This window comes from Anabrus simplex, chromosome 2, assembly GCF_040414725.1.
Source record: "Anabrus simplex isolate iqAnaSimp1 chromosome 2, ASM4041472v1, whole genome shotgun sequence".
NCBI classification, from domain to species: Eukaryota; Metazoa; Arthropoda; class Insecta; order Orthoptera; family Tettigoniidae; genus Anabrus; species Anabrus simplex.
This window is the reverse complement of record NC_090266.1, coordinates 616,137,046-617,202,722: the sequence shown is the minus strand read 5'-3', so window position 1 is coordinate 617,202,722 and position 1,065,677 is coordinate 616,137,046. Positions and strand designations below refer to the sequence as shown.

The 1,065,677-nt window shown below is 39.9% G+C and overlaps 2 protein-coding genes across 3 annotated transcripts; one reads left to right on the top strand and one right to left on the bottom strand.

Moving 5' to 3' along the window:
* Positions 1 to 127,508: 127,508 nt before the first annotated feature.
* dop (microtubule-associated serine/threonine (MAST) protein kinase dop) lies at positions 127,509 to 705,532 on the bottom strand. Of its 2 annotated transcripts, XM_067141035.2 has the most exons (22): positions 705,188 to 705,532; positions 667,421 to 667,500; positions 611,057 to 611,159; positions 586,522 to 586,585; positions 585,390 to 585,468; positions 535,081 to 535,244; positions 533,983 to 534,058; positions 533,615 to 533,845; positions 521,465 to 521,696; positions 463,180 to 463,286; positions 462,868 to 463,098; positions 452,974 to 453,146; positions 441,785 to 441,855; positions 432,786 to 432,891; positions 402,891 to 403,012; positions 368,763 to 368,990; positions 368,199 to 368,631; positions 327,573 to 327,664; positions 322,257 to 322,471; positions 259,357 to 259,689; positions 169,552 to 169,617; positions 127,509 to 131,496 (listed from the first exon to the last, which is right to left on the bottom strand). In XM_067141035.2, the coding sequence occupies exons 1-22, from the start codon at positions 705,351 to 705,353 to the stop codon at positions 129,976 to 129,978; spliced, it is 4,893 nt and encodes a 1,630-aa protein (XP_066997136.2). In that variant the 5' UTR covers positions 705,354 to 705,532; the 3' UTR covers positions 127,509 to 129,975. The 2 variants fall into 2 exon arrangements, with proteins under 2 accessions (XP_066997136.2, XP_068082324.1); XM_068226223.1 differs by lacking the exon at positions 169,552 to 169,617.
* A 53,036-nt stretch (positions 705,533 to 758,568) lies between these two features.
* On the top strand, positions 758,569 to 1,065,011 carry LOC136862962 (inactive hydroxysteroid dehydrogenase-like protein 1). The gene is made up of 6 exons (XM_067139263.2): positions 758,569 to 758,766; positions 962,158 to 962,280; positions 988,149 to 988,259; positions 1,014,541 to 1,014,761; positions 1,024,730 to 1,024,957; positions 1,064,707 to 1,065,011. The coding sequence occupies exons 1-6, from the start codon at positions 758,598 to 758,600 to the stop codon at positions 1,064,812 to 1,064,814; spliced, it is 960 nt and encodes a 319-aa protein (XP_066995364.2). The 5' UTR covers positions 758,569 to 758,597; the 3' UTR covers positions 1,064,815 to 1,065,011.
* The last annotated feature ends 666 nt before the right edge of the window (positions 1,065,012 to 1,065,677 follow it).

The following is a 1,065,677-nucleotide window of genomic DNA, read 5'->3' as shown; positions in this document are numbered from 1 at the left end:
TCACATGTTCTGAAGCATGACTTGGAATATTATCTCCAATCAAAGCCTTCTTTCCTTGTAATCTACGTATATAAGGCATTGCTATCTCCATGAATCATTCTCCAAACAGTTGCAATTCAAACCAACCAGACTTGTTCATACCATACTCTGATCCATATACTCCTCATTCCTTCCACGTAGGGTAGACACCAGACACTGAATTGGAACCAAGTGCCTTGTATACGACAAAAGGCGGGAGTAAATTACCGTCTGCAGAAGCAGCAAACATTACACTTGTGGTCTTCATATTGTGATCGATGATCCTTTCCGCAAGGTGACAACCTCTTCTTACGACAACTTTGCATACCCCAGGATCATCCGTAAAGTTGGTTTCATCGTAATTGATGATATTTGAAGGTGGTATGCCCTCCAAAGTCTTAAGATTATCAAAATAAGCTTGAAGTGTCTCTTTTGTGACACCAGCTCAAGCCCTCTTCACGTTCTCGCACAGACGTTGGGTAAGTGCTGTGTGCCGACGGAGGAGGTTTCTGATCCAGTCAATTCCAGGCCTGTTTCCTTTGAATTTTTTCATAACACGGCCATGCCTGTTTAAACAGTCCTGCACTGTATCACTGATGTCATGTGTCTGTAATGGAAATCCCCAATCAGCACAAAGTAAAATCCCACCAATAATTCTATGTTCATCTTCGTCATTCAAGACTGTCTGACCACCATGCTTCTTCACAAATTTTTCTTTCAATCTGTTATGTAAAGTCGTTTTTGGTATGCCATATTTTTCAGCAACATACATTACACTTTTACCTGTACTTTTACATTCTTTTAAAGCACTAATCATGTCCTCTTCACGGTATGTGAAGAGTTGACTATTCCCAACAACTTTTTTGTACACTCGCACCATGTCCCACTTCGCCTCGTGAATTTCAGGTTCTGAAAAAAAAAAATATATATATATATATAAGAAAAACAGTTGAAGTGAGGCTAATGAGTTTTTGTAGCAAATCACTTTACAATCAATAACACTATACACATTGGTACTCACACTTGTAAAGCTTCTTTGTTTTTATACAACAAAACAGGTTTTAATAACACTTTTGGAAATGCACAATGGTGCGATTTTTTTTTTGAACTCTGATAAACACAAGATTACAGCACAAACACACTTGTGGCTATGCACATAACCTCCAGTAGCAATCTGAGCAAACAGTTGAGCACCTAAATATATTTCAAACCTAACATATAGAGTGCAGCACAGGAAAACTGCACCAAGTTCAAACTGTCCCACTTTACCCGATGTGTCCTGCTTCACCCCATTTGATGGTATATAAACTTCTTCTTGACAGAGATTATTGGGATGAACGTCCAATAAACATAAGTGTCGGGGTCGTGTTGTCAAGAAACACGTGGTAGCACTCTGTCGCTGTCATTCCCCATGTGCTCGGATCAGCTGTGACCTACAAAAACGTCTCTCTGGCTGACAAATAATGCGGGCTCTACGGGATTGTACAATCGACTTCCTGAAACCACCTTCACTCGAGAAAGGGGCTGGCTCAGTTCATTCAACTCCAGTTGACTACAGGGGGCTAATGCAGTCGGTCCCTTATGCTGCAATCCCTTGTTTATTTGAGACTCACATATTTCCTTCCACAGTTCTAGCCACTGCTAACATCTCGTAAATATAATCACTGTCTTACCTCTATACAACATTCTGCTCCACGCCTACAATTAAGATATCGTGCCTCTTATATATACATATCCGTAGCTTCATTTATTACTCTAAAGCAACTCTGGCTTTTCACTTTGACAGCACCAGGGCTCGTTTCTCCCCTGTATCCTTGAATATAGGCATTCCTAGCCTTCATTTAAATAACCCTATCTTCGAATGCTCCCCTTTTATAATTTATATTTCCATCTGGTCACCTATGGCCTTCCTCCTATTAATCCAGTAGTTCGATTCTCCCCTTATGTCCTTGAGCACCTCTGGCTAATGTTACTTCAGCTACGTGGTTCGTCCCTACCTGTATAACCTGCCTTCTTTGCATAATTAAAGACCCTATCTACGCAACGCCGTGTACATCTTCAGTATCTGCTGCATAATCACGCCTGAAAATCATGCTCTGCTCACAAAAATAAGAATCTGCACTGCAACTAAGATACATACTAACCCACACGAAAATTAAGGGCATGATGCCTGTAAAAAAATGACCCTATCCCTCATCTCTATCAAATTCACACACAAATGTAATCCACTGAAAAAGAAAAATACACGCTCCTACATCTATCCTAATACTCCCCTCTTCCCATCTAACCAAATTTAAAATAAAGAACAGAAGGCTTCCCATCTAACCAAATTTAAAATAAAGAACAGAAGGCTTGAACATGCAGAGAACTCTGGAACAACATTTATGTTACTTGACGGAACACAAATAAGTGCCAATCTGGCTGACATTTAAGAGTAAACACTTTATTTACAAATGATCTTTACTAGCATGAGAAACTACCCCAGGCATGCTTAAAATTTTGGACATATTGACGTTAGCTTGTGTCGATCTCAGCATTCGTGGCGATTTCATGGCCGCTAGCGTCACAATGGCTTAGGCCATCATAATGACAGACTCCGGGATGCTAGTAGTCACTCTGTCGATCCTCGGTGATGTCATCATTGTCCTTGGTATATTGAACTCCTGCAATACAGATGGTGTTAAGTATCTCCTCTTCACCGCTTGTAGTACACGTGTACTAAGATTCTGCCCTTAATGTTTGGCCGTCAATTGGCTGCAGCCTGTATATGAATATTAGTTCGATTTGCGCACCATTAAATTAAGGGCTCGATGCCCAGGCACAATCAGTTCTTGTTGCGGTAATATAGCGATACGCATATGTACTTCTCGCGATCACGAAACGCGAACCGATCCCGTTTACAGAATTACACTGAAGTTAATTACATCTGCGGGATTTAACACATCGATAATTTATACTGTTCATACCACCTTTAGGATATATAACTTTTGTGCCAACCTGCACCTTGGCGTTACTTTAATGATCGTTACAGGTTTAAACTGGTATCACTCCCGAATTGGAATAGTTTATTCCGCACAAGCATTGTGCATTTAAAATCACAAATGATGAGATTCACACATAACGACTGGCTATGTTCAAATATCACCTGAATAACGCGTCTCTAGCAAAATACAGCGTCGGTTAGCGATGAAGTATAACTGACGAACAGAACAGGAATGAGCGAGCCCTCCCCTCTCCTCGTTCTTTTAAAGACTCGCTCCCATTTGAAACCGGGGAGTCCCCATGAGTGAATAGGATGTCAGTTCAACCGCTGCTTGAGTTTAAACAACGCGCCGTTGAAAATGCAGAATCTTTGTTATTTTCAAGTAATCAATATTTTCACCTACAGGCATAGGTAAATTCACGTCTGTCACTCTGGACACGTCGGTACTGCGGAATATCGGCACGATGACGGATTTCTCTCGTAATATCATAATCGTTCCAGTCCTCGAGTAAACATAGTTAGTTATACTGATTTTGTTGTTCTGTGACTCCCAGTTACCCCATACACCTCCTACAAGCTTGTGATTGGCTAAGTATGAACTCACGGGACAAAAAGCGATGCAGCTGCTCTCCCCAGCGACTTCGTTCAAATTCGAAAGAATCGTTGATACAAGCTAGGTACCGGCTGGTCTCTGACACAAGTGCAGTCCAATATCCAACCGTCTTCTGACTGACTCCCTCACTATGCTATATTATAAAATAAGCCCACAGTGTGATGCATTATCAAATGTTATATACCTAGAACATATAACGATATGGTTCAATACGACAGTTCGCACCATTTCACTGACACTAACACACACCTAAAGATTTTACACATCAAAAATAAAAGTAAATTTTCGAATATTAAGGAAGCAATCGAAATTTACGTCTCAAATAAAAGCTAACGAATCTAACCTAAATGACCAACATTTAAAGAATACCCCGCTCTTCGCTCTATACTTATATAACAGCTGGTCAACACTTATTGTATCATAAATATAACATCTACTAGATATTCTCCATTTCAATTCCACACTATATTCAATCATTAACTTGCACTTATCCATAATACATTATTACATGAAAGAAGGTCAATAGCCTTCTCCTCCCACATTCCCCTCCCATGTGTCCAGTAGATGAAGGAAGGTTCCACAACACTCGCATCGCCCCGCCCCTACTTCCCCATACCCTCTTCATGGCACAGTATGATAGATTATAACATGGAAAAAGTACTAACCTGCTCTCCCCTATCCAATAGGAAGGATCCACAACGTCCCCTCCCCTCCGGAACAACAGGCTTTGCCCAAAAGTCTTCCCCTCGCTTTTACTTGACCACAGTTGTGAAATAGTGTTTGGTGACAACGGACTAAGCTACGGCAATCCAGATAAGTACAGAATTTTGTTTTTCATTATGTTCATACCGTTTGTTAATACTTGCTCATATTATCACCTAACTCTCTATCATTGACAAGTTTACACAACGTAAACAATACTGTAGATATTTACGCATGATTTGATAGAATCTGAGGATGTTCTTGTAGAACGAAACATGTCATTATTTGTGTCATAGTGTGTATTTTTACAGGTATGTTTATAGTGTTATAACTTTTATTGAAATTTTTTGTGTGTTTGACAGACTGGAAAGTTTTTATGTCCTATGTTCCTTAAGATTCACTTCCTCCATTCGCACTTGAATTTCTTTCCACCGAAACTTGGTGAGGTCAGTGATGAACATGGGGGAAAGGTTCCATCAGGAATGCAGCCAGGATTCACAAAATTTTGTCATTTTCTCTGTGAATGGGACAGTCGAGATAAGCAGAATCATTATGAAATTAGAGAGTGGCCATCAAGAGAAAGTGTAGTATTAGGACAAAAAAGTGTTAAAAACTCGCCACGTGTTGATGTCACCAAAATAATTTTGGCCCCATTGCATATCAAATTAGGATTGAAGAAGAACTTTGTTAAGGCGATAAATATTGAAATGCCCTTCCTGATTTGTCTAAGGGGGAAATTTCAAAGGTTGAATGAGGAAAAACTAAAGGAAGGTATCTTTATACGCCCACAAATACGCGATCTGTTACATGATTCTGTATCCGAGGGCACTCATTCCTGTTTGGCTTGCTTTTAGATCGGTTTCTATGAATTTTCTGGGGAAACTATAGAGCAGGCAATTAAAGAGATATGGTGGAAGATTTGCTGAGGGCTTACAAGACACTGAGATGCAACATGTCCCTTAAGATTCACTTCCTCCATTCACACCTGAATTTCTTTCTGCCAAATCTTGGTGAGGTCCGTGATGAACATGGGGAAAGGTCCCATCAGGTCTTGTTACAAATGGAAAGGCAATACAGAAGGATGTCAGTGTCCAACATGCTTGCCAATTATGGCTGGCAACTTATCACAGATGTTTCGGAGCCATCTTATAGGGACAAGCCTGCGAAGAAAAAGTTTTAAGAAGGTAAGAATTTTTCTATAAGGAGTCTTAATTGCACTATAAATACAATTTTAGAATACTGTTGTGTATTTTGATATGTTATGATTTGGGTTGAAATTACAATTAATTTAATAAAAGGAGATAATAAAAACCGCATATGAACAATGATGACTGTATAGCCTGTCCGGAAGTTTATCATGTCCTCTCAAAAAACTGTCAGATTATGGAGAAAAACGAGCTTGGAAAGCATTCTTTCAGATATATTAGACACATTTGTGAAATGACTTACTGGTTTGACAGAAGGCAGTTAGGGTTTAGGAAATGATATTCCAGTGAAGCTCAACTTGTAGGATTCCAGGAAGATATGTGGCAGATGTTATAGATTCAGGTGGTGAAATGGACTGTATCACTATTGATCTATTCAAGGCTTTTGATACGGTAGATCATGGGAGGTTACCGATGAAAATGAGGGCAATTGGACCAGACAAAAGAGTGGTTGAATGGGTCGCTACATTTCTAGAAAATAGAACTCTCAGAATTAGAGTAGGTGAAGGGTTATCTCATCCTGTAATGATTAATAGGGAGGGGGTTCCCTCAGGGCAGTATTATTGGACCTTCATGTTTTCTTATATAAATGATACAAGTAATGGTCTAGAATTATAGATAAGTATATTTGCGGATGATGTTATATTGTATAGAGTAGTAAATGAGTTGCAGGGTTGTGGGCGACTGCAGGGGGACTTGAGCAACGTAGTGAGATGGACAGCAGACAATGGTATGAATGGAAATGGGATGAAAAGGCAATTTGTATGTGTCATCAAGAGGAAAAGTCCTCTCAGTTTTAATGATTGTGTTGATGGGGTGGTAGTATCTCACGGGGAACAGTGTAAGTACCTAGGTGTTAATATAAGGAATGATCTTCATTGGGGTAATCATATTAACGAGGTAGTTAAGAAAGGTTACGGATCTCTTCATATAATGATCTTTTTTTTTTGCTAGTGGCTTTACGTCGCACCGACAGAGATAGGTCTTACGGCGACGATCACATGGTTATCGAAGTATTTAGGGGTTGTAGTAAGGATGTAAAGGAAAGAGCGTGTAAGTCTGTGGTAAGACCGTAGTTATGGATCCAGTGTATGGGACCCTCACAAGGACTACTTGATAGGAGAAATGAAGAAAATTCTAAGGAAAGCCCGTTTTGTTCTGGGTGATTTCTGACAAAGGAGTAGTGTTACTAAAATGTTGCAAACTTTGGGCTGGGAAGACTTGGGAGTAAGGAGACGAGATACTCGACTATGTGGTATGTTTCAAGCTGTCATTGGTGAGTCGGCATGAAATGACATACAGTATGTAGAAGAATAAGCTTGAGTGGAGCTTTTAAAAGTATGAAAGATCATAATGTGAAGATGAATTTCGAATTCAGGAGGACAGATTGTGCCAAATATTCATTTACAGGACGAGGAGTAAGGGATTGGAATAAATTATCAAGGGAAATGTTTGATAAAGTTCGTTGAAAATATTTAAGAAAAATCTAGGTAAACAATTATAAATAAATATGAGGTAAACAGTTGATAGGGAATTTGTTACCTGGGTGACCACCTTAAATGCAGATCATTGATGATTGATTGACTGATTTATTTATTTATTTATTTATTTATTTATTTATTTATTTATTTATTTATTTATTTATTTATTTGAAATCAGCATATGCGAATTAACTAAAATTGCATATTTTCATTTCTGAGAGCGAAAAAAGTTTAAATTTGTTGTACTGTGTAATTTATCAGACCCCAAATTCAATATCCATTTGACCAGTGCTGATGTTTACCAACATCACAGTGATGAAGGAAATAATTTCTTACAATGTTATAGAGTACTCGCGCAACAATTAGGTACTTCGGTATATGACAATGCTAAGTGTAATTGTGTCTTCTCATTGGAAGCGACGACTTTGAAGACCATGTCCGAAATGCTTAAGTCGTGGAGGTGGGATTATTTTGAAGAGATGCCACATAGCACAGCCTGCTTTTTTTTATTCAAAAGAAGTAAAATTCATCAGCAGGAATACTTCTAGGATCATCTGGCACTTAAAAACGCACAATATCATTGAAGAAGAATCATCAGGGAAAACACCTCCGGCACGGTCTGCATCACGACAAGCTACCCAGTCGACAAGAATTGTGATGTAGGGCCTATCCAGTAGTGTCTAGCAAAACACATTCTTTGTAAACAAGGGCTTAGTCACCTCTGGATGAACCATATTGTTTGCAACATCAGTAAAGCAAGCAAGGTCATCCTCCTTAGTCAGCTTACGTCACAGCGAACATGCCCTGTCGAACGAATTGGAGCAAACTCTGCCATTTTAGATTGCACGTTCCACTCATGCGTAATGGTGGTTGCATGTCCAGCAAGGTAAAGCTAGCTCTGTTTTGGTTACCGGTCTCAAATTTGAATAATGCTCGCCTCTAGTATACAGGTAGATGTACATACTATCTACAGTTATTCACAAATTATGCAGGTTTATCCAGCGAAGATGAATGAAAATGAAAACCTACAACCTGTTTTCCAGTCATTGACCGGGTCAGGGATGTAATGAATGAAGCAGATATAGGCTGTTAGTACGATGGGGTCGCCACTCCCAAACTGATTTATTAATGAATGATAGATGCTATGAAATGAGAATGGAGAGTGTTGCTGGAATGAAAGATGACAGAGAAAACCAGAGTACCCGGAGAAAAACCTGTCCCGCCTCCGCTTTGTCCAGCACAAATCTCACATGGAGTGACCGGGATTTGAACCACGGTATCCAGCGGTAAGAGGCCGACGCGCTGCCGTCTGAGCCAGCGAAGATGTCCGCCTCAAATAACTCACGAACAATTTAAGATGCTAAAATTCTGTTTTAACTTTCGTTAATGGTATTAAGGGGCTCATAGTTGAAGATGCAGTACTTTTCCAGGCTTTTGACAAAATTTATTGGCACACACATTTTCATATGAGGACGTTATTTCACGCAATAACTACTTATTATCAAGCTTACGCTCATAGTTACTGGCACGTTGCACAGGAGAATCAGTATCAAGAATTTCGAGCAAGAGCCTTGCCCATCACTATCGTGAAGTACTAAATAGGACAGGTTAACCTAATCAGCGCTAATGCTCTGCTAATTGCCTGGACCAGACCTTTTGTGGTTAGGTACAAGGAACTCTATTGCCATGAGGGTTCCGAGACCCAGTACCGGTAATATACAATAGAATGTGCATATCACACAACTTGTTTTCAACATCCCATAGAAATTCAAGAATCAAGCTTTGAAGTACAGATGCTAGTAAAATAAATTTTAAACCATTATCTGGCAAGAATAAGTTTGAAGCCATAAAATATGGAACAATTGTGTAAAGATATGGACATTTTCTAAAATAAGTTGCAACAATATGTTATGTATGACACCCCAAAATATGGACAAATATGGATAATCTAATGTGTCTTAAACCACTCCAAATGTCCTAATTTGTAAACATATAACAAAATGTTAAATTCAACTAATTTAAAAACAAACATTATTTACATAGAAATCCTAGCCCTGGCGATTAAATTCTGCGTAATTAAGTAGTTATCTTTCATTTCAGTTTAAACAAGACAACATTAAAGAAGAAAATCTGCCACCTTTGCGCCTGTCAAGCAGTTTGAAAGATCTTTAAACAAATTTCATTATTATTCCCTAGTGTTTGATCACCAGATTCAAATTTGCCTCTTTGCTTCCACTCTAATTTAGCCCTAATTTAACAAGCCCTCGCCAGAGGTCAGATGGACAGTGCTATTTTGTATTGCCACCAGGATGCCAGGTGCCACCTGCCACTTCCGGGGATGAGACTCGGGGGAGTCACTGAGATGAAGCGGATACGGACAGTCTGTCGCGTAGTGAGGACGATGCCATAGTAGTCAATGCAACTAGCACATTCGGAGTTCATGTGAAGTTAAATATGTGTAGCAAGTGTTCTTGCATTGTGTATCACGTGTGTATTTAAGTGTGTAAATATATCTTGTTAATAATTCCACAGGAATCCAGTGATATGAACCGGCTACCTACCTCGTGTTCTATACCTACAGTCCACTACATTCCTCGTGCTATCCTACATAAACCTTGTACATATCCTAATTCATTCAATTAAACTCGTCTGCATTCCTATCCAACCTCAATTCATGGTCCTCCTAGACCGAATTTCTGTGGATTCTTCGTCAATGTGCAACACGTGTATTTGTGGCGGGATCGAAGCGTCAGAGCAGCCATCTTGGCAAAGAATACAACTGCTCCTGATAGCAGCCATCCAGCCATATTTGCAAGGAATACTACAGCTCCCGGTGGCAGCCATGTTTGTTCCACCTCCGGTCAGTTCGTCCGCCATTGTGATTTCCACTGCGGACGTCGCCATCTTTGGTCCAATTTATGACAACCAGTGGTATGTCAGCGAAAGAGGAAATACGACAGCCACGCAGACCAACTTCGATGCAGTACCCTACGCAGCTACTTTAAGTACATACTCAGTTCTGATTCCTATTCTTCCCCACTATGGATTCCAAAGGGAAACAACTCCTTGTTAAGACTAGAGGCCTAGCGAAAGCCAGTATTACACGTGTGTACAACTTCGTAATTAACTTTAAAGCAGGGTCAAGCATAAATGCAATCAAGGCAAGACTAGACGATCTACCCTGAATACCCTGAATACGGAGACTCAGGACATCCCAGAACAGCGGAAGCTAGTGGTCAGTCTCTTAGCGCTTCAACCTGAAGATGAGTTCATAAAGCGATTCTCTAAGCTTGCACGACTGCAGAGGGTGAGAGCATACTGCCTCAGATTTGCCGCCAACGCCAAACTTCGTCCTAGGGAAAGGAAGACTGGCGAATTAGACCTTCAAGAATTACGTTGTGGACTATATGCATGTATCAAGAGCGGCCAAGCATCAGCATATGTTGCAGAGATTGATGCCCTTCGGACTACAAAGGCGATTAGTAAGAAGAGCAAGCTTATATCCTTTAATCCATATCTCTGCGAGCAATGACTTCTTCGAGTTGGGGGCAGATTACAACGATCGGAGCTCCCTTTCAACCAACATCATCAAATAACTTTACCCCCAAGTCACCATCTAACTAAATTGATTATCGAGAACAAACATCGACGAATGTTACACGCTGGGTGTCAATTGCTACGTTCTTCTCTTCGACAGCAATACTGGATAACAAACGGAAGGAATACCATTCGGAAAATTATACACCATTGTCTTATCTGCCATAAGCTCAAGGCAAAAAAATGTCCAGCAACTAATGGCTCAGTTGCCAAGCTACATAGTATCACCTGCCAATCCATTCCTACACTGCGGGATTGACTTCACTGGCCCGCTGTATATAAAATCAGGCTCTCGTAAAAACAGTGCGAAGCTGAAATGTTATGTATCAATTTTTGTATGTTTGGCTACTAGGGCTATTCACTTGGAAATTGTTAGCAACATGACTACCCAGGCCTTTCTTGCTGCTCTCAAACGCTTCATCTCACGACGAGGGAGACCTGCGTACATATATTCGGACAATGGCAGGAACTTCGGGAACTGCAGAGATTGTTCGACGAAGAACATCATCAACGAGAGATCTCAACCTTCGCTATCACTGAAAGCATTCAGTGGCATTTCATTCCGCCTCAGGCTCCACACATCGGAGGCATTTGGGAGGCTGGTGTCAAATCATTCAGGCATCATCTTCGACGAGGGATGGGAACGGCATTCCTTACCTTTAAAGAACTGGCAACACTCACAACAAAAATCGAAGCATGTCTTAACTCTAGGCCTCTAGTCCCCCTATCCGATGATCCTGATGATCCTGATGATCTAGTTGCTTTAACTCCCAGTCACTTTCTTATTGGAAGACCTATCACTACCCTTCCCGAACCAGATCTGAGTAATGTACGCCTCAATGTACTGTCTAGATGGCAGCAACTACAACGGCAGCTCCAAGGATTCTGGAAGGCGTGGTCAAGAGACTACCTCTCCCATCTGCAGCAGCGGAGTAAATGGACACTATCAAACAATAATGTGCAACCTGGCACATTAGTAATTGTCAAGGAAGACAACACCCCCCCCCCCACTGTGTTGGAAGCTCGCGGTAATTGATCAGGTCTACCCTGGTGCTGATGGACTAGTACGCGTCGCCGCTATCCGTACTTCTTCTGGAGTATTTAAAAGGCCCATTGCAAAACATTGTCCACTTCCCTCTTCTCAAGGAGACTATATCTGAACATTGTGTGTTTGTATTGTAGTTTTCTTCATAATTGTTCCTTTTGTGCTTTGTGTGTGGAAAAAAGTGTTTAAACCTTTTTTGGTGGGCGGCATATTTGATCACCAGGCTTAAATTTGCCTCTTTGCTTCCACTCTAATTTAGCCCTAATTTAACAAGCCCTCGCCAGAGTTCAGATGGACAGTGCTATTTTGTATTGCCACCAGGATGCCAGGTGCCACCTGCCACTTCCGGGGACGAGACTCGGAGGAGTCACTGAGATGAAGCGGATACGGACAGTCTGTCGCGTAGTGAGGACGATGACATAGTAGTCAATGCAACTAGCACATTCGGAGTTCATGTGAAGTTAAATATGTGTAGCAAGTGTTCTTGCATTGTGTATCACGTGTGTATTTAAGTGTGTAAATATATCTTGTTAATAATTCCACAGGAATCCAGTGATATGAACCGGCTACCTACCTCGTGTCCTATACCTACAGTCCACTACATTCCTCGTGCTATCCTACATAAACCTTGTACATATCCTAATTCATTCAATTGCCGGGCTGAGTGGCTCAGACGGTTGAGGCGCTGGCCTTCTGACCCCAACTTGGCAGGTTCGATCCTGGCTCCGTCCGGTGGTATTTGAAGGTGCTCAAATACGTCAGCCTCGTGTCGGTATATTTACTGGCACGTAAAAGAACTCCTGCGGGACTAAATTCCGGCACCTCGGCGTCTCCGAAAACCGTAAAAGAGTAGTTAGTGGGACGTAAAACAAATAACATTATTATAATTTCTTAATTCATTCAATTAAACTCGTCTACATTCCTATCCCACCTCAATTCACCGAGAATGGGCTTTTGGGTTGTTTGACAGCAGCTGGCAACTTCAGAGCAAGTGATTCGATCTTCATGAACTGGTGGTGGGCAGAAATAGCACTAGGAGTAAATTCTAGATTAGATGAGAATTGATTGTCTGGAACTTCTAGTATTCACTCAGATTGGTTAATAGTGCTTCTTGAGCCACACTGTGCTGGTCACATTTAGCATTCACCAGTGGGAGGAAATCCGATGAATCCTGAGGTGCGGTGTCAATTGTTGAGAAATGAAGACCAAAAATTATTAAACTCGAGGTGTTCACCTTTTCTGTCAAAATTAAAATTGTATTTACAAGCTTCAAATGCTTCTTTATCATGTCTTGCATGATAGTTTGATATCCTGACCAGTACCTCCTTGTCTTCAAACTAGATTTTTCTGGCTGTTATAATTCGTAGTATTTTTGTGCTATTTAATTCTGATTTTCACTGTGCACTTTGATGTTCAGGTGTAAATTTCGCTGGATGAATAATGAATTTTGTTTGTGCTGTTTGAGAATGAATGCCTTTGTTTTTGTATTTTTTTAGAAATCTACATACCGTATTGTTGTTGGGTAAAAAAGGCCTAATTATGTCTAGTAGGTTAACACCCACTTGTATTGATTGGGTTTATACAGTGAAACCTCGTTAAGATCTTTCTGCAGGGGACAAAGGAAGAGAACATGTTAAGCGAGAAAACGTACTATTAAATACACGAATAAAAACTATCCGTTAAAGTAATAAACTTCATTGTTTGTCCGTATTGAACCAAGATTACAACTTTTATGATAATTTGGTTCCACCTTATTCAATACATAAAAATTGTTGCTTAGATGTAATTACAACATATGTTTCAATTCAGAACTACTTTCGACGCCCCTCTGCGTCACCATCAGCTGATATAAATTTATGGAAAAATCGACAATCATATAAGTTTATCTACGTCAAATTGATCACAATTTAAAACCATATTAACCAACATGAAACTGTGTTAAAATTATACTGTCTCTAAGTCCATATTTCCTACATGTCCAATATTTGCGAGTCCTAAGCGATAAACTGATAAAAACATATGAAAACCGGTTTGCTCACTTATGAAATAACGTGGATTTAAAAGAACAACAGCTTAAAAATAAAATAGTTTTGAAGTGCTTTGTGCTTAATTTATCGCGCTTCTTAAAACTTGACGTAGAATCGTAGTAGAAATGATTCAATAAAAACTACAGTGTCCCTTTAATGGAGCAATCCTAGTGAGGTGGAAACGAGCAATAAGTCCTTTGAGATGTTATCAAGGACAACATACCCAGTTCAATGCGGACCTGTAATAATAGAATGTAATAAACGATCACTTCACTGAAGAGGCAAGATATAAAATTACATCTTCCAACGTAATCGTTTTTGCGTGACTCACCTCAAAAGATCGCCGTCCATGCGAAGCGCAATGAAGCACAGCAAGCAGTGTTGTGATAATAATCAAGTGTCCAAGGTTGGACGGGCCTGAATAGGGGAAATAGGGGAAAGTGGGAGGAGCAACTAAGGAACGGCAATTTGTTGGAGCTCTGGAGGGCGTGGTCGTAAGAAGCAACTAGCAAAGCTATTACGTATAATATGAAACACCGACCTATTTGCCGGGATATATACGTTTTTAAAAAACGCAATAAGCAAATCAAATAGAATATTTTTCAGAAATATCATTTACATTAAGGTTTGGATTAAAATACTGTTCTATGTGTATATAGCAACCCTCCGTAACATCCAGCAAACTTCTTTTTCCTAAGTTCTCCAAGGCCTCAATGTCCTGTTCTATAGATGTGAATTTATGCTGGACGACACTTTAGTAATTTTAGACGTACGTGTTAGGGACGCAACGGTTACTCTGGATATGCTTAATAACATTGACCCACGGATAACATTTACTCTGGAATCAGAAAGTAATAAATCAATTAATTTTCTAGACTTAAAAATCAACAGATCGGATTCTTCTTTTGCTTATGGCATTTTTAGAAAGCCTACACAAACCGCAGTTACTATTGGACAAGTCTCAGAGCACCCACAGAGTCAAAAAACCTCTACATACAATAGTTTAGTAGATCGGGCTTTTAGGATCCCCATGGCAAAAGCTAATTTGAATAAAGAATTTAACATAATCCGTTCAATGGCTAAGGCTAATGGTTTTAGTGAATGATTTATTGAACGTATCATCAAGTTCAGGTACCGTTTACAAACCACTTTGCTCAAAGACAAACCTAATCAAAAGGCGTTCGCAATATTTACCTATAATAAGGATATCTATATAAGTTTACTAGTATGTTCAAGAAGCATAATGTCAGGGTTTCGTTTCGTAGCGATTATAATAACACAGTTGTATTGCATAATTCAGCCTCAGTCAATAGATCGAACCTTTATTCCAAATCTGGTGTGTATAGATTTAAATGTAACGACTGTGGGTGCACACATCTTGGTCAAACAGGACGAAACTTTAAAATTAGATATACAGAGCATACTAATGCCATAAAATATAATAGGTTTTCCGCGGTAGGCCAGCATATACACGATCTAAAGCATAAATTCACATCTATAGAACAGGACATTGAGGTCTTGCAGAACTTAGGAAAAAGAAGTTTGCTGGATGTTACGGAGGGTTGCTATACACACATAGAACAGTATTTTAATCCAAACCTTAATTTAAATGAGATTTCTGAAAGATCAAATCTTATTGCGTTTTTTAAAACGTATATATCCCGGCAAATAGGTCGGTGTTTCATATTATGCGTTATAGCTTTGCTAGTTGCTTCTTACGACCACGCCCTCCAGAGCTCCAACAAATTGCCGTTCCTTAGTTGCTCCTCCCACTTTCCCCTACTTCCCCTACTAAGGCCCGTCCAACCTTGGACACTTGATTATTATCACAACACTGCTTGCTGTGCTTCATTACGCTTCGCATGGACGGCGATCTTTTGAAGTGTCACGTAAAAACGATTACGTTGGAAGATGTAATTTTGTATCTTGCCTCTTCAGTGAAGTGATCGTTTATTACATTCTATTATTACAGGTCCGCATTGAACTGGGTATGTTGTCTATGATAACATCTCAAAGGACTTATTGCTCGTTTCCACCTCACTAGGATTGCTCCATTAAAGGAACACTGTAGTTTTTATTGAATCATTTCTACTACGATTCTACGTCAAGTTTTAAGAAGCGAGATAAATTAAGCACAAAGCACTTCAAAACTATTTTATTTTTAAGCTGTTGTTCTTTTAAATCCACGTTATTTCATAAGTGAGCAAACCGGTTTTCATATGTTTTTATCAGTTTATGTCTTAAAACTCGCAAGTCTTAGACATCTAGAAAATATGGACTTAGAGACAGTATAATTTTAACACAGTTTCATGTTGGTTAATATGGTTTTAAATTGTAATCAATTTGACGTAGATAAACTTATATGATTGTCGATTTTTCCATAAATTTATATCAGCTGATGGTGACGCAGAGGGGCGTCGAAACTAGTTCTGATTGAAATATGTGTTTTAATTACATATAAGCAACAATTTTTATGTATTGAATAAGGTGGAACCAAATTATAATAAAAGTTGTAAAAACTATCCAACAGTTAATTTTTTCGACATGCGTGCATTTTACTTTGTGTATGTCCGGGTACAGTGAAAGATATAGGCTATGTACAGTTTCTAAAAACGAGATGATAGTATTAAAAGGCTCAAAATAAAGACGAAAGACCATATACGGTAACTTCTTACACAGGGGCTCATTAAATGACAACAGTGTATTGAAAGGTGTGTAAAACCCTAGGCAATAAATATGAAAGCATTTGCACTGGGGCCCATAAAAGTACCACCCTATTATTGCAGATCACAACCCCTCCAAAACAAACGTGAGCTGAAGCCTTATATTTTGGACCTGTGGGTTATTAAACATTGTTTTCTGGTCACACTCTTTGACCAAAAGTTATTTGGAGGTTAAACCAAGTACCGTATTTGTCGCCATCTTGAATGCGTCAATACTTTGATTTGCTTCGATTGACTCGAGTCAAAACTCAAAGGTGTGAGATTCAACGCGCGCCACTGCTGAAAAATGTAGATGCCTGTCGGATTCCTGGATTTTAATTTCGTCTTCATTAATAAGCAATTTCACGACTTTTTCAGTATCCATAACTGGGCTATCGCAAGACAAACAAGCACCACACTAGTCAACTTAACGCAATTATGTTGCTAATCCGTATGTAGGCTATTACGCGACAAAGATTTGCTACCCTTCACTGTATTACTCAACACAGAATTCATTTTAACTTCTGAATTGAATGTGAAATACAAGTACAAACAGGCTAATTGGATTATTCAGGATTAACACTGAAAACCAGCAAGCAAAATTGAACTTTCCTGAGGCTAACAACTTACTCCCCGAAGGTGTAATTTACCCCTATGAGGTTCAGGAATTCAAGGCTATCTCCCATTTTCGTGCAACTTTTCCTGATCTGCCTCCTGTGGCAAAGCCTTTTGCCTGTGTTGGAAATCATGTTCCTTTCGCAAGAGATGACAAAGAACATTTTAGAGAAAATTTGTGATGCGATAAATGAGGTATTTTTAAATAAGTTTAATACGATATGAATCGGGACTTCAAATTTACGATGTGCTAAGCAAGAAAACTCCTTAATGAGGAACGCAATAGCAAGGTTTCGCTGTATTTAGATCACCCTAATACTCTATTTATTTCAGTTACAGATAAACTGTTAGCATGTTGAGCATGTTTTGCATGTTCTATTTCTTCTTAAAGGAATTTTATTAGTGTTAAGCATTGTGCTCGTTCCATGGAGGTTTTATGACTGCTCTTTTAATGACGGAGGTCGTGGTTCCAGCCTGTATGTACAGATTGGGTCGTTCGTAGGATCCCCTTATTTTCACAAATGGGGTTTTCACAGTGTATTGAATATGTGTTTTTAAATGTCTATTGCATAATTTGCAAATTTTAGTTGTTTCACAATTTTTTTACAAATTTTTTTGTAATTCACTATGTTTATATGAATATCCTATGTATTTCACAATTTCTTTTGCAATTTTGGACAAATTTTGTAATGAAAAACTCTTATATTGCAGGACATCATCCACCAATCAATATATTTCAATATCAACATTTCAATATCCATCAATTTTATACACGTGTCGTTTAACACTGTTAGTGCCAGGAGTCTGTCTTGTATGTTTAGTTATATGAATTTTTAAACAGTAACTTATTTCAAAAGTAAAGTTCCCAGAAGAGAATCGCAAATTAATTTAATTGATTGCTAATATTAAAGTATTCAAGATCTTTTGGCCTTTTCAGTCATGAAATTACCAGCATTCTGCCCCGAAGTGTGGCCGTGGGATCATCAGTTATTTATTAATTTCCCCTTGGAAAGTTATTCCAATCCCTAACCCACATTCCTATAAACGAATATTTGCCCCAATTTGTCCTCTTGAATTCCAACTATATTTTCATATTGTGATCTTTCCTACTTTTAAAGACACCGATCAAACGTATTCGTCTACTGATGTCCTCCCACGCCATCTCTCCACTGACAGCTCGGGACATACCACTTAATCGAGCAGCTCGTCTCCTTTCTCCCAAGTCTTCCCAGCTGAAATTTTGCAAAAAAATATTAAGCTACTCTTTTGTCGGAAATCACCCAGAACAAATCAAGCTGATTTTCTTTGGATTTTTTCCAGTTCTTTTATCAAGTAATCCTCGTGAGGGTCCCATATACTGGAACCATACTCTAGTTGGGGTCTTACCAAAGACTTATATGCCCTCTCCTTTACATCCTTACAACAACCCCTAAATACCATCATAACCATGTGCAGAGATCTGTACCCTTTATTGACAATCATATGTATGTGATTACCCCAATGAAGGTCTTTTCTTATATTAACACCTAGGTACTTACAATGATTCCCAAAAGTAACTTTCACCCCATCAACACAGTAACTAAAACTGAGAGGAATTTTCCTATTTGTGAAACTCACAACCTGACTTTTAACCCTGTTTATCATCATACCATTGCCCACCGTCCATCTCACAACACAATCGAGGTCACCCTGCAGCCGCTCATAACCTTGTAACTTACTTATTACTCTGTACAGAATAACATCATCTGCAGACAGCCTTATCTCTGATTACACTTCTTTACACATATTATATATATCAGAAAAGATAAAGGTCCAATAATACTGCCTTGAGGAATTCGCCTCTTAATTATTACAGGGTCAGATAAAGCTTCGCCTAATCTAATATTCTGAGTTCTATTTTCTAGAAATTAACCACCCATTCAGTCACTCTTTTTTCTAGTCCAATACCACTCATTTTTGTCAGCAGTCTTCCATGATCTACCCTATCAAATGCCTTAGATAGGTCAATCGCAATACAGTCGATTTGGCCTTCTGAATCCAAGATATCTGCTATATCTTGCTGAAATCCTACAATTTGAGATTCAGTGGAATAACCTTTCCTAAGCCCAAACTGCCTTTTGTCAAACCAGTTATTAATTTCGCAAGCATGTCTAATATAATCAGAAAGAATGCTTTCCTAAAGCTTACATGCAATGCATGTCAAACAGACTGGCCTGTAATTTTCAGCTTTATGTCTATCACCCTTTCCTTTATACACAGGGGATACTATTGCAAGTCTCCATTCATTTGGTATAGCTCCTTCAACCAAACAATAATCAAATAAGTATTTCAGATATGGTACCATATCCCAAACCATTGCCTTTAGTATATCCCCAGAAATCTTATCAATTCCAACCGCTTTTCTAGTTTTCATCTTTTGTATCTTAGTGTAAGTATCATTGTTATCATAGGTAAATTTTAATACTTCTTTAGTATTACTCACATCCCCTATCTGGTCATTATTCTTGTAACCAACCATCTTTACATACTGCTGAGTGAATACTTCTGCCTTTTGAAGATCCTCGCATACACACTCGCCTTGTTCATTAATGATTCCTGGAATGTCCTTCTTTGAACCTGTTTCTGCCTTAAAGTACCTATATATACCCTTCCATTTTTCACTAAAATGTGTATGACCACCAATTATGCTTGCCATCATGTTATCCTTAGCTGACGTCATTCCTAGATTCAATTTCCTAGTAAGTTCCTTCAATTTCTCCTTACATCCACAACCATTTCTAACTCTATTTCTTCTTAGCCTCTTTACTTCTCTGTTATAATATAGTGGACCCTTACCACCTTTAAAGGAACAAACCTATTTTCACATTCCTCAACAATTGCTTTAAACCCATCCCAGAGTCTGTTTACATTTTTATTTACCATTTTCCAGCGATCATAGTTACTTTTTAAAAACTGCCTCATGCCTGTTTTATCAGCCATATGGTACTGCCTAACAGTCCTAATTTAATACCTTCCTTTCTTTCACATTTATTTTTAACTACGACAAAAACAGCTTCGTGATCACTAATACCATCTATTACTTCGGTTTCTATATAGAGCTCATCTGGTTTTATCAGCACCACATCCAGAATAATCTTCCATCTAGCAGGTTCCATCACTTTCTGAATCAGGTGCCCTTCCCATATTAACTTATTTGCCATTTGTTGTTCATGCTTCCTGTCGTTCGCATTACCTTCCCAATTGACATTTGGTAAATTGAGATCTCCCGCTACAATCGCGTTCCTTTCCTTATCGTTTCCCACATAGGTGATTGTCTTATCAAATAATTCTGAATCAGCGTCAGCGCTACCCTTTTCCGGTCTGTACACTCCAAAGACTTCAAGTTGCCTATTATATTTAGAGATGAGCCTTACACACAGAATTTCATGTTTTTCATCCTTAACTTTTTCGTAGCTTACAAATTCTTCTTTCACCAGATTGAATACTCCCCCTCCTACCATTCCTAATCTATCTCTACGATATACGCTCCAGTTCCGTGAGAATATTTCTGCATCCATTATATCATTTCTCAACCATGATTCAACTCCTATTACAATATCTGGTAATTATATATTTATTAAATTACTTAATTCGATTCCTTTGTTTACAATGCTTCTACAATTGATCACTAGCATTTTTATGTCATCCCTACTTGATTTCCAGTTCCCTGTTTGCTTAACACCGCTCCCTAGGCCACCCCGTTTCCCTGAATGTACCTGCATATAACCCTTCTAAACAAGTTTCCTAACTTATATGTACCACTGCGGTTTAAGTGAAGTTTCATTTTTTTAGTTTTGTCTTCCGCATCTCTGTGGTCATCCGCAAGTGAGAACGAACGCCTATATTTGGAAAATATATAAACCTGACAAACAAGATCGTTAAACAAGTTTAATCAGAGGTAAGGCTTTTTGCGGATGCTGTTATTCTGTATAGAGGAATAAATAAGTTAAAAAATTGTGAGCAACTGCAACGTGACCTCGATAATATTGTGAGATGGACAGCAGACAATGGTATGTTGATAAACCGGGTTAAAAGTCAGGTTGTGTGTTTCACAAATAGGAAAAGTCTTCTCAGTTTTAATTACTGCGTTAACGGTGTAAGAGTTTCTTTTGGGTATCATTGTAAGTATCTAGGTGTTAATATAAGGAAAGGTCTTCATTGGCGTAATCACATAAATGGGATTGTAAATTAAGGGTACAGATCTCTGCATATTGTTATGAGGATGTTTAGGGGTTGTAATAAGGATGTAAAGGAGAGGGCATATAAGCATTGGCGCCCGCAACAGGGGGAATTCTGAATTCTGGAATTCTGAAAATGTAGATGTTCAATTGATTAATATCATACCAGATTCTTTCAAAAACTGAACTTAATGACAGTCATCTAGCATCTGTTATAACCGGAAATTTCTGTAAACAATTTGATGTTGCTGGCGTTATATTTGTTTTTATATTCAAGAAAATTGTTTTGTGCCGCCCCCCCCCCTGAAAAAGGTCCTGTGGGCGCCCAGGCATATAAGTCTCTGGTAAGATGCCAACTAGAGTATGGTTCCAGTTTATGGGACCCTCACCAGGATTACTTGATTCAAGAGCTGGAAAAAATCCAAAGAAAAGCATCTCGAGTAGTTCTGGGTGATTTCCGAGGAAACAGTAGCGTTACAAAAATGTTGCAAAGTTTGGGCTGGGAAGAACTGAGAAAAAGAAGACGAGCTGCACGACTAAGTGGTAAGTTCCGAGCTGTCAGCGGAGAGATTTCGTGGAATGACAGTAGACGAATAAGTTTGAGTGGCGTCTTTAAAAGTAGGAAAGATCACAATATGAAGATAAGGTTGGAATTCAAGAGGACAAATAGGGGCAAATATTCATTTAGGCACGCATCCGCGATCTGACTTGCTAATGTTAGAATTTAAAATACCTTTTCATAACTTACCGAGGATGCACATAGTTTTGGCTTCTTAGTGACAAAACGGTCCGTCTTGACACAAAGTTATTTATATGGCACAAAATGAGGAACTAACGTGCAGCTCACAATCCTGTCACAGTTTTCCGAACGCTGCAACAGTAGAGCAGTGCGGCGCCCAAATTCGCTGAGTCAGCACTTTTTCTGCTGCGCCCAAGGTCATTGACCACGGCCATTGACCTTGTGACGTCACGACCACGTGCTATTGTTTGTAAAGAAATCCACGTGCTTTTTTGTCAAGCTGACAGCTGTCATCTTTAAACAACAGGGCATCGCTAACCTCAGTGCTGCCATCTTTACGGCACTAAACCTCATGGCTACTACCTTAGGCACGTGGTGGCGGGCGATTTGAAATTCTTCGTGCTTTTTTGACAGCTGTCAAGGTAACAGCTACCATATTTAAACAAGACAGCATCGCTAAGTTCAGTGCTGACATCTTGACGGGTTTAAATCCTCATTGGTGCCACCTTAGGCACGATGGCGCGCGAAATTTGAAATTCCACGTGCTTTTTCGTCAAGCCACCTGCTATTGTTTGTAAACAAAGCCACGTGCTTTTTCGACAGCTGTCAGCGTCCGTCTTTAAACAACAGACGATCGCAATCTTCGGTGCTGACATCTTGACGAGACTAAATCCACATGCCCGCAACCTTAGGCACATAGTGGCGAGCAATTTGAAAAATTCCACGTGGTTTTTGACAGCTGTCAAGATAACAGTCTCGATCTTTAACTAGAGGCACATGGCTTACTTGAGTGCTGCTATCTTGACGCGAGTAAACTTTATAGCGCGGAATTTAAATTGATCTTGACGGGACTTAGCCACTCCTCCAGCAAGCAAGCTGCTCTTCTCAACTGACTACGATCTTAGTTATAAAGCAAGCTGCCCTTCTTATCCTACTACTGTCTTAGTTATAAAGCAAGCTGCCCTTCTCAACATACTATTATCTTAGAGAACCTAGTTTTAAACGAAACTGCTGTTTGCAACACTCTATGACATTGTTCACATACTTACTTTCTTAACCGAAACTTCTGTTACCTACAACAGGTGTTGAGAACACAGTTTGTTGTATTCAGAACATGTTTACTGCTTGGCAGGAGATACTTTTGTAGATGGATTTGAACAGAAAAAGTCATCGTCTACTGCAGTGGTAACGAGACTAGAATCGAACACTTTAGTCGATCAACAGGTGTTCAGAACACTGATTGTTGTGTTCAGAATGTGTTTACTGCGTAGCAAGAGATACTTTTGTAGATGGATTCGGACAGAAAGAAAAAAATTCTTTCACAACATGCTTACTGTGCTGCTCTTCTCAACATACTATTCTCTTAGAGAACTTAGTTTATAAACGAAGCTGCTCTTCTGAACACTCTAACACCTTCTTTCTTGACATACTTTAAAATAAAATGTAACAGTATCTTCTTCCCCCTCCTCTTTGAGTGATGTGCAGACATTTAATTCAAGGATATTATCCTAACTTTGTCTTGCAAACAAGAGGAGGGAGCGGTAGGAGGAGGAGGAGGAGGAGGAGGAGGTAATACACATGCAGAAAAAGGAATACATAATCTAAAATAAAATAATATGCCAATTCTGCACTCTTTATTGACATTGCATCTTGTAAGTACAAGTTTCATCTTGAATCAATTGCTGTACTACAGCATTTGTAATTTCCGCTTCTTATTTGCACATTCTTTGCATCTTACAATGTTCGCGTACCTCTTCCTTCCTGAATGATAATGCAATTCTCTCTCTTTCTTACAAGTTAATGATGCATCTTGTTATGCTATTTCGACATTATTTATTAACATGGCATCTTATATATACAAGATTCATCTTGAATCATTTGCTGTACTACACTATTAGTGATTTTACTTAAATGATAATGCAATTTTTATAATGTTGGTGTACTTATCCCTTCTTAAATTATAATGCAATTCCCTCTTTCTTGCAAGTTGTTGCTGTACCCCCATGGAACACTGGTAAGGGATCACTATCCCAAACACGCTTGTCATCGAAAAAATCAAGTATAGCCGTTCCTAAATAAATTGGTTTGGCGTAGACGATCTTAGTTTTTCGTTTCAACAGAAATAACATGATGTTTGCGTGAATGAATCCTTTTCTGCGTACAGAAAGCGGTATTTCTAGAGTTGAGTATATCGCGAGAGTGTTGAAGGTGTAAATGGCTAACGACGCTTGATCGTACGCCTTTTGCCTTTTTAACAGATTGTGAATTTTGAGTGTCATAGGCATACATTTTTGGTGCTAAACCATGAAACTCAGTCATGATATTCAAGTGACATTCATATTTCATAAGCCCTATCACTTTCTTGTTCTGTGGCCGAATGTTAAATGGATTACCAGGTGAAAAGGAAGAAGTGTCAAAGTATTGAGAATGGTTTCGCATCACATCGTAGACGTCTGTCTTCCGAATATGATAAATTAAAATATCTGTATCCATATACAAAAGTGTAAGATTAGAAAACTGTTTCTTTGTAAATCCATAATGAATATCATACATTTTTAATTTTGAAAAATCAAGTATAGCCGTTCCTAAATAAATTGGTTTGGCGTAGACGATCTCAGTTTTTCGTTTCAACAGAAATAACATGATAGGCTTTGAAATTTGGTTTTGAGATGTACTTGCGCGCCCCATACCGTCCACCCCATTGATTAATTAAATGAATGTCGCGATGTTTGAGTACATTTTCCATGCTTTTTCCATAGATCGAGTTATTCATCAGTTTGAAAAACGTACTCGCATATGTTGTTGTAGCACGTTGACGATGTTCAGTATTTAAATCTATGTACGGTTTAAGCCATGCTTCCTGCTTAAACGCAACGATACGATGAATCGAGACGTTGAACAAGACATTGTATGTGGATAGCATAGCGCTTTTTTCGGAAAAAGAGTGCCTAGCAGTTTAGTATGCTTCGCTGTATCATTAGGTGGAATCATTTTTTCAACGCAAAAAGGAAGTTCGGAATGTGAATCGTCCAGATGAGAAGGGTATGCAAGAGAAGCTTCCAGCACGTAGCCGCGATGAGGATCTTTAGCAGCCTCAAAAATATCAAACTGTTGAATTTCCCTTTTGTTAGCCATACAATTTTTTTATATGATAATGGCTGTAACATGGCACATCCATACAGATTATTGACATCGAAATACATCAGATTAGAATTTTCTTTCTCTGAATTATAGTTGTCGAGGTAGGGATTATTCGCGATCGCATGCCTGTTGACAAGCGAAACTAGTCCGCCGCGAATGCCGCGTTCAAAAACACATGTCGACTTCCGTAAGAAGGTCAGTTTGAACACCGGTACACTTCAGCATCGCATCCCATGACAGACCGGGTGTTGTGTAGTAATAGCAAGGGTCTAATCCGTAAATAGATAAACACATTTTACGAAACTTTTCAAACACATCACAGAGTAAAAGTGTATCTACATTCAAATAGAAGTCTGCATATTCACCTAGTGTGTGTAGATGAAACGTTGACCACACCTGGCAGGCATGCAAATAGTCTTCATCTGAAATTGGTACAGTTTGCTTATCGTATGACGATGAGCTGAGTGACGGCGTACTACATTCACTTAACACACTTTAAATGCAGACTGAGGAGGTAATTTTGTTTCTTCTAATGTTTGAAAGCTCTGAATATAGCCATAGGGCAGAATACCTTTCCTTATACAAAGTTTAAATTGCTCAGAATCTGGAAAATACTCAATATATTTCGTCGCTTGAAAGCCCATTTCAAGTGTATCAAGTGAAAAGTTCATAAATTTACACGAATCTAGAAAACGAATGTTAATATCGCCTACACGATGACTGAATGAAATAAAGCGTTCATGATTTTGAGCAATCACAGTGAACTTTGTACAATTTAATTGCGCAAATTCACGAACAATGACGTGGCTGTCGTAGCCTGACAAGTTCTGAAAAAATCATGGAATAAATTTAAATACACGGTTTGAAAGATTGCACGAATCATGTGCAGGTCCGCGATATTTCCCGGTGAAGTGACAGTGATCTCTAACCTTGATCTGTGGGAAAATAATCGGCTGTTTACAGATGTGACATTCATCGGTTTCATCATGCAAAATCGTCTCTCTATCGTCATTTGAATGGGCATTATTTGCGAAATAACCATATGAACGTAGTGCTAAATCTTGTAATTCTTTTAACAGCCATGCCGTGCAGTTTTCTCCGCGATACACCTTAAAAAAAGATAGAGATGCATCGTAGGAACAAACGACTTTGTAAGCTACTGAAAACGGAGTGTGCTTTTGCACATAATCCCTGTAGGGTTCGCTCAAGTCTGGTTGTTAACGATGAAAAGGTACAGTAAAACATTCAAAATATGCATAAACAGTAAAGGGAATAGGTTCCTGACGATAATTATTCTCAAACCTCATTTCTGCATTTTCCGCGGTTGGCAGAACAAGTTTTACGGCTGAAGTGTTGCACAATCATCTAAGTGTGTAGTTAACAAGCTTTCCGTTGTAAAGTACTGCAAACATCTCTCGCATATAAACTTATTTTGTGTGATGAAAGTTGACAGTTTAACAAACGCGAAAGGCTAGTTATAAGGCAGTAGTGGCTTGTGTTTTCATTGCAAAAATATAAAAGATGAAGATTGTGTTGTTTCGGAGAAGAAGCGGTGTAAAGTGGTCCTACAATACGGTCTCCGTCGACACCGTATACAGAAAAGAAAAATTAGGGTTTTTTCAAACGTAGAAATGTTTGTTAAATCCATAGGAAAAGAAACAACTTCAAAATGTAATGGTCGCAGTAAGACCTATCTGTGTCGGTGCGACGTAAAACAACTAGCAAAAAAAAAATGTAATGACTGTTGTAACTGCATAAACATATCCTTATACTGAAAAGTTTTGAATGATTACGTGTTGCTGGTTTCAACGCCACTGCGATGCACCATAGAAAGCAATAGTCATCGTTATTCTCAATATTGCTCACTGCTCTCTTATTTACAATCGCTTGAGGAAGTTTAATGTGTCGCGTACCTGAACTGAAAGGGTCGAATATGCACACATTAATTTAATACTTTCAAGTGCCTTATTGATCGCCCCTTCTTCAAACTTTTGAAACTTAGCCGGCAATGTGTCGACATTGTGTTTGCGAAACCATTCCGAAATATTGTCTGAACATGAGAGTTTCGTTATTTTAGAAGAAATGTAAAATGTTTCATGAATTTCCTCGTAATCTTTGAAAAGAATGAAGGAACAAGCAAGGCTGGCGTTTAGCTTATGCGCCATATGCATAGGCAGCAAAGAAGTGACTTTTTTCTTCAAAAATATTACAGCAAGAGAGTAAGAAAGAATTTGGATCTAATAGGGTTATCCTATGAAAACTTTTGCCGCTAGATGGCATAAGTGTACTACTCGGACTAGAATGAGATTGTTTTTCAATACATGTAGTACGTGATTAGGCCTAGGTTATGCATAGTAAAGTTATGAATGAGAATATGGATGATGCCAATAGTGCCGTATTTAATATTTACCCGAACATAGATAAAATGAATATGATCACTTTAAAAGAAGAGTTGAGGAAGCGAGGAGGGAGAGTTGGTGGTAATAAACAAGAGCTTTGTCAAAGGTACGATAGAGTTGTTTTACACGCTGTCTGCTCGAAAGTATTTTAAATAATAAATACAGGGATATAATCAGTACCGTACACACTGGTACTATAATTATCTATGAATGTTTGTTCTTTTTAGATTGTGGGCTTATATGAAAATGGGAATACATCGGACAACGGAGACGCCATCAGAAAATAGGGTTACCAGTAGGCCTATATTTCCAAGTGACATGAACTTTAAAGATTTATCAATCTCCTTTCTGCCTCATGTGAAACTATCACATATTCACTTGATGGACTACTTCGTTTTCCGAAAACCCGTGATCGATGGAGCTCCAGTGAAGAATTATAAGTCGTTATGTGATGCCGGATATAATTTATTTAATGAAAAGTTCATTAAAATCAGTAAGTGTGTGCTTGAGGGTGATAGGGTATTTGTACTGTCTTCTGTGAGATCACAATTCACCAAAAACAAAGAGTGCACCGTTAAGTTGATACCAGATCGCTGTGGTTCTGGCATTTTAGCAGCAAGTTGTGAGTGTGTAGCAGGTATTGGACCCAGAGCCTGTTGTAAGCATACTGCTGCCCTTTGTTATGCCCTTGAGTACTTCAGCAAAACTGGTTTTATAAAATGTTCAGAAACACCAACTGACGTTTTACAAACATTTCACCAGCCTGCACGAAAAAGGAAAGTACATGGAAGTCCCGTAAAAGTGTCAAATCTACCCATAGCAACACAGGTTCACGGTTATATTTTGATCCAAGACCAGCCTCACTCAGAAACGAGGAAGGTTATGAATCAAATGTCAGATATTTAATTGAAAATTCAGGAATGAAACTTATTTGTCATCACTTCCCAAATCAAATGTTAACATCTTGTCTGTTGCACATGATCATTTTTATGGAACAGACACAAACTCAAATTATCTATCTGAGTTAGTGTCTGTCTCTGAGGATGCCATAAAAGATATAGAAAGGGAAACAAGAGGGCACTCCAGATGTGCACTATGGTACAAGGAAAGGAAGTATAGGCTAACTGCAAGTTATTTTGGTAGAATATGCCACACTAAAGATGCCAAAACTTTGGCCCATACAATAATTGCAGGTAGTCAATACCAAAATAAATTTATGAAGTGGGTTTGGATAAGGAATGTCTGGCAAGGAGGAGGTATGAAGAAATTACAGATCATAGTTTTGTGGGTTGATTATTCATCGCACCAAAAACTATCTAGCAGCAAGTTGTGATGGACTCATTGGGAATGATAGAGTGCTGGAACTGAAAGGTGTGCCAAGCCATGAATATGACAAAGTATCTGCCAGTATTGCACCTTATTTAATTGAGGACAAAGATTGCATACATTTAAAGCAGTCACACAACTATTATTTTCAAGTGCAAGGACAGTTGTTTATCACTGAAAGACAGTTCTGTAGTTTTGTTGTCTACACAGCTGTTGATATGGTAATCATAAACATTGAGAGGAATGAGGAGTTTATTCAAGAAATGCTACCACAGCTTGAGAAATTTTACTATGAGTATTTTATTCCAGCTTTAATGGAGAACTAGCTCCATGAGCCTCTGGTATAAATGAACAATGAAGATTGTTTTTATATCATGCTTCCAGCAACTGCTCACTTGTAACATAATATAGTCTACCTACCATGTTTTGCTTTAGTAGGCTTCATTTTATTGTAAATATTTATATTCGTATATAACAAATTTAGGAGCAAATTGCCTTAAAAACTGTCCTAACCTATTCGTTTGCAACTCATGATTAAGAGAAACATAAAAATATACTCATAACCAACAAAAAAATTCCTGCCCTATAAAGGGTTAAATTCCGTAGGGGAGTTTTCCCTCACAGTCTTCTGATCAACCCAAATATTTAATTCTTTGAACTGGCAATACATAAAATTTATCCATACAGAAAAAATTAGCCCTACTGTTGTTACATTTAAACCAAAATCATATGCAAGTTCCATATCTGTTTTGGCCATTCTCAATTTCATCATTGTTAAAAAGAAACAGTATTCTGGTGAAACTGGAAATACCTGCAGACTAAATCTACCCCTTCCCAGGGCTTGAAACACTAAATAAAAATGATCTCTGTTGTCAAAACCTGTGAAGAGTTGCACTGCACCAGATATTGTTAGAAGTCTTTCAATATCAAATACACCCTCACTGTCTTTGTTTTGGCATGCAACATCCCTAAATAAGTTACCGGTACCGCTTGATAATGGAAGGTTCATATTTTCATTAACACTAGATGACTGACACTCTTCAAATGCTGCTATAGGTAGGCCTAAGTCATTGGTGTCCAGAAGCACAGCTGTGTCTTGCCTTGTCATCAGATCATCCTCCTTCTTTCCTCTGTTACGTGCCCTAACCGCTCTCATCTTTACATCTGAGCCGGTGTCAGGAGTCCAGGGAAATACAGATGGCACTGCATGTAATTTCAACCGCGACCTTTTACCTACAAAATCAAAATATTCATAGTCATTCGAACGATAATATAATTGCAAGTGGCATGTACCTCTCTGCTGTACCTCTACACACACTTTAACACATTTAATGTTAAATAGTCCATAGGCGTACTAGTAATCATTTATATACTTATCTACGTACCTAATAACGTCGTTCTATAATCATCGCTCCTAAAATGTGCTGAACAGACTCTATCATTCTTCGTAATCTGGCTCAGTTTAAGATTCTTCCTTCTGATTGAATGTATCCACTGTTTTCTAAGTTTAACATCTTTCGGAAACTGATGGAACGAAAATGGCATGCCTCTGTTTTTTGCACAATGGCACACAACAGTAATCCGGCATTTTGCTGAACTCAGGATACCACAATAGTACTTATGAGTCAATTAAAGGACAGCGATATTCTAACCTTCAAGCACTGAAACAAATGAAGGTGGAATGGCGTAGTCCGAGTAGTACACGCGCGCTACCTATTGGTACTAGTTCAGGATAACCCTATACATTCGATGAATTTCGCATAATACCGCTTAGTATTGTGCCATTTCACTGTTCCCAACAAAATCTAAGTAGAACAAAACTGGAGTTCAAGTGATCAGAACGTCGATAATGAAGCGTCAGAGTACTACTATGAGCCGAAGGAGTAGTATTTTCGTCAAGCGCTCGACGAGAAAGGAGCATAGAAGGCGGTGGTAAAGAAAGACGCCAGAAGATTGTTGAGAGTTATTATTAAAAACTTAACATTCGATTCTCAGAAGGAGAACACTACAGACGTACTCAAGAGGAAGGAAAACATCGTTTTAACAAAATACTGGTCATAAAATAGAGAGAAACCTTTGTCCACAGACTGTTTTACGAAAATATTAGCGTTCGAGAATATTTCACTCCGTGAAATTAAATTGTATTTTTGGAATATAAAGACTTCAACATCGCTACGTCACGATATCTACATAAGACGACGTATTAGCCGATACAATCAATTCCGAGAGGCTACATAGCTGTAATATCGACAGGGAGAGAGAGAGGAGAAGAATATATATATACACATATATTTCCATAATCCAATTGAAATATTCATTTTTACGCATTGCTAATTTTAGAATATTTCCAAAGTAATTTTCTAAAGAGCAATATTTCTATACCATATTCAGATGTTAGAAAAGCATATCCATAAGATGACGACATTAACCAAACTGACGTATTTTGTTCTGATTGCCCGAGAGACCAGCAGCAACATGCATTGAGAAAATGGAGGCGAATCTACCTAGGTTACGGCGACACGGGATGACGTTTCCAGCCCATAAGGGCCGATAACCAGCCGAGACAGTCCCAGATGCTCCCAAACAGATGAGGGAAATGCCGTGAGCTGTGCCCGCATGTCCATCCACCCGGACATGAGATAACAACGGGGGAATCAGAGCAAAGATAAGTTTCTTTAAGTCAATGCTATAAATGGAAATTTATTTTTCAAAGTGCTATTCTAACTAATGTCAGTGAGATGGTAACATCTGGGAAGACGAATACCATAGTTAGGTTAAAGGTCGATAGGTATTCATCGGACCTAAACGTCAAATCCATGTATAGGATGTAGTCAACCATTGATAGTGAGATAACCCGTTCGTAATGCTATCAATGTAATATGAAAGGAGGGTTACATTTTTAATAATAATTAATGTTATTTGCTTTACGTCCAACTAAATACTTTTTAAGGTCTTCGGAGACGCCGAGGTGCCGGAATTTAGTCCCGCAGGAGTTCTTTTACGTGCCAGTAAATCTACCGACACGGGGCTGTCGTATTTGAGCACCTTCAAATACCACCGGACTGAGCCAGGATCGAACCTGCCAAGTTGGGGTTAGAAGGCCAGCGCCTTAACCGTCTGAGCCACTCAGCCCGGCAAAGGTTAAATTTTTATCTCTTGGTGAATTTTATACGACGTTGCGATAAACACTAGGCTTATGTGAGAACTTATGACATCAAATAATAGTGGAAATGAGATCGTATGTAGGATATGCTTGCTAAATAGAAGGATATGGTAATATTTTACGGAATTATTAAAAGATTGAGACTATAACGGAGTAGTCAGGTAAACGGTCAATGATGAGGGATGACAGATACTATGTATACGTCGAGTTGGAATGAATTAATGCGTTTAGTATGACGTGAGGTGTTATATGAGATGAAGAATGTGAAGTGATGGTTTTATATGTGAATAATGTTATGAGGTTATGATGATTAATGTTGGTGATGATTATTGTTCACCGTAAGTGAGGTCATAATTTATTTGAATGAGAATAGTATTTCAAGTTACATATCTTTGAGATGATGAATGAATATAATTTGTCTTCAATCGACCGTTGATCCTTGAATAAACCATATGTTGTGTAGGATACGATCTCAGTGATGTCCGTATGTTGATATTTTAATTGTAGATTATCAAATAGTTTCTGATGAGGAAGATGATATGAAATTAACCTACATCCATGTGTTTCTACTGATCGTAAGAATTTTCTCACATATTAGGGAAGCTTTGAAGTTTATTCCAATGCACTATCCGATATCACTGGTGACTTATCTTCACGACTAAGGGTTGTTGGTAGTAAGTAGAGTCTTCTCACAAGCTAGACCACCCAATTACGGTATGATTAGATTGAGTGATGGTGAGATACACTTGATAGCATAATTTTATGACAGAGATATGCACTAGAATTAATTAATGCTCTCAAAGAAGAGAACAATTTACGTAATTTCTAGATATGATGTTTGATTTTAATATTTTAAAGAATATAATGACTTAAAAGGGTTATCTTTGCCTCTATAAGATATACCAAGAAATTTGAGAACGTGTTTGAAAAATGTGATACATATTAACTGTTTTAAATATTTATGAAGACATTTTCTCATGTCAATCTGGTTGTGTATTTGAGCACAAATAGTTCGAATCAAGCAAAGTTACTTTATTGCAAGGAATTAATGAATATTAGATAAAGCAAGTAGGATTTTCGGAATAATTTCACAAGAATTTATATAATGAAAGTTGTGATCCTAATTTAATTTATTTGTAGCCAAGTATGGAAGCTGCGTCCAACATTTAAAGACTCTCAATCTACGATAGTGTATATATTGTGATTCGATATAATTTTCATTCATTCGATTAGATGCATCTAATGTCTTTTTCAACCTAAGGTTTCTTTTCAGTCAGATAGTTTTCAATCCAATGTTTTTCAATTAATTTCTTTTAATGTAATGTTTTCATTTTAATTATTCCAATTTGAGATTTTGTTTTCAATATAATATTTCCTACTTAACGTTTCAAGATAATTTCAAGATATCTCAATGCTTCGTACTTACCGTTTCAGAGAGAAATTCATGACAACTTTTTGCATCAGACCTTTCTTGATTTTCAATAAATAATGCATAGTAAAACTTAGCCATTCTTTTAATTACTTCTAGAATAGATGCCTAGATGTAAGTGATAACCACTTGATAATTTCGTAAGCCGAAGGTGGAAACTAACTAGAAATACAGGTAGGAGACGTCCACTACGTAAGTTAGGTATTTCCACTAGCATAAATCGGTGATCTTTCCTCTAATGCGGAACCCATAGCCCAGAAACTTCGAATAGCGAGAAATGTGATTATATTTGAGCTAGCCTGGATCTCATGCGACTCGACCTGGACGCGGGAACGGCGCAGTATACGCGATGAAAGACATATATGTATAGTTTCCCAATTCTTTGCCATAATTACACATCATCAAAGCTAATGACACAAGGTTTGTTCTCTGTTCCACGGTATATAATACAAATAGAACGTTAATTTAGTTGTTCTATTTCTAAACCTGTTAGTACACTAAATCTATTGGTAGAAATACTTGGAAGTCCTCACAGACGCACAAAATTCTTTCACCAAATTTTGTTTTTAGTTTTCGAAGCGAAATCACTTTAAATCGATCATTTAGTGGAAGACTGGTGAGCGGCCTGGTTGTAGGAGCTGAAATATGACCTAGCTGGTTAATCTTCTCCATTTTTCTAAAAAAAAAAAAAAAAAAAAAAAAAAAGCGAAATACTATTTTAATTTTTTTAAACTATTTATACATATGAGATCGATAAAAGGATCGAAACATACCTTAAAATGAGCACGTTCAATGTAGATATACCTTGCGAAGACAGCAATACTGCGACTTGGATGAAGTATACAGCAAATCACAATGTCGACGATAATAATCCTCGTTGTAGCTAGAAAACAAATAATAAAAACAATAATGTATGTCTCTAGCTCGAAGATATTTAAATCCTCAACAGCTCTGCTATAGATAGCCTAGGCATCACTGAAGAGGCATACTAGGTAAGGTAGTATTCCTCACCAAGATAAAATACATGCAACCCTCTAAGCATTAATTTGTACACTAGGCACTCAGCTCGAGGATTAGTCAGATCCTCAACAGCTATGCTATAGATAGCCTAGGCATCACTAAAGAAGCGTATTGAGCTAGAAGTTTGTACCCTCATTCATTACACGAAAACACTCAGCTCGAAGGTTAGTCGGATCATCAACAGCTCTGCTATAGATAGCCTAGGCGTACTAAGTAAGTTAGTTTTCCTCACCGAGCTAAAATGCATGCAATCCTATAAGCATTAGTTTTTACACTCAGCTCGAAGGAGTCAGATCCTCAACAGCTAGCCTAGGCAACAATGAAGAGGCATACAAAGTAAGGTAGCTTTCTTCACCAAGCTAAAATCCATGCAACCCTATAAGCATTAGTTTTTACACTCAGCTCGAAGGTTAGTCGGATCCTCAGCAGCTCCGCTATGATAGCCTAGACATCACTAAAGAAGTTTACTGAGCTAGAAGTTTGTACCCGCATGCATTACACGAAAACAATCAGCTCGAAAGTTAGTCGGATCCTCAACAGCTCTACTATGATAGCCTAGACATCACTATAGAAGCGTACTGAGTCAGGTGCAGAGCTTGACCCGCATGCATTACACGATTTATAGCAAGCACTCAGCTCGAAGGTTAGTCGGATCCTCAAGAGCTCCGCTATAATAGCCTAGCTGTCACTAAAGTAAGGTAGTTTCCTTACTGAACAAACCAACTTTCACTAGCTCAAATGCAAGTTAAATCCTCAACAGCTTTACTACAGATAGCCCAAGCATCACTGAAGGGGCGTACTAGGTAAGGTAGCTTCCCTTACTGAGCTAAAATGCATGCAATCATATAAGGATTCGTTTTTACACTCAGTTCGAAGGTTAGTCGGATCCTCAACAGCTAGCGTAGGCATTACTAAAGAAGCGCACAAAGTAAAGTAGTTTCCTCACCGAGCCAAAGGTTGTAGTCTGCGAAAATGCAAGCACTAACCGACCGTATAAGCAACGGTTTTACATCAAACACTAGCTCAAATGCAAGTTAAATCCTCAACAGCTCTGCTATGATAGCCTAGGCATCACTAAAGAGGCGTATTAAATTTAATTTTTTCTTTAGCAGATCTCACTGGAATAATGTAGACGGCAGACAATGTTTATGATTTTTCTAAAAAAAAAAGAAATCGTAAATATACAAAAAATCGATGATGATAATAATAATAATAATATTCAAAGAATTAAACTTACTTTTTTAGCGGATGGAACTAGACGGCAGATATCAGTCACGATAGTGAGCTTCAATCAAAGTGAGAGAATTCAGTAAATTGGTTATTCGTTTATATACACATAACTTAACACTTAACACACGGTCACTGCAAATGCCGTGCGTTTCACACACAGAGTACTTCCTGCGAACTGACTTGTTGCTAAGCAAAGAGGAGAAAAGTGCGTATGTCAGCAAGCACATACACGTTTGTTGAGTACAGACGTAACAAAGGGGGCCGATGACCTAGATGTTAGGCCCCTTTAAACAACAAGCATGATCAATCGTAACAAAAGTTTACTCACTATATGATCTGACTTCCTTGTTCTTTTCAAACTTAACAGCTAAGTGTCCTAATCTAACACTGCTACCTCAAAGAAGCGGGCAGTACTATGCCTAGTCAAAAAACTACTTCTACGAGTTGGTGACTACGAGGCCCTTAGAGGCGGTAGAATAACACCGACGGTATCCCCTGCCTAACGTAAGAGGAGTCCCGAGGGCTCTAAACTTGAGAGTGTAAGTTAGCGACTACGGGACCCTTAGCTGAGTCCTAGTATTAGTTTCACTTACTTCTGCCAGGTTCCTCACTTTAAAAATGTGTCGAAACAAACGTGCTGTCGGTAGAACAACACCCACGATATCCCCTGCCTAACGTAAGAGCAGTCCCAAGGGCTCTGAACTCGAGAGTGTGAGTTGGCGACTACGAGGCCCTTAGAGGCGGTAGCATAACACTGACAGTATCCCTAGGGCTCTGAACTCGAGAGTGTAAGTAAACGACGACGGGGCCCTTAGCTGAGTCCTAGCATTGCTTTTTACTTACTTCTGCCAGGTTCCTTACTTTAAAAATGTGTCGAAACAAACGTGCTGTCGGTAGAATGACACCTACGACATCCACTGCATGACGTCATGACGTAAGAAGGCTACTAAAAGGGGCCCCAAGGGCTTTGAACTAGGGAGCGTCAGTTGGCGACTACGTTTGTGTTCGAAGCTGACGCATTACTACACTGAACCTGTCAAGTTAAAACAGCAATGTCTAAACTGATTGAGATACTGCGAATGGGCTGTCGGAATACAGCATGTGTGTGTGTGTGTGTGTTTTCCCTTAGTACAGTTGCGATGTACTTTGTTCTCTGGTGAGCTCGGCGAAAATTGCTTATTGTCACATACCATGACCGGAGATAAGCGGATGTGCTCTGGCGAGTGCACTCGCAAGTCGAGCAGCTTGTCTTGGCTCTCTCTAAAAAATATTCTCTTTTATGCTAGCTTCTTACTTCAAGTTCGTCTCCCAGCGAATAGGTGTGATATAATACATCGAACAGTAAAATGAAACAACGTCCCATGACGTTTTTTGTAGTTGTACAAGAACTAGGTAAGATATCACAAACACATCCCCTGTGAGTAGGGGCGGTAGAATAACACCCACGGCAGGCAGAGGATACCGTAGGTGTTGTTAAGAGCCCCTAGATCCTCTCTTAGTCATTTCTTACACCAGGCAGGGGATACCGTAGGTTATATTCGTCCGCTCTCACTTACAGAGGGATGTGTTTGTGTTCAAAAAGAACAAGAGCTGACCAAGGGAGGTCGGATAGGTTACATGAAAGTGAGGAGCAATGCCAGGACCCAGCTCAGAGCCCTAGAGTCGCCAACTCAAGTTAACAGCCCCTAGCCGCTAGCCTCTCTCTTAGTCACCTCTTACGACAGGAAGGAGATACCGTAGGTGTTGTTAAGAGCCCCTGTATACTCTCTTAGCCACTTCTTGCAGCAGGCAGGGGATACTGTAGGTTTTATTATCCCGCTCTTACCTACAGAGGATGTGTTTGTGTTCGAAAGGAACAAGAGCTGACCAAGGAAGGTCGGATAGGTTAGATGAAAGTGAGGAGCAATGTCAGGACCCAGATCTGTGCTCTAGGGTCGCCAACTCACGCTCCTAGAGCCCCTGTAGGCCTCCCTCTTAGTCGCCTCTTACGGCAGGCAGGGGATACCATGACTAAGAGAGAGGTCCCTAGAGGCTTTTAACTTGGGACAGTAAGTATGTTGTGAGTAGTATAATTGGACAGTTCGGCGGCCGCATCCGCCTCCCGCGGGAAATTTGAATTTCGGCGGGAAATTTGAATTTTGGCGCGAGATTTGAATTTGTAAACAAAGCCACGTACTTTTTGACAGCTGTCATCGACAACAACGCATCGCTAACCTCACTGCTGCCATCTTGACGGGCCTAAACCTCAGTGGTACCAACTTAACCTAACTAGCGCGAGATTTGAATCGGTAAACAAAGCCACGTGTTTTTTGACAGCCACGTGCTTTTTGACAGACAACAACGCATCGCTAACCTCAGTACTGCCATCTTGACGGGCCTAAACCTCAGTGGTACCAACTTAACCTAACAAGCGCGAGATTTGAATAGGTAAACAAATCCACGTGCTTTTTAACAGACAACAACGTATCGCTAACCTCAGTGCTGCCATCTTGACGGGCCTAAACCTTAGTGCTGCCAACTTAACCTAACTAGCGCGAGATTTGAATCAGTAAACAAAGCCACGTGCAGCTGTCATCCGCCATCTTTAATCTACAGAGCACCGTGCTGCCCTCTTTAGTTGAAATGTGGTGGCGGCAAATTCTACATTCTCTTGTTTGGAAACAAACCCATGCGCTTTTTGACAGCTATCATCCGCCATCTTTAATCTAGAGAGCACCGTGCTACCCTCTTTAGCTAGATACCTTTGAAATGTGGTGGCGGCAAATTCCACGTGTTCTTGTTTGGAAACAAACCCATGCGCTTTTTTGACAGCTCTCATCCGCCATCTTTAATCCAGAGAGCACCGTGCTGCCCTCTTTACCTACTTATCTTTGAAATGTGGTGGCGGCAAATTCCACGTGCTCTTGTTTGGAAACAAACCTATGTGCTTTTCTGACAGCTGTCAACCGCCATCTTTAATCCAGAGAGTACCGTGCTGCACTCTATAGTTGAAATGTGGTGGCAGCAAATTCCACGTGCTCTTGTTTGGAAACAAATCAACGTGCTTTTTGACAGCTGTCAACCGCCATCTTTAATCCAGAGAGAACAGTGCTGCACTCTTTAGTTGAAATGTGGTGGCGGCAAATTCCACGTACTCTTGTTTGGAAACAAATTCTACGTGCTCTGCAGCTGTCATCCACCATCTTTAATCCAGAGAGCACCGTGCTGCCCTCTTTGTGGTGGCGGATAATTTGAAAATTATTTTTGACAAGCAGCCATCTTTAATCCAGAGAGACCAGTGCTGCCCTCTTTAGCTACTTACCTTTGAGGCGGTTAATTTGAAAAATTCTATTTGACAAGCTGCCATCTTTAATGAACAGAGCGTCGTGCTGTTATCTTGCGGGTAATTTTTACGTCACAGCTGTCATCCACCATCTTGCATTGCTAACCTTAGTGCTGCCCTCTTTAGCTACTTACCTTTTAGGCGGACTATTTGAAAAAATCTATTTGACAAACTGTCACCCGCCATCTTACATCGCAAACCTCAGTGCTGTACTCTTTAGTTGAAATGTGGTAGCGGATAATATGGATACATTCTTTTTTGACAAGCAGCCATCTTTAAACTACAGAACACCGTGCTGCTATCTTTATCGTAGTAGCGAGCAATTTAAAATCTAGATGCTTTTTTCTAACAGCTGTCATCCGCCATCTTTAATCTAGAGAGCACCGTGCTGCCCTCTTTGTAGTGGTAGTAAATTCCACGTGCTTTACAAACCCACGTGCTTTTTTGACAGCTGTCATCCGCCATCTTTAATCAAGATAGCGCAGTGCCGCACTCTATGTGGTGGCGGATAATTTGAAAAATTCTTTTTGACAAATAGCCATCTTTATTCAGAGTTACCGCTATCTTACATCGCTTACCTCGGTGCTGCACTCTTTAGTTGAAACGTGGTGGCGGTAAATTCGAAAAAGTTTAACCATACATCGGGGGAGCTAGAGTAAGCACGTGCTGCAGTGATGATGTCATCATGCATGTTTAGACTTGTCCGTTTTCTTAATAGAAAGTCGGTGTAAAGGAATGCAATAAGTATGCATCATAAAAACAAGTTTGCATGTGCTGCAACGATGACGTTATTGTAGGTGAGCATGTTTAAACCCGTTCGTTGACTAAAAGCTTTAGTCTTCGAGGAACAGTGATAGTGAGTGGAGTTCAAACACGACGAAAACATTAATAGTTGATGTGCAAGGCTTTAAAGTAAACGGAAACAAATTTGTTTTTAAAGAGGTGGCTGTGTTAGATTGCAGTGTGTTGTGGGCACCAAAACTTGTTAGTTTAGTATTTAGCCCACCGTTCCCTTACTGTTTGCGAACAGATGAAGATAAAAAGCAGACTCAGTGGATTGAAAACAATTTAGGTTTGAAGTGGGAAGAAAAAGGAATACCTTATCGTTTTCTACCTTTAATGATAAATGCACATTTGTCAAGAGCAGATCTTATTCTTTTAAAGGGTTGTGAAAAGAAAGAATGGTTGAGTGATTTTCTACCATCATCGTGTGAAATTATCGACATGCATGAATTGGGGTGCCCATCATTTAAAACTCTTCCGAAAGAGCATAGTAGAGAAACAAGTAAACAGTCTTTACAACATGTATGCATGCTCTTTGATTGGTTGTGTTGCAGTGCATGCCGGGAAGTGAACAACATATGTAAACTGCAGTGTCGAAATAACCTTAGTGTAAAAGAAACATTTGTAAAGACATCATGTCATTTCTAACAGATACTAAGTGTAACGCAGTTGAAAAGGCGATCGTAAAATTTTATGCATGCAAAAAGAAACTAAACAAGGGCATTTTTGGTTAATGTAGCTGCGAATGCTGTAAAGAAGATTTGGGATAAGGTGCCTCGTGAGTGGACTCAAGATCCTGTTTTGTCAGAGCTTCAAATGTGTAGTTTACATCATGAACACGTGAGTTTAGGTAGAAGACCTTCTGTGAGACAGTGCCGTACATGTCAACTATTTTAACTGTATCACGGACCTAAAACTAACGAGTTGTCTTCGCTTATAAACACTTATCATGTCTGTGGAGGGAGTAAACAAGGAAAAGGAGAAGAAACGTGCTGGGAAAAAGATGAGGAAGCATGTTGGGTGATTGATCTTCTATTCTTCGTGCTTCATCTCCCCTGCGGCCCTAGAACACGTTCGCCTGACACGTAGTTACATGCTGCCTGCATAGAGTATGTCGTGTAGCTGTTAAAATCTGCTTCGTAAAGTTATGCTGTGTGTGTGTGTTATTACATAGTGCTTTAGCTGCTCAGAAGATAGCAGCTCTTGCCGTTGTTGGTGCAATAAAACGAAAACTGAGTGACAAAGACCGTAAAATAAACAAAGGATAAAAACGTTTATATATTCTAAAATAAATATGAATTGTCAAAACATATTACAGGTGTTGTTTAATCCTACAGCATGCCCTAGTGACTTAGAAGAAAGGAAACGCAGAGGATTAAAGGAAAACACACATAAGATTTAAAGTACATCTTCTTTATTAATCCATGAATTAAAGCTGTTATTAAAACCAAGCCATTTAACATACAGTTTATTGCTACGACGTCGAATAACACGTTCAACTAAATAGTGATCAGGATATTTTGTTTTCTGCAGTTCTTCGATGTAGAATCCTCCTTCAGTAGGCTGTCCTCTGAGATCGCGAAGTAAATACGTAACTGGATTAGTAAGCTTAACACTTCTGATTTGAAAAATTTCAGTGCTCCAGTTAGGTGTATATCATTTTGCAAAGATAGACTTGTGTTTGCTGATGCGAACAAAATCACCTTCTTTAAAGCGATGGTGACGTGGATCAGCTGTTTTCATTACAAGATGAATAGCATTTATACGAGGTGTATTCTTTGTAACAAGACGTGGCTTTGTTCGGATAGTGCGATGAGGTGTATCGTTGTAGGTAGATAAAAGTCTAGGTAGCAGATCAATCCAACGATATGAACCTTGTGCTGTAAATTCTCGCCACATCATTGTTTTGAGTGTACGATTAAAGCGTTCTACAACACTTGCCTTGAGATTGCTGAACGTAGAGTAGTGTTGAATGCCAAGTAACTTGAGGTAAGAAGAAAAATCCTTGTTGTAAAACTCTTTACCTTGATCAGTTTGAAGAAGCCTTGGGCAGCGTTTCGATTCTTCAACAATATGTTTAAATGCTTCTTTAACTTGAGCTGCTGTTTTAGAACGCACGGGTTGTGCAAAAGCAAACTTCGAGTACACATCGATAACAGTAAGTAGATACTTATACCCCTTATTACTAGAGGCATATGGAATCATTTCTACTAAGTCTGCTTGTCAGAGATCATCTTTTCCTCGTGTAATAACACGTCTGCGAGAGTAGGCGCGACGTGCTGGTTTATGTAACTCATGTGCGATGTTTACCTTTACAGGTGAGATCTTCTCTTGACGAGCCATTACAAAATAATACCGGCATAACGTAGTTCTCTTTCTATTTCTAGAATTTCTGATCCGTGACCAGTGTGACCAGACTCTTGCGATGCTCTTTAAAGTTGTAATCGTTCAACGAGTAAGTTTGTGTCATTCCAGTATCTTACATCCACATACGGCAACAAAGGCTTGTAGATAACATCAAGACATCGTGCGGTCGGAAACAGCTTAGAAATAAACTCACGATACTTGTAACCCTTATTCGCATTTACAGCTTCTGTTCTCTTGTAATTACGTCGTGTTGCGTCAGTAGCAAAAAGTATTGCTTTATATTTTTTAAGATCATCTTGTAAAATTATATCCTTGTCAGGTATTCGTGAGAAAAGAAGTTCTAAGAGTCCTTTCCTAGGTTTATAGGTAACACCTTTTACAATGAGTTTGTTGTTATTAATCTTAACATTTGAATTTCCTATCCAGAAACAGTCATCTTCGTAGCGAATACCGTAGGTAGTGTCAGTTTGCCCTGTAAAACGTTTTTCTATATAAGGTGCAAAGAGAGATCCATAGGTATCTTGAATAAAAGTTATAAACTGATTGCGATACTCTGGTGTAATCATAACCTCAGACAAAGATGGTAGATTTTGCGTCGATGTAGTAGGTGTTTCAGCAATAACATCTGTAGTTAAAAACTCAACACGCTTAGACGGTGATGTATCATTAAGTTCTTCTTCTTCTTCCTTAAATTCCTCTTCCTCTCCTTGATCTACATCCTGCTTCTTCTCTTCCTTATCTTGTTCATGCTTTTCTTCTTCTTCTTCATGCTTCTCTTTATGATATGATGTTTGCATAGAAGCAAAACTTGAAGTAGACTGTGGTAATGAAGTAGAATTAAAAATTTCTTTGAATGGTGTACTTAGTTGTGTTTTTAAAAATAAATCTGTGTCTGCTTGAATACGTTTAAGCTCTTTAAATTTCCGTCGAATATTGTTTCGAGCTTGGATGATATATTTTGTGATCTCCTTGCTAGATGTTAACATGATGATGGTTTTTAATCAAATATTTACTGTAATTCTGTGTTAATGCATATAAAATGATCGAAACCCATGCGATATAGTCCATGCTGTACATCACTTTCTTTATCAATAACTAAAAAGCTGTAACGGTGTAATGACCAACATTTAGCACACATACGTTTAAAGTCATCGAATGTCATATCAGTGTTAACATGATCGTTATACACATGTCGCATGTTGCGCTCATCTTGCCGAAAAAGTACAATAACATTTGCGTTGTCGCGTATCAACTGCTTAGGCACACGAGAATATGTTTGGCACAAATAGATGCAATGAACATATTTATGCCGACCCATACTAAAGAATGCACGAATAACGTTTTGCTCTTCTGTTGCGACATCATCAAAGATCATAAGAGAATTAGGAAGCACATCGTCTGGTGATGGTACTTCCTCATGCGAATTAAATTTAAAATAGCTTATTCCATCTTTAACTAGATCGTGCATTACAGTTTGTAGAATAGTATATAGCGGTTGATAGAGTGACTTTGCGAAAGCGTAAACATTCTCGAAGCGTACACCATTTACAGAAGTAATAAGTGTGAGTAAAAATTTGTTTTCCCGCATCCCGACGGACCTGATATAATACATCGAACAGTAAAAGGAAACAACGTTCCTTGACGTTTTCTTGTTGTTGTACTAGAACTAGGTAAGAGATGTGGTACAATGTCGGTAACAGGTAGTGTGTCTTGCTGCTTTATAATCTTCATGATAACTGAATCATAAAGTACGTAATAGTAATATATATATTAAACGAAACAAGAGGCAATAGTTAGTTTATGATTTGCTCTTGACTAGTAAAGTCGTGTACAGCATGGTGAAACAACGATATCCAAACGACATGAAGAAGAAGAAGAAAGTAAAAACTGTTGGATGGAAAGATGTTATATAGGCTGCGCAAAAAGCTATTCGAGGGGAATACAATTCTCGTGTAGTTATTACTAAGGCATTACGCGCAGCAAGAGCGAGAATTTCTCCAAAGTGCAGAGCAATATTTAGTAAACGTGCACGAATTATTCCTGTACCAAAACGAGGAGGATTTCTTCCTGCGCTGTTTGCTGGCTTAGCAGCTTTAGGGTCATTGCTAGGTGGTGCTAGTGCTGTAGCGAGAACTGTCAAAGCTGTAGAAGAAGCGAAACAACAGTTGAAAGAGAGTGAACGTCATAAGAAGACGATGGGGGCAATTGCGTTACGAGGCAAAGGTGTGAACATGAAGCTAGCGCCATACAGGAAAGGGCTTGGTATCTACATTTCTCCAAAAACGTCTACTGAATGCACTGCCACATCGAGCTCTAACGCATGATGAAGTTCTTACGTTTGCTAAACAACTAGGAATGCATTATTTTCGAGGAGTGTATATGCGCGATCAACTACCAGCGCGCCCACGTGAACGTGAATGTGCCGTAATTAACTTGGACGACAGTCGTGGACCTGGAACTCATTACGTTGCTTATGTAAAACGTAAATCTAAAGTATGGTATTTTGATAGCTATGGAGACTTACCTCCTCCTTTTGAGCTCATACGTTATTTCGGAAGCAGTGCAGACATTGTTTACAATAAAAACCGCGTGTAAAACTTTAATACACGCATGTGCGGACGATTATGTCTTATGTTCTTATATCAATCCCAGACAGTAGAGAAAGTGCATTAGTGTCTACGTGATGACGAACAGTGAAAGAACGTTTGCTGTACGTGGAGAAGGACCTGAAACAACCGTCTATTTTAATCCACCAATCGAACTTGGCTATCAGCCGCATAGTCTTGGACTAGTATCGTTTGAAAGCTACAATAAAATCTATAATGTGCGTGATGGTGTAAACAAGTTCTATTACGATGAGTATGTGCTAACACTACCCTCAGGTAGTTATACAGTAGACGATATTCACGACTATATTGAAAGTACGTTAATTGATCAGTTTGGGGGAGATAGTTTTAGTAATCATAATTACAAGTTCTCAATCACTATAAGCAACATTACACATAAATGTGTTATTGAATCATCATTTAAGATTGACTTCAAATCACAACCTGATTCGATTGGACCACTGCTTGGATTTTCATCGAGGGAGCTCCTACCGAACGTACGTTACGAGTCTGATCAACCTATAAATCTCTTCGATGATTATAATGTGAACATTACTTGTAATATTATTACAGACTTGAATATTAATCTACAAACTTCGCACGTCCTGCACGACTTTATTGTTACAGAGGAACGTGGATATACTATTTGTGAGAAACCAGCAGTAGTTCTTTATCATCCTGTGTCTGTAAAACACATTAGGAACATTACTCTTAGACTTGTAAATAAACATAATCAGCTTATTCATTTAGATCAGCACGCGTACGTAGCTTACAAACTACATCTTAAACCAGTATGAAAACCATCTATAAAACACGGTGTACATTCCGAAGACATACTACATGTGTGCAGAGACTCATCGAGTTAACAGATACCCATAAGCAGATACTCCAAGATTTAGGATATACACTACTACAACAGAATGGAAGAAATGCTAGACATTACGAATACAGTAGAAAGTCGTGAAGGTGTAGTACGAAGTGAGCTTCATTCCTGTCAACCTTTTACGTTTGGATTAAATAACAATGATGAAATTCATTTTATTATTAATCAGCAAGATGTATACACCTTACCACACGAAAGCTACCTCTATATTGAAGGACGACTAGAAAAGTCGGATGGAAGTGGACCAAGCACTTCACAACTAAACAACCATGCTCTAGCTTTTCTCTTTTCTGAAGCGCGATATGAAGTAAATAATGTTGAAATAGATCGAACGAAGAATGTTGGTATTATAAGTGCAATGAAACTCTACCCTTCTTTCTTTGATGAAGAAAGTAATCTTTTGCGGATGGCTGGATGGTGTCCAAAAGCTACTAACAACTGGATGATTAATGAGGATGGACCTTTCACGGGTATGTTATCACTGAAACATATTTTTGGATTCGCAGAAGACTTTACACGTATTATAATCAACGCAAAACAAGAGCTTATTCTAATCCGTGATCGAAGTGGATACAATTCTCATAAAGCAGTAGAAACACCAGTAGAATCGAAAATAACACTCCATCATATACTGTGGAGGATTCCACATGTAACCTTATCTGATCGTGAAAAACTTCGATTGCTCAAGATTGTAGAAAATGATACACCATTACCTATACGTTTCAGAAGTTGGGAGCTGCATGAATATCCTGTGTTACCACCTACAAACAAGCATAGCTGGGCTGTTAAAACATCACGTTTTACTGAGAAGCCCTTGTACATTATTTTTGGATTTCAAACTAATCGTAAATTCAATCACGAAAAAGATAGCTCACTATTTGATCACTGTAAATTAAGACACGTTAGACTATATCTCAACGGAATTACGTATCCCTACGAAAACATAGACATTAACTTTGAGAAAAATAAGTTTGGGATACGCTATGACATGTTTTGTAAATTTCAATCATCGTATTATGAGAAAGAAGATCGTCCGCTATTTACACCTCAAGAATTTAAAAATAAAGCACCGATAGTAGTTATAGACTGCTCTTATCATGAAGAATCTATAAAAGAATCTCCAGTTGATATTCGTTTAGAATTTGAAACATCTGAAAACATTCCTGCTAACACAGCAGCCTATTGTCTTATTATTGATATGAGTGATGTTACTTACCATCCGCTAACGAATATTGTTACGAGACTATAAATAAGAATAGCTCTTTATCATTTTCATTAGTGTGTGCTTCGGCATCGTACGCTATGGAACAAAACTGTAAATGTGCACGCTGTTTGCATGCTCATACGCAACATCTTATTTATCTTTCACGAGTGAGTGAGGCTATTAAGATTTTCTATAAACATAGATCGTCGATGCCGAAACATCTTATTCAATACTTACCACCAGGATTTTTATATACGTACGCTGCCTCTTACGTACATAATTTTTGGGGCATCCTTCCTCTACATAGTAAGATGTCGATCGAAGTAGCTTTATGCAGAACTTGTCAACGACATTACAAGCATCGAGGAGAAAATAGTGATGATGATTGGGATGGACCAAATCCGAGGATTGAACACTGTACACAGTGTATGTATGAACTTTCTCTAGTACCTCATGATGATGATGATGATGATTCCGAAAAGGAATAACAACAACGTAAGAAGTATATGATCTTCTCTGTAAAGCATAACATACCTAGTATAATATATTTGTAAATGTTTTGTTCAATTTGAATGTTGAAGGAGGCATTTCAGAAGCATACGTTGTTAAGAAGCATACCAAACTTGTCAGCAGCAAAAACGAACACTGTTGTAGTACTTTTGTAAATAAATATTTGATCGCATTCAAAAATGTTGTACTTATTGCATTGCTTTACACCGACTTACTCTTAAGAAAACGATCAGGTCTAAACATGCACAATGACGTCATCACTGCAGCACGTGCGTACTCTAGCTTTCCCGATGCATTTTTAAACTTGTTCGAATTTACAGCCACCACATTTCTTTACACCGACTTACTCTTAAAAAACGGACAAGTCTAAACATGCATGATGACGTCATCACTGCAGCACGTGCTTACTCTAGCTCCCCCGATGTATGGTTAAACTTTTTCGAATTTACCGCCACCACGTTTCAACTAAAGAATGCAGCACCGAGGTAAGCGATGTAAGATAGCGGTAACTCTGTTGAATAAAGATGGCTGTTTGTCAAAAAGAATTTTTCAAATTATCCGCCACCACATAGAGTACGGCACTGCGCTATCTTGATTAAAGATGGCGGATGACAGCTGTCAAAAAAGCACGTGGGTTTGTAAAGCACGTGGAATTTACTACCACTACAAAGAGGGCAGCACGGTGCTCTCTAGATTAAAGATGGCGGATGACAGCTGTTAGAAAAAAGCATCTAGATTTTAAATTGCTCGCTACTACGATAAAGATAGCAGCACGGTGTTCTGTAGTTTAAAGATGGCTGCTTGTCAAAAAAGAATGTATCCATATTATCCGCTACCACATTTCAACTAAAGAGTACAGCACTGAGGTTTGCGATGTAAGATGGCGGGTGACAGCTTGTCAAATAGATTTTTTCAAATAGTCCGCCTCAAAGGTAAGTAGCTAAAGAGGGCAGCACTAAGGTTAGCAATGCAAGATGGTGGATGACAGCTGTGACGTAAAAATTACCCGCAAGATAGCAGCACGACGCTCTGTTCATTAAAGATGGCAGCTTGTCAAATAGAATTTTTCAAATTAACCGCCTCAAAGGTAAGTAGCTGAAGAGGGCAGCACTGGTCTCTCCGAATTAAAGATGGCTGCTTGTCAAAAAGAATTTTTCAAATTATCCGCCACCACAAAGAGGGCAGCACGGTGCTCTGTTGATTAAAGATGGCGGATGACAGCTGTCAAAAAAGCACGTTGATTTGTTTCCAAACGAGAGCACGTGGAATTTGCTGCCACCACATTTCAACTAAAGTGTGCAGCACGGTGCTCTCTGGATTAAAGATGGCGGTTGACAGCTGTCAGAAAAGCACATAGGTTTGTTTCCAAACAAGAGCACGTGGAATTTGCCGCCACCACATTTCAAAGGTAAGTAGCTAAAGAGGGCAGCACTGTGCTCTCTGGATTAAATATGGCGGATGATAGCTGTCAAAAAAGCGCATGGGTTTGTTTCCAAACAAGAACACGTAGAATTTGCCGCCACCACATTTCAAAGGTATCTAGCTAAAGAGGGCAGCACGGTGCTCTCTAGATTAAAGATGGCGGATGATAGCTGTCAAAAAAGCGCATGGGTTTGTTTCCAAACAAGAGAATGTAGAATTTGCCGCCACCACATTTCAACTAAAGAGGGCAGCACGGTGCTCTGTAGATTAAAGTTGGCGGATGACAGCTGACGAAAGAGGGCAGCACGGTGCTCTCTTGATTAAAGATGACGGATGACAGCTGCACGTGGCTTTGTTTACCGATTCAAATCTCGCGCTTGTTAGGTTAAGTTGGCAGCGCTTAGGTTTATGCCCGTCAAGATGGCAGCACTGAAGTTAGCGATACGTTGTTGTCTGTCAAAAAGCACGTGGCTGACAAAAAGCACGTGGATTTGTTTACCGATTCAAATCTCGCGCTAGTTAGGTTAAGTTGGTACTACTGAGGTTTAGGCTCGTCAAGAAGGCAGTACTGAGGTTAGCGATGCGTTGTTGTCTGTCAAAAAGCACGTGGCTGTCAAAAAACACGTGGCTTTGTTTACCGATTCAAATCTCGCGCTGGTTAGGTTAAGTTGGTACCACTGAGGTTTAGGCCCGTTAAGATGGCAGCAGTGAGGTTAGCGATGCGTTGTTATCGATGACAGCTGTCAAAAAGCACGTGGCTTTGTTTACCAATTCTAATCTCGCGCCAAAATTCAAATTTCCCGCCAAAATTCAAATTTCCCGCGATAGGCGGAGGGTCCCCTGGGAGCCCGGAGGCGGAGGCGGCCACCGAACTGTCCAATTATACTACTGTTTTGAAGAGATGCAGTAAACAATTTTTTCTTTCTGTTCGAATCCATCTACAAAAGTATCTCTTGATAAGCAGTAAACATGTTCTGAACAGTGTTCTGAACACTTGTTGTTCGATTCTAGTCTTGTTACAGTAAGCAATATTTTTTTCGAATCTATCTACAAAAGTATCTTCTGCTAATGTTCTGAACACCGCAATCAGTGTTCTCAACAGCAGCTTCGTAAGTATGTGAACAAAGTCTTAGAGCGTTGAAACGAGCAGCTTGAAAAGTATCTCCTGCTATGCAATAAACATGTTCTGAACACATCAATCAGTGTTCCCAACAGCAGCTTCGTTTAAGATAGTAACTATGAGAACCAAGTCTTAGAGTGTTGAAAAAAGCAGCTTGGTTTGGATATATATAAATTTTGTTCGAATCTATCTACAAAAGTATATCCTGCTAATGTTCTGAACACAGCAGTCAGTGTTCTCAACAGCAGCTTCGTAAGTATGTGAACAAAGTCTTAGAGTGTTGAAAACAGCATCTTGGTTTAAAAACTAGGTTCTCTAAGATAATAGTATGTTGAGAAGGGTAGCTCGGTAAGTATGTCGAGAAGGGCAGCTTGCTTTATAACTAAGATCGTAGTAAGTTGAGAAAGGCATCTTGCTTGTCCGCAGCGTACCTAAGTCCCTCAAGATCAATTTAAATTCCGCGCCATGACGTTTACTTCCGTCAAGATAGCACACAAGTAAGCCACGTGCGTGAAGTTAAAGATGGCGGCTGTTATTTTGACAGCTGTCAAAAACCACGTGGTATTTTCAAATTGCCCGCTACTACGTGCCTAAGGTTGCAGGCATGTGGATTTAGTCTCGTCAAGATGTCAGCACTGTTTGCGATCATCTTTCGTTTAAAGATGGCCGCTGACAGCTGTCAAAAAGCACGTAGCTTTGTTTACAAACAAGAGCACGTGGCTAAGTTAGCAGCTATGACGTTTAGTGCCGTAAAGATAGCAGCACGATGCTGTCTTTTTTAAAGGTGGCCGCTGACAGCTGTCAAAAAGCACGTCGATTTTTTTCAAATTGCCCGCCACTACATGCCTAAGGTTGCAGGCATGAAGTTTTAGCTCCGTCAAGATGCCAGCACGGAGCTTAGCGATGCTCTGTTGTTTAAAGATGGCAGCTGACGGCTGTCAAAAAAGAACGTGGCTTTGTTTACAAACAAGAGCAAGTGGCTTGCACGTTGAATTTCAAATTTCGTGCGCCCACGTGCCTAAGGTAGCACCCATGGGGATTTTGCCCCGTCAAGATGTCAACACTGAACTTAGCGATGCTGTCTTGTTTAAAGATGGCAGCTGTTACCTTAACAGCTGTCAAAAAGCACGTGGAATTTCAAATTGCCCACCACCACGTGCCTAAAGTGGTAGCCATGATGTTTAGTGCCGTAAAGATGGGAGCACTGAGGTTAGCGATGCTATCGTGTTTAACGATGGCAGCTGTCAAGAAAGCACGTCGCTTTGTTTACAAACAAGAGTATGTGGTCGTGACGTCACAAGGTCAATGCCTGGGGCCAATGACCTCGGGTGCTTACGCAGCAGAAAAAGTGCTGACTCAGCGAATTTGGGAGCCCCACTGTTCTACTACTTGCTACTTAAACACAGCACATCTATCAAGCACGGTACAACCCCAGTTTCCTGGAACCGATGTGCAAAAGCTGACCCGATGTTGTAAGCTTCCAACTGTTTCTGGGCGTGGCCTCCGTTATCTCGGTAGTCACGTTCCGGCCACCTACTAATTGCTAATTGCCCTTTTCCTCCTCTTTTGACATTTGTCAACACACGGTTTCATCCCCAATACTGAGGTCTCTACAGGGAAATATCCCCGAGCATCACAATCCTAAGTGTTTTCCTTTCATTCAAGCAGTACAAATATGAAGAATCATGTATGGCTCTATTGAGCCCTGCTTGTAGATTATTTGTCGCTACGTTAATTTAAAATTTCGGCGTAAGTTTTTAAGTTGTTTGTACCGTACGTAAAACAACGGCTGATCCTCGCTCTAGTTTCAGGAAACATTTGGTGGGGGGCGACCCCCCTTCCCCCTCCTTGGCTACGCCAGTGCATAAAGAGCTGCACGTAACTCATCCTGTAATTCAGTGCGGGCCGAATCGTATAAGCTTGGTAGAATTGTAGAGGTAAGCCGTTTCAGATTTAGAAGAAGTATCTTCATTCAAGTTCATGAATTAAATCTTTGAAACCACAATCTTCTACGATTGAGAAGGGCTGCATATCTCTGGCAACCATTTTAACCACTAATAAGTCGATTTCTTCAATTCTAGCATCCGAAATATCATTAGCTTTGTAACTAACGTAGAGACGCAACTGGCGAGTAGGCTTTGTTCTAGGGTTGTGATCTAGCTGTGGAACGTTTTCTCCGGCAGTGCTGGTGGACGAACATGCTGAGGTGGTGGGCGTGGATTCTGTCCCGAGTCCAGATAAACGTATTGTTATGTTAGGAATCGTTAATGGATCAGATTCCGCCCGAATAAATTGTTTTGCTCCGAAACGGTCATATATTGGCGCTTTAAATGGTCCCTCAGATTTGATTTGTTATTGGAAAGTTTAAATTCTTTCTTACATAGGAGACACAAAGCAGAAGTTGAACTTACTTTCTCAAAATAATCCCATTCTTCAGACCTTTTGGGGCTCTGTTTTTCTGCTACACCATAACAAACCGCACAACAACATGAATTTAGCTATGTTTACAAGTAAAAACGAATGCATTTGTATAGACAGCAAGATACCGAAAACCCCCGATAGCTATCGGAGATATCCGAAGTGACCATAAACCGATAGTTCCATTCACTTCCGCGTCGCTGTGGCGGGAGTGCGACTGAATTCAGTCGACTTGTTTTGTGCCGACTGGACAGTGAAACGTGGAGAGATCCGTGACGGGAATGCGAATGAATTCAGTCGACTTGTTTTTGCTGACTGGAGAGCAAAACGTGGAGAGATCCGTAATGGGGAATTCGACTGATTTCAGTCGACTGTTACGATAGTTTAAACTATCGACTAGTTCGATAGTTATCAGTCGATAGTGCCCATCTCTAAGTATGCCCCTTGAGTAGGTGTCTTTGGAAGAGGTTATACTTGTTGTAAAGTCAAAATACGAAGACTTTCATAAAATGCATTAGCACGTTACCTGTGTGCTCCCTTTCCTATCATGCAATTTGATTTTTCTGGATGTTGACTGGTTTTGATTAGGAATGATAATTTGGCACAATAGCTACAAACATCTGAAGCTGATGTTCTGAAACGAAGGTTAAATTCTGACACAAAAAATGCGGCGAAACATTGCAAAGCTGACTTTCAGCTCAGCAATCGCATCTTTGTTATAGATTCTATACAGTTTACTTATATTAAGTGAGCAATCTAAGTATATCCTCTTTGACTTTTGCCTATTGTAATGGCTTTCATGACCTTTGAGATTCTTAAAATATGACGCACACTTTCCTTCTTTTGTATAGATTTGCTAGACCTTCTATCACCGCCTTGCTTCTCAATCTAGTGTTCACCACATTTAACCTTATGTGCTATAGGTATTTCTTAGCCTTGTTGGTTTTACCAAAAGCACAGACAAAAAAAATTTCTTACGGGCATTCACTGGTTTTCCCTAGTTTTGTTGGTAAAACAAATTTCAGACTGCATGCTTGTGGTTGTTAATTTACGGTACTGTCTGTCGTGGTCGTCTTCTGTCAACAGATCCAATGGTAAGTTTTGATTCAATAAAATTTTCTTCAGAAATTTTATCAGGGATTGATGCTAATTTATCCCTTACAAGGGAACAATCTGAAGGTCGAAACATTTTACACTGAAAGCGTTTGTTTTCATGTCTACATGGAACAAATGGGCTATGTCCAACACCTTTCCCATACCTCTTTATTTTTCCTGCTCCTCTTGCTGTTAAACCTGAGCTTTTCTTTTTAGTCCCTTTGTTGCATTCTCCAACTAAAACTGTTTCACAAGAATGCATAATGTATGAATGGTGAATAACCAATATGACAAAGGAAAATTTAATCAGACATTGGATTGAAACCTAAAGCAATAACCATTATAAACAATGTTGTTCACGCAATGCATGATGGGAGTCAATTTGTATGATGGTAGCGTTCTGATTGGCTGAAGATGACATAGTCTTGTTTCAATGAATACAGCAGTGGACACAATTGTTTTCTGAATGAATAGTCTACTTTCAGAGATCAACAGAGCTAAGACAAAGTCTCTTTTGTATGTTATCTGAGTGCTGGGACCTCAGGATGAACCTCATAAAGTGAAAATAACACTTAACTCAATTTTTTCAATTTTTGGGCAAAGTCTCTTTTGAATGTTAGCTCCACATATATTATACACAGCTGTAGACCTACAGCATGCAATTACCACAGCCTTACAACACATATTCTTCTCCTTCTACTGCTTTTCCCACACCTGTGGTTCGTGGGTGCGAACTATGTCAGACATATGAATTTGGCCCTGGTTTACGGCCGGACGCCCTTCCTGACGCCAACCCTGTATGGAAGGATGTAGTCACTACCTCGTGTTTCTGTGGTGGTTGCTAGTGGAATGTGTTGTCTGAATATGAAGAGGAAAGTATTGGGACAAACACAAACACTCAGTCCCCGAGCCAGAAGAATTAATCAGACGCGATTGAAATTCCCGACCCGACCGGGAATCGAACCCGGGACCCTCTGAACCTAATGCCTCAATGCTGACAATTCAGCCAAGAAGTCGGATAAAATTATTATTATTATTATTATTATTATTATTATTATTATTATTATTATTATTATTATTATTATTATTATAGATTTCTGAAAAATAAATTATATTAGAAGCTTACCTTATTTAATAATCCGCCTCTGTGATGTAGCCGTTAGTGTGATCAGCTGCCACCCTCCGGAGGCCCGGGTTCAATTCCCGGCTCTGTCACGCAATTTGAAAAGTGTTACAAGCCTCGGGAGGTCAGCTGAGTAGAGGGGGGGTTCAAGTCCCACCTCAGCCATCCTCGAAGTATTTTTCTGTGGTTTCCCACTTCTCCAGGCAAACGCCAGGATGGTACCTAACTTAAGGCGCTTCCTTCCCTTTTCCTTGTCTATCCCTATGGCGTATGGTTTTTAGTGCCGGGAGTGTCCGAGGACAAGTTCAGCTCGCCAGATGCAGGTCTGTTGATTTGACTCCCGTAGGCGACCTGCGCGTCGTGATGGGGATGAAATGATGGTGAAGACGACACATTCACCCAGCCCCCGTGCCACCGAAGTTAACCAATTAAGGTTAAAATTACCGACCCTGCCGGGAATCGAACCCGGGACCCCTGTGACCAAAGGCCAGCACGCTAACCATTTATCCATGGAGCCGGACCATTTGCCTGGTGTGAAAATGGGAAACCACGTAAAACCATTTCCATTGCTGCCGACAATCAGGTTCGAACCCACTATCTCCCGAATGCAAGCTCACAGCTGCGCTCCCGTGACCGCACGGCCAACTCGCTCCGTAATACATATAAAAGTGAGAGGACTAAATAAGAGTAGGCCTATATGTGAAAATTATTATGAAACACTATTTAGAAGCTTCGCCCGTCACAAAATATACACACTTATCACATTATAACTGTTAATAGTTGTATAAACACGAACAGCCCATTCACTTTCAACATTAATTTTACTGAAGAAGTGAAATGGTAATGTTTTCAACTTCTGTCTATCTGGACTTAGTGTTTATTGAGGGGGCGATATTTCTTTCTTTTTTTTAATCCCGATAATAATTTCCTCTGTAGCACAATATTCCTCTTCCGAGAAGCAGTCATTTGGGGAAAGGGAGAATTTCCCCTTCTGAGTGCATACTGCATTAATTGTTGCTTCCAAGGAAGCTGTGTGCCATTTAAAGACCTCCATTTCTTAAAGTGTTGGAATTCCATTCACTAAAGCCTTGAGCTCGTGCCTTAATTTCTTTCTCATATCGCAGATATTCTTCAGGTGGTCTTTTCTTGTGTACTTGGGCCCAGTATTTCTGCCTTTTCCATCAACAATAAGTTAACTTTCAGCATCTACTACCAGATGTTCAGTGCTGTAATCATCACTTGTTTGTTGATTTGCCTGGGTCTTTTCCAGAAGGTAGATGGAAAGAATGTGTTTACACATACCGTATTCCATTTCACACTGGAGTCTATACATGTACATGTCTACTGGTGAATGCGTGTGTCGCGTCATCGTATATCAAACTGCAGTTGCAGGAACTATAATTTTCTTGAACATACACTTGCATAACTTCTGAAGATGATGGTAGTCTCCAATAAGTATCTTCTTTCGTTATTAAGTCTTTGTCACCTACATTGATATCTCCCCCTTACGTCCTTCATCTTACTCGTCAGATTTCTCTTACTTAGCACAATTAACCTATCAAAGAGCTTGTCTCTTACAAAGCTTATTATTGCATTTACGGTAGAACCTCTGTTAAAGGAAACACTTTTAACTAAAATACCGTTTAAATGAAACAATCGGAAAAAATGGTTACATTACAAAAACGGATTAAAGAAACATAATTTGTTATGTTATTCTGACGTTTTGCTAATGAAACGGTGACGTGAAATAGTGACAGGCAAACTATGGGAAAAGGAAAAACAAAATAAAATAGCTTTTTCAGAAAAAAATACTAGGACCTACTGTATATTTACAGTACACGCACTATCGGACATCGTTTAGTTTTGCAAATACAGTTGGGTAGTTTGGTTTTAAAGTATTAATATACTTAGGCTACATATTAATGAGAGGAGAACGCACAATGTGCATAAAATCTATATATATATAAAATAACTTCTCCTGACTGACTGACTGACTGACTGATTCATCATCGCCGAGCCAAAACTACTGTACATAAAGAAATGAAATTTTGGGGATACATTCATATTATGATGTAGGTGCTCGCTAAGAGAGGAATTTTGGATATACCGTCGCTAAGGGGGTGAAAAGGAGGGTGAAATTTTAAAATGAGTGTATCTATATCTCAAAACTTTAAAAGTTTACAGATGTAAAAATTGGTATTTAGAATCTTCTTTAAAAATAAGGAAACACGTATTTTTTTGTTTTCAGAAAATCCCAATAGGATGGGTGAAAAAGGGTGAAAAAGGGGTTGAATGCCTTTAATCAGGATACCGCTACTTATATCTCAGAAACTGAAGATATTACAGACCTGAAAATTGGTACTTTTGATCTTTTTAAAAAATAAATAAACACGTATTTTTTGTTTTTGGAAAATCCAATTAATGGGAAGGTGAAAAGGGGGGTGAATTTTTAAAATGAGTTTATCTATATTTCGAATCTTTAAAAGTTTACATATGTAAAAATTGGTATTTAGAATCTTCTTCAAAATAAGGAAACACGTATTTTTTTTCGAAAAATCCCAATAGGAGGGGTGAAAAGGGGTGAAAAAGGGGTTGAATGCCATTAATGAGAACACTTATATCTCAGAAAATGAAGATATTACATACCTGAAAATTGATGTTTGGGATCTCCTTTAAAAATAAAGAAACACGTATTTTTTGCTTTAAAAAATCCAATTAATGGGGGGGTTGAAAAGGGGGTAAATTTTTAAAATGAGTGTATCTATATCTCAAAACTTTTAAAGTTTATAGATGTAAAAATTGGTATTTAGAATCTCCTTTAAAAATAAAGAAACACGTATTTTTTTGTTTTCGGGAAATCCCAATAGGAAAAGTGGAAAAGGGTGAAAATGTGTTGAATGCCTTAAATGAGGCTACTTATATTTCAGAATCTGAAGATATTACAGACCTGAAAATTGGTATTTGCTTTCTACTTTAGAAATAAAGAAACAGGTATTTTTTCGTTTTTGGAAAATCCAAATAATGGGGGATGAAAAGGGGGGTGAAATTTTAAAATGTGTGTATCTACATCTTAAAACTTTAAAAGTTTACACATTTGAAAATTGGTACTTATAATCTCCTTTAAAAACAAAGAAACATGTAATTTTTGTTTTCGGAAAATCCCAATAGGAGGGGTGAAAAAGGGGTTGAATGCATTTAATGAGGATACTTAAATCTCAGAAACTGAAGATATTACAGACCTGAAAATTGGTATTTGGGATCTCCTTTAAAAATAAAGAAACATTTCTTTTTGCTTTCGGAAAATCCAAATAGGGGATGAAAAGGGGGTGGATTTTTAAAGTGAGTGTATTTATATCTCAAAACTTTAAAAGTTTCCACATAAGAACATTAATATTTAGAACCTCCTTTAAAAATGAATGAACACGTATTTTTTGTTTTCTGTAAATCCCAATAGGAGCGGTGTAGAAGGATCAATAATGGGCCGAATGCCTTTAATGAGGATACATATATCTCAGAACTGAAGATATTACAGAACTGAAAATTTGTTTATGGGATATCCTTTAAAACTGAAGAATCACCTATTTTTTCTGGAATATCCAATTAATGGCGGTTAAACAGGAGTGACAAATTGGGGTGAATTTTTGAAAGACTATATCTACAGAATATCTGAGAAACGTAGAATGTTACAGACGTAAAAAGTGGTATTTGGAATCTCCTGTAAAAGCAAAGAAACATATGTGATTTGTTTTTGGAAACTCCTCTTAGGGGGAACTAAAAAGGGGGTGAAATTTTAAAATGAGAATTTATACTGTATATCTCAAAAAACTTAACCTGTTACAGAAGTCATAAATGGTGTTTTTTAATCTCTATTAAAAATAAAGAAACGTGTATTTTTAGTTTTCGGATATACCACTTTGGTGGAGGGGGGGGGTAAAAGTGACTGAAAATGATGTTGAATTCTTTTAATTAGTCTACTGTTATTTCAAAAATGAAGATGTTACAGACGTGAAATTTGATATTTGGAATCTGCTTTAAAAGTAAACAAACACGTATTCTTGGAAAATCCATTGAATCGGGGAGGGGGGAGGTGAAAGAATAGAAAAATTAATTGACTTCATTGTATGAGAATACTAACTTCTAATAAAAACTAAAGTTCGTAGGGCCTATAGACGTGAAAATTGGTATTTGGATCTCCTTTAAAAACAAGGAAAAATCCGTGTTGGAGGGGGGAATCATCTTGGGGGGCGGGAGTAAAAAGGAGTTGAATTCCTTTCATGAGGACACATAAATCAAAAACTGAAGAAATTAGAGTCGTGATAATTGGTATTTAGAAGATCCTTTACTTTTACAGAAACAAGTATTTTTTGCCGGAATATTCACTTTGGGGGTGGGGAGGAGTGTGAAAGTGAAAAAAGTGAATTATTTTTATCTCAAAACTGAAGGTAATAGACGTGAACATTGGTGTTTGGAATCTCCTTTAAAGAAACACGCCTTCTTTTAGTTTTTGGCGAGGGGGGGGGGTAAATAAACTTCACGGCGGTGGGGTGTAAAAGGAGGTGAGACCAATTGATTTTACTGTTCATAATGTATTTATAAGGAGCCTCCGTTGCTCAGGCGGCAGCGCACCGGCCTCTCACAGCTAGGTTCCGTGGTTCAAATCCCGGTCGCTCTATGTGACATTCGTGCTGGACAAAACGGAGGCGGGACAGGTTTTTCTCCGGATACTCCGGTTTTCCCTGCCATCATTCATTCCAGCAACACTGTCCAATATTATTTCATTTCATTTGTCATTCAGTAATCATTGCCCCAGAGGAGTGCGACAGGTTTCGGCAGCCGGCACAATTCCTATTGTCGCCGCTAGATGGAGGCTTTATTAATTCCATTCCTGACCCTGTCGAATGACTGGAAACAGGCTGTAGATTTTCGACGTACTTATGCTGATCATAAACCGATCATTTATAATCTTTCCAGGGTTCGTTTTCAAGAGCCATCTTTTCCTTCGGAGAACGTTCTTAGATTACGGTAGATTCTCCTGGCATATAAATAAAAATGTAAACACCTTTGAAATAAACGATAGGAATGAGATTGACCGTCCAATTGTTCATCTCTATAATAAGGTCAATAATGCACGAAAGTATGCCATTCGTATCGCCAGAAATCCCGCACACTTTCCTACGCGCGGCAATGGTGCTGGTCACATTCTCAACAATGACAATGGCAGCAGATGTAATTTACCGCCAAGTAGCGGTTTTGCATCTTGCTGTGGGGTCCAGAACTTCTATAATAATAATAATAATAATAATAATAATAATAATAATAATAATAATAATAATAATAATAATAATAATAATAATAATAATAATAATGATGATGATGTTTTGGACCGTCGTCAAATGTGCGGACCGCGCTGGAAACGGGTCCTGAACGGGTAATGACTAAGAATGCGGTCCGGCCGCGGGTTCAGTATCGCCAAGGCACCCAAGACGACACCACGCTGGATCTCCTGAAGGATTTGATCCATATTAAAATGCTTATAGGAAAAGATGGCAAAGATTTAGGGACCCAACTGACCGGGTGGAATACCTGGACCTAGCCTGGGAAGTACGAAATCGATTGCCGGAAGAAAAGATTGAAAAATGGGAGGAAACTTGCCGTAATCTATTAGAAAACGAGTCAGATCGCGAATTTTGGCGGATTCTCTCAGAAAACGAGTCAGATCGCAAATTTCGGCGGATTATATATAAAACAATAAGCATTCAATTCTAAATTTCAGCATAATACCGTAGCGAAGCACGGGTATCTTGCTAGTAATACATAAAGTCACTCTGAGCAGAGCTCTCGTAATGACACTATTCTTTCTGTACAAAGAAGAGCATGATATCTATCGGAATGTCTTTTGCGTAGGACACATATGCAATCCATACATGGGTGATGGTACACCTTCGTTGTGCAGATCTTGTGATGAAAACCGTGGATCGCAAAGCGTGTTACGGTGTGACGAAGCTCGTAGCCTGGACCTTTCCATTCGGTGTATGACATTGCTGCCGTGGAGAAGAAATCTAAAGGGAATTCTTTCTTCTTTTGCTGGAGTTCTAGGAGCAGTTGGGAGTAATGTTCCGTCGATGGCAGTTGTAAAGTTGATCTCAGATCTTCTATGAAGAAAGATACCCGAACTAGTTCATAAGTGAGTCGTGATGGAGTGTATTTTGACAGGCATAGCACTTTCTTTAAGTAGATGCCTTTTTCTCCAGATCTATTAAATTACTCTTACTGAGATTATCCCAAATAAGACCGAGACCATACGTTATGATAGGAACAACCTTCGCTTTGAAAAGTTTCAATGCCGTCTCTATTGACAAGTCACGTAATTTTGCTGATATCTTGCATGGCTCTGATAGCATTGGCTACCTTATTTTGATGTGACGGGTGAAGTTTTCCCTTGCGTCTGTAATGTTATGCCTAGATATTTGAAGAAGTTAACATTGCGAAGTTGTTCATAATTCAGGTACAGTATATCTTCCTTGGCAATTTTTCCTCCTCTTCTCAAGGTCATCGTGACTGTTTACAAGGTATTTATTTGTAGGTCGTTTCTATTGGCCTAATCAGGCAGTCGATTCAAGCTGTTTTGTAGTTCCTCTCTGGAACTTAAGAACATAGCTGCGTCGTCTGCATAAATCAGCATCTTCACTCTCCCAGACTCCGCCACTTGAGAAATGCAGAGGGCTTAATGGGTCACCCTGTAAGACTCCATTCAGTTTCTCTATAGGCTTCGATTTTATTACGCTGTCGCCTATTTCCACTTGATTATTGCTTAGCGTGTCGTTGACAAGGTGTACAATGTAGTGAACTTTGCCAATCATTGGTATTAGTTTTTCTATCACCATCGTTCTGTTGATTCTGTCGAAAGCTTTTGTAAAGTCAACGAAGACATACAGTTTGTTTTTGGATACCCGTAAGGTGTTCTGAATATTCTCCAACAGTAACTGTATTGCTTGCAGGGTTGATCTCTCTTTTCTAAATCCAAACTGCTCGTCTGGGATGTGGACTATCTTTGTCAGTCTTTTCGTCAGTATTTTGGTGAAAAGCTTGAAAACTCTGTATGAGTTAGGATCACTAGGGTCACCTTTTCCTCCATGAAACGGGTATTCTGCCTTGCAGAATGCATTCGTTCATCAGGGCTATCCATGTTTCCAAAAGAATAGGGGCTGCTGATTTTAAATTTTCGTTAAATATTGAACCAGGTCCACATGCTTTCTTCACTTTCCTATTGCGAATTACCACGGAGACTTCTAGTGTTGAGATAAGTTCGAAGCCACCCACAGGGAGGATATGCGTGGGTCTGGACCTTTTTCCCGCAATACACGACTCAGATGATTAGTCAACGTCTCCATGGGAATATCTCTGAAGAACCTTAGCTGCCGATGCTTCAGCGCTTGAAAGGGATCATTTCTGCCTCCACTTAGGCCCGGTTTCATCAGCACATGTTAAATATATACTAACAAGTAGTTAGTTAATACGGAGTTAGAAATTTAACATCTTGTTAGGTTTCTTGCGTTTCAACAAACTTTTCTTGTGAAATGTTAACTAATCGACTGTTAACTCTCCCAATATTGCGAACTGGTGCGAATCAAGGAGGCAGTGGTACGAACATGCTGTTTTACAGCGCGCTCCGATGAGCTTTTGTTTGAGCAAAGCTGTAAAATATGGCGCGTGAAGTGAAACGGAATCGTAGTTCTAATTTTTCCTCCTTCGAAAAAGAGTTGTTAATTGAATTAGCTAGTAAATATATATAAGTTATTGAGTGCAAGCGCACAGATGGCTTGGCGATAAAAGAAAAGGACGAGGCGCGGGAAAAGTCCGCGAGGGTTTCAATGGGGTAAACAGATACTTTTTTTAGCGGGTATCCGCTGTCACCTAACAAAATCACTTCGTCAATTGTCCCACTTCAAACTGTGCTTCGATATGGGAGTTATTAAATATTGTATTGTCGTGTGCAGAACCAGACCACCTAGCAAGTATATCCCTGATTTGGAGGTTAGGCTCACTAATCACCTGAACATTAACATTAACAGAGAAATATCCCTTTCGATTACGATATATTTCGGCCCAATTGCCTCCAGGTGATTGGATTCTTACATGTGTGCAATCTATTGCACGTAGAACAAACACCAGGAAAACGGCTTATTTCATAGAAGTCGCGGATAATTTGCTGACGCTCTTCTACTGAAGGGAATGTTATATACCTCCTTCTCATGGATGCTATTGCTGCAGACACTCGACAAACACTCTATTAACAGTGGCTTTAGAAATTCCAGCATTGTCTCCGGCCATTATGTGAAAATAACCAGTAGAAAAAACTCGTAATATTATCAGTACCTGCAACATTGGAGAAAGAGGTTTCTCTTCGTAGGATATTCTAACCTCACTTGAATTTTGTCAACAACCTCAGCAACGACTGTTTTCGATAACCTGTATCTATGAAGAAATTTCGGATCCGTCAAATTTTCAAAGTCATTACGTCGCTGAACTCTTCTTCGATCAGGATTGTTTTGTAAAAGATCTAAATAGAGCAATTCCGCCTCGAAAGAGAGATTCACAGCAGCCATTTTGGAACAGGTTGCTAAATGCTAATGTTAACCATTTAACATTGGAAATGACTGATGTTAACTTTAATACGCAGTTTAACATTTGTTAATGTTAACATTTGTTGATGAAACGCAAATTTTCTTAAATCGTATGTTAAAATGATTTAACACCTTGTTAAGTACTAACATGTGTTGATGAAACCGTGCCTATGAGTGTTAACTCCTTCGTTTTCTGGAAATCCACTTTTGCCTGCCTGAGGGCGGTTTTGCATTCTCTCCTTTTCCTTGCGTAAGTTCCCAACGCCTCTTCTGTTGGAAGATTCTGTACGTTACGGAGGGCTTCTATAGCCATTTTCCTCATATGATAGCACGTCGTGTTGAACCACGGTTTCGCTTATCTAAATTATTTCGTATTGGGTTGTATGGCTTGTCTTATCGAGTTCTCTAAATCGTTTAGTGCCGAATTTATATCACCGGCTCTTATGTCGTATAGGCAATATATACAGGATGAAGCCAAATTCGCGCACTCGGGCGTCGCAGCGTGACTCTTCACATGCCAGCAATAAAAAATGTCTCTCACAACCTTTCGTCCTGCGAGTATATTCGGCAAAAGGACGTTGAAAAGTGGCAATCTGGCAACACTGTAGCACATGTAGGGTAACTACCTCTGTCAGCACAAATTACACGTGCTGTACAGTTGGTGCAGTGGATAGAGCTTTGGGTTAGCTTGCAGGAGGTCGAGGGGTCGATCCTGGGTTGATGCGCTTTGTTTATTTGCTAATATCCATATGGCATTTCATACACTAATACAGTAAGGTACCGTTTCTTAGGTCATATGTATCCTACATTTACAACATTTTGTAACGCTGAACACAACAAATACGTGGTTATACAAATAATAAATAGACAGTTGAAACAAAAGACCTGTCATAAGACAGAATAACTGCGCAAACAATATCACTTTCGAGATGCTAAAGCTGATAGTACAGTACAATAACAACATGTACTTGTCATTTACATACTACATGTAATATGAGCGTTCAGATGTAGCACATTAGCAATAATACTGTCCATATTAATGACCGCATTACCTTCACGACAGTATACGTTGTCCTCAGAACAGCAGATGCTCAAAGCGACCTCCCTGCAAGTCCAAGCATTGCGCAACCCGACGGATCATACAGCTCTGGACCCTTCGGAGCATAGCTGCGTCCACAGTAACAAGAGCAGCATGAACACGCGCTACCAATTCTTCCACATTTGTCGGCGGAGTAGAGTACACGTGCTCCTTCAGGTGTCCCCCCAGGAAGAAATCCAGGGGATTTAGGTCAGGTGAACGCGGTGGCCATACAACTGGACCTCCACGCCCAAGCCATTTCCATGGAAATATTCTGTCCAAATACAGTTGCACACTAATTTCAGAGTGTGGAGTTGCACCATCATGTTGGAACCATATCATGTTGTGGAACATCTTCCAGCGCATCAGGCAGATAGTTTGAGAGGAAATCATGATACCTTCGTGCAGTCAACCGGTGAGGCAACATGTAGGGGCCCAAACACCTGTCGCCCAATATTCCGGCCCAGACGTTGATACTAAAGCGAACGTGGTATCCACGGTCGCGGGTGACGTGCGGGTTAACCACACACCAACGGTGGGTACTGTGCATATTGAAGACACCCTCAGGAGTGAATGCTGCTTCATCCGACCATAGTACGGTGTTCACGAAGTCATCGTTGGCTTCCTGTTGTTGTTGGAACCATTCACAGAATTGCATCCGTAGATGGCGATCTGCAGGATGCAGGTGTTGCGTGAAAGAATAATGATACGGGCGCAGCCCATGCTCGTGCAGCACGATAACAACCGTGCGCTGCGAAACACGCAGCTGCCTTGCTTTGCTACGTGTACTTCGCTGAGGTTCTTGGTGTACGACCTCCGGAATAGCCTCCTCAGTAACTGGAGTACGGCGAGTCCGTGGACGACCTCTGCCACGCGATGGTGGAAGGAGAGAACCTGACTCCCGAAGGCGCAGCTCCAGACGACGAAACACATTTTCTCTGGATGGCGTCGACGAGGATATCCAGCAGCATATTCACGAGCGGCAACACAGCCCGGTTTTCAGACGTACCAAGGACCAGAAGCATATCCACATATTCATCGTTTGTGTATGCCATACGTTTGCCACACTGGTTTAGAAGTTTACAAGACGGACATTCGATACGTGTACGCATGTATATACATTGGAGTCTGTCACGGGCGCGTTACCCTACATGTGGTTAGTGTGTTGCCAGATTGCCACTCTTCAACGTCCTTTTTCTTCCGGATATACTCGAAGGACGAAAGTTTGTGAGACATTTTTATTGCTGGCATGTGAGGAGTCGCGCTGCGACGCCTGAGTGCGCGAATTTCGCTTCACCCTGTATAGTACGGTATATTGTTGACAATTGTCTTCATTTACTTTCATCTAAACGTTCAATGATGTATTTTCATCCTTTAAAAATGACACTTCAACTATTATCCAAAATTTTGATTGTCCGAACTGCCCCCACCCACCCCCCTTCTTTTGTTTAATAGAGGTTCTAATGTATAGCTTTATCTAATTTCTTCACACCTTTTCCAGTGCAAGTATATGTACATAATTGTGTCATTCATCTTCTCAATGTGCATATTAAGTCCACTATTAAGGCGGTAACAACACGCCCAGGATCTTATATTTCTTTGGAGGTATGCGGCAAACTCATGGGTGTCAGGATCATCTGTTAAATTACTTATTACTGCGGGAAGCATTCTTTCAAAAGCATCTGAGTCTATCTCTTGCATTATTGTTCACAGTATTTTGTAAACATTTCCTTGTTTTTCCTCCCCGTTTACTTTGGACTAAATATTCTTCCTCCACGCTCTGTCAACATGCCATGAGCAGAATAATCTCATGGCTGCATTCGAAGCATTGTAGGATTCTTCCAAATCTAACACGAAGGGCTTTGGGAATACACAACCAACCTTATCCATAATGTTGGTGATAATAGAGACAATATTTCCTGACCACTTCTATTGAAAATCAGAAATGCACAAGGAAACCCCTATCTCAAGTCATCCAGAACTAAAAGCGTTATTAACTCAAAGCCGTAGCTATTAAGCCCATGTGTTCCATCAGTGCATGTACATTCGCTAGCATATTTTTTAATATTTCACAATGAGCACAATTCATAGTAATTAAAATAAAGTAATCACTTCCGAGTTTTGGATGCTTTTCCCTGGTGGTCCCCTGAGGTTTACAGAATAATACACAGGGGCTGTCACCTGAACTAAATTCATTGGCTCAGGCCTCAGTACTTATACCATATTCTTGATGCCTGAAAGATTTAGAGCTCCAGTTAAAGCTATGCTCAATATTATATAAATCCTATTTTGTGGTTAAATGCATTCTTTCAAGCGTGGAGTCTGTCAAAGATTCGCGAATTCTGTCGAGAATAGCTTTAAAGTGAATCTGGTTGGCAATATCTGTAGGTAATATTGTTCTTTCTACATCTGTGAGGTCAAGATGGTTTAGATCAATTTGATGACCTACGTGAGTGGGAACATATTTTACTTCACACGTTCCATTTTCGCGTTCAATTACTGGAGTACTTGCTGGAGACATCTCATCAATTTTATTGTTTCTCTGAAGCTTCAAGTGCCCGACGCCTTTACTTTCAGACACAAAAAAGCCTGATCGATGACACACATAGTAATGTCTCTTCGTGTTATCCGTTGGGGTATAAGAACCATTCTTCTTTACATACTCTGAAAATGTTTCACTTTCAATGTGCTGTTTCTACTCTTTTTTTTTGCTAGGGGCTTTACGTCGCACCGACACAGATAGGTCTTATGGCGACGATGGGATAGGAAAGGCCTAGGAGTTGGAAGGAGGCAGCCGTGGCCTTAATTAAGGTACAGCCCCAGCATTTGCCTGGTGTGAAAATGGGAAACCACGGAAAACCATCTTCAGGGCTGCCGATAGTGGGACTCGAACCTACTATCTCCCGGATGCAAGCTCACAGCCGCGCGCCTCTACGCGCACGGCCAACTCGCCCGGTTTTCTACTCTAGGAAGCTTGAGAAAGAAGGAAATTGTTTATACTGTGCCATACTACTTGAAGTCTAAAGTCCTCCATTTAAGCTTGTGTGGCACTGACGCTCGTGCGGTTTTAAATTATAACCGTGCATGAATTGTTTATCAAAAAATTTACATTGGTGTGGAAGTGATATCACGTCAATTATATGAGGCGCGATTTCATCTATTTTCTTTGTAAGGGCTTTAGAAATATTTTGCCTAAATTGTTATTATATTCACAGCTTTTACCACATTCAGAACAAGAATACTGCTTGATGTGGTTCATTATAACGTTACGTAATTACCTACAATAAACCTAAATAAACTCTATACACTTCAGCCTAATAAACAACTCGGCACGTAACTAAATAGCCACATATTTGCGCACACCAAATGAAATACACAAAATTCACAGGTAGAATACACACATTATGAGATAAAATAACCACTGCCCACAAGTAGAAATTATCAAGTGAACATAAACACTATCCACAAGTAGGTATTATCAGAAAATACAAATACACTTTCCCGCTCGTATGTCAACATGAAATCGTCATTGCCCGGTTCTGTTCGTATTTGTTCATAATGGACCTCCACTAAGGAAAACTAGATAAATGCTACTAGTTCAGTTCGTTCGTTCCACAGATCTCGAATAGTTTGTTCGTTTGTATTCCCAACTCGAAGCCATACTTTGCCGTGCGAAAATCTGCGGCTTACTCCGCAAGGGTTCGGCCATGAAGCCGTAGTACGCTGACGTAGAATTTCTTTGGTGTTTTGTCCTTCGTTATGTGCAGCCATATCGTACGCACTCCACGCCGATCACTTGGCTTGTACAGGCGTAAAAATGTGTTAATCTTGTTCTCTTTTTGCGTAAAATAAATATTCAGTTTAAATTAACGGGCGTTGCATTTCATTTCGCAATCCACAGTCTTATTAATGGGTTATGGGCAGACAGTCACGCGTGAGGAAGTGAAATTGTAGAAAGATGTGTAACTTCTTGGGGAAATTGAAACACGAAATGGATAATCTGTAACTTGATTAAAATGTACATGATGAAATTGGGCGCCACCTGCAAAATATTTATAGAAATAATTGATAAGATAATCAGCTATGTGGGAAACGATAAGGAAAGGAACGTGATCGTAGCGGGTGATCTCAATTTACCAAATATCAATTGGGAAGGTAATGCAAATGACAGGAAGCATGGCCAACAAATGGCAAATAAGTTAATATGGGAAAGGCATCTGATTCAGAAAGTGATGGAACCAACTAGAGGGAAGAATATTCTGGATGTGGTGCTGGTAAAACCAGATGAGCTCTATAGAGAAACCGAAGTAATAGATGGTATTAGTGATCACGAAGCTCTTTTTGTGGTACTTAAAAATAAATGGGAAAGAAAGGAGGAGATTAAAATTAGGACTGTTAGGCAGTACCATATGGCTGACAAAACAGGCATGTAACTATGATCGGTGGAAAACGGAAAATAAAAATGTAAACAGACTCTGGGATTGGTTTAAAGCAATTGTTGAGGAATGTGAAAGTAGGTTTGTACATTTAAAGGTGGTAAGGAATGGTAAAGATTCGCTATATTATAACAGAGAGATAAAGAGACTAAGAAGGAGGTGCAGGTTGGAAAGAAATAGAGTTAGAAACGGCTGTGGAAGTAAGGAGAAATTGAAGGAACTTACTAGGAAATTGAATCTAGCCAAGAAGTCAGCTAAGGATAACACGATGGCAAGCATAATTGTTGGCCACATTAATTTTAGTGAAAAATGGAACGGTATGTATAGGTACTTTAAGGCGGAAACAGGTTCCAAGAAGGACATTCCAGGATTCATTAATGAACAAGGGGAGTGTGTATGCGAGGATCTTCAAAAGGCAGAAGTATTCACTCAGCAGTATGTAAAGACTGTTGGTTACAAGGATAATGTCCAGATAGAGAAGGTGACTAATACTAAAGAAGTATTAAAATGTATCTATGACAGCAATGACATTTACAGTAAGATACGAAACTTGAAAACTAGAAAAGCAGCTGGAATTGATAAGATTTCGGGGGTATACTAAAGACAATGGGTTGGGATATAGTAGCATATCTGAAGTACTTGTTTGATTATTGTTTGCATGAAGGAACTTTACCAAATGAATGGAGAGTTGCTATAGTAGCCTCTGTATATAAAGGAAAGGGTGATAGACATAAAGCTGAAAATTACAGGCCAGTCAGTTTGACATGCATTGTATGTAAGCTTTGGGAAAGCATTCTTTCTGATTATATAAGACATGTTTGCAAAATTAATAACTGGTTTTATAGAAGGCAGTTTGGGTTTGGCAAAGGTTATTCCACTGAAGCCCAACTTGTAGGATTCCAGCAAGATATAGCAGATATCCTGGATTCAGGAGGTCAATTAGACTGTATCGCGATTGACCTGTCTAAGGCATTTGATAGGGTAGATCATGGGAGACTACTTGCTAAAATGAGTGCAATTTGACTTGACAAAAGAGTGACTAAATGGGTGGCTCTGTTTCTAGAAAATAGAACTCAGAGAATTAGAGTAGGTGAAACTTTATCTGTCCCTGTAAAAATTAAGAGGGGAATTCCTCAAGGCAGTATTATTAATAATAATAATGTTATTTGTTTTACGTCCCACTAACTACTTTTTAAGGTCTTCGGAGACACCGAGGTGCCGGAATTTAGTCCCGCAGGAGTTCTTTAACGTGCCAGTAAATCTACCGACACGGGGCTGTCGTATTTGAGCACCTTCAAATACCACCGGACTGAGCCAGGATCGAACCTGCCAAGTTGGGGTTAGAAGGCCAGCGCCTTAACCGGCAGAGCCACTCAGCCCGGCGGCAGTATTATTGGACCTTTATGTTTTCTTATATATATCAATGATATGTGTAAAGAAGTGGAATCAGAAATAAGGCTTTTCGCAGATGATGTTACTCTGTACAGAGTAATAAATAAGTTACAAGATTGGGAGCAACTGCAAAATGACCTCGATAATGTTGTGAGATGGACAGTAAGCAATGGTATGATGAAATGAAATGAAATGTCGTATGGATTTTAGTGCCGGGATATCCCTGGACGGCTTCGGCTCGCCAGTGCAGGTCTTTCTATTTGACTCCCGTAGGCGACCTTCGCGTCGTGGTGAGGATGAAATGATGATGAAGACAACACATACACCCAGCCCCCCTGCCAATGGAATTAACCAATTAAGGTTAAAATCCCCGACCCGGAAGGGAATCGAACCCGGAACCCTCTGAACCGAAGGCCAGTACGCTGACCGTTCAGCCAACGAGTCGGACTAATGGTATGATGAAATGTCGTATGGCTTTCAGTGCCGGGATATCCCAGGAAGGGTTCGGCTCGCCAGGTGCAGGTCTTTCTATTTGACTCCCGTAGGCGACCTGCGCGTCGTGATGAGGATGAAATGATGATGAAGACAACACATACACCCAGCCCCCGTGCCATTGGAATTAACCAATTAAGGTTAAAATCCTCGACCCGGCCGGGAATCGAACCCGGGATCCTCTGAACCGAAGGCCAGTACGCTGACCGTTCAGCCAACGAGTCGGACAATGGTATGATGATAAACGGGGATAAAAGTCATGTTGTGAGTTTCACAAATAGGAAAAGTCCTCTCAGTTTTAATTACTGTGTTGATGGGGGTGAAAGTTCCCTTTGGGGATCATTGTAAATACCTAGGTATTAATATAAGGAAAGATCTTCATTGGGGTGATCACATAAATATGATTGTAAATAAAGGGTACAGATCTCTGCACATGGTTATGAGAGTATTTATAGGTTGTAGTAAGGATGTAAAGGAGAGAGCATAATTGTCTCTGGTGAGACCCCAACTAGAGTATGATTCCAGTGTATGGGACCCTTACCAGGATTACTTGATTCAGGAACTGGAAAAATCCAAAGAAAAGCAGCTCGATTTGTTCTGGGCGATTTCCGACAAAAGAGTAGCGTTACAAAAATGTTGCAAAGTTTGGGCTGGGAAGACTTGCGAGAAAGGAGACGAGCTGCTCGACTAAGTGGTATGTTCCGAGCTGTCAGTGGCGAGATGGCGTGGGAGGACATCAGTAGACGAATAAGTTTGGATGGTGTCTTTAAAAGTAGGAAAGATCACAATATGAAGATAAAGTTGGAATTCAAGAGGACAAATTGGGGCAAATATTCGTTTATAGGAAGGGGAATTAGAGATTGGAATAACTTACCAAGGGAGATGTTCAATAAATTTCCAATTTATTTGCAATCATTTCAAAAGGCTAGGAAAACAACAGATAGGGAATGTGCCACCTGGGCGACTGCCCTAAATGCAGATCAGTAGTGATTGATTGACTCTGGGAGAGCATGAATTAACTCCTCCCAAGCCGACGGTCATCAGGCTGACGAGACCCCCAACCTGGTACTATTTAACTCTGAAAATAAATTTGGGTAGCATTCCAAGTCTTTCCGTACTCCACCAATACTCGTTTTGGCGCTTACAAAAACAAACAAACAACGTCTACTATTTACAAACATACATAGTTCTGAAGGCACGCTTCGGACGGATGGTTTTATGCGGATAAGACGACTACCATTCTTAACCTTATTTACATGAACAAAACAACATCATCAGTGTGGAATCAATTTGCCACGTGTTATAATTGTACAAACAAAAATAATTCCAGTCACCTCACTATACTTTCTTAATTAAGCCATACATCTTCACAATGTAAAGTGGGTACTGTATAATTAATGAATAACGACAACCATATCGTATTAGTGAAAGAATGAACAAGTAACACGCCGGGCCGAGCGCCTTAGTCCGGTGGCATTTGAAGGTGCTAAAATACGTCAGCCTCGTGTCGGTAGATTTACTGGCATGTAAAAGAACTCCTGCGGGACTAAATTCCTGCACCTCGATATCTCCGAAAACCGTAGAAGTAGTTCGCGGGGCGTAAAGCAAATAGTATTATTATAACAAGTAATGGACACTTGATCTACGGTTTCACCCAGCCATAATCAGTTCTGTGCACAACTACAGATTACCTACAAATTACACATATGAACTACCTCACACACCGTGCATTACCTCGGAGAGGACTAAACCAAATACCAAATAGTATACACCAGGGTTGCTGAACTTACTTTGCGGGCGGGCCGAACGGCAGATTCCTAAACGAACCGCAAGCCACATTATTTTCACCGTCCCCTCATCATTCCCTAACGCACAAATACATCCACACAAATACATGACACACAATACAAAACAAATTGAGAAAAGTAAACAATATTTTGGATAAACTTACGCATTAAAGAGAGGTGTGGGCCTTCGCTTGAAGCGGCAGTTTCGAAATGTCTGGAGATAGATTGGACAAAGCTACCCTCAGAATGGAATGTAGGTGTTCGTCACAGATCCGAGAACGAATGTTAATTTTATAAACATTTTTTAAATTCCCGACTAATTGGCTGAATGGTCAGCGTTGAGGCCTTCGGTTCAGAGGGTCCCGGGTTCCATTCCCGGTCGGGTCGGAGATTTTAATCCCCTCTTATTTATTCTTCTGGCTCGGGGACTGGGTTTTTGTGTTGACCCAAGACTTTCCCTTCATATTCACACAACACACTACACTACCAACCACCACAGAAACACGCAATCGGGATTACATCCCTCCATATAGGGTTGGCGTCAGGAAGGGCATCCGGCCGTAAACAGGACCAAATACGCACGTTCGACACAGTCCGCACTCGCGACCCCACAGGTGTGGGAAAAGCGGTAGAAAAGAAGAAGAAACATTTTTGAAAATGTTTGTTCACCAATGTAAGTACTCGCAAACGCGCACAAGTATTTTCTCTCAATTTTAGGAAAGCCGGAAAATTTTTATTACTAAGCGTCCTGTAAAAAATAAGATTTCACTCCACGAACTGTCCCTTAATTGGGAACAACACTGAAGTTTAGTTAATTAGACCTGTAGTTACAATTACAACAAAGTTCTTATTAACTAGATTTTTCGATATCTACGAAACAAAAAACTGAAACTTGAGGACAATGTAATAACTCGGCCAGGGGCCACATAAAATGCCATCACGGGCCGCGTCTGGTCCGCGGGCCGTAACTGAGAGGCCAAGACCTGTCTAGGGAGGTCAAGTCACGAATGGTACTTATGGAGCCGCCATATTGGGTCTTTAAATGAGCGTAACCAAAGGCAAGTGTATTCGAATTTACGGGATTTCGGTACCGTACATTGAAATAAAAACTAAATACAACTATTTTTCATATAGAACTTAATTGGGCATCTACTGTCCATGTATATATAACTGTATCACACTTCAATGACATGAATACATTCACAGCTATTTGAATAGGAAAATAATTAACAGAGCCTGAATTTCATTTTTTTGAGAAACAAGAATCAACAGAAAAACTCACGTCCTACTCCTTTACTTCCTTGCTACTTGGTCTGACTCTGCTTCTTATTAATATCATCTGTCAAATATGTAATCTTATTGACAGAAACATAGAAATCTGTACAGTATCTGTGTCATATTATGATTACTGGTACATGAAATACTGAACTTTAAGGACTGGACTCAAAGTACTAAAAGAAAGTTGTAGTAAATTACTCTCAGCGTTTTCTTTATTAAGAAAGTAATTACCGATACTGCGTTTCTAAAACGTTACCCCAGTATGTTGAAAAACATTGAATGCCTTGTTACGGAACTACATTTATTCCATGGACTGCCATGTTATATCTTACTGGTATATCTATGAACGTTACAAAGGACATAGGTACTACTGTTTATCTTGTTTGTGTAATCTTTGATTGAAGTGAAGATCATGGCGTCCAATGTATTACTTGGTTAGTGCAGTGAATTGTAAACTTGTTTTATGTAAATAAACTGGAGCATTTGTGTTAAATTGTGTTAATGTTACGTTGTAAGCACTTTTCTCAACATCTGGCGACCGCGACAGGACTAGTTCCCGCGTAAATGTGGCAGAAATTACGAAATTGAAAAGAGACCGAACACAATTGCGCCGACTGCTTACAGGTGCTGGCAATGACTTCGAACGGAAGCTAAAAGCAGAACAACCCACAACAGAAGAGATTTCCGCAGGATTCAAGATCTTCGAGGACAACATGTAACGATTATTCGGGCTCGATGATAGAATTCGTGAGGTTCGGTACGCCGGAGAGCACGAAAAGACATCACAATTCAAAAATCCATAACCCTCCACTGACCAGAATTCGAAAACGTGAGGACGAAAAACGAATGGATGGATATGAAGTTAAAACAATCAGTGGATCCGACCCGCAATGCCCCACATTCCCAGAAACTTAGCGTTAAACTATATTATTACTGACCAAGGGACAGCTTCTAATGTACAATACTGACTCGATGATTCTTGTAGTCGAAACGGGTCCAAAATACAGGTCATCGGCCCCTCATAATGGTACTTATCGTTAGGAAATAGAAACATGCTATGTGTTATATTGCGGTACTAATCGAAAGTGGCGTAGACTCGCGGTATCATTGAGGAATACTGCGAAAGGTGGTTAACCTTAAAAACCAGGACTGAGAATTTTGTGCACATCGCGATGTTGATGCAGAAACTGAAAGACAACTATAGGAACTGTGGGAAATCTGGTAAATTGAATGAACATGACGGCGACACATTCTGGTGTTTAAATGCAAAAGGCCGGGTCACAAAGCAGCGAATTCTCGATTGAAAATGAAAAGTGATCAAAACAAAAAAGACTGAAAGCACGTCGTGGTATGCTGCACCAGTTTCGAGTGTGTGTCATGAAATAAACGTCTAGCTGGCCCATTCGACAGACAGGAACCACTGGTGTTTAGATAATCGGTGTACTGCACACATAGCCATGGACAGTGTCAGTTTTAAGTGCATTGAATCGATCATTTGTGAAACAATGAACTTGGTGAACTCCAGCTCCACGAAATTCTGTGTCAAAGGTACTGCATAGTTGGTGACACGAGTGAATGAGTGTGATAAGACAGTTGACTTGAGAGAAGTTCTGCGTGTGGCGGATTTACGAACCAATCTTCGGTCAGTCGGGAGGATTGTTGATAAGGGTTACTGTGTGATATTCGATGAATACAAGGCTGATGTTATCAACAAAAAGGTTAACAGTGTAGCTTTGCACGCGAATTGGGTCGGAGGATCATACTTTGTGAGTGATTCGTGCATGATCGTGTTGGAAAAAGCTGCTCTGGCAAGCTATGAAGACAGGAAACCTTTGATGGACTGGCATAGGAAGGTGGGACATCTGAACGTCAAAGATCTTCGAGAGCAGCGAGAAACCACACAGTGCAAGGAGTTAAAATTGGTGACATTAATTCGGTCATTGAATGTGAGATTTGTTTTCAGTGGAAAATTACACGTCAGACATTTCCAAAATCGTCTCAAAGGAAATCTGCTCCTTGCGAACTCACACACACAGATGTATTTGCGCCCGTGGAGATCGAATCAAATGGTGTGCCAGATACTTCGTTACATTCATTGACGACTATACACATTGGAGTAAATTTCATTTTCTACGAAAGAAGAGTGAAGAACTTGATGAATTTCAGGCCTTCAGAACCATAATTGAGACGTATTTCGACAATCTGATAATGGAACAGAGTATGTTAACAGACAGTTTGACGACTTATTGAAGAGCTCTGGCATTAAACGCCGATTTATGGTCTCGAACAACTCTGAGGAGAATGGGGTAGCCGAGTGGAAGAACCGTACCTTAGTTGAAATGGTTCGGTCTCTACTGATCCAGTGTGGCCTTCCACCCTTGTCCTGGGCAGAAGATGTGTCAACTGCGAATTACATCAGGAATCACTGCCCAACTGCTGCATTAGACGGAAAAACCTATTTGAAGCGTGGGAGGGAAAAAACATAGGTGGGCAACTTTCAGTGGTTCGTTGGTCTCCTGTTTAAACCGAACCAAGAGCACATGCAAGTTTCAACCACGTGCGCGGAAGAGCGTGTTCCTGGGCTTTGCTGCAGATTCCAAGGACTTCCGAATTTGAATGCATGAGGAATGTTGTGTGGAGATATCGCGCGGTGTCCGGTTCCTGAAAGCTTCCAAAAGTGGATGAGTGTCGCTATAAGGATTTCCACCCAGAACAGAGGACTGATATTGTCGAGACTGTTGACGATCTGAGTGTTAATGAGAGACCAGAGGAGCATGTGTCCACATTGGAAGCATTTCATATGAAATAATCTTCATGTTGATCCATACTGATCAACAATAAAATAATATAGTGGAAACATTTGACGTTGTGGTGAACAGGGTTTGCTCTATCAAAGTTCAAATCCAGCAAGATGATATACAACCGAATTTGACAGATTTAGAGGATGAACCGGACTTCTCGGCCTTCGTTTTGGATCCACTTCCAGTTGAAGTAACAACATTGATAAAGCTCAGGCCGGAAGGCATAAGAAGCGGCTGAAGAATTGTTCAACTGTCGGGAGTCAGATAGTATTGAGAAGCAAATATGGCGCTGATGGTTCTATAACTAAACGGAAAGCTAGGGCCGTCGCAAAGAGATTTTCTCAACATGCTGGGATGGATTAGGGCGAGACCTATGCTCCATGGCGTGACTCAGATCTATTCGCTTTGGTGATGATGATGCTTGTTGTTTAAAGGGGCCTAACATCTAGTTCATCGGCTCCTAATGGTACGAAATGAGACGAAATGCAATGACAATTTAAAAGTCCAAAATTCACCCACCGACTAGAATTCAAAACGTGATGTTGAATAATGAAAGGATAAATATGAATTGAAAATAATCAGCGAAGCGAAATCACAATGCTGAAAGTCAAAAATAATTCCAAAATTGATCCACTGACTAGAATTAAAAAAGATGACGATAAACGATCATTATGAAATTAAAACAATCAGTGGATCCGACCTGCAATGCCTCACCTTCCCAGATACTATACAGGTGAACAGAAAATGCCGCACATGGAGGTCGGCATGCGATTCGTCATTCCTTGGCAAGACAAGATTTTCTATAGCCAAATCGGATCTGGTGCTGTTGGAAAACAAGTAGAAAACGAGAAGCTGGCAACACTGTCACATCCTGCAGCGCATCGGAATGTAATAGAGGAACGTGCATCATCCAGCTGTACCGTATCCGTCATCGCAGCTCACTGAATAGACAGCTGGGTTATCAAACCCACATGCACCATGGAGCTACGACTCGAATCTTCGTCAGGTTGTTGTTTTTTCTTTTGTGTGTGTGACGTCAGGTCCCTAGTTCCCGTCGTGTAACTGCGTTTGTAAGCATGACATCCTGTTGTCACATGACAATAGTCGAACACATGACAGTGTGATCCATTCAACTGAATGCATGAGTCGACTAACCACGCAGTGCACAACCATAACTGGTCCTGTCAAGTGCATGTAGGGTGGCTTCCTGATGTAGTACACAAACGGCGAATACGTCGATATGCTTTTAGTGTTGGGTGCATCCGATAACCAAGCTTCTGTTGCTGCTAGTGAATATGCAGCACGGTACCCTCGAAGGCGCCATCCCGATAAGAATGTTCTTCGTCGCCTTGAGCAACGCCTATGGGAAACCGGTAATCTTCTTCCACAACTAGTGGACAGAGGTCGTCCAAGGACTAGACGTACTCCATGAACAGAGGATGACATTCTTGAAACCGTCCACCATTCACCTCGGCAGAGTACCCGTGATATTGCAAGGCGGCTCCAGGTATCTCAAACAATGGTTGTTGACGTGGTACACGACGAAAAGCTGCATCCATATCATTACACGTTAACTCAACACCAGCGCCCAGAAGACCGCATTCAACGAGTACAGTTCTGTGAATGGCTTTTGCAACAATTTGAAGATAACGAAAATTTGATACAGAATATGATATGGAGTGACGAATGTAGCTTCATTCGGGAAGGTACAGTATTTTCCACCATCACAACAGCCATTATTGTTCTGACCACAACCCACATGTCACCCGAGAACGTGGGTTCAGGCACGCTTTGGCATAAACCTGTGGGCTGGAATCGTGGGAGGAGTGCTTTTAGGCCCTTACCTATTGCCGGACAAGTTGAATGCGCCCCGCTATCGTACGTTTCTGGGCAATACTTTGCCTGACGCTTTACAAAAAGTTCCACTTGGTGTTCGACGACAGCTGTGGTTTCAGCATGATGGTGCACCGCCACACTTCGGAATGACTGTACGTGACTGGTTAAATGAAGTGTTTCCAGGGAAATGGACTGGTCATGCAGGTCCAAAGTCCTGGCCTCCACTTTCCCCGGACCTTAATCTACTAGTTTTTTTATTTGTGGGGACACTTAAACGAACACGTTTATAGTATTCCACCCATGGATGTACAAGACCTAATAGCTCGCGTGCATGCTGCATCGGCAATGGTGGATGCAGGTGTGTTGCGTAGGGTCCGGTAAAGTATGCTCCAGCGAGTGGCGAAGTATTTGCAAATGCAAGGCGGTCGCTTTGAACATCTGCTGTAAAGTGAACGTTTGCTCGTAAGTATACGTAAGGGCTCTGTTAATTTAAGACTAGACGTCACACGTACACTATGGAATTATTGTGCGTAGCATAATGGGCAATCTAGTGTAGCCTACCTACTGTACTGTATTGTGTTTCCTTGTACCGCATTGGATAGAGACGATGTTACTCTATCCACTATTTTCCACGTATTGGCTTTATTTGTGCCATGGACGGAACAAAGTGTTGTTTACGTCTGTAAGACGTTCATGTTAAGTTTGAATGTTTAAATAAAGGTAACTGTAACGGTAAGACAGAACGTAGTGTACTGCATAGTGGAGGTGTACAATGGATACAATTTGATACATTAACTGAAAAAATTGGCGCGAACGCGTCCGCACAACCGGCATTTATGGCATTACCTTGTCTCACTGAGCTAATGAGACAGCTCCGGCAGAGCGCTGAGTTCATGCGACCTGTGCTTTGCTACGCTGTACGCCGTTACAGCGTTGCCAGAGCCTCGTTTCTTAATTCGCATTTCTATTAAACCTATTGGTGAGACTAGGTTTTGCAAGATAAACGTTTGTCGTGAATTTCGACGAGGAACCGCATGCCGACCTCCACTTGCAGCATTTTTTGTTCACCCTGCATTGAAAATTTAGTATTACTGACCAAGGGACTGCTTACAAAGCACAATTCTGAATCGACGATCCTTGTTGCCCAAACGGTTCCAAAATCCAGGTCAACGGCCCCTCATAATGGTACTTATCGCTAGTAAAGTAGAACCATGGTATTTCTCAAGTTGCGGTACTAATCAAAAGTAGCGTAGACTCACAGTGTTCCAAAGAGTATGGTACTACTCACAAGTATTATACGTCGCACAGGTAACGCAGATCTATGGTGTTTCTCACATAATGGCGCCGCTCGTAGGCAACGCAAACCCATGGTGTTCCTCACATTGGTGTACTAATCATAGGGACTCGTAGTATCCCATGGTGCTCTCACATATTGGGTACTAATCACAGCAACGCAGGCCCACAGTGTCGCTCATATAGTTCTACTAATCATAGACAACGCCCAGACCCGTGGTGTTTCTTACAATGGTACTAATCACAGGCACGTAAGCCCGTGGTGTTCCACATATAGTGGCACTAATCACGGGTACTGTAAACCTATAGTGGCCTACTCACTATTGCTACTAATCACAAACCTGTTGTGTATCTAACATACGGTACTACTCGCAAGTAAAAGCGACCCATAGTCTTCTCCGCGTGATGGTACTAATCACAAGTAGTTTTATGGTTCTAATTATATCATCCGGTCGCCTCTTATGACAGGCAGGCGATACCGTGGGTGTATTCTTCATCTGCGTCTCCCACCTACAAGGGGTATTCGCTTTGGTATGGCTCATGCAGCGGAGCTTAGAATGCATGTGTGACTGTTCCACGTCTCCACTGCCTTCCTTGATGGCATGGTTGACGAGATTTGGATGGAAGTTCTAGATTGCACCGAAAGGAAGTATCCCACTAATGATGTAACTGACATGGCCAAGGAGATGCTACCCGAGCTACAGAGAGGAAGCAGTGTATGCCGCATGAAGAAAGTGCTATATGGATTAAAATAGGCTGGACACTGTTGGTACCAGCGTTGGGATCAAGAGTTATGGAAGTTTAGAGCAAAGCTGACTTTTGGGGATGCAAGTATCTATAACTGTAACGATTGTGAAAAATCGGGTAACTGTCGATGTACCTCCCAAACATTATTTTCTTTAAGACTTGTCACGCCTCTCAGCCACGTACGGATATGCATTCCATCAGAACAGTTGTCTTTGTGTTTACATTCCTATGCCTATGTTTACAGGGAAATGAACCTTACATGCATTATACTGTAGGAGGGAATCATACATACATTTCTGCAGCAGGCCTATGCTACAAGGCATATCATACTGTTTGGGAATCCAATTCACTCGCACTGATTGGATAATCAACATGAGTCAACGAGGATACATCGTGGACATACCTGATCGCTTAGAAATGTCATCACGCCGCCCAGTCTCCACACCACTTGATACAGGGACGAAGATGTCAAAGACATAGACACTTGGACCATCGAGGATGGAGAGAAACTGCCGTACTGGGAGTTCATCGGTGCACTCATGTACCAGTCTGTTGGGACGCGTCCTGGCGTAACCCAAGCCACCAGTGTTCTAAATCAATTGAATAACTGTTTTGGTGCCAGTCTGCGAAATGTATGCTACGTTACCTGAAGGTAACACTTGACCTAGGCATCACCTTCACAGCGAGAGGGGGCAGTCTCTAAGGTAACACTGGATTAGGCATCACCTTCACAGCGAGAGGGGACAGTCTCTAAGGTAAAACTGGATTAGGCATCACCTTCACAGCGAGAGGGGACAGTCTCTAAGGTAACACTGGATTAGGCACCACCTTCTCAGCGAGAGGGAGCAGTATTTCTGGTTATGTTGACGCTGACTGGGCTGTCTGCATTGATGACAGGAGATCCTACCCTGGAAACGCCTTCATAATGAATGGAGGTCCGGTTTCTTGGGAGTCAAGAGTGGCAGCATAAAGACAGCAGTGGGAATTGATTGAATTTTTTAATATACGGTTCACATTTTTTGTATAAGATTTCTGTTCTGGTTGCACCTTTGGACTTGGAAGAATTAAGTATTTGTAATTCTTATTTATGTATTGGATCAAAATTATCACTTATCTAAGAATTGGAATGTCATCGTTACTGGATTGATTACACAAATAAATAATAATAATAATTTAAAAAGTTTAAACACAGCAAAAGCTTAAGGTTCAAACAAAAGCATCGGAGCACAAAACGTAAACAAACAGTTTTAGGAAACATGACAACTACAGAACGGATTTGGAAAGCAGCATGGAACCCCGAGTGATAATGGAAAGTAGCCTTTTGCGAAGAAAGAAACGTAGATGGCAATTGCCCCTGGATTACACACATTTATTTATTTAAAAAGGGAAACGAATCAAAACTGAAAATAGTAGAATCTTTATAAAGGTAAATTAAAGGGTTAATCGCACCTGCAGACATGCGCAATGCACTAAAAGGAATTTAATCACAGAACTTGAACGCCAAGAAAAACAATTCAACGATATATGTCAATTAAAATGAAGGCTTATCCCAATCTACACAAAAGTAGAAGTAAGACCAAACACAGAGGTACAGGCAACTTGCATCACTACCTAAAACACTTCAGGTAATGTGCATAGATTTTTAGTAGTCTACTTATGTAAGGCGACACAGGAATACGGGGAGGCAAACCTGAGGGATAATTTCATTATAAGTTACAAAGTTAAGAAAAAGGTATTGCCGCCGAAACAAAGGTACAAGATCTTAGCTGAAAAGCTAAGTCATTTCGACAAATTTAGCGGTGAACGTGAAACTCGAGGATATACTCGTGTGCAAAAAATGGAATTATTACATTTAAATGAAGTTGGGAACCGAAATAAACGTAGAAACAGTGCTTATCCTGAGGCCAGATTATCCCACGAGGGGACCGAAGGAGGTGCAGAACCGTTCGCTACGATGGTCAGATGATCAAAGATCCAGATCCTAACTCGCTGCCGCCGTAGGAGCGGGGTAAGTTCCAGAAACAGGAAATGGTGCAATGAGAATTTACATTCGACTTTCATATTCACCAATTACATTAACTCTTTATTTTCTCCAATCAAAAGTCTCTTCGGTCTTGCTGACACAGTGATAAGTGTTCGAGAAAATTCTTCGTTTACACAACAGGAAACGCACTTCGAGACGTGCACTTGTAGGTACACACCGTTTCACAAATTTTGACATCAAAAATAATTAAAATTCACAGATAAATGATAATTTTGATTCAACACATAAATATGAGTTTCTAAAACTTAATTCTTCCAAGTCCAAAGGTCCAAACAGAACAAAATCTTATACACAAAAAGACAATAAATTAAATTTCAATCAATTTCCACTGCTGTCTTACACTACCACATCAAGAAAACAATTTATATATTACATGGGGCTCCGTATTGGCATTAAACTCAATTTTGACTTAAACGGACGATTTGCATATTCTAAAACATTTTGTCTAATCTATTTTTACATAAACATAGCTTATCGTCTATTTTGGACATAGCTTAACGTGTAATTAGTGCACGTTTCGTCCTAATTTGTGGCATATCTTCAGTTAAAAAGCATGAAATACAAAAATTGACACAGACAAGAAAGCATTACACGATTTAAAATTACTTAAAATATGTCCAACACTGGTAAAATGTTTGGCAACAATTAAGAAAGCATCGTAACATTCCAATCTATGAAAATTAATGCGCAAGAATGAAAAGTTTTGCTGAGTTTGTCTTCTTTCCTTCCCCTTCAAGGAGCGAGTTGTTATTGACATTAATGACAACCATAAAATTTAATCAAATTACAATGCAGCATTGCTTTCGTTAACGTAATTCCCCATTCCGCTTCAAGGATATTTCTAAACATCAGGAAGATGACTGACCTAATTTCAAGGCTATTATTGAGTGAATGAAATCTGGCAAGCAGTTTAAACCATATATCCTAAAGAATGGTGTTCTATGTTGTCCTTCTTGTGGAAGAAGAGACCCAAAATTGTTGTACTCTCGAACCTTGTTCCCACTTTTTTCAAGTATTTTTCCTGAGTCGTCTATTGTTGGGCGTATTTAAGACTGTGAAGAAAATCCCTAAACATTTTATTTGAAAGACAATGTATTGTGAAATTTGTACCATTATCAAAATCTGTAACATTATTAAATCTACTCTTAATACTTACATAGGTGTGTTTTCATATGAACAAGCCTCTCCTCCAATTGAGAGATTATTCAATGATTACGTTCTGCTTGAAGGAATTATACATTCCATAAGTTGAAAGCTCTAGCTGTTGTGTTTTCCTTAGAGAAATGTAGGATGTAGTTCGAACATCTCACTTTCAATCTTGAAACTGACGATAAGGCATCGAGTTGGAAGCCAAGACGTACTGATCTACAGTCCAAAAATGGTAATCATTTCACACTTGTGTGGGTAGTTGTTTTCCTGTGTTTTGTGGGGGTATTTTATACCTGTATGGCTATAGCGAACACAATTATTTATTGTTTGAAACATATCTTCACTTCTTTTGGTCCATATCAATTTTTGGTCAGTTACACTGTATAACAGAAAAAACCGCGCACCAGGAATTGTCCGATGGCGATAAAAATCGGTAGATGTGAGGAACAGATATAGAAAAACAAACGATAAAATGTGCAGAACAATCGAATGATTTATTGCAGAGTTAGAGAGTTACAAAGTGAGGACGTCAATAAGGTGTTGGTCCTCCCCTGGCCTGGATGCAAACTGTCACTCTACGTGGCATAGAGTGATAAAGTTCCCGGATGGTGTCCTGCGAAATTTCGTGTCGAATGGTCTCCAACTGTTGGGCTAAATCGGCGACATTCCGCGATGTTCGCAATCGCCTCCCCATGACGTCCCAAATGTGCTCTATGGGAGAGAGATCAATAAATAATAATGATATTTGTTTTACGTCCCACTAACTGCTTGTACGGTCTTCGGAGACGCCGAGGTGCCGGAATTTAGTCCCACAGGAGTTCTTTTACGTGCCAGTAAATCTACCGACACGAGGCTGTCGTATTTGAGCACCTTCAAATACCACCGGACTGAGCCAGGATCGAACCTGCCAAGTTGGGGTTAGAAGGCCAGCGCCTTAACCGTCTGAGCCACTCAGCCCGGCGGGAGAGAGATCCGGCGACCGAGCTGGCCAAGGAAGGATAGGGCAAGCTTGAAGACAGTTCATAGCAACACGTGCTGTGTGCGGCCGGGCATTCTCCTGTTGGAAAATAAGGCCTGGATGTCGCTGAAGGAACGGTAACACAACCGGTCGTAGAATGACATCATACCGCTGTGCTGTTAGTGTGTCAGGAATGACTTCCAGAGGGGTCCGCCTATTAAAGGAGATGGCAACCCAGACCATCACCCCCTGATGTGGGGCTCTGTGGTGTGCGATAGTCAAGGCAGGATCCCCACGCTGGCCTGGACGTCTCTAAACACGTCTGCGGTTGTCGTTAGGGCACCGTTGGAGACGGGACTCGTCACTAAAGAATATACGTCCCCAGTCAGCGCAGTTCCACGTTGCTCGAGCGCGGCACCACTGTAATCTGGCTTGACGGTGACGAGGCGTGAGTGGTAAGCGGCGTAACGGGCGGCGCGAGCGCAAATTTCTCTCGCTTAGGCGTCTGTTGATGGTCATTGTGGACACATGTATGCGGGTCATACGCTGGATCGTTGATAACGACGACTCCGGTGCTGTGACAGTAGTTCTGACAATCGCACTGTCTGCCTGTGCTGTTGTGGCCCTAGGACGACCACTGCCGTCATGACACTGATACCTGCCGTTGCTGACCCAAGTTTGCCAGCATCGTCCGATCGCCGCATCACTTCGACCCAAATGTCCAGTGACAGCTCGATTCGACCAACCAGCTTCTTTTAATCCTATCGCACGACCTCTTTTAAACCCTGAAATCTGATCGTAATAATCACGAATCCTTCAGCGTGGCATTCTTACAGCCGACGTTAAGATAGCGCAGTCGAATGCAACAGCAACTTTGAGCATACGCTTCAGATTCGCGCCTTATATATCGGATACACAGGAGCTCCAGCTATTCGTTCATTGGACACGAAACTTTAATCATTTGCATGTTCGGTCCGAATGTAATTACCTTACAATCGGACAACGCCTTCTCGGTGCGTCGTTTTTTTATAGAGTGTATAATGCCAAAACCTTCACCTCAAACCTATTTTTGTATTTTCTGCTTTGACTTGGCAGTTTCTCATGTGACTATAATTCCCTATTACCCTAGGCCTAACGATGCTGAAAGGGAGAATCTGCTCTAACTGTTTATCATTTTTATGACCATGCAATGTGGGGTTCATTTCGCTTTTATCTTTTTCATTTTAATTTATATTGCACCGATACATATAGATCTTATGGCGACGATGGGGTAGGAAAGGGCTAGGTGTAGAAAGCGACCGTGGCCTTAAGGTACAGCCCCAGCATTTTCCTCGTGCGAATATGGGAAACCATAGAAAAACATCTTCGGGGATGCCGACAGTGGGATTCGAACCCACTATCTCGCTAATACAAGCGGCGGATAGTTATGTGCACTGGCGGCTCGTGAAAACATTTTCAGTGGGGTCCACAACGTTTTTGTTCACGTCTCAAATGTACCACAATATGATGCAAATCAGTAAAAAATATCATAGACCTACTTAAATCATTTTGTTAAAAGTTCTTTGTAGGGTTCCTTCTCCACTCGTATGGTTGAACCCCTACAATCGAGGATCCCTTTCATCCAAGTCTAATCTGTGAGTGTACAACAAAACTAAAATAACTGATACTACAATAAACTGTTTTCATTCCATACCCTAGTGGGGTATTGCAAGCCTGGTAGAGAGTGACTTCTTCCGTCAGGTTCGGTGATGTGTTGCAGTGAAGGCAAAAGGGGAGCTGCCATGGCATATAAAAGGAACTGTCCCGGCAGTACTCTTAGTGAAGGGAATGGAAAACCACGGAAAACTATTTTCAGGACAGCCGACGGTAAAACCTGCCTTCCGAATACAAAACTGAAAATCCACTGTAAAGCCATGGCCTCTGTTAGCCGAAGATTCTCTGCTCGGTTAAAGTGAAATTCAAAGCAACTCTGCTACAATGCTCTATTGTAGTGAATATTAAAAGATGCGAGTACTATTCTTGGTTTTCACATAGCACGAAGTTCAGCTACGTATGACAAGCATAAAAATTATGCGTACCACATTTACCAGTACTCAAATTAATTTCACTTGAAACGATTCTCCACCCACAACGCAAAGCAAAGTTCTTCCCACGATTAAAAATACCTATCCCGAATTACTAGCGAAATCTTCCGGCATAGTAATGCAATAGTTAGTAACTTCTGGGAGGCAGCGGCCAACAGTAACAGGGAGTTGGCAGACCCTTGTTGTCAGCTGTAATACTACCTCTGGTTTGAGCGTTGTACATGGAAAGACACATACCTTACTTTGCTCCTCGCTTATATATACAGAATGTTAGGGCTATACGTGCAGATATTTCTTGTAGAAATAGAGAACGATGTGGCGAACCACCAACTATCAAACTTTTAGTAATCCTCGGAAGTTATTTTCGAGAGCAAAGGAATACGATGTTTTTAGAATAGGTAGTATGCCTTGTTCTTGTGAATGAATAGCTTTCCTTTGATAACAGGCAAGTCACGCGCCATCCGTGCCAAACTGATTTCTATTTTATGTTCATGAGCAAATGTACTGTACTACTGTAAAAGCTGAACGCTACCTATGCAATGCCACGAGATGTTACGTAACGTACTTGTCAAACTGGTTTTATGTTTAAGAGCAACTGAACTACAATAACAGCTGAAGGCTGCTACAAGTGTATGCCATATTTCGTTACATTTTCGCCAGACTGGTTTTGTTGTTGTTGTTGTTAGTATTCAGTTCCCGTCTTAGGGGCTTCAGACAAACCTGGCCATCGGTTTTGGACACTGGAGATGTATCGAATTGTCAGCATTAATACTGGCTCATTTGCTGTTACGTCCTTTAGGGAATTGGGATATCTGTGGTCATCAGCCCCGTGGTCTAGTGAGTATGGAGATGACCTGAAAACCTGTGTCGGTGCGGGACCTGTACGAACGTGTAATATATTTATTGGTTGGGGTAGGCGCGCCGGGACGTGAAATGCGGTACGATACCCGCTGTGCATTGCGTACAGGTAGAAGAAAGAAGGCAGTTCCTTACGCCAACGAAAGCATGCATGGGATAGGATGTCCAAATGAGTAGCAACGGAATTGAATTATCGAAGCACATCGAACGTTTTGTTTCAAACGAATAATGGACATGTTATACAACTAAATAAATTAAACGTACCTACATTTCGTGCCTCCTGCCGGGTTGAGTGGCTCAGACGGTTGATGTGCCGGCCTTTTGACTCCAACTTCGCAGGTTCGAACCTGGCCCAGTGCGGTGGTATTTGAAGGTGCTCAAATACTGTACGTCAGCCTCGTGTCGGTAGATTTACTGGTATATAAAGAGAACTCCTGCGGGACTAAATTCGGGCACCTCAGCGTCAAAGAAAACCGTAAAAGTAGTTAGTGGGACGTAAAGCACTTAACATTATCATGATTATTATTATTATTATTATTATTATTATTATTATTATTATTATTATTTATTGTTATTATCAGGTCATTAAGAGCTGAAATACGTGGAAGAAAATAGTAAAATATGCGAGGTTTAGGAGGAAACTAGATGAGATGTACGTCACGTGAGGTAACATCGGTCGCAGTAGTTAACTACAGATTACTATGGGTGAGACGAGAACTAGGTAAAGCTCGTGGGGATGAGTCAGCTGTAACCTCGTATTGTGTACAAATATCAAACATACACATCAACAAATCTGAGAAACATAAACAAGGTTACACGTTGGAGACATGTAGCTATTAACCTGAACGCCAGGCCGACGGTGGCTTTCATGAGTACAAGCTGAGTTATCAAATTATACACAATTCACAGATGTCAAACGAATCTAAGAAGATTCCGCCACAACTACATCCTACATTTTACTATGATGGTGCAAACAACAAATTTCAGCAGATTACGCTGAGTATTAAGGTGATGTCGGTAGAATACAGTATACCTGTTAAGACGTAAAGCTCCAGTAGAAGAATAGGAAGAAGAAGGTAACAAGAGCCACATAGTCAAACAGTACAGAGCCGAACAAGGCGCACATTAGTGACACCGACATAAGAGTGGCGTGGTCGTAGGATCTACAGTCTCAATAGTAAGACTGTTGTAGAAAAGAATGAACTAACATACAGTAGGGGCTTCGTAATTCCAGGTGAACGGTAGCAGGACTATCTCGAATAGAAAAGCACGGATTAACGAAAGTACACGAAAACGCCTGGGTACCAAAAATGTACCTATGTTAAACATTACAGTACAACAATTTAGGAAACAAAAACATACAGATTGCCTTACACTAAAAGAAATTTTAAACTGTCTTTTGTAAATTAACAAAACACTCTAGGCAACCGTCTTAAGTTAAATGTTAACTTATAGTTCATATCTCGGTAGTGATGAATGTAAAACAATCATTTTATTCTCTTCTAATGCGATAATGATGTATCCAGTAATCGGGAGATAGTGGGTTCGAGCCCTACTGTCGGCAGCACTGAAGATGGATTTCCGTGGTTTCCCATTTTCACACCAGGCAAATGCCGGAGCTGTACCTTAATTAAGGCCACGACCGCTTCCTTCCACTTCCTAGGCCTTTCCTATCACATCGTCGCCATAAGACATATCTGTATCGGTGCGACGTAAAGCAAATAGCAAAAAAACTCATATTGAATGAAAACAAAATATAAACCGCTCGAACACACGCAATGACCCCAAACCACCTGCAGGGTAGGATTGGGGCACTGCCGAACTGCGTTCAAGGTCAATGTCTAGCGTTTTAAAGAGCACGTCTTCCGTGTGTTGTATACAGCTTTCGCCACGTACAAGGCACTCGCGCACTGAAACTCTCGATTTATAATTTTTGTTACCGGTACATCAATTTTTCTGCACCGATTTATCAGAATATCGAACTATCGAGACTCAAAATACTGCATCGTTTCTGTACTGTACTACAAAGTCGTTACGCTGCAGAAATGGCGTAACATCTGACATACCAAAGCAAAACTCGTAGAATTTGTTCAAAGTGATAACCCTGGGCTTCTCTGCAGGCTTCACTTCTCCGAATCCAGTTGCGACGCATTCGAGCCAAGACACCAGGGCTGTTCAGTATATCCCCTGCTGCTTAAACAATACGTTCACGGAGGTCATCCGAAGCGATTACTCTAATTCGATATACTTTGTGTTTCATGTCCCCCCAGACATAAACATCCATTGGAATAAGGTCTGGAGATCTGGCTGGCCAATTGATAGTTCCACATCGTCCGGTCCACCTTAGTGTAAAATCCACGTGGTTCTGCGTAGTCGAAGCGACACGTCCTCTCAAAGTTCCAGTAACGTACTGTATCTACAGGAGCAAGGTAACATTAATAAAAAGATGATTAGTCCACGTAACCGACCTCCTACTACACCCATCCAGGTATTAATTCAAACCGGTGCTGGAAATTGCCTTGCCCTACTGAATGGGGATGTTCCACAGCCCATGAGTGGGATATGGTGGGTTTGAATCCCTCTGTCGGCAGCCCTAAAAATGGTTTTCCGTGGTACGTTAATTAAGGCCACGGTTGCTTCTTCTCGATCCTTGCCCTTTCCTGTCCCTTCGTCGCCTTGAGACCTATCTGTGTCGTGGCGACGTACATCAACTTGTAAAGAAAGGTAATCAACTGGTGAAAAACACTGCACTCGTTGAATGTGGCCAGGATGCACTCGCTCTTCATGCAGTATCCTACGTATGTTCCATGTTGGTACACCATCGGCACGTGTTATACTACGCGTACGGCGCCAGGGATCATCGTTTACTATTGTCAGGATGTCTTCTTCCGCATCTAGGATTACACGTGATCGTTCAGGCCCTCGCTTTTCAAAGCGTGATGTAACACAACCAATATCGCGAATACGCTGCAGTACAGCAAGTATCGTTATTGGATTCAGCACCCGTCTGTTGGGAAGCTTTTCCCGATAGATTCATGGAGCTCGACCCGTATTCTACTCTGCCGCACGATGCACTAGCAGCATATCATGGTATTCGTGGTATTCATACACTGACATTCAAATACTACTACTACTACTACTACTACTACTACTCCTACTACTACGAAGTAACTCGCGTACAAATACGGACGATAATTCTCCTCTCTGACAGCTGTTATATAGCTGAAGGTCATTCAGGCAGCTCATACCTCTAGCTGGTTTCATGTAGGGTACGGGAACCCGTCCAACCACACCCCCCTCGCTAGGAACAGCAGACAACCGAGCCGGCCCGTGACACGTCTGGTGCTTTTGTCGAACTGCTTACGTTTAATATTCTCCCACAGTGTGATTTCGTTATCACTAATTTTTGGGAGACCAACTCGCCGTATGCAGAAACACCCCGGACTTCATTTCTTCATTTTGTCATAATGCACAACATAGCTCAAACACAAAACCTATAAAGTGTCCGGTTAGTCTGGTAGGCAAAAGCGCGTTGACGTGTACATAAATAAAGTCTCTTACGTCAACGAAATAATGTATGGGATAGGATGTCCAAGTTAGTATCGGAACTGAGTTGTCAAAGCACATCGAACGTTTTGCTTCATATCAATAAGGGACATGTTATAAAAATAAATTAAACGTGCCTTCCTTTTGTGCTTCCAAACGAAAAGAACATGTTTAATGGTAAATTAAAACATTCTAGCTTACTGCTGCTTTTGCAGTGCCTATTAAACGTATCAAAATCAATCACTACTGATAAACGTTGCCAGGCTGAGTTGCTCAGACGTTTCAAGCAGTGGTTTCAGAAACTTAGCAGGCGCGATCCTGGCTCAGTCCGGTGGTATTTGAAGGTGCCCAAATACGTCCGCTTCTGATCGGTAGATTTACAGGCACGTTAAAGAATACCTGTGGGCAAAATTCCGACACCGCGCGTCTCCATTGAGACGTAAATATTATTATTATTATTGTTCCGAGGTATCTGTGGAAAGGTGAAAGAAGGTGCGGGGATGAACAGTTCTCAAAATACGAAATTAAAGTTGAGATAAAATTTAACAAGGTTATATTTTCTTTTCAAGATTAAGAAATAACAAATAGAATAGGTACTCAGTAGCCGAAACACAATTCGAAAATGTACAATTACAGTGATTACAGGATTTGGGCTCCGAGAGCCAGACACACAATTCTTGAGCTATAAGCCCAACCTTACAATATAAAAGTTTCAACAAAGGGGCAGAAGACCCCAATCATGCCCAGGAGCTCTTGCTCCCAATTACACAGTAAAGCCTCCTCGAGGCATACAGAAACAAATTTTAAGAAAGAGCGACCCGCTCTTAAGTTCAGGCCTATCAACGGCCACACCAAATTCCACCTTCAAGCTGTCCTCCAAGGACACATACACAGGGGTAAAAATACCCAACCTACTGAGGCCTATTTAGAGAAGAAACAGAAATATTACATGGCCTCTAAAATACCAACTTGAGAGGAGGCGTTCTTGCACTCCTAATACACTTTATATAAAACCTACTTGGCACTAGGCCGTTACTGCAAGGGCTAATCCCATACTAAAGAGGTGATTTTTAGAAGGAAACAATTTACATTACGCTAGACTGGAAGAAACGGTTGAGAAAATAAGTTCACCTCAAAGCAATATGAATGGGAGCTCGAGAGGGTTAAGCACTCTCTATCCCAATATGTAGTTTGAAAGATAGAATAGATACTAAGTGTCTTTACATTTTAGGGGAAAAGTTACATGGTGGAAAAGCCTCGGACCTGCCCCGAGAGTTAAACTGCTGAGCTAGCAAGAAAAGAAGTTATTAAAAGGCCATTACCTTGTGGATGAACTGCTGCCCGAAGAAAGAGGCGCTTCCCGCCCCCTGCTACGTACTTTACACACTGAAAGATGTTACTGAAGTGGCCCGGAGACCCGAAAATCAGCAGTTTATTACCGGGCGAGTTGGCCGTGCGGTTAGGAGTAGGCGGCTGTGAGCTTGCATCCGGGAGATAGCGAGTTCGAACCCCACTGTCGGCAGCCCTGAAGATGGTTTTCCGTGGTTTCCCATTTTCACACCAGGCAAATGCTCTGGCTATTCCTTAATTAAGGACACGGCCGCTTCCTTCCAACTCCTAGGCCTTTCCTATTCCTACTCCATCGTCGCCATAAGACCTATCTGTGTCGGTGAGATGTAAAGCCACTAGCAATATTATTATTATCATTATAATAACTGTTAGTCTAATATTACTAACTATTATGAAAATAAAAGTTAATCGCCCCACTCAATCTTCGTAGCTCGTAATTTGTCAGAAAACACTAAAGAAAACAGTGAACTGTCAACAAGTCCGAATTATTATTAATCTTATACTTGCACACCTGTCTCCGAAATTACCGAAATATGTACTTACAGATTGTTTTACGTCGCACCGACACAAATAGGTCTTACGGCGACAATGGGAGAGAAAAGGGATATAAGTGGGAAGGAAGCGTTCGAGGCCTTAAAAAGGTAGTCCCAGCATTTCCGTGGTGTGAAATTGGGAAACCACGGAAAACCAACTTCCCGGCTGCCGACAGTGGAGTTCGAATCTACTATTTCCAGAATGCATGCTCACAGCTGCGCGCCCCTAACCACACGACCAACTTACTCTAAGTTCTAATGCCGGTCTGAGTAGCTCGGTCTTCTGATCCCACCTTGGCAGGTTCGATGGCGGCTCAGTTCGGTTGTATTTAAAGGTGCTCAAATACGCCAGTCTCGTGTCTGTAGATTTACTTGCATTTAAAAAATACTACGGTACAAAATTCTGGCACCTCAGCGTCTCCGAAAACCGTGAAAATTAATTAGTGGAACGTAAAGACATCATTATTAGTGTTATTATTACGGAATTAAACGGGTCAATTATAGTCATTTTACCTATCGGCACTTACTGTCCAGTAATAAGCCTTCTGTCGCCTCTGTGGTGAAGTGGTTAGGGTGATTAGCTGCCATCCTCCGTAGGCCTGGGTTCGATTCCCGGCTCTGAAACGAAATTTGAAAATTGGTACGAGGGCTACAACGGGATCCACTCAGCCTCAGGAGATCAACTGAGTAGAGGAGGGTTCAATTCCTACCTCAGCCATACTCGAAGTGGTTTTCCGTGTTTTCTCACTTTTCCCCCAGCCAAATGCTGGGGTGGTACCTAACTTAAGGTCATAGACACTTCTTTTCCTCTTCCTTGTCTATCCCTTCCTTTCTTCACCATCCCCACTGAAGGGCCCTGATAGCAGGTGAGGCCACCTGGGTGAGGTACTGGTCCTCTCGCCCAGTCGTATCCCCGACCCAATGTCTCACGCTTAGGACACTGCCCTTGAGGTGATAGAGGTGGGATCTCTCGCTAAGTCCGAGAGAAAACCAACCCTGGAGGGTAAACAGATTAAGAAGAGGAATAAGCCTTTTATTACAAATAGCCGGCGGCAATTCCTTCAAACAATGTTCACGCATGGATGCAACTACGGTTTTTTAAATTTGTCTCATTAAGAACAATTTAAATGAAAACTTATAGCCTTTTCTTTCAGTGTCCACCATCCTTTCATTGACCTGAAGATTTTATGAATAAGCATAGACAACTCGCATTGTCTACTGTTAGAAATTCATCGTAGACAGTCGCAAAAACAGCACAGAAATGTTGCGCCCATTTTTCATTTACTCATTAACTATTTCCTTTCATTTTGTCAGCTTGGATCACTGAGTAATGCCATTGACGACTTATAAATCACACAAAACTACACAACACTTGATTCGCATGTATGTGCTGGTACGGATCTTCGACGTCACTGTAAGGATTCTGTGTACTTTTCACACAGTTTACCCTAGACCGGTTTTCGAGGATAGCAAGTGGCCTGGCACGTAAGTCAACCTCCCCTACTTGCCAAGCTTTTAAGGGAAGTGCACAACAACATGTGTGCGCCTGCGATAAGAAACAGGTTCAACAATCTGCATATATGCATTAGGGAGATAGTGGGTTCGAGCCCCACTGTCGGCAGCCCCGAATATGTTTTTCTGTGGTTTCCCATATTCGCACCGGGAAAATGCTTGGGCTGTACCTTAAGGCCACGGTCGCTTCCCACTCCTAGCCCTTTCCTACACCATCGTCGCCATAAGACCTATATATTGAACCTTTGTTTCCCAAGAATGTTGAGTCTTTAAGTTACCACATGAGGCCCCATGTCAATCGTAATGAGAAGCTCGAATATATATTTATATCGCAGAGGCGACACGAGGCAGGAAGATGGCTGCTTTCTTTCCCACGCTATGAGAGGTGAAGTTATCCTCACGTGTCGAAGGTGGATAGATACAGAAGAAAGTTTTGGTTAAATAAGTATATTTAAATAAAGGAATTAGCAATGAACGTAGTATAAAGTGCCCTGTAATTATCTGTAAGACAATTGGTCTTTATTAAGACAGATTTGAGACTGCTAAGCCATTTCCGTGGATGTTTTATGAAGGACGCGCGTGTCTAGTTTACCCACGCCGAGTCGTCAGAATATAGTGCCTACCAAAGGAGGTCAATTAACCAGTTAATTTGGTATGAGATGATTTTAAATGATCATGAAGAATGTCACTAGCAGGTTAGCAAGTACTTGGTTACAGCAAAAACTGTTTTAAATACATTTCCACAAACTCGGAAAAATTATGCAAATTTTCTTGGCGACAAGAAAAAATGATTGAGGGAGGGGACACACTATAAATAAGAGGGGACGCCATCTTGAAATCACCCTACATTGTATCATTGAGGCTCGCGAGAGAAGGTTATACTGTTAAGTAAATCGATCGTCGAGAAATAGACTAAGTCCAGCAAACATAGATTTTGGCCGATGTGGCCGAGATCCTGACTCCAAGTGGAGATAGTTGTTCATCGCAGAATTAATCTGATGTAAAGACGGTCAAGATACCGTAGTAGTATTTGTGAAATTATAATATATTGTGCTGTAAAGAAAAGTATTTCGTGTCCGGGAACAAATCCAATCATTCGAGTGCGATCTGCGAAAACACCGTGTGACGGACATTTCTTTTTATGCTTTATTTTTCAGGAAAGAAACATGAATAAAACCAAATGTGAAGCCAGAAGTATTAAAATAGCTAAATAAATACCAGAGGGTTGCTGGTGAGCGAAAAGTGGAAGCTGACGTGCAGTTAAGGTAGGTGTAATGCCATGTAACCGCCTTTTGTATCTGATTTATGAAAACACACTTACATGTATTTGTAATGGGTATTTATGACGCAGTTTGGTCACCCATTTGTTTCGTGAATGTCAGAAATATGACGAAAGGTCATTTGTTTGGATAAATTGTATAAATTTTACGAGTGCCGTGTAATGTGTTGTAAATAGTAAATAATGAGGTCTACGAAGAATATAACGTACAAAGTAGATCGTCATTTCCGTGAAGTTATTGCCTGTATTTTGTGGTGTCAAGATGTTTTTATCTGACGTAAAAAAAATCTGTTTGAATTACGATGGTGATCCAAGATATCCGTGGTTACCCATTTCCAATCGGGTGTAAGCGCGCTGTCGTGTTTAGTAATGTAGATCGGTGAATATCTGTCACGAAGGGGAATGCTATTCTATGCCCGTTTAAACTGGGTCTGATTGACTATAAATAACAGTAAAGTTTGTCAGTCATTTTTGTGAAAATCCAGTTTTTTTTCTAAAATACGAGGTCATGTTATGAGAAGCTGTTCATTATTAAAGTATTGTGCGTCGTGGGTTCTAAGGATTATTTGTTCCATTCTTTTTTGTCATCGGGAATTGTCGTATAGTCGAGGTAGGATTTGTGAATCAGGTGATTGGAAGCCTGTAATGATGTCGGGATTTCTGCGTGAGCCCGAGGAAGATGTGTATAATGTTTGAGATGGAAAAGTGTGAGAGAATCCACATAAGTGTTAATTTGCGACGTGTATAATTAGTGAATGACATGTTAAAAGTAAAACTATGTGCAAATCTGTTTGGGTCAGGAATGTTGTATTTATAATTCTATTCGCCAAGTCGAAGATTTCATTCTAGTGAGACCAGTTAAGCGTGAACATAAGGACAGGTGTTTTATTTCAAAGCTGACAAGGAGGGTCGCTTATGTCCGATGCCACCAGCTGATCGAGTTCGCCGCTCGGAGATAGCGGTATTTGTGCTGCCTGTTACGAGTTGAAAATGAGATTGTATTCTTTAGAACGGAGATCGTAAAATGTGCGAGAACTAGTTGAAAGTTTTCATCCAGGAGTAACGTGTAGGTATTAGATAATATTAATTTGTTTAACTGAGATCTGAATGTATATTTGAAACCACGAAGTTATACTATATTGAGCGAAGTCAGCCAATTCCAGGGTGTCCAAAATAGAGTGATGGTAGTAGTGATTGATTTATTTTTGAGGGGTGCACAAAGCTTTATTGACATGTCATGATGAGATATGATATAGTAATTAGCTTACATTTTACGGCGAGTTACTTTTGCAGATTTTTTGTTTGTACTTAATAATTAGGGTTATCCAAGTATTAATAATTGCTACTATTAGATTAAACTTATAGTGTGATGTCATGAAACAAGATATAATACTGGAAATAAATGGTGTAAATTTTCATCCAGCTGCATGATAACAAACGACGATACGTCGGCAGAGATACTTCTGTGATGCACCAGCACTTAAAAACACATATCAATGAAGGAAATCGCCACAGAACACCTCCAGCCCTGTCTGCATCACAAGAAGCTACCCTGTCGACAATTACGAGGTATCTGGGAAGGTGTACATCCTGTCTACAGTTATTCACAAATTATAAGGGTTATTCAGCTAAGATGAAAATGAAAACCTACAACCTGTTTTCCAGTCATTGACCGGGTCAGGGATGTAATGAATGAAACATATATAGGCTGTTATTACAATGGGGTCGCCACTCCCAAGGTGATTTATTAATGAGTGATAAATGCTATTAAATGATAATGGAGAGTGTTGCTGGAATGAAAGATGACAGGGAAAACCGGAGTACCCGGAGAAAAACCTGTCCCGCCTCCGCTTTGTCCAGCACAAATCTCACATGGAGTGACCGGGATTTGAACCACGGTATCCAGCGGTGAGAGGTCGTCGCGCTGCCGTCTGAGCCGCGGAGGCTCTCAGCTGAGATATCCACCTGCAATAACTCCTGAACCGTTTAAGATACTGACATTGTGTTTTCACTTTCATTAATGGTACCGGTATTAGGGAGGTGTAGTGCGTTTCTAGGCTTTTAACAAAATGTATCGGCACACACGTTTCCATATGAGAACTGCTAATGATATACTATCAAGCTTATCATACGTACTTACTGGGACGTCGCATACATTGCAGCACAGGAGAATCGGCCTCGAGAGCGTTGCCCATCACCCTTGCCGAAAGAATTGGAGCAAACTCGGGTGTTTTAGATTATACGTTCCACTCATGTGTAATGGTGGTTGTATATGCAGCAAAGAACATCTTTCCCCATCTGAAGTTCGAATAACGCACGCCTCTAGTATCCAGGTAGGTGCACATCTTATCTAAAGTTATTCACAAATGATACAGGGTTATTCAGATAAGACGTCCACCTCAAATAAGTCGTGAATAGTTTAAGATACTGACATTCTGTTTTCACTTTCGTTAATGGTGTTAAGAGGCTCATAGTTGAACATGCAGTACATTTTCAGGTTTTTGAGAACATTTATTGGCTCACACAGGTCCATATGAGAATGTTATTTCACTTAATAACTGCTTATGATATACTATCAAGCTTACACACGTAGTTACTGAAACGTCGCACCGATCGCAGCACAGGAGAATCTGTATCGAGATCTGCGACGTCAGTCTCGAGACTCTCGAGCGAGTGTGTTATTTTCTTTGGAGACAGAAAATGTTGTAATCTGGAATTTTTACATTTTCCTTTTTTGGGGGTAAAATTGCAAAATCTGTTTTTTGTTTTGCCCCTTGAATCAGCTGTTCCTCCGTGGGAGCAATGGATTGCTCTGTTCACTTTATGTGATCCTCAAATGATAGTAATAGTAGTCTTAAAGGGAAATAATTTTATTTATCTCCTCTAGTAGGAGTCATTTTACTAAGCTCCACACTAGGGAGTAATTTTCTGTTGAAACCTTTCATTGCTCCTAGGACTTTCTCTAGGGGACACTAATTTCCTAATGCTCTTTTGAATTTCAAAATTCAAGATTTCATAAAACTTCTGTGTGCCATGTATTGTTGCTGCTACTGGTCTCATTGTGTTACAGCTCCTGGGAGCACCCTGATGTACGGGAAAGGAAAACTAGGTGTATGAATATGAAAAACTCGGATTGAAAACCACTTCTACGGAGAGAAGACAAGGCAGAAGGATGGCAGGAACATACCAACAGTTGTATCAAGATAAAGAAATAGATGATATGGTTCTGGAACAGCAAGAGGCTGTTAATTCTGATGAAGTGAGAGACCCAATTTTGAGGTCAGCATTTGACAGAGCTTTAGAGATCTGAACAGGAATAAGGCACCTGGAATTGACACTACAGAACTACTGACTGCTTAGCACAAACCAACATAGCGAGGTTATTCCATTTAGAGTGTAAGATATATGATGCGGGAAAACACACTGATGTGCGAGAAGTACTAGGATGGTGGTACGACTGAAAGGTGATGTAGAAACATGGTTGTGGTGGCCAACCCACCATTCTCTCATTCAAATCAGCGACACTGGTTTCTACATCAACAACGACTCAACCTAAGAATGTGCCAGTTTTTTTTCTACATATTAGGAAGACTACTATTTGCTTTCACGTTGCATCGGCACAGATAGGTCTCATAGCGAAGAGTGGATAGGAAAGGACAAGGAGTGGGGAAGAAGTGACCGTGGCCTTAATTAAGGTACAGTCCTGGCATTTGACTGGTGTGAAAATGGGAAACCATGTAAAACCATATTAAGTGCTGCAGACAGTTAGGGATTGAACCCACTATCTTCTGAATGCAAGCTGATAACTACTTGACCCAAGCCCTGCAGCCACTTGCTCCATAATTTCAGGCAGTTAGTGTTCAAGAAACATCAAATCTAAGGTTATTTTATAACTTGCTGTTGTAAGAAGTTTGTATTTGTTGAGCCATGGTTTGCTTTTGGTTGGGGGGGTGGGGGAGGGGGAGGGGGAGGATGTGTCAAGTGAAAAGTGTAACATTTACATTAGTGTGAAGCAAAATTACAAATTTAAGTGCCTGTGTGCACTCCCAAATTTAATGTATTTTTAGTTTGGTACTTGTGTGCAACTTAAATTACCTAATTTATATTTCCCTTTGGGCCTAAATTTTCTGTCTAATGTGCAGAAGTATACTTCCTAACATATACGGTTAAGATCTCTTTTGATTTTCTCCCCCCTCTGAGCAGTGTTGGCGGGTGGATTGAAAGATTACTGGTGCACAATTTTATACAAATATAGGCCTACAATATTTAGTCATGACTCGCCTCTTTATAGAGAGAATTGCCTTCTTCTGATTACACTGGACAAACTTATCACTAACTTTTGCATTAAAGTCACTGATTTTGATCACACTGAAGGGAGAGGACAGTTTGTATTTTCAATTTTTTAGCCACTGGTTCACAATTTATCCTGCAGGAGGAAATTCTCTGAACTATATCCAAAGCCAATAGTAGTCGTTCCAGTAACAATGGCTAACAGGAACAGTTTAACAAGTGTTTGACACCCCTAATGAAAATGAACTTAATTTCAAGCAAGCATCTTGTATCAAACAGATTAAAAATCCTTCAAAACTACATGAAGACTAACAAACTCACAGACTGCACACAAATTGAATTTCTCCTTTCAAATTGTTCATGTCAAGTAATTTTAGATATATAAACAAGTTTGCCAAGGATGGGGCTGTGGCAGTTGTATTTTACAATCAGAATTTTGCTCATATATTGCATGAAATCATCACAATCAAAATTGACCTTTATGCTACTTCACAGAATATTTTGAACAGAATGATATTAGAAACCAGTTTTAATGATGAAACTTCTATATGATAAGAATTAATGACTAACTATGACCAACACAGAACAATAACTATTTCTGAAGGCATTCCTTTATTTTCATTGGATTATTTTCTTAAAGTTTTAGAAAAATGTTGGGTAACAAGAATGTGTACTGACTTACAGAACCATAGTTCTGTTCAAGCAATTGAGAAGGAAAAGGCAAATGAGGAATGGCAACTGGCCATGCCAATCACTGTTTGTAGTTGGTCACAAAGGAGAAGTCAAGGTTTATAAACCTCTACTAAGGCAATGTATAAGAAGCCTTCTCTAGGGGACACTAATTTCCTAATGCTCTTTTGAATTTTAAGCTTACATTCAGGTTTAATCTCGGCTGCAAACTACCAGACTGCTTGCAAGAATCATTTGCAACAATTTGTGATACCGGTAATTTCCTTAATAATTGTAGATAATAATTTACTGTTTTAAGGAAATAATTTTATTGGCAATAACAATATGGAAACCAAGGAAAGTAGTGAAATTAATATGTAATTGACAAAGTCAATTAATGGGGGTAGCAAAAAACCTGCAACCTTATAGAGCAGCTACTCATGCCTTTGAGTATGTTTTTATTCTGATTAGTTTTCTAATTTAAGTTCTTTATATTAAACAAATGTTTCTTATGAACTCTATTACATATTTGAAGACCTCTATGATACTGGTTATAAATGTCAGCAGGGTTGTCCACACCTCATTCTTTCTCCCTATTTTCTTGCTTTGGCGATAGTTTTTCCCGTATTTATTTCTTATTTCTTGTTTTGTGTAATATTATCCTATTGGATACAGTTTGATCAAACTTCTTTTTAACATTAGCAAAGAACTACAATATTCACAGCACTATATCCCTGCAAACATCAGAAATGACTGTCTGTTTTAGGTGTATTCTTTACAGACAGGAAAATGCAGAGAGATCTTATTGCACTAAAATTCACCAAATAATTCTTCAGAACACAAAAAAACTCAAAAGAAAATTCTTGGTAGCTTTGCAAAACAATAGCTCTAGCAGGAAATAACAATGGTTCATTCGGATTTCTGCTCTTCAAATGATGGCCACATGTTTTCTTTCCTCTTTCATGGTTCATGTTATCATAACACCACGAGGAAAGCACGTCAGCAGGGTCTGAAAAAGCTATCTTAACAGAGAGATTTATCGTTTCCGAGAGTATTGTTAAATTGAGGTGAATTTAAAGAATGTTGTTTGAGCTGCTCCACATTATTATTATTTTTATTATTCCTAGTTCATTAGATGATGATGAAATCAAAAGAATATACGAAGAGATAGAAGATTTAATACAATATGTAAAAGGTGACGAGAATCTAATTGTAATGATGAACCAGAATGCAGTGGTAGGCCAAGGAAGAGGAAGCCAGCTGGTTGAATTCTGCTCAGATTATAATTTAGTCCTCGCTAATGCTTGGTTCAAAGATCACAAACGATGGCTGTATATGTAGATGAGACCTGGAGACACTGAAAGGTATCAAGTAAACTTCATTTTGATTAGGCAGAGATTCAGAAACCAGGTACTGGATTGCAAGACTTTCCCAGGAGCAGACGTGGACTTGATCACAACTTGTTGGCCATGAAATGCCATCTGAAGAAGAAGAAATTGAAGAAAGGATGGACTGCAAGGAGATGGGATCCAGACAAGTTGCAGGAAAAGAGTGTGAGGGATTGTTTCAAGGAACGTGTTGCACAAGGACTGCATCAATAGGCTGAAAGAAGCACAACAGAGGAAGAATGGACAGTCATAAGGAATGAGGTCAGTAAGGCTGCTGTAAAAAGGAAAAATCAACTAAAAGGTACTAGACCTTATGGGAGAATGATGAAAGTACAAGAATGCAAAAAATGAGGAGGGTAGAAAAGAATACAGACAATTAAAGAATGAAGAACATAGAAAATATAGGGCAGCTAAGGTAGAATGGCTGAAAGAGAAGTGCAAGGAAGTTGATGGTTGTAGCAAAGGTAGTTGCTGCATACAGGAAAATCAAGGAAACCTTTTGAGGAAGGAAAACTAGGTGTATGAATATTAAGAACTCGGATTGAAAACCACTTCTACGGAAAGAAGACAAGGCAGAAGGATGGCAGGAACATACCAACAGTTGTATCAAGATAAAGAAATAGATGATATGGTTCTGGAACAGCAAGAGGTTGTTAATGCTGATGAAGTGAGAGACCCAATTTTGAGGTCAGAATTTGACAGAGCTTTAGAGATCTAAACAGGAATAAGGCACCTGGAATTGACACCACAGAATTACTGACTGCTTAGGACAAAGCAACATAGCGAGGTTATTCCATTTCGAGTGTAAGATATATGATACAGGAGAAGTGCTATCCGATTTTAAGAAGAATATGGTTATATCTATTTGCAAGAAAGCAAGTGCTGACAAGTGTGAAAACTACCACACCATTAGTTTAATATCTCATGCCTGCAAAACTTTAACACATATTATTTACAGAGAGCCTCTGTGGTTCAGACGGCAGCGCATTGGCCACTCACTGCTGGAAACCGTGGTTCAAATCCCGGTCACTCCATGTGAGATTTGTGCTGGACAAAGCAGAGGCGGGACAGGTTTTTCTCTGGGTACTCCAGTTTTCCCTGCCATCTTTCATTCCAGCAACACTCTCCATTCTCATTTCATAGCATCTATCGGTCATTAGTAAATCACATTGGGAGTGGCGACCCCATCGTAATAAAAGCCTATATATGATTAATTCATTACATCCCTGACCCGCTATAATCTATCAGCTTCTATGTCTGTATTGTGAATTAAGAATGCAAGTATGAAGAATGAGATTTCCACCTAATCAATACTTTATTACAAAATGTTTAAAGTTATCTACATTAAAGAATAAGGCATTCTTGTTAAATTAGTTTTTAATAAGGTTTTATGTACAATCGCTATTAAGCAGGTTCACCAACAGCTGATGATGACCTTTTTACAGGTCGAAACTGGTACGGTACTGTTTTAATGTAGATAACTTTAAACATTTTGTAATAAAGTATTGATTAGGTGGAAATCTCATTCTTCATACTTGCATCTCTGACCCGGTCGATGACTGGAAAACAGGTTGTAGGTTTTCATTTTCATTATTTACAGAAGAATGGAAAGACAAGTTGAAACTGAGTTGGGAGATAATTAATTTGGCTTCAGAAGAAATGTAGCAACATGTGAAGCAATCATGACTTTACGTCTGATCTTAGAAGACCGAATTAAGAAGAACAAGCCCACGTACATGTCATTCATAGATCTAGGAAAGGCATTCGATAATGATGATGGGATCAAGCTATTTGAGATTCTGAAGGTGATCGGGATCAGATACTGAAAAATCAAACAAAAATCAGTCTGCAGTGATATGAATCAAGGGTTTAAACGAGAAGCAGCAATCCAGTAAAGAATGAGGCAAGGCTGCAGTTTGTCCCCCAACTCCTTTTCAGTGTTTATGTAGAACAGGTGATAAAGGAAATCAAAGAGGAATTTGGAAAGGGAATCACAATCCAAGGAGAGGAAATCAAAGCCCTCAGATTTGCAGAGAATATTATTTTATCTGAGTTTGCAGAAGATCTAGAGAAATTGCTGAATGCTATGGACAGAGTCTTGGGAAAGGACTACGAGATGAAAGTCCAAAACAAAAGTAATGGAGTGCAGTCGATCAAAGTCAGGTGATGCAGGAATTATTAGATTAGGAAATGAAGTCTTGAAACAAGTAGATGAATACTGTTACTTGGGTAGTAAAATAACGATGGCAGAGGTAAGGAGGACATAAAATGCAGACTAGCACAGGCAAGGAAGGCCTTTCTTAAGAAAAGAAGTTTGCTCACTTCCAACACTGATATAAGAAGCAGAAAGATGTTTCTGAAGACTTTTGTATGGAGTATGGCATTGTACGGAAGTGAAACATGGAGGATAGCTAGCTCAGAAAGAAAGAGAATAGATGCTTTTGAAATGTGGTGTTACAGAAAAATGCTGAAGGTGAGGTAGTTAGATCGAATCATGAAGAGCTTCTGAACTGAATTGGTGAGAGGTTGATTTGGCTAAAATTGATGAGAAGAAGAGATAGAATGATAGGACACATCTTAAGACACTGAGGACTTGTTCATCTGGTTTCTGGAAATGTAAGATGTAAAAATGGTAGGGGTAGACCGAGGTATGAATATGACAAGCACAGCATAGGGAAGCATGGAGGCTGCATCAAAGCCATCTATGGACTGACGACTCGAACATTATTATTATTATTATTATTATTATTATTATTATTACACCAGGATCCTACAAATTTTATCTAGCAAATCAATAGAAGGGCCATACACCAACATAGCACTTTTCTATGTAAATAATAACACCAAGAAGCATGTGTAGGAAGTTTTATTAACTATATAAAACCAGACAGAAAACAGAACAATACACAACAGATCACCAGAAATGAGACAGTAAATGTTTGGGGATTTGGAGCAGGAGTTTAAAATGGTGATCAATTGAATACTTGCAAATACAGGGGGAAGTAGAACATTATAGGACACGATTCCTTAAGAGAGGAAATTACCGTACACACTTGTTTTACAACCAGAAATCTATGAATATCAAACATTTATAACAGTATTATAGTGAGAAAAGGGGGGTCATTAAAACTACATCAGGATACTGAAAGTCCAATCTACAACCTCAGTACACTGAAACACATTGTTTTAACAATGCTGATAACTGTTTACCTTGAGGTTATTAATGCATACTGAATGGTTAATACTGCATGAACAGAACACTAGAAATATTTATAATGCCCTAATTTGAAAAAAAAAAAAAAGAAAAAAAAAAAAGAAGAAAAAAGGAATCTTGTAAAAAAGACCCACACATAAGCTCAAAAATACTTTAAAGAATCATTTGATAATATCCTGACAAAGACAATTGTGCAGAATTCTAATAACTTGCACTGTTCCTGTGTATTACAACAGTGGTTATAAGCATCTGATAAACATTACATGATACCTACAATCTACATAGAAATAAACTGAACACACTTATACAGTATCACTGGGAGCAGGTCTTTGACCAGCACAGCTTAAAACTTTCATCTTATTCAATACAAAGTACACAGCAAGCTACAAAGTACACCCTTGGATCTTCATTCCTACTGACCCATGAGAGAAGATGATACAAGGAGAAATACAAAAACCCAGTCACCTTACATTATAAAGTTTAACTTATCTTCAAAAATTATACATTAAAGTAGAAGACAAATGCTTGTGGATTAGAGGAACATGAGCAGAAACATTTTCTATGTACTCAAGTTTCATTTTCTCTTTGGGATTAGGAGCTGAAACTTGCCAGTCTTGATGCTGAATTCAACAATGAGATTCATGTAGCTATTGCAGAGAAAAAGTGGGGATCTGCAGAACAAGTAATTAATAAAAAATAAAAATGTAACATTCCAGAATAAGTATCTCTCTTACAAACAACAGCATCAAAACTAGTATGCTGTTTGATATTCCTTCAACTTCAAAATCACAATATTTACAGTCTCATGCAAAGTCCAAAGTAGAAGGATTTCTCTAAGTGAACATCAAATACCAGAATTCACATCCTAGTCAATATAGTGAAAACATGGTACTCATGAAAATGTGCAACGTTTACATCTCATTTCCAGGGATAAATAACATTTATACCCAACAGTATTCTGCCAGACCAGTAAGACCAGAGACCAGTAAGCTAAAATGGTACCCATGATGAGAATGGAATAGTATAGAGTTCCAAAGCAAGTATTTAAGGAGAAAATAATAGGAGGAAGACAACAGGGAAGACCCAGACAGAGGTAGATAGATACGGTGAAGAAGAGTATAGAGAGGAGTAAAAGCAGAAGACATATTGGAGGAAGGAAGGGAGTGGTGGAGAGATAGGAAACTGTAGAGGTCCGTGATTCACAACCTGGCCCAGAAGACTGGAAATGGGAAGAAGAAGAAGAAGAAGAAGAAGAAGAAGAAGAATTCGACCGAGTGGCATACAGGTTAATGTTCCAAAAATGTAACAGCTGTTTAATTGAGAGCCAAGAGAAAACTTCATTTCGAAGACTGTAATATGAAATCAGTATCCCCAAAAATGAGGCAAACATTTTGGGGATTTGGAGCAGGAGATTAAAATGGTAATCAATTTAATACTTGCAAATACAGAGGGAAGTAGAATATTTTACAAGAGTCCTCAAGGGATAAAATTACTGTATACACTTTTTTTTCAACCAGAACTCCGTGAATATCAAATATTTATGATAGACTCTTATACTCAACATTAGTTAGTCATGTAACATTTACCACCATTGCCGCACAGTACTAATTTATCAGGCACTGTAGAAAATATTTCTTTTTTTCTAAATTTTAATTGCATGCCACAATATTGATATCATCATCATTTAAAGAAGCACTCATACTAATATATTTCCTTCAGTTCCATCTCCTCTGTCCTCTTATTAGTCCAGAATGTGCAACCTCAAATGCTGAAATTTAGAGACAAACATATTTTCTGTGAGGATGGTTGCCCAGTTGTACTTCCTCTTAAAACAATAATCACCACCACCACCAAACATATTTTGCGATATAAAAAAAAGAACCCATCCGATCACCATATTTGATAGAAATAGGCCAGGCTCACATTTCCTTTTGTTGCTATTTGCTTTACATCGCACCGACACAGATAGGTCTTATGGCGATGATGGGATAGGAAAGACCTAAAAGTGGGAAGGAAGCGGCCGTGGCCTTAATTAAGGTACAGCCCCAGCATTTGCCTGGTGTGAAAATGGGAAACAGAAAACTATCTTCAGGGCTGCTGACAGCGGGGTTCGAACCCACTATCCCCCGGATGCAAGCTCACAGCTGCGCAACTCTAACCACATGGCCAACTCGCCCGGTGGCTCATATTTCACAAACTATATTATTGGTCGAGCTGATCAAACTGTATTTTGTCTTCACTGAAGACATTACAACAATTATACGACAGTGCCATTTTGCCCTTCTTGCAATAAACACAGGGATATATCAGAGGAGTGATTAGTAGAAGATTCTCTGACCGTTGTACTTCCTGATAATATGTACTTAATTCCATGCATGTGCAATATTGTGTAATGAAAGAGCAACAGAATTCATAGTAGTAATATGAAAGGAGCAAAACTGGAAGAAACCTGATTTTGTCAGGTAAAAGAAGGTTGTGACTCAATTGTAAAATTTCCAAGAAACTGGTTCAAAATACAAGAGAGATTACTGCTCTAAGTTTACCTGTCGATCTTACTAATCACCATCCAGCTGACAATAAAGCTTAAAAGTGAAATTCTGCACATGTTATCAATGCCTACTAGAAACTTGTCAAGGAAATGATTAAGGGCTGGTTCTACCACCTCCGGGTAAAGTAGTGCGTAAATTGTTCTCCGCGTAAAAGGTACTGCCGGGTAGCACTATCGGCAGCATAAATCGTAGTTACCCGGCACGTAATTTATCGGCCGCTTCAAAGGCCGGGAAAGTTTTGAGAGCTGAACATTATTAACTGGTGACATACAGATTAAATTAGTGTAGTATATTGACAAAAGCATGATATCGTAACAGTGATCGATATTGTATTGCAGGATTTTGAACATTAATGCTTCCCTTGAGTTGCAATGGTCGCACCAGCCTCTCGCACTGACAGAGTCGTGGACACATTTTGTATGTCAAGCTTTCGCAAAGAAGCTCTACAAGGATATAAAATCAAAACCTATATGGAAATCATCTCAAATGGGCTTTAATTTTCTAATTTGAATTTTTCAATTTTCAGACACCAGGTATAAGTTAGTATATTATGTATCTCAGTCACTCCAAGCGTTCTCGTAGTGTACTGGCTAACATACTCGCTTCTTAATAGGAGGTATGAAGGATCGAGTCTTCATTATGCTGAATATTTTTATTTTCATTATTAGTGTTGTATTCATCTGTATGCCTCTTTTCATATGGTTTTTGTTAATATATTTCACTGAAATGCTTAATCATAGTATTATTGGAAGATGCTGTTTACCAAGTCTTCTCGTAAATGATTTCAAAGAAACTGGAAACTATTTCATTCCCAAATTTCTCTTCTTACAAATGGATATTTATCAAATTAGCTCTTTACATTTACTGTATCTTCCAATAATATTGTGATTAGACACTTCAATGAAATATTATGTCTATTACAAAAATGCTTTATATGTGTGCTACTTACAGAAAGTGATGTTATGATTAATTCCAATCACCATTATAATAGTAAAGCATTAAAGTAGTAAAGGCATTTGATTACTCTGTCTAATGATGGAATTATATGATGTATTGAATTAGGGGATACACTTAATTTTACCTTTGTAAAGTAAAGCATATAGCATATAGGACTGTCGCCCAGGTAGCAGATTCTCTATTAGTTATTTACCTTGTCTCCTCGTATGGAATCTATTCCATTCCTGAATTCCACTTCCTATGAATGAATATTTACACCAATTAGTTCTTTACATTTATAGTATCTTCCAACTTTATCTTCATAAAGTTAAACATTAGAATGAAATGCATTATCAATAAATGGAAGCATGTGGAACTAAACAAGGTCACAGAGCTAGTTGCAATAGATGATAGTGGAGATACGTAATCAGTTCACAGAAGCCAGCAGATAGAATGCTTGAAGGCAGTAAGTCCATAAGGAAGATGTGTGTATATGTGTATATGGAAGCATGTAAAAGAGAGTTAAGAACAAGGGCAGGGAAAGACAATAAATTTTTTAATGTAAATTAGAAAGACAAAGAGAACCTGCGTACGTTCTAGTATGGAGTGAACGACTTGAGCAATCTACTATGATAATACTTTCCAAAATGCTGCCTTACATGACAGGTTACAACTGGCGTAAGAAAATGTAATCTCGAGGTTTTAATCCCAATTAGGTATTGATTTTGAAGCTCGCATGTTAACTTCATGAAGGCTTGACATAAATCATTGTCCATAACTCTTAAAGACTCCCCTTATTAAGCTTGTTGGTGATAATCAGCAGATGCAAGCACAGGAAAATAAGACAATTGAAATGAGCTTCATACATCTAACGATGGATAGCACCTAGCTGAAAATCAGTCTACCCAACCCCAAATATTGGCGTCTAGTTCTGGGTAGCTACCTAGAGCTTGCGTGGAGGTGGTTGCATGCTAGCCAAATTGCCAGCTGATTTACAACCCCAGGTAGTTTACCTCCCGTGCAGCTGCCAGCCAGTTTACCAGCGGATGGTTGAACCGGCCCTAAGGGTAAAAGAAATTATAAGTGAAAGAAGAGGTGGGTTAGTGGGTGTGTGTGATGCAGCTGGTTAAGTACTCATATTATGTGCCCAAGATTTTTTAATACTCATAAGATGAGAGAGACTCATGTCAGTACATATACAGGCATTTTAAAGAATGTGATAGAGCAAAATTCTGGCATGTGGAATCTCCTAAATCAATTAGTATTTGGAGCTATTTTCTTCCCTCTTATTTATTATAAGTGTGTAAACATAATTTTTTATATACATACCATATATGAGGTGCATCGTTTCAAAAATTTGGGGCAAATATTCATTTATAGGAAGGGGAGTTAGGGATTGGAATAACTTACCAAGGGTGATGTTCAATAAATTTCCAATTTCTTTGAAATCATTTAAGAAAAGGCTAGGAAAACAACAGATAGTGAATATGCCACCTGGGTGGCTGCCCTAAATGCAGATCAGTAGTGACTGATTGAACTATTAAATGCAGTCAAGTCCAGAATAACTTTGATGCCGTTTCTTGCCAAATATGGCATGCTTTTAACGCTGTTGAGTTAGAACAGGCCATTTTGTATTCTTTCCTACAGGAATTTAGCGCTGAAAAACATGATTCAGATCAAATCGTATTGTGTGCCCCACGGCAAACAGTTCAGAACATAATATGTTCACGGTATGATTTGTGCACTTAATAAAATTTGCAACGATACTCCTCATAAAGAAAAATATGATTGCAAGATACTGGTGCAGGAGTTCAGAACTGGCATGATATTGCAAAAGTATTGCATATTTTTAAAGCAACGGTAATAATGTGGAAATTACTTTTACAGATTATAATTGGAAATGTTAAAAACTTTTCTTTCATAGTCTTTCATGAATGAATAGTTGAAAAAAAAATCAGCAAAGCAGAATTATATTATATATGGCACATTAAATAACTTAATTCTTATTACAAAACACCTTCCAACTTGTGTATTTGACTGTACACTACAGTAGTGTTCCATGGTCAGCTACACCTAACTGTCAATATGAGTAGCAGTTTGGTTCAGCTGGAGTGCCTGCAGTATTCACTAATTTCTGTTATGGCTGTACATTGTGTGAAAGGACATAAATGTCCAGTGGAATAAGTATTAAACAGGTAAACAGGCCAAATTATCTTTGTAAAAGGATACATACATTATCCACAATTTACTACCATTTGTCTGTTCTCTATCTCTTATGAAGACAATGTAATTAATTTAAGTAATTGAGGATATAATTTTCAATAAAGCAGAGATATGGAGTCTTATTTAATCATTTTTAAAATCATAATTGCTGTTCCCAAGTGCTTAACCCAGCGTAGTTCAGGTTAATTTGCAGGACAGTAAAAATGTTGGCTAACTTTACAGTGCACTCATCACTAACAACAGAAAGTTGTGAAATTGAGCATGGCAACAACATTTTCAGCTTCGAACAATAATTGTAAGTGGTATGTACATGGTAATTTATACAAGCATGAAGTGCCTTCATCGTGATGTCTTTGTGTGCTCTATAAAGAAATTGTTTTATATTGTGTGGTCTACTTTGCTGTATTATGTATTTTCCACCACATGAGAAATACACAAGTTCAAAGTGATCCGGAGCAAGAACTATAATATAATGAATGTGTTTCCTCATGAAGACATGTCTTATTTGGGCCCTTATAAAACATAGTCTCTTTTGAAGTTTGGTTATTATACATTCCCCACCTCCACCCTCACTCGCCCTCCAATCACTTATCAGGGGATATATATATTTTTTTTGCTAGTGGCTTTACATCACACCGACACAGATAGGTCTTATTGCGTCGATGGGATAGGAAAGGCCTAGGAGGTGGAAGGAAGCGGCCATGGCCTTAATTAAGGTACAGCCCCAGCATTTGCCTGGCGTGAAAAATGGGAATCCAGTAGTTTTTAAATGGATTCATGCAACAGAAAATAGTGAACTGAGAGCTGCCTTCAATTATCCTTACCAGAACCTACATCGGTTAACTGTGAGACATGTATGGCAGTAAGCGCAAAATATCAAGCATTATTGTTGTAGTTGAAGTACAAGGAAAATACAAGTAATCACAGCAGCAATTATGCTAAAATAATTTTCTCCTTCTCCCTTGTAGCATCTTATCCAATTTATTGAAGCTGGAAGGTAATGTGGACTTGCTCCACTTTTACGGTCAAATTCCCTTCCTGATCCCAATCCTATATGGAGGAATGTATTAATGCGTATTTCAGCGGTGATTGATAGCGCGGCGAGTTGTATGTACAGTAGATGAAAAGATCTATATAGCAAAAACACCCAGTCCCCGTGCTACAGGAGTTAATCATACACAGTAAAACTTTCTGGCCCACCTAGGGATCGAACTCGGGGCCCTCTGAATCAAAGAACAGTACACTGACCACATTCAGCGAAAGAGTAGGATAATTATGTGAATTACATCTCACAAAAATACTAAAAAGCTCTGCTACTAGCCCAATAAAGGAAATTCCATCCTCAAGGTATTTATGTTTACATTGTCCTTTATTTTATAACACCCAATGATTTTCTTTTCTTTTGCTATTTTTTCCAGTAATTAACGAATTTTAACAATCCTGTTTATTACAAAATTAGAAAGTGAAATTTTATTCATAATGAAATTATGTTTCTCCCATGTTCCTTCATTAACCAAACATTACAAACACACTTTTATAGCTACATAATTCTCATAATGGCAGAATGGGGAGTGACTTAAAAAAGTATAAAATAGCAGTTATTGTCTAATGCTTTAAACAAATGATAAAAAAGAGGAAAATAAATAATCATATGCATAATGAGAACAATAACAATAATAATCATATGAAACACAAATAAACAAATGAGTCTATCTTTAACAAGACAATTATTGCATACATGTTAACAAGGGCTAGCCTATGAACTCTTATGTTGATTTCTAGAGTACACAACTGGTGGTGAGAACCTTCCAAATAGTACTTTAAACAATAAACCCAATTTTTAGGAGTGCAGTTAACTTACTGCTACCAAAAGATTAAGCATCAAATACCAACTTCTAAATTAGCAACAGATGTGGAAGAAACTTACTTTTGGATAAGATACTGAAACTTGAATGATTTTCTTACTGTACAATTAATTAGACGCAGCATAGAATCTCTCATCCAGTAAACTACTGAGTCAACATTTAGTATATACTCTCACTAAAAGGAAGGAAAATTACAAGTGGAAAACAGCAACTCTCACTGTTGCATTATGTTGATAAAAATTCCAGTTTGGAAACAAGGAGAGGGACACAATGAGCCAAAACCTGCCTAGACCTATCACAGCAGAGAGCATACAACTGTTTATATAATCAAAATATCCAACGTACAATAAACTGGTAAGTTGTTTTTCTTCTTGTATCACATATCAACATAAAATTACTGATAAACAGCTCACTAAAACGTAAGTACTAAACTTTTGCTAACTTATTCCATAGTAATAAGAACTTGACTGCTACTACAGCTGTCTTGTAGCAAGAATTATTATTATTATTATTATTATTATTATTATTATTAGTAGTAGTAGTAGTAGTAGTAGTAGTAGTAGTAGTAGTAGTATAATTACAAGCAACATAAAACTCACTCTCTATCAATTAAAATGTCCAAAACTTAAAATATCACAAATCTGTAAAATGGTACAACACATATGAAGCATGATCTTCATTTGCCATAATATGTCAAATTCAAACTTGAGCTTGTGGTTGAGTCAAGTCCTTGAACCTACATTTCAATCAATGAACCGGAACCGACCTACTAAATCTATAGCAGTAATGTTTCTTAACAACTCTATGGTTCACAATAAGAATATTTGCAATTAATAACTTATCCCTGTTTTCTGATTAATATTTGAAATAATACAGTATGGCTCAGAATAAATTATATCGAAACTTGACAACACTGAGTCATGAGACAAGTAGATGTGGAGGTGATTTTGTCAGGTGCAGTTTGACCTCTGCTGGTCACTGAAGTAATCACAGTGCACAACAGTGGCTTTAAGTGTAGTACAAAGAGCATTGGTTGTGGTACATTACTTCCTATCACACAGATATGGTCGATTAGTGGTACCAAGTGCAAGGATTGTGCTGGAACATTTTCAAGAGGAATTCAATAAACCCCCTCCCAAGAAGTGAACAGTGCAACAACTAGTGCAAAAAAAAAAAATCATGAACCAGATTCATTCTGTGGCAATGAAAAGGTTCTTCCAGTAGGAAACGCACATCTACATTTCCAAAACCACATCATCTCCATACAAACTGCCAGGATATTTTCCTGACCTTTACACTATTAGGTGCATATTTGTGGAGTATTTTGAAAGAACATGTTGAAGATCAACATCAGATGTGTAACCCATTCCATTTCCAAGAGACTCAATACCAGGAAAGTTTGCCAACCTGCAGTACAGGTATAACAGATGTCTTGAGTTGGCTGGTTCTCATCAAGAACAATACTTTATTCTGAGCCATACTGTACTATGCTGATGCATATCAAGAAAATAACAATCAGCAATGAAACCAGAAGTATAAAAGCTATTATGTACTTAGATCACCTGATTATAAACAATAGTATGTACATGTACAGTATAAGGAACCAAAATCCTAATGTAACTATCTTGAATATGCAGATACTAAAATACACCGGTACAATATATGTATATAATTTGTACAAGCAAAAGGTTTATTCTTACAGAAAACTGAAAGAAATTACTAATTCATGGAACATTTCATGGGTGAGTTTTAAAGAAATATTTGAGCATTTCAAATAATATAAAATTTATAAGTCAAAGGAACATGATGATGACAAAGCCATTCTGCAAATTGCATTACATTTAAAACATTGCAATTGACAAAATTAAATTATGGTTTCCATCTGGGAACTTAATTTTTAGTACATTACATTTCTTCTGTACATTCTAATATCCATCTGTCTTTACTTTTCTATCCAGAAAATTTCATGGGAAAAAATATTTTGTAGTTTTACAAATGTATTTCCACAGCTAGACCCAGCTATAAATAATTTGATCTTTTGCATAAAGAACCTTTAAACCAGAGGTGCTCAGCTGGGCTAGCCCAGTACGGCCGGACTGGCCTGACGTAAATGCGGGCAGCTTATGTAGCAAGCATACGTCACAGCGAAGCGAGAGAGCGAACACACTTAGCCGGGAAGTGGAGAAGTAGTGTTCGATTGTGACTATGAAGCTCTCCTCCACTGCTCAATAAAATGTTGTTTGTCACGGACCTCAGTGAAATGCTGACTGGAGTACAGCATTTAAAAAAAACACTACTGTATAATCGCAGGAAAACCAATCCTTTCAAGATATTTCAGTTTGATTTATACAACATTTGATATAAACAGTCATAGTCTTATTTTCTTATATTTATACATTCAAAGAACACAGACACTACAATTTTTGTGTTACAATTGACAGAGATACAGGTTTTAAGCATACCAGCTATGGTTTACAATTCCTTGGATAGACTGACAGAATTTCTATTAAGAAAAGTAAAATTTCTGTTATTCAGGAATTGCATTTACATAATTCAGCAAGTTTAAAGTTTGATTTTGCACAGTGTTGTAGTGTTATGTGACTTCCCCTGTTCACTGAATTTCTGAAAATAGTATTTAAAACTTGTCAGGTGTCCGATGATAATAGCTAGCCACTAAATGGCATTCAAGGGCTCAGATATTCACTATCCAATATTAACCCCATGACCCCACTTCCATGTCGTACAAACTGCCTTTTTTCATATGCTGCCGACCTTCATACGTGGTATAGACCCTAGGAGGAAAGTTTTAAAGCTGTGAAGATGAAAATGGTGTATCTTTGAAGCTGAAGATCTCTACCTTTCTTCTATGTATGAGTCGGCTCAAATCAGTGTTACCTTTTCTTTCTACAGAGTTTTAAATAGTGTGAGCTCTTTCTGCTTGACAGCATATAAAATTAAATTTCTGTTGCATTCTAGTGGATGTATCACTACACGATGTTTCCTTATGTAGATTGATTAGTATAAATCACCATCCTTCCACTGGTATACACGATGTCTTGATCTGGTGAGGATTCCTGTAATTCCTTCAACACCTTTAAAATTGTTATGACTTGTAAGTACTTAGCTCGCTGTCACTTTGAGATACAATACTGTGTGGTGCAGAAGTATGGTATGGTGTAGTTTGAATGAAAGTGAAGTAATGAAGTTTGAAGAAATCAGACTACACCAGACTGAACTGAGTCTCTCCTATTGTAGTCACCAAATTTTTGCATTCATTTCAAAATTTAATGTACCTTTTGTTTCTGCCTGGTAGGACTTTGAATATCGGGGACAATATTTTTAGAAGAATGCAGCTGAATGAAACAGTTTCAGTGATCATCAGACTAGAGAGACCCGTGTCTATTTTTACTTATTTTCAGGTCAAAAATAATCTGTTCGCACAAATACGTGGGATCAAAGATGCTCATTATCCAGGTTGCTTGCCAATGTAGACGTAGAAATTTATTTTGCAGAACAAATGAGAAAGTTGTCACACAGAAGGTCTATTAACTCCAATTGGATGTCTGGAAAAACAATTGAAGGTGACCTATTTCGTGAAATCTTTCATTAAATGCGTCAAGTAATTTATTGAGAGACTGAATGAAAATCTGCCAGTGATTATCACTGATGTCAGCTGCAACAGCACTTAAAACTGTGAAAATGAATGGCATTGTGATCTTGAAATTGTTTTCTCAACAGCTCGAGTTTCAGCTTGAAAGACTGCACTTTATCAAACATGGTAATAATCAGCTGATCTCTACCCTGCAAAGATGTATCAAGATCATCCAGATGGGTGGTGATATCCATAAGAAAAGCAAAGTCCATGATCCAGGCAGGATCAGAAAGTTCAGGGATATTTCATATCCATGAAAATCCTTCGCTCTTCAATTAGGTGAATGAATCGCTTAAGAGTTTAGCCACCTAACATGAGAAAAATAAGGAATATACTGATATTCTGTTTCCAGTGAGGTCAGAAAAACACAGAACTGTCCATAAGCAGGACCAGCATGCCTTATTCACTACATTAAACATGACATCTATATAAAATAAGAGTTTTGTCTGTACATTGCTCAGAATTTGAAAAGAATGTTATTTCTGTATCGGTCATGTCCACAGTAACAAGGAAATGCACTTTTTACTTTTCCGTAATTTCTGTATGTATGTATGTATGTATGTACATGCATCACGAGAAAACGGCTCAAGAGAATTTAATAAAAATCGGTATGTAAAGTCGGGGGGATAAGCCACTACAATCTAGACTATAAATCATTTTATTCACGCTGTCTGAAATGGTAGTTTAGGGGAAGGCCTAAAATTGAATTTTCAAACATTCATATTATTAGTGGTCCTATCGATAAATACTACATGACTAAAGTTATATAGAATTAAATTGCTGATCATTTATGTCTTATACATTTTGACCGTACTGGCTATGATAACATAGATATTCATGAATTTGTATTTTTGTTGCTAAATCCATATGAACGCCGAGCCACGAGAAAATGGGTCAATAGAATTTAATGAAAATTGGTGTATAGAGTCGGGAATAAGAAACGACAGTCTAAGCTATAAACAATTTTATTCACCCTGGATAAAACTGCAGTTTAGGGAAAGGCGCCTAAAATTTAATTTTTAAATACAGTACGTATGTTATGGGTCTTATCAAAAAGTACTACATAACAAAGTTATAGAGAAAACAATTTCTGATCATGTATGCTTTATTCAGCTTAACCGTACCGACTACGATGAGAGTGGTATTTGAGAGTCGGAAAAAAACTAAATGTGAAGGCCTACAATATCGAAAGCGCATAACACTGATCAACAATAACATTACATTGACCATTGTTTGTTGTGATGTTCTTTGTCTCTTATGCTGCCTCTCAACTCCGATATATGGGATTACTGCTGCGTACCGACTAAACAGCCTGACTGAATATTGGCGGGAAATAGCTGGGGAGTTAAAAACTTTCTTTTTTAGCATGCTATTCCTCTGGTTCATACATTTTCAGATACTGCTGTTACGTAACACACTGGTTCATCATAGTATTCCAACTATTCAATTCCTACTCTGATGCGCTGTTTTGAATGAGCAGTGTGCACACTGAAGGCAGAGGCTCATTTAGTAGAAGCAGTAGTATGACCTGGCCTAGAATTACAATTTAGGCCCATTACAAATTATAGCACTACAATTCACTAAATAACTCAAAATTCAACCCTGAAAAGAGCCTTTTCTTAAGAAAAGCTTCTTCCTCTTCACTTTTATTAAATTCTACATTCATTTTCTTCCAAATTAGGAGTAAAGAGGGGGTTTCTCCTCTGGCTTGGAGGAAAAATTTGCCTCCAAGTCAGATAGATTTTTCCGCCACCAGTGTAGTAATTGAGATTTTCCAACTCATCGGGTACTCATAGGAAACAGATTAGTAAAAGGGCATAGTTTTTGTTCCGGGACTCTCCACTATTGGCTCCCCCCCCCCCCCCCGCCGAATAAAGACAAAGAGTGTTCTCGGATCACGGCTGTCTGCGGCTTGGTCATTCCAGCTCTGGAACTTAAGACTGTTGGATCGGCAGTGTAGTACTGTTTGTTAAAAGTGAGAAAATGTGTGTTGGTTTTCATTTGATCGAGTATTTCACCTGAAAGCATTGCTTTTAATCATGCCATTCCTACTGACGTCATTGTAATGACCTATGTTCATTTCAGTTGGGAAAACCACTGAGACAGTCTTTCTGAGGATGTAAAAAGGCAGGTGGAGAGTGAGTGTCTGCCATCATAATGAAAACTCCCCAACCTGATAGTGACTGATGGTAGGCAAGTGGGCCTACCATTACAATGAAAATTCTCTAACCCAGTCTTCATATGAGAAAAGGCATTAGGTGACTTACCCGTCGCGTTTCTAGGGCAATGTTAAGAGCGATGTAATTTAATACAATCTTACTCACAACGTGTACGCTACCTAACCTAGAATTCTGTATACAATGTAGATTTCCGTAGTTCATAATATGATCAAATTTTAGTGTCTTGGCACAAAGTGCTTCTTGGTGAATAACGTTGTGTATGGACAGAAGTTTTCCTGAAGGTAATTTTGACCTTAATGCTTTGACTTTCAAGGTAATATCCATTGGTGCCCATGGTTTCTGCGAAAACTGTCACGGTATCGGTCCGTTGTTACCGGCCTTTATTATTATTATTTCATTATTTGTGCGGCAGATGGTAGCATTTCGTACAGAATAAGAAGATTACAGTTTTAACTCACATTATACATCACGGGAACTGCTGACTACCCATATTTATAGACATTCCTAGAGTCTGAAATGTGCTCACTGGAGTTTCGTGTTCTGTTTATATCATGTTTGGCAGCAAACTTGCTTGCATTTCTCTCCGTTTTCATTGGTGACTGAATGAATGAACCATATATAGGCTATTATTACAATGGGGTCGCCACTCCCAAGGTGATTTATTAATGACTGATAAATGCTATGAAATGATAATGGAGTGTGTTGCTGGAATGAAAGATGACAGGGAAAACCAGAGTACCCGGAGAAAAACTTGTCCCGCCTCTGCTTTATCCAGCACAAATCTCACATGGAGTGACCGGGATTTGAACCACGGTATCCAGTGGTGAGAGGCCGACACGCTGCCGTCTGAGCCACGGAGGCTCTTCATTGGTGATTATTGTATGAAATTAAGCAGCATCATAGGCAACATATTTAGTTTACTTGTTAGTTCTTTCTTCAAATAGTTTTCTTAGGCAATTAGTTACATAGTGTTAGTGAAGTGTTAGATATAGTTCTGTTAGGTTAGGTTAAGCCTAATTATTTATCATGTGCGACATGGCGAAGAGAGTTCATTTAGCTGAAGATGATATCATGGAATATCTCGACAATTATTCAAGTAATATTTCTTTGTCCGAATCAGAAAGTGTAGATGATGATAATCCAGCACCTCCAAGACGTGTATTTTATGTAAAAATGGCTGATGTTTTTCAGTGATATATCAATTTACATATTTGAATCTATCCTTGGATCCAATGCTCATAGAATGTTGATATTTACCATGTTAGTAAACAATAATATAGCCTTTTTACTCACATGAATCACAAACTTGGGCAGTGAACACCATTTCCAAGAATTACTTCAAAACTTAATAATAATAATAATAATAATAATAATAATAATAATAATAATAATAATAATAATAATAATAATAATATTATTTGTTTTACATCCCACTAACTACTTTTATGGTTTTCGGAGACGCCGAGGTGCCGGAATTTTGTTCCACAGGAGTTCTTTTATGTGCCAATGAATCCACCGACACGAGGCTGTCATATCTGAGCACCTTCAAATACCACCGGACTGAGCCAGGATCGAACCTGCCAAGTTGAGGTCAGAAGGCCAGCGCCTCAACCGTCTCAGCCACTCATCCTGGCACTTCAAAACTTTCAAAATCTGAAATGTTTAACTTTATTTCCGCATATATATATATATATATATTTTTAAACACTGACCATTTTGGTTTAGAGACATGATTTACTTGCAGTGATAATAAGTGATGTATACTTTACAAACTTTAAAAGAGGTGTGAGCATAGAGTGGTAAATATGGCTGTGAGTTTTCACGCATCCATCAACTGAGAGCTTGAAAGCGAAAGGGTTAAATGTGCCAAGAATCTAGTTTTATTGCCTATTATTGAAGGAGCACCATCAGTGGCTAAGACACCGATGTATTCCATGGTAATTCCACCTTTCCTATAGCTTCCTTAACACTATGAGAAACATCCTCCCCAGTAGTGGTACACTTCATGGCAACTAGATTCAGTAGCTCTTCTGTGAATTGTAGATCGTTGGCCACTCCTCAAATAAATATTGTAAGATGTGCTGTGTCAACATCATCAGTACTTTTGTAAAGCCGTCTAGAATAACCAACAAATTATTTAGCTTTTAATGTCAGTTGCCGTTTAATATCTTCTCCAATTCCTTCCATACACTGAGCAATAGTTGCTTGAGACAGGTTTATGTGACCGAGCTCCTTGGCAAACACATTGGACAGCTATGTCGATGCATTCTTTAATGAATGGTCCTGTAGTAAAAAGTTTCAATTGCTGTGCAATTAAGTATGCGATTCTGTAGCTGGCCTTAAAAGTTGCATCACTGTTTGACAAGTCTTTTCCATCCTGTAAAGAGGAATACAATGTATAATTCCTTTTTACTACCTACTACCAGTGTGAAAACGTGATTCATATTATTTCTGTATCTTTGGTAATAATATATACATCGTTCAAATGTTTCTTCAGATCTTCAACCATTTTAATTTGATCATTTCATTCGACAGTCTCATGCAAATGAGCATGTTCCATTTTGTGGTGGTGTTCTACATTGTACCTCCTTGATATAACCGACTGCGCACACAGCAGGCATATTCCACGGTCTCCTGCTTGCACCAAAACAGTTCATCCCAATCTGATACTCTGCCGTCAAATTCGGCAAGGCCCTTTTTCATTATTTTCTGCCTCCCTTTCAAACTTGGGATATCAGTGCAGTTATCACGTGACTCGGAGAACTTCACCCAGCCTTCTCAGTCTGTGATGTAAGCACGTCACTGTAGCTAAACAGCATACGCTCATTGCCTGCCTGCTCGCATAAAATGCTGAGTGCCCGCGGAATGAAATGCCCAGCGTGAGCATCTCTGCTTTAAACAGAGCATTAAAAAATTATCTGTCTCATCTAAAATGAATCAACAGTCTACATCTGGCCTGAAACCACTTGATTGAATGAAAATAAAATTATAGAAAAAAACCAGGAGTCGCTGAGAAATGTGTGTCATATATTATACCTTCACAGATGGGATATTTTAAATCTGTTACAGAAGACAAACATAAAACCAAAGTCAATTTTAATGCCCAAGATGGGAGTTCCCTGAAAATAATTTTTTAAAATCTAGTACTGAAAAACATAATTTTCGGGTTCATTCCCAAGGATCCGGCGGAGCTATATTATAAATGTAAAATGGTCACTTTGACCTTTCTGTTAAGGGCATTTTCCTTTAATATACATCAGCTACTTATAATGCTGTTTCATCATCTTAAGTGTATATATTTAAAAAAAAGTCCAATACAATAGTTCCTGAAATTCTCAACATTAAAACAAAAGCACAGAAGTTCAGTATATTTGTAACAATACATCCACAAAAATTAATGGAAGTTGATGCAAGTTTTAACCTACATGCTTTCCAATGGGTCCATGCCAGTACAACTGTCGCACACAATCAACAGAACAATTAATATTAATTTCATATGTTGTCATACATGCTACTTAACAGGAATTGATTTTAATATGCTCTTTAAGGTTATGAATTGCTATTGTTAAACAAAAGAAAGATACAGATACTCCTGCAGTAACTCCACAAGAATATTTCTTCTTGAAATAAAACTTAAAGACTCAGTTCTAGCCCAACACTGGTGGATGAAATGCATTTATTTATTTATTTCTCTGGTAGCATAAGCAGAGGAATTGCTCATAACTGGAATGTTTCCTGCAAGTATTTAATAAAAATACCACATATTTTTATGTACAGAGATGACCATAGTGAAAGTATAAACATCCTAACTTTGATTTAAATACAGGTAGCTTCCAATTTCATAGATTATCATTGCACAATAGAATGTGCAAAGGTGTAGTGGTCCAGCCACTTGCCTTCCAAGGTCCTACGTTCAAGTTTTAATAGGACAAATGCATGGTAGCAGGAAGATAATCCAGGCAAAATCTTCTAAGTCCAAATCAAGCCTGGGTGCTCTGCCAACTTCATATAAACATAAGAAGTGGGCACTGAAGAAACATATCTTCATGATTTTACAGATCTCTTCAACCAAGATATTTTATGACCAAGGTGAATGAAACGGAAAGTTATTTAATGTCCGTTCTAACTATTAGTGTTAACGAATGCAAGGAAGTCTGAATATTGTACTAAGAGAGTTCTATAATATTCTGCAGCTAACGATGCAGGGTTGTCACAAACACTTTTAAATGCCACCACATCTCAATTGGGATTGAAGTCGATATCTTCGAAACAGAAATTCAACAGCTAACCCATTGTGCCACTAAAGTTGGCATCATAATAGAATGGAATTTCAAGGGAGCACAAATGCTGTTTGAAAGTGTGCAAGAAAGAGCAAGTTAACCCAGGATATAAATGCTGTAGGGTATCCATTCCTTTTACCCTTCATTGTTCAATAGCATACAGTCACCAGTATGAAAGGTATACAATTTATTTATAATTGAGATGGATTGTATTCATTTTATTATTTATATACTATTTCAGTAGTAGTCAGGAAGTCGTAAAATTTAAGAAACGAGATTTCCACTTCTGGAGGTGCACATGGTCCTGAAGTTCACTCAGCCTACACCAAAAAAGAGTACCAGGTTAATTCCTGGGGGCAAAGGTGGCCGGGCGTAGAGCTAACCACTCTACCCCATCAAGTGCCGAGATTACGGACAGTGGAAGCCTTTACCTTCCACCCCTCCAAGGGCCTACATGGCCTATACGGAGATGACTTTGCTTTGCTTTTTATTTCAGTAGCAGTGCTCATTTATAATGACCGATTTATTTTTAGAGTATCCGAACTAAATATTTAGTGGTTGATAACATATCAAAGAATTTCAACAGTGTGCACTTTAAATTTTAATTAATTATTCCAATTCTTTTATAATCACAATGTCTACATAATGACCACAGTACTAAATGTGCCCACATAGCACACCTTAACTCACAATCTCTATTATTTTCAAATTTCTTTAATGGGAATGTTAACTTTTCAACTCAATGGGGTTCAGCTCAAAGGGCATGTTCTTCATAATAATTAAGTAGTCCATGTCTACGAACCAGTCGTCTCTCTCATTGGAGCTTAGTTGATTATGCCTTTTACTTCTGCCTAAAGATTTTCAAGTTAGCAGACAATGACCAAGAGGTAGAATGTATCAACAATGGTAAGACACCATGAACGATGGTATGAAGACCATACATCTGCAAAAAAATGATGCATTCATTTGTGCAAGGTGGCATTCTTTGATCCATACAGCAGATGAAGATGATATTCTCACCCAATGAGAAGAAACAAATTGGACAATTTGCTATAAAAATAAATAATACTTTTTAAATGTATGTTCTAAATGCTAATGATCTTCAAGAGACAGAACAAAGCTATAACTGACTGTATCGCTAAAGTTAGCTAGAACTAAAGAAAACCACTTGTTGCAGGGAGGAGATGCAAGACAGAGTTCTGCAGAGCGGCCCAGGCCATGAGCTGCTTCAGCAACAGATGGCAATGGGCTTTAGAAGGCTTGAGTATAAGAAGCCCGTGACGTCATCGCACACGCCAGGCTGGGCAGCGCTAAGTCATTCATACACGGTGAGCCAAGGACAGCGCTGTGGTAGTGGTATGGGCTGACACTGCGTGTCGGCAGAGTGAGTTGCATTACGGTTGAGTTGAGATGATCACGTTTGCTGTGGTTTTCTATTTGACTTCTCTGTCTATACTGTTTTCAGAAATGAATGGGCCTGTGACTTCAAAAGAAACCTTGGCAAGAAAACGTCAAGTAAAGGAAAAACTAGAAACCAGACAATACAAGACTTCTGAACTGGATCCAAACATCAAAAGTTGTATTTGGTCGGTATTCAAGGAAATACGTTCAATTTTTGTACTGAACGATCTGAACAAGGCGTGTAGGAGTAACGAACATTCCAATCTTCCCGGGTCATCAAACTCCACGACTATGTCATAATCTGCCAAAATAATTAATGAAGTTTGCTTTGTGGGTTGACGTTAAAGATGGTCCTGTTCCAACAGATGAGCTGGAAAGATATTTAAATCAAAATTGTGCAATGGAAGAATACATAGCATCCTATTGGAGGACAAATGAACAATCACCAGATTGCCAAGTGTCAAGTTCATCTTCAGAGAGAAATTTCAGTTCAGTGGGCTTCATTCTCAATGCATGTTGGTCTTTTCTGCACCCAGACAATGTTGATGCTCTTCTTTTTATTCGCAGTAACTCCACTACCATTAATCAATGACCAACAAACTACGCACATCAACTACATAAAAGCCATGTTCCGGGTTTTTCATGTCGTTTTAGTTTGTATTTTAGTTCATTTTGAGTTAAATGCGAGAGAGGCCACTTAAACATGCCTCTCCTGTGGGTGGGGGCAGTAGAATTAACACCCACGGTATCCCATGCCTGTTGTAAGATGAGACTAAAAGGGTCCCCAGTGACTCTTAACTTAGGAGTGTGAATTGGTGACCATGGAGCCCATAGCTGAGTCCTGGCACTCACGCTAGGCTCCTCACTTTCATCTATCCTATCCGACATCCCTTGGTCAACTCTTGTTCTTTTCTGACACCGATGATATTAGGGCATCTGAGGCCTAGGGATTCTTTCATTTTCATGCCCTTTGTGGCCCTTGCCTTTCTTTGGTCAATATCTTCATTTTTCAAAGTGTCGCATTTTTTTTCTCTCTGATTAGCAGTAAAGAGGATGGTTGCCAAGTTGCACCTCCTCTTAAAACAATAATCACCACCCTCATCTTGAATATGCTTCATGTTGTTTAGATTCATTTTCAGTTCAACTCTTGGGCTTTGATATTTGCCCAGTATTCTCACATTTTCTGCCGGTGTAACTCCTTTCTTTCATCTGTCCAGGGGGTACCATTCTTCTGGGGGTTTTCCTGAAATCCATGGACTTCCTTCAGGGTATCTCATACAGACTGTGCATCATGAAGATCTGATATTCCCAGTTCTTCAATATCCTTCTCAATTTCTGTCAGCCAAGTAGTACGATTTTCTCGTGCCGATTAGAAGTGTGAAACAAACATTTCATTGTATACGGCGCATGCGTTATTGCAAGGAAGTAGTCGAGGTAAACTACGCAGCCCGCCCAGTGCGGTGGACTGCAGTGGGCAGAGTGGGACCAGTGCTGTGGGCCAGTAAGCGGCTGCATCAGAATAGGATGACACTGCACAGGCTGGGCTGCCTAAGTCTGTGGGTTTGCGAGTGCTGCACGGTGGGCCTCACTGCAGGACTCTGATGCGAGAAACCTTGTAATACCATCAAGGATCTAACTAAAATTTCCGGATCGAGAAAGATTTTGAGAAGGTAACACAGTGATTTGGGAAAGTACTGTAAAACTGAGGGGGGAAGAGCAAACCTGTTCAGAGGCTGATCAAGACGCAATCTTTGACACTTAGGGAAAAAATGTATGGAAAAATTGAAAGATTAAAACAGAAATATTTTTTCACAAAAATACATTTGAAGAAGGTGAAACTGAATGACAGTCTGTTCCATCACTGAATCCATTTTACCTTTGTTTAGATGACCCATATAAGCAAAACATTCTGCACAAAATATAGTAATTACGTAAACTTCCAGTGTCCTTCCAGGCATGTTTTTCAAAGGAAAAATATTGAGATATTTGCTAAGCTATTGGCCTAAGGGAATATCCATAAGAGGATTTCAGATTATAAAACTGATGAAGTTAGGACGCTCCTCTCCGACTATGAAAGTCAATATAACAGGAATGAAATTGCACAGAAAAAACTATTTCTTATGTTGTCAAAGATGTACTCTTGATATAAGCATACTGATGATCATTGTTTGTGTTAAGATTTAAAATGAAAGATTGTAGACACATGGTACTCCATAGCAGTACAACATACATGCTTTAGGATAATAATGAAGAGGCAAACGATGTAAAATGTTTAAGCAGTAGAAGAAGAAGAATCTCAAACGTGTGAACTGCCTTTTCTAAGCTTTCCAACTGCCTTTAATAATTGTAAACAACATTATGTCAGTAAACTTTTGTATGCGACAATTTAAAAGGGAACCAGAGAAGTGACCTGAAAGGCATAACATCTTATACTTTTAAACATAGCCTACCATATATAAAATCAACCTGACAGTTCTGTAGGACAGAAAAGAACTTTAATGTCACAGCTGTGTTCAAAGTTTTCAAGCAAGAGTATACACCTGCAGGTTTAAGGCATAGTAAAAGAATTTCTGCAGAATTCATGGTAGTATTCAATGGTGGTTAGAATTGAAGATACAGACTGAATTTTTTTTTCCATCATCTTCTAAGATTCTGGCACAATACTATTGAAGAAATCCATAACGACATACGAATTTGAAATAAAGAAACCTATACATTAAGAGAAAGAGCGATCACATTTCTTTACAGTTGCTAATACCAGCAGCTTTGCATGTGTATGTGTTACATAATAAGTATGCATTAAAACACAACTGAGACTTTTCCAGAAATAATGCTATTTGTGACAAGTTCTATGTGGTTACAGCAGCAGGTAGTTATTAACAGCCTTATATTTCCATCATCATTGAAATGTTTATGTAATATAACTGATATGGCCTGGGCACATTATCACTGAAGTCGTATACACATTCTTTTGAAGAACTTTGATACTGTATTACTTTTAATTCAGTGTTTAATGTGAAGAAAGAAAAGAGAAATAATTATTTTGTTTAATAATAATGTTATGAAGTTTAACTACCTATATTAAAAGGTTCAATTCACTATCAAAATGCTTACTTTCTAAAATTTATATCAACAGAAGGTTCTACTGAAAAAAAAAGAAAAAAAAATTTTCTTGATTCATGTGATAACTTCGGTCAATTCTAAAAAAGCTCCAGGCATCACGACTTACCCCTTGGTGAAAGAGACAGAGCTAGCCACACACACACACGCACACACATACGTACGTCTCTCTCTCAGCATATATATCTTAAAAAATAAAATAAAAAAGGGAGTAAGTTAAACAAACCACACACAATCAACCACTGAGGAAAGGGAAAATTGAGAGAGTAAGCGATATTCCTTTGTCTCTTCCATTATCAGGCATGGTGATGCTACCACTATGTGGCCTGTCAATTAAGTTACCATACTTTGATACAACATACAGCACACTGAGTAATATATATTATATATACAGAATAGATCTTCAAACCAGCACCAACAAAACACAAATTGGACATCAATAACATACATATACAGTCCAATCATAAACACAGACTTTTTCATGCAGCCATTAGGCTACTCTGGCTTTTTGAAATGCAAGTAACTTAACAGTAAGCTGTGATAAGGAGTCAATACATGTATGAGAATTTTTCAAACTACATGTATTTAATCCAGGAAGTCTTCTCACATGAGAAATATAAACATGTACAGAGTACAAGATAAAACTTCTGGAAGGGCATTTTAGAGTGTTTTTCCTATAACCACATGAAAGAGCTCAGGAGTCACATAGCAATCTTTAAAACACATATGGCCAATTCTATTCCTGCAAGGAAGTTGCATTACTTATGATACTACTGCTTCATAAAATAGAATGTACTAGTGGAACAACAACTATACTTTTGAAACATTTAACGTTTACTGCACACGTTGAGATCATCATTCTAATAATGATTTTCTTTTTTCCCCTACCACTTTTCATCAGTATGTACATGCTGTCAACAGGTCTATAACAGAAAAGCAGACATAACCAAAGAACATTTTTTGGAAGAAATAAGAGAAAGAGGGGATAACAAATTGTCCATGTATAGTATTAGCATGAGATAAAGTGTCTGGAAATGGGGAGACTTTCAATTACATATACCCAAATTTTCTATTTTCTTCTTTATATAGTCAGGGGTTTAAATCAGCAATGATCTACAGATTTTTTCCATTAGTAGCAAAGGGAAGGAGAGAGATTTTAGCTCACTTAGGTATCACCAGAAGCAATACTAGTCAATTCGTCAGATCCGAAGATTGAATACCACATGTATGGATTCAAAACTACTTTGTATTAATCACTGAGGACAGACATATGATCTAGTTGTTAGACATAGATATAGATGCCTTAATGAACCTTTTTCTTGACACTGAGCTCCATCCATGAGAAGGACAATATCTTACAATATTTAGCTATGTTCAGAGCACACCCTAATGGAGTATTTTTAATAATGAAATCACTTGGAAAAAACCTGCCTTTGAAGTTTAGAGCTTCAACATAGAACATTTTGAAAGAGATATTTGGAATTACATATGTTAGAGTTATAATGTATTCTATCCATCACAATGGTTTTTTTTCCTTACATGTAGAATGGCGATCATAATTATGGTCTATAATTTATTCTGTACATCACAATTTGTTTCTTGCATTCAGAATGGTGATCATAGTAGTGGCCTCTGTTGGCATTTTATTCTGCTAAAGCTGCTGAGCAAACATGTCACCATATCACCAAAATGTCAGGCAATTTCCTGAGGTACCAACCACCAAAAAATACACTCATCCCTGAGAGGAATATTCTGAGAAATGGTGTAATCTATTCTTAGGCACATTTTATTACATTCCGTTTGAAATATGAATATAATATAGTTGCCTTGTGGCTTCCTTGTTTCATTGCCAGTGTTTTATTCATCACTCACTGTTGTTGAGAGAGGACACATGCTAATGAATTTAAGGCAGAAAAATAATGTCTGTATTAATTAGAGAGGGAGTAGTAAATATATCCTCTTGTACAGCTGCTTCAGATAAAGGCTGGTATTAAATTATGTTAAATTTGTCTCTGTAAATATAATTACTCTTTGTAATTTAGTCATGAGAATCAGCTGATGAACTAATATCACTGGCAAAGAAGCCTGCTGTCTGACATTCTGAGCCACTTCTCTCTCCCTTGAATGTGGGATTCCTTAGTCCACTATTGAATTATCTCCTTCAAATAAGCTAACTGCATTCTGTACCTATCTCTCATCCCAAAGAGTTGCAGTTTTCCACATACTATGTTCTTCCTCACAAGGTATATATGCCACTTCCCTTTACAACTTATACTTAATAAATTTCATTGGCTTAATAAATAATTCTAATAAATAAGTGAGATACATACACTATGTTATGCTCTCATATCACTCTTCTTCTTAACTCCAATAAAATATATATATCTATATATATATTTATATTTACAGAGTGAAAAATATTACACTGTAATAAAGTAAAAGATCAACATTTGAAAATTATTTACAGAGCATAGATGACCTTCTGGCTCCTAATTAATAAATTTTTATCTTTATGCATTTCAGATTTTCGATCATAATGTGGGTGCAGGATTTTTCATGTAATTTTCTTGAAGCAATTAACACCACCATCATACATGTATGGTAAGGGTAAGCATTCATGTATTAATCAATTGTCTTTAGCAGGTGTTGTTCGTGACAAACTCTTTCCAACGTGTCCATCTCGACCAACACCTGCCAAATCACAAGTTCCTTTGGGCTCTTTTTCTTTGCTTTTTTCTTTCACTCCACTACTACTTTCTGCAGAATCTTTCTTACGATTTCTCATGTCAGATTTAGACTGAACTAAAACTTTATCTTCAATAGAACCCTTAACAGCCTTATTATCATAAGTTTTACTTTTAGAAATATCTGATTTTACATCCTGCTGTTTCGCTTTCTGTACTTCCTGTTTGCCAACATCCGATTTACATTTTTTACAACTATTATCCGAGGATTTGTTTATATTTGATTTCTGTTTAGGTTCTTGATCCTTAAGCATAGTTTGAGAAGAAGTTGGTACATTTTGCACAGCCTTCAATACTTCTTCCTTTGTACTAGTGGGGGAATCTTTCTCTTCAGCAATACGAGGAAGATGCTGGGTGGTTCTGTCACCAGGCACAATTGGATTGGCAGCTGCTGATCCTAAAGTGTTCCGATGCTCGAGCTTCACAAAGTCACTGCTACCTAACGGTGTACAATGAAGAATATGGTCCTGGCTAGCCACTGCTCCCTGATGACTCAGATGATTTGAATCCGCTCCAGATTTCCTTTCTCTTCGTTCTGAACGTTGTTCTGTATAAGCTACTAATTTTTCAACTGGTAACTCCCTACCAGGCCTAACCAACAGAGGATGCTCTGGAGGTTTAGACGTCACCACTTGATCAACAGGAGTTCCATATTCTGTAGGTGGCCTTGAAGGTACTGGTGGAGACTGGGAAGTTATAGTGACACGAGGTGCAGCAGATACAGTAACTTTTAAAGCTGGATTGCATAAAGGAGATATGGAAGTTGAAGTGGGTTTAACTTTGCTTTCAGCGCTTCGAGGATGCAGACGATCTGGTGAAAGAGCACGACGCAGCAATGGAGATCCAGGTTCAGCGCTTTTAGGACGTCCAAATCCCTTCTTACTCCCTGATCCTGGAGTTGTTAGAGATGTTCCTGGACTATATGATTGAGTAGTATTGGAACTTCCTGGCTGATGACCTGCTGGGAAAGCAAGTGGGCTTGGAGACCTTGTGGGAGAAGAAGGGAGTGGTGATGGTGAAGGTGTCCGAGCCAAAGGAGACAAAGGAATATGTCCAACAGATTTACGCCTACTAGGTGAATGTATACTCTTAGCAGCTGAGTGCAATTTGTGCTTTAGGCCATGTAGAGTTGAAGGTCTCTGATAATGCACTGTTGAAGTTGCTGGGGCCCCAGCAGGACTGTTAGGTGTAGAAGAACTAGGAGAACTGGATTGTGAGGAGTTACCTGGTGAGTGGGATAATTCTGGTGAAGAAAAGGCTATGCGATTAGTGGGTGGTGAGCGAAGAGATATGGTATGTGTGGGAGATCCCAATATAGTGTCCTGGGAAGGTACACTTCGAGACAGGGATTGAAAGCTTCGACTGGGTGTTACCATTGAAGGTGATGATACACTTGCTGCCATCTGTAAAGAGAGAGAGAGAGAGGAAAAATAAACACTTCTCAATTATTTTTACTGCATACAGAATTTGTTCTTGCTGTTGTTAATTCATATTAAGACCATGTGCCATATATACTGTACTTGTGTGCAGGGTTGCTACAAGGGAAAAAGTACTAAATCTTTGTCAAAAAGGTACTAGATTCTGAAAGAAAAATACTAAATTTTATTTAATATTAGTTCTGATATATACCATATGTTATTAGTACTGTATCTCTGACATGACTGATGAAAAACTCACCAGTTTGTCATTTACTTTGATTGTGTCCAGCTGGTTACTTCTATTGGTTTCACATCGCACTCACACGGACAGATCTTATGGTGATGATGGGATTGGACAGGGTTAGGACTGCAAAGGAAGTGACCGTGGTCTTAATTAAGGTACAGCCTGGTATTAAAATGGGAAACCACTGAAAACCATTGTCAGAGCTGCCGAGAATGGGGTTCGAACTCATTAACTCCCAAATGCAAGCTGACAGCTGCAGGCCTAGGACTGCATAGCCAACTCTCTGTCCAGTTGGTCCAAGACACAGCTTTACCATTCAAAATTCCACCAGTATAACCATTTTCACCAAGTTCTTTCTAACAGTCAATTCAAGATATTTGGGTATCAGTTTAATAATGTTACAAAGCTCTATGAATTGAAACCATCTTCACATACAGTACATTATTTTTAAAAATAAAATGAGAGTCATATGTTTAAAAAACAAAAAACCCCAACTATTTAACCCAAGTAAAATAATACGACACATTAATGTATGAAGGATAATGTAAACACCACTTGTGTGTTGAAATAAGCTACATAACCATTAGGAGATTTACCAGCTGTTCAAACAAACGAAAGCAGTAAAAATGACATTTTTAAAACATGGATATCCAGTTTTTAAATTATAAATAACCGGGCGAGCTGGCCGTGCGGTTAGGAGCGCGCAGCTGTGAGCTTGCATCTGGTAGATAGTGGGTTCGAACCCCACTGTCGGCAGCCCTAAAGATGGTTTTCCGCAGTTTCCCATTTTCACACCAGGCCTTAATTAATTTTTTTTTTTTTTTTTTTTTGCTAGTTGCTTTACGTCGCACCGACATAGATAGGTCTTATGGCGATGATGGGAGAGGAAAGGCCTAGGAATGGGAAGGAAGCGGGCGTGGCCTTAATTAAGGTACAGCCCCAGCATTTGCCTGGTGTGAAAATGGGAAACCACGGAAAACCATTTTCAGGGCTGCCGACAGTGGGGTTCGAACCCACTATCTCCCGGATGCCCTTAATTAATTAAGGCCATGGCCGCTTCCTTCCCATTCCTAGGTCTTTCCTGTCCCATCGTTGCCATCAGATCTATCTGTGTCGGTGCAACGTAAAACAAATATTTAAAAAATTATAAATATAAGAATAACTAAATAAAATTGTTATGTAACCTCAAGGAAAAAGGAACTATATTACCATAAAAAGTACCGATGCATAAGCTTTTTAAAAAAAGTACTAGATCTAGTACAAAATTACCACAGTAACTGTGGCAACCCTGCTTGTGTGTGAAGGAAGTCTGAAGATTCAGTTTGGATATCCTGTCTGTACAAGTATCATATGAAATCAAAACAAAAGGTATATAAATAACTAAAGACAAAAAAGATTTCCTCGTTCCTAGCTTGCTCTCTATGTCGATTTATATTTGTACACTTGTTTCTACCAATTCCATTACATGTCTAAACAAAAGAAAGAGTTCTACATACCATACTGAGGTCTTTACAATTACAAATGCATTCTTTTCAGTCCATACCAGAACTTGGAATAGCTCTCATTAATCTCAATCCTACTTAAACCATCTATGAAATTGAAGAATTTCTCTATTACACATTCTTTACTCTGGTATAAGAGTTTTAATGAACATCTAGGTTTAAGAAGGTTAGGATCTAAGTTCCAAAGATTTCACAAACATCTTCAGGTGAATATTCAGCATTTCTTCATGAACATTTCTGTTCTTATCAATAATAATTGCTCTAATTTTTTATCACATCAGCATTACTAGGATAGTGAAGCAACCACTACTGGGAATCTACAGTTGTTTGATACAGTTGTTTAATAAGAGAGGCATGGGAGAATTTTTAAAAAGCAATTATGATCAATGGAAAATGGTAAATAAATTTAAACAGCCTATGGGATGAGATTAAACCAATTGTTAAGAAGTGTGAAGACAGGTATGTACCTTTAGAAGTTGTAAGGAATGGTAAGGACCCATTATATTATAACAGGGAAATAGAGAGATTAAGGAGGAGGGGCAGGTTAGAAAGAAATAAAGTTAGGAATGGTTGCAAGAGTAAGGAGAGATTGAAGGAACGTACTAGGAAACTGAATTTAGCAAAAAGGGAAAGGGTGGTAACATAATTGACAGTCATATGAATTTCAGAGAGCAATGGAAGGATATGTATAGATACTTTAGGGCAGAAACTGGTTCCAGGAAGGACATTCCTGGGATCATTATTCAACAACGGGAATGCCTTACATAGACAGAAGTATGATGCAGATGTTGATTCCCATAGGGAACCTAAAATATTTGTCCTGAATGAGTAAATTTATAATACCAATATAATGGTCCGTTATTGGACATTATAAATTTTCCAGCTAACTCATTCTTGGTTGCCTGCGTTTCGCCCTCGTGTGCTAAGTTAGGCTCGTCAGTTGGGACTTAGCACACCACCCAAGAAGCAAGGCTAGTGCATACTGTGGAGGCCACTGCATAGGCTATTTGAAGCCACCAGCAGTGCCAATGAACTATGAGAGCTGAGTCTCATTTACAAAAATAGATGCCTGCCTGGCCATCAAATGATGCAGATGTTGATTCCCATAGGGAACCTAAAATATTTGTCCTAAATGAGTACGAGCACACACGAGGGCGAAACGCAGGCAACCAAGAATGAGTTAGCTGGAAAATTTATAATGTCCAATAACGGACCATTATATTGGTATTATAAATTTACTCATTCAGGACAAATATTTTAGGTTCCCTATGGGAATCAACATCTGCATCATTTGATGGCCAGGCAGGCATCTATTTTTGTAAATGAGACTCAGCTCTCATAGTACATTGGCACTGCTGGTGGCTTCAAATAACCTATGCAGTGGCCTCCACAGTATGCACTAGCCTTGCGTCTTGGGTGGTGTGCTAAGTCCCAACTGAAGAGCCTAACTTAGCACACGAGGGCGAAACGCAGGCAACCAAGAATGAGTTAGCTGGAAAATTTATAATGTCCAATAACGGACCATTATATTGGTATTATAGACAGAAGTATTCAGCCAGCAGTATGCAAAGGTAGTTGGATAGAGGAGACAATTAATACTGGCAAATTACTGAAATTTAGCTATGATAATAAAGACATTTATAAAAAGATACAAAAGTTGGAAGCTAGAAAACCTCGTGTTTGCCTGGCCAAGTGTTGTGAACGGGTCGAGAGTTACCTCGTGTTAGCTGCAGACTGCACTTTAGTGCTATCTTTTAGGATATACAAGAACTATTTGAAGGGCATGGGTGATAGAACTCTCTTGTGGATGGTTTTGTACAGTTGATAGACGCACTTCTTTTCGATTAATGTATTCTCTCTCGATTTCCTGACAAGTTTACAAGTTTAGAGAGCTATGCTGTCAGCAATGTGGTGGCACCCAGTAATCAGGCGTGTTTTAGATAGGGATGAAATGATTTATGAATAATGTGCTGATACAGGTTCAGAATGTCCAAATGATGGTGAATTAATTAATACAACTTCCCCATGAGGAGGCTGCCACAAGGACAAAGTATGTAGACTACACAGTGTTTTGTCTCCTAAGTTATTGGTGAGTTTGCTAGTGTGCCAGACAGAAATAACAATCACAAGGCTAAGGAATAAATTTGGAATGTGGTTCTTCAAATGTTATATAGATGATTGCAGAGTATGGTTCGATGATGAAATACCTTCTAGTGGAAATGTTTCAAGTGAAGATGAGGATATGTCAGGCACGTTTTAGACAGGGTGGAACTACCGTGGTACAAAACAAATCTGATAAATGTGTTACGAGTGTAAATACTGTACTATGAAAAATGTATTGTTTTCTGACAACTGGGTTATGCATAACGGTGCACGTAGGTTAGATGATTTTTAAGGTATTCTTGGTATAAAGGTATGGCCTAATGAACCTGAAAACACAGTTCACGTAGCAGGACTTCTGCTTGGTGAGGATTTTTTTGAGTATATAGCTGAGCTGGACAAACTTATACTATCAGCAGAATTCACAGTCACATTCTAGTAACTTATCCCCTAAAACACTGAGATGGACTAATGTCACTAGCAGGGAATTTAAATTTGTATATATTTTTTTTGCTTTATGTATACTGATGGTGCAGTTGAAAAAGTTTTGTCCGAAATAATTTTTTTTGCTATTTGTTTCACGTCGCACCGACACAGATAGATCTTATGGTGACGATGGGATGGGAAAGGCCTACGAATGGGAAGGATGTGGACATGGCCTTAATTAAGGTACAGCCCCAGAATTTGCCTGGTGTGAAAATGGGAAACCACAGAAAACGATCTTCAGGGCTGCCGACAGTGGGGTCTGAACCCACTATCTCCCGAATGCAAGCTCACAGCTGTGTGAACCTAACTGCACGGCCAGCTCGCCCGGTTGTCTGAAAGATTACTGGTCAACAGATCCCCATATATTTCTCCTATTCAGGAATGCCTTCAGAAAAATAAAAAAGACACAGTAATCCTTCAAACGTTAGTAAAGTTCTGACAGTTTATTTGTATACATGGACTCCATTTTTGAGATAGTAGTTAGAAAATCACCAGGAACAGAGCTAGTGCATGGTGTGAAGGGCACCCAGTTTGCAATGTGTTAAAAGCAATGGGTTCATATATAGTACCATATCTTAAATACTTATTTGATTACTGTTTTCATGAAGGAGCGATGAATTAATGGAGAGTTCCAATAACAGCCCCAGTGTTCAAGGGAAAGGATAATAAACATAAACCAGATAATTACAGGCCAGCCAGCATGACATCTGTTGTTTGTAAGCTCTGGGAAAGCATTCTTTCTGATTATATTAGACAAGTTTGTGAAAATACTAACTGGTTTGATAGAAAGCAGTTCAGATTAAGGAAAGGTTATTCCAGTGAGGCTCAACTTGTAGGATTATAGCAGATATTTTAGATTCAGGAGGTCAAATGGACTGTATCGCTATTGACCTATCCAAGGCTTTTGATAGGATGGATCATGGGATATTACTGACAAAAATGAGGGCTGCTGGACTAGACAACACAGTGGTTGAATTGGTGGCTAAATTTCTGGAAAACAGAACTCAGAGAATTGGAGTAGGTGAAGTGTTACCTGATTCTGTAAATGTTAAAGAGCGGTCCTACAGGGCAGTATTATTGGACATTTATGTTTTCTTATATACACTGACTGAGCAAATGTCATGGGATAGCGGAGCACTGATGCGCAGGTGTGTTGTCTGTGCACCACACGCCCCCTGTGCCAGCGGTAGTTGTATAGGAGACCTTGTAAGCAGTGGCTGTGCATGTGACAGGTGTAACATGGAACGTCGTCGTGAGCTAACACCGTTAGAACCAGGTATGGAGGTCAGTGCCCGACGGATGGGAAGTGCGATTTCGGAAGCGGTGCGGGAATTCGGCTTCACACGATCAACCGTGTGCAGGGTGTATCATGAATGTTTGAATACGGGCGTCACCGTCCACAACAGACGAATGACCGGCTGTACAGCCACCTTTGATGACCGTGACATCTTGAGACAGATTGTCAATAGTGACAGATGGGCAACCGTGCAGCAAATCATGGCTCAATTCAACACAGGCCTTGCTAGACACGTCTCCCAGTGGACAATCCGTAGGAACATGGGTTCTATGGGGTATGGGAGCCGGCGCCGAACACGGGTGCCACTGTTAACCCAACGTCATCAGGCACAACGACGCGCATTTGTCACCAGTCACCAGGGATGGACACTGGAACAATGGCGTAACGTGACATGGTCGGACGAATCATGATTTCAACTGCACCATGACGATGGGAGGAACCGTGTATGGCGCAGACCAAATGAAGCGATGGATTCCGCCTGCCTCGAAAGTGTGGTCCAGGGCGCTGGTGTCTCTGTTATGGTCTGGGGTGCATTTTCCTGGTATGGAATGGGCCTCCTAGTTATTCTGGAAGAGACTTTGATTGGTATGCGGTATGTTGAGCTGCTCGGAAACCATCTCCACCCATTTTTGGCCTTCCAGCGCCCAGACGGTTCTGGGGTGTTTCAAGATGATAACGTGCCACCATATCGCTCCCACGTCGCCCAGGAATAGTTCCAGGAACATGCAGCAGAGGTCCAACGACTGCCATGGCCACCCAGGAGCCCCAATATGAACCCTATCGAGCATATCTGGGATGTCCTGGAACGCAAGCTCTGTGCCATGGATCCTGCACCCACGAACAGACGAGCATTGGCGGCTGCTCTGCAAATGATTTAGTGTCAGCTGCGTCCAGAGGACTACCAGGGACTTGTCGACTCACTTCCATGGTGTCTCACTGCAGTTCTCAGGGCCAGAGGAGGTCCCACACGCTATTAGGTGACTATCCCATGACATTTGCCAAGTCAGTGTATATATATGTGTGTGTGTATGTGAATGATATGAGTAAAGAACTGGAAACACAGATAACGCTATTTGCGTATTATGCTAAACTGTAAAGAGCAGTAAGTAAGTTACAGAATTGTGACTGATTACAAAAAGACACAGACAATGTTGTGAGATGGACAGCAGACAATGGTGTGATGGTAAACAGGATGAAAAGTCAGACTGTAAGTTTTGCCAAGAGGAAAAGTCCTCTCAGTTTTAACTACTGTGAGGTGATAGTATCTCACAGGGTTCACTGAAAGTACCTAGGTGTTAATATAAGGAATAATCTTCACAGAGGTAATCACATTAATGAGGTTGTAAAGAAATGTTACAGATGTCTTCACATACTTATGAAGGTATTTAGCGGTTGTAGTAACGATGTAAAGGAGAGGGTGTATAAGTCTTGGTAAGACTGCAATTAGAGTATGATTCCAGTGTAGGGACCCACACTAGGATTACTTGATACATGAACTGGAAAAGATCCAAAGGAAAGTACCACCATTTGTTCTTTGTGATTTCCGACAAAAGTGTAGTGTTACAAGTATGTTGCAAACTTTGGGCTGGAAGACTTGGGACTAAGAAGATGAGCTGCTCGACTAAGTGGTATGTTGTAGATATTGATTCCCATATGGAACCTAAAATACAGGGTGGCGCACGAATAGTTGACACATTTAATTTTAGAATAACAACTTTATTTTTCACAGAACACGTTTGAAATTTTAGACACAGGCAGCTTGGACCCTGGAAATACATTTCACAATATCACATGTTCAGTGTGGCCTCCACTTTGGCGGATAACCTCTTCGAGACGAGTACGCATGTTTCTGACTACTTTGCGGTACAGGTCTTCATCAGTTTCACTGGAGAGCAGCACAAACCGAGCACGCATTTCCATGCGGCTTTGAGGTCTTGAAGCGAAGATTTTTTTCTATAAAATAGCCCCATAAAAAGAAATCACAAGGATTTAAATCTGGGCTTTAAGGAGGCCAGAAGAATCCGCCATAATTGTTATACTGTGGGTAATGATGAGACATTACACGATCAACACATACTCCCCTTAAAACTCAAGAACATCGTTAGTTGTGTGAGGTGTTGCACCATCTTGCATAAACCACTGCGTATGAATAGGTACAGCGAGAATTTGAGGCATGAATTCATTCTCCAGCATGTCCTTGCATCGCTGTGCATTAACTGTCTGACTGAAGAAAAATGGTTCAATTAACCCGTGACTTGACAGAGCTACAGACTCACTTTTTTCCCCATATGTGTTTTTTTGTGAATAAAGTCTGGTTTTCTGTAGCCCAAAACTGCACATTTCGTTTATTAACTGCCCCTTTGAGATGAAAATAGGCTTCGTCAGAGAGCCAAGTGTTGAACAGTACTTCATCTTTATCTTGAGTCCATAAGGCGTACTGCAAACTCTTCTTCCTGTGAAGGTCGGTTAGCTTGTGTAGCACAGACATTTTGTACGGGTACAATTGAAGGCCGCCGTGTAACATTCTTTGAACTGAACGGCGCGATATTCCACTTTATCTTGAAGCCCCCGTGTTGACTTGTGTGGGCTGCGTTGCATGGCAACCCTCAGCGCAGCGACGTTTTCAGGAGACCGAACTCCTGGTGCACGTGGTCGCTTTTCTTCCTTCACACTGCCTTGTTCTTCAAAGTTTCTGTATAAGCGAAGGGTGGTGTTTCTTGCTGGTACCAACCTAGTCTGAAATACAGCTCAAATTTTTTTTGTGTCGCCGTAACACTTTTTGATTCGCATGAAAAGATAACTGTTTTGGCGCACTGCTGAACGGAGAGTCGGCCGTGGTCCGCCATGGCAGAAAGCTCACTGGAATGCAGGAATTTGGAGACAAGGCAGCAGTGTCACCTCTACAGATATTTCCATGAAACAGGGAAGGTGTGCGCGAAATTTTAACAACATTGCACATAAGTTGCATTTTATATTTTCAAATGTGTCAACTATTCGTGCGCCACCCTGTATTTTTTTCTGAATGAGAAAATTCATAATTCTAATATAAATGGTCTGTTATTGGACATTATAAATTTTCCACCTAACTCTTTCTTGGCTGCCAGCATTTCGGCTCAGTGTGCCAATTTTGGCTCATCAGTTGGTACCTAGCACACCTACCAAGACACATGGCTGGTGCATATAGTGGAGGCCACTGCATAGGCTACTTGTAGCCTCAGGCAGTGCTAATGCACTATGAGAGACTTTGTCTCATTTACAAAAATTGATGCCTGCTAGGCCATCAGATGATGTAGATACCGATTCCCATACGGAAAACTGAAATATTTGTCCTGAATGAGTAAATTCATAATTCCAACATAAATGTTCCATATTGGACATCAGAAATTTTCCAGCTAACCCATTGATTGCCTATCGAACTGCGCAGGAGGAGGAGCTCTTGGAACGAGAGGATATTCGGCGAATGGATAGGCATGTCCGTTCTCCCAACTTCAACCCCATCGAGCAAGTGTGGGACATGTTGGGCAGATGTATGGCAGCATATCCACATGCACCAATGACCATCCAGCAGTTGTCAACCTCGCTGGTAAAGGAATGGAACGCCCTACTACAAGAATTCCTTACCAATCTTGCATCTAGCATAGGAACACATTGCAGAGCATGCGTCACTGTCTGCGGTGATCACACACCTTTTTAAGAACCATGTCCCTTCTTTTGTGATGTCCAGGGGACCATCATGAGTCGCAGTGACTTACGTGTAATTTATTGTCTCTGTATAAAAGTGTCATTTCTGTGTGTCTCCTCGCATATTCCTCTCAGTTGCCTACTGTACCATACTTTAACAGTTCTTCCTATGTATGGTTCAAGTTTCATTGAGCTATGTTACTTGGCAGCGACACAACATGCGAGTTACTTTCGTCCTTAAGTTTTGCACGGCAGTGCATATTAAGTACTGACCTCCCCACTGGTCCTATTAGTTCTTATTGTCATGCAGTTTTTTTCTAAGTACGTAGGTGTGACAGTGGACAGGGCGCTAACTTACCAATATCATACAGGGAAATAAAAGGAGGCTGAAAACTAAGAAGTGATCCACCTACTCAGCAGGTTAGCTGGAACATCATGGGGCGCTGACGGCCAACACCCTCAGGATCACCGCTCTCCATCTGAATACTATGCAGGTGTGTGGATCATCTCTGGCACTTTGTAATATTGCTCCCTCTTACATCAGGAGACAGCAAGCCCTTGCCCAGCTGTGGTGTAGGATTAAGAAGAACGATGCTCTTCCTATTTATAAGGAAGTCACACAGCTCTCTACATCCAGGCTGAAATCCCCAAAACTATCATGCAAAAGGGTTATGGATCTTACATCCACCCAATTCAACTTCCGAAATGCATGAAGAGACGAATGGTTAAACTCATCTCCTTGTGGCCACATTCAAATCTGTGACCCTACCACAAGAATATCTGGTTTCAATCTGTCTTGGACAGTCTGGTCAAGACTGAACAGAATTCGTTGTGGCACTGCTCGAACTGGTGCAGTCATGCATCAGTGGGGTTGGATAGACTCTCCTCAATGTAACTGTGGTTTTGAAATGCAGACTACTGAGCATATTATGCAGGACTGCCTTCTACATCTGTATCCTGGTTTCTTGGATGAATTCCACTCAGCTACCCCTGAAGCAATCGCAATTGTGTATTTGAAAATGTACTTTTTTTTATTGTCCTGTATGCATCATATGATAAATAAATAAATAAATAAAAAATAAATACATAAATCTGCAAACTGTATGATTTTGTTTGTTGTGATCTATTACTTTGAAACAGCTGTGTCATTTTTAACTGCCCTCCATCAACACATTATCTGTCCATTCATAGCATGTTCCATTTTGCATACCAGATGAACTGAACACATAAAAATGAAGAACAACAGGGACATTAGCACAGTAATTGAACTACATAATATTTGCCTGACAGACACGATATACAGTGCCTTTCAGTGACCTGTAATATTACAAGCCTGAAAAGTGCTTCAATTAAAATAACAGACAATCACTGCACATGAATTCTCAAACAGCAGCAGCACTGATATAGCATCAACAATTTAAGTAGATTGCTTCCTTTCTTGCTTTACATTATAAGCAAAATAAAATTAACTCTCTCGTGTTGGCCACAATTTTTACTAATGATTTCTGATGGGACAGCTGTTCTCAGATCTCCAGAATGTGGTGTATATTTGATGCTTATTCTACCACTCTTGAACTTGTTCACTTTAAGTTGGTTTTATATGGACAATCTTGGAAAATATTCTTTCATTAATATCCCTTGTTGTTTTCCCTTTTACAAAAACTTATATATATTATAGAAGGGAATTGAATAACACAATTTTGCACTTATCTTAAAGCAACAATCCGTTAATGAATTACAATCAGAATGGCTTGTAAGAGAGGGGGCATGATGCCCAAGTGCCACTGTTACTGACTTCTCATCAAAGCATGTGCAGTTCGAGTCCTGGCCAATGCATGTGCACGTGTTTGTTTGGATTCCACGGAAAATCAGTAACATCTTTTTCTTAAATAGTAAGCATACAGTATCTATACACAGAAAGGAATCTTTGTAACTATAAACACTACACACAGGAAGGGAACGTCATAACTACATACACAACAGTTCCTGTCACAATCTATCAGTATCGGAATGAAAATGCACCTCAAACCACTCTCATAATATATATATATATATAAGGATAGTTCTTGTATGTGGGTTACATAAAAATGTCAAGTGATTTCAGTGCACACCCCTCTATTTTTTAAAAACTTTCTACAGGTTTCGGTAATGTGCCAAATTTCATTACTATTAATTAACCCCTCAAGCAGGCAATTTGATCCTGAGCTGCCCACTTCCCAGATGGTATTTAAATTCAAGCTCAACAGAGGTTTAGACACCAGCAAGTTAAAGAATTCATAACGTACAATATACCAAACATAATGTCATGAAAATTTTAGGACTACTTACAAAGATCATTCATTATCAATGTTTTTCAGTAATATATGTAACTAGCAAGATACCCGTGCTTCGCTGCAGCTTTAAACTGAAAATTATAATTTAAAGTTTTACATTTTGGAGAGTCCACTGACAGCTAAGCCTGTAAAATATGCCCTCAGTTCGTACGTCAAACGTTTTTGGGGGAATGATTATTTATTTTCTGATCTAACACTCATTTAAACTCCATATGGAAGAATTTGAATGTTTAAACCCTATCTTATTTAAAATCTGTAATGTAAAAGCGACCAACCTGTGAAATTTTGATTTTGTACATCAAACAGTAATGGAGGAATGAATACTTTTTAGGGCGTAAATGTTTAAAAATATTTATTAACATCTACAGTAGAGATAGATTTAAAAAATGTAAGTGCCTGAAAGGGTTTCGGAAGAATTATCCCACTGTGTTTTTTGAGGGTCACCCACCATCTAAACCCCTTAGGGAAGCAATATTTTGAAGTATACAATATTTTACACCTAGGACATAAAAGAACACCCTTCTCGTAAAAATACAACTATGTACGTCAAACAGTCTTGTAGGGATGAATAATTGTGATGTTTGGGACATCACTGCATGTTTTTAATTATTGAACTATGTAATTAATTGATAAGATGTGTATATTTAATCACTGATAGGTCATGTTTAAATTAATATGTATGTATATATATAGGGTTTTTATCATCCATTTCAATCATCATTTCATTTCTTTGTATCGCGGCTATAACGTATTCTGAACGAACAAATTATTCGGTAAAGTATTTCAACATCATGCATATTTATAACTTGCAGTAAATTTTCCAATAGCCGTTGTGAGGTGACCAGAGTCAGCAGGCTAATTTCAGCCCAATTCCAGGAAAAGTACGTCATCTAGGTTGCGAGAGACCTTACCCTCTCTACCTCATGAAGAGACAGTTGATACATTATTAACACCCACTTTTTAAACTCCACTTCGGGACGCTTTATTTCAGCGGGAAAGTTCAGCCTATGTGAATGAACATAATGAAGCAACGCGATGGATTCACAGCAATACATCGGAGAAGGGATGAGACCTCGAATCTTACTGGACCATGTGATATGGCTGATGGAAGGAGACTTTTGAACTGATATATACCACCGACAAGAGCTGGAGAGGACATTCATACTCTTATTCTTACTCGTGAGCAGATTGTCACTTGTATTCGGACATTCTGATTCTGATTCTCACTCTTGGAAGACACTCTTACTACGATTCTACGTCTGCACATCGGAGAAGATTTTAACTTAGTTCACTTCGCATCTGAGTATATTCTACTCAAAAGTTACTCTCATTGGGACTTGTTATCTCAATGACGAGAGGTAGTCAACGGGAGACCGGTTCTGACTAGTATAGGGGAGGAGAGCTTTTATTATGAATTTAGCTACGCTACTGTTCCGTAATACGGAAGAATACAAGTGTATTCTCTCCATGAACATAGCCCATGGTGGTTTTGCATTTAAAATTAGGACTCATTACGACTTTATGTAAGGAGTACAGTAGGAAGTGTTAAGGACAGGAAATGTAGAAGTAGGACTGGAATCCAACAACAGAGAAGGCAGCCGGTACGAGATCCACACATCATCAGCTTCAAGACAACAGAGTCTACATATGGTGAGCTTATGGCATAAGTTACTGCAAGTCTTCACGCAACAGTTCATTTTAAAAATTAATTTCATTCAATTTTTCTTTTGCTTCCGTAAGTTCAGATGTCGTTAAAACGCCGTTACGTCACGTTTTTCATCTTAATAAATAGCTGTTTTAATTTTTATGTTCTGAAATTATTATTAATGATCCTTAAATTCCAAGTTAGTGTACTTAATGATTTGTGTTCCGTTCACCTCACCCCTGGGAGTTTTTTGAGTCTCATTATGTATTATTATTATTATTAATTATCTACTTTTGTTTTCAAGCCATAAGCTTGAAGACTGGCGCCCTTGGGATACTGTTTATGGAGAAACAATGACATATCATTTATTTATTTTAATATTAAAGTGACCCGCCACGTTATAATTTTGTCATACATCTGTGGGCCAAGTGGGTACGTCACATAATTTCATTAAACACTTTAGGGTTGAAACATTAAAAATATTTCCTATTTCACACCTAGGATTTGGAATTGGAATTTTGTCTTCGTATGTTAAACCGTTTCGGAGGAGGGAATGAATGTATTTGTTTTCAGATCATAACCCCCATTTAACTCTCTGAGCGGTTAAATTTGTTTCAAACCTTCTGTTATTTAACGCCTAGGATATCATTTGAAATTTTAACTTCATAATTCAAATGGTTTCATACAAATGCATATTTTCGTCATCATTCCTCATCCCCAGACAAAACCCCCTTACGGGTGTTTTGTTTTAAGTCCACTTCTTATTTGTATCCCCATAAAAATAATTCAACTCCTTTTACATCCCCTTAAGTTGATTCCAACCCCCCTCCCCCGCCAAAAAATATGCGTCTTTATTTTTAAAAGGAGATTCAAAACACAAATTTTCATGTCAGTGTCATCTTCAATAAAAGAGATATAAGTATCCTCATAAAAATAATTCATCCCCTTTTACAGTCCCCAACCCTCAAGTGTTATTTCCGAACAAAACACACATTGCTTTATTTTTAAAATAGATTAAAATACCAGTTTTCATGTCTGTAATTTAAGTTTTTTGATATAATGTAGATATGCTCATTTTAAAAATTAACCCCCTTTAACACTTCCCCTTAGGTGGATTTTCAGAAAACAAATTATGCATGTTCCTTTACTTTTACAGGAGATCAAATACCAATTTTCACGTCTGTAACATGTCACGTTTTTGAGATATATCGCAGATATACTCATTTTAATAATTCACCCCCTGTGTGATTCCTGTTTACCCCCTCTTAACCCGCGGTTACTCGCTAGGTGAGCGCGGCGCTCACCTCCGTAGTATATTGCTTGTTGTTGGAATGATACACGACCTTTTCTTTTGAAACTCCCTATACCTTTCAAACAGTCTGTTAGGAAGTGAAGGTGCCAGTTATTTCAGTTATATATGTAAACAAAGACCCTCAGCCCATTATTAGATGCGACAGTGCATGTCTGGTGAGCGGAGCGCTCAGTAGCGAGTAACAGTGTTACTAAAATTTTTCGCATTGTAGTAAGTCGAGTTTTGTCTTAAGCTTGTGTTAGTGTGAAATATTTATACTGTAACTGTTGTTGGTGAATTTATACAAGCTATAATGGCGTCCACTGATCAGATACTTTCGTGGTTGAGTGAAACGGAGGAGGAAGTGGACTTGAACAATGAAAGTGATGGTAATGAAACAGATGATGTTTACGAAAGTGATCATAACTCTGAAACAGAAGTGTCTGAATGTTCTGAGGAAGATGAAGCAGTTTCGTTGATTGAAGGCCACATTCCATTCGTTCTCGGAAGGGATGGAATTACCAAGTGGGGCCTCCATGCACCCCCTACAAATATTCGAACACGGAGACATAATTTGGTGTCACATTTACCTGGAGTGAAAAGGAAAGCCCAATGTGTCAAAACACCTATTGAATCGTGGCAATTGTTTTTTCCTACGGAAACTCTGCAGAATATTGTCACATATACGAATGCATATACAGCTAAAATGAGGGCAAATTATGCTAGACCTAGGGATGTTCCGGATACAAATATTGACGAAATTAGGGCTTTGATAGGCTTACTGTATATGGCTGGCGTGTTGAAATCGTCACATGTCAACCTGAACGATCTCTGGGTAAATGATTCAACTGCTCCATTATTCTTTCTCACTGTGATGTCCAAGAACCGGTTTTGCACACTGCTTCGTGCTCTGCGATTCGACAGTATCTCTGATAGAGAAGAAAGGAAAAGAACTGACAAACTTGCTCCCATCTGGAACATCCGGAAGTTGTTTGATGATTTTGTCTTCCGCTGTTCAGATGTGTACCAAGCTGGTGAATATTGCACTGTAGATGAAATGTTGGAGGGCTTTCGAGGGCGATGTAGCTTCCGGCAATTTATGCCTAGAAAACCTAATAAATATGGAATTAAGATGTTTGCTTTGGTGGATTCCAGGGTATTCTATACCCTGAAACTGGAAATTTATGCAGGACAGCAACCTGATGGCCCATATAAAATGGATAATAGCGCAAGGAGCGTGGTGAAACGACTAACTGAGCCAATTGCCAGCACAGGGCGTAATATTACAACAGACAATTGGTTTACCTCTGTGCCATTAGCCATCGATCTTTTGGAAAATCACCGTACGACGATTGTCGGCACACTCAGGAAGAATAAACGTGAGATTCCCCCTTCGTTTCTTGATGTCAGAGGGAGACGAGTTTATAGCAGCATGTTTGGGTATGGAGAAAAGTGTCTCTTGGTGTCGTATGTTTCAAAAAGAAACAAAAATATTCTCATGCTTTCTACAATGCACGATAGTGACAAAATTGATCCAGATACTGAAGATATGGAGAAACCGGAGGTGATAACTTTTTACAACCTTACTAAAGGCGCAGTTGATGTTGTCGATGAAATGAAGAGTCTATATTCAGTAGCTCGAGTAAGTTGTAGGTGGCCCCTCACTATTTTCTTTTCACTGTTGAATATTGCTGCTATAAATAGCCAAATCATTTATCGCAGCAACACAGATCATACCGAGTCACGGCGCGAGTATCTGAAATGTTTGAGCAGAGAGCTGGTAAAATCACACTTGGTTACACGATCATCAGTTGTAAATCTGGATACAATTTTGAAAATGCAGATAAGAAGAGAAGCTGGTTTGCCTGAAGTGGAACAGCAGCAACAGCAGGGTCCTCATGGGGTAGAACGTCAAAAGTGCATGTATTGTCCACGCAAGAAGAACAGAAAAACGACCGCTCGATGTGTGCAGTGTGCTGCGGCCATTTGCAAAGAACATACTGTAATAATGTGCAAACAGTGTTCCAAAAATGGTGCTGAGATCAACGAAAGTGATGAGTGAGTGTAGTTCGAATGTAAAATGTGAAATGATGACTAAGTGTGTAAAGTATTTGTTTCCTGTTATGTTGATTTATATGTTTGAATACTTTATTTTGTACTAGCATAATCCTCCTACGTCAAATTTGTTTAATTTAATTATTAGGGTTTCTAAATAAATAACTGTTTGTTCAAATTTAAGTATTCGTGTTCCTAGCGCTGTGCTCAGACGGTTCAGGAACTGGCGCTCCGACCCCAACTTGGCAGGTTCGATCCTTATTATTATTATTATTATTATTATTATTATTATTAGACAGAGGTGAAATGGTTTTGAGAAGTGAGGTTGGACTCAATTTGATGTATTAAAAATACCTCCATCTTTATATGGGCAAATTTTGGCCTTTTAAAATGAAGGTGAGCGCTGCGCTCACTAGCGAGTAACGGCGCTCGTAGAGACCTAGCGAGTAATGCCGGGTTAAGAAAATTTTCCACAAAAAAATAGTGTTTACTTTTAAAGAAGATTTCAAATACCAGTTTTCAAGACTGTAACATCTTCAGCTTTTGATGTATGAGTATCCTCATAGAAGGTACTCAACCCCTTTTTCAACTTTCTTTTACACCCCTTAAGAGGATTTTCCAAAAACAAAAAAAATATGGTATCCTTATTTTTAATGAAGATTTTAAATACCAATTTTCATGTCTTTAAACAGTTAAGTTTTTGAGTTATAGATACACTTATTTTAAAAGTTAACCCCCCTTTTTCACCCCCTTAGAGACGGACTATCCAAAAATCCTCCCTTAGCGAGCACCTATACTGTAATATAAATGTATCCTCAAAATTTAATTTCTTTTGGTCTGTCGGTCGGTCAGTCCAATTATTTTATATCTATAGATAACTGCAGTTCAGGGTTGTCCATAATCACCCACAATATTTGCAAATATATACATATAATTTGGGTATGTTTGACACTTGGGACCTATTTATCTCAGGTATATTTACAAAATAAGCAACAAATATTTTAGTTGAAAATGAAGAAATGTAGGCAATCTAAAAATTTTCATGCATAATTTTAAGGAAAGGCTGAATTTTAAAAAGATTTTTAGGCCCCGTATAGAACTGTCAACAAAATGTACATATTGCAAGATGAGTTAAAACCTGTCCCTTGCCATTGTTTGGGAGAATGCAGGGGCTTCTAAAAATCCATCCCTGATGAAACAGCTCTTTGGGTGAATTTCTGCATTATCCCCTAGAACACACAAATTTCCTCCCTCAGTCACTGGCTCCCATCTTCTGGCATAGGACCTTGGTTTCAAGGGGACGCCAAGCAGAAAAGCATCTAAAACAGACTCAAAATGCTTTTTTGGTAATATTTTGTGTGCTTGTGATGAAATCTATCTCTCACTAAAACCAGTCAACAGCGAAGTTATTACAGCTGAAGCTGTTTCTTCTTCATCTGCACTGTCTGCCACTTTTGCAGTAACCTCTTGCTTTGCATAGTGACTGTTGTATGACTACCAAAAATATTGCTTCCTGTTACATCACTTCCACTACCGTCATCTATCAAAGGTTTAATCTCTGCATCCACAAGAGAATGAGATGGCCTGGCCATTCTTCTGCGACTGAGTAGCTTCTAGCCTGCGAAGCATAAAATACCTGCAAGGCATTTGATTTCGGTACTTCCCTTCCATGAATGGCATGAATTTTCAAGTTAGATATAGTTTACAAAACATTTTTGAGATGGCAGGAAAGGACATGATACCTTCTAAAGCAACTTCCTTGAAACTCAACAGAGTACATTCATGTTCTATCCCTTATCGATATAAGTCAAAGACAACAAATACTGATCAATTTTGTATTAGTTCTAATTATGAAACAGAGACGGCAGGAAAGTAAACAACTTCTCGATTCATAAGATGAAGAGAAACACCCTGGAAAACAGCATTAATTCATGTGTAATAGGCGTTCTAACTTTCCTCTGCACTGGCCGTTTGTTGTACGTTGAACCAGCTGATCGAGAATAGTCGGTTCGTTGTATGTCGAACCGGCTGAACAAATATAGTCCACCAGCCGTACAATGAATGTCGAACTGGTCCGAGTGGTTAATGTTAACCCTTGCTGCACTGGACCTAAATATCTACATAGGACTAAAGTACTGAAAGAATGTGCATATTCTTCTAGTCTCATAAAGAACTGAAATAAAGTATTACTTTATAACAGAATGCCAACGGCCGTAGCCGTGTTGAAACACCGGATCCCGTGAGATCTCCGAAGTTAAGCAACATTGGGTGTGGTCAGGAGTTGGATGGGTTGCCACGCGCTGTTGGTTGGGGGTAAGGGAATGGAGGAGCGGAAAGTAACTGGCCACCCTACCGCACGTAAACTCCGGCTCAGGAACACCTCTGCGGAGGTTCGGACCTGCCTTCGGGCAGAATAACCCTTACCTTACCTTACCTTATAACAGAATAATACAAAATGTGTCAAAACACCATACATACAATACCAGTTTTAGCACAATTTTCTCTTGAGTATCTCTTTTCTACAATCAGGGCTGTTAAAGAGTCCATTCAAATCTTGCACATTAATTTCACTCCTCTCTCTGCTGTTATTTACCACCTTAAGATTTTTCATAGTCTCTTTGGCATTAATGTAAGAAATGTTTTCATCGCAAGAAGCAGGACCCATATTTAAGGAATCTAAATCTATGCTTAACTTCAACATGTTTAAACTCTTGACTGAAATGAACTTGTCATTTCCCATACCTGAAATTGTGATAAAGATATTTAAAATGTAATCTGTAAATACAGAATTTGATATATTTTTAATAACTCATGCAAAAGTGCTACATTTACATTTATAGAATTTTCTATGCAAAATAACTAACCAAATGTTTTGTAACTGCACTAGGTACTTTTTGTTTTCAAGGTTTCCTGGTTCAGATTTTTAACCATGCATGTTATCATCAAAGAGTGATACCATACAAATCTCTTCATTTAAATACTGTACTAGCTGATGCAACTTCTTTAGAGCACTTGAACAAACCCTTGCATTTACTTTTTCAAATGGTTTTTCTTTCAAAATGCAGAAGTCATTGTAAGTCATTGCTGATGAACACAGAAACTACCACTCTGAATACACTTTTACCACAAACAAACATTCTTTAGGCTATCTAGTTCACTGACAGCGAGGGACAGCTGAGAATGGAAGAGGAACGTCTTTAATGAATACCGTAAATTCCATTGGCCATTCACCTTGCATGATGCAAAGCACTAGACAGCCTTACTATAAGATTCAAATCCACAGTTGCCCCCAAAACATGATGCTCAATTGAATGGTACTGAGGGAAGCAGAAGGCATTAGTTTTTGATGTTCTAATAGTGTAGAAGGAACAGAAGAATCATATAGAGTCAAGTGTACGAATATAAGAGGGGACAGAAAAAAAAACAGCAAGATTTTCATCCTTACGACTTATATCACAAGGTCCTGCAGGCACAGTGCATATTCAGCACTAAAGCAGTGTTGTATTTGTATGGAAAGGTGGGTGATCAGTAGAGTTTGGATAATATCTAATATAAAAATAAGAAATATGTACATAAATAACTAAAATTGACAAAATATGTAGTAAAATATGTAACAAATAAAAAAATATGTAACTTATTATTCAAGCTTTATTTGATGTATTCTTGTATACAGAAAAGGAAACAAACCTGAAAAAGTTGAAAGTGCAGATGTTATTCAATCTCTAATTTTCATTTCGGGGCGCAATTAATAACCAATTTTTTTCCAAATTTTCAGCGGTCATCGAATGACTTCTGTCTGTAGGATGCTAAATGGTTTATTTTGTCACCTATTCAATACATTTAGGAATTTATTATTAATTCCGCTTGAGACATGTTTCGCCCTTCATTGAGGGCATCATCAGTCAAATTACCTCCTCAAGGCAAAAATCAGATACCTGATTAGTATTTAACATGCACAAATTAATACACATTACAATGGGAAAATTAAGTACGAGAAACTCTTGTACAATGGTGATGGTTAAACAATATAAGTTTAAAGAATAAGAAGTCGGCACCAATGCTTAAAATTACTGGGTAATTATAGCAGAGTTCAGCAGTGGTGCTCTGAAGAATAATTGATGCACTCATAGGAAATTATAAAGTTTATAAAATTATTTACAGTATAACAGTCGGGGGGAAAGGGTATAGTGTTCGGCGTCAATGTTTTTAACAAAAATTACTGCCAATGGTTGGTAACTTTACAGTAAATTTACATTATCCAATTGAACAGTTGAGAATTTACAGTTTATATACATATTTACATGAGAGCAGCTTGTAATATACTTTTTTTTATATCCTTGCTCACCAAGCTGTTCCCAAAGAGAAAAAGACCTTTCACTTCACGTGAAGTCACTGGCATGTATTTCAAATCAGGAATGATACTGGAAGATATGTTCCCATTCTCAGGGAGTTGCACCCAATACCTTTGTCATACTTCTACTTTGTGCCTTTCTCTGTAGTAGCAATGACATTTCATTGACCCACTCTTCTCACTCTACCGTCATTTCTTAAGGGATGTACAAACCATGAACATAGCTAATGGATGCGATTCTTTGACAGAATACTTCACTTTAAATTATTAATTATTTTCAGATGTTAGATGCACAGGCTTTTAAAATTGTTTTCAAGTGTTTAATTAAAAAACTTAAATTGATGTAAAATTAGTGAAAAAAGAATTGTGTTTTCTTTCAGATGCGCAATATCCTTCAAAATATTTAAAATATGTAATACTCTTATCAAAATATTTATTATGCATCAAAACATGTAAAAATATGTAACTTTAAATTCCTGGAATAATGGTCCTTTTAGTGTGATTCACTGACATTTTAACTTTTCTTGTAGCTACATATATGAGAACAGAATATGTAATTACATATAATCTGGGCTCTAGTGATCAGATATGCAAATTGTAATCAGCACAAGACTCCAAATCAAATAGGTCCAGATAATGCATGGAAAGCCTTCCGTAAGGAGTAAATAATTAGTCAACAGTGACAGGAATTAAATGTTTAAGAACAACTTTTGTTAAACTTGTTCAATAAAAATGCAGTGCAAAATAACACGACAGCTCGGAAATAATGTTTTTATTAATGTTTTATTAATGTTTTTATTTTTTCAATTTATGTCACACTGACACAGGTAGGTCTAATGGTGTCTATGAGACAGGAAAGGCCTAGGAGTGGGAAGGAAGCAGCCATGGTCTTAAATAAGGTACAGCCCCAGCATTTGCCTGGTGTGAAAATTGGAAACCGTGGAAAACCATCCTCAGGGCTGCCAACAGTGGGGTTCAAACCCACTACCTCCTGCATACAAGCTCACAGCTGCACGGCCCTAATCGCAAGGCCAATTCACCCGGTAATAATATTTCAAGTATGCCCCTGTAAATCTTATCTTCTTTGTCTCCTCAACCTGGAGATTGGTGGGAGCATGAAATGAAGTCAGTAGTGTTCTTTTTTTTTGCTAGTTGCTTTACGTCGCACCGACACAGATAGGTCTTATGGTGACGATGGGACAGGGAAGGGCCAGGAGTGAGAAGGAAGCAGCCGTGGCCTTAAATAAGGTACAGCCCCAGCATTAGCCTGGTGTGAAAATGGGAAACCACGGAAAAACATTTTCAGAGCTGCCGACAGTGGGGTTCGAATCCACTATCTCTCGAATAGTGTTCTTTTGACAGCCAATTGTTCAGTACCATATTTTATGGACTATGACACACTTTTCTCACTGAAAAATTACCTCTAAGGAGCGTACTATACTTGAATCTGATTTTAAAAATTCTAGTGTTTGAATTCAGATTACTACATTTCCTTCCGGTTCTAAAATGGGGCAAGGAAATACAGAGCTTGATGTTATGTCAAAGGACTTATTATTGCAACTGCAATCTCTTGCCTTAATCAATAAACCATTCAAAGAGTATATGGGAGAGGAATGGAGCAAATATACAATGGAGAAAACAATCACAAATTCCCACCGAAGAGTGCCTTGAAACGGCCTACAATCAAACAAGTGCATCAAAGGCAAAGCAATCATGGCCTAGAATAAGCAATGTGATGCCCTTTTTGTTAGATCTTTCAAGAAGTGAGACATAAGTAACGCTCTCAATGGCAGTGAAGACATCATACATATGAAGAGAAGGAAGATGATGATGATGAAGTGGGAGGAAGGAGGAAGTTCGGATAATGATTTTCTGTAATTTTAAAGGTCAATTTGGTTTTGTAAACTAATAATAAATGATTTTTAGTCTAAATTAATTAATTATAAATGTTTAACTTATTTTTCCAAAAAGTTGCTGAAAGATTAAGTTGTATCTTACACTCCGTAAAATATGGTAGTCTGGTATGGGCTCCCTTTATGTTATCCAAGAACATAGTTCTAGGTCTTCCTCTAGGTATTCTTCCATCGACATGGCCTAGAGCAATCATGCAAGGTGGTACATCAACTGGAGTTTCTTATCAGGTGGCCAACAAGTTTGTTTCTTCTCTTCTCAACAGACTCCATAAGATGGCAGCTTTTTTGTGTATTGTACCAGCACCTCTCCATTTTTCATTCTTTCGGTCCAGGCTATCTTCATCCTCCTCCAGCACCACATCTCAAATGATCTCACTTTTGCCTTCTTTTCTGAAAGTTCATGTTTCAGAAGCATGCATGATGACACTCTACACAAAGGTTTTAATGGACTGTTTTCTTGTGGTCAATGACAGAGTTACATGTCAAAAGACTTTATTTACTTTTAGAGACCTTTCAGTTATTAGTCAGATGCTGTAGATAATCAAAATATATAAAACTCCAAAACCTATTAAATTAGCTCTATTATGACACAGACAGAGATGCAATTAAGGCAAGTAAATTGCAGCATGATATGCAATGCCAGCAATCATAGTAAGTACCACAGACTGTTCTTTCTTTTGTTATATTAGGAAAAAATACAGAGCAAAATAGCTTGACAACTTGAAAATAATATTTAAATTTTTCCCTGTAGACAATGAAGATATTTAAAAAATGTCAAATTTATTTTAATTCTTGGGTTTTCACATAAATTGTTTAATGAAACACGCAACCAATCAACAAAACCCATTTAAAAATAATTCTAAACTCATTCATCATTAATGTCGGAGAGATAATGTTATTGGTTGTACATCCATCTAACTACATTTTAATGGTTTTTGGGGATGCTGAGGAGGTGCTATGCAAAATAGCTCAGGTGATGTAAAGCACTGGCCTTCTGAGTCCAACCTCGCAGGTTCAATCCTGGCTCAGCCCAGTGGTTTTTAAAGGTACTCAAATACATCAGCCCTGTGTCAGTATATTTACTGGAACATAAAAGAACTCCTGCAGAATGGCAGCTTCTCCAATGAATCATTAACATTCACACAAAAGGTAATATATATACATATAAAATAAGAGTTTTGTCTGTACATTGCTCAGGTTTTGAAAAGAATGGTATTTCTGTATCGGTCATGTCTATAGTAACAAGGAAATGCACTTTTTACTTTTCCGTAATTTCTGTCTGTCTGTATGCATGTACACGCATCACTAGAAAACGGCTAAAGGGAATTTAATGAAAATCAGTATGCAAAGTCGGGGAATAAGTCGCTACAATCTAGGTCATAAATAATTTTATTTACACTGATAGAAATGGTAGTTTAGGGGAAGGCCTAAAATTTAATTTTCAAATATTTATGTTATTAGTGGTCCTATCATAATGAAAATTGGTATTCAAAGCCGAGGAATGAGTCGCTACAATCTAGGCCATAAAAATTTTTATTCACGCTGAGTGAAATGGTAGTTGAGGGGAAGGCCAAAAATGTAATTCTTAAATATTTACGTTATGAGGGGTCCTATCTCAATGAAAATTGGCACGCATAGTCAGAGAATGAGCCGTTATAATCTAGGCTATGAATCATTCTATTCACACTGAGTGAAATGGTAGTTTAGGGGAAGGCCTAAAATTTAATTCTCAAATATTTAAATTATTAGTGGTCGTATCGATAAATACTACATAACCAAAGTTACATAGAATTAAATTTCCGACCATTTATGTCTTGCACATTTTTACCGTACCGACTGTGATAACACAGATATTCATAAAATTGTAATTTTGTGGCTAAGTCCATACTAACGCCGAGCCATGAGAAAATGGGTAAACAGAATTTAATGAAACTCGTTATATAGAGCCGGGGAATGAGTAACAACAGTCTAAGCTATAAACAAATTTATTCACCCTGGATGGAATTGTAGTTTAGGGGAAGGCGCCTAAAATGTAATTTTTAAATACCTATGTTATTGGAGCTATCGAAAAGTGAATTTCCGATCATTTATGTTTTAATCAGTTTTACTGTACCGACTATGGTAAGAGTGGTATTTTAGAGTCGGAAGAAAACTAAATGTGAAGACCTACAATATCAAAAGCGCATAGCATTGATCAACAATAACATTACATTGACCATTGTTTGATGTGATGTTCTTTGTCCCTTATGCTGCCTCTCAACTCCGATAGATGGGATTACTGCTGCGTACCGAGTATTAACAGCCTGACTGAATATTAGCTGGAAATAGCTGGGGAGTTAGAAAACTTTCTTCTTTCGCAAGTCATTCCTCTGGTTCATACACTTTCTGATACAGCTGGTACGTAACACACAGGTTCATCATAGTATTCCAGCTATGCGATCCCTAATCTGACGCGCTGTTTGGAATGAGCAGTGTGCATACTTAATTAAGGCAGAGGCTCACTTAGTAGTAGTAGTAGTAGTAGTAGTAGTAGTAGTAGTAGTAGTAGTAGTAGTAGTATGGCCTGGTATAGAATAACAATTTAGGCATATTCCAAATTATAGCACCACAATTCACTAAATAACTCAAAATTCGGCCCTGAAAAGAGCCGTTTCTCAATTAAAGCTTCTTCCTCTTTACTTTTATCAAATTCTACATTCATGTTATTCCCAATTAGCAGTGAAGAGTGGGTTTCTCCTCTGGCTTGGAGGAAAAATTTGCCTCCAAGTCAGATAGATTTTTCTGCCGCCAGTGTAGTGAATTAAGATTTTCCGACTCATTGGGTACTCCTAGGAAACAGATTAGTAGAAGGGCATAGTTTATGGTGTGGGAGTCTCCACTATTCGACCCCCTCCGTGCCGAAAAAAGACAAAAGGTGTTCACCGATCATGGCTATTTGCGGCTTTGATCATTCCAGCTCTGGAACTTTGGACTGTTAGATTGGCAGCGTAGTCCTGTTCGTTAAAAGTGAGAAAATGTGCGGTTTTTCATTTGATTGAGAATTTTATATGATATCATTGCTTTTAATCGCTACTTTCCTACAGACGTTTTTGTACTGACCTATGTTGACTTCACTTAGGAAAACCACAAGGTCAGTCTCTCTGAGAATCCAATCCCATAGCGAAGCACGGGTACATCAGTTAGTCTACAATAATTAATTAACCAGTCAGGTACTAAAGGCTGATTTGAGGAAAGAAAAAAATTGGAATTTTTGTTAGTTGGGCACATTTGATAAGGGGCTGCCTGGCCGAGGCGGTAAAGGCATGCTCGGTTCACCTGGAAGGACATGGGTTCGATTCGAAAAAATTAAGAAATGAGACTTCCACTTCCGGAGGTGCACATGGCCCTGAGGTTCACTCAGCCTACACAAAAATGAGTACCAGGTTCATTCCTGGGGGCAAAGACGACCGAGTGTAGAGCTAACCACTCAACCCCATCAAGTGCCGAGGTTACGGATAATGGAAGCCTTTACCTTCTACCCCTCCAAGGACTTCACGGCCTGTACAGAGAAAAGTCTGCTTTTCCTTCCTTTTTTTTTGTTTGGGCACATATGATAACAGCCAAGGGGAGAAATTCTGGTAGTATAGCAGCTCATTCAATGAATCATTGATATTCACAAAAAGTCTGGCTAAGTGGCTCAGAGAGCAGAGCACTGGTTTTCTGAGACTAAGTTGGCAGGTTCCACCGTTGCACAGTTCGGTGGTACTTGAAGGTTCTCAAATGTGTTGATGGATTTAGAGGCATGTAAAAGAACACAAAGACAATATTCTGCCATGTCCATTTCTCCAAAAACCATAACACTGGTTTAAAAACATAATTCTTCAGCTTACTGGAGCCACCTTGGCGACATTAACAAGTGTATACCAAATAAAAGAGCCAGTAATGGTCCCTACTAAAGCTTTTTGTCAATAACATTAACAATGTAGATAATTTTATTTTCACCCCTGCATACAACTGTCTCGATCCGAATCAAACATTCATTTTCATACTATCTCTGGAGATTCCTGATGGTTTTGGCAATTCTTTCCCTTGTTTCCTGGAACTATTTCTGGGTGTTTTCTGGGAACATCAATTCCAGTTCTTCAATCCTCTCATCACCCTCAGCATATTTCCTCATTTTCTCTAGAGGAACTGTGACTCTTGTATTATCAATCATAGCCTCTTTTAACTGGTTTCGCTCCTGGTACTGTCTTTTGTTCAATTCTGTTGCAAAATCCTTGTGTGTTCTGAGCTTTTCTGTGTTGAACTCTGTCGTTCAAGCTGTGTTCCTGCTTTTTCGGGATTTGACTAAGATCTGAATCCAGGTTTGCACCCCTCACGACTTTGACATTTTGGATCTCCTTTTACGCATGTCTGAAAGTTGATTTTCATTACCAGTTTGAAGGTCTAATATAATTATATCAATTGCTCTCCATTTTGATTCATCCTTTCATGTGCTAGATAGTCTCCAATTATGTCTCTGAATCTCCCTCCCCCCCGCAGTTGTGCATTAAAATTTCCAAGGAACATCGTGGCATTGTTGGTTGGTACCTTGAATATTGTTTCCTCCAAGTCTTCCCGGAATTCCTCTGACTTCTCTGGGTCTTTTTTCTTGCTCTCATTTGTGAGTGTGTGTGTGTGCAGAGACTAGCATGTAGAGCTTATTTGCTCCTTTGAAGGAAAGTGTGGAAATCCTGTCATTCCTGCAAGTGAAGTCGATAATTGCTCCTAGGATTCGCTTATTGCTATGAAACCCGTTCCCAGGTGATGGATGTTTTTCATCACTCTCTTGTGTGGTTTACCTTTCGAAACCCTATAACCTTCTGATTAAAAAATCTGACTCGTCTGTGAACCTTGTCTCCTGTAACACTGTTATTAGAATGTCTTGTTTGGACGAGGTATTTGTAAGATGTTTGAGTTTTCCAACTTTAAGGAGTGAATTGACATTGAAGATCGCAAAGTAAGTTACTCTCTTGCATGCTGGTGCGAGATCCCCAAAATTAAAAGGCTCGCTGACAATGGTGGTAGGTGCTTGTGCTTCATCTTTCCATCAAACTGAGTCTAATTAATTTTAGTTTGGTGCCGACGCCTAGACATCGATGAGAGATACAAAGGAGGCTGTTAGCCTCAGTGGAGTTAAGTTCACAGCCGCTCCTAACATTGAGATCAGATGCTGCCCCTGTGCCGCCCACTACAGGTTCATTAACTCAAGAGTAGGTTTGATACCTACTGTTAATGGTTCAGATACCTTTTAGTCCATTAATCCCGAGTACTGGGCTGCCTCCTCTGCCACTTATGCCATATCGAAGTTCATCTTCTCCACCGTAGATGTCATTGAGGTCTTCACTTCTAACCCTGAGCTGGGACCCATATCAGAAATTACACACTGGATCAGTGTGCTCTGGAACTCACGTGGGCCGGGTTGTCACACCGTTTTCTCAGGTGGTGTCTGAAAGCTGCTCCTGCTGCTGATGGTGATGATGCTTGTTGTTTAAAGTGACCTAACATCTAGGTCATCAGCCCCTAACGGTACGAGATGAAACGTAAAAGTTTTAAAATTTATCCACTGACTACAATTTTAAAAATGATGATGAAGAATGGATATGAATTTAAAATACCCTAATCAGTGGATCTAATTCACAATGCCTTATTTCTTATAAAATTATATATAAAATAGATTGAAACAGGATAAAGCATTGCCTTCGAAACAATATATATATAATTCAAATTAAAAGTTAACACATTAAAATTCATAGAGGCTAACTAAAACAGAGTCAATAGAATAAAAAGGTAGTGAAGAATAAAGTAAAAATTAAAAACAAATAGAAAATATTTTATACATGAAAAGAAAAAAAAAAGCCACAATCCCTCATAAAACACATGACGAGGTCTGCTGACTGTTCGTCATCTCATAGGATGAGAGAGATGGTACTCGAAAGTTTTAGACTATGGCGCAGATCAGCCAGGTCCATGCACTCTGCAAGGATGTGTACCATTATAAGGTTATTGTCGCAAGTACACACCGGGGCGGCTTCTCGCTTCCGTAAGTAGGAGTGCGTTGCTATACCATGGCCGATACACATATGACACAATACCACTACTTCTCTCTGAGAAACTCAAAGGGAAGTGTTCCATAACTTCATAGCTCCCTTTATTGTTCTCAGCTTGTTTGGAAGAGGGGTGACCTGCCACTTCAGCTCCCAATTTGACATAACCAAATGTCTCAGATTAGAATAAATATCAGTGGCTGGAACCTTGTAAGACAACAGCCTGTGATTGGATCCTTGGCAGTCCTTTCAGCTAACTTGTTTCCCTCTGTACCCATGTGGCTTGGGAGCCACAAGAACGTGATTTTAGGGCTAGCACTCCAACACCTGGCCAGCAAGTCCTGGATCCACTGCACCAGAGGGTGCCGAGGGAAACGTGCATCAACAGACTGTAATGAGTTTAAGGAGTCGATACACAGCAGAAAGGGCCAGCATTCATTGGACAGTGCATACCACAGGATATTTAAAGGTAGACAGAGCTCTGCTGTGTACATTCTCCAGGCTTCCGGTAGAGGAAAAAGAAACGTGCTATTATCGACAACGAACGTACAGCCTACTTCCGCATCTGCCCCAAACCATCCGTATAAACAACTACAGAAACTGGATACCGACTAACAACGGACAGGAAGAATCTCCGATAAATGGAGGGGTCTGTGTTCTCTTTTGGGCTGGTGTGCAGATCCAGGATTATTTTGGGTCATCGTATTAATCATGGACGTACCTTATTTGGTCGTCTGATAAGACGAGAAACTGAAGGTCCATCAAACACTCTGCGAATGCTACCCAAACTTATACCAACCAGCTGCACTGCTCGTAGATAAATAGCGTACAGCCAATGGTTTCCATTAGGGAATACGCAGAGATAGCTTAGGTGAAGTGGCATCTGTCGCAAATTTGCAGCACAGGACAATAGTATTTGTTGGCGCCTCAGGTATAAAGGCAGCACACCAGATTCAGTGAGCAGGGTAGCAATGAGGAATATACGGAATGCTCCCGTTGCCAACCTAACTCTGCTCTAGTGGATGCTATTCACTTTCACAAGGATGCTTTGTCTTGCAGATCCATATGCTGCATTGTTGTAGTCTAACTTGGATAAAATATGTGAGCTTTAAAATCAAAGAAGCACCGTGCGGTCTAACTCCCACCCCCGCAAGTAGCGCCGCTAAGAAACTTCAAAACATTAAGTTTCTTAGCTTATTTGGCATTTAACTGATGCATGTGTAGTTCCCACGATAATTTGCTACCGAAAAGGAATTCAAGAAATCAGCAAGTGTCAATTACAGGAAGAGCGACATTTCTTAGATAAAGCTCAGGATAGGGGTGAAGAGTGTGCTCGCGGCAGAAGTGAACAACAGAGGTCTTTGCAGTTAAAAACCGAAAGCCATGTTCTAAGGTCCACTGTTCCACTCTCCTAATTGCTTGCTGTAATTACTGCTCTGCAAATTCCACACTTTCTATGTGAGCTATAATGCAGAACAAAATAGTCTAAATGTAGCAATGATATTACTGTTGAACCAGCAGCATCGACAATACTGTTTATGGCAACTGCGAACAGTGACACTGAGAACTGATCCATGTGGGACTCCACATTTTCCTGGGCATGGTATTGCAGATTTCCCTCCCTACTCAGACATTTAACAGACAGAGGGACAAAATATTTGCAATTAAAAAAAGGCAAGTTAACCCGCAATCTCCACTGATGCAGGACTGAAGGGATACCATATTGCCATATGATATCATAGGCCTTTTCTAAGTCAAAGAAAACAGCCACCAAATACTGTTTTTGGAGAAATCCGTCCTGGATAGACCTCTCGGTGGAGTGAGCAGCTCAAAATCTACATTATTGTTATTATTAGGCAGAGGTGAAATGGTTTTGAGAAGTGAGGGTGGACTCAATTTGATGTATTAAAAATACCTCCATCTTTATATGGGCAAATTTTGGCCTTTTAAAATGAAGGTGAGCGCTGCGCTCACTAGCGAGTAACGGCGCTCGTAGAGACCTAGCGAGTAATGCCGGGTTAAGAAGATTTTCCACAAAAAAATAGTGTTTACTTTTAAAGAAGATTTCAAATACCAGTTTTCAAGACTGTAACATCTTCAGCTTTTGATGTACGAGTATCCTCATAGAAGGTACTCAACCCCTTTTTCAACTTTCTTTTACACCCCTTAAGAGGATTTTCCAAAAACAAAAAAAATATGGTACCCTTATTTTTAATGAAGATTTTAAATACCAATTTTCACGTCTTTAAACAGTTAAGTTTTTGAGTTATAGATACACTTATTTTAAAAGTTAACCCCCCTTTTTCACCCCCTTAGAGACGGACTATCCAAAAATCCTCCCTTAGCGAGCACCTATACTGTAATATAAATGTATCCTCAAAATTTAATTTCTTTTGGTTGGTCGGTCGGTCGGTCAGTCAGTCAGTCAGTCCAATTATTTTATATCTATAGATAACTGCAGTTTTGATCATATGGTTCGGGTGCACAGCTGCAAACTTGCATTCGGGAAATAGTGGTTTGAATCCCACCATCAGCAGCCCTGAAGATAGTTTTCCATGGTTTTCCACTTTTTGCACCAGGCAAATGCTGAGGCTGTACCTTAATTAAAGCCACGGCCGCTAACTTCCAAATCCTATCCCTTTCCTATCCTTCTGTCACCGAAAACCTTCGATGTGTTAGTGTGATGTTAAACAAATAACAAAAATAAATATATATGTATAAATTTTGAAGCAGAATATCTTGTTCTATTCTGTACTGAAAAGTTCTTGACTAGCCAATATTTGTAATTTGCATTTTCTAATATTTCTTTTTCTGATGACTTTCAGTGAAAATCAAGGGTGATGGGAAATGTTGATTATGCCTTCTTGATCAGAAAGTTTGTACACTCTTTATTTAAGGGTTTAAAGTACAGTATTGTGTTTGGTTAAATATAAGAACAGCTGACAGGTAATCATACCTCGCCTTACTGTTAAACTTGAAAATGCTTTTAAAGGAACTTGTTAACTTTAAATGCAAGAAATTATGTGCAGAACTGAATGTGCTGAACTGAATTAAAACAAAATACCATCAGCAGGTGTCCTCTACTTTTGAAAGTTTGCGACCACGCTTAGCAGATTCCTGACCTTGAAAGTCTCTTCAAATTTCCTTTGCCCTGAAGAAGAATTGACACTTAAAGCAATGCAAAAACAAGGTGGGTAATGGGTAAGACCCTACAATTTTCATTCATTTTCAGAAGGATGAACTGAAACGGAGAGTGATTGATAGATTTATGTAAGACCTTCAACGTGGTCGTGAAACAGACAGCTTTCAGACACACCCTCTGTGGGTGCGGGGTGCAGATGAATATACTCACTGTATCCCCTGCTTGTCATTAGAGGTGACTAAAAGGTGCGATCTATGCGCAGAAATGGATTGTGGCTTCGATATCATTTGTTGTACTCTCTGTGCATGGGAGGGGCGGAATACATCCACGGGTAATTCCTGCCTGTTGTAGGAGGTGACTAAAAGGGTCATGTGGCCATCAGTCCCCTCTTTAGTTTTTCTTGAGGGTCAGTTGTAGACCAAATCGAAGTTTTGATGTGCATGCTGCTTTGGGAGGGGCCACTTATGTATGCGATTACTCTCAGAAGCCTGACGCTATCCTAAATATCCTCTTTTCTCCAAACACCACACAAGACGGCAATCCACCATCCTCTCAAATAGTTTACACAGACGGTTAGTGAGACAAATAGGTCTGTAACTCCCTGCATACTTGTGTCATCACCCTTTGAGTTAAAGTACACCATCAGTACATGATGCTGGTGTAGGCTACAGCTCAGGCAAGGTTTGTTAAGAGATTCAGAAGCAGTTGACTGATTGATGTGGTTATCTACACATCACCTTGTTTAAGTGGACACACGAAAATCAGCATGGTCATGTAGGATTATTAATTAATTAATTAATTAATTTATTTATTTTGTAATTAAAATTGAACGACTTTGTTTTCATTTAATTTATTCCATTTTATAATTCTGCGGTTTCCTTATTTTGTTCATTTCCTGCATTTGTTTTATTGAAATATTACATGCCGTGCCGAAAAAAATCTTTTAATACCTGGCAATCTCTTTTGAAGTGGGTGAGTAGGTAATCGTGCTTTTTGGGCAATAGAGCTGCGGAAAGCATTAGGTGTGCATGCGATGCCCTATAAAACAGTGGCGAGGTGGGCGGAGACGTTCAAACGGGGTAGAGTACCAACTGCCGATTTGCCTCGTAGACATTATAATGTGAAGTACATGCCACCGAATTCATTCATAGAACCACAGGAGACTTCTGGAGGTTTAGTAGAAACAACTGCTCTTCTCCTACTCTTCCCAGCACTAGATCCAGTGCAACTACTGGTGTTCCACAAACCCATGCATCAGGACATCAGAATCCTGGGAATTAGGAATGGGAGGAGCATGGCACTGAACAAGAACTATTAACTGAAACTTCTGAAGAAGGTCAAGGCCCAAAACGGGCTGCTGAGACGACGATGATAGGTCATCCAAGAGAGATTCAGTTTACAGTAAAACAGAACGTCGAAAGCGACATCCAGGCAGCCTAGATGGGATCAAATCAATATTCCTGCAAATGGCTGCCAAGGACATAAAATTATATTAAATAAATAAATCAATTAATTAATGAATGTCATTTTGGCCAACTAAGGAACACGTCATTTGAACTGTTTCTTTCTCCCGGGTTTAAAATTTCCCCAGTACTCCCCCATGTTTTGCTGGTGTTATTCCTTTCTTACTTCGGTCCATGCCTTCCCTGCTTTCAGCTTCAGCTTTTCTTGGAAACCCTTCTGGTCTTGAAGTTTCTTCTTAAGTGGGCTTTACTTCATGATATCATCATGAGTGATGCCCACCTCTTGTAGATCTTTTTCTACCTCAGTAAAAAGCTGTTGCTGCTTCCTCTTCTTCTTCATCATCATCATCATCATGATGCGTGAATGGTCCCTTTCGGAACACATGAAGCTTTATTTATGATTTCATTTGCGGAGGATCCAGGATGCTTTCATCTGTTCACTAAAGATCCTCTTCCTTTCTTCCGTCCACTTGGTACCTGTTCTTTTTGGTACTTCATTCTCTGGAGTAACTTCCCACTTGTCAATTTTCTTTCTATATATATTTCGATTAAAAATTTCTTCAGGTTGAATTTGTGCGTTCTTCATGTCTGCTTTTGTTTGTTGTATCCAACGGAAATTCTTCAGTTTATCAACTCTTTCATTATTATTATTATTATTATTATTATTATTATTATTATTATTATTACCACTCCTACTTTGGTTCAGTTAGTAAATTATGGTAAAAGAAAGAGGTTTGTTTTAATGATTGACAAAGTAAAAGTTATTTATGTATTAAGGGCTGAAAATGAGGTTTTACGTGCAAGTTGGCTTGACCAGAATTTTGTAATAAATACGTGAAATGCTCTTGTCCTTGTAAATTCATATATGTTGAATTTCTTAATTTTTATTTACATAATATTACAGTGAACATATTAGGCTCAGTTCATCACCCACCATTCAAACAGTTTATGCCATCCATGAAAGAACCGATATAATTCAAGAATAAGTTGATAGATCCATTAACTCGCCTAGATGATGCGGTGCAGCCATCCAAGTATATAAGTAACTGTTTTACATGCATTGAAAAAGGTTTCCAATGCTATGGTTCTATGTTGGTAGAAGATGAGTGTGGTAACTACAGTATCATCAAGTTCCATATGAAATTCTATACTGTATGAAATAAGAGGACTGACTGAAGAAGAGGTATACGATTAGGTGAATTTGCTCTTTTGCTAGATATCTGCTATTGTAATAAGAATGAACTCCCAATATGATGACTGTAATGTTAGACTCCATAGAACAACAATTCAGCTCCCTACATGGGTTAACAGCTTTAGGCTGAGAAGCGCCAAAAGTTGGGTAGATGCCCCACGGTAGAGGGAATGGCATCGAATCTCATTCTGCACCACCTGTTCCTGAGGTTGAAGGCATCTCTACAAGAAGTCTGTCTCCATGTTAGGACCAGCCCAGCTAAAATCTGGTAGTATGTATAAAGTACCTTTGGGAGCAACAGACCCCACTGTAATACGTAGGTCGAGTCATAAGTCATGGTAACTAATTTTTTTCTCGCGAACAGGAGATAACACGGAAAATCTAAGATATGCATTTGGAAACGTACGGTATGTACTTGCGTATGATGTCACTAGATGGTGTATGTAAACAACAGTGTGGGTCTAAGCATGCCCCCAAGTTCAGTGTGTGAGTGAGAGTGTCACAATATGGAAGTCAACAAGCAGAAGCAACGATCGTATATTAAAATAGCAGTTCTCCGTGGCAGAAATACACACCAATGCCATGCAGAGCTGCGGGAAGCATTAGGTGTGCATGCGATGCCCTATAAAACAGTGGCGAGGTGGGCGGAGACGTTCAAACGGGGTAGAGTACCAACTGCCGATTTGCCTCGTAGTGTCCAAGGACAAAGATGTACGGATAATGGTGATCGATCAGTGTTTACATGAGGACAGACACTGGACTCTAGCGGAATTGCAAGAACATATAGCAATATCAGCGGCAACAATACGGCGCATACCATAATAAAACAATGTTTACCAATGGCCTGTGTTGTCACTTTCCTACGAGACTCTCCTGAAGTCAGAATTTGTCTTCAGGCACTATGCCTAAGTATATGCCCTATATTTCCAAATGCATATCTTAGATTTTCCATGTTGTCTCCTGTTCGCGAGAAAAAAAAAATAGTTGCCATGACTTATGACTCGACCCTCGTAATAGCCAATAACGAAAATATTGTTCTTCCTTGAATGCTAGGGCATCCCCTGCAAGCTATATACAGCTCTTTCGATACTGAGAGAGCTGTGAAAATTGAGTTATCAGTATCAAAGTTCACTTTGATGGATATCATTAACCTGAAAACAGTTAAATGTTGACAATGACAATAAAGAAATAAAAATAGGCTAACTTCATGAAGGGGAAGGGCATAATCATTCTAACGCTAATTGAACCCAAGCGGAAGGGAAGAGAAGTGACCATAGGACACCTTGATATCAGAGGACTAGAAGAATGAAAAATTATGGTATTATTATACTACCATTTCAGTAGAAGAAAGGAATACAAGATTAGTTTCAATTATATGCTAGAAAGAAAGAAAATGTCATATTTATTAGTATTGACTACTTGATATTTACTGTGTTAGAAAAGTCTTGTTTCTCTTCTGAAGAATTTCTCTTTGCTTTCTTTGACATGGCAAAATCCTGAAATATTATCATGTCTCTTAATATGGGCTCTGAAAGCATCCATCTAAATATCAGATGACTTGACGTCACTACATCACCCTAACTGAAAATGTAGTACAAAATTTTATTATGGAACATTTTTAAAATACATTATCTGGTCACCCTATCATTGCCTTCGCATCAAAATGCTTTTGGAACAATTGTTATCATTTCAGAAGATGTAATAGCAATAAAAATTACAACTGTGTAAGCAGACTTATTAGATGAAACCATAAAAAGTTTCTTCTCGTGATGAGCCCAAAGAACTAGAGAATTTTCTGACTGACATAATAAGAAAGATATTTGAGAATATTAAGTTGCTTGAAGATGGAACACTGGTTCTTTTTTTAAACCCACTGAGCATGCAACATTGTGTGCCAATATATCTTAAATGCATCAATATATCGAGTCTAGCCTTTACGATTGTTTCACCACTATGTCCTACACTGTAATTTATCACAATACTATTTATCACAACTCATTTCAACTGATGGCCAAAATTGATCTCTGCTTTACACGAGGTTCATGATGTCTGGATAGAAACGAATGGGATTTTTCAAAAAGGTCGTGAATTATAATAATTATTTTTACTGCGAATGATGCGAACTATAAGTTTATTTCTATAGCACTGCTTATTTAAAGACAATTTACCTGCTTATTTTGTGCCTTATGACTGATCAAAACATATAACACAACGAATAAATATAGGCACTCAAGAGTAAAAAATATGCGCACTTGTGAGAACACCGCTTGCAGTAGCAAAGTCTGTCATGCACAAAGCCCACACCCAAGCCTCTGCATGTCTTACAGTTTTCATCACAGTCTTCAAACTCATCAGACTACAGTGCTTGCAGGGTACATTTGACCACAGAAAAAGAGAACTAGTGTTGCTTAATCAAGAAGAATTAAATAATTCGGTAAGAGATCTAATTCCCTCACAGGAATCAGCTCAGATTACAATTGAAAGAAAACAATTTCCTAACTCCAGCTAGGATTTTCAATAGTTTTCAGAATTTTGACACAAAGAAGTTCATTAATGTGCCAGAAGCCAACTTCTTCAAATCCTGCCAATTTCAGTCAACATCAAATCCACTACAGCAAGCCTCTTGTCTGAAGTAAGGTATTTCCTCAGAAACTGAGAAGATCTAATAATAATATTAATGTATTTATATCCTTCAACTACTGTACTTTTAGAGTTTTTGGAGCCATCAAGGTAGAGAAAAGTTTTCCTGCTGTTCTTTTATGTGACAGTAAATCTACCAATGCAAGGCTGACGTATCTAAACACCTTCAAGTACCACCAGACTGAGCTGGGATCGAATCTACCAACTTGAGCTCAGAGCCAACAGTCTAATGTCTGAGCCACACACCCTGAGCAAAATCTAACTGCTGTTTTTTTTTGTTCTTTTCTTAAGACTTCAGACAGTTTGGACATCTATAACACAATAAGTAGAAAGCTTTTCAGCAACAATTCTTTTCTACAGTATTTACCAAGAAGACATTTATATAGAGAGATAGGAACAAGAAAGACATATATAATAGGATGAACACTAGCTGTATTATTCCGTTGGGATCCTTTCAAACTTATCAAATAAAACATAAATTATAATTTTTCAGCCTAAATGTATTTTAATTGCATGGAAAAAGTCTACTTCTGCCACCTCTGTGCCACATTCTTCAAAAGCTATAACACTTACAAAGGCAACATTAAAATAAAAATAATAATAATAAAAAAAGGGGGAAAAAAAAAAAATAGATGCATACCATAAACTGAGGCTTACAATCGGCAGGTATCACTGGTGCGGAGAGGGGACAAGAAAGTTTCATTGGCTGTAAAAGAAAATAAATAAATAAATAAATAAATAAATAAATAAATAAATAAATAAATAAATAAATAAATAAATAAATAAATAAATAAATAAATAAATAAATAAATAAATAAATAAATAAATAAATAAATAAACAAACAAACAAATAAATAGGTAATAAGTAATAACCATGCAAACAAGATGAGGTAATATACATTGGAAAACAAAACAAAAACAAACACTGGTCTGAGGTCTTACATAGTGGCTGAAAAATCAAGAGTAGCATGTAATGTACGCAAATAAGGTGATTCTGACAAAAATCATTGTATTAATGCATTATTATTATTATTATTATGATCATCATCATCATCATCATATAGCATTTACAAGCATATTGTGTAAAAATATACAATGAACATATAAATTAAAATATAGAAGTAATTAAACTAGAATGTCCAGCTTCGACAACCAGTCCACTGCACTTTGTATCAATTCATGCAGAGCCTGTAAACCATCCTTAAATGCTGGAAGTGGACAGCTCTGAACAACATGAAGCAATGTCGGTTCTCAACACCACACACACACGCAGCACTTTCACAACACCCCCACTTTTTCATCATATATCGGCGCCTGCCGTGGCCTGTTCTGAAACGGTTGAGTTTTGACCACTCAAGTCGAGGAAGATCGAAACCTGGCACTTTCTTTATTGGATCCTTAATCAGAAAGGCATTGGTGGGTGGACATTGTTCCCATAGCTGTCTCCCTTCTGCTGTTACACTGAATTTTTCATAGGAGTGTAGATCAGTCCAGAGTGGATTCCGGGATTTTAACCTCATCACAAGTGGATCTCGTAAGGCATTGAACAAGAGTGAGTTCCTGTGTGCAAAGATCTTCTTGAGAAACTGTACTTTCACTGCTTTTCTCCTCAGATCTGGAGGAGCAATGTTTGCTAAAACAGGCAGCCACTGAGTAGGAGTGGACCTCACTGTACCAGTAACAACTCTCATGGTTTCATTGAGCTGTATGTCAATCTTGCTCGAATGTACGCTGTTTTCCCACACAAGAGCGCAGTACTCACCAGCCGAGTATGCTAGAGAAAATGAAGCAGTGCGAAGAGTGTTTGCATCTGCACCCCAGTTGCTGCCCGTTAGTTTATGCAGCAGATTTACTCTTGTACTCAGCTTCTTTGAAAGATTCAAGCAATGCTGTTTGAATGACAAGGATCGATCCAGTGTGACACCCAGATATTTTGGGAAGAAGTTGTGGGAGACTTCTGTTCCGTTAAAAACCACATGTAGCTTCCGATTAGCTTCCCTGTTATGTAAGTGGAATGATGTTACATCCGTTTTAATAGGATTTATCTGGAGTCTCCATTTGTGAAAATAGTCGCACATGGTCCTCTGTAAGTACATCCTCACAGTGTGCCAAATCCGTACTCTGAGTAATTAAAGCTAGATCGTCTGCAAACTGTATCTTCTTTGAAGTTGTTCTTGGCAGGTCATGGAGGTAAAGATTGAATAGAATGGGAGATAATACCAACCCTAGAGGTAAACCATTATTTAGAGATCTCCACCTGCTTCTTTCACCATCCAGAAATACAGCAAGTCGATGGTTGGATAACATGTTGTTTAGTAAGCATGCTAGCTTCTGACAAGGGATGACTTGAAAAAACTTTAGTAACAGTCCCTCCCTCCAGACCGTGTCACAGGCCGACGTAAGGTCGACAGAAGCTGCAGCAGTCTTCAGTCTTTTCTGGAATCCTGCTTCTATCTGTGTTGTCAGTGTTTACACCTGATCACAACAACTACAATTCTTTCTGAAATCCTCTTTTTCAATTGGGATGACTCTATTGCTTCCTGGATACAGTTAAGTATCATTTTTTTGAGCATCTTGTAGATTATGCAAAGGAGTGAAATAGGTCAATAATGTGAAGCATCAGTTCCTTCCTTTCCCGGTTTCAAGACTGCAATTACTTTGGCTTGTTTTAACAACTTAGGTAACTTACCAGTTCGTAGAATTTCATTGAAGAAGTTGACCAGCCAATGTTTTGTACCAGGGCCTATGGCCTTAAGAAACTCAGGATAGATTTCATCCAGACCAGCAGCTTTATTTATCTTTATCCTGGATAGAGCCTTGTCCAGTTCTTCAGTACTGAAATCACAGGAATACTCCAGATGGGATGTCAACTGTGATCTTCTTGTTCTTAGTTGCTTCTTAACACTCCTTGTGTGTTACCTTATCCATCTTCGCTCTAGAGATTTGTGTCAGTCTGGAGGCAATGGTGTTTGGGTTCATTGGCCAACTTCTGCGTTTCATGATAGGGTCACTACCAAGTTTTCTTATGAGGTTCCAGACTTTACGACTAGAGTGTGTGAAGTTCATCTCTACTGCAGTTCTGTGCCACTTCTCTCTCCTAGATTTATTTAGAGCCCTTAGCAACTCATCAGCTGTCGTTTTATTAGGGCGTTCTGATATCCGGTGTAGAGCTGATTACATTCTTCTGACCATCCTGTTATATACGTCTTACGATATCCCCGGGGAATGAACTTCCTAGCATTAGCTTTTATGGTGTTGACAAATCTACTGTAATTTTCAGGTACTGGTGGTATCCACTGTACAGTGATATCAAGCCCTTTTGCAAACTTATCCCACTTTGCATAATAATGATGGGCAAATATAATAAGATGTATAAAACTCCAAAGGTACAAGTGCATTGTTATTTTTCCCATGCATACTTAATTTCATAATCAACTGTAAGAGAGTAGTGGTTATGGTAAACATTAGAGGAAAAGAATGCAAAAAATCCTAAAACTTATTACAGTATTGTCCAAATACTATAACATTAAATACCAAGATGTCGTATGTCAATGAAGATGGGGTAACTTAAAAGCAAACAGACTGAAGGGCCTAAGATGGGTGCTGCCATTAAAAGGTGTAAATATTGTAAATTATTTGAGGGCTGTGTCTATTGAATTCCTGTAAGACTTTGTTACTGTGGTACCAGTACTGGTACATGCATTTGTAACTGTGCCAGGGTTGGGAAGGAAGTGACTGTGGCTATGATGGAGGCATCATTAGGGATCACTGAAACCCCCTGTCTCCCCAACACTGAGGGAAGTTACCGAACTGTTCAATCCACTAAAATGCTGAGCTACCTTGCTCTTTACCTAATGAGTGAGGAAGGCATTTATCAAAGATAAGGGAGGAAAACCAGGACGGTTTAGGGAAGTATTGGAATGATATTTTGGACATCAGCCCAGACGAGACCTCTGCAAACTGCTCTGGAGCATAACATTTCTTGCGCCCCCCTTTACTCTTACTGTCTTCCCTCGCTTTCACTACTCATTACATTGCACCAAAATCTGACTCACGAGAACTTCTGTTAGTAATAATAGTAATAATAATAATTAGTGGCCAGTAACAGCAAATGTTGCTAGTTATTAATAAATGGTAATAATAAACCAATAACTAATATTTTTTTAAAGCAACTTAAAAAAATGCACATCTGTGTGATCATAAAATAAAGCACTTGTTGAAGAAAGGAGCAACTCCAGATATTTCACTTACATTAAAACTAAATAGTACTTAAAGCACATTAAATTTCAATGACTTTGTGAAAAATTATCCTATAAGATTAATAATAATAATAATAATAATAATAATAATAATAATAATAATAATAATAATAATAATAATAATATACGCTAACATGCCAAAAAATATCGTGGGATAGCAGTATATAATAGTGTTAAGTACTGGCAGCACCCTAGAATGGCTTTGGAATGCTCAAACCTGATTTAACTGTGAGGAGGAGGAGGAAATTATTATTCATGTCGAACATCAAGTACCAGCTCAGGGCAAAGTGTCATATATTACCAGAGTTGAACTGGAGCTAAACAAATGGGAGTTTGAACTTCTAGCATTATGGAGACATTCAATGTCATTGAAAGCATTTTTTTCCAGTGTGGACAGAAGTGGTTAACCACGGCTGTGTGGTGTCATAAATTTTGCAATTAAGAAAGATACCTCTAAGGATGCTCATAGTGCTTTCTTAGGAACTGTAGAAGTAGGAATTTGACATCTACTTCCAAATGTTCCTCATAACGCTTAAAAATGTTTATAGGTTTACTCAAATGCTCTGGAAGTGTTGTCTGGAAGTGTCTTGTAAATTTTACAGGTTTCAAAATATCGTTGGTTGAAATATCCAAGCAAAGAACACACTGTGGCCATACAGTTGTTATTCACAAGAATGTTAATGAAACCTAGTTTTAGACAATTATCTAGATATTTGTGCTCGCTTGCTGTTTAAAAAGGCCTAACATCTAGGTCAACAGCCCAGATATTTGTGCACTTCTGGTCTTGTAGAATATTTAACCTTACTGATGAGAGCTAAAGCAAGTGTGGAAGGTGAACATACGAGTTAATTTGCATCCTGTTCTTTATTCGGTATTTTCGTGGGAGAACAGGCACTCTGTTACAAAATAGTTTGTTATTTAAGGTCATCCTAATCAATACTTGTGTTACTGTGAAGAGTTACAATTAGTCTGTACATGTTTCAATTTGTTTCAAGCCATCATCAGCTGACAAATAATTAATGTTAAAGAATAATCATTCTCTTAAAAGCTAAAAGACATACATTAAAACATTTGATGTTTAAAAATCCTTAAAATTCATGTCTCTTGAAAAAAGTGGACTGTCATGTTAAAACCAATGCACATTAAAATAATTTATCCTTCTTAAGAATTCTTAAAAAGAAGAATGCCATGTTAAAAAAATAAATTTGATTCTGAGTGTGTGAATCCTGTGTTTCATCATAAGCACTTGATTAATTGTCATAAAGGGAGGTGTGCATTTTCATGTGAAGTTACATTAAAGAATGTCTGTTGTTCAATGGAATGAGGCTAAAACATATTACAACCACTGCATATCTTAGAAAATCCTTAAAAATTAGTGCCTCTTGATCAAGAGAAACTCCTGTTTGAAAACAACATGCTTCGTTGAATGTTAAGGGCATATTAAATTTTAAAAGAAATTCTTCAAATAGAAGTGAAAATCTCAAAGTTGAGATGCTGAGAAATGTACTTATTAACTATGATGTTGTCGAACTTGACAAAATATGATGATGATGATGCTTGTCGTTTAGAGGGGCCTAACATCTAGGTCATCGGCCCCTATGGTACAAAATGAGACGAAATGCAATTACAATTTAAAAATAATAAAAAAATTCATCCACTGACCAGAATTCAAAATGTGATGAGGAATGAACTGATGAATAAGAATTAAAAACAATCAGTGGATAAGACGCGCAATGCCTCACATTCTCAGAAACAATATTACTGACCAAGGGACTGCTTCCAACGCCCAATCTTGAATTGATGATGCTTGTCTAAATGGGCCAATATCTATGTCAACGATCCCGCATAATGGCACTTATCGCTAGTAAAGGAGAACCATGGTATTTCTCAATTTGCGGTACTAATCAAAGGTAGCGTAAACTCACAGTGTTCCAAACATTATGGTACTACTCACAAGTATTGTAGCTCATACAGGTAATGCAGACCTATGGTGTTTCTCACACAATGGCACCACTCACAGCCAACGCAAACCGATGAGGCTCCTCACCTAGGTGTACTAATCACGGGCGCCGGTATTCCCGTGGAGTTCCTCACATAGTGGGTATCAATCACAGGCAACGCAGACCCACAGTGTCGCTCATATAGTGTTACAACTCACAGGCTAGGCCCAGACCCGTGGTGTTGCTCACATGGGTACGACTCACGGGTACTGGAAACCCACAGTCCACACGCACTGCTGCTATAAATCACAAACCTATTGTGTACCTAATATAGTGGCACTACTAGCAAGTAAAGGCGACCCATGGTGTTCCCTGCGTGATGGTACTAATCAAAAGTAGTTTAATGGTTCTAAGACAATCAACCCTTGGTCGCCCCTTTTTGTCGCCTCTCACGACAGGCAGGGGATACCGTGGGTGTATTTTTCGTCTGCATACCCCACCCACAGGGGGTACAGAGAGAGAAAAAAGAAGAAGAAAGAATGGATCCGTCGCTTCGAAAAATGAAGTAACGGACGAAGAAAGGCAAGGGCCACAAAGGGCGTGAAAATGGAAGACTCCCTAGACCTTGAATGCTCTAATACCGTCGGGGTCGGAAAAGAACAAGAGTTGAGCAAGGGAAGTCAGACAGGATAGACGAAAGTGAGGGGCCAGGCACAAGAAAGTGGAAGCAATGCCAAGACTCAGCTAAGGGCCCCGTGGTCGCCAACCCACGCTCCCAAGTTGAGAGCCCCTTGGGCCCCTTTTAGTTGCCTCTTACGACAGGCAGGGGATACCGCAGGTGTATTCTACATGTGCGCCCCCCATCCGCAGGGGTCTTAACAAAATAAATTCTTGACTTGGATGATAGATGTTCTTGGAAAATGAATTGGATATTTTCCTATCTTATTATGTTCAGTCAATATGGCCTAAATTGTTCAAACAGATGAATTCTTCAGGCAGATGAACGTCAGAAAGATGTAAAAGATCTGAGAGCAAGAATAAATATAGATACTAGAGAACTTTTCTTTAAAATGTAAATTGCAAAATCGCTCAAAAGCTGGCCCCAATGGATTAGCAATCGCCCACAGTCTGTGAAAGTGTGACAATCTGAGTGCTACTGTTGTCATATTTTGAATTACCATTATTGGAACAGGAGGGAGTGGAGGAAGGTGTCGAGCAGGTTGCATCATGAATGGGGCCAACTTGTGAATTATCGATCCTACTCTTCTTGAATAATTATTAGAAATTAAAACGATGATATTGTTAAATATGTTATTAGTAGTGTCACTGATTTCATTTAAATTGTGAGATGGGATGTGGTATTGATCCATGTGAATGTATATGCTCTCCAATATATTAACAATTTAACCGCCAAGGTCCAACTGATTGGACATTCTGGAAAAAAATGTTTTCCAAGTTATTTATTTATTTTAATAATATATAATACATGTTTTGGACTAGTATTGGATTAAATAAGACTATAAACAACAAGTTTAGCTGAGGAACTTGCTGCCAAGTGGCTTGGAGGCCAAGCGTCAATTCAGCTCCCGCGGGCGGGTCACAAACCCCCTACTCCTTCACAGAAAAAAAAAAAAACAAAGAACGCAACTGTTCTGTGTTCGGAAAGATTAGTACTAGTCAAGGTGATAAATGGAAAAAAGACCAGATACATTTTTAAACAGTGTAAGAAGGGTGTACACCCTTTGTGCCTACCTAAGCACATTTGCTAGAACACATCATAAACATGTGTAAATATTAGTAAATAGTTTCTTGAATCATATTTTTACGGCAAAAAGTGAATTTTTGTGTGTTAAGTTTGTGTGAAATAGACATTAGTAATCATTTTTTACTTAAAACGAACTAGGAACTGCAGCATTTGCAAATAATATAAGATTAGAAAATTTCACGTTAATGTAATAATAATAATAATAAATACATACATTATCATTATAGACTGTTATGCCTTTCAGCGTTCAGTCTGCAAGCCTCTGTGAATTTACTAAACGTCACCACAATCCTCGATTTGCAACTAGTGTTGTGGCCTCATTTAGTTCTATACCTCTTATCTTTAAATCGTTAGAAACCGAGTCTAACCATCGTCGTCTTGGTCTACCTCTACTTTTTTTACCCTCCATAACAGAGTCCATTATTCTCCTAGGTAACCTATCCTCCTCCATTCGCCTCACATGACCCCACCACCGAAGCCGGTTTATGCGTACAGCTTCATCCATCGAGTTCATTCCTAAATTAGCCTTTATCTCCTCATTCCGAGTACCATCCTGCCATTGTTCCCACCTGTTTGTACCAGCAATCATTCTTGCTACTTTCATGTCTGTTACTTCTAACTTATGAATAAGGTATCCTGAGTCCACCCAGCTTTCGCTCCCGTAAAGCAAAGTTGGTCTGAAAACAGACCGATGTAAAGATAGTTTCGTCTGGGAGCTGACTTCCTTCTTACAGAATACTGTTGATCACAGCTGCGAGTTCACTGCATTAGCTTTACGACACCTTGATTCAATCTCACTTACTATATTACCATCCTGTGAGAACACACAACCTAAATACTTGAAATTATCGACCTGTTCTAGCTTTGTATCACCGATCTGACATTCAATTCTGTTGAATTTCTTACCTACTGACATCAATTTAGTCTTTGAGAGGCTAATTTTCATACCATACTCATTGCACCTATTTTCTAGTTCCAAGATATTAGACTGTAGGCTTTCGGCACAATCTGCCATTAAGACCAAATCGTCAGCATAGGCCAGGCTGCTTACTACATTTCCACCTAACTGAATCCCTCCCTGCCATTAAATACCTTTCAGCAGATGATCCATGTAAACTACAAACAGCAAAGGTAAAAGATTACAGCCTTGTCTAACCCCTGTAAGTACCCTGAACCAAGAACTCATTCTACCATCAATTCTCACTGAAGCCCAATTGTCAATATAAATGCCTTTGATTGATTTTAATAATTTGCCTTTAATTCCATAGTCCCCCAGTATGGCGAACATCTTTTCCCTCGGTACCCTGTCATGTGCTTTTTCTAGATCTACGAAACATAAACACAACTGCCTATTCCTCTCGTAGCTTTTTTCAATTACCTGGCACATACTGAAAATCTGATCCTGACAGCCTCTCTGTGGTCTAAAACCACACTGGTTTTCATCCACCTTCCTCTCAACGACTGATCGCACCTTCCCTTCCAAGATGCCAGTGAATACTTTGCCTGGTATACCCTCCTGAGACCCGTCTTGGATTTCTGCAAGATTTTATTTAAACTAGGTTCTGGGGTTAAGGAAAGAGTTAAAGCATATTCTCATTTTTTCTGCACTGATAGTTCTCACTAGGTCCCACAGATGTCACCATGTGCTAGAAATGCAGCAAGTGACAATACAAGAGGCCACATCATGCCTCAAACCTAAGGTATAGTATACTATACCGGGGGTCTCAGGAGGATACTAATCAATGAGATACCTCGATAGTTGTTGCAATCCTTCCTGTTCCCTTGCTTACAGATAGGTGCAATTACTGCTTTTGCCCAATCTGAAGGTACCTTACCAACACTCCACGCTAATTTTACTACTCTATGAAGCCATTTCATCCCTGCCTTCCCACTATACTTCACCATTTCAGGTCTAATTTCATCTATTCCTGCTGCCTTATGACAATGGAGTTTATTTACCATCCTTTCCACTTCCTTAAGCATAATTTCACCAACATCATTTTCCTCTTCCCCATGAGCTTGGCTGTTCACAACACCACCAGGATGATTTTCTTTTACATTGAGAAGATGTTCAAAATATTCCCTCCACCTCTCCAGTGATTCCCTGGGATCCATTATGAGTTCACCTGAATTACTCAAAACACTGTTCATTTCCTTTTTCCCTCCCTTCCTAAGATTCTTTATTACTGTCCAGAAAGGTTTCCCTGATGCTTGACCTAGCCTTTCCAGGTTGTTACCAAAATCTTCCCATGACTTCTTTTTCGATTCAACAACTATTTGTTTCGCTCTGTTTCTTTCATCTACGTACAACTCCCTGTCTGCCTCGGCCCTTGTTTGAAGCCATTTCTGATAAGCCTTCTTTATACGTTTACAAGCTGCCTTCACTTCATCATTCCACCAAGATGTTCGCCTTTTCCCATCTTTACACAAAGTAGTTCCTAGGCATTCCCTTGCTGTTTCTACTACAACATCCCAGTATGCCATCCATTCACTTTCTATATCCTGAACCTGCTTACTGTCTACTGTTCGAAACTTCTCACTAATCATATCCATGTACTTCTGTCTAATTTCCTCGTCCTGGAGATTTTCTACCCTTATTCGTTTGCAGACAGATTTCACTTTCTCTACCCTAGGCCTAGAGATACTTAGTTCACTGCAGATCAGACAGTGGTCTGTATCATCGAAAAATCCCCGGAAAACTCGTACATTCCTAACAGATTTCCTGAATTCGAAGTCTGTTAAGATATAGTCTATTATTGATCTGGTACCCCTAGCCTCTCATGTGTAGCGGTGAATAGCCTTATGCTTGAAGAATGTATTCGTAACAGCTAAACCCATACCAGCACAGAAGTCCAGCAAACGCTTCCCATTCCCATTAGCTTCCATATCTTCCCCACATTTACCAATCACCCTTTCGTATCCTTCAGTTCTATTCCCAACTCTCGCATTGAAATCGCCCATTAGCACTATTCTATCCTTGCTGTTGACCCTGACCACGATGTCACTCAATGCTTCATAAAACTTGTCAACTTCATCCTCATCCGCACCCTCACATGGTGAATACACGGACACAATTCTAGTCCTAATTCCTCCAAATGACAAATCTACCCACATCACTCGCTCATTTATGTGCCTAACAGAAACTATGTTCCGTGCAATGGTATTCCTGATAAAGAGCCCTACCCCAGACTCTGCCCTTCCCTTTCTAACACCCGTCAAGTACACTTTATAATCTCCTATATCTTCCTCGTTATCTCCCCTTACCCAAATGTCACTTACTCCTAGCACATCCAGATGCATCCTCTTTGCTGACTCAGCCAGTTCTACTTTCTTTCTTCCATAAGCCCCATTAATATTGATAGCTCCCCATCGAATTTCATTTCGTTCGCCAAGTTGTTTCCAAGGAGTCCCTCGCCTGTCAAATGGGAGTGGGACTCCGTTACTCCCATAGGTCCGAGGCTTGCTTAAAATGTTCTGAGCTCGGTAGATTCATGAAGCAGGATGCTACCCTACTTGCACATAGTCCAAGTGAGGATCTCTCCTCTAACGGGTTATGGACCACCGGTGGATTGTATAGTCCTAGCCGCCTGAGCACAAGGAGGGCCACGACTCAGAATATGTCCGAGATGCCCACTCCCATTCCATAGCAACTGGTATCCCGACTCTCAGGACCACTTACTAGGCTACTCAGCCGTTGCCCATGGTTCACGAACTAGGTCGTGACTACAGTAACCCACAAACATAATAATAATAATAATAATAATAATAATAATAAAATATATTTTAACTGTAATATTGTACATAGGCTCTATTTTTTTATACGTGGCATAGGAAACACCACCTCTCTAAAATAATGCAGTTTTTTATAGTAAAAATACTTTTTCTTAATAATGTTATTTGCTTTACGTCCCACTAACTACTCTTTTACGGTTTTCGGAGATGCCGAGTTGCCGGAATTTTGTCCCACAGGATTTCTTTTACGTGCCAGTAAATCTACCGACACGAGGCTGACGTATTTGAGCACCCACCTTCAAATACCACCGGACTGAGCCAGGATCGAACCTGCCAAATTGGGGTCAGAAGGCCAGTGCCTCAACCGTCTGAGCCACTCAGCCCAGCATATATATATATATATATATATATATATATATTTTTTTTTTTCTTAATGTTTTTTGGTCATGAAATACCTTTTTTTTATCAAAGAAAGGAAATATTTATTTGAATTCTAACTTCATAAAATAAAAATTTATAAAATAAAAGTGTATTAATTTACATCAATAAAATGCCCGAAGCATTACCTTCAAAACAAAAAAAATGCCCATGCAATTTACATAAATTGAACAGAAGTTATTACAAATAATTTACTGCACGGTAAAAAGTGCTCATTAGGCCTTGGCAGTATAAGACATGGATACCGCGTATGAGGCTGGCGGTCAAAGGGTTAAGGAAGGTGCCCTTTTGTGAAATGTGTAAAAGTTCCAGGTCCTGATGCATTGTTGTGAATTCATGATTAAAATCTACCATATGTTGGCTTATTGATCAAAATTTGTTGTATCTAACTGCCTTTGAATGATCAACATAATTTGTATAAAAATTTCTCCCTGTTTGTCATAAATAACTTGCAGGACAGTAATGGAATAAACTGGTTTTTGGTGTTTTGATGATGATGATGCTTGTTGTTTAAAGGGGCCTAACATCGAGGTCATCGGCCCCTAATGGTACGAAATGAAATAACAAAAATTCAGATTCATCCACTGACCAAAATGAAATAAAAAATGTCATGAAGAATGAATGGATGGACATGAACCCTACAAAAAACAAAAACAAAAACAAACAAACAAACAAACAAACAAACAAACAAACAAACAAACAAACAAACAAAAACAGTGGATCAGACACAAAAAAAGATCGTGAATAATAGTATTACTGACCAAGGGACCACTTATAAAGCACAATGATGCTTGATGTCAATAGGGGTGCAAAATCCACGACTAAGGCCCCACAGAATGGTACATGTCGCGAGTAAAGTAGAACCATGGTATTTGTCATTTTGGGGTACTAATCAAAAGTAGCGAAGACTCACGGTGTTCCACACAACATGGTACTACTCACAAGTATTGTACTTCGTACAGGTAACGCAAACCTATGGTGTTTCGCACACAATGGCGCCACTTACAGCCAACGCAAACCGATGAGTTTCCTCACCTAGGTGTACTAGTCACGGGTGCCGGTCCCAAGGGCCCCGTGGTGTTCCTCACATAGTGAGTACTAATCATAGGCAACGCAGACCCACGGTGTCGCTCATATAGTGGTACAACTCACAGGCTACGCCTAGACCCGCGGTGTTGCCCACATGGGTACAACGCACGGGTACTGAAATCCACCAGGCCAGGCTTTTTACTGCAAATAATCACAAACCTCTTTCGTACCAAGTTAGTGATACTACTCGCAAGTACATGCAACCCATGGTGTTTCCCGCATGATTGTACGAATCAAGAGTAGTTTCATGGTTCTAATTCAATCATCCCTTGGTCGCCCCTTGTAGTCGCCTCTTACGACAGACAGGGGATACCGCGGGTGTATTCTACATGTGCGTCCCCCACCCGCAGGGGGTAGTGTGTTTGGTCCGCGAGAGGTATTTTATTTCCCTCAAGTCCGCCGGCAAGCCGGTTAGGACCCCCCTATCTGCCACCTGGGACACGCCACGTGGGAGTATCACCTCTCCCCCTGCTACGCCTGCGCAGCAGGTTCGTGGTTTTGGTGTTTTGGGTTTTGCTAATGCCTCTGATGATGTTTATTACTTTGGTGTTATTGGTAGTTCTGCAAGCAATGTTATGTCTTCTGAAGACATTTGTTATTGGTAAACTTTATTAGTGAAGGGAAATGAGGAATAAATTGTCTTGAGTTTGGTATCCCTTGTAAGAGTGGAATTTGGATCCAATGTTTATTATTTTGGTGTCCTCCAAGAAATCTAGGTATGTTTGGGCTAAAATCCCTGAGGCTGGTGGAACCAGGGAAAGCCCTGATTGCTGATAAGATGTTGTAGAATGTGAAGTAGTAATAGTTTAAATTGAATTTAAGATGATGATAAAATTCTCTATTTCTATTTTGCTTAATGTGCTGTGCTTCAAAAGGTTGTCCTTGATTAAATTGACTGTGTTTTTGATTGATGTTTTAGACAAAGTGGTAATGCTTTTTTTCAGAAATTTATTAATGAATTGCGAAACTTCATACGTTGGACTTTTTCTGAAGTTTATGATGGGCCTGAAGACAGATATGTCTTGTGAATTTTCAGTAAGGCTTTTGTGGTTGGAATTGTACGATTCATGTTCAACATTTCTGTTTCTTGGTCATTTACCAAACAAGTAGTGTTCTTGAGGATCTGTTTTAAGTTGTGCTAGATGCTTGAGGGTGCCTTTTTTAATGGAAACAAAATTGTTGTCCAAGAAGCACTTGTCAAAACAAACAAAATTGTTGTCCAAGAAGTACTTGACAAAACATTTTTCACAGGATAGCCTTTTACCACAGAATCAGCCACTTGTCCATGATTATGAAGATAAATTTACCACTAAACACAGGTTAACTAGCCCTACTCAGAAGGTGCAGAAATCCATCTGTAAGCGGAGCGCATTGTTCACTCAGTCTTTGCAATGACTGACAAGTTACAGGCTGAGTAAACTAATAGTCCATTAACATATATTACAACATTTTGACTAGTCTATTATTAAGGCATTTGTTCTCAAGATTACCATATCGTATGCAAATGCAAACTTGAAGTTTCTACACTAACAAGTCTGATAATTTAATCATTGTATAACAACAAATTCTTGAAGACAGGAGATTTTTCAGTCAGCTTGCATGATATAAATTCGAACAAATCCAGAGTGGAACGCTGAAAAATTCCTGCATTATTAGCACAATTTTAATTTTATGGAATTTAATAAACTTCACAACTGTAAAAGCAAGCAAGGCTGTAGTAAATATTTTACTGTACCAATACCAGACAGCTAGCGGTTTTCAGTGAGAAAGTTGATAGTGCTGCTATCTACACAACATGGTGTGGCCAATTCCTTGATAGCATATTGCCACTTGTATGAATAATAATAATAATAATAATAATAATAATAATAATAATAATAATAATAATAATAATAATAATAATAATAATATTTGCTTTACACCCCACTAGCTACTTTTATGGTTTACAGAGACACCGAGGTGCCGGAATTTAGTCCCGCAGTAGTTCTTTTCTGAGCCAGTAAATCTACCGACATGAGGCAGACATATCTGAGCACCTTCAAATACTACTGGACTGAGCCAGGATCAAACCTGCCAAGTTGGGATCAGAAGGCCAGTGCCTCAACCATCCGAGCCACTCAGCCCAGTGTGTAGCACTAATTTGTTTATAATTCATCATAAATAGTCATACATTGCAGTAAACGTTATGCACTGAGCACATTAACCAGCAAGATAATGACATGAGAATTGATAAGGGCTGCAAATATTAAAAATCATGACCTCACATCTGCTTTGAGGTTAACTTCTATGCCCTTTATATTAACAAGTCAATCAAATACTGAGCTGTTAGTGGGACGTAAAACCAATAATATTAAGAAATACTGAACTCTTAATGCACTCAAACTTAATGCTACGCAGTGTTAAATATCATAAACACACTTCGGAGGTTGTAGGCCTGTAGCATAATCGTTATAGCGGTAGGCTTGAAGTTAGAAGACAGGAGTTTCAAATCCAGTCAGCTTCAGGATTTTTTTTTGACTGCAAGAAAATTATTTCACTGTATAACTGGCATAGGACTAAACACCACTCCAAGAAATTTAATATGTAAGTATGATAATTCTTCATGCATAAAGTTTTGAAAGAGACTTCAGGACATCCTGAACACATTTTCCTCGTCAGGAACATCATAGGTCACCTGTTGCCAATATGCATTACGCACACACAATACTATTTATTTCTGACTTCAGAGGTAAAACAGAAAATTCAAGATACAGTAAAGATGAGATAGCAGCATGAGGTGAGTTCTCCTATGTTGTCCAGGGAGATAGACCATAATAAAGAAGAAGAAACAAAGTAATGGACCAAAACTCCTATTCCTTAATTACAGGTCATCTTTTCCAAAACCTTAATAAAGAATATATGTTGTTCATTATCTGTCCCGTCCGACGCTTTGGCTGAATGGCAGTGCATCATGACCCTTCTCTTTCTTTTGACGATACTTTCACCCTTTGAAGTGTCTGACCTCTTCAATTTTCCTCCTGATTAGTATTAATAGAGAATGGTTGCCCAGATGTACTTCGTCTTAAAACAATAATCACCACTACTACTGATTAGTCAGCATACTGGCCTTCGGTACAGCGCATCCCAGGTATGATTCCTGGTGGAGCAGGGGATTTTAATCGCATCTGTTAATTTCTGTAGCTCGGGGGCCGAGTGTTTGTGTTAATACACATCTTTAAATACATACAACACATCACCAGATGAACAGGCAATAGTGAATACATCCCTCCACATAAGACTGGTGTCAGGAAAGGCACCTGGCTGTAAAACTAGACTACTGTAATTCCATACAAGGTGTTGACCACGGGTAACTGGGAAAAGTCCAGGAAAAAGAGGAGAGAGTAGCTGTTAAGTATTCCTCCCGAGACAGTGTGGATCCTCAAACAAATTCTGCTTTTAATGTTTAAGACATAACGAAAGGCACAGCTGGTATAATGCTTGTTTTGAGGATTATGAAGGAGGTATTCCACATTTTAAAATTTCATTCTTTATTATAATGATTGTTCAGTTACAATAACAAATATTTCCAATGAGTGGGGACGCATTTATCTCAACTGTAGCAAAGGAGAGTATGCAGTTCCAGAGCTTGCCACATTATATCGTTGGATGTCACCACTATTGCTGTTCCCATTCCACTCAATGTCCTTGAGATAGAGCTGTCCGGTATTGGTACAGTCAAATATTTATTTTATGCGACTGTCGATATTGTGATTATAATAATCACACCTCTAGTTTTCCATTTCCATGGAATCCAAACTACAGTAAATTCGTTCCAGAATGAAGTTAAGATCATGTGCTTTTATATGCAACCCCCCCCAACCAACAGAGAATATTTATTGCTCTAACTGGATCACTCACACATAAAATGAACTATAGGACTAATGAATATCTCTCTATCAATATGAAGAGACGGAGCACCTTCACAAGCACGTTCAAATATCTATTATAAGATGCCTAGTAGTTAATAATGGTTACAACTACATACTTATTGATAGAGTCCTACACAAACAAGACATGCCAGCACGTCCAGTCATTGACTACACATATACATAAGCCTGTAGAGGAGCCAAATTCAAGGACAAACTTGCTTGAAGAATAGTAAAGACCTAGTACGAAAAAATGAAAGACACTGAGATCCTATAAAAAAATAATTTGACATAAGTAACAACCTAAACACTAACAAACTTCTTGCAGAACATTAGACGTAGTAAAGGACACAAGAGAAATCATAAGAACATACAATGACATGGCAAAAGTCATGGGATAGCAGCATGTAACAGTGTTAAGTACTACGTAGAAGCACCCTAGGATGGCTTTAGAATGCCCAAACCTGTTTTAATTGTGAGGAGCAGATTGTCATTAGTTTTGAACATCGACTACCATCTCAGAGCTAAGTATTGTGTGTTATCAGAGGTTGAACTGGTGCTAAACTTTTAGAGTTGTAGAGACATTCATTGTCACTGAAAGTATTATTATCCAGTGTGAACAGAAGCAATTAACCATGGTTGCTTAATGATCACAACCAGAGGTATCCGTCTTGAGAAGTCTATGGAAACTAAGCAACAACACTTGCTTGAACCATGCAATTAGGTACCAGACACACATCCAACAGACCTGAGCAATGCCCGTTAGCTACTATGGGACAGTAGAGCAGAAAATCATTGAGAGCATCCCAGCTAATAGCACCACATGGGACACAAAATCTTAATAATAATGTTATTTGTTTTACGTCCCACTAACTACTTTTTAAGGTCTTCGGAGACGCCGAGGTGCCGGAATTTAGTCCCGCAGGAGTTCTTTTACGTGCCAGTAAATCTACCGACACGGGGCTGTCGTATTTGAGCACCTTTAAATACCACCGGACTGAGCCAGGATCGAACCTGCCAAGTTGGGGTTAGAAGGCCAGCGCCTTAACCGTCTGAGCCACTCAGCCCGGCGGACACAAAATCTTACCTGAAACTATGAAATCACTCAAGTTGTTTACGTTTTTTTTTTCCTTTTATTACAATTTGCTACGTATTGCAATGACACAGACAGGTCTTATAGCACCAATATAGTTGATCCGTTATTGGACATTATAAATTTTCCAGCTAACTCATTTCTGGTTGCCAGCGTTTCACCACAGTGTACTAAGTAGGGCTCATCAGTTGGTAAATGGCACACCCACCAAGACGTATGGCTAGTGCATACCGTGGAGGCCACTGCGTAGGCTATTTGGAGTCACCGGCAGTGCCAATGCACTATGAGACACTTTGTCTCATTTTCAAAAATTGATGCCTGCCTGGCCATCAGATGATAAAGATGTTGATTCCCATAGGGAACCAACTGATGAGCCCAACTTGGCACACTGTGGCGAAACGCTGGCATCCAGGAATGAGTTAGATGGAAAATTTATAATGTCCAATAACGGACCAACTATATTGGTATTATAAACTTACTCATTTGGAAGAAATATTTCAGGTTCCCTATGGGAATCAACATCTTTATCATAGGTCTTATAGCAAGGATGGGACAGGAAAAGGTTAGAAGTGGGAAGGTAGTGACCGTGGCCTTAATTATGGTATAGCCCCAGCATTTGCCTGGTGTGAAAATGGGAAACAATGGAAAAGCATCTTCAGGGCTGCCGACAGTGCAGTTCGAATTCATTACCTCCCAAATGCAAGCTCATAGCTACGTAACACAAACAGCACGGCCACTTGCTCGGTAGGGACTCTTAAGGATTGGAAATATGAAGCATACTCTGATGAGTCAAGCCATAATTTGTTTCAGGCTGTTGGCAAGGTGCAGGTTTGATGTAAGCTTGAAGCCATGAATTCTAATTGTCAACAAGTCACTGTACACTGATGGGGTTTAGTGTCCACTGGTGGTTGATGATGAAATCACTGTTTTCCCTAAACTGACAGATGAAACAATTGTGGAGGAAATTCGGGCAATTCTGGAAGATGTATAAGAAGAGGAGGTAAAAAAGAGCAAGAACAATGTTGTGGAACATCGCTAACTCCAGCAGAATCTACTATGTCTTGTGAAGCACTGCAGAATTTTCTGTCGAGTTTTCCATATGTACCAGACACAATTGTATTTTGATGCAATTAGGTCCTTCGTATGTTTCTCTGTCTCTGAAGAGGAGTGTGAAGTAGACTGACATTTCAGACTTCTGTAACTACAGTAGTTTACAGAATTGGAGTGCTGCAGAGTGTGAATCAATTATGTGTGAAAAATTAAAATTTATTGCTCAATATGAATGTACTCTGCTGGACATAGGTAAAGTATTGTCATTTCATATTTTTTTAAAATGCGTTTCTGTTGTTGCAAACCTCATATTACTGGGAATTAAATGATATGCATACCTGCCAACTTTACAAAACCAAAAATCAGGAGATTTTTTATTTTAAAATCAGGAGATACAATTGGTCAAAATTGCTTATTCTACATGTCTTGCGCAACACAGTACTACGATATATTTATAACACTTATTGTCTCAAAGCCCGACTGTTGCTATACGAGGCTACAAGGCTAAAAATTACACATCTCTATTCCCTCACAGGAAGTGCGTGAGTGGGATGATCGGTCTCTGATAAGCCTACCGAAAATAGTATGAACTCATGCTCCAGATGTGTGAATCAGTCATGCACTTAGATGCCATTACTTAGCAAATGCATAGATTAATATATTGCATCAAGCACCCGCGCAATTATGCAAAGCGCAATGCTATTTGGATCAAACAACTAGCTGATGTACCCGTGCTTCACTATGGAATTCTCAGGAAGACTGTCCTTATAGTTTTCCCAACTGAAGTCAACATCTCATTACAACGACGCCAGTATGAATGTCGTGATTAAAAGCAATGATTTCATACGAAATATTCGATAAAATGAAAACGGCACATTTTCTCACTTTTAGCAAAAGGTACTACGGTGTCAATCTAACAGTTCAAAGTTTCAGAGCTAGAATGACCAGGCTGCAGACAGCCGCGAACACTCCTGTGTAATTATTCTGTTTAAGTGTGCACACTGCTCATTCAAATCACTACCTCAGAGTAGGGATCGAATAGCTGGAATACTATGATGATCCAGTGTGTAACATACCAGTAGTATCAGAAAATTTATGAACCAGAAGAATGGCATGCTAAAGAAGAGAGATCTAACTCCCCACTCCCCAGCTTCTTCCCGCCAGTATTCAGGCAGGCTGTTATACTTGAAACCCAGCAGTAATCCCGTCTATCATAGATAAATGGCAGCAGAATACACAAAGCACATCACAACAAACAATGGTCAATGTAATGCTATTGTTGATCAATTTTATGAGCTTTCTATATTGGAGGCCTTCACATTTAGTTTTCTTCTGAATCTGTGATATTAGAGCATCTAATGTAAAGTGAGTCGTCCTTTCTTTCAAGACTCCCTCTTGTGTTATTATTCAAGCGATCGTTCCTTCGTGACTTTCTTCATTATTATAATCTTCAAAATTTAATCACCACCACAACCAATATTATTGTAGTCAGAACAGTAAAACTGAATAAGCAAATTATCACAAAAATAATTTATTCTATTATTACCACCTATTCAATACAAGCCACGTGCTACGTAGATGAAATCTACATAATACTATATACACTTCTCAGGGACGTGTTTCGCCCCTTGTTAACGGCATCATAAGCCTGTAGGTAACCTTAAGGTCAAATGTCTGAAACATTATCTATTCATACATGGATTCCAATGAAAAGTATGTTACACATTAATCCATGTATGAATAGGTAATGTTTCAGACATATGAACTTAAGGTTACCTAAAGGTTGATGATGCCCTTAACAAGGGGCAAAAAATGTCCCTGAGAAGTGCATACGAATCTATCATGAGAAGTGTCTCTTGCAAAACTGAATAAGACAAATAATCGGAAATTGCATTCTCTGTAACTTTTGTTATGTAGTATTTTTCAATATGACCACTAAGATAGGTAATTTAAAAAAATTTTTGGCACATTCCCCTAAACTACCATTTCGAACAGAGTGAATAAAATTATTTATAGCATAGACTGTAGTTCCTTATTCCCTGACTTTACATAAAATTCTGTTCACCCATTTTCTCGTACATCGGCGCTGATATGGACTTAGCAAAAAAAAAAAAAAAAAAAAAATCTAAATTCATGAATATCTCTGTTATCACAGCCGGTACGGTAAAAATGTATAAGACATAAATGATAGGAAATTTAATAATATATAACTTTAGTTATGTACTATTTATCACTAGGGCCAATAATAACATAAATATTTGAGAATTAAATTTTAGGCCTTCCCCTAAACTACCATTTCACTCAGCGTGAATAACATTATTTACGGCCTAGATTGTAGCAACTTATTCCCCGACGTTATATACCGATTTTCATTAAATTCTCTTCAGCCGTTTTCTCGTGATGAGCCTGCGCACGTACAGACAGACAGACAGACAGACAGACAGACAGACAGAAATTACGGAAAATTAAAACTTATTTCTCCTTGTTAATATGGTCACGACCGGTACGGAAATATCATTCTTTTTAAATTCTGAGCAATGTACAGACAAAACATTTTATTTATATTGAGATAAATTAAAATTAGTCAGAATTGTCTCCAAATGGCTTCTAAAATCTCTAGAAAAGTCACTGGTCGTTATCATTGAAATTATGTCACTATATTACTAAGAAAGCGACTAGGCTCTAGAATCGTCAAAGAGGATGGAATCTACTAGACTGACTGAACGAACACGAACATAGCACGCGAGAACGAGAGATTGACAATCGATATGCGCGTCGCGATATACAGGTTTCAATACACATCGCACATTCGCGCACATTTCTTGCATTAATAAACTTCGATATTTCGTTTGAAAGCGGCCATTGAGCGAAGGACTTCCGGCCACTGACGTAAAAAAGCTGAAATGGCGGGATTTGAAAACAAATATTTGAAGTTCACCAAAAAATCGGGAGAAAAGATAGAATAATCGGGAGGCGGGAAAAACTGTCGAAAATCGGGAGTCTCCCGCCTGAATCGGGAAAAGTTGGCAGGTATGGATATGATGTGGCGGATAATTAACATAATTCAATTTTCGGAAGTTACTGTGTTCACCAATTGACGTGAGAACCCCTCCTTATAACGAAAACTCCCCCTGCAACAAGTTTTTTCCTGTCTGTACAATATCATTGTATTGCATAACAATAAATTTCATTCACACCATTTGTTCCATTATCTGACTTCGATGCTTTGCGAACATTTTGTCAATGGATATTGCACAATGTGGGCAAAGATGCAGGCTTCTTAGCAATAGGCCCATTTTTGGATGAATCACAATTTCACACCAACGATTCAAAGTAACATCTGATACAAACTGACATTTTCAGACCCAAATAAGAATTCATTCTTTGAAAATAAGAAGGTATGTACCCATTATAGACAGTATAAAAAAAGTAGTACTGTCTGGGATTTGAATGTGCCTCTACATGGCCTGATTTCTTAACTAACGAGGTGCGAGTGCTTCCCGCCCTAGCTAAGGTGAGATCTAGCCACCAGAAGGAAATTCACAGTCTATATGGTACCTGTCCATACGCCTAATGTATGCTTCCTGTAATAATGTATTCACAGTTGGGAGCGTTTCATGCATTTGTTACAGTTTCTATCACCGAAATGCCTTTGGCACCAAAGATTCCATTCGTACTGTTAAGCTTAAACCCAACTATATCATTGTAGTTATCCCTTATAGCAACAGGGACCAATATTTTTAGGTCACCTATAAATTACGAGTTGCATAAAACTAAATTTTAAGAGGCTGGTGGACCACTTTGTAAACACTGTTTAAAAGTAAAATACAGCCACCCCTCACTATTTCAGACTAGGGATGGTGATGATGATGATAACACCTGGTCCAAATTATAGAAAAGTTCCCTAAAATTAATTTTCTATGGCAATATTATTCTCAACATCTGTTGTTGATGGCTTAAAGTAGAAACTTAGCCAGGCTGAGTAGCTCTCAGGCAGTAACACGCTGGCCTTCTGGGCCTAACTTGGGAAGTTTGATCCTGGCTCAGACCAGTGGTATGAATATTTCAATGGGCTTAAATACCTTAGCCTCGTATCGGTAGATTGAGTGGCATGCAGAACTACTCCTCTGGGACAAAATTCTGGCACCTCAGCATCTTCAAAAACCTCAAAAACATACTTAGTGGGAAATAAAATTAATATTATTATTGTTATTATTATTATTATTATTATTCGCAAATGGGTCGCTTAGGACAACGCAGAATCAACACTTTCTAGCTTTCCTGTTGGCCCAGTATTCCTTCATGCACAACGATTGGATCTGTTTTCGTTGCTCTGACCATGTATGTTGTGTAGTCTTCTCTTCTTCCTCGAAACCCCATGTGTGAGTGATTTTCCTGATTTCATTCCGTTCAAGTAGGTTTGGTGATCCTAATGCTTTCAGGTCTTTTTCTGTAAGCTTGTACCAATTCGGTCTAGTAGCCTTGTTCTTTATGAATGTATGTATTTTGTGCGTTAGTCTGTTCGGATCCATTCTTTCTAAGTGTCCCATGAACACCAGAACACCAACATACTGCGCAACACTGTGTGTGGAACTCACTCAAGGCATTCTTCATATTATTATTATTAATAATTAAAAAATTTTGGTTGAGACTCTATTCTGCACTGTTGTTTTAACACTTGTTATGGCATCTCTTTTATGCCCGGTGTCTGGAAAGTGAGATATCGAACCTATAGCGGTATCGAATGGTTAACTCGTGTTTTGGCGTTGCACGAACGTAAGATACATCTATCGATTCGATAAATCTCCTGCTAACTTAGAGGGCCCTGAGCAGGAGATATCTATTTGTTAACTTGGTAACGCGTGCGCAGTACTTCAGTATCAGCAACTAACATTGTGTTTGTTAAAATTTTCTATGGCTTTCTCATCTTCTTCCGGCAAAGAAATTGTAGAAAGTGTTAACATTGTAGAACGACCACAATTATATCATCGTCGGCCTAATGTTCTAATGAAGTATAGTGAAAATGAAATTCAAAGACAGATTGAGGCTAAACAAATATACTGGCATAGGTTTGGTAGAGGTTACAGGCGTCAACTTGCGTCCTATGACAAATAATTTTCATTTGTACCCTATTGATCAAATATTAATTACGATACCCTTTAAGACTCAGTACTGTATCTGTGACTGCATTCGTGTTCATAAAAGCATAGGTACCAGTAACTGAGTATAACAGATAATTACACATTTCCGTAGCAGGCCTACTTGCATTGACAGTGAGCATATACTTTTATCGTGGGATTGTTTTTAATTAACGATACCGTATTACATTACAAGGAACTAACAGGTTATATAATTTTGTTAATTACCTGATATATATAGTTATACTGTAGTCGAACAATGTCCATATTTTGGAATAACAGGAAAGAGGCACCGGTACGGTATACTTATAGGGCTCAGTGCAAACAGGATCGCCCGTGGCACGTGCTACTGTTGTGCATATTTCATTAGAAATCCTCAAACAATGTCAAATTCTTCTCACAGTCCTAACACTACGAAACTGTCACCCACGTCTGGAAGAACTAGTCGAATACAAATTTCTCGCTACATGGCACAGTGGAGATAATGGGAGGTGCATAGAAAGCTCAAATGCGATGCATTACTTGTGCGCATGCGCCTGACAATCTAGGGAACAAATCTAATGCATAAAAGCAAAGCAGTACGAGGGGTGGCATCTAGTGTATATTAATGAAACTTGATCAATGGGCCAATAGTTGACAGTTCGATAAGTTAGCAGCTATTACGCTGTGCAACGCAGCGAAGATTTATCGAGTCGACAGCTGTAACAAAGCAATAGCTATCGGATAGATATCTCACCATTCCAGAAACCGGGCATTAGTGTAAGATAATACCTTTCCCATACGTTTCAATTTAAACTTTTTTTAACATTATTCAATACAATAAATGGACTTGGTGTGAATACTAGGCCTGGTACAGTATTGCAGTGTTTTACGTGGTGAAAAGCAGTCTGGATTATCACCAATTCCAAATTAGTGGAGTCCGAAGTAGTGAAGGTTTACTGTAATACAGTTTTACAATAAACAATGACAAGTACTTCGCCACTCAAATTACAGAATATGTTAAGTGATCTTTTGAATTCATTCTGATTTTTGCTTTTTCACAACAATATCAATCAGCCTGTTCTTTTCTTTCTGAGAGATTTTTGCTTCCTCGTTTTCCTTCAGGTACAATGGGGTAAGTGCTTCAATTTCATTCATGAACAGGCATCTAACTACTTTGAATTTACAATGAATAATGTAGAGATTGTTGCTTTAGCAAATGAATAACTGTAAGGTTCAGATAAAGAATGGGTATATTTTATAAAACTGAAGTTTCATATAACAAAGAAACATTATTGTACACTACTCCAATCCTATATTTTCAAATTTGTGGGATATTTCCTGTCCTAGTAGATATATTGCAAGATTTCCACGATTTATATGTACACAGGCTAAAATTTTAAGACCCAGTATAACCTGTAGACTTCAAATGCTTAATCCAAACCAAGACGAAGCAATTCTTAATATTAAATGAAAAAGACTAGAATCCTGCCAATTTGCCTATGTCACCACCTAATACACAAACTTTAATGTCCTGTATATCACTCTTTTGCTTCTCTGAGGGACAGTGCTAAGGTTCAAACCCACTAACTCCCAAATGTAAGCTCACAGCCGCATGCCCCTAACCACAAGGCAAACTTGCTCGGTCTCTTAATATAGCACCCAATGCACTGTATATTTAGAAACACCAACATACTGCACAACACTGTGAGTGGAGCTCACTCAAAGTGTTAGCATCCAGAAGACTGAATTTATGACCAATATCAAGAAGGCCCCTTCTACAATTCCTCTCACAGACGCTGCCATACGAAAAGTTAAGTACTTGGGAGAATGGATCTCTGCGAATCAGAGTGAGAACCTAGCCATAGATGCCAGATGTACCAAGTTTGAAAGGGCTTATCACTCATGTCGTAGTATCTATTCATCTAAGTGCCTCTCCAAGAACCTCAAACTCAAGACACTACAACTCAGTCGTCAAACCATCTGTTCTGTATGCTTCCGAGTGCCTTGTAATGGCTAGGAAGGGCCCACTCAGAAAGCTCGAGTTAAAAAAGAGAGGAAGATCCTGAGGAGGATATTAGGACCAATCAGACAGGAAGGAGGCACTTGCAGAATCCGCCATAATGATGAACTGTATGAACACCAGGAGGACATCGTCACATCTATAAGGAAAAGGCGCCTGACATTTTATGGATACTTGGCCCGTCTGGATTCCAAAAGACTCACCAACAGGATATTCACAGTAACAGGAAGAGGCAAGGCTTCTAAGAACAAATGGATCACGTCAGTTAAGTCTGATATGGAACAACTAGATATCCCACTGGGACAAACTTATGACCGACTACTGTTCCGTCAAGCCATCCGACACGGAGTTTTCCCAACGTCCCTTACAAGTAAGAAGACTACAGGAACTAAGTGGACAGAGGAGAGAAAGCTGGCTCATAATCAGCAAATGAAGGAGTATTGGAAGAAGAAGAAAGCAACAACTTTATTGAAGAGTAGATACGAGCCGCGTGGTCCTCAGTAGGCCTAAACGACAAAGAATAATAATAATAATAATAATAATGTACTCAAAGAATTCGATCTAGACAACAAAACAACAAACCTCATCAGGGAAACTCTCACCAATACATTTTCCAAAGTCAAATTCATGGGAGAATTGTCGGCTCCTTTTGAGATCAAAACTGGTGTCCGACAGGGTGACGGACTGTCCCCCGTACTGTTCAACTGTGCCTTGGAGAAGGTAGTCAGAGAATGGGATAAGACAACTAGTGGTGGAATTCGATTGGGATCGGTAAACAAGGGTATCAAGATCAAATGTTTAGCTTTCGCAGACGACATGGCCTTACTAGCTGAGACGTGGGAGGAAGCCAAGGAGCAGTCCTTCGAACTGCTGAAGCAAGCAGAGAAGATAGGTCTCAAAATCGCCTTTGGAAAGACCAAAATAATAACCAACATTAAGAATCCTCCAAAATATTTGAAAGTGGGGGAACAAAAAATAGAGATCGTCACAGATTTCAAATACGAGGGCTATTTTTTTTTTCAAGGTCCGATCGGTCGCGACAGTCAAACGCCCGTGAATATATGATGAACCGCTGCGCAGATGTGTTGCGCAACGTCTCTGAAATGACCGTTATGCGCCTCACCTCAGTCCCGTCAGTAGTGAACGTGCAGCGCGCTCGTAAACATGGCTACAACGATCGCTTTGCCCGCCAAGTGTGAAGTGCGCGGTGTAATTCGATTTCTTCAGGCTGAGGGGTGCAATGCAGCCGAAATTCATCGCCGAATAAGTCGTGTGTATGGTGAAACGTGCATGAGCGACAGCAAAGTGCGACAATGGTGCAGGAACTTTACAGCAGGGCGTACAGACGTCCATGATGCAGGCGGCCAGGGAAGGAAGCGTGTGTCAACCGACGATCTTGTTCAGCGTGTGGATCAGGCAATTCGAGAAAATCGTCGGTTCACAATTTCTGTGTTGAGTGCTTCGTTTCCTGAAATTTCCAGGTCAGCTCTCTACACAATTGTGAGTGAGACACTTCAGTACCGCAAACTTTGTGCGAGATGGGTTCCGAAGATGCTGTCGGACCGTCACAAAACACAGCGAATGGGCGCCGCTTTAGCATTTCTCCAGCGCTACCATGATGAAGGACCGGATTTTTTGAACAAAATTGTCACAGGGGACGAGACATGGGTTCATTTTGAAACGGAAGAAACAAAAGAGCAATCCAAACAGTGGATGCATTCGCACTCCCCGAGTAAGCCAAAGAAATTCAGGCGAACGTTCTCCAACAGAAAGTGTATGGCTACTGTGTTCTGGGACCGGAAAGGAGTTCTGTTGGTGGAATTCATGGAATGTGGTTCCACCATCACTGCAGCCGCATACTGTGCGACTATTCAACGTCTACGACGGGCAATTCAGAATAAGCGGAGAGGGATGTTGTCATCAGGCATTGTCCTCCTCCATGACAATGCTCGGCCGCACACTGCAGCTGCCACCAGGAACCTCCTGCAGCGTTTCCAATGGGATGTTTTACGATCACCCAGCATACAGTCCGGACCTGGCTCCATCAGATTTTCACCTCTTTGCTCACATGAAACGCTGGCTAGGAGGACAGCGTTTTGACACCGACGAGGCGCTGCAGACCGGCGTACAAAGATGGTTACAGGCGCAGGCGGTGACGTTCTATCAAGAGGGCATTGACAAGTTGGTACCAAGCTACGACAAATGTCTCAATCTGCGAGGCGACTATGTTGAAAAATAGCTGTGATATATCAGTAAGTGTTACTAATAGAAAAGTGTCAAATTTGTACTGCTGTTTCATTTCGTGACCAATCGGACCTTGAAAAAAAAATAGCCCTCGTACCTTGGTGAATGGATCAGTTGGAATGGTCTTGAGAAGAAAGCAATGGAATCTCGGCGAACCAAAATAGAAACAACCTTCCAGCTTACGAAAGACACCTATAACAAAAAATCCCTCTCCTGGAACTCCAAGATCAGACATTATAATACAGTAGTCAAGCCTGAAGCCCTGTATGCTGCAGAAACTCTATCTATAACTATGCATGTCCAATGGAAAAGTTAGAGATACAGGAAAGGAAAATTCTACGAAAAATTCTAGGCCCCAAATTTCAAAATAACGAACTTTCACACATCCGCAATGAAACTCTGTATAGGAAATCAGAAAGGATTTCCGACACAATAAGGAAAAGGAGAATTGACTTCTATGGCCACATCCTAAGAATGGATCCGAAAAGGATAACTAAAAGAATCTTCGACTATTTCCGTAATAAGAAAACCAAGCCGAACTGGTTTAAGGAAACTGAGAAGGACCTACGAGAATTCTAAATTACAGAAGAGATGCTTGTAGATGGATCTGCAAAGAAAATAACCAAAGATAAAATGAGGTTTCAGGACAGGGTGAAGCCCAAGCGACTATACAGAATTTCTGAAGAAGAGAGGAAGGCAAGATCTGAAAGAATGAAAAAGTACTGGGAGGACAGGAAAACACGACTCACTAACCATTGATTGATCTATCGTACCCCAAAGAGGGTGAAACGGACAAGAAGAAGAATGTTATTGGCTTTATGTCCCACTAACTACTTTTACAGTTTTTGGAGACGCCAAGGTGCTGGAATTTAGTCCCACAGGAGTTCTTTTACGTGCCAGTAAATCTACTGACACAGGGCTGACGTATTTGAGCACCTTCAACAACCACCGGACTGAGCCAGGACCGAACCTGCCAAGTTAGGGTTAGAAGGCCAGCACTTCAAAACCCTGAGCCACTCAGCCCAGCGTGTGTGTGTTCTTCCTTAATGCTCTGAATGTTACCTTCTGCTACTGTCTATACAGAAAGGGAGAAAGGTACGCTGTGATGATAAAACATTTCTCTGTACTCTCTGAAGTCAGTCTCAGAATTACAATATGCCTCAGTGTAAATAATAATGACATCAATAATACATTCTCGCACTGAGTGACAAATACTGTGTTGCCAGTTTGCTGGATAAAGACATATCATTCTAGTTATAAGTTAGTTTACTTCCTTGCTGATGATGATGCTTGTTGTTTAGAGGAGCCCAACATCTAGGTCATCAGCCCCTAATGGTATGAGAAGAATCAAAATGTAATGATCATTTAAATTTTAAAAATTATCCACTGACTAGAATTTAAAAAAAAATTATGATAAATGAATCTAAATTTAAAATAATCAGTGGATATAATTCACGTCTTACTTCCTTACAAAATGATCTAATAAAACTGATTTAAATATGATAAGGCATTGCCTTTGAAGTATAATATATCATTCAAATTAAAAGTTAAAATAACACATTAAAATACACAAGGCGAACTAAAACAGTCAATAGAATAAAAGGTAGCTAATAATAAAATAAAAATTACATACATGTAAATGAATTTATTTTTCTCAGGAGGGAGCAACTCAGTTGGGTACAGCGCATATCTTACAACATGAAATTGATACAAACTTCTACAAGCTTTGAAAGTTTACATGAGGGTCTATTAGAAACTTTGCTGTATATTGTGGGATGGATACTGTTTACAGCTGAAGATATTCAGGAGGGAATACATCAAGAACAGTTGTTAAACATTCTAATGATCTACTAGACATGGGCTTATTGTTTGTACCTATACATCTACACGGGTAGATTACACTTCATGACAAGTCAACAGAAGTGGTGGGACCCATGAGAAATAACCATAAGGAGATTCCTGATTTTGTAAAGAGGGCAATATTACAAACAGGAGAAAATTAGGATACACTAGATGCCGCTCATTTATCAGCAACATTCACAATCATTCCATGGCGATTATAAACTCAAGAATGGGAGTCAGTAGTCCTCAACTACTACAGAAACGTGGGAGGTACGGATAAGTATGACAGCCAACTTCACAGCGGCATACATACTCGTGATCATCAGACAGTGTATTATCAGATGATGTTTTGGTACCAGTACTTGATTAACTTAGATTGCCCAAAGGTGTTTATTCTCTGGGAGACTGATGCTATCCCAGCACTTATTAACTGGAGGAGTGATACTGTCTATGCAGGGTTGACCTTCCAAATCTTTAAGCTCTCTGGTCTGCTACTACTGCTCAGAAAATCTACTGAAGTGAAATAACTACTACTATGCCACTTAGTAATGAAAATTTTAAAATCAGAAGAAAATAGTCAAGTGTTGTAAACTAAGGAAAAGCATCCAGGTAGATTGTATATGTGGAATATATAAGGAACAATGGAAAGAAACTGGTCACACTATAACAAGCAAAATCCAAGCAACAATGGCTTTTATGCAAAGCTATATTTGTTTAACTGCATCGTGCTAGTTACAGCTGTCAACACTGCCACATCAATAGGACCCCTTGAGTCCTATATGCTTTTGCTTAAAGGTAGGAAAACTAGCTACTTGGGTTCACAACCAAAGGAAATGCTGACGTACAAGATTTCAAGTGCAAGTCAGCAATGACAAATGCATGAATAAACTAGTATTAAATACATACAGGCATATCAATGATCATGACTTCCATGAAACTTCAGGCACAAGCAAGGATGACAATTTTAAGAATGAAGTGCATGTTACATATGCTGCTTGTTACAGCAAACAGACTACAAAAACTTGCTGCCACTGTTCACATATTTCCTTCAGCTTACCTTCGGCCAATCACTGCTAACTCCATTTCTACACTGTCGCTGTAATAGGGAAATAAAACAGCTCTGATGAGGATAACACACAATGGTGTAAAAACTCCTCATGATCAGAAAAGGGCATTTTTCAGAAACATAACTCCACAAGGAGATAAGACAGAAGTAAATCAGTGCAAGCAAGAAAGTACGCTTGGAATTTTACATGACTGTTAATATGATCATAGCAACAGGGCAATATTACAATCAATATTCTAACAGAAAGTTCAATGGGATGGTACCAAAGATAGATTATTTCTCTGACAAACAAATACTGTAGTGGTGTTGAAAGCAGAACATTCTGAGAATCATACACTAGTAAGTGGTTTTAGCAGAGCTACGACAGTATAAATACCCAAAATTCTACAGAAAGGAAATATTTTCATAAAATAACATCAAGACTATCATCATGACACACAAACACGAAATATTATAAATATTCAGATAAGAAGGTTAGAGGAAGAAAATATACAGGCTGTTAGGGGTATACGTGCAGATATTAAGGTAGTCGGCAAAGAAAAATACATCTCACAATATATGCTATGTATTTTTTACCTTGTCCTATTAGTTTGCCCATAACTGAGCCAAATATTTCAGGACCTAATATGTTATGAACGGCCGTAGCAGGATATGCCGGTTACGTCATTCTGTCCACGCGTAGTGGAAATACAGTAGCAGAGTATAGGGATTGTTGAACCTATTTCTTATCGCAGGCCAACATGTGTTGTTGTGCACTTCCCCTAAAGGCTTGGCAAGTAGGAGAGGATGACTCACGTGCCAGGCCACTTGCTGTACTCGAGAACCGGTCTAGGGTACTCTGTGTGAAATGTACACAGAATTCTTACAGTGACCTCGAAGAGACATACCAGCACATACATGTGAATCAAGTATTGTGTAGTTGAGTGTGATTTATAAGATGTCAATGGCATTACTCAGTGAACCAAGCTGATAAAATGAAAGAAAATAGTTAATAAGTAAATGAAAAATGAGCGCAACATTTCTGTGCTGTTATTGCGACAGTCTACGATGAATTTCTGACAATAGACAATGCGAGTTGTCTATGCTTATTCATAAACTTTTCAGGTCAATGAAAGGACGGTGGACAATGAAAGAAAAGGCTGTAAGTATTCAGTCATATTGTTATTAATGAGACAAATTTCAAAAACCGTAGTTGCAACCATGCGTGAACATTGCTTGAAGGAAAAATAGCTACTTTGGATTTTTTTTGCTAGTTGCTTTACGTCGCACCGACACAGATAAGTCTTATGGTGACAATGGGACAGGAAAGGGCTAGAAGAGGGAAGGACGCGGCCGTGGCCTTAATTAAGGTACAGCCCCAGCATTTGCCTGGTGTGAAAATGGGAAACCATGGCAAACCACATTCAGGGCCGCCGACAGTGGGGTTCGAACCTGCTATCTCCCGAATGCTGGATACTGGCCGCAGTTAAGCGACTGCAGTTATCGAGCTCGGTCTACTGTGGAATTGCCGCTGGGGATTTTTAATAGAAGGCTTATTCTTCTTTTTCCTAATCTGTTTACCCTCCAGGGTTGGTTTTCCCTCGGACTCAGCGAGGGATCCCACCTATACCGCCTCAAGGGCAGTGTCCTGGAGCGCGAGACATTGGGTCTGGGATACAACTGGGGAGAATGACCAGTACCTCACCCAGGCGGCCTCACCTTCTATGCTGAACAGGGGCCTTGCGGGGGAATGGGGAGATTGGAAGGGATAGACAAGGAAGAGGGAAGGAAGCGGTCGTGGCCTTAAGTTAGGTACCATCCCGGCATTTGCCTGGAGAAGTGGGAAACTACAGGAAACCACTTTCAGGATGGCTGAGGTGGGAATCGAACCGCCTCTACTCATTTGACATCCCGAGGCTTAGTGGACCCCGTTCCAGCCCTCGTACCACTTTTCAAATTTCGTGGCGGAGCTGGGAATGGAACACGGGCCTCCGGGGTGTGGCAGCTAATCACACTAACCACTATACCACAGAGGTGGACAGAATGTAACGGACCCGTTTAATTAAAACTTCCGTAATAATAATGTTACTACTACTATCTTTACGTTCCACTAACTAATTTTCACGGTTTTCGGAGACGCTGAAGTGCCAGAATTTCGTACCGCAGTAATTTTTTTAAAATGCAAGTAAATCCACAGACAGGAGACTGGCGTATTTCAGCACCTTCAAATACCACTGAACTGAGCCGCCATCGAACCTGCCAAGGTGGGATCAGAAGACCAGCGCTCTATCGTCCAAGCTACGCAGACCGGCATTGGAGCTTAGAGTAAGTTAATCGTGCGGTTAGGGGCGCGCAGCTGTGAGCTTGTATTCTGGTGATAGTGCGTTCGAACTCCACTGTCGGCAGCCGGGAAGATGGTTTTCCGTAGTTTCCCATTTTCAGATCAGGGAAATGCTGGGACTGTACCTTTATTAGACTTCGAACGCTTCCTTCCCACTTGTATCCCTTTTCTCACCCATCGTCGCCGTAAAACCTATTTGTGTCGGTGCGACGTAAAACAATTTGTAAGTACATGTTTCGGTAATTTCGGAGACATGTCTGCAATTATATTAATAATAATTCGGACCTATTAAAAGTTCACTATTTTCTTTAATGTTTTCTGACAGATTACGAGCTACGAAGTTTGAGTGGGGCGATTAACTTTTATTTTCATAATAGTTAGTAATAATAGACTAACACAGTTTTTATAATAATATTGTTAGTGGCTTTTCGACGGATAAAAGCTGACAGCTGCGCGCTCCTAATCGCACGGCTAACTCACCCAGTAATAATAATAATAATAATAATAATAATTCTTTACGTGCCAATGGAGACGCGCGGTGTCGGAATTTTGCCCACAGGTATTCCTTAATGTGCCTGTAAATCTATCGATCAGAAGCGGTCGTATTTTAGCACCTTCAAATACCAGTGCACTGAGCCAGGATCGAGCCGGCTAAGTTCATGAAACCAGTGCTTGAACCGTCTGAGCCACTCGGCCTGGCGACGTTTATTTTAATACGTTTAATAGGCACTGCAAAATCAGCAGTAAGCTAGAAGGCTTTCATTTACATTTAAACATGTTCTCTTCAGTTGGAAGCACGAAAGGAAGGTACGTTTAATTAATTTATGTTTATAACATGTCCCTTACTGGTATGAAGTAAAACGTTCGATGTGTTTTGACATTTCAATTCCGATACTACTTACTTGGAAATCCTATCCCATGCATTCTTTCGTTGACGTAGTAAACTTTATTTACGTACACGTCAACACGGGAAGTTTCTGCATACGGCGAGTTGGACTCCCAAAAGACCATGATATTGAAATCACACTGTGGGAGAATATTCCACGTAAGCAGTTCGACAAAAGCACTAGATCTGTCACGTGGCGGTTCAGTTGTCTGCTGTTCCTAGCGACGGGGATGTGGCTGGACGGGTTCCCCGCCCCTACATGAAACCAGTCTGTCTGACCTTGACCTGAATAACAGCTGTCAGAGATGCGAATTATCGTCCGTACTAGTACGCGAGTTACTTCGTAGTAGTAGCATCAGTAGTAGAATGCCAGTGTATGAATACCACAAATACCATGATATGCTGCTAGTGTATTGTGTGGCAGAACAGAACACGGGTCGCCCTTCATGAATCTATTGGGAAAGGCTTCGAGCAATTTATATTTTGTTTCTTAGTCACAACGCGTTAAAACAGAGGACACTGCGTTTTTAAGGGCCAATGACATTAAGACAGCAATCATCATCATCATCGTCATCATCACGTATAAATATTCAATAAAATAAATGTTTTATATTCATCATAACTGAAATTGGAACTATAAGTTAACATTTAACTTAGAAGGTTGCCTAGAGTGTTTTGTTAATTTACAAAAGACAGTTTAAGATTTCTTTTAGTGTAAGCCAATCTGTATGTTTTTGTTTTCTAAACTGTTGCACGGTAATGTTTAACATAGGTACATTATTTTGTTCACAGGCGTTTTCGTGTACGTTCGTAAATCCGTACTTTCCTATTTGAGATAGTCTTGTTACCATCCACCTGGAAGTATGGAGCCCGTACTGTATGTTAGTTCATTATTTTTCTACAACGGAGTGTTACTAATGCGACTGTAGTTCCTACGACCACGCCACTCTTATGTCTGTGTCACTAATGTGCGCTTTCTTCGGCTCTGTTCTGCTTGACAATGTGGCTCTCGTTACCTTCTTCTTCCTCTTCTACTGCAGCCTTATGTCTTAACAGGTATACTGTATTCCACCGACATCATCTTAACACACAGTAGCGTAATCTGCTGCGATTTACCGAGCTCGATAGCTGCAGTCGCTTAAGTCCGGCTCCAATGCTAAATGATTAGCATGCTGGCCTTTGGTCACAGGGGTCCCGTGTTCGATTCCCGGCAGGGTCGGGAATTTAACCTTAATTGGTTAAATTTGCTGGCACGGGAACTAATCACGACGTGCAGGTCGCCTACGGGAGTCAAATCAAAAGACCTGCATCTGGCGAGCCGAACTTGTCCTCGGACACTCCCGGCACTAAAAGCCATACAACATTTCATTTCAGTGTGGCCAGTATCCATTATTCGGGAGATAGTGGGTTCGAACACCACTTTCGGCAGCCCAGAGGATGGTTTTCCGTGATTTCCCATTTTCACACCAGGAAAATGCTGGGGCTGTACCTTAATTAAGGCCACGGCCGCTTCCTTCCCTGTCCTAGCCCCTTCCAGTCCCATCGTCGCCAAAAGGCCTATCTGTGTAGGTGCGACGTAAAGCCAATAGCTGCTGCGATTTGTTATTAGCACCATCATAGTGAAATGTAATATAGTTGTGGCGGAATCTTCTTAGATTCGTTCGACTACTGTGGATTGTGTATAATTTGATAACTCAGCTTGTACTCATGAAAGCCACCGTCGGCCTGGCGTTCAGGTATTAGCTACATGTCTCTAACGTGTAACCTTGTTTATGTTTCTTAGATTTGTTGATATGTATGTTTGATGTTTATACACAATACGAGATTACAGCTGACTCATCCCCACGAGCTTGACCTGCTTCTCGCCTTATGCATAGTGATCTGTAGGTAACTACTGCGACCGATGCTAACTCACGTGACATACATTTCATCTTGTTTCCTCTTAAACCACGCATATTTTACTATTTTTTTCCACGTATTTCAGCTTTTAATGACCTGATAATAATATTAATAATAATAACGTTAAGTGCTTTACGTCCCACTAACTACTTCTACGGTTTTCTGAGACGCTGAGGTGCCCGAATTTAGTCCCACACGAGTTCTTTTTATGTACTAGCAAATCTGCCGACACGAGGCTGACACACAGCATTTGAGCACCTTCAAATACCACCGGACTGGGCCAGGTTCGAACCTGTGAAGTTGGAGTCAAAAGGCCTGCATCTCAACCGTCTGAGCCACTCAGCCCGGAAGGAGGCACGAAATGTAGGTACGTTTAATTTATTTAGTTGTATAACATGTCCAATATTCCTTTGAAACTAAACGTTCGATGTGTTACGATAATTCAATTCCGATGCTACTCATTTGGGCATCCCATGAATGCTTTCGTGGCGCAAGGAACTGCCATCTTTCTTCTACCTTTACGCAATGCACAACGGGGATCTACCGTATTTCACGTCCCGGTGCGCCTATCCCAACCTATAATTATATCACATGATCGTACAGGTCCCGCACCGATACAGGTTTTCAGGTCATTTCCATACTCACTAGACCACGGGGCTGATGACCACAGATATCCCAAACCCCTAAAGGACACAACAGCAAATGAACCAGTATTAACGCTGAGAATTCGGTACATCTCCAGGGTCCGAAACTGATGACCAGGGTTGTCTGAAGCCCCTAAGACGGAAACTAAATTCTGACAACAACGAAACCAGTCTGGCGAGAATGTAACGTAACATGGCATACACTACTGTAGTAGCCACTTTCAGCTGTTATCGTAGCTCAGTTGCTCTTAAACATAAAACCAGTTTGACAAGTATGTTACGTAACATCTCGTGCATTGCATAGGTAGCGTTCAGCTGTTACTGTAGTACATTTGCACGTAAACATAAACAGAAACCAGTTTGGCACGGATGGCGCATGACTCGCCTGTTCTCAAAGGGAAGCTATTCATTCACAACAACAAGGCATACTACCTATTCTAAAACATCGTATCTCTTTGCTCTCGAAAATAACTTCCGAGGATTACTAAAAGTTTGATATATAGTGGTTCGTCACATCGTTCTCTATTGCTAGAAGAAATATCTGCAGGTATACACCTAACACCCTGTATATGTGAAGGAAGAAGATGGAGAATAACAACTTAACATGGAAGCACGTGTGGATAAACTACATATACAGGAAATACGCCTACATATGTCCAAAATTTTTGGCTCTAGCCTTTGGCAGTGGAGGACAGAATACAAATCAGGACAGAATAACAATGGTGGTATTCAATGTTGACAATTAGACACTGTTGTGAGGTAAAGGGAGGGGGAATGATAGGGGAGATGAAAGAAGGGAAAAAAGAAGCAGTTATCTAATGTTAAGGCTGGGTGCTTCCCTGGGCCTCAGCACCAGTTATGTTCAAACTTTGGAATCTTTGAGGGAAAGATGGTGAAAAACTCACCACCACTACCTGGGAAGAAGGGAAAAATATTTAAGGACTTCAAATGTGAAACAATCATCAAATATGGTTAGGGAAGTTTGATGTGAATGAGGATAGGAAGATAAATGTTATGGGTTTTGCAGGTACTGCAGTGGTCACATTTTTTTTGTTAGTGTTGGTACCTAAACCAAAGTAGAATGCTGGGCAGACTCTGCAATGAAGCTGGAAGATTCTGTTGGATGAAATGTAGTCATGATGACCTCGTATGTGGTAAGACTTGTTGGTGATACTTCTAGTGAAAATGGTGCTGGTTATATGTAGATGGCAGATCTTACAGTGGTAGTGTTACAAGTGAAAGAGACTGACAAGTGTGGGGGTTGGTAAGACTCATAGCGAGTTAGAATATTTTTGAGATTATATGGACACATGAATGTGACTGCAGGGCGGGGGTTGGTAAGGTTCATAGCGAGTGAGAATATTTTTGAGATTATGTGGGCACATGAATGTGACTGCAGGGCTTCATGGAAGAAGATTTTGGATATAGGATGAGGATGAAAGTGTTGAAAGCTTGTTTTAAAATGTGATTTTGTGGAGATTTTTTTATTTTTTATTTTTACAATTTGCTGTACGTTGCACTGACAGTGCTAGGTCTTGCATAAGGCCAATTTAATGTTTTTTTAAAAAAAATCAATACAATGAGTGAAACATGTCCCATTTAATGTTTGTATTGTGGTAAATGTCCTTTTAGAGACAATAAACATTTTTTTGTATTGAAAAAGGTGGACATACGAACAAGAAATTGTAACTATTATTAGTAAGCTCAATACGGGCAAAAAAACAAGAAATAGGTCTTATGCAATATGTTAGCTAACCAGACAAAAACCAAAATAAATATATAAATCTCAAGGTCGAAGTCAGTAAAATTACCAAAGATTTATGGTTTTTAATAGAATGTCAAAAATACAGTCTAATACCAAAATTATTGAGGTCAATCCAGAGAGTAATATAACAGTCCAAGGTCATATGACACCCAAAACAAAATCAATAAGATATGGCTAAAAAAGAAATAAAAGAGTTATATAGAAAAAAATCCTTATTAAACTTAAATGTTGCTCACTTAACAACCCCATTAGAATGGAATTCCATCCAGCGGCACACTAACAAGAAACTTGTCAACATCTTAGGAAAAAAAAGAAGAATATGCTAGTAAACAAGTTAGAACAATTAAAAGAAACAAATAATGAATCAAATAAGCTCGTAATCACAACATAAAAAGAACCAATTTCACCAATATTTAACAACCCCAACACAATTAATTTATCGAACACTAAATTTTCTGAACAAGAAATTAATATATTCAACAAAGGAGCGAAGCTCAATTGGTCCAACCCATATAAAACAGAAGACCTAACAAACACAATAGCAGAAACAGAATTTAATATAGGGAAATTGCCGATAGAAACAAAGAACGATGTTAAATTTGAAATAAAAAAGAAACTCCCAAATTTAATAAAAGAAATGAAAACTGATTCCAAATAAAGGATTTAAAAACCAAAATAAAAGTCAATAATGTAATTGGCACCAAGGCAGATAAAAGCGAAACAATAGTACTTGTAAATAAAGACGACTACATTAAAAAACTGAAGAGTTTTTCTCGGATAACTCCTATACAGTCGTGAACAAAGATCCAATCCCCAGAATTCAAAAAAGTTTAAAATCTATAAAAAAAATTCTAATTTTCTATTTAAAGAACAAGAACAATAGAAACTGATAAACATGAACCCGAAAATACCCAAGGCAAAAGCTCTTCCCTAAATACATAAAAACAACATCCCCATTTGACCGATCATAAATATCATGAACAGCCCCACTTATGGTACATCAAAATTTATACACCAGTTTCTAAAAACAAACATAACAGATTCAGTAATACTTCTTCAGTCAAAAACTCGATAGAATTCTGCGAAAAATTTAAAAAGTTCAATGTGCAACCCATCATAAAATAATCTCCTTTGATATCACTAACATGTACTTTTTTTTTTTTTTTTTGCTAGTTGTTTTACGTCGCACCGACTCAGATAGGTCTTGCGGCGACGATGGGACAGGAAAGGGCTAGGAATGGGAATGGAAAGGAAGCGGCCGTGGCCTTAATTAAGGTACAGCCCCAGCATTTGCCTGGTGTGAAGATGGGAAACCACGGAAAACCATTTTCAGGGCTGCCGACAGTGGGGTTCTAACCTACTATCTCCCGAATACTGGATACTGGCCACACTTAAGCGACTGCAGCTATCGAGCTGTACTCTAACATACCCATCAAGAAAACAGTCAAAATAATCGAGTCCAATTTATCCAAACATAGCATTTTAAATAGAAATAGACAAATTTATCACCAATTAAGCTTGGCTATAGGGGACCCCAGCTGAGGGATATTGGCCGATATTTATACGGATAACATGGAAGAATCTAAAATTAAACCAAAGATAGAAGGGCTACGCCTTTGGTTGAGGTATGTAGATGATACGTTTGTGATAATAGACCAACAAAAAAATAACAGTACAAAAATTCTAGAATTTTAAAATAGGGTAGACAGTTGCATAAAATTCACCAAGACAGACAAAAACAACGCTTCAATGAACTTCCTGGATATAAACGTAACATGCACAGACTTTGGATTTGATTTTCAGATATATAGAAAACTGATACTCACGCCAATTACAATAAAAAACTATTCCCTTCATCCGAAATCCCATAAACAGGCATCCTTTTTCAGCCTAGTCAATGGAGCCTTCAAAATACCTTTATCACCAGTTAACTTAAAAAAACGAACTCAGATTTATAAAAGAACTAGCACTGATTAATGGTTACAAAACAGAAATAATTAATCGAATCATTAACAAAGTAAAACTTAAACTAGTCACTAATCTTACTCCAGAGAAAACTAAAAAATCAAAATATGCTACTTTTACCTACACTAATTCTGCGGTTCACCAAATTACAAATCCTTTGAAAAAATGAGATTTACAAATAGCATTCAAGACACATAACACTAAGAGAAATATATTTTTCAATCATTATACAGTTAATGCAAATAAAGATGGATATTAGGGTTCGGGAATATATAGATTAACATACACACAGTGCGATTTTTCATATGTTGGCCAGACTGGGCGCAGTTTTACCACAAGATATACGGAACACTATAACGCATTAAAACAAAATAAGTATTCCGCAATGGCTAACCACATTATAGAGAGAGGCCATCAATTTAGTACAATAGATAGAGACCTCAAGTTAATAAAAAGAATTGAAAAAGGAAAGTTAATGACCGAATATGAAAACATTTATATTTATTTAGATCAGTACTTCAATTTGGAAAAAAAAACCCTAAAAGATGTAATCAAAATAAAAAGCCCATTGATAGAACAATTACCAGAATTACTACAAGCTTTTAAATCAGATAACAGAAATTTTTAAAAAAATCTTCAACCATAAACCTTGTAATACGTCAACAAATACAACTCCCACCTTGAATATAGATAGAGATTCCCACCACAAGTTAAGCCAGCATCCAATACCTACCCCACACCCCTTCCCCTACATCTCCTACTTATCCTCCTCACGTTATGCCAGTACCCAATGTTCCGTTCACAGCTCCTTCTCCTTCCCCACCTACTCGCCCTCCACAAGTTAAGCAAGCATCTAATACCCAACCCACACCCCCTTTCCCTACGTCACCTACTTGTCCTCCTCACGTTATGCCAGTATCCCACGCTGCACCCACAGCTCCTTCCCCACCTACTCGCCCTTCACCACACCCGCCCCATACATATAACACAAGAACAACACTAAGACAAAAAGTCTCAATACTACAACAAGCATGACTAGGCACTAAAGCGTGACATAAAAAGGGGTAAGTGATGTTTCAACCTTAAAAAAATATATAAAAGATTACAAACCATCATACTCACAATATTCTTTTGTTACAGACATATTCATCCATAACGTTGCAGTGAACAGCACACCAACAACTAAGTAACAAATATTCATGTCCCTTTTAACCACGCTATAATAACAAACAGACCAGTAAAAATTGGTCGACTCAAATCAGTTGGGGATTGGTGAAGACTACAAGTATGACGGATACAACAGATTACAAACCTCCAATGTTTCATTTTTTAATAATGGTGTAATTCTCATCTAATGAGAATATATTGCAAGTTTAATCTTCTAATTCATTAATCTTCATATGAACATTTATACTTTGATAAATAACTTAACACTAGCAGTGTTAGGAAAAAACCCGGCAATTTTAGCCAAATCTTACAATTTAATTGGCACATTACTATGACTTGGACATCAACTTCCTGTGATCAACATCTAGTCTATTATAGACCCATTTTAATTGTTACTTCTTCCTGCTTATTTTTTATATAGTAATGATATTTTATTGTATAATAAAATTTTAATGAAAAAATAAGGTTTAATATAACGACTCAACCTTGAGATAATTGTACAAAATGGCTGAAGATGCTCGACACAACAAGCAAAACATGTCCCATTTAATGTTTGTATTGTGGTAAATGTCCTTTTAGAGACAATAAACATTTTTATGTACTGAATAAGGTGGACATAAAAACAAGAAATTGTAACTATTACTGATAGGTCTTACAGTGACGATGGGATAGGAAAGGCCTGTCGTGATCCTAAGGATTCGGCAGGCTAAGGACTGGGTTTGGATTTTTCGGGAGCTAATAATAAAAATAACAAGATCAAATTTCCATTCACAGATAATTCCCATGCAGATTCAACACTCGCTAGATTCTGTTCACTCAGCACTGAGACATGAAAGGGGGCACGTCGCGACATGCGGTCGTGACAGGCCCAGGAATAGGAAGGAAGCGACCATGGCTTTAATGTAAAGCCCCAACATTTGTCTTGTGTGAAAATGAAAAACCACGGAAAACCATTTTCAGGGCTGCCGACAGTGGGGTTCGAACCCACTATCTCATGGATGCAAACTCACAGCTGCCCGGCCCTAAACATATGGCCAACTCGCCTGGTATTTTGTGGAGACCAGGTTGGTATATGGTTATGAAGGTTACTGGGTTGGGTTGCTTGTGGAGTGGGCGGACAGAGTTTATGGTTCGGGATATCTGGTAGTAAACCAATTGGGTGGTGTAAACCGTAGCAGTAAAGGCCTTCTTCCTCAGGTTGACATCATAGGAGGAAAGGGCTTCAGGTGGTGAACAAATCTGTTTGCCCCAGATGGCATGGCTGAATGGTAAAGATTGTTTTGTGTAATACAAGTGAAAACTGTTGCAGTGCAAGAGTGCAGAAATCACGGGTACCTGGTGGCCATGGCGACTGTGCATTTGCTACCGGCGAATAAGTGTTGGCCCCCACGTAAAAAAAGCAGTTTCCTACTTTTTTCATATTTTCTTTTCTTAATCATAAATCTACAACAAAAGTCCTGTGACGTATGATGTGACGTCACTGAACAAGCTTAAAACCACACCACGATCTTCTCGAAAATAAGTAAAGGTGTGACCAAGGAGAAAATATACTTTTTCTTTGCATGGGACCATCGATGTACACCGATGGGCGAGAGAGACTTAGCACTATCGATAGTGGACAGTTGATCCACGGAACGTAGTTGGACCTCATTAGTTACGACCGCATAGCCTTTGGTGGAAGAATTGAGAACTAAGTACTTCATAGTAACATGGAGTAAAAAGTACAATGAATATGTGATACTTTGTTACATTTTAGTGGTTCTACTCATGTCCTTTGTTATTATTCAAAGTTTGAATAAATGCACGGTTTGGGCTTAATATTTTTATAAATCTTGTGTTTGTGCGGGCGTTTAATATTGTGCTGGCCTTCTGTACCATACCACATCTGTGTGGTATTGTCATTTATTGAATACCTCATGCATATATTACAACTAATGCAGGGATGTGAACAAAGGAAAACACACCAGAGCTAGGCCACCACCCACGACGGGGACGGGTAGACCAGCGAAGGGAGAATGCAAGCGGAATTTCACACATTAATCTCCAACTCTGTTAACTGAGCCACATAGATGCCAACTGCAAGTATAAAAAAGCGGGAAGAAACAGTAGTGGAATGCTTGTGAGATCAACGGGTAATTACGCCTAGGGGCTACAAGAGAGAAAACTGGACTGACAGAGGATATTGACTGGATTTATCTAGTGTATCAAGTTGACTATATCTATTACGTATGTCGTATATTCAAATTTTCTCATTGTTTAACATATCGTGGGAACCGAAGCCCATTCAACACAAAGAGTTAGCATGGTTCTGTCAGTGATTCCCCTAGCTAGGCATCGTCCCACAGATATGACAAAAGGGAGCAGGATGAGGAGACAGGCATGCTATTCTGAACCAGAGTTCAACGAAGAAGGTTGTGCATGTGACAATAAGAGTCTATAGAAGAATAGAAGCGGAGCCATACTACGGCCGTGTACTTGTACTGGCAATTAACCAATGCAGTCTCTGAAGTAACTAGGAGAGAAGAGTATTTAATTGAGGTAAAAATTGAAAACTACGAAGCTGAATGCTAGGATAGGGCATGTGACTAGACAGGGAAGGGTGCTATTGGACGATAAGCAAATAGAGTGCGAAGGGAAAACTAGATAAAGGTCGAAGTAATGAGCAGGTTTTAATCTTCCACTGTGTTTTATGCTAAGCTCAAGATCTTCCAACTGTAATCCAGAAGGGCCTGGGTACGAGAAACTGCAGATCAAATAGATGAAGCGAGACCTTTCAACTGTAATCCAGAAGGACCCGATGAACAAGGCAACCATGGACCACTGTGAGATGCCGAATCAAAAGGATACATTTCAGGACCACCAGGGAGCTATGCGGCGTTAAATCGACCTATGATCCTTTAAAGATGGGGCCAAGCGAAGTTTGAACATATATAAGCATGGGATAGAATAGCAAGGTTGATGAATTTCTAATGTAAATAAATTATTAATCTGCCTAGGGTAAACCATATGTCAGTTTAGATAGGTTCGGGACCACTGCATGTATAATTTCAGTGTATATAGCTTTGCTTGGGTTGTAGTTGGTTATAGGAGGGATATGCGCTAGAGAGGTTTGATTCACTGCAATATTGTATAATGTTATTCTTCCCTTGTCTGGAGTTACAGTAGTTTGAGAGCTAAGATCATCCAGAGGATACGGAAGAAAGAGCCTTATAGGTTTTTTTTTTATAGTGGCTTTACGCCGTACTGACACAGATAGGTCTTATGGCGACGACGGGATAGGAAAAGCCTAGGAGTTGAGCATTTGCTTGGTGTGAAAATGGGAAACCACGGAAAACCATCTTCAAGGCTGCCGACAGTGGGATTCGAACCCACTATCTCCCGGATGCAGGCTCACAGCAGCATGCCCCTAACCGCACGGCCAACTCGCCCAGTGAGCCTTATAGTAATTGAACTGGGAGAAGATCCTTGAGAGAACTAACCAACCTAAAGATTTGATGTGCATGGTAGATTAATGATAAGCATGAGATTTCAGAGATCCAGACAAGGGTGTGGACGAGGTGTCACCATCGTTGATTAGCGAGGGTTTTCAAGGAAATTCCAGCAGGTTAATTCACAGCTTGATGCAAGTGTGTTATGGACTAGTATAACTTGGAAACAAGTCTCTAAACGCATGGGTAAATTGTGAAAATATCGAGCTCAATTAGTAGGTGGGATTATTATCATTATCATTATTATTATTATTATTATTATTATTATCTACGTAGTTATGTATGACAGGTTGTCAGTACGGACTTTATTTGGTATAAAGCGTGGTTGTATCATTTATTATTTGAGTCTTGTATGATCTGTCTTCTCAATGGATCTGCCTCCATCGGAAGACGACGATGAATTGATTTGCAAAGCAGAGAGGAAAGGTAAACACCTAGTATTCAGAGCAGATCCAAATGCATATCACACTGCATGGGGCAGTACCAACTGCAATGCAAGGGGTGAGTCTTTACTAGAGTTTATTGTTAGATTAGATTTGATAATACTAAACCTAGGAAATAAACTTTCATAAATAAGAATCGTTGAGAGGTAATAGATATCACATTGAGCAACACGCATATAGCAAACTTTGTTAAGGACTGCAAAGGTGCTGGATTAGCCATCCTTGGCAGACCACCAGCATATCCAATTTGCGATAGATGCGAGGCAATGTGATATTGAATTGTACAGAGACCCTAAAAGAACGAACTGGGATGGATACAGAGAAGTTCTAGGGCAGGCTGTACAAAAGATCCAACAAATGTAAGGGGATGGAGGGAATTGGATGAGGCAGTGGAACAATTAGAAGAGGCCATTTTAGCCTCATACCATGACAACTGTCCCCTCAGAGAAAAGAAAACTGCCAAAAATGTTACATGGTGGAATAACAACCTAGCCAAAATGTATAAAAAGTCATCAAGAGAGGGCATGTGGGACGTTTATCATAGGAAACTCACTGAGTATAACCTAGAGATGCAGAGAGAAAAAAGAAACTCTTGGAGACTGTTTTGCGAGAGAGTGGAATCAAACACTGAAGCAGCAAGGCTTCAGAAGGTTCTTAAAAAGGTACATATAAATCAAGTTGGAACACTGGAAAAACCTGATGGAACATACACTCAGATGGGAAAGGAGACGCTGGAGGTGTTACTAGCTTGTCATTTTCCTGAGGTTGAGGAAGTAGAAGGGGAAGATATGGTTGAAACAGAGGCCAGACCACGAAGAGCGGATTGGAACTGTGCCAACCGATTAATTAAGCCTAACCGTGTGAGGTGGGCAATTAACACGTTTCAGCTCATAAAGGCTCCGGGGCCAGATGAGATACTCCTAATACTCCTGCAGGAAGGATGGGAGATAATCATCAAGACCCTGACAGACCTTTTTAGAGTAAGTCTAGCTCTGGGGTACATGCCAAAATCATGGTCTAAGATTAAAGCGGTATTTATACCAAAGCCTGGAAAGGCAAACTATCCCCAGGACAAAGCCTATAGACCATTATGCTTAAACTCCTTCATGCTAAAAGCAACGGAGAAGATACTGGATCAATAGATCCGGAAAACGGTGCAACCAAACTAAACCTTACATGAAAATCAGTTTTCATACAGACCTGGCAGATCCACTGAGACAGCACTCCACCATTTGGTTTGCAAACTAGAGGAAAGCCTAGAATACAAAGAAATAGCTCTGGCGGCATTTCTAGACATAGAAGGGGCCTTCAGTAATACAACCTACAACTCAATGATTAAAGTTGTTGAAGAGAGTACAGTGAGCAAGACTGTTGTAAAATGGATTAGATCCATGTTAGACGGGAGGAAAATTAAGGCAACTCTGTTTGAAGACACGCTAACTGTTAGAGCCACCCAAGGTTGTGCGCAGGGAGGAGTCCTCTCTCCTCTTCTGTGGAACCTTGTGGTGAAGATAATCATAGTCATGCTTAGTGAATAGGGATTTTATACACAAGGATACGCAGATGATCTAGTTATTGTGGTAAGAGGTAAGGTGATGAGTTTCATCCAGGACCTCATGCAAAGGTCATTTAACCTTGTGGAGAACTGGTGTTGGGAAGAACAACTCTCAGTCAACCCGAGCAAGATAAGACTGGTCCCTTTCACAAGAAGGAAGAAATCAGAGGGGACGAGAACACTGAAGCTCTTTGGGCAAGAAATCTATATGAAAGAACAAGTGCTACTCTTAGGTGTAATATTAGACAAAAAGTTAACCCGGAATCCTCGCATGGAAAGAAACATAACCTGAGCCATGAACCTATTGTATGCATGCAAGAGGGCAGTCGGGAAAACATGGGGTCTAAAGCCGGCAATGCTAATGTGGATATACACAATGATCATTAGACCACTGATGACCTATGCAGCAATCATTTGGTAGATGAAAACAAGTCAAGAAAAAGTCAGTAGCAAACTAAATAGCCCTCAGAGAATGGCATGTATAGCCATAACTGGGGCAAAGAGAACTATGCCGACAGAAGCCTTGAATACCCTACTAGATCTCCCTCCATTACATAACTTTATAGAGGGACAGGCTAGAATGAGCTCATATAGATTAGAGCACAATGGATGCTGGAAGGCTCAAAGGGCAATTTCTTGGACAATGTAAAATTAACAGAGTAATAACAGGGGAAGTTTTACACATGCCAGCTGATCATATGATTCCAAAGTATATTTTTGAGAAACCATATGATACCCAGATAACAAAAAAGAAAGACTGGGACATTAACAGATGGAAAAATGGTAGGGAAGATATCATGTGGTGGACAGATGGCTCAAGGACTGAGATGGGAACAGGAGGGATCAACGGGGGAAGACCTGAGAGATCAATCCAAATGAGTCTAGGCAGACACACTACAGTTTTCCAAGCTCAAGTGATAGCCATCATTACACGCCTTGAGGAAAACCTGAAAATGAACTATAGAGATAAGAACATTTTCATATTTACGGATAGCCCAGCAGCCATTCAGGCACTTGAAGGTGTCTGGGTTACATCCAAAATTGTTTGGTATTGTCATAAACTTCTCCTGAAGCTCTCAGAGTACAATGTTGTTAAAATAATATAGATACCTGGGCATGCAGGCCTAGAAGATAATGAAAAAGCAGATAAACTGGCAAGAAAAGGGTCAGAAACACCTTTTGTGGGCCCAGAACCAGTATGTGGGATCTCTTATAGACAAGCCCGACTTTACATAGGTAAATGGGTACAAAGGAAAGAAATGGAAAATAGGAAAAGTGCTCCAGGATGCAGGCTTGCAAAAGAACTAATAAAGAGCCCAAACAAGCAGCATACTAAGGAAATGCTGGAACTCAGCAGAGAAAATACAAGATGGGTAGTAGGACTGCTGACTGGACACTGCCATCTTAAAAAGCACCTACACAGAATTGGAGTAATCGGAGACAATGTATGTAGGAAATGTAATTATGCAGAAGAATCAGCTGAACACATACTCTTTGAATGCGAGGCGCTGGGAAGAATCAGAATCTCCACACTGGGTCTACCTGGTGAAGAGAAAAGATGATGATGATGCTTGTTGTTTAAAGGGGTCTAACACCGAGGTCATCGGCCCCTAATGGTACGAAATGAAAGAACAAAAAAATCAAAATCATCCACTGACCAAAATAAAAAAAATCATGATGAAGAAGGAATGGATGGACATGAACTAAGAACAAAAAAAACCAACAAAAAACAAGCAAACAAAAAAGGAGTGGATACAACTCAAAAAAGATCATAGATAATTCATTACTGACCAAGGGCCCACTCATGAAGCACAATCCTGAATCAAGGATGCTTGATGTCTAAAGGGGTCCAAAATCCATGTCTAAGGCCCCTCAGAATGGTATATGTCGTGAGTAAAGTAGAACCATGGTATTTCTCAAGCTGCGGTACTAATCAAAGGTAGCGTAAACTCACGGTGTTTCAAACAATAAGGTACTACTCACAAGTATTGTACATAGCCAACGCAAACCGATGAGGTTCCTCATCTAGGTGTACTAATCACAGGCGCCGGCATTCCCGTGGTGTTCCTCACATAGTGGGTACTAATCACTGGCAACGCAGACCTACGGTGTCGCTTGTATAGTGGTACAACTCACAGGCTACGCCCAGATGCGTGGTGTCGCTCACACGGGTACAACTCACAGGCAACGCCCAGATGCGTGGTGTCGCTCACACGGGTACAACTCACAGGCTACGCCCAGACCTGTGGTGTTGCACACACGGGCACGACTCACGGGTACTGGAAACCCACACTGAACCCCACTCGAGTGCTACGAATCACAAAAATATGGAGTACCTAACAGAGTGGTACTACTCGCAAGTAAAAGCGATCGATGGTGTTCCGCGCATGATGGTACTAATCAAAAGTAGTTTCATGGTTCTAATCCAATCATCCCTTGGTCGCCCCTTTTAGTCGCCTCTCACGACAGGCAGGGGATACCGTGGGTGTATTATTCATCTGCCTCCCCCACCCACAGGGGGGGTGTGTTTGGTCCGCGAGAGGTATTTTATTTTCCTCAAGTCCGCCGGCAAGCCGGTTAGGACCCCCTATCCGCCACCTGGGACGCGCCATGTGGGAAGAGAAAAGAAACATCCGAGAAGACCCAATAAGGAGAACCTGCAACTTCATGAAGGGAGCAGGTATAACTAGTTGGGGATGAAGGAAAACACTTGGCAGGAAAAGATCTTCGAGATCAATGCTATAAGGAACTTTTTAAAGAGACCCCATGAATAAAGAAAGAAGAAGAAGATTTGTCTTGTGTAACAGAACATGCAAGGTTATGTCACGATACTTCTGCTGTATGTTTATTAATACGACTTTATTTAATGTAAGAACATGTAATAGTATATAATTAAATATTACCTATAAATATGATGTATAAATCCGATATAATGTTGTGCAACACAGGGTAAGAGTCTAGAACAACGCACCTTTGTCACTCGAGTTTTACAGAATGTTCTATTCATTTGTATATAGGTTATTAGGACTGCAGAAGATACGAGAAACCATGTTGTGTCATACTTTTCTGGAAGCCTAGCCAGGCAAGGTATATAAAGGACGGACGGTCTTGGGTTTTTTAGTTGAGATGTTAGTGAGAATCGTTAGTCGAGTCAAGTATGTGAACTCAGGTTGTGGTTTTGCCATTGAAGTGGTTATGTTGTGTGTTCCATAGTTGGTTGACATGCTAATGTGGCAGTCGATTGAGTTCAAGATGGTGGTTCATTTGATGTGCACCGGGTGAGTTGGCCGTGCAGTTAGAGGCGCGCGGCTGTGAGCTTACATCCGGGAGATAGTGGGTTTGAATCCCACTGTTGGCAGCCCGGAAGATGGTTTTCCGTAGTTTCCCATTTTCACACCAGGCAAATGCTGGGGCTGTACCTTAATTAAGGCGATGGCCGCTTCCTTCCAATTCCTAGGCCTTTCCTATCCCATCATTGCCATAAGACCTATCTGTGTCAGTGCGACGTAAAGCCAATAGCATTTGATGTGCAACTATTAATGTGTATATAATTTCTAAATAAAACAGTGTACACAATTGACAGCATCTCGTGTGTGCGCCTTTGTGAATATGATAAGATGTGTGGGAGGCTCAAACCAGGGCCTAGTGAATGTGAAATAAAGAAAAGTTTAATATATTCCACATAGTCCAATGTTAGAGTATACACCGTGGCCTTTCTGATGTGATCTGCGAGTCTGGGAATAATTATACCAGATTAATGTAACGATATTGTAAGAGTTATTTGAGAGGCTATGACTGCCGAGATGGTGAAGTTTGCCCCAGTGAAGGGATGGAATGGCTCGCCCAGGGATGAGTGCTCTTGTTTTCACGAGCGAAGAAGGGGGACAGAGCCGTGTTCTGTGTGACAAACTTGCCGTTCTTAAGAGTCTGGAATGTGTTTTTTATTTACAGCCAGTTAACCCATTAACACCTCGTGGGCGAGTGAGATCCACATATTCCCGGCGTTGCATATTTGCAACGCTAGGCAGATCCGTTGTCAAATCATTTCCTTATGTACCAATGTTGCTTCTACAGTTCACGCTGTCTTCCCACTAGATCTGATCAAGAGGTTTTCCAGGGCAGATAAAGTCATCATGGTAGGACGCCCTGCAATATTTGGAATTTATAATACATTTATGGGAGGAACAGATCTCATGGACGAGAAAGTCACAAGATTCCGCATGGCGATTAGGAGCAAAAAATGGTGGTCAGCTTGCAAAATGCTTGGTACCCCAGCAACATGTCATGGCCTAAAATGATGCAGCTCCAGTTCAAGCGGGAAGTGGCGCAATACTACGTCAAATCCTACAGCACGGAGCCTAGAGGAGCGGGCTGCCCATCGCTCTCGCACGCGGTGGAAGGTCGCGTACATGAAGTTGTACGGTACGACGGGCGAAACCACCTTGTGATGTATATCCCAGACAATAAAAGACGATGGTGTGCATATGAGAAATGCTCTAGCATAGTCCGTACAGCGTGTCACTGGGCTCTGCATAAGTTGCTTCATTCCGTTCCACACAGAGGGACATACAGGTCACAGTCTTTAGAGAAACCCACAGCAAATGATCACACCAGTAAACTGAAGAACTCTGAATACCCTGTAAGTTTTCAATATAATTTTCCAATAAATATATTTATTTTGATTACCGTATATATAATAGGTACTGTATTGTATATAAACTATTTTATTTTGTCTCTTAGTAAATAATAAACTCAACAATAACTTATATCCTCTTCCCCACGCTCATTGTCCTCTTATTTTCATTATTTTCTAGCGTTGCATATATGCAACACCCTATATTTCCGAAACTAAACATGTTTGCTTCAAAATCATGGATCTTCCTAAGAATGTTTACTAAGAAAAATTGAACATTTCAAAAAATAAAAAATTTGGTGTTCAAGGGTTAAAGGGCCCTGTTTTGAATGATGACCGCCACCCGCCGGCCTTGCTTATCTGTTGGTTCACTGAAGTTTATGACCTGTCTCGGAGGGTTGATCAGGAGCCCCAGATTTTACCAACCCGTCAAGACAAGTGCATTTTTTAAAAATGTGTATTTACAGATGTAGTGTTTAACATGTATATTTATTTGGTGTGTTTTGTGTTGATAACTGGTTAACATGTATATTTATTTGGAGAGTTTTGTTTTGATAATTGTTATCGTAGCAGTGTCTTTGTTACAAGGGAACTAAGCCCGTATGCTTACAGAAGGGATGCAAGCTTTTGAACTCATTCATCTGCATATTGGAAATCGTGCCAATAGTAGAGTCAGTGAATATTTTGGGAGATAAATTTACGGTCCTGGATGAGTGTTTATACACTTGTGTCCCTAATTCTAAGGGAATTTTGTAGCACAAACCTTGATAATCTTCGCCCATGTTTAATGAACGTTTAGGAACGAAAGTTTTCATGTCTGTTCAGACTAGGAAGTTCACAATTCCACAAGAGAAATAAGGTATCTCATGTCACCGAAAAACTTGTATTGAACCATATCTGTGTGGGAACAGACCCATCATTTGATAGATTCTTGCAGTGATTATTTTGGTATCATGTTTATAATTATTAAAAAGGGGAATGTCTATGTTTTTCGTAATAAATTTTGTCCATCCGTAACATGTCGATTTATCATTCACAAGTTGGTATCTTTCCTGTCCTACTTTTATTTCATTAGTATACTTATTGAGTTGTTATTTCACCCACTGAAGAACCAAAGACGAATCTCTACCGATGGGCAGCCGGATGAAAAAAGCAGGATGGTAGAAAGGTACACTTCGAACATAAAATGCAATAAGAATCCAGATTCTGATGACCAATCAAACCAGGCTAAGTCAACACAATTCATCACAACTCCCATACATATTAAGTGGGGATTGGGAGACAACACAGACGCAAAAAAAATATGACTGGTTCTTCGATAATCAGCACAGGAGTTCAGGCTTCCAGTACGTCAACAAGAGTGAAGTGAGAAATGTAGCAGATGAAGTAGGCCTGCAACCAGGTAAAAGAAAATTCAAAGAAGAGTGGAGTAAGGTACAGCCTTGGCTAGCGTCTGATAAAACTACATGCATGACTTAATGTAAGCCTTGCTTTTTTTGTTTCCAAAGTCATCAGATCAGTCTTTGAATGTAGTAAGAGGTTTTACAAGAAACGTTCAAGAAACATAGCAAATCTTTACAACACAGAAACTGTGTGGCAGCTTGTAATACAGCATTTTTTCCAGAAACAACGCCCCTGGACATGAAAATGCATTCTAATTATGTTTGAAAATTTGAAGAAAGTTTTCAATACAAATAACAAGCCATTCACAGATTTTCCTGGACTTATATAACTGAGTGAGGAACTGGGAACAGGATCGAGAGAGGAGTATGGAAATATAACTATTTACAAGGAATTTATTTGTCAAATTTTTGCTAAGAATTAAATTAATTTCTGAACTGAAAGATGAAAGTTGTATTAGTTTACTGCTGGATGGATCAGTGGCCAGTGGATCTGTGGAAGAACTAATTCTCTATGTAAGATTTGTAAGGAACTTCAAAATCAAAGAAATTTTCCTATCACTCACAGCTTTAGAAAGTGAAAGTAGGGTTGGGTACATGGAAGCACTTGAAAAGAACTTGAAAAACTTTGCTTTTCATAATGGTTATCTAGGTCAAAGGTGGTATTGGAACAAATGGTCCTGCTTCTCTTCTTGGTGCACAAAATGGATTAATTTAAAACATCAGACAAAAGTTTAAACATATTGTTTCCATGCACAGCATAGCACAAAGGCATTAAGTGTATAAAGTACTGTAAAACATTTGGACTTTATTGATGAACCTGATTCATTACTAAAGTTGCTCTACGAATTCTGCCAGCAGTCTCATATGAGGCTACAAGAACTGATAACAGTTGCTGAATGCCTTGAGAAGAGAGACATAACTTTCTCTCAAACAATACTCTTCACAAGCACCACTACCTTGAGACAAGAGTTTGGAAATTACAGTATTAGCACAGTGTAAGATCAGTTGCCAGCAAGGTTGGTTGTGTATCATCTCTAATGACTGAGTGGAAATGTGTCATTGAGCACATGGAAAATTTAATTGCAATGAAAACAAAAATTAGCTACAGTGGGAAAAGTTTAAATTTGTTCACATGTTGCACCATTTTCTGGAATTTTTAGGAATCCGGAAGAATTTCTCTCTCCTGTTTCAGAGAGAGCAATTATTTTTTAGCACTATTGAACTAAATGTTAAACGAACAATAGCATCACTTCATTTTCTAAAAGCTACCCATGGCCCGAATGAAGACACATTTCTAACAAACACCTCCATTAATGGCATTTTCCAAGAGATTCAGCTAACAGGAGTTGGGCCAGTTGCTAGTTCTGCTGTTGATTTGCAGAAAGAAAACTGATTAGTCATAGTGTCAGATACTTGAAAGATTTTTGGTTTAAGGAACTATAGAATACAACCATATCCGATACCTTTGCATGGCCAACTGGAACTGATCTGGAAAATTATGGTGTTGGCAGAACATTTCAGGGAAATACTTGCATAGAACGAGAATGGTGGGAACTACATAGAATGCATACAAAATGAGTGATGCGAGTTCAAATTTCTTGGAAGAGCAAAAAAAACCTGAACTGCTGGGGTTGGCAAGCAGTGACGGTTTTCTTATTCTGGGAGAGCTACTATCAATTGCATGTATTCTTTCAGTCTCTACAGCGTTGTGTGGGCGAGGATTTAATCAGATGAACCTTATTGTCATTAGATCCAAACATTTTGTGTGATATGATGGTGTGTATTATGAATGGACCTGCAGTAAAGGAATCTGATCCTGCAAGGGCCATGGACCGGTGGCACATCCATGGTGATAAACGACCATGCAAGAATTAGACCATTATTCTGTGAGATTGTAATAATAATGTATTGTTTTATGCCCCACTAAGTACTTTTCCAGTTTTCGTAGATCCTGGAATTTTGTCCCGCAGGAGTTCTTTTACGTGTCAGTAAATCTGGCGACACGGGGTTGCCTTAGAACCTGGATTTTAATGAAAAGTCAACTATTTTTATGAGTACTCAGAGGATGCTTAGTGGCAATCAAGTGTATTCTGCAATAAATATGTTAGATATACGGGTTTAAAAAAATGTCAAACATTTCCCCCATTTTTCGCAGAATAAAGTCATTTTTTAACATTTAGGTGCATTTTAGGTCTTTTTTGAATTTTCATACTTTTATAAATTACTTATGTACTGGATAGGGTTAAATGTGCATCAATGTTATTTTTATAGTACAGTATCTGTATTTCTACACTATAAATAAAACACATGTCAGCATAAACATTCTTGGACTAACCGATATACTGTAGTTCTGCACTGCTGATCTGTTTTCATTAACTGTTTCTTATCTACGTAGCAGTTTTAATCTTTCTTGATCTTGATGCATTTGTATGTACAGTTTGTCACCGATTTCTTCACGTGCACATGTGGATGGCATCAGTCTGAGGAAAGAACCCAGAGTAACACCCTCAGTGCCATAAAGTTTGTGTTGAGTTTTGCTTTATAAAGTGTTGACAGATCTGATGCAGCTGTGCTCGTTCGCTCAATTAGCCGACAACTACAGGACTTGACTTTTGTATGTAGTGGAATTGAAATGCCAAACAAAAGCAGTCAACTGCAAGCCATTTAAAACAATATGCGTCAGTTTTTGGTGAAAACATATTCTCAATTGGTGGAACTGTAATTTTCTGTAAAGTGTACAAAACTAAAGTCGCTGCAGGAAAACTGCTCACCATGCAACAACAACATTTCCAAGCTCTTGAAGAGAGAGAGAGAGAGAGAGAGAGAGGAAAGTGTCCCAATTACAGTTAAAAGAAACTGCTTCAACATCAAGTAACAAATCATCTTCCATTTATAAAGATTTACATGAAGTATTTGTTGGTGCAACTGTTCTGCTAGGAAAATTGAGCAATCATTATTTGATTGCCTCGAATGCCACACTGGTCATACTTGTAGACGAATCAACACTTTGTAAAATTACTAATCCAAATATTACAGGCACACATTAAACCAAATACATGAACGTGTGAAGGACAAGGAAAAAAAAAAAAAAAAAAAAAAAAAAAGTATCAATTGACAAGACTACAGATTCAGAGAGACATTACAAAGGTAGTGTAGTAATACGGACCCTAGAAACTAACAATCCCAGACAAATTTTTCTCCTGATGTGATCAGTTAAGCACACTCAGATATCCTAACTGTTTGATAAATCCATGTGTTTAATATGGCCAAGTGGAATCCAACATGAGAAAGTGTCCCTCTTTCTAACATACGCAGTGCCTTACATGGTAAAGGCAGTGAAAATCTATCAAATCATATTACAGTATGATGGTGAATATTACTTATTTGGCCCATGCTTTTCATCGAATTGCAGAAGAGATAAAAATTTTCACAAGTAGATAGAATAGTTTCCACAGTAAAGAAAATCTTTTTCAAAGCACAGTGAAGGCCTCTGATGTAGATTTGCCCCCAGCACCAGTTCTAACATGCTGGGATACCTGGTTGACTGCATTCATACTGTATACCACTGTAACAATTTTCATCTAGTGAGAGAAGTAGCGAATAGCTTTGATAGAACAGATGCTAAGGCAATCAGGAGTGCACAGGACCTGTTTTCTGATCCTCAAATAGAAGGTAAATAGGCTTGCATAACATCAATTTTCTTAAATTTTTGCTAAAAACCTTAACCCACCTAGAAGAAAATGGCATGTCATTGGATAAGCCAAGAGAGTTAGTAAAGAATGCTGAAGATTGTATACAAAATGTAAAAGGTGAGATTGAGGACACAGACAGAAAATAAAATTTGTATAGGATAAAAAATAAATGGTATCAGACAGTGTATCAAATAGCCAGTATTTTGTCAGGAGAGAGGACTTCAGAATTGACATTTCTGAAGAGCCAGTGATCTAGTGCTTTTCAATATCGTCCTGTTACATCGGTCGATGTAGAGGGAAGTTTCTCGAAGTATAAAGCAATATTAGCTGACAACCACAGTTCCTTTACTTTCGGTAACTTGAGGATGGCTATGGTGGTGTTTGCATTTATGTGAAAATATTGTGTTTGAGGTTATTATCATTATTATTATTATTATTATTAAATGTCCTAACTGCTTTCTACTCCCTATCTATGAATTAATTTATATGATCACAGTACCTTTTCATGTTGACAGTCTCTCTTGTTGAAGTTTCATTACAACTTGATTATTTCGAGTTTGCATTGCATCCGTGCTTCAGCTCGGTTTTTAACGTACTAATCACCTCTTTGTCCTAGGATTATTTGATTCTCGAACTTTCAGTTATTTCAATTTCATTGGTTAACTGTTTTGTGTACTGTGACGTTTCTTTTGTCATATGACTTATCTAACTTTTTCCTAGTTATTTTTCGCTAATTTGATACCCATTGTGTCTTTATTATACTTTTTATAGTAAATTCTAATAACATTGTACTTTACAAGTGTATTTCCCTTGTCTAATATCTGTAATCTTAATTACTGCCTTAGACCTGCCTACTGGAAATGGTCTATATAACCACTGCCTCATCCTCCTACTATACACTCTGCAACACTCTACTGGACACTCACCTACAAAAATTGCATAGGCTCTCACTGAAGTAACAGCTCACCTTGCATTTATACGCTTCAAAGCCGCCCTCCCAGCTTCACTCTGCAAGGGGACAATGACCTGACGTTCAAAGATTTACGTCATGTAAGCTCTACACGTTTCCAGCTGAAGTCCCCACTAAACCAACAGGTGTTGGTGACTTCATTTCATAGACTCAACAATGCCCAACTAGTTATTCGCCTTTAAAAATTGCTGCCTGGTGCAGTATCTCTTTTACTAAGTCCTTTTTATCCATCTAGAACTTCTTCAGGAACTCATCATCAACTTTCAACATATAGCTTGCACCGTGCTCAGAAGATCTTGTGCATTTTAACTTGTAGGAGCAATATGCCTTTCTACTAGGAAGAAAGTCACTGTCAAAGTTAAGTAATGAAAATCTATAACTCCAACATAATCTGATACTTTCAGTACCTTTTGCTAGTCTGAGGCAGTTCAGTATTCTTTTCTTTAAGAATCAACAGTAATATTCCTTCCTCAATAATTGTGTTCTACAGGATTTCTATGAAGGACACTGCAACTGAAATTTTGAACTCTTGAATTTGCTCACAATTCTTTCTGCTTCAATTTTTCATCAATTTATGTTTAATTAATATTTAACTTCCTTTTTTTTTTTTTTACATCAAGAAATTTATCTTTATATAATCAAATTGTTAATCCCTTTTCCAGTCGTTAAATTTTCAAATTATTATTGTATATAACTGTTGTTGAAAATAGAACACTTAGAAAATTACTGGGTTTCTCCTCCCTACATCCACTGCCATTTCCATTTATACCATCTTCAAAATTTTCAATCCATTACTTGGTATGCCTATACTGTTGCCACCCCAATCCCATCTCATGCAAACAAAATAGTCCCAACCTCGGACTTTATTAAAGCTTTCCCAGGTGGTATATTGCAATGCTAACTAAGTTATGTTTAGTTAGTAATATATTTTTTCACATTATTTTAGTAGAAATGAAAATGACCAACTGATTATTGTTAGGTTTTCTTCGCTAGTGGCTTTACGTCACACCGACACAGATAGGTCTTATGGCGACGATGGAGTAGAAAAGGCCTAGGAGTTGGAAGGAAGCGGCCGTGGCCTTAGTTAAGGTACATCCCCAGCATTTGCCTGGTGTGAAAATGGGAAATCGTGGAAAACCATCTTCAGGGCTGTCGACAGTGGGATTCGAACCCACTATCTCCCGGATGCAAGCTCACAGCCGCACACCTCTAACCGCATGGCAAACTCGCACTGTGTATATAATTGTTAGTTTATTGATTAGTAGTTTAGTAGTAATACACTAATTTTACTAAGAATATTTGTTTTACAATACAGTTATTCTAACTACATATTCATTATTTCTCTAAGATACTTATTATGAAATTAAAACAAATATTTAAAAAATTGAGGTAATTTTGAGATAATTTTAGGGAGATTTTATGTCATTTTTTTGTTGATAATTTTTAAGTCATCAACATCCAGGCCCTAATGCTGATGGTTGGTGCGTTTTATGTGTACCAAGGTATCAATTATGCCTTCACGGAGGTGGAGGTCAATGTCAATGTAAGGGAGAGAAATGGAGGAGATCTAGAGATGGGAATGGACACAAAATTACATGAGGCGATGCAGGAATGAGTTAAGTAGATTTGGTTCGTGGTGCCACAGGAGAAAGATATTGTGGCAGGTTCTGTCTCCTTTGAAAGGAGCAAGCTAGCCTGGACGGACCATGAGTGTGACGACACCGAGTTGGGGCCACGCTATTCGCCACACAACGAACCAATCGGGAGAGAGAACCGGTCATGCATTGGTCAGCCTTTTCTACTAAAACCGACGTGGCTATGTTCCCAGTGTGGGCCTCACTTGTCAACACGAAAGAGGACTAGAGCTATCCATCTCCAGAGGTTTCCATGGGTTTCTATTGTCCATAGTGTCTCGAAGGGTCAACCTGGCTGTAGAAGGCATGCCAGACTTGCCTGAGTGGTTCAGTTTGAGCTCATTCAGTGAGTGGGTTCAGTTGGAGTCGAGTGTTCAGTGTGACTGAGCGCCACTGTGGACAGTGACAGCCTGAGTTGAGGAGGCAGTCTGTGGAGTGTTCTGTCCGTGGAAACGAGTGTTCATTCTGCCTCTCTGTCGTCGTCGAGGAGTTGAGTCAGCTAGCTGTGCAGTGGACATTGTATCTGTAGTGGCGTGGGAGAGATCATCAGGGTATCGGCATGGGACAGTGAATGGTCTACAGGGAGGTACGGACAGTGTATGTCAAACAGGACTGTATGTGTTTTCTTAAAAATATAACTGTTAGGCTCTTCAGTCTGCCAAAACTAACTTTGAGTAAATAATAAATCAATGTTATTGGGTTTACATCCCACTAACTATGTTTACGGTTTTCAGAGACACCGAGGTGCTGGAATTTAGTCCACAGTAAATCTACCGACATGAGGCTGACGTATTTGAGCCCCTTCAAATGCCACCAGACTGAGCCAGGATCGAAACTGCCAAGTTGGGGTAAGATGGCTAGCGCCTCAACTGTCTGGGCCACTCAGTCTGGCCTTTGAGTAAATAAATTTATAAATTACCTGAAAGAGAAAACATATAGTAACAGTAGTACATCTGAAAATGAAACAACTTCATTAAAATAGAATGACGTGTTTTGTTCTTGGAAGAACATCATCAGATTCTATCAAATTACATTCAAATACAGTGGATGCCGTTTATTGCAATCACGGGTAATGTTATCAACCGTATAATATAATCACTTTCATGAAGTTCTATACGGACAAATACTGAAACACTGAAAATCTTCTGTTTATTGTGATCATGAATTCAGTTTATGTTATCACATTTGTTTTCAAGGATTTTGTTGTCAAGTATGCGAGTAGGGTGCATACAAAGAAAACTCTCCCAACCTTTAAAAACCCGTTTTTACACTGTGGCTGTCTTCAAGGCCACTTTCTCTATTGTAGCAGGGGTGTGGTAGAAATCTGGTCAGCGCAGGTGGTAACCATCCCACATACACTTTCTCTTTTGTTTCTTCTTTTATGGTAGTTTAGCCAAGGACCACTCACTCGAGTCTTACTAAAGCTTTCGCACTGTGAAGTTCTTAGCGTTGTAATGCAGTGATGGCTAGTGTGAAAAGCAAACTAAACATTTAACCATTAAAGAGAAACTTTAAATTATAGAATGTTATGACAAATTGCCTACAATGAGTCAACGCAATGCTGCTGAGGTGTTACGAATTTCGCAACCTCTTCTGTGCAAGCTATTGGAAAATCGAGACAGTATTCTTAAGGCAGCAAAAGAAAACAAATACTTCAACTGTAAGCGAAATCGTGGTGGTAAAGACAGTCAAGTTGAATCAGCTCTAAAACTGTGCTTCTCAAATGTTCGTGAGAATGATGCATGTGTTGACGGTCTTCTGATGTGGCAAAAGGCCAAAGAACTAGCTAAAAAAATTGGAAAAAATAACTTTGTGGCAATGGAAGGATGGTTTCACGGTTGGAAGAAATGAGAAAATATAGTGTACAAACGAATGCATGGTGAGCAGAAGGACGCTGATTGTGTCACAGCTGAGAGGTGGATAGAAGAGAAGTGGCCTAAAATTGCTTCTCAATTCCCTCCCGAGTGTGTGTATAATGCTGATGAGACTAGACTGTCTTATCGCGCCTTTCCTGAACATACACACTTGTTCAAAAATGGAAGTGCTAAAGGCTGTAAAACCTCCAAAGAACAACTAACAGTTTTATGTTGTGCGAGTATGCCTGGTGAAAAGAAAAGACTGTTAGTGATTGGGGAATGTAAGAACTCACGTTGCTTTAAAGGCATCAGTAAGTTTCCAGTGGACTATCATTCCAACTCTAATGCATGGATGACTGCCCTGAACTGACTCACTCAATTCCAACTGAACCCACTCACTGAATGAGCTCAAAATGAACCACTCAGGCAAGTCTGGCATGCCTTATATAGCCAAGTTGGCCCTTCAAGATACTATGGACAATAGAAACCCATGAAAACCTCTGGAGATGGATAGCTATAGTCCTCTTTCGTGATGACAAGTGAGGCCCACACTGGGAACAATTAGCCACGTCGGTTTTAGTAGAAAAGGCTGACCAATGCCAAAACAACCAGCATTCTCGATGCCATGCACTTTCTAGCCATGTCATAGGATAATGTCTCAGCACATACAATAAGGAACTGTTTCCGACAAGGGGGATTTTTAAGAGTTACCAAAAGTAGAGGAGAATGTTGAACTTTGTCCAACAGGCTTAACGGAAGATGAATTTCAGGAATGCATGAACAATGATAAGGGCATCATTACTGATGCAAAGTGTGCAAGTTCCGGTAACATCCAACTTCCCAAACACCAACGAATGCTGAAATGCGACAGGCGCTACGTAGATATCTTGCGACGAGCTGTTCATCGTAGGTCAGTGGACTTCCAAAATCATTATGAATATGAAAGATGCATTAATGGACTTTTGAGAGACAACCAGAAGCAAACAATTAGGGATATTTTACATACCTGAAAACAGTTAACTGTATTGCAGTGCTGTGTACTGGTATGTGTTTTATTGTGTGCAAGTAGGTTATGAAGCAGTGTTTCATTGTAGTGCATGTATGTTATGAATAAATACAGTAGGCTACCTATCAATTGTTTAATTTTTCGGCTACTGTTATCAGTCGGTTAATGCATTTAGAAATAAATATTTTTAAGTCCATTTCTGCTTAAATACTTAAGAACTTGAAATCTGAAACTTACCTTAATGATGTCCTTCGTCTCTACTTCAGCATTTACAGTGACATTTTTGGAAACCCATTGCTCTGTCATTTTCAGGGTCCAAATGGTTGAAGTCCGTTGACTACTTCTGCCATGTTACGCCGCTCCCCCTAGTTAGGTCAATGACGTGCTGTGTTTTATTTTTAGTGCTTCCCTCAGTGTTACTGTTGTTGTTATGATGATGATGATGATTATCATTTTCCTCATATTACAACTCTTTTTGTAAACTATGCAAGGGTTCTTAATGAACATCTAATGGGCTGCCTATTATACCGGTAATTTTCATCATTTCAGTTTTGTTTACTTCAACTCTTTGGGAAGAGTACATTTGAATTCATTTAGATTAATCTACCATTATCATTGTTATCATAATTTGAATTGTTTTTGAAAACTATTTAGGGATAGGCTAACAGGCTTTGTTTTTTATGGATTTGTTAGTTTTCCTTCAATTTTCCGTTATGTAATTTACGTTTACGTGAATGGCTTTCGTGGAACTATATTTGTGGTATTTAGTATTATCTATTTAATTATTTTTTTAAATATTTATTTTGGGATAGTCTAACAAGCTTTGTAACGGGTTGGTTAGGCCAACTCCTTCTAATACTACAGTTCTAATACTACTACGGCTATCACGTCAGAGCAGTTGGGCTGCAAGTACATTAGTTTCGACAGCATGCATTTCATCCCTAACTGGACAATTATACGACAGGAATTTTTTTCATTATTTAATGTAAGCTGAATTATTTTCAAAAGACTCTCACCATCCCTACAGTCACTAATGAACAGCATCGAAACACCTTTGCAGCGAGACTGTTTAATATGGACAGTGTTGACATATGGACGGAATGTGGAGAACAACGCAAACATTAAGATAATCATAATCTTGATGATGATGATGATAATAATAATAATAATAATAATAATAATAATAATAATAATAATAATAATAATACTAATACTAAAAACAACAAAAATTGTACGATTCCTCTTGCTGTACAATCACTCTCAAAAATTATGCACAGGATGATCCATTCAATCCAAGCTTACTTTTATGAGATAAATAGGGAAAAAAAGACCAAAATTAATTTTGCATGAGAAAATACACTTTTTTCAGCACATTTATACAAATATTTCAGGTAAAAGTACCTTCATATACAGAATGCAGAGAGTAATTCAAACATCAGCAAAATAATAATAATAATAATAATAATAATAATAATAATAATAATCATCTTGACAACAATGTAGCCGGCCCTGTGGTGTAGGGGTAGCATGCCTGCCTCTTACCCAGAGGCCCCGGGTTTGATTCCCGGCCAGGTCACGGATCTTTACCTGGACCTGAGGGCTGGTTCGAGGTCCACTCAGCCTGTGCGATTAGAATTGAGGAGCTATCTGACGGTGAGGTAGTGGCCCCCGATCTAGAAAGCCAACAATAACAGGCGAGAGTATTTATCGTGCTGACCACACGACACCTCGTAATCTGCAGGCCTTCGGGCTGAGAAACGGTCGCTTGGTAGGCCAAGGCCCTTCAAGGGCTGTAGTGCCATGGATTTTTTTTTTCGACAACAACGTATGGCTGTTCTTTCTGTACACATTCTCACAAAATTAGGCACTGGATGATCCGTTCATTCTACCAGGTGCATGCATACGTCTTTTCTGGTTTCACTAAGAGATGGCGCCAGCGAACAGTACACAGCACATGAATTTGACACATACGTCAGTTTGTTCGTCTGACATTAACCTACGATCACACACAAGTTGAGTCCACCAAACACTAGCGCTCTGTGTTGTATCCTTCAGTGATCATGTTGACGCTTGTGCCCGAAAAAGAACATCTGCGGCATGCATTGCTTTTTCTTATTTAATCAAAAGGAAAAAAGGCTGTAGAAAGTCATTGATTACTGGTAGAAACATATGGTGAACATGCTCCATTGATTAGAGCATGTGAGACATGGTTTCGACAACTTAAAAGAGGCGACTTCGATGTCAAAGACAGTGCGCGCTCTGGTAGACCAAAAAAGCATGAAGATGAGCAATTTTAGTTGTTACTGGATGATGACCCAATTCAAACACAACAGCAATTGGCACAACCATTAAATGTGTCACAAGAAACAATCAGCAGACGTTTACGAGGAATGGAGAAGATCAGTAAACTCGGTAAATTGGTCACACACTATTTGAATGAAGGGCAAATGGAAAATCGCAAAGTCACTTGTGAAATGCTGTTTCAACGCCACGAAAAAAAATCATTTCTGTACCGAATATTGACGGGTGATGAAAAAAGGATACATTTTGAAAACCTGAAGTGGAGAAAATCATGGTTGTCACCTGGTGAAGCTGGTTCTTCCAACACCACGGCCAAATTACTTCGGCAAGAAGACCACGTTTTGCGTCTGGTGGGAGCACAGCGGTGTTGTGTATTATGAACTCTTGAAGCCCGGCAAATCTGTTGATGCACAATGCTATCACCAAGAAATTATTAATTTAAATCACTCATTGATCGAAAGACGACTGGAATGGACCAGAAGATATGGCAAAGTGATTTTGTTACACAACAATGCGCCATCTCACACAGTAAAACCAGTGAAAGACTCCTTGAAATTGCTTGGCTGGGACATCCTTCTGCATCCGCCGTACTTTCCCGACCTGGCACCATCTGACTATCACCTCTTCGCACTAACGGGACACGTGCTCGCAAAGCAGTACTTCAGCAATTTCGAGGAAGTTGGAAAATGGCTGGACGAATGGTCTGCCACAAAAGACAAGCAGTTTTTCTGGCAATTATTTATAACTTGGCGAAGTGTGTAGAAGCCGATGGCCAATATTTTGAATAAACAAAAAATGAATTTCCCTTGAGTATTACGTGTTTTCATTACCACAAAAACCAGCAAAAACTTATGCATACAGCTGGTAAGCCTACTTAAAAAGAAATAATCAGGAATTATGGTCCATAAATCCCAAAATTAGTTGAAAATGGAAAAATTAACAGGTTTAAAAATGTAGGCTTCCTTGCACAAATACTTCAGAAAACAAATACTGTACCCAACATGACAGAATAATTATAAAACCATAAAAATCACAAACAAATTAGGCCTAATAATTTTATGTACAAGGTAATTTTACAACAGTGAATAATTTACTCTAAATCTGCGTTCTACTTTACTGTTAATATTTTTCTCCTCTTAACTTTAGGACCCTTCAGTACATTGTTCAGTTTCTTAACTGAATTATTTAGAAACATGTTACATGCTGTTCTCACTGTGTACTTAAGAATTTTCTCATCAGTGTGGTCAACCTGACTACAGGCAAACTCCTTAAGAAAGAAGTCTTCTTTCCAAATAGCAGCCATTAACAGTTCAACAACTAAATTCCTCTGGCACTGACCTCTCATGAAGGAATGTTCATACTTTTCTGACACCAAGTTTTTAACAACTAAATAAGTAAAAATAACTCCATTAAGGTGCGGTTTCCTATGTGCAGCGGTCGCATGCGATTGCTGCATGCAGGGGGCGCATGCGTTGGACGCATGGCCTTGTCAGTTTCCATCGTGCAGTTGGTGCGCGCGCCTCAGAAGGGCCAGTCTACTCGCGCAATGGCGAGTGTTGTGACACAAGCTTGATTGTACATTTTAAAACAGGAAATGGAAGACAGTATCATGATGGAAATAGAAAGAAAGAGAAGGAAGAAGGTAGATAATATGTATTTAAGGAGAAATGAGGAAGGGTATCATTCCAATTTAATTTCCAAGCACCTACTGGACGACGAAATAAAGTTTAATCATTTTTTTCATTTAACGAGATATCAGTTTCAATTGTCCGACTCGTGGCTGAACGGTCAGCGTACTGGCCTACGGTTCAGAGGGTCCCGGGTTCGATTCCCGGCCGGGTCGGGGATTTTAACCTTAATTGGTTAATTCCAATGGCACGGGAGATGGGTGTATGTGTTGTCTTCATCATCATTTCATCCTCATCACGACGCGCAGGTCGCCTACGGGAGTCAAATAGAAAGACCTGCACCTGGCGAGCCGAACCCGTCCTGGGATATCCCGGCACTAAAAGCCATACGACATTTCAGTTTCAATTTGTATTGTCTGCAATTAAAAATGACATAGACCAACAGAAAGTATTTGGAAGTCGAAGGCCACTGAATTTTGGGAAAGATGGCAATTTCCTAATTGTGTCGGAGCAATTGACGGGAAACTTATCCGGATTGTATGCCCTTCGAAGAGCGGGTCTCTGTTCTTCAATTACAAGAACTTTTTCTCCATTGTTCTTTTGGCAATCGTGGATGCGAATTACAAGTTCGTTGCAGTTGACGTCGGATCGTATGGAAAAGAAGGTGATAATGGAATATTTGCAAAGTCGAATATGGGCAAAAAGTTGTATTCGAAAAATTTCGACTTTCCACCAGAAGCAAATTTGCCAGGTTCTGAGAGGGTTCTGCCACATGTAATTGTTGGGGATGAAGCATTCAGGCTTCACAAGAACATTCTGAAACCATTTAATAGGTCCCAGGCAAAGGATAATTTTGAAAAGGCAATTTTCAATTACCGTCTATGCAGAGTCAGGCGTGTTTCTGAGAATGCTTTTGGTTTACTGTGTTAAGTTTTCAGATTGTTTTACTCCCCAACCGGAGTTAAACCTGAAACCTGTGACAAGTTAGTATTAGCTGCAGGCTGCCTCCACAATTTAATTAGGGAAGATTGTCAATCACTTCTGACTTCACAGTGAAATAGCTGTGAGGAACATGACACCTCTTAGTAGAAATGGAGGATTCGCCCAGGCAGAAGGATTCCAGGTTCGAGATTCTTTCATGGATTTTTTTGTAGCAGAAGGCAAAGTTGAATGGCAAGAGAGAGCAATTCAAGGCACATAATTAGACCAGGGATTTGGTATGGACAGCTATATTTTTCACTACACAGTAAAACCTCTTCAAGACGAAAGCTTGTCCGAAGTGGAAACGGTTCGCAGTTCCTGTGATTATAACAGTCTTTATTGCGTTATGAAATTTGAGTAAAGTGGAATCTGCATAACACGTGAGTGGAAAAGATTTTATTTACGGATAATATTATTGTAAAATGCGGATAAAATTATTGTGGCAATGAAATCATTTAAGCTCTGTGTTGTACTGTACGAGCAAATACTGGCCATGACGGCCACATTATGTTCAAACCATGATCATATACACGAACTTCGGTGCAAAAGTGACGCAAACCAATTTACCATTCATTGATTCTCACTCTTCCAAACTGTTTAAATTATCGTAGGCCCTACACAATTCACGGGTGTATTCATAACAAGAAATAAAAACCAAGTGCGTGGATGTGTAGTGTTGTGAAATATTATTATTATTATTATTATTATTATTATTATTATTATTATTATTATTATTATTATTATTATTACTGAAATCCGTGGATCACATGCATACATCAGTCAAGATATTCGTGTGGCATTCAAGAATAGATATTGATATGTTGTTAATGTTTTCTTTCATAATTTTCTGTTTTTTTCCGAATGCAATGCAGAAACAAATCTATCGGAAAGGAAAATCGGTTCCTTGGAATTCCGCCTTCATCTGTATATATGTTTTGTACATAACGCACTTTTCCGCTTGTATAAACGTGTTCCATTTCAATATTTTAAGCAGTTGTGAAATTTTGTAAACACTGTCAAAATAATTCAAAATAGAGAATATTCATATCAATTGGTATTCACAAAGCAATGTTTCCGTTGTACGGTATGAGCAAATAATATACTAATTTTTGTTTACTACTATTCATAAAACGCTATGTGACTTGAAAACTTTTGTAAATACGTTGTGTAAACATTTTATAAAAATGAAACCGTGGGGCAGTTTAAAATAATCACTCATCTGTTTTATCATTGAAATTGGAGGCTATTTCTTCCCAGATTTTGTCTTGGAGCACAATATTTTTATAGTCCTGATGGGAGCAGTCATATAGTTCCCGTCTTCCGGAAACAAACTCAATAAATCTCGCCTCTTCGTCTTTAGAAAAGCTCATCATGATATAATACACGCACGCGTCCGCTGCACAAGACTGGTATACTCAGCACTGCCTGCGTCTACTGCATGCGATGATTTCTAGGAGCTGCATGAAGGAAACCAGTCCTATAGCATTCCATTGTAGGAGTCAGGGAGGGGATGGATGCAGTAGCGGTCGGCAGCAGACGCATGCGGCCACTGCACATAGGAAACCGCACCTTTAATGGTCTCAGGATTTGGACAGTACAAACTTCCCCTACAACTCTCCTTACAAGTTCAAAATTTGCATCATCTTCTGTTACCGACAATGTTTTATCTAGAACTAAGTATGTTTTACAAGTTTCACACTTCAATTTTCTAAGAACTGCTCTAGCACAGTATCCTGAGAAATGTGTGAAAACAGGCAGGTGTTTCTGAACATATAAAAGCTGCTCTTCACCAAAATTCATACAATACTCTCAATCATTTCCTAATCAATCCAAAACTATATCTACTTCACCAAAAGCACTAGACGAAATTTTCATGGACAGCAGAGAGTGAATTCTTATCTTCGATTCAGTTTCAAATACCTGTCACAAGGATATCAAATACTGAGATCCTGCCATTGTTCGGTACTTACCAAATCGTGCTTCTAGGGCAGTGGTTCTCAACCTTTACCAACCCCCTACACCGTCGCTTCTATAACCTCTCCGATAAACTGATGTGGAGGATATGGACCTAACCTAACGACACTACATTATTAATTATTCCATTATTCAATTATTTATGAAAAATAACATGAAGTCCGCACTTTATATCTATGACGTACTATCTTCATTTCAGCACAATACAAAGAACACACTTTTACAATAAATCCTTAAATTAGTCAACAAATGTCAGTTAGAGGGTTGACACTATTTTCTCTTGGTAGGATTTGGTATGTTTGGTTTGATATTTGACACAGCACTGCGGAGATCACTTGCAGCATCAAGCCGACAGCGCTGCTTTATTTTTATGACACTCAGCGTTGAAAATCCTAACTCGCATAAATATGTCGTTGAAAATGGGACAATGACTCGCGATGCTACTTTGGATATTTCAGGATACAATGAAAGACAGTTTACCCAAAAGTTGCCCAATTCTAATATTTTGTAATCATCTTTTTGCTTTAAATCACACTTCAAATCTATGGCTTCTTCTTGAAGTTGTGCTGGCAGTGCTTCAATGTCAATGGCAAACTGATTTCTTGTTAACATCCAAGACCATTCATCTGACGAGATATCAGAAAGTAGAAAATGAATTCTTGGGCCAGCGAATCCAAATGTGACTGAATTTGCACCTTAAGTTTATTACGATCACGTTCATTTTCCGGCAAAATTTCATTAAGGTGGTGAAAGGATGAGAAGTTGTTCAACTGAAGCCGGCGTTTCTCTAACTGTATCTTTTCCAGGAAAGCTCTGATGGCATCATAAGCAAGCAAAATATTGGAGTTTTTGTCTTGGAGCTTTAAGTTCAAACTGTTCAAAGCTTCAAAAAAATCGCAAAGATATGCCAATGAAACGATAAAATTTGCATCAATAAACACTTCATACAGATCATTCATACCTTCACCAAGAAGAAAAAATTCAACTTCAGACTTTAATTCAAACACTGAGAGAACATGTTCCCTTTTGATAGCCAGTGAACATCTGTGTGGAAACGGAGAGTTTTGTGATCGGCTTGAAGGTCAACACAAAGGGCTTCAAACAATCTTGTCTGTAAAGAACTTGTCTTCACAGAGTTCACAATTCTTATAGGGACTTTTAGAGTGTTATTAAAATCTTGGGGCAAGGGTTTGGCCGCCAAACCCTGTCTGTGAATTATACAATGGGTTCCCATGATGTTTGGATTTTTTTTTGCTAGTTGCTTTAAGTCGCACCGACACAGACAGGTCTTATGGCGACGATGGGATAGGAACGACCTAGGAATTGGAAGGAAGCGGCCGTGGCCTTAATTAAGGTACAGCCCCGGCATTTGCCTGGTGTGAAAATGGGAAACCACGGAAAACCATTTTCAGGGCTGCCGACAGTGGGGCTCGAACCCACTATCTCCCGATTACTGGATACTGGCCGCACTTAAGCGACTGCAGCTACTGAGCTCGGTGTTTGGAATTTTTATCTTTGGCCAATTCGAGAAACCCAGAAAGTGACCCAATCATAGCAGGTGCACCATCCGTACATACACCCACTACATTTTCCCAGGAAAGTCCATGTTCTCGGAAAAAACTATCGATGGCAGAAAACATCACAAGCTTTCGAAGTTGTTTTCAAACATTGGGAGAATAACATTTCTTCTCTTAAAATTCCACTGTCGACAAATCGACAATATACAATCAGTTGACAACAATGGGCCACATCGGTTGTTTCATCACAATGAAATGAAAACACTGGAGATGCTTTCACCTTATCCAAAATTTGCATTTTAATGTCTTCTGACAGTTCTTGGAGTCTGCACATGGCTTTACTAATGTTTCCCCAATTGTGTGTGCTTTTTTGTCTTTGGCAATCAGAAGAGCTAGTTCATGTGATGATTCCGCTGCTTTCTCATTTTCTTAGTTAAAAGTAGCCGAAAATCTAATTTCATACGTTTTAGTGATTTGAGTTTAGTTGCGAAAAATTCTGTGGGTTTGTCTTTTAAGCCTGAATGATTTGTGTTTAAATGTCTCTCCAAACACACAGGCCTCATCGCATCGTTACTCAGAATACAGTGGCAGATTACGCATTGAGGTGGTTGTACTCCGTTCCGTTCAACGACTGTGAAGCCATATTTAATGTAGTCAACATTGTACAGTCTCTTCTTGGACATCGTTATCAATTTTTTAAAGTCACAGTATTAAATAACACAATTCACACAGTCGCACTGTTACAGCGAAGCATACACAACACTCACAATAAACAACTTGACAGACACGTCCACTGCGAAAGTATACGAGGCACAGAATTAGCAGTCGAAGGGCCTGGCCACTGATGGTCTATCAGTGATGTGTTGTCATGGCCATTACTGCGCCATCTCTGATAGGACAGTTGTGCTATGTAGCTCCCGCCAATTTGACTGCAAGGGAAGAATAAGAATGTGTAGGGGTGAGAACAGAGCATTCAAGGACGAGCTACCCACAGAACGAGTCCATATGCCGCAGAGTGAGAGGGAAGGAGGAACTTCCACTTCATATGTTGCTTCTGAAACTCCGATATTCTTTGTTCTTCAGAGTTAATGTCGACTCCTGACTGTAGTAACTTATTGCCAGTTAAGATATTTGGTGAGAAAATGTCTCTGTTTCATTAATTTTTGTAGTTAAACATTAATTAGTTGTAGCCCACAATACCAGTAGGCCTACATAGAATTTTACGCTAGCCTTGAAAGCCTAACATGTTTTATTAAATAAATTTATTATAATTTAGCCTACTAATATTGCCTTATCTCCTGTTGTTCTCGCTACTAGTTCAATTTGATATAATACCGACACTTATATGAGTACCTCCTTCATGTAATATATTTTATGAGAAAAACCTTGTATAGTATGTAACAATAATACTGGAAAATGAAAGCAACTACTACATCGTTGACGAGTTGAAACTTGTCGCATATGGTCATAGTTTACTTTCACACAAGTAGGTCTACAAAGTATGCAATTAAACGTGCGTTGAGTGGTCTTGTTCCCGCACCTGCTCTCATGCTTCATTTTGCTCCTCACAACACAGCAAATTCCTTATTTCACATCCAACCTCGCGGTTCCGCAGAGGTTTGTGCCGACAGTTGGCAACTACCAGTGCTTTTGAACGATTGACTTGGCGCGACAATCACTTGGAGAGATTCAACAAATGTTTATTACGTAAAATTGTAATATTCGAGTTAAAAAAATTAATTCGGAAATCACTTCATGCCTCACCCCTGATAACGCCCCACGCCCCCCAGGTTGGGAATCCCTGTTCTAGGGCATCAGTTTAAAATTTGCCTGGCAAGAAGTATTTAAAATTCAATTCCTGTGTGCAATACTTAGTTAATTCTAACAGTACATGAGATGTGTGTGATATAGCACAATGTGTTTCTCTGGAAAATGCACCTGCACAATTTGGTAAGTCTTTCCAAAAATCTAGCCAAGACAGAAAATGTTCTAAAAATTTGAAATTTGCATAATCTCTATTTGAAAGTGGTTTCTGAAACATATCCTTGAAGAGAATATCTCTGCAAGGTGAGTTTACGTTTACAATTTTCCACCATGTACAAATTAATCTAATGAAATCAGCAGTAGGGTGAAAATTGCCAATACAATGATCTGGCCCCTTGGATAGTCATCTCACTGAACACATTAAGCACAAGTTTCACATTTTGACAGTCAAAGTTTGTTGGGAACAGAGATTTTGAATTAAGATTACTGGGATATTTAATTATCTGGGTACTCTCAATGTCATGCAGCTTTTTTACAGATGAGAAGTTAGCCAGAGTCAACTGTGTGTCTTCAGGATAAGTTTCAAATGAGGGATACATGATTGACTGATCAAGATCTTTCTGATTTAGCCAACTAAATGGGTCAAGTTTCATCACAAGGATGCGTAAAAACAATAGATAATTGGGTTGGGAAACAAAGAATGACACTGCCCTTCTACTGAGTGAACTGTTATCAGTTACAACACATATTACTTGGAAACCTAATGACTGCAAACCAGAAACTACCTGTTTGATAAATGTGAATAGTTCTTCACCATTTAAGTTTATATTTCTCACAGGAAGAATGTGGACATCATCTTTATAGGCGGACAGTGAACTTTCCACCATGAACACTTGAGCACTAGCTGCTGCATTTTTGGAGTTATAGGCAATACCTAAAATGTTACCACCTGTGTAATCTAACTAAGGTTTCAGGTGAATTTCATCAACCATCAATGAAATAACATGATCAGATTCACCAAGAAATTTGAACTTTTATTTTACATAGAGCAGAACAGGATTAGTTTCAATCAATCAGAAGAATCAATCTAATACTGATCTGCATTTAGGGCAGTCGCTCAGGTGGCAGATTCCCGATCTGTTTTTTCATAGCATTTTCTTAAATGATTTCAAAGAAATTGGAAATACTGAACATCTCCCTTGGTAAGTTATTCCAATCCCTAACTTCCCTTCCTGTAAATGAATATTTACCCCAATTTGTCCTCTTGAATTCCAACTTTATCTTCATATTGTGATCTTTCCTACTTTTAAAGATGCCACTCAAACTTATTCGTCTACTAATGTCATTCCAAGCCATCTCTCCGCTGACAGCTCGGAACATACCACTTAATGTAGGATGCTAAATGGTTTATTTTGTCACTGTAGCCATGACCGAGCTCAGTAGCTGCAGTCGCTTAAGTGCGGCCAGTATCCAGTAATCGGGAGATAGTGGGTTCGAGCCCCACTGGCGGCAGCCCTGAAGATGGTTTTCCGTGGTTTCCCATTTTCACACCAGGCAAATGCCGGGGCTGTACCTTAATTAAGGCCACGGCCGCTTCCTTCCAATTCCTAGGTCGTTCCTATCCCATCGTCGCCATAAGACCTGTCTGTGTCGGTGCGACTTAAAGCAACTAGCAAAAAAAATCCAAACATCATGGGAACCCATTGTACAATTCACAGACAGGGTTTGGCGGCCAAACCCTTGCCCCAAGATTTTAATAACACTCAAGGCAAAAATCAGGTACCTGATTAGTATTTAACATGCACACATTAATATACATTACAATGGGAAAATTAAGTACGAGAAACACTTGTACAATGGTGATAGTTGACAATATAAGTTTATAGACTAAGTAGTCGGCACCAATACGTAAAATCATTGGGTAATTTTAGCAGAGCTAGCAGTGGTGCTCCAAAGAATAATTGACGCACTCATAGGAAATTATAACGTTTTTACAAATTATTTACATTATAACAGTCAGGGGAGAAAGGGTATAGTGCTCGGCGTCAATGATTTTTATCACTTGCAACATACCACTTAGTCGAGCAGCTCGTCTTCTTTCTCCCAATTCTTCCCAACCCAAACTTTGCAACATTTTTGTAACGCTACTCTTTTGTCGGAAATCACCCAGAACAAATCGAGCTGCTTTTCTTTGGATTTTTTCCAGTTCTTGAATCAGGTAATCCTGGTGAGGGTCCCATACACTGGAACCATACTCTAGTTGGGGTCTTACCAGAGACTTATATGCTCTCTCCTTTTCATCCTTACTACAACACCTAAACACCCTCATAACCATGCACCCTTTATTTACAATCTCATTTATGTGATTACCCCAATGAAGATCTTTCCTTATATTAACACCTAGATAGTTACAATGATCCCGAAAAGGAACTTTCACCCCATCGACGCAGTAATTAAAACTGACAGGACTTTTCCTAGTTGTGAAACTCACAACCTGACTTTTAACACCGTTTATCAACATACCATTGCCTGCTGTCCATCTCACAACATTATCAAGGTCACGTTACAGTTGCTCACAATCTTGTAACTTATTTATTACTCTATACAGAATAACATCATCCGCAAAAAGCCTTACCTCTGATTCCACTTGTTTACTCATATCACTGATATATATAAGAAAACATAAGGTCCAATAATACTGCTTTGAGGAATTCCCCTCTCAATTATTACAGGGTCAGATAAAGCTTCGCCTACTCTAATTCTCTGAGATCTATTTTCCAGAAATATAGCAACCAATTCAGTCACTCTTTTGTCTAGTCCAAATGCACTCATTTTTGCCACTAGTCTCCCATGATCCACCCTATCAAATGCTTTAGACAAGTCAATCGCGATACAGTCCATTTGACCTCCTGAATCCAAGATATCTGCTATATCTTGCTGGAATCCTACAAGTTGAGCTTCAGTGGAATAACCTTTCCTAAAACCGAACTTCCTTCTATCGAACCAGTTATTAATTTCACAAACATGTCTAATATAATCAGAAAGAATGCCTTAACAAAGCTTACTGGCCTGTAATTTTCAGCTTCATGTCTATCACCCTTTCCTGTATACACAGGGGCTACTATAGCAACTCACCATTCATTTGGTACAGCTCCTTCAAGCAAACAATAATCAAATAAGTACTTCAGATATAGTTTGCACAAATCTGAGATGAAGTGTGTTAGGATGAGGCAGTACTAGGTACCCAGATCTTCTCATAAACTTATAATCATGTGGTGACATTGAATGGAATATACCAGAGACTGAGGAATAATGTGTAATGATTCTTGTGTGCACCTAATAAACTTAACTGCTCACATAGAAAATTAATCTTACTGTACTAACATTGTCTCCATCAACAAAGTTTGATATACTCATTAAATAACTAGATATGAACAGCAGGTGATCCTCCACTGCATCCTCATTATTCAGTCGGCTAAAGTTTTCTAAACAATCAATAGTATCAGTTAAATTATTAATTACCAAAGGAAACTGTCTTTTCCCCAGTTTTATAAGTTGATTTTTTCACACACAGAGACATTATGAGGTCACTATTCATTACTACAGAGCACAAGAGTGTTGGTACATCTTTAGTATCTAGGAGTATAAATGTTGCAAGAGATTTTGACTTCACTATGCTCCTTCTAAACACTGGAGAAATCCCTCAAAATTCACAAAACATCTTTCCTCATTGTACTGAGCTTGCGTTTGCAAACTTTCTGCTATTACTGCTGCCAAATCTCTATATTCTAAAAGTTCTTGTTTTTCATCAGCACTCTCCCTTGAAGAAGAAGCTGAAGACAAGTAACTACGACAGTTAGGCAAAACTGATGGTATGGCTCCTTGTTTCAGCCGAGGTTTTTGAAGTGGCACAGAATACTTCTTACCAGTCACACTGTTGTAACATTCACTGTGTGTAAGAATAGATCCATCACTGAAGTGTAGTTCATATACCTTAAAATGAATATTAAAATATCTGATTAGTTACTGGTATATTACAACCTAAGAAAGAAGCACTAACAATATTCCATCACTGGCATCAAAACAAGCATTGTGCAACCAGAGTACAGCCAAACTTGAATGTAAAAGCAGGCAACATCCCCAGTGTAGATAAACCTAAACATATTAGAGAAAAAAAATGTGATGCCCTTAAATCATGATCCCACAGAGCAAGTGATCATCCTATCCTAAGAGAGAGTATGTGCCTAATGGTCATCAGTTGCAAAATGCAGCTTTTAACACTTATTAAATTACAAACTGCCAAGCTTACCATTGAAATATGGGCGTCATGAATGTTGTCCCAATGTATTGCTGTAATCCATTCTGGTGAAGTCCATCGTCTTTCAGAAATGAAAAAACTGCAACTCGGGGTTCTTTGTCATAAGTCCCTCTGCATCTTGGTCACACAGTTCTAATTACATTAAATGTTACATTCTGATAAATTATTTTACAAAATCGTCTCCTAATGGCCAGAAAAAATTACCTCGCTGACAACACAACGCAGCAGCCATTAATAATTACAATCACTGGTTCAGTAACGCAACTTCCTTTCAGTGCCTCGTACAGAAATAATTAGCACAAATACATACATAATCATTATTATAGACCGTTACGCCTTTCACCATTCAGTCCACAAGCCTCTGTGAATTTACTAAACATCGCCACAATCCCCTATTTGCAACTAGTGCTGTGGCCTCATTTAGTTCTATTCCTCTTTATCTTTAAATTGTTAGAAACTGAGTCTAACCATTGTCGCCTTGGTCCCCCTCTACTTCTCTTATACTCCATAACAGAGTCCATTATTCTCCTAGGTAACCTATCCTCCTCCATTCGCCTCACATGACTCCACCACCGAAGCCGGTTTATGCGTACAGCTTCATCTATTGAGTTCATTCCTAACAAAGTCATTATCTCCTCACTCCGAGTACCCTCCTGCCGTTGTCCGAACAGCTGTACGAGAGAACGTTCTCGTCTCTACTGCCCTGTATGAGGAAGACAGCACAAGAGGGGGCAAGGTCGAGTGACATCAGCACCACGTGTATCTCACCTTCCCGCAGAAACGTCTCGAAATATTTATTATACTTCTCAACGACTTGACCGATAAATATGAGACTAATACCAACTTGTAGCTCACGTTTTAAATATACGACGTTGCAAATTTGAGATTAATCCGTCTAGTAGTTTAAAAGATATGACGAATTGAAGTTTGGAATGTATAACCACCCCTCTGTCGCCTGACTCAGAGAGCTCGCTTCCAGCCGGATATAAATAGGTTGACGACCTGAGGGTATAGTGTGCGTGTGTCTTGAACTCTACAACTCAATCATGACTAGATGTCATTATGCTCCGTCGCGCTTCGCGAGAGAAATGAAAGTTATATTCTAGAACTATGAATTTGTGCGAGGTCGTAGTAAGTGAAGTTTCAACCGCGTCTTGACGTATTCTCAAACCGAGTTTTCGTCGTACAAGATTTACGAGTGTCTTAACTAAGTGATTTTATGATAGAGACTGTGCATTGAAGTATAATTGAGAATACCAGTGTTTAATTTACCGTTCGACGGTATTGTGGACTTTATTAATTTCTCATATTTTTGAACTTTGTCGTGATCATTGACAGCGACAGCATACTAGGAAAATGTGCGTGATAAACTGAACTTTCAATTTATGACAACTTCATTAATTTTGAGATGCATTTCTCGTATACAATTACGATCGTGAACTGTTTGAAATACTATTCCACTCGAGTATTCAATAATTACGGTAATAGAACTAAATGCGACTATTTTTCACGTATTTTCTTAAACTTTCGATTATTACCATAAAAAACGAACTGAATGTTAAGGACAGTTTTGGCAGTCATACGAACTCGTGTCATGCAAACTCATTCATAAAAACCTCTTAAGCTGTGAACATTAATATTCAAGAGACTGTTATAGGAGTGATATTAATTGCATTTTCTCGAGTGTTTCACGGACCGTGATAGTTATTCTACGATTGAATTTAAGACAAAATCAGTGATTATTATGAACTGTGATAGTGTTCAATTAATGTTTTATAAACTGTGAGTGAAAGACCATGCTTTCGATTTTGAAAACGACCTCGGGTCATGACTGCATTAACTTGACTTATAGTTCAAACTGTAGCATTGACTGTAATATTCTGAGTCACGTATTTAATATCGTAGAACAAAAGTGCGAGTGCAAACTGTGCATTAAGACTTATGTCAGTGTAAAATACAACTCCTTAATGATAATTTTTTTTCAAAATGGCGCCCGGTAATGACGACGTAGTGTTTTATTCTCCGAGTAAATTAACCGTAAAATGTGACGAAAAGTGCGGAAAATGTCGAAAATTAGTGAAAAATGGAATGTTGTGTGATTCATGTGATCAATGGTGGCATTATAAGTGCGGAAATTGCCCTAGAGACGTAAAAACTAATGAAAATGTTGACTGGATTTGTGAGCAGTGTGTTTGGAATGTTGTTGTTGGGGACGGCGTTGACGAAGCACCAAAAACAGACGATGATGAATATAAAAGAGCATTAGAAATTATAAACATTATAAAAAAGGACAATGAGACTCTTAAAGTTGAAAATCAAGAATTAAAAGAAAGACTGCGATCGCTAGAATTTGGGACTGACCATTCTTCGAGTGATATACCGGTACAAGTAACAAACTCGAGCACGTGGTGTCAAGTAGTTCGTGGATGGCCGGCTAAGAAGAAATCTACAACTGAATTTCCGGCAATAAACATTAGAAATAGGTTTTCTGCCCTAAATAATTTAATCCTGGAAGAAAGTGATCGCGCGCATGAAACCAAATCATCGCGATCCGTTGCCGTGCCGAGTTTAAAATTTAGGCCTAGAATTCAGATTCAAGACCCAGTTAGGCCTAAATCAGCGAAGGTAGCTGTGTTTGGTGATAGCCAAGGAAGGGGAATTGCGGGAGTGATTAACGACGAGAATATAGCAGCAACCGGAGAAATATATCCAGGAGCTTCTAACAGCAGTGTTGTGGAAAACGTAGAAGCAGCAACTAGGAACTTCGGGAGCGGCAATGCAGTGCTTATCATCGGTGGGACGAATGACGTAGCTCGCGACGACGCCAAGAATGTAAGATCACAACTTAAACATACACTAGGGAAGCTGACCCACACTAACGTTTTTGTAGTGAACGTGCCCCACAGGCATGATTTGAGTAGAGACTCGTGTGTGAACATTGAAGTGGACAAGGTCAATACAGATATTGTTAAAATTTGTAAACATTTTCGGAATACTCAGGTTATTGAATGCAGCAGTTTTGAGAGATACAGTTATACAAAACATGGCCTCCATCTAAACAATTCAGGTAAACGAAAGATAGCAAATATTGTTCTAGATTTTATTAATCTTAAGATATGTACTGTAAAACAGGCAACTCCCTTGAGTTATAATACTGACCAGGAAAACTAGTAGAAAGAGCCAGCTGTACTTCAAGCTGGCTCAGTCAACTAGAAAAAGAAACTCAGGATAGTAAGGAATTTATAGTTACCCAATTGCAACAGTCAAGTTTTAGGGAGGAAGGGGGTCTGAGATTGCTCTTGGTAAACTGTCAAAGTGTAGTAAATAAACAATTAAAATTTGGTACATTGATGGAATCTTATGAGACTGATGTGGTGATAGGAGTGGAATCGTGGTTGAAAGAAGGGGTGGGTAATAGAGAAGTATTTCCAGAAGGGTACACAGTCTATCGTAGAGACCGATGAGATAAAAAGGGAGGGGGGGTGTTTATTCTGGTGAAGGAAACTTACTGTTCACATGAATGGTTTACCGATGAAAGGGATGAAATATTAGGGATAAAATTAGTTTGTGATAATATGAAGGAGGTGGGAATTATAGGAACATACAGGCCTGGAAGAGAGGAAAGAGACATGGAAATCTTCGAAAAAATAATAGATTATACTCATAAAAACAATAATAATGATATGGTAATAATTGGGGGAGATCTAAATTTGCCTGAAGTTGAATGGAAAGGAGCTGCAAGTGAAGCGCATGAACAGAAACTTGCAAATAAGTTAATTTGGGAGGAAGGATTTACACAAGTAGTACAAGAACCGACTCGTCTCAATAACTTACTAGATGTATTCTTGGTTAAACCATGGGAAATTGTTGATAAAACTGAGGTAATTGAAGGAATAGGAGACCATAAGGCTGTAATAATGGATGTAGGACTCGTACCAAAAAGGCTTAATAAGAGGGTTACACAAGACAAGAAATTGTACAGAAAAACTAAAGTTGATGAATTTGGGACTTATCTTAAATCACAATTCAGTTGTTGGATAAGTGAAGGGAGTAACGTGGATACACTTTGGGCTAAATTTAAAGGAATTATTTGGGAAGGAGAGAAGAGATTTGTACCTGTTAAGAAGGGTAAAATGACCTCAGACCCTGTTTATTATACAAGGGAAATAAGAAAATTGAAAAGAAAATGTAGAATAGTAAACAGGAAAATCAAAGAGGGTAGGGAGAGTAGAGAAACTAGAAAACAGCTAATGAGGGAACTGGATAAAGTGAAAAAGGAAGCAAAAGAGAATTATATGAATGGCATACTTCAAGAGGGTAATGACCACAAAGGGAAATGGAAAAAGCTGTATTCATATATCAGGAATCAAAAAGGAAAAGGAGTCCAAATTCCTACAATGGTGGGAGAAGGGGGTGAACACTATTTAACAGATACTGAGAAAGCAAACCTATTTAGTAGGGAATTTAGAGATTCAGTAGATGATTGTCAAGAGTTGGAAACCGAAACAGAAGATAGAGAGGGAGAGAGACAGAGGGAAACAAGAAGCTTCTCATTCACAAACGAAGATATTTTCAGAGAAATCCAACTGCTTCAGCAAGGAAAAGCTGCAGGAAGTGATCAAATTACTGGGGAGGTATTAAAGACAATGGGGTGGTACATAGTGCCTTATTTAAAATTTCTCTTTGACTATGTCACAAATAATAGTGTAATACCAAAGGAATGGAAGGAATCTATAATAATACCAATTTATAAAGGAAAGGGTGATAAAAGGAAACCAGAGAACTACAGACCAATCAGCCTGACCAGTATAGTTTGTAAAATTCTGGAGAGTTTAATATCGAAGTACATCAGAGGGATATGAGATGATAAAAATTGGTTCATGAGGAGCCAGTATGGATTTAGAAAGAAATTTTCTTGTGAGGCACAACTGGTGGGATTTCAGCAGGACATATCAGATCAGTTGGATTCAGGAGGTCAGTTAGATTGCATAGCCATAGATCTTTCCAAAGCCTTTGATAGAGTGGAACATGGAATATTATTAAAGAAATTGGAGGGAATAGGATTGGACGTAAGGGTTATACGTTGGATAAAAGCATTTCTAAATTCAAGGGTTCAGAAAGTCAAAGTAGGAAATAATGTATCTCAGGAAGAGAAAGTTTGGCAGGGAATTGCACAGGGTAGTATAATCGGTCCGTTACTTTTCTTAATATACGCAAATGATTTAGGGAACAATATAACATCAAAAATAAGATTGTATGCAGATGACATAATTGTTTATAGAGAAATAAACAACATTGAGGATTGTTCAGAATTACAAAGGGACCTTGAAAGTATCCAACAATGGGTTGAAGAAAATAATATGAAGGTTAATGCAGGCAAATCAACTGTTACAACTTTTACAAACAGGAGCTTTAAAACTGAATTTGAATATACTTTGGATGAGGTAGTTATCCCAAAAGATGGCAAGTGCAAATACTTAGGTGTGAGATTTGAAAGTAATTTGCACTGGAAGGGTCATATTGATGACATTGTTGGGAAAGCATACAGATCATTACATGTCATAATGAGGCTACTTAAATGATGCAACAAAGAATTAAAAGAAAAAGTTACTTGAGTATGGTTCGTCCATTATTGGAATATGCAAACAATGTTTGGGATCCTCACCAAGAATACCTAATAAAAGAAATAGATAGTGTGCAGAGGAAAGCAGCAAGATTTGTAACAGGGGATTTCAGGAGAAAGAGTAGTGTATCAGAAATGTTAAAGGAACTTGGGTGGGAAACTTTAAGTAAGAGAAGGGAGAAAACTAGACTTACAGGATTATATAGAGCCTATACAGGAGAAGCATGGGGAGATATCCGTGAGAGGCTTCAGTTGGAAAATAATTATATCAGCAGGACTGACCACAAATATAAAATTAGAAGGAATTTTAGCAGAAGCGATTGGGGTAAATTTTCATTCATTGGGAAGGGTGTGAAGGAGTGGAACAGTTTACCAGGGGTAGTGTTTGATCCTTTTCCAAAATCTGTACAGATATTCAAGAAGAGAATAAACAGCAACAGAGAAAATAAATGAAGTGTTAGAGGACATTCGACCGGTGCAGGTTATTGTAAATAAAAAAATGTGTGTGAATAAATTAATTCCATCCCCTGGTCTAAGGAGTTTGGACAGCCAAAGTAGGGGACTGCCTGTAGGGGTGAAGTACAGTGGGGACTTCGAGGGCCCTGGGACCGCTACGGTAGCTGTGAAGGCCCTTCAGGAACTCTGAAAAGTGGTGGCAAAAGGGGCTCTAGTTAAGACGCAGCAGGTCGTTATGCTACTTAGGATCCAGAACGGGTAAAAAAAAATAGTAAATAAATAAATGCAATGTAAATATTAATGTTATACCAGTTTTATAGTATAATTTGAAGCAATTCCACATACTGTATATCAGTTGACTATATTTGTAAGTAGTACAGGAGATATTATAATTAGAATTTTGTAAACAATATAAATTTATTAAGGATGAGCTGTGCGTTTAATAGAAAACATTGTTAGCGTAAATTGTATAATATTGTATTATAGGAAAATTTTCTTCTCTTGTTAATTTAATATTTAGTGCTTGACAATAATGTACTTTAGTGTACCATTTGCCACCGAGGTAGACACCTCATTTGCAAATAAAGAGATTTTGATTTGATTTTTGATAATTAAGAGTCCTATAGCTCGTTGTATTGTGCCAATTGAACTTTCCAGGTTTCAACATTTCTCTTCAAAAGAACATTGGAAATCTTGGTGATGTGTTGTGATATTACACTGTGTAGAACGTCATCTCCAGCGTGGGATTAATCGTGGTTTCTTCGTGGGATATTCGTGGTATCCAGCGAGGGATAGATCATGGTTTCTACGAGGGATGATAACATGGTGTCTTCATGGGGTGGAACGTGTTACGCTGCTGGTGCCGAGTTCGAGTTGCACGTTGCAGAAAGTTCCAGTCACCAAACCGCAGGACAGTACTTCATCAATCCTTATGAGCAGACTACAGGTGATATAAGTGTATTTCATATATTTTTGAGTGAGTAATTACACTTAGACACTAACTGACTTTTTAATAAAGCACTCAATCATTCACTGTGCAACATTCGTCAAAGGAAAAGTGTTTCGTGTGGATTCTAATCCTACTATTTATAATTGTAGGAGGTTATTCAAGAAGATTTCAGGTCTTATTTTGAACTGTAGGTTTCTCTTCAAAGTTTGTGTAAAATGAAGTCATTTCACTTAGATGAACTATAAGGCTTGCCATAAAACAAGTGCACTATTTTTTTATATACACTGACTGACAGAGCAAATGCAACACCAAGAAGGAGTGGTTCGAAAGGGATGAAAGTTGGGGAAAAAACAGAGACGGCACGGACGAATAATTGATGTTTATTTCAAACCGATGTGCAGGTTACACAATGCGCACGGCATCGACTCAGTAGGATGTAGGACCACCGCGAGCGGCGATGCACGCAGAAACACGTCGAGGTACAGAGTCAATAAGAGTGCGGATGGTGTCCTGAGGGATGGTTCTCCATTCTCTGTCAACCATTTGCCACAGTTGGTCGTCCGTACGAGGCTGGGGCAGAGTTTGCAAACGGCGTCCAATGAGATCCCACACGTGTTCGATTGGTGAGAGATCCGGAGAGTACGCTGGCCACGGAAGCATCTGTACATCTCGTAGAGCCTGTTGGGAGATGCGAGCAGTGTGTGGGCGGGCATTATCCTGCTGAAACAGAGCATTGGGCAGCCCCTGAAGGTACGGGAGTGCCACCGGCCGCAGCACATGCTGCACGTAGCGGTGGGCATTTAACGTGCCTTGAATACGCACTAGAGGTGACGTGGGATCATACGCAATAGCGCCCCAAACCATGATGCCGCGTTGTCTAGCGGTAGGGCGCTCCACAGTTACTGCCGGATTTGACCTTTCTCCACGCCGACGCCACACTCGTCTGCGGTGACTATCACTGACAGAACAGAAGCGTGACTCATCGGAGAACACGACGTTCCGCCATTCCCTCATCCAAGTCGCTCTAGCCCGGCACCATGCCAGGCGTGCACGTCTATGCTGTGGAGTCAATGGTAGTCTTCTGAGCGGACGCCGGGAGTGCAGGCCTCCTTCAACCAATCGACGGATTGGAACAGTCAGGGTGTCTTGCACATGCTGAAGAATGGCGGTTGACGTGGCGTGCGGGGCTGCCACCGCTTGGCGGCGGATGCACCGATCCTCGCGTGCTGACGTCACTCGGGCTGCGCCTGGACCCCTCGCACGTGCCGTATGTCCCTGCGCCAACCATCTTCGCCACAGGCGCTGCACCGTGGACACATCCCTATGGGTATCGGCTGCGATTTGACGAAGCGACCAACCTGCCCTTCTCAGCCCGATCACCATACCCCTCGTAAAGTCGTCTGTCTGCTGGAAATGCCTCCGTTGACGGCGGCCTGGCATTCTTAGCTATACACGTGTCCTGTGGCACACGACAACACGTTCTACAATGACTGTCGGCTGAGAAATCACGGTACGAAGTGGGCCATTCGCCAACGCCGTGTCCCATTTATCGTTCGCTACGTGCGCAGCACAGCGGCCCATTTCACATCATGAGCATACCTCAGTGACGTCAGTCTACCCTGCAATTGGCATAAAGTTCTGACCACTCCTTCTTGGTGTTGCATTTGCTCTGTCAGTCAGTGTAATTGGTTTAGATGAACTGTAGGAGTTTTCAGCAAGTGATTGAAAATATTTATTTGAACTATCAGATTGTAGTGTGAGTTAATGTTATGTTTAATAATTTAGAAAAACTTTAGGTTAGCATCACAAGTGATGTAATTAAACTTCAAGTGGTTAAATGAAGTTCTATGTACAAAGTGTTATTTCGAATTTGAGTCTATATAAGAGATCCTAGATGAACTGTAGGGTGTTTGAGATCTCAGAAAATTGGTATTCATTCTGGACATTATTAACATCAAGTGGATGTCTCAGAATATAACAGCGCATATATTTCATTTTGCATTCTGAAAAGATCGATTGAAAATTTAATTTTGATAAATCAACAGCAGGGTGATTTACTTGAGAATATAAATAAATATTGTCAAAAATTTTAGTTACAATCTATTATTCGCCCTGCAAAATTATTCTTCTCTGTACCTGCTCCAATAGTAACTGCACACAACCCGAGATCCTTCCCATGCTCTGGCCCCATAATCATTTCCCGGTACACTACACTTAATCCCATAGTCCCCCAGTATGGTGAACATCTTTTCCCTCAATACCCTGTCATATGCTTTCTCTAGATCTACGAAACATAAACACAACTGTCTATTCCCCTCGTTCAATTACCTGACGCATACTGAAAATCCGATCCTGACAGCACCTCTGTGGTCTGAAACCACACTGGTTTTCATCCAACTTACTCTCAACCACTGATCGCCCTCTCCCTTCCAAGATGCCAGTGAATACTTTGCCTGGCATACTGATGATTATGATGCCTCTTGTTCAAAGGGGCCTAACATCTAGGTCATCGGCCCCTAATGGTAGGAAATGAGACGAAATGTAATGACAAATTAAAAGTCCAAAGTCTTCCACTGACCAGAATTCAAAACGTGAGGACAAAGAATGAATGGATGGATATGAATTTTAAACAATCAGTGGATCCGACCCGCAATGCCTCACATTCACAGAAACTGACGTAGAACAATAATATTACTGACCATGGGACTGCTTCTATAGCATAATACTGAATCGATGATGCTTGTAGCCTAAAGGAGTCCAAAATCCAAGTCATCGGCCCCTTACAATGGTACTTACCGCTAGGAAAGTAGAACCATGGTATTTGTCATGTTGCGGTACTAATCAATAATAGCGGACTTGCGGTATTCCACACATTATGTTACTACTCACAGGTAATGAAATTCACACATGGAATACAGACCTATTGTGTTTCGCACATTGAGGTGCCATTTACAGGCAACGCAAACCTATGGAGCTCATCACATACGTGTACTAACCACAGGGACTTGCACTATCCTATGGTGTTCCTCATATAGCAGGTACTAATCATAGGCAAGCCAGAACCATGGTGTTGCTCCTAAAGTGGTACTAATCACAGGTACTGTAAAAGCCGGCAACGCACTGTGTTGCTACTAATCACAAACCTATTGTGTACGTAACGTAGTGGTACTACGCGCAAGTAAAAGCGACCTATGGTGTTCCCCACGTGGTTTCATGGTTCTAAGACAATCATCCCTTGGTTGCCCCTTTTAGTCGCCTCTTATGACAGGCAGGGGATACTGTGGGTGTATTCTTCGTCTGCTCCCCCACCCATACGGGGTTGTGTGTTTGGTCTGCAAAAGGTATTTTATTTCCCTCAAGTCCGCCAGCAAGCCGGTTAGGACGCCCCTATCCACCACCTGGGACGCGCCACGTGGGATTATCACCTCTCCCCCTGCTACGCCAGTGTAGTAAGTTTGTGGGCAATCCTTGTTGCAATCCTTCCTGTTCCGTTGCTTATAGATAGGTGTAATTACTGCTTTTCTCCAATCTGAAAGTACTTTACCAACATTCCATACTAATCTTACTACTCTATGAACCCATTCCATTCCTGCCTAACCCAATATACTTCACCATTTCAGGTCTAATTTCATCTATTCCTGCTGCTTTACGATAATGGAGTTTATTTACCATCCTTTCGACTTCCTCAAGCATAATTTCACCAACATCACTTTCCTCCTCCCCATGCGTTTGGTTGTTTGCGACACCACCATTAAGATTTCCTTTTACAATGAGACGATTTTCAAAATATTCCCTCCATCTGTCCAGTGTGAGTTTACCTGAATTACCCAAAACACTGTTCATTTCCTTTTCCCCTCCCTTCGTAGGGATTCTTTATTACTGTCCAGAAAGGTTTCTACTGCTGCTTGACTTAGCCTTTCCAGGTTATTACCAAAATCTTACCACGACTTATTTTGGGTTCAACAACTATTTGTTTTGCTCTGTTTCTTTCATGTATGTACAATTCCCTGTCGGCATCAGCCCTTGTATTTCTGATAAGCTTTCTTTTTACGTTTACAAGCTGCTCTCACTTTATTGTTCCACCAAGATGTTTACCTTTTCCCATCTTTACACACAGTTGTTCCTAGGCATTCCCTTGCTGCTTCCACTACAGCATCCCTGTATGCCACCTAATCTCTTTCTATATCCTGAACGTGCTTACTGTCCACTGTTCGGAACTTCTCACTAATCATATCCATGTACTTCTGTCTAATTTCCTCATGAGGAAATATGAGCTGTCATCTGCAAATGCAATGCAAGACCATTTGCTTAGCCCTTCCACTAAAAAATAAATTTAAAAATCTGTAACCTCAGTGTCAGAAACCACTTTAATTGTTCCATCAGTTGCAATATTGAATAGTGTAGGTGAGGTTGGGCTACCTTGAAGAACACCCGTTACAGCAGGGACTAGTGTCGTCAACAATAATTACTTCATTTGGAGTTAACATACAATAAAATGAACGTTAGGGTCAGACAGACATAAGAGCTGTCTCGTCTATGTGCAATGATATAACCTGGCTACTGTTAAGGGCCAGGCAAATGAAACAGTCTTTCCATCTCTCTGAATCATTTATTTTTTTAAATGCAGATACACTGATGGCTAATTTCTTTCCTGCGCTGAACTGAGATATGCTTGTTCGACATTAAGGTAGGGATTAATTTCCTGCTCTGTACAGTGGTAGAAACTCAGAAGTGACAAAAACAGTAGTTACGCAGTCTGACCCTAATGCAACATGTTAGTGGTAAACGATCCTCAGGTGATAAGTTATTTGTGCACAAATTCATTATGAACTAAAAATGTACTTCCATTTTTGATTGAGAAGTACGAGAACCTACAGTGACTGAAGAATATTAATAAGTTTACTTGTAAATAAATATGCTTTAGCTTGTTAGTCCTATTTTAAAATATATATTTTCTTAATTTCAATAATAATTTTCACTGTTATATAGATAGTAATTTTAACTGAACTTCAGCTTCAGTTCCAGCTTTTCTCAACTGAAAATTGATGTTCATATATACTGTACAATTGTGTAAATTTGATTATTATAATTCTTTTCCAGTTCACATCATTTTCTTAATTAGGAAAGTGAAGCTTGGGAGAAATTTTCCCCTTTATTGTAAGTCATCATTTTAGTTGTCTCATTTCCCATTTCATGGTGAAAATATATGCTATTACTTAATATTGTGATGATGTTATGTAACCTGTGTTCATATTTACAAGTGTGAAAAGTATTTATGTATTTTACCATCAACTGTCCTAAAGAACTTACCACATGACCCTGTATCAAAAATAAATCAAAAGAATCTAAATTCACTGGAGAAGTCCTAAAATAGGGCTAGTATAAATGCAATGATTAAATGCATATGAAAAGGTTAGAACTCGATAAGGTGACATGGAGCATCAAACTTGTCTACAGAAAAACTAGGATGTTAATAACAACATTGACAACATCAGTCTTATTATCATTAGTAGAAAATTGTGCAAGCCCAATGTCAAATTTGTCAAATAGTGCACATTTTGTACTACTGCATTCTTATTGTATTTGTAAAAAGGATTAGTTCATAAGTTAATTGATAGAATTCAGTCCACTGCATGCTGATTTCTCCTCATTTTCTAGCTGGCCATGCTTCTTCAGTATTCCCACACTGATGTATGATTGGTATATAATAAAGCTGTACAATGCCACCATATCTGGCATAAACACATGTGGATTCTTCTTTGCTGATATAGTACTTCATGTATTATTTTCCCCACATATCTGCTGGTCTTGATTATCAGAACAAGTGAAGTAAATACCTATTCTGAAATAACATAGGAGTAGACCCATACAACACTGTACATAACAACAGCATAACACTTGAGCAGCAAAAAACAGACCTACCATATAACGCTCACATTCCATCAGGATGAATGCTGTGTGTTACATTTTTGATCCCTCTTCAAAATTACTACCGAGACTTGGATGATATTTTAAAATCCTTGTAAAATTTAAAATGAAGTTTACCTGCTGGAGTTCCACACTAGCTCGTTTGCTGCTGATGCGTCTAAAGAGCGAAGGCTTCCGTCGCTTATCTGGATGATCTCTCTTCTGTCTCCTTTGTCGGTGCATACTGCGACGAGCAAGTTTACTTTGCCAAGGTTCACGCTTACGACCTCCGGTTCTGATGGAAGTATTCTCCAGAGGAGTTGATCTGAGGGTCACATGGTCACCACCAGAAAGCAGCAGCTGAAGAACTTGTGTGTGATACAATCCTTGAACGGGTTCACCATTAATGTGAGTAATGAGATCACCTGGCCTTACACCAGATTCAAATGCTGGGCTACCGTCATCAACAGCCTGAAATTTAAAGACAAATCTCCATAAGAGACACAGACTTTAAGGATAATGTATGTGAATGTGGAGTCCTCAGCCAAAAGGCTGGCTGGATCCCCAACAATTTCACCATCAGCTATTATAGAAAGTCTAGGCATCACTGAAGAAGAGTACAAGGCAAATGAGGAGTGAACTTGTTTCCTACTGCTTTCCACAATGACCCAGAAGGTTCTAAGATTCTACATACCGTACTTCTACACCATTCACTACAAGTCATATTCTTACAGTCTCGACCAAAGATGAGACGGAGACAGATCAAAGAAAGTAAAAAACTAAGTCCGTACTCCCCCGTACCAGTAGACACAGTGCGTTGTAAACATCATTTCACTAGAGAAGGAATTAAGACTGAAGTAATATCATTATTTATCTGAAAATGGGAAAATAATTCTCCAATGGCAATATCAGCACTAACAAAGACTTATAGTCATTAACATCTTTGCTACCAGCTGCCTGAGCAGCTTGCCACTGCTGTGGCCCAGCCATTTTTAAAAGGCCGCCTTCTTGACTGCTGAGTTCTACATTAGTGCATATTAAAGAAATAATTATTGAAAAAAAACATTAACAAAAGACATTACATAGTTTTTCTCACTGGGGTTTTTTTTTTTTACACTTGTACGTATGTCAAGTATTAGAACTGATGCACGACAGAAAGGAGAAACTGTCACTGTTCCTGTCCAGATTACTATTCACCCTTCTAGTGCTTTAACTACCCAAGTAATCACAATACTGTACAATTGTGTAAATTTGATTACTATAATTCTTTTCCAGTTCACATCATTTTCTTAATTAGGAAAGTGAAGCTTGGGAGAAATTTTCCCCTTTATTGCTTCTTCAGTATTCCCACACTGATGTATGATTGGTATATAATAAAGCTGTACAATGCCACCATATCTGGCATAAACACATGTGGATTCTTCTTTGCTGATATAGTACTTCATGTATTATTTTCCCCACATATCTGCTGGTCTTGAGTATCAGAACAAGTGAAGTAAATACCTATTCTGAAATAACATAGGAGTAGACCCATACAACACTGTACATAACAACAGCATAACACTTGAGCAGAAAGGAGAAACTGTCACTGTTCCTGTCCAGATTACTATTCACCCTTCTAGTGCTTTAACTACCCAAGTAATCACAATACTGTACAATTGTGTAAATTTGATTACTATAATTCTTTTCCAGTTCACATCATTTTCTTAATTAGGAATGTGGTAGAAGCCTGGCCAGGCATATATAAAGATGTGGTCTTGGTGGTAGAGATGAGTTATTGTCCAGTAGAGTTATGAATTAACAGGTTATACTTGTGACCACGTGTTGTGACATCTGAAGCTAACATTATATCACACATTTCTTCTTCTTGAATCATTCTTGTTACTACAAAATGCACTCGTTTGAAGCTTTGTCTACCACACAACAACCATCACTTGCAATTTCAATCAGTTTGAGAAGTGTCAGAACTGACTTGTAAAGAACAAGTAAAAGAACACAAAGGGAGGGTTGCACAGTGTTGAGAAAAGAGGATATTCTAATCTACTGGAAGGAAAAAGAAACTTCTAGGTGGAACCCTTCTGGTCTCCAAAAACACAAGTATATCAGAGCGCACTACACTGAATGAGCACTAAATGACTACTCTTCCACAGACCACAGAAGATAGTGTGCTTAAACGAACATACCCCTCAACGGAAGCGAAGGTGTTGATACAGGTTTTGAGAAAAGAAAACCTTACTATATATTAGAAGTCTATCACAAAGACTTCAGACACATAGGCATCCATGGACAATATATGTGGACTATGTCATGCTAGCTAACAAGACACGCTGACGTAAGTGTGATAAACAGATATTACTTGAAAACAATATTCTCTCACCCACGGGTAAATAATGCAAGTATTGAGCTTGAATTATTATTATTGTTACCGTGTTTTAGTGGTAGGTAGAGGTGAAAGAAGGTGCGGGCGTGAACGGGTCTCAAACTACGGAATCAAAGTTAATGTAAAATTTAACAAGGTTATATTTTCTTTTCAAAAACAAAGAAATAACAAGCATGGCAGGTACAAAGTAGCAAGTCCAAAGGGTAGTTACAATATTTACAGGATTTGGGCTTCGCGCCCTGACTTCACAATGCTTGGGCAATCAGCTCAGTTTTACCCCAAACACAAGTTTCAACAGAGGGGCAGAAAACCCCATTCATGCCTAGGAGTCCTTGCTCCAAATTACACTGAAAAGCCTCCACGAGGCATACAACACTCAATTTTCAAAAGAGCCACACGCTCTCAACTTTAAGCCTCTCAAAGGCCACACCAAACTCCACCTTCGAGTTGTCCTCACTGGACATAGACACAGGGGTAAAATACCCAACCTACTGAGGTCTATTAAATGAAAAGGGGCAATTACATGACCTCTAAAATAAAAATTTGAGAGGAGGCGATCTGCACTCCTAATACACTTGTTTTTAAAACCTAATCTGGCTCTAGGCCACTAATGCAAGGGCTAATCCCATACTACAGAGGTGACTTTAGAAAAGAGCAATTTGTTTTACGTTAACGAAGAATAGGTTGAGAAAATAAGTTCACCTCAAAACAATGTGAGTGGGAGCTCGAGAGGGTTAGCACTCTCTATCCCAATATGCAGCTTTAAAAGAGAATAGATGAAAAGATTGGTTACATTTTAGGAAAAGGTTACATGGTGGAAACGCTTCGAACCCGCTCCGAGAGTTAAACTGCCAACCTAGCAAGAAAAGAAGTTATTAAGAGCCCATTACCTGGTGTTGAACAGCTGGAGAAGAAAGAGGCGCTTCCCGCCCCCTGCTATGTACTTTACACACTGAAAGATGGAACAGAAGTGGCCCGGAGACCCAAAAATCAGCAGTTTAAATACTCTCGCGGAAGGTTCTAGGCGTTTTAGGGAAGAGAACACCCACCCACAATCACTTTATTGGCTAGGGTACAGAAACATATCCAAGTTGGGGGAAGATACATCGGATTGGTCGGAAATTACTAAAAGAAATTCGGGATTGGATAAATCTAAAACAAGGGGAAAAAGAGGGGTATACAGCCAACTTAAACAATAACAGAAAGAAATTTAACAAGAAACAAACTTTTGAAATAAGAACTTCTCCAAAAAAAAAAATAGGTCTTTCACTCCGCACTAGGGTGCACTATTGTTGATCTTCAGTAGTGTCCTCTAGAAGAGAAAGTTCACACTTCTTACTACAAGCAAAACAAAAATACGTCGAAAATGACACAGTTCAAAAACTCCAAAATTTCCAGGTAGAGACATCTTCTGAGAAACTTGAAAATTAATACTGTCCATAAAGTTCAGACTTCCTCCAGCAGAGGAGTTTCAACAGGCGCACATTTTAAATTAGCGGTGTGGAGGTGTACCGCCCGGTACAGACCTCCACCCCCAAAAGTTCCTCCCGGGGTGACACATGAAATTGTTTGAAAACAAGGTCCAAGTTTTGATGTAGATATGGAGATTAATTGCCAAAAAAATTTATAAGATTTTCTTAATTTGGTTTGATTCAGTTTCAAAATTTTGTTGTTGCAGGTGAAGTACAGTCTTTATGTTTGTAGAAGTTGAATTCTGAAGATAAACTTTTAATACTTAAAAGTGATGAAAAATTTTGCAATGTCCACCAAATATTGCTGTTGAATTCCCAAGTGTAGTCATTGCTTATAGTAACTGTTCATGTAGTTGATGTTGATGAAGTTGGATGGCCAGACCGGCCGTTGCAGCTTGCGTCCAAAGGAGGCCGCTCGGACCCCTCAAGTACCCTGAGATACCACTCGCCCGCACTATGAGGGGAGCAGAGGTGTTGAAGCACGCCGCGCCCGCGGTGAACATATACAGGCTGCGGGCAAGTAGCAGGTCGTGCGCCGCACATCAGCCTAGGCCGGGAGGAGAGCTCCGGCTCGCCGTGCACATGTCGTCCTCGCTGGGGCCGAGGGGGCCCTTCCTTAAACCCAGTCGCGGCACGGCGCCGCGCGGCTGCGGGGGCACTGAAACATTAAAACTAGGCGGCAGAATTTTGTTGGACCATCATCTTTTTTTGAGGGCACAGGCTTGTTGGAGGGGTAGAGGGGCCAGCGGCGTGCAAATATCCATGGCATTTAATCTAAGCAAGCCACAGTGTGTATAGCAGGAGACGGGAGCGTGGTAATGGCCATGGTAAGGACAGAATGGCAGTTTAACGGATCGGGGAAGGTTTTACAAAAAATGCTTACATATAAAACAAAATAGAAGGAGCAGAATGCCTTAAGAGTGGAAACTCAAAAAAAAATATAACCTTCATATTCCTATCAAATTATATGAAGCAAGTTGACACAAAATTTACACCGGTTTCACCTGGGACAGGTGAACCCTAAATATCCTCTCGGTGGCTGGATTGCTTACTAACAATTTAACCGGCGTAAGAAAATCGAGAATGATACAAGGCCCATGAAATCTGGGGGCAAGCTTGCCCGCGGGAACAAAGTTCTTGACCATAACTTGGTCACCTACCTTCAAAGGGGTGGGTCTCTGTCCACGATCATACCTTTCCCTAACCTTTTCATGAGACACCTTAAGATTGGCTTTAGCCTTCTTCCAAAGATCTTTAATGTTGTCCGGATCTATTGTCTCGGGTAGAATGTCACTCAGAGACCAGAGGCTAGAGAGCGGCGTGTTGGGAACAAACTTGAACATCAACGAGGCTGGAGTAAATTTATGTGATTCATGAACCGCCGAATTCAAAGCAAAAGCTAACCAATGCAGGGACGTGTCCCACCTGGAATGATCTTCATGATGATAGGCAATAAGTGCGGACCTGAGATTACGGTTAACTCGTTCAGCCAGAGATGGTTGAGGGTAATAAGCAGAAGTAGTTACATGAGAGATGGACAAGTCAAAACAGAATTTACGAAATAAATTAGATGTAAAAGCCTTAGCATTATCAGATACAATATATTGGCATGGACCAAAAGAAGCAAAAATAGAATTTAAGCAAGTAATGGTAGACTGAGCGGTAGCCAGCTTAGTCGGAAATAACCAGGAAAATCTAGTAAAGCCATCTACGCATACAAAGATGAACTTGTTAGCATTTCCCTTTGACTGGGGGAAGGGTCCTACATAATCAATATACAGGCGTTCCATGGGGCGCGACGCTTGATGCGAAGACAAAAGGCCTACCTTGGTGGACATGGTGGGTTTACTGAGCAAACAAGATTTACAAGCTTTTACAAGTTCACGGATTTCACCGTCCATACGTTTCCAGATGAACATTTCACGAATCTTTTCACGAGTTTTAAAGATACCCAGATGCCCTCCTAATGGGGTCTCATGATAATACTTGAAGATCATAGGTACAAGAACAGCTGGAACGACAACTTTCATCATCTTATCATGCCTCGATGGGCAACATAGAACACCATTCCTCAGAACATAAGGGACAACATGTTCCCCAGAAGAAAGGGTTTCCATTATCGGAGCCAGCGTCGGATCTTCACGTTGGTATTTCTCAATATCCCTAAAAAGCATGGGAGCATCTGTTAAGATGGCATTAACACCAGATAGTATGGACTCGGGAGGTGATCAACTGTCGACCGGTTCATGGGTCTCGACGTCGTTAGAAAACATACGACTGAGTCCATCAGCAACAACATTTTCGGTACCTCTGATATGCCTGACATCGAATTGGAAGGCAGAAATACGGATGGCCCAACGGGCTATACGACCAGTACGACGCGGCCTACCTAAGACCCAGCTTAAGGCTTGATTATCTGTCTCCAGGTCGAATTTGACGTGTTCCAGATAGAGACGGAACTTTTCTAAGGCGAATAAGACTGCCAAACCTTCGAGCTCATAGATGGAATACTTGGTTTCTTGAGCCGACAAGGTCCTAGATGCATAGGCGATGGGTCGCCTCCCTAGTTCAGTCTCTTGAAGAAGGACTGCAGCTACTGCTGACGACGACGCGTCAGTTTGGACGATGAATTTCTTCGAGAAATCAGGCATAGCAAGTACAGGGGCATTACAGAGAGCCAATTTAAGATCTTCGAAAGCGGCTTGTTGAGAAGGTCCCCACTCGAATTTGATGCCTTTCCTACGAAGAAGGTTTAAGGGCGCCGCTCTATTAGCAAAATTAGGAATGAACTTTCTGAAGAAATTCACCATACCAATAAACCTGGCGATGCCTTTAATGTCCTTGGGAGGTTTAAAATCACGGATGGCCTGTGTTCTCGAATGATCGACTGCAACACCATCAGGTGACACAATATGCCCTAGTAATGACATAGAGGGCTTAGCAAAGGCAACCTTGGACAACTTGACAGTTAACCCAGCCTTACGAAGGCGATTGAGAACTTCTCGCAGATGATCTAGATGTTCTTCGAAGGTTTCCGAAAATACGACGACATCATCCAAGTAGTGGTACAAGTATTCAAATTTGATGTCGGAGAAGACCCTATCTAGCAGCCTAGTGAGTACAGCTGCTCCCGTGGGGAGCCCAAAAGGCACGCGGTTGTATTCATATAAATTCCAGTCCGTTGCAAACGCTGTAAGGTGTTTAGACTCTTCGGCAAGGGGAATTTGATTATAGACCTGATTCAAGTCCAAGATAGTAAAGAACTTGGCCTTACGAAACCATGAAAAACAAGAATGAAGATCGGGAAGGGGCACAGATTGTAACACCACCTTCCGATTGAGAGCCCTGTAATCAATGACAGGCCTGAAAGGGTTTCGGGACTAGAAAAATAGGCGAAGAATACGCTGACTTAGAGGGCCTAATAATACCATCCTTCAACATCTGATCGATAATTTCTTTCAGAGCCTTCATTTTAGGTGGAGATAGCCTATAAGGTGGAAAACGGACAGGAATCGAATCCGTGACCTCAATTTTGTATTCAATAAGGTCAGTAACACCAAGAGTATCAGAGAACACCTCCGGAAAGGACTGACACAATTTGCGAATACTATCAGCCCGCTCCTCAGGTAGATGTCTAAGGTCTAACAACATCTCATCCTGGGTAGGCGAAATAGATGAACATGATACAGAATTACACTTTAACAAGGGAATGTTACAATTGGACGCAAATTTGAATGTGCACGACTTACTCTGAAGATCGAGCACAAGACCAGTGTGAGAAATGAAGTCCGCTCCCAGTATGATGGGGCAAGACAAGTGCTTAGCCACAAACAGTTTGGTTTTCCATGTAAATTTAAAAATACGAATTTTGACCAGTAAGGAACCTAGAATTTATAATGGAGATGAATTAGCCGAAACATATAGAACAGGAGATGAGACATAGTCAGGTAGTTTACAAACAGATTTCAATTTAGAATACCATTCAGTCGAAATAATCGAACAGACACTGCCTGAATCTAATAAAGCGGTTATAGGCTCATTGTTTAACTCAATCTTAAGAAAAGGAATAGGTGCGGGGGAATCCGCCGCAATCCTAAGACACTCTTTGGGACATTCAAAAGATGCATTTGAAATTTGCTCGTTCCCTGAATTTACAACCTGTTTACTAGGGGCTGAGTCTCGGGAAGATGGATTAGTCAACTCAGCCGAAGCCACTAGTCACTTTTTATTATTGGCATAGGTGGAATTTGCACCAGAAGTTGAGCAGGAGGGGGTGCTATTCGAATTTGGGCAATTCTTGGCGATATGTGAGAAAGCCCCACATTTAAAACGGCCTTGTGATGAACCAGCCCCATTACTTGTCCCACTCGACTTGATCAGTGGACACTTATTGCGCAGGTGGTCAGGCGACCCACAAGCATAACATTTACGAGGGGTGACTGATCGGCGCAGTGGAGGCCGAGTATTACTAAAGGAAGGCGGGGGTTCTTTCGCTACACGCAAAGAATCGGCGTATCTGACTCCTTCCGCTGAGACGGCCAATGCTTCCGAGAAAGTTTGCGGGCACGCCGCGAAACACAAATATGACCTGTAGGGTGGTGAAATCCCTTCCACAATAGCTTGTACAATCTGATCCTCAGGGAAATGAAGAGCAAACACCCTAGTATAAAACTTAATATCTTGGATGAAGTCTGCCAAGTTTTCATCCAAGCGCTGTACCCGATAATAGTACTTCTGAATAAGGGAGGACCTGGCCCTAGCAGGGATGAAGTTAGCTAGCAAGTGGGCATGGAAATCCTCAATAAATGATTGCTCGGCAATGGCTCTTACGATTTTATCAGAGAGAATACCAATAGCATACGGATAGATAATTTGCAAAATTTGACATGGAGAAAGAGAAAAAACAAGGGCATGATCCTGAAATTCAACTAGAAATCTTAAAAATGAAATTACGTCACTGGTGGTATTAACGGAAAACTTAGAGATACCTCTGAGCAACATTGCCAATGGATGAGGCAAGCTACTAAACCCGGGTGACATAGTAGGTAAAGGTTTCAATGGCAAGGTAGTTAATTCAGAACGTACATTATTTAATGAGTTACGGCGTTCAGACTCGTCCAATGGGGCAGAGGTTGTTTGAGCAGCAATGGTTTTCCTATTGACTTCTCCCTTATGAGGCTCTTCCTCGCTACCTACATTCACCGTGACGGGTTGATCAGTTTTGGGAGGAACCTCCCCAGTTAACAATTGAGTGACCTTGCTAGATAATTCAGAAATGTTTTCAAGCAGCGTACTAGCTTCCTTCCTCTGAACGTCATTCAACTTCAGAGACAACAGATCATTAACTCTATTTGAAAAGTGATATAGCCTGGCTTGCACACGCTTAATTTGATTAGGAGAAGGATCATTTTCATCAAAAAAACTAACTACAGATGCTAGCCCAGTAATATTTGTGCATCTACAGAATGGTTGTTAATGAAGCTATGTAATATAGAGAGAAACTTTCAAAGGTGGTTAAATGAAGAAGTTATATCATGTTCAAGATCATGCTTCCACATCTCTGCACAGTATTTAAAATACAATTTACCGTTGCTCTTTTATAGCTATTGTTGAGAGTTAAAGAGAATTTCCTGTTGTGTATGTTTATCAGGAACTCAAGGGAGACTTCTTTAGTTAGTTGGAACATAGAAAGAATGATGAACTCTTCTCAGAAGAACTCTTAAGGTTTCATCTTACCTTTTCCTGCCTGCTGGCTCGTTAGAAAGTGTGTGCGTGCATCTTGTATTCAGGATTCATTCAAGGCAAATATTTTCGCACTGCAAGTTGTGTGGTTAAGCTTATTTTTAATATGTATAATTTTTGCTTTCTCAAAAATGCATTTGTTTCTACATTCGTCCCTGTTTTTATCTCCTCGTAAGATGTGTATTGTTTAATATAACACCTTGTGTAAAAAAAAAAAAAAATTGGGTTAAATGAAGGAGTTATATTATATTCAAGATCATGCTTTCACGTCTCTACACAATATTTAAAATGAAATTTACCGTTGATCTTTATAGCTATTGTTGAGAGTGAAGAAGAATTTCCTGTTGTGTATGTTTATCAGGAACTCAAGGGAGACTTCATTAGTTAGTCGGAACATAGAAAAAATGATGAACTCTTCTCAGAAGAACTCTTAAGGTTTCACTTTACTTTTTCCTGCCTCCTGGCTCTTCAGAAATGTATGTGCGTGTGTTTTGTATTCAGGAATCATTCAAGACGAATATTTTCGCACTACAAGATATGTGGTTAAGGTTATTTTCAATATGTATAACTTTCCCTGTTTTTTATCTCCTTGTAAGATGTGTATTGTTTAATTTTCCTGTTGTGTATGTTTATCAGGAACTCAAGGGAGACTTCATTAGTTAGTCAGATCATAGAAAGAATGATGAACTCTTCTCAGAAGAACTCTCAAGGTTTCACCTTACTTTTTCCTGCCTGCTGGCTCTTTAGAAGTGTGTGCGCGTGCGTTTTGTATTCAGGAATCATTCAAGGCAAATATTTTCGCACTGCAAGTTGTGTGGTTAAGCTTATTTTTAATATGTATAACTTTGCTTTCTCAACGATGCATGTGTTTCCACATTCGTCCCTGTTTTTATCTCCTCGTAAGATGTGTATTAATTAATGTAACACCTTGTGTAAAAACTGGGTTATCTGAAGGAGTTATATCATGTTCAAAATCATGCTTTCACGTCTCTGCGCAATATTTAAAATTTTACCGTTGTTCTTTATAGCTAGTGTGGAGAGTGAAGGAGAATTTCCTGTTGTATATGTTTATCAGGAACTCAAGGGAGACTTCATTAGTTAGTTGGAACATAGAAAAATGATAAACTCTTCTCAGAAGAACTCTTAAGGTTTCACTTTACTTTGTCCTGCCTGCTGGCTCCTCAGAAATGTGTGCGCGTGTGTTTTACATTCAGGAATCATTCAAGAAGAACACTTTCGCACTGCAAGATGTGTGGTTAAGGTTATTTTTAATTTGTATAACTTTTGTTTTCTCAACGATTCATTTGTTTCCTATATTCGTCCCTGTTTTTATCTCCTTGTAAGATGTGTATTGTTTAATGTAACGCCTTGTGTAACATAAATGCCTACATGCTTGCCTGTTTCCCATTTTGGCTGATGATGACGCAAACACAGCGTCGAAACTAGTTCCAAGTACAAATACATGTTATAAATAAAATATAACTTTTTGTATTGAAAAGGTGGACCGTTTTAAGTTTTTCCTATCATCCTTCTCAGTTCAATACGGACAAAAAATGAAATTCTTAGGTTTAAATGATCGTGGAAAGAGAGTCGTCAACTTCTTTCTCTCCCAAGGTGGGGATTGAAATAGGCAATTCAAGGGACTCTCTAAGCTTGTTTGTGTCTACTGCAACCGTGCCTCCAGATTGCACATTTCTAATAGTTAACTCATATATCAACTCCTCTTTGCGCAAATAGTTAAGATGGAGAACATCGCGAGGTCCGGGCATGATGACAGAACAATTTTGAAAAACTCAAAAAAAAAAAATTCCAGCAACTGAGAAAATTGTTAGAGTTCGGAATAAAACAATGTTTAACCGTCAAAAAGGGCTAAATTGAGACCCATTCAACCACGCTCTGCTACCACTTGTTACCGTGTTTTAGTGGTAGGTAGAGGTGAAAGAAGGTGCGGGCGTGAACGGGTCTCAAACTACGGAATCAAAGTTAATGTAAAATTTAACAAGGTTATATTTTCTTTTCAAAAACAAAGAAATAACAAGCATGGCAGGTACAAAGTAGCAAGTCCAAATGGTAGTTACAATATTTACAGGATTTGGGCTTCGCGCCCTGACTTCACAATGCTTGGGCAATCAGCTCAGTTTTACCCCAAACACAAGTTTCAACAGAGGGGCAGAAAACCCCATTCATGCCTAGGAGTCCTTGCTCCAAATTACACTGAAAAGCCTATACGAGGCATACAACACTCAATTTTCAAAAGAGCCACACACTCTCAACTTTAAGCCTCTCAAAGGCCACACCAAACTCCACCTTCGAGTTGTCCTCACTGGACATAGACACAGGGGTAAAATACCCAACCTACTGAGGTCTATTAAATGAAAAGGGGCAATTACATGACCTCTAAAATAAAAATTTGAGAGGAGGCGATCTGCACTCCTAATACACTTGTTTTTAAAACCTAATCTGGCTCTAGGCCACTAATGCAAGGGCTAATCCCATACTACAGAGGTGACTTTAGAAAAGAGCAATTTGTTTTACGTTAACGAAGAATAGGTTGAGAAAATAAGTTCACCTCAAAACAATGTGAGTGGGAGCTCGAGAGGGTTAGCACTCTCTATCCCAATATGCAGCTTTAAAAGAGAATAGATGAAAAGATTGGTTACATTTTAGGAAAAGGTTACATGGTGGAAACGCTTCGAACCCGCTCCGAGAGTTAAACTGCCAACCTAGCAAGAAAAGAAGTTATTAAGAGCCCATTACCTGGTGTTGAACAGCTGGAGAAGAAAGAGGCGCTTCCCGCCCCCTGCTATGTACTTTACACACTGAAAGATGGAACAGAAGTGGCCCGGAGACCCAAAAATCAGCAGTTTAAATACTCTCGCGGAAGGTTCTAGGCGTTTTAGGGAAGAGAACACCCACCCACAATCACTTTATTGGCTAGGGTACAGAAACATATCCAAGTTGGGGGAAGATACATCGAATTGGTCGGAAATTACTAAAAGAAATTCGGGATTGGATAAATCTAAAACAAGGGGAAAAAGAGGGGTATACAGCCAACTTAAACAATAACAGAAAGAAATTTAACAAGAAACAAACTTTTGAAATAAGAACTTCTCCAAAAAAATAGTTCTTTCACTCCGCACTAGGGTGCACTATTGTTGATCTTCAGTAGTGTCCTCTAGAAGAGAAAGTTCACACTTCTTACTACAAGCAAAACAAAAATACGTCGAAAATGACACAGTTCAAAAACTCCAAAATTTCCAGGTAGAGACATCTTCTGAGAAACTTGAAAATTAATACTGTCCATAAAGTTCAGACTTCCTCCAGCAGAGGAGTTTCAACAGGTGCACATTTTAAATTAGCGGTGTGGAGGTGTACCGCCCGGTACAATTATTATTATTATTATTATTATTATTATTATTATTATTATTATTACTTGTAATGTAAGGCTATGAAGTGTGTACATACACTTAGTATTTGTATTATTATTACATCATATGTACATATGATATGATCGCGTTGTTTGTAAGGTTATGTCATGAAACATGCACTGTATATAGACATTTACATCAGTTCAATTAATGTAAGAACCTGTATATAATTTATTCTTACCTGTATATATAATTTGTAATCCACTACAAAATTGTGAAACACACTGCAACTTCCAGAATGGTACTGAGTAAACGTGAACTCTGTGGAATATTCTGGACATTATAACCATGTTGTCATACACTCGAGAATTTATAAGAAGGTATTTTGGTAATGTATCTTTCTAGAAGTCTGGCCAGGCATATATAAAGATGCAGTCTTGGTGGTAGAGATGAGTTATTGTCCAGTAGAGTTATGAATTAACAGGTTATACTTGTGACCACGTGTTGTGACATGCTTTTAAGCAGTCATCTGTTTCAACTGTGTTTAAGGTTGCAGTCTCCATGTGCAGTGATAGGTAATTGTCAAAATGGCGGTTTGTGATGTGAGTGTTTTGTTTGTGAAAATAGTGATTAAGGTTATGTGTGTGTTTAATTTGTAAATAGATGTGAATAAATGACTGTACCAACTGACAGCATTTCGTGTGTGTCTTTGTGGATATGTTAATGTGAAGGCCTCGAACAGCAAGTGTTGGTATTTCCATGAATATATTGTAGTTATTCATTTAAATCATGATTATGATGCTCTAATTACCTTACATCACTTATTAAAATTTCAGTTTAGTTTCATACATTTTTTATCTTATGCCTTAATCATTTCTTTAGAGTTTCCCCTCTGTGACCCTGCTCCTTCAGTGATTCACTTTAGACTGTAGCACAAGTTTCTGGTTCAATATGTCTACCCTCTGTTCAAGGTCTTTCTGTCCACGTCATTATGACGTCACCGGCAACTTGCCTTGTTACTGGCTGTGAAAGATGTAATGTAACCCTCTGTGGTTATTATTTCTTCTTTTGCAGTGTTATTTACTTTTTCTATTACTTATTGAGTTTTTGTTCTTTTAAGGCCTACACAAGGTTTTTCCCATTATTTGTTTATTATTGGTCTGTAATTTAAAATTAGTTTCTTTTAGTGTTATGTTTTACAGTGTTATTCGCCGTGCATTACTCTCAATATAAGGACTGCGCCTGACCTACTGAGCATGACAACTGGACAACTTTTGACAACTCTGGCTGATCCAGCCCTTGCCAGAACGCTGCAACTCTAAGCCACTCCATAAACAGCTACAGAGCTGACTAAGACAATGTCAGGAGTCAGCAAGAAAGACAACTAGGGTTGACTTAGCCCACACGATTACTGAGCAGCACACTTCTACTCAGCGATGGCCAAACTTCATTTTCTCCTGTGCAAGAGCCTGTCTACATAGTTCAGCCACGCGTCAGAATTCAAAACCTCTGTGAATATGCTTGCTGGACAGGCACATTTTATTGTTTAAGCTAAAATTAATCTAAGATGTTCTCCGTAAAAACTAACTGTTTTGAATCCAGCCTTGCTACATATTTTGCTACTTTTCCTTTTTTACTAGGATTAAATTTAATAAAAGAATATTTTTTGTAAATCTGTGGTTCCAACCCTCTAATTCCAAAATAATGTTAGTGAACCTTCACTCTTTCCCCAATGGTAGAGATTTAAACCCTTATCTTCGATTATCCCTCCATCCAAATTTTTGGTGCCAAAACCTGGACAGGAACCATAGGTCTATTTCTTGTGATACAAAACTAATCTCCATTCACAACTGTTACAGCACTTCTTCTTGTCTGTTCGGGATAAGTTCCAGTTAATTACTGATGCAGTCTGGAGCTGACCCAGATCCTCTTGCATACAAAATGCCGCCTGACGAAAAACTTGTTTGAGCACGAACACGCGCAGCATATACGGGCCAGTTGTCTCTCTCTCTCAAGTTTCTGTCCACTTGGACAGATGATACAGGTAACCTTGATAATCTTATCCAGAGACTTAAAAGCTACGAGGCTGTTTATAGTCGGTATGATTGAACTCAAACCAACTTAGAGATACTCTATCCCGAGCAGGCTAGCGATAGAGAGAATGTTGACAATTTGTACTTCGAGGGACATGCTAATACACCACCGGTATACTTATATTACCTTATCTTTACAGACTACAACCACAAACGTAGACGAGAGAGGTGTTGCCACCAACTACTTCTAAATTCAAATTCAAGACCTGCTGTTTTACTATATTAAAACTTACCAGAGTACATCACAAGTTGGAATATATAACACAATAAAATTTCTTCATGACAAAGGTCCATATCAATATGACGCATACCAGCTTCTGAACATTCTCGAAGATTACCTCACACAGCTAAAATCAACATAACATAGAAGCAAAGGAACTACACAGAAGACAGAAGAATGGAATCTATGTAACATGAACTAAAAATTTTAACAAGTGTCTACCTATACATACCGAATTTTAATGTGTTAAAACTTTTTAAGTGTTTTATATTGTGGCCCATATGTTTTAATATGTTCTACATACTCATGTTCTAACTTATTGTAACTTTTTACCTTGACTACTGATATTTTAATTACATGCTACTGTATACATTTCCATCCCCCATTAGACATCCGGATGTCTAATACAATAACAACTTGTGAATTGTCTAATGGCTGGAAACAAATCATGTACTAGCTGATGATGGCCGTTAAAGAGCCGAAACCGGTACTAGTTTAATCTATTTAAAATAAATTGTGTATTGATTGGTGGAAAAACACATTTCTTATCTATACTTTGTATCTGTCAATACGGAAAATGAAATTTATAAATAATAAAAAAGGACATGCTAATGCCGTAAAGATAATTCATGGACTTAATAAGGCTAAAAAAATTGAAGAAACTTTGAACTCTACACCTAATTCTTCCACAAAGCTCTTTTTAAATATTTCACAAGCATGTTTACCCAAAATTGAGTTACCTCAATCTAACGAGAGCGAGAATAAGTGGGAACCTTTTTTCGAACTTTTCGAATCCTTAGTCCATCAAAATGAGATTCTACCCAATATACAAAAATTCCATTACTTACGGTCTTCAATTCGTGGCCCTGCTGCTAAAATTATTGAAACATTAACTAGTAGTAATTATACTACAACCATTGAACTTTTAAAGGAGAGGTATGACAATTCCCGCTTAAGGGTTCAGCATCATATGCAGGCCTTCTTTAATCTGCTCACTCTAAAACCAGAGAATTTGTCCACCCTTAGAACTCTATTAGATACTGCAGAGTTTCACATAAGAGCATTATGTAACTTGAATGAGCCAGTTCAATACTGGGATACCTTCTTAATTCATTTAATATCTTCCAAGTTTGATATCAATACAGTTAACGCTTGGGAATCGGAAACTTCAATCCAGAGAATAGTCACCTAGTAGAACATTATTCAATTTCTTAAAAAATGGTGTCAGATTCTATCTGCTATTAATGTCCAACTAAGTAATAATAGCTCAATTACTAAATCACAAGATGATTATAAATCTGCCAAATTTAGTTCTAAAGTGTTACCCAAAACTCAACCTTTCACCATTCAATCTTCAGCTCTTAAATGTCCCTTGTGTCCAGAGAAGCACCCTTTTATTCTTGTTCAAACTTTAAGGCATTGACTATAGATGAGACGCGCAAAGTTCTTCAAGAACATAAACGCTGTTTTAATTGTTTATATGCTAACCACCTATTAAATGAGTGCGGCTCTTCACGCCTCGGTGTTCATTGCGGAACAAAACATCACTCTCTAATACATAGATTAAGTCCTAAAAAGTCTCCCAGCACCCTAATTCAGAATAGTACTCCATCTACTAGTGTGCAAACTTTTACTCAAAATGCTACTTCTATGAAAGCTTCTCAAGTATTGGGGAGATGCAAGATGCTCAAGGATATTGGATACCAGCTAGATATCTGCTGGATAATGCTGCTACGCATCATTTTATAAGTGAAAGTTTAATAAATCAGTTGGGGGTTGAGAAAATTCCAACTAGAGGTCACCAACATTAATAAGAGTATATTAAAATTATTTTATTTATAACCACCTACCCAATAAATCAAAGAATTTTATAATTTTAATATATAACATCTTCAATACGGTTTTAATATGAGATTAATCACATGTACATTAACAAGAGTGTTTATAAGGCTCCTAGTTTTCTGAGACTTTCTATTAAGGACTCTTTAGAAGAAGGATTTTCCTTCAATGTCAATTGTCTGGTCATTGGAGCAATAGGTAGTAATAACCCCCTCTACTTCATTCAACATAGAGGAATGGGTTATTTCTGATCATGTTAAGTTGGCGGTTCCTTCTTTTTTCGAAAGTTCTGCGGTCAATCTTTTATTACGTGCTGACATGTTCTTGAAAGTATTTTTAGCAGAAAAGGTCTTTATTTTGCCTGGCATTTTTGCCCGTCAGACTAAACTTGATTGGATCCTAACAGGACGTCTTCCAAAAAATAGGGTGCACTCCAAATCCCAATGTCACTTTGTACAGGCTAATACCCAGTTAGATCTAGAACGATTCTGGACTTTAGAAAATCACAGTTCTAAAACCAGTCATTATTCCCAAGAGGAACAGTTTTGTGAAAGCTTATTTCAAGAAACTACTTTATGCAATTCAGAAGGTACATTTATAGTTCAGCTTCCTCGTATAGCTGAACCTCCTTTGTTGTTTGGAACAAAAAATTGGGCTTTGCAGGCACTTTCCTGTAGAAAAACTTTTTGAACTGATCATCAACTTACAACTCAATATTTTATGATGGTGCTTGTTGTTTAAAGGGCCCTTAACATCTACATCATCGGCCCCTAATGGTACAAAATGTAAAGACAATTAAAAAGTTCAAATTAATCCTCTGACCAGAATAAGAAAAGTGAGCAACTCAATATTTATAGAGTTCATGGAAGAATATTAGGCATTAAATCACATGGAAGTGGTTTCAAAAACTGAGGATCTATTTTCTTCTATACCTCAAAATCCAGTTTTATCTTAATCACCATCCTATTTGGAAGGATGAGGTAGCTCGAGATAAGATTAGAGTCATCTTTAATGGTTCAGCTTTATATTCTCAGGGCCTTTCTTTAAATGACACCTTACTATCGGGTCCTGCTATTCAAACTGATTTATTCATCGTTCTTCTTAATTTTCGTTTGTTTTCTATTGGTGTCATTGCTGACAATGAAAAAATGTACCGTCAAATTCTGGTAGATCCTGCACAGAGAGATTTACAGAGAATCCTCTGGCGTGATAATAAAAACCCAGTAAGTTTTTTTTGCCTCAAGACTATTTCTTATGGGTAAAACCCTGTGCGTTCTTAGCTATAAGAACTTTACGACACATAGCTGAACTTGATGGTCATTTGTTTCACCCTGAATCCAAGCAAGCTCTTTGTTCTTCCTTTTATGTTGATGATTTTTTATCTTTTCCTTCTGTAGAAAATTCTGTACATGTATCTCAGGATCTGATGAAATTGTTAAAAGGGGGTGGTTTTTCATTACATAAATGGTGCTCGAACTCTAAAGAATTTTTGTCCTCTTTTTCTTCTAAAGATAAAGCCTTAGAATTGATAGAGTTTTTTCAGGATGATACCACTGTAAAAACTTTAGGCTTAAACTGGTGTCCTCAAACAGATTTCTTTGTCTATAAGGTCAATCTAGCTTCAGACACCCCTAAAACTAAGCATCAGATTTTGTCTGAAATCTCAAAAATTCTTGATCCACTGCAATATTTAGCCCGCATAGTAGTTGTCGCTAAGCTTTTTATGCAAGAGTTGTGGCTATTAAAGACTGACTAGGATGAATCAGTTCCCTCCGACTTTCTACAAAAATGGATAATCTTTTACAAATCTCTGAGATTTCTATTCCTAGAATACTAATTGAATACTTTCCTGTAAAAAGCCTGGAACTTCATTTATTTTCTGAGAGTTCTGAGAAAGCATATAGTTGTGCTTATATTGTCTGTAGAGATGATTCATCAGATAGTTCCTTTTCAAATTTAATTTGTGCCAAATCACCTTAAAAACTGTTTCTCTACCAAGGTTAGAACTTTCTGCTGCCTTATTTGCTGTAGAGTTAGCTCAAAGGTTAGAGCCAAATATGAAGATCTTGATAAATCAAGTTTTTTATTGGACCAACTCCATAACAGTATTATCCTGGATAGCGAAGCCAGCTTCTCATTGGCAAAAATTTGTAGCCAATAGGGTTACAAAAATTCATACTACTGTTTCACAGTGGCATCATGTTTCTTCATCTGAGAATCCCACCGATCTTGTTTCCAGAGGTTGTTCACTGTATTACTTAGCTAATCATTCATTATATTGGCATGGGCCTTCTTGGCTAATGCAATCTTGTTTCTTCGCCATCTTTTGCTTCTAACTTAACTAATGAGACACTTGAAGTGCGTCAACCCATTTCTGCCTTCGTTGTATCGCTTGCTCAGCCTATACTTCTTCAATTTTCTACATACATACATACATACATACATACATACATACATACATTATCATTATAGACTGTTAGGCCTTTCAGCGTTCAGTCTGCAAGCCTCTGTGAATTTACAAAACGTAGCCACAATCCTCGATTTGCAACTAGTGTTGTGGCCTCATTTAGTTCTATACCTCTTATCTTTAAATCGTTAAAAACCGAGTCTAACCATCGTCGTCTTGGTCTACCTCTACTTCTCTTACCCTCCATAGCAGAGTCCATTATTCTGCTAGGTAACCTATCCTCCTCCATTCGCCTCACATGACCCCACCACCGAAGCCGGTTTATGAGTACAGCTTCATCCATCGAGTTCATTCCTAAATTAGCCGTTATCTCCTCATTCAGAGTACCCTCCTGCCATTGTTCCCATCTGTTTGTACCAGCAGTCGTTCTTTCTACTTTCATGTCTGTTACTTCTAACTTATGAATAAGATATCCTGAGTCCACCCAGCATTCGCTCCCGTAAAGCAAAGTTGGTCTGAAAACAGACCGATGTAAAGATAGTTTCGTCTGGGAGCTCACTTCCTTCTTACAGAATACTGTTGATCGCAACTGCGAGCTCACTGCATTAGCTTTATGACATCTTGATTCAATCTCACTTACTATATTACCATCCTGAGAGAACACACAACCTAAATACTTGAAATTATCGACCTGTTCTAGCTTTGTATCACCAATCTGACATTCAATTCTGTTGAATCTCTTACCTACTGACATAAATTTAGTCTTCGAGAGACTAATTTTCATACCATACTCATTGCATCTATTTTCAAGTTCCAAGATATTAGACTGCAGGCTTTTGGCACAATCTGCCATTAAGACCAAGTTGTCAGCATAGGCCAGACTGCTTACTACATTTCCACCTAACTGAATCCCTCCCTGCCATTAAATACCTTTCAGCAGATGATCCATGTAAACTACGAACAGCAAAGGTGAAAGATTACAGCCTTGTCTAACACCTGTAAGTACCCTGAACCAAGAACTCATTCTACCATCAATTCTCACTGAAGCCCAATTGTCAACCTTTGATTGCTTTTAATAATCTACCCTTAATTCCATAGTCCCCCAGTATGGTGAACATCTTTTCCCTCGGTACCCTGTCATATGCTTTCTCTAGATCTACGAAACATAAACACAACTACCTATTCCTCTCGTAGCATTTTTCATTTACCTGGCGCATACTGAAAATCTGATCCTGACAGCCTCTCTGTGGTCTGAAACCGCACTGGTTTTCATCCAACTTCCTCTCAACGACTGATTGCACCCTCCCTTCCAAGATGCCAGTGAATACTTTGCCTGGTATACTAATCAATGAGATACCTCGATAGTTGTTGCAATACGTCCTGTTCCCTTGCTTATAGATAGGTGCAATTACTGCTTTTGTCCAATCTGAAGGTACCTTACCAACACTCCATGCTAATTTTACCACTCTATGAAGCCATTTCATCCCTGCCTTCCCACTATACTTCACAATTTCAGGTCTAATTTCATCTATTCCTGCTGCCTTATGACAATGGAGTTTATTTACCATCCTTTCCACTTCTTTAAGCATAATTTCACCGACACCATTTTCCTCCTCCCCATGAGCTTGGCTGTTCACAGCACCACCAAGATGATTTCCTTTTACATTGAGAAGATGTTCAAAATATTCCCTCCACCTCTCTAGTGATTCCCTGGGATCTATTATGAGTTCACCTGAATTACTCAAAACACTGTTCATTTCCTTTTTACCTCCCTTCCTAAGATTCTTTATTACTGTCCAGGAAGGTTTCCCTGCTGCTTGACCTAGCCTTTCCAGGTTGTTACCAAAATCTTCCCATGACTTCTTTTTGGATTCAACAACTATTTGTTTCCCTGTCTGCCTCGGCCCTTGTTTGGAGCCATTTCTGATAAGCCTCCTTTTTACGTTTACAAGCTGCTCTCACTTCATCATTCCACCAAGATGGTCGCCTTTTCCCATCTTTACACGCAGTTGTTCCTAGGCATTCCCTTGCTGTTTCTACTACAGCATCCCTGTATGCCACCCATTCACTTTCTATATCCTGAACCTGCTTACTGTCTACTGTTCGAAACTTCTCACTGATCATATCCATGTAGTTCTGTCTAATTTCCTCATTCTGGAGATTTTCTACCCTTATTCGTTTGCAGACAGATTTCACTTTCTCTACCCTAGGCCTAGGGATCCTTAGTTCACTACAGATCAGATAGTGGTCTGTATCATCGAAAAATCCCCGGAAAACTCGTACATTCCTAACAGATTTCCTGAATTCAAAGCCTGTTAAGATATAGTCTATTAAGGATCTGGTACCCCTAGCCTCCCATGTGTAGCGGTGAATAGCCTTATGCATGAAGAATGTATTCGTAACAGCTAAACCCATCCTAGCACAGAAGTCCAGCAAACGCTTCCCATTCCCATTAGCTTCCATATCTTCCCCACATTTACCAATCACCCTTTCATATCCTTCAGTTCTATTCCCAACTCTCGCATTGAAATCGCCCATTAGCACTATTCTATCCTTGCTGTTGACCCTGACCACGAGTGTCACTCAATGCTTCATAAAACTTGTCAACTTCATCTTCATCTGCACCCTCACATGGTGAATACACGGACACAATTCTAGTCCTAACTCCTCCAACTGACAAATTTACCCACATCATTCACTCATTTACGTGCCTAACAGAAACAATGTTGCGTGCAGTGGTATTCCTGATAAAGAGCCCTACCCCAGACTCTGCCCTTCCCTTTCTAACACCCGTCAAGTACACTTTATAATCTCCTATATCTTCCTCGTTATCTCCCCTTATCCGAATATCCCTTACTCCTAGCACATCCAGATGCATCATCCTTGCTGACTCAGCCAGTTCTACTTTCTTTCTTCCATAACCCCCATTAATATTGATAGCTCCCCATCGAATTCCATTTTGTTCGCCAAGTTGTTTCCAAGGAGTCCCTCGCCTGTCAAATGGGAGTGGGACTCCGTTACTCCCATAGGTCCGAGGCTTGCTTAAAATGTTCTGAGCCCGGTAAATTCATGAAGCAGAATGCTACCCTACTTGCACATAGTCCAAGTGAGGATCTCTCCTCTAACGGGTTATGGACCACCGGTGGATTGTATAGTCCTAGCTGCCTGAGCACAAGGAGGGCCAGGACTCAGAATATGTCCGAGGTGCCCACTCCCATTTCATAGCAACTGGTATCCCGACTCTCAGGACTACTTACTAGGCCACTCAGCCGTTTCCCATGGTTCACGAACTAGGACGTGACTACAGTAACCCACAAACATGAACCACCAACTACCTTTTACAAATTAGTCAGAGTAATGGCATACTTTCTTAGGTGGAAATATTTAGTTATTGACTAACCACTGGTAGTACAACCCTACCTGACCACATCTGAAATATGGAGTCACACTATTAAAGTGTTATTTTTAACTCAACAAGAAGTTTTTTTCGGAAGAACTTCAGAAATTAACTGAAGGACTCCCCTTGCATCCAAGTAGTAAATTGATATCCTTATCTCTATATCTAGATCAGAATAATATTTTGAGAGTTGGTGGTCAATCATCTTCTGCTTCCTTATCGGAAGATAAAACATCATGTGACAAAATTAATTATAAGACAATTCCATTAAAATAATCTTCATGTAGGTAATCAAAACTTATTATACCTTATCAGGGAGTATTATTGGCCCACTAATGGAGTCCATGAAATAAACTTGGTTGTAAGGAAATTTATTCCATGTTTTCGTGCTAAACCGGTCTTTTTTTCTCAAATTATGGGAGATCTTCCTTCTTCTAGATCCCAATCCACTCGCCCTTTTGTCTTAACTGGCATTGATTATACTGGACCTTTTCATTATTGTCTTGTATCTTCTAAATCTAAATCATCAGACTTGGGTAAAGCTTATATTGTATTACCTTGTTTGTATGGTCACTGGAGCTATCCATTTGGAGCTCATTACTAGCACCTCCACTTCATATTTTTTAGCCGCCTTTTCCAGTTTTTCCTCACGTCGAGCTCTTCCATCTGAAGTTTTCTTCAATAACTCCCAAACTTTTTTGGAGCATTTGAAGAATTAAAACAATCTCTTACTTCTTCCGCAGCTAAGGAATCTATGTCTAATTTTGCCTCTTTTAAAGGCTTTAAATGGCACTTTATTCCTCCTTACGGTGCTCATCATGCTGGCCGTTGGGAATCTTATGTTAAGCTTACCAAACGACACTTAAAAAGAGTCTTTCGCTCTTCAACTCCTTCTTATGAAGAGTTTAATTCCTTACTTATTAACATTGAAGGCATAGTAAACTCTAGACTTTTAACTCCTATGTCGTAAGACCCTCGAGATTTGCTTCCCCTTACTCCCGCTCTTTTTTAATAGGTGAACTTACGTCGTCCTTTCCTTTGCTGCCTAATCGGAGAAGAGATGAATCTCTTCCAATTTTGTGGAAGAGAATAGAATCGGTGAAGCATCAATTTAAGCATCGTCGGCAGCTGGAGTATTTGGGACTGCTCCAGACTAAGGGCAAGTAGAAAGGTGAGAAACCTAACATAAAGGACATTCTCCATAAAAACTTTGTGGTCACTAGTGACTAATTGTTTTGAATGCAGCCTTGCTACATATTTTGCTGAGTCTCAATTTGTTTGAATATTGTTCAATTGCCTTATGGCACTCTCGTAAGAATTAACGCAGTCTTAACTGTTTTTCAATTTCAGGACTTTGTCCTATTCAATTGTTTCTTGATTGCCTTTCATGGCTTTTAGTAAAGTTTATCTATTCAACTGTTTTGTAATTGCCTTTCATGGCTTTTTTAATGTCAAGTATTTAAGATTATTATATTCACTACTTTTTCCTTTTTTACAATGTTTAAATTTAATAAAAAAATATTTGTAAATCTCTGGTTCCAACCCTCTAATTCCAAATGTTAGTGAACTTTCACTCCTTCCCCAATTGTAGAGATTTAAACCCTTATCTTTGACTACCCCCTACAGCAAGTACAGAGTGGAAGATGCGTCTTGAAGAATTTGGGATGAAATTAAATCTGAAGAAGACGAAGTACCTGGAATGCGGTGACTAAACTGATTGCACGATCACTGTAGATGGGGCTCAACTTAATAAAGTGACCCAGTTCAAATAGCTAGGGTTGTGTATCACCTTCGACTGCAGTACAATTCCTGATGTCAAGACAAGAGTCAGCACCTCATAGCTGAAATTGCACCAAGTTACTGGAATCCTGTACGATAAGAAAATTCTATTGCATCTAAAATGTAAAGTCTACCGGTGGCCCATTATGGATCTGAATGCTGGCCTATAACATTGAAGCATGAACAGGCATTTCATGCAATGCAAATGAAGATGCTGTGGTGGTCCAATGGCTTGTCTCGACTATACCATATCAGGAACGATGCTGTGCAGAAGAAATTCAAGGTTGTCCCAATCACAGAGAAAATGTGTGAATTATGTCTGCGATGGTATGGGCATGTACTCCGTAGCAGTGAAACCTCAGTTGCAAAGACTGCCTTTCAACTGAACGTGGAGGGTCGCCGACATCGAGAGCGACCTGAAACACACTGGTTGGATAGAGCGAGAGATGACATGCAGTTCACAAAACTCAGCCCTTGGGACGCTATGGAATGACTTGTGATGGAAGCAGCACATTGATTTGCTGTTACACTGTTGTGGTGAGAGTAAAAGAAAAGCACACAGGTGCATATCTAATATTACATTATTATAGAACGAAAATGCTTGTGATAAACAAGAATGTATTGTTGAAAATCAAATTGAAGTTGTGTATTATTTATCCCTATGAATAAGAACTATAATTCTCTGCTATATTTTGGAAATAAAACAACAATTTAATCACATTCCAGCAAATGACAAGTACACCCTGTAATTCTGTATGAAAAGTTTATTGTGTGAAGAGTGGAGTTTATTTTTCAATTTACTTATTACTTATTGTTGAAGTAAGAAATAATTATTACATTAGCATCAAGAAGTATAAACTCACCTTAAGAAAACTCCAGTCCTTGTTATTTATTAGGCAACAGATTAGTGATAAGTCATGGCAATGATTTTTTTATTTCCTGAAAATTTGTCAGCACCAAACATGTGATATATACATATGCAAGTACATTACATGAACTTTGTAATGTTGCTGGCAAATGGGGTTTGGGTGTATCATTCTGACCGTGATCGCACTTTCTGAATCAGGTGTCTGATGGGAGTGATATGTAATGGAAGTAACCCAAGTCGAGCAGCATTCGTACATCTTAATATTCATGTGATTTTGATCTTATTCTCATAGTGAAGTAGCCATTGTGAAAGAAACGCTTTACCAACAAATAAGACATTGTACAAGTATCCTGATGTGAGTGCAAGGTAGTGCACAAAGACAAATCCCATGCAGCCGATGGTATTTTCTGTCTTCCTCATCCGTGGTAACCAACCATGGACAACTCAGGAGACTATTTTAAAGAATGTTAAATAGCTTGTACGATACGTACAAATAGTTGTATAAAGGTTGTATGATAACAAACAAAACAGTGATTTCAAAATGTCATGTTTGTCCTTTTATTTTATCAAACATTCCTGCAACCCTACCCCATTTGGTGTCACTTTTAAAAGTAACTGTCATACCCTTTCAAATTTCTTAATACATTTCCTGTATGAATCCATAATTTTGACCATTTTGGTCCAATTTGTTCATATCGACTGTTACAATTAGTGTTTCTTTTTCTTTTACTGGATCCACCCTGTCAGTAGCCTACCTAAATATACAATCACGATTGTTTACATTAATTCTAAGAGTACATGTTTTGAGAACATTTAATTCTCTTCTTCAGCTCACAAATTCAAAAACCTCTTAACATATCTAGATCATTAGAGTTACATAATCATGAAATGCACTTAAAAATACAATCTAAAATCTATGGTTGTAAGGTTCTCGTGGTTCTTACGCTTCACAAACACAATGAATCACAAAATTGATAAACGGCGTGTGATGATGAAATAGAAAGATATAATAGTATGATGTTCTATACGTGTTTATATCACAAATTAAAATTTTTTAGAAACACAAATGTTGAATCACCAGTTTGACGTACAAATACTACATGATGATCTTCAGGAAAGTTTTATTGGTTGTCTATGTTCCATTTGTATTTGGTTTTACAATTAAAAACAAACAGGTCTGTTGATGTAGTCTAAAAATATCCATCCTATCCATGTTTGAATCAAATAGTGCCTCAAAACTCCATTGTCAACTGATGCAATATACTGACTAATTTGCCTAACAACCTTGTTTGTGCTGATAGTAAACAAAGCACGTCCAATAACGTTCCAGTTTGCTCTCAGTATTTGAATATCAGATGTTTAGAAAACCTACCCAAACGGATGTAATAATTGAAAAAAGACTCCAACCACCCGGGGCAACATAAGAAAGCTGCAATCTATTGTATGATTAATAGGGCAGTCAATATTCCATTAACAAAAAGAAACTTCAATAAAGAAATTAGAATCATTCACAAAATTACAAGTAACAATGAATACTCTATTAGTTATGACAACAGAATAAAAAACAAGATCATTAACAGACACAAAACCATCCTTGAGAATGAAAAAGAAAGAAAGTAAGCTACCTTTACATGCTTTAATAGTCACTCAACGGTTTATAAAAATATTCACCAAATGCAACGCCTGTGTGTCATTTTGAACAAATAGTAATAAAAGCAAAATTATGTTTAATTCACACAGCATAAATAAAATTAGTCTGTAAAAAAATAAATGGGGCATATACGTTTTAACATGTCAAGAATGCAGTAAACAATATGTTGGACAGTCTGGCAGTATTTTAGTACGCTACAAAGAACATGTCAATGCTAAAAAACATGTCAGATATTCAGCCATGTGCGAGCATATGCACAGTAATAATTAGAGCCCAGAAGTTAGGCAAAATGCCTTTTTTTACAGGGCTGATTTATAGAAGAGTTACATATTGATAAACATCTTTTGGCATATTTGGGAATGGTAGGGACAATTTTTATTTTGCCTTTTTTGCCTGATTTAGCTATCATTTCATATTTTAAGGTTTAATGCCTTTTCTTGCTATTTTCATTGTTACAGATTCTTTCTGCTATTATTAGCTCATTTCAAATAAATAGCACAAACATATTCAATACAGTACTGAATATGAAAATAAAAATAAAAACCAGATACAGAAATTAAGTGATGTAATTTTTTTTTTTTTTTTGCTATTTGCTTTACGTCGCACCGACACAGATATGTCCGATATAGATGTTGATTCCCATAGGGAATCTGAAATATTTGTCCTGAATGAGTAAATTTATAATACCAATATAAATGGTCCGTTATTTGACATTATAAATTTTCCAGCTAACTCATTCTTGGTTGCCAGCGTTTCGCCCTCGTGTGCTAGGGTGGGCTCATCAGTTGGTACCTAGCACACCTACCAATACGCTGGCTGGTGCATACCGTGGAGGCCACTGCGTAGGCTAACTGGAGCCACCAGCAGTGCCAATGCACTAAGAGACTTTGTCTCATCACTAAAAATTGATGCCTGCTTGGCCATCAGATGATATAGATGTTGATTCCCATAAGGAATCTGAAATATTTGTCCTGAATGAGTAAATTTATAATACCAATATAAATGGTCCGTTATTGGACATTATAAATTTTCCAGCTAACTCATTCTTGGTTGCCAGCGTTTCGCCCTCGTGTGCTAGGGTGGGCTCATCAGTTGATACCTAGCACACCTACCAATACGCTGGCTGGTGCATACCGTGGAGGCCACTGCGTAGGCTAACTGGAGCCACCGGCAGTGCCAATGCACTAAGAGACTTTGTCTCATCACTACAAATTGATGCCTGCTTGGCCATCAGATGATATAGATGTTGATTCCCATAGGGAATCTGAAATATTTGTCCTGAATGAGTAAATTTATAATACCAATATAAATGGTCCGTTATTGGACATTATAAATTTTCCAGCTAACTCATTCTTGGTTGCCAGCGTTTCGCCCTCGTGTGCTAGGGTGGGCTCATCAGTTGGTACCTAGCACACCTACCAATACGCTGGCTGGTGCATACCGTGGAGGCCACTGCGTAGGCTAACTGGAGCCACCGGCAGTGCCAATGCACTAAGAGACTTTGTCTCATCACTAAAAATTGATGCCTGCTTGGCCATCAGATGATATAGATGTTGATTCCCATAGGGAATCTGAAATATTTGTCCTGAATGAGTAAATTTATAATACCAATATAAATGGTCCGTTATTGGACATTATAAATTTTCCAGCTAACTCATTCTTGGTTGCCAGCGTTTCGCCCTCGTGTGCTAGGGTGGGCTCATCAGTTGGTACCTAGCACACCTACCAATACGCTGGCTGGTGCATACCGTGGAGGCCACTGCGTAGGCTAACTGGAGCCACCGGCAGTGCCAATGCACTAAGAGACTTTGTCTCATCACTAAAAATTGATGCCTGCTTGGCCATCAGATGATATAGATGTTGATTCCCATAGGGAATCTGAAATATTTGTCCTGAATGAGTAAATTTATAATACCAATATAAATGGTCCGTTATCGGACATTATAAATTTTCCAGCTAACTCATTCTTGGTTGCCAGCGTTTCGCCCCCGTGTGCTAGGGTGGGCTCATCAGTTGGTACCTAGCACACCTACCAATACGCTGGCTGGTATATCTATATCATCTGATGGCCAAGCAGGCATCAATTTTTAGTGATGAGACAAAGTCTGTTAGTGCATTGGCACTGCCGGTGGCTCCAGTTAGCCTACGCAGTGGCCTCCATGGTATGCACCAGCCAGCGTATTGGTAGGTGTGCTAGGTACCAACTGATGAGCCCACCCTAGCACACGAGGGCGAAACGCTGGCAACCAAGAATGAGTTAGCTGGAAAATTTATAATGTCCAATAACGGACCATTTATATTGGTATTATAAATTTACTCATTCAGGACAAATATTTCAGATTCCCTATGGGAATCAACATCTATATCATCTGATGACCAAGCAGGCATCAATTTTTAGTGATGAGACAAAGTCTCTTAGTGCATTGGCACTGCCGGTGGCTCCAGTTAGCCTACGCAGTGGCCTCCACGGTATGCACCAGCCAGCGTATTGGTAGGTGTGCTAGGTACCAACTGATGAGCCCACCCTAGCACACGAGGGCGAAACGCTGGCAACCAAGAATGAGTTAGCTGGAAAATTTATAATGTCCAATAACGGACCATTTATATTGGTATTATAAATTTACTCATTCAGGACAAATATTTCAGATTCCCTATGGGAATCAACATCTATACATCTGATGGCCAAGCAGGCATCAATTTTTAGTGATGAGACAAAGTCTCTTAGTGCATTGGCACTGCCGGTGGCTCCAGTTAGCCTACGCAGTGGCCTCCACGGTATGCACCAGCCAGCGTATTGGTAGGTGTGCTAGGTACCAACTGATGAGCCCACCCTAGCACACGAGGGCGAAACGCTGGCAACCAAGAATGAGTTAGCTGGAAAATTTATAATGTCCAATAACGGACCATTTATATTGGTATTATAAATTTACTCATTCAGGACAAATATTTCAGATTCCCTATGGGAATCAACATCTATATCATCTGATGGCCAAGCAGGCATCAATTTTTAGTGATGAGACAAAGTCTCTTAGTGCATTGGCACTGCCGGTGGCTCCAGTTAGCCTACGCAGTGGCCTCCACGGTATGCACCAGCCAGCGTATTGGTAGGTGTGCTAGGTACCAACTGATGAGCCCACCCTAGCACACGAGGGCGAAACGCTGGCAACCAAGAATGAGTTAGCTGGAAAATTTATAATGTCCAATAACGGACCATTTATATTGGTATTACAGATATGTCTTACGGCGACAATGGGATAGGAAAGGCCTAGGAAATGGAAGGAAGCGGCCGTGGCCTTCATTAAGGTACAGCCCCGGCATTTGCCTGGTGTGAAAATGGGAAACCACGGAAAACCATCTTCAGGGCTGCCGACAGTGGGGCTCGAACCCACTATCTCCCGATTACTGGATACTGGCCGCACTTAGCGACTGCAGCTGTCGAGCTCGGTAAGTGATGTATTCACAACGTGTATATCTCTATTGAGAATGTCATTCCAGTAAATACATTTATTTATCCGTTTCTATAATACTATGTAGCTGGGCGAGGGTCAGGTCTACTCACACACACCCAATTTTTATTTTGCTTTTTTTTTTGTGCCTATTTTAGCTGTCATTTCAAATTTTAAGGTTGTGGGCGCATGCGCACGCACAGAGAGAGAGAGAGAGGAAGTGGGGGTGGGAATACGATTGACCAGACTCTCCACCCATTCGCACCTAGTGGACTTCAGTTGATCAAATCTTGATTTATTTTATTTTTCATTTTCTCTTTACATTTTTAATATATATCAATTCTACACAACATAACATGAAAAGTAATACCAATCAATCTATATTTTAGACATTTTTGTCTATATTATTTTGCATTATTAAAGATATGAATTGGGGGCCGATGACCTTCGATGTTAGGCCCCTTAAAACAACAAGCATCATCATCATCATCATCAAAGATATGAATTATTATACATTTTGAGTTGCTTTTTGGCCAAAATTGGCAATTTTAGATGATTTGGTATCATTTTTCTTGTAATGGCACGTGGAATTGATATATTCACTATTTGAAAATAAAATTGCAAAACTTTCTCTTCCTCATCCCATTCCAATCTTTATGTAACTTAACAAAGGTCCTTAAATGGCAAAGCCCTCATTACTGGAAAAATGCAAGGTTATTCAGGTTTAACCAGCAAGAGAAGGGATGAAGGAAGAATGTCTAGGCATTACTCCAAATATAGGTCGGCAGTCCTGAAGATGGTTTTCCGTGGTTTTCCATTTTCACACCAGGCAAATGCTGGGGCTGTACCTTAATTAAGGCCACAGTCTTTTCCTTCCTATTCCTAGGCCTTTCCTATCCCATCATCGCCATAAGACCTATCGGTGTCGGTGCGACGTAAAATAAATAGCAAAAAAAAAAAAAAAAACTATTATTGTCCCTCACACCCACATAGTTTCACCAGTATTTTAGTTTCTTCTCACACCAATCCTTTTGTCTAGGCCACCATATCTGAGCTGATAACATCACTCTTGTAAAAATGCAGAGTTGGATTTTCCCACACTCTGAAGGAAAGAAGTAGGGCAGAGAAGTATAATCGGCTCTCTGTAACAGGTGGAATAAGTGTTTAGTCTGCTGCTGAACTTGTTGAAAGTATTTTGGGTGTTAGTGTACACTGTAAGTTTTTTATCATGCCGAAACTGAGTAGGCCTACATCATTAAGTAGTAAACTACATGGATACATCCGCAAATTTGGTTCGGACATACTTTCAACTGATGTTTCTATTCTCTACTGCAAAATATGTGAAAAATCTATTAATCATGAAAAAAGGTACTTCATAATTCAACATTCTGCAACAGCCAAACATACATCTGGGATTTCTAAACTGGCTAGGCAGATGATGATTTCTCTGATATCAACAGCAGTTGCCATATCCAGTAGACAATCTCAGTTTTCTCTGAATCTCTGCAGAGCTTTCTTACACTCAGGAATTCCCCTCTGGAAACTGGAAAACCAGTTCCAAAGAATGTTCATGCAGAAGTATACTCATGAAAAGGTTCCGTCAGAATCTACACTCAGAAAAACTTATTTGACTGTCTGTTACGAAGAAGCCCTGCAGAGGATTTGTACCGGAGTGTCACGAAAGAAAATCTGGATCTCTACTGAAGAAACTACGGATGCAATAGGACGTTATATAGCCTATGTCATCATCAGAACTATGGAAGCAACACAAATTGACCCTTCCATATTTCTTTTAACAGAAGAGAGCAAATTGTTCCACTGTTGCACAGTTGTTTACAAATTCCTTAGTTCTATTCTGGCCACAAGGAATACAACATGATGATGATCTGCTTTTCGTCACATTTGCGCCAACTTATATGAGAAAAGCTGCTGAAGCACTGAAAGCACTGAAAGTCCTCTTCCCGAAAATGCTCCACCTCACATGTCTAGCCCACGGGCTGCACAGAATCGCCGAAGTAGTAAGAAGTTTGTATCCACACAATGACAAGTTCATTTCGAACACCAAGGAAATCTTCCAAAAATCGCCCTCCTAAACCTGGATTTTTACAGAAATAGCACCATAGCTCTCTCTAACTCCACAACCAGTTTTGACCAGGTAGGGAACCTGGATCTGTGCTGCTGTATATTACACCAAGTAGCAGTCTACCTCGTAAGGTCAATGGCAGCAAGCACAGGTGCAAGGACATGTTTGTTTGGTTGAGACAAGTGTAATTTTGTTTTAAATTTTGACTGAACTTGACGGTTAAAAATGGCTTGCATGGTCAGACGAGATTATGATGATGATGATTATTGTTTTTTAAAGGGGCGAAACATCGAGGTCATCGGGCCTCAATGGTACAAAATGTAATGACAAAATCCTCCACTGACCAGAATTAAAAACTTGATGACAAAGAATGAATGGATGGATATGAATTTAAAACAATCAGTGGATCCAACCTGCAATGCCCCACATTCCCAGAAACTAACATTAAACAATAGGATTACTGACCAAGGGACTGATTCTAAAGCACAATACTGAATCGATGATGCTTTTAGTCTAAAGGATTCCAAAATCCAGGTCATCGGCCCCTCATAATGGTACTTATCGCTAGGGAAGTAGAACCATGCTATTTGTCATGTTGCGGTACTAATCAAAAGTAGCGTAGTCTTGCGGTATTCCACACATTATCGTACTATTCACAGGTAATGTAATGCACACATGTAACATAAACCTATGGTGTTTCTCAGATTGTGGCACCAGTTACAGGCAACTCAAACCTATGGTGTTTTTCACACAGGTGTACTAATCACAGGGACTCGTACTATACCGTGGCGTTCCTCACATAATGGGTACTAATCATAGGCAAGGCAGACCCATGGTGTCGCTCGTATAGTGGTACTAATCACAGGTACTGTAAAACCCACCCGGATTCACACACTGTCACTACTAACCACAAAACTATTGTGTACCTAACATAGTGGTACTACGCGCAAGTAAAAGCAACCCATAGCGTTCCCTGCGTGATGGTACTAATTCAATAATCCCTCGGCAGCCCCTTTTAGTCCCCTCTTACGACAGGCAGGGGATCTCGTGGGTGTATTCTTTGTCTGCGTCAACCACCCACAGAGGGTTGTGTGTTTGATCCGTGAGAGCTATTTTATTTCGCTCAAGTCGGCCGACGAGCTCGTTAGGACCCCCCAATCTGTCACCCGGGATGCGTCACATCTCCCCTTGCTACGCCAGCATAGTAGGTTCGTGGCGGATGAGATTAAAAGGAGAAATTCTGATCTATATGAAAGGTCTTAGAACTATCGCAGTGTAAATAAGGATTTAAGGAAAGGAGAAGTTTTCAAGAACAGAGCAGACAGCATTTTAAATTTTAGTATATAGTGACTAACTTAACAGGTTTTATTCATTTTATGGTTTGAAAATTATTTTATTTTTAAAGTTTTTACTGAATGACATGGTAAGTGTAAATGAACAGTTTAGACACAAAAGAGGTATTTTAAAGATTTCAAGATGTATGTATAATTTGTTTTGTTGATGACTGTATTGTACAAATGTGTCAAGTCCAAGGATTTTGTTTGATGTTTTTGCACTGCTGAGGAAGAGAGCAGTTGAGCTCTCGAAACATGTATGGTAATGTCAAAAACATATCAGATGTAAGGCTTTTCAGGCGTTTTGCTCTATTAACCAGCGTTTCGTCTTAGGTCTGACACTAGACTCATCAGAGTGGGATGTGTCAGACCCTACCCACTGACGGTGGGGTGTATGCGGGTGAACTTATCGGAAGTCCTTATAAGAGGCACAATCTGATAACTGCATACGGGAGATAAATCTCCACAATGGAATTATTGTCCGCCTAGCAATTCCAAATGGAAAATTCTAAATTCCCATGGAGGGAATTAGATATTTTTCACCACCAGAGCATGTCAAAAACGTCAAAAACATATATCAGATGTAAGGCTTTTCAGGCATTTTGCTCTATTAACCAGCGTTTCGTCTTAGGTCTGACACTAGACTCACCAGAGTGGGATGTGTCAGACCCTACCCACTGATGCTGGGGTGTATGCAGGTGTCAGACCTAAGACGAAACGCTGGTTAATAGAGCAAAACGCCTGAAAAGTCTTACAGCTGATATGCTTTTGACATTTTTGACATACTCTATTGGTGAAAAATATCTAATTCCCTCCATGGGAATTTAGAATTTTCCATTCAGAATTGCTAGACGGGCAATAATTCCATTGTGGAGATTTATCTCCCGTATGCAGTTATCAGACTGTGCCTCTTATAATGGCTTCTGATAAGTTGCAAAGCCTGACAAAATTGTAAAAGACCCAAGTTGTAAATAAAGCACACAGCCAGAGGAAAATTTCCTCCCCACCTCTTCCACCATGCCAGATCACCCTAACCCATCCTCCTACTCCATTAAAACCACAAACCCCTCTGAATCTCTTGGCCAGAGAGAAAGCGTTACCTTCTAGGTGGCCCGCCCCTCCCCCTCAGGGAGGGGAATGAAAACTTTCATTAGTTAGTTAGTTCACCTGCATACATCCCAGCGTCAGTGGATAGGGTCTGACACATCCCACTCTGTTGAGTCTAGTGTCAGACCTAAGACGAAACGCTGGTTAATAGAGCAAAACGCCTGAAAAGCCTCACATCTGATATGTTTTTGACATTTTTGACGTGCTCTATTGGTGAAAAATATCTAATTCCCTCCATGGGAATTTAGAATTTTCCACATGTATGGTAGATAATTATAATAAATTGTAAAGTATTGACATGGCGGAAAAGTGTTGAATAGAAATTGCTATACCAGAAGATAAAGCTGCTTCAGTTTGTGAGGTGAAAACGTTGCTGTACCATCAAGAACTCAGCAATGATCTGGCATTTATAACAGCACATTGTGGTGTGCTACATGAAGCAATTACGAAGGTGGAGAAAGAACATGATACACTGGAGTCATCTGACACTATCTTTGAAGATACAATAAACCAGCTGCTTACGAGCATCAGAAGACAAAGGATTGGCTGTTAGTGACAAGTGTAAACGGTTGAAGAGTGATAATAAAGACCTAGTAAAGCTTAAAAACATTAGTGACGTTCTAAAAGGTGAAAGTTCTGTTATTACCAATATGAGCCCATCCAAAATAACTTGTTTTAAGTAAGCTCCAATCACTGTGGATTGGTAGTTTTCTATGCTGAAAAGCGTTCTCTGTGACAGCCGGCTGTCTATGACAGTTCAAAACTTGAAAAAAACACATCCTCTTGTGGCATGTAATCAAGAAAAGAAAGAGCAAGCACTCAAATGTGACAGAGAAGTGTATTAAGTAGCCCATATTAAACTAGTATGTTAATAATTTTATTGAATGAGTAATTTTTAAATGCCTATTTAGATAAATTCCTGCCTATTTCCTGAATTTTAAGTGCCTATTTGCCTGTCTATTTTAGCCAAAATGAAGGCCTTAACTTCCAGGTTCTATTGATAATCATTTCATGAATATAGAACAGGACATAAAATTATTACAGATATGAATATATCGGAAAAACTAGAAATCTACATGTCACGAAAACAAAATGACAATAATCTGAACAAATATTGCATAGAGGAAATCCTTTATTTAAATTGGTGTATCAGTATACAAACAAAAGGGAAAAGGAAGGATGACATATTATATACCCAACATCTTCCCCTCCCTACTCCCGTCCTCAGCCCCACACCCTGGTAGACACAGCCTCCGCTTAACGGTCTGTTGCTTTCAATCATTGCTGTGTAGTTCGCCACATGACTCACAAGAGTTGCCTCATTAAAATATGCAAGTTATTATTTATTCTACGCCTGTGGTTTTATTTACGAGGCTTTTTACTAAGTTAAATCTTCTCTCATTATATTTTCCTTCTTTTGTATAAACGGAGGAATTTCACTCATCCTGGTATGCATAAATACTACGAGCAACCTGGAACATTATTGGACATGCTTTGTTTAATATCACCACAAACAAGGTCATTAGGCAAATTAGTCAGTATACTGCATCAGTTGACAATGGACTGTTGAGGCAGTATATGATTCAAATGTGGATAGGATTGATATTTTTAGACTACATCAATAGACCTGTTTGTTTTTAATTTTAAAGCCAAACACAAATGAAACATAGACAACCCATAGAACTTTCCTCAAGATCATCATGTTGTATTTGTACATCAAACTGGTGATTCATTGCTTGTGCCTTTAAGAAATTTTAATTTGTGATATAAACATGTATAGAGCATAACTATTATAACTTTGTATTTGATCATCACACATTGTTCATCAAATTTGTGATTCATTGTGTTTTAGAAGTGTAAGAATGAAAATGACCTTACAACATAGTTTTTAGATTGTATCTTTGAGTACATTTCATGATTCTGTAATGTTAAGAGGTTTTCAAATTTGTGAGCTGAAAAAGAAAATTGAAGGTTCTCAAACCATGTACTCTTAGAATTAATGTAAACAACAATCTAAGTGACTGTATATTTAGGTACTAACAGGACAGATCCAATAAATGAAAAAGAAACGATACTGTATTTACTCCTGTATTAGACCCCCTAGCGTATTAGACCACCCCTGACTTTTCGAGACAAAGAAAATTAAATGACGTTGCACAAATAGGTGAATAGTTTCGTGTCCGACCCGGGCATTACAAGCATGCATCAGTCATGCTATATGTCTGTGTTTTGTAGTTAAGAATGTCTGCCAGTGTAATGGTTAGCGTAATTAGCTGCCGTTCCCAGGAGTCTGAGTTCAATTTCCGGTACCGTACTGTCAGAGATTTACGAATGACAGGAAGGTTGATTTGCGGTAAAAATGGTAGGCCTATACGTAACTCCCCTCCACTGGGGGGCGGGTTTAAAATGAGCTGCACCACATTAGGACGAGGAAGCGAGTTTACTTTAGTTGGGAAATATTCACTGTTGTTGCTATTAATATAGCAGGCGAAATCATTAACAAATTGATCGTTTAATATCGCATAATTCGGACCAATATACAGTATGTATTTTTTCTTGAGAGAAGTAAGCTTAAAACGTGATAAAAACTATCCAATTATGATGACTGTTTTACTCGCCAATGTACCATACAAATAATAATAATATAATATTGATTTTATGTCCCCAATTGCTTTTAACAGTTTTCGGAGATGCCAAACAAAACATACTAGGGTTAATAAAAAAATGAAGACAACAAACATACGCATTTAAACATTATGATAATAAAATGCACTGCCTGTAGATAGCTTTCCTATTATTTATTTTTATTTATTCTGTCGTGGAACTTTTGGCACTATCTGTGCAATAGCATATACCTAACATAAACAATGCGGTCTCTCTTATCTCATTTACAGCTGTTTAGGTAAATCCCGTTGTGATAAATGTAGAGAACAAGCATGAGATATACATAAAAAGAAGGGTCTGGCTTTCAACAGCTGCAGTTATCAAAAAAAGGCTTCCAGTTGCTATGTATTTCATTCGGAAGTACAACTTGTAGCATACGCTAGTTATCAGCTGGTGGTTTGGCACGCGTACTACAGCACGACTTTATTCGGAAGGAGTGGCTTCTGGTACACATACACCAACTGGGAATATCAGAGACCTTCCTCAGAAACCATTTGGGAAAAGGTTCGCACTGTTTGGACTCTATAGTTGGCAACAAAACAATTTTTAAAAGGTTCAAAAAGATGAGACCTCGAATCGAATGCTCTCTATTGCAGTACATGGCAGACGGGATGGCAGTGAAGATGACGTCACTTGGAATGACGACACGCCAGTAGCAGGGCAGTTGGCGGCGCAAGACGATAATTCAAATGAAAGCAGTGATCTGGTTTGCTGTGTGATAGGCCTACTGCTCAACTGACAGAGACAAATGACCAGCCATTAAGTTCTTTTGTATCAATATTGCATAATATGAGAATACAATATTCTTATTCCTTTTCTCTATGGGGTCAAGTATGAAGTGAGACTAAGTGAGAGAACCATAGCGACGTTTTATGACCATTTGCCCTTCCTGACATCAACGTCATCAGACGAATTAATGAGATGAAACGAATGATGTGATATGAGTAACTAAAACTGACTATATTTACTTTATATGTAGGCCTAAAAGTTGTGTAAGCTTACACCATTTATTGACTTTTTACATTATAATAATAAATTTGTGTGGCTATTTCTAGCCGACTGCAGCCCTTGTAAGGCAGACCCTCCGATGAGGGTGGGCTGCATCTTCCATTTGTAGGTAACTGCGTGTTATTGTGGTGGAGGATAGTGTTATGTGTGGTGTGTGAGTTGCTGGGATGTTGGGGACAGCACAAACACCCAGCCCCCGGGCCAATGGAATTAACCAATTAAGGTTAAAATCCCCGACCCGGCCGGGAATCGAACCCAGGACCCTCTGAACTGAAGGCCAGAACACTGACTATTCAGCCAACGAGTCGGACTACTTTTTACATTTAGAAACACTGCCTTCCAACAAAAATAGCCAGTATAACTCAAACACATTCAGAAGTTTGTTAAAAAATAGTGTAGAATGTTTACATGTACAATTTACAGCTCTTTATAGCCTAGAAGTCATGTGCTCACTTCCACAAAATTTCAGGTTATTGCGTACTGGACCCCCTTTACTTTTTTTGGCTGTAAAAGTGGGGAAAAAATAGGGGTCTAATACATGAGTAAATACGGTAATAGTATTTCCTGTGTTGAAGCTTTTTCAAGAGAAACAAACAAAGTAGTTGCTACAATTTCTGAATCAGCCCTCGTATATTTCAAAATACAAACATAGGCATCAATTATACACAAACTGACACACTATAAAGCAATTTATGATTCAAATGATGGAAAACGTGGCCGGAATTGAGACAGCAGTGGGAAAACAACTTCTTAATTTATTGTTTTAAAAATTATTTATGTTGTATAAGATATACAGTAGTTGTGCTTGGACCAGTGAAGAAAAAAAAATATTTATGACTAGCTGATGTACCCGTGCTTCACTACGGAATTCTACATTGTATACAGAATTCTAGGTTATGTAGTGCACACGTTGTGAGAAACGTGACGGGAAGTCACCGAACGTCTTTTCTCATATGAAGACTGGGTTAGGGAATTTTCATTGTAATGGTAGGCCCGCTTACCTACCATCAGTCACAATCAGGTTAGAGAGTTTTCATTATAATGGTGGGCACTCACTCCCCACCTTCCTTGTTACATCCTCAGAAAGACTGTCTTAGTGGTTTCCCAACTGAAATGAACATAGGTCATTACAATGACGTCAGTAGGAATGGCGGGATTAAAGGCAATGCTTTCGTATGAAATACGCGATCAAATGAAAAACCACAGATTTTCTCACTTTTAATGAACACTACAGGCTCAATATAACAGAAGAATTGTACATACTACTAGATCAATACGTCAATCCTAATTACAACATAAACGAAATTACAGAAAAAACCAACACCATATTTAATAACATCATCCCCGCTTTAAAAAACCACTACTTCAAAATTATCAACACACAGAGTTCAGCACGCGCTACAGCGCAGATGACCGACATGCCCAGCTCCACCCCTATCCCTACGACAGTAACTCTCCTCACCCACCCCTCCACCCCCCCTTCCAGCAGCGGACACAAGCCCAAAGATAGTGTGATACAGTACACACCAAGCAGCCAAACTCAACTCATCCCAACCACGACAGCAATAGTAAGTACTTATCACGTTAACACACACACAAGCAGGCATTTTTTCATATTATAACTTTCTCACACTGCTTTTGTCTCTTACAGACACACACCAGCAAAAATATTATAGATGAGAAAAGAGCCACCAACCTGCATCTGAAATATTCACGCACAACGGAGACTACATTCAATACTTAAAGTCAATGTATCAATCACAGCTGCACATATCTACCTCCGTCCATATACTGGAATTGCTATTAACAATATGATAAACCTATCAAATATACAAGTGGATATATCTTAATATATAGTAGAACCCCTACGAGAGCACTGCCCATGAACGTAAGCACTGACATTCTTCATCTACATTGGACTCAAACAAGAATATAGACATACGCAAGACGTATAAATCCACTCCAATGAAGTGACCTGAGCCATTATAAAGGATTTTAACACGCACTGTGTATTTTAATATATGATTTTAACATGTGTTATGCATTTTAGAGTGTTTAATATACCTATCCTTTTAAAAAATTAGCCAATTTACACAAATTTTAGGCCTAAAAACAAACTCGCTTTTAACCATCTAGAATGTACCATATAACCAATTTTTACCCTTAAACATGCCCAATTTGAATGCTTGACATAGTGCTTTCTCACAACTTCTCCATTTGGAAAGGCAATTCAACGAATATTTGACTTTTGTAAAGGTACCAATGTACAGCTGATGATGACTGTTCAAAAAGTCGAAACCGGTCCTGTAAGTTAATCTTATATAAATAAAATTGGTATTGATAAGGTGGAACCTTTTCTTATCTATATTACAGTACTACGCTGCCGATCTAACAGTCCAAAGTTCCAGAGCTGGAATGACCAAGCCGTAAACAGCTGTGATCCGTGAACACTATTTGTCTTTTTTCGGCGGGGCAGGGTTCTAATAGTGGAGAGTACCAGGGCAAAAACTACGCCCTTTTACTAATCTGTTTCCTAGGAGTACCCGATGAGCCAGAAAATCTCAATTCACTACACTGGCGGTGGAAAAATCTATCTGACTTGGAGGAAAATGTTTCCTTCAAGCCACAGGAGAAACCCTCTCTTCACTGCTAATTTGGAATAAAATGAGTCTAGAATTTAATAAAAGTAAAGAGGAGGAAGCTTTCCTTAAGAAACAGCTCTTTTCAGGGTTGAATTTTGAGTTACTTATTGAATTGTGGAGCTATAATTTGGAATAGGCCTAAATTTGTAATTCTAGACCAGGTCATAAGTGAGCTTGCCTCAAGTGTGTACACTGCTCATTCAAAACAGCGCGTCAGAGTAGGGGTTGAATAGCTGGAATACTATGATGAACCAGTGTGTTACGTACCAGCAGTATGGTATCAGAAAATGTATGAACCAGAGGAATGGTATGCTAAAGAAGAAAGATTTCTAGCTCCCCAGCTCCTTCCTGCCAATATTCAGTCAGTTACAAGATATTAGAATCATTCCGTATTGACGGTTTTCACTTTACAAAGGTGAATTTCACCTTTGTAAAGTAAATATTCAGTCAGGCTGTTATACTCGGTGCGCAGCAGTAAGCCCATTCATCGGAGTTGAGTATCAGCATTGGAGACAAAGAACATCACTACAAACAATGGTCAATGTAATGTTATTGTTAATCAATGTTATGTGCTTTCGATATTGTAAGCCTTCACATTTAGTTTTCTTCCGACTCTGAAATACCACTCTTCTCGTAGTCGGTACGGTAAAACTGAATAAAACATAAATGATCAGAAATTTTTGTATTCTCTATAACTTTTGTTATGTAGTACTTTTCAATAGGACCAATAACATAGGTATTTAAAAATTAAATATTAGGCGCCTTCCCCTAAACTACAATTTCATCCAGGGTGAATAAAACTTTTTATAGCTTTCACTGTAGTTTCTTATACCCAGACTCTATATACTAATTTTCATTAAATTCTGTTAACCCATTTTCTCGTGGTTCGGCGTTGATATGGACTTGGCTACAAAAATACAAATTCATGAATATCACTGTTATTATAGCCGGTACAGTAAAAATGTATAAGACATAAACGACTGGAAAAGTGATTCTATATAACTTCAGTTATACAGTATTTATTGATAGAACCACTAATAATATAAATATTTGAGAATTAAATTTTAGGCCTTCCCATAAACTACCATTTCAATGACCGTGAATAAAATTATTTATAGTCTAGATTGTAGCAGCTCACACCCCGACTTTACATATCGAATTTCATTAAATTCCTTTCAGCCGTTTTCTCGTGATGCATGTACATACATACATACATACATACATACATACATACATACATACATACATACAGACAGACAGACAGACAGACAGACAGTCAGAAATTACAGAAAAGTAAAAAAGTGCATTTCCTTGTTACTGTGGACATGGTCGATACAGAAATACCATTCTTTTAAATTTCTGAGCAATGTACAGACAAAACTCTAATTTTATATATATAGATTTGAACTTTTGAACAATGGAAGAATTATGTTTGGAAAAATTTTGTGTTTAAATTATCATGCAGCTGTGAGTTTTAATATTGTCATTTATGTAACTTACCTAACAGCCTAATCCGACACGTGCCGTTTTTAGTGGCAAAATTAGTGTTGCGTAAAAGAAATATCTCAAACGTTGGTCAGCAGAAATGAAGAGACCTTTAATTGGTTGAAATACGGAAAACCTTAATTGGTGAATGTGAAAGTCTAGGATAAAATGCTGTAGCCTGATTGGTTACCGTTGCATCATTTCCTGCTTCTCGATCTCTTCCGCTCCTTTGTGGGAGCGAAGATTGGTTCCAGGTCCTTTGCTTTTGACCATCCTTGAGGGCGGTTGTGCTCCGGCATCAGCCCCATCATGGGATACCTGTCTCGGGGTAAGCACTATTCCTTCTTATTATAGTTCGGACATTAACTTAATTTAAATATGTTCTTTACTGGAAGTGTTTTAGGTAGGGATACTAGGTTTCGGTGCCTCTGTGTTAAGGTTTTATATCTTCCTTTTCGTCTTCTCTGTGTTAAGGCGACATTCCAGAGATAAAAATCGATATTTTGGTCATTTTGACAATTTTTTAAATGACTGAAACTGAAAGGATTTAGTTTCTTCTTTCTTGTCACAAAGTTATTTCGTTCAATTCAAACAATATATCACTTTAATAATGCTTTGTTTGTCAGTCTGCACACAGCAGAAATGGGTGTGGCATCTGCTGAACTGCTTTGTTTGCTAATGATGTCATTGTCATGTTTCCATTCAATCAAATATGCCTGTTCTTTGTAATTACGCATCCATGGGATGGGCCAAAAGCCCCTCCCCCCCCCAACCCCACTTCTCCCGATATATTTATACAGAATCAAGCTGTAAGTTCTACCATATTTCTGAATGAATTTATAAAGCCTGTTACAGACTAATATTTCAGTACTCGACTATCATTGAGCAATATTTTATGCCTGTACTGGTATTCCTGATGGTACTACAATAGTGCTGACAACTATAAGTTTTGTTATTCTTGTATGTTTAATCTTTTTTGTGGGTTCTGTGGTGGTAGCCAGTCTGTTTACTTTTGTGAAGTACGCGCATAAGTAATGTCTTGTAGTTGCGTATCAAGATACTATTATCATTGAAAGACAGTGTGCTGTAATAATTGATAGCTTGTATTCAAGGGAATAAACAATATGCCTGTAATAATTGATAGCTTGTATTCAAGGGAATAAACATGCCCTCCTCTGCGAACCATGTGACCTTGCCGCGGTGGGGAGGCTTGCGTGTCCCAATGATGCAGATAGCCGAGCCGCAGGTGCAACCATATCGGATGGATGTTTGTTGAGAGACCAGACTAACGAATGGTTCATCGAAAGGGGGGTAGCAGCCTTTAGGTAGTTGCAAGGGCGGCAGTCTAGATGATTGACTGATACGGCCTTGTAATAATACTCAACACGGCTTAGCTGTGTTGATACTGCTACACGGCTGAAAGCAACGGGAAACTACAGCCGTAACTAACTCCCGAGGACGTGCAGCTCTCTCTGTATGAATGATGTACTGATGATGGCTTCCTCCCGGGTAAAATATTCCGGAGGTAAACTAGTCCCCCATTCGGATCTCCGGGTGGGGACTACACGAGAGGGGGCGATCATCAGGAAGATGGATACTGACATTCTGCGAGTCGGAGCATGGAATGTTAGAAGTTTGAATCGTTGTGGTAGGTTAGAGAGTCTGAAAAGGGAAATGGATAGGCTAAAGTTAGATGTAGTTGGTATAAGTGAAGTACGTTGGCAGGAAGAAAAAGATTTTTGGTCAGGCGACTACCGAATTATCAACAAAAAATCAAACAGGGGAAATGCAGGAGTTGGTTTAATCACGAATAAGAAAATAGGGCAGCGGGTAAGCTACTACGACCAGCACAGTGAAAGAATTATTGTCGTCAAGATAGACACCAAACCAATGCCCACCACAATAGTGCAGGTCTATATGCCTACTAGTTCAGCGGATGATGAAGAAATCGAAAGAATATATGAGGAGATAGAAGATTTAATACAATATGTAAAAGGTGACGAGAATCTAATTGTGATGGGAGACTGGAATGCAGTGGTAGGCCAAGGAAGAGAAGGTAGTACAGTAGGAGAATTTGGATTGGGACAAAGGAACGAAAGAGGAACTTGGCTTGTTGAATTCTGCACTGATCATAATTTAGTCCTTGCCAATACTTGGTTCAAACACCACAAACGATGGCTGTATACGTGGACGAGACCTGGAGACACTGGAAGGTATCAAATAGACTTCATTATGATTAGGCAGAGATTCAGAAACCAGGTGTTGGATTGCAAAACTTTCCCAGGAGCAGACGTGGACTATGACCACAACTTGTTGGTCATGAAATGACATCTGAAGTTGAAGAAATTGAAGAAAGGAAAGAATGCAAAAAGATGGGATCTAGACAAGTTGAAAGAAAAGAGTGTGAGGGATTGTTTCAAGGAACATGTTGCACGAGGACTAAATGAAAAGGCTGAAGGAAACACTATAGAAGATGAGTGGAGTGTCATGAAAAATGAAGTCAGTAGGGCTGCTGAAGAAATGTTAGGAAGGAAGAAAAGATCAACTAAGAATCAGTGGATAACTCAGGAGATACTAGACCTGATTGATGAACGACGAAAATAAAGAATGCTAGAAATGAAGAGGGCAGAAAAGAATACAGGCGATTAAAGAATCAAGTGGATAGAAAGTGCAAGGTAGCTAATGAAGAATGGCTGAAGGAGAAGTGCAAGGATGTCGAAGGCTGTATGGTCCTGGGAAAGGTAGATGCTGCATACAGGAAAATCAAGGAAACCTTTGGAGAAAGGAATCTAGGTGTATGAATATTAAGAGCTCAGATGGAAAGCCACTTCTAGGGAAAGAAGACAAAGCAGAAAGATGGCAGGAGCATATCCAACAGTTGTATCAAGGTAAAGATGTACATAATTTGGTTCTGGAACATGAAGATGCTGTTGATGCTGATGAAATGGGAGACCCAATTTTGAGGGCAGAGTTTGACAGAGGTGTGAGTGACCTCAATAGGAACAAGGCACCTGGAATTGATGACATTCCCTCTGAATTACTGACTGCCTTAGGAGAAACCAGCATGGCAAGGTTATTTCATTTAGTGTGCAAGATGTATGAGACAGGAGAAGTCCCATCCGATTTTCGGAAGAATGTTGTTATACCTATTCCCAAGAAAGCTGGTGCTGACAGGTGTGAAAACTACCGCACTATTAGTTTAGTATCTCATGCCTGCAAAATTTAAACACGTATTATTTACAGAAAAATGGAAAAACAAGTTGAAGCTGAGTTGGGAGAAGATCAGTTTGGCTTCAGAAGAAATGTAGGAACACATGAAGCAATCCTGACTTTACGTTTGATCTTAGAGGATCGAATCAAGAAGGACAAGCCCACGTACATGGCATTCGTAGATCTAGAAAAGGCATTCGATAATGTTGATTGGACCAAGCTATTTATGATTCTGAAGATGATAGGGATCAGATACCGAGAACGAAGAATTATTTACAACCTGTATAAAAATCAGTCTGCAGTGATAAGAATCGAGGGCTTTGAAAAAGAAGCAGCAATCCAGAAGGGAGTGAGGCAAGGCTGCAGTTTGTCCCCTCTCCTTTTCAATGTTTACATAGAACAGGCAGTAAAGGAAATCAAAGAGAAATTTGGAAAGGGAATCACAGTCCAAAGAGAGGAAATCAAAACCTTGAGATTTGCCGATGATATTGTTATTTTATCTGAGACTGCAGAAGATCTCGAGAAGTTGCTGAATGGTATGGATGAAGTCTTGGGTAAGGAGTACAAGATGAAAATAAATAAGTCCAAAACAAAAGTAATGGAGTGCAGTCGAACGAAGGCAGGTGATGCAGGAAATATTAGATTAGGAAATGAAGTCTTAAAGGAAGTAGATGAATATTATTACTTGGCTAGTAAAATAACTAACGATGGCAGAAGTAAGGAGGACATAAAATGCAGACTAGCACGAGCAAGGAAGAGCTTTCTTAAGAAAATAAATTTGCTCACTTCAAACATTGATATAGGAATTAGAAAGATGTTTTTGAAGACTTTCGTGTGGAGCGTGGCATTGTATGGAAGTGAAACATGGACGATAACTAGCTCAGAAAGAAAGAAAATAGAAGCTTTTGAAATGTGGTGTTACAGAAGAATGCTGAAGGTGAGATGGATAGATCGAATCACGAATGAAGAGATACTGAATCGAATAGGTGAGAGGAGATCGATTTGGCTAAATTTGATGAGAAGAAGAAATAGAATGATAGGACACATCTTAAGACACCCAGGACTTGTTCAGTTTGTTTTTGAAGGAAGTGTAGGTGGTAAGAACAGTAGGGGTAGACCAAGGGTAGACCAAGGTATGAATATGACAAGCAGATTAGAGCAGATGTAGGATGCAATAGTTACGTAGAAATGAAAAGGTTAGCACAGGATAGGGTGGCATGGAAAGTTGCATCAAACCAGTCTATGGACTGATGACTCAAACACACAAACAATATGCATAAACATAAATCAGCCTTCGCTAAGCGTCGAATTGGGAACTTTTGACAGGAAAGAGATGGGGATCAGCTATTACCGAACAGGAGTCTCCATGAAGAAATCAGGGACAAAAAGTCACAAAATGTTATCGGAATCAGATTTTTCTCATCAGGAAAGTGTTGCATCAACTTCAAGCCATGTAAGTCCTGCACCTATACCCAACAATCATGACATGACAGAAACTACAATCCCCATACCTTTGACTCAGGAAAGGTTGCATTTTGAAAAACAAAATGCAGGTGAATCATTTTCCGTTCCTTGGAGAGGGAGAAGAGGAAGAGAATCTTCCAGAGTTACCAGTATTCGTACAGTAGCTGCTAAGAAAGGAAGGGAAGGAAAAAACTGTTCTCGTGACTTTTAGGTAATGAATCAGGAAGAAAACGTCACTTGAATTTTGCTTTAATTTACCCGCCAATTGTAATTTTTTAAACTGAAATCCCATTTTTCATCCATAATATTCAGCCAAATGTAACAAAATTTGTACGGCATATCTATCACAGCTATACATTAAGAAATCTGCTTATGGAATTTTTGATTGCAGAATTTTTTCAAGTACCTAGTAGAGATTTATAAGTTTAAAATTTTAGAACGTAAAAATTAAGGTAAGGGTGTATTCTGCCCGAAGGCATGTCTGAACCTCCGCAGAGGTGTGCCTGAGCCGGAGTTTATGTGCGGTAGGGTGGCCAGTTCTTTTCTGCTCCTCCATTCCCTTACCTCTCACCAACAGCACGTGGCAACCTATCCAAGTCTTGACCATGCCCAATGTTGTTTTACTTCGGAGATCTCACGGGATCTGGTGTTTCAGCATGGCTACGTCCGTTGTACGTAAAAATTACACAAACTTTAGTATGATACATCTCATTATATAAACTAAGTACAGGAAAATCAATACGTAGTGCTTTTAAAAGAAGTATTATCCACCTAATTACAAATTTACATTAACACATTAATTACCTTTCATGAAAAAAATTGAATTAAAAATTTCAAAAAATAATTATTTTGGAAAAACTATAATTTGTATATGAAAGAAATGTTCTTGATATCTCTACTTTTATGTAAGTGACATTACCCACGAAGTTTCGTGAAAATCCATGCATTAGGTAAAAATATCTTTTTATCTCCGGAGTGTCACCTTAAGATTTTATACTTTCCTTTATCTTATTTTGTAAAATGGGACTAGCCCTCATTAAAAGTCATCAAGTAAAAATTTCATTGTTATAGTACGCATACCTGAAGGCGCAATTAACATTTATCCTATAAATGAGTTTGTTCAGTTCTTCCTGTATTCTTTTTAAAAGATAATATAAGTGATTAAACTCAAACACTAAACTTATAAAAACAAAATAATATTTCAACAACTTTTTTTAACTTTGCTCCAGCTCGAGAGTCTAAGGTGTAAGATAAAAGACTTCGTCCAGTGGAGCGTTATCTGGAAAAGTGTAATTTGAAAGTTACTTTGTAGATAGTGCATATTTTCAGGTGCAGTCAAAACCTAACATTCATTTCGGTTCTCTCGTTGTTGATTTTTGATTCATCCTTCTATTAATTATTTGTTTTTTTTCAATAAAATATCAGATGACTGACAGGGCCAGGTCATTACTTGTAAAACTCCTGGTGATTCCTTGTTTCTTACATACTTCTTGCACAGCTTTCACGTTTGTTTCGGGTCATTTTCCTGCTGCAGAACAAACCCTCTTCCAACAAGTTGAGTTTCAGATGGTACTGCACTGCTTAACAGAATGCACTGGTACTGCTTCACTGTTCGTTCCTCAAGATACCTTCTACTCTCACCAAGTCTCCCACCTTACTGTTACCAAAACAACCCCAAACCGTGCTTCACAGTTGGTGTTGGGCAGTCTTCTGGATTCTTTCTCCTCGGCAACAGTCCATAGCACACATTTCCACTGGCCAATCGTCCAATCCTTGTGTTGTCTGGCCCACTGAAATCTCTGTAATTTATTTCTGCACATTAAAAGTGACCTTTTGGCAGATATACGACCACACGACCCAAGATCATGTAAATGATATTTCACAGTCAACACTGACACTGGTTGTTCTCTACTTCTGTTGATTTCAATGTAGATGTCCATAGCTGTAAGCCTTCAGTGAAACTTGCTTAAGATCCTGTCTCTTGTCTTTGCTTCAAAGCAATGCAAGCACCAAATTTAGGATTCCCAAAATTTCAGCAATCTGCCAGTCTAACCAACCGTCTTGTAGGCACATGCTGTACCAAGTTTTTCTTCACTTTTTCTAGCCTTTATGCCAATTTCCTGCATGGAGTCTCTTCTTATTCTAATTCTTCTTAGACTATATCCCACTTTGCCACTGGGTCCACTGTTTTTTATGCCAGTCATCACTTCTTTCGATCAAGGGCATCACAAGGAGAGACATTGGTGTGCTGTATGTCTACTTTCAGCCGATAAAGTCACGGCTTCTTAGGTCACCCCCAGGGCTGATGTCTATCTGGATTGAGGCGCAGGGTGGTCTTGGCGACTGATTGTTCATCAATATGCAGGACATGACCGTACCAGCATAAATGAGCCTCCCGCATTTCTCAGTTATGGGTGCAACTCCCACCATTTCTTGGACATTACTGCTCGATACGATCACATGGCATCAGTCCAAGCGCCCAGTGAAGCATGTGCATATCCATACACGTAATGCTATTTCATGTTTAACAGAGGCTGACTAGTATTCAGGACCATAGAGGGCAACTGGGCATAAGATGTTTCTGTAAACTTTGGTCTTCAGGTGGATGGGTATCCTGCAAATCATAGAGGACTCCACTGACTTGTCTCCAGTTCAGCCAGCTTGCACCGACATGGGCATGGGCATCAAGTAGCAGGGAGCCAAGGTATCTATACTGCTCAACTTGCTTGAGATCCTGGTTACCCACATGGAATGTCCCAGGTGTCTGCAATCCACACTCCATGCATTTGATTTTCTTGGTGTTCAGCCATAGTCCATTTTCTACTAACATGATGCCTCACTTTTGCACTTGTTCTTCAAGAGCATGGGATTCTTCCGCAGCCAACAGGACCCTCATCAGTGTACATGGATGTGTGGTTTGGTTATCAGTTGTTATCGTATCCATATACAGTACATAGAGCAGGGGCGAGGGGGTCCACTTTGGTTGGTGCCGATCTGAACGGGAAAAGGAGGAGGAATCACTGCTGGACATTACAATATAGGAGCTGTGTTCAACAGCCGTATACCTTGTGATCAGAGTCCATGCCAAATCAGTGTGTGAGAACTCGATCAAACGCCTTCTCCAAGTCCAAGAAGGCCATGTGGATAGGTTCATTCCACTCAGGGTGTTTTTCTGTGAATAGTCTGGTACAATGTATGGCTTCTATTGTCCTACTTCCTTTCACAATGCTACACTGATCGCATGTGTTCTTGACAATGCCACGGAGGCAAATGTCAAGAATGTGCTCAAAGATATTTTTAGTGTGACATAGCAGGCAAATCAGTCTGTAGTTGACACACACTGATGTCACCCTTCCCTCTCCAAATGAGAACTGTCATACTGAAGGTCCATATCAAGTGAACTGTGCCTTCTTCCACAATCTGGTTGAACAAGGATGTCAGAAGTTCAGTGATCTGTCCAATTATCTTCCACATTTCTACTGGTATGTCATCAGGACCAGCTGCCTTCCTGTTCTTCATTTTGCTGATTGCTTTTATGATACTCAATGATAAATAGTGGAATTTTACTGAGCAACGTTCTGAAGGTATACAGTCTGAAGTTGTACTGTGCTCTTTCCTAGCCTTCCTGAATTCTTGTTCGTCATAAGGTGGCACTCAATTATGTCTCGTACTATATGGAGAACGATGATTTTTGCAAAACAGATGGTTACTACGAGGCTAAAACTTGCTAACAATGAATAAATAATGTCAATTTTTTTTTTTTTTTTTTTTTTTTTTTTTTTTTTTTTTAATCAACAATATTTTTCAACTTCTTCTTTCTGTTGCCAGGGGTGCTCAACGTACAGCCCACGAAGGCATTTTATGTGGCCCTGGCCAAGTTTTTATAATTTATGTATTTTGTAGATACCAGAAAAATTAGATAACTTTAAACTAGATAACTTTATTGTAATTTACGGTGAGAGGGATAAAACCATAAGAAAAATCTCTGAATTATTCGTAGTTTTTTCTTGACATGATGTTTTGTTTACAAGGCTGTAGGTAAAGGTTAAACTTCATCCGTTCATTTCTTGAAATTACAACTGCAGACTTGCCTGGAAAGTGAAAGGCCTCCTGCATTCCATGGGGGATTAAATAGGTACAGTTATCTTGGGACATTCACAGGAAATGGCCAGTTTATACCTGGAAAGTGCTTTGAGAGGTTCATTGTGGTTTACTACTTTACTGTGAACTAGCTTTCTTACGAACTGCTGTTATTCAAAGTAGTTTTAATCATTTGTCGACAAAAATGTCCCTTTCCAAGCATAGAAAAGTGGATAGTGAGTGCCGTGTTTTTAAAGAAAAATGGACTGATGACTATTTTTGTATTGAGATTAGTGGGAAAGTAATGTGCCTGATAGGCAAGGAAAATATCTCAGTTTTTAAAGAATACATCAGACAGTATTATGATTTGAAGCACAAATCTGTAAACAATAAATACGATGGGATATTATGGAAGGTAAAGATTTCAAATTTAATGAAAGGTCTCACTGCTCAAAAACAGATGTTCACGAAACAGATCAACGAAAATATAGCTGCAGTCCGCACTAGTTATAAGATTGCACACTTATTAACCGCGAAATGGAAACCATTTTCTGATTGGGAGTTAAAAAAAAAAAATGCTTTTTGTTCAGGGCATCGACCCATGGCGATCTTTTGCTCCTACTGGCACCATATTGTATGAACCTGCGTGTAATTGGAATGGCGGTAGTATGGAATGTTACGTGTGAGGAAAGGAAGATTAAGGACATCACAAACACCCAGTCCCCAGGCAAGGGATATTAATAATTACAATTAAAAACCCATGACCCGGCTGGGAATCGAACCCGGTGCCGCCGGGTGACAGGCAGACGTGTTTCGCCCTACACCGCGGGGCCGGACTAAAGAACTGTATACTTTCTGTAATAGAAGAAATGTGTCCTGAAAAGAAACAACTGATAAATTAGGTCAGCTTATTGCGGAGCACAATGATGAAAAGAACAGAAGAACTGGGGGCTATTTTGTGCTCACAACTATGCGAAAAATCTAAATAATTCGATTGCTTTTCGTTTGGCTTTGGATGAAAGTAATGACATCTGTGATACAGAACAACTTTTCATTTTTATTCGTGGGATTGATAAAGCATGTGAAATAACTGAGGAGCTGGCACCTTTAAGAAGCATCCATGGAACTACAACAGGCAAGGATTTGTTTCTCCAACTGAGTGAAACACTGAAAGATCTCTATTTAGGATGAGATGGATTGGCAGCTATAACAACACATGGAGCAAGGCATATGAGTGGTACAAAAACTGGATTGATTGTAAGAATAAGAAATGAATTTACTAACAGAAATACTGATATGCCTCTTGAATTACACTGCATTATTCATCAACAAGTGCTATGTGGAAAAGTATTAAATTTACAACATGTGATGAACACAGCGACATCCACAATCAATTATATTCAATCGCATGGACTCAATCATCGGCAGTCCCAATCATTTCTGGCTGAAATTGATTGTGATTACAGCGATGTAATATATCATAGCGAGATACGCTGGCTTAGTCGTGGTAATATATTGAAATACTTCTTTCACCTTGGAGAAAAAATAAGCACATTTATGAACATTGAAAGAGAAAGAAGTGACAGAATTTGGGGACGAAAACCTGGATGTGAGATTTAGCAATACTCACAGATTTAACACAACATTTAAATATTTTGAATAAGGGATTACAAGGGAAAGGCGTGCTTTTAAATGAAGCATATAGTTACATGTTAACGTTCCAAAATAAATTGAAATTATTTCAACAGCATTTACAGAAGGGCATGTTCCCACACTTTTCATGTTGTACAGAGCTTCAAGAAACAAACTCAAACAGTTCAGTGCTATATGATCGGTTTATTAAGTTAATTGACCTATTGAAGAATGAGTTTGAAACCAGATTTAAAGACCTTTCTGTGAATGTGGAGAAAATTAATTTGTTCTAAAATCTATTTGCCAGTTGATGTCGGTGATGCACCTGTGCAACTACAGATCGAATAAATTAAATTTCAGTGTTGTTCCCAATTAAGGGACTAGTTCACGGAAGGAAATCTTATCAACATTCACAGGGCACTTACTAATAAGAAATTTCCAGCTTTTTAAAAATATGCATGAAAATTCTTGTGCACGTTTGCAAGTACTTACATTTGTGAACAAACATTTTCAAAAATTACATTTATAAAATCAAAATTGCATTCCTGGATCAGTGATGAACACACACATTCCATTCTGAGGGTGGCTGTGTCAAATCTATCTTCAGACATTTCAACACTGTCACTTCAAGCGAAGAATATTATTTACTTTTCTCTGTTTTGTACTGTGGTTCAGGTTACTGTTTATGTTGCCAAATAGCAGTGTGAGAGCTTGATTGGTTAACTGGTTGGTGATTGTAAGAAGGGGCACCTGGGTGTCTGGATATATTTGTGTTAGGGAAGGTCGGGGGAAGGAGAGAGAGAACAATGTGGCCACCTGGTACATTTAGGAATCTGCCATTCGACCCGCCCGCAAATTAAGTTGAGCACCCTGGCTTAGACGATTGAGGCGCTGGCCTTCTGACTCCATCTTGGCAGGTTCAATCCTGGCTCAGCCTGGTGGTATTTGAAGGTGATGTCTCCCTTCACTTTCCAAATGGGGACTGTCATACTGGAGGTCCAGATCAAGTGAACTGTTCCTTCTTCCATAATCTGGTTGAATAAGGATGTCAGAAGTAAAAGAACTGCGGAACTAAATTTAGCACAGATATTCTTTAAATTAATACATTAAAGTACTTGCCAATGACAAGAATAACAGCACTGACTGAATAGTACTCATATTGGAAATTTTTCATCTTGCACCACAGAATAAACATGGGGCAATTATAGGATTAATAACTGAAAAATTGTAACAAAGATAAGGTAGCAATGAAAATTTGATATTTTGATGTAAAATATTAAAAAAAGAATATCCGCTGCAACTCCTTCCGTTAGTGTTTTGAATTGATCTACCCAGCTGAAATATGAACAGCGTCTCAATAATTAACAGATGTTATCGAAATGATGTAGATTTCATTTTGTGAATTATTCCTTGTAAGAACAGCAATAACCCATAAAATAATATTCGACGAAGATGCCTCCCAGGAGGTGACACATGTATCATACATGTTGTTGTATGAATCATCAGTCCATAGGCTGGTTTGATGCAGCTCTCGATGCTGCCCTATCCTGTGCTTACCTTTTTATTTCTACGTAACTGCTGCATTCTACATCTGCTCTAATCGGCTTTTCATATTCATACCTTGGTCTAACCCTACCGTTCTTACCACCTACACTTCCCTTAACCTTTTCCGGTCCAGGGTTTATTATAACTGGTCCAATGTTGAGGTGACCTTGACATTATGTTTCGTTCTACTTGAGAAGTTATTTATTGAAGTTCTTTGACCTGATTGAAGTCGATCGATATCCCTGGAGTTTTTAGAGCAAATCTGTGTGCAAAAAGGAAAAAGTTCTGTTATCTCCATGGAAATAATACCAGATATATGTAGCTGAGTATCGCCATTGTTACCCGCGGCCTGTCAGCTGTATTTACATTGAGTAGTGCTACACATGTGTTGTACTAGGCATGTATCTGTGAATGCGAATTGTCTCAGTTGAATTTGCAATATAAAAGCGGCAAATATGAATGAAGAAGAAATACGTATGCACATTTATTTAGACAGCAGTGATGATGATTATTTATTTGAATTAGACGAAGAGTTTAGAGAACTGTCAAGTGAAGATGAAGGTGTAATGAACTTGCAAGTGAAACTTCAGCGACTGGACCTGTGCGTAAAAAAGCACGGAATTATGCCGGACTATAATATTCGGTTTCTGAAGATTCGGAAGAGGAAGTTCCAGTGACTGCTACAAAAGCAAGAACACGCATGAAGGTAATGGACCGGGGTGGAGGAGGGGATACGGTACACGGCAACGACGCTTCTCAGGTCTGTGTTGATAATTTGAGTAACAGTGATGCAGAAAATACTTCCGCACAAACAAATGGGAATGCAAAAGACAATAGTGTTTAACCGGAATGTAACATTTCATGGTCGTGTGCCTTTCATCAGGACGGAAAACTAGAAGACCGCAGGTTCCTCCTAGCTGCATCACTCCACTTCAGTTTTTATGTTATTTTTCACTCCTGCACTGATGATTTTTGAGTAAAGCTGTAAATAACTCACTAGACTCACGTTTATTGAATATAATAATCATAATAATAATAATATAATTATAGTTACTAATAAAAGTTCTGAGTTTAATCCGACTAGGTAAATATGTGCAAAATTAATTTGGACCAGACTATTAGAACTAGTGACAGAAAATTGGACTGCAAAGGGTTAAAAACCAACTGAATAAGTCTTGGGTGTCTTAAGATGTGTCTTATCATTCTATCTCTCCTTCTAGTCAAATTTAGCCAAATTGATCATCTCCTCTCACCAATTCGATTTAGTATCCCTTCATTTGTGATTTGATCTATCTCACCTTCAGCATCCTTATATAACACCACAATTCAAAAGCTTCTATTCTCTTTCCTTCTGAGCTAGTTATCGTCCATGTTTCACTTCCATATAATGCCATGTTCAATACAAAAGTCTTCAAAAACATCTTTCTAATTCCTATATCAATGTTCGAAGTGAGTAAATTTCTTTTCTTAAGGAAGGCCTTCCTTGCTTGAGCTAGCCTGCATTTTATGTCTTCCTTAATTCTGTCATCGTTAGTTATTTTACTACCCAAGTAACAATATTCAACTACTTCCTTTAAGACTTCATTTCCTAATTTAATATTTCCTGCATCACCTGACTTCGTTCAACTGCACTCCATTACCTTTGTTCTGGACTACTTTATTTTCATCTCGTACTCCTTCCCCAAGTTGTCCATACCATTCAGCAATTTCTCCAGATCTTCTGCAGTCTCAGTTAAAATAACAATATCATCGCAAATATGAGGGTTTTGATTTCCTCTCCTTGAATTGTGACTCCCTGTTCCAAATTCCTCTTTGATTTCCTTTACCACCTATTAAACACTGAAAAGCAGGTGGGACAAACCGCAGCCTTGCCTCACTCCTTTCCAGATTGCTGCTTCTTTTTCAAAGCCATTGAATCTTATCAGTGCAGACTGATTTTTATACAGATTGTAGATAATTCTTTGTTCTCGGTATCTGATTCCGATCACCTTCAAAATCTCAAATAGGTTGGTCCAATGAACATTATCGAATGCCTTTTCTAGATCTACGAACGCTATGTATGTGGACTTGTCCTCCGTAATTTGATCTTTTAAGATCAGACGTAGAGTCAGGATTGCTTCATATGTTCCAATATTTCTTTTGAAGCCACACTGATCTTCTCCCAACTCAGTTTCAACTTGTCTTTCCATTCTTCTGTAAATAATACGCGTTAAAATTATGCAGGCATGAGGTACTAAACTAAACGGTGCAGTAGTTTTCATACTTGTCAGCACCGGCTTTCTTGGGAATATATATAACAACATTCTGATGAAAATCAGATGGCATTTCTCCTGTATGATAGATCTTACATACAAAATGGAATAACCTCACCATACTGGTTTCTCCTAAGGCAGTCAGTAATTCAGAGGGAACGTCATCAATTCCAGGTGTCTTTTTCCTATTTAGGTCTCTCAAAGCTCTGTCGAATTCAGACCTCAAAACTGGGCCTCCCATTTCATCAGGATCAACAGCCTCTTCTTCTTCCAGAATCATACCGTATATATTTTTACCTTGATGCAACTATTGGATATGTTCCTGCCATCTTCCTGCCTTGTCTTTTTTCCTCAGAAGTGATTTTCTATCTGAACTCTTAATATTCATACACCTAGTTTTCCTTTCTCCGAAGGTTTCCATGATTTTCCTGTATGCAGCATCTACATTGTCTAGGACCATACAGCCATCAACATCCTTCCCCAAGATGGCGACTACTGTGTGTGAGTCAGTGATATCCGTAGTAGATAATGGTGTAAGATGCAGTGAATGTGGCAAATGCAGAAGAGTAGTTAAAAATGGGATTCTGTGTCGTAAGTGTGATGAATGGTACCATTTTCGTTGTGCAAATATTGTAAATAGGACTGATATTGAAAAAAGTGAGTGGCTGTGTCCCGAGTGTAAACAAACTGATAGTGAGGCAGAACAACAAGAAAGAGAGACTTACGAAACTATAATTAAGATTTTAGGAGTGCTACAAGAGGACTTATGAGCTCTGAAACATGAAAATGAAAGCTTAAAGGACAGAATAAAGAAACTGGAAGATAAAGAAGACATTGGAGAAGAAAGATCGCCGTGGACGGAAGTGACGCGTGGCCATTTTAGGCCTAATGTTAAACATATGGGAGAAACTACGTACAACTTAAAACCGGGAAAAAACTCTTTGCAGTGCCAAAATAGATTTCAGTTATTGCAGCAAGTTCCAGAAGAAGACACACCAAGTTTTCCAAATAATTTTAAATCCAGCGGAGGTAAGCTACAGAAGAAGAAAACCAACCGAAAGTCAAGATCGCCAAAGATTCATCTCTACGCAGACAGTCAAGGGCGGGGTATGGCAGAAGGCATCAAGGATGAGCTGCAGAATCCAGAGACTGAGGTTTTAGGACTAATAAAACCAGGTGCCAAAACTGAAGACGTCCTTTCAAGTTGTGATCCTGTGTTAGAGAAGGACAATTATGTGGTGATTGTGAGTGGTACAAATGACATTGCTGCAAATGAAGGTGAGGAACTAATTATGACTCTCAGAGGTAAGATTTCCAAACTATCTGACTCAAAAGTAATTGTAGTAAATGTGCCACCCACGTATGACCTTTTAGAGGACTCATGTGTGAACAAAGCTGTACATGATGTAAATATAAAAATCAAGAGATTATGTAAGAGTTTTAGAAATGTCTATGTAGTAGATACTTTAGGTCTTGTCAGGCAAATGTTCACTAGACATGGGTTACATCTAAATGGTAACGGAAAAGCAACTCTCTGTAGACAAATTGCTACAATTATCAACAGAGATTTGCAAACTAATCTGTACTTAAGAAAACCCATACCACTAAACTGGCACATACAGGGAAACTTGCCAGAAAACCCAGACCCTTAAATCAAGATCTATGTACAAGGATCTGGGTTCCAGGGAAGTTCTCAACTCATGAGTCAAACGTTACCCAATTGCAACAGTCAAGTTTTAGGGAGGAAGGAGGTCTGAGATTGCTCTTGGAAAACGGTCAGAGTATAGTAAATAAACAATTAAAATTCGGTACATTGATGGAATCTTATGAGACGGATTTGGTGATAGGAGTGGAATCGTGGTTGAGAGAAGGGGTGGGTAATACAGAAGTATTTCCAGAAGGGTATACAGTCTATCGTAGAGACCGAGGAGATAAAAAGGGAGGAGGGGTATTTATTCTGGTGAAGGAAACTTATTGTTCGCATGAATGGTTTACTGATGAAAGGGATGAAATATTAGGGATAAAATTAGTTTGTGATAATATGAAGGAGGTGGGAATTATAGGAACATATAGGCCTGGAAGAGAAGAAAGAGACGGAAATATTTGAGAAAATAATAGATTATACTCATAAAAACAATAATGATACGGTAATAATTGGGGGAGATCTAAACTTGCCTGAAGTTGAATGGAATGGAGCTGCACGTGAAGCCCATGAACAGAAACTGGCAAATAAGTTAATTTGGGAGGGAGGATTTACACAAGTAGTACAAGAACCAACTCGTCTCAATAACTTGCTAGATGTACTCTTGGTTAAACCATGGGAAATTGTTGATAAAACTGAGGTAATTGAAGGAATAGGTGACCATAAGGCTGTAATAATGGATGTAGGACTCGTACCAAAAATGCTTAATAAGAGGGTCACAAAAGGCAAGAAATTATACAGAAAAACTAAAGTTGATGAATTTGGGACTTACCCTAAATCACAATTCAGTTGTTGGATAAGTGAAGGGAATAATGTGGATACACTTTGGGCTAAATTTAAAGGAATCATTTGGGAAGGAGAGAAGAGATTTGTACCTGTTAAGAAGGATAAAATGACCTCAGACCCTGTTTATTACACAAGGGAAATAAGAAAATTAAAAAGAAAATGTAGAATAGTAAACAGGAAAATCAAAGAAGGTAGGGAGAATAGAGAAACTAGAAAACAGCTAATGAGGGAACTGAATAGAGTGAAAAAGGAAGCAAAAGAGAATTATATGAATGGCATTCTTCAAGAGGGTAATGACCACAAAGGGAAATGGAAAAAGCTGTATTCATATATTAGGAATCAAAAAGGAAAAGGAATCCAAATTCCTACAATGGTGGGAGAAGGGGGAGAACACTAGTTAACAGATACTGAGAAAGCAAACCTCTTCAGTAGGGAATTCCGAGATTCAGTAGAAGATTGTAAGGACTTGGAAACCGTAACAGAAGATAGAGAGGGAGAGACACAGAGGGAAACAAGAAGCTTCTCATTCACAAATGAAGATATTTTCAGAGAAATCCAACTGCTTCAGCAAGGAAAAGCAGCAGGAAGTGATCAAATTACTGGGGAGGTATTAAAGACAATGGAGTGGTATATAGCGCCTTATTTAAAATTTCTCTTTGACTATGTCATAAATTATAGTGTGATACCAAAGGAGTGGAAGGAATCTATAATAATACCAATTTATAAAGGAAAAGGTGATAAAAGGAAACCAGAGAACTACAGACCAATCAGCCTGACCAGTATAGTTTGTAAAATACTGGAGAGTTTAATAGCAAAGTACATCAGAGGGATATGTGATGATAAAAATTGGTTCATGAGGAGCCAGTATGGATTTAGAAAGAAATTTTCTTGCGAGGCACAACTAGTGGGATTTCAGCAGGACATATCAGATCAGTTAGATTCAGGAGGCCAGTTAGATTGCATAGCCATAGATCTTTCCAAAGCCTTTGATAGAGTGGAACATGGAATATTATTAAAGAAATTGGAGGGAATAGGATTGGACGTAAGGGTTATACATTGGATAATAACATTTCTAAATTCAAGGGTTCAGAAAGTCAAAGTAGGAAATAATATATCACAGGAAGAGAAAGTCTGGAAGGGAATTGCACAGGGTAGTATAATCGGTCCGTTACTTTTCTTAATATACGCAAATGATTTAGGGAACAATATAACATCGAAAATAAGATTGTATGCAGATGACATAATTGTTTATAGGGAAATAAATAACACTGAGGATTGTTCAGAATTACAAAGGGACCTTGGCAGTATCCAAGAATGGGTTGAAGAAAATAATATGAAGATTAATGGAGGCAAATCAACTGTTACAACATTTACAAACAGGAGCTTTAAAACTGAATTTGAATATACTTTGGATGAGGTAGTTATCCCAAAAGATGGCAAGTGCAAATACTTAGGTGTGAGATTTGAAAGTAATTTGCACTGGAAGGGTCATGTTGATGACATTGTTGGGAAAGCATACAGATCGTTACATGTCATAATGAGGCTACTTAAAGGATGCAACAAAGAATTAAAAGAAAAAAGTTACTTAAGTATGGTTCGTCCATTATTGGAATATGCAAACAGTGCTTGGGATCCTCACCAAGAATACCTAATAAAAGAACTAGATGGTGTGCAGAGGAAAGCAGCAAGGTTTGTAACAGGGGATTTCAGGAGAAAGAGTAGTGTATCAGAAATGTGAAAGGAACTTGGGTGGGAAACTTTAAGTAAGAGAAGGGAGAAAACTAGACTTATAGGATTATATAGAGCCTATACAGGAGAAGAAGCATGGGGAGATATCCGTGAGAGGCTTCGGTTGGAAAATAATTATATTGGTAGAACTGACCACAAGTACAAAATTAGAAGGAATTTTAGCAGAAGCGATTGGGGTAAATTTTCTTTCATTGGGGAGGGCGTGAAGGAGTGGAACAGTTTACCAGAGGTAGTGTTTGATCCTTTTCCAAAATCTGTACAGATATTCAAGAAGAGAAGAAACAACAACAGAGATAATAAATTAAATATTAGAGGGCATTCGACCAGTGCAGGATACTGTAAATAATAAATGTGTGTGATTAAATTAATTCCATCCCCTGGTCTAAGCAGTTTGGACAGCCCAAGTAGGGGACTGCCTGTAGGGGTGAAGTACAGTGGGGACTTCGAGGGCCCTGGGACTGCTACGGTAGCTATGAAGGCCATTCAGGAACTCTGAAAAGTGGTGGCAAAAGGGGCTCTGGTTAAGACGCAGCAGGTCGTTATGCTACTTAGGTTCCAAAATGGGTAAAATATAAATATGTAAATAAATTCAATGTTAATTTTAATCTTATACCAGTTGTATAGTAGTATTAGAAGTAATTTCACATACCGTACTGTATATGAGTTGACTATGTTTGTAAGATATTATAAGTAGAATTTTGTAAACAATATAAATTTATTAAGGGTGATGTATGTGTTTAATAGAAAAAATTATTAGCATAAATTGTATAATATTGTATTCTAGGAAAATTTTCTTCGTCTCCTGTTAATTTAAAATTTAGTGCTTGACAATAATGTATTTTAGTGTACCATTTGCCACCGAGGTAGACACCTCATTTGCAAATAAAGAGATTTTGATTTGATTTTGTCCATACCATTCAGCAATTTCTCCAGATCTTCTGCAGTCTCAGATAAAATAACTGCTGTCCTGCACTTTGTATCCACTTCATTCGTTAATCACATGCATTCTTTTCTGCCCTTGATTCAGACAACACAGTACACTACCAACCAGACAGAAACATGCAATAGTGATTGCATCCCTTCATATAGGGTTGACATCAGAAGGGCATCCAACCGTAAAACTTTGCCAAATCAACATGTGTGACAGTTTGCACAAGCGACCCCACAGATGTGGGAAAAGCAGTAGCAGAATAAGATTCTTTTCCGCCCTCCTCACTTTTTGCATTCTTGTACTTTTGTCGTTCATCAATCAGGTCTAATATCTCCTGAGTTATCGATTGATTCTAACTTGATCTTTCCTTTCTAAACTATTACCGCTATAATTACTCATTTTCTCCAAAATGTTGGTCAATACCAGGTACTATATGAACCCGTAATTTAATATTTTGAATAAGACCTCTATCAACAATGTTACTAGATTCAAATTAAAGAGAGAGATAACCCAATTGAAAAAAGACTTAAAAGTTGTTCACAAATAACTAGAAGTGTAGATAATGAACACCAGTGAAAAAATTTACTAAGAGGATAATAGCTTCCCAGCCAGAAACTTCTTGTGGTGGCAGGGATTTAATATGAAAATTTCTGTAATACAATCCTTCAAGGATATTCTAAATTACGTCCAGCAATAACTCACCATAACTAAATGATGCATAGTATAAAAGTCGGTGTCACCATAATAGACCCTGATGGTATGAACAGTGAATCCAAAACCACGAGGTCCTCTTCGAATAATAATAGGTGGCTTAAGACTTGTGACCAACGGAGAGAGTTCTCGACACGGGGATGTATCCCGAGAACTAGCTGTGCTGGAACCACCTGGCGACTGAATGGGTTGAGGCACAACATCATCTGAAATTAAAATAAGCAGTATATGAGGACTGAGTTTTTCAAATTTTTTCAACTAGACTGGATGAAAGAGATGACAAATCCTCCAGTAAGGCTATTCTTATTTGTGTGCTCATCACAAGATTATAAAACAGAATAAAGGACAATTTAGTCAGTGTTTCTAAAAGACATATATTTTTTGCTATTTGCTTTACGTCACACCGACACAGATACGTCTTATGGCGACGATGGGATAGGAAAGACCTAGGAAGTGGAAGGAAGCGGCCGTGGCCTTAGGCTCGAACCCACTATCTCCCGATTACTGGATACTGGCCGCACTTAAGCGACTGCAGCTATCGAGCTCGGTGGACATATATTTTTCAATCTACAGATTCACAGCACAGTTTATATACAATGTGTTGTTACTGTTGCCTTATGTATGGGGTTTGATTCAATTGACCACCGTCCTAGAACCAGCAGACCGAGCTCGATAGCTGCAGTCTCTTAAGTGCGGCCAGTATCCAGTATTCGGGAGACAGTGGGTTCGAACCCTACTGTCAGCAGCCCTGAAGATAGTTTTCCGTGGTTTCCCATTTTCACATCAGGCTAATGCGGGGGCTGTACCTTAATTAAGGCCATGGACGCTTCCTTCCCAGTCCTAGCCCTTTCCTGTCCCATCGTCGCCATAAGACCTATCTGTGTTGGTGCGACATAAAGCCAATAGAAAGAAAAACAGCAGAACAATTCATTTTAGAGACATTCAATCGTGGAGACCCATTTAAATATCCTGCTTTGTGTACTGAAATTTTTTTTAATATCACTCGATATGAGTACTGCTAACAGACCGATCTATGCACGGTTGTTGGGATATAAGTACAAATAACCTTAAGGAAGGTAGGGACGAATGTCCAAAGTTCGTAATTTATTATTAAAATTTAAATTTAGAGAATGGTTTGTCCAAGGGAGCAGCTTGATGGACACTGGAATGTTTGTGAGGTAGGAAGTAGCTTCATTTCCCCCTTGGTTTATAGAACCTACCATACCGTGCTTGAGATAGTAAGCATGGCAATGTGCAAGAAGCAATTCTAAGTACATCACTGTATTGCAGCTGTACAAATCACTTCACTGCAGCTTTAGGGCACATGTGTGCTTAATGTGCAAGAAAAAATTCTAAGTACATCACTGCACTGCAGTTTCAGGTAGTATGCATGTGTTAAGTCATATGAAAACATTCTATGTACAAGAAGTGAATGTTTTCAAACTGGAAAATATTGTAATGTGTGTCAGCAAAGCCGTGAGTCATTCATCATTAAATACCACCTGAGCGTAATTAAGAAACTTCACCCAAGCTACAAACATCAACTTTTCAACTTTTTTTTTTTTTTTTTTTTTTTTTTTTTTTGAGATAGGATATAATTTTGATGTATGCATTTCAGGTCCTATCAATAAAAAGAACAAAATATTTGTACTTATCTCCCAAACCAAGTTTTACAGTGAAAATGATAATATTAGTGTTAATCTTTAGTATTTGTCGGAACACAAATGTATCTTTCATAAGGACTAGGAAACTAAATATTCAATTCTTGAAACAATTAACAATCTGGGCACATTACAAGTTTGCAACAAGTGCAAAGTACCCAAGTTGCAAACATAAACAGATACAGTATGGATCAACCACAAAAACACCATTCTAGTAGTATTTATTTATTTATTTATTTATTTATTTATTTATTTATTCATGTCAGTAGCACAATATAGATTAGAGAGGCAAATTAGATAAAATATATGAAATTACAATATTTACAAAAAAATTAAATAGTTATTTACTAAATATCGGCCCAGAATTTGGCCACGTTAACAGCACCGATACTGGCCTGTGCCAGATCAAGTTCTGTGCATTTAACAGGGCATAGAGGGCAATTAATAAGGTGCCTTGTCGTTTGCACCATGCCGCATTCACATACGGTCTGATCCCCCTTCAGGAGGCCCCATTTCTTCATATTGTCCTTTGATCTTCCAACACCTGCTCTTAGTCTGTTCAGTGCCTTCCATGTAGTCCAGGTTTCTTCATGACCAGGGGGAAGCTTTTCCTCCAATTTTAGACATTCTGGATGAAAAGAGACCTTCTGATTCCAGAGTAGAAGTCTGGTCTTCCTTGCATCTGCACTAGCGGAGGATGAGGAGTGCAAAAAACTGTTCCTGGAATCCAATCGAGTTGGTGGTAGTTTGTGTCCATGTAGGGGGTGGGCTGAGCCAGTATAAGCCCTTAACCACTCCACATTTGCAGCTACTTCGCGTCTGATCTCAGGAGGGGCTATTCCTACAAGGGACTACAGTTTGTTTGTTGATGTTGGTTTCAGACATCCTGTAATGTGTCTGCATGTTTCATTCAGGGCGACATCGACCTTTCTGGCATGAGTAGATTTATACCAAACGGGACTAGCATACTCCCCACCTGAGTAAAAACGTGCTAAGGCTGTTGTCCTTACCCTATGAGAGTGGGCGCCCCACTTTGAATCAGTCACTTTACGGAGCAGGGAGTTCCGAGAGGAGAACTTTGCTTTGATGTTTGAATAGTGCTCCCTGTAAGTTAGAGAACGATCCAAAGTAACACCCAAGTATTTTGGTGTGTAATTATGTTCTAGAACTTTGTCCTTCCACTTCACTTGCAGCTTCCTTGAAGCTTGTTTATTCTTCAGATGGAAAGCACGTACTTGAATTTTTGATGGGTTTGGTTTGAGATTATTGGTCTCATAGTAGTGAGACAAAATATCCAATGCTGAAGTGAGATTGTTTCCTACTCTTTCAGAGCATTCACTCTGAGTAGCCAAGGCCAGATCATCAACGTATAGGAAGCTTTTAGTATGAGGTGGATGAGGCTGGTCGTTGGTATATATATTGAAAAGTAAGGGAGCTAGCACACTTCCTTGAGGAAGACCATTCTTTTGCACTCTCCATTGACTTCGCTGACCCTGAAAGTCAACAAAGAATCGTCGATTCTGTAAAACGCCAGCAACAATTCTGGCAAGATGGTTAAGAAGCATTCTTTTAAAGATCTTGTGGAGGTGACACAAAAGGGAGATTGGTCGAAAGTTCTTAGGGTCCTTGCCGGGTTTAAGGATAGCAACTACTCTGGCCTTCCTCCAGATTATTGGAATGTGACAGCGCTCCAAGCTGTTATTGAATAGTTGGAGTATCCATTCTTTGGTAGCATTTCCAAAATGTTTAATTTGCTCTATAAGAATGTTGTCTAGACCAGATGCTTTTCTGTTCCTACATATCTTGATGGCGTTTTCCAGCTCTCCAAAAACAAAAGGTTTGGATATTTCACAGGTTTCATCTTCAATGTTCTTTGGAAATTTTGGTGGTCTAGCTCTGCATTTAACTTTGCCATTCAACAAGAGCTGATGGGCGATTTCATATAGGGATACATTATAATGAACAGATGCCTTGGTAGGGTCATTATTTGAAGGTTTTAGAGTAGTCTCCAAGCTTTCATGCTGCTCTGCGACATATCCAATTCTTCCATCAAATTAATCCAATGTCCCGTTTCAATTTACCAACAGTCTCTATCAGTTTATTGCCAGCCTGTATTGTTTCTTCACTAAAAGGATCCGCTTCAAAAAGCGAAATGTACTTTTCCAGATCTTTTACTGCACAAGGATCTAAACATTGTATGTACTGTGTTCCTCAACCACATGGGATTGACTTGTGTGAACATTTCTTGATAGCATCAGTGAACTTATCATACGATTCTGGACTTGGATCAATGTTGACGATCGTTTCATCCAGACTCTTGGTTACGTTATTCCAGTCAGCTTTCTGAAAATATTCTAGCAGTGAACTTATCAGAGAACTTGCAATGTATGTCATAATTATCATCTAGTTAACATTGTCCCACAGGTGAAGGGTCAGCTCGTTGGATCTTCTATCGCTACTTCACTCTGTTCTGGGAGACTGCTGGTTGTATGCCACAGATTATTGAGACTGCATAGTGTAACCTTTGTTTGGAATGTTATATGTTTAGGTCATCTAAACACAGTTTAGAAATTTGTGTCATTAATGGTTTCTATAACCTTATTCTAATATGTCTTGTGACTTTATGTATGAAAACTCAAGTTTTTCTTGTATTGGAACCTTGTGTTCTTTTAACTACGATACTAATGTTGGTTTGTTGGCCTAACTCATTTAAACTTTACTCTCTTCTGACTTTGCTGTTATATTCCCCACCTGTCACACTGTCTTTTTGGATCTGTACGCACGGACTTTCTCGCACTGGCCCTTGGTACTACCAAGAATGACTAAATGTGGTCCCAGGTACCATTGTTTACTGGCTGCTATAATGAAAATGACTTTCTTTTTTCCGTTGGTTTCAAACAAAGGAAGATTCTCCCACTGTTAGCTCCTGGTGTAAGGGGATGAGTGTTGCCTCTTTTGTTCTTTTTCGAACCTGACTGATGAGAGTGTGATCCGCCTTAATTATGTTTTTATTACTTTATTTTATTATTATTTTAACTGCAATATGTTTGTGGTTTAATTAGTTTTCCATTATCTTATATTTCTACTCCACATTTTCATCTAATGAAGTGATCCTATGTAACAGCATTGTAAGTATCCAGATTCGGATTTACCATGAAGCAAGTTACACGGCATGTTCTTAGTCTTCGGACGAAATAATCTTGAAATTTCTGTGTGTTTGTGAAACTTAACTCAGTGGCATGAACAATAAACTGATACCTGATTTTTTAAGTTCTATCCATAGCAATGTGTTTCTAGCAAACCCACTTCTTGATCTAGTCCATACAATTCGCATACCATGACAGTTAAGACCAGGCAGCAAAATCAACACACATCAATTAATAAACACATATTCTATCAAAATGATATGCAGGCATTAAGTTTACATGTACACCTAACTGTGGTAATTATGCAGTTTTCAGCTGACTGTACCCTATGAGGAGCAGTGGTCTAAAGCGAGATCATTGCAAGCAGGCTTTTAGCCTGAAAAACAATTGTGCTGTTGTACAGATAGCGTGTGAAAATTTGAAATTTAACTTCAAATGACCAAGTCCAAAATTTGCAAAACAACAATATTTTTGTGACAGAGGTTCCAGTTACCACTAACCTGATGGAATCACCAGTGATAGTCCTGAAGCTGATGCACTCTTGATAACTGCCCTGGAACGATGCTTTACACAGGAGGGTACAGGTGGAGTGCTGAAAGACACAACATTCTTGAATTACTATTTCATTATTTTTTTCACTCTCTTCTTTAGATAAATTAACATCTTTACTGTATGGCAACACAGGAGAATAATTGTGTTTTCACTGATATATTTTACACAGTATACATATAAATGTGAAAGGGTTAGGCTGATTTTTTTGTGACAACTAATATCCTTCCCGTGTAGAATGAACATTTACTGATTTCTCATGCAGTTATCTGAGATGCCCTGCCAAAGGCAAAGATGAATGACAAAATGTCTGTAACACTATGCCATCGTGAAACAGTACAAAACCAATGTAGTTATTAAAAATGAAAATGAAAAATATCTTTAAAGACTGTAAGATGATTTACACTGAAAGCAGCATAACTATACATCACACTGACACAGACAAATCTTATGGCAACAATGTGATAGGATAGGGATAGGACTGGAAAGGAAGTGACCATGGCAGAAGTTAATGTACAGCCCCAGCATTTGCCTGGTGTCAAAATGGGAATTCATGGACAACCATTTTCAGGGCTGCCAACAAGGGGGTTTGAACCCACAATCTCCTGAATACATGGAATATCCTCTTGTAAAATACCTCACTTTACTACAATAAATTTCCCTAGGAAGTGAAAAACTACAGAAATATACAATGCAACTGAATAATTAAGATCATACTAATGGTATTTATACAAGACTGTAAAAAAAAAAAAAAAAAGTGATATGTACACCACTGAATACATAAATTGATTGGCCCCTACATGTGGGCTGCACCATCAAAATTGGAAGACATTTCACAGACTCCACTTTAAAAATTCTGTCAAGGGCAGTCATTCTTAATGAAAATGCTTTTAGCCGATAGGCTTTAACTTTCCCAGCCAATTTTTCAATCTAAAAGTGTACAAACAAAAATTTTAATATTTTAACAGGCTATACAGAAAAACAAGTTTCTGAGACGACAATGATTCTTCCCGACTAGAAACTAGACCTATGCTTGGAATGCAAATGCACTGTGGACTTAGTACTATCCAAAAGTATTGTTAACAAGAACGTGAACTGCAGAACATTAATAGTCAATGGTTAACCTTATCCGTACGACATCAACAGAAAGTTTAAGCTTGGATATTGGGGACAGCTTGCTTTTGTATAAGAATAATCTCTGTTGGATACATAAGTTACATTTCAGAAAAAGAGTCGCAAAATGACCTAAATGTTAAAAATTACTTGAGAACGAGTCACTGCATTAATTGCAAAATTCTACTTCAGCAAAATCAAAATGTAGGAAAGACAGGTGTGTTATCACTACTGAAGCATATTTATACCGATTACAGGTGACAGAATGTACACATTCAAGCTTCTTCTTCTTCTTCAGCCCACAGCTGTCCACTCCTGTATGTATGCCTCTCCCATCCCATTCCATGTAGTTCTCCTGGTGGCTCTCCAAAGCCAGTTCTTCCCCACAACTCCCCAGAAGTCATCTCGCCACCTTAGCTGCAGTCTGCGAACACTCTGCTTCCTGGTTCTTTGTTGCCATTGGAGGATTTTCTTCATTCACTGTTCGTTGGTCTGCTTCGTCACATTAGGCTGGCAATACGTCACATGATTCACGTGACCACAGTGCGTCTCTGGATCTCCTTATTCCACACTCTGTCCTTGAGACTGATCCTAAGCATAGGTTGTTCCATGCCACGTTGACAAGATGTTAGGTACCTGGCACTCTTCTGTGTAAGTGTTGCTGTTTCAAGGCTGTAAGTGGCGACCAGCAACACACACGACTCGTTATGTCTTCCATTTGAGGTTGATCAGAAATGCGGGGTTCTTCAGGATGAACCCGAGTTTCCTGAAAGCAACCCAAGTCAGGCTAGTTCACCTTGTTATCTCCACAGTGTGGTTCTTTTCACCAAGACTCATGTGGCCAAGATGAATGTAGTGGTCGACTACTGCGAGGCCTTAGTCGTATACTTCCATTCGAGAGATGTCCAGACTTAGGATCTTTGTTTTCTTTAGGTTCATCTTCAGGCCGAATCTCACTGACGCTTCATGGAGTTGTTCGAGCATAGTCTTCAACTCCCCAGGATCGTTGCTGCATTGTCAGCAATCCTCAAGTGGTTAAGGAAATTGCCATCGATGCTGAACCCCTTCTTCTCCCAGGACATTGTCTTGAAGATGTCCTTTAAGGCCAAGGTAAAAAATTTCAGAGAGACAGTGTCTCCCTGCCGCACTATGGGAAATGTGCAAGTCACGAGGTTCAGAGCACTCCTGTGGACTTCTCTGAGTTATTACATTACATGTAACCAAATTTTTAAATTGTAGTTGCTATGTTTTAGACATCAATGTATTTTAGAATTAATGGTTACTTCAATTCAACATTGTAATCCATATTGTCATACTTTTAATGTGTACATAATTCCTATGTTTTTTTACATATTATTACTAAACATGGATTTATACTCAAGCAAAAAAATTTGTAAAAATAATCCAAATATGACAGGTCTATAACCTTGAGACAATTATGTAGGCTGAAGATGCTTGTAAATAAAGCAAAACATGTCCCTGTAAATTCATGTTGTAGTATTATGAACTAGCAACACAAAACCAATTTGTATTGAATAGGTGGATTAAATAATCATTGTAAGCATTTCTCTGAGTTACTCGAGCAGCCTAGTGCTGCGAGTTGCGAATATAAATAGTGAGCGAGGAGCGATCAACAAGGTATATTTTCAATTATGATTGATTCAATACCGTGAATTGTATACCCAAAAGTGAATCAAATAATACCACAAAAGAGCACGCTATTTCAAACAATATCATAGGTGTTAAATAGCAGAAGGTTTAATTTCTTTCAATTTGCTTTACGTCACACAGACACAGGTAGGTCTTATGGTGATGATGGGATAGGAAAGGGCTAGGATCGGGAAGGAAGCAACTGTAGCCTAATTAAGGTACAGCTCCAGCATTTGCCGGGTGTGAAAAAAGATTAATCTGTAAGGATGTTAAAAGGGGGTTAAGACCCAAAAACAATGATACTCATTCCTCCGAAACCGCTTAACTGTGCGAAGACTAAATTCCAAATGGTAGTATCATCACCATCACCATCATTGTACAGTTCTAGTTTCCCGGGTACTGTTTGAGCCTCTCCACTTTTTCCTGTCCATATACAACTTGACATGGAGAACATCATCCACTGTCCATCCTCTGGTAACCTGATCAACCTTGATCATGTCCATCCATTGGGTGTTAGGTCTTCCTGCAGGTCTCCCTCCACCCGTCTTCCCAAATTTATTCTGGCTGTTCTTGCAGGTTCCATCCTCATCACATGCCTGTACCACCATAGTCTGGATGTGGAGAATCGGTCAAATAGGGATGTCTATTCCTGCTTCTTTCCTCACCTCTCCATTTCGTAACTTGTGCATCTTGGTCTTCTGGATGGTAGATCTAAGAAATTTCATCTCTGATGCTTGCAGTCTTGATAAATCTCTTTTTGTGAGGGTGCACGCTTCAATACCATAGGTCAATATTGGTATGAAATAGCTGTTTAACATCATCAGTTTGGCCAGATTTTGAATCATGTCATCCCCTACAAGTGTTCTTACTTGTTGGTAGAATTCTGATCCCTTTTGCACTCTGTTTGTAATTTCCTTTCTGACCAAATTATCACTGGAGATTACACTTCCAAGGTAAGGAAAACTGTCTAAACACTTTAGCTGGTGGTCTCCTAGTTTTACACTTGCTGGACGCCCTTCTCTGTTGACTGCCATCACCACTGTCTTGGTCTCGCTGATGTTGAGGTTATATTCCTGGAACTGGGATTTCCATACTTTGAGTATGGTCTGTACTTCCTGTTCTGTTTCACCCAAATCATGATATCATCAGCAAAGGCCACTGCATTCAGCTCACTTAACTTTTCCTTGACGTTCTTCATTATATTGTGATGAACAGTAGTGGGGACAGTGCACTTTCTTGCTGAACTCCACTCTTGGTCTCAAACCATGATGATCGACCTTCCCCAATTTGTACACAGGTAGGACAGTCTTTGTACAACATCTGAATTTTCCTTACCATTCCTTTTGGCACATTTCTTTTCCTCAGGAACTCCCAGATCTTATCTCTTATAACACTATCATAGGCCTTTTCTATATCTAGGAATACAATGACCAGGTTCTTGCCTTTCTCCCGATACTTTTCCATCAGCATGAGTGTGCTGAAAATTAGATCCATTGTTGATCTGTTACTTCTGAATCCATATTGCTCCTGCTCTAACTGTTGTTCAATGATGGTTCTCAATCTCCTTTATATGATCTTCCCTAGAATTTTTAGCCCATACGACAGCAGTGTTATTCCTCTGTAGTTGGTGGGTTACTGTCTGTTGCCTTTTTTAAACAGGGGAATTATAATACCCTTGCTCCAATCTGCAGGTATTTTGTTGTCTGTCCATGTGGCATTTAGTACCCTGTGCAGCTAATGTAAACCCTGGATGCCTGCTGCCTTTATCATGTCTGCATTCACTTCATCTGCACCTGAAGATTTTACTTTAGGCATAGATTTTAAGGCTGTCTCAGTTTCTGTCCAGGTGATGGGAGATTCCTGATTGTAGGCTAGGATTTCTGGTCATGTATTTTGTTCTTGAACGGGTCTATTCAGTAGGTGGTCAAAATGGTTCTTCAGGACTTCTCTCATGTCACTTTCTATCCTAACCAGATTTCCATTTTCATCTTCAAGTACCTTTATGGTATTCATTTGTTTCCTTTTATCTCTGATAACACAGTAGCTTCTTATTGCTTCTGCTTTCTTCCTCCAGTTTCTGAGTGAATATATTCCATGCCTTGGTGTTTTCTTCTGTGACTGTTCTTTAAGCATCCAATTTCTTGTTTCGGTATAATTGTTCAAGGTTTCTGATCTTTGTCTTGTCTCTGGTAAGATCCGGTTTATTTTTCTCCCGATCTCTTTCTTTCCGCAAGATATTTCTTTCCTTGACTGCTGCTCTTACTCTTTCATTCCACCACGGTGTTTCCTTCTCCCTTGTTTTCATACTTGTCTTTCCACAAACTTCAGTTGCTTCCTTAACCAATGTGTCCCTTAGTCTGGTCCATTCTGCCTCTCCATTTTTCCTTTCATCTCTTGGTAACAGGGTTTTAATCCGGTTCTGATACTCAGTTCTCTTATCTGTTTTCTGGAGTTCCAATACTTTGATTTTTGGCAATTTCCTGTTCTGTACTTTTGGCACATAAAAATTTCTCAGGTCTGCTACTAATAGACGGTGATCACTGTCAAGGCTCTCGCTGGGTATTACTCTGACATCTGTTACCGTTCTGCTCCTTTCTTCATCTGAGATGATGTAATCAATTACAGTCTTTTGTAGTCCATCCCAACTATATCGTGTTATCTTATGGCTCTGTCTCTTCTTGAACCAACTATTTTTCACCACCAACTCATTCCCCATACAGAAGTCAAGGAGATGTTCACCTTCTATATTTCTTCCACCATATCCATGAGGTCCCATTCGGTTCTCATGTCCTGTTCTATCTGTCCCAATCTGTGCATTCAGATCTCCTATAATGATTACTCTCTCTCTTTACTAATAACTTTTTCCAAACCATCAAGAAACTGGTTCTTATCCTCTTGACAACATCCAGTTTGAGGTGCATACACCAGTACCAAAGTTTGTTTTTCTTTCCCTAAACGCACAGTCACCTTTATTATTCTCTCACTAACATACTGAATGACAGCAACTCCTTCTAGATTTTTACTCATGAAACTAACACCATTCCTCATCTCTTCGTCATTTCCATGCCAATAGAGTGTATACTGTTTTCTTAATTTCTTCATTTCTTTCCCTCTCCATTTGGTTTCACTCAGCCCCAGTAACATTAATTTCCTCCTTTCCATGAGGTCCACTAGTTCTTCACATTTTCCTGTGAGAATGAGTAAGTTGATGGTCTCAATCCGTGTTCATCTCCTCCTGGATTTTTGCAATTTTGCAAGACCCCGTCAATCATCAGGCCTTAAAACACCATCCCTGATATGAATCTGCAAATGCTAGCATTTTAATTTAGTTGATAAATGCATTCCAAGTTCTTATGTGTTTTGAAAGCAACTACAAATAAGCTCTTTTACTGGCTTGCTAGTCCTAACGTAACTAAGGATTTTCTTTCGGGGTTTGCTCCCTTAGCCTTTGAGGATCTCTCCTCATCCCACACGGCAGTGGGTTCAATCTGTACTACCCGCAGAGCAATGGGTTGCCTCCTCCGCCAGCTCTGCCGTACCGAATCACATTCTCTACTTTTACTGCTGTTGAGGTCTTCACTCGTTATCCTGAGCTGGGACCTTTTACCAGATGTTACACACCGGGCCAATGTGCTCTGGGACTCGCATAGGCAGGGGCACCACTCCCTGGGCAGGGCTGCCTCTAAGAGGGTCCCTACCTGTTACCTCAAATGGTGGTATATATTTTAAAATCCTAAGTGTGAAATAAAAAATATTTAAAAACATTCCACCCTAAGGTGTTAAATGAGGTTAGCTCCAGAATTATTCATCCCTCCAAAACCGTCTAACGTACAAAGTTGTAATTTTAAAAGAAGGTTATTCTTTTATATCCTAGGTGCCAAATTTGATGTGCTTCAAAATATTTTTAATAATAGGCAATAATAATAATTATTATAATAATAAAATTGGTTTTATGTCCCACTAACAACTTTTATGGTTGCTGGAGAAGCCAAGGTGCGGGAATATTGTCCCATGAGAGTTGTTTTATGTGATGGTAAATCTACCAACACGGCGCTGATGTATTTGAGCACCATCAAATGCCACCAGACTGAGCTAGGATCGAACCGGTTGACTTGGGCTCAGGAAGCCAGCACCTTAACTATCTGAACCACTCAGCGTGGCTACAAAAGGTTTCTCTTCTAAGGAGTTTAGATGCGGGTTGACAATTACAATATTAATTTTTCCGAAAAGTTTCACATACTAACTAAAATTTTACATGAAGGTTGGTCTTTTATCTCCTAGATATTAAATAAGAAATATTTTTAAAACACTCTACCCCTAAAACACATTAGGCCTATTCCTTCCTCCATTACTATTTGACGTGCCAAGTCAAAATTGAACAGGCTGGTTGCATCTACGCCCTAGATGTTAAATAACACAGAGTTTTAAAACACTCCATTTGTATGGGGTTCAAATGAGTGTTAGATCTGAAAATAAATAATCATTCCTCCAAAAACATTTGACATACGAAGTGAGGGTGTATTTTACAGGCTAGCTGACAGTGGACCCTCCAAAATTTAAAACTCTGAAAGATAAATTTCAATTTAAAGCCGTAGCAAGCACGGGTATCCTACTAGTACTGTATAAGAGAAAACTGAAATTTTTTTCAACTGATAGATCTACATATCTCTAATGTGGTCAAATAGGTATTTTTTTTACAATTTTCTTTATGTCGCACCGACACAGATAGGTCTTAGAGCGACGATGGGAGAGGAAAGGACTAGGAATGGGAAGGAAGCGACTGTGGCCTTAATTAAGGTACAGCCCCAGGATTTGCCTGGTATGAAATGGGAAACCATCTTCAGGGCTGCCGACAGCGGCGTTCGAACCCACTATCTCCCGGATGCAAGCCCACAACTGTGCGCCCCTAACCGCATGGCCAACTCGCCTGGTAAAATGCGTGTTTATTTGTACCTAAATGTTAAAACTACGAGGGTTGGGGCTAGTCACAGCAACTACTTTTTTTTCTTAAAGATACCAGTCCAGTTGGAAAATGTGACATATACAGATGAAAGGGCAAGGTGTTAACTACATGTGTGGACAATGAATAGCACTGAAATTATGTGATGTGGTAAGAACAGACAGCATGAATCTAGAGATCCTGTTGTATTTATACTGTCCATCAGCTCCACAGATATTCAACAACTGTGCCCATTTTGAATCATTTGTTGCTTGGTTACTTACAACACTAGATAAGCTGTTTATCTCAAGAGCCGTAAATTGGCTTTGGAGTTCATTCACAGAGTCGTCTCTTGTTTCACTTTCTCTTTTACACAAAATAACAGGAAACTTCTCCAAAAAGAAATTAACAGAAGAAAACTGTGCTTCTTCAATGGCATCAAGTTTAGCAACCTGTGCATGTTTTAGTACATCGTTCTTAAAAGGGAACTTGTTAACAGGCTCCATAGAAATAGTTTCTGACTGACAAGAAAAACAGCGATTTGTCTTCATCTTGCAGCGCCTTAACCAAGTTTGAGGTCTGAATGCCAATTACCAATTGATCATCATCCTTCTGATTCTAGATTGGGTAATACTGGACATCAAGCAATGCAGACCGTTTAACTACACTTGGCTTCAAAAACTTTGTGAGCATCTGTTTTAATAGATCCATCATTAATTCAAACAGTACATGGATATGTGGGGAAGCACTCTGAAGGATTGTATTTATTTTATCAAATGATAGGAGAGTCACATCTAAAAAAGTACAAAATGCTGGTTTAGGTCAGAGGAAAGAAACAAACAACTTTTCTTCACAAAATGTAGTGGGATTCATGTTTCTGAGAACAGGCATGTCATGTTTGGAAGAACATGCCATTCTTTTGGCAGAAAATGAGGAGGAGGAGGAGGAGGAGGAGGATCTTCATTTGTTTGTCATCAGATTAACTGGGTCCTTTGGGAATATTAAAAAATGATAAATTGGCTGAAATATTTGGAGCACATACTACCACCTCATGCTTAAAAATGAAAAGTGGATCCCACTGATCTAATAATCTGTCGAAACACCTGGCTAGGGATAACCATCTTGTGCCGGGCTGAGTGGCTCAGACGGTTAAGGCGCTGGCCTTCTAACCCCAACTTGGCAGGTTCGATCCTGGCTCAGTCCGGTGGTATTTGAAGGTGCTCAAATACGACAGCCCCGTGTTGGTAGATTTACTGGCACGTAAAAGAACTCCTGCAGGACTAAATTCCGGCACCTCGGCATCTCCAAAGACCTTAAAAAGTAGTTAGTGGGACGTAACGCAAATAACATTACACTATTATTATTATTATTATTATTATTATTATTATTATAACCACACATGCTTCAACAACTTCTTTGTTTCTTTTCCATGCATAATATGAAATTTCTTATGACGTCCTTTCCTTTTGGCACACTTCTCCAAGTAATAGAAAATATCAACAAGAATCTCATCAATTCTAACTGGTAAACTTGCAGCAGCTTTATCAGCAGGTAAGTTAAACAGATGGCAACTGCAACCAATACCAAAAATATCCTGATGAGCTTCTTTCAAAACTGCTAGAACTCCATATTTCTGCCCAATCATAACAAGGGCATTGTCAGAACAGAATGTCAGACAGTTCTTGATACACACTTTATTTAATTCCAACTGCAACAACAGCAGCTTTCCTATGTTTGCCCTGTCGAATCCCCTTCCAATGCTGGTATCGACGAAACAGTATTTATACATTCTCGACCAGCATCATAAAAAGTAACTACTATGGGATACAACTTGGAATCTGTATCATTGCTTCCATCTGTCGGGGAAAAAAAAAAAATTCTGTAAACAAGTAACAATGTCCTGTGTTGCAGTACGCACAATTTCGTTTAGGAAACACATTTTTGTGCGACCATAACCATACTTTCTTGCGATTTCTGACGTAGGAAGCATCTTTCTGAACAATGCTCCTGCATGATCAGTTGCACTCAATGGAATGTTGTGTTCCACTAAAAAAAAGTAAACAAATACTCAGCCTTTATTACATCGTAAACATTATCACCAGCTTGGGCAAAAGACAATCTGATTATCTTCCTTAGATTTCAAATTATCAAGATGTCTAACACAATTTACATGGCTAGCCAGGTCATTTTTGTCGCCATGTGCTATGTTAATATCACTAGAGCACACAGTACAAAAGGCAAATTTGTCACCTTTTCTCGATTTCAGTATACATGGGAAAGTCAAAGAATAGGTTTCCCAAAACACCTGATGATAATGTTTTTTCCCCACAGATTTACTCATGATTACCGATAAAAAATGATCATAACACAAAATAAGCAACAAACAAATTCACGTTACTCCACAACTACATAACCTCAGCTTTGTGATACGTGGCAATAAATAAATATCAAGCAAATTAAGTGACGAACATAATTCACATGTGTTTTCCTAACTACTACAACATGACCTAAGCTTATTGAACAAATCAATGCACAGAACAAGCGAACAGTTATCCAAGAGTCAGTCTCTTTCAACACAAACAAATCAATATTGATCAACTGGGATACAGGACACATCTAGTATTCCCAGTCGAAGATTGTAACATTAGGATGAATATAAATCAGAGCGATGTATCGAATATTCGCAGGTCACACAGAATGTATCAGTGGCTTGTGGAAGCTTGTTCTGGCACGAATTTTAAAAAGATCTTGGTACGCAAAATATTATAGTCCATCCGTAAAATACACTGTCTTTCCGTAAATTTTATGGACAAAGCGTAAAAGTTGGCAGGTATGTTTGGGATAATGGACGGGTTTGACGTTCAGTCATCCTGCTTGTCGGGTAGGCTGGTGACCGCAATGAAGGAGCCATACCGTTGTTACAACTCTGCCTCCTGCTGTCTAATCCCAGGCCTTGTCTACTTTACTGTCTTCAGCCCCAGGCCAGTACTGACGGTGCCTTTGCCCAACACTAGGTTTGTATTAGGCTGTCCCTAATCTATGGAAATTTCTGGTAGCCTGAGTACAGACACTATATGATAGATTTTCGTGGCATTTCGTCTGCTGAGGGCCTATCATTCTCCATAAGAAGCTCATCTACCCAAAGCTATTAGTTCCCTTAGGGTGCAAGGTTATTTCCCACTGCCGAGCTCTCGGCGTTGAGTTGCTGGCTGTATGGTCTCCTCTGCTCCCGTAGCAGGACGAACCTATCCCAGACTACAGATATACACTAGTCTTTTATAACATACCTCCCGATTGCACGACGGTGCGTTTTATATGGAGGAAAAGAAAACATACATCCGGGGGTTAAATTTGAGGCATGACGCCAAGATACACTGATTGACAGAGCAAATGCAACACCAAGAAGGAGTGGTTCGAAAGGGATGAAAGTTGGGGAAAAAACAGAGACGGCACGGACGAATAATTGATGTTTATTTCAAACCGATATGCAGGTTACACAATGCGCACGGCATCGACTCAGTAGGATGTAGGACCACCGCGAGCGGTGATGCACGCAGAAACACGTCGAGGTACAGAGTCAATAAGAGTGCGGATGGTGTCCTGAGGGATGGTTCTCCATTCTCTGTCAACCATTTGCCACAGTTGGTCGTCCGTACGAGGATGGGGCAGAGTTTGCAAACGGCGTCCAATGAGATCCCACACGTGTTCGATTGGTGAGAGATCCGGAGAGTACGCTGGCCACGGAAGCATCTGTACACCTCGTAGAGCCTGTTGAGAGATGCGAGCAGTGTGTGGGCGGGCATTATGCTGCTGAAACAGAGCATTGGGCAGCCCCTGAAGGTACGGGAGTGCCACCGGCCGCAGCGCATGCTGCACGTAGCGGTGGCCATTTAACGTGCCTTGAATACGCACTAGAGGTGACGTGGAATCATACGCAATAGCGCCCCAAACCATGATGCCGCGTTGTCTAGCGGTAGGGCGCTCCACAGTTACTGCCGGATTTGACCTTTCTCCACGCCGACGCCACACTCGTCTGCGGTGACTATCACTGACAGAACAGAAGCGTGACTCATCGGAGGACACGACGTTCTGCCATTCCCTCATCCAAGTCGCTCTAGCCCGGCACCATGCCAAAGCGTGCACGTCTATGCTGTGGAGTCAATGGTAGTCGTCTGAGCGGACGCCGGGAGTGCAGGCCTCCTTCAACCAATCGACGGGAAATTGTTCTGGTCGATATTGGAACAGCCAGGGTGTCTTGCACATGCTGAAGAATGGCGGTTGACGTGGCGTGCGGGGCTGCCACCGCTTGGCGGCGGATGCGCCGATCCTCGCGTGCTGCGCCTGGGCCCCTCGCACGTGCCACATGTCCCTGCGCCAACCATCTTCGCCACAGGTGCTGCACCGTGGACACATCCCTATGGGTATCGGCTGCGATTTGACGAAGCGACCAACCTGCCCTTCTCAGCCCGATCACCATACCCCTCGTAAAGTCGTCTGTCTGCTGGAAATGCCTCCGTTGATGGCGGCCTGGCATTCTTAGCTATACACGCGTCCTGTGGCACACGACAACACGTTCTACAATGACTGTCGGCTGAGAAATCACGGTACGAAGTGGGCCATTCGCCAACGCCGTGTCCCATTTATCGTTCGCTACGTGCTCAGCACAGCGGCGCATTTCACATCATGAGCATACCTCAGTGACGTCAGTCTACCCTGCAATTGGCATAAAGTTCTGACCATTCCTTCTTGGTGTTGCATTTGCTCTGTCAGTCAGTGTATATAAATTTAATCATCATTCACTTTTCAGTTGGGATAGTTTATTCTAAAAATTGTCTGATTTTTGAAGATAGATAACAAACCAATCAGCAACAAGCCAAATCAAAATTTTTGGAACACTGTCATAGTTCTCAAAATCTGGAGTATTTCACTCCCTTTTGCTGTTATACCTGTATATTTTCTAGGGTACTTATTAACTCACTGCAAGCAAAGACTGAAGAGGGCATAGTACCTCCAATTACTTTTAAAATGACAACTAACTTTTCAAATAATGATCAAAATAGCTACAGAAATGAGTATGTTGATTCATATTGACCCAATGCTCTTCGGCAAACTTCCAGAGAACCGGTAGCTTTCATATGCACGTTTACCTTCAAATCTGAATTGAAGAACATTGCAGATATCTATCCCTTGAGGAATTTGTCTTATGTCAGTAACAAATTCACAGACTTATTCCAAAGTTTACTGTCATCATTTAGCTGTTTCGTCTGAAACTTTATTATTATACATTCTACAATTCTATAGTGCTATTTGAATTCTGTAAGCTGGCTAGAGCTTGCCTAAAACCACTGTGACCAATGCTGCATGCAAATTGACGAGCATATATCAGTTATAAAAACCAATTTCATGATTGCCGATGATAGAGCTAGGCCCCACCACTTCCAAAATCCAAGCTTACAGGTACGCAACCCACACAGCACAGCCAAGTGGCTCATTAGAATACAACGTACTTGTTAATAAAAAATTATTTAAATGTTTGGCCGCTCAACTGTAAACAATTATAGTCCATATTTTGAGCTTTAACCCACTCAACTCATTTGACATGGCGTTCATGTAAGCATTGGCCAGACCTTAAGCTCAAATGACGAGACATTCACATACCACTCCAAGTTGTGTGTACTAGATTATACATCGATCACCGCTGCAATGGTTTCCCTTTTGCAAACTTCTACGAGTAGAACAGGAATGTGACTTGTTTACAGCTCTCCTTCCAAGAACTTGCACCATTATTTATTGCCTAATAATAATAATAATAATAATAATAATAATAATAATAATAAGGTAGCAGGAGGGACCCTCTTCAGAGGCAGCCCTGCCCAGGGAGTGGTGCCCCTGCCTATGTGAGTCCCAAAGCACACTGACCCGGTGTGTATCATCTGGTAAGGGTCCCAGCTCAGGGTTACGAGTGAAGACCTCAACGGCAGTGAAGGCGGAGATGAAGATCATTGGTACGGCGGAACTGGCGGATGAGGCACCCTTGCTTTTTGGGATAGTAATGAAAAGCCTGTTTAAAATCCAGGTGCGTCTGAGTGGTTTCCACCGGCTTCCTGGTCCGCGTCTGTCACCTTGTAGGTGTGGCAGCAATACCAAGCTCCAGGAACTAACAATCCCTGGTTCTAAGTACCCAGCACTGCTGGATCTCCTATTACAAGCCAAACATGATTCGTGAGCGTACTAACAACATTATCCCAGGTGGTATCCAATCCATCCGTCGCACTGAGACGGCAACCAGGCTTTCGGATTCTGGGGAGCCTGGACAACCATGAAAACATGGAAGAGAGTCGGAGCTCTCTGGTAAACTATCCCACAAAACCCCCACGTACATTGGTACATTCAATATCAACACTTTGTTACAACCAGGAAAATTATTAAATTTAGTCACAGAACTTAATCGGCAAAAAACTCTTATCCTTGCCCTGCAGGAAATTCGATTTACTGATGATGCCACCTTGAATTACGGAAATTACCGTATATTCAAAAGCAAAACAGACCAAAAGATTCTAAATAAGACCCCTTTACTTGGCATGAGCTTCGTAGTACATAAAAGTATACTGAACTCGATCCAAGAAGTTAATTCCATCAGCAATTGCCTAATGACCATGAGGATTCAGTGTGCCAATAAAAAATATACATTAATAAGTGCACACGCCCCTACAAATATAGACAACAAGAAGAATCCCCAAAACGTGGACAAATTTTGGAACAGACTTGAAAAAGTGATGTCAAAAATTCCAAAGGATGAAGTCAAAATCCTCTTAAGCGATTTCAATGCACAAATCGGCCGAGAAAAGGAACACAGGAAAACTGTCGGACTCTACCCGGCGCACAAATTTAATAATAATAATGCTATTTGCTTTACGTCCCACTAACTACTTTTACGGTCTTCGGAGACACCGAGGTGCTGGAATTTAGTCCCGTAGGAGTTTTTTACGTGCTAGTAAATCTACCGACACGAGGCTGTCGTATTTGAGCACCTTCAAATACCACTGGAATGAGCCAGGATCGAACCTGCCAAGTTGGGGTTAGAAGGCCAGCGCCTTAACCGTCTGAGCCACTCAGCCCGGCGCGCACAAATTTACCAACAAAAACGGCTCAAGGCTCATTGAACTATGTCAACAGTGCAACCTTAAAATCATGTCCACATCCCTCAGGAAGCATCCCAAGAAACAAAAAAACCTGGAGGTCCCCCATTGAATCCATTGGCGAATTTCAGATTGATCATGTAGCTATCTCGTATCAGCTACAGAAAGAGGTACATGATGTACAAGTGAGAAGAGGAGCAAACACTGACTCTGATCACTATCTCACAAGAGTTAAAAATAAAATTTACTCCAAGAAAATACCACCCCAAGAAAATACAACAACAGAAATTTGACATAAAACTGATTCCAGCTCGGGATCTAAAAGAAGCATGGGAAAATCAACCAGCGAAAACATGGGAAGAATTCCACACCAAAATCATACAGAAGGCACGAGAAATGGTACCCTTAAAAGGGAATACAAAACACCCCTGGTGGAACTCAACATGCAACAAAGCCCTAGAGATAAGAAAATCTGCGTTTCAGAAATACAACAGTAGAAAATCCCAGAAAACTCAACGAGAATTTTATGAGACCAGAAAACAAGTATCCAAAACCATCAGGCAAGGGAAAAGAAAGCACCTGAAAGAACAACTGGAGTCAATTGAAGAAAACTTTAGAAACCACAACACAAGGGATTTCTACAGAACATTCACAGAAAAAATCTGAGGATACGTTCCACAGAACTTATGTTTCAGGAAACAAGACGGAAAATTGGCGCTTATTAATAAAGAAAACTGCCAAGAACTTGCACGGTACTTCTCAGAACTTCTTAACTGCCCCGAACCCACTGAAACATTTCTTGAAGAAGCATCCAGTTTCACTCACTCAGAATCACCTCCACCAAACCAGGAAGAAATTCAGAGCCACACTAAATGACTAAAGAACAACAGAACCTCAGGAAGAGATGGGATTGTTGCAGAATTCCTTAAGAATCTTGGTCCAAATTCATTCAAGGAACTTCTCTGCAAGCCTGTTGAAAAGAATACAAGAACAACTAGAGCATAAAATTGGTGAATATCAAGCTGGGTTCCGCCCTCACAGATAATGCACTGAACAGATCTTCAACCTCAAAACCGCTCTAAAATTCAGGGCCCTCAGAAACCTTCCAATCATCTGTACCTTCGTAGATTTCAAGAAGGCTTATGATTCAGTTGATCGTCAATCTCTGTTCAGCATCCTGAAAGAACAGGGACTAGACTCCAAAACGCTAAACTTATTGTTATTATTTATTTTCCACTAATTGTAGTTACAATTTAGGGATGGTGAATGGAGAAAGGGCATAGCCCCACATACACAAAAGTGCCTCCATCACCACTAAAAATTATATACAAATATACAATTACATTCTACATGGTGTTCTTATATACAGTTACCGTATTTACATAGGCATATTTACATAATACTCACAAGATCTGTTCAACATGAGAGAGAGAGAGAGAGAGAGAGAGAGAGAGAGAGAGTGTGTGTGTATGTGTGTGTGTGTGTGTGTCTCCCTCTCTCTAGAAACCCCACATATATTTTAGCTAGGCCGGCTCACTCATGCCCATTACCGTCTCAATCACTCGGGATCCCATAACTTTCATCCATCCTCCCACTCATACTGAACTTTCACACAGTAGATAAATTATGTTTTGTACAGAACAGACCCTCACTGACACGAAGTCAAGAGTGAAATTCATGGGAGAAATCTCAGACTAATTCCTGATAAAAACTGGTGTCCGGCAAGGAGATGGACTATCATCCCTCCTCTTCAACCTCGTACTAGATAAGGTGATGAGGGAATGGGAAAACGAACTGAAAGCACAAAATATCTGGAACCCAGTAAACATCGGGACATGAAAAAACAAGCTTGAAATTCCATGCTTAGCCTTCGCGGATGACCTGGCCCTTTTGTCCAGCGATGAAGTCACAGCAATAAAGCAAGTTGAAATTCTCCAAGAATGTGTCAGACAGGTCGAACTTCATATCACCTTCCAGAAAACTGAATTTTTCTGTGCAAAACTAGACATCCATAGTCTCAATACAAAATACGGACAAATCAACAGAGTCCCTCACTTCAAATACCTGGGCGAAATCCTCGAACCAACCGGACAAGAGAAAATAGCCCAAAACAACCGTGTCCAAAAACTCAGAAGAGCTTATGGGAGAACAAGAGAAATCTACAACAAAAAATGTATGTCTCTCCACGTTAAGATTAAACATTACGATACTGTAATCAAACCGGAGGCTTTATATGCAGAAGAAACTCTAGCGCTTCATAGAAAGGGCGAACTGGAAAATATCCTAAAAGAAGAGCGAAAAATCATGAGGAAAATTTTAGGACCAAGACACACGGGAGAAGGGTACCGCCTCCAAACCCGGAATTCCACAGAAAAATTCTCTAATATTGCGGCAGACCTCAGGAAAAAAAGGCTAAAATTTTATGGACATGTTAAGAAGCTTCCAGAAACTAGACTAGTTCTTGAAAGAGTTGACAAACTGAAGAATTTTCCTTGGATACAACAAACAAAAGCAGACATGAAGAACGCACAAATTCTCTGTGAAGACATTTTGAATCGAAATATATATAGAAAGAAAATTGACAAGTGGGAAGTTACTCCAGAGAATGAAGTACCAAAAAGAGCAGGTACCAAGTGGACGGAAGAAAGGAAAAGGATCTTTAGTCAACAGATGAAAGCATCCTGGATCCTCCGCAAACGAAATCATAAATAAAGCTTCGTGTGTTCTGAAAGGGACCATTCAAGCATAATAATAATAATAATAATAATAATAATAATAATAATAATAATAATAATATTATTATAATAAGTATTACGCTGTATTCTAATGAGCCCCTTGGCTGTGCCGTGTGGGTTGTGTACCTGGAAGCTTGGATTTTGGAGGTGGTGGGTTATAGCTCTATCATCAGCAGTCATGAAATTGGTTTTCATAACTGATAAAATAACTAATACTTATAACTACTGTTACGTTTTTTGGAGATGCCAAGGTGCCGGAATTTAATCCCACAGGAGTTCTTTTATGTGCCAGTAAATCTACTGACACGAGGCCGATGTATTTCAGCACCTTCAAATACCACCAGACTGAGTCAGAATTGAACCTGCCAAGATGGGTTTAGAAGGCCAGCGCCTCAACCATCTGAGCCACTCAGCCCGGTGATTGCCTAATTGTAGCCTATGAAAGCACAAACATTTCATCAGATGTCAGTCATTCTCCTTGCTATGGCTTGAGGCGCAATATAAGCAAGTGACAGCAATGTTATTGGTGAGCTAATCGAAAGTGTTTTAGATTCGGACAGTGATGGCGATTATGATAACATTGCAGAAGGGATTTGAAGTAAAAGAGATATTTCATCTGATACGAGCGACAGTGAAATCGTACCTATAGCCTTGTGTGCGAAACCAAAACAGTGACTGGTTAGTAATAGAGATAACCAACTAAGTATTCATCATTTTACAGGCTCTCAACCGTTATCAGGAGAAGTGAGACACAAATATTTAGATAACTCTGTTCCTGAAGGTTATGGACCTGCTGTTCCCCACACTGTGCGTGAAACAAATATTTACGCTATGGACCTATTACCAGACCCACATGAAAAAAAGACTGTGCAAAGTGGTTTGACACTAATGAGGATGAAATTAAGGCCTACTTTAACCTCTGCATTCTGATGTCCCAGCTTCGTAAGCCTTGCATCCAATTATATTGGAGCAAAGACATATGTACTGAGACCCCAATATTTTGAGAGACATTGAGCAGCGTGAAGTGCCTCTAGATATACCCGAATGTTTCGATATTTACCTCATAAAATCTTCATTCTAACATCATTGTTGTTCAACAATAATAAAGGTGTTTTAATTTGTTCCACCTATTCAATACTTATATTTTCACTTATAGTGGTTACATAATTAGATTCTTAGTTATATGGGACATGTTTCACCCTCAATTAAGGGCATCTTCAGCCTAAACACAATCATCAAAAATACAACTAAATTAAAAGAGGAAATTAAAAGTTTAGTCAGTTATTAAAATTCGGAACATAAAAATGTGAAAAGTGATAAAATATAAAGATGCATGTCCCATGTAACTAAGAATCTAATTATGTAACCACTATAAGTGAAAATATAAGTATTGAATAGGTGGAACAAATTAAAACACCTTTATTATTGTTGAACTGTTAAATTTTCAATACGGACCTAAAATGAGGTTTATAACATGTAATCATTGTTGTTGTCGAGTAAAATTATTTTGAATGCTTCACTGCAAACTGTGTGTGAAAATTCTGGTTGCTGTTCCATTTATGGCATTTATTCCAGAACGGTGGAAGTGACCAGGAGGCTCACTCGTGTTGAGGACAATTTAAATCTGATTTCTAAGCGAGTGCGCGGGACCATTAAACCTGAAGCGATTGGGTTAAGTACCATGCGGTATGGCAGTGCATGCTTACATGTTATGGCTATGGAGCAAGCTCTGCTATCGGGAGATAAGTGGGTTCAAACCCCACCACTGGCTGTCCTGAGAATGGATTCACATTTTCACTTCCAGGTAAATACTGGGACAGTTCCTATTCATCGGCTACAGCAGATTCCTTCCACCTCCTTATCCAAATTCATTCACCATCATTTTTTAGATCCTCAAATGAGGTTAGCATCATGAATGGCATCTGGCCACACAAAAAAAGCCATTTAATTTCACCTCACCTCATCCCTGATCCTGTATCAGGAACGGAACTAAGGGTAGCTACTTTGTGCTTCAAGCCCCAGGAACAACAAGAATAGTCAGGGTGTTGTAGACCTTGCAGAGGAAATTTAATTTAATTCAGAAAAGATACTATGGCTCATTTACATATATACAAAAGGAGACAATTTTATACAAATTTTTAACAGCAGAATACCAGATGTTGTAAATAACACATGAGGGGAGAGTGCACTGTTCTGACTGCTCTTTTATTCAGATTAATGAGTTGATCGAGTACTTTGAAGGAATATCTCTGCTCTTGACACTGCACAAATATTTGAGATGATTATGAATTATAGTAGAGTAAAACATTTCTACAAAATGACATGGAAGTACATTATGCAAACATACATTACACCTATTACTAAAAGAATGTTCACTTTGTTGATTTGAAACACAGAAAGGTCACTAGAAATCATTCCTCTTTATGTTCAGAGAAAGAAAATAGTAATCCAATACCAATAAGTCATCACTTGTTACTCACGTGAAGAACTAGTTCAGAATTGTATTCTGATTTTTAAATTAAAGTTAAAGTAGGCTACATTAATTATTATACTACAGTCATTGAGTAAAGAATCCTGATGTAAGCATGCGCACAGGCTCATTTTAATGTATATTGGTCGATGCTACTGCAGAACACCCCCATGGGGTCATCGAATTAGTTTGTAAGCCCGGTAATAATATAATGCAATCCTACATGCAAAATCTCCAGAATAAAATTTCTCAGATAATTTAAGAGAGAAAAATATGCAAGAACTGATTTTTCATTGTAATTAATATAAGCAAGCAATTCAATTTGAATAGTGCTCAGGATGCAAGCCTTCCTGCTCGACCTGCCATGTTGTAACTCTAGCCTCTATGACATTTGCGCCATGCTGTATCTCTAACCTTTACAACATTGTCCGTTCACAAAGGCTCAACAGAAGTTTTACCCCACTGAGTTGGTGTTAAGTCTGATAAAGAAAGGGATATGTTGCATGAAATAATATTACTCTTAGAAGACAGGACATCAATGTAGCTCTGGTGAGTGTAACAGATGAAAATTAAATGTGGCGTGCCTATCTTCATCACGTGGTGGTGGAAGAGCTGAGATTCCAGGATTCGGACGGTCTGTGCAATGAGAGTGTCGACCCTCTCTCAATTAATTTGAATGGTATGAGCAGCAGTGAGAAAGACGAGAGAGAGGAATCCAATTTAGAAAAAGTTTGTTCTTTATCAGATTTTACTTAGGTAATGTACCATTTTAATTTCCTTAAATATTGCCTTTTCAAAATTATACTTCCCTTCTAGAATTTAATTTTATTGAAATACTAAATATTAAAATGAATTTTTCCAGGCATGTGCTGTTGTGAATGATTTGATATGTAATTACATTTCTGCTATTTGCTTTACCTCGCACCAACACAAATAGGTCCGATAGCGACGATGGGATAGGAAAGGCCTAGGAGTGGGAAGGAAGCAGCCGTGGCCTTAATTAAGGTACAGCTCCAGCATTTGCTTGATGTGAAAATGGGAAACCACAGAAAACAATCTTCCGGGTTGCCGACAGTGGGGTTCAAACCCACTATCTCCCGGATGCTAGCTCACAGATGTGTGCCCCTAAACGCACGGCCAACTTGTCCGGTATATTTACATTTTAGGCACAACTTCAAATACATCAACCTTTTGTAATTCACGTCTTTTCTGAGAAGTTCAATATTCAGATGTGGTTTGTCATTCACTCGTTTATTCCTCGTGAACAGTGAAAATAATTTTGTCTCGTAATCTATATTACCATGGCATTTCATCTACATCATAACGACAGTGGCATCCGGCAACAGTCTGATGTAATTGTGGTAATCAGGCAAGGTAATGACAGCTCCTAGACAACCCCATGTGCCTTTGCCATGGGCTCTCCAATCAACATGGAGACCGCAGATGGATATACGATTGTCTTTGTTTACTTCAGTTTCGGTTCTCTCAATGATGGCAGAATACAATTTTTACTATTAATAGGTTTTTTTTTTTTTTGCTTTACGTCGCACCGACACAGGGAGGTCTTACGGCGACATATTAATAGTTATCTTATTACAAAAAGCTTATGGGTTGACACTGAACCCTGTGGTACATGGGAAATATTAATTATTCACATATACATACTAAAACCTGTTGCTGAATTAAGTTCCTTGGAGACAGAATGAGGATTACATACCTGCCAACTTTACAAAACCAAAAATCAGGAGATACAATTGGTCAAAACTGCTTATTCTACACGTCTTGTGCAACATAATACTACGATATATTTATAACACTTATTGTCTCAAAGCCCGACTGTTGCTATACGAGGCTACAAGGCTAAAAATTACACATCTCTATTCCCTCAAAGGAAGTACGTGAGTGGGATGATCGGTCTCTGATAAGCCTACCGAAAATAGTATGAACTCATGCTCCACATGTGTGAATCAGTCATGCACTTAGATGCCATTACTTAGCAAATGCATAGATTAATATATTGCATCAAGCGCCCGCGCAATTATGCGAAGCGCAATGCTATTTGGATCAAATAACTAGCTGATGTACCCATGCTTCGCTACGGAATTCTCAGAAAGACTGTCCTTATAATTTTCCCAACTGAAGTCAACATGTCATTACAACGACGCCAGTATGAATGTCGCAATTACAAGTAATGCTTTCATACGACATATTCGATAAAATGAAAACAGCACATTTTCTCACTTTTAGCGAAAAATACTACGGTGTCAATCTAACAGTTCAAAGTTTCAGAGCTAGAATGACCAGGTTGCAGACAGCCGCGAACACTCCTGTGTAATTATTCTCTTTAAGTGTGCACACTGCTCATTCAAATCACTACCTCAGAGTAGAGATCGAATAGCTGGAATACTATGATGATCCAGTGTGTTACGTACCAGTAGTATCAGAAAATTTATGAACCAGAAGAATGGCATGCTAAAGAAGAGAGATCTAACTCCCCACTCCCCAGCTTTTCCCGCCAGTATTCAGGCAGGCTGTTATACATGAAACGCAGCAGTAATCCCGTCTATCATAGATATATGGCAGCAGGATACACAAAGCACATCACAACAAACAATGGTCAATGTAATGTTATTTTTTATCAATTTTATGAGCTTTCTATATTGGAGGCTTTCACATTTAGTTTTCTTCCGAATCTGTGATATTAGATCATCTAATGTAAAGTGAGTCGTCCTTTCTTTCATGACTCCCTCTTGTGTTATTATTCAAGTGATTGTTCCTTCATGACTTTCCTCATTCTTATAATCTTCAAAATTTAATCACCATCACCACCAATATTATTGTAGTCGGAACGGTAAAACTGAATAAGCAAATTATCACAAAAATAATTTATTCTATTATTACCACCTTTTCAATACAAGCCACGTACTACGTGGATGAAATCTATATAATACTCTATACACTTCTCAGGGACATGTTTCGCCCCTTGTTAACGGCATTATCAGCCTGTACGTAACCTTAAGGTCAAATGTCTGAAACATTATCTATTCATACATGGATTACGATGAAAAGTATGTTACACATTAATACATGTATGAATAGATAATATTTCAGACATTTGAACTTAAGGTTACCTAAAGGTTGATGATGCCCTTAACGAGGGGCGAAAAATGTCCCTGAGAAGTGTATATAGTATTATGTAGATTTCATCCACGTAGCACGTGGCTTGTATTGAATAGGTGGTGATAATAGAATAAATTATTTTTGTAATAATATGCTTAAGTCAGTTTCAATACGAATCAATCATGAGAATTGTCTCTTGCAAAACTGAATACGACAAATATTAGGAAATTGCATTCTCTGTAACTTTTGTTATGTAGTACTTTTCAATATGACCACTAAGATAGGTAATTAAAAATTAAATTTTTGGCACCTTCCCCTAAACTACCATTTCAAACAGAGTAAATAAAATTATTTATAGCATAGACTGTAGTTCCTTATTATCTGACTTTACATAAAATTCTACTCATCCATTTTCTCGTACCTTGGCGCTGATATGGACTTAGCAAAAGAAAAAAATCCAAATTCATGAATATCTCTGTTATCACAGCCGGTACGGTCAAAATGTATAAGTTATAAATGATAGGAAATTTAATAACATATAACTTTAGTTACGTAGTATTTATCGCTAGGGCCAATAATAACAAATATTTGAGAATTAAATTTTAGGCCTTCCCCTAAACTACCATTTCACTCAGCGTGAATAAAATTATTTATGTCCTAGATTGTAGCGACTTATTCCCCGACCGTATATACCGATTTTCATTAAATTCTCTTCAGCCATTTCCTCGTGATGAGCCTGCGTACATACATACATACATACATTACGGAAAATTAAAACTTGTATTTCCCCTTGTTACTATGACCACGACCGGTACGGAAATATTCTTTTTAAATTCTGAGCAATGTACAGACAAAACATTTTATTTATACTGAGATAAATTAAAATTAGTTAATTGTCTCCAAATGGCTCCTGAAATCTCTAGAAAAGTCACTAGTCGTTATCATTTGAAATTATGTCGCTAAATTACTAAGAAAGCGACTAGTCTCTAGAATCGACCAAAGAGGATGGAATCGACTAGACTGACGTGAACGAACAAGAACACAGCACGCGAGAACGAGAGATTGACAATCGATATACGCGTTGCGATATACAGGTTTCAATAAACATCGCACATTCGCGCACATTTTTCGCATTGATAAACTTCGATATTTCGTTTGAAAGCGGCCAATGAGCGAAGGACTTCCGGCCACTGGCGTAAAAAAGCTGAAATGGCGGGATTTGAAAACAAATGTTTAAAGTTCACCAAAAAATAAGCTAAAAGCGGGAGAAAAGATAGAATAATCGGGAGGCGGGAAGAACTGTCAAAAATCGGGAAAGTTGGCAGGTATGGGATTAGTAAGTTCACTGTTATGAATAACAGCCTATCACATGATTCACACAGAGTTCAGTCACATTATTATGACCCCTCCAACATTTCATGATGATGATGATTATGATTGTTGTTGTTTAAGAAGTCTAACATTTAGATCACAAGCCCCTAATGGCATGATTCGAGATAATTATTTAAAACTTACCCACTGAACACGGTAAGCATGTGCCCAAGTTTAAAATTATCAGTGGGCCCAATTCACAAAGCCTTACCTTACATGAAAGAATTTTAAAACAATGGTTATGAATAAAATGTGATGAAAGTCAGGTGTTGACTTACATATATACTCATTAATAATATCACAAAAGATTAAAAGATAAACCCAAATTTTAATCTTAAAAGCCAGTAGACAGAAACTCAGTTAAAAGGTTAAAACTAAAAGTGTAACAGCTTAACAGAAATGCTAAAAATAAAACTCATTTACAGTAAATGAAAGTTAACCCTCTTAGCACCAGGCCTGAAGGGCATACCCACGCAAAAAATGCTAAGCATATTTAATGCCATTTACTCGCTTATACTAAAATATTTGCAGGAACTGAACCGTTGGTCATGGAATACTGAAACTTGCACTGATTCAAACAATCAAACTGATACACATCATATAGACAACATAAAAGTTCTACACTTAAAAATGCACATTTAAATGTTCATTTTTATAGGCTGTTACAATTAGAAAAAAAAATCTGCATGCATTTTCTCAAACTTTTTTTGAAATTCATTTACAAGTATTATAAGGACACCACACACAATGCCTACTATTCATTATATTGAAAGGAAACAAAAATAAATTAATTAGTTTCCAGAAAGTAAAATTTGATGCACATGTGTATTTCTTTGATGTTTCACATGAAAAATGTGAATGTTCCTTCTTGTTAATAATCCAATTTACAATGGACTCCCAGTAATTTGCATGAGGATAATTTACTTCGCGGTTAATTTGCAATGCCTTGAAGAGTGTGTTTTTAATATCAACTAATCATCACATGTAGTAAAATAATATCTCTGCATTGTTTAAAGGGATTTTATTGCGATACGATGCACAGAGACAATTTTTCTTCAGTGTTACAATGGGCCTACTTGCAAACTGCAACAAGAATGCAGTAAAGTTGGAGACATTAGAGAATGTTGTCGCGAAGGTTATAGCACAAATTTCCTCACCTTCGAAACTGAGATAATAAGAGAGGAATGCACTTTCACTTGGAGCCTCACCTACCTACGGTACACCCCTGTTCGAAACTTAGTTACCAAAGGCAGATGTGCAAACAGTACAGCCTACTCATACAGCAGCTGAGAAGTGTGAACATAGGTATGAACATGTGGAAGTCTTTTTAAATTTTTGAATAATTTAGTTGCGAGAATTTTAAACTGTGATTTTTGATTGTGTAAGTTTTCAGTATAACAGTCATAAATTGAAACAAAAAAGTTAACTGTAAGTGAAAAACTGAAAATAACAGAAAGATGGAAAACTGTGAGTCGACATCCAAACTAGCTGGTGAGTTTGGTGTGGGTGAAACAACAGTGAGAGACATAAAGAAACAAAAGGAAACCCTCATCAAATTTTCTGTTACGCGATTGTTCGTCGGCCTGAAAATCAATGAGAACATCAGACTAGGAAAATATAGATGAAGCCACAATAAGGTATTTAATAGAAAACAAGCACAAAGTATTCCTACGTCCAGCCCAATGTGTGCTGAGCAAGCAAAATGTTCTCACTTTGCCCTTGGTTTAGGAGGAGATTTTAAAGTATTTTCTGATTGGCTTACACGGTTTAAGAAACGTTTTGAAATTTGAGAAATTACAATTTATGGAGAACGTCTTAGTGCAGATGCGGATGCTGCTGAGAAGTTTGCTAATGAATTTCAATTATTTATTGAAAAAGAAAGCCTTGACCAGAAGCAAATTTACAATGCGGACGAGAGAGAACTGTAACCAAGTGATGCAACAAGAACAGCAAGCCTCAGGCCGTAAAACATCCAAGGAAAGAATAATCATTATGGAGTGTGCTAAGCAAGTGGTGATTATAAATTAAAATTATTAGCGATAGAGAAATCCATAAACCTTCATTGATTTAAATGAGAAAATCTCTCTTTGCAGTACTATTATCAAAAGGGAGCATGGATGGACACGCAGATATTCAAACATTGGCTTCACAATCATTCTGTGAAACAAGTGGTGGTGGTGGTGGTGATGCTTGTTGTTAATGGGGCGTAACATCTAGGTCATCGGCCCCCAATGGAACAAAATGAGACGAAATGGAATGCCAATTTAAAAGTCCAGAATTCAAAACGTGATTAACAATGCATGGATGAATATGAAGTTAAGACAATCAGTGGATCCGACCCGCAATGCCCCACCTTCCCAGAAACTATCTGAAAACAATACAATTACTGACCAAGGGACTGCTTCTAAAGCACGTTCTTGAAACGATGATGCTCAATGTCTAAAGGGGTCCAAAATCCAGGTCAATGACCCCTCATAATGTTACTAATCGCTAGTAAAGTAGAACCATGGTATTTGTCATGTTATGGTACTTTTTTTTTTTTTTTTGCTAGGGGCTTTACGTTGCACCGACACAGATAGGTCTTATGGCGACGATGGGATAGGAAAGGCCTAGGAGTTGGAAGGAAGCGGCCGTGGCCTTAATTAAGATACAGCCCCAGCATTTGCCTGGTGTGAAAATGGGAAAACACAGAAAACCATCTTCAGGGCTGCCGATAGTGGGATTCGAACCTACTATCTTCCGGATGCAAGCTCATAGCCGCGCGCCTCTACGCGCACGGCCAACTCGCCCGGTGTGTTGTGGTACTAATCAAAAGTAGTGTAGACTGACTGTGTTCCACACATCATGGTACTACTCACGAGTATCCTATGTCGCATAGGTAACGCAGACCTATGGTGTTCCTCATGTAGGTGTACTAATCACGGCTACAAGTATTCCCATGGTGCTCCTCAAATAGTGGGTACTAATCACAAGTACTGTAAAACCATATGCTAGGGGCTTTACGTCGCACCGACACAGATAGGTCTTATGGCGACGATGGGATAGGAAAGGACTAGGAGTTGGAAGGAAGCGGCCGTGGCCTTAAGTAAGGTACAGCCCCAGCATTTGCCTGGTGTGAAAATGGGAAACCACGGAAAATAAAACCATATGAAGCCACTCTCTACTGTTACTAACCACAAACCTGTTGTGTATCTAGCATAGTGGTACTACCCGCAAGTAAAGGCGTGATGGTACTAATCACAAGTGGTTTCATAGTTCTAATACAATCATCCCTTGGTCGCCCCTTTTAGTTGCCTTACGACAGGCAGGGGATACTGTGGGTGTATTCTTCGTCTGCATCCCCCCACAGGGAGTAAACACGTGATGGCATACCTAATTAAGTACTTGCCGCCAATCAAAGCAGTGCTCTTAAATTGACAACTCGCCCTCCCACCCATACGAAAGTTAACTAAAAGGCGGCAATATATTTGTAAAATTCCTTCCCCCTAATGTATCTTCTATTCTGCGACCTGTTTTTGTTGTAGTTAAAAATAATTGTGAAAGAAAGAAAGAAAGGTATTAAAATTAGGACTGTTAGGCAGTACCATATGGCTGATAAAACAGGCATGAGGGAGTTTTTAAAAAGTGGAAAATGGTAAATAAAAATGTAAACAGACTCTGGGATGGGTTTAAAGCAATTGTTCAGGAATGTGAAAATAGGTTTGTACCTTTAATGGTGGTAAGGAATGGTAAAGATCCACTATATCATAATAGAAAAATAAAGAGACTAAGAAGGAAGTGCAGGTTGGAAAGAAATAGAGTTAGTAATGGCTATGGAAGTAAGGAGAAATTGAAGGAACTTACTAGGAAATTGAATCTAGCAAAGAAGTCAGCTAAGGTTAACATGATGGCAAGCATAATTGCCGGCCATACAAATTTTAGTGAAAAATGGAAGAGTATAGGTTTTCTTATACAATCTATTTTGTGGGTTTTGCTTTTTTGCTATGGAGACAACGTTGATGGTTTTACATCCCAGTTTTTTTATTTTTTTTATTTGCTTTACGTCACAGTGACACAGATAGTTCTTATGGCGATGAGATAGGGAAGGTCTAAGAGTGAGAAGGAAGCGACTGTGGCCTTAAGGTACAGCCCCAGCATTTGCCTGGTGTGAAAATGGGAAACCACAGAAAACCATCTTCAGGGCTGCCGACAGTCGGGTTTGAACTCACTGTCTCCCGAATGTAAGCTGATAGCTACATGGCCACCTGCTTGGTTTACATCCCACTAAATACTTGCATTGTTGGTGCTCCAATACATATCAGAAGTCTTCTCTAGCATTCTGGGCTAGCAAGTCCAGTTCCAGAATCTAACTGCCCACAAATCATTCCTGAGGAGATCGTGCTTTAATATAGAGAAAACTGTCATATTAATAACCATCATCAAACTGATCTACTACATATGGTACAAAGTCATCTCCGTACAGGCCACGATGGCCTCTGGAGGGGTGGAAGGTAAAGACTTCCACCATCTGTAACCTCGGCACTTAGCAGGGCAGAGTGGTTGGCTCTATGCCTGGCTGCTTTTGTCCCCAGGAGTTAACTTGACATTCATTTTTGGTATAGGCTGAGTGAACCTCAGGGCCATGTGCACCTCTGGAAGTGGAAATCTCATTTCTGAATTTTTTTTTACTTCCTGCTGGGGAATCAAACCCATGTCTTCTGGGTGAACTCAGCAATCCTTTACCACCTCAGCCACGCATATACAGTACACGAGTAGCCAATCTGTCCTTGTACCCTTCCGATCTTTTAATTAATTAAAGTCACTGAAAAAAATTTTCATACCATAATGTTACCTCCTGCAAATTACACAGCTGGCTTTCCACTTCTTGTTAGGTTTCCTTCTCTAAACATTCATCATATCCAAATCTTTAGCATCCATAAGTGAAGTGTTTACGGGGAGCTGCTTGACCATGGAAAGCCACTCTTATTATCTCTTTGCACAGTCGAGATTCTGTCTGGAAACTGTGAAACTCATGGTCACGGATAATTCTTTCACATAATGTGTGAAGATTTTTCAAAAACTTCCTTCTTCAACGCTCGATGCTCCATTGGGCATCAAACACAGTCAACAGTCTCAGTTCTGTTGTGATTAAGCCTTTGCATTTCCACTTCACAATGATGTTACCAACAAGTTAGGGAACTTACGAAGGGTTGAAATGTCCTCGACAGATTTATTACTGACTATGTGATGTACCCGTGCTTCGTTACGGAATTCTACATTGTATACAGAACTGTAGGTTAGGTAGAGTACACGTTGTAAGCAAGACTGTATTAAACTACATAGTTCTTAACGATACCTTAGAAACGCGACGGAGAAATCACCAAACGTCTTTTCTCATATGAAGACTGTGTCAGGGAATTTTCATTGTACTGGTAGGCCTGCTTGCCTACCATCAGTCACAATCAGGTTGGAGAATTGCATTATAATGGCAGACAATCACTCTCCACCTGCCTTTTTACATCCTCAGAAAGACTGTCTTAGTGGTTTTCCCAACTGAAATGAACCTAGGTCATTACAATGACGTCAGTAGGAATGGCGCGAGTAAAAGCAATGATTTCACATGAAGTATTTGATCAAATGAAAAACCACACATTTTCTCACTTTTAACGAGCAGTATTACGCTGCCGATCTAACAGTCCAAAGTTCCAGAGCTGGAATGACCAGGCCGCAGACAGCCATGATCCGTGAACACTCTTGGTATTTTTTTCGGGGGTGGGGAGGGGGGTCTAATACTAGAGAGTCCCAGGGCAAAAACTACGCCCTTTTACTAATCTGTTCCCTGTTAGTACCCGATGAGTCTAAAAATCTCAATTAACTACACTGGCGGCGCAAAAATCTATCTGACTCGGAGGCAATTTTTTCCTTCAAGCCAGAGGAGAAACCCCTCTTCACTGCTAAAATTTGGAATATACCTAAATTGTAATTCTAGACCAGGTACTACTACTACTACTACTACTACTACTACTACTACTACTACTACTACTACTACTTTGTGAGCCTCTGCCTCAAGAATGCACACTGCTCATTCAAAACAGCGCATCAGAGTATGGATCGAATAGCTGGAATGCTATGATGAACCAGCGAGTTACGTACCAGCAGTGGTTCATGTTTGTGGGTTACTGTAGTCACGCACTAGTTTGTGAACCATGGGCAACGGCCGAGGGGCCTAGTAAGTGGTCCTGAGAGTCGGGATACCAGTTGCTATGGAATGGGAGTGGGCATCTCGGACATATTCAGAGCCATGGCCCTCCTTGTGCTCGGGCGGCTAGGACTATACAATTCACCGGAGGTCCATACCCCGTTAGAGGAGAGATCCTCACTTGGACTATGTGCAAGTAGGGTAGCATCCTGCTTCATGAATTTACCGAGCTCAGAATATTTTAAGCAAGCCTCGGACCTATGGGAGTAATGGAGTCCCACTCCCATTTTACAGGCGAGGGACTCCTTGAAAACAACTTTGCGAACAAAATGGAATTCGATGGGGAGCTATCAATATTAATGGGGCTTATGGAAGAAAGAAGGTAGAATTGGCTGAGTCAGCAAAGAGGATGCATCTGGATGTGCTGGGAGTAAGTGATATTCGGGTAAGGGGAGATAACGAGGAAGAGATAGGAGATTATAAAGTGTACTTGACGGGTGTTAAAAAGGGAAGGGCAGAGTCTGGGGTAGGGCTGTTTATCAGGAATACTATTGCACGCAACATAGTTTCTGTTAGGCACGTAAATGAGCGAATGATGTGGGTAGATTTGTCAGTTGGAGGAATTAGGACAAGAATTGTGTCCGTGTATTCACCATGTGAGGATGCAGATGAGGATGAAGTTGACAAGTTTTATGAAGCATTGAGTGACATCATGGCCAGGGTCAACAGCAAGGATAGAATAGTGCTAATGGGTGATTTCAATGCGAGAGTTGGGAATAGAACTGAGGGATACGAAAGGGTGATTGGTAAATGTGGGGAAGATATGGAAGCTAATGGGAATGGGAAGCGTTTGCTGGACTTCTGTGCTAATATGGGTTTAGCTGTTACGAATACATTCTTCAAGCATAAGGCTATTCACCGCTACACATGGGAGGCTAGGGGTACCAGTTCCATAATAGATTACATCTTAACAGACTTTGAATTCAGGAAATCTGTTAGGAATGTAAGAGTTTTTCGTGGATTTTTCGATGATACAGACCACTATCTGATCTGTAGTGAATTAAGTATCTCTAGGCCTAGGGTAGAGAAAGTGAAATCTGTCTGCAAACGAATAAGGGTAGAAAATCTCCACGACGAGGAAATTAGACAGAAGTACATGGATATGATTAGTGAGAAGTTTCGAGCAGTAGACAGTAAGCAGGTTCAGGATATAGAAAGTGAATGGGTGGCATACAGGGATGCTGTAATAGAAACAGCAAGGGAATGCCTATGAACAACTGTGTGTAAAGATGGGAAAAGGCAAACATCTTGGTGGAATGATGAAGTGAGAGCAGCCTGTAAATGTAAAAAGAAGGCTTATCAGAAATGGCTCCAAACAAGGGCCAAAGCAGACAGGGATTTGTACGTAGATGAAAGAAACAGAGCGAAACAAATAGTTGTTGAATCCAAAAAGAAGTCATGGGAAGAACTTGGTAACAACCTGGAAAGGCTAGGTCAAGCAGCAGGGAAACCTTTCTGGACAGTAATAAAGAATCTTAGGAAGGGAGGGAAAAAGGAAATGAACAGTGTTTTGAGTAATTCAGGTGAACTCATAACAGATCCCAGGGAATCACTGGAGAGGTGGAGGAAATATTTTGAACATCTTCTCAATGTAAAAGGAAATCATCCTGGTGATGTTTCAAACAGCCAAGCCCATGGGGAGGAGGAAAATGATGTTGGTGAAATTATGCTTGAGGAAGTGGAAAGGATGGTAAATAAACTCCATTGTCATAAGGCAGCAGGAATAGATGAAATTAGACCTGAAATGGTGAAGTATAGTGGGAAGGCAGGAATGAAATGGCTTCATAGAGTAGTAAAATTAGCGTGGAGTGTTGGTAAGGTACCTTCAGATTGGACAAAAGCAGTAATTGCAAGGGAATAGGAAGGACTGCAACAACTATTGAGGTATCTCATTGATTAGTATACCAGGCAAAGTATTCACTGGCATCTTGGAAGGGAGGGTGCAATCAGTCGTTGACAGGAAGTTGGATGAAAACCAGTGTGGTTTCAGACCACAGAGAGGCTGTCAGGATTAGATTTTCAGTATGCGCCAGGTAATTGAAAAATGCTACGAGAGGAATAGGCACTTGTGTTTATGTTTCGTAGATCTAGAGAAAGCATATGACAGGGTGCCGAGGGAAAAGATGTTCACTATACTGGGGGACTATGGAATTAAAGGTAGATTATTAAAATCAATCAAAGGCATTTATGTTGACAATTGGGCTTCAGTGAGAATTGATGGTAGAATGAGTTCTTGGTTCAGGGTACTTACAGGGGTTAGACAAGGCTGTAATCTTTCACCTTTGCTGTTCGTAGTTTACATGGATCATCTGCTGAAAGGTATAAAATGGCAGGGAGGGATTCAGTTAGGTGGAAATGTAGTAAGCAGTTTGGCCTATGCTGACGACTTGGTCTTAATGGCAGATTGTGCCGAAAACCTGCAGTCTAATATCTTGGAACTTGAAAATAGGTGCAATGAGTATGGTATGAAAATTAGCCTCTCGAAGACTAACTTGATGTCAGTAGGTAAGAAATTCAACGGAATTGAATGTCAGATTGGTGATACAAATCTAGAACAGGTCGATAATGTCAAGTATTTAGGCTGTGTGTTCTCTCAGGATGGTAATATAGTAAGTGAGATTGAATCAAGATGTAGTGAAGCTAATGCAGTGAGCTTGCAGTTGCGGTCAACAGTATTCTGTAAGAAGGAAATCAGCTCCCAGACGAAACTATCTTTACATCGGTCTGTTTTTAGACCAACTTTTCTTTACGGGAGCGAAAGCTGGGTGGACTCAGGATATCTTATTCATAAGTTAGAAGTAACAGACATGAAAGTAGAAAGAACGATTGCTGGTACAAACAGATGGGAACAATGGCAGGAGGGTACTCGGAATGAGGAGATAAAGGCTAATTTAGGAATGAACTCGATGGATTAAGCTGTACGCATAAATCGGCTTCGGTGGTGGGGTCATGTGAGGCGAATGGAGGAGGATGGGTTACCTAGGAGAATAATGGGCTCTGCTATGGAAGGTAAGAGAAGTAGAGGGAGACCAAGACGACTATGGTTAGACTCGGTTTCTAACAATTTGAAGATAAGAGGTATAGAACTAAATGAGGCCACAACACTAGTTGCGAATCGAGGATTGTGGCGACGTTTAGTAAATTCACAGATGCTGGCAGACGAACGCTGAAAGGCATAACATTCTATAATGATAATGAATGTATGTTTGTATGTAAGACTCGGTACGCAGCAGTAATCCCATCTATCGGAGTTGAGATGCAGCATAAGGGTACGAACACACCGAAGATGCATCGCAGCTCGCGGTCGCAGTCGAGGTTTACGTCGCGGTTTACGTCGCTGTCGATGGAGGGTGAACATACCGGGGAGGTTTACCTTTCAGTGTTCTGAGATGTGTTTACAGTGAGTGGACGGTTTGTTTAGATCTCCGCGTTCAAGTTAAAAATAATTTATCCTCTACTACTGACCTTTTACGAGTATAGAGTACATATTCAAGTGACAGTGGAGGTAGTGATTCATTGTGCATAAGCACACGATGGTGGCTACTTTCAAATCAGTAAACCCGCCAGTGGAATGCTCCTCCTATAAATAAAAGAAGGCAGGCGCTGGGGGAATATCACAACTTACTTGAAGAACTGAAACACCACGCGGACAGATTTCATTGATACATGAGAATGTCCCTTGAGACGTTCCAATACATATACAACAATGTGGAATCAAAAACTGATACTGTGAAGTACCACACGAATACACATGCGGGCTCTGTGAACACCCGGATCAACGGCATAGTACAACGGGGGTATATCACGTGATCTCAATCCGGATAAGCCAATCAGGAGCAAGCTACATCGATGCCTCTCGTTCTACAGCGATGAGAACACAAACTTTCTTATCATCGCGCTAGACCTCCTGGTAAATCGCGATGGTGAATTGAAGCGAGCATCTTTGACATGAACTGTTCCATTTAAAACCGTGTGTTTGTGTTACCAGGAGGTGACATCGAGGCATCGACCGCGATGTAAACCGCGACCGCGAGCTGCGATGCATCTTCGGTATGTTCGTACCCTAAGAGACAAAGAACATCACCACAAACAATGATCAATGTAATGTTATTGTTGATCAATGTATGCGCTTTCAATATTGTAGGCCTTCACATACATTTAGTTTTCTTAGTTTTCTTCCGACTCTGAAATACCACTCTTATCATAGTCGGTACGGTAAAATTGAATAAAACATAAATGGTCGGAAATTGTATTCCCTATAACTTTGGTTATGTAGCTCTGTTCGATAGGACCAATAACATAGGTATTTAAAAATTAAATTTTAGGCGCCTTCCCTGAAACTACTATTTCATACAGGGCGAATTGTTTCTAACTTAGATTGTAGTTTCTCATTCCCGAACTCTATATGCCGACTTTCATTAAATTCTGTTAACCCATTTTCTCGTGGCTCAGCGTTGATATGGACATGGCAACAAAAATACAAATTCATGAATATCTGTGTTATCAGAGCCGGTACGGTAACAATGTACGACATAAATGATCGGAAATTTAATTCTATATAACTTTAGTTATGTGGTATTTAACGATAGGACCACTAATAATATAAATATTTGAGAATTAAATTTTAGGCCTTCCCCTAAGCTACCATTTCACTCAGCGTGAGTAAAGTGATTTATAGCCTAGATTATAGTGACTCACCTCCGACTTCACATACCGATTTTCATTAAATTCTCTTCACCCGTTTTCTCGTGATGCATGTACATACATACATATATACATACATACATACATACAGACAGACAGACAGACAGACAGACAGACAGACAGACAGACAGACAGACAGACAGACAGACAGAAATTAAGGAAAAGTAAAAAGTGCGTTTTCTTGTTACTATGGACATGACCGATACAGAAATACCATTCTTCTCAAATTCTAGGAGGATGAGGAGGAAGTTCTCAACACTAATACTCAATGGATTATATGCAGCAGTAATCTATATGAGTTTCATGGTTCCTTGCACTAATAATGTTATTGATTTTATATCCCACTAACTACTTTTATGGTTTTCAGAGATGCTGAGATGTCAGATTTTTTTTCCGCAGGAACTCATTAACATGCTGGTAAACCTACCGACACAAGGCTGGCATACTTCGGCACCTTCAAATACCAGTGAAATTGAGCCAGGATTGAACCTGCCAAACTGGGCTCCGAAAGCCAGTGCTCTATCATCCGAGCTACTAAACCCAGTGATTCCTGCACCGGAGACAACGATATTCTACATTTGTCCTACACGCTATTTGGGTATAATTACTTTCAAGGATATAACGTTCAGTTAAATCTCCTCAGCCCCCATTTATGGTAAAATGTAATACTGTAGGTTATAATTATTCAACAAATAGTACCCTACATCTTCATAACCTCACCAGTTTTCAGAAACACCTATATCAGGAAAAGGAAGTTGATAAGTTATTAATTTAAAAATAATCAATTTTTCTATGTTCTTAAACAACACGCACTGACATACTTGGGGTGTTCAAAAATGATTGACACAATAATTTTATTGAAACAAAATAAATACAGATTACATTAGAGATGTTCTCCACTAATGTCTATGCACCTTTGCTATAATTCTGGCAGTTTTGATATTTGCACAGCAAACCAGTCTTTGTAGGTATCCTGGTGTAACTGCTGAACATCTGCCTTAAGGTTGTCTTTGGAGGGGAAATTCTTACTCTGCATAAGCTCTTCCAATGTATAGTTGCTTGGGGCAAAATCTGGTAAGTATGGTGTATTAGACAGCACAGTGTACACTAGAGCACTCAGGGTAGCAATGGTCTGCCCACTGTCAAGTGACTATGTATCGTAACGGTTCTGCGACTTGGTACTGCTTCCCCACATATGGCTACTAACGTGGTGTCAAAGTATGAAGCAGCTAAATCCTCTCTTCAGATAAACTATATAGTTCACAGCTGCCCATGATTATCTGCTTGACATGTTGTGCGAGCACCGCCCAGGAATGCAACAGCACACCGGTATGAATAACGTAGCACAGTACTGTCTGTGTGCACTAGCAATGTCATCTGGTGGCGATACGTGGCACAGTCAGTAGTACGGTATGTCTTCCCGCATACACTGAGCACACATTTCAAACTTGTTACTTCCTCAGAGTTATGGAGGGAGTGTCAATCATTTTTGAACGCACTAAATAACAACCTCAAATGTTAATTTACACTGTCCAGATCTCAAGTGCAGTAACGTATGCTGTTGTAGCTTCTCTCCAGGGACTGCAGATAAACATTTTCTATAGGTGCCCATAAGATGAACACAGTGAGCAAACAAGACTATCACTAGAGGGTTGTTATTATCACTGGAGAACATTTGTTTTTACACCTAACTCGTATATGAGATTTTTTTTTTTCCCATTCTATTTTGCTTTACGTCGCACCGACACAGATAGGTCTTATGGAGACGATGGGATAGAAAAGGCCTAGGAATGGGAAACCACCGAAAACCATCTTCAGGGCTGCCGACAGTGTTATTAGATTTCAACCATTACAATATGTTACAGAATCATCATCCTTGAAATAATGGTTATGGATTGGTGAGTATTGTTTTAGAGTGAAGTAAAATTAAGTAACCATGTCCTGGGATGAAATACCAAAGTAGATCTTTCTCTTTAGCCTTGAGCTTTACACGCTGGCTGCTGCTTGATGCGCATGTGCGTTATGTCATTCCCGTGCTACATGCCGTTGGAGCGCATCTGCGTCATTGTATATGGTCCGGTTTTCCTTGTCTTTACTGGTCAGCATTGTGATTGGGCTTTGTTCTTCTGTACCGGCACTCAAACTTAAGTTCAAGTTACATGTTTGGATTATTTGTTAGTGACCTGTTGCCCTCAAACGTGGAGTAATAACGTATGAAACTGGCACTGATAACTTGACTGGTCCTTCCAACGTCAACATAAAAAGTAAATGCAAATGGCAAATCAATGAGAAAGCAATGGAAAATGTGCCATGAAAAGGGGAAAAGAACCGACTCCATTTATTAATGTCCTCAGTTTCCTGAAAATCCTGCACTTTGCATACAGCCTTGCTTTAGAATTTACCACTAGTGCCATACATGATGCAAATGACTACAATAATATTCACTACTGCATCAAGAAACAGTTATCCTTGGCGTGAACAGTTATTACACAACAATGTAATATAATTTGAATATAATTTGTTCCAATGCAGTGCCAATGTGCTATATTAATAACACACACATTGACGACACATATGCTACTTATTTTTGCTATTTGTTTAACGTCGCACCGACACAGATAGGTCTTATGGCGACGATGGGATAGGAAAGGCTTAGGAATGGGAAGGAAATGGCCGTGGCCTTAATTAAGGAACAGCCCTAGCATTCACCTGGGGTGAAAACGGGAAACCACGGAAAACCATCTTCAGGGCTGCCGACAGTGGGGTTCGAACCCACTATCACCTGGATGCAAGCTCACAGCTGCATGCTCCTAACCACATGGCCAACTCGCCCGGTTCAACACATATGCAAGTCTACTGTTACCTGGGATAATATATCATTCTTCAGTGCCCATCATGCGCATGTGCGTCATCAATGATTGTTCATGTGTATGTGTAAAACTTGATTTGCAATGCTAAAACTATAATCTACTACCTTCTAATTGATAGAACGAAAAGAAAAAACATATCGGCTCTTGGAGCAATTTATAGGTCTAATTAAGGCAGCAGAGCTTCATCCTTTGGGAAATACAAATCTGTAAGTCTGGCAGGCTTGGGAGGAATTTTTTTAAACTACTGTCTATCAGAGTTCCTGGGAGAATTAAGTACAGAAAGATCATGGCAACACATGGCAGGCATAATGATCACCAGGACTGATAACAAAATAAGCAAATTAACACTTCAAAAAATCATGCTGCTTTGTTCTGAACCATAAAACTCAGAAATTTAACAAATGCACTTAGATTGTCAATGTCTTTTTGACATGGCCTTAGCATGATTCACACAAGAAACATCTTCATGAAATACTTCTCAACATGCATCAGAATATCTTGCTCAACAACTGCCTTGGCTAAACAGCTCCTCCTGCAATAATGTAATAATCCCCCAATGGCAATGCATATTCTACATACAGCAAAATTCTTACTTTAAAATAAATACAATATTATTCCAAAAGAAATATTGTTTAAGTGTAATTATAAACTCATGAAATTAAATTTTCTGAAAATTTGTGTGTTATATGAAGAAACTAATGGTATATTTCTGAAATCAGTAGAACAGACTGAATATAAAACGAGTCAAAATTAAACCAGAAAAGGCCATTTACAATGCTGCTACCAATCATGAGTTTATAACAATTGCTAAGGAATTACCAATGCATCTGAAATTCATGTAGCTAATAAATGTTACAAATACTATTATGCTGAAGCCAGTAGAAAATACTCTGGATAATAACAATAGAAATAAAATATAACCCTGAAAGATATAACCAACGGAATTATTTGAAAAAATGGTTTGATATTTTAATTACCGTATATATGCGAATAATCCCTTCATATGTATTCAAAAGTTGATGTTGTATCAAGGTTGGTACAGTGCTCCTGACACAACAAAATCTGGAAGTTAGTATTTTTCTGCTCACTCCGTCAGAAACTTTGTTCCTGCCACTAGTTTACACAACGTAAACAATATTGTACATAATGTGTGTGTATATATATATATATATATGGGTAAAAGCGTTTTGATAGAATCTGAGGATGTTGTTTTAGAACAAAACATATTGTATTTGTAATTATCTTTTTTTTTTTTTTTTTTTTTTTTTTTTTTTTTTTTTTTTTTTTTTTTTTTTTTTACAGTTATGTTACAGTGTTACATTTTGTATTTTCAACAGACTGAAAAGCAATGGATTCCTTCTGAACAAACCGCATCTATATCACGTCATTTGTGTGGTGTCAGTTTAAGTAGTAGCACATGTTTGGGATGGCTGGTACGAGTTCTCATTATAGGTCACCCACAGCTAAAGAAAAGCTCCACATTATGAAAGAAGCAGAGAACGTTTGTAATTGCACTGTGGGAGAAAGTACAATATGGACCAGAGTAGTATACATGACTAGAAGAAAAATAAAGTTTGTCTTGAACAGACAAACAGTAACCGATGGGCATTTTGCAGACAAAAGTGAAGTTTTTGGAAATCGACAATAGGATTTGCAAATATGTGACTGAAAAGACCCAGTTTGGATGTGTGGTCACGAGTGAAATGCGCTGGTTGAAAGCTATAGTGATAGCAAGTGAGTTAGTTATAAGGTTGGCCGTGGATGGCTCATATGTGTTTTGAACTAAATAACTTCAGTTTTTATCAGATAATTAATTCTGTGCAATGCGTCCCAGCCAATTATGACGAAATGACTGAATTTCCACAGATCTGTTACTGGTTTGCGCCAGAGAATCTCGTATTTACTCTCGCAAATTGGTAATGCAGACATGACATCAGTGCATGTTGTGAAATGCTGCTGGACTATTCTGTAAGCAAGAAGGGTGAATCCAGCATGTTTTAGCGATGAGGTGGCCTAATGAAGATTACGATGTGATGAGTTGCTTCATAATTCATTGTACTGTAGTAATTTATGGTTTTCAATATAATTATAACAAAGGTATACCAAAAAGATTTCCAAAATTAGGGTGTGAGGTTTATTCATATATATACGGTAAGTACAAAATATATTTTAGTACAAAGCAACCCAATCTGCACAAAATAGAAGGAAAATGCCCAACAGAAACATACCACGTCTGATTATCCTCCATAGAGATTGAAAACCGAGGGAGGGCTTCTTTACTATGAAGGCGACGTTTACGTTGAATTTGTGGAGAGACATCATCACTCTCTGTTTGAGAAGATTCAGGGGTGCTAGGATGACCTGTAATCTTCTGAGAATTATTATCACCACTTTCCACCAACTCCTTCATTCCATCAACATCTGGCGTATCTAACGCACTGCCTAAGTTTGAAGGTGACGATTCAGAATGGTCCGACTGGCCCGAGTCCCCTCGGGAAAATGACTTCCTGAAACCGCTTTCATCCAGTTCTTCATACAATCCAAGTCGATTTTGTACTTTACGGTATTGTGGAGAGCATGAAGAAAATGATGCAAATAATGGTGATTCATCTGTATCATCTGTATCCTCTCCAATATCATGATTATAACGGTCCATACGAGCTGAAAAATTATAATAATAATAATAATAATAATAATAATAATAATAATAATAATAACAATAACTTAATAGTTATTGAAAGCTGAATGATAAACAGAGTTCAACACCACTAGTATAGAAATATAATTCTTACTATCAAAGTAACTAGTATCTTCCTCATGATCAATCTGTGGAACAAACTCTGCTTTTTGTCGAAGAAGTGAAGTCCAGTCCACTCCAAAAAAGTATGGATGTTCCTTAACTTCATGTGCTCCTCCAGTACCCAATCTATCCCTGGCATTTTGCTGTAATAATGCGGTTATGATATCTTTTGCTTCAGCTTGGATAGGCCAATCATCATCATCTGGCCATTCAATATCATCTGTAAAATAAAAGCAAATCTAAAATAATATACGTAACCTCAACAGAGTATCAAGACAATATTAAAATGAATGTTGGCCCCAGAGGAGTGCAACAGGTTTCGGCAGTCGGCACAATTCCTATCCTCGCCGCTAGACGGGGCTTCATTCATTCCATTCATGACCCGGTCAAATGACTGGAAACAGGCTGTGGATATTCTTTCTTTTCATTAAAATGAATGTGAAAGGAGAGAAAACTCTTTCAATATTACAAAATTCATAATGTAGGTCTCATTAAACAGAAAACTAGAAACAATTTATAATGAGCTACTTTGTATCTATACAAAACGGAGAGTGAACGAGTGTGCTAAACCACTTTTAACCCTGAATGGGTGGCACTCGTTGCTGCAAAGTGAGAAGTGGCATAGGGGCCTTGCTGACCTGTATGACTGAACTTGCTCTAATAAAATTTCTAAGTTTTATGTATCATATATTGATGTATTAAGTTTATAAATTCAACTGCATGATATTTGATCAAAAATAAACATATATATCCAATGGTAATTAGCAACACAGCACATGAATGTTGTAAAAGTAAAAACTTGTTTTGCACAGGAATAAGTTTATCGAACACCTTACCTTGCTGAATTCAGCTTACAGGCCAAGATTCTGCTAACTATGTAATGCTATTCCTGCAGTATATCCTTGGGTGGAAGGGTCCTTCTAATAAATTACACTACTGGAAATTATTATCTACTTCATGACAATCCATTTCATGATTAGTATGGGCTAGATTTTTATGACAAGTCATATTTTTTTCCTTAACATTATATCATTTAGTCTTGTATTTTCAACATGTTTCCAAGCATGATAATCAAAATTAAACAGGTTTTATTGGGCACATAAATGCATATTTAGGCTTTTCAGTTTTGTGGCATATGTTGAACAAAATCTCATAACATATTTTGGTAATTTGCATTTGAATTTAATTTTCTAAAAATCAGAGTAAGCTCTAGAAATTAATTTTCAGGATAGACTAGAATTTTCTTCTACTGAAGAACCATTGAAAACCATTGAATGTTTCTAGCATGTAAGAGCTATTATTTGCTGGTTGGGGCAATTCTGCAGTTATCTGTCACTGTTCATATCTCTTCGCCCTTCTCTCTTCCTCCCTCAACACACTGAATGATCTGGGTTATTGAGGGAGCTTCAGTCATTCAGTTGCTTTAAATATGCCAAAATTGAAAGTCTCAGTTAGTGAGAAGTTGCGAAGTTTTGTATGTGAGTTTGGTAAAAACATATTCAGTATGGATGGAGTGATATTATTCTGTAAATTGTGTGAGGTAAAAGTTACTGCCAAAAAAATGCTTCACTGTGCTACAACACTGTAACACTGCAGAACATAAGACCTGAGTAACAAGACATTCTGCACTAAAACATAGGTAACGTCTGGTATTCGAAATCCTAACAGTAAGTTCACAGTGCTCACAATATTTGCAAGATCTCCGCAAGATGATGGTTTCATCTAACATTCCTTTAAAGAAACTTAACAACCGAAGCTTCAGGCAGTTTCTTGAAAAATATGCAAAGCATCCTGTTCCCAACGAATCTACTCTCAAGAAAATTTTGGGGACCTCTGAAATTAATTTGTTATACTGAAATAAGTCAATTCTTAAGAACTCGCATAGTATTATATCCATTAATTATTGATGTTTTTAGGGGCGGAAATACAAGGTCATCTGTCCTGTTATATCCGTTGCAGGATCTATATAATTTCAAAATACCATTATGAGTTACAGTATTGACAGATGTTTTCAGAAAATCTATTTTTACACTGTACCAGCAAAGAGGCTACACATTGTTCCAGAACCTCATTTTTTGAAAAAAGTATGTGATTTTCTTCTGAACTAATCCAGACACAAAAGCTCATTCCAAATAGTCCCCAGCCACTGACATGAACTTAAAACAGATTCTGGCACATCACTTTCTGACACAAGAAAATTTTGAAGGCTACGTGCTATGTTCATTGCCTGCTGAAGAGTCAACCTCTGTCGATCACAATCATTTTGGGGGTTTTCTTCCTCCTCATCAAATGGACCTCTATCATTCATAATGTCCTCCACAATTTCCTCATTGGTGATTTCTTTGTGGACTATTACATCACTATCTACATTGATGTAGTCTGTAAGACTTACCGTAGATGGCACATCCAACGTTGTACACAAACGCTTCCAATTCTCCTAGGTTTCCAAATCATCCAACACTTCACTTTCTGCGACGTCTTCTGTAAAAACCACTCCAGCTTTTCTAAGGCAGTTTGTAATGATGTCTGCATTCGGGGATTTCCATGCAGCATTAAACATCTGCATTGCTCCCAATATGTTTATGTTAATGTCGCTATTCAAGGCAACATTACACAGCATTCGACGGACCACACAAGCTTGGTAATGCCTCTTTACTGCATGAATTATACCCTGATCCAGCGGCTGCAGAATTGAAGTTGTATTTGGAGGCAAAAATAAAACTTTTACATGCTCCAAATGGCGAGGCACACAATTATGAGAAGAGCAATTGTCCAATAATAGAAGAATTCTCCTCTTTTCAGCTTTCATCCGACGTTCCAAGTCCAACAACCACTCTTTGAATAGCACAGATCTCATCCATGCCTTAGAGTTGTGCCTGTATTCACAGGGCAGATGTTGCACCCCTTTGAAACACCTTGGCTTTCCAAACTTCCCAATCATGAGAGGTTTCAGTTTGTCCGTCCCTGTGGAATTGGTGCACAAAAGAGCCGTGATACATTCTTTTGAATGTTTGCCCCAAAACACTTATTTCCCTTGAAATCAAGGGTTTTGTTTGGCATTAGTTTATAAAATAATGCAGTTTCGTCTGCATTATAAATGTCTGCCGGCGAATATTCCTTCCAGACATCCGGTAGTCTCCAGCCGCCATGAAGACGCAACTTCCTTCGGGGCATCGTTAGCTTCACCATTTATAATTTTGTGGGATATGCCATATCTCTCCCGAAACCTATGAAGCCAACCAGCACTACCCATAAACTCAAGTGACCCAAGCAAACATGCGAAAGATCGCGCACGTTCACATAACAGTGGGCCATTTATTGGAATGTTTTTACTCCGCATTTCCGCAAACCACGTATAGACGGCTGGTCCACCTCCTTGTAGTCGGCTGTCCTGGTCTTCTTACACTGTGGACCTAGGGTATCAGCATCAATGTTTTTCCTCTATCTTACCTTTCTGTTTTAAAAAATTAGAAAGTGCTAACGGGCTGTTTCAATTCTGTGCACCAATGATTTCTGTACTGCAAACTTTTTATTCAGGGTGTTTTAGATAACTAGACTTTTTTTATTTTTGAGCAAGGCACAGGGAAAATTCAAGTACTACAAACATGAAAATAAACCATTACTAGAGATGGTTCTAGCTCAGCCTGCGTGTCCCCAGTTTGAATAATAATTTTAAAATTGAAAAATGTCTAAGTCTAGAGCCGCCAATGGTCATTAATGGTAGCATTATATATTATAGGATATTTAGAATACGTTTAAAGTACAATAATTCAGATAATAATTCAGAACAAGTGTGTTTGATAAAACATTTCGTTTGTTTTTAACTAGAATAAATAACAAATTTATTCGTGCATAATATGTTTACATTGAGCATGGTATACCCGATTCCATTACAGGTACGGCCAAACCAAGCACACCAAAAAGTAACCCATGGGCCACACTTTAAGGCTACCATTTGATTTTACAGTAACGTCATTCGTATGCGAATGACAAAGCCTGATACAGCTCATCTGCACATCATTCATATATGGATGACGCTGCAATAGCGGGAAGTGAAGTGTCATTCATATATGAATGATGTGTCATTCAATGTGTTAAAGAATCATCAAACTTACGTCATCTTACTCCAAGAAACCAATGCTGAAGATGATTTACAGCTTTACAGCAGAGGAAGGATTCCAGGATTTAAGCTTGTGGCTACAAACAATAATCCCAAATATAGATTAGCAACCTATATAAGAAATAATACCAGCAACTACGAAGTCCTGCCATCAACTTCAGATGAAAATGTCTTTACAGCAACAGTTAAAGTAGGTAACCTTGACGATAATCAACTTATACAAACCACCAGGATTCATCTGGCCTTCTCCACCCCTAACCTCACTACAGCATCCAAGCATCATCGCTGGAGACTCCAATAGCCATCATACTCTATGGGGATATCAGGAGTGCAATGAAAATGGACAAAAACTTGTTGACTGGATGGATACAGCAAACCTTAAACTCATTTATGATGTTAAAGATAAGGCAACCTTTGTCTCTGCACGATGGAATCATGGCCATACACCTGACCTGTGCTTCATTACGCAGTCTCCAAATGTTCCCAATGAGGTACATTGCACAGTACTAGCCAGGTTCCCTCACAGCCAGCACCGGCCACTAATTCTCCAGACAGGTCTGTTCATACCCATTATCCTCTCCTACACGAGACCACGATGGAACTTCAACAAAGCAAATTGGATAGAATTTTCAAAGCAGACTGACTCCAATATAAGATGGATAAAACTCACTTTCAACAACTACAGTAGATTTATTGGTATACTAAAAGGTGCAGATAAACGATGCATACCAAAAGGTTACTGCAAAGAGTACATCCCTGGCTGGAATGAAGACAGCAAAAAGCTTCTCAAGGAATATGAAGACAATGGCGATCCTGCAACTGCTCCTGTCCTTCTACAATCACTATGAACAGACGAAATAAATGACAAGAAACCGTAGAATCCTTGGACCATATTCACTCCAGAAGAAAGGCCTGGTCCTTAATCCGGAAACTGGGAACAGCAAAAAATACCATCGGGCAAAAACGTATCAAACTTACATGATATGGCCAAACACATAATTACTACCTCCAAGTCAAGAAAGGAAAAACATATCATAAGAGAAGTCAGACATCAATTGAATAAAAGGAAAAGGTCAGCTCCACAATCATCTGAGTTCTCTGCCCCATTTCAACTAGAAGAGACTACAGAAGCAATGAAGTGCATGAAACCTGGAAAGGCAGCAGGTGTTGATGGCATTTACCCCGAATTTCTGTTACACTGTGGTCCAGCTACTGTCAGATGGTTGAACACCTTTTCCAATATTGTAGAAACAGGTTATCTGCCCCCATTATTCAAGCCTGTTATGTTCCTCCATTGGTAGAGAAATGCAAATTGCAAAGAAATGAAGTGAAAAGTTTTCATAAATCTTGCAAAGAGATGATTCCCTTTTCATCTGTTAATTGACAAGTATGTACACTAGTTTCTCGGTGTAGAATTTTGTTTAGTTACGACGTGAGCTTTTGTTAGCACAGTACGTTGGCCTGATAATCCACATAATATAGCGACGGGATTTCTAATGAAGGGTGAATTTCCTTCCGTGATGAAGAATCCAATAAGAGAACGTACAAAGATGAGATTAATTTTCATAACCTCACTTCGACGGACTTTTGCGAGTGATTTCATATTACCCCAACACAGGCTGACTATATTCTTGAAATGATCGGTCATTTATTGAAATGTGCAACAAAAAGAAGTCAATTCCTTTCTGAAAAAGAACAAATTCTTATATGCTTATATACATTGGTCAGTAAATGGTGCCCAGCTGCACGGTGTAGCACCAATGCATGGGACATCAAAATAAATTATTTGCAGAACTGTTATCAAAGTCGTACATATTATAGTAAATGTAATATTTCCTAACATAGTACGTTAGCCTGATAATCCACATAATATAGCGACAGGATTTCTAATGAAGGGTGAATTTCCTTCTGAGTGTGGATGTGTTGACGGTACTCTCGTTAACATTGATTTGTGTCATCATTTGAGAGGTTATCATTAATGTTGTCAAAAAGGACGTCAAGTTTCTCCTTGACAACTTCCAGCACAGCCAGCTTCTTGTAATACTAACCTTTCTTTCCCATGATAAAAACTTAAATGGTACCACAATTACACCGTCAAGTTCGCCGCGAAAAGTAAAGCATTAAAATCATACAGTATTAAGCCTATGCAGTTTGCTCATGGAGTAAACTCGATTGGATCACTCATTCGCAAAGACTTTTCACTTTGTTAAGAAATTGAAAAGTACAACCTAGATCATGGTGGAACAAGAACTGAAAAGTGCAAAGTTGAAAAGTTGCAAAGTTCGTTCGTGGAACAGGCCGCAATATTATTACCGCAGCGATTAAAGTCCAGACAACCATCGTGGTGAACAGCAATCAATCTGCAAGACAATCACTTCGAAATACTAGATGCATGGAACAATCAGTGGCAGAGAAAAAACTCCCTGACACATCATTACTTAATTAAAACTCCTTGGGAGCAGCCCGCAGGTTTTCATTCACCTTGATGACAGTGGTGTGTACTGAATAGGATAAGGACTGGCCAGGGAAGATGCGGAGCAATACTGAACAAGTGGGGATGGAAGTCCTCTCCTCATTGCGACTGCAGTGAAGAACAGCATGGATCATATAGTGCTCGAATGTCCCCTCAGAGCATTTAGAGGCTCAATGAAAGATCTTGACAACCTAACACAAGAAGCCGTTGAATGGATTAACTAACCGGACATAGTATTGCGAATATTCTTATGAACTTGAGCTGATATTCCTCCTTTAATCATAGGATGAATAAATAAATTATTATTATTATTATTATTATTATTATTATTATTATTATTATTATTATTATGCTGACATAGTTATGGGCAAGTCTCAGACAATTATGTGCTTAAGTGCTTTTGATCTAACTAAATATGTTTTATTTACATAATTTTGCTGTTTTTATAATTAAATGCACATTCGGGAATATTCATTCATATGTACATATTTCTTACATTCATTGTTATATTCTACTTTTTAAATTTCCCCTGCCCACATTCTTGATCCTTGCAATTCTAGCAATTGTCTTCTCTGTTCGTCAGTGCACCCTTGTCTCTGAATTCATTTTCAAGACAGGAATTTTCTGGTCATTATGGACACCCGGAGGCTAGAGCCTCATTAAACATCCCGCACTGGCCTGTACCTTTAACACACAATTTTATCCGCAATTACAGTGGTCATAAGTTATGATTTTTATTTCCGTGTTGACATATAACTAATATAATGGGAATTAATTGAGGGATGTTCCACCATTAAACACAACGTATAAAACATGACATTTATGAGTGAAAACTGGTTTCAATTCCCTTGGAACCATCATCATACATACATTATCATTACAGACTGTTATCCCCTTCAGCGTTAAGTCTGCAGAACTCTGTGAATTTACTAAACGTCGCCACAATCCTCGATTTGCAACTAGTGCTGTGGCCTCATTTAGTTCTATACCTCTCATCTTTAAATCGTTAGAAACTGAGTTTAACCATCGTCGTCTTGGTCGACCTCTACTTCCCTTACCCCCCATAACAGAGTCCATTATTCTCCTAGGTAACCTATCCTCCTCCATTCACCTCACATGACCCCACCACCACAGCCGGTTTATGCGCACAGCTTCATCCATCAAGTTCATTCCTAAATTAGCCTTTATCTCCTCATTCCGAGTACCCTCCTGCCATTGTTCCCACCTGTTTGTACCAGCAATCATTCTCGCTACTTTCATGTCTGTTACTTCTAACTTATGAATAAGATATCGTAAGTCCACCCAGCTTTTGCTCTTGTAAAGCAAAGTTGGTTTGAAAACAGACCGATGTAAAGATAGTTTCATTTGGGAGCTGACTTTCTTCTTACAGAATACTGTTGACCACAACTGCCAGCGCACTTCAATTAGCTTTACTACACCTTGTTTCAATCTCACTTACTATATTACCATCCTGGGAGAATACACAACCTAAATACGTGAAATTATCGACCTGTTCTAGCTTGTATCACAAAGCTGACATTCAATTCTGTGAATTTCTTACCTACTGACATCAATTTAGTCTTCGAAAGGCTAATTTTCATACCATACTCATTGATGCTACCCTACTTACACATAGTCCAATTGAGAATCTCTCTTCTAACGGGTTATGGACCACCGGTGGATTGTATAGTCCTAGCCGCCTGAGCACAAGGAGGGCCATGACTCAGAATATGTCTGAGATGCCCACACCCATACCATAGCAACTGGTATCCTGACATATATGTTAAAATGTTCAGATACTGTTACTGTAGTTGAAACATGTTTTTCCTTTATATCCACTGCAAATAAATAAGAACCTCACAGTATTCTGCAACTTCAAGTTTTTACTCATTTTTCTAAATCTCTGTTCAACAGTGTACAAATGCACTGCAATTATCTGTGACCTAGATCCAATAACTTTCTGTAAATAGTAATGTGGGTTTTTTTTGGTCATATGTGTCTGCAGTTATCTGTGACCAGGTTCCAAGTACTTTCTGTATATAGTAATATGTTTTATGGTCATATGTATTTTATGTCAACCATTGTAAATGTATTTAAGGCAGTTTTCATGTTGAATGTTGTACCGGGAGGTACACCTCAACCTCGCACATTTAAAAGAAGTGCCTTAAGGAACTCTATCTATCAAGCAAAACGTGAAACAACTAATGCATGAAGTTAGGACATTGACCAGAAGATGTCGCCATTGCATAATTGAGTAATGTGTTATTTTGAAGTTACCTAAACTGACTGGATTTATTTATGTTTTTGTTTTGGTGTACGGCAAGAAGTTTGAACTTTTCTCCACATATGTCATCATAAAAAAACTGACGTAATGCACTTTGGTGCAAGGTAGAAGAATTAGTGATTTAAAGAAGTTTGGTGTTTATAAGTTTTCACAACAAAACTAACTTTCATTCATTTCTATATATCAAGTTTTGCAACTCTTCCTTCTCATTCCGCCAGCTTTTGAATCTGGCCAATCACAAATTTTCTGTAATTATTTTTTAACCAATAATAGGCTTCTTGTACCTTTTGAATTTGCCAATAAAAATGAGAGGGTGGGTCTGGATTTAGTCCAGAACCCTCTCGAATCATCCCCTCGGGTATATAAGCTGCGGCTTTTCCAGCTACCTTGTCTTATTGATCGTCGTCTTACCGAGTGTGTGTGTTAAGGCAGTTCAGGCAGTTCAACAACCCAGGTTATGGCCACCAGATTTATATTTCTGTAGATACCTCCGCAGACTTACACGAGGGGAAGGTTCTAATTTCTACTACCTGTTTTCTAAAATGTAAACCTTCTTTCAGCTAATGTAAAATTTCATGAAGACTTAAATTGTAAATCGGGGATAGAGAGTGCGTTACCTTCTCGAGTTCCCCTTTAATTTATCTTGAGGTGACTACGATTTTGTAATTGTTTCTCCTTTATGTAAAGCATTACATTAACCTCCATTCTAGTCACCTCAGTAGCTTGGGATTAACCTCTGCATCATTGGGCCGTGAGCCCAATTAATGTTTTATACGTAATTTTCTAGGAGCGCAAGTGTACGCCTCCATACATTTTGTGTTTGGGCCAGTAATTTAACCTGTTCTTTCCACGAAGGCCCAGTAGTTTGGGTAAAGATACCCCCGTGTAAAAATTGTAAATTATAGGTTGGTCCTAGAGAGGCCAGGAATTTGTAAGATTTTTGTGTGTGTAATGTTGCCTTAAGCAGGCTGTAAGAAATTGGGAGCGCAGTCTCCTTGGTTAAACTTGGAGAGCATGTAAGCTCTTTTCCGAGATTGCTAATTTTACTGTAATATTGAAGGGTGCCTTTGTAAGGCCGTATTTGTAACGTTTGGAGCAAAGTGCTCTTGAATTGGGAGATTCTCTCCTCGTCCAACTAAATGCAACATTTGCGATGTTGTAAACTTGTAAATTTGGAGCTGGAAGCTCAGCACTTGTAATTTCCAAATTGCTATTGGTACCCGTAACCTTGTTATTTCACCTAATGAAAAGTTTGTTAAGTTTGTGATCTGAAAAGAAATATAACCTTTATTTAAAGTTTTAAGTTAATCTTTGATATAGTGGATAGACCCATTCAGCCTGCACCTTCTTTCACCTCTCTGCGATCCACAAAAAAACCCGGTAACAAGTGTTATTAGAATCCTTTGATTTATTTATTTATTTAACGCGAACTGTTGATGATTTCAAGGGAATCGAAAAGGTTTTTTGCTCAATAAATGTCATGTTTTATACATTGTGTTGAATGGCGGAACATCCCTCAATTAATTCCCATTATATAAGTTACAGTGGTCTGCCAAACATGTAAGACACTGACTGTTAGTGCAGAGTTCTCGCTTCAACAAATAAGATGTCTCCCAAAAATGTGAAAAGTGTTATTTTGAACAGTTTTGTGCACAAGTTTGGAGACTTTTTTTAAAAATCGATGAAGTTGTATTATTTTGCCACAACGGTGAGAAACCTGCAGCAGCAGAGATGCACTTGCAAGTTACACAACAGCAAAACACGCAAAATGTGTATCATTAAAGACGATGACACAATGTTTGCTTCTTAAAATGCAAGATGTAAGACACTCCATGTTGTACGATGTCGGCATGTAAAAGATCTCTGGTGGCACATTTGGTGTTTACATGAAAAAATTCATTAAATCTCAGCCGCAGTGTCCAAGAGAGTTTCGCTGTACTCGGTCTGCCATCGAGTGGGCCTAGAGAAAAACGGAACGTCAAAATTGACGAGCAGACAGCCAGATGGCGTCAAATTGAAGTGTCTGCACACGGTAGCTGAGGCCGTAAGATTATTATTATTATTATTATTATTATTATTATCAGCATATATTTCCATTTTCAAAGTGTAACACATTCGGGAGTCAACTAGGAAAACCACTTTAATAATCCCATATTTTGCAGGTTTATTACATATGTATTGTCAAAAGGGACGCCATCCTCGGAAAGCTATCAGACTTTTGTCAATCATACAATATTCACTAATGGTGTAATTATTTCTACAATTGTTCACAAACGTTTTGAAAAGTTCTCGGATCGGAGCAAGGCTGTCAGTTTTATTCCTCTCCTATCTAATATTTTTGTTATCGAACCCAGAGACATCGTAGAAGGAACTTAAACGTTTTTTGTGCTATCACACATGGATATATTTCAACCCGTTCCATCATTAGCCCACAAATCTTCAGTGTTCATCCTAAGACAAGGTGATCGGACGTCCCGTTTTTATAGGGACTGTCCTTTCCTTCAGTAGCTGGTCTCGTTGTCGCACCAAATCTTTGATGGGATGCAAACTGTCCCGTTTTTTCCACAATCGTCTTATTATATCCCATTTTCTTGAGATATTTTTGTGCATGTGCAGTTTCGCACACATGCATTACCCATTTCTTTTCTTGTAGTCCAAGATTCTAATGTTATTTGAGAGATGATGCACCAATATTTTCTGAAGTGAAGCATTGGCCTCATGTTTATGAGCGCACGTCTTTCAGTTCTCTTCTGTTCTTAATTGTGACAAGATTTTTTTGTAAGTCTAATTGTTTAAGGGCAAAACTTTAATGGTAAAGTGTGTTTATCGTGCACTGAAGAAAAGGAAGTATGAAAATTTAATATGATTTAGGTAAGAAATCAATACCTTTCTTCATCTAAAGAGGAATGCTTAAAAAATGAATTATTAAAAATTAAAAACTCATATATTAATAGGATGTAATCATATATCTGCTTAAGCATTCCCTATTTTATATGAAAGATACTAATGTATTCAATAACCATTTTTTTCAGTGCAAAGATCAGTAGTTGAGAATGCCGAAATGAAATTCTAATTTCGTGAATGCATAAAAGGAAGATCACGACAAAGTATTGCGTACTTTATGCAAAGGTGTGTATTTTATCGAGCAGGGTGTTCGATCAGACATATACTGACACATGCAATATAAGAAGCATAAAGTGGCAGGCCCTCCTATGAGTTCAAGCCATAAATTAACATCCTTTATGACGATGCCCTCCCCTGTGAACCATGTGACCTTGCCGTGGTGGGGAGGCTTGCGTGTCCCAATGAAGCAGATAGCCGAGCCGTAGGTGCAACCATATTGGATGGGTATCTGTGGAGAGACCAGACTAACGAATGGTTCATCGAAAGGGGGGTAGCAGGGTGGCAGTCTACATGATTGCCCTGATATGGTCTTGCAATATTACTTAACATGGCTTAGCTATGTTGATACTGCTACACAGCTGAAAGCAACGGGAAACTACAGCCGTAACTAACTCCCGAGGACACGCAGCTCTCATTGTATGAATGATGTACTGATGATAGTTTCCTCCCGGGTAAAATATTCCGGAGGGAAGAAAAGTCCCCCATTAGGATCTCCATGTCGGGACTACAGGAGAGGGGGCAATCGTCAGGAAGACGGATACCGACATTCTGAGAGTCGGAGGATGGAATGTTAGAAGTTTGAATCGTTGTGGTAGATTAGAGAATCTGAAAAGAGAGATGGATAGACTAAAGTTAGATGTGGTTGGTATAAGTGAAGTTCATTGGCAGGAGGAGCAGGATTTTGTCAGGCAACTACCAAATTATCAACACAAAATGAAACAGGGGAAATGCAGGAATTGGTTTAGTAATGAATAAGAAAATAGGGCACTGGGTAAGCTACTACGACCAGCATAGTTAAAGGATTATTGTTGTCAAGTTAGACACCAAGCCAATGCCCCCCACTATAGTGCAGGTCTGTATGACTACTAACTCAGCGGATGATGAAGTAATCGAAAGAACATACGAAGAGATAGATTTAATACAATATGCAAAAGGTGACAAGAATCTAACTGTGATGGGAGACTGGAATGCAGTGAAAGGCCATGGAAGAGAATTCGGATTGGGACAAAGGAATGAAAGAGGAAACCGGGTGGTTGAATTCTGCACCGATCATAATTTCGTCCTTGCTAACACTTGGTTCAAACACCACAAAAAACGGCTGTATACATGGACAAGACCTGGGGACACTGGTAAGTATCAAACAGACTTCATTATGATTAGGCAGAGATTCAGAAACCAGGTGTTGGATTGCAAGACCTTCCCAGGAGCCGATGTGGACTCTGACCACAACTTGTTGGTCATGAAATCCCATCTGATACTCAAGAAGTTGAAGAAAGGAAGGAATGCAAGTTGATGGGATCTAGACAAGTTGAAAGAAAAGAGTGTGAATAGTTTCAAGGAAGATGTAACACAAGGTCTAAATGAAAAGGCTGAAGGAAACACAATAGAGGAAGAATGGACAGTCATGAAGAATGAGATCAGTAAGGCTGCTGAAGAAAAGTTAGGAAGAAAGGAAAGATCAACTAAGAAACAATGGATAACTCGAGAGATACTAGACCCGATTTACAAACGACGAAAGTACAAGAATGCAAAAAATGAGGGCAGAAAAATATACAGACGAATAAAGAATGAGGTAGGTAGAAAGTGCAGGACAGCTAAGGAAGAATGGCTGAAAGAGAAGTACAAGGATGTTGAAGGTGGTATGGTCCTAGGAAAGGTAGATGCTGCATACAAGAAAATCAAGGAAACCTAGCTGTACAAATATTAAAGGTTAGATGGAAAACCACTTCTAGGGAAAGAAGACAAGTCAGAAAAATGGCAGGAACATATACAAGGTAAAGAAGTAGATGATAGAGTTCTGGAACAAGAAGAGGCTGTTGATGCTGATGACATGGGAGACCCAATTTTGAGGTCAGAATTCGACAGAGCTTTGAGAGACCTAAGTAGGAACAGGGCATCGGGAATTGATGACATACTCTCAAAATTACTGACTGCCTTAGGTGAAACCAGCATGGAGAGCTTATTCCGTTTAGCGTGTAAGATGTATGATACAGGAGAAGTGCCATCCGATTTTCGGCAGAATGTTGTTATAGCTGTTCCCAAGAAAGCCGGTGCTGACAAGTGTGAAAACTACCGCACCATTAGTTTAGTATCTCACGCCTGCAAAATTTTAACACGTATTAATGACAGAAGAATGGAAAGACAAGTTGAAACTGAGTTGGGAGAATATCAATTTTGCTTCAGAAGAAATGTGAGAACACACGAAACAATCCTGACTTTATGTCTGATCTTAGAGGACCGAATTAAGAAAGACAAGCCCATGAACATGGCTTTCGTAGATCTAGAAAAGGCATTCGATAAGGTTGATTGGACAAAGCTGTTTGAGATTCTGCAGGTGATAGCGATCAGATACTGAGAAAGTAGAATTATCTACAACCGATATAAAAATCAGTCAGCAGTGATAAGAACCGAGAGCTTTGAAAAAGAGGCAGCAATGCAGAAAGGAGTGAGGCTAGAGTACATGAATACTGTTACTTGGGTAGTATAATAACTAATGGCTGTGAGCTTGCATTCGGGAGATAGTGGGTTCAAATCCCACTGTCGGCAGCCCTGAAAATGGTTTTCCGTAGTTTCCCATTTTCACACCAGGCAAATGCTGGGGCTGTACCTTAATTAAGGCCACGGCCGCTTCCTTCCAACTCCTAGGCCTTTCCTATCCCTTCGTCGCCATAAGACCCATCTGTGTCGGTGCGACATAAAGCCACTAGCAAAAAAAAAAAAAAAAAAAAAAAAAAAAAAAAAAAAAAAAAAAAAAAAAAAAAAAATGATGGTAGAAGTAAGGACAATATAAAATGCAGACTAGCACAAGCAAGGAAGGCCTTTCTTAAGAAAAGACATATATTCACCTCGAACACTGATATAGGAATTAGAAAGATGTATTTGAAGACTTTCTTCTGGAGCATAGCATTGCATGGAAGGGAAACGTGGACGATAACTAGGTCAGAAAGAAACAGAATAGAAGCTTTTGAAATGTGGTGTTACAGAAGAATGCTGAAGGTGAGATGGGTAGATAGAATCACGAATGAAGAGATACTGAATCAAATTGATGAGAGGAGATCGGCTGGGCTAAATTTGACCAGAAGAAGAAAGAGAATGATAGGGCACATCATAAGACACCCAGGACTTGTACAGTTGGTTTTTGAGGGAACTGTAGGTGGTAAGAATGGTACGGGTAGACCAGGATACGAATATGACAAGCAGATTAGAGCAGATGTAGGACGTAGTAGTTATGTAGAAATGAAAAGGTTAGCACAGGATAGGGTGGCATGGAGAGCTGTATCAAACCAGTCTATGGACTGATGACTTAAACAACAACATATGACAATGCAAGGGTACAGGAAGAAGAAGGGAAACATTTTGCAGCTGAAGGAGTTTTGTTTACATTCCACACATTTAAACATAACCACTCCTTCCTGTCAAATGGACTGCACACTCTTGTGTGTAGTTTATTTGAAAAGTAGTTTACATGAGGGAGAACCAAGTGAGAGGCTACTTTTGTATTACAAGAAATCACCAGCGACATGTAATATACTAGATATGTGTCCGATATGGTTGATACTTCAAACTACAACCACCTTAAATTAGCTCCAGTACTTGCAAGGATTTTTATACCAAATAAAGGAATCCAAATCAAACTGCCTGAGTTTCAAAAAACTATCTGGGGAAACAGCAGAGATACTTACAAATCACATTCTCTGCATCTTTGAAACGTACAAGTTAACCGAAAAAGGTTTTGCTTTCTACTATGTTAATTGCAACACCAACTTTAGTGGGCTATACTATAATCCATCAGCTTCACTGTCCGTATTGATAATTTAAGAACACAAGTATGGAGGATGAGTTTTCCACCTAATCAATACTTTATTTACAAAATGTTTAAAATTATCTACATAAAACAGTACCGGTTTCGACCCGTAAATAGGTCATCATCAGCTGTTGGTGAACCTGCTTAATAGTGATTGTACATAAAGCATTACTAAAAACTAATTTAACAAGAATGCCTTATTCTAATATACTAATACTACTGTTAAGATATATACATATGGTACAATTATAGGGCTTTGGCTAGTTGGAGTTCCATTCAAAAATCTATACTGTTGCCAACATTACGTCAAACAACATACATATATACATATGGTACAATGCATCTTGTTTGATGTAATATGAGTCAAAGCCCTATAATTGTACCATATTGTACCAATGTACAACATGAAAGTGACCAAGGTATGAGTGATGCTAGTAATGCCATTCCTTATGCAGCCAGTCCGTTATGAATGGTGTGAAAATTTTGCTCATAGGGTCGGTTGGTGCATGCATTTCAGTGGGCTTGGCAGACTGATATGTGAGCAACTTTTGGCTCGGTGAGGAAAGCAATGGGAAACTACCTCACTCCTCATTTCCCTACTATGCCTCTTCAGTGACGCCTAAGCTATGACAGCTGTTGGCGGAACTGTGGAGGATCAAACCAGTCTTCGGGCTGAATACCCAACATACAACACGTTAACACACTGGGGTTGAAGGCCATATGTTGTACGGGCTTTGTCATTTATTGCAGGGAAAGGGTTTCCATAGGATGCATGCTTCCTGGTTATCATCCTGGTTACTATGAAACAAAGGTACTATGTACACTAATCGGCACTGCAGTGTAAGATTTGGTTCATAAGAGTTTCATATAGTTCTCAAAAATATAGATGGCAGTATACTACAGCTCCACACTTCATATACGTCTTTTCAAACTGTGTCAGAGCTGTGTCAACTCTACAGTTGCATGCATGTCATGGTGTGATATAAACTTAATTCGGTAATGACGGCATAGAATAGAATAGAATAGAATAGAATACATTTATATATCATCAACACGTTATTGTCCCAATTAGAGATGATTCATTAAAACATAATATACAACAAATACACCTTAAGTAAATAACACTAATTTCCTAAAATAATCACCAAGTTCAAACTAAATCTAAAATAAATAAATAAATAAATAAATAAATAAATAAATAAATAAATAAATAAATAAATAAATAAATAAATAAAAAAATAAAAAAAATAAATCTCCTTAAATAATTGACATTATTAAACTACATGTAGTAACTTTTACATATTTATATACCTTACAGATAGGGCCTTACATTCATAAGGTCAATAGGGCATGTCTAATTTTAGACGGGGGTGAGTGAAAAAGGTCCACTGATTCACCCACCTCATTCAGTGATGTTAGTGCCCTCACAAGCCATGAGTTAGCCCGAGCCACAGCTCTCACTTTGGGCAGATGAAAAATATACCTTTGCGTAGTATTGCGATGAGGAACATGTAATGGAATCAGCTCCAGTAATGTTGAGCAATCCACTCTATTCGTCAGACACTTATAAAGAAAGAGGGCACAGGCACATCTGCGGCGTGAGTGCAATGTCCTCATGCTCATAGTCTCACAAAAAGACTCGTAATCGGACAAAGAGAGAGAAATACCCAAACCCTTGTAGCTGATCCATTTCATTAACCTTATTTGGACTCTTTCCAAGTTTTGGTCTCAATTATACAATATAAATGTTCAATCAATCCTCCCATTCAATACACTGTAGTATAACTTCATCTATAAAAATGGCATTTCCACATTACCCAAACCTGTTTCGACTACCTTTTAGAGTCATCTCGACGCAAGTGCGATAACAGGTAAAAACCTGAAAACAGTGTTCTCTCATCCATGGGTAACTAATGCAGATATCGAGCTTGAATTATTATTTTACGGTCATGATTATTATTGTTATTCTTTTACGATTATGGTTATTATTATTATTATTATTACTACTATTACTTGTAGGAGCCTCCGTGGCTGAGACAGCAGCACGTCGGCCTCTCACCGCTGGATACCATGGTTCAAATCCCGGTCACTCCATGTGAGATTAGTGCTGGACATAGCAGAGGCGGGACAGGTTTTTTTCTGGGTACTCCGGTTTTCCCTGTCATCTTTCATTCCAGCAACACTCTCCATTCTCATTTCATAGCATCTATCAGTCATTAATAAATCACTTTGGGAGTGGCGACCCCATCGTACTAATAGCCTATATCTGCTTCATTCATTACATCCCTGACACGGTCAATGACTGGAAAACAGGTTGTAGTTTTTCATTTTTCACTATTACTTGTAATGTATAGCTATGAAGTGTTACATCCATTTAATATTAGTATTATTACATCATATGTATATACAATATGATTGCGCTGTTTGTGAGGTTATGTAATGAAACATGTATTGTACATCAATATTTATACGAGTTCAGTTAATTTAAATACCTGTAAATTAATATTATAATTTATTCTTACCTGTATATATAAATTGTAATCCATAATTGTGAAACACACTGTAACTTCCAGAATGGTAACAGGCACGAGAACGATTGAGAATATTCTGTACAGTACAATCTATGTATTACGCACTCTAGAATTTTCACTAAGGTATTTCTTGTAACGTATCTTTCTGGAAGCCTGGCCAGAACATATATATATATAAGGAGACGATGTTAACGGTGAAACGTGAGTTATTATTTGGAAGTTATTGGAAGATTATACTCGTGACATGCATTGGATGCAGTCGCCATATTGAAGTGTTGGCAGTTGTTTTAAATGGCGGTTTGTGGTGTGCGTGTTTTGTTGTGGCAGCAGTGATCAAGCAGTGTAGACAAATTAAAATAAAATAATTGTACCAACTGACAGCATCTCGTGTGCGTCTTTATGGATACATTAATCTTCAGTGGATTAGAACCTTAAAATACATGTGTTACATTCGATGATTTAGTGGTTAAAATATTTGACATTTAGTACAATTCGGTACAATGCCATCCAGGCAAACAAGAAAGCCAACCTTTACTGCAATTATAAAGCTGGCAAAAATAGGTAGCGATATAGGTCTCTTAAAAAATGCTTAAATAACTACATAACTTCTAAATTTCTGAAGTTTAACAAAAAAAACATAGAAACACGACACAAACACGCAATACCTATTTAAGAACAGATAGAATTTGGTTAAGAGAAGAAATTAAGTTCCTCCAACGGAAGAAATCCTTCTTGAATAACAGGCTATATGAAACCCACTTAGAAGTCACCATTTACCTTACACCACTAAAATGGACCTCATTCTAAACACATCACTACCAAATTGAACAGCATATTATTAAAAAAACACTAGACAAAAAATGGGAATATCTTCAAAATTCAGGAAATCAAAAAAGGAAAAAAACTTCAACATAGTTAATAAAGACACAACTGCAAAAATACTGAAGACCTAAAATCAATAATAAAAAAATAATGTTTCTATTTAATGACTATGAAAAAACAAATCTTGCAACTATGAATCCAAAACTACCAGCAGCAAAATCTATGAAAATGAAAATCCACAGCCTGTTTCCAGTCATTTGACCAGGTCAGGAATGGAATGAATGAAGCCCCTATCTAGCGGCGAGGATAGGAATTGTGCCGGCTGCCAAAGCCTGTCACACTCCCCTGGGGCAATGATTAATGATGACAGATGAAAATGAAATGATATTGGAGTGTGTTGCTGGAATGAAAGATGACAGGGAAAACCAGAGTACCCAAAGTAAAAACTGTCCTGCCTCCGCTTTGTCCAGCACAAATCTCACATGGAGTGACAGATTTGAACTATGGAACCCAGCAGTGAGAGGCCGGCGTGCTGCCGCATGAGCCACGGAGACTCAGCAAAATCTATGCCTATGATCCATAAAGAGAACGTCCCAGTAAGAACTATCATCAATTTTAGAGGAACATATAAAATATTCCAATACATCTAAATTTTCCTAAAAACACATTATAAATTACAAGCAAACACCTCAGTTACGAATTCTGTTAAACTGTGCAACAAAATAAAAGATATGAATATACCTAAACACCACATACTGCACTCATTTGACACAGTTAACATGTACACTAATGCCACCATCAATGAAATCATCAAATAGACAATTTAATGCGTTTCAGCATGCTAAGGAGAGGAGAAACAGACATGTTTACTCAAATCCTCAAATTTACACTAAATAATTATTTTATTTTCAATGGAACAATATACCAACAGCATACATGCCAACTTTACAAAACAAAAAATCAGGAGATATTGATATGAAAAAATCAGGAAAAATTGGGAGATACAATTGGTCAAAACTGCTTATTCTATATGTCTTATGCAATACAGGAGTACTATGGTATATTTTATAACACTTGTTGTCACAAACCCGACTGTTGCTATACGAGGCTACACATCTCTATTCCCTCACAGGAAGTATGCGAGTGAGATGATTGGACTCTGATAAGCCCTCCAAAAATAGTGTGAACTCATGCTCCACACATGTGAATCAGTCATGTAGATAGATGCCATTACTGAGCAAATGCATAGATTAATATGTTGCATCATGCACCCGCACGATTATGCAAAGCGAAATAAATTAAAATTTGCCAGAATTGTCTCCAAATGGCTCATAAAATCTCTAAGCGAAATGCTATTTTCATCAAGTAATAAATTAAAATTTGCCAGAATTGTCTCCAAATGGCTCATAAAATCTCTAGAAAAGTCTTTGAAATTCTGTCACTAAATAACTTTTAAAAAATCCAAATCTAGCGACTAGTCTCTAAAGAAACTACTAGTCTAACGTGATGATAAAGATGTTGATTCCCATAGGGAACCTGAAATATTTGTTCCGAATGAGTAAATTTATAATACCAATATAGTTGGTCCATTATTGGAACATTTATAATGTCTAATAACGCACCAACTATATTGGTAGTCTGATGTGAATGAACACGAACACAGCATGCGAGAACGAGAGATTGACAATCATTATATGCATCGCGATATACAGGTTTCAATAAATATTGCACATTTGCGCATTCTTCATATTAATAAATGTCGATATTTAATTTGAAAGCAGCCAATGAGCGAAGGACTTCCGGCCAATGGCGTACAAAGCTAAACGGTGAGATCACAAATGTTTGAAGTTCACCAAAAAATAAGCTAAAATCGGAAGGAAATAATATAACAATTGGGAGGTGGGAAAAACTGTTGAAAATCTGAAGTTTCCTGCCTAAACTGGAAAAGTTGGCAGGTATGCAGCAGATAGGTTTGCCAATATACCCTCATCAGGAATCTTGGCCAATATTTACATGGATTACTTAGAGCACACATGTATCATAGAGAAAATTACCTCAATAAAGCATTGGGCACGCTATGTGGATGACACGTTTGCTATTATGTACAGATACACAAATTAGTAATGGGGACATGATATTTAAACAACTCAATAGGATCAATCCCCAAATAAAATTAACAACAGAGAAAGAAAACAAGAATTCCATTAACTATCTGGATATAATGCAGACATGGCATAAAACTATTCTTTGACATTTACACAAAATTCACCCACACTCTCAACACCATCAAACCACCTTTCCAACACCCAGGCGCACAAAAGAAAACGGCATATAACATTAAGATAGATACAGCTATGAAACCTTCCACTACCTTGAAAAAACTTGAATAAGGAAATAAGAACAATCCACACCATAGCAAATAAGAATGGATTCAGTAAGACATACATGAATACAATCATTAATAAACCTAAGACAACACGTATACCTGAACCAATTCCTAAAAATGAATTTTCCACCTTCACATTTAACAATAGTAATATATACCAGATAACTATTATTTTTAACCTTTTAAGTGCTGAGTTACCAGTTGACTATTTGGTACCTCAGTGCTGAGTTTTTTCATTCGTATGTAAATTTTTTTTGTAGAAGCCTCAATTTTTAACTTATCAGTGGGGTGATTAGCTTAACATGTTTATAAATGTTGGTTGTTTATAAATCTAAATGCACATAGAAAATCCTACACTTATGTTCAATATTATTTTTAGAGAAAACAAAATTAGACTTATGTGCCCATGCGTGCATTATCTTTATACAAAGTAAAGACCCCAAAATAATATTATTTCCGAAAATCTATAGACAACTAATACATGTAACTTCTTAGAAGTATATAAGTTGATATTTTAAAATACTTTCCAAACCTGGAATGTGGTGATAGTTAAATGTCTTCTACTGGTTGTTTGTGATGCCGATTTGTTCAACTATCTGCACCAACTCCACTGGCACAAAAGTTTCTGAAAAGTCAATGATTTTCGGGTTGTCATCAAACACTACTTGGCCCTCAGAGCCTGCCACAGTTACCTGAAACTCTGGTGAAGAAAAGTAATCCATCCGCCACGAAATTAGCGAAAAATAGCTTTTGTACTCACCGTGTTTTTTTCTTTCGTTTAGAAGGAGGCTCTGTTTCTCTCTCATATACAATATTTTCGGCATTCTCTCTATCACTCTCACTTTCAAAACCACTCAAAAATTCCTTAAAATGATTATCTCCATCATCATTTTCCGCTGTGGTTAATAACTGAAAGATTCTGTGATCTGAAATAACATCGCTGAAAGAGCAACTAAATTGTTGTTCCGCCATGTTTGTTTACATCACAGATGAACTCCACAGACGTCTACAAAAAGCTCTGTAAGTTACTCCCCGAAGCTATAATCTCTGATTAATTAGTTCTACATAATGCCCAACAGATGGCAGAACGTCAAAGATCAAATACGCACTCGAAAGTGAACTGGGAAACTCAAAAAATTTAATTTCTCGCGCACCATCTATAGACGGGCGTAGCACTCATCGGGTTAAGAAACATAATATGAAAATAGTATTCAGAACTACCACCACCAATGCTAAGCTAATTTTCAATACCCACAATAATAATAATAATAATAATAATAATAATAATAATAATAATAATAATAATAATAAAGACATGAATACCGGAGTTTATATACATAAACTAGAGTGCCAAATATGTAATTCCTCTTACACTGGACAAACCGGCCAAAACTTTATTACAAGATATACAGAACACTGTAATGCTTCTTCTTCTTCTTCTTTTCTTCATGGAGCCTCTAAATATTAGTTTCTAATTAGAGTTGACCTCTAAGATCTTTTGCTACCATGTTTCTCCCTCATTCCCACCTAGATATACCTGCACCCTTCACAAAGCTGCAGGTTGTTCTTATTGGGTCTTCTTGGATTTTCTTTCCCCCTTCACTTGGTAGTCCTAGAGTGGAGAGTCTGATTCTACCCAGCGTCTCACATTTGAAAAGTATGTGTTCAGCTGATTCCTCTGTTTCATTGCATTTCCTACACACCTTGTCTCTTACTACTACAATTCTATGTAGGTGTTTTTATCAGATGGTAGTGTCCTGTCTACAGTCCTACTACCCATCTTATATTTTCTCTGTTGCGTTTCAACAGTTCTTTAGTATGCTTTTTGTTTGGTCCTTTTATCAGTTCCTTTGCAAGCCTGCATCCTGGAGTATTTTTCCAGTTCTCCATTTGTTTCTTTTGTACCCATTTTCCTACGTAGTGTCGGGCTTGTCCATAGGAAATCCCGCATACAGCTTCTGGGCCTACAAAATATGTTTCTGCCCCTTTCCTGGCCAGTTTATCTGCCTTTACATTTCCTTCTATACCTGCATGCCCTGGTACCATATTATTTTGACTATGGTGTACTTTGAGAGCTTCAAGAGAAGTGAAAGGCAATACCAGACAATTCTGGATATTATCCGGACTGTTTCTAGTGCCTTAATGGCCGCTTGGATGTCCGAAAAAATGAAAATGTTCTTATTCCTATAGTTCATTTTCAGATTTTCTTCAAGACATTGTGATAGCTATCACTTCAGCTTGAAAGACTGTAGTGTGTTTGCCCTGGCTCATCTGGATTGATCTCTCAGGTCTTCCCCCGTTGATCCCTCCTCCTGTGCCATCCACAGTCTTTGAGCCATCAGTTCACCACACTATATCTTCTTTTTCAGTATTCCATTTGTTGATATCCCAGTCTTCCTTTTTTATTATCTGGGTCCCAAACGGTTTTTCAAAGTTGTACTTTGGTATCATATGATCAGAAGGCATGTGTAGAACTTCCTCTGTTATTATTCTCTTAATTTTACAGTGTCCTAGATTGGGTCTTTGTGCATTCCAGCACTCTGATTGTGCCAATCTATATGAACTCATTCTAGCCTGTCCTTTTATGAAATTGCATAGCGATGGGAGGTCTAGTAAAATATTCAAGGCTTCTGTCGGCATAGTTCTCATAGCCCCAGTTATGGCTATGCATGCCATTCTCTATAGGCTATCCAATCTACTGCTGATTTTTCCTTGACTTACTTTCTGCCACCAGATGATTGCAGCATACGCTATCAACGATCTAATGATCATTGTGTATATCCACATTACCACTGATGGTCTTAGGCCCCATCTCTTCCGGATGGCTCTTTTACATGCATACAGCAGGTTCTTGGCCTGGGTTATGTTCCTTTCTATATATGGATTCCAGGTTAGATTTTTATCTAACACTACCCTTAGGTGCAGTGCCTGTTCTTCCATATATATATATATATATATATCTTGTCCAAACAGCTTCAGTGATCTCTTTCCCTCTAATTTTCTCCTTCTTGTAAAAGGGACCAGAGTTATCTTGTTCGGGTTGACTGATAGTTGTTCTTCCCGACAGCAGGTCTCCACAAGGTTAAGTGATCTTTGCATGAGGTCCTGGATAACACTCACCACCTTACCTCGTACCACAATCACTAGATCATCTGCGTATCCTACACTGTAATGCTAAAAAAACACAATTTTTTTTTGGCTATGAGTGAGCACCATGAAATTACTAATCATAAATACACTGCAATAGAACAAGATCTATCAATTTTAAGACTTGAACAAAAGGGCCCATTGCTGAATATGCTAGAGAACAACATCAACCAATTCAAGAAACCATCCTGTAATTTAAATGAAATTAATGAAAAAAGAAACATTATTAGAAAACTTCATCCCGATTATTTGTAAAGAATACCAAAATAAACTCCGACCACAACATGCCAGGCTAAAACCTCCTTCCACACACAATTCCCCTCCTATCAATACTCCCCACCAGCTTCCCCAACATACCCCACCTCTCCCCGCAATACCATCCTATACGGTCATCAGAAACAACATCTCGCTTGTCAAAACACGTTCAATGACAGAAGAACATTGCAACAAGCAGGTTCTGGATGGATAAATGGGACATGTAAGTTTTTGTTATTCATTTCAATTACGCATACATAACATATCTCCTTTTCCTACTTATACAGGGTTATCCTAAATGATTGTCGGGGTTTCGTGAATTTTTTTTTGAAAACGTGGAAAACGTACCATTTTTATTGTTGCATTAACGGTCAGACAAACTCTCCAAGTTCTGCTTTGCATCAACTGTAGTACATAAGTTACCACCAGATGGCAGTAATAGCAGTGTTTAACAAAATGGCAGTTAGCGATAAGGAGAAACCTTTTTGTACTCTTCAATTTCATCAACACCAATCCGTTACCAGAGTCCAGCGCCATTTTTGGACAAAATACGGGAAGGAGCCTCTTTCCGACAACTATATTCGGAGATGGTATGCACAATTTGTGGATAACCTTTTTGTACTCTTGAATTTCATCAACACCAATCCGTTACCAGAGTCCAGCGCCATTTTTGGACAAAATACGGGAAGGAGCCTCTTTCCGACAACTATATTCGGAGATGGTATGCACAATTTGTGGATACAGGTTGTTTGTGCAAAGGGAAAAGCAGTGGGCGTCCCGCTGTGTCAGAAGCGGATGTGAATCGAATTAGGGGCGTTTATCTCCGTAGTCCTAAGAAATCAATGAGATGTAGCAGGGAACTGCAAGTTCCTCAAACCACAGTATGGCGTGTGTTACGAATGTGCCTAAAGTTAAAACCATATCACCTACAATTGCATCAAGGACTCCCACAATGATGGAAGGGACGGAAGGTGATCTGATGCTCTTACCCTTTCCACCACGTTCACCAGATCTTACACCATGTGATTTCTTCCTGTGGGGATATGTTAAAGATCAGGTATTTGTTCCTCCTCTACCGGTGGATATTCAGGAAGTGAAGCAGTGCATCCAAGCCGCCTTTGAAAGCATCACCGCTGCTATGTTGACTCGTGTGGGAAGAGATGGACTATCAAGTAGATGTGTGTAGAGTGGCCATTTTTGGACAAAATACGGGAAGGAGCCTCTTTCTTGACTGATAGTTGTTCTTCCCGACAGCAGGTCTCCACAAGGTTAAGTGATCTTTGCATGAGGTCCTGGATAACACTCACCACCTTACCTCGTACCACAATCACTAGATCATCTGCGTATCCTACACTGTAATGCTAAAAAAACACAATTTTTTTTTGGCTATGAGTGAGCACCATGAAATTACTAATCATAAATACACTGCAATAGAACAAGATCTACCACTGAATGTTTGGTTAATGTACACAAGGCACACATATCGAGCATTTGTACTGTATGTCAAAATAACTTTATGATTTACAGTACACAATAAAACAAGATTCATATTCCTGCGTCAATTGCACTGTGAGTTATGAATTTTTGTTACCCCGACAATCATTTTGAGTAACCCTGTATATTACCAGTTCAAACATAGATTACACTGATACTCTAATTGACGGAACTCAACCAATATGAATAACATATAACAAGAATGTAATATACCACTTACCTCATAAACGTTAGTAGGTATACAACAAATGGAATGGAACAAGTTAAAATGGATTCAACTCACTATTGAGGAACTTTAGATATTTTAACCATATGGCAAGATTTTAAATTAGGACAAGAGATTGTATCTCAAGATACACTTGAATTATGTTTTATTTATGTATAATTAGAACTCAATATAAGACCTAATGTACCAAATGTCAAATATTTTAACCACTAAACCACTGAATGTAACACATGTATTCTAAGGTTCAAATCCACTGAAGATGACTCTAAAAATGAGTCGAAACATGTTTGGTTAATGTGAAAACGACACATTTATAGATGAAGTTATACTATAATGTACTGAACATGAGGATTTATTAAACATCTATATTCTACAACACGTCATGGTGGGCGCTCGTGAACATAGAGTGAACAACAGTGATTTATTTGAAGTATTACATGGCGATTCATTGATGACAGTGATACTGATCTGATAAGGGAGAGGCCACTATGGGGAAAAGATTGGATTGAGAAATGAAACCAGGTGGTACTGTGAAATTTGTAATGTTGGTCTGTGTGTGCCACAATGTTTTAATAATAATAATAATAATAATAATAATAATAATAATAATAATAATAATAATAATAATAATAATGTCCCGGGCATGACGTTAAACTGCGTCCACAAACCGAGTGACCACCGGTATAAGTGGTCCTCCTCTACCAAGTGCCAATGGCCTCTTCGGAGGGTGGATGAGCGGGTAGAGGTTCAGGGCACTCTCTTGCCCTTGGGGTGGGAAACTGCCCCTAAAGGCGGAAGAGCCACTAGATGGCCAACGGCATAGGATAATAATAAATCCAGTAGCGTCTGTACTCCGAGTTGGAGCGGCTGCCTCAGAAAACCTTCAGGAACTCACCCACCTGATTGTAGTCCGATCCCTTGGGATCAACCCAATCGCTTGAGAACAAGCACACCATGATTCGTGCAAGTAAGAACAACATTACTCCAGGTGGTAACCAATCCACCCGCCAACTGTAAACAAAGGCGGCAACCGGCCACTCGGATTCTGGAGGAGCCGGGCTGACAAGAAAGAGAGAGTCGGAGCTCTCCGGCAAACTTCCCACTAAAACGCCCTTCTACATCGGCACGCTAAACGTAAACACACTCCTACAAGTAGGATAACTTCTCAGATTAACATCAGAATTAGATCAGCAAAAAATCCAGCTACTCGCCGTACAAGAGACCAGACTCACTGAGTCGGAGACGTCAGAATATGGTAACTACCGCATTTTCAAGAGCAAAACTACACGAACGGTAGGAAAAGCCACACCAATGTTAGGCATGGCCTTTTTCGTACACAAAAAGATCGTGAACTCCGTAGAAGAGATCATACCCATAAACAACAGACTAATGACCTTACGACTTCGCTGTGCAAATCGCCACTACACCTTTGTAAATGCCCACGCACCCACCAACGACTGCAAAGATCAGAAACAAACAGAAAACTTCTGGAACAAACTTGAAACCACACTCATCAAAATACCTGAAAAAGACACCATCATTCTCCTCAGCGATTTCAACGGTAGAATTGGTAAAGAAAAGTGCTACAGAAAAACCGCAGGAAGATTCTCAGCACACGAAAAGACCAACAAAAATGGCAAATGCCTCATCGAGCTCTGTCAACAACACGACCTGAAAATCATGTCAACATCCCTACGGAAAAATCCCAATAAGCTCTTCACATGGGAATCACCCAACACCTGCTGCGGCAAACACCAGATCGATCATGTCTCCATCTCCTTCCCAGCACAAAAAGAAGTACACAACGTTCAAGTCCGCAGAGGAGCCAACATTGACTCTGACCATCATCTAACAAGAATCAAAGTGAAATATACCCCAAAATGCTTCTACCAGAAATCCAAGGCAAACAAAAAATTGGACACAGCACAAATAAAAACATATCTCAGGGAAACATGGGGAAAAATCCCAGCCAAAACTTGGAACGAATTCCACGAAAAAATCATGAAGAGTGCATCAGAGCAAATCCCACTACAGAAAAAGAGCAGATACCCGTTTTGGAACACCAAATGTGACCAAGCCATATTGAATAGAAAAAACGCATACCAGAAGTTCATCAGCAACCGTACACCTGAAAACGAAGAAAAATTCCGCGAAGTCCGCAGACAGACCTCTAAACTCATCAGACAAACCAAGAGGAAATACCTGGAGGACCAACTGAAGTCGGCCGAACAGGACTTCCGCAACTACAACACCAGAGATTTTTACAGTGTCTTCCGCAACAGATTAAATGGGTACACGCCCAAGAACCTCTGCTTCAGAAAACGAAACGGAAAATTGGCACTCACAGATGACGAAAACACCAAGGAACTCGCAAGATACTTCGAGTCACTACTCAACTGCCCAGAACCAACGGAGAGGTTTCCACTTAAACCCCACCCGAACCCAAACCCAGACTCATCCCCACCTACACAAGAGGAAATACACCGACACATACAACGACTGAAAAACAACAAGGCATCCGGAGACGACGGCATCATAGCAGAGCTTCTTAAACATCTAGGAAAGAATTCTCTCCAAGAACTCACACAAATCATACAAGAAATTTGGACAACGGAAAAACTACCAGAAAATTAGACAAACGCCCTCCTCGTTCCACTTCACAAAAAAGGTGACCGAACAGATGTGAACAATTACAGGGGAATTTCCCTGGTGCAAGTCACATACAAAATCCTCTCTGCAGTCCTCCTCCAAAGAACACAGGAACAACTAGAACCACTCATAGGCGAATACCAAGCGGGCTTCAGGCCCCACAGATCCTGTGCAGAACAGATACTCAACCTGAAAACCATCTTGAAACTACGACACACAAGAAAACAACCCACAATCTGCACCTTCGTGGACTTCCAGAAAGCATACGACTCCATTGACCGGCAATCTCCCTTCCAAACACTCGAGTGTGTACGGACTGGACAACAAGACTCAAAAAATCATCAGACTAACTCTCACCAACACAACCTCCCAAGTAAAATTCATGGGAAATATATATGAAAAATTTCAGATAAAAACCGGTGTCCGATAAGGAGATGGACTTTCCCCACTACTCTTTAACATAGCCCTGGACAAAATCATGAGAGAATGGGAACAAGCTCTAAAAGCTCAAGGAAATTGGCAACCATTAAGTATGACAAGAAGACATGTAAAAATCTCCTGTCTCGCTTTCGCAGATGATCTCGCGGTCCTTGCAACAAACGAACAACAGGCAATCAGCCAAATCGAAACTCTCAAGAAATGCTCAGAAAAATTCGGCCTACAAATCTCCTTCTCAAAAACCAAGGTCATGTGCAACCACTGCAGCCTCCAGAATTTGAACACGAAATTTGGCACAATCAAAAAAGTAAGTGAGTTCCGATATCTCGGAGAAATTATAGTACCAACAGGAAAAGAACAGAAGGCCCTCGAGGTCCGCATCCAGAAAATGAAGAGAGCCCTCGGCCGAACGCAAAACATTTACAACAAAAAATGCCTTTCAATCTTCACCAAAATTCGACATTACAACACTGTGATCAAACCTGAAATACTATACGCGAGTGAAACACTGGATGTCCACAGGAAAACAGTACTCGAAGACATCCTGAAAGAGGAACGTAAAATCATCAGAAAAATTCTCGGCCCAAAACTGACTGACGAAGGATATAGACTGCAATCTCGTACAAAAACCGAGGAGCTCTCAAACCTTGCGGCCGACATCAGAAAACGACGCCTGAAATTTTACGGACACATCTAACGCCTTCCAGAAAACAGACTGACAAGAATCTTACTTGAGGCAACAGAAAACATCAAAACAAATAGGTGGACAACAGAAATCCGCCAAGACCTGGAAAAATCAGGAATCAAAGTGGCCGACATCGCTAACCGAACCTGCTACAGAACGAAAATCAACAAGTGGGAAGTAGAGTCAGAGAGAAACCACAAGAAGAAGACAGGAGCTAAGTGGACAGAAGAACGAAGAACCACGATGAGAGAAAAACTGAAGGCTGCCTGGCAAAGAAGGAAATGCACAACTTCTAAGTGAGCTTTGCGTGATCAGTTTTCTGGTCTTTTTCGCATCTAATAATAATAATAATAATAATAATAATAATAATAATAATAATAATAATAATAATAATAATAATAATAATAATAATAATGAAGCCCTAAAAAATCTTAAAGAACAACAAAGCCAGTGGAGAAACTCAATATCAGCAGAAATGTTGAAATGGGCTGAACTGGAAATCCTGGACAACCTGCACTACATTTTCCAGCAAATATGGGAGACAGAAAAGCTGCCAGACAAATGGAAAACAGCACTGATCTTCCCACCCCACAACAACGGGAACAAACAAGGTGTTGACACCTACAGATGCATGTCGCTACTCCCAGTTGCTTACAAAATCCTCTCCGGGATACTTCTGAACAAAATATAAGGAATCCTAGATAAGCAACTTGGAGAAGAATACCATGGTGGGTTCCGCAAAAGGCCGCTCCTGTGCTGAACAAATCCTAAATTTGAAATTGATAATTTGCCACAGAGTGGTGAACGGCAAAAATATAGTGGTTTCCTTCATCGACTTCAAAAACCATTTGACTCAGTGGATAGAAAGACCCTAGATAAGATCAGAGAATTTGGGATCAAAACCATACTGGCAAACATTACCAGAGAAACCTTAACAGGCACATTTTCTAAGGTGAAATTCATGGGAGAATTGTCTCAGTTATTTCAAAGTAAGACAGGTGCGCAACAGGGTGATAGATTATCACCACTATTATTCAACTGTGTCCTGGAGAAGATTGTGAGAATTTGGAATTCCAAAATTGAAAATCAAGGGATGACCCCAATCTGCCTAGGAAGAAAATCGGGAGGAATCAAAGTCAACTGCTTTGCTTTCGCTGATGATTGCGCAATACTTTCAGAACACCTAGAGAAAGCGGCCATACAGATCAACTTCCTAGAAAAGGTCGCTAGCAAGACAGGACTTAGGATCTCGAAAGAGAATACCAAGTTCATGATGAACGACAAACATGGACCACAATTCCTTGAAACAGAGACTGGACAGATTCAGTGGGTTAAAAAGTTCAAAGACCTTGGTGAAATCATACAAAAGAATGGACTCGAGAAAGCTGCTGTAGACGATCGTATCTCAAAAATGGAGTGCTTATAGACTGACTAAAAACATCTAACAAGAAATGCATCTCATGGAATGCCAAAATAGGCATTACAACACTGTAGTAAATACAGAATGTCTGTATGCCAGCGAATGCCTCTCGATGAATTACAAATTGGAGAAGCTGGAGATTCTAGAAAAAAAGAATAATACGGAAAATCTTGGGCCCAATCCAGACTGAAACTGGCTGGAAACCTTGGAACAACAATGAAGTCTACAAAAATGTGTAGAACATTTCAATAATAAATAATAATGTTATTGGCTTTACGTCCCACTAACTACTTTTATGGTTTTCGGAGACGTCGAGGTGCCAGAATTTAGTCCTGCAGGAGTTCTTTTACGTGCCAGTAAATCTACCTATACGAGGCTGACGTATTTGAGCACCTTCAAATACCACCACACTGAACCAGGATCGAACCTGCCAAGTTGGGGTCAGAAGGTCAGTGCCTCAATCATATGAGCCACTCAGCCTGGCAGGAGAAAATTTATTAGACCGTGTAAAAGAGGTGGTTATCATTTCTCAGACATTTGTACAGAATGGACAAAACCAGACTAACCAAAAAGTTACTCGACCACCAGAGGAACAAGAGGACAATGACAGCATGGATTAAGAAAGTTCGTAAAGATCTAGAGAAGTCCAACATGCCGGAAGTTCAGGTGTTAGACAGGAAAAAATTTTGAACCATGATTCAAAATCTGGAAGGGTTTCAAGCTGAAAGAACTAGAAAGACGGGAAGAGCTTGGATGGATGAATAGGAGAAACAGCATAGCACCCATATGAAGGAGTTCTGGAGGGCAAAGAAACTTTGAAGAAAAAAATGAAATTGTAGTGTGATCCTCAGTAGTCGATTCAAAAAAAAAAAAAAAAAAAAGTTATTTGCTTTTATATCCCACTAACTACTTATATGCTTTTGGGAGACACTGAGGTGCTGGAATTTAGGTCCGCAGAAGTTCTTTTACGTGCCAGTAAATCTAGCAACACGAGCCTGACGTACGTGAGCACCTTCAAATACCATCGGACTGAGCCAGGATCGACCTGCCAAGTTGGGGGTCAGAAAGCCAACGCCTCAACCGTCTGAGCCAATCAACGTGGCATCACCTATTTCAACTTGACCCCAAAAGTTTGAGACACCCTGTACAAGGTAGGGTAAGGCTCATATATTCGATGTCACATGTGTCCTTCAAGATCACTCGCTATGAAGCACCTTGGGGTTCTCTCTCCAAACACTGCCATAGACCTGTTTACAAGGCAAAGGCACTAAGGAAATGGACTTTTTTTTCATCCATGATTCACATACAATCTTCAACAACCGATCACCGTAATTATGGACATAAAAGATTAGGCTTTTCAATTTTGCTGACACAACGGTACTGATGCCTTTTGTCATTCTGAGAACACACTGCTTATCAATTTACACCCACATGTGATGTCGTATGAATTCTTTTCACTCTGATCTGTTTCTGCACTTCACAGCTGTTATCGTCTCTTCTCAAGTGTCTTTGCTAATTCCTTGTATCATCCAAATATTGTTAACCCAACACCACCAATATTCATCAGCATGTAGCAATTGCATGTAGCAATTGGATCCACTACATGGTTCCCGTCTCCATTTCCTTCGGTCATGGGTCATGCCAGAGTATATATTTACTGCACTAGAATGGACATCTATACTAAATCCTTGGAAATGCTTAAGATTTACACACTTATCAAGTACAAAGGTAACTTTCAGAGTATCCCCCATATCCTCCAGTCATGTCTCTGGTTGATTTTCTGCAATTAAAATTAGTTTTAAAATTTTTGACTTCAAAGTATTCCTAAAAATCACTAAAATACATATAAAGAGTTGTTACCAGGAATATTTGCACTTACTGGCAGAATTTATTGTCAAAAAACAACCAAACTTTGAAGAAAATTTTATATGAGTTACATATGTGTACAATGAACCAATTCTGGGAATCTATGTATTATAAAAGAAAGATATCAGAAGATGCTTTGAAATTTTAGGTCTGAAGGATGTACTGGTTAGAATCCTGAGGGAAGTTTGATTGACCCACTCTCACTCACTATGGCACTGTAAAGCAAACTCAGGTTGCGTAACTTGTGGGTCATCATTTTTTCTTTGGAGGATGTGTACAATGAAAACTGAGTTAGTATCCATTGAATGATACCCAAGAGTGATCAAAAAGTTATTGTGAATAACTTCTACAAACACTTTCACAGTACCTTCGGTACTAAATATACATCATCCTTACCGTTCACTGTATGGGCGAAGAGTTCTTCAGGGGTCTCACCAAAGAAAGGCACACAACCAATTAGAAACTCATATAATATAATTCCCATTGACCACCAATCAACAGGTTTACCATATCCTTGTCTGGAAAAGAGAAACATTGTTCCATCAGCATACTTAAATGAACATCAAATTTTTATAGTGTTACAAGAACTTATATACTAATATCATTACTGGTAATCACAAAAGCAATAAACAGACTGGCACCTTAACACTTAAACATTCAAATAATCAATGGGAAAGCTACCAGTAATATTTCCTATTATATCGTCCCTGGAAAGGCAAAGAATCATAAGTGACAAAATATGAATTTGTACAGGAGTTGATAAAAACGATTAGTGAGTCGAATACTTACACTTTCGGCAGTTTCAGTTTTTATTCTACTCCAGAAATGAATTTTTCACCTTACTGTCCTATTAAGTTACGTATTTATTCAATCGTAGTGAAACAGAACTTATTTTAAAGTTATGAATGTCGTTTACGGTTGTTTGCTGGTTGTTGATGAGTGCATTGTTTAACAAAGTGGTCCTCTTATGGTAGCTTCTGTAGTGCTTACAATATTTTGGAGGGATTGGTTGGAAGGAATGTAAGCCATGTGATAAGAGATTTTCTTAAATGACTGTACTGCATTAAGAAATGTAGATAAAAAACAATGTACAATATTTAGAAAGGAATATTCTTATCAGTTGTCATCTGGTTGTGGTGATAGATTACTGTGTTTGAAGTCATAAGTAAGGTTTATACACTCGTCTTGTGTCACCCTCTAATCTCCTTGTTGGATATCAGTCGTCAGAAGTATACTCAGTTTCTGCAGCAACTCACAATATTTACAAGATAACTACTGCCATGTCATGGCGTGTGGCCTCCAAAGAGGCCAGGTGCAGGTCCTCCAATGGATAGGCAACCACGATTAAAACTCTTCTGTTATTTGTAATCTTCTCTTTTACAATACTTCTCAAATTGATACAGACTCCTTGGAAACCAACGTCTCTCTTGACACACGTCATAATTTTAGATATTGATGGAGTTGTTTTCTGATGAATGTAAAATTCATGGTTTGTGTGCCAAAATCTTAAAAATCCATTACACGCTTTTTCCCTTTCCGCGTTTTACCTGGTGTACGAAATGAAGTTTCTTCAGACTCGTGCTGTCTCTGTTCTATAAACTACTTTTTTTTGCTACTTGTTTAATGTCATACTAACACATTGAGGGATTTTGGCAATGGAGGGATGGAAAAGGGCTAGGACTGGAAAGGTAGCGGCTGTGGCCTTAATTAAGGTACAGCCCCAGCATTTGCCTGGTGTGAAAGTGGGAAACCACGGAAAACCGTCTTGAGGATTGTCGACGGTAGGATTCGAACCCATTACCTCCCGAATGCAAACTCACAGCTGCACGTCTATAACCGCATGGCCAATTTGCTTGATTAAAATTCTTTTGACTGTCCTCTACAACACTTCTGTTGCATCTGCTATTTTTTATTGTACTTTCAAGATCTCCCTTCTTTACTGTTCTTGTATTTTATTCTTTCTGTCCTCAGCTTCCATATTCATAAAACTATGAACACTGAACAATCTCTTGTGTTTGTCCTTTTGTTGTTGCAAACTTCAGTTTGGAATTTTCAGTGGTATAATTCACTTCGGGCATGAACGGTAGGGATATGTACTGACAATAAACCGATCTGTTTAACTACTGACGATACTTTCTCAGTCCAGCAGCCCCTTCTCTTCCCTTCCCACCCCTCTTCAGCATTGCGCTAGTATACTAGCTGTATATACGCGATAGGTCTGCCAGCAAGCTTTGCCTTATGCTTCAAGTACCAAACTTGATTTGGGGCAGTTATAAAACTTGTACTACAGCAATGATGGACAACAGTCATGAACAATGAAACTGATGCATCTCACATTCCCTCCAGAATTAAAACTTGTTGCATATGATAATCTATACGCAAATTACAAGATTCTAACTCAGGCACTTAAGATGTAACGACCGGCAGTTACGATAACCTGGTGTTCTGTATATTACCAATGGTGGTTACGATAATTTTAGTTTTTAACCTGTAGATTCGTTTGACGCTTACGATGCTTTGCCAGCATGTGCAAAGGAGTCCGATAGATACTTTGCCTTTTCAGGGCCGATATGATCATTTTCAAATGGTAATTTTGGGGCTGATGACCTTTGATGTTAGGCCCCTTTAAACAACAAGCATCATCATCATCAAATGGTAATTTTTCCAACTAGACACTCAACATCTACAACTACTTCCTTACTATCGCTCTCTTTATTACCCCACTCTTGCCCTTAGACCTTTATTAACTCTTCAAAAACACTCAATCCACCAGTTTCATATATCTTTGTCAGAATCACGCATTCTGGAAAATTCACTGTAAAAAACCAATTCTTCCTCCAAATTTCACTTCCACCAGTTGCTTTGCCTGTTAACAGCAGTAAAACCCTCACAACCGGGCGAGTTGGCCGAGCGGTTAGAGGCACGCGGTTGTGAGCTAGCATCAGGGAAATTGTGGGTTCGAATCCCACTGTCGGCAGCCCTGAAGATGGTTTTCCGTGGTTTCCCATTTTCACACCAGGCAAATGCTGGGGCTGTACCTTAATTAAGGACAAGGCCACTTCCTTCCAACTCCTAGACTTTTCCTATCCCATCGTCGCCGTAAGACCTATCTGTGTCAGTGTGACGTAAAGCCACTAGCAAAAAACCCCCACAATGTAATACTGAAACCCTGAGCATCTGATCATAACATTCCTAATTATAAAAACAAAAGACCTTTCATACAGCCAAATTTTTTCAGAGGTTTGCATTTCTAGTTAAGTGAAGTTAATAATCTCTTGTTTACCCTTTTTTTTCAAAATATCTATGGAATTTTTTAACAGTATGGGTCCATAATAACATTCTTTTCACCATTTGTTTCACGTTGCACTGTCTCAAATAGGTCTTACGGTGATAATGGGATAGGACAGGGTGAGGACTGGGAGGGAAGAGACCATGGCTTTCTTTAAGGTACAGCCTCAGCATTTGCCTGGTGTGAAAATGGGAAAACCATGGTAAAACCATCTTCCGCGCTGTCGATATTGGCTAACAGCCACATGCCTCAAACCGCCATAGCCAACTTGCTTGGCCCGTAATAAGATTGATCTAGATTCAAGAAGATCAGCTATTCAAGTAAAACAAAGAATTCCAAGTAACTTTACGATTCAGAGCTCTTATTCACAAGGACTTAATTTTAGATATTTCACATTATACATACACAGCATTTTAAACCCTTGAAGTGCTATCATCACGCTACAAGACGATTCGGAGCCCCGCTGAAGTGCTATCATCTCGCAATGAGACTATTTGTAAAATCGATGTAACAATGCTAATAATTACCCAAATTACCGAATACCTCATACTTCATATAGTTTCTAAATTCTCTATCTAGTAGGCACAGAAAGTTGGTCTTTGGTTGGGGAAGAAAAGCAGTGAGAGGCGATCTTGTCAGCTGTGAACTGCTCTTTGTTTATGTCTGCTCAAACTGCGCAGTTGTTTAGAGCGTTTGAAGGTTATTGTTTGCAAGCCAATTTGTGATGATTGAAGTGCTAAGTGGATGAAGGAGGTATGCTACAATTTTGAACAATGTGAGCTTTTATCATGAATTAAGGTTGTATGTGTTAGGCTAACTTATGACCATCACTCTAACTCTCCCTGATGCTCAGGAACATTTCTTGTTGATGAAGGAGGTATATCACAGATAAAACTCTATTCTATAGGAGAAGGAGGTAAGAAGCACTTATATGTACATGCCTCCTCCTTCAATTGGAATGTTGACAAGACCTGTAACATAACCCCTTCATTCATCAAACAGCTGTTCAACAAGTGCGAAAGACATGGTGAGAGGTTTTGTTTACTAGTGCTCTTTTACCGCGTTATTTTTACAGAGAAAACAATACGGTATTCAGTGTTTGCCATGGATTCTAGAGGACAGTTAACGGTGAAGCTAGGTTTAGAGTCTATCAGCAGTGTAAAGCAGTGACATTGGTAACCATAAAAAATCTTGCAAATCAGTCAACAGGAAATGCTAACCTAAAAGAAGAGATATCCCGACCTATGCCTACAACATCTGGAACTGTGCTGAAAGATGGAAATAAAAACAACCATGATGTAAAAATGGGTACGTGCTATTATTTTAGTACTGTTTTACGACTCCACATTTTATAGATCTCATTTCTATTAGATTTTCTGTATATAATTAGGCTGCCTGAAACGTACATAACCTACATAAGTTTTGACTATGCACAGTCCTATGAGTTACGATAAAACTTAACAGTTTTTTTTTTTTTTTTTTCAGTGATTGGAGTAGGGAGTGACTCAGAAAGCAGTGTTTTATTTGTTGACAATTCCAGTGAAGAATATCAGCCTGATTTTGAAGACTTAATTCTGACTGAGAATTGTTTGAAGAATTTAACCAGGTAAAACATAGACAAACTCAACAATAACAGTGTAGGCCAAGATAGTGATGATTTTGTAGGACCAAGTGATGAAGAAGAGGGCCAAATTAAGAGTAGACGGCACGTGAACAACTTGAACATAGAGATTACAGATCAACATTTACCAGCAAGCGAACATCTTAAGCCAGCAGGAATGCATGCAACATTTACCTAAGGTAGAAAGAAAGAAAATATTTTCTCGCAAGTTAAAACATTTGTAGAAAGAGACCAAGAAACCCTGATGAGTGGAAAAAACGTAAGGCTGCTATTGCTCAGCAACAGGGAGAAGCTTATCAATCTCACAAAGGTCAAATGATGTCAGCTATGACTATTGATAAAGACAATTTTAGTCCAGAAAAATGCCAATTAAAATGCAGTGAAAAATTTATGACTGATCATCGACAATCAATCTTATCTTTGTTCCACAACCTTGACATTAATGAAAAAAAAATGCATTTTTGCTCAGTTCCCTAAAAATAGCGCCCGTAAAATGAACTAGAAAAGGGGCCACAAAACAAAAGACGGCGTCAGTTAAGTGCTACCTTACTTCTGATGGTAAGCAAACAGTCGTATGCAAAAATGCATTTTCTTCACTGTACAAAATCAGTAAAAAGGAAGAAGATTGATTTACTTCAAAAATCCATGAAAGAAGGTAAATTTGCTCCTAGTCCAGACAGAAGAGGCCAGCACAACAACAGACCACACAAAATTCCTGAGAAAGTCAAAGATCACATTAAACAGCACATTGCTCAGTTTCCTGCTGAAGAATTGCATTATTCACGGACTTCGAACATTAATAAAAAACACCTCTCTCCGCTACTTTCAGTTCCCAAAATGCATAAACTTTACCTGGAAATGTGTACTGCTGAATATGTTGCTGGTATTTTTCATGTTAAAGAATGTCATCATCATCATCATCATCATTTCCCCTTTTCCATCTCCTGTTGGGTCGAGGTATTTATGGCACTTCTCCATCTTCTTTTTTCCTTCCACCATTCCTCTTCCATAATCTCGTCCCAGTCTAAATTTAGTCTTCTTATGCCGCTCTTCATTGATTTAATCCACCTTGTTCTAGGTCTTCCTGTTGCTCTTGCACTTTGTCTCCAGCATCTGTCTTGGAATTCTATTCTTCTCCATCCTCTTTACATGTCCAAACCACCTTAATTTACATCCTCATTTCTCAACTGTCTTAAAGAACGTACCTATCGCAATGTGTTCGACTCCGACTTCAATCTCTCTTTTTGTCATCCGAAAAGTGACACCTGCAGCACCTGAGATGCAAAAGCATCCGGTGAAGAGCATGTTTAAAATTACCATTCAGCCTTTGATTTATTAAAATCTGATAGAGATCTCTACCAGTATCTAATACACAAAGGTCAATTCAAGGTAATGAACACAAGTTTCCTGAAGTAGGTGATTCCTACCTTGATTCTGATAGAGACTTCGGTCATATAGAAAAGAACTTACGGAAACATCAGATTATTTTCTCTCCCGAGGAGTATCGATGAGTTATTGCTATATCACACAAGGAAAAATATGGTCATAGATATGACACAACATTTCAGAGAAACTGAAACTATAAACAGGAAACTGAAACTGTACAACAGAAAGTATGATGTTGTCAAGAACCCTGTGATCTTGAAGAGATAATTTTAAATGGTTATGTGTGGAGGAGTAAGGCTATTACCTTTTTAGAACCTGCTAAGATGACTTCTCTCCATTCAGAAAAGTTAATATCTTTTTTTTTCTTTTTTGCTAGTGGCTTTACGTCGCACCGACACAGATAGATCTTTGGCAACGATGGGATAGGAAAGGCCTAGGAGTTGGAAGGAAGCGGCCGTGGTCTTAATTAAGGTACAGCCCCAGCATTTGCCTGGTGTGAAAATGGGAAACCATGGAAAACCATCTTCAGGGCTGCCGATAGTGGGATTCGAACCCACTATCTCCCGGATACAAGCTAACAGCTGCGCGCCTCTAACCGCAGGACCAACTCGCCCGGTAAGTTAATATTTTCCAATCTCAGAAAGACACACCAAAACTCAACGCACCGATCTCTATCCCTGGGTTGGTTGCCAAGAGAGGTTTGCTACAGCAAGGCAAAATTGAAGATCTGAGGGACCAACTAAGGTATACATCATAGGTTATAAACTTCATGGTTCTGATAATAATTACAACTAAGGTATATTCCTAGAGCCAGTGGTGGTACTTGTGAATCCTTAACGATTTTTCATGAAGAGAATAAGTTACAACCTGTAAAATACTTTTCCTGTAATATGAAACAATAAACTAGTGTCAAAAGCATTGTAATTCAAATGAACATACCTCTACCATGTGCCAAAAAGAGTTACTAAAACATCCACATATTTATGGAAGAACGAAGTATGTACATAAATAACTTGCAAAATATATAAAATACTAAAATAAATGAACATTTTCTATGGTAATAAAACAAACATACCTACAGCAATAACACTGTTAGTAAAAACAATAAAAAATATTTATGCAAAAAAAAAAAAAAAAAAAAAAAAAAAAAGTAAAAATCTAATAACTTTAGGAGCTAATATCTCAGAAGTAAGTTTTGGTCACATTCCTCCTTCATCCACTTGGCCTTTCAATTGTGTGATTGCTTTCTTCTTTCATCGATTTTGGCCAGCTGTGGACCATGTAAATAACTCCTCATGATTTTAATTTTCTTTGGCGCCAGTACTCCTTCATCCTCCTGCTTGCTGCTTCTTTCCTTTCAGCCGCCCATTGTTGTTTCTTCTTGGCCGCTGTTTCTGGCTCTAGGAAACCCGTAAATGTGTGTAACTTTTTTCTGAAGGTGATTCTATTGTGGATGTCTTGATGTGTGATGTTCATTTCTTGCAAATCCTTCTTCGTGTTAACAAACCATTTTTCATAACAGCTGCCTTTCCTATTGGGCTTAATGAAGTGGTTAAAGATTTTCTTAGCAAGTCTGTCATCAGACATTCTTGAAATATGTCCAAAAAATTTAACTCTTCACTTTCGAATGGCATCTGAAATCCTACTGCATGTTTTAGATATTTCTTTGTTACTGTGTAATCGATACGAGTCAGTACATTTCTTTGGACTGAGGATTTTTCTTAAAATCTTTCTTTCCTTCTTCTCAATTTCTTCAATGTCTTTCCTGGTTGTTCATTCCAGGCATTCTGAAGCATACAAGCACCCTGGTTGAATTACTGCCTGATAGTGGCGTAGTTTTGTCCTAATAGAGATCGCTTTCTTGTTGTATGTGTTTTTTGTAAGGTGGAATGCAAGCTCCATTTTTCTGGCTCTCTTGCAGTTTGCTTCTTTATCAAGCCCATTAGGTTGTATTATCTCACCAAGGTATTTAAATTTAACAACTTTATTTATCTTATCATTGTTTGTTGTTACTATGTATCTTGGGGCTTCTTTAATGTTGGTCATGAAATGTGTCTTTTCAAATGATATCTGCAGGCCGGTTTTCATTCTGTATCGATTTTATATTGGAGTTAATTTCTTATTGTCCGAAGAGCTTGATTAGATTACGGGGTTTGTTTTGTAAGTTCATTTGAATGTCCTTTAATTTAGTGTTTCTATTGTCACCTACTATTGTCATTTGTCTGCTAGTTTTGATTTTGTAAACATTTTTATTTTGTTAATTAATAGTTTGAGGGTGAGTATCATGAACCTTTTCTTCCCCACAACGTCATACCTTCCCACGGACCTCAATAGGGCTCCTTCCACGGTACTTTCCATAGTGTGCGTTTGTCAGACCTGTAAGTTATGTTTATTTTGATAAGTTTTTCTTTTTTTTGTGAAATATGTGCATAAGTAACCTCTTGTAGTTGCGTATCAAGATACTATTATTATTGAAAAATAGTGTGCTGTAATAATTGATAGTTTGTAACCAAGGGAATAAACAATATGCATAAATAGAAATCATCCTTAGCTAAGCGACGAACTGCTGAAGTTTTGATAAGAAAGAGATGGGGATCAGCTATTACCGAAAAGGAGTCTCCATTGAAGAAACCAGGGACAAAAGGTCATGAAATGTTATTGGAATCAGATTGTTCTCATTAGAAAAGTGTTGCATCAACTTCAACCCATTTAAGTTCTGCACCTATAGCAAACAATCATGACATGACAGGAACTGCAATCCCCATAACTAGACTCAGGAAAAGTTGCATTGTGAAAAACAAAATGCAGATGAATCATTTTCTGTTCTTTGGAGAAGAAGAGACAAGCTTCCAGAGTTACCAGTATTCGTACAGAAGCAGCTAAGAAAGAAAAGGAAGGAAAATCATACGGTTCTGATGACTTTTAGGTAATGAATCAGGAAGAAAATGTCAGTTGAACTCTGCTGTAATTTTCCTGCTAATTGTAATTTTACATTTAAATCCCATTTTCTCCCATAATATTCTGCCAAATGTAACAAAATTTGTATGATATACGTATCACAGCTATATAAGGAAACAAGCGTATGGAATTTTTTATTGCAGAATATTTTCAAGTGGTAGAGACTTTGAAGTCCAAAATTTTAGAACATAAAAATTACACAAACCTTAGTACGAAGTATCTCCTTATATGAATTATGTACATTGAAGAAACTGCAGGTCGTTCTTCTCGAGGCAGACTAACTTAAACGACACCAAATCTTGGAAGTTATAACGCACTACCATCTTATATTTTCAAAACTACCATTGACCCAGCGCTAAGAATACTTACTGCTCTGATATCTACCGTAGTTACTTTATGAGAAACAAAATAATATTCATCTCCTGCCACGTTACTATAACATACTGAATTAAAATGCCTAACGTTGATTCACAGTCTGGTGTCGCAAATTCCATGACCTATCTGTAATAAATGTTGTAAGTCGGCATTAGGAGTAAATATTCACATAGGAAATGCTCACCCTGAGAAAAGGAGAAATAAAATCATAACACAATATGCTAATAACACGAATGTTGGGGAATGCTTACAGTTGACCCCAATGGTCGCTGATAATGAAACTGAAAATAGTAATCCTATGAAGATTTGTGAGGATAGGATTTCAAACATCATGCAAAATGGTGATGCTAATCAGCTGGAATCTTTTACTTCTGAGGTTATGTAGTTCTTTGCAGATCAGGTTAATGAATTACCAGGCCCTCAACATCCTGCTGTTAGATATTACAAAAGTAGAAATTTACAAAATAATCGTAAATATGACCATAAAACCTCTAGTAACCCACAGCGGAGGTCTAAAAGGCAACGAGAGAAGAACAGAGAGCATTATGCCTACGAGGTAGTCCAATATAATTTCTATAATCAGAGGCAGAAAATTGCTCGCAAAATTTTGGACAAAACTAATAAGGCCCATTCTTGTAAAAACCCAATAACTACGATTTCGGATCATTTTGAAAAGACTTTTGGTACTGAAAATAACAACTCTCCTCTATCTCTTACGGAAAAAAGCACTGACTTACCTGCTGATATTAATAGTTCAGTAGACGATGTCCATAAGGCATTATACAACATTAAAGTTGACACCTCACCAGGCCCAGATAATATTACTGTTCGTGTATTACGGCACCTTAAGGCTACTAAATTTCTGAAGTTACTCGTCAACACGATGCTTCATTTCTCCTACGTACCTTCAAAACTCAAAATGACCAGAACAATTTTAATACATAAGGGTGGAGACATAAATGATATTAAAGAATGGAGACCTATAACCATATATTCAGTGATTAGGAGAATAACTGAACGAGTACTAGATATGAGACTGCGTCCATATGTCACACTAAGTCCTCACCAGCGTGGCTTCGTGCCATTACCTGGTACTCATGTCAACGCTTCCCTCGTGAATGGTTGCCTCCAGGATATGAAACGCAACAAAGAGGATTGTTGCGTCATTTTTTTGGATGTCACAAAAGCGTTTGACTCTACTGGACATGAACATATCAAACGATCTCTTCGACAATCTGGAATTTCTCCTAACTTGTGTAGGTTAATTGAAGCATTTCTTACAAAGAACACAGTTCAAGTGGAAGCTGATCATACAAAATCAAAACCCATCGAAATTAAGTGTGGCGTAGCTCAAGGGTCCCCTATCTCACCACTGCTGTTCAATTTAGCAATCAATACTGTAATACAAAATCTCACTGACCATGACATATCCCAATGTTATGGCTATATTTTATCTGATGATCTACCGCCGTTATCCTCAGTTGCTTTCGCAGATGATCTAGTCATGCTCAGCAAAACCGAAAATGATGCTACTACCTTGCTAAATTTGGTTGAAAGCAGCTTTGCAGAAATCGGTTTACATATCCATCCTCTTAAAAGCAAATCTATAATCCTGAAGAAAGGAAAATTTAACTGAAGGAAACGTCACTACAGTCAAAGGATCAATAATCCAATCGATAAAAACAAACAATGAACGAATCAAGTATTTAGGAATTTACTTCAACAATGAAATCTCTCTTGACAGACATAAACTAATAAGCACAATAACTTCTGACTTAAATAATCTGGTAAAAACAAAACTTCTAAAACCAGAGCAAAAGATCAAGATTATTAAAGAGTTTGTTTGGCCGGGTTTGATCTATCCTCTACAATGTGCCCTTCTGACACAACAATCAAACACTTTTCTTAAAGATCTGGACAAAATTATAAGAAGTTCTGTACAAGAAATAATGATGCTGCCTGATGATACTCCAAATTCGATGCTGTATAGTGCCAGAAAGGTCAGAGGGATGGGAATAATTTGCGCAGAATGGGAAGCTAATATACAGCATTACAATATTTGTAATCGCTTACTCCATATTCAGGACGTTCACCTACCATACGTAAGGAAGTTACCTGAAGAACAAGATATGGCACTCCACAGACTTGACATAAAAAAGGAAAGTCTCCCCCCAAAGATTGACGGAAGAAAACTACGCAAAATTATGAGAAATCGATCCTTTCAGTTGTGGTGTCAGCTACCACATAAAGGAAAAGGAGTAGTGTTATATTCAGACTGCCCGAAAGCAAACTCCTGGATGACTCTCAAATCACCTCTGTCCTCCTCTGAATACATAAATGCAGTGAAGATGACATGCAACCTCACCGCAGTCAGGTCGGTTCCCGGTAGGTCATTCAACACAACCCGACAAGACAGAAACCCTTGGACATGTGCTGGGATTCTGCCGGAGCACTGAACTAATGCACAACCACCACCACCGTGTAAGATTGTCGATTGCTCAAGGCTTGACACAGCATGGATGAGAGGTGCACGAGGAGGTTCACTGCGTCTCTACCGATGACTTTAATCGGAGGGCGGACATCGTAGCCATCAACAGAGAGGACATTAAAGCGATGGTCTTAGATCCCACCATTTGCTTTGAAAGGGACCTGGATCAGGCTCAGGATATGGACCTAGAAAAGCAAGCTATTTATGTTCCATGCTTGCTTTACCTTTCATCCAAGTATAAAATACCTATCGATCAGTGGATTGTCAGAGGCCCTCCCTAGTCAGACATCGAACTTCCTACAAAACTTGAAAGTTCCATTCTGCGAGTTAGAAAAAATAGTAATGCAGATGCTGAGGGACACTCTGCAAATCATTCACTTCCATCTGTACCTGAGAACGTGATTGACATTTCTCCCCCACTAACCCTGGGAAAATAGAAGATAACAGCTTCAACGATTAAATTTTCATTTCTTGATATTTTTAAACTCCATTGAAATTGAAACTGTATTCCAGATCCAAATGGTCACGCTCATTGGAAGACGGATAATTTATTTCTTTAATAAATCTCTCTCTCTATCTACCTAATTACAAATTTTCATTAACGTGTTAATTAAATTTCATGAAAAAAAATTGAATTAAATATTTCAAAAACAAATTACTTTGGAAAAACTATTAATTGTGTATGAAATAAATGTTCATGATATCTTTACTTTTATGAAAGTGACATTCCCACAAAGTTTCGTGAAAATCCATGCATTAGGTAAAAATATCTGTTTATCTCAGGAGTATCGCCTTAAGAACTATAGGAGAGTCACATTTGTATGTCACTGTGCAAAGGTGTTTGAGAAGATTCTGGAGAAGAGAATCAGAAGGAGGGTGGAAGAGAAGTTAAGGGAAGAGCAGTATGGCTTCAGATCAGGAAGGTCCACAGTAGATCTTATATTCGCAGTAAGACAACTACAAGAGCATCATGAGTGGGGTGAAGATCTACTGATGGCCTTCATGGACTTTGAAAAAGCATATGATCAAGTATACAGAAACAAGGCATGGGAATCTTTACAGAAAAAAGATGTCAAGAAGCAGACAACAGAGAGAGTGATGGAGATGTACCATGGGAGTTTCAGTTATGTGAAAGTAGGAGGAGAGAGAGCAGACAGGTTTGAACATGGAAGACAAGCAGGGGCATTCCTTAAAAGTGTCAGAAGCCTGGTTTAGAGCAAGGATGTCCCTCAGAGAAGCAAAAGAGTGATTTACAGGATGTACAATATACCTACTCTGACGTATGCAGCAGAAACTTGGGTAATGAGGCAGAGAGCCATGACTAGGATAGAGGCAAGTGAAATGAAATTTCTGAGAAGCAGAATAGGAGTGACAAGAATGGATAAGATTAGAAATGAGAAGGTTAGAGATATAGTACAAGGGCAGGTCAGAAAGTAACGCACAATATTTTTTTGCCCCTAAAAAGTTTAATATGTACCAAAACCAAACAATCACAAATGAACTTACATCATTGACCTACTTTTCTACATAGTCACCAAGTTTCTCAACACATTTCTCCCATCGTGGTACCAGTTTTGATATGCTCTGTTCGTAGAAGTCCATTTGGTTGGAGTATAGCCATCTGCGGACTGCTGATCTCACTTCCGCATCTGTCGCAAAGTGTTGGCCGGCCAGGAATTTCTTCATGGGACCAAACAGATGAAAATCTAATGGTGCCAAGCCCGAACTGTATGGTGGATGCTGGAGCACCTCCCACCCAAATTTGGCAAGTTTCTCACAAATAGGAGCAGCAACATGGGGACGGGCACTGTCATGAAGTTTGACACCGTCAGCATTAATTTTGCAGCATTTGTCATGAAGGGCACAACGCAACTTAACCAAAGTTTTAATGTAGGCTGCAGCATTCACAGTGGTCCCGTGTTCAGCAAAGTCCACCAATAACACAACAAACATGTCCCAGTACAATGTCACAAGCACTTTCCTAGCAGATTGAGTCATTTGAAATTTTTTTCGTACTGGGGAACCAGCATGTTTCCACTCCATACAGGCCTGCTTGGTTTTGGGCGTACAGTGGTACTACCACAATTCATCACCAGTGACGATTCCTTTCAGAAAGTCATGCCCTTCTGCGGCGTAACACGTTAAGTGATCCATGTTTGTCATCATTCGCTGGCCCTTGTGGTCGCCTTGTCAAGTTCTTAGGCACCCAGCGAGCACTAACTTTACGTAATTTCAACGTCTCGTGAATAATGTCGTACACCGCACCATAGGAAATGTTGAATGTCTGCAATAAGGTTAGCAGGTGCACACGCCAGTCGTTCAAAATTGCTGATTCAATGGCACGGACATTCTGCGGAGTTGAAGCTGTTACTGGCCACCTGGAGCGTGGCAAATCACTAAGATTCACACGGTCCTCTTGGAAGAATGCACGCCACCTGGAGACATTGCTACAGAGTCATCCGCATATACGCCACACATGTCCCCGTGAATTTCAATACCGAACTACACTTTGCTGCTCTTCACACATGGACGATAGTAACATGCACGCCATGTTTGTTTCATAGTTCAGGCTTCTCCCACTAGAGCTGCACATGAAAACAAAATACCCTCTGTAGCGCAAACTTCAAACTATATCGTCGTGAAATTTTAACATTCCAGTTGCAATACCAGGGGGAAATTTTTTTATTGTGGGTCACTTTCCGATCCACCCTTGTAAAAGAAGAGCCATTACAGAACAGGATAGAGGCATCTGGACTTAGATCGTATGGACACATGAAGAGAATGACAGATGAAAAAATACCTTTCTAAAATTAGTTTTATTTTATTGAGTCCACCTTTTCAATGCGTTGTTTTTTTGTTGATTTGCATAAATATTTTTACATTATTGTTATGTCATAAGCGGGACCTGTTTCGCCTATTTTTAGGTATCTTCAGCTGCTGTTCCTACTACCTAAGATCAAAATAGGCAGGATTCTAGATTTTGCTTAGTAATAAAATACTTAAAATGGTTAAGCTGACATGAATTGTTTTAACTAAAAATATTTTTGTGGGTATTGTGTGTTCTGTAAAAACATCCAGCTGATGTGGATAGTTATGACTAGTAAAATGTGTTAACAAGTACCATACATAAAAACATTTAGCTTGTATACAATTGCTCAGTTCTAAAAAAGGGGCGAGTTTACAATTATTGTACATGTGATAAAAACATAATTATATGCTTTAAAAAACTTGTGATGACATAGGTTGTTTTAAGTTATATTAGTCTAATATCCAATGTGCGTGCTCTCACTGGAATCTTCATGGACCTGAGTGTCACCCTGGGAATAAAATTTGGTAGTGTTTCCATAAGATATTGCGTGATCAGTTGTCTGAATGTTGCTTTATGGTGATTAAATTATGAAATCTTCATGGACCTGAGTGTCACCTCGGGAATAAAATTAGGTAGCGTTTCCGTAAGATATTGCGTGATCTGTTGTCTGAATGTTGCTTTATGGTGATTAAATTATGCAAAATCCTGCCACCTGTCGCTGTGTGGATTAGAAGAGACGACTTCTCAAGGTGGTCGTGGCATTTGCTGTGGTCTTGTTGCGTTTTTTAAAGGTTGATATTGGTGGATTGAGAGTCTGTAATGAAAAAAAAAGTCTTAGTTGTGAAGTTTGTGTTAACTGAAGTACAGATAAATGATAGTTTTAGACATTTTGTGGATGAACAGAAGAATACTTACGCCTAAACTCTGCTGTTTTGAGAGTGCATTAAGATTTCATTTCTATATGGTATAACACATGAAAAGGTTTACGCCAGATTTTAACAAAATGTTTTTATGTTCAAACAACAACAAAATTTTAAGACATTTAGCAGTTTAATATATTGTAAATGTCGTTATACAGAGATCAACTAATTTAATTTCAAACTCAACAAATTGTCATATCGTTCTTAATTAGACGACGTAATTGTCATATCGTTCTTAATTAGACGACGTAATATATAAACGATTTATATTTAACAGGGTTTTCAAAGTTTGTTATTGATAAGTTTGTTAACGGCAAACCATAAGTGTAAGTTCTGGAACAATTTTACCAATTAACCTTGTTTAAAATAATTATGTCTGAAGATGTTCAAGAAATGAATTAAACATGTCCAATGTTTTAACTATCAAGCGATAAAATAAGGATGAGGTCCTAATATTGTATTTGCTTTTTAAGTATTGAATAGGTGGAAATCTAAGTTTTATTATTCTCCTTGTAACCCACCGTGAACCGCTCTCTGCTGCTACCAATCACAAACCTATTGTGTACCTAACATAGTGGTTCGTTTTGTACTGAAAAGGTGGAACCCTTACTGAAATTTCAACTTAAGTGGTAGTACTCGCAAGTAAAGGCGACCCATGGTGTTCCCCACATGATGGTACTGATCACAAGTAGTTTCATGGTTCTAATTCAATCATCCCTTGGTCACCCCTTTTAGTCACCTCTTAGGACAGGCAGGGGATACCGTGGGTGTATTCTTTGTATGCGTCTCCCACCCTCAGGGGCTCGAGTCTTGGTCATAGAAATTTTCACCATTAGAATTTATGCCTGCAGGGTACGTGATGTGGTGGTATACAATTTCTAGTGTACCAAAAGCCTGGATTTAATTCCAAATCGCTCTATAGTGTTCATAAGGAGTGAGGGCAAACTATGCTACTACTGATGGCAATTTGTCCATCGGGGATGGGGACGTTAATGTGGTGGTTACTGTTTTGAGAGAGAGCGAGAGAGAAGGCTTAATTTCAGATTGTTTAGTTCACCTGTAGCATTGCACCCTCAAACTAGACATAATAACTAAGCTTGTGACAAGCTACTTCACCGTTCTGAATAAGTGCATAATTATGACTCTGAAACCATTCAAAAATACCCAGAAGTGCAAGCACAGATACTTTAAATTCCTTCAGGAGAAATATGCTCACAGTGAAAAGACAGACATACATTTTTCCCGTGCCTGTATTAACCCGCTGGGGTTCCTGGCTCGATTAAACTATCTATATAGAAGAATCCAAGCAGTAATGAGCAGAAGGCTATATTGTGTGAAACTACCAATGCTAAGAAACAATGAACCTCTGTACCTCAATTTGTTACAGTACTAGAAGGATCACACTACCCCAAGTGCTCACAAACTCACCCCTAAATTAGACATTATAGTTTGAGGGTTCGATTTAATCAAAAGGGTTTGGGAGAAAAGACAGCTGTTGCCCTGAACCAGCTTTCACGAGAGAGGTAAGACAGACAGGAGAGAAAAATCATGATCTGGAAAGAAAATGCAGAGAAAAACTGAAGAAAAAAAAAAATGATCAAAGTGGACCCAGCCAAGAAAATATTTCAATCAACTGCAGCACTCTTTTACCTTCTGAATGTGCTATGGAATGAAGTGAATTCTACTCTTGTGGACAATGTGATAAGCATACCTATTCTTGCCAGCATATCCATGAACTGTTTCTTCCAGAGCTATATGGTGTTGCAAAATGCAGTGAGAGTATATGTGGGAGAGGAGAAGAAGGAAGACATTGTTAGTGAAGTTTTGGGAGGTTTGATAGAAATCCACAGTGAATTTGTATCCAAGTGTTTGCAAGCATTATGTTTACCAACATCTAATGTGGACAGTGGAAGCTTCTCTGCTTACACAAAATTACTGTCTGTCACACAACCCTGCATGCTGCTAATGTTGAAACCATGTTTGGTTTGTACTTTGGAGACAAGTAATTCAAAACTTAAAGAAGTACGTATGAATTCATATTACAGGGCAGACTCACCTAACTTCATTTCGAGGTATCAGTGATCTGTATCTTTTTTTTTTTTAGCTACTATTTTTTTTTTTTTTACATTTTGTATTTTTTTGTTGTTCTATTGTTTTACAATTTACTTTACGTTGCACCGACATAGATGTCTTGTGTATAAGCAAACTCACCTGTTGATATGACATAAGGATGTTTTGCCACAAGATGTAAAGACTTAACTTTTCCAAACTCTAATACTAAAGGTTGGCCAGAATAGTGAGGCACCAAAATGTACGTAGTGCAAACTATGTTAGCAGGGAGGAGGAAGAAGAAGAAGAAGAAGAAGAAGAAGAAGAAGAAGAAGAAGAAGAAGAAGAAGAAGAAGAAGAAGAAGAAGAAGAAGAAGAAGAAGAAGAAGAAGAAGACGAAGAAGAAGAAGAAGAAGAAGAAGAAGAAGAGTGGGGGTATGCCAAAGTGTTGACACAGAGAGTAACACAGCTAACACCGGAGTGATGTTACCAGCCGGACAACTTTCTACAGACTGAACTGACATGCTTGTGGGGACTGTGATGGATGAGCCCATTCCACAGACCGAAACTAAGCCCGCACACAATTGCCACAACTTCTCGGCAGAGATCTACCAGTACTCGACCTCCCTCGATGTGACTTGTGAACAAACTCTGAAACTACAATGAGCATTGAACTCTGATCTCCAATTTGCTTTTAACTTGAGTCATGATGCTCATGTAACTCCTAGCTACACAGCTCTTTCCTGGCCAAAACCCGACAGATGATGAAAGTCTCATATACTTATGTTGATATAACGAACTCCGAATGAAAATCTTCCTCAATACATTTTTTCAAAATTTAATTTCCTGTCCTCATTCGATAATTGTAAAACTACATCTGGCACTTCCTCATTCGATAATTGTAAAACTACATCTGGCACTTTCATATCAACCACTCTTCTACGTACAGTAGATCCTTCATTGTGACCGAGTCCCAACTTCGGAATTCATTTCCATTCATTTCAGGATCTCTAAGACCATCTCAAAATTTAAGACTGGATGCAGCTGAATACTGCTGAATGTTTCATGTGACTAGTGACATTTGATAGGTTGTGTGATTGTGATATGTACGGTAGTAATATTTTCATTTGAACCGTCCAACTAAAGCATAGGCCTACTGTAAATGAAATGGTGTATGGCACTATACTCCGCACGGCTCTACTTCAAAATTGACGTTTTGTCCGATTTTGGCTCTGTCTGGTGGTTATGCGCTGAAGCACAGACATCCACCCAATCCCTAACTGCCAATCATATCGATTTATATCGACAGAGCATGATCTCGAAACCTAGTTGCCAAGTCTAATATTTACATTCACCACGTGGTTAACCAATCTCGCTCAGCGTGTATGGTATTCGGTACTGTTTGCGATCTTTTGCATTTTCCTTTCAGTAATTAGTGTGTTTCTCATATTAGTCTTTATCTCTCTAGTATAGTAGAGTATAGCGTAGTTTACAGTTTAGCACAGCATAAGTTAGTACAATATAGGTTTAATTATTAAATAGCTGTAGTTTTATTTACGTCCGTGTATCAGTGTACTGTCGCCGTTTCTACCATCAAGGTAATTTGCCTCAGACTAGTCAGCCGATCCCAGGTGTGCTCACTCCAAATTATGATAAAATAATGCCCTAAAATATATACACCCTGGATTTTGATGGGGAACATATAACTAAATACGGACACGGTGAGGTCAATTAAGAACTAAAAATAAAGCAAGGCGATGCATGACGTCAGTTTTGGAGGAAAATCTGTTTATTAAAATAAACAAGATATATATTTACAAAATAGCAAATTTACAGTGTATGCTGACACACATACTTAACATATCAAATGAAATAGTTTCATTAATTTTAACACATGGGCTTGCGTGCTCACACCACGCTCCTGGCTTACTTTATGTTAACACTTTTAACTGTAGATGAGTAGACATTCCCCATTTCTGCACATTTGACATTGCAGCGGGGTCCCTAACCTTAAGAAATGTGATTTAATGCGCAAAAAGGGGTGGGGTCGGGGGGGGGGGGGTACAAAACTAACCTAACTGTACAATATATAACACACTGAGTGGTAAATCATCCTACGCACAAAATATATATATCTCGAGTCATGAGCAATCTCATGAGCACAACAAAAAATGTGGATTGGAACCACACAAAAATCAAAATCAAATAAATGGCAAAATATATACATTCAAAGAAACAAAAACATGATATCATATTTTCCAGGACTCACCAAGAAAAGCATGCGACATTCACACAACTCGCGTCCATTAAAAGCCTCAATGGAAATAAAAGGAAACATAATTACACTTTAAGCATCACTTCCTATTCAACGTAGGATCCTGAAATTAATTACATGACACAAAATCAATAAACTGGTGAACTTTACAATATCACACTCAAATCAACATGGATTCCTGAACTGAAATAATGTGACACAAATTCCTCAGCGCGGTTATATCATAAAAGAAAGTCCGAAACAAATGTCGGATATAACTCTCTTGTCAACTGCAACCACCATAGAGATATGGACAGAAACAATAAAATCACGAAGTATAGGCCGCCCAAATAAAACTCTCCTTGGTAGACAACATATCACCCTCGCCAACACATGGCGGAATGACTCAAAGTGGAGATTCACCGTCTCCCCAAACAAAGCAGCAAATACCAAAACCACAGGGTCCAACTCTTTACACACGCTGCTCAACAGTCTGCCCGAGGCAAGTCGCATAATCAAGAAAATGCGGGCCTTTCAGATGAGGAACGCGTCTTCTTACTCAAAATCACACAAATAATATCTCATGTCCTAAAGTTGCCTAAAACTGAAGAAACATGAAGGACGTCGTCTAAGATTCGCTCAACCGCGCTGGTCACGAATCAAAGCACTCGTGCTCAAAGTTAAACATAAATAATAAAGTGGATAACTCTGTAATAAATACGATAAACTGATACTAAGAAACTGCCACATTGACAATCAATCATGTCTGAACACTGTAAAGTTACCGAAATATCTCAATCCTACTTCGTGAGAAACTCTTATTACTAATAATGATAATGATAATAATAATAATAATAATAATAATAATAATAATAATAATAATAATAATAATAATAATAATAATAATAATAATAATAAAAAATTGGTAATAATAATGAATTTTACAGAAATTTTATTCTAATATTCGGAGCTTGAAATACGAAACAGCATTCGTGGAACTCTTGAATCAATTATTAATTGAAGGCCCCCCCGGAAGAAGGGTCTAAGCCACATTTTTCAGCAAGTTGAGTTTTTTGCGCAATAAGGGTCTATATCATCTCAGGTTATTGCATGCGAACTATGATAGTCATACCTTTAACAGAAATAGGTCATTTGTCTGTTAAAAAACTTCTTTGCCTGGAAGAAGGGTCTATGCCACTCATTCAAGATGGCTGCCAGTGTGCTGAATCTTTCGTCCAACGAGTTAAAAAACTTGAATAAAACCAGAAAAACTAAGATAAATATGGATAACTGGAAGGATAATGAACATAAAAAAGGAAATGAAATAGGGGTGAGGCTTATACACCAACGAAAGGCGTTATAAAAGAAGCAAAAACAAGGCCACAACAGGCGAGTGGAATAAGGGTCTATAATAAATGGGTTATGTTGTGCTAAGGAAGGTCCTTAGAATAAATTTGGTCATTGTTTAATATATAATGCATTATACAAACCATTCATTTAATTATCATTACGGTAAAATGGTATAGGGTATAACATTATAATAATTTTCTGCTTCTTCGTTGTTTCAGGGCCGTGTGTATGATCCAGAGTTCTGTAACAAGAATGGGTGTATTCAGCTCACTGACTGTGAAAAGGAGTAGTGTACAGAATACTATACCATGGACCTTAATAAGCAGTCTTTGTTTCTTGTGAATAAGTGCCTCAAAATCTCTGAACCGGAAAGGAGGTGTAATCAGAGAACAGGTGCCACTTCACATCGGAAACATTCTTTTGAATACCACGTTCCAGCAAAAGGCAGTGACAGTAGTTCACTGCAGGTTTGTAAAATAACTTTTTCAGACATGTTAGTCTGTCTGTCCAGAGTTCTGACTTCAAAGACGCGAAATATTGGTCAAAGACCCTAAATTCAAGGTTACTGAAGCAATGTGACTGAAGTTTTCTGAAGATGACCCCACATCTGTGTTTATGGGAAGATGCCACAATTTGATTGTTCCTCGAGAAAGATATACCTTAGTTAAAGGTGTCAAGAACAGATGGAATCAACCACTCTTCCTGCCACAACTCTACAGCTCAACGCTGCCCATTAAGAAAGAAAAAAGAATGACCTACTGAAGATGTGTGACTATATGTCTCAAGAATTCAGAGGATTCTATAGTGATTTAATGTGATTCATCTCCAAATAAGTAACACTGTATTGAACTGTGAAAATGTGGTTTAGACCCTTATTCCATGATTTTAAGATGAGAAATGGCTTTTTTACTATATTAATAAGGTTAATTTGTGATCGTTCGGTTTTCAAGTGGTCTTTAAGCATTCTGATTTATTTCAAAATATATATTTTTCATTTTCTCATTATTCAGACGTTTTTTCTGTTTCCTGAACATTTTAGTTTTATGGCATAGACCGTTATTCCAGGGGGACCTTCAATTTACAACCTAGATATACAAAATAGTCGTGAAGATGACGCTAACAAATTCGTGGATCCTCACTCCACTGTCTTACACACTCTCATTAACACATCATGCAATAAATCCCAGAAAACATGACGGCATGTTTCCGTACACTTTGAGCTCCCATTAATAATACTTTAATCTAGTCCTTCCTGACTTTAATTTGAATCCTTATTTACAATTACAATTAAGCCCCGAGTCGTACACTGCGTCTCAAATCTCAAAGCAAAAGAAATCAAATACATATATGAGGCTAAAATAAGAAACTGACTCATAAAAGAAATGACGCTAACCACTCAGCTAAATAAATCAGAATAAATGTAAGAAAGAAAGCTGTGACCTCATGCAAACGGTCCATATTTACGCTACTATTATATTTACATTAACAAGCTTCCTATCATTTACTTTAAATAGGACGTAGTCCTTCCACATCTACTGAAATTAAATATCAAAACTAACCTATCCCCTTTTGCAACATTAAACACGTTCACACTCACATAATTACATTGAAAACTCTGTACTCATCTGTTTTGTTGACTTATCGCTGCCAGTCTTCAGTAAACAGCTGACCCCATCTTGTTTTTAGAAAGTCATATCGATGATGATGCTGCCTTCAGAAAAGATTTGGACCAGTCTTTTTGTCTCCATCGAGGGTAGAAAGGTGATGTCATATTTTCCGTTGCTGCTTCTGCTTCCGGATGTTGTCTAAAACATCCCCTCGTTCACGATGTAGAAACTAGGTCAAGATCAACCTGCTGGTTACTAGAATACTACATCCGGGGTAATTTCCAATGACCGTGAAACCAGTTCCCATTCAGTAGCGGAACCGCTTCTCTTAACTAATCCCGTAACTAGGTCAAATATTTCCCATTTATAAAAGGCTGGACTGGAAATTGTAAAGCTTATGCCCTCGGAAACTATTTACACAGGCAGGCTACTATGCACTTTGAAATGATTAAATGGAACTGTTCTCTCCCTTTGGTAATCTTAAGTTAAATGCCATTTTCCCAGTATTAGAAAACTTAAATAGATTAAATGCAGACTGAGCGTCTTCCAACAAAATTTTACAAGTCCCCAAACGATCACTCGCGTGAATAAAAACTTCATCTTACGATGTTACCTGCACAGAATCTCGCCGCATAATAGGGTAACTAACTGACGCGGTCATCGTTTTTATGAACTCGTCTTCGAAGACGCCGTCGTATCCTCGATTGTGGGGCCATCTCTTCCCTAGACCAATGCCAAGCCATATCGACGGTGGTTCTATCGTTTCATTGGCTCCACACATAGCGTACCTGACGCTTACTTCAAACATCTCTCGTAGGTGACCCTAGCCTCTCACCGGGCATCGGAAATGTTGTCCGTTGGAGTTCTATTGTTTCCCTGTTCTGCTTTGTGTATGACATGTCGAAATTCCACCTTCCAAACTTAGCTGGCGAGCAAACAAACCCGAGCTCCAAGCTCCCTGCAGAAATTGTGACATGTGCTGTGGAATATAATGTTTCCCGCCAGTTACTAGCACTTAATAAAATGAAATATTCTCTGTATATTTGAATAAATGACTGATTAATTAAATGAGCACTTCAATAAGGGCTCAGTACTTAGTTCGTTGTGTTTACCATGTCTCAGTGTAGTTCGAGAAAGACAAGTGGTAAGAAATCGAGAGGTGTGGGACAAGACACACTCTTGAGAAGCCAGGCCCGTGAAATTGTGTCCAACATGCGTGAGTACTTTGAGAAAGAAGAGGAGAATGGTGCTACATTGCTTCCTTAAGCACAAGCAGTATAGAGAACTACCAACACTACCAAAGTAAGTAAATACACAGTAGTGGTGGTTAGAAAGGAGAAATACCACGCTGAGGAACAATCTCCTGGATCCTCTATGTTTTAAACGCCGGCTAAGGAAAGGAATCAGACCAAACCAGTGAGGAACTTGGACAGTTTCCAGAAAGATGCCATTCGTCGGCATTTTCATGACTACTGCCACAGAAAAGACCACCCTACTCTTGCGAAACTATGCGAGTCTCTGAAGGAAAGCGAACTATTTAATGGAAGCAAGACTTCACTGAATGTTGTGGTAAACGAACTGGGATTCTGTTACAAGAAATTAAATGGTCGGCGAGTATTAATGGAGAGAAGTGATATTGTGATGTGGCGCTGCCGGTTTTTAAGGGACGTTATGAAGGAAAATTTTGATTCGATTGTGTGGTTAGATGAAACATGGATTAATGCAAACCATACCATAGGAAAAGGCTGGACAGATGATTCTGTGGAAGGTACAATGGCAGTGCCCATTGGAAAGGGGGGAAGAATTATTGTGCTACATGCCAGTACCACAAACGGATTTATACTGAACTCTCTATAGGTTCTGAGGTCTAAGAAGACTGGTGATTACCATGAGGAGATGAATAGTGTTAATTTTCAGAACTGGTTTGAATACCCATTATGGAATAACCTGTCTGAAAATTGTACGATAATAATGGACAACGCCCCATACCATTTCGTAATTCAGGACAAAGCTCCGACAATGGCAGCAAAGAAGTCGATTCTTGCTGAGTGGTTAAGGAAGCACAACATTCCTGTGCGGGACAACACGAAGAAAGGTGAACTGTTGTGGCTTGTGAAAGAAAATAAGCCACAATTTCCAGTGAATGTCATAGAGGAAATTGCAAGACATCATGGACATAAAGTTATTCGACTTCCACCTTACCATTGCCATTTCAATGCAATAGAGAAAATTTGGGCTCAGATTAAGGGTTATGTTGCAACCAAAATTAAGCTGTTTACTGTACCCAAGGTGGAAAACCTGTTAGCCGAAGCTGTGGCGAATGTCAGTGCCGATGACTGGGGGAAAGTTGTGCGCAGTACACAAAGATTAATACGTGAGGCGTGAGAAAATGAAGATATACTGGAGAACTCCGTCGAAAGTTTCATAATATCTTTGGGAACTGGTGACAGTGACAGTGATTCATTGTTGGAGGGTTCCAGTGACTCTGAGATCAGTGGAGTGTTCCCTTTGTAGGCCATAACCTCCTTCCTGCGCCAGCCATTAGCGGTGAGTGATGTGTTATTTCTACATTCCCTTTTTTTTCCTAATAACATATTCTTTTATTAGTGTCAGATGTTGTTAGTAAGTGTAGTTTTTATGAATTTGTTTTCAGTCCATATTCATTAGTTTTTCTGAGTACGATATTAAATTTTACTAGGGCTGTTTACCACGGTCGTACTGCATCAGCTGTTCTCGTGGGTGTAGCGTGCTGGCAACAGAGGAAAGGCGATGCTCATTTGTTTTGTGAAACTTCAATTTAGAAGTAAGGCCGTGCGAAGTATAAAGTGCCGAGGATATGTTCGGCTCACCAGATGCAGGTCTTTCGATTTGACGCCCGTAGGCGACCTGCACGTCGTGATGAGGATGATATGATGATGAAGATGACACATACACCTATCCCCCATGCCAGTGGAATTAACCAAGGATGGTTAAAATTCCCGACCCTGCCGGGAATCGAACCCGGGGCCCTTGTGACCAAAGGCCAGCACGTTAACCATTTAGCCATGGAGCCGGACTGCATACTGTATATATTATTTGATTATTATTATTATTATTATTATTATTATTATTATTATTATTATTTTATTGTTATAGTGTATGTCTGCATAATATTCAGGTTTTAGCTCAAGTAATATCACTGTTTAGTGCCATACTTCGTTTCCCTTTTAGTTGTCGTGTGTTTTACGAATTCAGTATAAATATCACTGCTTATTGTCATACTTTTTTTCCCTTTACATTATTATGTACTATGTTCTGATAATGACTGGCTGATGTATTTAGTTTGTATTTTACTCGTTTTTCATTATGATGTACTTTTTATTTTTGCTAATATGCTTTGGATTTATTTTCTTTTGTTTGTTGACGTTTGCTTTGCTTTTCTCATTCTGTGTTCTCCGAATCTATTATTCAGCTCCGTTATCATTTGTTTTGTAACAAGATGTATATTTTATTTTCCTGTAATGTACATGGTTAGGTGCAAGAGATGACTGTGAGCCATACTTTTGCCACTATTAAAGGCATTAATAAATACTATTCTTTGAAGAACATAAATGATGTGAAACACAGCACAGAGATAAGCTGTATGCAATTCTGAGCACTACCTTATCCACAGGGAAAGAACATAGGCAGGCTTTATGTCAAGCATAAAACCCTGCTTCTTTAAGTTTGCTTTCTTTTCATACTTCACATGAAATTATAACAGAAGGAAAACCATGAAGGAAACAAGGATTTGAATCTGTAACGCAATTGCTCTGGCCACAAATAAAAATTTCCCACACTGTTCTCGGTTCTTCTATGTAAAAATGTCAGCATCTCAACAGAGCATACCTCTGTCACCTGGTACTGGCAAACCCTACATGAAGCATGCAGATCTTGGACATATACCTTAATGAATTAAACACTCATTATTTTTTTCACAGAATGCTTTACTCCCAATGGAAGATGGTACAAAACACTCTGACTCCATATTAAAGGTACAACAACTAGTTCAGGCTTCATTTGAATCTTGTCAAAATCATGTCAATTAAATCTTACATAACAGGAGCTGATGAAATTCCCATTTCATTTGTTATCAATGTTACTGATAAAATATGTCAATTATGATATATTTATGTAATACACATCTTACTTAAGGCAACTTCCCAGCAAAGTTAAAGCACACACCCATTATTCCAGTTCTAAAAAAATCTTGCTAGTAATGACCCTATGATACTATGTGGGCAATGGACAAATAAGAAAAGATAATATTTACTCCTTAGGTTTCAGCAGTGGATTTTATATTATACATAAAACATATTTTTAGGAAAGTTACAGAAATTTCACATGGGTCCTTCACACCTCAAAAAGAGATGAAAGGATTTGTATAAAATAAGTTGACTTAACTATCTGGTGTCCACAGGGATCTGGACTTGGATAGCTTTTATTTTTAAAGTTATTCTAAAGTTACATTGAAGTACGTATGTAAAGTATGTAAGTAAGTAAAGTTTTGTCTTAATTGGACGTAAAATATATAGTATTGATTAGGAGGATTAAAATTAGTTTTGTACAATTTTGTAAGAAGTTCAACCATTAATACAGATTTAACAGGAGATTCATAGTCTGTAACAGAATAGGGCAGTCGCCTTGCCATTACACTTCTCATAGGAGCAGGTTTATTATAATTCTTGTATAAGGGATTTCATAATCTCCACTTTCTAATCCATAGCACTAGTTTGTATTGTGTAAGTCTAGGCTTCAATTGGTTAGTACAGGCGATTCACAACCTAGTGCCATGCATGCTCCATCAGGCCGACCTCCACAGCCGCCTGACAGACAACGCCGGGCTCGGCTTGGCCTGGCATCTAGCAGTTCACTAACAAATCAAGCAGTCTCGAGGCCAAACTGTAAAACACCATTTGTTGGTTACAATTGAGGGGATTATATGAACATGTCAGATGCGAGATAGCAGTGATGTGACACACTAGAGAGCAGGAGTATTTCTTGTCGAGACATATCATTTAAAAGAAGAAGTCGTATAGAAATTATTTACGTAACTTTTACAGTCATTATCCAGAGGCTCCTTGGCCATCGAAAAGTACTGTAATGCAATTGTTTAAGAAGTAGAGAGAAACAGGCTCTGTTTCCAGTAGGAAGAAGTGGCGTCCTTAAACAAGCTCTCATGGAAGAACGGCTTCAAGATATCCGAGTGAGGATGGAACCGAGTACGAAAAAATTGATCCGGCGACTTTTCCAAGAATGTGACGTGTATAGGTTCTGCCTGTTAAGGCCTTAAAATGATAAAGTTACAATGAGCCAGATGTACACTCTAAGTTTTGCAGGTGGATTTTACAATCCGTACACAACAGAATTGTGGATCCCACACTTCTTTTTCATGAGTGCTGATGCTTGGTTTCATCTGAGTGGTTACGTAAACAGTCAAAATAGTTGATATTAGGACAGTGAAAATCCTCATGCAGTTCACAAAGTTCCATTGCACGATCTGTTCATGAGATTTTTGATAAACCTGTGGACTTGGCCCCCTCGTTCCCTGACTTAATGATTTGGGATTTTTATCTTTGGGCTAACTTAAAAAAAGAAAGTGTATACGAATAACCTGTATACACGTCAGGCTCTTGAGGGAGAGATAACAAACATTAGACAGAATATAACCGAAGATGAACTGCAATGTGTTTTTCAAAACAACTACGCTGCTCAACTCATGCCCGCTACGAGATGGTGATCACTTTCAACATATCCTGTGAAAGCACCTAAGAATAAATTTCCAATACAATTGATTTCAGTCAGGTAGCTATTGCTGATGGCTCCCCTTACGCACTGCTTCAGCAAGGCTGCCCGCATTGTCTGCATGGCAGCGGAGGCTGGACCCAGTGGAGAATGCATAGCACTAGGTTCTGAACACATTGTGAGTTAAGAGCTTTTGAGATAATGCTGCAGAATTTACACATAAAATGTAACACTTCTAATCAGCAAATCACATAATGCAGTGCATGTAGTAATAAATACGTAAAATCAATAAAATGTAGCCTCAAATTCTAAAATAAATAGCAGCAAATATGGTTTAAAAGCAGGATTGGTATAGTGTAATACTGACGACCTTAAAATATCTTTGACTACGAGTATGCAATCCACCAAATGAACTTTATCTTGAATTTAATTAGCTCCTACAGTAAAGAGAACGGTCTGTTAATTAATCAAAACAATATGCAATCGATCATAACAGGACAACCAAGCCTTTAAAAGCACTAAACGTCATGTCTTTGCTTCTTCCGATGTTCTGTAGTGAAATCATACAGCTTCAAAAGCCTGTACAAAATATAGAAGGCATCCTAAATAACACGCTTAACTGGAATGCGTATGCATTACTTTATCACCTAAAAATTGGATAAGCCATTTTCCAAATTAAGTAAGTTACTGTAGGGGTGTGATTTTGTGTGCAAGTGGAATCATTTGGACCTACCACCAGAATAAGTGCCCTAAGAGTTGAAAGAAGATTCTATCCTAACAAATTTCAGGAAGGGATGTTTAAAAGATTAAGGTACAACTACACCCAAGATATCTGCAGTCAGAGTTTGGATTTTAAATTCTGATCTCCAAAAGTTACAACTTCCCAGTCCTCATCATCATTTCCCATCATCCAGCTGTAGCCAGATAGGGGCAAATATGGTTCCTCTCCACTTTCCCAGTTTTTTTTTTTTTTTTTTTTTTTTTTTTTTTTTACGTCGCATTGACACAGATAGGTCTTATGGCGACGAAGGGATAGGAATGGCCTAGGAATGGGAAGGAAGAGGCCGTGGCCTTAATTAAGGTACACCCCCAGCATTTGCCTGGTGTGAAAATGGAAAACCACAGGAAACCATTTTCAGGGCTGCCGACAGGGGGGTTCGAACCTACTATCTCCCGGATGCAAGCTCACAGCCGCGCGCCGCTAACCACATGAACAATTCACCTGGTTTTCCCAGTCCTATTATCTACATATGTGAAATTGTTGACTATTGTTGATTTATATTTGGTACTCAGAATATTCTTACTCATCATCCCTGAAAATAATACGAAGATTAATTTCAAATAAATTGATCGTTACATGAAATTTAACTCCTCATTCAACAACAGGAATAAAATAAGCTAATACCATTACATAAAACTTACCTTAGAATAACCTCAGGTGCAATATACTCAGGAGTGCCAAATACTTGTTTGTCAGAAAATTGTCTTGTCTCTCGATCAATGTAGCCTTCGTATAAATTAGTAGCCACTAGGATACAAGAAATAAATATCCTATTAGAACAAATGAGAGCAGGAGTTAACAAGAAACATTTTATTACATACATAATGAATATTTAATAACACAGGATTTCGTCGATTTACGCAAGCAGTAGTTCTTAAAGCAGAACTACTTTCAAATAAACTTCATACTCTGTGCCACTGAATAATCCGCGCACCTTAATTTTAGGAGAGGAAAAAACTGGCTTTAATTTGTTTTATTTTCAAGAAATTAATCCTACAGTATATAATCATGTACTCTATAACTGAATAAAATATACAATTTTTAAAGAAACGTAACAATCCGTACATGCTATTGCAAAGCATCGGGGACTCTGTCTACAATAGCTAAAAACAGGTGATGTAGAATTTTTATCAATTTAATGCGTGCAATAAAATAAAGTCAATAGAGCATTTGCATGCTCCCATACTTCTACTTATCATCGCTTTTTCATAATCACTGGAAGAATCATATTTGTCGTCACCATCTTCCCACAGAACATCATCCTCAGTTCTGTCGTGAATAGCATTGTCCGGCCTCTGTCTGTGTGTCCCATGGCACAGTACATTAATTACAACACATAGGCAAAACTAACATTACAAATATCAAGGGAAGGTAAGCAAATCACAAAATTCTGAAAGCAGGTTGCCTAACCTACCTATGGCATAAGGGGATCCTTGTTTGAGGTGAGGCAGTGCCAACATTATTCCAAATAATGTGCCCACCCCAGGTTTTCTTCACTAAATTCCAGAAGAAAAAAAATGCGCAGACTATTCGTTTATTTGTGGTATTGGGTAGTTCCATCAGCAGAGGTGCCTTGTATTATGAGAACACTATAGAAGAATCTGATCAAACTCATTATTGTACTAGGTCTTCATCACTCCCTTACATGAAGTCCAGATTTCAGCAACTATTGAGGTATTTCTATGATCAATATATTAGGTAAGTGTTCACAGGAATTTTAGAAAAGAGTGTGCACTGACTGGAGAAAGATGGATGAAAACCAGTGCACAGTCTTAGACCACAAAGGGACATCAGGATCAGGCTTTCAGCACGAGCCAAGTATTTGAAAAATGCTGTGAATGGAATATACAGTTATGTTTACATTCATAACCCAGACCTGCGGTGTAGAGGTAGTTTGCTAACCACATAACATGAGGAGTTGCCTTACATAATTTGGGATGACTAAAAAAACATAATCTAGTACGAGATGTATTCCTTCCCTTGGTGGAAAAAAATCCCCACCACCAACCCTATGGCACTATCAATCAATCAATCAATCAATCAATCAATCAATCAATCAATCAATCAATCAATCAATCAATCAATCAATCAATCAATCAATCAATCAATCAATCAATCAGTACTGATCTGCATTTAGGGCAGTCGCCCAGGTGGCAGATTCCCTAGCTGTTGTTTTCCTAGCCTTTTCTTAAATGGTCGCAAAGAAATTGGAAAATTATTGAACATCTCCGTTGGTAAGTTATTCCAACCCCTCCCCTTCCTATAAACCAATATTTGCTACAATTTGTCCTCTTGAATGCCAACTTTATCTTCATATTGTGATCATTCCTAATTTTCAAGACACTACAACCCAGCTGGGCCTTGGCCTACCAAATTACTGCTGTTCAGCCAGAAAGCCTGCAGATTACAGGGTAAAATGTAGTCAGCACGATGAATCCTTTCTACTGTTGTCCTTGGCTTTCTAGACAGGGCCACTATTTCACTGTCAAATAGTTCCTCAACTGTTCTCATGTAGGCTGAGTGAACTTCATTCAAACCAGCCCTTAGATCCAGGTAAAAATTCACGATCTGACCTGGAATCAAACCTGGGGCCAGAGTCACGCTTGCTAACCCTGCACTGCAGGGCTAGCTCTTGCTTTGCACATAGTAAATAAAATGTCATGTCTGTTTCTGATAATTCACTTTACATTCCACTTCCATATGTCAACTCGACAAGCTGTCAACTCAAGATGGCATGTATGCTGGTGGGTCAGGAACTGAAACCATATTGTGTTCACTTTCCCCAGAAGGCAATAAATAAAACACCTGATATTTACCACATACAATAAAATGAACTAAATGAATCTTTGTTCATAATCATTCTACAAGCAAGAGTCCATATTAATTTAAGCAGCTAGAAAAATGTGAAACAGCATGTAAAATTTCTTAGATTACTATACAAAGTAAATTACAAGTTCCTTCCTCAAACAACAACCACACAGGGAAAATATAATGTACCATTTAATGCAGCAGACAGACATGGTGCAAAAACACAGAGACTGAATGCCATGTGGGCCAGACAGGAAAACCTCTGCCAATGAAAATCAGAAGGATCATAGTTGACATCATTATTTCTTAACATTTTTATTTACATAATATATTTTCAGATATTATAAAATATTTGATTGGGAAGCAATCAGTATTATCATACAAATGACATGCATGGCTCATTACAGACTCTTCTAGTTAGTTGGTTTCAGCATTTACTAGACCAATACTTGACAGTTGGATTTTTTAATATGGATACTCAAAGTTTAGGCTTTAATTACAAATGAACGAATAGGCCTATTGAAAAATGAGTTATACCAATATTTCCTCATTTAATTCTTTGTTAGGGTGTTAAGACAATTTTTTTTTTTCTGAAGTTCGTTCATTACTTTTTTTATTTGTAGCTATAGTAAAAACTGTACAGGTTTCTTTAGCTTCTTCTCCAGGAACCACTCACTTTCTTTTTTTTCTAGGGGCTTTACGTCGCTCCGACACAGATAGGTCTCATGGCGACGATGGGATAGGAAAGACCTAGGAGTTGGAAGGAAGCGGCCGTGGCCTTAATTAAGGTACAGCCCCAGCATTTGCCTGGTGTGAAAAAGGGAAACCACGGAAAACCATCTTCAGGGCTGCCGATAGTGGGATTCGAACCTACTATCTCCCGGATGCAAGCTCACAGCCGCGCGCCTCTACGCGCACGGCCAACTCGCCCGGTGAACCACTCACTTCAAACTATACACATATAAAACTACTTGTCTGATGGTAATGAAATTTTTATACATTATAGGCACATGTATCAGTAGTGTAATACTCAAGTTACAATTTTTTGCAACCACCCAAAAAGAAGTTCTTATTTTTCTTAAGTAACTTTTTCTCAGCCCAGGTATACAATAGGAAACTTGGGTTCATTTTGAAGTTCTCATTCATGATTATGAGAAACTACCACCACTGCAATCGTATAATGTGATACCTATGTGAACTCTCACCCTGGGCAGTTGTGAAATGTAATGCCGTTGGCTTCGCTTTGTCTGCACGCTATTTTTAGTGTGCCTGTGTTCTGCATGTTGGGCACATCACTTCAAGATCCTCCATGACCATCATAGTCAAAGGGTGAAGTTGCGATGGTTTTGAGTGCGACAGTATATGTTTCTTACAAACTGAGGGGGGGAATGGCAGATTGTCTTGGATTATCCTTGTCGACAGTGAAGAGAGTAGGAGTTGCTTCAAAAGACAATGAGGGAAATATGTCACCCAGATCAAGGAGAAAGCAGTGTGTTAAGTCCGGGGCACCCGAAAATCCAACTTGTTTGTTTTATTTTGGGCAAGTTACGAAGAAATAAACCTGTTTTTTGCATGAGTAAGGTATTCCCCCATAATCTAAAACTCTGCCTGAAAATGTTAGGAAATATGATGGATTTTCCTGATACGTCAATTTCAACGCTTTTGAAAGTAGTTAAAAACCAGTGCTAATGGAATCTGTGACAGTTGCTGCATCCCAACATACCTTTCTTAGAAGAATGACAGAACTACAAGCACAGGGCTACAAGATGATCTTTGCAGACAACATATGGTGCAGACAGAACTACACGATGAAATATCGGTAGCATGAAAACTTGGTTGAGGCTTCAGAAAACAACGCTGGCAGCTATTATCAATACAGAGGGTACATTCAGCAAACTTATGGATGGCATGGAGGATTCAACACACCATCTGGAGTTGGGAAACTAATCATAATTTTACACATTGGAAGTGAAGGAGGATTACTTGATGGTATAGAACTTTTTTTTTTATAGGCAAAATTATCACAATCAAATGAGCTCTACACATTATGAAGAATGGTTCACGAAAGTCCTGAGTTTACTGCCTCAAAGGTCGGCTGTTGTTATAGATCAAGCTCCATATCATATGATGGTCTATCCTTCAACTAAAATCCTGAACATGTCATGGCTGAAACTTGAAATTATATCTTTGATAACATCAAAGAGTATTTCACAACCACTTATAGAGAGGATGATTATTTAATAAACTAACTAAATCAGAGTTGATTGTCCATGCCAGGCCTTATATTTAAACACTGGTGAAGAAGCTGGAACAACTAATTAAATGACGTCGACCAGATGTACAGCTTGTCTGGTTACTAGGGTCCCATTGCGAGATTAATCCAACTGAGCTTATTTGGGTTTATGTAAAATAGAAAATAGCAAAAACAAATATGGCTAACACATTAGAAAATGGTAGGGGTGTGGAAACAACCACCCCAGCTGCTGTTAATCACACATCAATATTACTGTTCATATACTCAGTATCACACTGTATGGTTGTAGTTTCTGATAACCACGACTGAGTGCTTCAAAACAAACCTAAGTTTCCTGCTGTACATTTATCCTGGACTGAGAAAAAGTTGCTTTAAAAGATAAGAAATTTTTTTGAGTGCTTGAAAAAAAACTTGTAACTTGAGTATTATGCTACCAATACATGTGCCAGTATAAAAACTTTCATTACTATCAGACAAGTAGTTTTCCAAGTACATAATTTCTTCCTAGGGAAGAAGCCAAAATTCAGGAAAATGTTTTCTACAACCACAAATAAAAAATAAAAAATGAACTTCAAACACAATTTATCTTGTACAACCTAATGCAAAAAAAAAAAAAACCTGATACAACTCATTTTGCAATAGGCCTAGTGGTTCATTTCTAATGAACCTAATGACCACTACTCTGCTGCACCAGTACTATTATGAGCGAGACATACATCCGATAACTATGCAATATTCGTAATGTTGACATTAGAAATCATTCAAACTCGGCACGCATATTCAGCCATCTCTCTGCTGTAGATAGTAAGTTATGTAATTATCCGTTCAATCATTCATGAGTTATTACTACAAATATGACACTCTGTTTTATCAGCTGTTGGCTGTACAAGCACGTAAGCTAACAGAAAGGCCCACGTCAGGGATGAATAAGCCACCCATTCTTATGCAAAAAATGGCAAATGAAACACATAATAATACAAGTTTGTACAATCACATTTACAACAATGGAAAGATACTACTCCAAACACTTTCAAAGATGACATGCACTTTGAAACACACAAGCAACAAACTTTTTGCAAATTACCAGTTTTGGACAACCTCTGATGAACCGGTCTGGACAATTTTTGATTAAGTGATCTCATACCAACATGTATAGGAACTTTTACTGCATTCTCAGTGTTTATCTTGAATAATTTATTTTTTTACTGTAAAATTTAGATATATTTTCACTCAAATTAGGCTGCCCTGAAGTTATTGTACTCAGTGTAGTTATATACTTGTGTTTGAAAGTGGCCAGTTAGGACCTTTCTGAAACCACCAAAAACACGTAAGTTGTGTTCTCTATTGCTCTTTCATTAACTTTGATGTTTATCTAATTGTTGGCCTTTTATGTTGGACAACCTTGAATTTGTTATATACAGTGTAGTTGTATTTAGTGTTAGAAATGGTAAGTTTAGGGCCTTCCATAGGCAGTGTAACAATTTAAGGCAAGAAGGCAAGATCCTCTCTGATTTTCCAAGGTTATTTTCAACGATCATGCATCCATGTCAATTATTAAAAATAACCACTCACGCTGGTTCGACGTACATATCACGTCCATGGGACTCTACTCATTCCGCTGGTTTGAGATACCACAAAGGGCTGGTACAGGTGGAAGTTAGAATGCCTATTACTCACTTATCACTACTGCTTCGCGGAATTTGTTTTCACCTTATGAATCGAGAAGTTACGTACTTTCATGCCATCTCCATTTCATAATTAGAACGAATACAAAATTGATCGATATCTGTTGCTTTTGAATCATATCGATAAGGGATAGAACATGTGATGCGCTCTATTCAGTTTCAACGTATTTGCTTTAAAAGGTATCACGTCCTTTCCTGCCATCTCGAGAATATTTTGTAACTATATCTAACTCGAAAATTCTTGCCACTTATGAAGGGGAAGCACCGAAAGCAAATACTGCGCCGATAGTTTTTTGCTTCGCAGGCTAACGGTTACTAGGTTGCAGAGGAATGGCTGTGCCATCTCATTCTGTTACGGGCATGGAGATTATTAGTTTGATAGATGACGGTAGTGAAAGTGATGTATCAGGAAGCGATATTTTCAGTAGTGATACGCACAGTGACTATGCACAGCAAGAGATTACTGGAGAAGTGGCAGACAGCGCAGATGAATAAATAGCTTCGGCCGTAATAACTTCGTCCGCTGTTCAGTGGTTCTGGCGACAGGTAAATGTCATCATGAGCACACAAAAGATCCGCTTCACGGGTGTGCCAGGTACGAGAAAGCATTTTGTTTCTGTTTTAGATACTTTTTTGTCATTTTTCAACGACAAAGTGATTGACCTACTTGTTACAGAAAAAAATAGGTACACGGCACAGTGTATATTTGGCACACCCTTGAAGACAAGGTTGCGCGCCCGGAAGTGGAAGTGGAGGAAATTTACGTGTTCTTGGGGCTTGTAATGTTCATGGGGTCAGAAACCCATCATGAAGAGCTATTTCACCAGGGATGGATTTTTAGAAAACCATATATTCTCTCAAACAATGGCAAGGGACAGGTTTGAACTCATCTTGAGATATTTACATTTTGTTGATAATTCTACACGGGCCTTTCCTGGGAATTATAAATGGAAATTTTCAGACTGCCTACATCCCCACCGGCAAAAAATTTCTGTGGAAATTTCCAGAATGCAGCAAGAAAATTATTTCAAGTTTCTTCCAACAGGAGGCAAGCATTTTTTAACCTCAAATTTTAGGAGTGAATCACACGCAGAGGTACGGTGGCATCACTTTAGTCTCGATAATATTACAGGATTTTATTTCCACTGAAAGCAATATTCGTATCTGTGGGGACTATGAAACATAATTTATATTAGCATGTTGAGATGATTCCGAGAAGAACTTTAATCCGACGGCCTCCTATGCATCATCCGCTGCGAATTCAAAGTACAGTAATTCAATAGAAATGTATGGGGGGGTACACTTCAAAATACGATTTTGCTTTTCAAGAGATAATATCCATATCAGAATACCTTGTCCCAATCATCAGAGGGCTGTCACATACATCAAGTGGGAAGAATTCAATTATATATATTATATATCTTTACTGACAAGTAAGCACACCTAACAGTGACACTACAAAGTAGATTGTGTTTTTCTTTTCGAATACATGTCGTGCTAATTCAAATAATTTTTCGGCAACTATGTGATAGGAAAAGGCAAGGACTGAGAAGGAAGAACCATGGCTATAACAACAGACACAGTATTTGCCTGGTGTAAAACTGGGGAAACTAGGGAAAACAATCTTTAAGGCTGCTGATGGTCTGTTTCGAACTCACAATCTGCAGAATGCAAGCTACATCTTTATGGCCTGTACAACTCATTCGGTTACAAAATACTACAGTTTCATTTCCACTTCGTCGATGCTACTTAGATTACGTTCACCATAACAACACTGTAATCAAAGCTACACTTCTTCGTACGGTGGCATCGCTTTAGTCTCAATAATATTACAAGATTTTATTTCCACCGATAGCAATGGTCGAGTGTCCACAATAAAAAAATCCGACAGAAGTTCTTGATTGTATATGTAATGAAAGGGAACAAGCAAATGTATGAGTATACATCAAAGATGATGATGCTTGTTGTTTAAAGGGGCCTAACACCTATGTCATCGGTCCCTAATGGTACCAGCTGGATGACATGATATGATAATGAAAATTTTAAAATATATCCACTGACTAGAATTTAAAACAAATGATGATGAACAACGATTGTGAGTTTAAAATAATCAGTGGATCTAATTCGCAATGCCTTATTTCTGGTAACACAATAGATAAAGGATTATGGTAGAATAAGAAATTGCCTTAAAATGCAATAATATCTCATGCAAATTAATATTAAAAAACACATTAAAATATAAGAACACAGAGTCAATAGAATAAAACGTAGTAAAATGTATCAACCAATATGTATGTTCAATCCTCAGCCCTAAGGCTGGTTGGATCCTCCACAGCTCTGCCATCAGCTGTCGTAGATGGCCTAGGCATCACTGAAAAGGCGTACTAGAGAAGGGAGGAGCGAGGTACTTTCCGGTTGCTTCCCTTACATTAAACAATAATATAAAGACTAATAAGAAATACTATGTTTATATACGATAAAACAACCCACTATCCCTCATAAAATGGATGATGAGGTCTGCTGACTGCTCGCCATCTTGTAGGATGAGGGAGACGGTACTCGGGAGTTTTTGACTATGGCACACGACAGCCAGGTCCAATGCAATGAAGATAAAAAACCGGACATCAAATAAAGAAAGTTAGCTTGAGTTTTAACATGACAGTTCACATCGTGATCATAAGTCATCTGACCTCCAATTTTACATGAAATGTGAACCTCATGGGCCTGAATTTCAAAATTTCCACACCCACCGGCTGACATTTGAACCACAGCTGCCTTACGAGACTAACCAGTGACTATGCCATTCGGCTATAATGCTCGTCAAGACAGAAAGCTACCTTTCCTCCATGTTCATAGGTTATTACATTATAGTTTAATAATGAAAAATACTTACATGACATGAGACCCATTTTACTCAATCCAAAGTCTGTTAGTTTGATGTGGCCAAGTGCTGTAATGAGCAAGCTGAAAATACAAGTATTTATTCTAAGATATATTACACAGGATATGACGTTGAAAACATTATTTCTCATCAAAACTTATCAATTTTGGAAAATAATACAGGCTGTATCAGAAAAATACCGACAAAAGAAATCAGAGTTGCTCTTTGTGTTATGTTATGAATGGTGGTGCAATCGGATTGGTGGAGAAAAATTTTCTTTTCGAGGAAGTGAGGTTATTTTGTTACTTCCGGGCACACGATTCAAACTGACGAACTTGCTGTATTTGCTATGCCAGAGAGCCAACCACTGCCTGTTGCTGTGCATCAGAGGAGGGAAGAGAAGGGAAGAAAAGGGAAGAGAGTAGGAGGCCGAGGTAACCCTCAGTGCAAATGCACAAGTTTCTCATTCGTTTCACATAGTGACTTTCCCAGTCCCACTACGCAGTGTACAGTTTGTTCTGCACAAATTGACTACTATGCGAACCCCATAGAAAGAGAAGATGAACTTGTACCAAGAATACAGGCAGCTTTCCAGGTCGTTTGTGACACACCACACATCCTGAATAGAGTAAAAATGTCACTACTACACCGTTGTGAACTGTGCATCGAAGAAGGAGGGAGGCATATTGAACAGCTACTGTAATGAAACCATTGGGTGTACTGTTACCTTCCTTCAGTATTTCATTCCATTTAACATGTTGTGAATGAAGGAATACACAATCATGGGGGTGGAAGTGTTGCATCTTTGAGCAGCATGTTAAAAAGTAAAGATTTTTTTTTTTCTTTTGCTAGGGGCTTTACGTCGCACCAACACAGATAGGTCTTAAGGCGATGATGGGATAGGAAAGGCCTAGGAGTTGGAAGGAAGCGGCCGTGGCCTTAATTAAGGTACAGCCCCAGCATTTGCCTGGTGTGAAAATGGGAAACCACGGAAAACCATATTCAAGGCTCCCGACAGTGGGATTCGAACCCGCCATCTCCTGGATGCAAGCTCACAGCCGCGCGCCCCTAACCGCATGGCCAACTCGTTTAGTAATAAAGAATGTTACTGCGACCAATTGACGAGTGGAGAAACAATCTGGTGCATTCCTTGACTGACAAGTGTGTCTTAATTACGGTGTGTACTTGTACTGTGTGTGCAGTTGCGGCTCTTTAATAAACAAACTGTGGATATTGCCTGCAAGAGACAAGGACAATCCTGTGCGAGTCAAATGAGGAAACTTGTGCATATGTGCGGAGCATTGTCTCTGTCTCTATCATACACCCCATTTCCCCTCCATCCCTTTCTCTTCCCTGAAGCACAGCGGCAGCTTGTGTTCTGGCACAGCAAATATGGCGAGTTCGTCAATTTGAATCGCGCTCACGGAAGTAACATAGTAACCACATTTTCTCAAAAAGAAAAATTTTCTCCGCCAATCCGACTGCGGCATTGTTCTTAACATAACACAGGGAGCATCCCTGATTTTTTTTTTGTCGATATAGTTCTGATACACACTGTGTATTCTAATATTAACAGTCACTGAAAATGATATAGAAATGACAAACAGTACTTAGCCTAAGCAATGATATAGGATTATAATACCATAGAAACTTTGGCTTACCGGGCGAGTTGGCCGTGCGCGTAGAGGCGCGTGGCTGTGAGCTTGCATCCGGGAGATAGTAGGTTCGAATCCCACTATCGGCAGCCCTGAAGATGGTTTTCCGTGGTTTCCCATTTTCACACCAGGCAAATGCTGGGGCTGTACCTCAATTAAGGCCACGGCCGCTTCCTTCCAACTCCTAGGCCTTTCCTATCCCATCGTCGCCATAAGACCTATCTGTGTCGGTGCGACGTAAAGCCCATAGCAAAAAAAAAAAAAAAAAACTTTGGCTTCACTAGAAATGGAAGTCTTATCACAAGTTCAACCAAAAGAATAAATTCTGTTAATATGCAAGTATACGCTGACCTGTTTTCATAAAAGATGGGTAATTTTTAGGGACCTCCTATTTTCATGAAAGGGTTTTCACAAATTCTTAGGCCTATAAATAGTAAGGCAGAAGCAATATAAGAGTTTTTAATGTCTATTACACAATTTGCGAATGTCTTAGTCGTACATACCATCAATTATAGCTATTTTACAATTTTGCTACCCCCACCCCCCGCTCCATGAATTCTCATGTTATTCACATATTCCTTGCAAAATTTCCAGGTATTTTACAATCCCTTCTGCAATTTTGGACAAATTTTCCAATGTAACCTGTAATGTATCACAGGATATCATCCATCAGTCTATATACAACCTGTGACAATAATGTTTGGTGAATAGTCATGTATTATCAACATAGATGAACAATGCATGACAGTGACTCTACTGTCCTTCGAAATAGTCCCCTCCCACAACTATGCATTGCTGAGATCGGCGATACATGTCCTGGAAACTTTGCAAGAAGGCTTCCTTTAGAATGGTGTTCAAAAGCCTCGTCACATTTCGTTGGATCCACAAATTCATGGTTAATCTGCAGTTCATCCGCTATCATGCGCACAATTAATTACCAATCATTTGTGATTAATGTCCTCACCTTCTCAATGTTTTTGTCACTGACGGCGGTCGCCGGTCTTCCACTACGGGGGCTGTCAGAAACACTTTCCCGGTCTCCTCGAAAACAGGCGAACCACTCGTACACACACTTCAAGGACAGTGCTTGAACTTCATAAACACGGACCAGCGTTTCTTTTGGTGTCTTGCCAAGCTTAAAACAAAACTGTACATTGATCTTTTGGTCGTTCATGCCCCTGTTCGCAGTTCAGAACCAACGTACTAAACACGCACTGTGTCAAACAGGTCTTATACAGCACACACACGATGCTAAACTGAACAACGTTGGGAGCAGGTGGTCAAAACATGCTGCTACGCAGGTGCAGTGTTGAGTGTCGTCAGTATTGCCGGATCGAGCGTTCTGACTTCATTCACTGAACTTTATTGTCACAGGTTGTATTTCAATATCAAAGTACAGTAATGATATCTTGCAGTCTGAAATATCAAAACGGATTCTCTGCTATCTAGTGATATTATGTGCTTCATTTAAACCTTTTAGTGCCAGGAGCCTATATTGTATGATCAGACTTGATCTGAACTTTTTAGACAGTCATACAGTTCAAAAATTAAATTCCCAGAAAGGAACAATGAAATATAACGTAACTCAGCAAGGCCATGTTGCAAGTCTTATCCGACCCCTGTACATCTAGCAAGCAACCATAACTTCCAGGGACGCTCACATTTAGTGCCAACTACTGTATACTTACATAGCTGCCGTTAAGAATTCTTTGACGTATTGCTTTCTAGTTTTTAAACATACTTGAAAAATTCTCGGTCACAACTCTGTTGTAGTAATCTACCTCGTTATTTTACCGGAAAGAGAGTTTGCTACATCCTGTAACAGAGTATTACAGACTGTCGTGTAAGATAATTGATGACTTGAGATTTAACAGACTGTCTCCAACTAACAGTGATATTACTGTATTTATTTGCATAATGGATGCCACCGCACAATGGACACACCCCAATTTTCCCCTGAAAATTTTGGAAAAATATTTCTCTGCTTAATGGATGCATTTGATTATCACAAAAATGATCTTAGTAATACTGACAATCAAATTACGTTTTTGCTTGTGAGCGTAATTGATTTTTGTGATTATAATTTTATTGTTAACACACGCGAACACTCCGAAAACATACGTAGTTAAATAAGTAATTGATACAGAATTTCATTAGAATAGATTGCAGGTTTAAATTTTGTCTTGGAGAAATAAATACTCACCTGCCTGTTTTCATTGTTTTCATGCAAAAGTGGCACAAACATACTAGTAGTTTTGACTAACGTCACAAAATACTATATTTATTCTACATCCACAAAACTTAGTCGTAATTCACTTTCTTAACTACTTCATAATTCATTATCACTAATACTACAGTATAATTATTGAAATTCAGAAATTCATTAATCAATATGCACAGTACAGCATGCATGTCAAAATGGGACGCAAACTGAAACTTTTATTTATGTTGTACACTAAATTGTTTATAGTCCTGAATCCTATTTTTGTAACCTCGTACCGTTCCTTCATTTCCCTATCACTATCACTGGCTTTCTGTCAAATTCTGATGATTAATCCCACTCATAATACCTAGGTATTTCACTGTCTGAATCTGCCCTGTCACTTATGTTGTTCTAACACTCACTATCATCAACTTCACTTTTCTCACTTTTCACTCATTACTACTAAATTTTCAGTATTCATCAATACTATTTAGTAATTATGACTATTTTACACTAGTTTTGATTTTTTTTAAAGGGGATATAATGTCTAAATGAGGTAAAACACCAACATTCACAATGACAACAAACTTCTGAAAAAAAAAACATTATCATGGAAAATGCATTTAGTAGCAAAAGCTTTCTTCCTTTCATTCCAAATCCCCATGTTAAGTCTAAGGGCCTTGTGTATATGTTCCCGACATCTATTGGCTAATATTAGAAACATAATATAAAATATATGGTCACAAACTGCACAATTTAAAATTCCGGATAAAGAAGTCTTTTGCAGACTAGTTCCAGATAAACAAATGTAATACTTGGCTAAAGTTAAAATCTTAAAATCTGATGGATTGTAGTATGTAATCAAACTAGTAAATGATGACCAATGGCTGCAGACTCAGTTGTACTGACCACATAATACACTTCCTTAAAAGGATATTAATTACTGGCGTAGCATACTGCTATATTTAGTAAGGCAAAATTTCTTATATAAAAAAAAACAACATAAAAACTCTTCCACTTATTTAACACAGTATTTACTGTAAAGGGGATGACAGTGTGCAATCTGCAGTATTTTTTTGAGTGTGGGTAGTATTTATTGGCAATAATGAGAAATGAAGGATGGAGTAGTTCAAATTCAAGTTTTTAAGCAACAATGCATGAAAACCCTACTTGCGATAGATCTTTTTGAAGTGCAAAAAATATATTGAACGATTAATAATTCACTGCAGGGCGAGTAGATCATCAAACGCTAGAACTTCTATAAGGTTCCATTATATTATATTACAATTTTTTTTTTTTTTTTGCTTTACGTCGCAGCGACACAGATAGGTCTTATGGCGATGATAGGACAGGAAAGTTGTTAGCATTTCATGACATACTGATACATATAGACACTACAATGGATAAAAAGGTAAAGGGAGAAGGTGCATTGTGGGGCGATATATTTGCAGACTGCGAGGAGTTGATGCACAAACTTTAAGTCTTTCAAAATTTGTGCTCTTCACAGGATCACCTGCTATTGTATTTACCCAAAATGGTATTTCACTATGTTAATTCTAAGTTTTGGGTGAAGGAAACATCAAGACACGAGAAGTGCAGGTCATCATTTTGTCGGTTGCTACTCGTATCCGAGAATATGTTGTTCTCCTGCAATTCTTCTTATAGTCTGTCGGCTCTGTGGAGATGTCGCTGATAACTGATCAAGCCAATCTTCGTACGAAACATGTAAACACAAAGTCGCATCTAAAGGTGGGTGGAGGACGCGGTTGGATCTGACGTAATTTCCGCTTTTCGTGGGTTTCAATTTCTTGTCTGTGACGTGCAGTATCAAACTGTGAGACACCTTCTGCAATAGCTGTGCGCCAAAGAACACAGTTTTGTGCAGTTGTTGCCCAGGTGTTAACATTTATGTTGGTGCTACTGATAGGGGTATTCTTAAGCTGGTCTTTATAACATGTCAAAGGAGCAGCTTGAGGCCTTTTTCCATGACCAATCTCACCGTACAAAAGTTGTTTACGCAGTCTGCTATCATTCATACACTGGATGTGACCAACCCATCTAAGCCGATGAGTGATGATGAAGGTTTCTATGCTGTTCATATGCGCCTTGTCAAGAACTGACACATTGCTTATGAAGTCATCCCATTCGATGTTCATGATGGATCTAAGTTTCTGCTGATGGAAGCATTCCAGTTTCTTTACGTTATGACAGTAAAGCGTCCAGGTTTCACATCCATACAGTAATGATGTTATGACTACAGCTCGGTACACAATTAGTTTGGTATATATTTTGAGATCCTTATTCAAAAAAGCTCTGTGGGAGAGGTGGTTGTAAGCTGCATGGGCAGAGCATATTCTATTTTCCATGTCCTTTTCTGAGTTGCAGCATGTAGTTAGAATACTACCACAGTAGGTGAACTAGTCAACCAGTTCACGAGATGTGCCAGCTGTGCAAGTACTTCAATCTTATGGGTGTTGATGGTCAGACCAAATCATTTATAAACTTACTGAAAACAGTTGATGGACGTTTGAAGTTCCTCAGGTGTGAGGGCTGGTGTTGTGTTCTCATCAGCATATTGAAACTCCATTATGCGAGTATTATGAGCCAATCTCTGAGAATGGAGCCTGTTTTGGTTGAACAGTCTGCCAACATACAGAAACTTAATTTCCGCACCTGCATGGTCGATAGTAGAAGTCTCGTTAAGCAAGGCCGCCAAGTACAGGGTGAAAAGGGTGGGGGCAAGCACGCAGCCTTACTTAAGCCCATTTGTGATAGAGAATTCTTCTCATAGCTCATTCATGTGAAGAACTCGTCCAACCATGCCATCATGAAGAGCCAGGATTAAACCTACAAAACGGTCAGGACAGATAACACGCCACAATGCCATCCACATACCTTCTCTAGGAACAGAATCAAAGGACTTTTTTTTTTTCTTTAGGTCGCACCGACACAGATAGGTATTATGGCGACGATAGGACAGGAAAGGCCTAGGAGTGGGAAGGAAGCGGCTGTGGCCTTAAGGTACAACCCCAACATTTTCCTGGTGTGAAAATGGGAAACCACGGAAAACCATCTGGAGGGCTGATCACTATCTCCCGGATGCGAGCTCAAATCTGCGCTCTCCAAACCACACGGCCAACTCGCCTGGTGAATCAGAGGACTTTTCCAGATCGTAAAATACTAAAAGAAGCAGGATTTGTTGTTCTGTCTGCATTTCTCTTAGATTTGTCTAGCATGAAAGATCGTGTCAATGTACCTCCTGAGACACGAAACCCACAGTGAGACTCAGGCAGTACCATTTCAGCGACAGTCTGAAGACAGTTCAACAGAACCTTTGCCAGAACTCTTCCTGCTATGGACAGTAGGGAAATGCCACGATAATTGCCACAGATACCTCTATTACCTTTCTTGAAAATGGTTACTATGGTGGCATTTTTCATGTTGGCAGGTACCTTCTGTGTTTCCCAAATTACAAGAATCAGGGAGAAAATCCTGGTCTTCAAAGATAGTCCTTCACTTCAAACAAGTTCCGGAGGGATGTTATCTGGTCCGGGAGAATTTCCTTGGTTTCATACTTTTCGAGGGCTTTGGTGAATTCATGGAAGGTTGGTTGGACTGCCATCCACAGCTGCAGAGGATGTTGTGGCACATGTTGGAGGAAGTCTTCGGCAGAAGTTGAGCTTCGATTTAAATGAAGGCTGAAGTGTTTTTTCCAGCATCTTAATGTCTGGACCGTCTGTAAGAATGGTTCATTATCTAAAGCAGCAAGAAAATTATATCAAGTTTCTTCCAACAGGATGCAAGCATATTTTAACCTCAAATTTTAGGAGTGAATTGCAAGCAGAGGTATGGTGGCGACACTTTAGTCTCGATAATATTACAGGATTTTATTTCCACTGAAAGCAATATTCGTACCTGTGAAGACTATGAAACATAATTTATATTAGCATGTTGAGATGATTCCGAGAAGAACTTAAATCCGATGGCCTCCTATGCATCATCCACCGCGAATTCAAAGTACAGTAATTCAATAGAAATGTATGGGGAGGTACAGTTTAAAATACGATTTTGTTTTTCAAGAGATAATATCCATATCAGAATAACTTGTCCCAATCATCAGAGGGCTGCCACATACATCAAGTGGGAGGAATTCAATTATATATATATTATATATCTTTACTGACAAGTAAGCACACCTAACAGTGACACTACAAAGTAGACTGTGTTTTTCTTTTCGAATACATGTCGTGCTAATTCAAATAATTTTTCGGCAACTATGTGATAGGAAAAGGCAAGGACTTAGAAGGAAGAACCATGGCCATAACAACAGCCACAGTATTTGCCTGGTATAAAACTAGGGAAACTAGGGAAAACAATCTTCAGGGCTGCCGATGGTCTGTTTCGAACTCACAATCTGCAGAATGCAAGCTACATCTTTATGGCTCATACAAATCATCCGGTTACAAAATACTATAGTTTCATCTCCACTTTGCCAATGCTACTTAGATTACATTCACCGTAACAACACTGTAATCAAAGCTACACTTCCTCGTATGGTGGCATCGTTTTAGTCTCGATAATATTACAAGATTTTATTTCCACCGAAAGAAATATTCTTATCTGTGTGCAAGCCAGGTTCATGTTTAGCCAAATTTGTGTAATGTGTAGGAAGACGACTGATGACTAATGTTTGGCACACACACCGCATCTAGCTAAACACCAGCTGAACATTGGTTATGCCATGGAACATCACGTGTAACTTTAGACATCGTTTAGGTAGACATTGCCTACGGCAATAGGCAATGGTCATTCATACTTTCCGCAATATGCTCCAAATGATTAACTTTTTCTTCCTTTTTTTCTTTCTTTCTTTCTTTTTACAATTTGCTTTACGTTGCACCGATGTAAATAGGTGTTATGGCAATTATGGTATAGGAAAGGGCTAAGAGCGGGATGGAAGCAGGCATGGCCTTTTATGAAGGTACAGCCCCAGCATCTGCCTGGTGTGAAAATGGGAAACCATGGATACCATCTTCAGGGCTGCTGACAGTGGAGTTCGAACCCACTATATCCCGAATGCAAGCTCACAGTTGCGTGACCCTAACAGTACAGCCGAAGTGTTTCATATTTTACCCCCGAAAAAATCAGAATGCCTGATGCAATCATCGATATGAGTCAGAAACTACAAATAGGTTTTAGCCTGTAACAGACGGGTAAATTTCTGAAAACGTAAGAATTTTTAAATTTTTACGCCAGAAAGGTTAAAATGGTGGATGCATCGTTAAAGTCGGAGCAAATTTTTTTAAAGGTTTATCGTGGCTAAACGATAAGACATACAAAAAACTGACATATAAAAAACTGATTGCACAATCGGTACCTGATTTGGAGGGATCTACAAATTTGGCCCTATGACTTTTTGACCTACCTCCATCGTTTATACATTCAATTGAGAGCTGCATATTTTTTATTTTACGTAAATTTTGTACTATAGGTGTGCCAAATTTAATTATTCTAGCTGTGACAAATGTACGAAAAAACTAAAGGAATGTATGAAAAAATACTACAATAAAATTACACAAAATCTACCATTCTAGCTCAATCTAAGCTGTACCCCGGTGGAAATACAACAAAATGCCACAGGACCAATACTGTAGATCGTTGCATCTATGGTAGGCCAGTTAAGTTTGAAGACCACAGCCGTCTATTAGGTGCAGAAAATAATTTAAAACCTTGTGAAAAATAAAGTACAAAATTTGCCCTGGATCTAAAATCTAGCTCTATCTAAGGTATAATCAGTGGAGGTACGACGAAGTCATAGAACCAAACCTGCAGACCTCACAAACTGACATCTGACAGCCCATTCTGTTTGTCGATGCACTATACCGTCTAGCCACAATAAACCTCCACAGAAAGGTGTGCTCTTGATATACGTACACATCCATCCATGTATCTCTTCTCTATACTATAACGGCACATGGCTAAACAGCTGACATTTATGTTTACCCACTTCCAGATGAACCAGAAACTTGAAATTTGGTAAACTTACAGGTTTTAGCCTATAACCGACAGAAAGTTTCTAAAAAAGATAAAAAGTTTCAATTTTTATCCGTTTAAAAAAAAAAGGTGGAAACATTTAAATCTGTGCAGACTTTCCTTGGAGGTTTATTATGGCTAAATGGTAACATGTATCAAAAAGCAAATTCCACAAGTGGCACCCGATTTGGAGACATCTACAATTTTGGTAAATTTTGTACACTTCCCATACATTATTTAAATTTCTGACATCTTATGAGACATATAGAATCATCAAATTCAGCAGGCATATTGGCAGGCCAACTATCATAGGTGTGCAAAATTTGATGATTCTAGCTGCCACAGAAGTATAGAAAAACTAAAGGAAAGTATGAAAAATGTACTAACATTACATGAAATCTATGTTTATAGCTTAATTCAAGGTGTACCTAATAGATATGAAAATATGTCACAGGACCTAAACTGTGGATCTTTTCATCTTCGATCAGTCTATGAAGTCTGAAGATTGTAGCTGTCCAATGTGTCCAAAATAATTTGCAAACATGTGGAAAAGTGCTAAATCACTGAAGCCAAATTTTGAAAAAAATATATGGAAATTATCTGCATATTTATGGTATGTTCCAATACATGAGAAATCCTTTAATATGTTATTGTGCCTGTAATCTGCATCTGTTTCCTCAGCCCACAAGGTACATTCCTTTACAAGCAAATTGAATACCCTTGACGTGCACATTCTGCAGGCCGTAGAACAGGACTAGAGCATGAGAGAAAATATTATAATTTCCAGCTACTTGTAAGAATCAACCATTTTTTAAAAATCACTTCAATTATTTCTTCATTTGATAGCCATGAAGTAACACAATTTTTCTTATGATCTGCTTTATGTCGCACCGACACAGATAAGTCTTATGGCAATGATGGGAGAGGAAAGGGCTAAGAGTGGAAAGGAAGTGGCCGTAGCACTAATTAAGGTACAATTCCAGCATTTGCCTAGTGTGAAAATGGGAAACAACAGAAAACCATGTTTAGCTGCCAACAAAGGGATTCAAACCCACTATCTCCTGAATGCAAGCTCACAGCTGCGCGACACTAACCGCACAGCGAACTCGCTCGGTAACACAATTATAATGGCATAATATTACCTCAGTACATACTGTACTAACACATTCACAATATGAAACTATTTGAAAAGAATTAGAATGTTTAAAAACAAATGAACTTGATAAAAAATGAAGAAAAAATTAATTCCTGGATTTAATCATAGTAGTTTCAAGTAATGAAAAATTCATATAGAAGTAATGCACACTTACTTATCAGGTTTTAAATCTCTGTGAACTATCCCATAGCTGTGCAGGTATTCCACAGCCAGTACAGTTTCAGCAAAATAAAACCTTGCCATGTCAGGAGGTAAAGGACCAATATTCTTCACAAGAGTCGCACAGTCACCACCCTCAACATATTCCATCACCAAACACAGATGTTTCTGAAAGAATACATTAACATATTGAGAAATGTCAGGAGTCATTCCTGGTTTGCAAAATACAAACAGAGCAAAACCTCATAAATTCAGTCCATCATCCACATTTGTGAACTGATAATCATAGTAAACATAAACAAAAGTTTTTGTTATCATTAAATAAACTGATTTCTTCTTTTAGGAGGCAAAAGGTAAATATGCATAAGGAACACTCAGTAAAGCAAAATAACTTACCTTGGCAAGAGCAGCAAAAAAGCACATGCAGACTGTATCTAAATTATATGGACAAAAAACTCAGGGATGCCCTTCCTGTTATATAAAGAAGGATAGCACAATAGGATTGGAGGAGAAAATTTTTCTTTTATAGAATATGAGGTTACTTTGTTACTTCCAGGCACGCGATTCAAATTGACGAACTCACTGTATTTGCAGTGCTAGAGTGCAAACCGCTGCCCGCCGCTTTGCTACAGGGAAAGGATGGGAAGTGGGGTGTATGATAGACAGATTTTTAGTATGCAGCAGGTAACTGAAAAGCGCTACGAGAAGAATAGACAGTTATGCTTACGTTTCGCAGATCTAGAGGCGGCATATGACACAGTACTGAGGGAAAAGATATTCGGCATACTGGGGTACTATAGTATTAAGGGCAGATTATTAAGAGCAATCAATATCGGGCAAGTTGGTTATGCGGTTAGGAGTGCGCAGCTGTGAGCTCGCATCCGGGAGATAGTGGGTTCGAACCCCACTGTCGGCAGCCCTGAAGATGGTTTTCCGTGGTTTCCCATTTTCACACAAGGCAAATGCTGGGGCTGTACCTTAATTAAGGCCACGGCTGCTTCCTTCCCATTTCTAGGTCTTTCCTGTCCCATTGTCGCCGTAAGAACTATCTGTGTCGGTGCGACGTAGGGAAAAAAAAAAAGGAGCAATCAAAGGAAATGTTGATGTGGGCTGCGGTGAGGACTGATGGTAGAATGAGTTTGGGGTTCATGGTACTTACAGAGGTCAGACAAGGCTGTAATAATTCACCACTGTTGTTCATAGTTCACATGGATCATCTAGAGATAAGGCTTTTAGCAGATTATGTTATTCCGTATAGAGTAATAAATAAGTTACAAGATTGTGAGCAACAGCAAAATGACCTTGATAATGTTGTGAGATGGATGGTAGGCAATCGTATGATAAACAGGGTTAAAAGTCAGGTTGTGAGTTTCAAAAATAGGAAAAGTCCTCTCAGTTTTAATTACTGCATTGATGGGGTGAAAGTTCCATTTGGGGATCATTGTAAGTACCTAGGTGTTAATATAAGGAAAGATCTTCATTGGGGTAATCGCGTCAATATGATGGTAAATAAAGGGTACAGATGTAGGGGTTGTAGTAAGGATGTAAAGGAGAGGGCATATAAGTATCTGGTAAGACCCCAACTAGAGTATGGTTCCAGGGTATGGGACCCTCACCAGGATTACTTGATTCAAGAACTGGAAAAAAAATCAAAAGAAAAGCAGCTCGATTTGTTCTCGGTGATTTCAAATAAAAGAGTAGCATTACAAAAATATTGCAAAGTTTGGGCTGGGAAGACTTGTGGGAGAAAGGAGACTAGCTGCTCGACTGAGTGGTATGTGATACAAAATTATTATAATTTTATTACAGACCGCCTATTCAATACATCATAAGCTAATGTGGAATTACATCCTTATTAAATTGTTAACATGGTACATGTTTCCCTCCTTTCAGTGAGCATCATCAGCCAATTAACATTTACTCAATGTTTAAACAGATCGTGAACATATTCTATTGAACTGAAATATGCTTTACAAGCATGAGTGACAAATCTTACAATATTTTACTGATCATGTGACAATAAAAAGTTCTGTCTTAAGCATAAACACAATTGTCTAAAATCTCAGCATTAACATTGCCTTTTAAAAACTTATAGACGAAACTCATCTGTTAACCATCTATTTGAAACATTTGCACGAGATCTGGCTAATTGCATTGATTCAATAATCTTAAATTGTTTAATTGTCCTTGAACATTCATTGTATATTTCAATGATTTTATGAAGCTAAAAATAGCCTGTATTATAAACCATTGTCGTATTCCCAATATTACTGGAGCAACACTAGTACAATGTATTGGCTAAAAATCCAAATGTTTGTCATTACATCAGTCTTGTTATTCTTAAACTTGATATTAAAATGAAAACGTTCAATGTGAAGTAGAATTTGAATGAACATTGCAGATTTCGAATTGAGCTTGTTGATATGGTAAATAAAAAACATATATATAAGACTTCAACTATAAGTCTGTACAAACTTCTTAGTGAGAGAATTATCACTTACCCTTCCTGCTGGTGCGTAATTGTCTAGTGTTACAACTTCGTGATAACCGTTTGTTGCTCCATTAGTGCTCCTTGTATTATACGAGTGAGTGTGAGTGAGCTTGTGTTTTGGCAGGGAGTGGGAAAGGGATGCAAAGGCAGGCAGTGCACTGATAGCTAATGTAGATGGTGGAGGGGACTGCCTAGGGGTAGTAACGGGAGGAGTTGAGTTTAGGATGCTAAAGGGTTTATTGTGTCACCTATTCAATACATATAAAATTTAAACATTTAGGAATTTATTATTAATTCTATTTGAGACATGTTTCGCCCTTCATTGAGGGCAACATCAGTCAAAGAGTTGAGTTTGTCTGCGTCAATGAGTTACTAACTTTTGTTGGATTAAAATTATTATAGAATTTATTTATGCCAGACTTAAGTATTTGTACTAATTTTGGTAATTGTTCTAAGAGGGGGTTCTTTATTTCAATTTCATCATTTAGGTTCTTATTCTTATTGTATTGCTGATCTAAGTGGATGTATATATTTTCCAATTCTGTCATTACTCTTCCCTTTTCTACCCTTCTTAAGATTCTTAAATCCCTTTCAATACTCATGAAACAATGTCCAGTTCCTTGAATGTGTGCACTCATTACAGAATGTTTTTTGTGTTTCGCTGCATTGACAAGATACCTTATAAGAAAGCTTCTGCCATATGATTGAAAATAATATTTTGTTTAGTGTTTTGGGTTTTGAAGGTGATATTAACATCTCATTTTTTGATGGTATTAGTAACCTGGTATAAGGCTGGGTTAGTGAATGTAAAAGTTGCAAATTTGGATTTCTTATTTTTATCTGGAATGAGGTTTGTGGCCAATTTTATCTTAACTTTGTTAATGATCTTGTTAACTATCTCTATTTTATAACCATTATTGAGTGCTGGGTCCTTTATAAAATAAGTTCTTTCTTTAAATTATTGTTTGCAAGGGGAAATTTTAGGACTCTGTAAATCAAATTTTAAAAAGCTGCTTGTTTCTGAGAATTGGGGTGGAGTGATTCGTTCTTAATCATTATTGGGGCAAACATCGGTTTTCTATAAATTTTAAAGTCAAATTTGTTTCCAACTCTCTTTACACTGATATCTAGAAAACTTAACGAGTTGTCGCTTTCTTCCTCTTCAGTGAATTTTATATTACTGTCCAAGCTATTTAAAAAATTCAAAATATTATTGCTGTTATTTAGTTTACTGTTTATTATGACAAATGTGTCCCCCACATATCTAAGCTAAATGCGTAGTCCTTCTATGTTATTCAAAATTTTAACACGTTCCAAATCCATATAAATGTTAGCCAGCATACCTGATGCAGGGTCTCCCATTCCTAAACACATTTGATGATAAATTTTTTGATTAAATGAGAAATAATTATTACGAATTATTACAAATCTTAATATATTAATGAATTCTTCTATTTCACATCTACTTAATTTCCTGTGACTTAATAAATTAAGTTTGATTATATTAATGGTTTCATTAATCGGTATGCATTTGTACATGTTGTTTATATCATATGAACACATTTTATAATACGGTTGTAGGTCGAATTTATTAAGCCTATCACAGAATTCAATTCAGTTATTAATTGTAGAATTATTGTTAAATTTATAGTGGTTTTTTTTTTTTTTTTTTTTAAATTGATGTATACATTTAGAAGTCTTAAAAGTTGGACTGTTCATACAGTTGATTATACGTCGTACAGGTATGTTAATTTTGTGGACTTGGGGCATAGCCTTGGCTGTTGGTATCTTTGAGTTCATATTTATCAGTTTCTGATACTTTAGTTCATTAAAGAGAAAGGATGAATTTTTAAGCAATTTCTTTAGATTCCGTTGAATTTTGACTATAGGATCTTTCTGTATTACCGAATAAGCTCTGTCCGAAAAACTTCCTCTGTTTTTAAAAAATGTAATCTTGTTTATTTAAGATGACTGTAGTTTCCCCTTTATCAGCTTTTGTTAGTATTTTATCATTTTCATTAATTATAGTTTTTAATTCTTTGATTTGCTTAGTGAGAACGGGAATTAAGTTGTTATTTATCTCTCTTACTAAAGTTGGAATTTTCTTTTTGACTTTGAATCTAATCATCATCATCATCATCATCATCATCATCATCTGTTGGCCGGGTCTGCTTCTCGAATCTAGTATCATTTTGCAATTCTAAAGGCAATTTCCCTATGTTAGATTCCGCTTCTGCTATAGCGGTAATTACATCTTCTATTTGATGATGGTCAGGCCAATTGAATTTTGCTCCTTTATTCAGTAGGCTCATTTCACTATCCATGAAAGTGATATCTGACAAATTTACACTGGTTGGGATGTTTTTAAGGTCTGAATTAGCCTTTTTTACTGCTATATTACGTTCTTTAGGTTTAGAAGATGCATCACCATTTGCAGCGACAGCCAGGCAGCGTTAAAAGCACTATGTTGAGTTAGAACAACATCCAAAATGGTATGGAAGTGCCAAAAGATGTTACATAAGCTGTGTGAACTTAACTCAGTTACCCTGTTAAGGGTTCCAGGGCACACAGGAATCAGTGGAAATGAAGAAGCTGACAAACTAGCGAAACAAGGCTCAAAAGGTCCTTTCATAGGACCAGAGCCCTTCTGGGAGTATCACTCCAAAGTGTGAAACTGGTAATATCCCAGTGGACAAACCAGTCTCACTTAGACATTTGGAAGAGGTTAACCACGGCACGGCAGGCACGTGAACTTATCGAAGGGCCCAGCCAAAGATATAAAAAGGTCCTAATAAACTTGAATAGGACCAGAATACGAATGGTAGTTGGACTGTTGACAGGCCATAATACCTTACAGAGACACCTACACATCATGAAAATCAGTGAAGATCCGATGTGTAGAAGATGCGGTAGGGAGGAAGAGACCTCCGCGCATGTGTTGTGTCAGTGCAAGGCTCTTGCACGCACTAGACATCGATATCTTGGCTCACACTTTGTGAACCTGGAAGATATCAGCAATGCCAACATCCGGATACTGGTATCCTTCACAGGAGCACTAAAGCTGGAGTAGGCAAACCCGTTTAAGGGACACAAAGGTCTTCATTGACCTACGTGTGGAGCCTTGCGAGGGCAGGGCTCACCCATTCCTCATCTATCTATCTAATACTGCTTAGTTGTACTCTATTTTTATCCTACAACACCACAACAGGATAAAAACTGCCATTAGTTACTGAATACCGAAAGGAATACGCAAGAATTACACAATTCTACATTGCTGTTAAGCCTATCCTAATTACAATTACAGAATTCTAATAAGATAATTTCTACAGATACCTCTACTATACTACATAAATTTTACAACAACAGAATAAGCATGCAAATTTCTATAAGATATTACTTGTATACTACTGTACACTACCCTACAATAATTTTAAACTACGTTCAGACGTATACTAATAACAATACCGTATGTTACTACTAAGCACAAACAGAAATGAAAATTGCAAGTTTAAAATTTGCAAGAGCTACTCAAAGATTACCAACAAAGCTAAATGCTTAGACAGATTATTATTAGTACTATGCTCTAACAGATACACACGAAATATGAAGGCCTGCACCTTAACCGTCTGAGCCACTCAGCCCAACTGACTGCAAAAAGATCTCAACAATGTCGTGAGATGGACAGCAGACAATGCTATGATGGTAAATGGGATGAAAAGCCAAGTTGTAAGTTTTACCAAAAGGAAAGGTCCTCTTAGTTTTAATTCTTGTGTTGATGGGGTGAAAGTACTCTTATAAGGATCACTGTATGTATTGTTAATATAGGGGAAGATCTTCACTGAGGTAATCACATTAACAGGGTTGTAAATAATGGTTACAGATCTCTCAATAAGGGTATGAGAATATTTAGGGATTGTGGTAAGGATGTAAAGGATAGGGCGTATGAGTCTCTGGTAAGATCTCAATTAGAGTATGGTTTGTGTGTATGGACCCACACCAGTATTACTTGATACAAGAACTAGATGTTCCAAATGGAAAGCAGCATGATTTTTTCTGTGAGATTTGCAGGCAAAAGGGTAGTGTTACAAAAATGCCACAAATTTTGGGCTGGGAAGACTTGGGAGTAAGGAGACGAGTTGCTTGACTAAGCAGTACATTCTGAGTTGTCAGTGGAGGGATGGCATAGAATGAGATTAGTAAATAAATAAACATGCGTTGCGCTTTTAACCTTTCAAGCGGTAATCACGGAATAAATAGTCATAGCCACATGACTTCCTAAGTGGCAATGACAGAATATTTCGTCATCAAATTGTAAATGTCTTTCCATGATGGGTATGACAACTTATTCCATCGTAGGATCCAAGATCTCGCTTTCCTTAGTGTATATATGTTAGTTTTGAGCTTTGGCTACAGCAGCATTCTCCCAAAACCATGTGAACGGGCGAAAAGCTTTCGTTCCGCGCCCAGCTAGCAGCATGCCAGTACCGGCCGCCAGGCTGCTGAGAGTAGTAGATAATGCATTATGGCAGGTGCAAGTAGAGGTCAGAAACATCTGCAAGAAGAAGAACCGTTTGATTTGTTACACTGCGACAATTCGGAAAGTGATGTGTCATGTTGAAATGTCAGGAGATGGACAAAGGTAGAATTTGAACGGCCGAGATTTACATTTATACTGCAACCTGGACTAAATGTACAAATTGAATACATAAAAAATCCACTAGAATATTTTAAATTGTTTATCACTTATGAATTAGCAAAACTAATAAGTAGGGAAACCAACTGGTATGCTCAACAGCTTTTAGAAAGCACACCAACTATATTCGAGAGTGTATCAGTGGACTAACACGAATAAAGATGAAATTAGTACTTTACTTGCATTCTTTCTCTCGCAAGGCATTCATCAGCTACCTGACAACAAGAGCTACTTTTCTCGTAGACAGATATTAGACACCTCAATATTTCTGGAGCTGTTCTCTGAAAGATGATTTCATCTCCTCCCCAAAATTCTTACACTTTGTCGATAATGAAGCACACGATGAAGTCACTTGTGGTCCGAAGAGACTCTACAAATTGAAACCTATTCTGGACCACTTGAATAGCAGATTCCGAAGTGTGTACACACCCGAAAGCGATGTGTCTGTAGATGAGTCTCGTATGTTGTAGAAAGTTGTAGAAAGATTCGGTATCAAATCATTTTAACTGTGTGAATCTAAGTCCGATTATGTGTGGAATTTCTTGGTGTATATAGGAAAAGACACCCAGTTTGATGACTCTGAAAAATGAACCACATGGTTCAAAAGTTGTTTTACAACTCATGGCACTGCTGCTAAATAAAGGGTATCGCGTAACACTGGATAACTGGTTCTCGAGCCCAGACTTGTACAAGAAATTGCATGATAAGGAGACAGATGCAATGCGCATGTTGTGTCAAAATTGTACAGTGTTCCGTTGGAAATAAAAAACGACACACTCAGGAAGGGAGAAAAAGTGGCACTTTATAACGGAAAACTTGTAATAATGAAGTGGAAGGATAAAAAGGATGCATGCCTCATAAACACTACACATGATGATACCATGGTGTCATGTAGCTAGGGAGGGAAAGAAACCACAAAACCAAAGTTAGCTATTGACTACAACTGTCAGATGGACGGAGTTGACCTGAGTTATGCATATCTCATGAGCTATCGAAATACTCATAAAAAACTGAAGAAGTACTACCAAAAGCACTTCCGCTATATGCTGGACATATGCTGCCTAAATGCCTACTTGTACAAGAAGTCAGGAGGTCAGGATACCTGATTACAATTCCAGATGAGACTTATTGAGAACATCATAATGAAGTACAATAAACACGAAAGACCACAGCCAGGCAGACCTTCGAAGACTCCTCCCCCAAAAAGAATCAATGCCCCTCACTATCCCTCATACATTGTTGCAACAGCACGCAAGGAAAACCCTACTCGGCGGTGTGTTGTGTGTTAGCAAATGAGACAGAGGCGAGAACCTAGGTATGAGTGTGAAGATTGCAAAGTAGCCCTGAGCGCCGCACCTTGCTTCCAGCGTTACAACACAGTTGTGGACTTCTGAGGACTACTTTTATGGAAGTGGAAGCAATGCTTCAAGATTGATGAATACGAATACAGTATTGTAAAGTAGAGAATAAGTGTTGTGATCCTAATACCTTAGAAAATTTCTTTTATCCTGTAAGTAAATATGTTATTTGGAGAGGAGTTAGTAATGTAATGCCCTGACTAAACTTTACTACGGCGGCTTCCTTGGAACTGTAATCATTTTTGGAAAGATGGTATTGAGTGTGTATTTTTAAAATCTGATAAAATACTTGACTACACAAGAGTATGTTATTGTGGTTTCCCATTGGTTTCCTCACTGAGCCAGATTCTCTTTCCTTGCCCTTGGCACTGTAATCATTTTAATAGCTTGAAAGTGAGACTTTTGTTTCTTTTAAACATAATGAAAATACCCGACCAATTAAAAGTATCTCACTGTAAGTTCCTGTTGCTTTCCTCAGCGAGCCAGATGCCCTGCCCTTCGTACTATGATTTTTTTTTTTTTTGCAAGTTGCTTTATGTCGAACTGACACCGATACGTCTTATGGCGACGATGGGGCAGGAAAGGGCTAGGAGTGGAAAGGAAGCGTCTGTCGCCTTAATTAAGGTACAGCCCCAGCATTTGCTTGGTGTGAAAATGGGAAACCACGGAAAACCATCTTCAGAGCTGCCGACAATGGGGTTCGAACACACTCAAATACTGGATACTGGCCGCGACTGCAGCTATCGAGCTCGGTATGATCATTTTTGACAGCTTGATACATATTCTGTACTTTTTGAACCTGATAAAATTACAATACTACACAAGAGTATCTCACTATATGTTACTTCGCAGTACCTTATAGAAAATATGCCACTGTGTTCGTACCTACTCAAAAGAAATGTACCACTTGAAAGGTTGGTAGGAAAGATTATAATATGAAGATGGTCGGAATTCACGAGGACAAATTGGTGCAAATATTTATTTATAGGAAGAGGAATTAGGGAATGGAATAATTTATCAACGGAAATGTTCTATAAGTTTCTAAGTTCTTAGGTACCATTTAAGAAAAAATTACATACACAACTGATAAGGAATCTCACCTGGGTGACAACTCTAAATGCAGATCAATGATGACTGACTGATGGCCTGACTAATGATACAGCCCCAGCATTTGCCTGGAGTGAAAATGGGCTGCAAATAGTAGGGTTTGAGACCACCATCTCCTGATTGCAAACTAACAGCTACATGGCCTGAACTTTGCAGTCAACTTGCTTGTTTTTTCCTTCTTTTTTTTCTCCCTAATACTAACTCAGTGGACATAAATCAACTATTTCATTGATAACATACCTTTGTTTCAAAGCTGCAATACATGCTTACAACAAATGGATTATCAGTGAAGCTCATGATGTCTCTTTCTGCAAATACTTGTTCAACTTGATTACGGAGCATAAGGTTGTTCTTTGTAATTTTTTTCATAGCGAATCTTGCACGTGTATCCTTCCGTCTAACGAGATATACAGCACCATAGGCACCATTCGATATCAATTTAACTATCTCAAAGTCATCCTCAGTTGGCAACTGAAAAGACACCAAAGTTTTATAAAAAAATGCTGATGAAATACCATTTCAAACATATGATAAAAAATACAAGGATACTACCTTAGACTCCTTATCTTCTTCCAGAGCAGAGGATTTTGTAACTGCCAAATTGAGCTTCTCTGGATATGAACATGACCTTTCCAGTTGGTTGATATCTTCTTGTAACTCTACAAGAAATATGAAATAAACAGAAGAAAAATTATAGACAGTCATAACCAAGAAATAGAGTATATATTAAATGTTTATATTTCAACAATATCCATACTACGGAATTCCAGTTTGAATATAGTGAAGGCTTCTTCACTGCACACAACAAATCACAGAAAAGTTTTTCTTTCTATTATTCTTAAAGAAGTCTTATGAAATTGATGCTTGTTGTTTAAAGGGGCCTAATAATGGCCCTTTTATGAAATTTAAAAAGAAAGAGGATACATTTAGCTTCAGATATACATTTTCAAGCTTAACCTCACTTGAAGACTTTCTTGCAGTGTCCCCTAACTCTGGTAGATTATGAGTTTGATAAACATTCACCTAGCTAAAACTAGCCAAATGTACCTGATATATGTGCTGCAGTCATAATCTTTGAATGTATGGAATGAGCCAACCAATGAATGCAACTTATCTGGAAGATGATTTAGGAGTAAGAATGATAAATTTACTAGTTGATTCAGAACTACCACGATTTTCCTTCCTCAGCAGCAATACAGGACCACATTATTATAGTTTAACAGTATGCATGAGGGAGATTTTATTTTCAGATGTTCAGTACAGACAATCAGGCAGAAGTGTAGATGATCTCAAGCTACACTCCTCCAAACAACAATTATCATCAATGAGATCAATGAGTAGAGCAAACATGCATTACTACCCTTTCATACAATACTGCCAGATTTAAAAAAAGTATCATCCTAAAGAGCGATGTCCAATTGATCGTGGGTACAACAGTTGCATGCTGGAGAATTGTACTTAAACTGACGAATGTTTCAAGGACATCGGCCAATAGATGGCATAGTGCCATTCACTTCATTGTGCTATCTCCAGTCATGCAGAAGACAGTGTAATGTGTACATGGATGGTTGAAAATAATTTTGTTTACGTATGTGGAAGTCAAGCTATACCCATATCTTGAAAATACTGCCAGATTTAAAAAAAGTATCATCCTAAAGAGCGATGTCCAATTGATCGTGGGTACAACAGTTGCATGCTGGAGAATTGTACTTAAACTGACGAATGTTTCAAGGACATCGGCCAATAGATGGCCTAGTGCCATTCACTTCATTGTGCCATCTCCAGTCATGCAGAAGACAGTGTAATGTGTACATGGATGGTTGCCTCTGTCGTGCAGCATTTACAGCCATTTGAGAGGTGTCGCACTGTGGGACTTCGCCAGATGGGATAGATGTATCGACATATTGCTGTACACTTTGTTATGATGCTTCTGTCACATGACGATGTTATCAATGGCGGTCAGTTGAATAGGCCCACATCCGCAAATGAGGTGCTGGACAGACTCATAACACAGACATACGTGAAGATCAGTGTATCTCTGCAGCAGAGATCCGAGTGAATTCGACACCAAGGGTTGTTCATGTTTGTGATGGGTCGAGCTAGTTCTTTTGAGGGAGCTAGTTCGTTCACTCCTACTTCCAACTGTGAGTCGTTCGAAAGAGCCAATTTGTTCGTTCACAAGCTGGGAATGGGAAGGCGCTCTCCGTCTCCAGGTTCATTATTTCACCAGCTGTCCGAACTCCAGTGGAGATGACTCTTCACTCCTGTTCATATTAGAATGAACGAGATAGCGCAAGATTGTTGAAGTTTTCCAAAACAGATGGCAACAGAATGACCAGTTTGATGGACGCACTCTACTCTTGGAATAGAACAAATGAACGACCAATACATGCACTTTTTAAAATTTGTTTTAAAAACTATTAGGTTCTTCAGTTTGTCAAAATTAATTTATGAATAAATTTAGGAACTACCTGAAAAAGAAAACATATGGTAACAGAATTATACTTGAAAAAGAAGCAACTTAATTAAAAATATAATGACATGTCCCTTTTCTGAAAGAGCATCATCAAATGACTCTTAAAATATTTAGAAATGTATAAACATTTAAGTTTAAATTCTGTTTAAATCCTTAAATATTTGAAATTTGTCACTTATCTTAATGAAGACTAGCATTCTATGCTAGCATGGAGAGTAGTGAGAACTTCATTAAGGTAAATAAGGTAAATATTCAAAAATGGAGTGGAGAGAAGTCAGGATTTCATTAAGATAAGATACAAATTTCAAATAATTTCAAATAATTAAGGATTTTAACAGAATTTAAACATACATGTTTATACATTTCTAAACATCTTCGGGTGTGATTTGATACAATTTGATGATGATCATCCAAGGACGAAACATGTCATTCTATTTTTAATTAAGTTGTTTCTTTTCAGGAATAATTCTGTTATTATATGTTTTCATTTTAAAGTAGTTTCTAAATGTATTTATTTATTTATTTATTTATTTATTTATTTATTTATTTATTTATTTATTTATTTATTCATAAATTAGTTTTGACAGACTGAAGAAACTAACAGTTATAAATTAACTGAGTCAACACTGAAAAGAAATGGCTTCAAATATCACAAATAATATATGCACTGTTGGCAACACTGGCAACTAATTAAATGATACAGTTTTATCTACAATAAAGAAGAAACATATGTACAAATGCACAATAATAATGTATGACATCTAATATTACTTCCAAAGAATGAATGCATTGTCCAAGTTGTACGTTTAAAGGGGCCTAACATCTAGGTCATTGGCCCTAATGTAAAATAATACCTCAAGTATTGACGTAGTAAGCCTGTAACTTTCTAAGTATGTAGAGGAAAGATTCACAACCACTGCAGTTTTAGTTCCATAAAAATATCGTAAAAATGACCAACGATACGAACTGTTTCCCAATTAAACGCGCAGAGTGAAACAACAACGCCTATTGGATAACATGCAAGCGCCTCCAGCGGGAGATTTAAGTAGGCTATGGTGAATGGGTTAATGATACAGTCCATTCATTCTTAAAAAATTGACTCGTATTTGAATGACCAGCTCTCACTGAGAGAGCGAACTCTTTCAAACAAGCTGTTCAAAAGAATAAGTTCATTCATGAATGAACCATCACTAGTTCATGTACCAACAGGAATGGTCTACTTGCAGCAGGAGTATGAACACATGCCCCTTTGACCTGGCCTCCTCCTCCTCCTGTTGCAACACCATTGTGCACATCTCCCTGTGGTGTTGAACAAGATGAACTGGACAATGGAATGGCACTCTGTTGTGTATGGGATGAGAGCAGGTACTGCCTCCATGCAAGAGATGGCCATTTACGAGTGCAACTCTAACCTGGTGAGTCACCTTCCAGAGCATATTTACCTCCAACATACAGGCCGAACTCCAGGAATCATGGTGCGGGACACAAGATGCTACAATTACCATTCACCACTGGTGTATGTGGAGGTTCCTTTAAACACCCAGGACATTGTTTAGCCTGCCCTACTGCCATTCCTACAACAGGAAGGTGATGTAATGTTTCTGGAGGATAATGCTAGTCCACATAGAGCTGCTAAAACACAATGTGCTCTTTGTGGAGGTTGACAACTATCCTGGCTGGCATGATCCCTAGACCTCTCTCCCACTGAACATATTTGGGACATGATGCGATGATGTCTGACCCAATCTGTACAACTAGCAACTAACCTTACATAACTGCATCAACAGGAGCAAGAGGCTTGGAACATTATACCTCAGGATGATACTCCTCACCAGTACAACTGTGTACCAGTGAGAATATAAGACTGTGTGGCTGCTCAAGTAGGAGGTACAATGTATAATTTATTTATTTATTTATTTATTTATTTATTCCTGACTTACATTTGTGGCGAAGTTAGGACTCACGGCCCTCTCTTACACTTAACCACTATAAACAATAAAATTTAAAAATGTAAACACAAAAGTAAGACATAGAAATTCTAAAAGGACATAATACTACAGACAGATAATTCTAAGACTAAGTTAGGCCTACATATCAGTACGGCAATTAGTGAGACAATACTAATACTAATAATAATAATAATAATAATAATAATAATGATAATAATAAAAAATGAAGAAAACCCATTCACACAACAAACACACAATGATTCACACAGCTCAGTTTTATGTTCCCAGGAAAAATTTTCGGCAGGCAGATTTGAATTTATGAGAGGAAGTAAGGTGCCGAATGTCCATTGGGAGTGTGTTCCAGAGACTCGATGCAGTAACTAAAAAGGAATGATTGTAGGAATTCATTCGACTTGGTGGAATTTCAAGTAGGGAACCAGAACGGGTACTAATTTTGTGGAATGAGGAAAGGAAACGAAAATTAGAAGAGAGGTAAGTAGGAGTGTTCGTCGAGAGCACTTGGTAAACAAGTGTCATTAGGTGAAAATTCCTTTGTTCATTTATGCGTAGCCATCCCAATGTTTTGAAATATGGTGTGATATGAGCGTCATGTCGCAGTTGGAAGGCATATCGTATGCATGAGTTTTGTGCTCGCTGAAGTCTCAAAGCTTGTTCAGCATTTAGATTGACTAGTATCGTATCACAGTAGTCTAGAATTGGGAATAGTAGTGCTTGGGTTAATTTTAATTTAACACATTCACGACCATCATCTGAGCGGGCTATTTAAAGGGCTGGCCCAGCTATTCCATCTGTTAGTGGCAGAGCAAACAACAACAAATTCTTTTCACAATAAGTTCTAAACTAAACAAGATATAGAAACAATTTTCCACATACCTTAATAAAGTCCTCTAGTACCTCTGCAGGGTGTAGTAGGTAATGTCACACTTTCCTGGGTGAATGGAACACCACACTTTCCACAAAAATAGCGTGTTTCACTAATAATTTTATTTTTGAAGCACACTTTGTGCCTTCTTGAGGAGAACTTGACTTTATTTGATGGTGGAATCTTCAAGAGAATATGCTCTTTTCTCTTCCCACCTAACCTAAATGGTGATCCTTGGCCGGTGCCCTTTTTGGCAGCAAAATCGCGGGACGTTGACTTGGACCTGATGAAGTAGATGGAGCTGAGATGTCGGGGAGAGGTGACTGTACTTGTATGTCGGGTTCCCTTTTCCCCCCCGTTTGAGAATTCCCTGATGTTCCTTTAGATCTTTTGGTACACCCCTATTTGACCGTATTGCTCCACATACGGCAGTGTTCTATTCCCGTAATGTTCCGCGAGTTCAACGCTATTGTAATAATTATCCATATAGACTGTATACCCCTGGCCAAGAATAATTTTCAAGCAGCTGAAAAACTGTGCTTTGTAAATTCGCACCACTTACATCATTTATATTGTTCCTACACGCCATGGTTACAATTCAGAACACGATTATACACACGCTTGTGCAATAACAAACCTACTACGCAGCTAGTTGGGTCAGCGCTAGGCCACCTTCAAAAACAAATCAAAAGAAGTGCATTGGGAGGGAAAATCGCCATGGCCATGTGGTTTCTGGGGAGTACAAGCATTCATAAGGGTATTACCTTCATCTCTCTCGCACATATTTGTGACCAAAATAGATCCCAGCTGCGTGGGAACGGCTCCAGTTAAAGGTTGCGCTTATCCGGGCTAACTCGGATACGGTCCACAGCATGGTCACGCGCTATAGGCAATAACTTGGATACGGGCGTGAATGTGTTAAGTTTTTGAGGAAAAGAATTCTTGTGATGTTTTAGGGGATATAGAGCTGCATGAACCTTTCTACATACATTTGTTACATGTTCATTCCAGGTCAGATTCTCATTGATGGAGATTCCAAGATTAGTTACATTTTTAAGGTACGGTACAGCAATGTCATTGATTATGATTGGAGGAGGATTGATATTGCTTATTACATGTAATAATTTAATAGTTTCCTATGATAATACTTTGTGTTTTACGAGGATTTAGGATTAAGTGGTTGTTTTTAGCACAGGCAGTAAGCCTTTCAATATCCGAATTAATATGCTGAACTGTTTCATGTAAATTGTTTGTAGTGGAATCGAAATAGGCCTGTAATCAGATGGCGCATTTGCAGTGGTACCGGTATGCTTTAATATTGGGGTTACTAGAGCATCCTTCCATGCAGTTGGAAACATGTTTTTTATAAAGCCTATTGGGATGTTATCTGCTCCTTTAGCTTGTGACTTAACTGAATTCAAAATATGCTTTACATCATTTACACTGACATAGTGAAAAGAGAAATTATGTTCATTTTCTGTAGGGTCACTGTTTCTTTTATTTAGACTGATATGATTTTGAGGTAGAGATTCCTTTATTGGGTTAGTTACGAAGTGAGAGTTAAGTGTATCGAGAGATATAGTTGGCATATGTGGCTCTTTGCATTTTCCAACTTCCATAGCTCGAAGTTCGTTCCAGGTTTCACGTGCATTTAAGTTCCTTATTACATTTTTAATGTGATTAAATTTGCTATTGCGAATTAATTGCTTTGTTCTGTTACATAAAAGACGATACTGTTCAAAATCTAGTTCATTATTTGTTTCCTTGTATCGGCGAAACATTGCGTCACGGCGAGCCATTGTTGCTTTTATATCGCTTGTTAACCAAGGTGCAGGCGAGCGAGTGACTCTAGCTTGCCTAACTGGAGCATGCTTGTCATATAGTCCTATGAGTAAGGAGTTAAATCTTGTCACTTTCATGTCTGTGTCATGCAACTGCTTTATATCTTCCCAAGGTAAAGTCTACGCATCATTTTGGAGTTGTTGTAGATCGATATTTTTCAGATCCCTGTAACTAATGTATTTAGCTTTGTATTTTGGTACACGTAGAGAGTAGCACAGGTAAATTAAGTCATGAGTTGAGATGCCAGGTACACGAAATTGACCATACTTAAGAACTTTATGTTGGTTATTTGTAATCAGGAGGTCAATTCCAGTATGGCTTGTATATCTAAGTGTATGAACATGATTAGTTGCGTCTAGTGGTAAGATCGTCATGTCGATGGAGGTAAATAGGTTGCAGACTCGGTCTGATTTGCCAGTTGGGGCTAAGATATTTGAGTTAACGTCACTAAGAAGTAATATATGCTCGTAGGTTGGTACTAGTTTGAGAAGGTCAGATTCAAGGTCAGAGATGTTAGTAAAATTTGGTGGTTTATAGACAACTCCTATCAATACTTTTTGACGGTTAATTATGGTCTCAGCAAACATATATTCCGTATGTGGAGTGATGCCAGATGATGATTTGATAATAATTCTACATTTAATATCATCTCTACAATATACTGCTACACCACCACCGCGCCTGGCAGTGCGATCATGCCGATAGAGAGGATTTCCTTCTAGTTTTACAACGGTAGAGCTAATTTTATCGGACAACCAGGTTTCAGTAATACACATAATATGCATTTTACAGGTTGATATTATCGAACGAACTTCATCTATGTGACTGAGGAGTGACAAAGAATTGATATGGCAACACTGTAGACTTCGCGAGAACTGAGACAGAGATTGTTTCAATAGCAGTTCAGTAGGCTGAGGGTTGGGGACAGTTGGTGAAGGTACACAAGGGTTATTTTCATCTTGGAATACACTCGGATCAATGACACTCAGGAATGCCTCATCTACCGTAACAGTAGTTTCAAGGACACCAGCTGCTGATATGTTTAAAGGGTAGGTGACAAATTCCTGGAACAAACACTGATAAAAAAAAACACACACACACACACACACACACACACACACACACACACACACACACACACACACACACACACACACACACACACACACACACACACACACACACACACAATAACGTACACATAGCATATGTTTGAACATTTCAATAGACAAATAAATAATGGTGATAATAATAATAATAATAATAATAATAATAATAATAATAATAATGATGATGATGATGATGATATTAATAAAATTACACTAATATACAGTTGAAGAGTTAGTCTAGAGTAGGGTTTTGCTAAGGTGCTGTACTCACATGCTTTATTTAAGTGCACCTGCCAGCGAGCTTTTCAGAAATAAGTAGAAGAGAAAGAGTTTGTAGGTGTGGGTGGAACTTGTGAATGCTATACGACTATTTTACGAATTTGTTCCAAATGAAGAAATCACATTGGAAGAAAAAGTTGAACTAGAAAGCTATTTCACAGTAGAATCTATAGACACAGGGTATTGTTCATTTATTTGAGAGAGTTCAGTTCATCCATTGTTGTTATGTTGTGCCTGGTTTCCCCTCTTTTTACAACAATGCGTCCCTGTATGGTCCAGACATTTCTCACTCCAAATTTATCTACAGCCATCTTTAATATTAGAGTGCGAGCCGCAGTCAGGTCCTCCCTGATAGTGATTCCAGTGCCTGCTAACTTGCACTTGTTACGGAAGACTTCCTCCTTTTTCCTCTAGCTTACAAATTTCACTATTATAGGCCGTTTCACTCCCAGCCCCGGCCTGCCAACATGGTGAGACCTATCAACATCCTGCACGGCGATGTCAAGGCCAAGTTTGTCTTTAAACAACCTGAGTGCAAGTTTGTCCGTATTCTCATTCGGTGATTCAGGAATTCCGAACACATGCACACTTCCTCTACGTTGATACTGCTCAAGAGCATCTGTACTCCTTTTGAGTTCATCCTGCACTGCTTCCAGTTCAATTTCCCTATTTTTAATATCAATTTTAAGTTCACTGATAATCTCAGTGTTGAAGTCCAGGGTGGCCTCGAGTTGTTCAGCCACGGCCTTTGTGACACTTTCAGTTATTGCCTCAACGATAGCCGAGAGAATGTCTTTCGACAGTAGAGCTTCCCTTACCTGCTGAACAATGCTGTCCGCTAAGGTAGCTTCACTATTGCTGCCGGCTGCAGGCCCCGCCTCGGTCCTGGCTCCCCCGGCTGGCCGCATTCTTCTTGTCCCTTCCCATAATTAAATTTTGTTTATATTTACAAAAATCCACTGCACAGCACTGAGCGATGTCGTGAAGTAAACAACACACACTCTTAGAGTTGAAATTCACTATTTTCGCAAACGAATTATGCCTTTACTACACCTGCTAATGATCGAAAACTGGGAGCACACACACACACACACAGCACTAACAGCGTTTCGCCATATTTTGTGATGCTAAGCACCTTCAGTACTGGGCATCTATTGCTTGGTTTGGTCTGTATTGCTGATCATGTAATGTCCTCAAGCTATTACCTCCAAGTTCAATTGTGAAGAAAGTGCTGCAATCTTCTTGCCTACCAGTGCATTTATGCTGACCAATATACCAAGATCTTGATACATTTAGAATTGCCAAGTTACTGCCTTCTGTCCTGCCAAGGGATGGCAGCTGGCAGTATTTAATACTGTAGATGCATTATTACGGTGTGACGTATCTCAAAGTTATTTTTTTGCTAGCGGCTTTACGTCGCACCGACACAGATAGGTCTTATGGCGATGATGGGATAGGAAAGCCCTAGGAGTTGGAAGGAAGCGGCCGTGGCCTTAATTAAGGTACAGCCCCAGCATTTGCCTGGTGTGAAAATGGGAAACCACGGAAAACCATCTTCAGGGCTGCCGATAGTGGGATTCAAACCTACTATCTCCCGGATGCAAGTTCACAGCCGCGCGCCTCTACGCGCACGGCCAACTCGCCCGGTTTCAAAGTTTGACGTTTGGAATTAAATTCATTTAATGAAATTGGTCAAGTTCAATCCAGAAATTCCTAATCCAGGGACTCTCACAAAATTAATGTTTCTACCAAAGTTAGGAAACAAACCTGGATGATTCTGAAGGTAACCCAGTTCTGTTAACCACCTGCCTACGTTGATGGCTAAAATAATTAAAACTAATGTGATGTCCTAAAAAAGTCACAATCTAATATGATTAAATCATAAAGATGACTGGAAAGCAGTTGGTCAAAACTACCAATGACAAATATCAAAGACATAGGAGGAGATCAAACAAAACAAAGAATACGACACTGATTTTAGCAACTAAATGTTAGTTTATCACAAGGAAACTGGATTCTTTCAATGACAGCTTGTTTGTGAGACACCCAACCTTTAGTTGGCAATAGGTAAGAATACAGCATGTTGCTGTTTCTTGATAGTTCCAGTATTTTTGCATCGTCTCTTAGCACAGGCCAGAGCAAAATGTAGCTTCCACTGAAGTCCCAGTCTCAATTATGGATGTGACAGTGTGGACACTGCTGAGATAAGTGTAGTTATGAACAACGACATTCGGAACAAAACAGTATATCTGTATGCTGTGCTACTTATAAGTAGAGCCCTGCACGGATGCGGATATCCACGGATAAAGGTAGTGTCTTGGCGGATACAAACTGTATGGCAGTGCGGATAATGTTGCTGATAGTTTCTAAATAATGACGTTTATCGATTTTTGCTCAGGTATACTCTTGTTTTTGCTTCTGGTTAGCCTTGGAACCATACAGCCATAAATCTGACCTAAGCCTACCTGCAATTAATGGAAGGAAGAAACAAAGGTCAATACGTCGGTAGTTGTCGCATGAGCAAATCCATCATAAACCTGTGATAGTAGGGGTTCTGGTGCCAGGTGTCAGGCCTATTGTATTATGTTAACAGATCTATCCGTTTCAATACCTTGGGTGTAATATACTGTGGTTAAATATTTAAATTATCCGCAGATAACTATTTTGCGCGTGCGGATAACCATTTGCGGATGTGGATAAAGGAAGTACGGATGCGGATATTATTTTGTATATCCACGCAGGGCTCTACTTATAAGGGCCATCCACACGTCAGAGACTTACCTGTGCGACATAGTTTGCGCAAAACAGACGGAACACTGTGCAGCGTCCACACAGTGAAAGTAAATTTCCACAAACATCAGAACATCTTTCATTTACACCAAATGCACACATAACGAATTCATAATTTGCATTGATGACTGTCATCAGTACCATGCTATGGAATCCTTTATAATTGTAAAAATACCAACCACCTCTGGTCATGTGTTTACCATCAATGGCACCCAAGCAATAAGGGAAACGCCATCTATTCTGAAATTCTCGAGCTATTTTGTCTCCATTGCCCTTGCGACCTTGGAACTTTAAAATATATACTTTTTTCAGGATGAAAGTGACGCAGATTCAGTAACGATTAACTCTACCCATGAGCTCATCCACCATCACAATCATCAGCAAGCAATACTGTTTCTGTACCGGATCGTCCCCCTCTGACCTAGATGCGTTATCTCCTATCCTGAGTATACACTTACCGCCCAGACAACTCAAGAGGAAGAGAAGCAGACATACTAAGTGGAATATGAAAACAACTGACAGAAAGAAGAGCTGAAGATGATGATGATGATTGTTGTTTAAAGAGGCCTAACATCTAGGTCATCGGCCCTTAATGGTACGAAATGGCACAAAATGTAATGACAATTTCAAAATCCAAAATCCTCCACTGACCAGAATTCAAAACATGAGGACGAAGAATTAATGGATGGATATGAATTTAAAACAATCAGTGGATCCGACCCGCAATGCCCCACATTCCCAGAAACTAATGTTAAACAATAGTATTACTGACAAAGGGACTGCTTCCAAAGCACAATACCGAATCGATGATGCTTGTAGCCTAAAGGTGTCCAAAATTCAGGTCATCAACTCCTCATAATGGTACTTATCGCTAAGAAAGTAGAACCATGGTATTTGTCATGTTGCGGTACTAATCAAAAGTAGCATAGACTCGCGGTATTCCACACATTATGGTACTACTCACAGGTAATATAATGCGTACATGTAACACAGACCTGGTGCTTCTCACATTGCGGCACCATTTACAGGCAACACAAACCTATGGTGTTCATCACATAGGTGTACTAATCACTGGGACTCGTACTATCCCCATGGTGTTCCTAACATAGTGGGAAACTATAGGCAACATAGGCAAGGCAGAACCATGGTGTCGCTCACCCAAGGTGTCGCTCATATAGTGGTACTAATCACACATACTGTAAAAGCCGAAACACACACTGTCGCGTACCTAACACAGTGGTACTACGCGCAAGTAAAAGCGACCCATGGTGTTCCCTGCGTGATGGTAATAATTACAGGTAGTCTCAAGGTTCTAATTCGATCATCCCTCGGTCGTCCCTGTTAGTCGCCCCTTACAACAGGCAGCGGATACCGTGGGTGTATTCTTCGTCTGCGTCCCCCACCCACACGGGGTTGTGTGTTTGGTCCACGACAGCTATTTTATTTTGCTCAAGTCCGCCGGCAAGCCCATTAAATACCCCCTATCCGCCACCTAGGACGCGCCATGTGGGAGTATCATCTCCCTCCCTGCTACGCCAGCGTAGTAGGGTCATGGAGCTGAAGGTCAACACGACATTTGTGACTCATAAGCTTCGACAATTACTGAAAGATCAACGCATTTATGTAGAAAAAATAATTAATGAGCCTATTTTTGAAGCAGAATTAGGGAACCTAAACAGAAATGGTTGTACACACAGTGAGTCACAATGAAACTCATACACGATCGTAATTTATTTGTTTCGTTTTGAACAAAACGTTGGGCAAATATATTTGTCATATTTTTACGTGCAATGTAACGTGTTTATATTGTATTATTGTGTCACTACTTGTTAGTTATCTTGTCCATTATCTCTGATTATTTGGTATTATGCTGCTCTTCGATGTCACAAGGAAACTCGTGCAGACCTCGACGAACAGGTAGAGACACCATACATTTCACTGTCGAGTGCAATACGAAATGCAGGAGACAAATTCAGTTTATCATCATGCGCTGCGAAGTGAAGATAAGTTATAATGTAATAATGAGCCATCAGAGAGGCCAGTCTATGAAAGTATGGAGAGAGTTGAAGATTTTTCATTATAAAACATGAAAATCATTAAGAGAAATTGGCAAAATTGTGAACAAAAGTCATTCAACTGTGCAATGTGTTACAGATAAGTAAAAAAAACCCAACCAGATTGAAAATAAGGACAAAGTCAGTCAGAAAAGAACCTTTGATTCCGCAGATGAAGGCTGGATATAATGAGAGGTTAGGAAGAATCCAATGATTAGTGCTTCAAAACTTGCTGTGATGGTTGAGGAACATACAGGGAAGAAATCCCGTCCAGAAACAATTAGGTGCATTATCAGGAAAAGTAATAGGCATGGAAGAGTAAGTAGGAAAACACCACTGGTGAACAAACTAAACAGGAAGAAGAGTTTACAGTTTGTTCGAAAGCACATAGGAAAAGATTTTGACTTCTGGAACACAATAATATTTTCAGCTGAAAGCAAATTCAACCCCTATGGATCAGATGGGAGAGTGACTGTCTGGAGAAAACCGAATGAAGAACTAAAACCATGTGATAAATTATTATAATTTTATTATAGACCACCTATCAATACATTATAAGCTAATATGGAATTACATCCTTATTAAATTGTTAACATGGTACACGTTTCGCTCCTTTTAGTGAGCATCATCAGACAAATAACATTTACTAAAGGTTTATTAAGATCATGAACATATTCTATTGAGGTAAAAATATGCTTTACAAGCATGAGAGACAAGTCTTACGATATTTTACTGATCATGTAACAACTAAAAAGTTATGTCATAAGTTTAAACAAAATTGTCTAAAATATTGGTATTAACATTGTCTTTAGAACTTATAGACAAAACTCATCTATTAACCATTTATTTAAAACCTTTGTATGAGATCTGGCTAACTGTATTGATTCAATATTCTTGAATTGTATAATTGTCCTTGTCCTCAGTCACCAGATTTAAATGTTATAGAGAACTTGTGGTATCTCTTAGAAGTGACAATAAGGAAACATAAGATTTCCAACAAAGATGACCTGAAAACTGTTTTACGAGAACAATGAGAGAAAATAAGTCCATCATACTGCGAAAAATTGGTACGATCCATGCCTGCCCGTTTGAGAGATGTTACATGAGCCAAGGGATATCCAGGGATACCCACCAAATTACTGATTTTGTAGATGATTGTATCTTATTCCTAGCTTCAAGGACCTACCACAGGCTGTATGAGTTTCACTGTGATCTCTTTTTGTGTATGTTTGAGGAAAGCTTTTTAATTTCCTTTGTGGATGAAATATATTTACTGTATGTTAATTTTGAATACTGTGTTAGAAAATTATGTATTGGTTACAACAGAGTTGAAACCAGCTTGAAATAATATATATATATATTTATTTATTTATTGGTAAATGCTCAAAGAAATATTTTGCCGGTGTACAGGTTTTATTGTGACTCACTGTATTTACCTATGAGGTAGATGTCTTCAAATGTGCCTGCTTATTACAACAGTTCTCTGCTATCCATCCCGTCAGTGTCAGTTAACTGCTATAATTGTAATGAGCTATAATTGTAATGATTGTTTCTTTAATAAACATTGATTTTAACTTACCTTCATGAATTCTTTGGTTATTATTAGACAAAGCTTGGTGAGAAATTGACAATGTGAAACTCAAGTCTCTATACGGTCTTCCTGTAGCTATGAACCTTAAAATGCAAATCAGTCTTTCATGTGGAGATATAGATACGCGCATCAAAGTATTTCGTCGGTCAATTAGAGGTGTTGCCAGATGAAGCAATTCAGTATATGCGTTTTCATCCATTCTTAAATAGTTACGCCAGTCATCTGGATCTACACTTATGTTTTTTGTTAAATTTACATGTGAATATATATCTTTCAATAGCCATATTTGCTCCATTCTGATCTACAACGGTTATTTCTCTTCTTCTTTAGCAGCAAACAGTAAAGAAAAAACTGTAAAAAAAAGTAAATCGTCACTTGGCCACTTTACTGTGATAGCACCTACTGCGAAGTCAAACTTACCTCTTTTAATTTTCTATCATTTTTCGTATACAGCATTCTTTTTATTCCTATTCCTGTCACAATACTCTCTCGATTTTACTTGCCAAAGACATGGTAAAGACTTGTAGAGTTCGATAAACTCTGTAATAAACTGTTTCATATATCTGACATTATTGTTTTAATTGATACGCCTATCCATACTGAAAAGTATTTCATGTTTCAAGGCGTGGTTTGAGCTAACCTTTCTACACGCACCAACTTCACTGTGCAAACTTAGTTTGTACAAGTAAAATATTCGGGGCTGCAACGTTTACGCAAACTGCGCTTCTTGGCTTGCACGAGCTACCGTCTCCTTATCCATAAGTACAAGCTTGCTGCTGCAAACCGATTTGCACAAGTATGTGCAAAGTAAAGCCTGCGTGTGTGGACGGCCCTATAGGGCCAGTCGTGCAGCAATAGCACTCTCTGGCCAGTAAGGAAAGCAATGGCAAACTACCCCACTCCTTATCCTGCATAGTGTGCCTCATTATGGCACCAAATTTTTGCAGTTTCCCCACAATATGTTAAGAAGGAAGCCATACTTTTCAGTGCAACTCAGTAAATATAACTTTAAAGTTCTTCAGCCTGTTGAACACTAAATATAACACTGTAACATACCTGTAAAAAGACACACTATTAAGCAAAGAACGACAGGTTTCATTCTTGGAAGATCATCATCAGATCCTATCAAATCACACTTTTTTTCTAAATTGATGAAAATTGTTTAGAAATGTAGAAATAATTATAATTAAATTCTGTTTCTACCCTTTAATAGTTGAAAGTTAGAACTTATATTTCCAGTAGTACGTCCTCTCTCCTTGCTACCGCCAACAAAGAGTGTGAGATGGTGTACTGTTCTGTTGTCGGCCTGGGGCTAGCTGGCTAGTTTGTCGGTAACTCCCCGTTATGCTATGCTCCGGTTGATGTCAATGGCTACTCTGAATTGTACCTTCAATGCCATTCATGGAAGTATATTTGTATTATTATTATTATTATTATTATTATTATTATTCCTTAGGGCCACTAAGGATCGTGAGATCTCAACTGTTTGTCTTCTTGCAGGACCAACAGGTTTTCATCCTTTCAGAGTGTGCTTTCTTCCATGCATCAGAATGGACATGCTTTGGTCGAGTTGGGACTACTTCTTGGTGAACCTGTCTAAGTTTATGTTTGTGTGGTGCCTGAAGTTGAATGTCTGTTACTGAGATTCCATACTTTAAAAGATCTTTATTAATCTCCACCAACCAAGGAGGAATCGTTTTGAGACTTCTGAAGTGGGATAACAAACGTTTACAGATTCTTTCAAGTGGTAATCTGAAGAGGTGAGCGTAAAATGTTATCTTTTTTTTTCGGATTACGCTTGATATCTTTTAAGTGTAGGTGTACATTTCTAAGTTGCTCTAAAGTCTGTAAACACCAGCTTTGAGACTGGGGCCAAGAATTTTTTGGATTATCCTCCTTTCCTTAATTGCCAGTTTTTTCAAGGAGGTTATGCGTTCAAAGTGTTAAACATTCTGCTGCATACAATGTTTTAAGTCTAATTACCATTTGACCATTTGATAATGTAGAATTTTTTGAACTTTGAGAAATGGACATTTTGTTATATACCATATGTTTTGAGTGAGTCGGGAGGCTGTTTCAACTTGTTGACACGCGTTAAGACGGCAAACTTCTCAGAATTATTGGATTCAAACCATTCACCAAGGTACCCGAATCTTTCCACTTTCAAGATTCTACCATGGGTAGTGAGAAGATGTGGTGGAGCATGTATGATGTTAGAAATGAAGTGGGTTTTTGTATACGAGATTTACCGAGCTCGATAGCTGCAGTCGCTTAAGTGCGGCCAGTATCCAGTATTCGGGAGATAGTAGGTTCGAACCCCACTGTCGGCAGCCCTGAAAATGGTTTTCCGTGGTTTCCCATTTTCACACCAGGCAAATGCTGGGGCTGTACCTTAATTAAGGCCACGGCCGCTTCCTTCCCACTCCTAGCCCTTTCCTGTTCCATCGTCGCCGTAAGACCTATCTGTGTCGGTGCGACGTAAAACAACTAGAAAAAAAAATGTATACGAGATTTTGAGGCCAATCTTAACTGCACATTCATGCAGGTAATTGGTTTGTTGAGTAGCTAGTTCAGGAGAGGAAGTAAGGAGAGCGAGGTCATCTGCAAAAGCAAGGTAGTCAATATTGATACCATTACAAGTTCAGCCTATTTGAACTCCATTAGCAATTCCTGTAGGTTGGATAACACGTCTCCATTCCTGGACGACCCTCTTGAGAGCACAGTTGAGAAGTAGTGGTAATGGTCGATCTCCCTGCCAAACTCCTGTTTGGATTTGAAAACCTTCAGAAATCTCAGATCTGAATTACACTTTGGAAGAAGTACCAGTGAGTGTATTTTGAATGAACTGTCGGGTTTTCTTGCCTCGGCCAAATTCTTGGAGAACTTGGAAAAGGGTTGCGCGGTCAATCGAGTCATACACCTTCTGGAAATCTACAAAAGTGATGACAAAGGGTCTGGCTCTGAGTTTCAGGTAGGCGAGAGTCATTTTTAGATTCTGGATCTGTTCTGCGCAGGATCTGGATTTTTGGAATCCGGCTTGGTATTCATCTATTTGTGAGTCAAGTTGTTCTAGGGCTCTAGTGAGTAAGGCTTTGGAGAGGATTTTGATTGATTGATTGATGTTTAAAGGGGCCTAATGTCGAGGTCATCGGCCCCTAATGGTACGTAATGAGATAAAATGAACTGACAACTTAAAAAGTCCAAAATCTTCCACTGACCAGAATTCAAAGCGTGAGGACAAAGAATGAATGGATGGACGGATATGAATTTAAAACGATCAGTGGATCCAACCCCCAGTGCCTCATATGCACAGAAGCTGGTACAAAACAATAGTATTACTGACCAAGGGACTGCTTCTATAGCACAATGCTGAATCTATTATGCTTATAGTCGAAACGGATCCAAAATCCAGGTCATCGGCTCTTCATAATGGTATTTATCGCTAGGAAAGTAGAACCATGCTATGTGTAATGTTGTGGTACTAATCAAAAGTAGCGTAGACTCATGGTATTCCACACATTGTGGTACTATTCACAGGTAGTGTAATGCGCACATGTAACACAGACCTATGGTGTTTCCTGCATTGCGGTGCTATTTACAGCAACGCAAACCTATGGCGTTCTTCACATAAGTGGACTAACCACAGGGACTCGTACTATCCCGTGGAATTCCTCACATAGTGGGAACTGAGCATAGGTAAGGCAGAACCATGGTACTGTCTCACAGGTACTGTAGGACCCACCTCCTGATTCACACACTGTCGCTACTAATCACAAAACTGATTGCCTACCTAACATAGTGGTACTACGCGCAAGTTAATGCGACCCACGGTGTTCCCTGCGTGATGGTACTAATTACAAATAGTCTCATGGTTCTAATTGGATCATCCCTTGGTCGCCCCTTTTAGTCCCCTCTTACGACAGGCAGGATATACAGTGGGTGTATTTTTCCTCTGCGTCCCCCACCCACAGGGGAGGGAGAGGATTTTACAAGTAACAGGATGAAGAGAGATGCCGCAATAATTATTGACATCCGATTTATCACATTTTTTATGAAGCAGAAGGGGATGACTAAGAGCTGTGACCCATTTGGGTGGTATCTGAGTTGTATTCCAAATCTGTTGGATAGTTTGGAGGAGGGCCTGTAGCATACTGTCATCCAGTAATTTCCAGTATTCTGCAATCACAGAGTCTTTACCCGGAGCCTTATTATTTTTGAGAAAAGTGATGATCTCTCGAAGTTCAGAAATGTCTTGTGGGGAAGAATCAGGGTTGGTTGGAACTGGATTCAGATTAGGGATAAAAGTCAATTATGGTGGATCACAGTTGAGAAGGGACTCAAAGTATTTTAACATCTAACAATTTTGTCCGTCATTGTGGGCGACCTGGTTAGTGGCTGGGTCAAGGAAACATAGGTTTGGAGGGTTGTATATGGCTAGGTTCCGTTCGAATGTGCGGTAGAAATTTTTCTAATTATTCTTCTGAAAATTGGATTCAATGTTGATCAGTTTGTTCTTGTAGAAAGTTCTTTTGGTGTTCCCAATGATTCGGGATGTATTCTTGTGGGTTTTGAGGAACTTCTGATATGTCCACTGCAGGCGCGGCTCCATAATACGATCTGCAGAGCTGCAGAACCACCACAATGAAAGATATACAATAATGTAATATATAGCGATTAGTGATCCCATCCTTCATATTGAGTGTGTATATCGAGCCAAAGATCGATACCCACACAGCTGCTGGTAACCTGGCAACCCTGTTTAGAACTGTGAACGACAGAATATTAGGAGAGCACACGTAACTACAGCTTTCTTCCGTTAGGTGGCTAAGAATCGCCCATAAGATTCTGTATGAACTGCACGCATTGCAGTACGTCTGGCCTATTCCCGTGACCATAGAGTTAGTAAATAATACACTTGACAGCGCCACCATCTGTAACAGAATCGCTGCAGCGAGTGAGCGTGTTGAAATCTCCGCTGTTTGGGAAAAGCTCCCTCCATTGTACTCACCAGTGTAAATAGAGAACTTTTGTACTTTTAAAACTGTGTGGATATTGATATGGTTTAAAATTCTCACATGTCACCATTCTCATATACTACAGTAGAGTTGTGATGCTTCAGATCAGTAGAAAGAAAGCCCAAGAAGTTTAAATACAGGACAAATGCGTGATAAAAGAGGATGGTTGTGATTAAGTAACACAAAATCAATTTACTGTCCATGTTAAGTCTTCAAACAACGTACCTTATGATTGGGGTATGCATATCTTTCTATCTTTTGTGTAAATGACCAGGACTTCAGCAAAATCCTATCCAACGACCGAAAACATTCTCTCTCGTACAAAGCGAATGAGCAAGTTCTTAGGCTTACAAGTAATCACGACTATGTTTCTCCGTAATGGTAGTGAATTCTTCCGAGTTAGGTAGTCATGAAAATGAAAACAGAAACGCTAGTACCATCAGATGATGTTCCCCCTCCATTAAGAAAGCCGGCTGCCAAAGATGTATGCAGGTCGCAGAACCTTTGTAAATATGAATGTGTCGATAAGTCAACTTTTTTCGATAAGCGGAAGGGGGGCCTTATTTTTTGTAAATTTTAATTGTTGTTTTTTGTACAAGTCAGTTATTTATATTTATATTCGGTACATTTTCGAGAACTTCACACTGATAGGACATGGAGAAAAGAGTTTCCGCAGGATTGGAGGACATATTCGCACGAGCTTAGCTGGCACTTCCTGTATACAATACGAATTTAGATTTGTCTATTACACTTACTGCCATGGACTGGGCGTCACAGAGCAGAACCACCAACATTATTCAGCACGAGCCGCCACTGGTCCACTGTGTCTTATACGATTTCCAAAGTAGCCAGGCTTGCTGTCTGTCACTGAGGGCTACATCACATAGCGAATTCCACCAATGGTGTCTGGGTTTCCTTGTTTGAGGTGCGATTTTAAGAGCTGTATAAACAAGAGAACATTGCAATTGTTCGAGGTCTGGTGATGAAAGAGAGGAGATTTGTTCTAAGAATTTAAAGTACTATAAGTTTCTCGGTGTCAGATCGAAGGATTAGTTGAGGCCGTTTTCTCCATGTGTTTCTCAGCGTAATCACCAACTATGTTCTGATACTTCCATTCTTTGCCAATTTGGGCACTGGAATCACCCAAGAGAATTGTAGTGTGAGACTTTGGAATTTTGGAGATGACATTATCTAATAATTCCCAGAAAATATCAACAATTCCTGGATTGTACTTATTGTCAGCACTGACTGGAGTGTGAGCATTTACCAAGGTGTATGCTTTATTAGCACATTTAACTGAAAGAGTGAATAACCTATTGGTGATAGGGATAAAGCTGATGATTGATCCAATGACCATACAACTTACGATGAAAACAGTGCCAAGATGTGGAGCTCCTTTGAGGATTTTTTTAACATGTTTTGCTTTTCAATACTATGAAACCTTGGGATTCAAACAGTACATCGTCTGAATAACGTGTTTCTTGAATTGTAGCTATTAATGTTCAATGCTTCATGAGTACATCCATTAGATGTTTGAGTTTACCTACTTTGAGGAGTGAATTGGCGCTGAAGGTTGCAAAGAAATTTGGGTGCTTGGAACTGAATTTGAGTGTGTCAAATATTTCAGGAGACTCCAACTTCTCCTTTGAGTATGTGGGTGCAGACTCCCCAGAATCTGTTCGTCTGCATGCGGTCCGCTGAGGACGGGAGGAATGGTTACCAGCTGGGGTAGATTTTTCTGTTTGATTTGTCCATCATGCTTGAAGGTGAGCAGTTGAGGAATGTGCTTAGGTTTTGGGGAAAAAGCAAGTTGTTCTTGATAATGCAACTGAGATTTTTAGCCCCAGAGGGCTTGATAGTCTTAGCAATTGTTGTACGGCAACCCTCCTCCTTTATCCGGACTTCGAACTGGCAACAGCACCATTAGGCTACTCAATCCACCTAATGGTACTGCAGATGGAGTATTATTATTATTATTATTATTATTATTATTATTATTATGTATTAGGGAGTAATTGTAAGTTTATGATCGTGATGAAATAAAAGGATGAAATTGAATGAAAGAGTATCTCATAAGGCATTATTTTTAATGATCAATAATAACCTAAAAAAAATTCTAGAGCAGCTAAGACACTGCATAAACTCAAGAATTTACTACAGATAAGATTATTCTATCCCACATTCTAGACATTTAAGTCAGAAAAACATCCTGTGGGAATCATTAAGTGCTAATGCAGAAAGTGTGAAATGATTAAGTCAGTAGTGCGAATAGGGATGGCATTTTTTAAATGTGTGTGGTCACTGTTTAATGGGCTGGCTAGTTTACCAGTGATTTTCTGTTACGTCACTTTTCCAGTGCATTAAAGCAACAAAATGTTAGTTTATTGCAAGGAACAGCAAGGAAAGTGGATTTTTTCACCTTGGAATGTGCCTCCCAATGAGAATTTGTGCTAACATTTGCTCACAGATTAGATTGTGTACTGCACTGGTTTCAGTTTTAACACTTCAGTCATTCTTCTGGTTGATGATTTTAAATACTAGAATTTAGCAAATATTTCAAGAATCTATTTTTCATATAAGAAAGGTTTCTTCAATTTTATGCTATTTGAACCCCAACCATCGAAAATTCACTCATTACCTAGAGAGTTTGACGAGTTGGAGTTGTAACATTTGGGAATGTATAACGTAATCCCTTACAAGCTTGTATGGGAGTGAGAGCTGGACATTAGGAAAACAGGAGAACCATAGCCTTGAAACAGCACAAATGCAAGATATGGCATAAAATTACAAGAATGAGCTGGACTACATTACATTTCTCCTTAAGGTTGATATTGCTCTGCATCCTACCTGTGTGTCAGCAATGTAAATGAGCCATGGAACTGGCAAAGGAAAAATGTCTCTGCACAATTTCCCCACAAAATCCTACAGACCATTGTATAAACATGAGATTTATTACTTCCTGAAGTAACACATGTACCTGTAATACAACTGAATTAATCAGCTAATGCCATAAACTATGACTGAAAATTGTGGCACGGAAATTCATTTTCGAGGTGGAAGGGTCGTAGTTAACTACTACTACATTTCTAGTGAGTATCATGTACTGTATGATGTCTTTATGACTGAGTCTGTAATGTGCTGGTTACTTGTGGTATCTGAGTATCAGTGGTGTAGTGGTTCAAATCCAACCATTATGGGTTTTTTTTTAAACAACAGTCTGTGCCCCACTGTAACGTGGACACAACACTTATCCACACCTACCAGGTCACATTGCAGCATTTATCCATTCACACGCAATGTATTTCAGAGACAAGTACGTTGATATGTTGCTAATGTATGGAGAAATAAGGCAGAATGCATCTGAATCACATTGCCTGTATATTCAGCGGTTTCCTGACAGAGACTACAGACTACCAACGTGTACCAAAATTTCAAACAATGACTGTGGTCAACTGGAACACTTGGAAAGGTACCTTCTGTTAGATGTCTCGTCTAAATGAAGAGGCTGTTTTGGATGCTGTCTGGAACAATCTCCTTATTAGTACACTGACACCTGCACGACAGACCAACATCAGCCAGTCACCTGTTATGCGAACATTGCATATCAATACAGTTCACCCATACCATCTGCAGTTACACCAGAATCTCCACGGATGTGATTTTGATAACCGAGTAACATTTTGTCAATGGGCATTATGCAATGTGACCAATGATGCAGCCTTTTTGTCAAGAGTCCTCTTTTCAGATGAATCATGATTTCACAACAACGGCACTGTGAATCAGCACAATATAATCACTACTGGAGTCCAAAGAATCCCCACTGGGTAAAACAGGATGAATTTCAAGTACAGTGGGGAGTAAACGTCTCGTGTGGAATCTTGGGCAACTGTCTACTCGGACCGTATTTCTTCAACAGCCATCTGATGTTTTTTTCTTTTCAAAACGAATTTCCACAGTTGGTGCAGAATGTGCCACTGCTCGACTGGTTATGAATGTGGTTTCAACATGATGGGGCCCCCACCTTGCAGATCGGTAGTCATCTGGAACCATTTTTATGCTTCATATCCTAATAAATGGAAAGGAAGGGGAGGACCTGTTCCCTGGTACACCAGATCATCCAATCTTACACCACTGAACTACTTCCTATGGGGTCACTTAAAGCAGGTAGTGTATGCACATGAGCCTGAAAATCCTGGTCACTTTCGGCAACTTATCACCGAGGCATGACAAGACGTTACAACTCACACATCATAACAAGCAAGAATGTCTTGACAATGTTGTGGATGAAATCTGTCTAAACGAAGTTGGTGAACATTTCGAGCATTTGGTTTGCTGAATATGCAGGGTACAAGGCTTCCTAACTACAGACCATCATGTCGTAGTCCAACCTGGTTACATAATCCGATAAAAATGGTCCTTTTCAGGAGTAAATGAATATTCACCTGTTGGAACAAGTAGGTACATGGTTATATCACATCCAACATAAATGGCATAAAGCACAAGAATAGGTGTTCCAGCCTGAGAATGGAACCAGTTTTCTAGCAGTTTGGCTCCACACCAGCATCGACGCATGATTTAGCCACCTTAGCTACAGACAGCTGTGGTGCATGATTGGCATGTATGGAATTTGTCTGTAGTCCTAATAGACACTTTCTGTCCGAACATAAGGTAGTAGTATTTGCAGCTGTGATCATTTTAAAAATTCCTTATAGTTTACGTCATTGAAATAACATTGGTGCTAATGATTTCATCTATATTCTCGACCATGAACTCACCTGTATAGTTCTACTAAGGCAATACAGGATCAGGTACCTATGTTTTTTGGTTGGCTATGATATATGAATTCGTTGGGTTGCGTATCTCCAAAAAAAATAAGGGGTGGGCGGGCCACCAAACAACCCCGTAAGTGAGTAAAGTAGTGTAGTAACCCCCCCAGCAGATGTCTACAATTGTTATAAAACTTGAAGAATATTATTTGTGGAATGAAATGGTGAATATAGAGGCACATCTTGTTACAGTGAAGTATGTTAAGTCAGGGTAAGATAATAAGGTTTTCTCAAAATATAAAAATAAATAATTTTCTATCATAAAGATAAATGACGGAAGTATACAGCTGAAAGAACAAAACTGGATACGCCTAGATTTCCTTTGAATTTACATGGTACTGCAATGTTCTGCATCATTCACTACAAAAAGGTTATTTTAATTACACAGCTTTCAAGTTACAAGTTATCAAACTGAAGTTTGAACATCGCACTCCTAGGTGGACCAGTGAGGAGAGAAGAACCACACTGATGAGTACTTCATTCATATAAGTTACAAGATTTAAATAATTATTGAAATTGTGGACACAGGCTTTAACTGAGTGGCTTTACACTTCTCAATAATATTAATTCATAAGCTGTATTAAAAAAAATGTGTGATTTGATAGATTCTATGTAGTAATGGGATATTAGATTCATTTTACTGAATCCATTAATTTGATTCCGTACACGCTACCGAATTGATACAGTGATCCGATTCACACCACATTAGAGTCACCATTCCTATTACATCTGTGTAGTGGGTATTGATAGACAGATAGATAGGCAACCAATCATGTTGAATATAAGGAATATAGAAAAGTGACATACCTTGACAATGATACAAAAAGACACACACAAAGGAGACCATCAAGTTCAAACAAAAGCCCTTACTGCAAGAGACCACCCAACCACTTAAGCAAGTCATTCTCTTCCACTGGGTAGTAGTTCTATCCAGTTTGATTCAATAAACACTAATGATGTAACTCTCATAATTAGAACCTACCAATTCTCAAAGTTGTGGAAAGCTACAGGATATATATATTTCACAAAGACAATCTGAAATCAGTAAATTAATTTATAACAGTTAGGTTCTATAGTCTGTCAAAATTAGTTTATGAATAAATAAAATTTAGAATATATCTGTAAAGAAAACATATAAGAACATATTGTACCTGAAAAAGAAACAACATAACTAAAACAGAATGACATGTTCCATTCTGGAACATGACATAATGGAAATAACAGAAGAAAAGCCAGCTGGTGCAACGCCAGTTTCAATGTATTGCGCACATCCCACTCCTAGGTGGACCAGTGAGGAGAGAAGAACAACACTGATGAGTACTTCATTATGTTACAACATTTCAATAATTATTGAAATTGTGGACACAGGCTTAACTAAGTGGCTTTACACTTCTCAATAATATTAATTCATAAGTTGTATTGAAAAACAGTGTGATCTGATAGATTCTATGTGGTGATGGGATATTCGATTCATTTTACTGAATCAAATCATCTGATTCCATTCATGCTACCAAATTGATACAGCGATCCGATTCACGCCACATTAGTCACCATTCCTATTACATCTATGAAGTGGGTACTGATAGCAGCAACAGAATTCAATGCTCGCTGCTGCCATCTGGTCTTCATTCTATGAACTGCTTTCCTATGCATCATCTAGCTTTCAGATTCAGGTTTCTCCTGTGTAAAACGACAGGACATATGTTTTGATGTTACAAAGCCTTTCTACCACAGTGAGAACTCCATTATAAAAGTATACAGAAGTCAATGAAAAAATCTGTACACACAATCATCAATGATCTACATTTAAGGCTGTCGCCCAGGTGGCAGATTCCCTACCAATTGTTTGCTTAGTCTTTTCTTAAATAATTTCAAAGAATTTTGAAATTTTACTGTATTCACAGTTTTCTGGTTCAACGTCTTTTTAGTTAAGTTATTTCATCAGTTGGCTCACTTACTCGCTGTCCACGTACATAGCTGATCTCATTATTTGAAGATTTAATTTTTGTGCAATGATGCGATGTACAAACTGAGAGAATGCTGAGTGGTTCTTCCCAATATAGAATAGATCATTTTGAGTGGTCATGAGCATGACTCATATCCATACAGTAGGCGAGAAAGCTGCGTTGAATTAATTGCTAAATGTCAACTAAATTATAATACAAAGATTAATTAAACAAATAAACAGAAAAACTTAATAGCTTACCTACTAGCTACTTTGGAATTATGTTTTTTGATTACCTTTTTAACATTGCAAATAAATCCAACTATTATTTTAAACTTCCCTGTATGAAGAGGACAGTGAATGCAAGCAGGTATTATTTTGAAATTAGCTGAGAGCGAGAGTCTGTTACAGCGTACGATTCTTTCAGTTAGCCATGGCTCTGTATGTCTTGCATGCAGCAGAAGTTCAGCTCCCCACCAATGTCCAGTGTTCCGATAAGGAACCATGTGTGTGTTGTCTCACTGATCCATGAGTGCACCACTCAGTACTGTCTGCTGTAGATAAACTGAATGTGTGCTGTGATTAGATTCACTCAGTTGAATGAATTGATACACTGCTTCAAAACATACATTGAGTAGCCAACACTATTCTGATGATGTTCTTTCAAGAACGAAACATAACATACTATTTTAATTAAGTTGTTTCTTTTTCAAGTATTTTCAAAAAGTTATTTATTTATAAATTAGCCTTGACGGACTGAAGAACCTAACAGTTATATAAATTAACCAAGTCAAAACTGAAAGGAAATGGCTTCCAGTATAATAAATCAGTAAATTAATTCAGAAATTCATTTTTGAGCCTGAGGATGGTGTACTGAATGAAATATACCATTAGAAATTAATGACGCAAACTCCCTTTCCTGTACATTAATGTCACTGTTTCTGGGAATTTTGACCTTAACAGCTATAGAAGAGAGCACTGCTGTGTAAAGTGAACACATGGCTGAATACTTTATAACTATTAATAGGGCACTGATACAGCAAAGTCTTATTTGCATTATTACAGCCTGTACAATTGCCATAGGATCTACAATACATTGCATATGCAAGCAACACCTGAAAGAAAGATAGTCACCTTTGTAACTTACGATTTTATCTTCTGCCTTTGAAGCACTTCTAACCATTCCCAAAATGAATTGACAACTCAAGTGAATTTTAAGAATATAGGTCCTTTTTAATATCTATGTCTTACCGTTCCATGAATTTCACTATAAAAGATACAATTTTCAGATTTGTCACTGTCTGTGTCAGAGATGGAAATATTAAGGAATCTACCTCAGGGATTAGAAAGTGACCATACTTTGCATTTTTTGTTTTTAAAATTTGCTTCACGTCACATCGACACAGATAGGCCATATGACGACGATGGGATAGAAAAGGACTAGGAGTGAAAGGAAGTGACCATGGCCTTAATTAATATACAACCCCAGCATTTGCCTGGTATGAAAATGGGAAACCACGGAAAACCATCTTCAGGACTGCCGACAGTGGAGTTCGAACCCACTATCTCCCAAATGCAAGCCGATAGCTAGCTGACCCAAAGAGCATAGCCGCTTGCTTGGTCATCGTTGTTTGTTTGTTTGTTTGTTTGTTTGTTTGTTTGTTTGTTTGCTTGCTTGCTTGCTTGCTTGTTTGAATAAGGTGACAGTGTGCTCAGCTTTGTACGAATGAGCAGACAATTGTGACAATCACTGAGTACTGAATATGGACAACATGAAAGGTTATATTAACGGAATAAATAGATTACGCACACAAGAGTTTAATGAAGAATTCAGATGTCACTTAGCTCCAGTGACCGAGATGATGTGATGTTCTTCAATGTCCGAAGATAGACTGCCGTAAGTTCATGCAGTTTACATACAAGATCTTATACGAATAAACCAGTACACAGAGAAAGTAAGAACATTAATTTTATGCATCCCGTTGTCTGAAGACTGATAGCAGTTGAAGGGGAGGGTAAAATTTAACACTATCCTTCCCCTGTAGATACTTAATATCTGCTGATAATAAATAAATCTTGGGTTCTCACAGTCTACTGATGTGCAATCCCTCCAGGTACAACAATTAGAGAAGTAAGCTGCATGTACCTTTCTTAACCTGCCAGTAAAACTAATGATGTGAGCCTCTTTAAGTACCCTTAAATATCAACCAGCTGGGCAAGGATTTAATCCTACAACCTTGGGCATTAAGAGGACCTACCATGCTGTGTAACACAGCTGGCCTCATTTCACAAATGACATATAAACAGAAAATAGAAAATGACTGTTGTTAATAACATAAAAACTTTTTGAAAGAATTTCAATTAAGTACTATTACAGATTAGACAAATAATATTTGGAAAATATTCTTTCTTAACCTCAAATTAATAAAATACAAATGACAAAGCATAACACAGCGTATTGAACTAAATGTCTCGAGAACAGAATATTTTATCCTTTATATTAATGAATAAAGTATACCAAAGTCATGGTGAACTAGCAAATAATACTACATACTGCAATCATCTTGCTCTGCTTTGGCCAACTGCATCAAAGTTCTCCCCCAACTAAGTGGGGTAAGTCTGCCTGCCCAGTCAATGCCCACATGGAACAGCGAGCGCCCGAACACAATGCGTTCTGTTCTGCTGACCCTTGGACTAGCTGAAACTGTTGCTTCTGCTAAGTTGAGAAAATTCTCTCATTAATTAATACTTAAAAAAAGAATCACTGAAAAAGTAACAAATTTCTTAGAGAATGTATGAAATACTAATTTTAGAGTGTTTTATCTTTACTTTCTTTTTCCTGGGGAATATGTTAATTTCTCTCATGGAATCTAGTTGGCCATTGGGGTTAGGTGACCACTGCCCTTGTCTAGTGGTTACCATTGTTGACTCTTGTCCCGAGTGGCCCTGGGTATGATTCCGGGCTCTGACCAAGGACATTTGCTAGCACAAACATCTCAACTGGTGATGACAGCCTTGTGAGGACAGCTGATTAGCTACTGATAAGACAGGTACCAAACTTTGTGAAAAAGCTATCCTTAACCAAGATGGGATTAATCATGTAACACCCAGTACAATACTAAGAAAAGGAGCTGTCAGTCAGGAGACCTTAGCCTGTAAGACAGCTGGTGTGTTACAGATTTTGGATTAGAGCCAAATAACTTAAAATCTCAATAACAAGGGAACCTCACTACTTTTCTGGATCTGATTTTTATGAAATTTAGTAATAATGCATGCACTGATAATGTGTGCACTGAAGTAACAGTAACATCTGTGAAGCAATTCTTTCTTCTGGGGTTCTTTCTATCTCAAGTTATTGAAAGGAAAACTTTTAATTCCTCCCTGTACTTAGGCAACCTGAAAGTGCCTACTGTTAAAATGTAAGACAGAAATTACATTTAAACATTATCTTAGTACATTTCCTATTGAAACATGCATCTTGTTTGAACAAAATTCTTTTTTTGCTAGTTGCTTTACGTCGCACCGACACAGATAGATCTTATTGCGACGATGGGATGGGAAGGGGTTAGGAGTGGGAAGGAAGCGGTTGTGGCCTTAATTAAGGTACAGCCCCAGCATTTGCCTGGTGTGAAAATGGGAAACCATGGAAAACCATCTTCAGGGCTGCCGACAGTGGGGTTCAAACCTTCTATCTCCCGAATACTGGATACTGGCCACAATTAAGCGACTGCAGCTATCGAGCTCGGTATTGAACAAAAGTAGTAGTAGTAGTAGTAGTAGTAGTAGTTGTTGTTGTTGTAGTAATAGTAGTACCACCTGTAAATTACCTGTAAAACAGATATTTAATGTGATGAGAGCACTTCATGTCAATGAAATCTTTATGACAAATTTCACCATCAAAATGCATTATCCAATTTATAATCACTTGTGTTTATCCAAATATCAAACAATGTTTTGCTATGCCTGGTAAGCAGCAGGTTTTATTCCTATCACTTCTCATGTTCAATATTTGAATGTTGTAGACAATTTCCATTATCAGAAAGCTGCAGTGAAGATAACTAATGAAAATCCCTTCATGGTATGTTTCGGGTGTGATAATGAACTGTGCATTGAACATTGTGTTCTTCAGCTACAGTGCCGTTAAGTGCCCTCATCGCATTAATTTCTGTTTTATGGGCAATTTATACTACTTATTTTATCTGCATAAGTATAGGACAGGAACAAACGAGTGTCATATCAAGTCAGAGAGACTGAATTTTTTTTTTCAAATAAGATGCATAACGTTTAAATGTAATTTCTGTCACATTAAAAAAGAAACCTTTCAGTTTGCCTAACTACTGGGAGGGATTCAAAGTTTTCCTATCAATAACTCGATACAGAAAGAGCTCTGATACAAACTGCTTCACGGATGTTACTTTTACCTCAATACACGCATTATTAGCAAATTTCATAAAAAATTAGATGCAGGGAAAGTTGCAAAGTTCTCTAGTAAGAATAAACTAATTACAGAAATAAACTGATATGTGATGACTAGAGTCAGCATTTATAGGCACTAAGAACAGTTAAAATAGGCAAGCATATAATCACTAAAAATAGCTAAAATAGGCACATAAATAGGCACCATAATGTAAAATAGGCAACCAAGTAGTCATGAAAAAATTACTTATAATTTAATAATACACTCAATCATGTTGGAAGGAATTTACAACTGACAAATTCTCAATATTTTCACGTAACAACTGTGTTTTATTGTCATGAAAAATGTTTCTGTATTGTGGGAAGTATCTCTCAGCATCACATCACATGAAGTGCTACTTCTATTTCTTTCCAACCTGAATTTTTTTGCAGGACACTATCAAACTTTTCTGTGATAGCAGCTACCTTCCCAGATGTTTGCTCAAGACTTCCCATAACTTCTTCCACAATCCTAATGGACTCCATAAGGGGCATGCTACTTCTCTCCTACTATCTATCTATCTATCTATCTATCTATCTATCTATCAATCAATCAATCAATCAATCAATCAATCAATCAATCAATCAATCAATCAATCAATCAATCAATCAATCAATCAATCAATCAATCAATCAATCAATCAATCAATCAATCAATCAATCAATCAATCAATCAATCATTCAATCAATCAATCAATCAATCAATCAATCAATCAATCAATCACCATGTGAGGCCCCCTGGAAGCTTGCTAAATTTGCCTTCAGGAATGCCAAATCTTATCGAACCGATGGGCAGGACAGAACTTTCTTGGCTTCTCTCATAGACAGGATCCTCACTGTCCATGGCCTAAATTATATAGTGTAACAAAACAACTTGCCTCTATACATAAATTAATAGGCCTCTGAATGCTACAACGAAATGCAATCATAGTCCTCAACCAGAAAAGATAAAAGGGACCTCCTTACATCAGGGTTAACAAAAGACTACCCTTCCAACAGTATAGAGAAGTTGGGATCTCCAGTGATCCACTGCTTCAGCCAGTAGGACATGAAAGATTTTTCTTTATGAATTGCCAAACAGATTACTTCAAAGGTGCCAATATCCTATCCTAGATGCTGGGCCCCTTTAAACAACAGTCATCACCACTTCTTCAAAGTAGATCTCAATGTCTATGGCCGCAATCACTACCAATCTGGATACAGTGCAGTCGCCCAGGTGGCAGATTCCCTACCTGTTGTTTCCCTAGCATTTTCTTAAATGATTTCAAAGAAATTGGAAATTTATTGAACATCACCCTTGGTAAGTTATTCCAATCCCTAACTCCCCTTCCTAAAAACAAATATTTGCCCAATTTGTCCTCTTGAATTCCAACTTTATTTTCATGTTGAGATCTTTCCTACTTTTGAAGACACCACTCAAACTTATTCGTCTACTAATGTCATTCCATGCCATCTCTCCACTGACAGCTTGGAAGATACTGCTTATTCGAGCATCCTTTCTTCCAAGTCTTCCCAGCCCAAACTTAGCAACATTTTTGTAACGCTACTCTCTTGTCGGAAATCACCCAGAACAAATCGAGCTGCTTTCCATTGGACTTTTTCCAGTTCTCGAATCAAGTAATCCTGGTGAGAGTCCTATACACCGGAACCACACTCTATTTGCGGTCTTACCAGAGACTTGCATGCCCTCTACTTTACATCCTGAAACATGACCTCAAGACAAAGCACCCAACAATTTGCAGCAAGAGGTACTGGGTTATGGGTGTGTATAACATAGTTTGATGTTGAGTAGTTCTCGCATATTATCTTAAGGAGATGGGAGGAGTGGAAGGCTTCGTGATCAAATTGTTTCTTGTTTGTCCTGAAGTAAATTCCCCAAGTGCAATTTCTGGAGACTTCTTAAGAATCCTCCTTACTGTTAGTGGCATAAACAGATGTTGAGAAACAAGAAAATAATTCTGTTGACTACACCAGCTAGAAAAAGATAAACATTGGATTCTTTAAAGGACTGTCAAAAGTCATTAAAAATAGGCTACTGAACTCCAAATAGGTACAAGCCCCTGAAACAGTTACTCATAGGCACAATAAAACCAACAAATTCTTGCTAAAAAGAGCCTAAAATGGACTTATATATTAAAAGCCTACACTTCTATATACAGGAATAAAATAGGCAAGACGATTCATTTTCATAACATCCACCAACCACGAAGATCAATCTTTAATGAATGAATGAATGAATGAATGAATGGAATGCATGAACTAATTAATTAATTCTGAAGTTCAAAGGGTCAACAAAAGTGTGCAAGGTCAGGTTCAAGCAGGATGTAGGTCTGCGATGTTTGAGATGTTTTTTGTATCATGGATTGGGCAGCTCACTGAGGTGACCAGTATCATGAACCAGCATGTTTATTTAAACATTCTGGATGATCAGGTGTTGCCTTTCAGTCAAAATCTGCATGATGAGTATGCTACCGACACCCCGATTTTTCAAGATGACAGGATGAATTTCATCAGGCTGGACATATATGCGACTGGTTTTATGAACACTCCCCCACCCTATTACATCTTGATTGGCCTGCAAAATCACCCGACTTGAAACCCATTGAAAATCTGTGAGACATGTTGGAACAGCGGGTAAAATGTTGACATCAGGATCCCTGTAATTTGGTGGAACTGTGCAATCAAATCCTCAGCCATTGGCTTAACCTGGATGCAATGTACCCACACAACCTTGTGGACTCGCTTCCTAACTGAATCCAGGCGGTTATCAAGTTCAGAGGCAGTGTTATACAGTATTAAATGATGCTTGTAATGATTTCTCCAGGGGTGACTAATTTTTTATCCAATATCAATAAAACATTCAGAATAATTAAGAAGACAACTGCAGACGTGACCCAGAATCAATAAATTCGACATCAAGTCAAGCAGTTTGATTCATCTTCATAGAAACACAGAAGCCAACTACTCATACTTTCTGCAATCCACATTCTAATAAATTGCATCCACATTTAAACACTGCTTGATGTCACCACTGATAGACAATAGCTGGTTCAACTCCTTTCAGCCAGGTTTTTTTGTTTTTAATAAATAATATATATATTCTTTTTTTTTTCTTTTTACAATTGGCTTTATGTCCTACCAACACAGATAAGTCTTATGGAAACGATGGGACATGAAAGTGCTAGGAGTGGGAAGCTATTTGCTTTACGTCGCACCGACACAGATAGGTCTTATGGCGACGATGGGATAGGAAAGGCCTAGGAAGTGGAAGGAAGCGGCCGTGGCCTTAATTAAGGTACAGCCCCAGCATTTGCTTGGTGTGAAAATAGGAAACCACGAAAAATCTTCAGGGCTGCCGACAGTGGGGTTCAAACCCTGAATACTGGATACTGGCCGCACTTACGCGAGTGCAGCTATCAAGCTCGGTCTTTCAAAAAGAATGTGAACACAAAGTTTTTTAGGCCTACGTGGAAATTGCTTAACTTTTAAATTCAGTCTTCAGTCCACTGACTGGCTTGATACAACTTTCCATGCCACCCTATCCTATGCTAACCTTTTCATTACTATGTAACTACTACATCCTATACCTACTCTAATCTTCTAATCTCTTTGTCATATTCACGTCTTGGTCTACCCTTACTGTTCTTACTGCGCACACTTCTCTCAAAATCTAACTGAAAAAGTCCTGTGTGTTTGAAGATGTGTCCTATCATTCTATCTCTTCTTATGGTCAAATTTTGCCAAATATTTCTCTTCTTACCAAGTCAATTCAGTATCTTTTCATTAGTCCTTCGATCTATCCTTTAATCTTCAGCATTATTCTCTAACACCACATTTCAAAAGCTATTATTGTTTTCCTTTCTGAGCTATAGTCCCATGTTTCACTTCCATACAATGCCACGCTCCACATGATAGTCTTAGAAAAGTCTAATTCCTATATCAATGTTCGAAGTAAGCAAATTTCCTTTCTTAAGAAAGGCCTTCCCTGCTTGCGCTAGTTTGCATTCTATCTCGTCTTTACTTCTGTCATCGTTAGTCTACTAACCAAATAACAATATTCATCTACTTTCTTTAAGATTTCATTTCCTAATCTATTATTTCCTACATCACCTAACTTTGTTTAATTGTACTCCATTATAGTTATTTTGGATTTATTTGCTTTCATCCTGTACTTCTTCTCCAAGGCTGCATTCATACCATTCAGCAATTTCTCCAGATCCGCAGACTCAAATAAAATAACAATATCATCAGCGTATCTCAGAGCTTTGATTGCCTTTTCTTGGACAGAGATTCCTTCCCAAATTCCTCTTTGATTTCCTTTACTGCTGATTCTATACAGTATAAACACTGAAAAGGAGAAGGAATAAAGTGCAGCCTTGTCACAAAATTTTCTGGATTGGTGCCTTTTTTTTTTCTTTTTTTTTTTATAGCCCTTGATCTTATGCTTGCGTGGCGATTTTCGTACAGATGGTAGTTAATACTTCTTTATCAGTATCTGATCCCTATCTCCTTTAGAATCTCAAATAGCTTGGTCCAACCAACATTATCAAATCCCCTTCCTATATCCATGAGTGCCATATGTGGGCTTGTCTTCCTTAATTTGAACCTCTAAGATCAGAATTAAAGCCCATATAGCTTCAAGTGTTCCTGAATATCTTTTCAAACAAAACTGATCTACTCCCAATTCAGCTTCAACTGAGCTTTCCATTCTTCTGGAAATAATACTGATTAAAATTTTGCAAGTGTCAGATACTAAACTAATGATGTGAAAGATTTCACACTTATCAACACCTGCTTTCTTGCGAATAAGTGTAACATCACTGTGACTAAAATCAGATGACACTTCACCTGTATCACATCTATTAAATGAAATAACCTTGCTATGCTGGTGTCTCTGGAAGCAATCAGTAATTCTGATGGTATGTCATCAATTCCACATGTTATTTAAGTCTGCTCTTTAGAATTCTAACCTCAAACTTGGATTTCCCATTTCATCAGTATCAACAGCCCCTTCTTGTTCCAGAACCTTATCAACTACTTGGTTTCCCTTGACACACTAAATTGTTGAATATGTTTCTGCCATCTTTCTGACTTATCTTTTCTCCACAGGAGTGGTTTTCAAAAGGTTTATTATTCAACATTTATTTCAGATACTGTTGAAAATGACCTTCTGCAGCAAGAGATGCATCACTTTTAAACAAATTAATTGCCACTTTCTGTAATTCCACTTTGTTTTTTTTTTCTTTTCTTTTTTCTTTTCTTTTTTCTTTTTTTTTTCTAGTTGCTTAACGTTGCACCAACACAGATAGGTCTTATGGCGACGATGGGACAGGAAAGGGCTAGGAGTGGGAAGGAAGCGGGCGTGGCCTTAATTAAGGTACAGCCCCAGCATTTGCCTGGTGTGAAAATGGGAAACCACGGAAAACCATTTCCAGGGCTGCCGACAGTGGGGTTCGAACCTACTATCTCCCGAATACTGGATACTGGCCGCACTTAAGCGACTGCAGCTATCTAGCTCGGTTATTCCACTTTGGTAATAAACTGTACTGCATGTGCTATTTCACCCTTAAGTTCTTCTACAGTATGGGGATTATTTATGTAAACGTTGTCCTTAAGGGTTCCTGAATAATAATATTAACAGAAAGTTAGGTCGGTTGATCTAGGGGGCCAAAAACCTGTACTAATTATCTGGTCATCAAAACCTTGACATCAAGTGTCTAGAGAATTAAGGGTGTTATGGTGTGTTGCACAGTCCTGTTGAAAATACCCATAATCCTTTTCTTCCCGAATCAGTTTAGAAAACTGATGCAGAAGTGTTCTCACAAACACAAGTGAATTCACGTGATCAACAAAATATGTAGGCCCAATTAACCGCTGTGCGCTTACCACACACCATACCCCTATTTTAATGTCATGCAATTGCACTTCCTGTCCAATATATGGGTTTACAGTACTCCACAATCGCTCATTTTTGGAATTTACATGTCCAGAAGTACGGAACCATGTCTCATCGGACATAAACAGTAGCCGTGGTTCCAAATTTCCATCGTGAACTCTTTCATGAAACCAATTATATAACCTTATTCTTGCAGCAAAATATGTCTAGTGAAGTTCCTGCACAAACCTAATTTCATATGGTCGAAATTTCAACAGTCTGGTCATTTTGTGAGCCAACCCTATGGATATATTCATTTCCTGTGCCAGATTATTAAGTGATTTTCTGGGACTTGTTTCTAACCACAGCCAAATATCTCCAAGTTTACCTTCAGATAAAACATACATTTTCCTCTTCCTGTCTACATCATAAACTGAATGTGTTGTATGCCACTTTTTTTACAACGTTGAAACACACGATTTTGTAGGAATGCTACATTCAGGATATTTACAAGCTAATCTCCAAATGCATCTTCTATAGTTATCTTTTTTTTTTTTTTTACATGTAATATTCCAGCACATAAATTTGCTGTTCAACCAAATACTTCATTTTCCAATTGATTACTTAATACACAACCAATATACACAATAATACACAAGCAACAGTCACATACAAATTTTGGTACAATTCTCAGAAGCCATTAATTGCTGGGATGTTTTGTCACCTGTCATCTGGCTTTCCATGCTGCAGTTGAGAGAGCCGGAAACTGGCCAGCGGAAGAATGATACGAAGCTTCCTTGTAAAACGAGAGCACTATTCCATGTGGTATTCTGTGACAATGTTGTTCTGTTTGTGGCACTACATGTGCCATCCCCCCTGCATCTGTTGACACTTTCATTTGTCTATGGTCCTTGACACTTTTTGATTATTCCATTTCACTTTAACAGTTCCTTACTAGATTATATTACATTCAGTTTAAGGTAACTGCCCGAATGTTATATTACATACAATTCTGTTAGTGAAAATTTTAGGACAGCAAAGTGAGAAGTCAAAGTCCTTCACACTCCTATTTTAATAATACACTGGAACCTTTCTTCTGTGGAAACCATTGGTTCCTTGGAAAAATGTCCGTTACAAGAGGTGTCCACTAAAACAGGGTTGTAAAAATTAATCAAACATTTTAACGGAAAATAACATCCACCTTAATTATGAGCATACATCTTTATTTCGATTATTCTGAATAGTTTCTAACTAAATATTTGCCTGGCAGATTTTACAAGTGATTTTACAGCCTTTACATTCATTACACCTTTAGGAAGTAATCATTTAGCTGGGTGTACAAATTTTGCACATTTTCCTTTACTGCAACTATCTCGAAAAGGGAACAATAAACCAGCTTGACACACAAATTCTTTATTCAATTAACTTCAACTTTCAGGTTATTTGTGAATTCTTGCACTTGTTCTTTTAACACTGGCCCATTACTCACAGTTTCTTTGCTGCAATACATTTGAACCACTCATCTACCGCAATGTTCACTTCTGTGAAAACTGACTCCCACTTTAGGGGAAAAGATCTCTATAGGTCTACACCCCGAAAAAATAGCATTTATATAAAGACTCCCAATTTCTTTTCATTCATCAGTTCCTATTTTACTCCCACTCACTTAAAATGTCAATTTTATTCTTCATAACTGTGTTGTCCCAGAGTTAAATTTTTCAGGGAGCTTTTCTCACTACATTTTTTCTTGTCTCAATATCTAGAGATGCTCATCCCTCCTACTCGTGTTTACTGGGTGATCTATGGTATTTCTGCCTCAACAAGCAGCACATTAAAGTATCTTCCTTGTCAAGTTTAACTGAACTACCTCACCTCGACCTTATCAGCGATACTTTGAGTTATGAATAGAATGATGCAAGATATGCCGGGAAAAACCCGTGGTATTTGTGAATAAGCAGTCACTGGCAGCATTCACGGGCAACTAGACTTCTCAGAATGTACACTAATTAGAATAAAGGCAAACCTAAAGAAAGGTTTGAGAACAATTAACTTCATGGCTACCTCAGCATTCCTCTGTACATTCCATTTCTCTTTTCCTTGGGCTAGAAACTGTGCAAATATTCAAAAGGAATTCCCTTACGTCTGCAGAATGATATTACGAGAAAGAATGGCATAGCCTTCTGAAAAAATGTCCTGGAGCGTGTAATGTGTCCGCTTAAGACAAGTGGACACAAGACTAATGGTGAAGTCCACAGTCTGATATTCGAGGTGTCTGTTTAAATGAGGCTTATTTAACATGTGTCTTATGTAAAATAAAATCGGTTCCGTGGAAAAATGTTCGTATAGGGAGGAGTCCACTGAATAAGGTGTCTGTTAGGACAGGTTCGACTATAAGTTTTCATTCAAATTATTTTTATATTTTAGTAAAATATTTCTGTATGTTTTTTATGTTGATCTTGACTTGTTCGTTCTTCAAAACAAAAGTTCTGATAAATATATTATGACACTGGTTAAAAGGATCTTGCAAAACATGTGGTGAGTGATTGAATAATTGACTACCTTTGAAAATTCTCACAAAGTCTTGATCATTGGATGATTCCGAATATTTAAAAATATCAAATAGTCAATACCTATGATATTTTCCTATTACATACGTGCCAACTTTCAAAAAGACAAATCCAGAAGATCGCAAAGCGAAAAATATTTAACAACACGTGCATGCGTCGCAAAGTCTTGAGACATAGTGAAAAGGGATGGCAAGGGGCAGATTGCAAACAATACTAATACACGTCAAATACATGTTAAATACTATACAAAATTACATCTTGATGAGTGCTCATCTGTTTTCACTTAACACTGGGAACAGTTCACACAGTACACAGTGTTTTTCTGCACTCTAAACTTGCGGGTCACAATATGAATGTCACCATCAAAATTAAACTAAACATGAACACTTATTTACAAAATTCTGTCAAGTTCACAGGTTGGAGAGGACAGATGGAGAGGAGTTGCTTTTTTAGCTTTCTTCAGAAATTCTGGAGGTAAACTACTCAGTACTTCTGGTTTTTAAAACAGAAATAGAATCAAGAATTTCATTTGACACTGAGGACCTAAACTGATTTTGGTTCTTCTTCACCACGCTGAATACAAGTTCACACTCAGCTTTGCTGTGCAGTACAGTCGGAACAGAAAGCATTAGCCTGGATATCCTAACTTTAGGAACACCACCAACTCCACGAATGTTCATCAAGCGCGCCCATTTGGTGCAGGGTGTCTACTGAGTTCCATTTTTAAAATTCAGGTATATTCAGTGTAACTATCAGCAACATTCCAGTACCTAAGGTTATGAATTTTTTAAGTTCTTTAGGAAGAATTACACCCTTGATGATTTCAGGTTTGTAATTTTTTGCCAACAAATGCATATTTTGTCTTTAGTAAATTCAGTTAGCCTTGATTTTTTTAAATACAAACAATTTTTTAACGTTGTTTTACAGGGCCTCCCTACTCCCCTCACAGCCCTCCACTCCACCGACTGCTTTTTAATCTCTTTAATTAGAAAATTTATACAACTCTTGCTTTGGATAAAAATTACAATTCCAATGAACACTAAATTGTTTGCAAGACTATTAAAACAATTACCAGACAAAAGGTTGGCAAATTGCCAGTTTTATACAAATGAAAAATTTATAGCTTCATACTATATAACTATTCATTTAAAATCAATATCAATATCTCTCTCTCTCTCTCTCTACTTGGAAAGTCTTATCTAACATCACTGCTTATAAGAGACAATGCACTTGATTCTGTACCAGGCTTATTCTAAATAAAAAAACTTGTTCTAGATAAAAAGTCACAAGAAAGAGATATATATTAAATCAATCACTTTTATATGCATCACAGAAAAAAACATACAATATGTTACCCTATATACAGTAGTTTTTATGCTTTATAGTTTATACATTTTATAACAAATTTGTGAATTATCATCATATGTACATAATTATCAATGCACAATGACTATAGCTTATACCAAAATAAAAATAAAAAAACACTTATGACTTTTTTTTCAGTATTTTTACCTCTTTCTTCAGTTCTTCTGTCTCGTCCTTAGCTTTCTACTTAATACATCATTTCTTCAATTCTATATGTTTCATTTCTTCTGCTGCTCTTTTGGCTGCGATGTTATTTGTACTCTTTTTATATTTTTCTAAAGCTTCATTTATTAATGAAGATACATTTTTGGCTCATCTTTTTCGAAACACTGACAGCTAAAACTCTACCAGACACCAAATGCTGTGCAATCAAGCTATTTTCATGAAGATTCTCCACTAGGCATTCTTTGTTTATTGAAAAACCTCTTTCTACAATAGCGTTACTGTGAAACTAAACAAGCACTTGTGTGAAGTGGATCAGTTCTATCGAAAAATTGTGTTGAAAATAGGCAGTGCTAAGAAAATTGTCCAATCGATCGGTTTTGGCATCAAACTTCTTGAGATACTTCACTACCTCTTCCTTTGATGAGAAATCTACTTAGTCTCGTTTTGCAATATCTGCTTCCATAGGAGATAATTGTTTTGTCTCAACAAGAACTTCTAATGCAGCAGTCAACCTGCAGGTCCCAATAGACGAATTGGTCATAATTGCAGGATTGAAACAGCTGGCACTTCCAACAAACTTGAAAGCAAGAGAGCTTTTGACAAAAATCTTTATACAAATATGAACAAGAAATTTTCTGCAGTCTCCATAGAACTTAAGAACTTTTACATCTTTCATTCCCTTACCTTTTAAAGCTGCTGAGGCTGAAAATCCAATGTCTACAGCAAGGAAGGGCTTGAGGTTTTCTGTTCTCTTCAAATCAATTGAAAGAAGTTTCTTACTAGTATTTGCTGACTCTAAAACCTGGTTCTTTACACTTCTTCCAACAGGCATTCAAGCATAGTACCGAGATCAGGGAACATAAAAGGCAAAAGATGATCGATCATTACTCTGATAATTAAGAGAGATACTGTTCCAGTTCAAGGGAAACAGAACACACAAATCCCAACTGTGCTGAGAGCAGATCCCTTCTTACAAAACTATTTATAATTCCTAAGTTTTCTGATGCAGGAGGTGTTTCCTCAAAAGCATCAACATACTACATACATATTAAGATTTGTGGCAGCATTTCCACAGCTGTCTCAATAACTTTTGAGTTTTCGACCCCTCTGACAGAGCAGAACTTCAGAGGAAAGGGACGTGATAATGTATGTGTTTATAATCTGCAAGTCTACTAGGAAAGTCCTTGAAAAAGTAATATAGAGAGCACAAAAATCTGTGAATGTTCCATTCAGAGGTGTTGTGTGCCGTTTTATATGCACCATGAATAGTATGCAAGGAGCAGGTACCAAAATCCAACAGCTCTGGATCTGAAGGTGAAACACCTAAGTACTTCTTTAGAACTTTCAAAAACTTCAGGTTTACATTCGGCCTGTCCATTGATATTTGCAGCATCTTTTTCGCAATCAAACCAGTGTTTTTCCAGTTTTGAAAAAATGTCATCAGAAGGTCCTGCCCATCTCCATGGCTAAATGGTTAACGTGCTGGCCTTTGGTCACAGGAGTTCCGGGTTCGATTCCCGGCACGGTCGAGAATTTTAACCATAATTGGTTAATTTTGCTGGGACGGGGGCTGGGTGTATGCGTCATCTTCATCATCATTTCATCCTCATCATGGCGCGCAGGTCGCCAACGGGCGTCAAATCAAAAGACCCGTATCTGGCGAGCCAAACTTGTCCTTGGACACTCCTGGCACTAAATGTCATACGCCATTTAATTTTTCATTTCAGAAGGTCCTCAGCAGTAGCATGAACAAAAAATGGAGATATATCTAGTTTGAACTAAGTTTCCATCCTAAAATCTACCAGCCATATCCATTTGACCCTTCTGAGCGACAGAATTTAAACTTTCATCAAAAGAAATATAGGTAGCCTCTGTGGTTCAAGTGGCAGCACATCGGCCTCTCACCGCTGGGTTCCATGGTTCAAATCTCGGTCACTCCATGTGAGATTTGTGCTGGACACAGCGGAGGCGGGACAGGTTTTACTCCGGGTAGTCTGGTTTTCTCCGTCATGTTTCATTCCAGCAACACTCTCCACTGTCACTTAATTTTCATTTAATTTCATCTGTCATTCATTAATAAGTGCCCCAGAGGAGTGAGACAGGCTTTGGCAGCCGGCAAAATTCCTATCCTTGCCGCATTCCATTCCTGACCCGGTCGAATAACTGGAAACAGGCTGTGGATTTTCATTTTAAAAAAAATAAAAGCAAGGACACTCTTTAACCAAGTTTGTCAATTTTTATGGAAGTATGGACCCAGTCCATATGTAACTATGATCAAAGCTTATCCTTGTGCAACTTGAACTTCTTTGCAATTTTGCTGTCAGGAAACATGATTTTAAAAAGATCACTACAAATGCCAGAACTTCTAGCAGAAGAATGGGTCACAACTTGAGTAATAGCCCACAATATTTCTGCAGTAATAGCTTCATCCTTGATGATAAAATTGTAAAGAGTTCTTCTAGGCACAACACAAGTACGCCTATCATTAATAAAATAACTGAAGTTAGCACTTCACAAAGTTCAGCTTTCACTGGAACATAATTTGTAGTTGATAGAGCAGCATTCACAGTAATTGAGCCTGTAGTTGCTTCCTTGGCAGGTATGTGTGAAACAGATTTTTGCTGGAACTTGAAGAGTTTACTCTTTCGTTGTGCCTTCTGCATTTGGCATGAGATCGAAATGAAGATACCCCCATGTTGCTAATATCAAAACTAGTCCTACACAAAAAGAAATACCCTTTATAGTTGTCACTTTCCACTCTCTGAAGCCAATTCCAATCTTAATTTATTGTTCTGCCCAACCAGTCATCTTTGAAATAAGTTTTTTCCCTCTTATTTTACTCACTGTCTCTGAAAAATAAGTGCAACATCAATGTAAGTTTTTTTTTTTTTTTTTTTTGTAAGTTGCTTTACGTCACACTGACACAGAAAGGTCTTAGGGCGACGAAGGGACAGGAATGGGCAGGGAGTGGGAAGAAAGTAGCCGTTGCCTTAAGGTACAGCCCCAACATTTGCCTGGTGTGAAAATGGGAAACCATGGAAAACCATCTTCAGAACTGCCGACAGTGCAGTTCAAATTCACTACCTCCCGAATACTGGATGCACTTAAGCTACTGCAGCTATCGAGCTCGGTAATTAATTAATTAATAAATAAATAACAATGGATGAATTATATTATATGCATAATATAGGCTACTTGAAGTATAGCATATAATATAATGCATAAATTATTATTATTATTATTATTATTATTATTATTATTATTATTATTATTATTATTATTATACTTGAAGTATGGCAAAAAGAAGAATGAAGGAAAAGGAAATGGAATCTGAAAACAGTATTAATAGAAAAGGGGAAGTTAGTGACTGTCTACAACACCAAAAGAGATGCTGGTGATGAGGGCGTCATGTCCCGACGTTGGGTTATTAGAGAAAACCACAAGTTATAATAACTGTACTGTTACTACTGTATAACGTAAGTATTACTTTTCAATAAAATCACTAAGTTATGCCAACCTAAACAATTGTTCTTATTATCTGGACTTTTGGAGTGCAAATATCCAGGGTAGATTATAAAGAATGATAATATTTGTTCCAGTATATTTTATAATTTTTCCAGCATATGGCTCAAAATTCCAGTATATTTCTAGTACCTGTATTAAATTCCAGTATAATTCCAGTACTTCCAGTATTTCCAGTATCAGTAGACATCCTGTGGCGTCATCTGTCCGATTCTCACTCTCAACAGTTGCTGCACAGTTATCAAACTGAAGAGCTACAAATTGGTTCTGAAGCACATTCATTGCATCCTCTTTTTTTTTTTTTTTTTTTCTTTACGTTGCACTGACACAGATAGGTCTTATTGCGACGATGGGATAGGAAAGGCCTAGGAAGTGGAAGGAAGCAGCCGTGGCCTTAATTAAGATACAGCCCCGGCATTTGCCTGGTGTGAAAATGGGAAACCACAGAAAACCATCTTCAGGGCTGCCGACAGTGGGGCTCGAACCCTCTATCTCCCGATTACTGGATACTGGATGCACTTAAGGGACTGCAGCTATCGAGCTCGGTCATTGCATTCTCAACTGACTCACTGTTCTTCCTCGGCAGCAATGATGGAAATCTTTCTATAAAGAATTGTACAAAAGAAAACTTGGCATCTTCAATTTTTGAAACATTTGCAAACATTGCATGTTTCAGTACTTCATCACTGAGAGGGAACTTGTTAATATAATCACATGCTGTGCAGAAGTAACCCCTGCCAGATGAAAGTAATGTTGATTTATCTCTATATTAAGTTTCTTCACTAAGTTAATTTTCTCAATGCGCATGACTAGCTCATCACTATCTCTCTGATTCTCAATAAAATGGCATGGAACTTTTCATAAAAGGGAACTTTTGATAACTTTTGGTTTAACAAATCTGGGAAGCAGCTGCTCTAACAGGTCCGTCATTAGTTCTAGTAGTATTTGAACATGAGGGGAAGCACTCCGAAGTGTAGAAATGAGATTCTCAAATAAAGGAATGACAGCATACACAAAGGCACAGTATGCCTTATTTAAGCCTGATGACAGAACCAAAATGAATTTCTTCACAATTTTGAATAATGTTCTTATTCTTTAGCACAGGAGTATCAGATTTTGAAATGCATGCAAATCTTTTGGCAGTGACCAATTCTGACGACTCAATAGCTTTCCACTTTACATGGTCTTTGGAACTACCAAGCTCGGCTTTTGGGATCGTAAATGATAAGCTAGTAGTTGATGCACACTGAGCCAAAACAAGCATGTCACCTTAAAGAAACCAAGTAGTGGATCCCATTGATCTAACAGCCTCTGCAGACACCTTCCCAACGATAGCCATCTTGTGCGAACATATTTCAGTATCTTCTTGGTTTCCTTGTTGTGAAGCTCTTGGAATTTCTTACGGCATTTCTTCCTCTTATAACTCTTTTCTAAATAATAGAAGATGTTGACTAGTAGTGCATCAAATTTAAGAGACAAACTGCTTGCACATTTCTCAGCAGCCAAGTTAATCAAATGGCAAGAGCAGCCCAGTACGAAGACAGATGACTGTGCTTCCCTTAAAACTACACAATTTTGAATTGGTATTTTGTACCACTAACTGTGAAATTACTAAATTACCAATACTACATCCCACTGAATCACCCACCACAGCTGGGGGCAGACAAAACTGAGCTATCTATCTTCTGCTTTGCCACAAAACAGGTGATGACAATAGGGTAAAGTTTAGCATTACTATTATTGTTCCCTTCTGTAGTTAAGAAAATGGTTCACGTTGCAAGTAACCAACAAGTTCACTTCTTGAATCTGTAGCAATTTCTTTCAAAATATGTGTGGTTTTCGTACAACCACAGCCATATTTTTTGCAATTTCTGAACCTGGAAACATTTTCCCAAACAGAGCACCAGCATCATTGGAAGCAGCTAACGGGATATTATGTTCAATTAAAAATTAAGAGAACAAGCATTCCGCTCTTACTATATCAAGGTCGGCTCCAGAAGAGGTAAAAATAAAAAAATTCCGACTACAATCCTTAAATTTTGTATTGCAGATGTGTTATAGAGATTTAATGTGATTTACTAATTCTGTTCTTCCTCCTTAAGAAACGTTTATATCACACAAGCACACGGAACAGAATGCGAATATTTTGCCTTCCCGTAATCATATAAAATAGGAAATTCAGCAGAATACGCCTCCCTAAAAGATTGATAATATATTTTCTTTGTTTTAGAACATCATCAAAAATGATAAATCACTTACAGATTCGTCACACAATTCCATGAGTTTCAGAACTACCACCAACGTTACTCACACCCACACACAAACAAAGCCTTTCAGCTGCTATGAAGCAGGACGTAGTTACTGAAGTTGTTATATATAAATTCCCAGCCTACTACTTTTCATGATCTTTCTTGATAATCACAGCCTGCTACATGATTGGGAACATCTCAGTGAATGAAGTAGCAATTGAAGTCAAACAGGTGACAAAAGCACGGTGATGATCGATAATGTGATTATCGATACATTTATCGGTCAAATTTCAAACACTGCATCTTGTAATAACAGCCACTATCAAAAGTCAAACAAATCCAATTTGACCGCAGAAAGCGAAAACAAGCGCGGAAATTCAAAATCCGTACATTTTATGAAAAAACCAGAATACTTGGCAGGTATGCTATTATAAGAAATACAATATATCAAGTAAATGATATTATCAGTCTTGGGACTAGTTTCAGCCATCTAGTGGCCATCTTCAGCCAAATAAAAATGAAACAGATTATGTGATAAATAAAACGTATGTATACCAGACAAAGACAACGTTGCAAGAATAATTATAACATTAATATACACAGTATAATAACAAAAAAATATGGTAATGATCTTCTTGTCATAATATGATGACTTTAATTAGATTTAGGACCTCAGGCAAAAAAGTAAATCTCGACTGTCTGATGTAGATCCTACATGTAGATGTACTTCTTTGCCTGAGGTCCTAAAGTCTACTTAAAGACATCATATTACGACAAGAAGATCATAACCATAAGTTTTGTAATTATATGTATTTTAATGTTATAATTATTCCTGCAACATTGTCTTTGTCCAGTATACATGTTTTAGTTATCACATAATCTGTTTAAATTTTATTTGGCTGAAGATGGCCACTAAGTGGCTGAAACTAGTCGCAAGACTGATGTACAGTAAAACCTCGTTAATTGGAAGTCGCTGGGACGCAAAAATCGGACTTTGAATTACGTGATTTTGAATTATCCGCCAACCCCTAATTCAGAAATGCCAGCCCTTGCCGCATCACAAAATATTCTAAGACCCATTACTGAATGCAATTCACCTTTTTTTTTTTTTTTTTTTTTATCATGGCCTTAATTAAGGTACAGCCCCAGCATTTTCCTGGTGTGAAAATGGGGAAACCACGGAAAACCATCTTCAGGGCTGCCGACAGTGGGGCTTGAACCCACGATCTCCCGGATGCAAGCTCACAGCCCCGCACCTCTACGCGCACGGCCAACTCGCCAGGTAATTAACCTTGATCCACAGTTTAAACCTTTCAAATACCATGGCAAAAATTTACTTTCAAAATGTATCCAACAAGGTGCATTTACAGTATTCAAATAATGCACTTTGATAACTCACTCACAAACATAACCTCACGCAACGAAAGAAATAAATAAAAAAATATGTTTACTGGACTACTGTACTGTATGCATTTTAGATGCCCTGTACTTGCACGGAAAGTACCCGATGCCCATAAAACATTGTGGCTTATCAAACTTTCCTGTGACGAGGGGAGAAAGTCTCTCGCTTCCGTCTGCATTACAACATTCTTCTAATACTTCTCAGCCACTGTTTTCCATAATAATTTTGTGGGCTTTCATTTATTCACAGATCGAGATTCAATGACTGCGATAGCCTTTGCCAGCAATGCAATCACTGGGTAAGAGATATGAAATGGTCATACTACTTTCCAAGAGTGGCATGGAGCAATTTAAACAAACTGGCCAGAACATCAACTTAAACAATACTGGTGGGCTGGGCACTGAAACGATCTAATTGTTGATAAACAATAATATACTTTGTCTGAAACAAAATTAAACTAATCACTACATGGATATCTATTTCTTGGGTGAAATTTTTTGAAATTGGCTGCAACTTTGAGCAAACTGAAGAAAAACCGTGAACTGCTAATTCCCTCATCTTAGTTCAAACAGATCAAAAATACGGTTTATCACAAATACTTCAATGTGGTCAGGTTAATTTATCAGTTTCAAGTGCCATTGAAGCCAAAATTGTTATCAGAGGATCATAAAATTAAAAAAAAAAAAAACAAAAAAAAAAAACTGCAACTTCATAATAATGTTCCACATGACATTGCGTACAATGAAGTTCATGGTGCATGACTACTTTGAACTGAATGGGAGATGCACCAGCAAAATATATTACCTCCTATCAGCTTGCAGAAATCAGAAAATTATTTTCTGTCCCCAACATGCAATTTACAGCAGCCATTTAATCCAGTATTCAAACAATGAAGTTACTAGCTAATCAGTCAATTTCTGTCAAACACATGCAAGGTGAAACGATGACAACCACTACCACGAATGGTGATTGCTGTTCCAAGGGGCAAAAAAACTTGGTCATCGGCCCAAACAATAACTGAGGCAGAGCTTGATAACTGGAGTAAGAACATGAAGGAAAAGGAGAGCTTCTCTGGAAATAATACACACCAGCAAATACAAGGATCTGGGAGCTCAAAGGTTTCATATGCACAAATAGAGAGATGGCATCAACATGATAGTGAATGTGTCATTTGTATGGAGCATACTGGAGAGATTCCAGGGCAACAACTTCTGTCAGCATTGCCAGAGTTTGAAAACTTGCTACTGTTCTGGGAGCATGTCCCCATGCAGAACTACTACACAACTCATGTCTTCTTACAGCCAGATCAACAACTGCTTAATACCTTGCAGGAGGTGTATGGTCTCTCCAATGAGGAATGTAATAGGCATATGGATAAAATTGCCTTTCAACCAAACTTATCCCAAGTATATATTACAGACCCCATAATCAGGTTTGAGTCACATGTGAGCCAACTTGAGGAAGCAGATTCAGAGAGGAGACGTAAATACGAGCCAATGATAGAAACTGATAAAGAGAAATATCACCTGTAAACCATTACAGTATTTGGTTTGAAAACTGGTGTCAGAAAGATCACTCCACTTTTTTAAAAATTTCTGCAAGCAGTTTGGACTTTCAAAGGGATTCATCAAAGACAACGCAACAATTACATTGACGGACTCTCTTACAATACCGAGAAAATGCTCCTTCTTGTTTTAATATTATCACCCAAGTCTCCATAATAAAAACTGGCCCACACTTCATATACCATGTACATTCCGATGTTAGCCAGCAACTGTTGACTTTATTATAATTACCTCTTGTAAGCTACTTTTTGTCTCAGTGGCAAACTACATTTGGGGTAGGTAGAATTTAGAGTAAAATAAAATCTGGAGACTATTAACATGATACTAACAAATTACTAAGATAAGTTCATGTATAATTAACACAATGTGGTTCACAACTACTGAGAAACAGAGTTTGTCCTAGTTCCTTTCGTATCATGTATCTTCATGGGAATTAAGGTGAATATTTCAGTAGAAAATAAGGTGGCTGGATTAAACAGAATAACCAATCAATTACACAACTCAATGTTAATCTAATGCAGATAATCTGTTGTACCAATTAAATTTGAACAAAGTAGTAAAGGGAATCTCTGTGGATCTGGTTATTTCTCATTCACCAGAAAATTACGATTTGTTTACCATTTAAGCACAATTACTTCGAAGTAACAGCTTATCAACACAAAACAGACTTGCTTACTCTCTAAAGAACCTGAGGTACTTTAGTGGTCCTTTGGAAACTTACTTGCAAAATGTAGGAAAACAGGTCACTTCAACCTTTCTGTGGGTCCGCAGCAGCATTCACACTGCAAGATATACAAGGGTAATCCCAAAAATAAGGTCCCCTATTTTTTTATAAATACAGAACTCTGTTTGTGTGGCTGTTGGTCACAATATTGTGAAGAGTGTTTCCCGCACTCGCATATAAACATGCACATGCCGCACTGAGGCACTCGGTCTTGGCTTGGCAGCCGTTGGAAATGGAGCTCCCGTTGAATGTTACCGCCATGTGCGAAGTGTGCGCAGTTATTTGGTTTTTGAACGCAAAAGGTACTGAACCGTTTGAAATCCATCGCCAATTAATGGAAGTGTATGGCGGGTCGTGCATGGATGTCAAAAATTTTCATAAGTGGTGTAGAGAGTTGGCAGCCGGTCGGACTGAAATTCATGACGAACGAACAAAGGAGCAGGAGACCGTCAATTTCCGTCGAGACAGTCGTGAAGTTTGAGCAAATCATGCATGAAGATCGGCGCATTACCCTGGATGATCTCTGCACATTGGTTCCTGAGGTTTCCCGAAGCGCCACTCACAACTTCCTGAACAGCATGGCGGCGAGTTGGTATGACATAAGTGTACAAAAACTGTCACAGCATCTACAAAAATGCATCGACAGAAATGGTGATTATGTAGAAAAATAGCTAAATGTTCAAGCTGTAAAATGATGTAAACCATTGTAAAAATAAACAAGTCTATGTATTTATGAAAAAAAAAAAATAGGAGACCTTATTTTTGGGATTACCTTCATAGTTCCTTAGAGTCTCCACCAGATACTGCAGACAGTTACTGTTAGTGGAATCTGGTACTCTATCCTCATCACGTGTGGCATACATGTACAAATGTGACCTTGAGTGAAACTTGGCCTCCCTGGCCGGTTTAGTCATAGCAAAGGTGTTTACTGAAGTTGATATGTCTATGGTGCACGAAGCATTCTCAGCAACAAGCAAGATAACAACTCTGCATAAGGAATCAGCAGTCCTCGTTTTGTGACTAAATCTCGAGTGTTTGTAACTACTTATTCCTTCACTGTATTAAGAACTCTACTGTAAGTTTATTCCAATTTCTTGTGAATTTGTTTGGATGTTCTGTAACTGTTTGTAGCTTCTCTACTCCTCCACCATATCAAGAATCCTACTGCAAGTTGTTTTTATTCTGTATTACCTTCTTTTATCACTAAAACATAGAATTTAAAGGACATTTATATTTGTGGTGTAAAAGGCATGACATGCCCACTCACGAGACATGAAAATGTGTGCCCAACAGAGGGTTAAACACAGCCTTTGTCTACAAAACCAACTAAAGGCTGGTTCTACCATCTGCTGGTAACGTGGCTGGCAGCTGCCCGGGAGGTAAACTACCTGGGGGTTGTAAATCTGCTGGTACTTTGGCTTGCGTGCAAACACCTCCGTGCAAGTGCTAGGTAGCTACCTGGAGCTAGACACCGATATCCGAAGTTGGCTAGACTGATTTTCAGCGACTTCTCGCTTTCGAGTGTGGTGCTATCTATTGTCAGATGTATGAAACTCATTTTGATTGTCTTATTTTCTTGTGCTTGCATCTGCTGATTATCACCAAAAAGCCTAATAAGGGGAGTCTTAAGAGTTATGGACAACTACTTATGTCAAGCGTTCGTGATTTTAATCTATGAGCTTCAATATCAATACCTAATTGGGATTGAAATATCGAGATTACATTTTCTTATGGCAGTTATAACCTGTCATCTAAGGCAGCGTTTTTGAAAAGTATTCTCGTAGTAGGTTCGTCAAGTCGCTCGCTCTGTAATAGAAGGTACGCAGGTTTTCATCGTATTTCTAATTTACACTTCAAAATTTATTTTCGTTCCCTGCCATTGTTCTTGACTCTCTTACACGCTTCCATACACGTATATACACACACACACATCTTCCGTATGGACTTAATGCCTTTGAGCATTCTATCTGCAGGCTTCTGTGAATAGATTAAGTATCTCCATGATGCTCTATTTGCAACTAGCTCTGTGACTTTGTTTAGTTCCACATGCTTCCATTTATTGATAATGCATTTCATTCTAATGTTTAAAGTTGGAAGGTACTGTAAATATAAAGAACTAATCGGGGTAAATATCCATTCATAGCAAGAGGAATTCGGAAATGGAATAGTTTCCAATTTCTTCAAAATCATTTACAAGAAGACTATGTAAACAACTGATAGGGAATCTGCTACCTGGGCGACAGTCCTTCCTATATGCTATTAATCATGACATCACTTTCTATAAGTAGCACACACATAAAGCAATTTCCTAGTAGACATAATATTGTGATTAAACATTTCAATGAAATTTATTAACAAAAGAACGTATGAAAACAAAAGAACGTATGAAAAGAAGCATACAGATTAACACAACGTTAATAATGGAAATAAAAGATTCGTCATAATAAAGACTCGAACCTGCATACCTCGTATTACGAAGTGAGCGTGTTAGCCATTACGCTATGAGAACGGTTCAGATAATTAGGATACATAAAATAAGTTATACCTTGTGTCTGAAAACTGAAAAGGTAGAAAATTAAAGCCCACTTGAAATGATTTCCAAATAAATTTTGATCTGATATCCTTTTAAAGTTTCTTTACGAAAGCTTGACGTATAAAATGTGTTCCCTAAGCTACCGATGCAAGAGGCTGGTGTGACCGTTGCAAATCAAGGGAAGCATTAATGTTTAAAATCCTGCAATACAATATCGATCACTGTTACAGTATCATGCTTTTTTCAAAATACTAAGCTAATTTAAGCTGTATGTCACCAGAAATACAGCTATTAATGTTCAACTCTCAAAACTTGCCCAGCAGGTAAAGTCTTATCGGGCCCTGGAAGTGGCCAATAAATTACGCGCCGGGTAACTACGATTTATGCTGCCGATAGCGCTAACTGGGAGTGGTCGAACGGAAACATCCTTTTACGTGGAGGGCAAGTTATGCGCTACTTTACCAGCAGGTGGTAGAACCGGCCATAAATTGTAAGATAAAAGAGCACAAATTATACTGTGCAAACTGAAATGTGACAAGTTAACTAGGTGGAGCAGTACATACAGTATTTTCTGTCTGATATATGAGAGTTTTTTGAAACTAAAAGAGGAGTTGTAAATATATTGTCATCCTAGTCTTCTAATATACTAAAAAAGGGAAATGATAGAATAAATGCATGGTGGTTATGTTTTAAAAAATATCAAATTGAGGCTGCAAATATGTGACAGCAAGCATTGTATTGCCAGCAGATACATTTAGGAATGTCTGATATCTAATTACAACCATCTGTGGCAATTACAGCGGCTCTCCATAGCAGGTAAGATCTTTGCTAGAATTCTGTTGAATCCACTGCATACAGTCTCCAAGAAGATACTCCTTGAATCTCAGTGTGAGTTTCGTCCCTCCAGAGGCACTACTGATATGATCTCCTGTACGAGACAATTACAGGAGAAGTACAGAGAAGAATAAAAGCCTCTGCTTTTAGCGTTCCGCAATCTGGGAAAAGCCTTTAATACAGTGCCCAGACAAGCAATGTGGATGGCTTTAAGATAGTTTGGCTGTCCTTAAAACATTGTTTGACTGATCCAAGCACTCCATGGTATGTTTGTATAGGTGCTGAATCTGAACATCAGAAGAATTCCCCATCACTAATGGACTTCAGCAAGGTTGTGTAATTGCAGCAACACTCCTTGTCCTGTACCTGGCAGCCCAGCAGTACGAAAACATAGTCTGCAAACAACACAGGTGTGCAACTTAAGTACAGATTTAATGGAGGACTATTTAATCAAACCACACCTTGATCAGAAAGGTTTAAAAGTTTCAGCCATGTAAATGAACTGGAATACGCAGATGACAATGCTTTTCCAGCTCATACACCTTACGGGCTACAACTTCTCAATTAACTGCTTTAACAAGAAAATGAATATAACTACACTGCACGTATCAAAAATGAAATTATATTCGCATGTGTGCTGCAATTCAGAGTCACAATTCAAAACCACTAGAACCATGTATCATGGAGATGTTGATTTTGGAAAGCGAGTGATGAATATGACAATGATAGAGATTCTGTTTCTTTCAAGACTGCCCTCTTCAGTGGTGGTAGAAAACTGCAATTGCTTTCAACACTTATACGAGCCTCGGATGCAAACAAAGAACCCGGAGTAGACAACATCACCAGCAGATCCACGCCAGGTATGATAGGCCAAGCCTTGCGATGGTGTAACAACCCCGGAGAAGACAAAAGACTTGAACAGGAACAATCAATGAACCGAGTTTGACTGGGAAATGTGAAGAGTTGGTGGATATCATGGAGACAAGGAAAATATCAATCCTAGGACTGAGTGAAACTAAATGGAAAGGTAAAGGGAAGAAAGAGTTGAGGAAAAACTATACCCTCTACTGGAATGGTAACAACAGAGAGATGAAAAATGGAGTAGGATTGATATTGTCTAAAGAGTTAGATGGTATTACAGAGATCCAGTACATCAATGAGAGGATAATAAAGGCAACAGTTCACCTTGGGAAAGAGAAGCTGACACTGGTGCAAGTGTACGCCCCTCAGACAGGTTGCAATCAAGATGAAAAGAACAAGTTTCTCGAAGACCTAGAAGAGATCATCAGTGAAGAGAGGGCAATCATCATCGGGGACCTCAACGCACAGCTCGGGACAGACAGGAATGGCTATGAGAAGGTGATTGGACCACATGGCTATGGGAGAAGGAATTCAGAAGGTGAACATCCCTTAGACTTCTGCATAAGAAACTGTTTGGTAGTAAAAAACAGTTGGTTCAGCAAAAGAGCCAGTCACAAGATTAACTGTTACAGCTGGGATGGATAGAGCAAGACGGTCATTGCCTATGTCATTACAGATAAAGAAAGTAGTAGACTTGTGACTGATGTCAAGGTGATTCCAAGTGAGAACTTCAATAGTAACCACCAGTTATTAGCAGCAAATCTGAAAGACATTAATGTACCAAAGATAACAATCAGGAAATTACCTAAGATTAAAGCGTGGGAACTACAACAGAATGGAAAAAGGACTGACTATCAGGACCGCATAAGAGGACAACTGCCTATGGAAGAAGTTGAGAGAGTGGTGAGGCAGAGTGGACAAGATTTAAAAACACCTTGATAAAAGAAGCAATAGAGGTTTGCGGGAAGAGAGGTGCGAGAGTAAGGGAAAAAGAAACACCCTGGTGGAATGAGAGAGTAAGATCCTCAATAAAGGAAAGGAACATGGCACAAAAAGAACGAGATAGAGAGAAATCCAAGCCAGAACAGGTAAGGGACGAGGGGAAGATCAGAGACCTCGAGCAAGTTTACTGGGACAAGAAATTGAGAGTTAAAAGAGTAGTAGAAGAGAAGATAAAGTTCTGGGAGAAATTTACTCAAAAAATGAAGGAAGACAGCAGAGGCAATATGAAACTATTGTTTAGAGTGATCAAAAACAAAAGGAATTGAAACCATTAAAGCAATTGAGGATCCTGATGGAAACCTGGCCAGGAAAGAAGAGGACATCAGAGAGGTTCTGAGGAATCATTTTGATCACCTATTAAACAGGACAGAAGATCAGAGAACAAAAGAACCAGCTGTTGAAACCTGCACAGAGGTACCTCCCATTACATGGGCAGAAACAGAAGCAGCCCTTAAGAAGATGCCGCAAGGGAAATCCCCAGGAATCAATGAAGTCAGCACGGACATGATTAAAGCAGCAGGAGTCCAGGGTTTAGAGTGGCTACACAGCGTGCTCAATGCAGTTGGGAAAGATAGCAAGATACCTACTGATTGGAGCAAGGGTGTCATTATCCCCTTGTTTAAGGAAGGAAATCACCGAAAATGCTCCAACTACTGGGGAATAACACTCCTTGCTCATGGGCTTAAGATTCTTGAGAAAATCTTAGAGAGCAGATTTCGAGTCATCTTAGAGCCACAATTTGAAGAGGAACAGTATGGCTCCAGGCCTAACAGGTCCACAGTAGACCTAATCTTCAGTGTCCATATGTTAATGGAAAAATATTGGAAAAAAAGGCAAAGATCTGTTTATGGTTTTCCTTGACACTGAGAAAGCATATGACAGCATTGCAAGAGAGAAGATATGGGGAATGTCTGAGAAAAAGGAATGTGCCAGAGGGACTGGTGAGGAAAGTTCAGATGGTGTATGAGAACTGTACCAGCTGTGTGCGATTGGGTGATGGACATTCATCCTGGTTCACGACCGAAAGTGGAGTCCAGCAAGGCAGTGCACTATCCCCATTATTGTTTATCACCATCATGGATGACATAATGAAGAACATCAAGAAAACCTTTGGTGAACTAAATGCAATGGCCTTTGCCGATGATGTTATGATCTGGGGAGAAACTGAGGAACAAGTACAGTCGAGACTCAATGAATGGAAGGTTAAGTTCCAGGAGTTCAATCTTAAGATAAGAGAACTCAAAACAGTAGTGATGGCAATAAACAGAGAGGGACGACCAGTGAACATCATGCTAGGAAACCAGCCACTAGAAAGTGTGGAAAGCTTTACATACCTCAGCAGTCTCAAGATACACTAGCCACAATGGAGGTGGCAAATAGAGTGCAGAAGAGATCTCACTTTTACCAGCAAGTACGAACACTCCTCTGGGATACCAAGTACCAACAAAATCAAAGCTGGTGATGTTCAATCAGTACTTCATACCAATCTTAACCTATGGTACTGAAACCTGCACCCTCACTAAGAAAGACTCATCAAGGTTGCAGGCATCCAAGATAAAGTTCCTTAGGTCCACATTTCAAAACACCAAACTGGACAAGTTAAGGAATAATGTGGTTAGGAAGGAAGTTGGGATTGTTACATCATTGTTAGATTGGATCAGCATGTCCAGACTGAGGTGGTTTGGGCATGTAATGAGGATGGAGCCAACAAGGACAGCATGATCTTGGAGCGACATGCGGCAGGGAAACGGATGGTGGGAAGACCTAGAACCCAATGGATGGACATTGCAGATCGGGGAAGGACACTGGAGGACGTCATTAACAACAGAACGTATCTCAATAAGACAGAATGGAAGAGGCTCGCCAACAGTACCCGGGAAACTGGAACTGTAAAATAATAATGATGATGATGATGATGATGATGATGAATTCAAAACCGAATAAAATTTGATTAACCAATTACATAATCTTTCTTATTGTTTTACTAGTGGTTTATTAAGGACCCGCTAACTCATATAGGTTATTGGTGACGATGGGATAGAATGGCTAGGACTGGAAGGGAATCAGGCGTGGCTTTAGTTAAAGTCTGATATGAAAACATGAAACCACAGAAATACTAGTTTCACTTCTAGTATCACCGCTAATTTTATGATATCACAGGTATTAAATTTTCCTTGCTGCATCAGATAGTTTTGTTTCATTAAAAACATGGTACTTCACAATGAAATATTTTGCCTTTTATTATAAAGGCTTACTAGAGAGAGAGATGATTAATTGTGGAACCATCAACTCCATCACCCAGGCAGCCAATGGTGGAGTTGAAACCCTGTATATCCAATATGCAAATTTACAGCTATGCAGCCTGTACCGAGTAGCCATCTTGCTTGGTCAATTAAATGAATGATTTAATTATAAATTTCAATTGACCGAGCGAGTTGGCTGTGCAGTTTACAGTCACATAGCTGTGAGCTTGCATTCAGGAGGGGATGGGTTCAAATCCCACCGTCAGCAGCGCTGAAGATGGTTTTCTGTGGTTTCCCATTTTCACACCAGGTGAATGCTGGGGCTGTACCTTAAGTAGGACCTAAGGCCATCTCTGCCACCTTTCCAATTCTTGTGTTGCTGAAAACATTTGATGTGTTGGATCAATGTTAAACCACTAGCAAAAAAATTAAATAGATCGACAGCCCAGGTAGAAAGTATTCAAAGGATAGCGAAAATAATAAAGAGCGATGTGGCTGGGAAATTGCATTAGGCATGTGAAAATTATATTTATCAATATTTCAATAATATTTAAAGCACCACTTCAAGAAAGTTACTTCCTTTGCAATGGGATGCATTTCTAACATTTTTGAGATCAATAATATAGAAAACTAATAACTTGCTATAAAATCTACTTTAAAAATTTACACACACACACCCACACCCACAAAAATATATAGAAAAAGTGATCACACACCTGCAATTGGATCTCTGTTTAGTCCCAGTTTGCTGATTATATACTGAGGTAAATCTGCCTTAATTCCTTGAGATACTTTTGCTTGTCCTTCTGCCTGTTCGAGTAAAAGGTAAAATTCTTCAGGGTCAAATTCCAAACATTCCAATAACCGAGCTGGGCGTGATATTATTAGTAAGAGCTTTTTTATTACTCCTGTTAAAAAGGATGCAGCTTCAGGTGATTTCTCTTTTGCCTGTAAAAGACAAACATGTTTACTAAAAGAAAGAAAGAAAGAAAGAAAGAAAGAAAGAAAGAAAGAAAAGAGTTTTATTTCAGAGGTTAGAAATATCACCACTCATTAGTAATCCATGCAGATTACTGTCTGATATAATTTCCTGACATTGAGACAGTATTAGTGCGTATGAAATTGTAACTATAAAGGGGTCTGATTGAGGAAGGCATTTAAAAACTTGAAGAAGGAAGTGTAACTGATGTCCTTTAAGTGGCCTAACTATGGTTATCTGCCCCTGATTAAATGAAGACAGAGATGCCAAACTTCAAAGGTGGTCACCAGTAGTGTGAATATCAGTGGAGATGGTGGGGAACACATCTCAGGCTGATTATAATCTGCAATTTCAAAAAATACCAACATGTTTTAAAATTCCTACAAGTTAAAAAACAAAAGAATTACACACACAAACATAACTAAGTTACTTTTCTTGCAGCATCTTCACAGTTGCTTCTTTTGCCTCACAGAGTTCCTTCTCAGAAAACTGCTTTGACAGCAAATCTCACAGAATTATAACATTTTTGTTTTTTCCACTAGAAGAGCATTAACAGTCTTTGTACTCATATTTGGACGAAAGTCAGTATGGTTCTTGTGAACCACACCGAGTATTTGCTCAGTTGAAAAACTGCTGTGAGGTATCAATAAAATGGCAAGCATTACTTGAGGAAGAACGGAATATTTAATGTTTCCAGAAGCATCTTTCAGCTTCAAAATTCTAGCCCATACTACATCCACTGTTTCACAATTTAAATGTCTTTACTTAATGGTTCTGCTTGGTAGGAAGCAAATTCCACTTCCAGTTTTTCATGGTTAGTGTTCTCAATTATATTTTGAAACAACTGAACACAAATAAGCACCGATGGAAACAAAGTAATTGCTCTCAATGGAATATCCACTACTTCTGCATGCTTTACCACAGAGTCATGAAAAGAGAATTTGTCCAAAAATGCATGCTATAGAAAACAAATTTCTTACAAATTTGAAGAACTGTCTCATGCTAACTTCAGGTAAACTGCCAGCCAGACTTCCTCGCTTAATGTGCTGTCTTGTTGTAACTTCAGTTACAAGATTGTTATCTTTCTGACAACTCCTACCATTGAATTTTATATCAGTAATGCATTTCAAACTTATTTCTAACTGCTTTCCAACCTTTTCACGTTTCACAACCCTCACCATTAAAGCCATCAATAATCCATTAATGTATTAAGCCACTTTAGGTATGGAGGGAGCTGCTACTTGCAACATGATGATGTACTTCACTAAAATGTTGAGTGTATTCTTCAGCAATGACAGGTATAAAGTTTAGTGGCATAATTTTCCACTTCTGCTTTCACTGCAAGAAATTTGCTACTGCTGGTTTCTTCTGACATGACTTATTCACCAACACGAAATCATTTCAATGGCTCCCAGTGTTCTAACACCCTGCTTACTTAACCAGTGCGAGATAATAATCTTGCACTGACATATTTCAAGATTTTGTCCCTCTTGAGCCTAGGTCCACTCATTTCCTGACACATCTTCAATTTTTTTTTCTTTTCTTTTGGAACTTCTTTAAAAAAAAACTATACCTTTGTCGACTAACATTGTCTCCATGTTTGCACTTGCGCCTAATGTTTTTTTTGTTTTTTAATGTTGCACCTACACAAATAGGTCTTATGGCGACGATGGGATAGGTCTAGGAGTGGAAAGGAAGTGGCCATGGCCTTAATTAAGGTACAGCCCCAGCATTTGCCTGGTGTGAAAATGGGATATCACGGAAAACCATCCTCAGGGCTGCTGACAGTGGGGTTCGAACCCACTATCTCCCGGATGCAAGCTCACAGCTGCAGCCCCTAAGCGCACGGCCAACTCGCCCAATTCCTAATGTTTTAGTAGCCTTCTGGGCAGCTATGCGAGTACGCGACAGACACAGCCTCGTATAACCATCGAAGGATTCCGTTGTTTCAAAAATCCTCACATTCCCTTAAATTGTCACAACCAAATGATAAACAGTTTTCCCATTTCAGCATCTTGATCCTGATCTTAATTTCTCTACCCAACACCTGACAAATTCCTACCCCAGTGTTATCACATTCCACCAAAGCAAGAATTAGAGTAGCAATCTGTTCTTTTTTCCTCACAAAAAAGAAATAAACACCGATACAACTATCAGTAGACAATGAGTAATGTGCATTTTGAAGACTCTTGACTATTTCAGATACTGTTGACTCAGACATGATTCTCACTACTGCAGTTGTCTAGGTTCCACCATTTCCAAATTTTTTAACAATTTCAGCGTCCGGAATCACGGCCTTGAATAATGGTCTAGCCTGGTCTGCTGCAGATAAGGGAAGGTTGTGTTTGATCAAAAAACGTGTGAAATAACATTCAGCCAGTATAACACTATTATCAACAGTCACCGCGTCCTCTATGTTTAACTGAAAAATCACACTTGCAAGTTTCAAAAAAAAAAAAAAGTTTCGGTGAAAGTTTAGATGGTCCTAGGCATGGAAACTCTTCTGTATAATGCTTTCAGTAATGCTGATTTACCGCAAATTGTTTTCGTCCAACATCACTTAGCTCTTCATTGCTTTTACCCTTAAACATCTTATTTTATTTAACACAGAAATAGGCTTGTACTACACGACATCAGCATCACTTTGTTACACTGTGTTTTGTAACAAAAGCAGGCAACTCATTGCTAAGCCAGAGGTAATAGAACAAGAACTGAGCACATATGCAGAGAATACGTTCGGAAAAGATGTTGCACAGTGAAAGGTTGTAAACAAATGTTGCCGTCTCGTAAATTTTTTAACAAACTATCTTTTAATAGCAGGTCTCCTATGCAACGTACCTTACAAAACAAAGTTTTCATATTTGTGGAGAAAATGGAAGATTTAAGAACAGCACTTCCAATTACACTCCTCATCCTCAATACCGCTACCTACAATGGGACAATGATCAAAAGCTTAAGAGTCGCTACCAAGACATTCACTAGGAATAGCTTTCACATCTCACACTCATTCTCCATACCTTAGGTCAGTTATCATGTAATCTATTACCGACTTATAGCTACCATCCCAGCGGTACCGTGTTATTTTATGATTTTCTTTCTTTTGGAACCATATGTTCTTTTTAAGCAAGTTATTCCTTAGGCACAAATCAAGTAGAAGTGCTCCTTCAGTGTTCCTTGTCCCATATCCGAAAGGTCCCATAATTCCTTCATATCCAGTTGTATGTACTCCTAACTGGGCATTACAATCATCCATTAGCAATAGTTTTCTCCTCATTTATACTGCCCTCTAGTTGTTGGAGGAAGTTCAGCTTTTTTTCTTCACTACAATCCTGCTTGAGGGGCATACACTTCTACAACTGTCAAATGTTCTTCTTTCAAACACACCCTTGCTTTAATAATCCTGTCATTAATGAAAGTAACATCAGAAATGCAGTCAATGTCCTTATCAAGAACACTGCCAACTCCATTTCTTGCTTCTGTCTTATTTCCACACCAGTACAGTTTGTTCCATCATTCAGTAGTTATGTATTACATCCCTTCCACTTTGACTCACTTAGACCCAAGATCTTAATGCGTCTATGCTTCATCATACCTGTTATTTCATTATATTTTACAGTCAGTGTTAATATGTTCAAGGTAGCAAGTCTGAGGCTGGCTTGTCTGTTATTTTGCCTCCTTTTGGTGTTTTATTTTATACTGTTTGGATGAGCTTCGGACTCGTTTGAATCGCCATTATTTCCAAACGTACTCAAGTTTGGTCTTCCGTAGAGTTATTATTCGTTCTGAGGCTCGTTCTTTGGTTAAAAGCAATTTGCAAATTACTCTTCCAGCTGACTTCCTAGGCGTATTACCGAAGAGGATATTTCTCAAATACAATGAGAAGAAGGCTTCCACCTAATCATTACTTATTTATTAAATTAAAACTACAGGACTGGTTTCGACCTTTCTAGGTCATCTTCAGCTGGTCACACAATCACATATAACATATCACGCAATCATAAAACATTACTAGATCTAACAAAGAAACCCACCAACCTGGGCCCAATGTTTGGGAAGCCAGGCTCTGCCTGTCACAAGTCAGGACAAAGGGCGAGTGATAGAGGAGTAACACCTCTTTAAAAAACCTTGGTCCAGCTGACCCGGCTGGTAGTCCCATGTAAGGGTCCCTTGCCAGGGTTACGGTGAAGACCACAACGGCAGTGAAGGCGGAGACGACGGACTTCGGAACGGTGGAACTGACGGACGAGGCAACCCTCCTATGCGGGGAAAATAGAATAGGAACTGCTGCCTTGTAGTCAGAAGTGGGAACTTCAAAGGCTAAGGGAAGAAACCCCAACAGAAAATCAGTAGGCCTGACTACTTAGAAGGCAGCCCCTTCACCAGGCTTTGGGTGCTGAAGGCCAATAACCTACACACCCGAGATTAACCTATTACAGAAACATCAACGAATAGAAGCCGGATGGATAAAATGGATTTGACTTTTAGCATGAAATCGGACACGAGAATTGGAATGTGGAATGTACAGACAATGTGGCAGGCAGGAAGATTGGCTGAAGTATCTAGGGAGATGAAGCGATACAGGTTGGACATATTAGGCTTGAGTGAGATGAGATGGACTGGGTTTGGTGAGATAAAGACCCAGGAAGGGGACACGCTGCTGTACTCAGGAAGAGAAGAAGAACATAGAGAGGGTGTTGGATTATTGATCACTCAAAAGACAAGGAAGAGTTTGATAGAATGGTACCCAGTCTCAGAAAGGATTCTAGTAGCTCGATTTGCATCAAGAGTAAGACCAATTACAGTGGTGCAGTGTTATGCACCAACAGAGGCAGGAGAAGAAGAAGAAAAAGAGCAATTTTATGGTCAGCTACATCGAACCCTGTTAAAGGCAAAGAAAAGGGATATAATGGTCGTGATGGGAGACCTGAATGCGAAAGTTGGCAATGATAACCAAGAAATAGAAAATATAATGGGAAAACATGGTATAGGTAATAGAAATGAGACTGGTGAATGGCTTATTGAATTTTGTAGTAACCACAGGTTGGTGATAGGAGGCACTATCTTCCCCCATAAGAATTGCCATAAAGTGACGTGTTTCCCCTGACCATAGAACGGAGAATCAGATCGACCATTTCACTATCAGCAAGACATGGCGAACCTCCCTTTTGGACGTGAGAAACAAGAGGGGGGCAGATGTGGGAAGTGACCATCACTTAGTAGTAGCTACGCTCCGACTTAAGATTGCAAGTACTAGGCACATTCATCAGAAGAGGAGGATAAAGTATAACTGGGATAAACTGAAGGACAAGGAGGTGCAACAAAATTTTTCACTAGAATTGAATAACCGATTCCAACAGCTAAGAAAGGAAGAAGGACAGGATATTGAACATAATTGGAAGAGCATAGAGAGTACCTACATTAATACCTGTGAAAAGGTCCTAGGCAAAAGGGAGAGAGGAAGAGAGGAATGGATTACTTCTGAGACATGGGAAGCCGTGAATCAAAGGAAGGAATGTAAGAAAAGACTCAATACCGCAAGAACACAAGAAGAGAAGGCACAAGCTAGAACTAACTTTAATGAACTTAACAAAATAGTGAAGATGAGATTCCGACGTGACAAACGAGCATTTATCAATAATCTTGCAACACAAGCTGAGACAGCAGCACAAAACAATGATAGTAAGACCCTCTACCACATTACCAAGAGACTAACAGGAAAGTTTTCTAGATCTGACAAGCCAGTGAAAGCCAAAGATGGGAGATTATTGTCCACACAAAAAGAACAGCTAGAAAGATGGAGAGAACACTTTCTGGAGATCTTGAATCGTGAAGCAATCGAGGAAGAAGAGACAGAGGTGATGACCGTAGAAGAGCAGGAAGATGTTGCTATCAGTACAGAACCGCCATCAAGAACAGAGATCCAAAGGGCCATTAAACAACTAAAGAATGGCAAAGCGGCAGGTATGGACAATATCACACCGGAGGCCTTGAAAGTGGACGTGGGTACTTCAGTCGAGATTCTGTTCCTACTTTTCAAGAAGACTTGGGAAGAAGAGAAGATCCCCACAGATTGGAAGAAAGGATTGTTGATTAAGCTTCCAAAGAAAGGAGATTTATTGGAATGTGATAACTGGAGAGGGATTACCCTCCTTTCGATACCAAGTAAGGTACTCTCACGAATAATTTTAGAAAGGATCAAAAAGCGAGTTAAATCAAGGCTGAGGAAAGAACAGGCAGGATTTAGAGAAGGTTACTCCTGTACAGACCAGATCAACACACTGCGCATAATTATAGAACAATCCACGGAGCTGCAGTCGTCACTGTAGCTGCTATTTGTAGACTTTGAAAAGCCATTTGATAATGTAATGAGGAAGAAGATGTGGAAAGCCATGAAAGAATTTGGGATTCCAAAGAAAATTATAAAGATAACCCAAGAAATGTATGAGAACTACACATGCCAAGTTTTACATCAGGGGATGTTGTCTGAGCCCATCCCAGTAAACACAGGGGTTAAGCAAGGATGTTTGCTGTCACCAATACTATTTCTGATGGTGCTGGATCTTATGATGAAGAAGGCCATGAATCGCCGAAGAGGAATTCAATGGGGACTGACAGGCAGGTTGGAGGACTTGGACTTTGCGGATGACTTGTGTTTGTTAGCCAACAGTTTTAAGGATATGGAAGCAAAGCTGAATGATTTAAAAACCTAAGCATCAGAGGTGGGACTGAAGATAAATGGAAAGAAAACCAAGGAGATGCGTTATAATAACCGAAACAAGGCACTATTATTTTTAGGAAACCAAGAGATCGAACAAGTCAACCAGTTTTGCTACCTGGGAAGTATAGTCACCCCTGAGGGAGGAACTATAGAGGATATAGGAAATAGAATAAATAAGGCCAAAGGAGCATTTGTAATGCTGAGACCAATCTGGAAATCTAAGGAACTTGACACCTATACCAAACTACGCATCTTAAATACAAATGTCAAGTCAGTACTGCTCTATGGGTGTGAAACATGGAAAACTAACAAACAACTGATTAGCAGACTTCAAACATTTGTGAACAGAAGTTTGAGGAATATCCTGAGGATATGGTGGCCACAAGTAATCTCCAATGAAGAACTATGGAAAAAAAACCATCAAACACCCATTGATATTGAGATGCGTTGTAGGAAATGGAAGTGGATCGGGCATACATTACGGCGAGATAAAGACAACATAGCAAGACAAGCCCTGGAATGGAACCCACAAGGTAGCAGGAGAAGAGGCAGACCAAGAAACACATGGAGGAGGAGTGTAATAGCAGAAGGGATGGAGAAAGGAGGAAAGACCTGGACAGAGATCAGGACGATGGCGCAGAACAGAGTCCGGTGGCGGAAGTTCGTTGATGCCCTATGCTCCACTTAGGAGATACAGGAAATAAGTCAAGTAAGTCAAGATCTAACAAAGAATGTCATACGACATTAATTCAGAATTTCAGAAAAACTCATGCCTATGAACAATCCAAACTTTTATGAATGTGTTTTTATGTATGTTATTCATGAAGAAACAGTGAATACCAAGTTTTCAATTCGACGATTGCCCCCAATCATGAGAATAATTTGACATGTTATCGTCATATGACATTCTTTGTTAGATCTAGTAATGTTTTATGATTGCACGATATGTTATATGTGATTGTGTGACCACCTGAAGATGACCTAGAAAGGTCGAAACCGGGCCTGTAGTTTTAATTTAATAAATAAGTATTGATTAGGTGGAAGCCTTCTTCTCATTGTATTTGTGTATAACATCAATATGAAAATAAAATTTGTAGATTACAAGAATTTTTCTGTCGGAGTTTTTCTCTCTTAACCTTTAGCAGTCCCCTGCCATATCTGCAAGGCAGCAGTTCGTTGATGGAATCAAGTGTCATTTCCTGCAAAAAGGTTTCATCAAACCTCCTAAGGGGAACTCTTCTGCCCATATCCATTGGTTCATCCAAAAGTTGTCAGGTTAGGTACTGGCCACCTAATTCTCGGCCAGACAGTCGCAGGTTGCACTATGTACTGTCACATATGGTAGAAGGATATTTCCTGACCTGATTCATTAATATTACTCATTCCTGGCCATTCAATAAATGATCCATGAAAACAAACGAACCAACCCCTTTAAGTACCTTGTACCAAGAACTCGTTCTACCATCAATTCTCATTGCATCCCAACTGTCATAACAAATGCCTCTGATTGCTTTTAATAATCCACCCTCAATCCATAATCTCTATGGTCAACATCTTTTCCCTTGGTACTCTGTCATATGCCTTCTCTTCTCTAGATCTACTAAACATAACTGTGTGGCTTGGTTCTAAAAGGGCCAATGTCATTTTTTATCAAAATTGAGATATTAACTGATACAAATGCGTTTTATCCTGGCTTGCAACATGTTAAAAGGGCCAATGTCTCTGTTAAGTACTAAACGAACAGTTAACGTTTTATTAAATAAGCCCTTGCCAATAATGTTAGATTACCAATAAAGATTAGAGACCTGGCAATTTTTAAAGAATACGATAGAAAATATTAGCGTTTAATAAGGGGACTTCCACAAAGAAAGTATAAAGTTATTTAAAGTTAGTTGTTGAAAAAAACAATTGGAAAAATATAAGCAAAACTTCAAATGCTCATAGCTCAAAAACAGGTTTTTTGACATTGGCCCTTTTAGAACCAAGCCACAGAACTGTCTATTCCTCTCGTAGCATTTTTCAATTACCTGGCGCAAACTGAAACAATGGTTTTCATTCAACTTACTCTTAACCACTGATCGCACACTCCCTTCATAAAAACCAGTGAACACCTTGCCTGGGATACTGATTAATGAGATACCTCGATAGTTGTTGCAATCCTCTCTGTTCCTACGCTTACTGCTTTTGCCCAATCAGAAAGTACCTTACTTCCATGCTAATATTATTGCTCTGTGAAGCCATTTCATCCCTGTCTTCCCATTTCAGGTCTAATTTCACCTATTCATGCTGCTTTACAACAATGGATTTTATTTACCATCCTTTCTACTTCCTCAAGCGTAATTTCACCAACATCATCGTCCTCCTCCACTTGAGCTCAGTTGTTCATACTGTCAAAAGAATTTTTTTTTAATGTTGAGAAGATTTTAAAAATATTTCTTCCACCTGTCCAGTGATTCTCTGGAATCTATTATGAGTTCAACTGATTTACCAAAAACACTATTAATTACCTTTTTCCCTTCGTTTCTAAGATTCTTCATTAATGTCCAAGAAATTTTATCTGCTGCTTGATCTAGCCTTTCTGGGTTATTACCAAAATCTTCCCAAGACTTCCTCATTCACAATTATTTGTTTCAATCAGTTTCCTTTATCTACATATAATTCCCTGTGTTTTTGAAGCCATTTCTGATACATCTTTCTTTTCATGTTTACAACCTGCCCTCACATCATCACTGCACCGAGATGTTCGCTTTCTCCCCTTCTTTACACACAAGGTTGTTCTGAGGCATTCCCTTGCTGTTTCTATTGTAGCAGCCCTGCATGCCACCCATTCTCTTTCAATAACCTGAACCTGCTTATTCTCTATTGTTTGGATCACTTCTCTAACCACATCCATGTCATTCATCATTAGTCCTTCTGCTCATTGCTGAGCATCATGACCGCATTTACTTTACCATTTCTGTGTTGCAAACTTGATGAAATGTCTCCATTCTGAGCGGTCTTCAACTTTTCTTCATATAGTCTGAAGAGAGGTAGGTCAGTAATCTTCTTTGCTTGATCTAACCATCTACTTGCTGTTCTTCCTTTTTTTTTTCTTTTTTTTTTTTTAATGAATTATTAATACAACTTCCCCCATGAGGAGGATGGGGCTTCATTCATTCTATTCCTGACCCGGTCAAATGACTAGAAACAGGCTGTGGATTGTTAATAAAGAGCACACTTCCAATTGCTTTTTATGATCCCAAACTTCCTAGCTTGTGCAGCAAACTATAATAAAAGTGGGTAACTTTGTAAAAACATGAATTGGAAACAAACACCAACTTATCAATGAATAAAATCACTACTACTATAAACCTCAAAATGAGAAACATTGCTCTGCATTATTGGAAAGAAACAAATGTCTGTCTGTCTGTCTGTCTGTCTGTCTGTCTGTCTGTCTGTCTGTCTGTCTGTCTGTCTGTCTGTCTGTCTGTCTGTATATGTAACTTGAACTGTTCTGCGTTAGGTGATTTGTCTTCATAGTCATTAACTGTTTCCGTTCAGACAGATTTTATGGGCTAAGAAACACGTATTTAACAATTTTAGAAATCAAAGATCATAAATGCCACTTCATGAGAGACTTTTCAACTCTAGATAGTGCTGATTTTACTGATCTGTGGGCAATAAAACCCTTTAAGTTTGAAAAGCTTTTGTGATATCGGAACGGAAGCTATTGACAGATTATTAATGTGCAGAATAAATTTTATCACAAGCAACAAAATCTCTCCATTCCTTTCATCACATTTCTTGAGTGAAGATGCCTACTACACCACTAGCCAAGAAGACGCTGCGAGAGCTATCACGTTAAGGATGGACAAAGAGTCTATTATGCCACTGGTGAGATTGGTGCATCACTTGGAAGTGTCCAGTATGCTCTGCAACTATTCCATAAACTCGGTACCCATCAGATATGACAGGGATTAGGCTGTCAGAGGTCTACAACTGTTAGGGATGACAGGTTTCTGGTCCTTCAGGTCTTGCAAGATCGCCCATACTACTGGGGTCCAAACCGGAAATAACCTTAAGGAAGAAACGTTGATGTAAGTGAGAGGACTGTAAGATGAAGATTTCTGGAAGCCAATTTGAGGTCAAGAAGACCCACCACTGGAGTGCAGCTTACTCCCGAGCATCGAGCAGCGCAGTTAGAATGTGTGTGTCAATACTGGAACTGGACTGAGGATCCGTGGTCAATAGTGCTCTCCAATGATGAGTCCTGATTTTTTCTTCAATCACCTCATGGTAAAGAGTATGGAGGAAGATTGGGGAGCGTTATTTGTCCTGCAATATCCCAGAGGAGATGCCGTTTGGAGGTGGCTAGGGGCTCCATCATGGTTTGGGGTGGTATCAGCTTCGAGGTACGAACGAAGCTTTCATCATTGATAGAGGTACTCTGAATGTACACTGATATACTGAGGGGGTATTAGCAGAACATGTAATCCCTTTTGCTCCACCCACTGATGAAAACTTCAAACTGATGAATGACAGCACCTACCTCCATGTTGCTTAACGTGTCAGAGTTAATTTACAACACGGAGATACAAACTCTGAACAGGCCAGTACGTATCCCAGACCTCAATCCTACAGAGCACCTATGGAATATGCTTGGGCAAAATGTCCCAAGTTGAAATTATGACACCCTGAATAAAATGAGTCCAGCACTATTGAAGGAGTGGATGTGCATACCCTCCCGGAAATGATCCAGGACTTTGTGGGCATCATGCCGCACTGCATGGAATCTGTCATGGCCACCAGGGGTGAAAACACACAATACTAGTGTGAGGGAAGTGGTCAGTGACAGCAAGAGAATGTTCAGCTGCAAAATCATGAACTAAAATTTCAGTGAAATTCACTGAAAATGCAAAAACTTCCCACTTTTTTTAAAAAAGGCATAAAATATTGTAAAAAGAACTTAACATTGACCTTTGACAATGTGAATTATGCATACAGACGCAGAATATGTAATGTGCTGTGTAATAAAAAAAAAAGGTTTCAAGTAAATATAGCATTAAAAAATATTGAAATGGTCCACTTCATTTGCCAATCAGTGTATTTCTTTAGAGAGAGAGAGAGAGAGAGAGAGAGAGAGAGAGAGAGAATGGGTTTCACACTTTTATTTAAACTTAAGTACTTTACCTCAGTAAGTAGTTTCTCCAAATTCTCAGTCATTTCATAAAAATATCTACTAGTAACAAGTTTCTCTTCAGATTTCTGAAGACAGTCTCTAGCCAACTCAATGATTTGATGATGAACAAATCTAATAATTGGTAGACAGTCTTTAGCAATGCCTTCCACATCGTCCTTTCCATCCAATGACTTGTTGTCAGCAATGAAGCTTTTTAATCGTTCTTCCATTTGCTGGGTTGCCTAAAAATGACCAAGAACTATGACACAAGGTTTCTAGGTAACATACACAATTTTAGAAGAAATTTGAAAACATTTTACTGCTCTTTTCAAGCTACACCACAACTTAATAAATATTCTAATTTTGGAAATACAATTACCTTGGGAAATCTCTCTTTATAAAGCGTGTTCATCATTACAATCTCATCATCTACAACTGGAGATCGGCTCGGACTGCTGCAAAAGGATAAAAGAAAATGGCCTTTAACACAGCCAGAGAAATAAGTATGCAAGTTCTTTTCTCTACTGGTTTTACGTTGCACCAAATCAAGACAAGTCTTACAGCAACAATAGGATAGGACAGGGCTAAGACTGGGAAGGCAATGACCATGGTCTTAGTTAAGGTACAGACCCCAGCATTTCTTCATGGCTGCTGACAGTGGGGTTCAAACCTAACATCTCCCGAATGCAAGCTAACAACTACACAGCCTAAACTGCACAGACAATTTGCTTGGTATTCTGAAATTCTGTTAGTTAAGTCAATTATCTATATTATATTAATAAATGATGATTTATGAGGAAAATTTACACAACCATTATTACTCAAGTATCTGTAATTCTGAAAAGGATTCATACAGAGGAAAATAACATAATGATGATGTTCTTTGTTCTTTAAACAATATAAGAGTCAGGACTTGCATTCTACCACAGCTTTCCACCCAGCTTAATACATCCTCCTTTAAAATAAAATATTGTATCAGTCTGGTCTGGTTAACACTCAGCCATTATTCAAGGATACATTAATGTTGTAAGGAAAGAAAATGAGAGGTCCATTCAACAGTTACTGGACATTCAGAAATCCTAAAACTCAGCAACCACGAGCCTTTAAGGATGTAGTGTATTATTCTTGATTTATCATATTAAGATGGGTTTTATATACTGTACTTCTAGTCCCACTCCACCACCTCCAACAGCAACTGAAAGGAACTACTAAGCTTTCAGACTAAACACAGAGAAACATTTCAATATAAAATAATTTACACATTTGATCAAAAATGCAAAACTCTTATCCAGTGTACTCCAGAGATAGAGAGGAAATGAAACCAAGTGGCAAAAAATATATTTGATATAAATATGAAAGGCTTCTCCAAATTTAATGTTCATAATTCCATATCAAAACTCAAGGATTAATAGAAGCCATTTCAATAGCTTTCTATGAACTAACACCTAAAATTTTAATAGGCCTAGATCATACTTACCTGAGACTACGGGATCTAGGGCGGTAGAATGGTGACCTTCTTCCATCCTCTTCCAGGCTTGGATTACTATCATTAGATGAAAAATGGGAGGTTAACATTTGTAGTTCGTCTGATGTGGGTAAGTTTGGTAACTGGTGCAAGCGTTCCTGACTGGAACACTGGGACTAAAATGAGAAAAACAAGACATATTTGTTTAGATAAAATAAATTTTTCAAAAGTTTGAGAGATACTAAGGAGTAACAATAACCAAGGTCATTCTGAGGGCAAATTTTATAGAGAAATTACTTCAATAATTCCATAACTTTATAACTTGCAGCCATTCTAAGCTTCTTTCTGTGATACTTGATCTAGGGCATAGTATTCCACAACAACATTCTTAAGGGAGGATGTAGCGGGAAAAAAAGTTACTGAATATAAAAGTAGGTAGCTTCTACACTTGCCTTTGGTTGTGGTACCATACACAACCATTAACCTGACTCAAGGGAGATAGGGCCACCTTCCCTATTCTCCACTTGAGTAACTCCTGCCTGGCGCATCCACGTTGCGGGGGTGGGCATCCTCTACTCCAGTAGGCCGGTGTAAAAGGATGGCTAAGTTCAGGTGGGGACCCAGTCCCACGGGGTATAACGTGGAACCCTTGCCCAGGGTTACGGGTGAAGACCTTAACGGCGGATCCAGCAGAGAAGGAGACCTTCGGAATGGTAGAAAAGGCGGATGAGGCAACCCATCCTCACTGGGGTTAATTAGTTGAGGACGTAAGACGGGGTAGACGGGACTCCTTAGTCGTGGTGAAGACAATCTGTCTAGGAGTAGGATGCTCCAAAATCAATGTCCCCAGCCAGTGGATAGGGTTGAGCGTGGGGTTAACGGCCTCACCTTATAAAAAAAAGCATTGTTCAGAAGACTTCTATGAGAAAACCGGATGGAAATCGAAGACGACAAAAGCTTAGGAAAAGGACACGAGTAAGGAAAGCGGATATAAACATGGCAACATGGAATGTAAGAACAATGTTGAAACCGGGAAAAATGCAAGAAATTGTAAATGAAACAAAAAGATTTGGATACGACTTAGTAGCGATTCAGGAAATAAGATGGAAAGGGCAAGGATGTATTGAAAAGAAAGATTATAACCTCTATTACAGTGGGCCGGAAGAAAGAACAGGACAGTTCTGTACGGGATTTATAGTACATGGGAAATTGAAGAAGAGTGTAATAGGATTTGAACCGATCTCAGATAGAATATGTAAGCTTCGGATTAAGGGGAAGTTAAGGAACATAACTGTTATAACAGCACATGCACCAATCGAAGATACAGATGAGGAAAGGAAGGAACAATTTTATGATGAGTTAGTACAAACCGTTGAAGAGGGACCAAGATATGACATGACTATTATTTTAGGAGATTTTAATGCCAAAGTGGGAAAGGAAGAGTGTATGAGACTAATAGCCGGGAAATATACACTACATGATGAATCAAATGAGAATGGTTTTTACTTGGGACAGTTTGCAACTACGAGTGGTCTTATAATTAAAAGCACCTGCTTTGATCATAAGAAAATACATAAAGAAACGTGGAAGATGCCAGGAAACAATGTGGTAAATCAAATAGATCATGTACTAGTGACAACGAGGCATGCAGCATCAATTATTGACGTAAGGACATGCAGAGGGCCAAACTGTGATTCTGATCATTATTTAGTAAAAGCAATAGTGAGGCAAAAATTGGCAATAGGACAGAGGAGACAACCTACGGAAAGAAAGAAATGGAATTTGGAAAAACTACAACAACCAGAAGGAAAACAAGAATTCCAGTAAAAAATGAATAATACTTTACAGACGATTGGACAAGTTTCTGGAATAGAGGAAAGGTGGGCAAAAGTTCAAAAGTGCATACAAAATGCAGCACAAGAAACACTGGGTATAGCCAAAAAGAAAAGAAATATTTGGTTCGATATGGAGTGTGAGGAAGCGATTGGAAAGAAGAATGCAGCAAGAGCAAAAATGTTACAGAGAGATACAAGGTCAAATAGGGAAAATTATGAGAAATGCAGACGTGAAGCTAATAACATCTGTAAGAAGAAGAAAAGAGAGATGATTAACAAGAAACTAGAGAGTATGGAGACACAAAGGTTACAGAAGAGGACAAAGGAATTCTATATAGTGAAATTAATTATCTCAGGAAAGGGTATAAGCCAAGATTGAATGGCTGTAAGAATAAAGAAGGTAAGCTATTACAGAATGAAGAGGAAATAAGTGAAAGATGGACCGAATATTTCCGAGGGCTCCTTAACAAGGAAAGAGAAGATGTGGAAAAAAGTGAACGGTATATGGAGCAGAATGGACCAGAACAATGGATAAATGCCCCCACATTGAAAGATGTAGAAAATGCTATTGCAAAATTAAATAACCATAAAGCAGCAGGAGAAGACGGAATAACAAGTGAACTGATTAAAAATAGTAGCAAAGAAATGCTAGGAGAGATACATGAACTGATTATTAAGATTTGGGAGGAGGAACGGATACCTGATGAGTGGAATACAGGAGTAATTTTCCCAATATATAAGAAGGGAAATAAGTATGAATGCACTAATTATAGGGGAATCACACTACTGAATATCATCTATAAAGTAGTTTCAAATATCCTATTACAATATCTGACTCCATATGCTGAAGAAAGATTGGATGAAGTACAGTGCGGCTTCAGGCGAAATAAGAGCACAGTAGATCAAATATTTGTGGTACGTCAAACGATGGAAAAATGCTACGAGCATAATATAGATCTACATATGTTGTTTGTAGATTTTAGACAAGCATTTGACAGTATATACAAGGATAAGCTATATGAATACATGGAGACAATAGGAATACCACAGAAACTGATTAGGATGTTCAGAATCACTTTAGGAGAAGTAAGGGCAAAGGTGATGGTGGATGGAAGAATTGGAAATGAGTTTGCTCTTACTACAGGAGTCAGACAAGGTGACGCACTCTCAGCTACTTTGTTTAATCTGGCAATTAACTAAGTCCTTGAAAAAATAATGGATACAGGAAATATTGTATATAAATCTAAACAAATTTGTGCATATGCAGATGATGTAGTGTTAATGGCCAGGAATGATAGATATTTGAAGGAAATGTTTCTTGAAATGGAGGAAGCAGGAAAACGGATGGGATTGGAGGTGAATGACAGTAAATCTAAGTATATGCATGCGACTGTTATAGAGGGCAGAAGAAGTCAAGATAATCTGACAATAAACGGCCATCATTTTGAGAATGTACGAAGTTTTGAGTATTTGGGAACCATGTTGACAAATAATAATAGAATAAGTGAGGAGATACATCGTAGAATAATCGCTGGAAACAGGGCCTATTATGGTAATCTTACATTATTTAAATCTCGTCTATTGTCTAAACTTACAAAATTCAAAATATATAAGACCCTTATTAGACCTGTAGTGACATATGGCTCAGAAGCCTGGAACCTTTTAGATGATGACGCAAATGAATTAAAGATATTTGAAAGAAAGATTATTAGACGAATATATGGCCCAATTCAAGACCAGAATGGTTGGAGGATAAGGACGAATGCTGAAATACAAAACATATTAGACCAGGAGGATATAGTTAGATTTATTAAGGCACAGAGACTGCGATGGCTTGGCCATGTGGAAAGAATGGAGGAAGATCGAATGCCAAGAAAAGTAGTTAAATCCCTAGTAGACAAAAGACAGCGACAAGGAAGGCCCCGTAATAGATGGAGTGATGAAGTTGAAGCTGACTTGAGGGCAATGAACATCTGCCCATGGAGACCAGCCGCTCAGGATCGAAGTAGATGGCGGACTATCGTAGAAGAGGCCAAGGCTCACACAGGGCTGTAGCGCCGGATAAGTAAGTAAGTAAGCTTCTACACTTATCAATGTATTCAGCTGAAATATTGTATGCACATTTTTCAGAACTATATTTGATATTGTGGTGGATTTTTATGACAATTTTGAACATTTTAAAATAAAATCAAAATTATTCACATCCTGGTATTCAAAATATTATGGTGCAATTTCTTCAGAATGCCTGGGTTTCTTTTTTTATGATATTTTTGTCACATATTTATATAGAATGTCCTTATCCATATCCTAATTTCTGTATTAATCTGTTGCATAGAATCATGCACATTAACATTCTCAATAAAACTCCCAAGTTTCATTGCTCTAAATGCAGTAGGTTTGGAGAAACAGCACCTTTAATGTGAAAAAAATGTAAATTATGAGGAACATTGTTAAAAGTTTAACTATATGTAGAGTACTAAAAATGCCAAGCCTTTCTTTCTCATCATCAAATGTCATACATTGTGAACCAGAACTGACACTTGTGCAAGTATAATGAATTGCTGTGCAAGTACAGGGTCTTAATTTATGCTTGGCAAGGACTTTCTTGCTCAACCTTGGCTCCCAGTGACGTTTCAGTTGCCGGCTACCACGAGTGCGTATGTACGACAGAATACAGTGCTCAAAATCATTATCATGCATTTTATTCCTCATGTTTACAGTTTATGCTCAAAATCATTATCATGCATTATCATGCATTTATCATGCATTTCACTCACCATTTTTAGAGTTTATGCTGAGAATGTTCCCCATGCGCTGCCAAACATAATTGGCATCTCCTAATGAAGTTTTCGGTTACCCTATCAAGTTCTTCAGCACTGATGGATGCAATTGCAGCTCTTATATTGTCTTTAAGTTCATCTAGTGTGTGAGGGTTGTTTCCATAAACCAGTTTTTTTTAAACATTCCAAATAAATAAAAATCACATGCCGTTAAATCTGGGCTACGAGGGGGCCACAGGTTTTTACTTATGTTGTTGTTGTTGTTGTTGTTTGTTGTTTTAAGGGGCCTAACATCGAAGGTCATCGGCCCCTTTTTACTTATGATCCTCGTACCAAACACACTTCAGTAAGGAGATAACGACCTTTACGTCTATTTTTATTGTCCGATTGATAGGAATGGGTCTCCCTGGAACTTTTGGTCGAAACCTTTGTCTTGTCCTAACGCACGATTTTCTGCACTTAATATAAGTATTGTGCAGATATACATGTTCACGTAACAAATATTTCACATACATTACAGCACTATACAAATTCACAATAAAACACTATACAATAAGACATACAGTACAAAGTAGCTTCATTGAACACCCTACTATCTTGGAGCTCAGCTCTCAGCAACTGCAGGAAGTGCCTGAAACCGCGCGCGCCAACGGCTGGTAGCAGCCTGTCATCGGCGGCCAAGGTCGAGCGAGAAAGTCCTTGCGAAGCATAAATAAAGACCCTGTATTATGAATTGCTGCACTACGTATTTCGATGTCTATTAGTTTGAAACAACTATTACAACTTCTCTCCTTGTTTCTATCTGGTAAAATAACCTCACCAATTTATTTCTTTATTTGTTTGTGAATGCACTGTTAATAAAAATTTACTGTATTTACATGCTGAACACAATTTATCTTCAACTGTTTAAATACTCTAGCAGTAATTCTCCCCATATTTATATTAAAATACATGATAAAACTATATTACAAACTAGCTGATGTACCCTTGCTTCGCAACGGGATTCTCAGAAAGACCGACTTGGTGGTTTTCCTAACTGAATTCAACATAGGTCATTACAAAAACGTCAGTAGGAATGTAGCGATTGAAAGCAATGTTATCATATAAAATACTCGATCAAATGAAAAACCGCACACTTTTTCACTTTCAATGAACAGTACTACAGTGCCGATCTAAGAGTCCAAAGTTCCAGAGCCGGAATAACCAGGTCGCAGACTGCCGTGAACACTCCAGTGTCATTGTTCCGTTAAATATGCACACTACTCATTCCAATCGGTGCCTCAGAGTAGGGATTGAATAGCTCGAATACTATGATGAACCAGTGTGTTACGTACCAGATATATCAGAAAATGTATGAACCAGAGGAATGGCATGGAATGCACTCCCCAGCTACTTCCTGCCAATATACAGGCAGGCTGTTACAGTCGGTACGACCAGGCGAGTTGCCCGTGTGGTTGGCGGCGCGCAGCTGTGATCTTGCATCCGGGAGATAGTGGATTCGAACCCCACTGCCGGCAACCCTGAAGGTGGTATTCCGTGGTTTCCCATTTTCACACCAGGCTGTACCTTAAAGCCAAAGCCGCTTCCTTCACACCACTCTTCATTTCCTATCCCATCGTCGCCATAAGACCTACCTGTGTCGGTGCGACGTCAAGCAAATTAAGAAAACCTCGGTACGCTGCAGTAATCCTATCTATCGGGGATGAGAGAAAACAGAAGACAAAAAGCACATCACAACAAACAATGGTCAATGTAATGTTATTGTTGATAATGTTTATGAGCTTTCTATATTGCAGGCCTTCACATTAGTTTTCTTTCGACTCTGTGATATTAGGGTGTCTTACAAAATTATTGATATCGTAGACTGTAGTTCTGTATTCTCAGACTTTACATACCGATTTTCACTAAATTCTGTTCACCCATTTTCTCGTGACTCGGCGCTGATATGGACTTAGTAAAAAAAATCCAAATTCATGAATATCTCTGATTATATGCGGTACGGTAACAATGTATAAGACATAAGTGATCGGAAATTTAATAACTTCTTACATAACTACTACTAACTTACGACATAACTAAAGTTACGTTATTTTTGTAGTATTTATCGATACGACCACTAATAACATAAATAACTTATTTGAGAATTACATTTCAGGCCTTCTCCTAAATTACCATTTCACTCAACGTGAAGAAAATAATTTGTAGCCTAGATTGCAGTGGATCATCACCCGACATCACATACCTATTTTCATTAAATTCTCTTCAGACGTTTTCTATTGATGCGAGTACATACATACAAACAGACAGACAGACAGACACAGACAGACAGACAGACAGAAATTACGGAAAAGTAAAAAATGCATTTCCTTGTTACTGTCGACATGACAGATACAGAAATATCATTCATTTCAAATCCTGAGCAATGCACAGGCAAAACACTTATTTTATATATAGATTACATTTCAAGCCTTCCCCTAAACTATCATTTCACTCAGTGCGAATAACATTATTGACAGTCTAGATTATAGCGACCTATTCCCCAACTTTGCATACCAATTTTCGTGAAGATACGACCACTAATAAAATAAATATTTGACAATTAAATTTTAGGCCTTCCCCTAAACTACCATTTTTCTCAGCGTGTATAGCCTATATTGTAGCGACTTATTTCCCATCTTTGTCTAGCGATTTTCATTAAGACACGACCACTAATAACATAAATATTTGAGAATTAAATTTCAGGCCTTCCCCTAAACTACCATTTCACTCAGCGTGATTAAAATAATTTATAGCCTAGATTGTAGCGGCTCATCACCCAACTTTACATTCCGATTTTCATTAAATTCTCTTCAGCCGTTTTCTCGTGATGCATGTACAGACAGACAGACAGACAGACAGAAATAAATTACGGAAAAGTAAAAAATGCATTTTCTTGTTACTGTGGTCATGGCCGATACAGAAATACCATTATTTTCAAATTCTGAGCAATGTACAGACAAAACTCTTATTTTATATATATAGATTACATTTCAAGCCTTCCCCTAAACTATCATTTCACTCAGTGCGAATAACATTGACAGTCTAGATTATAACGACCTATTCCCCGACTTTGCATACCAATTTTTGTGAAGATACGACCACTAATAAAATAAATATTTGACAATTAAACTTTAGGCCTTCCCCTAAACTACCATTTTTCTCAGCGTGTATAGCCTATATTGTAGCGACTTATTTCCCATCTTTGTCTAGCGATTTTCATTAAGACACGACCACTAATAACAAATATCTGAGAAATAAATTTCAGGCCTTCCCCTAAACTACCATTTCACTCAGCGTGATTAAAATAATTTATAGCCTAGATTGTAGTGGTTCATCATCCAACTTTACATTCCGATTTTCATTAAATTCTCTTCAGCCGTTTTCTCGTGATGCGTGTACATACATACATACATACATACAGACAGACAGACAGACAGACAGAAATTACGGAAAAGTAAAAAATGCATTTTCTTGTTACTGTGGTCATGACCGATACAGAAATACCATTCTTTTCAAACTCTGAGCAATGTACAGACAAAACTCTTATTTTATATATATAGATTAAAAAATATATTATGCAAAACAAACAATTCTCACAAACAACTCATGTTTATCACATTATACACAGTTCAAAAAATTAGGGGAACACGTTTTGAAACGTCTGGTATGGGAACGTTAATTTGGTAGATGGGGTTCCAATGGTCGTACAGCATACCTTGAGACCTTAGCTACTCAGGGTATGTCAAATCGAAGTTATACTCCATCTGTAGGTGTAGCCATGCATTAAACTGTCAGGTGACCCCTCAAAATGAAGTGAATAGTGGTGCGTCCATGTGTCGTTGTGAGGTACACAGACTACTGTGGTCATATTGTATGTAAACCAGCACATCCCATGAGACATCTTAACAAGGTTCAAGTCGCAAGGGCCATCACTTTGATCCAGGAAGGATGGACTTTTCGACGTGTTGCTGTGGATCTCAATGTCTCTTCGTCAGTTATTCAACGCTTGTGGAATCGCTACAATGAGACAGGACAGTTCACGAGCAGGGTTGGACAAGGACGTAGATGCATGACAACCTCACAGGATGACCGATATCTGACCATCAGTGCATTGCGGCGGCGTTCAGCAACTGCCAGAGAACTGCAACAAGACCTCTGGAGGGTCAATGGAGTCACGGTGTCTGACCAGACAGTAGGGAACAGGTTAGGAGAAGTGTCCTCACGACTCAGACATCCTGTTTGAGTGCCGCATTTAAAACAGCCACATCGCGCAGCTAGCCTTCTGTTTGCCCGCACCCATGTCAAATGGCAACTTCGCCAATGGAAACCTGTGTTGTTCACAGACGAGTTCAGATTTCCCCTGACACAGTGTGATGGATATCAACGTGTATGGAGTTGCCGTGGTGAGCAGTACACGCCAAATGTTGTCCAGGAAGGCGAACGATTCAGACAAGGTTCTGTGATGATGTGGGGCGGCATCAGCATTGATGGCTGTGCGGATCTTGTCGTCGTCCATGGTAATCTTACCGCTGTGGGGTACATCGAGCAAATACTGCTACAGCATGTGTTGGTTGCTGCATGCGGTTGTTGGCCCTGAATTCGTACTCATGCATGACAATGACAGGGCTCATGTAGCGCGCATCACCAGAGCTGTCTTGCGAGAACTGGGCATTCAAGAGATTGAAGGGCCAGCAGTGAGTCCCGACGTTAATCCCATCGAGCATGTGTGGGACAGGCTGGACAAAAGTGTTTGTGGGCATCCTGTTCCACCACAGACTCTCATTGAAGAATGGGACCTGATACCGCAACGTGACCTCCCTTGACTTATATGAAGCATGTCACGTAGGAGCCAAGCTGTGATAAATGCTCATGGAGGACATGCACCATACTGAAGCTCTCCAACTGTGATAAAAATCCACCCTGCAGGACTGTTATCACTTTGTTTTCACCCCTATTTGGATATTTCCGTTTGTGTTCTGAAAATGAACGCGAATCCATCGATGCTCTTTGGTGTACTTCAACGGTAAAGAATAAAAGTTTAGTTGGTAATATACCTGGGTGTGAGGTATTGTTTTGTGGACCATGGCATACGTTGAAAAACATATTCCCCTAATTTTTTGAACTGTGTATATTCTCAATGAAAGGGAACAGGAAACATTCATCTGACATGTTGACTACTGCCTCCTAATACAACAGATAAAAAAAAATCCTACCAGAGAACCGTCAGAGAGGCAAGATATACACATATTCCAGTTGAGTGACAGTGAAATGTGACGCATAGCACCTTAACTCTCCTATGTATTTAATTTGATTCGCACATTTAGAATTGGAATATAGAAATGAAACTTTGAAATAATAATCTTGAAACTACATACAGTAGTATTTCTTAAAGCAAAGAAAGAATCACTTTTTTCTGAAAATTTCACCTACATCTACCTTTAAACAAAAATAAATTTTGATTTAATATGCATAGACCCTGAAATATTTTTCATATAATTCTCCCATAAGATACTTGAAAACTGAGGAGTCATAGAAGATATCTTTGATTCTCAAAGGAAGAAGGTGCATGTAATAATTACACACAGTTACAACACTGCCCAAATCTTAGAATGGATTTAAAATTGTTCTGGGGAGTGTTGAATTCTCGTCGTTCAATAGATGTGTCAAACTTATGTAGGATGTGTCAAAGAGCTTAAAAATTGTCAATTATTTCCCAGCCACAATTTCAAACTATATTATAGTTAGCGTCTCCACACCAAGTGTTGGGCAGCGGTAAATTACCTGACCCACTATAAGGACCCATGGCTATGGATAGAGGAGTATTTATAGAAGGGAAATGGGCCCTCAACAGAGGAAATGCAGCTGAAACCCCGTATCAACAGTAGGATCTGTTGAGAAGCAGCTAATATAGGTGTTTGTTCTCCATGTTAGGATCGGCCTACAATTTTTCGTTGGCAGTAGCCTTAAAATGCCTTTGGGAGTGGCAAACCCATTGTAATCAAAGCCTAGATAATAAGGTACTGAAGCCTCAGAAACGCTAGGACAATGCCACATGTGACTCACAGTTTTTGTGATGCTGAGAGAACTGTGAGAAATGGGCAACCGAATACATTCAAATTAGGGACCAGCAATGTAGTGACACTAAAAGGACAAGAGGAAGAAATAGTAGATTTTATTATTAACAAAGATATTGCATTACTGGAAATAAGTCAGACCAAATGGAAAGGAAAGGTTGAGAGGAAACTGAAGAAAAAAGGGCACACACTCCCCCTGTACCAGCGGTAGTTGTATAGGAGACCTTGTGAGCAGTGGCTGTGCATGTGACAGGTGTAACATGGAACGTCGTCGTGAGCTGACACCATTCGAACGGGGTATGGTGGTCGGTGCCCGACGGATGGGAAGTGCGATTTCGGAAGTGGTGCGGGAATTCGGCTTCACACGATCAACCGTGTCCAGGGTGTATCATGAATGGTTGAATGCGGGTGTCACCGTCCACAACAGACGAACGACCGGCCGTCCAGCCACCCTCGATGACCGTGACCGGCGACATATTGAGGCGGATTGTCAATAGTGACAGACGGGCAACCGTGCAACAAATCACGGCTCAATTCAACACAGGCCGTGCTAGACACATCTCCCAGTGGACAATCTGTAGGCATGGGTTCTATCGGGTATGGGAGCTGGCGCCGCACACGGGTGCCACTGTTAACCCAACGTCATCGGGCACAATGACGCGCATTTGTCCCCAGTCACCAGGGATGGACACTGGAACAATGGCGTAACATGATAGGGTCGGACGAATCACGATTTCAACTGCACCATGCCGATGGGAGGCACCGTGTATGACACAGACCACATGAAGCGATGGATCCCGCCTACCTCGAAAGTGTGGTCCAGGGCGCTAGTGTCTGTTATGGTCTGGGGTGCATTTTCCAGGTATGGAATGGGCCCCCTAGTTGTTCTGGAAGAGACTTTGAATGGTACGCGGTATGTTGAGCTGCTCGGAGACCACCTCCACCTGTTTTTGGCCTTCCAGCGCCCAGACGGTTTTGCGGTGTTTCAAGATGATAACGTGCTGCCACATCGCTCCAGGAACATGCAGCGGAGGTCCAACGACTGCCATGGCTACCCAGGAGCCCCGATATGAACCCTATCGAGCATATCTGGGATATCCTGAAACGCAGGCTCCGTGCATGGATCCTGCACCCATGAACAGACCAGCACTGGCGGCCGCTCTGCAAACAATTTGGTGTCAGCTGCGTCCAGAGGACTACCAGGGACTTGTCGACTCACTTCCACGGCGTCTCACTGCAGTTCGCAGGACCAGAGGAGACCCCACAGGCTTTTAGGTGACTATCCCATGACATTTGCTAAGTCAGTGTATATTATAGTGAAGAAAGAGAACCCAGAAATGATGTAGGTTTCATAATTAGACAAGGCATAGGGGGAAGGTATGACAGTGATTAAAATGAGATTAATCAGACTGAGACTTGAAAATGGTATAATAGATACAATTCAAGGGTATGCTCCACAAACAGGAAATCAGGAAATACAGTTACAGATCTAGAGGAACACCTTGAAAATCTGGAAAGCCATATACGAGACAAACAAGTTGTGATCATAGGAGACATGAATGCACAAGTAAGTCAAGGAAGGAAAGGAGATGAAGAGATTAAAGGATCATTTGGATATGGGAAGAAAAACAAGGCAGGAGTTATTCTGATGGACTTTTGTAGAGGAAATGAGTTTACTTGGTAACACAGGGTTTTGAGGAGAGAAAAAAAAAGTCAGAAGATAACAAGGTACAGATGGGATAACAAAATAAAACCCTGATAGATTACATTTTGGTCCAGAAATGGAGTAGAAAAATGTTGGTTGATGTAACAGCCCTCCCAAATGAATCTTTTGAAGGAGATCACCAAGTTGTATTAGCAAAGTTAGAGATGGAAAAAATACAAAAGATGACTGAGATGAGACAGACAAAGCTAAAGGTGCACAAATTAAAGGAGAAATAAATAAAAGAAGAGTAAGGCACACACTAAAATAAGATTAGCAAAGGAATAAATAAGAAGGATGGGAGAAGAATGGGCCTGCTTTAAAACAGTCATGGTGGAATCTGCAGAAAAGAGCTCTGAAAGAATATCACGAAGGAAGATCAATCAAGAAATGCTCTGCTGGAATAACAGGGTAAGAGTTGCAGTACAATGAAAGAAACAAGCTTGGAAAAAATGGTTGAGAGAAGGAACAACAGAATGTAAGACAGAATACAGGAACTCCAAGAAGGAATGCTTCAAATATTTCAAGAAGAAAAAGACAAATGCTGGCAAAAATTCACTGAATCTCTACAAGATGTAACAGGAAGCAAAAAGCCCTTGTTCAAGTGGAGAAAAAAACCAAGAAAAACCCAGGTGAAAAAAGTCTTAGCTTTATTAAAAATGAACAAGGGATAGATTAGAGAGATGGGAAAGACACTTCGAGCAGCTTACAACATAATTATAAATTACCCTTGTAAAAGAGGGAGAAGTCCAAGTACTGGAGTCAATGTCCGTGGCACATAGAGTGGACCACTAAAAGGATGAGACGAGGCAAACCAGCTGGAGGTGTTGAGATCGCTATACAAATTATAACAGAAGCTTTTTTTTTGCTTTACGTCGCACGACACAGATATGTCTTGTGGCGACGATGGGATAGGAAAGGCCTAGGAATGGGAAGGAAGCGGCTGTTGCCTTAAGGTACAGTCCCAGCATTTGCCTGGTGTTAAAATGGGAAACCACGGAAAACCATCTTCAGGGCTGCCGACAGTGGGGTTCGAACCCACGATCTCCTGATTACTGGATACTGACCGCACTTAAGCGACTGCAGCTATCGAGCTCGGTCTTATAACAGAAGCAGGAGCAAGAGAAAAGACTATTCCAAAGGAGTGGACAAAGGGGTCATTATTTCAGTGTTTAAGAAAGGAGACAGGACAAAGTGAGAAAACTACAGAGGAGTGACCATGACCCCTCATACAAATAAGAGACAGAGTAGAGGGAAAACTTGCAGAACACCAAAACACCAGTATGGATACAGAAGAGTTAGGTTCACATTTGAGCCAATATTTACATCAAATGACGGAAATGTATTGGTAATATGGAAAGGACATGGTAATGACTTTCTTAGAACACAAAAAGGCATACGACAGTGTTCTAAGGCATGTGGTGTGGAAAAAATTAATCGAGACACCAATTGGGAATGAAACAATGCAAATGGTAAAAGCATTGTATCACAACTATGAAAGCTGTGTCAGAACCGATGTCAAAGAGCAGATGATGGGAGAGCAAGCAAAATCTATGTTGTTCTTTTGATAACGTTGTAATTTGGACAGATTAATGAAGAGGAAGTATAAACACAAGTTTATTTATGGAATGAGGGGATAAGAAATTTTGTAATGAAGATTAATGCTGTGAAAAGCAAGACTTCGATCTGATAAGATAAAAGAGAATAGCCAGGAGAGTGAAGAAATGAAACATACATACATCATTATAGACTGTTACGCTTTTCAGCATTCAGTCTGCGAGCCTCTGTGAATCTACTAACCACCACCACAATCCTCTATTTGTAACTAATTTAGGGGTCTCGTTTAGTTCTGTATCTCTTATCTTTAAATCATTAAAACCCAAGTCTTACCATCGTTGTCTTGGTCTCCCTATACTTCTCTTGAACAGCATAACAGAGTCCATTATTCTCCTAGGTAACCTATCCTCCTCCATTCGCCACACATGACCCCACCACTGAAGCTGGTATATGTGCACAGCTTCATCCATCGAGTTCATTTCTAACTTAGCCTTTATCTCCTCATTCCAAGTACTCTCCTGCCATTGTTTGCACCTGTTTGAACCAGCAATCATTCTCGCTACTTTCAGGTCTAGCTTATGATTATGAATAAGATATCCTGAGTCCACCCAGCTTTCACTCCGTAAAGCAAAGTTGTCTGAAAACAGACAAATATAAATATAGTTTCGTCCAGCAGCTGTCTCATTCTTAAAAAATACTGTTGATCGCAACTGCGAGCTCACTGCAATCTCACTATACTACCATCCTGGGAGAAAAAACATCTTAAATACTTGAAATTATTTACCTGCTCCAGCTTTGTATCTGCATTCTGACATCAAATTCTCTTGGATTTCTCACCTACTGACATCAATTTAATCTTGGAAAGGCTAATTTTCATACCATACTCATTGCACCTATTTTTGAGTTCCAAGATATTAGACTGCAGGTTTCCAGCACAATCTGCCATTAAGGCCAAACTGTTTACTACATTTTCACCTAACTGAATTCCTCCCTGCCACTTAGTATCTTTCAGTAGATGATCCATGTAAACTACGAACAACAAAAGTGAAAGATTACAGCCGTGTCTAATCCCTGTAAGTACCCTGAACCAAGAACTCATTCTACCATACATTTTCACTGCAGCACAAGTAACAGAAATGCCTGTGATTGATTTCAATAATCTACCTTTACTCCCATACTCCCCCTGTACAGCAAACATCATTTCCCTCAGTATTCTGTCATGTGCCTTCTCTAGATCTACAAAACATAACCATAACCATAAAATCTGATCCTGACAGCCCCTCTGTGTTCTGAAACTACACTGGTTTTCATCCAACTTACTCTCAACCACTAACTGCACCAGTCCTTGCAAAATGCCACTGAACACCTTGCATTGTATACTGATTAATGCAAAACCTCGATAGTTGTTGCAATCCTTCCTGTTCCCTTGTTTATAGATAGGTGCAATTACAGCTTTTGTCCAATCCGAAAGTAACTTACTAATACTCCATGCTAATCTTAATATTCTATGAAGCTATTTCATCCCTGCCTTTCCACTATTTTTCAACATTTCAGGTCTAATTTCATCTATTCCTTCTGCTTTATGACATGAAGTTTATTTACCATCCTTTCTGCTTCCTGAAGCGTAATTTCATCAACATAATTGTCCTCCTCCCCATGAGCTGGGTTGTTCGTAATGTCACCAAGAAGATTTCGTTTTACATCCAGGAGATTTTCAAAATATTCCTTCCACCTATCCAGTGATTCCCTGGGATCTATTATGAGTTCACCTGATTTACTCAAAACAAAATTCAGTTCCTTTTTCCTTCCCCTCCAATGATTCTTTATTACTGTCCAGAAAGGCTTCCCTGCAGCTTGACCAGTTGGTTATTATATAGCAGGGTTCCCAGCGAGAAAGTCAAACCGAATTTCCCTGACCAAAATACTGCATTTCTCTGACAAAAATTTGGTATTTGTGCAATTTTTAACAGCCTCCTCCACCCCCATTAGCTGTCCAACACACACCTGTACACAATGATTAATCAAATAGAAAATATGATATTTTGAACAGTAAAGTACATACAACTTAATAATGATCTGCCAGATAATAATAAATGTTTTGTCGCCATAAGACCTATCTGTGTCGGTGCGACGTAAAAAAAAAAGTTACTTTCTCTGTCCCAAAATAATAGTCACATTTCTTTCGCAAGTAATTGATTGACAATAAACAATACAGAAAGGAATATACTTATAACACTAATACACCACACCAAGCCGATGCTATTGACAGTACTAACAACTGCACCTGATCACTCAACACGTTCTAAGACACCACGAGCTGATATGACGATATTGGAATCACACTGTAGAACAAGAGGTATACACCCCTGTCGTTGCAGTTTCTGTTTCCCCATGTGAGGCAGGTTGTAACAGTTCTTTCCATAAACCTTCATGCATTCAACCAACTTACTGCAGGGTCAGGAAAACATTATTCAGTGTCTCAGCAGGAAGGTCGTTGAAGGCTTTTTCAACAGCAGTAACAAGTTCATCTACTGTGGATGTTGCCTATTGATACTGGAGAGACTGTATGGCATGGAAGAAGCCGAGATCTAGGACATTCATACCTGGGCTATTTGGAGGCTGACAGTACAATTGTATGGTTAGACCAGTATTAGAAGTGGCAGCTTTAAACTCAGGATCAGATGGATCAATGTGTGGTTTTGCATTATCCTGTTGTATGTAGATGGGTTTTGATGCTGTCCAAGAAGGCCATTTTAACTGGATAGCAGGAAGAACTTTCTCGATGAGCATCTTTCTGTATTCGTCCTGTGTAACGAATTGGATACGTTTTGTAATCAGTGTCCCCCTAGGCCTATTTATGCTACTGCGTTTTGCTGGTTCCTGGACGATGAATGGAAATACCCCAAGTTTACCACCAAAGTACTGGTTACGCATTGAATCAGGATGGGGACGTGCCACTGCTGCCAGAAACATCACCTTCGTAATGAAGCATTTATTCTGACAGGTTCGATGTGGATAGGGTTCTTCAGCGGCAAGGTAAAATCGTCTTTTGTCTGCAGTCATGTAAAACCATTTTTCATCAACATGAATCTGATCGAACATGTCCTGAAATCTTGCTCTGCGTATCGAAATTGCTGGATCCAATGTTGACAAACAAAATTGCAAACTTCTGTTCTCCTGTGAAGTTCAGTGCTGGTTTTAGTCTTGATGAATGTCGTCGAACAGCTTTTTCTTGGATTCTATGATGCACTGTTGATTTTGCCATACCCAAAGCGACAGCTACATATCTGATAGCCTTTCTTTGACGCAATGGAATGTTTTTAAGTCTATCCTGATCTATGCATTTCTTCTTTCTACCGACTCTCCCTTTCATTCTAGCGGAGACATCAGCAACAATGTTGTCATTCATTATGGAGTTCTCACCTTGTTTCCATATGCGCTCCATGGACTGTCTATGAATGGCAAATTTCAAAGCACTTTCCTTTATTACACCTCTTTGCAAGATGCCATTATTACTTACACGAAGTAAATGCTCACAAATGGCCCTCCTCTGATCATCATCAATATTTTTCACTCTTCCCATTTCTTCAATGGCACTTTATCACTGCAAGTACAATATGTAAACGGTACGTACTTCGTATTGACATCTATTGTACACACAAAGCATCTGACTCATGTCACTACCACTGCATTCACCGATAGTTGTTGTTTATAAGTTAACCGATAGTTTGCGGTGATCTGAACACCTCGGTTCATGCGACCGCCTACCAAGGTCATGCGCATATGTCCCAGACTGCTAAACCAGTTTATATGCTCTGCGATAGAGCAAACATCACTGTTCTGTGCTTAAATTGCTATTACATTGCCGTTGTTAACAATAAAAGCTCGTTGACGGAATGCGACTATTATTTTGGGACAGAGGAAGTAATACATTTTATTTACATATGAATAATGGAAGTATTACTATTAAAATTACTAATGAACATACAATATTGGTAATAACATAAAAATATGCAGCACAAACTTTTTTTTTCTTTTTGCTATTTGCTTTACGTCCGACAGACACAGATACGTCTTATGGCGACGATGGGACAGGAAAGGCCTAGGAGTGGGAAGGAAGTGGCCGTGGCCTTCATTAAGGTACAGCCCCAGCATTTGCCTGGTGTGAAAATGGGAAACCACGGAAAACCATCTTCAGGGCTGCCGACAGTGGGGTTCGAACCCATTATCTCCCGGATACAAGCTCACAGCTGCCCGACCCTAACCGCACGGCCAACTCGCCCAGTAGCAACAAAATTACACACAATTTTTTCTGGTTTCAAGCAGGCATATTTTATCTTCAATTCTGGCTTCACATTATTGTGACTGCATTCTTTTAACTTTTTTTCATCTTCCAACTTTCTTATTTCATCACCTCTTCTTTGTTTCTCAGCTTTTTTTTCTGTCCTCTTCTTTGACCTTCAGGCGTGCTTCTCCAAGTAATCCTGGTATTTCTTATGAGTACATCTCACCGATAACAACATTCTATGATTAACTGGTAAGCATCTGACACCTCCATAGTACAAAATGGAATCATACACTTGTCTCTGTGCAATAATTAACTCCTCATGCATGTTTTCTACCAACATTGATTTCTTTATTAAAAAAAAGCCACTCTCCACTGCAGGCAGCATTTCCATGAGACAGTATAAGACAAACATTTATTACTTGCTAAAGTTCACTATACTGTTTGTTTTCTGCTAAAATGTCAGCAAAGAAAATGTCTAAACCCATACTATCATCAGGTATTGAGATATATTCTTTGAATTTAGTTTCCAAAGCTTCTTTTGATTCACAAAGAGATGTATTGTGCTTTAGCCCACATTTTCTGTTATTCTGCTAGCTTCATGCTATCCTTCCAAGACATATTCCATTCGGGTCTGACCACAACTTGGTTGCTGATCAGATATATTATATGTGGGTTCAAACTCGTAAGACCTTTCACTAATCTATACTTTAAAGGACTCTTATCCTACAGTTTTGTCACAACTACCACTAATATTTTCTGACATTTGTGTTTAAAACCAAGAATTTCTTTCTCTGACAATTTTAGTTCTTTAAGTACTTTTTTTCGTACTAAATCCAACATCAACTTTTCCTACCTCAATTAAGTTTGCTGGGTCCTGTACATCACACAAAATCACACTATTAATATCAATGGCATTTGCCATTTTACTATGCTTGACAAAGCAATTCATCAACCTTCTTAATAGTTCATTCAGATGGCAGTACAAAAATGGAGCAAGTGGTTTGTTACTTTGAAATTCCCTGAGAAAAGGCTCACATTCCAAAGAAATGGTTTTGAAAATCACTAGTTTGCATTTTATTAAAGGGTCTTGAATTTGTTCTTTAATATTTTTACAGGACTTACTTTTTGCAACACATGCCTTGATATGGTGAAATACTTCTAAGGCTCATTCCAGACAATGAACCTTTCCAAGCCATCGTACTACACAATACTTCAGTGGGAACACTGTACTACCAGTCACTGCAGTGAACAGGGCCTGGCGAGCTGGTGAGTCTTTGAATAAATAATACATGTTACATGTTAAGTTCCCAATTTACAGTCATTAAACCTGTTTTAACAGCTTCATTGACAACATGCAAACCACACACTCCCAGGTTCAATAACTTTTTCCCATCAGGATGTTCTGTCTCCATTTCCGCTTCCAAGCTTCCTGAGAAAGCCCAAGTTCACATTAGGCCCATCCATTGAGACCTGCAACAATATTTTTCTTTGAAGAGGTTGCAGTCGATGATTAAATTTCTGCAGCAGATCTTGGGCAGTAGCATGACCCAGTAAAACAATGTTCCACTTTATGAGTGTTGATATCAAACAATCTGACAATGAGATCCATTTGTCCTTCTTGAGTGACTCATCAAAAGAAACTACATAGTCCTCACAAGTTTTCAAATTGTTTGTTAATAATTTACTGAAATGTGGTGCAATACCATGATTAATCACGTAGGAACACTTACTTTCACCAAAGGTGAATTTTGATGCAATTGCACTATCTGGGAACACAAGTTTAAATGCATTACTTATATCTGCACATGAACTCCTCTTGTATTTACTAGCAACAACTTTTTAACGTCCATAAAATTTCTGCTTTGGCTACTTCATCTTTATGATATTAAGAAGTAGCACAGTGTATTGACTTTCCACTTTCTATTCCTGCCTCAGTCTTTATTGTTTTTGTTGAACTAACACACGGTTTGACACCGGTATTATCAAGAGATCCATGTCCAATGTCTACACTTCTTATTTCTGTTGAACTAGTACATACACTTCTTAATTCTGTTGAACTAGCGCTAGGTTTGACAAATGATGACAATGATGGCTGTCTTGATTTCACATTCTGAAATTGAGTGTTTTTTGGTCCAGTTCTATGTGAATGAATTGCCTGCTGTCCCTTATTGTTGAGTTTAAACTTCTTTTTGCACATATTACGATAGACTTCAAATTTATTTTCTAGTACATAACTGACCCAATCTACAAATTCTGGATTAAGGGTTGAATCCAGCCACTGATAGATGAAAATTGTTTTTCTTGCCATCTTATCTAATGCATAGGCCTAATCTGAAACAAAAGAAAAGCAAGCACAAATACATTTATCTCAGCAATGTAAAGATACCTTGTTGGGATAAAAATATACTTGTACACCTTGGTAAGGCCGGAGCCGCCACACACTGTTCAGCATTTCAACAAACTCATCTTGTCTTAATGCTGCCACAGCCCGAAACGTGAACAATTTTAATTTTTAAAAATAAAATTCAACTTACCTCATCAACTGATCACTTTTCCTCGCTTCAAAAGATTCACAGGTTGCAGTTTGTCATCAGTATAAATTACCTTACACATAACAAATTTGAGTCAACTTCCCTGACACATGCAACTTTTTAAAAACTTGCCTGACTTTACCTGACAATTTTGTAAATCCCCCTGACAACCCCTGACTTCCCGACTTTCCAGGTCGCTGGGAAACCTGTATGGTCTTATTATGGATCTGGTGCCCCTACCCTCCCTGGTGAATAGCCTTAAGCTTGAAGAATATATTTATAACTACTAAGCCTATATTAATACAAGAGTCCAGCAAGCACTTACCCTTCCTCTCAGTTTCTGTATCTTCCCCATCTTTACCAATCACCCTTTCATATCCTTCAGTTCTATTTCCAACTCTCGCAATGAAATCACCCAGTAGCACTATCCTATCCTTGCTGTTGATTCTGACTACAATTTCACTCAATGTTTCATAAGACTTGTCAACTCCCTCCTCATCTGCACCCTCACATGATGAATACAATGACACAATTCTAGTCCTAATTCCTTCAGTTGCTGCCAAATGTACCCTCATCACTCGCCATTTACGTGCCTAACAGAAACTATGATCACAAGTATAAAGATTGGATTTTCCACCTAATCAATACTATTATTTATTATAAGGTTCTTAAAACATTTTATATTACAGTACCAGTTTCGACCCTATGTATGGGTCATTTTCAGCTGCTGAAGCACTTTGATCTTTTTAAAAATAACATATACATAATGTTAAAACACTACTTATTCTAATTTTAGGTGATTAATTCTAAGTTACATTGATACACTGTAGTGTTAAAATGACCTTGGATGAGAAACGTAAAGTCCAAAAATTGTTGAAGAGTTCGTTATGATGTCACTGATCTTGATGTTCAATCACACACACATTCTTTGATTTTCGTATTACAATGTTAAATACTCTTATTTTAAGTTTCCGAAAAATGTCTTATTTCTAATTTAAATGGTAGTATGTTTTTATAAAACTTGCATCAGACCTATGTTTTCTAAAAATTTAATAGTAAAGTATCACATATCTTGCTGTCTTTAATATACTTCAACTTCTACAATAAAACAGGTGCGAGTTGTGTGTTTTGAAGGGCGAATAAGTTTAAAATCTTCATGCAATTTGCTCGAGGTCATGTTGTCTAAGTTTAATGCCTCATTATCTGAAGTGGGATGGTGATAATGTTCCCTACTACATAATTGTGATCTGTTGGAGAATTATGCTGTGTCAGATTATCTAAATAGAAGAAAGAAAGAAAGAAGTTTTTCTGTTAGAGCGCTTTGCTGGTGATTACATTGAAGGAATGTAATACAATTGTACTTGTCAGTTCATTAAATATTGTGTTCTATCAATATTGCCACTACTTCATTTATAGCCCTTGTATTTGAAAGGGTACCAGAAAAGAGAATAAGAAGAAAGGTGGAAGGACAATTACAAGAAGAGTAATATGGCTTTTGAAATGAAAGCGCAACACTAGATCCTCTCTTCAGCAAGAGGCATTTAATGGAAAAATATAGGGAATATGGAAGAGATATGACAATGACATTCCTTGATTTAGATATTGAACCTAGAACAAAGGTATGGAAAGTAATGCAACAGAAAGGATTTGGAAAACAAATGTTAGAATAGGCAAGTAATGTACAAAAATTGTTGCAGCGGTGTCCAGACACATGTGGGGAGAACAGAGCGAGTGGTTTTGGAATAGCAATGCTCTAAAACAATGCAGTGTTGTGTTACCACTGTTATTCATAATGGTTATGGACGAAATTGTGAAGGAGACATAGGTAAAATATGGTGACTGGGAGCTGATGGTTTGCAGATGATATTGTGGTATGGGGAGCAAACAGAGTGTACAAGGGCAACTCGACGGTGATATTACTGAAAATTATGGAATAAAAATGAGCGTGGAAAAGAGTAAGACAATGGTGTTGACTGCAGAGAAAGGGGAAGGGGAAGGAAAGGAATTATAAAACTAAATTGTGGAGAACTTCACATAATTGGGAAGGGAACTGATGCAAGATGCTGGGCTGGACATTGAGATTAGCAAAAGGATTAAACAGGGAAATTAATTCTACCAGAGTGTGAGAAACCTGGTCTGGAGGAAGGATGTACCAATGAAGTAATGCAGCAGAGACCTGGACACTGGAAACAAACAAAAGACAGAAGAGGGGAAGGCAAGAGGGAGACCCAGACTAAGGTGGTTGAATACAATCAAAATAGTATAATTAAAAGAAACCAGGATTGCAACACAGTTAAGGAGGAACAATGGTGTACTGGGTGAGGGAACCTGACGATGATGGATGATTGATTTATGCTTCAGCAGCCTGGACCCTGACTAAACAAAATCAAAGAAAGATCCAAGTAATTGATATGAGGCCATTGAGGAGCATGGGAAAGACGAGATAGAATATGAAATAAGGAAATAAGGAGAAGAGTCAGACTTTGTATACTTTAATAAATAGACTGATATAGCAAAGCTAAAATGGTTTGGACACATGATGAGAATGCCAGGGAAGATAGTTCCAAAGAGAACATTCACAGATATAGTGACTGTGAAGAGGCCTAGACGATGGCCTAGAATTAAATGGAGGAGCTCTGTAATGGACTTCATTGAAATTAGAGGAGTCAATAGCAATATAGTGCTAGAAAAGGAGTGTTGGAAAGATAGAGCAAGGAGGAGGGCTTCGGTACAAAATGGATGAAGAAGAGGTTATAGTTTGGTCTTCATTAACATTTACATGTACAATAATTATTTTAAATTCTATTCATTGATGCCTGATCAAGCATTTAAAAAATATATATATTTAAAGACTATTTTACTGATATTTTTCTTATTTTTTTGCATTTGTTTTCTTTTTTATTTAAGGACAACACACACACACCCAGTCCCTGAGCCAGCTGAAATAACCAATTAAGGTTAAAATCCCGACCCAGCTGGGAATCGAATCCGGGGCCCCTTGAACCAAAGGTCAGCACACTAACCATTTAGCCATGGAGCTGGACATCATTAGTAAACTCTATCATCTGAAATTAAAAGCTTACAAGGTTATGTTGAATAGGGTTAACAGGATTTGATGACCATTCCAATAATTTCATGCAGCTTTCATTACCTTTTGATCCCAGCAATGCTACTGAACAATCTGTGAGAAACAAGGCTCATAACTGTCTGCCTATCAATACAATTGATATCAGAAGTAAGCAAGTAAGACATTCTATTTAAACCACAAGCCCATTTACAGAATGCAAGAAAGCTTAGCTGGAGAGACCACTCCACACCATGAGTCAAGTAGGATTCCAAAAGGTACTACCTGAAGTTCGTCAACACTTCACCACAGTGATGGGCAAGCTTAGCCCTAGCGATCCAGGTCTCGCTCTTTCTGCAGCATGGATCATATACAGGGCTCCCGCTGTGGCTTCAGTGCAATGGTGATGTGCAGTGCCCATAATGTGCATCATGTTATGGTCAGTGGCGTGGGGTGAACACATTCATTACCCCGGTTGCAAAAATAAAAACGAGATAGAATATGAAATAAGGAAATAAGGAGAAGAGTCGGACTTTGTATACTTAAAAAAATAGACTGATATAGCAAAGCTAAAATAAACAATCGCAGCCCTACTACACTTTCTAAAGTCAACATTACCGTTTTATAAGGCTGCATTTTTCGTGGAAAGTTCTGCCTGAGAAAGATCTTTCAAGAAAGTTTCAACCACATGCTCGCACATACTTCCAAATTGATATTCACGGCAGTAACGACACCATCATAACAATCTATACCAAATTTTAAACAATGTATTTACAGTTTCATCCGGTGATGCTTCGTGAGAGTACAGTCATGGTTTTCACAAAAATACACTGGGACTATTTGTTTTTTACTTAAAAAGCCTAATCTAATCAGCAAAATTTAACTGGTATTTTACCGTCGCTGAAGTTTTATAATTTCACTCTCATAATGAGTGTACGTGCATCAACGACAAATGTGAGAAAATATTTGTCACGATGTATAACACACGTTATATTCATGAAGAATGCCACAGAACTCGCGAAACCTTCACCTATAATCCAAGAGGAACACTACAAAAATTCACTATATACCGCCATCACAGACAACCATTCGCGCTTAACTCAGTGTTCATGCTGGGCAACCTAAATATTTTTCTGCAGCTATCGGAACACATACTCTACACGTGCCATCGATGAATTGCTAAAAAAAAACTGTATACATGCCGATACTCAAGAACAAAATATATTCTATATTACAATTGACTTCATATACTGGCTCTATTTTTATTAGCAAGACAATGTGCAAGTGGCTATACTGTTAAGATGTTGATATTTTTCTTGCAGTCTCTAGTGTGTGGCGCTGAAGACTGAGTGTCAAGTATTAAAACTAACACCCCTTACCTAAGCTAGCTGGCCTGTCACCGTGAACTGCTGTCGGGGGAGGGGCCACAGCTTCACCTCGAGGAAGCTTCAAGTGCATGCGTCACCCAAGCAACCTTAAATAATGCTGGGGGTAGCTCTCTATCATGCCGGCAAGGAAACCCAGCACGCTGGAGAAGCTGAACTGCGGTAGTGTGAGCAGATTGTCGAGACAGCCGTACCCGGCTCGGCTTACATGTTTGCAATTTTTTAAACATTATAAAAATCGTCCTAAGGAATAATTAAAAAATGTTAATACCAAGTTCTTTACCCCTGCTCTGCTGGGATAGATGGGGTTCAGTGCACGCCACTGGTTACTGATGAAGGAAATAGTGTTAAAATATTACAACAGTGAGCAAATATAAGTTTATAATAATATCAAACTATATTTACAGATATGCCAGAGCAAACATTTTAAACACTGTACTAACAAACTGGAAACTTTTGCACCCATTTGTTACACAAATAATTTTGTTTAAAACATGTTTGTTTTTATAAATTTGTTATAGTCCTAATACTTGCCCATCATTTTTCCCTTAACAAGCACTCAATATTTGGAATTGGGGTATATTCTGCACACATTTCAATCTAAGAACAGCTTTCGAGTTTTCATTGGATAACTTGCTTTTTGGACAAGACTCGTAGTTACGTGACTGAAAATAGTTCTTTAGATAAGTATGTTATACCAAAATATACCTACAATCTTGGCCAGATGATTATGTAAATGTGGGAACCTTGAATGAGGAAACTTTTGGTAGTAATCTCTCATGTGTATTAATTGTCTTTTTGTTCACTGTCACACTGGAGATCAGTAATTTCTAGATATAACTGCAAGGGAACAGAATGAACATTTACTGCAAATGGAGATGCAAATATGTCAAACTGATATGCAAGACTGCCCAAGTCCTGGAATCTTGATTACAACTGACCCTGCAGTCCAGCAAGTATTTCAGAATCACACTGTGAAAGAGAATTTCTTTAAAGTAAGCCTTGGAATGTGGTTAGAGTTGTTATTGTAGCAGGCAGGCGCATTAGATCACAAATATCAGCCCATAGGCTGTGTGCATACGAGCTGCATCCGCTCCTGACCCGTCCACAGCAACGCTGCCTGTCACTGCTTTGCCATAATCAATCATTCATGAAATGACTATTCATTGTAGGCATACAGTAAATCGTACAATAATTTCTCATACTGAGGAAGACCCAAACCGAAATAGGTCAAAACATGCATGTACAAGTGGTATTTAATTATTTTTTAATTTCAACACAGCAATCCAATGGACTGGTAGCAAAGCGATACTTGTGATATAGGTGAGTGCTCACTGCCATTTGTGATGCAAAGTGTAGTGATACAATGATACAACAGATTCTTAACCATTTTAAAAGTGTTTTTTGTATAAACATTATTTAAAAAAAGGTAAAATTTATTGCTTTCGTTTTCAACACATCTTTGACACCTCTTTAAGAAACAATCCCTCACTTGCTGTAGGCCTCAGCAATTTTCTAATGGATATTAAAAGTTAGAGTTATTCCAGAGTATGAGAGTTTGCCTCATATACTGCAGCTTTTAATTTATCATAAAGCTTAAAATAACAGGGGATTTATGTCCAAGACAAGGCCTGGTTGATAAAAGAGAATGTATGTGAATATGTGATGTGTAAGATGCAGAGCAAAAGGGTCACTCTCTTCTCACCAAACAGACAATTCAAATCCAACCCAATGCAGAAGGAAATCTTTGAAATAATATGTCACATTTCTGTGGTTTGTATTACACATATGGCTATGATCATAACAACAGTCATATAAAGCTTCAATTTCAACATTGAAATAACAGCTGTGAGTTGTGGCAGTCTTGCTGGAATAAGGTAAAATCATGCTAGCTAAAGAAGTGGTGCAGGTTTCGCGGAGTTCTAGTAATGACTGTTTTGAGAGCACATAAAACCATGGACATTGAACTGGGCCTCGTCAATGAAAAATATTTAATCTGCTGTAATCCACACACAAAATGTGACTATGTACAGGATCACTCCTTTAAAGAGCATGAATCACAATGGCTTATATTTAACAATTTAGTAGCTCTTTGTACCGATTAATAAGAAAATCCAGTTTGTTTTACAAGTTGGAACTTTTGCACTAAAAATTGCCTTAGAACTTGACAAACCAAATGAGGTAACATCTTTGAATAGTAAATAAACATACTATGTACACCAGAAAAATATTGTTGCACCTGAAAATTCAATGTGACAATGTTGTTGGAGGAAATGACTTCTAGCATATATATCACTGAAAGCAAGCATTCTTTGATACAAGACACAAAAGAGTAAACCTTAGATAACAAAACATTCTCAGCCAGACTTGAAAGCTGAAATATTTCACACACAAATTTATCTATGCGCAATGGCTATATGCTGAACCACAATTTAGGTTTCAGTTTAAAACATAAGAAAATATCCAACCCATAACAAATAACCGTTTTACTTGACAACTATGGGCTGAAAAATTCAAAGACACACAAATCAGCTTGCTAAAGCGACTGATTGTACCTGCAGGCAGAAATCAGATTTGCAAGTGACCTTAGTCTAGGCATGGTTTTTACTTCATTGAGACATTTGGTAGCTAATGTACTGACAAGGCAATCTTCATTCTCTATTGAAAGATTCATGCATATGATAATGATATTTACCCAGAAAAGTCTATAGTTTTGCTGAAATATGGCTCCCATATTACTTGAAGGTATTTCAACAAGCAGCCATTCAGTAATAATAAGAAGCTCCTAATGTCGCTATGTGGAATGTGAAGTAACTTATTCTAATTACACTGTCCATGCTACAGGAAACAATAGGAATACATGCAAAGATTTCTGTAAATGAAATGGAGACAATGATTTTTCTGTGTTTATTTTAGATGCTAAGACCACTACAGAAATTAGTACTGTGGAGTTGCAGCATAAAACCTGTTTGGTAACCTGTGTTATAATAGTACCTGCATTTGTTGAACAATTAACAAGGATTACCTATTAGGAGAAATGATTCAAGTTCTGATACACAATATCATACTAAAACCAAACCCAAACCCCAAGGCACTACAGCCCTTGAAGGGCCTTGGCCTACCAAGTGACCACTGCTCAGCCCGAAGGCCTGCAGATTATGAGGTGCCGTGTGGTCAGCACGACGAATCCTCTGGCCGTTATTCTTGGCTTTCTAGAGTGGGGTCGCTATCTCACTGTCAGATAGCTCCTCAATTCTAATCACGTAGGCTGAGTGGACCTCGAACCAGCCCTCAGGTCCAGGTAAAAATCCCTGACCTGGCCAGGAATCTAACCCAGGGCCTCCGGGTAAGAGGCAGGCACGCTACCCCTACACCACGGGGCCGGCACAATACCATACTGGAGTAAATAAATATAAAACCCAGGGAAAGATGAGGAGATTGCCTCCGTCCTTAACTGTTTTCATGTTTGTCCTCGTCTCCTCTTTCTGTTCCTCCATCTGCCATACTAACCAGTCATTATAATATACATGTAGGAGAACGATAGAAAACAGGCATTTAGCGTGAAAGCACGCATGGATAGAGTACAAATGAAAGGAAGATATGGACCAAAATTTTTCAGCTGTAGCCTTCATTAATGGAGGATAGAATAAGAATGGTAGTGTACACTAATGACAAATAGACGCTGTTATGAGGTAAAGGGAGTGGGGAAAAAGGAAAGGAAAGGGAATGGAAAACAAACAAACAAGTGATTATCTAATGTTAAAGCTGCATGTTTCTCCCTAGACCTGAGCAGCAGTTGATGTTCAACATGACAATCCCTAAGGACAAGATGGTGGGAAGACAGAGGTTAATGTTTGAGAACTTTAACTGCGAAACAATCATCAAATGTGGTTTGATGGTGCTGGGTGGGAGTGGGGACAAGAAGATTCATGTTAGAGGTTTTGCAGATAATTTAGTGCTGTAGATTTGTTTAACTAGAGTATTGGTAGTTAAAACAATGTACAGTACGTTGGAAACAAGTCTTCGCAGTGACATTGGCTGGAGGCAATACTGCTTATATTAGTAATGCTCCAGCCGAGCCAAGCAAGATGCAATGCTATTAAAGTGAAAGTCAGGGGAGATGGTCAGTAGCATGTGAGACTTAAGATGCTTACTAATGAGAGAACGTTTTAGTGGAGTGGTTTTTCCGGAAAAATGACAGAGTGAAAACAAGATTTCGTGAATGGTTTCCCTGACTTATAGTAATTTCCACGTAAGGAAATACCCCAGAAAGTAAATATCGCCGCCCGATGCTCTTCTTTTCTCTTTTTTGTAATGGCTGATCACTGCTGCCAACCTGCCTGGTTACATATTAAAATCACCAGACATAACCATAACAAACTAACCTCAATGTAGGAAACACCGATAATCAATGTTTCCCTACCCTAGTAAATGATAAAAGATAAGATCAAATAAATCAAGATAATTATGAATATCTCGTTGATTTCCACGCTCAATGAGGAATTAAGGAAATAAACACACTTTCTCACTCAAAATTATCCGTCTTTATTTTGATATACACTAGGCGTACTATAACCATATTCTTGACAAGAGGGGCGTGTTAAACGATGCAATTTATTTAATAAGTCTTTGCAGTGTGATTTTAGAAAGTTCCAGACATCCAATGACTTCCCTTTCTTTTGCGCGAACATTTCCTTCTCTCTTCAACACCGGTAACCAGTAAGGAGAGAAATTATTGGGCATATTTTCAGCCTGCAGGCTGGTTATATCTTCAAGCTTATCAGGAAACATATAGGAATACTAATGTGCCAAGCTCCGTGAACGGAAATTAGGTCAGGTTTCAAGTTCACTGCGGATTTGAAAATAATAATGTTATAAGTTCTACTGCCAAAATTTCGTCCCGCAAGAGTTATTTCGTGTACCGGTAGATCTAGACATGAGCCTGACGTACTTGAGCACTTTAATCATTTCACGCAAACAATGTTAATAAATGCATTATCCGAACATGCCACAATTCTACTTACTTGGTATTAGCCAAATAGATTTACAATCCCACACAAAAAGAAAATATGCTTTAAATATTCTCGCAAATGTATCACTAGTGACTTTAACGGCGATGCGGTGGCAACACGCAATTCATGCTAGAACAGTGATTGAACGTTGCCAACGTGCCAGATTAACGGTTAATGTAAGACGTCGTATCGGCAAGTAGGGTCCCTAAACTGTATCGTTACCGACACTGAAAAAGACCTGCAAAATACCCAACAGCAAGAAAAGTAACTATAAATCGATACCTTAATATTACAGGGGTGAAAGGGTAAGGTTGCACCCTTAGGGTACGTCCTTACACGGAGAGGACTATAGTTCTAGCCCATCATGATACTGTGCGAGATTTAATAAGTACATTTCATAGCTGCAGTGCCATACTCGATCCTCCAAAGAGCGGAGGACTATCAACTTTAATGAAAGAGAAACTTTTGGATATTTCCGACAGGCTCCTTAAAAGACCATCTAAATTCTGCGGAAGTTGGCACTGCAGACTAGGTATCTGTCTGCACAGTGCATAGAGCAGCAAGAAATAACCTAAATCTTTACACATACAGTATAAATTTTTGGTCGTTCAGGAGTTTAAGTTGGTGAAATGTGTAGATTTTTTATTGTGAGTAGTTTCAGCTGTTTGTTCATCATGGAAAGGAAGAGTTAGACAGAACATTTTTTACCAAAAGCTCCCTTTCCTTTAACTGGTTACATAGCCAAATATCCGACTCTGGGCAACTGAAAATCCACATGCAGTTCATGAAACAAAACTTCATTCTAAAAAGACTGGCATGTGGACTGCAATCTTACATTCATGAATTATTGGGCCAATAATTTTTAACAGCGCGGTAGATTCAGAAGTTTATTGTTATGAAATCTTGCACTCGTTCATTGCAGGACTGGACATGGAAATTATGGGCCCATTCTTCCAACAAGATGGAGCCACAGCTCATACCTCCAATTGCTCCATGTAATTTTTAAGCAATATATTCAGGGACTGAATAATATCACAAGGGCTCTGCCAACACATAGTCCCAATTTGTCATCTTCTGACTTTACTTCTACGGTGCTGCCCAGTCCTCATTTACCTGTCAACTCACAGAACTGATCAAATGGAGTGTTACTACTGGTTATACATTGGTCTATAGTAGTAAATATGTCTTCTACATATCTAGTCCAATGATAAAAATACCCTTAGGATGGGGTGCACCAACCACGAACAAGTTCTACTTCCACAGTAAAGTACTCTTGATGTCAGAATTCAGTGTCTTCCATATTATTACAAGAGTAAAATGTTGTAGTATATTACTAAAGAAGTAAAATAAAGCACAAATATAAGATAGAATTAATCTCACGTCGTGCATGGAGTGAGCTAGGATTAGACTTTTTTACTAATTAGAACACTGTGTCCTACACAACAGGACGAAGTTTCAAACGTGTTTATATTGTCAATCTTGATGGAGGAAACGACAGGACTGTAATAGTGCATACAGTGCATGAAAGGCGAGATCTGTATGATATGTACACGGACAGTGATTTTAAGGAACATTTAGGGCCTTAAGAAGGAATTCTCCACTTTCCTTCTAAATCTACTTCGAGATCACTTTCAACAAAATTCAGCTGCATCTCCCAAATTACAGTTGTTGTGTGGTGGACTCTTATTGAAATGAATGACTGGTCAAATGGAAATGTCGTCTTTTTAAGAATTTTGGGAAGGGCCCTGGCAAAGCTGGGAATCATACTGATGTATTTCGACAGTTCTTGATCATTGAAAAGGTATGTAGAATTACACAAAATTTTTGGATTTTCCTTGTAGAGTACCTGATTTCTAAAAGTTGCTGTCCGAAAAGAATAGCTCATTTAAAAAAAATATATTTGTCTTTTGTCATTAAAACTGTTGTATTTCCTTTATCGGCCTTCATTATTATATTATGTTGTTATTTTTTATGTTTTGTTCTAGCTCTGCTATTTGTTTACGCAGAATAGTAGATTTTTTGATATGTCGTTTTTTAAAAGATTTCTGTAATTTTCTTCTGACTTATTTTTCATTATGTCTTACACCATTACAAGATTTTGTCCACTTCAACAACTTTTGTTTTTCTTTTCAGACTCCTTAGCTGAGTTTTATTTTCAAAGAGAATGCACCAATCAAACCTAACTTCAACTACGGTTTTCAAGGAGCTTGCCCCCCAGTTAACATAAAAACTCTAGTCAGAACTCTAGACAGTGCCAACTATATATCCAAATGTTTTTACTGCCACAAAATATTACTATACTACAATGCAGTCTTAGCAATAGTAGCGACTTGTCCCTTGATATTTAAAAAAAAATACACTCAACAAAAACGTCTCATCAGTGGACATAATTTTACACAGACTTAAACATCACTATGCTTTTTTTACATGCTTCCTTAACTCTTTTTGAGTGTAGAATATAAACCTTTTTAATCAAATTTACATCTACTAATGTTTTAATGCTTATGTCAATTTTTTAATGTACGCTTTGCTTACCTGAAGATGTTCCGCAAAAATTGGAACAAAACATGTCCTATTATATATTAGACAATAAGACATTAAGCTAAACTTATGTAAAATTCATAGATTAGCTAATAAATTATTGTAAGGTGGAATCTTCTTTTAAACTGAAGTATCTACTGATTGCAAGTTCAGATCTGCCTATTGTGGTTTTAAAAAGTTTGGGAGTATGTGCCCAATTATGTTTGGGTCCTCTACTCAATATGGTGCATTCTACAGTACTTCATTGAGAGCTAAATCCGTTAAGGTCTTAATTGATGGATGAAAGACATGGGTGGTGTTACTATGTAGTTTTAGAATCATTATTGGTCTTGTTTACTGTTTTACTGGCTTTGAGATTATGAAGTTTTTTGTTGGTGTGTTTCTGAAAAAACACTCATTCTAAAAGGGCCTACAAGAAGGTTTTTTTTTTTACAAGTTGTATTAAGTCACACCAACACAGATAGGTCTTATGGCGACGATAGGACAGGAAAGGGCTAGGAGTGGGGAGGAAGCAGCCATGGCCTTAATAAGGTACAGCCCCAGCATTTGCCTGGTGTGGAAATGGGAAAAAATGGAAAACCCTCTTCAGGGGTACCGACAGTGGGGTACTAACCCACTATCTCCTGAATACTGGCCGCACTTAAGCAACTGCAGCTATCGAGCTTGGTAAAGGAATTTTCAAGGTGTATGTGATAAAGTTTGGTATTGAGGAATAACTTTTCTATATAGAGGAACTTAAGTTTGATTTTTATGTGTACTGTATTAAATTCAGAAAACATCATCCATTTTCTTGTGGTATTCCCTGAATTCTTGGGTTTGAGGCTGGGAAATTTCGGAGTTAAAATATCTTGTAAAGACTGCTTTAAGAATGACATACCTTTACAAATTTTGGCAATTTTGATTTTATAGTTCATGAAAAGATGATTTTTTTTTTTTTTTTTTTTTTTTTTTTTTTTTTTTTTGCCTGTTCAGCAACAAGATTACAACTTATAAATTTAATTTTGGGTTCTGTATGGATAAAATAACTTATTGCAAACTTCCACCTATTCAATACTTAATTAAATTATTCATATTTAAAAAGTCATCCTAAAAAGCTAGTACATATATTGGCCTCTCTGTGGCCATTATAATACAAACATCATAAGGTTCCATATTGACACCTAAATTAAAACACACTACCTGATCAAAGGTATCCGGACACCACTGTGTAATACGGAATTGAACCCTAGATGTCACGAAAGGCGGACCCGCCTGTACTGTGTTGTCAGTAGAGAAGCAGTAACAGCAGAATGTGTCGGTCTGGAGAACTCAGTGACTTTGAACGTGGACTAGTCATTGGATGTCACCTGAGTAACAAATCCACTAGGGTCATTTCATTTCAACCTTTCTATAGCTGCCCAAGTTGACTGTGTTGCGATTGTGAAGTAGAAACACGAAAACACAACTGCAGCTAAACCAAGACAGACAGAGAGACCTCGTTTAATGACGGACAGGGACCATCGAGCATTGCAGAGGGTGGTTGTAAACAACAGCAAAAAATCAGCGGAAGGAATGACTCACGAGTTCCAAAAAGCTACCAGCAGTCCAGCCAGCACGACTGTACGTCGGGAGTTAAAAATAATGGGATACAATGATCGAGCTGCTGCTCATAAGCTAAATAAACATATCTGTAGTGTCAATGCTAAGAGACGCTTAAGGTGGTGTAAAGAGCAACGTCACTGAAAAGTGGATGACTGGAAACGAGTGATTTGGAGTGATGAATCACACTTATACCCTGTGGCAATCCAATGGAAGGGTTTGGGTTTGGCGAATGCCTGGATAATGTTACCTGCAAAAATGTGTATTGCCAACAGTGAAGTACGGAGGAGGTGGTATTATGGTACGGGGGTGTTTTTCTTAGTGTGTCGTCCCCTTATTGCGCTTAAGAAAACTCCAAATGCGAAAGAATATGAACACAATTTAAACCATTGTGTACTAGATACAGTAAAGGACCAGAGAGCTGATCGTATCAGCATGAAAATGCACCCTGTCATAAAGCTACATCTGTGAGGTAATGGTTTGAGGACAATAACATTCCTGAAATGGACTGGTCTACCTGGAATTCCAACCTGAACCCAATTGAACACCTTTCGGTTGAGTTAGAACGTTGCCTTCGCTCCAGATCCCAGCACGCAATATAACTACCTTCTCTGGCTGTGGTTTTTGAGGAAGAATGGGCTGCCATTCCTGCATATTCAGACTCCTCATTGAAAGTGTCACCAGCAGACTTAAAGCCATCATAAAGGCGAAGGATGGACCCACCACATATCAATGTCCAATAATAGGGAACGTGACACAGGTAAAGTAAGTTTGATTTCAGACAGGTGTCCACATACTTTTGATCAGGTAGTGTATATTGCAATACACAAGACTGGTAGTATATCAACCATACCGAAATTTCTTCCAACACCTATTTGACTGGCATAACATCTGGCTTCATCAAATAGAGTCATCTCCAAAATAAATTTTAACGAAGTTAATACAAGAACATTTTAAGCAGACAAAACCTTTGACGTAATGGTACAGAAAAATGTGTCACATGTACTAGTTTTTAAAGATGACATTTAAATATAATATACCGTATTTCCTCAAATTGAAGACTGTTTTTTTTTCTCAGAATCTCATGTGAAAAATCAAGGGTTGTCTTGCATTCGCGACCTGACAGTACACCACTGGCAGCTACCACAGTTACTTCCCTTCAACACCCCCCCCTCGAGTGAACATAAAACTTGACTTTCAACGTTCTTGTCATTAGGCCTATAGGTTACATCGCTGCGGTAACCGATTATACAACGCATCTGCGTAACATCATTAATTCTCGGGAAACAGTGAAGAGAGTATGACATTCTACTTGGTGGGAGACAGACTTGCAGTGCGGGCGACTGGGAAAGCGACAATACCCTGAAGAGATTTTTTTTTTTTTAATTCCCCCTGTATTAGCCTCTACGAAAATGTTTCTCAAATCTGCAGAACGGCATCAAAACATGTGAGCCTTCGAATTCTTAGAAAGACTACGGCTACTCAGTGCCAGAGTTATAACACGTCTACTACACCTAACACTTAGTAAATTTTTTTTTTTTTGTTGCTTCACGTCGCACCGACACAGATAGGTCTTACGGAGACGATGGGACAGGGAAGGGCTAGAAGTGGAAAGGAAGCGGCCGTGGCCTTAATTAAGGTACAGACCCAGCATTTGCCTGGTGTGAAAATGGGAAACCACGGAAAACCATTTTCAGGACTGCTGACAGTGGGGATCGAACCTACTATACCCCGAATACTAGATATGGCCGCACTTAAGCGACTTAGGCTACTTGAAGCCACCGGCAGTGTCAATGCACTACGCAGTGGCCTTCACGGTATGCACTAGCCATGCGTTTTGGTAGATGTACTAGGTACCAACTGATGAGCCCAACCCAGCAAACGAAGGCGAAACGCTGGCAACCAGGAATGAGTTAGCTGGAAAATTTATAATGTCCAATAACGGACCATTTATACTGGTATTATAAATTTACTCATTCGGGACAAATATTTCAGATTCCCTATGAGAATCAATATCTACAGTATATCACATACCACTTAGTCGAGCAGCTCGTCTTCTTTCACCCAATTCTTCCCAGCCCAAACTTTGCAACATTTTTGGAACGCTACTCTTTTGTCGGAAATCACCCAGAACAAATCGAGCTGCTTTTCTTTGGATTTTTTTCCAGTTCTTGAATCAGGTAATCCTGGTGAGGGTCCCATACACTGGAACCATACTCTAGTTGGGGTCTTACCAGAGACTTAATATGCCCTTATATTACCCCAATAAGATCTTTCCTTATATTAACACCTAGATACTTACAGTGATCCCCAAAAGGAACTTTCTACACCATCAATGCAGTAATTAAAACTGACAGGACTTTTGCTATTTGTGAAACTCATAACCTGACTTTTAATCCCGTTTATCAACATACCATTGACTGCTGTCCATCTCACAACATTATCGAGGTCATGTTGCAGTAGCTCACAATCTTGTAACTTATTTATTACTCTATACAGAATAGCATCATCTGCAAAAAGCCTTACCTCTGATTCCACGTCTTTACTCATATCATTTATATAAATAAGAAAATATAAAGGTCCAATAATACTGCCCTGTGGAATTCCCCTCTTAATTATTACAGGGTCAGATAAAGCTTTGCCTACTCTAATTCTCTGAGATATATTTTCTAGAAATATAGTGAATAAACTTGAAATAATTATTTTAGTATTGTGAAGTGGACTGTATTGCCATGAGGCTGGTTCTCTCACAGGATGCAAGAAGGGATAATATAAACAACGGTAAACTTCAGTAACTATATTAAACATTGTCATGTGAACAATCAATACATGCTGTAGGCCTATAGGTAGTTAATACACTGGTGCAGGACTAAGCTGCACAATGCAGGGCTACGCTGCCACTAACACTCAAGTAAACATAATGTCTCCGTCCCTTATGTCCAGGGCACGTCCACTCACCCTCCCTCTCCCTCTCACACCGAGCTGCCAGGGGACATCCGAAGGCCATCTGGTAGCGCCAGAGAGAAGTGCATCACACCAAAGGGAAGTGGTGCTACCTATAGGCTCCTGACATATATACATCACTCTAATACTACACATCCTCCGCCCCGTTGAACCTGTTCAAAACATAATTATATGACAATATGCACAGAGTTAAGGAGGAGGCAGAGGCACCAGCTTCGTGATAGCACGCCTTAAGATATTGGAATTGCATCTGACGTCGGCAACTCTTATTAAATTGTCCCTTCCTGGAAACACCTGCTCAATAATGCCCATCTTCCACTGCAAAGGTGGCAGATGATCTTCCTTCAGCAGAACAAGCGTGCCTGCTTGAAGATTCGGATGCGACGTGGACCATTTCTTCCTCTGTTGCAAAGTGTGAAGATAATCCTTGGACCATCGACGCCACCAGTGCTGCTGCATCTGCTGAAGGTGTTGCCAGCGTGACAGTCTGTTTGGATGAGACTCATTCATATCAGGGTCAGGAATGGACATGAGTGGAGCTCCAATGAGAAAGTGACCAGGTGTGAGAATAGAAGGATCGCTAGGGTCATCGGATAATGCACACAATGGTCTAGAATGGAGGCAAGCTTCAATTTGCGTGAGTATGGTAACCAACTCTTCGTAGGTTAAAACTGTTTGACCCACAACCCGACGGAAGTGGAACTTCATCGCCTTCACTGCGGATTCCCATATTCCGCCAAAGTGTGGGGAACGTGCCGGAATGAAGTGCCATTTGAATTTTGATGCTGCAGCATGATTGCTCATTTCCTTGTTGAATTGTTCGTCATTCAGCATTTGCTGCAGTTCCTTATTAGCCCCAATGAATGTTGTAGAATTATCACTGTAGAGATCTTGAATATGTCCACGACGGGAAACGAATCTTCTGAGGGCTGCGATGAATGCCTGAGATGTCAAACCTGTGACAGGTTCGATATGTACAGCTCTCGTGCTGAAGCAAACGAATATCGCAACATAGCATTTGTAGATCGATTTACCCTTCCTGGATCCTATTTTAACATCAACTGGCCCTGCAAAGTCAACACCTGAGGACAGGAATGGACGAGCCATCTGGATGCGAGCCTTTGGCAGTTGGCCCATGAGTTGACTTGCATTCTTTGCCTTAAGCCTAAAGCACTGCATACATTTGTGGACGACTGATCGAATGGTTTGTCTTGCTCTAGGAATCCAGTACCTAGATCGTAAGGATGTGAGCAGTAGCTGAATCTCAGCGTGGAGAAATCTGTGGTGCTCATATTGAATGAGTAGACGAGTGAAATGGTGATTAGAAGGGAGGATTATTTGATGCTTCCTATCGTAGTCTAGGTCTGAGTTGACAAGTCTTCCTCCAACTCTCAAAATTTGTATTTCATCCAGAAAAGGGCTTAGACATAAAATCTTGCTCTTATGGGAAATAGGCTGCCCCTTGCTTAAGGCTTCGATCTCACGTGGGTAGCTGACCTGCTGAATCAGTCTAATACAGGTCAGGCTTGCCTCTTCAAGCTCCGTTGAAGAGAGTGGTGTGATGTGTTTGTGTTGAGGGTTGCGGCAGTTTAGGACGAAGCGTTTGCAATAAGCAACTATTCGGACTAGTTTACTGTAAGAGGAATATCTTTCGATTACATCTTCGGAGGCTCCTGAAGTGGTTAGCAGTGAGGTGACTGGTCGTACTTCGGGCAAGTCTTGAGGAAGGTCTCTGGGAGTTGAATTTAACCAGAATTCATTCTGTTCTTCGAGCCACTTCGGGCCCTTCCACCACAATGGCGTTGACTGAAGTGCTGCGGGATCTGTGCCCCTAGAGATTAGATCTGCTGGATTGTCGTGCGTGGATACATGTCTCCAGGATTCCATGTTGGTCTGCTGCTGAATCTGAGACACTCTGTTAGCTACAAAGGTCTTCCAGCGGGTGGGTGTGCCCATTATCCAGGCGAGCACAATCATAGAATCAGAGTATAAATGAATGCTATGGATGTCGAGTCCAACAACAGGAACTACCCTTTCAATTAATCTTGCGAGTAATGCTGCTCCACAGAGTTCCAGTCTGGGCAGAGTGATCCGTTTCACTGGAGCCACTCTTGATTTGGCGCATAATAGTTTGCTTGTGATTGTGCCGTGAACATTCATGGCACGAATGTAGAGGCAAGCTCCATATGCTCTTTCACTAGCGTCACAAAATCCATGAAGTTGTATATTGGAAGCGAGGTGAGGAACCACAAGCCGCTCAATTCTAATGTAGTTCAAGTGTTGTAGAAGGTTGACTAGGCTGAGCCACTTATCCTGCAATTCGTCTGAGAAAGGATCATCCCAGCCCAAACCAGAGCTCCATAAGTCTTGCAAGAACACCTTATATGTAATAACAACTGGGCTTATGAGTCCCAACGGATCAAATGTAGAAGCAACTATGGACGCGACCTCACGCTTAGTTATAAAGTGTCTTGCAGGGATCTTGTTATCCATCGTTCTTGAAATGCTTCTTATCAGGAAATGGTCTGTTGACGGGTTCCAAAGTAAGCCGAGGGTGTTGACACTATCATGTGTATCGAGTGAAATCAAATCTTGAGTTTCCTTACAGGTGGGTGGAATTCTTTCCAGAAGCTCGCTACGGTTGGCTGAAAACTTTCGAAGCTCAAACCCTCCCCTTTCGAGCAAGGCGATTAAATCATCTTGTAGTTGTACAGCTTCTTCAACCGTTCCAGTCGCGGTGATTAAGTCATCGACATAGAAGTCCCTCTTCAGGATTTGATATGCTAATGGAAATTGTTTCATTTCGTCATCGGCTAGTTGTTGTAGAACACGTGTTGCAAGAAATGGTGCACAACTTGTACCGTACGTTACCGTTGTCAATTCATAGATTTTAATATTCTGATCTGGGTGTGATCTCCAGAGGATGCGCTGGAGTGGAGAGTCTAGCTGGTGCACGTAAACCTGTCTGTACATTTTGCAAATGTCAGCAGAAAATGCTACAGGCTGCATCCGGAAACGCAAAATAATGGAGTAAAGATCCTGTTGTATGTTGGGGCCCACCATTAATGTGTCGTTCAGTGAAAGTCCGTTGCTAGATCGCGCAGAACCATCGAACACTACTCGGGTTTTCGTGGTGCTACTTGTATCCTTGAAGACGGGGTGGTGCGGCAAGTAGAACACTTCTCTTTCGGAACTGCCATTGTCTAGAACTTCTGTCATGTGACCTAGTTGCTCATATTCCGACATGAATTCATTGTAGGCACGCCGAACATCTGGTTGTCTATGCAAACGACGTTCTAACTGTAGCAACCTCTGTTTTGCGTGTGAGCATGAGTCTCCCACCGGACCCACTTCTGAGCGACGAGGAAGGCGGACAATGTAGCGACCTGTAGAATCTCTCGTTGTGTTGTGAGTGAAGTGTTCTTCACATCTCATCTCTTCAATCGTTCGAGGTTTGTTTGGGAGGTCTTCTAGTTCCCAGAACCGTTGAAGCTGGTCATCCAATGAGGTTTCTCCACGGATGAAGAATGAGCGTTGCGGCTGTACAGTTGAAGACGGTGTGCTCGATGCATTTATTGTTCCGGACAGTATCCATCCAAGCTCTGTTTCTTGCAACACTGGATAGTTCCCTGGTTTGGTCATCTTCCCACGACGCAAAATTTCGAAAAAGATTTCAGCACCTAGAAGTAAATCTATTCCTCCTGGCTGATGGAAGTTAGGATCCGCGAGTTGGATGTCATCTGGGAGATTCCAATCATCATAGCAAAGCTTCACAGATGGCATGTCTCCCGTAATACGTGGTAGTACAGCGCAAGTGACTGTTGCCTTGTAATTGCTTGCAGTAGACTGTAAATGCAGAGATACTGAGTGTTTCGACTCGGACATTATCTCATTAATCCCTTGGATTGGAAAAGATATGCGAGACTTCTTCAACCGGAGCTTCTGAACTAAGGATTCTGTGATGAAATTAGTTTGTGATGCAGAGTCTAGAAGAGCTCTGCATTTTTGAAGTTGTCCCAACTGATTACGGACCATGACAACGGCTGTAGCAAGCAATACATGAGCAGAAGCCTTAGGTTTAAAGGAACAATAGGAACCGAATCCTTCGTGAGTCTTGTGCCGAATCCGACTCCGTACTATTCTCGGCACTTACTGGCATGGCAGACTGTGTATGGTGCTGATGGACAAGTGTATGATGTGCCTTGCCACACTGACGACACACATTACCTGATGGACAATTAACAGCATTGTGCCCACTAGCCAAGCAATTGAAACACAGTTGATGTTTCTTAACAATGTCTAACCTTTCTTGAACACTAATGTCCCTAAATCGTCCACATTTATAGATAGGATGAGAGAGCTTACAGGCTACACATGCATTGTTAGTTGAAACGTAGCTGTGTTTAGTATCTCTGTTTAATTTAGGTTTTGTTTTCTCTTGTTGGATAATGCTAGGCATGTTAGATTTAATTAATTCTAAGGCATGACACCTTTTTTCTAAGAATTGTAGAAATTCGTCGAGTGATGGAGATTGTTTTGCTGATAACATGAGTTCCCAGTCCTTCCTAGTATTGGCATCAACCTTATCTAAATACAGCTGTGAAATGATTAGTTCATGTAGTGGAGTTGACAATTTTAGTGCTTCAATGGCATGTAAATGACCCTTACAATGACTTAATAAAATGCGTAGGGAATGTGGGCAATCCTTATTTGTTGCTGGCGGAGATAACAATGCCTTTATATGTGTACTGGCTACTAAGCGTGGATTGTCATATCTCTCACAGATCAGATTCCAGGCAATATTGAAATTGTCAGCAGTGACCGGCAAGTTCTCAATTAATTTATGTGCTTCACCTGATACTGCTGACAATAAATAATAATATTTCTGAATCTTATCTATAGTGTCATTATTGATCACCAAGGAATTGAATGTGTCATAAAAATGTCTGAAGTCAATAATATTGTTATTAAACACAGGCACCTTTATAGGCGGCAGTTTTACATTAGCCCTGCCTGAGCCCACAGAATGTAAACTTGGTGGAAAATTACTGCCCTCTTGATCTTCGATTAATCTCGTCATATGAGCCTGCAGATCATAATACACCTCTGAGAATTGTTCCCTATCCCTCTCATGATGTTGGGAGTCGTCATCTTCTATTTCTAGTTGATCTTGCACGACAGTATAGTCCTGCCACGCTTGTTGTAAAGCATCAAGTCTAACCTTAACACTGAATTTATCAATATGACCAGTTAAAGAATCGGTATATTTCTTTATGTTGGTTACCTTCGATTTCGCGATTCCACGCTTCTTTATTAATGACTTTCTAATATCGGGATCCATTGTGTGCAAGGATTTGACAAATGAAAGGAAGTATATGAACTGAGCTTACCAATTGTTGATTCTGCTGATGAACTCGCAATGGTGCTGGATCCAGTGTCAGCGCAATGAATGTGACGTCACGCCGCAAGATGGCTGCTTCCAACACACGTTCGAACGACTGGCCGATATGCACAAGCGTATATTGTATCACAGTCACAACACTCTCGAAACTACATTTAGTTCACAGTATGCACAATCCGTTAATTTTAAAGTACACCTTCTATGCATCCGGCCCGTGATGGCCATGAATAAACTTGAAATAATTATTTTAGTATTGTGAAGTGGACTGTATTGCCATGAGGCTGGTTCTCTCACAGGATGCAAGAAGGGATAATATAAACAACGGTAAACTTCAGTAACTATATTAAACATTGTCATGTGAACAATCAATACATGCTGTAGGCCTATAGGTAGTTAATACACTGGTGCAGGACTAAGCTGCACAATGCAGGGCTACGCTGCCACTAACACTCAAGTAAACATAATGTCTCCGTCCCTTATGTCCAGGGCACGTCCACTCACCCTCCCTCTCCCTCTCACACCGAGCTGCCAGGGGACATCCGAAGGCCATCTGGTAGCGCCAGAGAGAAGTGCATCACACCAAAGGGAAGTGGTGCTACCTATAGGCTCCTGACATATATACATCACTCTAATACTACACAACTAAACTTTGCAACATTTTTGGAACGCTACTCTTTTGTCGGAAATCACCCAGAACAAATCGAGCTGCTTTTCTTTGGATTTTTTTCCAGTTCTTGAATCAGGTAATCCTGGTGAGGGTCCCATACACTGGAACCATACTCTAGTTGGGGTCTTACCAGAGACTTAATATGCCCTTATATTACCCCAATAAGATCTTTCCTTATATTAACACCTAGATACTTACAGTGATCCCCAAAAGGAACTTTCTACACCATCAATGCAGTAATTAAAACTGACAGGACTTTTGCTATTTGTGAAACTCATAACCTGACTTTTAATCCCGTTTATCAACATACCATTGACTGCTGTCCATCTCACAACATTATCGAGGTCATGTTGCAGTAGCTCACAATCTTGTAACTTATTTATTACTCTATACAGAATAGCATCATCTGCAAAAAGCCTTACCTCTGATTCCACGTCTTTACTCATATCATTTATATAAATAAGAAAATATAAAGGTCCAATAATACTGCCCTGTGGAATTCCCCTCTTAATTATTACAGGGTCAGATAAAGCTTTGCCTACTCTAATTCTCTGAGATATATTTTCTAGAAATATAGCAACCCATTCAGTCACTCATTTGTCTAGTCCAATTGCACTCATTTTTGCCAGTAGTCTTCCATGATCCACCCTATCAAATGCTTTAGACAGGTCAATCACGATACAGTCCATTTGACCTCCTGAATCCAAGATATCTGCTTTATCTTGCTGGAATCCTACATGTTGAGCTTCAGTGGAATAACCTTTCCTAAACCTGAACTGCCTTCTATCGAACCAGTTATTAATCACAAAGTTTACACAAGAAATAATTTTAATACCACCTATTCAATACAATTTATTTCACTACTTTCTGTTTCATTCCAGAATGACAACATTGTTTACTATGGACATCCACGTCTACATGAGGCATTTTCTGGTTACACGAATTGCCATTTGACATACATTCGTTTATTTGCATAATTTTAGCAGTGTTTTCGACAAATTCTTCGATGTTCTTTAGTGCTTCTTGACATATTACGATTTTTATCCAACATTCCAAGATGCCTTAATCCATACCGCCTCCAATTCGACTACGTATTTTCATCCTAATTTTAAATATTAGACTTCAACCTTATCATATACTATATCTTTTAACTGTATTGTTCTTGTCCTGTGAAGCCTAGGTTTTGATAATCTGTTCTCCAGGCGTGATATATATCGTTCAAGCTTTTTATGAAAAAGATCCATTTCAGTGTCAGACATGGATTATTTTTTTTAAAAAAACCAATGTGTGACAATTACGTTTAGACAAAAGTTTTAATTTTTTCAAAGTGATTTTAGTATGTGTATGTTGGGTATTCAACACTAAGGCTGGTTTGATCCTCCACAGTTCCGTCAACAGCTGTCATAGATAGCCTAGGCGTCACTGAAGAGGCATACTAGGGAAGTGAGGAGTGAGGTAGTTTCCCGTTGCTTTCCTCACCGAGCCAGAAGTTGCCATTACAGATCAGTCTGCCAAGCCCACTGAAATGCATGTACCAACCGACCCTATGAGTGACATTTTCACACCATTCATAACAGGGACTGGCTGCATAAGGAATGGTATTACTAGCATCACACATACCACGGTCACTTTCATATTGTCAAAGCCAAGGATGAGACTGAGACAGGTCAAGGAAAGTAACAAATTTGTTCTAGCCCATATCAGAAGACATAGTGCAGTGTAAACACTACATCTTGCCAGCAAAGGCATGATTTTAGTATATGTATCTATTTTATTCAATATTTTTTGTGCTATAATCATTATGCAACCACAGTATCAACACCTGTAAGTGTTCATCAACACATTTTATGTAAATTGTTAAGATTCCTCACACCAGTGTGTGTTTTAAGACTGAACGACGCTGATGATGTCCAATAAATAGTGGGTGAAACATGTACCTTTAAAATTCTGGTAATTGTTATGTGTATTTGACCACACAATAGTGGAATAAATTGTACTGAATAGGTGGTATTAAAATTACTCCTTGTGTAAACTTTTGGATTAGCTATTTTTCAATACAGAATAATGATGAGAATAATGGTTTGTAACCAGTTATTAATTTTGCAAACACATCTAATATAATCAGAAAGAATGCCTTCCCAACGCTTACATGCAACGCATGTCAAACTTACTGGGCTGTAATTTTCAGCTTTATGTCTATCACCCAGGGGCTACTATAACAACTCGTCATTCATTTGGTACAGCTCCTTCAAGCAAACAATAATCAAATAAGTACTTCAGATATGATACTATATCCCAACCCACTGTCTTTAGTATATCCCCAGAAATCTTACCTATTCCAGCTGCTTTTCTAGTTTTCAACTTTTGTATCTTATTGTAAATGTCAATGTTATCATATGTAAATACCCTTTCCCGGTCTGTACACTCCAAAGACATCAAGTTGCCTATTATCTTTAGAAATGAGCGTTACACATAGAATTTCATGTTTCTCATCTTAAACTTTTTCGTAGCTTACAAATTCTTCTTTCACCAGAATGAATACTCCCCCTCCCACCATTCCTATCCTATCTCTACGATACACACACAAGTTCCGTGAGAAAATTTCTGCATCCATTATATCATTTCTCAGCCATGATTCAACTCCTATTACAATATCTGGTGAATATATATCTATTAAATTACTTAATTCTATTCCTTTCTTTACAATACTTCTACAGTTCAACACCAGTTTTCAGTTAATTTCCACTCGCATTAGGATGAGTATTTTTTTTGTATAAAATACAGCACATGTAACCACCTGATAATAACAACAACAACAACAATTATATTATTATTATTATTATTATTATTATTATTATTATTATTGTGTAGTTGTAATTTATAGGAACAGAGTGGGTCTCTTTTTTATATTAATATTTCAACGAATTACTTGTTAAATTACACTGAAGAAAATGGAAATTGCAACACCCAGAAGGAGTGGTGCTACATTGCTGCAATTGAACATGCGGGACGAGTGTTCGGTTATGATTCGAAGATTACACTTTCAGGTCCCTCTGACCGCAAGTTTGGACAAATCAATACAGGATGTGCCCACCACGAGCTGCAATACATTGATGAATTTGTCGAGGCATGGAGTCAAGGCCCTGGATCACTTCCATGCTTGCTGCATTGCACGAGTCAGTTGTTCCAGAGTTGTGGGTGGCTGAGGACGGTTGGCCAGTTGTCGACCTATCATGTCCCACACATGCTCAATAGGACTGAGGTCCGGGGATCTGGCGGGCCATTCTAAGGTTGTGATGTCGTGGAGAGCTTCTCTGGAGATGCGTGCAGTGTGAACCCGGGCATTGTCCTGCTGAAACATTCCATTAGCAATGTTCGCCATCATAGGGACAACCACTGGATTGAGTACCCTTTCAACGTGCTGTCGAGCAGTCATAGTGCCCTCAACAAGCACTAATTGCGATTTCACATTAAAGCCAATAGCTCCCCAGACCATAATGCTTGGTGTTAGCCCTGTGTGCCTCACGACAATAAGATCTGGGCGGCCCCTCTCCCCTGTACGTCGGCGCACACGATTCCGGCGATCACTGCAGGCAAGACAGAAGTGTGATTCATCACCATTCGTCGACCCACGTCGATCTTTCTCGACACCAGGCCAGCCTTACACGTCGCTGTTGTGGGGTCAATAGAACACCTTCTGCAGGAACACGGGCTCGTAAGCCAGCTGCACGCAGGCGATTACCGACAGTTTGTTGTGTAACGTGGGGTGCCAGAGCTGCTCGAATTTGCGCTGCTGCTGCTGCATGGGGTTCCATCCGGGCCATCCGAATGATGCGGCGATCCTCTCTCACAATTGTCTGTCGCACTGGGCCTGTGCTAAGTCTACGAGTGTGGGTACCTTCATTTGACCACCGCTGCCATACACATTGTACCGTAGATGCCTGTCGGCCAACACGCGCAGCGACAGTCCTTAGCGATAATCCAGCCTCACACAGCCCAATTATCCGAGCCCTCTCAAATGGCGACAGTTGTTGATAGTGTGCTCTTCTCTGTCATTGAGGCATGTTTGACGGGGAACACTTCACTGCACTGCACAGACTGCAAGTCAACTACGCTACACCAGAGTCCGTATACTGGAGTTGATTCCTCCACGACCAATCACGTGGGGAGACCTGTAGCAACAATCCAATGAGTCTGAAACTTCGATCATTTACATACCTACATGGCATCGTTCCATATCTCGAAAATCAACACAAACGACCAATGCCTTCATGGTGTTGCAATTTCCATTTTCTTAAGTGTAAATTATAATCTTTTATTCATATAATAAATCTTGAGAAATGGAGTTATGGAGGGGATGCTAATGATTAATATTTTAAAATGTGGAATTGCTTGAACACGACATCAGAAGATACTGTAGGTTTGGTAGACTCAGTTCAGTCCTTGATGAGCTTGATGAGGGTACTTTCGTGTATTCCAGATGTATACAGTAGGTTGAGTACACAAATTTGTTATGTCTAGCGTTATTCCAATGGTGTTGGTGTATTACCAGATGATGATTATTTTGTTTGTGTTGAATATTTAGTGTCCTCAGTTCGATATATTTCAAAGGTGCAACATCGTAAAGAATGTGGATTATATAATATAGTTTTCATTTATCGTGTATTTGTTCAGGTAATCCTGTGAGGTTACTTGTGAATAACTGTTACAGGGGATCTCGGTTTGGAACATGTGGTATGAAGGACAAATGTAGTGAAATTCTAATATTTTTTCAAATTTACTGTTGTGTGTCAAGTGCTCAGCCTAGAGGCTGGTTTGGACCACAACAGCTCTGCCACAAAGCGTTAGGTGGCCCAGGTATCACTCAAAAGGCTTACTAGGGAAGTGAAGAGTGAGGTAGTTTCCTGTTTCTTTCCTCATCACCCACCGAAATTAAATGTGATGAGTATGAGATTTCCATGATAGGGATGTTGATTGCTATTCAAGTATATATATAGATAAATGTCTTTATTGGCTTAGTTAAGGCCATTGAGCCTTCTCTTTCACTAAACCAGGGCCTCTCAGGGGGCATGCACTGTGCATGGTGCAAAAGACGACTTCGCTTGGTTTACCAGAGTGCAAACCCCACTCCTCGATTTGGAGCAATAGCGCTGTCTCTCTCTTTCTCCACGCCTGTCTCCCTCTTCCTCACTTGCTCCGTAGCGCTCCAAATCTGAGCCGAGTTGAGCGGAGTAGCCCAGAGACAAAGCGCTGGTCCGAGCCGAGCCGAGCCGAGCCGAGCGGAACCGATGCACTGCACACAGGAACTCTGCGCCTCAATTTGCAGGCGTGAGATTTTGGGCGTTTGAGAGGCCCTGCACTAAACCAAAAAAAAGTGTTCACAAAATTTACGTCTAAATTATGGATTTTTACAAGCGCAAGCTAGGATCATTTCAATGTATATAAAATTTTGTAGTCAGTGTTTTGATGAAATGAATATTGAGGCTGTACTGTGAAATGTCTTTCTGGTAGGAATGATTTGATTAGAAAATTGACATAATTATGCAGGCAGAAATGTCAATAGTGCATGTAGATTGTCACACTGTGTTTAAGTAAGAATCTTCAGATAAAAGCCAGTGGATATTATATTTGTGAATGATATTAGCTGTCTACAGGCCTTGGTATTCTTTTAGGAATTAGGAAATGGCTAATGTCCCATTACATTAATGTAGCTAGGTCATACTAGGACCTAGAATTGATTAGGTCAGTGTTTAATTATGTATATGGATTTATGTAAGAGTAGAAGTCTCCCTTGATAAACGAGCTGTTTCCGTCAAAGGTTTTTCCGATGTGTGAGATGTGTGTGTTTAGTTACCAAGGAGTGTCTTGTATTATGAAGTCTAGGCCTGTGTTATTAGTGTCACCCACGATTATGATTATTATCCATGCATGCCCAAGTGTCTTAGTAATTCTTATTGCAGTGATGTGAATTTGCTCAGAGATTATGTGATATTTGCATTAGTCACGTGCGTTATTTGACGTTTGTAATTCTCTTGATTTGTTCGTGATAACGTCGATAGAGTAGTGTGTCTTAGAAATTACAGCTTAAAATGCCTGTGGAACCACTATTGTTTTAATTGGTTTTAAAAGTCAATATATTGTCAGTGTTTGACAGTGTCCAAATGTTCTACAGTCATACTGGGTTTTATTTCGAGATCCTGGTGGTTGTGGTAATATAATTTATGATATCGTTCAGATGTTTTGACGTTGGTTGATATTTGCATGATGTGAAAATATTTGTTACAGTTCCAGTAATCGCTTTATTTCATGAATTTGAGTGTTCTCTTTATGTGATGTTAAGTTTATTGTTAAGTCTGGTTCGAATCTGCCAGATTATTTCCTTTATTCAAATTGTGTTTATGAGTTAGAATAATTTATTGACCTACTCAGGTAGTTGTAAACATTAGGAGTAGATAGTTTCCAGGTGCACAGGCAAGCACTGGTCAGGGTCTCATCGTGATGTGACATGGAAATGGAAAAGAATACACATCCGAATAAATTAAAATATTCATTGCACAGCCAGTCATCTTAAAGCCCTTCACACACATGCAAAATTTAGGTTTATCTCAGTGTACAGTGCTTGCTACAATAAATTTTAGTGTGATTAATCTGTGTGCATTTGTTTACTTGTACCAGTTGTTTCACCTTGTCATTTCATTCCTTTTCTGCAAAAATATGTTCCCCAGATATCAGCTCCCACGTTTAGAGTTAAAAAGAACTGAGCACGTCTGAGTTCCAAATTTCGTTGGAAACATTAATATATCTTTGAGATATACGGGGTAAATATGCACCACTGAAATTGAAAGCAGGCTTGACTAAACCAGCACAAAATGTAAAGGGTTATACAAGAATAAACAATCTTACCGAAACGTTTGAACTACCAGGGGTTGTACCATATCCAGAAGATGGCAAAGAAGCGACAGACCATCTCCTGCCGTCACCACTGAAAAAGAATGCGGTGATTCTTAAGAGCAGAAAAATAAACATGTATAATAGGGCCAATGAGAGTTGGAGTATGACATTTGAGCTGCGAAAGCAGTAATTATGATGTGAACTGTAATGCCATAGTTACCTCCATCTGCAGTATATCATTCTTTAATACAGGATGAGTGTTTAACAATACACGTTGGTCTAATGCAATTCAATAAACTTTGACCTGTTCCTAAGTTTCATTTTCATCTAAGAATTTCAGCTTATAAGACAGAACATGTCATTGCAATAAATATGAGATCTCATAATCAATAACAAACCAACTACTGATAACAACATCAACAAAAGTACAGCATATAAAGAATTGCGGCCTATGAATAACTTAAATCCATCAGTCAGCACTTTGATATTATTTATATTATTTAATGCAGATTGTTAACAGTACACCCCAAGCATAAAACTAAGAAATTTGAACCGCTAGCCACTGATTAACTAAACTAACAAAAAATAACAGCAAACATAATATTGGGAAAACAAACTTGTAAAGCAATAACAACAGTTAACTCGGTACCATAGCAAATGTTAACACAAAAGTGACTGGGACAAGCCAAGCCATGTGGTGATAGCATCCCAAAAAATGTGGCATCACTGGGATTGTCACAATGGCAACAGACTATTTTCAAGCAGCGTTAGTCAATTTTTCCCCCACTGCTACTGCTAAATATCAAACTCCAACTCTCATGGACCCTAGTATAGTCACTGATAATAAAGAAGGGAAAAACAGAACAAACCATTAGTTGGTCTATGTTTTCTGGTTTAGAACACAGCATAAATTCAGTAAGTCCGAATGGATATGAAAAACTAACTTATTAAAATGGAACAATAGATGCAGCAGAGAGAAAACAAATAAAAGATGACATTTCTAAGAACTATGTACAATATAACAGAATAATAAAGAAATTTATTACATGGCACCAACAACAATTTACACTACAACATATGGAAATAATTTGAAATGCATGGGGGACTTCATCTATCCATGGCTGAAGCAACAATTTATTCTTACCGTTTTATTGGAGCAAACGCAAAGTGCTGGCAGGGAGACATTCGTGGGCTCTCTAGAGGGCTACCTGAAAAAGCAAAAATTGTATACATAAATAGTCTTCCATTAAAAGATCATTCACCATGTACTTAAGCCAACTATCACTATGTTATTACGTGGTTTCCTTTTTAGGTGTGTTTAAGAGAGTATACGCTAAAATTTGGAAAAAACATATTGTAGCATTACAGGCCAACAGGGTGATAAATAAGAACATAATTGGTATACATTAACTCGAAGGGTATCATCTAAGTTACTAATATTACTTACACTATATCATAACAGACTTTGAAATCAGAAAATCTGTTAGGAATGTGCAGGTACTCCAGGGATTTTTTTAAAATGATATCTCATCTGTGGTGAACTAGGTATCTCTAGGTCTAAGAGAGAGAAAGTGAAATCTGTCTGCAGACAAATAAGGGTAGAAAACCTCCACAATGAAGAAATTAGCAGTACTTGGATATCATTAGTGAAATGTTCCCAACAGTAGACAGGTTCAGGCCATAGAAAGAGAATAGGTAACATACAGGGTTGCTGCAGTAGTGAAAGCAACAGAATGTCTATGATCAACTGTGCGTAAAGATGGGAAAAAGTGGACATTTTGGTGGAATGATGTAATGAGGACAGCTTATAAACATAAAAGGAAGGCATATCAGAAATGGCTCCACACAAGGACTGATGCTGACAGGGAATTGTACGTAGATGGAAGAAAGAGAGCGAAAGAAATAATTCTTGAATCCAAAAAGTCAGATTATATAGAAGTTTATTCCCATAAGGAACCTGAAATATTTATCCCGAATGAGTAAATTTATAATACCAATGTAGTTGGTACGTTATTGGACATTATAAATTTTTCAGCTAACTCATTCATGGTTGCCAGCGTTTTGCCCCAGTGTGCCAAGTTGGGATCATCAGTTGGAAAATAGCACACCCACTAAGATGCATGGCTAGTGCATACCGTGGAGGCCACTGCGTAGGCTACTTGGAGCCACCGGCAGTGCCAATGCACTATGAGAGACTGTTTGATTTCCAAAAAATTGATGCCTACCTAGCCATCAGATGGTGGCTCCAAGTAGCCTACGCAGTGGCCTCCACGGTATGCACTAGCCATGCATTTCGGTGGGTGTGCTATTTATCAACTCATGAGCCCAGCTTAGCACACTGGTGCGAAACGCTAGCAACCAGGAATGAGTTACCTGGAAAATTTATAATGTTCAATAACGGATCAACTACATTGGTATTCCAAAAAGTCATGCAAAGAATTTGGTAATAACCTGGAAAGGCTAGGTTAAGCAGCACGGAAATCTTTCTGGACAGAAATGAAGAATCTTAGAAATGGAGGGTATATCACAATCACTCATAGTAGATCCCAGAGAATCACTGGACAGGTGGAAGCAATATTTTGAAAATCATCTCAACGTAAAGGGAAATCTTTCCATCGATGTCGTCAACAACAGAGCTCATGGCGAAGAGGGCACTTATGTAAGTGAAATTCTGCTTTAGGAAGTGGAAAGGATGGTAAATAAGGTCCACTGGCATAAAGCTGCAGGAATAGATAAAATTAGACCTAAAATGGTGAAATATAGTGGGAATGCAGGGATGAAATTATTTCACAGAGTAATAAGGTTAGCATGGCACGTTAGTAGGTACCTTCTGATTGGACGAAAGAGATTGCTCCTATGTATTAAGCAAAGGAACAGGAACGATTGCAACAATCACCGAGGTATTTCATTGATCAGTATACCAGACGAGGTATTCACCGACATGTTAGAAGGGACGGTTCGATCATTTGTTGTAAGTTGGATGAAAACCAGTGTGGTTTCAGACCACATACGGCTGTCAGGATCACATTTACAGCATGCGCCAGGTAACTGAAAAATGCCACGAGACGGATAGACAGTTATGTCAATGTTTTGTAAATCTAGAAGTACTGAGGAAAGGGATGTTAGCCGTACTGGGGAGTATTGTGGTTAAGGGCAGATTTTATTAAAAGCAATCAAAGGCATTTATGCTGTCAATTGGGCTATACTGAGAATTGAGAAATTTATACATAAATGGTATTCCACTCAAAGATAATTGTCATGTACTTAAGCCAATCTATCTCTATGTTAGTACGTGATTTCCTTTTAAAGTATGTTTAAGACAGTATATGCTAGAATTTGGAGAAAACATATAGTAATGTTAATGCCCCTCAGTGTGATCATAAGAACACAACTGGTACACAATAACTCAAAGGCGACAATCTATATTACTACTATTACTTAAACTATTTCATAACAGAATTTGAATCCAGGAAATCTGTTAAGAATGTGTGTGTACTCCCAAGTTTTTAAAAAATGATATCTCATCTATGGTGAATTAGGTATCTCTGGGCTTAAGAGGGAGAAAGTGAAATCTGATGATGCTTGTTGTTTAAAGGGGCCTAACAGCTAGGTCATCAGCCCCTGCTGGTACGAGGTACAGCGAGATGGAACAATAATTAAAACTTCAAAATGTATCCAATAACTAGAATCTATAAAGAATGATTTTTAAAAGTCAATACATCTCGAGGGGAAAAACCTCCTATTGATCATGTGTTCAGTCTTTCTTTCATTGACTTCTAGTTGATTAGATATTGTCCAGACCTTGAGAGCATTTAATGCATTCTGTACTTCAGCAATGTCTTGTGAACCTATTAACATGCCATCAGCATGCAAGTACGAGGATTGGGGAAAACCTATTTTTTCTTGTAGATATGTGAACGGATCACAAATGTATGTGTGTCGTGTGGAAGTTCTGCAGGCATAGTGTGTATGCAGAACAACAGGTGGCTCTGTGATAGCTGGTAGTAGCGCAGCGAGGGCTGTGAAATCAGTCAGTTGGTGAGCGTCGTACGAGATGGACGTAACCCATGTTGAGACGCTCACTTACATCAAAATAGCCATTCTCCGACAGAGAAATGCGATGGAATGTCACAGTGAATTAGTGGAAGCCCTTGGGAATAATGGCCTACCATACTATACAGTAGCATGGTGGGTAGGAAAGTTTCAGCAAGGACGTGTATCAACAAGTGATGAGCAACGTTCGGGACGACCTGTCAGTGTGCGGACCGACGTGGCACGTGCTGTCATCGAGCAGCTCCTGGATGAAGAAAGACGATGGACGCTACTGGAGTTACAGAGGGCAAGTGGCGTCGTGAAACGCACCGTCCACAGGATATTGCGTAATGAGCTGCAACTGTGCAAAATCGCATCGCGGTAGGTACCGCATGCACTGACGGAAGTTCAAAGGTGGGTGCGCTATGCAATATGCTCTGACCACCTTGCACGCTAGCAACAGGATGGCGATCAATTCTTCTCACGAATAATCGCAATCGATGAATTTTGGGCTAGGGCATACGAACCAGAACTGAAATGTCAGTCCGCGGAGTGGCAACATGCTGGATCACCAAAGAGTCAGAATCCTTCCCCAGTCAAATTGATGGTGTTTGTCGCATATGACGTCAGAGGTGTCATTGTTTGCCACTTTGTTCCACCTGGCAGAACAGTGACCGCACAGTACTACAGGGACTTCCTGGTGCGACAGGTACAATGTGGCGTTCGGGAGAAATGTCCGGATCTTGTGGACAGTGCAATAATCCTGCAAGACAATGCAAAACCACATAAAGCAGAGTGCGCAGAGCAGCTACTGCGGAGTTGAGGATGGGAAGAATTGAAGCACCCACCCACCTGACATTTCGCCCTGTGATTTTGATCTCATTCGAAAGATTAGTGGCAAGCGGTTTGCAACACGAGAGGACATTGCTAATGCTGTGCGCCAACAGGTGACCCGATTCACACATGGTGCGGCAAATGCTGAGGCAGATGGTATTCAGCGCCTCCCATATCGTGGAAGCGTGTGGTGTCGGTAGCAGGGGACTACTTTGAGGGTCTTTAGGCCCAGGTTTGTCCTTCTTTTGCACCGGGAAGGCCATATTGCCCTGTATACTACCGTAATAAATTAGTGTGTTATGATATTTCAGTGCTATACATTGTCCACACATGTAGTTAACACCTTGTCCTTTCGTCTGTATATATCACATATTCCAACCGGACTGGTATTTTCAAGAAAAAAATAGTTGCTATGACTTTTGCCCCAACCCTCGTCTATTCTCACATTCTTCGATAATTCTCTTATCGCTTGAACAACGTCATAAGTAGCAATGTTAAAGCACAGTGGGCTGAGGGGGTCACCTTGCAGCACGCCATTCGTCTGAGTAACCCCTTTTGAAGTTATATTGTCTGATAAGACGACTGCGTTTCTCCTCATCATGTTATGAACCAGGTTAGTGGGAACTTTATTTTCCTCAACTGGTGTATCATAAAATGAAAATGTCCATGGATCCAAAACAATCAGTGGATCCAATTCACAATGCCTTACTTTCTGGGATGACGCTTTTATTCTGAAGGGGTCCAAAATCCAGGTCACTGGCTCCTAATAATAGGCTAATCACTGGTAAAGCAGAACTGTGGTGATCCTTCTATAGTGGTACTAATGACAGGTAACATAGACTCGTGGTGGTGTTAATCACAGGTAATATAGACCCATGGTATGTCATGCATAATGGCACCACTCACAGGAAACACAGACCCTTGGTGGTCCTCACATAAGGGAACGACTCACAAGCAACGCAGACCAGTGGTGTTCCTCACATAGTGGGACTAATCACAGGCGTTGGCTAGATCCGTGGTGTTCCTCACACAGTGGTACTAATCACAAACTACATATACTCATGGTGTTTTTTTTTAAGAAGGAAGCCATACTTTCCAGTGTCGACTCAGTTAAATGCAACTTCAAAGCTCTTCAGTCTGTCGAACACACAGGTTAAATACAAGTATCATACCTGCCAACTTTCAAAAAGAGAAATCCAGAAGATCACAAAGTGGAAAAATTTTAACAACACGTGCATGCGTCGCAAAGTCTTGAGACATAGTGAAAAGGGATGGCAAGGGAGGGAGATTACAAACAATACCGGAGGTGCCAACCTTTGAAATGGCTTTTCCGTAATTCCTCTCCCCCCCGCGCCCGCCGAAAAATGTTGGAATCAAATCGAAAGCACACTCATCCCTTCTGGATAGACAGACCCTCTTTGCCCTTCCCAACAACAACTATTCTAAGACATATCCTATTACACCATAAATTTGCACATTACCAGTTAGTTCTGTCATAAAACATTCTTTGTAACTTGTTTCCCCACGCAGCAGGTGCTTTTGTGTGGGATTTTTCTCGTAGCATTCTTCCCCCTGTGAGGACATTTTCACCTTAAGAACAATAAGCGATTCCAGTGTAGATGTGATTATTGTAGGCCTGAATTCATACTGTTTTTTCCTATTAACACTGACAACTCTTTCTGTGGGAGACTTAATGTCAGGTACACTTAATACTGCAATAATACAGGATTACATTTTTTAGTGAATAGGAGAGTAGAATTATTCATTCACAATGAATTTCACGACGCTCACGGGTAGCAAAAGGAAGTGACGATCGAATGAGTATCTTTGCCAACTCACAAAATTTGAAACGAAGAGAGTCGAGTACCAATGCTCGAAAAGATTTAATTCTCCTTGTTTCTTTATTTTTTCTGTAGAAATTGTATTTTCCTTACAATGTCACTTTTCCGTAACAATTTACCCTTGGACTGTAAAGCCGTAATCGGCAGGGGAAATCCGTAATAATTACGGATAATCCGTAACAGTTGGCACCTCTGCAATACTAATACAAATCAAACATGTTATGATCACCACTGAAATTACTGTAAATACTTACACAAAGTTACATCTTGATAAGTGCTCATATGTTTTCACATAACACTGAAACAGTTCACACAGTACACAAACAGAGTTTTTCTGCACTCTAAACGTGCGGGTCACAATATTGTCACCGTCAAAATTAAACTAAACATGTAAACTTATTTACAAAATTCTATCAAGTTCACAGTATGCAGGCTATTTATCCATCACAGGTTGGAGAGGACAGATGGAGATGAGTTGCTTTCTTCAGAAATTCTGGAGGAAAACTACTCAAGTACTTCTCGTTTTCAAAACAGAAAGAGAATTCAGAATTTCATTTGACATTGAGGACTTAAAACTAATTTTGGTTATTTTTCACCAAGCTGAACACATGTTCACACTTAGCATTGCTGTGCAGTATAGTCAGAATGGAAAGCATTAGTCTGGATATCCTATCATACTTAGGAACACCATCAGCTACACAAATGTCCATCAAGCGAGCCCATTTGGTGTTATCTGTCAGATTCTCACTCTCAACAGTAGCACAGTCATCAATCTGAAGAGCTACAAATTGGTTCTGAAGCACATTCATTGCATCCTCAACTGACTCACTGTCCTTCCTTGGTAGCAATGACGGAAATCTTTCTGTAAAGAATTGTACAAAAGAAAATTGAGCATCTTCAATTTTTGAAACATCTGCAACCTTTGCATGTTTCAGTACTTCATCATTGAGGGGGAACTTGTTAATAATATAATGTCCGACTCGTTGGCTGAACGGTCAGCGTACTGGCCTTCAGTTCAGAGGGTCCCGGGTTCGATTCCAGGCTGGGTCGGGGATTTTAACCTTAATTGGTTAATTCCAATGGCACCGGGGCTAGGTGTATGTGTTGTCTTCATCATCATTTCATCCTCATCATGACGTGCAAGTCACCTACAGGCGTCAAATAGAAAGACCTGCACCTGGCGAGCCGAACCCATTCTGGGATATCCTGGCACTAAAAGCCATACGACATTTCATTTTCAATAATATAATCACATGCTGTGCAGAAGTAATAATAATGTTATTTGTTTTACGTCCCACTAACTACTCTTTTATGGTTTTCGGAGACGCCGAGGTGCTGGAATTTCGTCCCGCAGGAGTTCTTTTACGTGCCAGTATATCTACCGACACGAGGCCGACGTATTTGAGCACCTTCAAATACCACCGGACTGAGCCAGGATCGAACCTGCCAAGTTGGGGTCAGAAGGCCAGCGCCTTAACCGTCTGAGCCACTCAGCCCGGCTGCGCAGAAGTAACCCCTGGCAGATGAAAAGAACGTTGATTTATCTCTATCATTAAGTTTCTTCAAGTTCATTGTCTCAACACCCAGGACTAGCTCATCATTGTCTCTTTGATTCTCAACAGAATGGTATGGAACTTTTAATCACTTTTGGTTTAACAAATATGGAAAGTAGCTGCTTTAGCAGGTTTGTGATTAGTTCTAATGGTTTATGAATGTGAGGGGAAGCACTCTGAAACGTACAATTGAGATTCTCAAATAAAGGAATGACAGCATACAGGGAGGCACAATATGCCTTATTTAAGCCTGCTGACAGAACCATTAAAAAAAAATTCTTTACGATTTTGAATAATGTTCTTATTCTTCAGTACAGGAGTGTCACATTTTGAAACACATGCAAATCTTTTGGGAGTGACCAATTCTGACGACTCGGTAGCTTTCTTCTTTTCATGGTCTTTGGAACTACCAGACTCAGCTTTTGGGATCATAAATTATGTTAAGCTAGTAGTTGATGCACACTGAGCATTAACAAGTACCTTGTCTTTAAGGAAACCAAGTAGTGGATCCCATTGCTCTAACAGCCTCTGCAGACACCTTCCTAACAATAGCATCTTGTGCAAACATGTTCCAGTATCTTCTTCATTTCCTTGTTGAGAAGTTCTTGGAATTTCTTAAGGCGTTCTTTCCTCTTAAAACTCTTTTTTAAATAAAAGAAGATGTTAACTAATAGTTCATCAACTTTAACAGGCAAACTGCTTGCACCTTTCTCAGCAGCCAAATTAATCAAATGGCATGAGCAACCCAGTACGAAGACAGATGACTGTGCTTCCCTTCAAACAGCAGCAACTCCATTCTTCTTTTCAAACATGACTGGAGCATTGTCAGAACAGAACGCTACACAATTTTGAATGACCAAATTACCAATATTACGTCCTGTTGAATCACCCACCAAGGCTGGGACACACAACACTGAGCTATGTTTTCCTGCTTTGCCACAAAACAGGTGACGACAATAGGGTAAAGCTTAGCATTACTATTACTGCTCCCATCCGTAGCTAAAGAATATAGTTCATAGTGCAAGTAACCAACGAGTTCATTTCTTGAATCTGTAGCCATTTCTTTCAAAATGTGTGTGGTTTTCATATGACCATAGCCATATTTTTTTTGCAGTTTCTGAACCAGCAAACATTTTCCTAAACAGACCACCAGCATGATCGGCAGCAGCTAACGGGATGTCATGTACAATTAAAAATGAAGTGAACAAGCATTCCGCTATTACTATATCAAGGTCAGCTCCAGAAGAGGTAAAAAAAAAAAAAAAAAAATTAGTTTTCTGACTGCCATCCACAAATTTTGTACTGGAGACGAGTTTAACAGATTTAATGAGATTTACTAATTCTGTTCTTCCTCCATAAGAAATGTTTATATCACAAGAGCACGTTGAACAGAATGCGAATGTTTCACCTTTCCGTGATCGTATAAAACGAGGAAATTCAGCAGAATATGCCTCCCTAAAAAACTGACAATATCGTTTCTTAGTTGAACTCATTGTGGACACCACTAAAAATACTAAATCACTTACAAATTCATCACACAATTCCATGAGTTTCAGAACTACTGCCAATGTTACTCACACCCACACACAAACAAAGCCTTTCAGCTGCTACGAAGCACAATACAGTTACTAAAGTTATTATATATAAATTCACAGCCTGCTACTTTTCACTGGTTTCTTTTCTTCAAAATCACAGCCTGCTACTTGTTTGGGGAACATCTCAGTGAATGAGGTAGCAGTCGAGGTCGAACAGGTGACAAAAGCACGGTGATAATCAGTAATATGATTATCGGTACATTTACCGGTCAAATTTCAAACACAGCCTCTCGTATTACCAGCTCCTATCGAAAGTCAAACAAATACAATTTGACCACAGAAAGCAAAAGCAAACGCGGATATTCAAAATCCAGTACAATACCATTCATCCGTACAATAAAGTTGTTTATCTGTACAACCGTAAAACACACTCAAAATCCATACATTTTATGGAAAAACTGCAATACTTGGCAGGTATGAAACATTATACTACAACGTACCTGTAAATAAACACATTATTCAACAAGGGATAAAAACACACACTTTTAAATAAAGAACGACATGTTTCGTTCTTAAAAGAACATCAGATTCTATCAAGTCAAACTCAAATATTTAGAAAAAATATGTATGTTTATCTCTGTTTAATATTTAGGAACTTAAATTCTAAAACTTATCTTAATAATGTCCTGCTTTGTCTTAACTCCAGCATTAACTGCAAGGTGTTTGAAAAAAAAGAAAAGAAAGCCATTCACATAAACATAAATTACATGATCATTAGCCCGCGAGTGGTCGCTGTATGATGTTTTCTCTCACATTATTTTGTATTGTGAATTTACTTCTCAGTGATGCAAGGGAGGCGACTGTCCCCTCTTCTAGAGGAGTTTATAACTGTCGTGAGTAAGGCGATTCACATTTGAAGAGTTAGCACACCCTCCTCTGGTCGGAACAAAGATTCGTAAGAGTTTGTGCGCCCTGTGTGAGAGGTTCTCTGATCGCGCGACCAGTGGCATTGGTGTTATGCTGAAGTCGAGAGGGAAAATTTCTCCTGTTGTAGGAGTTAGTATTTGACTTAAGTTGTGTGCGAAACGTTCTCCATTTGCAACTATTGATTAATGAGTCTTCAAAAATTATTGAGTCGGGGAAGAATGTTGGGAAATAAATGCTGTTACAAACTCCAGTTGAGTCAAATGTTAGAGAGAAGATCTCTTGTATTTTATTCTTGCTTTTGAATTGCAACTGTCAGAAAGTTTGATATTAATATTATTGGTTTTATGTCCCAATAACTACTTTTTACGGTTTTCGCAGATGCCTAGGTGCCAAAATTTTGTCCCACAAGAGTTCTTTATATGCCAGTAATGCTACGACTGATGTATCTGAGCACCTTCGAATACCACTGGACGGAGCCAGGATCGAACCTGCCAACTACGGCTCAACCGTCTGAGCCATTCAGCCTGGCACTCTTGTGAATATTACGTACTTACATGTGACTGAACTAATGAATAATTTCCATTAAGGAGTAATTTGTTTCTATAATATACGGATAATCTTTTTTAAAATCTAAACTGTATAACGCAGTCTTTACGTCTCATTTCCGTAATTTGTTTCACTCTTACGCCCTGAAAAATTATAGAAGATATATTTATTTTAAATGAAATTTAATGTGAGAGAAAGTCTCACGTGCGACCACACGCGTTACAATTCGGCTAGCGACCACGGGTTAAGATGTTCTGTAATAATCCTCGCATAGTTCACATAAAGAATTGAAATATCAGAAATAATAACAGGAATAAACATAAACAACGTGTCACTGACGTGACAAAGAGAGGGGCATGCCATGGCAGCGGAAGGGGCGTGATATGGCAAAAGTAGGTTAACGGACTACAGCTATTGGACCCACGCCAATGACAGAGCAACGGTTATCGAAGCATCTCGCAGTTAATGCTGGAGTGGAGAAAAAAGCAGGACATTAAGATAAGTTCTAGAATTTAAGCTCCAAAATATTAAACTGAGATAAACAAATATTATTTCTAAATATTTGAGTGTGAATTGATAGCATCTTATTATGTTCTTTTAAGAACGAAACTTGTCATTCTTTGTTTAATAGTGTGTATTTTTATCCCTTGTTGAATAACGTGGCTTTTTTTTTTGAACAGGTATGTTGTAGTATAATATTAATTTTTTAACCTGTATTTTTGACAGACTGAAGATCTTTTAAGTTATCCATGGTGTTACTAACATAGTGGTACTAATCATAGGCAATGTAGACCCACAGTGTATCACAAATTATGGTACCACCCACAGGCAACACAGACCCATGGTGTTCTGTACATAATGGTACTCTAGGTAACGCAGACCCATTCTCAACACAGTGGAGCCAACCCATTTGAGAGCAGCGCTCAGCACCTACTCACGCTAGACGCTAGGCTTTACAGCCGAATGTCTGCTCCCCTGCCTCAGTGTGATGCACACGATGGCACTAATCACATGCAATGCTCAGATCCAAGGTGTTCCTCACATAATTGTACTGCTCCTATCTAACACAGACCTATGGTGGTACTAATTGCAAGCAACGTTAACCCATGGTGTTCCCCACATTATGGTACTAATCACAAGTAGTCTCATGATTCTAAATCCATCATCCCTTGGTTGCCCCTTTTAGTCACCTCTTTCAACAGGCAGGGGATACCATGGTTGAATACTTCATCTGTGTCCCCCACCCACAGGGGTAAAGTGAAATCCGCCTGCAGGTGAATAATAGTAGAAAACCTCCACAGCAAAGAAATTAGACAGAAGTACACAGATATAATTAGTAAAAAGTTCCAAACAATAGACAGTAAGGACGTTCAGGTCAGAGAAAGGCAATGAGTAGCATACAGTGTTACTGCAGTAGCGACAGCAACGGAATGTATACGAACAACTGTGCATGAAGGTGGGAAAAAAACATTTTGGTGGAATGATATAAAGAGGGCATCTTGTAAACGTAAAAGGAAAACATATCAGAAATGGCTCCAAACAAGGACAGATGCAGGCAGGGAATTGTACGTAGATGGAAGAAACAGAGCAAAAGAAATAATTGTTGAATCCAAGGAGTCGTGCAAAGAATGTAGTAATAACCTGGAAAGGCTAGGTCAATAGGCCAGGGTTTCCAGCCAGAAAGTTAAACTAATTTCCCTGACTTTCCCTGACCAAAATATTGTATTTGCCTGACAAAAATTTGGCATTTGCACAATTTTTAAGAGACTCCTCCACCCCCATTAGCTGTTCAACACACACCTGAACATAATATTCATTAGTCAAACAGAAAATACAACATTTTGAAGAGTAAAGTAAATAATTTAATAATGATCTGCCAGATATTAATAAATGCTAATGCATTTTATTTATACATGAATAATAAAAGTATTACTATTAAAATTTAACGAACACACAATATTGGTAATAATATTCTTTTTAATGCAGCACAAGCAAATTACATACAATATTTTCTGGTTTCAAGTAAGGCCTACGTGTACTTTATCTTCAATTCTGGCTTCACATTATTGTGACTGCATTCTTTTAACTTTTTTTTCGTCTTCCAACTTCATTATGTCATCACCTCTTCTTCGTTTCTCAGTTTTTTCTTTTTCTTCTTCTTGACCTTAAGGCCTGTCTTCTCCAAGTAATCCTGGTATTTCTTATGAGCACATCTCACTGATAACAACATTATATGATTAACTGGTAAGCATCTGACACCTCCATAGTACAAAATGGAATCATACACTTTGTGCAATAATTAACTCCTCATGCAAGTTTTCTATCAACATTGATTTCTTTATAGAAAATTCACTCTCCACTGCAGCATTTCCATGAGACAGTATAAGACAAAGCATTATTACATGCCAAAGTTCACTATACTGTTTGCTTTCTGCTAAAAGGTCAGCAAAGAAAATGTCTAAACCCATACTATCATCAGGTATTGAGATATATTCTTTGAATTTAGTTTCCAAAGCTTCCTTTGATTCACAACACAGAGAAATGTATTGTGCTTTAGCCCTATCAGCCACATTTTCAGTTATTCTGTTACCTTCATGCAACACTTCCACGACATATTCCATTCGGGTCTGACCAAGACTTGGTTGCTGATCAGATATATGTGGGTTCAAACTTGTAAGACCTTTCACTAATCTATGCTTTAAAGGACTCTAATCCAACAGTTTTGTCACAACTGCCACTAATATATTCTGACAATCGTGTTTAAAACCAAGAATTTCTTTCTCTGACAATTTTAGTTCTTTAAGTACCCTTCGTGTACTAAATCCAACATCAACTTTACCTACCTCAATTAAGTTTCCTGGGTCCTATAGATCACACAAAATCACACTCCTAATATCAATGGCGTTTGCCATTTTACTACGGTTGACAAAGCAATTCATCAAACTTCTTAATAGTTCATTCAGATGGCAGTACAAAAATGGAGCAAGGGATTTGTTACTTTGAAATCGCCTGAGAAAAGGCTCACGTTGTTGTTGTTTGAGTCATCAGTCCATAGACTGGTTTGATGCAGCTCTCCATGCCACCCTATCCTGTGCTAATCTTTTCATTTCTACGTAACCATTGCATCCTACATCTGCTGTAATCTGTTTGTCATATTCATACCTTGGTCTACCCCTACCGTTCTTACTACCTACACTTCCTTCAACAACCAACTGAACAAGTCCTGGGTATCTTAAGATGTGTCGTATCATTCTATCTCTTCTTCTCGTCAAATTTAGCCAAATCAATCTCCTCTCGCTAATTCGATCCAGTATCTCTTCATTCGTGATTCGATCTAACCATCTCACCTTCAGCATTCTTCTGTAACACCACATTTCAAAACCTTCTATTCTCTTTCTTTCTGAGCTAGTTATCGTCCATGTTTCACTTCCATACAATGCCACGCTCCACACGAAAGTCTTCAAAAACATCTTTCTAATTCCAGTATCAATGTTTGAAGTGAGCAAATTTCTTTTCTTAAGAAAGCTCTTCCTTGCTTGTACTAATCTGCATTTTATGTCCTCCTTACTTCTGCCATTGTTAGTTATTTTACTACCCAAGTAACAATATTCATCTACTTCCTTTAAGACTTCATTTCCTAATCTCATATTTCCTACATCACCTGCCTTCGTTCGACTGCACTCCATTACTTTAGTTTTGGACTTATTTATTTTCATCCTGTACTCCTTACCCAAGACTTCATCCATACCATTCAGCAACTTCTCGAGATCTTCTACAGCCTCAGATAAAATAACAATATCATCGGCAAATCTCAAGGTTTTGATTTCCTCTCCTTGGACTGTGATTCCCTTTCCAAATTTCTCTTTGATTTCCTCTACTGCCTGTTCTATGTAAACATTGAAAAGGAGAGGGGACAAACTGCAACCTTGCCTCACTCCTTTCTGGATTGCTGCTTCTTTTTCAAAGCCCTCGATTCTTATCACTGCATACTGATTTTTATACAGTTTGTAGATAATTCTTCGTTCTCGGTATCTGATCCCTAGCATCTTCAGAATCATAAATACCTTGGTCCAATCAACATTATCGAATGCCTTTTCTACATCTACGAATGCCATGTACGTGGGCTTGTCCTTCTTGATTCGATCCTCTAAGATCAGACGTAAAGTCAGGATTGCTTCACGTGTTCCTACATTTCTTCTGAAGCCAAATTGATCTTCTCCCAACTCAGCTTCAACTGGTTTTTCCATTCTTCTGTAAATAATACGTGTTAAAATTTTGCAGGCATGAGATACTAAACTAATGGTGCAATAGTTTTCACACTTGTCAGCACCGGCTTTCTTGGGAATAGGTATAACAACATTCTGCCGAAAATCGGATGGGACTTCTCCTGTCTCATACATCTTGCACACTAAATGAAATAACCTTGCCATGCCAATTTCTCGTAAAGCACTCAGTAATTCAGAGGGAATGTCATCAATTCCAGGTGCCTTGTTCCTATTTAGGTCACTCACAGCTCTGTCAAACTCTGACCTCAAAATTAGGTCTCCCATTTCATCAGCATCAACAGCCTCTTCATGGTCTTTAATATTTTTACAGGATTTTCTTGCAACATATGCCTGGATATGGTGAAATACTTCTAAGACTCGTTCCAGACAATGAAAACTTTCAAGCCATCGTACTGTACAATACATCAGTGGGAACACTGTACTACCAGTCACTGCAGTGAACAGGGCCTGGAGAGATGGTGAGTCTTTGAATAAAAAATACACGTTACATGTTAAGCTCCCAAATTACAGTTGTTTTAACAGCTCCATTGATGACATACAAACCACACACTTGCAGGTTCAGTAACTTTCTTCCATCATGATTTTCTGTCTCCATTTCCACTTCCAAGCTTCCTAAGAAAGCTCAAGTTCACATTAGGCCCATTCATTGAGACCTGCAACAAGTTTGTTTCTTTGAAGAGGTTGCAGTCTATGATTAAATTTCTGCACTAGATCTTGGGCAGTAGTATGACCCAGAAAAACACTGTTCCAATACATAAAAAACCACTTTATGAATGTTAATATAAAAAAATCTGAAAGTGAGATCCATTTGTCCTTACTGAGTGACTCAACAAAAGAAACTACACAGTTGTCACAAGTTTTCAAATTGTTTGTTAATAATTTGCCGAAACGTGGTGCAATACCTTGATTAATTACGTAGGAACACTTACTTTCACCAAAGGTGTATTTCAATGCAACTGCACTCATCATCATCATTTCCCCTTATCCAGCTCCTGCCGGGTCGGCGTATTTATGGCACTTCTCCATCTTCCTCTTTCCTTCCATCATTCCTCTTCCACGATCTTTGACTGATTCTGATGGTTCTGTCAGCTTCCGCTTCGAACGCCAGCGCTGTGCCACGTCCGCTGAGCCATCTGGTGACGAATGAACGTACCATTTCCACTTCTATTAAAACGTCTAAATTTCAAAAAGTCATTAAGGAGCCTTTCTCGTGGACAGTCGAGATTTTCTTCTGATGACGCAGAGCACAGTAAAGAATTTCACCTTATTTTCTTGACACGGCATAAGCCTAAAAGCCTATACAGCATCATGTGAATTAAAAGTAGATTATTAAAATCAATCAAAGGCAATTATGTTGACAATTGGGCTTCAGTGAGAATTGATGGTAGAATGAGTTCTTGGTTCAGAGTACTTACAGGGGTAAGACAAGGCTGTAATCTTTCACCTTTGCTGTTCGTAGTTTACATGGATCATCTGCTGAAAGGTATAAAATGGAAGCGAGGGATTCAGTTAGGTGGAAATGTAGTAAGCAGTCTGGCCTATGCTGACGACTTGTGCCGAAAGCCTGCAGTCTAATATCTTCAAACTTGAAAATAGGTGCAATGAGTATGGTATGAAAACTGGCGTTTCGAAGACTAAATTGATGATAGTAGGTAAGAAATTCAACAGAACTGAATGTCCGATTGGTGATACAAAGCTAGAACAGGTTGATAATTTCAAGTATTTAGGCTGTGTGTTCTCCCAGGATGGTAATATAGTAAGTGAGATTGAATCAAGATGTAGTAAAGCTAATGCAGTGAGCTTGCAGTTGTGATCAACAGTATTCTGTAAGAAGGAAGTCAGCTCCCAGACGAAACTATCTTTTCATCGGTCTGTTTTCAGACCAACTTTGCTTTATGGGAGCGAAAGCTGGGTGGACTCAGGATATCTCATTAATAAGTTAGAAGTAACAGACAAGAAAGTAGCGAGAATTATTGCTGGTACAAACAGGTGGGAACAATGGCAGGAGCGTACTTGGAACAAGGATATAAAGGCTAATTTAGGAATGAACTCTATGGATGAAGCTGTACACATAAACCGGCTTTGGTGGAGGGGTCATGTGAGGCAAATGGAGGAGGATAGGTTACCTAGGAGAATAATGGACTCTGTTATGGAGGGTAAGAGAAGTAAGATAAAGTTGGAATTCAAGAGGACAAACTGGGGCAAATATTAATTTATAGCTACGGGAGTTAGGGATTGGAATAACTTACCAAGGGAGACGTTCAATAAATTTCCAATTTCTTTGAAATCATTTAGGAAAAGGCTAGGAAAACAACAGATAGGGAATCTGCCACCTGGGCGACTGCCCTAAATGCAGATCAGTATTGACTGATTGACTGATAGAGGGAGATCATGACGATGGTTAGACTCAGTTTCTAATGATTTAAAGATAAGAGGTATAGAATTGAATGAGTCCACAGCAGTAGTTGCAAACAGAGGATTGTGGTGATATTTCATAAATTCACAGAGTCTTGCAGACCGAACGCTGAAAGGCATAACAGTCTATAATGATAATATATGTAATGCTTGGCAAAGGCTTTCACACTGTGGCTGCTGTCCAGCAAGCATGTTGTTTTCTCTATAGCAGTTCCTCTCAAACGCCCAAAATCTCACGCGTGCAAACTGAGGTGCAGAGTTCCTGTGCACAGTGCATCGGTCCCACTCGGCTCGGACCAACACTTTGTCTCTGGGCTACTCGGCTAAGCTCGGCTTGGATTTGGAGCGCTACGGAGCAAGTGAGGAAGAGGGAGACAGGCGAAGCGAGCAAGTCAGGCGTCAATAAATATTTACCCCATTGACCGTAATGTTTTGACGGGTTTCACCTAGTATTCTATTACGTTTATTATAATGTACATGCATTCGCCATTTACCAAAATTTTAGGTCTTGGTTTCTTTTCTTCAAAATAAGAATTGATGGTGTACACCGAAAGTTTTAAAGTACATAAAGTGAAAAAAGAAATCCGCTGTAAATCAAACTACTGGCTGACCGGTAAGAACGAAATTAGTTCCCCATTGACAAATTTAATTTACACCAGTGACACTTGAGATAAGCTGCATTATCCGTTATTCATGTGGAAAATTACCATAATTTTCGAATTTATGTGGAAAGCTGGGCAATTTGTGTCTACCAGAGTGTAAAAGAGTGAATGCTTTCTGCTTCGTCTTCTTTTTCTACCGCTTTTCCCACACCTGTTGGGTCCCGGGTGCAAACTATGCCGCACATGTGGATTTGGCTGTTTATGGCCGGATGCCCTTCCTGACGCCAACCCTGTATTTAGGGATGTAGTCACTATTGCGTGTTTCTGTGGTGGTTGGTAATGTGGTGTGTTGTCTGAATGTGAAGAGGAGAGTGTTGGTACATACACGAACACCCGGTCCCCGAAACAGAAGAATTAATCAGAAGCGATTAAAATCCCCGACCCGGCCGGGAATCGAACCCGGGACCCTCTGAACCGAAAGGCAGTACGCTGACCATTCAGCTAACGAGTCAGACACTGAATGCTTTCTGCTTAAATCTCCTTTAGTGATGTGCATCTCATTTCCTGTCAGCAGTCATAATGAGCAGTTAAGCGAACAGACTTATAAAATAGCAATTCCAATCTTCCTTGGCAAAATTGTTTGCAAAACAACAGAACAATTTCAACATGTTAAGTAACTTATCAGAAAACCTTATCGGAAAATATCACGAGTTTAAGATGCGAAGGAGAAGGACATCCTGGTAGCACTGTGAGCAACATAGCAGAGGATTATAGCACTACTGAGTGTACGCGGTTCCGGCTGAAGTGGCGAGACGTAATAAGCATAGCAGACAACTATGGTGTCGCGAACTCTTCAATAGCATATTGCCACTTGGCGCACTGGCGTGTTTAAAATTATTTATTAGTGTGTTTCACTAAATAGTTTCAAAATGCAGTTTACTAATGCAAGTATTATGGCTGGTGTTATTTGCGCAGTTCATAATTGCAGCAATTATGGCGATGCACACTGTTCAAAGTCATATTTTCAATTTCCAAAAGATCATCAGATGCAAGTATCCAATCTGATAAATAGTTTGTGTCTTAATACTGAACCCATAATTCTACGATGAGAAAATTATTTTTTATTTTTCTCAATATTTATTTCAGATAAAAGTTACTTGTTTGAGGGCGGCCATTTCGTGAGTCTGGCTGTCTCGTGGGAGCGAGCGCCCCGTGTCAAGCCAAGCCGCAAGCATGTGAAATACCGTGATACTTCGGTGGACTGCGAATATTGAACAATTTTTCATATTCACGGAATTCTTCGTAACGAGAGATTTTGGCAACACAGTAAATCCTGAAATAAAGAATCTAAATTATTCCTAAACCCTATGTGAAGACAGAACCCCCAGAGTAAATATAAATACAGTTAAGCCTAGAGACAAATCCGCGTCAGACCCGCGGACTGCCTACACGTGCCAAGGTCAATGAATGAAGAAAACCCGCGAAACGCCCGGGCAGAAATAATTTATTTCGTCTGTTGCGAGTGTGGGAAAATTATGAAGTTAACGCCTAAATGAATTGCAAGGATGTCCAAAGTCATGGAACGAATTTCAGAAAAATCGGTCTATTGGATGCGAAATTAGCATATTGCATAACCAAGCTCCATGGTGTGAGTAGCGTCATCCCATAGACTATAAAAGAAACCCCCCTTCGTATATTTCTCAGTGTCTGTCTTGTTTCTGAAGTAGCGGAGCCCACGTCGCTTGTCAACAGAAAAGTGTAAAAATTTGGTCTCCAAATAACTTACTACATGTTCGTGGCTATGGTTCAAATATACTGTTAGAACGGAAGATGACTGAAATTTTCTGAGCTGCCGATAATAGGAACTTTGAAGAGTTAGATATGTGGTGAATAAGTAATTGAGTTCCTCTTTGTATTCAGTGCGTGCGTATAATATTTGTTAGAGTCTGGATGAGAGCTACAGTGTCTGGTTCCTTATCTCTCAGGACACCTGGTCTCCTTAGTAGGATGAACAAGTCAGTCGCCATTTGAGAAGCGAGCTTGTCACACGGTCGACTGTGTCAAAAAGTGCATTATAAAGTGTTGTGTAATTTAAGTTGTATGTGTAAGAAGATGATGATAAATTTTGCCATGGAGGGCTAAATAAACGAGGTGGCTGGTTAGATGCAGCCAGAATCCAGAACGATGTCTACGATCGCAGGTCTGTGAATATTTTATATCTATGTTGTAGTTAGATTGTTGTTTGTCCCAACCAAATTTTTATTGCGTGTGTCCGGTTGATATTTTGTAATGATCAGGAAAAGATATATTTTTGGTCAGCGTGTGAAAATTTTTAGTTTTGTAAAATTCACATCAAGAAACTATAAAATGCGACGTTTAAGTCTTATGGTAATGTTCTTTGAGATATTGGCCGAAGTGAGGAAAATTAGGAAGGTGATCATCATAAAGTAGTCATGGCGAATGTCTTAATTTCAAATATCGATTGAATTCAGAAAATTTTGTCGAAATTAATAATAATAATAATAATAATAATAATAATAATAATAATAATAATAATAATAATAATGTCTACCGCGGGATAAAATTTTCCTATGTTAAAAGTGGATTTAACAAGTATGTTTTACAAGGATTGCGGGCTTTTAGAAAATTTCCAGTGAAATCCGATAAAGTTATGTTTTATTCATGGGAAGTAAAATTTTGTGACATCGTGTATGTCGATGATATGGAAAATCACGGTGTGGTGTTGTATTCTCGAGGTCCGAAAGTTGTAGTAACAGTAAAAATAAAGAGGTGTATTTTATAAAGGTTACTGTTTTTTCACAAGAGGATTGAGATTTGAAAAGGATCTTGAAATATAAGAAAAATGGATTGAGAGCGAAGAATTTATATATGTGGAGATGAGAATGGTAGAAATGTTGAAGGCAAAAGGGAGCCTGGATTTTACGTAATACCGCCGCGAGGAGGTGAGGAGAATGAGTTTTTGAGACAGGCTATGTTTGCCGAGGAAGGATTTTTGAGACAGGCTGTATATTAAATGTGAGATTTATGTGGCAGGCTGTAGTATATACCGCTAACAATCCGAAAGCTGGGACCTGGAGAAGGTCGGTCCGAGATAATTATTGTATGAAGCACAGTAAATGTCTAATAAGATCCCAAGTGAAAAACGATTCTGGTGGGTAACTCTTAGTAGTAAAATTTCAAGTGACTAGTTACGTAAAGTCAGTAATGGATATTAGAATAATATGACCTCAAGGATAAAAGAGCACTTTGCAAACACGGTTGGTGTTGTTTGGTTGTAAGGACGAGTTCCCATTCAGTAGAATTCATAAATTACAAGGCGGTAATTTATCAGTAAATAGGAGCATTTGTGGAATGAGATATTCAACGGTTTTTTTTTTTAAAGCGATATGTTTGACTGTGTAAATTTATTGAATTTCGTTTTACTGGATAGTCATGGATATGTATATTTGGAAAATGACGTTAGGCAATCTGAGGGCTTCATCCTAAATTTATAGTATGGATTTCTGCGCTGGTGATGATTATTATTTTTGACGACATCCCCTAAATGTAGACGTGTGTTGGAAGATATTATTTCTTTCCTAAACTTCATTGCGCAGGCTGAGATCGTGTTTGAGTTGGGGGATTGTTCATCACGGGATATTTATTTTCAAGTTCACATTGTTTTTGTAAAAAGATAGAAACTTATGGCATTTTCAACTTGCATTCGTTCTGTGGCAAGAGTTGTTTCGTTGTGTGTTATTCGTTTCGACCATACTTACAGTTAAAAATATCAGAGTTTGTTTGAAATTACGGGTTCGCCTGATATGCTAGGGGAAGCATATACAACCCAGTTTCCGCCCGACAATAGATTTAGGACGTCACATGTTATCCTAGGAGTATACTGATGATGAGACGTCCTAGTTCATGCGCAACGATAGAATTAGGAAGGTTAGTTAGTGTTAGGGTGTGCAGATGTTAAGTAGGCCCGACGATAGGTCTGGGATGTCAGCTGTACATACTTAAGTCTTAGATTAGATGTTTTTGCGAAGTGACCTGGGCGATGGTAGCATCTGCAGTAATCTACGAAATGGGAAGAATGTTAGCTCGGTAATAATGAGGCCAAACTTGCACGCAGCTCCCAACAGTTGGAAGGTGCTCCCTAACATATGGGACCGTTATCGGCAAATGAGGTTTGTCCAACATTGGGTACTGAGTTAATGGTGATTGAATATTTTACTGTCATTCTCCATGCGGGTTGAGTTCAAATAACTTCGATATTTTTATTTTATTTTACGGACTTAATTGTTTTGTCATTCTGATGTCTGTTTCGCTTTGATAGTGTGCATATAGACACTCAATGTATTAGTGTGAGACTTGAGTTACGAAGACGGATTTGATTTGTCAGCCAGTAATATATTTTATTTTCAATCTTTGTCCTTTCATTTTTATACGTAGTTGAGTTTGATTAATTGATAACTTTCTAGGTAGTGTGTTGGGACAAACAATAAGTAGATGGATCTGTGATGGTAGTCATTGTTAAGTAGGAAAGAATCCTTCAATTCTATAATTTGTGTATATTTTTCTCTGTGGACTTGTAAGTTTATTAAACGTAACATAACCATTCATAACCTGAAAGTCGGTTTTATAATAATATTTATCAAGTGATTTACCGCTTTTTAATTAACTTCAGTGTTTGGCATTTCTTATAAATGCGTGATGAATAAGTGTTTCCTGCATTTTGCAGTTTTGTTCCTTCAGAACGATGTAACGTAAGATCCTCGCGGATCGTGTTGTTGTTGGTTCCTACTGAACAGCTGTTTGGGTGATGCACGTTTAGCATCGGGTTTATTTTATCACTTAAAGGTGTCACGAAATGACAAATACATGGTGGAATTTTGTTTCAATGCTGCTGTTAACTGGTAATGAACACTATGCTTTCCAATAATATTTTGCAACCTATCCAAAGCAACTGATAGTCAATTTGGTTCGATTAAGGGTCCATTCGGCGGGTGTTCCGTATCCGAAAGGGTATTCGACTGGTGGATAACCTTAATTGAGAGTAAATCAGGCGTTCTACTTGTTGAAGGTCAGATTTTGCACGGATCGTGTGGATTAATTCTCAGTTATCATTTGGATTAATAGGTGCCCGAATTTTCAGGTTTTTCCTTTCACTTTTTCAGTTTCGCCGTCCACTAATTTAAGATATTCCTACTTTCACCGAAGCAAAGTCTTCGATATTGAAACATTTCATAATTACTAATTGATTGTTGATCAAGGATTTATAAATATAAATAAAAGTTTTTGGTGCCATTAAGAATTTAATAGTTAGGCTCTCTTCTGAACCCCATCGTTTGGTTAAGATCGTGACCGAAACATCCCGCAACGACCCCAAGATTCAAGAGTTCAATATTGCTCTACTGTAGCAGCTGTGGCCGACCAACGATAGAACGGTAAGTTAAGGGTTCAATACCTTAACATAAATTTTATGTCTGTGGTCGCCAACACACGCTCCCAACATGGAGAGCCCCTGATCCCCGTTTTAGTCCCCTCATCACAGGCAGTGGATAGGCTACTCTGTGGTGATTACTGTTTTAAGAGGTATTATAACTGGGCAACCATCCCCTATTAACTCAAATAAGGAAAGAAAATGGATGAGGTCTGACACTTCTAAAAATGAAGATATTGGCTATAGAAAGAAAAGGGCCACAAAGGGCGTGAAAATGAAGGACTCCCTAGCACTTGTAAACCTAATACCGTTGAGGATGGAAAAGAACAACAGTTGACTACGAAAGATCAGATAGTAAGGGTGGAGGTGAGGAGCCTAACACAAGAGGAAGCAATGCCAGATCAAAGGGAACTGTGGCTGCCAACCCATGATCCCAAGTTGAGAGCCCCTCGTCGCTCTTTTAGCCTCCTCTTGCGATAGGCAGGGGATGCCGTGCATTGAAATTGTACTGCGGCTGTAGGCTCCTTGCTAGCTTAAGGTAGTTCAGGTCAATATTTTTGGATCATGCTGGAGGTCATTCACAGCGTGTAGATAGTCGTAAGCAGGTTCTGTAGATGGCAGGCAAGTAGGCATGAAATGAGAGATTTTTAATAATTAGAGGCTGTTTGACTTAAGGTGAAGTATTTTAAAAGTCTAAGCTCAATCAGCGGGCCCATCTGACAACGAAATAGTCATAATGTCAAGTACTGTGGAGATAATATTGCTGGATTGCATTGAATCGGACACTACCCAATCGATGAACTTTCTTCGCTTGATGATGCTTGTTGTTTAAAGGAGCCTAACATCTAGGTCATCGGTCCAAACCTTGCTCAAACTCACTCATAGTGACTTTAAGTGATAGTTCCCATGATTCTATTTGTATTGTTTAAATTCCACAAGCCCATGTGCCTGTGCTATTTGAAATTGTAAACCGTATCATCTTTGTTGTAAACGCTGCAAACCTTTTTTTTAAGAAATATTTCATACTGTGTATGGATAGATCGAAGGCTGCCCAGTGTCTGGGTATGGGAGTTCGTGCAGCAACATACCTACCTGCCATCACACGTTATCATCACAATAGGGGCAGCAAATTTTTTTAAAACATTTAAAATGCTTGCGTGGGATTCAAACGTTCGAGCACCATCCACTATCACAACTTTCACCACACCCTTGCCAACTGAGCTATTGTAAGGCTTGAAATGCAGCGTGAGAGTTTCAGCCTATACAATATCTACTCCTGGTCAATGTGTGCACCTCCTGTTGTAAGGGTCACATTCTTCGTACCTGTGCTCGTTTTATGGGTTCTTTTGAGGTACTCATAATGAATTAATAATGAATTAATAGTGGTGCTCACAATTTCTGCTGTCTTCTGGCCCATAAATACACATCTTGTTATATTACCCTGGTTCAGGAAGAGCGACCAATGTATTTCAGAATTGTAGTAAAGGTGGTTGGATGCATAAAACTATATTGCAAGGGGCTGGTGAACCATCTGATATAGTACACAATACGTGCATCATCTTAAATCATGGGTTTGACAGATTAATAACAATTCAGTGATGCCACCTAAAATAAATTAATACTAAACAGTGATAGTCAAGTAAATAAATTAAGGGTACTTACTTGAAATAGGAGAATGGCATCTAGGTAATGTTGGAGAGGTAGCAGAAATGAAACTCTTCCGATGAGCCACTCTGCTGCTTCTGCGGGAAAGACTAAGCTCTTTCTGGAAGAAAAGAGAAAAATGTTATGGAAGAAACCAATTTTGTAGAGGGACAACATAATTTTAAATAAATGCATTTAAACTATGACCAACAACTCAGACATCAATAAAATATCGTGCCATATTACCTATCTGAAGTAGGAATTGTAAGAAAACTACTTACTATAGTAGATATTTTTAACTTGGAACAAAGATGCCTTTATATACTACTTCTGCACATCCTATAAAAGAATATCACACTTCCAGCTTAGTAAAGAACTACACATTCACAAGAAAACAGGAACAATCTACTGATTTTAAATTCTATCTCAACACAGAAACAGTATCGAGAGCATGGGCAAATGCATGCCAATGAATTCAACAAGTTTCACAGCAACCAACATCAGTGGCATATTTAGAACCTGTAAGACTCAAAATGGATAATGTAACACCATGAAAATATGTTTAATTTATCTCTGCAAATATATAGCTATGGAAACAACTTATTTGAAAGGCAAGTCTCAAGTGATAGATAGCAGACACACTACTCAAAAAAGATAACTTCATGAGATGTTTTCAGCTACCCTCAATAATGTGAGGCTTAAAGGACTGAGGAAATTAAACTTAAGAAAGTCCATATCACTCATGTACTGGAGAGGAACAACTACTACTGCAGTTTTGAATACACTCGTATCATCAGTTTCAGTGAGAATGATGTTGCTGCACTTATTAAAAAAAAAAAATTGTTCAACAGTACATTATAATGCAAAAAACAGCACACCCGAATTCGCATGTAATCTCCACAATGCCTTGACCCATGCGCCGTGCACCGATGATCATCCCACATTCAAAGTCTGTTAAACTCGCGATGTGTTGCCATCTTCACGATACTGGTGTCTGTGACAAACTGCTCAGCTACGCCGCAGCTAGCCACAATGCTCAGGGGTCATACACAGTACATTTTCTAATGGGACACCCCTTCCCGTAACTTTTGGCCACTCAGTGTAGATACACACATACATACATTACATACATACATACATACAGTCTGCAAGCCTCTGTGAATTCCTAAACAACTCCACAATCCAAATCAGTCTTTGACATGCAACCTTAAGCACGTTGCTGGAAAGTCTGTACCAAAAACCTGTGACGACGATAGGGTAGGAAAGGAATAGGAGTGGGAAGGATGCAGCTATGGCCTTAATTAAGATACAACCCCAGCATATACCTGGTGTGACAACGGAAAACCACAGAAAACCATTTTCAGGACTGCCGACAGTGGGGTTCGAACACACTCTCTCCTGAATGCAAACTGAAAGCTACATGACCCAAATCGCGTAACCACTCGCTTGGTTCTATGGTCAACCATTGGCACTCATAGTTCAACAATAAGCAGAGAATGAAATTCCAGAAAAAAATAAACCATGATAAATTCAGAAATCAACTAAATCTCAGGAAAACCATACTTTCAGTAATATAGCAAGCCCAGAGGAACCTAAAATATTAATTTTGTCATCAAGCAATCCTCTTCTGGGAAGTTGAATATTAATTGAATTCATACAAGCACACATACATACACTGAGTGGCCAAATAGTCATGGGAAGGCCACTGAATGCGATGTTAATAACGAGTTGTTCCTCCGAGAGCCCTCAAAACTGCAGCAATACGGCGAGACACTGACTCTACAAGGTGTTGGAATTGTACTGGAGGGATCTGGACCCATGCATCTTGCACTGGTCTTGTGTAGTTAGTGCAGGGTGCATGGAGCGTACACCAGCAATGACAGCATCCCATAAATGCTTGATTGGATTATGATCGGGGGATCAGGAGGGCCAATCCATGGTCGTAACTTCACTGGAGTGCTCCTCCAACCACCTGCATGCCACCACAGAGCGGAGACATGGCACATTTTCCTGCTGAAACATGGCATCTCCATCAAGGAACTCTAGGGCCAGAAAAGGATGCAAATGGTCAGAAAGAATGTCCACTTAACAGGCACCTGTCAGCGCTCCCTGCAGCTGACAATGAGGCTTATTTGCGACCATGAGAACACCACGCAGACCAGAAATGAGCCACCTCCCGCCTGGACAGAACTTTATTGACATACAGGATCCATAGCTTCATGGGGCCACAACACTATCAGGTGTCATCAGCTCGATACAACTGGAACCGGGATTCATCGGACCATACCGCACACCGCCACTGTTCCATAGTGCATTGCCGATTTTCGCGAGCCCACGCACATCGTTGAGCTCTGTGTTGAGATGTCAGCAAAGGGACACAAGTTGGTTGTTGGCTGGTGTAACCTATGCAGTGCAGTTGCCTCCTTACAGTCCTGGTAGAAATGGGTACCTAACTCCCAACATTCAACTGGGCAAGCCAACTCGTAGCCCGTCGAACACCCAGTATGGTTCTGCAGAGGTGACATGATGTCCATTCGCTAAACACCTGTGGTCTTTCCGTGTGGCAGTTCACGCAGGTGGTAACATTCACATTGCGATATTGAAGATCCATCCTAGACACTGTTGACTTCAGAAACCCGAATTTGCATGTAATCTCCACAATGCCTTGACCCATGCGCCGATGATCATCCCACATTCAAAGTCTGTTAAACTCGCGATGTGTTGCCATCTTCATGTCTGTGACAGACTGCTCAGCTACGCCGCAGCTAGCCACAATGCTCAGGGGTCATACACAGTATATTTTCTAATGGGACACCCCTTCCCGTGACTTTTGGCCACTCGTGTACATACACACACACACATACATACATACAAACATACAGTCTGCAAGCCTCCGTGAATTACTAAACAACTCCACAATCCTCTATTTGTAACTAGCTCTGTGGCCGCCTTTAGTCCCGTACCTCTTATCTTTAAATCATCACAAACAGAGACTGAACATCATTATCTTGGTCTCCCTCTACTTCTCTTACCTTCATCACAGAGTCCATAATTCTCGTAGGTAACCTATCCTCCCCCATTTGACTCACTCGACCCCACCACCAAAACCGATTTATGTGTACAGCTTCAACAACTGAATTCATTCCTAACTTAGCACTACCATCTCATTTCGAGTACACTTCTGCCATTGTTCCCACCTATTTCTACCAGCAATCATTCTCGCTACTTTCATGTTTGTTAGTTATGAATGAGATATCCTTAGTGCACCCAATTTTCACTCCCGTAAAGCAAAGTTGGTCTAAAAACAGACCGGTGTAAAGATAATTTTTCTGGAAGCTGATTTCTTTCTTACAGAATACTGTTGTTCGTAACTGCAAGCTCACAGCATTAGTTTTACCTCACTTACTATACTACCATCCTAGGAAAACACACATCCTAAATACTTGAAATAATCTACCTGTTGCATAATTGTATTACCACCCTGACATTCAGTCCTCTCAGGTTTCTTCTCTGCTAACATCACTTTAGTCTTGGAAATGCTCATTTTCATATCATACTTGTTGCAATAATTTTAAAGTTCCACGTTATTAGACTGCAAGTTTTCGGCACAGTCTGCCATTAAGATGCTATCAGCATAGGCCAAACTCCTTACTACATTCCCATCTAACTGAATCGCTCCCCGCCACTTTATACTTTTCAGTAAATGATCCATTTAAACTATCAAGAACAATGGTGAAAGATTACAGCCTTGTCTAATCCCTATAAGTAGGGACCTGAAAAAAATTGCATTTGCGATAAATGCAAATTTTTGAATCTTGTACTGAATCCAAGCCTACGGTAATTCTAATGTGGAATAAAATCATCTTCACGCATAAATAGAAGTGCGAGAAAATGTGAATTGTGACCCAAAATGCAAAATTAGTATGAATATGCGATTTTGGTGCGAATTCTGCAAAAATGTGCTTTCGACCGTTCCGATCGATAAAGAAAATTAGGCGATTGATTGCTGCTTGCTGATTTTAATAAATATTTACAATGGGAATAGCAAGGGGAATAAGATCTGTATAGATTATTATCGAAATGTAAATCGAGTGTCACAGAAATAACGAGATAGACGCAGCGTTGTTTTCCTTTTGTTCAAAAATTGAAACTAGTGAAGAGTAGAAAGTTGAGCAATTGTTTAGGTTATGGGGCACACAACAAAAACTGCGCACGAAAGGGCTCAGCAATATGCAAAGGATGGTTTATATGCCACAGATTCAGCGAGTGTTTTTCAAGTATTGTAATTGCCGAGTTGGGTGGGGAAAAAAAAGGATAGCATTGTGAAACATGTTAAATCTGACAAACACGTGGGTAAGCGACGCGATAACGAAAGTTCAATCAATCCTGCTAGTACGTCTCAAAAAAAGCAATCTTCTGTGCTTACATAACCTTGACGCCAGTTTTACCTTCATTTGTGAGGGGAACTTTTCTGCGACAAATAATGATGCTTTGATTAAGCTCACTCCTCTACAGCAGGCTGCATGTAGAGACACATTTGTCAAAGCTGCTCATTCTTCACAGTGCAAGCTAGCCACCATAAGCATTTTGTGTCAATTTCTCAAGCTTTGTATCCAAAAAATGTAATTTTGAATAACACTGATAAATTAGATGAGCTTGAGAAATTGTTTGGAGTAACAGATCTCTCACGAAACGATATCTGGTCTGGTTACTGTTCTCTGAAACATGCAATTCAAACCCAGATGAAAGAAAGTGAAAAATGTGATGTCATGCTTGCATTAACTGCAGTTCAGACAGAGTTCAGCATATTCGCTAAATACTGTCTTGAGTTGTTGTGGACCCCAACGAACAATGTTGATAGGGAGCACATGTTGTCTCATTACAACACAGTGGTTACAGACAGACGGTGCAATTTGAAAAAAAAAAAAAAAAAGCAATGCCGAAGTACCGACAATGCTTTCGTTTGAACAATTAATTTGTATTGTGTGTGAACCAAGGACAATAATTGCACTTCATAAACTTGGAATCGTTAAAATTAATAATACCATGTGATTATTTTAATTTTGTAAATAGATGCTAATTTTGGAAAAACAGATGCTAATTTTGAAACAAACAGATGCTAATTTTTCAGGTCCCTACCTATAGGTACTTTGAACTAAAACCTCATTCCACCATCAATTCTCACTGCAGCAGAGTTGTCAACATAAGTGCCTTCGATTGCTATGTGTTACACACAATAATATTCCTGATGAACAGTCCCACCCTACACTCTGCTTTTCCCTTTTCAACACCCGTTAAGAATACTTTAAAATTGCCGATTCAGCCAGTTTCGACTTTCTTCCTTCCATAAGCCCCATTGATATTAATCGATCCCCATCAAATTCCATTTTGTTCGCCAAGTTGTTCCCAAGGAGTCCCTCACCTGTGATATGGAACTGGGACTCCGTTACTTCCATAGGTCTGAGGCTTACTTAACCCTTTCCTGCGTCGACACAATGTTTTGCCGCTCGTTGCTAAGTTACCTGGAATGCTAGGGCTTTTTGTACTTCGTTTCGTAAGTGCTGGTCCCTTCCGGAAACCGAAAGAAACCAAATAGGTGTGATTTAGTTTCTCTTTGCTTGGCAAAATTGCCCCATTTCCTTGACAATGGAAGGCAGTCGCGTGAAGCAACATCGCGGCACACAGTCTGAGAGAAGCTGAGATTCTTGCATCTATTTCGGCTGATTGTTTTTATAGTAACCATGAAAGTTATGAACATTTTGAATCTGGCGATGAAAGTGATATATTTATTCGTGATTCAAATGACGATATTGATATCCGCGTCGCAAGAAATCATGGAGGAGGCGATAGTATTTTGACTTGTCCCGGTCCCAGTCATACAGTGCTGACTTCAAACATACCTTGGAGATCGCGGAGAACGGGTGGTGCAGGATTACCCAAATTTCCTTACAGATTAGTCAGTGTATTCATAAATTGTGGCAATAGGCTTAAAATAGAACTAGAGTACTGGCAGCTATCTTTTACTGATCAGTTGATAACCTCTATTGTCCATGAGACAAACAAATTTACCGAAATGAAATTAGAGCAAAATACTCCACTTCAGAAGAGATCTATCTGGTTTTCTTGGAAAGCTGTGACATTAGAAGAGCTGAAGGCATTTATCGGTACAATTATTAACATGGGGATGAAGAGTAAGGCAGAAATGCACAATTTTTTTTAGTGCAGACTGGTTGGATAAGCAAGTAGGGCTCCATCCAAGCATTTGCTTTGAACGCTTCCACACACTCAAGACATACCGTTAAGAAAGTGAAAAATATGATTTTGTGTCATGTAAATACCACACATTCATTAATTTTGTAGTTTATTCCTGTATATATTGTTACAACCAGTACTTAACACCAGGTTTTAAAATACGAAGAATGCTGACAGAAATAAATGCGAGTTGGGAGAAATCAGGACGTACAAATAACTTGAGTGGAAAGGGTTAAAATGTTCTGAGCATACTCAGTAAGAATTCTGTGATGCAGGATGCTACCCTACTTCCACCTAGTCCCAGTGAGAATCTCTCTTCTATTGGGTTAAGGACCACAGGTGGATTGTACTGGCCTAGCTGCCTGAGCACAAGGCGGGCAATGACTCAGAATATGTCAGAAATGCCCACTCCTATTCCACAACAACTAGTGTCCCGACTCTGAGGACCACTTACTAGGACATTCAACTGGTTGCCCATGGCTCACGAAGTAGGACAGTACTATAGAAACCCGCAACACGAACCATAGCTAAAGTCATTGCCACACTTTAAGTAATTTCAATTTTTCATTATGGATAGACTCTTGAGCAAGGACAATAATTAAAACCCCCTTTTCCTATCCAGTTTCATACAAATATACAGTCATATTAGCACAGTATAATATGCATTCATTCAACAAAATATAACACTAAAGAATTTGCAAGAACACAAATTCTGTTCAGCAGAGACAAAATTAAAGCCTAATAAGATTTGCTGTAAATATACCACTGAGTGGAATAAAACTATGCTGAAAATAAAAATATCACTTCAATGTATTTGCCAAGATTATGTATAAGAAAATTTAGTGAAAAGATCATGCAGCAGAATAACACACAGCACTTAGAAACTAATCAAATGCAGAGCAATTTCAAGCATTTTGGCACAGTTTGACTCTGGTGAATATTTCTTGCTTCAAGCTGGTGAAAATATTGTTCACACTATACTGAAACACAGTAACCACCTTTACTCCTCTTACTGCTTAGCTACGTTTTGGGATAATTTACTGATAAATAAATACATAATAAATAATACCACAGGGCTGATGACCTAGATGTTAGGCCCCTAGAAGAAACAAAAACCATCATCAAATAACACTAAATAACCACAGTATCAAAACTTCCTCTCTTAAAATGTGAGGTAAACAATATCAAGACAAAGGAAGGACTAATCTCTAATGTCAAGACTCGCACAGATTCTCCGAAGATGAATGGAACAAACTGAAATGGCGTATGGCTTTTAGTGCCGGGATGTGTCCGAGGACTTCGGCTCGTCAGGTGCAGGTCTTTTGATTTAACGCCCGTAGGCAACCTGCGTTTCATGATGAGGATGAAATGATAATGAAGACGACACATACACCTAGTCCCCGTGCCAGCGAAATTAACCAATTATGGTTAAAATTCCCTACCTTGCCGGGAATCGAACCCGGGACCCTTTGACCAAAGGCCAGTGTGCTAGCCACTTACCCATGGAGCCGGAACAAACTGATTCAACAGTACATTAAATATGTCCACCAATATCAATTAGAATAAAACAAAACTATTTACATATTTTGGTGTAAATGATGGAAAACATACATCAAGCAATCTCTATTGGTCTCGTGAATTTAACACAACAACAAAATTAAAACAACACCCCCCCCCACTGTCATTACCGGTTCAGAAAGTTATGTCTTTGGAAAAAGGAAAGGAGAAAAAAGCATTCAAGTGATTTGTCACTAAAACACATTGCAATAAAAATTCTGTACTGTTAGGAGAGATTATCAATGAAAATTTATGTCACTTTTCACTCAAAAATCTATTGATGTTCAGCTAGAGTGTCAAATATTACATAATAGAACAGTAAATCATGATGTTACTTGTGCTACAAAATTGTTAAGAATTGAAAATTGCACTGGATCCAAAGACTATTTTTTGTAATTTGACATCCACAGGAAAAAATAAAATTAAAACATGATCATGGAACACATTAGCTTAAAACTTCATATTCAATGAATGAATTAAGTTCAGGTTTAATGGTGAAATAAGTTCACATATTGACAGGCTTTTGTCAGTGGAAGGGATTGGACTAAGAAATCTGTGAAAGATTTGACAGTTACAGGAAAAGTGTAGTCAGGTCACTTCAGTATTATATGCAACTTTTAATGTTTACAGCAACCGCATTCATCTCATAAATTTAGTTTATAATTCAACATTTCATGCCCTTGGAGCTAAAAGTAGAGGATTCTATGATTAACAAATTATTTATTGCCACTGGACTTATGATGTTTAATGAAATGGGTAGCTGAGATGAGCAGGTGTGGGGGGTTTTCATTAGTGATTTTCAGCGACACAAGAATGGAAAAGGGCTAGGATTGGGAGGTAGCAGCACTTGCCTTAATTAAAATACACTCCCAGTATTGGCCTGGTGTGAAAAACAGAGGTGTAATACATTTCAGGTATCTAGTACAGGCAGAAAAAGCATATTCAATTTATTATCTTTAAGAATCAGCGCAATACTGAAACATACCAAGAGGGAAGTATCCTCAACAATCCATAAACTCATTATGCTTATTTCTCTGTCTTAAATGCCAAGGATCATAAAACCTTAAATATGTAATTCCGATAGTCCAGATGGGCATAATTTTACCTTAGTTTTGTGATATCTGTGACATTAATATCTTCAATAATATCTTTTCACCGTAGAGTACAGATGTATGCAAAATGAAAAATGTTAAATCCAGAAAAATCTTGTTTTAAATGATGAAATGTAACTCTTCTCATTAAGAAAAATCAACAACAAAACCTTGCTGTGAGCACAAACCAAGTTGTTGGACGAAAGAATCTCATAATTAAAACTGTATATAAGGAAATGATAATGCCATAAATCAAGACACCTAGACTGGGAGGCAAACTGGCTGCTAGCCAGATGGCTACAAAAGAGCAAAGTGAGAGCAAAATCTCCAGAATCTCAGGCACACCATAATTACTGAGAGGAAAAGTTTTTATCTTTTTATGTGATATAAAATTTAATGAATAGGAAGTCTATTATTCTGGGCCATAAAAGCATCAATTTAAAAAAAAAGTACAGTTGATATAGCCTCATAATATAGCCTAGTGATAGAAAGAAATTTACTGCACCTGGATCAGCTTCTTATGAAAATGCATTCTTGAACAGTCTCCTTGTACACAGCATCATCCTTATTTTATGCCCGGGAGACAATCTAAGGAACACAATTTATACTCAGCACATTTAGTAGCAATACCTGCTTCAGAAATATTTAAACACATCTGGTGATGTTAGCTGATTTCCTTGCTTATGCTTTCACATTAGTTCATTCAACTGTCATGTTACCTGGAAACTAGTGCTGGCCTCTGAGACAAGAAGCTATATGTGTGGATGTGTAGAAACTGCATGTCATTCGTCACAGTAAATGGCATTTTGAGGCATGAATGTGTAGTAGGTAGTGTTTTCCATCTTCTTATATGGTTGTTAAACCTGGAAAGTGAAATAGCTAATGGCAAAAAATCAAACTGATACCTTTGAATGCCACGTATATCCTGGATGGAAAGAACAAATGCTTCAAATGTAGAAGACCTGATCATCAAGAAACATATATCTTCTCATGTGTATGAATATTACCTCCAGTTCCTTGGCCACATTAACAGAAGAGTGCAGAATTTGAAAGAGAGATCTTTTATAAGATAAAGTTGAAGGCAGTGGACCACAGAAAAGAACAGCAAGTACGTAGAGAAATCAAGCAAAGATCACTGGCCTACCTCTTCAGCTTATGTAAAGAAAAGCTGAACACCACTCTGGATGGAGATGTCTTGTTAAAGATGCAACATGATAAAGAAAATGAGGTCCTGACCCTCAGCAATGAGCAAAACTAGTTAACGATGAAAATGATGAGAATTTGCAAGGATTACACCTTGGAGTATATTCAATCATTTCTTAATTGTTGGGGGCAGCCATTCAACAAATCAGTTGAAAGTACCCAATGAGCATTATTAGACTAATGAAATCTGTGTAAACACCTTTAATTTTTATCATTACTACGTAATGAACACTGAAGAAAAGTTTTCCGTTATTTTTTTATAAATAAGCTCAGCATCAAGAACAAATCACGCCATGTTAAAATAAACTATTACCTTTTTTACGGATTCTCTGACCCACCTTCCGAATGGTTTAGGTATACTTCTCAACACAACAACTATTCACAACACCATGAAAGAGTAGGACTACAAATCTGCATCTGAGCATACAGGGCAAGAGTTGGGCAGTGGTGTAATGACACTTTCCAGTTCCTCTGGAATCGCATTTGGACAAAAGGAAGCTTGAGCTGTAAAACAGTGTTGAACTCTTTAAGGCAAGGAATCAAAGGCCTAGGATCACTTCTTGCAGAATTGTGGCTAAGGCTCGTTGCATCACAAAGATCTTCTACTGTATAGGTTTAGGGCCGCTTTACACTAAGCAACAGGAATCGGCGACCGGCGTCTGCTACAGAGTAGCACTTGTGAATTCCGTGTTGCCGTGCGATAGCTGGCCACGCTACTTAGCCGCCTTCCTCGGTCTAGGGCCAGTTTTCTTAATGAGTTCTCAGAGGAGTGTCTCTTCCTGCTCTTATTATTGTCAAAAGGAAAGAAGGAAAGCTTTGTAGGTTTCATGCACAATCTACGTTGAATGATTGTTTGGAAAAAGAACTTTTCTGTAAACTATCCAATGATTTATGTGATGGTGGTACCAAGTTTTTTAGTTTTGTAGACTACTGAAAAGAAGGTACTCTAGAGTTGTTCATACACAGCCAAATTTTGAAAATTAATAGTTGATCCCCTTCAACCCTCATTTTAAAAGTAAAATCAAGAACGCTTGCAACAAGATGCCTTAAATATTCTTCTCCACAGCTTAATTACGGCAATAATAAGAAACTGTCTGCCTACCCTAGTATTGGCAAAATCTCCCTGGCATTTTCCCAAATAACTGATGCCTTATTTTCAATAAAAATATTAAAACATGAAGAGAATGTAATAAGATTCAATAAGGCATTGATCCGAGAGTAAATGTACAAATATTATAAAAAAGAAAAAGCTAAAACAAATTTAAAATATAAAACTAGCAATTAAGAAGCCACAGTTACATCCCACGAACTACTGTGATGGTTTCCAGAGATGCTGAGGTGCCGGAATTTTGTCCCACAGGAGTTCTTTTACATGCCAGAAAATCTACCAACATGAGGCTGACGTATTTGAGCACCTTCAAATACCACCTGCCAAGTTGGGGTCAGAAGGCCAGCGCCTCAACCATCTAAGCCACTCAGCCTGGCTAACAACTATAAAATAAACCACTATTCCCCATAAAATTAATGACAAAGTCTACTGAGTGCTCATGATCTCGTAAAATGAGGGATATGGTACTCGAAGTTGTAGACTACAGCGGAGATCAGCTCGGTTATTGTACTCCATAAGGATGTGTACTACAGTCAGATGGGCATTACAAGTAAACAATGAGAGGGCTTCCCTCTTCAGTAAGTACGAGTGCATCGCTACACTATGGCCAATCCAAAGACTACACAATACTACTGCTTCTCTGTGAGACCAGAAGGGAAGTCTCCCATATCAAACATCCCATCTTCCCCTCTACACTCGAGTCATCGATGTACACCACATCTAATCCCGGATACCGGCTTACAACAGACTTAGTAGGGTATAAGAGTGCTATGTCCATCTCACCTTGCATATTCCGAACATGATTAGATCTCAAGGCAAGAAGAAATGTGATTGTAGAAAGTGCCATAGGACTTTTGACAAGATGATCCGTTTCTCTTCCACTTAGGCCTACAGATTTCAAACACAGAAGAAGCAGCTTTCTGAAGTACTAAGGCACATTCCTGGGGCTTTAAAAACATGGACTTAAATGATCTTGGTATTGAATAGCATGCAAATAAAAAAGGCATGGATGATGTCAGCAGTATTATTCAAGAAATGGCTCCTAGCTTTGAATTTCAGGATGAAGGCCACAGTATGCACTAGCCCTGTATCTTAGTGGGTGTGCTAAGTGCCAACTGATGAGCCCAACTTGCCACATGGGGACGATACGCTGGCGGCCGGGAATAGGTTGGCTTGAGGATTTATGTTGTCCAGTAGCGGACCATTTATATTGGTATTATAAATTTACTCATTCGGGTCAAATATTTCAGGTTCCCTATGGGAATCAACATCTGTATCATCTGATGGCAAAGCAGGCATCAATTTTTGGTAATGAGACAGAGTCTCATGGTGCATTGGCACTGCCAGTGGCTCCAAGTAGCCTACGCAGTGGCCTCCACAGTATGCACTAGCCATGCGTCTTAGTGGGTGTGCTAAGAGCCAACTGATGAGCCCAACTTGCCACATGGGGGCGATACCCTGGCGGCCGGGAATAGGTTGGCTTGAGGATTTATGTTGTCCAGTAGCGGACCATTTACATTGGTATTATAAGTGGTATGTTCTGAGCTGTCAGCGGAGAGATGGCATGGAATGACATTAGTAGACAAATAAGTTTGAGTGGCGTCTTGAAAAGTAGGAAAGATCACAATATGAAAATAAAGTTGGAATTCAAGAGGACAAATTGGGGCAAATATTCATTTATAGGGAGAGGAGTTAGGGATTGGAATAACTCACCAAGGGAGATGTTCAATAAATTTCCAATATCTTTGAAATAATTTAAGAAAAGGTTAGGAAAACAACAGATAGGTAATCTGCCACCTGGGCAACTGCCCTAAATGCAGATCAGTATTGACTGATTGACAGGTAAAATTCTTTATAGAATTTTGCTCAATCGCCTGCAGATTATTTCCGAGAGAATCATAGCCGAGTCGCAATGTGGTTTTCGAGCGTCCAGAGGCACAAGAGATATGATCTTCTGTGCAAAGCAAATCCTGAAAAAAGCAGAGAGCAACAGACTCCTTTGTACTCAGTGTTCTATGATCTGGAAATGGCCTTCGACTCAGTCCCAAGACCAGCTATGTGGACAGTACTGAAACACTTTGGCTGTCCACAGCATTTTGTAGATCTAGTCAATGCTCTTCATGATAACACATCTGGGAAAGTCGTTCATCAAAATATTATCTCTGATCCATTTCCAATCACTTGTGCATTGAAACAAGGATGTGAGCTTGCTCCAACACTCTTCGCTCTTTACCTAGCTGCCATGTTAAATGGAACATCTACAGACACCCAAGGTGTAAAGGTCAGATATTGCTTTGATGGGGGACAGTTCAATCTGGCTAGACTTCACTCCCAAAAGCTTACCAAGATTTCCCCTGATACGGAATTGCAGTATGCAGATGACGCTGCCACACCTGCTCTCACGGCTGAGGAGCAGCAACAGTCAGTTGTTTCAAGAGTGCTTGCAATCATTTTAGTCTCTCCGTTAATGTTCAGAAAACCAAAGTACTGTCACAGCCTGCACCTTGATCGAACCCCCCACCTTATAGTATCTCCATTGTGGATAGCCTACTCCATTGGAACAGGTCAACCACGTTTTATATCTAAGAAGTATCCTCTCAACAAATGCTAACTTCTTACAAGATGTTGATAGGAGAATTGGTGCTGCCCACTCAGCATCCGGACATTTAACCTGTCGTGTCTTCATGAATAAGGACCTTACCAAGGACCTTACAATGCATACCAAGATCATGGTTTACCATGCTGTTGTCATATCTACTCTGCTTTACGGTTGTGAAAAGTGGACCCTCTACAGTCAGGATATCAAAAAGCTAGAGTGCTTCCATCTGCAAAAACTTAAGATTCATCTTGAACATTAGATGGGAAGACTGGGTCACCAACCTTGTAGTTCTTGAGAAAGCAAGTGCTATAAGCATTGAGACTACGATCAATTGGCCACCATCTCAGATGGATAGGGCACGCTCATCGCACGAGTGAAAGCAGGCTTCCTCATCAAATTCTGTATGGTGAACTCTGTTCCGGCACAAGACCTCATGGAGCCCCTTTGAGGAGTTTCAAGGATCAAATAAAGCGTACTATGAAAAGAGCTGGAATTAACACTAAATACTTGGATTCGCTTGCTAAGAATCGTACACTTTGGCGCCACGCCGTTTCTACGTCAGTTTAGGTGTTTGATGAGGAACAACGGCGATGTGAAGATGATAAACGACAAGCAAGAAGCTCCATCAAGCTCAGTTCCGCCCTCCCCGAACAATTTCATGTGATCGGAGTGGATGTACGCTTCATGCCAGACTGGGCTACTACGTCATATGAAACATATTTACAAAGCTTTGCGAGTGTGAAAATGTAAATTGCTGAAGAATATATTTACTCGGATGCGAGTCGCAGCCGACAATGATGACTGCCTAATAGTTCTACTTTTACAGCCTACCTTTCTATCACATTTATTTTTAACAACTATATGGTAAAAACAGCTTGATGATCACTTATACCAGCCATCACTTCAGTTTCTCTATAGCACGGGTATCAAAGCTTTTCTGCCATAAGTGGAGTGCCTCTGCTAGGACTATTTGTGCACCCCCACCCCCACTCTGTATTGTACTTTGTTTTTTTAACCCCTGTCGACACGATTGTTTATTTTTCTCTTAGCCATGAGGAACATTCTATGTTTTTTCACAGTAGTTTTAAGCCTATTTGATTTTCTAAAATGTAAATGTTGAATCTTAGGGTACCATATATTTTAAGGACACTAGATTTATTTCGGCTGATGATGCTTACGACAGTTAAGCGAAACCTGTCCCAACTTACAACACCTGTTGTAATGTTTATATCCTAAATATAAGGAAAGGTAAGTCCGACTCGTTGGCTGAACGGTCATCGTACTGGCCTTCGGTTCAGAGGGTCCTGGGTTCGATTCCCGGCCGGGTCGGGGATTTTAACCTTAATTGGTTAATTCCAATGGCACGGGGCCTGGGTGTATGTGTTGTCTTCATCATCATTTCATCCTGATCACGACACGCAGGTCGCCTACGAGCGTCAAATAGAAAGACCTGCACCTGGTGAGCCAAACCCGTCCTGGGATTCGATAATATCTTTCAAGAATTAATTTTTTTTATTTTTCAGGTATAATTCTGTTACCATGCATTTTCTTTTTCAGGCAGTTTATAAATTTATTTATTCAAAAATTAGTTTTGGCAGACTGAAGAACCTAACAGTTATAAATGACATGAGTCGAAACTGGATAGAAATGGCTTCAGATATCACAAAAAATATTAAAAAACCTTCATATTTGTTCTGTTTCCTCATTAAGCTCTTAAGAGGCATCAGTAGAAGAGTTGAGTTTCATCTGCATTTAAATTTTCTAGTGGTAAATAAACCTTGCAGATCTGGCATCTTCTTCCTCAAATCTTTGGGCCATTTTCTCCAAATCGAGTTAAACCTGGTATAAATTAAACCCGTTTAACTTTAGAACCTTGTGTAAACTTGCGTCCATTTTCTCCACCAATTTCTGACACTCGTTTAGTTTAAACGACAGCTCGCACATTTAAATTAATGATGTCAGGTTTGCCCAAGCGTTGGCTGCACTGAAGGAATAGTCGAAGACATGGCCGATTGGAATTGGTCAAACAGAGCGAAGTAATTCAAGGACCGACATTTTTGTATTAATATCAGCTGTTTGTGGCAAATTAATGCTGTCTTACATAGTGAATAAAGAGGAAATTCGACAGGATATTAGCTTTACTGATAAATAAATTTTTTACATTTGTGTGAAGTGTTGTGTCGTATAATTTTAGCCATTCCTGTCTCCAATTTCCTGGAACGCACTTTTATTTCTTATTTTTCTCTGTCGTGCTTTAGGCCTGCCGTGGGCCTAATATGTGTTTTTTGATGTCTGTATTGTCTTACGGAACACACGGGAACGTTGAGATATTAAAATCTCAGTCTTTCTGCAATACGGTATTCCTTTCCTCAGAAAATCAACAATTATGTGAATTTCAAGTAAACAAATTCCAAGCATGCTCGGGATCTATCTCCTATTCAAATTCATCGCCCTCGGCCGGGATCAATCTCATGAACCTCGGACCCAGCAGACAGACCACTGAGGATGTATTATTTGGAGATGTATTACTTGATTCTATATTCGTTTATAACATAACCAAGTTCGCGGTATGTCGTACTGTTTGCATAATACTCTTCTCCCTATAGCAATAATATTTCTTTTACTGGTTTGCTGGCAATAGTTACGATGAAACATTTTATTAATTTTCTGATCCTATAAATATATGATCTAGTGATTAGAAATTGTATACCACCACCTCTCCTACCGTGCCGGCCAATATTCTGATGGCAAAAATATTTTTGATGAACTGGATTCGAACCGTCTAATCACAGCTTTGGACGATGCTGACCTAACGCTTAAACGACCACAGCCACCAGACACAGCACGGGGAGCGGACGTATTACAGCTCTTATGTACGAATATTTTTATACTTCACATTACAGTATTTATACCACCAATAGTATTTTATATAATATTATAAAAAGACTGCAATTTTAAGGCCTGTGGTCCCCGTTGTTAATGAGAAAATTGCCTGCTGCATAATGTCTTAAAGCAACCAGAATCATTGCTTCGGCAGTGACGTTTTAAATGAATCCTTTGATACTAGACAATCCTTGCTGTTCGCTTATGAATTATAAATCCATCAAAATACTCCGTTACATCCGATTTTTCAATATTGTAGACATTTGTTGGAATGCGGCTTCTTAACCTCACTTGAATATCAAAATTATTTCCTATTTAACCAAAGACTTCAATAAATTCTTCCTTTTTTATAATGCTAATACTACGTTCTAATTTTAGTACGTTTTCTGTTTAAAGTGCTGCAGTACTGGTAGTCAAAACTAACCCTTCTACTAGGAAAATCACAGATACGTTAATAAAATGTCAAGAAGGTTGAATGTAAACATCAGTTTAAACCTACAATATAGAAGGTTTAACTTCGAACCAAGTTTAAACTTGAAACAAAGTTTAAACCAATATGGGGAAAATGAATGTTAGTTTAAACTCAGACTTTAACCAAATTAAAACTGCCCTTTGACTTCTATTTCCTAAGCTTAAATCACTGGACACTATAACCTGCTTCATTTCATACATGAACAACAGTTAAGGCACCGTATACCACAAGAGTAACTAACATATATAACTGATCTACTTCTTGAAATTTCCTTATTGCCAAAAAAGTAGATTTCTCTCAAGAAAAAAGTTCAGTTTAAGTTCACCCACACAGGTAACATTCTATAGAGAGGTATAACTAAAAAGGATTGGAAACACAAAATTTAGCCTTGGTACTGAAATAGGGCATGATGCACAAGAGCAAGTCAAAGGGTATTTTTCTTCATCCTGCATATTGGGAGACATCTTACCTCTACTGTAGCTGCTAACACAGATGCTTGGATAAACTATAAAATTCACCAGTACTTCTTACAGGCCCTGACTTTAAAGCAAAGAAACTACTTGAATGACAGGCACAGGTAAGATACAACAAATTCAATCTAAAGGCAATAACTGCATATTATGCAAAGGAAAAATTAATGGAGAGCAACACAAGAAAATGTCTCAATAAGCTTAGCTTTGATAGCCCAGCCCCAGCCAGGAAATTAAGCATCTTCAAGACAACTTTTTTGCCATAAAATGCACAAGCATCATGTGAAAAAATGCGCACAACATAAAAAATAAAAATATGCAGGAAAAAAAAAAGCAAGTGATAAGCACTTCCAAAGACAAGGGATAACCATGCTTACCATGCAGCACCTGCTTTGGATGGGAAGACGAATGCTCGAATCACCCTCAGGCCGGGAATCCTGAGAGCTACACTTTTCCCCTCCAACTCCACGAGAAGACTGCAACAGTACCTGTTAAAAGGACCAGCCTTCCACCTATCAAATCCTATACTAAGAACACTGTCCAGCAGTACAAAATTAGCCTTGTACTACAAACGTGGAGCATAAAGCAACAAGCAGAGGAATTTATAATTTTTATTTTTTCAGTGAACTGATGTAAACCTCGTCTATAAGAAAAAACAGGTTGAGTTTGTGCGTACATAACTCTTCGCTTTGGATGCCAGAGATCAACACCCAATATCAACCAAACCACATAAACTCCAAGACCCAATCAATACAGATATGACTATCAAATCATTTTAAAAGAATAATAATATCTCCCCAGAAGAAATTCTCATGAACCAAAACCATACATTCAATCTGTTTAATGCAATCTTTGCTCAAAACCTAAGCATAAAGAGGTAGTAAATCCCTTGGAGAGCAATGTTGCCAACATTGACAAAACAGAAAATCAGCACAATAAGCTTCTACCAACTGGGAAGAAACAAACTGTACACTCACTGTACACTGACAGTGATCTCAAAGGTACATAATCCCATATAAGACATCTCTCTCTGTCTTGATGAAACACAATGACACTAAGGTTACCTACCATATGTTCTACTATTAATATAAGAGCGGGGGGAAAAGACTGGATGGATTTTTGTAAAAAAATAAATAAAATTAAAATAAAGTTCCCTCTTCTCTAGAGGCAAAGAAAATTACAATTTTTAGAACAGAGTTGCTAATATTTTCATAGCTCTGTCATTAGCATGAGTGACTCAACCTTGGCACCTCTAATGTATGTTCATTTACCATCTTCAACCATTTTGATGGATAAAACTTGCTCAAATTGTGACTAGAGGATCATGCAAGTTGGCTACAGGTACAGATCTTGAAAATGAGTTGGGAGTTTGGGAGATGGTTGATTCTAACCCATTGGCAGTTCTGAATATAATTTTCTGTGGTTTCCCTTTTTAAGACCAGATAAATACCAAACCTGCACCTTAATTAAGACTACAGCTGCTTCCTTCTCAGCCCTAGCCCTTTCCATCCTAGAGTCACTGAAAACCTGTTTGCATTGGTACAACATTCAACCACAAGCAGAAAAATAAATGGCTTGGGCAGATGCAGAAGCAGCTATCAAGTATTTACATAGTGAAACAATGCAAAAATTAATCACATAGATCAGTTTTCTAATCTAATAAAATTTCTGAAAATTATGAAACGAAACAAGATGAATCACCCAGTCAAGAGAGATGTACATAGTTCTGTGGATTAACAAGTGCATCAAGCTGCTCACACTTCCACAGGACTGTTCACATTCTTTCTCCATTCTTACTCCCTATGCAAATACTGAATGTGTCTTCTTCGATATACTAATGGCAGAAACAAGTTCACGATTACACTGAACATGTGAAAAGTGCTACATAATTTTAAACATAAATTGTGTTCAGCTTCCAGAATGTCTGTTAGAAAAAAAATTAAACTTAAAAGAAATAACTTCTTCTGGAAGATACTATGGTTCAGTAAAAAGACTGAAAATGGTGTAGCAATCCCGTGATGGGAGGGTAATTGAAAATTGACCCTTAAAACACTGAAACATCATACTTATCACCAACGCAGTGTCATTTTTTCAAAGTACCATGCTTTTTTGAAAGAAAGAAAAAAAAGCATGTTGACACGGGCTAATTATTTTACTAGTTGCCTAAATGTCACATTATTACTTGTCAATAAAAAGTATCCTTTTTCAAGCAAGAATCCTCTATTATCATGGTGGTCATATAATAACCCTAACTGAGGCATACATTTTACCATGAGAGACAGCTTTATTAAAGAAATAAATCATCCGTCCTCCAATGAGGGTGACCATTTGGATCCGGAATACAGTTTCAATTTCAATGGAGTTTAAAAATATCAAGAAATGAAAATTTAATCGAAAGATCCTAAGAAGTGGAGTCAACAAAGAAAGCTAAAAATAATGTTTTGGGGAAATACTGACATGGTGCACATGTATTCAATGAGGTACACAAAAAGGTAGGTGCTAAGCATTAGGCCTAAAATATAATGCATTAATATATTTCAGAACTTCAACGAAAGGTTCCTAATCAACCCCAGGTATTTTTCAGGATATTATGAAATTTACTTTTAGAAAACTACAAGTAGTCTATAAAAAGCACATACACAACAAAGTGATTGCTAAAAGAGTGTTCTGGGCTTGTGGGCAAGAAAATATTTCACTAATAATGAGCATTCAGCTGTTAAAAACAGACCTTGGCAAATTTCTCATAATTTTAATGGTCACTATATCACGAAAATAATGGCATATATTACAGAGCTGCACAATTTTTATATACAAAGAATTATCCAAAAAGATACTTCATCTTTTCAACACAGATATTTTCAGTCCTGTCCTCTTCGGTATCATTCAGAACTTCCCTGTTTGTTTTTTTTTTTTCATACAAATTATTATTCTTTTTTTTCTTTCCAATATCTCTTGCTTTTGAGAATCTGATCCATCATTTTATTTTGCTTTAGTATTTCCTTGAATCTTGTAAAACCATATCTTACTGCAGCAAATGTTTCTATTCTCTCTCTTTTTAACATTAGAAAACAATGTTTCCAATTACACTGCAAACTTCTCATATGATTAAGGAAAGGGACTTATCCTTGTACTGTGGGTTACAAGTTTGGAAAATTCATCTGAAAGCTAAGGCAGGATAGATTCTCAGTGGGATGTTCAGTTTCCCTCACAAATTAATTCTGGTATATTACCTACGCTAACCTGCAATGATTTCCCGGTTTTGGTGAAAATAAGTTAGTTCATATGGAAAACTATGTGATTTTGAAAACACCAACCGTTTAGCCATAACAAGCACAGATTTTATGTAATTAGATATGTTATTTACATCGATGTTTTAAGATTTAATGTCAATTGATGGAAATTTGAATTCATTTCAACATGTTTCAAAAAATGTTTACCAGGCATCAAAATACATGAACAACACTAATATTAGTGTGTAGAATTCAACGAGGGGAAAAAAAAAGGAGAGAAAGGCTTTATTATATACCACTTACAAGATATACTAAAATCCTTAATATTATGCAAATTTATGGAAATATGAAAATAATTTTATTACATACCAAAAATATGTCAGTCATGATGGAATACAATTTATTATGACTATCTGGAAAAAATGCTATAGGGGTAAGACACCCCCAGGTGAGAAAGAATACAACCTCAATACTGTAAAATATTGTATTGTAAGTAGAAAAGAGCGAACCTAAGCAGAGAATATTTTTGTGAAACAAAACACCTCTTTCACCCTCAGTTCTTTATCTTCGGCCAGCCATGTAAAACTTGTTAGGTCTTAAAAATATCTGAAGAAAGAAATCATAAGTTAAGATTAACACAGCCCTGAGATAAATGTATCATAGCATAGTATCATCATAGTCTTCAATTGGCTTTCTTTCTCGTTGTGGTTGGGTGTAATAATTACTGGTTTTGAAGTATTTCTTAGTGTTGTGTATAGTGATATGTTAATATAATAGGGCTTCAGTCCAGTACCAGGAAGGCAGTGTGTGAACAGTCTGACTTGTTGGCTGAATGGTTAGCGTACTGGCCTTCGGTTCAGAGGGTCCCAGGTTCGATTCTCGGCCGGGTCGGGGATTTTAACCTTAATTGGTTAATTCCAATGGCACGGGGCCTGGGTGTATGTGTTGTCTTCATCATCATTTCATCCTGATCACGACACGCAGGTCGCCTACGAGCATCAAATAGAAAGACCTGCACCTGGTGAGCCAAACCCGTCCTGGGATATCCTGGCACTAAAAGCCATACGACATTTCATTTCAGTGTGTGAACAATCTGAACAGTTTTTATTACGTATGTGGTTCATATCTATAATGGAGGCTGTTGTATGTCCGGCGCTCCCTTCTCGCTCCGCCAGCCACCTACACGCGCGCCAAGTGCCATTCTTCTAGCCTCGACGCGCAGCCCTCAGTGCGCGTGCCTGAACAGTCGTGTGTGTACTATAAAGAGGAACTCCCAGCCTGTCCAGATGCCCACTTGCCCCGGTGTCCAGCTCCAGAATACACCCTACGTCGAGCACGGAGGCTACTCCTCTTGAAAATGTGCTTCGGCCAGGTGAACTGAAATTCTGGCAGTACGAGGTCTCACCTCTGGTCACCGCTCCTCTTTCCCATTCCGCTGCCCATATCCAGTCGTACTATTACATACCGTTATATTTCCCTAATTAATGCAAGCTCCCTTGGTTTCGCCAAGTAAGAATTCTTCCAACATTGAACTTGCTTTTATGAACTCAGCAAGGAAGGACTTTCCAAAACATTTATGTCAGTACTTCTGATAGTTTTCGACTATCGACTTTTCATATCAAGGACTATCTTTTCGAGATAGTAGTGGATGTAAATACTGCAAACCTGTATATAGTGTACAAAAGATAGACTCTTTCTCAAGATTCCTAATTCATTTTGCTTCAAGTTAAATTTCAGTTTTATTTGTGTAAATAGTGTATTTTGCATTTGAAGCGAATAATAAAGTTGTGTTTTGTAAATCTCAACCTTGGTTACAACACAACTCTATGGCGACGAGGTAAAAAAAAAAAGAACGCAACAAACACTCCAATTCATCGGCCCCAGTCACCAACTCTGTGGCGACAGGATAATAACTTGCAATTCATCCACTCCTTCACAACGAGGTACAGCAAACTCAGTGCCCTCATACACTTAGACATTGGCGACGAAGTCAATCAATGCTCAGTGTGTCGCCCACTCAACAGACATTCCACAGCTCTCTGTCGTGCGCTCCACCTGTGTGGCACGCTCCAGCGTGTTAGCTTGCTCTCTCTCTCACTCCCAGCATATACCGGTCAAGGTCGCGCCTACAACCAGTTCTGACACTCAGCTCTCCTTGCTCTTTATTGCACGCATCTCGCAATGGCTACAGCTGAGCAACTCGCTACGGTATTCCAAGCCTTACAGCAGCAACAACAACAGTTTATGCAACAACAACAGGCAGCATTAATTCAGGCTATTCAAGCTATTTCTGTATCTACACAGCCATCAGCTATTCCTCCGTTCTCTGCTTTTGATCCGGCTAAGGAAGAATGGTCAGTTTATTTAGCACGCTTACAACAGCATTTCATCTGCCATTCTGTCACAGATGATCAACGCCGCCGAGCACTATTTCTTAGTTCAGTTGGCAATGCTACGTGTGAATTACTACGTAAATTAGGTCCAGAAGAAAACCTTTCTGAGGTTCCATTCGCACAGCTCCTGGCCCGTCTCACTGAACATTATGCCAAAGCTCCTCACATAGTGGCTGCTCGCTATAAATTTTTTCAGAGCAGAAAGCAACCCCATCAGACACATACTGAATGGATAACTGAATTGCGTGGTCTAGCTAAACCCTGCCAGTTCATATGCTCCAAGGACGGTTGTGGTTCACCCTACACTGATTCTCTCATTCGGGACATGGTAATTTTACATACTCCTGAGGACAAGATACGTTTTGACGCTGTCAAGCAGAGTAACCCTTCTTTAGAAGACGTCCAGCGTATTGCTACGGTTTATGAACTTACTACCAAGACTGCCGCAGCCATAGCTTCTCCACACGAAGTTGCTCAAGTCTCGACTCAGGCCCGCAAGTCCTCTGCTACAGTGAACCGTCCAGATAAGGCGCTCTCTACCAAGCATTCTCGCCAGGTTCCCTCTCGTAATGCTACAAGGAAGCCCAATTCTAAAAGCACCTCGAAACTCCTGCCTTCCTGCCGAGGCTGTTTCAAGCATCATGAACGTCGTGACTGTCGTTTTTTCAAAGCCACTTGTGAACGATGTAATAAACTTGGACACATTAAGACTGTATGTCGGAGTTCGCTCCGCCCTGCTAAGACTCCTGCAGCACGCCCGAAGCATATACAGCCCCGCCAAGACATGGAAGTTGATCAGATCAATCTTATTCTTCCCACAAGGAATTCTCACAAGATCATCGTTCCTCTCTCATTCTCTACTCGATCTGTCGATTTTCAATTAGACACTGGATCACCTGTCTCTATTATTAACCTGGCTACCTACCATGACTTAGGTTCCCCTTCATGCTCTCCAGCTGACATCCAGCTTGTGACGTTTAACAAAAAGAAAATTGACATTAAAGGTCAAATCCAGCTTCAGGCTAGTTATAAAGGAATTCAGAAGGCCATTCCTCTTCTCGTAGTTAACAACTACACTGCATCCAACATTATGGGCATGGATCTATTTAACTTATTTGGTTTCCAGATACATGACAACATTAACGTTGTATCTACATTGCATCCTACTTCTGACGTTACCGATCTCCTAAAGCAGTTTCCTGAAGTCTTCGACTCTCAGCTCGGAACAGCAAAAGACTATACAGCTCACATACAGCTGAAATCCGGAGCTAAGCCTCGCTTCCTCAAAGCACGTCCAGTACCCCTAGCACTTCAAGACCCGGTCACGAAAGAATTAGAAAGATGGATACAAACTGGAATTGTGGTACCAGTTACTTCTAGTCAATGGGCTACTCCACTAGTGGTAATCAAGAAACCTGATGGTAATGTTCGACTTTGTGGCGATTTTCGATCTACAGTCAACGCACAACTCGACACAGATATCTTTCCTATTCCACGTCCAGAAGACTTATTCCGTCGTCTCGCTGGTGGACAATTCTTCTCTCGAGTTGATCTTAAAGAAGCATATCTCCAGCTACTTTTAGACGAAGACTCTAAGAAATTTCTAACACTCAACACTCCTCTCGGACTGCTCCAGCTCCAGCGGCTCCCATTCGGTGTTTCATCCTCAGCGGCTATTTTTCAGCGCTATTTAGCTCAACTCACTGCCTCCATTCCCGGTTGTGCTAACTACCTGGATGATATTATTGTTACTGGAAAAGATCATCAGGAACATCTAAACAATCTATGCCTCCTTCTCCAGAAATTGAAAGACAATGGCCTACGAGCGAATCTCGCTAAATGTACATTCTTTCAGCCTCAAGTTCACTACCTAGGACATATACTTGATAAGACTGGAATTCGCCCTAGTGCACAGAATGTCTCAGCTATTGTCAACATGCCAGCACCTCAGAACCTCAAGCAGCTCCAGTCCTTCATAGGCAAAGCGAACTACTATAATAAGTTCATTCCCCGCTTCGCTACAGTGGCAGCTCCATTAAACGCTCTACGTAAAAAAGGTGTTAAATTTCATTGGACTCCGCACTGCCAACAGGCATGGAAAACCATCAACAACGCCTTAATTCAAGCTATACAACTCACTCATTTTCAGCCCGACAAGCTCATCACGCTAGCTACTGACGCTTCAGACTACGGTGTCGGTGCCGTTCTCTCCCAGAAGGATCGTCATGGACGGGAACGCCCCATCGCTTTCGCTTCGAAAACACTTAATGACCATCAACGTCGATACTCACAGATAGAGAAAGAAGTTTTAGCCATCATCTTTGGTATTCGCCGTTTCAATGAATATCTCTATGGCAACCATTTCCTGATCATTACTGATCATAAGCCTCTCGTACACTTATTCCATCCTGGTAATAAGATCCCTGAGAATTCCCTCAGAAAGCTTCAAAGATGGTCCATGTTCCTTTCTGATTATTCCTATCAGATTGTCTATCGAGCCACATCCCAGCATTGTAATGCTGATGCCCTCTCACGCTTACCAGTTGGTCCTGATACTGCCTTCGATTCTCAAGAATCTGAATGTCTTCAGTTGGACATAGAACTTGAAGATACTGTCTCCAGTTTTCCTATTGATGCTACCTGCATAGCTAAAGCTACGGATAAGGACAGTACACTTGCTACTGTGCGTACTTACATCCACAACGGTTGGCCTCTTCAGCGCAATCTTCCCGCCCACCTTGCACCTTATCATCGTATGCAGCATCGTCTCACGACTCGTGCTGGAGTCGTACTCCTAGAAGCAGGCACCATCTTCCGAGTGGTTATCCCACTTAGCCTACAGAAACAAGTTCTCGAATTATTACACCAAAGCCATTGGGGTATATCCCGAACGAAGCAACTAGCACGTCAACACTGCTACTGGCCCGGTATTGATGCCGCCATCGAAAAGCTCATCCGTCATTGTGAACAATGTCAACTGAATCAGAACGCCCCGTCTTCTGATCTAGCTTCATGGCCTCCTGCTACTACTCCATGGGAACGAGTTCACATCGATTTCGCAGGTCCTTTCCTCAATTCCATGTGGTTAATAGTCATCGATTCACTATCGCACTTTCCATATGTAGTGGATATGCATTCGACTACTACGACCGAAGCTACCATTCGTGCTCTACAGAAAATATTTACTACAGAAGGCTTACCTCAAGTACTCATTTCGGACAACGGACCTCAATTTACAGCTACTGCTTTTAAGAAATTTTGTACATATAATGGCATTCGTCATATCCTAGCACCGCCTTTTCACCCTCAATCTAATGGTGAAGCTGAACGCTTTGTACAAACATTTAAGAGAAGTATGAAAAAAGCTGTCTCTTCAGGCTTAACTAAAGACCAAGCATTGCTCCAACTCTTAAGCAACTACAGAACTCTGCCCGGCGCTGATAATATCACTCCTGCACAGCTCCATGGACGACCTCACAGAACTTTACTTTCTCTGTTGCAGCCTCTTCCGGCCCAGTCTCAGACCTCACCAACGAAGTTCGCAGTCAACGACAAGGTCTACACCCGGACATTCAGGTCAAACCCACTCTGGATACCTGGAGTCATCTGCAGATCTTTGGGTCATCGTCTCTACGAAATACAGACTACGGAGAAACGTATCTGCCGCCATCAAGACCAGATACGTCTGCGCTACCGCCCATGTCCAGCTATTGATTCTATTGCTCAGCCAGATAAATCTATTGCTGAACGAGCTTTAGACCATTTAATAACCATGGGTTCCTTTCAGGACGAGACAGCACCACTCCGCCCGGTCCCAGCTCCGGACAATCCAACAGAGACATCAGCAGCTCCGGCCCAGCATCGCAGCCGCCGCCAGCGCCGCCGCCGTTTCACGCCATACCGGCGTATTTAGGAGGGGAGGGTGTTGTATGTCCGGCGCTCCCTTCTCGCTCCGCCAGCCAGCTACACGCGCGCCAAGTGTCATCCTTCTAGCCTCGACGCGCAGCCCTCAGTGCGCGTGCCTGAACAGTCGTGTGTGTACTATAAAGAGGAACTCCCAGCCTGTCCAGATGCCCACTTGCCCCGGTGTCCAGCTCCAGAATACACCCTACGTCGAGCACGGAGGCTACTCCTCTTGAAAATGTGCTTCGGCCAGGTGGACTGAAATTCTGGCAGTACGAGGTCTCACCTCTGGTCACCGCTCCTCTTTCCCATTCCGCTGCCCATATCCAGTCGTACTATTACATACCGTTATATTTCCCTAATTAATGCAAGCTCCCTTGGTTTCGCCAAGTAAGAATTCTTCCAACATTGAACTTGCTTTTATGAACTCAGCAAGGAAGGACTTTCCAAAACATTTATGTCAGTACTTCTGATAGTTTTCGACTATCGACTTTTCATATCAAGGACTATCTTTTCGAGATAGTAGTGGATGTAAATACTGCAAACCTGTATATAGTGTACAAAAGATAGACTCTTTCTCAAGATTCCTAATTCATTTTGCTTCAAGTTAAATTTCAGTTTTATTTGTGTAAATAGTGTATTTTGCATTTGAAGCGAATAATAAAGTTGTGTTTTGTAAATCTCAACCTTGGTTACAACAGAGGCAGAAACAAAATATTATACCCTTTATTAAGAAAGTGTGCCTTGCATATTTTAAAGTTACACTTTGAGAACAAGAAAAAAAAGTGGGCACCGCATACTATATGAAAAACATGTTCTGAAGGACTAAGATTCTTAGTGGAAAACAGAAAGCCATGTTGTGTGAAATTCCCATGATTTAGCGTGAACCAAAAAATTACGACGATGATTGCTACTTCTGTCTGTGCAATGTATCGGGCTACAACGAAGTTCATAATTCAAAAGTAAAAGATGCTGAAGGTTTAGAATCAACTATTAGCCAGCCCTGTGCCACACAGTCCAAATATTCCTGTTCCAATGCCACCAAAGCAACTAGAGTATGTGGAGCAATCGAGTTCATGTGAGTACAGAACATTTTGAAGTGGACGAGGATTTCTCTCCACTCACTTCAAAAGACAAACCACAGCTTTTTACTCAGGCAGAGCTGAACGATTTTGTGCAGGACTTAGGTCTTAGCAAGGAAAAGAATGAGATTGCGGGATCGAATTTGAAAGAAAATGTACACACAAAGCAATTTGGTGCAGGAACTGAGAGGAAGAAATCTGCAAGTTTTCAAAATGGAAAAACAGGTAGTTTATTGTTGTGACATATCACGTTTAATTCTTCAGCCTGGTGGTGAAAATTATGATAGTAATGACTGGCATTTATTTATCAATGCATCGAAGAGGAGTCTGAAAACAGTATTACTACATAACAGAAGCGAATTTCCTTTGATTAATTAATAATCTTTAAATCGCTATAACAACGATTTATTACTGAACAGTATCCTCCTTATTCAACACATTATGGTTAATATGAATTTAAAAAACATAAATTTCACATTTGTCACATCTATACATGTTTTGATCCTAATTGGATCATCTTCAGTAGTTTACTAAATATTTAGACCGACTATCGCTTAATTCTGCGTGCGAGCGGTGTATGGAATAGCGTGGAATCTAATACGAGCACCCGATTCCGCTTGACGTTACAAACCCGTATGGCGCTCCACAGCAACCAAGTGATAAGCCCCGGAGTTACATGATTTTGAACGAGCAGTAGAACACTAGATATTCAAAATACTTGTATGTCTTGTTTGTGATAACACAAAAATAGTTCAGTTTTGCAGTTACTGTTTACCTGCGCAATATTATTGTTAATGCCCTGAGGGGGATAAATTTAGGTTTTATCATATCAATTTCTTAAGTAGAATTTCCCCGCCCAGCTACTCTTTCCTGCCACCCGGCTGATGAAAATTTCTGGGGAGATAACTGAACACTATGACTTCACTGGTCTGTATATAAGAAAATAGTTGTTACCCATGGCTTCGCTCCCATGGATTTCCTAATTTGATAAAAGTAATTGTTCCTCGGTACTGCACTAAGTCATTATTTGAAAATCCCTTAAGTATAAAAATTCACTGAAAAATTGAGTTTCATTTCCCTCAGAACCTCTTTGTAAACCACGTCTGTGACATTTTATTACCTTTTGGGGCTATGATGACCAGGCTACTGGCAGAGCTAACTCTGGAATAAGCGACAAAGAACTGTACATGTGAGAAACAGTGCTCTCTCATGTCGAAAACAAAAATATACATGTTTCCTTATTTTTAAAGGACATTTCAAATACCTATTCCCACATCTGTAACATCTTCAATTTTTGAGTTATAAGTATCCTCATAAAAAGAATTCAGCTCCTTTATGAGTCCTTCCCCCACCCAAGTGGATTTTCTGAAAATTTAAAAAAAATACATGTTTCATAATTTTTAAAGGAGATTCCAAGTACCAATGTTCACGTCTGTAACATCTTCAGTTTCCGAGATATATGTATTCTCATAAAAATAATTCAACTCTTTCACTTCTTTTCACCCTCCCTCTCCCATTAACTGGACTTTCCGGAGGAAAAAAAATTCATGTTTCTTTATTTTCCAAGAATTCAGATACTGTTTTTGGTTGAGCAGAGCGCCACTGCACTGGCGCGGCCCCACTTCCTGGAACTGCCTGTCTTGGTGGTGGTCGGGCACCTTTACGTATAATCGTGTGACCGAGTCAGTTATAAACAAGAAGCATGGCGGCCTGAAAGGATCTACGGTGTAAATGTGTTGCATGGTTAAACGCTGTGAATATCAAACCCATTGTGTGAACGACATGTTAAACAGATGTATGATGATGTAGATATGATGTTAATAAACTAGTATATGTGTAAATACGTTTGATCTTTCTATATGTATGAACCAGCATGTGTTCTCAGGGATCTGTCTGAACGAGGTCGGAACATGGTCATACAGGGCTAGATTCGTGAAAGTGTCATAATGCTATAATATTACGTGGTCCTCCAATGTATGTGAGTGTATTTTCCGAGTGCTGACAACTTGTGGAGAGAATATTGGAGCACGTGTATCATCATCCCTGTGACATGCTGTACAAGACCATAGTGTGACTGTCAGAACAGCGTGCTACAACATGGACTGACAGAGAAAGAGGGACCATGAAACTGTGCAATGGACCCTGTGTATGAATGTAAAACTGTGTAGGCGCACGCAGATAAGGCTATTTGCGGATGATGATATAGTGTCTAGAGTAGTAAACGAGTTGCAAGATTCTGAGTGGCTGCAGGGGGACCTATACGATGTGGTGAGATGGACAGCGGATAATGGTATGGTGGTAAATTGGATGAAAAGTCAAGTAGTAAGTTTTACCACGAGGAAAAGTCCTCTCAGTTTTAATTACTGTGTTCATTGAGTGATAGCACCTCATGGATAACACTAAGTACATAGCTGTTAATATAAGGAATGATCTTCATTGGGGTAATTATATCAACAATTTGTTAAGAAAGGTTACAGATCTCCTCACATGTATTTAGGGGTTCTGGTAAGGATTTAAAGGAGACGGTGTATAAGTCTCTGGTAAGACTGCAGTTAGAGTATGGCTCCCATGTATGGGACCCTCACCAGTGTTGAAACTTTGGGCTGGGAACAGTTGGGAGTAAGGAGGAGAGATGGTCGACTATTTAGTATGTCATACAAAATAATCTTAATGTTTGGTCCACACTGATGAACAATTACATACAAATATTATCATTATAGACTGTTATGCCTTTCAGCGTTCAGTCTGCAAGCCTCTGTGAATTTACTAAACGTTGCCACAATCCTCAATTTGCAATCAGTGCTGTGGCCTCATTTAGTTCTACACCTCTTATCTTTAAATCATTAGAAGCCGAGTCTAACCAGCATCGTATTGGTCTACATTTACTTCTCTTACCCTCCATAACAGAGTCCATTATTATCCTAGGTATCCTATCCTCCTCCATTAGCCTCACATGACCCCACCACCAAAGCTGGTTCATGCGTACAGCTTCATCCATCGAGTTCATTCCTAAATTAGCCTTTATCTCCTCATTCCGAGTACCCTCCTGCCATTGTTCCCACCTGTTTCTACCAGCAATCATTCTTGCTACTTTCAGGCCTGTTACTGCTAACTTATGAATAAGATATCATGAGTCCACCAAGCTTTCGCTCCCGTAAAGCAAAGCCGGTCTGAAAACCGACCGATGTAAAGACATTTTCGTCTGGGAGCTGACTTTCTTCTTACAGAATACTGCATTAGCTCTACGACACGTTGATTCAATCTCACTTACTATATTGCCATTCTGGGAGAACACACAACCTAAATATTTGAAATTATCGACCTGTTCTAGATTTGTGTCACCAATCTGACATTCAATTCTGTTGAATTTCTTACGTACTGACATCAATTTAGTCTTTGAGAGGCTAATTTTCATACCATACACATTGCACCTATTTTCAAGTTCCAAGATATTAGACTGCAGGCTTTCGGCACAATCTGCCATTAAGACCAAGTCGTCAGCATAGGCCAGACTACTTACTACATTTCCAAGTAACTGAATCCCTCCCTGAAATTTTATACCTTTCAGCAGATGATCCATGTAAACTACGAACAGCAAAGGTGAAAGATTACAGCCTTGTCTAACCCCTGTAAGTACCCTGAACCAGGAACTCTTTCTAAAATCAATTCTCATGAAAGCCCAATTGTCAACATAAATGCCTCTGATTGATTTTAATAATCTACTTTTAATTCCATAGTCCCCCAGTATAGCGAGCATCTTTTCCCTTGGTACCCTGTCATATGCTTTCTCTAGATCTACGAAAAATAAACACAACTGCCTATTCCTCTCGTAGCATTTTTCAATTACCTGGCACATACCGAAAATCTGATCCTGACAGCCTCTCTGTGGTCTGAAACCACACTGGTTTTCATCCAACTTCCTCTCGACGACTGATCGCACCCTCCCTTCCAAGATGCCAGTGAACACTTTGCCTGGTATACTAATTGTACCGGGCGGTACACTTCCACGCCACGAGTTCAAATATTGCGCCAATTTAAACTCCTCTACAGGAGAAAGCCTGAACTTTAAAAAACTGTATTAACTCAATAGTTTCCCCAAAGATGGCTCTGTGTGAATTTTGATGTGTTTTTGTTTGTCATTGATCAAGAAGTGTGGACGTTCTCTACCAGATGTCTCTAAACAAAAAAAAACTATGATCATGCACTCTGGTGCAAAGGAATGAACCTTCTTGAAGAAATTTTGTATTCAAAAGTTGTTGTCTTTACTAAATTTTGTTCTTTTATTTTTGGGTTGGCAATATTAATCCTTCCTTAAGCCCGGTTTGAACTTAGCCAATCCCTAATTTCTTTAATTAATTCTCAGCCAATCATGTATGTCTTCTTCGATATGGATATGTAGCTCTAAGCTATCCAATAAAGTTAAGAGGGTGGGTCTTAATTACCCCTGAAAGATCTTGAATTTTCCGCGAGGATATAAAAACTGCTGATTTTCTTGTCTCGAGGCCACTAGTATAACATCTAACTCAGTGTGTGAATATGTAGCAGGGGGCGGGAAGTGTCTCGTTCTTCAGACAGCAGATCTTCAACAAGGTAATGGCCTTTTAGCATCTTTATTTCTTGCTAGCTCAGCAGTCTAACTCTCGGGGAGGGTTCGAAACCTTTAATATGTAACCTATTAAACATGTAAACCCTTTTCCTGGTAAACTTCAGTTTTCTTGAACTTTAATGCGGGGGTAGAGTGTGCTTCACCCTCTCGAGCTCCCCTTAATTTTGAAATTGAGGCGACTACGTTTTCATAACCGTTACTTCTCTTCCTTAATGTATTAAAGTTTTTTCATACGAGTCACCTCCCTAGCTTGGGATTAGCCCCTTTGTATCAGCCTAGAGCCACTTAGGTTTTAAAATGTAGATTTAGTAGTGCAAATTCACGCCTCCATCCTTTTGTTTTGGGCCATTTAAATTAACCTGGTTTTTGCACACTAAGGCCCAGTAGATTATGTACGAGATACCCCTGTTTATTTATAAGAATGCCTTAAGGGCAGTCAAGTGTAAAGTTTGTTTATGGCCTTCCGATAGGCTTGAACTATCGACAGCGGGTCAGCTCTTTATGGTGTTGTGATAAAAGTGCCTTAGAGAGGCTTGAAATGTAAGGTTGGGAGCTAATGCTCCATGTATTAAGGGTTTTCTGCCCTTTGGTGTTTTGTGATCGTGAGCTGAGAACTCAAGGATTGATGAATTTGGGCCCGTAGCTCAGAATTTGTAAAGACCACTTACTGGTGCTTTCTTGTAAAGCGGCATTGTACCCGATTTCCCTTGTTATTTCCCCCTAGTGGAAACTGTTTAAATTTTTCTCTTGGTTGTGTACCTGATTTAACTTGTTGTTATTTGTTGTACGCTCAAAATTCTATTTCACCACTGTTAAGTTTTGAAAATATAACCTTGCTGAAATTTTTAATTCTTCTTTCGAACTTGTAGTTAGACCCATTCCAGCCCACACCTTCTTTCACCTCTGACTTCCACGGATAACTCCGTAACAAGTGGTAGCAGAGCATGGTTGAATGGGTCTCAATTTAGCCCCTTTTGACGGCTAAACATTGCTTTTGATCCGAACTCTAATAATTTTCTCCGTCGCTGCAATTTTTCGATTTTGCTAAATTTGTAAAGTGTCTGTTATCATGCCCGGCCCTCGCGATGTCCTCCATCCCGGCTATTTGCGCAAGGAGGAATTCATCTATGAATTAACAATTAGAAATGTTCAATTTGGAGGCACGGTTGCGGCCAATATCGCTAAGCTTAAAGATTCTCTTGATTTGACGATTACCACCCCAAGTTTGGGAGAAAAAGAGATTGACGACTCTCTCTCCACAGTCACCGACAATACTACTGAGCTAGCATCCGTAGTTAGTTTTTTGAAGGAGGGGATCCATCCCCAAATCAACTCAAAAGAGTACAGGCCAGATTGTACCATTTTTCTAATAGAGTTAATGATCTGTTGTCTCTAAAGTTGAATGACATTCAAGGGAAGGAGGCTAGTGCTCTTCTCGAAAACCTTCCTAAACTGTCCAGTAAGGTCACCCTATTGTTAACTGGGGCAGTCCCTCCCAAAGCCGACCAACCTGCTACGGTAAACGTAGTTAGCGAGGAAGAGTCTTCGAAAGAAGAAGAAAATAGGAAATCAGTAGGAGCCCAACAAACCTCTGCCCCATTAGACAACGAATCTGAACGTCGTAACTCGTTGAATAACGCATCTTCTGAATCGGCTTCTCTGCCACTTAGGCCTCTACCTACTATGTCACCTGGCTTCAGCAGTTTGCCCCATCCTTTAGCTATGTTGCTCAGAGGTATTTCTAAGTTTTCTGTTAACTCTACCAGTGACGTTATTTCATTCTTAAGGTTTTTTGTTGAATTCCAAGATCATGATCTTGTTTTTCCTCTTTTCTCGTGTCAAATTCTGCAGATTATTTATCCCTATTCAATTGGTGTCCTATCTGACAAAATAGTTAGGGCAATTGCCGAACAATCAACTATTGAAGAGTTTCATGCACACCTTCTGGTAAATTTTATCCCTGCTCCAGCTAGGTCATTGCTAATTCAAAAGTACTACTACCGAGTACAGCGTCTGGATGAAAACCTTGCCGACTTTATTCAAGATATCAAATTCTATACTAGAGTATTTGCCCTCCATTTTCCAGAAGATCAAATTGTTCAGGCTATTGTGGAAGGAATTTCACCATCTTACAGGTCCTACTTGTGTAGGGGAAGGTTGGTGATTTTGTGGACGTCATTATTATAAGTGAAGGTGGTTGAGATAGGAGTTTTTTCTTTTTCTTTTATGAGTTTGGTTTTAGGTCGGTACCTATATATATTTATTTATTATTTGTTCTATAAACTGCCTGTTGTACCCATTGAACTTGGCAATTGCCCTTATGATATTAAGTTCGTTATTAAGATCTTTCTTTGCCATGGGTATGGCAAAGGCTCGATATACCATGCTATTGTATGCTGCACGTTTGTGCATTATGGGATGTATGAAATCTTTGTGTATGGTGTTATTAGTGTGTGTAGGTTTCCTGTATATTTTGTAAGACAGGCCAGATGTTTTTTTAATAATGGTTATATATAGAAAATTGATTGCTTTATTGGTTTCTGATTCTAGTGTGAATTTAATGTATGGGTCAATACTATTCAAGTCTTGAAGAGTGGATTCCGCATTCTTGATTGATTTATCCATAATGACGAATGTGTCGTCCACATATCTAGCCAACATGAGAATATTTGGAAAGTTGTTGTTATTGATTTTTGTATGTTCTAAGTTATCTAAATAAATATTAGCCAAAATTCCTGATGAAGGTGATCCCATCGCCAGTCCATTCTGTTGATATATAATTTTGTCGAAAACAAAGAAGTTATTGTTGATGACTAGGTTTAGAAGCAGAATGAAATCTTGTATTTCAAGTTTGCTAAGAGAACTATGTTTACTTAGATTATTTTCAATGATTTTTGGAAGTTTAAAAATTGGTATGCTCGGGTACATATTTTCTATATCAAAGGAGTGGAGGGAGTGGTTAGGTTGTAGGTTTAATACCTTTAATTTCTCAATCAGTTCAGTAGTGTTTTTAATGGATTTGTTGGAGAGAAAGTGATAATTTTTTGTTAGGAAATTTTGAATGAATTGGGATGCTTTGTAGAGTGGACTGGGTCTGTAGTTGATAATAGGTCGGATAGGAATATTAGGTTTGTGAATTTTTGGAAGGGCATTAGATTTTTCATGGTCTGTAAAAAGAAATGTTAAGTTCTTTAAATTTCGCTTTAGTTGCCTCTGGATTTTTTGGGTAGGGTCTTTCTTGATTATTTTAAATGTGTTGTTGTTGAAAAATTCTTTAGTTTTGGATACATAATCAGTTTTATTCATTAAGACAGTAGCTTTACCTTTATCTGCCTTTGTAATTATTAAGTCATTATGTTTTATTTTACTTTTAAGTTCTGTGATTTGTTTGTGTTCAGAGGTAAATTTGTCGTCATTAGAGTTAGTAGAAATAGTTTTCCTATTTTCGTTTTTAGCTGTGCCTACTTATCTAGTTTTCTTTTTATTTCAAATCTAATTTCATCTTGTTTCTCCAAAGGCATTTTGTTTATTGTAGCTTCTGATTCTATAATTCACCGAGCTCGATAGCTGCAGTCGCTTAAGTGCGGCCAGTATCCAGTATTCGGGAGATAGTAGGTTCGAACCCCACTGTTGGCAGCCATGAAAATGGTTTTCCGTGGTTTCCCATTTTCACACCAGGCAAATGCTGGGGCTGTACCTTAATTAAGGCCACGGCCGCTTCCTTCCCACTCCTAGCCCTTTCCTGTCACATCGTCGCCGTAAGACCTATCTGTGTCGGTGCGACGTAAAACAACTAGCAAAAAAAAAAAAAAAACATATATAATCATGTTAGTCATTATGTTTATTTTATTCATGTTAGGCCAGTTTTGGTTAGGGCCTTTTGATAAGACGGCGATTTCTTCTTTATTAAAGTTTACATTGGAAAGGTTAACTACAGGGGGATGAAATTTCTCGATTATATCTTCGTCTTATCAAAAGGCCCTAACCAAAACTGGCCTAACATGAATAAAATAAACATAATGACTAACATGATTATAGAATCAGAAGCTACAATAAACAAAATTCCTTTGGAGAAACAAGACAAAATTAGATTTGAAATAAAAAGAAAACTAGATAAGATAGGCACAGCTAAAAACGAAAATAGGAAAACTATTTCCACTAACTCTAATGACGACAAATTTACCTCTGAACACAAACAAATCACAGAACTTAAAAGTAAAATAAAACATAATGACTTAATAATTACAAAGGCAGATAAAGGTAAAGCTACTGCCTTAATGAATAAAACTGATTATGTATCCAAAACTAAAGAATTTTTCAACAACAACACATTTAAAATAATCAAGAAAGACCCTACCCAAAAAATCCAGAGGCAACTAAAGCGAAATTTAAAGAACTTAACATTTCTTTTTACAGACCATGAAAAATCTAAACTGATAACCATGAATCCAGGCCTTCCTACAGTCAATGCCCTTCCAAAAATTCACAAACCTAATATTCCTATCCGACCTATTATCAACTACAGACCCAGTCCACTCTACAAAGCATCCCAATTCATTCAAAATTTCCTAACAAAAAATTATCACTTTCTCTCCAACAAATCCATTAAAAACACTACTGAACTGATTGAGAAATTAAAGGTATTAAACCTACAACCTAACCACTCCCTCCACTCCTTTGATATAGAAAATATGTACCCGAGCATACCAATTTCTAAACTTCCAAAAATCATTGAAAATAATCTAAGTAAACATAGTTCTCTTAGCAAACTAGAAATACAAGATTTCATTCTGCTTCTAAACCTGGTCATCAACAATGACTTCTTTGTTTTCAACAAAATTATATATCAACAGAATGGACTGGCGATGGGATCACCTTCATCAGGAATTTTGGCTAATATTTATTTAGATAACTTAGAACATACAAAAATCAATAACAACAACTTTCCAAATATTCTCATGTTGGCTAGATATGTGGACGACACATTCGTCATTATGGATGAATCAATCAAGAATGCAGAATCCACTCTTCAAGACTTGAATAGTATTGACCCATACATTAAATTCACACTAGAATCAGAAACCAATAAAGCAATCAATTTTCTAGATATAACCATTATTAGAAATACATCTGGCCTGTCTTACAAAATATACAGGAAACCTACACAAACTAATAACACTATACACAAAGATTCCATACATCCCATAATGCACAAACGTGCACCATACAATAGCATGGTATATCGAGCCTTCGCCATACCCACGGCAAAGAAAGATCTTAATAACAAACTTAATACCATAAGGGCAATTGCCAAGTTCAATGGGTACAACAGGCAGTTTATAGAACAAATAATAAATAAATATATATTATAGGTACCGACCTAAAACCAAACTCATAAATGAAAAAGAAAAAACTCCTATCTCAACCACCTTCACTTATAATAATGACGCCCACAAAATCACCAACCTTTTCCGAAAACACACTGTAAGAATTTTATTCAAAACTAACAATAGAACCTCCGAAATTTTACACAACTCTGCATCAATCAATACCCCCAGTATCTACTCCAAATCTGGAATATATAGACTAAAATGCAATGAGTGCAGCAGCTCCTACATAGGTCAAACAGGACGCAACTTCACGATTAGATATTCGGAACACGTCAATGCCATGAGACACAATAAGTTCTCCGCCATGGGTATACATATGCACGACACTAATCACAAATTTACTGACATTGAACAAGATATGGAAGTTCTTCAAACAGTAAACAAGGGACCCATAATGAATATCATTGAAAGTTGTTACATCAACTGCGACCAATATTTTAACCCCAATTACAATTTAAATGAGATTTACGAGAAACCCAATATCCTTTTCGATCTTTTAATCGATTGGCTCAAAAATACCGAACTATTGAAAAACAGTTCGATTTTCCAAGTAATCCGGAATACACACTCCCGTCAATTACCCCCACTACCCCATCCTTCCGCCCCGCCTTAGTTCCATTCCCCCGCAAGTGCTCCGCCTCCTTTACCGTTGCCCACACACTTCGTCCGGCTCCGTCTGTATAACAACGCGTTTACATGCTGCTCAAGGTGAGTCAATCATCATTCAACGATTCTAATGTTTCTAGTAACTTCCATACATTGCTTCCAACGACTAACTTGGCTATTTTCTCCTTCAGGTTCAAAATCACGATCTTATATGATCAAAGTAAACTTCCCTGGAACCACCTAATATCTAAAGGAACAAATGTCATTCACATAGACAGCATACAACAGCAAAAATTCACTTATCCCGGATGCACACAGACTGAATTATGTAACGAACAGCCAGAATTTTAAGAATTTTATATCACACCAATTGTATCATAATTTTATCGTATTTCATGTATCACCACATTAATTGTATGTTATTTTATAATGAGTTAAAATGTGTTTTAGATGTTTTAGGAATATATATCTTGTTTTAATTTGTACTCAAGGCTGATGATGGCACATAGATGCCGAAACTAGTATCATTTGACTATTTGACATGTGATTAAATCACAATAAATCGTCGTCGTATTGAATAGGTGGACCTTGAAAGAATTTATATATTATTTACTGCATGTGTCGTATTGTATGATGTCGGGAATTTCTCAATACCTCCTCGTGAGGGCAGGTTCCCAGGACATGGGAAAGAGTTTCGTGCTCTCTGTGGCAACGCCGACAGAGGGTGTTGTCCTGGGACCTTCCTGGCACGGAGCAAATGGCGCAAGTGTCTATACATAACCTTCCATTGCTCTCTAAAATTCATATGGCTGTCAATTACGTTTGCCAGCATATTATCATTAGCTGAATTTTTTGGTGAATTCAAAAGTCCTTGTCAGCTTCTTTAATCTCTCCTTACAAACAACCATTCTATTTCTTTCTTATCTGCACCTGCTTCCCTTTATTTCCCTGTTATTATAAAATGGGTCCTTACGACTTTTTAAGACAACACATCCGTTTTCACACTCCTGGACAATTGCCATAAACCCATCCCAAATGCTGTTTACATTTCTTTTATTATTTTATAGTGTTAACTGCTTTTTTTAAATGTCACCATGCCTCTCTTATCAACCATATGACATTGCCTAATAGTCCTACTTTTACAATACATTCCTCTTTATCACATTTATTTTAACTACAACAAAAACAGTTTCATGATCACTTATACCATCTATCACTTCAGTTTCTTTATAGATCTCATCTGGTTTTATCACCACCATGTCCACAATTTTTTTCCCTCTAGTAGGTTCTATCACTTTCTGATTCAGCTGTCCTTCCCACATTAACTTATTCACTATTTGTTGGTCATGCTTTCTGGCGTTCGCATTCCCATCCCAGTTTACATTTCATTAGTTCACATCACTTGCTACAATAACGTTAATTTCTGCGCCGTTCCCCACATAGCTGATTACCTTATCAATTAATTCTGCATCAGCATCAGCCTTGCCAGGTCTGTACATCCCAAAAACATCAAGTTGCCTACAGTCTTTAGAGACGAGTCTTACACCTAAAATTTCATGTTCCTCATCCTTAACTTTTTTGTAGCATTCAAACTGTTCTTTCATCGGTATGAACCTGCCTCTACAATAAACAATCCAGTTCCGTGAAAAAATGTCCGCATTCATATCACTTCTCAACCATGGTTAAATTCCTATTACAATATCTGGTAAATATCTATCTATAATGCCTTTGCTGGCAAGATGTAGTGTTTACAGTGCACTATGTCTTCTGGTATGGGCTAGAATAAATTTGTTACTTTCACTGATGCGTCTCAGTCTCATCCTCGGCTTTGACATAATGAAGGTGACCGAGGTATGAGCGATGCTAGTAATACCAATCCTTATGCAGCCAGTCCCTGTTATGAATGGTGTGAAAATATCACTCATAGGGTCATTTGGTGAATGCGTTTCAGTGGGCTTGGCAGACTGATATGTAATAGCAACTTCTGGCACAATGAGGAAAGCAACGGGAAACTACCTCACTCCTTATTGACGCCTAGGCTATCTGTGACAGCTGTTGGTGGAATTGTGGAGGATCAAACCAGCCTTCGGGCTGAACACCCAACATACAAAAACACACATCTATCTATCAAATTACTTAATTCTGTTCCTTTCTTAACAATACTTTTACAATTTAACACTAACAATTTTATGTAATCATTACTTGACTTCATGCTTCCTATACTGATACCACCACTCCCTAGTCCAAGCTGTTTCCCTAAATGTACATCCCCATAACTCCTTTAAAGAAATGTCTTAAATGGAAGTATCATTGCAGTTCAAGTGAAGACCATCCAAGCACAGATCCCTATCTCCCACCCACCCATTAGGATCTACAAATATCACTCCCAATTTCCAACATACCCATTCCATTGTCCCATTTACACCCCGAACTACCCCCCAGTCAGTATCCCTCCTACACAGTGTCCCACTGATAATCTCCACTTCCTTAAAGTACGTCTGTGCTGCTACAAACAGAACCCACACATTCCCAACTATGTTAGTACCTGTTCCTGTTTGCCTTATGTTATTGGTACCAAAGTGGAAAATTGACAACTTCTCCTTATCCTCCTTCCTTCTATTTTCCTCAACATTTTCCTGAACTTAATTCTTAGATAACACTCCCCTCTGGTTCCCTTTCCTCCATACATTCCCACATTATTTCACATTTCTTTCAAGAGAGAACAGAATGGCTGAGAGAGGCATGTGTACGAGAAGGAACTTAGGAAGATGAGGGAAGAGATATCGAGTTTGAGATAGATAATTAGACCTGTAACGGAGGAAAGGAATGAATATACAGTCTGTCTCACCATGTCTGAGAGACGGAGTACACAACATTTTCACGGTTTGGTTTTAGTAACGCACTTCCTATATGAAGAAACGTACAAAATTTAATGTTGCTCAACTTACATAGTTTAGAAGAAATCTAACAAGCCTAACATATGATGCACTTGCTTATTATTTGCAATATAATTTGAATATTCCTTATTCTTCCCACCTGTATACAGAAACATGTTTCGTCTTCCAGATATACGGAGTTTGCGGGAAACGACGATCCGTTTCGCAAACTTGTTCCTTGAGCCCAGTAGCTCAGTGACTGCTGATCCAAAGCACGTGTCCACTTTGCTTGGTTGTTCTAATTTTATTATTATTAGCCTATTATTAACTATATACAGTCGTATCAGCACACACTTTTTATTACAACATAACTGGTTTTCGGACACTAAGGTGCATCATCAGTGTTTAAATTTAATTTCACATAAGCATGTCTTCAGAATTGGTTAAAATTTTAACACTGATGGTGGACATTAGTATCCGAAAATCGGTTGTGTTTTAATAAAAAGTGTGCGCTGATACGACTATATATAATAATAATAATAATTTTTGTTTTGTTAGGGGCTTTACGTCGCACCGACACAGATAGGTCTTATGGCGACGATGGGATAGGAAAGGCTTAGGAGTTGGAAGGAAGCGGCCGTGGCCTTAATTAAGGTACAGCCCCAGCATTTGCCTGGTGTGAAAATGGGAAACCACGGAAAACCATTTTCAGGGCTGCCGATAGTGGGATTCGAACCTTCTATCTCCCGGATGCAAGCTCACAGCCGCGCGCCTCTACGCGCACGGCCAACTCGCCCGGTAATAATAATAATAAAAGTAACTACATCAGCACTGTTAATAAGAAATGGCTTTGATATTTTATAATGATTATAATTTGCTTGTTCTAAAGTTTATTGTGAATAAAAATAATACACAACGTTTATCAAATATACTGTTTAATTAGTTGGAAGTGAAAATGTCCATTCAGTACACGTGTGTGCAAGAAAGTGCCGTAATTGTAAACCACGCGCGAATCAGGCCAGTCTGATTAAACATAAAACGAGTCACGATAAGACGTGTGTGTAAATGTGTGTTCCAAATTTCATGAAGAAAGTCCTGGAAGTACTCTGGATGAAGGAAGACGTGCGCTGGCCGATGTAACTGGTATTTCCAAGGCAAGTATTCACCATGCTAGGAAAGAACAAAAGGTTGATAGAAAACTGGTTACTCCTAAAAAAACCTCCAAAGCGGCAAAGCTAAGTGAAAAAAGCGAGTTTTACAAAAGACGCTATCCGTAAAAAAATTCATGACTTATTTTTAAGAAATGAAATACCAACTCTGAATAAAATAGTTAATAGTGACGATTTATTACCTAACTTTTCCCATGCAACTCTTCACGGACTTTTAAAAATTATGAATTTCACTAATGTATCTCAAAACTGCCGCCAGGGTGCGCTTATTGAAAAGGATGAAATAGTGTTGTTGAGATGAAAGTATCTACATCAGATAAGGAAATTTCGTGAAGAGGGTAGACCTATTTATTTCCTTGAATATATGTGGGTAAATGCAGGGCACACTATTACAAAAATTTGGAAAGATGAAACTATAAAATCTAGTAAAGATGGATTTCTTAGGGGATTATCGAGTGGGTTAAAATCTCCCTCCAGCAAGGGTAAACGGCTAATTGTTCTCCACATAGGAAATGAAAACCGTTTTGTGGAAGGTGGATTGTTATTGTTCGAATCAAAATCTACAAAAGATTATCATGAGGAAATGGATGGAAACATATTCTAGAAATGATTTGTTTAAATTCTTCCCCGCCTAGAAAGGAATGCTGTGATTGTTTGACAGCTCCCCATAACTCTGTTAAAGTCGAGAGAATTCCGAACAAGGCTTGGAGAAAAATGAACATAGAGAACTAGCTAGACATGAAAGGAATTTCCTATGACCTGCAGTGCATTAAAGTTGAACTACTGGCACTAATACCACAGAACATTTGTGATGTAACGTGTGCCGAACTGACAAGGCCGCAGCGGAGTCAGGGCGACACGTATTAAGATTACCTCCGTATCATTGCTCCTCAAACCCAATAGAGCTTGTATGGAGCCAGGTTAGGGACATGTGTCTCAAAATAATGTCAATTTCACCCATAAGGAAGTGCGAGAACTATGGATTTAAGGCCTTGATGCTGTCAATGCTGACCGCTGGATATCCTGTATTCAACACTTTATCCACGAGGAGAAATCTAATGTGTGGAAGCTGGATGGCATTGCAGAGGAAGTCCTTGAATGGTTTGTTATCAACTTGGCTGATGACACGGATACCAATGACTACACCATCATGGAAGGAATAGAACAACTTCAGGACAGCGAGTAAAATGTGAGTCTTATTGCTACCCATTAATGCATGATCAATTTTCTTTTATGGATTTATTGTTGTATGTTTCTGTTTAAACAGGCAGCTGTTATTTCAATTTTTTATATCAAATAGGGGCACATTTTGGCTGGCGTGATATTCATATTTGACTAAACGTTAGGTTGTCCTTAACTTCATTTTCTCTACTACAAACCTCACAGCAGAAAATTGAATTGTTCTAACTCCTCTGTGATTTGAAAAAATCTTAACGAGTATTTTTGCTCAGATGAAATAGTCTAATGAATGAAACAGAATTTTTTGGAACAGGTATTTCAGAATACACGTGCTTGCGGTTGTTTTCTTCGACTCTCAAACATGGTGAGACAGACTGTAGGTCTCCCTCAAATAATATACAGGATACATTAATCACATTTACCATACCACGAATGTGCGAGAATGCACATCCTAAATACTTGAAATTATCCATTTGCTCCAGCTTCATCCTCCCAACCTGACATTCAATTCTCTGCGGTATGTTATCTACTGAGATGACTTTAGTCTTCGAAAGCCTAATTTTCATATCATACTCAATGCAGCCATTTTCAAGTTCCAAGATATTCGACTACAGACTTTCAACACATTCTGCCATTAACAGCAAGTCATTGGCATACGCCAAACCACTTACTACATTTTCACCTACCTGAAACCCTCCCTGCCACTTACTACCTTTCAGTAGATTATCCATGTAAACTATGAATAGCAAAGGTAAAACATTACAAACTTATCTAAAGCCAGTAAGTTGCTTGAAGCAAGAACTCATTCGACCAAAAATTCTCACTGCAGCCCAACTGTCAACATAAATGCCATTATTTGCTTTTAATAATCTACCAATAATCCCATACTCCCCCAGTATGGTGAACATCTTTTCCCTTGGTACTCTGTTGCATGCCTCCTCTAGACTTACAAAATATAACAGTCTATTCCTCTCATTGCAATATTCAATTACCTGGCACATACTGAATATCTGATATTGACAGTTCCTCCGTGGTCTGAAACCACACTGGTTTTCGTCTAAATTACTCTCAACCACTGATCGCACAATCCCTTCCAAAATGCCAGTTTTTTTTTTTGCTAGGGGCTTTACGTCGTACCGACACAGATAGGTCTTATGGCGACGATAGGATAGGAAAGGCCTATGAGTTGGAAGGAAGCGGCCGTGGCCTTAATTAAGGTACAGCCCCATCATTTGCCTGGTGTGAAAATGGGAAACCACGGAAAACCATCTTCAGCAAAATGCCAGTGAACACCTTGCCTAGTATACTGATCAATGAAATACCTGGGTAGTTGCTGCAACTAACATTTTCATCCAATCAGATGGTACTCTACTAATATTATATGGTAATCTTATTACTCTATGAAGCCATTTCCTCCCTGCCTGTCCTACTATACTTCACCATTTCAAGCCTAATTTCACCTATTTCTGCTGCTTTATGACTAGTGTGTTTATTTACCATCCGTTCCACTTCCTCAAGCGTAATATCTTTACATCAATGTCCTCATCCCCATGAACTCATTTGTTCACGACGTTAACAGAAAGATTTCCTTTTATATTCAGAAGATTTTCAAAATATTCCTTCCACCTGTCCAGTGTTACCCTGAGATCTATTACAAATTCACCTGATTTAAACTAAACACTTCATTTCCTTTCTCTCTCCCATTCTAAGGTATTTACTACTTTCCAGAAAGATTTCCTTGCTGCTTGACCTAGCTTTTCAGGTTATTAAAGAAATCTCCCATGACTCCTTCTTGGATTAAACAATTAATTGTTTTGTTCTGTTTCTGTCGTCTACGTACAATTACTTCACTATAGATCAGGTAGTGGTCCGTATCAAAAAAATCCCTTGGTAACCCACAAATTCCTAACAGACTTCCTGAATTCAAAGACTCTTATGATATAGTCCATTATGGACCTGCTGCTCCTACCTTCCCATGTATAGCAGCGAATAGCCTTATGCTTGAAGAATGTATTCGTAACTGTTGATGTATCTTCATTTCTGCTCGTTACACCGGTTTAGGTAATAAAATTATACCATTGAAACACCAGCTTCACCACACACATCCATGTATTACTAGCTGTTGACTACAACTGAGCATCACACACGCCAAGCAATTCTAACGTTCAATGAACAAAACAAATGAAGATAAACCACTCGACTAAAATTATATGAGTTACCAACACATAACCTCAATGTTGTTTTCCTTAAGATATATACAAGATATGATACATGACATTTTATTTTTATGAGAAAACCACAACATTCCAACAGTAACGGCTAACACCATACTAGCACAGAAGCCCAATACGCATTTCCCATTCCCATTAGCTTCCATATCTTCCTCACGTTCACTGATCTCTTCTCATATCCTTTTGTCCTCTTTCCAACTCTTGCATTGAAATCACCCAGGAGCACTATCCTATGCTTTCTGTTCACCCTGACATGTCAACTCAGTGCTTCATAAAATATGTACACTTCCTCCAGTTCTGCACCCTCACATTGTGACTGCACTGAGATAAATCTCATCCTAATTCCTCCAACTGCCCTATCTACCCATATCATTCGCTCATATACATGTCCTAACAGATACTATGTTGCATGCAATAGTATTCCTGTTGAACAGTCCTACTCCACGTTCTGTCCTTTCCTTTTTTAACATCCATCAGGAATATTATATAATCTCCTATCTCTTCCTTGTTATCTCACATTAACTGAATATCATTAACTCCTCAACACATCTAGATGCATCCACTTTGCTGGCTCAACCAGTTCTTCCTTTCCTTCCTTCCTTCCTTGCCTAGTAAGTGGTCCTGACAGTCAGGATACCAGTTGCTATGGAATGGGAGTGGGCATCTCGGACATATTCCAAGTCATGGCCTTCCTTTTGCTTAGGGTGCTAGGACTATTACAATCCACCGGTGGTCATTAATCCGTCGGAGGTGAGATCCTCACTTGGAGTATGTGTAAGTAAAGATAGCAACGTTCTTAACAGAATTTTCACAGAGGATGCTCAGACCATTTTAAGCCAGTCTCGGATCTATGGGAGTAATGTAGTCCCACTCCCCATTTGACAGACGAGAGACTCCTTGGAAACTACTTGGCAAATTAAATGGAATTCGATGGAGCTCTTAATAGTAATGGGGCTTATGGAAGAAGAAAGTAGACCTGGGTGAGTCAGCAAAGTAGACGGATCTGGATGTGTTAGGAATTAATTATTTTCTGTTAAGGGGAGATAAAGAGGAAGAGATAAGGGATTATAAATTGTACTTGACAGGTGTTAAATAGGGAAGGTCAGTGTGGAGTAGGACTCCTTCATGCTAAAAGCAATGGAGAAAATACTGGATAAATATATTCAGAAAATGGTGCAACTGAACTCAACTTTACATGAAAATCAGTTTGCATACAGACCTGGCAGATCCACAGAGACAGCACTCCATCAATTGGTTTGCAAACTAGAGGAAAGCCTAGAATACAAAGAAATTGCTCTGGCGGCATTTCTAGACATAGAAATAGGTTCAGAAATACAACCTCCGACTCAATGATTAAAGCTGTTGAAGAGAGTAGGGTGAGCAAGACTGTTGTAAAACGAACTAGATCCATGTTAGACGGGAGGAAAATAAAGGCAGCTCTGTTTGAAGAGAGGCTAACGATTAGAGCTACTCAAGGTTGTGTGCAGGGAGGAGCTCTTTCTCCTCTTCTGTGGAAACTTGTGGTGAACAAAATCATAGCCATGCACAACGAACAGGGATTTTACACACAAGGATACGCAGATGATCTAGTTATTGTCGTAAAAGGTAAGGTGATGAGTGTCATCCAGGACCTCATGCAAAGATCATTTAACCTCGTGGAGAACTGGTATCAGGAAGAACAACTCACAGTCAACCCGAGCAAGATAAGACTGGTCCCTTTCACAAGAAGGAAGAAATTAGAGGGGACGAGAACATTGAAGCTCTATGGGCAAGAAATCTATATGGAAGAACATGTGTTACACTTAGATGTAATAGTAAACAAAGAGTAAACCTGGAATCCACACACAGAAAGAAACATAACCCAAGATATGAACCTACTGTATGCATGCAAGAGGGCAGTCGGGACAACATGGGGTCTAAAGCCGGCAATGGTAATGTGGATATACACAATGATCATTGGACCAATGATGACCTATGCAGTAATCATTTGGTGGATGAAAGTAAGTCAAGGAAACGTCAGTAGCAAATTAAATAGCATTCAGAGAATGGCATGCATAGCAATAACTGGGGCAATGAAAACTATGCCGACAGAAACCTTGAATAATCTATTAGACCTCCCTCCATTAAGTAACTTTATAGAGAGATAGGGTAGAATGAGTTTGTATCGATTGGAGGAAAATGGATGCTGGAAGGCTCAAAGACCCAATCTTGGTCACTAAAATTAACAGAGTAATAACAGGGGAAGTTTTACACATGCTAGCTGATTATATGATTCCAAAGTACATCTTTGAGAAACCATTTGAGACCCAGATAACTAAAAAGGAAGACTGGGACATTAACAGATGGAAAACTGATAGGGAAGATATTGTGTTGTGGACTGAGAAGGGAACAGGAGGAGGGATCAATGGGGAAAGACCTGAGAGATCAATCCAAATCAGCCTAGGCAGACACACTAGTTTTCCAAGCTGAAGTGATAGCCATAATTACATGCCTTCAGAAAAATCTCAAAATGAACTACAGAGATAAGAACATTTTCATATTTACAGATAGCCAAGCAGCCATTAACCTTTCAAGTGGTAATGACTGAATAAATCGTCATAGCTGCATGGCTTCTTAAGTGGCCAAGATGGAATATTCCGTCATCGCATTGTAAATGTCTTTCGGCAATGCGTTTGACGACTTATTCCGTCGTAAGATCCGAGATCGCTTTCCTTTGTGGCGTGTATGTAAGTTTCGAGCTTTGCTTACAGCATCACTCTCCTAAAACCGTATGGCCGGGCAAAATGCTTTCGTTCCGCGCCCAGCTGGCAGCCAGCCAGTACCGGCTTCCAGGCTGCTGAGAGTGGTAGATAATCCATTATGGTAGGTGCAAGCGGAGCTCGGAAACGTCTAAGAGAAGAAGAATGGTATGATGTGTTACACTGTGACAATTAGGAGAGTGATGCATCATTTGATAGCGAGACTAATGATGAATTGTCAGGAGATAGTGAGCTCGATGATGAAAAAGACTCAAGTGAATGTGACGGTAGCACTAGCGGTGATATTCAGCTCGGTGTATAGACCAAGGTAGGATCTGAACGGCCGTGATTTACATTTACGGCGCATCTGGGACTAAATGTACAAATTGAAGACGTGAATAATCCGCTAGAATATTTTCAATTACTTACCACTCCTGAATTAGCGGAACTAATATGCTCAACAGTTTTTAGAAAGCACACCGACCTTGAAACTATATTCGAGAGTGAATCAGTGGACTGACACGAATAAAGATGAAATTATTTTCTCTTGCAAGGCATTCATCAGTTGCCTGACAACAAGAGCTACTTTTCTCGTAGACAGATATTAGAAAACCCAATATTTTTGGAGTTGTTCTCTGAAAGAAGATTTCATCTCCCCAAATTCTTACACTTTGTTGATAACGAAGCATACGATGAAGCCACATGTGGTCCGAAGAAAGTTTACAAACTGAAACCTATTCTGGACCACTTGAATAGTAGATTCCAAAGTGTGTATACACCCGAAAGCGATGTGTCTGTAGATGAGTCTCTTATGTTGTGGAAGGGATGTTTGTCATGGAAAGTTTTCATACCGTCCAAGTGCTCAAGATTACGTATCAAATCATTTAAACTGTGTGAAGCTACGTCTGGTTACGTGTGGAACGTCTTGGTGTATATAGGAAAAGACACCCAATTTGATGACTCTCTGAAAAATGAACCATTTGGATTGAAAATTGTTTCCCATTGTTTTCCTCACTGAGACAGATTATCTTTCCTTGGCATTTGTACTGTAATCATCTTAATAGGTTGATAGTGAGACTTTGTTTTTTAAACCGGATGAAAATACCCGAACAATTGAAAGTATCTCACCGCAAGTTCCCGTTGCTTTCCTCAGTGAGCCAGGCGCCTTGCCCTTCATACTATGATCATTTTTGACAGCTTAATACATATTCTGTACTTTTTGAACCTGATAAAAATACTACACTAAACAAGAGTATCTCACTATGTGTTTACTTCCTAGTACCTTATGGAAAATGTGCCACTGTGTTAGTGGCTACTCAAAAGAAATGTACCACTTGAAAGTTTAAGGCACTTGAAGCTGTCCGAGTTACATCCAAAATTGTTTGGTACTGTCAGACACTTCTCCTGAAAATCTCAGAGTACAATGTTGTTAAAACAATATGGGTACCTGGGCATGCAGGCATAGAAGGTAATGAAAAAGCAGATAAACTGGCAAGAAAAGGGTCAGAAACACCTTTTGAGGGCCCGGAACCAGTATGTGGGATCTCTGATAGACAAGCCCACCTTTACATAGGTAAATGGGTACAAAAGAAACTAATGCAAAATTGGAAAAATGCTCCAGGATGTATGCTTGCAAAAGAACTAATACAGAGCCCAAACAAGAAGCATACTAAGGAACTGCTGGAACTCAGCAGAGAAAATATAAGATGGGTAATAGGACTGCTGACTGGACACTGCCATCTTAGAAAGCACCTACATAGAGAATTGGAGTAGTAAGGGACAATGTATGTAGGAAATGCAACAATGCGGAGGAATCAGCTAAACACATACTCTTAGAATGTGAGGCGCTGGGAAGAATTAGAATCTCCACACTGGGATTACCTGGTGAAGAGAGAAGAAAGATCCGAGAAGACCCAACAAGGAGGACCTGCAACTTTTTGAAGGGAGCAAGTATAACTAGGTGGGGATGAATGAAAACACATGGTAGCATAAGATCTTCAAGGTCAACGCTAAAAGGAACTTTTAAAGAGACCCCATGAATTAAGGAAGAAGAAGAGGAATAACAGGTAGGACTGTTCATCAGGAATATTATTGCACGCATCATAGTTTCTGTTTTTTTTTTTTTTGCTAGGGGCTTTACGTCGCGCCGATACAGATAGGTCTTATGGCGACGATGGGATAGGAAAGGCCTAGGAGTTGGAAGGAAGCGGCCGTGGCCTTAATTAAGGTACAGCCCCAGCATTTGCCTGGTGTGAAAATGGGAAACCACGGAAAACCATTTTCAGGGCTGCTGATAGTGGGATTCGAACCTACTATCTCCCGGATGCAAGCTCACAGCCGCGCGCCTCTACGCGCACGGCCAACTCGCCCGGTATATAGTTTCTGTTAGGCACGTAAATGAGTAAATTATGTGGATAGATTTAGCAGTTGGAGAAATTAGGACAAGAATTGTCTCAGTGTACCCACCATGTGAAGGTGCAGATGAGGATGAAGTCAACAAGGTTTATGAAGCATTGAGTGACATCATAGTCAGGGTCAACAGCAAAGAGAGGATAGTGCTAACGGGCGATTTCAATGCAACAGTTGGAAATTGAACTGAAGGATACGAAGAGGTGACTGTAAATGTGGGAGGGAAGATATGGAAGCTAATAAGAATGGGCTGATTTTGCGGGACTTGTGCAGTTACGAACCCGTTCTTCAACCATATGGCTATTCACTGATGCACATGGATGGGAGGGTAAGGGCAACAGATCAATTACAGACTTATAATCTACTTTGAATTCAGGAAATCTGTTAAGAATGTGAGGGTATTCTTGGGATTTTTTGATGATATGACACTATCTGATCTGAACTATGTATCTCTAGGAAGAACTGTGTGTAAAGATGGACAAAGAGAACAACTCAGTGGAATGATCAAGTGAGAGCAGCTTGTAAACGTGAAAAGAAGGCGTATCAGAAATGGCTCCAAACAAGGACTGATGCAGACAGGGAATTGTATCTAGAAGATAGAAACAGAGTAAAACAAACAGTTGTTGAATCCACGAACAAGTCGTGGGAAGATTATGGTAATACCTTGGAAAGGCTAGTTCAAGGAGCAGGGAAACCTTTCTGGACAGTAATAAAGAATCTTAGTAAGGGAGGGGAAAAGGAAATGAATAGTGTTTTGGGCAAATCAGGTGAACTCATAATAGATCCTAATGAATCACTGGAGAGGTGGAAGGAATATTTTGAAAATCTCAAGGTAAAAGGAAATCTTCCCAGTGACATCGTGGACAACCAGGCTCATGGGGAGGAGTACAATGATGTTGATGAAATTATGCTTGAGGAAGAGAAAAGGATGGTAAATTAACTCCATGTCATAAAGAAGCAGGAGTAGATGAAATTAGACCTGAAATACTGAAGTATAATGGGCACAGATGAAATGGCTTCACAGAGTAGTAAGATTAGTATGGAGTGTTACAAGGTATCTTCTGATTCGACAAAAGCAGTAATTGCACCCATCTATAAGCAACAGAACAGGATGGATTACAACAACTATCGAGGTATATCAATGATCAGTATATCAGGCAAGGTGTTCACTGGCATCTCGGAAGGGAGGGTGCGATCAGTGGTTGAGAAGAATTTCGATGAAAGCCAGTGTGGTTTCAGACCACAGCAGTGCTGTCAGAATTAATTTCCAGTAAGTGCCAGGCAACTGAATAATGCTACGAGAGGAATAGACAGTTATGTTTTGTAGATCTAGATAAGGCACATGACAGAGTACCAAGCTAAAAGATGTTCGACGTACTGGGGGACTATGGGATTATGGATAGATTATTAAAAGCAATCAAAGGCAATTATGATGACAATTGGGTTGCAGTGCGAATTGATGATAGAATGAGTTCTTTTTTCAAGTTATTTACAGGGGTTAGACAAGGCTGTAATCTTTCACCTTTCTTGTTCATAGCTAACATGAATCATCTACTGAATGGTATTATTAACGTATTGGCTTTACATTCCACTAACTACTTATTCAGTTTTCGAAGGCGTCAAGGTGCCAGAATTTTGTCCTGCAGGAGTTCTTTTACGTGCCAGCAAATCTTCAGACACGAAGCGGACGTATTTGAGCACCTTCAAATACCACCAGAATGAGCCAAGTCAAACCTGCCAAGTAGGGGTCAAAAGGCCAGCATCAACCATCTGAGTCACTCAGCCCGGCCTGATAGGTATTATGTAGCAGGGAGGGATTTAGTTCAGTAAAAAAGTAGTAAGCCATCTGGCCTATGCTGACGACTTGGGTCTTAATGGCAGACTGTGCCGAAAGCTTGCAGTCTAATATCTTCGAACTTGAAAATAGGTGCAATGAGTACGGTATGAAAATTAGCCTTCCTAAGACTGAATTTATGTCAGCACATAAGAAATCCAAGAGAACTGAATGTCAGTTTTCGGATAAAAAGCTGGATAATTTCTAGTATTTGGGATGTGTGTTCCCCCAGGATGGTAATATAGTAAGCGAGGTTGAATCAAGGTGCAGTAACGCTAATGCAGAGAGTTCGCAGTTGCGATTAACAATATTTTGTTAGAAGGAAATCAGCTCCCAGACGAATCTCTTTACATCAGTCTGTTTTCAGACCAGGTTTGCTTTATAAGAGTGAAAGCTGGGTGGACATGAGATATCTTATTCATAAGCCAGAAGTAACAGACATGATAGTAGCAAGAATGAATGTTGGTACAAACAGGTGGGAACAACGGCAGGAGGGTACTCAGAATGAGGAGATAAAGGCTAAGTTAAGAATGAACTCGATGGATGAAGCTCTATGCATAAACCAGCTATGGTGGTAAGATCATGGGAGCAAATGGAGGAGAACAGGTTACTAGATGAATAATAGACTTTGTTACGGAGGGTAAGAGGAGTACAGGGCAACCAAGACGACAATGTTTAGATGCAGTTTTTAGCAATTTAAAGGTAAGAAGATTTAGAACTAAATGAGGTCACAGAACTAGTTACAAGTAAAGGATTGTGGTGGCAATTAGTAAATTCACAGAAGCTTTCAGATTGAACACTAAAAGGCATAACAATGTATAATGGAGATGTATGCAGTAATAAAAAAGGGCATAATAATTATGGCAACATTGCACAGCGAATGAAGGACATACCTTTTAAGAATCATTCAGTACAGTTAGAGAGTCTGTGTTGTGTGCCATGTTTAATGAACAGTGCTATGAACTGGTGCATTCTTTATGTGAAGTGATTATGATTGCTTGTCTCAGGTAAGTAGCATTACTGATTGTACAACAAAAGTGCACACGAACATTTTAATGCATTAAATCTGTTAATAATAGATGAAAGAAATGTAAGAAATACCAATGCTATAACTTCCCATTAACTTGATCTGGGGGCAGGAGAAACGTGCTGGTACCATACGGTACCGCTTGTCCTTTGCAGTAGCATGTCATGTAGTTCTGTTGTTTCTTTATTTTTATATTAACAAGTGGAATATTACGAAAGCTAGGTTTCATACATGTACGAGTACGACCTGCACAGGTATTTATTACATATCTTAAGGCCTAGCATACAGTGTATTCAGAAATTCTTTCATAGTAACTAGTTAGTTTGTTTCGCTCTCTAGGGGCCTCAACTTAAGAGGCTGGAAATGAACAAAGATGTAACGAATATGTACACTGAGCCACTGGATGTGTCTGTTCATTCTGATAAAGACTCTGCAGGGGAGAATGAAGGGGGGCTTAGTAGGCAATCTTAGAGAAAGGCAGTTGCGCACAGTAACCAAAAGAGTTTTCAGCCACAAACATGATAAGCAGTGAGATGTTCCCCTTGAAGAGGATTTCCTGACAAGTAAAAGACCAAAATAAATGCCTTGAGTTCCCTTAACATAGAACAAAGATGATCTCCAGACTGAATCCTTACCATTCCACAAATCAGACTATTCCCCACTTCAGAACATCAGCAATTTAAATATTTCAGTACTCCTTGATAAGGAGTAAAATCCCACGAAAGGAAAAATACGTCAGTTGTTAAAGTTGACTCCACAGAACAGATCTGTGTAATGTGTAGAAGCCAACTTCCACTTTTTTTCTCATAACAGTAAACTACTGTAAAAGTAGCCCGATTTTATGAACTGTTGTAAATAATAGGGCACAAATATATCTTAAATTTTAACTGCTGATATTTTTCTGTAAGTACATTTTTAGGTTATTTTTCATCCAAATAAAAGATCTCGTGGGGTCACGTTCAATAATTATGCAACTTAAGCGTATTACCAAACTTCACAAAAATTTGCTCTCATAAGGGACGTGCAGTACCGTATGCTAACAGGCTATTATTTACAATCCATCGCACCAATTTATGTGAAAATAGCTTTTCCTCGCTTCCCATCAGTGAGTATCTTCAGATTTGATTAAATAAGCCAGTTAAGAGAAAAATAAAATCTCCATCCTTCCCAGGTTAAGGAGGAGGCATAGTGATGTGCTGTCCATGTAGATCATACAGAACATTTTAATGCAAGTGTAACAGGCTTTACTTGTTTCCAGAAACACTGACTATTCTTAGGAATTACGCATTTGGACTTGCTGATTGATTTAACAGTGTTTTGGTTATGTTTCAATGGGGTCAGATTTGAGTTTTTGAGTTCTAGAATATTGTTCTTTACAACGTATTCTCTTACTTTTTTAATGAGGTTTTCAGTGTGTACGTTGATTGTGCCTTTGCCTATTTTCTTGAAAGTTATTTTATGTTATTCTGCTTCCTCGTACTTATGTTTCACAGTAGTGAGTTCACTGTTCTGGTTGTTGTTTGTTATGGGTATGTGTTACGTGAGTTATGATTCTGCTGAATTCATGTATGGCATGATACACTCCTGTTATACAACTGTACTTGGATGAAAACTCCCTTATATATTCTGAGTTTGCTGCTGCTGCAATTTTTAATAGTTTCTTATGCCGCACTTTGAAGTGATCTCAATGAGTGCATGTAGGAGTTTTGCATTGATTTTGTCTTGCATAATTGTTTTATTCTATCCTTGATGTACAGTGTTCAGACTTTTCTTCCACGATCACTTTAACACAGTGGAGTAGTTTATGTGGATTCTGGTGATATGTTTTGTTGTCAAATGTTCTTGTAAGCTTGCTTTGCTGTAAACCAAGCGTTTAACTGCCTCCACAGGCCTTTGGGCTGAGCAGCGGTCGCTTGGTTAGCCAAGGTCCTTCAGAGCTGTGGCGCCATGGGTTTTGGTTTGGTTTAACCGTTTACTAACAAAACAAACACAACAAAACAACACATTCCCAGCTATTTCTTAGCCAAAAGAGGGAAAGAAATACTGTAAACACATTTAGCAATAGATTACTTACTATACTTGACGACAGAGAAGGTGCAGATTGTCCCAGAGCTGATCTCCGCATGTGCACCAAGTTACAACGCTCTTCTGTGCCTACAAAGAAATAAAAAAAAAGGTTTCTAAAGTTTAAGGTTAAACACGCTAGAATCTTATCTTCAGCTCCATTCTATTGGGGGAAACAATTAGTGGCAACATATGCAAATACACAAAACCACTTATTGTGGAACCATCATAACTCGACAGGCCTTTAATGTAAAACATTGCAACATCACTTGCCAGATGTGTGGAAGGTGCAGGATACCAGTAGCAGTGCTGCCTTTGTTGATGTCAGCGATGGAGCACTCTACTGCTTGAAGTATGATGCCTCGTTTATGGAAATGTTTTCCTTGGAATGGTTCCTGTAATTAGGGCAACAGAGTGGAGTCACAGGGATTCATATATGATGAATAAGGTCCATGCTCCAGGACCTACAATTTCTATCGTACCTACAATTCCCTCCCAAAAGCAGCACAGTCACAGAGGGCATTGCAGGATAACGAGCGGATATGTTTAGAAGCGGGGCCATGGCCATCCATCACCACCCCAGCCCAAACTAGTGAACTAGGAACCAGGGAAGGTGAAAGTGAAGCTGATAGTAGTATACAATGTACAGGGCGTTATACTGCTTCATGCATTTCCTCCAAACCATATAGCGAAAGCCACATAGTACCTCAGGCCTCCTGAACACCATCTTTGTACTTTACTGTGCAAAAAAAGGTCCCATTACAATGAAAGCCTGTAGAGGTACAGTGGCTCTACAATAATTGGTTTCATATATTTCCATATGTTCCCACTACCTTTTTTATTTTTTTTTATTTTATCCATACCTTGTATCAGGTCTAAATTCAGAAATCAAGATACTACTGTAAAAGAACCATATGGTTGTAATTTCAGTTCATTATGATGTAGACAATTATCGGAAAGCATCGTGTTCTTACAGCTCCAGATTCTCTTAGCCATCGCAGGGCTGTCAGTGACAATATGAGGTCTGAAATCTCGGAATAAACTGCCCTGTCAATCTGAGACCAAGATTTTGGAAATTAAATGGAGTAAGGTACATTCAATTATCTCCTACTTTTTTCTGACAAATGATATTTAAAAACAATTACTTAACATGCCTTCAATCTGAAAATTTGACAAGAGATATGACAATTTAAATTTTAAAGACAGAAAACATCATTAATCTAATATACCATCGCAAACGGTCATTTTAAACAAGACAGATAAACTTTCTTTACAGTTATCGCTAGGAACATGCAGAAAATTCTAGATCAGTTTTCTAAACCACTAAAAAGTTAAAACTATGTCCTTTTTTCATTTGAACATAGGATACATCTGACATAAAAAGCAGATGTGTATAGTATAGTGGTATAAAAGTTAGCCTGGTAGTTTCTCACCTAACTGCCCCAGAATAATTCCCAAACTCTGCCTATATAAGAGCAGCTTCTGAGAGACTAGAAAGCAGTGCACTCAGCTTCAAGTGACACAATTTTTTTTAAAATTGCAGTGTGTTAATATGCCATTCTCAACAATGCAAAAGAGGATTTCCACTATTCTTCACATGAATTAGAAATGTATCACTCCAATGGGAAACTGCAATGAAGAAGGATCAAGTCGATGTCTCTCAGACATTGGTTCAAGAAAGAAGTTCATGACCTGAGTACACGAGATAAAGAATCTTCCGGAAAGAGTGAGAAAATGATCTGGCACAAAGTGGTTTGAAAAGCAAAGTATTCTCCATCAAAATGTGGAAATTCAGAAAGGCAGAAAAGTGTTAACCGTGGTCCTATGAGGCCAAGAACCTGTATCAAATAAAAAATATTATACATTTATGCTAGAAGCTGTCCAGGAGTAGTTCCAATGTACAGCAGAGAGAATTAAAACCATATAATAACACTCCTAAGTGAAGATCTCCTCTAAACTTTACAATAAACTATTGAAATGTGGTGTTACAGAGGAATGCTGAAGATGAGATGAGGAGATCCGATCACTGAATCAAGAGGAGAACGATCTGGCAAAATTTGACCAGAAGAAATAGAAATAATAGGACACATCTTAAGACACCCAGAACTTGTTCAGTTTGTTTTTGAGACAATTGTAGGCAGTAAGAACAGAAAAGGTAGACCACGGTATGAAATGACAAGCAGATTAGAGTAGATGCAGGATGCAGTAGTTATGTAGAAATGAAGAGGTTAGCACAGGATAGAGTGGCATGGAGGGCTGCATGAAACAAGTCTATGGACTGATGACACAAACAACAGTAATAAACTTCTCAACGGTGAAGTCAGCCTAAACTCTCCCATAGAAATGATCATAAAGACCAAGGATAGCACCATTAAGAAGGGAGTTCATGAATATTTTGAATAGTGGAACAGTTGGACAAGGGTTATTCTTAGTGTTAGGAACAGAGCTGGAAGTTGTGCAGTTGATGCCTGCTCAAACGTCAGAGATAACACACACTGTAAGCTACTGCTGTGTACACCCTGGATTTAAAGAGCTGGCCTGCACATTGAAGGATGCCACTGCACACATACACGATTACCATTAGCAGTGAGGCAGAATCTGTTCTTGCCATCAAACACAAAATGCTACTGAAGATGGGTTGTACCTTTGTGAGGCATGAGAGGAAGTTTGGCTGGCGATGCACATCACCGTCCAGCTTCAAGCAAAGGACACCCATTAGTGATACTTTCTTTTATATGACCTGTGCTCTGTAATAGCTGCTGAAAGTCTGATAATGTAGGTATGCATGCGAATGTCTCTCCTTTCAGGAACATGATACATGAACACATACCCCTTTCATGATAAACCGCTTCAACATCAGTGCACGATTAGCATATCTGTTTCAACATGCTGCGTAATTCTCCAGTATGAACCTCTAGCCTTGTGAAAACTTACTACAACCCCCTATTATACCCCATTAACACATTGGAGACCATGTCTTAAGGTGGCATATGGGCAGGCAGAAGGTTTTTAAAAAATTGCAGAAAACAACAGGTAGATTGCAATTGTAACTCATTTATATCATGAAAAAATTAAAAGTGTCTATTATACAGATTAAAAAGTTGCATCACGATCTATTGAATACTTTTCATATTACACATTTTCCAACGGTATGCCTTTTGCAACAACAACAAAAAAATGACAACAAAGTCTTACACATAATGAGTGTGGAATAGTTTGAAGCATGCAGGGACACAAAGTGCTACAAAACACACTGGACACCACCAGCATGCCTCTTTTCTCGTTACTTTCCCATTTTCCACTTTCCTTTATCTGCACAGACTTTGCAAGTGCATCCAAATCGCCAGAAGTACCCAGCGAATGTGGATTATTCCCTGCCTTTGAATTATCATCGCTTGCGTCATTTCGTTCTAAAATAAAGAAAACTATATCACTAATTTATTTCTGAATAAATCTCCAGTCATATGAAGATCATGAAACATTAGCTAAATAAACTACAAAGTACAAAATCAAACTTAGGTAGAATATGATAGAAAAGGTTATAGATACCTTCATCACTAATATGAAGTTCGAAATCAGGGTCTAGATCTGAATCATCTACCTCTTCATCTGAACCACTGTCCTCAAAAATCTCTTCTAACATCTCTATAATCCCACTTTCATTCAATGATCCACTCATGATAGCAGAAAAAATTACAGTCTAAACACTTCGCAGGATGTAAACAAAACTGAAAGCATGTGCCTTCAGCAGCTGGAAGCATGGAGTGTAGAAGTGAACACGTGCAAAATGAAGCTGCTATAAGTTCGAGAAAACAACGACAGAGGCCACGAGCGCACGGTATAGTTGTTATAAAAGTTATACAAAGTGGTATATAGAGTTTCCGCCTCAATCTCGTTCTGGCTGTGTTGACAATGTAATAAATACGCGGGCCCGAATTAGCCTCAGGCTCAGTCAGTCTGCATTATTAGCCCACCCCCAAACACACTCGGACTCAGACTCCAATATGTTAACTGCAAAAACTATGAACACCTACAGTGTTCTCATCTGTTTACAGTCCGCCTCCGTAGCGTAACAGTTAGTGTTATTAGCTGTCGTCCTCGGGGGCCCGGGTTCGATTCCCGGCACTGCCAGGAATTTAAAACTGGCAGGAGGGCTGGCATGTGGTTGAAATGGTACATGCAGCTCACCTCCAATAAGGGTGTGCCTAAAAAGAGCTGCGCCACCTCGGGATGAGGACACGAGTTTGTCCGACTCGTTGGCTGAATGGTCAGCGTACTGGCCTACGGTTCAGAGGGTCCCGGGTTCGATCCCGACCGGGTCAGGGATTTTAACCTTCATTGGTTAATTCCAATGGCCCGGGGGCTGGGTGTTTGTGCTGTCCCCAACATCCCTGCAACTCACACACCACACGTAACACTATCCTCCACCACAATAAAACGCAGTTACCTACACATGGCAGATGCCGCCCACCCTCATCGGAGGGTCTGCCTTACAAGGGCTGCACTTGGCTAGAAATAGCCATACGAAATTAATTAATAATCTGTTTACAACAGTCAAATCTTTGTAAAATACGGACAAAATTTCTAGCTTGAAATTTACTCTGAAGGTGCCAAAAACAAAACTCTGCCACATTCATAAGCAGGCTTCATAACTACCTGAATTCCCTTATCTTCGCTTCACTACCAATGAACCCATTATATACTTTATTTAACGTTATCCTCAATGTGTTTTTGGATCTACAGCCCTATACTTTCCTCCTCGGGCTGATAACGACATCTTCATCCAAATAACATTTTGCCATCAGTTCCCCTCTCATATGTGTACAGGGAGGTCAACATGTACAGTCACTTAAGCAAAAATAAAATTTTAAAAGATGATCACATGGTACTGTGCGAGTTCCTCGCAGGTACACTTTTCTCAGTAATAACAACCTATAGATACAATGTTTATTGTGGGTATCCACAGGGTTTGTATCTACCTGGGAGGTGTATTACATTTTGATAATAATTAAAATTAAGCCTGATAAAATATTAAATGCGAGGAGCATAAAATACCATGTGATCATTATTTTTTTCAAGCAATTATACATACTTCTTTCTTTTTTAGACAGCTTGACTGATGGACTTATTAGCAGCTATTCATTCTTGGGAAACATCTGCTAACTCATTAAAATTTTTATTGCTATCTTTCTGCTCACCTCAGTGGCAAAGTAGATTATTTGTTGCTCTACTGTTCCCAAGATATCTGGTTTGATCCTGTCAGATGCCGGTGGCATTTGAGGGTGTGATCTGATCCGCCCATTTCAAAAGCTATTTTCTTCAATGATTTTTCTTCACTTTCTCCCTGCAACAGTTGCAGCCCATGTTTCACTTCAATACAATGCTGTGCTCTATGAAGATGTCTTTGCAGGAATTACTTTTAACAAAAGCTTTACTCACTTTGGACAGTCAACATTTTCTTTCTCCTTGCTTTCACCATCCTCGTTTTATTTTACTCTGTAATTAGCCATATTACCTTCTTCCCTAAATACTTCATTCCCTAGTATGATATTTCTTACATTTGATTTACAGTAACTTAATTTTGTTGTACAATTTACTTTTATTAACTTGCCTTCCTCCTCCAGATCCTTGTTCAGATTGAGATTTTAAAATATAATTGTCGATACTTGCATTTTTAATTTTCTCTCCGTGAGTGATAATTCCTATTCCAAGTTTCTCTGATTTCTCCTACCACCTGTTCTAGACACTCATTCAACAAAAACTCAGCTCATCATCACCTTGCCCATGGCTTCATCAAGAATAAGAAATGTACTATTCTGAATTTTGCAATATGTCCCATGTTAATACATCGGGTGGTCCACCGGCCCCTTGCGATCCAGTTTTATGCATCCCTTCACATTTACTACAATTCTGAAAGACACTGGTCCCTCTCCCTAAACCAGGGTAGTATAACGAGATGAGTGTTTACGGGCTAGAGGAATCATGAGCACCACTATTAATTCATTATGGGTACCTCGAATGAACCCGTAAAACAAGTACAGATACGCAGAACACGTACTTTAAAACAAGAGGTGGACAGACAGACTGGGAGCACGGTACTGCATAGGCTGGGAAGTAGGCGCCGTAAGTCAAGTGTCGAGTAGCTCACATGGCAAGCGGGCAGGGAGATATGTGATACTGGACAATGCTCGAGGTAGGAGGTTCGAATCCCACATAAATATATTTTTTTTAACAGCCAGTTGCCTTGGATGTGGTAAGGTTGCATACTTGATAGATTCCAAGGACTGATTAGTTTATTTGACCCTGTAAAAGGCCGTATGTATCATTGCATTGGGTATGGTGCTGGGTTGGATGAGGATGTGGAGATAATGGTCTGTGGCCAGTATAGGCTGGGAAGTGGGCGCCGTAGGTCAAGTGTCACAGTAGCTCACGTGACTAGCGTGCGATAGGATCATTTGAAATTCGATAATTCAAAATCCATTAATACAAAACGCCGCCTAATTCGAAGAATTTGTCATTCCCGGAAACACAAGGTACAGTTTTGCATGTTATTAAAATTGTTTAATTCGAAATACGGATAATTCGTAATTCGAACAACATCATCGGTCCCATTACTGATATTCAGCTTTTAATTCGAAATTGTCCTTCAATTTGTTAAAAATAATACTTTATGGTGTAATTTTAATTAAAAATGATCTGCGTAATGATAGAATGTCTTCCAGAACATGCAGGTTTATCTTTCCGAACCTTGACTCTGGTGTGCCTACAGCGTGCTTCAGAGTTGCCAAGCTCTAGTGAAATCATAGTTCTTTTGTATTCTTGTAGTTACACATTTTACTTTAAGTTTTAGTGTGCAGTTATAAACTTCAAAGTTATTATATTTTATTAATACTGCATGTTAGTTTATTGTCACAGTATTTTAGTTTAGGGCACGTGTTCCTTTCTTGTGTTGCGAGATGGCTATGCGTCAATATTCTTCCAAAACAGTGAGCGCGGAAATGAAAATTATAAGGCAGGTCGACAAAGGACAAAAAATGAAATCTGAAATACCTACAGACTTTGGAATTCCTAGTCCATGCTTTCAACGTTTTAAAAAAATCGTGAGAGTACAGAAGCTCAAGAAATGCAGGGTGTAAATACAGCAAAGCGATTGCACATTCGAGGAGCTAAACACACTGATTTGGAAGTACAATTGATCGAGTGATTTCGGCATGTTCTGGCGAACAATATCCCTGGTGATGGTGAGATTATTACGGGGGAGGCAAATGAACTGGTGCTAAAGATGGGGCTTGAGTTTCAGTGTTCAAACGGGTGGCTTCGGCGTTTCAAGGAACGGCACAATATCATGTGGCAGGCAGTGTGCGTAGAACAGAATCAGTGAACACTAGTGATGCAGACAGTTGGCGAGAAAGCGTGGTTCACATAATCAATTCATATGCACCGAACAATATCTTCAATGCTGATGAGTCTGAATTGTTTTTAATACCAAGCCCAAACTTACTTATGGTTTTAAAAGACAGAAGTGCCATGGCGGGAAATCTTACAAGGATAGGGTCACAGTCCTTCTGTGTTGCATTGTGGACAGAAGCGAGGGACTTCCTCCCATCGTCGTAGGCAAGTTCGAGAAGCTACGATGTTTTGAGGGCATCAGGCACTTCCCGTGCAAATACAAGTCTTCTAAAACTTCCTGGATGACAGGCAAAATTTTTGAGGATTGCTTGGTATGCCTTGAGCGCAAAATGGCATGCCAGGACAAAAAAATACTTCTGTTGTTGGATCAGTGCACTGCACATAAACATAATTCAATTTTTAAACATGTGCGTCTTCTTTTTCTGCCGGCCAACACTATGAGCTACTTGCAGCCCATAGATCAAGGTATAACTTAATCCGTGAAACATGCCTACAGAAAGCGACTGGTGCGTTACTTTCTCCATGATGCTGCTAGAAATATTCCGGTGGGAGAAATACGCAAGTGGAATGTGATTGATGCAATGCGGAGTGTGACAATTGCCTGGGACGGTGTTTCTTCATCGATAATCAAGAACTGCTTCATCAAGTGTGGTTTTGGTTGGTTAAATGAAGTAGAAGACGACAATGAAGATGAATGGGAGAGTCACAGCAAAAGTCCGATATCGGTATAACTTTCTCAAAAGTTACTTATTAGTCTTGATATTTGAGTTAAATATAAGTCTGGGTTTTTAAAGTCTGTTTTGTTTGTGTCATGTGTCTCCAATTTGGATAGTCTTATTGGCTCGCCTGTGGAAGTGCTTTATACTGTACTTAAGTACGTTATAACCTATTTGCTTAAATTGCATTGTGCGTATACAGTAGATTACACTTTGTCATTGAATCATGTTTTGTTTTTCCCGGGTGTGAGGGTAAGTCTGACAGTGTATGGCGTTATCCAAGGGAATTATTTCAATAAATGCACCTTGTTGGATACATTTTGGAAATATAATTTTTTCCACGGCCTTTGAAAGGTTTAACTGTGAATCAACGTCACTGCATGCATTAAAGGATCTTAGATTATTTTTTGGTGCAGCAGGGGTTGGCATTTCTGAATTTCGAGTTAGCGGCGATTAATTCAAAATCACGTAATTCGAAGTCCGATTTTAGTGACCCAACGACTTTGAATTAACAAGGTTTTACTGTATATTGTTTTAAGCCAGTTGCCTGGGATGTGGCAAGGTTGTATACTTAATACTGGTATTTTTCACAGACTGATTTGTTTATTTGGCCCTGAAAAGGGCCCCTGGTATGGAGCTGGGTTGATAGAAGCTAGGAAACATGCGACAGCATTTTATTATCCATGTTGTTTAACGCAGCACCTGCTCGAATTGACGACCTCCGTGGTCGATACAGAAGTTCGCGCGATGTTGTAAGTACCATATGGCCCGTTGCAACAGCTCTGGCAAAACGGACTGGCATGCCTTGGTGGTGAGCTGGCTAAGGTGACAAGGACTGGCCGGCTCCTGTACATACACCAGTTGTTTTACATGGCCCCACACAAAAAATCCACGGGGCATAAGATCGGGAGATCTGGAGGGCCAGGGGATAGGTCCTCCCCTTCCTACCCATTTATCAAGAAATGCCACATGGAATGGTTCCGGACGACCACCACTGCATGTGGTGGAGCTCCGTCCTGTTGAAACCATATCCTGCAGCAGCCAAGGAGTGGCACGTTCCAAAAACGGTGGTAGTTCATCTTGGAGAAACCACAGATAGCGATGGCTGATCAGATGGCCCTCAAAGAAATGGGGACTGATGAGGTGATCACCCATGATTCCACACCATACATTCACGCCCTACTGTACCTGAAAAGCTGTCCGTCGCACCCAATGGGGATTATCCACACTCCAGTAATGCATATTATGGCAATTAACAGTTCCATTGTTGTGGAATCGTGCTTCGTCTGTAAATAAGAGAGTCGCTAGAAAAGCAGGATCAGTGTCCACATGCTGTAGGATCCACTGACAAAACGCCATCCGGGCATCAAAATCATAACCATGGAGCTCCAGGTGCAAGTGCAGATGGTAGGGGTATAACTAGTGTTATGCAATATCCGCATAACAGATGCTCGGCTGATGTTCGTCTCCTGTGCAATGGCCCGTGTGCTAGTATGAGGGTTACGCCAGATAGCGTCAAACATAACCTCTTCACTGTCAACAGACTTCACGGGATGATCTCGAACAGGCCGTGTCCTTCCCACGGATTCAGTATCCCACAGGCGCCTTTCCACACTCCGAAATGTCATGCCCCTCGGTTGTTGTCTATCCGGATAGCCTTCTTGGTACAGGCATTGTGCCTGGTATGCATTGTATCCAGCTTCTCCATTGATAAGTAACATATCCACATACTAGTTGCAGGAATACAACCGGAAGCATTGAATAAACTTTGTGTTGTAAATTGCTTCTAAGGAGGGGAATTCGCACAGCTACATACATACCTGCCATCGCATGTTATCCTTCCAATGGGGCATACTTTGCCCTACGGAGCTTGGAACATGTACGACGTAGCTAACTGGCCACAGACTATCTCCTCATCCTCGTCCAACCCAGCACCATACCCAATGCAACGATACATACGGTCTTTTACAGGGTCAAATAAACAAATCAGTCCTTGGAATCTATCAAGTATGCAACCTTACCACATCCCAGGCAACTGGCTGTTAAAAAAAATATTTATGTGGAATTCGAACCTCCTATCTTGAGCACTGTCGATTATCACATATCTTCCCACCCGCTTGCCATGTGAGCTACTGCGACAGCTGACCTACGGCACCCACTTCCCAGCTTATACAGTACTGTGCTCCTGGTCTGTGCGTCCACCGCCTGTTTTAAAGCAAGTGTTCTGAGTATCTGTACTCATTTCACAGGTTTATTCAAGGTTCCAATAATGAATTAATAGTGGTGCTCACGACTCCTGCTGTCTTCTAGTCCGTAAACACACATCTCATTATATTACCCCGGTTTAGGGAGATGGACCGATGTCTTTCAAAATTGTAGTAAATGTGAAGGGATGCATAAAACTGGATCTCAATGGGCTGATGGACCATCCGGTATATCAGTTCCTGCGTGTTCCTTTGGAGAACATCCCTCAGCTCTTTCTAGAAGATGCTGATAAAGCAATAAAATGTACATTGAAGGAAATATTACCTCTTCTTACCAATACTCCAGATTCAATGATTCACGCCGATAAACGATATAAAGGTCCTGGAGTGTTTCAAGCAAGAAGGGAGGCTGAATTTCAGCATATAAATATCTGTAATATATTGCAATTGTCAAGAAACCAATACATTGAAGCCATGAGGAACTTGCAGAAGAAATTAGCAACTGCACGAGTAAGCTTAATGTGGATCCTGGTAACATCAGCATTAGAAATTGGGATGGTACGTACTATACCAAGAAAATTAGAATTGTACTTGAGATCAGGAATTCAGGAAGTGGTATCAGCGACAAAGTAAAGGGCAGGGAGTTTGCCTTTATAAAGAGTTCACTCCTTGTAACCGTTGTATAAGAATGGAGGGATGCTCTGAAAATGGCATGCAACACTGCACCTGTAAGAGTCATACCAGGAAGATCCCATCACGATACCCACTGCAAATGTGGCGAGATCAAAAGATTAGCTCACATCTTGGATTTCTGTTCTCCTGGTGAAATTCTTAGCAACACCCGCCACAATACCATCAAGGTCAACTACTGCGCAGTCCCTCTGAAGCAAAGGCTTTCAAGTACACGAAGAGGTTCATCGTCTTGCAACAAACAGCACCCTAGGAGAACTGATATGATCGCCATTAACGGTACAGCCTAGACCCAACAATAAGATACAAGTCGCATCCAACTCAACCAGCCGAAGTTGATTATGAAAAGAAACATGTATTTGTCTAGTGCCATATGACACAGAAAAAGACCAGCTACAGGATATTCAGGTGATGGTGGTTATGATTGATGCCAGGGAGTGAATCCTCAAAAAGGTGGTGGAAATCACGAGTTTTCGGGATCAGCACCGATGAACTCGTGGACTGGGAGCTAAAAGCTCTCCGGTGGTCTATCGTCATGTTGAGACATCATTTATATTTGTCAGAATAAGATCAACTGGCCTCAAGTCCGAATCATACTTATACTTTAAGTTTTGAAGGAATTATTTCTCAAGATGTTCTTATAACTTTTTAAATATTTAAAATGTTTTTGTAGTTTTTAACTTCACTAATTGGTTTTTAGAATTGTTTAAAATTTGAAGATCTATTTTTGCAATGGTTTTTAATTTTTCTGGTTCTTTACAAACTATTAATTTTTAAATCCGTATTCACTGTATTGTGCATTCTTTGTCTTCGAGCAGCTTCTAGGTGGGGGAAGAATTTATAATAAACAATAAACAAATGGGGAGTATAAGCTGCAAACCTGTCTCATTCCATTCTTGGTAGTTACAACATCACTTTCACAAACCTTGATTACCATCAATATGATGTCCGACTCATTGGCTGAATGGTCAGCGTATTGGCCGTCGGTTCAGGCGGTTCCGGGTTTGATTCCCGGCTGAGTTGGTGATTTTAACCTCCTTTGGTTAATTCAAATGCCCCGGGGCCTGGGTGTTTGTGCTGTTTTCAACATCCCTGCAACTCACACACCACACATAACACTATCCTCCACCACAATAACATGCCGTTGCCTACACATGGCAGATGCCGCCCACCCTCATCGGAGGGTCTGCCTTACAAGGGTTGCACTCTACTAGAAATAGCCACACGAAATTAATATCAATATGATTACATACTTTTACAATTTGCACATAGGTTTTATTTCGGTGTAGTCGATTTCAATTACCTTCAGAATCTCAAAAGAGCTTTATACAGATCACATTACAATTTTCCAGATTTACATATGCCATATGCATGAGTGCTCTTCTTTACTCGGTTCACTATGATCAAGTTTAGTCAGTATCGCTTCCAGTCTTCTGATATTTCTTCGGTAGACAAACTGATCTTCTCATTCGATTTCAACTTTTCTTTCCATTCATATGTACATACTTCAAGTTAGAAAATTACACATGTAAGACAGGCCTACTAAACTATTTGTGGAAAAGTTCTCATACATGTCAGCACTTGCATTCTAAATCATAAATTAGATAACTTTAATTTTAAAATCAATGTTACTTATCCTATACCATACATCTTGTGTGCTAAACTGAATAATTTTGTAATTCATATGAGGTATCCCCAACTCCAGGTGCTTTGTACTTACAACCTTCAGTGCTCAACCAAATTCTCACTTCCAACTGGGTCTCCCATTTCATAAATATAAACAGCTTTTATTCTTTCCAGTATGTTATGATCTAGTTCTTTTCCTTAATACCGTTAGTCTGTGTTACTGTAATGACTTCATCCCCTAGACGTGGTTTCCCATCTGATCTAATATTCATGCACAAACTCTGAAAAGTTAAGCTTTATAGTCATACATGTAGCATGCTTGTTCCTAGTAATCAAGAAATCTTCAAATTCCTGTTCTGTTATTCTCACTTTTCTATACCCCTCATATTTAATAGCCAAATTCTTGTTTTCATTCCTTACATTCATGCGTTCATCTTCATTATACAGTTGTGTGCTCAGGCAACTGACAGCCCTCTGGAAACTCCCCTTCAGTATTTCTTGCAAGGGATAAGTGGGTGGGAAGCTACCGGCCTGAGGGAACCTCATGTCCTCAGCCTCTATTGTGCTTTACATCTGGTGTCTATGTGGATTTTCTGGAAGGCAAATGTAGAACTTTCCTATTCCGGCCACACCCCAAAGACACTAGAACTTCATTACTACATATATAAAAGCAGGCTCACCGCAAACAAGTAGTGTTGAGTAGTAAGTAGTGTTGGTCGTAGTTGAGTTGTGTTGTCTTGTCGAGTGATATGTGTTGAGTGGTTCAGTGTGTGGAGCAGTCACTTGAGTTGCTTGTGCGAGTTATCGGCCTTGTCTGGATTCAAGCCATGTGTACAGCAATCGGGCATTGTGATAGTGACCTGTCTAAAGCATTTGATAGGGTGGATCATGGGAGATTACTGGCAAAAATGAATGCAATCAGACTAGACAAAAGAGTGACTGAATGGGTTGCTATATTTCAAGAAAATAGATCTCAGAGAATTAGAGTAGGCGAAGCTTTATCTGACCCGGTAATAATTAAGAGGGGAATTCCTCAAGGCAGTATTATTGGTCCTTTATGTTTTCTTATATAGCCTATATAAATGATATGAGTAAAGTGTTATCAGAGATAAGGCTTTTTGCAGATGACGTTATTCTGTATAGGGTAATAAATGTTTGCAAACATTTTTAAACAAGTTTTAATTGTGTAAATTGTCATTTAAGAATTTACAACAATATCCCATATTTTTATAATACTCACATTTCTCTATGTAACATTTTGACTAAAGCAATCAGGATCCTGATCTTTACCTTTTAAGCATGTGAGTACGGCTGATGATGCCCATATAATGGGCGAAACATGTCCCGTCAAATTAGTATAACAAGATGTAAATCTTAATTTTAAGAACCCAACTCTACTGAATAGGGTGATCCTAATAAACTTTTGTAACATTTTTTAAACTAATGTACATTTTCAATACGGACCAATCATGAAATTATAACATGTAAGTGGTATATTCTGAGCTATCAATGGAGAGATGTCGTGGAATGACATTAGTCGACGAATAAGTTTGAGTGGTGTCTTTAAAAGTAGGAAAGAACACAGTATGAAGATAAAGTTGGAATTCAAGAGGACAAATTGGGGCAAATATTCGTTTATAGGAAGGGGAGTTAGGGATTGGAATAACTTACCAAGGGAGGTGTTCAATAAATATCCAATTTCTTTGAAATCATTTAAGAAAAGGCAAGGAAAACAACAGATAGGGAATCTGACTCCTGGGCAACTGTCCTAAATGCAGATCAGTATTGACTGCTTGAATGATTGAAAAGGAGTGTGCCATTGGGAGCATTACGGAACATATGTGTACAGTGAATGCACACACATATAAATCATTTGGTTTTGCTCTTGTGGTAATTTACTGCATGCTAATTGTGACCAGACGCCACATGAAATTGGACGCTCAGTTAAATATGCTCTTGGAGATGAAGAAAATGGCAGAAAGTCAGAAGATGATGAAGAAGATGGAAGGAGGCCAGAAGAAAGTAAGAGAATTCCATGAGATCATGGAGAAGATGATGGAAGGAGGCCAGATGATGATCACAATAGAGAGCCATAATATGATGGAGGTGAAGGTGGAAGTTCAGAAAGCAGTGTAAGACAGACAGAGAAAGATTGAGGAGGGTATCCATGAGATAACACATACTCTCCCCACAAATGGTCCTTTTCAGGACCAAAGCTGACAGTTGTATCAGTTAATATAGAAGGCATAACATCAAACAAGGAAACCCTGTTACAACAACTCTGCCAAATACACAAGTGTGACGTTCTCTGTGTTCAAGAAACTCACAGAAGTAGCGACCAAAGACGACCAAGAGTATTAGGAATGCGTTTGGTAGCCGAGAGTCCACATGAAAACTATGGTAGTGCTATATTCACAAGGCCAGAGCTGAACGTAATATCTACCTTATTTACAGACAACAATAATATATAAATCTTAACAGTGGAGCTATCGAACTGCATCATAACATCTGTCTATAAACCACCGAACGTTCCATTCCACTTTACTGATTCAGCTGTAAGGCACGAGAAGAAGGTTCGTGTCATCGTGGGCGATTTCAATAGCTATAGCTGCTTATGGGGATATAGAGAAGACTATGAAGATGGCGAAGCTGTGATTACGTGGTCAGAATCGAGTCAACTGTCCTTAATACATGACAGTAAACTTCCCGCTTCTTTCAACAGTCGTCGGTGGAGACGTGGATACAACCCAGATCTCATTTTTGTCAGCGATGCTATAGCATAGCAGTGTGTGAAGTCTGTCTGCGAACCTATACCCAACACACAACACAGACCCATTATGTGCCAAGTTTTCTCAGCAATTCATCCACAATCTGTGCCATTCAGAAGGCAGTACAACTTTAAGAAAGCTGATTGGTTGAAGTACACAAAGCGCTTAGATGAAATGGTAGCAGACATCGAACCTGTTCCAGAGGTATATGATGTGTTCATCGATGCCGTGCAAGTATGTTCTCACACGTCAATCCCAGGAAGCTGTAGGTCTCAGTACATACTGGGTCTAGACGCCAGTACAGTAGATAAATTAAATGAGTACGTACTGATCTATGAAGAAAATCCTTTCAGTGAGGACACAATTCAGGCTGGTCAACAACTAATCCAGTCCATGGGTGAAATAAAGAGAGAACATTGGGTTAAGTTGATGGAAGAACTAGATATGGCAAGAAACAGCAGAGAAGCTTGGAAGCTACTTAGACGTCTGAACAATGACCCCACGAAAAGTCCTCTACATAGCAACATTACTTCTAACCAGATAGCTCATCAACTCCTAATAAATGGTAAAACAGATAAGCGAAAAAGACCACCAAAACTTCAAAGAAATATCGAACAAGAAATATCCAGTCTGTCCAATCCCTTCACTATGAACGAGCTGGAAAACGCCATAAAAATGAGCAAAACTGGCAAGGCAGCCGGTCTAGATGACATGCGCATGGAGCAGATACACCACTTTGGGAATGCTACCAAACAATGGATCCTACAGCTTTTTAATAATTGTTTGGAACGCTGTCAAATTCCTAAAATCTGGAGGAAGACCAAGGTGGTTGCAATCCTGAAACCTGGTAAGCAGCCTACGGATCCAAAGAATTTCAGACCAATATCACTCCTGTGCCATCTATAACTCCAGTGGTCGAACCTCTTCTAATCCCAGAGCAGGCTGGATTTACACCAGGAAGGAACTGCTGCACACAGATCCTTAATCTGACACAGCACATAGCAGACGGATTTCAGCGTGGTGATATTACTGGAGTGGCTTTTGTTGATCTCTCTTCAGCATATGATACTGTACAACACCAGATAGTTCTCAGGAAGTTTTACCATCTTACTATGGATTTCAGGCTCACAACGATTATTGCCACGCTGTTGCAGAACCGACGTTTCTTTGCTGAATTCCAAGGACAGTGGAGTAGATGGAGAGTACAGAAGAACGGTCTCCCACAAGGCAGTGTCCTAGCACCAATGCTATTTAACATATATACCAACGACCAACCTCTTCCACCTCACACAAGGAGCTTCCTGTACTCAGATGACCTGGCCCTGGCAACTCAGAGTAAAAACTTCAAGCAAGTGGAACAAAACCTCACTGCTGCTTTGAAGATGCTCTCAGATTATTATGAGGGAAATCACCTCAAGCCAAACCCATCGAAAATTAATGTGTGCGCCTTTCATTTAAAGAACAAAGAAGCCCTGCGGAAGCTGCGTGTGAATTGGAAAGGAATGGAGCTGGAACACAGCAATACTCAAGTTTACCTTGGTGTTTCCCTAGATCAGGGATGGCGAACCTTTTCCAACTAGTGTGCCACTTTAAGTCTGGTTTATTATTCTCAACTGTCTACTGTGCCACTTGTTATTTTCTTTGGAATGGCTATATCCTCCCCCTCCCCCCACCCGAATTCTGTCCCTAATTCCATATTATGTTTCATAATGCGTTCTTACATATATATATTGTAAAATAATACATTTGATTGCATGTTCTGTGGTCGTATTTTGCCAATACTGCAAAAATACATTTTTAAATATGTATGTTTTAAGAATACCTAACATTATTTTGCAAAAAAGATATATAAGAAGCGACCATTGTAACACACTTCGTCATTAAGTATTATCAGATATAGAAATAAAAAATACTAATATTGCCAAGGGTCATTAAGTGAAATACCATTCTCAACTTTAGTGTGAAACTTGTTGCCGAATCTTAGTATCCATGTCGTTTATGTTAGGTTCACAACTTGTCTTCAATAACACACAAGAAGCACCTAGGTCTGAACCAAGACAGTTTCTAACTGTTGACTTCACAATGTTCATTGTAGGAAATAGCTGCTCACAGGCGTACGATGACCAAAACAAAGTAAGTAGCGTCGTAGTACGTTTCTTCATGGCCGAAAACATTTGCGGCAGGCTGTTGCACTGAAAATATGAAGTTCTCCGGCTTGTCGAGAGAGTATTCACCATCAACAGCTCATTCGATTTTCATGAATGTACGAATTTGTTCACCCATACACTGCTTTCTTGAAATTCAGTCAACTCCATTTGTAAGCTGTCAATTTTTAACCACTCAAAACCACCTTAATATCACTCATTTGTCCAAATAAAGTGAGATATTTTCTCCAAATCTGGAAATTGGGGTAATCTCTTGGCAACTATTTGTCTAACCAAAAAAAGAAACAGTTACATACTAAGAATAATTAAGCGCTGCTGGCAACCACACACAAGACAAACTTCACTAATTGACTGATGTGGGCGAGCAAATGGCTCGCCGGGCGCATCTGACATTTACTTTACTTGGCTTCCAGACTTATCAGTGTTGCCCACGTCCAAATGGAACCAGAATTTAGATTTTCGGTATTTATTTCTTAAAACTGAAACACTATGACTATACGATGCACGAGATATGCATTGTCTATAGTACACGAGGTACATAAAAACGTCAATATGTGCATGTGGTGTGCCACCGAAATCGTGTTCACGTGTCACCAGGTGACGCGTGGCATAGGTTCGCCATCCCTGCCCTAGATCGTTCGCTGACCTTCACCACACACTGCACCAAACTCAAGGCAAAAGTTTCATCACAAACTGCCTATTGCGTAAGGTAACTGGTTCTGGATGGGATACCAGTCCCCAGAGAGTAAGGAGAACCGCCCTAGCACTCTGCTACTGAATATGCTAGTACCGTGTGGTACAAATCAACTCACGCAAAGAAAGTCGACATTGCTTTGAATGAAACCAGCAGGCTAATCACAGGCTGTTCAAAACCAACACCCACACAGTTGTATTCACTTGCAGGTATAGCTCCACCTGATATCAGACGTGAGGTGTCCGCTAATATTGAGAGACAAAAGGTTTGCAGTATCTTAGCCCATCCCCTTCATGAACATCAGCAACCACCAGCTCGACTGAAGTCCAGGAAGAGTTTTCTACAGTCTATTCCACTTGATTCTGACCCAAAAAAGGCCAGGGTTATGCTATGGAAACAAAGGTACCCAGATCATCCGGAATGTGTTGAAATTGAAGAAAAGTTGCCACCTGGTCACGAAGAGGGATGGTGTATATGGAAGTCATTAGACTGCGGACCGGCGTTGCAAGATCTAAGGACAATCTTATGAAATGGGGCATCGTGCATGATGGGGACTCATTGTGCAAATGTGGAGAGGAACAGACTTCTAGGCATCTCTTGCACTGTCTATGTCCAGATTCATGTACAGGGTTGGAACTAGCACTGGCTGGAAACAATGCCATCAATGTAGCCAAATATTGGTCATAACTTGTGTAAATAATGTACATATAATGTAGGATATTTTCATATAATACTTGCTTTCCCCTTTTTGATTTTTATGTATGTTCTTCCATTTGTTATACTTAATATGCAAATTTGTCAAGTCATAAATATATACGATAATTTGTTCATGTACATTTTTCATATTCAGTATCTCTTTCTTGTATATAATGGTACCTCTGACACAAATAAATAAATACACATATTCTGCAGGTTGATGCTCTGTCCTGCAGACTGCACATTCTGCTGCAAAAGGGAGATCGAAAATAAAGTTCCCTGCCAATGGCCCACCGAGTGGTTCGAGGGAAACTGGAGTCATGATGCCTGGATGGAAAAGCAGAGGGACTGGGATGATCATCTTTCTCTACTCCTGTTGGCATACTGGTCTGCAGTGCATGAGACCACACAAGTCACAGCAGCAAGTACACCGTTCGCAAGAGAACTGCACCTCCCGATGGATTTAGCATTGGCCGACCAGAGGACCACCCTGTCCCAACCAACCAGTACTGCCACGATTGGGTAAGGAAACTAGAATATGTACACAATGCTGTACAGAAGAAATTGAGGATGGAAAGCAACAGAATGAAGGCATGATACAACCAACAAGCATAAACTACCAGGTATCATGAGAACACCTAACTGTGGCTGTGTAACCCTGTAACAGAGAGCGAGAGCGAGAGCGAGAGAGAGAGAGAGAGAGAGAGAGAGAGAGAGAGAGAGAGAAAGAGGCTTGTCTCCCAAGCTCCAGAAGGTGGGGGAAGGCCCGTATCACATTTTGAAGAGGAAAGATGACATCATCTATCGCACACAACCCAAGATAAAGGTGCTGCATCTGAAAAGAATGGCACTTTACCAAGAAACAGATGAAGAAGATAACCGATCAGGACGATCAGCATTCAAAGGAGGGCAATGTTACATGTTCACATGGCTACCAGCCCTCTGCAAGCCCCCTTAAATATTTCCTGAAAGAGATGGGTGAATCAAACCGGGGAGCTCCCAGCTGGCCTGAAGGCACGTGATGGCCTCTGCTTTTATAGTGCTTTTCATCTGGTGTCTGTGGATTTTCTGGAAGGCAAAACTAGAACATTTCTATTCTGACCACACCCCAAAGATACTAGAACTTGATCACAAGGTATAAAAAAGCAGGCTCGATGCGAACAAGCAGGAGTGTTGGTTGCAGTTGAGTACAGGCAGTGTTATTGTCTTGTAGAGTAATATGTGTTGAGTAGTTCAGTGTGTGAAGCAGTCACATGATTGATTGTGCAAGTTTATCAGTCTTGTCTGGAATCGAGCCAAGTACACAGCAGTCGGGTGTTGTCATAAACAATGGACATGCGCCTGAACCTGGCGGTATGAAGGCAGCTGCTGTGTGAAATGACTGGTGCATGTGAAACAAAGTGGAAGGTGAAACCTACCAGTCAAGGTTACAGAAGAATCACCCTGTTCCAGATCAATACTGCCGTGAAGACAAGTGACTTTTATAAATAGCCATCAATCAGTGAAGTGTTGTTATTCATTGTCAAGTATAACTGTGTGTGTACTGTCCCCGTCAATTTTGTGCCTTCCGCGTAAATAACTGTGTGTCTATTAACAGCCAGTGTCTTTATTTTGAGATTGGTTATTTCAAAGTTATTTGTGGCGACAAACTCTTATCTCATTCAGCCAGGTGTACGGCGAACTGAAGTTTTTTTATTCTACTTTTATTTTCACCCTCCTCAAGACAGTGTGTGTGTGATAACGTGATATGCTGGCCCAGTTCAAGGCTAAACTGTGTCTACGGAATTTGCGCAATGTGAAACTTTCTAGAAACAAGTGAACCAATTATGAGAAGCAATTACGTAGTACAAACGCCAATAGTAATTTTTCCAACAGCCACACCTCCAACCGCAAGGATATTTAACCCTGTGACACAACCTAAACCTCCCCTTGTTCTTTGAAAACTTCACCGACAGCCAAATTAAGTTTCGTGTGCACTTGCAATATTCACTCTGGTCTGGCACGAAGATTTTGGTTATTTTAGTAGTCAGTTTTAGCTCATACTAACTTTGTGTAGAGAAGAGGACTACTGACCCAGGATAATTACAACACCAGTTCTTTGATGACAGCTGCTAATTCAAGAGAACTAATCCATTCAACGTGGGATACAACATCTACAATGAACATGTAAGCGTCGCCAGCATCGGAGGAAGAACATGAGGGACCTCCAAGGAGCATAGCAGACCGTAACCGGGAATCAAGTTTCATCGGCAAAATTTAAGTACCATTTTGTAATATTATCTGTCCATCTTTTTAGAAAATTTAGTGATCTTCTTCATTAGAGTAATATTTCTATTAGTTTTGTGATATTTTCATACTTCATTCTTATCCAGGTACAGGTAGTTTTGAGAGTGAACATGTGTGTATTGGATTCTATTAGCATACTGTCGCGGCCATGAAATTAGGCGGGTCGGAGAAATTACGCTGTTGCCAAGGTTATGTAGCAACTGGGGAAGAAATGTCTAACTGAACACATCATTTCGGAGCACGAGGCAAGTTGTTCTCTCTCAAGCTTCCAATGTTACTTCATACAATGTTTCGAGACAAAGTATACTACAAGCTTCAGAAAAGACTGCTGATTCCAGTGCCATAACTATTTTCCATATAAACCACTTTAAACAATTATGAAAAATAAAATCTTGAACGAGTAAGTTTAAATCCGTAGAATCATGTATTGAAAATTTCAGTAAGCGGCCAAGAATAAAATTTTGCCTGCGGGTAAAATGTAAAAAATCGACTGACTTATATTTTTTATCTGAAACATATTTCCGTGTGTTTGTAATTTTCCTGGAAAATGGCCCGGAACGCGATCATGTAAATGTCGCTAGCTGAGGCAGTTCGGGGCGCGCGCACCAGCACAGGCTGCAGGACCCGTAAATACTTTCGGATTACATATTAATCCGTATCAGTTTTATTACATTATAAATAATTGAATACTGTATATTGTACCGAGTAATATAGGAAAAGAACTACTTTAAAGAATAGGTTTACATTAATTTACAATGAAGTAAGAATCAGTTTCTGGCTTCAAGGCAGTCTTAGTCACTGTCATCATTCATCTCACTATCTGTCGAGTCGTCTTTTACACTGATGATGAATGGCTCCTTTCTTTCGTCCCTTACTATTTCCTTGGCTCAATCGTCTGTTAGATCATCTTCCGCGCGATTGAAGCACTTTTCCCAATCTGCAGCAGTCACATGGTCGATGGCTTCTGACGCGAGTTTTTCTACGCCCTTTATTTTGAATGTCTTGTTCCTCTCTGCCACCTCCCTCTTGACTTGAGCCCAAATCAATTCACATTCACTATCCATCTTTAACTGCCTTTACGATGCGAGCTCAACAGCTGCTTGACAGGGAATGACTCGGGTAAGGTGGCCTGGAGCGGATGGGCTTCAGTTTGACAGCATTGCAAGATCAGCGTTGCCAATCCGTTCCCAGGGGTAAGCGACTGTCGACCATCTGTCACTTCGCCGTTCCCATATCTGACGACAGCGCAGTTTTCCTCACCCGCCTAATTTGGTGGCCGCGACAATAGATGTACAGTAGTTTGTCTTCTAAAAATGTTGCTATCTCAGTGCAATTCTTACAAATAAGGCTCTAATAATCATTACCCTCTCGGATATGTGAAAATGTAAAATAATCATTTTAAATCTTGTGAAACATTGTAGGATAAATTTTAAGTTGTGTTTCAATTATTGCATTGCCACGCGATATTGCAGATTGTGTCATCTTAAAATATTTAATTCAAACGTCGATGGTAGACTTAAAAATAAATGCTAATAATAATAATAATAATAATAATAATAATAATAATAATAATGTAAAATCTGGTTAAATGGAAATATAATGGTCATGATTGATAAGTTAGAGTTGTTCATGTGGAATATGCGAAGTTGTGCTCAACTATAGTTGTATTTACCTGGAAAATGGTAAGCCTGCGGGAAATTATATGGTTTTTGGAAGCATTAGCAATGGGTTACAACACATTCCGATTCAAGTGGAGCACGTGTTGAAATGTATTTTGACATTAGGAATACTAATAATAATTTATGGACACTCGATGACCACATGTTAGGGTACAGTCAATGTTAACCCCGGAGTGATATGCATAGCTGTTGTTTCTACCCAGTCTTCTGGATAATAAGTTTGATTTCGAATATATCGCCGTTGTAATGTTGGAACAATGTTCAATTAAGTGATGATTCTTGTTCGTTCACAACTCACGTCAGGTGTTGAATGCATAGAATTTAACAGAAAGTCATCAGTCAACACTATTCAACTTTCTTTCCCATAATAATCATGGATAAAAATAAAGCCTAGGATTCAAGGATAAAATTGTAAATAAATTTTGAGTACCTATCCTCTATGCATGCAATGAATGTGATTGCAGTCAGAAATACTTTTCAGTGCTATTTATTTAGAAATGTGGTCCTTAATCTGACTACATGTTCATCACGGTGGAACAGATTATTCCACTGTTGTCTGTGCTTTTATTCATGTATTGTGGAGTGTTGTTTAATTCTCAAAGCAGAGATTGGTGACAAATTTAATCCAGTGTTAACATGATTTTGAGTGATTTGAATAAGATCGATAAATTTTCTGAATAAGCAAGTAAAAGCAAAAAAAGAAAATTGAAAGTATGTGAAGTACTGCAAGGCTAAATGTAACTAACGTCTATCAAATTTTTGTAATGCAGCAATCGACTCTAAACATTCACAGAATAACTCCCTAAAGATATTTAGAATTCATAGTTGCTAATTAATAATCAGAACTGATGGTAGTGAGAAACTATCCTCATGTCAGATAGAGTCGAGTGCTTAAATGTAAATACTGTCCAGATTAGGTTTAGGAGAACATGGTCATCAACCTCATGCATTAAGTGGATATTTAATGTTTATTTATTATTTTTCAAATAATGCAGCTTTAAAATATCACAGACTATTTTGGATGTTATTAGGATGGAGTTCATCCATTTATTTTAATTTTTGTGTAGCCACAAGAGAAGGCTGTAGATGAGCAGCATAGTGCTGGTGGTTATGACTGTACAGGGTTAGTAAAAATTATGTTAACACTCCAGTGGCAGAAAAAAATGATTAGCTTTACATACATCTATAAACGAAATACATCAACTGTGTTAAATGATATGCTCCAAACGCTAAATACCCGCTTACTCAACCTGTTCGTCATCACGATTAACACACAAAAACCAACGATTAACAGTAGAATTTAAAGCCCGTATACACATTTCACAGGGAATGGATGATATCACATACCGCATACGGTCCTTTTGGTAATTGATGTCGCAAACCTTCCTACTGTAACGTGTTCCTTTACTATGCCCCATAACCAGAAATCACATGGTGTTAAATCAGGAAATTGTGGAGGCCAGCACAAATCCACTTGTATGAAAAGTGAGATTGAAGACGTTACAATGATCAGCTGTGCAACAATTGAAAATATAACAATACAACATAACACATGTTACAATGCATTTCAATAAAGTATTTCTGATCTCTACGGGTTATGCCCATTTGAATGTCAACATAATTTTGACTAACCCTGTAGAACATACCAGGACAGCTCAGATGGAAAAGCATCTGCTAGAGGTTTACTGTATTTGACAACAGCACTTCTTCCGGTCTTAGGTGCAAAGGCAGTGCACCAGACTCTACGATCAGTCACCACAAAGATTTGAACGGAAAGCTTCTGATGCCAGCCTAACCCCACTGTGGTGGATGCTGTTCAATTCTTTAAGAATTACTCACATCGTGAACCACATGCTACAATGCTCTAGTCCAATCTTGATGAAACAAGTGCCAGACAAAAGTGGTGCGCGTGTGTTGAATCTCCTTATTGTACCTTGCTTTTAAATTAACATGTGTGCCTGCCATGATAGTTTACTAACAAAAAAGACTCAGAAGAAAACGTACATGTCTACCAACATTTTTAGCAAGGTTGGACAAGGACGCAGATAGGAAATTATACTATCACAAATTTTAAATCTCACCTAATCCGTCAATACATACAGGGTATCAATTTTTTCGAACCCTTTTGCCCGTATCTGTAGCAATTCACAACATTCAGCTCCAGGAACCCCAAAGAGTCCTCCTTTTGAAGATGGATCGATTCTGGCACCACTCTGACGAACTCAGCCCATTCACCAAAGGTTCGAATTACATCCCGTAGCAATAAATTAGAATCATACCCCTTAAGATTATGAAAGAAAATCGGAATGCAATTTTCCATACAACGCCAGCAATGTACGTGGTAGGAACCCCCGCTTCCGTCTATAGTATTTTTACTATAGTGGATCACAAGATCACGCTCCGTTATCTCGTTACCGCATATTAGACAGATGACGTTGCACCAGATGACGACAACCAGTCTTTCGTCCACAGCCTAATAGACTCAACAAATGTGGCAGCTACATCAGTAACCGTGTTCAGAGTTTGTAAGTCTTTGTGTATCACCTCCCCATTAAGAAGTGCATACCAGGCGTATCCCGAAGGGACATGCTGCTTCGTGTCATCAATATACGACTCAAAATCAGCATATACTATGCATTCTTCCGGGCTTCTCCGATACAGTGACAGTGTTATAAGGTATTACCCTGTAACGAGAAAATTTTCAGAGAACATTTTCCAGGAGTATGGTAGCGACAGTAAGTATTACAAAACTCACGAATCCCAACTCATGTCTTGTCCCGGAAAAATGCATCTAACCGCGAGATTAACGAAAATTTGTCATCGGAGTGAAAGATGCATATAGTCTTTAATGTCACGTTCCTTTTGTGCCTGATAAATAACGTGCCCGCTGTTACTGAATATCTGTAAATTAAATGTATTAATTTGTGTATGCCACTCCCTTATGTTCTTCATAGTCACCTCAAAGTATAAACTCAAATACCTCTTGTCCGCTAGCCACGCCTCGATCCTATGGCGTACCTCACAAGCATTCAATTGTTTCTCAGGAATGTGGTAAAGGGCAATACAGCCAAGCACAGTACCCTGTTGTCAGAGTCCTCCATCGATGTAGGTTAGAGACCTTGTATTTCTTCCGGTCGGCTGGGCAGCGTTGTTGGGTTGACAGGGTGCCATCATTAACCCCCCGCGATGGATGCCAACAAAATTGTACCCAGAACCATGAGCTGTTTGGTAATGGTCGATGTCAGATAACTTCTCATACGCCACGTCGAAGAAATCAGCAGATTCCAGGCTGTCTGCGTCCAGGAGTGTATCCAGGCAGGAAGGAAAGTGCGACTCCACTTCTTCCCCCTCATGGAAAAAGATGCCTGAGGCATACAGTGCCAAGTGTATAGAGTTCTCTGCTTCAACGTACTCTATTATGAAGTTTACTGCCTCTTCATAGGTAGCAGCCCACCAGTAGCCAGCAGATGGGGTAGCGGTGATAATACTTCGAGCCATTGCTAGAGAATGCATGACACTCCCGCCTGCGACCAAGCTTTTATACAATACACCGTCCGCGACTTTCTATGCAAGTCACTGCATGTGTGGATATAGTTCAATGCACCAGGATGAGATTTCTATGCATGACCTAGCTTGTTCAAGGAGGAAGTTATTTGAAGGGTAGCACTGTTCGCGACCATCGCCAGAGAGGCTAACGTTAGCGCTGATCATCGCAAACCAGACTGACGTCAGCGGTGCGCCGAGTAGCGAGCCCGGCCCCCATAGCCAACGGTGCCGATCTTATATATATGGTGTGGAAAAGACACCAACCAGTTATTTAAAGAAAAATCAGGAGAGGTTAGTAAAGTATGCCTCTAAATTGGATTCTGAAGAGGGATCTAAGAAATGTACAACATTATGAAAATAACTCTGAATTGGAAGATGATGTATATGTGTGGTTGTCCGGCCCCACGGTACAGGGGGCAACGCGTCCACCTGTCACCCGGCGGCCCCAGGTTCGATTGCTGGCCAGGTCAGGGGTTTTTAATTGTAAATGGTTAATATCCCTGGCCTGGGGACGGGGTGTTTGTGTCGTCCTTAATGTTCCTTTCCTCACATTCAACACTTTACACTTCCGCAATTTCCAAATACACGCAGGTTCCTAACATATGGTGCAAGTAGGGGCAAAAGATCTTTCTAGGTCGACACCCCGAACAAATAGCTTTTTTTTTATATATGTGTGGTTAACACAAAAAAAGAAGTATGGGCGAACTAATACCACGGACCTCTAGTCTGTGAAAAAACCTTCAACGAAAAATTGAGTGGAGTCTGATTTCAAGGCCACTTCATGGTTGTTAAAACACTTTAAATTATGGCAGAGCCTAAAGGAACTTCAAATTCAAAGAGAAAAGCTATCTGGAGATCAAAACCCTGCTTTTGTTTGCTCTTTTGTTTCTGGACAAAGTTATAGAAGCCGCAGCCTTCTCTTCCATTCTTGATTATAAGGAAAAGCAAACACCCGAGATGTATTAAAAATGTTGTGTTGTCTGTGACATACAACTTCCAAAAAAGCTCCAGGATGATCGCTAATATTTTCAAGATTGGTATGAAAAATAAATTTATACCAAATGTTATAGCACCCCATCAAAAGGAAAATGAAAACAGGCATAGTTCTTTTAATCCTAAATAATGCCCCCACACATCCTTCAGTTGAAGTTCTTGTAACATGCTACGCTGAGTGGCTCAGACAGTTAAGCCCCTGGCTTTCTGAGCCCAAGTTGGCAGGTTTGATCCTGGCTCAATGCAGTGGTAGGCCTATATGAAGGAGCTCAAAATATGTGAGCCCAGTGCCGGTAAACCTGTCTCTAGCAGGTCCTGTTGGTGAAAATGTTGCAAGCCTTACAAAATAACTTAACTTGAAGGACTGTGCTTATATGGTTGCAGATGCTCGGAATAGTTTGCCACATGGAAATTTAAACAAGCATCCGATAGGCGACCTATCGGAAACCATCAGAATTAACCAATGAAGGTTAAAATTGCAGACCTAGCTGGGAATCAAACAACTTGGACCAAAGGCCTGCATGCTAACCATTTTTTGTTTTATTTTTTTCGCTATTTGCTTTACGTCGCACCAACACATAGGTCTCATGGCGATGATGGGACAGTAAAGGCCTAAGAATGGGAAGGAAGCGGCCGTGGCCTTAATTAAGGTACAGCCCCAGCATTTGCCTGGTGTGAAAATGGGAAACCACAGGAAACCATCTTCAGGGCTGCCGACAATGGGACTCGAACCCACTATCTCCCGGATGCGAGCTAACCATTTAAGCATGGAGCTGGACAGATACTTTAGTGAATATTATGTCTTTTCCTTATCTTCTAAGATTGTATGAATCAAGCTGAACTGTTAAATTTTGTTAAGTAGGTCATGCATGAGAAGAGGATAAAGAAAGAGGCAATGCATATAATAGCCATATATACAGCAGAACTATACGTTCTCAACATGGAAAGGGCAAATTTACTCTACAGCCCAAGATATATGCAGCGCTATTGACAAGCGTGACAATTTACACCAAAATTTTTGGATACATTTAAATGGAGAAAGCAACAGCAAGTAGGCATGCACTTTATATACAAGCAGTATCAAGTCTTACATGTCCTTCCCAGTCCTAGCTCTGTTTTACCCCACCATCGCCATAAGACCTGTCTGACTCTGTGCAGTGTAAAACCAGTAACAAAAAGATAAAGAAAGTAGTTGTTGGCTTGCAATAGTGTTGCATAGTTTTATTTTTATCTGGTCACTGTCAAGAGCACTGTTATCATCTGATGTAATCTAACCGATATACCAGTTTGTGCTTGATCTTCATGATTGATGGAATTTTGTAACTCTGAATTACTGTCATCTTGTCTGTTCTCAACATTAGACTGCATGAATGTGTCTTCATTAATATGAAAGTTAAACACTTCTGGGAATGAAGCAAGTGTGGCCTTAATTAAGGTACAGCCCCACTATTTACCTGGTGTGAAATGGGGAACCCATGGAAAAACCATCGTCAGGGCTGTCAACAGTAGGATTTTAACCCATCATCTCCCAAATGCAAGCTAACAGCTACACAGTCTGAACCACACAGCCAATTACTCTTGGTCTAACAACTACATTTTAGTAACTAAACTTGAAAGAGCTCAAAGTAAGGCTGCTTCCTGTAAATGGGCCGAAATTCCCTGCGGTATGGACGGATGTGTGATCAGATTCTGAAAGGAGAGTTAACACAGTAAGGTAGTCACAATCCAGTTTTTGCTGTTAACAACCTTTGATATCTAAAACTTTCCAGTCTCTGATTGGGGATAGTCTACTGTATTTGTACACAATAGGCAATTTACATACAGTTTGTCGTGTACAGGGCTAGGATTTTGATGATATGTCATCTTTTAATTGGTTCACAACAGAAATCACGATCATAGTTCCCACACTGCAGATAGGCTATGCTAATTCATTAGGCATGTTTTGCCAGTTTATATTTTTAGGTCATTTTCTAAAATTATATGCCATTATTTGGTCATTTTATGGAATTTCTTAGACTATTTTATACTTTTTGAGTAATTTTCTTACATGTTTGAGGATATTGAAGCATTTACATGTGTGGTATTGGATATTATCACAACTTTAAGGGGGATGTATATAGAGACTTGAGAATCTTAACAACTCTCTGTCAATCTGGGGACTAATGAAACTTTGTTCACCAACCACTTACTTCTTGGAAATGTCCACATTCCAGAAGACACACCTCCAACTGGAGGTCTTCCTCATGAACAGTCTAGATTTTCTTCTGAAGGCACAGAACAAGTTCTCTGCATAACATGAAGAATTTCACCTTGATTTCTTGACATGGCAGAAGCCCAAAAGCTTATTATAATGTCTATAACATAAATAGGCCTATAGGTTATACCAATTCTATTATTAAATTGATTGTAAAATTTAATTTACGATTTATGTAATTTTTTAAAGTTTTTGGATCATTTTACTGTATTTTTGCTGTCATTTTATAAATCATTTTTAAAAAAGTTTTAGGTCACCAAAATCCTGGCCCTGGTCATGCAGCTCAAAATTATTTTATTAAAGTGCTTTAAATGTTTTCTTCATGTAGTTACAGCCTGTGCTATAAGTTTACATATGCAGCCATTTCCCAACACTTTACCGTTAACAAATGACGTAAGTTTAGTAGTACAATTGTCACTGTCATGCAAAGGAAATTTCATGTCATAACTTACAGATCACAGGTACTTTTTCAAAATATGAGCAAATATTATTTTTTGCAATTTGCTTTACATCGCACCGACACAGATAGGTCTTATAGCGATGATGGGATAGGAAAGACTTAGGAAGAGGAAGAAAGTGGCTGTGGCCTTAATTAGGGTACACAGCATCAGCATTTGCCTGGTGTGAAAATGGGAAACCACGGAAAAGCATCTTCAGAGCTGCTAACGGTGGGGTTCGAACCCACAATCTCCCGGATGCATGCTCACAGCTGCGCACCCCTAACTGCACGGCCAATTCTCTCAGTAAATATGAGCAAAACGGTCCCCTCTGTTCAGGGATACATCCATGTTGATGACAACTATGACAAGTTGTATAAATGTAAAAAACTAGAAACAAGGAACAGCAAGATATAATATTTCTTCTAGTGTTATGCAGGTCCCTCATGGAATTAACTGACTGTGCTTTTAGTTCTCTGACCATTAACATTGCATTAACTTAAACACAAATGTTTTAGGCAATGATGTGATAGGGAAAGAATCCTGGATTTGCAGGGACACAGTTGTGGCTTTAATTAAGCTACGCCTATAGCCTCGGCATTTGTCTAGTGTGAAAATGGGACTCCACGCATAATTGTCTATAGAACTGCCGACGATGAGGTTCAAAGCCATCATCTCGTGAATGCAAGCCAACAGCTACAAGAACCATACTGCGTAGGCCTACTTGACTTGCTTGTAGTTATCGATGTCTGTCGTCATATCCAAACACGGGTCTCACTGCCAATAGCACTTGTTCACCAGCAAATAACTTGGTAATTGTCCCGATATTATAAACATGGATGTACATCACATTATCTCATATATAATAATGATTGTCTTGATGATTGACATTAATGAAAAGGTGTGTAATGTACAAAGAGTATAAGTAATGATCAAACCAAAAGAGCTTTTACCAAAGTCCAGTGATAAGAAAAGGTCTTAAGTGTATGGAATAACCCTCACACACAATTTGTGGAAACATCAACACTTACTGTGACATGCTGACAAGCAAACTACACAAATAAGGAAAAATGATGACCGTTACAATGGAAATAAAGGCTGGTTTACACGGGTAGAGCAGCGAGGCGAGTAGAGTAGAGTAGATACTAGAGCTACTAGCATCGTATAAACAACTGAGATAATGGCAGGTAGAGTAGAGTAGCTAGTAGGCACTAGAGTAGAGTAGGTTTCCACTGTGGTAAAGTTAATTCTACCACTCTCCTCCCCCCTCCATCGGAACCGAGCTCCGAGAGCTGGCGGGGAAGGCCGAAGACGTTCGATTTTTCAGTTGGCGCAGTCATTTGACTACGTAATTTCAATGTGTGTATGGATGGTGTTCCGTGGAGTAAGTACAGTAATTTGAGCATCTGTGCATTTGTTTGGCGCAATATGAAATGGACGGAAGAAAAAAACATTCAATTTTGTAGAACTGTACCGTGAAAAAGAATGTTTATGGAACATAAACAGCATTACTTACAGTTGAAATAAGAATACGGTATGAGGAGGGTGGTGGAACAGGACTTGATTAGGAAAATGGGTAAAGAGGATTTTGGTATAATGGAACTGAAACAGAAAATTAAAAAATACGATGTACCTACAACCAAGAACTGATGGAAATTCGTAAATCCAAACAATCTGGAGGTGGTGCAGCTGACATTTACACTCCCTCTCTTAAGTGGTTTAGGACAATGGATCCCATGTTAAAGGATGTAGGCTAAGGGGTAAAAATGAAACTTTCTGTATTCTTCCTTATCCTCTGTCACAAGTTCTCTCAGAATTAGTGCAGATGCCCCGAGTGTATCTCTCCTACTAAAGGCTCGTTTACGCGGGTAGAGTAGCAAGGCGAGTAGAGTAGATAGTAGAGCTACTAGCATCGTGAACGACTGGGATAGTAGCAAGTAGTGTAGAGTAGCTAGTAGGCAGTAGAGTAGAGTGGGTTTCCGCTGTGGTAAAGTAACTCTACCACTATCCTTCCCCCTCCACCAGAACCGAGCTCTGAGAGCTGGCGGAGAAGGCCGAGCGCTCGATTCTTCAGTTGTCACGTTATTCAACTATTTCTGTGTGTGTACGGACGGCATTCCGTTGAGTAAACTGAGCACCTGTGCATTTATTTGGCGGCAAAATGAAGTGGAAGGAAGGAAGAAGAAGAAACATGCAGATTTGTAGAAATTTACCGTGAAAATGAATGTTGGAGGAATTAGGACTAGAATTGTGTCCGTGTATTCACCATGTGAGGGTGCAGATGTGGATGAAGTTGACAAGTTTCATGAAGCATTGAGTGACATCGTGGTCAGAGTCAACAGCAAGGATAGAATAGTGCTAATGAGCGATTTCAATGCGAGAGTTGGGAATAGAACTGAAGGATATGAAAGGGTGATTGGTAAATGTGGGGAAGATATGGAAGCTAATGGGAATGGGAAGCATTTGCTGGACTTCTGTGCTAGTATGGGTTTAGCTGTTACGAATACATTCTTCAAGCATAAGGCTATTCACCGCTACACATGGGAGGCTAGGGGTACCAGATCCATAATAGACTATATCTTAACAGACTTCGAATTCAGGAAATCTGTTAGGAATGTACGAGTTTTCCGGGGATTTTTCGATGATACAGACCACTATCTGATCTGTAGTGAACTAAGTATCTCTAGGCCTAAGGTAGAGAAAGTGAAATCTGTCTGCAAACGAATAAGGGTAGAAAATCTCCAGGACGAGGAAATTAAGACGGAAGTACATGGATATGATTAGTGAGAAGTTTCGAACAGTAAACAGTAAGCAGGTTCAGGATATAGAAAGTGAATGGATGGCATACAGGGATGCTGTAGTAGACACAGCAAGGGAATGCCTAGGAACAACTGTGTGTAAAGATGGGAAAAGGCGAACATCTTGGTGGAATGATGAAGTGAGAGCAGCTTGTAAACGTAAAAAGAAGGCTTATCAGAAATGGCTCCAAACAAGGGCCGAGGTAGACGGGGAGTTGTATGTAGATGAAAGAAACAGAGCGAAACAAATAGTTGTTGAATCCAAAAAGAAGTCATGGGAAGATTTTGGTAACAACCTGGAAAGGCTAGGTCAAGCAGCAGGGAAACCTTTCTGGACAGTAATAAAGAATCTTAAAGGGAGGGAAAAAGGAAATGAACAGTGTTTTGAGTAATTCAGGTGAAGTCATATTAGATCCAAGAGAATCACTGGATAGGTGGAGGGAATATTTTGAACATCTTCTCAATGTAAAAAGAAATCATCCTGGTGGTGTTGTGAACAGCCAAGCTCATGGGGAGGAGGAAAATAATGTTGGTGAAATTATGCTTGAGGAAGTGGAAAGGATGGTAAATAAACTCCATTGTCATAAGGCAGCAGGAATAGATGAAATCAGACCTGAAATGGTGAAGTTAGTGGGAAGGCAGGGATGAAATGGCTTCATAGAGTAGTAAAATTAGCGTGGAGTGTTGGTAAGGTACCTTCAGATTGGACAAAAGCAGTAATTGCACCTATCTATAAGCAAGGGAACAGGAAGGATTGCAACAACTATCGAGGAATCTCACTGATTAGTATACCAGGCAAAGTATTCACTGGCATCTTGGAAGGGAGGGTGCGATCAGTTGTTGAGAGGAAGCTGGATGAAAACCAGTGTGGTTTCAGACCACAGAGAGGCTGTCAGGATCAGATTTTCAGTATGCGCCAGGTAATTGAAAAATGCTACGAGAGGATAGGCAGTTGTGTTTATGTTTCGTAGATCTAGAGAAAGCATATGACAGGGTACCGAGGGAAAAGATGTTCGCCATACTGGGGGACTATGGAATTAAAGGCAGATTATTAAAAGCAATCAAAGGCATTTATGTTGACAATTGAGCTTCAGTGAGAATTGATGGTAGAATGAGTTCTTGGTTCAGGGTACTTACAGTGGTTAGACAAGGCTGTAATCTTTCACCTTTGCTGTTTGTAGTTTACATGGATCATCTGCTGAAAGGTATAAAATGGCAGGGAGGGATTCAGTTAGGTGGAAATGTAGTAAGCAGTCTGGCCTATGCTGATGACTTGGTCTTAATGGCAGATTGTGCCAAAAGCCTACAGTCTAATATCGTGAAACTTGAAAATAGGTGCAATGAGTATGGTATGAATTTTTTTTCTTTTTTTTTGCCAGTTGCTGTACGTCGCACCGACACAGATAGGTCTTATGGCGACGATGGGACAGGTAAGGGCTAGGAGTGGGAAGGAAGCGGCCGTGGCCTTAATTAAGGTACAGCCCCAGCATTTGCCTGGTGTGAAAATGGGAAACGACGGAAAACCATTTTCAGGGCTGCCGACAGTGGGGTTCGAACCTACTATCTCCCGAATACTGGATACTGGCCGCACTTAAGCGACTGCAGCTATCGAGCTCGGTGGTATGAAAATTAGCCTCTCGAAGACTAAATTGATGTCAGTAGGTAAGAAATTCAACAGAATTGAATGTCAGATTGGTGATACAAAGCTAGAACAGGTCGATAATTTCAAGTATTTAGGTTGTGTGTTCTCCCAGGATGGTAATATGGTAAGTGAGATTGAATCAGGGTGTCGTAAAGCTAATGCAGTGAGCTCGCAGCTGCGATCAACAGTATTCTGTAAGAAGAAAGTCAGCTCCCAGACGAAACTATCTTTACATCGGTCTGTTTTCAGACCAACTTTGCTTTACGGGAGCGAAAGCTGGGTGGATTCAGGCTATCTTATTCATAAGTTAGAAGTAACAGACATGAAAGTAGCAAGAATGATTGCTGGTACAAACAGGTGGGAACAATGGCAGGAGGGTACTCGGAATGAGGACATAATGGCTAATTTAGGAATGAACTCGATGGATGAAGCTGTACGCATAAACCGGCTTCCGTGGTGGGGTCATGTGAGGCGAATGGAGGAGGATAGGTTACCTAGGAGAATAATGGACTCTGCTATGGAGGGTAAGAGAAGTAGAGGTAGACCAAGACGACGATGGTTAGACTCGGTTTCTAACGATTTAAAGATAAGAGGTATAGAACTAAATGAGGCCACAATACTAGTTGCAAATCGAGGATAGTGGCGATGTTTAGTAAATTCACAGAGGCTTGCAGACTGAACGCTGAAAGGCATAACTGTCTATAATGATAATGTATGTAATGTATGTATGTATAATGAATGTTTATGGAACATAAACAGCATTATTTACAGAAACAAGAATATGAGACAGGCGGCGGAAGAGGACTTGATTACAAAAATGGGTAAAGAGGGTTTTGGTTTAATGGACCTTCAACAGAATTTTTTTTTTTTTTAATTTACGATGTACCCTCAACCAAGAACTGATGAAAATTCTTAAATCCAAGTCTGGAGGTGGTGCTGCAGACATCTACACTCCCTCTCTTAAGTGGTTTAGTAAAGTATATTTTGCAAGTTACTACTAAAAGCTAAGCACATTAGGCCTATTCATCCACAACGTAACCTTATAGCCGAGTGATATCGGTATTAAGGGGAGTTACACCTTTGGAGGTCAAACAAATGCAGGTGTATTGTCCTGTAATGGAGAACAGACTTCCCTCTTTTTGATGGAAGAAGGATTTAAAAAATACCTATACCTATAATAGTTTCGAAGATGCAAATAAAATATAAACAAGTGTCAGCTGGATTGTCCCTTTAAATGAAGGTTTATCAAGTTTCAGTGTTACACACCATGTTCATCATGTGTCTCGACGTGTTTATGTTAGGCAAGACCATAGTGCAGGACTGTGTACTTTAATCATATTAATAACATACATATGGATCTTCTACCGTACGCGCACCTTTTAGCGATACATGGACACCCTTGTGCTGAATAGGTCGACCTCGGGTATCTTTGAGATTCGTATTGGCAACCTTTGAAACACAAACTATGAATCGCTTATGCATCGCTGTGTGACATCTGGCGTACATTTTACGTACTAGTACTGTTGTTGTTTACACAGCAAAGCCAAACTATAGAATTCATGCTGCAAACAAGATTCTCATTGAGAAATGTTATATATGTTATATAAAGTGTGTATGACACAGTTGTTGGCTTAAGATAATAAAGGTTTAGAAAATTCATATCGATCGATCATATTATCGACTCAATTCAGATTTCATTTTCATTCAGTTGGCAGTATTACCGGAACCGTGATAGCTCCCTCCTTACTCCACCCTCCATCCAAAGAAATATCGCTAAAAGGTGCGCAGACTATACATATCACTTGCCATTGCCATTAATTTTCAGCAATAACAGTAATTTTCCCAACAAATTGAATAATTTCCATATTTTGTTTGGAAAATCCAAAATAATTATTGTTTGCAGTACGTCAGATCTTGAAGCTTACGCTCTACACCTGGGCCGTACAAACGACGAACAAAAAATGATATAAATAGATCAATAATTGGGGTATTTACAGCGATAAAACTACTAAAAATTAGGCCTATGCCAGCATGATTTACAGTGTACTGATGGCTATTACCAGTGGCCAAGAACTTCAGAGGAACCTCAAGCTTAACTCTCTGTGTTATTGTATCTCTCATTACGGTGCCGTGTCTTTGAATTTGCAGTGTTATAGCATCTAACAATGCCTGAAAGTTATCAGGCGTCAACCTCATACACTTTCTCACTTTCTGTATTCTTCTTTATACTCTGTTGCAAGTTCTCCCAGAATTAATGTTGATGCCTCGAACGTCTCTCCCCTACTAAGCTAGCCTCTTACCAATTCCCTTTTTTCCTCATTTGCTTCTTCTAATGCTTCACTAACCTCTTGCATTAATACGTCTGCAATGTCTTTAAACACTTCCTTACGATGTGCTTACGTCTTGACATGGTGCTACTACTCTACTCTACTGTACGACTCAACTCCCGTATGAACGATACAAGTGTCAACTCTACCAGACAGAGGCAGAGTAGAGTAACATAGCTACTCTACTCACCTCGCTACTCTACCCATGTAAATGAGCCTTAAGCCAGCCTCTTACCCACTCCGTTCTTTCCTCATTTACTTCTTCTAAAGCTTCACTAAGCCATTGCAGTAATATATTTGCAAATGTCTTTAAACACTTCCTTACGATGTGCTTACGTCTTGACATGGTGCTATGACTTTACTCCCGTATGAATGATACGAGTGTCAACTCTACCAGACAATGGTAGAGTAACGTAGCTACTCTACTAGTCTTGCTACTCTACCCGTGTAAACCATCCTTAACTTCAAAATTACACTTACACAATAATACAAGCAAAATACGTAACAAACAGACTAAATGACATCAGTTAAGTCAACGGTGGGGCACAGAAATCAGACAGCAAATGGCACTATCAAGCACTGCATACAGCAGTCAACTACATGTAGTCGCTCACAACTAGGACATTAGGAAGAAAAAAAGGAAAAAAAGACACCCCTCATCACAAATTTTTCACGCTGCAAAATTAAATTCTTGAGGGTAGGCCTGCAGAATCAAACTGCAAGTATATGGGTATACTGAAGACCAAAACAGAAAATGAATGTATGATCTATGCCTAGAGAAACTGAAGAAAAATGGGCAAAATCTAACCTCACTTTAATAGAACAAGCAATGAACTGACAGCTTACCGAACTTGTTTGATATTTTCCCATCCTCGGAATCCGAATAGCGCCGTTGACTCGATTCCTCTTTTTTTGCCGAGCTTTCACTGTCTTCTCCACACGCCATAACACGCGAAGAATGAGAATGCGAACGGACTCTAGCCCTGCTAGGTCTATTAACACTATTCTCCATACTTTCTTCTACACATAAATGTGTAACAATGGAAAATGCGCCGCTACGGATATACTAACACATAAACAGTGTCCTTTAAACACTGAAAAACATATGCCTAATTTCATGATTGTGCACTGAAATCTCTGTCCTGGTATTTCATACATTCTGCTTCACTCTCACCCATCCAAGTGTCGACATCAAAACACACCATATTGGCAGACTTTACTAAGGTACTTCAAAATTATTTTGCTTTCTTTCAAAGAAATTACACAAAACAGTTGTTATAGATATGATCGTCAAGTTTCAATCATATATAAATATTCCATGACTGACCTTCCGCCCTCTGTCAGGGAGTATAGAACCAAGACCAACCAGAACACGGCCGACTTGGTGCGGCGCTCTAGCAAGACCAACTACAACCTATCAGACCTTAAGGGCCCCATACACGCGCAGACTTAGTCGGAGGTAAGTCTGCGCAAACCAGTCTCTTCAGACATGTCTCTGTGGGTATGGCCGATAAGACTGCCGACAAAAAGTCTGCAGGCAAGTCTCCGATATTCTGGCACTGCTTGAATTCAGCTGGAGACTTTGCGACAAAAGCGCTATCTCAGTGTTGCGGCAATAAATGTAAATGTGGTAACCTACAAATATGAAAACTGAAATAATTTTTGGCGCGTCTTCTTCGTGCAGAGCGCTACATTACGTCCAAATAACAACTCATCTTCTATATCGACTAATTAATTTCAATCCGTTTATATTTTTCAACCATCCGAAGTGCATAATCTTAAACAGAAAACAGCTGAACGCGTCGTATTCAACCTCCTCGGTAAATAATCATTTAGTCTGAGCGTGTGTGGGCAACTCCATACTTCCGACTTACCTCCCAGAGGCAAGTCTGTGCAGGTAAGTATTCCAGAAGTCTGCGCGTGTATGGGGCCCTTTAATGCAGAATCCAACATGGCGGAAACATTGGGCTCACTGTCTGCTGTGGGAAGCAGCTAGGCATTAATTCCTAACTAATATAATTAACGCCGATAACGTTCATAATTCATAATCGTAAAGAAGAATTAGTACATGAAATATAAATCATGTTTCCATAGTTATAAAACACGAAACGGTTTAAAATAATATACCAAAATCGAAATAAGTATTCAACCAACTTACATAACCCTACAATGACAAAATGTAAGTACCGTAATTAATATTTGTTGGTAAAACAACCACACACAACACATTACAAAAAACTTCATAAGAGTGAAATGACACACTGTGCTTAGTAAATAAGATATTTAGCAACCAGGTCAACTTTAAATATCACACGACTCAGTAACATAACCCTGCGACACTTGAAACTGACAACATTTAATAAATATTTGTTGGTAAAACACAACAGTGCACACGCAACACATTACAAGAGAAAAAAACTCATAGCACTGAAATAGTGTACCGTACTCAGAAAATAAGAAATTCAGCAACCAAGTCTACTTTAAATACTCACATGACTCACTAACATAACCCTACAGCCAGTACACTTGAAAATGACAGAATTAAAGCAGCATTTGTTGGTAAATCACATCAACACACAACACGTACGTATGTTAAGTGCTCAGAACTGGAGGCTGGTTTGATCCTCCCAGTTCCACCATCAGCTGTCAGAGGTGGCCTAGGTGTCACTGAAGAGGCATATTAGGGAAAGTGAAGTAGCTCTCCGTTGCTTTCCTCGTTGAGCCAAAAGTTGCTATTATATATCAGTCTGCCAAGCTCACTAAAATGAACGCACCGACTGACCCTATGAGCAATATTTTCACACCGTCCATCACAGAGACTGGCTGCATAAGAAATGGCATTGCTAGCATTACTCATACCTCGGTCACTTTCATGTTAATACCAATATTCTTGGTCTGTTATAGGACATAATAAATTCTGCAGCTAACTGATTCCTGGTTGCCAACGTTTCGCCCCAGTGTGCTTAGTTGGGCTCACCAGTTGGTGTATAGCATACCTACCAAGACGCATGGCTAGTGCATACCGTGGAGGTCACTGCGTAGGCTACTGGAGCCACCGGCAGTGCCAATACACTATGAGAGACTTTGTCTCATTTTCAAAAATTGATGCCTGCCAGGCCATCATGTTCCCTATGGGAATCGACATCTATATCACTTTCATGTTGTCAAAGCCAAGGATGAGACTGAGACAGGTTAATGGAAGTAACAAAATTGCTCTAGTCCATACCAGAAGACATTGTGCACTGAGAACACTAGGTCTTGCCAGCAAAGGCATATTACATGAAAAATACAAATTAACCAGGACAGTGAAATAACATGCTCTACAAATACTCATTCACCAGCTACATTGTACTTTAAATATGGAATTAAAGGTATGTTTATAAGAACATCAGGTTATTTTCAATGACACTAATCGAGATTAGAGACAAACTTAACTGATACATTTAAAAAAGCTTTTCAATTTGTCGAGCACACAAGTTAAATATAGGCTAAATATTACACTATAAGATACCTGTAAAAAAACAAATGATTAAACAAAGAATGACATGCTTCATTCTTAAAAGAACATCAGATTCTATCAAGTCACATTCAATATTTTTAAATATTTGTTTACTTTGTCCAAACACCTATGAATTTGAAATTTGGAACTTACGTTAATAAAGTCGTGCCTTCTCCAACTCCACCATACATTGTGAGGCGTCTGCAAAACTGTTACTCCTTCAATGGCTCAAATCCCAACAGCTACAAGTCCTCTGCTCTTTATTACATCACTGTCTCACCTGGTCAGGTCAATGACTTGCTGCACTCCTCCTTCAGGTGCTTTTCATAGTAATACTATTCATTGTAGTTGCTATCATTATTATTTCTTATATTACAATTATTTTTTTAAACTACGCAAGGGTTCTTAATGAGCAGTTAATGGTCTGCCTATTATACCAGAACATTTTTAATTAGAGAGTCCTTGTAAGATGTTACTTTTAGTGATAAATGATAATCAATTCAAGGATCATCTCAAGTGGCGAGGGCGGTACGTAAGTTCACAGAACCTACTATAGATAAGAATATCCTAACCCACATTCCAGGCGTTTAAGTCAGAGATTACCTCCTGTGGGATTCGTTAAGCGCTAGTGTAACAAGTGTGAATGAGTCAATACTGGAAAATAGGGCTTCCTTCTTAACAAATTAAACTGACACGTTATCTTCTGAAGACGATCATTTACTGCTAAGTTTCAACACTTTGCGTTGCTTAGCTTTTTGACTTGGTTCTGCATTTGCAGCATCACAGGTACTTCTCTTGAAATTTTTAGATTGAAGTTTCTTTGCCAGTTCTTTTGAGACACTTCTTTCCTCAAGGGCTTTACCATAATTATTGATGAAAACATTTGCTATCACATGAATGCACTTTTTAATCATTGTTTTCAACTTCATACCACACTGACACTCATCATCAAGGTTGCACACACTTACTCTCAATTAACTGAAATTCTAACACTACCAGTGCCTCTCTTTGATTGTGTAACTTAAGAAATTCTGGTTTGTAACTGTCACTAATTAATGCCTGGAAAAGTCTGAAAATATTACAACACAATGACATGACCATAGACGATGGACACTTCAAACCACCTCTGTTCACTAGATTAAAATACATCATCACTTCCCTGTCACTATCCACAAGTAATTCATTTTCAGTCTGCAACATTTTAATGCAGTCATCACACTTTTTACACAATATTTCAATCACTTGCAAAATGGTGTAGCTAGCAATGAACACTAAAATCCGCAGTGTTTCAAGGGGAACCGTGATGTGAACTACTTCTTCTAATGCAGACTCTAATGCATCTAAATTATCAATAATTCCATCATGGCTATTGTTATGGACATTATGGGCAAAGTCTTTCAAAGAAAATTCACCAAGTTTTGCAGACCTCATCTTCAATACTCCTAACACTTTGAGCTTTCTTTCAGACTCAGGAAATTGTTCCACAGAAACATTATAAGTGCAACCACTCAATCTTCTGTAGGCACCAAATCTTCCCTCTAAACTGTCTGTCTGCAATTTGGCAGTAAGCACATAAGACCAGTGGTACTTCCTGAAAATATATTTACACAGTTCTACCACTGTGGTAAGAGTATGTGTCAAAGCAGTATACGTTTCACTTGTTAATCTTCCTTCTGTTTGTGACATGTGCCATATGTCTATGTATGTTTTTAAACATGTAAGGAATGAAAGTTTCTTGTCATCAGGCCCAATAATTGGACTAGCCTCTTCATTCCTGGTATATGTACCTTTCATGGGATGCTGTACATTACAGATTGACCACCACTTTTGAATTAATTTTACAAACTGGATTGTGCCGTCAGAAACATCCACACCTTGACTTTTAAGCAATTCCAAAGCAGCAATATTCTTAGGATCAAAGATTTTTACTGCTAACGATACATTTTGTCTCTCTATTGGTGTTGGATACAGAGCCTTTCTAGATAAATTTGGAGCCATTTTTAACAACAATCTCTTCTCTGAGTGAAACAACTCTCTGAGGTCTGAAAATTTGGCCTCAGTAGTTGTAAATTTACAGACTGACTCTGTACCAACATCAACGTTCACCATTTCACTTAATACAGCAAATGTCTCATCAACGTTTGGTCTAATGAAGGTTTCATCTGATCTGTTCAACCAATTATTTCTAATGCACTTTAGAATATGTACACTGTCAAAAAGAAGAAACAAGGACTTACATGGATCTGCTGGATTTTGAATACAAGGTTTCAAGTTATTACTACCACATAAAAGTTCAAACATTTTCCTGTTGGTGCGATGGTTATCAGCAATCAAGCAGACAACATCAAAACCTAATTCAACCATGACTTTTAAAACCTTAAGTGTGAGATCATGCAGTGTTTCAGAGTTCATATTCTTCACCGGAAAAAGACCAATTACATCTTTATTACCAGAATGCAATGATGAAGCCATAAATTCTTGCATGGTAGATGCTGCATCATACTCTGAACTATTTTCAGCCATTCCTACTAATTTACCAGCTTTATATGAGATTTTTGAGTTTACATGAACCTCGTCAAGCATTACTGACACAAACTTTTCATTCTCCTTCAAAAGTTTGCTTTTTTCTCTCAAAAAAGCTACCTGTGCAGGACCTATTCCTGGACTGCTGGGGCCTATTTTTGATAAAAACTGTCTTAAATATACATGATGAGGCAATGTCATTACATTTGTTTTACGCAAAAAATTGTATGCACCAGGGTACGAATAAGAGAAAGTCGCAGCCCATATCAGTAGTTCTGGGGAGTATCGTATTTGATTGTTTATAGAGAGCTCTAATTGTTCCGAGACAAATTGTATTTTACTACTTCTCTCTTTACTAAACTCACAGTCTAACTCAAGTGCATTTTTCACAAGCTTCATCAAAAAAGAAAGTTTATCAGTGAAACCAATACTATCATCAGAATAACTTGCGAGGTGACTTACCAAGGTGTCAAACTTTGTCCATCTGTCACACTTCAGGTCTTCACAACCATCAGATTTCAATATAAATCTAAAATGCTCTGTCGGCAAACACACATTTTTGTAAAACACTTGAACTGTAAAAGAACTGGAAACCTTAAAGCTCACTGAAATGAATGGAACGTTAGTAAATGACTCATCATCCACCTTCACAATCAACACGTAATCTTCCTTCACTATTGCAGTGAATGGTTTAACAGATTTTTTCTCGACTTCACAGATGAATGTGTTAAAATCAGTAATTTTGTCATTTTCGCACCACTTATTAAAATTCTCCTCATCTCTCCTAATAAGCTCTTGGACCCTGTCTTCGGGATTTGTCCTTTGTTTTGAAACACTAACAGTGTGATAAGAGGGCTGATTAGGAAATATAGTGGGGTATGCATCAGAAGTCAGTTTTGGTATTTTTCTGGGCACTCTAATGGGATCACCGTTGAGCACAGGAAAAACATCTTCACTTATAATAAACTTAGGGTCAAAATGTTTAATGCATACCGAAGTATTATCAGTAACCTCAAAATGGTCACGATGAATATTCCTAACCCATTTGTCTCGTAAAACTTTGTCCTTAGGAAACCTAAAAGTTGTAGTATTGGAAGACCCATAATTTGATCGACAACCAGGCACAGAACATTTACGACCCATTGTACTTATCTAACACATTTATACACTCCACCAGACCAAACTCACCGAAGCAGCAGCAAATAATATACGGCACTAATAACCTCTAAAATACTAAAACTAATTCCACTCCACCAGATCAAACTCACTGAATCACCAACACATTACATACGGCCGTAATAACCTCTGAATACAACTAAAAACATCACTAGCACTTTAAAAAATAACTAGATAACAAATAAAAGGACACTGAAACATTACTTAACACACAAACATATTCGGTGGATAATTAATTTGCGAATTCCAGTAGCAAGATAACCTCAACGAACTAGACACGTGCTGAGCTTACACCAAACTGAATGTAAACATGGCCCTACATGCCGGATACGCGTAGCCCAATGCGGCGGCCATTTTGTGACGTATCGATATGTGCCTTCAGGTCTGATAATATTGTAGTTGGTCTTGGCTCTAGCTAGATCCTTACCAGCCTTGACAATCGGGTCCACGCACTGTAATCGGAGTAGTTACACAGCACGGCACGTGGCGCTGGTGGCCTATCTATTGACTTTGATTGCCGATTTATCGCAATTTAGAGTTATGGAGAATATTACATAGGTTAATACTGTTAAAATTATCAATCTTAAAGGTTAGGCTACTTTTGTTGATATTTGCCAAATTAATGCCGTGAAATGAAAGTGCGAAGAGATGGAGTACCGGTAGTCCAGCTGAGGTTCTGATATTGACCCTGATTGCCGATTTATCTTAATTTATGGAATAAAGGAGTATGTTACATTGACTAATGCTGTTAAAATGATTAATTCTAAAGGCAACTTTCATGGATATGTGCCAAAATAACGTCGTGAAATGAAACAGCGGAGAGATGGAGTAGCCCAACTGACGTTCCTTAACTGTGAGGAATAATAGTAATAGCTTTTATTATAATGGCATTTAGATACATAGCAGAAATTACCACAATACTTTTGTCATCTGATGTTAACCTTGAGATTAAGAGTCAATTGTTCAATTAGAGTTTTAAAATTCTTCAAGTGCTGCTCCTAGGAAACGGGCTGGACAAAACATAAAAATCCTACATGTTTCTATATTTGCCGTATGGATAACATAAGTATTTTGCCTCAAACATATTTAAATTTTACTTTCAATATAGATAGTTTCAGATTACATTTCATTCATGTCTTTCACTTGAATTTTAAATACGGGGCGAGTTGGCCGTGCGGTTAGGGGCGCGCAGCTGTGAGCTTGCATCCGGGAGATAGTGGGTTCGAACTCCACTGTCGGCATCCCTGAAGATGGTTTTCCGTGCTTTCCCATTTTCACATCAGACTGTACCTTAATTAAGGCCACGGCCGATTCCTTTCCACTCCTAGCCATTTCCTATCCCACCGTCGCCATAAGACCTATCTGTGACGATGCGACGCAAAACAAACTGTAAGAAAAAGAAGAAGAAGAATTTTAAATTAAAAATTCAGTGAGAGAAAAGTATTTTGAGTAAATACATTGTAAACTCCTCATTGCTCAGGTAACAACACTTCATACATTGACTTTAAGGCCATAACAGTAATGGTTCTTACTTGTTAGTGTTTAATTGTTAAAGGTCAGATTATCTTGGATAAAAATGTGTTGTGTTGCTGTCATATTGCAAATACGACTCCGCCTAAAGGATTATTCAATGAAAAAATTTAGGGGGAAAAGTACCCGATTAGCGTGATTAGCTGCCACCCCCGAAGGACCCGGGGTCGATTCCTGGCCCTGCCACGAAATTTAAAAAATGGTACGAGGTCTGGAACGGGGTCCACTCAGCCTTGGGAGGTCCCACTTCTCCTCCATGCAAATGCGGGGATGGTACCTAACTTAAGGCCACGCCGCTTCCTTCCCTCTTCCTTGTCTATACCTTCCAATCTCCCCATCACCAACACAAGGCCCCTGGTCAGCATAACAGTTGCGGTCGCTTGGGGTAGGTACTGGTCATCCTTCCCAGTTGTATCCCCGACACGAAGTCTCACGCTGCAGGACACTACCCCTGAGGTGGTAGAGGTAGGATTCCTCACTGAGTCCGAGGGAAAAGGCAACCCTTGAGGGGTAAATAGATTAAGCAAGAAGAAAGAAAGAAGATAAATACCCGAAATAGAAACGGAAAACTAAGATGAAAGTGCTAACTGCTTTGAGCCAGTCCGTAGTTTTCTACAGAGAATTAGTGAAATGACAGTGTCCCTTTGCTCTTTTTTCCTGTTCGAAATACAAAAAGGCACATACATATTCGAGTATTTCCAAACACAGTTAAAGAAAAGCAAATCACTACACCATTAAAAAAAAGAATGAGTGCATAAATTAAAATTCTTGTTTAGGACGAAGTTACAGCGAGAAAACACTTTGAGCCACTCATTATATTTGTTCTTGTTTGCAGAAAATTTCTGCTCGAAGTACAAAATAATGTCACAAATTCCAAGAGTTTTAAACACAATTTAAAAAGTATAATCACCACACTACACTATAACTATCAGTTTAAATTATCAAGCCAACAAGCACCTTATTGCGAACGCATTGCCAACATTTACGACAGCAAAACAATATAAATAAAACTGGAAATGCGGCAATTTGCTGTATACAGCTTCCTGTCAGCGAGTAGGAGGCCAGCGCTCCAGCGGCATTATCGTGAAACTTTCCAATTACAGCTTTATACTGGGCCAGGACGAATAGAAATGAATAGTGTGACGATTCCCTCTCAATCACATGTTAACAGACACGGTGTACATGTTCTCCGCCACCTGCAGCGCTGCTGTCGATAAAAGGGCCAAGTATGCGCGCTTTTCGTCGGCTTACTGTGGAAGTGTGCAAACAGTTTGTGGTCTTTTTCAGTAGTTTTATACATTCTCCAGTTGTATAAGTTCAAAATAGCTGGCATTAACTTTTCATGAACTGAAAAGTGAAAAAGATTATGCATTTGAGATGTAGGACGTATACTTTGACATATGCTTCAATTTACTAACGCATGTGAATATGCCTACAACTTGCAATGTCCCGGGTTGTAATTCGCGTTACAATAAACATTCGAATGATAAGCGTCAATTTTGTTTCACCCCCAAAAGATCCCACTCTATTCTCAAAGTGGTCGAAGGCTATCCCACGTCAACATCTGCCTTAAAGTGGCCTTAAAATGATAGTGCCCTTAACATAATTTTTCAGTCAGATTAGAACCATGGCCAAAGCTGGTTGTCAAAGAGAATACCAAAATCACAAGTACAGCTCAGGAAAAAAATTACAGCACGCTTACGTTTGATCAGCCACAATTTTTTTTTTTTTTTTTTTTTTTTTTGCTAGGTGCTTTAAGTCGCACCGACACAGATAGGTCTTATAGCAACGATAGGATAGGACAGGCCTAGGAGTTGGAAGGAAGCGGCCGTGGCCTTAATTAAGGTACAGCTCCAGAATTTGCCTGGTGTGAAAATGGGAAACCAAGGGAAACCATCTTCAGGGCTCCCGACAGTGGGATTCGAACCCACTATCTCCTGGATGCAAGCTCACAGCCGCCTGCCCCTAACCGCACGGCCAACTAACTCGGTCCACCATTATCAAGTTGGGAAGATGAACAAATAGCTCCTTTCACCAGTTCAAAAATTAATGTCATTCATCAGTTCTGTGGGTATATTGTTAAAGATGCAAGCGAAGTGATATGCTGTACAGCATGTATTGGTTCTATGCGAAACTATACAGAGGAGGAACCAACAAGTCTAGACGAATATTTTAACGCATCCAACTATCGTATTTATCCATCGAGTGAATTATTATTGATGTCTTCTCATGTAGAGGAAGTTGTTGTGAGAAATATTAGTGTACAAGAAGCATATGGGGTGAAATAATTCAAGAATGCCTGGATAGTTTACCTTCAATTACTGTTTCTTATAGACTTGGGTGCTGTACTGAACATGCCCAGGACTTGGTACCAAAATTAATTTTTCATTACATACGATGCCGATTTTATTTCCGAACAAAAGAAGTACGGAAAGAAATGCAAGCTTGTACGACCGCAAAACATACCCGGAAAATGTCCAAGGTGTCCAGTTAACTGACTGATGGGGTGAAGTGCTGATAAGATTCATTAATTTGAGCATGTTAATATATAATTTAACTTTTTATGTAAGAATTACATATGTATGACATACCGGTACGTAACATCATGTGAGTGCCTGCAGAGTTTTAATGTGTTTATATTACGCAGCATGTACACTAACAGTCGAACATGTGTTTTTTAATAGGTTATAGCTGATAATTGCAACTGAGTTTGATTTCGTGGTGTATTAATGAAATAGCTCTATACACACATACCCGTTTGACATATTCGTTAAGAAACTGACGAACCAGTTTCAAAAGTAATGTCATTAAATCATTACTAAATGTAAAATATTTCCTACGAATTTGTCACATATTACTTTCAAAACAAGGAACATTATAATCTTAATTTGCACGAAACACAGATCGCACATAAACACAGTCATGGGTCAGTAAAGAGAATGCATATTCCTGAAACATAACAATAATAAACACACGGTTTTAAATAATTTATTTAAATGATAAATTCCGAATTAATTCACATCAGATCTCATTTAAAATGACATGTTCAGGGACAGCTGATCCCTGTTTACCTACACCAGCGCCGCGTAGTGTAGGAACATATCAAACAGCAGAAGTCGTCACACTATGTACTTCTATTCGTCCTGACTGGGCTTCACAAGCGATTGTCAAGGCCGGTATAAGGAGCGCAGCGAGGGATCCAGTCGGCCGTACCGGGCGAGTTGGCCGTGCGCGTAGAGGCACGCGGCTGTGAGCTTGCATCCGGGAGATAGTAGGTTCGAATCCCACTATCGGCAGCCCTGAAGATGGTTTTCCGTGGTTTCCCATTTTCACACCAGGCAAATGCTGGGGCTGTACCTTAATTAAGGCCACGGCCGATTCCTTCCCACTCCTAGACCTTTCCTGTCCCATCGTCGCTGTAAGACCTATCTGTGTCGGTGCGACGTAAAACAACTGGCAAAAAAAAAAAAAAAAAAAAAACCAGTCGGCCGTGATCAGACCTTAATGCAGAAGCCAATATAGCAGAAAAATTAGGCCGAAGTCTGCTGTGAGACGCCGCTGCACTTTAATTCCTAATAATATAATTAACGCCAATAACGTTCATAATCTTCGTAAATGAGAATTAGTAAATGAAATATAAATCATGTTTCCATAGTTACAAAACTCTAAACGGTTTAAAATAATGAAATGGCATACAGTACTCAGTAAACATGAAATTCAGCAACCAACGCAACTTTAAATATGCACATGTCTCACTAACATAACCCTACAGCCAGTACACTTGAAAATGGCAAAATTAAACCAACATTCTTTGGTAAACCACATCATTGAACAACATATAACAAGAAAAACACAAATTACACAGGACAGTGAAATAACACTCACAACAAATGCACATTCACCACCATAGTCCTACCTGAAATGTAAAATCAAAAGTATATTTATAATATAATCAGGTTATTTTCAATGACACCGCTCAAAATGACGGACAGAGGTATAACTAAACTGACACGTTACCTAATGAAGAGGATCATGTACTGCTAACTTTCAAACCTTGGTGTCCCTTTGCTTTTGGTCCTGGTTCTCCATTTTCAGCATCACAGGTACCTGTCTTGAAGTTTTAGATTGTTCTTTGCAAGTTATTTAGAGACACTTCCTCCTCAAGAGCTTTACTATAATTATTGTTAAAAACATTTGCTAACACCGTAATGTGCTTTTTAATCACTGTTTTCAACTTCACAACTAGCTGACATCCATCATTAAGGTTACATACACTACTCTCAATTAACTGAAATCCTAACACTACCAGTGCCTCTCTTTGATTCTCTAACTTAAAAATTCTGGTTTGTAACTGTCACTAATTAACCCCTGGAAAAGGTGCTTTCTTTCAGACTCAAGAATTTGTTCCACAGAAACATTATAAGTACAACCACTCAGTCTTCTGCAGGCACCAAATCTTCCCTCTAAACTGTCTGTCTGCAATTTTGCAGTACGCACATAAAACCGGTGGTACTTTTTGAAAATATATTTACACAGTTCTACCACTATGGGAAGTGTGTGTGTAAAAGCAGTGTATGTTTCACTTATCAATCTTCCTTTCTGTTTGTGACATGTGCCACATGTCTATGTATATTTTTAAACATGTAAGGAATGAAAGTTTCAGGCCCAGTAATTGGATCAGCATCTTCGTTTCTGGTATATTTACCTTCCATGGTGTTACAGACTGACCACCACTTTTGAATTAAGTTTAGAAATTGGATTGTGCCATTAGAAACATCCAGAACACCTTGAATTTTTAAGCAATTCCAAACCAGCAACATTCTTAGGATCAAAGATCTTTGCTGCTAATGAAACATTCTGTTTCTATTGGTGTTGGATACAGAGCCTTCCTTGATAAATTTGGAGACACTCTTAGCAACAATCTCTTCTCTGAATGAAACAACTCTTTATGGTATGAAAATTTGGCCTCAGTATTTGTAAATTTACAGACTGGCTACTTAATTTAAAACAGCAAATGTCTTCTCAACGTTTGGTATAATAAGAGAATGTCGCAGCCCATATCAGTAGTTCTCGAGAGTATCTTCTTTGATTAGTTGCAGAGAGCGCTAACAGTTCTAGGATTGATCTTATTTTACTAGTTCTCTCTCCATTAAACTTATAGCCTAACTCGAGTGAATTTTTTCAAAAGGATTATCAAAAGAGTAAGTTTATCAGTGAGACCAATATTATCATTAGAATAACTTGTGAGATGATTTACCAAAGTGTCAAAACTCGTCCATCTGTCACATTTCAAGTCTTCAAAAAAATCAGATTCAAATCTAAATCTAAAATGCTCTCTGGGCAAACACACATTGCTGTGAAATACTTGAACTGCAAATGAACTTGAAACCTTAAAACTCAATGAAACAGATGGAACGTTAGTGACGCATCATCCACCTTCACAAACAACCTTTACTGTTGATTTATAGTTGTCGATTACCGGTACGTTTATTTTTAGGAAGAGAACATTATTTTTGCACATTCTCTTTCAATATCTACTTTGAAAAGAATCATTTACGGTACAAAAGAATATACGTAGTGATGTATAATGTATTTCTAAATACAATTATATAGAATAATTAATCTGAAGGCGAAAAATGAAAAGATAAAAAATAAAAATTCAAACATATATCACTTGTAAAAACAAGACAATTTTACTCACTGATAAAATTCGTGTATATATATATATCGATGTATGGCAAGTACTGAGAAGATTTTTTTACGTGCGGACAACATAGTATTAAAAATAATTCTGAATTATTAAAAAATAATAGTTGATATTATAGTTTTTGTTTTCCGCAAAATCCTTTTCTCGTTTTCGGTTCTAGTATCAACTTGAAAAAGAATTTTACAATACAGTGGAATAAAAATTAAATCTATGGCGCTAAACTCGTCCATCTGTCACATTTCAAGTCTTCAAAAAAATCAGATTCAAATCTAAATCTAAAATGCTCTCTGGGCAAACACACATTGCTGTGAAATACTTGAACTGCAAATGAACTGGCGCTAAAGCCCTGATTTGCTTTGGCCTACCAAGCGACCCCTGCTCAGCTCGAAGACCTGCAGTTTACGAGGTGAGGCATGGTCAGTGAGACGAATCCTCTCGGTCATTATTCTTGGTTTTCTAGACCGGGATCGCCCTCTCACCCTCAGAAATCTCCTCAGTTGCAATAACTTAGGGTCACTTAGGTTGAGTGGACTTCAAACCAAACCTCAGGCCCAGGTAAAAATTCTTGACCTGACCGCGAAACAAACCCGTGACCTCCGGGTGAGAGGCATGCACGCTACCCTTGGCCCACGGGGGCCGGCATTCACGTAATGACAGAGGACTATATGTTAGTGTTGGCTACTGAATGCATGATTCGAAGCAGTGTATCGATTCATTCAAGTGTCCGAGTGAATCGATTCACAGGAACGGCGAGCTCACGGCACACGATTCAGCTTACTCCCAGCGGACAGTGCTGAGTAGCGCACTCACTGGACGTTGACGGGTAGCCGAGCTTCCGCTGCAGCGAGACAGTGAATCATGGCACATCGAAAGAATCGTGAACGAGCGCGGCTCAGTGAGACACATGATACACACGGCTCCTTATCGGCTCACTGGACACGTGGAGAGCCGAGCTTTCGCTGCAGCAAGACAGTGAATTATGGCACATTGAAAGAATTGTGAACGAGCGCGGCTCAGTGAGACACTTGATACACACGGCTCCTTATCGGCTCACTGGACACGCGGAGAGCCGAGCTTCCGCTGCAGCGAGACATACAGTGAGCCATGGCACACGGAAAGAATCGTGAACGAGCCGGCTCAGTGTGACACAAGATACGCACGGCTCCTTATCGGCTCACTGCAGCGAGACATACAGTGAGCCATGCTACACTGAAAGAATCGTATGCTATAATGGACTCTCGAGCTCAGCTCATTTGAAAATAATACCCATTTGCATTCACTGTCATCTTCTTACAGGGAGGTTTAAATAATAGATGGATTTATTTGCAGTGTTAAAAAGGTAGTCACAACTTAATTCTGAAGTAGCTGGTAAGTAGGTAGGCTATTAGGTTATACTATTTATTAGTTTAATGAATCTTAGTATTATAACTTAGGCACATATCGGGTAGCCTATACAAAATATGACGATTTAAAAAATCCTCAGCTGATAGAAAAATACATATTTTCAAAAATGACTGAGCGAGTTGTCGTGCGGTTAATATCGCGTGGCTATGCGCTTGCATTCGGGGGATGGTGGGTTCGAATCCCACCGTCGGCAGCCGTTAAGATGGTTTTCCGTAGTTTCCCATTTTCACACCAGGAAATGCTGGGACTGTACCTTAATTCTGGCCATGGCTGCTACCTTCCTAATCCTAACCTTTCCCACCTTGCGTCGCCGAAAACCTTCGATGTATTAGAGTAACTAGCATTTTTTTAAGAAAGGAGTTCATAGTATGAAGACCAGATGGCAGCTGAGAGCACTGAATGCTGTTGCTGCTGTCTTACCAGCACATACTACACAGATGCAGTAGGAGCGGTGACCAATGAGCCGTGAATCGGATCACTGTATCGATTCAGTAACGTGAACGGAATCAAATGAATCGATTCAGTAAAATGAATTGAATGTCCCATCATTACTATATGTAACCATAAGGTTTAGGCGAGAGAAAGTGAAAAGTAAATTGAAGTATGATAAGGGCGGAGGACCAGACGGAGGGGCATATTTAGGTCCAAGAAGTCCCATGAAGGAGACAGGATGTTGAGAAATGTTGTCGGGTTCATTGGGAGAAATTTCCACAAAATGTTCTCCAGAGACATTATCATCATCTTCGTTATCACTAGTTTCATCTACCACCATATTCATAGTAGCTTTCGTGCCGTTAAAAACAAATAAACGTTTCTTCTTTAGCGGCGGGAATTCCGGGGACGTGTTCGGTATAATTTCTTCGCTACACTCTGAACTAAATTCATTATCGCTATCCAGTAAAATATCCGCGTTAACTTCGCATTGTTCCAAATACTGCATTAATTTATCGTCATAAATACCTGCTGAAAAAATATCAGCTGAATCACTTGGCATTTTGCTGTCACAAATCCACTCACTGCAGTGAGCAATCTCTTACTGACCGGTTAGCAGTATTTGTAAACATAGGTAACGACTCTTGCGAAAGCTATAATACCCTCTTGGAACTGCCAAAGCAAGGTCAGGCACACAATAACGTGTAGCCCCTTTACTATAGGTTGTCACAAAAGTATGCACGTCCTTATAGGTTGCCTCAAAATTATGTACACTGACTTAGCAAATGCCATGGGATAGTCACCTAATAGCGCGTGGGGCCTCCTCTGGCCCTGCGAACTGCAGTGAGACGCCGTGGAAGTGAGTCGACAAGTCCCTGGTAGTCCTCTGGACGCAGCTGACACCAAATCGTTTGCAGAGCGGCCGCCAATGCTGGTCTGTTCGTGGGTGCAGGATCCATGGCACGGAGCCTGCATTCCAGGACATCCTAGATATGCTCGATAGGGTTCATATCGGGGCTCCTGGGTGACCATGGCAGTCGTTGGACCTCCGCTGCATGTTCCTGGAACCATTCCCGGGCGGCGTGGGAGCGATGTGGTGGCGCGTTATCATCTTAAAACACTGCAGAACCGTCTGGGCGCTGGAAGGCCAAAAGTGGGTGGAGGTGGTCTCCGAGCAGCTCAACATACCGCGTACCATTCAAAGTCTCTTCCAGAACAACTAGGGGGGCCCATTCCATACCTGGAAAATGCATCCCAGACCATAACAGAGACACCAGCGCCCTGCACCACACCTTCGAGGCAGGCGGGATCCATCGCTTCATGTGGTCTGCGCCATACACGGTGCCTCCCATAGGCATGGTGCAGTTGAAATCGTGATTCGTCCAACCATATCACGTTACGCCATTGTTCCAGTGTCTATCCCTGGTGACTGGCGAAAAATGCGCGTCGTTGTGCCCGATGATGTTGGGTTAACAGTGGCACCATGTGTGTGGCACCGGCTCCCATACCCCATAGAACCCATGTTCCAACGGATTGTCCACTGGGAGACGTGTCTAGCACGGCCTGTGTTGAATTGAGCCGTGATTTGTTGCACGGTTGCCCGTCTGTCACTATTGACAATCCGTCTCAGATGTCGCCGGTCACGGTCATCGAGGGTGGCTGGACGGCCGGTCGGTCGTCTGTTGTGGACGGTGAAACCCGCATTCAACCATTCATGATACACCCTGGACACGGTTGATCGTGTGAAGCCGAATTCCCGCACCACTTCCGAAATCGCACTTCCCATCCGTCGGGCACCGACCACCATACCCCGTTCGAACGGTGTCAGCTCACAAAGACGTTCCATGTTACACCTGTCACATGCACAGCCACTGTTCACAAGGTCTCCTATACAACTACCGCTGGCACAGGGGACGTGCGGTGCGCAGACAACACACCGCTATCCAATGACATTTTAAGCTGGCCGATGTGATCGGCTCTGGCAACTTCCGACTGGACTTTTAAAGGCCGACTTGATCGGCTTTGGCAATTTAAAGGACGGGTGCTCGCACTACCGCCTGGCTCCAAGAGGTTTAAATCGCGAATTCCAGTTACAAGATTACCTCAATCAACCACACACGTGCACAGCATAAACCAAACTGAATGTAAACATAGCCCCACACGCCGGCTACACATGGCACAATATGGCGCCCCTTTTTGTCATTTATCGATATGTGCATTGATTTCTGATAATATTGTAATTGGTCTTGATAGATTACAAAGAATACAGGAGCTGCCCGTTATACTGCTCTCCGTGCCTATCACTTGAAACCAATGGCAACGCCCACCATGTACTTCAAAATAACGATGTAGTATAGACTGGTGTGAAAGCAGGATTGATATTTTTGTTACCGTAATGTACTGTACCTCAGTTCATCAGTTCACTACACCCGGTGCAAACTGCAGACCGAGGGAACAGGTATGGAGCTACATGGCTTTTAAAAACACAAAAATGCGTACTGTAATGTTTGATTCGGGAAGGGTACATTCTCAACAATAACTTAACGTCTCACTAACAAATCACACCTACGATACTAGAAATTATATATAAAATATGTTTAAGTGATTAAACCAACATGCCTATTCCGATTTAATCCACATACAGCTTTAATTGTTTTATATTCTCCTACGTCTTAAGTCCCATTGTAGAAGGTAGAAGTTTTCTGACTGCAGTACTGTCTCATCCGTAAAAGAATATAAAAATGGCACATTTTTGCAACCATATCTTCATTGTGCTCGGCGCAAGTAAAGTAGAACTGATGATCTGCAATTAGATCGAACAATGTGTCTTTAAAATCGGATGAGAAAGTAATGTTTTGCGACAAATAATGTTCAACAGTTGATAACTTGTATATGTTGATGCATGCTAATTTTCCTCTTATTTTACAATTGACCAAATCTACTACAAGAAAAGGAAACACAGAGTTTAATTCTAAAGCTAAAAATCACCTTTACATACTAAACATGTGAAGAATTTTGGAAAGTATCTGGCCGCATATCTTGAGACATAAATGATGCATTCTAAAATTTCAGTCATACCATAATCATTTTCAATCACATCGTCGAATTCCTATGATTCACTCCTGATTAAACTGCCGAGTTAATTTTTAAGATCAGCAACAGCGATATTGTCTTTATAGATGGAAGTGTTTTTAAAATCTTCAAATGTTATACAGTATATGATTTTTTTAGTAGCTCGTGCTTCAGGATTTCCAAATTTAGTTGGTCTTAGTAGACTATACACAAAAAATATTTGATATCATTGCAAACATGTTGGCATTGTTGGATGATCATTTTGTCCACCGATAATTCTAATAATTTCAAAAGATTTCACTGTTCAACCTTTGTTTAATTTTTCCTTGAGTACATAACCAAAATCACAGGAGTGGAGGAAATATTCTGCCAGAGTGATTTTTGACAGTGTTACTCTTATTCGCTTTGCAGTACTTCCTGTCAAAAATCATCTTCATATATTCTTCCCGTAGAGCGTTCATTTTTCCAAAAATTAAGTGATGCTAGTTCTTTCCCGTAAGTATCAAAATCTCGGCTGTTTATTCGTATGCCTTCTGCTGGGATTTTTTATTTAATGTATCAAATAAATTGTTCATCACTGAAATAAATTCAATCGTTCCTTCAGTTTCTTCCAAATAATTCTTCTGGTATAATATTTAAGTCAGCTAGCGGCTGCGTTACTAAATAGTCGCGACATATATTTTACTCTCATCTTCTCTCCAGGCGAATAATGATAAATACGCGAAGGTTTTAGTTTGGGACATGCCCGAAGAAGAATAGGACTTTGTATATCGGGCGCAAAATGGTTCTCATAATCTATCCATTTTACGAGAAGGTGGCTGTCATTTATGTCCTATCAGAAACACTAAGACCAAACATTTTTCAAAGTACTCACAAAAGGAGGTCTGTGTAGCGGTACGATTGCACAAAAAAATTAAACGTACATCATGTCAACACACTATATTACAAAACCGCTGGCTACGAGCGGCCCGCAGTTTGAACCGACATCTAGCGGAAGAAGTGGCTTGCTTCCTCACCAGTCTATCTTACATCGTGTTCACAATAGAGATGGGCGAATTTCCTTTTGTGGAACAGTTCCGGTTGTTCTTGTTCCGGGACAATACTATGTTCCAAATAACAGTTTAACAGTTCCACAATAACTAACCGGGGTTTAGGAGGTGGGAAAATTAGAAAACACCAATACATTTCGTGTTCGTGTATGCTAATTCCAGAATTGTTTCCTCACTGCGAGTTTCCAATTTTGCATTAATTGGGTACGCTTTAGGGCAGTTGGGCCTGAGCAAGGTAAACTGGTACTTATCTTTATCCAGAGGGTACAAGGAGTAATTTGTATACGATCGCAGGAATTCAGACCGAGTAGTTAGCTGATGATGTACCGGTAATTACTTAAACAAACTTTCTTGGAGAAGCTGAATCTATGGACCCAGAAATCTGCATTAAGTGACATAAGCCTTTCACTTAATTACCGTTACACATCTGACGCTATTCATAGATTTAAAATGATCAATAGGATATAATGTAATACCTCAAATTTACGAATTGCTGCAGATAGCACAATACAAACACCCGTAAACAGGTATAAAATAAATAGTGGTAGTTGACGATACACGTGGTTAAACGCAGTGAGAATTAAAAGGAACAATGATTAATAATCTGCATTATTTCATGGACACTTACCGCGAATTTGATAATCAAGACCGCGTGCCTCTTACATGCTCATATCTCGCGAGTAGGAGAGGGGCAAGGGGGCCCTCGTTTCATGCCCTTTGTAAACACGACTTACAGCACCGTTGTCGCCAATGCGGAGCTGCCATACTTACTCAGTAGATGTCTCAACCACGTGCGAGCATTTACTACGGTGATTTTCTCTCATCGGTTGGCCGGCAGACACGCCCAGCTTATCTGCCTCCCGTTCACTCATCACTTCCCGTTATGCAGCGCAACGACAGCACGGGGAAGCCCGCACTTCACAGTTCAGGTCCGTGTTTAGAACGTGTATTAAGGGTTGAACAGTCGCTCCAACTATTTCTGAGTTGTGAAGTGTTACTTCGGAGTATAATTCCCATAATGCCTCCACATATGTACACGGTAGAAGAAAGGCTATTTATGTACGATAGATAAGTGAAAACAGAGTCTTGCAGGGAAGTTGTTAGGCGATTTGTAACACAATTTCCAGGTGTACGCCCTCCACATAGAGAGACCGGGCGAAACTCGTAAACAAATTGAGAGGTACTCGTTCTTAACTTGATAAGAAGTGAAGTGTTAAAAAAGACTACATAAAGAGGAAAAACTAAATGAAATCGCAGAAGTATTAGAACATACGCCTACATAATCCTTAAGACGACTTGGACAAGAAGCGGGGCTTTCGAAGAGCTCAGCATGGCGGGCTACGACATGGTTAACATTGAAACAATACAAGAAATAGCCTCAGTTATGGAAGACGAACTTATACGTGTGAATCCCAGTTTCCAAAGACGATGTCAGAAATGTGTGGATGCAGAAGGAGAACATGTCATATGGTACGAGCTTATTTTCTTAATTCTTAATACTAATTTTCTTAATTCTTTTCTTAATTTTAATTTTTATCTCATACCATACACGGATGCCTTTGCTGGAAGGATGTAGTCTTTACAGTGCACTATGTCTTCTGGTATGGGCTAGAGCAATATTGTTACTTTCATTGATCTGTCTCAGCTTTATCCTTGGCTTTGACAAGATGAAAGTGACCGAGGTATGAGTGATGCTAGTAATGCCATTCCTTGTGCAGCCAGTCCCTGCTATGAATGGTGTGAAAATGTTGCTCATAGGGTCAGTTGGTGCATGCATTTCAGTGGGCTTGGCAGACTGATATGTAATAGCTACTTCTAGCTCGGTGAGGAAAGCAATGGGAAACTACCTCACTCCTCATTTCCCTAGTACGCCTCTTCAGTGATGCCTAGGCCATTTACGACAGCTGATGGCGGAGCTGTTGAGGATCCAACCAGCCTTTGGGCTGAGAACTAAACATACACCATACACGGATAAAGTGAGCGAATAGCTGTCCTTGTTGCTATTTCGCAGAGCGGAGTGATGCGTCACCGGGGGGCAGATAAGCTCGGCGCCAACCGATGAAAGAAACTCACTGTATCATATTCCGTTCTTAACTCCACGTGATTTTCGAGATGAAAATCACAACCCAGAAACGTCCGATATTCGAATCTCAGCCCTTCGTGTGGGAAGCCAGCAGCTAAGACACTCAGCTAATCACATCCCCCTATCCAATCCGATGATAATAATAATAATAATAATAATAATAATAATAATAATAATAATAATAATAATAATAATAATAATAATAATAATAATACAATTTATTTATAAAAGTGTGTTTAGTGAAATCGTGCTGGACAAAGCGGAGGCGAGACAGGTTTTCACCTGGATCCCCCATTTATCCTGGCTGTTTCAAAGTTAATCACAGCACGGGTACTTCATTACTTTTCGTTTATTCATCAGTTATCGTCCCAGAGCAGTGTGACAGACCTCTCCAGCCGGAGAAATTCAAATACTGTACTTGAAAATATGTGTGGCATCATTCCATTCTTGGCCCAGCCTTCGACTTGAATCAGGCCACATGTTTGAATAACAGTAGTGATAATAATAGTGATTGATATATAATAAAATAAATTGGGCCTGATATACATTACGGGTTAACGATAAGATATATATTAGGTTCAACCTTTTCAATACTAATTAGGTACGTGTTTATGCTACAAATACCTTTTATTCAACTTTGGGACCGGTTTCGACATATACACTGACTGACAGAGCAAATGCAACACCAAGAAGGAGTGGTCAGAACTTTATGCCAATTGCAGGGTAGACTGACGTCACTGAGGTATGCTCATGATGTGAAATGCGCCGCTGTGCTGCGCACGTAGCGAACGATAAATGGGACACGGCGTTGGCGAATGGCCCACTTCGTACCGTGATTTCTCAGCCGACAGTCATTGTAGAACGTGTTGTCGTGTGCCACAGGATACGTGTATAGCTAAGAATGCCAGGCCGCCGTCAACGGAGGCATTTCCAGCAGACAGACGATTTTACGAGGGGTATGGTGATCGGGCTGAGAAGGGCAGATTGGTCGCTTCGTCAAATCGCAGCCGATACCCATAGGGATGTGTCCACGGTGCAGCGCCTGTGGCGAAGATGGTTGGCGCAGGGACATGTGGCACGTGCGAGGGGTCCAGGCGCAGCCCGAGTGACGTCAGCACGGGAGGATCGGCGCATCCGCCGCCAAGCGGTGGCAGCCCCGCACGCCTCGTCAACCGCCATTCTTCAGCATGTGCAAGACACCCTGGCTGTTCCAATATCGACCAGAACAATTTCCCGTCGATTGGTTGAAGGAGGCCTGCACTCCCGGCGTCCGCTCAGAAGACTACCATTGACTCCACAGCATAGACGTGCACGCCTGGCATGGTGCCGGGCTAGAGCGACTTGGATGAGGGAATGGCGGAACGTCGTGTTCTCCGATGAGTCACGCTTCTGTTCTGTCAGTGATAGTCACCGCAGACGAGTGTGGCGTCGGCGTGGAGAAAGGTCAAATCCGGCAGTAACTGTGGAGCGCCCTACCGCTAGACAACGCGGCATCATGGTTTGGGGCGCTATTGCGTATGATTCCACGTCACCTCTAGTGCGTATTCAAAGCACGTTAAATGCCCACCGCTACGTGCAGCATGTGATGCGGCCGGTGGCACTCCCGTACCTTCAGGGGCTGCCCAGTGCTCTGTTTCAGCAGGATAATGCCCGCCCACACACTGCTCGCATCTCCCAACAGGCTCTACGAGGTGTACAGATGCTTCCGTGGCCAGCGTACTCTCCGGATCTCTCACCAATCGAACACGTGTGGGATCTCATTGGACGCCGTTTGCAAACTCTGCCCCAGCCTCGTAAGGACGACCAACTGTGGCAAATGGTTGACAGAGAATGGAGAACCATCCCTCAGGACACCATCCGCACTCTTATTGACTCTGTACCTCGACGTGTTTCTGCGTGCATCGCCGCTCGCGGTGGTCCTACATCCTACTGAGTCGATGCCGTGCGCATTGTGTAACCTGCATATCGGTTTGAAATAAACATCAATTATTCGTCCGTGCCGTCTCTGTTTTTTCCCCAACTTTCATCCCTTTCGAACCACTCCTTCTTGGTGTTGCATTTGCTCTGTCAGTCAGTGTATAATGTCATCATCAGCCATAAAAAGATCACAATATATAAGCAAGGACACAATCTGTAACTGACTATTCACACCATGTGTCATAACAGAAGAGTAACGGCTTAATCATTAAATCTGGCGCAGTGACACATTGAAGTAAACATAAAGTCTCTCATTATTCAAGGAATAAAAGAAGGTTCTTCGATATGTAGTCTTTGTGCATCCGTTCAATAGAAGGCTCCGATAGGCTTCCAAAGTAAAGAGTCATTTAAAACACACACACGTGATTTGCGTCAACCAAAGTGTCGAGAACATATTTGAGTCACTTGTAATTTATACCTGATAAAAATTTAATACTGATGAATATGAAATCAGTCAGTGGTAAAAGACATTAGTCTTGTGGGAAGGAGATATAAAATGTGGTAGGTCTGGAGGGGAGGAAGATGGGGGAAGAAAAAGATCTTGTTAGGGGATTAGTAGGTTTAAGGTGGGTCTTGTGAACAATGTGGTGGGGGTTTGTAACATGATAGGGTACTGTGTATCACAGTAAATATTGACCTCCTATTAAAAGTATTTAAGCATTTTAATCTTCCGAATAACAGGCATTAGGCAGTTTTAGAAAAGTAACTATGATCAGCGGGAAACGGCAAATAAAAATGTAAACAGACTCTGGGGTGGGTTTAAAGCAATTGTTGAGGAATGTGAAAACAGATTTGTACTATTAAAGGTGGAGAGGAATGGTAAAGACCCACTATATTGTAACAGAGTTGTAAACAGACTAAAAAGAATGTACTAATTGGAAAGAAATAGTGTTACAAGTGGCTGTGGGAGTAAGGAGAAATTGAAGGTACTTACTAGGAAATTGAATCTAACAAAGAAGTCAGCTAAGGATAACATGATGGCAACACAACTGGCAGTCGTATAAATTTTAGTGAAAATAGAAATGTAGGCATAGGTACATGAAGGCAAAAGCAGGTTCCAAGAAGGACATTCCAGGAATCATTAATGAGCAAGGGGAGTGTCTATATGAGGATCTTCAAAAGTCAGAAGTATTGAGTCAGCAGTATGTAAAGATTGTTGGTTACAAGGATCATGTCCAGATAGAGGAGGTGACAAATTCTAAGGAGGTATTAAAATTTACCTATGATATCGACATTTACAATAAGATTCAAAAGTGTAACGTAGATAATCGGCTGCAAGAGAGAAGATTTCTGGGGATATACTACCATATCTGAAGGACTTATTTGATTATTGTTTGCATGACCAAATGAATAGAGAGTTGCTATAGAAGAACCCGTGTATAAAAGAAAGGATGATAGATATAACGCTGAAATAGGCAGGCCTATCAGTATGACATGCATTGCATGTTAGCTTTGAGAAAGCATTCCTTCTCTTTTTATTAGACATGGTTGCGAAATTAACAACTGGTTCGATAGAAGGCAGTTCGGGTTTAGGAAAGGTTATTCCACTGAAGGTCATCTTGTAGGATTCCAGCAGTATATAGCAGATATATTGGATTCAGGAGGCCAAATGGATTTTATGGCGATTGACCTGTCTAAGGCATTTGATAGTGTGGATCATGAGAGACTACTGGCAAAAAGGAGTGCAACTGAAATAGGCAAAATGTGACTGAATGTGTGGATATATTTCTGGAAAATAGATCTCAAATAATCAGAGAACTGTAGGCGAAGTTTTATCTGACCCTGTTTAAATTAAGAGGGGAATTCCTCAAGGCAGTATTTTTGGGCCTTTAAATTTTCTTATATACACAGTTCAAAAAATTAGGGATCATGTATTGCAACGTCTGGTAAGTGAAGGTTCAAATGGTCGTACAGCATACCTTGAAACCTTAGCTACTGAGGGTATATCAAATGGAAGTTATACTCCACCTGTGGGCGTAACCGTGCTTTAAAATGTCAGGTGACCCCTCAAAACAAAGTGAATAGCGGTGTGTCCGTGTGTCGTTGTGATGTACACAGACTACTGTGGTTATTTGAGCACGTTGTACGTAAACCAGCACATCCCATGAGACATCATAACGAGGTTTAAGTCGCAAGGGTCGTCACTTTGATCCAGGAAGGATGGACTTCTCGTCGTGTTGCTGTGGATCTCAATGTCTCTCCGTCAGTTATTCAACGCTTGCGGAATCGCTACAATGAGACAGGCCAGTTCAAAAGTAGGGTTGGGCAAGGTCGTGGACGCATGTCAACCCTGCAGGATGAATGATATCTGACCATCTGTGCGCTGCGGCGTCGTTCAGCAACTGCCAGAGAACTGCAACAAGACCTCAGGAGGGTCACTGGAGTCACGGTGTCTGGCCAGACAGTAAGCAACAGGTTAAGAGAAGTGTCCTAACGACCCAGACGTCCTGTTCGAGTGCCTCGTTTAACGTAGCAACATCGCGCATTTCGCCTTCTGTTTGCCCGTACCCACGTCAACTCGTACCTTCGCCAATGGAGACCTGTGTTATTCACAGACGAGTCCAGATTTCCCCTGACACAGCGTGATGGACGTCAAAGTGTATGGAAACGCCGTGATGAGCAGTATATGCCAAATGTTGTCCAGGAAGGTGACCGATGCGGACAAGGTTCTGTGATGTTTTGGGTGGCATCAGTACTGATGGTCGTACTTATCTTGTCGTCGTCCGTGGTAATCTTACCGCTGCGGGGTACATCGAACAGATACTATTACAGCATGTGTTGGTTGCTGCATACGTTGTTGGCCCTGAATTCGTACTCATGCGCGACAATGCCAGGGCTCATGTAGCGCGCATCGCCAGAGCTGTCTTGCGGTAACTGTACATTCAAGAGATGGAATGGCCAGCAGTGAGTTCCGTCCATCGAGCATGTGTGGGATATGCTTGACAGAAGTATTCGTGAGCGTCTTGTTACACCACAGAATATATTCAAGACTTCGAACAGGCTCTCATTGAAGAACGGGACCTGATACCGCAACGTGACCTCCGTCGACTTATACGGAGCATGCCACGTAGGTGCCAAGCTGTGATAAACGCTCGTGGAGGACATACACCATACTGAAGCTCTACAACTGTGAAAAAATCGACCCTGGCTGAATGTTATCACTATGTTTTCGCTCCTGTTTGGACATTTCTGTTTGTGTCCTGAAAATGAACGCGAATCCATCGATGCTCTTTTGTATATTTCAACGGTAAAGAATAAAAAGTATATTTGGTAATATACCTGGGTGTGAGTTATTGTTTTGTGGAGCATGGCATACGTTCATAAACATGTTCCCCTGTATATATATCTGAGAAAGGAAGTGGAATCAGAGATAAGACTTTCTGCGGATAAATGTTATTCTGTATAGGGTAAAAAATAAGTTACAAGATTGTGGCCAACTGCAAAATGAGTTCGATAATGTTGTGATATGGACAGTCCGCAATGGTATGATGATAAACGGGGTTAAAAGTAAGGTTGTGAGTTTCACAAATCGGAAAAGTCCTCTCAGTTTTAATTACTGCGTTGATTGGGTGAAGGTTCCTTTTGGGGATCGTTGTATGTACCTAGGTGTTAATATAAGGGGAGATCTTCATTGGGCTGGGATTGTAAATAAAGGTTACAGATTTCTGCACGTGGTTATGAGGGTTTTAGGGGTTGTAGTACGGATGTGAAGGAGAAGACATATAAGTCTCTGGTAAGAACCTAAATAGAGTATTGTTCCAGTGTATTTGACCCTCACCAGGATTTCTTGATTCGAGAACCGGAAAACATCCAAAGAAAAGCAGGTCAATTTGTTCTGGGTGATTTCCGACAAAAGAGCAGCGTTACAAAAATGTTGCAAATTTTGAGTTGGGAAGACTTAGGAGAAATGTGACGAGCTGCTCGTCTAAGCGGTGTGTTCCGAACTGTCAGTGGAAAGATGGCGTGGAATGACATTGGTACACGTATAAGTTTGAGTGGTGTCTTTAAAAGTAGGAAAGATCACAGTATGAAGAAGAAAATGGATTTCAAGAAGACAAATTGGAGCAAATATTCGTTTATAAGAAGGGGAGTTAGAGATTGGATTAACTTACCAAAGGAAATGTTCAATTAATTTCCAAATTCTTTAAAACCATTTACGAGAAGGCTAGGAAAACGCAGATAGGGAATCTGCCACCTGGGCGACTGCCCTAAATTCAGATCAGTCGTAATTGATTGATTTATGTAAATGCTTAAATTCCATTGAATGGTCATTTACCTAACACATCTTGATGTATTTACTATTATAACACACCATTCATTTTGTACTCGGAGAATTTTCAATTTTGCGTTTCATTTGCATTATTTACGTCTGAAGGGAATATATAAAAATAGTAGGAACTGCATTTTCCTTCAAAACAATTTTATTTACGGACCGATCAAATCATTCCGATTTGAATGGTGCTTAACATATTCTGGTGTAAGGAGTAGGTAACCAATTTTTCCTTCTAATGTCCTTAATCTATTCTTCGATTCTTCCTTCACTAGCAGGAAATCTAAGCAAATTTGACAATAAACAATGTAAGTCTAACCTAAACATTCTTAGGTAATATGGACGGTACTTCTGGGCCTCCGAAATACTAGCACAATGACAATGTAGGTAATATATATATATTTACATATTCCGTACGGTAATTGAAATCTTACATGTGAAATATTACTCCAAGAATATTTTGCTGTTGCGATTCGATTGTGCGCCCAACACGGGGATATTATCGTAGCTACAACACCAGCTTAATGTTAATATATATTCTTTACGTTTCAGTTTTGCTCAGTACTCGCGTCTGAAAATTTCCGCAATTAAAATCTGCGTTCACCTTATTCACTTCAATGAGCTATCATGGATTCGACTGTCAAAAACAACTCGCTCTCCCACGTCTTTCATGAGCACTTCCCCTATGTACTTCACTGTCACTGGGCTACACTCTCGGAAGTCCAAGGCGGTTATTCCCTGTACTCTCTACTTCTTCCAAATTTGGCCAATTTTGTAAATGAAGAGTTATATGTAGAGCCCTCCGAGAATACAGTAAAGTAATCATAACATACCAAGTAGAAATAAACATGGATAAAAAGCGAGGTTATCGACAAGATTACAAGACATCAGGACAGTGAGATACTTGCCAAGCCTTAAGGCAGACTATCAACAGTGTAAGTCTGATATTTCTTCTTCTTCATTTTTGATTGGACTCAGGCGGAGATCTCTGGCCTATCTTTAACGTCTTTGAACATATTGTAACTTCCTGGTCTGTTATCATTAAACATTATACTGAAACTGACTTGGGTTATGTTCTAATTAACTACCTGCTACAAACATAGGGGCTTTTAAAGGTTCCTATTACAAGACATTGTTACTTAATTTTCGATTCAGTCTCTTAATAGCGGTCCATGGAATGTGTAGGCAGGGTTAGAAATATTGCGGGCGATGGGGGATTTCCCCTCTCACGGCAAATAATTTCCCCATTTCGTCAACTATGAATTCTTCCCTTGCCTTACGTTTCTTCATAGTGTCGTTTTACGAAAGTACCGGTATCATCCGACAATTTGTAGCAGCACAAATTATCTAATAAACGTTGGACGTGCGAGGACATTACATAAGTTTTATATGACTTCTTTGTGTTGGCAGTTGGTTTCTTTTTTTCGGCAAGAATACGGTTTGGGAATGTGTGCTGTGACGATTGCAGTACTTATTAGTGTCCTCTGTAGTATGCATTTCAAGGAGAGTGGATGTTCTTAATGTTGATTAATAACATGGATATATCTTTAATGGAAACGCATAAAGAAATAGAGTCCGAAACATCAAGTAATAGTCCTACGTCTTCTACTGAACAGGTGAATATTCCAATAGCGGCAGCGGCAGGAACAAGTGATAGTGAAATATACACTGACTGACAGAGCAAATGCAACACCAAGAAGGAGTGGTCAGAACTTTATGCCAATTGCAGGGTAGACTGACGTCACTGAGGTATGCTCATGATGTGAAATGCGCCGCTGTGCTGCGCACGTGGCGAACGATAAATGGGACACGGCGTTGGCGAATGGCCCACTTCGCACCGTGATTTCTCAGCCGACAGTCATTGTAGAACGTGTTGTCGTGTGCCAGGCCGCCGTCAACGGAGGCATTTCCAGCAGACAGACGACTTTACGAGGGGTATGGTGATCGGGCTGAGAAGGGCAGGTTGGTCGCTTCGTCAAATCGCAGCCGATACCCATAGGGATGTGTCCACGGTGCAGCGCCTGTGGCGAAGATGGTTGGCGCAGGGACATGTGGCACGTGCGAGGGGTCCAGGCGCAGCCCGAGTGACGTCAGCACGCGAGGATCGGCACATCCGCCGCCAAGCGGTGGCAGCCCCGCACGCCACGTCAACCGCCATTCTTCAGCATGTGCAAGACACCCTGGCTGTTCCAATATCGACCAGAACAATTTCCCGTCGATTGGTTGAAGGAGGCCTGCACTCCCGGCGTCCGCTCAGAAGACTACCATTGACTCCACAGCATAGACGTGCACGCCTGGCATGGTGCCGGGCTAGAGCGACTTGGATGAGGGAATGGCGGAACGTCGTGTTCTCCGATGAGTCACGCTTCTGTTCTGTCAGTGACAGTCACCGCAGACGAGTGTGGCGTCGGCGTGGAGAAAGGTCAAATCCGGCAGTAACTGTGGAGCGCCCTACCGCTAGACAACGCGGCATCATGGTTTGGGGCGCTATTGCGTATGATTCCACGTCACCTCTAGTGCGTATTCAAGGCACGTTAAATGCCCACCGCTACGTGCAGCATGTGCTGCGGCCGGTGGCACTCCCGTACCTTCAGGGGGTGCCCAATGCTCTGTTTCAGCAGGATAATGCCCGCCCACACACTGCTCGCATCTCCCAACAGGCTCTACGAGGTGTACAGATGCTTCCGTGGCCAGCGTACTCTCCGGATCTCTCACCAATCGAACACGTGTGGGATCTCATTGGACGCCGTTTGCAAACTCTGCCCCAGCCTCGTACGGACGACCAACTGTGGCAAATGGTTGACAGAGAATGGAGAACCATCCCTCAGGACACCATCCGCACTCTTATTGACTCTGTACCTCGACGTGTTTCTGCGTGCATCGCCGCTCGCGGTGGTCCTACATCCTACTGAGTCGATGCCGTGCGCATTGTGTAACCTGCATATCGGTTTGAAATAAACATCAATTATTCGTCCGTGCCGTCTCTGTTTTTTTCCCCAACTTTCATCCCTTTCGAACCACTCCTTCTTGGTGTTGCATTTGCTCTGTCAGTCAGTGTATATTGGAAATTGTGAGGTTAAGTGCGGTAGCTTAATCCGAGGATGTATAGACGGAGTGACATTAGAGGAATGGAATACAAATCGAACTTGGCTTTCAGCAACCAGTTCCGGCGGTGATATATGCATGTGTTGCTCAGAAATTCAAAATCACCGTGCTCTGAAAGACACTTAAATAAACACTGAGGCAGCTTATATCAGCGTGTTGAACTCAAACAACAATAATAAGTTAAAATTATTGGTTATGGGAGAAGTAAGTTTCACTCGAAGATTCAATCGATTTCAGGATATCAGCTAGAACAATTAGAGAGGTAAAACTGTTCATAATGAAATATTTACTGCATATTTTCAATATTGCACTAATGAATGAATAACTCACTGACTGTTTCAAAATCACAACAGTAACTCCTGTTCATTATACTGTGTTGATCGGATTAAAAGTTGGCGTCGGTCAAGTCAAATGTGTCTGTGTATTGCTCCAGTTTTTCTGGAAAAGTGTTGAATTTAAGAGGGACAGAGTTGATTTCAAATGTTTAATAGCCATGTCCGCTTCATTTCTTTAAACAAAATTAGAACCTGCACACAAAATCACACAGTCATATTTCGTCAGTTTTTAACATTTTTCACGCGAACACTTGCCGTTATGACAGAGATAGTAGCCCCAGTGTTAAAAACGATATTCAGTGTAATGTACGTCAAGTTTGGTACCATTTGGAACGTATATCTGGAAGTGGCAAGGAGGAAAACGAGCATTCATGGGTATGTAATTGCGTTTTCGCGAGTTGTGTTTTAAGCCAAGCGAATGACGAGGATAAGCGGGTTCAATAAGTACTTATGACGAAAGATGAAGTGATTCGAGTGCTACAGGAAGAGATTGATAAATTATGAGATAGGCTTAGTAACTTTGAAAGGGAACTAGATGAGCGTAATCAGTGAAAGGAAGTTCATAAAATGTATAAGCAAGCATTATAGAAACGAATAGATGTTATGTTACCAGGAGATAATATGATATCGCCGTCAAATAGATTTAGTGTATTAGATATCAGATATGATAATTTTAGTGCTAGAGACGTAGTTCCCAATAGATCTAGTGAAAGTAATTTAATGCATATTAAATAGTGCATATTTATAGTGACAGTAACGGCAGAGGACTCGGTGCGAAAATTAAGCGGGAAAGTAGTGTCGGGGAAATTCAAGATAGTACATATACTGGGGCTACTAGTTCTGTGATAACGGCAAGTATTCGCGTGAAAAATGTTAAAAACTGACGAAATATGACTATGTGATTTTGTGTGCAGGTTCTAATGGTGTTTAAAGAAATGAAGCGGACACGGCTATTAAACATTTGAAATCAACTCTGTCCCTCTTAAATTCAAAAAAATGTTAGTTATTAAATTACCCCATAGGCATGTTCTTCCAGAATGTTCTTGTGTGCTTAAGGAAAGCGACAAAACTAACAAACGTTAAGATTAGTATCTGTAAGCAATTTAATAATGTTAAGATGGTAAACTTAGGTAAATTACCAAGACAGCATTTTACAAGACATGGTACGCATATCAATAACTGGGGTGAAGATTTCTTGGCGAAAGAAATGTGTGCAAGTATTAAAGAGTTTACAACATCACAGAATGTAACTGCACTTCCGTACTCTTTAAACTAATTGAAGGCACTGAAAGGAGACAGAACGACAGTGCAATGAAACTCAGGAAACAAACCAAGGAAGTAAGGAGTTCTATGAAGGAAGGCGGTCTGTGGTTGCTCTTGTTAATCATGGTTAAGACATGGGTTGGGTAATAGGGATTTATTTCCAGAAGGGTATACAGTCTATCGCGGAAACTGAGGAGCTAAAATGGGAGGGGGGTGTTTGTATTGGTGAAGGAAACTTATTGCTCACTGAATGGTTTACTGACGAAAGAGATGAAATATTAGGGATAAAATTAGTTTGTGATAATATGGAAAAAGTGGAAATTATAAGAGAAAGTAGGTGTGAAGAAGAGGAAAGTGACATGGAAATATTTGAGAAACTAATAGATTGTACTTATAAAAACAATAATAAGGACATGGTAATAATTGGGTGTGATCTAAACTTGCCTGAAGTGGAATGTAGCTGCAAGTGAAGCCCATGAGCAGAAACTGGCAAATTAGTTAATTTGTGAGGGAGGATTTACAGAAGTAGTACAAGCACCAACTCATCTCAGTAACTTACTAGATGTATTCTTGGTTAAACCGTGGGAAATTGTTGATAAAACTGAGGTAATTGAACGAACAGGTGACCATAAGGCTGCAATAATAGATGTAGGACTGGTACTAAAAAGGCTGTGCAGAAAAACTAAAGTTGATGAATTCAGTTATTGGGTAAGTGAAGGGAGTAATGTGGATACACTCTGGGCAAACTTTAAAGGAATAATTTGTGACGGAGAGAAAAGATTTGTATCTGTTAAGAGGGGTGAAATAACCTCAGACGCTGTTTATTATACAAGCGAAATAAGAAAATAAAATAAAAAATGTAGAATAGTAAACAGTAAAACCAAAGGTGTAAAGGGAGAACAGAGAAACTAGAAAACACCCAGTAAGGGAACTTAATAGAATGAAAAAGGCAGCAAAGAAAATTACATACTTCATGAGGGTAATGATCACAAAGGGAAATGGGAAACGCTGTATTCATATATTAGGATTTCAATAGGAAAAAAGAAATCCAAATTCCCGCAATGGTAAGAGAAGGGGGTGAACACTTTTTAACAGATAATGAGAAAGCAAATCTATTTTGTAGGGTATTCATAGAATCAGTAAAAGATTGTCAGGAGTTGGAAACCAAAACAGAAGATAGAGAGGGAGAGGAACATAAGGAAACAAGCTTCTCATTCACAAATGGGGATATTTTCAGCGAAATCCAAATGGTTCAGCAAGGAAAAGTTGCAGAAAGTGGTCAAATTACCGGGTGTTCATGGTGTGGGTTACTGTAGTCACGTCCTAGTTCGTGAACCATGGGCAACGGCTGAGTGGCCTAGTAAGTGGTCCTGAGGTTCGGAATACCAGTTGCCACGGAATGGGAGTGGGCATCTCGGACATATTCTGAGTTATGACCATCTTTGTGCTCATACGGCTAGGGATATACAATTCACCGGTGGTCCCTAACCCGTTAGAGAAGAAATCCTCACTTGGACTATGTGTAAGTAGGGTAGCATCCTGCTTCATGAATTTACCGAGCTCATAACATTTTAAGCAAGCCTCAGACCTATGGGCGTAACGTAGTCCCACTCCCATTTGACAGGCGAGGGGCTCTTTGGAAACAACTCGGCGAAAAAAATGGAATTCGATGAGGAGCTATCAATATTAATGGGGCTTATGGAAGAAAGAAAGTAGAACTTGCTGATTCGGCAAAGAGGATGCAACTGGATGTGCTAGGAGTAAGTGATATTCGGGTAAGGGGAGATAACGAGGAAGAGATAGGAGATTACAAAGTGTACTTGATGGGTGTTATAAAGAGAAGGACAGAGTCTGGGGTAGGGCTCTTTATCAGGAATACCATTGCACGCAACATAGTTTCTGTTAGGCACGTAAACGAGCGAGTGACGGGGTAGATTTGGCAATTTGAGGAGTTAGGACGAGAAAGGTCTCAGTGTATTCACCATGTGAGGGTGCAGATGAGGATGAAATTGACATGTTTCATGAAGCATTGAGTGACATCGTAGTCATGGTCAACAGCAAGGATAGAATAATTCTAATGGGCGATTTCAATGCGAGAGTTGGAAATAGAACTGAAGGATACGAAAGGGTGATTGGTAAATGTGGGGAAGATATGGAAGCTAATAGGAATGTGAAGCGTCTGCTGGACGTCTGTGCTAGTATGGGCTTAGCAGTTACGAATACATTCTTCAAGCATAAGGCTATTCACCGCTATACATGGGAGGGTAGGAGTATCAGATCCATAGTAGACTATATCTTAACCGACTTCGAATTCAGGAAATCTGTTAGGAATGTACGGGTTTTTTTTGTGATTTATCGATGAAACAGACCACTATATGACCTGTAGTGAACTAAGTATCTATAGTGGTAGGATAGAGAAAGTGAAATCAATCTGCAGACGAATAAAGGTAGAAAATCTCCAGGATGAGGAAATTAGACAGAACTACATGCATATAATTAGTGAAAAGTTCCGAACACTGGACAGTAAGCAGGTTCAGGATATAGAAAAAATGGGTGACAGACAGGGATGTTGTAGTAGAAACAGCAAGGGAATGCCTAGGAATGACTGTGTGTAGAGATGGAAAAAAGCTAACTTTTTGGTGGAATGATAAAGTGACAGCAGCTTGTAAATGTAAAAAGAAGGCTTATCAGAATTGGCTCCGAACAAGGGCCGAGGCAGACAGGGAATTGTAGGTATATGAAAGGAACAGAGCGAAACAAGTAGTTACTGAATCCAAAAAGAAGTCATAGGAAGATTTTGGTAATAACCTGGAAAGGCTAGGTCAAGCAGCAGGGATACCGGTACCTTTCTGGACAGTAATAAAGAATCTTAGGAAGGGAGGGAAAAAGGAAATGAACAGTGTCTTTCGTAATTTAGGTGAACTTATAATAGATTGCAGGGAATCACTGGACGGGTGGGGGGAGGGAAGATATTTTGAAAATCTTCTCATCGTGAAAGGAAATTTTCATGGTGGTGTCGCGATTAACGGAGCTCGTGGGGAGGAGGAAAATGATGTTGGTGAAATTACGCTTGAGGAAGTGGAAAGGGTGGTAAATAAACTCCATTGTCATAAAGCAGCAGGAATAGATGAAATTAGAACTGAAATGGTGAAGTATAGTGGGAAGGCAGGGATGTAATGGCTTCATAGAATAATGAGATTAGCAAGGAGTGTTGGTAATGTACATTCAGATTGGACTAAAGCAGTCATTGCACCTATTTATAAGCAAGGGAAGAGGAAGGATTGCAACACTTATCGAGGTATCTCATTGATTAGAATACCAGGCAAAGTATTCACTGGCATCTTGGGAGGGACGGTGCGTTCAGTGGTTGAGAGGAAGTTGGATAAAAACCAGCGTGGTTTCAAACCACAGAGGGGCTGTCAGCATCAGATTTTTAGTATGCGCCACGTAATTGGAAAATGCTACGTGAGGAATAGACAGTTGTGTTTATGTTTCGTTGCAACTTGAAAATAGGTGCAATGAGTATGGTATGAAAATTAGCCCTTCGAAGACTAAATTGATGTCAGTAGGTAAAAAATTCAACAGAGTTGAATGTCAGATAGGTTATACAAAACTGGATAATTTCGAGTATTTAAGATGTTCTGTACCATCTTCAGTTTTTGAGATATACATAGGTAAGGTAAGGGTTATTCTGCCCGAAGGCAGGTCCGAACCTCCGCAGAGGTGCTCCTGAGCCGGAGTTTACGTGCGGTAGGATGGCCAGTTCCTTTCCGCTCCTCCATTGAGATATACATAAGTATCCCCATAAAAAGAATGCAACCCCTTGATCAGTCCTTCCCCCACCCTCACCCCCATCTAAGTGTACTTTCCGAAAACAAAAATACATGTTTATATATTTTTAAAGAAGATTACAAATACCAATTTTCACGTCTGTAACATTTTAATTTTTAAGATATAAGTATCCTCATAAAAATTATTCAACTATTTTTCCTATCTTTTCACCCCCTGTTAAGTGCCTTCTTCGAAAACAAAAAGGTACAGGTTCCTGTATTTTTAAAGGACTTTTCAAATACCAAGTTTCTTGTCTCTAACATGTTCAGTTTTTGACATATAATGTAGATATACTGGTACTCATTTTAAAAATTCACCCGCTTTTCACGTTCTTTTCAGGCCCTTAATTGGATTTTCCGAAAACAAAAAAATTCGTGTTTCATTATTTTTAAAGGAAATTCCAAATACCAGTTTTCATGCCTGTACGTCTGTAACACCTTCAGTTTTTGAGATAAATGTATACTCATAAGAATAATTATACTTCTTCTTTACTTCTTTCCACCCCTCTCCCGCCTTAAGTCGACTTTCCGAAAACAGAAATACGTGTTTCTTTATTTTGAAAGAAAATTCAAAATACCAACTTTCACGTCCGAAACAGCTTCAGTTTTTAAGATAAAGTATCCTCATAAACATATTTCAACTCCAAAACGAAGGCGTGTTTCTTCATTTTTAAAGGAGATTCCAAATACTAATTTTCACATCTGTAACATCTTCATTTTTTGAGGGCTCCTCATGAAAGTAATTCTACTCATTTTTCACCCCAGCCCGTTAAGTTGAATTCCCCCCTCAAAAATGCGTGTTTCTTTGTTTTTAAAGAAGATTCCAAATACAAATTTTCACGACTTTAACTTCTTCAGTTTGTGAGATATATGTATCCTCATACAAAGAATTCAACTGATTTTTCAATTCATTCACCCCCCCCCTTAAGTGGATTTTCCGAAGACAAAAGAACGCGTGTTTCTTTACTTTGAAAGAAGATTCAAAATACAAATGTTCATGCCTATAACATCTTTAGTGTTCGAGATATAAGTATCCTCATAAAAAGAATTCAACTCCTTCCTCACCCCAGCCCGTTAAGTTGATTCCCCCCTCCTAAAGATGCGTGTTTCTTTAATTTTAAAGGAGATTCCAAATACAAATGTTCACGTGTGAAACATTAAGTTTTTGAGATGTAAGTTTCTGCATAAAAAGAATTAAATTTTTTCACTTCCTTTCACCCTTTCCCCCCTTAAGTGAATTTTCCGAAAACCAAAAGTACTTGTTTCTTTATTTAAAGGAGCTTCCAAATGCCAGTTATCACGACTGTAACATCTTCAGTTTTGAGATATAAGTTTCTCTAGAAAAAGAATTCAATTATTTTCACTTCCTTTCACACTTCCCACTTAAGTGAATTTTCCAAAAACAAACAGTACCCGTTTCTTTAAAAGAGCTTCCAAATGCGAATTGTCACGACTATAACATCTTCAGTTTTTGAGATGTGTGTATCCTCATAAAAGGAATTCATCTGCGTTTTCACCCGCCCCCCCTCCCCACCAAGTTGATTCCCCCCAAATGCATGTTTCTTTATTCCAAATACCAGTTTTCACGTTTGTAACATCTTTAGATTTTTGGTATATATATTCTCATACAAATAATTCAACTCATTTTAAAATTCATCCCTCTCTCCCGTTAAGGGTTTTTCCGGAAACAAAAAATTACGTGTTTCCTTATTTTTAAAAGAGATTACAAATACCAATTCATGTTTGCAACGTGTTTACTTTTTGAGATATACTGTAGATTTGCTAATTTTAAAAATTTACCCTTTTTGCAATTCCCCTTATGTGGATTTTCCGAAAAATATTTAGTTTTCTTTACTTTTACAGGAAATTCCAAATACTAGTGTTCAAATCTGTAATATGTTACGTGTCTGAGATAAGCTGCAGATATAGTCTTTTTTTTAAATATACTCCGTTTGTCACTCCTGTTCGCCCCCTATTCTTCGGATTATCCAAAATAAAAAAATACGTGTTTCGTTATTTTCAAAAGGAGATTCCAAATACCAATTTTCATGCCTGTTACAATTTTTGAGATATAAGTCTCCTCATAAAAGGTGTGTTCAACCACTTTTCCCCCTTTATTCATCCCCCTTAATGGGATTTTCCGAAAACAAAAAATACGTGTTTCTTTATTTTTAAAGGAGATTCCAAATACCTATTTTCATGACTTAAAACTGTTCAGTTTTCGAGATATTGATACATTCATTTTTAAAAATTCAACCCCCTTTTCACACCCTTAGCGATGGAATATCAAAAAATCCTCCCTTAGTACGCACCTACATTGTAATATGAATGTATCTCCAAAATTTCATTCCTTTATGTTCAGTAGTTTTGGCTCGGCGATCATGAATCAGCGAGTCAGAAAGAGTTATTTTATATCAGACTAGCAAGATACCCGTACTTCGCTACGGCTTAAAAATGAAAGTTATAATTCAGTTTTACATTTTCCAGAGTCCACTGTCAACTGAGCCTGTAAAATACGTCCTCAGTTCGTACGTCAAACGGTTCTGGGGGAATGATTATTTATTTTATAATCTACCACTCACTTGAACCTCGTACGGAAAAATTTGAATGTTTTAAGCCATATCTTGATTTAACATCTAAGACGTAAGAGCGACCAACCTGTGAAATTTTGAATTTGTACGTCGAACAGTAATGGAGGAATGAATACTTTTCTAAGGGGTAAAGGTTTTGAAATATTTATTAACATCTAGGGTAGAGAAGACCACCTTTGACTTTTTAAAAAATATGTTCGTGCCTGGAACGATTTCGGAAGAATGGATATTGTGTTTTTGAGAGTCAACTACCAACTAAACGTCTTAGGGGAGAAATGCTTTGAAGTGTACCTTATTTTACACCTAGGTCATAAAAGAAGACCCTTCTCGTAAAATTACAACTTTGCACGCAAAACGGTTTTGGAGGGATGAATAATTTGACACTTTAGCGGTGGAACGTTTAAAAATATTTCCTATTTCACACCTAGGATTTAAAATATATACCGCTATTTGGAATTTTGTCTTCGTATATTAAACCGTTTCGGAGGAAGGAATTAATATATTTGTTTTCGGATATTAACCCCCATTTAACTCTCTGAGGGGTTTAATTTGTTTCAAACCTTCTGTTATTTAACACCTATGATATCATTTGACATTTTAAGTTCGTAATTCAAACGGTCTCATACAAACGTATGTTTCTGTCATCATTCCTCATCCCAAAGTCAGTGCCCCCTAGCTATGTATTGTTTTAAGTTCACTTCTTATATGTATCCTCATAAAAATAATTAAACTCCTTTTACACCTCCTTAACTTGATCCCCCCCCCCAAAATGCATGTTTTTTCATTTTTAAAGGAGATTCCAAATACCTATTTTCATGTCCGCAACACCCTTCGTTTTTGTGACATAAGTATCCTCATACAAAGAATTAAACTCATTTTTAAAATTCATTCACCCACCCTGAATTGGATATTCCGAAAACAAAAAGTGCGTGTTACTTTATTTTCAAAGAAGATTCCAAATACAAATCTTCATGTCTGTAAAATATTCAGTTTTTGAGATATAACTATCCTCATAAAAAGAATTCAACCCGTGAAATGAAATGAAATGAAATGAAATGAAATGGCGTATGGCTTTTAGTGCCGGGAGTGTCCAACGAAATGTTCGGCTCGCCAGGTGCAGGTCTTTCGATTTGACGTCCTTAGGCGACCTGCGCGTCATGATGAGGATTAAATGATGAAGACGACACATACACCCAGCCCCCGTGCCAGAGAAATGAACCTATAATGGTTAAAATTCCCGACCCTGCCGGGAATCGAACCCGGAACCCCTGTGACCAAAGGCCAGCACACTAACCATATAGCCATGGAGCCGGACATTCAACCCATTTCCAGTCCTTCATACACCCCCTTTTAAGTGGATTTTACGAAAACAAAGAAATACGTGTTTCTTTACTTTTAAAGGAGATTTCAAATACCAATTTTCACATCTGTAATATTTTCAGCCTCCCCTGAGAACCATGTGACCTTGCCGCGGTGGGGAGGCTTGCGTGTCACAATGAAGCAGATAGCCGAGCCGTAGGTGCAACCATATCGGATGGGTATCTGTTGAGACACCAGACTAACGAATGGTTCATCGAAAGGGGGGGTAGCAACCTTTCGGAAGTTGCAAGGGCGGCAGTCTGGATGATTGACTGATATAGCCTTGTAATAATACTCAACATGGCTTAGCTGTGTTGATACTACTACACGGCTGAAAGCAACGGGAAATTACAGCCGTAACTAACTCCCGAGGACATGCAGCTCTCTCTGTATGAATGATGTACTGATGATGGCTTCCTCCCGGGTAAAATATTCCGGAGGTAAACTAGTCCCCCATTCGGATCTCCGGGTGGGGACTACACGAGAGGGGGCGATCATCAGGAAGATGGATACTGACATTTTGCGAGTCGGAGTGTGGAATGTTAGAAGTTTGAATCGTTGTGGTAGGTTAGAGAATCTGAAAAGGGAGATGGATAGGCTAAAGTTAGATGTAGTTGGTATAAGTGAAGTACGTTGGCAGGAAGAACAGGATTGTTGGTCAGGCAACTACCGAATTATCAACACAAAATCAAATAGGGGCAATGCAGGAGTTGGTTTAATAATGAATAAGAAGACAGGGCAGCGGGTAAGCTACTATGACCAGCATAGTGAAAGAATTATTGTCATCAAGATAGACACCAAACCAATGCCCACCACAATAGTGCAGGGCTATATGTCCGCTAGCTCAGCGGATGATGAGGAAATCGAAAGAACATATGAAGAGATAAAAGATTTAATACAATATGTAAAAGGTGACGAGAATCTAATTGTGATGGGAGACTGGAATGCAGTGGTAGGCCAAGGAAGAGAAGGTAATACAGGAGGAGAATTCGGATTGAGACAAAGGAACGAAAGAGGAAGTCGGCTGGTTGAATTCTGCACTGATCATAATTTAGTCCTTGCCAATACTTGGTTCAAACACCACAAACGACGGTTTTATACGTGGACGAGACCTGGAGACACTGGAAGGTATCAAATAGACTTCATTATGATTAGGGAGAGATTCAGAAACCAGGTGTTGGATTGCAAAACTTTCCCAGGAGCAGACGTGGACTCTGACCTCAACTTGTTGGTCATGAAATGCCATTTGAAGCTGAAGAAATTGAAGAAAGGAAAGAATGCAAAACGATGGGATCTAGACAAGTTGAAAGAAAAAAGTGTGAGAGATTGTTTCAAGGAACATGTTGCACAAGGGCTAAATGAAAAGGCTGAAGGAAACACAGTAGAGGAAGAGTGGACAGTCATGAAAAATGAAGTCAGCAGGGCTGCTGAATAAATGTTAGGAAGGAAGAAATGATCAACTAAGAATCAGCGGATAACTCAGGAGATACTAGACCTGATTGATGAACGACGAAAATACGAGAATGATAGAAATGAAGAGGGCAGAAAAGAATACAGGCGATTAAAGAATGAAGTAGATAGAAATCGCAAGGTAGCTAAGGAAGACTGGCTAAAGGAGAAAAGCAAGGATGTCGAAGGTTATATGGTCCTAGGAAAGGTAGATGCTGCATACAGGAAAATCAAGGAAACCTTTGGAGAAAGGAAATCTAGGTGTATGAATATTAAGAGCTCAGATGGAAAGCCACTTCAAGGGAAAGAAGACAAAGTAGAAAGATGGCAGGAGCATATCCAACAGTTGTATCAAGGTGAAGATGTAGATAATTTGGTTCTGGAACATGAAGAGGCTGTTGATGCTGATGAAATGGGAGACCCAATTTTGAGGTCAGAGTTTAACAGAGCTGTGAGCGACCTAAATAGGAACAAGGCACCTGGAATTGATGACATTCCCTCTGAATTAATGACTGCCTTAGGAGAAACCAGCATGGCAAAGTTATTCCATTTAGTGTGTAAGATGTATGAGACAAGAGAAGTCCCATCCGATTTTCGGCAGAATGTTGTTATACCTATTCCCAGGAAAGCCGGTGCTGACAGGTGTGAAAACTATCGCACCATTAGTTTAGTATCTAATGCCTGCAAAATTTTAAGACTCATTGTTTACAGAAGAATGGAAAAACAATTTGGAGCTGAGTTGGGAGAAGAAGAATGAAATGTAGGAACACGTGAAGCAATCCTGACTTTACGTCTGATCTTAGAGGATCGAATCAAGAAGGGCAAGCCCACGTACATGGCATTCCTAGATCTAGAAAAGGCATTCGATAATGTTGATTGGACCAAGCTATTTAAGATTCTGAAGGCGACTGGGATCAGATACCGAGAACGAAGAATTATCTACAATCTGTAAAAAAAAAAAAAAAAAAAAAAAATCAGTCTGCAGTTGTAAGAATCGAGGGCTTTGAAAAAGAAGCAGCAATCCAGAAAGGAGTGAGGCAAGGCTGCAATTTGTCCCCCCTCCTTTTCAAAGTTTACATAGAACAGGCAGTAAAGGAAATCAAAGAGGAATTTGGAAAGGGAATCACAGTCCAAGGAGAGGAAATCAAAACCTTGAGATTTGCCGATGATATTGTTATTTTATCTGAGACTGCAGAAGATCTCGAGAAGCTGCTGAATGGTATGAACAAAGTCTTGGGTAAGGAGTACAAGATGAAAATAAATAAGTTCAAAACAAAAGTAATGGAGTGCAGTCGAACGAAGGCAGGTGATGCTGGAAATATTAAATTAGGAAATGAAGTCTTAAAGGAAGTAGATGAATATTGTTACTTGGGTAGTAAAATAACTAACGATGGCAGAAGTAAGGAGGACATAAAATGCACACTAGCAGAAGGAAGGAAGAGCTTTCTTAAGAAAAGAAATTTGCTCACTTCAAACACTGATATAGGAATTAGAAAGATGTTTTTGAAGACTTTCGTGCAGAGCGTGGCATTGTATGGAAGTGAAACATGGACGATAAGTAACTCAGAAAGAAAGAGAATCGAAGCTTTTGAAATGTGGTGTTACAGAAGAATGCTGAAGGTGAGATGAATAGATCGAATCACAAATGAAGAGATATTGAATCGAATTAGCGAGAGGAGATCAATTGACCTAAATTTGACGAGAAGAAGAGATAGAATGATAGGACACATCTTAAGACAACCAGGACTTGTTCAGTTGGTTTTTGAAAGAAGTGTAGGTGGTAAGAACGGTAGGGGTAGACCAAGGTATGAATATGACAAGCAGATTAGAGCAGATGTAGGATGCAGTAGTTACGTAGAAATGGAAAGGTTAGCACAGGATAGGGTGGCATGGAACGCTGCATCAAACCAGTCTCTGGACTGATGGCTCAAACACACACAATATTTTCAGATTTTGCGATACCAGTATCCTAATAAAATACTTCAACCCCTCTTTCAGTCCTTTTTACACCCCCACGCCCTCCGCATGTGATTTTTCCGATAACTTATGTTACTTTATTTTTAAAAGTGATTAATACTACCAATTTTTACGTCTGTCATATGTTCCATTTTTGAGATATACTCACTTTTAAAATTCACGCCCTTTGTCAGTCCTGTTCACGCCCCCCACCCCCACCCCCACCCCAGTTGTTTTTTTTAAAACGTTTTTCTATATTATTCAAGGAGATTCCAAATAAAACTTTTTATGACTGAAACATCTTCAGTTTGTGAGATATAAGTATCCTCAAAAACGGTATTCAACCCCATTTCTCACCTTTTTCTCACCCCCTTTAGGGTTTTATCCGAAAACAAAAAGTACGTGTTCCCTTATTTTAAAGGAGATTCCAAATACCAATTTTCACGTCTGTAGCATCTTCAGTATTTGATGTATAAGTATCTCCATAAAAATAATTCACACATGAGGTAAATGCTGGGGCTATACCTTAATTAAGTCCACGGCCGCTTCCTTCCCATTCCTAGGCCTTTCCTGTCCCATCGTCGCCATAAGACCTACCTGTGTCGGAGCGACTAAAGCAACTAGCAAAAAAAAAAAAAAAAAAAGGAATTCAACTAAGTTCACTTCTCTGCACCTACCCCACCCCGTTCAGTGGATTTTCCGGAAACAAAAAATAAGTGTTTCTTTATTTTTAAAAGAGATTAAAAATATCAATTTTCATGCCTGTAACACCTTAAGTTTTTGAGATATAAGTATCCCCATAAAACTAATTCAGTTCCTTCACTTCCTTTCACCCACCCCCTTCAGTGAATTTTCCGAAAAGAGAAAAAATGCGTGTTTGTTTATTTATTTACTAGCAAGATACCCGTGCTTCGCTACGGTATTATGCTGAAATTTAGAATTGAATGCTTATTGTTTTATATATTGAACCCTTTAGGTCCATATAGTGGGATACCTACCTTCCTTACCTATCAGCAAAGTTCATGAGATCTGTCTCTTGGGTCGTATCGGGTTCTTCGTCACTTGCTGAGGTAAAGGTAGGGTTCAGTAATTCTAATCTATCTACTGGAATGAAAAGTCTGTTTAAAAGATTCCTATTTATTCAGGAAAATTCTGAAGCATTCTGATATGTCAATGGTATCATAGAAGTCAATTGTGTCCACTGGACACCACAATCATTTTTACATAAACGTCAGAACACTGGTGTGAGACTTTAACGTAACTGCCTGACGGGCATTCATGCTAGAAACCATTGTCTCAATTATTAATCATTTAAGAAAGGAAAGTCTGGAAATCCTTAAATTCGGCTTCCATGTGAGACCACATGTACCATCATAGTGATTCGTTATGGTCCAGCCCTCGTAACACGAACTCTGGACTCTGGGTATAATTAAGGCAGTCCAATTGGTGTGTGCCACACAGTGGTTCTACGGCATGGACCCTTAATTGATTCGATGTGACCTGCGTCTATGTCATGGACCGACATCTAATCTTCTAAGTTACTTTAAAGTCATTGTGGATGATGACCGCAAGGAAATGATGCTACAATGGCATATGGCCCTAATCCAAGTCACTGAGGTTGATGACCCCCTGACCATCCAAGTTTCTAGGCTGAAGGCTAAACACAATTAAGTTACATCGGTTGATGACCAAAGTTTTCACTTTACTATCCCCAGCACATTCACTGCTCAATCAATCAAAGTTCAATAATTACAACAATAGCAATGCTCACAAACTTTGTGGCAGTAAAATCCATTTCCTTCGGATATGTCCCTTTAATCGTTACATTTAATATTCCCCAGAAAACAAACTAAAATTTGCAGAATGCATCTCCAAGTTATTCGCTTGATTAAAGTTATTTCAAATGCGGTTTTACTGAATTTAATAATTAAATAAATTTAAATGATTTAGCGAAATGTTAAAGAACAGTAACTTTTATCTCCGCGGACTCTGGTTTCTTCACAAATTCCTACGCAGCTGTGATGTGAATTCAATCTAGTGATGTTTATCTGGCTGGAAAAGAATTGTTACATAATTCATGTCCAGTTATATATCTTGTCTCCTGATCTCACACTTTTAAAATCGAATATAGCCCTAACCGATATTAACACTTGGATATCCTATGAATCTACGTACAAACCAAACAACTCGCCATATAATTACGATGTCATATCTCGTCATACCATTATGAATTTTGCACACCCCTCACAGACAAACCGATCATCACAACCATCGCTCTATATTTTGGACAACCCTGAATTTGGTTACTCTGTTCCTTATACTCAAAGTTCGTGATTTCAAATGTTCATTACGTCCCCAATTACAGTATTTCACAATACTCAGATCATTACCGGCTATGAATTTCAACTAAATCCAGCATTTTAACGTTTTCCCCGGCCGAGAAATACAATCTCAATTCCACGCCTGTCCCGTTATCACAGCTGAGGCCTCTCATCCCCCAAGTTTGCTTGGCAGTTACATGAAACACCTGGTTTACTCACAGTTGACTGGCTTCTCAAAATGCTCTCTTTAAACCCTGCCGACATAATTAAACAAATACGATATTCTAACCAACAAAATGCACAGATTAAGCTTCAAGATGCCCACACTAATTATACGCGTCGTCAATTACTACCGCTATGGATTTCTATGAATTTCTTTCCATTCCCAACATTATAAAATACCTCGGGCTATCGTGTCCCGGCTTCAATGACAGGACTCTAACCTGATTCGCACATCTCATCTCAACTCATATAAAACATTCCTCGGGCTTCCATGTCCCGGCTTCAATGACAGGTCCAACCTGATTCACAAATCTCATATCAACAAAACTAACCTCTGTTTCCCAGCTCCACAATTATCATCGACAAAGAACTGGAATAAAATCCTCACTAGAAATCTCGACGTCTAATATCGCACAATGCATTAATCATGAATAACTTCGCATAAATGATATCGTATTTAATAACTTGATTTTTACGAGAAATGACTGAAACATTCTACTAGATCTTTTTATTGTCAGTCAGACACAGTTTAAAAATGGGCATAGAAAAACGTTTCTCTCCGTGACCAAATTCATCACCCTAGGTTCTCACCCGACAGCGCGCTTCCACTCGATTGAAAATGAGTGACCATGGATTATTATTATTAACGTCAAATTGCAGACAGAAAAATTTTACGTCGAATGAACATCTTAATTTGGCATCACAAAATATAGGCAGTACACTTCACACGGATGACGATCTACATTGGACGTGATATCACTTCGGAACCCTATTCAATAACTTTTTACAACATCATACGGCACTCGCAAGACTTCAAAAATTTATCCAAGTGGAAAATAAAACAAATGACTCTTTTTTAGTCGTATTCTCACATTTACAAAACTTAGTAGGGTGACCACTGCGTTGTATATCCCCATTCAAATACACTTTTTGAGATCATGAGACAAGATATAAGAGGTAGTAAGATGGAAAGTCACCTACCTCATGTAGTCACGCCAGTGTTCGTCATAGGGCTCACCTGCGACCCTGGCATTTTATTTAGCCATTTTTACATTCATGGCTTTACAAACCATTATGTTTCTTCAGGTTTCCTGGAATAAAGCATTAAAAAAAAGAAAATACCCTTCACTTGTTTGCTGAGTGCACACGATGGATTATAATTATTTCCGCACACGAATTACTTAATCACATTAGAATTTATTCAGTACTTTGACCGTCCTATCTGGTACAATTACTTCACTCAAGAAAACTATCTCCTCACGGAGTCAAGACCTAGCCGCAATGGCTAAAATCTGCAGTTGAACTCAGTCTACTTTCGTTGTTTGATTTCGCAGAGCAGCTCAACAATTTTTCGTCCGCTTTGTATCACAAATGCCGGAGAAGGAGACTTCGTCATGGCGTCCCTTCGTATTTATAGCAGTTACCCCCTCTCTTCGGATATCTCCCTTTGCCGCCAAGAAAATTTCTATAAATTTTCTGACTTACCTAAACTGTAATTTCAAGAGTTTTGAAAGTGACTACATGCTTGCTACATTTCTGGCGGTAGTGTTCATGGACATTTAAAACTTTTACGGGTTCGATTTGTGAGATGATTGACCCCCTTTGATAGGCACTATACTTTTTTGACTTGGCTTGGGTCGCCATGTACACGCGCTTTGAAATAGTTCACAAAATTGACTTGAGATTCTTCCGCCGTTGACACGTGTGGCTGACGTCACGTACCCCAGAGCGTGGGACCGAAGGTAATCACCTCCTCGTCACGTGTCAAATCCATGCTATCAAGAATCCAACTTTTAAATGATTGTCGATTTATGCATAATGTTCTTAGGGCACAAAGGTCAAGGGTTCAATATAATCCGCCGAAATTTGCGATCTGACTCGTTTTCTGAGAGAATCCGCCAAAATTCGCGATCTGACTCGTTTTCTAATAGATTAAGGCAAGTTTCCTCCCATTTTTCAATCTCTCCTTCCAGCAATCGATTTCGTACTTCCCAGGCTAGGTCCAGGTATTCCACCCGGTCAGTTGGGTCCCTAAATCTTTGCCATCTTTTCCTATAAGCATTTTTAATATGGATCAAATCCTTTAGGAGATCCAGCGTGCTGTCGTCTTGGGTGCCTTGGCCATACTGAACCCGCGGCCGGACTGCATTCTTAGTCATTACCCGTCCTGGACCGGTTTCCAGCGCGGTCCGTACATTTGACGACGGTCCAAAACATTATTATTTTTTTTTGCTAGGGGCTTTACGTCGCACCGACACAGATAGGTCTTATGGCGACGATGGGACAGGAAAGGCCTAGGAGTTGGAAGGAAGCGGCCGTGGCCTTAATTAAGGTACAGCCCCAGCATTTGCCTGGTGTGAAAATGGGAAACCACGGAAAACCATTTTCAGGGCTGCCGATAGTAGGATTCGAACCTACTATCTCCCGGATGCAAGCTCACAGCCGCGCGCCTCTACGCGCACGGCCAACTCACCCGGTATTATTATTATTATTATTATTATTATTATTATTATTATTATTATTATTATTATTATTATTATTATTATTATAGATGTTCTGGACCCCACAGCAAGATGCAAGACCGCTACTTGGCGGTAAATTACATCTGCTGCCATTGTCATTGTTGAGAATGTGACCAGCACCATTGCCGCGCGTAGGAAAGTGTGCGGGATTTCTGGCGATACGAATGACATACTTTCGTGCATTATTGACCTTATTATAGAGGTGAACAATTGGACGGTCAATCTCATTCCTATCGTTTATTTCAAAGGTGTTTAAATTTTTATTTATATGCCAGGAGAATCTACCGTAATCTAAGAACGTTCTCCGAAGGAAAAGATGGCTCTTGAAAACGAACCCAGGAAAGATTATAAATGATCGGTTTATGATCAGAATAAGTACGTCGAAAATCTACAGCCTGCTTCCAGTCATTCGACAGGGTCAGGAATGGAATGAATAAACAGTAAAATCAATTGGTCTTGATTGATTGATTGATTGATTGATTGATTGATTGATTGATTGATTGATTGATTGATTGATTGATTGATTGATTGATTGATTGATTGATTGATTGATTGATTGATTGATTGATTGATTGATTGTACATGCAATGCATGTCAAACTGACTGGCCTGTAACTTTCAGCTTTATGTCTATCACCCTTTCCTTTATACAAAGGGGCTACTATAGCAACTCTCCATTCATTTGGTATAGCTCCTTCAACCAAACAATAATCAAATAAGTATTTCAGATATGGTACTATATCCCGACCCATTGCCTTTAGTATATCCCCTTTAGTATATCATTACACGGCGTAGTTTTAAACCCAACATCCTGCCATGAATGATGTATAGTATGTATTTACAACGAACTTAATGACTACAGAGCGTAAAATAACCCATAGTATGAAGGAGGTCTTCCTGCTTGCAAACGAGTAAGAGGCAATTAAGTTCAACTTTTCTCTGAGAATGAGGTGAATCACAAACCCATTCAACTTGGACTTCCCGCCTGGGATAATATTTAGAACTGCATTAAATCCATGAAACTCACAATACAGACCAAAATCGAATGAAAGAAATCATATTTTGAGCCAAACCCGGGAAAGCTAGATTTATGTCGAACTCGTCACAGTCTTCTTCTTCTTCTTATTCTTTATGTGTTCACCCTCCAGGGTCAGTTCTTCCCCTCGGACTCGGCGAGGGATCTCACCTCTACCGCCTCAAGGGCAGTGTCCTGAAGCTTCAGACTCTGGGTCGGTGATACAACTGGGGAGGATGACCAGTACCTCGCCCAGGCGGCCTCATCTGCTATACTGAACAGGGGCCTTGCGGGGGGATGGGAAGATTGGAAGGGATAGACAAGGGAGAGGGAAGGAAGCGGCCGTGGCCTTAAGTTAGTTACCATCCCGGCATTTGCCTGGAGGAGAAGTGGAAAACCACGGAAAACAACTTCGAGGATGGCTGAGGGGGGAATCGAACGCACCTCTACTCAGTTGACCTTCCGAGGCTGAGTGCACCCCGTTCCAGCCCTCGTACCACTTTTCAAATTTTGTGGCAGAGCCGGGAATCGAACCCGGGCCTCCGGGGGTGGCAGCTTATCACACTAACCACTACACCACAGCACAGTCTGCTTAAAAAACGAATTATTATTAGTATTATTTATTTATTTATTTATTTATTTATTTATTTATTTATTTATTTATTTATTTATTTATTTATTTATTTATTTATTTATTTATTTATTTATTTATTTATTTATTTATTTTGAATCTGGACTAGTTTTACGGCCAGATGCCTTTCTTGACGCCAGCCCTACCTGGAGGGATGTACCCTATTCATTATTGCCTGTCTCTGTGGTGGTTGATAGTGTGAAGTGCTGTGTGTATATGAAAAGGAGTGTATTAAGATGAACAAAAACAACCAGTTTCCCAACCAGAGCAATGAACCAGACGCGGCCGGGAATCTAGCTCGGGATTCTCAGAAATGAAAGCCGCTGTGCTGACCATTGAGCCAAGGGGCTGGACTGTAAAATAATGTAATACAGACTTTTCGGGGAATAAAATCCGGTATGGCGATTAAGACTTCAATTCTTTAACAAAAATAAATAAATAAAGGGCAATGCTTAAAATCTAATAGTTCCAAATAATGTCTGAATAAGTAGTCTTCTTAAGTTTCACTTGAACCTTTAATAAATTTGAAAAGGGCATTTTAAAGAATGTTCAAGTTTTCATGAAAGCATAACGCATATATTACGTTTCTGTAACAATGAAACTACACAAACACGCGAGTGATATTGTTTATTTATATTTTATTATCCGACATTCCTTACTCCCTTGTAAAGAAACTTTCACTTATCCGAAGTGAAATGAAATGGCGCGTGGCTTTTAGTGCCGGAAGTGTCTGAGGATACTGTATGTTCGGCTCGCCAGGTGCAGGTCTTTTGATATGACGCCCGTAGCCGACCTGCACGTCGTGATGAGGATGAAATGATGATGAAGACGACACATACACCCAGCCCCCGTGCCAGCGAAATTAAGCAATGGTGGTTAAAAATCCCGACCCTGCCGGGAATCGAAGCCGGGACCTCTCTGACCAAAGACCAGCACGCTAACCATTTAGCCATGGAGCCGGACATTATTGCTTTATTAATATTGCATAACTACTTACTATTCGTTTTGCTGAATGGTCAGCGTTGAGGCCTTCGGTTCAGAGAGTCTCGCGTTCGATTCCCGACCGGGTCACGGATTTTAATCGAATCTGGTTAATTCCTCCGACTCGAGGACTGGGTGTTTGTGTTTGTCCCAAAACACATCTATTCATATACACACCACAGAAACACGTAATAGTGAATATATCCCTGCATATAGGGTTGGCGTCAGGAAGGGCATACCAATGTAAAACTAGGCCAAATCCACATGTGCGGCACAGGTGTACCCGCGACCTTACCAGGGTGTGGGAAAAGCGGTAGAAGAAGAAGAGCAACTTACAGTGCGTTTATTATCTCATGACTATCTTATTCTAACAGCCAATTAATATTTGTCGTAGCCTTTAAATGCACAAGCCAGCCCCGTGGTGTAGGGATAGCGTGCCTGACTCTTACCCGGAGGCTCCGGGTTCGATTCCCCGCCAGATCAGGGATTTTTACCTGGACCTGAAGGCTGGTTCGAGGTCCACTCAGCCTACGTGATTAGAATTGAGGAGCTATCTGACGGTGAGATAGCGGCCCCGGTTTAGGAAGCCAAGAATAACGGCCGAGAGGATTCGTCGTGCTGACCACACGACACCTCGTAATCTGCAGGCCTTCGGGCTGAGCAGCGGTCGCTTGGTAGGCCAAGGCCCTTCAAGGGCTGTAGTGCCATGGGGTTTTGTTTTGTTTGGTTTGGTTTGGTTTAAAGGCACAAATAGGTAAACTTTTTTTTTTTGCTAGGGGCTTTACGTCGCACCGACACAGATAGGTCTTATGGCGACGATGGGATAGGAAAGGCCTAGGAGTTGGAAGGAAGCGGCCGTGGCCTTAATTAAGGTACAGCCCCAGCATTTGCCCGTTATGAAAATGGGAAACCACGGAAAACCATCTTCAGGGCTGCCGATAGTGGGATTCGAACCTACTATCTCCCGGATGCAAGCTCACAGCCGCGCGCCTCTACGCGCACGGCCAACTCGCCCGGTAATAGATAAACTAAAAGTGTAACAAATATGTTCATTTTTCACACTTTGGAGTTATATTTAAAAATGATTTATGGTAGGGTATACGCATATCGCTGTCCGTGGGTCGCTTCTGAACAAGTAGGTCCTCTAAAAAAATCTGTTCTCCATTAATATTATAGTACAGTAATAATAACAACCAGTGTATTGGAGTTTGCGTCGATGTCTAAGAGTGGTTGGAGTAACTTCCCGTATTTGTTATACTCATGTAGTTGAGGACCTAAATACTCGCAGTCAGTCCAGTGTTCTTAAACGTGTTAGAGTGAATCTTGGCCTGATGATCAGAGTTACATTGATGTATATCTGCAATTAACTCCACTCATGAGCCGGAAAGATGCATCAAGACTTGTAAAAATGTGCTCTCCTAGTGTTTTTACTATTTGCTTTACGTCGCACCGACGTCGATATGGAGTCGATATGACAGGAAATGGCAAGAAGTGGGAAGGAAGCGACCGTGGCCTTAATTAAGTTACAGCCGGAGCACTTGCCTGGTGTGAAAATGGGAAACCACGGAAAGCCATCTTCAGGGCTGCCGACAGTGGGGTTCGAACCTACTATCTCCCGCAGCACTTGCTCGGTTATCCTAGGATTTTCCAAGTAGATGCGTTGTGGCATGTTGTTCTGAATTGAAAACGGGCCACTCCGTGATTTCCTTGAGGCTGTGGAAGTTTGTGCTGTCAGTGCTGAATATCACCTGCCATAAGAAAGTAATCGTGACAGAGGCATAATTCACTTTAAAGAATACTGCAGAGTCCTTCCAGGACGCACCGCCACGCGCGTGTGTTATATAGTGGGAAACAGGGTCAAGAGATTACTGTACGGAGACTCCCCCACTCTCTTCCGTATCTAGTGAAACTGAAAGTAAGGGAAAGTGGAGGCAGTACACACTCAGCTGACGAGCATGGAGGTCAACATCGCGATAGGCTTCCTCGCGCTCCTGGGCTTCCTTCTGCTGTGCTGGCTGCTCACCGACAGCATCTGGACTCTCATTCAGGCCTTCAAGGCTCATATCATGCCGTATCTTCAAGGGCCAGCCGAGGACCTAGTTACTAAATTTGGATCATGGGCAGGTACGTTCTTCCAAGTCTTTTAAAATTAGCGGGCTTTCAACAGGTTCCTCATTAACGACATGTCCCGTCAGCAAGAGCAAACTTGTAGTTCTACGTGACGGTTAATATCGTGTTCATAGCCACGGTACACCCAGATTTTCGTGGAATTCGAAGGTCAGAGACGTGATTTTTCTTTCAAAAATCCCATGCGTACCGAGCTCGATAGCTGCAGTCGCTTAAGTGCGGGCAGTATCCAGTAATCGGGAGATAGTGGGTTCGAGCCCCACTGTCGGCAGCCCTGATGATGGTTTTCCGTGGTTTCCCATTTTCACACCAGGCAAATGCCGGGGCTGTACCTTAATTAAGGCCACGTCCGCTTCCTTCCACTTCCTAGGCCTTTCCTATCCCATCGTCGCCAAAGACCTATCTGTGTCGGTGCGACGTAAAACAAATAGCAAAAAAAAAAAAAAAAAACCCATGCGTTGGCCGGGTTTCGAAACGCGGCCCCCTTGATGAGACAATGCCATCGGCTATCGTGGCCCTGTCCTGTGAGAAGAGTGGAATGATCCTCAGTAACATGAGAGCTGGCTCTCTCCTACTCTACCCAGTTTGAAGTGTGACACCATTTCCAAAGCTTCGTTCTCTCACAGTGTCGATAGGGATCGGATGTTTATGAGAAAAAAATAATGTCCCTCGCCTTTATTTGCATCCCAGTCTAGTTGTTACTGCAAATCGGATGGTTCTCGTCACGAATGACTGTATGCATATCGCCGTTGCGGCTGCGAAAACCACTATGTGAAAAATTTTATCTCAGAACTTTGGACGGTATGGTTCTGTCATTTAAGGTTAATAATATTATTCGCTTTACGTCCCACTAACTACATTTAAGGTTTTGGGAGACGCCGAGGTGCCGGAATTTAGTCCCTCAGGAATTATTTTACGTGCCACTAAATATACTGACACGAGGCTGACGTATCTGAGCACCTTCAAATACCACCGGTCTGAGCCAGGATCGAACCTGCCAAGATGGTGTTAAAAGGCCAGCGCCTCAACCGTCTGAGATACTTAGCCCGGTCATTTAAGGTTCAATGTCGTGCGAGTATAGCGCCGGACCCGCGGTGTAGGGGTAGCGTGCCTGCCTCTTCCCGACCAGGTCAGGGATGTTTACCAGGATCTGAAGGCTGGTTCGAGGTCCACCCAGCCTACATGATTACAATTGAGGAGCTATCTGACACTGAGATGGCGGCCCCAGTCTAGAAAGCCAAGAATAACGGCCGAGAGGATCCGTCGTGCTGACCACACGACACCTCGTAATCTACAGGCCTTCGGGCTGAGCAGCGGTCGCTTGGTAGGCCATGGCCCTTCGGGGCGGTTGCGCCATGGAGTTTGTGGGGTAGGAGGAGGGGGGGGGGTGTTGCGCGAGTATTGCCACAGACATCTCGCTCTTATGAAACGTGCTGCGGGTCAGTATTATCACATAGCGGTTTTCGCAGATGAAACAACGATTTTTTTTTTTTTTTTTTTTTTTTGCTACTTGCTTTACGTCGCACTGACACAGATAGGTCTTATGGCGACGATGGGACAGGAAAGGCATAGGAGTGGGAAGGAAGCGGCCGTGGCCTTAATTAAGGTACAGCCCCACCATTTGCCTGGTGTGAAAATGGGAAACCACGGAAAACCATTTTCAGGGCTGCCGACAGTGGGGTTCGAACCTACTATCTCCCGAATACTGGATACTGGCCGCACTTAAGCGACTGCAGCTATCGAGCTCGGTCGCAATGATATTTTGGTGTGTACATTTGCACTAGTGAGTAGAGGAATAGAGGAAACGCCTCTCGATGAGTCGTTTGCTTTCACGTAAACACGTGTCATTTAAAATAATTTTATACGTCACGGCAGGAGAAAGTAATTCCTTTATTCATGCCTCGATGACCCACGTAATATACTGTATTTCTAGTTCAATGCCATCCATGGAGGAGAATGAAGAAGATAGGCCTACATGCCTTTGAACTTTATCACAGTGCACTGAAAAGCTTTTAACTCCTTTAGGAACTTAACGTTTCTTATTCAGTTTGAAAGTAAACTTGTTTGTTTATACCCTAATCATCCTAAAATTGCAAATATAAGATTGATTTATGGTTTCCTTGAATCCCAATTTTCCTCATTATCAAACTTGGAACTCTTCATTTTAAAGGTCATATTTGGGTGCATATTTGGACGATTTTTAGGTCTTAAACATCCGAGCCGCAGTCATTATTACTATGAGCTTATGGCACCTCCAATCATCACCCCCATATCATTGTGAGAGCTAACATTATCCTGGGGATTGCAATAATGCAACTCTAATTATTTGAATAGGTTCCTCGGGATTTAAGGTAAGCAAAACTGTTTAACGCGATTGTTGATATCGTGATCGTTGTCACAGATCTCCAGTTTTAAGCGAAATCTTAAGCACAGGAACGTGACTTTAATTCACCCCCACTCCGCTCTGTTCCCTCGTGCATTGGTCGGAATTCGAACCGCGGACCCCTAGATGCGAAACCAGTGACAACGTCGCTCAGCTATCACGCCACTACGTCATGAAGTTTACAGGAGGCACTATCTCAGCATTTTGGTGGATTATGTATGGACAAATTATATTCAGGATGGCCACTGCCAGAGCCGGAATTCGAACTTAAGACTTCCTTACGGTTTAGCTTCATAGTCTATCGATCTGCGTAATCTTTTTGGCTATAGCACATTGACGCTTGCGTTAAGTATGCAGGCTTGATAACAATGATTTCTTTTGTACAGTATACACATCGTCCTTAGATGAAACATGAACATACTTCGCTCATCCATTCTGAAATGAATTTTAGAGCAGTCGGGAAGTGAACATTTGCCTAGTTCTTTGGCTGAATAGTCATGCAGTGGTCTTCGTTTCAGAGGGCGCCACGTTCGATTACCGAGCGGACCGGGAATTTTAACTGCGTATAGTTAACTTCTCTGGTTCCTAGACAGGGTGTTTGTGTTCGTCTTAGTACACTTCCTTTCATCTACATACGACACCCACTAGTAATGGCAAGTTGAAATGTAACGCAATCAGTGCAAGCGTGAAAGTGCTGGGCAGACGACGCAACAGCAGCAGGTTCAGAGAGAAGAGACAAAGCGTACCAGTACAGCAGGTACAGTTCATGTTGAAGACCTCAAAACTATGTCCATATGTAAAACTTTACACCCTTCCAATGTTTTTATTCAATAAATGCTATCACAGGATAAGGACAAAAGCTAGTATTTGATACATTTAGGCATGTGCTGTATTTACATGAGAAGAAGAAGAAGGAGAAGAAGAAGAAGAAGCGTAAACCACCTCATTTATTGTGCATGAAATTGAGATAAAAATAAATGTTACCACCTCTGTATTATTATTATTATTATTATTATTATTATTATTATTATTATTATTATTCTTGCGTTCCGGCCTTCTAAGGACCACGTTACAATTTCAATTGTTCCTCCTTAGTTCTTTCCTTTTCTTCCAGTATTCTTTCATTGTTTCACTGTGTTTCTTTTTCCTGTCTTCAGTCCACTTTGTGCCTGTTTTCTTTTCCTTCCTCCCTTGGAATCCTTCCATTTGTAAGACTTTCTTCCTAAAAATCTTTCTTTCCAATAATTCTTCTTCTCGTATGTTGTTCCTTTCCAGGTCTTTCTTGACTTCTTGAATCCAGGTGGTAGTTGATTTCTTTTCCCAAAGGTACTTGAAGATTCGTTTAGTTAGTCTATTGTCATCCATTCTGTAAATGTGTCCAAGAAATAGCAATCTCCTTTTTCTTATTGTTTCTGATATGTTTTCTACGTTCTGGTAAATTTCATTGTTACTTCTTAATTTCCAAAACTCTGCAATTCTTGGAGGACCTAATATTTTCCTTATAATTCTTCTTTCTAATATTTCTAATTTATCAAGCTTGTAGTTCAGTGCTAGACATTCGCTGGCATAAAGGCATTCTGGTTTCACTACTGTGTTGTAGTGCTTTATTTTAAGTTTCCTTGATAAGCACTTTTTGTTGTAAGTATTCTTAGTTATACCGTATGCTCTTTCCATCTTTTGTATCCTCTCCTCTATAGCAGATTTTTCTAAAACATTTTCTTGAATTGTCTCACCCAAATATTTGAATTTCTTTACCTTTTCTATTCGACCAATATCCGTTACTAAAAACTTTGGGGCACTTTTTATATTCGTCAAAAATTTTGTTTTCTCGGCAGAGATTCTCAAGCCTGTCATGTTGGCTGTCTTTTCAAGGAGATTGACTTGCATTGCTGCATCTGTAAGGCTTTCTGAAAGTATGGCAAAGTCATCTGCAAATGCTAGGCAATTTATTGCAACACCTTTGCTCTTCTTCCCCAGCATGAGTGGCAATATTTTAGATTCTTTCAGTTTTTCATTTTTCATTATTATTATTATTATTATTATTATTATTATTATTTCATATATATATATAATTCGCTGGGGCCATCAAGGACCACGTTAAGTCTTGTTGCATTTGACACTGAACCTGGCCTTCTTTAGAGCCCAAATTTCCCTCATTCTTTGTGAGTGGGCCTGCTTACGCTCCTCTGTCCAAGGGGCACCGTGTCTTCTCTTCGGTTGCTCGTCTCGGTTTAGCCCGATCGTCAATATTTTTTTGCGGAAGAGATCTCTGTTAAGGGCGTCTTCAGCTGAGATATGTAGCATTTGCAGGTCTTCTTTGGTATTTCTAAACCAGGGAATTGTGGTTTTGGGGTTTGAATCAAAAAAGTGAAAGATTTCTTTAGTTAACTTTCTTCCGTCCATTCTTTTCAGATGACCGTAAAATCGTGCCCGTCTTTTTCTGATTGTGTCGGTAATTTTCTCTATTTTGCTGTAGACTTTCTTGTTGGATCTCTTTTGATGGATTCCATTTCTGTACTTTGATCCCAAGATTCCTCTCACAATTTTGCGTTCTCTTTTCTCCAGTTCTTCAAGGAGTCCTTTGTTGGCATTTAGAGACAGGGTTTCGGCTGCATATAGAACTACTGGCTTCAGAACTGTTTCATAGTGACGTATCTTGGTGTTTTGGGAAAGGCATTTTTTGTTGTAGATTGTGCGGGATGTTTGGTAGGCTATTTCCAGTTTGCGTACTCGCTCCTGAAGTGCTTCTTTGTCCAGTCCATTTTTCATGATGATCTCACCTAGGTATTTGAATTTGTTTACTCCGGTGATGTCCCCGTATTTTGTATGGAGTTTTGGTGGAGCCTCTTTGATGTTAGTCATTACTTCCGTTTTCTCAAACGATATCTGCAAACCAGTTTGTTCGGCTATTTCCTTTAAAATTTCAACTTGAGCTCTAGCGGTTTCTATGTCGTTTGAGAGAACAGCAATATCATCGGCAAATGCTAAGCAGTCTGTTGCGATCCCCTTGGATTTGGTTCCTATTCTCAATGGACTGTAGTTGGTTTCCTGTAATCTCACCCGCCAGGTTCTGATGATCTTTTCAAGAACACAGTTGAAGAGTATCGGGGATAGCCCATCACCTTGTCGGACTCCTGTTTTGATGTCAAAGGAATGCGAGAGACATCCGTGGAACTTCACCTTGGATTTTGTATCGGTCAGGGTGGCTCTAATTAATGCCAGCAGTTTCAAATCAACTCCAGATTCATTTAAGATGTTTAGCAGGACTTCTGGGTCAATGGAGTCGTACGCATTCTTAAAGTCCACAATTATTATTATTATTATTATTATTATTATTATTATTATTATTATTATCATCATCATCTGTTTACCCTCCAGGTTCGGCTTTTGCCTCGGACACAGCGAGGGATCCCACCTCTACCGCCTCTACAATAACTCTGAAGCTCCGAAATAATTCGTAAAAACCGAGAGAGTGGCTGCGCGATTTCGGTCGCGTAGCTGTCAGCTTGCATTCGGGAGTGAGTGGGTTCGAGCCCCTCTGCCGGCAGTTCTAAAAGTGCTTTTCCGTGGTCCTATTTTCACCCCAGGCAAAAGCAGGGGGCTGTACCTTAATGAAGCCGGTCAGTTCCTTCCCACTGCTAGCCGTCTCCTATCTCATCGTCACCATAGACCTATCTGTGTCGGTGCAACATAAAACAAATTCTCCCGGCACTAAAAGCCATACGCAATTTCATTTCATTTCATAAAACAAATTTTAAAACGAAAAACAGTTCGTAAAATATTTCAACCCTCACAATAAAGACATCCACAAAAATTTACTTCATACATAATTAACAGGTAATACATATCCTAAAATAATATGTTCAAAAAGTACCCAGGCAGCAAATGGAGCAATTTTATATCAAGACACGTCAACTGACCTATATATAACGAATGCTACGGAGCAACACGGGTTCTCTAGTAATAATAATAATAATAATAATAATAATAATAATAATAATAATAATAATAATAATAATAATAATAATGTCCGCCTCTGTGGTGTAGTGGTTAGCGTGATTAGCTGCCACCCCGGAAGCCCGGGTTCGAATCCCGGCTCTGCCACGAAATTTGAAAAGTGGTATGAGGGCTGGAACGGGGTCCACTCAGCCTCGGGAGGTCAACTGAGTAGAGGTGGGTTCGATTCCCACCTCAGCCATCCTAGAAGTGGTTTCCCACTTCTCCTCCAGGCAAATGCCGGTATGGTACCTAACTTAAAGCCACGGCCGCTTCCTTCCCTCTCCCTTGTCTATCCCTTCCAATCTTCCCATCCCCCACAAAGGCCCCTATTCAGTATAGCAGGTGAGGCCGCCTGGGCGGAGTACTGATCATTCTCCCCAGTTGTATCCCCCGATCCGATGTCTGAAGCCAACCCTGGACAATAAACAGATTGAGAAAGAAAGAAATAAAGTATATTTTTGCTTTCAGTCTTAAAGTCACCATCGCGATGACATCTAAATGATTTTTTGGAACATATTGTGACCGCCATACTACAAACTCACAGACTTCTTCCTTTTCGATTTCACTTGTCCAATTATAGAACTCCTCTCCACTCGAAAACTTGATTGTTTAATTCACGACAGATACCCCGTGCTCTGATGTGTATTGCTGTATAATATCATGTTTTGTAGTTCGAGCTGAACATATCCGACCGCGCCGACAGCAAGAAAACCAAACATGCTGTAAACATGAGCACGTGTTCAGGCTAACATTTATTGGTTGATGCTACCGCAGAACGCCTGCGCGGAGACATCAAAATAGTTCGTTAGCCAGGTCATGGAATAATGCGATCCTGCATGCACAATGCCCAAAATATACATTCTCAAAAAATTTCAGTCAGAATAATACGCAAGAACCGATTCGTTGTCATTAATATAAGCAAGCAATTCAAACAGAAGAATGCCGGGGCCCATGCTTGACCCGTCATGTTGAATCTCTAGCCTTTATGGCTCCATGGCTAAATGGTTAGCGTGCTGGCCTTTGGTCACAGAAGTCCCGGGTTCGATTTGCGGCAGAGTCGGAAATTTTATCCATCATTGGTTAATTTCTCTGGCACGGGGGCTTGATGTATGTGTAGTCTTCATCATCATTTCATTCTCATCACGACGCGCAGGTCGCTTACGGGTGTCAAATCGAAATACCTGCACCTGGCGAGCCGAACATGTCGGACACTCCCGGCACTAAAAGCCATGCGTCATTTCATTTCATTTCATTTCTAGCCTCTATGACATAACAACAATGACATCGTCCGTTCGCGAAGGCTCGACGGAAGGTTTACCTCCATTCACCTCCATTGAGTTGGTGTGCAGCGTGTAAACAGATATGTAGCGCGTAATAATAAAACTCGTAGAAGTCAGGACATTAACGAAGCTCTGGTGACTGTAACAGCTGAAATGTACCGCGCCTTTTTTTATCACGTGGTGGCAGAAAAGCTGAGATTCTGGGAATCGAACTGTCTATGCGTATGACTGATGATGATGATGATGCTTGTTGTTTAAAGGGGCCTAACATCTAGGCCATTGACCCCTAATGGTACGAAATGAGACGAATTGTAATGACAATTTAAAAGTCCAAAATCATCCACTGACCAGAATTCAAAACGTGATGACGAATAATGAATGGGTGAATATGAATTTAAAACAACCAGTGGATCCGACCCGCAATGCCCCACATTCCCAGAAACTAGCGTTATACAATAGTAGTACTGACCAAGGAACTGCTTCTAAAGCACAGTACTTAATCTATGATGCTTGTAGTCTAAAGGGGTCCAAAATCCAGGTCATCAGCCCCTCATAATGGTACTTATCGCTAGGAAAGTAGAACCATGGTATTTGTCATGTAGTGGTACTAATCAAAAGTAGCGTAGACTCGCGGTATTCCATACATTATGATACTACTCACAGGTAATGTAATGCGCACATGTAACACGGACCTATGGTGTTTCTCACATTGCGGCGCCACTTACAGGCAACGCAAAACTACGGTGTTCCTCACATAAGTGTACTGATCACTGGGATTCGTACTATCCCGTGGTTTTCCTCACATAGTGGGTACTAATCATAGGCAAGGCAGACCCATGGTGTCGCTCATAGGGTGGTACTAATCACAGGTACTGTAAAACTCACCCTGATTCATACACTGTCGCAACTAATCACAAATCGATTGTGTACCTAATATAGTGGTACTACGCGCAAGTAAAAGCGACCCATGGTGTTCCCCGCGTGGTGGTACTAATTACAAGTAGTCTCATGGTTCTAATTCGATCATCCCTTGGTCGCCCTTTTTAGTCGCCTCTTACGGCAGGCAGGGGATACCGTGGGTGTATTCTCCACCTGCGTCCCCCACCCACAGGGGGATGTGTGTTTGGTCCGCGAGAGCTATTTTATTTCTCTCAAGTCCACCGGCAAGCCGGTTAGGACCATAGAGTTAGTAAATAATATACTACAGGTAGCATTGGCGCTGCAGTCGCGTGCGAAGTTGAACGAGCGTGCTGTTTGGCAAAAGGTGGATTGTTTGGCACTGTCACTACTGGAGTTTCTCGATAAATAATTAGTCTTATACTTCTCTCAAGGAAAACGTTAGTCCCCTGGGCAGTTTATGGTTGCACAGGGAGGTTCATAAAGGGCAAAGGCGTATCATTTCACAAGTACGATTATCTGAAATTAATTTTTGTCCGAATAAGATAATAATTAGTATGACACTTATCGTCATGTGGTTTGGCCTGCTTGCGCTGACTTCGCAGTTTCTTTCCTTGTCGGCGTGAATGAGATTCTTTGGACTTTACCATGAAGACTGAAGTCAATGTTTTAGGAAATATAAGGGAAGACATTTTCCTTCCACTGAATGAACATATCTTTGAAGGCGAATATCCAGAAAATCTTATGTATAGATCGTGTTGGTAGATCATACATGCATGATTCTAATGTAGGTTAACAAAGACAGTTTTGTTTCGTAACCAATCGGTTGATACACTATTACTCTGCATATTAATCAGGAAGTAATGTTGATTTCTCAACATATTTCTTACAGCGCTGATTATATTGCCGGGTATAATTGGCTCCTCATGGCCATGATTACTCACAGTGTTTAGAAGTTAACCTGATCTATTTCTTTCCTTTCTTGTAATGCCACTGATGTGCATGATTCCGAACGAGTGGTTGCGGGTTTTGGGTCGCGTAGCTGTGAACTTGCATTCGGGAGATAGTGGGTTCGAACTCCACTGTTGATAGCCCTGATGATGCTTTTCCGTTTTTTTCCATGGTTTCCCATTCTACACCAGGCAAATGCTGGGGTTGTACCTTAATTAAGGTCACGGCCGGTTCCTTCCTACTCCTAGCCCTTTCTTATCACATCGTCTCCATAAAATCTGTCTGCGTCGGTGCGACGTAAAGAAATTGTAAACAAACAAAATATTATTGTGAAGATTTTTTCAGTTCTGTTCAATCATATAATTTACCACTCTCACCTTCCATTAAAGAAAGCCATTTTACAACTTAAAATCTGAAAGCAAATCAAACATTTCCCGAAAAGCTAAATAAAAAACTCCATAATAGACTTAAACCACAACCGAGTGTTATATTTTCATTTGTAATCACGTTTGGTAAACAGTGATGATATTATTATTATTATTATTATTATTATTATTATTATTATTATTATTACTGTTATTGGCTTTACGTCCCACCAATTACTTTTAGGGTTTACGGAGACGCCAAGGTACCGAAATTTTGTCCCACGGGAGTTCTTTGACGTACCGGAAAATTTCTGACACGAGGCTGACATATTTGAGCACCAAATATCACCGGACTGAGCTAGGATCGAACCTGCCAACTTGAGCTCAGAAAGCCAGCGCCTCAACCGGCGATGACATTTATTTTGTCTACTTTGGCCTAAAAACTCGCTTATTCGCTTCGTACAAGAGAGAATGTTTTCGGTCGTTGAGCAGAATTATGCCGAAGTCCTATCCACTTATTACATTTTCACAAAGGATAGCGAAATATACGTATCCCCAGTCTAAATGAATGTTGTTAGAAGACTTAACATGAATAGTAAATTGATTTTGTTTATTTAACTGCAATTGAACACCGTCCTCTCTTATCAAGCGTTTGTCCTGTATTTCTTCTTTTTGGCAATTTTTTTTTTGTTTTTTTTTGTTTTTTTTTTGTTTGCAAGGATATTATTACACACGAGAAAAAGGACCACCGTCACTCATAAAACGGATGATGAGGTCTGCTGACTGCTTGTCATCTCGCAGGATGAGGGAGATGGTACTCGGGAGTTTTAGACTATGGCGAAGATCGACCAGGTCCACGCACATCCGTCAGGATGTGTACCACACTAAAATGATCGCCGCAAGTACACACCGGAGGGGGTCATTTCAGTAAATAGGAGTGCGTTACTATACCGTGGACGATCCGAAGACAACATAATACCATTGTTTCCCTCTGAGAAGCACGAAGGGAGGTCCTCCATACCTTCGTTGTACCTTTTATCGCTCTCAGCTTATTTGGAAGTGGAGTGGCCTGCCACTCCATCATCTCCCAATGGGACAAAACCAAATGTTTCAGCTGAGAGCAAATATCACTTGTTGGAACCTTGTAAGGCAACGGGAGCAATGTAACTGCCTCCTTGGCAGCCTTATCTGCTAACTCGTTTCCCTTTACACCCATGTGGCTTGGGAGCCACTTAAACGTGATCCTGGTGCCGGCATCTCAACACTCGGCTAGCAGGTCCTGGATCCACTGCACTAGAGTGTGCCGAAGAAAACAGGTATGAATGGACTGTAGCGAGCTCAAGGACTCGGTACACAGCAGAAAGTATCAGCGCTCATTGGATGGTGCGTACCACAGAGCTTCACAGTTAACATTGAGCTCTGCTGTGTACACACTACATGTTTCCGGGAGAGCAAAAAGAAACCTATCATTGTCGACAACAAATGCACAGCCCACCTTCATTTCCGTCCTCAAACCATCCATGTAAACGACGACTAAACCTGGATACTGGCCAACAACGGACAGGAAGAGCCTCCGATAAATTGAAGGGTCCGTGTTTTCCTTCGGGCCAGTGTGCAGATCCAGGATAATCTCAGGTCATCATATATCCACGGAGGTATCCCACTTGACTGTCTGATAGGGCAGGGAACCGAAGGTATATCAAACATCTGTGACTGCTATCCAACTGAATATGTTGCTCGAGGATAAGCAGCATACAGCTGACGGTTTCCATTATGGAATACGCTAGGATAGTTTGGATGAACTGGCATCTGTCGTAAATTTCCATCAAACGAACGGATTTTTTTTTGCAAGTTGCTTTACGTCGCACCGACACAGGTAGGTCTTATGGCGACGATGGGACAGGGAAGGGCTAGGAGTGGGAAGGAAGCGGCCGTGGCCTTAATTCAGGTTCAGCCCCAGCATTTGCCTGGTGTGAAAATGGGAAACCACGGAAAACCATTTTCAAGGCTGCCGACAGTGGGGCTCGAACCCACTATCTCCCGAATACTGGATACTGGCCGCACTTAAGCGACTGCAGCTATCGAGCTCGGTCTTCTTTTTGGGCTTTCTTTCTACTGGAGAGAAACGTCGCAAGTATACTGTAGTGTCTGAGAATGTTTACACGTAAGAATTTTAAACCATATCTATATGCACACAGTTTTAAAAGTCCCCTATTTATATTGATGAGTACAGCGGAGTGTGCTTTTTGCCAAACAGCTGCGATTTCCACATGCTCCGCTAGCTACAGTGATTCTCTCGTAGACGGTGGCGCCAATACTACCTGTTTTGAACGTAAACTCACTCACTTGATTAAATACTAACATTTATTACATTTAAGACACTTATATAACACATTATAAATACATAATACTGAGTATTGATGGGCAGATGGCCCCGATAACAATCAGTCACATGTTCTCATCTCCTCTCGCACGAGACACCCAAGCATAACAGTCTCTCATCCCCTTCCATCCACACCACTTCCGGCTGGGTGCTGAAGGGTGCTGCTATCTGTCCTAAAGTGGTAGCGAGTAAGTAGGTGGTCTAGCCATAGCTAGGCCGGAACATGCTCCCCACCGTTGAATCACCATGATTCAACCGAATTAAATTGCCTGACATGCCCTCATGAGAGTTCAGTTCAAATATCACACAGGCACTGACATACAGAGTTCATGTACAGTAACCAAAATGAGTTGATCATTCAACAAAATATACATATAAACATAGGCAAAACAGAAACACAAGCAACAAAATATTTACACTGTTAACAGAAGGTACTAAGTAGGTTGACTGTGTCCTCATCCATTATTATGCAATATGAATTAAGCACACTATAAGTTCTCAGTTCAAATCACGCACACACAACACCATAATTACACTCTGAAATGAACAAGAAAAAATATTCACATGAAACACATTATATTTTAGCCACAACGATCCTGTTTAGTTCTCAATAGGTAATGGAATTAACTTGTTAACAGGTCGTTTAAAAAGACCACTGGTTGTTCTGATGGTAGCCACTCGTGCAAGTCCATCCTTCCCAGGGTGAACAGTCTCCACCACAGCCAACTTCCAACAGAGAGGAGGAAGATTGTCCTCCTTCAGAAGAACAACTGTACCAGTAGCTAGGTTCTCCTTGGGACAGGTCCATTTTTTCCTCTGCTGCAGTGAGTTCAGGTAATCGGCAGACCACCTCTTCCACAACTGCTGCTGCATTGACTGGATACGCTGCCATCGAGACAATCTGTTGATGGGCAGGTCAGTAATGTCAGGCTCAGGGATGGTTGTAAGGGGGGCACCAATTAGGAAATGAGCAGGTGATAAATAATTAAGGTCACTGGGGTCATTAGATAAGGCAGATAGGGGGCGAGAATTAAGACAGGCTTCTATCTGTGCAGTAAGGGTACATAGCTCCTCAAATGTCAATAGCGCATTACCCGCAACTCTTCTCAAGTGGTACTTCATGGACTTGACAGCTGCTTCCCACAGTCCGCCAAAGTGTGGAGAGCTGGGAGGTATAAAGTGCCACGTGATGCCTTCCATCGCTAATGAATTCCTTATCTCTTCACAAAAGCTGGTTGAAAGGAATAGTTTTTGGAGATCCTGCATTCTTCTATTGGCACCAATGAAGTTAGTCCCATTATCACTATAGATGATGGAGCATTTCCCACGTCGAGCTATGAATCTCCTCAGGGCTGCCATAAAGGCATCAGTAGAGAGATCACTCACTACCTCCAGGTGAAGAGCCTTGGTAGCCAGACAGATGAACAATGCAATGTAGCTCTTCGTTGTCTGTTTGCTTCTTACATTTCCCCTCTTGACGAAGAAAGGACCAGCATAATCAGTTCCTACATTAAGAAATGGGCGACTCTGTTGCACTCTGGTAACAGGGAGCTGTCCCATCAGCTGTTCAGCTGTTGACGCCTTGAATCTAAAACAGGTGAGGCACTTGTGGATGACTCTTCGAACAACTGCCCTAGCTGTGGGAATCCAGAATCTTTCTCTTAATGATGCAATTACTAATTGAGCACCTGCATGTAAAAGCCTAATGTGTTCTGCCATCACAACAAGGTTTGTGAGAGCATGCTGGGGAGGAAGGATAAGCTGGTGCTTATTGTCATAAGGTAGTTTTGAATTTACTAGTCTTCCTCCTACCCTTAGCATTCCCTTATCATCTAAGAAAGGATGTAAATCTGCAATTTTACTTTTCCTTGAAATGCAACACTTAGAGTTGAGACTGGCTATCTCTTGAGCGTAACACACTTGCTGTGCAATTTTGATACAGGAGTGCAAGGCCATCTGCAGCTCTTGTGTACTTAATATCCCTAACCTCTTGTCTTGAGGATTGGCACTATTGTGAATAAATCGCCAACAATATGCAGTAACTCGAGTCAGTCGGGACAGTGACGAGTACTTCAGCATAAGTTCATCCCAGTTTGTACCTATCAACATAACTACAGGAAGTGTGCTTCGTGACTCAGGTAGTTCCTCTTCTGCATGGGCTGAGCTTGTGTCTGGCCATGATTCAGTGGGCTCAGTTAACCAGGATGGTCCGTGCCACCACAGGTTCATACCTCGTAGTTGTTCTGGAGCAACACCTCTGGATATTAAATCTGCTGGATTACAACTGGTAGGAACATGTCTCCATTCAGCCTTGTGAGTGTATTCTTGAATTGAAGAGACTCGGTTGGCCACAAATGTTTTCCAGCGAGTAGCAGGAGATGCGATCCAGGCTAATACAATGGTGGAGTCTGTCCACAGGTACAGCTTGCTGACTGGCAGAGACAAAGCTGGAAGGGTCTTGTGGAGTAGTCGGGCAAGTAGTAGCGCTCCACACAGTTCAAGTCTTGGTAGTGTCAGTTTCTTCACCGGTGCTACTCTGGATTTAGAACATAATAATCTGACACAGGTCTGTCCCCCTTTGTCGACAGACCGTACATAAAGACAAGCTCCATAAGCTTGTTCTGAAGCATCAGAAAAACCATGAATTTGTATATCAACAGGGGGTCCCTTACATGTGACTAACCGCTCAATATAAAATTCTCTTACTGCCTGTGGCTTAAAGTGAAGTTCTTCCCATTCTTTGACTAGTTGAGATGGTAGTCTGTCATCCCAGTTCAGATTGACTAGCCAAAGTTTCTGCATAAAAACCTTGTAAGAAATTACCAAAGGGCTGACCAACCCAAGTGGATCAAATATTGATGCAATAACAGATAAGACCTTTCGTTTAGTTACATGAGAGTCAGCATGATAGGGACTGTCTGAATACAGATTGCCACAAATGAGAAAATGATCAGTAACTGGATGCCATAATAGGCCTAAAGATTTCACGCTAGTACCTTCATCAAGACTTAAAGGCAGCTGGGTTTCCCTGTCCTCTTCTGAAACTGCTTCTAGTAATGCTGGGTGGTTTGAACACCATTTTCTGAGGTGAAATCCTCCACTCTCTAGTAAATTAATAATTTCAGACTGCAACTGAAGAGCATCCTGGATATCGTCACAGCCGCTTAATAAATCATCAACATAAAAATCTCTGCGAACAACTTGTGCTGCTCTGGGGAACCTCGATTCTTCATCTTCAGCAAGTTGCTGCAGGCATCTGGTAGCTAGGAAGGGTGCTGATGCTGTGCCATATGTTACAGTTGTCAGTTCATAGTGAGAGGGTGGGTCCCTAGGTGATTCCCTCCAGATAATCCGCTGAAGTTTCCTATCATCTGCATGAACCATGACTTGCCGATACATTTTAGCAATATCTGCGGTGAAGGCAAAGGTATGCATTCTGAATCTTAGAATGATAGAGTAAAGATCCTCTTGTATTGTCGTTCCAACCATTAATATGTCATTCAATGAAATGTTGTTAGAAGTTTTAGAAGATGCATCAAATACTACCCTAGTTTTGGTAGTCGAGCTACTAAGCTTAAAAACTGGATGATGGGGTAGATAATAGCTTCCACCTTCATTCCCTGACTGAGTAGATGTATCCACCTTAACCATATGCCCCATCGCCTCATACTCGTGAAGAAAGTTAGAGTACTCGTGCTTAAGTGAGGGCTGCCTGCTGAAACGCCGTTCTAATTGAGTTAGTCTTGACATGGCATGATTGAAGGAGTTTCCCAGAACCTCAGGTTTCTGCTTGAGGGGTAAGCGAACTATGAATCTACCTGTAGCATCCCTAGTAGTATTCTCTGTAAAGTGTTTTTCAGTAGCTCTCTCTTCTCTTGTCATGACTCGTGATGTAAGCTCTTCTATTTCCCAGAACCGTTGTAGTTGAGTGTCTAACCTGTCCTCTGACTTCAAGAAACATGTAGTTAGAGTAGGATTTTTCTCTTCCCTACGATGGTAGTGTCCAGCAATAATCCATCCTAGTTCAGTGTCTTGAAGGATAGGATAATCTGGTGATCGAGTTCTGCGCCGAGGTTTCAGTAATGAAAAGAAATGTTCTGCGCCTATTAACAATTCAATGCCACCTGGCTGGAAGAACTTGGGGTCAGCGAGCTTCAAATCAGTGGGCAAGTTCCAATGCTCATGCTGAATGTAACTACTGGGCATGTTACCTGTGATACGTGGAAAGACAGAGCAAGTCATACTCACAGTGAAGTTACTTACAGTGGATTGCAATTCTAACTGAACACTGTACCTTGATTGAGAAATGGAATCATTTATGCCGCTGATTGGTATGGGATTCTTCATTTTCTTAAGGCCTAATCGCTGTGCTAGACTTTCAGTGCAAAGATTAACCTGGCTGCCACTGTCAAGAAGTGCCCGGCAGACCTGCATTTGCCCCCTACAATCTAGTACCTTGACCATGGAAGTGGACAGCAGAACCCCTACAGGGTCTTTTGTATTGCAGTATGTGTGAGAGGAGTTGGATGCAGTTTGATGGGCTGTACCTCCCTCTCTACCTGATGGATTATGTAATGAGGTGTGATGCTTCCTACTACATAATTTACAGCCACGTGATTTGCACTGTTTGGCAGAATGCTGTGTACGCAAACAGTTAAAACATAAGTCCATTTCCTTAACCCTTCTTTGTCTATCTTCCACACTGAGAGCTGCAAACTCTTCACATTTAAATATCGGGTGATTACCATGACAGCAGGGACACTTTATGAGACTGGTAGTGGTGTAAGTGTAACGTGGTTGAGTATCCCCTTGAGGTTTAGGCTTAATTCTGTCAGCTTGTTGTCTGTGCGATGGTGCAGTGTGCTGTGAGCTAGGGAAGTTCTCCAGAGCTTGCCGTTTATGCTCAACAAATGACAGCAAGTCATCAAGTGATGGAACCCGAGTGTCTGCCTGTGATAATTCCCAGTCTCGTCTAGTACAAGCATCAAGTCCTTGAGCATACAGTTGAGTCAAAATAACTTCATGCAGTGGAATGTTTAGTTCTAGGGCCTTGAGTGCATTCAAATGACTATTAAAAGTGTTAGAGTACCTTAACAGTTCTGTGGCTGTTTCACTGGAGACTGATTTTAAAGTTAAGAGTGCCTTAACATGAGTAGCTGCTATTAGTTTCTTGTTCTCAAATCTGTCCTTCAACATTTTCCACGCTACCTCATAATTTGCCTCTGTGATGGGTAAATTTTGAATTAATTGGCTGGCTGGGCCCTCGAGAACAGATGCTAAATAGTGAAATTTCTGGACACTTGGCAGATTATTGTTGTTATGAATCATAACTTGAAAACTGTCTGCGAATGAGAGCCAGTTTTCGTATTTTCCATCGAAATGTGGAATGTTAATAGCCGGTAACTTTAAACTCGCGACACTGCTGACCTGAGTTCTTCCTGAATCTACCGTGTCGCGTGATGACTCTTCAAGGTTCGCTATTATTTTACTCATTTCGCCCTTTACCTTGTAGTATTTGGTTTCGAATTCGGCACGCGCCTGATCATGAGCTTGCTCGTTTTCAGCGTCTCCTAATTCTAATTCTGACTGCACGTCATCAAACTTCGACATTAATGCACTCATGTCTTCGTATCGCAGTTTAATTTCATGCGAATTCGAATGCTGTTGAGCGATGAAATTTTCAACGAATGTTTCCGAGCGGGTAAGTTGCGCTTTAAATCGCGACCTCTGCTTAAGAAGCTTTTGCCTTGTTGAAGATTCCATGATGGAGGGGGTAAGACAATAACAAGGAGAAAAGGAGAGCCTTAAATGAATAGTACTGACCTGCCTTCAGTTTAGTTTACCTCTGGTGCTGGAACATCGAACCTGGGACTGCCAGATGATGTCATTGAAGTGAACTTCCAAGTATTTCCATGTTACTGTAGAAACTAGTCGTCCATACTACACGCCACGCTGCTTTCACGAGATCCTCGTGGTGTAGATAATCCGGCCCGGTAATTGGACCATGTTTTGAACGTAAACTCACTCACTTGATTAAATACTAACATTTATTACATTTAAGACACTTATATAACACATTATAAATACATAATACTGAGTATTGATGGGCAGATGGCCCCGATAACAATCAGTCACATGTTCTCATCTCCTCTCGCACGAGACACCCAAGCATAACAGTCTCTCATCCCCTTCCATCCACACCACTTCCGGCTGGGTGCTGAAGGGTGCTGCTATCTGTCCTAAAGTGGTAGCGAGTAAGTAGGTGGTCTAGCCATAGCTAGGCCGGAACACTACCTCTAGTGTATTATTTACTAACACTATGGTTAGGACACCCCAATCCGTCACCTGGGACGCGCCACGTGGGAGTATCAAATCTCTCCTTGCTACGCCACCGTAGTAGGTTCGTGATGCGAAATGACTGTCGACCGTCTTGTCATTAATCCGAATGGTACGAGCAGCAGTGTGGAAGAGGGGAGAGAGGGAGGGAGAAAGTAGACGAATACGACTTGGAAGGAGTTGGTCATTTATCAGATTTTAATTAGGTAAAGTACTATTTTTTTAAAAAAATCCGTAGTATTGCCTTTTCAAATTTGGAATTTAGTTTTAAAGAAACATTAAGTGTGAATTTTTTCTTAAATGTGTTGCTGCGAATGATTTATTAAGTTCTCTGCGATACATAAAGAATTTCACCTTATTTTCTTGACACGGCATAAGCCCAATAGCCTATATCATGTCTATATGTACGGGCCGTCAAAGCATCAATGGTAAGATTTACTGAGTATTCAAATTTTGGGCATAACTTCAATAACTTCAAAACCTTCCCTTACTTCTTTTCTGAGATATTAAATATCCAGTTGTGATATCATTCGCATGTTGATTATTCCTTGCGGACAATGTGCTCGGAAGTAACCCGGTCATTCTCCAGTCAACGTGAAGACCGCGGATGGATACATGATGTTCTTCGTTCAAATCAGTTTCGATTCCCTTGATGATGGCAGAATATCACAAGTGCGGGGCCAGTAACGAGTGTGACCGAATATTGCCGATTTTTAACGATGCAAGCACTACACTTGTCAGCCGAACTTACCCGACCCTAGCCGAAACTATCACTGTTGATCACCAAAAAGAAAGTGCGGAGCCAGTAACGAGTGTGACCGAATATAGCCGATTTCCAACGATGCAAGCACCATACTTGTCAGCGGCTAGATGTAAGTGACCATAGCGAGAAAATGTCACACCAGACGGCGCATGCGTGCGTGGTCTTTATAATTCCCGTCACACACATGGCCGGCAGTAGACCAGCAGGTGGCGTTGAAGTAATGGCGAGCGCTTTGGCCAATGGGAAGGAGAAAAGGGAGGAGGAAGTAGCTTCTGCAGCTATCAGGAAAGATAGGGCTGACCAGGAGGGGAGGGGATCAAATGAGGTGGGTAGGGGTGAGGCTCTGGTCATGGGGGATTCCATCGTTAGACACGTGGGGAAAGTGTGTGGAGGAAAGGGTACCAGGGTAGAGTGTTGTCCAGGAATTAGGTTGAGGCAGATGCTGAGGAAAGTAGAAGAGAGGGAGGAGGGGAAGGAGAAGGTGGTAGTGTTTCACGTTGGTACCAACAATGTAAGGCAAGCTGATATAAGTACCAACATAGTTGGAAATGTGTGGGATCTGGTAAATGCAGCACGGGTGAAGTTTAAGAAAGCGGAGATTGTTATTAGTGGAATACTGTGTAGAAGGGATACTGACTGGAGGGTGATTGGGGATTTAAATGAGACTATGGAGTGGGTATGTGGGAAACTGGGAGTGAAATTTCTAGATCCTAATGGGTGGGTAGGAGATAGGGATCTGCGCTCAGATGGCCTTCATTTAAACCACAGTGGTACGTATAAGTTAGGAAATTTGTTTGGAAGGGTAATAGGGAGGTACATTCAGGGAAATGGGATGGCCTAGGGAGCGGTGATAAGGGAACAGGGAACTGGAAATCAAGTAGGGATGACATAAAATTGTTAGTGTTGAACTGTAGAAGTATTGTAAGGAAATGAATAGAATTTAATAGATATATATTTACCAGATATTGTAATAGGAGTTGAATCATGGCTGAGAAATGATGTAATGGATGCAGAAATTTTCTCGCGGCACTGGAGTGTGTATCGTAGAGATAGGATAGGAAGGGTGGGAGGGGGAGTGTTCATTCTGGTGAAAGAAGAATTTGTAAGCTACGAAAAAGTTAAAGATGAGACACATGAAATTCTAGGTGTAAGGCTCATTTCTAAAGATAATAGGCAACTTGATATATTTGGAGTGTACAGATCGGGAAAGGGTAGCACTGACGCGGATTCGGAATTATTTGATAGGATAGTCAGCTATGTGGGAAACGACATAGAAAGAAATGTGATTGTAGCGGGAGATCTGAATTTGCCATATGTCAATTGGGAAGGAAATGCGAACGACAGGAAGCATGACCAACAAATGACAAATAAGTTAATATGGGAAGGACAGCTGATTCAGAAAGTGATGGAACCAACCAGAGGGAAAAATATCCTGGATGTGGTGCTGATAAAACCAGATGAGCTCTATAGGAAAACTGAAGTAATAGATGGTATTAGTGATCATGAAGCTGTTTTTGTGGTAGTTAAAAATAAATGTGATACAAAGGAAGGTCTTAAAAGTAGGACTGTTAGGCAGTACCATATGGCTGATAAAGCAAGCATGAGGCAGTTTCTAAAAAGTAGCTATGATCGGTGGAAAACGGTAAATCAAAATGTAAACAGACTCTGGAATGGGTTTAAAGAAATTGTTGAGGAATGTGAAAACAGGTTTGTACCATTAAGGGTGGTGAGGAATGGTAAAGACCCACCTTATTATAATAGAGAAATAAAGAGACTAAGAAAGAGGTGCAGACTGGAAAGAAATAGAGTTAGAAATGGCTGTGGAAGTAAGGAGAAATTGAAGGAACTTACTAGAAAATTGAATCTAGCAAAGAAGGCAGCTAAGGATAACATGATGGCAAGCATAATTGGCAGTCATACGAATTTTAGTGAAAAATGGAAGGGTATGTATAGGTATTTTAAGGCAGAAACAGGTTCCAAGAAGGACATTCCAGGAATAATTAATGAACAAGGGGAGTGTGTATGTGATGATCTTCAAAAGGCAGAAGTATTCAGTCAGCAGTACGTAAAGATTGTTGGTTACAAGGATGATGTCGAGATAGAGGAGGAGACTAAAGCCAAAGAAGTAATAGAATTTACGTATCATAACAATGACATTTACAATAAGATACAAAAGTTGAAAACTAGAAAAGTGGCTGGAATTGATCAGATTTCTGGGGATATACTAAAGACAATGGGTTGGGGTATAGTACCATATCTGAAGTACTTATTTGATTATTGTTTGGTCGGAGGAGCTATACCAGATGAATGGAGAGTTGCTCTAGTAGCCCCAGTGTATAAAGGAAAGGGTGATAGACATAAAGCTGAAAATTAAAGGCCAGTAAGTTTGACATGCATTGTATGTAAGCTTTGGGAAGGCATTCTTTCTGATTATATTAGACATGTTTGTGAAATTAATAACTGGTTCGATAGAAGGCAATTCGGTTTTAGGAAGGGTTATTCCACTGAAGCTCAACTTGTAGGATTCCAGCAAGATATAGCAGATATCTTGGATTTTGGAGGTCAAATGGACTGTATCGCGATTGACCTGTCTAAAGCATTTGATAGGGTGGATCATGGGAGACTACTGGCAAAAATGAGTGCAATTGGACTAGACAAAAGAGTGACTGAATGGGTTGCTGTATTTCTAGAAAATAGATCTCAGATAATTAGAGTAGGCAAAGCTTTATCTGACCCTGTAATAATTAAGAGGGGAATTCCTCAAGGCAGTATTATTGGACCTTTATGTTTTCTTATATATATATATAAATGATATGAGTAAAGGAGTGGAATCGGAGGTAAGGCTTTTTGCGGATGATGTTATTCTCTATAGAGTGATAAATAAGTTACAAGATTGTGAGCAACTGCAACGTGACCTCGAAAATGTTGTGAGATGGACAGCAGGCAATGGTATGTTGATAAACGGGGTTACAAGTCAGGTTGTGAGTTTCACAAATAGGAAAAGTCCTCTCAGTTTTAATTACTGCGTTGATGGGGTGAAAGTTCCTTTTGGGGATCATTGTAAGTATCTAGGTGTTAATATAAGGAAAGATCTTCATTGGGGTAATCACATAAATGAGATTGTAAATAAAGGGTACAGATCCCTGCACATGGTTATGAGGGTGTTTAGGGGTTGTAGTAAGGATGTAAAGGAGAGGGCATATAAGTCTCTGGTAAGACCCCAACTAGAGTATGGTTCCACTGTATGGGACCCTCACCAGGATTACCTGATTCAAGAATTGGAAAAAATCCAAAGAAAAGCAGCTCGATTTGTTCTGGGTGATTTCTGACAAAAGAGTAGCGTTACAAAAATGTTGCAATGTTTGGGTTGGGAAGAACTGAGAGGAAGAAGAAGAGCTGCTCGGCTAAGTGGTATGTTCCGAGCTGTCAGCGGAGAGATGGCGTGGAATGACATTAGTAGACGAATAAGTTTGAATGGCGTTTATAAAAGTAGGAAAGATCACAATATGAAGACAAAGTTGGAATTCAAGAGGACAAGCTGGGCAAATATTCATTTATAGGAAGGGGAGTTAGGAATTGGAATAACTTACCAAGGGAGATGTTCAATAAATTTCCAATTTCTTTGAAATAATTTAGGAAAAGGCTAGGAAAGCAACAGATAGGGAATCTGCCACCTGGGCGTCTGCCCTAAATGCAGATCAGTATTGATTGATTGATTGATTGAATCTGAATGCTACAGTTTCTTTAATAATTTAATAATATACGGTAAGAACCTTTTTATGTTTTTAAGGACAAACTGCAAATCTACAATCCAAGAGCTTTCGTCAGAATGCTTTTTGATGTCAGTCGGTTCAGCCGTTCTCTCAAACTCGCGGTCAATAAAATCAGCCTAGGGTTTAAATATATAGGTTATTATTATTATCATTGTCCGACTCCTTGGCTGAATATTCAGCGCTGAGACCTTCGTTTCAGAGGGTCCCGGGTTCGATTTCCGACAGGATCGTGTATTTTAATCGCGTCTGATTAATTCTTCTGGCTCGTGGATGGGTGTTTGTGTTTGTCCCAACACTCTCCTCTTCACATTCATACAACCCACTGCATCACCAACATCCACAGAAACGCGCAATAGTGATTATATCCCTTCACATAGAGTCGGCGTCAGGAAGGGCATCTGATCGTAAAACAGGACCAAATTCACAAATGCTAAGCAGTTCGCACCCGCGGCTGCACAGGTGTGAGAAAAGTGGTAGTCGAAGATAATGACGATTATTATTATTATTATTATTATTATTATTATTATTATTATTATTATTATTATTATTATTATTATTATTACAACAATGATAAAAAGCGAATCATATTCTCGTCGGTACTTGAAACCGAAAAAGAAAACAAAAATATATTGATCATTTGTGCACAATTATTTAGTAGAAATAATAACGAAGACACAAGCATTACGGTACACACGCAGAGCCAATTTCCACTCACTGCCTTCTTACAGCTGGCGTGGAGAGACGACTGAGCGCTCTGGGCACAGGCTTATGGTAAAACGAGAACGAAAGCCACCAGTGGCCGTTTTTGACAACGCTGCATTACGCTGTCTACGACTCTAGAAACACTCAATAGTAATACATCTCTCCTCATAGGTTGGCGTGATGGAGGGTACCTGGCTATAAAACGGCCGACATCAAATGCTAACCCTAATAAAGTTGGGAAAAGTACATGAAGAAGAAGAAGAAGAAGAAGAAGAAGAAGAAGAAGAGGAAGAATAAGAATAAGAAGAGAAGGCAGTGAACATTCTCTAAGACTGGATCGTTACCTCGACTGACTACCAGCTATGCACAGGACTTTCTCAGATCATAATTCCGTAGCCGCCTATGTCTCCCAACTTGTCTAACTTCTTTGCAACTCAGATAAGGTAACTACTAATTTACTCAATCAAAAAGTCTGTCAATCATGTTCCCGCTCTACTAATTTGAATTACGGGCTAGAATGAATCCATACTATCATGACAAGAACAGCTTCTTTGACAATGGAAACGAAGAATATTACTCCAAAAATTTAGAATGATGAAAAGAAGTCGTGGGCTGCAAACTGGAATACTACCACTTCATAATTTTGTTTTTTGGTTGCTAGTATGTAAAATAGTAATCATGCAATGGCGTCAACTGGTAAGATATATGAGAAAGAAATAATAGATGTAATTCAAATATACTGTACAAAATGCACAAGTCTTATGCTCAATGGCGTGCGCCACCGGAGAGGCCTGGATTTTCTTTCAAATTGACGTCCTAAGACGACCTGCGCGGCTATGAGAATAAGCCCCTAGCTATGATGATTTCTGATGATGAAGACGGCACACACACCCGGACTCAGAGCCAGAGAAATCAACTAATGAAAGTTAAAATCCCCGACCCGGCCGGAAATGCTACCCGGGAAAGCTTGGACCAACATAACCATTTAGCGACGGAGTCGGGCATATTTCTGATGTCAAGGTATTTAAAAATTAAAAAGTTGAAAATGTTAGTTTTAAAATGTATTTTTGATTTTTTAAATGTTCAAAAGTGTTGATTTATTTGTAAAACTAGCTGTACCTGTCGTTGACGAGTTAGTTTTTGTACGTTGCGGAAATCCTATCATCGCTTCGATGATAGTATATACAATCGAGTCGAAGTGAGTTGAAGCAGAACATCTCAACTAACAATACTGTCAGTGTACTGTTATACTATCGACAATTAACTCGACAGTTTGTACAAAATGTAACAATAATGAATATCTCCGCCACTTTTCCTCGTAACATAGAAACGTATGAGACGACAGAGATTGAAAATTACATTTTGCACAACTTTCATTTTATAATATCTCGACAGAGAGAACATTAAGGGAGAGATATGACATTTCCTGTTTTGATTTGTAAGTTTTTTAACGTCGCACTAACACATCGAAGGTTTTCGGCGACGCAAGGATGGGAGAGTGATAGGATTGGGAAGGTAGCGTCCGTGGCCTTCATTAAGGTACAGCTCCGGTATTTGCCTAATGTGAAAATGGGAAAACACAGAAAGCCATCCTCAGAGCTGCCGATGGTAGGAATCGAGCCCATCATCCGAATGCAAGTTCACAAGTACGCAACCCAAACCGCACGGCCAACTCGCTCGGTTATTTCCTGTTTTTGCCCACGTAATATTGCTACCCCACATTATTATTATTATTATTATTATTATTATTATTATTATTATTATTATTATTATCATTATTATTTTGCTACTTGGTTTACGTCGCACTGACACAGATAGGTCTTATGGCGACGATGGGACAGGAAGGGGCTAGGAGTGGGAAGGAAGCGGCCGTGGCCTTAATTAAGGTACAGCCCCAGCATTTGCCTGGTGTGAAAATGGGAAACCATGGAAAACCATTTTCAGGGCTGCCGACAGTGGGGTTCGAACCTACTATCTCCCGAATACTGGATACTGGCCGCACTTAAGCGACTGCAGCTATCGAGCTCGGTATTATTATTATTATTATTATTATTGTTATTATTATTATTATTATTAAATCAGTTTACCTTCCAGGGTTGGTTTTCCCATTTTTTACCGCCTCAAAAGCAGTGTCCTGGAGCGTGAGACATTTGGTCGAGCGATACAACTAGGGAGGAGGACAAATACATCGCCCGGGCGGCCTCACCTGCTATGCTGAATAGGGGCCTGTGAGCTCACACGGGGGAAATTGGAAGGGATAGGCAAGAAAGAGGTAAGGAAGCTAATAATGATACGTTTCTATGTTACGAGGAAAAGTGGCGGATATATTCATTATTGTTACATTTTGTACAAACTGTCGAGTTAATTGGCGATAGGATAACAGTACACTGACTGCTACACTGCTATTGGCTTTACGTCCCACTACTTTTACGGTTTTCGGAGACGCCGACGTGCCGGAAGTTAGTCCCGCAGGAGTTCTTTTACGTGGCAGTAAATCTACACACGCGAGGCTGGCGTATTTTATCATTTTAAAATACCACCGGACTGAGCCAGGATCGATCCTGCCAAGTTGGGTTCAGAAGTCCAACGCCTGAACCGTCTGAGCCAGTCAGCCCGGCTGGAGGGGAAGGAAGTGACCTTGGCCTTCAGTTAGGTATCATCCCGGCACGCCACTATATACTAAACAAAAACATTATAGCCCAGTTCACAACACGGCTATCTCTGAACTTACAGTAAATGCCGAGTTTCGAGAAAAACTATTCTGCTGTCTTCACGTGATGTCGTAACGTAGAAAGAAAGAAAGAAAGAAAGAAAGAAAGGAAGGAAGGAAGGAAGAAAGAAAGAAAGAAAGAAACATGTAGACAGACAAGCAAAAATTGAAGTGAATCTTCTTTCAGTCCGCCTCTGTGGTATAGTGGTTAGTGTGATTAGCTGCCACCCGCGGAGGCCCGGGTTCGATTCCCGGCTCTGCCACGAAATTTGAAAAGTGGTACGAGGGCTGGAACGGGGTCCGCTCAGCCTCGGGAGGTCAACTGAGTAGAGGTGGGTTCGATTCCCAACTCAGCCATCCTGGAAGTGGTTTTCCGTGGTTTCCCACTTCTCCTCCAGGCAAATGCCGGGATGGTACCTAACTTAAGGCCACGGCCGCTTCCTTCCCTCTTCCTTGTCTATCCCTTCCAAACTTCCCATCCCTCCACCAGGCCCCTGTTCAGCATAGCAGGCGAGGCCGCCTGGGCGAGGTATTGGTCATTCTCCCCAGTTGTATCCCCGACCAAGAGAGTGCAACTCCAGGACACTGCCCCTGAGGCGGTAGAGGTGGGATCCCTCGCTGAGTCCGAGGGAAAAGCCGACCCTGGAGGGTAAACAGATGATGATCTTCTTTCAACTTTTTTAAACCCAATCCGAGATGAAAATTAAGTAGGTGGCAAGACATTTGAAGTCTACGCAAAAAATATAATTTTATATAACTTAACTTAATCTTGAGCTGCAAACTAGAAAAAGGACAGCCAGAAAAATACTGTACCGAGCTCGATAGCTGCAGTCGCTTAAGTGCGGCCAGTATTCAGTATTCGGAAGATAGTAGGTTCGAACCCCACTGTCGGCAGCCCTGAAAATGGTTTTGCGTGGTTTCCCATTTTCACACCAGGCAAATGCTGGGGCTGTACCTTAATTAAGGCCACGTCCGCTTCCTTCCCACTCCTAGCCCTTTCCTGCCCCATCGTCGCCATAAGACCCATCTCCATCTGTGTCGGTGCGACGTAAAGCAATTAGCAAAAAAAAAATACTGTATGTACGGAAATCTGCAAGTTCGTTTCGTACTCAAAGAGTTACAGAACTCCTGCAAGAAAAAATAAAGCCGTTAGTGTTCGTTAGACAAATAACGTTATTTTATTTACAGAAGTGAGCTCACAGTTGCGAAGCAGTATGTTCAGAAATAAGAAAGTTAGTTTACAAACCAAATTATCCCTTCCTCGTTTAAAGCTCAGAGCGTCTGTGCTACGAAAGTGAAAGTCGTGTGGATACAAGTTAACTGAATCTAAAAGTGGAGGATGATGTGCTGGTACGGGGCCAAGTGAATTGCCAAAAAAGTGTGACTAGGTCGGTTTCAGATATGCGAATCGCCACAAACCGTAACTCTAAGGCAACAGTTTCCCTCCCACTTCGTGCAGACCGTGGGATTGCTCAACCAGGATAGTGCGTGTGGTTAATGTATGTATCTCCAGCTCCATGGCTAAATGGTTAGCGTGCTGGGCTTTGGTCACGGGGGTCCCGGGTTCGATTCCCGGCAGGGTCGAGAATTTTAACCGTCATTGGTTAATTTCCCTGGCACGGGGGCTGGGTGTATGTGTCGTCTTCATCATCACTTCATACTCATCACGACGCGCAGGTCGTCTACGGGTGTCACATCAAAAGACCTGCACCTGGCGAGCCGAACATGTCCTCGGAGACTCCCGGCACTAAAAGTCATACGCCATTTCATTTTCTCTTTCTCGTTTTGAAATTTGCAATCACACCGAGACAGGTACGTCTTATGACGACGATGGGACAGAAAAGGGCTAGGAGTGGGAAGGAAGCAGCCTTGGCCTTAATTAAAATACATCCTCTGCCTTTGCCTGGTGTGAAAATCGGAAAGTACGGAAAACCATTCTCAGGGCTGCTGATAGTGGGGTTCGAACACACTATCTCCGGAATGCTAGGGGGCTTTACGTCGCACCGACACAGATAGGTCTTATGGCGACGGTGGGATAGGAAAGGCCTAGGAGTTGGAAGGAATCGGCCGTGGCCTTAATTAAGGTACAGCCCCAGCATTTGCCTGGTGTGAAAATGGGAAACCACGGAAAACCATTTTCAGGGCTGCCGATAGTGGGATTCGAACCTACTATCTCCCGGATGCAAGCTCACAGCCGCACGCCTCTACGCGCACGGCCAACTCGCCCGGTATCTCCGGAATGGAAGTTGACAATTACATGGCTCAAATCGCGTAGCCACTCGCCCAGTGTTAACAATTTTGCTTCAAATGCTCAAAAGTTCAAATGCTAAAATGTAAGTTAGTCACCTCCCAATTTCACATTCTCTGCTGGCGAACAGTTCTGAAAGGCTGAGTTGTTGCATTCTTCTGCATCACGTTTGCCCGAAGTGAAATGCACACACTTTAAATTTATTGTCTGGAAATACTGCTTCGACGGCAACTTTTTTTTTTAGCAATGTCGAAGCCAGTGACAAATTTAGAACGGGTGATTAAAATATTTTTCAAAATATTTAACAGTCTAGACTCTAGTTTAGACTCTAAAGCAGAGGTGCTCACGCTGCACATTTCGTCCCACGGGCGCACAGCACTCACTGTAAGCGGACGGGCGGGCAGGTGATGAGCGTTTGATATTCAGCCACAGTGACGTTGTGGTTACGTCACAGGCCGCGAAGGTTGAGCGAAGTTCTCTTAGTCGGTCTTGATCACTGCGGCGATACCAAGTTTCAAATAGAGGTAGAAGATATTGAAAGAAAGAGGGCAGAAATTCACGTCATTTTCAATTGATGTCGTAAGAAATGGTATTTCTGTTCATTGCAGTTCATGTATTTTGACCGGATACAATAAAGAGTTAGACCTACAACCTCAAATATTTTGTACTGTACGTAATGAATTAGTCCGCCTCTGTGGTGTAGTGGTTAGTGTGATTAGCTGCCACCCGCGGAGCCCCGGGTTCGATTCCCGGTTCTGCCACGAAATTTGGAAAGTGGTACGAGGGCTGGAACGGGGTCCACTCAGCCTCGGGACGTCAACTGAGTAGAGGTGGGTTCGATTCCCCTCTCAGCCATCCTGGAAGTGGTTTTACGAAGTTTCCCACTTCTCCTCCAGGCAAATGCCGGGATGGTACCTAACTTAAGGCCGCGGCCGCTTCCTTCCCTCTTCCTTGTCTATTCCTTCCAATCTTCCCATCCCCCACCAAGGCCCCTGTTCAGCATAGCAGGTGAGGCCACCTGGGCGAGGTACTGGTCCCCTTCCCAGTTGTATCCCCCGACCCAGAGTCTGAAGCTCCAGGACACTGCCCTTGAGGTGGTAGAGATGGGATCCCTTGCTGAGTCCGAGGGAAAAACCAACCCTGGAGGGTAAGCAGATTATGAAAGTGAAAGACGTAATGAATTACAATTTTCACTATTCTATTTTAAGAGGTGCTTTAGAACCTTTTGTATGACATTGTTGTACTTCATATATCTATGACCTCGCTCGGGATGAAACTCCCTCACCATTTAGAGGCTAGCTATAATCCTCGGACGCCTATTAAGTTTTAAATACTAATTTCAGAAATTCAGTGAACAGAGAAAATCACATAGCACTACAACATGTGCAAAGTCAAGCAGTGAATTATTTGTTGAATTATGTAAATATATTACGTTTTGCTGAATGAATAACAGAAATTTTACTTTTTAAAATGGAAATACACTCATTCTCATCCGAGGAACTGTAAATCGTAGCTTGTACGCTTAAACCCTGTATCTTTGTATACTGTAACACAAAAATTATAACGTGTCTGTTTTTTTAATGTATAAATATAAGAAAATAAAACTGACTGTTTATATCGAGGGCAGTATAAATCAAACCGGCATATCTTAAGGGGTCGGTTTTCTTGCGATTATAGCGTCTTTGTATAGTATATACTGTACCCCAATCAACATTTCGGTGAGTGAGTGGAGCAGAGCTTCGTAGTCACAACCGAACGTCACTGCTCCACTTCCCTGTCAAGTGTGTTCGCTCTCTCGTTTACTGTGACGTATGCTTGCTACGTAAGCTGCCCACATTTACATCAGGCCAGCCCGGCCGCACTGAGACCAGCTGAGCACCTCTGGTAAGCAACGCACTACAACTCTACCTATGGCACGTATCCCTCAACCGGTACCACGCCCCTTCGGCACATGCATGGGGGGGGGGGGGTTACTTTGAGGCCATTCACTGGCAAGGCTAGTACACTGCTGGGAAGACAGAGGTACCTAGTATCCACATATGAGGATAAATATGATATTCGGTTAAATCCACAATATTATGGCAAAATTTGGCACGACGCATTTTGAGAATGATTATCAAAATAATATTTCTACACAGGTACAACTGTTACTTATGGTACATTTATTTAGTACTTCAAAACAATACTACGATTTTTTTAACGAATGCACTATAGTGTTATTGTAATGCTTGGGCTAAATCCGCAGCAGTCCAGTTCATTCTGTAAAATGTTATGGCTAATTCCGCAGTAGTCCGTGAATTAATTGCCGATAATATTGGATGAAAGTAGCAATACATATTGTAGAAGTACTTCTCCTAAAGAGGCCTGTCTTCCAAACACAGATAACAGGATAAGTATTGAAGTTTCTTGATGCTACTACCAAGGGGACCACTGCACAATTTTCAAACTTTAGGGGACGTAATAAACCGATCAGGCCTCCTCACGCCGAGGTAAAGATGTTTTCAATTCCTGCGGAATTATCCGTTCTGAGTATTTAGCCAGCCTTCCGTACTTCTTTATTTCTGTTTAACAATGTAATTAGCATTTCTTAACAATTATATTTGGAGTGTGTTCTCGAAAACTGTATTCATGATCTTATCGACCATCAACATTCATTAACCATTTTCGTGTTCGGCTTCATGGCTAAATGGCTAGCGTGCTGGCCTTTGGTCAGAGAGGTCCCGGGTTCGATTCCCGGCAGGTTCGGGAATTGTAACCATTGGTTAATTTCGCTGGCACGGGGGCTGGGTGTACGTGTCGTCTTCTTCATCATTCATCCTCATCACGACGCGCAGGTCACCTGCCTGCGTCAAACTAAAAGACCTACACCTGGCGAACCGAACATGTCCTCGGACACTCCCGGAATTAAAAGCCATACGCCATTTCATTTCAACCATTTTCGTAGCCTTTTAACTTAATTGATAAAAGGGCAGTGACACTATACCGTACGGTACTCTACAACAAGTCCGGATATACAGTAGCTTAATTCTGTACTTGAAGGACAGTGATACCGAGAAAGAAAACAATATTGGATTACACAATGGCTATTCAGTACTTTCTGAGAAGGAACTTTCCGGTAATCTTTAAGTTAGTAACGTTGGACTTTTGAAACATTTATTTGTCCACTACAGGTCGTACTATAAAACTAAGAATTGGTCTGTCACACATATTGAACATTTTACTGCCACTGCTTGTGTAAAGAAGTGGCCTGAACACGAAAAAGACTGGTTCTAGAACTTCTTTCTTTCTTTCTTTCTTTCTTTCTTTCTTTCTTTCTTTCTTTCTTTCTTTCTTTTTATTTCGAGGCGCATCTGGTATACAAGTCTGTATCCCCTTAATATAGTAATGTTATTGGTTTTTACGTCCTATTAATTACTTTTACGATTTTTGGAGACGCCGAAGTGCCGGAAATTTAGTCCCGCAGGAGATCTTTTACGTGCCAGTAAATCTGCCGACGCGAGGCTGATGTATTTGAACACCTTCAAATACCACCGGACTGAGCCAGAATCGAACCTGCCAGGTTGGGGTCAGCGCTTCAACCGTCTGAGCCGCTCAGTCCGGCATCCCTTTAAGACACACGATAAAACTGGACTCTGTTGATGAAGATGAACATATATTTTCGACATTTTTATTTTTTTGCTAGTGGTTTAACGTAGCACTAACACATCGAAGGTTTTCGGCAACGCAAGGATGGTAAAGTGATAGGATTGGGAAGGTAGCGGCCGTGGCCTTAATTAAGGTACAGCCCCAGTATTTGCCTGGCGTGAAAATAGGAAACCACAGAAAACCATCTTCAGGGCTGCCGATGGTGGGATTCAAACCCACCATCATCCGAATACAAGCTCACAGCTACGCGAACCTAACTGCACGGCCAACTCGCTCGGTGTTTCGGCTATTTCTTTAAATATTTCTGGATATTATTTATTCGTCTATGTACATGGGCATTCAACTCATTGATTAGGTATTACAATTTTGCTTTACGGCGCACCGGCACAGATAGGTCTTACGGTGAGAATGGGATAGGAAAGTGCTAGGACTGGGAAGGAATTTGCCGTGTCCTTAATTAAGGTACGGCCCCGGTATTTGCCTGGTGTGAAAATGGGAAGCCACGGAAGACCATATTCGGGGCTGCCAACAATGGGATTCGAACCCACTGTCTCCAAAATGCAAGCTGACAGCTACGTGACCCAATATTAAGCTGAGAAACTGTACGTGCCTAAAGTCAATATGTGTGGATAAATCATAAATGCATTTTCTGGTTGCAGGATAACAACCTACCACTACAGATTGTCATAATGAAAGTGGTTTCATTTTATTTGTTCACAAACGTAAACGTCGTGTCTGAAGAAGACACTGGACCCACGTAACTTTCACATGACATAACTTTCACAGAGTGCAGTGTTTTACAGTTCATATTTTGAAGAGGTGCTGTGCTTTGCTGGCTTCGAGTCGCTCGGTGTATATAATGGTGAAGGAGCCAAGTCTGGTTTGGCCGCATTTCAAACTAACATGTCTAATATGAAACTGTTGTTTGATTTTATGGGGATGGGGCCTCGCTGTTAGAACGTTTTGTTTGAGTTCTCCGTTACATGGCCTCCATATTGTAATTTTTGCCGTCTACTAACTATACCCGTATGCTCTGCTACACGTAAAAACCGCAAAGAATTATGAAAAAAAAAAAGTTCAACGACAAACGCACACAAATACACTAGAGATAAATACGGGACATTTTGAGACATATCGCGACTCAACTCTAGTAGAGGAATCGCTATGAGCACCATCTAGCTTCAAAACCTGGCAAATCTCAGCTGATTTTGTAGAAAAGATAATTCTGTTTTTTTCACAATCACGAAGGAAATGAGACCCACAATTCATTAATTCCTCTTGATGAAGAACTCAAATAACGAAGGCTGACAAAATGTGTGTAGTACTGTATATGGGTGCTATAGCAATGAGATACAAAATGACTCGCGTTCTTTTTTTCATATTTCCAAGCGGTAAACGTCAATAGTATCTACGTTATTATGAAGAATTTGTTAATGATAAAGACATTTTATATCACTGTACCGAGCTCGATAGCTGCAGTCGCTTAAGTGCGGCTAGTATCCAGGCAATTGGGAAAAGGCCAAGATGATGATGATGTTGATGATGATGATTGTTATTATTATCTCTTTTTTTCTTAATCTGTTTATCCTCCACGGTTGGTTTTTCATTCGGACTCAGCGAGGGATCCCACTTCTACCGCCTCAAGGGCAGTGTCCTGGAGCGTGAGACTTTGGGTCGGGGATACAACTGGTATGGAGGACTAGTACCTCGCCCAGGCTTCCTCACCTGCTATGCTGAACAGGAGCCTTGTGGGGGATGGGAAGATCGGAAGGGATAGACAAGGAAGCGGCCGTGGCCTTAAGTTAGGTACAATCCCGGATTTGCCTGGAGGACAAATGGGAAACCACGGAAAACCACTTCTGGGATGGCTGAGGTGGGAATCGAACCCTCCTCTACTCAATTGACCTCCCGAGTCTGACTGGACCCCATTCCAGCCCTCGTACCACTTTTCAAATTTCGTGGCTTGGCCAGGAATCGCACTTTCTGGCCGAGTGAGGAAAACAATGGTAAACTACCCCACTCCTCCTCATGCTTTGTTCGCATCATTATGACGCTGCTATAGGTTTTTGCCGTTTCCCTGTGACCACATAACCCACCTTCAGAGATGCTTGGGCTTCCTACGTCAGTTGATCACGTCGAAAATTCACACACACCCACAGCTGAATAACTATCTGGATTATCTTAAGGTGCGAGTAAACACTATGATCGTGGCATCCTGGTTACCGGCTATAGTACCGCTACATCGCCGAGATGGGGTGTTGTTAACAGCATGAACTGGGTTTATAAGAATGTGTTAGTGAGATGTTAAAGTACTAGTAATAATTATATTTATTTAGTCGTATGGTGATTACAAACTATACACAATTGACACAAGACACAATGACACTGAAAAGTCCGAGCTTCCTAACCACTTAATTAAATTTGGAGAGAGGCTGAACAATTCATCAGGAAATCCAGAGTATGAATGAAGAGGGTAGCGTAGGACGAGATGTTCAATCTTCTCTTCTTCTAAACTGCCTTCGCACATTGGTGAGCTGATCCAACCCCATTTGTACAGAAAGTAGTTACAGAATCCATGTTCAGTCCTTAGTCTATTGAAAGGTACCTTGGTAGGTCGAAACCGTTTGGCTTCTTAGTGGGATCAAGACGGTGGGCATTTGTTTTCAAAGTTTATAATGACCATTCCTTCTTCCAACTATCATTTAAATTAAATATATCCGCAATAAGTTTCCCTGTGATGACAATTGCTGGTCTTCTTGATCTCAATAGTCGCTGTGGCGGATGGCAGAATTCCTGATGCACTGGTAAAGAAGGCGATGCGATTTTCTTAACCTCCCTCAGAAGAGCTTTTTTCTGCCTTAGGTATGGTCGACGGATGTGACTTAACACAGGTAACCAATGGCATAGAGTTGATTTCACAGTCCCAGTGATGCAACGAACTGTGTCATATAGTTTTGTGTCTATTTTCTGTACATTTATACTTTCTAACCAAACAGGTGCACAGTACTTGGCAGCCGAGAAGACAAGACTAATGCCAGTTAGACATACGCAGTCATCGGAGGCTCCCCAGGAGGTACCACAGAGCCTACGCAGTATGTTGTTTTTGGCTGCAATTTTATGAGACAGCTTGTTGAAGTGTTCTTTATAGTTCAGGGTTCTGTCTTTAAAGTGGCTGTGAGATATTTTGGGTAAGGATCGTATCTCAGTATCTGACCGTTTTTGAGTAAGGATTGTATCTCAGCATTTGACCGTTAAACAAAATTCTTGATTTCTAGTTCGCAACACGACGTGCTACCAGGTGTATGCAGAAGTTTTTGCCGGTTTTGTGGTAAAGAAAACACGTCATTTTCAAGGAAATTTCATATTTTTTTGTTTATTCAAAACATTGGCCATCAGCTTCTACACACTTCGCCCATCTTCAGGAAAGTTATGAATACCATGCCAGAAAAACTGCTTGTCTTTTGCGGCAAACCATTCGTCGAGCCATTTTCCAACCTCCTCGAAATTGCTGAAGCGCTTCTCTGCAAGTGCGTGCCCCATTGATGCGAAGAGGTCATAGTCAGATGGCGCCAGGTCGGGGAAGTACGGCGGGTGCGGAAGGATGTCGCATCCAAGCGATTTCAAGGTGTATTCCACTGGGTTTGCTGTGTAAGACGGCGAATTGTCATGTAACAAAATCACTTTGTCACGTCTTCTGGCCCATTCCGGACGTCTTTTGGTCAATGCGTGATTTAAATCAATCATTTGTTGGCGATAGCGTTGTGCATTAAAGGTTTCGCCGGGCTTCAAGAGTTCATAATACACAATACCGCTCTGGTCCCACCTGGCACAAAGAATGGTCTTCCTGCTAAAACGATTTGACTTTGGTGTTGAAGGACCGGCTTCGCTAGGTGACAGGCACGATTTTATCCGCTTCGGGTTTTCAAAACAAATCCATTTTAGGTCACCCATCATAGTTTGGTACAGAAATGATTTTCTTTCGTGGCGTTGAAGCAGCATTTCATAGGTGACTTTTCGATGTTCCATTTGTCGTTCATTCAAATCGTGTAGGACCCATTTACCGAGTTTACTGATCTTTCCATTGCTCGTAAACGTCTGCTGATTGTTTCTTATGTCACATTTAATGCTTGTGCCAACTGCTGTTGAGTTTGAGTTGGGTCATCACCCAGTAATGCCTGCAATTGCTCGTGCAATTGCAATTGAAATCACCACGTTTAAATTGTCGAGACCATGTCGCACATATTCTAATCGATGGATCGTGTTCACCATATGTTTCCACCAGCAAACGATGACTTTCCACAGCCTTTTTTCGATTAAATAAGAAAAGCAGTGCGTGCCGCAAATGTTCTTTTTTAGGCACAAACGTCGACATGATCACTGAGCGATACAGTACAGACGCTAGTGTTTGGCGGACTCAACTTGTGTGTGTTGGTAGGTTAGTGTCAGACGAACAAACTGACGTCATATTCATACGCTGCGTACTGCTCGTTGACTCCATCTCTCAGTAAAACCAGGAAAAGTCTTATGCATACACCTGGTGGTGGACAAAAGAGACTTCAGTTTTTGTTGTGCTCCAGATCTCCAGGTCTTGAAAATTGCTGACAATTTATCGACATCATCCGTCAAAATGCGTTCACCGTCTTCAAAGTAATTACTTTGTGCAACCAGTGCGCTATCATCAGCATGGATGTACTTGGTTGATTATGTGATAGGCAGGTCATGGATGTGTAAATTGAACAGGAGTGGAGCTAAAACAGATCCCTGTGGTAGGCCATTATTTAATTTTCTTTGATAACTTTTAGAATCGCCCAAGAATTCAAATTGCCTTTCACTTAACATGTTGGAAGGAGGCGCAGCCATATTAGAAGAACTAAGAAGAAACCATCATATAGCCATTGAAGGCATAAAATTCATTAAACCCTTACTTACTAGTATTCTTCGTCTTCCTAAGCGCTCATATGTAATATTTGCTAAAGCAAATAAACCAGAAGAACATAACCCATGAGCGATCATAAGCGTGTAACTTCCTCTAAACCCTCAAACTCTTAACGTTATTAAACCCCCCAGGACAATCCCTATATGAGAAACCGAAGAATAAGCAATTAAAGCCTTTAGATCCGTCTGATATAAACATACTAAACTAACTAACACACCCCCTACTAAACTAATAGCAACTCAAATATAATTATACTTTAATCCCAAAGAAACCATTATTGTATAAACACGTAATAGTCCATACCCCCCTAATTTCAACAATACACCTGCCAAGATTATAGATCCAGATACTGGCGCTTCCACATGCGCTTTCGGTAATCATAAATGAACAAGAAATATTGGAATCTTTACTAAAAAAGCCAAAATTAAAACCAAGTAAAACATAACATTAAACAAACTTACATTTCTCAACAAACTTAAATCCAAATTACCATAAATTCTATACAATTTCACGTCTCAGTATAACTTGCAGCAGTTTGTAGATATACCCCTGTCTCCAAACAGTGCCATACGCAGCTGTGAGATCGATAAAGACGACTGTAGATTTCAGATGGCCTTGAAAGCCTGCTTCAAAATCTTGATCGGTGCTACTGCGTCCATGTCTGAAGCCACCTTGTTCAAAAAGGTGCTGCAAACTCGATATACGAAGCTATTCTAATTAGAAGGACTCGTTCCAGAAATTTGAATATACACCTCAGCAGTGCTATTGGGCGATAGATTTCAGGGCTGTTTTCACATTTGCCCGGATTGAGAATGGCTATAACTGTTGACAGTTAAAATTGTCTAGGCATTTTGTTCTCTTTGAGTATGTGAGTGAAGAACATGATGGTTAGCCAGCTTATACAGTATGGACCCATGTTCTTTATAAATTAATTACAGATATATTCAGTATTTCAACAATTCTGATTCACAAACAAATAGCGGTCTTTTTGTTCATATTTCTCTTTGCCCCCATCTCGTCATGTACCCCATTACCAATTGTGTCCACCAACAATCATGAGCTTTGTTTTCTCACCAGGGAATACCGGGCTGACGAGCCTTTTTGCCTAATAATTTATTTATTTTTTGCTATGGGCTTTACGTCGCACCGACATGACGTACTATGTAATTTATTACCGGGCGAGTTGGCCGTGCGGTTTGGAGCGCCCAGCTGTTGGCACGCATCCGGGAGATAGTGGGTTCGAACTCCACTGTCGGTAGCCCTGAAGATGGTTTTCCGTGGTTTCCCATTTTTACACCAGGTAAATGCTGGTTCTGTACTTTAATTAAGGTCACGGCCATTTCCTTCCCACTCCTAGCCCTTTTCTATCCCATCGTCGCCATAAGAGTGTCGGTGCCACGTAAAGCAACTTGTAAAAAAATAAAATGCTGATTTGTAAAAATAACCCAATCAGATTTGCCTTTAGGCTCCTCAGTGTACAATTACAGATTGTAAGATATTGCACGAAGGTTCTCTGAGTTGTTGTCATCATTTTGTCATCATTTGGTAGTTTTGAACTAACTTATGGCATCAATTTTAATTTGATTTACAAGATATGCCTTGTTAACAGGTCTCTTAAAACTGACGTGGTAACGCGACAATGTTCAAAATTGCATTGCAATGGGCAAAGTATGTATTTTCCTCATGTAGTTACAATGATTACTATGCCCGTAATAATAAAAGATGCATTCTGACCGTTCTTACAAGGAGGTCCGTTCACTGTCTGCCTGGGTGGGAAGAAGAAGTAGAGGGTATGGTTGCCATGGAAATGTGGGCGTTCCCACTGCGGTTGCCATGGAGATAAGCCTGCTGGCCGGGTCGAGTTGCTTGGAGTTGCCAAACCTCTCACTTCCGAGCGGTCTGACCGAAAGAACATGTGAGCCGGGAACGAGTGGAAGGAGAACGGAATGTAGGAATGTGGCAACACCGTGCAATGCTCCTCCCTCCAGCCCTATCTGTCGAAATTCTTCTTTAAATATTCCGGGACCGAGCTCGATAGCTGCAGTCGCTTAATTGCGGCCAGTATCCAGTAATCGGGAGATAGTGGGTTCGAGCCCCACTGTCGGCAGCCCTGAAGGTGGTTTTCTGTGTTTTCCCATTTTCACACCAGGCAAATGATGGGGCTGTACCTTAATTAAGGCCACGGCCGTTTCCTTCCTACTCCTAGCCCTTTCCCGTCCATTCCAGCTGATAACAGTGATAACATAAACAGGTATAACTCAAATTATCGACCATAGGACATATGCTGCGTAGTTCCTTCCCCTTAAATCACGAACGAAGGTAGTGTGTGGTCATAATTTCCAGCGTGGGTTCAGATAGCCGAGTGGCAGTGTCACTGGCTTCTCATCAAAGTGGTCATGTATTGACTCTCCGCTAGTGCATGTGGGATTTCTGAAATGAAAAGTCACGCCCATGTGGTTCGAATTCCATCTAAAACTGGAAGTCCTCTGGCTATACTCACGATATCACCAGTCACGTAAAGCAACAAGTTTGCTTGATTTCTTACAATTACTGTCAGCCTTACCTTTTGAGGTGCAAATGCAAGAATCTGTATCCATTTTGCTTGAAATTGTGTCGAGAGCATTTTCTTCCACAACGTTTTCTATATGAAATCCAGTTTAGAACCCTAACTCTGTTTTTTCTTCAATTTGCTTTACGTCGCACCGACACATATAGGTCTTATGGTAACGATAGGATAGGAAAGGGCTAGGAGTGGGAAGGAAGCGACCGTAGCCTTAATTAATTGCCTGGTGTGAAAAGAGGAAACCGTGGAAAACCATCTTCAAGGATACCGACAGTGGGGTTCGAACCTACTATATCCTGAATGTTCTACCTCTGCTAACATCAGATATATCTTCGCTGAGTGCATCTTGCAAGTGCCAGCACACAGACCACAGGCTTCACGGAATCAATGATGAGGTATGCACGCACATATCACTAACGTTAAAGACGTGTACAGAAAATTCATGGAGTGAATTACGAATGTGAAGGCCAAGCGAATTAAATAAAGAATGTCATTGTAGAAGTGCGTGTTTGAATGACTATAATACATATCACTCTGTTCTTTCCCTTTTCTTCTCCTTCATCGATGTTCAGACAGTACAGCCGCGTGCATGGAATCTTGTGGATGTAAAACAATGGTTTATGTTGCTAATGGAATATCACAACACCTCTGGCCCTCCCAGGGTCAACCCCTTACTGTTTCTAACAATTCCCGTGTACTGATTGGCATCCTACCCTTATCATTAGTTCGCAGAGCTAAACGATCAAGTTATAACAATTTTAGAGACTGGAAACATTAACTAATATTCAGAAATAGTCCTACTGTATGTCTTCGTTTCATTATATGCCAAGCGGTTCGCTAGAAAACAAGTTGAAAGTGAATAATGAAATCCCTTCCATGAAGTGCAAAATACTGTGTCTGTTTTTCTTTGGTATGGAATCGCTTTAATATACTTCTGTTTATGTACACGGAGCAAACCACACTACCAACCACCACAAAAGAAAGTAGTAGTGATTACATCCCTCCACGTAGGTTTAGGATCAAGAAGGTAATCTGATCCTAAGACTGGGCCAAATCTACATCATTTGCCAACTTAGAAATAACTGGAAAAGTCCAGGAAGAAGAATGAAATGTATATATTAACCATTTATAGGAAGGGGAGTTAGGGATTGGAATAACTTACCAAGGGAGATGTTCAATAAATTTCCAATTTCTTTGAAATCATTTCGGAAAAGGCTAGGAAAGCAACAGATAGGGAATCTGCCACCTGGGCGACTGCCCTAAATGCAGATCAGTATTGATTGATTTGACATTTAAAGTACGTTAACAATAGACATCAGGTTCTCATTGCACAAGCACATTTTCTGCCAGGTGTCAGTTGTAAACTGAGTGCAACCTAAACTCTTAAGAAATCAGAATTCCTTATAAAGAATCTTCTATCTTAATCTGCTTACCCTCCAGGGTTGGCTTTTCCCTCGGACTCAGCGAGGGATCCCACCTCTACCGCCTCAAGGGCAGTGTCCTAGAGCTTCAGACTTTGGGTCGGGGGATACAACTGGGTAGAATGACCAGTAACTCGCCCAAGCGGCCTCACCTGCTATGCTGAATAGGGGCTTTGTGGAGGGATAGGAAGATTGGAAGGGATGGACAAGGAAGAGGGAAGGAAGCGGCCGTGGCCTTAAGTGAGGTACCATCACGGCATTTGCCTGGAGGAGAAGTAGGAAACCACGGAAAACCACTTCCAGGATGGGTGAGGTGGGAATCGAACCCACCTCTACTCAGTTGACCTCCAGAGGCTGAGTGGACCCCGTTCCAGCCCTCGTACCACTTTTCAAATTTCGTGGCAGAGCCGGGAATCGAACCCGGACCTCCGGGGGTGGCAGCTAATCACGCTAACCACTAGGCCTACACCAGAGAGGCGGACCTTATAAAGGATGCAAAGATAAATTCACAACTGTTTATGTTCCTCGTTGAATTCCTGTTAATGACAGATGCCGACGTTAAAGAAGCTGCCGACACATTTCCAGAGTATTATTCCGAGGTCGTAGAGATGGAGTTTGCAGATGTAATGGCTCGATGATTTTTAAAGCCGTATATACTCATTTTTGAAAATGTGGTGTAACCAACATTCCCAAATGTTATGACGGCGTTAAGAATTTGTAGATGTCTCATTATCACGAACGCGCAGGTCGCCCATCAGGTGTCAAGTCGAAAGACCTGCACCAGGCCACACGATGTTATTATCACGAACGCTACTTGTGAACGGACATTCTTGAAGTTAAAACTGCTGAAAATTGTCATCAATGTGCAATGACAAGAAAAGTGACCGAACTTACTTGCCATCATGGCCACTGAATACGACGTCCTGCAAAATATAGACTTCAAAAGTACCTCAAGGATGTCATTACATTTCTTCAGGAAAGTGGATATTTAAAATTTTGTTGCCACACTGAACTCCATATTTTAAGACTGATGTTAAACAATATTTTGTAAAGTTGTTTAATAGACCTAATATTCAATAAATATTGTTAAATGACATGAGTTAATGTGTTTAATAACGGTAATGTTATTGTTTGTCCGGCTCTTTGGCTGAATGGTCAGCGTAGTGGCCTTCGGTTCAGAGAGCCCCGGGTTCCATTCCCGATCGGGCTGGGGATTTTAACCGCTTTTGGTTAATTCCTCTAGCTTGGGGGTCGGATTTTGTGATCGTCTTAATACATATCTGCATCTGCACAGAACACGCCACACTGAATATCACCACAGAAACACGCAATATATCTCCACGTAGGATAGGCGTCAGGAAAGGAATCCGGTTGTAAAAATTGGCTTAATCCACCAAAGTGCCGACCTCAAATAATTGGAGAAAAGGCTAGGAATTACGAATAACTGTTAATGTTTGTTTCTGTGATAAAATTCATTGATTAAAATTGTTGGTTGGTAAAAATTAATAACATACTAAGAAATAATTCGCGAGGGGGACTTAAAACGGCACTATCTAGAACCGAATCGGCGAAACTATGGCTCTCGGGCCACATCTGGCCCGCCAGAACTTTTAAGAGGTCCTCGTAAGTACTCAATATTTACATTTTTTTTTTTTTTTTTTTGCAAGTAGCTTTACGTCGCACCGACCAGATGGGTCTTATGGCGACGATGGGACAGGAAAGGGCTCGGAGTGGGAAGGAAGCAGCCGTGGCCTTAATTAAGGTACAGCTCCAGCATTTGCTTGGTGTAAAAATGGGAAACCACGGAAAACCATCTTCAGGCCTGCCGGCAGTGGGGTTCGAACCCACTATCTCTCGAATACTGGATACTGGCCGCACTTAAATGACTGCAGCTATCGAGCTCGGTAAAAAGAAAAAGAACAAGAAAAAGTAGTATTATATATTTCCAGTGATTTGTTTAGTTCAGTACGTAATAATATTGTTCTCAAAGGCAGCATATAGGAGCTGGAACTACACAGTTCAAAAAATTAGGGGAACATGTTTTGTAACGTCTGGTATGTGAACGTTAATTTGGTAGATGGGGTTCCAATGGTCGTACAACATACCTTGAGACCTTAAGCTAATCAGGGTGTGACAAATCGAAGTTTTACTCCATCTGTAGGCGTAGCCATGCATTAAACTGTCAGGTGACCCCTCAAAACAAAGTGAATAGCGGTGCGTCCGTGTGTCGTTGTGAGGTACACAGACTACTACGGTCATATGAGCACGTTGTACGTAAACCAGCACATCCCATAAGACATCTTAACGAGGCTCAAATTGCAGGGCCGTCACTTTGATCCAGGAAGGATGGACTTCTCGTCGTGTTGCTGTGGATCTCAATGTCTCTCCGTCAGTTATTCAACGCTTGTGGAATCGCTACAATGAGACAGTCCAGTTCACAAGGAGGGTTGGGCAAGGTCGTGGACGCTTGACAACCCCAGAGGATGGCCGATATGTGACCATCTGTGCATTGCGGCGTCTTTCAGCAACTGCCAGAGAACTGCAACAAGACAGGAGGGCACTGGAGTCACGGTGTCTGACTAGACAGTAAGGAACAGGTTAAGAGAACTTTTATTACGACCCAGACTCCTGTTCGAGTGGCCCGTTTAACGCAGCAACATCTGTTTGCCCGTACCCACGTCAACTGGCAACTTCGCCAAGGGAGACCTGTCTTGTTCACAGACGAGTCCAGGTTTCCCCTGACACAGCGTGATGGACGTCAACGTGTATGGAGACGCCGTAGTGAGCAGTACATGCCAAATGTTGTCCAGAACATTCGGACAACGTTCTGTGATGTGTGGGGTGGCATCAGTAGTGTTGGCCGTACGGATCGTGTCGTCGTGCGTGGTAATCTTACCGTTGCGGGGTACATCGAGCAGATACTGCTACACCATGTGTTGGTTGCTGCGTACGGTGTTGGCCCTGAATTCGTACTCATGCACGACAATGCCAGGGCTCATGTAGCGCGGCATGCCAGAGCTGTCTTGCGAGAACTGGGCATTCAAGAGATGGAATGACCAGCAGTGAGTCCCGACCTTAATCCCATCGAGCATGTGTGGGATAGGCTTAACTGACGTCTTCGTGAGCGTCCTGTTCCACCACCAACTCTCCAAGACCTCGAACAGGCTCTCATTGAAGAATGGGACCTGATACTGCAACGTGACCTCCGTCGACTTATACGGAGCATGCCACATAGGTGCCAAGCTGTGATAAATGCTTGTGGTTGACATACGCCATACTGGAGCTCTCCAACTGTGATAAAAATCCACCCTGGAAGACTGTTATCACTTTGTTTTCGCCCCTATTTGTACATTTCCGTTTGTGTTCTGAAATTGAACGCGAATCCATCGATGTTCTTTTGTATATTTCAACGGTAAAGAATAAATATTTAGTTGACAATATACCTGGGTGTGAGGTATTGTTTTGTGGAGCATGACATACGTTCAAAAACATATTCCCCTAATTTTTTGAACTGTGTAATCCTTGGTTTTAGGTAAAGACTTTTAACAATCGCTTGTTTATGGAAGGCGTGACGCTGGGGCTAAGCGGTAGGGAAGCTATTGTTAGAACAGCCTCTCTCTGCCCAAGCACAGATTCTCAGAAATAGGATTCAGATCATTCTCCTCTCAGCACCGTTACGTTACCCTTCTGTTTTTCACCTCACTTTATCAGTTCCTTGTCAATCAGTTGTGTATCGATTGTGTCTCGTAATAGTTGCATAAACATTGTGTCCTGATAAAACTGAGATTTTTAATTCAGTATCTCTCTCGAGACACACTGTTGGTAAAACTGAGGGAGGCTAAGAAAATCGTCGCATCGCCTTCTTTACCAGTGCATCAGGAATCCTGCCATCCACCATCTGTGCCATCATTTCATCAAAAATGAAATTATTCAGGAAATAATTTCTGCCAGATACTGAGTACATTTTCGAACAGTGAATGACATACAAAACCAATACCCTGACATACCTTTCAAGAATGATTTTCTCGCACAAACAATTCAGGGCATTGAAGACCAATTTGAGTCCAGATTTGATGATTTTGTACAAATGGATTCAGAAATGTCTGTGTTTTCTTCACCATTTACCTTTGAAGGTGACAAAGTACCAGGTGAACTATAGTTAGAAATACTGGCCTTGCAATGCGATGACACAATGAAGAGTGTGTTTCATACTAATGATGTTACGTTTTATTAAGTTGTTGCCAGAAGATAAGTACCAAGCTCTGAAGAAAGAAGCCCGGGGTTTGATCGCCATGTTTTCTACAACTTATACATGTGAGTAAACATTCTCCATGTTCAGGATCCAGAAATCAAGATTGAGATCGACGCTGAGTGATGGTCATCTACAAGATGTGTCACTACTCAGCGCTACTGAGCATAAACGGTACTTGTTATCTTCAGAAAGCAAGTCCCACACTTCTCACTAGGTATTTACTGCGTGCATGTTTTTACTTAAGTTAGACAATTGGATTAGTTAATAATAATAATAATAATAATAATAATAATAATAATAATAATAATAATAATAATAATAATAATAATAATAATAATAATAAAGTAGTCTGTGGCGCCGAACTGCCCTTTTCATAGCTATTGCCCTCCACATGTTCCACTTCCGGAGGTGCATATGGTCCTGAGGTTCACTCAGCCTACACCAGAAACGAGTATCGGGTTAATTCCTGGGGGCGAAGGTGGTCGGGTGTAGAGCTAACCACTCTACCCCATCAAATGCCGAGGTTACGGAGAGTGGAAGTCTTTACCTTCCAGCCCTCTAAGGGCCTGCATGGCCTGTACGGAGATGACCGATTTATTACATACAAGAAAGTTTGAGCGGCCCTGGTCTAGAACATACCGGAAGTGATCGCCTCATTATGTGGAAGCGGCTCATAGTAAACAGGACCTCTGAAATGCCACCACACACAATAAATGACCTTTGAGGTATGAATATTCGAACACTTGCTAACTCTTGATACAACAACGACTTCTGTACATACACTTCGGAAAATCCAAGCAAACTAGCTACGCTGTACGGATTGTGCAGTGGGCTCGACCCCACTGTAGGCCACACCACTATCTTTCCAGTCCTACTTTGAAACCTACCTAAACTAGGTTGATATGAAAATAAAATCATAAGTGTTTATAAATGTGCGGGCTTTACCTCCTTTTATGCCCCTCAGCCCCTTCTAAGAAAAAGAATAATTTGTAAATATTTTACAGTTTAATGAGAGCCTGTGAGGTTTACTTGTGAAACACACATTCGTTCACTTCTTGGAGTAGTAATTAACTGTTAATGACTAACCCCTTGCTGTGGATTTGATAGACAAAATGGCCCATAGCAGTTTCACTTAACCAAACTCTCCCTGTTTGATATGAAAAAAGGCTGGGATTTGACAAACGGAGAGATTTGGTGTCTAAATTGGAAAGAATCCTTTAGGTCAGTTGTCTTCAAAGTTGGGGGCGCCGGCTGCGACTGAAATATTTATATTTCATATTCTGTAAGAAACTTCGCGAACAAATATTATCCTCACATTCTCGTATCCATGAATTTAAGCAGGAAGCTCTCCCACCGCCATTCAAAACTTTAAAAAATGTACTTTTTCTGTCTTATTTCACAAGAACTGGCCAGAAGATCCTGCCAGCTGGAATTCTGAGATACGGTGCGAGTAACATTTCCTACAGAGCGCCCTTTCACCCACCACCCAAACATTTAACAAACACCAATGACATTAAGCCGCTTGGCAATGTGAGCACCACTTTCTTGCAAATCTACAAGAATAGATTCTTCTATTTCCGCCACTGTCGACTCGGTTTCAGTGAGGACTTTGCCGTCAGTTCAAAGACAGTGAGTGAACAGTTGAATTCTAATGTGTGTTCAGTGGAAGTAGTTAGCCCGATTTACAATAAACTGTTTCAAGTACCACCATATCCACAGATAAATGATTAGCAGTGATTAGAAGTGATTTATAGAGTGCTTGTCCTCTCTCGAAAATATTCAATCCTATTAAGGAACAAGATTCGAATTTAATCGAAGTACATTCTTCTGCGTCTACTAATGTCATTCCAGGCACTCTCTCCGCTGACAGCTCCGAACATGCCACTTAGTCGAGCAGCTCGTTTTCTTTGCACCAGCAACATTAATTCTACACCCAAAACCAAAGTGCGTAAATATCAAGACGATTAGTTGGCATTACTCTTTACTAGCATTTCTTTGAATAATCACGAACATCAATGCGTACTTTGTTTGGATATTTAAGCCAACGACAGCTTGAAGCCTGTGAAACTTACGAGACACTTGCAAACAAATCATCTAGACCATGTAAGTAAACTAATATGCGTTATTTTTTTTAAGCCTCATGAGTAACAACTAAAAGGAAATGTCAGATTCCTTGGAAAGCAGGTTACAATTCTAAGAAAGCTCTAAGAGCATCCGTAGACGTATCCTACTTAACTGCAAAACTCAAATCATCACATGTGAGAAATTACTTCTTCTCGCAGCCGTGTAAATGTGCGCGATCATGCACGGAAAAATGTTTGGCGAGTGTCTGAAGTCGATACCGCTCTCAGATGATACAGTGGCTCGTCGTATTGATACGATAGACTCCGACATAAAACTCAGTTGCTACCACGTCTTCGTGATAGCCCAAATTTGCCCTGCAACTTGATGACAGTATTGATATTGCCATGAATATGAAATGCAGGATGACTTTCTATTTCGGAAAGTTCTGGAAGGGAAAACTACAGGCAAAGATATTTTCTCTTTTGTGAATTCCTTCCTTTTTTAACAACAATTTCTCATGCACATATTGTGTTGGTTGCAGCGGCATTTACTGGAACTAAAAAGGGGTTCACAGCAAGAGTGAGTGCTGTTACTTCTCCTCAAAAATTCACGGATTGCATGATACACAAGGTGGCATTGACTTAAAAAGTATTACAACCGGAAGTCAATAAAGTGCTGAACGAGCAGTCAGTGTTGTAAATTTTGTGAAAGGAAGAGCTGTAAGCAGTAGGCTATTTTCTATTTATTGCGAGGAGATGGGATCTACACATGATTAGCTTCTATTGCACATGAAAGTACGTTGGTTGTCTCATGGTCGAGCCCTTCGTCGCGTTGTGGAGCTGAAGAATGAACTTCGTCTTTTTCTATTGGACAGCAGTCCTACAATCATAGCTCTGTTTCTGGATGAAAAATGGCATCTAATACTGTGCTACTTGGCTGACGTGTTTGAGAAACTGGATAATCTTAACGTATCTCTTCAAGGACGAAGTAGTAATTATGTTCATAATTGAGAAAGCTTGAACTTTGGAAAACCTAGAGGGAAAAAGGTAACTGTGGGATGTTTTATTGTCTGAATGAATTCCTGGAAGAAAATTAGTTAGATTTTGGTCATGTTAATGGAATTATCCTAGCACATCTCGAAAACCTTTGTCAATAATTCGAGGGTAAATTTCCAGAACTTTCTGCTGAGTATGACTTGATTCGCAGTCCATTCGATACGAACGTAAGAGACCACTTATCAACAGTAGAACAGGAGCAGGTCACTATCAAGTGACACAAACACCTCGGAATGGATTTAAATTGAAGTCTCTTGGAAATGTTTAGTTGAAAATTCAGAATGAATATCCAAATTTATCAAGAAAAGTCACGGACGTGCTATTATCCTTCACTTCAACTTACTTGTGTGAGTCATCATTTTTCGCAGTGGTATCCATCAAGTTGAAGCATCGGTCTCGACTGCAGCTGGAAGGGGATCTGTGGGTTTCTGTTTCAAAAATCCTACCAAGACTGGATCTCCTTTTATCACAAATTCAAGTTCACGAATTCTGAACCGTATACATTTTATTCTCCAGTTTTACTCCTTTTTGTAGAGAGTCTAAATATAGGCTAACATTTTTCAAATTCATATTTAAATGTTGGAAATTGTGTAAGATACGAGCTTTCAAATATCAAAAATATTCGGAATGAACTAAAAGCAACACAGGGTCACAAGCAGCTAAAAAGTAATTAGTGAAAAGATGTGTAGTGAAATAAACAAATTTGTTTAATTCCAATAATTGCACATGCAGCCGTTGTTGTTTATTAGTAAAAAAAACGTTTACTGGAATCGAAAGTACCGGTACCAGTAAACACTCAGAACACAGGAGGCTCCGTGAATTCTAGCGCGTGGTGTCAAGTTGCTTCAGATTCTAGGAGGAAAAGTGTACAGTTAAATAAGAACAACTTTGTAATGTTGAAGTTGTGACACTTGCACGGAGATGGAATGTGTTGACACTTGCATGGAAAACTTTTTACAAGATGGCGTCAGTAAACGTACCTTCTCCTTTAAAATCTCATTCTCCGCTTTTAATGCTTGTAAATCCTGTTGCAATAAAGAGAGAATTACAAGTACATTATCATTACCTCCATCCTCCAAGGAATGAGACGCCAGCGATTCGTTGTAGGCCTAGGTTTGTTACCGCTATTCAAATTGCTCTCGCCACAGCTAACACAAGTCCAAGTATCTTCATTTTTAGCAAAACCAGCACTACATATACACTCAAAATGGTACCAAATTAAACACTTTTCACACTGGATACCATTCTTCACTCGCTTCTTGTTTACACCACACTTATTCCCGATTATTTCGCAAGAGAACCGGGAGCTATCTTCACTTACATCCTTCACTCTGCCTGTTTAGGAGTTAGAGGAATAAATAGAAACACTTCACTGTTTGAAATAGCCATGCTTAGTAATTTCCGGGAATTTTTGGCTCCTGAATACAGAGGCGTAGAGCCATGGTATAGCCATGGATACCCCAACTCTGCTCGGTTGGCCGGTCGGAGTGCAGAGCTGTCGGACCTCTGACCAGCCGTGGCGACTTGTGAGCCGAGATCCACCGCAGACATGAGTGGCCAGTTGCAGATGTGGTACCAGCTGTTCCCCTTTGCCAAGCAACACACTGCATTGTGCGATCCAGTGGGTGGAGTTGAGGGAAGGAACAAATGAACTGAATTTCTTATTAATCCAAAGACATTTGAGAGAATCTGGAACTTCTGGAATCTCTGTGCTAAACATACCCTTTAATACTTCGCATTACCATTTGACGTGCTTACAGCTTTCATTCGTTTAACGTACCAGGATGTCTATTTCAGTGGGTTTTATTTTGAAGCACTATAGATTCGACATGCACGAAATGTACTGTATTTACCGCTGTGCGATCGCAGAGTAGAATACTCCCATCCCCTAGTTCCGACTCGCCAGGAGCTGGGGAGAGCGTAATCACTTATTGCAATCCATAGAATTTTTATGCATGCATGATTTTCTTGTTACTATTAATTTATCTATTACTACATTAAACATTACAATTACGCCTAATCACTATTTACACCCAACCTCTAAATGATATTTAAAAAAATGTTATTTATTTTTGTCCTAGACGTTAACAGTGTTATATAGTCTAGGGCAACATTTATCTTACCCTTATTAATTTGTATTAGTGGAAGAATTTATTATGTCACAAGTCTGAACAGTGTTATAATTAGCTTTCAGTAGACATTATGAATTAACTGAATGACTATATGAATGAATTAATGATTGAATGGATGAATGAATGAATGAATGAATGAATGAATAAATCAATCAATCAATCAATCGCACGATTGGTTTGCATTAATGCATGCATGAATGCATAAACACTCCCCTCTCCCAGTCACTCATGGCCACCAACTGGGCAGAGAGCCCTCATTATTGAATGAATGAATAAATGAATGATGGAATGAATGGATGAATCAGTGAATAAATGCCCTCAGCCTGCAGCTACGGAACTCCAGCAGCTGAGGAAGGAATATTTCCTCTATTGTAACATAAGCAAATTCACATGCGATTTAACATACACTGAGTGGCCAAAAGTTACGGGAAGATAGGACAAGTATATTGTCCGTAGTTCTCATTCCTTTCTTGAAGACAGACTGATAAACGGAGAGTATAGAGTAATCCTCCGCCCATTTTATAAGTCGTTTTGCTAATATCCCATCATAAATATTGCTGAGTGTATCCAATGGAGTAATGCCTCTATAATTATTAGTATTAGATCTTCTCTCCCTTTGTTTTGCACACGGGACATGTTACTCCTTCTTGCCAGAACCATGGGATTTTCCTGCCATCAAACATTATGTTGATATTGTCGTCATAGTTCCCAGCATATCACTGTTGTTGACTAGCTCTTTCCTAAATTCGCTTATAGCACCTGATTTCTCCTCGTCCCAGTTTTCATTGCCTCTAATACTTCCTCCGTAGTTATTGGATCAAAGGATAGTATGTTTTCTATTAGTTCTAAGTATGTCAATCACATTTTCCCTAAGTTTCCATTTATCTTGACCACCTAATAATCCCTTAAAATACTTTATGCACTTATCATTACTTATACTTACTTTGCGATTATTCTTATTATCTCTATGAATTTGTTTATTTTATTCCATATTTTTTTGTTACAATTTCTTTATAATTCAGTAACTGTACTTCTTTGGCCTGCCATTTTTTCCTATTATCACTTAATATATCTTTGTACTCCCTTCGGTTCTTTCAGAATTCTACCTTTGAATCATGTGACCTCTCATTTCTGTACTTTTTTAGGGCTCTTATCACTTCAGATTTTTTCTCCATTCATCTGTATACCAAGAATTTTGATTGTTTCCCCTTCTCTTTCTTACAACCATTTTGCTAAAAGCTATTGCTATTGTTCTTCCCACCATTTTTATTGCTTCATCAATGTTATTATGTCTTGACATATTTTCAATACCTATCATCGACATTTCGAACGCTTCTTCTCTGAAATAACCCTTAAATTCATCTCTCTGTACATCTCTCCATCTATACCTTTCCAACTGTTTCTGTACATTAGTGATGATGATGCTTGTTGTTTAAAGGGGCCTAACATCTAAGGTCATCGGCCCCACTGTACATTACCAACCTGTTATTTTTCCTTTGATTTTCTTTCAATTCTCTGCCACTTAATAACAATTGAGAAGATGCTGTCCATTTCTTTACTTTAATGTCTTTTTCAATGCCCTAGAAGCTATAGATAAATCTATCGTGCTCCTTCCTGAGAAAACAATATAAGTTAAATTCCCTGTTTCATTCCCCGGCCAACAACAATTTACTATGTATAGTTCCTCTATTGCACACATTTCTAATAGCCTCTCTCAATTCTTATTACATTCCTTGTATTGACTTATCCTTCCCTACATTATTATCTCGTCTGTTTCTCTATCGTACACCGGATTTTTCTCACCAACTCTTGCATTAAAATCACCCATTGTAATTATCCCTGTTTCTTGATTCTCTAGTTTGATCTGGTTTATTTCCACGACGAGGTCATCAAATATTTTTTTGCCAAGGACTGGATGGTTGTAATAGAATCCTATAATTAATTACTTCTCTCTTTCTTCCCTTTTAATTATGCTAATCCAGACTACTTTATCAAGGGTCGATTCTACCAGCTGTACCCGTTTTGAGAACGCATCCTTTACAAACATCGTTTTGCCCCCAGGATGACGACCTTTATATACCCTCTTCTGTGTTGTTTCTCCAGACGTTATAACCCGGCATCTGTAGTGCGCATCCTCTTAGAAGCCAAGTTTCTATCATCCTCATAATCTCATATACACACGTTAATTCCCTCACCTCATCATTTCCCAGTTTATTAAATACATCCTTTATATTTACACAGCCTATGTTCCATACTAGTCATTTCCTTGTCTGAGCATCCGTAGTATGCACGGCCTTGCTACGAGTGACTCATATTCTTTCCAGTTGTATGCTACTTCCACTTAGGGAGCTAATTATGTCTTCCTCTGTATCCCTGTCTTTACTTTCACCCCTTATCCCCTCTTTACCCCATATGTCGTTCACATTTAATGGTGCCTTACGTTTGCTTCCTTCTTTCTTTGCTGTGCTACCAACCATTAGGCACTCTGCTACCTCTTCTGTTTCCACAGCTCTTCCCTGCTGCTGTAGCAAGGTCGACTCTCCACGCATGTCAACGCTGCCAATTCCTGCTTGTTGAGCTCTTTCTGTTAGGTCGTCACCCGATGGTTTCTTCGTCCTTGAGTTGACCTCGCTACTCACTGCTGACACATCAGAACGTTCTTCCATGTCCTTTAGCTGTTTGGCAGACCAAGATTTGCTCCACGAATCCCCTCTTACCATTAATCTATAATCACGAATGAAGGCGTTCCCATGACTTCTCATCAGAACCCAGTTCTTTTCTGATCCATATTTTAGTCCGTTTCAATGTCTTCACATTTTCCAAAACTCGACGTACTTTTAGACTCGATATCATAAACACTTTTACAGGTCTCCTTCCCGTCCTCCTTCCTATTCTAAAAGCTTTGTCAACATCGCACACACTACTGTCTTCTTTGACTTTTCCCTAATCAACATGTCACTTTCTATATCTTCTCATTAAAATTCTCCGTATTGGAGCCTTCCAGTACATATATTACTATATTTCTCTTCGTGCCCTCCCTACCTCGTGATAGCTCCTTCAATTCATGTATATTGACCCTTTCTCCGAAGTCCAGTACTCGATTCTTAATTTCCTCTAGGTCGGACTTATTTTCATTCAAGCTCACTGTTATGCCGCTCGACTCCCTGATTGTAGGTAGCTCTTCATGTCCTTAAACTCCATTCTCTGATCTAGTAATATTTCCCTGGTCTTGTCTACTTGACACACATCTTGCATTACCTCCTTTAACTTTTCAATATCCTCCCAAGATAGTCCAGGGCTGGGGTTCATTTCAACACCACCAATCACTAGAAGAGCCATAACCACCACTGACGCCAACACCACTTGCGCTATATTAAGGGAGCTGTCGATATCTTGGATGTATTTTATTTTTATCCTGCAATGCCACTTCCCTATTGCGCACCTGTAGGGCTCGATAGATACTTCCATTCTTGTATTTCACACACACGCACTCTTAACTCACTATCAGCAATTCACGCCCGTACACCTCGCCGGTTGGATTGCAGCTGTGATTAACCATTATAAAGCACCTGAAGTATGTTCTGAAACCATTTTTAAAATCAGGGTATATTTTCTGCTCGCCAGTCGTTCAAGTTATCCTGCCATATGATCAGCAGAATAAAGACCCTCCAATATCCGGACACGATGTATTCTGTATATTGTAATGACTTGACTGTGTCCTTTGTGGGACAAAGCATACACACCTGGTGATCTGCTTTACTTCGCTCAAGGGATTTCTACCTTCGAAGGTTTCAGTGTAGATAGATCTTCATCACGTTTGTTAGGACCTCTCTCTCTTCCTTTTATCCTCTGGGCTCCACTCCATTGCCGAACCCTTGGTTGCTTCACTCCTCTTCCTTACAATATGGCTTACGCCATTTTATCTAAATAGCCATCTCCGTTTCTCCTGTCCTGTTCAGAGATCGTGGTTGGAAATCACTTCAATTCCCAGAAAACAGCGGCTGACGAATGTCTGCAAGGTAATGCTTTTTATAACTCTCCATGTCTCGAACCTATCCACAAGCACACATTTCACATTGCTTTAGAATATGTAGAGCTTGATCCTGGTAATTATTCTGTTGCTCTTCCACACCCGATAGAGTGGGTAGAAGGCGCCACTCATTTTACGAATAGGTTGCAAGGCGTCCTGCTTAGTTTCTCCATCCTTGGGAACTACATTCCCCAAATATGTACACCTATACAAACCTGAGTTTGATTTGTTAGCGTTGATCCTCAGTACCTTGATCTTCACTGAGTTGAACGTGAATCCTGTCTTTCTTGCGTGTTCTCTAAAGTTCTCGAGCTGTGCCTTCATGTAACCGTGTGTTTCAGAAAGGAGACGTAAATTATCAGCAAAATCAAAGTCTTCCAACCTATTGACCAAACCCTGTTGTATAAAGTATGTTGTGCTTCACTATTCCAGTTCCATTCCGCACTGCCCCGTCAATCACAATAAGGAATATTGTGAAAGATAGGATACCATCCCGATGTACTCTTGAGTGTACTAATATAGGCTCAGACACAAAACAATCATGGAATCACAGTACGTTTCTCGAATGAGGTAAATCATTTGTACCGGTACCGAACAGCGCTTCACTAGCTTCCACATGACTCATTTGCTGATAGAGTCAAAGGTTTGCTGAAAGTCAATAAAACTTTAATTAATAAAGACGGCCATTCAACGCACTGCAGTATGATTTATCACAAGGTAATGCTGATCGACGCATGTCCGATTCGTATGAGAATCAGCTAGGGTCTTTCAGAGCCGTGAGTTAACGTGGTCTTTAATTTTGTTCAGCAGAACGCTGGTGAAGGCTTTACTTGAGATTATAAGAAGAGTAATGCCCATCCAGTTGTCACAGTTTGATGCATCCCTACCCTTTGGCAGCTTTACCAACGTCACAAATACTTTTCTAGACGAGGGCTGAAGCATGTAGGCAGTGAGGGTCCATACCGATCTCCATTGCTTCCGACTGAATATTGTCAATTCCTTCTGACTTTTCACTACACAATTCTCTCAGAACCAGCAGTAATAGCAATACAAACATTTACGGAATTCTAAAGAACTATTGCCTGCTAATTTTAGATTATTTTCAGTAAACTGTAAAGAAGTCACCGTCATACGTAACAGATGATGATAATGATTTCTGTTTTAAGGGGCCAAATATCGAGGCGATTGGCCCCAAGCACATAATTTAGCAGTATTACGAGACTGAGTGAGAGCACTTCAGTATGCTATGCACATCACTCACGGTGACCACACAAGACTGCTCGTATGCCACGCGCTGTACATGCTGCCTCCAAATTTGATCACGATTGAATTTATATATTTAACTTCCTGAGGCCTGGTGTCCTTTTAAAAGGACACTGTTTAAAAATGGAATATCCCGTAAAAGAAATATTTTAAAAATAAAATAAATAAAAATTGACCTTTCGTTGGTGTTCCATTTTTTTTGGGGGGGGGGGGTGGAATTCATTTACCTTGGTGTGATATGCTTCTCACTTCACTGTCTCCCACCAAGACACCATTAAAGAAGTATACACTTTTATGACAATTGACCAAAAAAGAAATGTGCTGGGCCTCAGGAGGTTAAGCCAATTTTCCGGCGAACCTCTCAACCGGAGACGAAAAGAACGCTAGATGACTTCTAGTTCAAAAGCATAATGTTCCCTTACAATTTTCGTGATTTATTATGCGGCAACATGCATATGTGTTTATAGAAATACGGAAGTTAGCATATCTCAGTAAATCTGAATTAAGCATTGTTCAGCCTGGCAAAACATCTGTTCCATGAAGAGATGTATACACAACTATTACCGTTCTTTTGGAGCCATTTCATTTGGATCTTTTCCGGCACGAATTACAATATCTCACTCACGTATTCATTTTTTACAAGTGGCTTTACGTCGCACCGACACAGATAGGTCTTATGGGGACGATGGGAGGGGAAAGGGGTGGGAGCGGGAAGGAAGCGGCCGTGCCTACCTCCCGAATACATGCTCACAGCTGCGTGGCCCTAACCACATGACCAACTCGCTCAGTCGTATTCATTTATGTCAACCTTACCACTGGGCCTGCATGATTACACACAGCTCAACCTCCGTTTATACTTGGAACTGCCAACTTCAATCACATGTAGTCATGTGGAAATCATGCGACTGCCATGTTGTTCTGTGCAAATGGATCTGTCCGGTATATCAAGTAGATATTACAAGGGTTGTTCAATTGGAACCTAAACTGGTGTCTAGAAATTTACACTGCGTGTATTGGTCAGCATGAAATCTACCACAACGAGAACATAAGGATGACATTTTAAGAGCATCTGCAGTTAATCGTTAATCAGTTCCACTATTCAGGTACCTGTCTCAGCGCTGAACAAGTTTCTCCATACCGTCCACAATGAAGAACGCTGGTTTCTGTTTGAAACTCTTCCACAACATAGCAAGTCGCTTGATCGGTGGTGAAACATGTATTCTTTAAAGCGTTCTTCAACCGACCAAATGCTTGATAGTCGCAAGGTGAGAGGTCTTGGATCAAAGAGGGATGATCTGTAAGACGCCAGTGAATACGGCGCCAAGTGACCATTGTTGCGTCGGCAGCGTTTTGACCTGTGTTACAGCGGTGCACAAGCATATCTCGTGACATTTTTGTCGGACGAGGCACCTTCTTTGCACAATAATTGAATCATGCGTCGTATTCGCTTGGACGTAACCATTCAATGCGAATGTTGCTTCAGCTTTTCCTCTACTTACCTGACGCTTGTCTCAGACTGTCCATGTACTGAGCTGTTACTACGAACACCAATCCATGCAGTGCTCTTAGCTGCCTCGTCAATTATTTGCAGTGTTACCAGCTCCGTTTGTGTTTCAATTGAAGAACCGTTAGAATATTAAAAAAAAAGTATTTCATCATAGAGAACAATTACCAAGTTCACTTACCATTTTTCATCAATAAACATGTGATCATATTTGTTTGAGGCTAATCACAACTGTCACTGAGGCGCAGTGGAAGCCTAAGTTGAAAGTACTGTCCTGAGCTGAAGAAACTTTCAACAGCAATCTTGATAATAATATTCCTCTGTTCGCCCTTACTCACTGAAGGAAAGTTCTTATATAGTACCGGTACCTTATTTCATGTTCAATCAATCAATACTGTTCTGCATTTAGGGCAGTCGCCCAGATGGCAGATTCCCTATCTATTGTTTTCCTAGCATTTTCTTAAATGATTTCAAAGAAATTGGAAATTTATTGAACATCTCCCTTGGTAAGTTATTCCAATCCTTAACTCCCTTCCTATAAATGAAAGTTTACCCCAATTTGTCCTCTTGAATTCCAACTTTATCTTCATATTGTGATCTTTCCTGCTTTTAAAGACGCCACTCAAACTTATTCGTCTACTAATGTCATTCCACGCCATCTCTCCGTTGACAGCTCGGAACATACCACTTAGTCGAGCAGCTCGTCTTCTTTCTCCCAAGTCTTTCCAGCCCAAACTTTGCAACATATTTGTAACGCTACTCTTTTGTCGGAAATCACCCAGAACAAATCGAGCTGCTTTTCTTTGGATTTTTTCCAGTTCTTGAATCAAGTAATCCTGATGAGGGTCCCATACACTGGAACTATACTCTAGTTGGGGTCTTACCAGAGACTTATATGTCCTCTCCTTTACATCCTTACTACAACCCTTAAATACCCTCATAACCATGTGCAGAGGTCTGTACCCTTTATTTACAATCCCATTTATGTGATTACCCCAATGAAGATCTTTCCTTATATTAACACCTAGAGGCTTACAATGATCCCCCAAAACACGTTCCTGAAGTCAGTTACTAACAAACATACATACAGTTACCAAGTGGAAGCCACATGCATACAGTAAATAGACTGCTTCGATGACCACTACGTTTCTAGTCTTTAAATGAGTAACATCAACAAGATTTCTCTTTTTGCTATCCAGTCTAGCCTGTGACTTAACAAGAATCTCTTGGCGTGAAGCTTAATTTGAAGCCTGCCTCGTACATATGCGGTCTATCTATCTTTATTAGTGAGGGACACTGCAACACAGGCTCATCACGGTTATCAAATGGCTTAAGAAACTTTTCCGCTCATTATATTCGACAGCTTACTGCAAGGAACTCTATCAATGGTCCATGTTACCAAATTAAACTCCTGGTTTCGTATAAGGTCTGTTTTTCTGGGTACCTTCACCATGAAGAAACAACTGGATGCCTAAATCACATGCAATAACCCTCTGAAATAATATCAAATACACTGATTTCCTTCGTGAAACTGGATGAAAGTATAATTACTTGAATTTCAATCATTCGCCAAGACAGTGCTGAACAGCGTTTAATAAACAGAAAATAGCACAGAGTCTAAACCCTAGAACCGGAATGGTAATTTCTTTGTCGTCACGTGTTACTTATAGCGAGATCATCAGCTCTGTTTATTGATTACTCTCCTGTGGAATCATGTTTTAAGTAATGTACATATAGTTATCGAGGTTAACAACCATGGAAGGACGCAAATCAATAATTAATTATAAAAACAAGCAAGCTTGTAGTTTTATGTGACGGTTAATATCGTGGGAATAGCCACGGGATCTCCAGTTTTACATGGAAATCGAACCACAGGGACAGAACTTTTCATTTCAAACGTTTCATTGCATTGGAATTCGAACTACGACAATCTTGATGAAAAGCCAGTGACAATGTCACTTGGCTGTTTTGTCCCAAGAGTTTCTTAAATGTGTGTGGTGATCATACACTTGATAGAGGTATGCTGATAGATGATTAGATTATTTATTCTTAGGATTTCACATTCATTTTGGCATGAAGCACTAGGGTCAGTACTGATTGGCACACAGTACCAGTAGTTACAAAAAATTGCTTATTGTGTACGAAAAGTTTCCATACATGTTGGAATGTGGTGGTACTCACGAATATTCCGATCGAGCGAGTTGGCCGTGCGCTTAGAGGTGTGCCGCTGTGAGCTTGCATTCGGAAGATAGTAGGTTCTAATCCCACTGTCGGCAGCCCTGAATATGGTTTTCTGTGGTTTCCCATTTTCACACCAGGCTGTACCTTAATTAAGGCCACGGCCGCTTCCTTCCCACTCCTAGGTCTTTACTATCCCTTCGTCACCATAAGACCTATCTGTGTCGATGCGACGTAAAGCCAATTGTAAAAAAATCGAATATTCCATTGAACAAAAATATTTATTTGTTCAGATTTTGTCTTTACAGTCCTGGACAATAATAATAATAATAATAATAATAATAATAATAATAATAATAATAATAATAATAATAATAATAATAATAATAATAATAATAATAATCACGCTCCAAGAATAAATTGCCCGGCATACAGCGTCATCTCAGGCTGATAGTTAAATGATTAGCGTTGAATCGAGATGAATGGTTTGCACCAGAGACCACGAACCTGCTCTCATCCTTGGTCTATAAAAGGGCTCACACAGACCACTCGAACACAGTGGACTTTTGTTCCCGGTTGCGAAAACCTCGTCGACCATTCAATATGCCTCTACGACGCAAAGGAAGAGAATATTAACAGTTAACAGAGTTTTGGAGGGAACGAATAATGGGAATGCGCGATTCGGCGAATCGTCAGCTATCCACGCCGTTGTGATCAGACTGTTGCGACCAGTGGTTGCGTGTCGACAATCACACGCGTGTAATGGGCTCAGGACGCCTCTACCGACCACCAGGACAGACGATCGACGGATCCTCCGAGAATCATGTGCAAATCCAACTGTTTCGTCGCCTGCCATACAGAGACACGTTGCGCCATCGTTACAAGTCCCTGTGTCGGCACGAACCATTCCTGAAGGGAATTTGGTCTCACGGCGCACATTATGTGTCGTGCCATTGACACCCGTCCACCGTCGCTTCCGTTTGCAGTGGTGTTGAGAACGATAAAACTGGACTACTACAGACTGGAAGTAGGTTGTCTTTAGTGACGAATCCAGGTTTTCTTTGTGCTTTCACGACGGACGAGTTCGTGACTGGAGACCTCGTGGTGCGTGCCCCAATCCTGCGTTTGGCCTGGGGGGCATCACATATGACAGACGGCCAACCCTAGTAGTAGTAATAATAATAATGTTATTTGCTTTACGTCCACTAACTACTTTGGATTTCGGAGACGCCAAGTTGCCGGAATTTAGTTCTGCAGGAGTTCTTTTACCTGCGAGTAAATCTACCGACACGAGGCTGACGTATTTGAGCACCTTCAAATACCATCGGACTGAGCCAGGATCGAAGCTGCCGAATTGGGATCAGAAGGCCAGCGCCTCAACAGTCTGACCCACTCAGCCCGGCACTCTAGTAGTGATACGAGGGCCAATAACTGCACAGCGATATGTGCAAGACATCCTTCGGCCACATGGCAGGGCTTCCAGGTGGTCTGTTCCAGCAGGATAATGCTCGGTCACACACAGCAAGGGTATAGCAGGAATGCTTCCACAACGTTGTCACACTGCTGTGGCCCGCCCCATCCCCAGATTTGTCACCAGTAGAACATGTCTGGGATCACCTGGTACGCCAAATTCAGCAGCCAAGGAGTTTACAAGATCTACGGAACCAGTTGCAGTAAGTATGAGCAGATATCCTGCAGGTTACCATACCAAACCCATATGCCTCCACGCACGCCCGTATTACAGCCTGTATCCAAGCTAGAGATGGACCAACAAGGTACTTGACCCTCAATGCCGGTGGCCAGTGTTCCGAACTAAAATTATTGTATTGCTCTAATATTGTAATAATTTACGTACATCAACGTTGCAATCATCCACATGAAGATTCATGCAATTTCGACAAGTTTTTGTTGGTGCGTGGTTCTTCTGTCGACCAGTGTAATTACAGTGGAGGTTACAGACAGTACAAGGAAGGAAAAACAGCAATCCTCTCCTCTTTTGTAAGCGGTCAACGCTATTGCAGTATCCACAGCAGAATGTGAATGAGCCTTCAGCTCAAGGAATGAAATTGTGGTGCCCTCTCAGTGAAATACGTACCAGACATACGGGACCCACACTCCAGCAGTGAAGACTTTGTTGTCATCTAGACAACTCCCGCAAAATAATAATGACAACAGAAATGCTGAAACGTTAGATGAGTGCTGGTAGTTTGTATTTTTCAACTAAAACCCCTCCTGGGTTGCACTCAACCAGCACCAATACAAGTACCAGTTTAATTCCTAGGGGCAAAGGTAGTTCGGGTTGGGTGAATGACATCTGGGTGAATGATCAGTTAACATTTCCTAAGTTTATGACAATAATCACCTTGCCGTAATTCACCGGTAGCGTTATAACTAATTGCTGAAAAATAGCTGGGTGGCTCGGAGCAGTTAGCTGATGATGACGTACGTCTATACACTAGAAATATCATTGAAGGAAGAATTGCCGTGAAAAGAGGAAGAGTACGACTCAGAGTGTCTTACTTCAAGAATCTGCTTCTGAGGATGAACTGCAAGACCTATGCTGAAGTTGAAAAACTGGCTCAAGGTAGACATCTATGGCTGCGGCGACAAGGCTTAGCCTTTAGAATATGAGGATGATACCGTAAATGAACAGGAACAGAATTTCACACACTAGAGAGCTATTTTATCAACACGTACAGTACGTGAATGCGTCAGAAATTGTTTTAATACTTTTGTATCGTTTATAACGGAAGTTAAAATATTATGTAGTATGAAATCTTGGTCATTTACATATAAACATGTATTATATTAGCAGGGGCGAAAAAACTGCTGGATTCTTGACCAGAATCACCCAATTTTCCATGCAGTGGACAGCTTATGCTAAAATCAATCAATCAATCAATCAATCAATCAATCAATCAATCAATCAATCAATCAATCAATCAATCAATCAATCAATCAATCAATCAATCAATCAATCAATCAATCAATCACTGATTATTTAGGACTGGTGTCAGATTCCCTACCAATTGTTTACCTAGTACAGTATTTTCTTAATTGATTTCAAAGAACTTGGAAATTTATCGAATATTTCCCTTCATACATTATTCCAATCCCTAATTCTTCTTCCTACACGTATTTTCCCCTATTTGTCCTCTTGAATTCCAACTCTATCTTAATATTGTGATCTTTCCTATCTTTAAAAGCTCCCCTCAAGCTTATTCGTCTACTAATATCATTCCATGCCGCTTCCCCCATGACAGCTTGCAACATACCGCTTAGTCGAGCATCTCGTCTCCTTACTCCCAAGTCTTCTCAGCCTAAAGTTTGCAAGATTTTCATAAGACTACTCTTTTGTCGGCAATCACCAAGAGTAAATAGTGCTGCTTTCCTTTGCATTTTTCCAATTCACGAATCCTGGTGAGGGTTCCATACACTGGAATAACGACAGGCGTGCAGCGAGGTTCTCATGTCCTAACTGATCATCCTACCAAGTATCATTGCAATTGTCCTGGCCGGGAACCGTCATGGCCTCTAAGGTGGTCGCGTTACCATTTTTATTATTCTAAGTAGAAAGACAGGCGCCATACATAAATAAAAAGTGACGGATGTGACCGTGGTCAATGAGTGAACGATACTGTTGACATTGTTAAGAAACCGCAAACGAGCATTGATATTAACACACATGCTTCCCAGAGGAATATCTGAAAGGTTTTGAAGTGTTTAAATACAAGAAAAAATTAATCACTAAAACCGTTTGATCTTATCCACTTTCTGGGAGATCTGGAGCACTTCAGCTGAGCAAATGTTTTGGTTAAGTCAATGCTCCAACAGGACTTCACAAAATCATGACTAATAGTTACTTTAAAAGACCCATGTTGCTCTTTTCACCCAAACAAGACTCAATAAGCAAAGCAAAGTCATCTACGTACAGGTCATGAAGGCTTTTGGAGGAGTGGAAACTAAAGGCTTTCACTATCTGTTATTTTTAAGTTGTTTTACGTCGCACCGTTACAGATAGGTCTTATGGCGACGCGACGATCGGATAGGAAAGAGACAGGAATGGGAAGAAAGTGGCCGTGGCTTTAATTAATTTGCGTGGTACCGGGCGGTTAGGAGCGCGAAGCTATGAGCTCATATCAGGGAGATAGTGGGTTCGAATCTCACTATCGGCGGCCCTGAAGATGGTTTTCCGGAGTTAGCCCATTTTCACACCAGGCAAATGCTGGGGCTGTACCTTAATTAAGGCCACGGCCGCTTCCTTCCCATTCCTAGGCCTTTCCTGTACCATCGTCGCCGTAAGAACTATCTGTCTCGGTGCGACGTAAAGCAAAATAGCAAAAATGCGTGGTGTGAAAATGGGAAACCACGTACAACCATCTTTAGGTGTGCCGAAAGTAGGTTTCGAACCCACTATATCCCGAATGCATGCTCACAGTTGCGCGCCCCTAACCGCACGGCCACCTCACTCGGTGCCACTATGTGTAACCTGGGCGTAAGTAGGATAGTGGTTAGCTCTCTGCCCCCAGAAATTAACCTGGTACTCATTTTGGTGAAGGCTGAGTGAACCTCAGGGCCGTGTGTCTCTCCAGAGTTGAAAATCTCGTTTGTACGTTTCTCGGCTTCCCAACGGGGAGTTCAAAACCACGTTCTTCTGGGTGAACTGAGCACGCCTTTACCATCACGGCTACATCAAAATGAACTTCAAACGCTATTTACTTAGCAATTATTATTATTATTATTATTATTATTATTATTATTATTATTATTATTATTATTATTATTATTATTGTACCGGTATTTTGTGGATATCAGTCGTAAGAAGTTGCGGGCCAGGATCAGGACATAATTGCACCAGGTTAAAAGTTTGCACATCAATTTATTTCACATACTTGGGCTATTTTACTTTGCTTCGGTTATTTCCCTTTTATGACTAGAAATACACACCAAGTTAATTTTAATATGTTACACAGCAATGTAAAAAGAGGGTTTTGAGCCCTGAACACATAACATCCAATGGGGGAACCAGCCCTCATAAAATGAAGCTTCTCAAACTTCTAACTAGTTCTCGGAGAGAAATCTCCCACATTTAGATCATGGGGTGAGTACCAGATAGTTCTGGAGAAATAGCAACATGCCAATCGAATCACGAAAACCTCCTGTAGAGACGTACAAATTATTGATCTTGCATAGGAATAGCCCAGGCACGATAAAACTTCCAATCCAAGGAGACGAAGCTTCAAGAAACCCGGAAATTTCCAGAGAGCACTGGTACTTTACAAATACCTTTACAAATAGTAAATTACACAGTAACTAGCCGACTCCAAGCGGCTTCAGTGAAGTAATACAAAGTTAACTTTACCATCTATGCTTTTGAAAGCCCGGTTACCGATACAGGTCTACAATTGTAATTAAATTGGGGACGATAAACCTAGGTGGCAAAACGGCAATATAACAACGGCTAATCCATACTTACAGTGACTAGACGTAGAGTTCCAGGAAGTGACAACCAAAATAAGAAAACACTAGACTTTAAACAATTAAACGTTAAAGTTTACGAGGGGCACTCAAACGTACCAGGATATCCGTTTAAAGTAGTTCACATTCTAGGTAACTTTATCCCTCCCTTCATCCCCTGTTCACTCTGACAGACATTGAAAACTTACCTCCATGCCTCTGTGTTTCGGAATCGAGCCTCGAGCGGGCGAGCCCGCACTATCAGCTGATACAGTTCAAATCGCGTGTCACGGCAATCTGAAGCCTCTGCCGGATTTTTTTTACTTCGGGGGGGGGGGGGTGGCGAAGCCCGCTCGCCCCGCGTGGCAATCGACACAATCTACATTGCCTCCGACATGCAATTAATTTCTAAGAAGAAAAGAGATAGCAGGTAAGAGTGGGAAAGGTACTACAGGAGTACCTGCCCGTTTGCACGTTAGACGCGTTACCAGGCAAGGTTTGTGTTGGTAAGGTGGTGTTAAGGCGTGGTATTAAGGGTCAGGGAAAACCACATATGCAGACAAGATAAATAGCCTACATGTAAAACCTGACAAATTTTGATAGCACATGCAAACAGGATGTGGTTTCTGGATAGATCCAGGTGTTTGTGTTAGTAGAGAAGAAGGTATCACGCACCAGCCATGAACCATAATCTCGCCATTCCAGTAATCAGGGGATCAGTCCGTCTGGGCACTGCCGTGACTAATGCGGGCCTTGCCGGTTGCGGAGCCATACGTCCAGTACCTCTAGGGCCCGCCGCACAGCGCCACCTCCTTGGGTCCCTCGTACCCACTCTCCGATCCCGGAGAGTGAGGCCAAGCCCACCTGGGTGGGGTCCCCCTGGATGGAGGTGGGTCATGACGCCGGGCCTCCTCCCTCTCTGCCCGCGCCATGGCCCGGAACACAGGGCAACTGTGGTGAGAGGCTGGGTGGCCCCCCGCGCAGTTGGCGCACACCGGCGCCTCTTTACGTGCTGCGCAGGCCGTGTAGTGGTGACCACCCCTACAACGGTTGCACCTCACTAAGAGCCCACACCTCTCCTAACGGTGGCCCCACCTCAAACAGCGGAAACACTGCAAGAGCTGCTGAGGGGGGCGTTTCGGTCTCACCTGATTGCCGCTACCCGCTGAGGTCTTCTCCTGATTGGCTCCTCGGCCAACTGTAGTCCTGGGAGCAGACTTGGGTTGCGACTGAGCAGCCCGCTCCTGTTGGGCCTGCGTCCTCTTCTTTCTCCTCGTTCGGGGGCGGCGTCTTCTTTCCGGGGGTTTCTTCTCGGCAGGGGAAGAGGCCTCGTCCTGTAGGCCCTCTTCCCGGCCTGGTGACCCCGGGGTATCGGGTGGCCCCGCTGCATCGCCGTCTTCTCCCTCCTCCTAGCTGGCGGTGGTGGCGTCGGTCGGTGCTGACACCCGACTGCGTTCCCTGTCCTGTGGGGCGCACATCGATGTATGCAGCCCGACAGACACGCTGGGCCTGGATGGCAGCCTCCGAACAACCTGGAAGTGTTGAGACACCAGGCACGGAAACGACTTGGGTCCTTAGGGCGGATGATGACCGTCCAGCCAGGGATTACCTCGTCGATGACCTAGGTGATCGGCTCCTCTCCGAGGAACTCCGCAATCGCTGTAAGGATATCGATTATGAGAATCGTCTCCTGGTAGATGTGCATCTCCCACCGGTTGTACACCATCAGCGCCGGGAGTCTCGGGTCCGGGGCGAGCTCCAAGCTCAGCCTCGCCTGAAGTTCCTCTGTGGCTGCCCTGAAGTCGTAGTCGGCCGGTCTCGCTGGAATGGATAGCTGCTCCATCCTTGTCCTCCTGAAATAAAAACCTGAAAGAGAAATAGCACAGAAAAGTGCTTCCTCACAAAGCTCGTACTGCGTACTTAAAATTACACAGTAGACAATGCTATTTGCTTTAAGTCGCAACGGCACAGATAGGTCTTATGGCGACGATGGGATGGGAAAGGCCTAGGAATGGGAAGGAAGCGGCCGTGGCCTTAATTAAGGTACAGCCCCAGCATTTGCCTGGTGTGAAAATGGGAAACCACGGAAAACCATCTTCAAGGCTGCCGACAGTGGGGTTCGAACCCACTATCTCCAGATTACTGAATACCGGCCGCACTTAAGCGACTGCAGCTATCCAGCTCGGTCAGTAGACAATGCTCTTTCGGAGATGTACCAACAAGTGCAGTTGCCTGAGTAGTACTGGAAAAGTACAAATCGCCTGGCGCGGAGAGATGAGTCAGCGGAAATCACATACGTCCTCTCGCTGTGACTGCCAAGTTCGTCCTGTCTCTGTAGGTTTTTCTTCGGAGGGTGGAGGGGCGAAGCCTGCTCCCCCGCGTGGCAATCGACACAATCTACATTGCCTCCGACACGCTGTTAATTTCTAAGAAGAAAATAGATAGCAGGGAAGAGTGGGAAAGGTACTTCAGGAGTACCTGCCTGTTTGCACGTTAGACGCGTTACCATGCAAGGTCTATATTGGTAAGGTTGTCTTAAGGCGTGGTATTAAGGGTCAGGGAAAACCACATAGGTAGAAAAGAGCCTACATGTAAAACTTGACACCTTTTGATAGCACATGCAAGGATGTGGGCTGGAAATGTCCAGAGGTTGTGTTAGGAACATGTGTCATGCAGTCATAACCATTTTCCTTGCGTTTGTCAGTTATTTTGGGGATCAGTCCTTGTCACTGCCTGGAGCGGCTCGGGTCCGCTACCGTCTGGGCTTTGGGCCACAGGTTAGTCCCTCGGTCCATCAGCGAGCGGTCCCTGGTGCCAAGTCTCCTTTAAGGAGAAGGGGAAATAGAGCCAAGTCTTACTTAAAGTAAGAGGCTTCTTCTTTTTCGCCTGATGACCTCCCTTCTTTGCGGTGTTGGTGGCACACACTTGTCACTGCAATCTGTAACTATATACATACATTTATACACTTCTCACTAGAGTGCGAGCTGCTTTCCGCTCTCGTGTCCTGTAAGAAACAATGTAATCATTAGCTGGAAAATTATAACTGGAGAGGTGGGCTTTCTGTCCACTCCCTTGTAACTGGCGGGGGGCGGAGGTGGATCGGATCGTCTCTTATTATATGGCTGTGTTGCCTTCATCGTTTGAGCTTCTTCTCTCAATCCTTCCTCGCTTGCTTCCCTGTGGTTGTTAGAGCTATAACATAATAGACATGTACATATATACAATGTTTGCAGTGTATGATGCTTGCGGGATGTTGAGTGGGTGTCAGCTTATGAGGGGGTGTTTTGGGACCTCCGGCCTCTTAACCCTGTGGCTGAACAGAATGTGTTTCGGAGTGGGGTATTTAGTGTACAGGTCGACGTCGTAACGTCCTATTCCACTGACTAGTGGGTTGATCTTATTGCCCCATGACTTCGTGTACATTGAGTGTTTGTTTAGGTATGTGTTGCCTTATCGAGCTGACTTTCGCAATTTCGCGTAGGTGGCGTATTGGTGTGTCAAATGGGAGTCTAGCCGCTGCTCGAATGCATGTATTTTGTATTACTTCCAGCTTATCCGGGCTCGTCATAGCAGTGTGGCCCTATGCGGACACTGCATATGTGATTATTGCCCTAATTAAGGCATTGTACATTTTAGTTGCTACTCTCGTATTGATACTGTATTTTTTATTCAGTATAGGATAGAGCTGTGTTAGTCTTATGCGCGTTTTTCGCTGGATGTCTTTACTGTGAAGTAGCATGGTTAGCTTCCTATCTAGGACTACTCCTAGGTACTTGGCTTAGTCGTGCCATGCTATATCTTGATTAAATAACTTGAGCGGTTTGATATTGGCTGGCCTGTGTGTGCGTCTGTTCTTTCTAATGAACAACGCAGCTTGCCTGGTCCACTACTTCTCTGTCGATATTGGAGTATAGCGTGACGTCACTACTTGGCTCTCATGGCTTGGCCCACTACTTATCTGTCGATACTGGAGTATAGCGTGACGTCACTACTTGGCTCTCATGGCTTGGCCCACTACTTCTCTATCAGTTATTGCAGCACAGCGTGACGTCACTACTTGGCTCTCATGGCTTGGTCCACTACTTCTCTATCAGTTATTGGAGCACATCGTGACGTCATTACATGGCTCTCATGGGCTGGTCCACTACTTCTCTCTGAGATACTGGAGCACAGCGTGAGGTCACTACTTGGCTCTCATGGCCTGGTCCACTACTTCTCTATCAGTTATTGGAGCACATCGTGACGTCATTACATGGCTCTCATGGGCTGGTCCACTACTTCTCTATTTGATAACGGAGCACAGTGTGACGTCACTACTTGGCTCTCATGACCTGGTCCACTACTTCTCTATCAGTTATTGCAGCACAGCGTGACGTCACTACTTGGCTCTCATGCCCAATCCACTACTTCTCTATTTGATAACGGAGCACAGTGTGACGTCAATACTTGGCTCTCATGGCCTGGTCCACTACTTCTCTATCAGTTATTGGAGCACAGTGTGACGTCATTACTTGGCTCTCATGGCCAATCCACTAATTCTCTATCAGAGGAAAGGTTGAGTGAACACAGTTCCAGTCCTCAGCCAAGAATTACAATCCTTGGACTGACCGAGAATCGAACCGAGTGCATCCGTGTAAGAGACAGACACATTACTCAAACTTAAGAGCATAATCCAAGTGTGTAACCAATTATGCCAGCCACTTGGACTATTGAAGTGGAGAGTATCAGTGATAACCGTCTGAGATGAGTTTCCATGCAGTGTCCTTACTCTGAACTACTGCCAAAATCTCAGTACGTCATCTATGTTTTCGTTCTCGGTAAGGAAGTCTGCGACATACAAGGTGTAAATATAGTTTCACTATAAATATTGCTGACGTTGGATGGGTGTCAACATTTCCAATGTCAGCTCGACGGAGATTAACAGATGGTGGTTTGCAAGTGATAAATATCATTATGGATCCGTATTGAAGATACTAATGTCGGATGCTAATTGGTTTATAATATCACCTATTCAGTACATTAACATTTTAAACAGTAGGAATTTATCTTTATTTCCATATGAGACATGTTTCGCCATTTCATTGAAGGCATCATCAGTCACAGTATTTTAATGTACTGAATAGGTGATATTATAAACCAATTAGCATCCTGCAGAAGGTGGTTTTGCACACAACTGAATCCACAAATTTCAGTAACTTGCGTCCTGTAGTTTGGGAGTAGAAGGAAGTTGCCTGCGTCAAGAGGAATATTATTCAACTGCTTATATTTTTATACCATGGTATTACACCGTGTCAATGTTCGGCTCCTTGGCTAATGATCAGCGTAGTGGCCTCTGGTAAGATTCCCAGTAGGGGTAAATAGGTGTATCTGGTTAATTACTCTGGCCGTGTTTGTTATTGTTTTAGTACAGCCTTCTTCATTCCGGCACAAGAATGCACATTAACGACCACCAAAGAGGGACGTATTGGGAGTCTTCATGCCATCCACATAGCACTGGGTGAAGTCCACAAGGTTGCGAGAAAAGCGGGAGAAGGAGAAAGAACAACAATAGCATCGTGTCAGTACACAGACCAACTCCAAGTTCTTCCAGGTGAACTTATTCAGGATGTAGCACAGGTCACTGTCGTATTTAATACTTTTGTTGGATGGACGACAAGTTTGTTGTTATATAAGATTGCTGTTGGTGGATATTGGGGGTCAGGGCCCTTTTCCATAAAACATCTATCACTAATATTATCAGTAAGAAACCAATGATATTAACTAACAAGATAGCGGGTTCAAACCCGGCAGAGGTAGTCGGATTTTTGAAGGGCGGAAAAAAGTCCATTCGACACTCCATGTCGTACGATGTCGGCATGTAAAAGATCTCTGGTGACACATTTGGTGTTTACCCGACAAAATTCATTAAATCTCAGCCACAGACGCCCAAGAGAGTTTCGGTTTACTCGGTCTGCCATCTAGTGCGGGCCTAGAGTAAAACGGAACGTCGAAATTGACGAGCAGACAGCCAGATGGCGTCAAATTGAAATGTCTGCACACGGTAGCTGAGGCCATACGATTATTATTATTATTATTATTATTATTATTATTATTATTATTATTATTATTATTATTATTTATTATTAGTTAATAATATTAGTTATTAGTTTATGAGTCAAAATTATTAGTAGATGTTCCTAATAATATTAGTTAATTGTTTCATAGACAACATGACTAATAAAAGTTACTCATATTATTAGGATTATTTCCATGAGTGTATTTTGACTCATAATTCATATTATTATTGAAACCAAAGTGAGCGGTGTTTTAATATTTTGGCATAAAAACATGAAGACCACTGAAATGGTCGACTCTGATTCAAATAGTGATAAGGAACGAGTGTAGGTATTCACCGTTCAATAAATGTTACGTCAAAAACAGCCTGTACTGACAATGTAACAAACATATGAATACCAGTACAATGGGAGATTTAGGTTAGATTACATAACTTTTGAGTATTTGATTGATAGGATTGGCAGGTAATAGAACGTTCCACTGCAAGGAATGAAGCATAACCTTAAAATAGCAGCTTCGCATTGCACTTCACCGGTTGGTAGTGATACACAGTGTCATTGTGTTTCTCTAGTGCAGTTCTACTCGGACACTCCAAGTATCTTTTAAAATCTTGGCTTATATCACCAGTAAACCAAGATGATGCTGGTGATGATTATTGTTTTAAGAGGAAGTAAGCTACAACTAGGCAACCATCATCTATAATAACACTAATCAGATAGAAAAATGGAAAGGATCCGACATTTTGAAAAATGAAGGTATCGGCTTAACAAAAGAGCGTGAAAATGAAAGACTCTCTCGGCCTCACAACCTAATACTGTCAGGGTCGGAAAAGAACAAGAGTTGAACAAGGGAAGTCAGAAGGGTAGATGAAAATGAGCCTGGCAGAAGTAAGTTGAAGCAATGACAGACTCATCTCAGTGCCCCATGTTCGTCAACACACGCTCCCAAGTTGAGAGCCCTGGGACCCCTTTTAGTCGCCTCTTACGACGGGCAGGGGATACCGTGGCTGTTATTCTACCACCCCCACCAACAGGGGTAGTAAACAAAGATTTTGCTAGTCCACCTCAACAGAGATTTTTAAGAGCACATGGAATAAAAAAGTAAAAGGAACAAGGAGAGTTATAGTGTGCAAAAGGCTGCGAATAGCTGACGCTTTAACTCAATCACTTTCTGCAAAGTAACTTTCCTTCTCTCACATTATTTTCACTTCTTTTATCCATTTCCATATGTACTGAAGTCAGAACAACGAATATATCAAGTGAGCCTTTTGAACATGTGGATTAATAGTCGGCTGTAGACAAGCATTACCCTACTTCTAGGAACAAACCCAAACCAAGAACATATGCAACAGACCGATTCTAACCTCCATTTGTATCAGCTGACTAATGAACTAATATTATTAGTGAAGATATTTTATTAGTCATGTGTAAATCTTTATGAAACAGAATTTGGTTAACTATTAACTATTTTTATGAGTTCTAATATTATTAGTTAGTTTTATGAAACAGGGCCCTGGTCATTAGCCCGGTATTCTAACGATTCTATTCTAGACGATGGAACAGGGCAGGGCTAGAAGTTGAAAGAAAGCGGCCGTAGCCTCAGTTAAGGTGCGGCTCAAGCATTTGCCTGATGTGAAAATGGGAAACCACGGAAAACCATCTTCAGGGCTGCCAACAGTGGGGTTCGAACCCACTATCTCCCGAATTCAAGCTCACAGCGGCGCGCCCCTAATCGCACGCCCATCTCGCTCGGTGGACAGGAAGTGACCGTGGCCTTAATTAAGGTACAGCCCTAGCGTTTGTATCAAGCGAAAATAGGAAACCATGGAAAGTCATCTTTAGGACTACTGACAGTGGGGATCCATACTACTGCTTCCCAAATACGAGCTAACAGCTACGTGACGAAACTGCGTAGCGAACTCGCTCTGTAGCTCAGTGTAAATGTGTCGAAAGTCTATTGTCACTTGTATTAGGTATTATGGATTTCGTGGTAATGTAGACCAAATTATTAATCACTTTTTGTCCTGGGATTGATGTATGTGTCGCAATATTCATTAAAGTATTCTGTTCATTTGTAGCCACGAGGTGTAACAACTACTTTGAGGTGACCTGTCGTAGCTATTCTGGAGCCAAGTTCTAAAATTATACGGGAAAAAAAAGATGTGACGGGGAATTACGCATAATTTAACTCTAGAAAACATCCTCCAGCATTAAAAATATCAGCTGGATATAAAAGAAATCGAAATTCACGTAAAAAAGTAAGTTTAGATAACTTGATGTAAGGTTATAAAGATGTGATATTATCAAACCATATCGCACCATTCTTGACACCAATTACCTTACACCCACATGAGTCAGAAATAAAAATTAGTCACATCTGGCTGCCAATCATAGCTTCTGCGCTTTAATATTATATTATATTATATTATATTATATTATATTATATTATATTATATTATATTATATTATATTATATTATATTATATTATATTATATTATATTATATTATATTATATTATATTATATTATATTATAGTTAACACGATAATCCAATTTTATGATTTATATACACTCTACAGTTATGATAAAGGAATGTAGGTCAGGAATCTGTGATCACTGAAGGAATAATAATATTCGGGAAAATGTTGTTGAACTACTAAAGTACTGTACGTACAGGCCACCAGATTAAATTTAATAAAATACATAAAATTCATGTACCAGTATTTCTTATTCAAAGTAGAACTGTACTGGGGTGAGAGGGCGCTAGCGTTTATCTCAGTGGATAGAGGACAGAGGGCGAGCAGCGGACACATCAGTACCAAGGAGAACAAGATTAATTTAAAAAAAATTGTGAGAGCTAGAAATGGAAAAACAAAATACATAAAAGTGAACGAACGAACAATACATGGAACGTTAGAGCGAAGAGAGCCACCGCATCACCAAGGACTGACCAGTAGTTCTGGCATGGCGGAGCACGGTCGTGTTTAAACATGTTGTACATACACCACAAGTACCATGTAAAGTAAAGCAAATAATTCCATCCCACATAATAATACCTATTTCGCCCTTAGAAGTTAAGATACACAATAATAGAGGAAGATGAACGAACGAATATCCCTTTTGTTGGGAAAAGTAGGAATGATTAGTAACTCCTTGCATAAAATAGAGAAGAAATACAGCTAGTAACAAATATAAGGAGGCATATGTCACAGCACGCACACATACATAGATACATAACGTCCAAAATTAAGTAAATGAGGATACAAGACAATATTTAGGCCGAAGTACAGAACTCTCAACATATTAACACAGAGAAACAACATCCAGCACAGCGATCTGTACGACTTAACAGGTGTAATTTAGTAGTTCTTACAATTACCTCACAGTTGGACGTTAATTTATGATTTACTGATTCTAGTTGAAATAGCCAGCGGAGTGGCCGTTCGTGTTAATGCGCTACGGCTATGGGGCGAAGTTCAGTATTCGGGAGACGAGTGGGTTCGAATTCCATCGTCAGCTGCCCTGAGATTGGTTTTCTGTGGTTTCCCATTTTCGCTTCCAGGAAAATACCGGGAAAGCAGATTCCTTCCTCCTCCTTACCCAATTTAATTCACCATAATTCATTTCATCTTCATTAGCTCCTCATCTGAGGTTGGCGTCAGGAAGAGCATCCGGCCGTAAAAGCATGTCCTGCCATTTAATCTCATCTCATCCCCGACTCTGGCAACGGGACTAAGGGGGCGGACGCGATTCATCTGTACAGACATAAACTGGATCGTTATCCTTATAAAATAACATTTGTACTTTTCGTACAGAACAACGGCGAACACTGAAATGACGACACCCTTCACTTTGTTTGTGTTGCACCAGTGTTACATGTTTTTTGTCAAAGTACATTATAAAGAAAAAGCAAAGTCATCTCCGTACAGGCCATGAAGGCCCTTGGAGGGGTGGAAGGTAAAGGCTTCCACTATCCGTAATCTCGGCACTTGGTGGGGTAGAGTGGTCAGCTCTACGGCCGGCCACCTTTGCCCCCAGAAATTAACTTGGTGCTCATTTCTGGTGTAGGCTGAGTGAACCTCAGGCCATGTGCACCTCCGGAAGTGGAAATATCGTTTCTTAAATTTTACGACTTCCTGACGGGGAATCGAACCCACGTCCTTCCGGGCGAACCGAGCACGCCTTTACCGCCTCGGCCAGGCGGCTCCTCAAAGTGCATTACACCTTCATAAATGTTCACTGATTTGAACTTATTGAAAATATGCCGTTCTCTTTTTTTCAAACGTCTCACGGAGATGTATTATCACACAAGTTCTAACCAACACACATAAGCAAGTGTCCCAAATGCTACATTGATAAATTGGACGAAATGCCATTTGGTTACACACAGAACGTATCAAAGTTTTCAAGCTAACTCCAAAGTCTACCTTCGTTAACCATTTGTTTAGACACAGACAGAACACAAACGTGGATATTTTCCACATAAACCCAGAAGATATATCCTCAACACCGTAGACATGTACAGACATGTATCAACGTTCATAAACAAACAGAAACAAATAAATAAATAATAATGCTATTTGCTTTACGTCCCACTAACTACTTTTACGGTTTTCGGAGACGCCGAGGTGCCGGAATTTAGTCCCGCAGGAGTTCTTTTACGTGCCAGTAAATCTACCGACACGAGGCTGTCGTATTTGAGCACCTTCAAACACCACCGGACTGAGCCAGGACCGAACCTCCCAAGTAGGGGTCAGAAGGCCAGCGCCTCAACCGTTTGAGCCACTCAGCCCGGTCAGAAACAATTTACACCGTAAGGTTACATAATACAAAAATGTCCCTTCAAACACGATATTGGTAGTGAACACTACTTGTGTGTTCATGTAGCTTCAAACGGTGCAACTTGATTCCCTAAGTACGTGTATGATAGAGAACTATTATCACTGCGAAATGAATATTAATGTTCACGAATGTATTTATTCTTTCAGCTCATGTGTCATTCGGACTAAACTTACACACCTGTACCTTCACGAAGTACTTCATTAAGGAAAATGTAATATTCTTCCTTGACTACATCAATCGATGTAACGAAGAGACCTTTCATTTCTAGGTGAAGAGTATTTGTTTAGATGATGAGAAGTACTTGTAGCCTCTCTTTTTCTGGGAGTGAGAGGCATCTCAAGTGCTTTTCTAAATGCATTTCGATGAGAGTGGCCTCGTGAAAGCTGAAGACATTGCACGCAGTGTTGCCTACAGAGGTTCCCAATGATTCTGAAGGTTTTTAATGTCTTTCAGAGGGGGGGGGGGGGGGAAACAGGGTCAAATGTAAGAGAGAAATTTCCTGGCAACTTCAAATATTTTCTTTTCATAGTTAAGATTAAGTTGTCTTTGGACATTCCTTTTCATATGAGTAGGTCCCTATAACATGTGTTAAGCATTACATCACTGTCACTTCATTTAGATTAGGCTGTTCTACAAGGGAAAATGGTGGGGTTAAATAAACCTATATTTACTCACTGCTGATGCTGAAACTATAATCGGGAAAAAATGTGAAAACTTTGTCGTGAAACTTAACACAGCTGCAACAGCGTTTCCTCACAAATCCAACTTGTAGGATTCCAGCAAGATACAGCAGATATCCTGGATTCAGGAGGTCAATTGGACTGTATCGCGATTGGCCTGTATAAGGCATTTGACAGGGTGGATCATGGGAAACTACTGGCAAAAATGAGTGCAACTGAACTTGACAAAAGAGTGACTGAATGGGTGGCTATGTTTCTAGAAAAGAGAACTCAGAGAATTAGAGTAGGTGAAGCTTTACCTGTCCCTGTAATAATTAAGAGGGAAATTCCTCAAGGCAGTATTATTGGACTTTTATGTTTTCTTATATATATCAATGATATGTGTAAAGAAGTGGAATCAGAGATAAGGCTTTTAGCAGATGATGTTATTCTGTACAGAGTAATAAATAAGGTACATGATTGTGAGCAACTGCAAAATGACCTCGATAATGTTGTGAGATGGACAGCAGGCAATGGTATGATGATAAACGGGGATAAAAGTCAGGTTGTGAGTTTCACAAATAGGAAACGTCCTCTCAGTTTTAATTACTGTGTTGATGGGGCGAAAGTTCCGTTTGGGGATCATTGTAAATACCTAGGTATTAATATAAGGAAAGATCTTCATTGGGGTAATCACATAAATATGATTGTAAATAAAGGGTACAGATCTCTGTACATGGTTATGAGGGTATTTAGGGGTTGTAGTAAGGATGTAAAGGAGAGAGCATATTTGTCTCTGGTGAGACCCCAACTAGAGTATGGTTCCAGTGTATGGGACCCTCACCAGGATTACTTGATTCAAGAACCTGAAAAAATCCAAAGAAAAGCAGCTCGATTTGTTCTGTGCGATTTCCGACAAAAGAGTAGCGTTACAGAAATGTTGCAAAGTTTGGACTGGGAAGACTTGGGAGAAAGGAGACGAGCTGCTCGGCTAAGTGGTATGTTCCCAGCTGTCAGTGGAGAGATGGCATGGGAGGACATCAGTAGACGAATAAGTTTGAGTGGTGTCTTTAAAAGTAGGAAAGATCACAAATTGAAGATAAAGTTGGAATTCAAGAGGACAAATTGGGGCAAATATTCGTTTATAGGAAGTGGAGTTAGGGATTGGAATAACTTACCAAGGGAGATGTTCAATAAATTTCCAATTTCTTTCCAATCATTTAAGAAAAGGCTAGGAAAACAACAGATAGGGAATCTGTCACATGGGCGACTGCCCTAAATGCAGATCAGTAGTGATTGATTGATAACATTGAAATACTACGAAATATTGCATTACTGTCACCTAATGAATGTCTGCGTGCCTTCACACCATACATTATTCCATTGGCAGAACTTACGAAGTTTAAAAACGACGACATTACATAAAACTGACATTCAGCGGAACAAACTAGCATAGTAGAAAGGCACAATATAGGAAATAATTGATTTCTGGAAATAAGTCGCAAATTTCATAGATGCTAGCGAAGAAAATCACTTCAGATTTGCATAATATTTGACGTTGTACTCTACTTATCTAAAATATGTTTTCCTAGCCCTTAAAGACTTTGATTTATTATACATACATATATTTATTACCCACCCTAGTGTACACCATCGGCTTACAGGTAATAAAGACAGACAGAGCGAAACAAGAAACAAACCAACAATAGGCACTACATCTCTCCTAAAACTACTTAACTAAATTATCTACCTCTACATCTATTCAGTGTCCTCCCACACGTACACGGATAGCCAGCACACGTGCAGGAGGCCATCGCACTACTAACTACCCTAATCCCCTACTCCTACCTACCACCTAAAAAAAATTAGTAGACTGGTCGCTGGGTCAGCCCTGGTATGGAATACATGCCCACCAACCCGTTGATAGCAGCCACCAGCCTCGCCACGTGAGAATTGATCTCATATCTCACCTACACTTGCTGACACTGTATTCCTTCCCTACCATGTGTGACAAGCCAGCTTGGCGGAAACCAGACCCAACACATGGCCTGCCACACACTTCCGCTATGTACGTCACACCTACTTTGTTCCATTGTCAGCTCACTACCTTCCCTCTCTTTTCTTCTTCCCGTGCAGACATGTTCAAGCCTAACTTCTTTGGGATGGGTCAAGTCTCCATCCCTCCCTCTTCCCTTGATACGTCATCCTCTCCTCTCTCGCACTACTCCCACTCACTTCATCTCACCTTATTAAACTTAAGACTTAAACATCAACTAACAACCATTTAGTATCCCTCAACAGCGCACCTAAAACAATTTAGCGCATTTTTTTCCACACCTCACTTACATACAGACAAACAGTTACCATTCCAAGTCCGAGAGTTCACTCAGTCTTCTCAAGAATCCATCATTTTACAACCCTCATCAATGCATCTACAACAATTTAACTTTTATTATTATCATAATGACCTACTTTCATAATTTCCATACTGCCAACATTTTCTCCTTGACTACAGTCCCACTTAATCTACCTAAATTACTATTACATACACCTTCTTTATTTTTCCTCCTCACACAAATACACTTGAACAATCAATTTTTTTCACACCTCATTTACACACAAACAGACAGTTCTCCATTCCAAGTCCATTAGTTCACTCAGTCGTCTCACTACTTTTTTTTCTTTTTGCTTCCTCCTAAGCGTCATTTCAACCATCCACGATAAACTTAAACAATATACCAGCTTCTTAAATTTACACTACCCTCAGAGCCTACTCGACCTCCCCTTTTCTCAACTCCAAAAAAAGTTTGATTTATTATGTTGGCTATACTACTACTAGTACTACTACTACTACTACTACTAATAATAATAATAATAATAATAATAACAACAGAGCCTACAGTGATAACTGTATAACGGACCAAGTTGGTCACGGAGCAAGTTGGTCGTGCGGTTAGGGACGCGCAGCTGTGAGTTTCCATTCGGGAGATAGTGGGTTCGAACCCTGCTGTCGTAGCCCTGAAGATGGTTTTCCGTTCCCATTTTCACACCAGGCAAATGCTTGGACTGCATCTTAATTAAGGCCACGGCCGCTTCCTTCCCACTCCCAGCCCTTTCCTATCTCACCGTCGCCATAAGACCTATCTGTGCCGGTGCGACGTAAAGCAAATAGTAAAAAGAAGATAATTTTATATCGCTGATAAGAGAGTTCTAACAGTTAAAATTCTGGAGGTTTTTGTCAGGAGTTAAAGGTTTATAGATCTTGATTAGAGGATTTCCATGCCATGGAGCTGACAACCCTGATTGCATGAGTCTTCCCATGGCGGGACAGAACCACAGACAGAACACAAACGTGAGCCCAGCACTGTGGACAGGTACACACATCATACCTTCAAGTATGGAAATAGAAGAGAAATTCTATAACTATTTTACACAGTTGCAACAGTGTCAACTTTTCGAGTGCAGCAGGCAGAGCCAGCAGCACCAGCTGTTTGTGAAGTATATGCGTAATAAATCATGCCATGGTATTCCGTTCTTAATTTTCCTGAGTGCTGCTGACATATGAATCAGTGTTAGCAGCGCTTAAGAAAACTCGCTCAAAATACTTTCAAGCAAGTTTGCTCACTACTTTGGCATGATCCTTATACCTATATCCTCCTATGGTACGGCCACACCCATCAGGAACGAATTTCACTGCACTTATGATTCGTTGGCGATTGCCATGGCAACGGCGAATGCTCTCTATGTGCGTCGAGCTAGCCAGATGCAGCCAAAACTCCAAAACAGCCAGTCAGCAGCACTCTGCTGTACCCAGTCCCGGTGCAAAACAGAATGACGCGCGAGCAGGCGACCATCACATGAAGTACTTCGCAGGTAAATATAAGTTCTTGGGATTTCACTTAGCGACAAGTTTGAAACTGAAGTTGCATTTGCCGGTATAGTGATTTAGCTACTCGTTTTATAGCCTGTAGCTACAAAAATAACATGTTCATTACTTAGCTGATATTCCGTTCACGGAATATGTGAAGTGGCTGCGAGTCCGGTTCAACGGGTAGTAAGCGTGCAAGGAAGAGAGTGGCAGAGGGAGCATCACTTTGACACTGGCTGACTGGGACAGAGTTAAGAGGACCCGGAATGCCCTATCCCTTCAATGTTAAATTATCAATGTTTGATGTACCTTTTCTCAAAACTATCCATGACAGACGTACGAAACTTTTGTGTGTTTAGGATACGCTGCTGAAGCGTATATAATTAAAATTGTGCCCCAGGTTTAATAAATAAATATTTTTGTTAAGTGTTAACGTAATATATACAGTTTACAGAACATAATTTTCAATAAGGTAACTAAAATTTGAAATCAAGTAATTGGAGACCTTTAGTACACGTGGAACACTTGAATAAAGAAGCTGTGAAAATTTCAAGTTCCTACAAGTAATTATATGTTATGGAGCCCACTATTTAATTATAAGGTTTAACAGTTTTATTCTTGCTTAGTTGTTTATTTTTGTATATTTTACATGTAAATTTTTGTGTATACAACAAATATATAGTGCTTAAAAAGTGAATATGATTTGCAGTATGTAATATTATCTAAGCTGAGGAAAGGTATATTAAATAATAAAAAAGTAAACTTACGGGAAAACAGCCTCCGAAGTTAGAATGTCAAAATAAGCTCCCCCCATAATTTGGGTCATCTTCCTCCCTCTTCAAACTGGTCCAGCAGTTTTCCTTTGGCAACTCTTTCGTTTTCTGACTTCCTTGGTTAAATTCTGGAAATTTCGGTCAGCATTTTAGAGTCATTTCTTGTCACATCATAACATCATGTCAACAGTTCGACACCCGATATCCAAAAATAGCTTTTCCAAAACGTTACATCTTGTTACATTTCCTTCAATGAATTTTGCGTTTCCATCAAATAATACTGAGTGTAGTGCATACCCACAAACACTGTGTTGGGAATCCAACAGATAACATTGTTTGTACTCTCGTTTGGATTTTGTGTCCTTCCGGGCAGGTACTTTTCAGCAGATCAGTTCTTGAAAACTGGCTTTATTATTTCAATGACAGTACGAGGTACACTGTCTGGATTATTGTACTGTTTTTCAGGTATAAAACCACCAACTTCATGACAGAAGTGCTATATTTGAAATACTCACACTGAAACCAATCTATATATATATATATAAAATATCATGTCCTGACTGACTGACTGACTGACTGACTCATCATCACCGAGCCAAAACTACTGGACACAAAGAAATGAAATTTTGGGGATACATTTATATTAGAGTGTAGGTGTTCACTAAGGGAGGATTTTTGGATATACCGGCGCTAAAGGGGTGAAAACGGGGGTGAATTTTTAAAATGAGGATATCTATATCTCACAAACTTAAAAGTTTACAGACGTAAAAATTGGTGTTTGGAATCTCCGTTGAAAATAAAGAAACACGAATATTTGTGTTTTTGAATAATCCGATGAATAGGGGGTGAACAGGAGTGACAACGGGGTGAATTTTTAAAAAGACTATGTCTGCAAATTATCTCAGACAGGTAACATATTACAGATTTGAAAACTGGTATTTGGAATTTCCTGTAAAAGTAAAGAAACATAAATATTTTTTCGAAAAATCCACTTAAGGGAAACTGAAAAAAGGGGTGAATTTTTATAATTACCATATCTACAGTACATCGAAAACTTTACATGCTGCAGATGTGAAAATTGGTATTTGGAATCTCCCTTAAAAATAAGGAAACAAGTATTCTTTTGTTTTCGGAAAAAACCCTTAACGGCGGTGGGGGGAATTAAAAAATTATTTGAATTATTTGTATGAATATATATATACTAGCAAGATACCCGTGCTTCGCTACGGTATTACACTGAAATTTATAATTGAATGCTTATTGTTTTAGATATACAATCCTCCGAAATTCGCGATCTGACTCGTTTTCTGCGAGAATCCACCAAAATTTCCGATCTGACTCGTTTTCTATTATTTTACGGCACGTTTCCTCCAATTTTTCAATCTTCCTTTTCAGCAATCGATTTCGTACTTCCCGGGTTAGGCTCAGGTATTCCGCCCGGTCAGTTGGGTCCGTAAATCTGTGCCATCTTTTCCTATAATCATTTTTAATATGGATAAAATCCTTCAGGAGATCCGGCGTGGTGTCATATTGGATGCCTTGGCGGCAATGAACCCGCGACCGGGCTGCATTCTTAGTCATTACCCGTCCAGGAGCCGTTTCCAGCGCGGTCCGCACATTTGACGACGGTCCGGAACATTATTCTTAATATTATTATTATTATTATTATTATTATTATTCATATTGTTATTATTATTTGTTGCTGGAATGGCTGATGACAGGGAAAACCGGAGTATCTGGAGAAAAACCTGTCCCGCCCCCGTTTTGTCCAGCACGAATGACACATGGAAAAACCGGGATTTGAACCACGGAACCCAGCTGTGAGAGAACGGCATGCTGCCGCCTGAGCAACGGAGGATCCTTATAAGTACATTAAGAACAGTAAAATCAATTGGTCTCACCTCCATCCACACCCCACCGCCGTTAAGTTTATTTACCGCCACCTCTCCCGCCCCCCCCCCAAGAAAAATTAAAAGAAGGCTTGTTTCTTTATGTTTAGGGAGATTCCAAACACCAATGTTCACGTCTATTACCTTCAGCTTTGAGATATAAGTATCCCCATAAAAATAATTTACATTTTGCACTTCATTTCACACTACTCCATCCCCCTCCCAAGTGATTTTTCCAGTAAAAATACTTGTTTCTTTAATAGTAAAGGATCTTCTAAATACCAATTATCGCGACTCAAAATTCTTCAGTTTTTGATTTATGTGTCCTCATGAAAGGAATTCAACTCCTTTACACTCCCGCCCTGCAAGATGGTTACCCCCCAAAACGCGTTTTTCTTTGTTTTTAAAGGCGATCCAAATATGAATTATCACGTCTGTAACAACTTTAGTTTTGTTAGATGTATGTATTCTCATACAATTAAGTCAATTAATTTTTCAATTCTTTCACCCCCCCCCCCCTCATTGGATTTTCCGACAGTACGTGTTTGTTTACTTTTAAAGCAGATTCTAAATATCAAATTTCACGTCTGTAACATCTTCATTTTTGATATATCAGTAGCCTAATTAAATGAATTCAACGCCATTTTCAGTCACTTTTACCCCCCCCCCCCCCCGCTCCACCCAAGTGGTATTTCCGAAAACTAAAAATATACGTTTCTTCATGTTTAATAGAGATAAAAAATACCATTTTTCACTTCTGTAACATGTTAAGTTTTTTGAGATATACTGTAAAAATTCTCATTTTAAAATTTCAGCCCTTTTGAGTTCCCCTTAAGTGGAGTTTCCCAAAACAAATCACCTATGTTTCTTTACATTTACAGGAGATTACAAACACCCACTTTTTACGTCTGTAACATTTTACGTTTCCAAGATATTCTATAGATATAGTCTTTCAAATAATTCACCCCATTTTGTCACTCCTGTTTAACCGCCATTAATTGGATTTTCCAAAAACTAAAAATACGTGTTTCTTAATTTTTATAGGAGATCCCATATACAAATTTTCAGTTCTGTAATATCTTTCGTTTCTGAGATATATGTATCCTCGTTAAAGGCATTCAACCCATTTTTCACCCTTTTAAACCCCTCCTATTGGGATTTAAGGAAACAAAAAATTACGTGTTCCTTTATTTTTAGAGGAGATTCCAAGTACCAATTTTACATCTGTAAATTTTAAAGTTTTAAGATGTAGACACATTCATTTTAAAAATTCACCCCCCTTTTCACCCCCATTATTTGGATTTTCCAAAAACAAAAAATACGTGTTTCTTTATTTTAAAAAAGAGATCAAAGGTACCAATTTTCAGGTCTGTAATATCTTCAGTTTCTGAGATATAAGTATCCTCATTAAAGGCATTCAATCCATTTTCACCCCTTTTCACCCCTCCTATTGGGATTTTCCGAAAACAAAAAAATACGTGTTTCTTTATTTTTAATGAAGATTCTAAATACCTATTTTTACATCTGTAAACTTTAAAAGTTTTGAGATATAGATGCACTGTTTTTAAAAATTCACCCCCCTTTTCACCCTCCAATTAATTGGATTTTTCAAAAACAAAAAAATACGTGTTTCTTTATTTTTAAAAGAGATCAAAAGTACCAATTTTCAGGTCTGTAATATCTTCAGTTACTGAGATATAAGTACCGGTATTCTGATTAAAGGCATCCAACCCCTTTTTTTTTACCGTTTTTCACCCCTCCTATTGGGATTTTCTGAAAACAAAAAAATACGTATTTCCTTATTTTTAAAGGAGATTCTAAATAACAATTTTTACATCTGTAAACTTTCAAAGTTTTGAGATATAGATACACTCATTTTAAAATTCCAACCCCCTTTTCACCCCGTTAGCGAAGGAATATCCAAAAATCCTTTCTTAGCGAGCACCTACATCTTAATATGAATCTATGCCCAAAATTTCATTCCTTTATGTCCAGTAGTTTTGGCTCGGCGATGATGAATCAGTCAGTCAGTCAGTCAGTCAGTCAGTCAGGACAAGCTATTTTATATATATATATATACCAAAAAATCTAAAGATGTTACAAACGTGAAAACCGGTATTTGGAATCTCCTTTAAAAATAAACACGCATTTCGTGGGGGGGCGGGATCAACTTGATAGAGGGGGGATGAAAACGGAGATGAATTCCTTTTACGAGGATACATATTTAACTCAAAACTGTATATGTCACAGTCGTGATAAGTGGTATTTGGAAGCTCTTTTAAAGAAACGGGTACTGTTTTTTTTTTTTTTTTTTGGAAAATTCACCTGAGTGGGGAGTGTGAAAGGAAGTAAAGAAATTGAATTCTTTTTCTGGAGAAACTTATATTTCAAAACAGAAGGTTACAGACGTGGAAATTGGTATTTGGATCTCCTTTAAAAATAAAGAAACGCGCATTTTTGGGTGGAGAAACCAACTTAACGGGCGGGGGTGGAGTGAAAAAAGAGTTGAATTCCTTTTAGAGGATACATTTATCTCAAAAACTGAAGATGTTACAGACATGAAAACTGTATTTGGAATTTTCTTTTTATGTGAAGAAACACGTAATCATTTGTATTTGGAAAATCCACTTAAAGGGGTGAATTAATTGAAAAATTAGTTGAATTCTTTGTATGAGGATACTTATATCTCAAAAAGTAAAGATGTTACAGACGTGAAAATTTGTATTTGGAATCTCCTTTAAAAATAAAGAAACACTCATTTTTGGGGAGAAATCAACTTGGGGGCGGGGGCGGTGAAAAAGGAGTACTGAAGATGTTACAGTCGTGATAATTTGCATTTGGAAGCTCTTTTATAAATAAAGAAACAAGAATTTTTGGTTTTTGGAAAATTCATTTAAAGGGGGGCGGGTGAAAGGAAGTGAAAAATTTAATTCTTTTTACGGATAAACTTATATCTCAAAAACTTAAGGTTACACACATGAAAATTTGTATTTGGAATCTCCTTTAAAGATAAAGAAACGTGCATTTTTTGGAGGGGAGTTGGGAATCAACTTAACGGGCTTGGGTGAAAAAGGAGTTGAATTCTTTTTATGAGGATACTTATATCTAAAAAACTGAAGATGTTAGAGGCATGAACACTTGTATTTGGAATCTACTTTCAAAGCAAAGAAACATGTGTTCTTTTGTCTTCGAAAAATCCAGTTAAGGGGGATGAATGAATTGAAAAATTAGTTTAATTCTTTGTATGAGGATAAGGATAATTATATCTAAAAAACTAAAGATGTTAAAAACATCAAAATTGGTATTTGGAATTTCCTTTAAAAATAAAGAAACACGCACTTTTTAGGAGGGGTAAATCAACGGGTAGGAGGGGGGGATGTGAAAAATGAGTTGAATTACTTTTATGAGGATACTTATATCTCAAAAACTGAAGATGTTACAGGTGTGAAAATTAGTATTTGAAATCTCATTTAAAAATAAAGAAACACGGTTTTTTTTCGGAAATTCGACGTAAGGGGTGTGGGGTTGAAATTAAGTAAAAAAGGATTTGAAGTACGTTTATGAGGATACTTTATCTTAAAAACTGAAGCTGTTACAGACGTGAAGGTTGGTATTTTGAATTTCCTTTCAAAATAAAGGAACATGTATTTTTCGTTTTCGGAAAGTCACTTAAGGCGGAAGGGGGTGGAAAGAGGTGAAGAAGAAGAAGTTGAATTATTCTTATGAGTATACATTTATCTCAAAACCTGAAGGTGTTACAGACGTACAGACATGAAAACTGTTATTTGGAATCTCTTTTAAAAATAATGAAACACGTTTTTTTTCCTTCTGAAAATCCAGTTAAGGGGCTGAAAAGAATTTGAAAAGCGGGTGAATTTTTAAAATGTGTACCGGTATATCCACATTATATGTCAAAAACTTAACATGTTAGAGACTAGAAACTTGGTATTTGGAAAGTCCTTTTAAAATACAGGAACATGTACCTTGTTTTCGGAGAAGGCACTTAACGGGGGTGAAAATAAATGAAAAATAGTTACATTATTTTTTTTTATGAGGATACTGATATCTTAAAAACTGAAGATGTTACAGACGTGAAAGTTGGTATTTTAAAGCTCCTTTAAAAATAAAGAAACAAGTACTTTGTTTTCGGAAAATACACTTAGACGGGGCAGCCTTGAAAATGGCTTTCCGTGGTTTAGCATTTTCACACTAGGATTGACCAAGGGGTTGAATTCTTTTTATGGGGATACTTATGTATATCTCATAAACTGAAGATGTTACACATGTGGGAACAGGTATTTGGAATCTCCTTTAAAAATAAAGAAACATTCATTTATTTTTTCGACTTGAGAGAAGACTGTTTCTCACATGTACAGTTCTATGTCGCATGGTCGTCTTAGCCCCAAGAGGTAATACCACAAACGTGGTTTACAAAGAATTTCTGGGGTAAATTAAACTCAATTTTTGGGCGGGTTTTTATACTTTAGGAATTTTCAGATAATGGCTTAGTACAATGCTGAGGAACGATTACTTTGATGAAATTACGAAATCCACGCGAGCGAAACCGCGGGTAATTGCTAGTTTATTATAATGATGATTGGCTGAACTACTGTATCTTCTACGAATACACCTACAGACATCTTTGGCCTTGGTACACCAAGACGACTGGGCTGGAGATATTGGTCTGTGTTACGATATCCCCATCCGCGTGACCGGGTCCGCTAACTCCGCATCAACAGCTCCTCAGTTGGTCTCACGAGGCCAAGTGAATTCACGTTCCAGTACTGCATTCAGTCCAGTTTTAATCACCTAGACTGGCTGGGAATAGAAACAGGCCCTCTGGGTAGGAGGCTGGCTTGATTCTGTTACACCATGATGCTCATTGTTAAGGATTATTGACCTGCTACATGAAAGCTGTTTTAAGTTATATATTTCTCACTAAATATTTAAGAAAAGGTAAATCCGAGCAAGTTGGCCGCGCAGTTAATATCGCGTAGCTGTGAGCTTGCATTAGGGAGATAGTGGGTTCGAACCCCACTGTCAGCAGCCTTGAAAATGGTTTTCCGTGATTTCGCGTTTTCACACTAGGCAACTGCAGGTGGTGCACCTTAATTAAGGGCACGATAGCTTCCTTCTCAGTCCTCGCCCTATCCTGTCCATCGCATTCATAAGATCTGTCTGAAAGTCGGTACAAAGTTCTTGTTTGCGCATACCTTCTCAGTGTACGAGAGAGCATGTCGTTCTAGTTTAAGAATAAGGGGCACTTGTGATGCTCCCTTTGCATTTATGTCTAAATGGATCATGTATTTGTGAAAACCCTTATTAAGATCCCTGTAAGATGATCCTACAGAGTGTGTGTTTTAAAAGACAACACATTGAAATCATTGGTCATATTTATATGGAATGTATAAAAGATAAGTTATCGTAGTAAATGTGTTCAGACTAGGGCTGGTATTTCTATGACCTAAAAGTCGGGAAATATGCATGTAATAATGACCTAAAGGAGATACCAAAATATGACGTAAAATCTTCTAAATATCATTCACAAGAAATTAAATATTATCCAAAATTTTCTCAGAAGGGTCCTTTCTTATTCATTATTCTACAGAAAATAAGATGTTGGTAAATATTAACTTCTATTGGGCACGCCCTATAAAAAATTGAATAAAGTGAATTATTTCTTCCCGGGAAAACAAGACAATTTATTTAACTGAATTCCCACTTCAGTGTAGAGAAGACGAAGGGATTCTTAGAAAAAAGAACAGGAAAATATCCAAGGCCTATCCTCTGCACAGTTAACATTTTGACACTTACACTGTACTATCAGAGTCACTGACACTCATCTGGCAAAAACGGGGTTGGAGCCACTTTACAGTGAATGTTTGAGAGGGTTGAAGGGCGTATAGGTGAGGCCAAACAGCAATGAACTGGCCATATTCGTAACCCTCTTTTGTCCTTTCTATTTTGACAACTTACTGTTCGCGAAACCCGTTACCTTCAAACTTCATTCAACTGCAAAATATTTCTACGGAAAGGAAATAAAAAATAAACACAAACAAAATCACTTGGCGTTATCAGCACAAGACATGTTAATAATACTTGGAGAACGGTTGAAACAATTATAAGATAACAAAAATATGTTTTATAGCATTTATTTTGGTTAAATATGAATAAACGATAACATATAGAAAATATTCATTTATATGACCAATAAAAACCGTGTCATCATGTTCACAAAAGCTACAAATGTGTTTAATTCAAGTCTGTAAAAAAAAAAAAAAAAAAGAGAGAGAGAGAGAGACAGGACAAAAGTATGACATATCATAGAAATCAGAACCCAGAATATGACGTCGATTCTGCAATTCAGGTGTTTCAAATATCAAAAGCATTCGATTTTATTTCGTTACGCATTTCTCTTTCCTTGCTGGCCTCTTGTCTGTTTCCGGTTTTTAAAGGTGTGAAAAAGCTGGACACAATTTGAGTAATTTGTGCACCTTGAAATTATAGTATAACGTGGTGAACTCGAACGCTTTTAGTTCACATTCGTGATTGATTCGAACTTTTCTCGCGTTCTCTTAGTCGTATAGAACACAATGTTAAATATTCCAATCAAGAACAGTCAAGTAGAAAGAGAGACCAGTAAATGGATTACTCGTACAACTCTCCGATCTGTTACCTAATATTAAATTCCGTGCATATACCACTTGGTAATCAGAGTGGATACTTAGTAAGAACGATCGAGGCTACCACTACTTCACAATAAAGGAACACCCACCCACGTAATAGCGGTTCTCCCAATGGAACTGGAATTGACGGTATACCACGTCCATCATACGCCTGCGCCTCGCTCACGGAAGCTTCATCACTAGACATCGAAACTTTACGTTTTACCTATTGTTTATTGTAAGACAATTTCAAGCCTATCTGCGACACTTATCCGTATTATGTACCTATCGTCACGGAAGATGAGATTTTATGGTGCCTATACGCATCTATTTCGACGTTACGACCTATTTTTGACTTTCTGAGCCTATAAAAACCTATTTTCGTTGTAAATAATATATATTTCATAAAATAAGCAGTACTTATTACTTTATTATACTATTCAGTTTTCACAGCACGCATCTAAGATAATGATGTAAGTCAAACATAGTATTAAGGGGATACGGAGCCGCCTATCTTACCAATGTTAAATTTGTATAATTCATGTTCCTTTTTCTCAGGATCTAATAAAGTCATGAAAATGAAATTTTTATCATATTTTACTCAAACCTTACTTCACATACTGACGGAGCATTTTTGCAATTGGACTTAAGGGGACTCGGATAGATATTTTTTTAAACAGTCAATAAATATAATTAGTTTTTCCTAAAAGAACAGCCAAATCTCAAACAGTTTTATATAAATCAGGAAATCCCTCCGTTAACGAATATGAGACAAATTCATGATGAAAATTACACAGCTCTGTGATAAACAGTCACCTAGAAAAAGGAGCATACATTTGAAAAAATTGGAAACTGAGAAAACTGCAGTTAAAACTTTCCACACATGTTTTCATATTTCAGTGCATCCCTGCACGATATGAAGGAGAATCTGGATCTTCCTGTGATTCATACAGGTCTTCTAGCTTCCGTTTTAGCCTTGTCCCTGGATTGCCTAGCTTTTTTCTGCACTTCCTGAACCATTCTTTCTGCTTTCCGTAGTCTTTCTCGGTCCAACTCCTTCATGGCATTCACACAATTCCTTCTTATTTTCAGTCCTAACTCCTGTAATACCAGACATGTAACAATGTTCCCTTTATTGTAATTGGCCACTGCATCAAGAACTCCAAATCGTAGTGTTTTTATGCCCACAAAAGTGCTTTTAGGGATGCGAGACCATATAACGTTGTTTACCGATTCATTAGGATTTTGACTTTTCCCATGAAGACACTTCTCCAACAGCTGGGGGCTGGACAGATCTCTAAAAATGGGGTTCATTTCTTCCATACAGGCAAGAGGAAGGTGTGTGTGTGTGCTTGGAATGGTCGTAGGGAATGATGATTTTCTCATTGTTAGCGCAAGTTTAAATTAACGTTATGGCAACTTTTAATGGTTAAACTACGAGGGCCATCCGGAAGGTAGTACGCGTTAGCGCCGCATGAAGCGCTGACGACTCGGGTAGCTGCTGGGCAAGGTCAGACTGCGTCAGTGGCCTGTCCAAATACTCTAATATGATAATACCGGACAGCTTGCTGTTTTCAGCGAGAAAGCCGATAGTGCTGCTACCTACATGGCTTGGTGTGACCAACTCTTCAAAAACATATTGCCATCTGCATGATTCTTGGCGCACTGCCGTGTTGTTTATAATGTATCAGTGTTTGTCACTAAATAATCTTACATTGCAGTTATATTCCAAGAAAAGTGTTATGCGCTGAACAAATTACCTAGCAAGACAATGGGCGTGGGAAATGATAAGGACCGCAAGTATTACAAAAAGTAATGACCTTCCATCTGTGTTGAGGTTACATTCTATGCCCCTTATATTAAGAAATTCAATCAAATACCCTACTGAAATGTTAGTAGGACGTAAAACCAATAATATTAACAAATATGCAACTCTAGTATACTCAAGCTTGAGGGTCCATATTGTTAAACAGTGCCATAAATTTCACAATCGAAAACTTGCGGGTCTGTAGCGTAATGGTTATCGTGGTAGTCTTGAAATTGAAAATTCAAAGCCATGAGTTTCGAATCCAGTCACCTTTTCTTTTACTGTAAGAAAATAATAATAATTTTCTTTACGTCCCACTAAGTGCTTTTACGGTTTTCGGAGACGCCGAGGTGCCGGAATATAATCCCGCAGGAATTCCTTTACATGCCAGTAAATCTACCTACACGAGGCTGACGTATTTGAGCACCTTCAAATACCACCGGACTGAGCCAGGATCGAACCTGCCAAATTGGATCAGAAGGCCATCGCATCAACCGTCTGAGCCACTCAGCCCGGCGAAAGAAAATTATTTCAGTGCATTATTGGCATAGGCTTGTGCACCAGTCCAATTAACTTAAAACGTGTGTATGGTAATTCTTCGTGCATTAATTTGTGAAAGAGACTTTAGGAAATTCTGGACCCTTCATCCTTGTCAGGAACATCGTAGTTCACTCACGTAACCCCAATATGTGTTATATATTATGTATTTTTGTCTTCAGAGGTAAAACAGAAAATTCAAAGAACGGCAAAAGCGAGATGGCAACGTGAGGTTGAGTTGCTCTGTAGAGTTCGGAAAGATCGGCCGTACCAAAGAAGAAGAAGAAAGAAGTCAACATAATGGACCAAACTACTGTTTCTTAATTACAGCTCCTTCTCTTTCCCAAAATCTTAATAAATCATGGATGTTGTTAGGTTATCTGTCCCCGTTGGCTCTTTGGCTGATTGGTTAGCTCTTCGTGTCCCCCCCCCCCCATTTATGATACCTTCATTCTTTTGAGTGTTGGACTTCTTCCATTTCCCTTCTAAAACCAAACCCCTTGGCACTACAGCCCTTGAAGGGCCTTGGCCTACCAAGCGACCGTTGCTCAGCCCGAAGGCCTGCAGATTACGAGGTGTCGTCTGGTCAGCACGACGAATCCTCTCGGCTGTTATTCTTGGCTTTCTAGACCGGGGCCGCTATCTCACCGTCAGATAGCTCCTCAGTTCTAATCACGTAGGCTGAGTGGACTTCGAACCAGCTCTCAGGTCCAGGCAAAAATCCCTGACCTGGCCGGGAATCGAACTCGGCGCCTCCGGGTAAGAGGCAGGCACACTACCCCTACACCACGGGGCCGGCCCATTTCCCTTCTGATTAGTGTTAATAGAGGATGGCTGGCCAGTTGTACTTCCTTTTAAAATAATCACCACCACGGAATGGTCAGCGTACTGACCTTCGGTTCAGAGGGCCCTGGTACGATTCCCGGCTAAGTCGGAGATTTGAATCGCGTCTGTTAATTCCTGTAGATCGAGGGCTGCGGGTTTGTGTTCGTATTCATACGCATCTTCAAGTATATACAACACATGCAAAAAACAACCACAAAAACACTAGTGAGTACGGTATATATCCCTCCACATATGATTGCTGTTATGAAAGGCATCCGGCCGGAAAACTAGGCTAAGTCCATACAAAATCCTGCGCTAGGTAATTGAGAAAAGGTTAGAAGGAAGAGGAGAGTGTAGTTATTAAGTATTTCCCCAGAGGTTGGGTGGATCCTCAAACAAATTCTGCTTTATAATTTTTAAGACATAGCGAAAGGCACGGCTAATGCTCGTTTGGAGGTTTATGAAGGAGGAATTTCATATTTTAAAGTTTCATTCTTAATTATTGTGATTATTCAATTATTTTAACAAAAATATTTCCAATGAGTGTAGTGCATTCCTCTCAGCTGTAGCACAGACAAGTATGCAGTTCACACCAACACGCTAGATGTCACCACCATCGCTGTTCGCACTCCACTCAATGCTGTTGAGATACAGCTGTCCGGTATTGGTGTATTAAAGTATTTGGCCTGTCTGCCTGCTCTGTGCGAGGTTGAGTGACGCTAGCATTGCCTGTGTTGTGTCTGTGAACGTTTAAAATGTTTAAACAAATTGAGAATCCCGTCAGTTGTGCAATGAGGGCCGTGATTAAATTTCTTAATGCACGAAACGTTCGACCTTGTGATATTCATCGCCAAATAACGGAGTTGTATGGGGACAATGTGATGGACGAGTCGTTTGTTTGGAGCTCGTGTCGCAACTTCAACCTGGGGAGGGGGGATACACACGACGAGGAGCGTTCAGGGAGATCATCTGTCATTACAGACCAACTGCTGAGCGCAGTAGACGAATGCGTGAGGAACGATCGGCGCGTCACAATTGATGAACTTTGTGAACATTTTCCTAATGTGTCTCGAACAATTGTTCATGAAATTGTCAAAGACCATTTGCATTATACAAAAATTTGTGCAAGGTGGGTCTCTGGCATGCTTACAGAGGAGCACAAAACCAAGCGTATGGCAGCAACACTGACGTTTCTGGGACGTTATTCCGATGAAGGAGACTCTTTCCTGACTCGCATCAGTACTGGGGACGAAACATGGGTTTGTTATGCATCACCTGAGAGTAAACGACAGTCAATGGAGTGGCATCATGCTCATTCACCAACTAAACCAAAAAAATTCAAGACAGTTCTGCACACAAGGAAACTCATGGCAACCGTTTTCTGGGATCGCCGAGGTGTACTGCTCATTGATTTTATGGCCCGTGGAGACACAATTAATGCTAATGCGTATTGTGAAACATTAAAGAAATTACGGCGGGCAATATAAAATCGACGGCGAGGTCTATTGTCTAGAGGCGTCATTCTCCTTCATGACAATGCCAGGCCTCATGTAGCTGCGATAACACAACAACTTTTCCAGCAATTCAAGTGGGAAACCTTCGACCATCCCCCGTATAGCCTGGACTTGGCCCCTTCGGATTTTCATCTCTTTACGAAGCTTAAAGACTTTCTGGCGGGAAAAAGATTTGACAGCGATGAAGAACTTAAACGAGCCGTGACTACTGTACCCGCTCAAAGCCTGAGTCCCAACCAGCATTTATCTCAGGGAGTGTTACGGTCCGAATCTATCGCAACTAATACACAATAAAAAATATTTTGAGATATAAGATCTCAAACTAAATGTAAGGGCGCCATCCAATCAGTACTACAGGGTTGAACGGGACACTCTAATTCTTAACATTAAGGCTTATCATAAATCACACAAATTATATATATATTCAGATCAAAGGGAAATTATGAAGGCTCCATCCTAAGGAATGGGGACGGATATTTAAACTGTCACCATGGGTTTACTATTCTACAAGAACAAGAACCTGAAACTGTTTCCCTGCAAATGCTAAAGGAGCATTTTATTTAAGTAAACAAATTAAGTAATTTTTACACACAACAAATTCTGTTGACCCTTGATTTGCCGGTAATTTGGCAAATTATTTCTGAAAATGATTACATAATATTTATCACTTCTGAACACCCTTCCATTTCGGTGGTGGAACCGTTGATATCTGAAGGTATTAGATATACCTTCGTTACCACCATGACCATATTTAGTCGTGGACCAATTACCTGTTGGCTAAGTAGGCGCGATCACATGGACCATGTTATCGCCTCCACTTTGATTGAGATGAGACCAACCCGGGAAACTACAAACTCTCCCCGGGTTCCTAACCAAGATATGCTAATCGTTAGTTGAAGGAAACGACAAAGAGACTATAACCTAATGGTCCAGATGTAGGGATTTGCCTTTATTTTACAACTATTAACTTAACTTATTATTCACAACAACTTGACATTATTACGTTAATTCGCCAGCTGACTTCCCTAGTATCATTCATCATCAGCATCCGAAATAATAAAATAAAATAAAAATATTTAAAAAAATTATTATTATTATTATTATTATCAACATTATTATTAATAGTGGAAATCGTGATTATCGTAACCCGTAATCATCCTCGCTATAATACTTCAACTTCTCGCTCTTATTATTCAAATAAAAACATAAAAATAAAAAAGTAGCTTCCTTTTTATTCTTCTTCTCCTTCTTCAAATATTCTCATCATTATTATTATTATTATTATTATTATTATTAGTTAAAAATCTCAAATTTTTCATTTCAACTGCCAACATCATTATTATGTCCAAAATATAAAAAGTAAATTCTTCTTCTTCTTCTTCAAATATTTATTATTATTATTATTATTATTATTATTATTATTATTATTATTATTATTATTATTATTATTAATTTTAAAAAAATAATTTCGCTTGTTGCTCGGTAGTCCACTCTATATATGTTTAACGCATAACCCCTTTTACAATTCCGATTTATTTTGGCACTAACCAATCCAGGCATGATTTACTTGGAATATTATTATTATTATTAATATCATTATTCTCTCGAGAATTTTTATGTTTATGCTCCATCTTTATAATTTAGTCACATACGTTCTCCCCCAAACAGAAATCACCAAGATCCGAATTCACATCGGTCGGGACATAATAGTGTTCGAACCCGCAACCTTATTTTCGTACTGTCGTTAATTCATGGAGACCATATGCTCCTAAGACAATTCTCAAATCCCATAACACCTCGCAGTTGGGCAAATACCTCCAATCTCTGCAAGTGTTAAATTATTCCTTCCTTTTCCATTTTGAAGTCCATTTATCCATCGGAACTCTTCAAAACATTTTCATTAATTAACCCTCGGTGTGTGGACTCTCTTCTGCCACTCATATCACCGGTATAGAAATACAACCTCTATGTAGGCCTTAAGATTCATCTATTTCTTCATCAGTACATCAGTACAATTCACTTTTATTTCGGGCCGGATTTCTGTCCCACAAAACTCCAAATCTCAACTTTTGGCTCAAATCACTCTGGGCCTCAAACATAGCGTGACCATATTATCAAAATGCCTATCTCGTTTCTACCAACATTATTTATGATTATTAAGGAGTCCAAAATCAACAATCAACAATTAGTGTTAAAATCGGATTCAATGCCCAAATTAATTATTCATGCCACATAATATTTCCACATTTAAATTACTTTAATTTGCAATCATTCTATCCAACTAGGCCCGTGCCTTTATTCTCAAAGATTATTATTAAACACGCCTTTACACATTACCCAATATTAATGTAATACTTCGACACTTGTACAGATTATTATTTTGTCCACTGGTGAACTTCGCGATATTTACAACAAATCAATGGACTTCATTCCGTCCCACAACAATTTAAATCACTTGGCAACCCTACCTCTGGATTATCTTAACAACACGCCTTAATATCTATAAAATATCCGATAACGGAAAAACACTTTGGAAGCACTTCTAAATGAATATTAACATTATCTTTACGGGAAACGTGCTCCATATCATATCAAACAACTCAAGCACTTGAATGAACAAATCAACCCTACTCTACTCTATTTAATAATCAAAATTACGATGAGTGCTTGATCTAATTATGTACATATTAATTCGTCCCTTTGTCTATCTATCTTTGAATTTATACGAGCCGGAAACGGCTCATTTCACAATTAAGTTACATGATAAATTAATATGATTTCCTCCCCCTAACGATAGCAATCTACAAATATTTTAAAAGGTTACTAATTTCTGCCCTTGTAGTCTGCTAAAACCGGACAAGGAGCCTAGCCCGTCCGGTTTTTAGCACTGCATTCCACTGGTATTCATGCCAGCTTGAAGAATTAATCCTTGACCCTTTTCAACTTTACACATTTTAAATAAAAACAAATAAAATAACTGTTGCACTCTGGAATAATTTCCACCCTAAATTCTACTCACAAATTTTACACTCTCGGCCTTGTATCTAGCCCACTTAATGTAGATATACATTCTTCATTCCTTTCCCGGACACTAGGAACATGGGATACCTCGGGATCCCCTTTACAACGGCCCGTGCACGCACTTGAATTTTCGTCACGCGATCACACAGCTGACCAGGTATCACTTTATAATCGACTATTACTGAGTGAAATACATCGAACACTCGTGAACGTTCTCACGTAACGTACTTCCTGGTCTGTTGGTAGAATCTCACACTCCGTAAGTTATGCTTTACTGAGTCCTGTCTATTTGAAACACTTCATACTAGTATACTGCTCAAGACTGTAATATGAGCTACATCACGTCATGAATCACTGTACTATGTAACAATATAATACTTCGAACCCTACTCCACGAATAAGTACACACATGCACCCCTGGCGTAATTACGGCTCGAACAAATTATCAGAAGTTGCCACGCACCCCAGGCGTGGTATCAGCCCGAGCACTTTGTCAGAAGTAGTTGTCAGTCCTTGTTCACGACCTCATATTTATACTTGTATCCCTTCTCTTCCGAGTTCACCGGAGGTCATCTTGGGAAGCGCAGTTCCGATACCCTCATACGACAATTTGCGGTTCGGCCCGTGGCTTAAATATGATATCCAATGATGTAATTATGTTCTCAAAGGCTCTATACCAATTCTCAACTATTATCGTTCGCTGGTAAGTGATATATTTGCGAATTTAGCTGCCGTATCCCAGCCTGGGATTTCGCGCTATATTGTGGCGTCCTTTGCCTCCAGCCAATCAGCGAATAGCGTCCATGAATTCTCAGAATTACACCATGCAATCTCCCGCAATTATTAACTTTTTATAAGTTTTATAATATAATAAGGCTCCTAAATTCCACCTTATTCTGAATTGATAACTCACTCCCTTCTATCAGTTTAATCCGCAGAGTAAGCCTCGCTAGTGCTTCTTACAATACGAAGTTGGCATACCTGCGACTGGTCGATGAAATTTTCTATTGGTCCACATAAACCACGGGACCGGGAAGGCTCATATTTTGTTCTTCCAGTGCCAACCCCGCGTTCAACTCCCGCTAGTACATGGAGATACCCTGCCATCATTTCTCAGAAATTTGCACCCGGCTCTTTGCGCTGTTGCCACTACCTATTCTGCCCGGGGCTATGACAACTTTGGCAACAAATTATCCTCTCTCTTTCCTCGTCGTCACCGTTTCTGAGAATTCTAATTCTGTCACTCATTGTGTTTCTTAATCTCAGTGGAGACAATAGTCTGTGCATGTTTCACCATACCATCTCGGCCTGGCCTGCTCTTACTGTATGTACAGTAAGATATTCTTTATTCTGAAAATGAAATATATATTCCTCAATAATTCATCATAATTGCATGACACTTATCACACCCTGAAATACAAAAACTCGTCCCACGTTATAACAAATGTCTAAATTTGCTTGGAGTTTATGTGGAGAAGTAGTGTAAAGTATGCTCTTTCCAATAAAAATGTGTATATTTGTTAATATTTACTCCTGTGTCTTTATTGCGCACTTTCCGGATGGCCTTCGTATAATGTATTATACATCATTTTAAAAGAGCAGACTTCAGAGATTCATAAAATATAAAAAAATATAAAATTATATTTTTGACCATTTTAACCGTTCCGTATCCCCTTGAGTTACTAATCTTGTAAATAAAATTCTAGGGGATCCCCTGTCTGTAATGTTATTTATTTCGCTAAATTTTGATATATTTATCCGTTAAGTCAACCCGAGATCATATCAGTAGTTTTTGGCTTTCGTGTCTGTCTGTTTGTTCCACCATCACGGATAAACGGCTGATTATATCTCAACTAAACTTCATATTTAGAGTCTACTCATCCAGGAGCAGGTTTCGACATGCATAACATTTAAAAATCAGCGAATAGACTGGGGATTTATAGGAAGACTCGAAGAGTTTTTCTCTTTTCTCTTATGCTATTGATTATATGTCGATCAAACTTCATATTTAGAGTCTACTCATCCAGGAGCATGTTCTGATATGCATATCTTTTAACAATCACTAAACATGCTGGGGGTTTATACAAAGACCAGAAGATAGTTTTTCTGTTTTCTTTTAAACTACTGACTATATCTCGACCAAACTTCACATTGAGTCTACTCATTCAGGACCAAGATTTGATATGCATATCATTTAAAAATCACCGAACAGACTGGGGGTTTATACGAAGACCAGAAGACGTTTTTTGGATTTCCTCTTACATTACTGACTATATTTCGACCAAACTTCATATTTGGAGTCTGATTATAGAAGAAGAGGTTTCAATATGCATATTATTCAAAAATCACTGAAAACTAGGGTTCATAGGAAGACCAGATGATTTTTTCAATTATCTCTTACACTATCTATTATATCTCGACCAAACTTCATGTTTAGAGTCTACTCATACAGGAGTAGGTTCCAGTATGCATATTGTTTAAAAATCACTAAACAGACCGGGTGTTTATAGGAAGATGGGAAGAGACTCTTTTTCAATTTTCTCTTACACTATTGACTATATATCTACCAGACTTCATATTTAGAGTATAATCATCCAGGACCAGTTTTCGATATGCGTATCATTGAAAAATTACTGAATAGACTGGGTTTGTTGTAGGAATAAAAGAAGAGTTCAATTTCTCCACTATTGATTATATCTCAACCAAACATCATATTTAGAGTCTAATCGACCAGAAACACGTTTTGATATGCATGTTGTTGTTGTTTGAGTCATCAGTCCATAGACTAGTTTCATGCAGCGCTCCATGCCACCCTATCCTGTGCTAACCTTTTCATTTCTACGTAACTACTGCATCATGCATCTGCTCTAATCTGCTTGTCATATTCATAAGTTGGTCTACCCCTACCGTTCTTACCACCTACACTTCCCTCAAAAACCAACTGAACAAGTCCTGGGTGTCTTAAGATGTGACCTATCATTCTATCTCTTTTTCTCGTCAAAGTTAGCCAAATCGATCTCTCTCGCCAATTCAATTCAGTATCTCTTCATTTGTGATTCGATCTATCCATCTCACCTTCAGCATTCTTCTGTAACACCGCATTTCAAAAGCTTCTATTCTCTTTCTTTCTGAGTTAGTTATCGTCCCATGTTTCACTTCCGTACAATGCCACGCTCCACACGAAAGTCTTCAAAAACATCTTTCTAATTCCTATATCAATGTTTGAAGTGAGCAAATTTCTTTTCTTAGGAAAGCTCTTCCTTGCTTGTGCTAATCTGCATTTTGTGTCCTCCTTACTTCTGCCATCGTTAGTTATTTTACTACCCAAGTAACAATATTCATCTACTTCCTTTAGGACTTCATTTCCTAAAAGCTGAAAATTACAGGCCAGTAAGTTTGACATGCATTGTAAGTAAGCTTTGGGAAGGCATTCTTTCTGATTATATTAGACATGTTTGTGAAATTAATAACTGGTTCGATAGAAGCCAATTCGGTTTTAGGAAAGGTTATTCCACTGAAGCTCAACTTGTAGGATTGGTTGATTGATTGATTGATTGATTGATTGATTGATTGATTGATTGATTGATTGATAATTTAATATTTCCCACATCACCTGCCTTCGTTCGACTGCACTCCATTACTTTTGTTTTGGACTTATTTATTTTCATCTTGTACTCCTCACCCAAGACATCGTCCATACAATTCAGCAGCTTCTCGAGATCTTCTGCAGTCTCAGATAAAATAACTATATCATCGGCAAATCTCAAGGTTTTGATTTCGTCTCCTTGGACTGTGATTTCCTTTCCAAATTCCTCTATGATTTCCTTTACTGCCTGTTCTATGTAAACATTGAAAAGAAGGGGGACAAACTGCAGCCTTGCCTCACTCCTTTCTGAATTGCTGCTTCTTTTTCAAAGCCCTCGATTCTTACAACTGCAGACTGATTTTTTTTTTACAGATTGTAGATAATTCTTCGTTCTCGGTATCTGATCCCAGTCGCCTTCAGAATCTTAAATAGCTTGGTCCAATCAACATTATCGAATGCCTTTTCTAGATCTACGAATGCCAAGTACGTGGGTTTGTCCTTCTTGATTCGATCCTCTAAGATCAGACGTAAAGTCAGGATTGCTTCACGTGTTGTACATTTCTTCTGAAGCCAAATTGATCTTCTCGCAACTCAGCTTCAACTTGTTTTTCCATTCTTCTGTAAACAATACGTGTTAAAATTTTGCAGGCATGAGATACTAAACTACTGGAGCGATAGTTTTCACACCTGTCAGCACCGGCTTTCTTGGGAATAGGTATAACAACATTCTGCCGAAAATCAAATGGGCTTCTCCTGTCTCATACATCTTACACAATAAATGGAATAGCCTTGCCATGCTGGTTTCTAAGGCAGTCAAAAATTCAGAGGTAATGTCATCAGTTCTAGGTGCCTTGTTCCTATTTAGGTCGCTCACAGCTCTGTCAAACTCTGACCTCAAAATTGGGTCTCCCATTTCATCAGCATCAACAGCCTCTTCTTGTTCCAGAACCAAATTATCTACATCTTTACATTGATACATCTGTTGGGTATGTTCCTGCCATCTTTCTGCGTTGTCTTCTTTCCTTGAATTGGCTTTCCATCTGAGCTCTTAATATTCATACACCTTAATTTCCTTTCTCCAAAGGTTTCCTTGATTTTCCTATATGCAGCAGCTACCTTTCCTAGGACCATACAACCTTCGACATCCTTGCACGTCTCCTTAGCCATTCTTCCTTCGCTACCTTGCACTTTCTATCCACTTGATTCTTTAATCGCCTGTATTCTTTTCTGCCCTCTTCATTTCTATCATTCTCGTATTTTCGTCGTTCATCAATCAGGTGTAGTATCTCTTGAGTTATCCACTGATTCTTAGTTGATCATTTCTTCCTTCCTAACATTTCTTCAGCAGCCCCGCTGACTTAATTTTTCATGACTATCCACTCTTCCTCTATTGTGTTTCCTTCAGCCTTTTCATTTAGTCTTTTAGCAACATGTTCCTTGAAACAATACCTCACACTCATTTCTTTCAACTTGTCTAGATCCCATCTTTTTGCATTCTTTCCTTTCTTCAATTTTTTCAGCTTCAGATGGCATTTCATGACCAACAAGTTGTGGTCAGTGTCCACGTCTGCTCCTGGGAAAGTTTTGCAATCCAACACCTGGTTTCTGAATCTCTGCCTAATCATAATGAAGTCTATTTGATACCTTCCACTGTCTCCAGGTCTCGTCCACGTATAAAGCCGTCATTTGTGGTGTTTGAACCAAGTATTGGCAAGTACTAAATTATGATAAGTGCAGAATTCAACCAGCCGACTTCATCTTTCGTTCCTTTGTCCCAATCCGAATTCTCCTACTGTATTACCTTCTCTTCCTTGGCCTACCACTGCATTATAGTCTCCCATCACAATTATATTCTCGTCACCTTTTACATATTGTATTAGATCTTCTATCCCTTCATATGTTCTTTCGATTTCTCATCATCCGCTGAGCTAGTAGGCATATAGACCTGCACTATTGGGTCGGGCATTGGTTTGGTGTCTATTTTGACGACAATAATTCTTTCACTATGCTGGTCGTAGTAGCGTACCCGCTGCCCTATTTTCTTATTCATTATTAAACCAACGCCTGCATTGCCCCTGTTTGATTTTGTGTTGATAATTCGGTAGTCGCCTGACCAAAAATCCTGTTCTTCCTGCCAACGTACTTCACTTATACCAACTAGATCTAACTGTAGTCCATCCATCTCCCTTTTCAGATTCTCTAATCTACCACAACGATTCAAACTTCTAACATTCCACACTCCGACTCGCAGAATGTCAGTATCCATCTTCCTCATGATCGCCCCCTCACGTGTAGTCCCCACCCGGAGATCCGAATGGGGGACTAGTTTACCTTCGGAATATTTTACCCGGGAGGGAGCCATCATCAGTACATCATTCATACAGAGAGAGCTGGATGTCCTCGGGAATTAGTTAGGCTGTAGTTTCCCGTTGCTTTAATCCGTGTAGCAGTATCAACACAGCTAAGCCATGTTGAGTATTATTACAAGGACATATCAGTCAATCATCTAGACTGCCGCCCTTGCAACATCCGAAAGCCTGCTACCTCCCTTTCGATGAACCATGCCTTAGTCTGGTCTCTCAACAGATAGACTGGGTGTTTATAGGAAGACAAGAAGAGGTTTCTCTACAATTTCCTCTTACGCTATTGATTATATGTAAAATCTGTGGACTATATGTTAAACGCCCCTTCATTTTAAGTAATCTTTGTTATGTACATAATTTCGCTAACTCTCCAAATGACGGAGAAAATTACTCTCTTCTACGGGCTTCATGCTCTGCAGCCAGTGACGGACACCCTCACACACCTACAGTCATTTGAAGGATCCATAACAGGAGAAAATCAGAGGATGCATAATATTTCACTCGGCTTGAAAATTAACCCCACCTAATGTAACTGAAGTCCGAGGAAACACGAGGTAGAACTTTTTCCTTTGGTGTCTGTGTGTCTGTCTGCCTGCTGACTATCTGTTTGTAAATTCATAAAAGCGGAAAACTGGTGGACTTATTTCAACCAAACTGTTTATTTAGAACCTATTTGGAATTTACTCACTCAGGATTATGTTATCAGGTGCATATGATGTCATGGTAACCACAGAGAGTTGGTAATTATAGGAAGACTAGCTGATGTACCCGTGCTTCGCCACGGAATTCTACGTTGTATACAGAATTCTAGGTTAGGTAGTGTACACGTTGTGAGCAAGATTGTATTAAATTGCATAGCTCTTAACGTTACCCTAGAAAGGCGACGGAGAAGTCACCAAACGTATCTTCTCATATGAAGACTGGGTTAGAAAATGTTCATTGTAACGGTAGGCCCGCTTGCCTAATATCAATCACAATCAGGTTTGGAATTTTCCATTATAATGGTAGACACTCGCTTTCCACCTGCCTTTTTACATCCTTAGAAAGACTTTTTTAGTAGTTTTACCTACTGAAATGAACATAGGTCATTACAATGACGTCAGTAGGAATGGCACGTTTAAAAGCAATACTTTCATATGAAATATTCGATCAAATGAAAAACCACACATTTTCTCACTTTTAACGAACAGCACTACGCTGCTGATTTAACAGTCCAAAGTTCCAGAGCTGGAATGACTAAGCCACAGACGGCCGTGATCCGTGAAAACTCATCGTCTTTTTTCGGTGGCGGCCGGGGGGGGGGGGCGGCGGGGGGGTTGAATAATGGAGAGTCCCAGGCCAAAAAATATGCTCTTTTGCTAATCTGTTTCATAGGAGAACTGCTAATTTGGAATAAAATAAATGTAGAATTTAATAAAAGTGAAGAGGAACAAGCTTTTCTTAAGAAACAGCTCTTTTCAGGGTTGAATTTTAAGTTATTTAATGAATTGTGGTGCTATAATTTGGAATGGGCCTAAATTGTAATTCTAGACCAGGTCATACTACCAATACTACTACTACTACCACTAAGTGAGCCTTTGCCTTAAATGTGCACACTGCTCATTCAAAATAGCGCGTCGGAGTGGGGATCGAATAGCTGGAATACTATGATGAACCAGTGTGTTACGTACCAACCGTATCAGGAAATGTATGAACCAGAGGAATGGCATGCTAAAGAAGAAACTTTTCTAACTCCCCAGCTAGTTCCTGCCAATATTCAGTCAGGCTGTTATACTTGATACGCAGCAGTAATCCCATCTATCGGAGTTCAGTGGCAGCATAAGAGACAAAGAACATCACAACAAACAATGGTCAATATAATGTTATTTGTTCCGGGGTATCTGTGGAACGCAGAGAGGTGAAAGAAGATGCGGGCTTGAATGGGTCTAACTACAATATCAAGAACTGAATTGAAACTTTAACAAATGTTATATTTCTTTAGAATTTCAAAAATGAACAAATAACAACATGACAGGTACAATTAGTAATCTTGAAACAAGACTTGGAAAAATCCAAAATTCAGAACTTTAACAATTTTTGGCTTCAAGCCCCTAGTTTTACAATTTCTGAGCTACCAGCTCAAGTTTACAATTCAAAATGAGGAATCATTTAGTCCAGGGCAGATATCCCCTAATTCAGAAGCACTTGCTCCCTAAATTACAATGTCAAGCCTTCCAGAGGCACCCTTCACTATTACAAAACCCTGAAAAGAGCTAACAGGCTCTCAGTTTCTTCCAGCCTACTCAAGGCAACATCAAAATCTAACAATCTCTGGCCTCTCAAGGCCCAACTTACAAATTGAAATAGTTTTACGCAGGGGTATCTAGCACCCAACCTACAGGGCCTTTACGAAAAAGAACTGGTTAATTAAACGGCCCGAACACAAACTGAATGGAGGCGTACACTGCGCTCCCAGATAATGAAAACTTAAAAACCTACAGGGCTCTTGGCCGATGAAACAGGGGCTACTCCCAAACTACTGAGGTGGCTCGTATGGAAATAACTTTAATACATTACAGGAAGAAAACAGTTACGAAAACGTAGTCACCTCAAACCAAGATGAAGGGGAGCTCGAGAGGGTAACTCACTCTCTATCCCCGATTTACAGTTAAAGCTTCATGAAATTTTTACATTAGCCGAAAGGAGATTTACATTTTAGAAAAGTTTGTTACATAGTTAAAGATTCTGACCTTCCCCTCGGATAAAGCTGCGGAGGTAGCTACAGGAAAGAGAATTTATATGGCCATTACCTTGTAGATGTTCTGCCGGCCGAAGGAAGAGGCGCCCCGCCTCCTGCCTTAACACACGCACTCAGAAAGACGATGATCAATTGACAAGGTAGCCAGAAGAGCCGCAGTTTATATACCCTCAGGGAAGGTTCGAGAGGACACTGGACTAATCCGGATACACCCTCTCAATTTTATTGGTTGAATTCAAAAGTTACACTCAAAATCGAATAAGAAGCCTGTGATAGGCTGAAAATTAACTACAGAAATTTTTCATTGGCCAGATTCAAAACTGCTGGAATGAGACAGAAGTGTTGCAAACCTAGAATTACGTAAAAAACAAATTAAAGTTGGAGAAACCTCTAAACACAAAATTTCTTTCAATAACAACTTCCTTTACCTTGCACCAGAATTCATGATCAAAATTCTTTTTGTTTTTTGGTAGTGTCATCTGTGGAAAAATGTCCAAACTTCTTGATGCATAGCAAAGCAAAACAAGGAGAAATTCAATCAGATTAGGAAACTTCGCAATAACACAATTACTGTACTTAATATTTCAGTGGTGACATCTTCCGATTAAAGTTCCAACTTCTTGTGGTATCAGTTTCACCTTTCGGTCGATAGAGGAGATTGACGCTAATTTTGAATGCGCGGCGTTGAGTGGTACCTCCCGGTACATTATTGTTGATCAATTTTAAGAGCTTTCGACATTGTAGGCCTTCACATTTAGTTTCTTTCTGACTCTTGAAATACCACTCATATCATAGTCGGTACGGTAAAAATGAATTAAAAAATGAGTGGAAATTGTATTCTCTCTAACTTTTGTTATGTAGTACTTTTCGATAGGACCAATAACATAGGTACTTAAAATATTTGATGCCTTCCCCTAAACTACAATTTCATCCAGGGTGAATAAAATTGTTTATAGCTTAGACCGTACTGTAGTTTTTTATTCCCGACTCTATATACCGCTTTTCATTAAATTCTGTTCGCCCATTTTTTCGTGGCTCGGCGTTGATATGGACTTAGCAGCAAAAATACAAATTCACGAATATCTCCGATATCATGGCCGGTACGGTAAAAATGTATGCCATAAATGATCGGAAAGTCAATTTTATATAACTTTAGTTATATTATATTTATCGATAGGACCACTAATAATATACATATTTGAGAATTACATTTCAGGCCTTCCCGTAAACTACCATTTTACTCAGCGTGATCAAAATAATTTATAGCCTAGATTGTAGTGGTTCATCCCCCGACTTTATGTACCGATTTTCATTAAATTCCTTTCGGCCGTTTTCTCGTGATGTGTGTACATACATACAGACAGACAGACAGACAGACAGACAGACAGACAGACAGACAGACAGACAGACAGACAGACAGACAGACAGACAGACAGACAGACAGACAGACAGACAGACAGACAGACAGAAATTACGGAAAAGTAAAAAATGCATTTCCTTGTTACCGTGGACATGTCCGATACAGAAATACCATTCTTTTCAAATTATGAGCAATGTACAGACAAAACTCTTATTTTATATATAGATTATTCTCAAATATTTTCGTTGACATAGGTCTATCAAAAGACTGTATATAACACACTTTTAAGAATATGTTACGAGGCGTGTTCTTTAAGTAAGGGCCGTTTGGAAATAACTACACAACGAAAGACGATTTTCAAAGACCACATTTATTTGCATATTCTACATACTTTACTCTATTTTTCAACATAGCCGCCAAGTTTGTTTAAACACTTATCATACCATACAACCAAGCTCTAAATACCCTCTTCATAGACATTTGCCGGCTGCTCCGATAACCAAGAGTTGTTGATCTTGATCTTGCGCTAGGACAGAGTCTGTTTGGCCTTCACTTTTACAGGCGAATATTTTGTTTTTGTACGGATTTGAGTGTTCGATGACGTTGACTCATGCCGAGGAATAGGGCTTTCTAAAGACTAGGTATGCTCGCCCGCCATTATGGTTTGTTCCTGCACTACGTTGGTAAGGCAGTTGACCGCCCCAGTCTTGTACATCCCTCTTTTCTACTGCTCTCCAAACTAGAAAATAATGCTAAACTAACAAAATGTAAAAATACTCATTAACAGTATTACTCAAACGGTCACTCAACATACTGTAAATGTTAGTAGGCTATATTTCGTACATTACTGCGTAATTATTACTCGAGACAGTGATTGTAATAGCAAGGTCGTTGATAATTTGCCTTTTAACACAAAAAAACTAGGCATGTACAAATCCTCACTGGAGAAATATTAGAGTCGTTAGTGTGATTAGCTGCAACCCCCGGAGGCACGGTTTCGATTCCCGGCTCTAGATCGAAATTGGAAAGTGGTACGAGGGCTGGAACGGGGCCCACTCAGCCTCGGAAGATCGACTGAGTAGAGGTGGGTTCGATTCCCACCTCAGCCATCCTCGAAGTGGTTTTCCGTGGTTTCCCACTTCTCCTCCAGGCAAATGCCGGGATGGTACCTAACTTAAGGCCACGGCCGCTTCCTCCCCTCTTCCTTGCCTATCCTTTCCAATCTTCCCATGCCCCACCAAGGCCCCTGTTCAGCATAGCAGGTGAGGCCGCCTGGGCGAGGTACTGGTCATTCTCCTAAGTTGTATCCCCCGACCTAAAGTCTCATGCTCCAGGACACTGCCCTTGAGGCGGTAGAGGTGGGATCCCTCGCTGAGTCCGAGAGGAAAACCAACCCTGGAGGGTAAGCCGATTAAGAAGAAGAAATATTGGGAAAAATAGCTTACTAATAAATCGGTTTATTATTATTATTATTATTATTATTATTATTATTATTATTATTATTATATTGTTGATAAGTAGAATAGGTTGTTCATAAGCTATGCGCCGCGGTACCGTCAAATGAAATGAGGGACTCCGTGGTGTTGATGTAGGCTACTGTCATTCTTAAATCGTGGATTTTGACGTGGTAATCGGCCAGTGTCGAAGATATATAAATTGTGATAGAAGGTCTTGATACCATATGATCTCAGTCGGTATTTCATACTTGCGTGAAATTGATTCAGCGTTACTTTCAATGTTACCGGTATCGAAATAATGAGAAAAATATTCTTCGAACAAAAAAACCGCTTAAATGTGAAGTATGAAGAAGACACACTCAAGTAATTGGGATTTTTAAGCTTCTTTCTTCTAAAATTTAGTCCCTTTCCTTTTTTACAAGTATTTAAAAACATACATTCCATGTGCAAAATAAACTTAATTTTTGGTTAGTGTTAGGAATCTCATCAGCTTATGCAGCTGTAATGAACAGAGGATTTTAGTTTATTCAACCGAACATTCATGAAACAAATGTTATTATAAGTTACATTCAGGAAGAAAATAGGAATAGAGTAACTACTTCTATAGCTGAATCTTCTCTTCCAACCTGAGGTATTGCACTGATAATCAGTTACCAATGACTTGTAAGGGGAGTGACCCACGAGCTGTGGAGAATATTGTAATTTTTTTTACTTTGAAGTTAACAGTACATTTTCTAGTTTGAGTAGTAGTAGTATTATTTCTCAGCACGACTTACCTTATAAAACTTCAAAGGGTCGCAACATTGGTTACTTTCTCGCGCAGCACGTTTAAAAAAATATGAAATGTAAGTAATATTTTACAAACTTACTATCTCCTTCTATTACAGTATTTACAAAACAATAGCATTCCTTGTTTACATTTTTCTCTTCTTTTCCGAAGCAGTCCCATACGGTTTACCTCGTCTCCGTACTTTCTTGTTAAAGTCGACAGCAGCATAGCATCGAATTTTGAAGAAGTGTCTATTTTTTCTTTTAAATTACAGCATGTCGGAAAACATATACTGGATATTTTTCATTCGAAATTGTCTCCATTACAAGATTTCCACCATTCTGCAATTTACTGAAGCCTTGAACTTACCATTCCATCGTTGGTTGGCCACAGCTGTTGCAGTGAAGCAATATCGAACTCTTAAATCTTGGGGTCGTAGCGGGAATATTTCGGTCACGATCTTAACCAAACGATGGGGCTCTCTTGAGCCTAACTACTTGAAATGAGGAGCAAGTATGTGCTTACTAACTTCTATTGAATTATCAAAATGTAGATAAAAACATTGTGTTATAAAAACATTCATCAAGAAATTTAAATCCTCTAAAGTTTTAATGCAGTCACATTGCATTGCGTGATTTTTATCAGTTTTATTTATCGAAGAACTTTCTTCGGAGGAAATTAAAAATATATCACAAATCAGTGGACAGCGAAAACTCGAAAAACGAAAATAAAACCTGAAAATTGGGCACCTATTGATCCATACGATAACTGAGAATTAATCCACACGATCCGTGGAAAATCTGACCTTCAACAAACAGAGTTCCAGATTTACATTTAATTAAGGTTACCACCAGTCAAATACTCTGTCGGATATGGGAACACCCGCCGAATGGACCCGTAATCGAACCAAATTGACTATCAGTTGCTTTGGATAGGTTGCTAAATACTACTGGAAAGCATGGTGTTCACTACAAGTTAACAGCAACAGTCATAACTAAAAGTAAAAATTCCACCATGTATTGTCATCTCGTGACACCCTTAAGTTATGGAGTAATCCCGATGCTGAAACTTGCATCACCCAAACAACTGTTCAGAAGGAACCAACAACAACTCGATCCGAGAGGATCTTACGTTACGTCGTTCTGAAGGAACAAAACTACGAAATGCAGGAAACACTTATTCATCATGCATTTAGAAGAAATGCTAAAACACTGAAGTTAAAGAAAAAGTGGTAAATCACTTGGAAAATATTCTTATAAAACCAACTTTCAGGTTATAAACGGTTACGTTAAGTTTAATAAAATTACAAGTCCACATGGTAAATTAAAATCTAAGAATACCAAAACAATCTAGGGAATTATTTGCTTTACAACTATGGCTACCATTACAGATCCATCTACTTATTGTTTGTCCCAACAAACTAACTACAAGCTATTGATTGACCACAATGAACTATTATAAAATTGAAAGAACGAAAAATTGAAAATAAAATATATTCCCAGCTGACGAATCGAAACAGCATTCGTAACTCAAGTCTCACATCAATAACCTAAGTGTCAACACGCACACTAACAAAGCAATCGGACGTCTGAACGACAAAACAATTAAGTCCGTAAATAAATTAAAATACTGAAGTTCAATGAACTCAAACGCGCGTGGCAAACAGCACTGATACTCAATCACCATTACCTAAATATCCAATGTTGGTCAACCTTCACGTTCAGGCCACTAGCAGTTCCATAACCTTATGCAAGCACCTTCCAGTTTGTAAGGGCTTTGTCGAAACATGGCCTCAATATTACTTAGCTAACACTCTTCGCACTGCATACCCTACTGCAGACACTACCATCGTTCACGTCACTTCGCAAAAACACCTAACCTAAGATTTGAATATATACAGACGACACCCTCAATCTATCGTCAAGCCTACATAATGTCTACACACCCTAACACTAACCTCTATGTACACACACACCTTCCTAAACCTATCGTCGAGCGTAAACTGGGACGTCTTATCATCAGTATACTCCTATGACAACATGTGACGTCCTAAATCTATCGTCGAGCGGAAACTGAGTTGTCTATGTATCCTCTAGAATGTCAGGCGAAATCGTAACTTCAAACACACTCCTTGATATTTAGTTCGAAACCTTGTCGAAACTATAGCACACATTGAAACGAACCATGCCACAGAATGAACGCAAGTCTGGAAATGAAACTAAGTCCCTATCTCGGCAATAAAACGTGAAATTGAAAATAAATAACGTGTGGCCAAAAATTGACAACTCATACAGGACCTCAACATACGCAATGAAGTTAGGAAAAATGATAATGAATTTCAGCACACGTCTAACATTATGTGAATATCGCCAAAACAGTAATCATCACCATCGCAAAAGGAATCCACACTGTAATTCTAGGGTGAGGCCTAAAATCGCCTACCATCTCTTTTTTTCTTGCTAGTTGCTTTACGTCGCACCGACACAGATAGGTCTTATGGCGACGATGGGACAGGAAAGGGCTAGGAGTGGGTAGGAAGCGGCCGTGGCCTTAATTAAGGTACAGCCCCAGCATTTGCCTGGTGTGAAAGTGGGAAACCACGGAAAACCATTTTCAGGGCTGCCGATAGTGGGGTTCGAACGTACTATCTCCCGAATACTGGATACTGGTCGCACTTAAGCGACTGTAGCTATCGAGCTCGGTTCCTACCATCTCACTATTCAAAACATTCATATCCATAAACTATCCAGCGAAACGAAATTCAATGAATCTACACAACCAAACGATCGCTTTAATAACATCCAATATCTCATCCCACAATGCTTCCAAATTAATGGTAATTTATCGCCTCGTAATATATGAAATTTACTGAGTGGAAATTTGTTATAACAGTCAAATAACACCAACCGTGTATTCAGAATGCCCTTCTATTCTCGTATAATGTTCGTTATGCTGACTTTACATAAATCTTCATTTGGACTTAACTACCAAGAGCTACCATCTACTACAGAAATTGTTTTTCACTGGGAGATATTGACTTGAAATCATAATGTGTGTCACAAAGCACTCATTTCGAACCAATCTTCATCCGGTAAGCTGTTCCGGATTGCTAACGGAATCTTACTACAGCCTGCCTCAGAAATATCACATTTAATATACAGCCTGTCTGAAAAATTCTTTGCCATCGACAAATATAGCCTGTCTCAAAAATTCTTCTTCATCGCCCATCACGGCGGCATTACACGTGAAATACAGGCCTCCTATGCCTTCAACATCTACACAACTATTATCTCAACATATCATTCCGGCGCAATCCATTTTCTTCCTGTTTCAAAACTTTCAATCCTCAATACTCACGTGACGAAAAATTTCATAAGAACCCTTTTCATTCATTTTTACTACAACTTTCGGAACTCAAGAACACAATAACACACCGTGATTTCCTATATCACCGACATACACGATGTCACAAAAATTACCTTCCCACGAATAAATAGAACTTTATCAAACTTCACTGGATTTCGAGACGAACGCAAATCTTACACAACATATCTGTTAAACATAAATTTAACATCGAAATTTTACCCGGCTGTAAATATTATTATTATTATTACTATTATTATTATTTCGACAAAAAATTCTGAACTCATACGATATTCGAAATTATTGCATTCACCACGACTGCATTATCGTTATCATTTTCCTAACTTTACTCAGTTTGAACGCTATCTCAAAGAATGTTAACACATTATTTAAACTTCACATTTTTACAGTTTCTCGACGTAAATTTTAATGCCCTGAAGAGTTTCACACGGCGACCCGAAATATAATACTTTCGCCTGATCATTATTAAATATTAATTCGACACACGCACTGAAAATTTTGTTGGGACAAACAAATTCTATTCTACAACATTAATACAAAATATAGACACAGACCTGTAATAGTAGTCATGCTGGAGATCCCGGCCACATTGAGCCACCTGCCCTCGTATTTAGCCGTCCATGGCTACAATATACATCATCTTCTTATATACACTGACTGACAGAGCAAATGCAACACCAAGAAGGAGTGGTCAGAACTTTATGCCAATTGCAGGGTAGACTGACGTCACTGAGGTATGCTCATGATGTGAAATGCGCCGCTGTGCTGCGCACGTAGCGAACGATAAATGGGACACGGCGTTGGCGAATGGCCCACTTCGTACCTGATTTCTCAGCCGACAGTCATTGTAGAACGTGTTGTCGTGTGCCACAGGACACGTGTATAGCTAAGAATGCCAGGCCGCCGTCAACGGAGGCATTTCCAGCAGACAGACGACGTTACGCGGGGTATGGTGATCGGGCTGAGAAGGGCAGGTTGGTCGCTTCGTCAAATCGCAGCCGATACCCATAGGGATGTGTCCACGGTGCAGCGCCTGTGGCGAAGATGGTTGGCGCAGGGACATGTGGCACGTGCGAGGGGTCCAGGCGCAGCCGGAGTGACGTCAGCACGCGAGGATCGGCGCATCCGCCGCCAAGCGGTGGCAGCCCCGCACGCCACGTCAACCGCCATTCTTTAGCATGTGCAAGACACCCTGGCTGTTCCAATATTGACCAGAACAATTTCCCGTCGATTGGTTGAAGGAGGCCTGCACTCCCGGCGTTCGCTCAGAAGACTACCATTGACTCCACAACATAGACGTGCACGCCTGGCATGGTGCCGGGCTAGAGCGACTTGGATGAGGGAATGGCGGAACGTCGTGTTCTCCGATGAGTCACGCTTCTGTTCTGTCAGTGATAGTCACCGCAGACGAGTGTGGCGTCGGCGTGGAGAAAGGTCAAATCCGGCAGTAACTGTGGAGCGCCCTACCGCTAGACAACGCGGCATCATGGTTTGGGGCGCTATTGCGTATGATTCCACGTCACCTCTAGTGCGTATTCAAGGCACGTTAAATGCCCACCGCTACGTGCAGCATGTGCTGCGGCCGGTGGCACTCCCGTACCTTCAGGGGCTGCCCAATGCTCTGTTTCAGCAGGATAATGCCCGCCCACACACTGCTCGCATCTCCCAACAGGCTCTACGAGGTGTACAGATGCTTCCGTGGCCAGCGTACTCTCCGGATCTCTCACCAATCGAACACGTGTGGGATCTCATTGGACGCCGTTTGCAAACTCTTCCCCAGCCTCGTACGGACGACCAACTGTGGCAAATGGTTGACAGAGAATGGAGAACCATCCCTCAGGACACCATCCGCACTCTTATTGACTCTGTACCTCGACGTGTTTCTGCGTGCATCGCCGCTCGCGGTGGTCCTACATCCTACTGAGTCGATGCCGTGCGCATTGTGTAACCTGCATATCGGTTTGAAATAAACATCAATTATTCGTCCGTGCCGTCTCTGTTTTTTCCCCAACTTTCATCCCTTTCGAACCACTCCTTCTTGGTGTTGCATTTGCTCTGTCAGTCAGTGTATATAACTTAAAATACACAGATTTTACACTCGCTATCAATTAATACCGCAAATGACGCACTTTCTTCGCGTATTAACAAGCGACGAACTTCCTTCTCTACTGGCAACTGCGACTGTTCTCCCAGCACTCTGCTTTAGTTCACATTTTGAAGGTTACTGAAGACATTAGAAACGCTGTGGACAAACAACTGCTCACTATACTTATCCTTCTTGACTTCAGTAGCGCCTATGACACTATAGAAATTCAGACTATGATAAAGAAAATGGAACTGATAAATTTCGACCTGGCTGCGCGTAAGTTTTTATGTTCTTGTTTGAGTAACCATCAACAGCGTGTAACAGTAAACGACAGGGCCTCTAAATGGAAAATGGAACTTTGTGGCGCCCACAGGGCAGTGTTCTAGGGCCTTACTCTTCTGTATTTATGTCACCTCTATGCTGACGATCTTCAAATATATCGACACTGCAAGACAAGATATTAACAGTGACCTCCGATGACTCAGTATATATGCACAACGAAACTCTCTTATACTAAACTGCACAAAATCTCAGGCAATCATAATTGGATCATGAAAATTACTGAGCTGCTCAAACAATGTCGCAAACCCGCCTATCCTACCGAATTGTAACATTATTCCCTACAGAAAAGTGGTTAAAAATCTCGGCTTAATTATGAATGAAACACTTGACTGGTCAGATCACACGAATGAAACACGTAAAAAAGACTTTTGGAGTTCTTCGCCCTCTTAATCGGCAGACGGATGTATTTCCGTTTGAACTACAGGCCAAATTAATACAGACACTCATTCTCCCTATTCTTGATTATTGTGACGTTGTTTTAGTTGACATGACGAGAGAAGAAACACTTAAACTTCAACGAGCACTGAATTCCTGATTGCGATTTATTTACAATATCGGGTACGATTTTCATATCACCCCATACTAGCAGGCTGTCTCATGGATGAAGCCTGATAAACGTCGGCAGCTACACACTTTAACGATGGTGTTTAGGAATGTTAACTGAATGTCAGCCACTGTATATTTCTTCTAAATCCACCTTTTTATCATAATTTCACAACTTAAGTACACGTTCTAGATCCTTTCTTTCTATTCCACTGCACCGCACAAATAAAATTAATAGTTTATTTATGGTGACCGGCGCCAGATTATGGAATTCCCTGCCAGCTCAGGCCAGAGAAACTAGTTTTTCAAAAATCACGATTTAAGGTCACCTGCCGAGACTACCTACTGAGGACAGCTGACCGAATGTTTGAAGTATGAATGTGTTCGTGCCTGAGAATTAGTCATGTTTAAGAGTTTCTAACAATGAAATGAGATGGCGTATGGTTTTTAGTGCCGGGAGTGTCCGAGGACATGCTCGGCTCGCCAGGTGCAGGTCATTTTATTTGTCTCCCGTAGGCGACCTGCGCGTCGGGATGAAAATGAAATGATGATGAAGACGACACATACACCCAGCCCCCGTGCCAACGAAATTAACCAATGATGGTTAAAATTCCCGACGCTGCCAGGAATCGAACCCAGGACCCCTGTGAGCAAAGGCCAGCACGCTAACCATTTAGCCATTGACCCGTACGTTTTATTATTAATTATTTGTAATATTAATTTAGTAAGCAATTTATTTAAATGTATTTTCAATTCTATTAATTTATGTAGTTTTAACTCGTTTTCGTATCTCAGTATTGCATTTAAGATTTTGATTAGTGGTTAAGTGTACGAGAGGGCCTCGAGCCCTAACTTCACCACTGTAAAAAGTCACTTATAAATAAATAAATAAATAAATAAATAAATAAATAAATAAATAAATAAATAAATAAATAAATAAATGTAGAATGTAAGGGGTATGGGTATAGATATTTTCTTAGTTGGTAAAGAAAAATATACGTCACCACATATGCTAGGGAGGGTTTACCTTGTCCTATTATTTTTCCTAGCGGTTAGGGCCACGCAGCTGTGAGCTTGCATCCGGGAGCCAGTGGATTCGAGCATTTCTGTCGACAGCCCTGAAAATGTTTTCCCGTGGTTTCCCATTTTCACACTAAGCAAATGCTGCGGCTGTACCTTAATTAAGGCAACGGCCGCTTCCTTCCCACTCCTAGACCTTTCCTATCCTACCGTCACCATAATGCCTTCCTGTGTCGCTGCGACGTAAAGCAAATTGTTAATTAGTTTCCCTTGCAAGCCTGGGATGCAGAATATAGTAGTATAAAGTTACAGTTTTATGACTCTAATATTAGTATGTATAATTTTTATTAACGTGCCAGAAACCAACGACATGGAACTGTTGCCACTTCAACTCGGACTGAGAAGGACAGCGACTCAACCAACTGAACCACATGAAAAGGAGGCGTTTGTGATTATTGTTATAAATAGATTCAGTTAGTATGTTTACACAGGTTTTATGAGGAGCATTTATTAAGGCGTACGTTTTCCAACTGTCCTAAATGCACGAGACCGGATGGAAGAACTAGCTGGAAGCTAAAGAGCCTTGCAGGGGTGTCGCTTCCTTCTCTGTTCACTTTTCCATACCAAACTCCATGGTGTAACAGCCCCGAAGGGCCATCACCTACCGAGCGACCGCTGTTCAGCCCGAAGTCCTGAAAATTACGAGGTGTCCTGTGGTCAGCACGACGAATCCTCTCCGCCGTTATTCTTAGTTTTCTAGACCGGGGCCGCTATCTCACCGTCAGATAGCTCCTCAATTGTAAGCACGTGGGCTGAGTGTACCTCGAACCAGCCCTCAGATCCAGGTAAAAAACCCTGACCTGGCCGGGAATCGAACCCGCGGCCTCCGGTAAGAGATAGGCACGCTACCCCTACACCGCTGGGCCGGCTGGTTACTTTTAGGTATCCTTATTTTAGAATTTGACTTAAGCCATCCTGCATTCGATGCCCGGCACTGACAGAGTTAAGAAAGCCATGGGATGGGGAAGATACAGCCCTGTATGTCGGTGCAATCGAATTGGCCATTAGTCTCCCGTAGTCGAAATATCTACGACCTGGCAGGTAGTCACCTTCACGGGGCCTAGCACCAAAGTGGTTCCTTTTTAAAAGAAGAGAAATTAAATGAAGATTCTACTTCCTCACAAACGGAGAACGATATTATCAGTTTTACGAACAGTTTCAACAATGCAGCCGGTGTAGAGTACAGAAGCTATGATTTTGATTGTTGGATATAATTACATGGTAACAATCAAAACCATCAATATCTACAGAAGATCCGTCACCGCACTCGGTAGGACCAGCTTTCTCTTCATATCCACCGGACGAGTTGGCCGTGCGGTTAAAGGCGCACAGCTGTGTGCTTGCATCCGGTTCGAACCCTACTGTCGGCAGCACTAAAGATGGTTTTCCTCGGTTTCCCATTTTCACACCTTAATTAAGGCCAGGCCGCTTCCTTCCCTCTCCTAACCCTTTCCTTTCCCATCGTCGCCATAAGACATACGGTGCGACGTAAAGCAAATTCTAAATAAAAAATAAAACATCTTTTCACAACCCCTTGCAAAGAAAAATTGTATCCACGCTACTGGCCTGGACTTATTTTGAAATTATTTTGTGGGTACCCACTGCATCCACTCACCATTTAAGGTACAATGTAAGCAAGAAGAATGGTTGATACTCAAAATACACCACCATAAAGATGCGGTTATGGCTCATAAGTACTAAAGATAGGTAAGGGACGGGACCTAGTGTTTTAAGTTGAATCTGAATCAATAGAACGTCACTTCCCATGTTAAAAATGTTTCATGCATCGATTGCGATTCAAGCCTGGGCCGTCCTGATGAAAAGATAGAATCATTGGAACTGACTTATCACGCCCACCAATTACAAAATAGTTACCCGCACTTTTGATGGTGCCATTTGAGGTTCCAATCAGTCCCCGGGCACTTGACAATATATATAGGTCTCCCTATAGAGATTAGGAACGCATCCGCTATTGCCATGCTACTGTTAGGATTAAAAAACTTTTTCATAACTTACCGAGGATGCACATAGTTTTGTCCTTAGTGACAAAACGGTCCATCTTCAAAAAAGTTACTTATATGGCACAAAATGAGGAACTAACGTGCAGCTCACAATCCTGTCACAGTCTTCCGAATGCTGCAACTTAAACATAGCACATCTTTCAACCACGGTACAACCCCAGTTTCCTGGAACCGATCTGCAAAAGCTGACACGATGTTGTAAGCTTGCAACTGTTTCTGGCCGTGGAACCCGTTATCTCGGTGGTCACGTTCCGGCCCCCTACTGAGTAATCCCTGGCTAATTGCCCTTTTCCTCATCTTTTGACATTTTTCAGCACACAGTTACATTCCCAATACTCAGGCCTCTACATGGAAATATACCCGTGCATCACAATCCTAGTGTTTTCCTTTCATTCAAGCAGTACAAATATGGAGAATTATGTATGGCCGTATTGAGCCCTGCTAGTAGATTCTTTGTCGCTACGTTAATTTATTGTTTCGGCGTAAGTTTTTAAGTTGTTCGTACCGTACGTAAAACAACGGCTGATCCTCGCTCTAGTTTCAGGAAACATTTTGGGGGGCGGCTCCCCTGGGCCCACCTCTTGGCTACGCCAATGAGAGACATTACTACAATTAGGTGCAGAAGAACCCACCATTATGTAAGAAATATTCGCACGAATATTGCACAATTGTGTCATACACGTGGTGATTAAAGTAATTCGTTCAATGTGATAATGTGTCCTAATATTGGACTACCATTCAGACTGGAGCCTACTCTTTTAAAGGTATTGACATGTGGCAACATTGAATTGCTACTATGTCTCATAAATTTGTAAAAATCGCACGGCGCAACAGCCCTGAAGGGCTTGGCCTTAGCCCTGCTCAGCCCGAAGGTCTGCAGGTTATGAGGAGTCTTGTGTTCGGCAGGACGAATCCTCTCGGCCGTTATTCTTGGCTTTCTAGACCGGGGCCGCTATCTCACCGTCAGATAGCTCGCAAATGTAATCACCTAGGCTGTGTGGACCTCGAACCAGCCCTCAGATCTAGGTAAAAATCCTGACTTGGCCGGGAATCGAACCCGAGGCCTCCGGGAAAGAGACAGGCATTATGTATCCCTTCATCACGGGATCGGCCATAAATTTGTAAACACGAGGAGATATCAGACAGAAGGTTGAACAAACAACAAGAAAATCATACACATACTCCTTTATGAACTAAAACATATTTTAACTGTGACTATTAAATTAACTGTGGGGACATCATCCTCGGTGTTCAATTCACCAACTAGGACTAGAATTAACTTATTTCTTGAATCTTTCTACAGATTGTTACACTAATTCCTTGTAATGCAGCTATGTTGTTTTGTAACTAAAGAGTATTACCGCATTTGAATTAGTAATTTTGTCCACATATACATTAGAAAAATTTTATACCTTATTAAAACCCGTTTAGAATAAAGGCCATGTCTTATTAGATGGTTACATATGCTATGCAGTATGGTTGCCTTGATGTATCGACTATAGAAAATTACTTACGTTCCCTTCATCACAGTACAACAGCCATCAGGTAATAACGTGTTTATTGTACTTTTCAGCTGTGTAAGATTGTGGATTGAAATTTTGTGTATGAGATATGTACTATCTTCAATGGCTCTGTTTATTGCTCCTCTTCCTATTCTACTTTTTTGCCTAGTTCTTCTCTTCACCTGCCAGAATGTGACGATAAATATGATGGGCAGTTGGGAAAGATATAAGGCACTGCAGTCTCTGACAGTCATGGTCTTGGAAGAGGAGTAGTTAAAAGTTTTTCCTGGGGATCAGTACCAGTTACTTCCCATAAAATATCACCGACTTTGAAATGTCTGTGGCATACCTGTAAAATAATGTATCACCGGGAGCGAAATTCGTGCATTTACAGAGTGAATCGGCCTACAGCAGCAGCTCTTGTAGGTGGTATGTTTTAATGCATATAATAATAATAATAATAATAATAATAATAATAATAATAATAATGTTCTGGACCGTCGTAAAATGTGCGGACCGCGCTGGAAACGAGTCCTGGACGGGTAACGACTAAGAATGCAGTCTGGCCGCGTGTTCAGTACCGCCAAGGCCCCCAAGACGACACCATGCCACATCTCCTGAGGGATTTGATCCATATTGAAATACTTATAGGAAAAGATGGCAAAGATTTAGGGACCTAACTGACCGGGTGGAATACCTGGACCTAGCCCGGGAAGTACGAAATCGATTGCTGGATAAAAGATTGAAAAATGGGAGGAAAACTTGCCGTAATCTATTAGAAAATGAGTCAGACCGCGAATTTTGGCGGATTCTCGCAGAAAACGAGTCAGATCGCGAATTTGGGCGGATTATATATCTAAAACAATAAGCATTCAATTATAAATTTCAGTATAATACTGTAGCGAAGCACGGGTACCTTGCTAGTTATGACATATAAGTTTATATGAATCCGTTTGAATTACGAATTTAAAATATCAAATGATATCCTAGGTATTAAATAACAGAAAGTTTGAAACAAGTTTAACCCCTCAGAGAGTTAAATGGGGGTTAAGATCCGAAAACAAATATATTCGTTCCTTCCTCTGAAACGGTTTGAAGCACGAAGACAAATTTTCAGATAGCGGTATATATTTTAAATTCTAGGTGTGATACAGGAAATATTTTTAAACGTTCCACCGCTAAAGTGTTAAATGAAGTTAGCTCCGTAAACTAAAGTATTAATCGCTCGAAAATCGTTTGGCGTACAAAGTTGTTAATTTTATGAGCAGGGTATTCTTCTATGTCCTAGGTGTAAAATACCGTATACTTCAAAATATTTCTCCCCTAAGGGGTTTAGATGGTAGCTGACTCTCAAAAACATAATTCTTCCGAAACCGTTTCAGGCACGAACATGTCTGTGTTTTATGAAGGGTTGTCTTCTATATCCTAGATGTTAATAGATATTTCAAAACATTCACCCCTTTAAAAACTATTCATTACTCCATTACTGTTCGACATACAAAATCAAAATGTCACAGGCTGGTCGCTTTTACGTCCTAGATGTTAAATCAGATACGGTTTAGAACATCCAAATTCTTCCGAATGGCGTTCAAGTGAGTGGTAGATTATAAAATAAATAGTCATTCCCCCGTTTGACGTACGAACTGAGGACGTATTTTACAGGCTCAGCTGACAGTGGACTCTCCAAAATGTAAAACTTTGAATAATATTTTTTTATTTAAAGCCGTAGGGAATCACGGGTGTCTTGCTAGTATACATATACACACAGTACTGTGCATCGTAACAGTGGCAATTCTTCACATAAACTTTTGTTAAATAATTAATTTCTGCCTGCAGTTTGTTTCTTCTCACCCTGTTGCAGTTCAGCTTCTTTTCTCCATGACATGAACTCCGTTGTCTTCAGAGCATAATTTTAAGTACGGTATGTGTATCTCTGTATATTTTTAGCAGTATGGTGGCTACAGACCGAACGCCAAATCTTCAAGAAATCCATTTTTCTAAAATAGGTTACTCACACACGAATAATAGCGTGTGGTGTCCGGAGAGGCCTGGGTCAGGTCTTTCGAGCTGATGTCTTATAGGCGATCTACGCGACCGTAAGGATGGGGCCCTACCCTACCTATGATGAATTCTAATTCTAATTTCGAGCCATCGGAATTAACCAATGAAGGTTAAAATCCCCGACCTGGCCGGAATAGAAACCGGGACCCTTTGGACCAGAGGACAGCACTCTAATCATTTAGCAGTGCAGTCGGACATTACTCATTCTAATTTGAGACGAGTCGTTGTTGCTATGAACGAGCTGGTTTGTCCAAGAAACGGGGCTCACTAAGCCTCGTGGGGCCAGTAGAGGGCCGAAGATGAAAGCCGAACAATAAGGCTGGGACATTATCACTAGGGCTCGGATTTCTATCATGACATATATTTTCCTGGCCTCGTTTTACAAACTTAAATTAAGCAGATTTCTAGCTTTTGTTAACAGGATGTATGGCTATACTGCTATGTGTTCTTAAGGCTAAAACAATGTATTTCGTAAAACTCAAGTTGGATTAAATTCATTGACATGCGTACACAAACATTAAATCTTCAGGATTTACAAATCTCACTTGTCTAATTATGCGGGAACTTCATAAAATCAGCATCGGTAGGTTTGTAGGTTACCTAGTCAGAGCAACCATCATCTTCCAATGAACTGGAGCCTTCTTCACCTTCAGACTCACTGAATATTTCTCAAGGAACCCAATACTAACATCCCGAATCAAGTTCCGAAAGACAATCATCTTCACTCGAGTTCAAAATGCTTCATAATCGCGGATTGCCTGCCCAAATCACGCTAAGAATTGTATTCAAAAGACCATGGATTCTCTAAAGTCTAGGTATTGGCCAAGAATTACTTGCTGCTTAAATTATTCCGTTAAAATGCGTTTTTCTTGGAGTAAAAACATTATGTCGGAACATTTCCAACATACGAGCTAAGTGTTGTCATATTTCACAAAAAATTGTATGATTGTATATTTTTGTCTTATTAAATGATTTTAGTGGTTCTCCAAGTATTATTCACATGTGCCGACGATAACAGATGAATTTGTTTTGGATTTCCTTTCCTTAGAAATATTTTGTGGATAAATGAAATTTGAAGGTTGAGGGTTTCGTGAGCTGTAAGTTGTCGAAATAGAAAGTTAATAACGTTATTTGCTTTACGTCCCACTAACTACTCTTTTACGGTTTACGCAGACGCCGAGGTGCCGGAATTTTGCCCCGCAGGAGTTCTTTTTACGTGCCAGTAAATCTACCGACACGTGGCTGACGTATTTGAGCACCTTCAAATACCACCGGACTGAGCCAGTATCGAACCTGCCAAGTTGGGGTCAGAAGGCCAGCGCCTCAACCGTCTGAGCCACTCAGCCCGGCGAAATAGAAAGAACAAGAGAATTTGACTGAGCAGCAGTCATCACGTAGCCACCCAATGCGCCACAGGTTTTTGTTTTATTCTTTGCTTTGGATTGTTGGACTATCTCTCTCTCTCTCTGTCCGGTTCCATGGCTAAATGGTTAGCGTGCTGGCCTTTGGCCACAGGAGTCCCGGGTTCGATTCCCGGCAGGGTCGGGAATTTTAACCGTAATTGGTTAATTTCGCTGGCACGGGGGCTGGGTGTATGTGTCGTCTTCATCATCATTTCATCCTCATCACGACGCGCAGGTCGCCTACGGGTGTCAAATAAAAAGACCTGCATCTGGTGAGCCGAACTTGTCCTCGGACACTCCCGGCACTAAAAGCCATACGCCATTTCATTTCATTTATCTCTCTCTCTCTCTCTCTCTCTCTCTATCTATCTATCTATCTGTCTGTCTTTTAAGTCATCGGTCCGGAGGCGGGTTGGATTCTCAATAGCTCCACTGTAGGTTACAAAGAAACCACAAAAACTAATGGCGCTGCCATAACGGGGCATACTAGGTAAGATGAAGGAGTGAGGTGGTTTGGCATTGATTTCCCCATCAGACCAGAAAGTGCTATTGCAGCACAACTGACCCTATGAGTAACACCGTTCATAGCACCCAGATGCCCAGATGCACTAATCGTGCTCCGAATTTTATTACTCAGCTCCAACCAAACCTCAGCCGCTTCCATTCTGTCACAGCTATAAATGAGACTGAGATTTCAGTGGAAGCTACGTTTACACGAGCCTATGCCAAGAGACAAATCCGAAAATACCGCATCCATCAGAAAGTAGGAACTGGTATGGGCTCTCATTATGTTAGAAACTTCCAGAGCGGTTTCCTCCTGGTTTGATATTTTGATTTCACACTACTCAGAACACTCATTGTAGACTTATACATTTGTATATAGTACGGATTATATAGGAATTTTGGTCTTTCTTTCGATTTAATAAAACTTACTGAACGTTTCATAAGAATTTACTATAATTTAGAATGTAGTATTACACATGCAATAAACTTCGTCATCATATAGATGTGCTTTGCTCCACCAACTCTGGCTTCGGTAAAAGCTTTCATGCGATGTGGCATACTTTTGACGCCTTCAGCAGGTAGGCCCGTAATACCTTCATCCTGATAACTTTGTTACTAGGACTGAGGTGCCACAATACAACAATCATAAGTTGTTTTGTTTGCAGAAGTACAAAGTTCAAAAGGAACTATAATTTCTGGTTAAACATTCTAACCAAAATGCATGTTTGAAATCATTAACAATCAAGTTTTGTTCACACAAGTCACAAGGCAGTACTTCTGAATTCAAAAATAGCTTTTCAAAACATCGTAGCAAGCAAATGTAGTGACATGAAATGGCGTATGGCTTTTAGTGCCGGGAGTGTCCGAGGACAAGTTCGGCTCGCCAGCTGCCGGTCTTTTGATTTGACACCAGTAGGCGACCTGCGCGTCGTGATGAGGATGAAATGATGATGAAGACAACACATACCCTCAGCCCCCGTGGCAGCGAAATTAACCAATGATGGTTAATCGAATCCGGGACCCCTGTGACCAAAGGCCAGCACGCTAACCATTTAGCCATGGAGCCGGACAGCAAATGTAGTGGTAAACTAAAAAAAAAAGAAACTGAAAATTCGTCAATACAATGGATGATCACTATAGAACAAGTGGTACAGATATAAATAAACTTTACTATTTGAAAGTGGTGACCACCGGGCGAGTTGGCCGTGCGCGTAGAGGGACGCGGCTGTGAGCTTGCATCCGGGAGATAGTGGGTTCGAATCCCACTGTCGGCAGCCCTGAAGATGGTTTTCCGTGGTTTCCCATTTTCACAGCAGGCAAATGCTGGGGGTGTATCTTAATTAAGGCCACGGCCGCTTACTTCCAATTCCTAGGCCTTTCCTATCTCATCGTCGCCATTAGACCTATCTGTGTCGGTGCGACGTAAAGCCCCTAGCAAAAAAAATGTGATGACCACAAATCTCTTCTTTTACAAGTGGGAAACAGAATAGTCAAAGCAAAAATTTAGTTTGCGTGACTTGGTATCAATATTATAGCCATGAAACTTGCAGTTTTACGATAATTCGAATCATAGACACGTGAATTTTCATATCAAGAATTGCATTCTGTGGGATTTGAATCACGGCCACCTTGTTTGAAGCTAGTAGCGACATTAGGGAGTGACAGGTATTAGTATGCAAGAACCATCCAATGCCACGACTTCAATGCTATAATAATTCATTGTCTTTTGGTATCAGCATCTAGGCCTATCCTGTCTGATGGTAGCAATTTTCTTCTTCTGTGGACCTTGAAGAAAGTCACACACAGTGGGTTGTTGACTGCTTACGAGTCACATGATCATAAATAAAACCAATTTAGTGAAAAGAGGATAAGGAGCTTGATTATTATCGCACCTACCATCTTGGCCTTGGGCTGGCTATATGTTTGCATTGTGCACTCTGGACTCTGGTTCATGGATCGTAATGATATAACCAGGGTTATCGCATACAATAACTGCTGACCCACTACTGAAGGCGTGAACCTAACGTCGATGCAACTTTTCTACTCACCACATTGTTGAGGACTAGCTTTTGTCAGTTTTTCGCATGAATGTGAATTAACATTGTTGCCAATTATAGAACTGAGGAACTATGGAAACTGCATCAACATGTGTTGAATAGGTATATCATTTGTGATGTTGGGACATATTTCTATTGATATGTTGACAGAAGCTGAATATTTTCAGAAATAAGAGAGTAAGAGTGTAGAGAAAACATCAACCCATAGAAAATCGCTCAAAGTAGACATATAACACCACAATCAGCAAGAAGCTCTAGTACTGGCCTGTCCAAGTGGTACACCACTAAACCTGAGGTCTCAAAATAACATGTGAGGTGCTAGAACAAGGTGCTGCAGATGACTTCGCTCACACAGTGAAGGCAAGGAAGAACCAGACACACCCGCTATTGTTAGGAAGAACCCAATAGTGGACCTGGGAGTGGTTTCGATGACCCACGAGGGAGGTCGCTGACTCATTGCTCGCTTCTTTTTGTCTGCAAGGCAGTATTCTCGAGCTTAAAAACTATGTATATTTCTCAGCTCCCATTTTATATCTCGAGATGAAATCAAATGCAGGGTAATTCCGGGTGCTTCCGTCGCCATAAGACCTATCTGTGTCGGTGCGACGTAAAGCAACTAGCAAAAAAAAAAAAAAAAAAAAAAAAAAAATCGGGTGTCTCTACTTCAATACCGGTACTGTATAACTTTATTATTGATATAAAATATACGCGCCTTTCATTTGGCGTCAATTGTAATATTGCTTATTCTACTTTGCCTTGAACTTGAAATTAATAAAGTAGATAAAATAATTAATTTAGATGTCCGTAATTTTGGCGCCAGAGTTCATCAAAATGGATACCTCGAATTTAGACAGGACATGATCATTTTCTCTTCTCGCCCAGCGCGCGTACATAAGGCTAGTATTGGTACCTCCGCTACAGGCCTTACTTACCCCTCTGAAAAATATTAAACGGGTGGGAACTGCACCTAGATTCCCCAATAACTTCTCCACTGATGGATACAGTACTCCACCGAAGTCCCAGTCAACATCCATGGCTGTGACAATATGGAAGTTGCTGGGGTATGGGTGGTGCTGAGTAATGACATTCAGAGCATGACTAGTGCATCTGAGTGTTATGAAAGGTGCTGCTCATAGGCTCAGTCGTGCTGCAATAGTACTTTCTGACCCAGTGAGTTAAGCAATGGCAAACTACCTCACTCCTCATCTTGCCTAGTACGCCTCATTTTGGTGCTGCCATTGGCTTTTGGGGTTTCCTTATAACAGCATAACCTTTGGTGGTGCTACTTGAGGATCCAACCAGCCTCTGGGCTGATGACCTAACAGACAGACTACTGTAAAAATAAACGCTATATATTCTGATATAACAATAATCCGGGCATGAGCATTTCATCGACACACAATGAATATAAAATAGAAACACACACAATAAACATTAACACATGCTGGAAAATCCTCCCTATATACAACAAAATGGTCCTGTAATACAAGCATTTGGGAAATACAACGAGAAAGGAACTGCCATTTATAGCGAGACGAATAAAATGAAAATACATATAATATTACGGTGCCCTTAATTTGTTTTGTATATAAACACAAGTTTCAGAATTTCATCACCGACACATGGTATCCTAAGATGAATTCCTTCAGTAAATATCGTACCTTTTTATATTCACTGATGTTATGACTTGGTTCAATTACACATTCACTTGAGCAAACACACGTTCCTTAGGCACATTTCCGCCTTCGAGCCGTGCCATACATTATCGAGCACGTTTACCCTTGACCACGTAGTTATAGCTATCCATAGGTAACATACTGTCTACCTATGTAAAGGCCCGCTCCCACCTAGTGGAATGGAATCGAATCGAACCGAACAGAATTTGTTTTTAACGTGTGTTTAAATGGGAGATAGAGATGGCGATCGCCACGAGTCGAATCGAATCGAACCGAACGGAACAGGATTCTCTGCCAAGAATATTTTTCTACTTGTGGAGTGGAATCGAACAGAATTATCAAGATTCGTGCAACTTCGTAGGCGGTCGGATCGAGTCGAGATCTTTAGGACGACCATTTGGCGGCAAATGTGTATCAGCTTCAGCTGGAGAGTCAGCTGTTTCTTGGATACGGTCGGGAATGTTCTGTTTTGTGATCGTTTATTTAACTTATTGATACTAGACACGGAAAAACTTATCAGTTTAGTTCAAAAATATCATTTCCTCTACTACAAGACCCACGAGCATTACTGCGACAACGTCAAAAATAATGCATGTAAAGAAATAAGCAAGGCTATGAAAAACCAAACTTATTAGAATATTCAATTATGTGGTAGGTTACTGGAGTCTATATACAATTTATTTCATAATTTTTGTTGACTTCATCACAAAATTATGTTATGTTGGAGTCCACATACCGTATATCAGTACGATAATTGACATCATATCTCACATAGGACGTATCTTTAAGTGTTTATTATATTTTCAGTGAGCGATTTCGTAAGTGACATTCCCTAGGTTTCAAACTGTTGTGTGTGAGCTGTGCGGTTAGGGTTGCGTAGGTGTGAGTTTTCATTCGGGAGATAGTGAGTTCGAAACCCACTGTCGGCAGCCCTGAAGATGGTTTTCTGTGGTTTCCCCATTTTCACACCAGACAAATGCTGGGTCTGTACCTTAATTAAGGCCACGGTCGTAGCCCTTTCCTATCCCATCGTCGCCATAAGATCTATCTGTGTCGGTGCGATGTAAAGCAAATTGTAAAAAAGGTAATAAAAAGGAATGTTGAGGCTACCTCGATTAATTACTTCATCCTCCCACGGGACGCAATCTACTGCATTAAAGTAGTTTTAAAAATGATCACGGCCTCCCATTGCATCCGATGTAGCATTTCTTTCTGTAAAACAGAACTTTTCTGTTAAATTCTACTATCTGAAATAGTTGTTGAAATTGCAATACAGTAACTCTGAAGTAGGCCTACCGTCGAAACTTAGCTTCATCGCGTATTCAACATTCAAATAAGTGTGAATACTCTCCGTTTGGCTGTCTTGTTAATTTCATGCACCCAGAAACTTCTCCGATTTCTCGTAATTTTCTACCCCCTCACACCTTCTATCAGACCGTCCATTGCAAGCCTGTGAAGTTTCCTGTTCGATTCTGTTCCGCTAGATGTGAGCGGTCGAGTGGAATTTTCGGCTGTTCGGCTCGATTCGATTCCACTAGGTGGGAGCGAGCCTTAAGCCAGCTGTAGAAAGTTCTTCACACGATCTCCTACAACAAGATATGGGACTAAAATACAGATAGCACTAGGTTACCATGTATCAACGATAGAACAACGGTGATATTCACTGACTAGTGACTCTTAATCAGTAATCGAACCCTAGACCGCGTCCAGCCACACATTACATAGACCTCCCTCCAGCTACAATTCGCCATCGCGTACATCACTTGGGCGTTGGCTGTCCAATCAGGAGAGAGGCATTATTGCCGCGTTTAATCTCCAGTGTAGTCGTCCCGCGAAGCCACCCCTTGTAAGAGGTCCGTAGCTACCATACTGACTGGCTGAGACGACGCGGACGCAGACGTGACTCATTAAGATTCCAATGCTATCAAGAGCTCTGTAAATAGCACTAAACTTGATTGCCACCCACAAGTTAACTTCATCTTCACGCCCAATGCTGCAAACATGTCCTAGCGAAACACCTACTGAGTAATTCTTCAACAATGCCATTCACAACGCAATATCAGATCGAGGTACGGTAACTGAGTGACATCTTCACTAGTTTCCCACCCGGGTTGTCGTGGTTCGAATTCTGGTCAAGGCGTTTGGGATTAAAAGTGACGTCCTTGTACAACAAGTTGAACGTAAAAGTGGAAGTCACGTGGCCACGATCACGATAACAAAACTGTACTTCACAATGTCAGACATCTTTATGACAACTGAAAACATTGAAACACAGTGAAATTAATCCTGTTGTGTGACGGACTGCTTACAACGGAAATAGGAACGCAATCGACACTTTATAACTTATGTATTACACAACAGGTGCGTAGGTCACGTATTGCCTACCATGTTCAACTATGCTAAACATAAACCTGTGACTGGCAATGATGTTTAGATCGGTGATCCTGAATGTAGAAGAAAAATTCACGGCGAGTGGCCTGTGGCTCAGTGACAGCGTGCTCGCGCCTCACCCCCGAAGTCGACGGTCTGAACCTCGTCGCAATGTTGTTGTTGCTAAGAAGGAAGCCGTAGTTTTTCAGTGTCGACTCAGTTAATACAACTTTTAAGCTTCCCAGTATGTCGAAAGTCGGCCCCATGGTGTATGGGTAGCGTGCCTGCCTCTTACCCGGAGGCCCCGGGCTCGATTCCCGGCCAGGTCATGGATTTTTAACTGGACCTGAGGGCTGGTTCGAGGTCCACTCAACCTACGTGATTAGAATTGAGGAGCTATCTGACGGTGAGATAGCGGCCCCGGTCTAAAAAGCCAAGAATAACGGCCGAGAGGATTCGCCGTGCTGACCACACGACACCTCGTAATCTGCAGGCCTTCGGGCTGAGCAGCGGTCGCTTGGTGGGCCAAGGCCCTTCAAGGGCTGTAGTGCCATGCAGGCTAAAAAGCTTTACAGTTGTATTTGGATAACAGTTAGGCCTATAATAATAATAATAATAATAATAATAATGCCGGACTGAGTGGCTCAGACGAGTGAGGCGCAGGCCTTCTGACACCAACTTGGCAGGCTCGATCCCAGCTTAGTCCGGTGGTATCTGAAGGTGCTCAAATACGTCATCGCCTCTCCATCATCCGAGAAACGATCTACACCGTTTTTAATACGGCTAGGGGACACCACATCTCTACCTTCGTGCCCTAGCCGTCCCACTAAAACAAAATCAGGCCAGGCACCAAGCAGGAAGCCGGCCTCCCCTACCATGCCCAACATCATATTATCCGGTATAGATTTCTCCTTCAGCGATGCAGCTCTACTGGCCTACCTCAAGAACGAAGGAGTACCAGCAGTAAATTTATCCAGAATCCAAGCAGACTTCATCCCGACTGACAGAGTTCTAATCAAGTTAGCTACAGAACGGGCAGCACATGCGGCCATCAGATATGGAATATACATCAACGGCAAACCACACTTTGCAGAGCCATGCCCACCGCACATGGCAAATGATCTCGGACCGGACCCGGGAACCCAGCCACCCCAGTCACCACGAACGGCAACAAAGATACCTCCACCACCATACACCCCCCCCCCCACCATACACCCCACCACACCAACCGTCAACCCATCCTTTCACCACCCCAGTAACTACCATCACCACCACCATCCTTGCTACTACCCCCGCCCGAACCGCTCCCCATACCCCTATAACTACTACAACCATGGCCCATTCCACCCCCATCATGATGTCTCCCACCACATCAACCCTCCCCAGCCCTACCCGGCCACCGACAGAAGAAGAAGCCCTCAACAGCACAATGGAAACCGAACGACCGGTACCACCGCCACCAGCTCCCGAGTCCGAGTCCGGGCCTCACAGAACAACCCAGCCGCCATCAACACAAGAAAGCACCAGCAGCTGCGTCATCCGAGGCATCAACCCAGCCATCCCACCGGAGCTCATACTACAAGAAATCAGAAAAACAGGACTCCAACCAAAGAAAGCCACTAGAATCCAGAATGCAGCCGGGCCGACCTACATGGTGCGGCTCCAACTCCAGCTTCCCGAAGAGACCCAGCACCTCATCCAACACGGAATTCAGCTCTTCGGGAAGCAAAACCGAGTTGAACCATCTCGCTCCCCACCCAAAACCCAAAATCGCCCAAACCCACCTCGCAACCAATCCCGTCCCCAACACCATCTCCCGAATCCACATCATAATACCAATCTCCTCCACCTTCTACTCACGTCCCTAGCAAACATCACAGCATTTTACCAACAAATCCTTCCCATCCTACTCACTAGTATGTAAGAAACCAATGTATAACCTATGTATTGTAAACCAGTATTGTAATCTCATGTAACCATTGTAAGCAAAATCTTAATAAAAAGCACAAGGGCAGATGCTGCACACTAGCCAAGAGGTCAAACACCCCCACTTCACTAAAACCTAAAGCTCCCCCCTTTTTAACTTCAAACCATTCCAAATCCCCGAACCCCGCCAAATCTCCTGGCCAGAGAGAAGGCGTTACCTTCTAGGTGGCCCGCCCCTCCCCCTTTGGGGAGGGGAATGAAAACATCCTCCTTGGTCCTTGGTCAAATACGTCAGCCTCGTGTCGGTAGATTTTCTGGCACGTAAAAAAAAACTCCTGCGGGACTAAATTCCAGCACCCTGGTGTCTCCGAAAACCGCAGAAGTAGTTAGTGGTACGTAAAGCCAATACCATTATTATTATTATTATTATTATTATTATTATTATTATTATTATTATTATTATTATTATTATTATTATTATTATTCACTGGGGCCATCTACGACCATGTTAAGTCTTGTTACATTTGGCAGTTTGCTTCGCTTTCTTTTGAGCCCAGAATTCCCTCATTCCCTGTGAGTGGGCCAGCTTGCGTTCCTCGGTCCAGGTGGTACCTTGTCTTCTTTTCGGTTGCTTGTCTCAGTTTAGACCATTCGTCAGTATCGTTTTGCGGAAGAGATCTCTACTGAAGGCGTCTTCGGGTTTTATATGCAGCATTTGGAGGTCTTCTTTGGTGTTCATAAACCAGGGCATTGTGGTTTTGGGTTTGGAGTCAAGAAAGTGAAAGATCTGTTTAGTCAGCCTGTTTCCATCCATTCGTTTGAGATGACCGCAATATCGTGCCCGTCTCTTACGGATTGTTTCTGTAATTGTCTCTATTTTACTGTGCACTACTTTGTTGGACTTTTTTTAAATGGGTTCCATTCTTGTAATTGGATCCCATGATACTTCTGATGATTTTGCGCTCTTTTTTCTCCAGTTCTTCGAGGAGCCCTTTACTAGCATGTAGGGACAGGGTTTCGGCTGCATACATAACTACTGGCTTCAGGACAGTTTCGTAATGATGTAGTTTAGTATTATGGGGCAGACATTTTTTGTTGTAGATTAAACGCGACGTTTGATAGGCTATTTCAAATTTGTGTACTCGTTCCTTAAGTGCTTCTTTGTCCAGGCCATTTTTCATTATGATCTCACCCAGATACTTAAATTTTTCTACTCTGTTGATCTTTTGCTGGGGCATCTTTGATGTTGGTCATTACTTCGGATTTTTCAAAAGATATCTGCAAGCCAGTTTGTTCAGCGATTTCTTTTAGAAGGTCGATTTGCATCCTAGCATCGTTTGACATCGTTTGACAGAATGGCGATATTATCAGCAAACACTAGACAGGCAATCATGATCTCCTTAGATTTTGTTCCCATTCTCAGAGGACTATAATCAGCTTCTAATAATTTTGTTCGTCATATCCTAATGATCTTTTCTTCTTCTTCTTCTTCTTCTTCTTCTTATTATTATTATTATTATTATTATTATTTATTTATTAATTAATGAGTCTCCGTGGCTCATGCGGCAGCACGCCGGCCTCTCACCGCTGGGTTCTGTGGTTCAAATCCCGGTCACTCCATGTGAGATTTGTGCTGGACAAAGCGGAGGCGGGATAGGATTTTCTCCGGCTACTCCGGTTTTCCCTATCACCTTTCATTACAGCAACCCTCTCCAATATCATTTCATTTCATCTGTCAGTATTAATCATTACCCCAGAGGAGTGCGAGAGGCTTGGGCAACAGGCTCAATTCCTATCCTCCCCCCTAGAAGGGGGCTTCATTCATTCCATTCCTGACCCGGTCGAATGAATGAAAATAGGCTGTGGATCTTCACTTATCAATTAATATTATTATTGTTTTTATAATCCAATGATTACCGTATGCAGGCAGTTTGGTTTGACGCACTCTAGGCCACCTGTGCGTTAAATATCAACGTAATGGCTGCCCATTCAATGCTGCATATCGTACGATGTTGGCAAGTGACACCTCAACCATAGACCACCCCAGAGATATCCGGCCTATTCTGCCAACGTCACAGGTTATCAGGTTCGTCCAATTATTCAATAAGAAATAAACGCATGGGTCTATTTCCTTTCTTGCTATTACACAACAAGGAACCGGGCGAGCTGGCCGTGCGGTTAGGGGCGCGCAGCTCTGAGCGGGCATCCGGGAGATAGTGGGTTCGAACCCCACTGTCGGGAGCCCTGAAGATGGTTTCCCGTGGTTTCCCATTTTCACAACAGGCAAACACTGGGGCTGTACCTTCATTAAAGTCCCGACCACTTCCTCTTCACTCCTACGCCTTTCCTATCCCATCGTCGCCATAAGACCTACGGTATCTGTGTCGGTGCGACGTAAAGCAAATAGTAAAAATTAAAAAAAAACATGAAATACGGTGAAGTACACACATATGGAAAGTACTCTGTGTATACGTACATACATACATACATACATACATAGCGAGTTGGCTGTGTGGTTGAGGCCGCGCAGCTGTGAACTTGCATCTGGGATATAGTGGATTCGAGCCCCAATGTCAGCAGCCCTGAAGATAGTTTGCTGTGGTTTCTCATTTTCACACCGGGCAAACGCTGTGGCTGTACTTTAATTAAGGCCACATACATACATACATACATACATATATATACACTGACTGACAGAGCAAATGCAACACCAAGGAGGAGTGGTTCGAAAGGGATGAAAGTTGGGGAAAAAACAGAGACGGCACGGACGAATAATTGATGTTTATTTCAAACCGATATGCAGGTTACACAATGCGCACGGCATCGACTCAGTAGGATGTAGGACCACCGCGAGCGGCGATGCACGCAGAAACACGTCGAGGTACAGAGTCAATAAGAGTGCGGATGGTGTCCTGAGGGATGGTTCTCCATTCTCTGTCAACCATTTGCCACAGTTGGTCGTCCGTACGAGGCTGGGGCAGAGTTTGCAATCGCCGTCCAATGAGATCCCACACGTGTTCGATTGGTGAGAGATCCGGAGAGTACGCTGGCCACGGAAGCATCTGTACACCTCGTAGAGCCTGTTGGGAGATGCGAGCAGTGTGTGGGCGGGCATTATCCTGCTGAAACAGAGCATTGGGCAGCCCCTGAAGGTACGGGAGTGCCACCGGCCGCAGCACATGCTGCACGTAGCGGTGGGCATTTAACGTGCCTTGAATACGCACTAGAGGTGACGTGGAATCATACGCAATAGCGTCCCAAACCATGATGCCGCGTTGTCTAGCGGTAGGGCGCTCCACAGTTACTGCCGGATTTGACCTTTCTCCACGCCGACGCCACACTCGTCTGCGGTGACTATCACTGACAGAACAGAAGCGTGACTCATCGGAGAACACGACGTTCCGCCATTCCCTCATCCAAGTCGCTCTAGCCCGGCACCATGCCAGGCGTGCACGTCTATGCTGTGGAGTCAATGGTAGTCTTCTGAGCGGACGCCGGGAGTGCAGGCCTCCTTCAACCAATCGACGGGAAATTGTTCTGGTCGATATTGGAACAGCCAGGGTGTCTTGCACATGCTGAAGAATGGCGGTTGACGTGGCGTGCGGGGCTGCCATCGCTTGGCGGCGGATGCGCCGATCCTCGCGTGCTGACGTCACTCGGGCTGCGCCTGGACCCCTCGCACGTGCCACATGTCCCTGCGCCAACCATCTTCGCCACAGGCGCTGCACCGTGGACACATCCCTATGGGTATCGGCTGCGATTTGACGAAGCGACCAACCTGCCTTTCTCAGCCCGATCACCATACCCCTCGTAAAGTCGTCTGTCTGCTGGAAATGCCTCCGTTGACGGCGGCCTGGCATTCTTAGCTATACACGTGTCCTGTGGCACACGACAACACGTTCTACAATGACTGTCGGCTGAGAAATCACGGTACGAAGTGGGCCATTCGCCAGCGCCGTGTCCCATTTATCGTTCGCTACGTGCGCAGCACAGCGGCGCATTTCACATCATGAGCATACCTCAGTGACGTCAGTCTACCCTGCAATTGGCATAAAATTCTGACCACTCCTTCTTGGTGTTGCATTTGCTCTGTCAGGCAGTGTATATATATCTTCATTATAGACTGTTATGCCTTTCGCCGTTCGGTCTCCAAGCGTCAGTGAAAAAATCCAACGCCTCCACAATCCTCTATTCGCAACTAGCTCTGGGGCCTTCTTTAGGTCAATCCCTCTTATCAGTAAGTGATTAGAAACAGTCCAACCATCGTCGTCTTGCTCTTCCTCTAGCCTAATTCTCTTACCATCCCTAGCCGAGTCCATTAATATCCTAGGTAACCTATCTTCCTCTATTCGCCTCACATGACACCACCACCAATGTCGGTTTTCACGTACAGCCTCATCCATCGAGTTTATTTCCAATTTAGCCTTTATTCCACATTTCGGGTACCCTTCTGTTTGCACCAGCTATTTTCGTGTCTTTCAAGTGCTAATTTTCATGTCATACTCACTTCACCATTTTCAAGTCCAAGACTTTAGATTGAGGATGATGTTACTCTTTCAACTGTAGATAAAGACGGGAAAATATAGTTAATCAAAACAGGGAGAGGTTTCAGGAGTCGTTGACATGGTTAAAGGGGAATAAATTGGTCTTATCAACAAAACTGGAGAAATTTTCTTTCATCTAAGCACTACAACTACGGAGGACAGCAACAGTCAGTGAAAATGTTAGGATTCCATTTAGACTCAGAATTGATCTGGAATGATCATGCATAACAACTATATAAGAAACTGTGTCCGGCTCCATGGCTAAATGGTTAGCGTGCTGGCCTTTGGTCACAGGGGCCCCAGGTTCGATTCCCGGCAGGGTCGGGAATTTTAACCTTAATTGGTTAATTTCGCTGGCACGGGGGCTGGGTGTATGTGTCGTCTTCATCATCATTTCATCCTCATCACGACGCGCAGGTCGCCTACGGGCGTCATATGAAAAGACCTGCACCTGGCGAGCCGAACAAACAGTATCCTCAGACACTTCCGGCACTAAAAGCCATACGCCATTTCATATAAGAAACTGTCCCGAGTGATATTTTTATTGCAAAAACTGAAGAAATGCGTTTGTAAACGTCAAATAAAATCTACTTACTATGCTTTCGTTCATTCGCATCTACAGCATGGAATAGTAATGTGGGGGAATTCTACGAGGGCTCAGGATATTTTTATATGGCAAAATAATGCAGCAATCAGGTGTATACACGGAATTTCAGACAAGCAATCATATGGGGCTATTTTCCAAGTAATGCATGTGTTCTGTTTGTGTAGGATTGTAAAGCAATTTGGATAATGCCAGGTAGGCCTCATTGGAATTGTGGCATGTTGGCGTGTTAATAAAGTTGTTGGTGTGAAATGACGAACGCAGCATTTTAATAATACAGTCTTATTTCGTCCAATTCTTACGTGTAGACTTCAATTAGGTTGTGTAAGAAGCAAGGAAATCTACAAAACTACAAAAGTAATTCTATGATGTTTTTGACATAATGAGAAAGTTGAAATGCAAAGAAATTTCGATATCAAGCTAACCTAATCTTGTCTCGTATCGTCTCGACTTTGGTACTTAGCCTTTGTGTGGTCTTATTGACTTACGACATATGTGTATGTAATGTATTTGCCTGTGTGTATTATTACCGCATGGTTTCAATTCAGTCCGACAATTAACAGCAAATGTCAAGAAGGGAACTTAATTGTTTTGTTATATACACCAGACAAACATCGGAAGAGTACGGTTATAGTAATGCGTACCTATCAATATAACGTCAGAAATATATAACATTACATTGGGCGAGGGCGAGAGAGTGCGTTTATTTCCGTATTGTTTTTAATTTTTTTTTTTTTTTTTTTTGCTAGTTGCTTTACGTCGCACCGACACAGATAGGTCTTATGGCGACGATGGGACAGGGAAGGGCTAGGAGTGGGAAGGAAGCGGCCGTGGCCTTAATTAAGGTACAGCCCCAGCTTTTGCCTGGTGTGAAAATGGGAAACCACGGAAAACCATTTTCAGGGCTGCCGACAGTGGGGTTCGAACCTACTATCTCCCGAATACTGGATACTGGCCGCACTTAAGCGCCTGCAGCTATCGAGCTCGGTTTTCCGTAATTCCTCATTGAGCTTGAAAACCGACTTATTGTGATTATCTTGATTCCTCATTTACTGGGGTAAGGAAACTTTCATTATTGATGCTTGCACTGAGGTTTTAGTTATGTCTGGTGATTTCAGTATGTAACTAGTCAAGTTGGCAGCAGTGATGAGACTAGGGCGGCGATATTTGCTTGTATAGCTTTACGTGCCGAGTACTACAGTACAGTGGTATCTAAAGCTGGGTGATGCACCAATATTTTCAGTGTCACATTTTTATAGCTGACAGAAATAACAAGAAACTTTATTATCGTTACGCAATGAACTACATTCCTACTAAAACTGTAACATATCTGGCAATTACGACCCAGGAAATAATAGGCAAATTATACACTGTAACAACATATCTTAATAATAATATTATTTGCTTTACGTCGCACTAACGACTTTTTACGGTTTTCGGAGACGCCGAGGTGCCGGAGTTCTTTTACATGCCAGTAAATCTACTTTTTTTTTGCTAGGGGCTTTACGTCGCGCCGACACAGATAGGTCTTATGGCGACGATGGGATAGGAAAGGCCTAGGAGTTGGAAGGAAGCGGCCGTGGCCTTAATTAAGGTACAGCCCCAGCATTTGCCTGGTGTGAAAATGGGAAACCACGGAAAACCATTTTCAGGGCTGCCGATAGTGGGATTCGAACCTACTATCTCCCGGATGCAAGCTCACAGTCGCGCGCCTCTACGCGCACGGCAGTAAATCTACTGACACGAGACTGACGTATTTGAGCACCTTCAAATACCGTACTGAGCCAGGATCGAACCTGCCACGTTGACGTCGGAAGGCCAGCGCCTCAACCGTCTAAGCCACTCAGCCTGGCACAGTTACTTTTGCCTCACTTGAATTGAAAATTTGCCGTCCTGTTTTTCATTGAGGCAAGATGTTGGTAATATTGTGGTTGGTCTGGTATGGCATGGAAAAGAAATCACCCAGCAAGTTAACCGTGTGGTTATGGTCGCGTAGCAGTGAGCTTGCATTCGGCGTATAGTGCGTTCGAACACAACTGTCGGAAGCCCTGAAAATGGTTTTCCGCGGGACCGTGCTCGATAGTTGCAGTCGCTTAAGTGCGGCCAGTATCCAGTATTCGGGAGATAGTAGGTTCGAACCCCACTGTCGGCAGCCCTGAAAACGGTTTTCCGTGGTTTCCCATTTTCACACCAGGCAAAAGCTAGGGTTGTACCTTAATTAAGGCCACGGCCACTTCCTTCCCACTCCTAGCCCTTCCCTGTCCCATCGTTGCTACAAGACCTATCTGTGTCGGTGCGACGTAACGCAAGTAGCAAAAAAAAATTTCCGCGGTTTCCCCTAGACCTTTCCTATCCCATCGTCGCCGTAAGACCTATCTGCATCGGCGCAACGTAAATTAAATTTGTACATTTACAAGATGGAAAACCGGGCGAGTAGGCCGTGCGCGTAGAGGCGCGCGGCTGTGAGCTTGCATCCGGGAGATAGTAGGTTCGAATCCCACTATCGGCAACCCTGAAGATGGTTTTCCGTGATTTCCCATTTTCACACCAGGCAAATGCTGGGGGTGTACCTTAATTAAGGCCACGGCCGCTTTCTTCCAACTCCTAGGCCTTTCCCATCCCATTGTCGCCATAAGACCTATCTGTGTCGGTGCGACGTAAAGCCCCTAGCAAAAAAACAAGATGGAAATGAATTACCTTTGCGAGAGGAGAGAAAGTAGGAATGAATTAATCTCCGCAGAGTGGCGCGATCTAACGGGGACATTTAGAACTGTTTCTAGGTAGGGGAGTTCCTAGTATCGTTGATTTTGACATGTTTTCGAATAAATGTTAGGTTTATTAAATTAAAACATTAAAAGGAAAGATGATAAAATAAGTGCACAATTATTGGGAGTTGTGCAAGTCTGCACAACCCCGCCCCTGCTACAGTATATACGGCGGCCCAACATAAAACCTGCCCAGAATAGTGTTGCACCTCCAAGCTGCTGATGACGTTCTACTAAGAATGATTCATTGTAACTTTCTCCTTCTTGCCCTCCATATGCTCAAAGAGTTGTCATCAGTGTGTAAAACAATTCGCACTTGATAGTAGACAAGTTTCTAGACCATTGACCTCGTGTGTAAGTCTGATGTGCTCTAGCCCATCGAACGCAAGCTACACTGTGATGTCGTCGAAGTGGGGAAGACCTGAGTGTTCTTGATAACAGCCTCCCCATCATGGAGACTATTGCGCACCGTTTGTGTACTTAGAGTTAGTGTTGGGCACTATGTCCCTGTTTTGGCACAATGTGCTGGTGCACAGTTATGTTCCGCTGTTCCAGAACACCGAGTGTCAATTGTTCCGAAACATTCTCAAGAGAGCCGGAAACACTGACTCGCTGTCCCGTCAGAAGCGCCACTATGCACTGCCCTTCGCCTACTAGCTGAACTGTGCAGCGGGCGCACAGGACGCGGGACTGTAAATGCGCAGTGTAGAGAGAACTTCGAGAGGCAACATTACATGCTACGCGCCAGTGGGAATGTGCCTGTACGGAACGTGCTGTGTGGTGTGTGCCTGTGTGTAGTTATGGCCATGGTCCAGCATAAAGCTGTAGGGAACGTGAACGAACAGTCGGAACACTGAAATTCGCGCCCAATAATCACGTTTAAAGGCTGCTTTTAGGTTAAGATTTTTCCGGTCAATATAAAATACACATAACACGGTTACAATGGCAGTGCAGGTGTTTAAAAGAAACCAATTCAAGAATATTTTCACCAGTTGAATGTATTGGCCTGTATTGTGAGTAATTAGTGAGTAATTAATATCTCGAAAATTTCCCTCAACACTGTCTCGGGGATTGACGTTAAAAATTAATTTGGACTTTAAGGAAACTTTTAAGCCCAAGAAAAATATAGGTCATAGCTTTGGAATTAAAAATATAACTGGATGAATACATTGTTGTACTTTCGTGCTGTTATGCTCTCTGCACTTCGAATTCATTCCCTCTCAACTTCCATTTAATTTCTTCAATATCTCGGAAATTTCCCCCAACACTTTCTCGGGGATTGATGTTAAAAATTAATTTGGAATTTAAGGAAACTTTTAAGCCAAAGAAAAATATAGGTCATCGCTTTGGAATTAAAAATATAACTGGATGAATACATTGTTGTACTTTCGTGCTGTTATGCTCTCTGCACTTCGAATTCGTTCCCTCTCAACTTCCATTTACTTTCTTCAATATCTTGAAAATTTTCCTCAACACTTTCTCGGGGATTGACGTTAAAAATTAATTTGGACCTTAAGGAAACTTTTAAGCCCAAGAAAAATATAGGTCGTCGCCTTGGAGTTAAAAAATATAACTGGATGAAAACATTGATGTACTTTCGTCCTGTTATGCTCTCTGCACTTCGAATTCCTTCCCTCTCAACTTCCATTTACTTTCTTTAATATCTCAAAAATTTCCCTCAACACTTTCTCGAGGATTGATGTTAAAAATTAATTTGGACTTTAAGGAAAGTTTTAAGCCCAAAAAAAAACATAGGTCATCGCTTTGGAATTAAAGATATAACTGGATGAAAAAATGTTGACATTCCGGCACAGGGCGGCACACAGCCGGTATCAACAGGCAGACACAGCTACAGTTAATCTATCTAGTGCGGCCTTGACACAGCACGTTCGGTTCAGGCACATTCCAGCTGAAGCGGAGCATGTCCTGTTGCCTCTCGAAGTTCTCTCTAGGACGCAGTTACAGTCCTATGTCCCGTGTCCCGGCACTCTGTACCGAAGACCTCCGCCTCAAGCTCCTAATGTTGCGGAACAAGTGAATGTTCCGGTCTGCCCAACCCTACTTAGAGTATCTCCTGCTGCGTCTCGAAGCTTGTGGCGCAGAGTAGTAGTTGAGCGTGTAGGGTGTCTACGTATATGCCGGCCTTGAGCTGCTATTGTTTTGTGTGGACGGCCCGCGCGATGTTGACCTGTTACTTCCTCCACAACCTAGGGCAAGACTGCTTCACGTGAACAATGTTGGCAACGCGAACTTGTCTCATGTTCTGTTTTATCAAAGTGATGATTTTTATGAGATCTGCCATAGACAGCGTATGACGAGGCATTTTAGTGCACAGTGTGTAGAAACGAGGCACTCTGACAAGCTTGCTTGGCCATCACCTCAGCCATTGTGTACTGGGTTTGTTTCCCAGTCGTGAGTCGAATGCCCTTAGCTGTGAAGAACGCTGGGTTTCAGTGATTTAAACTACGTAGCCTACTTTCGATCTAACCACAAATGAAACGTAAATAAGGTATTAGACATTGGTGAGTAAACTGCATATAACCTTAACTTTTTTGTGAGCGTCGGTAGATGCAGAGTGGGTCTCGGCTCGTGGTCCAACAGCTCTGCACTCTGACCCGCCAACCGAGCAGAGGAGAGGTGGCCACGGCTCTACCGTGGCTCTACGCCTCTGCATTCGGGAGACGGGACAGGGCTGGACCTCACGGCTTGCCCCAACCGTCGGCTGTCCGGAGAATGGTTTTCTGTGGTTTCCATTCTCCCCCACGCGAATGCCAGAACAGTTCCTAGTAAAGGCCACGGCTGCCAACCCCTTCACCTTCTCCGTGCATCTGCTCCACCGTAACAAATCTGCCGGCCTGAGAGACGGCGTCACCGTCTAAAAGAGGCCCTGGGAGGAGTGGAAGGTAAAGGCTTCCACCATTGTTAACCGCGGCACGTGATGGGGTATAGTGGTTAGCTCTACGCCCGGCCGCCTTTGCCCCCAGGAATTAACCTGGTACTCATTTTTGGTGTAGGCTGAGTGAACCTCAGGGGCATATGCACCTCCGGATGTGGAAATCTCGTTTCTTAAATTTTACGACTTCCTGACGGGGATTCGAACCCACGTCCTTCCGCGCGAACCGAGCACGCCTTTACCGCCTCGGCCAGGCAGCCCCTGCATATACCACTAAATTATATAGTAAACTATGGACAACAAAGGTGATAGATTACAGTTTTGTCTAACCTCTGTAACTACTTTGAACCAAGAACGCATTCTACAATCAATTCTCACCGTGGCCAGATTGTCACCATAAATATCTCTGATTGCGGATAAATCGACTGTACATGGACGTATGTGTCACACCACTCTTCTTCAACTACTTCAGCCAGTATGCTTCTCATACAAACAGGATACTGGAATTCACGTGCCACACAATCGTCTTATATGCAATGTAAATTCCTGCTGTTCTGTGTTGCATTAAACATGCTTAAGCATTTCCCGTATTACTGAACCAACTGACGTAACCTTACCGGGACAGCCGAGTTCACTTTTCTATGGAAGAACTGTGCACATTCCTACTCATTTCTGATTCTAGAACGTACCATTCTCTATTTTTACTTTCCAAAGGCTCTATCAGGATGCCAAAGAAGGCAGGATTAGAGGATTACTTTTTGGAAGGCCCTTATGCAATAAAATCTAGTGAACGATGTAAATCCGGATTTCTCAAAAGCCTCATCGCCTGTGCCTTGAGCGCCACTTTTCTAGTGGCAAAAAATAATAAAGAATGATGAAAACTAAAATATAAACAAACAATCAATAAGTGGAAATAAAACAATGGAACGTTGTTTAACTTCCCCTCTCTGTTGTCCCATACAGGTACTACTCGAAGAAGAATGCAAGAGGAATTTATCCGTAAAATGCAAAGAATGTCTTTTTTCTTGAAATTCTTGCAGACGCACATGTAGGTGTTATATTTGTTAAAATTAAGTAACTTACAAACTAATAACGTATATTATTAAAACATATTAGAAAAAAGAGTAAGATTTGTGAAGATTATTTGCAAACGATTAATAAGCAGAATTCGCACACTGTCAGCGCCTTCTTAAAGTGTGTCTTCGTTAGCTTTGAGCTTCGCTCCTCTTTCTTCGTCAGGTATGGCATCAAAGTCGTTCTTGTGAGCAGCGTTATAATGGTGTTCTATAGTAAACTTGCAGTGACCCGCCATTATCCGAGAACCTTTCGAGTTTTCATCGTTCTGTAGTTCGAGGCAAAAAAGAACTGCAATTTCCATTTCTTTATCCGGCTCCATGGCTAAATGGTTAGCGTGCTGGCCTTTGGTCACAGGGGTCCAGGGTTCGATTCCCGGCAGGGCCGAGAATTTTAACCATAATTGGTTAGTTCCGCTGACACGGGGCTGGGTGTATGTGTCGCCTTCATCATCATTTCATCCTCATCACGACGTGCAGGTCGCCTACGGGCGTCAACTCAAATGACCTGAAACTGGTGAGCCGAACTTGTCCTCGGACACTCCCGGCACTAAAAGCCATACGACCGAGCTCGAGAGCTGCAGTCGCTTAAGTGCAGCCAGTATCCAGTAATCGGGAGATAGTGGGTTCGAGTCCCACTGTCGGCAGCCCTGAAGATGGTTTTCCGTGGTTTCCCATTTTCACACCAGGCAAATGCCGGGGCTGTACCTTAATTAAGGCCGCGGCCGCTTCCTTCCAATTCCTAGGCCTTTCCTATCCCATCGTCGCCGTAAGACATATCTGTGTCGGTGCGACGTAAAGCAAATAGCAAAAAAAAAAAAGAAGCCATACGCCATTTCATTTTTCATTCCCTTTCTTTCTTGAATTGCTGCGGTACATTCCCATTTCTTCGCTTTTTAAGAGTAGCGATAATTTATTGAATAAACCGTTGATCTTTCCCGGATCGAGAGCGAATGGACTGATGACGGATTGACAAGATCGAGCTCTGCACCTGCAATAGTGCGCGCGCCTCTATCGCCAGAACAGTCATCTCGCTCGTCCTAGCACTCTCTCTCCGCCTCCAGTACTCCACCGTGCGTCCACGCAGCGAAGCCTTTTGGTCGCCGCTGGGATAGTCTGACCGATAATAATAATACAGAAATAAATTATTGTGTTGAAATGCTTGCCTTTACTGGCAGGACCTAGTGTTGACAATATGAAAGTGACTGAGGTATGGGCGATGCTAGTAATGCCAATCCTTCTGCAGCCAGTCCCTGCTATGAATGGTGTGAAAATGTTGCTCATAGGGTCAGTTGGTGCATGCATTTCAGTGGGCTTGGCAGACTGATATGTAATAGCAACTTCTGGCTCGGTGAGGAAAGCAACGGGAAACTACCTCACGCCTCATTTCCCTAGTATGCATCTTCAGTGTTGCCTAGGCCATCTATGACAACTGATGGTAGAGCTGTTGAGGATCCAACCAGCCTTAGGGCTGAAGACTGAACACACAATGTAATGATGATGTTACACACTTATTACAGGTCAAATAGCGTTACTGGTGTTACGTCCCACTAATTACTTTTCTTTTGCTGCTGGCATAGCGTATAGATGAGAGAGTGTGATGACTTCTCCGAGCGCCCGTACACTTGCCATTGTATGCGGCAGGCACCGCGGTGTCTGGCCGAAATTGTGGTGTGACTGTCGCTAGCTGATTTAATTGCTAAGTTCATGTGACATTCCCATGATTGAAAATAATGCGTGAATCTATTACTACTAAGAAACCTCCAGATTTTTCAATAATAAGTTAATGGTGATGAACATGCTTCGGATAATTATGCATTTGCAATTGGATATTTGGAGCAGTTTTATCTTAACAATGTATATTTCGGGGTTTTCCTCCTGTTAGGGCATATTTTAAAAGTATGTTTCGTCTTGAGTGTAGACATCAGCTTCTGCAGGACACTATTGGAATATCTGACATGCATTTGAGATAACTGAAGTGTTAAGCTGTGCTAGAGTAGAACGCAGCCCGGAAGGCGGTTTCGTTGCGCAGAGAGAGACAGAAGAATGAGGTGCGGTGATGCCAATATGGCTACTCATAACAGCACGAAAGTGTAAACATTTTTTCATCCAGTTATATCTTGAATTTCAAAGCGATGACCTATATTTTTCGTGGGCTTAAAAGTTTCCTGAAACTCTAAATTAATTTTTAACATCAAACTCCGAGAAAGTGTTGAGGAAAATTTTCTAGATATTAAGGAAGATAAATGGACGGGCCAGTTTCAATGCCATAGGATATTCGCCATTTTTATACATATCAAATTTGTTGTACGCAGAACATTTTTATTGAAATCATCGAGGTCCGTTACTGGCTTCTTCCTCTTAGAGTTCTTCCCTGGCGACCTGAAAAATGCATTATTCTTATTTCCGTAGCTTGTTTTACCCTCTGTACTGTTCGCAGGCCGATACCGCACGCGAGTGCTGTCTTCTTTTGAAGCGTGGCCACATGGCGTTCCTCACCTTCCCCGCCACTGAACGCCTGCTGTTGCATGCTTACAAAATACAAATACACTCTAAATATTATTTCCCTCGTCTGTCGATGGAATACTTGTATTTTTGCTCTGCCTGGATCTATGGTACACACGCAAATAGTTCCCTAAATACGTTGATTATGATATTTACAAATAAAACTCGAAACATTCACTCGTGACCCGCACAAACAGGCACCTCTAACTGAAATGATTCTATTGGCTCAGCGGAAAACACGTCATACTACCAAGCGCGCGAATGTTACTACGCAACCCTCTTCAAACCGCCATCCCGGCTGCGTTCTACTCTAGTTATCCTCCGGTAGGTTGTTTGACAGGCCGGCAGCGTGTTTAAATTTAGCAACACCAGCTCTATATACAACCGGCCATGGCTTTGTCTACCTGCAGTGCACTCTTGGAACTTCCCTTACAGCAGGTCTGTCTGGTTGTGTCCCATTTGCGATCACTGTAAGATTATCAGCAGCCTATCAGGGTTTTCCAACGTCCATGCAGCAGGGGGACTGCTAATTAGGGCGTGCTCCACACAACCTTGTGATAAGGATTCTTCCAACCCGTTCCCTCTCTCTTGAGGTGTTTTGAGGTAATATTAGTCTGCAGTTTTTAACATACTGTAATTAATCCAGCTGTAGACATCCATCGTTGATGTAGCTTTTGTTGTTATGGTGTTATCTGCGTGCTTACTTGCGAAATGCAGGTCATTGAGACGAAGAAAGGCAAGCCTTGTGCTTTATACCTATAATTGATACTCTTACAGGAATTTACGGAAAAGTCAGGGATGTTTGGTGACATGCATTTTTTTATCGCTGGCTTTACATCGCACCGACACAGATAAGTCTTATGGCGACAATGGGATAGGAAAGGGCTAGGAGTGGGAAGGAAAGGGCCGTGGCCTTAATTAAGGTACAGCCCCAGCATTTGCTTGTTGTGAAAATAGGAAACCACGGAAAACTATCTTCAGGGCTACCGAAAATGGGATTCGAACCCACTATTTCCCGAATACAATATAATCTTTTCGCGTTATCATTACAGAATTATCAATACTTCAACTCATTTTAATCTAAACATTTTCTTAACATTAAGTTCTGGAATCTTGTACATCTAATCCGAGCGTACAGACAAAGCTGATCATTTCATTTATACAGGTGAAGGTAGGATGAGTGGCCGCGCGTTTTAACGCGCTACGGCTATGGAGCCAAGCTCTGCATTCGGGAAACGCGTGGGTTCGAACCCCACCATCGGCTGTTCTCAGAATGGTTTTCTGTGGTTTAATATTTTCACTTCCAGGCAAATGCGAGTACAATTCCTATCCATAGGCCAGAGCTGAAACCTCCCACCACTTACCCATTTTCATTTATCATAACACATTTCATCTTCATTAGCTTCTCAACTGAGGTTGGTGCCAGGAAGGGCATCCGGCCTAGAAACAAGCCGTGCAAATTACTCATCTCATCCCGACCCGGTATCAAGAAACGAGTAAGTTGTAGACATACATACAGATAGATGAAAGTAGGCTAATTATATATTGAGCAGCTGTTTACTTACAGTGTCAATATGAATATTTGAACAGTAAGAAAGTTGTATAAGAAAGTTAAGTGTTAAGTTTGAGATGAACTACAATTACTTCAAAAAGGGTAACACTATCAAGGAAGCAAAGTGTCAACGCCTTTAATACGCCCATCTTTTGTCCGACTTCTTAAAATTCACTTAATCGCCTTTACACCCACAACCATCTGGTAACTAAATGAAAGTCCTGTTTATTCTCTGTCAGTCCCGATATTAACGCACCAGTCTCAAGCGGTAAATATAAGTAATTTAATGTGTTTCAACATAAGATTCATAAGAATCCTAGTACCGGGCGAGTTAGCCGTGCGGTTAGGAGCGCGCAGCTGTGAGCTTGCATCCGGGAGATAGTGGGTTCGAATCCCACTGTCGGCAGCCCTGAAGATGGTTTTCCGTGATATCCCATTTTCACACCAGGCAAATGCTGGGGCTGTACCTTAATTAAGGCCACGGCTGCTTCCTGCCCATTCCTAGGCTTTTCCTATCCCATCGTGGCCAGAAGACCTATCTGTGTCGGCGCGACGTAAAGCAAATAACAAAAAAAGAAAATAAGAATCCTAGTAAGTTATGTAGTATCGCCAGTTACCTGAGGGATGTGTTCCTGTACCAGTCCTTCAGTAGGGAATTCCCTCACAGCAACCTGACTGTTTGTATGTCACTGATAAGAGTGATCGCAAATACGACTGATCGCAAATGGGACGACACCGGCTGTCTTTCCCTCCTTTCGTAAATAGTTACCTTTTTAGTTCTTGTCTATCTTACTTTGATTGAGTTGAAACAGGTTGTGGTTCATAGTACATAGTGCTACTTAATTTACTGTATAATGCCTAAGGGGAAGAGAACTGTTAGTGAAGTACTGCAAGCTTATGTACGCGAATTTCAAGATTTGTCAACTGACGGAAATGTGTTATTTTGCAACTACTGTAGCACAGTCGTAACCGCAACTAAAAACTATAAAATTCAACATCACCTTCAAACAGCGAAACACAGTAAATTGAAAGAATTAACTTAAAACATAGTAACAAGGAAATACACTTTTTAATTTTCCGTAATTTTTGTCTGTCTGTATGTATGTATGTACACGCATGACGAGAAAACGGCTGAAGAGAATTTAATGAAAATCGGTATGTAAAGTCAGGTGGTAAGTCGCTTCAATCTAGATCATAAATAATCTTATTCGCGCCGAGAGAAATGGTAGTTTAGGGGCAGGCCTAAAATTTAACTCTTGTAACTATTGCTTTAGTTAAACCTGGACCAACAAGAAGTAAATTCAATGAAGATCTGAGTAAAGCATTTGTCTCGGCAAATATACGATTGGCTAAGCTAAACAATAAAAACTTAGTTCAGTTTCTGCAGGAGTATACGGAACAACCAGTCCCAGATGAATCAACAATTAGGAAGATTTACGTTCCTGAGCTTTATAAAGTAATGTTAAGTAAACTAAGGGAAAATGCTGATGGAAAATATAGTTGGATCTCACTAGACGAAATGTCCGACTCGTTGGCTGAACGGTCAGCGTTCTGGCCTTCGGTTCAAAGGGTTCCGGGTTCGATTCCCGGCCGGGTCGGGGATTTTAACCTTCATTGGTTAATTCCAATGGCTCGGGGGCTGGGTTTTTGTGCTGTCCCCAACATCCCTGCAACTCACACACCACACATAACACTATCCTCCACCACAATAACACGCACTTACCTACACATGGCAGATGCCGCCCACCCTCATCGGAGGGTCTGCCTTACAAGGGCTGCACCCGGCTAGAAATAGCCTCATGAAATTATTATTACTAGACGAAATAACGAATGTGGATCCATGACACGTAGCTAACTTCGTGTTTAGAATTTTAGGAGAGGAAAAAGAGGAGACATCTGTATATATAAAATAAGAGTTTTGTCTGCACATTGCTCAGAATTCAAAAAAGGGTGGTATTTCTGTATCGGTCGTGTCTATAGTAACAAGGAAATGCACTTTTTAATTTTCCGTAATTTTTGTATGTATGTATGTATCTACACGCATCACGAGAAAACGGCTGAAGAGAATTCAATGAAATTCGGTATGTAAAGTCAGGTGGTAAGTCGCTTCAATCTAGATCATAAATAATCTTATTCGCGCCGAGAGAAATGGTAGTTTAGGGGCAGGCCTAAAATTTAACTCTCAAATATTTTCGTTATTAGTGGTCCTATCTTAATGAAAATCTGTATATAAAATCCGGTAATAAGTCGCTCCAATCTAGGCTATAAAATTATTCACGCTGAGATAAATGGTAGTTTAGGGGAAGGCCTGAAATTTAATTCTCAAATATTTGTTATTAGTGGTCCTATCTTAATGAAAATCTGTATATAAAATCCGGTAATAAGTCGCTCCAATCTAGGCTATAAAATTATTCACGCCGAGATAAATGGTAGTTTAGGGGAGGCCTAACATTTAACTCTTAAATATGTATGTTATCAGTGGTCCTATCATAATGAAAATCGGCACGCAAAGTCGGGGAGTAGGTTGCTATGATCTAGGCCATAAATAATTTTATTCACGCTGAGTGAAATGGTAGTTTAGGGGAAGGCTTAACATTTAATTCTCAAATATTTGTATTATTAGTGGTCCTATCGACAAATACTTCATAACTAAAGTTATATAGTATTAAATTTCCGATCATTCATGTCTTATACATTTTTACCGTACCGGCTATGATAACAGAGATGTTCATGAATTGGGAACATGCATCATTTTCAAAAATATTTTTTTTGAAAAGTACACCAATGAAATAGTACGTTAACGTATTACATTGTGGTATGTTGCCTTGTTTTCTACCATTAAAAAAAATATTTAATAGTGCCTTTCCGCAAGGCGAGTGAAACGGCCTCTGACGTAAGCGGCGCGCTGTGACGTCACGATCCAGTACCGCATGGAGCTCTATCAGCCGTTGTGCATCAGCCGTTGCTAAAAGCCGATTGTTTATTATTCATGATTGCGAATAACTTCGAAATGACAGAAGAAAGGTTCAAAACAGCACAGTCAGACAATCTACCATGTGTAGATGTCATCATTCTTGAAAAATGTGACTTTTGTGGCCGCAGAAATTAGCGGATAACAAGCAAGTTTGTAAGTGGCGTTCTTTATATACGTGCAATGTACTGTAAACCATAGTATTAGGATGACAACGAACCTGGATAGATTTCACATCACTTTCAAAATTTCCTTCTAGACCGATTCCCCTATTAAAGAATAACATTACATTTTCGGGCTTTCAGCATTAGTAAAGTAAGAAATCGGATTTCAGCACTAACATAAACATATAGGTAGCATTATAGTACTAGTCCGCTTCTGTGGTGTTGGGGCAACTGGCCTACCCATTTCCGGGGCCCATGAAAGATAATTAAATATCTTTGTGGAGGGAAAAAGTTAAACATGATAAAGATAAATACGACTTCATCTAGTTTTCACAAGTTGGGCTGAGTGGTTCAGACGGTTGAGGTGCTGGCCTTCTGACCCCAACTTGGCAGGTTCGATCCTGGTTCAGTCCGGTGGTAGTTGAAGGTGCTCAAATACGTCAGCCTCGTGTCGGTAGATTTACTGGCACGTAAAAGAACTCCTGCAGGACTAAATTCCTGCACATTGGCGTCTCCGAAAATCGTAGAAGTAGTTAGCGGGGCGTGAAGCCAATAACATTAATTACATTTGGCTTTTAACAAGCTGAGCATATCAGGAAAGAAAAGTGTCCTGGTGACATTTTAGTCGCTCAATACAGGAATGTCTTTGGGTGCTGTGACTTTAACTTTTTTTTTTTTTTTTTGCTGTTTGCTTTACGTCACACCGTCACATATAGGTCTTATGGCGACGATGGGACAGGAAAGGCCTAGGAATGGGAACAAAGCAGCCGTGGCCTTAGGTACAGCCTCAGCATTTGCCTGGTGTGAAAATAGGAAACCACGGAAAACCATCTTCAGGGCTGCCGGCAGTGGGGTTCAAAACCTTCTATCTCCCGGATGCGAGCTCACAGCTGCGCGCTCCTAACCGCACGGCCAACTCGCGCGGAATTTTTACCCTTCGGTTTATTGACTTGGCTTGTATAACCTGAAACTTAGGCTAAGTTGGATAATATTTTAAACACCTACATCACTATTTTCACCTGTGTGCAATTATGTTATTTATTTAATTAATATTATGATAATTATTAAAATTGAGCATTGTTAACTTATAAGACCCCAACAGACAAGCATTGGTTTTGTGTAGAGTTATACATTTGTTAAATTCACGTTGTTTCCTTTCATGATGTACACGCCTATTCTTTGTCACATTATAGAGTATTTAGATATAGCCTAAATTTCTTTACCAATTAAGCTCTTCAATAAAGACATACGTAACTGTCCCATGCCAAGATATATTGGTAGAATTAGAGCTGTCAAAATGGTTCATAACCCCTTTGATTTATTATCTTGACATGGATCACCCAAAACATAGGTTAGGTTTGGAGAATACTTTAATAATCAGCATTATTTAATGTACTGTTTATTACTTTCATATTCCAAGATGTAATTGAAGCATTTAAATAAAGCATCATAAATTAAAATTTAAAGTTTTACCACTAGAACAGCTGACATGGAAAAGTGATTTGAAAATTCAAAGAAATTCATCATACGTTAAAATCTTCAAAAAATAAACTGTAGACTTTTCCGATATATCACCAGCATTTCTCCGGCTCGCCAAAATCCATTTCTCCCTAGTTTTAGCGTCTTTGGAACATGTATAAACAATTTGTTTGGTATGGTATGCGATGTGCTATTGCACATCGGAACTCTACACCATTTACAAGTTTTCTGCCTCACTGTCTGCGCAGGATTCATTTTAAGTCTAAAATATACCACTCAGATTATTATCCAATGTATAGACCTCGAATTTAACCATACTAGACAATAACGTAAAGTAGAAATGCGCGAAGTGTATCCTGCTTCTCACAGCACACTATGTGTTATTTCGTCTGCTAATTCAGTCAACCTGTACGATGACGTCAGACCAATGAGATCGCGTACTTGCGTGACGTGACATTTTCGTAGATTTTTATCATGTTTGGAGTTATTATTTGTACATTCTGATCACATTTTTGAATTCTGCATGCAATTTTGAATCAGATTAGCATATTTTTAATTAAAACCCCGGATCATGCATGTTCCCTATTATGATATTTGTTGCTAAATCCATATCAGCGCCGAGTTACAAGAAAATGGGTAAACAAAATTTAATGAAAATCGGTACGCAAAGTCGGAGAATAAGGAACTGAAGTCTACGCTTTAAATAATTTTGTAAGACGCCCTAATATCACCGAGTCGAAAGAAAACTAAATGTGAAGGCCTACAATACAGAAATCTCATAACATTGATCAACAATAACATTATACTGACCATAGTTTGTTGGGATGTGCTTTGGGTCCCTGTTGCAACTCACCTTCGATAGATGGGATTACTGCTATGTACCGAATTTTTTTTAAAATTTGCTTTACGTCGCAATGACACAGATAGGTCTTATGGCGACGATGGGATAGGAAAAGGGCTAGGAATGGAAAGGAAGTGGCCCTGGCCTTAATTAGGGTACAGCCCCAGCACTTGCCTGGTATGAAAATGGGAGACTACGGAAAACCATCTTCAGGGCTGTCGACAGGGGGGTTCGAACCCACTACCTCCCAGATGCAGGCTCACAGATGCACGCTCCTAACCGCACGGCCAACTCGCCTGGTCGTGCCGAGTACAACAGCCTGCCTGAATATTGGCGGGAAGTAGATGAGTTGGACAACTTTCTTCTTTAGCATGCCATTTCCCTGGTTAATAAATTTTCTGATATTACTGGTATGTAACACACTGGTTCATCATAGCATTCGAGCTATTCAATCCCTACTCTGAGGCACTGATTGGAATGAGTAGTGTGCATATTTAACGCAATAATGGCAGAGAAATGTTCACAACTGTCTGCGGCCTGGTCATTCCAGCACTGGAACTTTGGACTGTTAGATCGGCACCGTAGTACTGTCCGTTAAAGTGAGAAAATGTGCGGTTTTTCATTTGATCGAGTATTTTGTATGATAACACTACTTTTAATTACTACATTCCTACTGAAGTTTTTGTAATGGCCTAAGTTGACTTCAATTAGGAAAACCACGAAGACAGTCTTTCTGAGAATCCCGTAGCGAAGCACGGGTACATCAGCTAGTATATACTAAATATGGCTGTGCTTGCTAAGGTGAATCACTCAACAATTCCTGCATTTTTCAATGATGCACTTACTTGTTTGTGGCCATCAGGCATTCTTTTACGATCATGTTCTCGTTGTCCGACTCGTTAGTTGAATGGTCAGCGTACTGGCGTTTGATTCAGAGGGTCCCGGTTTCGATTCCCGGCCGAGTTCGGGGTTTGAACCTTCATTGGTTAATTCCAATGGCTCGGGGGCTGCGTTTTTGTGCTGTCCCCAACATCCCTGCAACTCACACACCACACATAACACTATCCTCCACCACATTAACACGCAGTTACCTACACATGGCATATGCCGCCCACCCTCATCGGAGGGTCTACCTTACAAGGGCTGCTCCCGGCTAGAAATAGCCACACGAAATTATTATTATTATGTTCTCGTTGCCTGCTCTGATGCTGTACCTTACATGTGAAAAGCCATGGGAGATCTTGGGATGTTATATCCGAAGATGATACACGTCTCATGTGTAGAACATGGACTTCATCGAGTCGCTGAAGCTGTCCGGGCTTCCTTTCCTGAAGTAAACGCGTGGATGTCTACAGTGAAAAGAGCGTTCCTGAAGGCTCCAAGTCACAAGAAATTATTTTTGGATGCAGCTGATGATGTTCCGCTTCCGCCTTCACCAGTTCATGGAAGATGGGGAACGTGGCTCGAAGCTGCTGTTTATTATGCTGATTATTTCGAGGTAGTAAAAGAGGTAGTTGCAGACCTCGATTCTGAAGAAGCTGCTCCTATTAAAGTGGCAAGGCTTTTTGCGGATGATGTTATTCTCTATAGAGTAATAAATAAGTTACAAGATTGTGAGCAACTGCAGCGTGACCTCGAAAATGTTGTGAGATGGACAGCAGGCAATGGTATGTTGATAAACGGGGTTAAAAGTCAGGTTGTGAGTTTCACAAATAGGAAAAGTCCTCTCAGTTATAATTACTGCGTTGATGGGGTGAAAGTTCCTTTTGAGGATCATTGTAAGTATCTAGGTGTTAATATAAGGAAAGATCTTCATTGGGGTAATCACATAAATGGGATTGTAAATAAAGGGTACAGATCTCTGCACATGGTTATGAGGGTGTTTAGGGGTTGTAGTAAGGATGTAAAGGAGAGGGCATATAAGTCTCTGGTAAGACCCCAACTAGAGTATGGTTCCAGTGTATGGGACCCTCACCAGGATTACCTGATTCAAGAACTGGAAAATATCCAAAGAAAAGCAGCTCGATTTGTTCTGGGTGATTTCCGACAAAAGAGTAGGGTTACAAAAATGTTGCAAAGTTTGGGCTGGGAAGAATTGAGAGAAAGAAGAAGAGCTGCTCGACTAAGTGGTATGTTCCGAGCTGTCAGCGGGGAGATGGCGTGGAATGACATTAGTAGACGAATAAGTTTGAATGGCGTTTATAAAAGTAGGAAAGATCACAATATGAAGATAAAGTTGGAATTCAAGAGGACAAACTGGGGCAAATATTCATTTATAGGAAGGGGAGTTAGGGATTGGAATAACTTACCAAGGGAGATGTTCAATAAATTTCCAATTTCTTTGAAATCATTTAGGAAAAGGCTAGGAAAGCAACAGATAGGGAATCTGCCACCTGGGCGACTGCCCTAAATGCAGATCAGTATTGATTGATTGATTGATTGATTGATTGATTGATTGATTGATTGATTGATTGATTGATTGATTGATTGATTGATTGATTGATTGATTGAAGAAGCCCAAGCCTTGAGCAAAGTTGAGTTCGTGAGCAACATATATTTATTCGTTCTAATTTGCATTGTATACCTTCAGCCATCAAAAAATTGCAAGAAAAAGGATTGCCTTTTCACATTAGTATTGGAATTGTTGAAGAAGTCCTAAATAATCGAGTTTTCTTGGAAAAATTACAGAGTATAGTGCTAAGAAACTTCGTTCTCCTCCAACTTTAAAGCATTTCTAATGTTATCCAAGGCAAAGGCAAAGTTGACAGTGCATCGATACTAAAGTCTCTGATATCGTCAAGTTTGAGTATACTGCAGTTGTGGGGTGTGATGTGGAGAGAGTGTTTTCGGAAAACAAAGTCATTTTAAGCGAAAATAGACGCAAGTGTGAGTTTCAAAACCCATTACGTCACGTAGTGGTTAAGCGTAATCAAGACGTGTGAATTTCATTGACAAACTTGAGCATTTTATTGTGGTACAGTATGTAATTTTTTTATATTGGCGATGTTTAAAGTGTAACATCAGTTTCTTATAATATAAACCGCTAATTGATATCAGATGTTTGTTTTTAATGCATATTTCAAAATTTTAGTGCATATTTTGACACTTCTTTGTGCATATTTGCATGCATATATTGGCAGTTTTAAGTGCATAATAATCCGAAGCCTGGTGATGACTAAATACCTCTACGACGCTCTTCCGAAAGGCTAGATTTGGTGAGATACCACTCTCTTTCACAATACTAGATATGGCGCTGTGGCAGCATAACGATCGCGCAGTTTGCTCTTTTGTTTTTAGCTAGCCCGGCAAGTTGTTATGTTCTGCAAGTATGTTCTTATTGCTGTGACGGCGAAATGCCTGATTGTTTTGTAACGGGTTGTGTGTCGTGTTACAATGTTAACAATGAGGTAAGGCGTTTCTTTTGAAGTGGATAAATGCTATTCCCCGGAAAGACGGATATCTCGCTGCAAAGTTGTGTGTGATGTTTATTTTCATGACATGTACATTATAATTTTTTTATTTAAATTTTTCAGAATTTGCTTTACGTAGCATCGACACAGATAAGTCTTATGGCGACGATAGGATAGGAAAGAGTTAGGAGCGGGGAGGAAGCTGCCGTGGCCTTAATTAAGGCACAGCCCGCATTTGCCTGGTGTGAAAATGGGAAGCCACGGGCAAACATCTCCACGTCTGTTGACAGTGGGATTCGAACACACTATTTCTCGAATGCAAGGTGGCAGCTACGTGCCCAAACCACGCGGCCATTCGCTCGGTTTTGACAAATTTCTGATAAATGGAAAAGAGACGGAACTTACGCGACTGAGAACTCTGTCGTGGATCATAAGGATGAAGAACAGAATGAAATTAAACGACTAGCTCCTGGTGAGGAGTGAGTACCGTACAATCTTGAATGAGTACTATCATGTTATCCTCGCAATGCGGATAGATATGGGACTGGAGCAGAAGTCCGTGCAGAGAAGTGAATATCTCCGAATTTTTCCTCAACACTTTCGCTGGGTCTGGTCTTAAAAGGTATATGAATCTTTCAAGTCCATTAAAACTCTAGGTCAAAAGACAGCTTCCCATTGTGTAAGAACTGCTTGCGCTTGTCGACCCAACCCCGATCGTTGCCAAGATAGCACTAAATGGATCACAAAATTAAACAATTTCAATAGGTTAATGTTTAGTGCTTGTTGGTAGAAATTGGGAGTAGTGATATTTATTTGAATTTTATATCAAGTAGATCAGATGGTGTTCAGTAGATTACGTTTTCTAGGTTAAGTAGGCTAGCTAGGTGTACTTTGTATATCTGTAGGTTCGTTGGTATAGTACTTACATAGGCAGATTATCATAAGGAGTAGTAACTTCCGCAGTTTTTACATTCGTGCAGACAATGAACCCGGTATTTCGTATAGATATCCGTTAAGAAGGAAGCAGTTTTTTCCAGTGCCGACTTAGTCAAATAGGACATTAAAAAATTTCCAGTTTGTCAAACATAGACAGACTGGAAAGTTTTTTATGTCGTATAGATATCCGTTCAAACTATCACGAAGGTAATAATTTATTCAATTAAATAAACTGTAAAAAGAAGTTAAAGAGAATACGCGGTATTTCACTGGCTAATTACTCAACAGTCTTTGGATTGTTGACGATTGTTTGCTGCATTCTGAAGAGATCAAAGTATATATGGTAATTGAGTAAACAAATACAAGAATCAGCTGATTACTGTATTCCGATAATTTGTAGTTCTAAATTCACGGCATACTTTGTACCTTAGCTTATTCATTGAGTTAAAGTTAACAATCAAATTCCTATATCCCAATAATATTGCAATTCAAGTCCCCGGCGTTTTCTTGAGAAATTATTGTAGAGAACAGCATTTTTAGCATTTAAGGGCACTTTTATTCTCTGCCCCGCGTAGTAGGGAAAATAATAGTAATCCACCAGCTGTAAAAAGCATATAACTACATTTGAGAATTGTAGCGTAGATACGGTTTATTAGATAGTAATCTTGCCTGCTATATTCGTGTGTATCTTTCCTGTGTATAGAAACTATCGCTCATAGGGTCGGTGGGTGCATCCATTTCAGTGGGCTTGGCAGACTGATATGTAATAGCAATTGCTGACTCGGTGAGGAAAGCAACGGAAAACTATCTCACTCCTCATTTCCCTAGTATGCCTCTTCAGTGACGCCTAGGCTATTTATGACAGCTGTTGGCGGAGCTGCAGAGGATCAAACCAGCCTTCGGCTGAATACCCAACATAATACATATTAGAGCATAGTAGGATAAACTAGTACTAATAATAATCTGTCTACGCATTAAGTTTTGTTGGCAAATATTGAGTAGTTCTTGCGAATTTCAAAATTGTAATTTTCATTTCTGTATAGGCTTAGTAATAACATATTGTAATTAGGTTACGTCTGAACGTAGTTTAAAGTTATTGTAGTGTATTGTAGTGTCTTATTAGAAATGAGCGTGCTTATTCCATTAATGTAAAATATTTGTGTAGTTTAATAGAAGTATCTCTAGATATTCTCTTACTAGAATTCAAAGCAAAAACCAAACCAAACCCCATGGCACTACAGCCCTTGAAGGGCCTTGGCCTACCAAGCGACCGCTGCTCAGCCCGAAGGCCTGCAGATTACGAGGTGTTGTGTGGTCAGCACGACGAATCCTCTCGGCCTTACTAGAATTCTGTTGTTGTAATTAGGATAGGCGTAACTGCAATTTAGAATTGTGTAATTCTTGTGTATTCCTTTCGGTATTCAGTAATTGACGGAAGTTTTTATCCTGTTAGGGTGCTGAAAGATAAAGATATACTACGACTGAGTAGTACTGTAGTGTAGTAGTATATTAATTACCTTATTGTGTTGTGATCTTTGTGTATTATCCTAGAAAATATTCCTTACCTTTCATTCCTTTTTGCACAGAATAAGTTATTTTATTTTTCCGTTTCTTTTCATTTTTCCGTAAAGAATGGCTAAGGAGTGCAAGTGTAGGAACTGTGGGTGTGGCCAGACATTAAGGAGTACGAGGGAGGAGTTGGAGAGTTTGAGGGAGATAATCAGGATTCTCTCAGAAGACAGGAAGGAAGGTAGGCCTCCCACAAACAATGTACAGGACATAGTAGGTGCAAAAGAGGGATGGGAAGGAAAGGGAGGAACTGTAGAAGACAGGTGGTCTAATGTTATAAGGGGAAGGAGATTGCAGGCTGAGGGCCCTAGTCAGGATCAGAATTCGGGACAGGTGTCCCTGCGAAATCGGTACGAGTCACTCCAGGTAGAACAACGGAGGGAAGATGAGGAACAGGGAACTGTTGCTGAGATGTGTGGAAGTAGGAGGAAGGGAAAAGGTAGGAAAGGGAAATATAGAATAGAGGATACGAAAAGACAGGTGCAACAGGGTCATGGGAAGGAGAAAAGGGAGGACGAAGTAGCTTCTGCAGCTATCAGGAAATATAGGCACCGTGCAGATAGATCTAAATGCTACTACTAGCGCTACATAGTGGCCCGTTCTGAAACAAGAGGTGAGTCGCAGTGCGAGAGTCTCAGTACGTTTGTATCATTCGAACAAGTTGCGGGTTTAAAGCGATTCAATTCGGGGATCTAAGTGAATCATCATGCAATAAAGGAAGAAACCTTGTTGTCAGTGGCCACGTGAACGGCGTTGAAGAGTTAATTTCGAATGGTTTCGGATACATCACAGGAAAAGTCACCCGACAAACATCTGGCAATTTGCCGCCTTATATCGTGAAACTGAGGTAGGCAAGATGTAGTTAGGTAAAAATTTATGGGTAGTTTATTTAGTAAGGATTAATTGATGTATGTTTGCTGATTTGTACGCATTTTCATTTTGTGTTCAGGTTGACCAGAATCGTAATGTCTCTACCAGCGAATGTTCCTGTCCTGCCGGCGCCAGAAGAACTTGCAAACGCGTAGCTGCGGTAGTGTATTATATAAATAATAAAAGTGTTGTTTCCAAAACAGACCGTCCGCAACAGAGGGGAAAACCGAGCCCGAAAACAATGTCAACAGAAAAATATAGAAAAGGCAAACGCGTGAAGAACTGTTCGGTAAAAGGACTTTGAGGACATCTCTTCCCCCCTTCGAATTAACTGATGATATTTTGAAACACATCCCTTGCAGTCTTCGTAAAAAGCATCGAGCAGAAGCAAGTACTGAAATCGAACAATCGTGCAGGGCCGTAGTCACCTTACTGATAGACAGGGTAGTGAATGATGTGGAGAGAGAAGAATGTGAGGAAATTGTGACACAGCTATTACATTTACAAGTCTCTAACGACGTGCGCTTGCCAGACAAATACACCTTTCGCACTGTGAGTGACGAAATGTTTTTTACCAGCAAAGTGCAGGTTGATACAAATCATATAATTAAGATCTCCCTGGACACTATCTCAACCAGGAAGCCCTCGATGGTTTCAAGAAGAAAAGATAAGAATATCTGCTAGCACGAAAGCAAGTCGGATCAAAACTAGGCTCTCACATTTGTCAATGAATCTTCAATTGGGGGAGCTGCTTTGAACATTCTTACGGAAGTGAAAAGGAAAGTGAAGCAATAGAATGCTATGGAAGTCATTTGTTGTTCGTATTATTCGATGAGGTTGCAAATTCGTTAACACGCAACACACAGACGATGTCATCCACGTGTGGAAAAAGTTCTGTTGGCAATTTATGTAATATATTGTATATTCTATTTTGATTCTTTGAATACACCTTTTTACGTGAATTCTAACACTCGCAATATTGTAAGTACTCTCAACTTCCTCAGCTGTTACTCAATCAATCAATACTGATCTGCATTTAGGGCAGTCGCCCAGGTGGCAGATTCCCTATCTGTTGCTTTCCTAGCCTTTTCCGAAATGATTTCAAAGAAATTGGAAATTTATTGAATATCTCCCTTGGTAAGTTATTCCAATCCCTAACTCCCCTTCCTATAAATGAATATTTGCCCCAGTTTGTCCTCTTGAATTCCAACTTTATCTTCATATTGTGATCTTTCCTACTTTTATAAACGCCATTCAAACTTATTCGTCTACTAATGTCATTCCACGCCATCTCTCCGCTGACAGCTCGGAACATACCACTTAGCCGAGCAGCTCTTCTTCTTTCTCTCAGTTCTTCCCAACCCAAACATTGCAACATTTTTGTAACGCTACTCTTTTGTCAGAAATCACCCAGAACAAATCGAGCTGCTTTTCTTTGGATTTTTTCCAGTTCTTGAATCAGGTAATCCTGGTGAGGGTCCCATACACTGGAACCATACTCTAGTTGGGGTCTTACCAGAGACTTATATGCCCTCTCCTTTACATCCTTACTACAACCCCTAAACACCCTCATAACCATGTGCAGAGATCGGTACCCTTTATTTACAATCCCATTTATGTGATTACCCCAGTGAAGATCTTTCCTTATATTAACACCTAGATACTTACAATGATCCCCAAAAGGAACTTTCACCCCATCAACGCAGTAATTAAAACTGAGAGGACTTTTCCTATTTGTGAAACTCACAACCTGACTTTTAGCCCCGTTTATCAACATACCATTGCCTGCTGTCCATCTCACAATATTTTCGAGGTCACGTTGCAGTTGCTCACATTCTTGTAACTTATTTATCACTCTATAGAGAATAACATCATCCGCAAAAAGCCTTACCTCCGATTCCACTCCTTTACTCATATCATTTATATATATAAGAAAACATAAAGGTCCGATAACACTGCCCTGAGGAACTCCCCTCTCAACTATTACAGGGTCAGACAAAGCTTCACCTACTCTGACTCTCTGAGATCTATTTTCTAGAAATATAGCAACCCATTCAGTCACTCTTTTGTCTAGTCCAATTGCACTCATTTTTGCCAGTAGTCTCCCATGATCCACACTATCAAATGCTTTAGACATGTCAATCGCGATACAGTCCATTTGACCTCCAGAATCCAAGATATCTCCTATATCTTGCTGGAATCCTACAAGTTGAGCTTCAGTGGAATAACCTTTCCTAAAACCGAATTGCCTTCTATCGAACCAGTTATTAATTTCACAAACATGTCTAATATAATCAGAAAGAATGCCTTCCCAAAGCTTACATACAATGCATGTCAAACTGACTGGCCTGTAATTTTCAGCTTTATGTCTATCACCCTTTCCTTTATACACAGGGGCTACTATAGCAACTCTCCATTCATCTGGTATAGCTCCTTCAACCAAACAATAATCAAATAAGTACTTCAGATATGGTACTATATCCCAACCCATTGTCTTTAGTATATCCCCAGAAATCTGATCAATTCCAGCCGCTTTTCTAGTTTTCAACTTTTGTATCTTATTGTAAATGTCATTGTTATCATATGTAAATTTTATTACTTCTTTGGCGTTAGTCTCTTCCTCTATCTCGACATTATCCTTGTAACCAACAATCTTTACATACTGCTGACTGAATACTTCTGCCTTTTGAAGATCCTCACATACACACTCCCCTTGTTCATTAATTATTCCTGGAATGTCCTTCTTGGAACCTGTTTCTGCCTTAAAATACCTATACGTACCCTTCCATTTTTCACTAAAATTTGTGTGACTGCCAATTATGCTTGCCATCATGTTATCCTTAGCTGCCTTCTTTGCTAGATTCAATTTTCTAGTAAGTTCCTTCAATTTCTCCTTACTTCCACAGCCATTTCTAACTCTATTTCTTTCCAGTCTGCACCTCCTTCTTAGTCTCTTTATTTCTCTGTTATAATAAGGTGGGTCTTTACCATTCCTTACCACCCTTAAAGGTACAAGCCTGTTTTCGCATTCCTCAACAATTTCTTTAAACCCATCCCAGAGTCTGTTTACATTTTTATTTACCGTTTTCCACCGATCATAGTTACTTTTTAGAAACTGCCTCATACCTGCTTTATCAGCCATATGGTACTGCCTAACAGTCCTACTTTTAAGACCTTCCTTTCTATCACATTTATTTTTAACTACCACAAAAACAGCTTCATGATCACTAATACCATCTATTACTTCAGTTTCCCTATAGAGCTCATCTGGTTTTATCAGCACCACATTCAGGATATGTTTCCCTCTGGTTGGTTCCATCACTTTCTGAATCAGCTGTCCTTCCCATATTAACTTATTTGCCATTTGTTGGTCATGCTTCCTGTCGTTCGCATTTCCTTCCCAATTGACATCTGGCAAATTCAGATCTCCCGCTACAATCACATTTCTTTCCATGTCGTTTCCCACATAGCTGACTATCCTATCAAATAATTCCGAATCCGCATCAGTGCTACCCTTTCCCGATCTGTACACTCCAAATATATCAAGTTGCCTATTATCTTTAGAAATGAGCCTTACACCTAGAATTTCATGTGTCTCATCTTTAACTTTTTCGTAGCTTACAAATTCTTCTTTCACCAGAATGAAAACTCCCCCTCCCACCTTTCCTATCCTATCTCTACGATACACACTCCAGTGCCGTGAGAAAATTTCTGCATCCATTATATCATTTCTCAGCCATGATTCAACTCCTATTACAATATCTGGTAAATATATATCTATTAAATTACTTAATTCTATTCCTTTCTTTACAATACTTCTACAGTTCAATACTAACAATTTTATGTCATCCCTACTTGATTTCCAGTTCCCTGTTCCCTTATCACCGCTCCCTAGGCCATCCCGTTTCCCTGAATGTATCTCCCTATTACCCTTCCAAACAAATTTCCTAACTTATACGTACCACTGCGGTTTAAATGAAGGCCATCCGAGCGCAGATCCCTATCTCCTACCCACCCATTAGGATCTAGAAATTTCACTCCCAGTTTCCCACATACCCACTCCATAGTCTCATTTAAATCCCCAATCACCCTCCAGTCAGTATCCCTCCTACACAGTATTCCAGTAATAACAATCTCCGCTTTCTTAAACTTCACCCGTGCTGCATTTACCAGATCCCACACATCTCCAACTATGTTGGTACTTATATCAGCTTGCCTTACGTTGTTGGTACCAACGTGAAACACTACCACCTTCTCCTTCCCCTCCTCCCTCTCTTCTACTTTCCTCAACATCTGCCTCAACCTAATTCCTGGATAACATTCTACCCTGGTTCCCTTTCCTCCACACACTTTTCCCACGTGTCTAACGATGGAATCCCCCATGACCAGAGCCTCAACCCTACCCACCTCATTTGATCCCATCCCCTCCTGGTCAGCCCTATCTTTCCTGATAGCTGCAGAAGCTACTTCCTCCTCCCTTTTCTCCTTCCCATGACCCTGTTCCACCTGTCTTTTCCTATCCTCTACTCTACATTTCCCTTTCCTACCTTTTCCCTTCCTCCTACTTCCACGCATCTCAGCAACAGTTCCCTGTCCCTCATCTTCCCTCTGTTGTTCTACCTGGAGTGACTCGTACCGATTTCGCACAGACACCTGTCCTGAATTCTGATCCTGAATAGAGCCCTTGGCCTGCAATCTCCTTCCCCTTAGAACATTAGACCACCTGTCTTCTACAACTCCTCCCTTTCCTTCCCCTCCCTCTTGTACACCTACTGTAACCTGTACATTGTTTGAGGGAGTCCTATCTTCCTTCCTGTCTTCTGTGAGAATCCTAATTATCTCCCTCAAACTTTCCAACTCCTCCCTCATACCCCTCAATGCCTCACCACACCCACAATAAGTACACTCGCACTCCTTAGCCATTCTTTACGGGGGAAATTTTTTTAAATTAAAAAAAATAAAATAACTTATTTGCAAAAAAATGAACGGAGGGATATATTGTCTGGGATAGTACACAACAATAGGTAATTAATATACGACTACACTACAATACTACTTAGTCGTGCTCTATTTTTTTATCCTACAACCCCTAACAGGATAAAAGCTGCTGTTAGTTACTGAATATCGAAAGTAATACACAAGAACTACACAATTCCAAACTGCATTTAAGCCTATCCTAATTTCACCAATATTTTAGTAAGAGTTTCTACGGATACCTCTACTACACAAATATTTTACAATAATAAAATAAGCACACTAAATTCTAATAGGATATTACTCGTATACTACTGTACAGTACACTACAGTAATTTTTAAACTACTTTCAGACGTATCCTAATTACGATACCAGTACTGTACCGTATGTCACTACTAAGCACAACAGAAATGAAATTTGCAAGAACTACTGTACTCAAAGATTACCAACGAATCTAAATGCTTAGACAAATTATTATTAGTATTACGGTCTAATAGATATACACGAAAGATAACACACGAATATAGCAGGCAAGATACGGCACTATCTAAATGTACTGTATCTATACTACAATGTATCTACACTACACTACACTGCGTTTGGTTGAATGCTTAAGTATCAAAAGGATTGCCGTACACGAAGAAAAACACGAATATAACTGGCAAGATACTATCTAATATATTATACCTTATCTTCACTACAATTCTACTGAAATGTGGTTATGTGATTATTACAGCTGGTGGATTACTATTATTTTCCCTACTCCACGGGACGGAGAAAAAAAAAGTGTCCTTAATTAGGCCTACTGAAAAATACGAGGTTGTCTACAATAATTTCTCAAATATTTCTATCAAAACTACTACTACTACTACTCCAGGGACTTGAACTGCAATTACTGGGATATATGAACTTTTTGTTATTATTAGCTAACCGCTCATAAATACCGAAAGATCGAGGGAGCGAAATATAAATTACGGATACTAACTACCTACTCAGAAGTACAAATGAATGGAATGCAAGGTCAGCTGATTTTTATTTATATTTACTTGACTACACTACACCCTTTGTTCACGACTGTAGCCAACAATGCAATATTTGAATATGAGGAGCGACAATAATCAATAACAATACGACTGTTAACTATTACCGTGTAATCTCTTTAACTTCTTTTTAAATGGAAGTTTACAGGCGTATTGTGTTTTTTAATGTAGTAAATTATTACCTTCGCGATAGTTTGAACGTATATCTATACGAAATACCGGAGAAGTTGCTGCAGAAGTTACGGTACTATTCCTTATGATAATCTGCCTTTGTAAGTACAACCAACGAACCTACAGATATTTACCAATATTTTTAAAGTTAATATTGTTACCTAAAGTATTACCTAAACCTAAATTCGAAACAAGGTGCACCTAGCCAGCCTACTTAACCTAGAAAACGTAATTTACTGAAGACCAACTGAATTACTTGTTACAAAATTTAAATAATTATTACTACTCCCAATTTCTACCAACAAGCACTAAACACCACTATATAAACAGCACTAAATGAATCAGATATACACAAAATTAAGCTATTTCAATAGGTTTTCACTACTTTATCACTACAATAATGCAAGAGCTCTCTCAACAGCCAACCGTTCTCAAGCGCATCCAACAATCTTTTTAAATGGAAGAACGGTGGTGTCACGATTATGATACCGCGGCCAGATAAGTTAGTTCTGATGCCTAAATCCTTTATCAGCCATGACCTCATCGCCAGGTTGAAGGAAAGTAAACCACTGACGATTGTTATGAATGAGTCGCTAGCTCTTCCATCGTAACATTTAGATTTAAAGCGATCATACCATTAGGCGTGATTACAATTAAAACTTTTCCAGTGTATCAACCCTTGTATTGAGAATAGAAATACAATCTCTTGATCTACTTGGGGAGGCTGTTCAACTCTAAATTCCGTGCAGTCAATAATGACTCAACAATTACCGTAATTTCTTTTAAATGCTGGAGACATTGTTTCTTGAACACTTTCCTTACCAGGCCAGAATATGAAATGTTTCGTAAGCAGTGCAGGTTTCATAAGCACGGTCGTAAAAATACGTGAAATTGTTGTCTTGTGAGCACTCTCCAAGCGGAATAGGACAGTCCGATTTTCATTTTCATTAGGAAAATGAATAATCTGATTTCTTTACATAATTTCGAAACATTACAGTTTGGTAATAACGCAAGGCAAAGACGTTGAAGTTCACACCTGTTAAATCACGCATTTGTGTATTGTTCCTTATGGAACTGTAGCCTTGGAAACCTGGACCCTTGATGTCTGCATGATCGTCTTCGGTTCCACACATTTTATCATGTTCCGTAATGTCCCCTCCCAGACCGAAATTAAGTGGAATACATGCTTGTGTATTTACGTCGGTTTCATTTATTGAACAAGAAAACATGAAGTCTGAACAATGAAATTCAGATGCATCTGTTCCCACGTATGTATCCTTGGTTATGTTACTTGGGCAAACTGTACTTGAAAATTTTCCGTCTGATTCTTCCTTTTTTAATCGCTTGAGTTGTCAGTGAAAGCGCTGTAAGCTGGGTCCCGGCGGCACATTCCTCTTCTTGATTCATCCGGAAATATTGTCGGAACATAGGCTGGACTTAGTAGGTGTCCAGATCTTTTGTTTCCGATGAAATGTGCACTACATATTCTTGAGGTTGCCAAAGTGATCCATCAGTGCTAAAAATTAAATTAAATCGGATCAACTGAACTTATTGCAAACATGTGCAGTACGTATGTGTTGTGTAGGCCTACTTACTTCGTTCGGTTAACTCTTTGTATTATCCATCGCCTCCTTCGGTCCACTTCTATCGCTCGTTTTGGAAAACAATAAATATATATACTTCACTTCCCGTATTTGCGTAAGTATTGGATCATCTGGCAACACAACAATTGCGTTTACTTGATCTCCTTTTCTCTGCCATTATCATCTGAGTGACTACACGTTCAGTCATAACAGAACAGCTACTGCGAGTTTGGAGTCTGCCTCACGTGTTGTTCTCCGCCCGGCCGCTAGAGCGACGCGCACGGTGCCTATAGGGCTGACAAGGAGCGGAGGGGATCAAATGAGGTGAATAGCGTTGAGGCTCTGGTCATGGGGATTCCATTCTTAGGCATGTGGGGAAAGTGTGTGGAGCAAACGGAACTAGGAAATATTGTCATTCAGGAATTAGGTTAAGACAGATGTTGAGGAAAGTAGAAGAGAAGGAGGAAGGAAAGCAGAAGGTGGTAGTGTTTCGCATTGGTACCAACAACGTGAGGAAAGCAGGTATAAGTACCAACATAGTTCGGGATGTGTGGGATCTGGTAAATGCAGCACGGGTGAAGTTTAAGGAAGCGGAGATTGTTATGAGTGGAATACGGTGTAGAAGGGATACTGACTGGAAGGTGATTGGGGATTTAAATGAGACTATGGAGTGGGTATGTGGGAAACTGGGAGTGAGGTTTTTAGATCCTAATGGGTGGGTAGGATATAGGGATATGTGCTCAAATGGCCTTCACTTAAACCGCAGTGGTACGTATAAGTTGGAAATAGGGAGGTACATTCATGGAAACGGGGTGGTCTAGGGAGCGGTGATAATGGTACAGAGATCTGGAAGTTAAGTAAGGATGACATAAAAATGTTAGTGTCGAACTACTTTAGAAGTATTGTAAAGAAAGGAACAGAATTAAGGAATTTAGTAGATATATACTTACCAGATTTTGTAATAGAGGTTGAATCATGGATCAGTAATGATATAATGGATGCAGACATTTTCGCACAGAACTGCAGTGTGTATCGTAGAGATAGGATAGAAATGGTAGGATGTGGAGTATTCATTCTGGTGAAATAAGACTTTTTAAGCTACGAAAAAGTTAAAGATGACAAACATGAAATTCTAGGTGTAAGGCTCATTTCTATAGATAATAGGCAAGTTGTTGTCTTTGGAGTGTACAGACCGGGAAAGGGTAGCGCTGACGCTGATTAAGAATTATTTGATAAGATAATCAGCTATGTGGGAAACGATATGGAAAGGAATGTGATTATAGTGGGAGATCTCAATTTACCAAATGTCAACTGGGAAGGTAATGTGAACGACAGGAAGCATGACCAACAAATGGCAAATGGAAATGACACCTGATTCAGAAAGTGATGGAACCAACTAGAGGGAAGAATATCTTGGACGTGGTGCTGGTAAAACCAGATGAGCTCTATAGAGAAACCGAAGTAACAGATGACACTAGTGATCACGAAACTGTTTTTGTCGTAGTTAAAAATAAATGTGATAAAAAGGAACGTCTTAAAAGTAGGATTATTTTACGTCGCACCGGCACAGATAGGTCTTATGGCGACGATGGGACAGGAAAGGCCTAGGAATGGGAAGGAAGCGGCCGTGGCCTTTATTAAGGTACAGCCCCAGCATTTGCCTGGTGTGAAAATGGGAAACCACGGAAAACCATTTTCAGGGCTGCCGACAATGGGGTTCGAATCCACTATCTCCCGGATGCGAGCTCATAGCTGCGCGCTCCTCACCGCACGGCCAACTCGCCCGGTATATGGCTGATAAATGAGGCATGAGGGAGTTTTTAAAAAGTAACTATGATCATTGGAAAACGGTAAGATGAGTGGAGGGTAACAAGGTCGAATCACTAATCGTATTAAATTTGGCCAGCCCATTTCTCCTTATTCTCCTTATTCTCCTTATTCACTCCAGTCGTAGCCAATTTCATTATGGGATGATATTTCAGATTTACTCTTCATTATACAACGGATGTACTGTAAGTATCATCGTTCATTGATTCATATTTGTTTTTCTGGATTACTTTAAGCCAATTACAGAGTGAAACAGTAATGAGCTGGATGGAATTAGTTCAGTAAATGCGGAAACCTATTGATGATAAAACACTGTTGCTGTCAATGAGTATGGGCCCGACTTTCTGCATGTAAATGTATAAGAAGCTGGTTCATCCCTGTAACCGCTCCGGACAGCACAAGAATAAGTTTCCCATCCTGTGACACGTCGTGGACACACAAGGCCATGGTCCCTGCAGGACAGCCACCAACATCGTATAATATTTTCTTTCTTATAGCCATCTTATAGCTAAATGAGTCCAGCAGAGGATTTAATTTTGCGCATTTACGGGATCGTCTCGCTTTCATATTGTTAGCTAACCTTTCTGTCCGTCACAGGCAATTGAAACGACTCTCTTCATGGTAACTCCTGACTGAACATTCGTCGCAGTAGGGTGTGATTACGCATAACAAGAAACTTTCTTTTTCTGTGTCAGACTTAGTTTAACGTCACCTTGGGTACAGTATAGGGCTAGAGGCTAGGGCTAGGAGGGTAGCAGCCTGTGGCCTTAAAGGAACAGTTTCAGCACGTGACTAGTGAGAAAGTCAGCAAGCACAGGTGTCAACAGTGGAATACGAACCCAGTATCTTACTACTACACGACCGTATCACGTAGCCAACTTACTCGGTACTCACATGATTCGCTGATCGTGCTCAATCTGTTCAGTCTAATTCGTCTCGAGATCGCTATACTAACACACCGCGACCCTCCTATGTTCTTCACCTCAAATATCTTCTGACTAGTTGAAGATAGCGATATGACGTCTTCACCTAGGTAAAGGGGCACATGAAATAATGTACAATATGTGCCCCGTGCTTTAATAAGCACCGAAACAGCGATGCCAAGTTGCCTTGTTTAATGGAATTATCCCAATATCCGTAGCATACACAGTTGGTCGTACGCAGCCACATTCAGCGATGCAATTCATTTCTACTGTCAGACATGTAGCACTGGCGAATAGGAGTGATGAAGTGAGCACGTTTTCAAATCAGGTAATTGTAGTCCGAATGTCAAGACACAGCAGAGTAACTTGAGCTGCAAACTCATGAATAATAACATTACCAACTTACGAAGTATAGCCAATGGATGTCGGGACCAGAAGGCAAAGGCTACTTTTATATCTCATGTTGGTGTCACCGAGGCGAGTGAACATACGGGCAGTATACGGCACATCACCCTCCTGGCGGTGCCAAAATTAAAACTTGCACTCTTTAACGTTCCTTTTCTTTTTCGTCGAACAGCATGAGACATTGAGTACGCCTTTACTAAGGTGAAAACCACCTATCGCTGTCTTCAACCAGTCAGAAGATACCTGAGTGGACCATCTTGTGCATGATTGTCTTCACAAGCTGTTGTTCACAAAGAGCATACAGTACCTATCAGGTGTCGAGGATGGACAGGAGGCCTGCATTGGGCGTGTGCGGCACTGTGTAGGAGAGTCAAGCCCTAAGGGCTAAAGTGGGGACCAATGTACTGGACTTTTCGTCAGTGTAAGGCGAATGATAGCCGAGTAGCATTACCACTGGCTTCTAACCAAGGCGACCGTGGTCCAAATCCCGATCAATCTATGTGGGATTTTTTAATGGAAAAGTCACGTCTCAGTAGTTTAGATTCCATGTAAAACTGGAGGTCCCGTGACTATTATCACAATTTCAGACTTGCTTGCTTAGAACTTCACAACAACTTTGTTTTCGATTTGTTGTCACAGAATGTCTTCATAATCTCACTAGCAATCACTCGCGACTTCGCTCGCGAGGATTTCGTAATTTGATAAATGTAATCATTCCTCGGTAGTGTACTAAGCCATTATCTGAAAATTCTTCAAGTATAAAAAAAACTCACCAGACCGGGCGAGTTGGCCGTGTGGTTAGGAGCGCGCAGTTGTAAGCCTGCATTCAGGAGATAGTGGGTTCGAACCCCACTGTCGGCAGCCCTGAAGATGGTTTTCAGTGGTTTTCCATTTTCACACCAGGCAAATGCTGGGGCTGCACCTTCCTTCCCATTCCCAGGCCTTTCCTATCCTATCGTCATCATGAGACCTATCTGTGTCGATGCGACTAAAACAAATAGCAAAAAATAAAAAATAAAAAAAATAAGCTCACCGGAAAAATTAATGCATTTACCCCAGAAACCCTTTGAAAACCACGTTTGTGGTATTGGCTTTGGGGGCTAAGATGACCATGCGACATAGAACTGTACATGTGAGAAACAGTCATCTCTCAAGTCGGAAAGAAACCACGTTTCTTTATTTTTAAAGAGATTCAAAAAACCTATTTCCACGTTTGTAACATCTTCGGTTTTTGAGATATAAGTATCCCCATAACAAGAATTCGACCCCTGTATCAATCCTTCCCCCATCCCCAAGTAAGTGGATTTTCCGAAAACAAAAAATACGTGTTACCGGGCGAGTTGGCCGTGCGGTTAGGAGCGCGCGGCTGTGAGCTTGCATCCGGGAGATAGTGGATTCGAATCCCACTGTCGGCAGCCCTGAGAATGGTTTTCCGTGGTTTCCCATTTTCACACCAGGCACATGCTGGGGCTGTACCTTAATTAAGGCCACGGCCGCTTCCTTCCAACTCCTAGGCCTTTCCTATCCCATCGTCGCCATAAGACCTACCTGTGTCGGTGCGACGTAAAGCCACTATCAAAAAAGTACGTGTTTCTTTATTTTTAAAAGAAATTACAAATACATACTTTCACGTCTGTAACATCTTCAGTTTTTGAGATATAAGTATCCTCATAAAAATAATTCAACTCCTTCTCCCCCCCGTTAAGTTGATTTTCTCCCAAAATGCGTGTTTCTTTATTTCTAAAGGAAATTCCAAATACAAATTTTCACGTGTGTAACCTTCAGTTTTTGAGATATAAGCATCCCCATAAAAATAATTCAATTTTTTCACTTCCTTTCACCCTTCCCCTTGAGTGAATTTTTGGAAAATAAAAAAAATACGTGTTCCTTTATTTATAAAGGAGCCTCCAAATACCAATTATAACGACTGTAACATCTCCAGTTTTCGAGATATACGTGTCCCCATAAAAATAATTCACTCCTTTTTCATTCACCGCCCACCCCAAGTTGATTTTCCCTAAAAACTGCGCGTTTATTTATTTTTAAAGGAGATTCCAATTACCAGTTTTCACACCTGTAACATCTGAAGTTTTTTATATATAAGTATCCTCATACAAATAATTAAAGTATTTTTTCAATTATTTCACCCTCCCTTAAGTGGATTTTCCCAAAACAAAAAAATACGTGTTTATTTATTTTTAAAAGAAATTCCAAATACCAACTTCGCCACTTCAAACATCTTTAATTTTCGAGATATAAGTACCCTCATACAAATAATTATTTTTTCAATTCTTTCAGAAAACAAAAAGAGCCGCAGTCGCTTAAGTGCGGCCATTATCCAGTATTCGGGAGATAATAGGTTCGAACCCCACTGTCGGCAGCCCTGAAAATGGTTTTCCGTGGTTTCCCATTTTCACACCAGGCAAATGCTGGGGCTGTACCTTAATTAAGGCCACGGCCGCTTCCTTCCCATTCCTAGCCCTTTCCTGTCCCATCGTCGCCATAAGACCTATCTGTGTCGGTGCGACGTAAAGCAACTAGCAAAAAAAAGTAATATTTCTTTATTTTTAAAGGAGACTCTAAATACCAGCTTTCACGTCTGTAACATCTTTAGTTTTTGAGATATAAGTATCCTAATAAAAAGAATTCAACCCCATTTTCAGTCCGTTTTACCCCCACCCCCCTTTAAGTGTTTTTTCCGAAAACAAAAATGCATGTTTCTTTGTTTTTAAAAGATTAAAAATACGAATTTTCACGTATGTAACATGTTAATTTTAAAGATATACTTTAGATATGCTCATTTTAAAATTCACCCCCCTTTTCAGTTCCCCTTAAGTGGATTTTCCAAAAACAAATTATCTATGTTCCTTTACTTTTACAGGAGATTCCAAATACCACTTTTCACGTCTGTAACTTGTTACGTTTCTGAGATATATTGTAGATATAATCTTTTTCAAAATTCACCCCCTTTGTCACTGCTGTTCACCCCCCTCCTATTAATTGGTTTTTTTCAGGAAAAAATGCGTGTTTATTTATTTTTAAAGGAGTTTTGTGACTGATGGAGTGGACAACGGCAGTGTCATCCCACTTCGAGGTAGGGAAGAGTGTCACACAACGTCTAGTTCACCTTGTTCACGAGCACGATGGGTGATGCTCGAAGTATCTCCCTCTATATGTCCTTTTTAAAGAAGTTAGGATTTACTTTTCACAAAGTGCTCGTCGTCGGAGTTCTAGAGATCTCCATTGCAGAATTTTATCACTTTCCTTGAGCAGCGAATGAAGAACGAGTCACTGTAAGGATTACGAAAGTTCACGGCATATAAATTAAAACCCGACTCTTTCAGTGTAATAATATTTGTATAGTGTGGTGATGCAATATGCATTCTTCAAACCACCCTGAATCGTTTACCACATTGGAGTAACTGGTTTTTCATTCGCTGCTCATTATGAAATTTGAAAGATTGCATTGACTAATTTTTTTAACTATGACTATCTCTCTGATGTCCAATAAGTTATCATCCAATTCAGAGGCAGATGCTTCTAGTATCAGCCGAAGATAAACTTTCTACCACCGAGCTCGATAGCTGGAATCGCTTAAGTGCGGCCAGTATCCAGTAATCGGGAGATATTGGGTTCGAGCCTTACTATCGGCAGCCCTGAAGATGGTTTTCCGTGGTTTCCCATTTTCACACCAGGCAAATGCCGGGGCTGTACCTTAATTAAGGCCACGGCCGCTTCCTTCCACTTCCTAGACCTTTCCTATCCCATCGTCGCCATAAGACATATCTGTGTCGGTGCGACGTTAAGCAAAAAAAAAAAAAAAAAAAAAAAAAAAAAAAAAAAACTTTCTACCACTCTCCTGCGAACAATGTTTTCAATTAGCGGTTAATATTATACATGTGGACTAGATGTTGTGAGGTGATTTTACTGATAACAACATAATGTTTTCCGGATATCGAAGAAGGATAGGTTCCTCGTAAGTCCTGTCACAGAAAAATGCGTTATGTTTACACATTCCACCCTAGGGCTAAAGTATTTCGGTATGTTCATAACAGGTTGTACTACAACACGAAGCAAATAGGAATGGCCTGCAGGTAGATACTGCTTGTGAAATGGTAGTTGACTCCAGAAAGAGAAATGCTGTTTGAACCTAATAAGTTATGAAAACTGATATCCGTAATGAATTATCCAGCTGTACGCACCACGTTGGAGCGCTGCCAGTAGTCGTCCTCAGCAATTGCTAGGAACTTGGAATCAAACATCAACTGGTCCTACGCTGAATCTCGCCCTGATATTTTAAACATGTTTTAATAATTGATCCAAGTGAACGATTTATAGTCGAATGCACGGAATATTGCTGATGTTGCAAACATTGACTGGGAAGACCTGGGAGTAAGGAAACGAGATGTTCGATTATGTGGTATGTTTCGCGCTGTCAGTGAAGAGTTGGCATGGAATGGCATAAGTAGAAGAATAAGCCTGAGTGGACCATTTAAAAGGAGGAAAAGCCATAATATGAAAATAAAGTTGGAATTCAAGAGGACCTATTGGGGCAAATATTCATTTATAGGACGAAGAGTAAGGGATTGGAATAAATTAACAAGGGCAATGTTCGATAAATATCCCAGTTCTTTGAAAATATTTAAGAAAAAACCTAGGTAAACAATTGATGGGGTATCTGCCACCTGGTCACAGCCCGAAATGCAGATGATTGGTAGGGTGGGCGAGTTAGCCGTGCGGTTAGGGCCGCGCAGCAGTGAACTTGCATCCGGGAGATATTGGTTTCGGACTCCACTGTCAGCAGCTCTGAAGATGGCTTTCCGTGCTTTCCCATTTTCACACCAGGCAAATGCTGGGGCTTTACCTTAATTAAGGCCACGCCGCTTCCTTCCCAGTCCTAGGCCTTTCATACCCCATCGTCGCCATAATGCCTATCTGTGTCGGTGAGACGTAAAGCAATCTGTAAAAAGAAAAGAGGTGATTGATTGATTGATTGATTGATTGATTGATTGATTGATTGATTGATTGATTGATTGATTGATTGGTTGATTGGAATGTTATAGTGCCTCTGCTTGCCCAGGGGCAGCTCCTTTTCTGGTTCTAGCAATTCCGTTGTGTTTATTGGCAGCCCATCCTTACAATTTATTCGCGTCCTGTGGATACTACTGTAGAGTCTAACGAGGTCAAGAGAACTGAGCGATCAAGTTATAACAATTTGGTATGCTGAAGACCGTAACCAATATTCAGAATTAATCGTATATCTTCGTTTACCTAATTACATGCCAAGTGGTTTGCTAGAAACTGAGTTGAAAGCGAGTGTTTCACCCTCTTCCATGAACTGCGAAATGCTGTGTCTGCTTTTCATTGGGATAAAACCGCCATAGACTAGGCTATAGGCTATAGAAGTAGAAATATCGTTTGGATCAGTTTTATTCGTTTTAATTCTAGCAAATACAAGTAAATTCCATTTCGATGTAAATATATTGAAATTATAACTGTTTGTTAGAAACGGTTGGTATACGAAGAAATGGTAATAAAATCAGTATGATACAGTAAATAATAACTTAATCTTATATAAATAACATGTAAATGAGCAATGAAATTAAATGTCGTATGGATTTTAGTGCCGGGAGTGTCCGAGGACAAGTTCGGCTCGCCAGATGCAGGTGTTTTTTGGTTTGACACCCGTAGGTGACCTGCGCGTCGTGATAAGGATGAAATGATAATGAAGACGACACATACACCCAGCCCCCGTGCCGGCGATATTAACCAATTAAGGTTAAAATTCTCGACCCTACCGGGAATCGAACCCAGGACCCCTGAGACCAAAGGCCAGCACGCTAACCATTTAGCCATAGAGCCAGACTGTAGATGAGCAATATGCCTATACTACTGCTACGGTCAACGTTGCTCCGGCAGCTACTCTTTCCATGCCTTCAGGGCACTGTTCCACAGTGGTGCATTTCAACCACTCAGGATAACTTTTTCTATACTCCTTCCTTTTCACTTCTCAGCTAGAGCTGAACTCTGCTCATAGGTTAGTGTTTATGTGCCGGACTCGTCCTGGGGCTGCTGAGGCTAACGAATGATGAGAAGTTTCTGCCAACAGTAGATAGGAGAAATCAGTATCGGAAATTAAATGCTTTGGCACGATTCTGTGCTCACAACCGTACAATAGGGATGGTAGATTAAAGCCCAGTCTAACTTCCGTAACTACTTTTATAAACAAACAACTTATTCTACCATGAATTCTCACCGCAGTCTGGTTATCATCATTGATGTCTTCGATTGACTAGAACATAATAACATAAACTTGATCCCACAATCCCTCAGAAATTACCCTTGACTCTCTGTTATACACCTTCTATAGATCTACGAAATATAACTTTTTGTAGCATTTTTAATTACTTGGAGCTTAATGTAAGTTTTAGCCCTGCCGTGATCATTGATCTTTAATGAATTTTGTTGTTCATAACTTCATCGGAAAGATTTCGTTTTACAATTAAAAGGTTTTCGAAATATTCCTTCCATCTGTCTAGTGATTGAGTTACCTTCATTTTCTCAAGGCACCATTCGTTTCGTTTTTTTTTTTTTTTTTTTTTTTTGCTAGTTACTTTACGTCGCACCGACATATATAGGTCTTATGGCGACGATGGGACAGGAAACGGCTAGGAGCGGGAAGGAAGCGGCCGTGGCCTTAATTAAGGTACAGCCCCAGCATTTGCCTGGTGTGGAAATGGGCAACCACGGAAAACCATTTTCAGGGCTGCCGACAGTGGGGTTCGAACCTACTATCTCCCGAATACTGGATACTGGCCGCACTTATCGTTTCGTTTTGGCTTCGCGCTAACACAATCATGTCTCCGGTGACGCGGCGATGGAAAAAGGCTAGAACCGGGAAGATAGTGGCCGTGGTCTTAATTACGTTACCTCCCAGCAAATGCCTGGTGTAGAAAACGGGAAACTACCGAAAACCGTCTTCAGGGTTGCTGACGATGGAATTCTAACCAACCATCTCCCAAATGCAAGCTAACAGCTACACGAGCCTAATTCATTTGCAAACTCGCTCAATTTTCTCTTCCTTCCTAAGATTCTTTATTAGAATCCAGCCTAGACTTTCCAGAATATTTCCAAATTCCACTCGTGATATCTTATTGGTCTGTACAATCATCTGCTTGTCTCTATTCCTCCCTTCCAAGTTACGTTCCTTATTTTAATCAGTACATGTTAGGAGCTCTCTTTACATGCCTTCTTTGTATGTTTGCTAGCTGCTCTGACTGCATCATTTCACCAAGATGTGCACTTTTCCCATTTTCGCACACTACTGTTCCAAGACATTCCCATACAGAATTCCTGTATATTATCCATTGCCTTTTCATAGGCTAAGGTACACTTCACTATAATATCCATGTCCCTCTTACTGAAGATTTTCTACCTATTTCGATGGACTGATTGTCAACGTGTCCGATGACAGGTGGATGTTTCTGAGAAACAGTAATAAGATAGTAATTAAATTTTTTATAATTTAAATTTTAAATAATCCATGCTAATTTTAAGGTATTGGATTCTTTTGTTTTCTTTCTCTAGGTCTTAGTCATTAGTCTCGAGGGCTTCTTGTGAAACTGACGTAACTACAAATCTTGATATTTTCAGGAGAGACGTAATTATATCATTTAAATACAAAAATGCTTGATATCCCGCATATGAGTGAAAGTAAATTTATTATTTATCATTTAGACTTTCACGGCCCGTGTAACTATTCATGAGTTCATGAAAAGTTTATTATTTCTTTAAGAACCAACCGTCACATACAAGAAATACACTAATATCGGTCGTTTTCGACTAATTTTACATTTTATCCTCTCCCCTTGAGTTAGAAGGGGTGTCCTGCTCCCACACTATTTGATAAAAGCAGAAATAAATTTTAACGAACACATCATAATCTTCACATACTGTTGGGTAGGCAACCCGCTGATCGGACTTGTCTTGCGGTTTGCTGATCTTCCCCTATTTTATTTTTCACCCCTTAGTGCCGAACTACCAATCAGATTTCGTTCAAACCACTTCATAATCCCTCTCAGATTTAATAAGAACAAACTGTGAAAAGTTCAGCGAAATCGGTCCAGTAGTTTTTGAGTCTATTAGCTTCAAACATACCAACATCCTATTTTATATATATAGATTATTGAGATACGTATTTCCAGTGGCGGCTGCTCTTTAAGGGCACAGGGTCACGTGCCACCATCTCCACCCTCTTGCTTTTCAGGTGGAAACTGAAATTAGGGACTAATCGAAATTAAGGTATTTACGTCATCATGACATAAATACAGCCAGTTTCATGTAGCATATGCTTCTATTCTGCTCGTCCCAGTGCTAAATGCAGCAGCCGGACATAGTCCCTCTGTGATTGAAGGAGCAATGTATACGGAAACCTTTCCGCTACGTCGCCGCTGGGCATGTGGACGAGGGAGAACGCTGCAAGCAGTACAGGAGCCTCGGTCACAAGCTAGACGTGTCCGAAGCTCACTGCTGGCCCTGTGGGGGACGGTGGACTGGAGGTTTCCAACGGTACTACCTTATCACCCTGCAGTGCTGTTTGAAGGCTGCAAACATCGGAAAGCTAAACCTTGGTTTAACACAGAATGCTACAGTGCCAGGAAAGAAGTTTTATCAGCACAACGAATACAAATTGAGGAAATATTACAGGAATATGCAAAGTTGCGAAGACGATATAAAAACATAATAAAATAATTCAAAACTAAATACCATCAGAAGGAGGAGAAAAAAAGTGGAATTGGCTGAAAAGGAACCCTTCACCATATTAAAATCAAGACAACCGAAGTTCACGTGAGAACTAACAATGGACGTCTGGGATAGTCATTTCATTTCTGATCTCCAAGTCAAAGAGACCAGGCAGATGATAACTAGCACCCATTTAACATACCGGTACCTTTCTTCACAATTGAAGAAATGGGAAATATAGTACATCAGAGTAAAGAGAGGAAAGCTGGAGGGCAGGATGAGATGTTTAATGAGCATTTGAAAACTGCCTGGCTACTTTTAACACTTTGAACACTATGCCCGTACGGGATACTGGTGCACTGCTTTACGGATTGCGGGTGGCGCCCAACCAAAGTTAGACGGGAGAAGTACTATGGAGTTATAAAGGTGTATTGGTTGGCCATCTCGGATCACCTTCCAGTAGTGATCACCACCTATGAGAAGTTCAATAGGGAGGTTGCTTTCATTGCCCTTGGGGAGTGCTAATTGCAACGTTCGGGCGCATTAAGGAATATACATCGTGTGGAACGGCAGGATGCGGGGAATATTTTTTCGCTCTCAAAAGCTGTTATCATTATTTTTCGACCACATGCCACTAATGTTAAACTGGACAACCCTGCGTGTTGGAGCCGTGTGTTGATCACACTCAAATGTCGCAACAGACATTTTTCCTTTTTCTCGACAACAGTAAGCTTGTGCTGATCCACGAGGCCTGTTCTGATGAAACTGGACTGACTTCCAACATCTAAAATACCTCATATAAGTATGGTCGGGCCAGTTACCCAAACCCGAGCAGTTTGAAGATACGTGAAGTTGGGCGTGTTTACATCTATCCTGCCCACCGCTACAGGTTCTCGCTGGTCTCCTCCGCAAATTGACACATGGCGTGTCCTCTTGCATTTGGAACAGGATATCTTATTCTTCTTCGCACAGTCTTTAGAGGTATGGTCACATCTAAGACAAGGGAAGCAGCTGTTGGCATTCTTCAGTTTATCAGTTCTCTCCTGGTGGTTCGTTATTGTTTGACAATCTTGACCCCAGTGACCTCGAGTCTCACAGAAAACGCAATACGGTTCTGTGACTTGTTTGATATTCTTTCTCTTCGGCTTGTTAGGTCTGGTATTAATATGGAGAGTCGCTGCCGTCGGAGTATAAGTAGTCGTTAGTGGCCAGTCACTTCATATCGTCTGCGTAGTCAAGGCACAACTCCACCTCTTCGTTCAAAAACTCCATTAGGCGCGAGTTACTGCTTTCTGGTATTTCCAACCTCTTGATGTTAAGTAGCCATCGGCGATAAAGATCGTCAAGAAATGCGCGAAGAATTTTGGGGGCTAACAGTTTTGCATAGGCGTCTAAATCTTCACCTAGTGCTGTTAGCGTTTGAATCCGTCGATGGCACTCAATATACGTGGCATTGAGAATCTCGGGGCTGTCGGAATGCTCCAAGAAATCCAGGAGGAATTGAATAATTCTATTTTTATCCCCATAACGGCACTCCAGAATCTTCTTCACCTGTTCGTATGTATCGGCCGTTAGTGATATTCTATCCACGAGGTATTTGGGTTCACCGAAGGAATACATGTTTGTTTATCACCGATACCGCTGAGTTCTTGTCCACCGAAGCCTGAAATTGCTCCCAGAACCGTGGTCATGATTCTATGTCTCCTGAAAAAGTCTCTGTTCTAATAGTAGGAAGCTTAACTTTAGGAGTAGCTGTAGGTGACGTTGTAGTATCTTAGCAAGCATGCGCGTCTTCCAAATTCTTCCGCATTGCACGTTTAGCACTGTCTTATGTAATTTTCACAGACTTGTATATCATCGTCATAGTCGTCGTTCTCAATCAGATCGTGTATAGCATCATCTAGAACAATTAAGCCCTGAAATGTGTCTTGAAGGCGTTCCAAGCAGTGTTCTGTATCGTCCAGCACCGCAGTATCGCTGAAATCATTTATCTCTTTGGTGAAACGTGTAATGTTTGGACAATGAGTAGTGCGCTTCCTTTTTAGCTTGTCAAGCGAGGGTTGAGACATTCTTTCTTGTTAATGTAATAATGTTCCGTGAAATTTCTCGTGACCTAGCCGACTGAATGTTTCTTATGTAGTTACATCAATGTTCAAGAGATAGCGCTAGTTGTCACCCCGTCGTTGTTAGAGTCTCCTAGAAATTATTTTCTCTTTGCAGGTTATATGACAACAACATGGCGGCTAAAATACATTGCATTCAAATATATTAACTTGAGGTTATTAAAATCAAGGAGCACTCAACCGTGAATAAAAAGCAAATGTTTTTTGCTATTTTCTTTACGTCGCACCGACATAGATACGTCTTATGGCGACGATGGGGTAGGAAAGGCCTAGGAATGGGAAGGAAGCGGCCGTGGCCTTAATTAAGGTACAGCCCCAGCATTTGCCTGGTGTGAAAATGGGAAACCACGGAAAACCCTCTTCAGGGCTGCCGACAGTGGGGTTCGAACCCACTATCTCCCGATTACTGGATACTGGCCACACTTAAGCGACTGCAGGTATCGAGATCGGTAAAAAAGCAAATGTTGAATGCTCTAACAACATTCAAAATAGTATTAGTGCCGTGTAACTACTTATCTGTTGCTTGTCGTGTTGAAACGTAGGTTGATGAACGGGCCGATAAGTTCAGATTCACAAATCTTTCAATCAACACCTTTGATGTTACATATTACACAAGGTTAACAATTCTTGTAAGTTATCTTCTCCTGTATTCCCGTATTTTACGGGTGTTAATTGAAACGCGTGCTTGTTACAAAACTAATAGATCGTAGTTTTTATTACTTCTCGTAAACATACAATAACCTAGAGTCAGCTGTTTCGTCATTATCCACATCAACTGTCAACATACAAAACTAAAATTATCTAATTGGTACATATCACAGTCTTCAACACTCTGTATATGATCGCGACGATAATCTCTGGAAGGGGGCAATGTTACGTGGCCATGCAACTGTGGCTTTACGTAGCACGCCGCACTATATGCAACTGTCAACCCTGTTGTACCCACTTCAATGTTTCCTGGAAGGAATGGGCTAGTCTCGGCTGGCCTGGACGCACATGATGGCCTGCTTTTATTTTACTTTGCGTTTGATGTCTCCGTGGATTTTCTGGATACGAAACTAGGACGCTCATATTCTAGCCGCACCCCGAAAATGCTAGAATTTCATTACCAGGTACTTAAAAGCAGGCTCCGTCGTGAAAAGGCGGTCGAAGTATTGAATTGAGCAATCATGTCATAGTTGTTGCATGGTGTTACTATGGTGAGTATTGAGCAGTTAGTTACGAGACGGAAGCTAAGAGTTCAGTGTGTGGATTAGTAACGTATGTTGATTGTGCCGGTTATCGGACTTGTCTGGAGTCGTGCCAAGTGTACAGCAGTCATGCGTTGTGACATCCAACAAACGTGTGTTCGAAACTTGAGTGCATGGGACTGCTGTGTGAAGTGACGGTGGTGCGTGCGAAGTGAAGTGAAAGGTAAAATCTGTCAATCAAGATAACGAGGGATCGTCGTACCAGATAAAGACTCCCAGCTGGAGACCCACTGTGAGAACAAGGTACTTTTATAAATAGCCACTAATCAGTGAAGTGCTGTCATTTATTGTCAAGTATAGTTGTGTGTGTGTGTGTGTACTAATGGCTTCATCCTCAATTAAATTAGTTCAGTAAAACTCCCGGTGCTTTTTCCTAACAGTATATTTACGTGTTTGAAATGTTCATTTAAAATGAAAGTTCAGATGTCTACTACAATATTATACTTTTAATGAGTCTGGATTCTACATCCCACTTTCGAAAAAACAGTTATTATATAAACCTTTTGAAAATGATGTAAAATGACAGTTAAAAATGAATAATGCATCCATATTTATCAAACTTACAATCATTGGTATTTATTGTATATAACTATCAATTCATTTTGTTTACCTACTTTCTTCTTCTTCTGCTTCTTTCGAATGGATCAACAAAGGACTACGACAATAATCTTTTTTACTTTATGTTTGCCCAGTAAGTGCGCATTCCCTGACTATGCTGTTCCTTTCTCTCCTTCGCCCAAAGGGCGCCTGTCTTCTTACGTGTCGGCTCGTCCAGGATCTCTGATTCCTTCTGAGAGGTGTTCCGCCTGTTGATGTCACTTTCTGTTATTTCCACTTCTTTGAAGTGCCACACCTGTCTATACATGGGCTGACGCGGCCGATCCACCAGTGCGTTTTTTCATTTTTCCTGCTTGTTCTATAGGACGGAATCGATCTCTGGTATATTCTTCCATCTCTTGGCAATTATATTGTACTACATGAGCTTCGGCTTCAGCTTCAGGAGGTTGATACAAAAGCTTTCTTGTAGACGTCTGTCGTCTATAGCTGGAGTTCATCTGCGATGTAACAAACATGGCGAGACGCAGGACAACGGATAAGTACTACTGATCAGGAATGCGTCATCAAATTTGTTAAAAAGTGAACTTTTCTACTTATAAGTGAAAAGTGACATGTTTTAGTTTATGTACCTGTATTTTAGGAAATAATTTTGGCTTGGTCCCATTAGCTTGTGTACATATAACCTAGGAAAGAGCACAAACGATTACATTTTAAATCTGTAAAAATAAATTCCAAAGAGCCCAGTTTTTGCACCTGTATTTCGACTAATGGATTTTCAATGTCTCATGACATATTAAGTTTATCCACCCACCCCACCCCCCCTTCTCATATAAGTTAAAAGTTACGGCTTCTGTTATTTTTATTTTATTGTTTACATGCGGATAGAAAAGCTCAGCAGTGAGTTAGGCAACGGTATACTGGTAACTCAGCATTTTCTTTGGCCACGGTGTCCTAATCTTCCTGTTTTCCAGTAGGTGAGAAAAGGCTGTAGTTCAGCCTGGCGGAGCTCTTCCTCAAGATATGTCCATAAAAGGTCAGACGTCTTTTCCTGGCCACGTCGGTGGTCTTAAAATTATAACGCTCCCGGTGGTTTCACCTACTGTATTCGCCCTCTTCTGTCATTGGTCCCAATATCTTCCTCTCTTTGACCTCCTGTTTGTCAGGCCTTTCCTGATAAGACACTTGGAGGTGTAAAAGGCTTTTGTGTGTATGACTGTGGCATTTATAATATATCGAAAGGGACACATTTCATTTCATTCCTTGTGAAAATAGTACCTACCTTGTCAGGTACACCTCTCTTTTACAGCTGTTCTGTTCTTTTGTTGTGCGTGTCTTTCTGCACGTTTACATTGTTCTCATTGGTTTACTTCACAGCATTTGAAATGAATTATTACCGATGAACAATAATACAAATGAAATCGAGGTTCAAGAATGCAAATGAGATGCAGTGTAGAAAACGATGTCAAGTATGAGCTGACTCTTAGTTATTTACTTGTAACGCACTCACACGTTCCCAGGAGCAACTTTCACATGCTCGCTGCTATAAAGAGATCTGTTTCGTGATTCTTCGTAGTACAGGACTGACAAGTAAATGAAGTTTTTACCTTGTAGGAAGTACGATGTTTGCTGACGACATTACAGGCGGAAATAAAGCTATCTTGATTCATAGATGGTCTTCTGCCAAACTGGATGTCACACTGCCTCTAGATGAGTTCTGATTAACCAGCATTTGTAATAACCACAGATAAATAAGCTCATGGCAAAAGACGATAGAGAAGTCTGGAAAATAGGAATAGATACCGACTGTTCAACTGTTATTATCGGTCTCAAGAGACACCAAAGTTCCACAATTTTGCTCTGAAAAAGGGTTCATTAATGTAGGAGTAATTCTACTAACACGAAGACCCCGCATGTAAGCACTCTAAAAGGCCATCCCAATAAAGAAATATCTAGCTAGCAAACTTGCAGTACTAGGTCGAATGGCACAAATAGGCTAGCAAATTCCAACTGGGCGGGTTCGATCCTTGCACAGTTCGGTTCTATTTGAAGGTGCTCAAAGACACCAGTCTCGTTTAGATAGATTTACCGGCACGCTAAAGAACTCCTGCGTAACAAAAATTCAGCATCTCGGCGTCTGAAAAAACTGAAGTAGTTGGAGGGACGTAAACCCATTCCATAAATTCCATTTATGTATGTATTTCGTTTCATTTAGCTGGTAATATTAAGTCACAAGTCTCGGGATAAACAGCTTTACGCGCATTGTGAACCACTGAGACGCATCTTTCCATTCCTGAAACCTTATTTGAATTGGATAGGACTCAAGCTACTACCATCTTGGTAACCAGCTTGCAATATAGTCACTCAGTTAAAACAAGTCTATGCCTTTGTGTGGCTGAGAGTCAACTGGCCAGAACCAACACTGAACTTAATATATTTTGAGAAATTTTGTTTTAAATTCCATTTATGTACGTGAGGTATGTTATCAGTACTATCAACACATCCACGGCTCAACACGTCTATTAACGTTTGCATTTTTAATTGGCACCAGCGCTAAACACGTCTATAGACATTTTAGAACACTGGTTCAAATAGTTACTTATATTTCCCATTGATGGCATCCAAATGCAACCAACTTTGCTACACCGATTTCCGTACTTAGTTTGGATAGTTTAAAACAATTATTTCTCTTTTCGATATAGGTATTCTAAAACTGAACAAGGCTGAACTTGTAGATCTTGTTTACATGCTGTGAACATGGCTTCCTCTGCGTATTACTGTCGGCATAAAATGCTTGATAATTCAGAGGAATTTGAGAATACTGTAAAACCTCGATAAGACGATTCCATTTAATACGCCATCCCGGGTAATACGCGCTTTTTTTTAGCCCGGTCTCCAGATATTTACCATAAAATACCCCTTATATCGCGCTTGGCTCCCGTTTAAGACGCTTTTTTTCGAGGGAATATTATTCGGTTAAAGTTTAACGCAGCTCAGAAGAAATGCACAGTTCTACACCGTCGCCGCAAGTGTACCTACAGATCTGCAGAAAACTGTGAACTTAAAATTTTACCTGGGCCCTGTTTCATAAAACATCTTTCACTGATATTATTAGTAAGAAACCAATAATATTAACTAATAATATTAGTATTATGTTTCATAAAATTATTAGCTAATAATATTAGTTACTAGTTTATGAGTTGAAATTATTAGTAGATGTTCCTAATAATATTAGTAAATTGTTTCATAGAGAACATGACTAATAAAAGTTACTCATATTATTAGGATTATTTCCATGAGTGTATTTTGACTCATAATTCATATTATTAGTGAAACCAAAGTAAGCGGTATTTTAATATTTTAATATTTTAATATTTAATATTTAATATTTTGGCAATAAAATCATGAAGATCACTGAAATGGTCGACTCTGATTCAAATAGTGATAAGGAACGAGTGTAGGTATTCACCGTTCGATAAATGTTATGTCAAAAACAGCCTGTACTGGAATATAACAAAAATATGAATACAATGGGAGATTTAGGTTAGTTTACAGAATTGCTGAGTATTTGCTTGATAGGATTGGTAATAGAACGTTCCACTGCAAGGAATGAAGCATAACCTTAAAATAGCAGCTTCGCATTGCACTCCACCGGTTGGTAGGGATACACAGTGTCATTGTGTTTCTCTAGTGCAGTTCTACTCGGACAGTCCAAGTATCTTTTAAAATCTTGGCTTATATCACCAGTAAACCAAGATGATGCTGGTGATGATTATTGTTTTAAGAGGAAGTAAGCTACAACTAGGCAACCATCATCTATAATAACACTAATCAGATAGAAAAATGGAAAGGATCCGACATTTTGAAAAATGAAGGTATCGGCTTAACAAAAGAGCGTGAAAATGAAAGTCTCTCTCGGCCTCACAACCTAATACTGTCAGGGTCGGAAAAGAACAAGAGTTGAACAAGGGAAGTCAGAAGGGTAGATGAAAATGAGCCTGGCAGAAGTAAGTTGAAGCAATGACAGACTCATCTCAGTGCCCCATGTTCGCCAACACACGCTCCCAAGTTGAGAGCCCTGGGACCCCTTTTAGTCGCCTCTTACGACGGGCAGGGGATACCGTGGCTGTTATTCTACCACCCCCACCAACAGGGGTAGTAAACAAAGATTTTGCTAGTCCATCTCAGAGATTTTTAAGACCACATGAAATAAAAAAGCAAAAGGAACAAGGAGGGTTATAGTGTGCAAAAGGCTGCGAATAGTTGACGCTTTAACTCAATCACTTTCTGCAAAGTAACTTTCTTCTCTCACATTATTTTCACTTCTTTTATCCATTTTCACACGCATCTAATTCATAACAACGAAAATATCAAGTGAGCCTTTTGAACATGTGGATTAATAGTCGGTTGCATTCAAGCATTAGCCTACTGCTAGGAACAAACCCAAACCAAGAACAAATGCAACAGACCAATTCTAACCTCCATTTGTATCAGCTGACTAATGAACTAATATTATTAGTGAAGATATTTTATTAGTCATGCGTAAATCTTTATGAAACAGAATTTGGTTAACTAATAATTATTTTTATGAGTTCTAATATTATTAGCTAATATTATTAGTTAGTTTTATGAAACAGGGCCCTGGAGTTAAACACTAGGTAGAGTATGTTGATATTCAGACCGTACAATCAGCTTATTTTAAGTTTGCAGTGCGTACAGATTTCCCAGATGGACTAATACCACAGAATAGGAAGCACACAGAAAAGAAACATCACTCCAATTCGTGGCCAAATTCTATTGTGCATAGCCTGTGTTCGCCATAATGAAAGAGACTAAAGCGCCTACACGTCTAGCTTGGAGTAAGCGCTTGTTTCATAAAACAAACAAACAAACCCCATGGCACTACAGCCCTTGAAGGGCCTTGGCCTACCAAGCGACCGCTGCTCACCCCGAAGGCCTGCAGATTACGAGGTGCCGTGTGGTCAGCACCACGAATCCTCTCGGCCGATATTCTTGGCTTTCTAGACCGGGGCCGCTATCTCACCGTCAGATAGCTCCTCAATTCTAATCACGTAGGCTGAGTGGACCTCGACCCAGCCACAGGTCAAGGTAAAAATCCCTGACCTGGCCGGGAATCGAACCCGGGGCCTCCGGGTAAAAGGTAGGCACGCTACCCCTACACCACGGGCTTGTTTTATACCCTGTGAAATTTAATTTGAAAATATTAAACAGCTGTAGCACGAGTATGTACATTAAAGTGAACGATTGTTTCATATATTTAGAATGTTACACTTGTAAATATTTGTAATTCTGTGCGCTTGATAATGACTGTTTGTAAGAAGAAAGGCAGTTGATGAGGTTTAGCACCTAATTACCAAAAAGGGAACAACATTCCAACACAAATAAATACAAGTTTTTTCTGCTTTCAGAAAGACTACCAACGGTCAGTTAAATAAGTTTGTTTATTAATAAATTAGCAACAATAAAATATTCAGGATTTTAAACGAATTCTGTCCAATTCAAATGAGTAATGGGATTAATCATAAAATCGTGAATCCTATATTTTTCCAGTGCAAATAAATACTGCAGAAGAGAGGATTTGTTAGAAAAGACATAGTTTTAAATTAAACTGCACAATATGTGATGGGCACTTTGGAGATGTTTGTTGCTCCGACACAGGTAGGTCTTACGGCGAGATGGGATAGGAAAGGGCTAGAAGTGATAAGGGAGCGACTGTGGCCTTAACTAAAGTAGAGCCCCAACATACTCCTGGTTTGAAAATGGGAGACCACGGAAAACCATCGTCAGGGCTGCCGACAGTGGGATTCGAACCTACTATCTCCCGAATGCAAGCTGAGAGCTACCTGAGCCAAGCCGCGCAGCCACTCTCTCGGTTTTTATATTTTATACGAAATCAGTTGCTGTTCCGACATTATGCGGCAAAATGAATATTGAAAAAGGAAAAGAAAGAAAAGCACTCGCAGAGAGGAACAGTTGACAAATGGATAAAATTGATGTACAGACTACTATTATTATTATTAGGTTCGTTACGACCCCTGAGGATCACGAGTGACTTGTTGGGCACGTCTTCTTTCTTCCCAATACCTCTTCATTCTCTCACTCCTCCTCTTTCTCTCGGCTTCCGTGATCTGAATCTGGATCCTGGTGTCTGTCCATCTGTGACCTTCCACGAGCTTTTTGTATTTGGACCTATCCTGTACTGTCATCAGTGGATATTTTTCCTTTATGCCAATAGTCTCCCAATCTTCTCTGACTTCCTTCATCCACTTATTTCCAGTCAAGCAGGTTGCATTCCATGTCTTCTTCGTCAGCCTACTGTCATCCATCCTCATGAGATGTCCAACAAATCCTAACCTTCTCTTTCTTATCACACTTGAGATTGGTTCTATACTCGCATATAGTTCCTGCCTTGATCTGTGTACCCAAATTTCACCTTGCTTTTTGGTGCCCCATATATGTCTCAAGATTCTTCTTTCCTCCTTCTCCAATTGTATGCAAGCTCTCTTGCCTAATGTCAGCGTTTCAGTTGCATATAATGCAGCATTCCTGATGGTTATCATGTAGTGTCGCAGTTTGGCGTTCCTCGAGAGGTTCTTCTTTCCATATGTAGTCATGGCTGCATATTGTAGTTTCAGCAGCAGTTGAGCTCTGTCTGTGGTACTTTTGTTGCTTTGTACTTTACCGTGATGTTCTCACCTAGGTACCGGAAGCTGTCGACTCTCTCTACCACTTGGCCTTTTACATTCCAATCGGTCTTCGTATTCAGTACCTTCGTCTTGTTGTAGGCTATTTTCAGACCAACCTTTGCTGCAGTTTCTGCTGGATTTGCTAGTGCCAACTTTGCTTCTTCTTCCTTCTCATGTAACAACACCATATCATCTGCGAAGGCAAGGCAATCCACTATGACATTGTTTTTGATCTTATATCCAATATGTACACCTTCAATTCCCATGGTTCTATTCAACTGTCTCCACTGCTTCACCACTTCATCCAAAACTAGGTTAAATAATATTGGCGACAGCCCATCCCCTTGTCGGACTCCTGTCTTAATTTCAAAGCTGTCTGACAACATACTCCGGTATCTTACTCTAGCAGTTGTATCCTTCAATGTTTCCCCCACCAATCCATGTGTTGTAGAATCCAATCCTCTGTCGCGTAGGATGTTCAGTAGTGTGTTCCTGTCTATTGAATCGTAGGCTTTTGCGAAGTCTACAAATGTAACTATTGTGTCTTTTCCTTTCCTGTGTCTGTGTTCTATGATTCTCTTTAGTCCAAAGATCTGTTCTACGCAGTTTCTCCCTTTCCGGAAACCAACCTGGTATTCTCCTATGGTCGATTCAAGCTGTGCTTCCACTCTGTTCAGCAATAATCCCGAGAGTATCTTGTACCCAATATTTAGCAGTGAGATACCTCTGTAGTTATCCAGTATTCTTTTGTCTCCTTGCTTATGTACTGGTATAATTATGGCTTCTTTCCAGTCGCTAGGTATCTTCTTATTTATCCAGATGTCCATTATTATTCTGTACATGCTTTCTTCCATTGCAGGACCACCCCATTTGATCTCCTCGGCGCATATACCATCATTACCTGCCGCTTTGTTGTTCTTGAGATCCTTGATTGCCTTCACAACTTCTGTTTTGGTGGGTGCTCGTCCTTGGTTGATGTCTCTGCTATACTGTAGAGTAATGCTCCCTGTGGGTGCTTCTGTGTTCAGTAGATCTTTGAAATATCTTGCCATTTCCTCGCATACATCTTTTTCTCCTATTTTCAACTCGCCATCTTGTCCATTCACAAAAGGTTCTCTCGCCTCATAACCCTTTATCCTGCTCTTCATCTCCTTAAAGAAGGATCGTGATTTGTTTTTCTTAAACGCATGATCAGCTTCTTCCAGCCTCTCATTCCACCTTTTCCTTCTGGCATTCCTGATCGTCTTGGCAGCCATCTTTCTCGCTGTCTCGAAAGTTGACAGGTCCTCTTCCTTCTTGGTAGTCTGCCACCTTACCCACATCTTCCTCCTGTACTTTACCGCCTCTTCACATTCTTCTGTCCACCACTCATGCTTCCTTCTCTTGTTATTAGTGGCCAATCGTTTGGATTCTTCTCTAACCTTATCCTTTAAGTTTTCCCATTTACTCTCCACTGTCAGGTTCTTCATGTACTGATCTTGGTTTTTGTTCAGCAGTTCTCTGTCGATCTGGTGTGAGTTTGTGTTCGTGTTTCTCCTAGTTCTGTTTGGTATCCATCTACATTTGATTTCAGTAAGATAGTGGTCAGACTCCATCCTGTGTTTTTCCTGACTTTGGTGTTCATGATCTCTGCATGGTTTTTGTCTCGGATCGCTGCGTGGTCTATCTGCCTTTCACCAATTCTATTGCCCGGACTTACCCAGGTTGTCTTTTTACTCGCCTTGGCTTTGTAGTGTGTGGTCATGATTCTCATCATGTGTCTTTTGCACAAGTTTGCAAGCCTTTCTCCATTCTTATTTGTTCTCTTGTGTGCAGGGTAATCCCCTACAGGGCCTTTGAATCTCCTTTCAGTGCCTAGCTGTGCACTGAAATCCCCCAGCAAGATCGTGACACCTCTCTTGCTTGCTTCCGTTACTACCTTATCCAGTGTGTTCCAGAAGTTCTCTGTCCCTGCCTTGTCTGTTTTGTTCTTATCATTTGTGGGGGCATGTGCATTGACAAGTGTATAAGTTTTATTGCCAATTTTCATCATCAAGTATGACAGTCTCTCATTCACACCCTTCCAGTCAATGACACTACTCAAGAAGCTTCGGTCTACTATAAACGCCGTACCAAACATAAACGGCTGTTGCTTCATCTTGATACCCGGTTTTCCCTTTAAAATTACATATCCTTCTGATTCCACCGTATCTTCATCTCTGAATCTCGTTTCCTGTAGAGTCAGTATGCCGATTCCATGTTCTCTCATTGCATCTAGGACTTGTTTCAGTTTCCCCACTCTGATCATGGTCTGTATGTTGATGGTTCCCAATTTAAAAGTTCTCTTGGGTCTTATCTTTTGTGACCGGCGTATTGAGGATGTTGAGGTATTGGGGAGCTCCGACTCTCCCTCCGCACACGATACAGGTTCCCCAGAATCCGACAACCTGCTTGCGTCGACTGAGGTCGACGGGGGATTAACCCCCTGGGATAAAGTAGTGATTATCATGTGCTCCATGGTTACTTCACAAGCCGAAGTATTAAGCTGGGCTACCGCAATATCGGTAGCGTTGTTACAACTGAGGTAATGAGCCCCAGAGGACATTTTATACCTTCTGCCAGGATAATGTTCACCCTAGTTATTATTATTATTATTATTATTATTATTATTATTATTATTATTATTATTATTATTATTACTATTATTATTATTATTATTATTATTATTATATTTCCTATTATGTGCTAATATTCGGAGAGGCCAATTCAGGATTTCTTGGAAACAATTTGTTACAAACTGCACATGTCCCGGTGTCGGCAGGGTGCTGAATATAAAATTTAATTTCACAAATAAATATTTGGATGGAAACCTTCTGGATGAAGAACCTCAGAAATCAAACCCAGGCATTGAAGTCCCATCCTCCCTACTTTCAACTGGCACAACGGCTAAGCTCAAGAGCATACGGGTCATGGTCGGTTCGTAAGTAAAGTGGGCACTTAATCTAAATATACCGTATTGGATGTAGGTTGCTCTGTACTACAAGAGGAATACACTATATTATTGAATAAGAAGAATGATACCGGGCAAATTGGCCGTGTGGTTAGGGGCGCGCAGCTGTGAACTCGCATCCGGGGGATAGTAAGTTCGAATCCCACTGTCGGCAGCCCTGAAGACCGTTTTCCGTGGTTTCCCATTCTCACACTAGGCAAATGCTGGGACTGTACCTTAATTAAGGCCATGGCCGCTTCCTTCCCATTCCTAGATTTTACCTGTCCCATCGTCACCATAAGACCTGTCTGTGTCGTGCGACGTGAAACAAATAACAAAAAGAAGAAGAATGGATTGTTCCCAATTCAAAAGATCAATTTTACTAATTGATGGAGTCACATGAAATATATGTACACACGAGAAATGCCATGTTATTGCCTACGTGACAATTTTAAACATAAAAATCGATTGCGCTATATTGGAAATGCCGTTAAGGGTCCTTATATCCGTCTATATCACTTCTGAATATCATTTTGGCATTCCCACATCAGCTTATTAACACTGCACACGTATACATTACACTCCCCAATCAATAGGGATCTGTCCCTTTGTCTAATATCGGTACCCGCCGGTATCCACTATATCATTACCTAACAACACATAAATTATATGAACAGGATGGCATTCTCGTGAGAAAAACAGTATCTTACAATATTGTAGTATTAAGATATGTCATAAAATGTAATTCCGCACATTTATCCAATCATGAAAATCAGGTCGTCGCTTGCCGCTAATAAATCTACTCTATGACATTAATTATACATCACACTATCGCATTTCCGGATTTCTCCGGGGCACTATCTTATTCTACTATTTTACAAAAAGGACATACACAACGTTGGTATCCTGTAAATCACCATACACAGATATAATAAATATAAACACATGTAAGAATGAAGCAATCACCTGTAAATACATCAACACAACACACATTAATGCCTTCTGAAACTGTGACCCCTTTCAGGTCTCCTGGTGTCGATCCACGGACGTCGATACCAACCGGGTATCGAACCATATTAGTTTGATTTCTAGGTGCTACCTGAAACCCCTACTATGATCTCATTTGGATATAAAATTTGGAGGATTACTTCACCTATCGGATTATGAAACATACAGCGCTAATGATAGCAAATTATTAGCACATGAATATTTAATTCAGTGTTGAAACGAGGAAAACATCTTATGTGATTTTTTCGAGCATTGACAGACAAACGGGACCAGCCGCTTCGGGCCTGTCGTTTTCCCTTGTCATTCTTCTGAAGGCCATACATCTCTCTCTCTAAAACCAGCCTGCTGCCAGCTGAGGGAAACTTTCACTCGCCTCAGACATAAATACATCATTCTCAGTTCAATTCTTTCGAGTTTCTCCAGGCAAATAATCATTTAGGGATACCTTCAGATATCATTTCACCTCACTGCTTAGACCATATTCAATATTGGTTCTCTTCATCATTATTACTATATTCATCATATTCTTAGTCTGTCATCATAAACATTTTCACATGTACAGTTTTCCCCTTCATTTCACACACGTGTACCTCAAATCCACGTTATTTTCACATTGAGAAATCCTAAATCGACAAGTAGTTACGTAACATAACGATCACTCGCTCAACTATCTAGATAATTCTTCGCACCTCGAAATCATCTCTCCTCCTAGTTGTCAGCATCCTTAAGACTAAAAACGGAGGTAGTTGTACACATGAATTAAAGTATGAAGCATTTGACTAGTATATATTTGAAAATTTGAGAAGACCCATCTCAACTAATTGATTTGGAATGGAGTATGAAGACTGCTGTATTATCAACTCCACCCTTACGAATGCTTCGTTCAAACATAATATACTTTGGGGCCTTAGACACTAATTCATGCAAAAATCCACGGAATAACATTTGTGATTAACCCATAATCACAGAAGATATAACGAAAAATCAAATTAATAAAGAAACTTTTCCCATTGAAACACGCATATTGCGTCACCTACATGTTATCGCAGATATCAAACTGCATGCTGAAAAATTATATTTACAAAGTTAACTTTTACATATTACTGCGACACTTGCGATTTTCATGCTTAGGAATATCATGGGATGTACTTATCATTGCTGTGTGTAACCATGCTGTCATATGAAGGTACCCATATGGATTTAAACCTCCATCACTGACGCCTCGTTAGCAGGTAGTTCTAGGTTCATCTTCTTCGGGGTTGAATCCATGGTGTCTTGATCTACTATCTCTTACTGTTGGAAGTTCTGTGTGATCCTTGACTGAAACAATGCAGGCACACTGGCGCATTCTGTTAGAGCAGAATCCTGGGTTGGACGAGCAATTACACACATGTATACAAGGGAGGAACTGGTTATTGAAGCACTGTCTATATGTCTTCGAATAACATGGTATTGATAGACCCACTCATAGACTCGAATGGACTACCCCAGTAACGGTTGCAGTCCCTGAAGATCACTACACGATTCCCTTTTCTTATAAAGCGACACAGTTACTGGCTTTATTTATTCCTACGTGAGCGTCACTTGTTCGTAAATGGAGCGCTTCCGGGCTAGTCTAACACCTGTACTTGTTAGGATTATCGGGTCCTACACTGCACATGGCTTAATCACGGTACAATACTTATTTGTACTCTATAGCCAATAATTCACTTCGTCGTGACGATTATTGGAATATTACCCGTTCTTTGAAACATGTCCGTGTGAGCCGTCACTGATATTTCCGGTCTGCATTCCCTTAATATATATTGGGATTAGAATCACATACATCCACACACCAGAATTTTTATTCACACCAGAAAAATAGGATTGTATTAGGAACGTGTATCGGCCTAATGAAGAGTAGACTATCGTCTAACACAATATCGAACAACACTGATTAATACTGAATAGCAATGAATAGCACTGGTTAGTAATGACCGACTGAGTCTGAGTAACGAATGAGTAAGGACTGTCCTGGTATCCTTATATAAGACATCCGGGTCGTCGACTATGGGGAGGGTAAGCTCCGCCCACTGGTGTCAAATCGGTCCGCTAATAATGATCCATCAGGGTCGTATAAATATTCATTTTGTAGATCTTGACTTCCTCTTTTCACTTATCTACGTTCGTGTAAATCGCATCGCTGAATCTCTAGTAATCTCACAGGTTTTTTTCCTGGATCTTAGCGCGCGAAGTAGTATGAGGTGGCGACTCTCCTATCTCTGTCAAGATAAGCGCTCCCGACATATAGTTCCCATTACGTACATCTGGCTAATGTGCGTCATTAGTACTGCACTCGTTAAGTAATATATTTTCTTACATCACCAAATATTGTAATTATGCTGATTTCAATGAGTCCTTACTTGTAAATTTCTAAGGCTGGTGCCGATTTATTATTATTATTATTATTATTATTATTATTATTATTATTATTATTATTATTATTATTATTATTATTATTATTATTATTATTATTATTATTATTATCACTTGACGCGCGGAATTTGTGAGTTGGTATTCATGAACACACAGGGAAATTGCTGAGAATATCCAGTTCTCAAGTTAGAACCCTGTAAAGTTAAATCCGCCTCCTGACCTAGGCAGTATCTGAGCTTGGCGTCCTGTTGCTCTCTCGCTCGCTCGACAGAGAGCGTAATTCCAAGGTTTCGCTGATCTGAGTGCTCTCTCTCTCGGTACGCGCAATTAGACTTTCACCCTTCGAGGTAGCGCAGCGCCGCTCGTATCCCGGGCGGGGCATAAAATGCTTATTACAACCAAATATGTCGTAGAATGACGCGGAAAACTGCATATATGATTTGCTGGGCCTCATGACATGCCTATTAGCATGGCATTGAGTGGTTACAATACCATTGTACGAATCATTGACAAGGAAGTTAGAGAACGAACGAATCGGTCGATAGAGAAGGGAAATAAGTCACTTTTTCGTATTTTCACGAATTATCATTAATTTGACCAAGGCGCGTCGTTCTGTGTTGACAGGAACTATCTGCAGCGTATTCTAAGGGGAGAAAACTCATATCACCGAATGAGTTGGTCGTGCGGTTAGGGGCGCGCAGCTGTCAGCTTGCATTTGGGAGATAGTGGGTTCGAACCCAAATGCTGGTTGCCCTGAAGATGTTTTTCCGCGGCTTACTCAGTTTTAGACCAAGCAACTGCTGGGGCTGTACCTTTATTAAAGCCACAGCCGCTTCCTTCCCACTCCTAGCCCTTTCCTGTCCCATCGTCGCCGTAAGACGTATCTGTGTCGGTGTGACGTAAAGCCAATTGTAAAAACACATATCAAGTTTCATCATCAAAAGAAGAAAGGAATTATGTCAGAGACATCGTTTCTTTCTCCACTGTAAGGTGGCAACTAAGACTGGCTATGGCACTTGTTATTACAAGAAAAATGTACTGTCTTGAGAAACACCTCACAGGGATGTACCTCGCAATGAGAAATAAAGATTCTGCGTATCATTGTTTAAACAATACGTGCAGGACTCAACAAAAGTGCGTATACTTCTATAAATAATTCCTTTAACCTGGTAAAGAAAATAAAGCACGGCACCGGAATTTCCTACGATCTTAAACTTGGTTTACAAAAAAGGAAAAGTGAAAAACAAAAATAAATTCGGAAACTGATGAAATACGTTCAAGGAGAAGACGCACAGCTCTTTTTGCTAGGAGATATGGAAGTGGCCAACCGCAAGTAGTGAGGATTTATTCTGTCGTGGTGTGAAGTGATCTGAACGTGTTTTGAAACAAGACTAAAAAAAACAATATTTTGAATTTTCCGATGGTGTAATTTCTATTCCGGTGATTGTTGTGTAATAAAATAATTGATTTAGTATACTTAATATTAATTTTCACTCATTTGATCAAGAAATAATAATTTTGCGGTAAAATACACGTTTCCCACGATTAAGTTACTTGAAATATGTTAAATTTCCACAGCGACAGGAGAATGGAACTATATTATTTTTTAAAATAACTATTTCTCTAATCCCTCATTAAATATATAGGTTTTCTTGAGTGTGTAACGATATTTCAGCATATAGTCTCCCCTGCAGTAAGAATCATACAAATTACGTTATTATATTGCTTAGTTTCTCCCCGCTTAGTTCGCAATATTCATGTGACCCCTTGGACAGTGTCTTATCGAGTTTTTACTGTACATTGGACGAAATGGTTTCAAATGACATTTCCAATAATGAAATATGTCGGTTGATGCAGTGACAGTGGAAGAGACGAGGACATATGCGTGTGGCATTATGATATTGTGAACAAATCTACTTTAGAAATGTACTGATCTAGCTCAGATATTTTTGGCATTCCAATCTTCAATAAAACTACGTCCAGAAACATATTTAGCATAATCATAAATTCCTGAGTATTTCACTGGATTCTGTAACTCAGTTTTTCTTAAGATATTAAATATTAAATGTAACTTTGTAACAGAAGTATGGAATTGACGATAATGAGTGGTTCACGGAGATCCAACACATGCCAGTGATCATGCAGTGAATGCAACTTTAAAGCTCTTCAGTATGTCCAACACTAATACAACACATATAAAACTATAAGGTACCTGTAATAAAATACACAGTATTAAACAAAAAATGGCCTGTTTCGCTCTTCAAGACCATCATTATATTCTCAAATCACTTTAAATCATGTGTATCTATGTAGAATAATGTTTATGTTGCATAAACTTGTCAGTGATAATGAACTGGCGATGTTACGAGCAAATACTAACAAGTAATGATTGTAGTAGTCCTCCACTGTCAATCTAGCACATTTTAGTTTTTATACTTATCTCAGCTGTAATCATCCGTTACCTTCAACTACTCTGTTTGGACTGTAGCCTGTTTCCTTGCACTGGTCTTGGGGTTGGTAGCTAAGTAGTGGGATGAAGGGGAGTTCTGTAGGCAATAACTCTGTTTCGTGAGGAGGGGAGGGAAAGTAGGGGTGTGAGAAGAATATTGTGGCCATTGACTCTGTACATTGGAGACGGGAGGGAGAGTGCCGCTTTTTCACCTAATAATATACTTTTGTGTATTAGGGAGTATATGTAAGTTAATGATTTTAATGAAATAAAAGTGAGCAATTGAGTTAAAGGGTATCTTCTAAGACATTAAATTTAGTGATAAATAATAACCCACTAAAACGTCTGGAATGGCGAAGACGCTGCGTAAATTAAGATAATTTACTACAGATAAGAATATCCTAACCCACATTCCGGACGTTTAAGTCGGAGTAGCATCCTGTGGGATTCATTAAGCGCCAATACAAAAAGTGTGAAATGATGTTCCAAAAAACCCATGGCACTAAAGCCCTGACGGGCCTTGGCCTACCAAGCGACCGCTGTTCAGCCTGAAGGCCTGCATATTATGAGGTGACGCGTGGTGAGTGCGACGAACCCTCTCAGCCGTTATTCCTGGTTTTTTAGACAGGGGTAACCATCCCGCCGTCAGAAAGCTCCTCAATTGTAATAATGTAGGCTGAGTGGATCTCGAACCAACTCTCAGGTCCAGGTTAAAAAATTCTGGCCTGGCCGAGAATTGAACGGAATTGAACCTTGTGATACCTTAATTTCGTTGATAAATAATAACCTACCAAAATGTCTCGATTTGCGAAGGCGCTGCACAAATTTAGAGAATTTACTACAAATAAGAATATCCTAACCACGTGACCAGAAGTTTGTAATCGTCATGGACAACGCAAGCTATCATTTGCGGCAGCTAATTCGATTTCCTTCCGTGAACAGCAATGTTAAGGACAGAATTAAATTTATGGAGTAAGCACATTTCCCGTGTCAAAACCTATTATTGCAGGAAATCAAATCAGCCAATATCAGTAGATACGAAGTATTGCGACTTCCCGTATATCACTGTATTTTAAACCCTATAGAAATGATCTGGGTTCCACTGAGGGCGTATGTTAGGTAAAATAATGTTACCCCAACTCTGAGTGCTAGTGTCTGTGTGTGTCAACTTCTGCGTAAAGGAGCTGGATCAATCGGTCCCAAGAACTGGTCTGCTTGTGTTCGAAACACCATTAAGTTCGAAGGGAAGTGTTTTAAACACGATACGGATAGCAACCAAGATAGATTTGTGATTCAACTAGCAGACAATGACGAGGTCGACTGCATTTTATTTTTTAAATGCCAAGTTTGTTGGCTATTTTGTGTCCGAACTTCAAACTTAGGCATTATTATTATTATTATTATTATTATTATTATTATTATTATTATTATTATTATTTGTACAGTGAAGTGTTATTATAAAAAAGGATTATGCAATGGAGTTTTCCACACCCTTTTCGTTCGCAGTTCACTTAAAACGTAAAGAAATAAAACTTAACAGCCGAACAGAGTTCGAGAGAGAACATGAAATGTAATCCCTAGTCTCTAAGAGTGGCTGCGAGGCGAAGCGGCAACGTTTTCGCACGCTGTTCCCAAGACAGTGGGATCGAATCCCGACACAGCCAGTTGGCATTTGAGTGTGTTTAAATGCGAGAGAGCGTGTCAGTAGATTTACTTATGTAGTTAACGATCCCCTTCAGGGCAAAATTCCAGCAATCCAAGGTCTCTAAAGCTGTAGTAGTTAAAAGGGACGTACAACCCATGACATACCGGTAATTATTATCCTAGTCCCTACTTCGTGATTTTACTTTTCCTTTCTTTATAGAAAGCAACACAATGTTAACAGCATAAAAGTAATATTTCAATAGACCTACTCTGTTATGAATTTAAGTTTAGTATTTTGAGAGACCTGCGATTTGTACGTATAAATAGCTCATGGTGATCTCTCTCTTTGCTAGCGTTTATTCCAAAGTATGGGGTCCGCTGTTTTGCTACATCTCCTCCATTTCGACCTCATGCTGACATCTTGATATTGCCAGTCCATCGCTTTAAAGGCCTTCCGCGTGGTCGTATTCCTCCCGGATCAACTTGGAGAGCTGTTTTAGGAACTGAGCCGTCCTGCCTTCACATAACGTGACCGTGCCAGTGGAGACGCGCTTCCCTCACGTTCTCCGCAATCGAACATCTTCATTTCTTATGTGGTCACATTGAGTCAGTCATTTACGGATATTCGAAAGTTCTTCGTCAAATGTATGTGCCAATTTTCTTTCTTTCTTTCTTTCTTTCTTTCTTTCTTTCTCTCTTGTAACAACTGCGACCCCCGCGCGGGCTAGGAACGAGACGACATATTCTTCGGTATTGGTTTGTGTTGTGGTTCATTATCGGTCGTTTATGTTTATGTTTTGTCTTAAGAATAAATTACCGGGCGAATTGGCCGTGCGCGTAGAGGCGTGCGGCTGTGAGCTTGCATCCGGGAGATAGTAGGTTCGAATCCCACTATCGGCAGCCCTGAAAATGGTTTTCCGTGGTTTCCCATTTTCACACCAGGCAAATGCTGGGGCTGTACCTTAATTAAGGCCACGGCCGCTTCCTTCCAACTCCTAGGCCTTTCCCGTCCCATCGTCGCCATAAGACCTATCTGTGTCGGTGCGACGTAAAGCCCCTAGCAAAAAAAAGAATAAATTAAATGCTAACGTGTTTAAATAGTCGATAAAAAATATGACAACCTTGCTATTGGCCCACGCGAACGGCCATCGTCCACCTCCCCGGTGTCTAGAAGGAAAGAAACCAACAGGGAACCACTCATTATCACTAGGGCGGACCGACCACAGAGGAAGTATTGGGATGAAAGGCTGCCGGCCGACTGGGAATCCGGTGCCCGTCTCAACTTTATGCATCTACTTAAGGACAATTTCTTTAAAGACAACCCTAAAATTCAACGTAACGGAAACTCTACAATTCACTTTTCTTTGTTTGATTGTTGATGGTTATTACTGTTGTAAGTGGCCTAATATCTAGGTCATCGGCCACACATTAATTACGTGAACTATTTTTCATTGCAGTTGTGACTGGATCAACCGATGGAATAGGAAAAGCCTATGCCTTGGAATTGGCAAAACGCGGAGTTAACATCGTTCTTATCAGTCGTAACCAGAACAAGTTACAAGATGTCGCCAAAGAGATAGGTAAGTGTGCAAGTTCCCTTGTTAATTTGTTTTTTTTACGTCGCACTGATGCAGATAGGTCTTTTGGCGTCGATGGGATAGGAAAGGGCTAGGAGTGGAAAGGAAGCGACTGTGGTACAGCTCCAGCATTTGCCTGGTGAGAAAAATGGAAAACACGGAAGTCCATCTTCGAACCCACTACCTCCCGAATGTAAGCTGACAGTTGCGTGACCCAAACCACGCAGCCAATTTATCGGTAAGTTCCCTTGTTTTTGATCGCATGTAACTAGAAAGACTGAACCGATATCAGCAGATTATTTTGTAACAGATGTATAAAATAGAGCAATACTGTAACAATTTTAACACAAGGAAGTGCGGCAACTATTTCTTTAAAATTCAGGTAAAATTCTGATCAAGCTAACAGCATCACCATCATGTTCACCATCCCTTATAACGTTTATTTCATCTGGGCTCCATTTCATCTTGACGACACGCCCATCTGGATTAGCATGTTTTAAATAATTTTGTAATCACTGATGATGACCCTTAGTGTCTGAAAACCGGTTATGAACCTGTGTGCTAATACGTCTGTTTGATAATAATAATAATAATAATAATAATAATAATAATAATAATAATAATAATAATAATAATAATAATAATAATAATAATAATAATAATAATAATTTTGAACAGGAAAACTGATCTAGAAAATATTCAGAAAAAGGAACGCAAGATCATTAGAAAAATTTTAGGCCCAAAACTCGTAGATGAACAGTACCGCCTTAGAGGGAAACAGGAAATCAAACAATTTTCTAACATTCACAGCGACATCAGAAAACGCAGATTAAGATTCTTTGGACATATAAAAAGGATGAACCCAGATAGACTTACCAAGCAAATAGTTGAATTTTATGAAAACCGAAGTAAAGCCAAAACGGGCACAATAAAATGGATTGGCGAAATTAAAACTGATCTCAAACTGGCAGGAATTACACCTGAAGACATCCAAAGCCGGGTTATCTTCAGAGCCAAAGTTCATAAGTGGCAAGTTGACCAAGAGGAGGAACCAAGGAAGAAGACCGGAACAACATGGTCTCAAGAGAGAAAAGAAGCACACAGCAAACGAATGAAGGAAGTGTGGGCACAAAGAAAGGCAAATGCCTGTCTCTAAGTACTTTGCGTAGTCCTAATGGGCTCATTCGCAAATAATAATAATAATAATAATAATAATAATAATAATAATAATAATAATAATAATAATAATAATAATAATAATAATAATAATAATAATAATAATAATAATACAGTCCGCCTCTGTGGTGTAGTGGTTAGCGTGATTAGCTGCCACCCCCGGAGGTCCGGGTTCGATTCCCGGCTCTGCCACGAAATTTGAAAAGTGGTACGAGGGCTGGAACGGGGTCCACTCAGCCTCGGGAGGTCAACTGACTAGAGGTGGGTTCGATTCCCACCTCAGCCATCCTCGAAGTGGTTTTCCGTGGTTTCCCACTTCACCTCCAGGCGAATGCCGGGATGGTACCTAACGTAAGGCCACGGCCACTTCCTTCCCTCATCCTTGCCTATCCCTTCCACACTTCCCATCCCCCTACAAGGCCCCTGTTCACCATAGCAGGTGAGGCCGCCTAGGCGGGGTACTGGTCATACTCCCCAGTTGTGTCCCCCGACCAAGAGTCTGAAGCTCCAGGACACTGCCCTTGAGGCGGTAGAGGTGGGATCCCTCGCTGAGTCCGAGGGAAAAGCCGAACCTGGAGGGTAAACAGATGATGATGATGATAATACAACCATCAGCACTACTTCAACAATAATGGCGTTGATATTTTATGGTAATTATAAATCTATTAGTTTGAAATGTAGTAGCCTATTTTTCCAGGACTACGTAACTGATTATTCACTTTTGTCATTGCTTCGAAGATATGTGTTCTTTCTTCCTTTCTTAATCTGCTTACCCTCCAGGGTTGGTTTTTCCCTCGGACTCAACGAGGGATCCCACCTCTACCGCCTCAAGGGCAGTGTCCTGGAGAGTGAGACATTGGGTCGGGGAATACAACTGGTGAGAATGACCAGTACCTCGCCCAGGTGGCCTCACCTGCTATGCTGAACAGGGGCCTTGTTGGGGGATGGGAAGATTGGACGGGATAGGCAAGGAGGAGGGAAGGAAGCGGCCGTGGCCTTAAGTTAGGTACCATCCCGGCATTTGTCTGGAGGAGAAGTGGGAAACCACGGAAAACCACTTCCAGGATGGCTGCGGTGGGAATCGAACCCACCTCTAGTCAGTTGACCTCCCGAGGCTGAGTGGACCCCGTTCCGGCCCTCGTACCACTTTTCAAATTTCGTGGCAGAACCGGGAATCGAACCCGGACCTCCGGGGGTTGGCAGCTGATCACACTAACCACTACACCACACAGGCGGACAGATATGTGTTGCTGATTTGTTTAAATTGTTTTTCGATACCGGTATTTAAAATAAGCTCAAACATTTGACTTGACTTAATTCCCCTCGTTCCCACAGGAACATAGGGCGTCCGTGAAACGTCTCCATTGTGGTCGTCAACTAGCCGATGCTTTGTCTTCCTTCCAAGTCTTCTCTACTTCAAGGGCCTCTTCCTCTACATGTCTCATCCAGGTCTTCCTAGGACGACCTGTCCTCCGGGCACCTTTCGGATATTCCATTGCAATGCTGTACGTTCTATAGATCCCGCTGGCTTTCTCAAAGACAGTATGGCCTATCCATTTCCATTTCCTCCTCTTGATTTCTACTGCAAGTGGAACTTTGTTGTTCTCCATAGCTTGTCATTGGATACAATGTCAGACCATCAAATGTTCATGATGCGTCGTAAACAACGGTTTATAAATATCTGCATGAAATTAGTGATAGTCCGTGTAACCTTCCAAGTTTCACAAGCATGTAGAAGGACTGATTTAACAATTGTATTGACAGTTTTTATTTTCGTCTTCCTTGAAATGTTGTTATTTTTCCACACCGTATACAGCTGCACAAAGGTTCCATTGGCTTTCATTATTCCAGCTCTCGTATCTGCTTCCGCCCCTCCTTCTCTTGTCACTACACTTCCCAAGTAGGTAAATGTTTTAACCTCTTCAATCTCTTCTCCTCCTACAAACAATCTTTCATCAGTTTTGGTATTTATTCTCATTTCCTCGGTCTTAACGACATTTATACCGAGCTCGATAGCTGCAGTCGCTTAAGTGCGGCCAGTATCCAGTAATCGGGAGATAGTGGGTTCGAGCCCCACTGTCGGCAGCCCTGAAGATGGTTTTCCGTGGTTTCCCATTTTCACACCAGGCAAATGTCGGGGCTGTACCTTAATTAAGGCCACGGCTGCTTCCTTCCACTTCCTAGGCCTTTCCTATCCCATCATCGCCATAAGACATATCTGTGTCTGTGCGACGAAAATAAAACCACTTATATTGAGTCCTGCAGCCTCTTCTTTCTTCCATAATCCTTCTAACTTGTGTTTCATATCACCAATTCTTGAAAGCAAATGACACATATCATCTGCAAACTCTGGATCTTGCAGTATTTCCCCCATTCCCCATTGTATTCCCCTTTCCCTCCTCCCCAACATTTTTCTCGTGACATTCTCGAGCACCGCTAAAAGGATTGCTGGTGAAAGAATGCATCCCTGGCGAACTCCACTTGTGGCATTCACATAATCTGTGAGTTTTCCCTCATGTACTACTTTGCATCGGTACCCTTCATACATTGCCTTTATGATATTCAAGATGTTATGCGGTATTCCAACAACGTTGCTGATCTAACGCCACTTTATCTTGGTGCATTTGTGTACGGGGGTGAGGAGTAAGGAGGGAGCTGTCCCGGTCCCGGTAATGCTGCCAACTGAATGAAAATGAAATCTGAATTGAATCGAGAATATGATCGATCGATATTAAGTTTCTAAACCGTTGTTATCTTAAGCCAACAACTGTGTCACATGCACATTATATAACATTATATAACATTTCTCGATGCGAATCTTGTTCCTAGCATGAATTCTATAGCTGGGCTTTGCTGTGTAAACAACAATAGTACTAGTACGTAAAGTGTACGCCAGATGTCGCACAACGGTGCTTAAGCGATTCATAGTTTGTGTTTCAAATGTTGCCAGTACGAATCTCGAAGATTGCCGAGGTCGACCGATTCAGCACTAGGGTGTAAATGCACCAAGGTAAAGTGTGCCGATAAATATATGATTAGGAGCCTGAAAATCCCGGTAACCTTCGGCAACTGATCACCGAGGCATGCAAGATGTTACACCTGACATGTCACAACGTGCAAGAATGTCTTTAAAACGTCGTGCTGGAATCTGCATAAACCAAGGTGGTCAACATTTTGAATACTTGTTACACTGAATATGCAGGGTACCCTACTTCCTACCTACAGACCATCATGTCGTATTCCAAACTGGCTACGTAACATCGGATAAAAACGGTCCTTTTCAGGACATAATAAAAATTCACTCTTTGGAACAGGATGACATGTGGCCATATTACAACCACTGTTAACGGCGTTAATCGAAAAGAAAAAGGTGCACAGTCCGTGAATCGAACCTACTACCAGGCAGCTTGACTGATACAACAGCATTGATGTGCGACTTTTGCCACCTCAGCTACCGCGAGCCGTGGTTTACAGCTAGCACGTTGTAGTCCTTATAGACACGTCCAGTCCAAACGTAAGATAGTGTTATTCGCAGCTGTGATCGTTTTACACATTCATTATAGTTTGAATAATAGAAAAAAAACACTGCCGCTAATGATTTCTACGATATTCGAGAGCATTATAGAGGGTGTAACAAAAATGTATGGCACAAATTGCAGTACACACTCCTTACACGTAGACGAAGAAATCATGTTATATGAACATGGGTCCAGAATCGCGTTGTTTCCATGTTACACCTCATTGTCTCCAACTCATTAATCACGGGAAACACACGACAACAGAACGTTAGAATCATGGGGAACATGCACTCTTGGTTACGTCTGGTTTCGGTGTCAGTACCGTACGTGCACTGGCAGTGTTGTGTTTTGTTTTACACGTGTTGCCATGCGACTTACTTCATTGCTTGCTTACAGCTGACATAACTGTTCCAGTGATCAGTACGACCTTGACAACCATGTATCAAAGCTTACGGAGGGCGTATTTAACATCTCCAGTGAGAAAGAGTTGCATGTGTTATGCTGGTACGTTCAGTTCTTGTGTATTTCCCCATGATTAATGAGCTGGAGACAATGAGGTGTAACATGGAAACAAGGCGTTTCCGGACCCATGTTCATATAACATAATTTCTTCGTCCATGTGTAAGGAATGTGCCCTGCGATTTGTGCCGCACATATTTGTTGTCCGCCTCTGTAGTGTAGGGGTTAGTGTGATTAGCTGCCACCCCCAGAGGCCCGGGTTCGATTCCCGGCTCTGCCACGAAATTTGAAAAGTGGTACGAGGGCTGGAACGGGGTCCACTCAGCCTCGGAAGGTCAACTGAGTAAAGGGTGGTTCGATTCCCTCCTCAGCCATCCTGGAAGTGGTTTTCCGTGGTTTCCCACTTCTCCTCCAAGCAAACGCCGGGATGGTACCTAACATAAGGACACGGCCGCTTCCTTCCCTCTTCCTTGTCTATCCCTTCCAAATTTCCCATCCCCACAAGGCCCCTGTTCAGCATAGCAGGTGTGGCCGCCTGGGCGAGGTACTGGTCATCCTCCCCAGTTGTATACCCGACCCAGAGTCTGAAGCTCCAGGACATGGCCCTTGAGGCGATAGAAGTGGGATCCCTCGCTGAGTCCGAGGGAAAAACCGACCCTGGAGGGTAAATAGATTACGAACGAACGAACATATTTGTTACATCCTGTATAAACGATATAGCTGTATTAAGGTCATAAAGGAGGCAGGTACTAATGTTTTTCGGATGACGATGATATATGCGTTAGTTGGGTTACCTACCTTCGGAAAAAAAGGGGCTGGTGAATCTCTTTTCTCCAAGTTGCTTTACGTCGCACCGACACAGATAGGTCTTATGGCGACAATAGGAGAGGAAAGGGCTAGGAGTGGAAAGGAAGCGTCCGTGACCTTAATTAAGGTACAGCCCCAGCATTTGCTTAGTGTGAAAATGTGAAACCATCTTCAGGGCTGCCGAAAGTGGGGTTCGAACCCACTATCTCCCGAATACTGGATACTAGCCGCACTTCAGCTATCGAACTCGGTATGGGGCTGGTGAATCACCCGGTGCATATACCTTTATATATTTAACCCTTTATTAGTCAAGAGTAGACTCTTTTATCCCAGGGGTGTTAATGGCTCTTCGTCACTTGCTGATATGACTATCGGGTATCATGGGAGACATTTCTACTTGCAATAAAGGCTCAGATAACCTCACTATGTTTATTCATTGAAAAGTAATTAAATGGAAAATCAAGGCGAGTGTACATTACAAACGTGCCTATGAATAAAGAGTAACTGAGGTCAATAGCTTTAATATAACTCTGAGGCTGGACGATTTCAGGATGAGATTAATGTTATTATAAGAAAATGCCTGAAAGGCTAATTGAAAGAAAACCACCTTGACCATTTCACGGGAACAATAACAATAACCTGGAAGTACATCTATTCGGTTCCATCAAACAACTGTGGGTTATGTTTCCGAACTCTCGAACGTCTAAATATCAGGAACTGATCTCCAGACTTTCTCTTCAATTAAGACTGTCCACTAACTAATAATAGGCGCAGAACGAGGCTTCTGGACGCTTAATTGAATCTGAATAACCTCCAGTTCACATTATGGGCCGATCACTATCATCCACTGAAGTGAAGATTAAGTAAACGTGGCTGATGGCCAAAGTGATCCCCCACTGAAGTTAAAGTTAAATGAGCGTGGCTGGTGGCCAACGTAACCCTCCAAACAAGAGTACGATAATGTAAGCTTACTGAGTTTAAATGCACCTCGAGTTCCAATGAATCAATAATAATACACTGACTGACAGAGCAAATGCAACACCAAGAAGGAGTGGTCAGAACTTTATGCCAATTGCAGGGTAGACTGACGTCACTGAGGTATGCGCATGATGTGAAATGCGCCGCTGTGCTGCGCACGTAGCGAACGATAAATGGGACACGGCGTTGGCGAATGGCCCACTTCGTACCGTGATTTCTCAGCCGACAGTCATTGTAGAACGTGTTGTCGTGTACCACAGGACACGTGTATAGCTAAGAATGCCAGGCCGCCGTCAACGGAGGCATTTCCAGCAGACAGACGACTTTACGAGGGGTATGGTGATCGGGCTGAGAAGGGCAGGTTGGTCGCTTCGTCAAATCGCAGCCGATACCCATAGGGATGTGTCCACGGTGCAGCGCCTGTGGCGAAGATGGTTGGCGCAGGGACATGTGGCACGTGCGAGGGGTCCAGGCGCAGCCCGAGTGACGTCAGCACGCGAGGATCGGCGCATCCGCCGCCAAGCGGTGGCAGCCCCGCACGCCACGTCAACCGCCATTCTTCAGCATGTGCAAGACATCCTGGCTGTTCCAATATCGACCAGAACAATTTCCCGTCGATTGGTTGAAGGAGGCCTGCACTCCCGGCGTCCGCTCAGAAGACTACCATTGACTCCACAGCATAGACGTGCACGCCTGGCATGGTGCCGGGCTAGAGCGACTTGGATGAGGGAATGGCGGAACGTCGTGTTCTCCGATGAGTCACGCTTCTGTTCTGTCAGTGATAGTCACCGCAGACGAGTGTGGCGTCGGCGTGGAGAAAGGTCAAATCCGGCAGTAACTGTGGAGCGCCCTACCGCTAGACAACGCGGCATCATGGTTTGGGGCGCTATTGCTTATGATTCCACGTCACCTCTAGTGCGTATTCAAGGCACGTTAAATGCCCACCGCTACGTGCAGCATGTGCTGCGGCCGGTGGCACTCCCGTACCTTCAGGGGCTGCCCAATGCTCTGTTTCAGCAGGATAATGCCCGCCCACACACTGCTCGCATCTCCCAACAGGCTCTACGAGGTGTACAGATGCTTCCGTGGCCAGCGTACTCTCCGGATCTCTCACCAATCGAACACGTGTGGGATCTCATTGGACGCCGTTTGCAAACTCTGCCCCAGCCTCGTACGGACGACCAACTGTGGCAAATGGTTGACAGAGAATGGAGAACCATCCCTCAGGACACCATCCGCACTCTTATTGACTCTGTACCTCGACGTGTTTCTGCGTGCATCGCCGCTCGCGGTGGTCCTACATCCTACATCCTACTGAGTCGATGCCGTGCGCATTGTGTAACCTGCATATCGGTTTGAAATAAACATCAATTATTCTTCCGTGCCGACCTTGTTTTTTCCCCAACTTTCATCCCTTTCGAACCACTCCTCCTTGGTGTTGCATTTGCTCTGTCAGTCAGTGTATAATATTAAACTCAACACTGCATTTACAAGCACTAAATGTTTAAAAGTAAAAGAGTATTATTTAAAAGAAATGAGTGAAGTTAATTCACAATCCAAAAGCAACAGCATAACTTCCAGGTTAACTTCGAGTTTAATACGTACACGCATGTAGATTCTAATTTAATGAATACATGCTGAATAAATATTCAGACTAACACCTGATGGGTAAAGAAACACTATCCCGGATTAAATAAGTGGTTTTCAGATTACTGGTTAGCACCCTACGACAGTTATTGAACATGATGTTATTATGTAGTTCCCTTTGTTCGGAATCAATTATTGGAATATATCCATGAAGACCTGTGAAAAGAAATCTTGTGCGCTACTACAATTTTAACCATGCTATCATTCTGTTATTGTTAAATAAAACCCTAAAATAAATTACTAAAGTAAACTCAACTCATGGGTAGCCTTTAATTATGACCAAGTCACGTAATTCGACTACATCCGCTTAAATAACCCTACTGAAATTGTAACACGAAAACTCACAAATACATTATGTACAAAGTGGCCATAAATCATTGGTGTCCCTTGGATTAATGTTTCCATGAAATTCCATGTGGTACCGTCTCCCTGTGCCAAAATAGGAAACACAACTCTCATTTAGGATGAGTAGGCTGGCTACATCGTTTCACTGGCCCTAGCATTGCCTAGCTATCCCAAGAACCCTTTCCGTGCACTTCAACCACGAACCTATGGTTTCCACTGAGTGACACACATCGACGATCCTTAACATCTAGCTAGATTTCGCACAAATGTACATGACAAAAAATGTACATCCCAAAGACATCCTCCTAACTTCCACTAAAATAAATTAAATGCTCAATAGGAATACGAACTATCACTGAATTTTTAGTATAATAGAAAGAAATGAAAATCCACAGCATGTCTCCAGTCATTCGACCGGGTCAGGAATGGAATGAATGAAGCCCCCATCTAGCGGCGAGGATAGGAATTGTGTCGGATGCCGAAGCCTGTCGCACTCCTCTAGGGCAGTGATTAATGAATGACAGATGAAATGAAATGATATTGGAGAAAGTTGCTGGAATGAAATATGACAGGAAAACCGGAATAACCGGAGAAAAACCTGTCCCGCCTCCGCTTTGTCCAGCACAAATCTCACATGGAGTGACCGGGATTTGAACCACGGAACGCACCGGTGAGAGGCCGGCGCACTGCCGCCTGAGCCACAGAGGCTCTTAGTTTTTAGTATACCAGTAATTAATTATACTAAACTTTTTGAGCAAATACTCCGCTTCATAAGGATTAAGTTCCTGAGATTGTACCCTTTAACTGAGCATGTATGTTATGGAGGTGGTGTAGCATGAACCGACATTTCGAACAGTCTCATAGCAGATTCTCAATTCAGGTGGTATGACGAAAGGATAGTATCTTGTCTGATTAGTACCCATAGGCCTACTGATGAACAGTTGAATCAGTGATACCTGGCTAGTAGCATGCAGACCAACTTTCTCCCTGATGATTGTGACGACACGGAGTGGCAAGGGTTCGAAAAGACACTGGAAACTTTGGGAAGCCATCCTTATCCACAACAACTGCACAGCCTCCCATAATGCACACAGATTTGGTGGAACAATAACCAAGGCGCGCACATCTCTCTCAAGACCATTCCAGATGTGCTCCATGGGACTGAGGTCGGAGGTTCTTGCCATGGGGGTGTTAACTCACTAATGCCCACCGAATAATATATCATACACAAAACATTCTTTCCAAATTACGTTAAACCCCTGTCACTCATGTTAAGCCTACTGGGGTGGTGAACACATAAATAAGAATGCCAATGGAAATGTTTTCCTTCTGGACCTTCATGGTCGCCCGGAATGCCGGAGAGATGTTTTGGTTGAAAACAAGTTTTTTCACTATAATATTATTTATCTATAGAGCGAGACCGCAAATCAGTGTGCGTCTCATAGCTACCGAGATGAAATTGGGAGACAGGGGTTCCATCTCACTGTCGGCATTCCTGAAGGTAGTTTTCTGCACTTTCCCATTTTCACACATTGATTCGAGACTTGTCTGTATTAGTGCGACAAAAACAAATAGCAATATAAACTGACCTCTTTCATTTCGTTATCGATGGCTTGTAATTTGTTTAAACTGATATCCAAGCCTCAGAGTTTTTTCTCCTGAGATTTTTACTCAGGACAGTCCGCATATTATCGTTGTGAAGAACGACTGTGAAAGTATTAACATAAATGCCCTGTTATAAGAAAGTAAGGATATACGGAGATGAGAAATTTTAAAGCTGTGAACATAGATCAAGAGTAGCAAATCAAGGGACGACTAGATTGGGTGAAACCTTAATATCTAGTTTGTGAAAGGGAGCATGACGTAAGAAACCATAACCATGGTTAGTGACAAGAACATGGCAGAATATGAGATACGTCCAACTAGTGACCAAACCATTGGTATGAATTGGCTAGGTCCACCTAGTAACAAGACCAATGGGTTCCGTTAGGTCTGGCTAGTGCCAAGGCAATTGGGCTGGTTTGGGGTAAGTCTGACTAGTGACAAGACCATTGGGATAGAGGGATGGCAAGGGGTCTGCGGGCGTAAGCCCCCAAGTTAGGGCCGCGAAGCGGCCAGCAGGCTTTTAGCATCCCCTGGACAGTATTGGCTTGTGACAAAACCATTGTAATCTACCGAAAACCACTGGTAGTGGCAGGTTAGGTTGTGATCCACCGAAAACAAATTATAATGACTGGTTAGGTTGTGATCCAGGGATAGGTTAGGTTCTACAGGATATGTAATTGACCAACTGTTGTCACTGAAATCACTGTCGTGACGATTGAATGCAATAAACATAAAAATGATACAATAGATCTATAGTTTTCATCCGGTAGATGCTCTAGGAACTGGCGAACGAACACCATACATACAAAGCTTACAGGAATTCACAAACCAGGATATTAATTCGTGGTACTTACTGTTCGTTAAAGAGAAGAAATATCCAGTCAAAAATAGCTGCAGTGAACTTGGTTTTTCACCATTACCGGTACTGTCTAAAATAGCAACTTACTAGTATCCCATCATACACATACACACAGATAGCACGTTCAACAGCGGCTCTTGAACGATGACGGGCAGGTTGTCCAACCTCACTAACCTATGTTCCGGACTATTTCTACTTTAAAAGTTGTATTTGCCCTCTACTGTGATTTTGCAATTTTTGCTGAATATTTATGTGGCTGAAATGAAGGTGGATAAGCTACATGGTCTCCTTTTTATAGGAGGAATGTGCCATGGCAATGAAACTCATAATTTAGGATTCATGTACTTTATAGTTTCTCTAAGGTATGTTGATAGCAATTCAGTCATGTACGACGACATATTTCATAGTAAAGACGAATTACTTCGTAATGCCATCTGTCTTAATGGTAATGTATCTGTACAGCCTATATATAAGACTTTTTACAATTACCTGTCAAGTGACATTTTAGCTGAGTGATAACACTAAAAGACTATGGACTTCGAGATTGGTGGTTCAGTTCGAGCCGTCGCCAGGAATTTATAATCGGTAAGTTAAATTCACGTAAGATGCAAATACATACCGTGTAAATAAATGTAAGACAAAATAAGAGAAGATAGGTGAATTGAAAGCTAGGCAGGAGAATGAGAGAGAAGAGATAAAAGAAAAGTAAATCGGTTATTCACTCATTTTAGTTTCTCCCCATCTGAAACCCCTACTACCCAGGCAGGTCCTGCAAGTATGACATCATAGATGTGCCGGCACATTCTGGCTTCTTCCCTCATTGCTCCTCTGTTGTTGTTCTCACATAGGCTCTGTCCACAAATCCAAGTTAAAATCGCCAACTTGTATGGGAATTGAACCCAGATCCTCCCGGTAAGAACGAGACTTCACTAGAAATGAAATTCATTTTTAGCCAGTATTGTTGACCTAAACAAGTGTTATGGTATGTACTTTTAAGAGAATTCCAGTTTTACAATGCAAAGTAAATTTATTGCTTTCAGAATGACATTAAATCATGGTACACGCACATGGTATATGTTTCGTTCAACATGCAGTTCAACACAAGGCGGCACACAGGCTGACCAGGATGACGCGAGACCAGCGAGGATACTTCTTCATTTTTAACGCCTTTATGAAACCAAGTCCGGCATTCAGCTTGCAAAACTTTTAAGAGAATTTCCCCCTCAAATATAGTCCAATCCAATAGGAACCACAGCCTTAATCGAAAGTGTTGAACGTATTTTTTAAGACTTGTTTTCAGATGATTGTACCAAAATACATAAGATTTTAACAAACATTAACCTATATTTTATTTTATTATTTTAATTTTAGTTTTATAATGTTGTTTTTTACTAGACTCTACTGTTTTAATTTCTAGATGCACCGAGCTCGATAGCTGCAGTCGCTTAAGTGCGGCCAGTATCCAGTATTTGGGAGATAGTGGGTTCAAACCCCACTGTCGGCTGCCCTGAAGGTGGCTTTTCGTGGTTTCCGATTTTCATACCAGGCAAATGCTGGGGATGTACCCTAATTAAGGCCACGGCCACTTCCTTCCCACTCCTAGCCTTTTCCTCTCCCATCGTCCTATAAGACCCATCTGTGTCAGTGCGACGTAAAGCAACTTGTACAAAAACAACCTAGATACATGCGTAATAATGTGATAATGTTTAATGTGATAAATTTTGATCAGAGCGCATAACCAGGACGAGATACCAAGAATACCCAGTGTCTTTCAAAGTTTAAATACATATCCTTGTCCCCGTTTTGTTTTCAAGAACTCTGATGGCTAAAGATGTTCTCCAATGAGGACGAAACATGTACCATGATTTATTGTTATTCTGAAAGGAATAAAGTTAATTTGTATTGTAACGGTGGAAATCTCCTAAAGTACCATAACACTTGATAAGAACCAGACTGAGTACACCTAGACTGCGGTACCAGCATAAAATAGCTATGTTTAGCAGAAAAGTAGCCTTTCCCTACAATGTTGAAATGTAAGTTTGTTATATCCGAAAGAACAGGGCAATTAGAAATGTATTATTTCCCAGCAAAGTTGGAAACCCCTTCATCTCATGGAATGGCTCATATAGAGGTACAGCTAACTCCTCAGCTTCTCCTGTACTTCCTTCTTCCTCTTCTTCCTCCTCTGATTCACTGCTTCCATGATGAATGACTGGTTCTTCCACTTCAGGAACACCTCTCACCTCATTATTGTAGAACTCAACAATCTTTTTGCTATTTGCTTTTCGTCGCACCGACACCATTTTCACACCAGGCAAATGCTGGGACTGTACCTTAATTAAGACCACGACCGCTTCCTTCCCATTCCTAGGCCTTTCCTGTCCACCTTCTCAACATTAGCTCCTTGTGACTGTATGAAATTTTGCCATCGATGTGTCAGTCTCTCCAGACCTTCCTCAAACAATTCTTTCGGAGTGCTGCGTACCCGTGCCTTGACAGCTGTGTCAAGTTCTGCAAAATCCGCAAAACGGCGAAGACGCAGAGGTTTCTCCATGTTCCCGAACAGGTGATAATCACTTGGTGCCAAGTCGGGAGAGTATGGTGGGTGTGGCAACACAGTGAATCCCATTTCATCAATGGCAGTCTGGTGTCTGGTTGGCCATTTTTGTTCTGTACTTAACATCTCTTCAGCACGTACTAAACGTATGGAACACGACCTAATAGGTTGAAAGTCGGTTTCGAAGAATTTCGTTCGTAATCTGTTTACCCTCCAGGGTCGGTTTTTCCCTCAGACTCAGCGAGGGATCCCACCTCTACCGCCTCGAGGGCAGTGTCCTGGAGCTTCAGACTCTGGGATGGGGGATACAACTGGGGAGGATGATCAGTACCTCGCCCAGGCGGCCTCACCTGCTATGCTGAACAGGGGCCTTGCGGGGGATGGGAAGATTGGTAGGGATAGACAAGGAACAGGGAAGAAAGCGGCCGTGGCCTTAAGTTAGGTACCATCTCGGCATTTGCCTGGAGGAGAAGTGGGAAACCACGGAAAACCACTTCCAGGATGGCAGAGGAGGGAATCGAACCCCCCTCTACTCAGTTGACCTCCCGAGGCTGAGTGGACCCATTCCAGCCCTCGTACCACTTTTCAAATTTCGTGGCAGATCCGTGAATCGAACCCGGGCCTCCGGGGGTGGCAGCTAATCACACTAACCACTACACCCCAGAGGTGGACAATTTCCGTAACTTACTAATTGTAATTAGAAATTTATACAGAAGAAAGTTGCAAGATCCCGTAATGCATGTAGAGCAGACTACGATCTATTGAAATTCAATCAAATCTATTTCTAAATGATCAATTAAAAATGAACTTAATGCCACTTATTTGTGCAATATGAGCAATGTTTTCTTCAAATCTCAAAATCGGAAAAGTATCTTGGAAACTATTTGTTTTGAATTCTGTACGACGTCCATACACTTCTTCCAAATACGTTTGGGTCTTCAAAAGCTATAATTGATCTGCAAAATTTAACATCAATTCAAGTTGTGCTGTAAGGGAAGGAAAGGACTTAAATGTATATTTAAACATCCCTGACGAATACTTTACTTTCTCTGGAATGATTTTAAGATCTCACACAATATAACTGCAGTGTGTCCCTTCCCTTGCAGTTCATTATTCACATCATTGTATGTTACTCTAAAATCACGAGGAAAGATTGAATCGCACAGTCAAATAGGATCCGTAACTTCTAGGAATTCTTCCTGTTTTTTCTATCATGAAGAAGCGAATTTCGTCCAAGAGCTCGACAAACCTCTGGAGTAGTTGCCCACGACTCAGACAGCGAACATTATTGTACATTACAAGTAGGGTTGCCACCTGCCCCGTATTGTACGGGACATCCCGTATTTGAGGTGAAAATTTCGCGTCCCGTATTATGAAATGTTGTCCCGTAAAAACGAGCGTTTTTCTGTTTTTGTCCCATTTTAGATTTGAGCGCCATTGAAGTTCAAAGTAGCTCCATTATTTTTTTCTCTTTACAACCTCATAAGAAGGAAATCTATTTCTAAGAATGTTTTTTCTGCATGTTTTTTCATAACTTACCCAATGCATTGTATATACTCTCAAGAGGGTGTAAGTTACTTTATTTTACGAATTTCAATACTTATATTATTCTGCCAATTAAACTCATTATAACCTAATTGAAATTGGTACCTTGCATTCCGGAGATAGTGGGGTCGAACCCCACTATCGGCAGCCCTGAAGATGGTTTCCCGTTTTTACAACATGCAGATGTTAAGGCTGTGTCTTTATTAAGGTCACGGCTGAAGACTTATCTGTGTCGGTACGACGTAAAGCAGATTGTAAAACTAATAATACGTAACGTTTGAATTTCAAGTATTTATGAACCCTCGCTTATTCTTGTGAAAAATCCCATATTTTTTAGGTAAATGTCCTTTATTTCTTATATCAAAAAATGGCAACCCTAATTACAAGTCAACCATTTTGAGATTCCACTTCGTGTAACAGCTTCGAGAACTGGCGATTATTTAGAACACATGCAGTTTAGTTACCACCGAGCGTACACTTTCAAACGACTTCATACCTTCTTTCGCACGCAGGACTTCCCTGTATAACATACGATGGAACTGTAAAATATCCTGCTTAACTTCGTCTTTAAGAAATTTAAAAAAAAAAAACCGTTATGTATGCCCACCATACTTGGGGCAGCGTTGACACAGACTGTAAGTCAAACCCCATTTTTAGTACAAGATACAGCTTCACTTCCTGCATTATATCTTTTCCCGTGGTCGTGGTTCGTAAGCTCTCCTCCCTCATCACATTTCCACAAGGAAAAGAGGCAAAAATGCTATCCTTGCTTGTAAGGTCACATCCGTGTTTTCATCAAGATATACATGTGGGAGTTATCCAAATTAGCTTTTAATTGCTCCGAAACATCCTCACTCATTCTTATTATTCTACCCTTAACAGTATTTCTGCTGGCTGGCATTCCTTTAATTCTGTTAATTATTTGTTGTTTGTTAGGAAAGTCTTCAAATAACGTATCGGACGTCTTCAAGAACTCACCGTCAGGAAGTGGTTTCCCATGTTGTACTATGCAGTGCGACAGATGGAAACTGCCGCATTGCTATTATTCCTTGGCCAGAAAGATGATACAAAAGAACTAACTTAGTTCGTTTTGTGCATTGCTCGATTTTTTGTGAAACGAACTGTCTTATTTCTTCATTTGGCATGGAACGAACATTTGAATGATTCGTCTCGAAATGACGCTTTAAAATTAATATGCAGGATACAAACGTTCTGGAACACAAGCAAGACTAAGCTTTATTGCCTCTTTCTATCAGTCCGAATTCCCTTGTCAAAAGTTCTTGAAAAATCCGGTCACTACCTTTGTTAAGTTTCTGTCTTTTGGGGCACTGGCTTGACTTCCGGACCTATCAGTTTAGCAGTGTTGCCATATTGCACGTCCGAATGAAACTAGAATTTAGATTTTCAATATTTAATTCTTACACGTGAAACACTATGACTATACGATGCACGAAATATGTATAGTCCGTATATAAAACTTCAATATGTTAATGTGGCGTGCACCGAATTTGTGCTCGCGTGTCACCTAATGACACGCGTGGCATAGGTTCGCCATCCCTGCAATATGGTATAGCTCTTGGTTTTGCAACATGTTTGTGTTCGGCAATAAAGACGAGGAAAAGGGATTTACATTTTTAAACGAAAGTAAATTATGGTGTTGGTTGGTATTATCGTAGCATGTGCTCTTCGGAATGTGGCATCACTGCAAATGTACTGTACACTGCCGTTCATAAACAACACGTTTTGAACATCTAATAAAATAGAAATATTAGTGTGACGATCCATAATGAAGGAGCTCCTTCATTTGTATTCACTTTTTGTGTGTTCATTCTACCTACAGATTCAACCAGCGATTGACCGCAACCAGAGAATCAACGTAGTGGCTTTACCGCGTAAACCCTTGTCTACAACGCAAAACTCCCGTTATTCTCATAACAATTATTCAGAAGATACTGTATTATGTTGTCGTCCACTGTCCAATTCAATGATTACAAATTAAGTCAACTCGGACCGACTGCTATTTGCTTTACGTCCCACCGACTCAGATAGGTCTTATGGCGACGATGGGACAGGAAATGGCTAGGAGTGGGAAGGAATCGGCCGTGGCCTTAATTAAGGTACAGCCCTAGCATTTGCCTGGTGTGAAAATGGGAAACCACGGAAAACCATTTTCAGGTCTGCCGATAGTGGGGTTCGAACCTACTATCTCCCGAATACTGGACACTGGCCGCAATTAAGCGACTGCAGCTATCGAGCTCGGTCGGACCGACTGATTGACTCCGTCCGTTATAATAATAATTATTACATTACTTATTTCCGCGGAGCAGAGAGGGGAAAGGAGCGTAAGGGGTGAATTGCTGGACAATCACAACGCTAGGAAATCACATTTGAAGTTTCATTTCTTTCACTCTATTTAACAAATTTACAATAATTGAAGTTGGGAAGCCACCTTCAATAATTCACCCAAAGTTGAGACGTTCTAGAATTTACATAGATTAATTCCGGATATTTACAACATGAGGAGCTCGAAGGCTCCCAAAATATTTAGAACAGTTTGTGAATTAATTACAACTCGTTCTGAGTAGCACAGTCAAAATCTTTGACCCACAGGTCTTCAGAAACTAACAAAGAGGGAGGTAACCCCTCCTGTAATTTACACAGTCAAAAACAGAATCTTTAGCTTCCCGAAGATTTAAATTACACAGGATTTCCAGACCCGAGTGTTCGTTTTTCATAAGAGTACAATTTTCCCCTTTGTAGGCTATGAATATTCACCCATGACTGCGTCGGTCATCACAACACAGCAACAACAACAATCATCAATGATCTGCATTTAGTGCGGTTGCCCAGGTGGCAGATTCCCTATCAAGTGTATACCTCATATTTACATGTATTTATAATTGTTTACCTACCTTTTTCTTAAATATTTTCAACAAACTTGAAATTTTGTCAAACATTTCCCTTGATAATTTATTCCAAACCCTTATTCCTCGTCCTATAAACGAATATTTTCCCCAATCTGTCCTCTTGAATTCTAACTTTATCATCATCATCACAGAAGAAAGCAGTAGTACACTCACGTGCAAATTACCTCTACACAACTAATATGAATGTTACCCCCAGAAGAAATAGAGATTATACAAAGGCATACGTCCCACTCTACTCAGCCGAAGGCATAGAAAATAAGGTTTAAATTTTGAAGGCCGAAAGTACACGGTGAAATGGAGGCGGAAATCTAAGCGCTCCAAATTAATTTAAGAGGCAAGATTCTTAAGTGGGCGTCCAGCCCTATGATACAGAGGCTACCGGGTGACCAAATATTAGAAGATTTAAAGCCGAAACACCGAAAGAAAATGTAGATGGCTGGTAACTTAGTCACCCTACACAAATTTAGAGGAAGGTTAACGAGGACAAACACTCGTGCTTCCTTACATTTCAACTATTTCCGCAGGGGAAATGAAAATATAAAAAACTAAAGACGAAAAGTTACATTTGTTCTTTAAAGAAAAATCCTCACATTTAATTTGAGAACGGATCCGGTGACCTAGTAGTTACATACTAAGGGGACGTAGAAATCTTCCTCCGTAGCTTCACAAGCAGTAGTTCACTTAATAAAATAGACTGCCATACCTTGTTTATTATGTCATGATGCCGAAAATTCCGCCTCTTTATCTCCCGAACGAGATTTGCTCTCTCCTTAGTTCGTATAACACACACTAAAGCTCCCGCAAGATCAGACAGCAAAGCAAAGCAAAGTCATCTCCGTACAGGCCATGAAGGCCCTCGGAGGGGTGGAAGGTAAATGCTTCTACCATTCGTAACCTCGGCATGTGATGGGGTAGATCTCTACACCCGGCCGCCTTTGCCTCCAGGAATTAACCTGGTACTTATTTTTGGTGTAGGCTGAGTGAACCTGAAGGCCTTATGCACCTCCGAAAGTGGAAATCCCGTTTTCTTAAAATTTACGACTTCCTGACGGGGATTCGAACCCACGTCCTTCCGGGTAAACCGAGAACGCCTTTACCGCCTCAGCCAGGCAGCCCCTCAAGATCAGACAGACTCCTCTAAAATCTCGCTTCTTATATAAAGCTTTTGGCAGAAACATCGAGACGTTTTAGTGAAAACTCTTTTGATTGAATTAAATGAAATTCATATAAGATGTTCTGATAGGTGAATTGCTGGTCAGGTAACTTCAGCTAATTAAAATAAACAATGGAAGATCAACAGTATGAATAACGTCTACATACAAACATTCTCCCTGACAAGTAATGACACCTGAACTCTGGATTAGATGACAGTTTGATGTCAGGGACATCTAGTCCTTAAATGGAAAAGCTACTATGATTTCATCAAGTTCACGGCTTTTTCTAGAGATGGATACAGAATCGGATGTACAACTTAAAATTCGCCGGGAGGCCTTACTCATGGCACAATAATAATAATAATAATAATAATAATAATAATAATAATAATAATAATAATAATAATAATAATAATAATAATAATAATAATAATATCGCACACTATTATTATTATTATTATTATTATTATTATTATTATTATTATTATTATTATTATTATTAATGTATTAATGTTAAAATGCACTATAATCAGAGTAGGGAAGTAACTGAGTGAAAGTAATCAATACCTTTCCAGTAATTTTACTAGTAATCTTTACATTTTACATAATGTATTTTTTACTCGTAATTTGCTCCTTGAAATGAAATTGTAATCGTAACAATATAATAGTTACAAATACAAATAAAATAATGAACTGAAATGTTCAAATATTTGGCGTCAGATTTCGACGAATGGATCCGTCGAATTTAGATAGAGCAAAATAATTTTCTATTCTCTCCCAGGGTGTGTACATAAAACTGTGTATTCGTATATCCGCAACGAGCCTTATCTAAGCCTATGAAAATGATTAAATCTTTACATTTTACATAATGTATTTTTTTTACTCGTAATTTGCTCCTTGAAATGAAATTGTAATCGTAACAATATAATAGTTACAAATACAAATAAAAATAATGAACTGAAATGTTCAAATATTTGGCGTCAGATTTCGACGAATGGATCCGTCGAATTTAGATAGAGCAAGATAATTTTCTATTCTCTCCCAGGGTGTGTACATAAAACTGTGTATTCGTATATCCGCAACGAGCCTTATCTAAGCCTATGAAAATGATTAAACGGGTAGGAACTGCACCTAGGTTCTTCAATAACGTCTTCACTAATTTGAAATAAAGTAACTAAATTCTGAAATCACCATAATTCATGCATGAACACTTCATCGACACACACAATAAATATAAAATATAAACACACGTAATAAACATTTAAATATGTTGAAAGATTCTCCCTATATACAAAAATGTTCTGTAATAAAAGCATTTGGGAAATACAGCGAGAAATGAGCTACCATTTGTAGCGAGACGAACGATGGTGGAATTGCATATAGGCTACATGATGTCCATCGCTGGTTTTCTGTATAAACACAAGTTTCAGAATGTTACCACCGACATGTGGTATCCTGAGTAGAATTCATTCACGCTAATACTGTACCTGTTTATATTCACTGATTATATCACTGGGTTTAATTATACTTTCACTTGAGCAAATACACGCTGCATATCAGTGACTTTAAATAGGGCCATAGCACTGTTATCCTTGACCACGCGGTTATATTGTTACATAGGTAATAGATTGTCTGCCTACGTAAGCCTACTGTAAAAAGTCTGAGAGAAAGCACATGGTCTCTGCCAACAAGACATGCAACGAAATACAGGAGCACAAGGCTATCATGTAGTAACGATAAGACAACGACCGATTTTTAAATAATAATAATAATAATAATAATAATAATAATAATAATAATAATAATAATAATAATAATAATAATAATAATAATAATAATAATAATAATAATAATATATAATGTATAAAATATAATAGGCCCACATATAATAATATATTATTATTATTATTATTATTATTATTATTATTATTATTATTATTATTATTATTATTATTATTATTATTATTATTATTATTATTATTATTATTATTATTATTATCGGGCGGGGATGTGAAGCTCGCTCCCCCGCGTGGCGATCAGCACAATCTACATAGCCTTCGACATGCTGTTCATTCTAAGAAGAGAAAGAGATAGCAGGGAGGATTAGGATGAAGTAATACTGTAGGACGTGTTTGTCTGTCCCTATGCTCAGCATGCTACCAGGACAGATGAGGTGATGAGATATCATAGAGATGTAATTGGGTAGTAGGCTAAGGGTCATGGAAAAGCCACAAAGGCATAATTAGAAAGACGCCTACATGTAAAACCTAACAAATTTTAGATAGCACATGCAAGGATGTGGGCTGGAAGATTCCACGTTTTGTTAGTGAGAAGTATGTATCATGTCCATTTTCCTGCAGTGTTCGTTTATTACGGGGTTCAGCTGTCTTGGCTCTGCAGGATTCCGTATGCAGGCTCAATGGTGTCCGGGCTGTGGGACTACAGTACGTTTCTGTAACAGTAATAATTACATACATACAAGTAGATAAATAACGATTTTTTTAAAAAAAGAATGTGACTATAGTGTTGTGTTATTCATTAGGTGGGGTGGGCGCTTAAGAAGGGGGTGAGTCCGTTACCTTCTAATCCTGTGGTTAAACTGTATGTGATTAGGCGTGGGGTTCTTCTTATATAGGTCGGCGTCGTAGCGCCCAATGCTCTTGATTAAAAGATTGATCTTGTTACCCCACGATTTACTGCGTTCGCAGTGTTTGCTTTCTAAGATGATATCTTAAAGTGTGAAGGTTCCTTACAGCCGTTGAGTAAAGGAGATTAGCCACTTTTCTAGCTCTTCAAGACTTTCTAGGTTCGTTTTGACAATAGACCTCCATGCTGGGGCTGCGTACGTGATAATTGGACTGATTAAGGCTTTATACATGTTAACTGCTATCTTCTTCTTCTTCTATTCACTATTGGATACAGTTTGACAAGTCTAATGTGTACTTTTCGCCTGATATCACTGACGTGATGTAGCATTTAATCTTTTTTGTCTAGGATTACACCTAGATATTTAGCTTTTCCTTGCCCTTCTATATTTTTATTAAATGTCGGCAGAGGTTTGATTGTATCAGGTTTGTGTGTACGTCTGTTTTCTCGTGTAAACATTACTGCCGTACGAGACCTTCATGGCCCATCCCATTCTTTTACAGACACCTCATTCCAACTATCGGACCTTTTCCACTTTTCCGCTGATTAGTATTTAAAGAGGAAGGTTTCCAAGATGTACTTCCTCTTAAAACAGCAATCACCACCACCTCCAGCAGCAGCACGCTTAGCAATGAGAATTTTAAGAACCAATTATTTTGTAAACTAAACGGCAAATTATTTGAAGTGTTAAGTATTTATGTAAAATAGAAATTAGGCCTATGCGAAAAAATAATTTCGAAAGTTCCAAGATATCATGTTAAATTTCACTTAGTGATGATATCCAGGTAATATATACTGTATATGCTAAAAGAAGAAAAATGACGTGATATATATTTTTCCTGGCATATTTTGGTGTCGTGATCCTAAGGATTGAACAGGCTAAGGACTTGGGTTCGATACTAGGTGGGATTACGTAAATCACATTGATCTGAATAATTAACTGTCACCATTTTCCCCTGATATCACTGACATGATGTAGCATTGTAATCTTTTTGTCTAGGATTACCCCTAGATATTTAGCTTATTTACTATTACTGTAATTATTTACAAAACCGAAACAATGACCAGTTATCACCCCTCAATTCTCAAAATACAATACAACTTACAAGACAACACTGAAATTAGGAGAAGCTATTCACTTACTACGTAATTGGGAACACTCAGTATAGTCTTTCCGTTCCCTTACAATTCTTGAAACACAAATAAAGAACATTTAAAGTATATGATATGTATTTAATACTTAGTTCGGAGAGAAGGCTTCTTTCTTCTCTCTTGTTGCTTCATTCTTGTTTCTTGAACCCTCGGGCCGATGACCTTCGATGTTAGGTCCCTTTAAACAACAAGCATCATCATCATTTCTTGAACCCTCGACTCCAGTTGATTTCCGGAGATAAATGCAGGACCACATACTCGAATCCGGATGCCATCCTGACATCCTTCTAATACTCAAATTTAGGGACTGAGATTCGCCTCTGTAACGCATGTCCAGTTACTCTCTAAATTTACTCCTGCTCTCGAAATGAGCATTGCTCCAATGTTCAGTTTCTACTTGCAGGAGTAGTCTATTAACCCACTTCTAACTCACTGTTTTATGGTGTAAGATAGGCTTCCGCGTACTGGCTGCGTTCACGTATTCCCTCGCGCACCGAGCTGCTTCAAAGTATATGACGGACTCTCCTCAGCACGGCTCCCGATCTTAACTCTGTTAAAAGTCTTACGACAAAAAACCCTGCGTCGGTAAAATTGAGGATATTTTTTTGTTTTCTCAAGATTATAGAACTTTTCACTACTGTGTCTTAATAACTGCTCCACCCTCTCATGTGACCGATGTGTACGTTTATGATTGGTCATAATGTCATTATCTGTTTACCCTCCATGGTTGGTTTTTCCCTCCGACTGAGCGAGGGATCCCACCTCTACCGCCTCATGGGCAGTGTCTGGGAGCGTGAGACATTGGGTCTGGGGATACAACTGGGGATGATGACCAGTACCCCGCCCAGGCGGCCTCACCTGCTATGCTGAACAGGGGCCTTGGTGAGGGATGGGAAGGTTGGAAGGGATAGACAAGGAAGAGGGAAGGAAGCGGCCGTGGCCTTAAGTTAGGTACCATCCCGGCATTTGCCTGGAGGAGAATTGGGAAACCAATGAAAACCACTTCGAGGATGGATGAGGTGGGAATCGAACCCACCTCTACTCAGTTGACCTCCCGAGGCTCAGTGGACCCCGTTCCAGCCCTCGTACCACTTTTCATATTTCGTGGCAGAGCCGGGAATCGAACCCGGGCCATCGGGGGTGGCAGATAATCACACTAACCACTACACCACAGAGGCGGACAGGTTTATGATTGGTTCACGTGGTTAAACTGTTCTCTTGCGCGCGATTCAACTCAGTCTTTCAGAACAGAATGGAAGGAAATATTTCCTAATATTGTCACCAAATGCTGCAGTTTTAAGTTTGAAAACTACGTTACAACCTCGGCCCTACCTACAGGTTGGCGTCAGCAAGACGCTGACACGTCCGGCTCCATGGCCTTTGGTCACTGGGGTCCGGGTTCGATTCCCGGCCGGGTCGGGGATTTTAACATCGTCCGGTTAATTTCTCCGGCTCGGGTGCTGGATGTTTGTGTTCGTCTTAAATGTATAAGTTCAATTCATCAAAGTCGATTCATAATTAATAATCAGAAACATACAAAAAATTGTCAATTCATAATTAATAATCAGAAACATACAAAACTGTAGCTGGCTAAATGACCAAAACCCAGAATTTTATAAAAGACGCTGTCACAATATTACAACATGTTACACACAACGCTGAATTTCTTGGCTTGCTTTTACTAAGTCTTTGTTTATACTGACGTTATGCATTTGATAATGCTCTGTTTTCACTTTAAAAAATTGCCACACATTTGATAACTACACCAACATTTCGTTTAGAAGACACTTTCATTAATTTAATTACATTTTTCAAGACCTCATTCTTAGAGGTGGCGGGTTCGAGATTCGCTCGAGCCCGTTCGCCCCACAGTAATGGACGGTGGGGGGGAGGTTACGACCCTCCGATCGTGACATTGTTATCATGCCCCATGAGAAGAAAAATGCCAGTCATTTTCATAAGACTGGCGGCGTTCTGTGAAGTAATTGACCGGGCTAGTTGGCCGTTACGGTTAGGTGCGCGCAGCTGTGAGCTTGCATCCGAGAGATAGTGGGTTCGAACCCCACTGTCGACAGCCCTGAAGATGGTTTTCAGTGATTTCCCATTTTCGCACCAGGCAAATGCTGAGGCTGTACCTTAGTTAATGCCACGGCCGCTTCCTTTCCACTCATAGGCCTTTCCTATCCCTTCGTCGTCATAAGACCTAGCTGTGTCAGTGCGACGTAAAGCCAACTGTATTTAAAAAATAAAAATGAAGCAATTGAAATTGTAATTCTACTGATTACTTGTTGGAAAAGTAATTTGAAATTGTAACTGAGTAAAATATTTCTCAGGTAGCTGTAATTCATCCCAATAACCTTTTTCTTGTACTTTTCCCATCGCTGATTATAATTCATTTTCATTTTGATCCACTGTTGTATGACATTATGTCAGCCGCTGTCTAGAACAATACATCTGTAATATTTTGAAACTAAAGTATGTTTTCTTCTTCTGCAGAGAGCAAATGTAATGTGAAGACGAAGATAATTGTCGCCGATTTCAGCAAAGGACAACCTGTGTTCGACAACATTGCAATGGAACTCCATGGTATATCAGTGGGTATACTGGGTAAGTAACCTCTTGACCTAGTGGCTTGCTTTTCTTCCATCCACTGCTCATGGAGTACGATGTCGTTACTTAGTGAATTTCATGTGAGAAACCAATTACGTAAGTAAGCTGCCTCAGTACCAATAGCGGCGCTAAGATGTTCGCCCCCTTCCCCCGCAATAATTGAAAATGGAGTAGTAGTTACTCCAAGCAGTGTTAAGTGCGTGATGAAGCCCGGCGTTAGCCGGAGGATCGCGAGGTTGGTCGCAAAGAGAAAATGGCAACACGGCAACCACTATTCCATTCTTTAATCGCCCACCCAATAATTTTATGCTCATCACACTGCTTCAATAACTCCTGCTGACTTACACTCAGAAGCTTCACTCTCATATTATCTGTTTCTTTACATTGGCCTACCAAGTGTAGGTCACTGTTCACTTTTCCACACAATGTACACAATGAATTATCTTTATTTTTAATCAACCCTTATTTTTATACAAGCCCGAAAATCACCACAAAAGACCTCATCTCACTGGTCTATCCACGTTACTAATACTTTACCTATAAACTTGAATTACCTCGTTAAATAAACTAAGAGACGCTCTCTTTCTCTCTGCGTATCCAGTAATCGGGAGATAGTGGGTTCGAGCCCCCTGTCGGCAGCCCTGAAGATGGTTTTCCGTGGTTTCCCACTTTCACACCAGGCAAATGCCGGGGCTGTACATTAATTAAGGCCACGGCCGCTTCCTTCCACTTCCTAGACCTTTCCTATCCCATCATCGCCATAAGACATTTCTGTGTTGGTGCGACGTTAAGTAAAATGGCTTTCTCTCTGCATTCCTCCAACTATCGTTGCCTTTGTATGCCATTCACCCTCATTATAGTGCGGCTCCGTGGCTAAATTGTTAGCGTTCTGGCCTTTGGCCAGAGAGTCCTGGGTTCGATTACCGGCAGAGTCGGGAATTTTAACCATAATTGGTTAATTCCCCTGACACGGGGACTGGGTGTATGTGTCGTCTTCTCGTCATTTCATCCTCATCACGACGCGCAGATCCCCTACGGGTGTCAGATCAAAAGACCTGCACCAGGCCTGTCTGGAGGCCACACACCATTATTATTATTATTATTATTATTATTATTATTATTATTATTATTATTATTATTATTATTATTATTATTACCCTCATTATAAACGATCTCTGACTTCTACTTCCCCTACTTCTCCAGACCTTCTGCCATATGTAACACGTACCCACCCTTTCCACATATATTTTAATCTTCGACAGACAATTCCTAGCATACATACTTTTCAGTTGCTGCTGGTAAGCCGTTTGCAGCATTATACCCATCTCTTTAAACACATCCAATAGCAAATTACCCTCTTTAAACATACCACTTCCATGTACTCCCCACACATGACTATCGGTCCGGCATTAGATGTACACTGCGGGAGTCGCATTACCGTCTTACTAAATTTACAAATAATTTGATTTAGCCTATCTCTTTTATCCTCTATACCCCATAATTCAGCCCCATACATTACTCTGCTTAACACTATTGTCTTAACACCAACCTTAGAATTCTATAATTTATACCCGGGAACTTTGTCTCTAGAATTTTGACCACTGAGAGAGCCGCCGCCCCCCTCCATTTTATTCTCTTAATTTGATCTTCCCATCCACCTCTTCTATTTATGAGCACTCCTAGATATTCCAACTTTTCTACTTCTTCGATCCTCTCTTCCTGGACCACCCATTTCCTTTCCTTCTTTCTCCCCCTATTCTTACGCACTAGGCCTACCATCACCTTCGATTTATTACCTTTAATTTTCAGGGACCACTTCCTAGCATATTCCGAAATCGCATCCAAACTCCTCTGCACGCCCCCCCCCCCGTTAAGGTCAATAAAATCATATCATCAGCAAAAATCAATCCTGGGATCTCTAAATCGTTTACTACCGGCGCCGCCCAGTTATTATCTCCGTGACCTTGCAGTGTGTCGTGTATGAATAATAAAAATAAGATCGGCGATAACTAGCAGCCCTGTTTTAATCCTACATTACAATCTATCAGAATGCTCACTAAATTTTCTTCCAGTTTAATGTAACAATAGACATTCTCATATATCGCCTCAATCGCTCGGATAACCTTTTTTGACACCCCCACCCTTCCTAACATTTCTATTAACGCTCTTCTACTCACTGTATTGAACGCTTGTTTCAAAATCTATGGTCGCTAGATATATTTTTACCTCGTTCCCTATTCAGATGTTTTTCCAGGATCATCTTCACTGTCATTATGTTATCTGTCGTCCTTCTGCCCTTTCTAAAACCAATCTAGAAATTGACAGTATCGACCTCTCTTCCGCCCAGTCTCTCAGACTATTCGCTAGTACTCCTGTGTAAATCTTACTCAGGGAGTCTAGTAAGGTTAAACCTCTATAATTACTCGGGAGATTCTTGTCACATTTCCTCTTATATGTTGGGCATTTTCCACTCTTTTTGAAACGTGCCGCCATCAAAAATTCTGTTGAATAGCTTTACTATGCCCTCTATCACCTGTCTGTGTTTACCTATTTCTTTCCAAAGCAAGTTGCTGATACCATTGCTTCCCCCACCGACCTACACTTAAGTTTACATATCATCCCTAGTACTTCCTCTTTAGAGATTTCTTTATCAAGCTCATATATATGTACCTCAATATCTCTCCACAAGACATTTTCATCCTTATATCATTCCATTTATCTTTACCTCCTAATAATTCTCGGAAGTAAGTCCACCCATTGGTCGTAATCAATACTCGGCTTATCAAACCTCTTAATTCTATTTATTCTGTCCCATACTCGCTCGGGTTGATTCATCCTGCATTCCCTATTAATTATTGACTCTGTTCCCTCATCCGAAATTTCTTCCTCTCAGCAATTTTAAGTTTGTATTCTTTTCTTAGCTTACAGAAAACTTCTCTTTCTGGTCTCCCTCCGTTTCTCCCATATTCTTTTAGCGACTTCACGACTATTTTCCTTAATTCCTTGCACTCCTTGTTGTACCACCCTTCTTCCCTTCTCGTTTTTCTTCTCATACCTCTGTCAATCTGTGCTACCCTTTTAATTGGGTATTCAATTAATTCCAACGCTCTGTCAATATTGTCTTCCCTCAGTGCTTCTTCCCAACCATACCTAATTAATTGCAGTTCATTTACAATAAGGGCATGTAATTCCTGTTTTACATTCTCTGACCATTTATATTTAATGTAACTTCTACCCTTCTCAACATTCCTCTTTTTCTCTCCATCTTTTACCTCTCCCTCACTTCTTCCTATTATCACCCAGACTGGTCCATGGTGGGATTTGACCCAGTCACCTATTTCAATCCTCTTAATTCTCCCTAACATATCTTCCGAGCCAATTACTAAATCAATGACGCTCCCCCTTTGTGCTGTGATATATGTCAACTTCCCTTCCCTATCCCCTTCTCACCAGCCATTCAGAACAAAATTTTCCTGCGGCACATAATTCCATGAGTTCTGAACCGTAACTATTTCTCTCTTTATCTTCACTGCGTTTTCCTCCCCTCATTATCATCTCATCCTCTTTGCTGAATGTTGGACACAGCTCACATATCCTAGAACTCAAGTCACCAAATAGCAACATTCCATCCCGCCTATAATACTTGTTTCCAATAATAAATCCTCAAAAAATTTCATTAGCGTATGGGGAGCTCTTGGGGTTGCATTATGAAAAGTCAAACATAACATCTTTTCTCTCCCTTTCTCCCTCCCAATATTGAACCTGACCCAGACCACCTCTTCTATCTCATTTTAATATCCTCTATTAGCTCACTAATCTCTTCCTTTATTAAAACCACTATTCCCCGGCGTTCTACCCCTGTTGCGCTTTTTTCTCTTGGATTTGTACTTGACCACAAACTCCCTCCACGCTGTCTCCTTCCCTATTTCTAGCCATGTCTCTGTGAGTGCCACAATGTCAAAGCTTTCCACTATTTTACAACCTCCTCACTGCGTAACTTACTTAACAATCCTTCAATATTTACAAACCCTATCTTCCAATCTACGAGTAATTATAATTTACCCTCCCTTGCATCTCCATTTCCTCCCTTATTTTTTACTTCTTGTTACTATGGCCGCCAACGGCCGTAGCCGTGTTGAAACACCGGATCCCGTGAGATCTCCGAAGTTAAGCAACATTGGGCGTGGCCAGGAGTTGGATGGGTTGCCACGCGCTGTTGGTGGGGGTAAGGGAATGGAGGAGCGGAAAGGAACCGGCCACCCTACCGTACGTAAACTCCGGCTCAGGAACACCTTTGTGGAGATTCGGACCTGCCTTCGGACAGAATACACCCTTACCTTACCTTACTATGGCCCTCTCTCCTTCTACTTCCATTCCCTATTTTTGGACATTTCGGGTCGCTCTTTGCCCTTCTTGTCCTCAGCACCTTTCGTTTTCTTTCCTCACAGACCCCTTAAACTCTCCCTTTGTTCAAGGCTTCTCTTCCTTTTATTTCATCCCGCGTACCTTTGCTATGTACATATCGACTGCAGGCTGGACTTGCTGGTTCTTGAGTGTCTCCCTCCACCACCACCTGCTGAATCCTCGTTTCTGTTTCTGCACTACACTGGACACTGACCCCAGCCATGCGCTCGTCTCTTACCTGTCCGCGTCCCTCCTCTCGCTCTGCGAACTTCCTGTCATCTTGCCTTGTCATCATGGCTTCTTCCTGTTTGAGTTTCTCATCCATTTGTTGCAGCTTCGTCACCGCCCACGATCTCACCTGTCTGCCGTTTGATAACACCAGCTATTGGCCCCTGATATGCACCCTCAGCCCTTGGTGCCTGGCTTTCATTAAATGCCTCCTTAAAATTTTCAAACACTTACAACCTTCACATCCCATGTCTCTTTTAACCCATATTTTCTCACGTTGTAAATTCCCCGCATTTCTCACAGCAATATGAGCCATCAAGTTTGATAGCAGCTTCACTTTAATTGGCCTGTGCCCTCTTACTTCGCCTACCCTTTCTGCATCATCGATGTCTACTTCACTGAAGTTAATCTTCATTTTGTTCTGAATAACTTCCACCGCCTTTTATATTAAGTCTACTTTGTTTTCTTTCACTCCTTCCTCCACACCATATATAAATATACACTTCCGCATGCGTTCCTGACTGGTAATTGCTTCTTCTTTCTTCAGTTTTGCCACCTCTTCTTCCAAATTTTTTACCTTCTCTCTCAATATCACAATTTCTTCCTCATTGCTTCCCCCACTTTTTCTTGAATCCATCTCCTCATATCGCCAAACTCCCTAGATTGGTCCTGGATCATCTCCTTGATCTGTTCGAATGGGCAGGCTTCTTTCACTACCTCCTTCACCACCTCCTAAATTACTTAAATGCCATCCCAACTAATATTGCCACTTGTATTCGGGCCGGGGCTCAATTCTACGTCCCCAATAACTAGTAGCACAGTTATCACAGCTGCCACCAAAGCCACCTTTACCATCTTTCCTATGCCCTCCTTACACTCCATTCTTTTGGTTGTTTTCTTTTTGAGTCTCCACTCCAATCTTCCAATCGCGGCCCGATATTGCTCTACTCCAATCATTACACGGCACTCGCCACTCAGCACGTCCGCTTCCACTGCTTGTTTTTCTTGCTAGGGGCTTTACGTCGCACCGACACAGATAGGTCTTATGGCGACGATGGGATAGAAAAGGCTTGGGAGTTGGAAGGTAGCGGCCGTGGCCTTAATTAAGGTACAGCCCCAGCATTTGCCTGGTGTGAAAATGGGAAACCACGGAAAACCATTTTCAGGGCTGCCGATAGTGGGATTCGAACCTACTATCTCCCGGATGCAAGCTCACAGCCGCGCGCCTCTACGCGCACGGCCAACTCGCCCGGTGCCACTGTTTGTTTAGGTTACACTGTGGTCACATTGTTAAGAAATAATCTCGGTCCTAGGACCAAATACTTTACCACTGTTTACAACTCAATCGTCCATCGTAGGCCTACTTTGCTACCGAGCGTTATAAATAGGCTGGAAACTTCGGTATTTAGTGTCAGATAAGGAGAATGTCTTTGTTATCGTATCTTCGCCGACTACTGCGTTCTCAGATTTAGCTAATTAACTCAACAGCCTTGTTGATTGTTGTGAGTGGCAGCAAGGGGTGGTTATTATTAGAACAGGTTGGAAAACCCACATTCTTTCAGAAATAGCTACCGTACTCTTACTGATGAAAGGAACTCTGTACTACGACGGCCTAAGTTTGGAATAGCCCTCTTTAATGCAAATAATATTGTGTTGCGTGCTGTAGCTTTATCAATACGTAAAATCACTCTTCAACTACTGAATTAAGAAACAGTCATGGGCCCCTCACAAGCCATGGGCCCTCCACCCCGCGGAGTCTGCGGGGTCCTTATCGCCGCCACTGCTCTGTGAATGATCTAAAATATTCGTAACCATCTGTTTGCAACTAGTACGGTGGCCCTCTTTGCTACTACAATGTGTTTCTCTCATCGGTTGGCCGGCAGGAACGCCCAGCTTATCTGCCTCCCGTTCACTCATCACTTCCCGGTACACAGCGCAGCGACAGCACGGGAGTACGCGCACTTCGCAGTTCAGGTCCGTTCTTAGAACGTGTGTTAAGTGTTGATCTGTGGCTCCCACTGTTCTCGAGTTGTGAAATGTTACTTCGGGGTATAATTCTCATAATGCCTCCACAGGTGTACACGGTAGAGGAAAGGGTATTTATGTACGATGATTATGAAAAAACAGGGTCTTGCTGGGAAGTCGTTAGGCGATTTGTAACACAATTTCCAGGTGTACGCCCTCCACATAGAGAGACCGTGCGTAAACAAATTGAGAGGAACTGGTTCATTACTCGTTAAAAAAGAGTGCATAACGAGGAAAAGGTAAATGAAATCGCAGAAAGATTAGAATATACGCCTACAAAATCCTTAAGACGACTTGGACAAGAAGAGCTCAACATGACGGGCTACGAAACTGTCAAAATTGAAATAGCTTCATTACGGAAGAAGAAGATACGCGTGTGAATCGGAGTTTCCTAAGACGATGGCAGAAATGTGCGGATGCAGGAAGAGAACATTTCCAACATCTTCTGTCATAAGGTACGAGCTCATTTTCTTAATTCTTGATTACTAATTTTCTTAATTCGTATTTTCTTAACATTAATTGTTATCTCATGTTATCCACGGCTAAAGTGAGCGAAGTGCTGTCCTTAGTGCTATGCGGGGAGTGATGAGTCAACGGGAGGCAGATAAGCTGGGTACCCCTGCCGGCCAACCGATGAGAAAAACTCACTGTACATCTTTTACCTCAATATCATCGAAGAAACTGACTCTAGCCGTCGCCTGCTAGGTGTCCCTCTGTCTCTCTTACTCTTTATGGCTGACTCCATTATTCTCCAAATAACCTACCCTACTTTCTGTGCCTCGCATGAACCCCACCACTGATATCTGTTCATACACAAAGCTGCATCCAGTCGAGTTCATTCCTATCGTAGCCTTTATATCGTCGTCTTTATCTGTTTACTCTCCAGGGTCGGTTTTTACCTCGGACTCAGCGAGGGATCCCACCTCTACCGCCTGGAGGGCAGTGTCCTGGAGCTTCAGACTCTGGGTCGGGGAATACAACTGGGGCGCATGACCAGTACCTCGCCCAGGCGGCCACACCAGCTATGCTGAACAGGGGCCTTGCGGGGGGATGGGAAGATTGCAAGGGATAGACAAGGAAAAGGGAAGGAAGCGGCCGTGGTCTTAAGTTAGGTACAATCCCGGCATTTTCCGGGAGGAGAAGTGGGAAACCGCGAAAAACCACTTCCAGAATGGCTGAGGTGGTAATCGAACCCACCTCTACTCAGTTGATCTTCTGAGGCTGAGTGGACCCCGTCCCATCCCTCGTGCCACTTCTTCAAATGTCGTGGCAGAGCCGGGAATCGAACCCGGGCCTCCACGGGTGGCAGCTAATCACACTAACCACTACACCACAGAGGAGGACGTCTTTATATTTACATTGTAAATTCCCTCCTGCGGTTGTTCCGAGCACTTCCTTGTTATAAAACGCCGTTGAACGTTAACTTCCAATTCACTACATTAGCTGTGGTACACATTTGGTCGATTTCACTTACACTGACTGACAGAGCAAATGCAACACCAAGAAGGAGTGGTCAGAACTTTATGCCAATTGCAGGGTAGACTGACATCACTGAGGTATGCTCATGATGTGAAATGCGCCGCTGTGCTGCGCACGTAGCGAACGATAAATGGGACACGGCGTTGGCGAATGGCCCACTTCGTACCGTGATTTCTCAGCCGACGGTCATTGTAGAACGTGTTGTCGTGTGCCACAGGACACGTGTATAGCTAAGAATACCAGGCCGCCGTCAACGGAGGCATTTCCAGCAGACAGACGACTTTACGAGGGGTATGGTGATCGGGCTGAGAAGGGCAGGTTGGTCGCTTCGTCAAATCGCAGCCGATACCCATAGCGATGTGTCCACGGTGCAGCGCCTGTGGCGAAGATGGTTGGCGCGGGGACATGTGGCACGTGCGAGGGGTCCAGGCGCAGCCCGAGTGACGTCAGCACGCGAGGATCGGCGCATCCGCCGCCAAGCGGTGGCAGCCCCGCACGCCACGTCAACCGCCATTCTTCAGCATGTGCAAGACACCCTGGCTGTTCCAATATCGACCAGAACAATTTCCCGTCGATTGGTTGAAGGAGGCCTGCACTCCCGGGGTTCGCTCAGAAGACTACCATTGACTCCACACCATAGACGTGCACGCCTGGCATGGTGCCGGGCTAGAGCGACTTGGATGAGGGAATGGCGGAACGTCGTGTTCTCCGACGAGTCACGCTTCTGTTCTGTCAGTGATAGTCACCGCAGACGAGTGTGGCGTCGGCGTGGAGAAAGGTCAAATCCGGCAGTAACTGTGGAGCGCCCTACCGCTAGACAACGCGGCATCATGGTTTGGGGCGCTATTGCGTATGATTCCACGTCACCTCTAGTGCGTATTCAAGGCACGTTAAATGCCCACCGCTACGTGCAGCATGTGCTGCGGCCGGTGGCACTCCCGTACCTTCAGGGGCTGCCCAATGCTCTGTTTCAGCAGGATAATGCCCGCCCACACACTGCTCGCATCTCCCAACAGGCTCTACGAGGTGTACAGATGCTTCCGTGGCCAGCGTACTCTCCGGATCTCTCACCAATCGAACACGTGTGGGATCTCATTGGACGCCGTTTGCAAACTCTGCCCCAGCCTCGTACGGACGACCAACTGTGGCAAATGGTTGACAGAGAATGGAGAACCATCCCTCAGGACACCATCCGCACTCTTATTGACTCTGTACCTCGACGTGTTTCTGCGTGCATCGCCGCTCGCGGTGGTCCTACATCCTACATCCTACTGAGTCGATGCCGTGCGCATTGTGTAACCTGCATATCGGTTTGAAATAAACATCAATTATTCGTCCGTGCCGTCTCTGTTTTTTCCCCAACTTTCATCCCTTTCGAACCACTCCTTCTTGGTGTTGCATTTGCTCTGTCAGTCAGTGTATATTACCATGCAGGAGAAATGGTCCACCTGTTCCAGTTCGTATGTCGTACCTGATATTCAATGTCCGGCTCCGCGCTAAACAGTTAGCATGCTGGCTTCTACTCCAAGCGATCCTCGGTTCGATTTCCGGCTGGGTCATGTATTTTAAATGTTATTGGTTAATTCCTCTGGCTAAGGCACTGGGTGTGCGTGCCGTCTTCAGCATTAGAATATCATCGTAGGTAGGGCCTAATCGTCAGGAACGCGCAGATCGCCTATAGGCGTTAATTCGAAGGACCTGCATTATGCCTCTCCGGAGGCCATACGCCATTAATATATTACCTGGTGTTCAGTTATCTTAGGTTTCTATTGGACATCATTAAAGTCTCGTCGTCGCCATAAGACCTATCTGTGTCGGTGCTACAAGCAAATTGTTCAAAACAACCTAAATTCATTGTCTGGCAGGAGACGTGATTAGCTCAACGGCTTAGCTGCTGGCTTCCCATCCGGAATCCCAGTCGATTTCATCTCAAAAATAATATGGTGTCAGAAAGGGCATCCGGCCTTAAACCCCAAGCGAAAAGCAAAATGCGCCTGCGTTGCTCCAAGGACCCCTTAAACACCTGGGATAAAGTGAAGAAAGTTCCTTTTTCTGGAGTAATACTGTTACGATATGTTTTCTCATTCAGGTAATTTATATACTCAAAGTCAGTTTCAGCAGAATGAAGAACCTAACAGTTATTTTTTAAATTAACTGAGACGAAACTGAAAAGAGATGGCTTCAGATATTTCAAATCATACGATGTACACAGCAATAGATTCAGTATTCGGAACCATCAAAACGTGATTATTTAGTGCGTTCTCAATCAATCAATCAATGATCTGCATTAAGGTCTGTTACCCGGGTGGCACATTCCCTATCAGTTGTTTACCTAGCATTTTCTTAAATATTTTCAAAGAAATGTATCCAACATTTCCCATTTACTCCAATTCCTACCGACTGACAGTGAACATGTCATATAAGACACTCGTATCTTCACCTACCGCTCTTCCCACACCTGTCGGGTCGCGGGTGCGAACTGTGTAGTACCTGTGGATTTGTCCCTATTTTACGGCCGGATGATCTTCCTGACGCCAACATTATGTGGAGGGATATAACGACTGTAGCCTGTTTCTGTGGTGGTTGGTAGTGTGATGTGCTGCATGAATATGAAGAGGTGATTGTTGGGACAAACACAAACATCCAATCCCCGAGCCAGAAGAATTAATCAAACGCGGTTAACATCCCCGACACGCCCGTTAATCGAACCCGGGACCCTCTGAACTGAAGGCCTCAATGCTGACGATTCAGTTCAGCCAAGTCCGCCTCCGTAGCGTAACGGTTAGTGTTATTAGCTGCCGTCCTCGGGGGCCCTGGTTCGATTCCCGGTACTGCCAGAAATTTAAGAATGTCAGTAGGGCTGGTAGGTGGTTGAAATGGTACATACAGCTCACCTCCATTGGGAGTGTGCGTGAAAAGAGTTGTACCACCTCGGCATGAGGACACGAGATTACTCACTTAGTTCACCCAAGGAGTCGGATATTAACTACAGTATACTTCGATAGTGATTGCATTACGGATAATCCACCGCGAGCAGTAAACCCGTCCATTTCTTCTTCTTCTCCTTCTTCTTCTTCTTCTTCTTCTTCTTCTTCTTCTTCTTCTTCTTCAAATCTCAGCCACCTTGACCGTGTACAATCTTTTTTCTATGCTATCGTCAGAGCCACGGTCCCTGTCTCTCGCAACTTAAGCATTAACCAAGTTCTTGGGAAAGTAAAACTCAAAACTCTTTCTGTTCGTAGAAAAATCGCTGACCTAAAGCTGCTATACAAACAGCTAATGGTTTATTTACGTCTCCAGAATTAGTTTCCTTATTCCCCCTCCACGTCCCACTCTGTAGTACCTAAATGAAGATCCTATTCCACATTCCTTACTCCCGGCTTTCTTTTACCCAAAGGTACTTTTCTGTACGCATTCCAGCAATGTTTAATACCTTATCTATGAACAAAAACCTAGACATCTTCGTAACGTTTCCTTCCTTCTGTCATGCTATTTCTCATATAACTTAATTTTCCTTCTTATTCATTCCTGTTTCTTATCTTGTATTTAAATGTATTTTCCTTTGTTTATGTCGTTGTTTATGTAAATGTGTATTATATAGGATTGTACAGTTTTATTGTGTATATTTGTGTACTTGGTAAATATTTATATATCCTTCTAGATTAATATCTATTGTATACAGTCGAATCTTTGTAATTCGGCGTTATGCCGTTGCTGATCCTGAATAAATAAATAACTCTACTTTCAAAAAACGGCTCATTCAAATCAGTGGCAAATAAATATCCGCAAGCGTCCTCGATCCGAAAGTGTGTGTATTATTATACATTATAATAGTTTCACAGGAGTATACAGGGTTAGTTAGAAAATGATACCACTCATCTAATTATTATCAATCATTATATAAAAAAAGGAAAATACATCAATTATTTTAAACCTGCGCCTTAGCCAGATGTTGCTCTTTCTTGTTCTCGTTTTACCTTCACTGTGCTCTTTGTTATACCTGTTTAATATTTCTCACCGCTACGGGAGGTGGAAGACCTGTCGAAGAATGATCCAGAGGCAGCGGGAATACGCTTCGACTTTGAAAAGAACTTGCTGTTACCAGTTACAGTCGAACCTGCCCTAACGGACACCTTTATTCAGCGGACATATCCCTATACGGACAATTTTTCTGGGAACCGATTTTATTTTACATAAGACAAGTGATAAATTGCCCTCGTTTAAACGGACACCTCGAACTCCGGACAGCGGTCATCGCCATTTATCCCGTCCACTTGACTTAAGCGGACACTTTACACGTTGCAGGACAATTTATTACGCCGGACCACATGTCATACATGTCATACTTTCTTTTAAAGCCGTTCTTCAGACATAAGGAAACCCCTTTTGAATGTTTGTACGATTTCGAGTGCAAGGGGAGAGAAGGTACATCGGAATGCAGTTCTACCTAGTGGTGTCAGACTCGTTGGCTGAATGGTCAGCGTACTGGCCTTCTGTTCAGAGGGACCCGGGTTCGATTCCCGGCCGGGTCGGGGATTTTAACCTTCATTGGTTAATTCCAGTGGCCCGGGGGCTGGGTGTTTGTGCTGTCCCAAAATTCCTGCAACTCACACACCACACATAACACTATCCTCCACCACAATAATACGCAGTTACCTACATATGGTAGATGCCGCCCACCCTCATCGGAGGGTCTGCCTTACAAAGGCTGCACTCGGCTAGTAATAGCCACACGAAATTATTAGTATTACCTAGTGGTGTACAGGCCAATTCCGAGAATTCTAATTGCCCAGAAATGCTGCCAGAGACTGTTGACTCACAAGTTACCTGGGGATTTTCTTCCCTTCTTGCATCATTCTATTCATAACTCGGATTGTCGCTGATGAGGTCGAGCTCAGGTAGTCAACTTGAGAAGGAAAAGACAGTACAGGCGCTAATTAGTGAGACAGAAATACCGTAGCATTTCAGTTGTCTGTTAAACATGAGTAACAAGGGACGATCGTGTTTACATCTCGAGGCAAGAAGAAATGTGATTAGAGAAAGTGACAAGGGACTTTCAGTGAGAAAGCTCGCCGAAAAATTCAACTGCGGGAAAACTCAAATAAACACTGTTGTGAAGAATAGAACTGAAATTTTAAAGGAGTGGGAGGAAAATAGGATTCGAGGAGAGAAAAGACAGCGGGAGTCAGTTTTTACAGAAGTGAACGTTGCGGTATATGCGGTTTTCAAGAATATCGCAGTTAAGAAAATATGTTTTGAATGCTTGTACTATTTCGAGTGCAAGGGGAGAGAAGGTACATCGGAACAGTAGTGTAGCCAGGATTTAGGTTTGGGGGGGGGGATTCATCCAGAATTTTATTTTGATAGGTGTCCAAATTTCCAGAATTTTGGTGGTGTACAGTAGAATACCTAAAAAGGAAATGAGTGTCCATGGATCCAAGTAAGAGTGGCGGATTCCGGAAGCTAAAAGTAATTTTCTTCTTCTTTTCCTACAGTTTTCCCACATCTGTGGGGTCGCGGGAGTGAACTGTGTCGAATATGTGTATTTGGCCCTGTTTTACGGCCGGTGCCCTTCCCGACTCCAACCTTATATGAAGGGATGTAATCACTGTTGTGTCTTCCTTTGGTAGTTGGTAGTGTAGTATGTTGTCTGAATATGAAGAGGAAAGTGTTGGGACAAACACCCAGTCCCAGAGCCAGAAGAATTAATCAGACGCGATTAAAATCCCGACCCAGCCGGGAATCGAACCCGGGACCCTCTGAAACGAAGGCCTCAACACTGATCCTTCAGCCAATGAGTCGGACTCCGGAAGCTAATATTAATGTACATTATATATAAAATGCTTAATAAAAGAACATTCTTTAAAACTCCTGGGGTGTCTGGACTCCTTGGACGACAACCCACCCCCGGCTACCTCTGTTACTCCCATCCCAAAATAACTGCAGCATTTCATATATTCCGAGTACAAGTGAAATTAATGCAAGAATAAACAGTTTGAGTAAAGATGCAATATTCTGGTTTAGAATAAATACGGTAATGTTATCATAATAATGGTCATGTGATACACAATAAAGAAGTGACATTTTATACAAATAATGCGGCAAAGAAATACACACACACACACACACACACACGTCGAATACGGATTTCTCGCCCTTCTTGTCCATGGCTAGATGATGAAGCCAAGAGAATGATGGCCCACCGTGACTCGTTATTTCGACATTATTAACAAACCCTAGATGACACAGACTTAGAATCTTACCGCATCTTAAGAAATCGCACAAAGCAGTTAATCAGAAATACAAAAATGTATACATTTCCGGAATTTAGCTAACAACTTAAATTCTAATTGCGCATGGGACCAACTTAGAGCTCTGGGAAAAGGAAAATATCAACAGGGACAGACACCTCCCGACATTCCACTTGACGAACTGAACGATTACTTTAGTAGAATAAATATTCAACCTACCCCAGTTAACTTCACCGATTCACCGCCCTCCCCTCCAGCCAATCCACTATTCACATTTTACAGTGTCACAGAAAATCAGGTTAAAAAGGCTTTGTAGATGATATTCCTATTACTTTTATACATAACATTATGGCTGCTGTCGTGCCTATACTGACGCACATACTGAACTACAGCTTATTAAACGGAACTTTCCCTCATGCCTGGAAAACAGCCCATATTATACCGGTACCTATGAGTTTAGACCCACAATCACTCTCTGACTATCGTCCTATGTCCATACTCCCTGCTCGTTCTAAAGCCTTTGAACGTTTAGTATACGAGCAAGTTCTGGAATACCTAAATAAAAATGCTCTTCTGGAACCTTTGCAATCAGAATTTTAGAAGGGTCACAGTACCGCGACAGCACTTTTGAAGGTTACTGGAAATATGAGAAACGCTATGGACAAACGACTGCTCACTATACTTATCAATTTTGACTTCAGTAGCGCCTTTGACACTATAGTAATTCCGACTATGATAAAGAAAATGGAACTGCTAAATTTCGACCTGGCTGAAGGTTTTTAGTTCTTATTTGAGTAACCGTCAACAGCGTGTAACAGTAAACGACAAGGCCTCTAAATGGAAAAATGAAACTTAGTGTTGCCCCACAGGGCAGTATTCCAGGGCCCCTAATTTTCTGTATTTGCATCAATGACATGCCATCTGTGACAGAAAATAACACACACCACCCCTATGCTGACGATCTTCAAATATATCGACACTGCAAGACAAGATAATAACAATGACCTCTGACGACTCAATGTATGTGCACAACGAAACGCTCTTATACTAAACTGCACAAAATCTCAGGCAATCATAATTGGATCACGAAAATTACTGAGTTACTCAAACAATGTCGCAATCCCGCCTATCCTAATGAATGGTAACATTATTCCCTACAGTAAAACGGGTAAAAAATCTCGGCGTAATGGTGAATGAAACAGTTGATTGGTCTGATCACACGAAAGAAATACGTAAAAAGACTTTTGGAGTTCTTCACCCTCTTAAACGGCAGAGGGGTGTATTTCCATTTGAGCTACAGGCCAAACTAATACAGACACTCATTCTCCCTATTCTTGATTATTGTGACGTTGTTTTAGTTGACATGACGAGAGAAGAAACACTCAAAGTTCAACGAGAACTGAATTCCTGCCTGCGATTTATTTACAATATCGGGTACGATGTTCATTTGCATACCATCAGGCAGTCTCATGGCTGATGTCTGATAAACTTCGGCAGCTACACACTTTAACGATGGTGTTTAGAATGGTAACTGAAAGTCAGCCATTGTATATTTCTTCTAAATTCATATTTTTATCATCATTTCACAACTTAAATACACGTTCTAGATCCATTCTTTCTATTCCACTGCACCGCACAAATAAAATTAATAGATGATTTGTGGTGATTGCCGCCAGATTATGGAATACCCTGCCAGCACAGGTCAGACAAACTAGCTTTTTTAAATCACGATTTAAGGTCACCTGCCGAGAGTACCTGCTGAGGATAGCTGACTGAATGGTTGAAGTATGAATGTGTGCGTGCCTGAGAATTAGTCATTTTTAAGATATTTTAATATTTAGTTAGTAAAACCAAACCCCATGGCACTACAGCCCTTGAAGGGCCTTGGCCTACCAAGCGACCGCTGCTCATCCCGAAGGCCTGCAGATTACGAGGTGTCGTGTGGTCAGCACGACGGATCCTCTCGGCCGTTATTCTTGGCTTTTTAGACCGGGGCCGCTATCTCACCGTCAGATAGCTCCTCAGTTCTAACCAGGTAGGGTGAGTGGAGCTCGAACCAGCCCTCAGGTCAGGTACAAATCCCTGGCCTGGCCGGGAATCGAACCCGGGGTCTCCGGATAAGAGGCAGGCATGCTACCCCAACACCGCGGGGTTTACTGTTTACTTTTAGGTCTCCTTATTTTAGAATTTGACTTAAGGCATCCTGCATTCGATTCCTGGCACTGACAGAGTTAAGAAAGACATGGGATAGGGAAGATAGAGCCTTGTTTTTGGGTGAAACAGAGTTGCCCTTGAACCTCCCGTAACCGAAATATCTACGACCTGGAAGGTAGTCGCCTTCCGAGGTGTAGTACCAAAGTGGTTCCGTTTTATAAGAAGAAAAATTAAATGAAGATTCTACTTCCTCACAAATGAAGAACGATATTACCAATTTCACGAACAGTTTCAATAATGCAGCCGGTTTATGTTAAAAGTACAGAAGCTATGATTGTACGTCGTAACAATCAAAACCATCAATATCTATTCAAGATCCGTCACCGCACTCGGTAGGACCAGCTTTCTTTTCAAATCCACCGGGTGAGTTGGCCGTGCGGTTAGAGGCGCACAGCTGCGTGCTTGCATCCGGGAGATAGTGGGTTCAAACCCCACTTTCGGCAGCCCTAAAGATGATTTTCCGTGATTTCCCATTTTCACACCAGGCAAATGCTGGGGCTGTGCCGCATCCTTCCCACTCTTAACCCTTTCCTTTCTCATCGTCGCCATAAGACCTACGGTGTGACGTAAAGCTTATTCTAAATAAAAATTACAACATTTTTTCACAACCCCTTCCAAGGAAAAGTTGTATCCGCGCTATCGGCCTGGACTTACACCCCCACCCACTGAAATTATTTTGTGGGTACACCACTGCATCCACTCACCATTTAAGGTACAAGGTAAGCCCGGAATATGTATGGATACTCAAAATACACCACCATAAATGATGCGGTTATGGCTCAATAGTATAAAGAAATTTATGGAACGGGATCTAGTGTTTTAAATAGAATCCGTATCAATAGAACGTGACTTTCCATTTTAAAAATGTTTCATGCATCTACTGCGATCCAAGTCTGGGCCGTCCTGATGAGAAGATAGAACCATTGGAAGTAATTTATCACGCCCGCCAATTACTAAATAGTTTTGATGGTGCCATTTGAGGTTCCAATCAGTTCCCGGGCATTTGACAAAATATAGGCCTACCTATCGAACTTAGGTACGTATCCGCAATTGTCTTGCTACTGTTAGAATTTTTAAAAACTTTTTCATAACTTACCGAGGATGCACATAGTTTTGGCTTCTCAGTGACAAAACGGTTCATCTTAAAAAATTTACTTATATGGCACAAAATGAGGAACTAAGTGCAGCTCACAATCCTGTCACAGTCTTCCCAACGCTGCAACTTAAACACAGCACATCTCTCAACCACGGTACAGGCCGAGGATATCTAGGACATTGTTGTTTCCGGGAACCGATGTGCAAAAGCTGACACAATGTTGTAAGCTTGAACTGTTTCTGGCCGTGGCCCCCGTTATCTCGGTGATCACTTTCCGGCCCCCTACTGAGTAATCCCTTGGTAATTGCCCCTTTCCTCATGTCTTGACATTTGTCAACACACGGTTACATTCGCGATATTGAGACCTCTACAGGAAAAAATCCCCACGTACCACAATCCTAAGTGTTTTCCTTTCATTCAAGCAGTACAAATATGGAGAATTATGTATGGCCCTATTGAGCCTTGCTAAATCTATTTAGATAGATTTAGTATATATTCATGTAGTAAAGTAGTTAGTTTAGTTAGGTGGTGTGTTGCATGTGGAGCTGGCGATCCGCCCATGTGCAAGATGCTACAAAGTAGATTTAGAAGTAGTTAAGTAGTAAGTAGTTAGTGCCTAGCTATAAATAGTCTGTGAGTGTTTATTTTATTGCAACATTATTGAGCCTTGCTAGTACATTCTTTGTCGCTACGTTAATTTAACATTTCGGCGTAAGTTTTTAAGTTGTTCGTACCGTACGCAAAACAACGGCTAATCCTCGCTCTAGTTGGCTACTGCAGTGCATCGGAATGCAGTTCTACCTAGTGGTGTATAGGCCAATTCCGAGAATTCTAATTGCCCAGAAATGCTTCCAGAGACTGTTGACTCACAAGTTACCTGGGGATTTTCTTCCCTTCTTGCATCATTCTATACATAACTTACTGTAATATTTGTAAATGATGTAAAATCACTTATAATAACTCTCTATGAAATACTAACACAGAAATGGCTTAGAATAATAAAAATAAAGATATGTATGCTTATATTTAAGGTGGATGTCCTTTGCCGTTAAAATGTTCGATTATTTTTACAAACTTGCTTTAGCGGTCACCTCTCGTAACGGACATTTTTCCTCGGAACCGACGGTTTCCGCAGAAGGGAGGTTCGACTACTAATACTGGTTATGAGTATTACAAACGCCAGTTATGGTTGTATAATTTCGGAATAATGGGATTGAAAACCGGTAATGCTACCATAGTCGTATATTGTGAGCATTACTGTGACAAAGGTCCAAATGAGGTCCTGAGCTGCTTGCTCTGGTATGATAACAATAGGTTTCTTAGTGGTACAAAACGCCTGCGTGCCTTCGTGAATAACTGCTTTTCACAGTGAATAAATACACAATACAATAATATTCATATTTAATATCCTGTGCTTGGACACAGTTTTGTGTCCATTGACATGGCATTTGCAAAATCGAAAAGGGCCGGTAACGAATGGAGAAAGTTGCAGTGCCTTCTGTATGGATAAACTCTTAAAAGAGGCACAAGAATTTGAAGTAATCTACTTGAAGCATTCAGTGACTGATGACATGCAAGATGATGGGACCCCAGTGTTAGAGGCCAGTAACTTAAAAGAAGCTCTCGACTCTATCGTACGACCCATCCCAACATCTCACGGTTGAGAGGTGCTACATTCGTCCGTGGAATCCATCTAACGATGCGGGAAACTATGTTCACCAGGCTGACCAACATATGTGCAAACCTAAAAAAAAGGACAGAAATCCAACGTCCATGCGCGGCATCTCACTACGCTGAGCGATTTATTCAGGGTAATGTGGAGGGAGATGGTACAGCACATACTCCACACATCGCCATTCTAGAAAGAGTAACATTCTATGACGCTTTCTATGCATAAGAAGTGCTATATCACTATATTGATTTAATGTTGTAATTAGTTATAGGCTTAATTTAGACGTAGGGGGTGCCCTAGCATGTGAGCTGGTCATCCGTCCATGTTAGAGGCAGCTTAAGATAGATTAGTATAGATTTAATGTTGTAATTAGTTATAGGCTTAATTTAGAGATAGGGGGTGCCCTAGCATGTGAGCCGGTCATCCGTCCATGTTAGAGGCAGCTTAACAGATTTAGCTAGGGGTGGAACCTTGCATGGTTGTCCGGTATTCCGCCTGTGTAGGGTCCACCAAGTTAGTAGTATGTAATTTGGCTTAGGCTGGACATTGTTATTTTTCTTTATAACGGATCAAATGGGTATTATTACTGTAGATCTAAAGAAAAATAATAAATCTAAATCTAAAATCTATATCACTATATTACTGAGAAGGAATGATACTGTACATATATTGTTGATTTCTTATCACATAGCAGTTGTTTTTCATGTGTTGCAGTTTCCATGCAAAATATTGACAAGTCTACGGTTTTCAATATCATTTTTCATCAAACGAAGTGCTTCATGACGCAACTACTGAAAATGAATGATACTGTGCATCTATTGCTGATAAATAAAATATCATAGTAGCAGTATTGTCTAAATTTCTCACGTTCACTAGTTTCCATGCTAGAAGTTGATAACTCCAATCCTTTAAGTATCATTTTTCTTCCCCCCTGTGCAACTAAGAATAATAGGAATATATCAGATTGTGCTTACGAATGAAACACTTCTACAGTAAAAATATATTCCACTATGTATAAATAAACCCTCGTTTATGATGTTTTGAAACTTTCAAATGCTTCTCATGAAAAAGTTATAATTTGGAATTATCAGTTTTGGCTCTCACTATTTCAATTCAAAAACTCTTTAAAACTAATTTAAAACAATAAAAATATGATATTGAAGGACTATTACACGTTGCGATATCCCTTCAACATCAAGGTCTAAAACAGCACAAATGAACTTAACCTTAACATGTGATGTGGAGTCTGATTTAAATATTTATAATACTTACAAATTATTAAATTCCAAGGATTGTGGGAGACCGAAAATTTCAACGAATAATGGATGGCTTGCAGTGTCAGAAACTCTTCACATTGGTACAGAATTCCGTTTTGTGGTTACTGTCAAAAATCTAGGACAGAAAAAACAAATCCGTTAAGTGTAAATTGTTCTTGGATAGAATTACATCCCTCCACATAGGGTTGACGTCAGGAAGAATATCCGGCCGTAAAACAGGGACAAACCCACATGTGCGACGCATTCCGCACCCGCGACATCACAAGGTGTGGGGAAAAGCGGTAGAACAAGGAGAAGAAGATTCTTGGACATAATGAAATAAGGCAATTGATTAAATGTCGAACAGTTATGACACATGCAGATGAATTCAACGAAACACTCCTGATCTTGATTGCCGAGAGTTTTGTAAGCTGATATTTGACATATTAATTCATATTTTCTTAAAAAGATGAGGTTAAAATTTCATCTGTAACTCATCAGAAGTTCATTCGTCAATTTGTATTTCTGCTCGCTATTTCAGGTTGCCGTATGTAAAGGCGTAGGCTACCTTTGAGTTGAATAAAAGTTAATAATATATGGTGCAGTAGACTTTATGGTTGATGGAAACAGACTTTCTTCTTTTTTTTTTGTTGCATGAATGTGGATTCAAATGTATTTGGACACCACCTCCTTCATATACCGAATGTGAAGACTTGTATTTATTTATTTATTTATTTATTTATTTATTTATTTATTTATTTATTTATTTATTTATTTATTTATTTATTTATTTATTTTAACGATCCAAACATATTAACACATTCATTCTGGCAAATATTCTTTTGTGGTAGCAAAGAGTAAACAGTGTTCAACAATTGCAGTGGCGATGTTTCCGCCAGCGTGTTTCGACTGATTGCTAGAGCTAGGAATTTTAGGTGCACAATTTTGGTTTAAAAGTTGCAAAGTTTAAGTGTAAGTATTCATACAAACATCACCAAAACCAATCTTACATCATATACAAGGGCTCAACATTTACTCGTGTTATCACGTATTGCAGATCTGACTAAAAGAAGTCGCAGAAGACAATGTTAATTAAAGTCACACGTCCAAAGAACTGCAAACTAACAGTTCAACAATCACCAGGTTCGCACTTAAGCTCCCGATCAGCGCAGTATAGGGAGCCTACGATCACAACGGCGAATCGAGGAACTACATAGAACTAAGCTTTACAGATGAAACATTCAGTCTTTCTTGTTTAATTTCTTTAGGAATCAAATGCGGCAAAGGATCTAAAAATAAGTATTAAACGAGTAGGAAAAGGTGCTGGCATTAAGGAAAGGTGCAAGAAGTGCAACTAAACACAGTTAGGGGTGTTCTTTTATGTTTTCTTTGCAAGACAAGCTAATTTGTGCATTTTAATAGCGAAAAAGAATTCAGGTGCAGCACCTAAAATTCTTAGCTCTACTTATTACTAGACTAGTGAAGAGGCTGAAAACACAGCGTCTCTTTTAGATATTGTCAAACTTGACTGGCATGGAGAAGAATGGGAAAGAGAGTCCTCCTATTTTTATAACATGGATGTACAACATATGTGAAGATATTATAGTGTAACTAATGTATTAATTATATGAAGCAAAAGAAGACATAAATTGTTCTATGGTACAAATGCCCCTGTAAATATGAAATCCAATCTTTTAAAAATGTCTCATAAGCGAAGGTAGCGTTGTTTGAGTCATCAGTCCATCGACTGGTTTGATCCAAGCTGTCCATATCACCCTACCTTGTGCTAATATTCCAATTTCTGCGTAATTGCTACATCCTACATCTGCTCTAATCTACTTTGCTTATCCTTACCGTTCTTACCGCCTACACTTCCCTCAAAAACCACCTGAACAAGTTCTGGGTGTCTTAAGACGAGTTCTATCATTCTATCTCTTCTTCTCGTCAAATTTAGCCAAATCGACCTCCTCTCATCAGTTCGATTCAGTATCTCTTCATTTGTGATTCGATCCTCTCATCTCGCCTTCAGTATTCTTCGATAACACCACATTTCAAAATCATCCATTCCCTTTCTAAGCTAGTTATCGTCCATGTTTCGCTTTCATACAATATCACGCTCCAGAAGAAAGTCTTCAAAAACACTTTCTAATTCCTACATCAATGCTTGAAATTAGCAAATTTATTTTCCTAAGAAAGGCCTTCCTTGCTTGTGCTAGTCTGCATTTTATGTCCTCCTTACTTCTACCATCTTTAGTTATTCTACAATACAAGTAACAGTATTGGCGTTGTATGGAAGTGAAACATGAGCGATAACTAGCTGAGAAAGACAGAGAATGGAAGCTTTTGAAATGTGGTGTTACAGAAGAATGCTGAAAGTGAGATGGGTAGATAGAATCACGAATTAAGAGATACTGAATCGAATTGGTGAGAGGAGATCGATTTGCCTAAATTTGACGAGAAGAAGTTATAGAATGATAGGACACATCTTAAGACACCCAGGACTTGTTCAGTGGTTCTTGACGAAAGTGTAGGTGGTAGGAGCGGCAGGGGTAGACCAAGGTATAAATAAGACAAGCAGATTATAATTTTTTTGCTTTTTTTAATTTTAGAATCTGATTTACGTCGCACCGACACAGCTTGGTGTTATAGCGACAAGCAGATTAGAGCAGATGTAGGATGTAATAGTTACGTAGAGATGAAAAGATTAGCACAGAATAGGGTCGCATGGAGAACTGCATCAAATCAGTCTATGGACATGCTGTTTATTAAATTCCGGGTACGTCAGGGGTAATTTTCTAGGAAGGCTCTCTCAAAGTGTTGTTTTCCGATTATGATGACGATGATGGTGCTTGCTGTTTGAAGGGACCAACATCTAAGGTCATCGGCCCCTGTTGTTTTCCGGACGAATGCCGTTGTCTGACTTGCTTGACGAGATAGGCCCACATGTTCACAATTGGGCTGTGATCGGGTCTCTGCAGTGGGATAATCACCCTTGGTGGAGCGTTACATAGTAACCACCCCCGAGTTTTCATGGCAGTATGTTTTGGGTCGTTGTCCTGCTGGAAATAAAACACCCCATCCAGTCCCAATTTCTGCACACTAGCGAATAAACTACCTCGCAACAAGTCGATGTATTTCATGCGATCCGTTGTACTTGTACCGTGGATTACGACAAGATTTCCAACGCTAGACGCCGCCATACATTCCCCCAACACGACACGTCCTCCGCCACGTTTGACCGTAGGACGCATGTGTTTGACTTGGAACTTCGTGTTAGCCTTGCGCCATACTTTCTTCCTGTCATCGGCATATTGACCTGCGATTCATCCGAATATATAACCGTGTTCCAAAATTCGATCCGCTTGCTGCTGTATTCTTTCGCAAACCGCAGGCGTTTCTTACGGTTGACTTCCTGGGAGATCTACCATGCATATTAAACCCGTTCTAAACATTGCGTATAGTTTGAAGACTCACTCGCTTGTTGGACGTTGTCTGAATATCCGCAGCAATAGTTTTTGCACTTGTAACTGGTTCTCTTTCAGCGAGGCTGATGATTCTTGTACGCTCTCGGGTTGTAAGCACTTTCGGACGTCCGATCGCCGATTATTTACTGTTGTACCGGCCTCCTTGTATTTATTAATGATTGCCCTTACTGTGGTGTAGCTAACAGGAAGTTCTTCACCAATATGTAGATAGCTTTTACCTTGTGAATGGAGCAACACTGCATGTTCCTCCGTCTTCGGAGTCGTGGTGACAACTGGCGTATAATACCGCAGCAGACTAGCGAGTGGTCTGTGAAGAACACGGAGTGTGTATCATGTTAGCAGATGGCATTGCTTGTATCTCGCAAGCACCACTATTCCCAGAAACCGTTTTTTGTGCCAATACTTCTTTTTATGCAGGAGAGACATATTTATTCTTGTAACACTGTATTTTGATGGGATGGGCAGGCACTTTGACAGCATAGTATGTTGTGTTGTGGAAGGCAGCACTTACATGTGCTGTATACGGAAATATATGACTCGTATACCAGCCAGCCACGAATATGCCATCCTGTAGCTGTCAGAAGATGCCAACAGCTACATGTTTAATACGTAGCGCGAATCCCCGGCTAGCAAATGAAGCAAGTTCGAATACATTACTTTTTCTCGGGAATAACTAGTCCGATTTTCAAAGTAATCACGGCGCTTAATTCACAATATTTGTAAGTTATAGTCCAGGTATAGAAACTATCATAGTTCCATTTCAAAAAAATGTTAGTACCGTTATCTCGGCAGGTATTGACACGCTGGGAAAGTATTGCAAGTCCAAATATGAACCCCTTGGTAACATTCCCGAGCTATTTGGGATGGCCTTCTTAGCTGAATAAACCCGTATGTATATAAATCGTGAGTAAAGAACGGGAATCAGAATACGGCTTTTTGCATATTAAGTTATACTGTATAGAGTAATAAATAATATACAAGTTTGTGAGTGACTGCAAAAATACCTCGACAATGTTGTGAGATGGACAGCACACGAGATGAAAAGTCTGTTGTGATTTTCACAAAGATGACAAGTCCTCTCAGTTTTAATTACTTAGTTGATGGGAATAAAAGTTATTCATGGGGATCACTCTAAGTACCTAGGTGTTAATGTAAGGAAGCATATTCATCGGGTTAATCGCATAAATGGGATTGTAAGTAAAGGTTGCAGATCTCTTCATTATATTTAAGAGGGTATTTAGGGGTTGTTGTAAGGATGCAAAGGAGAAGGCATGTAAGTCTCTGGTAAGACCACAATTAATCTATGGTCCCAGTGTATGGGACTCTCATTAGGATCGATTGATGCGGGAAGTGAAAAAAATCCAAGGAAGCTCGTTTTGTTCTTGGTGATTTCCGACAAAGCAGTAGTGTTACCAAAATGTTGCAAAGATTGGGCTGGAAAGAGTAGGGAGAAATAAGATGACCAGTTTGACCAAGCGGTATGTCCCGAGCTGTCAGTGCAGAGATGAAGTGGAATGACATTAGTAGACGTATAAATTTGAGTGATGTTTTTTAAAAGTAGGAAAGATCACAATATGAGGATAAATTTAGAAGCCAAGAGGACAAATTGGAGCAAAAATTATTTTATAGGAAGAGGAATTATTGACTGGAATAATTTACCAAGGGAGGTGTTCGATACATTTCCAAATTCTTTGAAATGATTTAAGAATAGACGAGGTAAACAACTGATAGGTAATCTGCCACCTGGGCGCCTTCCCTAAATGCATATCATTGATTGATTGATTGATTGATTGACGGGAAAGGGTAATGATAAAATGGAGGGAAGAGGGTCGAAAGCCCCAGAATTGCCGAGCCAGAAGAAAACCTACAATGTGCAAGTCCGTAAAACTTTCAGCAATTGCATTATAATGACTGTAGTTGTTAGCTGAGATGTACACTTTTTCTTCCGTTGCCACTCATCTCCACTAGATGGCATTAAAGATGCATTTACAAAAATCGACCCGTCAACAATGGGTACAATAGCTAGTCTAAAATAAGTTTATCTTGGTGTTCTTTAGTTACAGTTTCAATTTGTACAGATAGTTTTGCCACATTCTGCATAGTGCTTCGTTTTCTTTAAGCTATAAATTTACTCATCTGCTCATGCCCCTCTTCATTCTTCTTTACAGTGAACAATGTGGGATGCCAGTACAGTTATCCAATGTACCTCGCGGAAGTTCCCGAACAGGAACTATGGGACATCGTGAATGTCAATATTGGAGCTACTACCATGATGACTCGTATGATACTGCCACAGATGCAGGCACGAAAACGAGGGGCTATAATAAACGTGTCTTCTGGATCCGAACTTCAGCCTCTACCACTTATGACTGTGTACGCAGCATCAAAGGTAAGGCACCTTTCCTGGACTCATGAGAAATATTTTAGATCTCTGACCGTGTGCGAGGGTACATAATTAACTGATTATTGTAAGAAAAAAGGTGGCAGTGGTCACCCAAACTTCTTCATAAACTGATTCTCACACTGTGTTCTTATCTCCAGGTGTACTGTCTTCTTCTCTTCCAAAGGTACTGATTTTACTACTTCCCCACTCTGAAGAAATGTTCACTTCCATCTGTTGTTCTGGTCTTAAACTTGTAAAATATTGGCACACCTTACAACCTAGCATTTTATTTTTCGCATAATGCCACTCGTTTTTCCGGAAGAAGTCACTTTTCTGAGTGAATGTCCAACAGTCGGTCCCATCATGGTCAGAATTGTTCCCCTCTATCGGTATTTGCGATGGTCTCTTCACATTCACCTGATTCACTGTTCACAGGTTCACGAGACACTTCAAAAGAATCGTAATGCTTTCTTTTATTTTGCACCGGTACAAAATAATTAATTATTTTATTCATTTTACTTCTGTAGCTTGTGAATTACTTGCACCCCTTGCTCCTACTAAATATGAACTCGCTTGCATCGGCAGCACAAAACGAGTGTTTATGCTTTTCAAATTATTTAAAAACAACGAAAACAGGTAAGTTTAAACATACAAGGAGAACAAAAAGTATTCGGACACCGCAAGTCTTGGGCCATTTACTCGTAAAGTGACTCTGCGACCCCAAAATATCTCCGAAATGAAAGAAAATATGAAAAGTCCAATTGGCCAGGAACGTACCCCTCTCAGGGGCTCACACAATGAGAAGGTGTGCACAATCCATACAGGTGAACAATTAGCACTTCCAACGCTAAGTAGCGTTTTTTAAAATGGGACATGTATGCTTGTTCTAGCAAAATGAAAACTAGAGCTGCAGTTAGTGATAACACACTTGGTTTCACGTTTCTAAACCTCATACGTTCTGAAATACGTGGCTGTTAGAGGATGGCAATGGCGCCACCATTTCTGACGTAATGCAACGCATGTACTTCTGTGCTCAGAGCAGGGGTTGCTTGCACTGGCCTGTAGCCTGCTGTAAACAAACCGATATCAGCTCGGCACGTTCTAGCTTCAGTGTACTAGTGTCTCCTGATCTGGTCTGTTGTCATACTGTACCGTAATTCACGTAACGTTTCGGATATTGCTTTCCATACTGACACATTAAACCGTGTTTTCGTGTGGCGTGTAACAATTGCCGTCATGTAGTCGATATGCCGGCCTTCAGTAACGAAGAATACCTGGATATTATTTTAATTTACGGCGAATGTCGCAGAAATGGAACCGCGTCTGTGGCATTGTACGCTGAACGCTACCCAGATATACGGTGTCCTTCGCCTCGTACCATTGCCAACATCTGCACGAAACTCAGGGAAACTGGAAGCTGGACTCCGACAAAGCGACAACGTACAAAGACAGCGACTGGCACTGGAAACGAAATTGCTGTTCTGGCTGCTGTAGCGCACAATCCTCAGGTGAGTGTCCGACAGATTGCACGAGGTTCTGGAATTAGCCGCAGTAGTGTGAGCAGAATTTTGCAAAGGCATCGGTTTCATCCGTTCCATATCTCACTGCACCAGGAACTGTACGGGACGGACTTTGAATCCCGCATTGTATTCTGTCATTTTGTACTTCAGCAGTTTGCAAGGTAATCCAGCATTCCTACGTAATACGTTGTTTACGGACGAAGCTTCATTTACAAATCATGGTCATGTGAATCTGCGGAACGTGGACTGCTGGTCCGAGCAAAATCCCCACTGGATTCGCCAAGTTGCTCATCAACGACAGTGGAGTGTCAATGTTTGGTGCGGTATCTTTGGTAACCGTATTTTAGGTCCCTATTTTTATCAGGGAACATTAAACGGACAGCGATATTCATCATTTCTGCAACACACTCTACCTCTCCTCATGTAGAATGTGGGATTGGAAACGCGTCTATCAATGTGGTTCCAGCATGATGGATGTCCCGCACATTCTGCACGAGTTTCCAGAGACGTTGTGGATGCGACGTTTTCAAATAACTGGATAGGATGGGGAGGTCCTGTGCGATGGCCACCTCGGTTCCCATACTTGACGCAATTAGACTTCTTTCTCTTGGGCACAGTGAAAGATAGAGTGTATCAAGAACCGCCAACGACAGTAGAGGACATGCACCGAGCTCGATAGCTGCAGTCGCTTAAGTGCGGCCAGTATCCAGTAATCGGGAGATAGTGGGTTCGAGCCCCACTGTCGGCAGCCCTGAAGATGGTTTTCCGTGGTTTCCCATTTTCACACCAGGCAAATACCGGGGCTGTACCTTAATTAAGGCCACGGCCGCTTCCTTCCAATTCCTAGGCCTTTCCTATTCCATCGTCGCCATAAGACCTATCTGTGCCGGTGCGATGTAAAGCAAATAGCAAAATAGAGGACATGCAACATCGTATTACTGCGGCGTGTGCGGCAATATCTGTAGAAACACTGCAATCCGTGCAACACTCTCCTGTTTCCAGATTCCAAAAGTGTATTGATGCAAACGGAGGGCACTTCGAACATCTGTTGAAGTGACACGGTTTCATCGGACAAAGCGTTACTGCTGATTTGTGGGTGCATTTTCCATGCCAGATGTACTGCACACCAATGAAGTTTCTGAGGGCTATAGGCCACTAGTAAATGTGTTTAGAAAAGCGGAACGAAGTCTGTTATCACTAGTTGTAACTCTAGTTGTCATTTTGCTAGAGTAAACATACATGTTCCGTTTTAAAAAAGCGCAACTTGGTGTTGGAGGTGTTATTTGTTTGCCTTTGTGGATTGTGCGTGCCTTTTCATTGTGTGAGCCCTGACATGGGTATATTCCTGGCCAATTGGAATTTTCATATTTTGTTTCGTTTCGGAGATATTTGGGGTCGCAGAGTTGGGTGGGACACTCTGTATATAAACCTGAATACACAATCGTACAAAATATCAGGCACATGTACCTTCACGAAGCACTGACAAAATTAAGAAAATCTTAAATAACAACATTAGAAATAATAGGTAAATAAATAAATAAATAAATAAATAAATAAATAAAGGTTCCTTTCTTACGCATCAAAGATATTCGGACATTGAGTGCTCCAGACAAACGACACACACACGTTATCATACAACACTGTTATTTTAGTACTTTGTTGGATATACTTTAGCTTTGATTATCGCTTTCAGTCTGCGTTGCATGAAATCCACGTAATATGCAGTTAATGTCGGAGATATTAGTTGCCATTCAACTAGCAAGGGATGTCTGAGATCTTCTTCAAAAGGCTCCATACGGGCTAATGGGATTAATATGAGGGGCTGGGGTGTAGTGTGCATGTGCAGGTGTTTGGGAGTGTTATACAACAGCCACAATTTGACAGTATGCGCGGTATACTTACAGTCTTGATCTTGCATAAAAATCCACCCGTCTGGCATGGCCACTTTTTCTGCCCTGCTTGGTAGTTCTTGTTTGAAGATGTTCAAGTACATTCTGGGATCCACGACACCATCGGTAATGTGCACCTTCCTCACACTGACTGCACTCACGCAGCCCCACACACATACAGAGCCACCTCCATGTTTGATAGAAGGAATGATGATCTGAGACTCAAGTTCAGCTTTCGTATTCCTCCATACTTTCGGCTTCCCATATAAACCAAACACGTTGAAATTACTGTCATCAGTCCATCTCACGTCTTTACAATACTTGTCAGTCTTATCCTGATATTTGAAAGCAAAGTCAAGTCATATTTTCCTGTCCATTTTATTCACCCAGAACTCCTTCCGACCGACTCGATAATGCTATCCTTTACGATTACAAATATGCCGCGCTGTGCCCGCAGAAACTGTGGCACCGGTGTTCTGTACAATAGTTCAGCTGCAATCTTCGGATCACTGAGACGGGGGTTTCCTTTACAGATACAGTAAGTGGATAACGGGCTTAACGTATAGTGTGAGAATTTGCTGTCGTCTCGTTCTTGGCTTGTTTTGGACGGATATGTCCCTGCCGATTTTTCCTATTACGTCGTAAACAGTTGAACGAGGTCTATTAACAATCCGGTTTACCTTTTTCAATGATTTTAATTGATTATGTAGCCTTGTAATCAATTTTCTTTCATCCTGTGTCATCTCCTTACCTTTGGGACCCATTCTATGTTTCCTGTTTTTGCTCTTGATTTCACCGCTCTCCACCTGCTGCAACGTGTCACACTAGTACACCTGAGGCCTCGATACATTTCTCATACACGTGAGTGACGGCACAACAATAATTTGTTTCCCTCTTTCATTATGTGTCCGAACACTTTTAAAGCGTAGACCAGGCCACCTTCTCCAACTGGTCTTTCGGTATAAGAGACATGAAAGGGACTGGTAAACAAATCTCTCTTGTTTATTGGAAGTAAGCTCACTGGTAATACTGTATGTACATCGGGCACGCCGATATTCACTTCCTACCTACAGGAGTGTAAGTACTACCTTTAACATCGACCGAGCTCGATAGCTGCAGTCGCTTAAGTGCGGCCAGTATCCAGTACTCGGGAGATAGAGGGTTCTAACCCCACTGTCGGCAGCCCTGAAGATGGTTTTCCGTGGTTTCCCATTTCACACTAGGCAAATGCTGGGGCTGTACCATAATTAAGGCCACGGCCGCTTCCTTCCAATTCCTAGGCCTTTCCTATCCCATCGTCGCCATAAGACCTATCGGTGTTGGTGCGACGTAAAACAAATAGCAAATATATATATATATATATATATATTTCGGGAAAAAGGTGTCGGTTCTGCATACCGTTGCGTACCGCCACAAAAAGCACTGATTATTATTATTATTATTATTATTATTATTATTATTATTATTATTATTATTATTATTATTATTATTATTATTATTATTATTATTATTATTGTTATTATTTATTATTATTATTATTATTATTATTATTATTATTATTTTAGCGTACGGCTTTTAGTGCCGGAAGACCCCGAGGACATGTTCGGCTCGCTAGTTCTGTACCTGTTTCCCTGGTATACCCCTTTGGAGGTAAAAATGAAATGGCGTATGGCTTTTAGTGCCGGGAGTGTCCGAGGACAAGTTCGGCTCGTCAGGTGCAGATCTTTCGATTTGACATCCGTAGACGACCTGCGCGTCGTGATGAGGATGAAATGATGATGAAGACAGCACATACACCCAGCCCCCGTACCAGCTAAATTAACCAATGATGGTAAAAATTCCCAACCATGCCGGGAATCGAATCCGGGACCCCTGTGACCAAAGCCCAGCTTGCTAACCATTTAGCCATGAAGCTAGACCCCGTTGGAGGTGAGCTATTTGTACCGCTGTGTGTCTCTGGTATGGGTGTAATTGAACGGGCTATGAATGGGAAGGCAGTGTCGGAGGGCTTGAGAAAGGTCCCATCCCCACATTTGTCTGGAGATGAAATGGGAAACCACGGCGAACTATTTCTAGGATGGCCAACGGGGGATCTGAACCCACCTCTCTCCCGAGTGTAGATCTAGCGGCCATAGCTGACCGTGCCGCAATGCACTGAGCTAACCTGTTCTGTATTATTATTATTATTATTATTATTATTATTATTATTATTATTATTATTATTATTAGGAGCCTCCGTGGCTCAGACGGCAGCGCGTCGGCCTCTCACCGCTGGATACCGGTTCAAATCCCGGTGACTCCATGTGAGATTTGTGCTGGACAAAGCGGAGGCGGGACAGGTTTTTCTCCGGGTACTCCGGTTTTCCCTGTCATCTTTCATTCCAGCAACACTCTCCATTATCATTTCATAGCATTTATCACTCATTAATAAATCACCTTGGGAGTGGCGACCCCATTGTAATAACAGCCTATATATGTTTCATTCATTACATCCCTGACCCGGTCAATGACTGGAAAACAGGTTGTAGGTTTTCATTTTCATTATTATTATTATTATTATTATTATTATTATTATTATTATATTACCAAAGTTGGTAGTTACTTTGCATAATCTTTACTGGTATGTATATATTTCTTGAAAATTGTCACTGGAGTCAAATTCTTAATATATATATATACCGGTATATATTTTGCTGTCCGCCTCTGTGGTGTAGTGGTTGGTGTAATTAGCTGCCACCCCCGGAGGCCCGGGTTCGATTCCCGGCTCTGCCACGAAATTAGAAAAGAGGTACGAGGGCTGGAACGGGGTCCACTCATCCCCGGGAGTCAAATGAGTAGATGTGGGTTCGATTCCCATCTCAGCCATTCTGGAAGTGGTTTTCCGTGGTTTCCCACTTCTCCTCCAGGCAAATGCCGGTAGGTACCAAACTTAAGGCCACGGCCGCTTCCTTACCTCTTGTCTATCCCTTCTAATCTTTCCATCCACCCACAAGACCCCTGTTCAGCATAGCAGGTGAGGCCGCCTGGGTGAGGTACTGGTCATTCTCCCCAGTTGTATCCCCGACCCAATGTCTCACGCTACAGGACACAGCCCTTGAGGCGGTAGAGGTGGGATCCCTCGCTGAGTTCGAGGGAAAAACCAACCCTGGAGGGTAAACAGATTAAGATAAGATAGGAAGATATATTTTGTTATTTGTTTTACGTCGCACCGACACAGATAGATCTTATGGCGACGATGGAACAGGAAAGGGCTAGGTGTGGTAAGGAAGCGGCCGTGGCCTTAATTAAGGTACAGCCCCAGCTTTTGCCTGGTGTGTAAATGGGAAACCATCTTCAGGGCTGCCGACAGTGTGGTTCGAACCCACTATCTCCCAGATGCAAGCTCACAGCTGCGCGCCTCTAACCGCTCGGCCAACTCGCCCGATGTTAATACATTTAAAAAAAAGAAAGGGAAATTTGTATGTAGGGAGGGGGGGGGGTTTGTTAAATGATATCTAGGGCTGTGGATTGTTAGCGTTTTGGGAGAAGAAATTTAGAATTTTGATTTGTACATTTAGCATTTTATAGCGTCTGAAATGAAAATGAAAATCCACAGCTCGTTCCCCGTCATTCGACCGGGTCAGGAATGGAATGAATGAAGCCCCATGTAGCGGCAAGGATAGGAATTGTGTCGGCTGGCGTAGACTATTGTACTCCTCTGGGGCAATGATTAATGACTGACAGATGAAATGAAATGATATTGGAGAGTGTTGCTGGAGTGAAATATGACAGGGAAAACCGCAGTACCCGGAAGAAAACCTGTCCCGCCTCCGCTTTGTCCAGCACAAAGTTCGCATGGAATGACCGAGATTTGAATCACGGAACATAGGGGTGAGATAACGGAGCGCTGCCTCCTGAGCCACGGAGGCTCTTTTATAGCGTTTATAATCCCTAATTTACTGTTTTATAGTGTCTTGAAAAAAAAGGTAGAATTTGAGGTAATTCTGATGATTTTCTTACAAGTTGTTTTTACGTCGCGCCGACACAGATAGGTCTCATGGCGAAGATGGACGGGAAAGGGTTAGAAGTGGGAAGGAAGTGGCCGTAGCTTTAATTCAGGCACAGCCCCGGCATTTACCTGGTGTGAAAACGGGAAACCACGGAAAACCATCTTCAGGGATGCCGATAGTGGGGTTCGAACCCACTATCTCCCGAATACTGGATGGTGGCCGCACTTAAGCGACTGCAGCTATCAAGCTCGGTAATTCTGATGAACAGGTGGCTCTTGATAATATAGTGAAATTAAAATCGCAATGCCGAGTTTTAATAATAAAATAAAGTGCATTACGTATAACAAAATTGTAAATGTATTTTAAATTGATATAGGCTCAAGCGTAAGTTAGAAACAACTTTTCCGGGCTGAGTGGCTCAAACGGTTGAGGCGCTGGCTTTCTGACCCCAACTTGGCAGGTTCGATCCTGGCTCAGTCCGGTGGTACTTGAAGGTGCTCAGATACGTTAGCCTCGTATCGGTAGATTTGCTGGCACGTAAAAGAACTCCTGCGTGACTAAATTACGGCACCGCGGCGTCTCCGAAATCCGTAAAAGGAGTTAGTGGGACGTAAAGCAAATAACATTATTATTATTATTATTATTATTATTATTATTATTATTATTATTAGAAACAAATTTATATTGATACAGAATGAGAATAATAAAAGTAAAATTATCTGAAATCATGTTCATGAATCTGTGACACTGTTGAAGGAAATCCTGGAAGATACTAGAACATTATGTTCTGTCTATTGCGTTCTCATATCACTTACAATTAAATTGTATTCAGTGATATATATTTCAGTCCCTAAAATCCCGGTAGGACCCCAACTACATTGCAGAGCCGCTTGGGAAAATTTCTGGGTATTTGAGCTTAACAACCAACAGCATCTGTAGGCGGTCAAAGAGCGCTGAAACTCCCCGCATTAAGTTGGAAGAGAGTAAAGTTATAGCCATGCGGTCGCCCTGCAAAGATTTGTCTCGCGTAACCTTCTGTTGTTGCGTCATCTGTCATGAACTTTCACGCTTGCACCTGATGTGTTCTGGAGGCATTTGAGCTTACCATAACTGAGGAGCCAACACGTTCGGTGATATCGTATGATGTATGCGTCAGCCACGAGACATGTGTACCCCGGTGTCAAGATTGCTTTAAATTTTGGAGATAAGAACATTGTTGATCTCAGCCTCGTGCATGAGACAATGTGTGCAATTGTACTGTCGGTTATAAAGGTTGAGAGGGGAGAATATGAGGTTCGTACTCTGGGGGCGAAGGTCGTTAAAATCCTAGTCAATGCTATGTCAGTGGGTAATAAAGGCTGCGTGAATACAAAACAGTCGATTTAGGTGTCGAAACTAAAAGGTAAAACTCTATCTTTACAGCTGTAGACGGTGGTTATGAAAAGCTGTTTTGTTGCCCCGTAATCGATTGTGAAATATGATTATTTGTTTTGGTCCCCACCCTGCTCTCTTAGCTGCTTAATTCACATCCTAAGAAGGCGTGATGTTTGCTAAAGGAGCCAAAGGTACCATTCTATGTAAAAGAAGACACGGTGCTGATAAGAATACAGTAAACTTCCTAAATGCGCATTCGTTCATTACTATAGTATACTAGAAAGAGTGCGCATTTCATAACTGGAAATCATGTATAGTAGTATTGTCAACATTCATTTGATACAGTATTGCTGCCCTACTCCAACTTACAAAATGAGTTCTTGAGATATAAACAAGGACATACAGTATACCGAGCTCGATAGCTGCAGTCGCTTAAGTGCGGCCAGTATCCAGTATTCGGGAGATGGTAGGTTCGAATCCCACTGTCGGCAGCCCTGAAGATGGTTTTCTGTGGTTTCCCATTTTCACACCAGGCAAATGCCCGGCTCCATGGCTAAGTGGTTAGCGTGCTGGCCTTTGGTCACAGGGGTCCCGGGTTCGATTCCCGGCAGGGTCGGGAATTTTAACCTTAATTGGTTAATTTCGCTGGCACGGGGGCTGGGTTTATGTGTCGTCTTCATCATCATTTCATCTTCATCCCGACGCGCAGGTCACCTAAGGGTGTCAAATCAAAAGACCTGCACTTGGCGAGCCGAACTTGTCCTCGGACACTCCCGGCACTGAAAGCCATACGCCATTTCATTTTTTTTCACCAGGCAAATGCTGGGGCTGTACCTTAATTAAAGCCACGGCCGCTTCCTTCCCACTCCTAGCCCTTCCCTGTCCCATCGTCGCCATAAGACCTATCTGTGTCAGTGCGACGTAAAGCAAATAGCAAAAAAAAAAAAAAAAAAAAGAAGAAGAAGACATACAGTATAGTTCTTGCTCTGTCTGGCTCTATACTAAGATTATATCGTGAACTCCAGTTTATTCACACTCCAACAACGATGTCTTGGTGTTTCTATAATAACATTTCTGAATTACAGCATGCAAACTACATTTAAACAGTCATTATCAAAATGTATTTGTATTAAACTAGGGGAGCGATATTTCTGTTTGAAGATGTATGTATACATTAATCTGATACATTTCTCTTCCTTCAGGTGTTTGTCAAGAGTTTCTCAGACGCTCTACGATATGAGTATCAGAAAGATGGCATTACAATTCAGCATTTATCGCCCTTATTTGTCAACACGAAAATGAATGCATTCAGCCACCGACTGCAAGTAACCAGCTTCTTTGTACCAGATGCTACAACTTATGCCCAAAATGCGGTCAATACTTTGGGTAAAGTTAATACCACCACTGGTTACTGGGCACATGGCATCCAGGTTTGTTCACTTTCTCTGTGTGCTGGGTATAGTAATTTAATATTCATGTGGATTTCGATGTATATACAGAGTTTTTGGGAGATAAGTACAAATATTTGTCTGCTTGTTATTGGTAGGGCCCTGAATATACACTGACTGACAGAGCAAATGCAACACCAAGAAGGAGTGGTCAGAACTTTATGCCAATTGCAGGGTAGACTGACGTCACTGAGGTATGCTTATGATGTGAAATGCGCCGCTGTGCTGCGCACGTAGCGAACGATAAATGGGACACGGCGTTGGCGAATGGCCCACGTCGTACCGTGATTTCTCAGCCGACAGTCATTGTAGAACGTGTTGTCGTGTGCCACAGGACTCGTGTATAGCTAAGAATGCCAGGCCGCCGTCAACGGAAGCATTTCCAGCAGACAGACGACTTTACGAGGGGTATGGTGATCGGGCTGAGAAGGGCAGGTTGGTCGCTTCGTCAAATCGCAGCCGATATCCATAGGGATGTGTCCACGGTGCAGCGCCTGTGGCGAAGATGGTTGGCGCAGGGACATGTGGCACGTACGAGGGGTCCAGGCGCAGCCCGAGTGACGTCAGCACGCGAGGATCGGCGCATCCGCCGCCAAGCGGTGGCAGCCCCGCACGCCACGTCAACCGCCATTCTTCAGCATGTGCAAGACACCCTGGCTGTTCCAATATCGACCAGAACAATTTCCCGTCGATTGGTTGAAGGAGGCCTGCACTCCCGGCGTCCGCTCAGAAGACTACCATTGACTCCACAGCATAGACGTGCACGCCTGGCATGGTGCCGGGCTAGAGCGACTTGGATGAGGGAATGGCGGAACGTCGTATTCTCCGATGAGTCACGCTTCTGTTCTGTCAGTGATAGTCACCGCAGACGAGTGTGGCGTCGGCGTGGAGAAAGGTCAAATCCGGCAGTAATTGTGGAGCGCCCTACCGCTAGACAACGCGGCATCATGGTTTGGGGCGCTATTGCGTATGATTCCACGTCACCTCTAGTGCGTATTCAAGGCACGTTAAATGCCCACCGCTACGTGCAGCATGTGCTGCGGCCGGTGGCACTCCCGTACCTTCAGGGGCTGCCCAATGCTCTGTTTCAGCAGGATAATGCCCGCCCACACACTGCTCGCATCTCCCAACAGGCTCTACGAGGTGTACAGATGCTTCCGTGGCCAGCGTACTCTCCGGATCTCTCACCAATCGAACACGTGTGGGATCTCATTGGACGCCGTTTGCAAACTCTGCCCCAGCCTCGTACGGACGACCAACTGTGGCAAATGGTTGACAGAGAATGGAGAACCATCCCTCAGGACACCATCCGCACTCTTATTGACTCTGTACCTCGACGTGTTTCTGCGTGCATCGCCGCTCGCGGTGGTCCTACATCCTACTGAGTCGATGCCGTGCGCATTGTGTAACCTGCATATCGGTTTGAAATAAACATCAATTATTCATCCATGCCGTCTCTGTTTTTTCCCCAACTTTCATCCCTTTCGAACCACTCCTCCTTGGTGTTGCATTGTCACTGTCAGTCAGTGTATGAAAATGAAAACCTACAACCTGTTTTCCAGGCATTGACCGGGTCAGGGATGTGATGAAGGAAGCAGATAAAGGCTATTAGTACGATGGGGTCGCCACTCCCAAAGTGATTTATTAATGAATGATAGATGCTATGAGATGAGAATGGAGAGTGTTGCTGGAATGAAAGATGACAGGGAAAACCGGAGTACCCGGAGAAAAACCTGCCCCGCCTCCGCTTTGTCCAGCACAAATCTCACATGGAGTGACCGGGATTTGAACCACGGTATCCAGCGGTGAGAGGCCGACGCGCTGCCGTCTGAGCCACGGAGGCTCTCAGTCAGTGTATATGACGTCAAAATAATGTCCTATTGCAAAAATTAAAAAATTAAGTTGAAAATGTGATGTTTGTAGCTCAAGTAATGATGAACGACTTAGAGCTTTGCTGACATACATTACAATATTTTACAGTGATAAAACGTCCGCGCGTTTTCATACAGCTTACACATGCATACTACCTGAAGTTGCAGAGTAGTAAATGAAATGGCGTATGGCTATTAGTGCCGAAATGTGTCCGAGGACTTCGGCTTGCTAAGTGCAGGTCTTTTTGATTTAACTCCCGTAGGCGACCTACGGATGAAATGATAATGAACACGACACATACACCCAATCCCCGTGCAGGAGAATTAACCAATTACGGTTAAAATTCCAGACCCTGCCGGGAATCGAACCCGGGGCCCCTGTGACCAAAAGCCAGCACTCTAGCCATTTAGCCATGGAAAGTAGTGATGTACTTAGAATCGTTTCTTGCATATTACGCACGCATACAGCCTGAAGCTTGCTACGACGGATGGTATAAGTCGAGAGGCAAACGAAGTTACTACCTACCTCACAAAAATCGCGCTCTACTTCAAGCCCTTCCCTCGGAAAAAAACATTCGCTAAATTTTACAAAATCATATTTTATGAACTGCGGACATTCACCGCTATCTTCCGTAAGGTTATTGGTACTTATCTCCCAAAGACCCTGCATACTGTAAGTGAGCTGGTACATGTAATAGTGACAATATATATATTTTTTAAGAAGGAAGCCATTTTTTCCGTGTAATTTTTTTCAGTGCGTTGAAACACAAAATGTAACTCTTAGAACGCTATCTATCTATCCATCCATCTATCTATCTATCTATCTATCTATCTATCTATCTATCTATTTATCTATCTATCTATCTATCTGTCAATATAAAATAACATGTCCTGACTGACTGACGGATTCATCACCACCGAGCCAAAACTACTCGACATAAAGAAATGAAATTTTGGCGATACATTTATATTAGGGTGTAGATGCTCACTAAGGGAGGATTTTTGGATATTCCGTCGCTAACGGGGTGAAAAGGGGGGTGAATTTTTTAAATGAGGATATCTATATCTCAAAAACTTAAAAGTTTACAGACGGAAAAATTAGTATTTGTAATCTCCTTTAAAAATAAAGAAACGCGTATTTTTTGTTTTTGGAAAATCCCATTAAGGGGGGTAAAAAGGGGGAAAATGTGTTGAACACCTTTTATAAGGAGACTTATATCTCAAAACTGAAGATGTTACAGACATGAAAATTCGTATCTGGAATCTCCTTTGAAAATAAAGAAACGCGTATTTTTGTGGTTTTGGATAATCCGATGAATAGGGGGTGAACAGGAGTGACAAACGTGGTGAATTTTTAAAAAGACTATATCTGCAAATTATCTCAGGCACGTAACATATTATAGATTTGAAAACTGGTATTTGGAATTTCCTGTAAAAGTAAAGAAACATAAAATACTTTACTTTCGGAAAATCCACATAAGGGAAACTGAAAAAGGGGGTGAATTTTTAAAATTAGCATATCTACAGTATATCTCAAAAACTTAACATGTTGCAGACGTGAAAACTGGTATTGGAATCTCCTTTAAAAATAAGGAAACACGTATTCTTTGGTTTTCGGAAAAAATCCTTAACGGGGGGTGGGGGATGAAAGAATTGAAAAATTAGTTCAATTATTTGTATGAGAATGTATATACCAAAAAATCTAAAGATGTTACAAACGTAAAAACTGGTATTTGGAATCTTCTTTAAAAATAAACACGCATTTTGGGGGGTCAACTTGGTAGGGGGAATGAAAATGGAGATGAATTCCTTTTTCGAGGATACATATATCTCAAAAACTGAAGATGTTACAGTCGTGATAATTGGTACTGTTTGTTTTCGGAAAATTCACTTGAGTGGGGAGTGTGAAAAGAAGTAAAAAATGAATTCTTTTTCTGGAGAAACTTCTGAAGGTTACAGACGTGGAAATTGGTATTTGGATCTCCTTTAAAAATAAAGAAACACGCATTTTTGGGTGGGGGAAACCAACTTAACGGGCAGGGGTGGAGTGAAAAAGGAGTTGAATTTTTTCATGAGGAGACTTATATCACAAAAACTGAAGATGTTATAGACATGAAAATTTGTATTTGGAATTTTCTTTCAAACTAAAGAAACACGTAACCTTTTGTCTTTGGAAAATCCACTTAAGGGGGGGGGGAATTAATTGAAAAATTAGTTGAATTCTTTGTATGAGGATATTTATACCTCAAAAACTAAAGATGTGACGGACGTGAAAATTAGTATGTGAAATCTCCTTTAAAAATAAAGAAATACGCATTTTTGGCAGGAAATCAACTTGGGGCGGGAGCGGTAAAAAGAGAGTTTAATTCCTTTTTATGACGATACATATATCTCAAAAATGAATATGTTACAGTCGTGATAAGTGGCATTTGGAAGCTCCTTTATATATGTAAAGAAACAAGTATTTTTGGTTTTCGGAAAATTCACTTAAGGGGGAAGGTGAAAGGAAGTGAAAATTTAATTGTCTTTTAATGGAGAAACTCGTATCTCAAAAACTTAAGGTTACACACGTGAAAATATGCATTTGGAATCTCCTTTAAAAATAAAGAAACACGCTTTTTTGGAGGGTGGGGGAATCAACTTAAAGGGCTGGGGTGAAAAAGGAGTTGAATTCTTTTTATGAGGATACTTATATATAAAAAACTGAAGATGTTAGAGGCATGAACATTTGCATTTGGAATCTTCTTTCAAAGTAAAGAAACACGTGTTCTTTTGTCTTCGGAAAATCCACTTAAGGGGGGTGAATTATTTGAAAAATTAGTTCAATTCATTGTATGAGGATAATTATATCTGAAAAACTAAAGATGTTAAAGACGTGAAAATTGGTATTTGGAATCTCCTTTAAATATAAAGAAACACGCACTTTTGGGGAGGGATGAATCAACTTAACGGGTAGAAAGGGGGGGGGGTGAAAAAGGATTTGAATTACTTTTATGAGGATACTTATATCTTTAAAAATGAAGCAGACGTGAAAATTAGTATTTGGAATCTCCTTTAAAAATAAAGAAACACGCATTTGTTTTTTTTCGGGAACACGACGTAACGGGTGTGGGATTGAAAATAAGTAAATAAGGAGTTGAAATACGTTTATGAGGATAGTTTATCTTAAAAACTGAAGCTATTACGGACGTGAAAATTGGTATTTTAAATTTCCTTTCAAAATAAAGAAACACGTATTCTTTTTGTTTTCGGAAAGTCCACTTAAGGCGGGAGAGGGGTGGAAAGAAGTGAAGAAGAAGAAGAAGAAGAAGAAGAAGAAGAAGAAGAAGAAGTTGAATTATTCTTATGAATATATATTTATCTCAAAAACTGAAGGTGTTACAGATGTACAGACATTAAAACTGGTATTTGAATCTCCTTTAAAAATAATGAAATACGTATTTATTTTGTTTTCAGTTAAGGGGCTGAAAAGAATTGGAAAATCGGGTGAATTTTTAAAACGAGTACCGGTATATCTACATTATGTGTCAAAAACTTAACATGTTAGAGACAAGAAACTTGGTATTTCGAAAGTTCTTTAAAAATACAGGAACATGTATCTTTCTGTTTTCGGAGAAGGCACTTAACGGGGGGTGAAAAGAAGTGAAAAATAGTTTAATATTTTTTATGAGGATACTTATATCTTAAAAATTGAAGATTTTACAAACGTGAAAGTTGGTATTTTGAATCTGCTTTAAAAATAAAGCAACATGCATTTCTGTTTTCGGAAAATTCAATTAGATTGGGGTGAGGGTGGGGGAAGGGCTGATCAAGGGGTTAAATTCTTTTTATGGGGATACTTATGTATATCTCAAAAACTGAAGATGTTACAGATGTGGGAATATGTATTTGGAAACTCCTTTAAAAATAAAGAAACCTGTATTCATGTTCTCGACTTAAGAGAAGACTGTTTCTCACATGTAGAGTTCTATGTCGCATGGTCGTCTTAGCCCACAAACATGGTTTACAAAGAATTTTAGGGGTAAATGAAACTCAATTTTTGCGCGAGTTTTTATACTTTAGGAATTTTCAACTAATGTCTTAGTACAATGCCGAGGAACGATTACTTTGTTAAAATTACGAAATGCACGCGAGCGAAGCCGCGGGTAATTGCTAGTACCGTATAATTGCCCATTTTCACAGGCATGTTATAGTGTTCTAAGTGTTACATTCCGTGTTTCGACAGACTAGAAAGCTTTTAAGTTCTACGATAAATGCATGCATGCATACATACATACATACATACATACATACATACATACTGAACCCTTTGGTCCACTATGAAGGATACCTATGTTTCTTACCTATCAGCAAAATTTCATGAGCTCTGTCTCTTGGTCGTATCGGGTTCTTCGTCACGTGCTGAGGTAAAAGGTAGGGTTCAGTAATTCTAATCTGTCTACTCAAATGAAAGGTCCGTTTAAAAATATTCCTATTTATTCAAGTAATCCTGAAGAATTATTCATTTATCATCGGTATCATTGGAATCCAATCGTGTCCCCTGAACACCACAATCATTTTACACAGAAGGTCAGAACACTGGTGTGAGCCTTTGACATTACTGCCTGATGGGCATCCTTATTAGAAACCATTGTCTCAATTATTAATTAAAGAAAAGAAAGTCTGCAAATCCTTAAATTCGACTTCCATGTGAGAGTACATGTACCATCATAGTGATTCTTTATGGTCCAGTCCTCGTAACACGAACTCTGGACTCTGGGTATAATTAAGGCAGTCCAATCGGTGTGTGCCACACAGTGGTTATACGGCATGGACCCTTAATTGAATCGATGTGACCTGCGACTATGTCATGGACCGACATTTAAACTTCTAAGTTACTTTAAAGTCATTGTGGATGATGACCGCAAGGAAAATGATTCTACGGTGGCATATGGCCCTACTCTAAGTCACTGAGGTTGATGACCCCATGACCATCCAAGTTTCTAAGCTGAAGGCTAAACACAATTAAGTTACATCGGTTAATGACAAAAGTTTCCACTTTACTAACCCCAGCACATTTACTGCTCCATCCATCCAAGTCAAATCATGCAACAACAACAATGCTCACAATACTTTGAGGCAGTAAAATCCATTACCTTCGGATATGTCCCCTTAATCGTTACGTTAACATTTACATATTCCCCAGAAAAATAAACTAAGATTTCCAGAATCCATCTTCAAGTTATTCGCTTGATTTAAAGTTATTTCAAAATACGTTTCCACTGAATTTAATAATTAAATAAATTTAAATGATTTAATGAAATCTTAATGAACAACAAATTCTATCTCCGCGGAAGAATGGTCTCTTTCACAAGTCCCTACACAAGTCTTGACGTAATTCATTTTTAATCATGTTGGATGTATATCGTCTGTTGTTCATTCCTGTAGCTGGAAAAAATTACATCATTATTTCCAGTATCTATCTTGTTTCGTGACATCACACTTTAATTTAATCTAATACTAATCATTATTACTACTTGGATAACCCTGATAATTAAGTACAAAAACATATGTAACTCGCCGTACAATGTAAACCGATTACCATGTCATATCTTGTCATAACATTTCCGTGAAGCTTTGTGCGCCCCTCACAAACAAAACAATCATCATTACCATCGCTCTTTATTTTGGACAACCCTGAAATTGGCTAACCTCGCTCATTATACTCTAAGTGTAGGGTTTCAAATGTACATTACAATCTCAATTAAACAAATTTACAGTATCTAACAACAAACACTATATTCCCGGATGAAAATGTCAACTAGATTCCGTAGTTATAATGATTTCCGTTGCCAAGAAATGCGATCTCAATTCTAACACACTACCCATCCCGTTACTCGAGCTGCGAAATCCTATCAGCTGAAGGCATTGAGACACCACCCCCGCTCCGTTGTGATATGAAACATCTGTTTCCTCTTGACTGACTGGCCTCTCAGAATGAAACCTTTAACTTCCCCGACATAATTAAACAAATACGATATTTCTGACCAACAAAATGCACACAGATATACTTCAAAATGCCCTACAATAATTGTACACGTCGCAAATTAATACCAGCGTGGATTCTCGCATTCTACTTTCCATCCCAAACATTACACAGAATCTTCCTCGGGCTTATACATATCCCGGCACATTAACAGACTTCCAATCATCTGATTCACAAATCCTATCTCAACTCATACGACAGATCTAACTCTCGTCTCAACTCGACGGCTCTCACTGACAAAAAACCGGAATAAAAATACTTAAAATCCACGACGCATAATACGCACAAATACATTAATAATGAACACTTCGCATAATGATCTCGTATTTTCCAAAACTGGATTTCACAAAATGATTGTCAAAATTCTACTATTTTTTTATTCCCAGTCAGACACAGTTTAAATGGACATAGAATAACGTTTCACTTCGTGACAAAATTCACCACTCTACATTTCTCAACCCGACAGCGCGCTTCCACTCGATTGAAAAAGGGTAACCATGGGTTTCTTACATTAATTCCATCAAATTCAAACAGAAAATTTTTACGTCAGATAAAATATCTTAATTTGACATCACAAAGGTATAAGCAATAAATTCACGGAAATGACGATCTACTCTGGACGTGATATCACTTCGAAACCCTCACTAATAACTTTTTACATGTCGCACGGCACTCGCAATATTTTAAAAATTTATCCAAGCAGAAAATAAAACAAATGACCTTTCGTCATATTTCAGACATTCGCCAAAAAACATGTGGGTGACCAACTTCATCATAAAAAAAAACATTTCAAATGCACATAAGTTTGACATCACAAAACAAGATATAGTAGGTGGTAAGATGGCGAGGCACCTACCTTAGGTTTCGTCGGATTCTATCTTTCGGCTCACCCGTGACCTTGTAATAATCGTGGTCGCCACGACATGTACATAATTTGATTGCCCACCCGAATTAATTGTATATATATGTATCATGTATCATATGTAATTTTATTCATTATTAACGTCCATCATCATCATTTATGTAATTGTACGTAAGAACGAGATATAATTTTTAATTGTAATATATTAGAATATTCCGTGGTAATGTCAAAACAGGTCTTGCGCTAACAGGCTACTTGGTGTTTCGCATTAGTCCAGGAAGGTTAATTTTGGATGGTTCTTGGAAACGTACGCAACAGCAAGAGGAAGCTACCTAATTTCGTTGTTGCGACGCTAAATTACCCCATATCACGTGCTCCTATCAGGGGGGCTTTTTCTGTCAAGGACAGACACTTCATCTATATATCGAGAGGGTAGTGACGTATATCGGCTCTCATTGGAACGAGATGTCATGTGACACCAAGGGAGGAAGTGGGAATCTGAAGAGGATTTATATAGATCTACACGGCGTGGGGAAGAGGATTCCTCTTCATTCTGTATTCTGCATTCTGCATCCGACTCTGCTATTTGGGTGCATCGCTTACGATGTGCTTATACTCAACATTTCTTATCGGCTCTGTGAGACTTACTCAGATTATTTAGAAAGACAAGTTCAAATAATATAGAAGGACTGGATGTTTTCCGTTCTCTCTATTCAATTAATTCCGATGTGGAATTTCACATTGTAAGGCTGGTACTATGGTTTTGGCACTCAGCAAAATAGGGAGTGATAGATTCAGGGTGGAATCCATTCCATGAAGCAGATGACAAGGATGATGCTGTTGGAAGAGGGACGACAACGATCAACCACGGAAGCAGACTACGAGAAGATCAACTCCGGTGAGCATGAGTTAGTCCTGTTATTGCAAGTCAACGAGTGTAGTATTGAATTGTAATCTCAGTCAGTAATTTTTAATTTTGATTTAAAAACTCGTTTTTACGTAATTTCATATTTTTTTAGAATAAAACTTTTTTTGCTTTTTACATCGTTAGATAATTTGACTTTTTAGTAGGTTCCCTTTGTTTTTCCATATGGTATTTAATGGTCAGTATCCTCATACCTCACGACCGGGATAGTCTCATTAAATTATGTTTATTACTTTTTATATCTAAATCCGGTTTCAAATTCAATTTAATTTCGAAGCCTGGCGCCCAGCATTTTTCAATTACCTGGCGCATACTGAAAATCTGATCCTGACAGCCTCTCTGTGGTCTGAAACCACACTGGTTTTCATCCAACTTCCTCTCAACGACTGGTCGCACCTTCCCTTCCAAGATGCCAGTGAATACTTTGCCTGGTATACTAATCAATGAGATACCTCGATAGTTGTTGCAATCCTTCCTGTTTCCTTGCTTATAGATAGGTGCAATTACTGCTTTTGTCCAATCTGAAGGTACCTTACCAACACTCCATGCTAATTTTACTACTCTATGAAGCCATTTCATCTCTGCCTTCCCACTATAATTCACCATTTCAGGTCTAATTCCATCTATTCCTGCTGCTTTATGACAATGGAGTTTATTTACCATCCTTTCCACTTCGTCAAGCGTAATTTCACCAACATCATTTTCCTCCTCCCCATGAGCTTGGCTGTTCGCAACACCACCAGGATGATTTCCTTTTACATTGAGAAGATGTTCAAAATATTCCCTCCACCTTTCCAGTGATTCCCTGGGATCTATTATGAGTTCACCTGAATTACTCAAAACACTGTTCATTTCCCTTTTTCCTCCCTTCCTAAGATTCTTTATTACTGTCCAGAAGGTTTCCCTGCTGCTTGACCTAGCCTTTCCAGGTTATTACCAAAATCTTTCCACGGCTTCTTTTTGGATTCAACAAAGTGAAATAAAGAAAGACAATAATACAATGGTTAGTATTTTTGGTTCATAAATACGGGATAGGGTCGATATGGACATTCTGTGTAATACGGGACACCTAGCAACCCTACTTTCATTTGGTACCGATCTCAAAGCTCCCAGTTTAATTCCATTAGTCGCACGCTCTCAAATGCACCACGTACCCTCGCACAAGTGCATGAGGGCGATTATTAAAGATGTCCCAAACTCCGAAAATGAACGAACAACTTATTATTGTAACACCCTATAAAAACAACACATAATCGAAGTTTCTGAAAAGGTAGCTGGACCGTTCGTAAAGCAAAGGTGAGGGTCCCCAAATCCTGGTGAGCAAAAAGCTGAGTATGGCATTATATAACTAACTGTAAGCTATCTTAGAGCAAACTGTATTTTGTTAATTGGAATCTAAGTTTGTTGAAACTTTACTAATGCTATATACTCACATTTTCACTAAAATGACTCATCTACAGTATAATCCTCTCCCAGGAGTCTTGTAATTGCCTTTCATTTGATAATGCTTGGAAAAGTATAACGTCTCATTTACGCATAGCGACTTTCGGCGTTTATGTGATGAAAAGGGGAAGAAGGAGGCCCAGGCGTTTGCCTGGTACGAACATGAAAAAGCACTTTTAGGACTGCCGACGGTGGGGTTCGGACTCTCCATCTCCGTGGTGCAAGCTTACGTCCCGTATCGCACAGTCAATTCGCTGGGTATTTCTTTAATAATTTACTTTACATTGCCTCAAAATATTGGCTGACCTCCCAGACTGCACGGCATTAGAATATGCAAGGAACAGTGTTCTTCAGCGTAAGGTCAGAAACCTTCCCTGTGAAAAGCGGCTTAAAACAGGGTTGTGTACTGACTCCCACACTCTTCGGCTGACTTACGCATTTGGAGACTGCATGGAGGGCGTGTATCTACACTCTAGAACTGATTGCAATTTACTCTACGCTGCCCGACTCAAAACTAAGACAGAAGTGTAGCCGGTACTCATTCGCGAAATGCTGTACGCCAGCCGTGGCGAAAATATGACTCACGATTATCTTTTGACTCGGTATTAGAGATGAACAACGGGTCAGCGCTCATATCCGACGTGTCTGTCAGCCAAGTAGGCAGAACTGCATGATGCTGTTCGACTTCTGATGCATTAACCCGTTCTGATGTACACGAAACTCGTAGTTGCACAGATTTCTCTGCTGCATAATGAACAAGAAGCCGGCCCCGTGGTGTAGGGCTATCGTGCCTGCCTCTCACCCGGAGGCCCCGGGTTCGATTCCCGGCCAGGTCAGGGATTTTTACCTGGACCTGAGGGCTGGTTCGAGGTCCACTCAGCCTACGTGATTAGAATTGAGGAGCTATCTGACTGTGAGATAGCGGCCCCGGTCTAGAAGGCCAAGAATAACGGCCGAGAGGAATCGTCGTGCTTACCACACGACACCTCGTATTCTGCAGACCTTCGGGTTGAGCAGCGGTCGCTTGGTAGGCCAAGGCCCTTCAAGGGCTGTAGTGCCATGGGGTTTGGTTTGGTTTTATAATGAGCAAGAGTAGAATGCTCCATCATTTGGAACATTCCCTCCTCCAGGAAAACTCGCTTCAATTCGAAGGTCATACATTTGCCATCGGTTAAAGAAAATCTGGAAACGTTTTTAACAATACAGTAAACGGAAAATGAGAAAAATCGTAACAAGTATGAATCTTAAATTGCGTAAGAACATGCACTACATTTTAAAAAGCCTCTTTGAAAGAAATTATACAGTTCTTAGCCCTGTGATTGACCTGTGCCTTCGATAGCTGGATCTAACAATATTCCCTGCTTTTCCTGTATCGTCTGTCTTGTCTTTGAGCTCATTAGGTTGTAATCTTGGATTATATTAGAGGGAATATTTGGTGTTTACGTAAGAAAGTACTGACATAGCCAAATAAGAAGATATTGCCCTTCTTTCAGAAAACACTTACAATAATGAACCTAAAGGGAAAATTTACCACCACTTGTTTTAAACTTTATAAACCATCAATATCTTAATATACGTACCTCTCGGGCTATACTCATAATATGTTCTACTTTTCCCTCTCTAGTTATTTCTATAATAGCTGGATGCAATCCAATATGCAAGAGAGTTGAAATCATACTCTACGCTCCCACTTAAATTCTCTGTGGGTCGGCTGTAAAAGCGGGACTCACCTGCGTCCAGAGTGGCGGGTACAAGCTCGCTATGCTCACCGGACGAATGGGTTGAGCGAGTACAGGACAGGATTTTGTTCATCTCTACTCGCTATGCGTTTCTCTTGCTTCCCAAGTTCTCCAACCACCATCCACTCTCCGGTCGGCAGTCGACCTCTTTTCCATCGCGCTGCTAGTGGTGTATACCTCCTCTTTAAACCATTTACCTTTTGACAGGACTTGATATCTCTTGATATTTTTCGAATCCAAAACTTCGTCCATACGCCTGTCCTATTGAAGCCATGTTCGCTACAATTGATGTTTATGAACAGTTATTTTCAACAATGAAAATAGTGAAAACCACATATAGATCATGAATGACAAACAAACACCTTTCTGATCAATTGACTGGCAGTAAATAGCATAATTCCTTATTTCGAAACGTCACAAAAGTCTGAAGACAAGTGTAGGCTAATGTGTCCTGGGTGTATTTTTTCGTCCTTTCTTGGACGATAAATATGCTCTCTTCTTCGTATTAAAATTTTAATTTTGTAGTCCTGTACTGTACCAACAAAATTATATTTACCGTACTTGCCGTAAGTACTGTATAACGAACATCCGTCTCTGAGTCTGACTAGAGCAGTGGTTCCCAACCTTCTGTGGCCAATCTCCCCTTTCTGGAGGTTGACTAACACCTATCGCCTCCTTTTCATTTTCATTGTATGGCTAATTTTAATTTGAAGTAAAGTGTAAATAATAAAGCAGTTTTATTATTTTAAACAATTTAACTACCGTATATAAAATTAACCAAACCGAGTTTTATCCGGTCACTCTAAATAAAATATAAAAAATTAAAATGTAAATTTTTACAGAGATTTTTAATAACAAAGAAATGAAATAATAAACTAAGATCATTGACGTACATTTAAAAAACAGGAGTACATGTTTTCATTTTTAAATTGTAATCTGAAAAAATGAAAAAGGTGACAGTTACAATTTGAAAAAATAAATTAAAGTTTGAAAACTTTGTTATTGTTTTATTTTACTTTTCCATGGCTGCTTGTGCTTGGTGGATTTCAGTTAAAGCTTGAACATCCGGCTTTATGTTTGTGAAGTTCAGGCGCAATCTTCTTTGAGGCATATGTCCAACTTATTTCCTTGTTTTGTGAGGAGCTGGACAACAGAACTAAATCCTTTTTCAACTAAATATGTTGACGGGAACGAGATGAGAAGTGATTCAGGTTTTCCCGACAGTTGTGGATAAGTGTCCATAAGCTTCACTCAGGCAAACTTGTAACCGCTCTGCTTGAAAACAACGTTCGCCTCACAGTCATACTTCAGATCCACGAACTCCGTCTGCAAAGAGTTATCAAGCTTATCCACAGCTTCAAAAGAGATCTAGAATCCAATCCGGAATTTGTAACTTGGTCAAATCTTCAAATATCGATTCCATGTCAGTTTTTAACTGGTCAAGGTGATCAGTAAAAATTTGGATTTTGTCTTCTGGGAGTTCAGGAGTCTCGTTATCTGACAATGAACACCTTTTAAGGGTCGGAAACTGAATCAGCTCTTTACGGCCAATATTTTCCTTGTGAATATCAAACTTGGCGATGAATTATGAAATAATTCCTTTGGCCTTGATAAGATTCATCTTGTTTCCTTGAAGCCTTATATTGTCTTCGTTCATTTTTTAAAAATACATATAAAGTACGCAAGTTCCAACTTGAGTTGCTTCAAATTCTCAAATTCTCGCTTAAAAAAGGATCAGGCTTGTCGAGAAACTCAGTAACCGGGTCAAACAATTCTAAGAAACGGCGCAAACAGTTTCTTTTGGAAAGCCACCTCATAGCCGTATGTAGAAGCAAGCGTTCGAATTCCTCATCATTTTCATGGCAAAGTTGTCGGAACAGACAGTCATTGAGGGAATTAGCTTTGATATTGTTGACACCAGTAATAACAAGTTGTAGGGTTTCATGCAGGACACCACTCAATTTTTTCGCAGCTAAATGTTCACGATGAATGACACAATGAATAACGATGACCTCTGGCACTTCTTTCTTAAATTGGGCTAGAAACAAAGCATGGCGACCTGACATGGCAGGAGCAGCGTCTGTTGCGCAAGCGCTCACGTTTGTTAGGGGAATCTCTTTTTCCTCAAAATAATATTGCACCACTTTAAAAATCGACGATCCCTTCGTATCAGGGATCAAAGTTGTAGCAAACAACACTTCCACGGTAATTTCCTTTTGTTCATTGATAAACCTCACGTAAGCTAATAAAATTGCTTTGTTATCAATCACAGTTGATTCATCAATCCGCAATGCAAATGTATTTTTTCAACCTGTTGGTGAGTTTGGATTCAACGTCCGTGGCCATTTCGTCAGTTCGCCTGGAACCAGTATTGTTGCTCAAAGGAACCGATTGACTTATTACTAGGGCCCTCGCCTAGTACGATTTCAAAAAAAAATTGTGGTAGCCGGTGAAACAATAGTTTCGCCAATTGTGTGAGGTTTACCACATTTAGCGATCAATAAAGACACCTCATAAGAAGCAAGAAGACCTTTGTCAAGATCAGTTGCTCGTTTCTTAAATAATTCACTCACATTAGGCCGTTTATCATCTTTAGCTTTGAGGTGTTGAAGATAACTAAGTTCTTTACTCACTTTATCACTGTGCACTCTTGATAAATGGTCTTTCATTCGCGAAGGCTTCATGGCTTCATAACTAGTAAATGTTTTATCGCACAAAAGACAATGTGGAAACTGCACATTTTGCGGTAACGCGATAAAACCGAATTTTAAATACTCAGCTGAGTATTGACGACATTTCTTCTTTTTTGAATCCATTGTGCATGAACTTCTACACTTCAAAACAAAGGCAGGAAAACAGAAAGGACACGCACAAAAACTGATGGTGAGGCACACAAAGGCTAGTTGAGACTGAAGAGGAATGTACTGATGGTGAGGCACACAAAGGCTAGTTGAGACTGAAGAGGAATGTACTGATGGTGAGGCACACAAAGGCTAGTTGAGACTGAAGAGGAATGTACTGATGGTGAGGCACACAAAGGCTAGTTGAGACTGAAGAGGAATGTACTGATGGTGAGGCACACAAAGGCTAGTTGAGACTGAAGAGGAATGTACTGATGGTGAGGCACACAAAGGCTAGTTGAGAGTCTTGAGACTGAAGACGAATGTAGTACATAGTTATCAAGTGTGTTGTGATGTCAGGAGGGGGATGGTGTGTGAGTCACTAGTCGGCCGAGCTGAGCAACGACAGGTGGGGACTGTGGAGAGGGGTGAGTGCAGTGAATTGGCCGGCTGAGAATAGCCTGCGACTCGTGCTACCCGGCAACTTCTAATGTACAGTACTATTTTAATTTTTCCCCTTTGAATACTCATCGCCCCCAAATCGCCCCCAGTTATTTATTACCCCCCTGATAACCCAAATCGCCCACTTGGGGGCGATGGCCCCCAGGTTGGGAACCACTGGCCTAGAGTTTCCTCTCCCTCACTATATAGGTGCTATGCAGGTTGCATTACCTAGGTACACAGTGGTTTAGCGCACGATCACATTTTCGGCACGGCTGATTTAAGCTAATGATGATGCTTTGGTAGCCTATACAGAACTCCAGTTGCAACTCCTCGTTGACCAACTATCCGACTCGTTGGCTGAATGGTCAGCGTACTGGCCTTCGGTTCAGAGGGTTCAGAGGCTGGGTGTTTGTGCTGTCCCCAACATATAACATTATCCTCCACCACAATAACACGGTTACCTACACGTGGCAGATGCCGCCCACCCTCATCGGAGGGTCTGCCTTACAAGGGCCGCACTCGGCTAGAAATAGCCACACGAAATTATTATTATTGACCGACTGTAAAACGCATGCAATGTTATGAACCAGGTTTGCGACAATCTTCCGTCTATTGCCATCGTCGGGCGCACGCTCTGAAGGTAGTTGATGATTCCACATGCCTAGGGTCCACTATATCCTACATCTTATCACTGGATGCCGAAATCGCTAACAGAATTGACAAGGTTATGGCCGTTAAGTTTCCAGGCTGAAGAACAGAGTGTGGACCAACAGACTGCTGACAGTAAATACTAAATACAATGGATGTGTCATCAGCACACTTCTTTACAGTGGAGAGACCTAGACAACCCTTGCCAGACATGAGAAGAGACTGAACACCTTCACTGTCTGATGCTCTAGATCTTGTGGAGGTACAGTGTATCAAAAACAGCGTGCATATCTCCAGTATCTGTGTTTTGCTCAGTCATGGGGGATACAGGTGGTTAGGTCATGTTAGACGACTACGTAGACTTGAGCGAATACCTAAAACCTTGCTTTCTGGAAAACTGCTTGAGGGTACGAGTCCAGTTGGAAGACCATAGCTTGTTTGAATGATGTATGTAAAAAAGACATGACCAGCTAGATATTTATCTCAGCGAGTTGGAAAGCACTGCCTACGACCGAGATACTATTCTGCCGTCACCGGGTGAACTGAAACTGATATATACAAAGAACACCGGGTGAGTTAGCCGTGCGGTTAGGGGCGCACAGCTGTGAGCTTACATCCGGGAGATAGAGGCTTCGAACCCCACTGTCGGCAGCTCTGAAGATGGTTTTCCGTGGTTTCCCATTTTCACACTAGGCAAATGCTGGGGCCATACCTTAATTAAGACCAGTACCTCCACGTTGTTTGGAGAATCACGAGGCTACTTCCGAGCACAAGGCAAGAACCACGTGAGTTTGTCTAGGAAGTATCATCACCTCGCCTGATTACATCAGACTGTTGTGTGCCACTGAACTAAACATGAAATGCCATGGTTATATGGATTACGAGAAATGTATATTCATTGTCCGCGAGAAGTAAAAACAAGCGAATGACAAATATCATATTTAACAACTCAGAAAATAAATAAATTACGGAAGGTTGATGGATATGATGTTATGCCGAAAAAGTAGAAACGTAATAAATCATTATAACAGGACATATACGGAAAATATCGCATTTAAAATATTTAACTTAAGTTTATTGTAAACTTAAATTATTTACTTTCTTTCTTAATCTGCTTACCCTCCAGGGTTGGTTTTCCCCTCGGACTCAGTGAGGGATCCCACCTCTACCGCCTCATGGGCAGTGTCTGGGAGCGTGAGACATTGAGTCTGGGGATACAACTGGGGATGATGACCAGTACCCCGCCCAGGCGGCCTCACCTGCTATGCTGAACAGGGGCCTTGGTGAGGGATGGGAAGGTTGGAAGGGATAGACAAGGAAGAGGGAAGGAAGCGGCCGTGGCCTTAAGTTAGGTACCATCCCGGCATTTGCCTGGAGGAGAAGTGGGAAACCATGGAAAACCACTTCCAGGATGGTTGAGGTGGGAATCGAGCCCCCGCTACTCAGTTGACCTCCCGAGGCTGAGTGGACCCCGTTCCAGCCCTCGTACCACTTTTCAAATTTCGTGGTAGAGCCGGGAATCGAACCCGGGCCTTCGGGGGTGGCAGCTAATCACACTAACTACTACACCACAGAGGCGGACGGCTTAAATTTTGAGAAATTATATTTTGGATATTTTGTATGTAGGATTGCATCATGCCATGACCTGGCTAACGAACTACTTTGATGTCGCCGCGTAGGTGTTTTGAGGCAGCCTCAGCCAGTAAACGTTAACATGAGTGCGTGTAGGACTGGTTGTGTTAAGATCTGATGGCAAGAGGACCCAGACGGAGGGAGAGTGGTACTTCCCGAGCCCCTCATGCCTTAAATGTCAAAATGCATAAGGGACTGCCACTCTAGGGTAGGCCTCTTCAGACACTGAAGACGTTACCGAAGCTGAATCAAAGAGCTGTACCATCGTCCTACGAGAATAAAATACGCCTATTATCATTAAATAAGCTGAATTGAAGTCTCGGTCGCCGGACTGTTTATCAGACTTGTACGTAATTTAGCAAACACTAGACTTACGAGAGAAGTATCGAAAATTATCGCGTCGAAACCCACCTCACATTTTGACAGTTAATTCCGCATGGTGTAAGAAGACCACATGCAAAATGAGCTTCTCTTTTCCACTGCAGTATCCCAAAACACGAAGTTGAGATCCTTGATGTCACAAGCAGTGTAGCGCGGCTGGACATCCCCGTGTGAGAGCCGCGCGGTGACTGGGTACACTGCAAACAGCTGAGCCGGCGGAGCGGAGTCTTTCCTGCGTGCGTTTTTTTAGAGACTAATGATTTTGAGGGATATAAGTAAAGCAGACATGACTAGTAGTGATAAACTATTCGAAACACAAGTCTTCTTGTAGTGATAAAGTAGTTAAAACCTATTGAAATTGTTTAAATTTTGTGTGTGTGTTCCATTTAGTGCTATTTATATATTGGTGTATGTATAGTGCTTGTTGATAGAAATTTGGAGTAGTGACATTTATTTGAATTGTATAACAAGTAATTCAGTTGGTGTTCAGTAGATTACGTTTTCTAGGTTAAGTAGGCTAGCTAGGTGTACCTTGTTTCGAATTTAGGTTTAGGAAATACTTTAGGTAATATTATTAACTTTTAAAACAATATTTTTAAATATCTGTAGGTTCGTTGGTATAATACAAAGGCAGATTATCATGAGTTGTAACTCATTGTAACTTCCGCCGCAACTTTTCCGATATTTCGTATAGACATCCGTTCAAACTGTCACGAAGGTAATAATTTATTAAATTAAATAACACGATACGCCTGTAAACTTCGATTTAAAAGAAGTTAAAGAGAATACACGGCAATTTCACTGAATAATTACGGTACTTAACAGTTTTAGATTGTTGACGATTCTGTTAGAATTCTATTAGAATTGTTGACAATTGTTGCTACATGCACATGGTAGTTGTGTAAATAAATACAAAATCAGCTGATTACTTTATTCCGATAATCTTTTAGTCTTAGTTCCCTGCATACTTTGTACTTTTCACCTTCGTTTATTCATCAAGTAAAAGTTAATAATCAAATTCCTATATCCCAATAATATTGGAGTTCAAGCCCCCAGCGTAGTTTTGACAGAAGTTATTGTAGACAACCTCTTATTTTTCAGCATTTACTGAGCTCAATAGCTGCAGTCGCTTAAGTGCGGCCAGTATCCAATAATCGGGAGATAGTGGGTTCGAGCCCCACTGTCGGCAGCCCTGAAGATGATTTTCCGTGGTTTCCCATTTTCACACCAGGCAAATGCCGGGGCTGTACCTTAATTAAGGTCACGGCCGCTTCCTTCCAATTCCTAGGCCTTTCCTATCCTATCGTCGCCATAAGACCTATCTGTGTCGGCGCGACGTAAAGCAATTAGCAAAAAAAGGTATGGTGCCTGTTGTTAATTGTGTTTTGTTTCGGTTTTCTTTTCACTATTTTTTAATGTTTCGAATAGACCAAAGATTGTTTTTGTTTACTATCAGTTATTGACGACGAGTTTGCCCGATGTAATATATACGGAGCCATTTATTGTATTGCCTTGTAATTGTTTGTTGTTGTACCAGGTCGTACAATAGCCATGTAACTTTTTGCGTACGTAACTGCCATTATACCCAGAAGACTGTAGTGTGATACTTTAATATCGGTACGTGTTGAATACATAGACCTTCGTCAACTATAACGCAAAAGTACCGGTACAGTAAGACTACAGGTCTGCCTGTGATTACTGTATATCTACGGCATATATAAATGCACATCTTTTTTATTTTTCAAGGCTTTTCTTATTACGTCAAACTTTACTACATTCCATGTCATACTCATATCAAAGTTGCCTATGCATTAAATTTATTTGTATTCGACAACCATTGCTGCAATTGAAATGTGTTGTGCTTGTCGCCAGGTGGCAGATTCCCTATCTGTTGTTTTCCTAGCATTTTCTTAAATGATTTCAAAGAAATTGGATATTTATTGAACATCGGCCTTGGTAAGTTATTCCAAACCCTAACTCCCCTTCCCATAAATGAATATTTGCCCCAATTTGTCCTCTTGAATTCCAACTTTACCTTCATATTGCGATCTTTCCTACTTTTAAAGACGACACTCAAACTTATTCGTCCACTAATGTCATTCCACGCCATCTCTCCGCTGACAGCTCGGAACATACCACTTAGTCGAGCAGCTCGTCTTCTTTCCCTCAAAAGGGAACATCGGCAATGGCTAAGTCGCCGATCACCATGAAACTTGGAAAACACAATGAGGTACACGTAAAAAAGATGTAGGCATCAATTTTGGGTGCCAACATTCATTAGGGCGTTAACTAAGGGGCCTAAACCTTGCGACATTTCAAATTCCCCGCGAACAGCGATGAATACCTGCTTGCCAATGCTTAGCCGCCACACTGTCTGCTTTGTGCTAGAGCTGGGAGCGGAGCGAGTAATACCGATGAGTAATCCGGTTGTAGCGGTATAGCGCACCACCGATCCCCTCCACTTGCAACTGCAAGTACTCGCGGAGGACCAGAGCACACTGTAGCACACGACACATGTTTAACAGGGGGAGGCCACGACGTTCAGATCACAGATTATCATCAAACTTTGTACACGTTTTTTTTTGTTTTTTTTGTTTTTTTTTTTGCTAGGGGCTTTACGTCGCACCGACACAGATAGGTCTTATGGCGACGATGGGGCAGGAAAGGCCTAGGAGTTGGAAGGAAGCGGCCGTGGCCTTAATTAAGGTACAGCCCCAGCATTTGCCTGGTGTGAAAATGGGAAACCACGGAAAACCATCATCAGGGCTGCCGACAGTGGCGTTCGAACCTACTATCTCCCGAATACTGGATACTGACCGCACTTAAGCGACTGCAGCTATCGAGCTCGGTCGACAGGATATCAGGTGATGTGGTGACATATCTCAACCTAGGCCAGCTAGCGGCGAGGTCTACGTCATCTACTCCACATCAGCTGAGGCAGAGCTGATGCATATCCACATGCTGAAATACTTCGTACTTTCAATTACATTTTCTGTACCGGTGTGTCGGTACAGTATACTTATCGTATTGTTTATTGTGGCGGATACCATTTTTCATTAATACTGAATGTTTACGCAGTATTTTGTCAGTAGAGTTTAGTGTTAGTAAGCTCACCGGACAAAAAATTAGTTACCTTTGGAGAAATACCGTGTAACTCTGCCTGTGGACATGATAACCGCCTGGACTCGGTTAGGAAGTGCGTCCACATGGTTCTGCTAGTAGGTCTTACGGCGCATCCAGGTTAGGCCAATCGCTGAGGATCTGATAGCGCGATTCCATCAAATTGCGGGGATGATGATGTCGGCGTTTTACCAACTGTTCCAATACGTCCCACATATTTTCAATGGGGTTCAAGTCAGGTGATTTTGCAGGTCAATAGAGATGTAAGAGTGTGTGGAAGTGTTCATAAAACCAGTCACATTCGCGATGAACTTTACTGTTGCCATCTTGAAAAATCGGGGTAGCAATAGCATACTCATCATGCAGTTGTTGACTGAAAAGCAACATCTGATTATCCAGAATGTTTAAATAAACATGCTGGTTCATGTTAGTGGTCACCTCAGTGAGCGGCCCAATCCAAGATACGAAAAACACCCCCAAAACATCACAGACCCACCTCCGGCTTGAACCTGACCTTGCACACATCTAGGATGAAATGCTTCATTTGATCTTCGGTTCACTCAACGACGTGCGTCATTAGTATTGTAACCGTAAAAGTTTGTTTTGACGGCTAGCTGAACACAAGACTCGGCCCAGGGGTGACCGGTCACTATTTGAATTGTTACAGAGGAGAGGGAAGTCAGATAAGTATAATGGAACACTAATTGTTAAAAAAAGGTTTATTCATGAAATAAAGTCAAATTTCAACATCACCTCAGCACAGCAGTTATAATGAGTACTTCTCCTTGGGGCGGAATTGGCCCTGACACATTGCGGGTCACAATGTCTGCTTAGGGTGCCACCACCTTCCGAGCCGATCTTGAATATCTGGAAGGTCTCGAATATCTCGGAGGTCTGGATGGTCTAGGAGCATTCGTAGTCACGGTTGTAACGTGACACTGGGTATGAAATAGATCCAACGTAACTGGTCTGCACAAATGAAATAATAGTTAGTAGTGGTCTGCACTCAGTTGTCTTCACAGTGGAATTTCACTAATGAACACAGTTATTGCTGATGGCTTGAATTGAGCTCAAAATAAATCTGCGATGTATCAGCCACGGAAAATAAATAAGTCACTTTATCAAAGTTAAATATGAGAACTTCGGATGAGTAGTGACGTAGAAAATGAAATATTCCACTTCCAAACTTTACACAGTTCAAGTTCGAATTAATTCTAGAAATAAATGAAACCAAATAATTTGTTCTGGGATGAATTTAGTCCCGTTCACGATTAAATAAAGAAAACACTGTCCTTTCAAGAACCGTCCTGAGTTCAACACAAGAAATGTTAACTGTACCAGTTTATTTAACCACAGATCTAAGGCTATGTTCTATCGTGAATATGGTCACTTGGAAAATAAATCTTAAGTTCAATAGCACTGTTAAATTCAACTACTTGTGTCAGTAGCTTGTAAGATAAACGCATAGTTTGACGAAATTTCTTAACACCTTGGTAGAATAATACTGTCACAAAATTCAATCACCTGTACAGTTTGAAATACTGAACTACGTCTAGCTATTAGCACAGGCTTATCACCTGTTTGGGTTAAATACAAAATTATGTACAGTTTTGAAGTTTCACTAACGACAAGGTTTTTTCCACTTTTCGCATTCAATGTTAAATCACTTTGTGAAGTTTAAACACTGTCATTCAAATCCTATCATCTCTTGTAATTTAAACATCAAATTAGATTTAAGTACTTGGTAGCGTAGTATCGTACTAGTTCGAATCACACTGTTCCTGTAAATAGTTAAACACCTTAACTGTTCACGTCTCAACTCATACACAACTTCTATTACCACGCGCAAACGATGCTGTAATACTTCTAAGTCTTGTAGATGCGTTGTAGAGTCAAAGTTCAATAGTGCGCGAACTTAAACCTTCATCGGAGAGTCGAACTGGCGACTAACATCACGGCAGCAGAATGATCAACAGCCGACCGACCGGCCTCGACTGTGGCACAAGGTAGACTGGCTTGACAAGCGAAATGCCTGCCTATTTATTCAGTATCCCCTTGGAATTATAATTGCTAATATCTTTCGTACATTTTAACGGATCTCCAAGAAACTTGGGAATTATGACTATAAAAAATTAGGCTACACAGTGATGTGGTTCATTTCTTCATATCATTAATCCATCTGGAAGAAATTAACGATGGCAAAGAATGGAACATTCCGTCTGACGTATTACAACCTTGGCCAAGTTATCCAGTTGTGACGTCTCACTTCCCCGCTGCTCACAGCTGACATGTTCGCAGGGGAAGCGTGTTCGGCGGGTAGCATAACTCCGCATACATCGGGGACTTTGATTGAGAACCGTGTTACGGGTATAGTATACAGGAAAAAATGTGATTCGTCAAACCACGTTACGTTCCGACAGTCAGCTACTGTCCACGTTCGATGAGTTCTAGCCCATTGAAGACGTGCAGATTTATGTGGCTATGTGGGCAATGGCCTCTTGCGTGTATGAAGTTCCCGTCACAATGTTCTCTCGCTAACAGGTTGGGATGGACCTTCATTCACTGAATGCAGCAATTCGTGTCAGGTTTGGAAGTGATTTTGATTCACAAGCCGTGAAACGCGCCTACGGTCCCTCTCAGTCACGATCTTATTCCGATCACAATTCTGACGTCGTGTTTCGTGGCCACGTGTACTACACCACTGCTTGTAGACACGTTCAACAGTCTGAAGCGAAACAGTGAAACAGCAACCGTGTGTGGCCATGGGCACGGTCAAACACAATTGCCCCTTTTTGCCACTCTGTCACATCCATAGATCTACCTATGTTGACGTACACAGTCCGCTTTAAACATCGATGTTTCACTGATCGCTACTGCCTTATGCTCAAGTAGAGGCAGTGGGCGTAGGGTTAATCACGGGACTCGTTCGCTGCACTATCTGCACCGACTTAACGAGCCATCTGTGCATGCGCACTAGGGTGACTAACTTTTTGTCCGGTGAGCTTCTGTTTCATGTTTATAAACAGTAGCTGAGAAGTGTATTGTATATTTCAGGAAAGTTCTAGCTTGTAAAATTTAATTTTTCCATGTTGAGCATTTCCAAAATACCCATAATACTTAGGAACGATTGTATAAACATAGCTGATCCGGGATCAATTTTGATTCGAGCTCAGAAAATGATCCTTTTCAAAGTGCTCGTTGAGTTGTATAACGCTGATCTCGGATCTCATGATCCGGATCAACTTTGCTCCGTGATCATAGAATTTTGCTTGGCAACGTCGTAAACAGCCTGGGGAATTCGAACTAATCAGGAGTGTGCTGGTAGTAACGTCACGTTATTTAATCTTTTTTATCTCTCTCTGATGCAGTGTCAATCAGATCTGAAACACATTGACTGAAAAATGGACATGAACATGGAAAAGCATGACAAGAAAGTCGATGAGCGAAGATATAGGGTCCCGAATTTTACAGCGAATGAAAAGGACTTGTTAATTGGTTTAGTTGTAACAAAATATAAGAATACCATCGAAAATTAAAAAGATGGATGCTGTAAGTACGAAATAGAAGAAAAACGCCTGGAAAGCATTAGTTTCAGACTTCAATTCCTACGCAAATTTGGCACGACGGGACTGGAAAACCTTACAGTTATGCTACAAAAATGTCGAACGACGAACGAAGAAATCGGTTGCAGACGATGAGGCAAGCATAGAAATATTGTATAGACTATTTACGTATTAATGCCTGGATGAGAAAGAGTACCGTACTTAACAAACCGTACATTCCTAACAGCAGTATTTCATCCATTCAGCCCAGCTTCCTCGAAGACTCGAAGTTCCTCGAAAACCCCTCTTCCTGCTAAAATATCTCCTGCTACTTCAGGTTTACCATCTATGGAATCCAAGGTCATGTTGCCACTATAATACGTGGAACTTGAAGTAATTTCACCCGAAGACCAATCTTCAAGAAGGGAAATCATCTTTTAACAACACTCTGTTACTCTGCAGGTGTCGCTTCGTGTAATACTGGAATGAGGAGGGACTCGCAGAAAGGGTAGGCACTATCTCTGAGAAGAAATCCTTCGGGCATTTCCTCCCCCTCAAACAGAGCATGAACTCTAGAGTTATCGAATATATTACTGCCATGTGCAGATCCAGGCCACCTTGGAACCATGTTAAGACAACGCAGATTAGCATCACATATAACCTGTACATTCAGGGAGAACCATCTATGCCTGTTCCTGAACACTTCAGCGTTGTTACTCCCTGGCGAAATGATAGGAACTTGTGTACAGTCTATAGCAGGGATCGTCAATCGAGAGCGAAATGCCTTCGGAGCCAGTTTGTTCCCCGCTCTCGAGGAAAGAGAGCAGCTTAGCGAGCAAGCAGGGGAAGAAGTAGGGAATTTTTTTTTTGCTAGGGGCTTTACGTCGCACCGACACAGATAGGTCTTACGGCGACGATGGGATGGGAAAGGCCTAGGAGTTGGAAGGAAGCGGCCGTGGCCTTAATTAAGGTACAGCCCCAGCATTTGCCTGGTGTGAAAATGGGAAACCACGGAAAACCATCTTCAGGGCTGCCGATAGTGGGATTCGAACCTACTATCTCCCGGATGCAAGCTTACAGCCGCGCGCCTCTACGCGCACGGCCAACTCGCCCGGTGAAGTAGGGAAAGTGCATGACGTAGTACGTACTGCAGGTCAGTAGCGCAAAGGTATAACACATCTTTATGGACAGGTTAGATTGCGACACGATACGCGTGAACTCATGTGAGATGACAGTAGTGCGTTTCCGCCTTTATCTCACACCACATGGCGTTCAAATCTAGTCAGTAGATTTTGCATTTACTATGGAATAGAGTTCAGCACAGTGTAGGCCATCGACGCCAACAAGTTTCAAATCTTCCTGGGAAGAAGAGCATTTAACAGTCGAAGAAAATGACCCAGCAAAATGTTTAATATGTAATACAATACTGATCACATTAGATGAATATAAAGAGATTTTAATGTCACTATAAAATGACGATTTTGAGAGTAGGTTTCACGACATTCAGGCATTAGAAAAGGATCTGCAGGTGTTCGCTACGCCCTTCTCAGTGGATATGCAAACTGTTAGACCAGAACTGCAGCTAGAACTGACTGACTTAGAGTGCGATACTCAAATGAAAGATAGGTTTGCAAACACAAACAGTTTGACTGAATTTTATGTTAGTTTTCCATGGGAGAGATTTCTTAGATTGTATACATGTAATGCTCATATTGTAAGTATATTCGGATCAACTTATTTATGTTAACAGACGTTTTTATTAATGAAGTTTTGTAAATCTAGACACGGAAGTAGGCTCATCGATGAAAACTTGAAATGTGTTTTGCGACTTGCCAGTACGCAAACGATAGTAGCAAACATTAATACAATACAATCTAAACGAGCCCAAAAGTCCCATGAAGAAGGAGTACACCAGTGATATGTTTGAGTTTGCGTGTTTAATTTGTTTTCATAGTCATAAATGCCTTACAAATATTGAAATGAGAGTGCAAAGAATGTGTAAAAATCACACAAATTGTATTTTCTTTCGGTAAATGTGCGTTTCCCAAAGCTTCAGTTAATCGTGAAAATGTATTTATTTAGGAAATATTGCACACTGCTGTATATTTCCTTTGTAAATGAAATGTTATCTTGTCCTGTTATACTCTGTAATCTGTGTCCTGTTCGTCTCACATTATCCATGCTCCAAATATTATTATTATTATTATTATTATTATTATTATTATTATTATTATTATTATTATTATTATTATTATTATTATTATACCTGTTGTTCAGATGGTAACATTTCCGAGCGGCAAGTACAGTACTGCTACGGTATGCAACCCGCCTGTCCGCTGCTCTCTTGTCACGTGACAAACAGCCTTCCAGAGCGGAGCAAGGTACACCAGCTCCTTAGAGCAACTACGTGATGACTGCTGGTCTATAGTACCAATAATTCCTGGGAAATGAGCTATGTCACAGAACTGACACACGATTCTCCTTGCTTCTCTCTGGTCAGTCGGCATATTGATAAACTGCATTCTCAACACAGCAATTTCTCGCATTACTTTATGGATGACTCGATAAACCGTAGCTTTATCAATTTTGAATAAATCACTACCTACGATTTGAAAAACACCCTGTTGCGTAAAATCGCAGAGTCAATAGAATCTGGAACATCGGAGTAAGTGGCTGATTTGTACTCGATCGTCTCATTAGAGCTTCTCGATGTCTACCTTCCATAACCTCAACAGTGTGTTTGGTTAAACGGAATCGCATTTTAAAGGCTTTGTCGCTAAGTTCTATGAATGGGTTTCCTCTTTCTTGGAATACTCGAGGTGACCGCCAAAATTCTTCATTATCGTCATCTGAAGAAAAAGCGGAGTAGTCAGAGATCTGCAATTCAAAGAGAGAATCACGATAAAAAATCCCTTCATCAGATTAAATACCGGTAATAATGCAGAACATCATTAAAAATTCTTATCATGATTTATTGTTACGGCACTGTTTTTCACTACAAAAGCCTTCTTCTTTCCACGTTGATAAATGTGGCCTACAGTACAAGAACGCTACTTGGTAATCACAAGGTTTGATCCAAGGAATTTGTTGGATCAATTTCGATTCCAGATCTAGGAGATATGATCTCAGATCAACGCTTATACAACCCGAATTTCAGGGTCAGCGTGATCTGGTATCAGTTTTACTCCTTGATCTGTAATTTAGGTAAAACTGGATGTTGAAAAACGGTCTTTTTATTTAATAGGTATAGACAATACATTAGACTATATTTAACACCGCGGTGAAGGGGTAGTTTGCCTGCCTCTTACCCGGAGGCTCCGGGTTCGATTCCCGGCCAGGTCAAGGATTTTTACCTGGATCTGTGGGCTGGTTCGAGGTCCACTCAGCCTACGTGATTACACTTGAGGAGCCATCTGACGGTGAGATGTCGGCCCCGATCTAGAAAGCCAAGAATAATGGCCGAAAAGATTCGTCGTGCCGACCACACGACACCTCGTAATTTGCAGGCCTTCGGGCTGAGCAGCGGTCGCTTGGTGGGCCATGGCCCTTCGGGGCTGGGGTTTGGTTTGGTTTTATATTTAACAGCAATTTGTTTCGTTTTATGTCTAATGGTGCTACCGAGATCTCCGCTAGTAAACATTTAATTGGAGAGGAATCATAGCGCTTATTATCAGACGAATAGATTTATATTTTACACCATGCTGTTTTTCTGAAAGGTTCAGGAAGTGACTTCCGTAATCAAAAACTGACCTATTGCATTTTGTTTATTGTTAGTAGATTTGTTGGGTCAGAACCCCATTTCTTGCCTGTTAATGATTGTAATATGTTGATTTCAAATCAATCCTATGCATTTTCCAGTTAAGTTTATTGTCAGTTTGTGTTCCTAAATATTTTACCGAATATTTAACTTCAATATTGAACCTTGCGTATTTTATAGGTGTACGGTCATACTGCCTTTTCGTGGTAAAAGTCATTGACGTACTTTAAGAATGTTCTACTTCCAAACCAAGACTGCGTATCCATCTGTTTAGTACTGTGCGTGTTTGCTCTATCGTTATTCGAGATTTTGATCTGATTTTTCTATGGAATACATTACTATATCATCAGCGAATTGTATATATCGGGCTGTGTTCGAAACCAACTCTTCTAATTCTAAGGTATAAATACGATATAAAATGTCACCTTGAAGTAAACCGACAGATGTTGTAACGTTCCAGACGTTACAGTGTAATTATGTTAATTTTATTATGTGTAATTAATTCAGGAATTTAACGTCATGATATTTATTTTGGTATGTAATTGTATTATAATTCATGTTTAATCATTTGCTCACTATCATTTCATTACTTTGTAACTACGACTTGTAAACGAGGGCTGAATATCCTAATATTCACTTAGATTCTTGCGACATTCGTTTAAAATTAACTTGCAGTAGATTTCCTCTATCTTGCCACATCACCGAGGAAGAAGGAAGGACAAATTTAGACACCAAGTTCTGGGAAAAGCGAGCACGTGTTCAAGCGTTCTAACGTAAGCTACCGTATTTCGACCAGAATTATTCAAACTGATCACCGCCTATATTTTCAAAGGAGCGTCATGTTGCCATGGATACTGAGTGAAAGGACTAATAGAAGAACAGTTGATATCAGGGTTAAGACCCGTCAACTCTAATATCTGGAGTGGGGAGAGACGTGTCATCTGATTGGACCATGTGTAGCGACCTGTAATTAGCGCCAGAGAAGGTTATAAAAGGGCGTGTTGGAGCTCTTGGCTTCATCTTCTACGTGATTCTTATTGAGTTTCTACAATCTTCTACTTGATTCTTCGGATTCTTCGTTTGATTCTGCATTCGTATTCTACATTAATTACTTCATTTACCACGACGTGGTACTTAGAAATTCTGAATGAGGGGTGTATAGCCACTCTCATCAGGAAGTACGTACAGCTCGGCTACAAGACCGGTTTGAACCAGTCTAAGTCAATAGGTAGTATTAATCTAGATAGAAATGAAACTTCAGAGCACATTTTCAGTAAAGTTGGAAGGATTCTTAATTGAGTATCCTCTCCATAAAACCCAAGGTGGATCTTCTAACTATGACTTAGGGCTTATCTCCAATATATGGGATAGAGCATAATAGGGAGTGTTAGTTTTGAAGTCATCTTCCAATTAGTGGGAGGTGCAATTTGCAAGGTAGGAATGGTACTTAGCTGCAGATGAAGAGATCTCAAAGACGAACGGTGATGTTCCAGCTACAAGGATGGAAGCTTTCCAAGGACCAGCAGAACAAGACTACATGGTGAGCAAGCGAGTTAAAGATATTGCAAGTTTTCGCGAAGTAGAGTCATTCAATTTTTTGTTAAATTCATTTTCTATTTTAAATTCAGTTCTCGTTAAACCGTCGTCATTTATATTCAATATAATAAATAGTATTTTTCTAGTTCACTTTAATCAATCTGCCTTAATTAGCCTTTTGATTTCTAATTCTCCTGCTTATTGATTAGTGCACTATCACCCCACCCCTGTGATAAGAGTCCGTCCAAGCTTGATTATAAATTTTTATCTTTAAGTCCTCAACTTAAAGATTGGCGCCCTTAGCTTGAATGGTTGCATTTCTCGTTCGATGATTGTTCTCCGAGAGGGGAAGTCACATAAATGCCGCTCCAACGTGTGGCGAGAAAATCATTAAGTACGGAGCAGTTAATGACAGTAACGATATCAGAATTCGTATTATGGGCAACATTTGGATATCCACGTTGCATTAGGAGTGTTTGATTGTGGGAAGGGTCATGGCTGATCAGACGAAAGAGGAGAGGATGTTGCGCAGTGGACGGGCGATAAAAGGCAATAATGTATTGAGTTCAGAGGAAGAGTTGTGTAGTCTAGTAGAGGAAATTGAAGATAGAAGTGTAAGTAGTATGGAGAGTGAAGGCAAGCAGAAAGAAGTCAGTATGGAGTCAGATGATAGTAGGATGGGGGGCGAAGCGGAAGTAAACACTAACAATGAAAGTAATAATAATGATCAGTTAATGGGAATGATGCAGTTAATGTTAAGTAAGATAGAGGACAGTAAAACTGAAATAAAAAGTGAATTGGAACAAATTAAAACAGATGTAGAACAAACTAAATCTGAGCTTAAAGGTGAATTAGAACAAACTAAATCTGAACTGAAAGAACAGTTAGAACAAACTAAAGCTGAATTAAGCAGGGAGATGAGGGAAAATAAGGAGGAAGCGAATCGGAGAATGGACGAACACAGTAGGCAGTTACGCGATCTGGTGGTAAAAAATGAACATTTTAATAAGCGATTAGAGGATCAGAAAAATGAATATGTACGGCAAGGGAAAGAGGTAGAAGAAAAGTTTGCGGAGCAGAGAAGTGAATTCCTGGAATTAATGGGGAAGGAAAACAACTCTACTAGGGAGGAAGTAATGAGGCAGGTCACTAGTATTGATAAGAGAGTTGAGACTCAAAGAGGGGAAATTCGGATATTCAAAGACCACGTCCAACAAGAGATTGACACGGTAAAGCTTAGAATAGAAGATGAGACCCGGGCAAGTGAAGAAAGGTTTGCGATAGCTGAAGAGAATAAGATTGAAATTAGGACATTGAAAGAGAAGCAGGTTAATTTGGAGAGAGAAATTGATAGGAGAGACAGAGATGTAGAATGCCGGATGGAGAAAGCAGAAAATAAGTTAAAACAGGTGGCAAAGGATAAACAGGTTTTCACGGGAAGGCAATGTCTAGGAAATAGCTACATTAGGGAAATTGAACTACCTAAATTTAATGGGAAACAAACGAACCCGCTAGATTTCCTTAAGATGATAGAAAAACGATTTGAAAAGCGTCTAGAGGAAGGGTCTATGGACTGGGAAGACGTTATGGAAAATATTGACCATGCTTTTGTAGGAGAAACTCGGTCTTGGTTCATGGTATATAGGCAGACGATGACGAACCTGAAAGAATTCAGAAATAAGTTTAGAGAGAAATTCTGGAATGAAGCGATACAAGCTCGGGAGAGAGAAAGGGTGGTATTTGGGAGGTACAAACAGCATGAAGGAGTTACTATGACCGAGTACTTCCTGGCACATGTCATGATTTGTCAGAACTTAGATGGTATAACCGAGGGGTCTGATGTAGTAAGACTACTTTTGAGACATTTTCCGGACAGGGTGAGAGAAGCGGCCTGCATGCAAAAAGTTGGTACTATTCAGGAGATGGAGAACCTACTAGGCAGTTTTGATGCATTAGGTAACCTTAGGAGTAGAACGGAGAATATTCAGAACTTTAGTCATCACAACAGAATGAGACATAACGGTAGAATACAGAATCACGAAGCTCGCAATCAGTTCAGACCTCAGCAGAACAGCAGGAGCGGAGCACCTGAATATAGGACAGGAAATTCCCAACGGAGGCCAGAGCAATGTACTAATGAGTCCAACGTCAATACACAAAGGGAACCTTTAAACTAACTAGAGGCTGTAATGTTAGGTCAGAATTCCAGCCTAGTACGAAGGTAGCGAAGTGTCTTGCCATGAAAGTGTTACCATATGACCTAGATGTTAGAGACGATTTGTTGTATGAACCCGAGCAGAATAATGGAGATTCAAGTAATAAAGTAGTCAATCCCGTTGTTAAATTGAAAGTCTGGGGGGCATGGGTTAAAGTTTTGATTGATTCTGGTAGCCAAATATCATGTATTAGTTCTCAGTGGTATGAGTCATTAGTGAAACAGGGTATTCAGTTGGAGGAAATGCCTGTTAAGTCTACTTTCATCATTACGGCTGTTGGAAAGAGGTCTAAGCAAATTTGTAAACAAGTAGCTGTCCCGATCTGCATTAATAATTCTATTAGCGTTCAGATATGTTTGGTAATTCCGCATTTAATATTTGATCTTATCTTGGGATCTGACTGGTTAACGTTAAAATTGGCTCAGTTAAATTACAATGATCTAGTGCTAAATTTGAGGTGGAATAATGAGGATATCAAGGTCAAGTTTGAGGAGGAAATTCAGAGGAAAACGGAAGTTAGTACAGTGTGGAGAATGAGAGAGGTTTCTAAAGTAAATGAAGAGGCTAGTGAGGGCCTGAAGTTGTGCCAGTTGTGGATTAATGAGGATAAAATATGTGGCTTGAAAGAAGCCGTAAGTAGAAATCAGTTGAATGAAATCCAGAAGGACAAGTTATATGAACTGTTATGTGAACACGTGGAGATTTTCTCCGAGAAACCTGGTGTTACCCGTCTGTATGAACATTCTTTTTCTGTGCTGGATAAGACTCCATTCAGCGGACCGCGGTATCCGATACCACACAAATATGCCAAAGCCGTAGAGGATCAAATTCAAGCTATGTTAGCAGACGATGTGATTGAATTATCAAACAGTCAATATGTTAATCCCTTAATTGTCGTGCCTAAGTCTGATGGATCAATACGTCTGTGTATTGAATGCGAGAGCGTAGTGAGAGTGTTAGGTTTGCCTGAGGAACCACCTCGTAATGCTGAATTTTACGTCCGACTGGCACGGGAGAACCTGATTAAATCTGGAGATAAACGTAAAAGGCAGCAGAAACGTAAGGTACTGGATAACTTTGAGGTAGGTGATATGGTTTTGGGGAGAGTTCCAATGTTGTCAAATAGTGAGGATAAGGTAACAAAGAAATTTTTTCTTTTATATCAAGGCCCTTATAAAGTACATAGAAAATTAGGACCCTGTGCTTACAAGTTAGCGGATGGCGAGAGCGTAATGAATGGTTCATATAACATTAGTAGTTTACGGAGATACCTGTCGTGTGAGGTGGCTGAACCGGACTGTGAGATATAGGTCAGTAACTCGGGGAAGTTGCTACTTGTTATGTCAGACTACGAGCGGAATGAGTTTACGTCTCTATTGTGGTGGTATTTCCTAGTTGTGTTTGTAAACAAGGGAGGTGTTTGTGTGGCGGTAGATTTACGCTCGTTCATTGACGATAGATCATCTGTTTTCCGTATGTGAGGCCATGAAATTTTATATATTTGTTTTCTGAGATGTTACAGAAGGCTAATTAAAGCTGACGACGGCAAATAATTAATTTTCCCGTATGTGCATTTCTAACTTGCAATAATTTTACCGTGAGCTTAAATCACGTGTGTATTCGTGTGAAGTGTATTGCATCCTGCTTCAAGATAAGGTTGAAACATTTGAAAGAGTGATAAAAGTGTAAATTGTTTGTATCATTTGTTTTCCATGGTTCTAATGTAAAAGATTGGAAGAGAACGTGTTACTGCTATCTAGCAAAGAATGTCGGAGAGATGGGGAGTAAAAGGACAAATAGACACTCGGCAGAGTCTGTAATCTGAATTGTATATATATTATGTTATATTCTCTAGGATAATCTTGTTTTTTACAAAAATGGAAAGTTGCTTGTGTTGGGCATAATTTAGTATCTAAACCTCAAGATGAACTGAAATAACAGACATTCGCAATGGTAAGCAGTCTAAGAGAGATATGGAAACAGTGAGATATAATTAATTGTATGAAAATAATGTCGCTCGTTATGGGCAGGTAATAGAGGTATTTCAAGTCAATGTGGGAGTAAGTGTGTGAGTTCTCAACTCATGTGATATTTGTTAAGAACTCATGGGGGCGTATGTAACGTTCCAGACGTTACAGTGTAATTATGTTAATTTTATTATGTGCAATTAATTCAGGAATTTAACGTCATGATATTTATTTTGGTATGTAATTGTATTATAATTCATGTTTAATCATTTGCTCACTATCATTTCATTACTTTGTAACTACGACTTGTAAACGAGGGCTGAATATCCTAATATTCACTTAGATTCTTGCGACATTCGTTTAAAATTAACTTGCAGTAGATTTCCTCTATCTTGCCACATCACCGAGGAAGAAGGAAGGACAAATTTAGACACCAAGTTCTGGGAAAAGCGAGCACGTGTTCAAGCGTTCTAACGTAAGCTACCGTATTTCGACCAGAATTATTCAAACTGATCACCGCCTATATTTTCAAAGGAGCGTCATGTTGCCATGGATACTGAGTGAAAGGACTAATAGAAGAACAGTTGATATCAGGGTTAAGACCCGTCAACTCTAATATCTGGAGTGGGGAGAGACGTGTCATCTGATTGGACCACGTGTAGCGACCTGTAATTAGCGCCAGAGAAGGTTATAAAAGGGCGTGTTGGAGCTCTTGGCTTCATCTTCTACGTGATTCTTATTGAGTTTCTACAATCTTCTACTTGATTCTTCGGATTCTTCGTTTGATTCTGCATTCGTATTCTACATTAATTACTTCATTTACCACGACGTGGTACTTAGAAATTCTGAATGAGGGGTGTATAGCCACTCTCATCAGGAAGTACGTACAGCTCGGCTACAAGACCGGTTTGAACCAGTCTAAGTCAATAGGTAGTATTAATCTAGATAGAAATGAAACTTCAGAGCACATTTTCAGTAAAGTTGGAAGGATTCTTAATTGAGTATCCTCTCCATAAAACCCAAGGTGGATCTTCTAACTATGACTTAGGGCTTATCTCCAATATATGGGATAGAGCATAATAGGGAGTGTTAGTTTTGAAGTCATCTTCCAATTAGTGGGAGGTGCAATTTGCAAGGTAGGAATGGTACTTAGCTGCAGATGAAGAGATCTCAAAGACGAACGGTGATGTTCCAGCTACAAGGATGGAAGCTTTCCAAGGACCAGCAGAACAAGTCTACATGGTGAGCAAGCGAGTTAAAGATATTGCAAGTTTTCGCGAAGTAGAGTCATTCAATTTTTTGTTAAATTCATTTTCTATTTTAAATTCAGTTCTCGTTAAACCGTCGTCATTTATATTCAATATAATAAATAGTATTTTTCTAGTTCACTTTAATCAATCTGCCTTAATTAGCCTTTTGATTTCTAATTCTCCTGCTTATTGATTAGTGCACTATCACCCCACCCCTGTGATAAGAGTCCGTCCAAGCTTGATTATAAATTTTTATCTTTAAGTCCTCAACTTAAAGATTGGCGCCCTTAGCTTGAATGGTTGCATTTTTCGTTCGATGATTGTTCTCCGAGAGGGGAAGTCACAATGTTTCTCGAGTATTTATTAATATGCTGTATGTCATAAATAGCTTACGTTTTGTAAGGAATTGTATTATAATACAGTATTTCTAAATTGTATTTATTTATCAAGCAAGTTAGTTGATAATAACTTGTTATTCCGATTTGATTGTGATTTTTGCGTAATGTGTCGTTAATGTATTTTCCAAACAAATCACGATCGAATTTATTTACATTTCGGGACCTGGCCCATCGTATGGGTAGACTTGTACATCCATCTGTATTCCATTATATTATAATAGGGAAGTGGCCACTTCGGTGTGTATCATTTAAAACGTACCAGTTACAGTGGTTAAGTCGACTGCACGTTTTGTTCCATTTGGAGCAGATATTCGAGTGGCTGAACCATAATGTATCTGAAAGTACTTTTCATTTATTGTTTTGTTAATATTTCTCCCCTGTGTACAAGGAAGATGTTTGATAACTTTCCAAATTCTTTGAAATTATTTAAGAAAAGACTAAGTAAACAACAGATAGGAATCCGCCACCTGGCCGACTGCCCTGAACATAGATCGATGGTGATTGATTGATTGATTGAAACAGGCTCCTCAACTAACAGTATGTGCATTAAAATCACCTCCGATTATGGTGTTTGAAGAAAATCGAGAGAGAAAATTCTTCCGTTGTATTCAAGGCGGGCAATATAATAACACCAGGATATACTGATTTACTTTAATCCCTATTTATTATTAACTAGCTGTAGTATCCGTCGCCGGCACCGCGGTGTAGGAGCAGTGTGCCTGCCTATTACCCAGAGGCCCCGGGTTCGATTCCCTGCCAGGTCAGGGATTTTTATCTGCATCTGAGGGCTGGTTCGAGGTCCACTCAGCCTACGAGATTACAATTGAGGAGCTATCTGACGGTGAGATGGCGGCCCCGGTTTAGTAAGCCAAGAATAACGGCCGAGAGGATCCGTTGTGCTGACTACACGATACCCCGTAATGTGCAGGCTTTCGGGCTGAGCAGTGGTCGCTTGGTAGGCTACGGCCCTTCGGGGCTGTTGCGCCATGGGGTGGGGCGTAGTACCCGTCGTTGACGGGACAAGCATATAGAATGTTTAAATTATCTTACTCCCTAGCTACTTTCCGCCAATATTCACGCATGCCATTTTACTCGGGACGCAGGAGTAATCCCATCTATCGGAGATGAGGGGCAACAGAAAAGGCAAATCACATCACAACAATCGTCAATGTTATGTTACTATTGATGAGTTTTATGAGCTTTCGATATTCGATATTGTAGACATTCACATTTAGTTTTCTTCAAAGTCTGTGATATTAGGGCATCTTCTTTCATGACTCCCTCTTGCCTTATTCTTCACATGATCGTTCCTGTATTTTCTTTTTCTCATTTTATAACCATATTCACAATTTTCCTTGTCAATATGAACTGATGACCACGCTGTTTTACACCCTAAAACAATCATGACAAAAACCATCGCCAGTTAACATGACTGAGCAATATTTCCATACTAGCAATGCTCGGCGTTGATATGGACTAAGCAACAAAAGTTTAAATTCATGAATTCTATTATCATAGTTGTACGTCAAAACTGTATAAAACATAAATGATCGGAAATTGTATTCTCAACAAATTTTGATATGTAGTACTTTTCGATAGGACCAATAACATAGGTCTTAAAATATTTAATTTTAGGAGCCTTCCCCTAAACTACCATTTCATCCAGAGTGAATACAATTTTTTTGTAGTTGCTTTACGTCGCACCGACACAGATAGGTCTTATGGCGACGATGGGACAGGAAAGGGCTAGGCGTGGGAAGGAAGCGGCCGTGGCCTTAATTAAGGTACAGCCCCAGCATTTGCCTGGTGTGAAAATGGGAAACCACGGAAAACCATTTTCAGGGCTACCGACAGTGGGGTTCGAACCTACTATCTCCCGAATACTGGATACTGGCCGCACTTAAGCGACTGCAGCTATCGAGCTCGGTACAATTAATTTACAGCCTAGACTGTAGTGCCTTATTCCCTAACTTAACATACCGATTTTCTTTAATTCTGTTCACATATTTTCTCGTGGTTCGGCGTTGATATGGACTTAACAACTAAAATCGAAATTCATGAATATCTCCGTTATCATAGCCGAAATGGTAAAACTGTGTAAGACATAAATGATAGGAAATTGAATTCTATATAACTTTTGTTATGGGGGGAGGGGTGGCAGCCTTTCGTAAGTTGCAAGGGCAGCAGTCTGGATGATTGATATGGCCTTGTAATAATACTCAGCATGTCTTAGCTGTATAATAAGAACCTTAACAGCGGATTTGTACATGAGATTGGCGATTAAACCATTCATTCTCAGTTTTCAACGGGGTGTTCTCCAACAGGATAACACTTGTCCGCATACCACTGCAGTCACCCAACGTGCTCTACAGAGCGTCAATCAGTTGGCCTGCGAGATCACCAGACCTTTCGCCCATTGAGCACGTATGGGGCATTGTGGAACGGCAAATCCAGCGTCATGCAATATCAGCATTTAAGGTTGCTGTTTTGACTGGCCAAGTGCAAGAGGCGTGGAACTCCATCCACAAAATGACATAAGTTACGTTTGCATCCGTGCATTCAAAATCGTGGTGACTACAGCGGTTATCAATGTACCACCATGTCACATGTTTTCTCGCGCATCCTTGTACCTGTGTCCAGGAAAGTTCTATCAAATAAGTATATTCCCTTGACAACTGCTCAGCCTAAATTGCATTCCTTTAAACTAATTGGTTTTCCGTCGTTTCCCATTTTCACACCTTAATTAAGGCCTCGGCCGCTTCCTTCCCACTCCTAGCCCTTCATCGTTGCCATAAGACCTATCAGCGTCGGTGCGACGTAAAGCAACTTGTAAAAAAAAATGAATGTCTTCTTGGTGTTGGGATTTCATTTTCCGCCATTGTATGTAGAATAGTTTTTTTACAACAGTAGATTATAATACACAGTTTGTGACTTAACGTCAGCTACCTGGACGAGTGTCCTAAATGTTGAACAGTCGTTATTGATAAGCTTGTATGAAAATGAGTGAAATGACTACTTTGTATTACGGTGTACTTAATATACCAAGAGTCATTTATGCGTAATAAAACATTTTAAGTGCATGTCACTTCAGAATATATGTAAAAATAATAATTCTCTGCCTCTACTATTTTTCAGTATTTCCTGACGGTCATACCTCCAGTCTGGATCCGAACGTGGATTGGAGGCCTGATGAATCAAATTTTCAGAAAGGATTACTTCAGATCAAAACCAACAAAACTGTGACGTGTTTATAGAACCTTTTAATAAAGACATGTACTCCCATGTTTAAGCAATATAAAGTTTAAGACATTACATACCAATGAACTTTAAAGTGCTATTGTTGTAAGAGTGATCGTAAATATAAAAACATCATTTAATGTAAAATACACGCTATACTTGTAACATTTGTGGTAAATATATTCTTAATATAATGTTGAAAATGCCAAACAAATTGATGGAGGACAGTTTATGTTGAATATCTTGAGGAAAGGACAAGCTGATGAGCATGCTCGTATAATATATGTGTGTGTGTGTGTGTGTGAGAGAGAGAGAGAGAAAGAGAGAGAGAGAGAGAGCGAGCGAGAGAGAGACGACGCCAATAAATGACAAGAAATGGGTCCGAATCTGAAATACTGTACATTCTTTCTTCTTCTACCGCTTATCGAACATCTGGCAAATTGTGTCGCACATGTTGACTTGGCCCAATTTTATGGCCGGTTATCATTTATGATGCCAACACTACGCAGAGGGATGTAATCACTATAACGTGTTTCTGTGGTGGTCAACAGTCTGACGTATTGCGTACGAATGCATCTGTCTGAAATACATTCACCGACAACTAAAAAGAACATCTAGGAGTGGTGGAAATGAAATACAGCTACACGTGCTGAAAGGCCATATAATTTTATTGTAATTATTCGTTCGTTCGTAATCCATTTACCCTCCAGGGTCGGTTTTTCCCTCGGACTCAGCGAGGGATCCCACCTCTACCGCCTGAAGGGCAGTGTCCTGGAGCTTCAGACTCTGGGTCGGGGGATACAACTGGGGAGGACGACCAGTACCTCGCCCAGACACAACTTCTACCACCACAGTTCACAAAATACAAG

Coding starts and splice junctions, on each gene's coding strand:
- LOC136862962 (XM_067139263.2), top strand. CDS start 758,598: ATGGAGGTCAACATCGCGATAGGCTTCCTCGCGCTCCTGGGCTTCCTT. Junction 758,767..962,157: donor TAAATTTGGATCATGGGCAG/GTACGTTCTTCC, acceptor TTTTCATTGCAG/TTGTGACTGGATCAACCGAT. Junction 962,281..988,148: donor AGATGTCGCCAAAGAGATAG/GTAAGTGTGCAA, acceptor CTTCTTCTGCAG/AGAGCAAATGTAATGTGAAG.
- dop (XM_067141035.2), bottom strand. CDS start 705,353: ATGGAGAATAGTGTTAATAGACCTAGCAGGGCTAGAGTCCGTTCGCAT. Junction 368,991..402,890: donor CTTCGCCCATACAGTGAACG/GTAAGGATGATG, acceptor TTTATTTTACAG/ATGATATTGAATGGCCAGAT. Junction 368,632..368,762: donor AGATACTAGTTACTTTGATA/GTAAGAATTATA, acceptor ATAATTTTTCAG/CTCGTATGGACCGTTATAAT.